The sequence below is a fragment of the Lagenorhynchus albirostris genome, chromosome 19, assembly GCF_949774975.1.
Source record: "Lagenorhynchus albirostris chromosome 19, mLagAlb1.1, whole genome shotgun sequence".
In the NCBI taxonomy this organism is placed as follows: domain Eukaryota; kingdom Metazoa; phylum Chordata; class Mammalia; order Artiodactyla; family Delphinidae; genus Lagenorhynchus; species Lagenorhynchus albirostris.
The window spans coordinates 42580957-43728260 of record NC_083113.1 but is presented as its reverse complement, the minus strand read 5'-3'; the positions used below and the strand labels follow the sequence as shown (position 1 = coordinate 43728260).

At 42.4% G+C, this 1147304-nt stretch overlaps 21 protein-coding genes, 1 long non-coding RNA gene, 2 other non-coding genes and 4 pseudogenes across 51 annotated transcripts; 11 read left to right on the top strand and 17 right to left on the bottom strand.

Moving 5' to 3' along the window:
* Positions 1 to 4671: 4671 nt before the first annotated feature.
* Positions 4672 to 150498, bottom strand: WWP2 (WW domain containing E3 ubiquitin protein ligase 2). Of its 4 annotated transcripts, none has more exons than XM_060130350.1 (24): positions 150360 to 150498; positions 128738 to 128822; positions 121287 to 121434; positions 120824 to 120945; positions 92297 to 92434; positions 90006 to 90102; positions 66149 to 66270; positions 53705 to 53915; positions 38452 to 38541; positions 25860 to 26034; positions 19618 to 19672; positions 16014 to 16095; positions 15264 to 15392; positions 14504 to 14579; positions 14150 to 14221; positions 13832 to 13920; positions 11795 to 11954; positions 10421 to 10554; positions 10011 to 10151; positions 9195 to 9315; positions 8753 to 8857; positions 7239 to 7335; positions 6988 to 7060; positions 4672 to 6508 (listed from the first exon to the last, which is right to left on the bottom strand). In XM_060130350.1, exons 2-24 carry the CDS (start codon positions 128805 to 128807, stop codon positions 6409 to 6411), a joined length of 2607 nt encoding a protein of 868 aa, XP_059986333.1. In that variant the 5' UTR covers positions 128808 to 128822; positions 150360 to 150498; the 3' UTR covers positions 4672 to 6408. The 4 variants fall into 4 exon arrangements, with proteins under 4 accessions (XP_059986333.1, XP_059986335.1, XP_059986336.1 ...); XM_060130352.1 differs by lacking the exon at positions 150360 to 150498 and adding an exon at positions 146314 to 146332; XM_060130353.1 differs by lacking the exons at positions 19618 to 19672; positions 38452 to 38541; positions 53705 to 53915; ... (5 more) ...; positions 128738 to 128822; positions 150360 to 150498 and having other exon boundaries at positions 25860 to 25878.
* On the top strand, positions 127098 to 127206 carry LOC132510517 (5S ribosomal RNA; annotated as a pseudogene).
* On the bottom strand, positions 140621 to 140693 carry TRNAW-CCA (transfer RNA tryptophan (anticodon CCA)). Its single transcript has one exon. It is a non-coding gene; the product is annotated as a tRNA-Trp (tRNA).
* Positions 150499 to 155414: 4916 nt separating the features above from the next.
* NOB1 (NIN1 (RPN12) binding protein 1 homolog) lies at positions 155415 to 167514 on the top strand. Its single transcript, XM_060132475.1, has 9 exons — positions 155415 to 155609; positions 155731 to 155863; positions 157709 to 157839; positions 160252 to 160323; positions 160532 to 160660; positions 160755 to 160955; positions 161666 to 161763; positions 163926 to 164070; positions 166819 to 167514. Exons 1-9 carry the CDS (start codon positions 155547 to 155549, stop codon positions 167086 to 167088), a joined length of 1242 nt encoding a protein of 413 aa, XP_059988458.1. The 5' UTR covers positions 155415 to 155546; the 3' UTR covers positions 167089 to 167514.
* A 12201-nt stretch (positions 167515 to 179715) lies between these two features.
* On the top strand, positions 179716 to 189770 carry NQO1 (NAD(P)H quinone dehydrogenase 1). Its single transcript, XM_060129807.1, is given in 4 exon segments — positions 179716 to 179755; positions 186063 to 186227; positions 186338 to 186468; positions 189465 to 189770. Coding segments are annotated over 4 exon segments (642 nt in total).
* Positions 189771 to 195491: 5721 nt separating this feature from the next.
* NFAT5 (nuclear factor of activated T cells 5) lies at positions 195492 to 327641 on the bottom strand. Its single transcript, XM_060132461.1, has 14 exons — positions 327282 to 327641; positions 254510 to 254635; positions 240005 to 240563; positions 235089 to 235281; positions 232609 to 232799; positions 230924 to 231096; positions 225101 to 225235; positions 224923 to 224975; positions 220373 to 220505; positions 216405 to 216488; positions 208026 to 208174; positions 204712 to 207217; positions 203814 to 204057; positions 195492 to 203365 (listed from the first exon to the last, which is right to left on the bottom strand). The coding sequence occupies exons 1-13, from the start codon at positions 327352 to 327354 to the stop codon at positions 203822 to 203824; spliced, it is 4611 nt and encodes a 1536-aa protein (XP_059988444.1). The 5' UTR covers positions 327355 to 327641; the 3' UTR covers positions 195492 to 203365; positions 203814 to 203821.
* LOC132510238 (proline-rich protein 13-like) lies at positions 212554 to 212995 on the bottom strand (annotated as a pseudogene).
* An 85017-nt stretch (positions 327642 to 412658) lies between the features above and the next one.
* On the bottom strand, positions 412659 to 445194 carry LOC132509635 (cytochrome b5 type B). Its single transcript, XM_060130891.1, has 5 exons — positions 444930 to 445194; positions 429568 to 429696; positions 429002 to 429031; positions 419477 to 419505; positions 412659 to 416498 (listed from the first exon to the last, which is right to left on the bottom strand). The coding sequence occupies exons 1-5, from the start codon at positions 445089 to 445091 to the stop codon at positions 416408 to 416410; spliced, it is 441 nt and encodes a 146-aa protein (XP_059986874.1). The 5' UTR covers positions 445092 to 445194; the 3' UTR covers positions 412659 to 416407.
* LOC132510158 (ER membrane protein complex subunit 3-like) lies at positions 430204 to 433409 on the top strand (annotated as a pseudogene).
* Positions 445195 to 477967: 32773 nt separating the features above from the next.
* TERF2 (telomeric repeat binding factor 2) lies at positions 477968 to 501141 on the top strand. Of its 3 annotated transcripts, none has more exons than XM_060132471.1 (10): positions 477975 to 478407; positions 478516 to 478611; positions 479258 to 479388; positions 488062 to 488148; positions 489179 to 489325; positions 491026 to 491132; positions 492466 to 492858; positions 497412 to 497497; positions 499493 to 499533; positions 499993 to 501141. In XM_060132471.1, exons 1-10 carry the CDS (start codon positions 478038 to 478040, stop codon positions 500149 to 500151), a joined length of 1617 nt encoding a protein of 538 aa, XP_059988454.1. In that variant the 5' UTR covers positions 477975 to 478037; the 3' UTR covers positions 500152 to 501141. The 3 variants fall into 3 exon arrangements, with proteins under 3 accessions (XP_059988455.1, XP_059988454.1, XP_059988453.1); XM_060132470.1 differs by having other exon boundaries at positions 477977 to 478407; positions 499490 to 499533; XM_060132472.1 differs by lacking the exon at positions 497412 to 497497 and having other exon boundaries at positions 477968 to 478407; positions 499490 to 499533; positions 499993 to 500101.
* A 2377-nt stretch (positions 501142 to 503518) lies between these two features.
* On the top strand, positions 503519 to 508758 carry TMED6 (transmembrane p24 trafficking protein 6). Its single transcript, XM_060132474.1, has 4 exons — positions 503519 to 503731; positions 505016 to 505142; positions 506409 to 506560; positions 508360 to 508758. Exons 1-4 carry the CDS (start codon positions 503519 to 503521, stop codon positions 508591 to 508593), a joined length of 726 nt encoding a protein of 241 aa, XP_059988457.1. The 3' UTR covers positions 508594 to 508758.
* Positions 505500 to 521997, bottom strand: NIP7 (nucleolar pre-rRNA processing protein NIP7). The gene is made up of 11 exons (XM_060132473.1): positions 520569 to 521997; positions 519577 to 520158; positions 518698 to 518844; positions 517785 to 517978; positions 516607 to 516830; positions 514871 to 515886; positions 511924 to 512121; positions 511717 to 511803; positions 511477 to 511615; positions 510552 to 510692; positions 505500 to 510346 (listed from the first exon to the last, which is right to left on the bottom strand). Exons 7-11 carry the CDS (start codon positions 511977 to 511979, stop codon positions 510227 to 510229), a joined length of 543 nt encoding a protein of 180 aa, XP_059988456.1. The 5' UTR covers positions 511980 to 512121; positions 514871 to 515886; positions 516607 to 516830; positions 517785 to 517978; positions 518698 to 518844; positions 519577 to 520158; positions 520569 to 521997; the 3' UTR covers positions 505500 to 510226.
* Positions 512093 to 521434, top strand: COG8 (component of oligomeric golgi complex 8). 3 transcript variants are annotated; one of them, XM_060132463.1, is made up of 7 exons: positions 512094 to 512643; positions 513895 to 514102; positions 514886 to 515713; positions 517815 to 517983; positions 518762 to 518937; position 520595; positions 520899 to 521434. In XM_060132463.1, the coding sequence occupies exons 1-7, from the start codon at positions 512147 to 512149 to the stop codon at positions 521054 to 521056; spliced, it is 2037 nt and encodes a 678-aa protein (XP_059988446.1). In that variant the 5' UTR covers positions 512094 to 512146; the 3' UTR covers positions 521057 to 521434. The 3 variants fall into 3 exon arrangements, with proteins under 3 accessions (XP_059988447.1, XP_059988446.1, XP_059988445.1); XM_060132464.1 differs by lacking the exons at position 520595; positions 520899 to 521434 and having other exon boundaries at positions 512093 to 512643; positions 517815 to 517989; positions 518729 to 519215; XM_060132462.1 differs by lacking the exons at position 520595; positions 520899 to 521434 and having other exon boundaries at positions 512122 to 512643; positions 518762 to 519215.
* A 2499-nt stretch (positions 521998 to 524496) lies between the features above and the next one.
* VPS4A (vacuolar protein sorting 4 homolog A) lies at positions 524497 to 535330 on the bottom strand. Of its 2 annotated transcripts, none has more exons than XM_060130751.1 (11): positions 535154 to 535330; positions 531573 to 531684; positions 531325 to 531472; positions 529967 to 530028; positions 529750 to 529869; positions 528981 to 529137; positions 528256 to 528404; positions 527811 to 527892; positions 527371 to 527590; positions 525839 to 525979; positions 524497 to 525353 (listed from the first exon to the last, which is right to left on the bottom strand). In XM_060130751.1, exons 1-11 carry the CDS (start codon positions 535172 to 535174, stop codon positions 525252 to 525254), a joined length of 1314 nt encoding a protein of 437 aa, XP_059986734.1. In that variant the 5' UTR covers positions 535175 to 535330; the 3' UTR covers positions 524497 to 525251. The 2 variants fall into 2 exon arrangements, with proteins under 2 accessions (XP_059986734.1, XP_059986735.1); XM_060130752.1 differs by having other exon boundaries at positions 529967 to 530025.
* A 4611-nt stretch (positions 535331 to 539941) lies between these two features.
* On the bottom strand, positions 539942 to 642257 carry SNTB2 (syntrophin beta 2). 5 transcript variants are annotated; one of them, XM_060132466.1, is made up of 9 exons: positions 641655 to 642257; positions 597959 to 598172; positions 585366 to 585576; positions 578995 to 579137; positions 560484 to 560680; positions 548864 to 549048; positions 546742 to 547041; positions 544065 to 544342; positions 539942 to 542274 (listed from the first exon to the last, which is right to left on the bottom strand). In XM_060132466.1, exons 1-7 carry the CDS (start codon positions 642232 to 642234, stop codon positions 546949 to 546951), a joined length of 1623 nt encoding a protein of 540 aa, XP_059988449.1. In that variant the 5' UTR covers positions 642235 to 642257; the 3' UTR covers positions 539942 to 542274; positions 544065 to 544342; positions 546742 to 546948. The 5 variants fall into 5 exon arrangements, with proteins under 5 accessions (XP_059988449.1, XP_059988450.1, XP_059988448.1 ...); XM_060132467.1 differs by having other exon boundaries at positions 539942 to 542844; positions 544186 to 544342; XM_060132465.1 differs by having other exon boundaries at positions 539942 to 544342.
* A 9431-nt stretch (positions 642258 to 651688) lies between these two features.
* UTP4 (UTP4 small subunit processome component) lies at positions 651689 to 684299 on the bottom strand. Of its 3 annotated transcripts, XM_060131847.1 has the most exons (17): positions 684180 to 684299; positions 682743 to 682903; positions 680199 to 680390; positions 674476 to 674560; positions 672745 to 672834; positions 669605 to 669816; positions 664527 to 664698; positions 664324 to 664415; positions 662631 to 662727; positions 661783 to 661847; positions 660525 to 660647; positions 659973 to 660129; positions 657966 to 658072; positions 656844 to 656939; positions 654363 to 654548; positions 652766 to 652876; positions 651689 to 651886 (listed from the first exon to the last, which is right to left on the bottom strand). In XM_060131847.1, the coding sequence occupies exons 2-17, from the start codon at positions 682899 to 682901 to the stop codon at positions 651770 to 651772; spliced, it is 2061 nt and encodes a 686-aa protein (XP_059987830.1). In that variant the 5' UTR covers positions 682902 to 682903; positions 684180 to 684299; the 3' UTR covers positions 651689 to 651769. The 3 variants fall into 3 exon arrangements, with proteins under 3 accessions (XP_059987830.1, XP_059987831.1, XP_059987832.1); XM_060131848.1 differs by lacking the exon at positions 680199 to 680390; XM_060131849.1 differs by lacking the exons at positions 680199 to 680390; positions 682743 to 682903 and having other exon boundaries at positions 684180 to 684239.
* CHTF8 (chromosome transmission fidelity factor 8) lies at positions 684274 to 693258 on the top strand. The gene is made up of 4 exons (XM_060131857.1): positions 684274 to 684384; positions 692205 to 692262; positions 692530 to 692647; positions 693034 to 693258. The coding sequence occupies exons 2-4, from the start codon at positions 692240 to 692242 to the stop codon at positions 693256 to 693258; spliced, it is 366 nt and encodes a 121-aa protein (XP_059987840.1). The 5' UTR covers positions 684274 to 684384; positions 692205 to 692239.
* Positions 693255 to 696219, top strand: DERPC (DERPC proline and glycine rich nuclear protein). Of its 2 annotated transcripts, none has more exons than XM_060131855.1 (2): positions 693255 to 693576; positions 695950 to 696219. In XM_060131855.1, the coding sequence occupies exons 1-2, from the start codon at positions 693255 to 693257 to the stop codon at positions 696048 to 696050; spliced, it is 423 nt and encodes a 140-aa protein (XP_059987838.1). In that variant the 3' UTR covers positions 696051 to 696219. The 2 variants fall into 2 exon arrangements, with proteins under 2 accessions (XP_059987838.1, XP_059987837.1); XM_060131854.1 differs by lacking the exon at positions 695950 to 696219 and adding an exon at positions 695715 to 695908.
* HAS3 (hyaluronan synthase 3) lies at positions 695740 to 721094 on the bottom strand. 4 transcript variants are annotated; one of them, XM_060131852.1, is made up of 5 exons: positions 721047 to 721094; positions 720667 to 720737; positions 703610 to 704245; positions 700283 to 700384; positions 695740 to 696156 (listed from the first exon to the last, which is right to left on the bottom strand). In XM_060131852.1, exons 3-5 carry the CDS (start codon positions 704243 to 704245, stop codon positions 696106 to 696108), a joined length of 789 nt encoding a protein of 262 aa, XP_059987835.1. In that variant the 5' UTR covers positions 720667 to 720737; positions 721047 to 721094; the 3' UTR covers positions 695740 to 696105. The 4 variants fall into 4 exon arrangements, with proteins under 4 accessions (XP_059987835.1, XP_059987836.1, XP_059987833.1 ...); XM_060131853.1 differs by having other exon boundaries at positions 695980 to 696041; XM_060131850.1 differs by lacking the exon at positions 695740 to 696156 and adding an exon at positions 698515 to 699468.
* Positions 721095 to 721706: 612 nt separating this feature from the next.
* Positions 721707 to 897915, bottom strand: TANGO6 (transport and golgi organization 6 homolog). The gene is made up of 18 exons (XM_060131846.1): positions 897819 to 897915; positions 884609 to 885249; positions 882559 to 882675; positions 880773 to 880914; positions 874791 to 874927; positions 872378 to 872540; positions 869082 to 869164; positions 851848 to 851960; positions 850012 to 850188; positions 846523 to 846655; positions 844590 to 844781; positions 836424 to 836558; positions 825692 to 826207; positions 823305 to 823362; positions 795359 to 795499; positions 762642 to 762793; positions 753025 to 753138; positions 721707 to 721898 (listed from the first exon to the last, which is right to left on the bottom strand). Exons 1-18 carry the CDS (start codon positions 897913 to 897915, stop codon positions 721722 to 721724), a joined length of 3288 nt encoding a protein of 1095 aa, XP_059987829.1. The 3' UTR covers positions 721707 to 721721.
* LOC132510157 (guanine nucleotide-binding protein G(I)/G(S)/G(O) subunit gamma-10-like) lies at positions 837579 to 843242 on the top strand. The gene is made up of 2 exons (XM_060131941.1): positions 837579 to 837584; positions 842784 to 843242. Exons 1-2 carry the CDS (start codon positions 837579 to 837581, stop codon positions 843015 to 843017), a joined length of 240 nt encoding a protein of 79 aa, XP_059987924.1. The 3' UTR covers positions 843018 to 843242.
* A 3773-nt stretch (positions 897916 to 901688) lies between the features above and the next one.
* On the bottom strand, positions 901689 to 980347 carry CDH1 (cadherin 1). Of its 3 annotated transcripts, XM_060130607.1 has the most exons (16): positions 980203 to 980347; positions 979188 to 979302; positions 930110 to 930333; positions 925842 to 925985; positions 925561 to 925716; positions 924658 to 924802; positions 921783 to 921958; positions 921390 to 921518; positions 919648 to 919830; positions 917493 to 917737; positions 914508 to 914653; positions 911025 to 911249; positions 910301 to 910531; positions 907184 to 907314; positions 905319 to 905462; positions 901689 to 903419 (listed from the first exon to the last, which is right to left on the bottom strand). In XM_060130607.1, exons 1-16 carry the CDS (start codon positions 980254 to 980256, stop codon positions 903210 to 903212), a joined length of 2658 nt encoding a protein of 885 aa, XP_059986590.1. In that variant the 5' UTR covers positions 980257 to 980347; the 3' UTR covers positions 901689 to 903209. The 3 variants fall into 3 exon arrangements, with proteins under 3 accessions (XP_059986590.1, XP_059986592.1, XP_059986591.1); XM_060130609.1 differs by lacking the exons at positions 924658 to 924802; positions 925561 to 925716; positions 925842 to 925985; ... (1 more) ...; positions 979188 to 979302; positions 980203 to 980347 and having other exon boundaries at positions 921707 to 921826; XM_060130608.1 differs by lacking the exons at positions 921783 to 921958; positions 924658 to 924802; positions 925561 to 925716; ... (2 more) ...; positions 979188 to 979302; positions 980203 to 980347 and adding an exon at positions 921687 to 921705.
* LOC132510156 (protein CEBPZOS-like) lies at positions 922746 to 923057 on the top strand (annotated as a pseudogene).
* A 9557-nt stretch (positions 980348 to 989904) lies between the features above and the next one.
* On the bottom strand, positions 989905 to 1007507 carry LOC132510280 (uncharacterized). Its single transcript, XR_009537262.1, has 3 exons — positions 1006959 to 1007507; positions 1005808 to 1005987; positions 989905 to 990162 (listed from the first exon to the last, which is right to left on the bottom strand). It is a non-coding gene; the product is annotated as an uncharacterized LOC132510280 (long non-coding RNA).
* Positions 997535 to 997607, bottom strand: TRNAE-UUC (transfer RNA glutamic acid (anticodon UUC)). Its single transcript has one exon. It is a non-coding gene; the product is annotated as a tRNA-Glu (tRNA).
* A 1178-nt stretch (positions 1007508 to 1008685) lies between the features above and the next one.
* CDH3 (cadherin 3) lies at positions 1008686 to 1111718 on the bottom strand. 4 transcript variants are annotated; one of them, XM_060132213.1, is made up of 18 exons: positions 1111703 to 1111718; positions 1100888 to 1100991; positions 1099033 to 1099086; positions 1050515 to 1050635; positions 1026302 to 1026384; positions 1024961 to 1025086; positions 1024575 to 1024730; positions 1024348 to 1024492; positions 1022927 to 1023093; positions 1022145 to 1022273; positions 1021041 to 1021226; positions 1019348 to 1019589; positions 1018820 to 1018965; positions 1017802 to 1018026; positions 1014454 to 1014660; positions 1011712 to 1011842; positions 1011196 to 1011342; positions 1008686 to 1009564 (listed from the first exon to the last, which is right to left on the bottom strand). In XM_060132213.1, exons 3-18 carry the CDS (start codon positions 1099033 to 1099035, stop codon positions 1009355 to 1009357), a joined length of 2424 nt encoding a protein of 807 aa, XP_059988196.1. In that variant the 5' UTR covers positions 1099036 to 1099086; positions 1100888 to 1100991; positions 1111703 to 1111718; the 3' UTR covers positions 1008686 to 1009354. The 4 variants fall into 4 exon arrangements, with proteins under 4 accessions (XP_059988196.1, XP_059988195.1, XP_059988193.1 ...); XM_060132212.1 differs by lacking the exon at positions 1111703 to 1111718 and adding an exon at positions 1105203 to 1105319; XM_060132210.1 differs by lacking the exons at positions 1099033 to 1099086; positions 1100888 to 1100991; positions 1111703 to 1111718 and adding an exon at positions 1051237 to 1051387.
* Positions 1080802 to 1081338, bottom strand: LOC132509956 (NADH dehydrogenase [ubiquinone] 1 alpha subcomplex subunit 12-like; the record flags this gene model as incomplete). The annotated part of the gene is given in 1 exon segment (XM_060131572.1): positions 1080802 to 1081338. A coding segment is annotated over 1 exon segment (429 nt), but the record flags the coding sequence as incomplete, so codon positions are not given.
* ZFP90 (ZFP90 zinc finger protein) lies at positions 1106316 to 1140192 on the bottom strand. 5 transcript variants are annotated; one of them, XM_060132218.1, is made up of 7 exons: positions 1139597 to 1139896; positions 1127417 to 1127543; positions 1126982 to 1127077; positions 1126817 to 1126831; positions 1123326 to 1123532; positions 1119237 to 1119304; positions 1106316 to 1106449 (listed from the first exon to the last, which is right to left on the bottom strand). In XM_060132218.1, coding segments are annotated over exons 1-6 (480 nt in total). In that variant the 5' UTR covers positions 1139630 to 1139896; the 3' UTR covers positions 1106316 to 1106449; positions 1119237 to 1119302. The 5 variants fall into 5 exon arrangements, with proteins under 5 accessions (XP_059988201.1, XP_059988202.1, XP_059988199.1 ...); XM_060132219.1 differs by lacking the exon at positions 1106316 to 1106449 and adding an exon at positions 1118135 to 1118152; XM_060132216.1 differs by lacking the exons at positions 1106316 to 1106449; positions 1119237 to 1119304 and adding an exon at positions 1139978 to 1140192 and having other exon boundaries at positions 1121373 to 1123532; positions 1139597 to 1139663.
* Between the last annotated feature and the right edge of the window lie 7112 nt (positions 1140193 to 1147304).

Sequence of the window (1147304 nt, the reverse complement as noted above, 5' to 3'; positions counted from 1 at the left end):
GAAGGCAGTGGAGAGTCAGCTAGCAAGAAGTAGATCCAAACCCTTTGTAAATTAATCGCAGGAAGAGAGAGCCCGTCACCTTTACCATATTCTATTGGTTAGAAGCAAGTCTCTAGACCACTCCCACTCAAGGGGAGGGGCTTGTACCACAAGGGTGTGCATACCAGGAGGGGGTCATGGGGGGCCACCTAAGAAGCCTGCCTCCTACAGATAAAAACAAGAATTCACCAGGGTAATCCACAATCTACTACAGTGGGTTTTTCATTTTTAATTTCAGTGCCTAATGAGAGCCTTAGAATAAAGATAATGTTATAGAAAATATAGAAGTAAAACATTCCTCGTTTATATGCAGGACTACCTATTGCTCCCAGTGGCTTTAGGATAACAAACCAAAACAAAACAAAATCCCTAGAGTTAGGAACCAAGTCAGTGCTCCTAAGAGGTGAGGTGCAAAATCGTGGCTGATTAGCAAAAATCAGTTCTGACATGTATTTATCCTTTCTCCCTCCCAAGACCCCACTAAAATGAGAGTGAATGAATGTCAAAGATTTCCCATTTTACCCTTGCCATTTGGCCCAAGTTAAGAGGTAGCATCTGTGAGGTGGACAAGGGAATTCGACACATTTCTGGAAAGAGGAAAGCAGGAGCAGCGGCCGGGCAGCAGGAGCCTCAGCTTCAAATTCATGTGGAAGGAGCTTAGCCAAAAGGGTTCTGAGCGGGGAAAGGCTCAGGCCTAAGATCAGAGTTAGTGCCATGGGGGTAAACACGACAGCTTAGTCGAAATTCTATATAATGAAACAGCCAAGCCCGCTTTGGGACCTCTCTGCACAGCTGCAAGCTGCCCACAGGCAGACCTATAGAAAGGAAAGGAAGCTAACTGAGACAGATAGCAGATGAAGCATCTCCTCTCCCTCTCCAGCCTCACCAAAACCACAGTGAAGAAAGCTTTGTGAAAGTCTTAATCCACAAAGGCAAAGAGAACATAAGAGGATTCAGCAGTGGACAAGGTTGTTTAACAAAGTGTTCAAAGGTGGAGTGTAACCAACCAAGGAGAAGTCTTAACCTAAGACACTGCAGAGGGAGATGCAGACAGAAAATGAGCGAGTCCTCACACAGACTCAGTACGTAAGGGCAACAGGAAGGCAGGAGGGGACCAGAAACTGGGGTAGGTAAAAGTTTCTACACAGAAGGGTGGGATACAGGTCCCCATGAAGCCCCATACAGCTTGGCTACCTCCCCTCTGCCAGCGGCAGAAGACCAGGGGGCAAGTGTAGCCCCAGGCTCAGGGACCCGAATCAGAGCAGAGGGCCAGGGGGAGAGAAAAGGTCAGGTCAGTGGCCAGGACTCCGAGAGCCCCGGCTCCTTCCTGTTCCTTGTTCCCAGGAAGCCTACAGGCAGGTTACCTGGCTCAGGTACAGTCTCCCACTCAGGTGGGGAGCAGAGGACTCATCTCTGGAGAAACTGATCACCCCAGAGAAAAGACCCCTGCACAGTGATATTTAGGGCCCCATGAAAAAGCCCACTTGCCACCCAATACCCTCACAGCAGAGACTAGCAGGCGAGAGACCACTCATGAATGTCTTTCTCTGAAATAGGGGGCCAAACATTTTGAGTAAGGGGTTACTCTTTTCCTCCTTCTCCATCTGCGCTCGCTTTTTCCTGTCGAATGGTTTTGCAGCTGCCACATCCTGTCCTGCTGACCATCCATTCCAGAGTCTGGTCTTTGAATGGCAGTTTGGGGCCCTGGCCTGGGGGGGACATAGGAATGTCACAGATCCAGGCCGGAACAAGTGGGATGGTTTGGCTTAACGAGTTTGCCTCCTTGGGCCTCCATCTTTCTCAAAGCCACAGCCAGGTACACAACTGGTGCCCATCTCCGCTGAACTCTCAGCCACCACTGCCAGGCTCTAGGTGCAGCCGACCCACAGTTCGATCTTGCCCAACGTTCTGCATTTTTGTTTTATTTATAACCCATGGGCTTATTTATCTTGTTTTTGAACCAGCCTTTTTTTCTGTCTTTTTATATTTTGTGTTCCCTTTTTACATTATACGTTTGGAGCCGAGAAGCTGATCAAGTCATGAGTTCATGGTACCATCTTGATGGAACCCCACATTTTGGTTTCTAGTACTATTTTACACCAAAAAGAACCAGGGCTCCTAGTGGAGTAGTTGATTCTGTGTTTGGGCAAGAGAACTAGTGTTGGGACTAGATGTCATGGAGACCGTCAAGTATATCTGGAGAGGTGACAAGAGAGTCGAGTTGAAGGGGCCAAAACTGTGACAAGCATCAAAAAGAAAACAATGATCATTGTCACTGGGACCAGCTGAGTTGGAGTGAGGCCCTGAGTCCATGATGACATTCAGAAGGTACAAAAAACAGAAAATGTGCCAAAGTCAAGTCACATGCTCCGATCTGAGTCAGCTGATTGGTGCTTGACTCGTGCAGCATGGACCACAGGAAAGTGACCTTGAAAGTGACTATGAAACTTAAACCAACCTCAGAATCAGAGGGACGTGGAGAAAAGGGTATTTAAAACTAGACTCATGGGGGAGAGTGTAGGGAAATTGAGCAGAGGTAATAACTTTGGGCACTGACTCAATTTTTTTCCCCAAGATGAGGCTGGGGCCTTGTTGTTGCCAAGTTCAGCTGAAGATCAAGAAGTACCTGCTATTTGTAAGCATTCCTCTGAACGGAAGCACGTAGATCTTTAGCCTAAGTTTTTCCAGAAGGATGATGTGAGCCCCAATATAGAAGGGCAATGGGGTAGCAACAGCTGCGCTTTCCAGATCCAGTGAGGTCCCACCTTACATAAAGTCTTGAGCCCCACTGGGGACCTTGGGTGACAAAGGGAGTCATATCTGCTCTTCAGTTCCAAAATAATTTGTAGCTTTGGCTAATTTTATCAGGAACTTACTACAGCGTGTAGAGGTAGGGAGTCTTCCTGCTTGTCTAATTTAACTTGAAACACTTAAGAGTAAGAAAAAAAAAATGAGGATATAGTAAAAACAAGGATCAGTAATTAGAATCCCTAGGGTGAAAGAGCTGTATGAGGGAGAAATAGTTGTACTACATTATACCATTTTGTTCTGGAGTAAACAGCATTTAGATCATCATAGTGATATAAACAGTTTTCTTGCTTTTCAGTTTTTTGAATAAACCTTTAGAAAAGTACAGACTTCATTATGGTTACAAAATAGAACATAAATGGTTTTTTTAAAAAAAAAAAAAAAAACAACACTATGATCATGTAAAAGCAAAAGGGCAGATGCCCAGAGTTAGGAGATGGAAAAGTGTAAAAAGAGCTGGAAGAACAGACAGTGAAGCTCATAGATCCAGTTCGCAGAGTGGGGAGGCAAGGGGTCCTGCCCAATGCTAAGGCTGGTAAAACAAGAACCTTTTTGAAGGGCAATTGAGTAGAATCTGTTGGGATTTTAAAGTCTATCTGGAGGGATCCGAAAGAAACCAGCAACAACAGTCGCCTCTAGAAGGTGATCAGAATGCCTGAGGAACAAAAGAGGGGGGCTTTCACTGTGGACCCTTCCTGTCTTGGACTTCTAAACCGTTTTTACAACTTTGAAATAAAAATAAAGGTGCATAGTCAACCGTCCAACTCCAGGACTGCCCCCTCCCAGAAGAGCAGCATCGGTGCACAAGACCTGACCAAGAGCCTCAACCAGCAAACTGTTGGACACAAATACAATGCCCGTTAGGACAAAGATGGTTGTGTTACAGGACAGCCATGACATGGGCTATCACACACTAAAGAATTCACTGGACCTATGTTGACGAACATGGGAAGGTGTCCCTATTAATATCTCATTTAATGAGATGAGTTGCTCAATATGTGTAAGATCTCATTTTTAGTACATTTTAAAATTATATGTACATAAGATTTATACACACAAAAATAGTCTGGAAGGACAGCAAACTGAACAGCAGTTACTTCTGGGGATAAGAGCGGGGAGAACAATTTCAACTAGAGATGTCTTATTGGAATTTATTATGAGACGTCTGTATAACGTGTGGACTTTTGTCGATAATTTCCTCAAAGTATAGCTTTGGTGCTGAGGGTAGTGAGTTCAGCTGATGAACTCCAGGGAGGAGATGCTCTGCCACCTCTGCCTCCCTCGGGAAGAAGCCCGGTGAGAGCAAGGCCTGATCCACAACCAAGTCATTTCCATGTCAAAAGCATCAAGACTGCACTGATGGGTCCTATCTGGACCTTCAGGTGTTCAAAAAAGTGGGCAGCAAGCCCTTGTCTGACCATGATGAGCTCAAGATCAGGGGGTCCCTCTATGATCATGGAACTCAAGAAACCCCAGGTAATGTTTCTCGAATGAATGATTGCCCAGAACACTGTCCCCAGGAGCCGGTTCCTGAAGCCGGTCCAACCTGCAGGCTCAGCTGTTGGCTCCACAGCAACTGCTCAAAGAAACCCAGGCCAAAAGGGTGCTGTGAGGCAACTGACCGAGGGCTGAAGCCTGTGATCCCCTGACGAGGACTCAGCCACCCACCAGAAGTGTGGCTGTCTTGGTTAATGACACAGACAATTCTCAAAACCAGCAAGGTCATGGAACGTCCGCCCCTGTCTGGACCTAGAGGGTCTGTGGGGCCTAGAGGCCTTTTGTCTGGAGGACAGTAATTTTGGACACATCCACGCCAACACCACCCACAGCTGCTGACTGTTTATTGCACAAGAAACTGGCAATACCAAGGCAAGGGGGTGGGCATTACAAAACAATCTGGTGACCAACTCAGAGCTACCAAAGGGCATTCCGTACAGACACCTCAGTTATATACACGTATGTACACACCCACACCCACATGACAACACTCTGCACGCGCATGAGCCTGAGGCTCCCAAACCCCGCAAGGCAGCTTTGCACCCCAACCCCCAACATGGTGAGACACCGCAGGGAAGCACTGCCAACGATTCGAGGGAAGAAGAAAGGTTGGGCTGCAGTGAGCTGAGCCACCCGAATCAGCACACACCAGAGCCAACATAGGCCAGGGGGAAGGACGAGGACCTGGGAGCACGCGACTGTCCTCAGAAGACCACGTAGCCAGTATGAGGGCCTGCATGGGGGCCCAGCACAATCACCACTCCAGCATCCTAGAGGAGAGTATTCGCCCGGAAGATCTCAACACACAGCGGGATGCCCACGGCAGAGGCTGGCAGGAGCTCCAGCAATCAAGTCAGACAGCGGGCAGCAGCTCAGGGCCCTTCTGCTGGCTTCCAAGAGCATCGTTTCCTCTGTGCAGGTAAAGCTGCACTTCTAGGCAGAGTGAACACACTCTACAGTAGCTGAGGTGCACTTCATTCTCAACCCAGACGCATGTGCCGCCTGGAGGTCCGGGGGCTTGGCAGGTCAGCCCCACGTGCCCCATCACCCCATCTAGCAAAGGGAGTTGTCTACTGGAGGCGGAGAGGTCGGGGTGCCACTCAGGACAACAACCCCCTTCCCTCTCTGTCAAGGGTCGGAGACAAGGCTGCTGGGAAGCTGAGCCGCCGGGTCAGGCCTGCCTGAGCTCGTAGAACTGCTAAGCAGGTTCCTAAGGGGAGCAGCTGTTTGGGAAATTCTTGGACCAACAGTGCTGGGTCCCTCAGGGTCCCAGCCATGCCTGGCGCACCAGCTCCTTGACAGGAAGTAGTGACAGCAGCATACCAACAACAGAGCACAAAGCAGCCCTACACACAAAATGTTTCAAGTGTATGTAAATGGGAAAAGAAAGTCTGAGGGGGTTTGCCGTTTCCATCCGCAACACCCAAGCAGCTGGTACGACCCTTTGTCTGCTGGAAAGAACCAACTGGCCAGCAATGAGTGGAGGGAGGGGCCATGCTGCTCAGCCTCTGCAGCTGGAGACGGCTAGCGAGGGACGAGCGGTGACCTTGATCTGGAGCTCCGCTCCCTCAGACCTTCATTTATACAGATCACTGGAAAAGTTCTATACAAAACAGAACCTCTTTTACTGACAAAGACCGTGGGCTTTGTTAGCCCGGAACACCTACCCCAAGTGGTCGGTCTCCTTCTCACCTAACAAGCCCATGAGGCCTAGGGCTGCGGCATGGTGCGCCCCACCTTGCACACTCACACACACCTAGGATTGGTCTCAGGGGAGAAGGAGGGTGAGCTCTACAGACAGGGTCAGCCCTCCAGACTTTGCAATGGTTGATGGGGCCAAGAGTGACATGGGGGCTTTATTCCAGACTGCCACCAGTGGGTAGGAGGGTGGGGTGGGCAGGGCCTCTTGAGGTCAGGCTCTGCTGCCACCAGCCTGATGACAGTGTGGTCCTATGCAGGGCCACCATCCACAGGGGCCTCCCGGGCTGTGCGGCCAGCAGCTTCTCGGGCAGGCAGGACTCAAGACTACATATGTGCTGGGGGCGTGGGAAGGGGCAGCCTGAGTTACTCCTGTCCAAAGCCCTCGGTCTCCTCGACAGCATACAGCAGCTTCTCCTTCAGCTGTTCGTAGCTCTTGTATGGTGGCAGATCCAGCCGGTTGAAACTGTTGAGAAAGGAGAGCAGGGCAGTCAGCACAGGGAGGTCAGAGCTCTAACAGCCACAGCGTGGGGTCAAAAGAGTTCCCAGACTGTGGCTCGACCACAATGCCAGCCAGCCAGACGCCAGAACAGGGTCCCTGAAGGCTGTGCTGTGTCCCTGGACCATGAAGGGGTCAGAGGAGGCAGGGCTGCAAGGGAAATGGGGAACCACAGGCAGGGGGGACTCAGGACAGCAGCTCTTTGCTGACTGGAATAACAGTGTTTCAGTATTTCATATCCGGTACTGCCGTCAGGGCACATAACTGCTGTCACAATTCCCAAAAGATCAGAGGCCCAGGCCCAGAAGCCCCTCCTCCCCAAACCCCAGAACTACACACAAGTTGCCTGGGTCAAGGCCCCGAAGCCACCTTGCCCACAGGGCTGCCCTCAGTGGCTCATCGGGTCTCAGGTTCTGGCCACCTCCCACCAAAACCAGCACACTCACCAGGTGTGGCTTCTGGGCAGCCAGGTTTCCTTGCCAACCTTGTCAATGCAAAACTTCTGTGGTCCATTGCTACCTGTTACCCAAAGAAAAACATATTGTATATAACAGGATGGTCCGACCCTCCGACTCCACCACAGATGGTTCAGCCCCCTTCCCCTGACTTGCTTCCAGGGAAGACACTAGGTTCTGCTCCCGCTTTGAGCTGTCCTCCTCTCCACCCAAGGGTGCAAGCAGGGCAAGTGAAGACATACCAATGAGTTCAGTGAATCCCCCAACAGGCAGGCGGCAGGTCCCAGTGACAAACTGCAGCAGCCGGATTCTCTTCTCGTTGTCCATCTCCTTCACCACCTGGAACCCCGCAAGCCAAGGCAGAGTCAGGGCCCCCATGGCCCAGCACTTTGCCCTGACATGTAACTCTCCAGTCAGCCAGGGCGCCTCTTTAGGGCTGAGAACATGGAGCCCAGGCTGGGTGGGAAGGTGACAGCCAGTACCTGGAAAACCCCAAAGCTGCTCTAAGAGGCTGTGCTCATAGACCATTCCCACCAATCTATGTGACATCTCTTGGTCTCAGGGACACCCCAGGTCAGGTAGTCTCCTTTCCATGCAAGTTCCACTTCTAAAAACACACTAAGGGTCTTCCCTGGTGGCTCAGTGGTTAAGAATCCGCCTGCCAATGCAGGGGACACGGGTGCGAGCCCTGGTCCGGGAGGATGCCACACGCCATGGAGCAGCTAAGCCCGTGTGCCACAACTACTGAGTCCACACACCGTAACTCTGAAGCCCGCGCGCCTAGAGCCTGTGCTCCACAACAAGAGAAGCCCGCACACCAAACAAAGAGTAGCCCCCACTCACTGCAACTAGCGAAAAGTCTGCACGCAGCAACAAAGACCCAATGCACCCAAAAAATAATTAATTAATTAAAAAAAATGCTAAGGATGAGACTGACTGCTTAATAGGTATGAGGTTTGTTTCTTTTTTTTTGGCTGTACTGCATGGCTTGTGGGATCTTAGTTCCCCAACCAGGGATTGAACCAGAGCCCTCATCTGGGCCCTCGGCAGTGAGAGCTCGGAGTCCTAACCACTGGACTGCCAGGGAATTCCCTGTATGAGGTTTCTTTTTAAGGGAGATGAAATGTGCTGGAATTTGATAGTGGTGATGGTTCCACAACGTTGTCAAAAGCCACTGTAAAAGCCACTGAACTGTATACCTTAAAATGCTTAAATTAACATGGTGAAGTTTTATGGTATGTGAATTTTACCTCCATAGAAAACCTATATACGCTCATTCTTTTTTATGTATGCTATACTTCAAAAGGACAACAACGACAAGACCCACTCATATAAAGGAATCGATTCACTGTATCCAGGACATCAAGCTCTTTCAGTTTCTCTGGAGCAAGCCCAGGCTTTCCCACCCCACCTGGCTGGAAGGAGACCACGCGACCCATGAGAGCTCTCCCTCCTGCCTAAACCACCCCCCGTCCACACACACACACACCAGCATTGGGAGCTGGCCCACCGCTGACACCTCCTGTCAAATGCAGTGGCCACGACCCAGCTGCAACAGCTCCTTTTGTCCCAAGGTTGGGTTTTTCATCTCCTTTTGCAAGTTGGGGGAGGAGAGGAGAGTGTCAAAGACGAGGGAGGTGATAACACAAGCGTCCTCAAGCTTGGGGTCGAATCAGGTCTCGCTTTCTGTGGGGACGGCTCAAACATCCCTGCCCAGACCCTCACCCTGACTGCAGGGACCAGACCCAGTACCCACCTGCCAGAACCACTGGATCTGCTTGCTGTTCTTGGTATAGTGCCGGTAGATAGTGTTCTTCTGCCAGTCGCTCATGTCTATCTCCTGCATGCCGCACAGCATCAGCTGCGGTGGACAGAGAGGGTGTCAGGCACCCGGCGCCAGCCCTTTCCCCATGGTGCGCTGTGCCTCATCCACTCCCTGGCAGATGAAAGCATCCCACACATCTTCAACTATTTCTGCGGGCAGTTTTAATAGTATGGGTAACACGTGGACCCCCTGCAGACAAGGGCCCAGGTGAGGGCAGGTGCGAGACCCAAGTCCATGTTATTCGCCCGCTGCCACCGTCCTGGGAGAGCGCAGGGCTTTACTGGTGAGTCGCTGTGGGTGCGCGGCGAGGCTATCAAAAGGCAGGGCAGCCCCAGGGGCAGGGGTTCAGGGTCCCAACAACCTCAGCCCTCACCTCCAGCTCTTTCTCGTCAAAGTAGCGCAACCACTCCAGGGGGGCCACCTCGTTGAAGCCATCCAGGAAGGCCTTGGTCTGCTCTTCCACGCCTCGGGTGAAACGCCAGTCAGTCAGCAGCCTGAAACCAAGACCGGCCGTCGGAGGAGCCCAAGATGCACTGCCTAGGAGGCCACCGCCAGGGCCTGCCAGGGGGCTGCTATCGGCAGCTGAGAGTTGACCTCGGGCAGGCGGGACTCCCAGGCTGCGGCCGGCCCCAAGAGCACAGCCTTTAAAACCTCAGAGTAACCCGGCAACACTTGAATCTTCGAAATCCCCCCCTTCTGCTCCTCTCACCACTGCTGACTGAACCTCAGACGAGTGGAGGTTAAAAGACGAGACCAAGGGACCTGAAGAAATGGGCACATTCATGCACAACCTCACGTGCGAGAGTGGGTTTAAGCGGGCAGGACGCAGACACCCTGTGAGTTAGGAGGAAGAAGGGGGATGCGCCGAAGCTTTATGCCTCTTCAAAGAAATTCAGCCTCGCGGTCTTGAAGTCTACCACTCGGGAACAAAGGGCACCCGGGAGTTGGCACACAGGGCCTCGGGCTCTGGCTGCCCCGGCTCTGCTCAGCACGTGGCTGGCCATGGCAGCCATCTGAGGTCAAGGCAAAGTGAGAGGTTCTTTCCATCCCTCGTGACCCAGGGGCCACGCGTAGGGGCCTGGCTGAAGAGGGTGCCCCAGGATAAGAGCGGGAGACCCTTTCTCTGCAGCCAGCTGTGTCTCTGCTCCCCTTTATCCAGGCCCCTGGCTCCCCAGTGCTTGAAACTCACATGATGTACTCTTCCTTGTTCTCCTCTGTCACTCGGATGCTCTCACCACCTTCCTTCAGCTCATGGGTTGTCACCTTGCCCAGGATCTCCATGTCCTGGATGAAGTACAGCTCTAAGCCGCACTCTTCCAGATTGTTCTCTCTGGGGGCACGAGAGACCAAGAGGGAAGATGTCTGTCTTAGAAGGGTCTTCCCTCCCTCCTGCTGCATCACTCACTTTTAGTGCCCGTGGGACGCGAGGACTCACAGGTGGCCTAGAACCCAGAAAGGCGTCACGGGACATCTCCCTGATGCAAGGAGAGAATTCCAGAGCTGCCCTGCAGGGGGACCTAGAAGCTGTGCATCCACCCGCACTATGACCCACCCTGAAACTCCCTCTTCTCCCAGCACAGGGCGATGGAGGGGACCCACTTGATCCAGATGATAGATTTGTAGAATTCGGGGTCGATGGATTCCAGGTCTTTCAGGGTTGGTCTCTTGTTTAGCATCCGCTTGTAGAAAGGGAGGGTGAAGCCTGTATCGATGAACTTTCCATGGTACAGAGCCTGAGGAAGGAAGAGACATGGCAGAGAGATCTGGTTTTCCGAGGATGCCCCATATCAGCTACTGCCCAGCTACTGCAACCTGCCCTCCTGAGCATCCGGCCGCCCCAGGGGCCTGAAGGCAAAGTCTGCAGCACTCTTGGCCCCACCTGCAAACCTCGGCGATGAGCAGAGCTGGCCGCTCAGGAACTCACCTCTGGCCCACTGCCTGCCTGCCGGCTCCCTGCTCTAGCAGAGATCTGCCCCCAGGCGTACAGAGACGACTCATTCAGCACAGCTCCAGGTGGTGGCCCTGACTCACTGCTGCTCTGAGCTGGGCAGCGGAGGCAGCCAAAAATAATGCAGACGCGGCTGCTGGCGGGCCAGTGGTGAGTAATAGTCTAGGGTTTTACTGGTCTGTCCTGTCCGCTGCAGGGCCAGGCGGGTCTCTAGACCGGGGAAGAATGTGCCCACTTCCTGAGCCCAGCACCTTGGCCAAGAACTTCCAGACAAAGGGAAGGGACATATTTAGTCATGGGCTCTTGGGTCCTCCTGAGAGGGAAGCGGGGCAGACACTCACTCGGGAGGTCAGGGGAAGAAGTGAAGGAAAGCTAGCAGTGAAACCTCTCAAACTACCAAATGCGGCAGCGGGACCGTGGCCCTCACGGGCTCCCGTCTCCATCCTGGTTCTTGATGCTCGTGAGACACTCAACAGGACACTCAACAATATTCACACTGTGCTCCTATTCCTACATAAATACAAATACCTAACTCCCCCTTCCCTACTTTGCCCTCCTCCTGACAGATGCCTCCTACATCTTGCACCAACCGGTCTACTAGGGTTCTATTCTCAGCTAGTGTAGATTCCAAATCCCCTTCCAGAAGGCCTGAGTCTCAGTCGGACATTCCCAAACGCTGCCACCCAGCTTGTGGCAACACCCAGAGACAGGCAGCAGGTGGGCTGTGCCCGTCATGCCCCACCCCCAACAGGGCAAGCGCTGAATGTTAAGTGAAGACTTTGATCCAGGGACGCTGGGCTTTCGCTTGACAAATCCTACACAAGTCAACACGAAAACCTTCTCAGCACCCTGGGGTGGCCACTGAGAGAGCTCTGAACTATTTCCAGAACTCTCGCTAGCTTTTTGCATCTTTAGTGAGTAGTTCTGTAAAAGGACGAGGGTGGGGCTCAGAGAGGGGGGCGTCAGGTTGCAGCGGCTGCTGGTGGTGTATAGGGTCGCCGCCCTCCCTGGAGGGCGAATCTTACCATGGCAATGAATCTGCCAATAAAGCGGAAGTAGGTAAGGTGGTCGGGGTTGATGGAGGAGGCGGGGTTGATCTGCAGGCAGTAATTGTTCTTCCCGGCGTATTCAAATAAACAGTACATGGGGTTGAGCACCTCGTGGGACAGGAGGAAAAACCACTCTCTGTGGGAGAAGAGAAAAACGGAACTAATGGATCCCTCCCTGCACACCTGTTGTGGAGGTGCGACTCTCCTGTGCTGTCCTGTTTCACCTAGTCTGGAGACATGCGTCCTGGGGAGGCAGCCCCACTGGGATCAGCACCTGGGCTAACCTCTGTGAACAGCTGGTCAGTGAATGGGGCAGGGTCAGACCTAGTGTGAACCAGAACAACTGCACTTGACGATGATGCTCAGGAAAACCTGCGTGCCAGCATGTTGGCTCCAGGTGCTGCATTCCAGGACTTTCCATCTGTTATCCAGAGCGCCTAATGGCAAAGGAGCTCCTTGCACCCTGAGCCACTATGCACAGTTGTGTAGGCTGTGCACTGCACAACGACACGATGTTACAGTATCATAGATTTGTACATTTATCACAACAATTTTCCTGCGAATAGCAGTCAAGCTGCCTTTTTTCTGATAAAGCCAGTATATCTCGGCCATATTCCAACACAGAAGTGTCTTGACAAAGGGCATCTTTTTCTAAATCTTGCAAAGGTGCTATATGAACAGCAGCCACGCTGCTTCCACCCTACCTGAGTAGGCAGCATAATGTGAATACAAGGTAATACGTTCCTAACTCCTTCCGCATGAAAACTCTGTAACCAATGCAGTGTCTACATTTCACTCCCCCCAGCTACCACGCAGGTATCTCACTGCCCTTGTACTCTGCCATCCCCTCACCCCAGACCCCATCAACCGCACCCTTCCCCATATGTCCACGCATTCATCTGAACCAATGCCCATGCCTTCGCATCTCTTTGCTCCCTAGGTACAAGCCTCAAGCCAGAATTCAGAGTCCTCTGGGGCTTGAGCTAAACCAGCAGGGGGACGTCCCAAGGGGGCCAGTCCCTGGCTGCTGGGCTGTTTGTGGCCAGGCAGACGAGGAGTCCTTCGATGCAGAGGGTGCCCCGGTATCCTGTCCGTGGTTCTACCCTGTGGTAGAACAGCATGACGTAACCTACCATAGGGTAAAACCACTGGCAGGACACAGAGAGACAGACACACACGGGGCGGGAGCCACACCACCAAGCAGAGCCTAGAGAGGAGGTCACCAAGGTCACCACGGAAAAAAGAGCAATCGATCCGTGGGTGCCAACACAGAGGGCAACGCCACCAGCACACAGAGGACCAGAAGCAAGTTAACCCAACACCAAGTGAGAAGACGTCCCCACACCATGAGAGGTCAGCAAGCTGAGCAGTCACCGCAGGCCAAGATGCTCCTTCTCTCTGCCGGGGCCCTGTGCCCCATCGTCCAAGGCAACATGTTGCCAGTCTGTTAACTTTTGTAGGTGGGCTGGGGTAAGGGCAAGACAATGCTTTGAGCTCTTTTTAGGGTTATATTAGCTATTTTAATTTATTGACCCTGTGCACATGACACGCAGCTGAGTACTGATCGATGCCCTTTGGATTGTGACACAGCTTATTCATGCCAGGTATACACCAAGACAGCCGACTTAACACGCCCCGGCTGCCTCAAGACGAAGTGAAGCCCAGGGTCGATTCTACTGGACAACCACTTAACACCGATATTTAGCTACTGACACTGGTGTAGCCGGAAATAATGACAGGTTTGTTGGTAAAGAGCCATTGTCCCGAGCCCCTCCCCCAGAAGGCCCCTAGCCTTCCCATGACCCAAAAACTAAAGGATTAATACCTAGCCCAGCAGGGGACCCCCAGACCCAGCTCCAGCGCCCCTTCGGACTGGCCACACCCCTGCCCACTCCTCAAGATGCAGGAGAGATCTGGCAACACTCTGAGCAAGAAGCAGACAGCTTTCTGGGCGTGGGCCCTGTAGCCTGGGGAAGCGGGGTGCAGCGCAGCCTTCCGGGGCTCCCAACTCACCTGGCAATGCCTCCATAGTCCAGGCCCTCCTCGCCGCGCATGATGATGTAGAGCCGGCGGCGCAGGTCGTAGGGCTTCATGTTCATGATCTGGGGAGACAGAAGATCGTGGCCAGCCTGCCACTCTCCCTTCCATGGCAGGCTGGGGGGTGGGGGACAGGGGACTCCCAGGCCTGCTCTGTGGCAGATACCGGTCACCAAGGCCCACGCCTTGAGAACTCTACCATGTGGGCTTAACAGGCTACATGATAGAAGACAGGGTAGCGGGAGGGGACCTCCTGCCTGCCCCTGGTCTTAGACACGGTGGTTATTCTCTAACCTGTTGGAAAGAATCCTCAAAAAGTGTCTGCCTGGAAACGCTGATCTTCACATGGCTGGGGAGAGCATTTGACTGACAAGAAAAGGAAAAAACAAACCTCAAATTGGGGTCTTGGTGGTAACTATTCAGTCTGGTCACCTGTCTGTCTGAACAGGCTTCCCCAGCCCCCTGGGCTTGGGGAGAGAACTTGGCTGGCTTCCTAGAGATAACGTCACAAAACTGCTCGAGGTGAGACAAGTGACCTGCTCCCACCTAAGACACAGGCATTCCAACGCCTGCTGCTGGGCTAGAAAATTGTGCTGAAATAACTCTACAACCCCAATCTCCAGGGGAGGTCCCAGTACCAGAACTCACATGGCAGAGGAAACGGAACTGGTGATACTTCCACCGAAAACTTCGGTCATAGGCACCAGGGGAACCTTGCTTCGTCCTGGGAAGAGCAAAGATGTTCTGGAATCCATGTGATTTCTCAAAAATTAGCAACGCATCTTGTTAGTCCTAAGGAAAGCTGATGCTATGTTAAAGACGAGTAAAGTAAGGTGTAAAAGAAAGAAAGTGACTGCCATTAAGACCTTCTGAAGATTTGAAGATTAAAAAGAAAAATTAGAAATAAAGCCAGAGGGACTTCCGTCGTGGCGCAGTGGTTAAGAATCCGCCTGCCAAGGCACGGGACACGGGTTCGAGCTCTGGTCCAGGAAGATCCCACATGCCACAGAGCAACTAAGCCCGTGCGCCACAACTACTGAGCCTGCGCTCCAGAGCCTGCAAGCCACAACTACTGAGCCCACGTGCCACAACTACTGAAGCCTGTGCACCTAGAACCCGTGCTCCACAACAGAGTAGCCCCCGCTCGCCGCAACTAGAGAAAGCCCGCGTGCAGCAATGAAAACCCAACGCAGCCATAAATAAATAAATAAATAAATTTATTTTTAAAAAAAGAAAGCCAGACCTCTTGCTTTTAGAGAAAGACCACCAGTGTTATTCTGAGTAAATAGAGTAGCCCCTTCTCTCCACATCCCCACTAGTGTGACATCAAAACTGGCCACTAGAGGGCAGTAAGAGCAGCTATACCAGGCCTGTGCTAAGAGTGATGTCACCTGTGCAAAGTCCTTACCCAGACTCAAACCCTGGGCGAGGATCCTTAAAGGTGGTGGTGCGGGTATTGTGGTCCACGAAGTAACGCACCCCCTCGCTGGTGTACTTCATCTCCCACCCTGGGGGCAGAGCTGGTTCCTGGATCATCCTGGAAACATGGGAAGAGAGTGGTTAAGGGCTGGCCTCACCTTCTGGGCCTCCATGCTAAGGAGGCTGGGGTCCCTGAAGTGCTGCTTTCTCTCTGTTTTTACCCAGGCCCTGCACAGCCCTTGAGGGTGGGCCTTGAGGAAATGTGCTTGGCAATACCCAAGTCCTGAGGATGGTTCTGCAGCAGAGAGAGGTCATCTACTGTCCTACTGTGGCAAAGAACCAGCCCTGGGTGGATGGCCGTGGCCTGAGCAGGCACCAGCGATCACAAGGCACCCAGTACTCCATCCCAGACTAGCTTCTGGGGGGTGGGGCGTTGACAGCGTTGGGGCAGGGCTCTCAACCCTTCTGAAATCACATGCTCGGCATCCTGCACTACTGGCACAGAGACCAGCAGCACCTGCCAGCCAGGCCACTCTGTATCCATGAGGAAGGCCAACTTAAGGCGCCACTTTCAAGCTCTCACTGGGCCAACATCATATCATGAGGGTCTCAGGGCACCTGTGTGTGGCCAAAGTTCCCAGAACATCGTCCGTGGAGGACAAATGCAGTCCAAGGCCACCGGGCCAGTACTGGAGGTGCACAGGGCCCAGCCCAGACCCCTCTCGGCCTGAGTCCTTACCCCTGGGTCCGAGGGTCCTCCCACTGGGTAGTGCGTGTGTTATGGTTCACGTAATACACCCGTCCGTTGTCCTGTCTCTTCTCTGTCAGGGGAGAAGAAGGAAAAGCGGACTCTCAGATTGAGACATCTTGAGCCCATGTCCTCTCCCCTCTGGCTCCCACCTCCTGGGTGCTGGGTCTGAATTTCTACCCCTGTTCCTAACCTGTTAGAGAAGTTTAACCAGCGCGAGCCTGGTTCACTCACATCTGTCACTGGCAAAAAGGACAAAGAGAATCTTTCCTTGTTGGGGAGTAGGGGAGGGGATATACACATTTTCAACTCCAGATCAAACACCATCTTTGGTTGGTTGATTTGCTGGAGGCAAGGGGGCGGTGTGGCAACACGGAGGGGAGAACATGGAGAGGGGGCAGCCCAGCTGAAACCAGAGGCATAATTGCATCCAGCTGTGTGCAAAGTGGAGGCACAGTCCAGCCTCCCCAGGATCCTGGCCCCCACCCCAGTCCATCACGGCTGCTCTCTGGTTCTGCAGCCCCTCCATCCACTGGATGCAGCCGACCCAGGTGCCCCTGTCCCACAGGCAGGGTCACTGTGGGGTGGCTGCATTTTCCTTCATCCCTCTCTGATCAGCGCTCTGCACCACAGGGCCTATGTACCCCCCTGCTTAAAGGCAAAGTTTTGTTCTCAAACTCCTACGTCGCAGCAAAACCTCTATGTTGCACACATGCCAAGAGACTCCTGGGGTTGTGGGCACTTACAGTGCCATCCTGGTCTTATACCTAAGTGTGTGCTTTGAGATGGGGCCGTGTTTGGGGAGCTCAGACATACTTTCTATTCTCTGGACAGCACTGATCCTGTTGCCCTTTTACTGGTGTACTAACAATGGCGCTGAGTTGTTTGAGGGAGAAACTCTGGGCTCCAGGGGCAAACTCAACTCCAGCTGGTGATTCTGGTCTTTAAGAGGGATTGAAAGGGGCGCCCATCAGCTCCAGGTGGATGGCAGGCAAGACTGGAGCAAGACTCCGAAACCAAGAGCGTCACCTTTCCCAGCTCAAAGTTCCTGGGCTTTCAAACCTGTTTCTGTCCTGAAAACAAACAATGCTCATGGCCCTCCCTCTTTTACAATGACAGGGAGAAATTAAAGAAATAAAAATCATCAGTTCCAGAAGCTACAGGGAAACCAAAAGCTGAAATAGATGCAGAACTAGGGAGCCCAGCCCCCTCCCCTTGAGTAGCAGGCTGCAATGTTCACAGTATCAACCCATGGTCCTGGTCTCTGTCTGACTTACCTGGTATCCACTACTTGATGGAAATTTCAAAAACAAGAGACTTGAAAGAAAGAAAAGAAGGTGACTGGGATTGCTACAGGGCTACCATCACCTCAGAACAGCCTGTGGGACCGTCCCACAGAAGACCGGCTTCCCGACAGGGTTCTGAGGGGAAGAAAGAGCTGCTCCCAGCCCGGAAGCTTCTGCTTCGAACTAGATCCTCCCGCGTGTCCTCTCCCAAGGGCCAAAGCCGAGGCGGGTGGATCTGTCCAGCCGGGAAGTGCCCTGTTGCTGCGTGGAGGCCTTTCATGGCCCACTGGAACCACCTTGCTGCATGCAAGGTCGTAGTCTGGGAGCTGGGAAAGTCCTTAGGTGACATCTAGCTTGACCCCATTTAGGAAGAAATGGACTCAGGAGCATTCAGTCACATGCCCAGGGTCAGAGCAGCTGAGATGTGGATCTTAAACCTCAGGTGCTCTGACCCCTGGGTCGGTGCTCAGGGAAAATGTGGGATCTCTCCTACAGGAGCAGAAAGGGACCCAGGACTGAGCACAGGAGACTTGGCAGCAGGGTTGCACTAAATGCAACTCTCCTTTGGTTTTGCTATACTTTCTGTTCCATCTTAACTCCCCCGGGGGAGATGACCCTGCCACAGCCCTGGGGAAGCTAACACAAAGCCCAAAGGATTTGATCAGGAAGGTTCCCTGGCCCTCGGCCAGATGTCCTTCTCCTCTCAGTTTCATATCATTACGGTCTGGTGTGTTCTCCTGATCATTTGTAAACAGCACTGACTCGACCATGGCTCCTATTCCCATCTCAAATATCTCACACCTGGCTTCTAGGAGCTGTTTTTGAGACCCTATAAGCTGCTCTTACTTGGTGACCACCGTTTAGCAGAACTGGTACAGAAATAAACCACTTGACTCTACAGATCCAGGAACAATTCTGGGTTCCCTGCTCTAGTTCACAGGGTCTGCCAGATAGCCTTACAGATTCTTATTTCATTGGATGAGTCTTCCCCTGCCCAGCCAGGGATCCTATGTTTGACCCTCTCACATTTGACTTGCTGTCAATCTCTGAGACAACAGTGAACAGTGACCTTTCATCAGTTCAGGGAGCCGGGTGGATCAGCTGTGTGCCTAAGGGATTACCCCGCTGAAAAGTCAAGAACTGTGTGGAGGCCCCGCTATCTGAGTTTTTCCTCTAGGAGGGCTTGGAGGCCTTTCCAAGTGCCCTGGCAGGCAGTGGTAATTGACTAACTGATACCCTGCAGGGCCACAGGGGTTGATGCAACCCTGTAAATTACTACCGGGGAGTAGTTGTGTCTGTATGGAGAGATGTAGAGGATCCAGTTCAAAAGCTGCATTTTTCCAGGTGATGCTTTTCCTATCATTGTCAGCTTCTTCGTCTTTGTTGGGGAGCACACCCCGGCCTTTTTTAATACTATCTGTGAACACCATCAAACCAGCATTCGCTGTCTTCTGCTGGCCTAACAAACAAACTAAACCTGACCCACAAGAATTCCTGCAAAAACGGCCCTCTTCAGCTCCCAGGGACTCCTGTCGTACATGCTGAACAAAACCCTGACCCAGCTCGGAGCTGCAGAATGCACTGGGTCCTGCCATCTCTCATGACCCCTTTGTGCATGGCCACTCCTTCCCAGAATAGCCATAAGGCACACCGTCTCACCAAGTCATGGCTGTGCATCCCTCTAACTCATTATTGGCAAATCACACCAAGGACTTGGAGTTCTCCAGTGACAAGGAGAATCCAGGACGACATCATTAACTAGCAACAGTGCACTTCCATAACATCACCAGCCCTCACTCAACTCTCTTATCTGTTTCCCTCTGGCCCCTTTCACAGCCGTTATCATAAATAAAAAGGCGGCTGAGGTCAAAATCAGGCTGAAGTCCTCCAACATCTCAGCTGCAAAGAAAGGTCTGGTAAGGTGTCTAAGCAGACAGCCACGGACCTGCAACAAATGCATCTGGGAATCAGCCAGTGTCAAAATGCCTTCATCAAATAGGATGGATTCTTGAGGAGACACCTTGAAAGTCAGCACCACAACCCAACAGTCCCAAGGCTGCTGGGGGATTTCTCTCATAGGGTCACCCCCCTGCAGCTGTGGCAGGTGAGTGCTATAGGGGTGCAGGGGAACTCAGTTACTTTCCCAACCTTCCAGCTCCATCACCTGCAACTGCTCCAGCTGGGTATCCCCAGAGGGTGTGCTGGAGAGAATAGAAACGGGGAACCGAGGCAGGGAAGTGAGAAGATGTGCAGGGAAAGAGGACAGAGCACAACAAAGCATCAGCACAGAAGGAGAATTCAGTACTTACCCCAGCCAGGAGGGAGGGGGCCCAGTGGGTCATGGTCAGTAGAAGCACTCGAAGACTAAACACAAGAAACACAGCAGAACACAGAAGTTTAAAAAAAAAAAAAAGGCCACTGCTTAAAAATAAATCAATCGATAAAAATAAAAATGCCAAGGACTGGTTTCCACATTTTAGCACTTAGCAGAGTACACGGTGGGGACTTAGGTGGCATCTGCTCCTCTCGAAAGTCTTCAAAGAAGAAGAAAAACCAAAAAAGAACCCTGCACGCTGAGGGCCCAGACGGGTTGTGGAGAGGATGGAGCGAGGGGGAGGGAGAGGTGTGCAGAGGAAGGTGGGCCAGGACGCCCCCAGGCCAGGCCGGGAGCCCGGAGCAGGGCTGCCCGGCAAAGCGGGGCCGGCCGGTGCGTCAGCCGCTCGGCTACTGCTCAAGGCGGCCAAGGCGGCTGAAATCACCACCACCTCCAACTTTCTCCAAGAACCACACACGGGAGGGGAAAAAATATCGCAGGCCTTTCCAATGAAATCATTCCCACAAACCCTGCCCACGCCCAGAGCTTCCTGGCTGGGGGCTGGGCCCTCCTCCCTCCTGGGCGCGGGGAGAGGGAGCAGCGGTGTGCGGCAGACTGAGGGCCATTCAGGCCCCGGGCCCCTCACCTCCCCCAGGAATGTTTTGCTTCCCTTCACAAAGCACCTTTCTTCTCCTCCGGCCTGAACCTGAAGTTGTTCAGTGTTCTGTGTGCGTCTGTCTGGGGAGGTGGGGCTGGGGGCGAGATGATGAGAGAGAGAGACAGAGAGAGAGAGAGACAAAGACAGAGACAGAGACACAGACAGACAGAGACAGAGGCAGAGAGAGACAGAGACAGAGAGAGACAGAGACAGAGAGAGACAGACAGAGACAGAGAGAGACAGAGACAGAGAGACAGAGACAGAGGCAGAGAGAGACAGAGACAGAGAGACAGAGAGGGAGAGAGAGAAGGGGAGACAGGAGAAAGAAGTGGGAGCTGACTCCGGGCCTTCAGGGTCACTGTTTACATTAGAACCTCCACCCCCAGCCTCACTCTGCTGCGGGGTCCCTGGGGCAGGGCTGCAGTGGCCCAAGAGTTCTCATAGCCTGCGGGGAACGGGGGTGCTGTCAAAGACTCTTCACACTGAAATAAAACAAGTATTGTTCCCCGCTGGCTTGCTTTTTCTCTCTCCTTTTTTTTCCTTTTTTTCTTTCTTTTTTTTTTTTTTGTGCCAAAGCATTTTTATTTCACTTACTAAAATTTAATTGTTACATGAGGGGGATCAAGTTCTCAATGCAGACTTCGGGCTGCCTGGCGGGCCCCGTCTGGGGGCGGTGGAGCCACACACACGGGCAGGAGGATGAATGGAGCTCAGTCTCGGCTTGAGAAAACATTGGTAGAACTCAACTGCCAACGAACCCCCTTCCACGGCCCTCCCTCCACCCCCCGCTGAAAGGACAGAGAAACTTTCTTTCTGAGGTGGCAGCTACAAGTGACTCTTCCAAAGCAAGTTCCAACAAAGACATTTCAGTCTTGAAACCATAGGTTCCTTGATGGGACGGAGCCCCCTTCCAGCAGAGGGCCTCCTAACCAGGCAGAGTGAAACTGCTCGAAGGTGCGGGAAGCCGGGCTGTCCTGGATTTAGGGCATGTTGCCCTCAGCCTCGAGGGTGTACTTACGACCCCCACCACTGTTCCGATTTGTCTGAGGGCTGCTGAAAGAAAACTTCCCCAATTCACGGTGGTTATTATGGTATGTGTGTGTGGAGGAGAGGCGAGGTGAGGGGAGTTGGCATGTCATAAAACCCAAGCTCCTCCACCTTTTTCGTAGTTAATACATAACAAGAACAGTGGGTACAAAAAACACGCGGCAACAGAAGGGAAAGAACTACCTTGTGAAACATGCACGCGCTTCAGACAATGAAGCCAAGTAGGAGGCGGCGGGTGACGTTGAGCTGGACCAGTGTCCTCGCAAAAGGGAAGGGCTACAGAAAAGGTCATTCTAAGAAATTAAAAGCAGCAGCATTTGGTGCAATTGTTTTGGCTGATTCAGGCCTTTTTTCTCCCCCACCAGAGTAAGTGGATGATCTGCAAAGCATTCAGCAGCTCTGCTGGGAAATTAGCTCCCAACTGGTACCAACAGGGCTTCAGCGGGCTTACAGTCGTCTCTTGCCTGACTCTACAAATCAACACACCAAAAGGTCTTTTTTCTGACAGGCTTCGTGACCTGCACTGAACTAGAAACAAAAAATGTTTAACGGCCCCTTTCTTAATCTTTGCCTTTTTTTTTTTTAATGTCAGAGATTAAATGTTCACACAGTGTTGGCTCTCTTTCATGAAGGTGGTTTTTTGAAAAATGTCTTTGGTATCCTCTCATTCTCATCCCTAGAGGCGGAGAGAAGAGGAGGCGGACAGGAAGGGTGAGAGACCAGAGACTGATAAACACGAGCGACACGTGAAATGGGTCAGTGGAAGCTGACGCTCATAATCATTTTACCTCTTACAGTTAAAGCAAAGCACTTGAGGATATTTCTTCCCTAATGTATATAGTACAACTTGGAAAATGTTTAAAGGAAGTGAACAGAAGCCAAGAAGACACAAAAAATTCAAAGCTATATATCCTGGCCAGAAAACCAAAACCCAAAAACCCCACATCTCCAGTGAGCCAACCAACTGCCCCTTCTCTCCTGCCACACCTTCCCCTGAAACGAGAGATCCCAAGTGTTACCTGGAGCATGGCTGGAAAAGCACAGAGAAAGGGGTAGGGCGGGGGAGGGGACTGCGGTCAGAGAAGAGATCCTGGGATGTGCAGGTGACTCTAAGAGACAAGACAGTTTCCTTTATTATTAAGAAGAGAAAGGAATGCTGTTGAATAATTTTCCTGGTAACCGTCCCTGGGCTGGAAGAACTGGGGTGCAGGCCATGAGCCAGAGGGCTCACGTGAGTTCAAGTCCCTTAGGGACTAAAAGCATTTAGTTCCAGTAATATTTTAAGATACAAACTCAGAAATAAAGAATGTCTAGCAAACACAGCCGAGGGCAAGACAAGCTCTGGGAAGGGCAAAGAGGTTACAGCGTGGAAGGCAGGCTCCTTTTTTGTTGTTGTTGTTTTTAAGGATGCACCCACTGGGCACAGGACAAAACCCAGGTGCTTGAGAATTTGATTCCAAGGGGCTCTTTGCAGAGCAAGAAACAAGTTGTCTGTTTCTGGATAAAGCACTTGGGCGTCCATACGTTAGGAGCCGCAGGATGATTTGCTTCAGTCTTGCCAACACTGGCTACACCTTTGATTATCAGGGGAGGATCGGGCAGGAGTGGCGGAGGAGTCGCCACAGAAACAGTAGTAGGCTGCAAGCAGAGTCCCGTCGCAATTACAAGATGCACACGACTGGGCTGGGCATGCTCGGTGGACCGCAGCAGGACCACAAAACAGAGGGCAAATCGAAACTGCAGCGGCCAAGCGCAAGTATGTGCACGATGATCACGAGTAACAACGGCACACTGGGGCGTCAGGAGAGGGAAACTTGTCAGAGATAAGGGGATGATAACAGCGAGGCCCCCCCGAAAAAGGTATGCATTGAGGCAGGAGGGAATGCAGGAGACTGCCATCTGGGAGTCCCTTGATTTCCCATATTGAACTGTGTTTCGTGTTCTCTGCAGGCAGCAAAGAAGAACAAGGGCCTGGTTTCAGCCCAGCAGCAGCAGCAGGAGGGGGAGGGAAAGCCAATGGTATGGTATCAGCTCTTAAGTCTTCCGAGTCAAACCCTGGGCCAAGGCCAAACCCCAAAATAACTCTATGAAAGCGACTCTTCTTACTTGTAACCAGGACATGGCACCATAGCAAACAAGAGGGGTAAACCAAACCCAGAGGGGAGGGGAATCAACAGAGAGACATTGAAAGCTGACCCAAAAAAGATTCCTACCACGTTTTTCAATATAGGTCTTGTTTCAGGAACAAAAGGGAACCAGCACCTCCATCCAGAACCCTCCTGGATCCCCAGCCAAGCTGAGAAAACCAGGTTAGAGGACTCAGAGAGAACATTTTCTTTTAAGCGCTGAATCTTTACTTTTAGGGAACACTCCAAGTCAAAGTTCTACCTCTACAGGCCTGGAATGATGTTGCTAAAATGAGAGAGGCAGGAGAGAGGAATGAAGGCTCCAAAAGACCGAGCAGACATGAGCTCCAGAATCTTCCCTTTCACACACCAAACATCTGGGTCAACTGACAGAACCTACACAGTGCATGGGAGGGTAGGGAAAAGAAAAGAGTCCTTCAATGGAGTTTTCTTTTTTAATTTAAGAAGTCGGGTAAGCAGGGAAACAAAACCATGTGAGGCTCCTAAAACGCATCCTTGTCTCTAAGTCAAAGGACAAAGATGCCCAGACCTTTCCAGTTTTGCAGCCAAGAAAATGGCAGGGAAAGTCTTTGGGGCCCAGCTCAAACGGAATAATTTCTGAAATGCAGAGAAGGACCAGATTCCATCCAATTTTGAAACATGCCAGAACTGGATGCCCGGCATGTATGAAGGGGGCTGTGGAGTGGGAGGTCAGATGCCCAGCAGTGCTGCACCAGGTAGACCACTGGGCACGGGTTGTAGCCAGGCATCATAGCTGACCTTGGAGGCAACTCAATGTGACAAACACCAGACTTTATGCTTATCCATACTAAGGAAACACTATATGATGAGCAATCAGCCCCCACAGACAGAAGAAGGAACAAGCCAGCCAAGGCCAATGCCACCATGCCTTCTGGTTGATGGGGTAGCTCCTGCTTTGGGTGAGCAGAGAAAGAGCTGGAAATGATGGCAAAGCTGATGATGAATGTTATTAACTGGAATTACAGGTTTTCTGAGCATTTAGAAATGGGTTGTGGGGTTAAAGTTCATTTCAAATAGAAACAATGTGAGTTAAACGTGGTGATGTCCTAGACCAGCTCAAAAAGTTTCCAACTTCCGATATACCACACCCTGTGCAGGTTCCACTGCAGGGGGAACAAAGCTTCAAGTTCAAGGGCCTCTGAGAAAATGTAATCAGAGTTCCCACTTGGGAATACCACTTCTCTCTGCCAAAGAAGCTGTGTGGCTGGGCTCCCCACCAAGCACCAGGCTGCTGGTAGGGGCTCTAATGAGACAGAGACCCAGGAAGGAAGGTTCCTAAAGGGACCCAGTATGGGAGACCATTAGACAGTTAATTTGGGACCACAACACTCTGACTTCAGGACTAGAAGGTTTAAATGTTATTCTGTAGGTAATGACCACAGAAGGTTTTGAGCCAGTGATTAACAATGTAGAGCAAAGCCCCAGAGCTTCCACTGCAGGGGACCCAGGTTTGATCCCTGGTTCGGAAACTAAGATCCCACAGCTGCGTGGCACGGCCAAAAAGTTAAAAAGAAAAAAAAAAGTGACAAAATGACAGTGATATTTGAAGACTGCTCTGCTAGAAACAGGCAGTACAGATTGGAGGAGAGAGAATGACAGCAAAGAGACAATTCCAAGGCTGCCTTAATCATTCAGGTGGGAAGGACAGAGGAAAATCAGGAATCAGATAGAAGGAGGCTGATCTAGACCGGTGGTCAATACACTTTTTCTGTAAAGGGCCACAAAAACATTTTAGGCTTTATGGGCCACCTGGTCTTTGTTGTGGCTACTCAACTCTGCCATTGTAGCATGAAAGCAGCCACAGTCAATACCCACACTATGGGGTGTGCTTGTGTTCCGATAAAACTTTATTTACAAAACTAGCTGGGGGCCCATTTGGCCCAAAGGCCATAGTTTGCCCACCCCAAATCCAGATGAACTTTAAGGTCCCTCCATCCTTCAGAACCTGTCGGATAATAAACATCTAAAGAAAACCAGTAGCAGCAATAGAAAGGGAAGGATTTGGGTGACTGCTTTGATTTGAAAAGGCAAGGTATGGGAGAGGTCACAGCAATCTTCAGGTCTCAAGTCTGGGTAAATGGACTTGGATGGAGGGACCAGAAGAGAAATCCAGTCCTGGAAGAAAGATGGGGGAATTCAGTTTCAGATACACATACTGAGTCCATTAACACAGAAGGTGGACATTGAGTCACTAAGTTAGAAACACTGGAGTTTGAGGAATTTCACTGTGATGAGTAAAATCTCCAGTGTCAGAGCACTGACATTTCTAGCCACCATTTTCCCTGCTCACCAAACAGGTCGACGGAGAATGTGCGTGGCCGCTGGGAGGCTCCCCTCCCTCGTGGCTGGCCCCCGGCCGCTCACCTGGTAGAGGAATCTTTGGCTGAAGTGCTGCATGGCGCCCTGGAGCTGGTTGCGCTGGGACTGCCACTGCTCATAGCTCCGCACGTACTCGGCCGTGGGGCGCTGCCAGGTGGTGGTCCGAGTATTGTGGTCCACGTAGTAGAACCTGCCTCGGGGGTCTGTGCGTTTCTCCCAGCTGCAAACATCAAGCTCAGAATGAATATAGTGACCGCCTCACCCCTCCGCTCAAATGCTAGAGAAATCTCAGGATGGCTGGCAAGGAGGAGGGTGAGGAAGGGTCTGGTGTGGGGTCTGGCACAGGAGTTTGGCTCCTCCGGGAAGGCACAGCCAGGTGGGCTCCAGTCACGGAGGCTTCTAGGGCTTAGATGCTCCTAGCAGACATCTGTGGTTGCCCCCACCAGCAACCCATCCCTCTTTACCAACAGCTCCTGATTTCCATGTCAGAGATCCAAGTGGCTCTGGGGCACCTGACTGTACTCCCAACCCTGGAGTTGAAGTGTTGACTGGACCAGAAGTGGGCAAGTGACCTATGCTGAGCCCATCAGGATGAATCTCACGGCTTTTGCTAGTTATGGTGGGAAGACTATAGTCTCTCTTCTTTGCTGGGTATGACTGAGAAAGTATGCAGTCCTGGGACTGGCTGCCATCTTGGACCCAAACACAATATGAAGTTGACCCAGTAGATGGCAGAGCAGAAAAATGGGGAAAAAAAGCCAGTCTCGGGGATACTGTTGAGCCACTGGATCATGGTTCACTTGAAACCAGGATCTACATCTAGAATTTTTAGTTACATGAGGCAGCGAATTCTCTTCATTATTCAAGCCAATTTGGATCCCAATTTTTGTTCCTTGAAACTGAAATTATCCTGATATAAGGTGCCAGTGAAAATACGTTGCATGACCACGAGAAGAAGAGTTGGTGCAAATGACAGCAGGACTCTCCACATTATCTTTTGTTGAGGAAGCAATCTTTCCAAAGTTGGCCCTAAAATATCCATGGGCAAGGCAGGGCTAGAGCAGAGAGTAAAAATCCTCAGCTGTGCTTGGTAGGTGTAACTTGATTTCCACATACACATGGAAGAAGTGATCAAAAGTAAGTAAGAAAGGGAACTCCGCAGGATGATAGAAATATTTTACATTTTGATGGAGTGTGAGTTACATAAGTGTATGCATTTGTCAAAGCTCAGTGAACTGTATAACTAAGATCTGTTTATCTCACTGTGTGTAAATTATATTTCAATTTTCAAAAATGAATCTGAATCTAATTAAGCCTCCATATCTAACGACCAGTTTACCAGGAAAGATAAGGAATAAAGGAACATGTAACACAACACCAGGAGTCACAATCAGCCACATCCAGAATGTGAGAAATTCTACAAGACAGATGCCCAGGATCTTCAACAAATAAAGAGCCAGAAGAAAACAAGAAAGGGTGGGGGGAACTTATAGAATAAGAGAGACTTATGAGATCAGCCAAAAGCAATGTGTTGATTTTGAGTTTGGATCTGATTCAAACAAATCAAGCGTGAAAACATTTTTAAGACAACTGGGGAAAACGCAACACAGACTGCGCATGACATAAGTAAGGAAATATTGTTAATTGTGTTGGGTGGGATAATGGCATTTTGGTTATGTTTAAAACAAAACACTCATCTGTTAGAGGTGTATGTGATGTATTTATGGATCCAAGGATATGATGACTGGGATTTGCTTTACAATTCATTGGTCCCCTCCCCTGAAAAGTGGGAAGATCAGATAAAACAAAATATTAACTGTTAGAACCAGGCAATGGTTACAAGGGATTCATTGCTATTCTCTCAAATTTGCTGTATGCCTGAATTTTCCATTATAAATTTGAAAGGGTAAGGGGGAGAAAAGGAGTTTTAAAAAAATAAGAGAGAGATACCACTGAAGAAAACGAGGTTAACCCAATGCAAAAGGAACCCAAAATGGATTACACTGTACGATTCCAAAGTGTTGGAGGGTCTTTGTTCCCTAACTACCTTGTCATACCATCTCTGAATTCTGATCTTATCCACATGACTATGGCGCTTTGGTCTGATACTTTCCTCAGCTTTCAGGGTTAGCCTCCTAGCTGACTTTTGTTGCCACCTCTTCAACAATTCTTTCAAACTCAAAGCCTCCCTAAAAATGGCTTCTCCTCAAGTAGTTCCCAGTCCCTGTTCACAGACTGCGTCTGAATTCCGCTTGCTGGACTGCCTTGCCGTCCTGACCTGCTGCCACTTTGGATTCCACTAAACGCCATCCCTCTCGCCCCAAACCTGAGCCTTTCCCCGTCCTCCCTGCATCAGTCCTCCTCCCAGGGATAAAACAACACCATCATTCCCGACTCTTCCTTTCCTACAGATGTCAGTAAGCCACTCAGCCCGAGGGCTTCTGTTTATTTCGTCTCCCTGCCCTGGACTTTCCATTTCTACGTCCAACTGTCTCTGAACTAATCTCCTTATCCAATCCAGCCAATAAACCGCCATCAGGGTAACCCCAGCAGACCGACTCCTTATGTCAGGCTCGAGTCAAAACCTTGAATCAGTATGCAAGGCTCACAATAATCTGGAACCTTCCCACCTTTCTCATAAATTCTCCCAACCAGTGATTTTTATTTATTTTTATTTGTTAGCAAAGGAATCATGTATCTATGGTTTGAAACACAAACAGTACTACAGGAGATACAATGAAAAGCAGTGTCTCCCGCCCTCCTTCTCCCCACTGCTGATTTCTGCTCCCCAGAGGCAACAACTACTTTCAGCTCTTGACTGCTTCTTCTATTGACAGTCGTACTTCTAAATAAATGCTTACTCCATAATTTCTTGAATTCTGCCAAATTAGATATGACTTATGGACTTTCCACTAGCAAAGCTGAGGATTTAGTTCTTGTACTCCACCCCCCAACACACACAAGGCTCTCTCCTCCCCCATCCTCCCAATTTAGAAAACCAACATTAACTCAATATTCAGAGTTTGGATTATGACTTTGTAGAATACTATACATACATTTGCTTACTTGTACACGTTTTTTCTGTTTCTCTAGAGTTAAGAACTGCGTGTTTTATTCTGCTTGGTTTTCAAGGACCTATCACAAATTCACCCCCAGATTCTGACAGGGCTGGTGGCCTCCCAGGATCACTTAACTCTGGGCCTCATTTCTCCAGGCACCCTTTGTCCAGCGTGGACAGCTGTCCTCCAGGCCTGCCTGCTCTACATTCCTGCCCTGAGTCATCTTCCCTCACCCTCCTCTTGGCCCCTGAACAGAGTCTCCTGTGTCCTGCATCTCAGGACTTCTTTCTCTGTTTCCTCTTGTCTGGTAGAAGAAATCGTCTAGGAGTTTCTGAGAAAGGATGCACCAAAGTTAATTTTTTGAAACCCTGAATGTCCGAAGATACCTTTATATCAACCCTCACACCTGAGTGTTAAAATGTCTAAAAGTTGATTTCTGGATTCACTCAGCTGTTTCACTAGAAGATCCCCAAATATCACAATCTATAGTTTTCTTCCCTTAGACTGGTCACTTTCCCCAGCAAAAAAAACCTTCCTGTCTTTACCCTGGAGACAGCATCCTCACTTAATCCTTTTTTCCTGAGTTCATCTCTGCCTTCGGCTATGGCTGTGTTCTCCACACTGGTACTACTCTCCCAGGAACTTCTTAGGCTAGCAGTACTCACGTGCGTGTATGTGAACATGTGTGTGTGTGCACGTCTGTGTGTGCACACATACACATGGCAGAGGGTTGGGAGCGATGGCTGACAACTAGAAATCTAGCTGCTCCCTGCACAAATTTTAAACTTCCAAGTTTTTTGTCTCATTACACATACACATACACATTCAAACACACCCCATATGTTTCTGATCGCTGAGGCTTTCCAGGGCTCCATGGTGCAAATTGGCTGCCTTCCGGGTGGAAACCCCACACCGGAAGCTTGGGTTTCAGCTTTCGCAACTCTGCCATTTATCCATCAGCAACTAAACTCTGATTACAATCTCCCATATGCTTTTTCTCCTCTCCCATTCCTTTATCATTATACTTTTTTATAACCTTTATTGCTATTTTAGTGGGTTTTCAGGAAGGAATGGAAATAAACACATGTTCGATCCATATGTTTAACTAGAAGTCCTCTGCACTGGTGAATTTCAAACTTCTAAGCAGCATAATCACACCCTTGGTTGCAGGTAAAATCTTACGCAGAATCACAATCTACAAAAACAGAGCAGTGGTTGGAGGCCAGGTCAGCCCTTTCATGTTGTTTGGTTCCAGGGGGCATCTGCACCAAACCCAGGGGCCTTGCTGTACACACTTGGAGCATCTTTGTTTCACACAAACCCTCCACTCCAGCAAAACTGCTCCATGCATCATTCCCTAAACACAGCTTCTACATTCACACTGTTCTCCCAACCTGGATCACCTTCCCCTTCTCACTGAAGTCCACCCCTCAGCCTTTCCTAAAGACCAAGTCTAAGCCCCCTGTGAGGCCTCCCCAATACCATGCTCTATGGTGATCACTCTCCCTGCTCACCTCAAGTTTGAGAACCATCTAAAAATGACTAAACAGCAAATTACTGCATTCATCCTTAACTACCAGGTCCAATACTTTTTTCTCCTGGATAAAACAACTGGTCTTCATACAAGTGTCCCATGTGTGGGACAGAAGGGGATGGCCATGATAAACTGAATCCTTTGGTTCAATCTCGCTCCTGGATGTCTAGGTCTGCTGATATAATGGCTCCATCTATAGTTTCAAGGTTGCTCTCACCATGGTAATACTTCCCCAGGGTGGAACTTCTCCCATTAATTAGCAATGAAAGCTTGAGCATTCTGTTCTCTCTGGGTTCCCTATTACATAGCAAAACTAAGTGCCAGGGGCTTTAAGGTCTGGGCCTAAAACTCAGGAAGAACTCATAGGCTACAGGGGGTGCAGAGCTGAGCCATCTCACAATAAAACATTAAAACTATCCTGAAAATAAGAAAGCTGGGTCTAGTATTCCACCTCAATATTTAAAGAAGAGTAAATCCTCAGCCATTCTTAGAAGATACCATTAAATATCTTCATTTAGATTCCGTTCAAACGTTCACCAGGTCAAGGTCTAAATAACTTATAGACCAGAGAGGTTAACAGGCAAGCAACCAGCACACTTACAGAGTTACCACCACTTTTAAATATATGTGTCATAGGGAGATTGGTTCAAGATGGCGGAGCAGAAGAACGTGCGCTCACTCCCTCTTGCGAGAGCACTGGAATCACAACTAACTGCTGAACAATCATCGACAGAAAGACACTGGAACTCACCAAAAAAGATACCCCACATCCAAAGACAAAGGAGAAGCCGCAATGAGATAGTAGGAGGGGCACAATCACAATAAAATCAAGTCCCATAACTGCTGAGTGGGTGACTCACAGACTGGAGAACAATTATACCACAGAAGTCCACCCACTGGAGTGAAGGTTCTGAGCCCCATGTCAGGCTTCCCAATCTGGGGGTCTGATAACAGGAGGAATTCCTAGAGAATCAGACTTTGAAGGCTAGCGGGATTTGACTGCAGGACTTCGACAGGACTGGGGGAAACAGAGACTCCACTTTTGGAGGGCACACACAAAGTAGTGTGCGCATCAGGACCCAGGGGAGGGAGCAGTGACCCTATAGGAGACTGAACCAGACCTACCTGCTGGTGTTGGAGGGTCTCCTGCAGAGGCCAGGGGTGGCTGTGGCTCACCGTGGGGACGGGGGGACACTGGCAGCAGAAGTTCTGGGAAGTACTCCTTGGAGTGAGCCCTCCCAGAGTCCGCCATTAGCCCCACGAAAGAGCCTGTAGACTCCAGTGCTGGGTCGCCTCAGGCCAAACAACCAACAGGGAGGGAACTCAGCCCCACCCATCAGCAGACAAGCGGACTAAAGTTTTACTGAGCTCTGCCCACCAGAGCAACACCCAGCTCTACCCACCACCAGTCCTGCCCATCAAGAAGCTTGCACAAGCCTCTTAGATAGCCTCATCCACCAGAGGGCAGACAGCAGAAGCAAGAAGAACTACAATTCTGCAGGCTGTGGAAGGAAAACCACATTCACAGAAATAGAGACAAAATGAAAAGGCAGAGGACTATATACCAAATGAAGGAACAAGATAAAACCCCAGAAAAACAATTAAATGAAGTGGAGATAGGCAACCTTCCAGAAAAAGAATTCAGAATAATGATAGTGAAGATGATCCAGGACCTCGGGAAAAGAATGGAGGCAAAGATCGAGAAGATGCAAGAAATGTTTAACAAAGACCTAGAAGAATTAAAGAACAAACAGAGATGAACAATACAATAACTGAAATGAAAACTATACTAGAAGGAATCAATAGCAGAATAACTGAGGCAGAAGAACAGACAAGTCACCTGGAAGACAGAATGGTGGAATTCACTGCCGTGGCACAGAATAAAGAAAAAAGGAATGAAAAGAAATGAAGACAGCCCAAGATAACCTCTGGGACAACATTAAACACACCAACATTCACATTATAGGGGTCCCAGAAGGAGAAGAGAGAGAGAAAGGACCCGAGAAAATATTTGAAGAGATTATAGTCAAAAACTTCCCTAACATGGGAAAAGTAATACCCACCCAAGTCCAGGAAGTGCAGGGAGTCCCAGGCAGGATAAACCCAAGGAGAAACACACCAAGACACATAGTAATCAAACTGACAAAAATTAAAGACAAAGAAAAATTACTGAAAGCAACAAGGGAAAAATGACAAATAACATTCAAGGGAACTCCCATAAGGTTAACAGCTGATCTCTCAGCAGAAACTCTACAATCCAGAAGGGAGTGGCACGATACATTTAAAGTGATGAAAGGGAAGAACCTGCAGCCAAGATTACTCTACCCAGTAAGGATCTCATTCAGATTCAATGGAGAAATAAAAAGCTTTACAGACAAGCAAAAGCTAAGAGAATTCAGCACCACCAACCCAGCTCTACAACAAATGCTAAAGGAACTTCTCTAAGTGGGAAACACAAGAGAAGAAAAGGACCTACAAAAACAAACCATAACAGTTAAGAAAATGGTAATAGGGACATACATATCAATAATTACCTTAAATATGAATGGATTAAGTGCTCCAAACAAAAGACACAGGCTCGCTGAATGGATACAAATACAAGACCCATATATATGCTGTCTACAAGAGACCCACTTCAGACCTAGGGACACATACAGACTGAAAGTGAGGGGATGGAAAAAGATATTCCATGCGAATGGAAATCAAAAGAAAGCTGGAGTAGCAATACTCATATCAGATAAAATAGACTTTAAAATAAAGAATGTTACAAGAGACAAGGAAGGACACTACGTAATGATCAAGGGACCAATCCAGAAGAAGATATAACAATTATAAATATATATGCACCCAACATAGGAGCACTTCAATACATAAGGCAACTGCTAACAGCTATAAAAGAGGAAATTGACAGCAACACAATAATAGTGGGGGACTTTAACACCTCAGTAACACCAATGGACAGATCATCTAGACAGAAAATTAATAAGGAAACAGCAGCTTTAAATGACACAATAGACCAGATATGTTTAATTGATATTTATAGGACATTCCATCCAAAAACAGATTACACTTTCATCTCAAGTGCACACAGAACATTCTCCAGGATAGATCACATCTTGGGTCACAAATCAAGCCTCAGTAAATTTAAGAAAATTGAAATCATATCTAGCATCTTTTCTAACCACAACACTATGAGATTAGAAATAAATTACAGGGAAAACAACGTAAAAAACACAAACACATGGAGGCTAAACAATACATTACTAAACAACCAAGAGATCACTGAAGAAATGAAAGAGGAAATCAAAAATACCTAGAGACAAATTACAACAAAAACACAATGATCCAAAACCTATGGGATGCAGCAAAAGCAGTTCTAAGAGGGAAGTTTATAGCAATACGAGCCTACCTCAAGAAACAAGAAAAATCTCAAACAATCTAACCTTACACCTAAAGGAACTAGAGAAAGAAGAACAAACAAAACCAAAAGTTAGTAGAAGGAAAGAAATCATAAAGATCAGAGCAGAAATAAGTGAAAAAGAAACAAAGAAAACAATAGCAAAGATCAATAAAACTAAAAGCTGGTTCTTTGAGAAGATAAACAAAATTGATAAACCTTTAGCCAGACTTATCAAGAAAAAGAGGGAGAGGAATCAAATCAATAAAATTAGAAATGAAAAAGGAGAAGTTACAACAGACACCGCAGAAATACAAAGCATCCTAAGAGACTACTACAAGCAACTCTATGCCAATAAAATGGACAACCTGGAGAAATGGACAAATTCTTAGAAAAGTATAAGCTTCCAAGACTGAACCAGGAAGAAATAGAAAACATGAACAGACCAATCACAAGTAATGAAATTGAAACCGTAATTAAAAATCTTCCAACAAACAAAAGTCCAGGACCAGATGGCTTCACAGGTGAATTCTACCAAACATTTAGAGAAGAGCTAACACCCATCCTTCTCAAAATATTGCAGAAGAAGGAACAATCCCAAACTCATTATATGAGGCCATCATCACCCTGATACTAAAACCAGACAAAGGTATTACAAAAAAAGAAAATTACAGGCCAATATCACTGGTGAATATAGATGCAAAAGTCCTCAACAAAATACTAGCAAACAGATTCCAACAGCACATTAAAAGGATCATACACCATGATCAAGTGGGATTTATCCCACAGACGCAAGGATTCTTCAGTATACACAAGTCAATCAATGTGATACACCATATTAACAAATTGAAGCAGAAAAACCATATGATCATCTCAATAGATGCAGAAAAAGCTTCTGACAAAATTCAACACCCATTTATGATAAAAACTCTCCAGAAAGTGGGCATAGAGGGAAACTACCTCAACATAATAAAGGCCATATACGACAAACCCACAGCAAACATCATTCCCAATGGTGAAAAACTGAAAGCATTTCCTCTAAGATCAGGGACAAGACAAGGATGTCCACTCTCGCCACTATTATTCAACATAGTTTTGGAAGTCCTAGCCATGGCAGTCAGAGAAGAAAAAGAAATAAAAGGAATACAAATTGGAAAAGAAGAGGTAAAATTGTCACTGTTTGCAGATGGATTTGGATTGGAAGAATCAATATTGTGAAAATGACTATACTACCCAAAGCAATCTACAGATTCAATGCAATCCCTATCAAATTACCAGTGGCTATTTTTACAGAACTAGAACAAAAAATCTTAAAATTTGTATGGAGACACAAAAGACCCCGAATTGCCAAAGCAGTCTTGAGGGAAAAAAACGGAGCTGGAGGAACCAGATGCCCTGACTTCAGACTATACTACAAAGCTACAGTAATCAAGACAACATGGTACTGGCACAGAAACAGAAATACAGATCAATGGAATAGGACAGAAAACCCAGAGATAAACCCACGCACCTATGGTCAACTAATCTATGACAAAGGAGGCAAGGATATACAATGGAGAAAAGACAGTCTCTTCAATAAGTGGTGCTGGGAAAACTGGAGAGCTACACGTAAACGAATGAAATTAGAACATGCCCTAACACCATACACAAAAATAAACTAAAAATGGATTAGAGACTTAAATGTAAGACCAGACACTATAAAACTCTTAGAGGAAAACATAGGAAGAACAAACACCCTTTGACATAAATCACAGCAAGATTTTTTTTGATCCACCTCCTAGAGTAGTGGAAATAAAAATAAAAAATTAACAAATGGGACCTAGTGAAATTTAAAAGCTTTTTCAAAGCAAAGGAAACTACAAACAAGATGAAAAGACAACCCTCAGAATGGGAGAAAATATTTGCAAATGAATCAACGGACAAAGGATTAATCTCCAAAATATATAAACAGCTCGTGCAGCTCAATATTAAAAAAACAAACAACCCAATCAAAAAATGCACAGAAGACCTAAACAGACATTTCTCTAAAGAAGACATACAGATGCCCATGAGCACAGGAAAAGATGCTCAACATCACTAATCATTAGAGAAATGCAAATTAAAACTACAATGAGGTATCACCTCACACCAGTTAGAATGGGCATCATCAGAAAATCTACAAACAACAAATGCTGGAGAGGTTGTGGAGAAAAGGGAACCCTCTTGCACTGTTGGTGGGAATGTAAATTGATACAGCCACTATGGAGAACAGTATGGAGGTTCCTTAAAAAACGAAAAACAGAATTACCATATGAGCCTGCAATCCCACTCCTGGGCATATACCCAGAGAAAACCATAATTCAAAAAGACTCATGCATCCCAATGTTCATTGCAGCACTATTTACAATAGCCAGGTCATGGAAGCAACCTAAATGCCCATCGACAGACGAAAGGATCAAGAAGATGTGGTACATATATACAATAGAATATTACTCAGCCATAAAAAGGAATGAAATTGGGTCATTTGTAGCGATGTGGACGGATCTAGAGACTGTCATACAGAGTGAAGTAAGTCAGAAAGAGAAAAACAAATATCGCATATTAATGTATATATGTGGAACCTAGAAAAATGGTACAGATGAACCAGTTTGCAGGGCAGAAATAGAGGCACAGATGTAGAGAACAAATGTATGGACACCAAGGGGGGAAAGTGGTGGTGGTGGTGGTGGTGGTGGTGGTGGTGGTGGTGGTGGTGTGATGAATTGGGAGATTGGGACTGACATATATACACTAATATGTATAAAATGGATAACTAATAAGAACCTGCTGTATAAAAAATATATAAAATAAATTCAAAAGTTCAAAACAAAAAAGACAGACAAAAAAATATATACATGCTATAAATTCACAAAGTACAAGTGTGCAATGTGTCCTGTTAAAAGTTGATGATTAATGTGTGAGACAACTGGAGAAATCTGACTACTCACTGGGTTTGATAGTGGTAGGTAAATACTGTTAATAATATAGTGTTTTCACTTTTAATAAGAGAACACTTTTTAGAAATATGTACTGAAATTTGGATAAAATGATACGATGTCTGGGATCTGCTTCAAAATGATCTAGAACAGGGGTGGGGGAGGGGTGAGTGAGGATTACACAGCAGGAGGTGGCAAATGTTTTCTACCAAGAGCCGAAAAGTAAATATTTCAGTCTTTGCAGGCTTTACAGTCTGTATCACAATTACTCAACTCGGCCAATGAGCACAAAAGCAGCCATAGACAATAAGTAAACAAATGAGAGGGGCTGTGTTCCAATAAAACTTTATTTACAAAACAGGTGGCAGGCTGGATTTTGTCCACAGGCCCACAGTTTGCCAACCGCTGGTATAGATGAAACACGAGTGGCCATGAGTTGATAATTATTGAACCTAGGTGTTGAGTGTGTGGGCATTCTTTGTCCCACATATTTGAAAAATTCAATATGAAAATTTCTATAATTTCCATAATAAAATGTTTTAATTTTTTTCTAAGAAGTCGATGTTTATCTTTGGTAAGTTCCCTGGACTTAAAGTAAAAGGAGAAACAGAGTGAGAACTAAGGAGGCGGATTATGAGTGTGATTTCCAGAACGGTAAGGAAGAAAAGGAAAACACAAAAGCATTCTACTGGAAAACTGAAACTAAAAGCAGCCCATCCGTGGAAACTTGTAGGACTGGAAAGTGAGGTGATATTTGCCCGGCACACGCCTGACAGGTGAACAAAACAGAGCACGGGGGTTCTCCCGATACGCCCACCTCTGACATCCTCTCCCTCCACAAGCTTCGGAGGGGCAAGTCAGCATTCACGTTCTATGTAGGAGCCCTTCATGGCTGCTTTACTGGGAGGTGATTCTTTCCTGAGAGCAGAATGCATTCCCTTTCGAAAGCTCTCAGGACTGGGAGACGCATGTGGAAAGAACTTTCTGTCCCTGGCAGACAGGGAACCAAACCCCTTCTCCTTGAACTTGGACACTCTTCCCTCACTTGGAAGTCTCACTCATCCTCTGGTTTTGGAGAACTTAGCTGCGTTCTCGCAAAGCCCGCTGAACGAGAAGCACACTGTCTCCAGGGGCTGGTTGGACACAGGGCGCTATGAAATGCATCAACACCCTCTCTATCTTGGCTTCCTTGTGCTCTTTTTTCCCCCAGAGATGCTCTAAATGTTCCTAGTCTGTCCTAGGAAATGAGAGCAGAATTAAAGTAAGTGAGTAGGAAAGGCAATCAAGGAACCCAGGATAAATGTCCCTGGACTTTGCTACCTCTGCAGAAAGAAACTGAAAATCGGGCCCTACAGGATATTTCTGTAGGTGAAATGACTGAGGCCAGTGAGACACCAAGGGCTCCGGAGGTCTCCCCAACCCTCCTTCCTCCAGAACCCAATATCCATGGGGGTTCTGAATACCACTTAAGAAAGCCCATGGCCAATACAACACATGTAGGAAGAAGGGAAAGTAGAAAGAGAGAGCAGAGAATGCAGAAGGGGATGACTGTCGGAGGAGGGGAAAATAAAGAGAGAAAGGAGGAGAGTGGAGGAAAATAAAGAGATGGCCATGGCAGTGAGTGGTGGAGAAGCTGATGGGGGACTCTTGGTGCCAGTTCTAGAGCCTCGGGTCTTACTGGTTCAAGCCTTACCCTGGAGGAAGAGGCCGCTCCCAGGTGGTGGTCTTGGTATTGTGGTCAACATAATAGACACGCCCGTTGGGGAGCTCTCGCTGCTCCCATCTGCAAAATAAAGTCAAGGGAGGCATGAGACACACCGGTGAAAGGCATTATGCCCTTGCTCAAAGGAGTCATTCACTACTATTAGGCTAATGTGAGAGGTAACATCAAAGTCGACATGCAAGACCAACCCGCTGGTCAGACAAGCTCCACGTTGTCAGAGTGGAGTGGTGGTGGCACCCACGTCTGCTTCTTGAAAAAACTGTAACAGTTTCCCTTTATGGATTCAAAGTACTAGATAACCCATAGATCACGCTAAATTCCCTAAACAACCCATATGAATCTACATTGCCATGGATTTTTGTGAATCACGGTCTCTTGGTCATTTTGGGATCAAAGAGCCCTTTAGGAATGGATGAAAGCTTCCAAAATGCACTCACCAACAAAAGTGTGTGTGCAATTTCTGGGATTCCTGGACCTCTCCTAAAGCTCATCCGTGGACCCTCCAGTGCTTGTAGCCTACTACCTTGTAAAGTCACAAATTATATGACTATCCCTGTTCTCCTAGAATCATATATATTCATGATCACATTTCTTTTTAAAATACAGGATTCATTTACAGAGGATCTTTAAAAGAGATCTGGATGAATCAAGAAACATAGCATACTGCTATTTATTGGCTGCTCTACCCCTCAGTCTGTGTGTGGGTTACTATGAGATCAGGGTGCTGAGGGTGGCTCATCTGTGCTAAGGGCAGAACAACAAGGTAGCAGATGATCCAAAGAGTAAAGACAAAGACAAAATCACTACAAAATACAGCCAAGGACCACCCGTCCCCACACTCGTGTTATTCCCACATTCAATGCAATCTGACAATAACTCCACTTCCCTAGAATACAGTAACCTACATATACGGGATGCAAAGATTTATGTTTATAAAATGATTACCATTTTATGAAGGATGTTAATGGTCCCGTTAGCCTTTATGTTTTACATTGATTTTATTTACTTCTACTTTTGGGTACTGCCTAGGGGAAGGTGACCTCTGCCAGGAAGCTAGTACAGTCCTACGGAAATGCTTGTTTTAAAAACACAAATGTATGCCAATGTGATTGATACATAAGGGAACGTACTATGAATTTGGGGTTTGCTTTGCATGAATTGGCCTTCAAAACACACTAGTTGAACACAGAAGACTTCCCCCAGCTAAACCCAGTCGTGTAGAAATACACAAAACCCATACTCATCTGCCAGCTACCTCACTTTACTGCATGTTACACACCATACTCACCCACATCTGGTGTTACATCTCCCATCTGATTTCAGAAAACCCTCTTTGTACCACTTCATGACAACACTCACAAGCTCCAACCTTTCCAACACCTGCTTCCACAAGCAAACTTCAGGTCTTCTCATGGAAATGTGCCATATGTATTGTAGTGTTATGATCTCAGCCATTTAACATGTGTAAAACCATGCTACCATCGTTATTAGGTTCCTATTTGTGTCACTGACAAATTTTTGACTGTTACACCCCTAATCCATTTTTCCCCATAAGCCCTGTGGTTTTTAACTGCATGATTTGGCATAGCGTGGTGGTTTCTAGGAACACATATGTTATAGCAGAGTTGACTGTACACTGAAATAAATGTCCTAACTTCTGTTACCAAGCCTGGTGTGTCTACTCAAATAGACATAAGCTTTATTCGATACCATTTCTCACGTCTGATCAGCGGACTGCATTGATAAGCCCCTCTGAGGTTAATTCAGATACAGGTATACACAAGGTTTCTAAGGCAAAGATGGGAAGGGGGTAACCATCACCCACTGAATGTCCACAATGAGCTGCAGGCTCATCTGTACTTGATTCAGTCCTGCCTTCATCCTTTACAGTGGCACATGCCATCACCATCGAGGGAACTGAGGCTCAGAGAGGCTAAGTAACTCTTACATGGCATTTAAACTCAGCTCTCTGGGACTTCCCTTGTGGTCCAGTGGTTAAGACTTCACCTTCCAATGCAGGGGGTGCAGGTTCGATCCCTGCTTGGGGAACTAAGATCCCACGTGCCTCGTGGCCAAAAAACCAAAACATAAAACAGAAGCAATATTGTAACAAAATTCAATAAAGACTTTAAAAATGGTCCATATTGGGACTTCCCTCGTGGTCCAGTGGCTGAGACTCCATGCTCCCAATGCAGGGGGCCAGGTTCGATTCCTGGTCAGGGAACTAGGTCCCACATGCCACAACTAAGAGTTCACATGCCTCAACTAAAGAGCCCACATGCTGCAACTAAGACCCGGCGCAGCCAAATAAATAAAGATTTTTAAAGTTATTTTTCTTTAATGGTCCACATCAGAAAAATCTAAACAAACAAACAAACTCAGCTCTGACTCTCTAGCCCATGAGTTTTACCATGTCACTCTGAAAGGAAGAAAGGAGGAAAAGGAAGGGCAACTGGAACTTATAAGGAACCCACAACCCAGCAGACAAGGTGCCAGGTGCCTTTCCAAAGCCCACCTCAACGTGAACAGCTTTCCCTAGCACAGGAGTCTGGGTAGGGGGACCTATAGGATCAAGACGACTGGGGAGAAATTACAGTAAGTCCACCTAGTTAATTTCTAGGCTCCATTTTAATCACAACCCTCTGCTCAGATACAATCTATGGGAAGAGGCTGCACATTTTGCACCACTGGGAGGCTTAGCCTGGGAGCAGTGAGGTCTGGTAGTTCCAGACTCCCTCCTTCCAAAAGGGATCAACTACTGTGTTGAGGACCGGAATGCTATAAACACCTTTAAAATGGGCTCGAGAACATTTTCTCTCCTGGGTATTCCCGCTCAAGGTTCTGGTTGAAGCAGATACTGGTGACTTGGCCCAGGTGCCCTGGGTTCCTCCCACTGCAAAAGGAAGATTCTTGCACTTCAGTCAGTATTTTATTGAAAGGGCAGAATCTTCTGACAAAACTGACCAGGTGAAAATAAACACAGGGTAAAGTTAAAGCTCTTCTCCCTCTCGATGCCCTTCTGAATTAAAGACAAAAGAGTAAACAGATATTGCCAGCTCAAAAGACTGGTAGGGATCTGGTGGGGACCCTTCAGCCAAAAGGCTAACATACTGTGATTTCACACCAGCTCTCTAAATTCCTCCTGTCTGCTGGGTAATCAAGCAGCAAATCCGATACCCTCTTTATTCATCTGAATTTGGAAATAAGGAAAGCCTTGAGAAAGATACTTGGCTTAAGGGTAAGTAGTGAAATATGGAAGCTCCTCGGGCAAGGGTAGCAAGCCACTCTTTCATAACATTTGCTCCTAATAAAGACTTAAGGAGCTGAGAATTCCTCAGCATTTCCTAAGAAATTAGCTCTATCCTTCCTGTCCTTGGCAATTTTGTGGCACAAAAGCACCAATAAAACAACTTTGCTCATTTTGCAGTCACTAATTGGAAAACTGACCATAATTGGTGGGTGGGGCTGCCCCTTGAATGAAGACAAAATATGTGTTGTTGCAGTTGGAGAGAAAAGGTGCTAAAACACATTTTTTCTTTATTCCAACAATTCTTTTGTTACAACTTTCATCTTATAAGTGGTCTCGACTTCTGGCTTCTTTTCTATTTCATTTGAGGCAAGGAGAAAACTTTGGTTTTATTATACATTGGCTAATAGTTTCATTTGAAGATGGAATAATTCTTAAAATTCCATGAATTAAATGCCTTGAATTGACACAGTGGTCTTCCTGCACTGCCAGAAAGGAAATCGGTGTGAAGTCCTCTTTGCTTATATTCAAGAGTTATGACGGCTCCTCCCAAGCCTTCACAAGACCCGTCTATCCTGTCTTTGATCCCAGCTGATCCTAGAAATGAAAGGCTGTCTTTTGGGCACTGTTATTGTCCAGCGAATCTCAGTGTCCTTCTATGAACCCTCTCAATTGGCTTAGCTAGAAAAATAGTTACCAAAATGAACAAGACCTTTCTTCCATTACCTTTCTTTTGATATCTACATTCTTCCTTTTAAAATTGGACTCCTGCTCGGATTCAATGTCCATGTGGGTCCTCCCTGATCCGTGACCTGGCCTAACTGCTTTCCTTAGAGAACTCTCAACTCCTCCCTACCTGCACGGCTCCTCAGAATTCATACAAATCCCTCCCCTCCATTTGTGTAGCAGAGTCGGTTGATTCTATCGTCAATCAAACGAGCCCCCGGATTCTCATTTCTCCGCTGTAACTGCTGACCCATATAGACTGAGCCTTCCGACTGTCTTGGTTTGGTCTCCCCATGCCAAGAAAGTGATACTGGAAGTGACCTTTCATCGGCACATCCCTGGCAGGGGTTAGGTTTCTGAACCTTATAAGCATCTTCTTCATGCTGAGATTAAAAGGCTTTTCAATCAAACTACCCATGGGTCTCGATACTGCATCCTGGTCACGTGGGTCATATCCTCTCCCACTGAATAGCTTTCTTTGATGTTCTCAGAAACAGTGTTCAAAGCACCAAGCTTGATTCACGTCCCTTCCCAACACATTGCTCCTTGGCTTTCGATGTATAGCCTTTAGTTGGAACATGGACTACACAGGGTCTTTCTATTTTGAAAGTACTTAAAAAATAGTCTCCAATTTCAATTAATCTCTGTACTTTTTTTTCAACCTAAATTCCCTTTGCTCCTATGGATTTTAACTGTCCTTTATTCAGTTTGTAATAGGGAAGAGCAAATCTGACTCCATATTAGATCAGTTTCTTTTACTTTAACCTTAGTGCTCTGTTGCCTGTGCTTAGTCATGCTGGCTCCACACCTTTTGTAAAAGAATGTTGCCTATAGCCTGAAATATACAGGATAGCCCATTCTCAAGACTCTGACCTTTAAGAGTCCATTCATTTAGAGATAAAAAAAAGTTGCAGAACAGAGAGTAACATTTGTCTTGTTGGAGGTTTACAGGAACATTGAGACTTGACCTACAGGAGCACTGTGACTTGACCTAGCTGCATGAACAAAGGATTCCAACACCAAGAAGTCTGAGACAACTAACCATGCCCCTCCCTCACCTTGCCTTTAAAAGTGCTTTGCTGAAACCCTTCGAGGAGTTCAGGGTTTGCTGGGCACAAGCCACCCATCTCCTTGCATGGCCCTGCAATAAACCTTTCTCTGCTCCAAACTCCAATGTTTCAGTATTGTTTGGCCTCACTGTCCATTGGGCGCATGAACTTGCGTTTGTTAACAAGTTGTATATCTTCCATGCCCATGCCCCCATCCCCCCCACTATCATCGTTAAAAAGGTGAAGGATGAAAATCTCAATTCCATTATTAGGATGGCATCCAATCATTTCTCTCCTATGTTATCTGAAAGGAAATTGTCTGGTCACTAACAGTGACCACACTTTTTTTTTTTTTGGGTGCACCACGCAGCTTATGGGACCCCAACCAGGGCCCTCAGCAGTGAAAGGACGGAGTCCTAACCACTGGACTGCCAGGGAATTCCCTGAACCACATTTTCTTGTGGAAGGTTTCCTAAAAGGTCTTCAGGAAATCAATTCTCAGTTACTTGCCGTTACAGTGTATATTCAACCATCCTGACCAACACACTTCTTGGTCAGATTCCCCTAAGTTTGGACAGAATCACAGTTTCACCAAGAGTCGGATTAAATTGGGAAGGAATTTAAAGCTGGATAATCCGAGGATTTCAGGTTAGTATCAGAGATGCTATCATCACACTCACAAATTCTTAGTAAGAACATTATTAATTTGTATTATTTATAATTTGTTAATAAATTTTATTAACAAAAGCACTGGGCATTAGTAAAGCTGACTCTCATTCGACATACACTCTCTCCATCAGAAAACAAAGTCATGCCAGAACACTTATGCACCAATAAAGAAAAGATGCCTTGCTGGTTACCTGGACAAAAACTAAACTTCAGAAAAATACACTGAAAGTATTCAGGTATTCTTAAAGCTGCCTATGTAGAAGTTCAACTCCCCTCAGGCAAATATTACAGGGAATTCATATTTTCTTACTTCATGCTCTTATAATAAATTTAAACTCTGAAACAAATCCTATTCCCCAAACTCTGGCCACTTCCTGGGTGAACGGTAAGATTTATTTCCCCTGTAGGGACATTGTCAGACTGTTTTATGAGTCAAAAATCTGTGTGCAGTGGAACACATCTCCTACTCACTGCTTTCATTGCTTCAGTAGGTCCTCTGTAAACTGGGTAGGAAGTGTGTTAAACTCAGACCTTCCCCCAAGAACCCTTCTTGAAATACTGAGCTTTCCTTTAAATCCAAGCACACTAACCCCCTTTTTAAAACTATCAACAACCAGCACTTTATGCCCCTTAATCACAGGGGGGCACAGTAGTAGCTTCTGAGGACTCTGAATTAAGGTCTGTTTTTCATCTCTTTCTTCTTCACCCATCCCATTTTCTTTGCCTTGGAAAAGTCCCCATAGCTCTTCAATGGAAGACGGCAACTGCTTTCAGGACTTCCCTGGTGGCCCAGTGGTAAAGAATCCGCCTTTCAATTCAGGGGACGCGGGTACGATCCCTGGTCAGGGAAGTAAGATCCCACATGCCGTAGGGCAACTAAGCCTGTGTGCCACAACTATTGAGCTTGCACGCCTCAATGAGAGAGCCTGCATACCACAAACTACAGAGCCCATGCACCCTGGAGCCTGCGTGCCACAACTCGAGAGAGAAAACACACACGCCACAACTAGAGAGACACCCGAGCGCTGCAACGAGGAGACCGTGCCCCGCAATGAAAGATCCTGAGTGCCACAACTAAGACCCAACACAGGCAAAAAAAATTAAAAAAAAAAAAAAAAAGATATGCTCTCACAGACAGGCAAGACAATTCCTAGAGACGGTGTCTATTAAAAAAAATTTTTTTAACATTATTGCAGATTTTAAAAACTGTGCAGATAAGTTTGGCAATGCAGGGAAATAGCCACTCTTAAAAAAGAGGGACTTCCCTGGTGGTCCAGTGGCTAAGACTCCAAGCTCCCAATGCAGGGGGCCCAGGTTCGATCCCTGGTCAGGGAACTAGATCCCACATGCCACAACTAAAGATCCTGCACACCACAACTAAAGACCCCACATGCTGCAACTAAGACCTGACACAGCCAAATAAATAAATATTTTTAAAAAATAGTTAGTGGGAGCAAAAATGGGTATACTCTTTCCTCAGGGTAATTTGGCAACTCAGTCAAAAACATTTCCTACATGAATACCCTTTAATTCAGCAACTCTGTTTCCAGGACATATCCTAAGGAAATAATTATGTGTCAAAAGATTTAGCTTTAAGTGCATCCATCACAGTATGTTGCAGCATGTTACAGAAAAACTGGAAACAACCTAAATGCTCCAAAGTGGAGGATTAGTAAAATAAATTATGTTCATTCTATAATGGGTATTCCATCATTTAAAATATCATTGTGGATAATATAGATTTGTACAGATGTTTACAATATATTGGGTAACAAAAATAAGTGAAAATATAACATGCATAAGATAATCAAAATTTTGTTTAAAAATTATAAAAATATACTATTTTTCATTAAATCTAAAATGCCACCAATTGTAAGATTTTTTACATACCACCAAGAAAGAAAAAAATGCTGCCAATTAAACTATGACACTCCAATGTTTGTAAATCACATCTTAATTTTTTTTTTTTTTTTTTTTTTTGCCGTACGCGGGCCTTTCACTGTTGTGGCCTCTCCCGCTGCGGAGCACAGGCTCCAGACGCACAGGCTCAGCGGCCATGGCTCACGGGCCTAGCCGCTCTGCGGCATGTGGGATCTTCCCGGACCGGGACACGAACCCGTGTCCCCTGCATCGGCAGGCAGATTCTCAACCACTGCGCCACCAGGGAAGCCTACACATCTTGATTTTAAAGAAGTTAAATGTGAAATAACATGCGTATCAGAATCTACAAAACATGGGGGCAGGGGGATCACGTATGCGTGTAAAATTTTTACAACATCAGAGTAAGGAAGTATTTCAGACAGACACAAAAGGCACGTGAAAAAGATGAACAGATTTGGCTATCTAAAAATTTGAACTCCTGTACAATAAAAAGCAACATTAAAAAGTGAAAAGAGGGCTTCCGGTGAGGGCCGGTGAGCCATGGCCACTGAGCCTGCGCGTCTGGAGCCTGTGCTCTGCAACGGGAGAGGCCACAACAGTGAGAGGCCCGCATACCGCAAAAAAAAAATAGTGAAAAGACAAGCCACAGACTGGGAGAAAATATTTGCAATGCACATAATTGAGAGGGGATTAGTATCCAGCATATATTAAGAAATCCTGCAGATTAAAAAGACAGATAGCAAACAGAAAAATGGATAAAAATATATGAATAGACAATTCACAAGAAAGGAAACTCAAGAACCAAATTAAAATAACATGTAAGAAGAGGTTTTCAAATTAAAACCAGCAAAAGATACCCTTTCACACCCATTAGACTGGCCAACATGAAAAAAAATCTGACAATTCTAAGTTTTAGCAGGAATGCTATGCATGCTCATGGGAGCATGAACTGGTGAGCTGACTCAAAAAGCAATCTGAGGGCTTCCCTGATGGCGCAGTGGTTGAGAGTCCGCCTGCCGATGCGCGGGACACCGGTCTGTGCCCCGGTCCGGGAGGATCCCACTTGCTGCGGAGCGGCTGGGCCCATGGGCCATGGCCACTGGGCCTGTGTGTCCAGAGCCTGTGCTCCGCAACGGGAGAGGCCACAACAGTGAGAAGCCCGCGTACCGCAAAAAAAAAAAAAAAAAAAAAAAAAAAAGCAATCTGATAGTGTCTACTAAAACTGAAGACCTTCATCTTCCTACAAAGAAGAAACCCTAGTTCTAGTACTTGCACTAAAGAAACAAACATGCACACAAAAAGGCATACACAGAAAAACCTTCATTGTAGCATTGTTTATAAAGGCAAAGATGTAATTATAGTATAAATAAACACAAATATAGAATGTTATTTTTTATATTTTACATTTATATGATATAGAATATACACAGTAAATATAAATAAATTTTAATTATAACATAAATAAAATTTTACCTATTCATACAACAGAAGACCATATAGCAGTTTAAATGAATGTACCAAGTTCCATGTATCTCTGTATATAGGGAATGGGACCGGGGAGGGGTTCACAGGGACTTTCAACTTTATTGACAGTCTTCATCAAGAGGTTAAAAAACAGGGGGGAGGGGCTTCCCTGGTGGCACAGTGGTTGAGAGTCCACCTGCCGATGCAGGGGACACGGGTTCATGCCCCGGTCTGGGAAGATCCCACATGCCGCGGAGCAGCTGGGCCTGTGAGCCATGGCCGCTGAGCCTGTGCGTCCAGAGCCTGTGCTCCGCAACGGGAGAGGCCACAACAGTGAGAGGCCCGCGTACCACAAAAAAAAAAAAAGAAAAAAAACAGGGGGGAGGTTTATAGCAAATGCAGCATAATGCTAAAGTTTGATACGGCTCGGTAGGGGAGCCCACAGGTATTTCTTATATTACTTTCTATTCTTATCTGCATGCTTAAAATATTTTACAATTAAAAAATAAAATTTAAAAGCACATACCCTAAGACTGTCAAAAAATTTCGGTAGATGCGTGTTGACGCGTACATGTCTGTGTATGTGGTCTTGGGCAAACTGCTTAAGGTTTCCTCATTTGCAAAATAAGGGTGAAAGTAGCTACTACACAGAGTGCTGTGAAGACCGAAATAACCCACGTATGAGACCTAGCACTCCCCAGCACTCTGGAAACATTTAACACATGTTAACTCTCACCAATGATCAGGCAAAAAAATACACAAGGTGCATGAAAAGCACCAGTGGTTAAATCTAGGTGGGTGTGTGTTTGTTATTGCTGTTGTTCTACTTCTTTCTTCTATTTTTGTTTCTAAGTTCCCCCCCCCAAAAAAACTGTAAAAAATTGTAAGAGCTATTGAGAATGAAAACACTTATCCAGTCATTCAACAAACACTTCTCACTCCAGCTCCCTAGGAGCCAAGTACTATGCTAGGTGCTGGGAATACAAAAACCCAATAATCCCAACTCCTGAGGAGCTCTCAAGAAAGTGTAGCAAAAAATGAAAATTCCTGGGTTTCCCTGGTGGCGCAGTGGTTGAGAGTCCGCCTGCCGATGCAGGGAACACGGGTTCGTTCCCCAGTACGGGAAGATCCCACATGCCGTGGGGCGGCTGGGCCCGTGAGCCATGGCCGCTGAGCCTGTGCATCCGGAGCCTGTGCTCCGCAACGGGAGAGGCCACAGCAGTGAGAGGCCCACGTACAGCAAAAAAAAAAAAAAAAAAAGAAAGAAAATTCCTAATTACACATGAATACATACATATAGCAGGGCGAGAACTTCTCATGGGCCAGTCCCAACAACAGTAGAATCTTTGGAAACAAGGCTTTCGTCCTGAGATGAGGAGGAGGGAGCCAGGAACATGTACTATCTGCCATTAACTAAGCATGTAATAATCCCTGCAGAGTTGAGAACTAAACCATACTACTTGGCAAAAAGGCACAGATTCTCCAGTATAATCCTTTAATCCTTTGCTACTGAAGTATGGTCCATGGCTCAAACTGTTACTATTCAGCAACCAGAAAAGTACAGAAGCTTCTAGATGTTTAGAAACTTTTGTACCAATATGACATTGCCACAACATCCAAATATGTGATCTGTAGATCTGCCTCACTGAACAGAATAGAGGACAAAAGTAAAGGTTCATAAGAGATTGAAAATAAAAATTAAAACAGAACAAACAAAACCAGAAGAAAAAAAAAAAAAAAAAACAAGGACTAGTTCTTCACAGACAGTTTCAGAAGCACTGCTTTAAAACTCCTTGGGTAAGGATCTTTGGCTAGCACCAAAATTGAGTTTGGAATGAAATTCAGTGGCAGCAGCTGGTTTATAACTTAGCAGAAAAGCTGCAAATTCCAACGTCTCTTAAAGTGTCTCTACAAAGAAAACATCAAAGAACTCTTACCAGGTTGTCATCCTTGATAGTGTGTCAAGGACCACCTGGAGAAAGGACCTCTGGGTCTCCATTACTGGGCCTGGGGGTAGGGGAAGATGGCAAATCAAACAGATCCAGAAAACACCCTCCTCAATTATTTCTACTCTGAGGCAGGAAACGGCCAGGGCAGCCAATGACTGCAAGAGGAGAGGGATGGTGTGAAGTGGCAGTGCTGAGGTAAGTCGGCAGAGTCCAAACACAACGGCCTCCCTTATGTAAGAAACCACAGCACAGCGCGGGCTGCCAGGGTGAAATAATGTGCCTCTGTGTGAGAGGGCCTGGGCGAGCTGCAGAGCCTGGGACGCACTTGGAGTTTATCTAAGCCATGTACACACGGTCTGTTAATGAGCATTTGGTCCCCAAAGTGGGCTCCCTGCTGATAAAAACCAGATGCAGGGCCAGCTGATCAAAGTGGCCTCCCTCCCCACTGCCCACTGCCCGGACCACTATCTCACCATGTCTCCCGAGCCTTCCTGGCAGGCACCCCCTCCTTTAACGGACATTTGCCAGCTGAAAACACCATGCCCTTCCAACTAGCTTCTTTCGTGCTAATTAAATTAAGAGGTAGGGAAAGCAGGAGGGTTTGGAGACAGGGAGAGAGAGGAAAGAGATAAAGGGTGTTCTATTTGGATTTATGTGGCCCAGTTTTCGGTGGCCTTCGGTCACTAAAACACACAGACGGACGTGACATCTTTATGTCCAGTCTCATCTGCTGCAAGTTTTAGAAAGGCAATGCAGCAACTGGAAAAATAAGCCCTTGGGATCCCCAAATGAACTGTGCCCGATCCCTCTGTAAAGGAGATTGAGAAGGTAAGGTTAGAAAGAGACAAAGTCAGCTGGATGCCATGAAAAAGCAGTCTAGCATGGCTCAGAAACGCCTTAGCAAAGGGGAGTCAAGGTTCACAGTGTCTCCCAGGGCATGAGGACCCCTAGTGAGCAGGGAAGAGCATCCTGACCCTGTGAGAGATTCATACTTGAACCCAAAGCCAGACAACCTAGCCTAGTTAGTAACCCCTTAGGGTCTTGTTCTTGGGAAGAAAATGCAGTATTCCTGTCATAGTTCCTCTTTATTTGAGGCATCAAAGAAGCAGAAAACATTCATCCAGGTGGAAAAAAAAAAAAAAATGGCATTTAAATCGATTCATTAATTCACTATAAGTATGTCTTGGGGGCCGACTTTGCGCCAGGCTTCTTGCCATCTTGGCGTTTACAGCCCATCAGGGCAGAGAGACGCAAAACATGCAATTACACGTGTGAGAAGTTATAGTACACAGGGTGGTCTGACCTTGTCTACCGGGGATAGAGGAAGGATTCCCAGAGGAAGTGCTGATTAATCTGAGACTTGAAGATGGATAGAAAGTAATGGACAAAATTGTGAGGAAGGTTTCAGAAAGGGTAACCGGCATGGCAGAGGGTCCCAAATCCAGAGAAAGGGTGGTACATCTGTCAAACTAAAACAAGTTACAGCTACAGCTTAGAGAGCAAAGCAAAGAATGTCTTCCATGGAAGGCCTGAGGGGTAGATGAGGTCCTACACTGCAGGGCTTTTTAGGTCTTATTAAGATTTGAGAATTTATCCCTAAAGACAATAGGAAGCCATTGCAGCATTCTAAGTGGTGAAATGTCATGCTTGGAGTTTTATTTAAAAAGGTTAAAAGTGGTCCCCTGACTCCTGAATGCAAGATACCATAAATAACAAATGTCGTATATTAACGCATATACGTGGAATCTAGAAAATGGTACAGATGCACCTATTTGCAAAGCAGAAATAGAGACACAGATGTAGAGAACAAACATATGGATACCAAGGGGGGAAAGTCGGGGGTGGGGTGAACTGGGAGATTGGGATTGACATATACACACTACTATGTATAAAATAGGTAACTAATGAGAACCTGCTGTATAGCACAGAGACCTCTACCCCATGCTCTGTGGTGACCTAAATGGGAAGGAAAGCCAAAAAAGAGGGGATATATGTATGCATATAGCTGATTCATTTCGCTGTACTGCAGAAACTAGCACAACACTGTAAAGCATCTATACCCCAATTAAATAAAAAAAATTTAATAAAAATAAAATAAAATAATTTCAGAAAAGTTAAAAAAAAAGATACCACGAAAAGAGGAATAACTCATCTTGTCTGAATCTCCTAAACTTGTAAATAAGCTAGGGCGGGGACGGTAGGTCTGTGAATTGGAAGGCTCACAGTGGAAAGTGCGCCCTTTCTGGCTTGCTGTCACAGAGCCGAGAACTGAAAGCCTGCCATCCTCACCGCCACACACTCAGCAGTGCCGTTGGCAATCTCCAGGCCCTGAGACAGCCCGCAAAGTACCGGAGCTTCCAGTGGGCACCTGGATGTCCATCTGGGCTGGAAAACTGGGTCTCCGTACCCTTCTCTGGACCATGATACATGTTCAGGTGGGGAGTGGCCTCCCCAGACCCACACACGGGGCCTCATCCCATTCTAAACGCTCCACGGAGAAGATGCTGTTCAAACTGTACTCAGGAAAAGCGTTTCAGCCTCTGGTTGGGCGGGGGTGGGGGGTAGGAGAACAGGCTGCTCAATCGCCAGACGCAGAATAAAGGGTGTTTTCAAGGCCTGGAGTTTTCCAGCTGCCTGGAAACAGGAAGAGCCCAATCCAGGAGAACAGTAACCCTCACACACGCCCTACATAAAGACGCGTTGAGCCATTAGCCCTAATTGCCTGTGACTGACACCGGGAGTGAAGCCCGCCCTCCAGGCATTTGCTCAGCGCAAAGCAAACAAACAGCTCCTGGAGCACCCGGGCAGCCATTTTCTCTCCTTTCTGCCAAAATGATTCTGCCCTGCTCCCCCCAAATTATATACAGATTTCAAATTATAAACCAAACAAAGGTCTTTCAAGTATTCCTTACCACGTACGAAAGAGAAAAAAAAAAAAAAAAGAACGCCTCTGTTAGGGAGGAGTTACACACAAGCAATTGCTTATGAATCTTTTCACAAAATCAAAAACTTCACAGAAGACTTTTTGGAGCCACCTCTCAATACCCCCAACTCTCTCCGGGTTTGAGGTATTAAAAGCTATTTGCAATACTTTTCACGCGTCCATTGTGTTTTATTAAGAAATATAAGTTAAGTTGTGTGCCAAATGCTGGGGATCGCAAATGCCTTCGGATTTAGGATTTTTTGCTTAAACAACTGGGTTTTCTAAAGTGGTTTAAGAACCACAGAATGTTATACATCAAGCAAGAGACCATCCATCCTTCCCTTTTCCTTTGTGAATCAGCCCCACACCACCACCACTGGCCAGACCATGGTGACTGTGGTGATATGGACATTGGTTTCCTCAGTACCAACTGATAAACAGGATGGGCATTGCGACCACAACGGGACTGGCCCTGAAAGTGATCAGTAGTCCTTAGAGAAGACTCTGTTTCCCAGTTCAGAACTGTTCTGTTCCTTTATGCTTCCTTCATACCCACTTAAAAAACATCATTCACCAGGTAAAACACCCACCATTGGGTGAGGGCTTCATACACACTGTCTTGTTTGAGCCCCTTAACTTCCTGGGGAGATAGATATGCATGATTATTACCTCCACCTTACCGAGATGGTAAGTCACACAGGCAAAGTCATAAAGGGTTGAGTGGGGAGTTAAACCTAGATCTACTTGATTCCCAGGTCCGTGCTTTTAATCTCCACTTGCTTTTGGCCTGCTGGGGCCGTCTTCTTGTCATTCAAGGCCTTCAGAATCCGATTTAGTTCTGAATTAAAAGGTGGCTCCAGGAAAACCAGGAGCCCGAGCTAACGTCAGCCCCGGCCATGGGAATAACATACAGTAATATTCAGAGCCTGAAGTCCTCCATAGGCCATTGAGATAAAATGCAAGGGAGAAAAGCTGTTTTCTAGGCAGGATCTAGGCAAATCCAGTGATGCTGGAGGGCAAAATGAGCTCCTTGTTCCATAAAAGCCACATTCTTTGAGTCAAGCTGTGCATTTCAAGTCACGTATAAGGTACCATTGATTCTGCCCTAGATGATTTAGATCCTTTTCAAGATTTATGCAGAACGAGCAGTTCTCCCACACCTCCCTTGTTCCTATGCATGGCAGCCTCCCCAGAGACTACTAGCCACCAGGTAATAAATAACCACGTTGTTTCTATGCTGGTGAAGGAGCCTCAGTTGTTTTTTATTTCAGGGGGTGGGGAGCGAGGTGCTGCTGTGGGACAGAAGGCTACTCACCCAGCAGGCAGAGCATCAGGGGCTTGGGCAGCCGCTGGGAGCTGCTGGGTGCCCGAAGTGCTGGGCTCCTCTCCTCCCTCCGGCGTGGCCGTGGCAGGGAGAGTCGCGGTGGCGGGGTTGGGGACCGCACTCGATGCCGCAGCAGGCGGGGACACCACAGCAACAGCGGAGGGTCCTTCAGGGTCAGTGGCTGCAGTGGGTTCGTCATTCACTGAAAATACAGGAACCGTAGTTTAGAGATCAACTCAGCGTTGTGTTCACATTCACCAGGTTTCTCGCTTAACATGGTAACACAGTACCTACAAGGTGACTGTACATGTTACCTGGTGACGGCAAAAAGTTTTACAGAACATAACTTTGGAAAGGACAGCAAGTCAGTGAGGGCCTGCCGGAAGAACAGTGGGAGATGGAGCTGAAATAAATAGATTATTAAATATTACCTCTTTTACATAACTTCACTGAATTTTTCTAACATGCCATGGTTACGTTTACAGCGATAAAAGAGTAGCAGAAAAAATAATGTACCAGCACTAATGTACCAGCACTAACTAATGTTAGTGCTACATGGAGCAAGGCCAAAGCCAAGTTCATAGGGTTGTATACTTTTCTTTGTCACTTGTCTGCTGGGCACAAATAGCACCTTCCTTCAAAAAGCTCCATACACACTAAGAGGTAGAAAACTTCCAATAATGTGCTTGTTCTTTTAAAGACTCATGCTCAAAGTGGGGGGCAAGGATTAACACCCTAGACGGAAAAGATGGGGCTGTGAGAGAAGGGACTTGTCTCCAAGGTAACAATAGACAAAGAGACAGACGTGAAATAAGCTGATTCCTGAGTCTCCTCATTTTTCCATTCCTTTGATGATCACTCATGTTCACAAGGATCCCAAGGCACTGCAATATCCTCTCACTCAGAAAGGGATCAAACGCGGTTTCAAAGAATTAAAATTCTTTGAAAACGGATAAGCCATAAACAGAGAATTTTCTACATATGTGATTGCATATGTGTACATTTACACTAGAATTTCATAGGAAAACCCCTTGGTTTAGCCTCATCTTCCTAATTCAGAAACTCTTTTTGCAGTTCCCGTAACAAATGGCTATCCAGATTGAACATTTCTTCTGACAAACACCTTGCTACACAGCCATTCCACTGTTGAACAGATGTAGCTGCCAGAAAGATTTTTCTTATGTTAAGCTGAATTCCACTAGATGGTTTTAGTCCCCACACCCCAAGCAATACAAAATAAGTATCCGGCCATCCTGTTACTCATTCACCCTCTCTATTCCAGTAAAAGGCCTACTATTTCTTTAATGTCTCTAGGTTATTACTCTCTTCTTATGATCTGGCTGCCCTCTTGTAGATATTTTCTTCTATTGCCTCCCATTTCTAAATAATGGTATCATGAACTGAACATAATAAACAAGATACCATCAGACCAGCAGAGTCAGATTTCCAATATAAATGATATTAGTTATATTTATAGAACACCAGTTATATTTATAGAACACCAGAATGCCAGCCAAAGTACACATCATTGCTTTTTGGATTATCTCATTTAAGCCTCATACACAAGCCCATTTTACAGTTGAGGAAACTGAATCTCGAAGAGGTTAAATAACCTGCCAAGGTCACAGGGCACCTAATTCACATCCCTGCTGTCTGCCTCCAGAGCCTGAACCCTCATTCACTACGCTCTACTTCTCCCTCTCTGCGCATCCTCTAATGCAGCCTGGGATTATAATAACTCAGAAGCAACCACATGAGCCTGTCGGCTGACGTGAGACTGGTGGTCAGCTGAAACTAAAATTTCTTCACATGAGATGATGCCAAGCTTGATCTTAACAAACAGCAAGGATCCTAGGAACTACCTACGATTAGTTTAAATAATCTGCTTTCTCTTCAGCATATGAAATATTGTCTGGCACACAGACTAAATTAGTTGTTTAATAAATGACTATATTTTATGCAACTGATGTTTCCTCAACATAAATGCAAGAATTTTTATTTATATTCCTAGTCTATCTCGGCTGAGTTAGTAAAACACAACAGATGTCAATTATTTTTATGCAAATCTATAAATTTTACTCAATTCCAATGAAAAAACCATCATGACATTTATGAGAACTAAATAAATTCATTCTAAAATTTATAAGTAAAACTAAACACAGAAGAATAGCCATAAAATTCTAGAGACGAAGAGTCTTGTGTGCATGGGGTGGGGGAGAGGGGAGGAGATAGTTTTCTAAGGTATTAATTAACCCATATTATAAAGCTACAACAACTAAAACAATGTGGCACTGATATATGAATAGGCAGATGTCGATTAAATAAACAAGATAGTTCAGAAACAGAATTAAATACACATTGGAATTAAGGAATTTAGTATATGACAAAGGTGACATCTTAAATTCCTGAAGAAAAGACAGACTATTCAGTAAATGGTACTGTGACAAGTGGGTAGTGTACTGGACAAAAACTGAGATATATTCCTACCTCACTCCTTGCATCAAAATAAATTCCAGAGAGATCAGAGATTTTGACATAAAAAATGAAATCACAGAGGAACCAAAGAAAATGGAGAACAGTTTTATAATCTCAAAGTGGAAAAGACAGGATCTAAAAGTCATAAAGTATTGATGAATTCAACTACATTAATTTTTTTTTAATCTAAATGGCAAAAAAACACCATAAGCAAAATTAAAATCAAAAGAAAAACAACAAACTGGGAAAGATTATTATCAATTCATATTACAAACCAGTTGCTAATTTCTTTGATATGAAAAAAAGCCTCTACAAAACAGTAAGAAAGGGACTTCCCTGGTGGCGCAGTGCTTAAGAACCTACCTATCAATGCAGGAGACACGGGTTCGAGCCCGTTCTCCCGTTCGAGCCCATGTGGGTCCAGGAAGATCCCACATGCCATGGAGCAGCTGAGCCTGTGCGCCACAACTACTGAGCCTGTGCTCTACAGCCCAACAGCCACAACTACTGAGCCCACGTGTCACAACTACTGAAGCCCACGCGCCTAGAGCCCGTGCTCCACAATAAGAGAAGCCACCGCAATGAGAAGCCCACGCACAGAGACGAAGAGTAGCCCCGCCCTCGCCGCAGCTAGAGAAAGCCCACACAGCAATGAAAACCAAACGCAGCCAAAAATAAATTAATTAATTAAAAAAAAAACAGTAAGAAAAAGACCAAAAATATGCAGACACTTCACAGTTAAGGAAATACAAATTACCCCTAAGCATACAAAACGATGCTCAACCTCAATTATGAGACCAAAAAATGCAATTTAAGGCTATAATGAAATGCCATTTTTTAACCTATCACACTAGCAAGAGTGAAAAATATTCAACCACACTGATAAGAATGTAAGAAAAACTGGATTTTCACATACTGCTGGTAAGAGGAGAAACTGCTAGAACCTCTGTGGAGTGCAGCTGGGCAATACCAAAAATTTAAATACAATAATTGGGAGGTGGGGGGAAGCTTGGGTGGGTACAGAGAGAGGTCGGGGGGCCTACAGGTGAAATTAAAATGGCCATGAGTCAATAACAGTCAAAGCTGGGTGATGGGTTCATTGTAATATTCCTTTTTACTTTTGTACATATTCAATGTCTGTGGCACAGACGGAGTGTGTACTCCCATCAGGAGAGGCACATAATGTCTGGTCGTTTCTCTTTTGCAATGTTAGCAGCCATTGATGATTATTGCCTAAATCCACTAACTGGTAAAGAACCGAAAAATAGTAATATTCTAATTCTATCACGCGTCTAAAGAGAAATTTCCCCTATCAACTATCTGGTTACCTTGAGGTTCAGTTTGTAAAGAAAAGGCAAGAGAAATGCTTGAGTCTTTCCTTTCATTTACCAGTTTTCAGAAGAATGAGTTAATACTCTCATGTTCTCCAAAAACAAACAGTGAAATTTTGCTCTGTTTAACAATCATTATGAGTTCTTGGATTTAAATATATTTAAAGCATTTCAATCTTTTGTGATTATTGTTCTTATTGAAACTAAAATTGTCCCCATCTTTGGCTGGGGTTAGCAGAAGAGGGAAGGGCCAAAGATCTTCAAGGTGGCTTCAAGTTCTTTGGAAAAAATTCTAAGATAATTAATAAGTGGGAAAGTGCAGAACAGCATATATATTGTGCTACCATTTGTGTGTGTATGTTCAAAGAATATGCTTGTATATTCAAAGAATATCTTGGAAAGAATCATACGAAACACAACAGTGACTGCCTCTGGGGAGGGAAGGGGAAGCTGGAAGACCAGAATAGGAAGGAGACTTTCTTTACACTGTTTAAGCTTTTATATTTTAAAGTGTTGACAACATATATGTACTGCCTATTAAACATTTCTTAATGAAATTTTCAACCAGGAAAGGAACAAAACCAGAGCCCTGTAGCATGCCAGTGGAAAAGACCGCCTAGTCAATACTATTTGGACCTGACAGGTCATGCCGCTGAAAATCTAGTTAGAAGGGTTCCCACCAGGACTGCATCTGTCCACAGAGCTTCCCGAGAGCCTTTGATTCACCAGAGCAGTTCATCTGTTTAAGAGCTTTGTGGTTTCTCGAGTTTAGATTTGGAAACTGAATGTGAAAGCCAGATAGCCTAGCGTTGAAACTTTATGTGTCCATGCTTAAACTCTCTGCTCTCAAAGACTCTGTATGTGTGTGCGTCCTGGCATACCTCAGAGATATTGCAGGTTTGGTTCCAGACCACCACAATAAAGCAAATATCGCAATAAAGCAAGTTTTTTGGTTTTCTGGTGCGTGTAAGTTTTGTTTACACTATATTGCAGTCTATTAAGTGTACAATAATAGCATGATATCTTAAAATACAGTGTATACTTTATTGCTAAAATGCTAACCATCATCTGAGTGAGTTGTAATCTTTTTGCTGGTGGAGGGTTTGAGATATTGCAAGAACTGGGGAATTCTCTGGTGGTCCAGTGGTAAGGACTCCGCACTTTCACTGACGAGGGCCCAGGTTCAATCCCTGGTCAGGGAACTAAGGTCCCACAAGCCACACGGCATGGCCAAAATAAAAAGAAACATTGCAAGGGTTACCAAAATATGACACAGAGACACGAAGTGAGCAAATGCTATTGGAAAAATGGTACCGGCAGATTTGCTTGATGCAGGATTGCCACAAACCTCCAATTTGTAAAAAAAAAAAAAAAAAAAAGGAAGAAGAAGAAGAAAAAATGTAATATCTGTGAAGCACGATAAAGCAAAAAGAGATAAAACAAAGGTATGCCTGTATATACACACATGTTCTTAGAACATAAGGGCTTGAAACCTCAGAAGTAAATCCAAACCATCACAGCTTACAGTCAGAAGAAACCAAAGTTCAGATAATTCAGTTACTGCGTCATGGCCACCCTGGTACAATAAGTGACAGAGCGCCACACTTGAGCCATGACTTCAAGTAGAGAGAAAAACTGGATTGACAAAGACGAGGAGTTACAATTTCATCATGCCTTAGAAAATTGCTGTATTTTACATTTAAGCTCTATTCAGTATAGCCAGTGTTCTCTATTAATCATAATTATTTGATGTACACAACTTATCTCCCCCAAAACACAGCATCCTTCTTGAGAATGAGGGCAAATTTGTTTTCCTTCATTTTTTGCTACTTCCATTCTCTACCTACTACATTCTTGTCTCCACCCCTTTGCTCACTTCAGCCCTCCTTCCCTAGAGGCTCTCCCTACCACTTCAGCCCAGACGGATCCCTTTGCAGAGCCTACAGCACCTGTGGCCTTGGCTACTCAACCTCGCAGCCCCTGTGACAACTGCTGTGTTGGTACTTGGCTGACTGGGGTTTTTCAGCTTCTTTCCCTGAAACAGACTATAGGGCAGAGGCCTTATTTCATACTTCTTCACACTGTCATAGCGCTTAGCAAAATGGCGTTCGATAAATATTGATTGAATAAATACTTGTTTAATAGGCCTAATAATCTAGCAAAAGATATATGAAATAAAACCGCCTCACATTTGGGTAACACTATCACTTGCAAAGCAGGTTCTTTTTAAATTTTTTAAATTTTGGAATAGTTTTAAATTTATAGAAAAGTTACAAAGATAGTACAAAGATAGTACAAAGTTACAAAGATAGTACAAAGATACTACCTTGCTGAACTATGGCACATTTGTCAAAACTAAAAAAATAACATTAGTATATTACTATTAATTAAATTCTAGAATTTATTTGGATTTCACCAGGTTTTCCACTAATGTCCTTTTACTATTCCAAGATCCAATCCAGGATCCCGTGCTGCTTTTCACAAGTTCATTCTCATTAGCTCACTTATCCTCCTAATAACCCCATGAGGAAGGTAGTATTATTCCCATTTTACTGAAGGTAAAACGGAGGTTCCCAGAGGTACCACTCAGAGAGGTGCCAAGCAAGTAGCAGAACCAGCACTCAAAACCAGAAGACTGGGGCTTCCCTGGTGGCGCAGTGGTTGAGAGTCTGCCTGCCAATGCAGGGGACATGGGTTCGTGCCCCGGTCCGGGAGGATCCCGCATGCCGCGGAGCGGCTGGGCCCGTGAGCCATGTCCGGAGCCTGTGCTCCGCAACGGGTGAGGCCACAGCGGTGAGAGGCCCGCGTACAGCAAAAAAAAAAAAAAAAAAAAAAAAAACCAGAAGACTATTAAACAAAAACAATGGAAGGAGGTGGGAGGAGGAGAAATGAAGATGGCTTAGATGGCTTTCCTGTGTGGGAAAGAAAAGCTGGGTACCAAGATGAGAGGGTAAATGGGATAAGGTGGTAAAATGGCTGATTTCTGCAACTGTGGGTATTTCACAAGGTTCCCTCTGTGATGTTGGTTAAACATTCTAACTTTCTGAATCAGATATTCATTCAGAACTAAGACATACTCTAGTCACAGTTGGCAAAAAAAGATCAGGAATTGGAAATTCTTTTTCTTAATCCTAGACAGGCTGCCAGCTCACTGTGTGTTCCAAGATCTTTAGGTGTGTGTGTGGTGTAGCACAGACTCTCACTGGACACACAGGTCTTTCCAGCCCCCTCACTCGGGCATGGAGAAGGCGACTGCCGACAATGGAAGCTTTTTAAACTGAAGATCAGCTCGTAACTTATGATACACGGTAAAGCAGTCGGTATCTCTCATCCGTGAAACCCAAGCAATGCCTTCCAATGCAATCGATCAACTCAGCTCTTCGAGGGAGCGGACCAAAACTAGAAAAATATTTCATAATTAGTATGACACAGGGCGGGTGAGGATTATATTTTTAAAAGCAATTAAATTAGATGGAAAAAAGAAGAAAAACTTAAAAATGGATAAAGCCATACCATGTCACCTGATGGGAAAGTTCAATCTTTCCTTGCTCAATATGTAGATTCCTACAGTTTCCACTTACATTCCACCATGCTTCTAAGCATTCAAAGTCTGAAATTTGTTTTGAAAATGTATAAACTATCAAAAAATATCATGGAGAAAAAGCAATAAGGTAGGACTAACCCTTCCAGACATTAGAAAAACATCCTATAACATGTCTATAATCAAAATCACGCAAGACTGGCTCAAAACCAGAAATAAATGGGATAAGTAAAGAGTCCGGAAATGAATACTCACTGCATATAAGAATACAGTAAGTGATAAACACTGAGTAAAACCACAGAAAGAAAAAAAGTAATTAATGTTTACAGGATAACAGGACCCTGCTATAGAGAAAAATTAATTGAAACCCAACTTTCATTATATTTATGAATGTATAGATACAGATAAACCAGTATAATTTCCAGTGGGATATTTTTAACATGAAAAAAAAGTAAAACAGAAAATATTTATTCCATCTAGAGACGAGAATCTTTTCACTACTGAAGTAAAAGTTAAAATTATAAATATTAAAAAAATGCTCAGGCACAATCTTTTTTAAGTTTTTAACTCCTTTGCTACAAAAACCATAGAAAATGAGACAAAAGGCAAAACAATGATATAGGGGGAAAACTTATAATCATACAAATAACAGATATAACTTGTACCTAGATACTTCACACCCATTAGGACGGCTAGTATGGGAAAAACAAAACAAAACAAAAAAAAACAGAAAAAAACAAGTGTTGGCAAGGATATTAAAAAATTGGAATGCTCATTCACTGCTGGTGGGAAAAGACAGTACAGCTGTTCTGGAAAACAGTTCGAGGGTTCCTCAAACGCTAAACATAGAATTACCCTATGACCCATCAACTCTACTCCAAGGTATACAGCCAAAAGAATTGAAAGAACACACTCAAACAGATACTTGGACACCCATGTTCACAGCAGCATTCACAATAGCCAAGGAGTGAACACAACCCAAATGTCTATCAACAGATGAATGGATAAATTAAACATGGTAAAAACATACAACAGAATATTATTCAGCCTGAAAAAGGAATGAAACCCTGACCCATGCTACAACGTGGATGAATCTTGAAAACATTATGCTAAGTGAAATAAGTCAGGGACAAAAGGTACCTAGAATAAACAAATTCATACAGACATAAAGCAGAACGAAGGTTACCAGGGGCTGGGGCTGGGGGGTAGGAGGAAGGGAGAATGTTTTTGTGTAAAAGGTACAGAGTTTCAGTTTGGGATGATGAAAAGGTTCTGGAAATAGATAGTGGTAAAGTTGCACAACACTGTGAATGTACCCAATGCTACTGAATCATACACTTAAAAATGGTTTATATGGTAAATTTTATGTTATGCGCATTTTACCACAATTTTATTAAAAACCTGTACTTAGACTATATAAATCTCTAAAATAAATATCTATAACTCCACGAGACAAATAACTGAATACCATGAAAAAAGTCGCTTAAGAGAAAAGCAACTGATAATTGTAGAAATGCAATGAGGTTAAACGATGAGGTGGCACCCAATACCTGTTAGCAAAATGACAAACCAGTATTTACAAGGTCAAGGGAAAAATAAACCTCATATGCCATGAGGAAAATTTTACAGTGCCTTGGGATGTATGATTATTTCAAACCTTTTGGAAGGCACTCTGGTAACACACTTTAGATTTTAAAAATTTGCATCCTTTAACTCAAGAACTCCATTCTGGAAGAAACAAAGTTGTATGCAAAGAATGTTTACATCAGGATTTTGTTTTACAAAAGGGAAATACACAAGCACTGCAAAATGGTTATATGAGTTATGGCATATTAACTGTGAAATAGTATGAGGCCACTAAAAAAAGGTAAACAAGAAGACCACTGATACATGAACACGTGTAACAAAAATAATGAAATGGAAAAAAGAATACCTATTCACGCTGCATAATTATAACCATATGAAATTATTCTTAAAGACAAAAGCTAACTGAGAGCTTACTATGTCCCAGGCACTGTGCTAGACATGCTACATGTTTTATATAATTTATTCCTTATAACAATGCTATGAGAGATATAATCTTGTCCTAATTTTATTAATGAGAAAACTAAGGCCCAACTAGTCCCTGGGTCTTACACACATGCTATACACCGGGGGCAGAATCTGACTGCAGTCAATGTGACTCCCCACCTTACATGCATGGAAATCACATTTAAGGGAGGAATGAGTGAGAGATGTAATTTTTTTTTGCGGGGGGGGGGCGGGTAAAGTTTTCAAGAAAAAATTAGAAAGTAAATCATTGCACACAAGTCCCAATAAAGTGCTATACGATTAGCCTAGTCCTTGATTCCACCACTTCTAAAACTCAGAGATATAATATTTATACAGACAGACCGCCATTCACCTTCTTTTTATAAAAACGGATACTTTACAGTTGTGATGTGAAAAAAACACCTGGAAGTCAACTCCATCTTTGCCCCAAATGTCTTTTTCATGCATAGCTGCAGAGCACAGCCAAAAAGACTTGTTAAATAAATCTTGTATGTCTCTGGAAACGTTTCCTGGAAGCACGGCTCTCTACCACCACCATTTTGGAACTGGTCCTAGCAGTTCGAACAGCAGTATATGGAGATGTCCATATACCTGTATGTCCATACAGGGATGGAGATGTTCTCAATCAGCGCCTCAACCCCCTTCTAGTTTTACGCTACCAAATAGGGGCGCTTCTGTCTGCTCCCCAAAGGAAAGGTGAGATCTTTCTGTACCCCTTGGATAGACATTAAAAAGCCTACAAAGTCCAGGCTGGCTGTGAGCCAAATGTGAACCGTCATCAGAGCAGAAAGGAAACAAGATAGGGGCCAAGCCCTGTATTTTAACAGGCAGAAATCCCTAACATTCAATGACTGTCCTTCACAGACATGTTTGGGAACAGTTTGGGCATTCAGACACAGCACCGTAAGACATCTCCAAGGCAGTTTGGGGTTACAGATATTTGGCTTTCGGAAGACGTGGCTGGCACATGCCTCATCTGCTGAAATACATAATGTTCCTGGAGATAAGGACAATACACAAAGGTACCTAAAAATAAGAGTAGGGGAAACACAGACCTGTTTAAATGTCCAATGAGAGTTACTCAAAGACCATCACCACAGAAAGGCAATTTACCCATAGGTGTTTTTTGGGGTTTTTTTTGCAGCGGGGGGTGTTTTTTGGGGGGGTTTTGGCTGTGCCGCGCGGCATGTGGGATCCTAGTTCCCCAACCCGGGATAGAAGCTGCGCCCCCTGCATTGGAGGCGTGCAGTCCCAACCACAGGACAATCCGGGAAGTCCTACCCATAGTTTTTGTAAGACAAGCAGAGATGGCTGGGGGAGACCAGCATCACAACGATGCAGGCCCCTGGAGGAACAAAGTGGCTGGTATCACACCTGTGGCATCCAGGAAACAACTGGTTCCAAAGCCAGTTCCCCTTGCCCGTTTGTGAACACCGGCCCTCATCTATGAGTGGCTTTTTTATTTCATCACGCCACATGGCTTGTGGGATCTTAGTTCCCGGACCAGGGGTTTAACCTGGGCCCTGGCAGTGAAAGAGCCAAGTCCTAACCACTGGACCACCAGGGAATTCCCACAAGTGACTTATTTGCTTAAGAGAAACATGTTTACTGGTGCTCGCGGAGCTGCATACAGTATTCTGTAACGCAGTCCACAGCCCCCACCTCGCTGTCCCCACCACACAAACGGGAAGCCAGGCCACCCCCGGCTTCTGTAACTGGCAGTTCCAGCACTTGCACACGATGGTTGGCAAAGGAGCACCAGGCAGGCTGAGACAGCTACCGCTTATGCCCCTCACCTCCAGCTCACCCTCGTCCTCAAGCCTCGGGGCGAGCTCACTAACTCAATTCCTGCAGGCGGGTCCCAAACTCCAGGGAGAAAGTCAGGCCACTGCACACATAGTGAGCCTTGCGGGACACAGGCCACTCCACCCTGCAGTCTGCCGCAGACGACAGTATAGCCGAGCACCCTGAGCTATCAAAGGGGCTCTGCAGCCCTCATGCAGTGCTGCAAGAGAACTAAAAGTCATTAGAAAGTAACCCCAATCGACTTCTCCTGCTCAATAAGTTTGTCACACAAAGGGCAGGAACAGTACCATGGTAACGCTTATGTGAAGAAGCTGTGTTGCTCTGAACTTCCCGTCCTTCCTGCCACACCTCTGTTATCACGAGCATCTACAAAATTATTTCAGTGTCTCTTACTGATTTAAACACCTGCATTTCCCCCACCTCCAGCTTACCAAAGCAAACGACCGTGTCCCTTCCCAACTGCCCCAAATTAAGACAAATTACCAAATGACCAGCAGTCACAAAAGATATGACAATCTTCAAGATGTTTAGGAAAAAAACCTTTTTTTTGGTCCCTTCCCCTTTTTAATTCAACACTGTCTGGATGAGACAGAAGGAAAACACGACAAAAATGGATTTGTTCTGAAATAGGTCCTCCTCTTCCCACTTATGGGGAAGCAGGATCAAGTGCAGAGAGGTTCCATGTGGATGTGGAAGCGCTATCTGCTCTCAAATGGACCAAATACTCTCAGTGCAACAGCCACAGGAGGCCCCCCAGTGGCGGCTGGGCTTTGCTCCTGGTCCAGCATCCCAACCTGCTCAACAGTGCTGCCATCTTCTCTAAGCCAGCTCTTCACAACAATACTTAGTCTTCTTTCTCCCTAGTCTGATTAGTCCCTTAAATTAAGGAAATGAAAAAACGTGTCATGTGTAAGTAAGATATCGCCCCCCTCGCAAAGAAATCCAATGTTGATAAGAAATGAATTTAAATATCAATACTTTTCATTTCTGTACAAAGGAAGATTTCAGACGAGCACAGTCATGTGGAGAATAACCTTGGCTGTACACACTATGCCAGAGAGGAAAGAAGACGGGTCATGGAAAGACTGATGGATTCAAATTCCATCTTAGTGTGGGAGTCTTCTCTCGCCCACCCTGCATCCTGACACAGCAGGCAGGGTCCCGACTCCATGTGAGAACAAGTTAGAGGCCATGCTTTAGTCTGGGCTGGTGCTCTGCGCTGTCACTCACCTGTGCCATTGGCCAAGCCACTGTGGCTTGGGTTCTTGAGGGGCTGATGCTGCCGGCTGCTAGTACCGGGGCTCTGCTCACCAGTTGCTGTTCTGGCTGAACCACCTGAATGTCTGTGTGTCCTGGGGGTTCAAAATATAAAGCAGACAGATATAAGTCACTGTGAAAAAGACAGAGGTGTGCCCCACCTAAGTCACTGTATTCCCTCTCTTGCTATTTATGGGAAATAAGCCCCGTAATAGTCCTTCTGGTCTTTGACTCGACAGAAGCTGGCCCTGAATGGAGAGACCCACGTAAGCTTCCTTCTTGGTAAAAGCACAGAAGGCAACTTTCGGTAAACTTTTCCATTTGAAGTAAACAAATCCAGAGTGAATTTCCCCCACATCTGAAATAACTGGCAAAATATCCCGTGACCATCACATTATTTTTATTGGGCTTGAATGTAAGAAATAAACAAGAATCACTGAACAGGCTACAGATGACATGTTTCTCCCATTGGCCAAAAAAGAGCCCAAAACTTATCCAAATCAATATTCTCTATGGCTAGAAACATGCTTGCCTTGGGAATAAAAGTCAAGGGGCATTAGACAACTGCAACCAATGTGTATGTTGACATGTTTTATCTAGGAAAGGTGATTCAACATCCATGCAAGTAAATGAGGAACAAATGCAGAGAGGGATCTGTACCGCAAGGAAAATGGTGGAATACAGCAGCAGAGGCTCGATCTAACATCTTCAGAGGACACAAGGCAACAGACAATACATGTTTTCACGGTCCTGTGGTAGCTTGATTTTGTTCACTTGATGGAAATGTCTAAGCTTCCCTGCCTTTCTCAGTTTTGTCAAAGGAGGTTATTCTACTTCCTACTCATTGTATACTACTTTTCAACAGTGAGATGATTTAAGTACTACCCAATAAAGAAAAGACCACCCCTCTCCAGGCAGAGAAACAGAGATCCAGAGAACAATTTACAACCACGGGACTCGGGGCAGTGACAATACCACCAACAATAAATGTGAAAACAATGACTATGGAAGAATTTAATATTCACTGAGCTGGAATATTATGTTCCAGGTACCTGTGGTGTGCTGTGCACTTTGCATATATTATCTCATTTAACCTGGCAACCCTAGAGGTGGCTTACTATTATTATGCTCATTTTACAGGTGAAAACAGACACCGAGAAAGTGAGCAATGGAGCAAAGATTCGAATCCAGGTGCTCTAAGGTCAAGAGCCCACACTCTCTGGTTGGAGGCTGGGGATGGGACGCCTGGACTTAAGCTGAATCCCTTCCAGGTTATTCATTGGTCATTTGGTCAATGGCGAGACGAAGACCTCTAATAGAAAGCTCCCAGAAATAGTCACAAATGTAGAAAATAAACTTATAGTTACCAGGGGATAAGCAGGGGAAGGGATAAATTGGAAGACTGGGATTGACACATACACACTACTATATATAAAATAGATAACTAATAAGGACCTACTGTATAATAGCACAGGGAACTCAACTCAATACCCTGTAATGGCCTATATGGGAAAAGAATCTAAAAAAGAGTGGATAGGGACTTCCGTCGTGGTCCAGTGGTTAAGACTTCACCTTCCAATGCAGGGGGTGCAGGTTCGATCCCTGGTCAGGGAGCTAAGATCCCACACGCCTCGGGACCAAAAAACCAAAACATAAAACAGAAACAATATTGTAAGAAATTCAATAAAGACTTTTAAAATGGTCCACATCAAAAAATTTAAAAAAAAAAAAAAGAGTGCACATATGTATAACAGATTCACTTTGCTGTACACCTGAAACTAACACAACTTTGTAAATCAACTATACCCCAATAAAAATTTTTTAAAAAATAAACAGCAGGGGCTTCCCTGGTGGCGCAGTGGTTGAGAGTCCGCCTGCCGATGCAGGGGACACGGGTTCGTGCCCCAGTCCGGGAAGATCCCACATGCCGTGGAGTGGCTGGGCCCGTGAGCCATGGCCGCTGAGCCTGTGCGTCCGGAGCCTGTGCTCAGCAGCGGGAGAGGCCACAATAGTGAGAGGCCCACGTACCACAAAAAATAAAAAAAAAAAATAATAATAATAATAAAATAAACAGCAACAATAAGAAAGAAAGAAAGAAAGAAAAAAGAAAGAAAGAAAGAAAAAAAGAAAGGAAGAAAGAAAGGAAGGAAGAAAGGAAGGAAGAAAGGAAGAAAGAAAGCTCCCCCCACTGGGAGGCTCCATACCCACCAGAACATCTCTGCTGGTGAGACATTCTGGTCCCGTATGTTGGGACAAACTTACAGCGCAACAAACTCAGAGATTCCTGGAGGAATAAGAAGTGCCTCCACCGACTACCTTCTCCAACACGATGAGTATAAACCAAAATGCTAACGGTGATTATCTTTGGACGTTGGGAATATGGATGCCTTTAGTGTTTCCTTTTGTGCTTTTCTGGGTTTTTCTGATTTTCTTCATTAAGCATGTCTACTTTTGAGCAAGGAAGAAACACAATTATTTAAAAAGAAAAAAAAAAGTTTTTTCTTGGGGCCAAAACTACAAAAAAGAAGAAAAAGAAACCTAGCAAACCCTGGAGTCCTTTGTACCTAAGGCTGCGTGGCACTTAAAAATGGATAGAGAGAGTACGACTGAGCTGTGGAAATAAAGATTTAATATGGACTCTCTTTTTCCGTCTTATTTTTCCCTGAGCTAATTTCATAAATCAAAGCTGTCAATCACACCTCAGTCAAGAAAAATATCTCAGAGTCCCCACTCCATGGGAAGGAATATTAATATTGAGCATTTCACCATAAGTCCTCTTCGAAAGCAGAATGAGTGCAGACTGTTCCAAAGGGAAAGATGGTCATTAGCCACTGGTGAATGTGCGTATATGTGTTGAGGGCAAAGAGCTTGAGAGAGATCAAATTGGTTAATAGAAGGTTTATTTCAGACAAGAATCCCCTTAAAAGGACAAAAGAAGGGCTTCCCTGGTGGCGCAGTGGTTAAGAATCCGCCTGCCAAGGCAGGGAACACAGGTTTGAGCCTTGGTCCGGGAAGATCCCACATGCCGCGGAGCAACTAAGCCCATGCGCCACAGCTACTGAGCCTGCGCTCTACAGCCCACGAGCCACAAATACTGAGCCCGCACGACACAACTACTGAAGCCCGCGTGCCTAGAGCCCATGCTCCACAACAAGAGAAGCCACTGCAATGGGAAGCCCGTGCACCGCAGCAAAGAGTAGGCCCTGCTCGCTGCAACTAGAGAAAGCCCGCACGCAGCAACAAAGACCCAGTGCAGCCAAAAATAAATTAATTAATTTAAAAAAAAAAAAGGACAAAAGAAAACAAGCCTCTGTGATTTTGTACTCACAGCCCACAGCAGAGGGCTCACCCCTCTGGGCGCAGCTGGCCACAGGGCAGGGGGTCGGGGGGCAGCATAGAAAATGCGACACTCGTTGTGTCACACGCACGGGCTCTGACAGGCCCGTGATTCCTTCTAGGTCCTGGGCTCCTTGTCCCTCTGTAGAGCAGCTGGGCGTGACAACAGGGTGGGTCCCATTACTCTCCTAGCCCCTCCCTCCCTTCCCCAAAGGGGCGTGTGGTCAGAGTTGAGAGAGAATACTTTCAGAAATGTTCAACCACTAATGACAGCAGCACACCCTGAATGACAGGCTGGTGCAGAGCCGGGATTAGCCTGTAAGCCAGGGGCAGCTGGGACCACTTTGTGTGAATTGCCACCTCCCTGTCCGTGGCCCACGGCCACCCAGCTACCCACCCACCCCATACACACACACACACACACACACACACACACACACACCCTTCCCCCAGATTCTTCTCTTGCCCTAAATCTGGAGCTTCCACTGTTCCCCTCTTGAATTCCCTTTAAAATAAGACTCTTAGAAGGAAGAGAAGGCCTCAATGTTTGAGGACAATCTTCTCTTCAGCAGTTTCCTCTCTGGGAGGTCACTCAACCCTTAAAAGATGGGACTGTGTTGTGATTAAAAGCTGGCCCAAAAGTTGAAACCACACACCATAAGCCAAAATAGTACCAGGACACAAGCGGGGCGATGGGGTGGAGATGAGCTGGGTCCCACCACAGGCAGCAATGACTTCAACCTTGGCCTGATCCCTCCACCACCTTGGGGGCGGGAGGGAGGAGCTATGCAGCCCCTGGGGCAGTCAGAAGAAGGCAGAATGGCAAAATTCCATGAATGGTTTTAAGTCACCTAGTTACAGAGATTCAGCTCTCACTACACCAAGTGCCTCTCAAAATGCTGGTGTGAAGTTACCTAAGTTCCTCCCTCAAATCAGAAACTAAGACCCCCCTAAGGAATGCCAGTCAAGGTCAGGGCCCTGGGATTCTCTCTCCACTCTGCAGAAAGAGAACTGATGCAGGTGAGGTCCCCAGGAGAGGGCTCGTGGCTGTCCCTTGCCATTCAAGCTTTGACATTCGTAGCACTGGCCTCAGTCCTCAGCTGAACCTGAGAGCCACAGCCTCCAATGTTGTGGGACACCCTGCATTGCTCTGCATGAAGGCCAGAGAATTGCATTCAATCATTATCTTCTGAGCACTAGGCCCTGTTCTAGGGCTAGCAACAAAACAGAAAGAGTCGCTGATCTCAAGGAGCTTACATCTTAGTGGAAATGCGGTGATTTGTACTTCTGCTCAGAAACAAATTTGCATCACACCCTACAATGCCAGTGTGTGAGAGAGCCACTTGTCTAGTGAGTGAGCCTGCCTGATAACTTGGCATTGTCACCCAGTGCAGCTTTGTTGCTCATCACATATGTAATAGTTTATGTGGGATAATTAAACAAAACAAAACTTTGTTTAAATAAAAAAGCCAGCCCTAGCATCAGTAATGCAAATGAAAACAAAATGAAGAGTCAAAAAAAGTGATGGCTCACAGACATGAAAACAAAAATTTTTGCTAAATTAAAAAATGAAATTCTAAATTTGGTGGTCACTCAGAATTTGGGATTGATAAATCTACCACATCCTTTATGAGGAAATGGATTTAAAAAGTAGTCGGTGGCTTTATCAAAATTTAAAACTCCTGCTCTTCCAAAGACACTATCAAGAAAATGAAAAGACAGTCCCTAGACTGGGAAAAATCATTTGCCAGATACCTATCTGATAAAGGATTTATTTCTAGAAAAAAAAACTCTCAAAACTCAATAATAAAAAGAATAAACCAATAAAAATAATCAAAAGATTTTAAAAGAGAAGATCTACAAACAGCAAATAAGCACATGAAAGATGCTCAACATCATTAGTCATTAGGGAAATACAAATTAAAACGACAATGAGGTACCAACACACAACTGTTAGAATGGACAAAGTAAAAACAAAACAAAACAAACCTAAAAAATCACACACACACAAACAAAAACAAAACAAAAAAACCTGCCAGTAACAGTACTGGTGAGAACACAAAGCACCTGGGACTCTCAAACACTGCTGGAGGGAACACAACGTGGCACCATCGCTTTGGAAAAGAGTTTGGCAGTCTCTTATAAAGTTAAACATGCACTTAGCATACGAACCAACAATCCTATGCCTAGGTATTTACGCAAGAGAAATGAAAATGTTTACGTGAAACCTGTAGGCAAATTATAGTGACTTTAATTTCCAAAAACATAAACAACCCAAACTGGTGAATGAACAGACAGACTGTGGTACATCCACACAGTGAAATACTACTCAGTAAATAAAGGGATTGAACTACTGATGATGCAACAACATAGATGAATCACAAATGCATTATGCTAAGTGGAAGAAGACAGACACAAAAGGCTACAGAGTATATCCATCCATTTTTATGACATTTAGGAAGAGGTAAAACTGTAGGGAAAGGAAGCAATTAGTATCTGCCAATAGCTGGAGAAAGAAGTAGGGACTGACTATAAAGGGGCATGAGGGAACTTCTGGGGGAGATGAAACTTTCAATATCTTGATTATGGTAGTGGTTACCAGACGCTATACTTTTATCAAACTGTACATTGCATAGGGGGCGTTTTATTGTATACCTCCATAAACCTATCTTCATTATTTTAAAAAGCAATTTGTGTGTTTCAGTCACTGCAAAAACAGCTCATCATGGGCTTCCCTGGTGGCGCAGTGGTTGAGAGTCCGCCTGCCAATGCAGGGGACACGGGTTCATGCCCCGGTCCGGGAAGATCCCACATGCCACGGGGTGGCTGGGCCCATGAGCCATGGCCAATGAGCCTGCGTGTCTGGAGCCTGTGCTCTGCAATGGGAGAGGCCACAACAGTGAGAGGCCCGCGTACCGCAAAAAAAAAAAAAAAAAAAAAACAGCTCATCACGTGAGAAAAAATTAAAGTTTTAAAAGGCAAGTAACTTGGGACTTCCCTGGTGGTCCAGTGGTTAAGAATCCGCCTTCCAATGCAGGGGACAAGGGTTCGATCCCTGGTCGGGGAACTAAGATCCCACGTGCCGTGGGGCAACTAAACCTGTGCGCCACAACTAGAGAGCCCATGCGCCGCAACTACTGAGCCCGCACGCTCTGGAGCCCACGCACCACAACTAGAGAGAAACCCATATGAGGCAATGAAGAGCCTGTGCACCACAATGAAAGATCCCGCATGCCGCAGCTAAGACCCGACACCGCCATAAATAAATAAATAAATAAAATTTTTTAAAGGCATGTAACTTATGGTATGAGGATAGCCCCCTCCCAAAAATAAAACACCCAGAAAACAAGAACCTTGATGGGAATGTGATTCAGGCAATACTCAGGACTCTACAAACACTCTGTATTAATAAATATAGGGATTCTTCAAAGCCTGGGGACACATCTCTCCCAAATGTCAAGAATTCGTGGCTGGGCTTCCCAGGTGGCACAGTGGTTGACAGTCCACCTGCCGATGCAGGGGACACGGGTTCATGCCCCAGTCCGGGAAGATCCCACATGCCGCGGAGTGGCTGGGCCCGTGAGCCATGGCCGCTGAGCCTGCGCGTCCGGAGCCTGTGCTCCGCAACGGGAGAGGCCACAACAGTGAGAGGCCCGCGTACGCAAAAAAAGAATTCATGGCTGACCGGATACCGGGTGCCAAGCATACTTTTCTATCTTGGTAAAAGAGGCCCAGGATACTAAAGGGAGGTTCTTTGACCTCAGAATTCAGGCCCATTAGCTCAGCAAAAAAGAAGTTTCAGGGTAGAACTACTGATGGTGGGGTTTTCCTCCATTTAAATTAAAAAAAAAAACAACCGAAAAACAGATACAGAAGTTAAAAATTGTCTAATAATCTTTTTTTCCTACATCTTTATTAGAGTATAATTGCTTTACAATGGTGTGTTAGTTTCTGCTTTACAACAAAGTGAATCAGTTATACATATACATATGTTCCCATAGCCTAATAATCTTAAAACTCTTCTCACACTCCAATCCAGGGAATCGATTTTTGCCTGGATGACTAGAACCAAGACGGCGGCCCCTCCTCCAAGTCCTCTTAACTGGGCATTGTCTTTTAATAGCAGCATGGAAACAAAACTGAGTGAGGCTGGGCTGGTTTCCAGTAAAAGAACCAGAAAAAGAAAAAACAAAAAAACAAAAAAAAACACCAGCCACTTAAAATAGAAGCATGGAGGGAAAAAATGGGAAGTGGTGATGGGAAAAGAAACGTTTTCCACCATTCAGAGAGGCGTCACTAAGCAAACCTGCTCCCACCTACAGCCGCCTCAATTCTTCCTTCTCATTCAAATGTGGAGGGGGGGCGGGGGGAGGGGGAGGGGGATAAAAAGGAGAGGTGAAAAGGGAAAGGCGCAATTAGAGTTAAAAATGGGGCCATCCGAGTCATTCCAAGGGTAATTTATGGCTCCACTCCACACCCTACCTCTAGCTGCCAGACTCAGAAACGACAGGAAAGGTAAAAATAAAACTGCTGCAAGTCCATTCTACGTGACAGAAAGACAAGTGATTTACTTTTGCCCAACCTGGAATACAGAGCAAGCTTCTCAATGGTGGCAGCTTCCTGAGACTAAAAAAAATCATTTTAAGAGAGAAAATACAATAAATTTTGACTCACCTCATCTTCATCCCAGGTTGCATGTTGGGCTTCACTAAAAAGAACACTCAAACGCCCTCCCAAACTTGACCGAGAGATGAAGTCCAGGGGAAGCGGTCACTGTCTCGTTCCACCCCACCCCCGCTCGGGGCAGGAGGGGATGATCTGAGGTTCCTTGAACACAGAGGGCAGCCCCTGACTTATTTGTCCCATGCCCTGAGATGGTACAAGGGCATGGGATGCTCTAGCAGCTCGGGAGATGAGCGTGGTGGACCATCTGCCTCCACTGACACGCAGGAGGAAGCTGCACAGGGCTGGCCCTGAATACGGAGCTCCAGCTTCTGCTACAGGTGGGCCAGAAAAGTATCTCCACCTTCTTCCTCCCGGCATCACATCTTATCTGAACTGGCCCAGCCCAGAGTGTCCCTGTGCTACAGCCCCAGACCTGAAAGAGCCACAGGGGACCCTGCGGTACCAGGGATGACAGTATACGGGGTGTTCTTTCTAAGTGTTCTGACAACGAATCGCAAAGGCAGGGATTCAGCAGGAGGGAGGTAAGCTCCTAAAAGAATATGTTCAACGGACATTCCTCCAAACCTCCCTCTAAACTCCTCCCAAGGAAAATTCAGAGCCTTTGCAGATCTACTCGCCTGGCATCCTCTTCTCTGGACTCTTCACCCACTTGGCTTCTCATCCAAATCTTAGTCTAAATGTCCCTCACCTCCCAGCCTGCACTAAACTCCCTTTAATTCTTTTCACACAGAATTCTAAACTTTTCCCTTATGGCACTTCCATTTGTGATTATATGTTTATCTGTTTAATGTCTGACTTCAAGGAGGCCCATGAGGGTAGGACCTTGTCTGTTTTGTGTACCTTTGTATAACCAGCACCTAGAATGCGCTTGGGCCCAGAGTAGGCATATAAAAACATTTGCTGAATGAATAAAAGAAGCAAGCTCTCAAGCACAAAAGCACTCTTGGGCCTGTAACCTCTAATACTTCCCATGGTCGTGGCAACCAGTCCTCACCTCCCCATCTCCCTCCACCCTTTTAAAGAATAGAATCCGTGCTGAGAGATGGAATCCACAATCTACCAGGTACTGAGAAGTGTCAGAGCTAGTGTCTTCCAGAAAGGTTAGCCCTGAACATCATGTAAAAACATTCTCTAGGGCTTCCCTGCTGGCGCAGTGGTGGAGAGTCCGCCTGCCGATGCAGGGGACACGGGTTCGTGTCCCGGTCTGGGAGGATCCCGCATGCGGCGGAGTGGCTGGGCCCGTGAGCCATGGCCGCTGGGCCTGCGCATCCGGAGTCTGTGCTATGGGAGAGGCCACAACAGTGAGAGGCCCGTGTACAAAAAAAAACATTCTCTAGCATCAGGGTCTACAGATAAAAATCATTTCATTAGACTCATTACTAAAATTGCAAGACAATCTCCAAATCCAACCAAATTTTATTTTTCATGGGTTTTTTTGTTCTAGCTATAATTTTCAAGTGCTCTCCAACAGGTGAAGACTAGGCAAGTGATTAAATATGGGATTTAAGAAAGATACCTTCTGTGGTCGGCAGAATTTCTAAAATGCCCCTCCTCCCAAAGACACCCCACCTTAATGCCTAAAACTAGGGAATATGATGATATATCACACCCTTGATTATGTTATTATATGGCACATGATATTACCATAATAATATATGATAATATTATGATATTATATGGCACAGCTGACCTTAAGAAAGGGACATGAGGGAATTCCCTGGTAGTCCAGTGGTTAGGACTCGACACTTTCACTGCTGGGGCCCAGGTTCAATCTCCGGTCGGGACTGCCATGCCGTGTGGCCAAATAAAAAATAATAAATGTATTTAAAAATAAGAAAGAAAGGGACATCATGCAGATGGGTCCAATCTAATAACATAATCTAAAAGCAGAACACTTTCTCCAGCAGTTGTCAAAAGTGGAGGGCAGAAGAGAAAATCAGACAGATTCAAAGCACGAGGGAAATCTGACACACCCTTGCCAGCTTGATGATGAGTGGGGTGGGGGGGGGTACATAGGAGAAGAAGTGTGGATGACCTTAATAAGGAGCTGAGTAAGACCTAACTGAGAGCCAGCAAGGAAATGGGAACTCAGTCCTACAATGACTCAGTCAATGGCTCGAATCAGCTTTGAAGCAAATTCTTCCTTAGTTTCCAGATAAGCATGCAGCCCTGATGACACCTTGATTTTGGCCTTGTGAGACCCTAAGGAGACCAGTCAGCCAGCTATGGTGTCCTCGTCTTCTGACCTACAGAACTGTGAGCTCACAAATGATGCTGTTTTAAGCCCTAAATTCGTGGTCATTTGTTACACGGCAGTTGAAAACTAATAGATCCTCTCAGCACAAATAAATGTCAGTTTCCACAGAAGAAGATACTAATTTTCAAATATACGGCTAGGTAATTCTTGCTGAGCACCCCACCTCACTCTGTTAGAAGGCCTTATACAGAGATGGAGATGCCCTATGGAATCAGTGCTCATCTCATAGGGACTCATTTCCACGATCCAAATGTCCTTTATGAGACACGCATTCCTCACATTCAACCATCACTTGGGGATTTGAACAGCTATATATATGTGGGACATTACTGTTCTCAGAGGGTAAGTAAGTAACTCTCTTTCCTGGTAGAGTTCAGGCACATGGACTTCACACATTCTTTTTCCAAGCAAGACGTATTTATGTGTCAACTTATCTCTGATTCCAACGTTAACCTTAAAAGTTGCAAGGATTTGAGTAGAACAGTCCAGGTAAAGGGTTCAAAGTGGAAATATCAATCATGAAGAAAAAAACAGGAGGAACAGGAGGGACAGAGCAGGCAGTGGGAACCCACCACATTCTTGGTGGTCCGGCTAAGCCTTGGAAAGCACAAGGCCATCCTGATAAAAAGTCTCCCCTGTAACCTGTGCCCCTGAAACCGCCACTTCTCAGGGAGTCAGGGTGCCAAGGAATGTAAACCAGTAGGAAGACCCACCCCAAAGTCCTGGCAAGTGAGAGGCAGGAACACAAGACTCTTTCAACTCAACAAGGATTTATTGAGCTGCTGCTACGTGCAGCAAAGCACTATTCTAGGCCCTGGTAGGGACACAAAGATGCATAAGGTCCAGATGAGTTTGGCTGAGAACTCAGCACCACTCCCCCTGTACCCCTCCCCACCTCCAAAAGAAGGAGTGCTGTAGATGGAAGAGGAAAAACTAACTCCTCAGGAGTCCCCAGTTCACTATTCTTTTCTAAGTGTAAAGCAAAATAATTGTATGATGTGATTTAAAATAAAGCTTTTTGCTTACCTTTTTTAAGGTAAATTTTTTAAGGTAAAATTTTAAAGAAAAAGAACCATGTCCTCATCTCCCCTTCTCCTTCACAAAATAACAATTATTCATACCATCTCCTATTCTAGACTTTCGCTAATCTCATGTTAAAAAGTGTTGTTGTTTTCTCACTTTAAAGTTGTACCTTCAAAGGCCATTTATAAGCACACAAAATAGACCCAACACGTAGATGTGCCATAAAAGTCCAAGTAAAGTCCAAGTCCAAACAGAAAATCTTCAGACAGGGAGCCTGGGTAGAAATTCTTGTTCTCTTTACACTGTTAGGTGCAGAATTTCACACTCCATTATCAAATAATCAGTGAAACAAAGATACCTTCAACTCATCAAGACAAAGAAAAGGCAGGTCAAACACGGGCTTAAAGTGCAAAGTTAGCTTAGCAAAGGGAAACAACGAAGGCAGGACAGATAGCAATTAAAAGGCAAGAAGATAAAAAGATAGCATCTTTGGAGAAAACTCCAAAGATCTCGAGAATCACAAGAAACATAAATGGACTAACTGTGAGAGCTTAAAGATAAAAGGTATCATATTGGTTTGGGTTTTTTTTCAACCTTTTTTTTTTTTTTTTTTTTTGCGGTACGTGGGCCTCTCACTGTTGCGGCCTCTCCCGTTGTGGAGCACAGGCTCCGGACGCGCAGGCTCAGCGGCCACGGCTCACGGGCCTAGCCGTTCCGCGGCATGTGGGATCTTCCCGGACCAGGGCACGAACCCGTGTCCCCTGCATCGGCAGGCGGACTCTCAACCACTGCGCCACCAGGGAAGCCCTCAACCTTTTTTTTTAATTTAAATATAGTTGTCATATAAATTACATTAGTTTCAGGTATACGACGTAGTGGTTCAACATTTATATACATTCTGAATTGATCACCACAATGTCTAGTTACCATCTGTTACCATACAAAGTGATTACAATATTATTGACTACATTCCCTACATCGTACATACGTCACCATGATTTATTTATTTTATAACTGGAAGCCTGCATCTCTTAATCCTCTTCACCTATTTCTCCCAACCTCCCACGCACCTCATACTATTTGTTAAAAATCCCATTAAATGCTGTTGCAAGCAACACCATCTAATATATAAGCATCCAAAAGGCTGAAACTAAATGTGTGGGGGAAAATATGCTGAGAAAACACAAAACAAAGGTCAGCTGGGGAAGCTATGTTAATGTCAAACCGAACAGATTTTTTTTTTTTTTTTTTTTTTTGCGGTACGCGGGCTTCTCACTGTTGTGGCCTCTCCCGTTGCGGAGCACAGGCTCCGGACGCGCAGGCTCAGCGGCCATGGCTCACGGGCCCAGCCGCTCCGCGGCATGTGGGATCTTCCCGGACCGGGGCACGAACCCGCGTCCCCTGCATCGGCAGGCGGACTCTCAACCACTGCGCACCAGGGAAGTCCCACAAACAGATTTTTTAAATGATTTTTAAAATTCAGGCATATTTATTAATACATATAGTCAAATTCACCCTTTTTAAAGGTGCAGTTCAGTGAGTTTAAACAAATGCATACAATCGTGTTACCACCACCACAGTCAAGACATAAAACATTTCCATCGCCCCCCAAAACTTCTTGGTGCCCTTGGCAGTCAATCCCCCTGACTGATTTCTGTCCCAATAATTGTGCCTTTTCCAGTATGTTATGTAAATGGAGTCACATAGAATGTAGCTTTTTGTGTCTGGCTTCTTGCACTTAGCATAATGCTTTTGAGAATCACCCATGTTGTTGTAGGCTGTTCCTTTTTATTGCTCAGAACAAATAAATTTTAAGAGAAAAATCTCTAGAAAAAGAGAAGATCGTGAGATAAGGATAAAAGGTTCAATTCGCCCACAAGACGTACTTCAAATTTGTATTGTGGACAAAATAACCTTGAAATACATAACGCAGAAATTCATGGGAATTCCCTGGTGGCACAGTGGTTAAGAATCAGCCTGCCAATGCAGAGGACACAGGTTCGAGCCCTGGTCTGGGAAGACCCCACATGCCGCGGAGCAACTAAACCCGTGCGCCACAACTACTGAAGCCCGTGTGCCCAGAGCCCAACAAAAGAGAAGCCACCGCAATGAGAAGCCTGCGCACCGCAACAAAGAGTAGCCCCTGCTCACTGCAACTAGAGAAAGCCCGTGCCCAGCAATGAAGACCCAACGCAGCCATAAATAAATAAGTAAATAAATATATTTATTTTTTTAAAAAGGAAAGAAATTCATGGATATAATCTTGCCCTACCTGTTACTGCTGTCACCTCCTATTTTCCCTTCACTCCCTCCACTCCAGCCAGACTGGCCTCCTTCAACTCCAAAGGCACGCTCCCAGCTCGGTTCCTTTGCAAGAGCCATTGCTCTGCCCAACATTCTTCCCTGAGATAGCCTCACGGATAAATCTCTCACCTTCTTCAAATCTTTGCTTATAGGTCACCTTCTTAATGATACCTCTCTTTTTGTTTGTTTTTTGCGGTATGTGGACCACTCACTGCTGTGGCCTCTCCCGTTGCGGAGCACAGGCTCTAGACGCGCAAGCTCAGCGGCCATGGCTCACGGACCTAGCCGCTCGGCGGCATGTGGGATCTTCCCGGACCGGGGCACGAACCCCTGTCCCCTGTATCGGCAGGCGGACTCTTAACCACTGCGCCACCAGGGAAGCCCTAATGATACCTCTCTTGACTGCATTATATAATTGTGCATCCTGCTATTGTGTAATACATTTATATATATATTTTTTCACGTGGATCAAATTTGTTTTTTAAATAATGAAGATCAATAAAACCAGAAAAAAGAGGAACACTCTGGGATTCCACACTACTATAGATGCCAAGGCAGGCAACTTTTCCAGAAAGGACGAGTCCACAAGGTGAAACCTGCAGACAAGTCAGCTGGCCTTTTGTGGCTGTAATTTTGGCAGAATGATAGAGGCGGATGCTAGAATGAAGCGAACTAATACACAAATAGAGATAAGGATGGGAGACCCATAGAATATTAAGACTAATATCTTCACTATATTTTCAGTAAGTTATGGGTACATAACAACTTCAGGAACCCCTGTGGCATGTAGAGCGTAAAGCAATATAAATTCCGTGCTTCAGTTCTGTGACTATTTTTACCTAATGCAAAATGAAAAAGCTAAATATAGAATTGTTCCAGTGTTTGAAAAGGAGTCGTTCTATTTAGGTTATGGAGCATGCCATCATAAAGACAGTCACTAAACCAAACCCCAAATCTCCACTTCCACAGACCTTGGCACTTTCAAAAGGAGCCATCCAGTGCCAACAGAATCCTAAAGGAAAAGTCTAACCTCACCTCACCAAACCACAACCACAAACACCATGGCTTCAGCAACCCTTTCCCCCACCATCCACATCTGTCCAAAGCATTTGCAGTCAGTTCTATTCCAATCTTTGATCATCCCATACCCAAACTGCTCAAGCTCCCATGACTAAAAAATTCTTTTCTCTGAGATGCATACTCTTTTTATTGGTTTCTCTCTAAACTCTTTCCCTTTCAATCACAATTTTCTGGGACTGAGAAGTGCTAAAATCCAGACACAGATCTAGTTAAAATACAATAGAAATTTCACCCCGTCCCCTAAATCGTGGAGACACTTATATTGGCCCCGTTGTTCACTGTCAGGAATACACTTTGATGTGCTCTATATCTCCTAAGTTTGTTTTGCTCTGCATTCCTCCTCCTATGGATACGCTTTTAGAGGAATGACTCCATCCCAGGTCCACAGAGCCTGCTAAGCACCAATCACAACCGTCATGGGGGATGCCACCTTAAAGTGACAGCTTCATAAGCTGCTCCCCTCCTGCATTTCTTATTTCCATGAATGGCGTCTCAATCCAAGAGCCTGGGAGTCCCCTATATGCCTCCTCATCCTCCACCCTGTCTCACTAGTGAGTCACCCAGTCCTGCTCAATGATTACACCTCCTATAGGTCTTTCTCCTATTTCCTCCCTAATCTGCCACCACCCACAGCTAGTCATCCACTCCTATCTCACCAGTTCCCACAGCAGTCCTCTTATTGGTCCCTGAGTCTAGCCTCAACCTCCACTGTGTCAGACATTCCTACCTTCTTCTATTCCACATGTGTCCCTTGTCCTGTCCCCTCACTGCATGGGCTAGAAAACTCTCAGACTACCATGCCCCTAGGTTCTGGAAGTGATTTAGGTTGCACCAATGAGAAGCTCTTGCAGGAGATTTGGAAAGCAGAAGAAAGGGAGAGACCACTCTTCTGGTGGTGGCGATGGCTGTCAGTAGTTCCAGCAGTCTCCCTGCTTCACTGCCTGGACACTACTTCATGCACATGCAGTGGTTGGAGGGGCAGAAGTTTCCTGACATCTGTCTGGATTGCCACCACAGGACTATGACCTTGAAACCAAGCATGGGGAGGGCCTCATTTCTCCTCCAGCCCACCCAGTGACTTTTATAAATACCTAATTCCCCATATTAAATCCCTTTCTGCTCAAAATACCTAGAGTGGTTGCTGGTTCCTGCAATGAACCCTAACTGATACAACTTCAAATTCATCCAGCAGATACTTACCTGAATAATTTACCACAGAAATAACACAACATGCCCTTGCTCAGAACTCAGTGGTTTCCTATCTCCAAAGAATAAAATCTGAAGTCCTCAGCAAAGCATAACCCTTTGTGAACTGGTCTCACCTTCTTACCATCTCCCACAGCAGGATCAGCATTCTGTAAAGGGCCAGACAGTGAATATCTTAGGCTTTGCAGACCATATGGTCTCTGTCACACCTATTTAACTCTGCCATTGTAGCGTGAAAGTAGCCATAGATAATATGTAAATGAATGAGTATAGCTGTATTCAAATAAAATTTTATTTACAAAAAGAGTGGTCAAGAGAATAAGAAGACAAGACATAGACTGGAAGAAAATATTTGCAAAAGACATATCTGATAAAGGACTGTTATCAGAACTCTTAAAACGCAACAATAAAGAAAGGAAAAACCTGATTTAAAAAATGGGCAAAAGACCTGAACAGACACCTCACCAAAGAAGATATACAGATGGCAAATAAGTATTTGAAAACCTGCTCTACCACGTACATCATCAGGTAAATGCAAATGAGATACCACTACATGCCTATTAGAATGGCCAAAATCTGGAACACTGACAGCACCAAATGCTGGTGAGGATGCAGAGCAACAGGAATTCTCATTCATTGCTGGTAGGGGTGTAAAATGGTACAGCCATTTTGGAAGACAGCTTGGCAATTTCTTACAAAGCTAAATATACTCTTAAACTCTTACCATACAACCTAGCAATTGCTCTCCTTGGTATTACCCAAAGGAGTTGAAAACACATCCACAGACAAACCTGCACAGGGATGTTTACAGCAGCTTTATTCATAACTGTCAAAACTCAGAAGCAACCAAGATTTCCTGTAGGTGAATGAATAAACCATGGTACATCCAGATAATGGAATTTTATTCAGTGCTAAAAAACAAATGAGCTATCAAGCCATGAAAAGACATGGAGGAACCTCAAATGCACATTACTAAGTGAAAGGAGACAATCTGAGCTACAAACTTTATGATTCCAATTATATGACATTCTAGAAAAAGGCAAAACTATGTAGACAGTAAAAGGATCAGTAGTTGCCAGGAATTAATAGGGAGGAAGGTATGAATAGGCAAAACACAGGAGATTTTTAGAGCCCCGAAAGTATTCTGCATAATACTACAATGGTGCATGCAAGTCACTATACATTTGTCAAAACTCACAAAGTGTACAACAGCAAGAATGAACCCTAATATAAACTATGGACGTTGGGGGGTAAAGTCCCTCATTATCATTTGGGATAATGATGTGTCAATGTAGGTTCAGCGATTGTAACAAAATGTACCACTCTAGTGTGGGATGCTGATAGCAGGGGAGGCTGTGTGTAAGTGGGGCAGGGGGTATATGGGAAATCTCTGTACCTCATACTCAGTTTTGCTATGAACCTAACACTGCTCTAAACAAACAAACAAACAGGTGGCAGCCTGGATGTGACCTGCAAACAATGGTTTGCTTCAGCTATCATCCTGAATATCTATGTGTCCACGTTACCAAATGACTAATAGGTCCTCGAATATGCCAAGTTCTCTCTTTCTCCATTGCATTTTCCCACGCTGCTCCCTCAGCCTGAGTGACTTCCCTTACCCCCACTTCAATGGTCTGCAAACTCCTTAAAAGTACAGCTCAAATGTGTGAGGTTTTCCCCTAAACCCCGCCAGGTGGATTTAGGTAAACTTTCCACTGCCTTCACTCACCATCACTATGGGGTCCATTGCACTAAACTAGAATTCTCACCTGTGACTCTGTCTCCTACTGGGCGCCAGTCCTCGATGTCAGGGGCCATGGCTTTTCTTTTTTTTTCGGCTTTTCATCTTTTTATCACCACAACCTAGCTCACAGCCTGGCACTCATGTCTGTGGAACAAATATTGCCTCCAATTGCAGATACTTCGGATACTTGCCTTACTTTCTGGCACATACCACACCTCTCTGGGCTCAGAAGAGATGCCCAGTAAAGACCAATGAAATAAATGGATCTGAATAAATAAACGTACAATAGGGAATTCCCTGGCGGTCCCGTGGTTAGGACTCTGTGCTTCCACTGCCGGGGGCCTGGTCGGGGAACTAAGATCCCACAAGCCTCGCAGCATGGCCAAAAGCAAACAAAAAAAATGTACGATAATGTATAATGCATAATTTTAATTAGTGCAGAATTAATAAATAATAATTGATTAATAAATTAATTAATTAATGTGTAATTAATCTCCAGGATGACTTTTCGATGTCTGCCTTTGAGAACGCAGTGGGGCTCCTGTCCACAGTCTCAATCCTATTCCTTATACACCACCTGCTCAGAAGAGAGCCCTGAAAGCTCCTTGTGTGCAGGGACCGGATCTTAGTTATCAATGAACGAGTAAATGAAGTACACGTATTCCTTTTCTTACTCCTTTCTCATCCCCAGTAATCGTAGTGAGGCTAGAGCTAGATTTTAAGTAAAAGCTATTGGATGGGAGGCCTGAACTGTAAAGATGCTGGGTGCAGTGTCATGCTGACAGGGTGACATCGCCACATGACTACAGTTCCAAATCAATTAGCCTTTAGTCATCTCAGTGGAAGGACAGGTGACAGTGGCCAACAATGACAGAGTGCCTGAAGGCTCAGTTCCTATCCACCCCTCGTTACCCCATTAGTTTTGCTTCCCAGGACTCCCAGCAGTGTTCCCAGCAGTCTCAGGCCCCGTTAAGTTTATTTTTCTTTCCTTTCTGGGCTAGGCTGTCTGCAGGCACAGCTGATGAGCTATTTAGAGCTCACCAGAGACCTTGCGCCTTTCTATGCCGCCGAGATTACAGCTCTTTTACATCTCCAGAGGTCACAGATGCCAAGGCAAGGGAGTCAATAAATCGGATATGTTTTCATCAAAGCAGGATAAAAAGGGAGAGAGGAAAGGAGGCTGGATGAAAACTTATTACAGGAGGGTCTGAACTTTCACATGTAAAAGAATCGTGTGGGAGTCTGTTAAAATCTAGATTCCAACCAACACTGCCCAGTAGTGACAGTTGATGGAGGACGGAGGCCTGCAGCCCTTCACACCAAACACATGCACACACTCACGCACATTCACATATACTCTTACAATAAATATGTACATAATACATAATAAAGAAAAATTAATTATTTAAGCCCCTATGTCTAGATTCTTAACCAAGATCCCTTTCACAGTTTTCAGACCTATTAATGAAAAACTTTAGGAACCTAAAAGCAAATTCAATGCATTCTTCCATTTGTTGGTACCATTTCCCTGTATGACGATGGAAAATCTACGGGGATTCTAGATGGAGGAGCTAGTTACTCAAGTCAGAAGAAATCTTAAGGCTATGCTTGGAGCAGCAGCAGTGCTCACGGGCAGTCCTATGGTTTCACCCATTAGGTGACATCACCTTAACTCCCTGGTTTCATGTAATAGCTGAGGAGTGGGGAAAAAATCACAGGTGATGAAGAATCGGCAAACCACAGAGGGACTCCAACGTCCTGGCTTTTCTAACCTAGCGGTAGCTCTGAAGAAAGCTGCCGGTACCAGAGTGCATCCCCTTGCTGGGTTCTTTCCCCCTCCACATTCACCACAGCACTAGCTCCTCTAGTTCACTAGTTAGCACCCTCTCATGTTAGCCCCTAAGACACCGTACTGAAACTTTGGACAGTGGACAAGTCTCTCTGCAAACCCACGCCCCCCCTCGCCTCAGTTTCTCCCTCTCCACATGCTCGTCTCTCCTCTTTCTGAGCTTCCCGTGACACTCGCCATTTCATATACATCGTGTACACCACAAAGACTGTGCGCTCACTGTGGAGAGCAGACACCATGTTTCTGGCAGGCCTCGTGCAAGGCGATGTGTGCACGACACCACGCACACATGAGAACTGCAAAGCCTGAATTGACTTAGGCACGGTTCCCAAGCTGGCCCTCATTCCAGCAAAATAAAATAAACACTGGGGGATTATTAAAGGGTGTGGTAGGCCCTCCCCGTGCCAACTAGCACACACTCTCCCAGGGGACTCCATAACACACTGGAATAAGGAACGCTGGCTGAGGACACAGGGCAGGACGGCACACTCACAGACAGAGCCCTGGGTACACCACGTAACGGCCCCTGCTCCAAACATCAAAGGGCCTCCTGGGCCCCCAAGATTACTGCTGTTCTGACACATGATCTGGCAGTGACCAGCTTTCATCTGGAACCCTTTCCCAAGGCCCAAACTAAATTCTCCCACCTGAGATTTCTAAGTAACAGGAGCACAGCCAACAAGGCCAACGTGAAGCATCGCCTTAGAATCACTGGCTCCACTGCTATAAAGATAAACTGGGCAGAAGAGAAATGAGTGGTCATTATCGAGCCTGGAGAATCCCTAAGTTCTGAAATCTGTCTACCTCGATGGCACACAACAATTTCTCCAACCTAACACCATCACTATACAGTTTACCTAGGTTGGTGGATGACAGATTTTGTATTATGAAGAATACAGTGTAAACCAAAGAATATATTAAATATATAGTCAATTGAAAAAAGAATAATAAAATGAACACCCAGGGCCAAGAAATAGCATCCCGCATACCCAGAAGCTTTCACTGTGCTTTTTCCTCATTAAACCCACCAGTGACAACCATCCTGAATTCAGGGTTAATTCGCATTCCCTTCCAATTTTTATAGCTTTACCACCTATGAAGGTATCCATAAAAAATACATGGTTTCAGTTTACATTTTTGAACTTCACATAAATGACATCATACTATATATTTTTTCTGTGATCTGCTGCTCTTGTTCAACATTATGTTTCTGAAATTCTACCACAGTGATGCAACTATCTTTCCTCCATTTTTGTTATGGGACGCCATTTCATTGTAGGACTAAACAACGATGTACAATATTAACTCTTTCTTTACTCAGCCAGACCCACCGACTGGATACTAACATGGTCTGTCTGCTAATAAATTTATGCCATCGGTGGCGATCCTGTGCTGGCTTCCATGTGGCAGCTCAGATGGCAAAACAACTAGAGATGTTTCACCTGATGATCCCTAAATAGTGAGAAAGATCCCAGTAAGAGACGGAGCTTTGTGGCCTTGTTTAGCAAGCACGTGGTAGCTTTGCTGGATGAGCTTGGGTAGATGAACCTTTAAGATAAAACTCTTACACGGTTCCAGTTCTATGGCTGTATAAAGCAGGGGAAGGAGAGGAAAAGGCTGCTTTCACATTGTAATCTTCACCTTCACGGGCACATCAGAGCACCTTTGATCATGGAGAACAGCACCCAAGTCCAAGAAAAACCTACCATTCAGACGGCGAAAGCTAAATATTTAGTCTGGGAGGCGGCAAGCAGAAGCCCGTCATTCTCTCTGCCACAGGAAACCAAGGACAGCGGAGGACTGTCCCTGAATCCTGAACGTTAGATTCACCACCCTCCTAACTACAGTCTCCTGGACAGGAATGCTTCAGTAATGCCGTGCTTCCCAGGTTTGGGTGTGGGGATGTGGGGCGCAAAAGACCGTCTCCAGATGCAATTCCTGGCCACCTTCACTGAGCACTCCCAGTGTGCAAGGCCCTCAGACTGACAGAACTCATCTCAGTTAATTCCTACAATGACCCTGTGAGGCAGGCGATGTCCCCATTTCATGCCTGAAAAAACTGAGAGGCTGAGCATTTCAGTGACTTGTCCAATATTGTATAGCAAGTAAATGACAGGCCAGGATTCAATCTACATCTGATTCCAGAGCCTCACACTCATCCAGCAGACCACTCTGCTACCCCGTGTGCACGGTGACCTTCGTAAATGCGGCAGAGGTGGGGAAAGGGGGTTCTTAAGGATGCAGAAGAGACTGCCTTTGGGCCATACATCCAAAAGTGTTTGCTGCTGAATGGCAGCAGGTTCCATGCGAACACACAATAAATACTTAGATGGAAGAGGCCTGTGAAAATTCAGAGGCCATGCATGGAAAATGCTGCAGTAGCTGGGCAGGCGGAGGAGGACTCCCACACGGCTTCAGCTACCTAGAAGGCAATTTGCCCACTAACAATTAACTAGCATTGAACGTCCGCCATGTGTTATGGGCAAAAATGCGCCCGATTTTCTGTTGAAGTCTGCCTGCTGCTGTAACACTCAAGAATCCTCAACACATCAGCAAAGAAGCGCTATCCAGACATGTAAATTTCAAGACCTATCAACTAGAGAACTTCAGAGAGCAAAAAATAGGTCAAGAACTTAAGTCCAAATGTTAAGAGCTGAACACTGCCCTCCAGCCCCAAATTAAGTGACATCAGTTGTGTTTGACACCAATTTTCCAAGTCAGCTAAAAGACTAAGATGGTAGTTACTAGCACCAGAGCTAAGGAGGCATCATTCTCAGAGTGAATGTCTGAGGTGTTCCTCTCCACCAGCTACTCACCATTGAAGAGATTTTCTTTTCTCTAGCTCTGGGCGCCAATCATGCCTTTGTTGATATAAGATTTGCCAGTTATATCGTTGGTCCTTACCCTGTGAGAGTCAACTACTTATCTCAACCTTCAAATCACTCTTCTCTGTGACTCGCTAGATGACTAGTCTTCATGGTATGAGGTAGTTAAGACCTTTGCAGAGGCTTGGAGAAAAGATGACAGGCAAATAGCACCTCTACTTCTAATGATGCTATAGACAAAAGATCCAAACATCCAACCCCCTCTTGTTCCTGACGCCTGCCAAGCATCAAGACCTCACAAACCCTCAAAACAACCAAATCCAGAGAGGCTGAAGGCTGTCCTCAGAGGGATCTTTCCAGATGTTGTGGGTATTGGCTAAAATAAGCTTTGTTTCTTAAAGCATTATTCCCCCACCGCCCGGGATTTGTTTGGGAGGATTTTTACCAGTTATTCGCCTACTCTCTGCAGATACAAACTACATTCCATATGATTCTTTTCCTTAAAATTTCCTTAAAATGTCTGGGGATTTTGTACATTGTAATAAACAATAAAACAGGTTCCCGGGACTTCCCTGGTGGTGCATTGGTTAAGAATCTGCCTGCCAATGGAGGGGACATGGGTTCGAGCCCTGGTCCGGGAAGATCCCACGTGCCGCGGAGCAACTAAGCCCGTGTGCCACAACTACTGAGCCTGTGCTCTAGAGCCCGCGAGCCACAGCTACTGAAGCCCGCGCACCTAGAGCCCATGCTCGTCAACAAGAGAAGCCACCGCAATGAGAAGCCTGCGCACCTCAACAAAGAGTAGCCCCCGCTCGCCACAACTGGAGAAAGCCCATGCACACAGCAACGAAGACCCAACGCAGCCAAAAATTAATTAATTAATTAATTAATTAATTTATTTAAAAAAGCAGGTTCCCAACCTCCTCCCCATCTCTCAAATACACTTAAAATTATTCCTCTGCCTGGGAATTCAGTGACCGTGGAGAGGAGTTTGCACCATTAACACAGGTATAAGATGGGAATGTCGGTAAATAAAATTAAGTCATTTGGGATGTATATAACAAGTATAATACAGGTCAGACTCTGTGTGCAGGAGGTCTTAACCAACACTCCAAAGGGAATCATGGATCACCCCCCGCAAATAGAAATGTACAGACAGAAAATTTCACATACAAGGAACCACTGCTCTAAGTGTTCCTATGTGCATCCTGGAAGGATAACTGTGGCTACTGTACCTGATGCATAAAAAGCAGTCAACCTCTGTTCAACAGTTCCTCTCAGCCAAATAACCAACTGAGTCAGTCCCAAGCTTTGTCAAGGCACCCCTGACCCTTCCGAGAATCCTGAGTTTTGTATTCCTCTCTGGGCCATCTTAACATACTTATAAGTCAGTTATAAGCTCTCTGGAAATTTCCAACAGTTTCTAACAAAAATTGTTCCTCGCCGCTTCCCAACATGTTTTCAAGAGCTCTAAGCAACTTCCAGGCTCCTCCTCATTCACAAGGAGGGAGGTGTCTTACCGGGATCTCCCACCAAAGCAGTTTGTGCTGGGGGGCTGGTGCCGGTTCTCTGGAGTGACAGCCGTCCCGCTGGATTCTCTCGAAGGCGGCTGTGAACCTGGAAAAGGGAACAATCACACCAAAAAAAGACAGAAACGTTGAGAAGCTCACACCTCTGTTTGAGATGTGGGTACAGGAACAGCGCTAAGTGCATGTTTTAAAGTTACCCACCCCAGGGGGACACCAACGGTCCAGCAAGCTGCAGCCTCCAGCATGACAAGGACAGGGACGGCTGGGTGAGGTCTGATCAGGGCTGCGGAACAGAGGGGCTCAAACCTGGGAAACAGCTCTTCCCAAGACCTTCAAGAATGTCTAAGGCACTTACAAGCGTGTTGCCTTATACGTTAAATGAACCACACCCCGTGAGACAGAGGATAGATGCTGGCCATGCAAAGTGGAAGCAAGGAATTGGGCATCTCTCCACATCGCAGCAACCAGAGAGCTTTTAAAAAGCCAAATCAGATTCTATCTAAATCAAATCATGATACTCTCCTGATTAAAAACCCCTCAACAGCTTTCTACTTCTTAGGTTGAGGTTCACAATCCTTACCAAGGTCTTCGAGGCTGTGTGACCTGACTGATCTCACCTCCCAGCACCTCCTTCTCGCTCCCCACGATCCAGCTGCCCTGGCTGCCTCTGTACCCGCTGCAGGCCACGTTCGCTCCCACCTCAGAGCCTCTGCATGTGAGACCCCTCCACCTCTTACTCAGCCGCCCCTACACCCCACACCCCCTGCCTTGGCCTGTCCAAACTCCTTAAACTCCAGCAGGACTCAGTTTCCTCAGGGAAACCTTCCCTGGCCCCCCAATTTAGATGAGATTCCCCCTCAAGTAAAGGAATCTCATACCACCCAGTACTCTTCCTTCATAGATTTGTTCACAGTTACAGTTATATAATTATTTCTGTGTTTACTCATTTGATATCTAACATCCCCTGCCCCTGCCAAGTAGATCACAAGCTCTAGGGAGTAGAGACCGTGTGAATTTTGCCCCTGACGTCTGGCTAGCACCCGGTCCAAGAGCTAGTACACACCAGGTGCTCAACTGTGGATGTATGTGCTGAATGAGTGAATGATGCAGGTTTTTCTAGATGCACCAAAAGTACCCCAAGCACCATGGAGGTCAGTTGAGGGAGGATTCTCAGACGTCAAGGCCCATCCAATCACTGAGATTCCACTCAAATGCCCTTCAGATAGAATTCAAACCCCACCCCTTGAAGCTACAGAAAGCTCGCTTGGGGCCTGGAAGGTGCCATAGTTACATCACGCTTAACAAGAAAAATTATGGAGAAAGCCAACCGGTTTTGGACCTCAGACTTCATGAAGTAATTTCCTGCTAGATCCAAAAGTGACTAATTTCAAACTAGATGAAAAGAAACAAACCGCCAACATTCAGGACAGAGCAGGAGACACTCCAATTTCCCTGCTTCTTGCCTGTATTCAGCTAGTGTGAATCTCTGAGACACACAGTTCCCCTTTTCCAACCAAGGCCATCTCATAAAAGACACTCTCAAGCTCTCCAGGAAGTTTAACTGGATTGGGAAGAAGAAAAATGGGCCCAAGTAACATTTAATAAAGATGTTTTATTTTACAAAGTCCATGTGGGATGAAAACATGTTTTTCTCTGCTCTAGAACCAAAACAACAACACGCTTACAAAGGCTTGGTATTTATTTTGGTCCTTTAACAGAAAACAGTCCTTGAAAAATCATGTCCTGATTGTGATCCATGATGCTAAGAAGTGTCAGGGGGCTTCCCTGGTGGCGCAGTGGTTGAGAGTCTGCCTGCCAGTGCAGGGGACGTGGGTTCGAGCCCTGGTCTGGGAGGATCCCACATGCCACAGAGCGGCTGGGCCCGTGAGCCACAACTACTGAGCCTGCGCGTCTGGAGCCTGTGCTCCGCAACAAGAGAGGCCGCAATAGTGAGAGGCTCGCGCACCGCGATGAAGAGTGGCCCCCACTTGCCGCAACTAGAGAAAGCCCTTGCACATAAACGAAGACCCAATACAGCCATAAATAAATAAATAAAATTAAAAAAAAAAAAAAAAAAAAACTGAGGCTCAAAGCAGTTAAGGGACTTGCCCAGGACCCCTAAGCCTCAGTTAAAAAAAAAAAAAAAGAAGCGTCAGGGCTGGCTGTGCAGTACCCAAACCCAGGTACCTGGAAGAGAACCAAGATCTGGGCACCTCCTCTGCCCCACCCTGCCCCGCCCTGCCCCATCCCGGCACAGCCCTGGGGAGCAGGGCGGCACTCACCATCCGTCACGGCGCTGCCATTAGGCACGCTTCCCAGATCAACAGCCGGCCCGTCCAGGAAAATTGTCAGCTCACCACCCGAGACAACACCGCCTTTGTTCTCTGTCTGCAGGTTCAGGGTCAGCTGTGTGTTCTCCACTGTTGGACACAAAAAGCAACATGGATGGACAAAAGCAAATGCACACTGAGTTCAGATTCTGTAAGTTATAAGCTCCCACTTCACTGACTCTGGCTTTCCTGCCAACTTTCTTCTACATCTTCAAACTTGTCTCGTGGCACAGAAAAAGGAAAGGGAAGGAATATGCCTAACTGTCACCACGGTATCAGGCTGGTGGGGAAGGCTGTGCTCATTTTTTTCTGAACATTTTATATAGTTAGGTTCACTAGGTAATTTCTACTTTATTTATTTGTTTGCTTATACCTGCAGGACCGTAAGAAAAGAGTAAGAGATACTGACGGCATACAGAGGAAGAAAGCAGTTACAAATAGCATCTCCCCACCCACAGGAAGAGGGGTGGCAAAAAGAATCGAAACAGGTCAGGAGACCCTAAAGAAATGCTATCAGGAGTCATCTCTAGATAAAGGATTTCAGGGACTTATTATTTGGGCTAAAAAGTGTTTTTTAATTTTCAATCCGGAAAATGTTTCACTTTGAAATAAGGCGGAAAAAAGTTTAAAACAACAAAAGTTCAGTACAAGCAAGTCAGCCCCGTCGTTACACGGTCCTGGGTAAGTCCCACAGGGAGAGACTAGTCAACACCTGGCTCCATCAGTGAGGTAAGAAGGCAGCTCAGAGTCACCCAGCCCCTGGAACACTAGGCAAATTCAGCCCTGTGGGCGAACAAGAAACAGAACTAACTGGCACGAGGCAGAAGCACCAAACCCTAGGCAGGCTGGAAACTGCTGCACACACACCCCTGACCCCACCCACCAAGCCTGGCCGCACCGAATGGCCTCCATCCAGTTACTGCTGAGGACCCAGAGCCTCCAGTTCAGAGCCGTTCAATAATTACCAAGAAAGAGCAGCGTTTATGAGGATTTCCAAAGAGTATGCAGCCCTTCCATGCCACCCCACATCTTACAAAGCCAGACCAGGAAAGTGCCACATATTCCAACCTCCTTCCCCACCCACAGTATCCATCAAACCGCCGCTTCATTTTCTCTCTTTGTTGCTACTGTATTATTATGAGCTGGTTTTCTAGAACAAGGCAGGGCATGTATAAATAACTACCTCCATGAGCATTTCCTAGAGACAACCTCCCCTCACCAAAAAAGTCTACCCTGCATCTCTCCAAGAAACAGACACAGCCCTTTAAGAACCTAGCAAAAAAAAAAAAAAAAACAGTCTCGATCAATTCAAGGATCTACTATAATAAGGTAGAAACCAGTTTTCCCTCATGTTTTCAAGCTCTTGAAGCACCTCTCCCTCCCCTTAACCTTTCTTCCCTGTGATGGATCTCTCCAAATCCTTTTGAGTCTGTTTTCAGTCAGTTTTACTAAGGGGCTTGGTGAGTTCCAAATATTTCTATAAAAGAACACTTGCAACCTGAAAACTAGCTCCTTCAAAAGTCCAAGAGAGGGAAAGAACTGAGGCCTTTCAACCAGCACCACATGCCCGCCGTGCAGATGAGCCACCTTGGAGATGGATCCTCCAGCCCTGGTCTAGCTCTCAGATGACTGCGGCCCAGCCAATGTATCGAGTGCAACCTCGTGGAAGATCCCAGGCCAGACTGCCCAGCTAAGCCGCTCCCAAAACCTGACTCACCGAAACTATGAGGTAATAAATGTTTGTTTATTTATTTTTCTAAAGTCAAGGAGCACCTCCCTACTCTATCATACTGAGATCCAGGGTATAAGTCCCTAGCAGGCAGCAAAGCACAGAGGTCGAGGGCGGGTACCAGTCAGACAGACTGCATTCAAATCTCAGTTCTATCTAGTACTATGCGGTACTACACAAATTACTTAACTTGAGCACTGGTCTCTCTACCTTGCAAAACAGGAGCAGTAAGAACACATTGTTCATGTAACACATGTAATGAATTAAACAGCACCTGGTAAATTCCCAATAAACTGTCATTTTTATTATCTCCCTGTTGACTCTCCTGTTTTTAGGCTGAGAAGTCCTGATTTCTCTCAATCTAATTTTTTCATTGTATACTTGCTCTTCTCCTGACCTTTCCAAGCCTTTTTCAGCTTTCGACAACAAACTCCAAGGTCAGCAAAAATCTTCCAAGATCACCCACATACCTATCACAAGGACGTATGGTCCTCTCATCTTGTATCTAGGACACTTCCTAAAGATGTCCGGTACACCACTCTCAGGAACATGCCGGGATGAGAATTCTAGAAGGGCTCCTTAATTCCCTTCTTGATATCTCAAAGGCCATCACTTTACAAATGGAGTGTGGGTACCTTTCCCCTCCTTTCTGGAAGAATGATAATGTTCAACAGGAAGCTGGAAGAGCCCAAGGCCTCTTGCTGCTAATTTCAACCTCCTAACAGCCACCCTGCCATGGTCCTCTGACAAAGCCAGGGGCAGAGCCCACATTTTCCTCTCCACGGTCTCAACTCAAAGCTCCAACTCAGCTCTTCTGTCTGGTTTACCTGCTCATCATGTCCAGCAGAGTCATTATATACATATAGGCTTGGAAGTTACCTTGCAACACTTAGAGACACATCTGACCTTCAAAAAGAGCCAGTGACAGGGGAGGTTTTTTTTTTTCTTTAAACTAAGCTTTTGAGAACAAAACGCTCTACTGTTCTATTTACTTAAAAGAGAAACAGTTCAGAGAGACCTCTAAGCATCACTTCGATCATAACCAAGTGATCGAAGTGAGCATCACTCAGAGCAAGACAACTCAACACCCACATGCTTCCTGACATGATACAGGATGAAGTACACAACATCTTTTTTTTTTTTTTTTTTTGCGGTACGCGGGCCTCTCACTGCTATGGCCTCTCCCGTTGTGGAGCACAGGCTCCGGACGCGCAGGCTCAGCGGCCATGGCTCACGGTCCCAGCCGCTCCACGGCATGTGGGATCCTCCTGGACCGGGGCACGAACCTGTGTCCCCTGCATCGGCAGGCGGGCTCTCAACCACTGTGCCACCAGGGAAACCCACAACATCACTTTTAAAGTCTTCTTTCAAAAGCATTTAACCTGAATCCAATCAAGCCTCGAAACCTCTTTCCCAGCTTACATGAAATAAGGGGATAGAGGAATAAATTCAGTGATACCACGAGGAAGCAATCAGACCAGCCCAGAATATGGGACATCCATACGGTAACCATCCCAGACTCCTCGAAAAGTCAATGTCATTAAATAAATTTAAAAGGGGAGCGGGGGCAGGCAGGAAGAAGACTCTTTTAGATTTAAAGGAACGTAAGTACCAAATGCCTTGCATAAATTTTGACAAAACCTTGGTTTGAAAAATACATTCTTGGGACGATTGGAGAAATTTGCATCCAGACTGGATATTGAATGATGTCTGAAATTATTGTTGATTTTCTTAGGTTCACTAATGGTACTGTGGCTGTATTTAGGAATGGTCTCATTCTCGGGAGATCCAAGAGTATATTATGATGATGTCTGCACTTATTCTCAAACTGTTTTGTAGGAAAATAGGCTGAAGTTTTCAGGAGTGACGTGTCACGATGTCTGCAGTTTACCTTCAAATGGTTCAGGGAAAAAAACACACACACACCCACAGGTTCACACATACAGGTAAAACAAATGCAGCAAAATCTTAAGAAGTGTTGGTTCCCCGTGAAGGGCATTTGGGCATTCATTGTGTTATTCTTTCGACTCTTTTGTATGTTGGAAAATTGCATGATAAAACATTGGGAAAGGGTTGTGTTTTTTTTTTAAATTGGCACAGCTATTAAAGAATTAAACCTCTGACAATAGAACATTGTTATTCTCTTAAAAAACAAAAACAAAAAGAACACACCTGAGCCAGGGGAGCACTACAATGCATAATGGGACTAAAGAAACCATTAGCTAATTGAGTGACAGACTTCAGCATACAGGGGAGGCTGAAAGGAGTAAGTGTAGCTGGAAAACATATACTGGAATCTGAGCTATAAATAGCAGCATTAGCCACCTCTCCTCTGGGGCCATCAACTCCGGGTTTCACTGCGGCAACGCCATCAACCCTACAAAGGGCCTTTCTCTTGCACCAGGTCTTCCCCCACCTTTTCAGGCACTGCTCAAAAATCAAGAAACTGATGAAAACATGGGTGTAGTAAGTCAAGTTCCAGAACTAGAACCAGACTGAGCGTAGGAGGCTCACCAGCCACCGTCCACCTCATCCGGCCCTGCTCCATCTGTAATCATGCAGTCCACACGTGTGCAGCGAGCACAAACTCTTCTGGTCGGTGAGATTCAACAGGCACAGAACAGACAAAAAGCTGTGCCCCGGGGGGTTTATATTCTGGTTGGGGCAACCTGGTTGGGGCAAACAGACACTAGGCAATGTTTTCTGTTTTTAAAGTAAATTGCACAATCTGTTAGTAGCAAATGCAGTAGAAAAAAAATGAAAGGAGGGGAAGGGATGAAGAGTGCTAGAGGTGGAGGAGGGTCTGGAGTGGTGAGAAAGTCTCGCCAGGAAAGTGACAATGGAGCAAAGACTTCAAGAAGGATGAGGCCGGGGAGCCACGTAAGTATTTGGAGGAAGGATATTCTAGGCAGAGAGAGAATAAGACACAGAAGCCCCAGATGGGGGCACGCCTGGCAGATCTGAGGAATGGCAGGGAGGTCAGTGTGGCTGGAGTGGATGGGGAAAGAGAGGAGCAGGAGAGGAGGGTGGTAGGAAACCGGAAGCTCACAAGGAAGGCCTCGGAGCACTGGCATGGTCGCTGGCGTTTACTCAGCGGGAGATTGGGAGCCACTGGAGGCTCGTGAGCAAGGAAGGGACGTGACTTCTGTTGCAGCGCAGTCACTCCAGGTGCAGGAGGAGCAAGAGATGAAGCAGACAAGACCGGGGAGGAAGTCACTGCAATACTCCAGGCGGGAGTAGCTGGTAGCTTGGGCCAGGCGATGGCAGTGTCTTCTGGGAGCAGGGTAGCAGAAGGGAGACTCGCCCTTTTCCCCCTTTCCAGCACGTGTTAGGAAAGCCCCATGGCTCCCCACTGAGCACACTGGTCAGTCCCCACAGGCCCATCAGGCCCTTGGAATCAAAGCTTTGGACAAATCATAGGCAGGGGCTGCAAAAAGCACAAACGTAGAGCATGACTGGGGGAAGTCAGATTCAATTACGACCAAGTGGAACATATACAATGAAAATATTCTGATGGCAAGAGACTTTAGTTCCTCCGAAAAAGCCAAAGTCATGAGCTCATGCTAACTTCAGCAAATGTCCTTCTTCTCTTCTAAGTACCCACTGGTTACCAATACCTTGTAACGCTACTTTATGGAGGTCAACATACAGCGGTAGGGCTGGAGATTAGAAGCTAGGGGAAAAGAATTAGGAAAATCCTCAAGGGCTGTGCCAGGAGATCCCTTCAAAAGCCGGCACACCAGAAGAGACAAGAAGACATAGCATGCTTCCTGGTGGAAACACACACCACCTCATTAAAAAGAAAAAAATAAGAACCTGGAACAGATTAAGTCTCTAGATCTAGATCTCAACAGGTATGACATTACAAGAAACACAGAGGGACAGAGGAACATGTTAAAACACATTTCAGGGACACAAACAGCAAAACCCAATATGTGGGAAACTACAGGACAAACTGTCCAGTTTCTTCAACAATGAACTGTAAGGGATATAAAGAGGAAGGAGAACATATTGGCTAAAAGAGAAAGAAGAAATTCCCTGGCAGTCCAGTGGTTAGGACTCCGAGCTTTCACCGCCAAGGGCCTGGGTTCCATCCCTGGTTGCGGGGCGAGGGAGAGGGACTTAAGAGACTTATCAATCCTGTTTGGATCCTGATTCAAACAAACCAATGGTGGGGGGGAAATAATGTTGAAGACAGCTGGGGAAACGTTAAAAACTCTGAATATTTGATGAGATTAAATAATGACCATTAAGCTTCTCAGGTATGAAGCTGGTATCATGGTTATGGTTTTTAAGAGCCCTTATCTTTAAGAGATCCATACTGAAATATTTGTAAATGAAACATGTCTGAGATTTATGTGAAAATAACCCCGTGGAGGGTGGGGTGGGAATGGCCACCTGTAGCCCGCTGTGGATCTGAGTGATGGGCACATAGGGGTTCGTGGACTATTCTTTCTACTTTTGTGTATTTTGACATTTTCCATAATAGCTTTTCTTTTTCAAGCCAGCATACCTAAAGAACAAACAGTGACTGTAAACTAAAAAACTTACACAAATTCAATGTTACATACACATTTTGAAATATGAAAAGGTAGAAAATATACAATCAAGCTGCCTAGGGAGTAGCTCTGATCGTTATTTTCCCTTACTTCAAAGCCTCAGATTTGCAAGTAGCTTCAGGTTAATAATTTCCTATTGGGAAGAGTTGTTACGTGCAACAAGGATGAGTAATATTTTTCTAAGACTTAGTTTTTCCCTTTCCTGACATGGACTTTTTAATATGCTGTTTGCATATGGTACCAATAAGTATAGATAAATAGGGCATGGAAGTTGCCTTCCTCATTCCGACAGAAGAAAAAAAACTACATAAACCAGAACTGCCAAACTGTGCCCCTATAGTGCAATTCAGTTAAGTCCAGAAGCCCTGCCTGGGCAGTTTCACTGCAGTGTATGAAGGAACTTTCTGCTTTAGAATCTTCTATCATCACTGTCCTTCCCTGCTCTCACACCACCAAAATGTATGTGCATGTATACGCTTATATCGTTTAAGAGAAAAAATATTTTCTTCCTAACTCAGAATACAAATGTAAGGATTTACCTGGAAATTTGAGAAAAACAAAACAGGACACAAAGTAGGATATTTTTAAGGGAGACCAAGTACTCTCCGGCCAAGAGTCTCAGAAGCCCGAGGAAGATGTGATTGATTTGGCCTTAACAGAGCTGTTCAGTGGAACAAACAAACCTCCTTCTTCCGGCCTCCTTCTGCCCTCAATCCCATAGGCCCATCAAAAGAAAGTGAAAATAAACAGGGCATTCATTAACAGGTCAGTGTTCATTCTACACGTAGCTGTGAAACACTGGTGCACAGAGGAACGGAACTGGAGGAAATTCCAGAAGGGCAGAGAGTAAACAGTCTCCTTTCCCTTCCCTGGCTCCCCGTTAACTCAGACACACACAGACTGGAGGCTACCCCAGGTTTAAAGAGAACACTGTTTCACATTCCCTTTGCAGTAAAGAAAGCCAGAGGCTTCCAGGATTTACTGTTACGATGTCTCTTTGGCTTCCAACCTTAGCCAGAGCCTAACAAGAGAAAGCCTCTTCTACCAAGCTAGCAGCACATTGTAGACACTGGAATTCTTGTTAGGGTACCAAGGTTGACTCTGCTTCACCCACCTTCCCTCGGCCCCCATCACTCAAGCCTTGGCAGAGACTTCCCAGAACACATGGTGTAAGGAAGCGTCTACCTTGGCCTTGAAGCTTCTTCTGTAGGCTGCTGCTGGGAACGTATCCTTAATTATCTCCAAATTAAAGTCTTGGCTGGGGCTTCCCTGGTGGTGCACTGGTTAAGAATCCGCCTGCCAATGCAGGGGACACGGGTTCAAGCTCTGGTCCGGGAAGATCCCACATGCCGCAGAGCAACTAAGCCCATGCGCCACAACTACCGAGTCTGCGCTCTAGAGCCTGCGTGCCACAACTACTGAGCCCAGGCGCCACAACTACTGAAGCCCGCGCACCTAGAGCCCGTGCTCCACAACAAGAGAAGCCACCGCAATGAGAAGCCGCACACCACAACGAAGAGTAGCCCCCACTCACCACAACTAGAGTAAGCCCGCACGCACCAACAAAGACCAAACACAGCCAAAAATAAATAAATAAATAAAAGTTTAAAGTCTTGGTTGACTGACGGTTGCATAAACTCCTCTAAAAATGAAAAGAGCTTCATTTTACAAAGCCGGTTTTTAAACTTTTATTTTTCTCCTTTTTTTCTTGTGCATTCATTCAAGAAGCATTTTCTGGGCATCCTTTATGTGCCTGACACTGTGCTAGAAGCTGGGTTATAATGAAGAAGGTAAATGGACATAGTCTCTGCTTTTAGGAACCTCACAAGTCAGTGGGAGAAACAGAAGTAACTAAATAATGTCACAAAGAAATGTAAAGTTGCAACTGTGAAACAGATTTCATGCAAGAGACCTTATGGTCCCATCAGTGCTGGATATTTGGCCTGGTCAGGGCATCAGGAAAAGTTTCCTGAGGAACTGACAGCTCAACTGTGATCTGAAGTTTCAGGCAAAGAGCTAGCACGTTGCGGGGTGAAGCAGGTTGGGGAAGAAGACCAGTCAGAGAGGCAGGAGCAAAGTCAGAAAGGAGCCCTGAAAAGGCAGGAAAGGGTGGGCTCCAAAGCATGGATGGAGAGTCTGCCCTTCACATGGGAGGAAGAGGGACGGCTCGCCTCCAACCACAAGAATGATGGAGGAGAGATTAGGCACATGCATCCTCGTTTTGGTACATGACAGATTCGTCAGTCATGATCGTCCTTATTTCTCTTGATTCAGGGTCACAGTGCTCTACAGTCCAAACCCCTGAAGCTATACATGCTTTTCTTTACTTACAAAAAAATAAAAAACAAAAAAAATGGGGCTTCCCTGGTGGCACAGTGGTTGAGAGTCCGCCTGCCGATGCAGGGGACGCGGGTTCGTGCCCCGGTCCGGGAAGATCCCACATGCCGCGGAGTGGCTGGGCCCGTGAGCCATGGCCGCTGAGCCTGCGCGTCCGGAGCCTGTGCTCCGCAACGGGAGAGGCCACAACAGTGAAAGGCCCGCGTACCGCAAAAAAAAAAAAAAAAAAAAAAAAAAAAAATGCACTGACATAGACACTTCAGAACTGGCTATTCATCTGAGTCATCTATCTAATAAGGTACATTATAGACAAAGAGTCCCTCTTGAATCAACTGAGGGTCCCCTTCACGTAGGAAACAAAAAAAAGCCTCATCTGTCTTGGTAAATCTCACTGTTTGTAAAGCTATAGCCTATTTTTAAAGTGATTTAGAGGAAATAAATACAGATCTGGGAAAGTTGCATTTTTAGGATAAACTGTCAGTTCACATTAATTACTGTGGCCTTGTCATTGGAGCTCCTCTATCCCAAGGCGGGGGTGGTCCTCATCACCCATTAATTCGGAGGATTCCTAGACTAGTCCCATCTGAGCAGCTCATCCATTATCTGAGCAGCTCATCCATTCTCTGTGCTCTCAGGGAATCTCGGTGACTATACCACCTCTCCCCGTTGCACAGAATTGAGGACGTGTCTGTAAACACAGCAGAGAAAGGGTTTCAATGAACAAACCTCCTTTTCAATGGTCTCGGAATAGTGAAATGCAGGAGCCCAGCTAGAAGAGCGCTTTCATGGTTAAGGTTCTGCTTTTAAACAAATCAGCAAAGTGGAGGAATTGGATGAAGGTAGCCAAAAAGTACAAACTTCCAGTTGTAAGATAAATAAGGACCAAGGATGTGATGGACAGCGTGGTGACTACAGTTAACACTGCTGTATGATCTACTGGAAAGATGCAAAGACAGGAAATCCTAAAAGTTCTCATCACAAGGAAAAAAAACACTTTTTTCCTTTATTCTTTTTGTATCTACTTGAGATGATGAAGGTTAACTAAACTTATTGTGGTAATCACTTCACAATAAAAAAAATTCCCCCTTTTAAAAAATGGCTTTTGAAAAATTACAAATCTCAAATGAGTGAAATATTATGCCACAATTAAGATTTGGATGGGGCTTCCCTGGTGGCGCAGTGGTTGAGAATCTGCCTGCTAATGCAGGGGACACGGGTTCGAGCCCTGGTCTGGGAGGATCCCACATGCCGCGGAGCAACTAGGCCCGTGAGCCACAACTACTGAGCCTGCGTGTGTGGAGCCTGTGCTCCGCAACAAGAGAAGCCGCCATAGTGAGAGGCCCGCGCACCGCGATGAAGAGCGGCCCCCGCTTGCCACAACTAGAGAAAGCCCTCGCACAGAAATGAAGACCCAATACAGCAAAAATAAATTAATTAATTAATAAACTCCTACCCCCAACATCTTAAAAAAAAAAAAGATTTGGATTAATGATTATGAAGAGTGAACAACATGGAAAATCATTTACACTACAATGTTAATCTAAAAAAAAACAAGAACATGAAGTTATAAAAAGCACCCTATTATTAAAACCCTGTAAAAATAAGTATGTAAAGGGGCAAAGAAATAAATGAAGCAGAGAAAAACAATAAGTTGTGTTTGAAGAGTCAGATTATGAAATAATGGTTTCACTTTTTAAATTTCCATTATCTGCACAGTGCATATGTATTTTTTCTCAGTTTCCAATATCAGTTACACACGTATACAGAAGTGTTTACAAATGAAATGACATGATGCCTAAGATTTGCTTTCAAATACATCCCCAAAAAGTGGGGGCTACAGATGAAAGACAACTGGACACGTGCTCCTCATTGTTCAAAGTGGGTAATGGATACAGGATGACTCAGTCATTATATGATTCTCTCTACTTTTATTTATCTTTGAAACTTTCCATAATAAAAAGTTTAAAAATTTCCCCATTTATGCTATATAATATTTGCTCCACAATAAATAACATTAACTTACAATTTTTTAAACAACATGCTTATTATTAAAAGTTCAAGCAGAAATTCAAAATATGAAAAAAAGAAAAAGAAATTCAAAATATGATGTAAGCACACACATTCCAAACCCTTTCCCCATGACATAGGTCACTGTCATCAACTTTGTATGAAGTCACCAGACTTGCGAACACCAGCACAAAAACACACGTATAAACTACACATGCAAAAGTGAATTCACCCTAGGCCCACAAGTTGTGCCCCTTGACTTGTAAAGTATCCTAAGAATCTTTAAAAATATATACAGAAGCAATCTATCTGTTGAGGAGGGTTTTAGGATTGAGGGAACAGCACGTTCAAAGGGAATTCAGCCTTTACCACAAAGTCCCCGGCCCCAAAAGAATGAATTCATGTAATACACGTGTAAATAAACATTAATCAGTTAATTAGGAGTGGGAGGGAGGGAAGACACAGACGTCATATTCTGAGAACTGTGTGCCTTGCTATCCTGTACATAATAAACAGCATCCTCCAGGCCGGGCCTGACGCTAAGGTGAAAATCTCCGCTCTGTACCTGACCGTAGCACTGACCGCACCACGCGTGTAACTGTGGCACTCTCACTCTGATCCAGGATCGCTTTCCCTCCCAACTCACCACTGTCCTACAAGAGTAAGTCTCCTGCTCTAAGAAAAATGCTCCTAGAATCCCAGAAGACTGAAGGAAAAGAGGAAATCATGTACTCCGACGAGCTAAACAAGGTCTGATCTTCGTATGACCCCAGCAGCCGCGGTGTCTCCCCTGAAGAACCTGGGAGACTGGATGGGCAGGCAGGCGGGAGCCACTCTCAGGGAACTGGCACAAGGAAGAGGCCCCGTCATCAGATGCAATGTTTCAGGGTTGGTTTCTTTTCTGGCAAGCGGAAGGAAACTGCTCATATCCAGGCAACAGTCTCATTTTCCTATTTCCAGACTGAGATATGCTGGGCATGTAAATGACACACCAGATCTCATGTGTTAAAATGATAACATTTGGTATATATTGGACTAAAGAAAATAGATCATTAAAACGAATTTCCCCCCTGTTTATTTCTGTTTTTACCTTCTCTAATGTGGCTACTAGAAAACTTTAAATTGTGTCTGTGGTTCACATCACATTTCTACTGGACAGCGCTGCTTGGGCGCCTCCTTCCTGCTGTTTTTGGTCATAATCTTGAGCAGCTGTCTGCCAAGGCCCGGCCAGCCCCGGGGGCCTTCTCTGTGTAACTTGACTGAACTAAGCTTTTTCCTGCCTCCAAGCTTCCTTCAGCCTGGAATGCTTTTCTCCTTGTTGGCCTGGACAATCGCTTGTCATCCTTCTGCAGTTCTGGTGTCACTTCCTCGGGCAAGCCTTCCTTGACACTCCCTGACCCCAGGTTGACTCAGGACTCAGGACTCTAGGTTGAGTCCTGAATGATATACTCCCAGAGCACCCTGCACTTTCCTCCATCGTATCTGTCACAACTGGAACAGTCTGCACCAGTTATTTGTCCAACATCTGTCCGCTTTCCTCTCTAGATCCTAAATTCCGAGACTGTCTGCCTTAGTTCACTGCTGCATCTCCGGCATCTAGCCCAGTGCTCAAAGGGATTTACTGTGCAAATGCTGGTAAATAAACTTCACACCCACCCTGCCCCCACCCCCGACTCCGCCGCAGGCCCCTCTCACAACCCTAAGAAAATGCCCGATAGAAAAGAAGGAAATTTCCGGTTATACAAAATCCTGATCCAACACTGACAAATTCACAAGTCTAAAAAGAAAAAAAGAAAAGAAAAGAGAGAGAAAGAAAGAAAAGAGGGGGAAACTGTCTGACCAAATACTATGGATTAAAATGCAAAAGTTTTCAATATACCATTAGAAAAAGAAAAAGGGGGACGACCTCAGCCAGCGTTCGTGTTTTGAGGGGTGGCATCACTCTTTGTTCAAACAGGCATTCCCACAAGGCTGACGGCCCTCCAAAGCCAGTAAGTTTACAGAACACTCTGGAGGCGGCCTTAAAGCCCAGGCCACACTGAGGCAGCCACGTACAGGGGATGGCTTTCCTGACAGAAAGCTTTTCTTCTTTTTTCAAGTGAGGTTTCACAAGGCAGCCTCTCAGCCGGTGACACAGAGAGCAGGTCTGTTTTACCCTGCGTTGCAGGGGCCTGTGTGTTTACTTTCGAGACTCCTGGCTAAAAGGACCTTTTCTTTCGACCAGCTCTCCACTGACACCAAAGCCGCGAGCTGGGCCCAGCTGTAACTTTGAGAAGCTGGGGGTCTGGGGTCGGGGGAGGGGGTGGCTTTTGGCTTCTTCAGAAATTCCTTGAGGTTCTGGCTTGGCCGTATCTGCCTGAGGTGCACAATGATGGAAAGCAACACACAGGGAGCTTTTCAGAGACTATTAAAGATGGTTTTAAATCCCAATGCCTGGCATCTGGTGTCCATCAAGGAAAGAGGAGTCACTGATACAACTGCAACTGGATGGAGGTAAAATGAAACAAAGCATTGCATTTGGAGGCTGGGGACGGATTCTGCCTGATACCTCCCCAGAGAGGGCACCCAGCACTTCCCTGGTCCTACCTCTGCCTCAGCGGTCAGCCACGACACTGGCCACAAAAACCACAGTCACATAAAAAGATGTTCATCCTCACTAATCTAATTAAATATGTATATTATATATATACGAATATCTTATTATTACATTACATTGTATAATATCATATTATGTTATGGTATATATTATATTATATTATATTATATTATATTATATTATATTATATTATTAGTATCTTCTTTGTGTTCTGGGCACAGGAATGAGGGGATGTACAAGAGTTAACAAAAACCAAACAGTGCCTGCCCCCATGGAGCTCACATTCTAGTTGTAGAGGCCAATAAGTCAGATAAATAAACAAAATATATATATACTATATGGGGATACTGCTAAAAAGAAAATAAAGCAAGGAAAGGAATAGGGAATGTTGTGTAGGGAGGAACTGAAATTAAGGTGGTTTGGTCAGGGCCACATGTATGATTCCATTTGTATAAAGTGTCCAGAAAAGGCAAATCTACAGAGACAGGAAGCAGCGTAGTGGTTGCCAGGGGCTGGGCTGGGAACAGAAACTAATGGGAACCAGAGCTAAGTGAGCAGGAGGGATCTTACTGAGGTGGTGGGAAAGTTCACGGTGATGTTGCACACCTTGGTAAAATTAAAAAAAAAAAATCACTGAATGGATCAGGGAAGCCCTCACTGAGGTGACATCTGAGTGGGCTGGAAGTGGGTGAGGGAGAAAGGCAGAAGGACACACAAGGAAGAAATATTTTGGGAAGAAGGTCAGGGCGGTGCTAAGGCCCTGAGGCAAGAGCAGCAGTGGGCTGGAGGAAGAGCACAAAGGCCTGTGGGCAGGAGGTGGTTTGGTGAGGGTGGAATGATTGAGATGGGGTAACAGAGAGGTGACAGAAAGATCAGGGAAGGCTTTTTAGGCCGTTTGGGAAGGACTTCAGTTTTTACTTTTAGTGAGAAAGGCAACCACTGGAGGAGGGATGTGATTCGACTTATGAGTTGGATCATTCTGGCTGCTGGGCTCAAAAATGAAGTGTAGGGAGACAAACGCAGATGATGCCGGGAGACCAGTTAGGAGGCCTTTGCCTCCTGAGTTGAGAAGTGGTGGTGAGGTGGACATGGGTGACGGCAACTGTCAGGGTGAGAAACAGTCAGTTCCTCCAAGGTATCTCGAAGGTAATGAGGGCAGGACATGTTGATGGACCGGGTGGGGGTTGTAATAGAAAGAATGGCGTCAAGGAGGACACCCAGGTTTTCAGCCTGAGCAACACCAAATCTCCATCTCCGTTGCCTTAAATGGAAAGCTGACAGCTCAGCTTTTAACATGTTAATTCGAGGATGCTGATTAGACATCCAGAAACACGGTCTCAGGTTGCCCGGAGAAAGGTCCAGGGTGCAAGTCATAGGTGAACGGACCAAATTTAAAGCCGTGAGGCTGGACGAGATCATGAAAGGAAGAGGTATAAATTAACAAGTGGATGCAGGACTAAGCCAACTTGGGGTATCCCAAGGCTTCTGGACCAGCGAGGAGAAAACCAGCAAAGGAGACTGGAAAAGAGTGACTGGAAAGATAGACAGAACACCAGCCGGGCGTGGTGCCCTGAAAACCAAGTGAAAAGAGTAGGTCAAGTTGGAGGGATGGATTCCTTGTATCCAGTCTGCAAGGCAAGTGAGTTGGAAGTGAGAACTGACCCTGGATGGAGTCACATGGAGGTGACCTGAGACCTGGTACAGCATTTGCAGCAAGGCAGCAAGGACAAAAGTTTACCCAGGAGTTCCTCAAGAAGGAAAGGGAGAGGAGAAAAGAAAAGAGATGCAAATTAAAATAACAAAGAGAAATCACTGTCACAGCCGAACAGACTGGCAGAGGTTAAAAGACTGGTAATGCCCAGCGCCACTGGGGGAAGGGAAACAAGTACACGTGCACACACACGGTGGGTTGTGTAAACGGGTCCAGTCTTTGCAGCAGACCCAGGCCACAGATATATCACAGAACTTGCAGCGTGCCTGCCTTTTGACCCAGCAATGCATGCCTAGGAATTTACTACCCTAAGGGAAAAAAAGGACAGGAGAACAAAGATATCATTACAAGAATTTACTGAAAAGTCTTGCTTGTAGTAGTAAAGACGCAGAAACGGCCAACAATAAAAGATCTGTTAAACTATGGTGCATTCATACCAAAAAAATGCTGTTGTAGCCATTAAAAGGATCTAGTTTCATTGAGGTAGAAAAACTGGGTGAAAAAAAGCAAGTTATAAAGCAATATGTAGAGTGAGTTCCCAATTTGGGGAAAAGGTTAGACACTCACACACCTATACATATATATATTTTATATATATATATATATATATAGATATAGATATAGATATAGATATAGATATAGATATATATATGGTTGACATACCCCCAAAAAGCTGAGTGGATATATAACAAAGTATTAACCGGGTTAGCTCTGAATAAAAAAATTTCCATGTACCTTCTCAATTTTGCTGTGAACTCTAAAATTGCTCTAAAAAATTGTCTTTAAAAAATGCAAACAGGGGCTTCCCTGGTGGCGCAGTGGTTGAGAGTCCGCCTGCCGATTCAGGGGACACGGGTTCGTGCCCCGGTCTGGGAAGATCCCACATGCCGCGGAGCGGCTGGGCCCGTGAGCCATGGCCGCTGAGCCTGCGTGTCCGGAGCCTGTGCTCCGCAACTGGAGAGGCCACAACAGTGAGAGGCCAGTGTACCGCACAGAAAAAAAAAAAAAATGCAAACATTCAATGGAGTTCATAATAACGGAACAAGATTTGCTAGCTTTGTGGGGGGAAAAAAAGAATTTCCAGTGATTTTTAACCTTCTCCTTCTTTGGAAGGCAGTATATGCAGAGGTTGCAGGCAAAGTCTTTGAGACCAAAAAGGCCTGGGTTAAATCCCAACTCTGCCACCACCTACTATGTGATCTTGGGCAAGTTACATAAAATCTGCCTATTTCCTCATTAAAGGGGATGGCAGTACAACCTACATTATAGGTATGCAGGAGGATTAAATGGAAAGAATAGATATAGACATAGATAGATAGATAGAGATCAAGAATTCAGAACAATGCCTGATACATACTTAGCACTCACAATGTTCTTTGTCTTTTTTTCAATAAGCATAAAACAACAATAATAATCAGAAAAATAACAGTAACATTTTCAGTTTTAGGAGCATACGTTGCTTTTATTATCAGAAAAAATATTAATAGTCAGCCTCCCCTGCCACATATCCACATGCTCCATATTCTCAGATACAACCAAGTGTGGATCAAAAATATTCAGGAAAAAAAATTCCAGAAAATTCCCAAAAGCAAACTTTGAACTTGCTGTGCTCCAGCAACTATTTACAAAGCACTTACATTGTATTGGGTATTATAGATAATCTAGAGATAATTTAAAGTATACGGGGGTATGTACATAGGTAATATGCAAATACTATGCTATTTTATATAAGGGACTTGAGCATCTGCGGATTGTGGTATGGGGGGTGGGGGGGCACATCCCAGAGATACAATTATACTATTTTCAATTTGGGGAGCAAGAGAGAATTTCTCAGAAATCTTCTGTGAGTATTCCATGAGACTGAAATAACTAGGTCTTAGTGGTTTACCAGGCTCATAAAAGTAACTACTTGGCTATGCAGAACTGGTTTGGCCATTCTCCCATCAGGCCTAATCAAGGCACTGGAGTTTGTAGCTATGCCCTAAATAATAGCTCCCTACCAGCTTACAGGACTGTCACATCCTTCCTTTCACTTTTGTCTCTTGCCCGCCTCCTCCTCATCTGAAGAAACAGTGAATAATTTCTCAAACTTAAATTTAAAATTGTTATTAACTTAGGAGCAATTTTTTAAAAGTTTCTCTCTTCTCCCTCTGACTCAGGTTCCAAGGATCAGTGGTTTATTTCTCTTTTTGTTGAAAAACTGGAAAAACAGTGTGGTGTTTACTTTAAAATAAATGCATGCACTGTCTGTCAGGCCTGCCTCCTTGAGATGCATGGCCCACCCACCAGAACACTTCATCCTCATGGAAGAGGGAGGGAGGTGGTACAGCACTCGTGACTGGCCTATCTGTTCTTGGAACATAAAGTGCAGTAACAACCCTCTGCTTATAAGATTTTTAAATAAATAGGGAGCTGTTTGCTTTTTCTCCCTCTCTCATTTTTTTTTTTTTAAATCTGGGAGACACACATGGGGAAAGAAAACAGACACGCATAGAAAACGAAGAGCATAAGCAAAAAGCTTTTCGAAGGTACTTCATTTTTCACAGTGGTCTGGGGACAGCAATTCTCTAACCGCCTCCTGTGCATACAGAAATGAGTAAAGATGTGGATGATGGTGAGAGCCAGGGCTCTAGTGGGGAAAGGAGGAAAGTTAGGAAGAACTCTGTGAGGTTGAATTAGAATTGGAGATTTTAGCATAAACTCATCACCTTGAATATATAGACACAGAATAGATATTTATGTGCGTGTGTGTGTATACATAAAGTCTTTCAGGAAAAATGAAGGCTCAAGAGCCAAGAAAGTTTTGAAGAAAAAGAGCAGTGAGGGGATTTCCCTGGTGGTCCAGTGGTAAAGAATCTACCTTCCAATGCAGGGGACACAGGTTCAATCCCTGGTCGGGGAACTAAGATCCCACATTCCGCGGGGCAACTAAGCCTGCACGCCAGAGCTCGCGCGCCTCAACAAGAGAGCCCGCGTGCCACAAACTACAGAGCCCACACGTTCTGGACCCCCGCGCGCCACAACTAGAGAGAAGCCCGAGTGTGGCAACGAAGAGACAGTGCGCCACAACGAAAGATCTCGCATGCCTCAATGAAGATCCCGCATGCTGCAACTAAGACCCAACGCAGCCAAAAAAATAAAAATTTAAAAAAAAAAGCAGTGAGAATAGGTATGTCCAAACTGATACTGGCACTCCCTCCAGTGAAAACAGTGACACCATAAAACCCATAAGGAAAAAATACAACTAGATCCTTGCCCTACACCATACACCAAAAAAACCTCCAGATTGATTAAAGGGTTAAACGTTTAAAAACTAAATAAAGAAAACCAGCACAAGTGTCAGTGTAAGGAAGGTATCTAACTGTATTTTTTTCCCAAGTGGTAACTCAGTGGTTCTAAGACTTGAACCGGCATCAGAATGCCCTGGAGCATTTGTTAAAACACACATTGCTGGGCCCTATCTCCAGGTTTTCTGATTCTGTAGGACTGGGAGAGGGCCTGAGAATTTATGTTTCTAATATGTTTCCAGGTGACGCCTATGCTGCTGATCTGGACACCACACTTTGAAAACCACTGGGTTAACCAATGGTCCCAATTTGTTCACCTTTCTTTACTGATTTTAAATGCCACCTTTATCACATAGTAAATTCTATCTATGTTGGATGATGCTTGGAAAAAACTATATGATGGGGACATGTCCAAGGATACAGGAGGGGTTCCCTGGTGACGCAGTGGTTGGGAGTCCACCTGCCGATGCAGGGGATGCGGGTTCGTGCCCCGGTCCGGGAGGATCCCACATGCCGCGGAGCAGCTGGGCCCGTGAGCCATGGCCACTGGGCCTGCATGTCCGGAGCCTGTGCTCCGTGGTGGAAGAGGCCGCAGCGGTGAGAGGCCCATGTATCGCAAAAAAAAAAAAAAGGATATAGGAGCAAGCTTGAAGAGGCACCCACTGGCCAAACCAGGGATATTTTGAGCATAAAATAATGGCAGTAATAAATTATAACCCATGCATAAAATAAGAATCCATGAGTTGAGACTGATAATACATACCTACATAAAGGAAAAAGAAAAGCTCTTCCTTGCAGCAGTATGTCAACTAATAAATGTAGAAGGAATGACTAAATTGGAAAAAAAATTTTGCGACCATCAGAATATTAACTGATTCAGACAAAAATCATTAATGAATGCAAATACTAGTAGGTGAAGGTGTGATGAGGAACAGATATTTACATAGTCTCAAAGTATGGTATCTCCCCATAAAAAACGTCTTAGTTATAAAGAGAAAATAGTCATTTTACAGTGGAGAGCCTGGCAGACACAACCCTAACCCAATGGTCAAAGTTCACATCATCAATAATGAAACAAGCTGAGTTGTGTGCCCCCTGATCTGACACACTGAGAAGGACGCAACATCACTTCTGGAATGCTCCTGCCAAAAATGTGTAGTACTCTGAATCTAAACTGAGGAGATTCTACAAAAAGACAGCCTGAACTCTTTAACAATGACAGTGTCATCAAAGACAAAAATAGGCTGAGGAACTGACTCCAGATTTAAGGACAACCAAATGTAATGCACAATCTTGCATGGGATCCTGGAAATCACCTGAAGTGCATTTTTGCAACAATTAGAAAATATAAATTACATAACAATACTGTAAAAATGTTAGATTTCTTGATTAGGTTCATTTATAGTGGTTAGGCAAGAAAATATCCTTCTTAGGAAATACACATTTAAATATTCAGGGACAAAGATGTATAAGATTTATAATTTAAAATGATTCAGCAAATCACCATACATACATATACAGACATACAGACGATGTTAAGGCAAATGCATCAAAATTTCACCACATGGATGAAGAGTATAGGGGAGTTCTTTGTCCTAGCCTTGTAACTTGTCTCTGAATTTGAAATTATTTTAAAATAAAGAAGTTTGGATATATTTTTTTAATCTACTTCAAGCCATATTTCCCTCCTTGAAAGCAGGGCAATCTGGTAGTGCCAAGGTCTGCAGTGTTGATGAGTCCAACTACCAGAGAGGAGAGCTACAAGAGAAAAGTGGGTCTCAACTCCTATCTGCTACCAAGCCAGAAAGAAATGAAGATCATCCAGTGGGCGGGTACGGATGAAACATGCTGGTGACTACTGGGGGTTGGGGATTATGTTTGAAAATTCCCCTAATAAAAAGGTTTTTAAAAATCGGTGTTCTGGGCTTCCCTGGTGGCGCAGTGGTTGGGAGTCCACCTGCCGATGCAGGGGACACACGTTCGTGCCCCAGTCCGGAAAGATCCCATATGCCGCGGAGCCGCTAGGCCCGTGAGCCATGGCCGCTGAACCTGCGCGTCCGGAGCCTGTGCTCCGCAGCGGGAGAGGCCACAACGGTGAGAGGCCCGCGTACCGCAAAAAAAATAAAATAAAATCGGTATTCAGGGTACTTCCCCGGTGGCCCAGTGGCTAAGACTCCGTGCTCCCAAGAACTCCAGACGGGGCCAGGGTTCGATCCCTGGTCAGGGAACTAGATCCCACCTGCCGCAACTAAGAGTTCGCACGCTGCAACTAAAGATTTTGCAGGCAGCAACGAAGATCCCACGTGCTGCAACTAAGACCCGGCGCAGACAGACAGGTAAGTAAGTAAATAAATAAATAAATTTAAAATTCGTATTCATTCAATTTTTTAAAAAATAAATTTTATTATTTTTATTTTTTTAAAGCATTGGTTCTTGCTTCGGGGACTTAACTTTTTTAAAGATTTTTTAATTTTTATTTTATTGTATTTATTTATTCTTTATTTTTTGGCTGCATTGGGTCTTAGGTGCGGTACACAGGATCTTCATTGCAGCATGCAGGATTTTTTGTTGCAGCTCGCGGGCTTGTCTCTAGTTGTGGCATGTGGGTTTTCTCTCTCTAGTTGTGGTGCATGGCCTCTGTAGTTTGCAGCATGCAGGCCCTCTAGTTGTGGCGTGCAGGCTCAGTAGTTGTGGCACGTGGGCTTATTTGCCCCACAGCATGTGGAATCTTAGTTCCCCGGTCAGAGATCAAACCCCTGTTCCCTGCATTGGAAGGCAGATTCTTTACCACTGGACCACCAGGGAAGTCCCCAAAAAATAAATTAAAAAAAAGCAATAGTCAAACTCAAAAGCTGGCTTCCACACAGAGATGACTAGAACCATCCTTAAGAACCAAACCAGGACTTTTGGTCAAGTCCTCCGTGCAGCCACTGCCAGGTCAATGTCCCTGCAGAGTCAGCCAAGGCTGACCATTACGTAACTGCTGGACTCGAGTAAAACCCTCCACTGCAGCATCCCTCGACCAGGGGGAGGCAGGAAACATCAGCTGGGTCTCCCAGTCAACCTCCAAGTCCACCCAGGGGAAAACAAGGGAGCAAATGAAAGAATGAATTATGTCCCATGGAGCAGAAAAACACCAGGTGGGGTAACCGCTACCCGTCACTCCCTTTCCCAGGAAAAGTGGTTTCAGGAAGACCCGGCCACAATGAGAGGAGTCACCTCACCTACTGTAACCCACTACCCTACGAAACCGTATTCATACTTAGACACCACTCTGCAAACATTTCCCGTCCAGCAGCTCCCCAAGGAGCGCAGGCTCCAAGACTGTGGTGCTGGAAAATGTCACATGTTAATAATGGCCTCCCCACTCCACACCCGCAAAGCTTTTGCATTTGTCCAGTCTTAGAATTCTCTCTTGGAACAACCTCAGGGCTGCCTCCCAGTTAGGCAAGGAGGTCCCATATCAGGAAACTGGGTCTCTGCTGTCCATCTCTGGGATTTGTACCTCTCAATCTTTGGGAAGGAAACTATCAGAGGAGACAGAATAATAACTACCATTACTACTACTACTACTACTATAGTATGAACATGTGTCACATACTGTTGTTAGCTCACTTAATCTCAAAACAATATTTTACAGACAAGGAAACAGAAGCACTGAGAAGTTAAGTGTCTGATGTACAAAGCTGGTGGAATCAGGATTCAAACCCCGGGAGTCTGACTCCAGAGTCCACATGTTCTTAACCACTTCTCTACATGACAGATTTGCAATCATCAGAAACAGCCTTGCTCTATACAGAGGGCTTTAGGAAACACAGCCAGAATATTATCTATATTGTCATCCTAGATATGTTTTTCTAAGAAAAAGCAGCCCACTGCCCAAATTTTCCATCAGATTCGGATCTGATGTGCCTCACTACTAAACCCAGCCACACACTCAAAGTGCTAAGGCTGGCGTCAGCAAGAGCAGTAGAAGCTGCAGCCACTGCCACAAGCAACACAGCCCCTGGGAGCCATAGGAAACATCCTCCTGAATCACGCTGGGCTCAAAGAGAAAATCACAAGAGCAATTACAAAAAAGGAGCAGAACACAGCAAAATGTAGGGGATGGCAAATTCGTTCTCCACCAGACAGGCTCTACTAAAGCTAAACATACATCCACCCTATGAAACAAGTCCCCAAGATAGATATAGATAGATAGACACATAGATAGATTTAACAGAAGTGTATGTCTGTGTCTTCCAAAATTCTTGTAGAAGAATGTTCACAGCAGCTTTGCTCATGATGGCTAAAAACTGGAACTAACCCAAATGTCTACCAACAGGAGATGAGACAAATAAATTGTGGTATATTCATACAATAGGATACCATACCCCAGTAAAAAAAAAACAAACTCTCATTACATGCAAAAGCACAGATGAATTGATTTCACTGATACAAAATTCAAGAATAGGCAAAACTAATCAATAGTGATCAACAGTGATAAAATTCAGAATAGTTGTTATCTCAGGGCAGGGCAAGCAAGCGACATGGGGAAATTTCTGGGGTTCTGGGAATGTTCTATCTCTTGATTTGAGTGGTGATTACACAGATGTGAACACATGTAAGTATTCATTGAGCTGTCTCACTTAAGATTTGTGCACTTTTCTTTAACAGAAAAAATTTTGAATACAAAGTGGGGTAAAAATCAAAGACAAATTTAAAGCAAGAATGTTTTTATTATTAAATAAGATGGGACAAAAATAAATGCACTAAGCTTTCAACTCAAAAAGCTATAAATGACTGACTATTGAATAAATAAAGCAAAAAGATGAAAAAGATTAACCAAGTTAAAAATAGAAATTAACATTAGAAAACATGGTATAATTGATAAATAAGTCCAAGTAGTTGTCCTCTGAAAAATAAATTAAAAGCCAAAAGTTAAAACAAGAATGTTTATGCCAGTCAAGAAAAAAAAATGGGGAAAAAACACACAAATACCAACATTTTTAAGTGAGAAAAATTAGAAACATTTTAAAAAATGAGAATGCTATCTCAAATCTTTATATTAATAATTTGAATATCTCATGAAACAGTTTTCTTAGAATATATGAATTAACAAAATTGACACAAGATGAATCAGAAAAGCTGAACAAACCAATCATTATGGGGAAAGAACTGAAAAAGTCATCAAAGAATTATTTCAGAGAAAGCTGCCAGACCTAGTTGGTTTTATGGGTGAGCTCTTTCCTGCACTCATGGAACAGATAATTCCCATGTTATAGAGTCTATTCCCGAAGTTGGAAAGCACTTCAATTTACTTTATAAAATTAGCCTAGACTTGATTCCAAAGATGACAAAAATAGTACAAAACTACAAACAAATGTCACTTATGAATTAGATGGAAAACCCCCAAATAAAATATGAACATGTAATTCTAAAAAAATTTTCAAGGAATAATCTACCATGAGCAATTAGGTATATTCTAGAAATTCTAAGGTTGTTACTACAAGGAAATTAATATAATACATTGAAAGGAGAAACATATAATTATCCCAATGGTTGCTTAAAAGCTATTTGCTGCATGCTGCAACTAAAAGATCTCGCGTGCCACAACTAAGACCCGACGCAGCCAAATAAGTAAATATTTTTTAAAAGATAAAATAAAAACATTTGCTCAAAATTCAACCCTTATCCTGATTTTTTTAAAAAGACAACAATGATTAGTAAACCAAGAAGACAGGTTACCAACTAATACCCAACCTGACACCTGAAGAAGTCACTATAAGCTTAGTTATTAGGGGAGAATGCCCACTCCATCACCACTAAAACAGGAAGTTGTATACAAAGCAACTAACAAAGAAAAAGAAGTAAAATTATCTCCTAAGACGATCAAAATTTTTGATCTTAGAAACCACATAAACGTCTACCAAGAAAATCCAAAAGAAACTGTTGAAAACCTATACTAAGAATTCAGCAAGTGACTGATTATATAAAAGAAAATACAGAAACAATAGTCATATACCAACAACACTAAGTTAGAAGACATAATAGAAAAAGATCCCACTGAAAATAATATCAAACCTCCTTTAAAAACTAAAAGAATCTATCTGAAGATAACTTCAAAATGATTTGAGTGAATTTAGAGACATTCCATGTTCCTGGTATGAAAATTCTCCATAAAGAAACTTTACATATGATAGATTCCAACAAAAATCTCAAGAGATTGGGGGTAGGAGAATAGGAAGAGGGGAGAACCTGACAAAATAATGTAAAATTCATGTGATGATGTCATCCATGCAAAGAAAAGAGGCAGGAAGATTTTGAAAAGAAGAGAAACTTGAACTGTCAGATATTAAAAACATAACATAATGTTATACTAGCTAAGGCAGAGTGATTTGAAAAGGCTGATAAAAAACAGCAATGAATGGAAAGTCCCAAACAGGCCCAAATATACATATGTTTTTAATATATGCTTAAGGTAGCAACTCAGATCACTGGGGATATAGATAGGTTATTTAATAAGTAGTGCTAAAGTAATCAGTTAACTATTCAGGAAAAATTAAATTAGATCCCTACTCACACTGTACACAAAGATAAATTCATTTGGATGAAGAATTAAATTTAAAAAATAAAATCACAATGAACTAGGGGAAAATAGAGATGATCATTTACCTGATCTCAGAATAAAGGAAAGCCTTCCAAAACATAAAAGAAAAGGCTGAAAATATAAAAGGTAACAGACTTGACTACAGAAAGTTTAAAACATCTGTATGGAAAAAAGAAAAAGCCTGAAAAATTAAAATGCAAATGAAAAACTGGGAAAACACAAATTACAAGACAAAGAATAACAGCCTTAACATATAAAGAGCTCTCTCAAAACCAAAAGAGAAAAATGCACATTTCAGTAAAAAAATGAGCAAAGGACATTAATAAGGCAATAAACACACTTTAAAAACATTCAGGGCTTCCCTGGTGGCGCAGTGGTTGAGAGTCCGCCTGCCGATGCAGGGGACAGGGGTTCGTGCCCCGGTCCGGGAAGATCCCACATGCCGCGGAGCGGTTGGGCCCGTGAGCCATGGCCGCTGAGCCTGCGCGTCCGGAGCCTGTGCTCCACAACGGGAGAGGCCACAACAGTGAGAGGCCCGCGTAAAAGAAAAAAAAAAAAAAAATCAGTCTCCTTGAGTAAATTACAGCTTTAAAAAAGGTGGAGTGGAGGTGGGGGGACTTCAAAGACATAACCACCAAATGCAATGAGGGGACGTTGCCCAAATCCAGGTTGGGGCAAACCAACTGTAAAACAACACTTTGAGATAGATGGTGAAATCGAATATGAACTGGGTATTAGGTGATAATGAGGAATTCGTGTAAATATTGCCAGGTGTGATAATGGTACAGTAATTATGTTAACAAAAGTCCTTTTTTAATGAGATGCATGCTGAAGAATCTAGGATAAAAGGTTGAAACACCTGTAATTTACTTTAAATACTGCAACCAAAAAGAAATAGATGAAGCAAATCTGGCAAAATGTTAATTATAAAATAGGCTAAAAATATATATATATTTATATATTTTTTTACAAATAAATCCAATAAATGTTAAAGTGCAATAAAAACCAGCCATCTCAGCTACTGCTGATGGAAGGATAAATGGGTAGAACTTTTCTGGAGGGTAATCTGGCAATGTGTCCAAAACCTTGAAAAATGTTTAAATCCAGCAAGACTATGTTCAATAATTTAATACACATTTTTAACAATTGGTATAAAGATTTGTAAACTTATAAGTTTATCAAAATAGCATTATTTGTGACTGAAATACTGAAAACTACCCAAATGTTCAACCTTAAATTTTCACACAGCCATCTGATAAGACTACTACCAGACAGTCATCAAAAACTGACTTTTGAGGAACAATTAAATATTTTATGGTACAACAGCTATGGAAAACAGTATGGCGGTTCCTCAAAAAATTAAAATAGAATTACCATGTGATGCAGCTATTCTACTTCTGAATATATATCCAAAAGAACTGAAAGCAGGGACTTGAAGAGATATTTGGACACCCATGTTCACAACAGCACTGTTCACTACAGGCAAAAAGTAGAAGCAACCCAAATGTCCTTGGATGGATGAATGGATCAACAAAATGCGGCATACAATGCAATATTATTCGGCATTAAAAAGGTGATTCTGGGGACTTCCCTGGTGGCGCAATGGTTAAGAATCCGCCTGCCAATGCAGGGGACACGGGTTCGAGCCCTGGTCCGGGAAGATCCCACATGCCGCAGAGCAACTAAGCCCATGCACCACAACTACTGAGCCTGCACTCTAGAACCCACGAGCCACAACTACTGAGCCGTCCAGCGGTTAGGACTCCGTGCTTTCCCTGCCGGGGGCCCAGGTTCAATCCCTGGTCAGGTAACTAAGATCCCACAAGCCGTGCAGTGTGGCCAAAATAAAATAAAATAAAATTTAAAAAGAAAGAAAAAAAAGGTGATTCTGATACATACCACGTGAAAGAGGCTTAAGGACATTATGCTGAGTGAAAGAAGTCAGACACAAAAGGGTAAATACTGTATGATGCCACTCATATGCAGTACCTAGAGTAAGCAGATTCATAGGGACAGAGAGTTGAATGGTGTGGGTTGAGAGAAGGGAGGGAGTTACTGTTTAACGGGTATAGAGTTTGCGTTTAGCAAGATGAAAAAGTCCTGGAGACGGATGGAGGTGATGGCTGCAGAATCCTGTCAATGTACTTAATGCCACTGAATTGTACATTTAAAAATGGTTAAGACGGTAAGTTTTACGTTATGTGTTTTTTTTAATCACAATTAAAAATAAAGATATAGTAATACATTTTAAAGAGAAGAATGCATGTTGCAAAATAATAAGTTCATGTATGATCTCAATTTTGTTTCACTGATGTCTTAAATATTAATACACTGCACACAGGGAAGAAAGGCTCAGAAAGGCATGTATCAAAATGTTAACAATAATTATCACTAGGTACTTTGCTTCCAGGAGAATTTTATCTTCTTTGTGTGTCTGTGTGCTTTTGTGTGATTCCCAAGTTTTCAACAATTACTTTTGTAATTGAAAGCAAAAGTATGCCAACTGGACAAATGAAAAAGGAGAGAAAAGGACACTCATGTCGCTTGCTGATCCTAATGTGAGAATGCCCACAAGTCTATTTCCAAATGACATAGTAAATATAATCCTCCTTGAGAATCAAATTATAAAAGGCAGGCTAGCATTTGGGAAAATAAAGACCGACTCAGAAGACAGAGCAGCGGGGTGTTCCCTGCAGAATTAGAATAGAGGCAGATCCTCATTTCAGACGATTCCCGAGTCCAGAGTGGGTTCACCACATCAGTGTGTGCCCAGCAGAAAGAAAAAGACCGGGGGAGCCTCACACCCCATTCAAGAGGCCCATCAGAAAGGACAGGCTCAGAAAGGAAAGACTCTTGAATCAAGCAGCACTCTCCCTGGGACTCGGGGCTCCCCACCCACACATCTCTCTTAAACTAAATCCACGTTCAGAAAATATTTGCTAGACAGCACACATCAAGAAAAGAAGGAGCCTTTCTTTCTGTGGCATTCCCTCGCCACATCTGGTACTGCTCTGAATAGAGGCTTTATGAGGGAGGATCCAGATACCTCCGCCATGGGTTACTCCACTGACCACAAACAGCAATAAACAGACGTGAGAATTTAGATTTCCGTGCAGCCGAGGCATGCTGAATAATCATGATAGAGCTTCCACTGCATTCCAACAACCAGGAAATGTTTATCGAGCGCCTTCTAAGCACAGGGCACCATTTGTAACACCATTCCACGCAGACAGGCAGGCACACATGTACACACCCACCCACAGACGAAGCTCCTTTGTTGTGTTTGAGGGATCAGACTAGGAAAGTAATGATTTAGGCTGGAGGCATTTGACAGTTTGATTTTACACGTCACACATCAGGATCAGGAAAAGAGGGGCAGAGGGAAAGTATACAGCCCTGAGGAAGGATCAAGGGGGGGACATCAGTGCATCCCACCACTAGGGGCCCTGGACCAAGGGGCTGAGTTCCGCAATAGAGGAGTAGCTCTCAGCCTTCCTAGAACTCCACGGACCACATCCACGGGGAGTACAGTAACTGCAGCCTCTGGTCCTAGAGGAAACTGCATCACCAGGTTTATCCACCATGTGAGAGACATCCATGCCTTCACATTCTTTTCCCCACCCCCACAAATGAATGACGTCAGGTACCCCTTCCTTGTACATACTTTTGCCCCCATTGTTCTTCAGGACATTGGAGAGGTTGACAGAGGCGGTGCCTAGCAGTTCATTTCTCAAGGTGTGGCAGCTCCAGACCTTCAAATCTAAATGACTCTGGGCCGTGACATTCCTGGAAAACAAATACTTGATTCATCATATCCAAGCAGATCAGTCACTCCTGTAACTTAGAAGAAAACAGAGAAACTACCCTGCTGACATCTTGAAGGTGGGGGGAACCCCAAAGAGGAAGACACTCACATATACCCTTTCCCCCCGAGAGCTGACCCTGTAACCATCTAGCTAACAATGAACACTCTGTGAGCTCAATGATGTAGAAACACCTGAAGAGAAGGTGCCTCAGGTACCAAAGGCGGAAGGCCTAGAGGCTGCTACAGGAAACCTGGATTTCCCACAACCCCTTCCTCTATTCTCCCGGGGGGCCGCATTCGGAGAGAAGGGGTTTTCTCTTACAAAATGATGATCTCGTTCCAGAGAAGCTCGGAGCTCCCAATTCGCTTCCCAGTCTTCTTGGTCTCACTGGGGAGTCCATCCACTGCCACTTCCACAAACGAGTTAATTCGAGGTTGACGACTATGCACCTTGGGCTTTGCTGACACCACTGGACAGGAAAGACAGAAGAAGTCAAGGATGAGTCAGAGGGCTCCCAGCTGCCCCCCTGTGGCAGATGTTCTCCCTCTTTTTTTGTTGTTTCTTTTAAAAAAAGAAATTTTGTCTTTTCCTCATTCTAAAAAGACTTCTTTTTTAATGTGAGGATATAAAAAGAGCATAAGAAAAGAAGCATAAGAGAAAAAATCACTCCTAAACGGAAAACACTGGGATAATTATCATTAAGATGTTGGTAAATACAGACTTTCTAGACTTTCATCTTTTATGTCTCCAATTCTTTAAAAAGTCCTCTCCCCCCAAAATCCATTTTAAAAAGCTGCAATATAAGCCCATTACAAGCATACACCATAATTTAGGCAACTATTCTTTCACTGTTGAACAGATTGCTTCCAACTTTTGGCTCGGGGAAAATGACCACAAATGTATATAGTATCTGCATGCATTTCTGAGTATTCTTCCAAAGGATATGAACATTTTTTAAAGTTCTTAAAACTGCTCAGTTCCTTTCTAAACCCATGTAGACACCTATCAGCACTATAGGAATATATCCATTTCACCAAACACTGCATAGCACTGAGTACTATGTTTTTTTCACCCTTTGCAAATCATGTAGGTAAAAAAAAAATAGTATAAAGATAATAGCTAAGAGTTAATGAGCACTTATTACAGATCCTGTGGTATGCACACATTATCTAACCCAATCCTTACAATGAGGCAGGAAATACATCATCACTCCATTTCACCCAGGAGGAAACAAGCTTGGGGAAGCTAGGTCATTGCCCCAGGCTACACATCCAGGGAGCTTCGACCCACAATGTGCACCCGGCAGCCTGACTCCACACCATGCTATATGCCATTTCCAGACTTTGCTTATTTGTTCTAATGCTTTTCTTCAATTACTAGCCAGATTGAATAGTTTTTCCATGTACTTGTTAACCATCTGCATTTCCTCTTCTGTTCATTTCCTTCATGTGGCAGCATTTCTGATGCTTACACGGCACCATCAAGCGAGGGGCTCAGCACCAACTAAGCAAGCATACGCCCAGGGCTGGGTGCTAGACAAGCTCCTTTTGTAGCACTTATCAGCCATGGTGGAAACTCCAGATAACTAGGACAAAACCCATCTGGATGTTTTCTATCCTATGCCCCAAATCAGAGCATGTAACTGACGTTCCTTACCCATGATGACAAGACTGCCTGAACCTGAGTTCCCATCAAGAGTTAGCAAACCTCTCCCTCCTAGACCCTTCTGAGGGATGACAGTCCTATAAGGGTCCACAACTTGGCAAAGGGCAAAGCCACCTCTGATTGTTTTTTAGCAATACGTGTCTTCTCCAGGACCAAAAGAACACTAGAGAGAAAGTCAAGGAACAACAGCAACAAAAGCTGTCGTGAAGATTAAGAAGCAACAAGAGTTGGTACTAGGAAAAAAGGTCGTAGAGCTGGGAAATGTGGCCCAGAGTGGGAAAATGAAAATACTACACACATAGACAAAGGTTAACTGAGGCCACCTGGTGGTGTGAGTGCAGATCTGCAGGCAGACCCTTAAATGTAAAAATATAGATTAAAAATAGGGACTAGTTATATAGAGTCCTACCATTTTGAGCTAGACAGTTTCTTTGAAATCAACAAGTTCAAACCCTTTATTTAATAGTTGGGCAAACTAAGATCCAGGGAAGTGAGACATATCCAAAATCACGGAGCTAGTCAAAGGCAGTGCTAAGCCTGGAACCAAGCCTCCCAGCTCCCGGGCTGATTCTTTGAACCCTTCCATCAAATTTCCCTTTTGGTCCTTGTTTTTTTAGTATCTACTTTTAAAAAAAATTTTTTTTGATATAATTTAAGACATTTAGAAAAGCTGCAAGACTAATACAAAGATTTCTTATAAACCCTTCACCGGGGACTTCCCTGGTGGTACAGTGGTAGAGAATCCCCTTTCCAACTCAGGGGACGCGGGTTCAATCCCTGGTCGGGGAAGTAAGATCCCACAAGCTATGGGGCAACTAAGCCCGTGCGCCACAACTACTGAGCCCACGCGTCTCAATTAGAGACAGAAAACCTGCACGACACGACTAGAGAGAAGCCCACGTGCCACAACAAAAGATCTCACATGCCACAAAGAAGACCCAACGCAGCCAAATAAATAAATAAATAAATAAAATAATTTGATTAAAAAAACCCTTCACCCAAAGTCACCAAATATTAACTTTCTACGCTACTTGCTTTATTACTCTCTCTTTTTCTCTCCCTAAATACTTCAGTGTGTCTTTTCTAAGAACTAAGACATTTTCTAACGTTACCATAGTATAAATATCAACACTGGGAAATTCAACATTCTTTAATACTATTATCTAAGGTACAGACCTTATTCAAATTTTGCCAATTACCCTATCAATGTCCATTATAGCAAAAGAGAAAAGATTTTTTTCTAGTCCTGGACTCAATCTAAGATCACATGGTGCAGTTAGTAGTTTTTTGTGAAGTTTCCAATTTACATAAAAATTGAAAGAATAGAATAAATAATTGCACATTATTTACTAACTGCTATCATTTTGCCACATATGCTTTTCTGTCTCTCTCTCAGCGTCTATCATCAATATTACCCAGAGAACTTCCGCAATAATAAAAATGTTCTACACCAGCGCTCTCCAATACATTGCCATGAGATACATGTGGCTATAAAGCACTTGAAATATGGCTAGTGAGACTGAGGACTGGAGCTTTAAATTTTATTTAATTTTAATGTAAATAGTTCTATGTGGCTATACTTGCTACCCTATTGGATAGCACAGGACCCAGATATATATATGACATCTGTATTTAAAAAAAAAGTTAGTTGGAGATATCATGACAGATCGGCCCTGATTACTTTCAGAATGCAATTCCAAACAATAAGGGCATTCTTCCACCTACCACACCACCATTATTATACCTAAAAAAAAAATGTATAGTCACTCCTTCCATCATTTGATAACCATTCCATATTCAAATTTTCCCAGTTGTTCCTAACTTTTTTTTTTAATATTTATTTATTTGATTGTGCCAGGATTTAGTTGCGGCTCTCCAGCTCTGTAGTTGTGGCACGCGGGCTTCTTAGGTGTGGCATGCCAACTCTTAACTGTGGCATGCATGTGGGATCTAGTTCCCTGACCAGGGATCGAATCCATGCCCTCTGCATTGGGAGCACAGAGTCATAACCACTGCGCCACCAGGGAAGTCCCCCAAACATATTTTTATAGCTGTTTTTCTCCCAACCCAGGATCCAATCAAGATGAACAAACTGTACATGTGGGATCTTCCCGGACCGGGCACGAACCCGCGTCCCCTGCATCGACAGGCGGACTCTCAACCACTGTGCCACCAGGGAAGCCCCATGACAATGATTTTTAAAGACTTCCTTCCACCAGCTGTCTTATAGAATGCTAAATCCTGCATTTTTCTGATTGTTTCCTCATGGTTAGATTTACAGTGAACATTTTTGTCAAGAATACTAACTACACAGGTTAGGTTGTATACTTCTTACTGTACACACCAGGCCATCCTCCTACTGGGGATACTAATTTTGATCCCATGGTTAATGTGGGGTTTGCCAGGTCACTCCACTGTAAAGATACATTTTCCCCGCAGTAATTTATAATTAATAAGTGGGGTGATATTTTCAATGTTTCTTGTTCTTAAAAGACAAGCCAGGGCTTCCCTGGTGGCGCAGTGGTTGAGAGTCCGCCTGCCGATGCAGGGGACACGGGTTCGTGCCCCAGTCCGGGAAGATCCCACATGCCGCGGAGCGGCTGGGCCCGTGAGCCATGGCCGCTGAGCCTGTGCGTCCGGAGCCTGTGCTCCGCAACGGGAGAGGCCACAACAGTGAGAGGCCCGCGTACCGCAAAAAAAAAAAAAAAAAAAAAAGACAAGCCAAAATACAGGTCTCAAGTTTATCTAGAAAGTTTATTTACTATTTGATAAAATATAAATGTCAGTTTCTTATACATGGAGTCACATCTTCACATAGGATTTAGCTTTTAAAGTCAACAAATAAGGCAAAAAATCACATATTTCCAAAATTATACCCCTGAAAAGCTCTTAGGAAGGCAACAGAGTGTGGCATATTATCCTTCTATAGGTTCCAAACAGCCAGTTTTTTGCTTTGCTGTGCTGTGTTTTCAGTGTTCCTTCAGTTAAATATCAGATAAAATAGTTGGCTTACGTTTGAGGACCTTAGTGTGTTTAAAAAGTGTATTGTAAAACTCTAGGACTGGGGGAGAAGGATAAATTGGGAGATTGGGATTGACATATACACACTATTACTATATATAAAATAGATAACCAGGGCTCCCCTGGTGGCGCAGTGGTTAAGAATCTGCCTGCCAATGCAGGGGACACGGGTTCGAATCCTGGTCCAGGAAGATCCCATATGCCACAGAGCAACTAAGCCCGTGTGCCACAACTACTGAGCCTGCGCTCTAGAGCCAGAGAACCACAAGTACTGAGCCCACGTGCCACAACTACTGAAGCCCTCGTGCCTAGAGCCCATGCTCCGCAACAAGAGAAGCCACTGCAATGAGAAGCCCGTGCACCACAACGAAGAGTAGCCGCCGTTCGCCGCAACTAGAGAAAAGCCCGCGCGCAGCAACAAAGACCCGACGCAGCCAAAAAGATAAATAAATAAAATTAATTAATTTAAAAAATAAATACAATAGATAACTAATAAGGACCTACTGTATATAACACAGGGAACTCTACTCAATATTCCTTAATGACCTATATGGGAAAAGAATCTTAAAAAGAGTGGATATATGCATATGCATAACTGATTCACTTTACCATACACCTGAAACTAACACAACATTGTAAATCAACTATACTCCAATAAAAATTTTTAAAGATAAAAAATAAAAAAATAAATCTCTAGGACTGCACTAGAAGAGGCACAGGGAACTGAGGCAGAGAGGGGACAGCATAGCAACAGCTCCCAAATTACACCAGAGGCTCTATCCACAAAATGCACAGGAGGAAGAACCACCCACACTGTTTAAATGGTTGCTTCTCTCCTCTTTCTCCCCCACCATTTTCCTGGATGGTATTATCAACTCCCTATAGCTTAAGTGCATATATAACGAGGTGCACCTGTATTATCAAGTTAGCTCTCTCCACACTAGTGAGAAAATACACATCAGGGAAAGGCAAGAGAGAAACCTTTAGAAGTCAGAGTGTGTTCCTGAATAACATGGTCCCAAAACAGGGACCTCAGGATATCACCAGTTTCCATGGGCAGGCTTCTGTTCTGACCTAGCCCTGCTAATTATTAGATAGGCAGTAAAGGCTGTAGTCTCGAGTTCAAAACCCTACCAGTTCACTCTATTCCTTCTCCCTTCTCAAAAGGGCTGGAGCAGCCATGAGACACCAAGAAAAGTAATTAAAATATATGAAGACTATAAAAAAAATCAATAACTCAATAAGAAACAGGCAAAAAATAGACACAGGCAACCCACAGAAAAGGAAATACAGATTTACTTAAACATATGATAAGACACTAAACATCACTTATCATTTAATGAGAAGTAAAACTATGCTGAGAGCACAATTTTTTTTAACCAACCAGACTGGCAAAGATAAAAAAAAAAAAAATCTGACAACATATCATGTTGGTAAAGGTGTGGGGACTACAGCCGTACCACCCTGAATGCCCCCAAACTCGGAAGCTAAGCAGGGTTGGGCCTGGGTAGTACTTGGATGGGAGACCGCTTGGCAATACCAGGTGCTGTAGGCTTAAAAAAAAAAAAAAAAGATGATGTGGGGAAAGGAGCACTCATTGATAACAACAGGTTCCCTCCAGGCGAGGGAACTGGGGAGCTGCAGGAATGGAAACAACTGTAAACTATGTGAGTGCATGAAATAAATGAATAACATTTCCATTTTTCAAACAATAATTTAAAAATTTGGACCAAAGATACAATTTTGTCTCCCAATGATCATGCTGAGAGGCCTGAGCCCAGATACTGAATGCCACTCCTCTCTCCCCGAGCATCTTGTGGTCCCGTGACTCCTCCTCCTAAAGCTACTGGAGCAGCAGGCTTTCATCCGTGTGATATTTACTGAAGCCTCACTATGTGTCAGGCACTGTTCTAGGCTTTGGGGCATCAACAGTAAGCAAAACAGACAAAAACCCCTGTTCTCGTGGGGCTTACATTCTACGGAAAGAGACAGTGAATAAATGAAATAGATTCCAATAGGTCAAACATTAAATAGTGACAGGGGCTGATAAGAAAAAGATAAGGTGATGAAGGGGAGAGACATGAGGGAATCAGGGTAGGGAGCCTTTAGATGGGGGAATCAGGGAAGGCCTCGTTGAAGAGAGTGACTTTGGGGTAAAAACCTGCAGAAAGTAAGGAAGCAGACCAGGTAGATAACTCAGCCAAAAGAGCATTTCATTCAGTGGGAACAGCAAGTGCAAAGGCCCAGGGGTGGGAGTGTACCTGGTAGAGGCAATGAATAGCACGGGAGGTCCATGTGGACCTGTGCATCTAGCCAAAGAGGAGTAAATGTGGAACAGGAAATGAGAAATGGAAGGGGTCATATCACGTGGGATCTTCAGCTTGTATGCGGAGTGAGATAGACAGTCCTTGATGTGTTTGAGCAGAGAAGTGACAAGAGCTGGTTTACACTGTAACAAGATCACTGGCTGCTGTGCGATAAACAGAATGAAGCGGGGCAAAGGGCACAAGTAGGAAGCCAGGTTAGGAGGCTACCGCCTTAATCTAGGGCAGAGATGATGCCAGCTGTTGGGTCAGCAGGGGTGGTGAGAAGTGGCTGAACGCTGCCCACATTTTGAATGTAGACAAAACCAGATTTGCTGAATACAGGATATTGAGGAAAAAAAAAAAAATCAGGTCAGTTCCAGGCATGTCACATTTTAGACGTTTACTAAGCCTTCAAGTGGAGATGCCAAGTGGGCTATTGGATATACAAACCTGGAGTTCAGAGACAAGGCCAGGCTGGAGATACAAATGTGGCAGTGATTCTACTATTTGGTGACATTTAAAGTGATAAGGTTCGGATGAGCTCACCAAGGGAATGAGCGTAGATAGAAAAGAGCCCTGGAGAAGGAAGGATTCGCCATTTTATATAATTCTTTCCAAAAGTTCTTTTTTTCCCCCTCCTCTTCAAAAACTCCAGCTATAATATGACAACCCTATAAGAATGAATAGTTATGCTCGTAAGCCAAAGTGTGGTATAATTCCACCGCTTTCCCAAAGATGGGGCTGGACCTGAAATGACAAACTTCATACAGTGCCACTCACCTTTCAGAATAAGCTGAGACTTCTCAAAAGGCAGGGCCACCCCTGCCCGGCTGGAGCTGGCAGATGCCATGTCATCACCAGGAAACTGAAAGACAAACAAAGCAGCAGGTTTAGAGGATATCTGATAAGAGACTGAGGAACTGAACCCAATTTTAATATCTAAGTCTAAAGAGATAGAAGCAAGAAAATATAAACATCCAGGACTTCTCTAGTGGTGCAGTGGTTAGGAATCCACCTGCCAATGCAGGGGACACGGGTTGAAGCCCTGGTCCGGGAAGATCCCACATGCCACGGAGCAACTAATAAGCCCGTGTGCCACAACTACTGAGCCCACGTGCCACAACTACTGAAGCCCACACGCCTAGAGCCCGTGCTCCTCAACAAGAGGAGCCACCGCGATGAGAAGTACATGCACAGCAACAAAGAGTAGCCCCCTTCACCGCAACTAGAGAAAGCCCACGCGCAGCAACAAAGACCCAACACAGCCAAAAATAAATAAATAAAATTTATTTTTAAAAAAAGAAAATATAAACATCTAAGCAACTGCAGCCACGCTGCTTCAGGCAGAGTGATGTCTGTCTCGTAATGACTACTGAATCTGGGTAGGACTTGGATGGGCTAAGAAGGACACAGCACTGCTATATCAACCTCTTAAGGATGGAGAGCCTAAAATAATATCTCCAAAAAGAAAGTCACAGTTCAACAATTTTTTAAAAAGTAGGGGCCTTCCCGGCAGTCCAGTGGTTAAGACCCTGAACTTCCACTGGAGGGGGCACGGGTTCAATCCCTGGTCGGGGAACTAAGATCCCAAATGCCTCATGGTGTGGCCAAAAAATAAATAAATAAAATTTTTAAACATTAAAAAAAATTCTAAAGTAATATTAAACCAATTTTTTAAATGGACAGAAGATTTTAATAAAAGTTTCTCCAAGAAGATATACCAGTAAATGTGTTTATTGGCCAAGGAAATGACAGACCGGGATTCAATCTACATCTTCTGATTCCAAAGCCCAACATTCATCCAGTCGACTACTCTGCTATCACCTGGATGTGCACATGGGCCTGGCCAACAAAGCACATGAAATAATTTTTGATGGACCTCATTAGCCATAAGGCATCCCCGTCACTCCATCTTGGCTAGAAGCAGAAGTCTATCTTGCATTTTGAGTGGATCTTTTACTCATACATAATTGTGTAACATCGTCATTTGTCATTTGGAAAATATTTGGTTCACTGAGTTCTATAGATATTCCAAATGTTGACCCATTTCATTATACCCTATCCAAAATATCACATTTGTGAATGTCACCACTGATCTCATCAGACAAGTTTTTGAGTATTGGGAAGCTGTCAAGCTCTTTGTGGTAGATGGAAGTGTTCCAAATTTCTAATTTTCACTTAAAAACTCATATTCTATCATTGGCAACAAGCACTGTCAGTTGTTTTCCTTGAAGTGACAGGCTTACTTCATTCATCTTCAGGAAAATGTCTGCCAAACACCCAAATCTATTAACGCTAGTTTATCTGTTGATTTTTTTTTAAGTAAAAATGGTATTTCATGAAAAAAGCAACTATGTAATACAGCTTTTAATTCAGTCATACAAGTGCTTTTTCTCAGCACAACAATTATACTTCAGTATGCAGGAGAACCTCAGGTCCTCTTTGCGCATTGACAATACTGAGCTTCTGATACTCGCCCTCAATCCTGTTCCACATCTCAGTTAATGACAACTCCCTCCATCCAGTGGCTCAGGCCAAAATTCTGGGGCTCATTCGTGCTTCGCCTTTCCCTCTCACACCCCACATTCAACCCATCAATAAATCCTATTGATTCTACCTTTAAAATATTTCCAAGCTCAAACATTTCTCTCCATCTGCACTGTCACTGCCTTGCTCCAAACACCATCATCTCTTAGCTGGGTTATTGTTTTTCCTGCTTCTGCTCTCTGCCCCCTTCAATCCAATTTCTACATTCAGCAAGAGTCCTGTCTTTTAATATGTAATCAGATCATATCACTGTGCTATTCAAAAACTGGAAGCTATCCAGTGGCTTCCCATCTACCTCAAAGTCCTTGTAATGACCTTAGAGGGACGGTGTGATACACTACCACACACCTCTCTGACCTGGCCTCCCATTTCTTTCCCCTCTCCCTACCTTCCCCATGGGCCTCCTCGCTGTTGCTTGAACATGCCAGCCACGTTCCCCCATCAGACTTCTACCTCTCTGTCTAGAATTCTCTTTTCCCAACTGTCCACATATACAGCTTATTCCTTCACTGCCTTCAGGCATTAACTCAAATGTTGCTTTCTTAAGGGGCCTTCCCTGGCCACCCTGTCAACCTCACCTCTCCACACACACTGTACCCATCCTTCCCTAGTTTACATTTCTGCCTTAGCAGTTATCACTGACACGGTTCATAGTGTATTGATTTCTCGTGTGTACTGTCTCTTTCCTCTAGAAGGTAAGCTCCATGAGGGCTGAGATGTGTGTCCCCCTCTTAGCCCTGTAGCCTACTGTCTGGAATAGTGCCTGGCTCCTAGTAAGAACTCTATATTTATTGAATGAATGAAGAGGTGCATCAACTTTCTGAAATTCAAAAGGATAATGTTTTGACTCCCTTGAAGTTTTTTTGGTAAAGCAATAAACATATCAACTCTTTTACCCATCAGATAGCAAGAGATCAGAAGTCTGACAATAGTGTTGCTGAGAAGTCTCACAGGCTTCTGGAAGCAGTGCAAGTTAGACGGTACCTGGCAACCTCCGATAGAGTTAAAGATGCATATATTCTAGTTCCCAGGATTCCACTCCTAGGTATTTGCCAATAACGATGCATATATTGTACTTCCCAGGATTCCACTCCTAGATATTTGCCAGGGGAAAATCTTCCAACAAATGCAGAAGCAACCGTGTTCAAAATGTTCATCATGGCAATGTTTATAACAGCAAAAATTTATAAATAACCTAAATGTCCATCAATGAGGGAATACATAAATTGTGAAATAGTTATAAAATGGGATGCTATATAGTTCTTGAAATGTATGAATTCAACTTATATGTACAAACCCCAAACTATAATACTAGAATTAAAAAAAAAAAAGTGATAGCTTAAGTGTAGGGCAATGCCATTGGTATACACTTGAACTTTCACAAAACAATTGTATCTACTGTTGTGGACACACATAAATGGTATGAAAGTATAGAAGCATGGATGGGAAGGAACCACACCAAGTTCAGGACAGAAGTTACCTCTGGGGTAGCGGAAGAGGGAGCAGGGGAACTGGAGTGAACAGAGAGACCAAGGGAACTTCGACTGTATCTGCAACATTTCATGTTTTAAAGGAAGAAGTTCTGAAGCAAATATGGCAAAATGCTACTATTCATTAAATCCAGATGGTGGTTTTTATGACTGCTTGTTATCTTATTCTCTGAACCACTTCATATGTTTGATCTTTTTCATAATTTAACAATAATTTTAAAGGGGATAAAAAGATATCTTGAGTAATGAAGGAAAGATTAATAATTGTAAATTAAGCCTCGGGGCTTTTAGTAACAGGTTAAAGCACTAAAAGCTGGAAATCCATTATTTATAGACTTTAAAAAGAAAACAATTTAAAAATGTTTACATCTACTGGGACTCATTCTAAGGGTAGAAGCAACTTGACTAAGGATAGTTTTTAAACTAGCTTGTTCTCCCTGAGCTTTAGCTGTTTTTAGCCTTTGCTCTGAACTAGAGAGAATTCTGGAGAATGAAACGCAAAGCCCTCGCATGGCCTGTTACATGGGAGAAAGACCAAACCTTTCGATCTATACTTAGTGGCTCCAAAACAAAATTTGTTTTGTTTTGGACAAAACAATCAGATAAATTCCAGAGGTGGCTCAGAACAAAACCAACAGGGAAAGTAGTAGAAATAGAGTAGATAAGACTACCATGTTTTCTTCCTCCCATGTCTTTCATAATTACAGGCCACTGTTTACTAACAATAGCCCATGTTATTTATGCACGGCTTTGTCTCCAGATCCATTAGCAAGATACCACCCTGACACTACAAGGTAGGTATCTTTTCTTTTCTTTTTTCTAAATAAATTTATTTATTTTATTTATTTATTTTTTTGGCTGTGTTGGGTCTTCCTTGTTGCGCACCAGCTTTCTCTAGTTGCAGCGAGCGGGGGCTACTCTTTCGTTGCGGTGCGCGGGCTTCTCATTGTAGTGTCTTCTCTTGTTGCAGAGCACGGGCTCTAGGCGCATGGGCTTCAGTAGTTGTGGCCTGTGGGCTCAGTAGTTGTGGCGCACGGGCTTAGCTGTTCCACAGCATGTGGAATCTTCCCGGACCAGGGCTCGAACCCGTGTCCCCTGCATTGGCAGGCAGATTCTTAACCACTGCACCACCAGGGAAGTCCGGCAGGCGGATTCTTAACCACTATGCCACCAGGGAAGCCCCAAGGTAGGTATCTTGAATTGAACCTTTGCAATCCATGTATAAAGACAAATAACCATTACTGTTGAAGGGAAAGTACCCCAAAGTACCTATAATTTCTGTCTCAGGGCCCCATATTGGACAGGGTTTCCAATGGGCATGAGGTCCAAACTCCTACTAGCCACTTTAGGAAGCTTATGAAATCTGAGACCCAGATTTTACTCTACACCTGTCTCAGCAACACAAATAGATGACTCTGTACATGCACTCAAGTAATTTTTTCCCCTGCTAATAGTGATGAGAAGTGTTTGCATTCAAATCACTTCCACAAAAACTGAGTGAGCATAAGCCTGGGGCAGGCAAGGGGAGGAGGGAGAACATGTTTAAAACATCACCAAAGGTTATAGATGCTCAATGAATTTCATTATTCAAGGAAGTCATGGATTTATCAGGAGAAAAAGGGGGAAGCCAGAACTAAGTGTGGTAGATCTACCCAAATTTCTTGAAAAAAAAAACAAAAACATTATCCTCTGAACTTAACCTCTATGTAAATCTCGACAAGCACTTTTTAAAATAAAATATAAAATAACAGAGTAAAGTACACCATACATAAAGGAAAGTATTATTTCATAAAAAGTTTGTTCAGACAAATGTACATTTACATCTTCATGTATATTGGGTCATGATATAAAATATGTATATGTCTTACTAAAGATTGTAGTCAAAACCTCTTGAGAACAACTGCTCTACAACAATCCTATCTTACTTAGGGTTTTGGATTAGAGAGACACAAACACTAAGCAAATAGACAAACACTAGATTGGGGACTAACTAGTCACTCAGAGAAATGCCATCGGTTTATTATTATCATTTTAGGTCTGAGAAATTTTCCCACATCTAGGTAAAACAGTATTTATTCAATCATTCAATACATACTGAGCATTTATTCTGTACCATATACTGTTTTTGGTGCTAATGATACATCAATGAATAAAACATTAAAAAAAAATTCCTACCCTATAAGATTCTCCTGGTAAAGAGACAAGAATGATCCTGGCTCTGGCAGGGGGATGGGAAAAGTAACCATTGTGCTGAATGCCCAGAGTGTTCTCTAACAGCAGCCTTCACTCCAGGAAAAGGACTCTACCAGGACTTATCCCAAGTGCGGGGGAGGAAATTTCCCTGAGGCCCCCTCTAGACTTCTTATCGCACTGAGAAAGGAAAACAGTTCATAAACACTTGTAAAGGTCACAGCCCAGGGACAGAGACCCACTAAAAGACTGAGATTTAATCATAAAATTATAAAATGCTTTCCCTCTCCCACACTCTGCCACCATATCGAGGGTCCAATAAAATAACAGTGGATTACAGCTGAAAGAGCTAAAAGGTGTATACTCTATTTAAGAAAGGGTTCTTAGGGAAGACCAGAGATTACAGGGGAGACAAAAACAAGGATACTAGCATAATTTGAGGCCTCTGGTACCTACAATTACATCAATCATTAAACACAAGCCAACTCCTAGCCAGATTACACAAAACTCCCAACTAGATAAAGGCCTATTCACCTCAGTTCCTATTACCTAATACATCCTGCCTGGCTTTCAGTTAGAAATTATAAGTTATGCTAAAACGTAAGAAAAAATAGTGTGAAGAGACAAAGCAAGCATCAGAATTAGACTCAGATATGACAGATTTTGGAATTATCAGACAGGGAATTTTAAATAACTATGATTAATATGTTAAGTGCTCTAATGGAAAAAGTAGACAACATATAAAAACAGATGGGTAATATAAGCAGAGACATGGAAACTCTAAGAAAGAATCAAAAGAAAATGTAGAACATGGTAACAAAAATGAAGAATGCCTTGACGGGCCCATGAGTAGACTGGATGTGGCTGAGGAAAGAATCAGTAAGCTTGAAAATATATTAACAGAAACGTCCCAAACTAAAATGCAAAGAGAAAAAAAGAATTAAAAAAAAAAAGAAAATACAGAACTGCCAAGAACTGTGGGACAATTTCAAAAGGTACAAAATACACATGACTGGAGTATCAGAAGAGAGAACAGAGCAAAAGGAATATCTGAAGTAATATGGTCAACAATTTCCCAAAATTAACGACATAACACCAAATAATAGATCCAGGAAGCTCACAGAACATCAAGCAGGATGAATACAAAAATCAAAAAATAAACTTAAAAAAGAAGCAAGGAGAGAGTGCAGTGAAATATTTAAAGTGTTAAAAGAAAAAACCCGGGACTTCCCTGGTGGTCCAGTGGTAAAGACTCCGCGCTCCCAATGCAGGAGGCCTGGGTTCGATCCCTGGTCAGGAAACTAGATCCCGCATGCACATTGCAGCTAAAGATCCTACATGCCACAACCAAAGATCCCGCACGCCGCAACGAAGATCCCGAGTGCCGCAACGAAGATCCCGAGTGCCGCAACTAAGACCTGGTGCAGCCAAATAAATAAATAAATATTTTTAAAAAGAAAAAAGAAAAAACCCACCAACCCAGAATTTTGTATCCAACGAAGTTACCCTTTAAAAGTGAAGGAGAAAAAAAGACTTTCTCAAACAAAAACCTGCCCTGCACGAAATGTTGAAAAGAAGTTCCTCAGAAAGAAGGAAAATGATATAGGTCAGAAACTTCTACCTACACAAAGAAAAGAGCATGGCAGAAGGAATAAATGAAGCTCCAACCACTGGCTTCTTTATAGAGTAAAAGACTAATGCTTAGGGGAAGGGCATATGTGGGAAGCGGATGCCAAATAAGGAACAGACAAGAGAACTAGAGAGGTGACGAGAGGTATGGGGAAACACCATGTAGTGAAAGAACACAGGAATTTGGGAGGGGGTTGGAAGTAGAAATGTTGAACATTGTGGACAAGGCAAGTCTCACTGAAAAGGTGACTTCTGAGCAAAGATCTGACGCAGGAGAAGGAGGGAACTGAGGATATCTGTGTTAGAACATTCCAGGCAGATAAAAGGGCAAGAGTTAAAGCTCTTGAGATGGTTGCATGTCTTGAAAGTGTAAGGAACGAAAGGGGGCCAGCGCGCGGCTGGAGGGCAGTGAAAGAGGAGGAGGAAGATAGTGATAAGAGATGCACCTGGAGAATTCCCTGGCAGTCCAGAGGTTAGGACCGTGTGCTTTCACTGCAGGGGCCATGGTTTGGATCCCACAAGCCACATGGTGCAGCCAAAAATTTAAAAAATTAAGAAAAAAAAAGATGCAACTGAACTTATCCTGTTAGGTAAAGTCATCCTTAATTAACTATGAAATGCCTTGGAGCAGTGGTCCTCAATTCTTTCTACACATTTGAATACCTGGAGAGCAATAAAAACAAAATGAAACAAAAAAAAGCCCCACTGACAACCAAACCCTAACCTCAGAGATTCTCATTGGATTGGTCTGGAGTGGGCCGGGGACAGCTGTGTTATTTAAAAGCTACCCAAATGATTCCAAAGTGAAGTTGTGGTGAGAACCACTGGATCAGTGTTACTGAATCAGCTGAGGCTACAACTAATTTGACTGCACTGAAAGTAGGACTTTACCTCTATCAGAAGGCTCAAGGTTAAACTAAAATTATGTCCCAAAATTGCAAATGAAAAAGTGGGGGGAACTTCCTGGTGGTCCAGTGGTTAAGAATCCGCCTTCCAATGCACTGGATGCGGCTTCAATCCCTGGTCGGGGAACTGAGACCCCACATGCCGCAGGGCAAATGAGCCCACGTGCCACAACTAGTGAGTCCTTGCGCCGCAACTACAGAGCCCACATGCTCTGGAGCCCGCACACCACAACTACAGAGCCCGCATGCCACAACTACTGAGCCCACACGCCACAACTAGAGAGCCTGCATGCCACTCTGAGCCCGCACACTCTGGAGCCCGCATACCACAACTAGAGAGAGGCCCGCAAATGAAGAGCTGGCACGCTGCAACAAAAGATCCCACTTGCCACAACTAAGACCCGACGCAGCCAAAAAAAAAAGAAAAAGAAAAAGTGGGGTGATATGTAACTCTAGGAACAGAATACAGTGGAGGAGCTGTTCCAGGAGTGGTTCCAAGGAGACTAAGTATTGCACCACCTTCCTTGATACCAACTTTTCCCACAGAAAGTCTTCCAGGGGCTCTCAATGAACATGACAGATTAAACACCTATATTTATCTCTGCTCCCTTCTCAAACCCCAACAAAATGTCAGGAAAGAAACACAAAGAATGTAAACCCTCTAAAAAAGAATGGAAAAGGAAACAACAGAGATGGCAGCAACATTTTGGAAAGTGGCAAGTGAGTCAAAACTGAAATCTAACTGCCTGCGATGGGGGAAGTGGGGTTAAAAACAGGAGGGCTGGTAAAAACCTGCATGGAAAAGAATGCCAGACTCCAGTCCCCACCCACTTCAGCTAGGCACTCATCCCTCCCTAATCCCAAACAGAGAGTTAAATTTTAATCTCTGGATAGGTTAAATCAGACCTGAGAACTTAAGGCATGGTTGAGAGTAGGGATAAGGCACCATATTGATCCAGGGAGATAAGAGAAAGTCTATATCATGAACTATGAGAGGTTTCCCCATCCCCACTTACCTTCCCTCATTTGGGTCCTAGCACGCTTAAGCATACACAACTGTGGAGAGACTCAGACATAAAAGCCAAATATCAAAACAAAGAGGAAAAAAAAGAACTCATTGGATAAGCTGATCCTCAAATTCATAAGGAAATGCAAAAGACCCAGAATAGCCAAAATATCTTGAAGAAGAAAGTCGGAGGCTTCACACTTGCTAATCTCAAAATTTACTACAAAGCCACAGTAATCAAGACCGTGTGGTACTGGTATAAGGAAAGACATACAGAGCAATGGAATAGAACTAAGAGTCCAGATACAAACCTGTTGCAGGAAGGGGGACCCCTTCCAGGGCCCAAGAGAGGGCTCTTGTCTCACACTCGGAAATGAATTGTCCAAGGAGAAACAAGTGCTGACAAAGCAAGAGACTTTATTGGGAAGGGGCGACCGGGTGCACAGCAGCAGGGTAAGGGAACCCAGTAGAACTGCTCTGCCACATGGTTCACAGTCTCAGGTTTTATGGTGATGGGGTTAGTGTCCAGGTTATCTCTGGCCAATCACTCTGACTCAGGGTCCTTCCTAATGGCACACACATCGCTCAGCCAAGATGGATTTCAGTGAAAAGGAAGAATCCTTCTCACTAGAATCCAGAAGGGAGGTTGATAGGACATATGGACTGGAGTCTCTTCTCTCCTTTTGACCGGTTGCTGGTAGCTTGTTAGTTCCGTGTTTCTTACCAGGACCTCCTATTGTAAGATAACTCAGGCAAGTGGTTACTACTGTGCCTGGCCAGGGTGGGCAGTTTCAGTCAGCGGTTCCCTTAACAATCCCACACTGATGTTCAAGTGATTTTAGACACAAGTGCAAGATACAGTAAGTCCCCTACATACAAACAAATTCTGTTCCGAGAGCACGTTCGTAAGTCCAATTTGTTCATAAGTCCAACAAAGTTAGCCTAGGTACCCAACTAACACAATCAGCTACATAGTACTGTACTGTAATAGGTTTATAATACTTTTCACACAAATAATACATAAAAAACAAACAGACACAAAAAATAAAGAAAACATTTTTAATCTTACAGTACAGTAATCTTACAGACAGACACGTGAACTAACTTACATGACTGGATATGCAAGCGCACGTTTGCATCTTTGAAAGTTCGCAACTTGAAGGTTCGTATGTAGGGGACTTACTGTAATTCAATGGGAAAAGAACAATAGTCTTTTCAACATATGGTGCTGGGGCAACTGGATATGCATGTGTAAAGGAAGGAAGTTGGACCCCTCCCTCAGACCTTAGACAAAAATGAACTCAAAATGGATCAAAGACCAAAATATAGGAGCAACTATACAAGAAACTATTGGTGTAAATCTTCATGACTTTATCTTTTTTTAATTTTATCGAAATATAATTAATTCCATGACTTTATATTAAGAGATGGTTTCTTAGATATGATAGGAGAAACACAAACAATGGAAGAAAAACTAGATAAATTCAACTTCATCAAAAATTTAAAATGGGGCTTCCCTGGTGGCGCAGTGGTTGAGAGTCCGCCTGCCGATGCAGGGGACACGGGTTCGTGCCCCGGTCCGGGAAGATCCCACATGCTGCGGAGCAGCTAGGCCCGTGAGCCATGGCCACTGAGCCTGCGCGTTCGGAGCCTGTGCTCCACAACGGGAGAGGCCACAACAGTGAGAGGCCCGTGTACCACAAAAAAAAAAAAAAAAAAAAAAGGCAAAAGATTTAAACAGACATTTCTCCAAAGAAGATATACAAATAAACAATAAGCATATGAAAAGATGCTCAAACACCATTAATCACTAGAGAAATGGAAATTAAAACCACAATGAGATACCACTTCACACAAACCAAAATGGCCAAAATCAAAAAGCATACAATAATAAGCACAAGCGAGAACTTGGACAAATTGAAATCCTCATACACTGCAGGCAAGAAATGAAAAATGGTGAGCAGCTTTGGAAGAGTTTGTTCAAAAAGTTAAACACAGAATTACCATTAAGACCCAGCCATTCCATTTTTAGGTATACACCCAAACGAACTGAAATGTGTCCACACAAAAATTTGTACACAAATGTTCATAGCAGGATTATTTGTAGTAGTTACAAAGTGGAAACAACCCAAATGTTTATCAACTGATAAATGGATAAACAAAATGTAGTATATCCATAAAGTGGTATATTATTTGGCCATAAAAAGCAGTGAAGTACTGTTTCATGCTGCAATATGGATGAACCTTGAAAACATTATGCTAAGTGAAAGAAGCCAGAACAAAAGGCCCAATAATCTATTTCATTTATATGAACTATCTAGAATAAGTAAACCCACATAAACAGTAAGTAGATTAGTGGTTGTCCAGGGCAGAGGGTTGGGGGTCGGAGTGACCGTTAAGGAGTACACGTTTTCTTTTGGGTGATGAAAATATTCTGGGATTGGATAGTGATGATGGTTGCACAACTTTGTAAAAAATACTAAAATCCACTGCGCTGAACATTTCAAACTGGTGAATTTTAAGGTATGTGAATTATATTTCAATTTTTTTTAACTCATAGTTAAATGTAACCGTGGTCAGAGAAAACCTCAAAACAATTCAGAGAGATAAGAGAAAATGTTTCATCCATGAAACAAAAACAGAATGTAATTTTAAAGGAAGAAAGGAAGGGAGAGAGGGAAGTTGGTTGGTTGGTTGATTCAGAGAATAAGAAAATGCTCTTGGAAAGGACAGATCTCATAGCAGAAATGAAGTTGATAAAGTGAGGACATATTCTAAGAAATAGAACCAAAAGAAAAAGAAGATGGTAGATAGGAGAGAAAAGATTTTTTTTTTAATTCTTCCTTTTTGTTTTCTTTTTTTTTTTTTTTTGGCCATGCAGCTTACAGGATCTTAGTTCCCCGACCAGGGATCAAACCTGGGCCCACAGCATTGGAAGCTCGGAGTCCTAACCATTGGACCACCAGGGAATTCCCAAGACTTTTTTAAAATAGTAGATTCATTTAAAATGTCCAATGTCTGACTTAGTCCAGAAATAGAAAAGAGGACAAAAAGAAAGACAGCAAAGAAATGTTACAGATTTTTCTTAAGCTGAAGGATATACATTTCTAGACAGAAAGAACCTGAGTGCCCAGAACAATGAATGAAAAACAAAAACAAAAAAACACACTAAGACAAAACGTCATGAAAGTTCAGAACACGAGAACAAGGAGTATACACGCTTCCAGCCACATTTACAAAGAACAGGAATCAGAATGGCATCAGACTTCACAGTACTACTGGATGCTAGAAGACAATGCAATGCTTCACATTTCAGATAAAATTATTTCCAATTATTAAATAAAATGATTAATGCCAATTTATAATTAAAATTATTTCCAATCCAGAATTCCATAACCATCAGTGAAGCATGACAGGAAAACAATGATATTTTCAGCTTTGTAACGTGTCAAAAAAATTGCTTCCAAAGCTCATTTTCTTAGGAAGCTACTGAAAGATATGCTCTAGGGGAGTAAATGAGAAAGTTGGAGGACAGTGTGTATTCACATGGGAGAGGCAAAAGGAATTCCCAGATTAACGATGAAGAGAAATCCCAAGGCATTACTGTCCATTAGCCTAGAGAGCAACCAGTCCAGATGAGAGAGTTCATAAGAAGTGTCATCTTTAGATGAAAGAAAAAAACTGACAAAATAGATTAGATGAGGCATCTGATTGCACTGAAAGAAGTATTATTTTAGCTCTATCAGAATGTTTGGGGCTGAGGTAGTGATAGGTACACAGAATATTATGCGAATGAAAAAATCAGGAAATAAACAACTCTAGTAAAAACAAAAGCTATTATGAGAAAGGAAATGTAATCCTAATACACAGTGTGGCTCAGCTGTGAATAATACTTATAATCAAAATAGCATGAACAATTTAATCAAAACTTGTGATATGGCTGTAATCAGAAGGTGGGGGTAGAAGAGTACATTTGTGGAGACTGGCCAGAAAGAGAGCTCAGCATCCATCCTCAGTGGTTAAAAGGCAACAGATAAAACTGACAAGCTAAGAAATGATGGTGTACGGATGCCATTTAGAGAAGCAGAAGTCTATACCAGAAAAGAGCTCAAAGAGTTAAAAAGCAATAGATAAGGGCTTCCCTGGTGGCACAGTGGTTGAGAGTCCGCCTGCTGATGCAGGGGACATGGGTTCGTGCTCCGGACCGGGAAGATCCCACATGCCGCAGAGCAGCTGGGCCCGTGAGCCATGGCTGCTGAGCCTGAGCACCCGGAGCCTGTGCTCCACAACGGGAGAGGCCACAACAGTGAGAGGCCCGCGTACCACAAAAACAAAACAAAACAAAACAAAAAAAAGCAACAGATAAAACTGACAAGCTACACTATTTACAATAGCCAAGACATGGAAGCAGCCTAAATGTCCATTGACAGATGAATGGATAAAGAAGATGTGGTACATATACACAATGGAATATTACTCAGCCACATGGATGGACCTAGAGATTATCATACTAAATGAAGTAAGTCAAACAGAGAAAGACAAATATCATATGATATCACTTACATATGGAATCTTTTAAAATGATATAAAGGAACTTATTTACAAAACAGACTCACAGAGATGGAAAACAAACATGGTTACCAAAGGGGAAAGGGCGACGGAGGGAAGGGATTAAATTAGGAGTTTGGGATTAGCAGATATAAACTACTATATACAAAATAGATAAACAACAAGGTCCTACTGTATAGCACAGAGAACTATATTCAATATCTTGTAATAAACTATAATGGAATATATATATGTGTGTATATATATATAACTGAATCACTTTGCTGTACACCAGAAACTAATAGAACATTGTAAATCAACTATACTTCAATTAAAAAAAAAACTGACAAGCTAAGAAATGATGGTATAAGGATGCCATTTGGAGATGCAGAAGTCTATACCAGAAAAGAGCTCAATGAGTTAAAAGTCATTGACTCTACAGAACAAGAACCAAGAACAAAAGGGAGTGAAACAAGGAAGTGCTGTTGCGTTATGAGCCATGTAATGCTATTGGACTTTCTAAACTAAGTGCGTGTGTTATTTGGGGCATAAATAAAATTTAAATTCAAGAAAGGAAAAAGGGTCTCTTCAAATCAGGTCATACGATGATGTCCTTATTTAATTTTTACAAGAGCACCCAGTCTACATTTAATTAGTGTAGTGGGTTGAACTGTAGTCCCCAAAAGATATGCCTAGGTGCTTACCCTCTTGGAACCTGTAAATGTGACCTTATTTGGAAATAGATGTAATTACGTTAAAGCTCTCAAGATGAGACCATCCTTTAGGGTGGGCCCAGTGTCCTTATAGGAGACAGAAGAGAGAAGACACAGACACAGGGAAGAAGGCCATGAAGACTTGGACTGAAGAAATTCCCTGGGTGTCCAGAGGTTAGGACTCGGCACTTTCACTGCCATGGCCCGGGTTCAATCACTGGTCAGGGAACTAAGATCCCGCAAGCTGTGCGGCCAAAAAAAAAAAAAAAAAAGACTGGGGCTGAGATTTGAGTCTCACAACCTCAAACCCACAAATGCCTAGAGCCACTACAAGAGGCAAAGCAGGATTTCTCCCCCAGTGCGCAGAAGGATCTCAGTTCTGCTGACACAGTTGACACTTTGATTTCAGACCTCTGGCCTCCAGAACTATACAGGAACAAATTTTGGTTGTTTTAAACCACCAAGTTTGTGATAATTTGTTACACACAGGAGGAATTGGAAATTAACACGATTAAGGACAAAGGCTTTTAAAAGATGTGGATTTCATGACAGCAAGCTGAAACTGAAAAGCCTCTTCCAACAACACATCCTTGGGGCACTAGATTTCCATATCCACCTGGACCCAGGCCCGGCTATAACCTCCCTTAAGAAATAACCCCTGCAGGGATTTCCCTGGTGGTCTGGGGGGTAAGACTCCACGCTCCCAATGCAGGTAGCCTGGGTTTGATCCCTGGTCAGGGAACTAGATCCCACATGCATGCTGCAACTAAAAGATCCTGTGTGCCACAACTATAGACCCAGTGCAGTCCAACTAAATAAATATTTTTTTAAAAAAACAATAATAATATTCCATTTGTAAGGACAGACCACATTTTGTTCATCGATTCATCAGTCAATGGACAACTCAACATTTGCCTTATTAGGACGGGTTTTCCTTTTTTTTTTTTTTTTTTTTTTGCGGTACGCGGGCCTCTCACTGTTGTGGCCTCTCCCATTGTGGAGCACAGGCTCAGCGGCCATGGCTCACGGGCCCAGCCGCTCCGCAGCATGTGGGATCTTCCCGGACCGGGGCACGAACCCGTGTCCTCTGCATTGGCAGGCGGACTCTCAACCACTGCGCCACCAGGGAAGCCCCCCCCCTTTTTGGGGGGGTTTGATTCTTTTTTGTTGTCGTTGGCTGAGCCACGCAGCTTGCAGGATCTTAGTTCCCCGACCAGGGACTGAACCCAGGCCACCACGGTGAAAGTGCCGAGTCCTAATCACTGGACCTCTAGGGAGTTTCCAGGATGGGTTGATTCTTGAAGCCAGGGGACTATAATGGTCAAGGGCACCTTCAGCAAGAGGGCAGCCAGCCTTCTGACTGTACCTCTTCCAGACCCCTTTGATTCACCCCATCCAGTCCTGAGCCACGGTCAGTCTTTCAACAGATGCTCATAGACCCCACTCTGTGCCAGGCCCTGGAAATACAAAGCAGAATGCCACGGGGCCCCTGCCCTCTGGGAGTTCAGATATCTTACTCTAAGAGTCCCCCGTTAAATAAATCCTCGAAGAGCTTCTGGCAGGAGAAAGCAAACACATGTCAGATTTAGCAAGTGACAGTTCCTGCAATATCTGAAGTACCTGATTATTCTTATCACCCAACTTAGGCAAGAACCTTTCAGACCAGTAAATCTTTTGGAAACAAATAGGCTTCACCAGTCACTAGCCATTGAGTGGCACTGGACAAGTTACTTCTCATCCTCTCTAAATTTCAGTTTCCTCATCTGTGACATGAACCTAATGATAGCACTACCTTATAAGATTATCGTAGGGAATAAATGAGTTCAGGTAAAGCAGCCAGCAAGTACTAAGTGCTCTTCAAGTAGTACTACAAGCTAAACTTGTTCTTCTTGATGCTGAAATTCTAGGTTCTGAGATTCCTGAAATTCTTGACCCAGCTTTGAGTCAAGAAATCACTGAACACTGATCTTGAGATGAAAGAACCTGTGTAGCAGATGAGGCAGGGAAGAGCAAAAACGACTCACCAGCACCAAGAGTTTATTTTTAATTAGGCCACTGTGGAAACAGGCAGTGCTTCTTATTTATAAGTACAGATCCACCCTGTATCCACTTCTTGAAAGATGCGGATGAGAAGGGTCTGTTCAAAAGATTCTTCCTTCCCTCCACCCTCTCATGCTTTTCCAACGCTAATGCTTCTTTCTCCGCCTCTTTCCTCTGTTCAGCATTGAGTTACCTTCCATTCCCCAAAGGCCCATATTGAAAAACAATCAAACAGAACTGAACTTGGCCAAATGCCATCTGTACAAAGACCAAGCACATAAGAAGAGAGGGAGGGAGGGACATGGGAAGTCACAGCATTGGAAGCGCAGTGGAATTATAAGCTAGTAATAAAAGAGACTGGGGAGTTCTCTGGTGGCCTAGAGGTTAGGATTCTAGTCTTTCACTGGCATGGCCCGGGTTCAATCCCTGACTGGGGAAGTGAGGTCCCGCAAACCGCACGGCACAGCCAGAAAAAAAAGAAAAGAGAGAGAGAGACTGGAAAGCAGTTCTAAGGACAAAACAGGAAGCAAAAAGCATGGGTGACACAGAGAGAAAGAGGACCTGCCCTAGGTCAGGGCTGCCAAGTCTTGATATTCGGTATATTCCTAGAAATGGTGATTAACACTTGACTGAAAGCACTGAATGTTTGTTTTCAAGTTGCTGGGGGTGAGGCAGGAACAGGGGACTACAACCTTCTCAAAAAGATTCAGTTGGGGCCTTCCCTGGTGGCGCAGTGGTTGAGAGTCCGCCTGCTGATGCAGGGGACACGGGTTCGTGCCCCAGTCCGGGAAGATCCCACATGCCGCGAAGCGGCTGGGCCCGTGAGCCATTGCCACTGAGCCTGCGCGTCCAGAGCCTGTGCTCCGCAGCGGGAGAGGCCACAATGGTGAGAGGCCCGTGTACCACAAAAAAAAAAAAAAAAAAAGATTCAGTTGGCTCTTTTTAAGAGAAACAAGATCTTCCCTTTTGTCCCTACCTCTCAGAAATTCCAGAGTCTATAATAGTCTGAAGCAACCCAAAGTCACTCACTGACTTGATTCCAGTGGAAGGTGATGTTCATGCAACCACTACTGCATATCTTACTGACAGAAGCATCAGATCTGGGCTCAGAAGACTAAGGTTCAAATGCCAGCTCCTCCATCTCTTAGCTACGTGACCTCATGCGCAGGTCACTTCACCACAGTGAGGTTGTTTGTTTTAAATCTATAAAACAGCAGGATGCCTGGCAACAACATACATTAAATAATGTTAGGTAGAACCAATATTTTAAACATTAAAAAGCCATTACCCATCCTTCCAAGCTGTCTCTTTCCCATCCTTCTTGGAGGTCTCTAAATTGGTTGCCAACCCAGAAAGCCTGACGAATTCCAGAAACTGGGACTTATATTGATTTCAGTGGCACTACAAAGATGCACACTTGGAAGAGTAGCCTCCTTAGGAAGAAAAGAGACCCATTAGCTTGTGGTTTTCAAAACGGTCTTTAAATGAAAAGTGAAAAGGAGAGAAAACAAAGTTCCCCAAGACATAATGCAATGCTTTGCTATACTTAAAATACCTACTAGTATAACAGTATAAACTGAGATTTTTATCTCAAAATTGAACTTCTAGCACTCCTCTTGGCTATGTATCCACAGTACACCCTAAGTGACCTCCCTCAGTCTCTTAGCTCTAAATAGCAGCTTCCACATGTATATCCCCAGCCCAGCCCGGCTCCAGACTTCCCTATCTAACTGCCCATGACACCTTCACTTGTTTTTCTACTGGGCACTTTACAATCAGTGCGAAAGAAATTCAGCCCCAGCCCTGTTCCTCCTACAGTCTTCCCATTTCAGTTAACGGCAATTCCATTCTTCCAGGTGTTCATGCCAAAGATTGCAGCGTTGCCGTGACTCCTTTCTTCCTCTCACATCCCACCTCCATACACCCTGTTGGCTGTACTTCAAAATATACCCAGGGCCCAACCGCTGCTGGCCACCTCCATCACTACCACCCAGGCCATCCTTCACCTGGATCACGGCAGGAGCCTCTCAACTTGTCTCCCTGCTTCTACTCCTCACTCCTCTTTGCTTTCTCCACAAGGCGATCAGAGTAAGCCTGTTAGAAGGCAGGATGAAACATGTCCACTCCACTGCTCAAAACCCTCCAATGGCCCAACTCACTCTGAGGGAAAATCAACATCCCCACGAGAGCCTGCAAGGCCCCCACAACTGTCCATCTCTCCCTTACCCCCAACGCCTCTCTGACCTCATCCTCTCCATCCCCCCCTCCAGCCACACCGGCCTCCAGGCAGGTCCACTAACCTGCCAGGGGTGGCCCTTCCTTCGGGCTTTTGAGCTTGCTCTTTCCTCTGCCTGGACCACTGTGTCCCCATTTAGCCACATGGCTCATTTTCTCACCTCCTTCAGATTTTTGCTCAACCGTCACCTTCTCAGGAAGACTTTCTAAGGACCCTCTTCAAAACTACAATGCCAGCCAATAACCCACATCCTGCCTCCCTCCTTTATTACAATGTAATGTGCATTTTTCTTGGTTATTTTGTTTATTGTGCCTTTCCCCACTAAAATTTAAGATCCACAAGGGCAGGGGTTTTTGCCTTCCTTGTATACTATAGTCCTGGTGTTCATAATAGCACTGTCCAATATAATTTTTAATTTTTCTAGGAAACATTTTAAAAACTAAATAGGGGACTTCCCTGGTGGTGCAGTGGTTAAGAATCCGCCTGCCAATGCAGGGGACACTGGTTCAAGCCCTGGTCTGGGAAGATCCCACATGCCGCGGAGCAACTAAGCCCATGCGCCACAACTACTGAGCCTGCGCTCTACAGCCTGTGAGCCACAACTACTGAGCCCACGTGCCCCAGCTACTGAAGCTTGCGCGCCTAGAGCCCGTACTCCGCAACAAGAGAAGCCACCGCAATGAGAAGCCCGCGCACCGCAATGAAAAGTAGCCCCCACTCGCTGCAACTAGAGAAAGTCCACACGCAGCAACAAAGACCCAAGGTGGCCTAAAATAAATAAATAAATAAATTTAAAATAGGTACAGCTAAAAAAAATAGGTACAGCTTTAAAAAAATTTTTTTTAAAAAAAATAAAAACTACAGAGGAAATTTCAATTCTATTGTATTTAACCCAATAAACTTTAAATGTTATGATTTATAGCATATATTTGTCATTTATTATGATATTTTAAACAATCAAGGAGACAGTTTACCTCTTTTTTTTTTTCATATTAAGTCTTCAAAAATCTGGTGTGTATTTTATACTCATAGCCTACCCCCAGTGTTCAGCACTGGAAAGTGACCACCATACTGGACAATGCAACTCTAGAACAATGCCTGGTACAGAGTAGGTACTTATAAATATTATTGAATGAAAAAATGTTTTCCCAGGAAGAGGCAGCTATGATATAGCATAGGATTTTCTAAATTTCAGTTACACTCCATATTCACAATTTTTGCTGTAACCTGTACTATTTTTCCCTTAAAATGTCATACTTTGTCCACTTGAAAAAATATTTTAAAATAAAACTTTATGTTGCCTCTATAAATGGAAAAGAATGGGTCTAAGGATAAAATGCCGGGGCGTGAGTCCCTACTCAATCACTCACTACTTCCAGACTCTAAAGCGAGGACTTCACTAAGCCTCAGTTTCTTCATCTGCAGAATAGGGACAATTCCAACCTTCACAGGATCATGGTGAAGATTAAATGAGATGCTGTCATAAGCTCTTTACAATTAGGAAAGTAGTCATTAAATAAAGGAGACTGAGAAGCCAACCCAAGCCTTTTCCTCATGACTGTCATGTTCACATGGACCAATAACAGAAAATGGCAAGCTTGTCTGACAAGAGAAGAGCTAAGACTCAGGTTCAAATCTCTTGTCCTCCACTTACAGGTCTGTGACCTTTAGAAATTCATTTATTCACCAAACACCAAGTGCCCACAACATGACAGGCACTAGGCTAGGAGCCAAATAAGTCAAATAAGATATGAACCCTGCCCTTGAGGAATTTGCAGTCTAGCAGGGAGAAAGAGACCAGCAGACAAGAAAAAGCAAACAACTGTCAAAAAATCAAGTCATCTCTCTTAGGTCTGTTTGTTCACTGTGAAATGGGAATAACACCTTCCCAATCTAACTCACAGAGCTGCCACAAAAATCAATTTTTAAATGTTTGTCAAGTACTCCAAAAACCTGAACTCATTATACATTAGCAAAGTACTTTTCTTTTTCCTACTTGTAACCCAAAACAACTCCGGCTCCTGCAAATGTCCAGTTTGAACATTCACTCCAATTGTACCACATCTGTGAAATTCATTCCACTTTTGCAAATGTTAGTAAACATACAGAAAAAGAGGATAAACAGTTTTAGCACAGGTATTTAATCAAAATTATGATCCAGGTCACAGTTCTAAGGAACAAAACACAGACCTCTCAGTCAGCTACCTAGGTACAGTTTGTCAAGATAAGCAGTCACACGGTAAAGGAAACTGAATAATTTAAACTGAAGAAAGAGGAAAACTCATGAAGCAGGGTAGGTAGACAGTGTCCAAGGTTACAGCAGTCTCTGCATTGGTGAGGTAATGCTGGGATTAGGTCGTGCTCAACATGGTAGGCTAAAAGTCATTTTACAGCCAGAGCAAAGTGCCCACACTCTTTTTCTTAAGCCTAGAAGTTGATCTGATCTGAGAAAATCTCAAAGAAAGATGATCCCAAGGGCTAGGTTCCCAAGAAGTGGAAACCCTATCCAAGCAGGAGTAAGTGGGTGTGACGAAAGCAAGATGATCAAGATTCTGTGATCCTCCCTGAAGTTTAAAAACTGAATGGGACCAAAATCAAAGTCTCGGGTACCAATCATTTACAAAGAGGAAGGAAAGAAAAGACTCTCAGGTGCAGTTCAGGCTGCATCTTCATACTGATTTCTCCTTCTTTCCCCCCATGTCACTCGCCCAATTTCAGGCGACCCATTCCAACTCAGTCCCAAGTCGCCCCTTCCCCTTGTTCCGATCCCTGCACAAAGGTCACTCCTCTTCATCCCTGGCACCTAAGATGCTTTCCCCTTCTGGGAGGACTTGCTGGCCGCCGCACCCATGACTGCCTTCGCGCCCACCTCTGAGCAGCCCCCGCGCACGACCCGCGGCAAGCCCACCCCTCTCGGGCGGGAACCGGGACACCCCTCCTCGGAGGCCGGAACCGCCGCGCCAGGCCCCTCCCACAGGAAGCCGCCGCCCCCCAGCGCCCTGGCCGCGCCTCCCCCGGCCCACCCCGCGCCGCCCGCCACTCTCGGACTTCCCCGCACCCCCGCCCGCCCGCCGCGCCCCAGAGCCGGTGCTCGCTACCTGCTGCGGCCACAGAAGCGGCGCCCAACTCCTCTCCCACTTCCGCCTTCCACCGCCCGCACTCGGGCCAGGTCACGTGACCACGCGCGGTCACCTGACCCGGAAAAGGCTGGCCGGACCGCAGGTGTGTGCAACCTAGGCCAGGCCTGAGAACCTCTCGCCAGAAGGCCTTCTTATCCTCTGTAGGTTTAAAAGTGGGAGGGGTTTCCACTCGCTAGATGGTCTCCGAGCAATCAAATAAATTGAGGGCTCGCTGAGTTCCAGGCGCTTCATATACTCCTCCCATCAACCCCGAGGGCGGGCCTGTCTTAGCCCCATTTTACAAGTGAGAGGTGTTCAATCAAGTCAGCAGGTATTTACTGAACTCAGGGTTACCATATAAAATACAGGACGCCCGGTTAAATTTGAATTTTAGATAAACAACCATTAATACGTAGGTGTGCCCCAAATATTGCCTGGTACAGTACATGTTTATACTAAAAAACTACTTGTTGTTGATACTCATATTTAATTAGGCATCTTGTGTTTTAATTTGCTGTATCTGACGACCCAAAGCCTACTATGTGCCAGGCAGGGTTCTAGGCTCTAGAAACACAAAAGTAGCTTTTGTGGAGCGTCCGTTCTTGTGACATGAAACAAAGGCAGAAAAGCTCCAAAACCCTTGCTGGGGGTCCATAAAGTGCCCCACCACACCAGACTAATCCCCATTTCCTTAGTATACAGAGTAGACAGACCTTCATGAACTAGAAAAAACATTTTAAATCAGTATTCTTTACTGATGGTTGAGAACTTCAGCTTTGACAAGTTGAATGAAGGCTGAATTTTTCACTTTTAATCACCATTAACTAAAATTAATACTAATCACCTAATTAGCTCTAAGCACTGTGCACTAATTATTCTATTATTTTTGGTTCTTCCAGTTTGGATGGATCTTGTTATGCGTACAAATGAAACTGGTTGAGCATTTAGTCTCTATTTTGCCATTCCAAATCCATCCAGGAGATGGCCTTTCAAGGAGCTACAGCTCTCTCTTAACACCTTAATTCCTATCTAAAAAACTATTAAAATTTCTCTAGTAACATTGATGGGAGTTGTACTAATTCTCTTTTAGGGGAATTAGGGAAGGCCTCTTTGATTTGGTGCCATTTGAGTAGGTGTTGACCAAAAGGAAAAAAGGGACTAGGCAAGGCAGGCTCTCACTGTGCATTAAAGAAGTAAAAGCTAAATATATACCTGGACCTATAAAGGCCCTAGGTGATACCTCCCACCCCTCCCCTTTGTTTCATCTCATCTCCAACTACTCTTTCACTCAGTACCCTGCTTCAGCCACTCTGGCCTGAGGGCCCTTGGACTGGCTTTTCCCTCTTCCTAGAAAGCTCTTTCCCCAGGTAGTCAGTTGGCTCACCCCCCATCTCTTTCAGATGTTTTCTTAACTGTCCCTTTCAGTGAAGCCTTTCCTGATCACCCTATTTAAAATTGCAACTCATCTCTTCCTTCCCCTCCTACCAGCCCTTTCCTGCTTTATTTTTTCTCTCCATATTTCCTCAGCTTAGCACTATCTGACTTTCATATGAATGTGTGTACGTATGTGTGTGTGTGTGTATATATATATATGTATATGTGTGTGTGTGTGTGTGTATATATATATATATATATATATATGTCTGTTTCCCACTACAAAAGTTATGAAGACAGGAGCTATAACTCAGCTCTCAAAGCAGTGCCTGGCCCATAGGAGGCCTCTTTAAACAATCTGTTGAATGAATAGACTTCATCAACATTTATTGAGCACTGAACTCATTGCTGAAGGTCCTACAATATAGGAGATGTTTTTTAAGACACAAAAAATCTGAAATATGTCATCATAAAAGTGCCCTGCAAAAGTTAAAAAGTAAATTGAAATGTTCATTTAAGGAGAAAGACCCCTAAAGAAAGACCCCTGATTTCCAACCTACTTAAAGAAGACACACAATTAACTACAATGCAAAGCAGAAGTAATAACTGCTTATTGAGTGATAGAATCAAAATGTCTTAAGTATGGTGAGAAAGAAGGGTTCATATCCGTCCTTGGAGAAAAATCTGATTTGAGTAATGAGGACCAGTTTACAAAGGAAACAATCGAGCTGCTTCTTGGAGACTAAGTATGCAGGGATTGGCCAGCAGAATTTTCAGGCAGAAGAGAAAACAAGGGCAAAGGCAGAGACAAGAAAGTCCAGGACACTCCCAGGAAAGTCCAGAGGAATTCTAGGGATACTTACTGATTTCATGTAGTGTTTCTCTCCCCTACCCCACTGTTAAGCATATAGTTTCATAGCTTGTACATTTTCCAGTCCTGGAAGTGAAGTCAGCTCTTCACTGGCACACAAGACGTTTCTTTCATAAAGGGCCTCACATGTAAAAGTTGTCATTACCTCCAGATAAGTTATACATGGAGTTCTAAATATGTTTGAAAGTGTTAATTTGTTAAGGTAAACTGTTTCAAGTGACCATAATTTCATAATAATGTTTGAGATTTCTTCACTTTTTAAAAAACAAGGAGCTTCAAAAAATTGAAGTGTTTTAGAGTTCACTTCACTTCTGAGAGAACCTGTCCCCAGACACCCTGTGCTACCACAGGCACTACCCTCAACTCCCTGAACACTCCCTTTGGACTTTCATACCTCAATGCTTTTGCCCTACTCATCCTTCAAGATTTGGCTCCAAGGTCATAAGCTCGAAGGTGCCCCTAGACACTACACAAAATATCACTTTGTTCATAACTGTTATATCACCCAAATTGTGGTGGTATAAATTAGCTCTCAGTACTTATTTGTTCACTAAATAAGAGTCCTTCTAAGCCTTCAGTGGACTTGAAGACTAGCGAGCATTACAGGGAAACAGAAAAGGGATTAAACTATTACAAAAAATGACAAAAACTACAAAATGTCAAGAAACCTTTTATATTAACAAGTATTTTTAATATTTACTAGAAAGTGAATGGCTCAGAGCCTGATCTTTCTTTCCCTGGCTATTCCCCTAAATCAGTGGTTCTCAAGTGTGGCCCCAGGTCAGCAGCACCAGCATCATCTGGAACTTATTAAAAATGCAGATTCTCCCACCCTGCCCAGACCTACTGAATCAGAAACTGAGGATGAACCCCAGCTATCTAGTTTGCCAAGCTCTCCAGGTGATCCTAATTCACAGTCAAGTTTGACAGCACTGATCTAGATCATTCTTCTTCACCCTAGTGTCTACAGAATTATTGCCAACTTCAATAAACCTCTTTTATTGTGGAGTCTAGTTTCTATATACTCCCTCCCTTTTTAGGCAACAGGAGCAATTGAGGAAGAACTTAGAGATACAAATATTAGCGTTGAGTGGATTATATTTTCTAGGCATGAAATAAAAACTTGATTAGAGTAAGGTGAATGAATGGAGAGGAGACCCAGGCACCTCAAAACAATTCAGAAGTGACATCAATAAAGTTTAGGAAGAGTGGTATGGGTTGAGAGTGGGAATAAACATGACTCAGAGATTCTTACCTCGAGTGCCTTTTTTGGTAATGCCATTCGGAAAAATAGGAACTCAACCAGTGAAGAAAGTTTAAGCGGGGTCAGGAGAGAAAACTACCTTAGTTTTAACCTTCCTCCGGAGTGAAGATGCCAAAAATTTCAGAAAGATGTGGCCAATGGCTAGGCTAGGGAATAAACAGGGATTGGACCTGTAGATTCCAAAGGCATTCCTATAATGCGATAATTGTGATAAGCCTTGGGGATAGATAGTATTGGTGAAGGAGAAAACTTAGATACAGAGGCCAAGACAGTTCTGTGGTGGGTGCCCCGTGAGCAACGCAGAAGAGATGACAGTGAAGGAGGGTGAGAGATCATCAGAGACACAGCGGGACCAGGATAGTTAGTGATGTAACACCAAAGTGAGGCAAGGAGACAGTCCAGAAAGAGGAAATGGTCAGCATTGTAAAATTCTGCAGAGAAACTGAAAGTATAGAGAAATAAGAACAAAAAAATTGATATGATAGGGAATTCCCTGGCGGTCTAGGCACTTAGGATTCGGCCCTTTCACTGCTGGGGCCGGGGTTCGATCCCTGGTTGGGGAACTAAGATCCCACAAAAAAGAAAAAAAAAAAAATGGAGACATCTGGGGAAGGAAAAGGGATTTGGGCACCTATTAAAAGACCCCCGAGGGCAGTGAACAATTTTTGGAAGTACGATGGATAAAGTAGAACCAAAGGGTGGGCTTCCCTGGTGGCGCAGTGGTTGAGAGTCCGCCTGCCAATGTAGGGGACACGGGTTCGTGCCCCGGTCCGGGAAGATCCCACATGCCGCGGAGCGGCTAGGCCCGTGAGCCATGGCCGCTGAGCCTGCGCGTCCGGAGCCTGTGCTCCACAACGGGAGAGGCCACAACAGTGAGAGGCCCGCGTACAGAAAAGAAAAAAAAAAATTATAACCAAGGGGTAAAAACTAGAGTGAAGACTTGACAAAGAAAGTTTAGAATAACTCAACACCTCTGAAGATGGATGACTGAAAACTCAAGTCATCATCAGCCAAAATTCGCCAGCATGAATTTCTAATAGACCAGATCTCATAATTATGAAATCTCAGCAAGTAATTATGAGCCTTATGTAAGTGGCGTAAGAGATCCTGGACCCAAGTTGCTCAAAATGAAGCGGGGGTAAGTAAGCAAGCAGCGGTCGGTATGACACAGTAGTAAGAAAGCGGCTCTGAGTCGGTTTGTTTCAGTGTTAACCTCGATACCTCACTAACTACCCATGTTAGCTGGGACTAGTTTTCTTGAGTAGCTACCCCTTACCCGTAAAATAGTACCTATTTCATAGGGTTGTTGTGATCTTTAAATTAGGGCATCTGTATTGATTGACTCTTAACAATGAAACTAATACAGACTATTTGCATTTAAGCGTAAAGAAGGCGCTAAGGAGCAGACGCCAAAGCGAATTTCCTCGGGTGGCCCCCCGCCCCTCCCAAGGTTTGACCCCGCCCACACCTCCCAGGCAGAGCTGGCGGCCTCACCGCGCATGCGCTCGGAGAGCCCTGAGCCGGAAGATGCTGCGGCCGCCGCCAGGAGACGGGGCCTAGCCGCGGCTGCTCTTCCCGGCTCCCAGATGCCCAGATCGGGACAGAGGGGCGGGCGCAATCTGCATGCGCATGCACGCTCCGGCCTCGATGGACCAAGATGGCGCCGGTGGAGCACGTTGTAGCCGATGCAGGGGCTTTCCTGCGGGACGCGGCTCTACAGGTACAGGGAGCTCCGGCGGAGAGGAGCGGGGTCTGGGCTGGTGGCCCCTAAAGGAGCTTGGGAAATCGTGCAGCGCGCTGCGTGGTGCGGGCGGGTATGAGTTGGGCCGATCTCTCCTCAGGACATCGGGAAGAACATCTACACCATTCGGGATGTGGTCAGCGAGATTCGGGATAAGGCCACGCGCAGGCGGCTCGCAGTCCTGCCCTACGAGCTGCGTTTCAGGGAGCCCTTCCCGGAATACGTGCGGCTGGGTGAGTGTCTCTGCCCGGTGTTAATGGCGAAGCTGGTTCCCGGGTTGCTGACTGAACCTGCTCTGGTTCTAATGGGAGTCTGGATACTTTATCAGAGTTGATTTAGAAACTGCACGGTCGGGCAGAAATAGAGACACAGATGGAGAGAACAAACGTATGGACACCAAGGGGGGAAAGTGGCAGGGGGTGGTGGTGATAGTGGTGGTGGGATGAATTGGGAGATTGGGATTGACATGTATACACTAATATGTATAAAATGGATAACTAATAAGAACCTGCTGTATAAAAAAATAAATAAAATTCAAAAAATAAGTAAATAAAAGAAACTCCACGGACTAGGAGACCGTGGTGGGAGAGAGGAGTTCTGGGTCATGAGTCAGCCAGGCCTTGCCAGTTACTAGTTATGTGCCCCTGGGAATATCACTCAGACGCTCTAGGCCTCGGTTGCCTCCATCTGTAAAATGGGATTAACAGTACCTACCCGAGGGGTTGCTGGGAGCATTAAATGAGGAATAACGTCACTCAGCACAGTGTCCAGCGCTTTGTAAGTATTCAGTAAATTTGTTTGGATTAAAAATAGAAGATGGGAGGGAGCTGCAAGAGGGAGGAGATATGGGGATATATGTATATGTATAGCTGATTCACTTTGTTATACAGCAGAAACTAACCATTGTAAAGCAATTATACTCCAATAAAGATGTTAAAAAGATTTTTAAAAAAATGGAAGAACCCAGATCTCTTACTCTCGCCCATTTCTTTTCAGTAGATAAGAGTGATGACTGTTTTGGATATGGAGGCCAGCCTCAAGTCAGAAAAAGGGATGGCTTTTAGGCCTTACATTAGTCCTGAAAGAAAACTAAACAACTCTCACTTGGCTTAGGAGTCAGCGTTGTTCTCTTGTTAGGGATCAAGGCGATGATCCTGCCCAGGAAAGGACCTAGGTGGTTGGAAGTGTTTTAGGGTTTAAAGGCCTGATAATGGAGATGTTGTTACCTACACTATTTGTGACTTCTTTAGCTTTCTCCAGCATCCTAGCTGTGTGATCTTTGACAGGTTACTTAATCTTTCTGAGGAAACACTAACAGTATGTACTTCATAAAATTGGGCTGAAACATTCCCACTCCTGGGCATATATCCAGACAAAACTATAGTAATTCAAAAAGATACATGCACTCCTATATTCATAGCAGCACTATTCACAATAGCCAAGACATGGAAACAACCTAAATGTCCATTGATGATGAACAGATAAAGAAGATATGGTACATGTATACAATGGAATACTACTCAGCCATAAAAAAGAACGAAATAATGCCATTTGCAGCAACATGGATGTAACTAGAGATTATCATACTAAGTGAAGTCAGAAAAAGAAAGACAAATAACCATATGATATGACTTATATGTGGAATCTAAAATATGATGCAAATGAACCTTTTTGAAATAGAAACAGAATCACAGACATAGAGAACAGACTTCTGGTTGCCAAGGGGAAGGGGGTTGGGGGAGGTTGGGGTGAGCAGATGTAAGCTTTTATATATAAAATGGATAAACAAGGTGCTACTGTATAGCACAGACAGCTATATTCAATATCCAATGATAACCATAATGGAAAAGAATATTTTAAAAAGGAATGTATGTATATGTATAACTGAATTACTTTGCTGTGCAGCAGTAATTAACAAGATTGTAAATCAACTATACTTCAGTTTAAAAAAAAAAAGATTTGGGGCTTCCGTTTTTCTTGGGATACTGATCCTAAGTTCTTTTCATACTTTCATTATGGTTATCCAAGGTCATATAGCTCTTTGCTTTTAACTGAAGTTGGGAATCTCTTGTTTACAGTGACTGAGTTTTCAAAGAAAACTGGAGACTATCCCAGCCTCTCTGCCACAGATATCCAAGTACTGGCACTTACCTACCAGCTGGAAGCAGAGTTTGTTGGGGTGTCTCACCTAAAACAAGAACCAGAAAAGGTAAATAAGAAAGATAGTTGGTTTTATCTGTTTTTTTTTTTTTTTTTTTTTTTGCGGTACGCGGGCCTCTCACTGTTGTGGCCTCTCCCGTTGCGGAGCACAGGCTCCGGACGCGCAGGCTCAGCGGCCATGGCTCATGGGCCCAGCCGCTCCGCGGCATGTGGGCTCTTCCTGGACGGGGGCACAAACCCGTGTCCCCTGCACCGGCAGACGGACTCTCAACCACTGCGCCACCAGGGAAGCCCTGTTTTAACTTTTTTATTATGAGAACTATCAGATGTACAGAAGTAGAGGGAATAGTATAATGGACCCAGTGTCCCCATCATCCTGCCTCCACAGTTGTCAACTCATGATCTGTTTTCATCTTTACCCGACCCCAGCCCTGAATATTTTGAACTCAGACAGCCTAACATTTCACTGATAGATATTTCTTGGTGTGTCTCTAAAGATAAGGTATGTCTCTAAAAAAAATAACCACAAAACCAATATTACACCTACACAAAATTAATAGTAATTCCCTGATATCATCAAATATCCAATCTGTGTTCACATTTCTCAATTATTTTATAAAATTTTTTTAATAGTTTACTTGTTTGGATCAGGATCCAGATAAGGTTCATACGTTGCAATTAGCAAACATGTCTCAGTCTTGACGTGTAGGTTCTTGGTAACGTTGGTTAAATTTAAAAATGCAGGGACTTCCCTGCTGGCACAGTAGTTAAGACTCCACACTCCCAGTGCAGGGGGTCCAGGTTCAGTCCCTGCTCAGGGAACTAGATCCCCATGCTGCAACTAAGAATTTGCATGCCACAACTAAGGAGCCCACCTGTCGCAACTAAGACCTGGTGCAACCAAATAGATAAACTAAATTAAAATAATAAAATGCAGAAAGAGTAAAAATATTCTCATTTTTTTTGGCTGTGTTGGGTCTTTGTTGCTGCGGGCAGGGTTTCTCTAGTTGTGGCGAGCGAGGGCTGCTCTTCATTGCGGTGTACGGGCTCTAGGTGCGCAGGCCTCAGTAGTTGTGGCTCACGGGCTCTAGAGCACAGGCTCAGTAGTTGTGGTGCACGGGCTTAGTTGCTCCATGGCATGTGGGATCTTTCTGGACCAGGGCTTGAACCTGTGTCTCCTGCATTGGCAGGCAGATTCTTAACCACTGCGCCATCAGGGAAGCCCCTCTCACTAGTTTTTTAAAAATAGAATTCTTTTCCAGAAGCAAGCAAGAAAGAACACTTTAAATGATTACCATTTTTTTCAACTCTTGCTACCTTCAAAATTCTGGGTTCCTGTTGTGCTTTTAGGGACTTGTCCATCTTGGCTAAGTTGAAGAGACTAATGGTTTTGTGCCTGGACCCCATTGCCTGTTTCTAGGCCAGAGGATTTTGAAAGATAGATTATTAACCTTATACTGTAATAAGTAATTTCAAGTAGTGTTTGCAAAGAATTACTTGATCTCCGCTGTCTAAGGTCATCAAAACTGTAGTGGGCTCATGATTCTATTCTAGTCAGAACTGCCTTCACTTGTTTTCAACCAAGTGTAGAGTCCTCCAATCCAAGAAGTCTAAAAGTGATGCCTAAAATATAGACATCTGTGTGTCACCAGAATGTTTTGGGGCGATGGGAGTGAAGGGAATAGTTTCATATAAACTCTGACTTTGTGGCTCAGCTGGGTTTCTGCTTTGGCTTCTGTCAATTTGAGATTCCTAAAAATTGCCCTTTCCTGCAGTCTTTTGGGCAGGAATTAGCTGTTTTGTATCAGAAGCTTTAAAACAGCCTGTCTTTTGACCCAGCAATTCCACTCTTAGGCATTTATCCTAAGGATATAACCAAAGATACTTCCAAGTTTTACACATAATGATGTTCATTAAACCTTTATGTCTAGGGACAAAAAAGAAATGTCCTAAAGTGGTTATTTGGTAGTAGTGGAATCCCTGAATAATTCTTTACGGGCTTCCCTGGTGGCTCAGTGGTTAAAAATCCGCCTGCCAATGCAGGGGACACGGGTTCAGCCCTGGTCTGGGAAGATCCCACATGCCGCAGAGCTACTGAGCCCGTGCACCACAACTACTGAGCCTGCACTCTAGAGCCCATGCTCCGCAACAAGAGAAACCACTGCAGTGAGAAGCCCGCGCACCGCAATGAAGAGTAGCCCCTGCTCACCGCAACTAGAGAAAAGGCCGCACGCAGCAACAAAGACCCAACGCAGCCAAAAATAAAAATAAATTTATTTTTTTTTAAATTCTTTACTTATATTTTTATGTTTCCCACTTTTTAAAAAACATTGAATATCTTTTATTTCAATAACCAGGGGGAAGTATTTTGTTTTCTGTTTTTTAAATTACTCTTCCATGTTGAATTTTCAACCTGCATTTCTTTGCTTAGAGCTGTCACTTTTTTCTTTTCTTTTTAAAGGTTAAAGTGAGTTCATCAATTCAGCACCCAGAAACTCCTCTACACATTTCTGGTTTCCATCTGCCCTCAAAGGTAATTTCTTAGACAGGCCAAGCTCTTCATGCTCTTTTCTGTTACATGTCAGATCTCCACAAATTGTCTGTTTAGAGGGAACCAAATTTACCTAGACAGATAGCATAGTTTGTCCATCCTTGTCTGATCTGGCTTGTATATCGTATATCATTTCATTTATAACCCTCTCAATTTTCAGGTTTTAAAATTATTTTTCTTTTAACTTCAGCCTAAACCCGCACGAGGAACAGTAGAACATGGACACCCAGTCGGTGAGCCTGAGGACCTAGAATTCAGTTCCTTTGTGTTCTGGAGAAATCCTTTGCCTAATATTGATCATGAACTGCAGGAGCTGCTGGTAAGGCCCTGCTTTATGATCTCCTGATGACAAGAGACTAGCGTCTCCCAGCTGCTCCTTTGGGCGAGAAGTTTGAATTCTGTTAACGTTTCAGATTGACAAAGGTGAGGCTATTCCAAGTGAGGAAGAGAACGAAGAGAATGGATTTGAAGAAAGGAAGGACCAAGACAGTGATGATGACGGGGGTGGGTGGATAACCCCCAGCAACATCAAGCAGGTCCAGCAGGAGATGCAGCAGTGTGCCATCCCGAAGGATGTGCGGGTCGGCTGTGTGACTACAGACTTCGCCATGCAGGTGGGTGGAATGGGCATCGGCTGGCCCTGGGCTTGGTGTCGTACCCGTTACAGGCAGTGGTCCTTTGGAGGTTTGGGGGTGTGTACAGGACTGTTGTGTAATGCTTCTTTTCCTGGCTCTAGAAACTTTGCCTGTGCTCTTTGGTAATTTTTAGTTTTAGTTTTTTTTTTTTTTTTTTGGTTGTATGACAAGATGAAAGTGGCCATTCATGGTCCTTAATATTTTTTTTTTTTTTTTTTTGGGTTTTGGTAATTTTTAGTTTTGCTTGGAGGTTAGGGAATCATAGTATACCTACAGAATGTATGTGGTGTATTAAATTTCTGATGTTCAGTATTCATGAGCTGTTGCTGCTTTTCTTTCAGTGTGTGTAACGTCCTGTGCTCAGTTAAGTATTTGGAGACTGTAGAGGTTTTGAGTCCAGAAATGAGTATATTTGCTCTCACACAATAAATGTCTCTGTTAAGAGAGATTGCTAAAGGAGGCCTTGGCGAAATGATGTTCTCGGTCCATGGCACCTGAGAGAAGAAAAATCTGGGTCCTTGTCCTAGTTTACATGTCTTGAGAGGTATCCTAAGCTTGCTTTTCTTTAGCAGAAGCCCTTTATGAGCCAAACCAGGGTTTGGGAAGTTCTTTTAACTGTGATTATGCAGATATTAAACAATTCTTGGTTTTGCTATGAGTTCAGTTTCTCTTTAACTTGTTGGTTGCAGAATGTCCTGCTCCAGATGGGGCTGCATGTGCTGGCCGTGAACGGCATGCTGATCCGCGAGGCCCGGAGCTACATCTTGCGCTGCCACGGCTGTTTCAAGTATGTAGCCAATAACCTGGGCTCAGTGCCCCTCTGTTGAACACTCCTCTGTTCCTAAACCTTCTAGAGACTTCTTGAAGGAGAACCTTGCCTTGTGTACAGGCATTCCCTCCACCTTGTCTTTCCTACTCGGGCCAGGTTCTGCCCCCACCAGGGCACTGAAAGCCCTGGGACAGAGGTGGCCAGTGACCTCCCACCTGACAAAGCCAGGGCGGGTGTTTTTTGTCCCTACCTTTGTGTATAGGATTAAGGGTGTGGGTTCTGGAGCAAAGAGCCCTAGTCGTTTAGCAGTAAGTGCCAAAATGTTTATGGATGGGATAATGTCTGGGACTTGCTTTGAAATAAAACAGAAGTGGGAGGAATGGGTGAGGGTAGAGATGAAGCTGGGTGATGGGTCCATGAGGGTTCATTGTGCTCTTTGGTTTACTTCATGTTTGAAATTTTCTGTTTAAAAAAAAAGTGGACTCTGGATCCAGACTATGTGGGTTCCAATCCAGATTCTGTCTCCTAGTAGCTGTGTGACTTTGCAGAAGTTGGTCAGCTTCTCTGTACCTCAGATTCTTCTTATGTAAAATTAGAAAGGTGGTTGTGAGGAACTAGGGAGATCGTCACATAAAAGAGTGCTTGTCTGGCGCATAGGAAGTGCTCCATTGAGGTGAACTGTTTAGTTCACTGACCATGCACTCCTCCCCATTTCTTTTCTGCCTCATGAATTGGTTTTTCTCGTGGTGAGGGCTGGTGTTGTGTGGAAAGGCCCCCAGATCCGAGATCTGGTTGGAATGGAAGAGACTATACTGCAGCCCTGCTGTTGAGTGAAGCGTGGCCCTGGGAACTTGGTGGCTTCCAGCCTTTCCACAGATTCAGTCTAGACATGGTAGCCATCATGTCAGGTATCTGGTGGAGCCCCTTACTGTGGAGGCCTGTGTGCACTGCTTTCCGAAGCAGTAAGGTGTCTCTCCCTGTGTCCCCAGTGCTGTTCCACTGACGGTGGAGTAGCCTGGATGAAGCCCTCCCCCACGTGGCTCGGGGCCCATCTCTGTTACCGTCCTCTGCAGGTCTGCTGGGGAGCCACTCCTCAAAACTGCCTCTGCATTCTTTGAATCTTTAGTGTGTAAACGTGCCAGGCTCATGTCGGTAAAGCTTTTTGCTTCATGAAATCTCATTTCCCCCATTGTCCTTTGTTACAAAAGCTCTAAGTTCCTCAAATTAACATTCGTTCTTAGAAACACTTGGAAATGTTCTCCATTCTTGTTAGAGTAACCCCAGTGACTGAGTGGTTTCTTGCACAAAATAATTATTTCCTAGCCCCTGTTGCTTAGTTCACTCGCAGAGACTTCAGGAAAGGGCTTGGCTTCTCTGGCAGTTTCACGCAGCTCTTGTGTCCTTACCACTGGGAACTGAGGGAGAATTCCTCAAGGACAGACACCAGGGCTCCTGCTTGGTCCCTGACAACAGCAGCTTTGCCTGTTCAGGTCCATCATTGGGCCTTGAGCGGGTGGGAGAGAGGCAAGGCCTGTGGGTCTGCCTCAGCACCCACACCCATTCAGTCATAGCAGCTTTGATAGTGTATCCTGTTGGTTAGTAAATTCTCAGCACCTCCAGAGCCACCTCCTGGCTTAATGCCTAGGCTGATACTTGGGCACAAGGTATTCAGAAATAGTTGAGTAATGTAATAATATGACCCTTGAGAAAGTATGGTGGTGATAAGAGCACTGACTCTGGAGCCAGATTCCCTGGGCTTATACCTGCCACTTACTAGCTCTGTGACCTTGAGCAAGCTACCTTACCTTGCCTTCGTTTCCCCATCCGTAAAATGGAGATATATCAACTTCATAGGGTTATTTTGACATTAAACTTGTGGAATAATGCCTAACAAAATTCAGTAAGAGTTCATTATTACTGTAACAACATTCTGCTCAGTTTTCTTACTTACTAACTTGCTCCTTATGTCATTTACCTTTGCCGTGGGAGCCGTGCAGCAGCAGTGTGCTTATATCAGCAGCGTGAGGGAAGGTGGCCTTGGTCTGGGATGTGTGCGGTGCAGTCCAGCCTGTCCCCATTTCTTGTGTCTCCTCCTCTGAGGCCTGAGACTCACCTTGCGCTCTGGGGATGGGGTTTGCTGCCTCTGGCTCCAGTGTGATGCATCTCCTTTGTTTCTGCAGGACAACATCTGACATGAGCAGAGTGTTCTGTGCACAGTGTGGAAACAAGACACTGAAGAAGGTGTCTGTGACTGTCAGCGACGATGGAACCCTGCGCATGCACTTTTCCCACAACCCTAAGGTGCTGAATCCTCGGGGCCTCCGGGTGAGTGGCGCATCTCCCGCTCCCCTAACAGCAGGGCCCAGGTCGGGGAAGCGAGACCTTTTAGCACCAGGATCGAAATGATCAGAGAGGACAAACAGACCCTCCTGGTTTCTAAAGATAGTTATTGAAAGCCTGTGATCCAGGGACCAAGGCAGGTGGGGAGAGCTCACAACTCAACCTCCCTGTGAGGTTTTTGAGGAGTTTGCAGTCTAAGGAGAAATAACCAGTAATTCCACACGGTAAAAAGCAAGGGCCAAATATATGTGGGGTCAAAGAGGGATGGTTTGCAGGACGGTGGAGGATGGATTTGTGTGGGAATTTGAGGATGGGTAGAATGTCTAGAAGCTTCAAGAACCACAAGGGAAGGTTGTGTAAATACTCAGCACAAGAGAGTCCTGGGCTGGATACACAGTGGGGTGGATTTGTTTTGAGGAATCAGGAGAGAAGGGTTGACAGGCAGGCAAGTATGAGTGTGGCTGACCTGGCTCTGAGTTCTCCAGGTATGGTGCATGCCACTAACGTTAGAAAGGTTGTTTTTTTTTTTAACTTTCTATTTTGAAATAATTTTTTTTAATGGTATCTCGTAGTTTTTTTTTTAATAAAAAGTTGCCAAAAATAGTACAAATAATTCCCATTTAGCTTTCACTTAGATTTCCCAATTTAATCATTCACTATATTTGCTTTATCATTTATATTTTTTCTTTTCCCCTAAACCATCTGAGAGTAAATTGTGCATGATGCCCTTTGCACCTAGATACTTCAGTGTGTGTTTCCTGAAACAAGGACTTCGTCTTAGATACCCACAATACAATTACCAAAACCAAGAAGTTAACATTACTTCAATACTATCTAATCTATGGACCATATTCAGACTTTTTTTTTTTTTGAGTTTATTAATTAATTTATTTATTTTGCTGTGTTGGGTCTTCGTTTCTGTGTGAGGGCTTTCTCTAGTTGTGGCAAGCGGGGGCCACTCTTCATTGCGCTGCGCGGGCCTCTCACTATCATGGCCTCTCTTGTTGCGGAGCACAGGCTCCAGACGCACAGGCTCAGTAGTTGTGGCTCATGGGCCTAGTTGCTCCACGGCATGTGGGATCTTCCCAGATCAGGGCTCGAACCTGTGTCCCCTGCATTAGCAGGCAGACTCTCAACCACTGCGCCACCAGGGAAGCTCCAGACTTTTTTTTTTTTCTGGCTGTGCCACGTGGCACGTGGGATCTTAGTTCCCCAACTAAGGATCGAACCCATGCCCCCTGCATTGGAAGTGCAGAGTCTTAACCACTGGACTGCCAGGGGAGTCCTTAGACCATACTCAAACTTTGCCACAGATTTCTTTTACAGCAAGAGAAGGGTGTTTGTTTGGGGTCCAGGATCCAGTCTAGGATCACATGTTGCATTTCACTGTTGCATTTCATTGTCCTGTCTCCTTAGACTCTTAAACTGAAGTAGTTTCTCAGGTCTGCTGTCTTTCATGACCTTGACAGTTTTGAACAGTTTTGAAGAGTACAAAGCAGTTACTTTGTAGACTCTCCCTTACCTTGGGTTTGTCTGGTGTTTACTCCTGGTTAGATTCAGGCTGTGTCCAATTTACTGCTGATAATAACTTTGATCACTTAGTTGGAGGTTTCTTGTGTAACCACAATATAATTAACAAAACCAAGATTACCAAATTTCCTGTAAGGTTATTATCCGTGATTAATAAGTAACTTAGAGATAGTCTGATACTGTGTGAATACTGTTTCTCATCAAACTTTTACTGGTTAAAGTCATCTGAATCAGTTTTTACAATGAAGGTTGCCAAATGGTGATTTTCTAATTGCATCATTTCTTCTCCATATTTATTACTTGCCATTCTGCTGTAAAGAGGAACTTTCCCATATATCATTTATATGAGTGTGGTCGCATGTATTTTTATTGTAGTCTGTAGGCTGTGATCCATTGCTATCCTTATTTATTTTGATACTCAAACTGTTCATGGAGCCCCTTCAGGATGGCTTCTGTGTCCTTCTGATGTGCCCCAGTTATTCTTTGAACAATTTTACTTTCTGGCACAGCAAGCTGTTCCGACTCTTATGCCTCCCTGCCTGTGCCCTGGAATCAGCCATTTCTCTAAGGAGCTCTTAAGTTTTTAGAAGCAAAGATCTGGGCACTGGACAGTGGGTATGCTTATTGTCCTAGGGTGGCATTAATTCTAGGTCCACAGTGGACAAAGATGGGAAATATTATATATAAATACACATATTAATACTTTTTCTCTTATCTGTATTAAAAATTGAATTTATAACTTCAGATTCAGTTCAACACCATGGAGTTCATTCTAGCCCTCCCTCTAATACCCATAACACCCTTCATAACACCATTTTCCATAATTATAATTTTGTTCAACTGGAGTGTGTGTGTGTGTGTGTGTGTGTGTGTGTATGTGTGGTTATTGCAGAAGTGCTAACCTATACCATTATGAAAATGGTACTTGCCTACTAGGGTTCTGTGTTTTAGTGTAATTTTTTCCGTCTTTTGTTGAGGGAATGTAGTCACAATACCGTGTTGCTCTTCATCTGTGAGGTGAGAGTAGGCTCAAGTGGGAAGATGCATGTCATGTACTCAGTGCACAGCAGGCAGTGACGATAGACTCCGTTGGTGTCGTCTGCCTGCGTGCAGAGTTGTCAGGTAAGCTTTACGTAACAGGATCTGATGTGTATAAATACGAATCCCCGTCCTCCTAATGGCCTTTCCTCGTCTTATTTGCAGTATTCACTCCCCACTCCCAAAGGGGGCAAGTACGCCATCAACCCCCACCTGACCGAGGACCAGCGCTTCCCTCAGCTGCGACTTTCCCGAAAGGCCAGGCAGAAAACTGACGTGTTTGCCCCTGACTACATAGCTGGGGTGTCTCCCTTTGCAGAGAATGACATCTCCAGCCGGTCAGCTACCTTGCAGGTCCGAGACAGCACCTTGGGAGCCGGCAGGAGACGGTTAAATCCCAATGCTTCCAGAAAGAAGTTTGTGAAGAAAAGGTGAAGCATGAGCTCCACAGGCAAGCTGGACTGATGCTGTGACTGCCCAGGAGACCCATGTCTCAGGTCCCCAGCTGTGCCAACTCCACAACCACTTGGACACAGAAGAGGCCTGGCTTCCATAGTGCTGCCCCAGGACTCACTGTGGTGCCTCGGGTTGGGTTTGTGGTGGAACCCGCCATCCCTTGGCCTGTGTGTATCCAGGAGGTTTATGTGAACATTGTGACCTGACCTACTTGGACATGGACAGCTGCAAGAGCAAAGGATTCCAGCACCAAGAAGTTTGCAACAACCAGCCACACCCCTTCCCTCTTTAGTATAAAAGAAGCCTGAATTCTGACTCAGGTAAGATGGTTCTTTGGGACAGAAGTCCACCATCTTCTTGGTCTGCTGGCTTTCCGAATAAAGTTGCTGTTCCTTGCCCCAACAACTTGTCTCTTGATTTATTGGCCTGTCATGCGGTGAGCAGTATGAGCTTGGACTCAGTAACTCCTTCTACCTATAAAAGTCCTTTATTTTGTACAGCTCCTTGGAGCTCCTTTCTTTGTGCTAGATGGGATGCTGCCTGATTCATGAATCATTAAATAAAGCCAATAAGAGCTTTAAAATTTACCCAGTTGAATTTTGTATTTTAAGTTTTGGTAGTAGTGGTGGGATCTGAAGACTCCTGATGACTTCATAGACAACAAGAAATACACGTGTTGATATCCACAAATGCTTTGAGTTCTTTTTTTTTTTTTTGGCCAGGCTGTGCAGTATGTGGGATCTTAGTTCCCTGACCAGGGATTGAACTTGTGCCCCCTGCAGTGGAAGTGCAGAGTCTTAATCACTGGACCGCCAGGGAAGTCCCTGAGTTCTCTTTCTTTGTCACTGTTTCTGAGGGCCGTGGGTAAGTTCCTCTTGATACGAACTCCACTCTCTACATTGAGCTCCTGGTCTAATTGGCTTTCCAGTCCAGGATTTATGGGTTGGTCTAGACTGACAGGAGTCTCTAACAGAGCACCAGTCCTTAACCCTTGGTTAGTCTGTGGTCCCAGGACACAGCTTAATGGGTCAGTTTGAGCTGACACCTGGAACCCAAGTCCCCAGCTCTCAGTTAGTCTGAGGGCTCAGTTAGTCCCCACCCCTTTTTTATTTAAATTTATTTATTTTTAGCTGTGTTGGATCTTCGTTGCTGCATGCGGGCTTTCTCTAGTTGTGGCAAGCAGGGGCTACTCTTCATTGCAGTGCGCGGGCTTCTCATTGCAGCAGCTTCTCTTGTCGCAGAGCACAGGCTCCAGGTGCGCGGACTTCAGTAGTTGTGGCACGCAGGCTCAGTAGTTGTGGCTCATGGGCTTTAGAGCACAGGCTCAGTAGTTGTGGCGCATGGGCTTAGTTGCTCCGCGGCGTGTGGGATCTTCCTGGACCAGGGCTCAAACCCCGTGTCCCCTGCATTGACAGGTGGATTCTTAACCATTGCGCCACCAGGGAAGCCCATTAGTCCCCTTTTGTTGGGTTCTGCTGGTTCGGTCTGTAGTTCCACTTTGGGAACCATTTGTGATGAGCACCTAAGGCCTTCTCTTGGCCAGTCCACAGTGCCATCTCCTTGGTTACTGCAGTGTCCACAGTTCCGTTTCCTTGGTTACTGTTGGTTTCTGTTAATGTGCATATGGGGTAAAGGAATAATAGATCTATTGTTAATGGGCATCTTGAAGCCAAAACCACAAAATTGGTGGGCACAGGTTGAGCACTTAAAAGCTGATAGAATGCTCGCCATCTAACTGTAAGAATCCTGTGTTAAGATAAATTGGTCATGGAATGGGATAGGTCAACACTAGGTCACCTGCCACCTCAAGAAAATTTCCATACAATGAAGTATATTGTAAAACACCACAAAATCCCCAGACCCGTGGCACATCCCTCTTAGGTATTAATTTGGCTCCAAGAGACCCAAGGCTTAACTAAAGAAATGAGATCTTCACGTTTCAAAGAACTGAGCATGCACCACCTGGCACAACTGCTTGTTTTATGTTTAAGAACTGTGGTCCCAGAAGCTGTAGATATCTACTAAAATGGCAAAATCTTACTAAGGCAATTTAGAGTTGCAATGGCTATTATGGGCAATGTTCTAATTACACAAGTTTGTTCACTTTACGAAGTGCACTTGAAAGAATGGAACACTTAAGTGGTATGCAGAAGGCTTGGAAAGGCTTTAAGATTGCAAAACAACTTCACTGAAAGAGTCATTGCAAAAGGCTAATGAAAAATTAAAGGTGCAGTAGGTACTTAAAACAAAAGACTTTAAGACGGAGGTAGCTTCTACTACTCCTCTCTATCCTCCTTTCCCTGAGTACTCAGTCTATTAGTCCTCTATCTGAATTGCCTTTCCACTCTGAATAAGCTATAAAACTGTAACAAAAGTCGACCAAGTTAGTGACCTCACAGCTGCAACCAGTTCCAAGACCAGAAACCTGAAACACCTGGGACTCCCTCACTGCGCCCTCCTAGGGGTCCATCAACAAAACACTGGCCCAGAATTGGTGTCTCATTTGCAATCAACCAGGACACTGGAAAAAAGATTGTCCTCAAAGGTTTTTGTCAAATCGTTCTACACCAAATTGAATGGCCCCCGTATCCACCCTTGAAGGAGGCCCCCAAGAGGGGGCCTCCCATGTGGATGGGACTCCAAGAGATTCTCTGGTAAACTCTACCAGTTATTCCCTTAAATATCCAAGGGGAAACTAATATTAAAATTGGCAAAAAACCTTGCCAAATTCTGGTAGATACCTGGGCTACATTCTCTAATTTAAGCCCCATCTGCCCTGGAGCCTGCAGATGGGATCCTGGGAAAACTGACAGAAGTTGGCAAAAGATGAGAATTCTTACAAGAGCCAACTCTCCTGGATCTCTGTAGTGCCCAGTCAAGAGAGGAAGGTAGAAGTCCACATTGTCCCTTCCTTTCCAAATTTAGACTCTCATGAATTTGGTTTTGAGGTACCCAATGGTTACTGATCTTTCTCTCTCAGGGACAGCTATTGCCTTCTCATTTGTCTTGTTTTGTCCTGTGAACTTGGCTTGGCTTTCTGTCTGGTTGTCAGTCCTTGCATAAGCAGGAAACTCAACCATCAGGTTGGGCGCCCCAAAATATGACTGGGCAGAAATGTGGGTTTCACCCTGTTTTCAGCTAGACATGGCCAGACAGATGTGGGTTGCACTCCATTTGCAGTGAGGATCCTACCGACTATTGGCAACTCTCAAGAGAATTGTCTTTATTTGGGCTGTCTTTGGGAAGGTTCTGGATCTTGGGGAATGGAGGGAGGAGTACCCTTTGCACTCTCTTTGGAGACTCCTCTTGTATCCAAGTGGTTGTTTAATACTGACAGGAATATTTACTCTCTGTGCTGGCTGAAACCTGACAAAATATTTGAAAGGATTGTTTCTTTTTTTTTTTTTTAAGCAGCGCTATGGTCAGAATTGGCCAAAACAGAAGCTGATATTCAGATCCTGATAGGAATTTTGTGAGTGTTTTTTTTTAAGGCCTTTTCCGCTAAGCTAAATGAAACTATGTACCCAGGGGGAAAGAAAAACATCCCAAAGACAAACAGCTCTAAATCTAGAACATAGGAATCTAGGAACCTTTTGATTTCCATCTTAGTTGAAGAGCTTCTCCTTGCTATGAAGAAGCAAATTAAAGATAATGTAGTTGGACGGGTGGATCCAAACAAGTTGCAACCCAATTTTTCCAGGAATTAAAAACAACTGTCCTTGTATTGAAGATTGGGTCTTTACAAGAACTGAAATGCAGCTCTAGAAGCAATTCAAAGCCCACCTTTCCTTTCTACCAATTCCCAAACCTCCCCTATCCATCTTAAAAGACTTGTATATATTGTAAAGCATCTGGACTTAGGGAACAAAAGTCTTTCTTGGTGAAACTTACACTCTTTCTCTGTGCCTTTTGAGATGGAAATGTTCTACCTAGTTCCCTCTAGGAACCAAGGTAATTCTTATCAGAAGCGGGGGGGGGGGGGGGGGGGGCCGGGGGGGGCGGGGAAAAGATTATTTGAAAACTAGGCCCATGAAAAATCTTAAAAATCTTCACCACAAGTATTACTGAAAAGCTTTAGTTATCTAAGCAGGACACCTTAACTTATTCCATCTGCCAGAAATACAATTTGGATCCAACTGTTCTATTTTAAACTAGTAAATTTTGCATTATTGTACCTGTCCCATAGCTAAAATTATAAAATGAAACCTATAAGATCCTATTTGCATCTGTATGTTTATGTATGTCTATATGTTATAAATGTGTAATTTTTTTCTACCTCCAGATGGTATTTGTAAAGAGTTCTATTCAAGTTCATGTGGTCTAGGATAATCTTTGGTAAATAAAAGCTAGTTTGTTTGTGGTTTAATTAAAACAGGCATGCCTTTAGAGTTGTCAGCATTAAATATAATACTTTTATTCTACCTAGGTTTATTAAAAGTCAGATAAGTTCATGTTATCTCTGTTACAGAATTTGTCAGCAAGAAAAAGAATTTAACATGACGGTTAGCTGTTTAATGTCTCATGAAATTTTCTTGAGTAATGTAAACATAATTTTTAAGAAAAAGTAAATTAAATAGAGGTAAGATAAAATTTTAAAAATCCTCAAAAAACTAAAAATAGAGTTGCCATATGATCCAGCAATCCCACTCCTGGGCATATATCCAGACAAAACTATAATTTGAAAAGATACATGCACCCCTATGTTCATAGAAGCATTATTTGCAATAGCCAAAACATGGAAGCAACCTAAATGTCCATCGATAGATGAATGGATAAACAATAAACAAGATGTGGTGTGTATGTGTGTATATATATATATACACACACACACATACACACACACACACACACAGTGGAATATTACTCCGCCATAAAAAAGAATGAAATAATGCCATTTGCAAGCAACATGGATGGACCTAGAGGTTATCATACTAAGTGAAGTAAGTCAGAAAGAGAAAGACAAATACCATATGATGTCACTTATATGTGGAATCTAAGATACAACACAAATGAAGATATCTACGAAACAGAAACAGACCCACAGATACAGAGACAGACTTGTGGTTGCCAAGGGGAAAGGGGCATGGGGGAGCGAAGGATTGGAAGTTTGAGATTAGTAGCTGCAAACTATTATATATAGGATGGATAAACGACAAGGTCCTACTGTATAGCACAAGGAACTATATTCAATATCCTGTGATAAACAATAACAGAAAAATATGAAAAAGAATACATATATGTAAAACTGAATCACTTTGTTATACAGCAGAAATTGACACATTATAAATCAATATACTTCAATACAATTTTTAAAAATTTATAACTGACCTTTTCAACAATAATTATGCTTCACAGTATGTCAACTTAAAAATAGTTTCCAGGGGGCTTCCCTGGTGGCGCAGTGGTTGAGAGTCCGCCTGCCAATGCAGGGGACACGGGTTCGTGCCCCGGTCTGGGAAGATCCCACATGCCGCAGAGCGGCTGGGCCCGTGGGCCATGGCCGCTGAGCCTGCGCGTCCCGAGCCTGTGTTCCGCAACGGAAGACGCCGCAGCAGTGAGAGGCTCGCGTACCGCAAAAAAAAAAAAAAAGTTTCCAGGAATTCCCTGGCAATCCAGTGGTTAGGACTCTGCGCTTTCACTGCCGAGGGCCCAGGTTGATTCCCTGGTTGGGGAACTAAGATCCCACAAGCTGCGCGGCGCAGACAAAAAAAAAAAAAAGTTTCCAAAATCTTTTTGGTACTTGAAACCTTAAAGTTATGCTGAGATAAGTTAAGTGATGGATATTCATTAAATATCTAGGTCATTTCCAAACAAGATAAAATACTGAAACATTAATTACTGGTGTATCCACTTTTGGTTTCCTTTTACAGAGAAACTAAAAATATTTGGGTCTATCAGTAAATATCTTGTGTGCCACATAGAAACATTTACTATGAGAAAGAATATACTTCTAGAAATTATAAAATGTATTCATAAATTTGCCAATCCATGGAATGCTAGTGTAACAGACAGTCCACAGTTGCTTACTTCTTAGTTTCAGGAGGAATAAAAGATTCTACAGGTTAAAAATTCTAATATATGTAATTAAAATGACTTACTACAGCCATTATGAAAAACACTATGGTGGTTCTTCAAAAAGTTAAAAATTGAACAACCATATGAAACAGCAATCCCACTTCTAGGTACACATACAAAGGAATTCAAATTAGTATCTCAAGAGGATATCTGCACAACGATGTTCATTGAAGAATTAATCACAATAACCAAGATATGGAAACAACCTAAGTGTCTGTCAACAGATGAAAGGATAAAGAAGATATAGTAAATATATACAATGGAGTATTATTCAGCCATGAGAAAGAAAGAAATACTGCCATTTGAGACAAGATGGATGGACCTTAAAGGTATTATGCTAAGTGAGATAAGCCAGACATAGAAGAACAAATACTGTATTATATCACTTACATGTGGAATATCGAAAAACTGAACTTGTAAAAACAAGGGCTAGGGGGTGAGGGAATTGGAGAGATGTTGTTGAAGAGTACAAACTTACAACCAGGAGATAAGTTCTGGAGATGTAATGCATAGCATAATGATTATAGTCAACTCTACTGTATTATAAATTTCAGTTACTAAGAGACTAAATCTTCACTGTTCTCAATACAAAAAGGAAATGATAAATATGTGACATTATAAAGGTGTTAGCTAATGCTACTGAATAATATTGCAATACATAAATGTACCAAAGCAACACACTGTATACCTTAAACTTACACAATGTCTATTACATCTCAATTTTTAAAAATTTTATTTCTATTTTTATTTTTTCATTTTTTGGCTGTGCCACATGGCATGCGGGATCTTAGTTCCCCAACCAGGGCTCGAACCTGCTCCCCCTGCAGTGGAAGTGCCAGAGTCTTAACCACTGGACCACCAGGGAAGTCCCTCAATTTTTAAAAACTACTTAGAAAAATTAACAGTTAAAGGCAACAACTGTATGAAAAGTAAATAAGGAAAGTAAAATGATTCATTGTTCCAGAATGAGAAAAAGGAAAAAAAATAAACAGGACAAGATCTGAATGGACATAAAAAAGTTACGAGGTTTATAAAAAAGGAATCCTGGGAAAGGAACTTTATGTGTAGTCAAGCTGGCTAAGATTGGAATGAATTTAAGTTTTTTTTAAAAAATAAATTTTAATATCAACAGTATACTGGTGCAAAATTAGAATTTAATTTTCTCTCTGTTAAAAGAAAAAAGTTTTATTGGACTTTTGGTCTGCTTTTGAAAGACTGTGGAAGTTTCCTTAAGTTTTAAGTAATCTGCCCAGATAGCAAAGATTTTGTGTCTTATCAAAATAATTTACTGTGCATGTTTTCTTAAGTAATCAAAAACCTGATAAAGACAACACTGTCTTCTCAAAAGAGCTAAGTTTTGTTTACACTTAGGTGAATTTCTGTATTTGCCTTTAACATCATCTATTGTCATTTTGGTTAAATAGATAATTCAGTATTATTTCATAATGATCTGTGATCCTATTTAATCAAATGTTCAAACCTTTTGACATTTTCCCCAAATCAGATTCTAAAGAGAACCACAGAAGACCCAGAATTGCCAAAGCAATCCTGAGGAAAAAGAACAAAGCTGGAGGCATAACCCTCCCAGACTTCAGACAATACTACAAAGCTACAGTAATCAAAAGAGCATGGTACTGGCACAAAAAAGAGACATATGGATCAGTGGAACAGAACAGAGAAACCCACACACCTAAGGTCAATTAATCTCTGACAAGGGAAGCAAGAATATTCAATAGAGAAAAGATAGTCTCTTCAGCGAGTGGTGTTGGGAAAGCTGAACAGCTGCATTTAAATCACTGAAGTTAAAACACTCCCTCACACCATACACAAAAATAAACCCAAAATGGCTTAAAGACAAATATAAGACATGACACCATAAAACTCCTAGAAGAGAACATAGGCAAAACATTCTCTGACATAAATCGTAGCACTGTTTTCTTAGGTCATCTCCCAAGGCAACAGAAATAAAAGCAAAAATAAACAAATGGGACCTAATCAAACTTATGAGCTTTTGCACAGCAAAGGAAATCATAAACAAAATGAAAAGGCAACCTATGGACTGGGAGAAAATATTTGCAAAAGACGTGACTGACAAGGGATTAATTTCCAAAATATACAAACAGCTCATACAACTCAATACAAAAAACCCCCGAACAACCCAATCAAAAAACGGACAGAAGACCTAAGTAGACATTTCTCCAAAGAAGACATACGATGACCAACAGGCACATGAAAAGATGCTCAACACAGCTATCAGAGAAATGCAAGTCAAAACTACAATGAGGTATTACCTCACACCAGTCAGAATGTCCATTATCAAAATATCTACAGGGGACCTCCTTGGTGGTCCAGTGTGTAAAACTCCACGTTTCCACTGCAGGGGGTGTGGGTTCGATCCCTGGTAGGGGAACTAAGATCCCACCTGCCATGCAGCGCTGCCAAAAAATATATATATATGTATATGTGTGTGTGTATATATATATATATATGCACGTGCACACACACACACACACACACACACACACACACAAATAATAAATGCTGGAGAGGGTATGGAGAAAAGGGAAACCTACATTGTTGATGGGGATGTAAATTGGTGTAGCCACTATGGAAAACAGTACTGAGGTTCCTTAAAAAACTAAAAATAGAGTTGCCATATGATCCAGCAATCCCACTCCTGGGCATATATCCAGAGAAAACTCTAATTTGAAAAGATACATGCACCCCAATGTTCATAGCAGCAATATTCACAACAGCCAAGACATGGAAGCAACATAAATGTCCACTGACAGATTAATGGATAAAGAAGATGTGGTGTGTGTGTGTATATATATATATATATATATATATATACACACACACACATATATACATACACACAATGGAATATTACTCAGCCACAAAAAAGAATGAAATAATGCCATTTGCACTAATATAGATGCAACTAGAGATTATCATACTAAGTGAAGTCAGAAAGAGAAAGACAAATACCATATGATACCACTTATATGTGGAATCTAAAATATGACACAAATGAACTTCTCTACGAAGCAGAAACAGAGTTACCACAGGAGAACAGATTTGTGGTTGCCAAGGGGGACAGGCGTGGGAGAGGGATGGATTAGGAGTTCGGGATTAGTAGATGCAAACTATTACATATAGAATGGATGGATGAGCTCCTACTGTATAGCACAGGGAACTATATTCAATGTGCTGGGATAAACCATAATGGAAAAGAATATAAAAAACAATGTATATATATGGGTAACTGAGCCACTTTGCTGTACAGCAGAAATTAGCACAACATTGTAAATCAACTATACTTCAGTAAAAAAAAAAAACACACACAGAACATTTCTTTCCATTCTACCTTCCCTCTCTGTCCTTTTCTCAAATCTTTTTTTTTTTTGGTTGCGCTGTGCAGAATGTGGGATCTTAGTTCTCTGGCCAGGGATTGAACCCATGCCCCCCTCAGTGGAAGCACAGAGTCTTAACCACTGGACTGCCAGGGAAGTCCCTCCTTTTCCCAGTTCTTACACCATGAAGGTCTTTATGATTCTTTTGCCTTGCTCTGGCCTGGAAAGACAATGCCACTATTCACATATCTCAGGCCATTGCAAAGGGGGATAATCAAACCTCCAAATGACTGTTAGACTTGCCATGCTGCTGCGGATCCTGTAGTTCTACCCATCACAAACTTCCCCCAATTTCTTTTTTTTTTTAAATTAATGAATTTATTTATTTTTGGCTGCGTTGGGTCTTTATTGCTGTGTGTGGGCTTTCTCTAGATGAGGTAAGCGGGGGCTACTCTTCACTGAGGTGCATGGACTTCTCATTGCGGGGGCTTCTTTTTGTTGTTGTTGTTGTTGTTGCAGAGCACGGACCCTAGGCGCACGGGCTTCAGTAGTTGCAGCACGTGGGCTCAGTAGTTGTGGCTCACGGGCTCTAGAGCACAGGGTCAGTAGTTCTGGTGCACGGGCTTAGTTGCTCCACGGCATGTGGGATCTTCCCAGACCAGGGATCGAACCTGTGTCCCCGGAATTGGCAGGCGGATTCTTAACCACTGCGCCACCAGGGAAGTCCCCTCCCTGACTTCTAATGCCTCAGTTTCTCTGGAACAAACTTAGCTCCCTCTCTATTGTGTCAGACTCCCTAGCCCTGGGGTCCATTTCCCTGACTCTGGTTAACAACCGCAAACCTGGGGAAACTTGCATCCAGGCTTCATACAAAGACACAAGATAAGGGTAACCAGAAGAAAACTGCCTGTGCAGTCTACAGACCTTAAATTTTCCTGGTTGTCACCTTTCCAGTCTCAAGTCACAGAGTTATACCGAGATTACTAGGAGGCATCATGATTCAAACTTTGCTTCCGTTGGCAGATCCCTACTGCCCAGGCTAAGAGTAAGTACAAATGAGGCTATGATCAAGGATCTCTCCTTAACTCTTGAAGATATCACAGAATCTGCTGCTAAAGCAATATCTGCCCAACAAAAATCGCTAGACTCTCTGGTCAAAGTTGTTCTTGATAATAGGAGAGTCCCTGACTATCTTTTGCTGAGCAGGGAGGTAATTGCGCTGTAGCCCATACCACTTGCTACACTTGGACTGACACTTCTGGGAAAGTTGAGACTCAGTCACATAAGACCATTGGATAAGCCAGTTGACTTTAAAAAGTGACTCCTTCTGGACTTCCTTGGTGGTCCAGTGGTTAAGAATCCACCTTCCAATGCAGGGGATGTGGGTTCGAGCCCTGGTCAGGGAACTAAGATCCCACGTGCCGCAGGGCAGCTAAGCCTGCATGCCACAACTAGAAGAGCCTGCACGCCGCAATTAAGACCCAACGCAAAGGGTGAGCTGTGACAGGGCGAGAGAGAGTCATGGACATATACACACTAACAAACGTAAGGTAGATAGCTAGTGGGAAGCAGCCGCATGGCACAGGGATATCGGCTCGGTGCTTTGTGACCAACTGGAGGGGTGGGATAGGGAGGGTGGGAGGGAGGGAGACGCAAGAGGGAAGAGATATGGGAACATATGTATAACTGATTCACTTTGTTATAAAGCAGAAACTAACACACCATTGTAAAGCAATTATACCCCAATAAAGATGTTAAAAAAAAAAAAGACCCAACGCAGCCATAAATAAATAGGTAGATAAATATTTTTTTAAAAGTAACTCCTTCAACAGGGTCTTTGACTTACATGATTCTGATTGGTTTGGGTCTTGGGGACCGTGGCTCTCAAATGCACTCCAGACACTCCTGCTTATAAAAATCATAGTTGTCTCCAGGTGTACTATATTTTCTCAAAAGTTTTTTTTTTAATTTATTTTTTATTTTTGGCTGCTTTTGGGTCTTCGTTGCTGCACGTGGGCTTTTCTCTGGTTGCTACTCTTCATTGTGGTGTGCAGGCGCCTCATTGCGGTGGTTTCTCTTGTTGGGAGCACGGGCTCTAGGCGCACGGGCTTCAGTAGTTGTGGTACATGGGCTTCAGTAGTTGAGCCTCACGGGCTCTAGAGCGCAGGCTCAGTAGCTGTGGCACACGGGCTTAGTTGCTCCGCAGCATGTGGGATCTTCCTGGACCAGGGATAGAACCCGTGTCTCCTGCATTGGCAGGTGGATTCTTAACCACGGCGCCACCAGGGAAGCCCTCAAAAGTTTTAAATGCATATTTGCAACTGCTAACCACCAAGCTAATGATTTCCCTAAGACTAGAATCTCAGAAGAGGATCAAAGAGAAAGACCGACTTAAAGAAAGTGAACACGATACAGCATTGTCAACTATGAATAAATACCACACACAGACTCAGCAAAAACTTCGAGAATTCCAGAGTTTAGCTTGGAGTAGCACTAGAGCCTGAACAATTTTTTTATTTTTTAAATCACATCTCTCAGGCTGAGAGTCTGATCAAAACGAGGCATTGTTTAAAACAAGACAACAGGGACTTCCCATTTCTGGGGTCCTAGAGTGGAAGCATCTGGGAGCGGCTGTTTCCCTCTAGGTTATTCCTTCTTCAGCTGTCTGGAGGGCACCAATACCTCTCCTGAAATACTAGGGTGAAAACTATTTCCTGATTTTCTAATTCTACAGAATGTTCTGTATTTATGTGTAACTTAGACAAAAAAAAGGGGGGGGAGCTAGTGAGGGAAAATGGGAAGATGTAGATCTTGTATAACTAGTATTAGCCTACCCAGCTAACCAAATCTCGAGGTGAACTGAATCATCCAGAGAACTTGTTTGCAAGTAACAGATGCATCCAACCGGCAGCACATTCTTTGAGGAATTCAGTGAGCCCAGAGAGTAGAAGCAGAATGCATGAAACTATTTGACTATTTGAGGGTCTGCCCTTATTATATTTCCAATAGGTTTGCCTTGATTGCTTATTCTTCCTGCCAAAACGATCATGCGGATAAGATGTCTATTACTGCTAAAGAGATCTAGACATGCTTTACATTGACATGATGAACCACAATCCCTTTCTTTCTGTGCCAGCTTTATCTTTTTTGTCATTAAGTTCTATGTTGGTCATCAATGAAACTGCAGGTTGACAGAGTACAGTTTGATCTGAGAGGTTAGTAAAAACTCCTGGTTTCAGATTGGCCTGAGTATGAAGCCAGAGAATTGTAGGAATGTCAGAGCAATAGATGGGGACAGAGGTCAGCCCCCGAGAGACAGGATGATCTGGCCACCAGAATGTACTCTCCACAAAGACAAAGATTTGTGTCTCTTTTGTACACTGATATATTCCAAATGCCTAGAGCAGTGCCTGGTGTGTAGTAGGTGCTCAATAAACCATGGTGGAGAGGCTGAGAGGATGGGTCAGTGAGAACATTAGCATTTCAAGGCAGGGAAAGAAGGTTGGCTAGTGTGGATGTGGGGTGGAAATAGAAAATGTAGGATGGTGAAGAAGGCACAAGGGCTTTCAGGACATAAAGAAGTGACACTGGATTGGGGGCATATTACTTAGGGCCTGAGATCTGAAAGGGAACCGGTGCAGGGAGAGAGAAGCACTAACAAGATGTGCTTAGCTGTGTTAGATGGTCACTTCTGTCGATGTGCAGGATAAGAAAAACTGAATGATAAACTAGAGGTACTGGTAATAATCCCGTTTGTCTTTCAAGACAGCTCAGATGGCAACTCCTTCTGAAGGCCTTTGCTGAGGGGTCAGCCCTGAAGTGAACAGTTTTCCTCTATTAGTTATTAGTGTATGTGTCTTACACCTTCCTTAGGGTAAATTTCAAGAAAGTCAAGCCTGTCATGTAGCTAGTTAAATGGCACGAAGGGAAACTGAACCCTCCAAGTCCAAAAAAACTCAGATATGGCCGTGAAAAATGACTTGGAAACAAGCAACTCGGGCTTATGCTTTGGTAGTAAATCTCTTTCTTTACCCGTATCTCTGGCAAATACACATGACCTTTCTGTTAATTGCAAATGAATGCTCTGTTAATTGCCTATTCATAGCCTTTGACCATTTTTCTACTGGGTTGTTTTTAAGAATCTATATATTCCAGATACTGAACTTTGTTGGTTATATTTCTTGCAAATATATTCTTCCTGTTTGTATCTCGTCTTACTTTTTTCTTATTTTTGAAGGTAACTGTCATGCCTATACTGTAGTTAGTAGATGGTAAGCTCTTTGAAAGCAAGGGATAGATGTCCTGATTTTCTCATTTTCTAGGAAGCGCCTTTATCTTTTACTGCTTACAAAATGCTTGTTAGGGCTTCCCTGGCGGCGCAGTGGTTAAGAATCCGCCTGCCAATGCAGGGGACACGGGTTCAAGCCCTGGTCCGGGAAGATCCCACATGCCGTGCAGCAACTGAGCCTGTGGAGCAACTAAGCCCGTGCACTGCAGCTACTGAGCCTGTGTGCCTAGAGCCCGTGCTCCGCAACAAGAAAAGCCACCGCAATGCACCATAACGAAGAGTAGCCCCCCACTCGCTGCAACTAGAGAAAGCTTGCACACAGCAACGAAGACTCAATGCAGCCAAAAATAAATAATTTTTAAAAACTGCTTGTTGGGCTTCCCTGGTGGCGCAGTGGTTGAGAGTCCGCCTGCCGATGCAGGGGACACGGGTTCGTGCCCCGGTCTGGGAAGATCCCACATGCCGCGGAGCGGCTGGGCCCATGAGCCATGGCCGCTGAGCCTGCGCGTCCGGAGCCTGTGCTCCGCAACGGGAGAGGCCACAGCAGGGAGAGGCCCGCGTACCACAAAAAAAACCAAAAACAAAGAAAAAAACTGCTTGTTAATGTTGATAAGTGAAAAAAATACATATATTGGGCTTCCCTGGTGGCGCAGTGGTTGGGAGTCCGCCTGCCGGTGCAGGGGACGCGGGTTCGTGCCCTGGTCTGGGGGGATCCCGCGTGCCGCGGAGCGGCTGGGCCTGTGAGCCATGGCCGCTGGGCCTGTGCGTCCGGAGCCTGTGCTCCGCAGCGGGAGAGGCCACGGCAGTGAGAGGCCCGCGTACCGCAAAAAAAAAAAAAAAAAAAAAAAAAAATATATATATATATATATATATATACACACACACATATATATATTTTTAAAAATATGTAGGTAAGGAGTAAGCCAAGAGAATAAAAACTGACAAAGCAGTATTTAGTAAACACTGATGTGACTAATGCAAAGATAAATCACAAAGAAAATGCATATCAGAGATTAATATACTCACATCGCTCTCAGTAGCGTTCAGTCCATGAGTTGATAAGAAAGGGGGGTGGGAATTTGTTGAGGCAGGCTCAGGAATTCCTTTCCATTTTCCCAGGCAGCGTCAGAAGCAGATATATCACTTCTGTAGCATTTAAATCCTCATCAAATTTATATTCCACCAAATCTGAGTTTATGGAGTCTGAAACGCCAGGACCAAGCTTGGAAATCCTCTATTTTGGCAAGCGCCAAAAGCTTGCCTGAAGCTTACACGTGGCTGAAGCTTACACGTGGCTGAATTTAAGCCAGTAGGAGCTGCCTACACCAGGTGTGGTTAATACTGAAAGCAGGGCAAGAACTGAAGCCTCACACATCCCTTTCTAGTTAATTTTCTTCAAACAATAGCGAAAAAAGTTGCAGGTGCATTCTCTCCCAGCTCCACCCAGTCGCTGCTGTTCAGAGTTCTTAAGGTATGAAATTGTGGCACCAATTTTCGGGAGAACGGTGGTGGTAAACTTCCTTTCTCTGGTACTCCTCCCCACGCCCTACACGTTGTTGCATAGATTTATCTATGTCTATATATTTTTAAATTATTCCAGCTTCACCACTTAGTATGTACATTTGGGTAACTGCTTAAGGTTTCTGTGCTTGTTTTCCCATCCATAATATGAGGATACTAATTCTGTTTACCTCATAGGGTTGCTGTGACAACTGAAAAAGAATACAAAGCACTTAGAACAGTGCCTAGCACGTAGTTAGCACCCTTTACATGCTGCTATCGCAAAAGTAAAGCAGGTTCGTTCTAACAACTTTATTAACACAAAGGAGGTCCAAGAAAAAGTTCACCTTTCCCCTCTGCCTCTACCCTCTTGCCATCTCTTACTTACCTAAGGAAACTAGTAACGGTTTCATGTGATCATTCCACATCTTTTTTCCCCCTCATACCAATATACTGCAAATCTACCTATATATATGGAGTTAATAAAAGTGGATTCACATTCACTCATTTTATCATTTAACGATATATCCTGGATATCTTTCAGGGTGACTATGTGTAGCTAACTCATTCTTGTTAAGAGCAAATATTCTGTAGTATGTGTGTATCGTAATATATTCAAATGTGCTCCAGAAATAGATTATCGGGGTTATGTCTAATTTTTGCCAATGACTAGAATGGTTCAGTACACATCCTTGCTCTTCCATCCTGATGCTTTCAGTCTGTAGGACAGATTCCCCAAAGTTGGACAACTAGATCAAAGATTTATATGCCTTTAAAATGTTTAAAGATTCAGCCTGATTACCTTCCCCAAAGGCTGAGGCAACTCATATTCCCACCAGCAACGTGCCAGTTTTCCTGAAATCTTTTTTTTTTTCATTTACCTCACCCTTCCCCGCCTCCTCCATCTTCTTCTTTTATTTATTTATTTATTTATTTATTTTTGGTTGTGTTGGGTCTTCATTTCTGTGCGAGGGCTTTCTCTAGTTGCAGCGAGCGGAGGCCACTCTTCATCGCGGTGCACGGGCCTCTCACTGTCGTGGCCTCTCTTGTTGCGGAGCACAGGCTCCAGATGCGCAGGCTCAGTAGTTGTGGCTCACGGGCCTAGTTGCTCTGCCGCCCGCGGGATCCCCCCAGACCAGGGCTCGAACCCGTGTCCCCTGCAGTGGCAGACAGATCCTCAACCACTGTGCCACCAGGGAAGCCCTTCCTGAAATCTTAAATTGCCCTTGATGTTATTTGTCTTAAATTGTTTTGCCAACTGATCGGTAAATAATGTCTCATTTTTATTTTATTTATTTTTTTGCTACACCACGTGGCATGTGGGATCTTAGTTCCCTGAGCAGAGATCAAACCCGTGCCCACTGCAGTGGAAGTGCGGAGTCTTAACCACTGGACCAGCAGGGAAGTCCCATGATGCCTTATTTTAATTTGCTTTTCCTTGCAGGCCTGACAGGGCACGTTCTCATTTGTTTATTGTTGTTTGCAATTTCCTTCCCTGAATCATGTGTTCATATCCTTGACTTTTTCTTCTATTGCATTGTCTTTTCCTAATTATTTGTAGGCATTCTTTAGGATTTTAACTCTTTGTGATGAGTTCTGGATATCTTCTCCTGATTGTCTTTTGCTTCTGTATATGGGACCTTTTGTTAAATACAAATTTTTGATGTTTATATGGCTTTATCTCTCAGGCTTTTCCTTCACGGTTTCTGAATCTCTAGTCTTTCTTAAAAAGTAGCCTCTGTCCAGAGGTTATACAAATTCTCCCTTTCATCCCATACTATTCTTTTTTTTTTTAAAGGTTTTTAAAATAACATTTATGGGGCTTCCCTGGTGGCGCAGTGGTTGAGAGTCCGCCTGCCGATGCAAGGGACACGGGTTTGTGCCCCGGTCCGGGAGGATCCCACGTGCCGCGGAGCGGCTGGGCCTGTGAGCCATGGCCGCTGAGCCTGCGCATCCGGAGCCTGTGCTCTGCAACGGGAGAGGCCACAACAGTAAGAGGCCCGCGTACCACAAAAAAAAAAAACACCCAAAACAAAACAAACAAAAAATAACATTTATGTCTTAAAAGTTAACATGTGCATAACAGGAAACCAAAAATCATTAGAAGCAAAAAACAAAGTTATCCATAATCACAAATAGTTTACTGTTTGATGTGTCCTTCTAGGTCTTGTTTATGTAGGTAGCTACACAACTAAGCATCCACTTTTATGTAAATAAGACCATACAGTTATGTATCATGCTTTTTCACATATCACGAATATCTACCATTTCAAAGTCCCAAAGCTATGAGTATTTTCACAACCAAGAATACACTATACCAACTCAGTCTGGAAGGGAAAAATGTAATCTTGCCTTTCTTGGCGACAAAAATTTCATAAAAGACAAAATGGCAACAGGCCTCTAGATAAAGATATTGGCAAGAGTTATGATTAAAATACTGCAATCCCTTAATGTTCGATTAAAAATGAGACATAAAGCAACAGAGTGCACAAAGCATCCTATACTATTCTTTTTTTTTTTTTGGTGGGTTTTTTTTAAAATTTTATTTATTTTTTTATACAGCAGGTTCTTATTAGTCATCAATTTTATACACATCAGTGTATACATTTCAATCCCAATCGCCCAATTCATCACACCACCACCACCACCACCCGCCGCTTTCCCCCCTTGATGTCCACACGTTTGTTCTCTACCTCTGTGTTTCAATTTCTGCCCTGCAAATCGGTTCATCTGTACCATTTTTCTAGGTTCCACATATATGTGTTAATATACGATATTTTTCTCTTTCTGACTTACTTGACTCTGTATGACAGTCTCTAGATCCATCCATGTCTCAACAAATGACCCAATTTTGTTCCTCTTTATGGCTGGGTAATATTCCATTGTATATATGTACCACATCTTCTTTATCCATTCATCTGTCGATGGGCATTTAGGTTGCTTCCATGACTTGGCTATTGTAAATAGTGCTGCAATGAACACTGGGGTACATGTGTCTTTTTGAATTATGGTTTTCTCTGGGTATATGCCCAGTAGTGGGATTGCTCCATCATATGATAATTCTATTTTTAGTTTTTTAAGGAACCTCCATACTGTTCTCCATAGTGGCTGTATCAATTTACATTCCCACCAACAGTGCAAGAGGGTTCCCTATCCCATACTATTCTAATAGTTTCATTTTTTAAAATGTAGATCTTTAATCTGCCAGCAAATTGTTGCTGTATGTGGTGTGTTAGTGGGATAGTTAAAACCCAAAACTTTAATACAATAGACACACTGAAAAGCGCACAAGTTCTAAGTGAATTTTCACAAACGGAAGACACACTTGTGTATCTGCACCCAGATCGAGAAATAGAATACGGCCAGCACCCCAAAAGCCCATTTGTCCCCTTCTAGTCACTATCCCCTGATGGAGGGTAATTGCTATACTGACTTCTAACACCTTACGTTAGTCTTCTAAGGGGATAATTTTATTTTCATGCAGATGGCTGTTTAAGTATGCCAACACCATTTACTAAATTAGCCACTGTTTTCCCAGTGAGTTAAAATGCCTCCTTTGATTGTTGGTACTTGTAAGGAGAAAATATATTTTTTGATGCAGTGGATGGATTGCATAACCCAAGGTCTAACAAAGTCACGTCTTCCATTATGGATCCCAGCTGGGCTCACCTGTAGCCAGAGCTTTGCTGGTTGGTGACTGATTTTCTCCATGTTCCTTGTGTGTGTCTAAATAGTTAGAAAAGCACTGATCCTACTGGCCCACTCAGAGAGGACATCCTTCAACTATGCCATGAAGGAGGCCGCCGTAGAGGCTTTGAAGAGGAAAGGATGGGAGGTCACTGTGTCGGACCTGTATGCCATGAACTTCAATCCCGTCATCTCCAGAAACAACATCACAGGTGGGAGCAGCTCTCCCCTTTAATTAGGTCTTTGTGGAACTTCTCGCCTGTGGGTTCTCTGGCCCCACCTTGGCCCTTCTGGCGTCAGCCTCTCTTTTTCCTCTCTGCAGGTAAACTGGAGGACCCCGGGAACTCTCAGTATCCTGCCGAGTCTGTTCTAGCTTATAAAGAAGGCTGTCTGAGCCCAGATATTGTGGCCGAACAAAAGAAGCTGCAAGCCACAGACCTTGTGATTTTTCAGGTGTGGCTAAGACATCAAAAGGGTGTTGGGACACTTGCGTTCTTTTTGTCCTACACCTGGCACCTAATTAGCTATGTAATCTTAGGAAAGTAACAGCCACTTGACTGCATTCTCTGTAGAGAAGGGTGATTACTTCAAAGGCGCAGTGTTACACAGATTTACAGATGTCGTGAATCTGGCTGTACTACTCTTTGAAAATATGACTGTGATGGCAGAGATGACATTTGAGCCTTGAGCTTTTTTTCCCTAGTATGTTTAATCTTTTTCTTCAGTTAGTTATTTCTTGTGGAATCACTCAAGTTTGCAATTCTCCCCCGCCCCCATCTCCATAAGCATCCTGAAATTAGTTTGTGGAGCTGCTATCTGGAGGATTTGGACTCCACAGAAAGTTCATTAATCCCCCTGAAGGGTCACTGAAAACGAGATACCTGAATTGGGCAGAGAATGATATTCATGTCCCCGTGGATACCCTGCAGAGAGTACATGGAGCCACTGCCACCAGTGGAGATGGAAAGCACTGCCTTCTTATTCTGTAAAAGAAAAGTCATTACCTTCCACATCTCCTTGGTGACAGGAAGTTTATGAAACAGCCCCAGGGGAAAGAACACAAAGGTCCCCCCTCCCATCTGTTGTTTATGTTACTTCATACATTGGCTCCTCTGAGCCTCACAGTATTGACTCTGCAGAAATACCAGCCTGGAAGATGGTACACAGAGGGGCAGGCCCAGGATTCCATACTCCTGGATGTGGCAAATCAGGTGAAGGTTGTCATGGTAACACAAAATCAGTGCTGACTGCTGGTGCCTAGGTGGAGTTATTTGTTGTTTTTTATCTATCTCCGCACACTGCTAGGCATGTATCTAGGCTTGTAATCCAGGAGCTCTAAAAATGTTTCTTGTATAGTTTTGGGTGTCTGCAAAATGAAGACAGACTGACTTTTTTATTACGGACAATTTCAAACATACATAAAGAAGAGAAAATAGTATAATGATGCATCCACCACCCAGCTTTAACTCTCAGTATCCCCTCACTCCTGTTTTTTCCTGGAGTATTTTAAAGAAAATCCTGAACATCATGTCAAAATATCTATGAAAATATCTATTAAAAATTTTGGGAGAGACATGCATCTCTCCCTAAGGGACCTGGAGCCTGATTTTGGTATCTAATTGTGCTCAAAACTCTGCCTCAGGACAGAATCTACCTAGAATCCAGGTGTTAGAAAAAGCAGAACCATCAACCTACCCAGAAAGGTCCCTTGTCATACACGGCAGCATACGAGTAAGCAAACTCCCCTATGAGCACTCACTCAAACCAGCCTTTCAGGATGGCAGGGACTCCAAACCACTGCAGGGGGAACTGTGGGGCAGAGGACAAAGAGGTCAGATGGGGAACACCCCCAAAAGAGAAGACTTAGGGTGCTTAGCTGCTGCCCATGATGTCACTGAGGGGCGAACTTTCTTCAGGACCTGTCATCCCTTCTGGAGGAGTTAGCACATTCAAGAAAAGAAAATTTTAAAGAAAAGAAAATTATTGTCCTTGGTCAGTCAACTTGACACTCCTGTTTCTGCCTAAAAATACAAATATTGGGTGGGTGTGAAGAAACACATGCAATAAGATTTGCTTCTATGAAATCACATTTGGCAGCCAAGTCTGAACAGCAAGGATTGCAGGCAAAGTTGGCTTCAGTGTGTGTTGCCTAAATCAATATTTTCCCAAGAGCTTGCTTTTGTGGGTGTGGTTTCAAAAATATGAAACCTGTACCTTGTGCTCACGGATTTAAAATCCTATCATTTAGAATAAACAGAACCACTCACATATGCAAACAAATGATCTGTGTGACTTAAGTTCATCAGGGAATTGCCATGAGAAAGACCTATTGGGCCTCTTGTCCTGGTAAAAGCTAAGCAAGGACATACCAGTATTTCTTCTTCTCCTTGACTCACCTAAAGGCAGTAACAACAGGAACATGCCCAGAGGTTAAAAAACAAAACTAGGACAGAGAAAGAATTTTTAAGACTTGATAGGTCTCTCTTTGAAGGGTGGTTGACCTACAGGAAAGGGGATAAGGAAGTAGAGTTTTAGGACACGACTGAGAATGAGACCTGTATTCTCACCCTGAATCTGCCAGTAATTTGCCTCATCAGTAAAAGAGGGGCTTGAGGTATCTCTAATAGCTTCTCACATTCTCACATTTATGATGCTCCAATTGTGAGGGGCCAGATCTGCAGCTTTTAGGATAAATGTGCAGGTTGTTTAGGCAAGTAGATTTGGTCCCTTGTGAATGTTCTACAGTCAGGGCTGAAAAAGAATTGGTTGGTTTGCCAGGTATTAAAAGTTTACTCTCTCAAGTTGTTCTTGGAGGGACTTCCCTGGTGGTGCAGTGGTTAAGACTCCGCGCTCCCAATGCAGGGGGCCTGGGTTCGATCTCTGGTCAGGGAACTAGATCCCACACGCATGCCGCAACTAAGGGTGTGCATGCCGCAACTAAGGAGCCCGCCTGCTGCAACTAAGACCCAGCGAAACCAAATAAATAAATAAATATTTTTTAAAAAGGGGCCACCTATAGGATTAGGGAATTAATATTAACATTGGAGAATAAATGGTAAGAATAATTTATCAAGACTTGTCTAGTAATGTAGGGAGGCAGAGAAATGCACATGTGCATGCCTTGGCAAGGGTCAGTTGCCAAGAAGCTGAAACTCACCCTTAGGTAATAGAACTTTGGGCACTTTTGGCAGAGAATGCCAGGCTGGCACAGTTTCAAGGTTTTCTTCATTCAAAGAAGAGCACAGCTGAATAGGCTAAAATAGGTAACAACTAGGTACAGAAAGCACAAGGTGAGAGGGTGGAGCTATGAACTAATTTTCCAGGGTGCCTCAGGCCTCCACATCAGAGTGTCCTGTTGGGAAACCCAGATTAACTTTTGTTGTTTGTATATGGTACAAGGTCTGTGGGGTTTGATCTGTAACTCACCTCTGTGCTTTGTGTATCCCCAGAGTGGCACTCTGCATTTCTGTGGCTTCCAAGTCTTGGAACCTCAACTGACATATAGCATTGGGCACACTCCCGAGGATGTCCGAATTCAGATCCTGGAAGGATGGAAGAAACGCCTGGAGAATATTTGGGATGAGATGCCACTGTATTTTGCTCCAAGTAGCCTCTTTGACCTAAACTTCTAGGCAGGATTCTTAATGAACAAGGAGGTACAGGATGAACAGAAAAATAAGAAATTTGGCCTTTCAGTGGGCCATCACTCGGGCAAGTCCATCCCAACGGACAACCAGATCAAAGCCAGAAAATAAGATTCACAAGACTTGATTTCCTTCTAAAATATAGCCAAATCTAGACTTCTTTCTTGGGGTTCCTTGACTTGCTTTAGTTTTTAAGATTTGTGTTTTTCTTTTGCCACAAGGAATGGATAGAACAGACTATATTCATACATTTTTGTATAGTTTTGTTAAACATAACCGATTCTGTTTTTTTTAAAATTATTTATTTATTTATGGCTGCGTTGGGTCTTCATTGCTGCATGTGGGCTTTCTCTAGTTGCAGCGAGTGGGGGCTATTCTTCGTTGCGGTGCACGGGCTTCTCATGTAGTGGCTTCTCTTGTGCAGCACAGGCCCTAGGCGCATGGGCTTCAGTAGTTGTGGCACGTGGGCTCAGTAGTTGTGGCACGTGGGCTCTAGAGCACAGGCTTAGTAGTGGCACACGGGCTTAGTTGCTCCGCAGCACGTGGGATCTTCCTGGACCAAGGCTTGAACCCGCGTCCCCTGCATTGGCAGGCGGATTCTTAGCCACTACGCCACCAGGGAAGTCCCAAATGTAACCAACTGCTATCATGGCAAAATCTGATTAGGCTCAAAAGGCCTCTCAGGCTTAGGACGTAAAGCCAGAGAGAAGGGTGTAGAAAGATCCCAGACAGTATTCTTTAAGGTCCTCTACACAATTTAATTCCTCTCTTTAGAGATACATTTTTAGGAATAAATCTGGCTAGAGAGCATCCAACTCCTCAATGATCTATTTTTCTTTTAATTACCTCTCTGTGGTTTATGGCAGAAGGGAATTGCTCAGAGAAAGAAATGACGAAATCTGTCTGACCTAAGGGACTTGTTTAGTAATTACTACTCTCTGCTTGTTTGTGAGATATATTGGCTTTAATTACTACACAATGAATATTATGCCTAATACGAGTGTCATTCTCCTTCAGCTTCTGTTGTTTCTATACAGTGCACACAGACACCTTGAAATGAAAAGCTAAAAAAAACCTCTTTAATTCAATCTTCTAATTTAATGTCTGCAAATAAACCAACACCTCTAAACACTACATCTGCTACAATGAATGAATTCACGAAAGGAAACAGTACTCCCAGTATCTAAAAACAGCTTGCCACAAACAGTACTTTATTTCAGATCCATGTAACTAACCTTCTGGAAGTTTTTCCTGTATCATTGATAAACTGATGACTTGCCTTTTAAAGATGTGTTTTGGTTTCATGAATTTAGGGACAAAATTGTGAGCCTAGAGTTTCATTAACTTCGGTGAACAATTTTGGCGTAACATTCTAACTTCCTATTTAAATGATTGAGGTGCACCTCTACTCACTGTTGGTATAACCTAAGTAGAAAATGATGAAAGAACGCCCTCTTGTGGTGCACAGAAAGAAACATGAGAAAATGATGCAAAGCAAGGTTGCATGAAACTGGGAACAGCCTCTTACCTGCCAAGGAAATGATGGCGTCAGGCTGGAGAACCTCATGTGCTAGATGCCAGCAGGCACTGGGTATTCTTTCCACAATATCCACAATGGCAGATGGCTGGGTGCTTCAGTTTGAAAACATATGAAAATATTTACTGTTGCCTTCATCTTCACTGTAGTTTTATGTAAATTTCTAAAAGTTCCAAATGAAATAAATAAAATCCATTTCTACAAAACAGACCCACACTCACTGGTTTCAGAGAAGCTAGTGACAGAGGCATTCAGGCAAAAGTGGAATCTACTGGGCAAGAAGCAATCAGAGGATTCAGTGACAAATTGTGGCCAGAAGCCTATATGGTGACTTGGCTTGAGAGCTTGCCCAATAAGGCTGCTTCATTCTGAATGGCAAGGGAACCTACTAAGATTCTCTCAGGGAATTTAAAGGACATTTAAGGAGATCCAGGAAAGACAGTGGTATAGAAATCAAGAAAAACACAGAATGCAATAAACAAATGCCAAGGAGCAATATTTATTCTGATTTCCCTGATTTATTCTGATTTATCTAATCAATGGGCCAGGCATTCTTCTAGAGGCACTGGGAATACAGCAGACAAAAAACCTAGCCTCATGAAGTTTGCATTCTAGTAAAGAATGAGAGAAGAACAAATGTCAGTCAGGTGGTGATAAATGCTACGAAGGAAGAGCAGGGTAAGAGGGTTAGAGATGGGATACGAGTTTTATACAGGGTGATCAAGAAAGATCTCTCCTATAAGGTTATATTTGGGCAAAGCCCTGATAAAGTGAGAGAATGATACATGTAGGTCCCTGAAGGAAGAGCATGCCAGGAGTGATGTGAGTGCAAACCCATGAGGCAGCAGCATGATCAGTATGCTTTAGGGAGAGCAAGGAAGTTAGTGTGACTAAAGCACAGAAAGCAAGAGAGGGATAGGTCAGACACAAAGCTGGAATCAGACCACAAAGGGCATTACAAGCACTGTGAAATGTAGAGATAGGAAGTCACTAGAGGGTTTTGAGCAGAGGTGTAACATATGACTTACATTTAAATCTGGCTGGTATGTGAAGAATCAAGTATAAGGGGCAATGATAGAAGCAGGGAGAACTGCTGGGAAGCTGTTATGACAATCTAGGCAACAAATGCTTTGGATCAAAGTGACAGCAATAGATGTATTGAGAAGTGGTTGGATTCTGGAAGTATTTCAAAGGACAGAGTAACAGGATTTTATGATGGATTGGATCAAGGTCAAAAAACAAACCAACCAACCCTCAAAGGTATTTTGGCTTAAACAATTAGAAGAATGGAAATTCCATTTGCTTACATGGGGAAGAATCTGGAAAGAGTATTGGCGGCAGAAGTTGGGAGTGGGAAGGGGAGAATCAAAATTTCACTTCAGACATGTTATTTCTGAGATGCCTGTTAAGACTGTCAAGTAGATAGTTCGATAATAGGAACCTGGAGTTAAAGAAGTTATGGCTGGAGATATACATTTGGAAATTTTCAACACATAGTCTATAAAGCAATCTGACTGGATGAGCACACCTAAAAATTGAGTTATGATAGAGAAGAGATCTGATGATTGACTTCTAGGGTTCTCCAATGTTAGGAGGTCAAGAAGACGAGAATGGAAAAGGCCAGTGTAGCAGGAGAGATGAGTGCGGTGTCCTGAAAGCCAAGCGAAGAAAGTGTTTCAAAGCGTGTCATATACTGTTGATAAACTGAGTGAAACAGCCCTCAGAATTGACTTTTGGGTGGCCATTGGTGATGCTGATGAGCTATTTCAGTAGAGCAGGGTGATAAAACCTGATTGGAATGGGTTCAAGAGGATGAATAAGAGAAAGTGGAAATAGTATGTATGGGGGATGTGGGGATGTGTGGTCAAAGAAAATTGTTTGATATTTTTAAGAGATGAGGGACATTACAGAAAATTTATATACCAGTGGATATGACTCAGAGAGAAAGGTTTTCATGCTGGAGAAAGAGGACAATTATATATGTATATGTATAATTGAATCACTTTGAATCACTTTGCTGTACACCTGAAACTAATATAACATGAAACTAACATACATAAAATCAACTATAATTCAATATAAAATAAAAATTAAATTAAAAATTAAAAAAAGAAAGAGGACAATTAAAGGAACAGGAGGATGTATTTGAAAACGCAAAAGGATATGGATCCAGTGCACCAGAGGCAGAAGAGCAAAGTAGCAACAGGACTGGTACACTTATTAGGCACTTAGCTCCTGTGTGCCAGGAACTAAGTAGTTTTACACTGATTAATTTACTTAATTTTTTTTTTTTTTTTTTTGCGGTATGCGGGCCTCTCACTGTTGTGGCCTCTCCAGTTGCAGAGCACAGGCTCCGGATGCGCAGACTCAGCGGCCATGGCTCACAGGCCTAGCCGCTCCGCGGCATGTGGGATCTTCCTGGACCAGGGCATGAACCCGTGTCCCCTGCATCGGCAGGCGGACCCCCAACCACCGCGCCACCAGGGAAGCCCTAATTTACTTAATTCTTATAACAACCCTAAGAGGATCATTCATTTTTCTTTCCACTTTATAAATAAAGAAATTGAGGAATGGAGAGGTTAAACAGTAGGTATAGGAGCCAGAACTTCACCCAAGCAGGCAAAGTCAAGAGCCTATGCTTTTGGACTTCCCCGGCGGCACAGTGGTTAAGAATCTGCCTGCCAATGCAGGGGACACGGGTTCGAGCCCTGGTCCAGGAAGATCCCACGTGCCTAGGAACAACTAAGGCCGTGTGCCACAACTACTGGGCCTGTGCTCTAGAGCCCGCAAGCCGCAACTATTGAGCCCATATGCCCTAGAGCCCGCGTGCCTAGAGCCCATGCTCCGCAACAAGAGAAGCCACCACAATGCACCACAACGAAGAGTAGCCCCCGCTCACTGCAACTAGAGAAAGCCCGCGCGCAGCAACGAAGACCTAACACAGCCAAAAGTAAATAAATAAGTAAACAAATTTATTTTTTAATAAAAAGAGCCTATGCTTTAAATACTATGCAGGCAGGGACAATGACAACATGAAATAGAGCACAAGAGTAGTAATCAATTGTCTTCCTGAGAGAAAGACCATTAAGTGTTGCTGTCGAGAAACTATAGCTGCTTTTATACTTCTAGAGTCCCTCTGTGTCCTGAGCAGGGATAAATGGTGTTCGGTTCTTTTACAGGCCTAATTATATGGCCGCTGAGAATTGTCTGCTCCTCACAAGATAATAGAGCAGGACTCTTACCAGCTTGGAGTAAAGCAGGACAGCTATCTCCCTTGTTCTGCACACTGTAACTTAAATTATGTAACCCAGGATTGCATCAGCCTTTCCGGCAGCCACTCATATGCAGTCCCATTTTCGGATCAGTCTTTTGCCCACATATGCTGTTTTTTGGACCCCAGTACTTTTGATATTTATACTTATTTAAATTCATTTGGTTATTACTCCCTTCCAGTGCTGCTGCAGTCAATAATGCCAAAAGACAACTTTTAAACATATTTAGAACAATAGCAGCATTGTTGTCACTTTAGACTCCTAAAGTGACAACTCATTTATATATAAACATTTGGATGTGTTAAAAAAATTCAGTCACTTTCACAGAATCAACAGACACTGTCTATATTTGATAAGAAGGTATAAGCATACTGTTTAAAGCAGTGCTTCTGAAGCTTCAGTTATTTATATATCACATACATGATATTCATGTATCACCTGTATTAGTATTTAGTATTTGTCTTTGACTCACATTTCCCCATAGTCTAGTAAGTAGACACATTATATATTTTTCTAATGTACATCCAAACCTTATATATATATATATATATATGTATGTATATATATATATATATGTTTAAAGATAATGTTTACCCATGTATCACCTGAAATCATTTTGGGTACCACTAGTGATATATGTACCACATTCTGATATATATATATATGGAAATAACTTACAGAAAAATAAAAAGAGATTGCCTCTGGATGTGGGACTGAGGCCTGGAGAGACGTGGTTTTCATCAAAAGTACCTCCATAATACAAGATTTGTCACCACATGTATATAGTGTTTTACTAAACATGAAACATTTAAACTAAGTAAAACAAACAAAAATTCTATTACACTAAGTCACTTGGTACACTTCCTGGCACAATGTAACTATTCAAAAATATTTCTATATTTCATACCTTTTCCTACTGATTTTTTAAGTTCAATCACATACTCATGTCGCTCAAAACTGACATTCACGGATATGACTTCATTCATAAAATCTGAGGAAAAAAGACAGTTAACTACTACAAAATGAAAACTTTCAATGTTTTATTTTTGACTGCAGCTGTTTACAGAAATATAGTTGCAAGTATACAAATGTTCCAATAGAAGCAAAATATCTTTTTAATATTTAACAAGTTATCACAGATAGCTAAAAACATAGATGCAAATGAAATTCCCTCAGAGAATAAACTGAAAATATCTGGTGTCAGTGCTCTGAAATCCCAACTATGAAAGCCATATACACAAAAATGTAACCCTTACTTACATCATTGCAGGACAATGGAAGAAGGCAGTTCAGTGGTTGATCAGTGTGCTCAAGCAAATAAAATTAAATAAAAAAATTAAATGGCAGAATGGTAGCTAAACCACTTGAGAACAGGTTAATAACTGTAGTATATTCATTAAAAGACTAAGTAAAAGAAATGAATGAAACAGTAAAAACTGTCAAAAAAAGTAATAAATACTTGGAGCTTATCAATTCAATGTAAGGGAACAAGGTGAGCAGATACATTCATTAGATCAAAGGAAATTAGCTCAATATCATTGGAATCAGTTTGTCGCTATGAAAGTCATAAACACTTCCATGCAGGACAGTTCTTTATTGGACACAGTCTGATTCCAAAGCCACTCTCAAACATCTGAGATGTGTGTGTGTGTGTGTGTGTGTGTGTGTGTGTGTGTGCGCGCGCGCTGTCCTGAGGTTCGTTAGCTAAAATAATAATAATAATACAAACTATTTCAAATCAGGCAAGTTACTTCTGGAAAAAAAAACAAAACAAAACAGGGTGATACGGTTAAACACAGAGCCTTTAAAGGAAATATTACAAGTTGGAGTTGAACAGAATTGTGGTATGGTATAATGCTTTGGATATACAAATACAGTATGCAATAAAGCGGGGAAGAGGGGAAGGGGAACAAGAAAGGAGGAATGTAGCTAGAGCATCTCCCAACAGCTTGCCTATGTATTTCCAGCACCAAAGTTTGCAGAGTAAGCCACTTGTATTTCCACTGCTAGTTTTAAGCAAACATAGCAGTGGTGATTTTCATAAAGTGAGTGTACAATTATTTTCATTTTGAAATGTTTACTTTTCTTACATGAGTTTATTAATTGGTGATTTGTAAACACCAACAATTATGGAGGTACTGAATTATACAGGGAGATTAAAATGAATGAATAAATCTACTTATGGTTAGTTTACATTTAACAGGATGCATATAACTGGGAAGGGAGAAATGCTCAAATTAAATAATACAGTGTCTTGTTTAACATCTTGTCTGAAGCATAAGTTCCAAGGATAGTTATATTTCTAGTGCATCAATTCTCATACAAAGCAAGCTATTTTAAAAGAAGATTTATCTATTAAAAAAAGAAATTAAATAAGATGTTTTGTTGACCTGGCTAGCTATGTTGTTTAATAGCTCAGATACAAATGTAAATATAAGGAATGACAAATAATTTTGTTCTGAGAGTTGGTCTAGATGGGCCAAAATTGTGGTCTGCTGGTAAAGTAAGAGGCAATGAAAAGAAAGCTTTTATTATCACTGCCCACAATGTATCCATTTTATGGATAAACAGGAGACTTTAGCACCCGTCAATTGTATTAGCTACTTAACTGTCATAATAGTTAAAATAAACACAGAACATTGCACCTATATATTTAAATCAGTCATTTAATGTAAACTTTTTAGTAAGTGGTATGAAAATGCCAAACTAACTGAATTATCAATAACTAGACTAATTGTATATGTACATAAAATATACTGTATTTCTATAGGCAGTACTGAGAATAAATTATCATTGCCAATAAATGATTATAGATAACCAGGTTAAATTGAATTTACATTAAAAACAATGTATAACTGTGTCTGTGTGAGTGGGAAAAAAAAGCCCTTTCTAGATCTTACTGTATACAGTTTACACCAGTGGTTCTCAAACTTTAGCATGTATCAGAATCACCTGAAAGGCTTGTTAAAAAACAGATTGCTGAGTCCCACTCCAGAGTTTCTGATTCACTATGTCTGGGATAAGGTCCAAGATTTTGCATTTTTAACTAGTTCCCAGGTGATACGGATGTTGGCTGGTGGGCTGAGGACCACACTTTGAGAACCATTGGTTTATACATACTATATATATAGAAAACTATATACTATAATGCTATTAATATGAAACAAAAAATATAGGAAGAGGGCTGGTTTTAATTAACTCTCAAACATATCATTAGAAAGCCGAACATTTTAATGTTTCTAAAATGATTTTCTGAAGTGTAATAATTTCCCCTTATAGTCAGTTACATTTCAAAGTCTTAAGTCCTACTATACTTTTTAGAAAATATTTCCATACCAAGTTGGCTATCCAAAATAAAAAGGGACATAAATATTCTAAACAGTTAAGATATACTCATCAAGAAGGAATCATAACTATACAGCATTCTTGACTTCTTTGGAATGATTAAAGTGCATAATATCATTAGGGTATTGAGAATATTGCATAAAGGTTTGCAGTCTTTAGTGCCACTAACAGTCACAGAAATACTCACATGGGGAAAGCAGCTCTATCCCTAAGCTACTACTCTCCTGACCTGTTTGTTGCTGATGGCTCTTTCTTCAGGCACCACCACTATGGTAAGGAGCTGGAACATAGGCAAAATTAACAAAAAACAGAGGGATACTCAATCCAACTGTATTTGGCTGCAAGGAATTATTTTAGTTCTGGAGGGACTCAGATACAACTTCATTTCCTTTGACACTATTTTTCATAGGCAGATTTCTAAAGTTCTGATGGACGAGAAGTACACTATAATGAATTATTTGACTCCGTATAGTTAGAAAAATTGACATTACTAAGCTTTACCTAAACTATGTGTTAGTGGTTTATTTTCACCCATCTTATAATAAAGATCAGAGAAGGTGCTTCAAACACTTCCTTTCTGAAATTTAACTATCCATATTTGTGTACATAGTCTCACATATAGTAAAATTTTCAATAGCATTCAGATAAGATCTATTATTAGTTGGTCAAGATGAAGACAAATTTAGCTAATTTCTATAAATGCTAAATAGTATAATTTTGTGATCTTTTACTTAGCCTCCTTCAAAGAAACAATTCTAGCTATGTATCTTTTCTGTTCCTCTTATGCCAAAGGGTGTTAGAAAGTTATGAAGTTGTTTCTATGGTGATCAAGAAATGGAGAAAAAAATGACTAAATAGAAAAAATGAAAGTTGAGGCTATTAAAGTCATTTGCTATGTGTTTTTGGCAACAGTGAAAAATGAAATTACAAGAAAGGGGCACTAACATGGTAAAAAGGCACTCTTCCATAAGCATTTAATCTAGATCTAAAATATTAATTAAAAAAATTTCCTGAAAGAGAAAATGGAGTAAAAATAGAATTTTATTAATAAATGAGCCTAGAATGACACAAAAACAAATGGGGATTAAAGAAACAATTAGAGTACTGGGACAATTCACAAATGATATTCTAGGTATTATTCTGATATTTACTACAGTATGAACATTATCTTCATGATTTAGCTCTAGTGACACAAATAAGCAGAGAAGAAAACCATTTTTAATACATGTTATGAGATTCTAAAGCTGATGAACTATATACAGTCTCTCTCTCTCTCTCTCATTAAGGCTCTCCATATAACCAAAGGCATGCAGATATAATGTGGCTGTCTTGGTTAGGGATGAAGCCTGTGGTCATGAAGCAGAGTAAAGCTAATAGGTCTCATATAATTTTCAATTAATTAGAAAAAAACAACTGGAAAACAGATACTAGAACAGAAATTCTCACCAGAAAGATGAAACATTCTCAAATTACTCCTAGTGAATGTTTATAAACCATGCTGAATTTGAGATTTTGGTTATTAAAGCATTTAATTTCTGGTCTATAATTGCTGACGCATCTAAACAGACTTCACTTTTCCAAAATAAGCATCTATAATGGCTTAAATGGTCAAAAGGAATTATTATCTTAGTTTTGGAGGGACTCAAATATAACTTCTTTTCTCATTCCCTTTGACACAATTTTTCCTAGGCAGATTAACTGAGGTTCTGATGGGCAAGAAATGCACTATAATGAAATTCCCAACTACAGCATATACAGTATTACAAAAAAAGAAAGGAAGGAAGGTCCCTCATTAATACTGCTTCTATAATAAACAAAGCCCTTTAAAAACCTGTTCTAGGGAGACTGGCGAAAACAGATTTGCATTGGTTAGATAACAACATGATACTCTATTTGTAATTAGAATAAGGTAACATGATAAAGCTCAGAAGCAAAATATGACTTCTAATTATTTTCTCCCATGTTGGTGTGGATATATAATGGAATGACAATAAGGAATAAAACACACACACACACACACACACACACACACACACGCGCGCGCGCGCGCGCGCGCATGCGCACACACTCACGCAGACACACAGGTAAGCTCCAAGCATTAATGTGAGTTGCTAAAAGCAAGAACGATTGAATGTAACAATAAAAAGGAATAAAATGTGGTTTATAGTTTATTTAGGTCCTTCTGCCATAAGTAAATTTAATAAATTGTTGTTTCCAAGGCCTCTGTTGGCTCATGGAGTCTCTCCTATATGTAGATATAACTTGTAACAGTAATCTTGAAACTGCATTATTAGCACAAGTATCAACCACTGACTACTAAGCTAACTCTTCAATAAGAAGACGAGTACTTTTTGTAACCAAATAGTATGTTCTGAATGCTATACTTAACATTGACCTTTTAGGGGTAAGGAACATTTAACAACGTAAAAAAAAAAATCATCATTATTGAATAAGAATATGGTATCTTAGCACAGCCCTTGTACAAATAACCACAAAACTTATGAAAATAAAAATTGGGTTTTCTGCCTCCATCCAATCAAACCACTACAGTTCAGGTGTATGTTCTGTTCTAAACTTAGATATTATAAAACAGAAAATTGGTCCCTGGTGACTTGGCATTGGCAATCAGCATTTTACAATGATAAACTTCTTGCTAAATAACAGAAGTCAGCACCCAAGCCAGTCTTCTTGCCACCACTTTATCCATACAGCAGTGTTAACATTCTAACTGGAACTTGATGAACAAATAGACTTCCTGAGTCTCCTGTGTAATCTCTTGGGAAAAAATTCAGAAAACTCAGAAATAAACTTACAGCATTTTATTTCTACTTCTTATTTTTATACCACTGGATAAGCTTACTGACATGAGTCAACCCTCTGCAGTTAAGAGTTTTACATTTTAAAACTGGAGCACTGGATTGTGTGGTCCTTCTCATACCCTGAACTATACTGGGTAAATTTTCCTGATGGGGTGGGGAGAGAGAGATATATTGAGGAAAATGCTTTTGGTTTAGAGAATTTATAAAGTAGCTCTGGATATTACAAGATGGGGAAAATGTTATTAAAATTACAAACATGGGGTTTTTTTAGTGTCTTTATAAATAAAAGGCATAGAATACAGAAAGCCAATTAATAATAACAATAATAAAATATTAAATATATAGTGAGCAAAGACTGAATGGCTCATTCTTGTGAAACTCAACTTACACAACTGCCTGGATGGGTTTCCTTACTCTAACGTTTTGCTGAGTAAAAGATCCAGCGAACACACAGTGAGCTGCCTTTAGCCCACTAATCACATCAAGGAACCGCCTGATGGAATGGCCACAGATGAAAAGGTCATTTGTTTCAAAAGATACTTAAATACTCAATAAAGACATAACAAACCCCCCCTCACTTTTATCAGACGCCACGTTGTGGTAGAACATCAGACAAACTCACAAATTTACCACAAAAATGTGTGGCAAAAAAAGAATAGTTTATATATATGTATATATATAAATTTCTATATTTATGCCAATGTACTCACTCAGTACAAATAGCAAAATAGTATACCATTTCCTAAATACAAAATATAGCTTTCCAAAAAAATGAAACACACATTAGATATAAACCATCCAAAACTTGAACGATTGAAAACTGTATTCAAAATTAAATGACCCAGAGTAGGTCTCTTTCTGAAAAGTTCCCTTCATATCGGCAAGAAGCCTGTACTACTGAAAACATAATTCAATGACTCTCAATCAGAGAGAGAAAGAAAGGGTTGGGGGTGGAGGGAAGAATAAATGAGAACAAAGAGAAAAAACAAATTAAAGAAGAGCACAAAGAACCAAGGAAGACCATCACAAAAAGGGGGAAAAATCTGACTGTATAAACAAAACCAACACCACAATTCCACAAAGTTCAGCTAAATGTATCGGATAGAAAAAATAAAAAACAGAATTGTAGCCTTCAACAAACAATTAACAGGCTATTTTTTGTACACTTAAAAAATAAATGAAACTGACAAGAATGCCAAAACATCTTATCTACATATAGAAGCCACACACAATTTGGCCTTAAACTGTATTAACAGCTTTCTACATGCCAAAAGGAGAGTAAGACATAAGCATGTGTCCAGACAACAGGTTGTAGAGAGAAGCAGGCATCCCATGGGTGGTGCGAACACCCAAATCTGTATAACTAATGCTACAACTGCAAGTTCTGGAGTGTGTTATTTTGCTCTGTATAGATGTAACACAAATTAATTCTTCATATTAAGTCAATGATATGACCCTGTAAAGCCTAAGGCTTGTGGGAACCATCAGATAAGTGACCACTTCAAACTGTAAAGCACTGAGGTGACAAGTGAATTACACTCACTGCAGCTCAGGGAGAAGTGATGTTTCAAGAAATTTTAGTTTGTCTTTTTTTTTTTCAGGTTAACATTTACACTGTTTCCTATTAGAGGGAAAAATTTGAAGACGTCAGAACAGCACCGTTCATGGAAAAAAAATGCATTGTTTCTTGTTTCTCAGGAGTCAGCTCCCCTCATTCCTGAAAGGATACCCCCCGGCCTGTGCTGCAGGAGTTGCTGGGTTACCCCAGATCAAAGTGGTCTTTTCATTTAAGTTACTATAGGATCACAAAGCTAGTAATATATTACTAATTGTCTAAAATAAAGTGAAGAAGAGGGGAAGAACAGTATTGCTGAACATAAAAATGGAATACCAGTTCAAGACTGGGATAAGAAGAAAACAGACTTGAATTACTCTGTCAGTTTTAACTATTGTAGGAGGATATCAGAACATAATTTACCATATGTTATCCCCTTCATTTTTAAATAGAGCAAGATGTTTATATTTTTCTATGCACAGTTATGGCTAAAACCCTTAACAGAAACACAGAGAATTAACAACTCTCTGAAAAATAAAATCAATAGCATTCCAGCTGTTCCCAGTTTGTGTGTTGTCTGTGATAAATAGAGTCCTCTTATCTGTGTAGAGCTCTTAATACAGCTTACCTGTCAGAATGTTACCCCTTCAGTTTCTCTATAAAAACTGAATGAAGACTGCTTCACTTTGGCCAATAGCTGTGCTTTTTATATTGAAAAATCACAGCCTAAGTTATGATTTGAACTTTCCTTTTTCAAAAGCCACTACTTGACTAAATGCAGGAAAGAAAATCTGAATGAAGAACAAAAGTAAACATGAAACATGAATTATTTTCTAATAGCAATAATAACTGAGTGATCCAGCTTATCAATTTAAACTGTACTTTTAAAGAAATAATGCCTAGGAAAATAGCAACAATTAATTCTGTCAGCTGGAAACTCAAATAGATTCTCAGTCATCACTGTTATTAGGAATATAAAATAAAAAGGTGTTAACAATGGTGGTTAATCACTGCAATAGGCAGCACAGGTGTGCTCTTTTGCAGTCAGTAAAATCCATCCATTTATTCAATCACAGTTTTTCATATTTTGTTTTCTTTTTAAAGTAACAGTTCAATAATCCTCATGGAATCACAAGATCTCAGGGTATCTTGAAATCAGGATTTTCTTCATGGAATTTCTAAAAAAAGAAGAAGTTTAATATAACTCAATAGGGAGGGAAAGCCTTTACAAAGTTCCCGTAGCCCTGAATGATCCCAAAGTATATTACAGTACTACAAATGATACTTTATCATATTTATACTGTCAGACTTTTCAGATTCAATATTTATTTCTTGAGGAACGGAGATATGAGTCATAATTATATCTGATATATAGTACATTCATCGGATGTTCTGTCATTCCAAGGAAAAGAAGCTTAGAGCCAGAAGGAATGCCCAGTATTAACAATATGACCTAAGCTATCATTCAGAGTAATTTATTTAGGGTAAAAAAGTACCATCTTGTGAGAAAGCCATATTTTAAAAGATCAGAGTCCTAACAGTGTTATTACTTAACTCAAATCTGCTAAGAATAATAAAATTTATTGATGCTTTTCAATAAGAAAAAAGCCAAAATGCAATACTCACATATCCAGTTAAAAGGAGCCAGTTAAGTTGTTCCCTTGGTTTTGCAATGAAACAAGCAAATCAATCTTTTCAATGTTCTGATTGGTGTTTATAGAGGATGCCAATGGAGAATTCTCTGGCATTTGCTGAGAAAGAAGTGTTGTCACAGGTGGCTGGCCCTCGTTTTGCGGTTGGCCTGGCTGACTTATGGCCATCAACTGATCTGGCAATGTAGCTGGTCCAGAAGTTAAAAGCTGACTACAGTCTGCAGAGATATTTAAAATAGAGAAGCTACCTGATTAGTTATTTTCTGTTAAGATTCATAAGAAGGTATTTATTAGTGGCTGGGATAAATTCATTACTGTGTTTGCTCATTATAGAGTTAAAAGTGAGGCACCTGACAGCCTCCAAAAAGGTTTTCATTGAACAGTAGTAGAATTCATCCTAGGTTTCCTCTAAGCAGTATAAAAATACAACAATGCTTAGTTATCACCATAAGTCCTATATAATTTCCTTGCTATATAAACATTTAAAGAAACATGGTTTTCTACCTCCTTGGAAACTACTTACTTTAATTGGCTGAAAAATTTTCTGTCATTCTTACTTCATTTTCCTTTCAAGTTTATATCTTAAAATGGCAAACACATACATTTATATATGTTACCACATTTAATCCTCCCAATATCCTTTTCAAGTATGTAATATTACCACCACTTTAGATATGGAAACTGAGGTTCATGCAGGTCAAATATCCTAAGGTCTCAGTCTGTAAGTGGTATAGCTGGGATTTGAACTCAATTGTGTCTAACTACAATCTGTGCTCTTAAAACCGCTACGTTGTGCTTTCTTCTAGTAATAATAATGTGACCATTTTGACCAATAACATTTAAGAAATGAGAAATTAGAAAGAGTTTCTTACTATTTTGAATGCCAAATAAGAACATTCCTGAAGTCTGCTGAGAAGAGCCAGGAGAATTTTGTAGTTGGTTCATTGTGCCTCCTGTAGTGTTGTGAAATAAAGTAGCCTGTGGTTGAGGTGAAGATGTGGCTCCCTGGATTCCAGGCATGTTGTTCTGAGGGGAATAAAGGGGAGACTGTTGCATGTCTTGTTGGTTTATACTGTTCTGCAATGCAGACATGGATGCTGGAGAAAGGAAGAGTGTTACTTGCTGCTCTTGAGAACTGGGTGACCCTTGGACCAACTGAATCTGAGGAGAGCTATGGAACAAGGAGGTCTGTGATGATTCGGACTGGGCAGGACCTGGGTTCTGAAGTGAGGAAACTGTGGGCTGGTTCTGAAATTGCATGGGCTGCTGTTCTTGATTCATTGGGGCCATATTATTTTGTTGATGAAAAATTGACTGGTTCTGCTGCTCTTGATTAGCCATTGGATTGTGACTTGGGTTGAATATCATGTTTGGTGGTGGCTGCTTTTGAGATGCCATTGGAGCCATGGTATTCTGATTGCTGAATAAGATGCTCTGCTGTTGCTGCTGCTGCTGCTGCTGCTGCTGCTGCTGTTGCTGCTGCTGCTGCTCCTGGGATGCAGAGTTACTCTGGATGGCAACCATTGAGTGCTGTGACTGGAAGATTGTTCCTTGTTGGTTTTGAGGCATTGGATTAGGAGGAAGGGAGCCCAGGGAAACCTGAGGCTGAAACAGACCTTGCTGGGAGGGTTGTGCCTGTTCTTGGGAAAGCATAGGGGTCTGGATGTGTGATATTGGAGCCTGCTGTTGGAATGCAGCTTGCTGCTCAGTGTTTGATGTTGACTGAAGTGGAGAAATTGAATTCTGAGCTGCAAAAAATGAAATCTGTTCTTCTTGGGCTACTGTGTTAGTTTGAAGATTATTCATTGGACTCTGGGAAAGAAATATGTTGGCTGACTGCTGGTCTTGAGGAACAGAAGAGCCCTGTAGCACAGCCATGGTATTTTGAGAGTGAAACATTGGAGGCTGCATTGGTTCAGAGGAGGTTGTAGAAGTCTGACTGTGGACAATAGGACTTGGACTATGAAAAATAGAACCTTGAGTTTCCTGGGAAAGGTTCTGAGCATCAGCAATAGGATTCTGAGGATGAAAGAGTTGAGCCTGTGATTGAGAAGACTGCTGCAAAAAATTCCCTGATTGGAGTGACATCATCTCATTACCTTGCTGGAATAAACCATTACCTTGCTGCTGAGTACCATTATTTTGAACACTTATCATACTTTTCGTAGATGAAAAAAGGCTAACTTGAGGTTGACTCTCTCCACTATGTTGCATTTGGACCATGGTCTGAAAGACACTGTTCTGAATCTGTTTTGCTTGTGTTCCAGTTTCTTCTCCATCTGCTGAACTTGATGTCTGAAACATGGTAGTGCCAGGAGTTGCAACCTGCTGTGTGGTGGTTGTAGCAGTTTCATTTCCAGAAACTGCAGGAGGAGAAGAAAACAATTCACATTGCATTTGCATGTCCTCATTGGCTGATAACGCACTCATCATATGAGAAGTCTGCTGGTAAACTGGAGACTGCTGAAGGTTTCCATTTGCTGAAGCAGTTGAAGGAAATAGCTCTGACTGAATCTGGGCAGCTGCCTGGCAGATACTCTGTTGCATCTCTATCACCATTGCAGCTGATGATTCCATCACTTGCTGTTGCTGTTGTTGCTGTTGTTGATTAGATAATGTGTTTTCATTCTGTGGGTGAACACTTTCAGCTCTTCCAGCTATTAAATTATCTGGTCTGGTATGGACTGCTGGCTCTGTTGAGGAAAACATTCCAGGGCTTACGCTATTTTGAATTTGACTGACTTGTTGAAAAATGTCTGCACTAAGCTGTTCTTGAACATTCTCATTACCATCTGGAGCAGAAAATAAAACTGAAGATAACTGTTGTTGTGCCTCTAAAACTTGTTGGACCAAGTCAACATTTCCATTGCTGCCACTAGTAGTACTGCCTGTAAAACTTCCTGCCTGCAGCTGTTGAATTGTATTCTGTAGCTGCTGACTCACACTATTTGGTGATGGGAAAATATTTGATGAAATCTGTTGCTGTAAAGTCTGTGCTTGTTCTTGTAGTGGTGACTGCTGCTGTTGCTGTGATGCCTCAGTCAGGTGTGACAAATTAACCACTGTACCATCTGACTGTAATACCTCTCTAGACTGAGCTTCTCTTGTCTGAAACTGTGTAGCCTGCTGCAGTAGTGCATCACTGTTGGGCAGCTGACTAGAAGCAGAAACTGCTGGAAAGGTACCAGGCTGTGAAATGTCCTGTGTTTGGATAGTTGTCAGGGTCTCTGGGTTGTATGCCTTGGGCTGAATCTGTTGTTGCTTTTCGTTTTCAGAAGGTAAGTGGGAAGATGATGATGATGATGAAAAAGACCCATTTCCTGCTATGTTAGAGATATTTTCTAATGTTTGTTGAGTGGATCCAACTGTCTTTGTAGTCTAAAAAATAAAAATTGCCAAATAACATGTACATATAAATATTAAATGAACTCATATGATACTTCAAAAATTATTATTATTATAAAAACATATGCAGGGCCAATTTTACCCTCTATATTATTATTTGGAAAACAGGTGTAAGACTGTGATTCTCAGTGATAACATTATGTCTTACTGTCATCGGGATTTTTAAATAAGTATTATAAGCAAAGATAGTCAAATAAGTAGAAGAATAATCAGCTGCTGGAGAGTAAGAACACAATAATTCTATGGTTGATGAATTAATAGCCAATTTAAAAATATGTCCATTTGTGGATCACTGGTAACATTATTGAGAGGGGGGAACAAAGGTAAAATGGAAAAGGAGCTTTAGGAAAAGACTGGTGGAGAAAAGGAAATAAAATGTCTCTAGTTTTGAAAATGCTAAAACCAGTACTTTCATTAATACCACACATCACAAAGGTCTAGGTAATGTATTAATCCCTCCCTTGTCAAAAATGTATATTGGCGTATAGCTGATTCACTCTGTGATACAGCAGAAACTAACACACCATTGTAAAGCAATTATACTCCAATAAAGATGTTAAAAAAATGTATATTGGAAGTTGCTTCGCAGGCTATTTTATTTGAATATAAAATCATTTACTCTGCAAAGCAAAATTCATTAAGTGAATCTGAAGAGAAACAGATATAAAAGAAATAGGAGAAGTAAAAAGCATAAATATGGGGAAAAGAAGTCAAACTACTCAAAATATAGCAATTTTTATATTTGAGGTTAACATGTGGGGCACTAGTCAATGCAGCTCACCTTAAAAATAGGGGAAGATCTTTTCTCTGCTGTTACTTCCATTGGAGTAACATCTTCACTCTTAATCACACTGCTTGATATGAGTGGAGTGATCAGAGCATTAGGAAGAATATTTACCTTATCTAAGTTACATCCAGCAGTTTTCATTGCTGCACACATATCAAAAAAAGAAAGAAAAGTTTAAAATCACTGAAATCATCAACTATTTCATTCTACTGTGTGTTGACATTAGTCATGATTTAAATGTCTATTTTTTGATGCTATGATGGTAGCATGAGATACAAAACTGGTGTATCAAAATGTGCCCTCTTTTTTTTTTTTCTTGGTCATGCTGTGCGGCATGTGGGATCTTATTTCCCTGACCAGGGATTGAACCCAGGTCCCTTGGCAGTGAGAGTGCAGAGTCCTAACCACTGGACCACCAGGGAATTCTTTGCCTTCCCTCTTTTTAAGTATCAGTGCCCTGAGGACTCCTGGTAAGAGCCTGAGACTATGAGTTAAATATCAACAATTGAGCATTTCAGTTATCAAGTGATACTCCCCAGCACGCTTCCAAGGTGCCTGAATGAATACACTGCTTAACATGACCATAACATATTATAGGATACAGCTTGGAAATCTCTAGGAGGTTCAAGCTACTCAATTACAACTGTTATGTTCTCCTCTTAGTATCTGGCTGCCTGGCAGTATAAAGCCAAACTTTTTAAAGGCCATAGGATTGTCTGAACATTTCTTTCCTCAACAAAACTCAAGCTTCTCATTAAAAGATGCCACCAATTAACCAAACAGATTTCACTTTTCTAAATTAATGTCTTAGAAGACTTGAATTTGCCAAGTTGACACATGAACACATTTCTCTTTTAGATAGTACTTAAACTTCTGAAAAGAAATAATTTTAAGTCCTATTTTAGGTTTACCAATTAAATTTCCAAAGCAAAACCAACAAGTATTTTTCTACTTCCATCTACTTCTGTTTTCAGAAGTAGTTATAGATTAACAACCAAGGAAAGGCAATACACAGCAGATAGGTAAGTTCTACCACTTCATTATAACTATTTTTCCCTCTTGATTCTCTTTCTTCTTTTTCATCTATTTAAGCCTGCTATTGGCACTTAGTGGAGCGTACTGATAATCACTAATGGCAGTCTTCTAAATTGAACACATAGCCAAATTCTGATCTAAAGGTTTACCACTACTTTGAGACCCTGTGTAAAGAAATATAGATTCCCCAGAAGGCTCAGATGTTAAACTTTTTTTATGAATTATAATTAACATACAATATTATATTAGCCTTAGGTATACAACATAGTGATTTGATATCTTTATACATAGATTTCTTAATTTGATATTGAGAAGAAATCCTGGCTACAAAGAGGGTTTTAAAATGGAATATGGTATATGAGCAGGATAGTTATCTTCATAAATATTTTGATTTAAAAATATTTGAAACCTTCTAGTCTTTATTCAGCTTGTCTCACAGCCAGCTGGCTAGAAACAATTCCTATGGAAATTGATTATACTGGGGGAGGGCAAAGTGCCCATTTAACTTTCAATATTCTATGCTTTATTACTCTAAGAAATTAATTATTTACTCATGAGTTCTCTGGACCTATTTTCACCTAGATACTATCAATACCAATATGATTCAACTCACAATCCAATTCTGTCTGAGACAAAGCTTCAGATCATGCACAGGGCAGGCATTTAGAAGTAATTCAGGCCCACCCCACAAGACAATCTGAAAGACCATTAGTGTTGTCTTACGTTGATCCTGTAATATCAACTGCTATTCTTGCTTTTGAATTCTATTAGAATATGAGTTCCATGAAGGCAGAGATTTTGTTGTTGTTGACTGATGCATAGTAGGTAATTAATAAATATTTGTTGAATGAAGAAATGAATGAATTAATTTTACTTTTCCTTTATCGTAGTCAATTTAGTTTGTTGTGGGCTATTTGGTTAATCTTATAGTGTTACATATTTTCATTAACAGTATTTCTGGCCTAAAAAATTTCAGTATCTAAAACCAAGTTTATATTACATTTCAATTAGACACTGCATATAAATATCCATTGACAAACAAATGCATCACCTACACAGTTACTGCTTAACAGATCTATATGCATATTTGCCCCAAATTTATTTAGGGAATAATTCTCTCTCTCTCTCTCTCTTTCTCTCTCTCTCTCTCTCTTTCGACCTCACTGCACGGCTTGTGGGATCTTAGTTCCCTGACCAGAGATCAAACCCTGGCCCACGGCAATGGAAGCCCAAGTCCTAACCACTGGACAGCCAGGGAATTCCCAGAGAATAATTCTTATTAGTGTGATTTTTCTTCTTCTGGAAAGTGAGAATAGGTGGAATAAGTTGAGCAAGAGTCTTTTACATCTCCTAAGGAGACTATTCACAAATAGGTATGTCTACTAGCGTAGAGAAACAAGGAAAGGACTTTTTGTCTAATGCTCACTCAAAGATACAAGTCTTTCTATGGCCATATGCATAAAGTCTTTGTACGGCCAATGATAATTTAGTTTTCTGAGCCCTATTCTGGTCTGCTTGTTGTGTTAGCTTTGCGTGAGCTCCAGCTGGAATCCTGCTGGTGCTGCCTGAAGGAGTGGAAGGTGCTTCCCTGGGCTGCCTGGTGTCATTAGGTGGGGGTGAGGGGTGCTAGACCTGGAGGAGGGAAAACCTTTCTCCTGGTATGTTCTCTGGTCTCCTGGTACTAATGGGGTTCCCATTATATCACTGTTGGTGCTGCTGGGGAAGGGAAGCAACTACATGTGCTCTCTTTTGCCACTGGGTACAAGGTCAAGAACTGTGGGGTCTGGGCTGCATAGCTCTCTGCCACTGGGCAGAGGTTTGGGAGACCCTGGTCTAGTTTACCTTCTGCCCCTGGATTGCCTTCTGCCATTGGATAGAGGGTTGAGAGACACTTGGTCTGGATCTTACTATGGCCCTGGTGGAGGGCCAGGTGTTGCCAGGTCTAGTTCTCTCTCCACTGTTGGGGGAAGGATAAAGACACACAGGGCCTACTGGTACCACCAGTGCAGGTGGAGGGAGCCTGTGTGCTGCTGCCTGCTGTGGGGTGGAGGATGGGTTGGCCCCCTGGGTTCTGCCCTTGCCACTCCTGCAGACATACTGACCTGCTGCTGCTGGCACATACGAGCCCTGTGTTTTGGGCCTCCTGGTTCCACTGTTGGCAGATCAGGTCCATTACTAGTTGGCGGATGTGGGGAATGGGGTGGGCTAACCCTTCCAAATTCTGCTGTTGCTATTGCAGGTTTGGGTAGGGGATGGGTTGGCCCCCAAACACTGCTAATGGGTCAGCTGCTGTCACTTGGTACGAGTCATCTCACTAAGTCTCTACTGGGCTTTCCCTTTCCTGATCTTTTGGCCAAAGAGAACAGGCTTTTCATGCTTATTTACAGATTTATTATTTTGTCTATGCCTGTTGCCAGTTCTGAGTCGCAACTGCTGCCCGACTCAGATAAATTGGAGATAAAAAGAAAACCAGTTAACTCACTTGGTGTTGTTCTGTAAGTTCTAAGGTCTTTAGCCAGTCCTATTCCTTTTTTCTATATTTCAAAGTCATTTTATACTGCTGAATATTTCCAAGGTATTAAGTAGATTTAGAAAGGAGGAACAGGGAAAAGTGAGTCTATACTATCTCCCCCACCACCCCCTCAGGAAAAACAGCTTTATTTGGACTGAGAATTGGAGATGAGAGGAGGACCTGAGGGAGCATACTGAGCTAAGGAGTAGAGATTAGTTTCCAAAATGGCAGTCAGAGCTCATCAGCCAAAAATGGGCTCCACTTCCCAGCAGGCTTGCAGTAAGTGCAATCAATAAAAGGCCTGCTAGGAAATGTTTATTTGCCACTAAATCACCCAAGCATGCCACAATTACAAGAAAGGTACAGGTTGTTTTTTTGTTTTCCCTAATTAAATTTCCACAGCATCTCCCCAATCAAAAGTATTACAAAAAGTAAAAAATCACATTTTACAGATCTTAGACTTGTCTTCAGCATTTTGCTCAAATTTCACCATCTTCAAAAAGTAAAACTCTTGTAAAACTCATAAGCTAAAAGTTCTATCCGGGCTTCCCTGGTGGCGCAGTGGTTGAGAGTCCGCCTGCCGATGCAGTGGATACGGGTTTGTGCCCCGGTCCGGGAAGATCCCACATGCCGCGGAGCCGCTGGGCCCATGAGCCGTGGCCGCTGAGCCTGCGCGTCCGGAGCCTGTTGCTCCGCAACAGGAGAGGCCATGGCAGTGAGAGGCCCACGTACCGCAAAAAAAAAAAAAAAAAAAAATTCTATCCAAGCAGTGAGAATACGGCCTTCGCTAGCCCATGGCAATTCTTTTCCCATTTTCCCTAGCCAGTTAGGGTTGAAAAGCAGAGTGAGGCTCAGATTGCAGGGGTGGGGAGGGGAGAGACTCAAGGGCTAATTTCCCCCAGTACAAGATGGCATCTGAAGCTTGACGGGAGAGCACAACTGGAGGGATTTGAGGGAAGGGTCCAGGCCCTGTATTCAGTCAGAGTCACTGCTGGAAGAGGAGGAAGAGGAGGAGGAGGAGGAGGAGGAGAAATGCTTGCCATGCTTGTGGTGTTTGTGCTTCTTTTTGTGAGCTTTTTTCATTTCCTTCTGCATCTTCTTGTGGATCACCATTCCTGGTCCTACCATGCCAGGAGCCAAAGGATTCACAGGATGCATGCCAAGGGCAGGTGGTGGGTATGCAGGGGGGTAAGGACCTGTGGGTTGGCATCCTGGTTACGTGGTTGTGGCACAGGATGACAGGTCCACTAAGGGGCAAAAGCTGGATTCGCCTGGGGTGATCCTGGGGGAGTGGGAAAGGGGCCTGGAGGAAAGGTAGGGTTGGCAGGTGGTGGATGGGCAGGATTGCAACCTCCAGGGTACCCGATGTTAGGGGGTATGGATTTGGCCCTGGCTGCCCAGCATTGGGATTCCACATGTTCAGGTGTTTCCTCCAATCCAGGAATGGAGAAAGAAGGAAACTGAGGAACCAGATGTCCCATCACCTTTACACCACCGCCTGGGCTAAGTCTACACTATCTTTTCTCAGAACCCACAACTGTATCTTAACGGACTTGCAAATAATACTAAATGGCTTTTAATATCTTTTCTTCCTACATTTTCACTATGTATTTAATGAGCCCTTACAAAGTTCCAGGCACTGTTCTAGGTTATGAGGATCCAGTGATGAATAAGATGGATAAAGCCCTACTACCTGGAGGTTACATTTTAGTGAAGGAGGAAAATCATACCAACAAGTAAGGTCTGTACTACCTAGAAGTTGGGGGAGAAGTTTTAAGCCAATTCAGAAAATCCACAAAGTAAATTATTAATTTTTATTTTGGCCATGCCGCATGGCCTCCGAGATCTTAGTTCCCTGACCAGCGAATCAAACCGAGCCCCACGGCAGTGAAAGTGTGGAGTCCTAACCACTGGACCACCAGGGAATTCCCCAGAAAGTAAATTAGACAGACATATTTAACCATCCCCATATCCATTTGAATTTATGAAGAATACTGTTATTGATAGTTTATGCCAAATAATTTTTAAAGAGTGTTCTCCTTCCATCCATGCCAAATAATAACAATTTTGGAAACTTAGAAAAATCTTTGCTAAGTTTGTTGTCATCAACCAGCACTTAGGTCATATATAAATACATTTCGTTAAAATACAAATTAAGATTTATAAGGGATGGAAATAATAGAGTAAAAAGAATACAGAGTTTTGGGGGAAATCTAAGTTGCAACCTCTGTCAGTTATTAGCTGTGTGACCTTGAGCAAATCACTTAACTTCTCTAAATTTTGGTTTATTTACCTGTAAAATGAGATTGAACTACATTATCTCTATGATTCCTACAAGCTCCTAAAACTTTTCACATAATTGCAACCAGTTAGAGAAAAACATATGCTGGCAACTATTTTTTCACATTCATCCAATTAACCACTCTTTACAAAGCTAAAACTGAGAGACTGCACATCAATACTCTATCCCTGGGTCCTAAACCTGCATCACAGAGTTTTTGAATGATCTGTCTAGAATGTTCACTTACATCTGCCTGTACGTATACAGATATAGAAAACTTTCTGGAAGCTGTTAACAATAGTTTACACTGTACACTTTATCTTATGTAATTTGTATTACTTTTGTGTTAATATATACACAGTTGGGTAAAACTGAAAAATGAACCATGATGCTTTACCACTAGCCTTAATATCTCACTGAGCAGTTGTGCAGTTATCCCCCTTACTCTCCACCTCCCCCTGCAAACCCTCTCCGAGGAATGAGAAACTTGTTGCAGAGTGAAAGCTTTCAATGTCTGGCCATAATGTCCTATTTACGTATCAAGTTCTAAATCTTACTGTAATTGATGGCTATTTTAAAGAATGTTATATGAAGGGTTATGCCATAACACAAATTTAAAAGTCATTTATGTTGCTCAGTCTTCATCATTAAAGCATACCTAATTAAATCTCTCAGAGGGCACCTGGGCATTATACCAAAGCTCTGATTTCAAGGAATCACAAAAATAAGCTATTTGTCAAGGGAAATTCCTAGTTGAAAGCTATTGTTGGTTTAACTGAGCAGGAATCTCCAATTAATGATACTGTATTTAAAAATGACAAATGAAAAATTTTAACTGATAAGATAGTTTAGTATTTAATTTTATATCTTCATAAAATTATTTTACATGATTTCAGTTGATAAAATTGTCAAAATAAGAAGGTCTGAATTGTGAAAAATAATAATATATGTATGTGTGTTTCTTACCCATTTTTTAGGCTTGTAAGATTTTGATCAAATGACTAAATCATTTTATTACCAAAAATTAAACATAGCATTTAAAACCTTTTAACCTTCACTATGAGAAATTTCACACTGGATTACATTAGTGTCCCACCAGCCTGATACTCTATGAAAGAAGCATGAAGGAGTTTTTGCAGAAAAGCAGGAACACATCAAAGTTGGCAAAGGACAGACCATAAATGTCCCTGACTTTCTTTAATGATTGATTAATTATGGTATTATTCATCTAATAAACATCGTTTGAATTATTATTGCTTAGATGTTACCTTATACACTAAAGCTCGACCTGTCTTTTTATTATTTTATCTATTTATTTTTGTGCGGTAAGCGGGCCTCTCACTGTTGCAGCCTCCCCCGTTGCGGAGCACAGGCTCCGGACGCAGACTCAGCGGCCACGGCCCACGGGTCCAGCCGCTCCGCGGCATGCGGGATCCTCCCGGACCAGGGCACGAACCCGCATCCCCTGTATCGGCAGGCGGACTCTCAACCACTGTGCCACCAGGGAAGCCCCCTCGACCTGTCTTTTTAAATTCCTCTATGGAACCTTGATTTCCTCACCTGTGAAATGACAATCATAAATTTCCTATCTCATAGACTTGGCAGATTAAATGAGATAATGGTGGTAAAGAGTGTGGAATGCTGCCTAGCATTTAATATATGTTCGAGAAACATTAGCCATGGTTATCCCTAGCAGAGACTTGTAAATTTTCCTGTAGTTAAATCAGATCATTATGCACTTACTTGTGCATAATTCCTAATTAATCTATTTTGGAACTGTTGATAGAAATTATAATGGCAACCTATACTAAACTGAATATATATATGAATGCTGAATTTTACTATGACAATAGGAAAAAAAATCCACTGTATTTGATAAAATGTATTAAGCATATTATGCCCCTTAAAAATATAAGTATACAAAATTTTAAAATTTAATTTAACTCATGAATTTCATGGCAGAAAAATATAAGTAAAAGCTAGAATTACAGGAATAAATCAATGGCCACTATGCAATTGACATCTTCATATGTAATGGCACAAAAGCACCATAATTGAGAAACACATTATAACATCCTGAAGATATCTTCATTTTCTGTTTGGAAATAATGGTGTCAGAAGAAAGAATGGTACCTAAAGAACCTAAAGCAACTTTTTCAAATGCCAATAGTTTCTATTTTGGTCTCTTTAGTCTCAATGGCAACTACTCTTATTGGCAGCAGGAAGCTTTATAAAGCTGTTTTATATACATTATTGTATTCTATATATACTTTTAAGATTTTTAACATTAGGGAATACAAAACAAAAACTTCTCTATTCCAACACATGTTAAAAAAAAAGTTGTTTATATGGTAAATGAAAGGAAATATCAAGTTGGGAAGCAAGTCTCTGCATTCAGTAAAGTCAAACAAGTATTTATTTTACAATATGGAAGATAACCTGCAAAGTGTTCCGAGTACACAAGAGAAAATAAAATAGTAAGGTTTGCTAGAGAAAATATATAGCATCACTAATTTACAATTTTTGAGCAGAATTAACTTGGTACCTTTCATGGCCTCTTCGAAAGAGCAAGGTCTTGCCGGACTAGATATTTCCTTCTTCACGTTTACATTCAAAGCAGCAGCTGCTGCTATTAAGACAAACAAAAAGGATTAATGTATTTATTTAAACTTCTCCTAACAAAACGTGTACCTTAAAATTCTTTAACTGGAATATCTTCTCACAAAGCACTATTAAATTATTTGTTTAGCAGAAATTCTAGGTTCAGATGAGTTTTATAATCACCAGTCTACGCTCTAAAATGCACCTGTCTCCCAGTGGGCAGAAGCATATGCTTACTTATTAAAACAAAATAAAAACAACCGCAACTTCAAAAAATCTTTCTTGTAACAGTACACATATTTATATGAGATGAGTAGAAGACTGATATGAGATTTTTAAACTTACCAAATATACTGTAACACTAGCATGAAAAAAAAATTCACCATTTACCTACATAAATGATTTATTTAAAATAATACTGATTCAGAGTCAACTGAGCTAAATTTTTTTAAAACTGTGATGAATATACAAAATCTATAACATTATGATTATTCTTTTTAGCAAGCCTTAGAAAACATAATCTTTGCTATTATTAAAGGAGAATTACTACACTACTATATCTATACATATCAAGTACATCTGCTATGAAAACTTTAAATTTAATGAGCGTGAGAGTAGAGAACAGTTCTGAATGGTAAAGTTAAATAAATTCCAAATAAACAGGTTTTTACTTAAAATGACTGTATAATAATTTTATTTAAATAGATGTTAATTTCTATTTTTCATTGTATTTATTTATTTTACTTATTCCCTTATTTATTCAAAATGGGAATTGAGTCAACTTATTTTCAATTTATTTTTCACATGACAATACAAAATGATGGTTATAGAGAATATAAAGAGATAGTTAACTGTGAATAAAGAGACAAAATGTACACATCTCCTAAGAATGAAGTAAAAAAATTTATCTAAGCATGCTGCACTGCACAACAAATGATAATTTGAATGAACTATCAATTGAATGAAATTATCAATCGAATAGAATTGATGAGAAAAAAAAATCCATAGACAATTTTAAAGCATAACATTAATTCTAATAATTACAGATTTAAAAATGGAAACTAATCTTTGAAAAATTTTTAAATTTCTACTTTTAAAACAAGTTTTAGTCATTTGTCTTTAGAGCAACAAAAAATTATGAATAAATACTTTATCCTCCATTTCTTATAGCAATTACTACTGCAGAGTCACTGCAAAAAATAACTAAGGAGACTTCTGTGTCTTAATAGATGGAAGTAAAACAAATTAATGGCTAAGCAATGCTTCAGTGACTAACTGGCAATGAAACAAAGGTTTTACGACTCTGCAAAGTTAAGTGCCTAAGAGCATGTACATGCAATGTATTTTTGGCAGTATAGACTCAGAAGGCTTTAGAGGGGCTTGTGTCTGGCAGAGCATGCAGAGCCAGCCAGTTTATGTACACTTGAGCCCCTGCCCCAATCCTACTTTTAGACCGTGTACCAAGTATACAAGATCCCCAAATTTTCTGCACAACTACTCTATAGACCATGTGTGAAATCTCAGGCCTATAGGGTGAACAGAGCTTATGAGCACTGGCCAGTGCATCAGGGCCCTCCAGGTAGAGAATGGAGCCAGGAGAGGGAAAAGAAGGGTGCCAGCCTGGGGATTCCTCTTTCTTCATATTGTCATATCCCAGTTTGGACCTCCAAGCAGTTTGAAAATCCTCAATTCGAATCTGGCCTTCCAGGTTATTATGAAGGTATTTTGGTCAAATTAGGAGGATAGAATATACTTTATTTAATTATTTGTTATTTTTATCTATAACTTTTAAATATTTAGGCAAAATGGTGTAGCAGTTGCCATTTCTACTCTTGACTCACAAAAATTATGCTGGGCCTTGTTCTAGCTGTTACAATTACTATACACCACTGACTATTCAAATGTTTAACCACAGTCCCTGGAGGAATCACAAAAGCAATTAGTTTATCATAATGAGACAGTACAAATTTTCTATAACCAAGTTTTCCTGAAATCATATTCTCTATTCTCTCACATGAACACCTAAAAAGATGCTCACATTTTATAAAATATAAAAAAGTGAAATTGTGGGAAGATTCTTTAATTAGCTATATCATAAAGGCAGAAACTGAAGCATTGGATCTCACTATAAAATTTGCATATTATATATTTATTCAATTAAGAGTTTCTGAGGGCGACTGCTATCTATGATATATATAAGGGAGAAATACTTAAAAGAATAAACGTATGTTAGTGATTGCCTAAATGTGGCCAAATATAGCCGATTAGTGTAGGCTTTAAAACAGAACACTTAAAAGCTGTTTTATTTGGCAATTTATTAACGGGAAATTTTTAATAATCAGCATTCAACACTAAGAAATGAAGATTCATAGTGCTGATGCTAAGCACTTCAAAGTCCTGAAGTTCTTTATTATTGATCATAAAACCAAACAAAAACAACAAAACCTCAGTATTTTCAGGATGGCAAAAACTTTAAGGCTATTTCCACACACACACACACACACACACACACACACACACACACTTCCTTCTTCCCTTCCCACACAATTAATTACTGTATGCCATTTTTCTCCCCCTATGAGCAAACTCCTCCTCACACAAATACTAAATGTTAATATTTAGTAACTAGCAGTTACTAAAATGCTTTAACTACCATTAGTTTTAAATCAAATTTTCTTGGATTTTTGAGGCCTTCTTAGAAAGAAAACAATCAACTATTTCATCTTTAAGTATAAACCAATATCCTCTTCCCTAGTTTTGTTGAAGCCAGTATATTATTGCCAAACTTTGTCTTTTTCTGTCTGAAATTTCTACTTGTGATCTTTTATTCTGAGATAAATACTAAAAGGATTTCATTAGTGCTATACTATGGCACAGTTTTGTAGCAAACTGGTGGGAAATAACCAATATTGTGAAACTCAGACATGATTAAAAAGAACAAAAAGGGAACAGATCACATTAAGTGATAGAATGTAATTATCAAGACTAGTTATAACTCTGTCCTAGAGACTGTTTCCATCACTTTTGTTGCCAGGGCTTTCTTTCCTTGCTACCATTTTTCACTTTGTACCTCACTGAATCCTGAACTATTTGGGAATAACATATCGGTAAACGTAGATATGGAAGAACTTCTAGCTCTAAAGATTCCTGAGATAGGAATGGAGTAAACCATGGTAAGCATGGCAGAAACCAAGCCTAGGTCAACAAAACATGTGAAGAGTTTCCATTTCCAAAATGTTCTCTCTGCTTCTCCAGGAAAAGCCTTCTCTTCTTCAGGCAACTAAACTAATGTAGGCAAAAAACTCTTAGGACACTTCTTACCCAGAGATCTAAATTTATAAGCAACTGCTCTGGTTTCTAAAGCACCTGTTTTACCTAAATGCTTAAAATTACATATAAAATATTTATTCACCAGAAGTCTTTGATATTTTTGATAACACAAATTTGAAAATGTTACAGGCATATGATTCTATTTGTGATATTATCACTTATCATTCCAAGCTATCTCTCACCTCTCCCAAAATGCATCCTATAAGCCAGCCAGACTAAAAACTATTAGCAGTTTCTCAAAGTCGTCACTTTCACCTTTCTGCACATAAGAGGTACTCAATGAATGGTAATTCTTAACAAGGAGTAACTTGTATGACAACTCTGCAGAGCCTGACTTCAGAGCATTTCTAGCTTTTCTTTTATTATTAGAGCATAAGGCAGAAACAGTTCCCTTAATATAAGAGTAAAAGCAGTGTTTGGTGGCCATCTTCTTAGGAAATAATGCCATCTTCAAAAAATACTGATATCAATTCATCTTAGCACACAACTTTCTCTTTTAAATTGGCTGGTCTTCTTCATATTCTTCCAAAGAACTAGAAGTTAATTATTCCTTTTGATTCAGAACTTTTTATTTTGACATACCTGGGTCTGGAGTGTAAGTGAATGGCTGAACATCATGAGATCTTCCAGCATTGGTCACTACGTATATTCCCACTGATACTGGCAAAGTTATATGTTGGTCATGATATGGGGGAACCTTCACAATAAGATGATTCTAATTGAAAGAAAATTACAAGAGTCAGAAAAGCAGTAATGTTTAAATTAAAATTTTCAAATAAAATATGAAAATTAAGTACATTTCCTGTTAGTTGTAAAGTTTAAAAAGTCTGACTAGGGGAAAAAACGTAGTATTTAAAAGCATCAGGACATTAATCTTAAAACTGCTTTTAAGGTAAAATACCAATGTTTTACAATGGCTTACAAGGTCCCTGCCCTGTCAACTTTATCTCATTCCCCTTCTCCTCCAGCTTGTTACACTCCAGTTACATTGACCTTCTTACACTAACACAGTAAATTCATTCTTTTAACACACTAAATTCATTTTTACCTCAGAGCCTTTACAACTTTCTGTTCTCTCTCACTGGAAAACTCTTCCTTTACCTCTTCAAATGGCTAGTTCCTTATCCATTTTCAGGTCTCATTCAAATGTCATCTCCTCCGAGAAGCCCTCTCTGACAATCCTATTTAAAGTAGCACCCCTCTCCAATCTGACCACATAATCTTGTTTATTTCTAAAATAGCACTTATCACCACCTGAAATTACTGTGATTATCTGCTTCTTTTTGTCCCTCTCCAACCAAAAGAATGTAACCTCCATGAGAACCTAGGATGTTCTGTTCTTCATTCTATCTCCATGGTTAAGCACCTCACACAAAATATACTCAAATATATTTGTTGAAAAAAAGAATGAATATATATTCAGGAAAAAAATATGTCCACCAAGCATAATGTCAGTTACCATATGTTTTGTAAACCTTAACAGTGAGATGTATCAATACTTCGCAATGCAGTTCACTACTTCCTAACCACTTTAATTCTCATTTAAAGTCAATATGGTTCAGTTTACCCAAACCTCAGTAGATCAAAGTCATTTTTTTGTATGTGAAAACAGTGGTAGAAGCATCCTTTTAAGAGAAAGGAAGAGTTCCATAAATGCTTCAGCAGCACTTATTCTTCTTAGAAGACACAATGAACCACATTTGACTTGTTCTCTTCTTCCCTAGTATGTTATAGTATTGGGAAGGAATATCAAGGAGTAGTGATTATTCTTTTTATACTGAGTATGTGATATGCAGGAGGCCAACGGTGATAGCTGAGGATGAAGTGAATGTGATGACATTTTTTACTTAGTTAGATTATAGTAGTTGGTTGACTCAGTTTAATAGAACATGTGACAAATGAGGCCAAGATTTTGATTTTTGAGCACTTAATTTGTTTCTAAGCCATCATAAAACACTCTCTGAAATAGTCACATTATACATTTAAAAATAGCTTCTTGGGGCTTCCCTGGTGGCGCAGTGGTTGAGAATCTGCCTGCTAATGCAGGGGACACGGGTTTGAGCCCTGGTCTGGGAAGATCCCACATGCCACGGAGCAACTAGGCCCGTGAGCCACAACTACTGAGCCTGTGTGTCTGGAGCCTGTGCTCCGCAACAAGAGACCATGATAGTGAGAGGCCCGTGCACCGCGATGAAGAGGGGCCCCCTCTCACCGCAACTAGAAAAAGCCCTTGCACAGAAACGAAAACCCAACACAGCCAAAAATAAATTAAAAAAAATATATATATATAGCTTATTTATGGCATTAATAGAATGCTTCCTGAGTCCAGTTAGCCATCTCAAAAAAAAATCACACTTCTAATTCAGGTGCAAAAACATATATAAATGTGTGTACATCCACAGGTATTAGGGGGCAAAAATCTGAATGCACATATTCAATTGCCCATGAGGCCATCAAAAAATGTACCTGCAGTGATCCAACTTCTAAGAAACAGAATCTTAAAATCTTGCCCACCTTCCTTTGTTTAAACACTGCAACTACATCACAAAGCAGTCCTACCTACAGTTAAGGAGATGGTTGAATGGATGGATTTGTGAAGTATCTTCCCGGTCTTAAAATTACATATTTGGCAAACTCAATAACTGAAATTATTCTTCTGAATAAAAACTTGTTTTTTGGTAATTAGTAACAGAATTAGTATCTAAAAGTCAGATGCATATTTTATTTAAACAAACCTTTTACTCCACTTGCTTTGGAGAGCGTATTTAAGCAAATCTAATTTGAAACCTTTTATTTATTTATAAAATTTGTTTTATTTTATTTTATTTATTCTATTTTTTGGCTGCATTGGGTTTTCGTTGCTGTGCATGGGCTTTTCTCTGGTTCCGCAGAGCGGGGGCCACTCTTTGTTGCAGTGTGCGGGCTTCTCACTGTGGTGGCTTCTCTTGTTGTGGAGCACGGGCTCTTAGGTGCGTGGGCTTCAGTAGTTGTGGCTCACGGGCTCAGTAGTTGTGGCTCGTGGGCTCTAGAGCGCAGGCTCAGTAGTTGTGGTGCACGGGCTTAGTTGCTCTGTGGCATGTGGGGTCTTCCTGGACCAGGGCTCAAACCCGTGTCCCCTGCATTGGCAGGCAGATTCTTAACCACTGCACCACCAGGGAAGCCCTCGAAACCTTATAAAAGCCAAATGAACCTATTTTCATACTAATTCTTCTTACTTCCTCAATCTGAATCCAGAAATTCTACAAGTGGTTTGAATTAAAAACTAAGTAAATTGTAGGTAGTGATAGTAAGCTTTTTAAAAATACTACTCTCAAAAATTAAGAGCAATTAACTACCACTGAGCTAGGAGTACAATACAGACAAAACACACAAAGGACTGGGAGACCTGTGGAGCAGGCAGAATGTTCTCTGAGGTAAAAAGAGAAGAATATCTGAAATTTAATTTTTTTATCTTTTAAAAATATTTATTTTTGCTGCGCCGTGTCTTAGTTGCAGCATGTGGGATCTTTTAGTTGCAGCATTCGAACTCTTAGTTGCAGCATGCGTGTAGGATCTATAATACTTCCCTGACCAGGGACTGAACTGGGTCCCCTGCATTGGGAGTGCGGAGTCTTAGCCACTGGACCACCAGGAAGTCCCTGAATTTTAATTTCTTAGAAAAATCTGCTTGGATTCAAAGTAACGAATTTCTTTTTTCAGCAGATAATCTTTTTCAGAGCTTACAAGCTCTGAAGTGGGAATGGTCTGATCAACAAGTTATACAAGAAATCATAAAATGCCAGAGTTAGAAGGAACCTCAAATAATCTAGTAAAAGAGTTTATCTTATAGATTAGAAAAGTGGGGCAAAAGAGAGACTTGTCTTACACAGGTAACACAGATTGTTAGTGACAAAGAAGGTACTAGAATTTCAGTTAAGACTAGTCTAGCAGAGATTATCTGATGGTAAATGTGACAAAGGAATGGCTGCTGAGTCCTATTATCTCTTCTTGACAGCATGTAGGAAAACTTTCTGCATAGCATTTGTCTAGGTATACAGGAAGCTCCACCTTAAATGATACTATGTAGTGAAGAATTCATTTAACTCAAAGTGAGGTCTAGTCTTTTCCCTTGTTTACTGGGAGGTGATCTCTAGGCCCCTAGAATGTCCTGTCTGACAAAAGTATCTTCGTTTGTTTAGGGGCTTTGGCCACTGAAAAGTCTAACAATGTAATTTATGAAGAGAGCTTTGAAACATGTCATATCATTTCCAACCTCTGGGGGAACTGGAGACTAAAGGTTAGCTGCATGGGCAGTATGTGATCCAACCCAAATAAAAACTCTGAATACCAATAGCTTGGATGAGCTTCCTAACAGGCAGTACTCTGTATGTACTGCCTATGTTGTCACACATCAATGTGCTGAGAAGGTAAGGCATCCCTGAGGACAGGAAGCTTCACCTTCAGGACCCTCCCAGACCTTACTTTATGTGTCTCTCCCTTTGGCTGGCTCTGATTTGTGTTCTTTTGCTTCTCTGTTCTTTATGAACTGTACTTATACATACCAGTCTTCTGCGTTTGCCTTATATCTGATTTACTCATAAGTTTGTCTTTCTCTTTTGTTAGTTTCAACTTCTATGAGGTTGGTCTTATTTGCTCTACATACTAATTCTTAAGTCAGTTCTTTATCCTTGTTTTCAAACTTTTTTCCTTGTTATTTGGAAAACAATATATAGCAAGGTCCTACAAATATAGACTCTTTAAGTGTAACAAGTAGTGCTTCTGAATGCAAAAAGGTAACTAACAAGTATAAAACACCTGGCACATAGCAGGTACTCAATAAATGTTTCCCTTTGATTTAACTAAATAGTACGTTAAGATAGTCCAAATCCTCAGAGCAAATAAATATTAGGAAATCTTTCATTCATTAACAATGGTAATTTGCTAATGCTCTTAACTTTTTCAAATAGAGAACTGTCATTTCTAGCATCAGTGGAATAAATCTATTTCAGTTAAAGAAACCCAAGAAAGAAACTTTAAATGATTTACGTCAACCTCATATAAAGAAGAAATTTGTTAATGCAGGAAAATTTTGGAGCAAAACTCAATTTCTCAGAGAGTAAGCAATCAAACTATAAAAAGTTTATAAATTATACCTGATGAAATAATTCCATGTCGATTTCAGCTTCTGACTTCCAAGAGTTTTCATCTGATTGAAATAAAAACAGTGACTTACTAAAATTGTGAAAAATTTTTTACTTTGTATCTACAACTATATCTTTATAACAAAGTGAAACACGCAACAATTTCTAAGGCAGTATTGTGCCTACTTACCAGAAACATTTTCTTGGAAAATAACTTTAGTTCCTTTCAGAAAGTTCTTGCCGATTAAAAATACTTCTTCCTCTCCTTTCACTGAACAGCTATGTAAGCTCTTCTTTAAGATTTCTGGCACTCCTGCTGGCTGAGCTGTAGATATATATAAGCATTCCATAAAAAGAACCACCAACACTTACTTCTTATCTAAAATCAACTCTCAATTATCCAGTTCTATAAGTTGTCGTTGTTGACCCCTGAATTTGACTTCTTTTATTCTGCATATTAAATTTTACCATAACAGAAAGCAAAGAAAAAACAGAAAAGTCTGTATTAATGTTTAATAACTATTGTAAGATTTTATAGGGATGGATTAATGTCTGCGATGACATTTTAATTTATTAGATGTCATCTTTGTTTTCTCATTACATGAACAAAAAAAGGTGTAAAATATGAATTTGGTCATGTTTTTGTCTTAATATTTTTTAAAAATTCAATTTAAAAACAACTTTATCTCACAATCTTAACCTTAAAAATGTCAGCTATGCTATGCCATTACAAGACTTCTGAGGCAATGTGAGCCTATGGGTGGTATTGAGGGCATCTTTAAGGATCTAGACCCAGGACTCAGGCCCTAAACCGAAAGAACACCTGAAAACAGACTGAATGCAATTCAGAGTAATTCTTTCTACCAGGGGATCTCCTTGAACTAGGATACCCTGAGGTTAAAGATAAAATGCACTTGTTTTTCAATTACAAAGACTAACTAACCACTAGTACAATTAACAAAGAGGTTGACTAGTACTGAGCAGGAGCCAGATCTAAGAAATTGTAACTGGCCTACCAACTTCCTCATGTCATGATTTCCTTAAGAAAATTTAATATGTACTGCATAGTAAAACAGGTTCCAAAGTGTATCTGGGAATTACTGAGTTAAGCAAAGCTAAATGAACAATAGGATTTCTCCAAGCATTTCACATTCTGATGTACACTGTAAATATCCAAGAAGTGAGTATAGTACACAGTCCCCCCAACATATCTGACTCCAGAAACATTCTTCCATATTGATGCCTAAGGACTAGTTTTCCACCAGAATACTCCCTGGGATACTGGTTAATGCAAATACATACTTTTTAGGTACTCAAAAACCTGCTTCCTTAAGATTAAGTACTTTGAAATAGAACACACTATTTGTTGTTTTAGTAAACCCTAACAACATATATACTGCAAAGGTAAACTTTAACATGGTTGTATAACTTATCAACTTCTAAATTAATGAGATAGTCTATTAAACTTTAGGAAAAGTTTAAGTTTTTTTCTCATTAAATACTTACATATTTAATAGTTAATTTTATCTTTACAAGAAAGTAATATGGGAAATTATCCTTGTCAAAATACTGCCCCTCTTTCCCTAGGCCTGCCGTTCCTTGTGGGAAGGCTCTTGCTCCACTCATGTAAGGACTGGCCATGTGACTTGTTCGTATAATGAAATGTGAACTGAAGTAATGTGCCACTTCCAGGCTTTAAGAGCCCCACGTGGTTCTACCATCTTCCTCCACTACAAAAATGGCAATATCCCAGAAAGGGGCAGCTTCTAAAGCCTGGTTCCCAGAGTGAAGAAAATGGAGCTGCTTCCAAACTACACCCAATATTATCATAAAATGAGGAAGAAGTAAAACTTTGTTGTGTAAGCCACTTAGATTTTTTTGGTTGTTTGTTACTGTAGCACCGTTTAGCCTCACTTATTTTAATACAAACAAGTATCTTATCCTAATTCAATATCTGAATGGCAAATAATATTTTCAGCAATGTCTGAGTTTAAAAGAAATTGTGATTGTATAAACATATACACTGTCTGGAACCCACAGGGTTAGTGTATGAACAGAATGGAAACAGTTACTGGTCACACACTGGTAATTACATACCCTTTTAAAGAATTAAGTGAATTTATAACTTTTTGGAGTAACACTGGAACTAGATACTTATTTTTATATAACATTCAAGAGAAATATGATAAACATTATTTTGATTAGAAAACAAAGAGGTGCAAAATTATATGCACATATTGTATTAACAAAATGAATGGAAAGTCTATAACCTTCCCCCCCCACTTTCAAAATACTATATGGAAATTCCACTTCATTCATGATTATCAAAACTTTTTTCCTACCTCATTTTTTCCTTTTATGTATTAAAGGCTTAAGATGGCCAAATGAGGCCCCTCTGAAGGTACAATGTGTATTTATCTTTTATATATTTGTATTTACATTACACAAAGAACTAGTCTGTTCAAGACAATTTAACTTCTAACTTTTGACCTTAAAAGGTCTTTCCTATTAAAAAGTTTAATGGTTACCTAATAGGACATACTCCATACTAAACAGAACTGAAGTCAGGATTATTTACGCATTAACTGTTTTATTTTTATCTTTAAGTAATTAGTAAGCTGACTCTTGAAAGTGATCACATTGCTTTAAAAAACTGTAACAAAAAAAGCAGGCACCTTTCTGGTATTATAAAAAACAATGTGCTTTTAGATGCTGTTCTAATAGCGGCCACAAAAATAAAGCTGAGGGACTTCCCTGGTGGCACAGTAGTCAAGAATCCACCTGCCAACACAGGGGACATGGGTTTGAGCCCTGGTCCGGGAAGATCCCACATGCCATGGATCAATTAAGCCCATTCGTCACAACTACAGAGCCTGCGCTCTAGAGCCTGCAAGCCACAACTACTGAGCCCTCATGCTACACCTACTGAAGCCCGCATGCGTAGAGCAGCCCCTGCTCGCCACAACTAGAGAAAGCCCTCGCACAGCAACAAAGACCCAACACAGCCAAAAATAAAAAGCTGAAAAAAATTAATGAACATCTGAATACTGAATATCTGAATACTGAAAAATAACAAAGCAAATATTTCAACCTGTCAAAAGAATTAGTAAGGCTTTTTAATGTCTGTGAAGAGAAGAGAAGTTTACTCAATGATATTATTCCTTTTCTAAAGTTGTGGAAGAGCTAGAAATAAGTAAAGTAGGAACTCGTTAAATTCAGTAAGATTTAATACAATAAGCATTAGTAAGACAAAATCTAAAATACATTATACTGAAGAAAGCGATGATTAATTTTGCCATATTAAAAAAATTATTATAGAAGGATGGATACTAAAAAGGTATGAAAATTGATATTCTTAATTTGATCTAGTATATATGTATTGTCTGGAGACATCTAAAGGTGTGAAGAATGTAAAAGGGGATGATTTTTCTATCCCCTTAACAACAAACAAACAAAAAGACAATGGATCCAATGGCCACTGTTAAACCAACAAGTAGAAGCAGGACTGTTTTTCTAAGGTCACAAGGCACAACATGAATTCTGGCATTAGGCCTTCTTTCCACTGAGTGTTTCTAGATGGAAGATCAAGTATCTGTTTCCTCTCCTCCCTTCCAGCTCTAGAACCTTTTGGCCCCTCTTCCTTTTCTACCTCCCTCTCATCTTCCTGTTTCCTTCTACCTCCCATTCCAATTCTAACCCTTCTTACTAACCTATTTCCTTTTCACCTCTCATTCTACTCCAACTGCTCTAACCTGCCAAAAAGGTTATATTCACGGAAATAAACACAAACCATAAACCCATAATGGAACATAGAGTGGCTATGGTCATGCTCAAAGTATTAGATCACGTAAAAGAAGAACTGCACATGCCCCACTAAAATTGAAACTCCATTCTAATAATATTCAAGTTGAGACATATTGTGATTTACAGTAAATTAGCACCTAAATTAGAAAAGCTTTATAACTCAATAAACCATCTACAGATTATTTACTCTGTCCCTATCTGAACACAACAGAATGGACATGGAACCTAGAAACTTTAAAAGCAGTATATTTATAACTGAACGTTATCCAGAAATAGCCCAAGGAAATACTAGTATCAAAACAAATTTTTCATAATAATGAAAAATAGAGAAATCTAAATGAGCTCTCTTTATTTTTATTTTATTTTATAAAAATTTTTTGGCTGCATTGGGTCTTTGTTGCCGCACACAGGCTTTCTCTAGTTGCGGTGAGCAGGAGCTACTCTTTGTTGCGTTGCGGTGTGTGGGCTTCTCATTGCAGTGGCTTCTCTTGTTGCGCAGCACGGGCTCTAGGCGCATGGGCTCAGCAGTTGTGGCACGTGGGCTCAGTAGTTGTGGCTCACGGGCTCTAGAGCACAGGCTCAGCAGTTGTGGTGCACAGGCTTAGTTGCTCCGTGGCATGTGCAATCTTCCCAGACCAGGGATTGGATTCTTAACCACTGTGCTACCAGGGAAGCCCCAAATGAGCTCTCTTGAGATCAGGAAGATATTTACTACTTTCTTTTTAAAATGAGGGTGGGGCTTCCCTGGTGGCGCAGTGGTTGAGAGTCCGCCTGCCGATGCAGGGGACAGGTTCGTGCCCCGGTCCGGGAAGATCCCACATGCCGCAGAGCGGCTGGGCCTGTGAGCCATGGCCGCTGATCCTGCGTGTCCAGAGCCTGTGCTCCGCAATGGGAGAGGCCACAGCAGTGAGAGGCCCGCGTACAGAAAAAAAAAAAAAATGAGGGTGTTTGCCAAGCTAACGTGGGGTACAGTCACTTCTGAGATGAATTAGAAAGGAAGGGAAAAATAAGATTTACCAAGGGTGAATAATTTGACAAAACTAAGCTACAATTAAATAACAAAGGCTTTGTAAGTATCCTGGGGGTACCAAGGTCATAATACCCATAACGACCCAATAGGAAATTCAAGTGAATGGAACTCAGTCTCTTCTGCTCTTTTGAATTCAGAAGCAAGGCCAAAGAAAATAATAGTTAATGAAAATCTTCTTAAGGGATGTACAAAGGAAAAAGTTTTCCTATTTATTACTTGTAATAATACTCATTACAGGGAAACCAGACTATATCTTGAAGCACATACAACATGACTGAATTTAAATACACACACACGGACTTCCCCGGTGGTGCAGTGGTTGAGAATCCCCCTGCCAATGCAGGGGACACGGATTCGATCCCTGGTCCGGAAAGATCCCACATGCCACGGAGCAACTAAGCCTGTGCGCCACAGCTACTGAGCCTGTGCTCTAGAGCCCGTGAGCCACAACTACTGAGCCCATGTGCCACAACTACTGAGCCTGCACTCTAGAGCCCGCGAGCCACAACTACTGAGGCCACATGCCACAACTACTGAAGCCCGTGCACCTAGAGCCCGTGCTCCATAACAAGAGAAGCCACCACAATGAGAAGCCCGCACACCGCAACGAAGAGTGGCCCTCACTCTGCGCAACCAGAGAAGAGCCCATGCAAAGCAATGAAGACCCAACACAGCCAAAAAAAAAATTACGCACACACGTCATTTACTTTCTATGCCAAGGTTAGCAAAGTAAGAATTTCATTTCCCACTATACTATAATACTTTAATTTGTAATCAGAACTCCAACTGCTATATATTTACAAAGTTCTGCTTACCTTATTTTTTCTTAAATTCTAATACAAACACTTAGAATCACAGCGATTTATCACACTACGAAGATGCTGTGAAAATCCTGTGCCTTTGCAATTTACTTCAGGCAAACTGTTCAAACTACTTTTTAAATCAGTATAGGATGATAAAAGGAAACTACAAAATGCTACATTCCTTTTGAATTTTATTAGAAATTACCCACCTTTAATTTAGCCTAGAAAATTTAACTATAGCTTTGAAAATGTTTCAAATTTTTCATGATCACAAGCTGGAATATGAAAAACAACTGATATTTAGAGATATCAAAAGATTGATAGAAAATGAAAAAAAACCTCCATATATTTAATATCTCCATATTTTCTTACTTACTACATAAAATCGGAGAAGAGGGTGTTTGCAGTGTCAAAGTGGAGCCATCTTTCCTTGTGATATTAACTCGAAAAACCAATCTGGCACGAGTGCTTTTTTTCTTGGAACCAGCAATTCCTATTCTGGCTTCAACATCAGCATTCCTCAATTTCAATATCCCTACGCAGTCCACCCTAATACAGAAAAAATATATTAACTGATATTTTCTGTTGTATAAATAGTACAATATTCTTAATCAAACAAGTTTTCTTTTTAAAAATAATTTGCTTCCTTGTTAATTTTTGAGTATGTAATATAATTATACGGTTCCAAATTCAAAAAACAGAGAAGGGTAAGTTCTGAATATTCATAACTTGTCATCTTGTCAACTTTTCATTTATAATAATAATGGAAAAAATAGTACAGAAGTAAAATCACTATTTCAAAATCTGAACATAAGTAATGGTTTACAAGAGTTACTTTTGCTTTAAAAAATTAAATTTATCCTCTTTCTTTTTGCACCTAATTCAGATATTAAAATAGAGAAACGGATTTTATTTGAAAAAAATTAGTAACTGTCTCCCCCCCAAAATGTAACACTGCACAGCCATTAAAACATATGCTATAAATAATATTTAATGTTATGGGAAAATGCTCATGATAAGTGAAGAGCAGGTTATAAAGCAGTGAGTAGAGTATCATCGCAATTTTATCAGAAAAAAGGATGGAAAAATAAATGTCAAAACAGTAATTAGTTCTATTAAGTTGGAAGTTGGCGTTTGAGGGGTATGTTTTTAGCTTTATATTACTACTAAATTTTATTGAGATTTTTATTAATCTGTATTTTCAACTTATAAGGAATAAGTACTATTTTTATAATCAGTAACTCCCTATCTTCCACCATATACATTTATTTTTACAATTTCAAAAGTTAAAAAATAAACCTTCACTAAATATGTTTCAAAATTTCCCTTTTCACACTATCCTCTCACTAACTTATTCAAAATGGTTTTCAAAAAAAAAAGAACAAAACGTGAAAACCAAGTAGAGAAAAGTCTTTAGCTATCCAATACGGATAATTACAGAACAGGTCTATCCCAGATCAATATTTGCTGCTGTTATGGTTACTGTTAGGATTAAAGGTCCTTAATAAAAGGATTAAGGAAAAAAATTAATTTCAATCATTTCTAATATATTTCAGGAAATGAAAATGCATAAGATGAAAAATAGGTAGTCCCAGGACATAATTTTTTAACATAGGAAAATAGAAACAGAAGGTAAATTTAGACCAGCAATATGCTTTTTCATACCAAGATGGGTCAAGGCACCATGAATGATCTCTGTCAGTTTCTACTGCAAACACTAACAAAAGAGAATTTAGGAAAGCAAATCAAATTGTTTGTAATTTTATTTTTTAATGTTAATATTATTAATTCCAACATATAAGTCTGTATTATTTTCCAAAAAGCCAGCATTCCACCTGGCTTTTATATCCTTGTCTTTCACTATGGGAATTCTCTAGCAAAGGGCAAAAGAGTTCGTTTTCACCCATTACTATTCTGCAATAAACTATTCTTTTTATTTGTTATGCTTAAAACATTTCAGTACAATACTCAATATCTTTTATACATTAGAAACTAAAAAATTTTCCTGCCTACTGCAAAAGTGTAACGAATTAACAAAAAATTTTTTTACTAAGTACTCACGCCAGTGTCATATTGTTGCTCGGATCAAGGCCGACTTCTATAACAGTAGTGCCTTCAATGTCCACTTCTTTGCAGGGAGTTGTATTTCGCCCAGTTACCCTGCAGGCCTGATAAAATCCATGTGGTTTCACTCGACCAGAGTCATTGCCCACAAACACCTGCAACACTACTGGCTCATTATGGCCTTCCAGCTGGAGTGAGATAACAGAGAGCATATACACTAATCAGCATTTCAAATAATCTAACTGTAAAATCAAACATTTAAGACCAAGTTCTATATTATTATATTTATAACTGGATTACAATAAAGAAATAACAAGTCTTCCAGAAAAACAGAGGTAAAATATTTTCATAAAGGAAAATTGGCTAAATTTTTGCAGAAAACTCTAAGTTTTAGTTCTGCAATAATCACATTTTAATTTTAGATGTTTAATGATAAATTATCATTTGTAATTAATTTGTACAACCAGATGAGAATGCATACACAATCCTTTAAGGTATTTATAAATTTACGGACTGCCAAAGCATGTGGGTTACTCAGGATTTACCACCACCACTAATGGAAAATTCACTAAACTGTGCTAGTGGCATCATTATCATCATCATCAAATGAGAGTACATCTACTAAATTTTTACTCTGTTAAAGCTGTTTGAGTAGGAAAGTGTTTGAAGTGCAGCTATATAAATACTAGGGGTATGGAGCTCATTTTCATAGACTAGATACATATATACAACATCACAAAATCCTAGGCCAAAACATTATGGTCTGAAAAACTGCTGGTTCAAACCAGGACCTATGGGTCATTACAGATCTCTAGAAAGCCTTCATAAATTAAATTATAATTTGTATGCTGAAGAATAAATAAATATTTAAAAGAACACTTGGGAACAAATGTTTCCAATGCTGGTTCTTGATAAGGTTTGTAAACATTGAAGCTGCTAATACAGAATGCAGAAAATCACAAAATAACTTGTACAATCCACATCAAAGTGCTTATAAAAAAACTCATATATCTTCTCTATCCAAGAATAACTGTATCTCTGTATCTATGGGTATCATCATAATGAGTCAAATAAGCAGCAAGTAAGCAGTCTACCCAAATTGTTAGCAGTACCTTAGATCAGTGTCTGGCACATAGAAGGGTACGGTATTTGCTGAATGAGTGAATAAGTAAACTTTTAAGATCAGCCAATTCACTCCTTATCACAGGCAATTAATCTAACTACTTCTGCAGACAAGTATTTAGACAAAGCATAACTTAAAGTCAGAGCAATTAGGTTAAAAATATTTACCAAACTATCAAAATGTCTGGTTAGACAAATATTTATACAAAGCATAACTTAAATTTCTCACTTGCCTGTTACTTGTCCTAAGATGGGGGGACTGAAAAAGGATTGGCGTGGTGAGTAGTAGAGGGGTAGGAATGATACTGTACATGTGATTATTAACAAACCGTATAATGGTCATGAGTAAGCTTCTTGATCCCAAGTTTCTACCATTATTTCTTTCAAGTATAAAACGAAAGGCAGTTCAATTAAATATTGTTCAACTAACACATTTACACAAACTGTATTTACAAGAATCTACCATGTGACTAGCCAAAATTCCTGTTTAGTATTTTGCAAGGGGTAGGAACACTTGTTAAATAAACATCCCCTACTCCACTTCTTTTGGTTTGTCTTCAAAGAGAAATAGTCTTTTCAATAAGGTATCCCAGGTGCTAAAATTTAAGTGTCCCCTCTTTCTTCTGTTAGTCTAAGTTCTGAAAAGATAAAGACTCAACTGATATCCTGTTTTAAATTTTTTTAATTAATTAATTAATTTTTTTTGGTGGTACGCAGGCCTCTCACTGTTGTGGCCTCTCCCGTTGCGGAGCACAGGTTCCGGATGCGCAGGCTCAGCGCCCATAGCTCAGGGGCCCAGCCGCTCCGCAGCATGTGGGATCTTCCCGGACCACGGCACGAACCCGTGTCCCCTGCATCAGCAGGCGGACTCTCAACCACTGCGCCACCAGGGAAGCCCGATATCCTGTTTTTTAAACTGAAGACTTAAGTTACCTATCAATCAATTATTTTCTGAGTTGAGTAGTCCTGATTGCTTTAGCCATCTCAAAAACCTTATTTTCCAAGTCCAAGATAATTTCTACAATATTTCTTCGGACTCACTTTAAAATTTCTTCTTAAATATAAGGTGTGAGAAGAATCTAAAACAGTTGCTACCAATGTCAAATATAAAGGGAAGATAATTCATGATTGCCATATATTTTACTTGTTAGAACACACTTTCATCTCTCCTTTCATTTAAACTAAAATTCAAAGGACATCAGAGTAATAATATTTGGCCTATAATTCAGTCAGGCTTTTAATTTCTAATATATACAACTATTAGTTTTATTTTAGGCGGCTCTTTTTTGGTTAAAAACAAAATAATAAGTAAAAGTAGATAAAATTCTTCATATATTGCTAACTAAAATAAGTACCTTTACTGTAGGAAAGCCTTGCTGTGTTCTGTCCTTTACTGAGCCACGACTACCCTCAGTTAGGTACCGAGCTCTGTGCTGGGTCTCAGGTTGTACAACTATCTTCAGCTCCTTTCCCTCACTTTTAACAGGATACTGTCCGCACAACATAGGGCTCTTCTTTACTCCAGTTCCTTTTTGGTTTTCCAATGTTCTGAGAAGTCAAAGCACAAAGTGGAAAAAGTATCAAAAAGAGTTTTCTACAAAAGTCATCTAAGATAAAGGAAGAAAGAGAATAGGCAATAACATTAAAAACAACTGATTATCTTACTGACAAAATAAAAGACAGCCTAAGGGACACTACATTCCATAAGTAAAGTATCTTTAAAACTTTTGTAATTAAAGAGAATGTATATATGTATATAACTAAGTCACTCTGCTGTATAGCAGAGATTGGCACAACACTGTAAATCAACTATACTTCAATTAAAAAAAATTGAAAATAAAATGTGGTGGTAAAGTTGGACAGGGATGACAAAGAATGCGTATGTGTGGCAGGAGGAAGGAAGACTGAATGCAATAAACCAAGAATAACAGGAAAGACAATAGCTAATGTCACTACAACCTTTCACATTGCACTTCATTCAAAATAAAGTTTAAAAATTACATATATGTGTGAGTGTTACCTAAAGCTACAAGATTACTATTATTTTCTAATAGGACTTACAAAGCAAAAGAAAAGTGGGGGTAGCACAAAGACACAAACAAACAAAAAAACACAAAAGGCCTTAAAGAAACTGAAGGAACATGTACATATTCTTTTGGATATTTTCCTTAGTACATCAAACTGAGAAAATTATACTAAAAAAAAAAAATCAGTGATTCAATTTTAATTTGGAAATTAGCTTTACTCTAAACAATCTTTCTCAGAAGTTAAATTTTTCAGAGTACTTTAATTTGTGATTAATTAAATAATTAAAGCCCTCAGCATATAAAAAATTTATAATCTGTGCTTTACAGATAGGCAATCTAACTTATTTTTTTAATTGGGTTTCTAATGTTTATTTGTATATTATGCATTTGCTATGCAGAATGTATGTTCAAAGAAAAATATTTCAAATGGTGGTTAGGACTTCAGGTCAACACATTTAATCTGAAGTACTGTATATATGTGATAAAAATAAATAGAAAACAATACTATTAGTTTAAAAATTACCTATGTATATTTAAAAATAGAGTCAGGGCCTATAATGCTTTCTGTATCACTTTCCCAGTCCTAAGTTTACACTCAAATTGAAAATAAAGGAGCCAAGAGATGACTGTGGACAAAATCCTGTCCAAAAGCAAACAGGTCCTAGGAGAAATATTATGACTTCAAACATAGAGGAGCAATGGTGGCTAAGCAGCCTTAAATCTAGCTCTAATGTTTACCTCTTCATTTCTAACCAAGTTGTTAACTCAGTCATCAATAATAAAGAGGGAAAAGGCTATGTTCTCAATGGAATTTTGGATTGGGGTGAATCCATGGCTAGGATGCAGTAAGGTATGCAGTTAGACTGACTGGGTGAGAGGAAGGGTTCTGAAGGGAAGTACTTTGCTCAATCATCTTCATATTCCCTAAACCTTGCACAATCCCTGAAACAAAAGATGCTGAAAAAGTATTTGTTGATGAAGGCAAACTTGTTGATGAAGTTTGACATAATTAAGTCAAAGATTACCTGTGTAAGTAATTTAAAAGGCCCTGGAAGAATAAATTCTATGAACAAAAGTATCAAGTCAAAGTCAGAACAAAGGGCAATAAATCCTATTTTTTCATCATTCTGGGTAGAAATTCAAATATTTGCACTGAATACAATGTGCAGTACTTTGCATACTATAATGATACTGTTTTATACTCATTAAAAAAAATCAAAGCAAAAATATTCATCTACTTAAGCTATGTAAAAACATTCTCTAAATATGCACTGAAAGGGACTAAAAGAAAAAACAGCAAAATCTAATAGTTGTACTGATTTATTAGATTATAGGTTATTTATTTTCTTCTATTTTTCTGCATTTTTCAAACGTTTGTAATTAATATCTATTAATTTTATAATAGGAAAGGGAACACTTTAGTCTGAAATATAAGGAAAATTTAGCATATTAATTTGGCAAGATGTGGCTTTTGTATTCATTTATGCTGGCCAAGCTAATATTTATGAGGGTAAATAGATGATATTGAGTTTTACTATTTCAATAAAACAAAATATTTCACTTGGGATGAAAATTTTAAGTTGATAAAGTATACACATTATGGCTTAAAGAAGAATAGCACATGTAATCAAACAATTTCTGAAATGATACCTTTAAAAGCCCTTAAAACTAACTTTATTCTCTAGGCTTAAATGTAAAAATTGAATACATACATATTTAGATCCCTAGCTGTGTAAAACAATAAAAACATCAACTAATTCTTAGAAAAGCAGTCATTCAAATTACTAATTTTTAATGCATTATGGCTTAAGGAAAAAACAAGAAAATAGTAGCTAATTGTATGGGATTTTACTTCTAAGTGATTATCTAAAAAGAAAATCCACTGTCTTGGAATATTCTATTCAGAACTTAAAATGACACTAATTCCTTTGTGCTGTACATCCTTCTGGTTGCCTGTCACAAAAATAATTTTCACTATAAAATGCCTAAAACAGGTTTCACATGCAGGTGACATCATATCTTAATTTCTAGGAATATCTAAAGAGACATTGGCTACTGATTCTCAGGACATTTAGGTGAAGAATTTAAGAAAAATATGGCTAGGAATGTTTAAATACTGAGTAGTTTTTTAAAAATGATTTTGTTTTCTTAATAAACTCTTTCATATAACATTTTATTCATACAAAAATGCTATTTCCATCTTGAAGATCAATAAAAACTGCTGTACTCAACATGTTTGAGGGTACATTTTCTATAATTTAGCATTATATAAATAGAAATTTTATGGCAAAATTTCTTTCATGTTTCTAACATCTTCCTTATTGAAGAACACAGAACTTTAGTTTGAGATCCCCTTAAAAACTGTTTTCAAAGGCCTATTTTTCTATATTTATATATGGTTTTATCCTTTCCTTAATATAGTTCTTATAAATTCAAAGTTTAAACTTCTTCTATCATTTTCATATGCTAGTGTCAAATATTTTTCCATTACCTAAGAAGCTGGACATTTCTTCTGCTGCTTGATGAGTTTCTGTTCCATGAATTATTTCATGAGAGATTTTGTCTTGACAAATGTTATTATACTTTCCCTGGGTAACCTCAAATCATTTCTAAGATATATCTATCATACAAAAGCAGAAGCAGAAAAGATGTAGGTCAAGATATCTCTTTAACAGCAACTGCAAATCATGTGTGTTGACTAACTGTAAGTCAAAATTTTATTTGTTCTTCATTCTGAATTTTAACATTTATTTCAGTATAAAAATGAAAATCTCTCTTACGGAACTTAAAAAAAAAAAAAACACTTTCTCCACAGAAGCCCGAATAAACACATACCTGTATTTAATGATAGACACATATGAGCCTTTTAAATCTCTGCTACTGCGTTTCAGAGCATTTTCTATAGATAACAGTTCTACAGATATGTCCTAGAATTGTTGACTCTGCTAATGGCAACACTTTAGGAAAGGGTATATGTTGTTTTCTTTTAGATAATTTCCTAATCTGGACTTTCTAAAAATGAAAAATATGTAAATGTGCGTTTTTATTTACTATTATCACCCCAAAGGAGTTTTAAATGAGAGTAGAGAAGAAAGTAGTATAGAATAATCATTACTTAAATGGTAGGTATTACTTTAAAAATATACTGAGAAAATATTTAAGGACAAGTTTAATACACATTAAGAATATTCTCTATAACTCTCAACCAGATTTTTAACTTAAAATATACCAATGATGTAATCAAATAGTGAAACAATCAAAAGCATCTCCATCATATTCTGTGACAGCCTGAAACTGTAGGAGATCCTGGGTCAACTAAAGGACCATACATACCCTGCCACCCAAAAAAGTAATCTCTCAAGATCCAGTGAGTTAAATTCTATCAAACTATGCTGAATATACTGTAGGAAAATCTAATCAAAAGTCTAGAAATTAAATGTTACAATAAAAGTATTAAAGGAATCAGAAAGTTAAAAATAAGTCATAGTATTCTCTACTTCAGAAGTGAATATTCTATAATATAGCTATTGAAACATATTTAGTGAGTGTTGTGAACTGGCAGAGATGAATGAAAACTCAAACAGGCACCATGATCCTGGTTCTATCACCCTTTAGATATATAACCCAGAATCACAGAAAAAAAAAAAAAAAAGTGATACATTTATTTTTTTAAAAATCCTGAATTGGCATAATATATTAAAGAAAAAGCTTAAAATAAATACATGAATCTAAGTTGAGAATCAAACTATCAATTTAGTTTTTCTTGTTTTCATCAAATAAAAGAAAAAAGGGAAATAAAGACTAAAATCTTCACAAAAATGGAAAATGACTGAATCATTTGGGGAGACAACATGAAAGGGAATACAAACTAGCCCTCTGTAAATGTTTGTTTTAGCTGGAGTCATTGCATCACTAGTTATTTCTATGAATAAAAATATTTTAAAATTCTTTTAAAGTATAAGTCCATTTGAAATTAAAAAATTATTTCTAAACAGATTATTTTCATTTTCTACTAAATCTTACCCATACTAAGATAACTATTGGTAAAATCTACTGGTATTTTATTTTCTTCTCTAGTGAAACCTGATAATTTTAAGTTAAAATTTTCATGTTATTTCAATGATAAAACTAGTATCTTTGCTTTAGATGCAAACTTGAGCTGAGCAATTAAGAAAAATGAGGAATGATTTATTTTTTTGTTTTGCATAATGGTGAGAGAACTTTAAAAAAATGTGAATACCAACCCATTTCCTGCTTTTGAGTTGCCTTTGTTGTCCGTGGTAAGCTGAGAAAGCACATAGTGAGGTGCTTTGGCACTGTCGGCATCAAATATATCCATATTAGACTCTTCACAATCTCGTCGTTTGACCCCCGGCCTCTGCTTTGGATTTCGTTTTCGTGATTTACGAGGTACCTCAGTGTTATCATTGTAGGAACTGGTGCTCATGTTACTGAAGTTGGAGGGGGAATCCTCCATCCACATACTGCAGCTCTGCTCAGATTCCAATCCACACCCCTCATCCTGGCAGGACATCCGACTGTTATCCAGCAAGTCCTCAGGTGGTGGTGAGATGTACAAGACTGTGTGCCTCTTCGGTGTTGATGGATGCTGCTGAACTGTGTTACTGGTTAACTGCTTTTCACTTACCCCTCGGTTACTTACCCCCAAGGCTGAGGAGCAGCTCTCCACTTGCATAGCCTTGCTGTCGGTGACTGAGGTAGAATAAATGGTAGGGCTGGAAGAGGTGGTAAAGGAGCTGCAAGCACCGCCCATGGAGGAAGAGGAGGGAGCTGAAGAAGCATCTGCAGTGTACAATTTAAGAGTAAATACACTATACATGTTTTCACCTATGCTGGCTAGCAGTCCCATTGAAAATGTGATTTGTGAACTGATTGTTTTTCCCCAAAATGAATAGTTGGAATTTGGTTAAGTTTTAGAATATAAATGCTTCAAGCAATACAAGGCCTAAAAAACGAAATTTTTAAAAATGCCCAAATAGCATTATTTTACTTGTGTTATAATTGATAGATTTTTTAAAATCTAATTTAATGTTTTAAGCTGTAAAGCAAAAACAAAGCTTTTATTGCCTCAGCTGGATAGTTCCACTGAATTTTAATCATTTAAAATAATAAAAAAAAAACCCCAATATGAAATATATGCTTGTGGTCCACATTCAATGCCAATTAAATAATTCATTATAGAATTTGAAAAGTGGGACTGTGCTTAGCCACAAAATATTAAAATAAGTTTCTAACCTATGAAGCAGAGAACTACAGGTCATTTTTAATGCAGACACTCCCTGCTTCAGAGGCAAATCCTGGAATAAAAATATGAGAAAATAAATGAGAAAAGAGCTGCTGATTATTCCAGATATCAATTATAAAATGAGAAATAAATAGAAAAAATATATAATCGACTGAATTGGAGGCAAAATGGAACTGGTACCGTCACTATGATTGTTTTAAAATCTACAAGAATAAAAGTGAAAAAGGTTTGATTTGGAACATGCTGGGCTGTAGAAGATAAGCAAGTTAACCACTGAGGGTCTCCAGAAGTTGGAAGTGGCAGTTCAAAACCATGATCTCTAAAATAAATAAATCCACCCTTTATCGCAGAATGAAAAACAGAAGAAGGACGTATTATTGGATGGATTTTTCTTATTGGCAATTGGTTACCACTGTCCATTTCCTCTCTCTTTAAAAGGCCTCCTTGATTTTAACTATTAAGGGAATTTCTTCAGATGAGTTAACAGTAAATTTTATTGGCTGAAGTCTAACAAAAAAGAGTTAAACAGAAAAAAATCTCTGGAGAGAACCAGAATTAGTTCTTATAAAAAGGTTTTTTATAAAACCATTTACCTATTATGCCTAACAAAAAAAGTCAAAAGTAGATCTTTTCAAAATGTGTGGCAACTGGCATAACAACTCATTGAAAAATGCTACTACTAAACCCTTAACAACATAATATCAAGAGGCACACTAATAATGTTAAAGTTGGAAGTTATCAGTCCTATACAATTTTATATTGTATAAGATAAGGAAAGGTTTACAATCATAAACACATACAAAAATGAAAATAGGTAACGTGACAGACAACTAAAAATATGTTTAAATCTAAAATTAATTTTTATCTATAGCCATGTATGCTACTGTTTTAAAGTGGTATAATATGATAAACTTAAAACTGTGATGTGCAGTTACTGGAATTGCAACATCCACATCAATTATATAAAGAGTGAAATGTCAGAATGCCAATGTTTCGATAATCAAAAGCCAAGTGCCAAAGATCTATTTTTAAATTGAAAACATGCACCAAAACACTTAAACCATTTGAAAGAACTAAATGCACCCACAATTTTTCATTGCTGTCAAGGCTGAAGAGCACAGTTATTAATATTAGCCATCAATAATGAAATCTACATAATGCCACATGGAAAGATTTTTCTCAACTACCATGAGTTAAAGCACTTAGAGCATTTAGATGATACCAGTTCCATTTTCCAGTTTGTATCCTTGTCAAATGCAGTAGCTGAAATTGGAAAATTCAGTCACTTTAAACTGCATTCCAATTTAAAGAAAAATTTTTATCAATTTCGTATCATGCATTAATGCAATGTTTTCTTAGTAAATAAATATTTTAAAAGATTTGTAAAAACTACAAAATCTAGATACTAATGTCAGTGACAGTTTAGGAGCTGATTTGTAGCCACTTTGGGTTTAAATAACAAGGTTTTTCCTTATTTTTTGAAAAATATTACAGAATTCATTTTAGAAAAAATAGAGAAGGTATTATGTCTAACATTCCTCCATCTGTTCCAACTATTGGCAAAAAAGAAACTAAACTTTTTGTGTGTATGAGTCAATGTTCATCATTTTCAGAGAAATACAAGTATGCAGCATGCAGTATTTGCAGTGGAACACACAAAGCATGCAGCATGAATTCTGTGAACTTGTATTTCTATAAAGCAGCTTTCCCCCACCCACTCTTTTTGAATCTAAGTACCATGCACATGAGAATGCAGAATATGAACATCTCAGGGATCCCTGTCCATGACAGACGGAAAGTTAGGTGAAATGTAATCATGAACTCAAAAGCAAGTTATATATTTATGAATTTAATATGCAAGCTATAACCTAGCATTGCTCTTTGAAGTATGTGTGATTTTATCTTGCAAATCTTATTTAAAAATCATGGTTATAAAACCCAATTGATTTAACTGTACGTAAATATCTGTTCTGGGACAGGTATGCCAAACTGTGATCTCATACCCTACATAAGTTAAAATATTCTATACATTTTCCTTTGACACCTAACACACATTATGAATATTTTACCTGCAGTTTCCTGGATATACTTACTAAATAAAAAAGTTCATTAGCACAAAACTATAAAGCTGAAAACATAAACTCTGTCAAAAGACAGTAGTATCATTTAATTTTAAAAAATTACTTTTTAAAGGTTACCTCAGTTTGATCCTAAATTACAAAGGTTCTACTCATTTTAAGAATACAATGAATATAAGACAAATTTTTTTAAACTATAAAACTCTTTACAATAGTATCATTATCCCTCTGATGATGATGAAAATGGTGTATAAAACCCTTCACATAAGCATGTTACATTCTGGTTAGCAAGACATCACCTAAGTGCATTAATAATGCCAGGTGAGGTGGTGAAGTAATAAGGGATAAGAACTATGGGCCCCTAGAGAGTATGGACAACATCTTTCTCATCTTAGACCCTCCTGACACCTAACATACTATGACTTGCATGTAGTAAAAATTCAATTTTTTAATTAAATTGATTTATGAGAAGCCAATATTTGATATGTATGATGAGTTACATTAAAGTTAAACTGGTAAATAAATGTACCAATGTGTTCATAATGGACACATTATCAGGTCAAAAAAAAAAAAGATTTATACCTTGCTATAATAGCATTAACTTATACAGGGAAGGTTCAGAAGTAACTTAAGAGTTTAATGGTAACTACTCAATATTTCTACAAAGAATGTGCTAATAACTTTCTTTCTTGAAACATACATAAGCCAAATTACCTACTTGTGTATTAATCCATAAATTCACTAAAAATAACAAATTCTTAATATTATCTATTAAAAAGTAAATGCATAACATAATAGCAAGAACATTTTAGATTTCTAAACAGTAATTTGTCATTTCTAAGCATTCCCAGAAAAGCACAATGAATTCCTGGGAATATTAGAAATGTTCTTAAAATATTTACAAAAACGTTTTAATCTATATATTATTAAATTTCAAGAAATAGCTTAACTGACATTCCATAGAATTAAAATGCTAATGTAATCCTGCCTCTTCTATATATTCCTTTATAAACAAAATATGCTAACTACCCCTCCCATCCCTTTTTGGGTTTGAATGCCCATCTTTATCTGTTAGGAATGTAGAGACTATGTTTAATTGCTGCTTATTAAAATAAAAAACTCCAGCATAAAAATGTTTTAATAATTGCTTTTATTTTCTCACCAAGCAGAACAGTCATAATGTATTCTTTTTATAACCTTATAATTTGTTTTTTAAATCCCTTACCAATCCTTCATAAAGTTGAAAGTTTCTTCCTCTTAAAATTATTTACTCACCTAAGTAATGTGTGAATATATTTTTATTATTTCTTTTATGAAAAAACTTATCTTTGAACTTAAAAGAATTTTATTTTTTTTTTTACTTTTTAAAGAGTTTTCTTTCTTTCTTTTTTTTTTTTGATGTGGACCATATTTTAAGTCTTCATTGAATTTGTTACAATAGTGCTTCTGTTTTATGTTTGGGGGTTTTTTTGGTCACGAGGCATGTGGGATCTTAGCTCCCGGACCAGGGATCGAACCCGCACCTGCACTGGAAGGCGAAGTCTTAACCCCTGGACTGCCAGAAAAGTCCCCAAAAAGAATTTTATTTTTCCATAGCTTTTTCTGTGACCGCAGAGAGCACAGCAACACCAAAGAGAAAACTGATAGACCATTTTTATAACTTACTGACAGAAATTTATAATCTCAAAAGAATAATTTTTAAATTTACAAGTAAAGAAAAGCATCACATCTATAGTATTCTATATCTAAACATAAAAATTTCAGACTTGTTAGATTTATTAATTGGCAGTAGCCAATTACTAGGCCAAATGCCAGTAATGATGGTGAACTTAAACGGTATATTTGGCTTCTTTCAAGAACTGATGTAATCATTAAGGTTCACTATGAATATTCAAAGCACTTGGGATAAAAAGAATAGCAGATAATATCTTCCTGGATATTACAGAATTTGCAAGTACAGTTTACCCTTGAACAACACAGGTTTGAACTGCGTGGGTCCACTTATTCACAATTTTTTTTTTAAATAAATACATACTACAGCACTAGGCAACTTGTGGTTGCTTGAATCTGTGGATGCAGAGCCAAGGATAAGGAGGGCTGAGTGCAAAGTAAGTAATACATGGATTTCTGACTGTGCTAAGGGACAGTACCCCTACCACCCTCGACCCCGTGTTGTTCAAGGGTCAACTATATTATTAATTTGATTGGAAAGATGAAAATGGAGTTTTAAGTGGTACCACATAGAGAAACCCATGTAGTTTATATACTGCTTTCTTAAACTGTATTTTAAAATTAAGAACCATTAGTTCTAGATTTGTAAACGAGAAATTATTTAAATTATCATTATCATTTTAGTGCTTTAAATACCATAAAAAAGAGATGATACTTTATGTGGAACTAACTCAACTTTTAATAGAAACCTTTGAAATTAGAAACATGCTTTAAAGTCCTCAAAAGAAACAAATACCTTTCACTGATTTAAAAAAATATGACAGAAATGACATTTAACTAAGCTTCCAAGATAAAAATGTGGTCCCTAGCATTTAAATATGCACTTACATTTTATAACTTCTCAACATCAGTGCAAAATCAGTTGAGTTACCTTAAAAAAGCCGTAAAAATTTGCAAGTGTGCTAAGTGAACCAATAGTGGAACGGAGAGGGAGTAAACTACTGACTGTTCAGAAAATAATAATAAAAATCAACACAGGTCATTTGGAAACAATTTCTGGTCTAAAATCCTTACTGTTCAGTCTCAGTAATTCTTTTTAAGTATTTCCATTTTTCTTACTGGTAACAATGACTTCAAATCTAAACATTTGTCTGATAAAAGTCACCAGATACAAGAATATATTTTCAGATCAAAGAAGAAAGATATTGAGAGAAAAAAATTGTAAGGCCAACATTCATGTTGCCAAGGGACTGAAAAATCTAGAACACACAAAGTGGCTGCAAACCTGCTTTGTCAACACCTTACATGCCAACCTTCGTTTTCTACTTTTCTTCTTCTTCTTCTTATAATACTAAGGTAAAGTTTAAAACTTTACAAAAAAGTTTTAGTTTCAATCAGTATCAATCCACTATTTAGAAACAAAAAAAGAAAGGAAGGAAGGAAGAAAGAAAGAAAGAAAAAAGACTTAAGAAGAAGTCTGAAAACGAGACCGACCTATACCCTGGGTGAGATTGGATGGGTTAAATGTCTCTGGCACTATTTGTCTTCACTATTGACAGACACTGTCACACAACCCACCACACGATGCCTGTCTCTGAATGGCGAAGCTAGAATGCAAGTTAAGTGTATTAATAGAAAAAACAACTAGCATCCCAGCATATAAAATAAGCAATCCAGATTACTTTACCAAAAAACAAAAATAAAAACAAAACAAAAAAACCCAAAAAACCAAAATTGTAGGGTCGATCATTTAATTTACATGTTTAAAACAGTTCTAATTTCCCATTTGTACTTTTCCCACCCAACATAGGTTTACATGCTACTATAAGCAATGTTTTAAAACAAACTTTAAAAAATTAAATTATTAACATCCAAATAAATGCATGTGGGTAAATTTCTTATTCAAAATTTTTGTTAACTCATATTCACCAATTTGTTCTCCTGTTTACTAATGCAATCTAATCCATAAGCCAGAATGTTCTCTCTAGGTGTTTTTAAACTATGCCCTTACCCAAATTCCCTTAAAGAGTATACGACGATATGTTCTGACCAATACACTCAAGCACTAAAAAATATATACATTTTACCAGCAAAAGAGTAGTTTCATTTCTCAGGCCAACTTCCAAACACTTCCTCATCACCCCCCCCTCCAAAAAAGTTACTAATTTACACTTTTTAAAAAGATTCTTGGCCATGCCGTGCAGCATGGGATCTTAGTTCCCTGACCAGGGATCAAACCCTTGCCCCTGCATTGGAAGTGAGGCATCTTAACAAATGGACCACCAGGGAAGTCCTAATTTACACTTTTAAATTAGATATGTTACTGTGCATAAAACGTTTGATCCTAGAGGCTCTATTTAAAAAAAATAATTAGCACTATTGCTGAAGCTGAAGGGGTTGTTACTGATTTACTAGAGACCATCCTTCTCTTCTTCAGTCCATCAAACTGCCAGTCATAGTTCTAATACTACACAATAATTACTCTCCCGCTTTTAATCTAAATTCTCCTAAAATAATTATTTTTATCTTGTCTGAGTGCCATTAATAAACATTCACAGAGTATTTATTAAAGAATGTTTCCTGAAAAATAAAATGCTTACAAAATTTGTAAGTGTCCTGACACTGAGAGCAATGTTTTAAATATATATTTTATCCTATTCAACCCTAAGTATTTAATCACAGTGTAAAATAGGTACTAGGTACATATTACACAATCTGTTTTTTAAATCCTTTACTCTTGGAAGACAAAGATGCTTTCTATCATCCAGTGATTTAAGTACTACAGGGTAGCATCAGTCATTGATACTGGGTGGAGACCAAAAATCCCAGAAAGAATCCTCACTCTCAAATAATTTAAACACAAAAGGGAATAACTATACTAGCTGATGACTACATTTATTGTTGTCAAAGACCCCAGGAAGAACAGGGTTTTTTAAACAAAAAGACAGCAATTATACTACTTGAAAGGTAATGTTTAAGACAGAAAGAGAGATTACCACCACATTAACTTAAGAACTGGAGAGAAAAAAACAGTTCTGAGGGATGCTATTTGAAGGTCACTTCAATGCTTTATCATATAATACCTTTTAAAATAGTTTAAATTAAATAATAAAGTCATTCCTATCAACTCTAGTCCAATGCCTTCATATTTCTTCTTTTTCAGAGGTGAACAAAAAAGGGAAAATAGTATTTGTATCATTAAAATCTTCTGATATAATAATTCAGAATGGTTTTACAACTGGATCTGGATTACAGTGTACATTAGATCCAATTGTAGATAAAATGTCTAGACAAAAAACAGAAGTCATAAATTGCTCTACTAGAAGTTTTGATAATTGATCACGCAACTTTATCATTTCATTTTTTAAAAAGTGGGAAGAGAATTCTAGGAAGAATACTTAATCAGTCAACTTTGCAGAATCATCCCTTTGGGAAGTGTCTGTTCTCCCTATGATTCATCATCCTCTAGCAATGCTTCTTTTATTTACAAGGGCTCCTAGTGAGAGTGTCAACATTAAAGAGTAAGTCAGAAAGGAAATCCCATGGCCCATGTGTTGTCTGATATGCAAAACTTCAAAATGAGGTAAAAAACAGACTGAGAATGGAAAGAAAGAAGCAAAATAAAGCTAAAAAACTTGTTTTTATAAAAATAAGATCTATTTTTTAAAACCTTACTAACAAATGAAAGGAGAAATCCATGTGGGAGGGAGGTCAATGTTTACTGAACGATCACTGATTATCAGGCAGTATTAAGTATTTTACATATTTACCTTCATAATAATCTTAAGAAAAAGTTGTTGTTACTGTCTACTTACAGGGGTAATATGAGAAATTTACTGAAATTCCACAAGGTTCTGTCTATATGATAGAAATGATATGATAGCAATCAGATTCAAATTAGGTCTTTATGATTCCAAAGCTCATGCTAATTTTATTATATTTCACATATGGGAAAAGAGAAATAATGTCATAGAAACAGGTGAAGTCTTTTGTTGTATCCTACCCTAATCAATTCCCCTCACTCCAGTCCCAGCTGGAGTGTTTTTATACAACTTTATTACTATTATTTATACAACTAATTATTATAAAACAATTAGTTATGGCAATACTTTTTGCTTATTATCAATCTTATTGGTAGCATAAAAAAAGTAAGCCTACTTCTGTGCATTAATTTCTTAATGTGAAATTCTACAAAACACATAAACAAAAAAAGAAATTGTGTCTATTTGATGTATGTAATTTGTCTATGAATGGCTGAGAATCTGTGTGCAGTTTTAAAATGCTATTCTGTAGACTCAGGTAATATAAAAATCTGCTTATTCTACCAGAAAATGAAAAAACCACAATATTTATAAAAGTTGCTAAAAATTAGCAAGAGGACCATAAAAGGTAAACATTTAGGGAATAAACCATTAATAGGCCATGTGTACTTTCTGTCAGTGAAAATGTATAATATGGATAGTCTCCTGAATTGGTAACTGTTTCTGAATTAACCGTTATGGCCCAAGTTTGCTGATGCTCTCCATTCTAATAACGCAGATGTTAGTAGTACACATCTATACATACGTACATACACACATATTTCTATATGTATAAATGTATGTATTTAGATTTACTAAGTAATTTTAAAAGTCAGAATGAGGAGAAAAGTTTTTAAACATGTTGTTACTTCAACGTGTTTGTAGCTAGGATCTGACTTCCTTCTGGAAGTGGTCCAGTTTTCTAGGAAAAGTAGGAATGACCATATGGAATAACCAAGATCAATTCACACTTCAGCTCACAACATCAATATGTAGGTTACATAGGTGAATTACTTTTCCTGTTAATGGGCTTTGGGTTTAATCTTCGGAATATATACTACATAAATGGCCCAAATTCTGAAATATGTTAACCTAGTTAGCCCAGGAGAGCAGTCAAAGGCAAATTTGCTCCTTAAATTTAGTCAACTCAAGAAAATAAGAATTACATAACTGCAAGTATCTTCTAACACTAGTAAACAAGTTACAATAAATTCAATGGGCTAAGTACTCTGTTACTGTAAATAACTTTTATAAACAATTTATATTCTTCTAGAAATAATATTCCTATTTTTTAGATCCTGAAACTTGCAGAGGAGAATGAGTATGGCTTTTTCAACTCAATGTCCTACACACTGCCTAGTCCAGGATCTTGTGTTTCCCTAATTGAAGTGACAGAACATTATGCTAAATTCCCTAAAGTATAATGGCAAGGAGAAAAGAACTTAGACCTTAGTGGGAAAGAAGAGAGGTGTCTTGTGCCTGGAAGGATTGAGTTATGATATGATATGATGGACGGATCATATATATATGATATCTATATCCACACCATATGATATGATATGGATCATATGGATCACTTCATGTAAATTGTAAAGTACAATTCCTATCATATAGTAGGAAATCAAAAATGATAGCTTATATTTTCTTCAACTCAATTTTTGTATAGTTTTGCTGTTGTGGATGGTCTACAAATTTCTATGATTTTAATTTAGGTGATTAAGGTGTCTGAAGTATTGGGATAGCCAAAAAGTTCATTCGGGTTTTTCTGTAACATCTTATGGAAAAACCTGAATGAACTTTTTGGCCAAACCAATAAATTAAAGCATAGCTGTTCTTTGATTATAGGACATTATTTAGTTCTCTAGTGTCCCCTCCTATACTGTAAATAGCACACAGTTAAGTTCTTTCAGTATAGAAAATACCTGTTAGGTACTTGCTGTAAGCATAAAATTCAAAGCACTATTTAATAAGTCTCTTCCAACAGAAAAGTTTATTATATGGATCACTTCATGTAAAATTATTAACTTTAATTACAGCCTTTAAAAACTTTTCTATGTGCTTTATTAGTGTATATACCTATACATGTTAAAAACTGCTACCAAGTATTCATATACTGAGATATTATTTCTAAAGAGGACTAATATATAATTCCTGAAAGTAAAATAACAACTTTATGAAAACAACAAAAGAATTACTAACTAGTTATTCTTAAGATTCTCTGGCTGAATTATAAAACCTATGGTTTGATTAATTCATTGTTTATTTCAAGAATTAGAATTAAAACATTTTAAAGAAACCTGAAATAATTACCCTAGCAAAATATTTTGATATAAACTAATAAACAAGATGCTACATCCCAAGATGAGGACAAATAGAATTTAGGATACAACAAGAAAATAATTTGATTTCTTAAAATGAAGAGTAAAGTTTATTGTTCACTTCTGTGAAAGACTCCCTATTTTAAATAAATTAAGACAATCTAAGGATAAAACTGTAAACATGTAAGTAGATTTTTAAAAATACTCGATTGGTATGTGAATTGTATCTCAATAAAGCTGTTATTTAAGAAAAATATCTGCCATATCTCTTTTCAAAAATCCAAAATTCTAGTGTAACTGTTTTAGTTCTCCTTAATAATACTTCTTATATTTTAGTTCCTTCCAACCTATACTGTAGGATTAAAGAAACAAACAAAAAGAATCCTTTCACAACTTTCATTTCTTCTTGATCAACTCCTTATTTTGCCAGAATTTATCAATTCATGTAGATAACTTTTTTTTAATAAGTGATAATTTTTAAATTTATTTATTTATTTATTTATTTGGGTCTTTGTTGTGGTGCACTGGCTGCTCTAGTTGCAGTGAGTGGACTCTAGAGTGTGCGGGCTCAGTAGTTGTAGCACGTGGCCTTAGTTGTAGTATGTGCGATCTTAGTTCTCTCACCAGGAATCGAACCCTGGGCCCCCTGCATTGGGAACGAAGAGTCTTAACCACTGGACCACCAGGGAAGTCCCTGGATAACTTTTTTGTGTTAGGAAAACAGTCTCTGTCTTAATTACTAAGAACCTACAATATTCTTCAGAAAGTCTGTACTTCTAAAACTTTTATTCATTTATATATTGAACCTCAAACTCCTAAGAAACTTTCTAGTGTGACAAAAACAGATGCCTTTTAAAAATGGGGAAGAGTACGGATTTCAGACTGTTGATTTCCAACTACACCTCCCAGATTGTGACACTTGGCCCTATGGAGAGGGGAGGAGTTGTAAGGAAGTAAACCTCTCCCCCATTCCCAACTCTGGGTCTTACCAGATAAAAGATGTTATTAATGAGAGTATGTAAAAGTGTGAATAGTGTAGAAGCAGAAAAAAGGTTTAAGAGACATTCTTTTTACCTAGTATTCTGGATTGTGGATTAGCAGCATCATGTTTACTCATTCCTTCAGTAATACATAAAGGGAAAAAAATCTAGATTGGCGAATCTGAGAAACACATTTTTAATAATTAAATAATTTAAAATGTACATGAACACCTATATGCCCAGCCTCTAAATTTTAAAATTTAAATTGATTTAGAATTTGTGAAACACAAACCTTTATGGCAGAACTAGAAGTCTGTTCCCACCAGGCCCTCATACCTGATAGCAGCCAATCCGGCTCCTTCAAAACTCTGAAGAATTAACTACATCAAGAGTCATCATTTTTATGCATTTCATATTTAAACAGCAAATGCTATAGATTAAAAAAAAAATCAAAGAAGTCTAAATTAATGTATCTTTCCCTAAACATCTAGTCTTTTGGCCAGGAAACACTGAATAACTGCTAAGTTACTCCAAATCTCTTTGACATGTATGTCACTAAGGACATTAATATGTCAAATAAAAAAAGCAACTCTAATTATACATACTAACTGATATCCCTACTATAACTATTCTGCAATTTAAACTCTCTTACCTATAATGTTACATGACAAAGACTCTATTCTACCAATAAGACATTAGAATTCTAGAATAAGACTTTGTTGGTTAAAAGTAAACATGTGTAAAAAAAATTACAAACGACTTGGTTTTAGATCGTAGAAACTTTCTGTGTGTGAATATATGAAAATTATCAAGGTCACCTCTTTACTCTCTTCACAATCTTTACAATGTCAATAACTTCTTGATCTAATAAGAATTCATTACTTCAGAATACTTCCTTTGGTTAATTCTTATTTTCATGATTTTTCAACTCAAAGCCTTCATTCAAATTTATCTGGAGAGGATTATGGAGGGAGGGAGGGAAGGAGGGACCTTCAACATTCCATTAGTGACTCAAATTCAAAAACTTTTAATATTTATATATAAAAACTTCTAAAACTGAGTTTGGTATTATTTCAAAGGAAGTGCCGTTCTTTTTCCAAACCTAGCTAACATTTTTTCAGCTTTTAAAAGGAACTGGATCTACTGTCAACAGATGTTAAAAAGCACAGAAGAAACAGACTTTTAGTTCTATACAGATTCAACATGTCTTTAAACAAATCTCAAAAGATACAAAAGAAATCAGTTAGTCAATTTCTACCTGTGGATTTAAAGTGAAATATTTCATTAAAATTAAAAAATATATATTTTATTATCTGATACTATTTTAAAACTAGATTAAATATTTAAATTCCAGAAAAAATATTCAGTGCATATAAAGTGAAACCAGGTCATCTTAACAATTCAATTACTAAAATGTTCACAATTAAATCCACAGAATCTGTTAGAAAATGTCTGGCAACACATGAACAGTGAGCAGGGCTGGTAAGTTTCTTGGCCATGTTTAAAGTTTTCCTGCCCTCAACCAGGAAGGCTGCATATTGCACTATACGGCTCAGGGGAAAGATTGGTACACAAGGTTAACTGGACTTAGGTTAATGCAAATAAGAAAAGTACCCAAAGTTCTATTATAGTACCAATATCCTCATTTAAATCACAACCTTCCGCTTCACTGTTCTTTTTGAAACAAAAAGAATTTACTGAAAACAATGTTTTGATGGATTTTAAGTACCATTTTAAAAGATGAGAGGTATCATATTAGGCAAGAAACCTCTAATTAGTAGGATAGATTAAACTTCAGAGTATATATATGTAATTTTCTAACTTTTTTAAAACACCAAACACACTTAGTAGTCTATAAGCCCAACTAAAAAAAGAATTACAGTTGGGCAACCTAATATTACTGAAAGCATTCTTTATTAATTTATCACTAATCAAGACATTTTTCAATTAGCTTGTCTGTCAATCTTGTAATTCAATCAAAATTTGAACCAATTTTATATAATTATAAAGTGTATGATTTGAGAGCTGATTAAAAATAAACTTGATAAATTTCAAACATTACTTTCCATACTTTTTCACTGATATAAGAAAATGTCTTTATATAAACATTACATTCAAATCTTCCATTTACTTTCAACTGAATTTAAAATAAGTATAAAGTCACATATGTTTTTTAAATGTAGGGAAAAGGTTATAGTAACATGCTACAAACAGAAAAGACACTTGAGTGCTTGAGTCCTTTTTTCAGATTATACAAAATAAAACATTTTCCCCTTTGAGCAAATTTTTTAAAATAATTGTTTTATAGAGACTCAAATATAATTTTCTACCCATAGCTTGGTATTTATAATAACCTTTTTATGTGCAGTGAACAAAAAAACTTTAAACTTGTTCCCATAGTTGAAGATAAGGTCCATTCTGGGAGATGGCACTAATAGATGTGCCAACGTGAAATTTTAAGAAATAACAGTTGTATCAAGAATATTGTATACTGAAAGTTTTTAATGTTAAAAGTATGTAGTTTAAAACCTCCTAAAACAAACCCTCAAATCACACTCTTTGATATGAATTTTGCCAGCACTGTTCATGTTGACCAGATAATACTTTTTCTTTTAAAAGTAAAATGAAATGCATACCAGCAGCAACTACAGCTGGAGGAGGCGAGCCTGCCTCACCACCACTTGTCTGACTCATTGATGCTACAGATGGTTCTCTAGATGGAGGTAACTGTAACTCCTTTGGGAGAAGATCATAGACAGATTCTGTTGGGGAAAAGGGAAAAAACTTTTTTTAAAAGGAGTATAAGTCAATAACCTAATTATGAGCACAAAATTAATGTCTTTTCACTCATAAGAAGAACTATATTATTCATACACATACACTAAACTTCATATAACTACTGTTGTAAAAATTATTAGCAAATATTTTTCTATTATATACTTTTATTGAACTGAATAATGAATTTTCCATTCATTCTAACCCCTGTTTTCTTCTTGGTTTTATCCCTCATGCTTACGATGATCTACAGAAAAAGTTATTAAAATTTTAAAACTGTATAAAACTAGACAGAAGAGATGTCAAATAATCCAAGATGCTCCAATATCTTCCTTTGAAAAAAAAAAAAAAAGAGCATAACTTATCATCCTTTACATATGAGATGGCATGTACTAGTGTATATCAGCTTTAAATTGGCTTCTCCAATTAGACCAATCATCTACTGCTCTTTTACTCAGCACCTTTATCAAATATTTTAATTTGCTATCATAATGCATTTTTCCCTCCTAAAGAAGAGAAAAAGAGAAATGTTATGGCTCAAGGAACTACTTCTTACTCTGAGGTATCTCCAACTCTAGAAAGGCACAAGTATAGGATACTCTTAAATCACTAAGCACAAGTGCCTATATTAGATTATGATTACTTTTCTATCCCAGATTAAAGAGTACTGTATCTTTTTAATATATTTTATAATATTCTAATTGTCCATAAAATCAAATTTACATCTACTATTTAAAAATTGTTTTATAGTTATTATTACATGGTTTTTGGACAGAAATAATTATCAAGATATCCACTAAAGGTAGTAGAATCAATGTTGGAAGAAACTTCAAAAGACCAGTTAGAATCATATGTCTATTTTCTAAAGAATCGAGGCACAGAGTTTAAGGGACTTGCCTAGTATTCTAAGAAAAGCAACATTCCAACTATTAAAGAAGATTATTAACTATTTGTACTAAGTGATTAAAAAAATAAAGGTAGCACTGTAAGACATTTTATCCTTGGTAGCAAACAATACTGTCAGTTAACTGATTACTGAATTCATAAATACTTTGATCCTCCCAGTTAAAATACGTATCCTGAGTTTCATATGGATAGGAATAAGAAAGAATATCATGAAGGAAAGCTAAAATTAGAAGTTGTAGTATTAAATGATCTCTGTTCACAGTAAAGAATCCACTTAAAAATTTTTCTTTCGAAAAACTATTACCTAACACTTGAAATTTTCATCTTCAAATCATTTAGCAGATGTTACATCTGTCTGAATATAATATGCCCTGACTAAAATTTTTCAGCTTGTTAAAATGTTGCTAAAAAACTTAAGTAGATTACTTCCATCTTTCAAATAATATAGGGGGGATAGTACGAGAAACTAATTAAAACAAATGTCACATCATCAAACATAGATTTTAATACAATTATTTTTCTCAATCCACGTTGAAAACGAGACCCTTATACATAGAAGAAAAGCATATTCAAGACCTTTTTTTGGGGGGGGTGTAGGAAAATAAACAAAAAGGAAATATGAAAATAAAAATTAGCTTAGATAAAAAGAGAAAGGATCTACCAAAATGCATTTATGTCAAGGGAAAAAAAACTTAACCTAGTAAAGCCCCATCACTAACCACATTTCACTTTCCCAAAGAAGGACATAGAGTCTAAATTAGAGGTATAAAAGCAATGTCAATAAAAATACATTGGAAAGTAACTAAATATAGAACTTGTTATATTTCAATCTTCCCTATAGCCTACCCCCAAACCAAAGTAATAAGCAAGTCAAGTGGAAGGTGTAGGAAGCATGGATTCATTCCTTCACCAAAGGTATTTTTTGATTAACTGACTCAAGTGTTTGGAAAATTAGAGAAGTCAGAAGTTTCTTCCTATCTATCCAAGGAAAACAGCAGGTAATACAGTCCTTACCATCACAGGCTCTGACTTCAGACAAAACTGTGTTGGCTCTGCTACTTTAAACAACTTCTCTAAGACTTAAATCCTCACTGAAACTCTTCTTTTACCCCATTATCTCAAAGATTCCCTCCAAGATATAACTGTACACCATGACCACATACCTTGGTCTTACTCTCAAGCCTGCTTCCCATAAAACATAAAAAGATTAAAGGGATATAAATTATGCTGTTAGTACTATTGTCCTTTAGTCCTAAATTCAATCCAAATTAAACACTTATACAGTCTCCACTAGCCAATGAGAGAACTCCTGAACAAGAGCACAGGTCCTTTAAATCCATGAAAACAACAAATAGTCCTCCCTCATGTTAAGCTGCCATATCTATTTTTCTTGCATTATCTTTTAAATCAGTTAAATAGATAAGGAGGAATGAAATTCTAGATTTATAAGCAAAGAATATGAAGAAAGAGAATGGGAAATCTATAACGGAAAGGCAGTTTCCTGAGACGACTTCCTTAGATAACTATAACCTCTACTACGTTTTTTTTTTAAAAAACCTACTAGATTTTAAAAGAATCTACTAGATTTTTTTTTTTTAAAGAGAAAGAATGGTTACAAGGTTTCTTTTCGGGGTGGTAAAAATTCCAAAATTAGATTATGGCAATGGCTACACAGCTCTATAAATATAAATAACTAAACACCACTGAATCTGCACACTTTATTTATTATTTTTTTTAAATTTCCTTACCTAGAGGAACTTACAGTTTAGCAAAAAGCAATACTCTGTTCAACCCTCAGTGCTCAACCTTGTTTGTATAATTCCGCTTATATGAAATGTCTAGAACAGACAAATTTATAGAGACAGAAAGTAGGATAGTGGTAGCCTAGGGCTGGGTGAATGAAAGAAAGATGGGTGACAGCTAAAAAAATATGGGCTTTCTTTTGGGAGTAGTGAAAATACTACAAAATTGATTCTGGTGATGGTTTCACAATACTGTGAAGAGAATAAAAACCTTTCAACTGTATACCTTAAATGGGCAAGTTGTATTATATGTGAATAAGATTGTTAACAAAAAACCTACATAACTGAACATTTGTTATCTCATATTTTCTGTGGACCAGGAGTCTGGGCATGGCTTAACTGGGTACTTTGCTTAGGATCTCACAAAATTGCAATGAAGGTGTTGGGCAGGGCTGTAACCATATTGCTCAGTGCTCAAATTTACCTATTTTTGATAATTTATTGTATTTTTTATTTTTTTTTATACAGCTGGTCCTCATTAGTTATTCATTTTATTCATATTAGTCATACTGACATACATATATGTCAATTCAAATATCACAATTCATCACACCACCACCTCTCACCCCCTCCATTTTCCCGCCTTGGCGTCCATACGTTTGTTCCCTACATCTGCCTCTCAATTTCTTTTTTCTTTTTTTTTTTTTTTTTTTGCGGTACGTGGGCCTCTCACTGCTGTGGCCTCTCCCGCTGCAGAGCACAGGCTCCGGACGCACAGGCTCAGCGGCCATGGCTCACGGGCCCAGCTGCTCCATGGCACGTGGGATCCTCCCAGACCAGGACACGAACCTGTGTCCCCTGCATTGGCAGGCAGACTCTCAACCACTGCACCACCAGGGAAGCCCCGCGTCTCAATTTCTGCCCAGCAAACTGGTTCATCTGTACCATTTTTCTAGGTTCCACATATACGTGTTAATATACAATATTTCTTTTTCTCTTTCTGACATACTTCACTCTGTATGACAGTCTATAGATCCATCCACATCTCTACAACTGACCCAATTTCACTCCTTTTTAAGGCCGAGTAATATTCCATTGTATATATGTACCACATCTTCTTTATCCATTCATCTGTCGATGGGCATTTAGGTTGCTTCCATGACCTGGCTATTGTAAATAGTGCTGCAATGAACATTGGGGTGCATGTGTCTTTTTGAATTATGGTTTTCTCTGAGTATATGCCCAGTAGTGGGATTGCTGGGTCATATGGTTATCTCTATTTTTAGTTTCTTAAGGAACCTCCATACTGTTCTCCATAGTGGCTGTATCAATTCACATTCCCACCAACAGGGCAAGAGGGTTACCTTTTCTCCACACCCTCTCCAGCACTTGTTCTCTGTAGATTTTCTGATGATGCCCATTTTACCCAGTGTGAGGTGATACTTCATTGTAGTTTTGATTTGCATTTCTCTAATAATTAGTGATGTTGAGCAGCATTTCGTGTGCTTCTTGGCCATGTGTATGTCTTCCCTGGAGAAATGTCTATTTAGGTCTTCTGCCCATTTTTGGATTGGGTTGTTTATTTTTTGTTTTTGTTTTTTTCTGGTACGCAGGCCTCTCACTGTTGTGGCCTCTCCCATTGAGGAGCACAGGCTCCAGACGCACAGGCTCAGCGGCCACGGCCCACGGGCCGGGCCGCTCCGCGGCAGGTGGGATCCTCCTGGACCGGGACACAAACCCCTGTCCCCCACATCGGCAGGCGGACTCTCAACCACTGCGCCACCAGGGAAGCCCTTGTTTTTTTAATATTGAGCTGCATGAGCTGTTTATATACTTTGGAGATTAATCATTTGTACATTGATTCGTTTGCAAATATTTTCTCCCATTCTGAGGGTTGTCTTTTCGTCTTGTTTATAGTTTCCTTTACTGCACAAAAGCTTTTAGGTTTCATTAGGTCCCATTTGTTTATTTTTATTTCCATTACTCTAGGAGGTAGATCAAGAAAGATCATGCTGTGATTTATGTCAGAGTGTTCTTCCTATGTTTTCCTCTAAGAGTTTTATAGTGTCCAGTCTTACATTTAGGTCTCTAATCCATTTTGAGTTTATTTTTGTGTATGCTGTTAGGGAGTGTTCTAATTTTATTCTTTTACATGTAGCTGTCCAGTTTTCACAGCACCACTTATTGAAGACACTGTCTTTTCTCCATTGTATATCCTTGCATCCTTTGTCATAGATTAGTTCACCATAGGTGCGTGGGATTATCTCTGGGTTTTCAATCCTGTTCCATTGATCTATATTTCTGTTTTTGTGCCAGTACCATATTGTCTGGATTACTGTAGCTTTGTAGTATAGTCTGAAGTCAGGGAGTCTGATTCCTCCAGCTCTGTTTTTTTCCCTCAAGACTGCTTTGGCTATTCGGGGTCTTTTGTGTCTCCATACAAATTTTAAGATTTTTTGTTCTAGTTCTGTAAAAAATGCCATTGGTAACCTGATAGGGATTGCATTGAATCCGTAGATTGCTTTGGGTAGTATAGTCATTTTCACAATATTGATTTTTCCAATCCAAGAACATGGTATATCTCTCCATCTGTTGGTATCATCTTTAATTTCTTTCATCAGTGTCTTATAGTTTTCTGCATACACGTCGTTTGTCTCCCTAGGTAGGTTTATTCCTAGGTATTTTATTCTTTTTGTTGCAGTGGTAAATGGGAGTGTTTCCTTAATTTCTCTTTCAGATTTTTCATCATTAGTGTATAGGAATGCAAGAGATTACTGTGCATTAATTTTGTATCCTGCAACTTTACTAAATTTATTAATTAGCTCTAGTAGTTTTCTGGTGGCATCTTTAGGATTTTCTATGTATAGTATCATGTCATCTGCAAACAGTAATAGTTTTGCTTCTTCTTTTCCAATGTGTATTCCTTTTATTTCTTTTTCTTCTCTGATTGCTGTGGCTAGGACTTCCAAAACTATGTTGAATAACAGTGGCAAGAGTGGACATCCTTGTCTTATTCCTGATCTTAGAGGAAATGCTTTCAGTTTTTCACCATTGAGGATAATGTTTACTGTGGGTTTGTCGTATATGGCCTTTATCATATTGAGGTAGGTTCCCTCTATGCCCACTTTCTGGAGAGTTTTTAATAAATGGGTGTTGAATTTTGTCAAAAGCTTTTTCTGCATCTATTGAGATGATCATATGGTTTTTCTGCTTCAATTTGTTAATATGGTGTATCACATTGATTGATTTGCGTATATTGAAGAATCCTTGCATCCCTGGGATAAATCCCACTTTTTCATGGCGTATGATCCTTTTAATGTGTTGTTGGATTCTGTTTGCTAGTATTTTGTTGAGGATTTTTGCATCTATGTTCATGAGTGATACTGGTCTATAATTTTCTTTTTTCTAGTATTTTTGTCTGGTTTTGGTATCAGGGTGATGGTGGCCTCATAGAATGAGTTTTGGAGTGTTCTTCCTCTGCAATTTTTTGGAAGAGTTTGAGAAGGATGGGTGTTAGCTCTTCTCTAAATGTTTGATAGAATTCACCTGTGAAGCCATCTGATCCTGGACTTTTGTTTGTTGGAAGATTTTTTTTTTTTTTTTTGCGGTACGCGGGCCTCTCACTGTTGTGGCCTCTCCCGTTGCAGAGCACAGGCTCCCGACGCACAGGCTCAGCGGCCATGGCTCACGGGCCCAGCCGCTCCGCGGCATGTGGGATCCTCCCAGACCGGGACACGAACCCGTGTCCCCTGCATCGGCAGGCGGACTCTCAACCACTGCGCCACCAGGGAAGCCCTGTTGGAAGATTTTTAATCACAGTTTCAATTTCATTACTTGTGACTGGTCTGTTCATATTTTCGATTTCTTCCTGATTCAGTCTTGGAAGGTTATACCTTTCAAAGAATTTGTCCATTTCTTCCAGGTTGTCCATTTTATTGGCATAGAGTTGCTTGTAGTAGTCTCTTAGGATGCTTTGTATTTCTGCAGTGACCATTGTAACTTCTCCTTTTTCATTTCTAATTTTATTGATTTGAGTCCTCTCCCTCTTTTTCTTGATGAGTCTGGCTAATGGTTTATCAATTTTGTTTATCTTCTCAAAGAACCAGCTTTTAGTTTTATTGATCTTTGCTATTGTTTTGTTTCTATTTCATTTATTTCTCCTCTGATCTTTATGATTTCTTTCCTTCTACTAACGTTGGGTTTTGTTTTTCTTTCTCTAGTTCCTTTAGGTGTAAGGTTAGATTGTTTATTTGAGAGTTTTCTTGTTTCTTGAGGTAGGCTTGTATAGCTATAAACTTCCCTCTTAGAACTGCTTTTGCTGCATCCCATAGGTTTTGGATCATCGTGTTTTCATTGTCATCTGTCTCTAGGTATTTTTTGATTTCCTCTTTGAATTCTTCAGTGATCTCTTGGTTATTTAGTAAAGTATTGTTTAGCCTCCATGTGTTTGTGTTTTTTACGTTGTTTTCCCTGTAATTTATTTCTAATCTCATAGTGTTGTGGTTAGAAAAGATGCTAGATATGATTTCAATTTTCTTAAATTTACTGAGGCTTGATTTGTGACCCAAGATGTGATCTATCCTGGAGAATGTTCTGTGTGCACTTGAGATGAAAGTGTAATCTGTTTTTGGATGGAATGTCCTATAAATATCAATTAAACATATCTGGTCTATTGTGTCATTTAAAGCTGCTGTTTCCTTATTAATTTTCTGTCTAGATGATCTGTCCATTGGTGTTACTGAGGTGTTAAAGTCCCCCACTATTATTGTGTTACTGTCGATTTCCTCTTTTATAGCTGTTAGCAGTTGCCTTATGTATTGAGGTGCTCCTATGTTGGGTGCATATATATTTATAATTGTATCTTCTTCTTGGATTAATACCTTGATCATTTTGTAGTGTCCTTCATTGTCTCTTGTAACATTCTTTATTTTAAAGTCTATTTTATCTGATATGAATATTGGTACTCCAGCTTTCTTTTGATTTCCATTTGCATGGATATCCTTTTCCATCCTCTCACTTTCAGTCTGTATGTGTCCCTAGGTCTGAAGTGGGTCTCTTGTAGACAGCATATAAATGGGTCTTGTTTTTGTATCCATTCAGCAAGCCTGTGTCTTTTGGTTGGAACATTTAATCCATTCACGTTTAAGGTAATTATCGATATGTATCTTCCTATGACCATTTTCTTAATTGTTTGGGTTTGTGTTTGTAGGTCCTTTTCTTCTCTTGTGTTTCCCACTTAGAAAAGTTCTTTTAGCATTTGTTGTAGAGCTGGTTTGGTGGTGCTGAATTCTCTTAGCCTTTGCTTGTCTGTAAAACTTTTGATTTCTCCATCGAATCTGAATGAGATCCTTGCTGGGTAGAGTAATCTTGGTTGTAGGTTCTTACCTTTCATCACTTTAAATATGTCATGCCACTCCCTTCTGGCTTGTAGTTTCTGCTGAGTAATCAGCTCTTAACCTTATGGGAGTTCCCTTGTATGTTACTTGTCATTTTTCCCTTGCTGCTTTCAATAATTTTTCTTTGTCTTTAATTTTGGCCAATTTGATTGCTATGTGTCTCGGCGTGTTTCTCCTTGGGTTTATCCTGTATGGGACTCTCTGCGCTTCCTGGACTTGGTTGGCTGTTTCCTTACCCATGTTAGGGAAATTTTGGACTATAATCTCTTCTAATATTTTCTCTGGTCCTTTCTCTCTCTCTTCTCCTTCTGGGACCCCTATAATGTGAATGTTGGTGTGTTTAATGTTGCCCCAGAGGTCTCTTAGGCTGTCTTCATTTCTTTTCATTCTTTTTTCTTTATTCTGTTCTGCAGCAGTGAATTCCACCATTCTGTCTTCTAGGTCAGTTACCCATTCTTCTGCCTCAGTTATTTTGCTACTGATTCCTTCTAGTGTATTTTTCATTTCAGTTATTTTATTGTTCATCTCTGTTTGTTCTTTAATACTTCTAGGTCTTTGTTAAACATTTCTTCCATCCTCTTGATCTTTGCCTCCATTCTTGGTCCGAGGTATTGGATCATCTTCATTATCATTATTCTGAATTCTTTTTCTGGAAGGTTGCCTATCTCCACTTCATTTAGTTGTTTTTCTGGGGTTTTATCTTGTTCCTTCATCGGGTACATAGTCCTCTGCCTTTTCGTCTCATCTGTCTTCCTGTGAACATGGTTTCAGTTCACCAGGCTGCAGGACTGTACTTCTTCTTGCTTCTGCTGTCTGCCCACTGGTGGATTAAGCTATCTAAGAGGCTTGTGCAAGGTTCCTGATGGGAGGAACTGGTGGTAGGCAGAGCTGGCTGTTGCTCTGGTGAGCAGAGCTCAGTAAAACTTTAATCTGCTTGTCTGCTGATAGGTGGGGCTGGGTTCCCTCCCTGTTGGTTGTTTGGCCTGAGGCGACCCAACCCTGGAGCCTACCCGGGGTCTTTGGTGGGGCTAATGGCAGACTCTGGGAGGGCTCACGCCAAGGAGTACTTCCCAGAACTTCTGCTGGCAGTGTCCTTGTGCTCATGGTGAGACACAGCCACCCCCCACCTCTGCAAGAGACCCTCCAATATTAGCAGGTAGGTCTGGTTCAGACTCCTATGGGGTCACTGCTCTTTCCCCTGGGTCCTGATGCACACACTACTTTGTCTGTGCCCTCCAAGAGTGGAGTCTCTGTTTCCCCCAGTCCTGTCGAAGTCCTGCAATCAAATCCTGCTAGCCTTCAAAGTCTGATTCTCTAGGAATTCCTCCTCCCATTGTCAGACCCCCAGGTTGGAAAGCCTGACGTGAGGCTCAGAACCTTCACTCCAGTGGGTGGACTTCTGTGGTATAAGTGTTCTCCAGTTTGTGAGTCACCCACCCAGCAGTTATGGGATTTGATTTTATTGTGATTGTGCCCCTCCTACCGTCTCATTGTGGCTTCTCCTTTGTCTTTGGATGTGGGGTCTCTTTTTTGGTGAGTTCCAGTGTCCTCCTGTCGATGATTGTTCAGCAGTTAGTTGTGATTCTGGTGCTCTCACAAGGAGTGAGCGCACGTCCTTCTACTCCGCCATCTTGAGCCAATCTCCTGTACACTTTAAATGTGTGAATTTTATGATATGTAAATTATACATGGGTAAAGCTGTTTTTAAAAAAAGAGAAAGAGGAATAGAATAAGAACAACTGAGAACTGCACAAGAGCGAGCTAGGTCTCTCAATGTTCCTAATAAACTTCATGGACAGAAGTATCTTTTCACATAGTTTCTATTTGTGAAAAGTGAAATTATGAAAGCTAAACTGCAAACTAATCTAATTTCCCTTTTAAGGCTCATCTACTGTATCAAGAAATTACTACAGGCATAGGTATCCTATAGTCAGTAAATTGATGAAAATCTTACAAAGTTCTCACGAGCAATATAAGAAATGTAGACTTCATAAAACAGATGACTCTAAACAACACCACCCAAAAATGTATGGGTTCCCCCTTGAGAAATGTGGTTACTACATCAACAACTTGAACAGAGATACAGAATTTGCAAATGACACAGGCTTAAGAGGAATATATCATATGTCATAATTCATCACAGATAATGAAAGGCTGGAATACCTGTGCAAAGGAATAATCAAATTTAATACAGATCAATGTAACATCTGGTAAAAACTGCTCTTGTGCAATGTACTTAAATGCACTCACTCTCTTTCTCACTCTTTTTTTCAAAATCCAGGAATGATTTCACTTTTGTTTTCTAAAGAATTCTTTCCTTGGTCTGCCAGAATTGGGGTGACTGTTGTCTCATATTTTTTTCTATTAACGTTGCTAATAATTTGAGCAATAATAATGCTTAATCAACTCACTTAATGGTTCATTATGAATTTCAGTTGACCAAAATCCCAATATAAGTGTCCTGCTTAAGTATCCATGTAATAGACTTAGATCAAATATGATAAAGTAAATAATTAGTTAACATAAATTATTTTTTTAAATAAATTTATTTTTATTTATTTATTTTTGGCTGTGTTGGGTCTTCACTGTTGTGCATGGGCTTTCTCTAGTTGCGGTGAGTGGGGGCTACTCTTTTTTTTTTTTTTTTTTGGTGGTATGCGGGCCTCTCAGCGCTGCGACCTCTCCCACCACGGAGCACAGGCTCCGGACGCGCAGGCACAGCAGCCATGGCTCACGGGCCCAGCCACTCTGCAGCATGCGGGATCCTCCCGGACCAAGGCACGAACCCGTGATCCCTGCATCGGCAGGCAGCCTCCCAACCACTGCACCACCAGGGAAGCCCACAGGGCTACTCTTAGTTGCAGTGTGCGGGCTTCTCATTGCAGTGGCTTCTCTTCTTGCAGAGCAGGGGCTCCAGGTGCGCAGGCTTCAGTAGTTGCAGCACGTGGGCTCAGTAGTTGTCACTCGCAGGCTTCAGTAGTTGTGGCACGTGGGCTCAGTAGTTGTGGCGCATGGGCTTAGTTGCTCCATGGCATGTGGAATCTTCCTGGACCAGGGCTTAAACCCGTGTCCCCTGCATTGGCAGGCGGACTCTTAACCACTGCGCCACCAGGGAAGTCCCAACATAAATCATGAACATAAGCGTATGAAAAAAGCAATTAGGCAGAAGAGAAAACAAGTTCAGATCAAGAATTTGCCTTATGTTGGTGCAATAGTGCAGAGCCTTGGGCGATTAGAGGAATGAAATCATTTTCAGATATTGAAAGCAAACTAATGCTTCCCAATGTTTGCTGGGAAGGTGAACAATGTAAAAATGGGCTGACTGGTTGCCATATGTGTTCAGTCATTCAGTAAACTCTAAATGATCCTTTTATGTCACTGATTATTTCTGGGAGAATTTGGTCTTTTACCCTTCAACACTGGCTATATGGGGAGGAGAGGGTGGGAGTACCACCACACTGCATCAAATTCAAGGAGAGAGAAATCCTATCCTGCCTTTCACAAGGCAGTGAAAGAGAAGGAAAAACTTGTAACTTAATACTGCAGCATTTTTTTTTCTTCTCACTTAGAAACTCTGGTTCCCTAACTGCTGATCAACCAAATCCCACTTTACTGTTTTGTTTTACATGTTGCTCAGTTCCAGAAAAAAATGAAAAGACCTCAAACCCCCAAACTCCTTCACTTTACCCCAGAAGAGTCCAGGGAGATAAACAAATGAAACAGCTGAGAAAAGGCATGCTTTTCTAGTTCTTCCCTTTGCAAAATAACAACATTGATAATACAGTTACAGCTACCATTTATTGAGCACTTGGGAGTGGGGACAGGCACTGTGCAAAAGCTCATTGTATACATATTCTCACTTAATTTCAAAACAATTATGTGAGGTCGATTTTACCAAGAATGTGAAACTTGTGTAATAGTAAAAAAAAAAAAAGAAAAAAAGAAAGAAAGAAAGAAAAACACATGTGATAAAACAAAAGAAGGGAATGATAAATATAAAGTTTAGGACATTAGTTTCCTTTGATGGTGAGACAAAGATACAGGACAAAGGAGTAGCAGAAATAAATTGGTCTGGACACTGGGCTCATGAATGTTCTTTTTACTAAACTATATAATCTAATCAAATCAATAAATACAATAAAAATTAAGGCTATGCATGGATAGTGCATAGCTTCACAGAGTTGCTATGTAAGGCTTAAATAAGAAGAACTGTTAAAAAGAACTCTGTAGGGACCTCCCTGGTGGTCCAGTGGGTAAAACTCTGTGCTCCCAATGCAGGGGGCCCGGGTGCGATCCCTGGTTGGGGAACTAGATCCCACATGCATGCTGCAACTAAGAGTTCACATGCCGCAACTAAGAAGCCCACATGCTGCAAGTAAGACATCCACATGCCGCAACTTAAAAAAAAAAATCCCGCAAGCCACAACTAAAGATCCCGAATGCTCCAACTAACACCCAGCGCAGCCAAAATAATAAATAAATAAATTAAATAAGTATTAAAAAAACCTCTGTAAATTATTATTCCTTTTTTAGGAATTTTTATCGCCACTTTACCTTTGTTGACCTGATAGCTAACAGCATTCAATATTCAGCTGCTTTAGGGTCAGAAAGTAAAGACCAGAATTGTCAGAGCCCATCTACTCTTTAACTTTTCTGAAGACTCTTATTAACTTTCAGGTAACATAACAATTCAAAGTTGTACACAACTAATACCACAGACTTAACTTCATGCAGAGATGAACAATAAAAGGTGGGGGGAAGCTCTGTAAATAAATTGAACTCAATTGTCGAGCAAGCAGCTAAATGGAAGTATTTGTGGTAAAAAGGATGATACTTTGTGTTGGGAATGCTTAAAAAAACTAAAAAACGGTGAATTAATGCTCAGCACAGATATTAGTTATTCAAATAATAAATGCTCCCTGATATTAGATGCAAACACTCTAATACTGGAAAATGTATTTATAAATGTTTGTATTCTGTTTTTAAAATGGGATTTTACTTTTTTTTTTTTTTTTTAAACTTTGTATTACAGGGACTTCCCTGGTGGCGCAGTGGTTAAGAATCTGCCTGTCAATGCAGGGGACATGGGTTCAAGCCCTGGTCTGGGAAGATCCCACATGCTGAGGAGCAACTAAGCCCATGCACCACAACTACTGAGCCTGTGTGACACAACTACTGAGACCGCATGCCTCAACTACTGAGCCCACGTGCCAAAACTACTGAAGCCCACGTGCACCTAGAGTCCATGCTCCGCAACAAGAGAAGCCACCTCAATGAGAAGCCTGCGCACCACAATGAAGAGCAGCCCCCACTCACCGCAACTAAAGAAAGCCCGCGCACAGCAACGAAGACCCAACGCAGCCAAAAGTAAATAAATAAATGAATAAATTTATATATATGTTAAGAAAAAGCAGCACATTAAAGAATATTATAAAATAAATAAATAAACTGTATATACAAAGCTACTTAAGCACCCAAAAGAGTTAAAAGACTTTCAAAAAGTTCTTGCAAATGGTTTGGGAACTAATTGCCTTACTCTTCCATGTCTCTATTAACCATCTCAATAAGCTGGTGAATCCCAAAGCTATGGTTTCACATCAGACATTCTAAAACAAAATGCCTGGCACCTCCACTGTGCCAACATAGTTCTGCGTTGAAGAGAGACAGCATTCATTCTGTTAAAAACACTTTTAGGCTTGACAGTCATCATAGTTGGCATCTCCACTGGAAAATGTACTGGCTGCAGGTCTACCGGATATTTGTTTTCTAAAAGATTATTAAGTCCGAAAATAACTTGTAAGTGATCTCTGTTTTAATAAATTTTTCTCAGCTAAGTTTAAGTCAATTTATTAGTTTGCTGTTACTTATTTACTTAATCATATCACCTCTTCCTGATTATATTTTATTATAGTTTTCCTCAAGCTGGTATTCTACAGTAATTTTAAACAATATACAGCAGCATAGATTACAATTATTTCAGGAATAAGAAAAATAAATTGAGTTCCACAATCATTTTAACATAGTACATCATATATTTTTTTCTAATAGTTATTACTTTTCACTTTAAAATTTCACAATTATTTGCTACATAACAACATTTATAAGATACAGAATGGAGTATACTATTTAACTAACCATTTTTGTTATATACTTTAATTTATTTATATTATTCTCAGAAGATGTTATTACTTAAGTCTATTCTAGACAGAAGACTTTCAAAGTCCTATCTATGACCTAACTATCGATTAAAACCTTTATGGCTTATTTATAATTTTCAAAGATCTTACAAGAATACTTTTCAATAGAGCTTTAAGAGCTGTAGAGTTCAGAGTCCAAGAGGAGTAAGGAGGACCGGGGTTGAGTGTCAGAAGCCCAGTGGAGTGAGAAGGGAATCCACAGTGGGGGTGGGGGTAGCAGAGGCCTGGCAAAGGGTTTCAGAGCCCAAGCAGGGTGAGCGGGAAAAGATAATCAGATGCAGAATCCAAGCAATGTAAATAAAATATCCACAGCCTGGTGTGTGGTGTCAGAGCCCAAGCAGAATGAAGACTATATCTGGGGGGAGTGGGGAGGGGTGGAGAAGAGTGGAAGGGTGGGATGGAGTCCAAGAAAGCAGGATGAGAAGAGGGAAGCCTGACACACAGAGGGAAAACCTACTGTGGTGGGTTAGAGCCCAAGCAAAGTAAAAGTCTCCTGGGATGGGTAGACCAAGCAGAATGAGGATGGTTATCTATGGGAGGGAACGCAGAGAAGCTAGCATAGGGTGTCAGAGCCAGAGCATGGTGACAAATGCACCCTCAAGGGGATGGCACAGGGCATCACAGCTAAAGCAACTGAGGTGATGGAGGGTAGCCAGCACAGAGAAGCAGAGCCTGAGCAGGGGGAAAAGGGTATTTGTGCAGGGGCACTTGGCACTGGGTGTAAGAACCCAAGCAGTAAGGAGAATGTCCATATAGTAGGGCTGCCTGGGCTGGGTGTCAAAGATTAAGCAGGAAGCAGAGTGTGCCCATGAGGAGTGTGGAAGTCCAGAATGGGGATTAGAAACCCAAGCAGGGTGGGGAGGGCATTCGTGTGAGGCCTTCGAGCCTGAGCAGGATGAAGAGGACATTCCTATGGATGGACAGCCCAGCATAATATGCTGGAGTTCCAGTGGGTAAGCAACACATCCATGGGGGTTTTAGGAGCAGGAGCAAAGGGTACCTTTAGGTAAGAGTATCAAAATCCTAGTAGGGTGAGAGCTATAGGATGATATCTGCCGAGCAGGGCTGCCCAGTGTGGGGAGTCAGAACCCAAGCAGGGTGAGGAGGGTGTCAACAGATAAGCAGGAGGGCAGCTCTGGGTGTCATAGCACACATGGGATGAAGAGAGCATTCCTGTAGGAGGAAAGCAGCCACAGCCTGGATGCAAGTCATGGGTGTCCAAGTTGGATAATTAGGTATCAACATGTACAAAAGACAGAAGCAATGGCCACAGAAGCTTGATTACACAGAGGAAGATTGCTCAAATAAGTAAATATATTAAAATTAAAGGGAATCAAGTTTTGCAATGTTGAACAAGAGTTACAAACATAGGAAGAAAAACAAGAAGGAACCCTATGGTACTGAGTTGCAACTGGAAGTATCAGTATGAACTCATGAGAGAAAGATAGAAAAATAAATAAAGACATTATGTATGTATATAAGCATACATATATTCCCTAGCTCTGTCTTCTGAAAGATTCTGTGAGCAGCAGTACTCCAAAAGCACACTCATGGAAAATAAGCACACCTAGTATCCAGATCTTGGTTTCTAAATACTCTTTTTTACCTAAAGTAGCTAGGGCTTCCTTGAGAAATAGTTATCAGGACTGGGATACGGAAAGTACAAGATGAGCCTGAAATACATACTGTTTTGCTAAAAGTAAGGAAGTACTCAAAAAATTATGGGGGACATGTCAAAAGAATACAGAAACCATCTTCAAGAGGCTCTCACTAACCAATATGAGACAATATGAGCATGAAAATAAGTCATGGGAGTTCCCTGGCGGTCCAGTGGTTAGGACTCAGAGCTGTCACCGACGTGTCTCGGGTTCAATCCCTGGTTGGGGAACTAAGGTCCGGCAAGCTGTGCAGCACAGCCAAAAAAATAAAAATAAAAAATAATAGTAACAGATTATAATCTAATGAAAACATAGGAGTCCATACTGACATAAAATAGTAATGAATAAACTGAACGTGTGATGAGGAATGAAATATTTAAATAGTTTCAAAGTACAACTCTTACAAAATATTGATACTGATTACAAAGGAGAAATAGGGTAACTTTAAAGTAGAGAAGTCTGACAGAAACCATCTTAATTAAGTGATCAAAGTGAGTAACATCAGTAATGACACAAATCAAAATTGCATGCTACCCCAGAGGATTTGGTAAGAATACATCATTATTTCTGTGGTATTTGTGCCAAAGATGCATAATTTGAATGTAATCATGAGGAACATTCCACAAAATAATTGACTTGTAACTTTCAAAAGTATCAGAACCATGAAAGTCCAGGAAAGACCAAGGAACTATCTCAGATTGAAGGAAACTAACAAGACATGACAACTAAATGGATATGTAATTGTAAACTGAATGCTGATGTTATACAGCAGGGGTCCTCAACACCCAGGCCGCAGACTGGTAGCAGTCCATGGCCTGTTTGGAACCCGGCCGCACAGCAGGAGGTGAGCAGCAGGCGAGGGAGCAAAGCTTCATCTGCCGCTTCTCATCACTCGCATTACTGCCTGAACTATCCACGCCCCCCCCAACTGCCATCCGTAGAAAAACTGTCTTCCATGAAATCAGTCCCTGGTGCCAAAAAGGTTGGGGGCTGCTGTTATATAGGACATTACTGGGGCAACTGGAGAAACCTATGGGGGTCTGAGGATTAGATGGAAAAAATGTATCAATGTGAATTTTTTACATTTTGGTGGTTATATTGTAATTATGTTGGAGAATATCCTTGTTTGCTGGCAATACATACTAAAGTATTCAAAGGTGATGGGGCAGGCATCATGCTGGCAACTTACTCTCAAATGTTCAGAAAAAAAGTTCTTTGCACTGTACTCACAACTGTTATAAATTGGCCTCTCACTTTTGCTACCATTTCTGCCTAAAATCAATCAAACAAAACCAAATATTCTGGTAGAGGAAGGTAGTCTGGGTTACAAAATATATCACAAGTTATCTTCTCCTGGTCATACTCACTTGTTTGACACCTTATATGCCACTCACAGGCTCAGTATTTTCAGCTATGCCATCCCCTCTTCACTAACACCCTCAACCTCACAGAAAACAATTAATTTAAACATTCATTCAACATTTATTTTGCTCCTGTACTGGACTAAAGTACACACTATAAGAGAAAATCACTCATGAAGTTCACAGTTGAGAGAAAATAAAATTAGTGAAGTTTAAAATAATGCAATATGCTACAGGGAGAAAATAAAATTAGTGAAGTTTAAAATAATGCAATATGCTATAGATGGGAGAAAATATTTGCAAATGATGCGACAAACAAGGGCTTAATCTCCAAAATATACAAACAGCTCATACAACTCAACAACAAAAAAACAAACAACCCAGTCCAAAAATGGGCAGAAGACCTTAATAGACAATTCTCCAAAGAAGACATACAGATGGCCAAGAGGCACATGAAAAGATGCTCAACATCACTAATTATTACAGAAATGCAAATCAAAACTACAGTGAGGTACCACCCTCACACCAGTCAGAATAGCCATCATTAAAAAGTCTAATAACAAATTGTGGAGAAGGTGTGGAGAAAAGGGAATCCTCCTACATTGTTGGTGGGAATGTAAGTTGGTACAGCCACTAAGGAAAACAGTATGGAGGTTTCTCAGAAAACTAAAAATAGAGTTACCATATGATCCAGCAATCCCACTCCTGAGAATATACCTGCACAAAACTATCATTCAAAAAGATACATGCACCCCTATGTTCAGAGCAGCACTATTCACAATAGCCAAAACATGGAAACAACCTAAATGTCCACCAACAGATGAATGGATAAAGATGTGGTACATATATATAATGGAATACTACTCAGCCATAAAAACGAAATAATGCCATTTGCGCAACATGGATGCAACTAGAGATTATCATACTAAGTGAAGTCAGAAAGAGAAAGACAAATACCATATGAGATCACTTATATGTGGAATCTAAAATATGGCACAAATGAACCTATCTCCAAAACAGAAACAGACTCATAGTAGACATAGAGAACAGATTTGTGGTTGCCAAGGGGGAGGGAGGAGGGAGAGGGATGGACTGGGAGCGATTGGTAGATGCAAACTATTACATTTAGAATGGATAAACAACAAGGTCCTACTGTATAGCACAGGGAACTATATTCAATATCCTGTGATAAACTACAATGGAAAAGAATGTCTTTACGTGTATAACTGAGTCACTTTGCTGTACAGCAGAGATTGGCACAACACTGTAAATCAACTACACTTCAATTTAAAAAAATGCAATATGTGCTTTAATAGAAATATGGGACGCTATGCAAGTCAAGAGGAATCCTTAACACTATCCGGAAAGGATCACAGAAGGCTGCACAGGGTATGTGACACCTGAGGTCAGTCTTGAACACTGAAATGGGTATTTGACAAACATATTTGTGAAGAAGGAGGAGAAACTTAAAAGTAAATCTGAACAAACAGAGTATTTGTATTTTGGTTACTTCAGTTTTTCAAGTAATTCAGTTAAATTAGAATACAGTAGTTACATAGAGGAGTAACATGAGATGAGGCTCCCAAAGACATGGAGGGGCTAGATCATGAAAGGCCTTGTATAATCATTCTAGGCAATAAAGATTTTATCCCTCAGCACATAGGGAGCTTTTGAGTGTTTCAAGCAAAGACATGATAAGCTCAGACTTATATTTGAGGATGATCATCCTCCCAGGTATATGCAAAATAGACTAGGTCCTAGAGGTGGCAAAGAATAAGTTTTTTTACAATCCTCTAAGTCAGAAATAAAGAGGTCCTGAACCAAGGCAGCTGCAGTGAGAATGGCAAATAGGATACGAATTTAAAGGTGCTCAGAAAACTGATGAACTGAATTGGATGACTAGCAGCAAAGGGAGGGAGGGAGGAACGATTGGAGGGAGAGGGAGAGAGGGAGAGAGGGGGATGGAGAGACAGTGAGAGAGAGAGAGAGAGAGAGAAATAGTTCCAAACAGCGCACAGGAATTCTGGCACGAGAAAATTAATGGAAGGTGGTGCAGTTTCCCATGATAGAGAGTTTAGGAGTAAGAGTAAATCTGGAAAGACAATGAATTCCGTTTTAAATGATGAGGCTGAGGTACCTATGGGGCATCCTAGTGAATGTATAAACAGAAGAGGGATCTAGCAATTGATGATGCTGGGCACATAGACTGCTTTACTTTTCTTTTTTTTTTTGCGGTACACGGGCCTCTCACTGTTGTGGCCTCTCCCGTTGCGGAGCACAGGCTCCGGACGCGCACGCTCAGCGGCCACGGCTGACGGGCCCAGCCGCTCCGCGCCATGTGGGATCTTCCCGGACCGGGACACGAACCCGTGTCCCCTGCATCGGCAGGCGGACTCAACCACTGCGCCACCAGGGAAGCCCTACTTTTCTTTTTAATACAAATCCTATCCTAGATCTGGGATAGAAAATTATTAATTTATTTAAAGTTATTGTTTGCTTTTAAAAATACAGATATGTATGAAATAAAAATAAATTTGCCCATGATCTCACCATCCAAAACACTAGTATATTTGTTTCCCTTCCCTATTTTTCTATGCATTTTTAAAAAGTTGAATAATAATGCACATAAACTTAATATCAAACTTTTCATTGAACATAACTTTAATTTCTCATATGTACTGTAATTTTGATACCCTCATATTGCTATGTATCATCTTTATGTCTATTTTCTATCTGTCCAATTAACTGAAAACTCTTCAAGGGCAGAAACTGTGGTATGTCTTATCTGAATGACTAAAGTTTAGCAGTACCATACTTACAATAGGCACTCAATGTTTGCTGATGAGGTTATTAAAATACTAAAAGGTTACTGGGTCATAATTTTAAGTTATGAAATAAGCTTCAGGAAAATTTCTAATTTTCATATTATTTCAGAAACACTGCTAATAAATAAAAGAGGTAATAAATAACATATCAGTGGTGACAACACTGTACCCCCTAGAGAATGAAGCACAGTCAATAAATATTCTCATTCTTTTATTCATTCACTCAACAAATATCTACTGACTGCCTGATGTAAGCCAAGCATTCTCTTAGTTCCTGGGGATACATCAGTCATAAAACAGACAATCTGTGCCATGGACCTTCTACTCTAATGTACTTAAATTATGGTAACTGCTTGCTTGCTAAAAAGAGAAGGGGGCTCCAGTGTCCTGTAATTTTCGACCCTTACTAAGCTCACATTTAATTGTAGCATTAGTATAATAAGTTCATTTCTGGAATATAAGCAGTACAAGCATCTCAAAACACATTTATTTTAAAACTTTATAGTATATACAATATAATATATACATACTTAAAATTTAGCTTAATGTTTCCAAAATCAATACTTAATAGAGATCTGTTCCATTGCTTAACAGTCAACCATCTTATATCATACATTTAATAAACTAATGATGTACTTATCAATGTATGTAATAATCAATGAAAAGAAATAAATAGGATTTTTTTTTTCTTTTGGCTGCATTGGGTTTTCTTTGTTGTTGCTGTGCATAGGCTTTCTCTTTGTTGCGGCGAGTGGGGGCTCCCCTTCGTTGCGGTGCGCAGGTTTTTCGTTGGGGTGGCTTCTCTTGTTGCAGAGCACGGGCTCTAGGTGCGCGGGCTTCATAGTTGTGGCTCGCGGGCTCTCGAGTGCAGGCTCAGTAGTTGTGGCGCACATGTGGGATCTTAGTTGCTCCACGGCATGTGGGATCTTCCGGGACCAGGGCTCGAACCTGTGTCTCCTGAATTGGCAGGCAGATTCTTAACCTCTTAGCCACCAGGGAAGTCCCGATAAATAGGATTAATGTTATATTATTTTATGCATTTTGAACTTGAAAAGACAGTTTATAAATGATGATTTGCTCATCATTCATAAAGCACATTATTTCATTATGTGCCAGGCAAAATAATAAAGTAAATAAAATAGAGGTCTTAACTTTAATGCTATTTCTAATTGCACAGACCTTGGATTACAAGGTACCTCAGCAACTTAGTTTCTAAAAGAAGAAAAACATAATTTAATCACCACTAATTCATTGTTTTTTTTACCACTAATTCATTTTGTGTGCGTAAGTGCAGACACTAAAGTGACCTGTATCTATCTCTGTTTTCAAACATTCACAGTCCAGTGAGGTAGACTACAGGTAAATACATAAATAACCAATGGAATCAGTACCAAGCCACAGATGTTATGTGCAAAAAAGGAAAGTAAAAGAAAACAGATATAAAGATGGCAAGGGAAGAATGGTATGAATAGAATTAATGTAGTTTTAGGAGATTAAAGTTCACATAAAAAAGCACAGAATTTTAGAGGTAGAAATGGTAAAAGTACTCAGTGTAACCCTCGGTTTTTACAAAGAAGAAATTATGTTCCAATCAGGTTATGATTTGCTTAGCATAGCCAAGACTGGTTAAAGCTGGGTCCCGAGCAGGAGACTAGCTGGCTGAAAGACAAATTCTTTTCTTTACAGTACGCAGGCCTCTCACTGTTGTGGCCTCTCCCGTTGCGGAGCACAGCCTCCGGACGTGCAGGCTCAGCGGTCATGGCTCACAGGCCCAGCCACTCCGCGGCATGTGGGATCTTCCCGGACCAGGGCATGAGCCCGTGTCCCCTGCATTAGCAGGCGGACTCTCAACCACTACTCCACCAGGGAAGCCCTGAAAGATAAATTCTTTATCCAGCATTCCTGTCTATGCAGTTAGAAAGAACACTGAAGTAGAAACTCCATCTCTTTTATTTATTATATTATTACTGTGTGTGGCACTTCAATAATGTGCTTAGTGAATGAACCGAATGAATGAGTGAACCATCTACCTTGATTGACTCTACTCAAACAATTCTAAAACATCATTCTTATTTTTATACTCATAATCTTAGTGAGGGAGAAGAAAATAACGAACAAAAATCTACCTTTTTTCATTGCTATCATTACCAAAATGTCCTACCACCTCAACTAAAAATGTCATTTTTCTACATTATTTCTGACCCCAAATACCCTATTCCCTCATGTCCCTTCTTCCAACTTCTACCCTATCATCATCTGAACAACCATTTTTCAAGTGAACAAATAAAAACTACTTTTCATGTTTTAGAGTATCCATTTTCAGTGATTAAACTTATTTCCTATCAAATTTCTTTTCTTCTATTCATATAACATGATTTTTTTTAAATACTCTTTTTTTGGGGGGGGCTGTACCGTGCAGCATTTGGGATATTAGTTCCCCTAACAGAGATGGAACCCACGCCCCCTACATCGGGAGCGCCAAATCCCAACCACTGGACCACCAGGGAATTCCCCATGTAACTTGATTTTTTTCCTCCTTCAAGCCAATACTGAAGAAATCAACAAGACTCACTTTGTCTTTTCTATTCTACACAAGGATTATCAACAACAAACAGAAAAAATGTGTAAACCTCATACTTTTAGACATAAGCTGATTGTTTACAAAGATCAAAAATATCTGCCTAGGGCTTCCCTGGTGGCGCAGTGGTTGAGAGTCCGCTGGCCGATGCAGGGGACACGGGTTCGTGCCCTGGTCCAGGAAGATCCCACATGCCGCAGAGCAGCTGGGCCCGTGAGCCATGGCCGCTGAGCCTGCGCGTCCGGAGCCTGTGCTCCGCAATGGGAGAGGCCACGACAGTGAGAGGCCCGCGTACCGCAAAAACAAAAAAAATTCTGCCTACTGTGAGCGGCAATAAACAAATGACCAAGTTATTACTTCTGCCTTTTAAGAGAGTGGTAATCAACAAGGAATATCAGAATTGCATATATAAATACATATTTTTTTTTTCCTGAATGAAGATGCCTGGGATTCCAGCATAGACCTACTGAATAAAGGTTTTAGTACGTAGGATCACATAATGCATATTTTTATGAAGCTCCACAGATGATTCTGGCTAAGAGCCATTACTTTATTTTATTTTATTTATTTTTTAACATCTTTATGGGAGTATAATTGCTTTACAATGGTGTGTTAGTTTCTGCTTTATTACAAAGTGAATCAGCTATACATACACATATATCCCCGTATCTCCTCTCTCTTGCATCTCCCTCTCTTACCCTCCCTATCCCAACCCTCTAAGTGGTCACAAAGCACCGAGCAGATCTCCCTGTGCTATGCGGCTGCTTCCCACTAGCTGTCTATTTTACATTTGGTAGTATATATAAGTCCATGCTACTCTGTCACTTCCTCCCAGCTTACCCTTCCCCCTCCCCGTGTCCTCAAGTCCATTCTCTACATCTGCATCTTTATTCCTGTCCCCTAGGTTCTTCAGAACCATTTTTTTTTTTAGATTCCACATATATGTTAGCATATGGTATTTGTTTTTCTCTTTCTGACTTACTTCACTCTGTAGGACAGACTCTAGGTCCATCCACCTCACTACAAATAACTCAACTTTGTTTCTTTTTATGGCTGAGTAATATTCCATTGTATATATGTACCACATCATCTTTATCCATTCATCTGTCAATGGACACTTAGGTTGCTTCCATGTCCCGGCTATTGTAAATAGAGCTGCAATGAACACTGTGGTACATGACTCTTTTTGAATTATGGTTTTCTCAGGGTATATGCCCAATAGTGGGATTTCTGGGTCGTATGGTAGTTCTGTTTTTAGTTTTTGAAGGAACCTCCATACTGTTCTCCATGGTGAGAGCCATTACTTTAAAGCATGAAATTCAGCCTCATACTGGTCTGAGTTTACTGTCTCTTTAAATATTGCTAGTGGTTTTTTTCCTAAACAGTATTTATATTTACATATCAAAAAGAGGAAAGGAATGTTGTTTATCTTTCCTGACTAAAATGACAATTGCTATTTCACATGGTGGTAGATAATTTTAGTTATTTAGATTTGATACAACCATGTAGACTTTAATAGTACCTAAAATAATGAAACAACTTAGCTCATCTGTCATTTTGAGCCTGAGAGAAATTATTCAGAAATACTTCTTAAGGGCAAAAACCAAAGAAATTCAATGGGTAAAACTCGCCCACTGACAGCATATGGTAGTCTTCCAGAACTCTCTTGGCTATTCTCTAATACAAATAATACTTGTTATATAAAAGTTTAATACTTTGTTTCTAGCAAAAAAAAAAAAAATAGCTTGATTGTGAGAACTGACCAGATGTCACTTTACTGATCAATGAAGCCACTCTTTTCATTAATTTTGATAATGATTTTCAGTTGTCATTTTACAATAGCAAATGAAAGGGTAGCTTACATAAATCTTTGTGCCACAATGTGGTCCATAAACAGAAACAGAAACAGCTCTAGAAAATTGAAAACTGTTCTAAAAATAAATTATATCTGATAATATTACAGTTTAGAGCTTACAAAGTACTTTTATATTTATAATCATAGAATTGATATATGTGTAAAGTGCATATAAGTAAGATAGATATTACTAATTTTAAAATTACTAATAACTTCAGAATAGATTCTTTTTTAGTGTTTTAATTTTTTATTAAAGCATAATATATACATACAGTAAAGTATACATATCTTAAATCTTGAACTTGAAGAATTTAAGCTAAGATTAAGCATCCTTCATGCTTTCTCCCAGGAACTACCCAACAAGGTAACCAATCTTCTGACTTCTATCACTACAGATTATAGTTGTGCCTGTTTATAAACTTTATATAAAGTAATCATATAGGATATACCTCTCTTTTGTACCTAGATTCTTTCACTCAGAATTATGTTTGTTCAGTTTATCAGTGTTGTTATACTTACAGCAGTTCATTCGTTTGCACTGCTATATATTATTCTGTCAAGTGAATATTCAACAATTAAATCCATTCTGCTGTTAAACAACTGAGTTGTTTACAGTTTTTACCTTTTACAAAAATACTGCCGTAAACATTCTTATATGTGCATATACGTACTTCCCTTGGATACATACCTAGAGTGAAACTGCTGAGTCAGAAGGTATGTGTATACTCAACTTTAATTGATACTGCCAAAGAGTTTTCCCAAGTGGTTGTACCAATATACACTCTCAACATCAGTGTATGAAAGTTCTTGCTACTCCACAAGCTCAGTCATAAGAAAATGCTTTTATAATTTTTTTATAAGTGATCTGGTAGAGATGGAACGGTATGACACTGTGGTTTTAATTCACATTTCCCTGAAAATTAATGATTTTGAGCACCTTTTCATATGCCTATTGGCCATGTGGTTATCTTCTTTCCTGAGGTGGCTCTTCAAGCCTTTTACCCATTTTTAAATTTGGTTGTCCTTTTTTTAAAAAATCAATTTGTAGGAGTCCATTATCTATTCTAGATGCAAATGCTATGTCAAATATACATATTGTAAATGACTTCTCCCATATGTGGTTTGCTTTCCACCCCCTTAATGATATCTTTAATCAACAGGAGTTCTTAATTTTAATGAATTCAATCTATCAATCTTTTCATTATGGTCAGTGATTTTTGTGTCCTGTTTAAGAAATCTTTGCAATATCCCATGGACATGAAGATATTCTTCTGTTTTCTTCTAGAAGTCTTTTTGCTTTACCTTTCATATTCATATCTCTGATCCATCTGGAATTGGTTTTATTGTATTACCGAAGCCAAAGTTCATTGTTTTTCATATTGATGCCCAATTGATTCATCAAGGAACATTTGTTTACACTCCAAAAATATAGTCTCAGAGGGATTCACTTTTGGAAAGATGGAGTAGACACACTTTTCCCTATTCCTTCTACTAAGTTCAGTGAAAAACCTGGGACATTACATAGATTTAAAAAAAAAACAACACCTAATAAGACTGAAAGGTGGTGAAAAGAGGTAGACCAGCTAGGGATGGTAGGACCCAGGAATGATGCAGCAGTAAGTTCTCTGGGTTTTCTTTTTGCCTCATATATACCAGACTGGGTATCAGGGAGGCCAATAATCTGGAAATGCCAATGGGAACAGGCTAAAAAAGCCACAAGTCATTTTTAAATCAGTTTCGATTTATTGATTTTTCTCGTTACATTTTGTAATTTTCTGCCTCTTTCCATGACTGGTGATTTTTGATAAGATAAAACAAACTTTTAGAAACACGGTGATGATTTTTCATTGGATGCCAGACATTGAGAATTTTACCTTGTGTGCTGGATATTTTCATATTCCTATAAATATTCTTGAGCTTTATTTTAGGATATGGTTAAGTTACTTGGGAATAATTTGATCCTTTCAGTTCTTGCTTTTTTAAGCTTTGTTAGCCATGACGAGAGCATGTTTAGTCCAGGGTTAATTTTTCTTTACTACCGAGGCAAAACCCTTTTTAACACTACCCAAGTGTTAGTTTTTCTACTTTTGCTGGTGCAAACAGGCATCATATCCAGCCCTCTGTGAGGTCTAAGCACTGCTTCCTGGAATCCTTTCAGGTAGTTCTTTCCTCAGTCTTGGGTCGTTTTCCCACATGCATGTAATGATCACCACTCAGCTGAATACTCAAAGGAGACCCTCTGCAGATCTCCAGAATTCTCTGTGTCCATTTCCCTCCTTTCTAATACTCTGCCCTGAGAACTCTAGCTATCTTGGCTTTCCCAGACTCTGAACTCTACCTCCTCCACTCAGAGAGATTACTGGGCTCTATTTGTACTTCCCCCCTTTCACACAAAATCCTGGAACTTTCTCCAGGGAGTAAGCCAGGGCCCTTGTAGGGCTCATCTCATTTGTTTTTTTCCTTAAGGATCATTTTCCTTCATTGCCTGATGTTAAAGAGAACCATTGTTTCATATATTTATCTGGCTTTTTAGTTGCTTCAGGCAAGAGGGTAAATCTGGCCCCTATTACTCTATCTTGGCTAAAAACAGAAGTCATTATAATTTTAACCCATACTAGTTGTTCTTTACTTTAAAGAACTTTTTTAGTTATTTAATTAAATATTTGATAAATATTATATGTGCCCTATGTAAGAAATACTGGGTTAAGCCCTCTGAGGTTAAAAAAAGAGAGTCTTAATCTTGTAAAAGTACAAAAATACTCTGTACATGAAGACACATACAGCTGTACCCTTTGTATTCTTTGCACAAAGGAATATTTAAAAGAAATTAAAAACACGGTAGGCTATGCCCTCAAAAAACTGAAAATCTAGTTGGAATAAGGTAATAATATATATTAAACATTTAGAGAATAAGAATAGGTTATACATTATTGACAATGATTATAATTAAAGCTCAGACATCAGAGGCCAAGGTTTTGAATAATCAATAAGAGTCTTTGAAGCTTTTGCGTCAGATCTAGTTACATAAGCAGCACAAACCTATCGTAAGACCAGTCTACAGCAATAAGCAATTATCATAGACTCAGGTATCTTCTAAAACCTAGTTTTGATTGTTCATAGCAGCAAGCGTGAAACTAGGCTACTATGGGCTTCCCTGGCGGCGCAGTGGTTGAGAGTCCGCCTGCCGACGCAGGGGACACAGGTTCGTGCCCCGGTCCGGGAAGATTCCACATGCCGCACAGCGGCTGGGTCCGTGAGGTGAGCCATGGCTGCTAAGCCTGCGCGTCCGGAGCCTGTGCTCCGCAACAGGAGATGCCACAACAGTGAGAGGCCCAAGTACCACCAAAAAAAAAAAAGAAAAGAAACTAGGCTACTAAAGTCTATAATTATGTGGCAGTATAACTATAAAATAACACACTAATTAAATACTTGTTGAATGAATATTTATGAGTGCTTACTTTATGGCCATGCAACCTTATCCCTCTCCATTCTGCTCTTTCCCTCCACACTCTCAAGATACAATGATTTTTCAATACTTCAGCAATGCACTCCCTTACCTTTATTTCTCTGCAGATGCTATCGTTTCTGCCTGAAACACTGACCTTCCCACAGCCCCTTTCAACTGTTACTTTTTCCAAAAAGCTTTTCCCAACCACTCCAGTCTTAGTTAGGTATCCCTCCTCTGTATTTCCTCTACCAGAACACTTATTATCCATCGTTCCACAATTACCAGTTTATCTACCTGTATTTCTTATTATGCTATACATGTCATGAGGACAGTGGCCATGTCCATCTCATTCACATTGTCTCCTCAGCAATAGCACAGTGCCTGGCACAAACAGGCACTCATTCGATGAATGCATGAATGAGCAAGAAAACAGAAACTGTGGAAATACATAAGAATGCTGACAGATCATATAATGAATGAAGAGGCAGAAGGGTTAGAGTGAGAAAAAAAGCCAGGAAAAAAGCTAGAGAAGAAGAGTCAGAGGATAGCCTGGAGAATAGAGTGTCAAAAAGAAGAATCTTGGAAGTGGATGCCCCCAAATGAAAATGGCTCATTTAGTTCAAGTAAGAAAAAACTTGAAAGAATGTGTTTACTTAATGTGGCAAAAGGTATTTCTTGATACCTTTGCCAAGGAAGTTATCAAGGGAGTGATGGGGATAGAAGACAGAAGGCAAAGAGTTGAAGACCAAATGGAACTGAGGAAGTAAATGCAGTGTAAGCAGAAATATAGACTACTATTTCACAAAGCCCTTCCAAGGAGAAGGGAAAGAACACTTAAGGAGACAGGGCCAAATGAAGGGTTTGCTATTTTATTGTGTGGAAGAAGAAATTATGTATGCTTGACAGTACGAGGAAAACAGCCAGTAATGAGGAAAAGTTTGAAGATGCAAGAGAGAACATATAGAAGAGATTTAATTAATTAAGATAACACCATCACATTTGACAACTGTGAAAACATAACTGAATTTCTGTGAGAATGCCTACATGCTAATAAAGGGTTAAGGGACAGTTAGATGGTGAAGAAGTTCAGATTAGCATAGCAATAATATAATAAAACAGTTTTCTAGGGCAATGTTATAGAATTATACTACCATAAGGAATTTGTTTTCTAACTTTCTTTTTAAGTATAATTTCTTTTGGAATTGTATCATGTGCGGTGGCAACTCCATAGAAAGTGGAGTTAAATAAAGTTTGGCAACTACTGCTATAAGGAAACAAAAACATGACAGAAAATAATGAAAAAGAAGAGTTGAAAAATATTAAAGCAAGGTAAAGTATGTCATGGAATCAAGTCCAGGAGATTGAGGGCGCCTTAGAAAAAGACTGGGCATTTCTTCTGCTAACATGAAAGAAAAAGAAAATAGAAAATGAAAAGACCTAAACAAATTTTTGAGATGAAGAGGTAAAAAACTGAGGGACTTCGGTGGGAGAACTTCAAAGTCCTCTAGAAGATAATTCAATTATTTCTTTTTGCCAATGGCTGTGCTCTAGAAGCAGATGCTTAAGAGACAATGTACAAAATCCTTCTATACCTATTAATGTTTAAAGGACCAATTATACTATATAGAGGAATTAGGGATTAAGACTCAGGGTAGCCGCAACTAAGACCTGACACAGGGACTTCCCTGGTGGCGCAGTGGTTAAGAATCCACCTGCCAATGCAGGGCACACGGGTTCCAGCCCTGGTCCGGGATGATCCCACATGCCGCAGAGCAACTAAGCCCGTATACCACAACCACAGAGCCTGTGCTCTAGAGCCCAGGAGCCATAACTACTGACGCCCACGTGCCTAGAGCACGTGCTCCACAAGAGAAGCCACCGCAATGAGAAGCCCACGCACTGCAACAAACAGTAGCCCCTGCTCACCACAACAAGAGAAAGTCCACGTGCAGCAATGAAGACCCAATGCAACCATAAATAAATAAATAAGTAAATAAATATTTTAAAAAAAGACTTGACACAGCCAAAAATAAATAAAGACAAACAAACAAACAAAAAAGACTCAGGGTATAAAACTTCTAATACTAGGGGGTGTTAATATTATTATTAAACAAAAGTACATGAATTCTCATTTGGCTTAAATCAGAAAGTCAGTATCATGAGATACTATATATAGCAGATGGTTATTAGGTATTTCAAATATTATTGCAATCTTTTTTGCATGAGGGGGGTAGTGAGGAAGGAGAAAGCCACAAGGTTACATAGAAATGTATAAAAGCAGTATGATCCTTGTATCAGGATACCAATTTGTTCACAACAAATAAGAGGTAAGTAGCATGCCATAATGAAAGAGCAAAGGTAGTGAGAACTGGGCTTTCATTACAGCTCTATCACTTATTTTCTGACTTTGGGCAAGTTACTCATCACAGTAAGCCTTTGATTGTCTCATTTATAATATAACAGTAATATCTATCTACCTTGTAGAGTTGTGAGCACTAGCAATAATGTGCATAACATACCTAGAACAAATTGTCCAGCATAATGTAGGCATACAATATGATTACTATGATGACAAGTAATTAACTCATTCAAAAGTAATTTACTGGGAGCCAAGGATTCAAAATTGAATAACACAAAAAAGTTCCTGTACTTAAGGATTTTTTCTGTAATGAGAGAAACAGAAAAACAAGGAAATAATTTTTAACAATTCAAAGTGGGATGAATGCTATGACGAAAACAAATAAGAATCTGTGATAAAGAATAATACTTTAAGAGAAAAGAGTCAGGGAAGGCCTCTCTGAAAGGTTCCTGGAGATAAGAAGAATCAGCAACTCAAAGAGCAGAAAGAGAAGTAAAATAATCTGAGGTAACAACATGTACAAAAGTCCTTAGGCAGGAAAAGACATGGCATGTTTGAGTAACTGAAAGGTGCACAATGTGGTTAAAACATAGTAATCAAGAGTCTGCTTCCTAGCATGAGATAAGGTTAATGCGGATGGTAGAGGGCAGATCTTACGAGGCCTTGGCCTCTTTGATAAGGTCAATATAATGTTTACTAAATGGATGGATAGATGAATGGATGCATGAAACAGAATTCAAACTTCATACAAAGGACTCAGAAGAGAGAAATACCTAATGATGTGGCCAGCACCTTTAAAAAACAAAAATAAAAACAATGAAGTTCTACTTACGCAAATCAGTTCATTTTTTAGGGAAGCGAAACAAAGTAAAAAATACAGAAACAGGGCTTCCCTGGTGGAGCAGTGGTTGAGAGTCTGCCTGCCGATGCAGGGGACATGGGTTTGTGCCCTGGTCGGGGAGGATCCCACATGCTGCGGAGCGGCTGGGCCCGTGAGCCATGGCCGCTGGGCCTGCGCATCCAGAGCCTGTGCTCCACAACGGGAGAGGCCACAACAGTGAGAGTCCCGCGTACCGCAAACAAACAAACAAACAAAATAATTACTATCGTCCTAATAAGGCTAAAAATATAAACGTGACGGTAAACAAGAGCTAAACACACACTAACAACACAGTACTGCAGCTGTTTCCCCAACCTAAAATCTCCCAACCTATAATGTGCCAAAAGTTTACACGTGAACTGGTTAAAATCTGTGGTTGTTTCTGTCATAAATCTATAAACTTTGTTATGAAGGGAGCCACAGCTGCTAAAATTACATGCATTCAGTGAGGGATTACCAGGAACCAATGAGTTATGGAGATATTAATTGGAGCTACTAACATAAATAAAAGTCATAATCCCTGTCCGCAATAAGGTGTGCAATGAGGAGGTGTTGTTGAGATATTCTATGAGCATTATATCTTTTACTCCAAAGGCAATTGGGTGAATACTTCATGACCAGTTCAAGATGACTAATTTCACTTTGAAATGCACAGCTCTTCTTTCTGCAGGTCTTGCAGTTTCTACAGTACATAACTGGACTTGCAGAAGTGTTCTGTCTGGCCTGCACAGTGTTCTACATTCTGAATTAGTAGTCAACATTTAATAATGTGATTTTACATAATCCAGATTTCTGGCTTCTCTTGACAAATCACAAGATCTGGCAACATTAAGTATATATTCCGACAAGGAAAACTTTTTTTTTTTAATTAGTCATCAATTTTACACACATCAGTGTATACATGTCAATCCCAATCGCCCAATTCATCACACAATCCCCACCCCACCCACAGCTTTCCTCCCTTGGTGTCCATACGTTTGTTCTCTATATCTGTGTCTCAATTTCTGCCTGCAAAACAGTTCATCTGTACCATTTTTCTAGAATCCACATATATGCGTTAATATACGACATTTGTTTTTCTCTTTCTGACTTACTTCACTCTGTATGACAGTCTCTAGATCCATCCACGTCACAACAAATGACCCAATTTCATTCTTTTTTATGGCTGAGTAATATTCCATTGTATATATGTACCACATCTTCTTTATCCATTTGCCTGTCAATGGGCATTTAGGTTGTTTCCATGACCTGGCTATTGTAAATAGTGCTGCAATGAACAATGGGGTGCATGTGTCTTTTTGAATTATGGTTTTCTCTGGGTATATGCCCAGTAGTGGGATTGCTGGATCATAGGGTAATTCTATTTTTACTTTTTTAAGGAACCTCCCTACTGTTCTCCATAGTGGCTGTATCAATATACATTCCCACCAACAGGGTGATAGGGTTCCCTTTTCTCCACACCCTCTCCAGCATTTGTTGTTTGTAGATTTTCTGATGATGTCCATTCTACCCGGTGTGAGGTGATACCTCACTGTAGTTTTGATTTGCATTTCTCTAATAATTAGTGATGTTGAGCAGCTTTTTATGTGCTTCTTGGCCATCTGTATGTCTTCTTTGGAGAAATGTCTATTTAGGTTTTCTGCCCATTTTTGGATTGGGTTGTTTGTTTCTTTAATATTGAGCTGCATGAGCTGTTTATATATTTTGGAGATCAATCCGTTGTCCATTGATTTGTTTGCAAATATTTTCTCCCATTCTGAGGGTTGTCTTTTTGTCTTGTTTATGGTTTCCTTTGCTGGGCAAAAGCTTTTAAGTTTCATTAGGTCCCATTTGTTTATTTTTGTTTTTATTTCCATTACTCTAGGAGGTGGATCAAAAAAGATCGTGCTGTGATTTATGTCAAAGAGTGTTCTTCCTATGTTTTCCTCTAAGAGTTTTATAGTGTCCAGTCTTACATTTAGGTCTCTAATCCATTTTGAGTTTATTTTTGTGTATGCTGTTAGGGAGTGTTCTAATTTCATTCTTTTACATGTAGCTGTCCAGTTTTCCCAGCACCGCTTATTGAAGACACTGTCTTTTCTCCATTGTATATCCTTGCCTCCTTTGTCATAGATCAGTTCACCATAGGTTCATGGGTTTATCTCTGGGCTTTCTATCTTGATCCATTGATCTATGTTTCTGTTTTTGTGCCAGTACCGTATTGTCTTGATTACTGTAGCTTTGTAGTATAGTCTAAAGTCAGGGAGTCTGATTCCTCCAGCTCCGTTTTTTCCCCTCAAGACTGCTTTGGCTATTTGGGGTCTTTTGATTTTTTGTTCTAGTTCCATAAAAAATGCCATTGGTAATTTGATAGGGATTGCATTGAATCCGTAGATTGCTTTGGGTAGTATAGTCATTTTCACAATATTGATTCTTCCAATCTAAGAACATGGTATATCTCTCCATCTGTTGGTATCATCTTTAATTTCTTTCATCAGTATCTTATAGTTTTCTGCATACAGGTCTTTTGTCTCCCTAGGTAGGTTTATTCCTAGGTATTTTATTCTTTTTGTTGCAATGGTAAATGTGAGTGTTTCCTTAATTTCTCTTTCAGATTTTTCATCATTAGTGTATAGGAATGCAAGAGATTTCTCTGCATTAATTTTGTATCCTGCAAATTTACCAAATTCATTGATTAGCTCTAGTAGTTTTCTGGTGGCATCTTTAGGATTCTCTACGTATAGTATCATGTCATCTGCAAACAGTGATAGTTTTACTTCTCCTTTTCCAATTTGTATTTTTTTAATTTCTTTTTCTTCTCTGATTGCTGTGGCTAGGACTTCCAAAACTATGTTGAATAATAGTGGTGAGAGTGGACATCCTTGTCTTATTCCTGATCTTAGAGGAAATGCTTTCAGTTTTTCACCATTGAGAATGATGTTTGCTGTGGGTTTGTCGTATATGGCCTTTATCATATTGAGGTAGGTTCCCTCTATGCCCACTTTCTGGAGAGTTTTTAACATAATTGGGTGTTGAATTTTGTCAAAAGCTTTTTCTGCATCTATTGAGATGATCATATGGTTTTTCTGCTTCAATTTGTTAATATGGCGTATCACATTGATTGATTTGCGTATATTGAAGAATCCTTGCATCCCTGAGATAAATCCCACTTGATCATGGTGTATGATCCTTTTAATGTGTTGTTGGATTCTGTTTGCTAGTATTTTGTTGAGGATTTTTGCATCTATGTTCATGAGTGATACTGGTCTATAATTTTCTTTTTTTCTAGTATCTTTGTCTGGTTTTGGTATCGGTGATGATGGCCTCACAGAATGAGTTTGGGAGTGTTCCTTCCTCTGCAATTTTTTGAAAGAGTTTGAGAAGGATGGGTGTTAGCTCTTCTCTAAATGTTTGATAGAATTCACCTGTGAAGCCATGTGGTCCTGGACTTTTGTTTGTTGGAAGAGTTTTAATCACAGTTTCAATTTCATTACGTGTGATTGGTCTGTTCATATTTTCTATTTCTTCCTGGTTCAGTCTTGGAAGGTTACACCTTTCTAAGGATTTGTCCATTTCTTCCAGGTTGTCCATTTTATCGGCATAGAGTTGCTTGTAGTAGTCTCTCAGGATGCTTTGTATTTCTGCAGTATCTGTTGTAACTTCTCCTTTTTCATTTCTAAGTTTATTGATGAGTCCTCTCCCTCTTTTTCTTGATGAGTCTGGCTAATGGTTTATCAATTTTGTTTATCTTCTCAAAGAACCAGCTTTTAGTTTTATGGATCTTTGGCTACTGTTTTCTTTGTTTCTATTTCATTTATTTCTGCTCTGATCTCTATGATTTCTTTCCTTCTACTAACTTTGGGTTTTGTTTGTTTTTCTTTCTCTAGTTCCTTTAGGTGTAAGGTTAGACTGTTTGAGATTTTTCTTGTTTCTTGAGGTAGGCTTGTATAGCTATAAACTTCCCTCTTAGAACTGCTTTTGCTGCATTCCCATAGGTTTTGGATCGTCGTGTTTTCATTGTCATTTTTCTCTACGTATTTTTTGATTTCCTCTTTAGTTTCTTCAGTGATCTCTTGGTTATTTAGTAAAGTATTGTTTAGCCTCCACGTGTTCGTGTTTTTTATGTTTTTTTCCCTGTAATTCATTTCTAAACTCATAGATTTGTGGTCAGAAAAGATGCTAGATATGATTTCAATTTTCTTAAATTTACTGAGGCTTGATTTGTGACCCAAGATGTGATCTATCCTGGAGAATGTTCCGTGTGCACTTAAGAAGAAAGTGTAATCTGCTGTTTTTGGATGGAATGTCCTATAAATATCAATGAAATCTACCTGGTCTATTGTGTCATTTAAAGCTACTGTGTCCATATTTATCTTCATTTTGGATGATCTGTCCACTGGTGTTAGTGAGGTGTTAAAGTCCCCCCACTATTATTGTGTTACTGTCGATTTCCTCTTTTATAGCTGTTAGCAGTTGCCTTATGTATTGAGATGCTCCTATGTTGGGTGCATATATATTTATAATTGTTATATCTTCTTCTTGGATTGATCCCTTGATCATTATGTAGTGTCCTTCCTTGTCTCTTGTAACATTCTTTATTTTAAAGTCTATTTTATCTGATATGAGTATTGCTACTCCAGCTTTCTTTTGATTTCCATTCGCATGGAATATCTTTTTCCATCCCCTCACTTTCAGTCTGTATGTGTCCCTAGGTCTGAAGTGGGTCTCTTGTAGACAGCATATAGATGGGTCTTGTTTTTGTATCCATTCAGCAAGCCTGTGTCTTTTGGTTGGAGCATTTAATCCATTCACTTTTAAGGTAATTATCTATATGTATCTTCCTATGACCATTTTCTTAATTGTTTTGGGTTTTTGTAGGTCCTTTTCTTCTTTGTGTTTCCCACTTAGAGAAGTTCCTTTAGCATTTGTTGTGGAGCTGGTTTGGTGGTGCTGAATTCTTTTAGCTTTTGCTTGTCTGTAAAGCTTTTGATTTCTCCATCGAATCTGAATGAGATCCTTGCTGGGTAGAGTAATCTTGGTTGTAGGTTCTTCCCTTTCATCACTTTAAGTATATCATGCCACTCTCTTCTGGCTTGTAGAGTTTCTGCTGAGCAATCAGCTGTTAACCTTATGGGAGTTCCCTTGTATGTTACTTGTCGTTTTTCCCTTGCTGCTTTCAATAATTTTTCTTTGTCTTTAATTTTGGCCAATTTGATTGCTATGTGTCTCGGCGTGTTTCTCCTTGGGTTTATCCTGTATGGGACTCTCTGCGCTTCTTGGACTTGGGTGGATACTTCCTTTCCCATGTTAGGGAAGTTTTTGACTATAATCTCTTCAAATATTTTCTCGGGTCCTTTCTCTCTCTCTTCTCCTTCTGGAACCCCTATAATGTGAACGTTGTTGCATTTAATGTTGCCCCAGAGGTCTCTTAGGTTGTCTTCATTTCTTTTCCTTCTTTTTTCTTTGTTCTGCAGCAGTGAATTCCACCATTCTGTCTTTCAGGTCACTTATCTGTTCTTCTGTCTCAGTTATTCTGCTATTGATTCCTTCTAGTGTATTTTTCATTTCAGTTACTGTATTGTTCATCTCTGTTTGTTTGTTCTTTAATTCTTGCAGGTCTTTGTTAAACATTTCTTCCATCTTCTCGATCTTTGCTTCTATTCTTTTTCTGAGGTCCTGGATCATCTTCACTATCATTATTCTGAAATCTTTTTCCGGAAGGTTGCCTATCTCCACTTCATTTAGTTGTTTTTCTGGGGTTTTATCTTGTTCCTTCATCTCGTACATAGCCCTCTGCCTTTTCATCTTGTCTACCTTTCTGTGAATGTGGTTTTTGTTCCACAGGCTGCAGGACTGTACTTCTTGCTTCTGCTGTCTGCCCTCTGGTGGATGAGGCTATCTGCCCCAGGGTGTAGCATGGAAGCAGCTGGAGGGAGAAATGCCCAGGCTTTGTGTCGAAAAGGCTCATTTGCTCATCTTCAGGAAAACTCTTTTAGTGTGCTTTCCAGTTACTGAAAGTACCATTCAGCCAATTTCATTGATTTACATTACACTGAGTTCTGTAGGCATCTGATTTTTCAATATCTACACTAGGAGTTTTATGACGGAGATCTTCTTACGAAATAAGAGGAGGGAAAGATAAAAGATGAGTCTTTCCTGAAGAAACTTTTCAAGAGCTTAAAAGACTAAAACGGTGGTCTCAACTTTCTTGATCATATAGATCATAACTTTCTTGATCCCTCTCCAGAGACAAATTTAATATGAGAAAGAAACTGTATATGTTAGTCAAGGGCTGGGAAGTACCTGATCTTCCAGAGGGTGAAATAAAGATGCAGTACCAAAACAGTTCGTAGTTTTAAAAAAAGTATAGACTTTCACAGAACTTAAAAATTTGATTTTTAAAGAGTTTATTTACTGTACTTCCTTATGTTATAGATATAGGAACTGTATCTATATAGTTCATAGATATATAAACCTTATCTATATAGGGCCAGAGATTAAGAATTTGCCCCAAATCAGATAATTGACAGCAAAATCAGAATTAGAAAGCAGTCTCAAAACCAATATTTCAATTTAACATTTACTAAACATCTAATATGTTAAAGTCTCCATGCAAGATGATAAAGATATAAATGTGTACGACAGTACTTTTTAATATATTGCTTTCCCACTTTTTTTGTTAATATTTTTATAGGATTTTAAAGAATCCAATAAAGGCCACTTTTTTTAAAGCAAACAAAAAACCTACCCCAAACAACTGAAAGCTGGTACTCAAACAAACACATGTATGTGCATATTCACAGCATGTGACTAGCAGCACTATTCACAACAGTCAAAAGGTGGCAACAACCTACATGCCCATCAGAAAATGAATGGATAAACAAATTGTGGTATCCATACAATGGAATCATATTCAAAGAATGAAGTACTAATAGATGCTACAAGATGGATACATCTTGAAAACATGCTAAGTGAAAGAGGCCAGACACAAAAGGTCACATATTGTATGATTCCACTTATGTAAAGTAACCAGGTGGATAAATCCATAGGGACAGAACACAGATTGGCAGTTACCAGGGGCTAGGGGGAGGCGGAGGTGGGGAACAACTGTTTAATGCATACAGGGTTTCTTTTCGGGTGATAAAAATGTTTTTGAGATAGATATATAGAGATAGTGGTTGCATAACACTGTGAATTGATCACTTTAAAATGGTTAATTTATGTGAATTTCATATCAATAGACTTTTTAAAGAACAATTCCTTATTTGACCACCAGGTGGAATATGCCACCTAAGTCAAAGTAATTGCTCTTCCTATTAGGAAAAAATAAAGCCAAAAAACAACCAGGGACTTCCCTGGTGGTGCAGTGGTTAAGACTCCACCTGCCAGTGCAGGGGGACACAGGTTCGAGCCCTGGTCTGGGAAGATCCCATATGCCGCAGAGCAACTAGGCCCATGTGCCACGACCACTGAGCCTGCGCTCTAGAACCCACAAGCCACAACTACTGAGCCCGCGTGCCACAACTACTGAAACCTGCATGCCTAGAGCTCGTGCTCCACAACAAAGACAAGCTAGCAAAACGAGAAGCCCATATACCACAATGAAGAGTAGACCCTGCTTGCCGCAACTAGAGAAAGCTCGCACGCAGCAACAAAGACCCAACGCAGCCAATAAATAAATTTATTTATAAATATTAAAAAAAAAAAAAAAACCAAAAAATCCCACAACCACAGACCACCTACTAGGTACAAATGCAGTGCTAGATTATTTTTTTAAGAGTTAGCTTTTATTTATTTAATTTTGGCTGCGTTGGGTCTTTGTTGCTGTACACAGGCCTTCTCTAGTTGCGGTGAGCTGGGGCTACTCTTCATTGTGGTGCGCAGGCTTCTCATTGCAGTGGTTTCTCTTGTTGTGGAGCATGGGCTCTAGGCGCACGGGCTTCAGTTGTGGCGTGTGGGCTCAGTAGTTGTGGTGCAAGGGCTCTAGAGCACAGGCGCAGTGGTTGTGGCACACGGGCTTAGTTGCTCTGTGGCATGTGGGATTTCCTGGACCAGGGATTGAACCCCTGTCCCCTGCATTGGCAGGCGGATTCTTAACCACTGTGCCACCAGGGAAGCCCCAGTGCTAGATGTTTTAAATATAAATTATCTCAGCAAATCTCGCCAACAACCAGGACAGATAAATTTATCATGGGGGGAGGAAGGGAGAGGCGGTTCTGGTACCAAATTGAGTACCATCTGAATGCCAGTTCTACTGCTTGCTACCATGTACCCCTGGACAAGTTACTTTCAGTTTGTTTTCTGATCTGTAAAACAGATTAGTTACGATGCTACCTACACTTCACAGGGTTGTTCTGAGGATTAAATGAGATAATTCAAGAATTTAATGACCCAGGCTCTTTGAAAGAATTAAACAAATTTTAGCCATTGTTATTTATATAATTAGTCATTAATATAATATAATTAATCATTAATAGAGCTAATTGCATTAATTAATATTAATGCCATTGAAAATCTGTAACTGGTTTTTCTCTCAATCACCAAAAGCTGCTTGTATATAATGGTACTGACAAGTAAATTGTTCAGATCTCAAGTTCTTTTGTTTAGAATATATATGAAGGAAATGACAATCCTGAAATTATACACAAAACAGAAGCAGATCTTAAAAGCAAAAATACATTCTAAGTCCTTTAATGCATTATATAAATGAAAAACATGAAGAGGACTTAGAGGGCTGTAATAAATGCAAACACTGAAAATTAAAATCTGTGAGGAAAAATTAAAAAGACGGTATCATAAAAGTTTCAGGTAGGGGGACTTCCCTTGTGGTCCAGTAGTTAAGAATTGGTCTTGCAATGCAGGGGATGCTGGTTCGATCCCTAGTCAGGGAACTAAGATCCCACATGCCATGGGGCAACTAAGCCCATACACCGCAACTACTGAGCCCATGCCACAACTAGAGAGCCCATGTGCTGCAACTACAGAGCCCACGCACTCCAGAGCCTGCGTACCACAAATAGAGAGAAGCCTGTGCACTGCAACGAAAGATCCTGCATGCCAAAATTAAGACCCAATGCAGCCAATAAATATTAAAAAGAAAATGTTCAGTTAGTTACAATGTTCTCTTGGGTTGGCCAAAAAGTTCGTTCTGGTGTTTTCCATAACATCTTATGGAAAAACTGGAATTAACTTTTTGGCCAACCCAATAATACACGAAGCTTCCTATTTTAACATTTTAATATTTCATTAAATTATAAAATTGATAGGCAAAAAAAGATATATAAAGGATAGATCATTATGGAAAATGGGGATTTTTTTAAGTATAAAGGAGAAAATTAAGTCACTTCAAATCCCAATTCTCAGAGATAAACATTCTAACATTTTAATCTATTTCCTACTAGACTTTTTTTTTTAGTAAAATTGGGATCATAGTTTTATATTTTCCTTTTTAAAAATTTAACATTCATCATGGACATTTTCTTTGATCATTAACTATTCTTTGAATACATGATTTATAGTAATAGATCTTATGAACATTGTTTTTTTTTTTTTTTTTTTTTTTGGCGGTACGCGGGCCTCTCACTGTTGTGGCCTCTCCCGTTGCGGAGCACAGACTCCGGACGCGCAGGCTCAGCGGCCATGGCTCACGGGCCTAGCCGCTCCGCGGCATGTGGGATCTTCCCAGACCGGGGCACGAATCCGTGTCCCCTACATCGGCAGGCGGACTCTCAACCACTACTCCACCAGGGAAGCCCTTATGAACATTTTATAGACAGAAGATAACAAAGAATTCTTTACCTTCCCTTAACTTAGAAAAGGATATTCTAACATTAAATTGCATCCTGAAGGATTTTAATTAAATTTTTTAAAAACTAATTATTATTTCTTCTTAGTTATAAAATTTTCCCAAGGGAAAAAAGGTATTATGCTTTAAATGTCTTTCATTTAACAAACTGGAAAGCTGAAGTTTAGAGTCCTACAACTACAGTAAGTAGCACAGCAAGAATTTGAATCCAGATCTGTTCTGACTCCAAAGCCTAAGCACTTAACCAAAACATTATAGGATGGTCTGGATGTGGTCTTATCTAATTACATGTGGGTAGTCTTACTTAGTTACTCCATTCTCAAGATGAAGCTAAAAGATGCACATCTGAAGGATTCCCTCGAAATTTAACAGCAGAACAAATTTAAAAGTAAAAGTCAAATTTAAGTGCTTAGGGCTTCCCCGGTGGCGAAGTGGTTCAGAGTCCACCTGCCAATGCAGGGGACACGGGTTCGTGCCCCGGTCCAGGAGGATCCCACATGCCGCAGAGCGGCTAGGCCCATGAGCCATGGCCGCTGAGCCTGCGCGTCCGGAGCCTGTGCTCCGCAACGGGAGAGGCCACAACAGTGAGAGGCCCGCGTACCGCAAAAAAAAAAAAAAAATTTAAGTGCTTAGAATAGTGCTCGCCATAGACAAAACACTACATAAGTATTAGCTATTATTACTCACAGGAAATAACCATACTAGTACAGAAAAAAAAGTATCCATGGTGTTCTTTATAGTGATGTTTATAACGGTTAAAAAGTAAAAAAAAAAAGCCCATCATCAAAGATTGGCTGATTTAAGTATAATTTGTTATTACACTATGGAATACAGTCAGCTCTTGGGATCCCCAGGTTACACATCGTTGGATTCAACCAACCACAGTTTAAAAAAAAAAAAAAAAAAAATTCAAGAAAGTTCCAAAAAGCAAAACTTCAATTTGCTACAGACTGGCAACTATTCACGTATCATTTACATTATATTAGATATTATAAGTAACCTAGAGATGATTTAAAGTATATGGGAGGATATGTGTAGGTTATATGCAAATACTAGCTATTTTACGTAAGGGACTTGAGCATTTAATTTTGGTATCCTTGGGGGTCCTGGAACCAATCCCTGGTGGATATTGAGCGACTACTGTACTTTGTAGCTATTATAATAATTATAATAGATCTATAAATAATAATATCAGGAAGTAGATAAGAAAACAGGATGTACTGTATCCCATTTATGCAGAAATGTACAAATAAGTAGATGTGTATACATACATAGAGTACAGAGAGATATGGCTGAAAGAATAACATGTTAATGGTGGTCATATCTAGATACAATGGGCTTTCATGGGATTCTTGTTTTGTACCCTTCTATATTAAAAAAATTCAAGATACATAAATATATAAATACATATTAATTATATAGATTAAACGTAAGGCAGCATTAACAGTGAAAAGAAACACAAATGAAAAAGACCAATGGAATAGATGGAATAGATGAGAGGAATAGATGAGATTGTATCTTGAAGAATTCCTTTACCCAGCCCTTATTGTTTTTCTAACATATTCACCCTATTAATCATGCCCAATCCTCAATAACCTCATCTTCAATATTCCTGAATCAGTGTCTATTCTTTTTTTTAATTTATTTTATTTATTTTTGGCTGCATTGGGTCTTTGTTGCTGCGCGCGGGCTTTCTCTGGTTGCAGCGAGCGGGGACTACACTTCGTTGTGGTGCCCGGGCTTCTCTTGTTGAGGAGCATGTGCTCTAGGCACGCGGGCTTCAGTAGCTGTGGCATGCAGGCTCAGTAGTTGTGGCACACAGGCTCTAGAGTGCAGGGTCAGTAGTTGTGGTGCATGGGCTTAGCTGCTCCGCAGAATGTGGAATCTTCCCAGGCCAGGGCTTGAACCCGTGTCCCCTGCATTGGCAGGCGGATTCTTAACCACTGTGCCACCAGTGAAGTCCTGGTCCATTCTTTTTTTTTTTTAGAAGATGTTGGGGATAGGAGTTTATTAATTAATTTATTTTTGCTGTATTGCGTCTTCGTTTCTGTGCAAGGGCTTTCTCTAGTTGTGGCAAGTGGGGGCCACTCTTCATCACAGTGCGCAGGCCTCTCACTATCGCGGCCTCTCTTGTTGCGGAGCACAGGCTCCAGACGCACAGGCTCAGTAGTTGTGGCTCACGGGCCTAGTTGTTCCACGGCATGTGGGATCCTCCCAGACCAGGGCTCAAACCCGTGTCCCCTGCACTGGCAGGCAGATTCTCAACCACTGCGCCACCAGGGAAGCCCCTGGTCTATTCTTTAATGGAGAAAATAAAAACACACAGACTAGTACTACTATGAATTCATGATTTTCCTCAGAGTAGCTCAGGAAATCTCTCTTTTTTTTTTTTTTTTTTTGGCCATGCCACATAGCTTTCAGGATCTTAGTTCCACCACCAGGGATCGAACTGGCACCCTTGGCAGTGAAAGCAGGGAGTCCTAACCACTGGACTGCCAGAGAATTCCCTCAGCTCCCCCATCTTAAAGCCACCAACCTCTATCTATCATTCTTGGCAAATGAGTGTTTATTGCTCCAGAGAGAAAATAGGCAGGCTATAAGGCATGAATTCCCCATACTTCCGTTCCCAGACACAAATTATCCTTACCTGTGTCCCTTTAGGTCCAAGAGAAGAAGCAATCCTATGTACTAGATCCCTTTTTCTTCCTTGGTCCTTGAAAAGTTTCTTCTATTAATAAATTCCTATCCTTTATCTTCAACTCCCTCATTCCACAAGATTCCTATTCCTACTGTATCTCTTTCTAGTTGCCACTTTCCTTCACAACCACACAGTACAATAGTTGTCTTCACTAGCTACCTCTATTTCGTCTACTTACAATTATTACTCAACCTACTACTACTACTTGGCTTCTGTTCCCACTAGTCCATTAAAATTTCTGTCACCAATAAACTCCTAACTGACTTATTTGCAACTTCTGACTCTACTACTGGAAACCCTTCTCTCCATTATCTTCTATTTCTTTTCCTCCCTCTTTGATTCCTCTTTAGTCTACTACTTTTTCCATTCCCCTTAAATATTTTGGGTGTTTTCCCCAGGGAAATGAATCCTCAACCACCTTCTTTCCTATTTTTCTCCCTTTATTGTTAATTTCAACTTGAACCATAACTGCATGATATTCATAAGTTGACGACTATCAATGTTTGCTTCCAGTTCCAGATTGTTAGATATAAATACTGACTCAATATCTTCATTTGGATACTTATATAGACATTTCATCCTTAATGTGTCTAAAACCAATCTCTTCATTTACTTCTCCCCCACCCCACCAGAGTCTTTACCATCTCGTTAAATGACAACTCCATTCTTCCAGTTTGCTCAGTTCAAAAATTTTGGTTATCATCTTTCACTTTTCTTTTTCTCTCACACTACACACCTAATCCATGAGCAATTCCTGTCTGCTTTTCCTACAAAATATATCCAGAACTCCACCACTTCTTGCTACCTCCACTACCACAATCCTGGTCTACTTGTCTCACCTGGACTAATGCGAGCGCCTCCTAACTGAATTACTATTTCACTCCTATAGTTTGTTAGCTACACTGTAGCCTGAATAATCCATTTAAAACCTAATTCGGGGGCTTCCCTGTTGGCGCAGTGGTTGAGCATCCGCCTGCCGATGCAGGGGACACGGGTTCGTGCCCCGGTCCAGGAAGATCTCACAAGCCGCGGAGCGGCTGGGCCCGTGAGCCATGGCCGCTGAGACTGTGCGTCCGGAGCCTGTGCTCTGCAATGGGAGAGGTCACAGCAGTGAGAGGCCCACGTACCGCAAAAATAAATAAATTTTTAAAAAATAAAATAAAACCTAATTCGGATCACTCCTCAGCTCCCATGTCAGAGTAAAACCTAAAGTCCTTACATGATCTCAGCACACCAACATCTCTCTCTACAACTCTCCTCCCGCCACACTGGCCTCCTTACTAGTAGTTTCTTGAACATGCCAAGCACCTTCCCAACCTCAAATCCTCTGAATTTACTATTCCTCCATCTGGAAAATTATTTCCCTAGATATTACCATAGCTTACTCCCTCAATTCCTTCAGGTCTCTGTACAAATGAGGCACCACTTCTTTGAGGCACTCTGACCACCCTATATAAAATAGCACCCACTAGCACTTTATTATCCTTCCTAATCCTGCTTTGTTTTTTTCAGTCCCTGCCATTTTTAAAAAATCGAGATATAATTTACATAACAAAAGGGTACCCTTTAAACTGTACAGTTCAGTGGTTTGAGTTTATTCACAAAGTTTTACAGTCATCACCACTACCTAAAGTTCCAGAACACTTTCATAACCCAAAAAGAAACTACATACCCATTAGCAAGTCATTCCCCACTCCCTCATGCCCCAAATCCCTGGCAACCACTAATTGACTTTCTCTCTCTATGGATTTGCCTGATCTTACCCTCTGACATTTGATTATTTGTCTATTGTCTCTTTCCAACTACCAGAATATAAACTGGTGAAGGCAGGAACTTTGTTTTCTTTAATTCTGTGTCCCCAGCATCTAGATTAGTGCTTGGTACACAGTAGGTGCTCAATATCCCACAACAGTCTTAATTTCAACATATCCAAAATGGAACTCATTATCTTCTGCTGCCTTATTTTTAGCATGAAACTATTTTGAAGTAGCACTTACCAAACTATGCTGAAATTGTGTCTGCCTGCCCTATTAACAATGGTAAGCCTCTTTAAAGCACTGAGCACAAAATATATTGAATAAATGGCCACCTCCCCAAATATCTTAATATTCAGTATATTAACAACCTAAATTTATGTTTAAAAATTAACTAAATACTATTATGGCAACAAATCATAATTTCCACCCCTCCATTCCTACTTTCTCCCTAACATCTTCTCTAGACAACAGAGATAACTATTAAGGTCTATCAAGGGTAACCCTCACTTACTTATATATCCTCTATTAACTTTGGGTCCAAGACCTGCTTCAGAACACGTTGGAGGAAGATTAACCCACACATACCAGAGTAGGGAAGCCAGAGTAGAAATGGCTGCAAAAGAATCTTATAGCCAGAGGTGATCTCCAAGATTCACCATGGTGAAGAGTGCAGAGTTACCTGTTTTCAACTATTAGGATCATGTGACCTTCACTGTACAAAGAAAACACAAGACATATGTAATAACTGTATAAAATATCACTAGTTGACTATGATATCTCTATCACATTTATTCAGCTTTCTATGATACCTAACGGTCTCTTCTCTGCATTGTGTTGCTATTCAGGTTCTTATCATATCCAGCCTTGGTTTACCACATCTTACACAGCTATACCTTTTCCCTCCCTTATTCTACTCTTCCCCAATCTCTAGCTCTATGATCCAGCTATATTGAATTTCTTTCAATCCTCCAACATACTAAGCTCTTGCTCATCTCCAAATTTTCCAACATGGTAGTCTCCCCTTTGCCTAAAACATTCTTCCTCCAACACAGCCCCTCCACCTTCACCTTATGAATTTTTATACTTTCAGGACTGAGTTTGGATGTCATCTTCTATCAAAAGCCCCTCTCTGATTCCCTGGCACATTGGTACCTTCTCACGTCCCACTTCATCAATCTGTATTTCCCTTTCAGAGCACTTAGCATACTACTTTTAACGGATTATTTATTAGTCTGTCTCCCCAACTAGAAGGTAAGCTCAGTTAGGGCAAGAATCATGTTTTTGTCTTTTACTATTATATGTGCAGTCAGTAAATAAATGATCTTGGCCAAGGTTAGAGGAAAAAAAAAAGGAACAGATCAGAAGTCAGAATACCTTTTTTAAACCTAGCTGTTCTACTGATTAACAGTGCCAACTTGGGCAAGTCTCTTAATCATTTGGGGTTTTGGTTTTATCATCTATAAGATGTAGATGATAACTATACCTCTTAGGTGCAAAAAGATTAAATAAAGTAATGTATATCAAAGTGCTCTACAAAGTTGTGGGCGAAGTGTAATACAAAACTAATGTAAGCTATCTACTTGCCCACTCTCCTATAATAGAAATAATCCTACTTGTTGTTTATTATAACATGGTAAGTCAGTCTATTAAAGTTAAAAGGAACTTTTCTCAAAATGAAATCAGATTTGGAAGATATACTAGAAGCAGAATAGTTCCAATTGCAGCTCTTAGCAGTTTCAACTAACAAGCAGTAGATTTTTTTGAACCTATTAGTCAAGTGCTAATAGGTTAATGAACAACTAGGTAGACTGGAATAAATTCAGCCCTCTAACAGCTACAGCTGAAAATAGCACCTGGGAAAAAAGTTCTAACATGAAAACAGGTTAAAATGCAAGTTTTTATATTTAAAAAATGCTGATAATCTTATATTCTTATACTGTATCAAAAAGTGTCATAGTTTCTTATAATAATAAACTCATTTCAATTTACCGTTTTCCTCCTCTAATTTGCTTCCTTTTCCTCATCCTAGTCTACACACCTGCCAGTTTTAGGATTACAACCTTTATATCTATATTCTCAAAATTACTCTTTTTTTTTGCGATATGCGGGCCTCTCACCGCTGCGGCCTCTCCCGTCGCGGAGCACAGGCTCCAGACGCGCAGGCTCAGCGGCCATGGCTCACGGGCCCAGCCGCCCAGCGGCATGCGGGATCCTCCCGGACCGGAGCGCGAACCCGCATCCCCTGCATCGACAGGCGGACTCTCAACCACTGCGCCACCAGGGAAGCCCTCAAAATTACTTTATTAAAAATGTAACTGTGCTATAATACTAGAGGTGAATTAAAGTTATTGCAAATGCCATTCCAGTCTCCTTCTTAGATGTTATGTTTCACTATAACATCTTCTATAAAGACAGAGAGATATAGGAACTCAGTAAGAGTCACATTTTTAAAAACTTGACCAGTTAAAATAAAATTCTGACTAAGATTTGTTGTTTAGGGACTTCCCTGGTGGTACGGTGGTTAAGACTCCGCACTTCCACTGCAGGGGGCATGGGTTGGATCCCTGGTAGGGGAACTAAGATCCTGCATGCCACGTGGTGCAGAAAGACTGAATTCATTTATTCATATTTAGTAAAGGTATACACATATCTATAATCTTCAAAACACATTGGTAACCTAAAACTAGCTTATTCATTTTTGGCACTAATATAACTAGAAAAAATGTAGTTAAATCTGGCATTTTCTCAACTCTTCACAAAAAAATAAAATTACCATTAATTTTGAATTTTAAAACTATGTCTGTCAAATACCCATTTCAGTGTTCAAGACTGACCTCAAGTGTCACATACCCTGTGCAGTCTTCTCTGATCCTTTACGGACAGTGTTAAGGATTCCCTCTTCTCCACTTGCATAATATCCCATATTTCTATTAAAGCACATACTGCATTACTTTAAACTTGACTAATTTTATTTTCTCTCAACTGTGAACTTCACTAGAGTGATTTCCTCTTATATTGTGTTCTTAGTCCGGTAGAGGAGCTAAATAAATGTTGAATGAATGTTTAAATTAATTGTTGGTCTATCAGGTTGACAGTGTTAGTGAAGAGTGGATGGCATAGTTAAAAATACTGAGCTTGTGAGTGTGACATATGTATGGTATCAAACAAGTAAGTATGACCAGAAGAAGATAACTTGTCATATATTTTGTAACCCAGACTACCTTTCTCTACCAGAGTATTTGGTTTTGTTTGATTGATTTCAGGCAGAAATGGTAGCAAAAGTGAGACGAGAGGGAGGCCAATGTAGATTACCTTTTTACGATCATGTATCCAAATATGAAGATGTGAAATAAGCTTGTTTTCTTTGATATATTCATTTCTTTGGAAATTGCAATTTTAAAGAGTAAAATTACAGTTATGGAATTGAATATTTGGATTACATAGTAATTAACTATTAAATTTTTAGTGAAAATGTGTGCACGTGTGCCTCTATGTACTTTTTGGAACAATCTTAAATTTATAAAACAGTTGTGAGTACAGTGCAAAGAACTTTCTTCTTTTTTCCTGAACCATTTGAGAGTAAGTTGCCAACATGATGCCACATCACCTTCGAATACTTTAGTATGTATTTCCAGCAAACAAGGATATTCTTCAAAATATTTTCTCCCATCCATAGGTTGTCTTTTTGTTTTTTCTATGGTTTCCTTTGCTGTGCAAAAGCTTTTAAGTTTAATTAGGTCCTGTTTGTTTATTTTTTGTTTTTAATTCCACTACTCTAGGAGATGGATCCAAAAAAATACTCCTGCGATTTATGGCAAATAGTGTTCTGCCTATGCTCTCCTCTAGGAGTTTTATAGTACCTGGTCTTATATTTGGGTCTTTAATCCATCTTGAGCTTATTTTTGTATATGGTGTTAGAGCATGTACTAATTTCATTCTTTTTTTTTTTTGGCTGCGTTGGGTCTTTGATGCTGCGTGCGGGCTTTTCTCTAGTTGCAGCAAGCAGGGGCTACTCTTCGTTGGGATGCGCGGTTTTCTCACTGCGGTGGCTTCTCTTGTTGAGGAGCATGGGCCCTAGAGCATGTGGGCTTCAGTAGTTGTGGCTTGCGGGCTGTAGAGCGCAGGCTCAATAGTTGTGGCACACAGGCTTAGTTGCTCCACGGCATGTGGGATCTTCCCGGACCAGGGATCGAACCCGTGTCCCTTGCATTGGCAGGAGGATTCTTAACCACCGCGCCACCAGGTAAGTCCCTAATTTCATTCTTTTACATGTAGCTGTCCAGTTCTCCCACCACCACTTACTGAAGACACTGTCTTTTTTCCACTGTATATCCTTGCCTAATTTGTTGTAGATTAATTGACCATAAGTGCGTCGGTTTATTTCTGGGCTTTCCATCCTGTTCTATTGATCTATATGTCTGTTTCTGTGCCACCACTATACTGTTTTAAAAATGAAAACACAACGATCTACTTGTATCTTAATCCTATAAAGCACATGTAAAATACTCAAGATCTGTGGATCTTTGGAGTTTGAGATGATAACAAGCTTATAGCCACTTTACCAATTTTTGACAGAAAAACATCAATGACAAATAATTACCACATTTCATGCAAAAGAAAATAATTATAATTTACCTTTTTAGGAAATTTTAAATCAATTAGGAGGAAAATGAAGACTCCTATAGCAAATTTAGCAAAGGATAAGAACAGACAATTCAAAAAGATACACAATGGCCAATATATACATGAAAAATATTCAATTTTAATGGCTAAAAGAATAAGACAGCATAGCATATGAAACTGTAATAGTCTTTAAAAAATAATACTTGGTGCTGGCAAAGGTTCCAGGAAATTGGTATTGCTAATGGATATAAACTGGTAAAACCTCTTTGGAGGCAATAAGGCAACAGGGTCATTGTATTTCAAATGTGTACATGCTTTTTCCCAGTAATTATACTTTTATAAATTTAAATTAAGAAAAAATATATAGTTAAGTTTGCAAAGATATGCATATACAAAAATGCTCTCTGCAGCATTGTTTATAAAAATGAAAACCAGAAACATCCTAAATGTCATCAATAGAGTAGTTAAATAAATGATGGCAATGATGGTACATCCATATTATGAAATATAATGTAGCTATTAAAAATAAAAACACAGATCTATTTGGACCACAGAAAACATCTATAACTTATTGTTGAGTAAAGGAAGCAGGCTATAAACAGTATAAAACCATATAAAAATCCCATTTACATAAAAAAATATATATGTGCATAGAAATATAACAGTGGTTATCTATGAGAGGTGGGATCTTTTGTAACTTTTATTCTTTGTATTTGTTATATTGTTTGAAGTCTTTATAATTTAAAAAAAAGCTACATTATGTTCCATTTATTAACCTAGAGTGGTGTCCAAAACATTCTAAGAAAAAAAGCACAATATGATTCTATTTTAGAAAAAAATAAATAAATGTAAAATGCCCACATTGCGCAGAAAAGAATACAGAATGACATACTGTATGTCAAAATGTGAACAGTTGTTATCTCTGTATGGTAGGATTATATATTATTTTCCTTTTCTACTTTATATGCTTTATATGTAATACAATGACCTACCCTTTTTGTAATAAGCATAAAAGTATAATTGTATTATAATCTGAAAAAATTAAGTTTTCAATTTTTTAAAAATTTCTATGAAAAATATCTTAAACACCCCAAAAGAATAACTTGTCCTAAAAAATTAACATTCTTTCCTTCAATATATCTTCGACTTTTCCTCAAAATATCCAGAGAAAATTGGAGGTTCACATTCAAATAATGTTTAAAGGCACTAGGGCTTCCCTGGTGGCGCTGTGGTTGAGAGTCCGCCTGCCGATGCAGGGGACACGGATTTGTGCCCCGGTCCGGGAAGATCCCACATGCCACGGAGCGGCTGGGCCCGTGAGCCATGGCCGCTGAGCCTGTGCGTCCGGAGCCTGTGCTCCGCAACGGGAGAGGCCACAACGGTGAGAGGACTGCGTACAGGAAAAAAACAAAAAAAGCACTAGCATAATGAAAACCATTATTTCATATAAACTTCATAATAACCCTGTTAGATAAAGAGGAAATGAGGATAAAAGGATAAAAAGAAATACGACTAGCAAAACGTGAAACAGGTATTTTAAAATACTATGTTTCTTTTTTTTTTAAGAGCTTTAACTTAAGCCATTTAAAAAAATTTATTTATTTATTTATTTTGGCTGCGCCGGGTCTTAGTTGTGGCCTGTGGGATCTTTAGTTGCAGCATGTGTGCGGGATCTAGCTCCTCGACCAGGGATTGAACCCGGGCCCCCTGCATTGGGAGTGAGGAGTCTTAGCCACTGGACCACCAGGGAAGGCCCAATACTATGTTTCCTAACTATAAATTCTGTACTTTTTCCCCCACCACAAAGGTACCTCTAGATTAACTGAATTGCAAATAAAATACAAAAGTAAGTTAATTTTTCCACAGAAGCCAGTCTGGTATTAACTATCTAAAGCTTTTTCCCTGTGTCTCATTCTCCCAAAATAAGAAAATGGAGCCTTAAAACACAGACACTCTTGGGCTTCCCTGGTGGCGCAGTGGTTGAGAGTCCGCCTGCCGATGCAGGGGACGCGGGTTCGTGCCCTGGTCCGGGAAGATCCCACATGCCGCGGAGCGGCTGGGCCCGTGAGCCATGGCCGCTGAGCCTGCACGTCCGGAGCCTGTGCTCCGCAACAGGAGAGGCCACAGCAGTGAGAGGCCCGCGTATCGCAATAAAAAAAAAAAAAAAAAAACAAACACAGACACTCTGGACAATACAATCATTAGTAAAGAAGAGATGGCTGGCAGCACAGTTTCTCTTGCACTGGCACAAATTCTTGTTTTCAAACCCAAGAAACTTTGGTACTCTTATAATTCCTAAAGTCAGATATATCAAGAAACCACCCAAAGAAATATGGCCATAAACATAGAATGCCAAAAAGACCAATACCGATGTTTATTCTGCTTTATTTAAGATGTGATGTCTTCCACTTTTTCTTTGGCACTAATGATAGTAAAATAAAGGTATATTTTTTATTCTTTTCAAAAAAATATGTAGAAACTATATTCCAGTAATAATAACATCAACTTAAGTAGCCTATGCTAGGCACCCATTCTAAGTACTTTACTTCTATTAACTCATTTAATTCTCACAGCCCTACGCTGTAAGCTCTATTATCAACAGCACCTTACAGATGAGGAAACTGAGGCAAAGAGAGGTCAATGAACTTGTCCAAACTGCCACATAGCCAGTGTATAATATAACCTGAACCTGAACCCAGGCAGTCTTGCTCCAAGGCCCATATCTTTAGCCACTATACACACTGCCCTCTCCATATTATTAATATATTATTTTGGGAGAGAATATGGTAACAGAATGAGAAGAAAAGTTTTTTGAAATTGCCTTAATGTTTTTAAATTCTATATGGTCAGAGAATAAGAATATTGCTGTTGAACAAGAATACTGGCCCCATGGGACTTCCCTGGCAGTCCAGTGGTTAATTAAGACTCCATGCTTCCACTACAGGGGGCACGGGTTCTAACTCCGGTGGGGGAACTAAGATCCCGCATGCTGCCCGGCGCAGACAAAAAAGAAAAAAGGAGGAAAAAAAAAAAAAGAATACTGGCCCCACAAAATGGGATATGAAATGTTCCTATGTAGTTGGGCATTAGACCTTGGAACTGGATCCGCTATAGAGAATAGAGTCTCATGACATAACTTCTGTGTGATCCTTATTTCAATGGAGAAACTGAGTGAGGCAATAGAGAACAACTACCTGACTGAAATGTTAGAAAACAACTCACCTTTGAGACAATGTCTCAAAGACTCAGTGTCTTTTTTTATCCTTGGCCCAAAGGCAGCCATTTAAAAATATGTTTAGCAAAACTGAAAAATAATTACAATGGGACAATCTCTAACCTGTCAGGCTAAGGGGGGAAAAGTCTAGAAAAAGATATAGAATACAACTTGAAATTTACAGAACATTAAACTTAACATATGACTGTCTAAACCACTTTAGAAGTTATTTTCTCCTTATAATCTTCTAACCTGAGACAAAATAACTGTGAACAACTTTCCAATATTTACAAGCTGAAATTCAACTGTTTTTTTTTTAATGATACAAAGAAGAAATAATACTGTTCTGTAATGTGAAACACCTCTCCTGAAAAATCCTGAACTTTGACTAATATGGTTTTTTGGTTTTTAATAAATGCTCAAACCTAAAATTATCAGGAAACCATTCTGTTGTATATCATCACCTAATTGCCTAAAACAAGATTTGTCAATTTACTGGTTCATTCAGAATACTTGTATTAAATCACCTGGTATTTAGCACTCATTAAAATCTGTACCAAGAAGACATACAAATGTCAAAGTAAGGAGCTCTTTAGATATCTGGGGTGTCAGAGTCACCTATGATGAAAGACAAAATACACAGAGAGAGAATAATGAAAAACAAAGTAACAAAGTATCAAAAACAAACCCTTCCTGCTGCAGATCCAAAAAAAAAAAAAGAAAGAAAAAAGACACTTCTCTTTTATTTCCTGGATTTGGAATTCAAGAGCCTTACTTACCCTGAATACTCAAAGGAGAGATTTGAACCATCCTGAAGTTTCTAGTCAATCTTAGTTGAATACCAAAATTAGGGATATTGCTTTTTACTGTCTATTTATAGCTATTTTAACTCATAAAACTTTTTTACTCTCTTATTTTTATCCTTTGAATTTCCAAGTTGAATTTCCTTTGAATTTCCAAGTTGAAGTTTTATCTACATTTAAGGATTTTTAGCAATCCAAATGTGGATTTGCTTATCCGTCCTATTATAGCACATCCACATTTGGTTGTTACAAAGGTACTGTTCTCACAGGACACACCATCCAGTCCCTTTATGAAGAGTTATGCTTACTACAATCCATGATCTCTGCAATACGCAATTTATGGACAAGTAGATGAACAATATCCTACTAAAAAGGAAGCAGGAAAAGAAGAGGTCTAACACACTGGGAAGGACCCTCCCTGTAATGCTCTGGTCTATCTTTGTTCCAGAACTAGAGAGTGGTGAATATTCAAATAGTTCTTAATGGAAGAAGGCCTAGAACCTTTTTTTCCCACCAATTTCCCTCTAAATTGGCATATCCAATGGATATGCTCTCTTCTGGGCAATATTATAGGGTCCAAACTACAGTGATTTTTCCAAAAGACCTTACTTCTCATAGTTCACTTTTTCTGTTTTATTTTGCTCACATAATAAACGACTGCTAAATTTCACTTTTAAATCTATTTGATTTGGGAGATTCCAAAATATAATTTGTTTCTATGTTGGTTGACAGTTGATGTTTCTGAAAAGCCCTAACAAGTTCAAGAGATACTAGTATAGATCTATAGGAGAACAAAGCGCATCTAAATTTAAGGGAAAATGCACTTTGGGTTCACACAAATAAGCAAACAAGTATGGTGAGAACACAATCGGTAGCTATCTTTCAGCTCTAGGTTACCTTTCTATTTTTAGAATTAGCAGCCATCTCCCCTCTGAAGTTTGCCATCTCAAGCAGCCCATTGTAATTCCAACACATGAGTAAAGGCAACCGTGATTACAGACCTAATCTTAAGTATTCTTAGGAGTAAGTTGGTTTCTATTATTAGGGGAAATATTAAGCTTATAGGGTACTCGAGGAATCTATGATGCAATTAGTACTCGGTAAGAGCGCTAGTCAGTCTACAAAAATTATTGTATAAATTACCAAAGTGCCTAATTTATACCTAAAACATTATTTATTCATAAAGCCTATTCATACACAGATTAATATGCCTTTACCAGTAAACATACGAGTACTGGTCAAGATAAATTTAACTTCACTAAACTGAAGTAATGTTCAACATTGAATCATGTTCAAGTTCTCTCACTTATTCTCAAACTTAAAACTTGAGCTGTGGCAATAATTTAAGAAAACATCCTTTTAAACAGAAAATATTTTAGTAGTTGAGGACCATAACAAATCAAAGAAAAATAAATTAAGCACTTTCATGTTCACACAAAACAAATACTAAACTAGCCAGCAATGCCTCTTACTCAGGAACTCTGATGAATACAGTTATACCTATATTTAATCTAGCAGTATGTGAAATAGATGCATGTATATGTATACATGAATCACTTTGCTGTATACCTGAAACTAACACAACATTGGTAATCAACTATACTCTAAGACAAAAAGTTAAAATAAATAAATAAATAAAAGATACCATTAAGAAAATGAAAAAAAAAATCTAGCAGTTATCCAGGGTCCTCATTATCTTCTACTAATGTCTAATTAATAATACAAATACAAAGAGAACGTTTCAAGACAGTAGGGTTTATAGTTTCCACTGCTACAGAAGTGTATCTCACTTCACTTATGCAGTTTTTCTTCCTCCTAGCTCACTGTCACAATTCTGTGACATTTATTAGAAAACTGCAATCCTCTTGCTACTATTAAACATTTGCTTTCAGGAAATCAACAAAATGAATCAACCATGCATATTAATAGTCAAAAAAATTTCCAAACTAAACAAGGTTAATCTACTTCATGAATTTTTCAGTCATCTGTTGTCTAATCTTGCTCATCAAAATTTTTTGATTATTCAAGATGTAGCACACTCAGTATCTGATCATCCTATCTACATTTAAAGCACATTTAGATGATTTAGACAACTAAAATATACTGTGTTAAATGGGAAACTGAAAAAAGTCTCCCTTCCATGTGCCACCACACAATTACCTCTGTCTCAATAACTTTATAAAAAAAGTTAGTATATCTCAGAGTCTTAAAATTATTTTTTGTTTTTTTAACATTTTGTGTGTGTGGTAAAATATACATAAAATTTACTACTGTAGCCATTTTTTTAAGTCTACAATTCAATGGCATTAAGTTCATTCACAATGTTGTACAACAATCACCACTAGTATTCACTTCCAGAACGTTTTCATTGCCTCAAACATAAACTCTGTACCTATTGAAGAATACCTCCTCATTGCCCTCTCCCCATAGTCCCTGGTGACCACTATTCCACTTTCTGTCTCTATTCTAGATACCTCATGGAAACTTATAATATTTGTCCTTCTGTATCTGGCTTATTTCAATTAGCATATGTTTTCAAGGTTAATCCATGTTGTAAGATGATATCAGAATTTCATTCCTTTTTAAGGATGAATAATATTCCACTGTATGTACATACCACATTTTATTTATCCATTCATCTGTTGGTGGACACTTAGCTTTTAGTACACTCAGAGTTGTGCAACCATCATCACAATACATTTTAGAATATTTGTATCACTCTCAAAAGAAACCCCAAGCCCTTTAACTATAATCCCCCTCACTCCCCTCCACCCCAGGAACTACTAATCTACTTTCTGCCTCTCTAGATTTGTCTATTCTGTAGATTTCATATAAATGGAATCATACAGTATGTGGTCTTTCATGATTGGCTTCTTCCACTAACCATACTGTCAAGATTCATCCATGTTCCAGCATGTATCAGTAACTGATTCCTTTTTATGGCCAAATATTATTCCATTAAACGGATATACTACATTTTGTTTATCCATTCATTCATTAGTTGATGGACATTTGGGTTGTTTCCATACTTTGGCTATTATGAACAATGCTGCTCTGAACATACGTATACAAATACACATGTATATTTTATGTGTACAGATGTTTTCATTTCTCTTGGGTATGTATCTAGAAGTGAGATTGCTGGATATGGTAACTCTATGTTTAACTCTTTGAGGAACTATCAGATTATTTTCCAAAGTGGCTGCACTGTTTTACATTCCCACCAGCAGTGTGTGAGGTGATTTCTCCACATCCTTGCCAACACTTATTATTATCTGTCTTTTTGATTATAGCCATCCTAGTAGGTGTGAAGTGGTATCTCACTCTGGTTTTGCTTTGCATTTCCTCAATGACTAATGATGTTGAAAATCTTTTTATATCCTTATCAATATTTAACATATTTTTATTGCATCAGTGCTTTTATTTTAAAACATTTATGTTTAGCAATATATTAAAGTCAGTATGTTCTTAAATATAACAAATATGTTTAGTAGCACAAGCAGTATTTTGCTGCTTGCTATTAAACTAAATATACAGAAATAGTTGTCCTAATCAATAAAATGAAGTATAGTCAGACTCTTCATATTGTATTTGTTTATAGCCAGTCACCTAAGTGTTTCTCTCATTTAACTGACATGTTTTTGTTTAAATATAATCAATTCCTGTGCTCAAGAATGCCAATCAGGTGCAGCCACTACAGAAAATAGTATGAAGATTCATCAGAAAACTAAAAATAGAACTACATGATCCGTTAACAAATGAATGGATAAAGAAGATGTCATACACACACACACACACACACACACACACACACGCATGTGCGCACACACAAGAATATTACTCAGCCATAAATAAGAAGGAAATCTTGCCATTTAACACATGAATGGACCTTGAGGGCATTATGCTAAGTGAAATAAGTCAGAGGAAGACAAATACTATATGATATCACTTACGTGAGTAATCAAAAAATTATTTTCTTCAAAATTGAACTAAAAGATACAGAGAACAGATTGGGGGCTGTGGGGGCGGGGAAGGTGAGGGCTGTGAATTAAATGGGTGAAGGTGGTCAAGCTTCAAGAGAACCTTCTTATTTGAGTATTCCAGATTTAGTGAACAAATCCACCTCCATTTGCATCTGAATTACCTAAACCTTTGTCTTTACTAATTAAATAGCTCCAATTTTTTAAAGGTCTAGGTTTCCACCTATAATCATTTTAATCCAATTATTATTCCAATTAAAGCTTTCTACATGGTTGTATATAACTAGAGCACAATCATTTCACACTTCCAATACTATTCCTTCCTTCTTTTCTGGATGTGGTATTCATTCATTCAAGCACCTTTTGGATATAAGCGCTTGTGCCAGATGCTAAGAGAATGTGAGGTATAGTCCCTGTCCTTGAGAAAAATACCATCCAGTATAACTTTTTAAACAAAACTGGACTTTACTAAATGTTCTTTAAGGTTTACTGTGGCTTTAATTCCATGGCTGATTCTAATATTGTACAATTACCTTATTGTGGTTTCGGTTTCATTTCCTGAACACACGCATGATCTAGTACTTTATTACCAAAGCTCGGGCTTGCCTGGTGGCACAGTGGTTAAGAATCCACCTGCCAATGCAGGGGACACGGGTTCGAGCCCTGGTCAGGGAAGATCCCACATGCCGCGGAGCAACTAAGCCCGTGGGCCACAACTACTGAGCCTGTGCTCTAGAGCCCGCGAGCCACAACTACTGAGCCTGTGCTCTAGAGCCCACGAGCCACAACTACTGAGGCCTGCATGCCTAGAGCCTGTGCTCCGCAACAAAAGAAGCCACTGCAGTGAGAACCCCACGCACCATAACGAAGAGTAGCCCCCACTCAACACAACTAGAGAAAGCCCGCGCACAGCAACGAAGACCCAACACAGCCAAAAATAAATAAAATAAACTTATTAAAAATAAATACTAAAGCTCTCCTAAGTTTTGAGAGACCTTTCTCCAAATTATTTCCATAATTTTATTAACACTTAAAAACAATGATTAAAAAGAATAAAATACTTAAATGTTTAAAAAGTGTAAAACTTACACTCTGAAAACTACAAAACACTGTTGAAAGAAATTAAAGACCTAAATTAAAGGAAACACATCCCATGTTCATAGACGATAAGACTGAATACTATTAAGATGGCAATGCTCCTCAAACTGACCTACAGATTCAATGCAATCCCTATTAAAATCACAGCTCTCCTTTTTGCACATATTGAGAAGCTGATCCTAAAATTCAAATGGAAATTCAATGGATCCTGAATAACCAAAACAATCTTATAAAAGAAGAACAAAATTGGAAGACTCACTCTTCCCAATTTCAAAGCTACAGTAATCAAGACAGTGCGTTAGGAGCATAAGAATAGACATACAGATGAATAGAAAAGAACTGAGAATCCAGAAATAAACCCATATGCCTATAGTCAACTGATTTTCAACAAGGTTGCCAAGACCATTCAAAGGGAAACAATAGTCTTTTCAACAAATAGTACTGGGGGCAATTGGATATACACATGCAAAAGAATGACACACCACAGGCTGCACACCATAGACAAAAATTAACTCAAAATGGATCAAAGACCCAAATGTAAGAGCCAAGAATATTAAACTCCCAGAAGAAAACACAGGTGTAAATATTTGTGACCTTGGATTAGGCAGCAGTTTCTTAAATATGACACAAAGCATAACCAACAACAACAAAAAAGATAAAGTAGACTTCGAGAAAATTAAAAACATTTGTGCATCAAAAGACACTACCAAGAAAGTGAAAAGACAGCTCACAGAACAGGAGAAAATTTTGGCAAATCATATATCTAATAAGGGACTTGTATAAAGAATATATAAAGAACTCTTACAATTCAACAATGAAAAGACAAATAATTCAATTTTAAAATGAGCCAAGCCTTGAACAGACATTTCTCCAAAGAAGATATATTAATGGCCAATAAACATATGAAAAGATGCTCAACATCATTAGTCATTAGGTAAATATAAATCAAAACCACAGGAGACTGCTTCATACCCAACTAGAGATAGCTATAATCAAAAAGCTAAGAGTAAGTGTTGACAAGAATGTGGAGAAATCAGAACCCTCAAACATTGCTGCTGAAAATGTGAAATGGTGCAGCCACTGCAGAAAGCAGTTTGGCAGTTCCTCCAAAAGTTAAATATACAGTTACCATATGATCCAGCAATTCCACTCCTAGGTATATACCCAGAGAAATGAAACGCGTGTACACCCAAAAACTTGTACACAAATGTGCATAATAGCCAAAATAACCCAAATGTCTATCAACTAATAAATGAATGGATAAACACAGTAGTATGTAACCATCTAATGGAATATTATCCACCCATAAAAAGAAATGAAATACTGATACATGCTACAACATGAATGAACCTTGAAAACATTATGCTAAGTGAAACAAGAAGTCACAAAAGACCACATATTATATGATTTCTTTTATATGAAATGTCTAGAATAGGCAAATTCATAGAAACCAAAAGCAGATGAGTGGCTACCAGGAGCTGGGGATGTGGGAGGGAATGGGGAATGACTGCTAAATGAGTAAGGGGTTTCTTTTTGGGGTGATGAAAATGTTCTGGAATTATATACTGGTGCTGGTTACACAACACTGTAAATGGACTACAACTCACTGAATTATACACTTTAAAACTGTTAAAATGAGGACTTCCCTAGTGGCGCAGTGGTTAAGAATCCACGTGTCAATGCAGGGGACATGGGTTCAATCCCTGGTCCAGGAAGATCCCACATGTCGTGAAGTAACTAAGCCCATGTGCCACAACTGCTGAGCCTGCGCTCTAGAGCCCACATGCCACAACTACTGAGCCCATGAGCTGCAACTACTGAAGCCCGTGCACTCTAGGGCCTGCGTGCCACAACTACTGAGTCTGTGTGCTGCAACAATGAAGCCCACATGCCTAGAGCCGGTGCTCCACAACAAGAGAAGCCACTGCAACGAGAAGCCCACGTACCTCACGAAGAGTAGCCCCCACTCACCGCAACTAGAGAAAGCCCGCACGCAGCAACGAAGACCCAATGCAACCAAAAATCAAAAATTTAAAAAAAATTTTAAACTGTTAAAATGATAAACTTTATGTTCTATGAATTTCACCTCAATTAAAATAAAAAGATAATCAGGAACCAAGTCTTTAAGAATGTGGATTTCACCCTAAAACCCATGGACACCATTACAGGATTTTTAAGTAAGCAATATGATTAGATCTGTATTTTAGGAAGATTAATCCTGCACAACATAGTGCTGTGAATGCCTAAACCTTAGTATATAAATTTAGCAACATCTTATTTGGGTGTTCAGAAGCTTATGCATAGTAATAAAATCCTGGTTTCTTGCTACGTCTTGAGTAAATATGTTTGCCAAATAACTTACCTGTAGATATAAATTTTATTTTACTTATTTAACAAATACTTATATAGTGCTTACTATGTGCCAAGCATTATTCCAAGTTCTTCAGAAATATTAACTCATCCAATCCTCATAACAAATATATGAATCTACTATCTCCACTTTATAGAAGAACAAACTGAGGGAAGAAAGGTTAAGTAACTTGCCTAAAATCACACAGCTATTAAGTAATGCCTGTTTTTGAAACTGGGTTTCTATTCACAAGTCAGATAAATAAGTGGGACTTTGATTTACTTATTATTATCTCTACCACTTTTAATTTCTAAGAAAAACTTCATATTCTTCTATTTCAACTCTTCTGTTTATTTGTTCGCAATTCACTATGCACTAAACTATTTTTTCTGTGCAGAATTTACAGTGTTGATTCTATCCATTCTTGTGAAGTTTGATTGAAAAACATTCTCAAGAAAATTATTTTTTAGTTTTTATTTACTATATACTATAAACATGTTATTTATGTTTACTATAACAGAGTAGTAATTTGGTTAACTAATTACTTTCTGTTCTTCAACTACTTCATTACCCAGTTTTTTTTTTAAGCAATGAGTTTTTTAAAGGAATTAAGTAGTAATTTTATCCAAAGCATGTTATTCAAGTATTATATATAAATTTCCATCCTGTACTCAATATTATAGGTCAAAATAAACTAAGAAAATGAAAAGTTCTTCAAAAATAATTTTAAAATTATAAAATTCAACTATATGTTTATATTTCCCATTCATTCACTCTACATTAGCCTAATAGTCTAGAGAGTATGACCTAACAATAAAAATGAAAAAGGAATATAGAAAAAAGTCTTGGAGGTCACAATACAATTTTATAAAAACTTACTCAAGTAAATTTTTGATTTACAGTGTTTCTAAAGTACTTATAACTGCCCATTATCTAGGCACTTATAAATTGAGCCTATAATGTTCACAAGTTATACATTTATAACTTGTGAACATTAATTTATTATCATTAATTAGCATTTACAGTAGTATTTTTACAGTTAAGCACAAGAGAGTACTCACATGGGACAGAAAGCTCATATTGTTTTTACCTAATTTTTGCTTAACCTACAGAAATAATCAGAGTACAAATAAGTACATACCCCCTACCTACATACTCTTCAGCTCTATAACCCTCTGAAGACTAAAACTATTTTAAAAAGAAAGTTTAAAGTTTTAAACTTCATTTTACAGTTATTAAGTATAGGGGCAAACTATATGCTCAGGTATACTTCGCACATAAGTATTTTCCTATTAACAAATAGAAACTTCATATTAACTTCATTCTTCATTCCAGACTGAATTACAAAACCCTTTAAAACTCTGTGTTATCACTGTTTATTTACATACAATCTCTTTTACTAAACTATAAGCAATATGTGGCCAGGATATATGGGTGAATTCACTTTGAGTGAATGAATAATAATAATATTATTATTATAATATTACTATGTAATACTATAACTATAATAATATTATGACTAAGTAACCTTGCACATAAGCATAAAAAAATCATCTCTAAAAAACTACACTTGGCTACATTATAGAATATAGGAATATATAAGAGAATAAAAAATGCCTTATTAACTTTATGTCCTTTAAAAAACTAGTTTTCCTTTCTAGAAGGTTATGGTGGTTGAATAACAAAAGTTAAAGAGAAAAGAGTACACACTGTATACTGTAAATATAGTGTGTACTGCATAAATCCACTTAAACAAAATTCTGAAGAAAGGCAAAACTAATCTTTGGTAAGGAAAAACATCAGTTTTCCTGAGGGGCTGGAGTGGGCAGAATTTACTACAAAAGATCAAGAGGCAGCTTAACGGGATGACTGAAATGTTCTGTATCTTGTCTGTAGTGATTACACAAATGTATACACCTGTTAAAAACTCAAGGAACACTTGAAATGGGTGTACCTGTGTACCTCTATAAGGATGGTTTGTTTTTCTAAAAGAGAGGAAAGAAAGGATACAAGAACAGCAGAACCAACAAGCAAAATGTAGAGAGTACCATGAGAAAATGGAGACATGGGTAGAATGGGAAGATTGGGGGAAAAAAAGAGACAGACAATGGAAAGAAGAACCAAAGTAAATTAATAGGGCCCTATGCAAAATATCACTATTCGTATAGCATTTCATAGTTTTCAAAATCCTCTAACATTATTTCAGTTATTCTTCCTCACAACTCTTAGGTAAGCAAGCCTGATGACAATGTCTCTGCTGAAGAAAAGGAATGCTTACACGATTTTCCACATGGTCTCAAGGCTTAACTAGAATTAAAACGCAAATTTTCTACTGCCTAACAGAATTTTCAGGAAGTTCAAAAACAAACACCAACCACGACAATAAATAGAACTAACTCCCAATGCTCTATGAGTACTGCTTTTTCTGTTACTCATCTCTTCTCAGGTTTAGTTACGCTCTGAAACATACCAGCAGAAATAGGGTGCAATGACTTCTATGCTTCCATAAAACTACTGCCAAAGAAATCAAGAGCCCCATGGCATCTTCCGTTTTTAAAGCAGTTCTCCTTAGGTGGTGGCTTGCCCTTCCTTTTCACTTTTGAGCACCATCAACAGTCAAAACAGAGGTGGTTCAACCAGCAGTGTGCTTCAGCAAAATCTTGATTTACATGCACCAAAGCCAGGAAATGATTTGCTAATTTTGAGTGCTAAAATATTCCTAAAAAGGGTTATCATCATAATCTTTACTGATTTTTTGTGTGGCTTATAGAATTTCCCTCCTTACTTTATGGGAACTGTTAAGCTAAAGAAATCTACACAAAGTACTCTTTATATACCATCTGAACAGTGGTGTAATCTTTTTAGGGCCTGAAGTGTAAATGCCAATTATCAAATGTTTGTATTGTAAGAAAGTTAAGTATAAACTCAAAACTCTGGGGTAAAATAGTCAAGTTTCAAATACCAGCCTCCTCCACTAGCTATGTAACCTTAAGAAAATCAGTGAATCCCTCTGTACCTCAGTTTCCTCGTTTATGAAACAGGGATACTGATACTATCTCACAGGACTTTTCTGAGGATTAAACGTGGAAAATATCTGTAAAATGCTGGTACATACAAATTGCTCAAAAAATGACTTCAATTATTACTAACACTGAATTTATTATTCTTTATTCTCTTTACCAACACTTTCTTTTGACATGTCCTACAAAGACTGCTTTACATAGATTTTTTAAAACTAAAACTAAATTTATAAAGATAAGAGTAATCAACTTGGCTCACTATTTATTAGTAACTTTTCTGTTCTTGTCTCACCTTCAAAACCAACTACCAAATTTACTAAAGGACTAATAATAACATTTCTGAATGGGAAAGAAATGATAAGGATTCATGGCTGGCCAGCAGTAATAATCAGTACCTACTTATCAAATAAATATTAAAAATAAAAGCAAGAGAAAAAATCTATTTTTAAGTTATTAAGAATAAATAAAAGTAACTGAAAAATCTCATGTATCACATCTTTAGTTGAAACCATCAAATATATAGATCCTTCATCACAACATCAGGTTTTATTTACATTTGGAAGCTGAAATCATTACCTGTAGTTAATCCATAGACTATTTCTACCTTTTCATTCAAATACATGTTTATAATTAGTGTATATACCTCATTAGTTTTTTAACCTTGATTTTTATTAAGGCAACAGGAAATAAAAGACGTGACTCTCTTTCATGTAACTTGAAATAAAATCTTAGCAACAAGAAAAGAGCGTAAGATAATAAACAACATATCTATTGAAGAAAGTCTTTTACTTCTCATAAAGTTAGCAGAATTATCCTGTCACTACATAATCAGGCCCAACTGGTATCTCAGATTAATTTGATCTTTATTTTTTTCTAATTACCTGTTATTCTTAATAGAAAATAATCCGATGGGTCAACTTTTTCTAATAAAAAGTGGTTATTTTTATATATAACATTGACCACAATAAGAAATGTTTATCTGTACTACCATTTTCAAGTTTTAGGGGACTCCTGGAATAAATACAGTAGAGTCAAGAATGAATCAAGAGCAGACCAAGGACCATCTGATTAAATATGAATTTCTATCATCTTATTGTAACAAGCAATAGAATTCCAGTATTGAATAAAAATAAAAATTAAAAAAGCAGAGTTTAGGAAGAGACACAAAAACAAATGATAGGAAATCAGAGAGTGATGGATCCTAGAAACAAAAAGTTGGCAGGAACTAGGTATGATTCTGTCGTATGTTTGAAATTCATTTCCATAATTATTTCCTCAATAATATTTTTAGTTTATTAAGTATGGAGCAATAGAGAATACTAGATACTAAACAAGAAAAGAATCCAATAGATTACTTTTAATGTTAAATACTTTCAAAAAGTCCTTTCCAGTAAGATATCTTCATACATTTCATCATGTTAAGAGTTAATGGCCTGGGGCTTCCCTGGTGGCGCAGTGGTTGAGAATCTGCCTGCCAATGCAGGGGACACAGGATCGAGCCCTGGTCTGGGAAGATCCCACATGCCGCGGAGCAACTGGGCCTGTGAGCCACAACTACTGTGCCTGAGTGTCTGGAGCCTGTGCTCCACAACAAGAGAGGCCGCGACAGTGAGAGGCCCGCGCACCGCGATGAAGAGGGGCCCCCACTCGCCGCAACTAGAGAAAGCCCGAGTACAGCAACGAAGACCCAACACAGCCAAAAATAAATAAATAAATAAAATAAATTTATGGAAAAAAAAAAAGAGTTAATGGCCTACCTTACGAACACAGGCCGTAGGAAAGAAATAAATCAGGCTTAATGGTAATTCAGAAATATTCCATAAAATCAGTAAAAACACTGTTACTATTTTTAGGATTTTCATTTTTGAACTATAAAGTAAAATTATGCATGGTACAATATCAAACAGATTGAGAGTAGTTAAAAAAAAGGTTATTTTCCCCTTACTCAATGTAATATTTCATATTTTCTTTTAATTTGATCCATATGTAATTTCTTAACTCACTTTTAAAAGCATTTAAAAATTTTAATCCATTGTTTTTATTACTTTACTTCTTCCAATTTGCTTATATTATTTTTCCTGTTTTATCTGATTTTTCTACCATCTTATCTTACATCTCTATAGGTACTTCTAGAATGACCTCTTATTATTTGCTTATTTAGTTAAATTTTTAATCTCAGTTTTTATATAGCAAACTATATATGCCAAAATCAACATTTTTTAATACAGAAAGTGTAAGAAATGGCACCTTTTTTTTCCCTGTAGTTGAACATTTTTTCCAGGTCCTCCAAAGAAGAACCCTAGCCTTAAAGTCTGAACACTGTAAGTGTAAACCATTTTATTTTTTAAAAAATATATACAAACTACCTTCTTTAAAGAGGTACGGAAAATGTAAAAATAGAATCAAGAAGTAAAAATCTGTAGTATATACTTTTGTCCAGGATTTTTTTCTATGCAAGCTATTTTTAATATAATTGCAACAATATCTTTTATTTACTTATTAGGAGTTTCACATGTAATTATGGGGTCACCAGAAACATTATTTTAATGGCTACATATCATTACATTAAATAGCTAAACTCTTTTCCCATTGTCAGGCAATCACCAAATTAAATAAAACGGTATTAGCAGAACTATGCAGGGTGACGGATGTTAACTAGACTTATTATGGTGATCACTTCCCAATATATATAAGTATCAAATCACTGTTGTGAATTTGAAACTAACATAATGTAATATGTCAACAATATCTCAAGTAAAAAATAAGAAACTAATTTCCTATTCTTTTTGTGTGTGTGTGTGTGCGGTACGCGGGCCTCTCACTGCTGCGGCCTCTCCCGTCGTGGAGCACAGGCTCCGGACGCACAGGCCCAGCAGCCACGACTCATGGGCCCAGCCGCTCCGTGGCATGCGGGATCCCCCCGGACTGGGGCACGAACCTGTGCCCCCTGCACCAGCAGACGGACTCCCAACCACTGCGCCACTAGGGAAGCCCTAATTTCCTATTCTTGAAAAGGGGGAGAGGGAGTAGAAGGACCAGCATTGATATGAAAGATAAATGCAAACTGAATAGTAAAGAGATTTTAAATCTATTTTTGAAGCTAAATACCCAACTGTAGGTTTTCCAACCTTGTCTTCCTTAAAAAAAAAAAAAAAACAACTTTTAATTTGTAAAACCTATGTTCTCTAAAAAATTTAACAAATTGTATGATAATAATTAAATTCCCTTCACACTGGGCTGAGTTTTTTAGTTATTAGATAGAAATCTAGACTACTGGACTTCCCTGGTGGCACAGTAGTTAAGAATCTGCCTGCCAATGCAGGGGACACGGGTTCGATCCCTGGTCGGGGAAGATCCCACATGCCACGGAACAACTAAGCCTGTGTGCCACAACTGCTGAGCCTGCGTGCCTAGAGTTCGTGCTCCACAACAAGAGAAGCCACCGCAATGAGAAGCCCGCACACCACAATGAAGTGTAGCCCCCACTTGCCACAACTAGAGAAAGTCTGCACGCAGCAACGAAGACCCAACGCGGTGGCGGGGGGGGGGGGGATTAAACCATTAAAAAATACTTTGTTAAAAAAAAAGGAAAAAAGAAACCTAGACTATTGATGTAAAGCATACATACATAAATATTACTAGACAATACTTCATATTATATATCGTAGGGAGTCAGTACAGTATGGTACTTAAGATAACAGATTCTGAAGTGAGACTACCTGAGCTGGAATCTTGGCTCTACAACTTACCAGCTGTGTGACTCTAGGTAAGTTACTGAAACTCCCTATGCCTCATCTGTGAAATGGGGTAATAGTAACAATCTCAAACAGCTGTTATGAGAATTCAGTGAGTTCATATTTGTAAAGTTCCTGGCACATAGTAGGAACTATATAGATGGCTGTTTAAATTTTTAAAATTTTAAATTTAATTTTTCAAATTTAGCTAACATTTATAGAGCTTACTATACACCAGGTTAAATGCTTTACACGAATTTGCCTCAAATAATCTTAACAACACCTCTGATGAAGATATTATTGCCCCCATTTAAAACAGAGAAAATTGAAGCACAGAAAGATTAAATGACTAAGCTGAGGTCACACACAAACATCAAACAAGGATTTGAACCCAAGTCTGACCACATAACCTACAAACTTAGCACAGATTGCTCTTATACACTAGGAGCAGTAGCCTCCTGCTGTACAATATCTTGCTGAAATAAGAATTTTTTGTATTTCCTGGAATACAGTATTTTAAAAAGTAATATAAAAAATATCAATATGATACAAAAGTATTTATACATGAAATGATTATGATGTCTGGTATTTGCTTTAAAATAATACAGCTTGGGGGGAGGAGAGAGGATTAAAAAAAAAGAGTAGACATACTTTGATAGCTATTAAAGTTTGGTGATGGGTACCACCAAACCCATAAATAAATAAATAAACCCATAAACCCATAAATAAACAAAATGATGTGTTCATCATTTTATTCTCTCCACTTCTGTGTATTCTTTAAAATGTCCATAATAAAAGGTTGAAAATAGAAATAGGGTACATAGATTAAATCCTTTCATCACACAAGCAAACAACTTTCTTATGATACCTTGTATCAAAGATATGAGAACATGACATACTTGATACTTATACATTTTACAACTTATATATAATCAATAAAGGGTGGTATTACTTTAAATAATTGAGTATCCTCTCAACCAAAATGAAAAATTAGTGAAAGTATTTTGGCATAAACATGTAAATATACATACTAGATTGTTGCCTGCATTTCCATCAACTTGTTAAAAATATTTGCTTAAATAATTAACACTCGTTTTTTTTTTTCTTATCTTTCTCCTGCCTGATAATCTCTATGATTATAACACTCTGGTTTGCTGCCCAGAAAATGGATGAGTTTTTGTACAGACAAATATAACTCCACAACATGGTCACAACTTGAACAATACAAATAGAAACAACAAATCTACTTCACTAAGAAACACTTCTAAAAATTCCTTGCCTCAAAGTGTAGTTGATTTTCATACTAATATATACCATAGGTATATATATACCTATGGACTTTTTATAAGTATAAATATAATCAATAATTAATCTGAGAACTTTTATATGCTTTAAATTATAGTTAAAACAATTTAGCTGATACTAAAGGAAAAAAAATTTATTAAGCCAGACACTATACTAGGCATTTTCATACACATTAGCTCACTAAATTTAAGAGATTATATACATCTTTATAAAAGAACATTAAAGTTTAGAGAGGTAAAATCAGTTGCCCAAGGTCACAGAGCTAAAGGTCACAAGTAGCTAAATTGGTATTCAAATTTAAGCTTAATTACAAAACCCACTTTTTCCCTTGACACCTACACTCAAGTCGAACTTAAATATTTAGGGCCTTTTTTAAGTGGACCATAAAATGCTTATGTTACTGGTTACATATATATTTTACAGTGGCAGCCTGGCTTTGGGTAAAGAGCACCAACTACAACACAAAAGCACTGTTTGTTTCTACTACCGTATGATTTTTTCCCCCCAAGTCTCTTAATTTCAGCCTCAGGTTACTCATCTTTATAATAGGAAAATTAATATCCTTGCTGTCCAGTTCCCAGGATTACATGATTCAAAAATGACATACGTGAAATCACTTCAAAAACTGCAAAAACAAGTAGTCCTTTTTTTTGTCTTAAAATGCTAAAAACAACACAGAATAATGTTTTCTAAAGTAATCGTCAGCTGTTTAAATTATGCTACACATTCTAACATTTCCAGAACTTTCTAAAACCCTTTTTTCTAAGCATAGCTCAATCATCATCTCTATTACTTGGCTTTCCTTATCCTTAAAAATGATGCAAGAGTAATGACATCAATGCTTCTGTAATAAATAATTAATATGCCATTCTGAAATGCTCAGCATATGAAAGTTCTAAATTCTGACTTTCCAAACTAAATATGTGTTTGGTGTCACTCTTTTAGTTATGTTCATGATCTTAATGTTTGAGCCTTTTCATATTCAGTTTGTTTTGTAAAAAACTAGAATCAAGATATGGAATTCTACAGTAGAATACCCAACACATAATTTTTAATAGTTTTGTGGGGTTTTTTCCCAAGGCTTCTCGAAACAGATAAAATAGCTAACAAGGACATCAAACACAGTAACAAAATCCACTAAAACATTCAGCTGCTCTAAAAGAAGGATCAGGCTCTTTAGGAGAAAACTAGATTGTATGAGTTTGCAAAGTTTAACACTTTCTCATTTAAACTCCATTTCAGAGAAAGCCTTTGCATACTCACACAATATGCTTTAAAATGGCACTTTGCTGACCTTCCAATAGTCCAGCTCTATGAAAATTCTGTGATGGGTGTAACTTCAGAGAATCTGAAAAACACAAAAAGCATTAAGTACTTTTTATGCTGAATGACTTAAAAAAAAAAGCCAAGGATAGCATACATCTCTTATATAATTGTCACGTAATTTTAAGAGCTGAAGTCCCTATCTGTGAATATATTCTCGCAAAAGAAGGCTGAATTGCCTCTACACTGGTCTCTATACTAAACTTAGATTTTCATAAAGCATTTGTTTCATGGAAAATTATCTGATGATTACTGCACAAACGGTGTTAATGTCTTGACTATTCTTAGCACCCAACTGTACCACATTAGCCCTTCTCTAAGAATCACCTCTAGATATCGTCTCTTCCTTTCTGACACTCAAAACTACAATATTTCCAAACTATTTCAGGATGGTGACTGCCAACTAAAGTCATCAGAGCAACAGACAATGGCTACAGTTACTAAGTAGGACTCTGTGTACAAACTCAATCGTCAGTCTATAAAGTCCAGCACCTTCCAGAGAAAACCACCTCACTCTGATTCACTTCAACAATTTTAAATACATGAATGTGAAGCTGAAGACCCCCTTTTTGCAGGGGGTGGAATCAGCGGATGGATACATCAAATCAAAAACCGAAGAAACCCTGAATTTCTCAGGAAGGAGGTTCACAATGGCACACAATGTTTTTTTTAACATGGTAAAATAGCCCAGTTATGTCTTTTGCCCCCTCCCAGTGATTTAAAAAGTGACTAAGAGTGCAGTGGGAGCATTTTGGTTTGATGGCCCTTGCACAAGGAACCTGTTCTAACACATTCTTGTGGTGTCCAGTATAGGAATTTAACCCCAGTAGCGATCAGCTCAAGTGTTAATATTTTATATCCCGGGAATCCCCTTCAGGCCTTAGCCAAAAGAGTTTTAAAACGGGAAACTGTGTCCGATGCCCCCTCCCTGCAAGGAGCCCTGGAACGGCAACGAAAGAGAAAATTCTCAAAGGGCAGCAACTGTGCCTGAGCCGGTACCCCTGGGACAGGAGAGGAATAAAACTAATTCAGGGAGAGCACCCCTCTCTTTGTAAAACAGAGGCAGAAGTAAGTAATTAGAATGCCACAGAAGTGCAAAGAGAGGAAAAAAACAAAGAAAGAAAAGGAAAGAAAATTCGGGCTCTTTCCAGACATAAGATGACGAGGAAAGAAGGACGCCTGGTCGAGGGGGGCCGTCCCAACAAGGGGAGGGAGTGGACTAGGCCGGAGGGAGAGGGGGGCAGAACGACGGCGCACAAACAACCTGGAGAGGGAGAAAAATGGTGACCCTGAACCCAGAACCCGCTCCAGGCTATGCCACCCGTTTGGGGGCAACTTTGCCGGGGACGATGGTCCTGGTAAGAGGAGCCGCAGCAGCCGGATCGCGGCGGCCCCAGCGCAGGGCCCAGTCCGGGGTGATCCCCGAGCCGGGGAGGCCAGGGCCGGCCGCTCGAGGAGGGTGGCGGGGCCCGACCGCCGAGGAGCGCTCAGAGCCACCGGGTCCGCAGAGACCCGGGGGCCGACGGCATTTGGGCCCCGTGCGGCCGGCGGCTCCGCGGGGGAGGGGCCGCCACTCCTCCCTGGCCCCTTCCACCAACCCCCGACCTCCTCGGCCTCTCCCCACCCCCCAAGACAAGCCATCCCGGCAGGGGCTCGGCAGCCGCCCCCGACCGGGACCCCTCCGGCTCCGCGGCGCTGGGCCTCCCCGCCCCCACGCCCCAGCCCCCAGCCTGACTCACCTCGCGAGTACAGGGACTTGGGCGACTCCAGGTCTAGGTCCGCGCTGAGCAATGAGATGAAGTCCGAGGGCATCGCAGCTCGACCCAGCCCGGCCCGAGGGCAGCGGGAGGGGGGGAGCGGCGGTGGCGGCGGCACCTCCTCTCCGGGACCGCGGGCACCGAACCGGGGGCGGCGGGCGAGGGCGGCTGCCGCTGCCTCCTCCTCGAGGGCAGTGACTTCCACTGAGCCGAGGACCGAGGAAACGGCGTCGGGGTGGAGGGGAAACTCCACGGAGACTAATTTTCGGCGAGCCAGAAGGGGGGTTCAGGGCGGGGAAAGGGAGGGGGAGAGCCAACGGGTCCGTTTCGTGCTTCTCCTCAGCGAAAACTGACGGTCGCTGCCGCCACCGCCGCCGCCGCTGACAGGAATCTGAGCCCCGCCTCCCGCGGGGCACTGCGCAGGCGCGGAAGGGGGGCGCCCCAGAGCGGGGAAGAGCCCGGGCGACGCCGGAGGGCGGAGCGGCGCACCACGGAACAGCATCAACAAGGGCTTCGCTTCCTGCGAACAGCGGCCTGGGGCTGCTGTTCCCGAGCTGGGAAAGGTCCCCGCCGGCAGGGAGGGAGGGAGGCTGGCAGGTGTCCGCGCCTGGGGCCCCGGGGAGGGAAAAGGTATTTGCACCGACCTGGTGGCGGCGAGCCGAAGGCGGCCAGCCCAGCGCCGAGCTGAGCGTAGGAGGAGATAGAGCTGGGGAGGGGGGGAGCCGAGGCGTCTGCGAGAAGAGGGGAAAGACCCCAGAGTCGGAACGTCCTGGGTGGGCAGGCTTGGGGTCTCTCAGGGGAAGAGAGTGTCGACGCTTGCACAGTCACCACCCCTTTTGGGTTTGCAGAGCGATGTCTGAATTGAGTTGGTCAAAAGCCTGTCAAACTCATTTCTTAATTAGGAAATGACGGACCATATCCTGAAGACCTCGCGTTATTGGTTGTTTTTTCATTAAAGTACCCTTTCCCCTTCCCCTTTTTTCTCTCCCCCCTCCCCCAACCTTTAGGGGCTGAAAGAAAAAATGTTTTTTTAAGTCTTTCTGATTGTGCTGGGATGGCCGGGTTTATTCGGTGTGGGAGATAAAAGTCGATTTAAAAATTGAATCATATTAATCCACGTGACTGTTGTAGAGGAAAAAAGCAAACTTAAAAACCATTCTTCCAAACGGTTTTCATTTTTTTACCTTCGGACTAGGCAAGGATGGGGGAAGAACACATTTGAGTTTTTGCTATTCTGTTCATGGCGGCCAAAAGTTTCCATTGCAAAAACTGAAAATCTTCACCTACACCGCAGACCGTTTCCTGACTCTAATAGACTTATGAGAAATTTTTAATCAAGTTATTAAAATATCAATTGGAGTGCAGGGTATGCTACTTGGGAATTTTAATCTTGTGTAGAATATTGATGCCAGCGGTCACTGGGGCAACATTTTTAAGCTATTTGAGTTGGTTTAGTTTCTCTTATTTTATCTACAAAGATAGTTACAAAGTTTAAAAATTAGTGTTATGCATACATATGTATACACACACACAGTTTATAGAGACTTTCCCCTAGGAATTTGAGCAGTTCATCTGGACTTGGAGTGGCGGGGATGGGGGAGAAGCTCTCAGCAAAGGAGGCCCTTGTGCAGATGTCTCTGGGGTGGGTCCCTCTGCAAAGCTTTACCCGCAGACCTAGAATTTAAACTTGTGTCATCAGAGTCTACCTATCTTTCCATCTGAACATCTGAGTCAGGTTGCCCAATTGTCTTTACTGCATTCTGTGTAGTAATCAACCCTGTGAGCATTTTCTTCCTGTCAGAGGTAAGAAAGCTTTTCAGACCCACCCCAAGATGGCAAAGCAGAACAAGAAACTGTCCTCAAGTCTACATCACCACTGTACCCTGTTGTAACAAGTCCCAACGGAAGTCCCTTCAAAACTGGTCCGAGTCCCACTCATTTAAGAGAGGAAGATTCAAACCCCACATTGCCCAACGGGCTAAGGCCTAGGCCAAAGCTTTTGAATCTGAGTAGGTGTAAACACCTGTTGGAGACCTCCCCCCTCCATTAGTCAATATATAATGTGAGGAGAGGAAAGTGCAATGCACCAGGCAAAACCCCAATAGAAAAAAAATAATAAATGGGGTGAGTCACTCTGAGTGTATCCCTCTTCCCCAGACCTATGTAATCATTCAACAAACTTAGGGTATAGGAAATCCCCATTGCTGTTCTGACTCTAATTAACAAGTCAAGAATTGGCAAGGCCTCTTCCTTCCCCTTTCCCTCAACACTTCTCTGCCCTTTTGTGATTTTCTTTTTCCCCAGGACTGATGCTTTGTTGTTTATGTTAATCAGATTTCCCCTGATTAAGTAAGAGCAAAGTGAATAGGGGTCTCCCAAAGAGTGACTTGACCTAGACTGTGAATTCCAGGGATTCTTTAAGCTCAGGGCCCACTCCATCAAGCCCTGCATCAAGCAGTGATTATATCTAAATAAATATTTGAAAATTCAATGGTTAACTCCACCTCCCATCCTTTTACAGATATACATTTTTTGGAAAAAGTGCTTAAATGGATAGTTTTCATGGTCTTGCTTCGCAATAGCATAGAGACCCAGATTTTCAGTTTGTACTTAAATTTTCAGTGACTGAAAACACACATAAATTCATTAGTAAACAGTGTTTGCTCTGCTCTGATCACAAAATACAATATGATCTTCCTGATATTCAGGGTTACCAAAAATAACTATCTGATCATTGTGTCTTTAGTAAATTACATGCTACCTCAAGTTCCAATGATATTTCCTTCTCTGGTCATAAATATCTCATCTGCTTTCCCTTCTATATGATATTAGAAATAATTTTATTTTATATTTTAAAAACCACCCTATCACCAAATCGTATACCTTCATAAAACTTTATGCACAACGAAAAGTAAAACTTTAAGCATATAAACTTTGGAAATTTCCTCTCACTGAAAATTACAATAGAGTCATGGAACAAAGCATAAAGCAGATTTAGTAGTTTGTAGAATTTCTTTACGTTACTTCCCAATTGTTGTATCACATTCCGTAGTTATTTTATTAAAAAGTCACAAGAAGCCCAGATTCAACTACAAGGTTGTGTAAATTATGCAATAGAGTGGCAGTTCTTATATTGATGGTATGTTCTTTAACCCCTCCTGGACGTGTTTAGGCCCTTAGTGAATTGTGTAGCTGGATCTGCTCTCAATGAAAGAGGTTCAAATATCAACCACTGAAAAGGAATTAAACAAACTCATACAGAACAGAGGAATGTGTTGTCACAAGATCTACAGAATCTTCATCATTGTAATACAATTAAGGCTGTTGAAATAATTTTAGTCACATGTACATTGTAGAGAACCTGCTAAACAAACACAAAACCTGAAAGGAAAATTTCTAGAGAGATTCGAGTCACAGACCAAAAAAACGTTTAGACCACAAATTATCTTTGCCCCACCTTGGGAACACTCCTTAATAATGGAGAATTGGAACTTCCCTGGTGGTGCAGTGGTTAAGAATCCACCTGCCAATGCAGGGGACACGGGTTCGATCCCTGGTCTGGGAAGATCCCACATGCCGTGGAGCAACTAAGCCCATGTGCCACAACTACTGAGCCTGCGCTCTAGAGCCCGCAGGCCACAACTCCTGAGTCCACAAGCCACAACTACTGAAGCCTACGTGCCTAGAGCCTCTGCTCTGCAACAAGAGAAGCCCCCGCAATGAGAAGCCTGCACACCGCAACAAAGAGCAGCCCCTGCTCACTGCAACTAGAGAAAGGCTGTGCGCAGCAATGAAAACCCAACACAGCCAAAAATAAATAAATAAATTTTTAAAATGGAGAACTGATAGTGGTGGGAAATAGCAGTGACTAAATTTGTGCTGAAATTGTAAACAAATTCTTATTTGATTGTGTCTATGTGTCAATTTTCACCCTTAGAACGTGTTCTAGCAAATATTTCTGAAGACAAAATTTGTTTCCATAGTTTTGCCATTGAGTTAAGAATATTCTCACCTCTTACATCTTTCAAAGTGCCCAAATCTGATAATCAAGCATCTAATTCACTTTGATGAAGTACTTTGGCACTTTATGAGTTGGTTGGTCTGAGACGTAGTTTTCATTTGAAGTCTCATGGAAACAAAAGTCTCTCAAGATCTAGAATGATTGCAAGTCCTGAGATACAGTGCAATCAGTTTGAATCCAGCAGACTTAGCAGTGGGAAAGGAGGTAAATGCCAGAGGGATTCAAAGGGTGGATTAGGGAGGAAAAATTTTAATGGGAAAATAGAAACCCCTGAGTGAATTAAACCAAGAAAGGAAGACATCTCTAGGTCATCCCATCCCAACAGTAGGCGGGTTAGACTTATGCAAACTGCACAAGTTCTTATTCACACTGGTCTTGATACCACCACCTATGTTTGCTATGGTGCTCTTTCCACATCTAATTATAATATACATTGAGTCTAGTAGCCCTACCTCAGCTGTAATACTAGTTTGACCAAGAGTACAAATTAGAAGTGGTTTTACAATTTGCCATTACCCTCTCTCAATTCATGGAGTTTTAACCTGAGGTCCATGTCCTTCAAGACATCTGTGATCTCCCTAAACTTGTATACAAATTTTTGCAACTGTGTACCTACATACATCTCTTTCTTTGGGATGAAAGTCTTTAACATTCATAAGCTTTCTTAAAAAGAAATCCATAACCTGGAAAAGATGAAAAACCATTCCTCCATATTAATTAAATCCATTCTTCCCTCTTTCCACAAATGGGCTCCTGGAACTATGCTAGATACAGGAAACATGAAGATTTTTACAGAGACGAATATGAGAAGTTTACTCTCAGCCTGATGAGGGAGATGACCTGTAAGTAAACAAACTTGCGTTGTGACAGGTGCTAAGCTAGAGTTCTGTACAGGTATCTAGAAATAAATTGTCCTTTTGCTTTCTTAGCTGATAGAGGGGAAAAGGAAGGAATGTCACCTAACACATCACTCTTTCTCCTCTGCCTGCTATACCCCACAGCTGATATCTCTTTACTCCAACCCCAATTTCCTAAAGTGGTTAAAAGAGGCTAGATAATTGCAGGGCAAAGTTCTAACATACAAATGTTTACATTGTGATGCATCACAGCTATTATGTGTTGATACAAATATTCCAAGAAATACCTGGGCTTCATTGGACTTTGTCAGTAGATGGTCAAAGAAGCAGAGTGTCTTTTTTTTTCAGCTTTGCTGAGGATTATGGCTAAATACTTAGGTTAAGTATGCAATGATAAAATAGTTGAATTGGTAATCCACAACTAAGCTCCAGAATTGAAGGGCTAAGTTGAAGTTATTGGATAAACTAGACTGACTTTAGAAATAATATATTCCACCTGAGAAACATTTGTTTCAGCCGAATAGAGAAATGTGGACTGCTCCAGACATGGGAAGCGACACACAAGGGATCTACCCACAGGTGTTAGAATCTAATTATAAAATATGAGGCTTAGAGAGAATATTCATTTATTTATTCATGCAGTTTCTCTACCTGTAAAAATCCTACTTATCCTTCAAAGTCCAGCTCAGATATTAGTTCACCCGTGAATTCATCCTGAACCCTTCCAAGCAATATTAATTTTTCTCCCCTCTGGGTTCCCATAGCATTTTGTTCAAACTATTAGTATAGCAATTATCACAGTGAATTACATTTCATGGATCCCTCTCTAATATATTGTGAACACTGGTTGTACAGTCTCTAAGAAGATCAAAATAAATAAAACACATCCTTGCCCTAAATAACTTATAACTGATTGTGAGCACATAATTTAGCACCAAGACAGAATGAAACAAACTCTCTAATAAGCCATTTGTAGATATTTTAATAGGAATTTGACACTGGGTACAGAGATGGATAGAATGAAAGGAGAAACTAAGAAAGTAAGAAAAGGGGGCTTCCCTGGTGGCACAGTGGTTGACAGTTCGCCTGCCGATGCAGGGGACACGGGTTCGTGCCCTGGTCTGGGAAGATCCCACATGCCGCGGAGCGGCTGGGCCCATGAGCCATGGCCGCTGAGCCTGCGCGTCCGGAGCCTGTGCTCCACAACGGGAGAGGCCACAACAATGAGAGGCCCGCGTACCGTAAAAAAAAAAAAAAAAAGTAAAAAAAGGGCAGAGGTGAAAGGCCTTTGAACATTATGCCAAGGATTTTGTTCTTTATCCTATAGGCACTGGGGGGCCACTGAATGTTTCTGAGGAGGGAAATGACCTGCCCGGAGCTCTATTTTAAGTAAATAACAGAGGCAGCAGTTTGGAGAGCAAATTGGCATCTGAGAGCCTGGAAAGAGAACCCAGGCAAGAGTGAATGAGGCCCTAAAGAGAAGAGTCTGAAAAAAATGGAAAGAAGGCGTTGTGTAGTATATATCGTGAAAGTAGAATTAGAGGAACTCAAAACTGCTTAAATGTTGAGTGAGGGAGAGAGAAATTCTGAGAATATTCAAGAAAAGGAGATAATGGGACAAAGGTTTGAAATATCCACCAATAGTTTCTTCATCGTCGGAGTCCAATAAATTAACCTATCAAAAAAATATTTAACAGAGAGGCAAACACCACTAAACATGAATTACCCCAAGAGACTTTATACTTAGTTATCTAGAGCAGCAAAAACTCTAACCAGAAAAGAAATTATCCTAGATTTACTTCTTACCAGTAGGAAATCCAAGTAAACACAACTTGCTGAAACTCAGTAAAAGAGTAAACTGATAAGAAACAAATCTACATGAGCTTGCATTCCCAATTTTCACTCTAAACATACTTCAGCATTAACATTTAAGCCTTTCAATGCTTGCTTTCAGAGTAACTGCATGTGGAAGAATTTCAAGAATCCTAAAGGCCAACAATTCTTCCGAAAAAAAGAAAAAAAAAGGCTTGTGGAAATAAAAAGCAGCCATGATGTCTTTAAAGAGGATCAGTTTGCAAACCTTCCATTCACGGAAGACTTGGGTAATAATGGACCTAAGGTTTACTCTGTAAGGTCTAGACCAAAAGCATTTAAAAGCCAGGTAAAAAACAGGCTAAGGGAACTCTGAACTTAGCCCTGATTGTCTGAACTGGAGCCATAAGGAACAAATAGATCATCTGCCCTTTATAGTTATTAAATAAGTATCCTTTTTGGGTGCAAGAGATATGAAAAGGGGGGAAATTCAGGAAGAGAAAAACAGAGAGAAAAACCCATGGAGGACTGATCTAGTAGATTTCCCTCCAGAGCAAAAGAGGAAGATGTAACCTGTATCACTGCTCTTGAGCAGGTTCACCCTAAGCCCCAAATCTGACTTTGTCTGCAGAATTGGGGACCACCTTTAGAGTTCTCATTGCTTCTAGATAGACTTGGTATTTTCTCTGCAGTGTTCACATACCTCAGTGGTCAAAACCTACCCAAGGAGCATGTAATCGCATGATGCAAGGAAATATCTGACAGATCTGTATTGCTCATGGATGCACACACCTGTTTATGATAAGTCTATCAGAGGCTATTTGATGAAGTGGCCAGTGAACTGACTCGGAACCAGGAGTCCTCTAAGTTCTAGTTCTAAGCACACACGAAGCAGAGGATGTGCACTTCTGGAATGCCCAGCAGGCAGTTACACTTCTCCTGAGTAGTGTGACTTTCCTCCAGGGAGGAGTTTTGGCTTTCCCTCTGGACTTAATCCTGGGTGGGGTAAGGCTGGAGCGGCTGGCAACACCTCACCACAAAGAGGAAAGAGCCTGTCTGAAGTGGAGGGAGCAGAAGCAGCATTGCCAAGAGGTGGAGAGAGAGGAAAAACAGAACCTGAAAAAGTCATTTGAGTCTCTGGAGGAAGCCACGCCTGACTTCAATGATCTGAATTGATAAATTCCTTTTTTTTTTTTTTTCTTAAGAGGTTTGGGATTGGGTTTTCTGTCACTTCAAAGTGAGAAAGTCTTAACTTGATACAATCTGCCCAAGTTTATGGAACTTTTCTTGGGCCTTTGTCTCCTCTCTGTGAAATAAGTGGGTTAGATTATTTATCAGGCAGGCATTGTGTTTGGATGCTAGTAACACACACCAGTGGCTCACAGGTTTTATTTTTCTCGTGCAAGGAGTCTGGATTAGGCAATCCAGGGCTAGTCTTGAAGTCCCACGATGCCATCAGGCACACAGGCTTTCTCCTCTGCTAGGGTTTGAGATTCGGGCCCTTGTTCTCATGTTTGCAAGATGGCTGTCACCTCCAGGCATCCTGTCTGCATTCTAGGTGAGAGGAAAATGGAAGGGTAAAGGGCAAAAGGAACAACTCTGGTCCCTGGAACACCCACACGGTGGGTTCTACTTACATGTCACTGGGCAGGATTGTGTCACGTGGTCATCCCAGCTAAAAGAAGGCTGGGAAATGTGTAGGTACATTAGATGGCTACGCTGATGCTCTCTGAACACAATTGGGGGTCAGGTGGCAAGGAAGAGGGGGAAAACAGACGTTGGGTAGACATTTACAGACAATTACAGCGCCTGAGGCAGACTGCATAATAGCAAAGGTAACCTCCCTCTCTGAAATTCTGTAATTCTAATCTTCTTTCTACTTCGTATTACCTAATCCTTTCTTTTTTCTTTTATCTTTTTTCACCGTGCCATGCGGCTTGTGGGATCTTAGTTCCCTGACAAGAGATTGAACCCGCACCTTGGGCAGTGAAAGTGCAGATTCCTAACCACTGGACCGCCAGGGAATTCCCTCTAATCCTTTCTTAATGCAAAAGAGCTAAATATTTTGCATAAAGGGAGCACATTTTTAAAATCTCAAATTTTGGAGAAGTAGCAGTACATCTCATAAATGAAAAGACCGTAGGTTCACGTGAGATATCAGATTTTTAGTCAAAAACCCTTCACATTTATTTTCTCTTCTGTGAAACTTCCTTCAACTTTTAAATTTCAATCTTCAGGAAGCCTATTCCCACCCATCTCAACTATTCTGATGTCTTCTTTAATTGAACTAAGTTCTCTGATTTTCCCTACATAGTTTCCAGTACTTCTCAAATGATTTAGAGCCTCATCTTTTATCTCTCCAACTAAATTGTTAACTCGTAAAGAACAGAGCCCAACACTTAATGCAGTGTTTGTAGAGAGCAATCAATAATGGCTGAATGGGACTTCCCTGGCGGCACAGTGGTTGACAGTCCACCTGCCAATGCAGGGGACACGGGTTCATGACCCGGTCCGGGAAGATCCCACATGCCGCGGAGCGGCTGGGCCCGTGAGCCATGGCCGCTGAGCCTGCGTGTCCGGAACCTGTGCTCCGCAACAGGAGAGGCCACAACAGTGAGAGGCCCGCGTACTGCAAAAAAAAAAAATAATAATAATGGCTGGGGCTTCCCTGGTGGCGCAGTGGTTGAGAGTCCGCCTGCCGATGCAGGGGACGCGGGTTCGTGCCCCGGTCCGGGAGGATCCCACATGCCGCAGAGCAGCTGGGCCCGTGGGCCATGGCTGTTGAGCCTGCGCGTCCGGAGCCTGTGCTCCACAACGGGAGAGGCCACAGCAGTGAGAGGCCCGTGTACTGCAAAAAAAAATAAAATAAAAAAAAATAATAATAATGGCTGAATGAATGAATAATTGAAATCTGAATTTCTATGTCTTTTCTCTCCTCAGAACTCCTGTCCTCGATGCATGCTTGTTAACTGACTGCATCTCAGGGTCATTACCAAGGAAATTTGTATCCTAGGAAGCCAGCTTTAGAAAGCTTTTGATTTTCTACCTTTAAATCCTCTCCAGCATTGTACATTCAGGTCAGCCTCAGGAATCAGCACCCTAATCACCTCCCTTCACCTAAGTGTTTCACCTAGACCCTTACTTTTTTTTTTTTTTTTTGCCACATGGCTTGCAGGATCTTAGTTCCCTGACCAGGGATCAAATTGAACCCGGGCCCACGCAGTGAAAGCACCCAGTCCTAACCACTGGACCACCAGGGAATTCTCTAGACGCTTACCATTTTAACAGATTAAAGGTCTTACCTTCATGAAATTCTTCTTATATCTAAATTAAATTCTGTGCACAGCCATGTCCTCCCCCTTCACTCTCTAAGTTGACAGAACGTAGTAGGTTAAATGTTCGCCAATGCTTTATACAGGGCTGAGTGGATTGTTTCTTTATTTTAATTAAAAAAAAAGTTATGTGGGGGTTTTATACTGCTAAAGCAATACGTGTTCATTGGAAAAACCAAAAATAATAGCAGAAAATATAAATAAAAAAGTAATAAATAACAATTAGTCAAAAACTCCTAAACCACCACATAGAGATGATCACTTACCATATATCTTCCTGGAAATTTGCATTCTATATACAAAAATTGACTACACTATGTATACTATTATCCTGCCTTCTTGATATAACTGTGGACATCAGTACACATCAATAAATATTTTTAATAATGTATGATGGCAAAGGAGTACTTGACTGTAGAATCAATCTTAATTTATTAGCCAATCACTCATTTTTTTATGATTCTTTTTTTAAAATTAATTAATTTATTTATTTATTTTTGGCTGCATTGGGTCTTCATTGCTGCACGCGGGCTTTCTCTAGTTGTGGCGAGCGGGGGCTACTCTTCATTGTGGTGCACGGGCTTCTCATTGCGGTGGCTTCTCCTGTTGTGGAGCACGGGCTCTAGGTGTGCGGGCTTCAGTAGTTGTGGCACATGGGCTCAGTAGTTGTGGCTTGCAGGCTCTAGAGCGCAGGCTCAGTAGTTGTGGCTCACGGGCTTAGTTGCTCTGCGGCACGTGGGATCTGCCCCGACCAGGGCTGGAACCCATGTCCCCTGCATTGGCAGGCAGGCCAATCACTTACTTTTGTCATTTAGTTTATTTCCTTTCTTGAAAACGTTTGTAAATACCACTGAGATGAACATCCTTGTAGCTAATCTGTATTTATAGCCTTTTCTTAATTATTTCCCTTGGATATGCCCCTCGATAAGTTTTACTTTGACGAGCAGTAAGGAAAAACAATGTATGAAATAGGAGAGAATGAAGCAAGTCCATAGTAGCTTTTCACCATTATTTTGGGACCTAAAATGTGTTTGGCTTGCAGGTTCGAGGGCTTACTCAGCATAACATAATGCAACGAATTTAAAATATATTCCTGTGGCTCAACACCTGGAAATCCGAGCTCTCTGCAAAACACTGCAGAAATGCTGATAGGGAAACTTAAAATCACAAAACACATAACTTCATGCTACATCAGAAACCATCCTATTCCAGCATCTAGTACAGACAAGCATGAGAAAAACACATCAGGGAGTCCCCTGGTGGCGCAGTGGTTCAGAGTCCGCCTGCCAATGCAGAGGACACGGGTTCAAGCCCTGGTCCGGGAAGATCCCACATGCCGCAGAGCAACTAAGCCTGTGCGCCACAACTACTGAGCCTGCGCTCTAGAGCCCGCAAGCCACAACTACTGAGCCCATGTGCCACAACTACTGAAGCCCGCCTGCCACAACTACTGAAGCTAGTGCACCTAGAGCCCATGCTCTGCAATAAGAGAAGCCACCGCGATGAGAAGCCCGTGAACTTCAACAAAGAGTAGCCCCCGCTCTCCACAACTAGAGAAGGCCCGCAGGCAGCAACGAAGACCCAATGCAGCCGAAAATAAATAAATAAATGTATTTTAAAAAAAAAAAGAAAGACACATCAGAGAATTTTTTTTGTGTGTGTGGTACGCGGGCCTCTCACTGTTGTGGCCTCTCCCGTTGCGGAGTACAGGCTCCGGACGCGCAGGCCCAGCGGCCATGGCTCACGGGCCCAGCCGCTCCGCGGCATGTGGAATCTTCTCAGACCGGGGCACGAACCCATGTCCCCTACATCGGCAGGCGGACTCTCAACCACTGCGCCACCAGGGAAGCCCAGAGAAAAATTTTTAACTGAGAAAGTTTGGCCCATTAATTAATTATTGTTCTACTCTAAACTGAAAAAAGGCTGGCATTATCTGATTTGGTGGAGCTCAAAAACTATTAGTGCAGATGGAAAAGCAGAATATTTTGTTTTGAGTCTCTACTCTGCCACTTATTAAATGCATAAATCTCTTAAACACTCTGAAGCCTCAATATCCTCTTCTGCAAAATGGGTTTATAATAGTACCTTTGTCATTCACAGTGTTATTACAGGGAAAAAATGAACTAAATTGTGAAAAAGCACTTTGTGAAGTGTAATATTGTAACACAAATGTCACCAGTAATGGTTATTGTAATTGATCAAGTGTTGAAAAATTCAGGCTTTCCTAAACTGAGTTTGTCACAAAGATTGGACCGCATAAATATAATCCTAAATATAAGAATTTAAAGATTTGAGAGCACTCTATCAAACCTGCCATAAAATAAATATCTTATAGAAAAAAATATTTAAATCAACCTTCAAAAGATGAGGTTAAAAAATTCCTTTCAGTTCTATAAGTTCTTTTATTCTGTGACTCAGGTGAGAAGGGACACTTATTCTATGAACTTTTATTGTTGTTCAGTTCATGAACATGTTGTTCATGTTCATTCTTACATGGAAACTTAAAGGACCTAAACTTTATAAAAATAAGCAGCTTTTCAAAAAGCGAAAAATGTCTCTATACTAAAATCATAAGCACAAAAAACAACAGTATACGAACAAGGACTGAAAGACAGTAGACAACAATAAGAATACTTACACCGAGATCACAGTTTTACAGATTTTTCTTTTTAAAATTCCTGTTATTCATAATACATCATTTGAAATAAATTTTTAAATGTATAAAGAATTGTCTTTCCTCTTTGTCTTATCTTTTTCCTTTCTACTTCTTTGAAGTTTTGAATTACATGGGCAAATCAATTTAAAGAAATTCATCCCACGTTAACAGTACTTAGAGTTCTATGCCCCTTAATCAGTTTATTCTCACCCAACTTTCAAAATATTTATAATTAGGCAGGAAATATATCTTTCTAATCTATGTTCTAGAATAATAAAATCAATCTTCCTATCCTGGTTAGACACAAGTTACAAGGTAAACAAATGTTATAGGTGAGGTGGAAAGAATATTGTAAAGGAGACAAAATTATGGTCATCTCAATCAATGCAGAAAAAACATTGTGTAGTATTCATTACTCAATCGTGATGTAAAACAAAAACTCTAAGCAAACTAGGAATAAAAGGGAATTTCTCTTATCGAATAAAGGTTTAATTAGGATAAGCTTACCTGCAAATGACAAAACAGAAACAGTGGCTCAAACAAGATAAGAGTTTATTTCTTACTCATGTGAATCTGGGCGATCCTCAAAAGATCAGCTATCGAGAAGATACACCTATCGGGACTTCCCTGGTGGTGCAGTGGTTAAGAGACTGCGCTCCCAATGCAGGGGGCCCAGGTTCGATCCCTGGTCAGGGAACTAGATCCCACATGCATGCCACAACTAAGAATTTGCATGCCACAAATAAGGAGCCTGAGAGCCACAGAGCTAAGGAGCACGCCTGCTGCAACCAAATAAGACCCGGTGCAACCAAATAAATAAATAGAAGAAGAAGAAGAAGGTATACCTGTCAACAGGAGGAGGAAAAGGAAGGGGGAAAGCATTTCCCCTTTCCTTCAAGGATATGTACCACCTCTGTGTGATACATAATTATATCTTCTTAGAGATAACCACATCTACTTCCTGCAAGGGAAGCTGAGAAATATAGTATGCATTTCGGGTAGCTATATGATCAGCTAAAAATCTGGGGTTCTATCACTGTAAGAATAAAACATAATGGGAGACAACTATCTACCAAAAACCAACAGCAAACTTACAGCAAACATCATGGTTAGTGCTGAAAATTAGAAACATTTTATAAAAATATGAAACAAGACAAAGATGCTTTCCTTTCTGTGCTATTAAACATCGTCCTAGAAGTCCAACCCAATGCAATAAGAAAAAATAAAAAAGAGGAATAAGGATTCAAAATAATACAGAAAAATCTTTGTTATTTGCAGTTGAAATGGTTGTCTATGTAGAAAGTCCAAGAAAAACATCAGAATAGTTCAGCAACTTGCTGGTAAAAACAACATCCAAAAATCAAGAGTGTTGTTAATGATAAAAAATACAATAAGAGCAACAAAAACTATGAGATACCCATGAATAAAGAGACAAAAGATGGACAAGACTTTTAAGAAGAAATTTACAAAACACTGCAGGATATAAAAGATGACTTAGGTAAACACAGACTACTCTTTGTTAGTGAATAGAAGGACTCAATATTAGTCTATAATTTAGCCTATAAATTCATTAGTCTATAATATTAGTTAGTCTAGAAATTCACTGTAAAAATCAAAATTCCAAAAGGCCGTTTTATGGCTCTTGATAAACTGATCTTAAATTTCACATGAAAGAACAAGTATGCCTAAAATAGCCAAGATTATTTTGAGGGAAAAAAACAAGGAGGAGGGAACTTGACTTACCAGACCAGATAAGAAAAATTTATCATAAAGCCATATTTAAAAAACAATTTGACTTTTGTTTAGGGATAGACAAACAGATTAAAGGGACAAATGGCCCAGAAACAGCTGAAATACACATGGAAACTTGGCATAAAATGGAAATCGCATTATAAATCAGTGGGAAAAGATTAAAAACTCAATAAATGATGCTGGAACAATTAGCTACTAATACAAAAAATAAAATCAATTTGTTCCCTACCTTACACTAGATAAAAAGAAATTCCAGTGTGATGAATTGGGTGATTGGGATTGACATGTATACAGTGATGTATATAAAATTGATGACAAAAAAAAAAAAGAAATCCCAAGTGGATTAAAAATCTTTAAGGTAAAAACGTAACCTGTAAAAATTGTTAGAAGAGAACAAGGACTATCTTTGTGACATCAGAATAGGGAAAGATTTTCTACACAAGACTCAAAAGTACAAAGATAAAGAAAAGCACTTTGGGCTTCCCTGGTGGCGCAGTGGTTAAGAATCCGCCTGCCAAGGCAGGGGACACGGGTTCGAGCCCTGATCTGGGAAGATCCCACATGCCGCGGAGCAGGTAAGTGCGTGCGCCGCAACAACTGAGCCTGAGCTCTAGAACCCACGAGCCGCAAATACTGAGGCCGCATACCAGGACTACTGAACTCCGCGCGCCTAGAGCCTGTGCTCCGCAACTAGAGAAGCCACCGCAATGAAGAGCCCGCTCACCGCAACGAAGAGGAGCCCCCGCTCACCGCAACTAGAGAAAGCCCGCACACAGCAACAAAGACCCAACGCAGGCAAAAATAAATAAATAAAACAATAAATTAAAACATTAAAATTGATAACATTAAAATTTTAAATATCTGCCAGATCATATTAATATAACATGATAATACACCATAGAAAATATCAAAGGATACTTACAAACTGAAGATATTTGCAACTCAACACAACAAAATTAATAGATGACCCAACAAAAGATTAATACACTGAATATATATAAATTCCAACAAACATTTAAAAAAAAATAACACATTTTTTAAAAAAGGCAAAGGTTGTGAACAAGAAATTCATCAAAGAGAATCCTGGATAGTCAATAAATATATGAGAAGATGCTCAACCTCACCAGTAACTAGAGGAATGAAAATTACAATAACAATCAAATAACTTCAGGAGTAGAAAAAAATTAATAGACCTTATATTTTGAAATAGTTTTAGATTTACAGAAAATCTGAGAAAATAGTAGAGTTTCCATTTACCTCAAGCCCAGGTTCCCTGTATGTTAACATCTTATAAGTGTGGTACATTGTTACAATTAATGCACCAATATCGACACATCATTATTCACTGACGTCCACAGTTTATCCAGATTTCCTTAGTTTACCTATTGTCCTTTATGTGTTCCAGGATCTCCCAACCAGGATACTACTTTACATGTGGTCCTTATGTCTCCTTAGTTTCTCTTGGCTTGACACTTTCTGACTTTCCTTGTTTTTGATGACCTTGACAGGTTTGAGGAATGCTGGACAGGTATATTGTATGTTACCCCTCTATTGGAATTGGCCTGATGTTATTCCTGTAATTAGAGTGGGGCAATGTATTTTTTAGAGGAAGACCATAGAGCTAAAGTGCCATTTTCACCACATCATATCAAGGGTACATATCAACATGATTTATGATATTGATGTTGACCTTGTTCACCTGGCTGAAGAGTTGAAACATTTAGGGACCTTAAAATTCTAAATTTAATTAGGACGAAAGGAAAGGAAATGAGAACTTTCATACACTGCTGATGCTGGTGGAAGTATAAATTGACAAAACAAAAAATAAGCAAATGAACAAACAAACCCCTCACTTTGGGTAGAAATTTGGCAATAGTGGTTGGAAAGTTGGAAATGTCTATACTCTTTTTTTATTTTTTTATTTTTTTTTTATGTTTTGCGGTACGCGGGTCTCTCACTGTTGTGGCCTCTCCCGTTGCGGAGCACAGGCTCCGGACGCGCAGACTCAGCGGCCATGGCTAACGGGCCCAGTCGCTCCGCGGCATGTGGGATCTTCCCGGATCGGGGCACGAAACCGTGTCCCCTTTATCGGCAGGTGGACTCTCAACCACTGCACCACCAGGGAAGCCCGGAAATGTCTATACTCTTGACTTAGCAATTCCCCTTCTAGATTTGAGAAACTCTTACTCATGTATATAAGCATGCAATAACATGCTTATTGCAACATTATTTGTAATATTGAAAAACTAGAAAGTGGGAATAGATGTCATCATTTAAAACGCTGGATCCATTGGTGCTTGAAGCCTGACCAGCTCCCCTGCAACCCAGAGCTTTTCAATTACATGGCCAAATAAAATTCCACCTTAAGCCTGTTTGAAATGATTTTTCTGTTACTTGCAAGCTTATTGAGTCCTAAGTGGTACGTCTAGGTATTATTGTCAAGTTGATTTAAATCCATGCCCAGTTTTTTAAAAAAGGAAAAAGGCAACAACTATTAAGCAAAGCCTAAACGCCTAGACTCTAGACCCTAGAGGATAATTAAACCACAACAGCCAACATCCCTGGGGTTACAGTCTACAAACTATTCCAGACAAGTCTTGATCAAAGAGCAAAATCAATAAATGAAAGAAACGAAATAAAAATAATACTTGAAGCTGAAGAAAATATTTTTATAAAGTGATGTCTTACAAAGTGGCATTCATATAATCAAGGTGAAGTTTTTCTTTTGTTTATTTTAAAATAGGAAATATGCAGGAAATAGATGCCATGTATCCATCACTCAGATTTAACAAATTCAACTTTTCCCTATATTTCTCCATATTTTTTAGGAAGACAGAAGACATTATACATAACACTGAAGTCTCCTTTCCCATCCTTTTTTCCTTTTTCTCTCCCTATAGTAACCACTATTCTGAAGTTGGAGTGTGTCATCCCATGCTTGGTTTTATCCTTTTACTACATGTATGTATCTCATTGTTTGAATTTGCATTTTCTTACTACTAATGAGTTTGAACATTTTTTCAGATATTTATTGACCATTAAAGGTCTTCTCCTGTTTGTTTCCTTGGGCCTTTTCTTTTTTTCTTCATTTGGGTTGTTTGTCTTTTGTTAGTCTTCCACATAGTCTGGATACAAATTCATTGTTGGTTATATGTATTGTAAATATCTCCTCCCTATCCATAGCTTGTCTTTGCCATGGTTTATGGTGTCTCAAGGACATCTGAAAAACCTCAGACTTGAAAGCCAAGCCTTGGGTAAGGAGAGTCTCATCCATTATACAGAGATTTGCTCCTAGGTCACAAAACTCTGTCTAACATATAAATGATGAACGGACAACTGCCTCTAAAATAACTAAAGAAAGCTCTTTGTTACAGGACCAGTAATCTGTAGGGTACTCAAAACTGTCCGAGAATCTGAGAATTAGTAAATGGTTATCAACACATATTCTAATTTATGCCAGTATTCTAACATCAGAGATTTTGGAGTAGCCAGCTAAGCTTTCTTGAGTGAATTAGGCTTTCTTGAGTAGACACAAAAAGAAGCCCCCCAGTTCAGATGCCTTTATGTAATCTGAGGGAGTCATACCTTAAACCAATACTCTAAATGTGCTCCACATAGGACATTACGTCTTTGGGATGTTTATAGATGTTAGTGGAACAAAAGAATTTTGCGATCAAGTATGTTTGGGAAATGTTGGGTTAAAACTCTTTTTCCCTTGGACTGGTTTACTTTTGATATCTTACTATGCACTGTGAATCAAGGGCTGGCTAGAATAGACAGGGTTTCCCAAACTCATTTGACCATGGAACATTTTTTCCATGGATTTATTTTCAGCCATTAAGATTGGTTAAGCAGGATCAAGTTTTAGTTTTAAAGAATAAGGAGATAGTGATAATAATAATAATAAAAGAACGAAATAATGCCATTTGCAGCAACATGGATGGACCTAGAGATTGTCATACTGAGTGAGATAAGTCAGACAGAGAAAGACAAATACCATATGATATTGCTTATATGTGGAATCTAAAAAAAAAAGGGTACAAATGAACTTATCTACAAAACAGAAATAGAGTTACAGATGTAGAAAACAAACTTATGGTTACCAGGGGACAAGGTGGGAGGAGGGATAAATTGGAAGATTGGGATTGACATATACACACTACTATATATAAAATAGATAACTAGTAAGGACCTACTGTATAGCACAGGGAACTCTACTCAATACTCTGTAATGGCCTATATGGGAAAAGAATCTAAAAAAGAGTGGATATATGTATATGTATAACTGATTCACATTGCTGTACACCTGAAAGTAACACAACATTGTAAATCAACTATGCTTCAATTAAAAAAAAGTTTTCATTTTAAAGGATAAGGAGATAGTAATAATAATAATAATAGCTGTCAGTTCCTTAGTGTTTGCAATATTCCAGGTCCCATGCAAGGCACGTTATTATCTCGTGTCATTGTCACAACAACCTAGAGATATATATTATTATGATCTGCAATATAAATATGAGAAAAGCGAGGCTCAGGTATGTGGCTGAAGGTCACATAATTAGTAGTTGGACTGGAACCTCATCAAACAGCTGGAGAGCTCTCAATGCTGGAGGGAAATGGCAGGGAGCACATGTGCCAGGCACAGAGTGAGTTCTCGATATTCATATTATCATTAAATCTCATCAATCATCACATCCACTCTGAGGCAGATACTATTACTGCTCCCATTTTACAGATGAGAGAACGGAGGTTTTATTCTCCTATCCTCAGGATTCCTATACCTCAAGATGGATATTAAGATAAAGAACAATGTTGTAGTATCAGTATCGATACCTTGAAGCAACACTATATGTCGCCAGAAATTTTTTAAAAACCTATAACTAGGAATAAATTTTTAAAAAAGCCACTCAAAAGAATACCATATATTGTTCATATAAAATATACGTATGTATCTCTCTCTATATATGTATCTCTGTATATATATACTTACAAATACACACACACACACACACACACACACACACACACACACACACATATTCAAGAATGAACTGAGGAGGCTTCCCTGGGGGTGCAGTGGTTAAGAATCCACCTGCCGGGCTTCCCTGATGGCGCAGTGGTTGAGAGTCCGCCTGCCGATGCAGGGGACAGGGGTTCGTGCCCCGGTCTGGGAGGATCCCGCATGCCAAGGAGCGGCTGGGCCCGTGGGCCATGGCCGCTGGGTCTGCGCGTCTGGAGCCTGTGCTCTGCAACGGGAGAGGCCACGGCAGTGAGAGGCCCGCATACCGCAAAGAAAAAAAAAAAAAAAAAGAATCCACCTGCCAGTGCAGGGGACACGGGTTCAAGCTGTGGTCTGGGAAGATCCCACATGCCGTGGAGCAACTAAGCCTGTGCACCACAACTACCGAGCCTGCGCTCTAGAGCCCACGAGCCACAACTACTGAGCCCACACACCACATCTACTGAAGCCCGTGCGCTCTAGAGCCCGTGCTCTGGCAACAAGAGAAGCCACCGCAATGAGAAGCCCGCACACTGCAACGAAGAGTAGCCCCCACTGGTCGCAACTAGAGAAAGTCCGCGTGCAGCAATGAAGACCCAACACAGCCAAAAAAAAAAGTAAGTAAATAAAAATAAAATTAAAAAATAAAAATAAAAAAGAATGAACTGGGGACTTCCCTGGTGGTCTAGTGGTTAAGACTCCGAGCTCCTAATGCAAGGGGCCAGGGTTCAATCCCTGGTCAGGGAACTAGATCCCGCATGCTGCAACTGAGAGCCTGCATGCCGGAACTAAAGAGTCTGCATGCTGCAACTAAAAGACCCCACACACTGCAACGAAGATCCCGCATGCCGCAACTAAGACCCGGCACAGCCAAATAAATAAATAAATAAATAAATATTAAAAAAAAAAAAGAATGAACTGGAAGGGAAAATTCCAACCTCATGATAGGGGATGGTGGTTAAATCAGCCTTTAGCTTTATTTTCAATCTTTCTTTCAATAAAGAAACAAAACAAAGACTGGTAGCAAATATTACAAAATGCTAATGGTTATTTCTGAGTTAGCAGTCAGAATATAGGTCTGGTTTTTATTTTGTTACTCTTTGTACTTTTGTGTATTTTTGAAAATTCTCCAAATACAAAAGAATTTCTTAAAAAAATGGGAAGGAACTACACCAAAATAGTAATAGTGATCATCCTTTTATTCTTCCTTCTGCTTTTCTATCATAATTTCCTAAAATTTTGTAATAAGCAAAACTATAATGGGAGGGAAACCACCAAATCATTTTTGTCTTGTTCTAAAGTTTTGTTTTTAGTAGACATAATCCTAATATCTGGAGGTAATGTCAGTCCAGAATCAACCCTGAGCTATCATCTTATGCATTTTTATAAACATTCTTCTTAATATAATCCCCAGTACTGAGTAGCTGCAATTAAATAGGTGATGGAAAAGCCCATACTGTCCTAATAATATCCCCCACCCTGATCAGTGGGTTAAAGCCCTCTCATGAGCTTGGAGTCATGAGGACATGAGTCATGGACAAGGTATCAATGTCTATTGTGTCTTTAATTTCTAAGGAATATAATGTATATTTGCCTGCACAAGTGGTATTCTGATATCCTGAACTGAGGTTACTGCCCAGAGAAAATGGACACGTTCAAAATAAATAAAAGTAAGGTATTTATTGGAATTAGATAGGGTTCCTCTTACAAACTATTTTGTCATTCATTGCATTGATATTAACAGTTGGGTAACAGCAGGTGTGAGTGCGTAAAATGACTCTAAATCACAGTCATGTGGGGCAAGTTAGAAAAATTGTGCATAGCATGGAAACCTTTTTACTTTTGTAACTCTCTGAGCAAGGAAAGCTTGAGTTTCCAAGTCTAGTGACAGATTTATTTTAATGTAATTGAATAATTGGAGTTTTCCACTGTCAGAAACTTTTATCCACTTCATTACTTAGAGGATTAAAAGAAAATCTGATCTGGTGTTTTATGGAGGTTTCTCTTCCCAGGGACCTAGAGAGGGAACAACAGGGAACACATGACCCTGGATATTATCTGTTTCCACTGCATCTGACTGAGCACAGTATATATGAGATAATTGCCAAGAGTTTAAAGTCTGCCTCCCCCCTCTATTGTCTCAGAATGATTGCATTTTAGAGCTGGGGGGAAAGAAACCTTAGAAATCACTGAATCCCTCTCATTTTACAGGTGAAAGAATTACAGCATGATTTTGGAAGGAAACAATGAAATTAAACTTAGGCATTCTCTATGACCCAGCAATTCCACTATTGAGAGCAACCAAGGAGAAGCCTAAGGAGACACTCAAAGATGTTCATTGCAGTATTGTTTGTAACAGAAATAATAATAATAATTAGAAACAACTAAAATATTCATCAGTAGGAGAGTGGCTAATAAAACATAAAATGGTCATATCATGAAGCACTATGCAGTAGATAAAAGGAATGAGCTGGATTTAAGTAGACAGATGTCAAAACCAGAATGAATCCAAGAGCTAAGGTGCAGAAAACTGGAAAATTCATTTACATAAAAACTCATTAAAACAAAACAAAACAAAATTCATGGGACTTCCCTGGTGGTGCAGTGGTTAAGAATTTGCCTGCCAGTGCAGAGGACGTGGGTTTGAGCCCTGGTCTGGGAAGATCCCACATGCTGTGGAGCAGCTAAGCCCGTGAGCCACAACTACTGAGCCCGTGAGCCACAACTACTGAGCCCGTGAGCCACAATTACTGAGCCCGTGAGCCACAACTACTGAAGCCCTGCTCCACAACAACAGAAGCCACCGCGATGAGAAGCCCGCGCACAGCAATGAAGACCCAGTGCAGCCAAAAATAAATAAATAAATTTAGTTTAAAAAAAAACCCTCATACAAGAAATGCATTTACCAGGGGCCTGACCTAATCTTTAAGGGGTAGATGAGGAAAGCTTCACTGAGCATGTGACAATATTGCCTGCTCTTTCAGCCAAACATGGACGGAATATGCCTGCCATGGACACAATTCTGAATAAATAAGTTTATGCCAATGGTCTGCAGCAAAGGACATCAGATGTGACTTTTACTATCTAAAGCTTGCTCAACTGTCATAGCTTGGGCAGGCTACCATGAACTTAAGACTAAACCAGCTGGTAAAAAGATGGAGCCCAGTACAGGTCCTGTCCTCCTCACCAGAGATCTGGAGGTCATAAATAATAAAGCAAATTGAGAATACAGGATTTACCATGTTTCTTATTTCTCTAAGAATTTGGACAAAATCTCCCTCTCCAACAAAAATACATCTTAGTAGACAGAAATGGAAAAGACCTGCTAGATCACCAAATACCTCCATCCCCAGTGACCATGGGAGTCAGATGAGTCCCCAGTTGGCAGATGTGATCAGATCTTTGTTCCTTTCCTTAATGAGGCCAAAAGGGACTCCTTGGAGCTAAGGCATCTATTTTAACATTTTGAGAAGTGTGCTTTATTTATTTATTTTTTGGCTGCATAAGGTCTTTGTTGCTGCACATGGGCTTTCTCTAGTTGCAGTGAGCGGGTCGTTGCGGTGCGCGGGCTTCTCATTGTGGTGGCTTCTCTTGCTGTGGAGCACGGGCTCTAGGAGCACAGTCTTTAGTAGTTGCGGCACACAGGCTCAGTAGTTGTGGCACACAGACTTAGCTGCTCTGCAGCATGTGGGATCTTCCCAGACCAGGGATCGAACCCGTGTCCTCTGCATTGGCAGGCGGATTCTCAACTGCGCCACCAGGGAAGCCCGAGATGTGTGTTTTAAAAGAGCCTCTGCAAGCAATTATACTCCAATAGTTAAAAGATGTTAAAAAAGTAAATAAATAAAAGCGCCTCTGCATCCCACTTTAACGTCCTGATTTTTTTGTCCGCTGAAAAATGGTGTTAGCTGGACTTAAGAGAGGGAGCTTAGCAATCTCTTGCCCTACCCATTTACTTTATACGTGAGAAAACTAAGGCCCAGAGAGGGGAAGCATCTGACTCAAAGTTGCACAGCTATTTATGACAGAGCCATTCTCAATCCTCTTGATCTCCTCTTTCACCCACATTTGGTTGAAACATATATATTTTAACATATACTCTTTTGTTGTTCCCAAATTAAGAAGTGATACAATGTGGGTGTGAGAGATCCTGGAACAGCAAAAAGACATTAGAGAAAAACCAGTAAAGTCTGAACAAACTCTGAAGTTTAATAGTAGAAATTTACCAATATTGGTTTCTTAGTTTTGACAAATGTTCCATGATTATGTAAGATGTTACAGTAGGGGAAAGGGGGTAAGGAGTATAAAGAATCTCAGCACTATTTTTGAATGTCTTCTGTAAATCTTAAATAATTCCCCAATAATATTATTTTTTAAAAGTAATAAAGATGTATTAAAATAAGTTCAAACAAAACAGAAGTATTTAAACAAAAACCAAAAAGAGGCCTTGTAGAACCCCCCTACATTGTTGGTGGGAATGTAAATTGGTGCAGCCACTGTGGAAAACACTATGGAGGTTCCTCAGAAAACTAAAAATAGAATTACCATATTATCCAGCAATCCCACTCCTGGGCATATATCCAGACAAAACTATAATTCAAAAAGATACATGCATCACTATGTTCATAGCAGCACTATTCACAATAGCCAAGACACTGAAGCAACCTAAATGTCTGTAAACAGAGGAATGGATAAAGAAGATGTGGTACATATATACAATGGAATATTACTCAGCCATAAAAAAGAACAAAATAATACCATTTGCAGCAACATGGATACAACTAGAGATTATCATACTAAGTGAAGTAAATCAGAAGGATAAATACCATATGATATTACTTATACGTGGAATCTAAAATATAACACGAATGAACCTACCTGTGAAACAGAAACAGAATCACGGACATAGAGAACAGACTGGTGGTTGCCAAGAGGGGAGGGGTTGGGGAAGGGATGGAGGGAGGTTGGGGTGGGCAGATGTAAGCTTTTATATATAGAATGGACAAACAACAAGGTCCTGCTGTATGGCACAGAGAACTATATTCAATATCCTATGATAAACCATAATGGAAAAGAATATTTAAAAAAAGAATGAACATATATGTATAACTGAATAACTTTGCTGTACAGCAGTAATTAACACACACTGTAAATCAACTATATTTCAATTAAAAATAAGTAAATAAAAATACGGACTTCCCTGGTGGATCAGTGGTTAAGAATCCCCCTGCCAATTCAGGGAACACAGGTTCCATCCTTGGTCTGGGAAGATCCCACATGCCGTGGAGCAACTAAGCCCGTGCGACACAACTACTGAGCCTGTGCTCTACACCCTGCGAGCCACAACTACTGAGTCAGCAAGCCACAATTACTGAAGCCTGAGCGTCTAGAGCCCATGCTCCTTAACAAGAGGAGCCACCACAGTGAGAAGCCCACGCAACGCAACGAAGAGCAGCCCCCACTCACCGCAACTAGAGAAAGCCCATGCGCAACAACGAAGACCCAAGGCAGCCAAAAATAAATAAATAAATAAATAATTTTAAATAAATAACTAGAAATATAATAGGTGCACAAAAAGAAGCCTTGTAATTCTGTCCCTAAATTCTAACCACTTTTAATAGCTCAGTGTGTCTCTTTCCAGGCATTTTCTTTTATGTTTATTCAAACACACACATACAGTTTTAAAATATTCTATCTCATTTAACCCTTGAAACAATTGCATGAAATTACAATCAAATGAGGAAACTGAGGCTCAGAGAGGGTAAGTAACTGTGCTCAGGGTCACAGCCAGTAAATATCTGGGACTAGATTCAAAGCGGACTCTACCTAACACCAAAACCATGTTGTTCCCAGGGTCCACGAGGCTGTGCCCTGCACAAGGGCACTCAACTCAGGGGTTAAGGGAGGCCCCCACTCTATGCTCTGTAAGTCATGCACACTGGCAAGGGCTGCATCTGCCCAGAAGGCAGGGGCCTCTTTTACTTGGCATTAAGGCTCCATATGGAGTAGCACCAGCCCTCCTCGCTCCCTCTCTCCCATACAAAGAGGACAGCGACGCTGGCCATGGCCATGATTGTTGTAGAAAATAGTGAGTGTAATTTTCGATGTGTTTTGTGTTGCCAGCGGTGAAGGGTGGGAAGAGGGGTGGATTCTGTAAATATCAGGAAGCACAGGGGCGTGGCATTCCATAATATGTACTGGCAAGCCCATATTCTGCCGATGATGGGCACACGTTTTGGGTCCTCTGATGTTAACTAATAGCAAAGGATTCAAAACACAAAATATGTTCAGCTGTCTTTCCCAAAGCAATGTGCTCCACTTGCCAGGAATGGAATTTTCACACATTTAAGGTCAAAGTGAAATTTCTGGGAGGGATCTCAATGAATCATAAAGTCAGTCACCACGTGCAGGGGCTCTGAATAGGAGGAAATCGGAACAACAACAAGCTGAGTTTTTCAACGCTGGCCTGTGGGCAGTTCCTGAGCCCTGTGTGACCTTCCCAACAGAAAAATCACCTTTGGTTACATTAGCACAGCGGCATTCTGAAAAATTTGCTGGCAAAACAACGTGTATAAGTGTTGCCCCTTAGAAAGGAAGAAACTACACCTCTGTGCCAAGTCCAGCATCAAGTGCTTTTATGTGCTCTCACTTAATCCTCACATCTCTCTGTGACGAATGTACTACTTTTTTTTTTTAAGTAAATGGTGCCTCATCACCAGTGGTTAATTTTTTTTTAAATTTTATTTATTTTTGGCCGCGTTGGGTCTTCGTTGCTGCGCGCGCATGGGCTTTCTCTAGTTGCAGTGAGCAGGGGCTACTCTTTGTTGTGGTGCATGGGTTTCTCATTGCAGTGGCTTCTCTTGTTGCAGAGCACAGGCTCTAGGCACGTGGGCTTTGGTAGTTCTGGCGCGCGGGCTCAGTAGTTGTGGCTTGCAGGCTCTAGAGCACAGACTCAGAAGTTGTGGCGCACAGGCTTAGTTGCCCCATGGCATGTGGGATCTTCCCAGACCAGGGATTGAAGCCGTGTCCCCTGCATTGGCAGGCAGATTCTTAACCACTACGCCACCAGGAAGACCCTGAATGTACTATTATTGTCCCCATTTTACAGGCGAGGAAACTGAAACCCAAAGAGGTGACTCACTTAAATACCACACAACTACTAAGCAGCTGAAAAAGGATTGCAATTCAGATGCGTCTGACTTGGAAGCAGGTGCTTTTTTCTAAATGTTTCAAAGTAACTTTGCAAACAAACTATATATACATTTTTAAATCTCTGAAGCCTAAAAAAATAAACCACTTCTACAGCATATGCTATCCCCACACTGTGGTTTATATTCTGAGACCAGATGGTAAAATAACCAACAGTCCTTTCCAGCACTCACACAAGTTCTGGTCACACTTTTCTATACTCAAGGAAGATCTAAATACATTGGATGTGGTACCCAAGGAACAGATTCCACATTTCAAACTTGGTATTACGTGTTTACCTTGCACCTGACTTTTTCTAAGATTTGCTCCATTCTCTCCTTAGTAAACAACCATGAGATCAACTAACATTACATTTATCTATGAAGCTTTCCTTTCCCAACATTTTATTATGAAAACCTTCAAACACATAGAAAAGTTGAAATAATTATATAGGGAGCACATATACCCACCACCTAGATTCTACCATTGACATTTTACTATACTTAACACTTTTTACTGGTTTTAATAGGTGCCGAGAACTTTGCATGTCTCATCTCACTTATGCCATGAAGTTGGTACTATTATTACTCCCATTTAATGGATGAGGAAATTGAAGCTCAAAGAGTTAGTGACAGACAATGAGTTTGTCTACAAAACCACTACTCTGGTTATAGTCACAAAGAGGGAAGCCAACTTGAGCTGAATTTAATGGTATCTTGTTAGTTCAGTTCATGTTGGAGGTTTTTTTTTCTGAATCAGAGAAGGAATTTCCGGGTGTAAAATTCAGCAAAGGAGGCTATGTGTTGAGCAGGAAGAGTTTGTTCTTTTGAATTCTTTATTTTAACAAGTGTACAGCAGAGATACATACACAAAGATGTTCACTGCAGTGTTATTTAAAATGAGAAAAAATTGAAAACGATCTAAATGCCCCAAATTAAAAAAACAGTTGATGAGGGTATGCTCAAAAGATGGCATATGATGCAAATGTTAAAAATTATCTTTCATTTGCCTCATAGAAATATTTGTCAGTCTAGCATAGGACATATGTGCACGATCCAAATGTAATGTGATAGTCAGGAATGTAAATGCTAAGATTTCATATTATTCTCTTTGGCATAGGAAAATAACAGATTGAATATCAGAATCTGAAAGGCACAGAACTCCAGGAAAAAAGTATCTGTGAAAGGCACTACCATCTAGGACACGTATTGGGTGCATTTAGTTCAGTCTTGAAAAGCCTAATATAAGGTACAACAGCAACAACAACAAAAATCACCAGCATCTTTCATTGTGCACACATTTATGGAGTAATTATTAGATGCAGATCCTGGAGACTCCCTGGTGGAGAGAAAAGGTTCCTATCTTAGTGAGGACGACAGTCTATATAGGAAGTAATTGTCCTACCTCATCTCTGGGTCACATCAAATGACTGGTTTAGGAAAGACTCCTCCATCTGATAATACTTAGAGCAGTGGTTCTCAAACAGGGGCAATGTTCCCCACCACCACCACCCAGGGCATCTGGAAATGTCTGCAGACACTTTTAATTTTTTTTTCCGGCTGCATTGGGTCTTTGTTGATGCGCGCGGGCTTTCTCTAGTTGCAGCGAGCAGGGGCTACTCTTCGTTGTGGTGCACAGGCTTCTCACTGCAGTGGCTTCTCTTGTTGCAGAGTCCAGGCTCTAGGCACGCCGGTTTCAGTAGTTGTGGCTCGCAGGCTCCTGAGTTCAGGCTCAATAGTTGTGGCGCATGGGCTTAGTTGCCCCGCAGCATGTGTGGATCTTCCCGGACCAGGGCTCGAACCCGTGCCCCCTGCATTGGCAGGCGGATTCTTAACCACTGTGCCACCAGGGAAGCCCAATGTCTGCAGACACTTTTGTCACAACTTGGCAGGAAGTGCTACTGGCATCTAGTGGGCAGAGGTCAGGGATGCCGATAAACAACGTATAATGCACAGAACAGCTGCACACTCCCCTCCCCGAGCAAGGAATTATCTGGATTTAGAGAGACTCTCAGGATTCTTTCTTGGAAGTTACAGAGAAGGAGAAACATGGAAGCGGAAGAATGTCCCACAAGAAGATGGCAGCCTTGGGGGCATGTGTGTGCAGTGGGGGGAACAGGATTTAACTGGGTAATTTCAGAGGTTGTTAGGCAAACCCATGGGTAGAGACAGCTCCAATTTTTTGAGAATCCTACTCCAAAAGTTAATTTGTAAATGCTTCTTTGGCATATCTTGGATCCCCTGCCTGCCTCCCTCCAGAAGGAGACCATATGGTGAAAATGAAAGGCTCTAGAGATAAAATCTGAGGATCTGGGTGGAATCCCAATTTTGCAACAATGAAAATCACTTTTGAGGAATGGGGATGGAAATGCTCCCACCTCCCAGTACTGAGATGAGAACAGGTGTTTGAACATGCCTGGCTCTCTGCAGAGGCCAAAGGTGACATTGTCATCATTATTGTATGTCCACATGTATCATTAAGTGAAAAGAGTGGTTATAAAACAGAACATATTGTATGTGTCCAATTTTTGCTCAATATGAATACTTACGGAGAATACAGTCTAGAAATAATTGTATCAAATGGCTAACACACACCGTCCCTGAGTTAGGAGAAACAAAACAAAAAACAAAACAGAAACCAATCTATTACCTTTGGAATTAGATAGTGAATACATGTTGCTTAAACTCTTAAAATACTTTTTTCAAAAGATATTTTATGGGCTTCCCTGGTGGTGCAGTGGTTGAGAGTCCGCCTGCCAATGCAGGGGACGCAGGTTCGTGCCCCGGTCCGGGAAGATCCCACATGCCGCAAAGCGGCGGGGCCTGTGAGCCATGGCCGCTGAGCCTGCGCGTCCGGAGCCTGTGCTCCGCAACGGGAGAGGCCACAACAGTGAGAGGCCCGCGTACTGCAAAAAAAAAGATATTTTATGATATGAAAAAATACTTAAGATGCAATTTAAGCAAAAAACTAAGGCAAGATAGAAATTTCATAGAGCTGTGCTGCCCAATAGGATTGCCACTAACCCCATGTGTCTGTTGAGGACTCGAAAGGGGCTAGTCCGGATTGAGAGGTGCTATAGTGTAGCACATTTCTTTTTGGCTGTGCAGCGGGGCATGCGGGAACTTCCCCAACCAGGGATCAAACCCATGCCCCCTGCAGTGGAAGTGTGGAGTCCTAATCCCTGAACCACCAAGGAATTCCCCAAAAAATATTTCAAAGACTTAAAAAGAATGTAAAATCTTTCATTAATAATTTTTATATTGATTGTATGGTGAAATGGCAGTATTTTTGATTTACTGGGTTAAATACATTTTTAATTTTACCTGTTTACTTGCATTTTTCTTTGATGAGGCTACCAAAACATTTAAAACTACGTACGTGGCTCGCATTTGTGATTCACATATCTTTTGAATAGTGCTGTTTCAAATATAAACAAATAAACTTGACCGAGGAATGAAAAAAATACAGAGAAAAAAATTGAATGGAAAAATACCAAACTCATCACCATGATTGAGTCTAAATGATAGGATTATGGGTGAATTTTTTTTTTCAGCTTCTTTACACTTTTCTGTGGTTTCCAAGTGTTTTATGGTATGCAGATATCTCTGTGATATCTAGAAATGGGCACAAAGAGTCTAGAATCTCTCCTGTATTCCAGGACAAAAACTGTCCTTTCTTAGAATGATTGCATCATATGGGGACTGTTATTTTGTGGATCGGAAAATGACTTTGTAGCTCGCTGACCTCTCCTTTGGTCCTGGTTATGAAAGGGAAGGTCTGGCACGCTGCTCCCCACTCTCCGGGGGGGCAGGGCGATCCTCCTGAGGTCTTCCCCACAAAAAGGGAACAGAGTGTGAAGACGTGAGGATGGATGCTCGGTGGACGCTCAGATCATCCCTGAGTAAGGAAATGAGTCAGCCAGTGAGTCAGCCCCGCTGCCCGGCTTTCGTTCTTCGTATTGTTCCACTTCACTGTTCCTCTCTGTCTATCACCCTTTCCCCCTAAACCACACGTGAGCCTCGGGGTGGCCCAGGCAGAGCGGGCTGAGAAGGGTGCCTGGGTGCTGAGCACCTAAGGTGCATCCTTCACTGATGCTGCCTGTGGTCCCCACTTCATCTCCTCACCCATTCACAACACAGGTGTCATCAGCAGTCTCACCTCAGAAATGAGGAAACTGAAGTACAGAGATCCTAGGTCAAGGGCTCAAGAATAGGAAGAGGCCAAGGTGAGATTCAAAGTCAGGCCTGACTCCAAAGCTGGTACACAAACATGGCAGACCCCACCGCTTGGCCTTTCCTAGAGCTCTCACCTAGGTCTACACCTGAGAAGACCAAGAAGTAATTAACTAGCGTCTTTCAATTGCCCTACATTTCAGGTGCCCTGAAGTGGCCCAGACATCTGGAATATGGGTAGTCTGCTTGCTCTCTTCCAAAATATGTCTCTGGGAAAGAGTCTAAGAATCTGATATCATTTATACCAAAGTATGAATTCAGACCTATAATTACTCCTTCAGGGAGCATCTGTAGGTGCAGTCCTACTCCAGTTGTGGGGTGAAAGACAAAAAAATGGATTTCTGCCATTGGGAGACACATGGGGAGAGCGATCTGAGGGAGAACGAGAGTATTCTCAGTTCTGCTCCCTCCTGAGAACAGGAGTCCACCGACCCAAAGAGCTAAGTCTTCCCTTCAGTCTATTAGCAGGGTGGGTGGGGTCAAGGCCGAGTAAGCAGATGCTCATGTGATGTGGCTGCCACAGAATGCCACCCCCTCACAGATTCCACTGGAGGAGAGTCATGCCTAGGGATTAAAGATTTCCCCTTCTAAAAAAAAAAAAAAAAAAAAGATTTCCCCTTCTTTTAAGTCTTTTTATTATTTGTTTTTTAATTTAATGTTTTTATGGGTAATACGTTCACATAATTCAAAAACGTATACACCATTTATATAAATGTATATAAAATGATATACATTTTAAACCATGTGACTGTATTACACACAAGTACACACACACACACAGAAGTTATACTGAAAAGTCTTTCTCTGATTGGGTCCCCCACCTGCCCAGTTCCTACAGCACTCCCACGGTCACCTCACCACTGTTATTAGTTTCTTGTATTATCTTTTCATACACACAAATAAATATAAATATACATTGGCACGGACTGCCACCCTTCTTTCTCTACAAAAGTTGCAGGCTCTTTTTACAAAAGTAAAACTGCTGGAGAGAAGAACACACTGTTACTAACGTTTTAGTGAAAAGGAGTCTATAGCACTTTTCTTCCTGGGGGCACTGAGCCAGGCCCTTTTCCTTTGTTTTGACACAGAGCCCGTGCTCCACAACAAGAGAAGCCACCGCAATGAGAAGCCCGCGCACCACAACAAAGAGTAGCCCCCGCTCGCAGCAACTAGAGAAAGTCCTCGTGCAGTAACGAAGACCCAACGCAGCCAAAAACAAATAAATAAATAAATAAGATTTTTTTTTTAAAAAAGGTCTATTGAGGCATAACTTACATACAGGAAAATTCACCCTTTTCAGTGGACAGTCCTGTGAGTTTTGACAAATGCATACAGTTATGTAGCCACCACTGCCATCAAGATACTGAAAGGTTCTATCACCACCCCCTCAAAAAATTCTTTCATGACCCTTTGTAGTCATCCACTACCCCCAACCCAGCCACTCAATTTACACTCCCCTCTCCAGCCCCTAGCAACCACTCATACATTTTTGTCCCTATGGTTGTTCCTTTCCAGAATGTCACGCAAATGGAATCATCCAATATGTAATCATTTATGTCTGCCTTCTTTCACTTAGCAGAATGCATTTGAGACTCATCCCTGATATTGCTGTGTATGTTGTGTGTATCAATACAGTTGACTCTTTTTTTAAAAAATTTATTATTTATTTATTTTTGGCTGCGTTGGATCTTCATTGCTGCATGCAGGCTTTCTCTAGTTGCGGTGCGCGGGCTTCGCACTGCAGTGGCTTCTCTTGTTGCAGAGCATGGGCTCTAGGCGAGCGGGCTCAGTAGTTGTGGCTCGCGGGCTCTAGAGCACAGGCTCAGTAGTTGTGGTGCATGGGCTTAGTCGCTCTGCAGCATGTGGGATCTGGGATCTTCCCGGACCAGGGCTCGAACCCATGTACCCTGCATTGGCAGGAGGATTCTTAACCACTGCACCACCAGGGAAGCCCCCAATACAGTTGACTCTCGAACAACACAGGGGTTAGAGGCACCAACCCTCCGCCCAGCTGAAAATCCGGGTATAACTTACAGTTGGCCCTCCGTATTTGAGGTTCCTCCGTATCCATGGCTCTGCATCCTCAGATTCTACCAATGGTGGTTAGTGTAATACTGTATTTACTATTGAAAAAATCTGCATGTAAGTGAACCAGCATAGTTCAAACCCATGTTGATCAAGGGTCAACTGTAGTTTATTCCTTATTTTCGGTGAGTTGTATTCCATTGTATGGATGTACCACAGTTTGTTTATGCATTCATCAGCTGAAGAACATTTGGGTTGTTTGCAGTTTGGGACAATTATGCATGAACTGCTGCAAACATTCAAATACAGTTTTTTTGTGTGTGTGAACATGCATTATCATTTCTCTTGGGTAAATATATAGGAGTGGGATTTCTGGGTTGTATGGAAAGTATGTATCATCTCGTTTTTAATCCTTACAATAGCCCCGTGTCCTGGTCTTGTTATTCTCAGAGGGGAAGTCTGAGGGCCAGAAAGGTTTAGCAGCCTGTATCCCACATCACCCATCAGGTAAGTGGCAGAGCTGGGATCTGAACTCAGATCTGATCAAAAAAAGCCTCCTCAGGTAACTGTGATATAATCCAGTTCTTTCTGCTCCTCTGTTAAAAGAGGTCAGAGACACATAAGGTGTAAGGGCTCAAGGTATTAATGAAACACAAACCTTACTTTCTAATTTTGGCTCCTTTACAAGAATTCAGACTTCTAGTTGAGAGGAAGTCCTAGCAGGGCCCCCTCTAGGGTGGTAGTACGCTCTATTGCCTCAAGAATACCGGCTTTCCCAAAGGGAATGATTCCTAATGTTTATGAGTGGGTCTGGAATGCTCTTAAAAGTTTATAGTTCACTTAACGTGCATCATCTCATCAGAGAACGATTTCATGAGGGGGTGGATCTGTCTCTCCCTGTAACCCACCCACAGAGCTTGGCAAGCATTGTGCAGAGGGATCCTATTTGTGACCCTTATTTCAGTCTATCCTGAGCCGCACACCCCTCCCTTTGTGCAATGACAACCTGGCAATTCCAAACACCCTCCTGGCATGCCTGGATTGGCAGGGTGGTGGCCTGGAAAGGGCATGGGTTTGGGACTCCAGTTCTTCCCACGGGAGTTTCTTGGGAGTTAGGAGGGCTATATGAGTGCCCAGCATGGGACCTGGCAACTAGGAGGCTGTCAGCAAATGTTGGTCCCCTTCCCTTTCCCGAATAGAGGAGACAGGTACCAAGTCAGCGAAGAAGACACTGGAGGTTAGCTTCTGCCACCAACATGCCGTGTGTTTTAAGTAAGTCACCTCCCAACTCTGCACCCTTGGTCTCCACATGCATACAAGCGGGCCAGGTCCAAGTTCACGACTTGTAATGTAATTATACATGGAGCCTTTCTTTCAGCCTAAAGAAGAGGGATTAAGGGGGAAACTCCTTAATCTCCTGGCTGCCCAGAGGGCCCTGTCTTCTCCAAGCAGAGATGAGATTTTACAGCCATGGAGAGGAAGCAGTAGGGAGAGGCCTCAATCTTATTGATTACATACTACCTTACTGGATCGTTCTGGGGTGAAATGAGGCGGTGTGTGTGAGCCAGAGGTCTCACATGAGTTCTGTTTGGGCTACAACATAAGTAACCAACCTGTCCTGGTTTACAATGAACGTTCCACACTCCCAGGAAACTCCTCAGTCCTAGGCAAACTGGGACAGTTGGTCACCCTACCTACACACCCACTTTTTAAAGTCAAACTCATAGCCAAAGTTCAAAATTTAGAAGTTCACATTAAGCATCCCAAATGTCCAGAATCTCTTAAAAACTAGAGGATCTGGCAACTCCGTCCCCATATTTGTACATGGAAACAATGGGCTGGGGCTGAGTGGTAGCGGGCTTTTTAAGACGGATCAAGCACTCACCACTCTGCCACAGTCCCCATCACTCCCTTTTGTCTTACACCATCCATCTACTTCACTCATTGATACTACCCTGCCTGGCTCCTGTAGCACTGAGGTATGCAACCCTTGGTGTAAATTCACTCTAACCTCTGAAGAAAAAATTTAAGAGATGAAACTTGTAAACGTTGTCCCTAGATTGCTCCTTTTCAAATGGTCCAAGATAGGAACATTTTAGTGGCTACAAAGCACCATCAATCTTTTCACTAGTATTCTTTATTTTAAGACAAAGTAATGTAAACTGTAATAATCTATACTGTTTTGCCATAAAACAACGTATTGTCATTCTCTAATGTAAAAGAAAATGCAAACTCAGATGTTCTCCTCCTGAACTGACCCTCAAGCACAAATTCTAGTTGCAAGAAACAGAAATGTAATCTAAAGCAGTTTAAAGAGGGAGAATGGGAGAGGGGAAGAGCAAGAAAGCGAAAGCGAGAATGAGAAAGAGAAAGAGAGAGAGAGAGAGAAATTAATTTAATGGCTTCTGTTATCAGCCTACAGACAAGTGGGAGTGGGAGTTTGGATCCAGGGTCAACAGGATTCAGATACTCAGACGCTGCCCAGCTAGGACTCTGGTCCAGGTTCTCTCTGCAAATCAGCTTTAATCTCTCAGGCCAGCTTCTGTACACAGAGGTGGAAAGGAGGAAATGTAGCTCTGGGCTCCCCTCTTTATTTTTTGAACCCCAAAAGGGGGGAAAGGGGGGGAGTGGTGAGTAATGATGATATTTGCTTTTCTATCAGTTAAAAGATCCAATTGGAAAAATCCTAGGGAAGAATTCTGATTGGTCTTGCTTGGTTTCTGTGGCGGTTCCTGGACCAATCATGGATCTAATCCAGAAGAAAAGAGGGATGAGTCTTAGGTCCAAATCACAGCCACCAACAGGTTGCTCTCTGTGGGTTTAAATGATCTCCAGGACCCTCCAGTCTGGGAAGCTCTTCTCTGCAGTCTAGTGTTTTGCTACCAATTAAGGTAATAATGATTGTTTACTATGTGCCAGGTACTGTTTTAATTGTTTTTGCATATATTCTCTCATTTAATCTCCTCATTGACCCTCTAAGGGGGGTTATTATTCCTGTTTTACAAATGAGGAAACTGAGACACAAAGTAGTTAAGTAGTTAAACAAGTTGCCCAAGTGGCAGACCTGTGCTGTGAACCCAGGGGGTCAGGCCAGGAATCACATGGCCCAGTTGTATCACAGCTGCCTATCTGGAGACAGCTACCTACTAGACTATAAAATTTTTGTCACAAACGCCCGTGTGCTGGCGGTGTTCAAAGGTGTGACCACTAACGGTGAGGCTTTCCATCTGTGAGTGTGGATGGGGGACTGGGTGAGAGGTCCCCCAGATTCCTGCCATGCTTGCTGCCTGTGCTGGGGAAGCCAGCTTTGATCTGCCGCTGAGCCACTGGGCACAGGCTATCTGTTCATCTAGCCCTCTGCCAGGCACCTTGGCCCAGACTCTCCTTCTGCTGCATTTTTGCTTCTCATCAAGTCATTATCCAGTGACCCAAGCCCTGAATCAGGAATCAGAAAAAATCATATTTTGATTTTTGTTTTGTTTTGTGTTCCTCGTCCTGGCTCCAACTTGAACAGAATACAAATAGCAATGTGTTCCTTGTTTGGGTTTTAATGGAATTCTATTCAGTCCAACAAATGTGTAGTGAATTTCTACTCTGAGCCTAACCATGAGGCCAGGGTTAGAGCAATTAAATGAGAAGCAGACTCTGCCCTTAAAAAATTTCAGGCTACATTTTTTTTTAATCCCTGTTTCTAAATTGCTCCATTCTGGATTAGGCAAAAGCTTTCTTGATGGTCTGGGTCCCTTCATTCTCTCAACTTTTGGAAAAGTCCTGTGGACCACAGCCAGCCTAAACGCTCTAAAATGCTGCTTTCATCCACAGCTGGGGTGTCTTTTTTCCCCTAAGACTAAATCTGACCTTTATTTATTTATTTATTTATTTTGCGGTACGCGGGCCTCTCACTGTTGTGGTCTCTCCCGTTGTGGAGCACAGGCTCAGCGGCCAAGGCTCACGGGCCCAGCAGCTCCACAGCATGTGGGATCTTCCCGGACCAGGACACGAACCCGTGTCCCCTGCATCGGCAGGCAGACTCTCAACCACTGCGCCACCAGGGAAGCCCTAAATCAGACCTTTAAATCAGGCCTTGCTTAAGAGTCTGATAGCCTTCTCCGTTTACCACCCCTACGAAGTGAGTTGATTTTCTCCCTGTATCTTTAACCTATTATTGCCTCCTGGTTCACACGCCTTCTTTGGAATCCTCCTTTATCTGCAGGTCTTGGTAGGCTTAGTCAAGTTTTAATCACATACTTTGCCTCCTGACCACAGCTGATTGGTTCTGAGGGATCACCTGACCCAGGGTACCCATCCATAGGCTGAGCTGAGCCAATCAGCTTCTCTTTCCTTGATGTTCTGCTCTAAAAGGCTCAGAGAGCCGATAAGGATGACTGGCCCTGGAGTGAAAGGGTACTGTGGTGTGAAGCTTGAGCCCGAGTAAAATCCTAGCAATCCTAGCAAGAGAGAGAAGCAAGGGAAGGGAGCTGCGCATGGAGAAAGTGGTAGAGACAATCCAGGAGGCATTGCAGGCGGAAAGGAAGGGAGACGAACCAGCTCAATTTACCAGATCAAGCCTCCTGGTTTCCCTTTTCAACTCTACTTCCTAGCCTTGGATGTCTGGTACACCTTTCAATAGATATTCAATTAATTTGAGCGAGTTTGACACGGTCTCAGTTTCTTGCATCCCAACCAACTGTGATTAGAGCATCAAAAGATTTCTTCCATACCATCATTTGCACAGTTATTACAATAACGTGCAGCCATTCTGCCCATCCCCAACGGATGGTGATGCCTTTTAATTCCTCTTTATATTTTCACCACCTTCCCTTGCCTCGGAACCTAGCAAATGGTCCACGTTCAATAAAAGCTTGACGTGACCTCCTCTACATTTTTCTGCCTGGCTTTCCAGCCTTCCCCTGTCTGGCCCCATATCTAACCTCATTTCCCACTACTCCTCACTACACACCCTTCACTGTGGTTAAACCGGTCTCACCAAGACATCTGACTCATTTTCTGGGCCTTTCCTCATGCTGGAATGCCCTCCTCCCTCTTCCTCACCTATTTAATCCTCCTAATATCAGCCCCCTCCTTCTTCATTCCTTTCCTTTACTATTTCCTGAATGCCCACTCTGTATCAGGCATTATGCTAAGTGCCAGACTACAGCAGAGAACAGAACACATAGGCTTGCTGTCACCATGGTGCTTCTGGTCTTGTGAACACTCTCTCTGAAGCCTTCTCCCACTCATCTCCCTCTTCTCTTACCTCTTGTAAGATTAATTCTTAGTACCTCACACTACTGTCAGTTCAGTTGCTTGGAGTTTGCTTTGCCCACCATGCCTCCTCCAGCTAACTGGATTTTCTGTGCCCTGAGGGCTGGAGCCTCAATTTTGTACTTTTTCTATTTATATTTATGTGGCTCAGCATTGGGGACACCGTGGGCACCTCAAAAATAATTCTTCACTGCCTGGCTGCTTGACTGAAAGTGTCTCCTGCCCTCTTGGCCTGGAAGATGGAAGGACAGAGAGGTATTTGTCTGTCTTTGCAATCCCAGGAATAAACACCAGCCTGGGTTTCAGTTGATCCCAAGAACCCTGGCCATAAAGCACCATCTAAATCCAAGGTAGAGACCAACAAATAGAGGTTTCATTTGTTCTGTTTAGTCCCGGATACTCTGGGGGGAGGGCTTCACCGACCTCCTCACCACAAACCCACGCTAACAAACAAGAAGCCACTTCTCTCTGGCAGCCTCCTGTACAGCGTCCTTTTACCTACAAGTCAACTCTCTCGTCTCCAGGTTTTCTGAAAGACACCTTTCAGCTCTGTGTCTTTACTGGGTGGGAGGGAAAAAAAATAGGGGCACTAGATTTTATTCTCTCCCCAGACATAAGCAAAGGTGGTTCATCCCAAACCGAGCCCAGCGAGCCCTCACCACAGAATTTCTCTGTATAATGAAAGTACCTTTTTGAAACACAAAGTTACTCTTTCTACTCAGGAAGGGAAAAAATAATCCACCAACCAACCCCCAAACCTGCACTTGGCCAAAATCCTGAGGTCGATGGCAGGACCAAAATGAATCATTTCTCTTTGCTCTGATTGCATCAGCGACAGGCGTCTGGGAGCTGCTTGGTCCCCAGTAGAGGCCTCACACCACATTTGTGCCTAATTCTGATTCCCTTTTTGTTTGTAAGCAGGGCCAACTTAATCAATGCAGGACAGGAGTTAGGTTCAGCTCAGCTGGTTGAGTCCAGGGACAGAGAGTTCTGAGGAAGAAGCTGTTGTACACATTTGGGGTTGTTCCTCTTGAGTTTAAAAGTCAAGCCCAGCTATAGCTCCATCTCTCTGTCCCATTTGAGATGCTCCATAATGCCTTCAACATGACGTCTTAGTTTATAGGTATCTCTTCACAATAATAACAGCCAGCAATTTTTGAGCCAAGTCTTCCCAAGCATCCTACCCTCACTAAATATCATTTGTATGTTATTTCATTAGTTCTTAAAAACAAACAAGCAAAACAAACAAACCCCCCCCACACACAAAAAAGCCCTATGAGGGGGGCTTCCCTCGTAGCACAGTGGTTAAGAATCTGCCTGCCAATGCGGGGTACGGGTTCGAGCCCTGGTCCGGGAAGATCCCACATGCCAAGGAGCAACTAAGCCCGTGTGCCACAACTACTGAGCCTGCGCTCTAGAGCCCGCGAGCCACAACTACTGAGCCTGCGTGCCACAACTACTGAGCCTGCGTGCCACAACTACTGAAGCCCACGCACCTAGAGCCTGTGGCTTCTCTTGTTGCAGAGCAATGAGAAGCCTGCGCACCGCAATGAAGAGTAGCCCCCACGCACCACAACTAGAGAAACCCCATGCACAGCAACGGAGACCCAACACAGCCAAAAACAAATATATAAAATAAATAAATTAACAAAAACAAAACAAACAAAAAACCCTATGATGTTGGTGCTATGGTTATCTCTACTTTATAGATGTAGAAACTGACACCCAGAGAAATTAGGAGGCTTGTCTACAGCTAGTAACTGACCAACGCAGGACTTGAACCCATAGCAGCTGACTCCAAAACCAAGTTCTTACTCACTATGATAAGGTTTCTCTCTTTCTTCTTACTTTTCCAAGGACTCCCCATTCTTCAAAGACTGAAGAAAATTCCACCCCCTCCCAGGTATCTTCAAGCCTCTCTGGTCTTCCCTCATCTGACTGACCTCCTCTTACCTGTTAGAACCTCTCAGGCCATTCTGAAGGAAACATTCACTCATGCAACAAATACTGAACACCTACATAGACCAGGCACTGTTCCAGGAGACTCAGCAGCGAACAAAACAGATAAAAATCCCTGACCTCGTGGACTTTACATTCCAGTGGGGAGAGACACATTCTAAAAATATAAATACATGAAAATATATGTATATTAGATGGCAAGAAGTGCTAGCGAGGCAAATAAGGCAGAGAAAGGAGAGAGAGAGAAGACGTGAGAAAATGTACAATTTTAAGCAGGGTGGCCAGGGCAGGCCTTACTGAGAAAGGGATACCAGACTTAAGCTCTAATAGACAAGAGAATGAGTCGTGGAGGGGGAAGGGCATTTGAAACAGAGGGAAGGGCAAGTGCAAAGGCACAGAGGCAGGAGTGTGGCTGGGGTGTTTGGGGAATGGCAAGGAGGCCAGTGTGGCTGGACTAGAACCAGTGAAGGCAAAGAGCAGTGGGAAATGAGGAGAGAGAGGTAAAAAGAGGAGGCCAGGCTGTGCAGAGCGTTGCGGGTCATTATAGGGATGCTGGCGTGCACTCCGAGTGAATCAGGAAGCCATTGGAGGGTTTCGAGCAGACGTGCATTTTAATAGTATCACCCTGGCTGCTGTGTTGAGATCAGGCTGAAGGGGGGATGAGGTTGGGAGGCTGTTGATAATCCAAGTGAGAAATGATGGTGGCTCGGATGGAGGGAACGAAGGCAGTGAGAGCAGTCAGAGTCTGGATGTATTCTGCAGTGAAGTCAGCAGGATTTCCTGACAGATGGGAGGTGGGAGGTGAGAGAAAGGGAGGAGTCAGGAATGACACCCAAGTTTTTGGCCCGAGCATCTGGAAGAATGCAGTTGCCATTTACTGAGCTCACTGTGGGAGGAACAGGTTTGGAGGAGGGAAATCAGGAGCTCAGTATTGGATATGATAAATGTGAGATGCCTATTAGAGATCTAGGTGAGCAGGTAGTTAAACAGTTCTGGAGTTCAGGGGAAGAGATCTGGCTAGAAACACAAATGTGGAAGTCATTAGGGTGTGGGTGGTATTTTTTAAGCCACAAAATTGAGTGAAATCAGGCTTCCCTGGTGGCGCAGTGGTTAAGAATCTGCCTGCCAATGCGGGGGACACGGGTTCGAGCCCTGGTCCGGGAAGATCCCACGTGCCGCGGAGCAACTAAGCCCATGCGCCACAACTACTGAGCCTGTGCTCTAGAGCCCATGAGCCACAACTACTGAGCCCACGTGCCACAACTGCTAAAGCCTGAGCGCCTAGAGCCGGTGCTCCGCAACAAGAGAAGCCACCGCAATGTGAAGCCCGCGCACCGCAACGAAGAGGAGCCCCCGCTCGCCGCAACTAGAGAAAGCCCTCGTGCAGCAACGAAGACCCAAAGCAGCCCAAAAAAAAGATTATAAAATTGAGAGAAATCACGGAGAGTGAAAGTAACTAAAGAGGTGGGGTGTAAGGACCATGCCCCAGGGCGCTTAAACATTTAGAGGTCAAAGAGATGAAGAGGAACCAGCAGGAGACCAAGAAGGAACAGACAGGGAGATAAGAAGCCACCTGGAAGGGTCTTTCAAGGAAGAGGGAAAAATCAACTGTCAGACACTTCTGATGGGTCAAGTAGCAAGAGGACTGAAAATTCACCCATTGATCAAAAGAAGAAATGTTTAATTAAACAGTCTTCTTGTTTTGTTTAGATGTGTATTCATTTAGACATCTCAACCAATCACAAGGGTGGAAGAAGCAGAGATTGATTTGCCCCCCAATGCGCTTCTGTACCCTACTCCCCTCCCCTCATGCCTCTCCTCCCCTTCCCCCTGTTGTGCATCCCCACTCCTAACCCCACCTCTGACTTTGCTGGGGTCTAGGGGTTGACTCACCAGTCAAGGGAATCTTGGGCCTGAGCTGAAACACCAGAACAATCTCTGAGGCAAGTCACTGCTTCACAGATTTGGTGAAGGGAGTAAGCTGCTGTCTCGCTTTAAAAAGAAGGGGTATGGGCTTCCCTGGTGGCGCAGTGGTTGAGAGTCCGCCTGCCGATGCAGGGGACACGGGTTCGTGCCCCGGTCTGGGAGGATCCCACATGCCGCGGAGCGGCTGGGCCCGTGAGCCATGGCCGCTGGGCCTGCGCATCCGGAGCCTGTGCTCCGCAACGGGAGAGGCCACAACAGTGAGAGGCCCGCGTACCGCAAAAAAAAAAAAAAAAAAACAAAACAAAAGAAGGGGTATGACGGATAAAGTGAAGGTGGCAGAAAAGGAAGATGCAGACACCTGTGTAAAGGGAAGACAATTTTGCTTGTAAAGGACGCCTGCGGCAATTTTGTTGTTGTTGCTATCAGGAAGCAAAGGAATTTATCTTGGGGCTGCATGGCTCCTTGGTTTAGGTAAGTCATTAATGAGCCTTTTCTAGTTCGCTCCATTCTGGAGCCTAGAATAAGGTAGATGTAGAGAACTAAATTCCTCTGCACTGAGTTTTTCCCTGGCAGGTAAGGGAGACAGGCGTGTCAGAGCCTGGGAACTGAGAGAAGAGAGATGGGAGAAAGATGGCTGGCAATGAATTCCCAGGGGTGGGGTGGGGCTGAGCAGCCTGTTTTAAGAGGAGTGAGGTCTAACATTCATTTTTTTCTGGAACTTTTTTACCGAAGTAGTAATAGATATAGAGAGAAATGTGTACCACTTGATAACTTTTCACGCACCCATATAACCAGCACTCAAGTCAAGCACTCCAGCCCTCGTGTTCTTTTCCAATCATGACTCCACCCCAGGGCAATCACTATCCTGACTTTGAACAGCATGGACTAATTTTACCTGTTTTTGTATATTATTAAAGTGGGTCGTGCCTTTTAGTATCTGCCTTCTTTCCTTTTTTTAATATTTATTTATTTACTTTTATTTATCATCTTATTTATTTTGGCTGCGCCGGGTCTTAGTTGTGGCACGCGGGATCTTCGTTGCAGCATGTGGGATCTTTAGTTGTGGCATGCAAACTCTCTTAGTTGCGGCATGCAGGCAGGATCTAGTTTCCTGATCAGGGATGGAACCCGGGCCTCCTGCACTGGGAACGCGGAGTTGTACCCACTGGACCACCAGGGAAGTCCCGGTATCTGCCTTCTTTCACTCAACATTACATTTGTGAGGCTCCACCATACTGTTGCATACAGTTATATATCTTCATTGCTGTAGACTCTTCCATTTTAATGATTATAATGCAATTGATTTATCCCCTCGACTACTGATGGACATAGAAGTTATTTCTATTTGGGGGCCATTGCAAACAGTGTCGTTACAAACATATTTGGACAAATCTAGTATTCACTTTCTTTTCCAACTTTTTATTTTGAAAATTTTCAAACATAGGAAATCGAAATAATTATATAGTGAACATCTATACATGAATTACTTTGGATGCATTTCAAAGTAAGTTGAACTTTCCCTAGCATTTCAGTAAACGTATCATTGACAAAAGTTTACTGCTTATTTATGGGTTTTCCTTTGAGGGAAGACTTACACAAAGTGAAATGTATTCATGTTAACAGTATCATTCAGTGAGTTTGTGAAATGCATACACCTGTGTAACCCAAACCTCTAACAAAATCTAAAACATTATTGTCATCTAGAAAGTTCCCTCATGACTCTTCCCAATTTTCCTGCACCATCACTGTGTTCTCATTTTTTTTCACCATAGATTAGTTTTGCCTCCTTTAGAACTTCATATAAATGCAATCACACAGTATGTACTCTTTTGCCTAAGGCTTCTTTCACTCAGCATAATATTTCTGAAATTCATTCATGGTGTTGCATGAATAAGTAGTTTGTTCCTTTTCATCTCATGAATACACCACAATTTGTTTATCCATCCTCCTGTTGACTGACATCTGGAATGTTTCCAGTTTTGAGCTTTATAAAGAAAAATGCTGGGCTTCCCTGGTGGTGCAGTGGTTGAGAATCTGCCTGCCAATGCAGGGGACACGAGTTCGAGCCCTGGTCTGGGAAGATCCCACATGCTGCGGAGCGACTAGGCCCATGAGCCACAACTACTGAGCCTGCGCGTCTGGAGCCTGTGCTCCGCAACAAGAGAGGCCACGACAGTGAGAGGCCCGCGCACCGCGATGAAGAGTGGTCCCCGCTCGCCGCAACTAGAGAAAGGCCTCGCACAGAAATGAAGACCCAACACACCCAAAAATAAATAAATAAATAAATAAATTTAAAAATAAAGAAATAAAACATTATAAAGAAAGAAAAATGTTATTACCGTTCTCATACTAGTCTTTTTGTGGACATAGGCTTTCATTTCTCTTGGGTAAATAACCTAAAACCAAAATTGCTGGGTCGTAGGGGTATGCTTAGTTTCATATGAAACTGCCAGACCTTCATTTCAAAATGGTTGTATGATTTTACACTCCTACCAACAAGATAGGAAAGTTTATACTGTTCAACACCTTTGCTAACATTTGGTGGTGTTCGTCTTTTTCATTTAAGCTGTTCTGGTGGGTGTGTAGTGGTACCTTACTGTGGTTTTAATTTGCATTTCTCTGATAACTAATGACATTGAGCACATTTTCAAGTGCTCACTGGCCATTCATCTAGCTTCCTTCGTGAAATGTCTATTCAAATTTTTGCCATTTTTTATTGGGTTGTTTGTCTTTTTTGCTCTTGACTTATAGGAGTTCTTTCTAAGTCCCAAATACCAATCCTTTGTCAGACAAATGCTTTCTTTATAAATAATGTCTCCCAGTCTATGGCCTGCTTATTCGTTTTCCTGTCTAAAAAAAAAAATCTTTGCTTACCACCAAGTCACAAAGATATTCTCCTAGGTTTGCTTACAGAAGCTTTATAGTTTTAGTTTCTATATTTAGGTCCATGCTCCATCTCAAACTAATTTTTGTACAGAAGATAATGTTTGAGGTTCTTTTTTTAAAATATGGATATCCAGTTGTTCCAGCATTGTTAACTGAAAAGACTCTCCTTTCTCTATTAGATTGCTTTACCTCGTCAAACATTAAACTATCCTATAAGTGTATTTCTGAACTCTCTATTCTGTTCCATTACTCTACTTGTTGATCCGTTTTTTTAAAAGATTTATTTATTTTATTTTATTTATTTTTGGCTGCGTTGGGTCTTAGTTGTAGCACGTGGGATCTTCGTTGAGGCATGTGGGATCTTTGTGCTGTGTGGCCTTCTCTCTAGTTGTGGCATGCGGGTTTTCTCTTCTCTAGTTGTGGTGCACAGGCTCCAGGGTGCGTGGGCTCTGTATCTATGGCGTGTGGGTTCCAGAGGGCGTGGACTCTGTAGTTTGCAGCACACAGGCTCTCTAGTTGAGGCACAAGAGCTCAGTAGTTGTAGCACGTGGGCTTAGTTGACCCGCTTGCATGTGGGATCTTAGTTCCCCGACCAGGGATCGAACTCTTGTCCCCTGCATTGTAAGGAGGATTCTTTACCACTGGACCACAAGGGAAGTACCCTATTTGTTGATCCTTATGATAGAATCACACTGTCTTGATTACTATAGCTTTACAGTAAGTCTTGAGATCAAGTAGCATGAGTCCTTCTAACTTTTTGCTTCATCTTCTTTTTCTTTCAGTATTGCTTTGGATATTCTAGGTCCTCCATATAAATTTTAGAATCAGCTTGTCATTTTAAAAAGAAGTCTTCTAGGATTATGAAAGCGACTTTGTTGAATCTCCATATCAACATGGGTAGAATTGACAGATTAGCAATATCAGGTCTTCTAAGCCATGACGTGGTATATCTCTTCATTTATTAGGTCTTCTTGAATTTTTTTCAGCAATAATTTATAGTTTTCAGTGTGCAGGATTTGTCTTTTATTAAGCTTACTCTTAAGCATTTTATGATTTTGATACTATTGTAAATGGAATTGTTGTTTTAAATTTCATTTTTCCAATTGTTTACTGATGGTATATTAAAATACAACTGATTTTTAAAATAATAACACTGTATCCTGTGATGTCGCTAATTCCATTTATTAGTTCTGTTGTAGATTCCTTAGTATTTCTATATAGGCAATCATACTATCTGCAAATAGAAGTTTCACTTCTTCCTTTCCACTTTTTATGTCTCTGGTCTTACAGCAGTAACTAGGATCTCCAATACAATGCTGAATACAAAAAGTGAGAGTAGACATACTTGTCTTATTCATCTTAGGGGAAAAGCATTCAATATTTCACCATTAAATATGATGTTAGCTCTAGATTTTTCATAGATACCCTTTTTCAGATTTATGAAATTATTTTCTATTCCTAACTTGCTGAGAGTTTTTGTCATAAATAATTGTTGAAAATTTTTTTTTACTACTTGAGATGCTCATATTTTTTTCTCTTTTTTCTGTTAATATGGTGAATTACATTGATTTTCCAATATTAGACCAGTCTTGCATTTCTGAGATAAACCCCACAGGTTATGATCCCTTCCTCCCCCTCTCCCTTTCCCCCTTTCTTAAATTTCTTTTCCAATGTCTGCAAGTTTTGGTGTCAGAGTTATACTGGCCTCACAAAACAAATTGTAAAGTATTTCTTTCTTCTCTATTTTCTGAAAGAGTTTTTGTCACATTGGTAATATTTTTTCTTTAAGATCTGATAGAATTCACCAGTTAACAATCTGGGCATGGAGCTTCCTTTGCAGGAAGGTTTTTGATAATGAATTCAGTTTATTTACTAGCTAAAGGGACATTCAGATTTTCAATTTTACCTTATGTCAGTTTTTGGTAAGATGTTATTTTCAAGGAATTTGTCCATTTCATCTACATGGTTTAATTTATTAACGTAAAATTGTTTATGACATCCTGTTACTAGCCTTTTAATGTCTTTAGTATGTGTAGTGATATCCTTTCTTTTATTTTTGATGTTGGTTATTTGTCTTCTCTTTTTGTGTGAGGTGGGAGGAAAGTTGTTGGTCCATCTAGGGGTTTATTTTGTTGACCTTTTCAAATAACCAACTTTTGGGTTTGTTAAATTTATTTACTGCTTATCTGCTCTCTCTTTTATAAATTCTGTCCTCTTTATTATTTCCTTCTTATCATTTACTTTAGATTTACTTTGCTCTTCTTTTTCTAGGTTCTGAAAGTGAAACCTAAGCCTTTTTCTACTGTCCGGTTTTAAAGCTATAAATATATCTCTAAGAATTGCTTTGTTTTGTCTCACAGTTTGGTATGTCTTAGTTTTATAATCATTCAGTTAAAATATTTTGTAATATCTTCTGAGGTTGTTTGGATTATTTAGATCTGTGCTGTTTAAGTTCCAAGTATTTGGAGTTGTCTACACCTATTATTACTGATTTGTAACTTCATTGTGGTCAGATAACACTCTCTGTACAGTTTTAGCCATTTTAAATTTGCTGGCACTTGTTTTATGGCTCAGCATACAATCTACCTTGGTGAATGTATCAGGGACACTTGAAGATAATGTGCATTCTGTTGTATCCATTGTTCTGCAAATATCAATTAGATCAAGATAGCTGATAGTATTGTTCAAATCTTCTATATCTTTACTAATTTTTTGTCAAGTTGTTTTATAATTGCTGAGAAGCTGCTAAAATATCCAATTATGATAGTAGATTTGTGTATTTCTTCGAATTCTGTCATTCTGTTTTTCCTTCATGCATTTTGAAACTCTGTTATGTATGATTGCTACACCTTCCTGGTGCTATTTGTTATTATGAGATTCCCCTTTTTATCTCTGATAATAGTCTCCGTCATGAAGTTTACTTTATTTGATCTTAATTTAGCCACTTCAACTTTCTTATGCTTACTGTTTACAGGATACATCTTTTTCCATTCATTTCCTATCAATTTTTCTTGTGTGTCTTGTAGACAGAGTATAGTTGAAGCATGCATTTTTATCCGTTTTGACAATTTCTGCTTTTAATTGGAATGTTATAGACTATTTTTTAAAATAAATTTATTTATTTATTTATTTTTGGTGGCGTTGGGTCTTCGTTGCTGCATGCGGGCTTTCTCTAGTTGCGGTGAGCGGGGGCTACTCTTCCTTGCAGTATGCAGGCTTCTCATTGCGGTGGCTTCTCTTGTTGAGGAGCACGGGCTCTAGGTGTGCAGACTTCAGTAGTTGTGGCACACGGGCTCAGTAGCTGTGGCTCATGGGCTCTAGAGCAGAGGCTCAGTAGGTGTGGTGCACAGGCTTAGTTGCTCCGTGGCATGTGGGATCTTCCTGGACCAGGTATCGAACCAGTGTCCCCTATATTGTCAGGTGGATTCTTACCCACTGCGCCACCAGGGAAGTCCCTGAAGTGTTACAGACTATTAACTTTTAATGTAATCATTGATTTGGTTGGATATAGGTCTACCATTTTACTATTTGTTTTCTCTTTGTCCCCTGGTGTTTTTTTGTTTCTCTTGTCTTCCTATCTTGCCTTCTTTTGGGTTAATTAAATATTTCTTTAGAAATCTACTTTATCTTTTAGCTTTTTTTGTTATGCTTCTTTGCATTTTTAAAGTGGTCACTGTATCCTCCTACACTGTTGGTAGGAATGTAAGTTGGTGCAGCCACTATGGAGAACAGTATGGAGGTTCCTTAAAAATACTAAAAACAGAACTACCATATGATCCAGCAATCCCACTCCTGGGCATATATCCAGAGAAAACCATAATTTGAAAAGATACATGCACCCCAGTGTTCATTGCAGCACTATTCACTATAGCCAAGACATGGAAGCAACCTAAATGTCTATCAACATAGGTATGGATAAAGAAGATGTGGTACATATATAACAATGGAATATTACTCAGCCATAAAAAAGAATGCAATAATGCCATTTGTAGCAACGTGGATGGACCTAGAAGTTATCATACTAAGCGAAGTTAAGTCAGGCAGAGAAAGACAAATATCACATGATATCAGTTATATGTGGAATCTAAAAAAAAATGATAAAAATGAACTTATTTACAAAATAGAAACAGACTCACAGACTTCAAAAACAAACTTATGGTTACCAAAGGGGAAAGGTGGGCGGGAGGGATAAATTAGGAGTTTGAGATTTACATATACACACTACTATATATAAAATAGATAATCAACAAGGACCTACCATATAACACAGGGAACTGTACTCAATACTCTGTAATGGCCTATATGGGAAAAGAATCGGAAAAAGAATGGATATATGTACATGTATAACTGAATCACTTTGTTGTACACCTGAAACTAACACAATACTGTAAATCAACTGTACCCCAATATAAGATAAAAATTAAATTAAATTAAAAAATTAAGTGGTCACTGTAGAAATTAAAATACATATCCTTAACATTTAACAGTCTATTTAGAATATTGTGCCACTTTATATTAAAATATGTATTATGTTACATTTTCATAAGTTGTAAACGTCACAATACAATGTTAAAAGTTTTGCTTTAAATATTCATAAGTATTTTAAAGAAATGAAGTATTTTCAAATGGTTTCTAATAGTTATTCTTATATTTATTTGCCCTTCATTCTTCCTGGAGATCCAAGTTTCTATCAGATATCATTTCCTTTCACCCTGAGAAATGTCCCTTTAGCATTTCTTATATAGCAGATTTGCTGGCAATGACTTATCTTAGGTCTTGTTTATCCAAACATATCTTTTTAAAATTTTAAATAGTTTCCTGTCCTGGACTGTGCTGTCATGCCCTTCTCTACTCCCCACAAACGTTCAGGAAAAATCTGTTCCACAGATAGGCTTCTTACTGGTACCTTGGAGATGTGGGGAGAGAAGCTGTCTGCATGGGGCAAAGAGCATTGCCCAGAGAGGACTACAGCTGCATGGGCAAGAAGTCCTGCAGGGTTAGAGAGTCAGTGTAGCAGAAACTGGGAGTAGGAAAGGACAGAGACAGTGCAAACCATCCTCCTTTCCCCTCGGGAGCATCCCAAGTTTTATACGACAATGCCCAAGTCTCTCATTTGGATGTTAGAAGAAAGGTAACCTCAGAAACGTGGAGCATTTGAGAACATTCAGAAGTTTAATTCAACTTGACAAGTATTATTAAGCTTATAGTGTGTACCTTTGGGTCTCCATTAGGATTTTCAGAAACCTTACTTTGCATTCGGGGAATGTCAAGACTCAGCAGGAAGATTCCCTCCCGCATTGGTCTATGGGGTCAGCTGACTCCATGACAACACCTGGGAAAGCTGCCCACCAGCCAGAGACTGCCCCATGAACAGGTAAATGTGTCCAAACGGAAAGAGTGAAAACAAGTTTCCTCTCACCATCAGTGATACCAGGGAAAGAAATTTTCCTGAGACACGTGTGGCTCAGCTCACCAAAGCCAGGCACACGTGGGGTGGGTGGTGTGCGAGCTTCTTTCCAGCTTTCCCTGGGAAAGGTCTTCAGGGCTAGGGCAAGGCAAGAGAGGCATTCGCCTCAAGTGCAGAATTTAAGGGGGTGCCAAAAAATTCAGCAATCAAGATAAATAATATTTCACTGCAATGTTTTCTTTTTAAAAAAAGAAATCTCTGTGATGAACAAAATATCAAAATTTTAAATAAAACAGAATCTGACTTTGCACTTGCAGAACTCACATCATTTGTCATCTCCTGATCCCAACCCTGCTGGGTCTTGCCTTTACTTATAATTTTAGCATTTTGTTCATCATGGATTCTTTGCATTAATTTTGATTTTTTAAAACTATCCCATTAAAATGGCATTTATCTTGATTGCTTTGCGTTTTGTCACGCCCTTAAATTCTGCACCTGCCTCACCCTCGTACCAGCCCTGAACATCAGTAAGTACCTCTTTAAAATCCCTCCTTCTAACACCCCCATCCCACCAAAAGAAATCCACCAGCATACCATGATGATAAGAAGGCATTTTTTTCATATATAAAAATAAAAGGTTTCCTGGTGACACCAATAACAGCCAAATGATGAATCTGGGTAAGTTCTTGGCACAGTTGTTTAGCTGTTTTGTAAGTGGGAGCTCTGAAAGACTTCTGAATCCCAGAGTAAAAATTCATATTAAAATGATCCTAAATTTTCTCATTTCAACATAAAAGACTAAGGGTTGAGGTTGAGAAATTAAAGAAATTTGAGTACAATTCATTACATTTCTTACAATGCACATTAATGTATTTGTTATGTATTCAAGGCTTCAGATGGATAGAATAATTCAATCTCAGGTCAATACTTAGCGGTTGAGTATGGTCAGCATGGGTGCCATTCATAACATACTGAGGGACTTCCCTGGTGGAGAAGTGGTTAAGAATCCGCCTGTCAATGCAGGAGACACTGGTTTGAGCCCTGGTCTGGGAAGATCCCACATGCCGAGGAGCAACTAAGCCCGTGAGCCACAACTACTGACCCTGCACTCTAGAGACTGCAAGCCACAACTACTGAGCCCACGTGCTGCAACTACTGAAGCCCACACACCCTAGAGCCTGCATGTCGCAACTACCGAAGCCTGAGTGCCTAGAGCCCGTGCTCCGCAACAAGAGAAGCCACCTCAACGAGAAGCCCGTGCACCACAACGAAGGGTAGCCCCCACTCGCCGCAACTAAGACCCAACGCAGGCAAAAATAAATAAATAAATAAATAGGAAAAAAAGAGATATTGAATCCCTTTTATTCAATGCCATTACATGTGGGTATAGGCAACATGGAGTAACTGTAGAACTTGAGATTGAGAATCCCCACTATATTACCTGTATCAACTTGAGTAAGTCACTAAATGTCCTTAGGTCTCACTTTCCTTATCTGTAGAAGGCTGCTACAATTTACCTTAAATACCATGTCACTTAAAAAAAAACCAACAACAATACTTATCTATATGAGATGATGAAAGTGAACTAAACTTATTGTAGTAATAATTTCACAATATGTGTAAGTCAAATCATTATACCATGCACTTTAAACTTATACAGTGTTGTATGTCAATTATATCTCAATAAAACAGGAAAAACTTTTAATCTGAATGTTAATGATATCTAAATAAAAAAACCTCTACAAGAGTGTAAAAAAACCCTATAATTTCTCTGTCCTTTATTTATGCTAAATAGTTACAGGCCATCTTGATTATGCTTGATCTCTAAAATTATAAATGCTAATTTTGAAAAATAAATAATTGTTTCTAAAAGAACATTTTGAAAAAGGAAACAGGAATAAGCAGAGCCAGATATTGTTTTAAAAGTAATGGGAGTTCCCTGGCGATCCAGCGGTTAGGACTCTGTGCTTCTTTCACTGCTGTGGTCTCAGTTCAATCCCTGGTCAGGGAGCTAAGATCCTGCAAGCCGTGCAGCATGGACAAAATAATAATAATAATTTTAAAAATAAATAAAAGTAATGATTACAAAACTTTTTGGAGCCCAACGTACAGGTCTGCATATGCCAAATGGGAATAAACTTAATTAATTTATTTTTTTATACAGCAGGTTCTTATTATTTATCTATTTTATACATATTAGTGTATATATGTCAATCCCAATCTCCCAATTCAACCCACCACCACCACCACCCATCCCCCCCACTGCTTTCTCCCCTTGGTGTCCATATGTTTGTTCTCCACATCTGTGTCTCTATTTCTGCCTTGCAAACCAGTTCATCTGTATTTTTCTAGATTCCACATATATGCATTAATATACGATATTTGTTTTCCTCTTTCTGACTTACTTCACTCTGTGTGACAGTCTCTAGGTCCATCCACGTCTCTACAAATGACCCAATTTCGTTCCTTTTTATGGCTGAGTAATATTCCATTGTATACATGTGCCATATCTTCTCTATCCATTTGTCTGTTGATGGGCATTTAGGTTGCTTCCATGACCTGGCTATTGTAAATAGGGCTTCAGTGAATACTAGGGTGCTTGTGTCTTTTTGAATTATGGTTTTCTCAGGGTATATGCCCAGGAGTGGGATTGCTGGGTCACATGGTAATTCTATTTTTAGTTTTTTAAGGAACCTCCATACTGTTCTCCACAGTGGCTGTATCAATTTACATTCCCACCAACAGGGCAAGAGGGTTCCTTTTCTCCACACCCTCTCCAGATTTGTTGTAGACTTTCTGATGATGCCCATTCTACCTGGTGTGAGGTGATACCTCATTGTAGTTTTGATTTGCATTTCTCTAATAATTAGTGATGTTGAGCAGCTTTTCATGTGCCTCTTGGCCATCTGTATGTCTTCTTTGGAGAAATGTCTATTTAGGTCTTCTGCCCATTTTTGGATTGGGTTGTTTGTTTTTTTAATATTGAGCTGCAAGGGCTGTTTAGATATTTTGGAGATTAATCTTTTGTCCGTTGATTTGTTTGCAAATATTTTTTCCCATTCTGAGGGTTGTCTTTTCATCTTGTTTATAGTCTCCTTTACTGCACAAAGCTTTTACGTTTCATTAGGTCCCATTTGTTTATTTTTGTTTTTATTTCCATTACTCTAGGAGATGGGTCTAGGAGGTTAGCCGCACCATGAAGCTTGCAGGATCTTAGTTCCCCTACCAGGGATCAAACCCACACCCCCTGCAGTGGAAGCACAGAGTCCTAACCACTGGACCACCAGGGAAGTCCCACGACTACTTCTAATCTGTAACTTCAGAGAGTTAAGAGTAGATGCTCTAGGCTGAAACAGCAGTGATCTGGATCGATTAAAAAAAAGGGGAGAGGCTTAAAGCTTCGGCAGGGCTAAAGCTTCAGCAGGCAAAGGAAGAAGACTGCTCTTGACAGTGGTTGCCATTCTTAGAGGGTGGGAATATCACATTCTTAACAGGACTTAATTAGGAATCCAGGTTCTATTATTAATTTTCTCCCCAAACTCTAATCTCTGTCAGGGTTACGAGTCATGACTCTGATTGTACAGCATTTGGTAGGTTAGAATGATTCTTTAATTATTTTAGCAGAACATTCCTTTTGCTCCTCCCTTTTAATTCCAGCAGTTCTTTTCCACCATGTAGCCAGGTAAATCTCTTAGGACCTTCTCTAAGCACCTGGCAAAAGAGACACTAATATCTTAGTTGAAAAGAACAGGAACTAAACCCCTATAAGGTCCCTAGGATAGCTTGTCTCTTTATAATTTTTTTATAACAGTCTTATTGAGATATAGTTCACATATACAATTTACCTATTTAAAGTGAACAATTCAATGGCTCTTAGTATACTCACAGAGTTGTGCAACCATCACCACAACCAATTTTAGAACATTCTCATCACCACTCCAAAAAGAAACCCTGTACCTCCACAGCCCTAGGCAACCACTAATCCACTTTCTATTCTCTATAGATTTGCCTATTCTGGATGTGTCATACAAATGAATCTTACAGTATGTGGTCTTTGTGGCTGGCTTCTTTCACTTAGCCTAATGTTTTCAAGGTTCATCCACGTTGCAGCATGTATCAGTATTTCATTCCTTTTTATGGCCAAATAATATTCCACTGTATGAATGTACCACGTTTCATTTATCTCTTCATCAGCTGGTGACCATTTGGGTTGTTTCCACTTTTTTTGGCTATTGTGAGTAATGCTGCAATGAATATGTTGTACAACTTTTTGTTTGAACATGTTTCAAATTCTCTTGGGTATATATCTAGGAGTGGAATTGCTGGATCATGTGCCTCTGTATAATTTCCAATGGAATAATGTATCAATTATGTATTCCTGCACAGGAAATAACTCCCAAAGCTTCATGAGTTAAAATAATAGTAACTTATCTCTCTCAGTTTCTGTGAGTCAGAAATTTGGGAGCACCTTGAATAGGAGGGTCTGCCTCCAGGTCTCTCATGAGGCTGCAATTAGATGATGGTCTACGTGGCAGTCATCTGAAGGCTTGGCTGGAGCTACAAGATCCATTTCTAAGATGACACTCATATAGCTGGCAAGTTAGTTGGTTGGGAGCCTCAGTTCCCTTCTACATGGGCTTCCCCACTGGAATGCCTGAGTGTCCTCAAAGTAGCTGGCTTCCTCTAAAACAAACTAGCCAGGAGACCAAGATGGAGGCTGCATTATCTTTTACGACTTAGCCTCATATGTGTCACTTTCACCACATTCTACATAGGCTAGCCCTGATTCATGTGGGAGGGGACTAATTACATAAAAGGGGGGGATACCAGGGGAGGCAAGGTTGGAGCCATCTTGGAGGCTGGCTATTATGAAGAAGTTGACTTCAAAGCTCTATTCTCTGTTGTTCCTAAGGAGATGATCCAAATTATAGACTCCAGGCAGGAGGTCAAAAAAATACACGTCAGGGCTTCCCTGGTGGCGCAGTGGTTGAGAGTTCGCCTGCCGATGCAGGGGACACGGGTTCGTGCCCCGGTCCGGGAGGATCTCACATGCCGCAGAGCGGCTGGGCCCGTGAGCCATGGCCGCTGGGCCTGTGCGTCCGGAGCCTGTGCCCCGCAACGGGAGAGGCCACAACAGTGAGAGGCCCGCGTACCGCAAAAAAATACATGTCAAAGTTTGTAGGATCCTAACATCACTGTGATTCACTCCCTCCATGTGATGAATTGAACCTGCAATGGAGCTTCCTGACTCTCCTGCAGGGGAATTTGAGGAGAGCCTTAGTGTACTTAGTGCCTAGCAGAAATAAGATAAAGAACTCCAAGCCTGCCGCTGTCCTTGGGTTGATGCCCCAGGTATTCACCTCTGGAAGTGCCAACACTTTGTCTCTCTAGCAAAACCCTTCCTGGAATGTCGTTTAGGTTAGTTAATCCAGAAGTCAAATCCACTTTCTCTCCTGGCAAATCACCAAATACTTATTAGCATCTACTGTGTACCCAAGAGCAAACCCCAGGATCATTTGAGACCAGTGTAGATGGATAAGCCAAAAATGCCCAGGCGTGACCGAAATAGATTGTTGTCAAACCCACCTGTCTTGAGGCTTCAAAGGTAAGGAACTGAAAAGGTCTTTTCTTTTTGAGTTAGCATTTAGAGAAGTGACAGCCACGAGAATGCTTTTAGATTTAAATTCGTTTAGAAAACTCCTGAGGACATGAAAGACAAAGAAAGATTGAGGAACAATTCTAGAGTAAAGACGTTAAAGGCGCCTATCTATAAAATGTAATGCTTATCCTGGATGAGTTCCTTGATAAAGGAAAAACAGCTATAAAATACATTATTGGAAACTGGTGAAACTGGAATACAAACTGTAGAGTAGATAATAGCATTGGATCAATGGTACCTTTTCTGAATTTGATACTTATATTGTGGTTACGTAATAAAATAATTTGTTCTTAGGAAACACAAACTGAAGTATTAAGGGGTAAGTGTGTCTACAACTTATTTTCAAGTTGTTCAGAAAAAAATTCTGTATATATACACACACATATATGTACACACATATACATGGAAAGAGGTAGAATAAATGCAGCGAAATGTGAACAGGCTGAAGGATATATGGGAATTCTTTATATTATTGCAGCTTTTCTATAAGTTTGAAATTATTTCAAAATAAAAAGTTTTTAAAAAGAAGGAAACTCCTGAGGGTCTTCTGTGAAGAACAGGATATACTGTGGTGTCATTGCTCCTTTGCAGAATATGGAACGGTAAATCGTCGAGGTCAGGTGGGTGCCAATTCCCCACATGAACGAGCAAACACTGTGTCTAGGGTGCTGGAGGTGACAACTGTCTGAATTGACATCTCCTGGCAGTTATTAGGAACCCCAGCATTACCAAAACTTTGCATGGTCCTTGTGACCCCACAGTCAGCCCCTGGAAGTGGAGGTCTCAGCTCACTCCACCCTTGACCTCTGGTCTGACAGCATCTGTACAGCTCCTCCATAACATCCCAGGCTTGGAGAGCGGCACCACTTGGCCTCTTGCTCCCCAAGACTGAGTGCATCCTTCTGCTGAGTTGAGCCCTGGGTTGGAAGGCAGAAACGTCTCCTGTTCCCTCCAGATCAGAGGCAGCCTCGCCAGAAAGCCATAGTACAAAATCCCCCAAGTTTCCAAGAACATCTCAGAGCCAGAGAGTTAGCCAAGTGTCTTTGAGCTGGCCCAGAGTAAGAAATGCTCAGTCTCAGATGTCAGGGTGCACACCCTGATTCCTTTCCTACTAGGTGGGTAGGAGGCAGCTGGGAGCTCCACTGACTTAGAAGAAACAGATGCAATCAAGGTCCAGAGGATGCCCAAGTTAAATGCATTGGCCCTTCGGCCTTGCAAACTCACGAAATCCGAATTCTACAAAATAGTTTCAATGCCAGCCAAGCCCAAGTATCACCATCTGCCTCCCAAAGCCAACCCACCGACTGCCAATTAGCAGTGAGAGGAAGTGGAAAGGCCATCAGCCCCAAGGGCTTCAAAGTGGAGGAGGTCAGGGAGCTTCCTGACAAGACTCAATCACAGAACCCACGATGGGGACAGGAGAAGAAGGTCTTTCTAGTTCTTATGAAAGTGGTTACTAGACTGTGATGGCCCCAGGCAAGCCCACAGCCCAGTGGCCACCTGCTGGGGACAAAGACCGTTTACCTCCAGCTTGAATTCTATGATGTGTGTGGGGAAAGATCAACCTTCCTCTGTTCACCATTCTAGAGGATGTTCTCAGCCTTCCTGACTACCTGAGACCAGGCAAGTGAATCACAGGTCCAGCACACAAGTTGTCAAGAACAGCATAGCTTTTCATAGTACTTACCAAGGGCCAGGCACTGTTCTAGTCGCTTTACAGATAACAACTTGTATAACCTCCCAGTGGCCCTATGAGCATGGTACTCTTATTATCCATTTGGTAGTTGTGGACACTGAGGCACAGAGAGGTAAAGTAACATGTCCCAAGGCACTGACCTAGTAAATAACAAAGCCAAGATTTGAACCTTGACGTCTGGCTTGCGCCTGTGCTTTTAACCACTTCCTTATGTGAGGCCTCCTGGCTTGTTCTACATGCTGCTTCTAAAGAACCCATAAATGAGGAAATAATCATATTTCAAAAATCATATATAGATAGGAAGAGATGGATAAGGGGTCTGTCTGCAAAGCAGGTTGATAGATGATAGGAAGAAGGAGGGGACTCACCATTCCCTAGTACACTTATCAACTGTACCAGATCACCCATCTGCCAATTCATTATTCACTCACTCTCTCATACTGAGGATTCAGGGCCTACTAGGTGTTACAGTGGGAGGGAACAAGAGGAGCCCAATTTAGTTGATGAAATGAAACCTGGGCACACAAACAGTGAAATGATCAGAGGAGGATGATTTTAGGCAGACTGAGTGGTGCTGACGGCAGGAGCAGCGTGGGATCGGGAAAGGAAATTTGGGCAAGTTGTACGGGCACAAGTCCAGGAAGTATACCCCAATCACCCCACCCCCCCAGGTTGGGGGACCTTCTTTAGTCTGCCCATATCCGCCCACGCTCAGCAATCTTTTTTTTTTTTTTGGCCGTGCCACACAGTATGCAGGATCTTTAGTTCCCAGACCAGGGATTGAACCCGTGCCCCCTGCAGTAGAAGAGTGGAGTCTTAACCACTGGACCTCCAGGGAAGTCCCCAAACTCAGCATCCTTATTTTAGCATTCCCCACACCGAGGTGAAGTTTCCTATGTGTTTCTCTGCCTGCTCTTAATTTCTGTATCCCCAGTGCTAGGCTTGGACTAGTCACTCAGTGTTTGTTGAATGACCTTCTGAACGAAAAAGGCACAAGGTCCCTGGACCTCACTTTGACTAGCAAGGTCCTCGATGATCCCTGGCCCTTTCCAGCTCCAAGAGCGCCTCATTCCACCCGAGGACTCCCTTCCTCTGCCCCTGTGCTTCTCCTAATGTCCTTCACACAGCCTTAGACACTGATCCCATTTTTCCTCCTCCTTCCCAAACCCAGACTTTAAGATAATCTACCAAATCCCTGCAGTTCCCACAAAGTGTGCTCCACTGGTCCCATGGGAGGTGTGGTGGGGTGCCCCTGTGATCAAGGACATCTCCCAGATTACAAGTCACATCTCCCAGAACTCAGGATCACAGCACACTTTAGCATCTCCAAGAGGTTTCAAGTCCTGGGAGGACAAAGGTTTGTACAGGAGCTGAAGGGATGTCTGAGATGGGGAAGAGACTTAATGCCCCCCATAATCCTCACAAGCACCACCCCCAGCTACTCAAATCTAAGTAAAGCCCCAGAGCTTGCTATGCGATAGCTATGGCTGTTTCCCATCCATTCAAGTGACCATCCTTAGAGCCTTCTCATATGGACATTCCAGAGCCACCACTGGAAACAGGCAACGTTTGTCTTTTTTTGGGTGGGGGGATCATTTCCCCAGTCAGTGACGCTCTTTCCTTTCTAACACTTCAACATCCTGGTCCCTAGTCTCCTTTCCCTCAGCTTCCTGAAGGATCTGATGCCCTTATTTATATTGAATTGTACATGACTGATAAAACTAGAATATGTCACCATTGAAGGTTTATTCTCGGTTTGCTCCCTCATTCCCACCCCAGATCCATTTTCTATCTTTCTTAGTTCTGGGGAGGGTGACCGCTGGGGACCGCATTACCCAGGCCCCCTCACCCTGTGGCTTCTGGTTGGGTTGGCCAATGGGGCCACTGCCAGGAGACCTGAGGGCAAGTAGAGAAGAACACGGAGATATTTCATCCTTGGCGCAGCCTCACACCACTGGGCAGTGGCTGCGTCTCTACAGCCTTGTCCCCCTCAAGGCGGCTCTTCCACAGCTCAGCTCTCACTGGGATCCCTTTGGTTCTGCCACCCTAGATGCTAACAGCTGCCTGCTGTCGCAAGTCCCAGGGCGCCTCGCCATCCCTGCTGGTTCTTTCCATCCTGCCCACTTCACTGTAAGCTGTCCTGCCATTAATTGCCTTATTTTATTTTTCAGTTAAACCCTTTCGAGTGTACTGTCTGATCCCTGCTAGGACTCTAATACAGAGTGTTGCATTTTTATCAGGTACAAGGTCCTAATTTGCCTTAAGCCAAAGCAATGAAGTTCTAATCGTAGAATCTGGGGCCAGAGGCAGTCCAGAGAGAGCAGGTATTTTTTGATGGGGGAAGTGTGCCAGTGTATCTCAGTGCCTTGAAATCCAACTATATCAAGGCCTGGTAGCTGGCTTCAGAATAATTTTATTCTGTTCCACTGCCATGAACTGAGAAGCTGCTGCATTCCAGACATGGTGCTCAGGCTTATGGGAACCAAGGACGATGGAGACCAGGCCCTGTGTCCGAGAGCCTCACACTCAGAGACACTCGAGCCAGGGCAGAATGAAAGCCCTGGAATGGAATTGAATGTGACAGGCAGCCAAGCAGGGCAAAGCCGGCTGAGATAAGGACCTAATCAGAGTTCAGACAGAGAACAGTAGTGGAACAGCAGACGGAGGCTTTGTTCCAACGCTGGGGACCTGGGAGGACCTCACAGGGTGGAGGAGGAGGTCACACAGGACCTTGGAGAACCGTGAAGCCAGCCAATCAGCTGCCTCAGTGCACAAGCCAGAGTGGGGCCCCTTTCTACAGCCTCCTGGGGGAAGCCTTCTTGGACGCCCAGGCAGTTTTATTTGCTCTAGATTCTAACCGCACATCTGCTTTCCTCCTACGGCTCCCACTGATCGAGGGCTTACCCTGTGCATGCACTGTGCTGGGGGGCTTTGAATGCATGAGCCCATTCAATCCTCCAATCCCCCTTGCAGGGGGTGCTATTTGTCCCATTTTATAGCTAAGGAAACTGAGGCTCAGTCCGAGGGACCAGCCCACGATTTTATGAACAAGCCCTGGAGGAAACAGGATTTGAATCTAGACTGCCTGGCCCAGAAATGCACACTCTCAATCACTTTATTTTATCTGCATTGATTTCTAACTTGAGGCAGGGGTGGTACTGAGCACTTTGTATCGTTATCTCATTTGCTCCTCACAGCGCCCCCATGAGGTAGGTACGAGTATCACCCCCCACTTTACAGAAGAAGAAACTGGCCACCAAGAGGGTCCTTTCAAGGTCATGGTGGAGTCAAGGTTTGAACCCAGGAGACCAACTAGGAGTTCATGCCTCCAGCCACTACCTTCTTTGAGAGCAGGGCCTAGATTATTAACATTTTAATACACCTTATTTTGTAGAATGGTTTTAGATATACAGAAAAATTATGAAGATAATACAGAGAGTTTCCTAATTGTTCTTACTAGGACTTCCAATACTATGTTGAATAACAGTTGCAAGAGTGGGCATCCTTGTCTTGCTCCTGATCTTAGAGGAAAAACTTTCAGCTTTTCACCACTGAGTATGATGTTAGTGGTGGGCTTGTCATACATGGCTTTATCATGTTGAGGTATTTTCCCTCTATAACCACTTTGTTGAGAGTTTTCTTCATAAACGGATGTTGAATTTTGTCAAATGTTTCTTCTGCATCTGTTGAGATGATCATATGGCTTTTATCCTTCATTTTGCATCCCTGGAATAAATGCCACGTGATCGTGGTGTACAATCCTTTTAATGTATTGTTGAACTCGGCTTGCTAATATTTTGTTGAGGATTTTTGCATTCATGTTCATCAGGGATATTGGCTTATGCTACAATTACCAACATTCTGCCACTCTTGCTTCATCTATTCCTCTACCCACTTCCCACTCCTACTCTCTTCACTGCTTTTCTCTTACAGCCTCCACCCCCCGCCTTTTTTTCTGGGGAGAAGTCACACATATTACAATATGCAAATCTTAGGCTACACAGTTTTAACAAGTGGGCACAGCTGCATAACACACACCCCTTTCATGATAGGAAGCATGTCCATTCCCACTAATTTTTTTTAAAGTTTATTTATTTTTGGCTGCGTTGGGTCTTCGTTGCTGCACGCAGGCTTTCTCTAGTTGCAGCGAGCAGGGGCTACTCTTCCTTGCAGTGTGCAGGCTTCTCATTGTGGTGGCTTCCCTTGTCGTGGAGCACGGGCTCTAGGCACGCGGGCTTCAGCAGTTGTGGCGCACGGGTTTAGTTCCTCTGAGGCATGTGGGATCTTCCCAGACCAGGGCTCGAACCCGTGCCCCCTGCATTGGCAGGCGGATTCTTAACCACTGCGCCACCAGGGGTGTCCCACCCCAACTATTTTCTGTCCTATTTTCTAGGACCATCCACCCCCCCCATCCAGAGATAACCACTGTCCTGATTTTTTCACCTTAGGTTAATTTTGCTTGCTCTGAAACGTCATGTAAATGGATTCATATAGTTTGCACTCTTTATTTCTTCTTTTCTGGCTTCTTTCACTGTGTATAGTGTCTCTGAGGTTCACCCACGTTGTTGTGTGTGTCGGTATTGTATCCCTTTCTATTGCTGAGTGGCACTGCATTGAATGCATTTGCTGCATCTTCTTCATCTGTTTTCCTGTTGATGGGCATTTGGACTGTTACCAGTTTGAGCTGCTGTGAATAAAGCTGCTGTGAACATTTTTGTCCAAGTCATTTTGGGGTGTATGTTCTCATTTCTCTTGGATAAACACCTCTTTGTATGTTTCTGTATCCATCAATGCTGACGATCTAGTCAGTACTCAGAAAAAGTGTGGTTAAAATGAACTGAGTCGTGGAACTAAGAGCTGCGAGGTGGCAATAATCAACCATTTCATATAGTAAAGTGCATTTCATATAGTAAAGTTCCAAAGTTGAGGGTGAATGCCAATAGCAAAGGCTGGATAAAAAGAAAGGACATCTGAGGTAGGGACTGAGTGATTCAGTCAAGAATTTTGAAAAAGAACAGCCTTTGAAGAAGAGCCACAACGTAGAGACAACCAGGAGACTTCCTCCTGCAAGGGACGGAGACTTCTCTCCAACATGCTGGCTGGACTGGAGTCCTGCAGGGTGTCTCTGCTGGGGTCAAAATGGTGCACTTGGAGCAAAATCACGACGCCCAGAGTTTGTTAGTGAGATTCTTCACGATGTTTTATATCTTGCTGAAGAGCGTTGATACCCTTTGTTTTGTCCTCCCTAAATCCACTGCTGAACTGCCACACTGAGAGACTTTGTCCTGCCAGGGCTAGTCCAGAACAGGAGACCATCAGCAATCTTTTCTCCTTGGCGCTGGGAGATGTTTGTGTGTAGCTGGGAAATCTGGGCTCCTGCCATTAATTAGCCATGTGCGCCTTTGTCTCCAAAGTTCCTTCCAGCTCTGAAATATTACAACCTGGCAACCATACTTCTTTTTTCAATACATATTTTTTCTTATTACAAAGGTATATGAATTTACCATAGATAGTTAGAAAATATAAATAACAGAACCGAAGAAAATATAAAATCACTCACCATTTCACCACTCAGTGCTGACTCTTATTAACCTTCGCTCATTCATTAACACATATGCATTGAGTGCCTACCATGTGCTGAGCAGTTTGAAGTGTGTCTTTCTAGACAATTTATATTTTAATGAAATCCTCCTGCTTTGTAACCTGCCTTTCACTTAATAGACAGTGGTGAACATAGTCTCATGTCAGTAAATATTTTTCTACAGCCTTCCAGTTTTTCATGTTAATAAACACTCTCAGAGCTAGATTTTGAGAACCGTTACTTTAAGATAATTCCCACAAGCAGAACTCCCAGGTTAATTAGTAATCACACTTATGAGGCTTCTGGCAGGTGATGCCAAAATAGCCTGCCTCCCCAGCCTCTTTTTACATCTATCCACTCAGACGTATGCACTAAAAAGGGTCCAGAACCGCGCTGCCCATTACAGCGGGCACTAGACATACAAGGCTGCGTATATTTAAGTTAAAATTAATTAAAATAAACAATTCAGGTCCTCAGTTGCACTAGCCACATTTCAAGCACTCCACAGCACATGTAGCTAGTGGTTACTGTAATAACACAGAAAACATTTCCATTATTGCAGAAAGTTCTACTGGACATCACTGGTCCAGATGTGATGTTTTATTGATGTTAATTATTGTTATTTTGGGGTAGAGCAATTTGGGGTGATTTTCCTTTTTATTGCATTTCTTGACCCCTTTATTTATTTTTTTGGCCGTGCTGCATCGCTTGTGGGATCTTAGTTCCCTGACCAGGGATTGAACCCAGGCCCCAGCAGTGAAAGCACCAAGCCCTAACCACTGGACCACCAGGGGATTCCCTCGTGGTCCCTTTATAATGAGCATTTCTCAATTATTGTTTTACATATATCATGTTTAAAAGCTTTCTCCTCTTTGGAAAGGTGTACCTCGTGCCCACTGGCCCCCCGTAGATATGTCTGATTATGGCAAAACTTCAGAGCCCTTATGTCTGGTCATTGGGTTTGAATTCTAATTTCCAAATTAGAGCTCCAAAAAAGTTGAACTAAGAATCTCTATTCAAATTTACTTACATATGCATAAAGAAATTCTGGAAGGATACAAAAAAAAAAATTAGGAACATTACTTACCTAAGACATGCGGAGTGGGTGTCTTTGCAGATGAGGACAAGAATGGGAAGGAGATTTTCCATGTGAATGTATCACCTATTTAAAAATAGATTAAAAATAAATTTAAAATATATCTCATTAAATTACACAAATAGCATATGATTGTAAAAAAAAATTAATAGTAGACAGTAAAATTCCTTTCCCCGAAGATTATTAATGGCAGGTTTGTGAGAATCCTTTCAGACTTGGGTCCATTATGAACAATCACACATAATATCTTTTTTATACGAACAGGATCACGGGCACTTACGCTCTGCAGCGTGCTTCACACGTCTCTAAAATGTTATTCTGTCAGTGTGCTTTCATTCCTTAGGTATCACCAGAGTCCTACCTCCCTTCCTGTTGATGACAGCTGGAAAAAGTGGGCTTTTAAGGCTCCAGGACTTTTTTCTCTTATGTCTCCAGGTGGCCCTTGATAACACCTCCACGTCTCCTTTGAAAGCCCGTGTGTCAGACCCGTTTCCAGATGACGGCAGAGCTGGCATCAGTCGGTCCAGGTCAGTCCGATCCTCATGGACGTTGCAGCTTCAGTTCTCTTACTTCTCACCCTCTCCCTTCCTCAGGTGTCTCCTTGTCTGCACCGTTCCCAGGCAGCAGGGGGTGAAGGGAGTAAGAGCATTTCCAGGTGGAGCCTCGGGGCAGGGAAGAGGCAGGGACATGGGGCACGAGTCACCTCCAGGTCCCCTTCTTCTCCAGAGAGCCAGTAACAGTCCCCTTGCTTCCTCCTCTTTTTTTTCCTTTGTTTGGCTGCGTCGGGTCTTAGTTGCAGCACACGGGGTCTTTTGTTGCAGCACGGGCTCTTTGTTGTGGTGCACGGGCTTCTCTCTAGTTGTGGCCTGCAGGTTTTCTCTCTCTCGTTGTAGTACGCAGGCTCCAGAGCACGTGGGCTCTGTAGTTTGCGGCACGCAGCTTCTCTAGTTGAGGTGCGCATGCTCAGTAGTTGTGGCGTGCAGGCTTGGTTGCCCTGCAGCGTGTGGGATCTTAGTTCCCTGACCAGGGATAGGACCCATGTCCCCTGCATTGGAAGGCAGATTCTTTACCACTGGGTCACCAAGGAAGTCCCCTTGCTTCCTCCTCTTGTCCACCCCCAGTTCCAAATCCACTTGCAGCCCCTACTGTGCTGGACACATTCCTGAACCTTACTTGCATCTTTTTTTGCAATTCTGTGATGGGTTTCCCACATTGACCTTGGAGAGTCCGTTCCACACACCTCCTTGGGTGCATCCTTGTCCATATCTCCCACAGGAGGGGAATAAGTGAGTAAGGGGCATTTCCAGAGGACTGGGTGGGCCTGGAGTAAGTGTGGAAAAAAGTGGAGATGAAAGGTATGAGTCACCTACAGGAGTCACTGATGCTCTTGGAAGTCGCCCAATACCTGGACCTAAGAGAGAAATCTCAGTTCTGGGGCGGGGTGTGTGTGTGTGTGTGTGTGTGTGTGTGAATGTGCCCCTTCCCCCAGAGGCCCAGTAACTCGCCCAGCTTCAAAGACTCTGATCCTGGCTTCACAGGACTGGAACCAGCAAATCCACAGAGACATAAAGTAGACTAATTGTTGCCAGGGGCTAGGGTTGGGGGGATGGGAAGTGCCTGTCAATGGGTACAGGGTTACTTTTTGGAGTGATGAAATGTTCTGGCTAGTGATGATGGTTGCTCTGTGAATATATTAATAATCACTGAATTGTACACTTTAAAAGGTTGAATTTTATGGAATGTGTCTCAATAAAAAAGTAATTTAGAGGGTTGCAAATCTATTGAGATATAATTTACATGCACTAAAATGTAAACTCCCATCTTAATGTAGAGTTCAATGATTTTTGACAAGAACCCCCATGCCGCCACCACCACTCTAATCAAAATATAGAACATGTCCATCACCCCAAAAGTTCCCCTGTGCCCCTTCAGCATTTTTTTTCAACAACACTGAATAGAATAGAAACTATCAGAATTCATCACACATAGTAAGGGGTACTAGTTCATAAAATTCACATTGTAGTTATATTTAAAGATATACACACGGGCTTCCCTGGCGGTGCAGTGGTTGAGAGTCCGCCTGCCGATGCAGGGGACGCGGGTTCGTGCCCTGGTCCGGGAAGATCCCACATGCCGCGGAGCGGCTGGGCCCGTGAGCCATGGCCGCTGAGCCTGCGCGTCCGGAGGCTGGGCTCCGCAACGGGAGAGGCCACAACAGTGAGAGGCCCGCGTACCGCAAAAAAAAAAAAAAAAAAAAAAAAAAAAAAGATATATACACACACACATTATAGGGTTGTGATATGAATCACAGTCAAAAGGACTGAAAGTTCCTATTGAAACATGCACCATGGAAGGTGTAAGGGGGTCGTGGCAGAAATGTTATGCACTTGCTCTGAGGGTTGCTATGCGGCTGGGCTCTCTGCTCAGCACTTACATGCATCATCTCATTCAAGCCTTACAGCCACTTTCTATTATGTGCCTCATCACTCATTCTGCAGATGAGGAAACCAAGGCTTCACGATCTCTGCTGGAAGCCAGATCTAATTTCAAAACTTACTGCCCATAATGCCTCAGTTTTCTCTTTATGGGTTTATAATTCCAGCTGAAATGTCAAATCCTGGAGGATGAAGACAGTATCTGTCAACCTCAGATACTGTCATTCAAGAACAGCAAAACAATAAGAAGACGAAGAAGAGAAAAAAAAAGAGGACACAGTCCTCCCTGCATGGAGCTTGCAGTCGAGTCACAGGTGTGCACACCCACCAGAGAGCTTGAAGCACCAAAGACAGGAACATAGTGTCATGTTTCTCTTTGTAACCCTGCGTATAACCCTGGGTGTGATGGGCTGGTTTTTCCTGTGTCCAGTTGCTGGGAATGTTGCCCCAGCCTTTCTCTGAGACACTCCTGGGCAGTCAGACCAGGTGGACCCTGCAAGGACCATTCCCTTCTGGGTTGTTCTGGAAAGCTCAAGACCTGAAGGAGTCCTCGTGACACAAAGAGTCCTGAGGGTGCAAGGACCCCAGACCAGGGGTCTTGCTGGAAACACTGGAGCCCTCCAGAGCCCTCCTACCAAACACTGGCCGCAGAGCAGCAGGGGGAGGATTACAGCATAGAATTCAACATTAGGGTTTTTGTCCCTGAATTGCGCCTCTATGATACACTGGTAGCCACCATCAGTCTCCCATTTCAAGAGAGTCAAGCCAGATGGCATAAATCCTACCTTCCAGTTAGCCCTAATTGATTTCACCCTTATTGATTTGTTGCTAGTTAATGAGCCTGTTTATCTCAAGACCCAAATCCTTCTTTCCCCCTTAGATACTCTGGCATCATTAAATCTTTTAAACATTAGGAAATGTCTTTATTTTATTATTTTTAGGGAACGTCTTTAAATGCTAGTCTTGGACATCACTGTATTCAGCACACTGCATATTCTAGAAAAGTCAGGGGACCCCCCAACAGAGACCAGTTTTACATCCAAGGAGTGGCTAAAACCCTGGAGTCTCGAGGTTACTAGGGCCTTAGTGTGTTCACCTGGGATGGTGTGGAAAGACTTGGAATCACACAGACCTGGATTTGGATCCCAGCTCTGTCACTTGTTAGCTGTGACCTTGGGCAATATACCTAACCTCTCTGAACATCAGTTTCCTCATCTCAAAAACAAAACAAAAAACCCCAGGAGCCTTGTAGGGTTACTGTGGGATTAGATGAGATCAAGGTATGCAGTAGGCACCTAATACATACCAGCTCTCCTCCCCACCTCCTGCCTGCCAAGGAGATTAACATTCTACAAAGACAAAAACAGCCAAGCAACTTTCTGTAAAGGAGGATTTATATCTTCGTTCTTGTTTTTCCTGAAAGGGCACGAACAGGAAACCTTGCACTGGTAAGAACACCCTAACTCTGGTCCTTCCGCGCAGTAAAGTAAGGTTCCCACGGGGTCTTAACCGCCGTGCATTGTCATATATTATGTGTGAACCACATAATATATCATATTATGATATGAACCATATCATATTATGATATGAACCAAGTGTGTTCACTGGAAAACGGTTGTCTTGCCATCTGTACGGCCACCAAGAGGTCCCAGCCACCATCTCCCACTCACCTGGATCATTCGTCAGCCTCGTACTTCCGCTCTTGCTCTCCCAGAAGACACTTCTTTCCACGGAGGCGGGTTCTCAAAATGCAAATCCAATCACATCAGACGCCTGCTCCACACTCTCCGTTGTCTTTTCTGCAAAGCCCGAAGCTGTCCATCCGCTGCCTACCTCTTCCGTCCCAGCCCCGACCTCCCCTCTCCCGGAAGCTGCACCAGCCACACATGTTTTCCTTGTCCTCAAGCAGCCCAACGGGTTCCAGCTTCTGGGCCTTTGCAGCTGCTCCCTCCACCTGGAGCTCTCCTCCTCCTCCCAATGGATGCTTCGTTTTCAATACGCAGGTTTCAGCTCCAAGGCACCTTCTCAGAGATATCTTCTCTAATCATGTCCCCACCGCCATCACATCCATCACTTCACCCTATTTTATTTTCATCCTTGCACTTGCCGCTAACTAAAATTCTCTGGTACCTTGTCTGTCTGACTCACCGTGCACCCCGGTGCCTAGAACAGTGCCGGGCACAGGACAGGGATGTAATTCGTGCCTGTTAAATAAGTTAACCCAGGGAATTCCGTGGCGGTCCAGTGGTTACGACTCCAAACTCTCACTGCTGAGGGCCGGGGTTCAATCCCTGGTCAGGGAACTAAAATCTCACAAGCCACGCAGTGAGGCCAAAAAAAAAAAAAAATTGTCTTGCCATTTACAGTATAAATCAATGATCTTTGGGATGGTCTCTCCACATATTAGAGCTTCTAGTGTGTAAGTGTCTAGACAGTCTTTTATTTTTGGCATTTTTGGCAAAGTGACTTGCTTCTGGAATTTAACAAAACCAGACAACGCCTGTCTCCCTAGTCTCATCCAAAGCTGTGCCACCTCTTCTATAATCTGCCGAGACTCTGGCTGCCTGGCTCCTCCATAACCAGGCACGGATGAGACAGAGATTTTACAAATCCCACTGGAATACTCTGCTGCCTGAAAAATTGAAGCACCAGTGGACTGGAGACTTGAAACTGGAGACAGCCCAAATCCAGCCAGAGTCCCTGCTCCTCGGTGGGCTGTATACATGAGATTAATTCAGGCAGAAGCCAGGCAAGAAATGCTGGCCCCTGAGGACGGCTAAGAGAGGGAATTTTAAGATCCAGATGGAAAAGAAAGCTGGGGCAGGGGGTGAGGGGTGGAGGGGTAGGGAGGACCCACCCCTATGCAACCCAGGGGTTCTGAACCTGCTAGGACTGATATTAAATATTAAATTCGGGGTATTTATGTGCATGTGTATGTATGTACATTTTGGGAAGAGGGTCCATAGTTCTTACCAGAGTTGCAATAGGGTCTATGCCCTGAAAGGTTAAGAACCATGGATCTGGAAGGCATGCAATTAGGTTAGCGAATCATCATCCTAAACATGACCTGAGCTGAGACAATCACGAGAAAGGAAAAGTGCTTTGTGCTCCAAAGAAAACAAAAGCTATTTCCAACAGGAATTGGCTGTCACATTCTCTGCACTTGGAAAAAAAATCAACAGAACATCCGCCCAGCCTGCCCAAGGCCCATCCCTAAGCCCAGGTCTCCGGGGAAGGCTTCGAGCCTTTGTTTTCCAGTCTGTGGGCAACTGACTGGGCAGAGAGCCAGAGGGGAGAGACCTTTATGGAAGAAAATACAGAAGCGTGCCATGTTGTGTGGGCTAGAAGCACCCGAAGGTGCTGAAAGTGATGACTGCTACCGCAGGACCCACTAGGTGAGAAAGAATGTGCTAGTTGAGATTAAGTTCTCTCCTGACCCTTTGACTTGGCTCCAGCCACGATGTTGGGCCTGCTTTTTCCTCTGGGTGCCCTGGGCACCACAGTATTCATCACGGGCCTCAGTGCCTTTCTAAGTAGATTTTGGACCCTTTAGGGGTGGCAAGCCCACTTTTCTCCCTATGGCCACCCCAGCTATCAGACTGGAGCTCCTGCCTATTTAAGGCTATGTGTCACATCTGGTGTTCAGAAGGGACACTCCCTTCCCCTGCCCTTCTTGCCTTTGTAAGGGGAGGACCTGGGACGTGGCAGAAGGCCCGAAAAACGCTGGAAGGAGCCCCACAAGCAGGCGGGCGGGCCGGGAGCCAGAGCGCTGTGCCAGCACTCGGTGTAACCTCCAGGGAGGGTGCAGTCCACACACGTCCTGGCTTCTGAGAGGCAGCACTGGGTGTCAGCCCACAGCCATCGCCTCTCCTGCTCAGCCTCTCCATGAGCCACGCGGAGTCTTGCTCAGCCTTGTTATTCTTCGGCGTTTGTATAGGTTCTATCTTTAATATATCCCAGCGAGGTCTCTTGATTTCCTCCCCCAAATCTGATTCTCCTCCAAGCTTCCCCATCTCAGCCTATGGCACCTTCATCACCTTGGGGCTCATCCTTCAGGTCCCAGCTAAACAGCACCTCCTCCTTGGAACAACCTTCCCAGGAACCAAATCTAAAGGTCCGTCCCCCTGCCCAGCGCCACCAGCCACCCCCCGCAAGATGCCCTCCTTCATGTCATTCTGTTTGTTGATCACGTTTATATTTACATTTCTATTAAGATATAATTCACATACCGTAAAACTCGCCCTGCTAAGGCACACAATTCAGTGATCTTTTTTTTTTTTGCGGTAAGCGGGCCTCTCACTGTTGTGGCCTCTCCCGTTGCAGAGCCCAGGCTCCGGACGCGCAGGCTCAGTGGCCATGGCTCACGGGCCCAGCCGCTCCACGGCATGTGGGATTTTCCCGGACCGGGGCACGAACCCGTGTCCCCGGCATCGGCAGGCGGACTCTAAACCGCTGCGCCACCAGGGAAGCCCCCAGTGATTTTTGGTATATTCACAAATTTGTGAGACCATCTTCATCATCTCAAAAAAGAACCCTGTACCCATTAGGCTCACTCTCCGTTTTCCCTCCTCCCAGCTCCTGTTGAGCACTAATCTACTTTCTGTTTCTATGAATTTGCCTATTCTGGACATTTCATATAAGCAGAGTGATATGTGACTTTCTGTGTCTGGCTTCTTTCACTTAGCATAACGTTGTAGCATATATCAGTGTTTCATTCCTTTTTATGCTGAATAATATTCCATTGTAGGTACAGACCACATTTTGTTTATCCATTCATCAGTCGATGGACATTTGGGTTGTTTCCACATTTTGGCTATTATGAATAACGCTGCTATAAACATTCATGCACAAGTTCTGTGTGAACATATGTTTTCAATTCTCTTGGGTACATACCTAGGTGTGGAATTGCTAGGTCACATGGTAATTCTATGTGTAACTTTTTGAGGAAGGATTCTGTGTTTTAAATGTGTGTCCCACAGCACTATACAGTACTTTCTTTATCTAGTAGCCCGAGGTATGGGCATCTGCATGGAGAAAAACCCACACTGACAAGGATGTGGAGCAAAGGAAGTCTCAGACATGGAAGGTCTTCTACTTACACATCCAAGAGACACCCCTGCACATATGCACTAGCATATACAAGCAAGGATGCTCCCAGTCATACTGTTGGCCAAAAATAGGAAATAACCCAATGTCCATTCACAGTAGCTTGCATAAATACATTGTGGACTATTCATCAAAGAAAATAAATGAACTACAGCTACACATCACAGTACGGATGAGCCTCACAGTGTTGAAAGAAACAAGTCACAAAGAGAATATGTATAGTACAATTTCATTTATATAAAGTTCCAAAACAAGTAAAATGAAATCATGTGCTTTAGGGACGCAAATGTGAGCAGAAAAACTATTAAAAGTTATTTCAACCAAAAAACAGGATATTGGTTACCTCTGGCAGGGAGAGCAGGAGGGACACAGGAAGGTCTTCTGAAGGGCAGCCAATTTTCTAGTTCTTGTCCTGGGTGATGAATACACCAGGGTTCACTTTGAATTATTTTTAACTGTACATAGGTACTTACTTACTCACTGTTCTGAAAGTTTCATTTCACAATTCAAAGAAGAGACAGGGGACTTCCCTGGTGGCGCAGTGGATAAGAATCCACCTGCCAATGCAGGGGACACGGGTTCAAGCCATGGTCCGGGAAGATCCCACATGCCGCGGAGCAACTAGGCCCGTGTGCCACAACTACTGAGCCTGCACTCTAGATACCGTGAGCCACAACTACTAAGCCCACGTGCCACACTACTGAAGCCCACGCACCTAAAGTCCATGCTCCACAACAAGAGAAGCCACAGCAATGAGAAGCCTGTGCACCGCAATGAAGAGTAGCCCCCGCTCGCCACAACTAGAGAAAGCCCGTGCGCAGCAAAAAAGACCCAACGCAGCCAAAAAATAAATGAATAAATTAAAAAAAAAAAAAAAAGAGAAGAGACAGAACCCAGATCTAGGGGTCAGGACACCTGGATTCTAGATCGGGTTACCACCAAAGAGCTGTGTGACAGAAGAAAAATTATTTGTCTCTCTGCCTCGACTTTCTTATCTCTAAAATGGAAATGATAATAACAACTGACACTTGTTCAGGACTTACTGTTCCCAGGTACCATGCTAAGTGTTTTCACATGTGTCATCAGTTATTAGTAATACATCCCATGAGCACAAGAAACACATAACTGAAGCCAGCTTAGGCAAGAAGTATTACATGGTTACAGAAATGGCCTCTAGAACCTAAAGGCAGGGTGCAGTGGGGAACAGACTCTGGGGACTCTGTCTTTTATTGCTGCTTTTCCCTCTGGAACTGTTGCATACTTCTCTTCTGCTATAAACTGGTTGTTTTTGCATCTCACTCACAAGTCCCAGGTTTATATCTTCTGCATTCAAAACACCAGCCAGAGTAAGCCTGGCATCTCTCAGTACAAATTACAAAGTTCGTTGGGAAAAGAATTCTTACTGCTTTAGTTTGGATCCAGCCTCTGCTCTGATCCAATGAACTGTGGCCAAAGGTCAGAGTCATACCACGCAAAAAGCCTGCCAGGGACGAATATCATGAAACTGGGGACTATGGATGGCTGGCAGTTCAGCCCATGGAAATTTAACTCTGTAGAGATGTATATTCCTAAGATCGCAGCTCCTAGAACGGCAGGGAGAGTGGAAGAACCGACAACCCAACATCAACTGTTACTTCATCTACGCTATATAACAACCCAGTGAGGTACTGTGAAAATCCCCCAATGTATGGATGAAGAGACTAAGAATCAGATTAGAGTCAGGGGTTTCCCAACAGCAGCGCTGTTGACATTTTGGCCTGCACAGTTCGTCGTGGTAGGGAGCTATCCTGTGCATTGTGCGATGTTTAGCAGCATCCCTGGCCTCTACCCACTGGATGCTAATAGCACTCCTCCAGTTGTGACGATCAAAAATGTCTCCATATGTTGCCAAATGTCCGCCAGAGGTGAGAAACACCGACACAGGCTGAGTAAATTTCACGACACCGCTCCACGCGTAAGACAGAGACAGGATTCAAATGCAGGTCTGTCTGACTCTAAAGGCTTCTTTCTCAGTCACTGTCTCTCTCATGATCATATCTAAATTACCTACCTCATAAGGTTTAGCGAGGATATATTGAATGTGCAAGCGCCTTGAAGAGTTAGGGGGAGCAGAAATAAATTATGTCTCCACATTCTGATAAGCTTCCAGTTCTGTGGATCAATGTGACCCCTCAATCAGGACAGGGCTCTGCAGCGCTAAGGAATTTGAATTCCATGGGTCTGACCACCAACCAGATTCCCCATTTAGTATCATGATGTGATTACTCTCCAAAGCCTCTCCCTCATGAGGATTGACATTCCCAATGACTTGCTATCCCATGTCCAATTCCACTCTCCAACCTACGATTTACGGTAACTTTTCTTTTTTCCTTTGCTTTTCTTTTTTTTTTTTAACAGTAACTTTTCTTACCTGGTTTTCCTCTAGTGGTGCCAAGTCTTTTTCCAGATAATTTGGTCCCTAAAGCCTATATATTCTTCTTCCACAAACAACTAACTGAACATATTCCATCTCTTCCTCCATGAAGTAGAGGTCTTAACCTAGGCTGCCTGAGGTTCCGTGGTGCATTTACCAAACTCCAGTGGTTTCCCTGGAGTGGACCCTCCCATAACTAGAACGCCTGAGAATGTTGCTTGACTAAGCCCTACGTGGACAGACGCCAGCCTGTTAGTTTTCATTTTGGTTTGTTTCTTTATATATTTATTAAATTTAATTATTTTTGGCTGTGCCAGGTCTTAGTTGCGGAGAGCGGGCTTCTCTCTAGCTGTGGCGCATGGGCTTAGTTGCCCCGCGCCATGTGGTATCTTACTTCCCCCGCCAGGGATCAAACCCACGTCCCCTGCGTTGGAAGGCAGATTCTTTACCACTGGACCACCAGGGAAGTCCCTTCATTTTGGTTTTTAATAGTCATTGTGACTGAATTCTAAAAATAATGAAGTCCTTCATCTGCAAGGCAGTGAGGCCCTCCCATCGGAACCCTAAGGGAAAACATTTTGGCTGACATTAGAGAAGGCTGGCCACACACTAGTGACGGGTTCTTTACAATGAGCTTCCGTAAGTCTATCAAAGAAAGCACATCCCTACAGCTGAGTTTGGCTGCCGAATAAAATGACCAGGATATGTCATTCATATCCTTCCAGTCAAGATATAAACAGTCTGTTTGGAGGTCTGGTTACAATATAGTATCTTTTGGTAAACTTTTTTTTGTAACTGAAGTATAACCTACATGCAGAAAAGTACACAAATCGTAAGTCTACAGCTCAATGAATTTACCCTGAAGTAAACACACCCATATAACCACCACCCAGATCAAGAAATTACCAACATTCCAGAAACCCCTCTCAGGCCCCCTCCCAGTCACTATCTTCACCCTCTCCTTAAATGTAACCACTCTAATTTTAATCTTATGACCTGCATATTTTTTGTGTATCTGATGGCCCAGATAATTATCTCTGGAGGCCAGAGTTAATCAGAAGCTGGAAGGACTGTTTCCCTATGTGTCATTCCTCTTAAGAATAGTTTATCAGGGCTTCCCTGGTGGTGTAGTGGTTGGGAGTCCACCTGCCGATGCAGGGGACACGGGTTCAAGCCCTGGTCCGGGAAGATCCCACATGCTGTGGAGCAACTAAGCCCGTGCGCCACAACTACTGAGCCCGCATGCCACAACTACTGAAGTCCATGCGCCTAGAGCCCGTGCTCTGCAACAAGAGAAGCCACTGCAATGAGAAGCCTGCACACAGCAACGAAGAGTAGTCCCTGCTCACCGCAACTAGAGAAAGCCCGCGCGTAGCAACAAAGACCCAATGCAGCCAAAATGAAAGAAAAGAGGAAGGAAGGAAGGAAGGAAGGAAAGAAAGTGCATGGTAAGAATAGTTTATCAGCAAGGATGCTTCCAGCTGCAAGTAATAGAACACCCAACTCAAATGGCTTAAACAATAAGGAAATTTATGATCTCCATACAAATGGAAGCCTGCTGCAGGGTGTGCTTCAGAGTTCATTGCATCAGCAGCTGGAGGCAACAAAGTCTCATGTTCTCTCATTCTCCACTCAGCCACCTTCGCGTTTACTTCATTTCAGGCTGGAAGCAGGGCAGCCATAGCAGTTATTTCTGTGGCTCTGGAGAGGAAATTTCTTCCAGAGGTTTCATGCCACTGGTAAGAATTGGGTCACATATGTAACCATGTGAAATAGAACTGTCCCAACTGTCTCAGACTTATCATCTGGGATAGGATGGATGTTGAGAAGCCCACCCCAGTGCTCCCCACAGAAAGCCACAGAATAAAAACAGAAAACGTCCGGCTCCTCTAATGTATAAACATGCTTTATATTGATAAATGGTAACAAGGGTCATAAACAGGGGAGATTTGTGGCTGAACATACTGTTGGAGATTCAAGGTTAGAGGTAAGTAACTCTCTGGGAGGAGAGAATAAATTGACCGTGGCAAAATAAACACAGCCGCTCCTGTCCCCCGCTCCCCCGAACGTCAATGATCCTTCCTCTCTGAATTGCCCATTTGGGCACTGAGTCATAAACACATTTAACGTTATTGGGATACTGTCTGTTACCAGTGATGTTAAGCACAGAACATTATGTTTCAGTATACTCTTAGTATACAAATCCTACCCCTTTACAAATCACATGATGGCAGGCAGGGCACATGGAGCCTGTCATTTATTTTATTTTAGTTTAGTTTTTTAAATTTATTTTTGGCTGCACTGGGTCTTCGTTGCTGCACGCGGGCTTTTCTCTTGTGGAGAGGGGGGCTACTCTTCATTGTGGTGCGCAGGCTTCTCATTGCAGTGGTCTCTCTTGTTGCAGAGCACGGGCTCTAGGCATGCAGGCTTCAGTATTTGTGGCACATGGGCTCAGTATTTGTGGCTTATGGGCTCTAGAATACAGGCTCAGTAGTTGTGGTGCACAGGCTTAGTTGCTCCGCAGCACGTGGGATCTTCCCGGACCAGGGCTCGAACCCCTGTCCCCTGCATTGGCAGGTAGATTCCCAACCACTGCGCCACCAGGGAAGCCCAACCCCGTCATGTAAATGCTACAAAGTGAGTCATGGCTCTTCAGAACACTCCAGTTCCTTCAGTTACCTCGATGATACCCCAGCCATTCAGTCCCCCTAGATGTTTGAATATTCTCTACAACACCAATTTTTGAATAAATATGATAAATACGAGACTCATATTAATATTCACTTGTTACAGTAGCTGGGAATGTAACAGATTTACATCCCTTTTTTCAATGTGCTAGTCACATATTATTCCAACACAGATGAATACCTGTTGGTGAAATCTATCATCAAAGAAGATCTGGGTAGGTAAGCTATACACATCAGTGAAAAACAATCACAATAATGGGAGATACAAGAGTGATATTTTTATGTTAAGTGGTAAAACATGTATGTCTGTGGATGATAGGACAGATACATTTCAAAGATAAGGTATTAATTACACTGTATATGTATATACATTTTATATACATAAGTGTATATGTACTAATAATTTTATATTGTTTGAAAAAAAGGTCTCCAAATAATCATTTATAGTGGATAAATACAAAACTGATAACATTCTTAGCACCATCAAGAAACAATGAATACAAGGGTAATTCCAACTGAAGAGTAAAAAACCCAGCATATCCTTCAGAAAAATTTGCCACAAAACTAACTCTTGAGGAAATTTTTCTCAAAGATGTTTCTAATTTTAATTGCTACTATATTTTACAAGGCAACATATCAGCACAAATATTAAACTATCTAATATGCAAAGTTCTAATATGAGAAAGTACATCACTATAACGCACTAGATCTCAATGCGCCTAAACACCCTCATGTTTCAGAAAATGTACTTTTTTTTTCGGTATGTGGGCCTCTCACTGTTGTGACCTCTCCCGTAGCACAGCACAGGCTCCGGACGCACAGGCTCAGCGGCCATGGCTCACGGGCCCAGCCACTCCGCGGCATGTGGGATCTTCCCGGATCAGGGCACGAACCCGCGTCCCCTGTATCGGCAGGCAGACTCTCAACCACTGCGCCACCAGGGAAGCCCAGAAAATGTATTCTTTTTACTAGAGTAAAAATATAATATCCTGTGAGTATCAATCATTTTAGTTGCATTTTTGATTTCCAACAGCCATCCAATATCCCCTGGATGTCTGAACATTCATTCTTGTTAGAATTCCAGTTTTCTCAAGAATGACACGAGGCAAATCTGTTTTACTATTCCCTTTTATGTCAACTGGGAATGTATCTTATTTATAATCCAATATTACCCCAGTTTGCTTTTTGGTACAGGTTAGGCCATTTTGAAAGAAGTTGAATATGTCATGATGCCAAGACCCAATACAGTCAAGGATCTTCTAATGGGGACATGAAATGTTAGGAAAAAGCCTCTGTTAATTTGCTCCATAAAAATCATATCAAGGTTGTAGAGATTTTAAGAGGAATGCTCTTTTCCTTCCATACCTGCAGAGGGCACATTTTCCACTTCACTATTACTCCACCAACCAGTCAAATGTATTCTGAGCATCTACTGTGTTAGAGCACTGTACTAGGTACAGTGGAGAAACACAAAATAATGCCCAGTAATTGCCCAATCTCTGTCCTCAAAGACACGCCACTCTAGCTGGGAAGATTAACAGAGGGACTCGTCTGGTGCCAAAGAATGAAAATGGCCATAAGTGTGTGCCAGGCACTCAGAGAAGGGAATAGTGAATAGTGAACTGGAGTGAGGTTTCATGGAGAAAGTGAGACTTGGGTTGGACTTTGCAGTCCAGGTATGATTCAGCTAGACCACCATGATAAATATGCTGCCTATCCACTGCCACTCTTCATGCTTGCCAGTGTGGCTCCACTTCCCACTGAGCTTGGATCAAACACGGTGCTACATAGGGAGATCAGCCCGGTGCTTTGTGACCACCTAGAGGGGTGGGATTGGCAGGGTGCAAGAGGGAGGGGATATGGGGATATATGTATACATTTACCTGATTCACTCTGTCATACAGCAGAAACTAACACAACATTGTAAAGCAATTATGTTCCAATAAAGATGTTTAAAAAAAAAACACACACGCAGTTCTACAAGCAAACAGTCTAGTCAACTGCAATCAAAACTCAGGACCAAAAAGAAAAAAAAAACTCAGGACAAAACCCATTTGGGATGGGTGGGGGTGTAAGTTGGATATTACGGCTCATGGAAAAGAACTCTGAAGGGTACAAGAGACAGGAAAGGGCAAGGTGGAAGCAGAAGACAGTAGGAGGAGTGGCCGGCTGAGAGCAGATTGTCTAGGGAGGTAGTATTGGGTCAAATCATAGAAGATATTGAAAACTAGGCAATTCTTGAATAAAGAATGTGCTTAAGAAAGAATAACTTGGAAGGAATATGCACAGCAGATACAGAAAATGACTGGGTACATTCTGCTTAAAAAAAAAAAAAAATCTCATTTAGAAAAAGCCCAAGCCTCTGAACAGACTTATGGGTAATATTTTTAATTTTCATGAACAAGAGATTTCTTAAGTATCCAGAATTCTAGCTTAGAAGGCATTTTCTTTCGGAAAGCATTGTTCCACTGGGTTCTTATTTACAATGCTGCTGTTGAGAAGTTGTGGTATCACTTCCTGATTCTTCCAAAGTGATCTACTTTTTCTCTTTGGAAGTTTTTAAGACCATGGTTCTCAACCATCACCATGCATCAGGTTCCCCTGAAACAGAGCTTTTGTTTTAATTGATCTGTGGCAGGGTCAGATATTAGTATTTCTTTAATGTTCCAAGGTGATTTCAAGATGATCCAAGATGTGGCCATGGTCAGTGGTTTTGGATTTTCTTATCCCTTCTGTTCTGAAATTCCACAATGATATGCCTCGGTAAGAGTCATTTTTCATTATTGTGTTGAGCACTCAGTCATTTCAACCTCAAAAATCATAATTTGTTCTGAGATGTTTTCTTTACTTTTATTTATTTTTTGGCCACACCTCTTGGCTTGTGGGATCTTAGTTCCCCGACCAGGGATCGAACCTGGACCACTGGCAGTGAAAGTGCCGAGTCCTAATCACTGGATCACCAGGGAATTCCTTGGCATGTTTTCTTGTATTATTTCTGCAATAGTTTCTTCATTTTTCACTTCTAGATGTCCTCTTAATTGAGATGGGTATCTCCTTGTATAACCTCTCATTTCCCATCTTTTCATTTTTGTTCTACCTTGTGGGAGATTTCCTCTTTTTTATTTTCCATCTCTTCTACTGCTTTCTTTTTTTTATTTCTGCTCTCATTAAAAGACTTTATTTTGGAATAATTTTAGGCTTACAAAGACTTGCACAGGTAGTCCCCTAATGTTAACATCTTACATAATCAAAGTACAATTATCAAAACTAAGAAATTAATGTTGCAACAATGCCATGAAGTACAGACTTCATTTGCATGTCACAAGTCATTCCACTAATGTCCTTTTTCTGGATCTAATCCAGGATCCCACACTGTATTTGGTGGTCATGTCTCCTTAGTCTCCTCCAGTATGTGACAGTTCTTCAGTCTTTCCTTGTCTTTCATGACCCTTGACACTTTTGGAGAATATTGGTTGAGGGTTTTGCAGACTGTCCATCAATCTGGGTCTGTCTGATATTTTGTCATGATTAGATTGAGGTTACAAATTTTGGGGAATACAATAGACAGGATATGTTCTTCTCAGTGCATCATTTCAAGGGTACATGATGTTGATGTGTTATTTATTACTGAGGATGTTAAACCTGACCAACTAGGTTAAGTCAGCCAGCTTTCTTCACTAAAATTACTGCTTTTCTCTTTGTAACCAGTAAATGCTTTGGGGGAGATACTCTATGTAAATATCGTTTCTTCTTAAGCTTTTGCCTACTAATTTTAGCATTCACTAGTAGCCTCAAATTTGTAATTTCTAGAATTCTTATCCTCTGTCCCTTTTTAAATAGCATCCTTGGTTTGTATTCATGGATACAATATCATCTCTCTGAAGTTGCAAGTTTTGTTTTCTTTTCTTCTGCATTATTTCTTCCCCTTTTTCCTATTTGTTTTGATCTCTATCTTTTGTACTAAAGCTTCCAAAAATGGTTGATAGCCCTTGGCTATCTGTTTATATTTAACTGTTAAGGAAGGCACTAAAAACCTTTTTGCATGCTTTGCATCCGAAGAGCTTATTGAAGGATTTCACTGCCAGGTGACCTTGTGGAAGCCACCAGGTGTCAGTAGCTGTTGACCTTTTCTCTAGAACTGGTGGGTTTCTCCAGAGAGAAACCTTCCTAACCGCTGCCTGGGGATATAATCTTGACTGTTAGTATTCTACAAGCCAAGGGGGTGCAGGTGGGGAGGTATCTCAGCAATGAGTATGAAATTCCACTTAATCCCCACTCACCATGGCCCTCAGCTTTGCCTTGTAATCTCACATCAAGATCATCTCAGTTTACTGGCCTTCCATCTTCCAAAAATTTCCTGAGATCTTTCATTGACAGAGGTGTACTCTCTTATTCACTTTGTATCTTTGTTTATTCCTTACTCTCATCATTTATGTGGCTTTTGGAAGGGAACAGAGATAAGTTTGTCAAACTACTATGTTCAATCTGAAGCCCCTTACTGTTATTTTTTTGGGGGTGGTCAAAAACCATCAATATTTATTAAGTATAAAATTCTATGAACCGAAAAATGGTACAGATGAACTGGTTTGTAACTCAGAAATAGACACACAGATATAGAGAACAAATATATGGACATCAAGGAGGGAAAGCAGTGGGTGGGTGGTGGAATGCATTGGGAGATTGGGACTGACATATACACACTAATATGTATAAAATAGATAGCTAATAATTGACATATAACATTGTATTAGTTTTAGGTGTACAACATCATGATTTGATATATGTATATGTTGCGAAATGATTACCACAATAAGTTTAGTTAACATCTATCACCACACAGTTATAAAAACTTTTTCTTGTGATGAGAACTTAAAAAAAAAAATTCTATGAACCAATCTCCCACACAGAAGAATTCCAAATGGTTTATGTAGATACCCCACCCTCAAGGAGGTGGAGCAAAACTCCCTACTCCTTAAGTGTGGGCTGCCCATAGTAACTTCCTCCTAATACGAAACAGTATGGAAAGTTCCTTTCAAAGAGTAACTTTATAGAAAAGAAACCTAATAAACACCTATAATGGAAAAGAATCGGAAAACAGAATATATATATATATATATATATAAAATCATTTTGCTGTACACCTACAAACTAACACAATATTGTAAATCAACTATACGTCAACAGCAAAAAAAACCCTAATAAACACTACCTCATCCTTTTGATCACGGTCAGTCTCATAAATCGTATTGATAGTATATACCCTTGATACGATGCAATAATAACAAATTATATCTAGAGGCTTCCCCCACCCCAACCGAACCTATAACCTCAGTCTAATTATAAGAAAAATATCAAGTTCCAATTGAGGGCATCCTACGGTGTACCTGACCAATACTCCTCAAAATAGTCAAGGTCATCACAAACAAGAGTCCGAGCAACTGTCACAGTCAAGAGGAGGCAAAGAAAACATGATGACTAAGTGTAAAAGAAGAACAGAAAAAAAGACATTAGGTAAAAACTGAGGAAGTATGAATAAATTGTGGACTTTGATAATAATGTACTGATACTGGTTCATTAACTGTAACCAATGTACCACACTAATGTTTAAGATGGTAGCAATAGGGGAAACTGGGTGCTAAGTTTATGGGAACTCTCTGTATTATTGTCATAATTTTTCTAAATTTAAAACTGCTCTAAAAATTAAAGTTCATTTAAAATATTTCTATGAAACCAATAAACACTGGCAGCTGAATTTATTTACAGAGAAAACAGAATGGGTTTGTGGGGATGCAGGAGTCAATGAGGTTTTTCGGTTGTTAGTGATGTGGGCAGCATTGGGATTCATCTCAGAATTCTACTTAGGAGTCCCAGATAATTCAACAAATTTGGCCAGGTTGTTCGTTCAGACACAGCATGATAAACCATACTGAATCTGCTTAGCCCTTCCTATGGCCCAGCATAAAGCAGGGCACCCTGAGGGATGCAAAGACGCTTCCTTCAGAGGTTGTATAGTACATTAATGAAGACACTTAAACAAAATACACAAAGTATGTGATAATAGCATCTGCCTTGGGTATCTGCTTCCCCTATGATCCACCCTGCCATTCAAAGCTGAGGAATGGGTCCCCCTGCCCTTGATGGGATCAGAAATGGATACTCTTGACACTGTCTAGCCAATTACATTCTCACTTCTAAGAATTAATTTCCATAAGAGGTTTGGACTGGAAACTAACGTAGCCACCTTGATTCCTATTGGTCTTCTGATTCCTGGTCCTAGTTCTCATGAGGTCCAGTTGTACTTCCTAACCCTGAGTTCCATCAGATGCTCATTCATAACTGATTCATAACAAGTTAAGTTCCCTTTTACCTGTTAGCTTAAATAGGTTCCTTACTTATGTATCTTATTCTATGACAAAAATAATGAGTGTGTATCTTTTTAAAGTAAAGAATATTTCTTCTTTGCAAAGAGACTTAGCACAGAATAAAAAAATGAGTCTCTGCCCTATGAGAGCTTAGGTATACTTGGAGAGGCAGAACCCTTTGTTACCAAGGCAGGCATTTTAAGGTCAGGTAAGCTGCAGAGGCCACTGTAGTTAGGATATGTTTTAGAAACTAAATCTGAACTAGCTTAAGACAAAAAGCAAATTTACTGACTCATACATGAAAGGTCCAGTGGTAGACTTTTAGCCCTAAATGAAGGTTAATAAAGATGTTCAAACAGAACTGCACTAGTTTACATGCATGGTCTGGCTTAAAAACAAATCAGCTTAATTTCTTCCAAATGTTTTCCACAACAGGCTAGTGGGTACATTTTTGGACCATAATACTTAAAAATGAAGAGAAGCGTGGCTAAGGTGTCACTTATTAGTAAACCATGAGACAGAGTATACAGTTTAAAGGGGCAAGATGGAGCAGAATGAGTGTAGGAAAAATCCAAAAACTAAAAACAAACAAACAAAAAACACCTAAAACAAAAGATTCAGAAAAGAAAAAGCAGGTCACATTGGAAGTCTTAGAAAGCTCATTTACCTGTGCTGCTCCTTATTAGATTTCTTGGGTAATAAATCAGAGTGGGCAGGTTTGTGAGAAGATTCGTTTTTATTGTGGACATCATCCTATTGTTTTGTAAGTAATGGCACTGATGGATCAAAAATGCCACTTGTCACACTTGTAACAAACAGCATTTGTATTTGCATTTGTTTCTTAATTTAAGGTAAGGTGTTTCTTACCTTAAATTTACATAGTTGAAATGACAATCTTCGACCTCAAGTTTTCAGGAATCAACCAGGATTTGTCAAGTACCTGCTAAATACTCAGCATCAGGAAGAGTGATGTGAATTATTATGATTGAAGGTTAAACATTAGATTCAAACACTAGTAATAAGAATGGGACTTTTCTTTCCTGTTAGTAATCCTCAATTCATGTGATAGTGAAATAACCAAGCCCTAAGGAACGATGTCTCATTGGTTATGTTAGAATGCTATCAGTATGTTTTAAAGGTAATTATACAAATGGCTTATTTACCTTGTTTTATTAACATAGTCACTAGAACTTCGATCTCAATGTTTAATTTTCCCCAACAGTTTAGCTGTTTCCAAGAAAAACAACCATTTGAAGACTGGCATTACAGATAACAACATATTATTACCTTGAACTGGCTTCTCTTTACCAGATGGTTTCAGTAAAAACAGAACTCCAAACCTGCCTACCTGGTTGCCACTTCACATCCATTAATACAGCAAAAGTCTTGATTTCTGCCTCTCAGGATTATCAAACGCGCAACTCACGTCAAGGAAAGAGCAGCAGTAAGAATCCTGAAAACTGCAGAACCCCCCCATCCAGTTACACTAAACCCAGTAGTAGCATAGATACAGGTGACTTTTATGCTTCTCAAATTCTTTTCTTCCAGAACACCTGAGAATTACAGGACCAACATTTCTACTTAAAAAAAAAAAAAAATTTTTTTTTTTTAAATAACTGTAGGGATTTCCCTGGTGGCAAAGTTGTTAAGAATCCGCCTGTCAATGTAGGGGACACGGGTTCTAGCCCTGGTCCAGGACTATCCCACATGCCGTGGAGCAACTAAGCCCGTGTGCTACAACTATGGAGCCTGCACTATAGAGCCCACGAGCCACAACTACTGAGCCCACGTGTCACAACTACTGAAGCTCGCGCGCCTAGAGCCGGTGCTCTGCAACAAAAGAAGCCACCACAATGAGAAGCCTGTGCACTGCAACGAACAGTAGCTCCCACTCGCCACAACTAGAGAAAGCCTGCACACAGCAACGAAGACCCAACGCAGCCAAAAAATAAAATATAAGAGCAAAGCTAAATAAATGTAAAAAAAAAAAATAACTGTAGTCAGGGAGAGAAAAGGAAAACAGTATCTTTATTGTGTGTAGTTCTAACAAACATTCACTGTGTGCACATTCCAGCAGAAAGAGACAAAGATCTTTGTTCAAAATATGCTGAAATAAAATAGGTAAACAAACTTCATTACTGAATACACAAAAGGAATGTTAATATTACTTGCTCAGAGGGTAAAGTCAAAAGGAAATTAAATAATCATAATAATGTTTTGCCTAAATAGCAAATGTAGAATATAGGTGTAGGCACAAAGCAGCTCCTAAAATTCATGAGTGGGATGCTAGATGTAGGGTAGGTGACTTGACAAATACCTCTCTGCTGCTTGAAACCTCCCTTTGAGATCACCCCCACAAATTCTAAACCCAAGCTCTTCCAGGGCACAACCATCAAATGTGACTAAACTTCCCATTACTTCTGTGGTATTTGGCAAAAGAACGAGATGGTTAAAAAAAGAAAAGAAAAAAAAAAAAGATCAATCTCCTGTTCAGACATGTCTGAATCCATTCCTCCTGGAAAAGGAAGTAATGAACATTAAAGTTCTGCATTTCTAAAATGGAATTTAATCAGATAGGCATCAGTTAAGATTTTAAGCATGAGATACTATGTAAGTAATGATATATCTGGCCTGTAAAGCATTTTTCACTGCTTCACTTGGGAACTGAGTATATACTCAACAATATTCTTATTTCACAACATGTGGATTTGTGACAATGGTTGAAAGAACTTTACGGCTCAAATTATAGGTTCCAATGCATTTTTGTTGCTGCTTAAGTGGTCAAATTAGAACTAAACACAGTATAAACTTTATCCATACCACGTTCCTGTCTTTACAAATGTAAGTCATTTGGAAACCAAAACCAATTCCTGAGAGACAGGGGCGGGAAATTTTGGGACCCAGCACTAACATCCCTATTTTGGGGGCACTAATTTCCCCTCATCTCCTCCTCTTGTGCTCTCCAGCCATTATGTGTACAGTATGGTGAGCAGCAGCAGTGAGCCTTCCTTGGGAATAAACAACCAAACACCCCAGAGACATCCTAGGAGGCCCGGCTGGCCAACAGGGACTGGCTCCGCTGTCTCTCCAGAGGGGTTTTCACGACCCACCAATGTCGAAACTGTTTCGAGAATTCCTGTCTACTTCTTAAAACAAAAGTGCTTTTTGATGGATTCGGTTAACATACTATATTACTTTATTGTTTAGAAAAAAACCTCTGCAAACTCACACAAGCTCTACCTGGTTGTTTATGTAGGCAGCAGAATAATAGTAAATGGACCCAAAAGTGGTTTTTATAATACAAAGTGACATGATATTAGCAGGAGATCAAAAGAAGCCCTGGGTATTGGATGGATTTCATGGATGGTTGAGACAAAGTCTGAAAATCTTTTCCTCTGGCTCTGAACAAAAACAAGTCCAGATATAAACAGGAAAAGACAACCAATATGAAATAGAAAAACATACCTTTTGCATTGGTCTTTACCCTAAAAATATCAAAAAAACACAAATTTTACTTAAGAATATCGTTCTTTAACATTTCTTCTAAGCCAGATGTTTTTCATTCAATTTTGGGGACTGCCAACGCACTTTTAATTGACCCAAGTTATCTTCTGGCTTAGTTTTAGCTTGAATGTTCCCTTTCCAGCTCCTCAATACTCCTTTGTTCTTCTTTTCTACCCCAGTGTGGGCCCATGTGATCATGCAACTTAATGATTACAGCAATTATATATCAATTCTTATTCAAGGCAACCCTTCCTTGCCTTCCTGGAGGAGCATCAAGTCACACCACCTCTGTTACACAATAACCAAAGATTTTTCTTTCAAAAAATTGTCTTACACTGGCATCTTATAATACATACAAAACATTTTCTAAAGATATAAGTTTTAGGGACTTCCCTGGCGGTCCAGTGGTTGAGGCTTCACCTTCCAATGCAGGGGGTGCAGGTTGGATCCCTGGTCGGGGAGCCAAGATCCCACATGCCTTGTGGCCAAAAAACCAAAACATAAAACAGAAGCAATATTGTAACAAATTCAATAAAGACTTTAAAAGATGGGCCACATCAAAAAAAAAAAAAGATATGTTTAAAAAATTTACCCATATCCCTGACATATAAAAGTCAGCCAGAAAGCCCCTAAAATTTCTCCATAATGTCATAACCAAGTGTGCGATTAGCAGGTTAACATGATTTTTACAAATTGTGAATTCACTCAACTGCTAAATCACAGGATACAAGACCTGGGTTGAACTTTTTCTTAAATAGTTTGCATGGGCAGACACTGGTGTGCTGTGTAGCTTCCTGTCCTGTCAAGTGCCTGGCAAGCAGGAATAGGGGAGGATACAGAGCAGTGCCCATGGTCCCTCCTGGACCACGCTGCTTCCTGCTGCATGTGACGATGGCTCAGAGTAGACTGGTCATCCTCAAAGGATGGGAAGAAAAATCACCACAGTTGTCGGCAGAAAACTCCCAGTGGACGGCCTCCTCAGGTGCTTCCACGGGGGGGAAAAAAGCAGTCAGATACACCAGAGAAAGTCCGAACCAAGGAGAAACAGTAACATAACTCTAAATAATAACCTTCTCCTCAATGAAACAGTCATCTGAGAAAAAAAAAAAAAACTACCAGTTTTTTATTCTCAATGGAAAAAACAACAAAACTACAAATTGGAGCCATGGAGGTAAAATACACATGAAATGGAAAACATTCTCTTGTCCCGATCTACCCCCTCTGAATGCCGCTTTACCACGGGAGTTATTTTACTGGGGCAAACAGAAGATTAAATACTGTACCTTTGATCAATTTGGAGTCTCTTCTGTAAAAAGGGGAATAAAAAATTGCCAGTTGATAAACAAAAAGAGAGCAAAATCCTTCAACAAAACTGTAAAGCTCTAAACACATACTTATAAATTTATATTTTACCAATACAAGATGGTAAGGGGTTTAAAAAAAAAAAAGAAAAGAAAAAAGATGGCTAGGAACTGGTGCCAAAGTAAAGGATAAAGTTTTTGGTGCTTTTTCTAAACTCCTGTCCTAAAAGTAGTGTTTTTCAATATTTTTCAAAAGAAAGATTACTGTGAATTCACTCTATCACCCCAATTCATCTCTTCCTCTCCCTGTTTCTCTCCACTCCCCATAAACAAATGGGAAGCAGAGTTCTGCCCAGCACCATTTGGTGGCCTTAGGAGGTGGCAAGGGCTCCCTGCTACACTCAGTTTTAACAAATAAAAACAAGGAACAAGATCATTCTGCAGTTGTGTTTTAAGTCGCAGGTGTGCAACCTGACTTCATGAATTAAACCTCTTATGATAATTAAGTCATAATTTTTAAAATAACATTTACTTAGAAGAAAAAGGGAAAAAGAAAAGCTTCAAAACCAGAGTGTGATGCCCTGTTAAGTATGTCTAATGTGCATTCAAAGTATTGGGAAGCAGGCAATTTTACCAAAGGGCAATGTCACTAGAATTCGTAGACTATAAATATAAAAGAAAGTTCTGAAACATAAAGGTGCTCGTGGAAAAGAGTAAAGAGAGGAAACAAAGGCAGGGACACAATGAGCAGGTGCTTTGAGAGTAAGGCTCTGAGAAATGACTTGGACACTGGCCCCAGGGCTGAGGCGGATGTCTGGCCAACAGTCTGGGGTCCGAGGGAGAAGAATACAATTGGCAGGATTCGAGAAGAGGGCACCGCTGCAGCCTCCAAACAAGTGTCTAGTTCTCACTCCCAAGTAGATGTGCTTTCCAGACTTCAACAAGGTCTCCTCAGGAGGACTTGCTCTCCGCCATGTAGTAACGATACAGAAAACCTAAGAGAATAGCACCTACGATGGGGAAGATCCAATACGACCAGTAGCTAGACGTTTGGGGGGGAGGGTAGGGGGGAGAAGCAATAAAATTGTGAACATTTCATATCAAATGTACCCTATCTTTCAACATTCACATTTTAATATTTTAAACATTTTTCACATTTTAATATTTTTATAGCAAAGAATTTTATTTGGGGAAATAAAAAAATCCAAAGATCTGGATTGAAGTTAAACAATAATTTTAAAAGGATTAAAAATGGAATGTATGGTGTAATACCAAAAATATATATACATACACACCTCAGTATATATATTTTCACAAAGACATAAAGTGGTTATTTCTGGGTTACAGGATTATGGAGAGTTTAAATTTTTCTTTATGCTTTTTCACATATTCTACAATTAACATCTTTGAGCATGAAAAAGTACCATTTTATGTATATAATTATAAATTTAGAACCAATGATACAACTGTTGAATATTATATCTGCCCCACATGTATTTTTAAAATTTAATTCTCACAACAATCCTATGAAATAGGTATTATTATTCTCATTTTATATATGAAATACAAGCTTTGCACCCAAAATCACAAAGGGAAGTTGGTCAAGCAGTCTGATTCCTATCCTGATTCCCATCCTCTTAATCCCTACTTAAGTTCAGACACTAATAAGGACACACACACATGCACACACACAACATACTGATAGTTCTAATAAAGTTAAATAAATGGTAGTTGGCTTAAAAAGTCCTGTAAAAAACTTTCCTCAGAGTTTCAGGACAGTCATTATTCTCCTTAAAATAATCCTTCCTGGGGATTCCCTTGACAGTCCAGCGGTTAAGACTCTGCGCTTTCACTGCGGTGGCCCAGGTTCAATCCCTGGTTGGAGAACTAAGATCCCGCAAGCCACACAGCTGAAAAGATCCTTCTTCTCTAACAGAGCTTATTAGCTCTGCTAGTTTTAAGGTATAATTCTTCCATGATCCAAATGACCTGGCTGCCCCTCCACGTATGACATATGCAGTCTAGGTATTAAAAGGCTTTGAAGCCCAAAAAGCCAGCTGAGGTTCAATAATAAAAATGATTCTCTTTGCCTAAACATGCCTAGCACTTTGTACATTTAAGTATGGCAGAAAGCTGTTCTGGACAAGTTTAGAACGTCAGCCAGGTAGCTTTGTTTAAAGACACAAGCAAGTTGGTCAGTATGTACAACAGCAATATGGCACAGGGAAACTTAAAAAGTAATCTCCCCAGGAGAGTAATGAATTCAGATATCTTCCAGAGCAGCCACAAGGGACAAAAGAGTTCAAAACACGGAAGATAAAGTCTTCAGTGCACAAGACTGAGAATGGTTGACCACCAATCCTCATATAATCCTTTGTAACTTTACGGCCACTGAGAACAGAACCAGAGGAAATGCACCTATACTGCACCAAAGGAGATACAGATTCAACAACTTCCTGGCCATAATACAGAACTCTCTTCATTCAGATTTATTCAGGTTATTGCACGTAGTTGTGACTCAGTTATTTTTATTGCTTTGAAGTATTCCACTATATGAATATCCCAGAATGAATTCATTCATTTTACTAATGAATAGTTATTTGGGTTGTTTCCAATATTTTAATATCTTGAATAATGTTGCTGTGAGCATTCTAGTACGTGTTCACTGGTATACTTGTACACACATTTCTCTTGAGTATGTATATATCCCTAGAAATGCAACTGCTGGGTCAGAAGTTATTATATTGTCAAATTTACTTGATAATGTCAAATTGTTTTCCACAGGGACTGTACCCATTTACGTCTCCCTAAGACCCTAAAGAGGGCCTAAGATTATTGGTAATACACTTCCTAAACAACGCCTCTTATTTTTAGAATTTTTAAAAATTTTCACCAATCTGGCAGGTGTGAAATATACCCTATGATTTTAATCTGCATCTCTCTGATGACAAATGAAATTAAACCTTTTTTTCCCCATATGCTTATATTTGTGCTTCCTCTTCTGTAAGGTGTTTAAGTCTTTTTCTCATATTCTACTAAGTTATTTTTTAATTGATTTGTAAAAATTATTCATGTATTCTACATAGTAATTTTTAGTCAGTTTTAAGTGTAGTGTAAGTCTACTGCAAGTTTATGGCCTGTATTTTCAAAATTCTTTATGGAGCTTTTGGATGAGCATAAATCCTTAATATTAAGAAAGCTGAATTTACTAACAGTTTCCTTTAATTTCCACTTTTTAAAAATATTCTGTCCATCACCTCAAACAAAAAAGACATGGTACTTTTATGGGAAAAAAAGACACATTTTCTCTCTCTCTATGAAATGCTTTAAGTGGGATCTCAGAAAGATAAAACAGCTCTATATAATCTCTATAAATTTTTACAAGCCAAGGATTCTACACTTATCTCAAGCAGAGACACTTAAGGGATGACAAACGTATACCTTTCAGGGCTAATTCTACTGTGTTAGTAACATTACTGCAAGGGATAAGTAAACCTTTGAGGAAGCACACATTCCTGAACATGACTGCAATACACAATTTTTTTCTTCTGTAAAATGTAATAATACATTTTTACATTTATTATTACATTTATAATATGTAAGGTAGGTGCAGAGTGGTTGTGAGGATTAAATGAGATTAAGTTTTTTGGGTTTTTTTTGAGATTAAGTTTTTAATGGAAGTTGCATAGCTTGGCTGAGCTACGGAGACTGTGGGCCTGAATTAACAGTAGCACTTGTCCATGCATACTTACCTCTTACTACATGTGATTCTAATTTATGTCACAACAACATTTAAAAATTACTCAAGGCAAGAACTTTTTTGAGATTACTCAGATGACTAAAACTGTAAAAATTAATTTTTCTAAAGCAAAGGAACTACTGAATTTGTAATAATTTTGACCAAAAAAGAATGAGCTGTCAAACTGTACTCTAAGTTATGTTACATATGTATATTTATGGAAGAACCTCTTTGCCACACAGTATGTTGAGCATAAGGAAATCTATTAAGGGAATACCAACCTTTTGCACGTATTATTTTTCGGAGGGTCCTGAAGAAGATGCATAGTCAAAAACAAACAAACAAACAAACAAGATTAACATAGAGTATACAAATCTTCTCGAATAGTCATGCAAACTCTGAAGCTAATAACAGAACTTCATCTTTCATGCAATTTGATGTTTACAAATCCATATGTGATGGGAGGACTAGGAATTCTTTTTCTGATAATATACAGGTATTCCCTAGTAAAGAACCACTAATGAAAGCATAGAGAAATATGACCTAAACTCTTTTTATTTGTAAAAAACAAACAAACAAACAAAAAAAGCCACTGGTACAAACTATATTGCAATGAACTAATTTGCAGTCACAATGGTAAGCCTGGTTCACTGTGGCTTGCCACTGGCTGTAGCTAAGATGACATTTTGTGAAAACACTGTTAAAAAATAAAAACTCCTGTCTTGTAACATAGAGATCAACTGGGAAATGCTCAAAAGCATGCAGATGACTGTTTTGTGGCTTAGAGAAGTGAACTGGTTTACTCTCTGAAATCGTAATAGTTACGATTAGAGACCTTAGGGCTTATTTCACAATGAAAACACCAAGAATGGAGTTAGGGGAAAGAAAATACCAAAATAAACTTAAAAACAAAAATCTGGCAGTAACAAGTAACAAGGTACTTATACATGCGACAACACTGATGAACCTTAAATGTTACGTGAACTGAAAGAAACTAAAGACCATGTATTATATAAAGTCCATTTACATGAAATGTTCAGAATAGGCAAACCGAGAGGCAGAAGAGTAGATTAGTGGTTTCCTAGGGCTGGGAGAAGAGGAGCTGGAGGGAAATGGAAAATGACTGCTAAAGGTTACGTGGTTTCTTTTTGGAGTGATGAAAATGTTCCAAAATTAATTTGTGATTATGGTTGCGCAGCTCTGAATATACTAAAAACCCTTGACTTATACATCTTAAATAGGTGAACTGGATGGCATGTGAATTATACCTTAATAAAGCTGATACTAAATTTTAAAATTCACTTTATGTAAATATCAAATGAAGTTATGGATTTCATTAATTAGCTATATAGTACAAAAAAGCCTGCTAACTTACTGCCAGAGGACAATAACCCATTAGCATAAGTTACTGCTGCCCAAAAGATCATCTTTGCCAATATGCAATAATATGCCAGGGTATGCACACATAACTACAGATTTCAGTAACCTCCAAGATTCCCAAAAACCCTACATACATACTGGCCTAGATATTTTAGAGCAGACCATGAGATAAATTTTAATTTCATATACCCAAAACATTGTCATGCAAATGAACACATGCCCCAAACCTGAAAGAAATCGCCTACAGGCAAGTAAAACTTCTAATAAAAAGTTTTAGATAAATCCTATTAATATACTACTACACTTCTTTGAGACCCCGTTGTTAACAATCTGGGACATTTCTCCTTGAATAGAATGAGTCAGGCTAGCTAAAACATGTTACGGTCAATCTTTGAGAAATACAGCAAGTGTTTTGCAGATTTGGAAGGCTGGGATGGTAATGACGGTTGTGTGTGCATCTCACTTACAACGTTGCCTTTTTTTTTTTTTTTACAACATTGTCTTTTTAAAGCTTTTTAAAAAAAAACTAATTAATTAGTTTATTTATTTTTGGCTGTGTTGGGTCTTTGTTGCTGCACGCGGGCTTTTCTCTAGTTGTGGCGAGCGGGGACTACTCTTCATTGCAGTGCAGAGGCTTCTCATTGCAGTGGCTTCTCTTGTTGTGGAGCATGGGCTATGCACACGGGCTCAGTAGTTGTGGTACGCAGGCTCTAGAGCACAGGCTCAGTAGTTGTGGCGCAGGGACTTAGTTGCTCCATGGCATGTGGGGTCTTCCTGGACCAGGGCTCGAACCCGTGTCCCCTGCATTGGCAGGCGGGTTCTCAACCACTGTGCCACCAGGGAAGCCCAACGTTGCCTTTTTAAATATTCCACTACAGTAGCCAAGAAATAATTGAATTCTATCAAGAAAATTCCACGGTCTTTTATGCTTTCTTTATCCACACATATACCAATGATTTATGGAACAAAAAAATGTAGACTTAGTATTTAAAAAAAAAAAGCGGAGGTAATCTGAAAGGCTTACGTGAAAGCGAAACGGAGTAATATATGTATTGTGATGTTTAATCTATAACCACATTAAATCGGTTAGTTCATATAAATGGATTCTCTAGATTTCAAAGTTTTTAGCCTCTTTTACAACCAAAAGCACTGGTGTGTGCTAACTACAGTGAGCCTCAGACAACGCAGTAAGCAAGAGAGAGAAGAAAGAGAGGGGGAGAGAGAGGCCAGACGAATCAAGACCATAATATACTGAAACTGTAATAGTTCGTAATAAGCAATAAAAATTTTAAAATATACATGGTTTCCTTCCTTCCTTCCTCCCTGCCTCCCTCCCTCCCTCTCTTTCTTTTAACTAAGTACCTCAACCCCTGTTTTAAGAGCAATCTAGGAAAGAAAAGAGAAGGAAGCTTATCCTCTTTAGAATACGAAGAGCCAAATAAATGCCAAAGTGACTCCACTTTTAATCAGCTATAAATGAAAGAGTTTTTTAAGGCACTGCTCTTGTAGCCAAGTGTCTTGGCCAAGTTTGGAAAGAAGCCAAATAAGTTATTTTTAATTTAACAAAATTAAGAAGAAAAGGGTTCTATTAACACAAAACCTTCCTTCATCTTCACCCTTCCATTCTCTCCGTGTACAGCTCCCCCGTTCTCATTTCCACTCCAGAGCTCTGTGCTGCATCTAACAGATGCTTAGGTGAAATTCCTACAGTTTATGATTGACTTTAATTTACCCCTGTGGGTGTTCAGGCATATCTTGGCTGGTTATGTTCTTGCCCACATTTTAATTTACATGCAAGATTGGTCAGGAGAAGTGACTGCTCTCCATCTTTGGCATGTATAGTAGTAATTGCAATACTATATGATTTTAGTTATAAGAGAGCAGTTCAAATCCAGAATTCTACCAAAAGCCTTACCAAGTGATTAATATGCATGCTTCTTTATTCTCCAATGAGTCTGGAATCCAATTCCAAACAACCAGATTGCTTTAAGTCTACTCTGATTTTAGTCTAAAATTAACAGAAATTAACTGTTTAAATACAGTGGTTCCTAAAGTTCAAGATTCATTAAGCCTTTAATTCCGTCATAAAATAAATAAGTAAATAAATATATTTATATACATACGAATACTAAACATGGACTTTGTAGAACAAGAGGAAATATTTCATGATATTTGAGTAACCTTTTTATTAAAGCTGATTATAACTGAAATTATGTCTAATATCCTCAATCAGTTTCCTCACCTATGAACTGAAAGGCTCAAATCAGATGAACCTGAATTCTAAAGTCATATCCAATTAACTCAACACAATTTTCCGACCCAAGGGCATTTTAGCAAAACCTACAAGAGCAGACTTTTAAAGATTAGAGAGATGTTAATACCATTCTCCCACATCCAAGAAGGAAGACTGAAGGAGCACAACCACACAGAGATGTTTCTATGTTTCAGCACGTACATAAAGGTGTGTTCTTCCAGATACTCTTCCGAGACAGTGTGCCGTGAGTACCAACCCTCTCTGATGTGGTTAAAAGAATGACAAAGAAATGTCATAATTGGCAAACATATGGGAAGGGATTTGGGGGTTAGTGGGGGGTGATTTCACTATGAACCCTGTTTATGAAAAAAACATGGGAGGAGAACACATGCTTAAGGAATGGTGTACTTTGTCACCAGAACATAAACGTAGGAAGCAATGTGCCAAAATTATAGTTCTGATGCATTCAAACATATAGACAGAGAGTTACGTGTATCTTCAGCCTAAACAGTTTATACTTAGACTTTCAGAGGTTTAAATAAAAGGGAAATATAAGGTATATAAGAAGCTTATGTTTTAATTCCTAAATTGAATGTTAGCCATTCCAAGAGGATTCCAAGTACTTAAAATTGGAAAAGTGGATTTTAAACCATAGGACACCTTCAGCAAATTCAGTGAGTATTTGGGTGGTCTGGTAGTTTTTGCAGCTTTTTATTTAGAATAATTTGGTTTCTACGTGGCCAGAAACTTATGAAAAACAACTTGGGAACTTTGGGCTTCAAACACTACTGCAAAGGACTTTCCCCCCATAATACAATGGACTGTGTAACATTAGCTAACACTACAAAAATTTTAGTTTTAGGTTCATCATACAACCTAAAAAGTCTGAGTTTTGAAAGTATATGATTTCAATATTTTCATGGCCATGTGGTGTGGATGTTGAGGACAGCCTTCTCATGACGCTCTAATGTACTAAAATTGCTTTCTAGATGAGAATACAGTTTAACAATTACTGTCTTGTAAAGCATAAATCCCTAGAGTCAGCCCAGTCATATAAGTAATATTTCCCTGTACATAAGGGCAAATTCAAAGATGAAAAACACCTGCTGAAACAAATTTCTATACAACTCTCTCAAGAACCCATTATAAGATACATAAGACATCACTGAAGAAAAAAAATTAAAACACTCAGACACTAATTTCTACTGGGACCTAAGAAGTGAAAAACTTGTTATAACATTGGAGGGCTGACTTGCAAAAGATGTTACCTTGTCCTTCTGACATCTTGCTTTGCCAAAACTACACATCATTTCTCAATAAAGCATTACAAGAAGACACTAAGCCTTCAGATTCCTCAGAAAGGGTATTTTGTCTTTCAAGAGTGATCCTGCCATTACATTCTATGCTTTATTTCAAAAGATTACGTTACAAAATACAAATGTTAGGGGAAAAAAAAACAGGCAACAATGAAACCATCATACAAAATTCTTTGGTAAATAGTAAGCACTACTCATCTAAAGGGCACCTGCATACCCATTTTAAACGTTAATAAATTAGGTTGTAGATATGATAGGAATATTTAACAATTCTTAAAAGGAAATTTTTAGTATGATGCAACCAACTAATTACATTACATAACTATAAAGCATGCATTCTTTTTAGTTTCCCTCCCACAAAAGAGAAGGTAAACTGAATGTTATGTATGTATAATACTTTACGTACGTGTAATAGAAAACTGTATAACAGAAGTCTGTAGCATCTGGGAGAAAAAAATGTATCTGCCTTTAAATGCAAGTTATAAATTATAAAGTTGCAAGTTATAAATGCAAGTTATAAATCTAACATAGATGGAGTTTACTAAATTTCAAAAGTTAAATTTTTTAAGTTAAAAAATGAAGTTTAAGAAACATGTTAAGGGACTTCCCTGGTGGCGCAGTGGTTAAGAATCCGCCTGCCAATGCAGGGGACGCGGGTTCGACCCCTGGTCCGGGAAGATCCCACATGCCACGTAGCAACTAAGCCCGTGTGCCACAACTACTGAGCCTGCGCTCTAGAGCCCATGAGCCACAACTACTGAGCCTGTGTGCCACAACTGCTGAAGCCTGCGTGCCTAGAGCCCGTGCTCCTCAACGAGAAGCCACCGCAATGAAGAGTAGCCCCTGTTTGCCACAAATACAGAAAGCCCATGTGCAGCAACGAAGACCCAACACAACCAAAAAAACAAACAAACAAACAAACAAAACCATGTTAAGCCTTTATAGAGACAATCTTACTTCCTTAAAAAAAAGAAACAGATCAAATCCTGTTATAGCAAATGTCATCTCATCAAAGCTTTTGTCTATGGAATACTAAGTATTAAAGAGAATGAGAGAGATCTTTATAAATGGATAAGGAACAATCACTAAGATAAAATTTTTTAGTAGAAAGAAGGGGCAGAATAGCACCTATGAGATTTTTAAAGCAAGGGATGGTTGGTCTGTCTACTGATCAATCAGTCTATCTATCCATCCATCCACCTATTTATATTTATGTATGCACAGAATCTCTTTGGAAGAGTAAACAAGAAAATGGTAGCTGGTTACCTCAGGAGAAGGGGAACTGGGAGACAGAGTTGGCGATGGCAGTCATTTTTGTTTTGTTTTGTTTGTTTGTTTGTTTTGTTTTGTTTTGTTTTGTTTGCATTACCCGGGCCTCTCACTGTTGTGGCCTCTGCCGCTGTGGAGCACAGGCTCCGGACGCGCAGGCTCCGCGGCCATGGCTCACGGGCCCAGCCGCTCTGCAGCATGTGGGATCCTCCCGGACCGGGGCATGAACCCGTGTCCCCTGCATCGGCAGGCGGACTCTCAACCACTGCGCCACCAGGGAAGCCCGATGGCAGTCATTTTTATAGTACACTTTTTTGTACTATTTGAATTTTTAACCACGTACACCACAAACTACCCATTCAAAAAAGTTAAATGGAAAAATGGTCAGGTTATTGGGTCTATGCACCGTAATGAGATTTGACCAGTGAAGCAGTTGAACTGTCACCTAGATAATATCTATTGAATAAATGAATGAAATGGTGCCACTTTTTTAAGTCAGGTTAGCATTTGTATGTTCCTTATCTCCTGAGCTGAAGGTAGACTGAGTGATAAAAATGTTAACCAAGAAGTAAACCCATAATCCAAAGAGAGACCTCATGGACCACAAATGTGTCTAGGTTACTTTAGCACAGTAGGCAGGCAGGCAAACTGGCACAGAAAACACTGTTTCTAAGGTGAGTTTCCATAACTCAAAGCAGACCAGAAAAGTGTTAAGTATGAATGGAAGACTGATGGCTCTCAGCATGGGGACTAATCCAGCCAGGAAGAGATTTAGAGACAAAAAGGTTTTTTAATTCTAGTTAGTTATCTTTGACTGAAGCAGGTAAGAAAAACATCTGTTGCCAGATCTGTAGTTTTTAAGCTTTTAAGTTTTAGTATTGTAACAAACATTTCAGGGTCTTGAACCCCAGGCATTATCCATCTAACGAGGAAACAAGGTGACCATCAATTATTTATTTACTCATGTCATAGCAAAAGCAGTATGAAAGGTAGTTTCCAAAATACTGGGAAAGTTTCTGATTTACACTCTAGAATAGCATGTTTTGGGTGCTTTTTTAAAAAAAGTTTTTTTGAGGGGGTAGAGAGGTAGTTTCAGGCAGGGAAGAGACATGGAGCTTGGAGCTGTGGAGGGAGGAGAGAAGCAGAAAAATAAAGGAAGAATGAAAATGAAAACTCTGTCGCATAAGGCAGAAGACATTAGGCATTAAAAAAAAATCACTTCCTCACAGAGGTTCTGAAACCTTAACCGAAAGAAAGGAAAGTATTAATGAAATGAACTTTACATGTACTTCTTCATGGTGAATGTAAAACAAAATTGAGGGCTTCCCTGGTGGTGCAGTGGTTGAGAGTCCCCCTACCGATGCAGGGGACGCGGGTTCGTGCCCCGGTCAGGGAAGATCCCACATGCCGCAGAGCGGCTGGGCCCGTGAGCCATGGCCGCTGAGCCTGTGCGTCCGGAGCCTGTGCTCCGCAACGGGAGAGGCCACAACAGTGAGAGGTCCGCGTACCGCAAAAAAAAAAAAAAAAAAAAAAAAAAATTGAGAAAAGAGACACCTGCAGCCTAGACACAGAAGTGCCTCTTTAAAACCCATGTAAGAAATAAATGTGGAGGATCAAGAATTTGTTCCTGGAACTAAAATCAGGCTGGACTATAGCTCTATGACAACCTATGTAGGTGGTCTTGGATCTGCCTGAAGTACAGCAGTGTGACTGGAAACACTCAATAATCAAACTCTCTATTTAATGGAGACTATCCTTTGGGTATAGCAGACATGATAAAAACAGCCTTGAAAACACTGCCTTTAAGCACTCTTTAAGCCAGGCTGGGGCCAAACTACATTTGGAGACTTCTGAATTTTTAGAGAATTTCACCAAATCTCACCAGCTAAAAGGATTTCTTTTTCTTTATTTCTTACAAAAAGTCCAAGGCTCAACAGTTTCAATTTATCTGAGACATCTCTAGTTAATTCTTTGGCCTATATATAGAAGGCAGACAGTGCTTTCCACAGAAGAGAACTAAAGTTCCCTAAGTTTTTAAATGAAAAGATGGGCATGTCATTCAGCACAGTCTGGTGCTTGGCTATCTGGGTTACGTTAAGTGCAAATTCCCACCTCCAGAGATCATGAATCAGTAGTAGTAATGGCAGCCCAGGAAATATGCATTTCAGAAAACATGCCAAGAGATTACAATACAGGTGGTACAAGGAATAGAATTTGAAAAACACTGCTCTCCATTCCTAAGAATGGTCTTAACTACATACTATACTACCAAGGAAAAAAAATAGCAACAAGAAGCAATTTGTAGACTTCTAGACATTATAACTCCCCCACAATTTTATTTGTCTTAAATATAATGGGTGTTCTCACAGTGCTGTGCAGAAGTGGGTTATGCCTCCTGGATACAAGGTGCATCTCTTGTACAAATGGGAACATCCCTTGAATCAAATGTTGACCTCTGAAAGCAATCGTTTCTGGACATGTTCAATATACCAAACAAGCCATGCTTAGTTCAAATTTTACCTTAATTACACAAGTGAAGATTCAAGAATGGATAGTACATGTGTTAGGAGGGGAGGACAAACAAACCAACAGTGCTCACAAAGCATTTAAGGAACTATTTCATGCCCCCTTCATAAACAATTCAACAGTTCAGAGTAGCAGAGTGCAGCAAGACGGAAGCGTTAATTTACACAGGCACTCTGGATGGCAGAGCAACAGGTGGCAGATACCATCAAGCAATCTCTTGAACTGAAAGAATTCTTGTGTATAGGCCAACTTTAATTGCTCTGTCATATGAGTTCAGTAATACCAGCTCAATGAGGAAAGGGAAGCAAGAAGCTAAGAGGAAAAAAGGAAAGAGCATTGCCTCCATGATGTTCTGGGTGACAACTAACTGCTGTCCCTTTAAATTAGAGGGTAGGGGAAGTCAAGGAAAATAGCGAGAAAAAAGTGGGGGAATAAGGGAGATGAACCATCCAGCTTGTGGGAAGCAAAAAGGCTTTCATATTTTCTTCCTGGTACATTATGCAGTACACATTAAGGTTTTCAAATATTTAATCTTTTGTTTTTGTCGTATCACTGTGTGAATGGGAAGGGTGTGTAGGCCTATTTGAGCCTACACCATAGGGGAATAGGGACAGAAAGGCCTGTTCCAGTCAGTTACTCAATTGTTCCAGTCTACAACTCATTCTAAGACTTGCAAGAGTAAACCGACCTTCCAATTCTTTTTCCAACACAGAAGCAATTATTATCATCTATACTATTAAATGTAAGAATAAGAAATACTTTTCTACAACTGAACCTATAAACTAATTTCTTTCAAAGCAATATGGGGCATGGCTTTAGAGTTTCAGTTTTTTAGAAAAGCGAATAGAAGCATGAACAAAACGTTCCTACTGTTCAAGACTCAGCTATTCTTTTTTCCTGAGATGGTACTGAGTCCAAATTCCTGAAAAACAGGATTTTTGTTTGGGGGAAAAGTAAACACTTCTCTTGTTACAATACATTTAAAAAAAAAAAGCAATTTTATTTGAGTAAATAGAAATATAAACACTTGAAAGACACAAGAGAAACAGAGGACTTCTTACCTTGCCATCACTTCTAGGTTTAAGGTCATTCTGTTTAAAGAGGAAAACAAATAATATTTTAAGACACATCTAAACGAACTCTCATTACCTGCTTATTTCTAACTTTGGAACATGAGACTACACTCTGGTAGTAATTCCCTGGGAGATGCCAGGGTCTACAGAAGGGTACTGCCCACTCCCCCACCCCTGCACCCCTGACTCTGAGCGCATCAGGGTCCCTTGTTAGAATGGTATGGTTTTAAAAGTCCATGGTTACCACTTTTAGCAATGAATTTGCAAGACCAAACTACTATTTTAGGTAGAGATATTAACTGCATTACAAAAAAATCAATCAAAAATAATCCCACCTCCAAAATCAGTTCCTTTTCATAGACACTATATGTGTTGATTTACAGACAAGAAGCTCTATCTTAGCACAGTAAGGCTAGATGATTTTGGAGAAAATTTAGCCTAATGGCTGGGTTGAACGAATTTCCATTTTAGTAACTCATTCCCTCATCATGATCTGTGGCTGTTGGATAGCTTCCTCTCTCTACAAGCACTCCTAGAGCTCAGCTAATTCTTACCGGATGCACATCACCAATATAGTACTGTTTGAGCATTTCTCTGGCATCAGAGGAGTGGCCTACATCTTCAAAACTTTCAGTTGCATCTCCACCAGCTTGTTCCAGCAGAACCTCTTCTCCGCCAGGATGCTACAAGGAAAAGATATTTACTGAAGAGAGGGCTGTCTGAAAAGCTAACTAATGTAAGCTACTTCCTCCTCGCCTCTCCTCTTTTCCCCTTTCTCCCTTTAATGGCAGCAATGGGACGAATCAGCACTGCATACCCCATGACAGGATGCAATGGGGAGAACACACGGAACTCCTGTGTCTTTTGGCCAAAAATGCATAATGTGGGTTTAACTGTGAGGAAACCTAGGACAATCGCAAATTGAGAGAGATTCTATGAAACGACAAGCTGTGACCTCCAAAAATATCAAGGTTAGGAAAGCCAAAGAAAGAATATTATTCTATTCCTGCAACTTTTCTGTAAGTTTGAAATGGTTTCAAACTTTAAAGCTAAATAAATAAATAATACCAACATAATTGCCTCTATACCTAGAAAGTAGATTCTATCTATAACTTACATGCTATATACCTTGGATAAGTTATTAAGAAATTGAGATGTCTTTGTTTCCTTATTTGTAAAATGGAGACAATATGAGTACCTATCTTTACTATTGTGAGTACTATATGAGATAAGGATAGGAAATACTCTGTACTCAACAAGAGAAAGGTATAGTTAGTATAATGTGCTACCATCTATCATTTTAAAAAGCAGATACACATATGCATGCATATGCATAAAATCTCTCCGGAAACATTTAAGGGAACCTGGTGGCTGGGAGACAGGTGCAAGGAAGACTTTTCACTGTACACCCTACCGAAATTGGTTTCGCAAGTACAGTATTACCTACTCAGAAAATAATTTTTTAAAAATTGCATTTAGCACAGTCCCTGACTTAAACACTCAATAAACATTTACTTACAACTAGCAAGTTTAGAATTTACACTATTAGACATATATAGATTTATATTTTTGGAATATCAAGTAATGCTTTTAAGTAGTTACTTTTTATAACAACCTTTTAAGCAGGAATAATATTATCATCCCTATTTTAAAGATGAATTCAACAGAAGCACAAAAACTCTAAGTGTAACCTCCCAGTCAGTCACTTGCCTCTGAGCTCTGTGAGGATAAGGAAACTTCTATTTTTGGCTCCTAAAAGGTCTCCACCCAGTGATGGGTCTCCCACCCCAGCATTAAGCATGCTGTTTTGAAGCAAGAGTTAGACAGCTGCCACTCATCTGTTGTTACATCTGAACCCTCTCAGCCCTGGTAAGCTATTATTTTTGGAACTGCGTCCCAACTTGCTCTATGTACCTAAACTATGGACGACATCTTTTCCTTATGACACATCCCAACTATTATGCTGCCTTTTCAGAGTAAAAGGATAACAAAATGTCTTAGTGGTTTGAGATATTCCAGAGAATGGCTGAGTTTATGACTCCCTACATAGCTCTTTCTACAACTACAAAGTATTTTCATTTTCACCAATCTCCCATCATAAAGAAATAAATAAGCAACTCTTTTATACTTTTTTTTCCTACTGTATGGGGAAAAAAAGAATAAGGAATCAACTACAGCTTTATAACAGAAATAAGTACAGTTAGTTAACATTTTGGTACATACAACTGTTTTTCCTGTCCATTCAATCATTTCAATTATTATGCTTCAATTTTTATTGAGTACTTACAATTTAATGTACTAGGCAGTGATGAAAGGTTTTGTGTCTTCATAAAAATAAGTTCATATGGTATATACTGTTTTATAGCCTGCTTTTTATTTTTCATAGAGGCCAAGGAGGGTCAGAGTGGTCAAAAAAAAGGGTTCAGTAAAATAACTCTCACTCCAAAATGTGGTCTTAATACAGATGGTTTAGAGCAAGCAAAAATATTTCAGGGAACCCTTCGTTACTGTTTTAGAACTCTATAAACTTCAGACATTATTTAAAATCAAATAGCACCAGAGGCAATGCACTAGGCCTGAGGCCACAGCAGAGCCCAGGCCAGCCCTGAGCCAAGATAATGCCCAGGCTGCAGGACAGGAGAAGTCCCTGAGGAGAATCCCGAGAGGAGCCCCAGTGCCCCAGGGAGGAGAAGCCCCGTGACCCTGGTCGGACTGGCTCTCAGTGGGCTGCTCAACTCCAACATGAGCCTGGGTGGTCCAACCCATCTTTATCATCACCTGGGGGTGTGATCCGCCACTAGGTGTCTATCCTACTGCAGAGTGACAAGAAGCTCAACCAGGAGCAAATATCTGAAATTAATTAATTAATTCAAAGCACAGTCCTCAGGGAAAATGGAAATTATATTCCCAAACAGTCCTTGACATAAAAATATTACTTCAACAACCCAGAGGATGGAGTTTTCAAAAAAAAAAAAAGGAAAATAATACCACCTTCTCCTACAACTGATCCCACGATGCTCACAGATGTGATGAAAGAGAATGTCACAAATGTCCTCACTGTGATTCTTATTGGTGGATGGATCAACATGACATTCTTAGGCTTTATCACAAAGTGCTATTTCCAATGACCCTATGTAAGCTTATGCTACAGAAAGGAATCGAACTACCCATTATTAATAGCTGCATCCTGGTACTTCTGCTGTGTATTTGGGCTTCAGAGCATTCACTCTCCAAATGTGGGATAATGCCAATGACCAATCAGGAATGATGGAGACACAGATGACTGCAGCAGCCATGGCCATGCCCACCACAGATACCAAGAAAGCTTTCAAGACAAAGTGAAAAGTTTTGGAGCTAACAGATCACCAGAGGGCACCAGGTGATGCAAAGAGGAGCACATGGCCAAACGCCTCCACTTGGAAGGCATATTCAAAAATGAATTACGGACCTCTTTTTTTGTGTGTGTGTGCGGTACGCAGGCCTCTCACTGTTGTGGCCTCTCCCGTTGCAGAGCACAGGCTCCGGACGCGCAGGCTCAGCGGCCATGGCTCACAGGCCCAGCCGCTCCGCGGCACGTGGGATCTTCCTGCACCGGGGCACGAACCCGCGTCCCCTGCATCGGCAGGCGGACTCTCAACCACTGTGCCACCAGGGAAGCCCTAAAGACCTCTTTTTGAAGGTCAACCAGGGATTAGCTGTTGGGAACTTGGAGTAGTCCTTAACCTTTTAACTTTTGTTTGCACTGGAGACTCACAGAATAAAAAGGAAAATGCATGAACTGGTGCGTATGCAACAAGGATCATTCTTGTCTGACCCAGGTTCTTTTTTATGTTTGAAACTAGAAGAAACGAGGCCTGTGTGCTGGGTGACTTATAAGGAAAGAGCTATCTTTTAAATGTTTTTAAATTTCCTTCTGGTGCCTGTAGAAATGAAAGGCAGAGAAGGGGGGAAACTCAAGCTAGTGATAATATATAAAAACTTAGCAAAAATTCAACCTTTGGAAGAAACATTGCCAATTATAACTAATTATCATGTGCAATCAGCCTGACTTCTAGACCACAGTAAACTCCCGTTTTCTTGGGATCCGAATACCCTGTATTTTTATGCTTAACTTATGTGCTAGTATTTTTATAACTTCCTTTAAAAAACTAATAATTTTCATTACTGAAAATTTAGAAACTATGTATGAGCAAAAGAAGTCTCTGTATTGTTCATTTTGAGCCTACAGAATGACATAAAGAGCAAATGTGTCAAAACTTTATTCAAATAAACTCTTTTTCAGAGTGAATACTCAGGACCAGGACAGACTTAGCAAACCTTCTATATCTCTTAATACTGTCCAGGGAAAGCTGATGACCCTGATATACTGCTGGATTCTCAAGTGCCTTCAGGATGACCAAAGATAGGTTAAATATGGGAGATTCTTGATCTGGATCTCAGAATATATCAAATCCACCAGGGGAAAAAAAAGAAATCAGTGGTTCTGTACTGTATGTAACCACTCAGTTGAACTAAAGACCCAGTTATTCTGGATATGAGAGTTTACATATTGTTATAAGAAGGAAGAGCAATTGCTGGCAGATACAAAGATAACGGGTGCCCAGGGATAATTCTGTCTGAATTAAATGTCCTAGGGAAGTGGCAGTGTGCCATTCTATACCAACAGTTAAATGTAATTTGCATGTTGAGTACTGTAATCAAAACTGGGGAAATCAGAATAATATCTGTGGATTGTATCAGTATCAATATCTTGAGTTGTTTTGTACAACTACAGTTGTGCAAAATTTTACCAGTACAAGGAAATGGGTAAAAAGTACAAAGGATCTCTCTATTATTTCTTTTATAACTGCATATGAATCTTGTTATCTCAATAAAAATTTCATTCTAAAAAAATAAAATCAATTCCCTAAGTATATACTAGAGAAATGTGTATACATATATGAACTTATACACACACACAAATGATCATAGCATCATTATTCATTATGACCCTAAACCTGAAACAACCCAATATCCATAAGGAGAATATAAATAAACTGAGGTATAATCATACAATAGAATCCTAATCAGCTATGAAAAAGAATGAGGCACTGCAATATGCACAAAAGAATATAATATATTGAACCAAAGATGCCAGACACAAAACAATATATACTGTGACACTCATTTGTAAAAAGTTCAAAACGAGGGATTTCCCTGGTGGTCCAGTGGTTAAGACTCCGAGCTCCCAATGCAGCGAGCACAGATTCAATCCCTGGTTGGAACTAAGATCCTGCATGCCACACGGTGCTGCCAAAAAAAAAAGAAAGAAAAGAAAAGAAAGGAAAAGGGCAAAATGAATCTATAGTGTTAAAGTCAAGAGAGCTAGTACCTCTGGGAATGAGGAAGGAGGCAGTGATTGGGAGGGTCTACAAGGAGAAGTTCCAGGATGTTATAATGTCCTAGATGGTGGTTATCCAAATGTGGTCACTTACTAGAGTGACACCATATGGCTAAATTTTAGGAATATATAAATAGTGGGAAAATAAGTTCCAAAATACCACAGACACAACTGCCTTTGCGTATACTCTAGGTATAGTCAAATGATCTTTGACAAGGGTGCCAGGACCACTCAACAGGGAAAGGACAGTCGCTTCAACAAATAGTACTGGGAAAACTGACTATTCACATGCAAAAGAGTGAAGATGGACCCTTAACTTACATCGCATACAAAAATGAACTCTTAATGGATTAAAGACCTAAACATAAGACCCAAAACTATAAAATTAGGGGAAAATCTTTTATGACATTGGACTTAGTGATACTTTCTTGGATATGACATCAAAAGCAAAAGCAACAAAAGCAAAAGTTGACAAATGGGATTATATCAAACTTAAAAAGTTTTATACATCAAAGGACACAATCAACAGTGAAAAGACAACCAACAGAACAAAAGATATGTAAATCATAAGGGGTTAATATCCAGAGTATATGAAGAACTCCTAAAATTCAACAACAAATCAAATAACCTGATTATACAATGGGCAGAAGAGTTGAATAGACATTTCTCTGAAGATGACACACAAATGACCAACAAGCATATGAAGAGATGCTCAACATCAGTAGTCACTGGGGAAATGCAAATCAAAACCACAATGAAATACCACCTCCCACCCATTAGGATATCTATCATCAAAAAACCAGAAAATAACAAGTGTTGATTTGGACATAAGAAATTATAACCCTGGGAATGTAAAACAGTGCAACCACCAGCACCATCTATTTCAGAACTTTTTGTCTTGTAAAACTAAAACTCTATGGGGACTTCCTGGCAGTCCAGTGACTAAGACTCCTTGCTCCCAGGACTTCCCTGGTGGTGCAGTGATTAAGAATCTGCCTGCCGGTGCGGGGGATATGGGTTCAATCCCTGGTCTGGGAAGATCCCACGTGCCGCAGAGCAACTAGGCCCCTGCACCACAACTGCTGAGCCTGCATGCTGCAACTACTAAAGCCCACATGCCTAGAGCCCATGTTCTGCAACAAGAGAAGCCACCGCAATAAAAAGCCCACGTACCGCAACGAAGTGTAGCCCCTGCTTGCCACAACTAGAGAAAGCACACGCACAGCAACAGAGACCCAACACAGCCCAAAAAATTAATTAATTAATTATTTTTTAAAAAGCCTCTGTGCTCCCAATGCAGGGGGCATGGGTTCGAGCCCTGGTCAGGGAACTAAGATCCCGCAAATCACAGGGTATGGCCAAAACAAAACAACTCTATGCCCATTAAAAGCTTTTTTTTGATTTAATATCTCTTTCATCTAATATTATTATAGCCACCTCTACTCTTATTTTGTTACTATTTGCATGGAATATGATTCCATTCTTTCACTTTCAACCTATTAGTGTCTCTGAATCTAAAGTGAGTCTCCTACAGATGGCATATAGTTAGACCACGTATTTTTATCCATTCTGCCAATCTCTGTCTTTTGACTGGAGAGTTTAATCCATTTACATTGAAAGTAACTGCTGATATGGAAGGGCTTACTCCATCAAAATGCCAGAGGACATTATCAAGAAAGTGAAAAGACAACCTACTGAATGGGAGAAAATATTTGCAAGTCACATATCTAATCAAGGATTAATATCCATAATATATAAAGAAATCTAACTTAACAAAAAGACAAACAATCCAATTTAAAAATGGGCAAAAAACTTGAATAGTCGTTTCTCCCAAGAAGATACAGAGAACGAATAAGCACATGAAAGGATGCTTAACATCATTAGTCATTAGGGAAATGCAAATTGAACCACAAAAAGATACCAGTTTACACCTGCTAGGATGGCTATGACTGAAAAACAGAAAAATTACAAGTGTTCCATGAAGAAGTTAGAACCCTCATCCATTGCTGGTGGGAATGTAAAATGGTACAGCTGCTGTGGAAAACAGTTTGGAGTGTCTTCAAAAAGCTAATTATAATATAATTAGCATACGACCCAGCAATTTCACTGCTAGGTATATATCCAAATGAACTGGAAACAAAGACTCAAACAGACACTTGTATGCCATTGTTCACTGTAGTATTGTTCACAAAAGCCAACAGGTGGAGACAACCCAGGTGTCCACTGAAGAATGGATGAACAAACAAAACGTGGTATACACATATCATGGAATACTATTCAGCCTTAAAAAGGAGTGAAATCCTGATACATGCTACAACATAGATGAACCCTGAAGACATTATTCTAAGTGAAATAAGTCAGACAAAAACGACAAATACTGTATGATTCCATCTACATGTGGTACCTAGAACAGTAAAATTCACAGAGACATAAGGTAGAAAAGTGATTACCAGTGGCTGGGAGGAGGTAGCAATGGGAAGTTATTGTTTAATGGGCACAGTTTCAATTTGGGATGATGAAAAATTTCTGGAAACAGCTGATGGTGATAGACACACAACAGTGTGAATGTACTTAATGCCATTGAACCGTACACTTAAAAATGGTTAAAATAGTAAATTTTATGTTATGTATATTTTACCATAATAAAAATAAAAATTTAAAAACCTAAACATGCTAAGTAAAAGAGGCCAGATACAAAAGGACAAATATTGTATGATTCTACTTATATCAGGTAGCTAGAATAGGCAAATTCATAGAGACACAAAGTAAATTAGAGGTTGTATCAGGGGCTTGGGAAGAGTGATGAGAGGGTAGTTATTGCCTAATGGTTACAGAGTTTCTGTTTGGGGTAATGAAATAGTTTTAGAAATAGATAGTGATGTTGGTTGCACAAACTGTGAATGCGATTAATGCCACCTAATAGTACAGTTAAAAATGGTTAAAATGGCAAATTTTTATGTTACATATATTTTACCACATACACACACAAAGCTAGGTTTACATACCTATAATTAACATAAGCCCAAAAGTTTACTTTTGTCTGAATCACAGCAAAACAAAACAAATAAGACCAAGAGTCTGGAGGTTATCCTCAGTCACCTAGATTGGTTGGTTACCAGTGCTATTCAAATCTATTGGACAATCATAAGTTTCTCCCTATTTTTATTAAGTAAACCTAATATAAGGCAGTACACATTTCCCATTTTTTCTAGGATCTACTTTGCTTTTAAATCTCATATGAATTTGTAAAAACGATTCTTTTGAACTGGATAGGCTTTGTGTTTTAAGACTAATGGATCTTGTCTCAGCTTTTAATGCATGAGCAATTATATAACACTACAAATATTTCAAATAAACTATATGGCAACCAAGATCATAAACTTTCAATTGATGAAACAATGCCTGTGATCGATTCATTTCTATCTCAGACCAGCAATAATCAAGTGAAATACTTTAGATACAAAGGAAACTTTGTAATGTCCTCTTGGGAAGGCTTTTAGTGGGTCAATTGTCCACGGAATATGTGGTAGGGAGCAGGGGAAGCCTTTTGGCTTTTCCTTAAGTTCATTTACTAAGTATTACTGAAAGGAGGACAGAAACTTTATGTTTTAATATAGAAAAGAAAGAGGACAAATTGCTAACAGAAAATAATACTTCCAGATTACTAATTCTATGGAAAGGATAGGGGACAGATGGGCAGAAAAGAGGAGAATGTGAAGAATGACAAACAGTTACAGGATAAAAATCTTACTGGGAAAAAATTACACAAATTCTCTGTGAATGGAAATTCCATGCTGATGTAATAAAAATGTAACAATAGGGGGCTTCTCTGGTGGCGCAGTGGTTGAGAGTCTGCCTGCCGATGCAGGGGACACGGGTTCGTGCCCCGGTCTGGGAAGATCCCACATGCCGCAGAGCGGCTGGGCCTGTGAGCCATGGCCGCTGAGCCTGCGCATCCGGAGCCTGTGCTCTGCAACGGGAGAGGCCACAACAGTGAGAGGCCCGCGTACTGCAAAAGATCACCTGACTTGGAAAATGAAATCTAGAAACATTAAGATTACAGAAGCTGCAAAATTAGGCCAGCCTACCCAAAGAGATTAGCAGAATACCTCATCAAAATAAGATACGGATGTTAAAGTTTTGGAGAGGACAAAAACTACTTCCTAAAAAACGGTCTGACAACTCAGAAAAAGATAATAGACCTGGGTGGTGAACAGCAGGAAATGGTGCAGGTCCATAGGTATTTGCATTTGGATTAGAAAGAACCTAGCAAGGCAGGGGTGTCACCTAGGAGAGGTTAACTTGATGGCTGCCAGAAATGGTGTAACCTTGGCAGTCACAATTGCTCACGGTCTGAATTTCAGGTCTGCAGATCTGAACATAACTTATTCCCACCAGATTACATACCCTTATCCCCACTGTACTAGGTACCACTGCTACAGATTCTCACAATTCCTTAGGCATCTTCATGGTACTATCACAATTGCAATTATTTATTTAATGTCTTTCTTCTTCCACTAGACTATAAGCTCCCTGAGAACAGGGACCATGGTTGTCTTATTCATGGCTGTATTCCTGAACATAGCATAGAACCTGGAACATAGTGAGATCTAGGGGGCGCTCACTCTGCCCTCCTTCCCTCCCATCTGCCCTCTCTCCCTCTCTGGCATGTATGCTGCACGAATAAATAAACCAAAGTCGATTTGTGATCAGGGCAGCTCACCTAGACAGTGCTGGAGTTTAAATTTTGCCTCATCTTCTTTCTAGCCTTCCCTAGGACCAACCACTTGAGATCGTTCAAGGAAAGACAGCATACTTTCTACAGATTTGGTAATTCCACAAGCTAGATAACGATCAAATTGCACTTTTTTTTGACCAGCCTTGGAGAAATCCAGTAAGAATTGTTATTAGTCAGACACTGAAGCTTTCAAGGGGTACCCTAGGGTGGCACCAAACAGAGCCTGCATTCTCCATCTTTCCAAAAGGAAGACCACTCTACCTTACACGACAATTGCTTGTACACAGATCTCATCTTCCCAGCAAGTCCAAAGCATCTAATTCACCTTTAAATCTTCAGAGCATGCGCTAGTTAGTAAGCACTCAAAAGATGCTACAGGAAACAATATAATTTTTTATTATTAATAAAAATAACCACTAACACTTACTGAACTCTTTATGCCAGGTACCATGATAAGTCTATATGAATTACCTAAATCAATTGTCTCAACAACAACCCTGTGAAGTAGGTACTATTATCTCCCTTGAGGAGATGGAAAAAGGCCTTTACAGAGCACAACTGCCCAAGGTTACGGTAAAGTAGGAAACTGAACAAGACTCTTGAACCCCAAAGCCCACACCCAGCCATTAAAATGTGTTATATATATATCGCCAAATGTGTGTGTATATATGTATGTATGTGTATATATATATATATATGTGTGTGTGTGTGTGTGTGTGTATATCACCAAAATTCTCTTCAAAAGACACTTAAGAAAATGTAAAGGCAAAATACAGACTGTGAGAAAATACTCGCAATGCGTATTTCTGAAAGGACTTGCATCCAAAATATATAAAGACTGCTTTCAAGTCAATAATAAGAAAACAAACCAATTAAAAATGAGCAAGACTGAACAGACACTTTACAAGACATGCAAATGGCCAATTAGCCCATGAAGATACTCAACATCATTAGTCATCAGGCAAATGTAAGTTAAAACCATTATTATATATCAGCACACATCCATTAGAGTGCTTAAAAGTAAATCACTGACAAAACGTGTCAATGAGGATGTGGAGAAACTGGAAAACTAATGTATTGCTGGTGCGACTGGGAAAAGGTCTGGCAGTTGCTTAAAAAGTAAAACAAAGACAAAAACAAAAAAATATGACCCAGCAATCTCACTCCTAGCTATTTACCCAAGAGGAATGAAAACATATGTCCACACAAAGATTTGTACGTGGGCTTCCCTGGTGGCGCAGTGGTTGAGAGTCCGTCTGCTGATGCAGGGGACACGGGTTCGTGCCCCAGTCCGGGAGGATCCCACATGCCGCGGAGCGGCTGGGCCCATGAGCCATGGCCGCTGAGCCTGTGCGTCCGGAGCCTGTGCTCCGCAACGGGAGAGGCCACAGCAGTGAGGCCCGCGTACCGCAAAAAAAAAAAAAAAGATTTGTACGTGAAAGTACAAAGCAGGTTTATTCATAATAGCCAAAAACTGGAAACAACCCAAGTGTCAATCAACAGGCAAATAGCTAAATTTTAGTATGGTTACAATGAAATTAGAAGCACTAAATAGGAATAAATTGCAGATACACAGAAAAAATATAGATGAATCTCACAGATATGTTAAGCGAAAGATGTTAGACAAGTAAGAACACATACGGGTCTGCAGTGTTAGAAATCAAATCAGTGGTTGTACGGGAACATAGATGGTAGAAATGTTCTATACAGTGATTGTGATGGTGATTACACAGATGAGACATTTTTCAAAGCTCACTGAACTCCACATATAAAATCTATACATTTTATTATATGTATAGATTTTACATTAGATTACAATAGAGTTGTAATCTAATGTAGAGTTGTAATCTAATGTAGAGTTGTACATTAGATCTCAATAGAGTTGACTTAGGCGGGGGAAAAACTTAGATGGCAAAATATTACTAACAACCCAAATGTTTATAAATATGAGACTGCTTAAACAAATCATAATCAGTCCAACAAATTTTATGAAGAATAAAGAAGTATTCCAGGTATGGATATGGAAAGACTCCTGAGATATACAGTTACATGAAAAAAGCAAGGCATATTTCAGCAGGCATTGTATGCTGTTACCTTATGGGTGAAAAAAAAAAAAGAGTGGGAGGAACTACATTCACTTTTGCTTGTACATGCAAAACAAAACTCTGGAAGGATTCACAAACAGCAGTAGATAACTTTAGGAGGAGGTCGAACTGGGCAGATGGGAGGAAGGCTTTTCACAATGTACCCGTATGACCTATTCAAAAAATGAAAAAATTACCTGGGCTCCAGAAAAAAGGTACTAATTCTAACTTCCCTCTATCACATTCCCAATCCTTCCAAATTATATCTAAGATGTGGAAGAAGCTGGTTGTAAAACAGACCTAATTCCATACTCTATAGCCATGAAAAAAAACTGAGGCAAATTCTAATGTAGTGGGCATAGGTTATCTGGTCAGACTGCCTGAGTTCAAACTCCACCTGTACCACTTAACATTATGACTTTGTGAAAGTTATTTCTCTGCTCCTCAGCTTTCTAATCTCTACAATGGGTTGTTAGAAGGGTTAAAAAAGAAATTACATGTAAGCCACCAGAATAATAAGCACCCAAGAAATACTATTACTATTAAACCAAATCAATTAATAGACACTATAATTCAATTAAGGAATACTATGATTCCATTTCTACTTATACATATCTGTATACATTGGTGTATGCGTGGACGATGTAGAAGGATTCAAACAAATTCTTGGGGTTTAAAGAGTTTTACTTTCTTTCCTTCTGTATTGTTTTTCCCTCCAACCTAGTATTCCCACTTATGCCAACAGTCACTAAAAAATACATAGAAAGCTTTAAAACAGCACTACGTGTTGTTACTCTTTTCAGAAATGGTTAATTATACATAAAACAATGGCTTCCAAACTTTTCTCACTTGTGATACAGTAAGAAAACAAGAATATTAACTGAAACAAAGGTTCACAAAAACATGCTTTGTGAACAAAGGTTTACAAAATCATACTTACCCTTGCTAAGAGAGGTGCACTTTGATATGTTCTAGTCAATGTCATAAGATATTGTAACCATTTTTATGTGATTTTCTTTCTAAACAGAGGTTCACAAAAGCTATACTTGACCTGTCCCCTCCTTGATCATACTGACCTCATCTAATACTCTCCAGCTACCATAACCTCCCTCACTGTTCGTCAAACACACTAGATATACTTACACCTCAAGGCCTTTGAACTTGCTCCCTCTGCCAGGAAAGCTCTTCCTGCAGATATCCACATGGCCAGCTCCCTTAACAGAAAGCCTTTACTCTAGTCATCTTCTTAATCAAGCTATTTCTGGCCATCATACCTAAAATTTCAACCCCTCATCTTCACGCCCTCACCCCATACATGTCCACAGACCTCTTCCCTGCTTTATTTTTCTCCTTAGCACTTAACATAGCATATATTTTAGTTATTTACTCTGCTTATTTTCTGCTTCCCATAGATGGTAATCTCCATGAGGGCATAAATGCTTAACTCTCCGCTGCTGCATCCTCAGCACCTAGAACAGTATCTGGCACTTAGTAGACACTTGATAAATATTTGAATGAGTAAGTGAATGAATGACTAGACTTGGAGTGAGGAAGAACACAGGGACAGAGATGCTGGAACAGGTAAGTTAGAATGGCTAACTACAGGTAAAGATTGGCAACTCAAGCTTGAAGGGCCGCCCCTGGCACACCTGTGATGTCTCTGGCTCCATCAGCATGTGGTAAACCAGGCTGGGAACCACTATTAAAGATTAAACTCATGTCCACTACACGCACTAAGTGTTCCTTCCAAGTTCATTATCTATTCTGAATCAATCAAGAAGAAACTGGGGGGGAAATGAAACCACAAATGAAAAACATTACTGGCCCATTATGAACTATGCTTTACCAGGCATGCTACAAGCCACACTTGAAACTTATTATGAGGCATACATCAAAGGACATAGCTAAGCCTAGAATTCCAAAGTAATACTGTGTAGACAAGAGAAACCAAGGTATTTATCTAAAGCACACCCTGCCACTAATCAACTGTCTGACCAAAATCTCTCTGAACCGGTTTCTTATATCCCTGTTAAAATAAGGTTCACTACTATCCAACTCACTCTCAACTAGCTAATTTGAGGCTGAAATAACGGGAAAGCACTTTTAAAAGCATAAATGCCATACGCCCTACAAATACAAGAAGTTACTAAATTCTAAGATGTTACCTTATTGTCCACTAGAAAGATTTATTTAAAACAATGTCCTTAAAAAAAAAAAGGGGGGGGACCAAAAATAAAAGGGACTTCCCTGGTAGCGCAGTGGTTAAGAACCCACCGGCCAATGCAGGGAACAAAGGTTTGAGCCCTGGTCGGGGAAGATCCCACGTGCTGTGGAGCAACTAAGCCCGAGCGCCACAACTACTGAACCTGTTCTCTAGAGGCCGCGAGCCACAACTACTGAAGTCCACGCGCCTAGAGCCTGTACTCCGCAACAAGAGAAGCCACCACAATGAGAAGCCCATGCACCGCAAGGAAGAGTAGCCCCCGCTCTCCTCAACTAGAGAAAGCCCGCGAACAGCAACAAAGGCCCAACGCAGCCAAAAATAAATAAATTTTTTAAAAAATTTATTTAAAAAAGTAATAATAAAATGAAACAATATTCTTTTTGGGAAATTTTACGTTTTAAAAGTTTTTATAGATTTATGAATCAGGATGTAGAGCTTTATCCCGTAAGCCCCAAATTAGTAGAAAACAAATTTTGCTAGTACATTTGCTCCAGAAAGAGAATGAAACGAAATGAAACTTTTTCTCAGTTACAGCAGGATTATATTATGCAAGAACTTACAAGGAATTAACCATAAGATTATTAATCTATTACTCAAAATAAAATAATACACACCATAAATAAATAAATAAGCATTTAAAATATCCTAAACCCTCAGGGATTGGGAGTGAGGGGAATGACTGCAAAAAAGCAAGAGGGAACTTTTTAGGGTGATGAAAACACTCTTTCTTAATTGAAGTTGTGATTACATGGGTGAATACATTTGGCAAAACTCATCAAACTGTACATTTTAAATAAGCACAATTTATTGTATGTAAATTACACCTCAGTAGAGTTAAACAAATTGAAAGTCTGTTTCCTTGAAAACAAAACAATCACTCAGTTGTATCAGGGTCTTGAGAACTTGTAAAACCTAATACAAAAAAAAAAAACCCTAATACAACAGGCTTGATTTACAAAAGAGGGTGACAGAACCTGAGTCAATGGCCAAAAAAAAAAAAAAATCAACTCATAACCTCTGGACTCAAGGTCAACTCAAAATAGAAAAAAGAAAGGCAGCATAATGGGGGGAAAGGAGGAGGCATCTCAGCTTCTCGAGAAAATGAAAAGCAAAAAATGATATTACTTCAGAAGGCATAGTGTAAAGGGCAGAGGTTTGGAGCTTTCAGACCTGGGTTCGAATGGCTCTAGGTTGTTAGGTGAGAGACCCTGAGTCTCAGTTTCCCTTTCCGTAAAGTGACTCAGAGTTTAGCCAAGCACGTCGTAAGTGCTCAATATGTGACTCAAGGCACGAGAGTTTAGTGACGGCTGGAAATGCATGCACACCTAAGGCCCCCCAATCTCCGTCTCGGAGTGTCGTGTTCCCTTCCGTACGCCTCTTCGCCCTCAGCCAGGCCTCACTTCCCTCCTATACACACCCTAGCAGCGTTTCCGGGCCCGACCACCCTCGCCGCTGCAGCTCCCGGGGGCCGCCCACCACCCGGGCCCCACCTCGTTAAGGAAGCGGGTGACATCGTAGACTCGCCCGTGGATCACCAGCCAAATCTCCTTCGGGGAGTTGCGTTTCGCCACCTCCTCCAATCGGTAATACGTGACGGAGGTCTCGACCCCTCGCCCTTTCCCATCGCTGCCACTTGCTTCCACAGTCTCCATCGGGCCTGAGGTACCTCTTCTCTACCGCTATCCCGGTTTCCGTTGCCAACTTCCTGCAGGTAGACCTCACGCTCAGTCCTCCCCGGCTTCCGTAACCCGGGCCCATAAGGCCAGCGGAGGCTCCTGGCAACAGCCAATTACGCTTCCTAATAGTTCCTGGTTCGTTTTCTTTTCACCAATGAAACGGGGGATTCAATTTCAAATCCCACCCACTCCTCGCCCGATCCTAGGGGCGTAAGCCTGGTTCGAGGTCCAACTTACCAATCAGGACCATCCATCTCCTCCAATCTCACCAATCAGATACCGTGATTTTGGAAAGGCGCCTAAGCGAGACACGTCGTCTGAAAGAGAAGTTTCTTCACTTGTCGTAGGGGCCTGCAGAATTCTGGAAGATGGGGCCGAATCACCATTTTCACGTTTCCCTTCCCTCTGCCGTGGATCCCTCCTGAATCACGCGGAACTCGTTTCCCCGCCCACTTCCGGCGCAGCCTCTGTTCCAGCCCCAGCTTTACATTTTTGCAGCCTCCAGGCTGTGATATGGCAAATCCATTTTTAGGCTCAGTCTCCTCCTCACCAGTAAAATGGGCATGATACACTCTACCCTGTAGAGAAATCTGGCCGATTAAGTGAGAGAGAGTGTATACACATACATGCAGAGCGCTTGGCACATAGTAATCAATACATAAATAACAGGCGGTGGGCCGAGGCCTAGAGAAAGTGATTGGGGGTACGATATGTAGTATCCCAAGTTTGTGCCACTACTAAGAATCTGATTTTGTTGTATGTCAGTTTTATCTTAATAACGATCAGGGCGGAATGTGTGTGGGGGGGAATCTGATTTTTAAGCGAATTCTTCAGTGATCAGGACAATGTACACTGTTTTCGTTTCTCTGTGTTCTAAAATAGTATTCGCCTCAACTGTCGCTGGCTAGAGGTTCCAGCATTTTCGAATTATGAGTTTGGTTTCTATGCAGTGTTGTTAGCTATTTATTTTTAACTGCCATTGCAACGTACAAACTGGTCATGGCGAGATGTCATTTTCATCGTGTCACTCTCCCATACCCATAATCCATCCCCAACCATTTCCCATTCCCTTTAAGTCTTGTGCACCAGCCACTGACCCCTAAACCTACTGGTATAAGCCCACATCTGTGATCATGCCAGGTCCACCCACTTAAGATACCCCCCTTCCTTCCAGTGCCTACTCACCTTTCAAGGTCCTGAAATTCCTTCTTTTTCACAAACTGCTACCATTATGAGCTCCGGTGATTCTATCTCCATATAGTACCTAAGCACATTACTATTTCAGAAATTTCTGAAAGAAACAAAACATTTACATATATATAAATTTAAGTGCTAGCAATAGAGATTTGTAGCAAATACAAAGGGACACAGCTCTGTACACATATATGTGAAATGAACAATTCACACTTAACCCCGGTGTGCGTGAGTCAACTGAGAAGGCTATGTTAAAAATGTAGATTCCTGGGAATTCCCTGTCGGTCCAGTGGTTAGGACCTGGCGCTTTCACTCCGGGGCCCAGGTTCGATCCCTGAACGTGAAGATCCTGCAAGCCACGTGGCACAGCCAAAAAACAAAAAGAAAATGCAGATTCCCTCCTGCCCAGACGTGGAGTCTCTTCCTCACCTTGAATGTTGGCTTGCTTTGTTACTTACTTTCGCCAACAGATTGTGGCAGAAGTGATACTGTGCAAGTTACGTCTAGACTTCAAGAGGCCTTGAATTTCCATCTTAACCATCTTAGAACGCTTCATGATGCTGTGAAGAAGCCTAGGATTAAAGATGTCGCCTACAAATTGGCATTTGCCATCTACCTCTACAAGGATCAAATTATGAAAGTCAGCAGCTGCTGACCTTCAACACCCATTGAAAGGAGTTAGGCTGGAGATCAGGAATGAGGCACTCTGTGCTCTGGGAAAAACTGGCAAAACAGGTCTTCAGATAGATATTTTCAGGAGACAATTTTATGAGCCCAATTCTTGCATCTCCTCAAATCTAGAAAAGCACTAAAATCCTTCATGGTGACCTCTGCTCCTCGTGACTAGCAGTAATCTTCACGAGACTAGCAGAAAACTTCTGCAAAAAATATGTGCTTGATTGCATGTACTCCCCCTTCACCAAAATCACATATATACTGACTTTCCCCACTACCTCTTTTTTTTTTTTTTTTGAGGTACGCGGGCCTCTCACTGTTGTGGCCTCTCCTGTTGTGGAGCACAGACTCCGCGGCCATGGCTCATGGGCCTAGCTGCTCCGCAGCATGTGGGAACTTCCCGGACCGGGGCACGAACCCGTGTCCCCGGCATCGGCAGGGAGACTCTCAACCACTGCGCCACTAGAGAAGCCCTGTATGCCTTTTTTTTTTTCCTTATATCACTAACAAGGACTATTTTACACTAGAATTTCTAGTAGAACACTGAATAAAAATGGTGAAATGAGCAACTCTAGCTTGTTCCCAATCTTAGGAGGAAAGCATTCAGTCTTTCACAATTAAGTATGATGTCTAGATTTTTCAGTAGATACTCTTCATCTGATAGAGGGAAGAATTCTCCTATCTACCTTCTTTCCTGAAGTGTTTTTTTTTTCTCTTTAAATCATAAAAGGAGATTGAAGCCTGTTGAACATTTTTTCTGCATCTATTAGGATGATAATCGTTTGATTTTTCTCCTTTATTCTGTGGCTATGGCGAATTACTTTGAATAGTTTTCCAAAACTTAACCATCTTTGCATTTCTGGGATAAACCTCACTTGGTTACAATGTTAGTCTTTTTTTATATATTGTTAAGTTCAATTTTCTACAATTTTTTTAAGGATCTTTGGGCTTATATTCATGAGGAATGTTGTTCTGCAGTTTTCTTTTTTTTAAAAATAAATTTTATTTTATTTTATTTGTTTATTATTTTTGGCTGCGTTGGGTCTTCGTTGCTGTACGCAGGCTTTCTCTAGTTGCGATGAGCAGGGGCTACTCTTCTTTGGGGTGCGTGGGCTTCTCACTGCGGTGTCTTCTCTTGTTGTGGAGCACGGGCTCTAGGCGCGGGGGCTTCAGTAGTTGTGGCTCACAGGCTCTAGACTGCAGGCTCAGCAGTTGTGGCACACGGGCTTAGTTGCTCCGGGGCATGTGGGATCTTCCCGGACCAGGGCTTTAACCCGTGTTCCCTGCATTGGCAGGCGGATTCTTAACCACTGCACCACTAGGGAAATCCCCAGTTTTCTCTTCTTGACTGTCTTTGATAGTTTTTTTCCAAGCTCTTTGATAAATATTTACTGAGTAACTACAGCTAAGTACTGTGTCTGTATATTAAACAAAACTCAGCACAGTGCCTGCCACAGTGTCCTCAGTAAATGCTGGCTAGTTTGGAGTTATAATTTCTAGGTGCTATAAATGAGACCCAGTTCTCAAGGAAATTTACTCTCTTAAGAGGAAGACGGCATTTACCATATAAAACATTTTAACATTAACATTTTACTCCCATATAAAACATTTCAACATTAACATTTTACTTTCACTGTTTTTACATATGTATTAGAAAATCCTCTCCCCATCGCTGTCCAGCTGTGTGCTCTGAAATTCATCTCAGATAACAGGCTGGTGTGTGAGATGCTGCTCCAGGGTACTCGTTATTTACCTTGCAAGCTCATTTTACTGCTTTTGTATAAATGGTGGAAATGGAACAGGAAACTGTCAAGAAAGACACTGTGCATGCTCCTTGAGAATAGAGCAAGGAACGAGGATTCTGTCCCATTTTTTTGCAGACATCAAACACACTTCCTGGGTTCTCACACTCTTTTTGAGGGGGAAGTTCCCCTTTCCTGTTCCAAGAATAGAATACAATAAGGTAGCCCTCAAATCTGTTCTCGCCCTTCTCAAGGTATTATGTCCCCTGACAACCTATTTTCATCCCCTGCCAGTGGGAAGACAAACTCTTAAAGCCATCACAGTCCAACACTCTCCTCCCCTTCCCAGAGCCAGGCCTGGCCATCCAGTATCAGGGAAGCTTCAGGAAACTGCAAAGTTAAGAGCCCACATTGTCCAAGATGTGGCCTCGGGGAGAGTTACTTGATTCCAAGCATCCTAGTGTTGTTCCAACCCCCCTGGCCAGCCTGACCTCTCTGGCCTGTTGGGCAGCCTCTTCTAGAACTTCCCCCAGAACCATCATATTGAGTTTTATGACTGTGGGGCTCCATCCCCACAGCCCAGCCCAGTTTCTAGAATCAAAAGAAACTGTAGCTGTGCAAAGAGCCATCCATAAGGATGCTTTCTACCCTGGATTTTGGTTCCTGGCTTCAGTACACCCACTTTTCTTCCTTTTAATGTTTTTTGTTTTTAACATGTACTAAATATTCATATGTTTCAAAAACAAAATTTATGTATATCTATATATCTATATATGCACATGTATATGTGTATGTGTGTCCTTACAATGAAATATAATTCAGCAGTAAAAATAGCATGCTAAAACATGGATGTACCTTGAAAGCATCATGCTAAGTGAAAGAAGCCAATCACAATAGACCACATACTGTATGATTTCATTTATGTGAAATTTCAAGAAAAGGCACATCTACAGAGACAAAGTAGATTTAGTGGTTGTACATGGCCGAGGGGGTTGGGAGAAATGGGGAGTGACCACTAATGGGTATGAAGTTTCTTTTTGGGGGGCGGTGACAATGTTCTAAAATTAGACTGCAGTGATGGTTGCACAACCCTGTAACTATGCTAAAAGATACTGAATTGTATGCTTTCAGTAGGTGATTTGCATGGTATGTGAGTTATATCTCAATAAAGCTGTCGAGGAAAAAACAGACAAAGCTTAAGAGTGTTAGAAGTCTAATTCAGTGGTTAGGGGAAGGGCATAAGGAGGGGACTGAAAAACGTAAAAAGGCTACAATACTTCCCAGACGTGGGGCCGACAAAAAACATGGATGTGAAAAGACGTTAACACTTATAAGTTCTTTATCCTGTGACAGGTTCTTTTTGATAAAGATGGTCTAGTTCAGAGACTGGATGATGCCATTGTTTTTACTACAGTCTACTGAGCCAAAGGCCACTTTGAAAAATTGTAATGTTTCCATAAACACAAAGTTTCCTTTAGGCTGGTTTTGCCCTCAGGATGCTTCAGCTGTCTTTGGTCAGTGACCTTTAGTCTGTAGAGGATGAGTAGCAAGGCACAGAAAGCTCCTCCGTGACTGTATTAATCTCTTCGTTGCTGCGCGCGGGCTTTCTCTAGTTGCAGCGAGTGGGGGCTACTCTACATTGCGGTGCGCAGGCTTCTCATTGCGGTGGCTTCTCTTGTTGTGGAGCACGGGCTCTAGGCGCGTGGGCTTCAGTAGTTGTGGCACGCGGGCTCAGTAGTTGTTGTGCATGGGCTTAGTTGCTCGGCGGCATGTGGGATCTTCCCTGACCAGGGCTCGAACCCGTGTCCCCTGCATCAGCAGCTGGATCCTTAACCACTGCACCACCAGGAAAGTCCCTAAATCAGATTTTTAAAGATGTAATTTATATGCACTAATGTACTTTTTATAAACCATCATCCATGTTCATTTAAGTAGACACTTTCTCAGGGGAGTGTCTGCGGGCAGTGAACAATGGTTACAGATTAAGTGATAAATTAATAAATTAAGATAAGGGGTAGTAGAGGGAACAAGTTTTAAATTTAATTTTTTTAAGTCCTTAATACTTCACAAGGCTCAAAACTAAAAAGAAAAAAAAATTAAACATCTCAATAAAAAGTCTCTTGGCCACCTTTTCTATATACTTTCCATTCCCTTCCACTTACCCACCCCAGATAATCACTTAATAATTTTTTGGGTATCCTTCCTGAGTTTCTCTACGCAAATGCAAGTAAATATAAATATTTATACTTAGTTTTACTCACATATATAAAAGGTGCTAAACATCACAGTTCTGCATCTTGCTATTTTTACTTAATGACATCTTAGATATGTTTAGATAATAATACATAAAGTGCCTCCTCATTTATTTTTACAGTTGCATAGTTTCCCATAGTTCAGTATTCATAGTTTGGTATGAATGTATCATAATTTAACTAGTCTCCTACTGATGGAGACTTGGGTTTCCAGTGTTTTGGAATTACAAATAATGCTGTAATTAATAACTTTGATCTTATATCACTGTACACATGTACAAGAAAAAATGGGACTTCTAAGCCAAAAGCACATGCATCCGTACTGTTAGCAACTGCCCCAATTTATATTCTCACTGCCCTTCATAGCAATGGTACAAATTTATATTCCCACTGGCAACGCACATGAGTGCCAGTTTCCTCAGAGCCCCACAGAGTGTGTTATCAAAGTTGCTGGAATATAACAATCAGACATTTTTAAAACTGTATCACACTCTAGGTCTGACTTGCATTTCTCTTATGAGTGAGGTCAAAGAACTTTTTCTATACTTTAGAGTCAGAAATGAATTTATCAACCTTCCATCTAGATCAATCTGAAAAATAATCTTAATGGGCAAGAATCTGTTTTGAGTTGAGATGGTTTGATTTCTACATGCCGAGCACAAGCTTACTTTAGGGGTATTCTCTCTGCCCAACTTCACATTTAGATTTTATCCTTCTAATCTCTGGTTAAGTGTCAACCCCTGGGTGAGGCCTCGGTGAGCCACCACATCCTAAGTGGATACTTGGTCCAACGCATCATTCTGTTTTCTTTCTAGAGAGTTCATGGCTACATGATATTTTTCTTTTCTTTTTTACTCTCAAAATCAACTTTATTGGCATTCTGGAAACTAAGCAAAAGATTATAACAACCAGGTGAATGCTTAATCAAGGAAAAAACAGTTAATTCTCAGTCAGAGAGCTTTGTGGTGTTTTAAATTACCCTGTCCCATCCCCTACTCTTCAGTTTGGCAGAAGCTTTGACAAAAACAGCCCCCATTCCTAGTAGAAGTTCTTAGTCCTGGAGGTAGTAGAAGTGACCTCATTCTTAAAGAATTGTGGTTGTTCATTTCAACCAGTCTGGTGGCTCCCTGAAGGGCCAGATCAAAAGACTTGCCCTCATTTTGCCTAACTCAGAACTCTCCCAAGTCTGAGGCAGCTACCTGGGGGGCATTAATAGATTTAAAGGAAAATATATTAGCCACTGCCTCCCAGGACAAGGAATAATGGTTGGGCAAACAACAGACCAACCAAAAACAATAATATTTAGGTGTAGGTCTCTTTGAGACCCTGATTTTAATTCTTTTGAGTACCTGGAAGTGAAATTGCTAGATCTTATGGTAATTCTATTTTTAATTTTTTGAGGAACTGTATACTGTTTTCCATAGCAGCTGTACCATTTTACATTCCCACCAACAGTGCACAAGGGCTCCAATTTCTCCACATTCTCACCAATACTTATTATTTTTTTATTTTTTCATAGTAGTCATCCTAATTGGGGTGATGAGAAAAGAATTTGGCCTTGCCACTGGCCTGCTCAGGCAGCCCCAAACCCTGAACCTTTATTCTTAAAGCATTTTAACTTCACATTAACTTTGAGCAGTGGACGTGAGACCCACCCCGGTTAAGTTCAGGTTAGGTTTGGGACACTGGGATATTTTCTTTCATCCATAATCATTGGATCTGGGCCTATAAATCAAATAGTTAAGACACAAAACACAAACAAGGTCGTAATTTGTTTCTTCCTGCCCTCTGTTTTTCTTGGCATGGAAAAACTCAAGCTTTTCCTGACTGGGGATGGGTAGTGACACTGGGGGGTGATTCATTAAAAGTGGCCTGAGTAACTGGCCTTTTATTTCTTCTCATTCTTTCCCCTTATTGTCCCAACTAATGTAAGGAAACACATTGAATAAAATAATTCTCCTGCTGATAAAGAACTTTCCCCTGACTCTTTGTTCATTTGCAGCTATATGCTCCCAGAATCAAAATCTTGGAGCTGGGGAGGCCACTGTGGTAGATGTGATGGGTATTTCTTTTTATTTATGTATTTAATTTTTGTCTGCCTGGGGTCTTCATTGATGCGCAAGGGCTTTCTCTAGTTGCGGCGAGTGGGGGCTACTCTTCGTCGCGGTGTGCGGGCTTCTCATTGAGGTGGCTTCTCCTGTTGTGGAGCACGGGCTCTAGGTGCGTGGGCTCAGTAGTTGTGGCACTCAGGCTCCATAGTTGTGGCTCGCGGGCTCTAGAGCGCAGGCTCAGCAGTTGTGGCGCACGGGCTTAGTTGCTCTGCGGCATGGGATCTTCGCAGGCCAGGGCTCGAACCCGTGTCCCCTGCGTTGGCAGGTGGATTCTTAACTACTGCACCACCAGGGAAGCCCCTTGATGGGTATTTCTGATAGAGAAGGAAGGTCAAGAACGCTGGCTTATGGAAGCCACCTTTTTCACTCCCTTTTCTCAACAGTTATCTATTATGTTAGGAAATTGTTTCTGTCCCCTGTGATTCTGGCCACACAAGCAGGAGTTGGGTGTGGCTATGGGTAGTCACAGTTCCCTGTCTCTAAAATGGGTCTCAAGACACCAGTACTTTCCTCTCAAGTAAGTGCCATTAATGTCAACCATTCCTAAGGCCAGGAGAGACAAAAGGAAGTGGTAACAATAAAAAATATTCACTTTATAGTACACATAGATCATAAGAGTAAGAGAAATAGCATAATATACCATTTTCATCTTTTATACTACATGCCGCTATTTTATTTAAAATATTTCTATAAATTTTTAAAGAAATAAAGAGTACATTTAAAATTATGTAGAGAGAGAAGGCTGGACAATAATAGACTAAAAAGCTAATAGCTATCTCAGGGTTGAGGGTTTCGAATTGATTTTAGTTTTCATGTTTATAATTTTCTGTATCTTTTCAGTTCTTCTCACAGATTGTGTATCACTTTTGTAATCAAAAAGAAATTATACTATAGTGTTATTTTATTTAAGTTGATTTGTGTGGCTCCTACACCTCTGTGGAAGTGGAACAATTTATTTTCAAAGAGGTGGGCATAGAAGGAGACAAGTGGGACGGAAGAGGTAAGGGACAGATATGACTATGCTCAGGGTCAGGGTGAGGCTGTGGAAAAATACCAGTGATGCCACACCCTCAGCATGGTTCTGGTCAAGGCCACCCCTGAATCACCCCACCACTGGCTTTATTTTTTGCCCCCTCCAAGTGAAATAATCCCAGTTTCTCTCACCTATTGTGGTAACCCTAGCTTCCTTGCCTTTGATCATTTTTGTGGCCTCCCTCTGAGCCTGCTCCCAGCACTCCACTATCTCTGTGGATTCCCAAAGAGACAAGCACCTCCTGTGGGGACCAGCCAGGAAGGGGAGAGTGAGAGGATGAATCTGTGGGTGCCTGATACCCTAAGTGGATGGTTCTTGTTGACTTTTGAGAAGGGGCTCAATAAATAGCATGCCTCCTCCCTACTCAGGCTCTGAATCAATTGGCAGTCTGAGTGGTCAGGAGATGAATTATCTTCTGATAAGGCTATACATCGCAGAATGTAGCTGAGCATGTGAGCCCAACAGGCTTCTCTGAATCCTAGTTCAACAGACTTTCCCACAGTCCCAGGCAACAGTGGACCAGGGTGCCCTCCCCATGTGGAGGAAGAGAACTTGTGTTCCTTCCCAGCATCTCAATCCTAAGTGACCAGGAAGAGGAAGACACTGGGAGACTCATGCCCAGTTTCTCCTAACGCTCTCCTTCCCCTAAGTGCAGGAGAGGGAAGGCATGAAGAGGAGCCTGGGGCATGATGACCCTCTACAGGAAGGAAATATTTGGAGTGAGGGAAAAGCATTTTCCTCTCCCGAAGTTCTTACTATTTCTTGGATTATAGAACATTTTGAGGATAGGAAGCAAGTTATAAACCACCGCCTCAGAAAAGTGCATATAAGTGCTGGGCTTTGGTATTAATGATTTATATCTGCCTGCCTTTCCCTTTCTTCTGGTCTCTGTGCCCCATCTTCCCTGCGAGGAATTGTTTCTATTCTAGTGTATGTGAAGCTAGTGGGGCTGCCAATCAGATGCTCTGCCTCCCCTCCTTACAGATGGGGCATGTGATCCAATCTGTCCAGTGAGAGAAGCTCATTTCCCTGGCCCTGTTGTTTTAGGAATGGGCACTTGATTGAAGGCAGCCAATCAGGGAACAGGACTAAGGGCAGGAAGACTGCTTCTTTATATGAATACTGAACTGGAGAAAAAGTAAAGCTTGGAGCTCTCCACAGCTGTTTTGTCTGCCAAGTGGCAAGACTCTAAAAAATGGAGCCCAACAAAGCAGAAAGATGCCCTGGGGATGTTTTTGACCCTTTGATGTAGTCAGAAACGAAATCTAGTCTTGTGGTTACATGAGCCACTAAATTTGCCCTTTCTTGGCTCAAGCTAGTGTCAGGCAGATGTCTGTTCCTTGCAATGTATGTGCACACATAGAACTTGGCCTCCACTTTCCAGGGGTGCTTAGGCTATGAAGCCCAAACATCCATTGGATGTTCAGAGCCCCTTCTGTTAGTGGTGCCCTTTATAAATTTGAAAATTGATCAAGTATTATTCTAAAAGATTCAGATAGCTCTGGCTACTGCACTTTGGGCACCAATACTTGTTTCTTCATGTTGATGCCACTTCTGCTTGCCAGCAACTTGGAAACCATACTAAAAGCACAGGCTGGAGGGCCTATAGCTTGAGAGAAGACAAACAATATGGGTGTGTTGGAATGCAGAAAATGCTAGGAGCAAGTGACTGATCCTCTTTTCCTTTATATGTAACGGATGAGAGTTGGAGGTAGAAAGAAGAGAAAGACAATCCCACTCAACCCAAAGAGGATGTGTGGGCAAGTTAACATGCAAAATGGCGATAGAAGATTGATGCAGGGTGGTGTAGAAAAAGCTATGGAAGAACAACAGCTCACTTTTTTTTTTTAATTGGTTAATGGTTTGGGGTTTTTTTTGGAAATTTATTTATTTTAATTTTTGGCTGCATTGGGTCTTTGTTGCTGCGTGTGGGCTTTCTCTAGTTGCAGCGAGCGGGGGGCTACTCTTCCTTGCGGTGCGTGGGCTTCTCATTGTGGTGGCTTCTCTTGTTGTGGAGCGTGGGCCCTAGGCGCACAGTCTCAGTAGTTGTGGCACGCAGGCTCAGTAGTTGCGGCTTGCGGGCTCTTGAGCACAGGCTCAGTAGTTGTGGCACACGGGCTTAGCTGCTCCTCGGCATGCGAGATCTTCCCGGACCAGGGCTCGAACCCGTGTCCCCTGCATTGGCAGGCAGATTCTTAACCACTGCGCCACAGGGAAGCCCAACAGCTCACATTTTATTTTTTTATATATTTTTAAAATTTTATTTATTTATTTATTTTTGGCTGTGTTGGGCCTTCATTGCTGCATGAGGGCTTTCTCTGGTTGCTGCGAGCCAGGGCTACTCTTTGTGGTGGTGTGCGGGCTTCTCACTGCGGTGGCTTCTCTTGTTGCGGAGCACAGGCTCTAGGTGTGCAGGCTTCAGTAGTTGTGGCGCGCGGGCTTCAGTAGTTGTGGCATGCGGGCTCAGTAGTTGTGGCTCGCGGGCTCAGTAGTTGTGGCTCATGGGCTCTAGAGCGCAGGCTCAGTAGTGGCGCATGGGCTTAGTTGCTCTGTGGCATGTGGGATCTTCCCGGACCAGGGCTCGAACCCGTGTCCCCTGCATTGGCAGGCGGATTCTTAACCACTGCGCCACCAGGGAAGTCCTCACACTTTATTAAGCATTTACTCTAGGCTAGACATTAAACACTTCACATGCATTTTAACAATTCTAGGTGGTGGGTACTACTGTTATTCCTACTCTACACAAGGTAAAACTGAGATGAGAGGGTTAGGGGTTGTAAGAGCATTCCACAGCCCCTAGAGGCAGGATTCCACATCAGGGTCATGGGAATCCTGCACTTCCTAACCACCATGTTCCCTCTCTAGTTAAAGACCCAAGTTAGAACCTAGCTTCTGTCACTTGCTCGTTGAGTGACCTTGGACAAATCAGCCTCTCTCAGCTTGTTGCCTCACCTGGAAAATTCAGGTATTATACCAGGTAACTTTTTTCTTAAAACTCTTTCAACTCAAAAATTCAAAAAAAAAATTCAAAAATTGCAAAAACTTTTAAAACACCCCAACTCCCCAATCTAGGATTTATATTCTTGGCCTGAGCTTTGCCCCTAAAGACTGTATAGATTGGTTTTTCCCATGGATTTAGGATCAAAGGGCTCCTTTGGGTTATGTGTTCCTTTGAAATGGATTCAAAGGCATGCGTTTTCAAAGTGAAGGGGAAACTGGAAAGCCTTCATCCTTGCTGAGTGAATCAGCATCCCAGAGCACAGGTGACAAGTCCTGACCTACCCCTTCACTGTCTGATAAACCCACAGGTCACGGCTCTGAACTCAACCCCACTTTTCCTTCTTCCTGCCCCCTTTATGGGCTTTCTGATAAGGTGCCCCAAGTCAGCTGTGACAGTGTTTTCTCTCTCTGCAAACAGTCCCCAGGGCGTGCACTCTGCCTGCAAGCTCCCCAGCTGCTTCCAGCTCTCTCAGCCCAGAGCCCTTTAATTGCTGCATTCCAACAAATTAGCCATGTGACAGAAGATTATTTTTAACTTCAATAGAGCAGCTCCCTCTCTTTTAATATATCATGCTTGGCCCACATTCCCTCGGTGAAAAGGGCACCACCGGCTACTTCTGAGAACTTTTAATTACTCCAATTGTTTGCAAAACCCTTAGAAGATTAAATTTTTTTTTTCTTTCTCCTTTCCCAGTTTCCCCATTTGCTATTTAATGAAAGCTGAGGCTGAGTCCAACTTGGGGATTTACCAGCTTTAATGGGTCTCCCCAAATCCTCTCTAGCTGCCCCCATTCTCTGCAAGATAATTTTTTTAAAGTGCAAACCCGCTGGGGGATGAAGGGAGGGCAAGTTCCAGAGTAACAATCCCACATAGAGCCCCAGAAGGTGGCAGGACGAAGGTGGCAGGACAGAGGTGGCTGGTGGCGTCAGGAAGACTGAGCACTAAACATCTCTTAGGTTTTGGGACCCTCCAAGAGGATCCTGATGATCGAGCCCGACACTGAATCTGAGCCTTTCACCTTCAAGTAAACCACACAGAACAATGAGCATCTCATGGACCACCATGTGGACCAAAGGCCCTTCTCCAGTTTTTCTGAATTTCCTAAACCCCAGATACTTCTTTAATCTCATGAGGCCAAGTGGGCAGTGTGGCCAAAAATGATTGAGGTTGTATCACCCCCCATCACCTGGAAAGGTACAGATAGACTTGTATTTAAGTTTGACTCCCGCAAAATTGAGAAACGTGCATTTTCTTATACCTGAGTTTTGCAAAATAATTCATACAGGTTATAACAGTATGCGTATCATTCCAGCCATTTTCTCTGTTATCCCCATCCGTTATCCACGGTTTTGCTTTCCACCGTTTCAGTTACCCGCAGTCAACCAAGGTCCGAAAATATTACATGGAAAATTCCAGAAATAAGGAATTTATACATTTTAAATTGTGCACAATTCTGAGTAGCTTAATGAAATCTCATGCCATCCTGCTCCACCCTGCCAGGGTCGTGAATTATCCACTGTCTATATGCTACCTCGTTAGTCGCTTAGTAGCCGACCCTGGTTTTCAGATTGACTGTCATCGTATTGCAGTGTTCGAGTAACCCTTATTTTACATAAAATCGAATGTCAACATTTTAGTGCAGGTCAGTGAATCTCGAAAATAGCAAACACTCGTGTAACCTACCACCCAAATCAAGATATAAGTGTTTGCATCTCTTCGGAAATTTGCCTAGTACCCCTTTCCAGTCAGTGGCCCCGCAACCCTGGGCAGCCGCTGTTCTGATTTCTGTCACCTAGATTTGTCTTGTTTGATTTTGGAATCACACAGGGTGTACGTCTGTCTTTCTATGTTGTGTTTTTGAGATGCATCTGTTGTTCCAACAGTGCCAACCTGGGTGGTGGTTTTCTGTTGGATTTTCAGGAATAAGTGGAAGTGGTAAATTCAGGCCTAACCAGAGCAATTTCACTAATGATAGATTTCCTTAGAACAGGCTTACATCGACTGCCATGCACCACAGTACCACAGTAACGCTATTTAGACATGGCAAGGTGCTTTTGATTAAAAAGAAGTCGGCAAAATGTACCTCGCAGCTCGCCCTTTGACCTAGCTCTTCTGCATTTAAGAGTTTCTCTTACAGATAGATATACTCACACATGTGTGACATGATGTTTGTACAAGGACATGAATGTCAGGACTATTTTTCAGAGCCAAGGATTAGAAACAAACTAGTGTCCATCAGTAGGAATCTGATTCAATAAATCATAATGAATCCAGACAATGGAACACTATCCAGTCATGAAAATAAGTAAGGAGGTTCCCTATGCACTGAAATGAGATGATCTCCTAAGGGAAAAAAAGCAAGAAGTGGAACAGTGTGTGTTCATTCACTTATTCAATAAATATTTATGGAGAAACTATCAATACAATATTCCAGGCACCACTCTACACGCTGAGGATATAACATTATACCACATAAAATCCCTCCCCTCGTGCAGCATCCATTCTAGTGGCAAGAGTAGAAGGAATAAAAACAAATGAAAATTATATTTGTATGGTGTGTTATCGTTAATATAAAATAAAAGAATAAAAGGGGAAGAAAACATAAATATGTTCTTTTATTTTATTTTTTTGGCTGTGCCTCAAGGCTTGGGGGATCTTAGTTCCTCGACCAGGGATTGAACCTGAGCCCTGGCAGTGAGAGCGCCGAGTCCTAACCACTGGACCGCCAGGGGATTCCCAGTGTGTTCTTTTAAACATGCATAAAGTCTCTACTTTGGAGAAGATACTCCAGAAACTGGTAGCACTGGGGAAGGGAACTGGGAAGCTGGGGGACATGGACAGAGGAACAAATGTCACTTTATGTTCTTTGTATCTTCTGAAGTTTAAAATTTTGAATATGTTACCTAGCCCAGAATTAATGGGTTAGGTATTAATAATAATAATTATTATTAATATAACCCATAATTATAACCCAGGATATAATTACATTTTTTTTTAAGTTGGAAGAAGTATTTGGCAGTATTTCCAAGCACCTGGGCCCTCAAGTTGTGGGAAATGCCCTACTGTTTTTTAATCAGGTCAGGAGGAAAGGGCTAGCTCCTATCTGTCACTCACTGCAGTCATGAACCAAAGTCATAGCATCACTCTGGGAAGATTAAAGAGGCACCAGGAGGACAGAAGGAAATAAAATCAATCTTGAGAATTTATAAAAGGCTTAAGCAGCTCTTTCCTAAATTTGAATTAATGTCAAGAGAGAATCATCTCAGGAAATGCGAGTTCCTCTCGTCAAACTTTTTGGGACCATCCCATTTGGGAATGAATTGCATAGAGCCAAGTTCTTTCACAGGGAACATCTATGTGTAGGGAAGTGGAGGGATGGGGAGAATAATAAAAAGACCACCTGACACTGAACTTGGACACCTCTTATCTTTTTTCTCAGCTTCCCTTGGGTTGTATGGGAAGGAAGGTCTATAAAACACTTATGGTTTATCGTTTGGGTTTATTCATATAACATGTGAAAGTCGCTATATGGAAGAGAAGCCTGATTGAAATCTGTACTCTTTGTGAATGTTTGTGTTCCAGAAGCTTCCCAGAGTTGTTGGATGATGGCTCTATGATTACTGTCTCCTTGTGGCCTCTAGTCAACCAAAATGGAAAAAAAAAGTTTGGCTTTGAATAACAGGTCTATAATTATTTATCTTATCTCACAATAAATTATCCCTTTTAAAATCCTACCATTATTTTTCTTATATTATTATTAACTTTTAATTACTAGTTAATATAGGAATATATTCTTTTTTTTTGAAAAAAATTAGAGTGTTGCAGATAAAGTTTTGGTTGTCTTTAATCATTTCTTACAACCCTAATTTAATTGGTCTGGAGTGTGGCTGGCAAGTAGTTTCTTTCTTATAGTGATTCTAATACACAACAAAATATGAGAACCACTTGTCTAACTGACACAGGACCCCAATATTTTTGGAACTCAATACCTAGATGTTATGGGAAATATATATATGAATTTTTTTTTTTTTTTGGTACGCGGGCCTCTCACCGTTGTGGCCTCTCCCATTGCGCAGCACAGGCTCTGGATGCGCAGGCTCAGAGGCCATGGCTCACGGGCCCAGCCGCTCCGCGGCATGTGGGATCTTCCCGGACCGGGGCATGAACCCATGTCCCCTGCATCGGCAGGCGGACTCTCAACCACTGCGCCACCAGGGAAGCCCTGTATATGTATTTTTAATACAATAAATGGTTTTCTTTCTCTAAGTGAAAGGTGAGATTTGCCTTTCAAGACAGATTGCATTTTAGCAAAAGCACTTCCATAAACATTTGGGTTTTGCAAATAAAAAGCCAATTTGCAATCCTGGAATGGAGTTTGGGGACAATGAGACCCTAAACTTGTGTCAAAGTTGTCATTGTTGCGGGCATGTTGAACCTCTGTAGATTATCAAGATGTGGCCTGAGAGTGGGGATTGAGGAAGAACTGATGAAGAAGTTTCTTGGCTAGAGACAGAGAAGGCTGTCAAGACCCTTCTGGAAGGTAAGGCTGAGACACTCGAGGACTATGCTGTCCAACACAGTAGCTACCAACTTCATGTGTTATTTATTTTTTAATATAAGTGAATTAAAATTAAATCAAATTAAAAATGCAGTTCCTCAGTCATAGTAGCCACACTTCAAGGGCTCAATAACCACATATAACCAGTGGCTACCATATTGGGTGCAAACATAGAACATTTCCATCATCAAAGAAAGCTCTTTGGGACAGTGCTACTGTAGAAATCATTTTACACGGTCTTATACAGTTGCTAGTTTAAAATTTCCTTCCTGGGGCTTCCCTGGCAGCGCAGTGGTTGAGAATCTGCCTGTCAATGCAGGGGACACAGGTTTGATCCCTGGTCCAGGAAGATCCCACATGCCGCGGAGCAACTAAGCCCGTGCGCCACAACTACTGAGCTTGTGCTCTAGAGCCCGTGAGCCACAACTACTGAGCCTGTGTGCTGCAACTACTGAAGCCTGCGTGCCTAGAGCCCGTGCTCCACAATGAGAAGCCACCACAATGAGAATCCCGCGCACTGCAACAAAGAGTAGCCGCCGCTCGCCACAACTAGAGAAAGCCGGCGCGCAGTAGCGAAGACCCAACACGGCCAAATATAAATAGATAAAATAAATAAATTTATTAAAAAATAAAATAAAAAAAATTTCCTCCCTGAAATGTAATTTACCAAGACTTCAACACAGTATTTAAATAATAGTAACAGCTAACATTTATTGAGCACCTACATAACGGTCAGTTTTCTTGGTCGCAGACAACAGGTTCCACTCTTGCTAATTTAAGCACAAAGGGATTTATTAAAGGGTATGGCTAGCTCACAGAATCAGTAAGAAAGTTAAGAAATAGACTCTAGGCTAAACATCCAGGAATGACTCCTAAAATTATACTGCAGAACTCATTGACAAACAAGCCACAGCCTCTGTCATCATCCAGAAGCTTCAGAACTGCTAAGCTGCCACCACAGCTGATGTTTCTAGGATCACATTGCCTTTGCCATGATCGGCCTCAGCAAAACGGATGCTTCACACCTGCCTGTCCCTCCACGTAGCTCATAGCTCTAAAGTCTCACACAAATGGAATCTAAGTCATAAACAGAACCAGAGCCGCAAGGGAGTTTGAGAAATGTTGTCATGTTTATCTCTCCAGCCTCTGCAGTTCAGGAAGTGAGCTAGGACGGGGCTGGAATGGATTTGGAGCAAACCAGTCAGTCTAAAGTATCTGCCATGACCTGTTGCATGCCAAGTCCCGTGAACATGCCCGATCGCATTTCTTTCTTACAAGAATTCAGGGAAGAAGGGCCTATAAATCAACCCTCCTTGACAGAGGACACTACAGGAAATGGTGGGGCATACGTATGGTCTTAATTGTGCTTGGGGAAGTTAGAAGAGGGCCCTCTGTCCACTCTGGGAGAGAAGGAAAGTGGAGCAGGGAGGGGACAGCTGCCTGGAGAAGCCAGGATGGAAGACGACTTCACAGGAGAATAAAGCAGCAGTCCCAAGGTGACAAAGGACAGCCAGAATGAATCTGAGAACTCACGAGTGGTGCTGCTGTACAAATTCATGCCAGATTCCGGAGGCCCTGCCCTCTCCACAAATCCATGCTGCCTCTGGTGGAAAGAACCAGAACTTACACACACAACAAAGACACAAGAACACTTGCCTGGCTACATCCTAACAACCCCAGTTGCACCTGTGGCACGGAACAGGACTGCAAAAGTAAAGAACTCAGCAGGAAAGGCTTCCAGAAGGAGGTGAGTTTTTTAGTGGGTTTGAGAGGAGAGGTGTTAGCATATGCATGGCTGTCAAGAGGCAGAGGGTTTCAGATGAAAGAACTCATCTGTCCTCATGCCAAGACTCATGCCAAGGCTGAAAGGGGCAGCCACTGTAGCATATCAAAGCAGTGTCCTTGACTCAGGATGAAGGAGGTGAGTCAGTGTTTGGGAGAAAACAGTAAATAAATGGGCTGGGAAGGGAACTGACTGCAGGATAAAATCATGTGAAACCCTTCCTATGATTATAATTATATTCAAATATTAGTAAAGTATGTATCAAAAATCAATTTGGAACAGAATGAAAATCTCGGGAGTGGGTCCTAGACGTCTTATAACAACCACTCGGGGATGATTCTCCCGATTTGCCTGTCCTGAGGGCTGTTCCCAGTCTCAGCTCTCCTCCCCTGTGATGTAGCTCAAGCTTTTGGTGTATGGGGGCTGGGGCCCCTTTGCCACATCATTCCTTCCTGGAGACATCCTAGTAGGATCAAAAGGTACCTAAGCCAGGGAAAACAATAAATCTCAAGGAAATGGGACTCCTGGAGCTGGGAAATTCAGAAGAATTTGAGAAAGGGGCATCAACACCCCAGAAACATGGTGGCATGCATGATTCTTATTTTGCTTAAGCTTTATCAAACAATATATTTTAACAAGTCTTTCCATCTGCCAGGTTCAATGTTAAGCAATTTAATAATACATTATAAATCAATAAATTCTTTTTCAGTTAAAAAAAATAATAATACATTACATCATTTAACCTTCAGAGCAATTACCTAGACTAAAGGCTATCCCCATATTACAGATGAGAAAAATGAGGCTTAGAGGTCCCACAGCTAAGAACTGGACTCCACAGCCCACTGATTTAACCATCCTGCTTTGCTGCCTTGATTTCTTCTTCCTTATTTGTGTTTTCCTATTATTTTTCACATGTTATGTTTGTATACTTGTCAGCTCCAAAAACTAGAAGTTTCTTAAAGTGCAATGATCAAGTCTAATTCATCTTCTGACACCCTTACCCCCAGCACCTGATGGAGACTAGCAAGCACATAGTAAGTGCTTAATATACGTGAGCTAGACAGAGCTTTGTGACACAATAATCATTCACCTTGTATACTTAAACCCAACAATTCTTGCAGATATTCAGTTTCCAGCTAGCAAGTAGACAAAGTGGATCCTTTCATTGATATAGGACCATGGTCAAGTGTGAGGGTCTTGGAACCCAATAGTCACAGGTTTGAATCCTGCCTCAGCCACTTCTTAGGGGTGTCATCTTAGGCAAATGTTAAAAGAAAAATTAAATAAATGTTACAATTTATTAAGGGCTATCCATTAAAAAAAGCACTGCTGTTGGGGCATGAAAAATAGCTGAGAAAGTTTATGATTCAGATGCTTAAATATATATATTAAATATGTATTTTACAAAAGTGGTAGATGCGTTGTTTCCCAGAAGAGTTCAGTGTCTTGTTAGCAGGCCTGCTGACCCTCTCAGGCCCCTCCTATTGAGAAAGACTCAGCAGCAAGAACAGGGACTAGTGGTTAAATGTTAACTTGTGTTTATTTCTCTACAACTGCCTGCTGTTTAATTTGGCCAACCCAGTGAAGATTCTTTCGTAAGCCTGTGTGTAATTTCTAAACACCAGACCTTCGACCTTTACATACATGCTAAACATTTATAGAGTGGGAGAGTTCTCCTTTTTCTCCATCAGTGGAGTGAATAAATACCAACATCCTCCCCTCCCCCCCAAAAAAGTATTCTTTGATCTACACTACAGATAAACCGGTAATAATTCATCCTGATCAGCTAAGGGCTGTAAAGCAGATTCTTTGACAAGCCAATTAATTTCAGAGGGTACTGGGGCTTGTTTCTTCCTGATGCTGATTTAGATTCTTAAAGTCATAGAACTTTAGAGCTGGAAAGAGATCTTTTAAATTAGCTCGTCAAACTGTCCGATTTTAACAGACAGTTAAAATCTGTTAAAACCAGATGAGAAAACTGTGAGCTGCAGAGAGGGAAAAGGCAGTGTAGACGCATGTACAGATGTTAAAGAAGAAAGAGCCATATAGGAATTGCTTTGTCACAACAATTTCTACAGCATTTTAAGTTTTCTGTGGTATCGCTTTTTGTTTTCCTTTATAATCTGGTGATGCAAGTATAGTGTTTGAGCCTGGAATTACAAATCCGTGGACACTGATGCTGTTTTGCGCTGGCATCAGAAATATTTGAGAATCACTGCTGCCCCCTGCTGGAAATTTAAAATCTCCGGGTTATGTGGACTTCCTTTGAGTCAAAAAAATTAGAAAAGTAATATTTCCTTAGGTTAAAAAGTTTAAAAAGCATGAAAGGGTATAAAGAGAAATATGAACTCTGCCTCCTTTCAATCGTATTTCCCAGTGATAACTGTCATTAACAATTTTTGGGGAATATTCTTCCATATTTTTTCTACTTATGTGTATTTGTATATACCTATGCATAAGTATATATATTTTATACACAAATAGGACAATACTATATGCACTGTTTTGTAACATGCTTTTCTCTTTTTTCCTTAATTTATTTTACTGATTTTCAATAGGTAATACATTCAAACTAATTTAACGTTATTTCAATTATACCTCATTTTATTTATTTTTATTTATTTATTTATTGTTGCGTTGGGTCTTTGTTGCTGCGTGTGGGCTTTCTCTTTGTTGCGGTGTGCAGGCTTCTCATTACAATGTCTTCTCTTGTGGCTGGGCACAGGCTCTAGGCGTGCAGGCTTCAGTAGTTGTGGCATGTGGGCTCAGTAGTTGTGGCTCATGGGCTCTAGAGCACAGGCTCAGTAGTTGTGGCGCACCGGCTTAGTTGCTCTGCAACATGTGGGATCTTCCCGGACCTGGGCTCAAACCCATGTCCCCAGCATTGGCAGGCGGATTCTTAACCACTGAGCCACCAGGGAAGTCCGCTCATTTAAAAAAAAAAAGACATATATCTTGAACATCTTCTCAAAGCAGTATATATTGACCAACCTTGTTTCTTTCAATGGAAGAATTATATTTCGTTGCTTGGGTGTATCATAAATTATTCATTCAGTCCTCCTTTGATGGAATAAAATGTCAGTCTCTATAAAAGTAAGGACTTTATTATTTTTCTTGTTGTCACTGCTGTCTGTTGTAATGAGAATAATGCTCAATAAAATTTGTTTAATGAATGAATGGACATTCTCCTAGTTTCAAGTATTTTTCTGTTTCAAAAATGCTGCCCCGAGGGCTTCCCTGGTGACGCAGTGGTTGAGAGTCTGCCTGCCGATGCAGGGGACACGGGTTCGTGCCCCGGTCCGGGAAGATCCCACATGCCGCGGAGTGGATAGGCCCCTGAGCCATGGCCGCTGAGCCTGCGCGTCCGGAGCCTGTGCTCCACAACAGGAGAGGCCACAACAGTGAGAGGCCCGCATACAGCAAAAAAAAAAAAAAAAAATGCTGCCCCGAGCCAGCAAGCCACAAGTAAGGAGCCCGCTGGCTGCAACTAAGGAGCACAAGTGCTGCAAATAAGGAGCCCATCTGCCGCAACTAAGACCTGGCGCGACCAAAAAAAAAAAAAATGCTGCCCCAAATAACTTTGTGTCTATATTTTGGGGCATAGGATAAAATCTAGGAAGAAATGTAGGTTCAAAGGCATGCAAATTTAAAATTTTGATAGATGGTCAAATTGGTACTTTTAATGAAGAATGGGTCCAGAGGTTTAATAATCCTATCATTCCCATCCCTGACTGGGCATCAAAACCAGAATCTCCCAGAGAATTTAATTTAAAATAACTCCTTTCTGCACATTCCCTCTCTGTTCTAATTCATTAGCTGGGGGGAGGGAATCTGTATATTTAACAGCCCTTCCCTCCCCACCGTGATTCCAATGCACACTCAGGACTGGGGACAGCACATTACCTACCCACTTCTTGCTACACTGCAGCAGATGGAAATGTGCTCCTCTATCCTAATCTTAATATGGTTACTCATATGTTATTCAACTGATGCTTATCGAGTGTCTACTGTGTGCAAGACCCTATGCTCTCTCTCCCAGAGGTAAGACTGTACAGGGTATATGGTATGGATTTCACCACTCCGGTGGGTGGTAGCGCTGGGGGTGAGTGGGTGAGTTCCTTGGCAGTATGTGTGCTGGCCGTTGGCTGGGGTTTGGGGAGGGAGCAGTGTGTGGGTGAAACTCAGGAATCCTGCAGCACTACAGTGGCAGGAATTTTTAAAAGGCCCAGCCCTGCCCTGGGTGACATGTCTGTCTCTAACAGACATGGAGCCAGCCCAATTCTAGGTCTTCTTAGGCAACTGCTACTGGGGGTCCCCACAAGCAACACATGGGGCAGGGCACAGTGCTTTCCCTCTGGGACCTTCTAAGCCAGATAAAATATAATGCAGATGAAACACACATGGGAAATGCGCCATGGACAGCCAACAGATTGCGGTCATGAAAAAGGATGACAGATTCCACCGTAATTCGCGACCCACCCAAATGTCACATCCTCTGGCAGTTCCTGACACAAGCAGGTGTGGTTTCCATGTACTCCATAGCACTTAAAATATAACAACAGAAAGAAAAAAGGAAAAAAAACCCAAATCTTCTACTACTGCTACCTGAGGCTTATTATGTCAAAACTTCTAGCTGTTTCACTGGGCGACCCCATTATATTCTCCCAATAGTGCAGGGAACTCAGGGAAGTTAAATGACTAGACAAAGGCCACACAATTTGTTTAACAGAGTGGTCTTCATAATTTTTCTGCTTGCACATGCCATCAAATGATTTTGAAAAATGGTGTATCCCTAGAAACAGACACACTTCTATGGCCATGTAATTTATAACAAAGGAGGCACCATAGAGAGTAGGAAAAGATCTTTTTAAAAAATGGTGCTGGAATCCCACTACTGGGCATATACCCTGAGAAAACCATAATTCAAAAAGAGTCGTGTACCAAAATATTCATTGCAGCTCTATTTACAATAGCCAGGACATGGAATCAACCTAAGTGTCCATCATCGGATGAATGGATAAAGAAGATGTGGCACATATATACAATGGAATATTACTCAGCCATAAAAAGAAACGAAATTGAGCTATCTGTAATGAGGTGGATAGACCTAGAGTCTGTCATACAGAGTGAAGTCAGAAAGAGAAAGAAAAAGACTGTATGCTAACACATATATATGGAATTTAAGAAAAAAATATGTCATGAAGAACCTAGGGGTAAGACAGGAATAAAGACACAGACCTACTACAGAATGGACTTGAGGATATGGGGAGGGGGAAGGGTGAGCTGTGACAAAGCGCGAGAGAGGCATGGATATATATACACTACCAAACGTAAGGTAGATAGCTAGTGGGAAGCAGCCGCACAGCACAGGGAGATCAGCTCGGTGCTTTGTGACCGCCTGGAGGGGTGGGATAGGGAGGGTGGGAGGGAGGGAGACGCAAGAGGGAAGAGATATGGGAACATATGTATATGTATAACTGATTCACTTTGTTATAAAGCAGAAACTAACACACCATTGTAAAGCAATTATACTCCAATAGAGATGTAAAAAAAAAAAAATGGTGCTGGGATCCCTGTATACCTATTGGGGAAAAAAAATGAAATTGGACCTTACTTCACGCCATACACAAATATCAAATCCAGGTGGATAAAGACTTAAAGGTGAAAGGCAAAAATCTACAGCTTTTTAGAAAATAGTATATTCATGACTTATGAAGGAAAGAATTTCTTCAACAAACCACTGACAGCGCTCATGATATAGGAAAAGAATGATAAATTCAATTACACTAAAATTACACAGTGGTTCTTTTTTTTTTTTTTTTTTTTTTTTTGCGGTACGCGGGCCTCTCACTGCTGTGGCCTCTCCCGTTGCGGAGCACAGGCTCCGGACGCGCAGGCTCAGCGGCCATGGCTCACGGGCCCAGCCGCTCCGCGGCATGTGGGATCTTCCCGGACCGGGGCACGAACCCGCGTCCCCTGCATCGGCAGGCGGACTCTCAACCACTGCGCCACCAGGGAAGCCCCACAGTGGTTCTTAAGTATACTACATAAAGAGTATAACAGGGCTTCCCTGGTGGCACAGTGGTTAAGAATCCGCCTGCCAACGCGGGGGACACGGGTTCAAGCCCTGGTCCAGGAAGATCCCACATGCCGCGGAGCAACTAAGCCCGTGCGGAACAACTACTTAGCCTGCGCTCTAGGGCTCGCGAGCCACAACTACTGAGACCACGTGCCACAACTACTGAAGCCCTCGCGCCTAGAGCCCGTGCTCCACAACAAGAGAAGCCACCACAATGAGAAGCCTGCGCACCGCAACGAAGAGTAGCCCCCGCACGCCGCAACTAGAGAAAAGCCCGCATACAGCAACTTAGACCCAACACAGCCAAAAAAAAAAAAAAAAAAAGAGTATAACAGATAAACCATAGAGTGAGAGAAAAGATTTGCAACAAATATAACAATATGCTCAACAGACGGCTGCAATATTAGGCTTGGGCAGCAGTGTTAAATGGAACTGCTTTGGAAAGCAGCTTCGCATTCTTTGAATGTATATTATATTTTACAAGAAAAAAAAGAAAAAGAAAAGAAACTACTGCCTAAGAATATGTATCTCCTTGCACATTTTAAAGCTGACATCTAAAAGTTTTTCATCTTATTTACTTTTTTTTTTTTTTTAATTGTTACAAGAATGCCCATAGGGCTTCCCTGGTGGTGCAGTGGTTGAGAGTCCGCCTGCCGATGCAGGGGACACGGGTTTGTGCCCTGGTCCGGGAAGATCCCACATGCCGAGGAGCAGCTGGGCCCGTGAGCCATGGCCGCTGAGCCTGCTTGTCCGGAGCCTATGCTCCGCAACGGGAGAGGCCACAACAGTGAGAGGCCCGCATACCGCAAAAAAAAAGAATGCCCATAGCAGCCGTATATGTAAGTGCCCCAAGGTGGAACCAGCCCAAATATCTATGGAGAATGGATAAACTGTGTATTTTCATACAATGAAACACTACTTAGCAATAAAAAGGAACAACAGGGATGAATCTCAAAAACATGGTTATGCAAAAGAAGTCAGACACACAGAGTACCTTCTACATGATTCTGTTTATATTAAATTCAAGAACAGACAAAACTAAGATGTATGAAACCAAAAGAGCAGTTGGGGATGCAGACTGACTTGAAAGAGGCATAACGGAACTTTCTGGAGTGGTTCATCATGTATTAACTAGATACAAAAGATGTAATTTCTGCACATTACAGGTCTTAACATTTAAAAATAAAATTGTTATAGCACTGTCATAAATATATCCAATGAAATATAAATACCATAGTGACTTGATATCCACTATCATCCATTTAAAAATAAAAAGATATGGACAGGGGGGCTTCCCTGGTGGCGCAGTGGTTGAGAGTCCGCCTGCCGACGCAGAGGACACAGGTTCGTGCCCCGGTCCAGGAAGATCCCACATGCCGCGGAGCGGATAGGCCCCTGAGCCATGGACGCTGAGCCTGCACGTCCGGAGCCTGTGCTCCACAACTGGAGGGGCCACAACAGTGAGAGGCCCGCGTACCGCAAAAAAAAAAAAAAAAAAAAGATATGGACAGGGACTTCCCTGGTGGTGCAATGGTTAAGAATCTGCCTGCCAATGCAGGGGACGGGGGTTCAAGCCCTGGTCCCGGAAGATCCCACATGCCGTGGAGCAACTAAGTCTGCGCGCCACAACTACTGAGCCTGCGCTCTAGAGCCCATGAGCCACAACTACTGAGCCCGCGTGCCACAACTACTGAAGCCTGTGCGCCTAGAGCCCGTGCTCCATAGAAGCCACTGCAATGAGAAGCCCACACACTGCAACAAAGAGTAGCCCCCACTTATGCAACTAGAGAAAGCCTGCGTGCAGCAACTAAGACCCAATGCAGCCAAAAATAAACAAACAGATAAATAAATGAAAAGATATGGACAAGCCCTTATCGAACAGTCATTTGGTTTTCTGTTGTTGTTGTTTTGCTGTTTTTTTGGGGGGGTTTTGGCCTTGCCGCGAGGCATGCAGGATCCTAGTTCCTGGACCAGGGACCATATCGTGCCCCCTACACTGTAGCAGAGTCCTAACCCCTGGACTGCCAGGAAATTCCCCTTTTCTTTCCAGGTGTTTTTTTTTCCCATACATTTTAAATCATTCTTTTTCTCCTTGAAATCTATGTCTCCCACCAAATACTACTCTGAGGTAATATATTTTTATGTTTGAGAGTTCCTTATTCATCACCTTATTATTCTGCAACAATGTACAACTTAACCTTAAAAAATATATTATGCCCACAAGGCTCTAAATATCAACAATTTTCTTTGGGCTTAAGTTAGCATTATGATTATTAGTTATACATTAATAATATTGATCAAAGCAGCATAAAATTATTCCCACTGAAAATTCATCTCTTAATGAATAAGAGAGTAGTTAATGGGACCTTAGTTAGTCTTTTGAATTGTGCCTTTATTTACAACTAAACTCGGATTCTAAGCTAGTATCATACATCACAGTAAAATTTAGATGGTAATGCCTTATCTTTTGCAAAGTGAGAGAAAGATGATTGGGACAGGGAAACACTCAGGATCTCTGACCTTGGTGTGTTCTCAGATAGATTAGTTTTAAGAATGAGAACACATGAAGGCTGATCCCTCTTGAAAAGGCTTCATGCCCAAGGATACATGTAATTCCAGTTTGAAAACCTCCAGTTTAGAGTGCGATGGAGATGGAATTCTAACCCAGGTATGTCTGACTCCCAGCCTAGATTCTTTCAACCTGCCCCATACAATCATAATTTATTCCTTATCACTTTGGCTTGAAAAACCATTTCAGAAGAATTTATTTGCAGGGCATGGGGTGGTGGTGGGACTATAGAAATAATACATAACCATTGCTCAGAATTAAAATATAGTGTCATTATTTTTACATGTTGGTTGCCCCCATCCAGACCTTGAACTCCTTGAAGGCAAGATTACTGTTTTATCTACAGAGTTGTATCCCTAGAACCTACAGAGCTTCTACTCACAAAATAGGACCTCAATAAACATAGAGCAAATGCCCATGGAGAACAAGACCATTTTCGAGTCTCTGACCTGCATGGATAAGGGACCCAGATTTGAAGAGGTGAAGCCAATGAGTAGCTCGGCTTTGCAGTTTAAGCTTCCCATTGTTTCCAACAGTACCTTCCTCCATTCTTAGTTACAGAGAGTGTTTTCCCAAGCTAACATCCAATGCTTGGTGCCCTTGGCTTCAAGACAATTCCCTCGTTTAGCCTCCCAACTAGACTGCCTCTAATTCCACCTCAATGCCCCCCTCTATTGAATTTCTGTCACTCTCACTGCTGACCACAGAGAACTTTGGCCTGGGGGGGTTGGGAGGGACTAGCTAGGTGTGTGCTTGACACAAACGTCCCATGTGCTGAATCAAAAGGCCTGAAGAACTCCAGTCCACGCTGGGCTTCATTCCCTCTTGCTGTTCTCCAGCCCACAGAAGCCAGAACAGTATTTTGCAGACCTTTAGCACTCACATGTCACCTTCACAATATTTGGTACCTCCACAGGCCACCTGTACTCACATCACATTTTCTTTATATTACTCATTTTTTTTAACCTAAATACCTACTCAAGCTTTGTCCTGAGCAATAATATCCAACAGTAACAGGCTTGATTGATATATACATATTTCAAGTGCATGTTTTCAAAAATTCATCATTATTAATATTTTTAATGTTGGTGCACCATGCAAGACAATCTCATGTAACGTCTGACAGAAAATGCTGTCCTAGACAGGAAGTTAGACTCTGGAGCTCTCTTGAGCTTCTTCTATGAGTCAGGCACCATACTAAGGCTTCATAAAAGATAACATTATTGGAGATCTTTTCCCCCTACTCATTGTAGAAAATTAGGAAAACATAGAAAAGTCTAAGGAAGAAAAACTTGAAATCTCTTGTCATTCTATCTTGGTTAATAGCAAACATATCTGGATCTAAAATCTGACTCAAACATACTCATTATGGTATCTTAGACAAGTCACTTAACCTCCTGGAGTCTCAGTTTATTTATCTTTAACACTGGTAAAATGAGACCTCTTTTATAGGATTTTGGTGAAAATTAAATGAAATGACAGATGTAAGGCACCCTAGCATAGTAAGTGATAAATAGTGAATGTGCAAAAAAATTTTTATATGATTATTATTTCCATAAATTTGTTGTCACATTATATGTTTCTATCTTTTTCTCTTCTTATTATATCTTGAGCATGAAATAATCTTTGGGTCCATAATTATTTATTTATTTTATGGGGGGCATAATTTTTATTACCGAATAAAATTCCTTACTATGAATGACTTAGTTAATAATTTTATTATCAGATTGTTTCAGTTTTAATTTTTTGTACATAATAAGTAATCCTGTGATGAAAAATCCTTGTACTTAAATCTTGGTGCTCATTTATGATTTTTCCATAGGATAGGTTTCTAAAAAATGGAATTTTTATGGCTCTTGCTTTTTTTTTCTTTTTTCTGAGTTGGTCTCCAGAAAAGTTGTACTGATTTACCTTCTCACCAGCACTGGCTGAAAGTGCCTGTTTCACAGCACCCTCCCTGACACTGGGTATTAGTTATTTGTTAGAACCTTACTGATTTAACTGGAATATATCAGGCATTGTTTATAGGCCTTATTTCATCTTCACCACAACCCTCTGAAGGGTCCATTTGGTAGCCTCTCCTCCTTGATTGGGAAAACAAGGCTTCCAGAGGTTAAATTCTTACCCAAGCCAGTACAGGTATACATCGTTTTATTGTGGGTCACAGATATTGTGTTTTTGGCAAATTGAAGGTTTGTGGCAACCCTGTGTGGAGCAAGGCTACAGACACCATTTTCCCAAGAGCATTTGCTCACTTTGTTTCTCTGTGTCACATTTTGGTAATTCTTGCAATATCTCAAAATTTTTTATTAGCATTATATTTGTTATGGTGATCTTTGATGCTACTATTGCAAAGAGATTATGATTCACTGAAGGCTCAGAATGATAGCATTTTTTAGCAATGAAGTATAATTAAAGGGGACCTCCCTGGTGGTGCAGTGGTTAAGAATCCGCCTGCCAATGCAGGGTACACAGGTTCGAGCCCTGGTCCAGGAAGATCCCACATGCCACAGAGCAACTAAGCCCGTGTGCCACAGCTACTGAGCCTGTGCTCTAGAGCCCTTGAGCCACAATTACTAAGCCCACATGTCACAACTACTGAAGCCCGCGTGCCTAGAGTCTGTGCTCCGCAACAAGAGAAGCCACCGCAATGAGAAGCCGGCGCATCGCAACGAAGAGTAGCCCCCGCTCTCCGCAACTAGAGAAAGCACACGCGCAGCAACGAACACCCAACGCAGCCATAAATTAACAAATTAATTTAATAAAAGAATGCATTAAAAGAAGTATTATTAAACTAAGGTGGGTTTTTTTTTGGCATAACGCTACGCACACTTAATAGATCACAGTATAGTGTAAACATAACTTTTATATGCGCTGGGAAACCAAAAAATTCGTGTGACTCACTTCATTGTGGTGGTCTGGAACCAAACCTGCAACATCTCTGAGGTACTCCTGTTAAGTTGTTGGGCCAGGATAAGCCTATTTGGTCCTTAACATGCTGACTGTGGCTTTTCCCCTATACCACACTGCCTCCTGCTGGTGCCCATGGAGAGGGCATGAAGCCCTGAAATTCCTCAAATCAGATTCCTTAGATGAGAGTTAGGTATTTGTGATAAGAAAGAGAGTGATGTTGGGACAACCATATAATGGTGGGACTTTGAAAAATGGGGAGAAAACTCATCAAGCTTTTCACTTAATATTTATGCAATTTATGTGAGTTATACCTTAACTTAAAAAAAAAAGAAAAATGAGAACATTTTTGATAGAGAAGAGGAGGAAAGACTTTTCAGGCAGGCAATGGCTGAGTTAATAAAAATAGCTCACACTTACTGAGTCCTCACAACAAGCCAAGCCCTTCACTAAGGGCACTGGAAATAGTAATTCATTTAAGTTTCATACAGTCACCATGAGGTACCTCTATTATTTGTACTTGACACATGAGGAAACAGGGGCACAGAGATGGATAAGTAAGTAACTTGCTCAAAGTTACACGTCTAGCAAATGGAACAGTCAGGATCTGAGGCAGGTAATTTGGCTCCTGGTTAAGGCAGGCAGACTGGGATCACAAAGTAGCCACACTCACCAAAGATCTGTCAGACTGAGAGGCCTCTTCCCCTATTCTGGAATGTTCACCATACAAAGATTTTGTCAGATCAGGATACTGTACAGATTAAGGTCTGTGTCTAATTCATTCAAGGATCCATCATGTCATTTCACATCCTCACTGATGCTGTCACTTGCCCTCCTGAGTTGTCCTTTAGTGGCCCCAAACTTGATCTTTGCTGATTCTAGTCCAGTGGGGTTGGCAGAACAGCTTTTGAAGCTAGACCAGTTACTAGGCCTCCCATGGAGGGGGCACACCCACCCACCAGAAATGGGATTTCTCTATTTAGTCCAGATACTGGGTGGTGAATTCCAAGAGCATCAGAGATACCGATAGTTGGCTTACATCCTATATCCCCACTACCTTCCTACACCACTGCAGGCCTATCCAGTCCTTTGGAAATGCCCCTTACTCACCCACTCTTCTGCCTGTGGAAGATATGGTAGATGTGGAAGATAGTGATACACACAATGAAGAAGTGGGGAACAGGCTCTCCAAGGTCAGTGTGGCAAATCCATCACAGAACTGCAAAGAAGTAAGTAAGGCTCAGGAACATGTCCAGTAAGGTGGAGGAAGGAAGTGGATTTGGAACTGGGGTTGGACAAGAACAGACTTGAAAAGGAGAAAGGGACCTCTCCAGGCCTATCTACAAGGATAGAAAGGGACAAAAGAACTCAGGGAAATTATCCTGTGCAGTCATAAGATTATGTAGTCAGCTGTTCTGTATCTAGAAAATCATGACACAAACATGTAAGAAATGGGAGGCAGCTGTAAGAATGTTCCTATTTGAGTAAATGTAGTTTGTTGGTGGACATGAAATTAAATTTCAGTAAATATAATTTGCTGGTGGTACAGTTTTTCAACATGTATCAAAATCCTTACGTGCCTACTCAATTCCATCCAACCTCAAGAAATGTGACAGGCCCTGGGCTAGGTTCTGGGATGCAGGGTAAAAAGGAAGACAGAGTACCAGCCCCCAAAGGAGCTAACTGTGAAGAACGTATTTCAGGAAGGGTGAAGTAGGAGGTGCTAAGGAGGGAGCAGCAAGGGGATTTAACCTAATCCAGAAAGTCAAGAAAGGGTGAAATGTCTTCTAAGTGAGGCTTGAAGAACAGGAAGGATTTAGTTAGGCTGGAATGGACAAGATGAAGGCTCTGGGCAAATTGAGTAGTAGGTGAAAAGGAAATGATAGAAGTTGTATACCCACACACACAAAACGTGAGCCCAAAATGAGGTTGGCAAATAGGCGAATTCTTCAAGCTTTATAAGTCATTTTAAGGAGTCTGCACAATGTTCAAAATAAAAGGGAAGAGTGATGAGTGAATGTTCTGATCCGTGTTCTACTGTGTATTCTTCGACTCAGTAATTCTACTTTAAGGAAACTATCCTAAGGAAACATTTATGAATTTCTGCAATGATACAGTTAAAAGGATGTTTCTAATATTGAGACTGTCTAGAATTGCAAAATTTTGAAATAACCTAAACGTCTTACAGTAGTGGTTTAGATAAAGAAGACGTTGGTTCATCCATATATTGGAATGCTATGTAGCTGCTAAAGATACTGTAGAAAAAAAATTAATGACATGGAAAAATGCAAAATGAAGGTTATATAAAATATACATAGTATAATCTCAGTTTTGCGTGCGCGCACGCACACACACACATACACACACACACACAAATAGGTATACAAGACATTGGAATGCTAGAAACCTAAATGCCAACTTACCTTTTCGTGTGGGATTATGGCTGATTTAAATGTTAACGTTTTGAATATTTTTTCTAAGTGTTCTAAATGTGCTATTTTTGTAATTTAAAAACTATGTCTTAGAAAAAAGAATTTAAAAAAGAGAAAACAAAAATTTAAAAAGGGAAAAATTTTAAGAAAAAGAAAAACAATTTTTTTCTAATTATACGTCTTATATGTCTTAGAGGTTCCTGCGGTGCCGGCCATATTCTATTTCTTGACCTCGGCTGGGTTAACACTGGCCTTTTGCTTTACTTGTTAAAATGTAAACTTGTTTAATAAAGTTTCCTCTCTGCATTTTACATTTCATGATTTTAAAAATGTTTAATAATTTATTTTATTTTTCAATATTTTATACACAGCCCAGCGTCTCTAGTATAGCGTTCCACAATTTCGGAGCAAAGTTGACACCTCCTACCGCCGTTGATTTACCCATCTGAGCAGCATGGACTTCAAGTCCCAGCAGGCATTGCGGCCGGCACACCGGGAACTACGGGGTCCAAGAGGAAGGCTGGGAGCGACCGGTCCTTGCCCTCCCAGAAGCCCGCGGGCGGCTCGGAACGCCGTCCGTATCATGGCCGCGGGAGCCGGGACGGCTGGCTCCGCTTCCGGCCCGGGCGTTGTGCGTGACCCGGCGGCGTCACAGTCGAAGAAGCGTCCCGGCAGGGAGGGCGCGCAGCGATCGGACGCGATGGCGGGAGGAGGCGGGAGCAGCGACAGCAGCGGGAGGGCTGCAGGCAGGCGGGCGTCCCGCAGTGGCGGGCGGGCTCGGCGGGGGCGCCACGCACCGAGGCTGGGGGGCTCCGCGGAGCGGGGCGCGGGGGAGGCGCGGCTGGAGGAGGCAGTCAACCGCTGGGTGCTCAAGTTCTACTTCCACGAGGCGCTGCGGGCCTTTCGGGGTAGCCGGTACGGGGACTTCAGGCAGATCCGGGACATCATGCAGGGTGAGGGCCGGGCCTGGGGAAGGAGGCTGGGGCTCCTGGGAAGGTGATCTGTGGGGCCCGAGTGTAGCGGCTGGGGGGTCGCCGAGCCAACAATGTCTTCTCTCCCAGCTTTGCTTGTCAGGCCCTTGGGGAAGGAGCATACCGTGTCTCGGCTGCTGCGGGTTATGCAGTGTCTGTCGCGCATTGAAGAAGGAGAAAATTTAGGTATGGCTATTTTTTATGTTCTTCTCTGGGCTTCACTTATTTAGGGTTACGTTGTTTTCAAACTTACATCCTAGACTGAAGGGTTCAGGGTTAAGGTGGGCTACTATGTTTCAATCACGGTGTTTATTCTCTGGCCTTAGTTTTCTCCACTTAGTATTCTCTTGGCTGCTTTTCTATGTTTTTTATTTCCTCCCACCTGTTTCTTGCTCGCCCCAACTTTGTTGCTTTGTAAAGTGAATTATGTGAAGATGGCCATTTTTCCTCCATAGTAGAGTCTTTTTAAACTATGAGCACTTTTTTTTTCTTTTCCTAAATTGAACTTGACAGCTGTTTAGCAAAATGATCTTTAGTTTCTGGCCGTTTGTATCTGATCCTGCCATTTGAGATACAGATGCATGTGTTAAAAAATAACTTTTTACCTGTCTTGAAAATTAGTCACTTGAAATTCATGGATTTGAATTTGGACCCTTAACATGTTTGTAAGCCTGTAGCCAGTATGTAAGCAAATTAAATGCAAATCTTACTATATTTGCATGTTTCTTTTCTATATATATATATATATATATACACATATATACATATATGAACATAATTCTTCTGCTCTTTAGAAAATAGGTTAAAGTGAAAATTGTGCTCTTTGTCCTAGACTGTTCCTTTGATATGGAGGCTGAGCTCACACCACTGGAATCAGCTATCAATGTGCTGGAGATGATTAAAACGGAATTTACACTGACAGAGGCAGTGGTCGAATCCAGTAGAAAACTGGTCAAGGAGGCTGTAAGGCTCTATTTTAAATTTTTTTTTCTTTTACCAAAGATCAGAGGTCTTTGAGGAATCTGCTTATCTTTTTTGTGTGGGGTGGAGGACAAACAGGGATGGAGAGAGAGCAAGTGAGCAGAGCACACTCAGAACACATAACTCACACACATAGATGTTATTTCGAAAATCAGGTGACCCTTTCCTAGCCCAGACTTGGAAAGAACTGTTAATGGCTCAGCTTTTGTGATTTGGGTGGTCTCCCTTGTGGCCCTGGCAGGAGGGGCCACAGTACACAGGAAATGAGTTGGCACTGAAGAATGACATTTTGTAGGTTATTATTACCATTCAGAGCAGCACTGTGAAAGGGCTAAAAGTAAATGGGCTAGGATCTTGTCACCCTTGTTTATTATAGACCAAGGAGAATAGCTGGTGCCTTGGGAAATGTGGGACTGCTTTGAGCTCTTTCATGCAATTGCAGAAAGAGGCTTAGGGAACATTCCCCTTGAACAGACAGAATCAGAGGTGCTGAGATATCAGCCATTTTGAAAAACAGTAGTGGTAGAAGGCTGGCGCAGGCAGTGTTCTCGACAAGAAAGAAGCTTGTAGAATGTCTAGGAATTTGGGACTGGAACTATGTCATGGCTCAGGTAGCTTCAAGTAGTGGAACTTATTTATATTTAAAACATTGAAGCAGCCATGGAAACCAGTCAGAAAAAGCTTTTTCTTCTCCAATAACCAAGGCTGGGGGTGTGGAAGCAGATGCAGAGGTGGGGACTGAAGGACAACAGCTCAGCATTGCCTTGGTGGTAAAAGTAAGGAAATCGGTAAGAAAAGATAACAGCACCTCATAAAAGGATGGGATCTTGGGGGTGGGGGGGGTAAGGGACAAAACCTTGTTTAGCAAAGACTTTATGTCCCTTGGCTATGTGCTGGGTACTCAGACACCCTGTTTAAAAAAACAACAGTTAAAAAACTGTGTGTGGGGTGCAGATTATTCAGTTAAGGACCTTGGGCAGGAACTATTGTTGGACTTACAAAGAATGCTTAGGAAATTCCAATTCCAAGGAGGAACGATTGCAAGAATAGATTTTTAGTATAGGTAAGTCAGGTTTGTGTTGGAGGTGAAATGCCAGAAAAGACATATTAGCAAGGGAGGAGAAATCCAGGGCTACTTGCAGAATAGCTAAGGATCTTTTGGATGGGAAGAAGTGGTACCAGTTCAGGGTACTTTATGTAACTACTGTTAAGTAGCCAGCTAATTCAGAAATGCAACTCCTCCAGAACACAAGGGGTATAGATCTGTCTTCTGGCTGCTCTTCTGGTAGAGTCTATGGGCTTTTATCTTTCAGTTGAATATTTATTATTTAAGTTCATAGATTAGTTTGGGGGCTTCATTAGGAAAAATCTATTAAGGAAAACCAGATTCCCTTAAAATAGTCAACCATTTTCTTATGTTGACTCCCTTCTGCTTTTTCATTTTCCACCAGGTACCAGATCTCTTGTTACTTACTATATTACTGTTGACTGCTGTGTAACAAATTAACCCCAAATTTAACAGCTTAAAACAATAAATATTATCTCTCAGTTTCCAAGAGTCAAGAAGCTGGTAGTGATTTAGCTGTGTTTCCTACTCGAGGTCTCTCGTGAGATGATAGTCAAGCTGCCTGCCAGGGTTGCAGTCATCTCAAGACTCAACCAGGACTGATGGGTCTGCTTCCATGCTCCCTCACATGGATGTTAGCAGGACTCACTTCCTCGCTGGCTGTTGGCTGGAGACTTCAGCTCCTCGCCTCTCCTTAGGGCTACTTACAACGAGATAGCTTGCTTCCCCTAGAGGATCCCAGAGAACAAGAGCCCAAGACAGAAAGCTGTAGTCTTTATAAACTAATCTCAGAAGTGACATACCACTTCTGCCATATGCTCTTGGCCACACAGACCTGACCAGCTGGAATTTGTGGGTGGAATCGCACTATGCAGGAGGTGGGTATCATTGGGAGCCATCTTAGAGGCTGGCTACCATAGTTACCTTGATATCCAAGTTATTAAATGATACTGTATCACATGTCTCTGATTTATTTTTTTAATTTCTCATTTAGTCATAGAATTTGTTACCTTGGAATGCCTCGGCTCATTGAAGCTTTTTGATGCGTTTTTAAGATCTCTAAAGTATCACAGCAATTTATCTTAAAGTTTATTAAATTTTTTAAAAAGCTTATCAAATAAGTTGTTTGTTAAGTTAGAGCTTCTCAATGTATGATCCAGGGATCTTTGCAGGTCTTCGGGACCCTTTCAGGGGTCAAAACTATCTTTACAATAATGCCAAAATGTTAGTTGAGGTTTTCAGTGCACTGACATTTACACTGATGATGCAAAAACAGTGACGGGTAAAAATTTCTGGTGCCTTAGCGTGACCGTGACCAAGGCAGTGGTAAATTGTACTGGTAGTCATTGTATTCTTCATTGCCACATGCTTGCAGTTTAAAAAATAAAAAACAGCCGGTTTTAATTAAGAATGTCTTTGATGAAGCAGTAAAAATTACTAATTTTATTAAGTCTTGAGCAGACATTTTTCCAGTATTTAGTCTGACAATATAGGAAGTTTTTCTGTAGCATTTCTGCTGCATACAAAAACATGATGGTTTTCTTCCCGATAAGTACTTGTGTGATTGAGTTGCATGCTGCTGATCTAGCTGCTTTTGTAATGGAGTACCATTTTTACTTGAAATAACTGACAAACTTTGGTTATTCAGATGTGGTAATCTGGCAGTCACTTCAAGGAGAACAAGTGACAGTATTTGTTGGCAGAGGTAAAATTCAAGCTTTCAGGTGAAAATTAGAATTTTGGAAAACTTATATTTATGTGCTTGGTAGCTTCCCAATATTCAGACTTTTCTGATATGATTGATGGTGATATTAACAACTGTGATTTTAAAAAGATTTTTAATGAATGTATCAACATTTGGAAGATCATGACTCAGTAAACCACTAATTTCCAAATGATCGATGAATTGTACTGCAAAATCATTCATGGGTAACAGATCCATTAAAAGTGCAAGACAGACTAACAGATTTTAATGTAATAACGATGAAGAGTTCACTTGCCAAAGTTTGGTGTAGAGTCAAAGAAGAACGTCCACATTTTCTGAAAGAGCTATTAAAATACTACTCCCTTTTCCAACTTTATATCTGTGTGAGGCCAGATTTTTTAATATATTTCAACCAAAACAACATATCACAACAGAAGAAATGCAGAAGCAGATATGAGAATACCATCTTTCTTCTATTAAACCAGGTATTAAGGAGATTTGGAAAAATGTAAAACAATACCACCCTTCTCATTAAACTTTTTAAATAAGTAATTTTTCATAAAGATATGTTATTTATGTTAACCTGTAATGAGTTTGTTATTTTTTAATGAATTAATAAATATTTAAAATTTTTCTCAGTTTTATATTTCTAATACAGTGAATACAACGGATATAACCCACATAAACAAAAGCTCTTTGGGGTCCTCATTAACAGTTTACAGTATAAAGAAAGAATCCTGAGACCAAAAAGTTTGAGAATTGCTTCTGTAAGCTGATAATAATATTGAGACTACATTGGTTTTCTTTTCATAACTAAAAGAGAGATGCCTCAGATTTCTGTGAACAGGAGAGAGTAACATATATGGCATGTTCTTGGGAAGCATTTAGGTGTTGCTTTTGCTGTGTACCTTTGGTAATAGCACCTTGATTTTCTTTGAGGACCTTACCACATTTGAGGGGCTGGTGCATCAGACACAATGTCTTGAAACTTTAATTCTTGAAACAAAAAGCTTTGTCAAGGCTTTTTGAGCATCTGTGCTTCCCATAACAGCCTGGTTTCTTTGGTGAGTTTGCTTTTTTAGCCTTTCTTCATTTCTGTGAGTTTGGTTTTCTCTTCTTATGTCCTTTCTGGCCTTGCCTCTAACATAAACCTATCTCACCTATATTGAAAATCTGTGCTTGGAATTTCCCTTTTAAGTTAGCCAGAGACCATTGCTATTGCTTAGATGGTAAGAACCTTAACAGAAACATAAGAGAAGAAATTATACTTATTTCAAAAACTTTCAAGTTTTCAAAAAGCAAAGTTTGATCTCTTAAAAAACAAAAACAAATGAAAAAACTTCTCAGGAAATTAATGCATAGTTTTAAAAAAGCTCATAGTACAAACTTCGGAGGCAGACTTTCAATTAAGATTTTGAAAGCATTCACATTTCCTTTCTTGTTTCACAAATTAAACATAGTAGGAGAGCTGTGTTCCAGTTCTAGGAAAGATAGATAAGCATATTCTTCTTTCTTTTATTTATTTATTTTTGGCCACACCACATTGCATGTGGGATCTTAGTTCCCTGACCAGGGATCAAAACTGTGCCCCCTGCAGTGGAAGCACAGAGTCTTAACCATTGGACCCAGGGAAGCCCTTCTTCTGTCTTTCTTAATGCAAGTATAAATCCTGGACAGAATGAATGGAGAACTCAGAAATGTAAAGGGTAGTAAGCTAATGGAGAAGACCAGAATATGAAGGTCCACCAAACTGGTGATGAGTAGATTACCATTTTTTCCCTTTCCAGTATCACCAGGCCTGGACTTGAAGGATCCTGAAACCTGGAAGTGCACCCCAGGTGTGAATAGAAAGAACTCCAAGAGAGGCTCTCTCTGGTCTGAAGAGCAGGAAAGGGGATCTGCTAAGGATCAGAGAGGGTGGAAGAAATCTCGTTTTTGGGTTTTTTTTTTTCCTTTTTTCCCTTCTCTATCCTAGCACCCAGGCATTACTACACTGATAGCAGCAGTGACCCAGTGATGACAGTGGCAGGAGAGCAGGCACCTAAACCTAAAGGAAGAGAAGCCCTTCTCTTTAGCAGTGGAGCTGTGACTCCCAGAACTTGAAGTGGATTCCATTCCTTTTTTTTTTTACTGTCTATCCTGATGCTTAGTCCTGGATGCAGATGCAGTTAGTGTGTGGCAGAATAGGGAAACTAAAGCCCCAGGAATGCAAGGCTGGTTCACTATTTGAAAATCAGTGAATGTAATTTACCCTGTTGGTCCAAAGGAAAAACCATATGGTCATATCAATTGAAGCAAAAAAACGTTTGACAAGATTCAACATTAGTTCATGGTAAAAACACTCAGCACACCAGGAATAGAAGGGAACTTCCTCAACCTGATAAAAGTCATCTACAAAAAAAACTACAGGTAACATAGTTAATGGTGAAGAATGGAATGCTTTGACCTTAAGATCCAAAATAAGGCAAAGGTGTCCGTTCTCACCACTTCCACTCTACATCATACCAGCAGACCTAGCCAGTGCAGTAAGTCAAGAAAAAGAAATAAAAGGCAACAGACTGGAAAACAAGGAATAAAATTGTCCCTTTTTCCAGATGACATGGCTATCCATACAGAAAATTCCATGGAATATACCAAAAAAGCTATAATAAGTAAGTTTAGCCAGACTGCAGGATACAAGATCAACACATAAAATCAATCATATTTTCATATGCTAGCAGTGAAATGAAATGAAAATGAAAATCTGCAATGAAATTACCAGAACAGTTATTTACAATAGTTCCAAAAAAGAAAAGGAAAATATGTATAAGTCTAACAAAACATGTGTAGGATCTGTATGTGGAAAACAACAAAATGCTGATGAAGAAATCACAACCTATTAAATGGAAAGACATACCCTGTTCATGGATTGGAAGACCTAATATAGTTAAGATGTCAGTTCTCTCCAATTAATCTATGGATTTAATGTAATTCTAATCACAATCTCAGCAGGATTTTCTGTCGATACTGATTCTAAAAGACATATGGTAAGGTTAAAAAAAAGACTAAAATAACGAAAACAATTTTGTAAAAGAAGAATGAAGCTGGAGGACTCACTACCCAATTTTAAGAATTACTATAAAGCTACAGTACTCATGACTGTAGATATATAGATTCGTGGAACAGAAGAGAGAGTCCAGAAATAGACCCACACAAATATGACTGATCAATTTTTAACAAAAAATATGAAGGCATTTCAATGGAAAAAGATATTCAACGGAAAAAGGATAGTCTTCAACAACTGGAATTAAAACAATTGGATGTCCCTATGCAAAAAATAAATGAACTTTGACCTAAAACTCATACCAAAATTGATTCAAAGTGGATCATAATCTGAATGTAAAATGTAAAGCTATAAAACTTTTAGAAGAAAACTTGAAAAAAAAAATCTTCATGTCCTGGACTTAGGCAAAGAAGTTTTTAGATATGACACTAAAAGCAAGATCTGCAAGAGCATAAAGTGGACTTCATCAAAATTAAAACTTTTGTTCTGAGAAAAACACTGTTCAGAGAATGAACTCTCAAAATGAACAAGAAAACAAACACCACTATTTTAAAAAAACAACCAAAGAGAATACACAGATAGCAAATAAGCACATGAAAAGATGCTCATCATTTAGTCAATAGGGAAATACAAATTAAAACCACAGAGAATACTGGGACATACATACCTATGAGAGTGGCTAAACTTTAAAAACTACTAACACTAACAAGTGCTAGTGTGAATGTGGAGCAACTGGAACCCTCATACATTGCTGATGGGGTGCAGAATGGTATAGCCATTCAAGAAAACAGTTTGGCCATTTCTTATAAACATGCATTTTCCAAATGACCCAGCAGTCCCACCCCTGGGTATTTACCTTAGAGAAATGAAGTTATGGTCACACCAAAACCTGTACATAAATGTTTTAACACCTCTATTCATAATCACCAGAATTGCAGACCACCCAACTGTTTTTCCAGTGGGTGAATGGATAAACAAGCTGGTACATCCATACAACAGAACACTGCTTCATCAATAAGATAGCAGGAACTACTGATAATGCAACAATACAGATAGATCTCCAGGACATTATACTGAGGGAAAGAAGCTAGACTCAAGGCTACATCCTTTAAAAATTAAGCTGTGTGATTTCATATATACTGTATGATTCCATTTATATGACATTCTGAAGAGATGAAACAGTGAAAAGATCAGGGGTTAGGGATGGGGAGGAGGTGACTAAATGTTAGGGATGGGGAGGAGGTGCAGCACAAGGGAGGTTTATTTGATCCAAGGTTTTTGGTATCATTGTGGTGGTTACAGAAGTTGATACATGTGTTAGAACAGTATGCCAAAAAAGTTAATTTTACTTTATGCAAGTTAAATAACATTTTAAAACGTAACAGGACCTGGGACTTCCCTGGCGGTCCAGTGGTTAAGACTGCCTTCCAATGCGGGAAGTGTGGGTTCGATCCCTGGTTGGGGACCTAAGATTCCAGTGCCTCGTGGCCAAAGAACCAAAACATAAAACAGAAGCAATATAGTAGCAAATTCAATAAAGACTTTAAAAATGGTCCACATCAAAAAAAATCTTTAAAAAAAACCAATGTAATAGGACCTAAACCATTTATAAAAAGTAAAACCTTTGTATGCTTCAAGAAAATAAGTATAGTCTTAGTATAGTTTTTCTGCTGAAAATGATGTAAAAGTGAATATGATGATCTGATTAAAATGAAAAGACTTATTTACTTTGTTCCCTCCCTGGCAGTAGGAACTTAGTGTTGTGCCTGCTCTTCAGAAGCGTTTGACACCAGTTTCCTTTGCCCTGTATGGCTGTGTTCAGCATGTGGAGGACAGAAGCACCAGAGAGTTGTACTTTCTGAATTCCCTTGCTAGTCCTCCTTCTCTTGGTCTGTATGTTTCTCCTTAAATTCTTCCCTGTGAAGACTGAAAATATCTATGGACCAGTTTTTCTTCCCTTTTTCGTGTGTGAGATAGGTTTCTTTGAGACTGGATTTAAGGTAGCTACTTTATCCTGTTAGATAACTCCAGGTGGTCCCAATTTTTCCTTGCTTTTCTAATTTTTAAAAAAAGTGCACATATGTTTTTTAAATATCCTTTTTAATTTTCAGTCACTGTTATTTGCCCTCTACATATGTTCTCTTGGGGGGTCTTGACGAAAGGATTCTCCTTTTCCTCTGTGGCTGATGAGACCTTCTCATCCTACCTGAAACTGTCCTTTCTTTGCTGCTTGTGGCTGAGCTGGGTTTGTCTCAGCAATTCCCTGCACACTTTAACTGGAGTTGGCCCGCTGGGGTTTACAGTATGAGAGGCTGTGCTGGTTCTCCTAGCGAACTGGCCTCAGGCCTTTCCTGAATGGAACTAGCAGAACTCTGTGGTCAGCAAATTATTCCCCTCCTCCCCCCCCCCCCACAGTATCTCCTCCTCTCATTCCCCCCATTACATCAAAGCTTTTGCATCCAAAAAGAACAAAACCAGTTGTTCTGGGGACCTGGGATGACTCCTGTCCATTTTGCCTTTCCTTAGGAAGCCCTATTCAGATTGAGTAAATGTCTGTAATCCAGGAGATCAGATTTTGCTTTATCAGCTATTTTTTTTTTAAATCCAATGTAATGTTGAAAATCTACTACCTTACACACTGAAAGAGCGTACGGTTGTTCATACGCTTGAATAATAATTGTTAGTTTTTAAATACAGGAATTTGATAGAATGTGAAAAAGTTCTTGGGTATGTAAGACTCAGTTTTACTTTTTAGTTGAGCTTATTTTGATATTTGATATTCTAATTATACCTTTCATTATTACAACAGTTTTAAAAAAAGTCTTTTTCCCCCTTTTGTAGGCAGTCATTATTTGTATCAAAAACAAAGAATTTGAAAAGGCTTCAAAAATTTTGAAAAAACATATGTCCAAGGACCCCACAACTCAGGTAAATTTGATATATTTTTGCTCCCGTGACCTAAATCCAGCTCATTGCCTTTTGTGGGGAAACAGGGAAAGGGTTCTCTGTCAGGAATGTTATCTAAATATTCGCCTTTAAATATTCAGCACCTTGAGCATGTTGCCTTTTATCCCGGATAACTTACTGTTAGAATGGCATTTCAAAAATTTGTTTGAAAATTTTACATAAATCATTTACTTGCCCATTACTGTCAGCTTTCTGACAGAACTTTAGTGATCAGCACTGGTATTAACACTTCTGACTTTACATAAACATTGATCCTGCAGACTTGAGAATCTGCCTTGGTGAGGACTTATCTTCTATTTTCTGGTGTCAAAAGCTCTGTTGGTACCCTGCTCTTATTTTTTTTCCTTTATAAATATAAATTTTCAGTTTTTGAAAAGGTAATACAACATTCAAAAGGTACAACAAAAGAGCTTAGTGAAAATTCTCTCATGTCTGACTCAGCCATCTCGTTCCTCTCCTTAGAGGCAACCAATGTTTTTTTCTTTTATTCTTAACAGAGATATTCTGTGCATATGCAAGCAAATAAGTATGCATGTGTGTATATATACAGACATACACATATATCCATTTTTCCTGTTCTTCCCATATACATATGTGAGCATATTCTACACACTAATTTGAGCATTTTGCAAATTGCTTGTTTCCCTTAATATATCTTGGAGATCTTTTTATATTAGTACATAGGGAACTTTTCATTCTTTTTGGTTTTCTTTTTTTGGAAGTTTAAAGATCTTTATGTAAAAGTATAAAGGTACTTTAGATGTTAAGTTCTTCATCCTTTTTTTTTTATAGCTACATAGTAACCTACTGTGGCTGATCAGTAATTTTTTGACTTGTTCTACATTGTGGTAGGCTTCCCTTCTTATATGTGTACCAGTGATAATCATTGACAGCATTGTGAACGTTCTGATAGCTTTGTTTTAACTCATCATCATTGAATTTTTACTGGAGTTTTTCTTTCTCACATTGCAAAAATTGGTCCTTTGTGTAGAAGCTGAGAAATGATCTCCTGAACATTATCCGTGAAAAGAACTTGGCCCACCCTGTTATCCAGAACTTTTCCTACGAAACCTTCCAGCAGAAAATGCTGCGCTTCCTGGAGAGTCACCTGGATGATGCAGAGCCCTACCTCCTCACGGTGGGGCTTGGCCTTCTCTTCCCATAACTGTGATGTAGCCTGGAGGATGTGTAGGCAGTTAGAAAAGGACAGCTCTTTTTTAAAGTGAAAAGACTAAATGTGTGGAAAAAACTGAATTATATGTGCTATCTTTCTTAATTAAATGCCTTAAGTATTCAGAAGCAGAGATCCTGGCAGAGGCAAATGCAACATTCCTAGTTTCCCTCACCTCCCATTTTTACTTCCTCTATGTGGCATTCATCTGTGTGGTTAAAGCAGGAGAACATTCAATTACAACTGATGGTGGTTCCCAAAGGAGATGAAATCTGAGTTAAGTTTGGGAGAGGAAGAGTGGTTTGATAGATGTGGTATGATGGGGTTGTTGACAGGAAGGAGGCATAACTGGAGAAAAGTGTGACTAGAGTATGATTAGCAAGAGAGGCCAAATGAAGACATACTTTAACTGGATCAGAGGGATAAGCACAAAGAATGGATGCAGTGAGGCTCAAGACAGCACAGAGAAGAATTAGAACCTAGTCTGTCATAGAAGGTGGACCATGAACTGAGTGAGAGGTTTTTTTGTGTGTGTGTGTGGTACGCGGGCTTCTCACTGTTGTGGCCTCTCCCGTTGCGGAGCACAGGCTCTGGACACATAGGCTCAGCGGCCATGGCTCATGGACCTAGCCGCTCCATGGCATGTGAGATCTTCCCGGACCGGGGCACGAACCCGTGTCCCCTGCATCGGCAGGCGGACTCTCAACCACTGCGCCACCAGGGAAGCCCGAGAGGGTTTTTTTTAAAACAAGGATTTTGAGAGTGTTCAAATTATCCTAGTTCCTAACAGTAGATCTGCAAGGCCCATATCAGGATAGTGTCAGTGATCCTAGCAATCATTTGGCAATTCTCAAAATTATTTGTAAAGCAGATAGTTTGGAGTGTTCAAGGAGCAAGTGTCAGGATACTTGAGCCTGGCCTAGGAACCCTTCCTTCATATTCAGGTAACTGGAAAATAACCTGTCACTCTTTCTGTTGAGGACAGAATTCTCAGCTCTTAAGATACCACTCCTTACAGACATGCAATCTAAAATGGAATGATACTGGACTGACTGGAAATGTGTAGAAGTTCAGTCTGAGGGTAACAGAGGGGCAGCTGGAGTTAGAGCAAGATTGGCCTACTGAGGGCTTCATGTGGTACAAGTAAGGATTTTCAAAGAGTTGTTAATAGGCAAAACATTTGTGGAAACAATCATGAAAAATTCTATACACAAACTAAAAGACATTAATGTAGACATCAGTCATCCCTAAGTTAAAAAAAAAAAAGATTTGACTTTTGCATATGACCCCAAAGGTCTGTTAGGTATTCAGAAACTAAATTAGGGATGAGATTGGAAGGATAGAAGAGGAGATACAAAGTAAAATCATTTAAGTATTTGTTGTCCAAAATAACCTTTCAGAATTCTTGGAACATCAAGATGCTTTTAGCACCACTCAGGTTGAGTTCTCCTTTAGTATAGAAAACTGTGAGCCACTTTTTGAGGGAAGGGAGGAAGAAATTTGAGATAATTCTTGTAAGTTCGATCCCTTTTTATGTCCTCCTCTAGTCTATGCCTAAATTGGGTTTGTAAGTGAGCATGCTTGCATATTGAGTATGTTCATGGTGAAAGAAGCAGTTAATGAAATTCTGTGACTTCCTCTTCCTGACGACATCTTTCCTTTCCCAGATGGCCAAAAAGGCTTTGAAATCTGAGTCTTCCACCTCAACCACAGTGAAGGAAGATAAACAGCCAGCACCAGAGCCTGTTGAAAAGCCACTCAGAGAACCTGCCAGGTGAGAGAGATGCCCTTTTGTGATGTTGGCTGAAACACTGGGGTGATGTGTGGGAAGCATAGTCGTCATCTTCGAGCAGGATCAGTGGTTTGACCTCTTAACATGTTACTGGGTTACTCGTGGAAGGCACTGTGGGATTTACAGAGCACATCCTGGGAAGATGGGAATATTGAAAACGGGACGTCAGATCCTTGGCAGAAGTTCCTGACTGGCTATTCCTCAAAGGTTCTTTCCTTGTGTTTCTCTCTCCTTGCCTCACCTGTATCTACTCAGTACTTCCCTGTTGATACCTCATCTCAATGCAGTGCTCACACTTGTGAATCAGATTCCCAGGACCAGTTAACAAAGCAGAGGTCACACGTTTAGATGTCTTTGGGGGCCCAGTAGGAGATGTAAAGGAGCAAAGTGGGTCTAGGATAATACAGTTGAGAGCACGGGACTGGGACACAGAGAGGGCATGCTTTCCAGCTTCATGTGATTGTTGCTACGTGAGATGTCCAAAGATGTCCAAACTTCAGTTCAAATTTTTATGTGAGACGTCCAAAAATTTTTTTTTGAGATTTCCCAATTTTTGAATGTTGGCGGTTAGTCCAATTAAAAAAAAAAAATACTTGAATAGCTTAGACAAGACACATCTGCCAGCTGGGTTTGGCCTGCAGGCTGCCAGTTTGCCCTCTCCTAACAGTTTTTACTTAAAACATCCAAATGATAGATGAACTTTATTTTGAAAAGGCAGTTTCTCCAAGACTGTGTGGCACTCTTCTCACTCTGAGAATTCTCAAGATCCCATTTATAAGTGTAGTGTAGGAGAAAGAGGGCAGAATGGAGGCCAGTCTTTCACTTCTCTCACATGAGGGTTGGACTAGGACAGCTGGAAGAAGAGTTTAGACTTCAAGGTGAGATTGCTGGATTATCAGTTGGTTGTCCAGATGGATTGTAGTTGTTAGGCACTACACAGAGTTCTTGCATTGTGGAAAGCACCACTTTAGTCCATGCAGACTAATGGGTTAGACAGCACACAGGCTGAAGAGGTCTCTGGAGGGAGTATCATTGGCCCTAGTTCCTTTAGGGTTCTCTTACTTGAAGTTTAAGCTCCATAGTTCCACTTACATATCATATTTGAAGCCTCTGTTTAACACTTATAAATGGACGCTTTTATAAATAAAGCTTGTATCACGCACCCTCTCTGTTTTTGTTTTTGTTTTTTTTAATGAAGAGTTCTCAACGTGAGGAGTTTCTAATTTGAAGCTTCCCACTTTGAAAAAGTTGTGGCTGCTTGGACAAGCATCCACAATGGTGAAACTGATCTCTGTTATGTTTGCATTATTTGTAGGCAGCTACAGAACACTCCAACCACCATTGGAATTACGGCTCTGAAAGCAGCTTTCAAGACTCTGTCCAGTGCACAAGATTCTGAGGCAGCCTTCTCAAAACTGGACCAGAAAGATATGGTATTTCCTAATAAAGTGTGCCCACCATCACCAGCCCTCAAAAACAAGAGACCGAGAAAAGATGAAAACGAAAGTTCAGCCCCTGCTGAGGGTGAGGGTGGCTCTGAACTGCAGCCCAAGAACAAGCGCATGACAATAAGCCGATTGGTTTTGGAGGAGGACAGCCAGAGCACTGAGCCCAGCGCAGGCCTCGACTCCTCCCAGGAAGTCATTCCTGCTTCACCATCCAAGCCCACCATCCTCAACCAACCCCTCCCTGGGGAGAAGAATCCCAAGTATGAAGACCTTCTTTGTAGAAGTTTGGGGGCTGGTTGGTGGTCCTGGTTATGCCTGGTATTGCTTCCGGGAATGAAGTAACTTTCAGCTAAGTTATTCACCACCAAGGCTTGCTCAGACTGCTAGAATGTGACTCAGGGTGGGGAGTGACGTCGTAGCCATCCTGCCAGTTCTGATGCCCCGCATGTGGGCTTCCAGGCATTGCACTAGGCAGGAGTGAGGGTGAAAGGGTGTCAGAGCCTCCTACTCACCGCTGCTTCCATTTTTAGCAAACTTCTGAGTGCCTTGACTACTAAATATTAGTCTTGTTTGTTAAAGGAAGTTTGTTTGAATTGGGCCACGTTATACTTTGATCCTTAAAAGAGATTTATGAATATTTATAGTTTTGCACGTTCTATGAGCATTTTGAGACTTGGCAAATTCAGTAATTACTAATCTCTCACATTCTGCTAGGTTCTGTGGGGCAGTGGTTAGAATGCTTTCATTTTGCTCCCCATCATGACCCCCAACCTGGCTTTCAGTTTTGCTACCATTTGTGCCCTCTTGTGGATCTTTCCTCTAGGCAAACTGGTCTGCTTGCTCTCCCTGGAACCCTGTTTCTACTACTGTACTCTTCTTGCTGCCTCTCATTCCCCACATTCGGACTATCATTCCTCCGCCATTGCTTATCAAAATCCCATCTGTCTTTCAAAGAGAAGAGAAGCTGATGTTGACTAAATACTTTCTGCGGGCCAAGCACTTTCACATATTATCTTACTGAATATCTACACTCACTCTGTGAGTGATTTACTAGCCCCACTTTATAGGTGAGGAAGGTTCAGAAAAGTTACTAACTTAACCTGAAGTCACACAGATAAAAAATGGCAAAATTGGGCTTTGAGATTTTTAATCCCAGTCAGTCTTGACACAAAAGCCCGTGGCCTGTATACCACGTACACCAAGCTGCCTCTTAAAACTCTGCCTCCATAAATTTCCCCTGGTCACCCTGCTGTCAGTGATCACCTCACTGATCTCCCACGGTTATTGCCATCTCTACTACTGCTCTCTGTTACAGCTGTTGGGGGACCTGTGTCCTGGCATGCTTGTGCTGGGTGCCCTGTAGGGCTGTGGCATCTGATAAATGATTTATACTCGGGCACAAATCTGCACTATATGCACTACTTCCTGCATCTGGAAGTGAGTGAGTCATTGGCTGGGCAGGCAGATGCAGTCAGCACACTATTGCTCTCATTTGATACCTGATCTCCTCTACCCCTCACAGCAATTCTATGAAGTATAAGTATTGCTCCCATGAACAGACAAGGAAACTGGAGAGAGTGCATGATTACAGTGGTTTTATAAATGGGAGACTCTGTGAAGGTTTCAGATATACCTCTCTCATGTGTCAAGGGTATGAAGTATGATGGGTACTCTCAAGCAGAGGTGGGCAAATTATGGCCCCTTGGCTAAATCCACCTGCTGCCTGTTTTTGTAAATAAAGTTTATTGGAACACAGCCACACCCATGAATTTTGTATTATCTGTGGCTGCTTTTGATGCTACCTTGAGTTGAGTAGTTGCAACAAAGACAGTAAGGCCTGCAAAGCTGAAGGTACTACTGGCCCTTTACAAAAAAAAGGGATCCTATGACCCCAGCTCTAAACGAAGCATATGTGAGGTGCCTTGGGAGCTGCAGGGAAGAAGAGCTGGGCCTGGGCAGCAGAGTTGTGGGTGGAGCAACCTTGCTGAGGAGCAAGTGTTGAGCTGGCCTTGAAGAATGAGTAGGAGGTCATCCAGTAATATTGGGAGGTCGGTTCTAGGAAACAGGAGCCTCTTGAATTACAGCATGAGAAAGCCTGGTATGAGCTGGAAAATGTCATGTAGTCTGTATGGCAGGAGAATATAGGGCACAGAGAGGATGAAGGGAGAAAAGTCTGGATGGGTAGATGGGCCAGATTTTGAGTTCCTATTATATTCTATCAGGCAGAGGTTCTCAAGAGGGGCTTCATATCACAATTACCTGTGCAGTGTTTAAAAAAATATATATTCCCAGGCTCCTGTCTACTGAATTAGAAGGGACAGGGTAGTGTTCTCTAATCTGCTTTGCTAACTGTGCCCCAGATAAGTCTAATACACCTAATCAGAAAGCCTCTGAGCAGACACCACTGAGGGCTTTTGAACAGACACTGAGGGAAAGGAGAAGAGGAGGGTGGCTGGAGACTGCTGCCCGGTGAGCAGTCAGGACCCAGGGGAAGCTGGGCCAGTGGAATCTGAGGAGGGGAAGGTAGGATTAGGGTCTATCACCTAGACGGCAGGGCCACGACTACTGTATTTTTATATCCCCCACAGCACAGAACTAGTGCTTACTAGATAGTTTACTAACCAAACAAAGTAACAGTTCTTGGTTCTTGCAATTTAAGGGGCCACATGCAAAACTTCTATAAAAGGCTAGCAAAGGGTAAACATTTTAGGCTTTGTGTCTCTGTTGCATATTCTTCTGTTTTGGTTTTTTTTTTTTTTACACAACCCTTTGGAAAATGTAAAAACCATTCTTAGTTCAAGGGCTATACAAAACCAGCAGCCACAGGCTGTAGTTTGCCAGCCCCTCTAGACCATTAAGTTTTAACTTCGCCAGTCAGGAGTGCAATGAGCCAGGAAGTGACCCGGCTTGCCCTCACGGCCACCTAACAGTTAAGATGAGGACCAAGGTCTCAGCCCCTTCCACAACATGAGAAGTTAAGAAATACCAAAATGTTTATACATGTAATAGCAAATGCTGAGTTCAGAGGAGGAGCAGAAAGTTACCAAGTGATCTGCAAAGACTGTCTGCAGGAAGGGTGAATAGCCACTTAGGTGAAAATGATGGACCCTGAGGTTAAAATCAGTTTTTATCCCAGGACTTGGATAAATAGATGGAAAACTGAAACTGTAATGCTGTCTGACCTTTATTTATGAATAGTAATTGACACAGCTAATATCCTGAGAAGAAAAAAACTCGTGTAATTTTTTTTTTGTCTCAAGCAAATCAGTTATTCTTAGAAATAACCCTTTGGGGGATATGATCCAATTTAAAAATAAAGAAAAGTAAAGAGTCCACCATTTGTCCCAGCCACTTAGGTAATTACATAGAAAACTCATGGAACTCAAGGAATTTTTTTCATGTTTATGCACTTATTAAGCAAACTGCTTTCATTTGCAAAATACCCAGACAGCCTTAAAAATAAATTTTTTTTATAGCGGGGACGGAAACAACAGTTTGTTTCTACTCTCTTGGTCAGGTTTTTCGGTGACTTTGATCTATATAAATTCTTCAAAACTCAGTTCAGATACTTTCCATGTTTGTTTTGTAAAGGATGTTATAATTCTGAGGTCAGATTTGTGCTATGTTCTGTAAGAGTGACTATAATTTTCATTTATTTAATAACTTGGGTTTTGGATTATTTTTCAGGTTTGGGACTGTTTTTGGTTGCACCCAAGTACTCAAAATTTCATGTTCACAGGAATGATTCTTGTTTGCTTACTATTCTAATCTTTGATGGTATAAGTCCTTTACAGTTCTTTGATAATCTTATTATTAGTTTAGCTAGTATCTCTCCAGCTTCTATGAGGGTGTGTGTTACTGTGCCTGGTGTTTGGAGTAGACAAATGAGGATATGGTCCCTGCCGTCAAGGTGCTTATGGTTAAGGGTATGTTGTGATACGGTTGTGTAATAAAGTGGAAGCACTATCATAAGGGCAGAGGAGCGGGGGCTTTTTGTATGTGTTGGGCAGTCTTCATTGAGAACGATGGCCTTGAAAGATGGGCAGGACTTCACTTGGCAGGGAAGGGAATCCCAAGGAGAGAGAACAGCAAATAGAGAGGCAGGAAAGCACAGAACTTACAGGAGGAAGGAGGAGCAGAGGGCGGTGTGGGTGTTGGTGGGGACAGGAGGAACTGCTGAGAAACTGACAGGCCAGACTGCATGATCTTGATTCCCCCATATGGGCATTTAGGCTTCACTGTTTAGGCAGTGAGGAGCCATCACTGAATAGGGGAGGGATGTGGTAATTTTAGGATGATTGTTCAGGTGGCTTTGGAAGGGGAAGGGGCTAGTGGGGAAAGACTCCAGTTAAGAGGCTAGTGTAATACTGGTGAAAGGTATTGGACCATGGGCTTGGACTAGGGGAATGGGGAGGGAAAGGAGAACAGTCCAGAGATAGGAATAGAGCATGTCTGTGATGGAGGGGAAGGAATTTGCAGCTCTAGGTTAGAAGAATGCTGAAATCTGTAACAGAGTCTAAACCAAACCAACCAACCAACCAACCAGGCAAACAACAGGAAAATGAACAGATCATTGAGGGGGATGGTGATGTATCCAGTGCTGAGTTTGAGAGATGGTCCTGAAACCTGGGGAATGTTGACATGGAGAGGCCTGGCCAGGTCAAGATTTGGGAGTTGTGTGTAGGTGAATCTCGAATGTGGTCACAGCAGAACAGGGAGGAATACAGGGCCACGAGTAGAGCTAAGGACAGAGTATGGGATGACCTGGGATGACTTTGTTTTACACCTTGTCCTCTCGCTGATGTTCCCTCAGAGTACCCAAAGGCAAGTGGAACAACTCTAATGGGGTTGAAGAAAAAGAGACTTGGGTAGAAGAGGACGAACTGTTTCAAGTTCAGGGTAAGCCAGAAGATTCTCATTGGTCTCTCCTTGACACTTGCTGAAGTGTAGGTGCATGTTACTGTCACATCAATGTTCCAGAAATTGCTTGTCTCCAAACTAGAAAAAGTTTAAAAGTTCCTCATTGTGATTCATGAGGAATCAGTTTTATGTCTTTTCCCATTAAACAATGGAGACTATCAAAGCAACGCTTTATATTTAAAGAAAACTCCTGGTTTGGTTTAATAAATCCTATATTTAATTGTAGTTGATGTTCTTCCTGAAGTTTTTTAATTAGAAAAGGTAGAAGTGGTCATTCCTTACATGTCTTATTTAAGTAAATAATCTCTTACCCGTTTCTATATATGTGTTTTTTTCTAAGATGAGAAACTTTACTTTTCCTTAATTAATATTGAACTTCATAGTATTTGCATTAGGATCTCTCCCACCACATATTTTGCTCTCTGATGGAAATATATACATGCTAAACCTTAGTTTTGGAGATTCTGAAGACTTCTGTAACACAGCAGCAACAGTAATCCTTTGCCAACCTCAAAGGTTTTGCCCTTAAAAATGACCTTTCATTGGCAAAAGCATAGTTGGGAAAATCAAGATTACACAGAAAATGGGAGAAGTAACAATAAAAGTGGCATTAAATATTTTAAGAACAGGATATAAAAGTTCTAGAAAACATCCACTTCTGATGCAGTCCAGATTTGTCAGTTTCAGAAATCGGCTTCTACTATATCATGAAATACTTCATAATTTAAAAATAAATAATGTGCTCCTGTAAGTATCCCTTTTCCTGAGTCACCTTTCTTCACTCTTCAGGAAGCATTACTGGGACAGTGGCGTCTGCTGAGGCAGACACTGTAGCAAGTTTCACATTTATGCAACTTTGCCTTTTCTTGCAGCTTTTTAACTGGCTCTTGTTGGCTTGAGATGGCATGTCCATTATACTTGTATAACCCTCCTGTAGCCCCCTGGTCCTTTAAAATATTATCTTGGTCCCTGTTTTTGAGGCCTGATCTATTTCCATAGGATAAGAGGGTAGAGTTTGACCAGATCTCACATGGTCTGTTGGAGTGGGAAGCAATAATCATTACCCCGTTCTTTATGTTTGAAGAATTGAGCCAAATTTTTAAAAAATGTATTTATTTATTTAGTTTTGGCTATGTTGGGTCTTTGTTGCTGTGTGCGTGTTTTCTCTAGTTGTGGCGAGTGGGGGCTACTCTTCGTTGCAGTGCATGGGCTTCTCATTGTGGTGGCTTCTCGTTGCGGAGCACAGGGTCTAGGCACACGGGCTTCAGTAGTTGTGGCTCACGGGCTCAGTATTTGTGGCTCATGGTCTCTAGAGCGCAGGCTCAATAGTTGTGGCGCACAGGCTTAGCTGCTCCGCAGCATGTGGGATCTTCCCGGACCAGGGCTCGAACCCATGTCCCCTGCATTGGCAGGTGGATTCTCAACCACTGCGCCACCAGGGAAGCCCCCAAATTTTACTTATATCTAACAATCAAGGATTTGGAAATTCAAAAACAGTAAAACTGTGTTATTTCAAAGCAGTAATTAACAAGGGGTTATAAAGCAGAAATTATATATGTACATACACACACTCAAATATGTGTATATATATACACATATATATTACATACACATGCATATATATATATATGTATGTGTATATATATATTAGGATTTTAAATACCACAGTTCCTCAGTAAGTTGAGAAAATGATAGTGCTTTTACTAAAGAGCCTGAAATCCATCATTAACCAACATTTATTGAATGCCTGATTGTAAAGTATTTGCTTTGTACAGATTCTCATGGACTGAAATGATTGGTATCTTACAAGCAGAGGACAAAACCAAATTATCCTTTAGTGATGTCCTTTCTTTTCTCAAAGTTTGTAAAATTTGAATCAAGTTTTCCCTTTGGAGACGTTCTATGTCTTTTTCTTGTGGTTTGTGCCGAGGAGGTAAGCTCTGAAATGAGTCTACTTTTAATGTTTTCCAGCAGCACCAGATGAAGAGAGTACAACCAATATAACAAGAAAGCAGGTAATTTTAAATTCTCTTTTCTGATCTTTTCTGGTTGTGTAGGTAGAAGAGAGATAAAATAAGTACCCACATCTCACAGGCATAGACTACCCATGCACCTGGTAAAAAATTTTATTTGTCATTTTCAGATAATCCAAACTAAGTTAAATACTCTCTGGAAGAAAAATCTAGGTGGTCAGAAAGCTTACGCATTTCCTAACCATGAACAACACACGTTTGAAATTTTGAATCCAGAAATGGTTATCAGTTGAGGATGAAATGGCAGGACACTGAAAATTAGGAAATGTCCAAATCCATGGTGTTAACTTATATTCTATATCATGTTTTAAAAGTATAAATCCTTCCTTTGGGTTCAGATTATTCTCCTAGGATTGAGTTTACCTCTTTACTATATGAAAATATAAATAAGTGGAAACACAGGTTGTGATAAATCCTTTGTTTTTTTGTTTTTTTTTGCAGAAGTGGACTGTAGAGGAAAGCGAGTGGGTCAAGGCTGGAGTGCAGAAGTACGGGGAAGGAAACTGGGCCGCCATTTCTAAAAACTACCCATTTGTTAACCGAACAGCTGTGATGATTAAGGATCGCTGGCGGACCATGAAAAGACTTGGCATGAACTGAAACAGGCCTTCATTTCCACAGAATTCACAGGAGCATGGTTCCTAATAATAGCCCCTGGTAGTCTGCTGTTTCTTTCAGAAGCTGGGCTGGGATGAGAATTTTGGGCATCTTCCTCCCATGTGGGGGAGGTTCCAGTTCCACTTCATCACAGTTGGAGATCATGGAGCTGAGAAACAAAGCCAAGTCCACCCCATGTCCTTGACAGAGATGACAGGCACATAGCTTGTACAGTGCCAGAATACCATTAGTATTTCCCTTCTTTAGTGGTTTGCTTGAATTTAAATCCCTGGTAATCAGTAGAACCTTCTCCTAGGAAATGGTGGAGTCTGTTAGGAGTCACTTTTGACTCCATGACCTGTTAAAACCAGCAACATGAGCATTACTTGGAGCGAACTTGTTCCAGGTAAAGCTTTGGCCTTCTGATGCACATGCAAAGGAACTTCATCTGTCATGAGCCCAGGTTGATGAGAAACCAGTCCTGGTGGAATCAGAGTCCCTTTAAAAATTGTTTAGCCAGTTGTGACATCAACTCCTAGACGTGACTGCCTTGGCATTTGCTCTATTTGCTGGGCTATGTAGGCAGGTTTAACCTCCACTTCTCACGTGGTTGAACCAGTGTGTTTTTTGGTAAAATGGTGATTGTAGATAAGCTTAGCCCCTCTCCCCATCCTCTCTTCCCAATTCCCTTCTTTATGCTGGACTTTTAAAGCTTAAAAAAATCCTGATTGAGTATAAATGCCTAATTCCATTCTTTGTGAAATGGTTGCTTCCGCCTGATTCCCTAATTGTGCTGTGTTAGTGTCTTGCACTGGAATTCAACATTCCCTTCTCCTTTTGTACTGTGTTGTGCTTGCTGTCTCTCAGACATCCTTAAAGACTGTCTTTTTAGGAAAAAAGAATTTCAGTAAAGTGTTTTCTGTAATTTTTTTAAAATGAGAATTATTGTCCATAACTTGTAGCATTCTTCATTAAAGTCTTGCTTCTCTCAAATTTAAGTAGCTGTTTATTGCAGCTGAAAAGATGGAGGTAGCAAAATGTTGAACAAGCTTTGCTAAACCATATTGTCCATGTTAAGAAGCTGATGTCAAACTGTATTGGATGTTCTAATCCTTGGAAGCTGTGCCATACAGAGATGTGAAAGTTTCCTCTTAATTTGTCCATTTCTTCATATAACGTACCTCCGGGGACAAAATAATTCCTTTTTTCTCACTTTTGAGTGAGGGAAAGGCAAGATGTAAAGAAATGCTAAAGTTTAAAAATTCATCCTATAGTTGAAATTTGGAAACTTTGTACAGCTTTATTACCTATTAACTACGTGTTTGGGGGTTGGGTACTGCTGTTTTTCTAGCAATTAACCCCAAATGAAACTACAGTGAGAAGGCAAGAACTTGATCTCCACTCGATCTGGTTGTAGATACTTGTGATCTCCCTCCAAACCAAGCTTTAGGATCCAGAAGCTTTTTACCTTCAACTCTCACATTGTTAGATGGCGCTCTCTAGGTAGAAGAATGACACTGTGATACATTTAAGGAAGCAAAATATCCTAATCGTGTTTCTCAAAATTTGAGAAATGCATAGATCCATTAACATTTTTTAACATAACTTCAATGCTGTCTTTATTATGTTATAAAATGTATACAGACATAAAACTCTGCCTACAGTTTCTATAGAACTATACAACTTACTATGAACTAGTGATTATTTTGCTGAATCTAAGTCACTGCTCACCACATGAGTAGTGCTAGGACTGTGGCAGTGGTGGGACTCTGGTGGGGATGCCTGTGCCACTATGTACTGAGAAATGATCCCAGTCTCTCCCACCTTCACCTTAGTGAGACTGCTGCAGAGCCTCTGTGCCTCCAGACTGCTGTGATGTCATCTGGCCTTTGCTGGAACTGAACACAATTATGAAATGTGTTCTTCATAACATAACACATAGCTGTGACAGTTAAAGTATTACCACTTGGAGTCACTGTGATGCCTTCTGAAGCAATACTTGGTTAGAAGGTACTCATGCTGTTTTGTTTTTTAAGATTATGGCTGAGATAAAAACATTTAGACATTGTCAGAACTCAGAGACTAACAGACACACTGTCCTGATGGGTAAGAGTCTGAGGCCCACTCAAGGCCCCAGCTGTGCCAGCTGTTCTTGGAGATGGTGAGTTAGCCACTGGAATCTCTGGATGTCCATCTCCTCATCTCTAATGTAGTAGGTAATAGTACTTTCCTTGTAGGCTGTTGTGAGAATAAAATAAGATGCACGTAACTGTCTCCGCCATGAAGTCAGCCTTTTTCCCCCTGTGGGTGCTGAAGAAGCCACAGATAAAAGAAAGATCAAGGGTTTGAACAATAGTCTTTTTATTTATTTATTTGTTTATTTATTTATTTTTTGGGGCTGCACTGGGTCTTTGTTGCTGCATGCGGGCTTTCTCTAGTTGCGGCGAGCGGGGCTACTCTTCGTTGTGGTGAGCGGGCTTCTCATTGCTGTGGCTTCTCGTTGCAGAGCACAGGCTCTAGGCATGTGGGCTTCAGTAGTTGTGGCACGAGGGCTCAGTAGTTGTGGCTCACAGGCTCTAGAGCACAGGCTCAGTAGTTGTGGCGCACGGGCATAGGTAGCTCCGCGGCATGTGGGATCTTCCCGGACCAGGGATCGAACCTGTGTCCCCTGCATTGGCAGGCAGATTGTTAACCACGGCGCCACCAGGGAAGTCCCTGTAATAGTCTTTAAGTGGATTTTGGATAGCTTTAGATGACTGTATCAGTCAGGTGGAAGGTAGCAGAATGAGGATTATCAGTGGAGGGGTTTGACCACTGTCTTGCTCATTCTTCATCCATTTAAATTTTTACACACACTTCCATGCTATGCTTTGCTCGCCTAAACTGTAGCACTGGGCAGAAAGAGGTCTGTTGAAACAGGTGTTGCCCCTCACGTCTTATAGGAGGGACACGTATCATCTAGCAATTTGATACGAATGAGAAAAATCTCCCCAGCCACTGTGTACCGAGAAATGAGTCCGTACATTCAGGTGGTTGTAAATAAATTTGCCTAATGTTTACCCCCAAGAGGCAAGAACTGAAAAATGACAGCCCAGAGGAGGGGTGGAAATCTCTCTTCTGAAGTAATAGATTCTACCTAGCACCCGTGATGTAGGTCTGGTAAGCCACTGAGTTTTTGAGGTGAAAGCAAAATTCTTTCCTGTGAGCCAAATGTGGGGTACCATGCCAGTTCTATTCTGGAATATCTATGTGTGGCCCTGAGACTGGCCTATGTGTGACTTGCAGAGTTAATGATTATCCCAGCAGTTGTCTAAACTGCTTGGTTCCACTGGGCTGCTGCAAGCAGTTAGAGCAGTCTCCAGAGAGCAGCATGTTCCCCTTGCTCTTTGGTGCTGGACTGGTGGTTCTGAACCTAGTGAGCTCTGCAAGGAGCCAGAAGACAGAACCTCTTAGTGGCTCTGGGGACCAGCCCCTCTTCCGTGGTGCGGATCGATACGACTTTGCCATCGTGATCCCTCCAGGAGGCACAGAATGCTTTTGGCAATTTGCCCACCAGACTGGATACTTCTATTTCAATTATGAGGTGGGTCATACTGGGGACTTGTTTTTCTTGTTTGTTCATTTCCTTTTGTAAAGGGGGTCAGGTTTTAAATGAACACAAGGTTCTAGTTGTCTTTATTATGCTGTGACTCCCCACCTGTTAATGAAACAGACCTGCAGTTAAATGGAAACTCCTGATGGATGAATAATCACTAAAACATATGGTTTGGCTTCTCAAATTGGGGGCTGTGGAAGTGTGCTCAAAGTCATGGGACAAACGGGGTGCCTCTTCCTGGAGAGGTAATCATCACACTTACTCGAGTTTAGAGATGAGAGGCGAAAGAATCCATTTTTTAAATATTAAAATAATATGGATATGGTACCAAGTTGAATGAAAAGTCACATGAACTTTGGAGACAAACCCAGAGATTTCAAAGACGCTTCAGTTTATGAGGTTGGGGGAGCAACATTTACTCTCTTGCCTTTAGGGGTAATTCCAGCAAATTGGAGAATCAGTAACTCAAGGCTTCTCTATGCAGTCAGACCTGTTGCTTTTAGGAAGGTAAATGTTTTCAAGTTGCCTGTTCACAGGCCAAGTACTTTAATCCATGCTGTGCCCAAGGATGGTCTGCTCAACAGTAAACTTAGAAGCTGTTCATTTCCTTTGTTCTTTATCTTAGAAACCTATTAACTTTCTAAATTTTGTTTACAGAGTAAAAGACTATGTTGATCTTATTCTACTCCAATGTAACTTACAATTTATTTTAAATTAACCTATCAGAGATTTTTCTTATCTCTGAATTTATAATAGAATAGTAGCTACTAGTCAGGTCACTGTAGCCTGGGCTTATCAAGACGCAGCTTGGAGGCGGGCTTATCAAGACGCAGCTTGGAGGCAAGTACCTATTGAATGCCTTATTTATTTACTGTCAAGCATCAAATAAGCCCAAATCTGGTATACCACTGGGGAGGTCAAAACCAAGTGAGTTCTGCCAAGAACTCTACAGCCAGATTCATATACACCAACATGTCAGCTGCATGGTCTGAGACGTGTTTTCTTACCAGGGGTGCTATTGGCATTTGGGTCATTTCTTTGTCCTGCTTACTATTTCTAACACGGCAGGCTATTCAGCATTGCTGTCCCCGCCCCCCTTCCCCTACTCGCAACACCAGGGCAACGTCTCAGCCCAAATTCAAAGTGGGGGTTGGGCAGTACCATTCCTGATTGAGAACCACTGTGCTGATGGTCACTGGATGTCAATCTTACCATTCAGCTAGCTTCCTGATGATGCAGCAGCTTTTCTCCCTCTTTCATGTGTCTCGGCAGGTTCAGCGGACACTGGGAATGTCACATGACCGGCATGTTGCTGCCACTGCACATACCCCACAGGGTTTCCTTATAGACACCACTAAGAATGTTCGGGGCCAGATTAACTTCTCCACCCAAGAGACAGGTCTGTTTTCGTCATCACGGCTATTATAATAATCATACGTTTCTTTGAAATTGGGAAAATAATGAGGAAATATTGAACTTAATTAAGTACCTGAGATGTAAAAGCTCTGGCTTTTTCACATATGGATGGTGAAATAGTAAGAAAAAGATTTAGCCTTCAACACCAAAAACCAGATTTCCTGGAGACTGCCAATGGCCAAGGACATTAATCAGCGGTCCACTGGCTGTTTGGAAGCAGTCTCCAGGTGACTAATTATTATAACTCCAGGGTCCACAAGCTCGATTTTATCTTATCATCTCCAACGAACCAGATTATTGGAAAGTGATCAAAACAGGCAGACCCACTTATGATACAGAATTCCAATTAATAAATTTATTATGGGACAGTATTTCTTTTCAGTCATCAAAACACTTGAGCCGGTTACCAAAAAGCAGAACACAAGGAAATGCATGGCCATGAAAAATATCCGCATTCTACAACAAAGCACTTCTCCAGTCACCAGAAAATTCCTACAGCCAGATCGAGCCTGTCCTCACCCTGGACGGCACCAGTTTGAACTGTCCTCTCTACCAGCCAGGTGCACAAAAAAAGACTATTTCTCAACAGGGACGTAAGAGAATCACTGAGTGGCACAGGATATTCAGCATTACTATGCAGCATCTTTGGCTCCTACGTAGTGCCTTCCAGTCATTTCGACAATCAAATACACTGCCACACCTTTCCAACCCTGCTCCTCCTCACTCCTCCCCCATCACCACACGCGGGGAGGTGACCCCAGTTGAGAACAAGCACCAGTACATACCCCAATCATCAGCCCCCATACAGACCACCTTGCAGGAAGTTACTCCAGTAGGATAGCTTCTTTCATTCACAAAGCATACATTTTTTCCCTACTTTCAAATTCAAATGATATCCCAACTCTCATGGTATGCAAGAAGCAAACCCTATGCTCTTAATATGCTCTTGATTAGAAATTCCTTAAGAGACGTGGGAATTATACGTTGAAAAAGAGGAAGAAAACATTTTCTATCCAACATAGAGCTAAAGCTACTAATATTTGGCAAAACAATATTATAAATAATTAGTAAAATAAGTTTCAAGTAAGATCAGTATCTTCCACATCAAAAACTGGATTTTGTACTTCCTAAGTAAAAAGAAGGTGCTATAGTAGCACATTTAACACTGGAGAAGAGTTATCTCCAGGGAAATCTAGAGGGTGGGAGGGTGGGAGACCAAGATTTGGTAATGATCTAGGGATTCCTACAGGTTTTTATCAGCTTTGTCTAAAAAATCAGCAAAATCACTTTGGTTCTGTGCAAGTATACCTCAATTTTGGAGTCTTCTATGAGGGGCCTGAGATGGAGCACAAAGAGAAGAATGAAAGAAAACAACTGAATGATACTTTGGATGCAATTGAGGTAACTGTTTTGTGGGAGAGAAACATCCATGGAAACTGACTTTAAATTTGGAGGAAAGATTAGAATTATGGGAGTAATATCATCAGAGTGAGGGCTCATTTGGGTAGAAAACAAACAGGCAAAGGGATTTGAAGCCTTTAATTAATTTTGTGACTTGGAGCTCTTGAAATTCCTCACTTGTTTTATACCACGAATTGGCAAACAACGGTTCACAGGCCAAATCTGGCCCACTGCCTGTTTGGTGATACAATTCACCACTTTAAGTGTACAGTTTAGTGGTTTACAAGGTCCTGCAACCATTACCAGCATCTAATTCCAGAATAGTTTCATCACCCCAAAAAGAAACTGCAGACCTATTATTCACTCTGTGTTCCCCATGCCCCTCAGCCCTGGGTAATCCCTCACTAATCTACTTTGTTTATATAGATTTGCCTGTTCTGTACACTTCATATAAGTGGAATCATACAATGTGTCTTTTGTCTTTGGCTTCTTTTATTTAGCATGTTTTTAAGGTTCATCCACATTGTACCATGTATTAATACTTCATTCCTTTTTCTGGATGAATAGTATTCTATTGTATATTTAAAACACATTTTGTTTATCTACTTATCAGCTGGTAGACATCTGGGTTATTTCCACTTTCTGGTTATCATGAACAATGCTGCTGTGAGCATTTGCCTACAAATTTTTGTGTGAACATGCTTTCATCTCTGTACACATATAAGCGGTATACGCTGCTGGCACATATGGTAACTTTTTACCTTCACTGAGGAACTGCTATATTCCACAGTGGCTAAACCATTTTACACTCCCACCAGCAGTGTACGAGTGTTGCAATTTCTCCATATCCCTGCCAACATGTTATAGTCTTTTTTGCTATAGCAATCCTAGTGGGTATAAGTGGTATCTTGTGATTTTTGAGTTGTGTCTCCCTGACACTGAGCATCTTTGCATGCTTTTTTGGAGAAATGTCTATTCAAATCCTTTGCCCATTTTAAAATCTGGTTATTTGTCTTTTTATGATTGAGTTCTAACAGTTCTTTATATATTCTGGATACTAGTCTCTTAACAAATATATGATTTGCAAATATTTTCTCTCATTCTCTGGGATCTCTCTTGACTTTCTTGATAGTCTGCTTGATGCACAAAAGCTCACTGCCTGTTTTTGTAAGTGAAGTTTGACTAGAATACAGCCATGCTCATTTGACAATTACAGTTAGCCCTCTGTATCTGCAGATGCAGAACCTGCAGATGCGGAGGGCTGACTATGGGATTTCAGCATCCTCTGCAGGTCCTGGAACCCATCTCCCCACTGATAATGAGGGACAGCTAACTGGACATATTGTCTATGGCTGCTTTTGTGCTACAGTGGCAGAGCTTAGTAGTTGCAAGAGACTGTATGGCCTGCAAAGCCTAGAATATTTACTGTCTGGCCCTTCCATAAAAATTTGCAGGCCCTTATCTTTTACCATATACAAAGAACAGAAGACATCACCCAGAACAGCAATGATGTGCTGAGTACATGTCTAAATCTAGAGATAATCTGGAGGAACTTTCTAGTTTTAGCACTGAAGTTTTTCATTATAAAAATTATTTTTTTATAACTGAAGTCCAAGCCATTTTTTCATAGACAACAAAACTAGCATTTATCAACAACTCCAATAGCCAATTTATTACATACTATAAAATCGTAAGTTACTCAACTTCCAGATAAACTAGGTTAGTGCTGGTGGGTACCCAGGGGAGGCTAGATGAGGTTACGGAGGAACCCTTTCTGTATTTCATTTTCTGTCCTGCAGAAGAGTACACGAAAGCTGCAGAACAATATCTTTCACATGTGGCGATACTACAACTTTGCTCGCATGAGAAAAATGGCTGACTTTTTCCTACTCCAGTCAAACTATAACTATGTGAATTGGTGGTCGACAGCCCAGAGCCTTGTTATTATTCTTTCTGGGATCCTGCAGCTGTATTTCTTGAAGCGTCTCTTCAACATCCCAATGACCACAGACACAAAGAAGCCAAGATGCTAAGCTCGAACAACTACAGTGCCCTGGCTCTTTTCTTCTGGGGCACAAGCTCTCTCAAATCTTTGTAAAGTTATTGGGAAAAAATCAATTTTTCTTGTTAGAAAGTTGTAGCCTATTGCTCTCATCTACACAGGCAAAATAGCAATAAATAAAAGTGTGTAAAGTTTTGACGTTGACTATTTCTAAAGTACACACTAAATGCTACCATCAAAATACTGTCCATCATACTGCAGCCCCTTAACCTTCACTATGTTTATTTAGAAATTAACAGAGAACCTTGGAAGGGAGAAAAGTTGAAAAATATGGGACAAAAACATATAAAACTGGGTTTTATATGTTGCATACAAAAACAGGAGTTGGTAGAGTGCTTTTTTGTAATTGAAAAATGATTTATTTTTAGAGATGTCACCTTTGGAATTTAAATTAAGCAGTATATGCACTAAAGAAATTGCTTTACAATACAGGTACTTAAAAATTTTTTGTCTGTGACATGTTTTTCACTAAAAAATATTTTAGTAATTCTAAAAATAATTTTGGAAGGCATGGGAGAAGGATGGAGGAGCTAAATTATTATTTCAGGGTTTCTGAGTAGTGCTTTTTGTCCAGTCCAGTCATGTAATTAAAGATTTGTAAGAATATATGTATAAATGAATCACTTTGCTGTACACCTGAAACTAACTCAATATTGTACGTCAACTATACTACAATAAAAAAAATTTTTTAATTAAAAAAAAACCCAAAAGATTTATAAGAGAAATTGTTTTAGAAATCAAGGTGATAAAAATAACATTCAGCCTGGGATCATACCATTCAAGAAAAAGAGTGAGAAAACCGCTTGTAAAAGCCAAGATAATATAATCAAATTATGTTCATAAGATCCTACTCTTAGTAACAGAAATACTCAGTATAAACGTTACAGAAATAACTCTTATCATTTATTCAACACTCTCATTTGCCAGGCACTGTGCTAGATGCTTTACGATCACGATTTCCACTTCTAAAAACTATTCTTAGGAAGACGGCTAGGCTGCTTTTTGAAACAGAAGGAAATGAAGCTTATTAAAGTTTAATGACTCATCTAAGGCCATACAGCTGGTAGATGTGAGAACTGGTGTTTGAATCCAAGTTTTTTTCCACACTACACAGCACCTACCGTAAAGAAAATCGGCAGAATAAACTGCTCTTACTGTTTTATCCAAATTTCATTTGTAAAATTCCACACACGACCTACTATTCTGATGGCAATATCTATCTTTCATAGTATTAATAAATAAGAAAATTCATTACGTTCTTATCATGTGTTTGGAAAAGTGTTATCACAGATAACAATACGCTATTCTTGTCCTCAGTTCCAACAATTTAGAACCTGTTACTCAAAACAAGAAGCCCTCTGATTCAAATATAAAACACAGCATTCTAGTTAGTCATAATCACAAAGATCCAAAATCCCGTTTTTGAGCCATTTCTGCATAATAAGAATCCAGCCTGCATTTGTCCATAATAGAATATTAAACTAAAAAGTCCCTGAAGAGGTCACAGTGTTGACAAAATTCAACATGATGGTGGAGCCTACACAGACACAGGAAACAAAGCTAGGCCCTTCCACACAGCCACAAGTCCTCGCGATGATTTCGTTTTAAGTCAATGTCTCTTCATGCCGCACATATTCCCCAATGTCTGCTTGATGAAATACCACAATCGCCATGGGGTCTACTTTCCTGCAGTCTTGTGTAGACTTTGCTGCCACCCCAAAACCCTGGGATTCAAAAGAAGAGACACTGATTCACTCAAGTCATTCAATAAGTACGTATTGAGGTCTGGAAACAACAAAGACGAAAAGATACAGTTCTTTGAAGAATTCAAAAGGTGCTGAGAATTTAGTCTCTCAAGCGCAGACTGAAAATACATCCATCTTGAATAAAAAGATACTTGATTTTTTAACAGCAACCATCTCTACTCACCAAAGGGATGTCTGCCATGGAGTACACCACAACTCCCTGGTACTGAGAAGTATTTTCAGTGATTCGACCAAGTCCAGATTTCAGCACATGGTTCCCATACAGGAAGGATTGCTCTGCTCCAGGTTTTATCCACACTTTATACTGTAAAAAAGAGAATTAAATCCAAGAGACATAAAAATGTTAAATAGTTAGACCCCTGCAGATAGGCTAACTGCTAGATCTATGGTTAATTTCTTTCTTTTTATCCCTTATGAACTAAGTTTTTTTGGTTCTTTTATTTATTTTCTTTTCAGTTGAAGTATAGTAATCTATAATACCATGTTAGTTAAAGGCGCAAAACAGTGATCTGAAATTTCTATACATTACAAAAGGATCACAATAATACAAAGTTATAGTATCTGTGTCATCTGTCTCCATACAAGCTTATTAAGATATTACTGACCATATGCCCCGTGCTATATATGTCACCTGTGAGGTTCGTCTGTCTTGTAACATGAATTTTAAAGAAAAGAGAGAAAGAGTCATGCTTCCCTTAATATGTTCACCCCACGAAGAGACCAGCCAGGAGGTTCTTACCTCGACTCTACAATCAACTTCTCCCATGGGCAGTTTAACAGCTCTTTTTCTGTACCCCACTACGCTCCTCTTCACAGCCACCTATTTGCTTTTTGGTCTTGAGCTGGGTCTGCATAGGCTTTTCAGTTTCTACTGGAGATAACCACCACTACGCGGCCACACAGGGCTCCTACACCTGAGCCCCGACCATTAAGGCATTAAGATGTACACACATCTCCAGGTGCTGGCACTGACCCTAAGCACCGTCAGCGACTCCGTCGCAGAAAAGGTGCCCAATTCTGCCTTCTGATGTGGCCCTCAGCCTAGACTTCCTCCATCCCTAGTGGCGGACTGACAGCACCCCACAAACCTTGGCATACGGTGCTAGGTAATCCAGAGCCGTGATGTGCAACCGAAACTTGTGGGTCTTCGTGAATTTTCCGAAGCACGTCCCCAGCGACACCAGCTTGTCACCGGAGATGTTGGCGGCCAACTTCAAAATCTTCTCACTGAAGGGATAAAGAAAAAGGCAGTGTCAGATGAGGGAGGCTGGAGGGACCCAGGACCCCACCCGGCTCCATGCTGCCTACCCGGCCCCTCGCCGCCTCACCTTACGTAGTACACCCGGTCGTTGTGCAGCCTGAAACAGTAGGTGCCGTCGGGCCTGTCGACCAGCAGCTGTAGATTCTCCCCGATGCTGAGAGCAAAAGGAGGACTAGAGGCCGCGCCCGGACTCATCCCGGCACCGCGCCCCCCGCTCCACCCACGCCCCTCCGCGCCACCCACACACTCCCTCTTCTGCCCCGCGCACTCTTACTATTTTGCTATCTTCTCAAACATTACTCGCGTCTCCTCTTCAGTCAGAGGCCGCATTTTCCCGCTGGGTTGGAACGCCGGATCCTCGTGCCTCAGTTACCGGAAACGGAAGATCAGCCGCTCCTTGGCAACCTCAAAGCCTGCCTCTCTAGCTGCTTTCCAGTCGTTGCCCCACGCTAGCGCCCCGTAACCTGGACGACTATCGGGGAAAGAAAGCGGGCCTGATGAGAAACCATAGAGACCGGAAGTACGCCCCGGCTGCTTTCGATTCTACGGAGTCAGCGCCCTCGCTGAGCGGGAGAGGAAGTGACGCTGCTGCTGAGAAGATGGCGGCGACAGCGACTCTCCCGCTCTCGACTACGGCCTCGGCCACAGCGACGGCCACCGCGGCTGCTCTCGGGGAGGTGGAGGATGAAGGGCTCCTGGCGTCGCTGTTCCGGGACCGCTTCCCGGAGGCCCAGTGGCGGGAGCGGCCCGACGTGGGCCGCTACCTCAGGGAGTTGAGCGGCTCGGGGCTGGAACGGCTGCGGCGCGAGCCCGACCGCCTGGCCGAGGAGCGAGCGCAGCTGCTGCAGCAGACGCGCGACTTGGCTTTCGCCAACTACAAGACCTTCATCCGCGGCGCCGAGTGCACCGAGCGCATCCACCGCCTCTTTGGCGACGTGGAGGAGTCGCTTGGCCGCCTGCTCGACCGCTTGCCCAGCTTCCAACAGAGCTGCAGGTGCGGCGGGTCCGGTGCTAAAGGGGCTTTTAATACCTGTAATCGCTATCATTTACGACGATAGAAATAGCTAACACTTAGATAGCCCTTACCATATGCCAGGTTCTCCTCTGAGCATTTCATTAATCCATTTAAACTGCACAGCAGCCTTCGAGGTAGGTATTGTTATTTGCATTTTGCGTATGAGGAAGTTAAGACACAGAGGTTAGTGACCGTCCCAGGGCACAGCTAGTAAGTTTTGAAGTCAGAATTGGAACCCAGCAGCACGTCCCTCTCTCATAGGGCTGTTGTGAGCACTAAATAAAGAGAATCCATGCAAAGCACTTATCATTGGGTCCGACATAATTAACACTCTACAATTGTCAGCTTAATATATGTGCATATTTATGTAAACCTATACACAAACACACAACACACATGTACACACAACAGCTTGGACCAGAGGTCATCTGCTCTAAACCGTTCATTGATAGGAGGCTGACAAGGAAATCCTCCCGTTTGGGGACAGTAAAAATCATCATCCAAAAAAAAAAAATCTTCCTTTTTGACCCATATTCTCCCTCCCTCGACCCTCAATCCATTATCCCTAATTCTGCCTTCCAGTCTTTCGTGATAAAAGTTTAAGTTTTCTTTTGAGTCTTTGCATATTTGAGAATAGCTTTCATACTCTTCCAATCCCTTAGAATAGATGGAGGGCTTCACAAAGCAGGTGTCTGCAGTTACCGAGAAGAAATGGAGACTGTAGCAGGAACTGAGGTTGGACCATAGCATAGGAGATTAAGAGGCTGAGGGAACTTGGGGGTAAGGCTGTAGTTCTAGGCTAGTTAGGGCATTATGAAAATAATAAGAATAGCTGTTATTAAAGGAACATTTATTCCATATCAGGTCCTATGTTAAATGCTTTATACACATCATCTCATTTAATTCTCACATCCTTATGAGGTGGGTCCTGTTACTATTTTACCAATGAAGAAACAGTTCAGAGAGCCTAAGTACCTTGCTACAGCTTGTTAAGTGGCAGATCTGGGTTCAAATCTTTTTATCACTTATTAGTTGTGTGATCTTGGACAAGTTGCTTAAAATCTCTGGGATTAAAATTTCAAGGGTAAAAGTACTTATCTAATGGGGTTGGTGTGAAGATTAAATCAGATAAATCATCCCAGTGCTCAGTTCATAGTAAGTGCTTGGAATTTGTAGCTAAGACTTGGATGCAGAGCAGTGAACCACCAATGTACTCCTGATTGTTACTAGGAATTTTGTGAAAGAGGCTGAGGAGATCAGCTCCAATCGCCGAATGAACACCCTGACTCTAAACCGGCACACGGAAATCCTGGAAATCCTGGAGATCCCTCAGCTCATGGACACCTGTGTCCGGAACAGCTATTATGAAGAGGCCCTGGAGCTTGCAGCCTATGTACGCCGACTGGAAAGGAAATACTCCTCCATCCCTGTCATCCAGGTAGCCAACTTGCCCAGAGAGGACTCAAGCTGATGTTCTTGTGATCAGTAATTCTGTGGTCATCACTGACCCTTTAGGCAGAAACCTTAGGGAAACTCCTTGCATTTTTCACATCAGTTTCTGCAAGGCAGGCAGGCTTGATCATAAAACATACATTCATTATTCAGTCAGCTGATAAATATTAATCATGTGCCAGGCATTGATCTAGATGCTGGGGGTACAATGTGAACAAAGACAAGGCCTTGGCTCTCATAAGCTGCTAGTTGGCAAATAAATAAATAATATCCTTTCAGATAGTGTTAAGTATCTTAACAAAATAAACCAGGGAATGGGGCAGGAGGCTAAGGTGGGTTACTCTAGGTAGAGTGGTCAGGAAAGGCTCTTCTGGTGAGATAACATTTAAGCTGAGACCCAGATGACGAGAAGGAGCCAGCCACATGAAGATGTGGGGGGAGAGCCAACCAGAAAGTGGTACGAACAAGTATAGCAGGCTAAGGAGGGAAGAAGTTGGAGTGTTTGAAGTATAAAGATAGCCATTCTGGCTGGATTGCAGTGAGCAAGGGGAGAGCATTAGGAAGCAGGTGAGGGCAGAAGAACCAGGCAGGGCCCGTAGGCCACAGTGAACCAAACCTTTGCTGGTGAACCTGTATGCATCAGTTTTAGGAAATCTACTTTGTATGTCAGGACAGCAGTGGGAATGTTGGTCTGCAGTATTCAGGGTTAGTGGAATGGGTTCCAGGGAGTGTCTTTCCCAGCGTGGTGACTCACCCCCTGTGTCGTCAGGGCATTGTGAACGAAGTACGCCAGTCCATGCAGCTGATGCTGAGCCAGCTGATCCAACAACTGAGGACGAACATCCAGCTCCCTGCCTGCCTCCGTGTCATTGGCTTCTTACGGCAAATGGATGTCTTCACCGAGGCTGAGTTGAGGGTCAAGTTTCTTCAGGCCCGAGATGCTTGGCTCCGATCTATCCTGACTGCCATCCCCAGTGATGATCCCTATTTCCACATCACGAAAACCATCGAGGCCTGCCGTGTCCACCTGTTCGATATTATCACCCAGTACCGTGCCATCTTCTCAGACGAGGACCCGTTGCTGCCCCCTGCCATGGGCGAGCACACCGTGAATGAGAGTGCCATCTTCCATGGCTGGGTGCTGCAGAAAGTCTCACAATTCCTGCAGGTGCTGGAGACTGACCTTAACCGAGGGATAGGCAGCCGTCTGGACTCTCTGCTAGGCCAGTGCATGTACTTTGGACTGTCTTTTAGCCGGGTAGGGGCTGATTTCCGGGGTCAGTTAGCTCCTGTTTTCCAGCGAGTGGCTATCAGCACTTTCCAGAAAGCAATTCAAGAAACGGTCGAGAAGTTCCAGGATGAAATGAACTCCTACACCCTCATCTCAGCTCCAGCCATCCTGAGCAGCAGTAACCTGCCTGCTGCTGTTCCAGTCACTCAGCCGGGGACCCTGCAGCCGCCCATGGTGCTCTTAGACTTCCCACCCCTTGCCTGCTTCCTCAACAATATTCTGGTCGCCTTCAATGATCTGCGCCTCTGCTGCCCCATGGCCCTGGTGCAGGATGTGACTGTGGCCCTGGAAGACGCCCTTGCCAAGGTGAGCACGTACTGTTGGCTCTCTTCTGGGGCCTCCTTTAGTAACAAGTGGCCAGACTTTTGTAATAAACCAGTCTGTGTGACAGTGGTGCCTGCTGACTTCGGTTTAGTGTGGTTTTAGAGGTTTTTCTGGTTGAAAAGCTCTGGTTAGTCTCCTTTCATGAAGTGTCTCACCTGTAGTAATGGTTCAGTAATATATTGATTTTCTATTGCTGCATAACAAACTCACACAAACATAGCAGCTTAAACAACACACATTTATCATGTCTGTTTCTGTCGGTCAGGAGTCCAGGCACAGCCTAAATGGGTTGGTCCTCTGCTCACAAGGTTGCAATCAAGGTGTTGGCCAGGCTGTGGACTCATCTGGAGCTCAGGGTCCCCTCCTTTCAAGCTCACTCACAGTGGCAGATTTCTGTTCCTTACAGTTGTAGGACTGAGGCCCTCAACTCCTAGAGACCAGCCCACTCCACAGGCAGTTCAGTGTGGCTTTTTGATTCTTCAGAGCCAATGGGAGAGCATCTCTCCTTGCTAAGTCTCCTTTAGAGGAGTCCTCAACCCTCTTTTAAGAGGCTCATCTAATTAGGGTAGGCCCACCCAGGATAACCTCCTTTTTCATTAATTCAATCAGCCGGTTAGAGACGTTAATTAAAACGGCCAAATCCTTCACCTTCGCCATATTCTGTGGGTTAGAAACAAGTCACAGATTCTGCCTGCACTCAAGGGAAGGAGATTACACAAAGGAGTGGATACCAGGGGGCGGGGATTACAAGAGCCATATTAGAATTCTGCCTAATACAAGTAATACTACCAACATTGCTAATATCCGAGTATGGTGCATTTTTACACATTAAATCTTTAGATATTGGGTGTTTCTTATAATTGATGACATCTTACAGTTGCTGTCAGCCAGGTGGCAGTTGTGATGTGGTTGTATAAAATCTTTCTGTTGATGTCCTCCTGTGAGAAAGAGCAAGGAGGGCTTCCCTGGTGGTGCAGTGGTTGAGAGTCTGCCTGCCAACACAGGGGACACGGGTTCGTGCCCCGGTCCGGGAAGATCCCATATGCCACGGAGCAGCTGGGCCCGTGAGCCATGGCCGCTGAGCCTGCGCGTCTGGAGTCTGTGCTCCGCAATGGGAGAGGCCACAACAGTGAGAGGCCCGCGTACCGCAAAAAAAAAAAAAAAAAGAGCAAGGAAGCATGAGCAACAAAGGTTTTTAGGGTCAGTGCAATTCAGATAATAGTAATTAGCTAATATTCATCTAGAGCTTACTTCATGCCACGTAATTTATCATACTTTACACATATTAAAACTTAATTCTCACAACCCTGTGAGGTTAGGTCCTGTTGCTGGCCCTACTTTATAGATGAGGGAACTCAGGCACAGAGGGCGTGGGGTGCTTAAGTAATCACTTAGAGCCCATAGAACCAGTGAGTGGCACAGCTGGAGTTTGAGCCCAGAACGTCTGGCACCAGAGTCTATGTTCGTTATTTATTTGTTTGTTTGTTTGGCCGTGCCTCTTGGCTTGTGACCAGAGATTGAACCTGGGCCCTCGGCAGTGAAAGCACAGAGCTCTAACCACTAGACTGCCAGGGAATTCCCCAGAGTTTATGTTCTTAACTCTGTCACTGTGACCCTGCCTGTAATGTCAGCTAGGCTGTTATTTGTATGTGGAACTTCTTTTCCAGCTCTATTTTTTCCTCCTTTACAATTTTCTAGTGGTTCTAGCATTGTGGAACTTCAGAGGCCTTACTCAGTAGAAGCCTTTTATAGTGTTGCTTCATCTTCCTGGATCCACCATAGTTCTGGTCCATCTCCCATGGGAGCCAAAAGCAATGTATTCTGTGTATAATTTCATGATGCTCCTCCACTGGAACTGGAAACTGCACTAGTAATAAAACTAGTTGGATAAGAAATACATCAGTGAAGTGACAGAATTGTGAAGATTGACCACAATTGTGAATTTAAACAAGATAATAATATCATGTACGGTTTGGAACAACTTTCTTCATGAAAACTTGAGGGCTGCACATTTGTACCTAGTTTTATACACTGCTGATGGTGATAGACTAACCCGGTGATTGATGGTGCCCTTGTCTCTTAGGTAACAAAAGTAATCTTGGCCTTCCATCGTGCCGAAGAGGCTGCCTTCAGCAGTGGGGAGCAAGAGCTCTTCGTCCAGTTCTGCACTGTCTTCCTGGAAGACCTCGTTCCTTATTTAAATCGCTGTCTCCAAGTCCTTTTTCCTCCAGCTCAGATGGCACAGACCTTAGGTAAAAGAAGGGAAAAGATTCTTAAAACTATTTTATTGACATAATTCACATACTAAATAATTCACCTATTTGTAAAATTCAAGGTTTTTAGTAAGTGTACACAGGTGTGCAACCGTTACTACCATCTAGTTTTAGAAAGATCCCCGGTGTTCATTTGTCGTCATTCCCCAATCTTGCCCTTAGCCCCTGGCAGCCACTAACCTTTCTGTTGCAGTAGATTTGCCCTTTCTGGACATTTCTTATCAACAGAATCATACATTATGTTTATATCTAGCTAAGTGGAAGAAGCCAGTCACAAAAGAACCACATAATGTATAATTCCATTGACATTAAATGTTTACAGATGGTGTTTTTAAAATATTTTTTAGAATTTACCTTCCCTTCCCTATGCCCCCTCTCTCTCTGCCTGTGAAGGGGGTGTGGGAGGCACAATTTCCCAAAGGGTAGTGGGCCAGTGATCCCACCAGCAGAGTGGCTGCTCTCTGCTCCCCTAGCTTTTCCTTGGGCCTGTCCAGGGAATCCAGTGCCTGCTGAGGCTCTCCTGGTGCTTTTTTTCTCCATCCGTCCTGCACTGTGCTGTTTCCATTACTTTCAAAGTCTGGCTTTACCGCATAGGTGCCTGTCCCATATCACAAAGGTGATTTTTACTGTATTGAAATATGGTAACTGTGTTCGTTACTTCCAATAAGTGTTTTTTTGTTTTTGTTCTTTTACCTGTGACACATAATTAAATTCATTAAACGCTTTTTCCACTTCTATTCTTTACCATCTGGGCCAGGCATTCCACCCACTCAGCTCTCCAAGTACGGAAACCTGGGGCATGTGAACGTCAGCGTCGTCCAGGAGCCTCTGGCCTTTATCCTGCCGAAGAGAGAGATGGCCTTCTGTCTAGACGACAAGGAGCTAGTCCCCGAGGTCACAGCTCCAGCGCCAGAACCCCCAGACGAGGGGCCAGTCCTCGAACCTGTCACCCCGGCTTTCCCTGACGGGGGGCAACAGGAGGTGGGATCCGTGGGACCGCCGCAGGCAGCCGACGAGCCTAGTGCAGGCACTTGACAGGCGCCCCCTGCGCCTGGGCCGGTGCGGCGGGTACCGGGGCCCCGGAGCCCGAGGGGCTTACTTACTGCAGCGCCCGGTGGGAACGGGAGTTGCCGCGCGTGGGAGAGGCTGCGAAGGCATAATTAACGGGAGAACCTCCTGGATATTCTTGTAAATGCTTGATTAAACTATCAGAAATGGAATTAAGTAATAAAGCTGGTGGACGCCACCCAGAGGCAGGCTGCGAAGCGTGAGCGGCGCCGGCGTTCCCGGAAGGCCCGCGGGAACTGCACTTCCCGGAGTCCCTGGGGGCGGGAGCTTCGGCTACGGGGGCCGGCTAGGGACGCGTGCGGGCGGGTGGCTAGGCTCCACGCGCCATGGGTCAGCTGGGGGCTGGGCTGCTGCTGCGGTGGCTGCGGGCGCGTGGCTGCGTGAGGTCGGCCTTGCAGTGGGGAGAGCGGGTAGCGGGCGGCGGTGCCCGGGCCTGCAGCTCCAGGCACCCCCCGGATGGCCTCGAGGGCCCGGCGCGCCGGCGCTCCTACTGGCGCTACGTACGGCGTCTGGTGCAGGGAGCGCCGGAGCCGCCGTACCCGCGCGTGTGCCAGGTCGGGGACCCGGCGCTGCGGGCCGTGGCGGCCCCGGTAGAGCCGGCACAGCTGGCGGGACCCGAGCTGCAGCAGCTGGTGCAGCGGCTGGTGCAGGTGATGCGACGCCGCCGCTGCGTGGGCTTGAGTGCGCCGCAGCTCGGAGTGCCGCTGCAGGTGCTGGCGGTCGAGTTCCCTGAGGCGCTCTTCCACGCATGCGCGCCGCGCGTGCGCGAGGCCCGTCAGATGGAAACCTTCCCCCTGCGCGTGTTCGTGAACCCCAGCCTGCGTGTGCTGGACAGCCGCCTGGTCACCTTCCCCGAGGGCTGCGAGAGCATCAGCGGCTTCCTGGCCTGCGTGCCCCGCTTCCAGGCGGTGCAGATCTCAGGTGCGCGGCGGTGGGGTCCCTGGGGCGGATAGGTAAATGCGTGCTCCCCTTTAACCTGCGGAGGCGGCGGCCTCGGATCCCACGAAACGGTTTCCGCAAAGTTCCAGTTAAAGCGTAGACAGGTTGATGGCTGATCAGCGGAACCTACCTACCCACGAGCAGACCCTGGAGTGGACAAAATTCAGGACTGACGCGATGCGATGGGGCAGGAGGCGCCTGTGAGAGCAGAGCCAGCTCAAGTGGGGCACAGGGTTGGGGGGTTGGGGTTTGGGAGGGTGGCCTGATTCCCGTTAGCTCACACCACATCCTCTGCCCTGTCACTCACCTTGTGCCTGTTTGTCTGTCTGTCTGTCTGTCTCTCTCTCACACACACACACACACACACACACACACACACACACACACTCTCTCTCTCTCTCTCTCTCTCTCCCCCCCTCTCTCTCCCTCTCTCTCTCTCTCTCTCTCTCTCTCTCTCTCTCTCTCTCTCTCTCTCTCTTCTGCGCCAATTAGATCTGTCACGTGGAATGGGAGAAGTAGAACCCAGCTTTGCCTAACCCAAAGTGATAAGCCATTACCTGTCATACCACAGGATGTTTTGCAGAGTGTGATTCTTTGCTGGGGTTGGGATAATTGTTCCTCTTGAGCAAGTCACTTGGGAAGATCGTTTCTCATTTCAGCCCCATAGCGAACCCAGCAACCTACTCGTCAGAGTTGGGAACCAGGCTGAATACTTGGTAAGAGGCAGAGTTCAGACTTCTTTTCTAGGAAGCATAGGGGCTGCCGTCTGCATCCCCTTCTGATATTGCCTCTTGTAAACAGGAACAGCCAGGGGCAAGGAAAGGCTAAGTAGGTTGAGAATGATGCAGTTCAGCATGTCCTCACCCAGGCTGTACCTTCCTTTTCAGGGATGGACCCCGGAGGAGAACAGGTGGTGTGGCAGGCCAGTGGGTGGGCAGCCCGCATTATCCAGCATGAGATGGACCACTTGCAGGGCTGCCTGTTCATTGACAAAATGGACAGCAAGACATTTACAAACATCCATTGGATGGAGGTGAATGACTAAAGTTTTCCTGCTGCATCTGAGGACCCTGAAAACCAAGACACAAACATTTTGGCTTTAAGCTGGGCATGTCTTACCTGGCATCGACTTGGTATTGGCTCTGCTCCGACAGAAAACAATGGCCTGTCAAAGCATGCCTTCCCGAGTTGGAGGAAGATGTTAATGTTTGCCCTGAAATGAGCTATGGACAATGTATTGCCTTTAACTTGAGAAGAAAAATAACTCCCCTGAAGGAGTGGACATTTCCTGGCAATTTTGTATGGAGATAAAGATGGGGCGCGGGCAAGTAAATAGCCACTCTCAGTAGACATGATTTCAGAAGAGCTGTATCATCTGTTCCCAAAGCCAAGATTAGATAATATAGTCCCCAAACACCTGAAAGCTGTGTTTTAAAATGCGGATTAAGGCTGTGGTTGATCGCCTTCACCAAGTTCTTACGTTTACAAAGGGCTCAAGTGTGTTACCTGCATAGTCTCCATTTGTTTTGGATACCAGTTTGCCTGTGGAAGTAAAACACAGGACAGAATGTCCCCAGTTCAATGACAATATTAACGTAACTGAGTATTCATACATTTTAACAGGTTCAGATACAGTTTAGGTCTCCAGCTTTTGCTTTCCACCTTTAACAGATCTGGGGAAGACTTTTCTGCTGAGATCTCTTAGGCAGCTGGTACTTGGCTCATTCTTTGGATGGAGGCCATGGAGCAGGGCTGGGGGAGGGGTGATATAGGTTTCCTCACGATCTGAAAGAAGAGTGTTCTGATGAAACCTTTCCTAAGCTGAAATAGCATAAATTGAAGAAGCAGTTACCTTGGGACACATCTTGCTAACAGATGCACAAAATAAATGGAGATAAAGCACAGATTGTCACAGATACAGTTCAAAACTGTGGTGGCTTGATGCTGAGCACAGCTCCCAGGTAAGGAGCTTGGCGGTGCCACTCTGGCAGCTCTGAGTGTGTGCTGCTTCTATAATGGCTCACTGCAAAACAAAAGCTGAATGCTATTTCAGCTTTCACCTTTTTCGTAGAAGTGAAAATCCTCTTCAAATTTCTTTCCATTAGTGAAAACAGGTACTAATATAGGTCTTTCATAAAAGCAAAGCAGTGTAAAGTGAAGTTACAAAAAGTGGGGGATGCCTGTAGTTGAGAAGGAGCAAAGAGCCTCTTCCTGTCACAATTAGGGCAGAAACAGAAAGCAGAACTTGTGCTTCCTCGTCAGCACACTTATTCTGAAAAAAATAAATTAGCATCATGGTGACCAGTGTTTTAGCTTTAAGATTCTGTCACAGCTTTGTCAAGAGGTTAAGGAACTCATTTCTTTTGATACTTGTCTTACCTCAGTTTTATGTTGAGTTTTGCCATGCAGGTACTCTTACCAAAGTCCTCAAAATCCAAGTACCCATAGAGTAAGAAGTCCAGTAAGTTGTTTAGAGAAAATGTGTTTTAAACAGTAGTTAATTAAATGACCCCAGGAAAGACCCATTTTCCCCCATGGCTTTCTCTAAACAGCCAAGCCTGGGGGCCTGTGAGGCCAAGCAAAAGAGAACTGGCTCTCTGTGCATCACACTTCAGAGAGAAACAGGGCCCAGCACTGCCCTGAGGTGAGGACAGAGACTCAGCCACCTGGGAATCTGTAGTGAGCTCTCACGTATACTGAAAACACGTATCCTTAGGAAAGTTAGAATTCAGTGAGCCTCCTTTCTATTGGACACTGTTCAGAAGCTCCTGCAGGATGGCATCAAAACATTCTGAAGATTCCTTACAGGCTCTGTGGTTAACCGTTCTTAGTAATGCCTTTGTAATGCAGATCAGTAGTATTTGCCTGAAGCTTCCTGAATCAAGGCCTAAAAGTAAATGATCGCCCAGGGTGGACTGGGGAGAAAGCCTGAGACTACGCTGCTGACAATATATGAAATTTACTGTTATAACCAAATCCACATACAAGGAAGGATTTGATCAACTAGCCCAAGACACTACAACCCAAAGACAAAAAATTCTTGCATTTACAAGAAAGAAAATCTCTCCCACCTTGGCCAGATATTATCAGCTGCAGAACCACACAGATCAGCACCTTGAGCTAATAAAAGTTTTAGAAGTCAACTTCCACAGCGAAAATCAATGTAGGCAGAAGGTTTAGAACAGAATTCCCAGGTAGGGAGGAAGTGAATTTCAGAGCAAGCGCTTAGGGAAGGAAATTCCTCTGCACATATTAGCCACATTGAGCATAGCCACCGTGCCAGCCTCAGTAGTGAACAGAACATTCATTTGCCCTGTTACTGGTGGTAGAGAGATAAATGGAAAGGCAGGGCAGCTGTGAAAGCTGTGACTAGAGCTGTGAGGATGAACCACGGCAGTCCTACAGTTTCTGCTAACCCCTGTGACTTGCCAAGGTGTTCAAGCAGTAGAAATAAGGAAGCAGGTTAAGAAAAAAAAAAAAAAGGCAAGAGCCTTCTGATTTAAGTAAAGGTAACCAGACACAACTAACTAAAATGAAGCAGTACAAGGAGGGGGCGGTTTATAGACCAGCAATTGGCGGCTGAAGGCACATAACTAATCAAGAATATAATAGGGGAGCTCCTGAGTGAGTGACAAAGATCCCAGCCACAGTGACATCTGGAGGTCAGGCCTGCTGATCCACCAGCACTGGAGAGGAACACTGGGCCTAAGCCTTCAAGGAACCAAGCAAAAGTTAAACACCACAGTGCAAAGCTAACAAGATCAAGAGGGGCCACATAATCAGCTCTGGACCATTCTGGTTGAAGATACAGAGGAAGAATGCTAGGTTTTGGAGGGGGAGGAGAGCTACAGGAACCGGATGCCAGGCTGCTTCTGCTGCCCCTCAGACAGCACTTCCAGGGCTGCTAGCTCTGGAGCCTTGGCTGTCTCACTATCAGGAGTCACAGGTTCAAATGGCCACAGGGGCTGGACAGGAAATGCAAAGGAGGCAGTCCAGGTGGGGACGCGTGAGCTGGAGAACACAGTCCTCCTATGAACAAGAAAGGCCCTGCTCAGATGCAGCTGATAGGCTGCCTCATGGGGATTCAGGTCTAGCGTTTCCTAAACTACTGTTTCAGAAGCCAGAGGTCTAAATTTTTATGTCAACTTGACTTTAAATGTTGGCAGCAGACCAAACCAAAGCACAACTGCAGGCCACGTCTGGCCCACAGGCTTCCCAGTTTGCAGCCCCTGATCTGTAGGCTGAACAACAAGAATCGCCCAAGTCCCTTAAACACCCCCACCGCACTTCTGAGGCCTTGGGGGAAGAAAGGCCTCATGAACCTGACTGGAGAACAGGCCCGGAAACTGCAGCAGCTGGTGACGTTCCTGTTTACTTGCTACTCCACTGAAAAGGGAGCAGACCCCAGAGGATCTTTCTAGTAGAAGCAAGTGTGGCCTTCAAAGAGCCTCAGACAAGAGTCAAAGATGAGATCACTCAGGTGGCTCAAGAAAGGAAAAGGATTTATTAGCCCCTTTCCAGGACAGGGACCCGGGGGCAGTGGCCGGGTTCAGTGTTCTCACATTCAGAGGGAAGAAAAGGCAGCAGGGAAACCCGACTGACTGCCTTCACTCGTTCTCATCTATACAGCTTTGTGCTCACAAAAACCATCCTCTTCTCCTGCAGGGAGGACACAGGGCCCGGAGGGAGAGAATGGCTTGGCTTTACTCTTGGCCTTTACAGACAGAGCCGGGGCTGGGGACCCAGGGCATCAGCCATTCTGTTCACATGGAGCAAAACTTGGGTCTGGAAGGGATGGGCAGCGGGGCTCTGGCCAGCCATTCCGAAGGTCTGCCGCACCAAGCCCGAAGCACGGGCTGCTTCCGCTCCTTGACGCTTCAGGCAGATCTTAACTTTATTTATAAACAAGACGAAAATCCAAGCAGCATTAATTTAGGGGGACAAAAAATGGTTTAAAAAAAAAACCATGGAGGAGCAGGACAAGGAGGTGGTGAGCATCCAGAAGAGGAGGAGGAAGCAGGAAGAGCCAGAATTCCACTGGGTGCCGAATGTGCTTCTGCGTCTCCGCGGCCGGGGAGGCCCTTCCTTCCTGCTCCCCCAGCTGATGGCCAGACAGCAGAGGGGATGCTGTAGTGACTTTAGGACAAGCCCTGGAGCCCTGTCTGGCCACTGCCATGGGGAGTACCATGGATTGACCCCAATCAACTCCCACCTTCACCATCACGCATGTGAAGAAGGTTTTAACTCTCCTGTCCAAAGTCCTCTGAGAATTTCTTCACTTTCAGGAGGTCATCTGCATTCACGGTGGGCCGAGTGGTGGCCAAAGACCGGAGCATGTCCGACTGCAAAGACAAGTGCTTGTGGGTGAGGGAGGCTGGGCTCCAGGGCCTCAGCCTGCCTTAGTCTCAACCCCATGCAGTCCAGGGTGGGAAGAGCCCTGCCGCCGAGGTCACGCCCCAGCCCCTAATGCAGAACTCCCGTTGCCTGGTTTCTGCCTGAAGGCCTACTGGGGTAGGGACGCTCCCCTCCTGAGGCAGCTCATGTCATTTCCAGATGGCCTACTTCCGGTTGAGAGAATCTAAGTTCCCATTATTTCTTAACTCATGTGAGAAGCTCTTTTCCAACTGCACGCCCACCACACCAGGCCCAATGGCAAACACTTGCCTCACAGAACAGGCAAGACCAGGATAAGGAGAGGCCAAGAACAGTCAGATGAGAGGCTGCCTATGCAACTGCACCAAATCAAACCGTGCTGACAGACATTTACTGGTTCCTTCTGTGTACAAAACAAGCTCTGTGTAGTCCTCTCTCCCAGCTGGCCACTTACCATGCAAACCACAGGCTCTAAGAGTTTGTCACCGGGGACATCCATCCAAGTCATTTCCATGGCCCCTGGGTCCCCTGGTGAGCATGGGGTCAGAAGGTCGTCGATCATAATGCTAGGGTTGGTGCGGGAAGGGCCACAGACCTGAAACCAAACAGGAGTTTGACTGGCTGGAGGGGTTGCCCCATGGCATTTGGGGAAGGGGCGGGACGACTCAGGTTTCTGAGTCCTGAGCAGAAGGTAATAGCATGGTATGAACAAATGCCTGGGTTTCTAGATCATCAGTCTGATCTGACTGATGGGCTCCTTCAAACCCTTGGGCTGGGCAGTCAGTGTGGCTCCAAGTCTGATTTCAGAGGTTCGTGATCAGCATGCTATTCCAGCTACTATTCTCTGGAATCTCAATCTGTGGCCCAAATGCCTAGAAAGCTTCCTCTTCCTCATCAACTCCATCAAATCTCACCACAAGTGCAGTGACATCAAAATGTTTTTCCAACCGAAGGCTGCGTGCTCCATTGGCAACATCTCCCCAAATATCCCCAAGGCTCAATCCCTCCCGTCATTCAACTCTTGACTCAGTGTCACCCAGTGTGGCATATCCTTTAAAAGTGAAACCTACCCACACCCCCTCCAAACCTCAGAAACACCAGACCTCCCTCCCTGGCTCCGTCTTCCCCTCATTACCCTCTAAGAAATGAGTCTTTATTTTGTTTGTTGTCTGTCTCCCCCACTAGAAACGAGGCTCTTGTAGGGCAGGGATTTTTTTTTTTTTTTTAAAGAAGATGTTGGGGGTAGGAGTTAATTAATTAATTAATTAATTTTTGTTGTGTTGGGTCTTTGTTTCTGTGCGAGGGCTTTCTCTAGTTGTGGCGAGCAGGGGCCACTCTTCATTGCGGTGCACGGGCCTCTCACTGTCGCGGCCTCTCTTGTTGCGGAGCACAGGCTCCAGACGCGCCGGCTCAGTAGTTGTGGCTCACGGGCCTAGTTGCTCCGCGGCATGTGGGATCCTCCCAGACCAGGGCTCGAACCCGTGTCCCCTGCATTAGCAGGCAGATTCTCAACCACTGCGCCACCAGGGAAGCCCTAGGGCAGGGATTTTTGTCTGCTGTGGTCACAAGTGTCTCCCCAACACCTAGAACAGTGCCAGGCACACAGTAGGACCCTCGGCGACACCTGACAAACATCTGCTGCATGAATGGAGTTCTTCTTCATGGTGTGTGATTTTGCACCCACTGCTTTCAGACATGCAGCAGGGTCTACCATGCGCATCAGCACAGTGCTGACTGCAGGGGTGGCAGAGGTGACAGTCACGGTGCCCTGTCCTCTAGCATCACACAATCTGAGATGGTCGCCCTCCAGCCAGAACTGCAGGGGAGGTGGAAGCAGGTGTAACCCCAGCCCCTGGAGTCAGAGAGCTCACCATGCACTTACCCTTGGCTCCCCAGGAGACCCAAAATGTGTCACCCAAGCAGCCAGAAAGCCAATATCCCCTTTCCTGTGACACTTTCTAAGCAATTCCTTGCTGGCCCACTCACCTTTTTGAAGTGTGTCGCTGACTGTACTTTCCTCACGGGCTGCATGAGGGAATCCCGCACGATGATGCTGATGTCTGCGCCTGAGTAGCCTTCCGTCTTCCGGGCCAGCTCGTGGATGTTGGCGTCTGTGAGGTTGTGAGGAGTGCTCCCCAGATGCAACCGGAACATCTGGGCACGGGCAGCCTCCTCCGGCAATGGGATATAAATTCGCTTTTCAAACCTAGAGAAACAAGCACATGGCACGACTTGAGAGTGGATGGCGGGATGGTCTCAATGGAGAGGCTCGGGGGGCCCTCCAGAAGCCGGCTTCACTAAGGGCTCTGCAGACACGGAGAAGCCGCCAGAGAAACGGGGTCAGGCTGCACCCCCTGCTGCCAGCAGCAGGTTGACCACGGCTGGAGACAGATCTTGGGCCCTGGCTCCTACTGGGGAACACTCACCTCCTTCTAATGGCTGAATCCAAAACCCACGGGATGTTTGTGGCACCAAGTACCAGAGTCCCATCATTGTTATTCCCCACCCCTGTGGAGAAAGGGAAACACAGACGCCAACTCAACACCTGCAAGGATCAGTCAGAACCTGTGGGAAGGACCTCAGGGACTTTGCGTCCTGAACTGGAGCTGTCCCTGTGACACCACCGTCAGGAACCTGGCTGGCTTTAGTTGGGTGAAGAGCCCTACAGCCCTGCCTGCCTTGGGAGGGGCGGAGAGGTGGCCAGCCAAGGCTGCAGTAACCTCTCCTCAATGAGAAGGAGCTAAGAATTGCTTCTCTGATACCCCCTCCACTGAAAGGACAGTCAGGTCCAGCCACAGCTAAATAATGACGCCCTAGGCTGGCTTTAGTGGGGGACGAGAACCAGGGAGGGGACCCAGGACTGGCACACACCCTGCATCTGGACCAGGAACTCCGTTTTGATCCTTCGGGCGGCCTCACTCTCATTTTCGTTGCGGGATCCGCAGAGCGAATCCACCTCGTCAATGAAGATGATGGAGGGCTTGTGCTGCCTGGCCAGCTCAAACAGGTTCTTGACTAGCCTGTGAGGGTGAGACACAGGGTTGGGATCCAGACACCTGCACACATGCCCAGCCGGGGTCCCAGGCACCACCTCTCCTCTTGCCCTTCCCTTGGAGAGGCTGAGACAACAGAAAAAATAGTGGTAACAGATCCTCTGGCAGCACTGCACTGAGAGGAAGAGCAAGCCTTGGCAACAACTTCAAATCCTGGCAGCCCCGTTCATTAGCTCTGGTCTGAGGACAAGTCACTTCCCTTCCTCTCCGCCTCAGTTTGATCATCTGCAAAATGGGAGCCGGTGTGGGGAATAAGTTAACTGTATAAAGTCCCCAACAGAGAACACTCAGCTGAAACCCAGTTACTGTGAGCGCCTTTCCCTTCCCTTCATGAGGACTTATGGCTCCCAAGTTCCCTTCCAGTCTCCGTTGGCTCTGTGAGGACCGTGTCCCACCTGACGAGCTAGCAAGATACCCCTCTCCCAGCTACTCTTCCTGGCCATCCACAGCGGCTCCTCTGGGAGGTGATTCCAAGGGCAGGGAAGCTGGACCACGAGCAGCTGCCAGGGCTGCCAGGAGAGTGGAGCCTGGCGGCTGACTTACTTCTCACTCTCCCCCAACCACTTAGACATCAAGTCTGAGGAGGACACAGAGAAGAAGGTAGAGTTGTTGGCCTCCGTTGCCACTGCTTTGGCCAGGTAGGATTTCCCTGTGCCAGGGGGTCCGAAGAGCAGTATTCCCCGCCAAGGGGTACGCTTGCCTACGAGAAAGAATGAACTGAAGTAAGCTTCTTCCTGACTGGGGAAAGGGAACAGAAAAAAGCAGAGGGGCCTCAGTCATGGTAAACACAGGCAGAAATGAAAAGTTCTACATGACAACTTTGCTCTAGGAGCAAAGGAGCAAAGGGAACTAAATCACCTGCCGAGGGCTTGATCCTAGCCCTGGCTCATGACCCCCAGGACCTGGCAAAGTGACACTGGCTGGCACTGGTTCCTAACCCTGCCTACCACTGAGATGGTCAAGTCAAAGTTCTAGCCACAGAAGTGTTTCTGACACTGAAGAGAAGCCAAGGAGTAGATGACCGTGATGAGCAGGCCCTGGGCCCTTGCCTGCTAAGGGCAAAAGGGAGCCAAGTCACCATCTGCCACCTGGACACCTTCATAATGGAGGCCCTCAGCTGGTGGCCTCAGAAGCCTGATTTTTCTTTTTTTTTTTTGGCCACGCCACGCGGCTTGCGGGATGTTAGTTCCCCGACCAGGGACTGACCCGAGACCACAGCAGTGACAGCGCAGAGTCCTAACCACTGGACCGCCAGGGAATTCCCAGAAGCCTGATATTTTTGCATCTGGGCCTAAAGTGGCTCAACTCTTACCTGTGAACAAGTGTGGGAATTTAATTGGCAAAATGACAGCTTCTTTGAGGGCCTCCTTGGCCCCCTCCAGCCCGGCCACGTCATTCCACCGAATGTTGGGCTTCTCCATCACGACAGCACCTGCAAGATGAGGGCAGAGCCTTCGACCTGGAGCCCAACTCACCAGGGGCTCCTTGCCACGTCCCCCTCCCATCACCACAGGCCTCAAGCCTCTTACCCATCAGCTGTTCTTGCAATTTCTTTTTCTCTGGATTATCCCCTTCACTGTCACTATCGCTGCTGGGAAAGGAGACAGAAGATGACAGGCTGGAGCAAGAGGCAGTTGGCAAGGGGGCTCTCAGAGCAAGGCCAGGCTCTGGCTGCCAGCCTGGTGCTAAAAAGATGCTTTCCCTGCTCAACAGTGGTGAGAGACCCACAGACAGGCACCTCGGGGATGTCGGGGCCACATATCATCAGCACTCCCCTCTGGATCCTCCAGGAAACACTCTCATAACCCACCCTCGCTTCTTCATCAAGGGCATAAGAATCGCGGCATGTGTCCTCTCTAGCAGGCTGGTGAGGGACCTGTGCTTTGGCTGGACTTCAAGAGCAGCCAGACAAGCACTTGGAGCTGTTACTGGCCTTTCACAGGGACTCAAAACAGGACAGCAAGTGGCTGTGCCTCCAGGGCCAATCCCTATTCGGACATAAGTAACTTGCCATCCTTAAAACTCTTCCAGCCCTCCTGAAGGTGCTTGCCCTCCTGCCCCTACCTCAGTGTGTCTCGCACTCTGGGCACAGGCGTGTCCTCTCTGTCCAGGAGTCTAAGCACAGGCGTGTCCTCTCCGTCCAGGAGCAGGGCCTCCCACTCTGGGGAGGCAGCTGACACACCACCTTCCTCTCTCCTACTCCCCAGCTGGGCACCCTCCCCTCACCTCCAGGACACCACTGGCCTTTGTGCTCAAAACACAGATGGGAGGTGACAGGCTGTAGAGGGAACATGGCTTTAAAGTCAGAAACAGAGGCCCCGGGTGTAGGTCCAGACTCCATCAAGTACCAGCTCTGTGGCCATCCCTGAACCTCTCTGAGTCTGCTGCCATATCTGTCAGATGAAGATGAGAATAACAGCAGCTGACATTTATTCGATCCTTACTGCGCTCCAAGCCCTCTTCTCAGGGCCTTACCCGCATCGTCTCATTTGCTCCTCAGAGCAACACTAGGCGGGAAGTCCCACTACCTTCCTCCTCCTACAGATGAGGAACGTGCAGGCCCAGGAGGGTCATGGCACTTGTCCAAGGTCACACGGCTAGGAAGTGGCAGAGCTGGGCTAGATCCTCAGAGTCTGGCTCCCCACCTTGCCCACAGCTTTTCCATACAGATCCAATGAGATGATGTATTGATAAGTGGAAGTTTCCTGTAAAGTGCCTGACGAAGGCAGCTGCAGGCATTATCACTATTATGAACAGAATTTCCCAAAAGGAAGGTGCCAGGAAAGTCCACAGCAGCATCAGCGCCAAGACGACGGCGACACAGGAAACAGACACCTGTTCGTGCGGGCTCTGGTCCCCACCAGGTCCTCCGCTCCTCCGTACTCACCCCTTGCTCTCGCTCTGGTTCTCTTTGACTGGCTTCTTGCCATGCTTCTCTTTATTTCGTAAATAATCCTTCAGCTTCTCTGCCCGGTCTAGGTACTGCATGCACTTGGCTCGAATGCTCTCCTTGGCTTTGTCGCTGTGTGCCTCATCTGCAAAGAGGAACCACGTAGGGGCCCCTGCGAGCCCCCGTGTGCCCGCCCTCCTCTCGCAGGGGCTCTGCGGCTGGGGAGGACCCCACGTGGGACTCACATTTGATAGCATGCAGGAAATACTCCACGGCATGCTGGTAGAGCCGGAGGGCCTCCTCGTAGTTCTTGGCTTTATCCTCTTCTGTGGCTTTTGTCACCAGATCAATGGCTTTCTGGAAAGGCAAAACATAACCCAGTGCTTCCCAAGAGATCCAGAAAGCCCCTGGGTTCCAGGCAGCAGGAATACACTGTTAAGAGATATTGCCAGGCCCGGGACTCTGTCAGTCACAGACCTTTATGTTGGCCTACTTGTCCAACATCAACTAGAAAGGCCCTGAAAGGAAGCTTTAAAAGACAGCCGTTCCTTTTCACAATACACTCATACAGTTAAAAGCAACCTCCTTCTCAGTCAAGCAGAAGCCTGATCATGTATCTCAGGTTAGGGCTCAAAGGGAGAGTTCACTTTCTATTTCACAGCTTTGGGGGAAAGAGAAATAGACCTGGACTGAGAGCCTGCAACAGGGCAAACCTCAGAACCAACTGATTGCTGTGTGGTTCAGCATGGAGGCCAGAAACCGTCCTTGACCTCATGGGCCAGAGAGGAGCCAGCCAGCTAGGAAAGTCCTCCATCGACCCAAGAGTTTTATGAGATGGACTTAAAGGGATCTCTGCTTCTTTCTACTGCCCCAACTCACTTCTCTAGGCTGAAAAGAGAAGATAGTTTCCCTAAAGTTGAGACCTAGGGAAGGGATGCTTAGACGTGTGATTCAATATACCAGTAGATCCAGGAAGAAAAATGTGTGCTTACTCCAGAGGCATATATGAGCTGCCAGTGGAGGGGAGCGATCCTCTGGAACCTCCTAAGAACTCTGTGAGAGCCTCTGTAAACATTTAAACCCTGTAGGCCTGTACTCTGCCCTGAACTTAAAGCATGCTGGATCTTTCAGGCAGCTGCCCCCCGACTACATATCCAGTTTTAGAAACCACAGCTTTACCAACCTGGGAAACACTACCAGAATTATCCTCTGCAGGCTGATACAGCACTAGACACCAGGCAGGCAGAACCCACTGTATACACACAGTTCCGTCCACAGTGAACAATAAGCCTCCTGACCAGCTCTTGGCAGGGCCTGGGCATCTGTGCAGCCCTTTCTCATCTGAAAATAAGAAGTCTCAGAAAGACACAGGGAGTGCTACAGAACAAACAGACTGGGATAGATTACGCCAGGCTGATGTAAAACAAACTCACCAGGTTGAAGAGATGAGGAAAGGTGAGTGTTGGCTACTGTTTTCAAGCTTCAGCTCCCTACAATACTTAGAAATAGATAATGGCTAGGCACCCTGAACCTTCCTGCATAATTAGTTTAACCACAAGCTTCACGTGTCTACTCTCCTCCACGAGGCCCTTCCTCCAGATAGACATGAAAGGGGTGCCCCCATCACCAGTGGCTTCTAGTTTCCAGAACACACACCCCCAGTTCCTTGGACTTTTCCACTCTATACACTTTGCTTGGGTCTGTCATTTTGAAAGGGGGGTTCAGAACGATACTCGAGGTATGCTCTGCCTCTCACATGGCAAGGCAGGCCCATCCCCTCCCTCCTTCTAGATACTCTATTAATTATTGCACCTCAGAGTATATTCGGTTGTTCTGGCAACCATAAAGAGTTTTTCACATACAAGAGGACTGAGCTGCAACTTGGAGACGAACAGTTTTGCATAACAGCATGGAAAGGTGACAAATAAAACTACCAGCCCTGCTGAATCTCTAGTAACAGGTGTGCCAAAGGATGAGGATGGAAGAAAAGGGTAACAAAGATGTGCTAACAGAGGAGGTGGCAAACTTTCTGTAAAGGAACAGAATGTAAATATTTTAGACTTTCCTGCCATACAATCTCTGTTGCAACTACTCAACTCTGCCTTTGTAGCCCCAAAGCAGCCACAGACAGTATGTAAACAAATGAGCAGAGATGTGTTCCAATAAAACTTTATTTATAGATACTGAAATTTGAATTTCATGATTTTCACATATCATGAAATATCCCTTTTTTCAGACACTTAAAAACGTAAAAACCGGGTTTCCCTGGTGGCGCAGTGGTTGGGAGTCCGCCTGCCGATGCAGGGTATGCGGGTTCGTGCCCCGGTCCGGGAGGATCCCACATGCCGCGGAGCAGCTGGGCCCGTGAGCCATGGCCGCTGAGCCTGCGCATCCGGAACCTGTGCTCCGCAGCGGGAGAGGCCACAACAGTGAGAGGCCCGCGTACCGCAAAAAAAAAAAAAAAAAAAAAACAAAAACGTAAAAACCTAGGACACGATGTTAAGTGAATGAAGCCAGTCACACTGGACCACATATTATATAATTCCATTTATATGAAATGCCCGGAATACGGAAATGCATAGGGACAGAGAGTAGATTAGTGTTTGCCTAGGGTTAGGGGGAATAGAGGGATCAGGGGGGTGATGAAAGTGTTCTAAAAGTGATTGTGGTGATGGTTGCACAACTATGAATATACTAAAAGGACTGAACTGCACACTTTAAATAGGTGAATTGTATGGCATGTGAGTTATATCTTAATAAAGCTGTTCTTCTAAAAAAAGGAAAAAACATTCTTATCTCACAAGCCCAATAAAAACTGGGCAGGTGAGATCTGCAGGCCATGTCTGTCGACCCGTGTGATAACAGCTTCTGCTGGTGGATGGTGGGGCTTGGCTTTGGACTCCAGCAAATTCCTGGCTTAGTACCCCACTGTATTCCACGCCTCTGTTCTTCTCTTTTTGTCCACCTGGAGTAACCATCCCTCCTCCACCTCCAGGTACCTGCATGCCCCCCCCATCCCTTGACCACCCAGCCAAATGCCTCTTCTTCCATGACCTCTTGCCTAACTCTCCCAAGCACTGTGTCTGTTATCACTTAATGAGCACTTAGTATGTAACCGACACTGTGTTAAGAATGCTTTACCTGACCTACTCAATCTAGAACCACTATCACAACAACCCTATACAGGGTATTACCCCACTTTACTGACGGAAAACCCGAGATTCCAAGATCAGCTAACGAGCGCCCAAGGTCACATGCTAGTGAGTGGCAGAGCCGAGATTCAAGCTCAGGTCTGAGGCAAAACAGTTTCTGTTTTCCGGCCCAGCAAATGCCGGCAGCACCTGGAGGATGGGTCAGTCATGCATCCAGGTGGCGCCACCCCAGCACCACCCGACGCGATCTAAGGAATGAATGAAGGGTCTTTGGCAGAGAAGAGGAAATCGGAGACCGTGGAAGGAGCGGGGGTTTGTTCGAAGGGAAGCAGGAGGAGGAGGAGGGGAAGCCAGCGGCCCGACCGCGGGCCCAAGCTTCCCGGGTGTCGCTTGTGAGGCCCGGGTGAGGCTGATCCCCAGGGCAGTCCCGGGGCGCCGGCTACATGTAGCGGCCTCGGGGCTCTGCACGGCCGAGGGAGCCGGGCGTTCTGGACGAGAGGCGACCCTCGGCTCCGAGCGCGAGAAAAGAGAAACGGGCGGAGGCGACAACAGGGCGACGGGGCGGGGGCGCGAGGCCGGGGCTCCGAGGAGGCCGCCCGCCTGCCCGCTCGCAGGCCCCGCCGCGCCTCCTTCGGCCTCCTCAAGCCGGGCCGGGCCGCGCCGCGCCGAGGTACCTGGAGGGTTGACGTTGTCATTTCATCTCCTGGGTCCGCCCCACACCCCGCGGCGCTGCTTGCAGCCTCGGTCCGGCCCCGAGAGCCGAGGAGCTGGTTCGGCGCGGGGAGCGCGGCGGGTCGGCGCTGGGCACGGGCAGGGTCGCCGCTCGTAGGGGAGCGGAGTCTGAGGGCGAGCGAGTAGCGCGGCGCAGAGCGGTCGGGCCCGAGCCGCGCGGCTGCCCCCCGGCGGTCACGACCGGCACTGCAGGCGCCGCTCCCCGCCGTGGCTGTGGGACTAAGGCCCGGACGGGGCAAGGGGCGTGTCGGGGGTGGGGCGGGACTGGGGGCACGAGGGGGCGGGGCCAGAAGCAGAGCAGAATGGAATCCTCAAGTCCTGGATCCCACTTTGAATAAAACAGCACCTATAGGGCAGTTTTTACTCGCACAATAAGCCTGACTTCCCAGAGCTTTGGGTTCCTGATGTTTAATAGGGTATAATAATAATTAGTATCTACCTTGTCTGCCTTTCGGAGAAAATGAATGAGCTAGCTAATGTAAACAGTGTACCCCACACTGGGGCTCAGTCCCTGGTAACGGGTTATTATGAGGCCGGTGGCGCTGTCTGAAGCCCATTCTGTTTTGCTTTATACTACTTCTCTCCTTAGGAAAGTGATTTTCTTAGGCCTCCAAAGCTAGGGGCTCTACCCAGGTGAACTTAGGCAGAACAGATTGGTTGTTCACATTCATTGAGTTCAGCATGTTTAAAAAACCAATAGGAAGGATCTAGTAAAGAAAGCTAGCCAACGGAAATAGGACCAAAGCCTAGGTGGGTGGATTGGCTGCAGACATTACAGTGGAAGCAGAGAAGATAGTTGCCTACCTAGGCTGGCCAGAAGGTAACAAGAAGTTAGGAGAGTACCTTTGGATGGACTCTGTTTTCTTGGTGAATTAGAAGGAAAGAGAATCTGCTGAGAGAGAGGGAGAGAAGGTAGAAGGCCTGGGGTGTGAGGAGAGTAAGGATGGTTTGAAATCATTTCAAGTGAACTGTGTTAAGGGCAAACCTGGTAAAGGGTGGCAACTTCCATAAATGTATAGAGATGACAATTTGTTTTGGATTTTTCTCCCCGGTACTCGGCTGCTCGAGTGCGGGTTCATCCATGAGGCTGCCTTGAAGATAGAGCATCAGGGGAATTCACAGGTTTGGTGAGTGTGGTACTACAATGGAATCAGAGCCAGGTAAGGTGGGAAGTGAATAGGGAGAAAGTAAAAGTGTCAGTGGACTAACTGAGGACTCCAAAGATTGAAGGATAGTCACAGTGGGAACACACTGGAGAGGGATGCTTCAGTTTTTAATTTTGGAAATGGCTCTGTTTCAGGTATAACACAGTCGAGGGGCTACCATGGGAGCTGGAGGATGGGTGACATGGAGCGAAAGGGGCCATCATCACACACGGGGAGTTCAAGGAACCAAAAGGCCCGGTGCTGAGCATCCCTGTGGACACTGGAGTCAGGATAATGGCAGGAGTGGCAGGACAAGGCCTTTGAGGAGTCTGGGTGAGATGAGGAGGCAGACACCCTCCAAATCATGGCTTCTCAGCTTCTACCCTGAAACACTGCTCATTTAGACACTGATGGCTGAGTGGAGAGGCTTTCATTTGATGTCTGGCACCAATGATGTTATGTTATAGTCACTATGCTTTTGCATCATTGAGAGCACAGGGCTGGGGCTTTTCCAGGGGCCTGGCACAAGACAGATACTCAATATCTGCTGGAAGAACTAATAATTAACTAAAGAATTAATAAGCAAACAAAAGAGAGGGACCTAACGGGTGGATAAGCATGAAACAGAGAAACTGAGAACATATTAACTCCACTTACTTGACAGGCTGTTCCAGATGGAAGACAGAATTAAAATGAAAAGTCCCTACAATTAGAGAAGTTTGTATTAGCCTGCTAAGGCTGCCATAACAAGATACCACAGGGTGGCTTAAACAATAGAAATATATTTTCTCACAGTTCTGTAGGCTAGAAGTTCAAGATCAAGGTGCTAGCTGGGTTGGTTGGTTTCTTCTGAGGCCTCTTTTCTAGGCTTGCACATGGCCACGCTTTTGCTGTGTCCTCAGAGAGTCTTTGTTCACATGAGCCATGGTATCTCTTTTTCACATGTCCTCTTCTTATAAGGATACCAGTCAGATTGGATTAGGGTCCATCTTAATGGGATCATTTTAACTGGATCACCTCTTTAAAGGCTCTATTTCCAAATACATTCTGAGGCGCTGAGGGTAGGGCTCAATGTATGAATTTTGGTGGGATACAGTTCAGCCCATAGCAAGGGCTGGCGGGGTTGAGTTCCACTGGCTGTGTTCATCTTCCCTTTGTTCTGCCTACTCTGCTCTGACCTCTTGCTTAGCTTGTCTTGCGTGAGCCTGCTGTCCAGACGCTGACTGCTTTACAAGGCAGAGCTTCCGGGAGGAAGCCCCGCCTCCTAGAGGAACTTCTGTCCTTCCGATGGGAAACCAGAACTCCTCCCCATCCCACTGGATCACTGGTCGTTGACTTTCTTCTAGGATGCTAGCTTGAAAACAGGCTCTGAGGACACCTCAGTTCTGCAGTGGTGTTGCCATTGCTGGGGTGGAGGTGTGAATGAAGGAAGGAAAGGGGGAATAAAGGCACTAAATCTAAGTTATTTGTGGGCTGGCACATGGAGCACGTTTAGGCTTGATTCTGAATCAGATCAATAACTTCATGTTCTTTTTCACTAGAGCAGAACTCAGCTCCCACATTTTAAGGAGAAAGTCATTGACTTGCAAATGCCCAATTCCATTTGCTCTTTTTATTTTTAAGTAGTTGATTTACAATGTTGTGATAGTTTCAGGTGTACAGCAAAGTGATTCAGATATATATATATATTTTTTCAGATTCTTTTCCATTATAGGTTATTACAAGATATTGAATATAGTTCCCTGTGCTATGCAGTAGGTCTTTGTTGTTTATCTATTTTATATATAGTAGTGTGTATCTATTAATCCAAAACTCCTAATTTATTGCCCCCCCTTCCCCTTTGGTAACCGTTTGTTTTCTATGTCTAACTCTATTATTTCTCTTTTGTAAATACATTCATTAGTATCATTTTTTTAGATTCCACATATAAGTGGTATCATATATCTGTCTCTCCTTCTGACTTACTTCGCTTAGTATGATAATCTCTAGGTCCATCCATTTTACTGCAAATGGCATTATGTCATTCTTTCTTATGGCTGAGTAATATTCTGTTGTATATATGTACCACATCTTTATCCATTCCTCTGTCGATGGACATTTAGGTTGCTTCCATGTCTTGGCTATTGTAAATAGTGCTGCTATGAACACTGGGGTGCATGTATCTTTTTGAATTAGAGTTTTTATCTTTTCCGCATATGTGCCCAGGAGTGGAATTGCTGGATCTCATGGTAAATTTATCTATAAGTTTTTTAAGGAACCTCCACACTGTTCTCCATAGTGGCTGCCCATTTGTTCTTTCTTGCACAGCACTTTTCTATATTGGGTTCTGTTGATGCTGAGGATGTGGCACTTGTTGTAAACCCAAGCTTGGACCAGTGAATCAACTCTCCTTAGCCAATACAACCTCATAAAATCAGACTATACAAACTCCAGCATTCTAGGGCTCATGCCAAGCAGTAGGTTCTGAGCAATTTGTTAAGAAGCTTCTTGGTTGGGGGCATGAACAGTGTGGAGGAGGAGGAATAAAAGCAAGGTTCAGGGCTTCCCTGGTGGCGCAGTGGTTAAGAATCCGCCTGCCAATGCAGGAGACACGGGTTTGAGCCTTGGTCCAGGAAGATCCCACATGCCGCGGAGCAACTAAGCCCGTGCACCACAACTACTGAGCCTGCGCTCTAGAGCCCGCGAGCCACAACTACGGAAGCCCACGTGCCTAGAGTCCATGCTCCAACAAGTGAATGGACAAGAGAATGCAACAAGAGAAGCCACCGCAATGAGAAGTCCATGCACCACAACGAAGAGTAGCCCCTGCTCGCTGCAACTAGAGAAAGCCCGCGTGCAGCAACGAATACCCAACACAGCCAAAAATAAATAAATAAAATAAATAAATTTATAAAAAACAAGGTTCAGATGAGTAACATTTTGGAGAGGTAGGGCCAGGGCAAAATTCTGCTGAGATATCACACAAAGTGACTGATACTGAAATAAATGGAGCAGTGATCTCCAAACATGATTCTTGAGAAACCATCTCTCACTTGCCCCTCCTCTGTGTGACTCAAAGTTTGATAAAGCTCAGATTGATCCAGTGATTAAGCTCCCATCACACAGATGGTCAGTGGTAGAACTACAACCGAAACTAAGTTTTTAAGAGTTTGGAGTTGTCCTAAATCTGTTTAAAAATGGCACCAGAAGAGGCTAAGATGTGACAACCAAACACATGTGATACTGGATAGGATCCTGTGCCATAAGGGAAAAGGAGACATTGTTGGGACGATTGGAGCACTTAAATGGGGTCTGTGGATGGGTGGTAGTGTTGTACCAAAGTTGACTTCCTGATTGGGAGGGCTGTAGGGTGGCAGTACAGGAGAATGTCCTTGTGTTTGTAAAGTACACACTAGAGAATTTAAGGGTGATGAGCATCATGGCAGAAAAAGACAAGAGAAGGTAATGGAACAAATGTGGTAAAATGTTAACAACTGGGAAATTTGGGTGACACGGATGTAGGAGTTCTTTGTACTGTTCTTAAACCTTTCCTGTTTAAGTTTGAAACTATTTTAACATTAAAAAATGAAAAAAAAAATACAAGTCTAAAAGCAGTTCTTTTATTTACAGTATAAAGGTTACAAAGGTATATATGTATTTATATATATAATACCCTTAAGTTGCAAATTTCATTGTAATGTACAATGCTCTATGTTGATGTGCAACTCAAGGGAAAGTGTTGTCTATGCATTATACTTACACAGTACACATAAAGCTTATTATTACGAACACAAATACTGCCCTGTTTTATGCCATGGGTTTTGATTTGGTAGTCTGGTGATGCCAGAAGACTTGAGACCTAAATTTTAAACAACACTTAAAAAGAAGTCTTGTTTAAATACAGGGTTCCAAAAGGAAGGAAAACACTAGATTATCACATACTTCTAATTCTTTGTAGAAGTGTCATCCTAGCTTTCTAAGTCTTAATACTTGAAAAAATGAGAGTTGCGTAGGACAGAATACATACAAGAGGGTATAATAAAAGTTTGCACAGATTAGCCAAAACAGGCCTTTATAGGTAGTGGTTTGCCACATTATTTTCTAAAGGACCTTGGGTCTGGTACCACAAGGGAAACAGATTCTTTGGGCACCCAGGTCTTATCACGCTGAATCCAATCCAACAGACTGTAAACATAACACTGGAGTCCTAACTAGAGAAAAACAATCAGAAATTGGTTCTTATGATAGGGCAGGTTTGCTTTAAGGTGTGAAGAGTATCATCAAGACTGATGATCCTGCCAAACCCAAAACTTAGTTTAGATCATTTCTCCTCCTCCAAATTCTGTTAATTCACAAAACAGAGGTGAAAAAATGTAACTGACACCCACCTGAACAGGACTGAGATAGAAGGAAAGCACTTCTTCCAACCTAGGAGGAACAGACACTTAACATGACAATACTTATGTGCTGGTTCCAATAGTATACAATCATTAGCACCTGATTGTCAAAGGGCAGGTTTAAAGTAAAGACCAAGACATTGAAGGCATGACCTAATTTGTGTGCACAACTCCAGGACTGAAAACCAAGGGGAAGGAGCCCATGAGACTGTGTTCCCTAAGCCATTCCAATCACTGACCTCTCAGGGCCTTTCTGGGCATGACAAAGGATGTTGCCTGAAAGGCTGCCTCTAGTGATAGATGGAAGGCAAGCTAGATGGAAAGGGACTGTTACTGAAGGAAAATATGGAAAAATTCACACAACTGCTCTTATTTTTTTTTAGGTGCCCTTTCTACTGAGTTTGAATGTCTGAGTGTTCTAGAATAAGTGGAATTTTGCTAAGTTTTAAATATCTTCATTATTTTGATCTCTCAAATGGAGCAACAGTCCATCTACCACATGTAAGGACTTTCAGCAAATGAGATGTTTAAAGGCTGCAAATGTGAAAATGACTGGGTCAGCACAATCTATAAAGTGGGTAGATGAAATATACATTTACCTTTTCTCTTTACAGTTAAAAGAAACTTTTCTTTAAAAAGACTTTCTCATTGATCCACTTTGGGCAATAGAGCTAACTTTTTGTCGTCGTTGTAATTTATCTTACTAAGGATATTCTACACTAGTCTCCTTCACAAACTAAAGCCTGATTTTGAATTAAAAAATGATGCATGATGAAAAGACCAACCTACTAAAATGTGCTTGGAGTTCTTTCATGCTAGCATGGATCAAAGACTGAGCATCCTTTTAAATATTTTCCAATTTGCCAGATAAGCAGAACTGCAGATATGCTTTGGTAAAAATATGAGGTGGTTAATTACTTAACCTCTGACTGATAAATAGATGGCATGGTGTGATTGAGAAGTAATGGATTATGTGCTACTTGAGGGCAGGAACTTTCTTTTGGACCTTTCAGAGTGCCTGTGCAGAACTGTACATTAATAAATGCTTATTAGATGAAAGAATCCATGAATTAATATATCATTAATTAGGTTTGCAGTTTCAAAAATTTCTCTAGGGTCCCAAAGAACCTTTTGTCTATTCGTAAGAGACTTCTATCACTTTGGAAGAGGTGATAATCAGGTTCCAAAGGTGTACATGTGACTAGGATAAAGAGGGACTCAAAAACTTTTGCATTTGTGTCAATGGCAGGGAAGTAAGATTATTACAAAACTGAGTAAAGTACTTACAGGACTCAGAAGTTAGAAATCTACCACAATACCTAATCTTACAATAAAATGAAGTATCATTTCTCTGTTATATCCTTTTAGTTTCAACTAATCTATTTTGTGGCAATTCAAGGATTACAGTTCATTTGGTAGATTTTTGTTGACTACAATCAAATGTTCATTGGAGAGCAAGCAATCATTTACAAACAGCATATTTATGCATTATATCAAATGTAGATTCACTTTTAAAACCAGAATATGCTTTGGTTCAGTCACCTAAAATGGAAAGGAAGAATAGAGGTGACAAGAAATTAAGCTCACGTTTATCAAGTTTATAAAAGAAGAAATCTTGTTAAAATATTTTTCAAGTTAATACACAACAACCATTCTTCCAGTTGGCAGTTTAACTAGTGTCAAAAAGAGACGTGTTCTATTGTCTATTAATTGTACCTTACTTTAACTTGAAATTATCACTGATCTGCTAGATGTGTGTATGTGTGTGCTTTAGAGAAAGGGTTTCAAATCAACCACTTAAGTAGTCTATTACTAGTATAAAATAAATTTCACTGAATATCCTTATACCATAGTAATAGCTATATTGCTCAAAACACATAATCCTGATATACAGCATAATTATTTTAGAATTGTCTGTCATCACACATTTATTGAGTGTCTCTATGCCCAGCACAGTGAAATATATAGCTTAAAAAGGGGGGCAGGGGTTGGGGGACTGCTGCTGTCAGTTTTTAAAGACAGTATATATAACAAAATAATTGTAGATTATCAAAAAATTAAAATAGGGACACAGAGAGAATGGTAGCAGATGTCAGAGTCCTCTACTTTGATCTAATGGAGAAAAAAAAAAAGCCACAATAAGAATTCAAATTTAAATGAAAGAGATTTCCAATCTCAAGGTAGGATATAATACCACCTGGCACGTAATATACGTGATAGAGATATATAAAACAAATGAATATGACTATAATCAAATTCAACTTAAAGTTTAAGCAGAATCCCAAAGAAGTCTCTTTTCCTTACACAGATATGCAGATCTCAATATGCTTTGAGACCAAAGAGATCCAGCATTTTACTTCATTGGATATTGAAAGAAAACGACCTTTGGCTTTCTAACCAGCCATTTCATTCATGGCGTCAACAATGGATGGCAGCGACATGAAAATGTATGCTAGATATTTGGATGGTTTAAATATTATGTACAATCAATAGCTTATAACCAGTGAAAATAATAAGAACATAATTCAGCATAAGTGTCTAAGATACAAAATAAGCAGAGAAAGTGCTTAAGTCTACAGGTCTTCCCTGAAAGCTTCAAATATGTTTAACTCTTTGAGTAAGTAGGGCTTCTAATAGATTTTGCATAGCAGCTTACATGATAATTTGAATTAAAAATATGGATATAAATTAAACAAGGAGACCTGGAGGTTCTCTCAAAATTAAAAAAATCCATTATAATCTTTTCTCAAAAGTGGACACACTTTTATCCATCAAAACCATTTACAATGAAATGTGTTTTTTCTAGGAGAAACATAGTCTTGTCCAGATTCCACACAGTTTAAATTTTTTTTAAAGAGTAAATTTTGGTTTATTAGCTAAGTGCATTTAATCAGCTGAAAAAAGCTTTGTTACCATTCTGTTAGGAGGATAAATTAAGAAAATAATCAGTAACAACTTTAATCATTTGTTGGTTAGAGTGATTTTTCCACTTATAAAAATATAATAAATAATTTGATCCCTCCTGCATGCAATAATTGTCAATAACAAACTTTGTGAGAGTACAGATGATAAAAACAAGCACTATCAGACTTTAGCTAGCCTAAAAAGTGCTAAAACATGGCTTTAAAATAGATGAATGCCATTTAAAGTAGTATTTTTGATTCCTGTACATGTCCCAATATTTAATCTGAAACTCTACTAGGTAGCTGAGTTTATAGTTACAACTACCTAATAAATACTGTATAAACATACATTAAAGTATTTCTTCATATAAAATATTAGATACTAATTTCCAGGTAAGATTTGTTTGAAGACTTCAGGAAAGGACTCACCTTTTCCAGAAAAAGTATAATTGAGCCTTTTCTTCCTTTCCTTTTTTTTTTTTTTTTTTTTTTCCGGGGGGAGAGGGAGCGGAGACGTTTTAGAGAATGAGGAGGAAGAATTTTCACACACCAATTGGCTGCTCGTAGGCCTCTGTGTGGAATGTGGAGAAGACGTCTAAGCCCCGGTTCCCGAGGGCACGAGGAGTGTCCATCGGAACGAGGGGGCACTACTATGCAGCTCCTTTCCACTCTACACATGGAAGCCCACCAGATTCTCAACAATTTTCCTATTTCAAAATGAAAAAGAAGTGAAAAGTCAGCTGTTCTATAAAAGATGTGAAATATCAAAAATGCCCCTCTTCAGTTATCACTTGAAAATAATTTGCCACATTCTGGCATCTTAATACAAAATACCTATTTATCAAGGCTGTCCCATTCATAAAAAGCACTTCATTTGTGGTTTGAAAATCCCACAAACACAATTAAAGAACAACCTGGTCACCCATGATTGGAAAGCTGCTGAAGTATGTTAAACAAGCAGCTGAAGGGCTCTTGCTCTTGGGGCGCTAGTGGTCAAAGGAAACCCTCCATACACTTTCATTTCACATCAAGACTCAAAAGATACTAGAAACCTATGGATCTTGGTGCTATGACAGCTAAAGCTTGAGCAAAATGAGCCGAAATGCACACAATGCTTACCTCTCCTGCCCACATTTTAATCATACCTTTTAACAGATCTTTTTCATAGAAGGAATGAGCAGCGTGGCTCAGAAGTTCTCCCAGAAAATATTCTCAGTGGCTTAGCCTTTCATACTAACACAGAAAACCTCACCAAATGGCTTTGCTGCAAAAGTCTGTGACTGCATTGTTCGACTTCTCAGATTAATAATACTCTCACTGCCAAAAGTGTCTAAGCTCCCTTATCTGAGGGTATTGTGTGTTGAAATTCTGCTTCCAGAAACCATAGCTGGATCTTCAAGATTCTTTCTTCTCTGATTTGCAAACGTATGCCAGATGGAACCAAACTTAGATTTATGAATTTTCAAAACATAAAAAAGCTCTTAAAAGATATATTCTCGTCTAGATTTCAATTTCCAGTTTTAAGTAGATCAGACTTTGGGGACTGGAGCTGGGGGAAGAACTCATTTATGGGGCAGAGGGAAGACAATGAGGTTACAATGTCCAACTAGAACTCTCTCTGCTCATGAGTCTGCTCTTTTATATGTCCCACCTATAGGTCAGTCTGCACTCAAACCAAATAGCTCTTGCTTTGCAAATAGTACATTTGTGGGTTTTTGGGTTTTTTTTTCTTTTTCATCTTTGGACTGCTACCCTTCTCCACCCTCCATAGTGCTCACGTCCTCTTATGGCATTCCTGATAACTCTAGTAAATGAGAACTATTCCTAGAACTTTCTTCAGAGAGCAGAGAGAACATCAAAGTCAGTGTTACCTTTTCTTTCAGATCTGGGGACTGTGCTAACCTTGACATTTTATATAGCTATTATACTATTTTAAATGTTTTCAGATACATACTCCTTCATAATTAGGAAAAAGCAGCTGAGTTCTCCAGTACCACAAAATCAGCAATCTTACTGCTGCTATGTCCTAATGATGATATCTGACAACGCTTAGCAAAGCCCAGGTAGCTGTTCCATGGTCTCATCACCCTGCCCATTGTAGGATGCATCACTGAGCCAGCACTGAATTAGAGTTGCTGACGGATGCCACTCTGTTGCCACAGAGGGAGAGGGCCAGGGCCAGGATCCTGCATGGGCTCACACAGCTCAAAGCAATGTGCCATGATGTTTGTGCTAAAGAGCAAGCTGGCTTCACTGACAAAGTGTACTCTTTCAACAAGCTGGCTCTCCAGGATTTGTCTTCCTTAAAGAGATCTGCCAACTAAAAAAGATACCGCACTAAGGAAACCCACCGCAAAAATTATTCTTCAATATTAGATAGATGATCTCCCTGGAATGGCAGTGATATCCAGTCATTCAAACTAATAAAGCTCCACTAACCCTAACCAAAGGCACATTTGGTAAGCAATAAAAAATGGCTTAGGCTAAAATGAGGATTTTCTTTTAAAATAAATCTTATCCCCTGGCTCCTACAAAAGATAGATCAGAAAATCCTAAAACAAGCAAAACTTTTCTTTCAAAGCAGTGGTTTCCAACTTGTTTTTCAAGTTGGTCACTACTAGAAAGGGAGTGGAAGGCAAGGTAAATCAAATCTTGCAAGTTCTAAGTCTTAAAGTTAGCACTTATGAGTGGCAAAGCTTGTGATGCAGTGGGAAGTGATGGCCAGGGTGGGATGCAGGGAGAGCCATGACAGATGAAGAACCCTTTGGTGATGCAATTCAAGGACTTCCTAGGGTAGAACGAGTAAGTGAAGACAGTAAAATCCAACAAAATGTATAAACTATATGGAGTGACCAAGAAGCACGGGCTGCTGCAAACTAGCACCTGGTTAGAGATAGCTGTCCTAAGCAAAAGATCAAGGCTAAGCCTGAAACAAATCCTATTGGAAGAAGAAGAAAAAGAAAAAAAAAGAAACTATTAGATGTTTGATTATGTCCAAAAAGAAAAAGAATGAGCCACCCTTCTTATCAAGGGAAATAAACCTAATTACTTAGAAACCACATTAGGAAACTAGACAATAAATCAACAGCCTTATTTTGCAGCTTACTAGAGTCCTAGAATTTCTGGCAAGGTAGTTTGAAAAAGGCAAGCTCTTCTTTAAACATGGTTACAGTTCAGCAGTGATTTGTAGGTCCTTGTCAAGGCACTGTGCTGGAGGAGAGAGCAAAGAGCTTTCTTTTTGTGCTTTTTTTTTTTTTTTGAGGTGGAAATACTTCTTGTGACATTCAAGGCTCTTTACTGATTTTTTTGCTGCTCATACAAGCAGTCCCATGCGAGTGACTTTGGCCGACAAGAATGTGTGCAACACAAATACTATCGGCTTCGGACAGGAGTGCAGGTCCATGGTCTGTGGAGAAAGGACATTAATTATCACTGCTATATACAGATGCTTTAATAAACAAACATGCAAAATAAACAAATTTGGACATGATGTTCTACTTTTTAAAAAGAACTTGGATAATGGATGTGCCAGATTTATGGCAACTCTTCGGAACTTAGAGCCGCAAATGGAAGTGTACTCTGAAGTAAGGTTATTCTATGTCAAAATTAAACACCAGTGTGAAATTTCACATCCACAATTAGGACACTATTGGTGGTGTACTAGATTTCACCATGCCACGTAGGAAGATGTAAAGGAAAGAGGAATATCCTATATGGAAACCACTGACTGTAAGTATATTTCCCAGGGGGAATCACAGTAAATTCAGCTGAAGTGTGACCATCTATGTGTATGATTTTTGATACCCCTTATCGGTTTGTGGTGGGAATGACAACCCTTGAAGCTAGTTGGGAGGGCTAGTTATACCTTTCTAAGCACAGGTCTCTAATTTGGACAGCTGACATCAGATGAACAGGCTTTTGAAGTCCATGGCTATCCATAGTTTCCTAAAGGTTCATCATTTATTTTTTTATTTTTATTTTTTTTAAGGTTCATCATTTAAAATAAGATTTCTAGGGCTTCCCTGGTGGCGCAGTGGTTGAGAGTCTGCCTGCCAATGCAGGGGACACGGGTTCGTGCCCCAGTCCGGGAAGATCCCACATGCTGCGGAGCGCCTAGGACCGTGAGCCATGGCCGCTGAGCCTGCGCGTCCGGAGCCTGTGCTCCGCAACGGAAGAGGCCGCAACAGTGAGAGGCCCGCGTACCGCAAAAAAAATAAATAAATAAATAAAAATAAAATAAAATAAGATTTCTAGCCACAGTTTTCTCATTTGGAGTTTGAACTTCATTATCCCTAAGATCTGTTTCAGTTCTAAAATTTCAAGATTCTGTTTTTCAAATTTACACCTATCGTGACTGTGTCAATGGACATAAGATTTCACGTATAAGACAAGACTTGAACTACTGGCTCAATACTGATAAGAGAGAAAAGGCATGACTTTGACTTCTTTATCATGATTTCTGATTTCTAAAGTACACTTGACACACTTCTCTAGTTCTCCAAGGGGACTCATGAATTCCTGTTGATATTTCCTTTAAAGGACAAGGAAGTCAAAAAAGATGATGGCGGGCTTCCCTGGTGGTGCAGTGGTTGAGAGTCCATCTGCCGATGCAGGGGACACGGGTTCGTGCCCCGGTCTGGGAAGATCCCACATGCCGCAGAGCGGCTGGGCCCATGAGCCATGGCCGCTGAGCCTGTGCGTCCGGAGCCTGTTTTGCGCAACGGGAGAGGCCACAACAGTGAGAGGCCAGTGTACCGCAAAAAAAAAAAAAAAAAAAAAAAAAAAAGATGATGGCTGTATGTACATATCTCCATATCTTTTTTTTCTGATCAGCAGAATTTCTGTAGCAACTGTCACTTTATTACTTTTAACTCTTATCCCAACAAATTGCTGATAATATCAATGGATAGAATTCATTTATTAAAGTTTGCCAGGTTTAGTATTTTGTACCTTATATTTGTTAAAAGCCTGTTTCTTAAAATGGCTATTTATTTTTTCTTTCTAAAATTCAAACAAAACTTTTAAAAAAGGGAATGATTTCCTAATGTGGGAAAAAAACCAGTGAAACCCCAAAACCAAACCCATGCATCTTTGAAAACTGAAGAATTTCTTGGCTCCAAATGGAATATCAGTCTGTAAGCCCATAATTTTCTATAGAAGAGGTAAGAAGCAATAGGAAGAAAGAGAATACCTATTAGAATAAACATGTTTTTCAGAAACACGCTTACCAGTTCTCCCTCAGGACCACCAAAATCCAGATACAGATTTCTGATGCCATCATCAGCAGACATTTTCAGCCTTTCGAAGGGGTAGCGGTACAATATGCTGCTGGAACCTCCATTTTCCCTGGAGATAGTGAACCCACTTTCATAGTGGACAGTGAGTCTTACCTCTTGGCCATTTAACGTGCAGCCTATTGAAGACAAGAAAAAACATCATTAATAAAGTTACTACTTCAGTTAGAAAGTGATAAAGGCTTCTCCTGACTTCTAAAAAGGGAAAAGAATCTTCTTGAGAATGTGTGATACCTAACCTATTTGGAACATCCTGAAGTGAGTCTTGTTTTGGTCACTCAAGTCAACATCTTATTTGAGATGAGGAAGAATTTCCGTAACTTTCCTCGACATCTGATCTGATTCAGTTCAATTCAGTGAGTACCAAGTGAATACTTGTGCTGACAGTAGGCTGTATATGGTACTGGAAAAGAAGAGGTATGGTCCCTGCTCTCAACACCTCACAAACGACAGACATAGACATGAAATCCCTAACTGCTTAAGGTAGATGGTATAGAACATGACTGAACACCAAACTGAATAAGGCCAAAGTCAAGGAAAGGTTTCCTGGAGATGGACTTGAGAAAGGCCCTAAAAAACGGTCACACTTGATAGGTAGTGAGAAGTAAGAATAAGGTTTCAAGTGGGCAAGAAGGAGGAACAACCAAAGGAGAAACAGCACCTTTCAGGGTAGTAACATGGATTGGTTGGTATTTGAGAAGTCACACTGTCAGTCCTATCAAAGATAAAATTCAGAAGATATATCTGAATTGATGGGACCAAAAAAACCGATCATCAAGACAGGCAAATGTCTTCTGTCAAGACTGGTGAAGTCCCTGTTTCACTAACACTTGAGCAGTTTTGTTGTCAGTACAGAGGCTACAAGTGAAAGGCCCTCTGCGACATGGGAATTAACATAGTCCTCTGAGAGCTGAGTTTACAATCACCTAAAGGACCAGAGTTGAGTGAGGCTTGGTCACTGTGAACAGGAAGAATGGCTCCCAAACAAGCAAGTCCTCATACTCAGACCAATGTATCCTTGCGCTGGACACGAAAAACACTCAATTAGTCAAGGCAGCTGGCATGTTCAAGAAATAAGGCAAAGGAATAACAAATATTGGCAGTGTCCCTTTTCAGCACTACTCGAATAGGAGAGTTTTGAACAGTGAACTTTGAATATTAATTACCTTCAGAAAAGGAACCTGCTTGGGGAGGACATGGATAAAATTAACTACCTGTGGAAGTAATCTAATGCAATAATCTCTAAATGACTGGCTGAGGGGTTTGGAAGGAGAACAAAAAGATCCCAATCAAGGCAACCAGGGTACAGTTTTCAAGAGAATTTTGTTCTATTAGTATCCCTGAAGCTATAACTTAGTAGGGTATTGAGGTCTGATGAGAAGAGACGGGTCAGTTCTAGTCTAGAAAAGAAATGCTCAAAGAATGAGGTCCACCCAAGTCCTTACAGCACTGGCTGGAGAAGGTCCAGTGCAGGCAGGGGAGGATTTCTGCCTGCAGGTGTGTCCCTAGTGGAGCGAGATCTGGCCATCAAAGGCAGCCATCAAAGGCAAGCCATTAATCCTCAACAAGCTTTTTGTATAAGAGATTTCTTAAATGTTCTGCTTAGGATTGTTTCCCCTCAGGAGGGAAGGAAAGGAAAGGACAGCAAATGTCAGTGTCTGTGTGTGTTACTTTAAAAAAAACAGAATACTGTTTAAGATTACCTCAACCTTGAAAAGGAGAAGTAAAGGTCATACTGAGTATGTTTAGGTTTAGAACTCAGTTTGTCGAAACTTATAATACCAGATAATTTTGAATGAGAATATGAACTGGCCATAAAAATGTTGTGCCTAATAGTCTTAGTTAAATGGCTTCTCCCTGAATAGTAATAAAACAGTTGAGGCAATGTGATTGCCTCACCCTCAGAGGGTCTCAGGAGTAATGAACCAAAGAGAAATAAGCCTCTCACTCTGATTTTAATGGGGGCGGTGGGGGTGGGGGGGGTGGGGGAGGGAGGGAGGGAGGGAGGGAGGGAGGGAGGGAGGGGGAGAGAGAGAGAGAGAGAGAGAGAGAGAGAGAGAGAGAGAGAGAATGTGTGTTTGTGTGTGTGTGTGAGAGAGAGAGAGAGAGAGAGAGAGAGAAGGGCAGGCACCTATGAGAAGTGGCCCTATTCTGATGGGACAGAATCTGGGCCTCATTAACAAAGCTCTGAGCTGGTCCAGGTGGCTTATTATAACCATTCTGATGTCTTTTTTTAAAAAATAAATTTATTTATTTATTTATTATTTTTGGCTGTGTTGGGTCTTTGTTGCTGTGCGCGGGCTTTCACTAGCTGCAGTGAGCGGGGGCTACTCTTTGTTGTGGTGTGAGGGCTTCTCATTGTGGTGGCTTCTCTTGTAGAGCACGGGCTCTAGGCATGCAGGCTTCAGTAGTTGTGGCACACGGGCTCAGCAGTTGTGGCTCGTGGGCTCTAGAGAGCAGGCTCAGTAGTTGTGGCACACGGGCTTAGTTGTTCCGCGGCATGTGGGATCTTCCTGGTCCAGGGATCGAACCCGTGTCCCCTGCATTGGCAGGCGGATTCTTAACCACTGCGCCACCAGGGAAGTCCCCATCCTGATGTCTTGATTCAACTAAAATCCTTTTGGAGGACTATAAATCCACTATCCACCTCAATTTAGAGATAAGAAGTGGTAAGAAATTTTTTTTTTTGGCTGCGCCTCATGTCATGCACGGTATTAGTTCCCAGACCAGGGATCGAACCCGCGCCCCCTGCAGTGGGAGCACAGACTCCTAACCACTGGACCACCAGGGAATTCCCAATGGTAAGAAATTTAATATACTAATTTTACTGACAGGGTAGTTATTAGAAATATTAAAAGACACACAACAGCAGCATTCAAGGACAATCATAGGACATCAAATATTGAAGTTTAAAAGAGAGGAAGAAACTACAGTTTTTGAGGTAATCAAGGGAAGGAGATAAACAGTCAGCACTCAGAAGTGGGTGCTTTGTGCTCTTTGTGTCGGGTACATCGTGGATTGATGGTGGGCAGAGCTGAAGATAAGGGAAGCAACCTCATGAGCCTGGACTCAGAATAATCTGAAAACATACATGAAGACTAACTGTCCAGTGGAATTGTGAATTATGTTTTAGTTTTTTTGGTTTGTTTGTTCATTAATTCATTATTCATATTAAAAAAAAATTCTCTGCTCTCATAAGGCAGCAGAGAAGACAGACAGGTAATCACAACTAATCTATACTGGAAAAAAAATGGTTTTGAGGACATATTATGTGTCAGACACTGTGTTAGGTGCAGGGAGATACAGAGCTGAACAAAAGATGGTTCCTGTTTAGACAAGTGAGAAAGAAAAGGAAATATGGATACAGCAGAATGAAGTAAGTGCTATAATAGAGAAATGGACAAAATACTGTGGGAGGATAGAGGAGGGGGAAGTAGATAAACTCTGGGGAATTGGAAAAGGCTTAATAGAGGTACTATTTCAGTTAGGTTTAATAAAAAGTACTTTGTTGGGTGTGTACTGTACACAATAATTAGTTATCATGAATTTTAACTCATCTAAAAATGAAAATAATAAACTTTCAGGGTTTTTCAGAAAAATTTATTACCAAGTAATATGCAAAACAGCCAACCTCATCTCTTCTCTAATTCCTCTCACCCCAAGACCTTCAATACCCACCCACAATCTGGGGTAGGGGTCAGGAACAAAGTGATGATCAGCGGTGGGGTGGGAGACAGCAGAGGAGCAAGGCCTATAAAACCACATAAAACCAGGAATCTCGAGTTTCCCACATGTACTCATCCAAGCTCAGGCATTCTAAACAAAGTTCACTGATGAGACCTTATATGATGAATAAGCTGCACTTGAAAATTCTGACTTCACCTTTAAGGTTTCAATTATTGTACCCATTAATTTTTTAAATAATAGCTTTATTGAACTGTATGGTATCACTTACATGTGGAATCTAAAACATACAACAAACTAGTGAATATAACAAAAAAAGAAGCAGACTCACAGATACAGAGAACAAACTAGTGGTCACCGAGGTGCGGGGGGGGCCACATAGGGGTCGGGGGGGGCAGGCACAAACTACTGGGTGTAAGATGGGCCCAAGGATATACTGTCCAACATGGGGAATATAGCCAATATTTTGTAATAATTGTAAATGGAAAGTAACTTTTAAAATTGTATAAATTTTTTTGAAGTTAAAATAAACAGACTCTTGGGAGAGCATGGGGGAGGAAGACTGAGTGAGGCATTGAGGGGAACCCTAGAAATAGATGGAGGCAGAGGATGGAGGTTCAGAAGAGGAAGAGGAGGAGACAGAGGGAGACTGCAGGAGTTAAGCCCCGAGGAGGGCTATGTTCCACTTCGCTTGGAAGAAGACCCAGGAGGACCACGGGTGAGCTCACAGCGTACCCGAGGACTGTCAGAAATGAAGGGGCTGCTGCATGGTGACCCCCCGGACCTCACCGAAACCCAGGACAGATGACAACGGTCACTGTCACGCCTGACAGTTATTTCTGTTTGCTTCCTGACAAGCCTGTGACAACTTGAGGGTAGTGAGTAGCTATTCTATTTAAAATGTTCATTAAACTGAATTCACTGAATTTTTTCCCTTTTCTCCCTCAAAATGTAGAATGTCACATGGTATTTTTTAAAAAAAGCTTTATTGACACATAATTCACATACCCTACAATTTACCCATTTCAAGTATAAAACTCAATGGTTTTTAGTGTATTCAGAGTCGTACACACTTATTTATTTTTAATACATAGTTTTGACTCCTTAATCGTATAAACGATTCTGGACGCAGTCTTCGCACAGAGTCACCGCAGTTTCCTGCTTCAACAGTGCTTGGACGGAACCCGGCGCTCGACCCCCCCCCCCACCCCCGCTCTGTCCGGCCGCTCAGCGCCAGCCCTCAGCACCACCTCACTGCGCCCTCCGGCCGCCCCAAGGTCCCCGCCGCCGCCTCTCTTCCGCCGCCCGCCATGACGACCGCGTCCCCCTCGTAGGTGCGCCAGAACTACCACCAGGGCTCGGGAGCTGCCATCAGCCGCCAGATCGACCTGGAGCTCTACGTCTCCTAAGTCTACCTGTCATACTATTTTGACCGCCATGATGTGGCTTTGAAGAACTTTGCCAAATACTTTCTTCACCAGTCTCGTGAGGAGAGGGAACATGCTGAGAAACTGATGAAGCTGCAGAACCAACGGGGTGGTGGAATCTTCCTTCAGGATATCAAGAAACCAGACCGTGATGACTGGGAGAATGGGCTGAATGCAATGGAATGTGCGCTACACTTGGAAAAAAGTGTGAATCCGTCACTATCGGAACTGCACAAACTGGCCACTGACAAAAATGATCCCCATTTGTGTGACTTCATTGAGACTCATTACCTGAATGAGAAGGTGAAATCCATTAAAGAATTGGGTGACCACGTAACCAACTTGCGCAAGATGGGGGCCCCCGAATCTGGCATGGCAGAGTATCCCTTTGACAAGCACACCCTGGGAAACAGTGATAATGAGAGCTAAGCCTTAGGCTGGCTTCCTGTAGCCACGGGGATGACTTCCCTGCATCAAGGTAGTGCATGCATGTTTGGGTTGCCTTTACCTTTTCTGTAAGTTGTACCGAAACATCTACAAGTTCTTTCCTTAGTACCATTCTTTCAAATAAAGTAATTTGGTACCCCCCCAAATAATAATAATATAAACTATTCTGTTTTTCATTTGAAAATCTAGAGTAGTGGTTCTCAACCCATTAAAGTTCCAAAAAACCTTTGGACGTTTTAATGCCCTAGCCTACTGAATTAAAGTCTATGGAGGAAGCAGAAACTAACACACCATTGTAAAGCAATTATATTCCAACAAAGATGTTAAAAAAAAATAAGATAAAATAAAATCTATGGAGGTAGACCTTAGGTATTGATATTATTAAAAAACTCTGCAGACTATTTCACAGTGCAGTTGAGGTTGAGAACTACTGATCTAGAGCATTAATGCCTGTTTGGGGGGTACAATTCTAGATGATTAGGCTGACCTTATTTAATTGGGTAAATATAAGACACTGGGATTGGGAAAAGAGGGCCAATCTTTGGGCCCCAGCACAATCCATTATTTTCAGCCCTAGACTTCCCAGGAAGTCCTCAAACTAAAATTCTAATATTTTTTCCAGCTTCTCAGTAATATTATATTATAAAATTCTTTATAATGACGGTTTTGGTGTATGGGACTAATCAATGGTTCATTAGGCAAAAAAATAAAAAATTGTTTTTCAGGTTATACAAGTATGATACAACTTTAATAATTCAAACAACATAAAAGTAGCCTGCAATTGCACCTGGTGTTAGGGATGGAGTAAAAGCCGGGGGTGTCTTTGGCACAAATTACTCAGGAATAAAAGGCAATGCCCACTTCAACAGCTAAGATATGGGTATACATCTCCACCCAATTCCTCCTCTCCTCCCTCTGTCCCTCTTCCTGGCTAAGACCAATCCCTCCACCTGTGTTTTGGATCCCATCCACTGGGATCCCAGAAACTGTCCAAGGTTGATTATTCCTTCTTCCTTTTGCATTTTCAACACTTCCCTCTAAGTCAGGTCCCTTCCCTTAGCTTTTTTAGATGTTCAGGTCTCTCTCATTATTATAAGAAATGCCACTACTGAACTCTTTACCTTCTTCTTTCTACCACTCCCCTCCCCTCCTCTTCAGAGCAAAACGTCTTAAAAGAGCTGTCTACACTCAGTTTATCCATGGTTCACCTTCCATTCAACCCTCAGCCCTCTGCAAGCTGCCAGTGCCATCCCTAAGCGTCTCTCTCCAAGGGCACCAATTATTTCCATGTACCTAAATCTGACCCACGTCTTTAGCTCTTGTCTTGATACTTGTAGGACTCATTGTTGGCTGTCTACCCAGATTTTATTTCTCCATTATTCCTTTACAGCCAAACTCCAATTTTATTCAGGTTTCTAGTCTCTCCTAATGTGTTTCAGGGAAGGACGACCTCAACTTCAAGGGAAGATAGCCTCTGGGCCAGTCAGAGCATAGCTTTCTCCTGGTGACTGCCATTGGTCCAGGGTGTGCATATGAACCTATGACTGGGAAGAGAAGACCCACCCCCCCCTTTATGCTTGCTCTCTCTCTTCTATCTAAAATACATTTCTTAAATGTTTAATCTAATTTTAGAGGGCATTTTCTCTTAATTCCAGCCTAAACCAACCAACTGATACATTTAACCCTACTGGCTACTCCTCTCCTTGAAATCCTCTTCCTTAGGCTTCCATGACACTTACTGTCCTCACCTGCGCTGGTTTTCCTTCTACTGCTCTGGCTACTACTTCACAATCTGCTAAGTGGCAGGGACATTGGCTTTTTCAGACCATGGGGATATTGTTGAGTGTAATTACGTATATTAAAGATAACTTTCTTTAAGTAGTTCCCTAATGGTAAAAAATTTAATAAAGCTAAGAGGAAGAAAAGGCTCATTAACTAATAATAAATAATAATAAATCTCATTGTTACACCAAGATGAATACTGGTAAATACAATCTATGTTTTCTACTTTGTGTCTTTTAAAATGAGAGACTGCTGGTGATTACCAGTGTATCATGAAGAACAAAGACGCTAATGTTAGGACTTTCCTTGTGGTCCAGTGGTTAAGAATCCGCCTTCCAATGCAGGAGACACAGGTTCGATCCCTGGTGGGGGAACTAAGATCCCACATGCCGTGGGGCAACTAAGCCCCGGCGCCACAACTACTGAGCCCACACACTCTGGAGCCTGTGTGCCACAACTAGAGAGAAGCCTGCATGCTGCAATGAAAGATCCTGCATGCTGCAACTAAGACCCGATGCAGCTAAGAATTAATTAATTAATTAATTTTTAAAAAAGGACTCTAATGTCAAAGTAAGTCTATGCTGCAAGTCCTGTTTCTGCTGCTCTGGGGCCAGTTATTTGGTAGGGGGGCTTTGGGGGCTCCAATGTTTCCAGTAAGACCCTTTAGCGGCTGCAGAGCTGTGTCACCCTGGGCTCCTCTGGGCCTTCCAGAACAACCCAGAAGAGAGTGGGTTTTGCAGGGTGGGCTTTCAGTGGGCTGCCCAGGATGCTCTCAAAGAAAGGCTGAGGTAGCATTCTCTGTTACTGCATGGAAAAGCCAGCCCATCAAGTATAATTAGTGGGCTAATCACACTCAAGGGTTATAAAAGAAGAACATGATGCTGTGTTCCTTTCTTATAGCTATTTGGTCAAAGGCATGAAGCAGGTCTTATTTGCTTCTATTTCTCTCATCACAAAGCATAGCACTTTGTAGACAATTAAACACTAAGCATTTGTTGATTTAATGAATTAAGAGAAACTGATAATGTATATGTCCTCCAGGAGTTTAATCTGCCCGTAAGAATAAGTCATTTAGAGGAGGAAATGCAGGGGCTTAAGACACTGCATTTTGAAAGGATTCCAGTTCACGTTCCAGCCACACTAACCCAAATTCCTTTATCTTGAAAATGTAGGTAATAAAACTTGCCTTACAGAGTTGTGTGTTAGGGTTAGATGACACATGTATCTCATTTATGACTTATAACAACCCCAACATGTACTTATTATTCTTTTTGTTTCTGTCTTTCCTACTTCAAAGGAAGGGGCTACACCTACCTTATTTATTTTAGTATAGTCAGTAAAAGCAGAGTATATACTCAATCAATATTTGTTGAGTAAAGGAACAAAAAGGGGTTCAAGAGAATTTCTATGAAATTGAGAACAACATGGTTAAAGCAAACTTTTTTCATATATGCTAACACCACTCTAAATACTTTAAAATGCCCATTTTTCTTCTCTTGCACATTCTCTGCATATTTTTAATGCAACTCCTACCTATATCTTCTACTTCTTAGTCTTCATATCACCAAGCTACAGAAATATAAAGTATCTTCATGAAGTTCATGTATGATTTAAAAACTTGAAGAGCTTGGATAATTGTTATGATGAAATTAACCTTTTAAAAGCATACTTATTAAAGTTCAAACAACTACACACACTAAAGTGTATGTATTTTCCTATTTTCAATTCCTGTGGCAAATGGAAAATGGTTTTATGGAACTGAGGGTGTTAACTGCATTCTCTGCCTGGTCATCTTAAAGTTATATTTGCTAGAAGGAAAAAGTCCTTGTGTACCAGAAGGATTACTGATCAATTCTACTCTAAGTATAATCTAATAAAGGCTTAAAACTAAACACACATTATAAAGATAATGTATGGCATTCACTAGTCAAATTTTACAAGTAGTCACTGAAATTCTTCTAAATGCGTAAACTATAACCAAACACATAAGAGACAAAAAAAAAGCTCAACCGATTTCTTTTTGTCCACTTCCTGACTTTCTTTAGACCATAAACACCTGAATATGTAGTACGATGTGCCTCAAATATAGTTTTTTTTTTTTTTTTTGCTGTACGCGGGCCTCTCACTGCTGTGGCCTCTCCCGTTGTGGAGCACAGGCTCTGGACGCGCAGGCTCAGCGGCCATGGCTCACGGGCCCAGCCGCTCCGCGGCATGTGGGATCTTCCGGGACCGGGGCACGAACCCGCGTCCCCTGCATCGGCAGGCAGACTCTCAACCACTGCGCCACCAGGGAAGCCCCTCAAATATAGTTTTAAATAAACCTTTCTGAATCTCCCAATAGTTTAACAGAGGGTGATAACATGCATCTGAAGGACATGCTGGCTTATGTATGTATGTGTACATACATGTATGTGTACACTAAGCATATACATCACATGAAGACGTAACAGACTACGTGCCTACACGCATGAGTACATGCATGCACGCATGCACGCGCACACACACACACACAAACAAATTTTAAAGAAATTCTGGTTCTCATCAAAGCAGTTTACTTTCAGCCAGTTTACTATTTCTGGCACAGCTCTAAATATACAGTAAGTGATTCGTAAGTACATCAATTGATCTGAATTGTGGAAATGAAAGTATTACCAAGGTAATATTAAGATAGAGCTGTGAATGAGAACAAAAAAGTTCAAAGTTACCAAAAAATATGTTCTTTTGTCCATCTAAAAATATAAGGAACCAGTTGGTCCTTATTCTCCCTCTCATCAAGTCATCTGTATTTAAACAACTGTGAGCCAAGGACTGAATAGATTTTGGTTTCCTGTAGTATGAAGTTTAGCTGCCAGACACCAAAGAAACAACACGAAACTAAAAAGTGTTAAAAAGCCACGTTGCACTCTTTGTTTTGGGAAACATATCTCTCAGGATCCTTGAAGAAGATTATGGTGACCCCATATGCCAGTGATGAGTGTGCTGGCCTGACCCCTGGGACTCCACACAGGAACACAGAGCATCTAGACTTTCCAACTGAGGACTTCCCCATCCCAGAAAGCACATTCTGCGGCCAAGACAAAAACCAGAGCCTCACAGTCCTTAATGTGGTGACCAACCACTCCATAGAGAAAATGGGTAGGAGACTGACAAGTGAGAAAGTGAGAAACCACACTGCTGATGTGGTGGCTTTGGTCAAAATCCAAGGTGGGATCTAGGCATTGGTGTCATTGCTTGAATCATCATTGTGGTTGTGAGGAAAATATAGAGTACGTCCTAAATAGTTGAAGAATTGTGCTACTTTGACAACATTGAAAAAGCTGTCCTTGTGCCAGTGTTAGAAGATGACCCATGGAAATGCTGCCCAGGCAGTTCTAAAGCCATGGAGATCCCTAACTTTCCAAAAGCAATGGAAAGGAATATAAATCAAAAGACATTCTGCTCTCAAAACATTTTCTCTTTTTGTATAAATTCTGTAAAACTAGGTTTATAAAACAAAATACGTAGAAAACAGGAGCAAAACTAAGTAAACCAACTTGCAATCAAGATATTCAAAGTAACTAAAACCATATTAGAAACTGTAACTGTGTCTTCATTTTGACTACTCTCTGTTCTTGTTAAAATGAAAAGCAATCTGGAAATATCTATACATAACCATATACACAAATATACATGTATGAAACCATACTTCCAAATTCATATAGACAAGCCACAAGAGGGCACTTCAACAATGGAAAGAGACCATGAGGCTTATTTCCTTTAGATGCTTATTTCAGTACCTACTGTGCAACACATTTTCAAACTTTGGAAGAGAGACTCCTATTCCAAATTCTCTTTACTTTTCTACAGCTATAAGCTTCGCCAGATGCTCATATTTTTAAGAGTGTCTATCCATGTTCCAAATCTTCTTAACTAGAGGGTCAATGCACCTAGTATTTAGTAAATGAGTACTTACACTATAAAGATTTAAATAATGAACAGTAAAACTACCATGTTGTACAGAGAGTGTTGTAAATGTGTTCAGAGCCATGTAAAAAGCTTATGAAAACTTTGCTACCGAAACAGAGAAACCCAGTTTCTTTCCATCGTGATCACTTTAAGGTGCCTTATTTCAGAATATTTTTAAGTCTGGCATACAGGATAATGGTTCTTACTTTAAAACAAAGTATAACAGTTCCATTTAATTACTATTAGAAATGAAATGCTAGGATCTGTACCTAGAGAGACTTCCTTGATCAGCTCAGCAGCAGCATGGCAACCCTGAACAAGTATCCGGGTCCAGGTCGATAGATCCCGATGCGTCTCCACCCGGAAGAGATGCATCTCAATGCCCTGCCGAGAGCCTGTCCTGGTAGCAAACGTAAGGTCAGATCCAAGTGAGGGTGATCGACATCCGGAGCCAGAATGAACCAACCTAGAACCACAAACAAAGATCAAAGGTAATTAATGCACTGTCAGAGGAAAATGTCAGCAATTTATGCTGATTAATAAGCAGAAATTATAAAAGCCATCAGCATTTTTTTTTTTTTTGTGGTACGCGGGCCTCTCACTCTTGTGGCCTCTCCCGTTGCGGAGCACAGGCTCCGGACGCGCAGGCTCAGCGGCCATGGCTCACGGTCCTAGGCGCTCCGCGGCATGTGGGATCTTCCCGGACCGGGGCACGAACCCGTGTCCCCTGCATCGGCAGGCATACTCTCAACCACTGCTCCACCAGGGAAGCCCCATCAGCAGTTTTTAGATAAGTATATTTCAAAACAAGATTATAGTCTTTGAAGTAGATATCATTCTGTTTTCCCATAAAATGACCCCCTGGTGTCACAGGCAGAACACTAGGCTGGATGGCCCAAGGCCCCAGTTTCCCATTAGCTTTTTTTTATGCTCCCAAGAGGCCATGCGTGTCAAAAAAAGATTCAATTTTGATTAAGGGCTTCCCTGGTGGCGCAGTGGTTGAGAGTCCGCCTGCCGATGCAGGGGACACAGGTTCGTGCCCCGGTCCGGGAAGATCCCACATGCTGCGGAGTGGCTGGGCCCGTGAGCCATGGCCGCTGAGCCTGTGCGTCCGGAGCCTGTGCTCCGCAACGAGAGACGCCACAACAGTGAGAGGCCCACGTACCGCAAAAAAAAAAAAAAGAATAAAGCTGAGTATATCATAAACTAACACATTGCAAATCAACTATACATCAATTAAAAAAAAAAGAATAAAGTGGCTATAAACATCTTTGTATAGGTTTTTTTTAAATATAATTTTTCAACTGCCTTGGGTAAACCAAGGAGTGGAATATCTGGGCTGTATGGTAAGAAAATGTTTGTAAGAGACCACCAAACTCTGTCAAACTGGCTGTACCATTTTGCATTCCCACCAGCATTGTATGAGAGTTCCTGTTGCTCCAAATCCTCGCCAGTGTTTGGTGTTGTCAGTGCACCGGATACTGGCTATTCTAATAAGTGTGTAGTAGTATCTCGTTGTTTTAATTTGCATTTCCCTGATGATATGTGATGTGAAACATATTTTCATATTCTTATTTGCGATCTGTATATTTTCTTTGGTGGGGCGTGTATTCATGTTGTCATTGGCCCATTTTTTAATGAAGTTGTTTGTTTTCATTCTTTTTTTTTTTCTTTGGCCTGTGCCGCGTGGCTTGCAGCATCTTAGTTCCCCGACCAGGGATCGAACCCATGCACCCTGCAGTGGAAACATGGAGTCCTAACCACTGGACGGCCAGGGAATTCCCAAGTTGTTTGTTTTCTTACTGTTGAGCTTCAATAGCTCTTTGTATTATTTTGGATAACAGTCATTTATCTGATGTGTCTTTTGTGAATATTTTTTCCTAGTCTGTGCCTTCTCTTCTAATTCTTTGACACTGTCTTTCACAGAACAGAAATTTTTAGTTTTAATGAAGTCCAGCTTATAATTATTTCTTTCATAAATCATGTCTTCGGTGTTGTATCTAAAAAAAGCCATTATAATACCCAAGGTCATCTAAGTTTTCTCCTGTTACCATCTAGGAGTTTTATAGTTTTGCAATTTACACTTAGGTCTATGATCCATTTTGAGTTAATTCTGGTGAAGGGCAAAATTTTTTTACATGTGGATATCTAGTTGTTCCAGCAGGATTCATTGAAAAAGACTGTATTTGTTCCATTGTAGCGCCTTTGCTCCTTTGTCAAAGATCAGTTGATGATATTTACAAAGGTCTATTTCTGAGCTCTCTATTCTGTTTCACTGATCTATATATTTGTCTGTTGTTTCATCAACACTACACTGTCTTGATTACTGCAGCTTTATAGTAAGTCTTGAAGTTGGGTAACATCAGTCCTCCAACTTTGTTCTCCAATTTTGTGTTTGTTCAATTTTGTGTTGTTCTTCAATTTTGTGTGTCTGGGTCTTTTGCCTCTCCATATAAACTTTAGAATCAGTTTGTCAATATCCATAAAATAACTTGCTAAAATTCTGACTGGGATTGCATTGAATCTATAGATCAATTTGGGAAAAACTGACGTCTTGAAAATATTGTCTTCCTATCCATGAACAATGAATATCTATTTATTTAGTTCTTCTTTGATTTTGTTCATCAGAGTTTTGGAGTTTTCCTCATATAGATCTTGAACACATTTTGTTAGATTTATATTTAAGTATTTCATTTTGGGGGGATGCTAATGTAAATGGCATTGTGTTTTTAATTTCAAATTCCACTTGCTCATTGTTAGTATATAGGAAAGCAATTGACTTTTGTCCACTGATCTTGTATCCTACAACCATGCTATAAGAGCTTATTAGTTCCAGGAGTTTTTTACCAATTCTTTTCAATTTTCTACATAGCTGATCATGTCTTCTGAAAACAAAGATAGTTTTATGTCTTCCTTTTCAATCTGTATACCTTTAACTTCCTTTTCTTGCCTTACTGGATTAGCAAGGACTTCCAGTATGATGTTGAAAGGAGTGGCAAGAGGGGAACATCCTTGCCTTGGGCCTGATCTTAGTGGAAAAGCTTTGTGTTTCTCATCATTAAGTATGATGTTAGCTGTAGATTTTTTGTAGGTAGTCATTATCAAGTTGAGAATGTTCCCATTTATTCTTAGTTTACTGAAAGTTTTAATCATGAATGGGTGTTGCATTTTGTCAAATGCTTTTCCTGTATCTCCTGATACAAGATTTTTCTTCTTCAGTTTGTTGACGTGATGGGTTACACAAATTCATTTTCTTTTTTCTTTTTTTTGTGGCAGGGTGGTCACACCATGCAGCATGTGGGATCTTATTCCCCTGATGAGTGATCGAACCCGTGCCCCCTGCAGTGGAAGTGTGGAGTCTTAACCACTGGACCACCAGGGAAGTCCCTACACAAATTGATTTTCAAATGTTGAACCAGCCTTGCATATCGAAAATAAATCCCACTTGGTTGTGATGTATAATTCTTTTCATACTTTTTTGGATTAGATTTGATAGTATCGTTTTGAGGATTTTTACATCTATGCTCATGAGAGATATTGGTCTGTATTTTTCTTATAATGTCTTTTGCTGGTTTTGGTATTAGCATAATGCTAGTCTCATAGAATGAGTCAGGAAGTATTCCCTCTGCTTCAATTCTTTGAAAGAGACTGTAGGGAATTTCTTCCTTAAATGTTTGGTAGAATTCACCAGTGAACTCATCTGGGTCTGGTGCTTTCTGTTTTGGAAGACCTTACACTCTTCCCAAAAATTAACTCAAAATAGATCTTAGAGCTAAACGTAAAATGTAATAGTGTAAAGCTTCAAGAAGACATTTTAACAGAAAATCTAAGTAATCTAAAAAGATACAACACCAAAAGCATGATCCATAAAGGAAAAAAATGATTAAGTTGGACTTCATTAATTAAAAACATTTGCTCTTTGAAAAACACTGTTAAGAGAATGAAAAGACAAGTCACAAAGTAGAAGAAAATTTATGAAAACATATACCTGGTAAAGGACTGTATCCAAAATACACAAAGAACTTTTTTTTTTAAGAGATCACTTTTAAAAAAAATTAATTAATTAATTATATTTCTGGCTGCATTGGATCTTCGTTGCTGTGCACGTGGGCTTTCTCTAGTTGTGGTGAGTGGGGGCCACTCTTCGTTGCAGTGCGTGGGCTTCTCATTGTGAAGGCTTCTCTTGTTGCGCAGCACAAGCTCTAGGCATACGGGCTTCAGTAGTTGTGGCACAAGGGCTCAGTAGTCGTGGCTTGTGGGCTCTAGAGTGCAGGCTTAGTAGTTGTGGCGTACACGCTTAGTTGCTCCGCAGCATGTGGGATCTTCTCAGACCAGGGATCGAACCTGTGTCCCCTGCATTGGCAGGCAGATTCTTTACCACTGCACCACTACGGAAGTCCCGACAAAGAACTCTTAAAACTCTACTTGCCTATTCAATATTCGTTTTCTCATTCTTCCTTAGAAATAGAAAGCTGCCTTTATCCTGAATGACAACATGCACAGATAAAAGAGTATTTCCCAAACTTCTTTGAAGAAAGAGACGTCCAATGAATTGCAAGCTGTTAATGGGTAGGATTACCAGAAAAGCCCCACAACTGGAGAACAAGGCAGCAGGTATGTGCCCCTTCTGTCCTTTTCCTCTTCTTCCTCCTGACTACAATTTGGATATTATGGCTAAAGCTTCCAGTAACCATCTTGAGCCATGAGGCAACCTTGAAGGGTAGAAGCCTCTTGCTAAGGATGGCTGTTTTCTTTTACATAAGAAAGAAAAAAACACCTATTTTATTATTTTATGTTACTTTTGCTACAGAGTTTGCTTCCTAGTGATCATAAATATGCAAATGATGTGTTAAATAGGCAGTCAGAATATAAGTCTGTAATTCTGTCTGGAGATATAAATTTGGGAGTTGTCAGTGTAAAAGAGATATTTCAAGCTATGGTATCAGATACAATCACCAGAGGGACAGGGTAGTTGATAGAGAAGAGATCTGAGCCCTGAAATAAGCCAATGTTTAGAAATCCAGGGGACTTCCCTGGCGGTCCAGTGGTTAAGACTCTGCGTTTCCAATGCAGGGGGCCCGAGGTTCAATCTCTGGTCAGGGAACTAAGATCCCTTTTTTTTCTTTTGGCATGGTGCGGGCCAAAAAAAAAAGAAAAGAAAAAAGAAATCTGGAAGATAAGTAGAGATCAACAAAGGGGAATAAGAAAGTGCGGACAGGGAGTTTAGTGGAGAACTGACAGAAGCAGGAGAAACCACTAAAAAAGTACAAAAAAAGGAGCTGCAAAAAATTTTTTTCAACTACTTTCAGTAATTATACTGTTGGTGATAATGTTGTAGTAGTAATAATAGTAGCACTATTCTGATATGTAACGTGGGATAAAGCAAATGAGCAATTATGGGATGTTCTAATGTGATCATCTCTGGTGTCCTTAAGATCTGCAATTCTGGATATGGGAAAAAGGAAAACCAGATGTAAGATAGAAGACGTTAAGTGATTACACTGTAGTCTCAAACTTGAAATGGAGTATCAGTGTGAACTCAACTATGTATTTTATGTTTAAAAAATATATATATGTATATATATACACTTACACATACTTCCTACCTCTGTCCATCAACAAAGGCCTATAAACAATAACTAATCCAATAGCAACAAATGTAGTTAGTGCCCAAATTGAACTTCCATCCCCTCAAAAAAAAAAAAAAAAGTGAGGCTTCTTGGAAAATGTCAGATCTAGAGCAGAAAATACACAAGTTAAGTCCAGAGTATTCTATCATAATGGATAATATGGCAATTCTCAAACACTTTTATATAAAAGTCCTGTCAAAAAGGCTGAGAAGTCCACCTGAAGAGCTACCACTGGCTAAAGATAGGACCATTTTTGAGCATCAACAAGGACAAACTACAATGGATATTAAATTTATAATTTCACAGTGATTTTTTTAAAAAATTGACTGGTTCCTCCAAAAGTTAAAAATGTTACCATATGATCCAACAATCCCACTCCTAGGTATATACCCAGGAGAAATAAAAACATATATTAGCATAAAAATTTGTTCACAAGTGTTCATAGCAGTATTATTCATAATAGCCAAAAAGTAGAAATAGTCCAAATGTCCATCAACTGATAAGTGGATAAACAAAATGTGGTACATCCATACAATGGAATATTATTCAGCCATAAAAAGAAAACTTTGGAACTACTTGGTTACAACTCTTGACTCTCATTCACTTAAAATATGATACTACTCTACTACATTAAAAAAAAAATGATGTGCCATCTTTTTACTTTAAAAAGTGAGTTCTAGGGACTTCCCTGGTTGCACAGTGGATAAGACTCCACACTCCCAATGCAGGGGGCCTGGGTTCAATCCCTGATCAGGGAACTAGATCCCACATGCATGCCACAACTAAGAGTTCGCATGCCACAACTAAGGAGCCCTCGTGCCGCAACTAAGGAGCTGGTGAGCTGTAACTAAGAAGCCTGCCTGCTGCAACTAAGGAGCCCGCCTGCCCCAACTAAGGAGCCCGCCTGCCACAACTAAGGAGGCTGCCTGCCACAACTAAGACCTGGTGCAACCAAATAAATAAATTTTTTTTTTTTTTTAAAGTGAGGTCTAGGAACCCCCTGGCGATCCAGTGGTTAGGACTCAGCACTTTCACTGCTGTGGCGTGGGTTCAATCCCTGGTTGGGGAACTAAGATCCCACAGACTGCACAGTGTGGCCAAAAAAAAAGTGAGTTCCAACTCATTTAGGGGGGGATAAGTAATAACGCCCCTTGAAATACTTTTAGATGTAAGAAAATGAGAGATTGAGCTAAGCATTTTAGGGAGAAGATTCAAATCAAGTATGGGACAGCAATGAAAAAAAGTAGAGAAGAGAAAAAACATTGGGAAACATAAGCAAGAAAGACCCTTAGAGTTTCTATCATATGTCATACATATTCTTCCCCATGAGATGTTCATGAGAACAGGGTTTCAAGATCAAAGCTAAGAAATGTGACATTCATGAACTAAAAACTATTTTCAGATAAAAGGGGAAGAACAGAGCTTCATGTGCCACTCATTCCTCATTGCTTGCATTACCACCTTAACCATCCCCACCCCGCCCACCCCCACCCAGTCCATGGAAAAATGTCTTCCACAAAACCAGTCCCTGGTGCCAAAAAGGTTGGGGACCACTGGTTTAAAACGTATTTTAAAAATCCCTTCAACTAACAGTGAAAAACTTGCAACAAAGAAAATCTTAATCCCAGATGGCTTTGCTAATGAATTCTACCAAATATTTAAAGAAGAATCAATGCCAATTCTTTATAAAGTCTTCCAAAAACATAGAAGAGGTGGGAATACCTCCCAACTCTTTCTATGAGGCCAGTAACATCCTAACACCCAATCCAAAGACATTTCAAGAAAAGAAAACTACAGACCAATATCATGTATAAACATAAGACATGAAAATCCTCATCAAATTATTAGCAAATTGAATCCAGCATGACCAAATAAGATTTATCTCAGAAGTGCAAGGTTGGTTTAATGTCCAAAAATCGATATTGTAATTGATTTACAAATTAATTTGATTTAAAAAATTATTTTTAAATTGACTGACAAATTGATAAGTAAAACCATATAAATAGACTAAAGGACAGAACCCACATGATCACTGTAATGGACATGGAAAAAACATTTTAACAAATCCAAAACCTTTCCAGGATGAAAATAGAAGGGAACTTCCTCACCTGGACATCAGTTTATCTATTAAAAAAAACCCACAGCTAACATCATACTTAATGGTAAAAGATTCAATGCTTTCCCCCTAAGAACAGGAAAAAGACAAGGATGCCTGCTTATGCTACTTCTATTAAAAATTGTACTGCGGATGTCCCTGGTGGTGCAGTGGATAAGAATTTGCCTGCCAATGCAGGGAAACATGTTCGAGCCCTGGTCCAGGAAGATCCCACATGCCGCGGAGCAACTAAGCCTGTGTGCCACAACTACTGAGCTTGCGCTCTAGAGCCCACGAGCCACAACTACTGAGGCCTGTGCGCCTCAAGTCTGTGCTCGGCAGTAAGAGAAGCCACTGCAATGAGAAGCACGCGCATCGCAACAGAGAGTAGCTCCCACTCGCTGCAACTAGAGAAAGCCCGTGAGCAGCAACTAAGACCCAATACAGCCAAAAATAAACTGAAAAAAAAATTGTACTGGAGGGAATTCTGTGGCGGTCCACTGGTTAGGACTCAGCACTTTCACTGCTGTGGCCTGGGTTCAATCCCTGGTCGGGGAACTAAGATCCTGCAAGCTGCACAGCACAGTCAAAACGATACATACAGGGCTTCCCTGGTGACGCAGTGGTTGAGAGTCCACCTGCCAATGCAGGGGACACGGGTTTGTGCCCCAGTCTGGGAAGATCCCACATGCCGCGGAGCAGCTGGGCCTGTGAGCCATGGCCGCTGAGCCTGCGCGTCCGGAGCCTGTGCTCCACAACGGGAGAGGCCACAACAGTGAGAGGCCCGCGTACCGCAAAAAAAAAAAAGCTACATAAATAAATAAATAAATATTGTACTGGTGAGTCTGGCCAGAGCAATTAGGCAAGAAAATGAAATAAAAGGCACCTAGAATGGAAAGGAAGTGGTAAAAACTATCTCTTGTTTGCAGATGACATGATCTTGTACATAGAAAGTCCTAAGGAATCTACTAAAAACCTATTAGAATAATAAACAAGTTGAGCAAGATTGTAGGATATAAGATCAAGATATAAAAATCAGTGTATTGATGGAATACACTAGCAATGAACAATCCAAAAAGAAAATTAAGAAAACAATTCATTTACAATAGCATTAAAATTTAATACTACTTAAGAATAAATTTAGTGAAAGAAGTATAAAACTTGTATTCTGAAAACTAAAAAACATTGCTGAAAGAAATAAAAGAAAACCTAAATAAATAAAAAGATATCCTGTATCATGGATCGGAAGACAATATTTTTAAGATGGCAATACTCCCTAGATTGATCTACAGAGTCAATGAAATGCCTATCAGAATTTCATCTTTTTTTGTTTGTTTGTTTGCAGAAATTGACAAACTGACCCTAAAATCCATAGGTAAATGCCAGGGATTCTGAATTGCCAAGATAATCTTGAAAAAGAACAAAGTTAGAGGACTCACACTTCTGATTTCAAAACTTACCACTAAACTATAAAATTGAGAGTCCAGAAATAAACCCTCACATTTATGATCAACTGATTTTTGACAAGGATGTCAAGGGACTTCAATGGAGAAAGAAGTCTTTTCAATAAATGGTACTGTGATAATTGGATTTTCATATGCAAAAGAATAAAGTTTGACCACTACTTCACACCATATACAAAAACTGACTTCATTTGGATAAAAAAATGAAATGTAGAGCTAAAACTATAAAACTTTTAGAAGAGAACATAGGATTAAGTCTTTGTGACATTGGATTAGGGAAAGCCTTCTTAGATATAACACAAAAAATGCAAGCGATATAAGGCTGATAAATTGGACTTCATCAAAATTAAAAACTTCTGTGCTTCAGATGACACTATCAAGAAAGGGAAAAGAGGGACTTCCCTGGTGGTGCAGTGGTTAAGAATCCTCCTGCCAGCGCAGGGGACATGGGTTTGAGCCCTGGTCCGGGAAGATCCCACATGCTGCGGAGCAACTAAGCCCGAGCTCCACAACTGCTGAGCCTGCGCTCTAGAGCCCGTGAGCCACAACTACTGAGCCTACGTGCCACAACTACTGAGTCCACGTGCCACAACTACTGAAGCCTGCTCGCCTAGAGCTCATGCTCCGCTACAAGAGAAGCCACCGCAATGAGAAGCCCATGCACCGCTCACCACAACTAGAGAAAGTCCACGCACAGCAATGAAGACCCAACACAGCCAAAAAAACAAAAAAAACATATCTTCACACAAAAAGTTGTACCTGAGTGTTATAGCAGCATTATTCACAACAGTCTAGTCAAAAAAGTGGAAATAACTCAAATGGCCATCAACTGATGAATGTGCTATATCCATACAATGGAATATCATTAAGCCTTGAAAAGGAATGAAGTTGTGACACGTGCTCCAACGTGGATAAACCTTGAAAACATTACACAAAGTGAAAGAAGTCACACATAAAGGGCTATGTAACATGATTCCACATATATGCAATGTTCAGAATAGGCCAAATCTACAGAGCCAGAAAGTAGATTTGTGGGTGCTTAGGCCTGGGGGAGGGGAAAATGAAGAGTGACTACTAACGGGTAAGGAGTTTCTTTTTGGGGTGATGAAAGTGTCCTAATATTGATTGTAGCTCTTTGAACATATTAAAAACCATTAAACTTTCTACTTTAAATGGGTGAACTGTATGGTATGTGACTTATATCACAATAAAGCTGCTAAAAAAGTAACAGTGAAGTATACATATGGAAAGAAGAGGAGAAAGCAGTTCTCTTTAAAGTCATTAAACTATTCAACACTTTGCTTCATGACAACCACTTAATATAGTTTAATTTATTCACTTCTTCCAAAAATATTTTCCCTATTTTTAACAAGTTCGAAGTAGATCAGTATAACAGAACACACTACCTCACTATAAGGAATCGCTCAGCAGATAATGTTTTCCACATAGGATTTTTAAAAACTTGGATGAGAAATGTATACCAAAGATAAATAAATAAAATGGCTTGTTCTTAGCTTCACTGTAGGCTGTACACCTGTAATATTTTTCTACAAATTTGCTGGTTCCTTCCTTTACTCCTCTAGCAGTAACCTGAGCAGATGACATCTAAGAGTAAATGGATGCTCCTTCACATTTCCTTTCATTGCCAGGGAGTCACTACTGGTTCAGATAAAAGACAAGCCTGTGTCTCTCAAGGAAAAGGCAGTTTCTTCTAATCTACCAACTGGTTTAGCCAAGTTAATTACTATAGTTCTCAACCCTGGCTCTACACTAGAATCACCTGGTGCACAGCTTTTAAATATTACTGATGTCTGGCTCCCATCCTCAAACATTCAGATTTAACTGGTCTAGGGTGGGGCCCAGTCAACCTTATTTTACTATAAGTTCTCCAGATGATTCAAATGTGTAGCCACAGTTAAGAAGCACAAAACTAATGGTTTGCCAACTTTTTGGTCTTCAACAAAGGAGGACCCTTTGTTGAGGACACTTCAACACTCTTAAAAACTGAGGGAGCTTCGCTGGTGGCACAGTGGTTAGGAATCCTCCTGCCAATGCAGGAGACACGGGTTCAAGCCCTGGTCTGGGAAGATCCCACATGCCGCGGAGCAACTAAGTCCGTGCACCACAACTACTGAGCCTGTGCTCTAGAGCCCGCGAGTCACAACTGCGGAGCCCATGTGCCACAACTACTGAAGCCCGCACACCTAGAGCCCATGCTCCCAACAAGAGAAGCCACTGCAATGAGAAGCCCTCGCTCCCCAATGAAGAGTAGCCCCTGCTCGCCGCAACTGGAGAGAGCCCACGCTTAGCAACAAAGACCCAACGCAGCCAAAAATAAAAATAAATAAAGTAAATTTATTTTTTAAAAAAAGTGTTTAAAAACTACTGAGTACTCCAAAACACTTTTCTTCATATGGATTATATTTATTGATATTTACTATAATGAGAAATTAAAACTGAGAAATTTTTTTTTTTTTTTTGCGGTACGCGGGCCTCTCACTCTTGTGGCCTCTCCCGTTGCGGAGCACAGGATCCGGACGCGCAGGCTCAGCGGCCATGGCTCACGGGCCTAGCCGCTCCGCGGCATGTGGGATCTTCCCGGACCGGGGCATGAACCCGTGTCCCCTGCATCGGCAGGCGGACTCTCAACCACTGCGCCACCAGGGAAGCCCTGAGAAATTTTTTAAATATTAATTCATTTAAAAATAAAAAATAACAAACCGGTTAGATGTTAATATAAATAACTTATTTTTATTAAAATAATATTTTCCCAAACAACAACAAAACATTAATGTGAAGAGTAGCATTGTTTTAAATTTTTTGCAAATCTCTTTAATATCCAGCTTAATAAAACAGAGCTGAATTCTTATATGTGCTTCTGCATTCTGCTGCAGTATGCAGTTTAAGTATGCCAAGCCTCACACAGCTAGGCAGTTGGACAAGGAAGGAGTATTTATAGCCTTTTCAGATAATTGTGGTTATCTTTCTGTCTACCAAACCAAAACTCAACAGCGGATTCTTAAAGGTTAGTTGCAATGTAGTATCTGAAAACTTATCAATAAAGTTTTCATATCCTGTTACATTAAAAATCCTTTGGTCTCTCTTGCAGCTTGAATAGATCTTTCTTACCCTTGCATGATTTTGTAGCATCATGTATTGGTCATTTGGAATATATTTTTTCATTGAGTTATGCACATTTTCCAAATGTTAAAAGCATTTTATTATATCAAAAAGTCACATTTGCTAGTATCACCAATGATCTCATCAGACAAGTCTTTAAGTATTGGGAAGCTATCAAACTCACAGAGACAGATGCTAGTTTTCCAGAATTCTAATTTTTGTTTGAAAGCTAGAAATTTATAATTGTTAACAAATACCATCAGTGTTTTCCTTAAATGACAAATTCATTTTGGTTATTTTAGGGAAAAAAATGTCTAACAAATACCCAAGTCTGACCAGCCACAGTGTGTCAGCCAGTTGTTTTTTCAAGTGAAAAAATGGTGTTGCATGAAAAAACCCGCTGGTTCAGCTTGCAGCTCAACCACACATGCTTTCCTCTGCAGCAACTCTCATACCTCAGTATGCAGCAGAAGTGGACTCTGAGCACTTCCCACTTCATCTCACAGATTATTAACAAGATGAATACTCAAGGGTTGAGATTAAATAAACTAGTAATTTTTACTGCTTCAACAAAGACATTTTGAGGTTAAACTGGTATGTTTTCTCCCTGCAAGTCCATACAGTTTGGTGCCAACTGCCTTGATTCATGCTAAGGTACCAGCAATTTTACCAACCCTCAGTGCAAATGTCAACAATTAAAAAAGCAAACAACACCTTAGTATTACTGTGAAAATAGTTTTGAACTTACAGACCCCCTGAAGAAGGAATCCCCAGAGGTCCATGAAAGTATAATTTGAGAACCACCTCCCTGGGCTGATCCCTGTAGAACCAACATGCCAATTACACATTAGCTATCTCTGGAAGAGTTAAATAAGTTTCAAAACTACTCCACATATGATCCAAGTAAGACAAAGTATGAGGAAAGTGACAGGGTGTATTCTACCATATTCAGTTTGATTGCTAATCCCAAATCAGACATTAAAAAATAGAAAGTCCAGGAGAATTTTTCCTACAGATTTGATTATGAAATATTTGGCAGAGGGAATCTAATTCAAACCAGCTGCTGGACTCTTGCTGCACAGCAGTTGGTTAGAACACACTGCCAAAAGGCCCCCTTAGTGGGGAGGCCAGATGAGCTCATGCAAAGGCGTTTCAGCAGCTTTTACCCTGTTAAGTCCCATAAGCACAACACCACTCAATTTTCCACATCATAAAGTAGCCACACTTTCTCTGGATCGTTTTCTTTTCCAGTCAAAGAAAGATTATAGGAAAAGACTACAAAATTCACATCCTGCAAAATCCACGGCACCTATATCTATTTTTCTACCTGTATCCTGTACCTGGCTTTAACCTCAAGAAATGTGTAAAATAAAAATAAAATAAAAATCCTCTTCATTTATCACTTTCATGTTTTTACTTAATTCCTCAACCATCCCGAAATATCAGCTATTAAGTAAACACACACACACACTTTTGGTTTCCAAGAATCTATAAATGTGCAAGCCAATATAAATGGTTAACTCATGTTAATTTATATTACCCTAACAGTGTTCTTTGATTTTTAAAATTTATTTTATTTATTTTTGGCTGTGTTGGGTCTTCATTGCTGGGCGCAGGCTTTCTCTAATTGTGGCGAGCAGGGGCTACTCTCCGCTGAGGTGCGCAGGCTTCTCATTGCGGTGACTTCTCTTGTTGCGGAGTACGGGCTCTATGTGCATGGGCTTCAATAGCTGTGGCATGCGGGTTCAGTAGTTGTGGCCCATGGGCTCTAGAGAGCAGGCTCAGTAGTTGTGGCGCACGGGCTTAGTTGGCTGCAGCATGTGGGATCTTCCTGGACAAGGGCTCGAACCCGTGTCCCCTGCACTGGCAGGAGGATTCTTAACCACTGCACCACCAGGGAAGTTCCCTTCTTTGATTTTTGAACTGCAATTAATTCTTAATTTATCAGGGACTATCTACCTTTGCTATTGGATCATCAAGGTCCTTAATCTTTTCCTTCTCTATATGTTTATGTTACCCTTGTGTGTGTGTGTGTATCTCATCCACTCATAAGAACATGTTCCAAAGTATTAGAATTAGTGAAAGTGAACATTCAGCCCTTTCTCATTACTCACATGTATCTCAAATTGCCTTTTTCCTCCACACTAAAAAGACATAAGCACACCACTTTCTGGCTTTGCCTCTCTTTACTGGATACCTTCTGGTCTGGGTTCCTCCTCTGGTCTCTTTCAGTGGCGATACTCTAACCTCTCTAGGAGGCAGAGGATGATTAAGCCCCCTTAATTCTATCAAGAAGTGACTTCAACCAATTCCATTTGGCCAACACAGCCACACGGAAAAACTAAACCTCTCATCTGCCTGTCACTTTTGCTCCTAATCCACCAGTACTTCCTGGGCAAGGAGTGAAGAATCCTTGCTGTTTCATTAATTAATTAAACGTATTAAGAGGGACTTCCCTGGTGGTGCAATGGTTAAGAATTTGCCTGCCAATGCAGGGGACAACGGTTCGAGCCCTGGTCTGGGAAGATCCCACATGTCGCAGAGCAACTAAGCCCAGTGCGCTACAACTACTGAGCCTGCGCTCTAGAGCCCTTGAGCCACAACTACTGAGACCGTGTGCCACAACTACTAAAGCCCGCGTGCCTAGAGCCCGTGCTCCGCAACGAGAAGCCACCACAATGAGAAGCCCGCGCACCGAAATGAAGAGTAGCCTCCACTCGCCGCAGCTAGAGAAAGCCCACGCGCAGCAACAAAGACCCAATGCAGCCAATAAATAATAAAAAACAAAAACAAAAACAAATATATATCTGAATTCCTCACATTTAATATGAAACTTTCACTACTCATAAAAACTGTTGGTTTAGAGCTAAGCTCTTCTTTTAACAATGTCAAAAAACCAATTATACTTTTTACACAAATTCTTCCTTGACATATTTTCACTTAATAATAAATAATTATTATAATTAAAGAAGCTAACACTTACTTAAGCGCCTACAATGTGTCAGGTACCACTGTAGGCATTTTAAAAGTATTGACTCATTTTAATACTCACACCCCCTCTATCTCATTAGGGTCCACTTAACAAATGAAAAGTCTGTGGCACAGAAAGATTAAGTAACAATGCTCCCAATTACCTAATATAAGTAGCTATTAGGAACTCAAACTCAGTTTAAGGATTGGTCTTATTCCCTTCTATTAAATCTTGTTGGCTTTTGGGGTTTGTTTTATTTATAACAGCTTTACTGAGATATAATTCACATTCCATATACTTTACCACTTAAAAGTTACATAGTTCAATGGACTTTAGTATAATGAGAGTTTTGCAACCATCAGCACAATCTTAGCACATTTTCATTACCCTAAAAAGAATCCCTATACCCACTAGCAGTCACTCCCTATTTCTCCCAACTCCCTCCCTGCTCCCCCGCCAAAAAAAACCCTGGCAACAACAAATCTACTTTCTGTCTGTATAGATTTGCCTATTCTGGACATTTCATATAAATGGTATCATACAATATGTGGTCTTTTGCATCTGGCTCCTTTCACTTAATATAATGTTTTCAAGGTTCATCCATGCTGCAGTGTGTATCAGAACATTTTTTATTTTTTTGCTGAATAATATTCCATTGTATGGGCTTCCCTGGTGGCACAGTGGTTGAGAGTCTGCCTGCCGATGCAGGGGACACGGGTTCGTGCCCCGGTCCGGGAAGATCCCACATGCCGCAGAGCGGCTGGGCCTGTGAGCCATGGCCGCTGAGCCTGCGCGTCCGGAGCCTGTGCTCCGCAACGGGAGAGGCCACAACAGTGAGAGGCCCGTGTACCGCAAAAAAAAAAAAAAAAAAAAAAAAAATTCCATTGTATGGATATGCCACATTTTGTTTATCTGTTCATCAGCTGATGGACACTTGGATTGTTTCCACTGTTTAGGTGTCATGAATGATGCTGTTATGAACTTTCATGAATAAATTTTTGTGTGGACATTTTTCATTTCTCTTGGATATACAACCTAGGAGTGGAATTGCTGGGTCATACAATGACTATGTTTATCCTTTTCGGGAACTTTCAGATTTTTCCACATCAACTGCACCATTTTACACTCCCACCAGTAGTGTATGAGGTTCTATTTTCTCCTACATCCTAGTCTACTCTTGCATACTATCTTTTTAATTATAGCCATCCTAGTGGGTGGGAAGTGATAGTTCATTGTGGTTTCAATTTCCAACTCCCTGATGGCTAATTATGCCGAGCACCTTTTCATGTGCTTATCGGCCATTTGCATATCTTCTTTGAAAAAACGTCTACTCAGATCCTTTTCCCATTTTTTAATTGGGTAATTTATCTTTTTATTATTGAGTTGTAAGAGTTCTTTATATTTTCTAGATACAAGTCCCAGATTAGATATATGATTTGCAAATATTTTCTCCCATTCTGTGGGTTTTTTCACTTTCTTAATGGTGACATATGAAGCAAGAAAGTTTTTAACTTTGATTAAGTCCAATTTATTTATTTATTCTCTTGTTGCTTGTGCTTTGGTGTTGTATCTAAGAAGGCTCTGCCTAAGCCAAGACCATTAAGGTCTACTCCTGTATTTTTTTTCTACGAGTTTTAAATCTTATTTATATCTTTTCCTTAGTTGCAAATTAATACCACACTGAGAGTACCCACACAACCACCCCATTTCCTTGTTTAGTACCAAAGTACCTTGGTGGTCTAGGTCCAGTCTAGTCAATGTCCAGAAATTATTTGTTTATGAGATTATAATTTCTATATTGAACAAAGGCTCATCTAGGGGATGACATAGGTTTCTGCTCCATCCCTCCAGTAACATCCAGTAAAGGAAATGTCTAAGGATATAGCTACCCTCCTTGCATTCTATGATCATAACTAGAGCATAAGCCTCTTCCATAAAATTTAAGCTTAAGAGATCTGGACAGTCATATTCATAAGCTCTAACTCTTTAGAAAATATAAATTTAATTGCTCTAATTATATCTACTGAGACATGTCTACATGTTTTGTTACAATTCCTGTCATGTTCCCAATATAACTAAGACAGAAACTGTAATTTAAGTAACAGAATTTATTTCAACTAAGGTTTATTGAAGGCCTACTATACACAAAGCATTATGGGAAATGCTGAGCTAAGTCATAGTTCTTGACCTCAAGGAGGTTATAATTTAGTGAGAATTTTAAAAATAAATAGAACCAGAGAAACTGATGGTTAAATTCAGTCTTTCTGAAGGACCATTAAGTCCTGAAGAAATTAATGAGGGCACACTTCCCTAACTCTGAGGCTCAATAAATCCTTTATCTCTATTCTGTGATCTAAGGGCTCCAGCTCTAAATTACACAGAAACTCCTGAAAAGCTATGTGGAAATTATATTTTTATAAAAAGAGTGATATATGTAAGGGAACTTGGCAAATTGAAGGAAATCCTACATAACATAGAAGCCTTCCTGGAACAGAAGAATACTCCGCTTCACGTGACTCTCTGTCTGCTGAAAGCAGGAGCCCCCATACTGTTGCCCGTGGGACATACCAGATGGCTCCACCATTTAGCCTTTCTGACTACCAAGTATTTTCTCTGGGGCTCCCTTTTTTTTTTTTTTTTTTGCGGTACGCGGGCCTCTCACTGTTGTGGCCTCTCCCGTTGCAGAGCACAGGCTCCGGACGCGCAGGCTCAGCGGCCATGGCTCACGGGCCCAGCCACTCCGCGGCATGTGGGATCTTCCCGGACCGGGGCACGAACCCGTGTCCCCTGCATCGGCAGGTGGACTCTAAACCACTGCGCCACCAGGGAAGCCCAAAACCTGATTCTTTTTTAAGCCCAAATAACACCGAACGTGAACATGTTTTCTAGTTTCACACTAGATAACTACTTTCTAGTAATTTCTTAAGACATCTTGGTCCCCAAATCTACATTTCTCTATTCTTTTCCCTTCCAGCTCCGCACATTGGACATGCTAGAAACATCCTGTTGCTTCAGGTCAAATAAATGTTTATTTGATGGAATCAAAATTATGTACTCTTATACTAGAAAGAGAAGTTGAAGAACGTTTTGGCTGAGTTGTGTGGTTTATCCACGGTACCACAGTCTTGTTTAAATGATTTCATCACTCAGTCAAAATGCTGCCACTATTTCAGTGGTTTTCTAGTCACAGTCAATAAAGTAAAGGAAAAAACCCCACTATTTACTTATCTTCATGACTAAGCAAGTCGAAAAGAGCAGTTAGAAAGCTGCTTCAACATCTTAAAAAATACACACAAAAATACTAGTGACAGAAACCATTTATTTTGAGCTAGGAGCTGCAAAATAATCAATAAGGTTGTGAAAGAAAAGTTTTTGTCTAAATCAACTACATCAGCTACTTAAATGTTATTTTAGCCACCTAAAAGATAATAGAATTCATTTTTAAATTCTTTAGTAGATTTAGAGGAGGATAGACATTTTTTTTTTTGTCTTTAGTCTTACCTTGTGGCAACAAGAGGGTAGCTATGACACGGTGATGCCCAGGCATCCCTTGTCCACGGCATACAGTCATAAAGCAGCAAATCCTTCTCAGTCACAGCCATGAGGACAGGTCTCCACTGTTGTCTTCCACCATCTAGTTTTGCCTGTTAAATTGGTGAAATCCAGAAAGTAGAGCTAACTATAATGATCTGTAACTGTAAAAGTTCCTTCAGTGACGGCCTAAGATAGTGGGTCTCTATTCTGTTTCCCCTTCCTAACAGATGTGAGGAAAAGGAAACATCCCATCAGGTTCCTTCCCACTGGCAGGGATTCTCCACTGGGAGGTGTGAGGTGGATTGTGTAGTTTGAGAAAGCTCTCCCTGAGTGAGTTACAGACATTTTCTAATGATACGACACAGTTTTATCCCTATTCCACAATAACTAATTATCACCAATTCTAATTAAATACATAGTACTCTGTTCAAAATGATAATAGTTTTAATATGTCTGATGTGGGAGTAACATCTTCTAAGTACAGGATAGAAACTATTACCAAATGAGTCTGTATAATATAAACATCATTGTTTTTCAAATATTTTTGATCAAGACCTACAATAAGAAATACATTTTACATTGCAACTCAACACATACATATAAATATTGAATTTAAAAATTTCCAAAACAACACAATTCCTATACTTTGTGCAACGTACTCCGCTAATTTCTATTTTATCTTTTTTAAACGCCGATATGACCAATTATGCTGTATTTTGGAAAACGTTGATATAAACTATTTTCAAAGAGTTCCCCATTATAGTTCAGGAAGTTTATGTTTCAGTTTCAAGTGTACCATTGCATTTAATTGCATAAAACTCAGTTATCTCTATGATGGTTTAAAAATGTAGGAAAACAACCACTACTTATACATATTGTCAAGGATCCAAGACTAAAAAACAAAAGACTATGTTCAAGAAAAGCCCTGGTATCATCAAAATGTTTGCCTTCATAAGATGAGAACTTTGAGCAGGGAATGCTTAACAAGAGTATTTTAACCCTCATCTTTTCTGCTATCACTGATGGCTTCAAGGTGAATTTAAATTGATGAATTACTTGTCTCTTACTTGTCTTCAGATCTGCTTTTTATTTTCTCTTCCTTAATGACTTCTGAAGGTAATATGAACATGTCAGAGCCCCTTAAGAATACATCTATAATCTGAAAAGTGACCTGAGTGGTTCGGTTCTGTGCTATAACATCTACCACTGGGATGCTTTTCTCCTAGCTACAGCCATGAGCTGATTCCAGGAAGGGGAAATGAATTCCAACCAGTGAAGTTACCCATGTTCGACCCTGTGCTGAAAGCACAAAATACATGACCCAACCCTGAGTATTCAAGCAAAGTATGGTAGAAATAATTAATACTTTCCTTACCAGTGAACCCAAGTTTTCTAAGACTCTATATTAGTCTAAAGTAATGTCTGGAGGGAGAGTATCAGCTGTAAAGAGGTTCTCTTGGATTCTTAAATTTTGGGGTCATAGATACCCCGAAGGGATTTCTAGTTTATGTGCACTACTAAGTCTTTGCCTCCGAGATTGTTATGTATAATATTTCATAGGGAAAATAATGTAAAAATGTATCTTCCCAAAGGGATAAAATGACTATCTGATTTTTTTAATTAATTTTTTTGCTATGTTATAAGAGAGATTTTGAACACTAGATCAGAGTATATGCATTTAGAAAACCTAAATTAAATGTATTTCTTCCCAAAGAAGAGAAAGGAAAACTGCTAATGCCAATACAAGCAAATATGCAATTTCAAGACAGAGAACTTTTCTTTCAATTAACAATTTTTAAAAAGTGTTTATTCTTGGGACTTCCCTTGTGGCGCAGTGGTTAAGACTCCATGCTCCCAATGCAGGGGGCCTGGGTTCAATCTCTGGTCAGGGAGCTAGATCCCACATGCAAGCCACAACTAAGGAGCCCGTCTGCCGCAACTGACAGGGCACAACCAAATAAATTATTAAAAAAAAAAAAAGGTGTTAATTCTTTAGCTCTTTTGAGTCCTTAGTTTTTGGAGACTATCTTTTCCCTCTTCTACTTACCATTGGAGAAAAATGAAACCTCAGTTTAAGTCATTCTGTTTGCCTATTTGCCTTAACTTATAAGGATACTGTTTGCTTTCACTGGAATCAAAATGCTGCCTGCTATATGTAGTATGTGTTTTTGGTTGTGGTATCAGTACAAGCAGCCTTGGGACTCCACTACTGAGGTGGTTTTTTTCCCCACTATCGAGTTTTTGGCCAGAGAAAAAAGGGATACTAAAGTTAGGGTGCTGCTTTGCTTGTGTTTCAATACCCACACATGCATACACCTGGCCAAACAATAGCCTTCTCCAAATTTTATTTTCTAATAACTAGAGTTGAATAGCACTAAAGATGAAAAATTAATAATAGTTATTATTCATTCCCTAAATGTCTTCATCCCACAAATCTTTTTAAGAGGTGATGTACTTCTGCTACTTATGTATTTTATTATTACAATAGAAAACATAGAGCAAAAAATAAATTGTTCCACTGATCCTGATTTAGTGTATATGTTCCTAATTTGAGTCTTTACACAGTTTGAGAATAACCAGGGACAAGGTAGGAACTGTGACAACAAAGCTTTCTTTGGCTGTCTTGGCTTTTCTACCAACACTCAAATGCTTAAAAATACTTATTTCGTAGGTAACGTATGTCCCCTCATTTGGTGGACTTAGAGAAGATTCCATCTTAAGAATATAACCAACTAAAAGGTAAACTATCAGTCACATAAAAATCAGTATCAATAAAGATAGAAGTGCCTTGCACAGAACAGATTATCTATTGGTTACCAAACATCTGTAGCATAGGTTTTCCCTATTTTAAGCAAATTCAATTTATGACAATGTGAAATAACAAACAGATAAGTTAAGGAGAGATCATTTAAAGTTAAATAAATGATAACTATCTTTTCTTTACAACTGAAACAGTTTCATTCATATGCAAGCTTTTCAGGAAACACATCTATTGCTAAAATAAATGTTTACCTATTTTAAAAAGATTACTAAAATGATCTAAAATTATCCTGACCATTTTCATACTCATAGAATTAAACAATCTTACCATTAAAAAAGGCAACTCTTATCACATACATAAGTTCATTATAAATAATACCTCTGAGAAATGGTATCCAGTCTTGCTTGAACAACTTATTCTAAGTGTATTTGATTTGGGTAACCCAAACAACTACTTGGAAAAAGTAAAAATCATGAATAGTTTAGAAACAGCACTTTGGATTAGTTCCGTGATACTATTTTTAAAGAATTTGAAACTTTTCGACTTGGTATTATTTTCCAACCCTGAGCTTGTGTTCTTGGACAGTATTTTATAATTAATGACTTGTTTGTTTGCTTTTTGCATGTATATATGTAGACAAAGGAAAAAAATTAGTGAACATCTACTATTTACAAAGCATTAGGCTAAGTTCTCTAGGGACTAAAGATTTGGGAAAAATGTGCTCCTATCTTCCAAGAGCTCACAACTGAGTGGAGGAAACACACACATAAATACAGTCCATAAAGGGCAGACTGTGATGAATTTGTGGCTTTATTTTTCTCCTTTCTACTTGTCTGTATGTAGCATAAACCAAATTAAGTTCACTTTAAAGGTCTGGCAACTCTCATACGTTGCTGGTGGGAATTTAAATTAGTTCAATCTTGATGGAAGGCAAATTTGGCAATATTTATCAAAATTACAAATGCATATATACCTTTTGTGGTAGTTTAAAAAGATGTCCACAAATTCTTTACCATTCTTCCCTTTAAGAGCCGGAGCCCTGGGGTATAGACTGGACTTAGTAACTCACTTCTAATGAAAAGAATAGAGAAGAGACTAGGTCATAAAATGTATTGTGGCTTCCATCTTGTTCTCTCTGTCAGATCACTTGCTCTGACAAAAACCCACAGCCATGTCTCGAGGACACTCAGCCAATCTTGTGGAAAGGCCTGCGTAGCAAGGAACTGAGGACTTCTGCCAACAAGCAGTAAGAAACTGAGATCTCCTGCTAACAGCTATATAAATGAATCATGTTGGAAGTGGACCTGCCAACCCAGTCAAGCCCTCAGATGACTGCCACCCTTGCTGACAGCTTGACTGCAACTTCATGAAGCGTCCCAGGCCAGAACCAGGAAGCTAAACTGCTACCAGATTCCTGATCCTTAGAAACTGTGGGAGGTAAATGTTATTTCAAAGTCACTAACTCTTGGGGGTAATTTGTTTTATAGAGATAGATTACTAATATACCCTTTGAACCTGTGCTTCTGGGATTTATCCTATAGGTATAGAAATATCTCCTGTTCTATGAACTCTAATGATCAAAGCTCAGGAAATGATGTAAAACTTTGGATAAATCCCTTTCTAACCAAAGTTTTACTGCTCACTACTAGAAACTTAAGAACCAAATACATTCAGATAATGTGTGTTCCCTTGTTATCTGATCTATCTGAACTCAGGAACCAAAGAGTTTGGAAAGCACATGTGTGAAAGGACAAACTACAAGGTTATTCATTATAGCATTCTTTGTAATGGCAAAAGATTATGACAACAAAACTGGGGGGAGTGCTTATTTAACTACAGTTACACAATGGAAAACTATACAGTTGTGAAAAAGAATGCTCTCTGTGCTTTGATATGGAAAGATCTCCAGGATATATTGCCTAATGAAAGAAACAAGCAAGGTATAAAGTAGTGTGAATAATATGCCATCTTCTTTTATAAAAGAGAAAAAGAAGAATATATATTCATAATTGCTTTTATTTGCATAAAGAAACTCTCAAAAGACTCAGTAGAAAGGAATGAAAGTGATTACCTCCCTGGGTGCAAAGGGGTAGGAATTAGGCGGATGAGGGAGTAGAAGGAGAGTAAGACATCACCTATTAACTTTTTATTCTGACCTTGGAACTATGTGAATGTATCACCTTTTTAAAATCATGAAGATTTCTAACATTGCTGAAAGCACAGAACAATTACCACTCAATTGAGGTTTTCAACCAGCATATAAAAATATAGAAACAATGATAAACACAACTAAAAGACTAAAACTTTCAAAGTTGTAAATACTTATACCATGATTTTCATTAGTTTCTTCTGCTTAGTTATTCTAATTATGACTCCTAGAAATCATCACAGTACGAATTCTGTGTTATAATTTATTAGAATCATTATTTGGAATGTTTGTAAAATTTCACGGCTGAAAAAAAACTAAATCAGTGGAGTCCAAAATCCACTACACAATCACCTAGGGAGCCAAATGAGATTTCCAGGCCCCACCATCGGTCTACCAAATGTGAACTCTTGATGGGGAACATGGGGAGCCAGACCTAGGAAACTGTATTTAAAACAAAACAACAACGCAAAAGAACAAAACCTGTCTGGGCTGATACTGATGCAATAATCCCTGCCCCCTTGCACACACGAAGAAACTAGGATGCAAAGATATGAAGGCACTTTTAAAAAGATCTAAAACCAGTGAAAAACAGAGCTAGCACTTGAACATTCATCTCTGAATCCCTATTCTGTCTTCTGTTTTCAACTCCCTCTGGCCCAGCTGACAGTGAAGGACCAGAAAGAAAAAGGATGTATTATAATATCATGTAGAACTTTTAGTCTCCCTTTTGCCAAATTTGGATCTAAACTAACTTGGATTATATCCTTCCTTTCCCTGCACCCAACATCTACTTAGGTTTTCTTGTTTCTCTTCTTTTCATTTTTCAGTTGTAGAAGACAACTACACATGTGTTTAATGGCTTGTAAAGTGTTTTGTATATTTTATAATTTTCCCAGACCAGCGGAGTAAGCCTGTTGTCCCTGAAACTCTGTCAATAGACTAAAACAGGAATTGGGAAACTATGACTTGTGGGCCAAATACAGCCCACTTATCTCTTTTCGTAAATAAAGTTTTATTGAAACACAGTCACATCTATTCATGTTCATATTGTCTATGACTGTTTTCTTGCTATAATGGCAGAGTCAAGTAGTTGTAGCACTAATAGCCCTTTGTAGAAGAAGTTTGCTGATCCTATTCTAAAACCGTGAAAATTATCTTTAGTCATTAAGGATACAGATGTTACTAAGAACCCCTTTTTAGTTATGTTATGATGATGATGATCATGACAGTCAATTCTTCTGGTAGAGGTGATAATTAGCAACAAACAACTAAACACTAGGGGAGGAGAAACAGAAGACTAACAAAAGATCTGCAAGCTAGACATCCAGGGCCTGACTGCATGATAAACATTACAGACATACGAAATGGGGGAAGCATCCTGGCTCTGAGTAGTGACCTGGTGAGACCCTGCCCTGCCTCCCAGCCTACCTGTTCTGCCAGCCAGGCAATGTGCTTAACCTCCTTGCTGCCTCCTGCTGTACTGGTTGCACCAAGCATGGCATTGAGTTCAGCCAACACCTGTGGGAGGAGAGCCATTATGTTGGTGTGGATAGCTACGAACCAGGAGTGTGCTGTGGCTGTATCCTTGCAACGTAGGATCAACGTGTTCCTGCTATCAGGAGAATGTAGCTCTATCAATCTGTGTGGAAAAAGAAAAACAAAAGTGAGCTAGATCAGAAGCCATCAAACCTGCCATGGTTTAACATACTTAACTGAAAATCTACTTTTACATTCCAGAATATAAATACTTTCTCTTAATTCCTTAGGGTCCAATTCCAGAGAGATCCACATGTGGAAAGATCATCATCGGAAAGACTAACTGCTGGGTCTGTTGTTTCAGTATTAACATAATGATCTAAGATAAGGGAACCTACTGTAGAGTCTGTAGTAGAACACTGCACTTTGCCTTAATTTCCATGTCAAAGAAATGGAAAGCGTGTTGAATCTCATAGGCACATTGTAAAGAAAGAACTAATATATTTTTTAAATACTTAGAAAACTCTGGTATACAGTATTGCAAGGTATATAGAACCTACTGCCAAACAGTGAACTGAAATTTCCACTATGTGAAATAAAGAAAATAGCTGAAGAATGACTCTTTACGAAAATTTGAAATTGTTTTTGAGGGTCTGGGTAACATTATATGATTAAATCATCCGCTGAGTCATGGTAGAAGAATAGTTAAGAGATCTTCAACTCTATGACTATTATTTGTTAATACTCAACTGTGAACAATCTATACTTCAAAAGTAACCTTTAGGAATTACATAAATTTTTTAAAAAGTACACTCAACAAATTCCTTATAAAGCAATTTGTTGGGTAATATTTTGTGTTTTGATCAAAGTTTTTGCCAAGATGAATTTTAAAAATCATTCAATAAATGACTAACATATATACACTGCTGTGTTCTAACAGTGAACATACATATCTTTTAAAATGGAAAAATAATGTGGTAGGCTGGAAATTGACAAACTGCCACTGACCAAGGAGAGATCTTTTTATTCTTTCATCTTTCTGAAGATAGTCTTTGCTTCCTTGCAGCACTGTCACCAGATCCCACATCACCTGTCAAAGATGACCAGTTTACATGTACACTAGGCATTTCTGCCTTGAAGCTTGCATCCCTCTCTTTTGTCCTGTTTAGAAATTCCTTTACAATTCCAAATATTTTAATTTGCCATACTTAATACGGCAAATATTCGTTCTCATTTGAACTCTGGTCAGTCCACCCTTTCTTTTTTTTTTACACAGGCCTCTCACTGTTGCGGCCTCTCCCATTGCGGAGCGCTGTGCTCCAGATGCGCAGGCTCAGCGGCCATGGCTCACCGGCCTAGCCGCTCCGCGGCATGTGGGATCTTCCCGGACCGGCGCACAAACCCGTGTCTCCTGCATCGGCAGGCGGCAGGCGGACTGTCAACCACTGCGCCACCAGGGAAGCCCCACCCTTTCTTAAATAAACATTTATTGAGAACCTACTGTATGCCAGATACTATGCTTGACACTGTGTTAGAGATACAGCAGTGAAAAAGATAGGCAAAAAAAAACTAGTCTCTACTCTCACTGGGACTATCATCTAATGCGGAAAGCATAAAATTTATAATTAACTAATACACAATTACAGGTTACAAAAACTACTTCTATAAAGAACTGTGATGACTACCACAAAGTTCCTGGCTAAAAATGGCACTCCCAAGATGGGAGTAGCAAAGCAGGACTGCAATGGAGGCCTCTACACCTCTGGGGCACACTTACCAAGCTGGTGTCATGCTGTGAGTCAATTTATAAACACATCTACCTGGTACCTACCTACTTACCCACTCACGTGCCCTCCCACTAGACTTACCCTCCTTCTAGCTACCTGAAGGTCTAGCCACCAGTCTATCCATGTTTTATATGGCTTCACAGTTCTAGGGCAATAGCCAAGTAGGCCAGAAAGTTCTAGAAAATAGTCAAAACATAAAATAAGATCTGTGACCAGCCAAAACACTTCACAAAGCCCACACTTGAAATATCTTTAAACAGCGTCATAAGCTATCCTGCTTTCTGTTTTAGTTACAGTTCTGATGAATTTATTTGATTTCCTATCCTATAGCTAAATACAGTGAGAAGTAGCTTGGGATTAAAATTTAGAGGGTTTTGAATAGCAGGTTAAGTCTGAATATTAATTGGTAAGCAACATGGAATCACTGAGGATTTTCAACAAGGGAACGATATGATCAAAACAATGAATTAAAAATAATTTTATGAGATATCTGTACACCTAGGTTCACAGCAGCATCATTCACAATAACCAAAAGGTGGAAACAACCCAAATGTCCATTGATGGAATGGATAAACAAAATGTGATATATATATATATATATATATCCCACAAGCTACTTGGCATGGCCAAAATAATAATAATAATAATTTTATGGTGGGATGTAAGATGGATTACAAAAGAGAAATGGCCTGGGGAGGTTTAATTGGACCCAAGAAGGATGAGACTACACAGAGCTCACCAGCAGGACACATTCCTAGTCAGGAGGAACACCTCCATCCTAAAAGCTCAGCAAAAGTAGAAGAAAAGAGATTTCTGACAAATAGCTTAACATTCACGTTGAGCTTTGTTTAGTCCTCTATATTACTTTATAATGTTTTTTCTTTTTAATGTTATTTTCCACTATATCAATTGTTGCCGTCATGGTCCTTAACATAAATATTTGTTGGCTAAAAAAATGATTATATTTTCTAGGGGCTTCCCTGGTGGCGCAGTGGTTGAGGGTCCACCTGCCGATGCACGGGACGCGGGTTCCTGCCCGGTCGGGGAGGATCCCACATGCTGTAGAGCGGCTGGACCCCTGAGCCATGGCCACTGAGCCTGCGCTCCGCAACGGGAGAGGCCACAATAGTGAGAGGCCTGCGTACCGCAAAAAAAAAAAGATTATATTTTCTAAAAGAAAAATAGTTATACATTTATTATGGGACGGCTTAAAATAGTATATTACACTCACTCCCTGGCTCTGAACTCCTGGCAGCTGCTGATCCTTTTACTGTTTCCAAGGAATCATACAGTACGTAAGCTTTTCAGACTGGATTCTTTCACTTAGCAATATGCATTTAAGGTTCCTCCATGTCTTCTGTGGCTTGACAGCTCACCTCTTTTTATCATTGAATAATATTCTACTGTCTGGATGAATCACAGTTTGTTTATCCATTCACCTATTTATTGAAGGACCTCTTGGTTGTTTTCAAGTTTTAGCAATTACGATTAAAGCATTTGTGTGTAGGTTTTTGTGTAGATATACGTTTTTGAACCCTCTGTGTAAATACCAAGGAGCACAACTGCTGGGTCACAGGGTAAGACTACATTTAGCTTTGTAAGAAACTGCCAAATTGTCTTCCAAAGTAGCCATAGCATTTTGCGTTCCTACCATCGATGAATAAGCCTTCCTGTTACTATACATCTTTGCCAGCATGTGGTACTGTCAGGTGGATTTTGGCCATTCTAATATGTGTATAGTGGTAACTCATTGTTTTAATTTGCAATTCCCTAATGGCATTTGATCTGAGCACCTTTCATATGCTTATTTGCCATCTGTAGTTCTTCTCTGGTAAAGTGTCTGTTCAGATCAGATCTATTGTCCATTTTAAAATTGGGTTGTTTTCTTATTGTTGAGCTTTAGAAATTCTTTTTTTTTTTTTGCGGTACGCGGGCCTCTCACTGCTGTGGCCTCTCCTGTTGCAGAGCACAGGCTCCGGACGCGCAGGCTCAGCGGCCATGGCTCACAGGCCCAGCCGCTCCACGGCATGTGGGATCCTCCTGGACCGGGGCACGAACCCGTGTCCCCTGCATCGGCAGGCAGACTCTCAACCACTGCACCACCAGGGAAGTCCTAGGAATTCTTTGTAAATTTTGGATATCAGTCCTTTACCTGATATGTATTTCACAAAGATTTTCTCCCAGTCTGTACCTTATCTTTTCGTTCTCTTAACAGTGTGTGACGGTTAATTTTATGTGTCAACTTGACTGGGCTAAGGGATGTCCAGGTAGCTGGTAAAACATTATTTCTGTGTGTGTCTGTGAGGGTGTTTCTGGAATGGATTAGCATCATCAGTAGACTGAGTAAAGAAGATGGCCCTCGACAATGCAGGTGGGCATCATCCAATTCACCGAGGGCATGAATAGAATAAAAAAGCGGTGGGGGGGCAGGCAAGTTTGCTCTCTTCTTGAGTTGGGACAACCGTCTTCTTCTCCTGCCCTCACACATTGGCGTTCCTGGTTCTTGGGCCTTTGAACTCGGGGTGAATTATAAGACTGGTTTTCCTGTTTCTCCAGCCTGCAGACAACAGATCATGGGACTTCTTGGTCTCCACAACTGCATGAGCTAATTCCTATAATAAATAAATAAATCTACCTAACTATCTATCCATCCCGTTGCTTCTTTCTCTGGAGAACTCCAGTACACAGTAGAAGTAGAAGTTTTTAATTTTAATGAAGTTCAACTTATCAATTTTTTCTTTTATGTACTGTGCTTTTGGTGCTGTATGTAAGAAGTCACCACCAAACTTTAAAGAGAATGTTTAAAAAGCATAATCCTACAAGCTCAGGGAGAAGGGGAGAAGAGGAGAAGAGCAACTACAACAAAATTTTGGAAGCTGGCAAACAGACAGAGCAGACGTAAGAAAAGTGGGGAGGGTCAAATCCAAGCTGATCCATGTTGCAGAATCCTGAAGAGGCTGGGGAACTGGAGGCACCAGTTACCTCTGGAAGTGGGAGTAAAGCACTCAGCTAAAATAAAGAGGCCGGCTGATTGTTTCAGCATTCCCCATCCCCAGCGGCCAGTGACTGCCCCACCCTCAACCCAGAAGAAGATTCATATCCACCCTCATTCCACCAAACTGAGTGCAAGAGCCAGTGATGTCCTTAATTTAGACCTTATACCAGGCTAGTTGTTTTCTACAGAGGCTATTTACTTCCAGCTGGTTGTTTTGGCACTGTAACCAGCCTAACATCCTTAATCGCATGCTAAAAGTTGTTGCAAAACTATGACAAAAAATTTCTTTCACTCCTCCTACTGACCGACTTAGAGCTAAAGGCAGGAATCAGTTCATCCTTCTCCGGACACAAAACATTCACCTTCTGAAAAAGCCTTTATACCTCATACAGTTCCTGGGAGAGTCTCTCAGACACAGCTCCTTTGCCACAGTTTAAACTGAAAATCCCGATGTTAAAGATCCTACTTATTAATAACTGAAAGAAAGGAAAATAAGTCTGATATAAAATAAACTTAACCTGATTAAGCAGGAAAAGATCATGGGACCACTAGGCTGGAAAAAGATGAAAACAGGAAATAAAACAGTTCCCAGGACAGAATCACCAATTTTTCATGAAGAGAAATTTTGCAGTGTTTCTTAAAAAGTGATTGTAAAATAGAAAATTAAATTAGAAGAAACAGAAAATAAACTCCAAAACAGGACTAATGATTCTAGGATCCAGAAGTCTGTTTGCCTTTAAAGAAGCAGCCCCTAGAGCTGATAAAGGGGACAAAGTGTTTCCTAATGTCTACTGCTGTTTTAAAAGACAAATTCAAATGAAAATTCTACGAATAAAAGTTTGGAGGCAGTCTGCCAGTCATTGTTTGGGCCCACAGGAGAGAGGAAGAGACAGCTACAGTGTGAAGAGTTCTGGCCTCTGGTCAAACCACTGAGGATTTCCTGAGAAATGCAATTACATTCTGATCAGATGAATCAGATCATGTTTAGGTCCACAGAAGCATAGGATTCTTAAGTCTAGCCTGCTTATTTCTTCTGCTTAGTAAAGTCTTTGACATAACTTATGTGTTCAATTTAGTAATAATCATGTTGTTTTATACATCATAAAGCCAAAATTTACCTTTTACATGGAAAACAGCCGAAGTGAAGATGACCCAGACATTGTGAACCAGCTCAATGATAACAGATTTACATTTCCGAAAAGCAGCGTTTAAGAACACCTTGTCCTCGCTAAACTCCGCACTGCCCACAATGCTGTTTGCTAAGGAACAGGCTCATGTTCTCTCCCTGGACTTTGTCATTATTTATTTAGCTTTCACTTTCCACAATGAACCGCTTATAACTATCAGAAGCATCTAGTGAGGTCTTGAGGACTAGAGGTGGAAGAAGCAAATAAACTTCCCCTGCCTCTTTACTTATTCATTCTGATGGTCAGCACTTTTTCTCAGCTTTAGATAGCAAAACTAAATCAATGTAGTAAAACAGAAAAAAAGGACGCTTTCCTCTCATGTCAAATAAGTTTTTTATCTAGAAAGTGAAGTCTTTACATTAAAATGAAGGATGAACCACAAAGAGATTCCACTGCACACCCATCAGAATAGTTAATATTAAGAAGACTGACACTACCAATGCTGGCAAGGATGTGAAGCAATGGAAACTCTCACACACTGCTGGTGGGCATGTAAAATGGCACAACCACTCTGGAAAAAAGCCTGGCAGTTTTTTAAAAAACATTAAAAAAAAAAAAAAAACCGAAAAAAAAAAACCTAAACATACACCTACCCTTGCAGCCAGCAGTTTCACTCCTAAGAATTTATCCAAGAGAAATAAAAATGTATGCCCATGGGGCTTCCCTGGTGGCGCAGTGGTTGGGAGTCCGCCTGCCGATGCAGGGGACACGGGTTCGTGCCCTGGTCCGGGAGGATCCCACGTGCTGCGGAGCGGCTGGGCCCGTGAGCCATGGCCGCTGAGCCTACGCGTCCGGAGCCTGTGCTCCGCAACGGGAGGGGCCACAGCAGTGAGAGGCCCGCGTACCGCAAAAAAGAAAAAAAAAAAAATGTATGCCCACAAGAGTTGTACAAAAATATTCATAGTAACTTTATTAATATTAGCTCCAAACTGGAAATAGCTCAGGTATCTGTGAATAGGAAAATGGATAAAGAAACTATGCTATATTCATAAAACATAACACTACTCAGCAATAAAAGAGAAAGAGTTATTGTTACATGCAACAAGAAGAATGAATCTCAAAATTCTTATGGTGAGTTAAATAATTCTATCACAAAAAAGTACATATGATATGACTACATTTACATGAAGTTTTAAAATAGCTGAAACAGATCTATGACAGCAAGTCAGAACAGTAGTAGCCTTGGAAGGTGGGAGAGGGAATTGACTGGGAAAGGGAAAAAGAAAACTTTCCAAGGTTAACAGTAATGTCCTGTATCTTGATAGGCTTGGGTTACATTATTTTAGGCATCTGTCAAAATTTAGGATTTGTGTATTTTACTGTATGCAAATATTGTCTCAAAAGAAAAAAGCTACAACAAAAACACTGAACTCTATATGCATGCTTGAGTAGAGAGAAATATTCTAATGTGTGCAATTCACTTTGAAATGCATCAAAGAAAATTAAGATGGATTGACGGATGGACAGGTGGGCCAATCCATGATAAAGTATATATAGTAAAATGTTAATGGTAGAATCTAGGTCGTCGAAAAATGAGTGTTGACTATAAAATTCTTTCGACTTTGCTGTATGTTTGAAGATTTTCATAATAAATTGTTAGGGAAAAAATGATGATGGGAATCCACTTGCCTATGTAGGGCTTAAATACCAGATTCATAATTATTTTCCAGATTAGGGCACATCTAAGCCTACTCCTTGTCAGAGTTTTACCAAAGACTATGTGGAAGATTAAGATTTTCAAATAGAAATATGGTCAGTTATATAAGGCTGTAATGTGATAAATATCTTGGTGACAGATGTCCTGATGAACTTATTTTTGCTGTTCCTAAATGAACTGGTTTTCTCCATGGCTTTAAATGTTGCAGCTGTGTTACCTGTCATGACGTTTCCTTTGACAGAGCTGAGATAAATTTAAGGATCAAAGAGCTCCAAGTGACTTTACAGATACTATCTTATTTATCCTTGAAGTAAAAGAACAGAGTTGAGCAAGCATTATTATGTCCATTTTACAGAAAGAAAAAAACATGAGGACAGAGGAATTAAGGGACTTATTTAAGGTCAGAAGGACACCAACAGCACCTATAATAATAATATATTGAGAGCATACTATGCCAATTTTATAATTGTTCTCTTATTTAATCCTCATATAACCTTTCATTTTATACAGGAGGAAACCAAGGCTTATGAAAACAAATAGTTTGCCTAAAGTTACAAAGTCCATCACCCTAACTTCAGTCTAATTACTCAATGCCTCTGAACATTTTTTTTCTACCAAGACACTTAGGATAGATGTTCACATTCCTGTGGGTATAACCAAAGTTAAGTATAATTTTGCCAGGTACCTGCAATTCTACTGCTTTTCTTTTTCTCTAGAAAGCACACTGGAATGCAAGTAAGAGTGACATAAGAATAACCTTGAATCTCTTCCAACTTATATTTTACAAAAAGCAGATTATTTGCAAATTTGGTATTTTTTTTTCTTTTTTTGACCACGCCATGCAGCATGCTGGATCTTAGTTCCCCAACCAGGGATCGAACCCGTGCCCCCTGCACTGAGAGCACTGCACACGGAGTCTTAACCATGCGACCACCATGGAAGTTCCCAAATTTGCTATTTTAAGTAACTTTGGAAACAAATTACTTTGCAGCATTAAGCCTGATAATCTGCAAAAGCCTAACTCTTCTAAGACCTATCCTTGTAGAGTAATAAGTAGACTGATCATCTTACTGAAGAGCATGGTGTGATACAACTCTTATAGCCCAAACTGCCCTCTTCTGTTGTTTCTGAAAATCTACTTCAAACTTGACCATCCACCAAATGTCTTTAGCATATACGCTAAAGAGAATGCAGCCCCAAGTTTTAATAAAGGTCAAGGTTATTGAGCTCTAAAAGGTCTTAGTGGATGATAAACTAGCACCACTTTCAGCAATACAGCCAAGTCATATCACCTTCCTCCTTCCTTCTCTCCCTCCCACAACCCCAGCGTGTTATAGAAATATATAAGCAGCACTACAGGTGCTGTAGACTGAATGTTTGTGTCCCTGACTCAAATTCATGTTAAAATCCTAACCCCGGGGCTTCCCTGGTGGCGCAGTGGTTGAGAGTCCGCCTGCCAATGCAGGGGACACGGGTTCGAGCCCTGGTCTGGGAAGATCCCACATGCCGCGGAGCAACTAGGCCCGTGAGCCACAACTACTGAGCCTGCGTGTCTGGAGCCTGTGCTCCGCAACAAGAGAGGCCGCGATAGTGAGAGGCCCGCGCACCACAATGAAGAGTGGCCCCTGCTCACCGCAACTAGAGAAAGCCCTCGCACAGAAACGAAGACCCAACACAGCAAAAATAAATAAATAAATTAAATTATTAAAAAAAAAGAATATTAACTTTAATTTTACTTGAATGAAACATTTTAAAAATGAAACAGAAATAAAACTATATGGGGGCTTTCCTGGTGGCGCAGTGGTTGAGAGTCCGCCTGCTGATGCACGGGACACGGGTTCGTGCCCTGGTCCGGGAAGATCCCACGTGCCGCGGAGCGGCTAGGCCTGTGAGCCATGTCCACTGAGCCTTCGCGTCCGGAGCCTGTGCTCCGCAATGGGAGAGGCACAACAGTGAGAGGCCCGTGTACCATAAAAAAAAAAAAAAATCCTAACCCCAAATGTGACAAAATTAGAAGATGGGGCCTCTGGGAGGCGATTAGATGGTAAGGGCAGAACCCTCACAGATGGGATTAGTGCTCTCATGAGAGAGACCCCAGGGAGCTGTCTAGATTTCTCTGCCATGTGAGAATATAGGAAGAAAATGACCATCTATGAATCAGGAAGTGGGCCTTCGCCAGACACTAAATATGCCAGTGCCTTGATCTTAGACTTCCAAGGCTTTTCCCTAACTGTGAAAAGTAAATTTCTGTTGTTTATAAGCCACGCAGTTTACGGTATTTTGTTACAGCAGCCTGAACAGACTAAGACAACAATCTATTCTCATTCTCAGAAATGACTTATAGGGACTTCCCTGGTGGCACAGTGGTTAAGGATCCACCTGCCAATGCAGGGGACATGGGTTTGAGCCCTGGTCTGGGAAGATCCCACATGCCGCGGAGCTACTAAGCCCATGTGCCACAACTACTGAGCCTGAGCTCTAGAGCCTGCGAGCAACAACTACTGAAGCCCACACGCCTACAGCCTGTGCTCCGCAACAAGAGAAGCCACTGCAATGAGAAGCCCACACATTGCAACGAAGAGTAGGCCCCGCTCGCTGCAACTAGAGAAAGCCCGCGTGCAGCAAGACCTAAAGCAGCCAAAAATAAATAAATAAATTTATTTTAAAAAAAAGAAATGATTTATTATGAAAGGACTTAGCCTGAATACTTTCCTCAGCCTGACAATCAGTTGACAAATTTAATGTCTATTTGTTCTCTTTATCACATTGTAACTCTATTCTAATTCCATCTCTATAGTCCTAACTACATAATTTTTTTAAGTCCATGATTAACAGATCAAAGTCTCTACATAAATATATCTCATTTGAGAAAAAAATTTTAACTTGGATTTAAGAGGCAGAGTTGATTATTTACTTTAAAAATTAGATTTTTTTTCTTTATTTTTATTGGAGCATAGTTGCTTTACAATGTTGTTAGTTTCTGCTGTACAACAAAGTGAATCAGCCACACATATACATATATCCCCTCTTCCTTGGATATCCTTCCCACTTAGGTCACCACAGAGCACTGAGTAGAGTTCCCTGTGCTTTACAGTCTATTCTCATTAGTTATCTATTTTATACATAGTAGTGTTTATATGTCAATCCCAATCTCCCAATCTATCCCCCCCCGACCCTGGTATGCATAAGTACAAATTAGATTCTTACTGTATGAAAAAAAAAAGCATTTCTTTAAAGATCAAGCTGTTCTGTATTTATATATGCTTCAATATACACACAATCTTTCACAAATAAACCTGTATATAACAAGAAGTAATTTCTATGTCTTGAACTTTTAAAAGAAAGCAAATAAAAACAATACAAATGTATCAGAATGTAATTTTCAAAATATGTATACATGGGAATTCCCTGGCGGTCCAGTGGTTAGGACTCTGCACTTTCACCTCTGAGGGCTCGAGTTCAATCCCTGGTCAGGAAACTAAGATCCCACAAGCTGCATGGCATGGCCAAAATATATATATATGTATGTAAGTATGTATGTATACAAAGTTAGCAGTTAAGACTTTTTTTTTTTTTTTTTTTTGCGGTACACGGGCCTCTCACTGTTGTGGCCTCTCCCGTTGCGGAGCACAGGCTCTGGACGCGCAGGCTCAGCGGCCATGGCTCACGGGCCCAGCCGCTCCGCGGCATGTGGGATCCTCCTGGACCGGGGCACGAACCCGTGTCCCCTGCATCAGCAGGTGGATTCTCAACCACTGCACCACCAGGGACGCCCAATTAAGACTTTTTAAGCTACTATTTCTTGAGAACCTACTATATGTTTGGCTCTATACAAAGGGCTTCATGTGTGTTATGCCATTTAATCTGCACACTGAGTTATTCTTTTTTTTTAATCACTGAGAATATGGAGGTTTATAGAGGCGAAGGAACTTGCTCAGAGCCTTCTTTGGAGCAGGTGACCTAGTTTGGATTCAAACCAAGGTCTGTGTGATTGCAGAGCTCAACTCTTTCCAGCATACACATAATATATTATAGAGCAGGAGCTTCCATGTCCCCATGGCCTAAAATGCCCAAGGTCATTCAGCTTCTTGCTGTCTTCTGTGAACCATCCCATCCTGATTAGGCACCTGGCTGTGCATTCAGATCAGAGGAGACCATAAAAGCGAAAGTATATTATAAAAAGCTGGTCCTTAACTATGTCTTTGGACTACTTTCTTTATCTCTTTTTTTCCCCTAATCTCTAACCAGACACTAGGTTTACCAGTACCACGTCATGGCATTAATGAAGACAAAGTCATAGAACCCAAATGGTGATAGAACTAGGAGGGACATTAGAAATTATCCAATCCAATGCTCTCATTTCACAAATGAGGAAACTGAGGTCAAAGGAAGCTAACTTGCCACAGTCACGTTATTAGTTGATGCAGCCTGACCTATAATGAAGATCTCTGATTCTTTTTTCTTTTTTTTTAAGATCTCTGATTCTTTACACTAACCATAGTATAAGGAATTTCCTCCTAGGAGATATTTGTTTAAATTTCTTGGACAAGACTTTTTCTATTATTAAGTAATATTCATAATGAATAAACTAATAGTAACACTCCAGAAAGGTTTAAAATGAAAAGTAGAAGCCTCTTCTTTCCTTCTACCTTCTAATCCCATTTCATTCCCTAGGCATAACCATCATTAAGCTTCTTGTGTGTTCATCCAAAATTGATCTATATATGTACATATATGTGTGAAGTAATTTAAATATGGAAGTACAAAAATGATTCATCTCAGACTGATGTTTTCCTCTATATAATTTAGTCAACAGTCATATTATTGCATAAAAATATGCAAAGGGAGAAAGTAATATTGCAACATATCTGTAAGTTTGCAAAGCTGTGAGTACGATGTTCTCCTTAGGTACAGCTCACCTGTTTTCCAGGTCCGGCATGCTTAGGTTTCTAGCAGCAAAGCACATTTTGAGAGGGATGACCTTCCTGTCCTTGGTGCTGTTCTGGTGTTTTGGAGAACCGGAGTCCTCACTGCCACTAAAGCTTGGTGACTGGGGAGCTGTGCCTTCCCATGGCAGATCTGATACTAACGATGGCTTCTTGATATATGGCGTTACTTCTCGGATGAATTTAACTATGAACAAAAATCAAAGAAGAAGGTTAGTATTTTTGCTTCCTATGAAAAATAACAACTGAAATATATACATACACGAACTATCTGGCATGAAGTGAAAAAATACACGAAGTTAAAGAGCCAGCACACAGAATCTCAGGATTGGAGGGTGCTTTAAGAGCATGTAATCCAAATGATATACCACTACTCTATCCTAAAAACTTTAACTTCTGAGTCTTTGCATATTGTTGCTTCTGCTTAGGACTCCTTTCTCCCTTTGTTGGCCTGGCCAACTCTACTCAAGAGTCACCTCCTCAGCAGCCTTTCCTGTTCACTCTCTCCAGGGTATTACCATTACTCTTCTGTAGCAACTTCTAAGCACCCTGGGTTGTAATCCTCTGTTAATACTTCAGTTCCCTGCTGGCTGCGAGTTCCCCAAAGGCAGGGTTTACAATTTATTCAATCTTGGTGTCTAAAATCCAGACCAGTGCCTACTCAGTAAATGTTTGAATAAATGAGTGAAGGAAAAAATGAACAATTAAATACCTGAATTATCTCAGTAGTTGGCCATCATGAATGAATCTGGATAGATTCAGTACCTCCTGAGACAGCCCCATCTAGCTTTAGACAACTCAACATTTAGAAACTTGAAACTTCTACCCATTGGTTTGCTGACTACAGAAGCCATATAGAACAAACTTAATCTCTTCCACATGAGAACCCTTCAGATATCTGAAGACTGAGATGATCTCTCTCTTCTCCAGACTAAGCTATGTATCTCTACTTCAATTCGATTCAACTCAGTCAACATTTTCAGCTACCTTCCAAGTATCAGGCATTAGGCTAGCCACTGAGAATACAAGAGCAACTTAGGCATGGACCCTGCCTTCAAAGAATGCCCAGTCTAGTAAGGGAGACAGCTTTGGAAACGAACCATTATAGCTTTGAAAAACAAGTACAAAAACATAGTCAAAAACAAGGTATTTCTATTAACAGTAGCCCCAAATTAAGATATAGCTTTTAATATATGTGAAACGTTTTTCTTTTAAGTTCAATTTTAAGACATATAAAATACTTCTTTTACCTCATTCATGACTGGAAACTACTATCATTTGAAGCACTGTGCTCTTATTTCAAAAACTAGATAAACTGAAGATTATTAAATCCTTTTTTAGTAAAATCTTAAAAAGCATTAAAATGTCAATAAATCGTTGAATGTAGATAAATCGGTCACCATTTCCTCTTCTAACATCAATATATGTTACATCAGTAATCTACCTCCTCTAAAATTCCACTGTGGTAGGTCATTAGAGTAGTATCATGGGAACTGAAAAACTAGAGAGATATGATCATTATCAATGCTTATCAATGTCATAATAGCTAGTATTAATATTTTATAGCATTAGAAGCTTTACAAGCCTATGAAACTTTAATAAGAAATAGATTACTAAATCTAAAAAATAATCAGCTATGTTTCTAAAAACATAGCTAACAAGTCTTTAGAATATTGTTTCTTTTTTGAATAGGTAATACATGCATATAAAACAAAATTCAGGGTTTCTCTGGTGGCGCAGTGGTTAAGAATCCACCTGCCAATGCAGGGGACAAGGGTTCGAGCCCTGGTCTGGGAAGATTCCACATGCCGAGGAGCAACTAAGCCTGTGCGCCACAACTACTGAGCCTGCGCTCTAGAGCCCGCGAGCCACAACTACTGAGCCCGTGTGCCACAACTACTGAAGCCTATGTGCCTAGAGCCTGTGTTCTGCAACAAGAGAAGCCACTGCAATGAGAAGCATGTGCACCGCAATGAAGAGCAGCCCCCGCTCGCTGCAACTAGAAAAAGCCTGCACGCAGCAACAAAGGCCCAATGCAGCCAAAAATAAATAAAATAAATAAATTTTTTTAAAAGGAGAGAAAAAAACAAAATTCAAAAAGTATAAAAGGTTTTATGATAAACAGTACGTATTTCTAGCAGCCCAATTCCCATCCCTGGAGGCAATTACTGTATGGTCTTCCAGCAACAGGCTAAGCATGTATGAAAATAGACACACATACGTGTGTATATACATAAATACACACAATGGTAGTATATTATGCTTACTGTTTCCACATCTTGCTTTTTTAACTTAGTAATATTGATGATAATCTTTTATAAGCATAGCATCCTACCACTCACTCTACATGATATGGTGACAGAGAGGCCTTTGGAATCAGACCTTGTTCAAATACTAACTACTAACTGTGCTTGCTACTTCAGAGCTATGTGACCTCACTTGACAGTCCTGAAGTCCTCATCTATAAAATGGCAGTAACACTAAGCAAGTAAAAATTCTAGGCACATGCTAAACATTCAATAAATAGTAGGCGCCTTTCTTCTCCTTCCCTAATTTAAAAAGCTAGAAAAGTTAAAAATTTTAAACAGCAATCAGAAGAGGCAACATTATTTTCCTATAAGTTATTCAAGAAGATCTGCTGAAGTTAAGCATAATTCTAGAAAATATAATAATGCTAATGCCAACATTTAGAAAAAGTTTGTGTGTGTTTGTATGTGTGTGTGCTTTCTATGTATAGTTATAATATGTGTATTTCTAGGTGGAGAGAGTAAAAGCTAACTGCTTCAGGTCACCAAGGAGATTTTTTTCATCCTAGAAAAAATGAGCAGGGGCGCAACCAGTGTATCCTTTGAGCAGCTGACTCAGGCATTTCAATACATGCTTTCAAGAGAGAATTAGATCACAATAATTGTGGCAGAAATTCTTACAGTTTCTAGTCACTGCCAATGGCAGAGAGTTACTTTTTAAACATTTATGGCAGTATACTAACTTTTGGGCTACCAATTGGGGGAAACTAAAGACATTCTAAATGACTACTCCTGAATACTACAGTGGTTAGAAAAGCCTGCTTTATGATATACTCAGAAGCTTGTTTGATCACAGAGTAGCATCAGTGAGTTGATTACTACACATATTTAAATAAAATAGACATACACACATAGCCTATTGCATGGCCTTATTAAAAGAGCAATGAGTTTCACTTGAGTTGATGACAATGGCACCCATACCCCCATCTAACTGGTTATCCATAATGGCTGGAGAACCATAAATAGACATCTGTTTCTAATTTACCTGAGATTCAGGAAAGGTGAAAAGTTAAGTGTGCTCTGTCTGAGTCCTGTTCTTAGACCTCCCCTGTTGCCACAGTGCATTAACCTGGATACCCGGCAGGATAAGCAAAGCCTCTACACCACCACATGGCATTCAGGTCAACTCAGAAACCGTGATATGGGGACTTCCCTGGTGGTGCAGTGGTTAAGAATCCGCCTGCCAATGCAGGGGACACGGGTTCGAGTCCTGGTCCGGGAAGATCCCGCATGTCGCGGAGCTACTAAGCCCGTGTGCCACAACTACTGAGCCTGCACTCTAGAGCCCGCAAGCCACAACTACTGAGCCTGCGCACCTAGAGCCCGTGCTCCGCAACAAGAGAAGCCACTGCAATAAGAAGCCCGTGCACCACAGTGAAGAGCAGCCCCCACTCGCCACAACTAGAGAAAGCCTGCACACAGCAACGAAGACCCAAAGCAGTCAAAAAGAAATATAAATTAATAAATTAATAATAATAATAATAAAAAACGTGATATGGGACTTCCCTGGTAGTCCAGTGGGTAAGACTCTGTGCTCCCAATTCAGGGGGCCCGAGTTCAATCCCTGGTCGGGGAATCCCACGTGCTGCAACTAAGACCCAGTGCAGCCTAAATAAATAAATAAATAAAAATAAAATCTTTACATAAATTTAAATAAAAGAAACTGTGATATATTTCAGAGTTATTTCACTTTTCCTGATAGTTAAAGATCGTCCTCAAAATGCTTAAACTCTGATGTTTATAGTATTTTAGCTGTTTAGTTGCTGAAGTTAATCTTTCTTTTACGCACTGCTCGCTCTTATTGAAAATGAAGGGGGTTCTCCCCCACCCTAAAATCATCACTATAATCCCTTCTCTTTAGTGACAACAAACATATACATGTACTGTACACACACCTGGAAAGACATCTGCGAAGATTTTCAGCAAAACATCAATAGTGCCTAGAAATATGCATAGGACTGCCTTTGATGAGCCCATATCATTTATACAAAAAACAAAAAAACTTATTTAAGAAAGGAAGAAAATTTATTCCGAAAACTTGCTCAAACTTTAAACATGGAACCACCTTAAACTAAAACCTTGCTGAACCTTCTAAAACTATAATGCACGGGATAGGATGCAAGATTCAACTGATTCTTACTGAATTCCATGCTCTAATGAATAAGGTTACAGGGGTCCATGTATATTAACAAGGTACACTGCTATCCTGGTTTGGGGCATTAGGCAGCATCTGATTTTAAACTGATGCCATTTATGTGGCTTTTAAAAGCTTATCCAAAAGATACTTTACAGTGCAGAAGTAGCCTACGGCTATAAACACAAATATTCTGGTATATCAATCACCTTCCCTTATAAACATCAATCTCTCATATAATCATTATTTTCCTCTCTAATTTCTAATGCTTATCGTTTTCTTATCTCTTCAAGTGACCTTTACTATGAGTTTAAGTGAAACTAAATGGATCAGACAATGTATGGAGAATCGTGCCAATATTTCCCCTGCTTTTGCAAACAAGTTTGTTTCTGATCTATCTATCCTTAGGGTGGAAGAGCTGGCTTTTCATTTGTCTCACAAGTGAGTTACGATGACATCACTGTTCAAGTATTCTCCCAAGAAGTTTCTCCTTGACCTCATCCCAAGCTCCTCCCCCAAATCAAGAATCTGATAGATGGCCACCAAAAGCATTAGGGAGGAATTACTTTATTTTTCATAAAAAGCCTTTTACATTCTCAACTTGCAGGTGTCTTTCAGCTCAAGTCTCTTGCCATTTAGGGTCTGAGTAGGCTGCACAGTCTAGGTTTTGGTGATGTAAACCCTATACGTGTTCAGAGTGACTCTGGTTTCATTATACCTTTCCATTTTAAAGTATCAATAACATTGCACATTCTCTAACTTATTGAGCTCCTGCTATGTGCCAGGAACTGCTTTGGGAACCTAGAATAATATATCCATGAACAAAACATGCAAAAATAAAAAAGGATAAATGTAATGAATAAGTAAATTATATCCTAGAAAAACAAAAACTTACATTCACATAAACTTATGTTTATATATGTTCACATATATGACTGTTTTTTTTAATCAGCTCTATTCCTAGTGCCCAAACTGGAAACAACCCAAATTTCCTTTAATGGGTGAATGGATAAATTGCAGTACAGCCAGGAACAGAATATTACTCGGCAATGAAAAGGAAAATGAGAGGCATCTCTGGTGGCGCAGTGGTTAAGAATCCGCCTGCCAATGCAGGGGACACGGGTTTGAGCCTTGGTCCAGGAAGATCCCACATGCCGTGGAGCAGATAAGCCCGAGAGCCACAACTACTTAGCCCACGTGCCACAACTATGGAAGCCCACGTGCCTAGAGCCCATGCTCCTCAACAAGAGAAGCCACCGTAATGTGAAGCTCACGAACCGCAACAAAGAGTAGACCCTGCTTGCTGCAACTAGAGAAAGCCTATGCACAGCAACAAAGACCCAACGCAGCCAAAAATAAATTAAAAAATAAAAAAAAAATTTTTTTTTAAAAAAAGGAAAATTAACTGAGCAACTTGGATGAATCTCAAAGGTATTATGCTGAGTAAAAGAAGCCAGTGTCAAAAGGTTACATACTGCATGATTCTATTACTGAAGAGACAAAAGTGTATGAAGACAGGCATGGGGAAGGTGTGATGAGTTTTTTTTGAGCGTAGAACTAGCCTATATCCTTATTGTGGTGATGGTCACAAGAATTTACACATGGGTTAAAATTCACAGAAGTGTATACCATATGGGAGGGGAGCCAATTTTACTGCATAATTTAAAAATTAAAATTAAAATAAGTAAATTATTGGGGCTTCCCTAGTGGCGCAGTGGTTGAGAGTCTGCCTGCCGATGCAGGGGACACGGGTTCGTGCCCCGGTCCGGGAAGATCCCACATGCTGAGGAGCGGCTGGGCCTTGTGAGCCATGTCCCCTGAGCCTGCGCGTCCGGAGCCTGTGCTCCACAACGGGAGAGGCCACAACAGTGAGAGGTGTACGTACCGCAAAAAAAAAAAAAAAAAAAAGTAAATTACATAGTAAGTTATGAAAAATTAAGTGTTATGGAAAAGGGTAAACAGTAAGGGAAGGTAGATCAGAGTGCTGCAAGGGGGTCAATTTGCGACTGTAAATAAGGTGGTTAGGTGAGCCGCCTTATGAAGACATTTGAGCAATGACTTAAAGAAGGTGGGGAGTCAGTCAAGGGAATATTTGGAAGAAGCATTCCAGATGAGAGAAAAGTGTTAAATTAAGTAAGGCCAGTGTGACTAGCACAGGGTAATAGAGGGGGAAAGAGAGAAAAGAGGGGCATAAGGGTAGAGGGAATGGGAGGCAGCTCATGTAGGTCACTGTAAGGACTGTGGCTTTTATTCTGAATTGGGAAGCCACTGGGAGGTTTTAAGCTGAGCAGCGATATAATCTAACTTGTATTTTAATCATTCTAACTACTTTGTTGAAAACAGAGTGAAAGAGGGTAAGGGCAGAAGCAGGAAGACCAATTGGGAGGTTATTAGAGGGGAGAGATTATGGTAGTTAGACCAGGGTGATAGGAGTGGAGGTGAGAAGGGTCAGATTCTCTACTGAAGGTAGATCTACTCGGATGCCCTGATAGACTGGAGAAGGGGGGTTGATTTATCCTTAGGGTGGATAAGGGGGCTGAGGAGAAGAGAAGGAAGAGCAAAAGGGACAGGAGACCCACGAGAGACAAGTCTTCCATAGAAATACCAGCCTAAATTAGTACCAAGTTTACCCAAACTGGAAAATGCCTTGTCTTGGTCTTACTCTCCCTGACTTGGTTCCTTCCTCTCTTCACCACTCCTTGAAAATAAAAACTTTATGCCTGCTGTTTCTATTTTCTTCTTTTGCTCCTTAATCTCTTCTGAATAAAACTACATTCTAAAGACTAGCTCATGTTTTCTTACTCACCCAATCTAAAGGCCCTTTTTCTCAATCCCTATTCTTGACCATTCCAACATCTGACAATACACTCTATCAACTGTTTTTACTCCTCCTTTCTGGCCACTTATTTTCTAATGCCTGCTTTCTCCTCCTAGCCATACAGTGTATCTGTTCCCCAAGGCTCTGATTTTAGCACTTGCTGCTCACTTTATCCTCTACTCTCTAGCAACTTTTTTTTTTAATATTTATTTATTTGGCTGCACCGGGTCTTATTTGTGGCAGGCAGGCTCTTCAATTGCGGCTCCAGGTCTCCTTAGTTGCGGCATGTGGGCTCCTTAGTTGTGGCATGTAAACTCCTGGTTGCGGCACGCATGTGGGATCTAGCTCCTTGACCTGGGATCGAACCCAGGCCCCCTGCATTGGGAGTGTGGAGTCCTATCCATTGCGCCACCAGGGAAGTCCCTCTCTAGCAACTTTCAGTGCTGGATCTTTAGATTTAACATACATCTCGAGAACCAATTTCACTTGTTGGCCCTGATTTCTTTCACCAGAGTGCTGCCCCAACCCTTCAAACTTAACATATGCCCATGTGAACCGATTTTCATTATCTTTAATCTCCTCCTGTGTGCATTGCTTTAGTTATTAGCATTAGCAGCACCATCTTCCTAGCCACACAGTGGCTAAACCAGTAGTGTAGCAAGTCTGGTGTAAAGTCCAATAATCTGAATTTTATTAAAGCTCCCCCAGGTGGTTGATTCTCATGCCCATGATGCTTTGGGAACAACTTCTCTAAACCTTTGTAGACTCCTCCCTCTCCCTAGCCCCCACATCCAATCAAATGCCAAACCATCTCATCCCACCTCTGCAATTTTTCTCTAATCTACCTACTTCCCTCAATTCCCACTACCGACATGCTCTGGATCACCCAAACCACTGTAATGGCCCCACTTTTTTTGGTAATTGTGGTAAAATACATATAACATAAAATTTACCATTTTAATTGTTTTTTACGTGTACAGTTCAGTGGCATCAAGAACTTTCACACTGTTGTGCAACCATCACCTCCATCCATCTCCAGAACTTCTTCATCTTCCCATACTGAAACTCGGTACCCTTTAAACAATAACTCCCCACTCCCTTTCCCCCAGCCCCTGGCAACCACCATTTTACCTTCTGCTGGCCTTATCCTTTCCCCTCAGATAATTACACTGGCAAATACTGAAAAGAAAACGAAAACAAATATAAAAATTCCTGACTCTACCCCATTCTCCTTCCACATGTTTTAGTCCTTTACTTAACATGGTAACATACATCTTCCCATGTTAAACAAACTCTTCATAAGCATCATTTAAAAATAGCTATAGAGCATTCCATTGTGTTTACCATAATTTATTTAGGCGTTCCCTAATTTATTGGGCACTTACTTTAAATAATGCTATAATAAATATATTTTTCAGGAGAGAAATTACTGTGTCAAAGGAATATTTAAGACTCATGATAAATATTGCAAATTTCTCCCCAAAAGGATTATACCATTTTATACTCCCACCAGCAGTATATGAGCATGTCCACGTCAGTAGACTTGTCAACAGGAAGTTACCTTATTTAAAACAATCTTCGCTATTTTAATGGGTGAAAAATGGTATGTATATATGGCAACCCAATCTTAATCTGCTTCAACAAATACAGGATGTTATTATTTTCTTCTCTTTAAAAGCAGGAAATTCATGTCTCTACATTTTTTGTCTGAAGACACGGAAGGAGTGATTTGTGAGTTATGACAGTGAGGAGTTACAGAACGATCACCAGAACCTTAAGTCTAACACAGATTTGAGCAATACTTCTTTGGATTTGCTGTACTAGCATTTCCAAAGTCATACTTAATTTCCCATTATTGCCTTATCATTTAACTCTGTGAAGTTAGCTCCTTTTTTCTTGCTAGTCATCAGGAGGAAAAAATCCCCAGCAAAGAAACCAAGCATGTCCTCAGAAGCTGTACATGTGCTTATGTGATTTCAATGTTCTGCTTCTTTTTTTTTTTTTTTTTTTTGGTACGCGGGCCTCTCACTGTTGTGGCTTCTCCCGTTGCGGAGCACAGGCTCTGGACGCGCAGGCTCAGTGGCCATGGCTCACGGGCCTAGCCGCTCCGCGGCATGGGGGATCTTCCCGGACCGGGGCACGAAGCCGTGTCCCCTGCATCGGCAGGCGGACTCTCAACCACTGCGCCACCAGGGAAGCCCCAATGTTCTGCTTTAAAAACATAACTATAGTTTGTGCTTGTCCTGAGATTTTCAGATCACTTCATTACCCATCTTTCCTTCTCCACATCACTCCAAGGCCTGTCCAAGTCAATAAAAATAGGAGATATATTCTTTCTGAGGATCTCAAATTACTACCAAGATGACATGGAGAATTCAAGTTTCCCTTTAAACCTCTTAGCTACAGTGGAATAAATCCAAACAAACCAGAAATAAAGTATCTCTGAAATTTGTCTCCAGCAATTAAAACTTCAGGATTTTAAAATTATGGCCCTTTATAATAAATTTATGCAAACTGGCAAAAAAAGATATTTTTTTGGCCTCAATCAAATTCCAACATGGATATCTATTACTTTTATTCAAAAGTATTAGCTTTCATGCTTTTATGTATTCAAACATAGAACAAACTAGATTGAAATAATTTGGGTCTTTGGACTCTTTACTGTGTAATTTCTCCTTGGTAGTCTTCTTCAACTACTAATCTTATATGGTAAAACCAGTTGTGGGTCATTTATAAAGTAAATATTTAAAAAATGAATTTAAAGTGATTTTCTTTGGAATGTTTCTTCAAACTGCAAAAGAATATGCAAGCTTTTCAATTTTTTATTAAAAAATAGTTTAAACACCTTAGGTTTGCATTTTTAAATGTTTTTGTAAGGAAGACAGCTACCGGCAGATTTCCCCGTGGAAACTGCTGAATAGTAAGTATGTGTGTTTAGAATCCTTTATATAACTAACCCATAAACAGGAGACACTGCATTTGAAAAATTACTTCAAATTACATATTTTTCTTTTCCTTTTGGTGTTGAGATTTATATTTATTTCCTATGACAGATCTCTGTTTTTATAAGTCAATTCTACTTTTAGTACTTCTCCCTCCCCTGAAAGGAAGTACTGCTTTATGTGAAACAATGGTCCAATCTGTTTCATACCCTTCTTGCTTACTTCAAAACATACAAAGCAGAGAACTGTTGACAACAATAGAAAAGTCTTGACCATCTATAGGATTAGAAAAAATAGAAAGATAAAGACTTTAATTTCATTTTCACTAGAGTAGAGGCAGTGAGAAAGGCAATTTGCATAAGGCTGCTTAGGAATAATTTATATTGCTTCTTAGTCTCCTGCTGAAATATGAAAGCAGAGGCTAGTTTTGCTCTGTTGTTTTTTTAATAAACCCTAACAGGTTCTTAAAAACATCGTAAAATGACTCAAACTCTATAAAACCAAAGGTAAAACTAAGGGTACCAGAGTTGCTAAGTGAAAAAAGTAAGCTCTCAGTTTTATGTTTTAAAAAATTATATAAACATTTGTATGTTCATAAAGTACTTAAGAAAAATATGCCAATTCGCACCAGGGCATGGAAGCAACCTAAGTGTCCATCGACAGATGAACTGATAAAGAAGCTGTGGCACATATATACAACTAAATATTACTCAACCATAAAAAGAAACAAAATTGAGTTATTTGTAGTGAGGTGGATGGACCTAGAGTCTGTCACACAAAGTGAAGTAAGTCAGAAAGAGAAAAACAAATACCATATGCTAACACATATATATGGAATCTAAAAAAAAAACGTTCAGAAGAACCTAGGGGCAGGACAGGAGTAAAGACGCAGACGTAGAGAATGGACTTGAGGACACAGGGAGGGAGAATGGTAAGCTGGGATGAAGTGAGAGAGTGGCATGGACATATATACACTACCAAATGTAAAACAGATAGCTAGTGGGAAGCAGCCACATAGCACAGGCAGATCGGCTCAGTACTTTGTGACCACCTAGAGGGGTGGGATAGGGAGGGTGGGAGGGAGATGCAAGAGGGAGGAGATATGGGGATATATGTATATGTATGGCTGATTCACTTTGTTATAAAGCAGAAACTAACACACCATTGTAAAGCAATTATACGCCAATAAAGATGTTAAAAAAAGTAAACAAACAAAAAATGCCAATTCGCTAATAATGGTTATATCTACATTGCAATTACAGTGACTTCTATTTTTGAAGTTAACTATTTCTACAATGTTTGAACTTTTAAATAATAAGCATATGTTCTATTAAATAATAATATTAATTTTAAATATATGCCATCAAATAACAAAGAAAAACACAGATTAGAACATAATTTCAGAAAAAGATTCAATAGCAGAAACAACAACAATGGGGGAAAAGTCACTATTCAATAAATGCTGAAAGAACAGTGGGGTATCAGTGTGCAATTGTCTTATATCTGTATCTCACACCCTACAATGCATTTGCTAACCTACAGTTGATGCCCTTTGGATAATTTTCGTAAAATCACTGAAGTGTAAATACAGAGCAACAAATTTTAAAGTGAAATGAATCTCAGTTCAAGTCTTGATATTACCATTTAACTTTTGAGAGGTTTGAAGCACATAATTTACTTGTCTGAGCCTCAGTTTCCACATTTGTTAAACATTGAATACCACCTTCAAATGGCTGTTGTGGGAATTAAATGAGATAATGTATGAAAAGTGCCTAGGCCTGTGTTTGAGTGTTGGAAGTACTGAATATCAGTGCGTATTTGAGTGTACAATTAATACAATATACTCTGGACAAAGTAGAGTAGACAGAGGCTAAGATATGAAATTAAATAGACCAAATTTGAATTTCAGTTCTGTTAATTATAAACTTAATGATTTGGACAAATAATTTAACTTTTCAATCTCAATTTCTAATCCACAAAACTCTAATACTAACCCTAATACCAACTGTCCTGAATAACTGAGAGGATTAAATAAGATTAACTGATAAAATAAAAGTAAACTGGTTAAGAGAGCCTGGAAGATAGCAGGCATTAAACATACATAATCTACAGAATGGGATCATTATGCAACATCAAAGAATATCTGCAAAGGGTAGTTATCTCCAGAAAGACAGCAAGTCAATTGTTCTTTGTCTCCCCTTTCACAAAAAGACCAATTTTTGACAGCACATAGCCTTCTTCATTTATATTTCTGTAACATTCCACATATCACTATTAAGGCACTTCTCATATGTCACAGTTTCTGTTTTGCCCGTCTTTTCCATTTGACCAAGGGTCTTTGAAGGGATTAAAAGTCAAGACCACAAAAGTCAACGATAATTACAACACATCACTTCTATACTGCTTATCTATCCATGGTTCTTCACTTTTTCTAGTCACTCCTCAGAACTGTGTTGCAGTCTGTGCAGGGCTATTTAAGGTCCTGAATACATTCTCTTGCACATTCATGAGGCAAAATTCTTGTATTTTTCTAGCACACATACAATCTTTCTATGACTCTGGCTTGACATTACACTTGCTTCCAACCTTTCAGAGCAAGTTTTATCCCACTCCACATGACATCACTATAACAATATGTATACTTAGTTTTAGCACAAATGAATGTTACACACTGATCAAAATTTGGCAGTATAAAGTGTTTATAGCAGAAATCACTAACATACAGAAGATGAACTGTAAATATTGGTTGGATGAATTATGAAAAATTCTGTCACAAATATAGACATATTTTGTAATCCTAATTTCCCTGTCCTGGGGAGATCATGAGAAATATTTATGGCATGGGTAAAAAAATCTAGTTAAAAACTGCTGCTAATAGGTCTAGATTAAGGATTTTTGCAGATATTTGAATAAAGGGTCTGTGTTCAACACCATCATCTGCTTTTTGAATAATATGTGGGACCTGGTCACTCTCACCATAGACTGAAGTTTATCACATACATCGTATATGAATGATCTTTGTTCAGGTTCTCTTCAGCTAAATTTGTTATTAGAACATATCTGTCATTAGAACAAAATTCTATTTAATAAACTATATCTACTTAAATACATGGTTTATGGATGAGCAGTTTGCTCTTACAGTGACATAAAAATTTAATCTTATTATAAGGAGTCAATAATATATTAAAACAGTTCTTCTATAGGTAAAGAAAATCCTTGTCTCACAAATCCAATGTATATACTTTTATCTATTCCTGACATAAATGATAGGAAACAATTTTTTACTCTTAAAAAAAACTGTAATGTTTCTCCCTCTTCAATAACAAAGAACTCTCTCCTATATGCAAAGCATGTAGGATATTTAAAAAGTTTAATATACAGACTGTGTCCTCAAGTTGTTCAGTTGAGATGGAAAAGGAAGATATGTACCCTCCCCCCCAAAAAAAGACCAATTAATAAAGGAGAAACGACAAAAGGTAATATGTGATAAATGCTATAAAAGAAGTATAAATAAAATGTTACACGTAATTGGATGTAACAACAGCAGACAAAATGAAATAAATGAAAAATACTTAATAAAAACACTAATAATGTTTTTCCACTAGACCAAGAAAAAAAAAATTCTAGCAGTTTAAGCACAAGGAAATCCTTATCCGTTGCAAAGTGGATGTCCCGGACTAGCTGGATACACCGGATGGTTTGTTTTAGATCAGCACTCCAAGTGATAAACTATAGACGGAAACAGAATATTAACCCAGCACAATAGCTGTGTTCAAGGGGTCAACAAGCACTCCATCCTGAACATCCAGTCAGTTACCACTGGGGAACAAGAATACCATCCAAGTTTCCCTCTCTTTAAACACTTTGTAATTTTTCTTATTGTACAAAAGAACTGCTATTAGTAACTGCCAAGCTTTTGTTGTTACTAGGGATTTTCTGACCAGATTGGCAGAATTAACTGAGTTCAGGAAGAGGAGAAAAGACAAAGATGTGTTCATGTTCTTTCCCTCCTCATTCTTATATAACACATGACTAAGGAGTTCAGCTGTAGTGGACTGAGAATTGTCAGAGTGCACAGAAACCAGCTACTGTACTGAATGTTAAGCAACAGTGTAATGAAATGCACTGGTCAACCCACAACAAATTACTGTTTTCACTTATAATTTGTTTTATTACTTTTTAAAATTAAGAGGTAATTTTTGAAAAGCTGGAACAATTTGAACATCAAAAAAATAATAGTGGTATGGCATTATAAATATCCACAAGTCCACACTGATATAAATTATTGAATAAATAAATAAATGGGAGAGATGGAACAGCTCTTATAGAAGAATTCCAATTAGGGGATTCCCTGGCGGTCCAGTGGTTAGGACTTTGCGCTCTCACTGCGGAGGACCGAGGTTCAATCCCTGGTCTGAGAACTAAAATCCCACAAGCCATGCGGTGCAGCCAAAAAAACAAAAAGAAGTATTCCAATTAGTGTCATGGGACTTTCCTGGTGGCACAGTGGTTAAGAATCCGCCTGCCAGGGGCTTCCCTGGTGGCGCAGTGGTTGAGAGTCCGCCTGCCGATGCAGGGGACATGGGTTCATGCCCCGGTCTGGGAAGATCCCACATGCCGCGGAGCAGCTGGGCCCGTGAGCCATGGCCGCTGAGCCTGCGCATCCGGAGCCTGTGCTCCGCAACGGGAGAGGCCACAACAGTGAGAGGCCCGCGTAACGCAAAAAAAAAAAAAAAAGAATCCGCCTGCCAATGCAGGGGACATGGGTTCGATCCCTGGTCAGGGAACATCCCACATGCTGCGGAGCAACTAAGCCTGCGAGCCACGACTACTGAGCCCACATGCCATAACTACTGAAGCCCGCACACTCTAGGGCCCTTGTGCCACAACTACTAAGCCCACGTGCTGCAATTACTGAAGCCCGCGTGCCTAGAGCCCATGCTCCACAACAAGAGAAGCCCGTGCACTGCAATGAAGAGTAGCCCCCGCTCGCCCCAACTAGAGAAAGCCCGTGTGCAGCAACGAAGACCCACCGCAGCCAAAAATAAATAAAAAACTTAAAAATAATAATATGTTTGACTGTACATAATTTTTAAAAAGTATCAAAGGAATGAGAAAAAGAGAAAATCATCATTAGAACACTACAATAATAACTGTTGCAGGCCAGACCCACTGACAAATGCTAAAATTAGTGAAAAGTTTAAAGAATAAAGGGTGAAAGTTTAAATAGTTAATAGGATACCTGCAGTCTCAACAAATCTCCCCCAAGATATTTATTAATTACAAAAGGGAAAATAGTAACTTTATGTGGAGAAATTCAACAGTAATCAATTTTACATCACTAGTATTAAGACATATTGATGTCATGCACCCTACCCTCCCATATATACTGAGAAGGATATATCACTTCTGTAGTATTCTTGCTCAAAAAAATACATAAGCTCTGTGTATTCATGATAAACCAAGAGATAAATCCAAATTGATAGACATTTTGCAAAATGATTCAAATGTTTCAAAATCGATTACCACAACAAGGTTAGTTAACACATCCATCACTTCATATAATTGCAATTTTTTGTGTGTGGTGAGAACAGTTAAGATCTATTCTCTTTGCAACTTTCAAGTATATAATACAGTATTGTTAACTATAGTTACCAGGTTGAATATTAGATCCCCAGAACTTATTCATCTTATAACCGGAAGTTTGTACCCTTTGACAAACACCTTTCCATCTCCCCTGCTCACTTTTACTTTTACTTCATTCTTAACGAGTCAGAGTAAATTTGAGAGGTCAGAATAATGACAAAACCAAAGAACAGTGTCATTCTAGAGGTATCTACATTTAATCCCAAAATTCCAAGACAAATATTCTTGTCAAATAATATTAAGTAATATTATAGAGCAGCTTTGGATACGTGAAAATTTGCCCTTGCAATTGACAGCCAATTTGTGTCAATATTAGCTTCCTATAATCAGTAAGAGTGCTTATCGTGAGATTATATTTATCTTCATACATGCTAAATCCACCTCTCTCCTGGAGACTATTCTAGGAAAGGAGAAAGATTCACCAGTGTAGTAAGTACATTTGAATCATAGAGCTAGAGTCAATATAGCCTAAAAAAATTATCATATTTGAGAAGATTAATGAAATAGCTATCAATTTCAAGTGCATTATGTTTGGCCCCCTATACACACACGCAGCCATCCAGAGTGTCCTGTGAACAAATACTAACCTAAAAATAGCTAACTTACAAAATTTCAGAGATAGAGGAGACCTTAGTGATAATTTTGTACAAACTGTTCATTTTTAAAGATGCTAAACTGAAACCCTATGAAAAATGAGGCTCAAAGAAATCAGAAAACTTCTTGCAAGTCACAGTCTGTGGCAAAGCCATGGCTAAAAACCCATGTCATCTTTTCCTGAATACATCCTTAACTTTCAGTTAGGTTTTTGAGATCGTGGAAAATCATAAAACACTATTTGTATAGATTACTCAGCCGCCAGTACAAATGAGTCATCACTCAAACTTGCTCACTGGGTCTGTATAGTTAAAAAATGGAGTAATCAGGTCTTATCTAAGATTAACATGATAATCTCATGTGTGTGAGAGCAAGTGAGCACTTCAATTCACGTTTCAAGAATGGGAAAAACGAAAAAGGGCAAAATACGATGCTGGCTAACAATCTCACAGAAGGGTACATTTTATTACTATTACTTTGCCATTAGCATATTTTAAAAACGCAGGTCAGAGTCCTTTCACCCTGTGGTAATTCACTTTTTCTATATCAGACACAAGACTTTAAAATTAATAATCAGGGATCAATATTTAACTCCCTAGCCTGCCCACACTGAAAGCAAATGGTGCTCTCTGAGCCCTCAGCAGCACAGAGGAGACTGAACAGTCAGAACCATTGTTTCCTTCCCTGCCGTGGGCATGGCAGCAATGGCATGGGGACAGGGTGGTTGGAAAAGTGGCACGGTAGCCCCAGCCAAGTTAAAACTAAATATAAAGCTAAGATAAGAATACTATTTTTCAAAAGAAAGTTATTACTTTTTGGAAGAGACTGTGCTTCCGTGTGTCCATCCATTCAGAACTTACATCCATACTCGTGGCTTAATTCCATTTCTTTGCATTTGTTTCTTTATATATAAAATCATAAAACCTATCCTTAGGGGGTTATTGTGAAGATTAAATAAAGTACGGAAAAGGATTTTAGAAATTACAAAAACCATACAAATTTGAAACATTACTATTATGACCTAATACAGAACCTAACAATCATTTTCACCAGTTTCAGAAATTAACATAGCACATGGCAAAAAGCACGGGCTCAATAAGCGTTTGTTAAATGAATTAGTGTACAAAGTGGTTAAGACCTCCTCCCAAGGAGCATTACCATATAACGTAATGGATTACATGAGGCGGGAATTCAGAAAAATGACCACTGTGCCTTTCTGAGTCTGACCTAAACATGGTGGAGAACTACTATGAGGGTTAATGAGATAAAGCTCACAGAGCAGACCAGGGGTCTTAGGAAACAGGCTCCTCTCAGCACCACCATCCCTGAATGATGAATAAAATACATCCTATGTCTTCAAGAAGCTCTAGAGGACACAAATATTCAATCACCTTCCTCACTACTCATTTAATGTTCAAAAACAGAGTTAAGTGTTTTATGTGAATAATTTCATTTAACCTCATAATAACCCTATGAGATAGGTACATTATTACTCCCATTTTACAAGTGAGGAAACTGAGGTCTAAGAGAAAAATCTTGCCATGTGCTACTCTGCCATTAAATAGCAAAAAGAAAGACCAACCATGTAAATACTACTATTATTTTACCAATGAATAAATAATTACAACTTAGTATATTAAGCACTATTACAGAACTATATATAGAATGTATTATACAAAGTAATAGGAGACTTGATCACTGAAAGATAGCAGAAGTGCCCCAGGCAGACAAGGTGGAAGTGAGCATGCCTGGCTGGGGTTATAGCATAAAGTCGAGGACACGAAACATTCAGAGAAAAGTAAGTAGTTAGGAAAGGTCAGAGTGCAGAGCTCAATGTGAAAAGCTGTGATCTGTTCTCGAAAGGTTGTTGATATTTAGTTAAGGGTTATCAGATACCATGAAAGGTAGCCCTGGCTGTTACGGATTATTCCTCCTTAAAGAGCTACCAAGGTAATTATACAAAAGAAAAGAAGTACTCTAAAAACTGTAAGACTTTTCCCCTCAAAGCAGGGCTTGAGATCACTACTGAAACACAGATCACAAACTTCATAATATAATGGATAAATGTATATTTTTTAAAAATTGAGTTAAAGAAAGGATACAACATAGATCTCGCTCATGCACTATACACATCACTTGCGTTGTGAATAGGACATTAGTATAAGCTGTGTGCTACAGAGCTCCTGCCCTCAAGTAGTAAAATGTAATCAGGTCAAAGGGCTGTCTGTTTGCACTCCAAAGATACCTGCACAGGATATCTCAAATTTGGCCCTAGCCTAATCTACGAACCTATGTAAAAAAATAACAAAAGCCACATAGGAAACCTTTTTCAGTGCAACTTGTTTCTTTATTTATTTCAAGTTTATACTGAAGAGTAGCTAAAGAATGATTTAACAGCATTAGGATCTTTACATTTGAAATGGTTAATTAAACAACCTTAAAAAAATACACATACACACACACAACTATTGTTGACATTTATACTTAAGAAAACAGAAGTTGTTTCTCTCCAAAGTATCCCAGAATATTCTCCTAAGCACTGGTCCAATGAATGTAAGATTTCTTTTTTTTCTTCTTCTTCTTTTCATTGCTTTAAAACAACTTAACCTTTATTTTAGTTTATTATTTATTTATTTGTTTTGGCTGCACCACACAGCATGCGGGATCTTAGTTCCCTGACCAGGGATGGAACCCACGTCCCCTGCAGTGGAAGTGCGGAGTCTTAACCACTGGACCGCCAGGTAAGTCCAACCTTTGTTTTTTTATTACAAAAGTACTCTGTAAATATTTTAATATTATAGAAGCACATAACATAGTAGATGAGAGGGCTCTGTGAAACCTCCCTAAACAGAATCATGTCTAGGGAAAGGTGGAATCTTTATAATTTTATATATTTTCCTATTGATTAGGTTTTTAAAGTATTTGATTATTTTGTGATAAAAATCTATTAAAAGTAATTAAATAGGGCTTCCCTGGTGGCGCAGTGGTTGAGAGTCCGCCTGCCGATGCAGGGGACACGGGTTTGTGCCCCAGTCCGGGAAGATCCCACATGCCGCGGAGCGGCTGGGCCCGTGAGTCATGGCCGCCGAGCCTGCGCGTCCGGAGCCTGTGCTCCGCAACGGGAGAGGCCACAACAGTGACAGGCCCGCGTACTGGAAAAAAAAAAAAAAAAAATTAAATAATAAAAGTGCAGCCCCTTTCTAATTAACAAATGCTTACAGAAGACATTTTTCTGTAGATAAATTGGAGATTAATTACCTACATTTTGCCCAAATAGTATTATTTACTGGAGAGATGAGTAATAATGATTGCTAAGCAAAAAGTTAAAAGGTAGGAGCCAAGAGTGGCTTCCCATACTCCCAACACTCCCTAACGACCATAGTTTAAATGGTTGTATTTAAGTATTTTTAAGAATCATTATTATTAAAAACTTCAGTTTTATTTGAGGAAAAGTCATTATCCCACCTTTTCCTCCCTTAAATTCACCTAAAGTTACTAGAACCTTAAAATTCTTTTGGGTGGATCACTAGGGAGCCATGTGGGTAAAATCTGAAAGAAGTAGGCTGGAAATGCTAGATACTGAGAAGAGGAAATGGGAAAGAAAATATTATCCAATTAAAAGAAAAAGCCATGATGTTGCATCTCACAGACAAGATGCCAGAAGCACCCCCCACCCAGAAGGATCAGTGGGCAAGAGAAGGAAGGAAAGAGGAAAGAGAAAACTGGAGGTCTTTCTCCCTGCCTTACTAGGGGTCTGGGAAATATGAATTCTGGTAACAACCTCTTCCCTGGGATGGGACTGAGGGCAAATGAAGAGGAAGTATTTCATATTACTTCCCTTGTACTCTAAGAAAGTAAATTAGGTCATGCATGTGAGGATTCTCCTTTTGCTAAAAGGTCTGACTCTGTAAATAGCCAATTAAAAATATAGCTGCAGGGAAACAAACTGCATAAATACCATGACCATACGTGAACAACGCAGCAGTAACATCACAAATAATTTCCATTTCCACTTCCATAAGTGAATTCAGCCCAACAGTCAAACTAACAATTTGAACTAAGTAGAAAGGTAATTTGATGCCAAGAAAGATGTTGTAAACTGAAGAGTAGAAAAATACTTGTTTAAGCCACAGACTATTTAATTGAGATGGATTATTGAAGGGGCCAATGTTGCAAATTTCCATATGTTGGTAGAGCATTGAAAATATCTTGCTTCAGTTTAAGACCGGATGTTCTTAAATATGTTTTAGGTTTCCCAAAGCTTAAATCTGTAGTCAGTTCGTTTAGGTTGTGGGCAATGTATTTAACTTGAGATCCTTCCTTTCCATAGAGTAAAATTAGTAAATCATCTATCCCTGTGAAGAATTTGTGTTTCTGAAAGAATTTTAAATCTAAGCTAGGAAAGGCCTGAGGTGCTACGTCTAAAAGGCATTGTGGCAAAGTCTGACTTCTTAGAAACTACTGTCTCAACATATTGTTCTTTTGAGGAGCAATAAAATTCCACATATGGAATAAGACCTGATGGCATGAATACAACCCAATGAATCTGGTGCCAGGTGGGAGATTTCTGGTGCTCCTAGTGACCTTATGGAAGCATAAGGACCAAGCAGCAATGCTATCTACTTCTGCTTCCTCATACTCCGAGCAAAGGAGGACAGTCCTCACCATTCTCTAGCTTATAAGACAACATTAAGAGAAGGTTCTCAATAAATAACAGATTCCTATTGCAAAAGAAGAAGAAGAAAGAGAAGGAAAAGAAGGAGGAGGAGGAGGAGGAGGAGGAGGGGAAGGGGGAGGGGAGGGAGGGGAGGGGAGGGGAGGAGAAGGAGAAGGAGAAGAAGAAGAGGAGGAGAGGAAGAAGAAGGAGGAGGAGGAGGAGAAGAAGAAGGAGGAGGAGGCGGGAGGAGGGGGAGGGGGAGGAGGAGGGAAGGGTTTGAGGAACTGTTTTAAATGCAAAATGCAAAAATCCAAAGGTTAACATTTTTAGAAATTCCAATAGTGCATCAAATTCACAACCTACATTTAGTATGAATAGTAACCATCACACTATCTTCTACTATAAGCTCTTTAAAGGTAGGAATTTTTGTTTGTTCAAAATAATTCCAACTAACCAGGGAGACATGAGGACTTACTCCTGCCATCTTCATAAGCCTTAGGTGAAAACTGGGAAGGATAAGAACAAGAAAGCCTCTAAGCCAGAGAGAAGAGAGGAAGGAGACAGGGCCAGCAGCTACACACACTTAAACAAATAAGTAACTGCAAAGAAATTTGCCTAGGTCATGGTTGAATTTGATATGCTGGTAAGGGATCACAGAAAGACTGGGAACAAAAAGATGTAGCTAAACATTATAGATATTCAGGTAATAGCCGAAATTATAGGAGCAGATGACCTAAACACTGGGTGTGTACGAGGGAGATGAATCAGGGCCTTATCAGCTCCTACTGCTTTGTTGACCTGCTCCCAAACTAGCTAGCACCCGTTTCTCCAGACAAGCAGAATGAGATCCTAAAACGACCCAGGTATGAAGCATAGAAGGGAAGGAAGATTAACATTGTTTGAACACCTATTATGTGCTGGTTACTTTATATATTTTATGTAACCTTCACAATCATTTGACTGAAAAAGAAACTGAGGCTTAAAGAGTATAAATTATTTTCCCCACATCATGCAGAACTCTAGGTCTGCTTGGTTCCAAAGCCAATGCTATTTCTACAATACAACGCAATTATCCACATAGACTCAGTCGGGTGTATTCTGCTCAACAGTACTTTTTCTTGCCCTGGAAGAGAGGCAATGCTGGCTTTCTGATCACGTTACTTTGTTGACCCACAGATTTCTGGACCTTTTACTTTCTACTGGACCATAATAAGCCACTGATCCCTAGCTCTTGCCTTGATGATAGCCCCCAGGCTGTGCCTATACTGGCTCATGACAGCTGTACAGCTTACTCCTACTTCTGAGGAGACACTGCTGGGACAGGATCATGAAAAGACATGCATGAACAGCCAGCAAGTTAAAAACATGTAAAAGCAGAATTCTATGGGGGTCAAGACTTCTAATTCTATTATTCTCACTAGTGTTAGGGATAAGGAAAGAGTTCACAATAGTGGATATTTCAGAAATAATTTAAATCTATGGGATTGTTTTTGTTATTTTGTAGCAGCAGCTTTATCTCCAATTACATTGTGCTTAAACAAATGTTAAAATTCATCTTCCTTCTCACAGTAAATGCTGCAGATTATCGCAATTCACTCTCCACCCAGAACCAGAGAGGGCAAGAGAAACCTGACTTGAGATGAAATATTTTAGGAAAATAAATAGCAAAATTGATCAATCTCACATGAATAATTAAGAGTTGATTGCTTAAAGAAAATGTTTTAAGACAAACTCAAGATTATTACCCTCCAAGTAAGAAACCTAAAATAACTGTTCAAACTTTTTCCTGAAAATCTGAGAATAATTTCAGGTTGGTATTTTTTTTTTTGGTAGTGTTCTTGTGGACAATAAACACAATCTAACAGGATTAACATTCCTTCCAGCTGTAATCTGTACCCTAACCTGGTTAATACCCAATGATTCAGCAACTGTTCCCCACCCCCAAATTAAAAATACATTCCTTTCATAAAGAATTTCAGATTTCTTCAAATGGATAAAATGAATACCTTACTAAGCAGTATTAAAGGATTTTACGTCCTTGCCTCCTTAATCCTTTCTATTTTGCCACTGCCTCCCCCCCCTCCACCGCCCACATTCAGTACATCAACATCACAAAAATAAATTAGCCTGCTGCTTTAAGTACAGATCTGCATTTAAGAAAGTCTTACAAGTTATAAAGACTGCTACTTTTGGTCCAGTGCATTTTCTCCCATTTATTAGTGTTAATGAGTGGTCCTTCCAGTTCTGTGACATTAATAACATTACAATACTAATACTGTACAAGAAGCTTAAACAAAAGGTAAGGCATCAAAAAAAAATGGTAAGGCATCAAAATCCTTTAACTAATCGTACATTCACATGTAATACTTCATTATGTCAATGGCAACTTTTAGGCCAGGATGCTGTTTTCTTGAATGGAAAATATGGCTTTCCTGAATATTCTGCTTTAAAATCAGGCCCTTAGAGGCCCTGAAGGTGTAATGGGGGGCAATTACAAAAAAACAGAGAGAGATGACTCAGTTTGTCTCAGATTCCAATGACACACCACTGAAGAGGGAACATACGTAAATAAATAGGCAGGAGTAGTGTTTAGTAAAGGGTGTGGTAAAAGTTACAGTCTCCTGCCATTACCCCTCAAAGAGAAATAATGAGAATCTTTAAGGTAGAAGAAACTTATCAGTCAGGTGAGGGCTACATAGAGCAAGGAAAAGTAGTCAATATACAAAAAATCATTTCAAGATGAATCGATTGTAGGTCTAAACCTGAAACACAACCATAAAGCCTCTGGAAGAAAACATGGAGCTTTGTGCCCTTGAAGTAGGCAAAGATTTCCTGGATAGGAAACACAATACTACCAAGAAAGAAAAAATTTCAGCTCATCTAAATCCACCGTTAAGAAATTGAGCAGACAAACTACAGGATGAAAAAAATAGTCACAACACACACATCTAACCACAGACCTGTGTCCAGAATATATAGAGTTCTACAAACCAACAACAAAGAGATAAAAAACCCAGTAAAAATGTAGGTAAAAAGACTTGAACAGACACTTTTGATTCCATTCCAATAAATTTCAAGAATAGACAAAACTAATTTATGGTGAAAGAAATTTTAAAATGGTTACCTAGGGTAGAGGTGGGGAGAGGAATTGACTGGAAATGGCCATGAGGGAACCTTCTGGAGGTGATGGAAATGTTCTATAGCTTATATAGTGGTTACACAGGTGTATACAACTGTCAAAATTCATTGAAATGAACACCTAAGAACACATTATTGCATGTTAATTATACTTCAAGTTTTTAAATGTTAAAGAGTCAGAATCAATCAAAGTGATAGTTAAGCGATCCAGCATAAAGAAAAATTGGACAACTTATAAATTTTATCTGAATTTTTAAAATTGAGAAATATTTAAAATACACTAAAAATATAGAGTACAATACAATGAACATTCATGTAACTCAACTTTATTAATCTCAAAATTCTGTCCTATTTGTTTAGTTTTATTTCCTAACAAAAAGCCCCCATGAACCTCTCTCCCTGACTCCATTCATCTTCCTTGTGCCCTAGCGTTTATCACATCCTGAATTCGGTGTACAAAAATTTTGTTATTTTTCTTGCATTTTTAGGTCACCTATATTTTAAACAACCTTTTTATACTTGAGGTTTGATGCTCTTCTTTCATTTAACAGACATACATAATACCAGTGATGTGACTGGCACTTTGTTAGGTACCAAGAACACAGTCTAGAAGAGCAGAACGGCTGACATAAAGATAACTGCATGCCAATGTGAAGATGCTAATAGAGAATATATTAAAATTTTTGGATAAGAAAAATTCCCAACCTTGTCAAAATATTCCCAACATCTAAATTCCCAAATGATTGTGAATAAATTTGCTTGACAACAATGGCCAACACAAATAAATGTAATACACGTGTAAATAATTTTTCCCTTTCTCTAAAAGGGCACACTAAAAAGGGCAGAGAGGAAGGCTTTATTTGGCATCAAAGACCCAGGCTTTGGCTTTTCTTTGCAATATTCATTAAGAGAGTCTTGCCCCTCATGCAGCTCAATATCAAAAAAACAAACAACCCAATCCAAAAATGGGCAGAAGACCTAAATAGGCATTTCTCCAAATAAGATATACAGATTGCCAACGAACACATGAAAGGATGCTCAACATCATTAATCATTAGAGAAATGCAAATCAAAACTACAATGAGGTATCATCTCACACCGGTCAGAATGGCCATCATCGAAAAATCTACAAACAATAAATGCTGTAGAGGGTGTGGAGAAAAGGGAACCCTCTTGCACTGTTGGTGGGAATGTAAATTGATACAGCCACTATGGAGAACAGTATGGAGGTTCCTTAAAAAACTAAAAATAGAACTACCATATGACCCAGCAATCTACTGGGCATACACCCTGAGAAAACCATAATTCAAAAAAAGTCATGTACCAAAATGTTCATTGCAGCTCTATTTACAATAAGCAGGACATGGAAGCAACCTAAGTGTCCATCAACAGATGAATGGATAAAGAAGATGTGGCACATATATACAATGGAATATTACTCAGCCATAAAAAGGAACGAAACTGAGTTATTTGTAGTAGGATGGATGGACCTAGAGACTGTCATACAGAGTGAAGTAAGTCAGAAAGAGAAAAACAAATACCATATGCTAACACATATATATGGAATCTAAAAAAAGAAAAAAAATTGGTCAGAAGAGCCTAGGGGCAAGAAGGGAATAAAGATGCAGACCTACTAGAGAATGGACTTGAGGATACGGGGAAGGGGAGGGGTAAGCTGGGACAAAGTGAGACAGTGGTATGGACATATATACACTACCAAACGTAAAATAGATAGCTAGTGGGAAGCAGCCGCATAGCACAGGGAGATCAGCTCGGTGCTTGGTGACCACCTAGACGGGTGGGATAAGGAGGGTGGGAGGGAGGGAGATGCAAGAGGGAAGAGATATGGGGACATATGTAGATATATAACTGATTCACTTTGTTATAAAGCACACACCATTGTAAAGCAATTATACTCCAATAAAGATGTTAAAAAATAATAATTATTGATAAGGGAAAAAAAAGAGTCTTGCCCTTGTTAACTAAAGGACAATGAACAAACCTCAACTTACACAGTAATCAGTGGCAAAATTGCAATCTAGATCGCTCAATATTCCTTCTTCCTTAAGTGATTCTCTTCTGCTTGGAGAAAACGATAGCTTTGTAAATGCTGCCTGAGTTAGTCTAAAGGAGATTAGTTACTAGTTATAATGAAAGGTAAAAGAGCAAAAGCTGATTTATCTGCAAATTTACAACATAAAATCTTTTATCTGGCACTTCTGTGTATCTCTCTCACAACAATAAAGTTCAGGGAATTCCCTGGAGATCCAGTGGTTAGGGCTCCACACATCCACTGCAGAGGGCACGGGTTCGATCCCTGGTTGGGGAACTAAAAAAGCCTGCCTGCTGCGCGATGTGGCCAATAAATAAATAAATAAAGCTCAGAATAAAGTATTACAAATGCTGAGGTTCCATTTGAATGATCAAAGAGAGATTTGGTATATCTTGAATATCTTTAGTATTAAAATTAATCTGGGGCTTCCCTGGTGGCGCAGTGGTTGAGAGTCCGCCTGCCGATGCAGGGGACGCGGGTTCGTGCCCTGGTCCGGGAGAATCCCACGTGTTGCGGAGCGGCTGGGCCCGTGAGCCATGGCCGCTGGGCCTGCGCGTCCGGAGCCTGTGCTCCGCAACGGGAGAGGCCGCAACAGTGAGAGGCCCGCGTACCGCAAAAAAAAAAAAAAAAAAAAAATTAATCTGATTATATTCTAATTCTCTGACAACCCATGTATTTTTTTATATAGTCAGTTTATAGTAACTATAACTCTTCATTCTCTATCTCATATTTAGAACTATAAAATATGAGAACTAAAACGTATCTTATTTTTAATAGATAAGAAATGTAAGGCTTATAGTGCTAACGTTATTTAATGTTAACAGTATTTTTTCCATTTTTCTAATGGCCATCAGAAATACTTTGCTTTTTTTTTCTTTCCAAAGTATTTTGTCCTCTCATGCTTCAGTTTGGGACCAGAGCATTTTTGGCACAAGACTCAGTTTCTGTGACTACATCCCGAGGGGTGGAGACACCTAAAGATCCCAAAGACTTCTTCTGAGTCCCAAGCATAGAGGAAGTAGGAAGGAATACGAGAAATAAAATGAAAATAGTGGGAGGAAACTGGTAGGTGGTAGCATAAGAGCAAATTAGATCTTTCTCCAACCACAATCTCCTTAGAGAGAGCAGAAAAACATGCAAGGAAAACATGTTTCTTGTCAAAATATATATGTGAAAATATACATACAAATATGGCTGTCTGAGAATACCTGCCAGACCTGGCTGCTACAATCCACCTTGGTAGCATTTAAAACTATTTCACTTCTTTATTATCCAGTATAAATGCTTTACACTCATCTTGTGAGAACTGCCATTATTCTGTATCCTAAGATGAAATTAATGACTATAAAAATCAGTTCTGGGCTTCCCTGGTGGCGCAGTGGTTGAGGGTCCGCCTGCCGATGCAGGGGACACGGGTTCGTGCCCCGGTCCGGGAAGATCCCACATGCCACGGAGCGGCTGGGCCCCTGAGCCATGGCCGCTGAGCCTGCGCGTCCGGAGCCAGTGCTCCACAACGGGAGAGGCCACAACAGTGAGAGGCCCGCGTACCGCAAAAAAAAAAAAAAAAAAAAAAAAAAAAATCAGTTCTACTGCACTGTAAATGGACAAAGCAGATCAATATTAAAACCTCTGTGGTGGGCTTCCCTGGTGGCGCAGTGGTTGAGAGTCCGCCTGCCGATGCAGGGGACACGGGTTCGTGCCCCGGTCCGGGAAGATCCCACATGCCGCGGAGCGGCTGGGCCCGTGAGCCATGGCCGCTGAGCCTGCGCGTCCGGAGCCTGTGCTCCGCAACGGGAGAGGCCACAACAGTGAGAGGCCCGCATACCACAAAAAAAAATAAAACACCTCTGTGGTGAGCAGTGACTTCTAGAAATTCACTTTAGTCTTTTTTTTGTTGTTTTTCTGCAGAATTTATATTGCCCAGAGTCAGCTTAATTTTTTCAATTACTTTTACCTTATGTTCACTGTAAAAATAAATGCAGTTATGGAATTCCTCGGCGGTCCAGTGGTTAGGATTAGGACTCTGTGCTTTCACTGCCCACTGGGGCCTGGGCTCAATCCCTGTTTGGGGAACTAAGATCCCACAAGCCGCATGGTGTGGCCAAAAATAAGTAAATAAATCAAAATAAAGCAGTTTTATTCTAGAACGTAATCAATAATCTTTGAAGAAACTAATACAGAATATTTATCCTTAGTTTGGCTAGAATAATTACAAAAGAAAAATTGATTTTTGCATTACAAAGCAGTGAGCAGATAACGAATAAAAATGTTATAAGAATATCTAAGAAGTTGGTTTTATCATTTTTACTAATACATTAAAATTATTAAAAAGTCAGTGTTTCAGAGTCTTGAAAATCAGCTATTTCATTCAATGTGTTTGCTAGAGTTTGATCACCTGCTTGTTCCCATCTTCGTCCTCTGGATATGCCATTCCCCTCACATAGAATACCTCCATCCTCCAGACCTCCACGCCCATTCCGTGGCCTGCCCTTCTCTCACCTGAAACACATTCCTAACATTCGTCACTCCGGCACCGCAAGTTCTCTCAGCATTTGTCTTTCACTTGTATGACATGTATGAAACAATTTGGATTAATTTATGTGCAGTTTATTAGCATTCATAAAGCCATTTGGGGTGCTTCTTAAAAGTATGGTTGTTGGGCTCGTGTTTTCTTTCCATTTCTCCCAGAGTGCCTAGCAGAATGTGGGTATTCAATGAGTTGAATAATCACATACAGCTATCTATTTGTGCCCAGCATGGAAAATCAGAGACAAAGACTGGGAGACAATAACAATAACCTTCAGACAGATGCAACAACACAAAATCCAGAGCACGATTTCTTGCACATTAAGCCAGTCATAGTGGTCTTTAGACTTGCTAGCTTCTTAACCTAAACTGATCCATTGGAGAAGCAATCTATTATAATGGTAAATAACAGCAGCTGTAGAGTCTGATAAATCTGAGTAACTACTGTGCTTCTGCCACCCAAGTGCTGTGACCTTGGGCAAATTATTTAATCTCTACAGGCCCCAATTTCTTCATATTTAAGATGGGCATAATGATACCTGCCTCACAGGGCTGTTAAAAGAAATTGTGACAATGCATGTAAAGAGCTTAGCAGAGTAAAGCTCTCAGTAATGTCATTTATTTCTATTGTTTTTAACTTTTAAAACTTTACAGTTTAGCTACAAAAATATTTCAAGCACTATGGCTTCAATGTCTGCATTATTTAGAGTGGACATAAGTTTGCTTAGCAACCACTCCATTCCACATTTCATAGTTTGGTGATGCTGCCAATCTCAATACACTAAGGATGGGTACATGATGCAGGCCTAGATCATAGTCTCCATCATCTTGGAAATAGCGATACGTCCAAAGGGTAGACAAAGCAGAGTTAATCAGAGTCCTTCCCAGAGACTGAAGGTGCTAGAAAAAAAACTTTCCTTTTTTAACAGGGGTTATTAAGTTAGGGCAATATATTCCTAGAACTGCCGGCGCCATCTTAGCTGACTACACAGAATTAGATTCTCCACAGCAGATGTTGCAGCCAAGATAATTTGAGCCTTTGGATCCCTCTGGACCTAAACCTAGATCCACCCCCAGGTCTTAGGAGTTATATGAGGCAATACTTTCTAATTCTGCTCAGTTTGGTTTGGGTTTCTGCAACCAAAATAATTCTTACTAAGAAAACTGTGTATGTCTATTTTGATAGACGAAGATTTTTCTCCATCCCAATCTATCTCTAACTTCAGGGCCTGTCATAAGCTCTATATAGTTTTTTTGTCTAGTTATAAAATGATAATCATAATGCAACCTTGAGAAGTTGCCTGAAATGTATACAAAAGTGATGTTCAAAATACTACTAAAAGAAATGCTGAGAATAACTTATTATTCACTTCAGAGTTTAGAGTCTTTGAAAAGCTCCACCTAGTTCACCTATACCCAAGCAAATATATTATTCTTGCTTTCCTTTTACAGCTGTCTGTAAAGTTTCTAAATCTCTCAACTAATATGGTAGTTTCTTGTTTAATCTCTAATACCATCTTCTGATGTTTTTGGAACATTGTAGTGGATGTCTGTTGTTTATGCCTGCCTACCATCCATTCCACCTTCTTTTGGTAACATCACCTTGATTATCTTTTGAGAAACCACCACTTTCAGTCCACATGGAGACGGGGGAGTTGCCCTATTCCCTGGCTCCAAGGTGAATACGTGACTTAGGCCTGGCCAATCGGAACGTCCCATACCTCTTGCCACATGCTTGAACGTGTATGACAGAGGTCCAATATTTCTGGCAAAATGATTGGGAAACAGATATTACAAGGACCTCAGTTCTCTTCAAAATTAATTTATGGATTTAATACAATTTAAGTCAAAATCGCAAAGGAGTTTTTTAAAGAATGATAAAATCATTCCAAAATTTATCTGGACAAATAAGTAACTATACCAGCCTGCAATTGTTTATTGTTATTTTTCAAATTCTTCTTGACTGGTGTAGTCCACTTGAATTATCAATTATTAAATGTTAAAGTTACAACATACAGTGTGGTTACGAAACACTCAAACAGAAAATCTAGAATCAGACTGCAGAATATAAAAAATTAAATATGTACAAAATGGTGGAATTAAAATCAGAGAGGAAAGGACAGGTCATTCCTATGGTGGCAGATACGTAGCATATTGTACCTCACCCCGGCACACTCATTGCAGACATCACTAATTAAGCATAGCCTTTCCTGCTGAACCCAGATATCACTTTGGAATCTTTCTCCACATGGCACTCCAGGCAGCCCCACCAATCTATCTGACAGTGCATCCAAGAGGATTATTTGACAAATGCTGAGATAATCAGCTATTTGGGAAAGTATATAAAGTTAAATCTCTTGCATACCTATGTTAAAATAAACTCCACGTAGATTAAAGACTTAAATATAAAAAATGAAACCATAAAAGGACTAGAGCAAAGCTACTGCAAAAGAACATTCTCAGAGAGAAACAGAGAAACTCTAAGATGAGGAGACGTGAGCAAGAGTGGAAAGCAGAGTGTCAGCACTGCCTGGGTTCGTGACATTTCTGAGGCCTGGCTGCTCAGCTTTTTCTGGAGTCCTGAGACCTGTCGGTATCTTTACAATACCTCCATCCTTTTATTTGAACAGCTTGAATCGGTTTCTGTGCTTTGAAACCAACAGAGCCTTGAATAAGGCACATGCATTTCTTTTAAAAAAAATTTATTAGTTATCAACTGATTTTACTAAAAATAAATAAATAAATCTTTAATTTGTCTGAGTCTCTTTAAATGAAAAATCAAAGCTTCCCATTTTCCAAATGTGAGGTGTAGTATTTTATATACATGACAGATTAAGTAAACTGAAAGATAAGGATTTAACTTTCTCATCTCTCTATCCCATCAAGTTTCCTTTCATAAAGCATTCTAAAAAACTTGCAGGGGCTTCCCTGCTGGCACAGTGGTTAAGAATTCGCCTGCCAATGCAGGGGACACGGGTTCAATCCCTGGCCCAGGAAGATCCTACATGCTGCGGAGCAACTAAGCCAGTGTGCCACAACTACTAAGCCTGCACTGTAGAGCCCGCGAGCCACAACTACTGAGCCCATGTGCCACAACTGCTGAAGCCCACGCACCTAGAGCCTGTACTCCACAGCAAGAGAAGCCACTGCAGTGAGAAGCCCTCGCACTGCAAGGAAGAGTAGTCCCCGCTCACCGCAACCAGAGAAAAGCCCACGCGCAGCAATGAAGACACAACGCAGCCAAAAATAAAATAAATAAAAATAAATAAATTTATAAAAAAAACTTGCAAAATTAAAAACAAGAGGGTAAAAGGTGGTAGAAAGAAAGAATGTTGCAGAAAAGCCAAAGTAATTTTTTTTAAAAGCTGCACTTTGGGAATTCCCTGGCAGTCCAGTAGTTAGGACTCTGCACTGTCACTCACAGGCCGGGTTCAATCCCTAGTCTGGGGAACTAAGATCCCACAAGCCGGGTGCAGCTGGGGAAAAAAAAAAAAAAGGCTACACTTCACATATTCTTAACTAGTTATATGTCAAAACATTCTAGCAATGTCTTGGGAGCCGGATCATAGAAACCAAAACAAATTTGAGTTTTACAACTCTTTACTCTTCCTAAAAGGTCAATCTACGGATACCATAATCACTGGCGCTTTGTTTACATACAAAATTATTTCACAAGTTTTGTTTTTACACTGAAATCAAGCACAAATTTTATGAAGGACTCAAGTGTATATTCCTTAGAATGGCAGTTAGTAACTAAATCAACTGTATTTCTCCAGACACAAAATATTAAACTCACCTGAATATACCATCATTTCTGTAGAAGAAGCCAACAACTCCTTTCACTAACCTAGGGAAAAAACCCTTTAAAGGAAGAATATGCTCTCATGCTGTGTGACTATGTAGTGTTTATAAACTAAAATTTTTCTTCTCAATCCCCATAGCCAGCTGACACTGCCTAAGTGCTTTATAACAAAGCTAAGTGCTTCTGCTGTCCCTGGAGAGAAATCTCAGGGTTAATTCACTATATCCAACCTGCCCCCACATCCTGTCATTTCTTCCTTTGAAACAGTGGCTCTCAATTTTCCACTCCAACATCTCTGAGGCATCAAATGCCCATGCTAGTAACAGAGGCCAGAGATTCTATACAAGTATGCAATCTTTGGGTGCCCCAGGCAGTCAGAAGGAGGCTGTCTGGGTAGGAAATGGTCCCCAGTGGATCTGCTGTCCCCTGGCAAGAAATCACCTGCTTTAAACTGTTTCTTGAATTGAATCTTCCTCTCTATTCTCAGGGCCACCACCATCACCCCCTTCAATGGTTATCACCTCTGCTTTGGATTGCTTTTCACTACAACAGCTGTAGTTTTTCCTACATTTGCTCTTTCCTCTTTGCATTACATCAAGCGCACCCACTGCTGCCAACCCAAAATTCTGTTCCCATCATGTCACTTCCTGGCTCAAGAATGGATTGCATCAGTTCCCCATCCCTTCTATCTCTCCAACCTCTCCCTTTCTCGGCCAGCCTTTTCTCCTTGCTGTATAAATATGTCCTAATTCTTTCCCTTAAAACAAAACAAAATAAAAAACAAACAACTACGAAAGTAAAATCCTTCTTGGATACTTTATTCAACTCTAGTTACCACCTTTCCTTCTTCTTTTGTTTTTCTGAGAAACTTTAAAAAAGTAAGGTCTACTCACTGCTCTCTGCTCTTGTCACTCTAATGAAACTGCTCTTAACAGAACTCTAACAATCTTGTTCTCTAATCACCAAACCCAACTGACTTCTTTTTCCTTCTTGACTTCTCCAGCATCTGAAGATGTTGATCACCCCCTTCTTTGTGAAACTCTTGCCTCCCTGACTTCCACTCCCTGGACCATTTCTTTCCAGATTTCTCTTCCTCCACTATCATTTTAAATGTAGGGGTTCTGCAGGCTTCCATCCTGTTCCTACTTCTCTTTTTTTTTTTTCTTTTTTGCTGTACGCGGGCCTCTCACTGTCGCGGCCTCTCCCGCTGCGGAGCACAGGCTCCGGACGCGCAGGCCCAGCAGCCATGGCCCACGGGCCCAGCCGCTCCGCGGATCCTCCCGGACCGGGGCACGAACCCACATCCCCCGCATCAGCAGGCGGACTCTCAACCACTGCACCACCAGGGAAGCCCCCTACTTTTCTTTTTAATTTGCACTCTGTTAATGATTACATTGACACTTATGGCATTAATCACCACTTCTACCCTAACATCTCATAAATCTTCAACTCATTTCTGACATTTCTCTTGACTACAGACCTGTACCAGCCTTTTGCACCAGGTTGTCACACAGGTGACTCAAATTCAACATGTCCAAACCAAACTTCTTCTCTTCACCCAAAAAACTAGTTCCTCCCCCATTTGTTTTGGTTTCATAGATATCCACTTTCCCAAGCCAAACATCTAGGAGTTATCCTCCCTCTCTTTTCCTCTCCCCTTAGGTCCCCAAACTGATCATTTAGACCTGTTGTTTCTATCTCCTTAATATCTTTCAGCTTCATACTGTCCTATCCAGTCTCACTATCCTAATGGTGTCACAACAGCCTCGTAACTGCTTTCCCTTACCTCATGTCTTGAGCTCCTACACTCCCCATCTGCCACTCTTCCTAAGAGATTGCTTCTTTGTTTAAAGCACTGCTCATTTAAAGCATTTTAAAACCTGGGTGGCTTGCCAGGCCTAAAACTTTTTTTTTTTAAGTGTATTTTTTTAAATTAATTAATCTATTTTTGGCTATGTTGGGTCTTTGTTGCTGCGTGCAGGCTTTGTCTAGTTGCGGTGAGCGGGGGCTACTCTTTGTTGAGGTGCGCGGGCTTCTCATTGCAGTGGCTTCTCTTGTTGTGGAGCACAGGCTCTAGGTGTGCGGCTTCAGTAGTTGTGGCGCACGGGCTTAGCTGCTCCGCAGCATGTGGGATCTTCCCAGACCACGGATTGAGTCCATGTCCCCTGCATTGGCAGGCAGATTCTTAACCACTGCACCACCAGGGAAGTCCCTAAAACTTTTGGTAGTACACACTCATCAGTAAACATGTGAGTCTACACGCTCATCCCACGAATATTCATTAATGCATACATATTATAGAATATATACAAAATGTAAACATCAAGAATGGGGGCTTCCCTGGTGGCCCAGTAGTTGAGAGTCCACCTGCCGATGCAGGGGACACGGGTTCGTGCCCCAGTCCAGGAAGATCCCACATGCCACAGAGCGGCTGGACCTGTGAGCCATGGCCGCTGAGCCTGCGCGTCCGGAGCCTGTGCTCCGCAACGGGAGAGGCCACAACAGTGAGAGGCCTGCGTACCGCAGGAAAAAAAAAAAAAAAAAAAAGAATGAATGAGATAAAGATGAAATACACTAAATATATCCCTGATGAAGTCATACTATCTTAGCTACTGTGTGATTCAAAGTACAATACAGTCTCATATAGTTCATTATTCATGATAATGTATTAATCCATATTTCAAATAGTCTTGACAATTTCATTTTTTAGGCTGACTTCTTGACAGGCTTACCTTGAAATGTGACAAAGAGCTCCTACTAGGAGAAATGTAAACCCTACATTTTTATTATTTATAGTGTTAGAATTATCTTCAATCAACGGTTTCTCTGTGCAAATCTTTAATCTCATTTTGTGAAGATTAATTTAGTTAAAAGCAGATAATATATTATAAATCCACTCAACCAGGCTCAAGTAAACTGCAATAAGTTGCAATATGATAATAGCAGACAAATTAATAAGGTCACCACATTCAATTCCTGTGCTTTGTGAAGCTCTTTCACTCTTCCCTCGAGACATCACCTTGTGTATCGAGTGTGTAATGGCACTGTCTTATAAGACTGAGGAACAGAACCAGGGTTATTTATATAATATTAATAAAACTCAAGTTCTTCCTTTTTTAGGTTGAAAATATAAACCCCACTAGTGACCACTGGTTGGCACTGCACACAAGGCCCTTGATGATCTGGCTCTGCCCACCTTTCCAGCCTGCTCTCCAGCTACACACTTCCTGCATCTTCCCACGCTTCACCTCTCTCAACACACCAGCTACTCATCACTTTCTTACCTCTGACATGCTGTCTCCTTTGCACTGCTACCTCTGCTTCCGGGACATCATCTTCTCATCTCTTTTAAAGCACTATCACAGCCGGCTATAACTGTTTCCCTACTAGCCTAAAGGGCAGGGATTACTCCCAATTTTGAATTCCCAGCATCTACCACAACACCTCATTTGCAGTAGGTACTTAAGGTTGACTGATAGAATGAAAAAGGTCCAAATTCCTCTGGCCTGCTTTCAAGGCCTTGCATAATCTGGCTCCAATTTATCTACCCAGCTTAATTTTCTTCCCCCAAGTCCATTCCTGTTCTCCTTACTTCCTATCGTAGGTCATGCTCATTTTGGCTTTTGCTCAATTTACCTCCTCAACTTGGACTACCTTCCATCTACAGAGAAGCAACTTGTCCTTTAAGCCTCAGACAAAACTATCCCTTCCCCAATGAAGTCACACTTGACTCTTCCATCCCCCAACTGATCACCTCTTCAGAGAACTCTTGAAGAGTGAGTACTACACATTTCAGCAATTACTCTCTATGTGGTGGTTTTCCCTCCCCAATTTCAGCCTAAGTTCTTTGATGCCAGGGACCACCTTCAACTTCTTTTGCACACTGATCTCTCACAACACACTGCAACATGATGATGCATAGGAGATGCTAGAAGTTCTGAATGACTGCTTGTAGATATCATGGTACAAGGGAGACAGCAGTGAACAGGGTTTCAGTCTGAGTTCCACCACTGATTACTTAGGTGACCTTAAACATGCCACTTAACCTCTTTGGTCATTAATTCCTCATCTGGAAGATGAGACTTCACAATTTTTTTAATTCCAGGTAAGATTTTTCCTCTTGCCCAAAGGAAACAACATTTTCCCCCTCAAAATCAATAGAAATTCTGAGACCTTCGGTAACTCACTTAACATTAATGAGCATCATTTGTTGTTCAGCTGGGTAGGAGAGTATGCTAGCTTAGCCAAGGACAGTGACTGGATCCTTGAATGACTCAGTCTGCTCAGCACAGCAGAACACTGTTCCATAGCCACAGGCTGCACCTCATCCCTTAGGTACAAAGATAAACATTTGATCACAAAGTAAAGTAATCTTTATCCCCTAAGGACTACATAGCAGGGAATACATCAGTTGAAGTTACTGAGTCATCAACTGAGATCTAAATTAAAGCCTGGTTATGGTTTCTAAAAATGCTCTTAGAATTTTCGTAACCACTCTGTATTAGAACCAATAAATTTCTCATATTTTTCTAATAATTTAGAGGGCATATTTTAGCAAGAAGGGGACTCTATAAGAAATAAGCTGGTTACAAAGACATGGTTTCTCATATAAACATGTCTAATCATTCAAGTGAAATACAAAGAGGCTAGTTAAAAAGAAAAAACAGAGAAACACAAAACGTCCTAACAATTTAGTGGTTATTTAAGAGATAGACTGATGAATATACATGGCAAAGTCTCAAAGAAAATGTAAAATGTTTTCTCTAGGAGACTCTCAACTTTTCCAACATACGGTGAAAAGAGTGGCAGTGTAGGAACCCAAACTAGCTTCTTCAAATGAGCAGCCTAATAACGTCAGCAGTATTCGTTACACGTCCCCTAACATACACAAAGAGCAAGTCATATTATATAAGACACTCAAAATCTCAACCTATTCTAGATAAAAAAATTACTTTCAACTCTGAAATTAAATTTCATGTCAGATAACTTCCTCTATACACCTAACCATTTTCTTTTCAATAGATTTGATAACAATACTTTTAGAATCATATTTACACAATAAAAGATGATTTTCCAACAATATTCCAATGAGAATTGCTTCAAAAATTTATTGATCTTTTCTCAAATATCAAACCTTAAGCTGGGGACTTCCCTGGTGGTGCAGTAGTTAAGACTCCCCACTCCTAATACAGGGGGCCTGGGTTCGATCCCTGGTCAGGGAACTAGATCCCACATGCCACACTGAGAGCCCGCATGCCCAGACACTATAAATATCTTAGAGGAAAATATAGGCAGAACATTCTATGACATAAATCACAGCAAGATCCTTTTTGACCCACCTCCTAGAGTAATGGAAATAAAAACAAAAATAAATAAATGGGACCTAATGAAACTTAAAAGCTTTTGCACAGCAAAGGAAACTATAAACAAGACGAAAAGACAACTCTCAGAATGGGAGAAAATATTTGCAAACGAAGTAATTAAGAAAAGATTAATCTCCAAAATATACAAGCAGCTCATGCAGCTCAATATCAAAGAAACAAACAACCCAATCCAAAAGTGGGTGGAAGACCTAAACAGACATTTCTCCAAAGAAGATATACAGATTGCCAACAAACACATGAAAGGATGCTCAACATCACTAATCATTAGAGAAATGCAAATCAAAACCACGATGAGGTATCACCTCACAGGGTCAGACTGGCCATCAACAAAAAGTCTACAAACAACAAGTGCTGTAGAGGGTGTGGAGAAAAGGGAACCCTCTTGCACTGTTGGTGGGAATGTAAATTGATACAGCCACTATGGAGAACAGTATGGAGGTTCCTTAAAAAACTAAAAATAGAACTACCATATGACCCAGCAATCCCACTACTGGGCATATACCCTGAGAAAACCATAATTCAAAGAGAGACATGTACCACAATGTTCACTGCAGCACTATTTACAATAGCCAGGTCATGGAAGCAACCTAAATGTCCATCGACAGATGAATGGATAAAGAAGATGTGGCACATATATACAATGGAATATATTACTCAGCCATAAAAAGAAAGGAAATTGAGTTATTTGTAGTGAGGTGGATGGACCTAGAGTCTGTCATACAGAATGAAGTAAGTCAGAAAGAGAAAAACAAATAACCATATACTAACACATATATATGGAATCTAAAAAAAAAAAAACAAAAGGTTCTGATGAACCTAGGGGCAGGACAGGAATAAAGACACAGACGTAGAGAATGGACATGAGGACACAGATTGGGGTGGGCAGGGGGGAGCTGGGACGAAGTGAGAGAGTAGCATTGACATATATACACTACCAAATGTAAAATAGATAGCTTGTGGGAAGCAGCTGCACAGCAGAGGGAGATCACCTCGGTACTTTGTGACCATCTAGAGAGGCAGGATAGGGAGGGTGGGAGGTAGATGCAAGAGGGAGGGGATATGGGGATACATGGATACATATAGCTGATTCACTTTGTTATACAGGAGGAACTAACAAAACATTGTAAAGCAATTATACTCCAATAATGACATTAAAAAAAAAAGAAAATGAGATCCAATAAAATATGTATACACATTAGAAAAAAAAAAGAGCCCGCATGCTGCAACTAAAAAGCTCCTGGGGCTTCCCTGGTGGCGCAGTGGTTGAGAGTCCGCCTGCCGATGCAGGGGACACGGGTTCATGTGGAAGATCCCACATGCTGCGGATTGGCTAGCCCGTGAGCCATGGCCGCTGAGCCTGCGCGTCCGGAGCCTGTGCTCCGCAACAGGAGAGGCCACAACAGTGAGAGGCCCGCGTACTGCAAAAAAAAAAAAAAAAAAAAAAAGATCCTGAATGCCACAGTGAAGATGTCACACGCAGCAACTTAAGAACTGGCATCGCCAAATAAATAAATTAAAACAACAACAACTTAAGCTGAACACGATGCTCTTTCCTAACCTCTTCTGAACACTTTTTGATGTGTAGTCTAATTCAAATATAAATTCTAGAAGCTTTCTGGATAGACCCCATTTCCAGCACACAGGATACAGTAAATTCAACATACACTATGATAGAAGAGTAGTCACCCCTTCATGCTGAGAATCTGTGAATTTCAGCATATCTTAATATCAGGGCTAAGAGACATTAGTCAAAACTACTAGCACACGTTTATTAGCAAGTTTTAAGGTTCTGAACAGCAAGTATGAAGGAATAGGAAAAATCAGAGGGATGAAAAACTAAATGCAAAACTTAAGGATAAAAAAGTTGACCTATACAAGAGATGACAGGAAAACAAGATTAGAAAAAGGTGTTTGCATGCAAGTGCAAACTCATTCTTGAAGTGTTCACCTAAAACAACTTATTCTTACCATGTATGTCTTTTCAGGTAAAATGGAGCCTTGGATTTTAACAACTTGTTATCCTGGCTATTCTGAGAGTGCCTGTTAACTTACAGCATACCTTCATGACCTAGTCCTACCTTCCTCATTCAGACTTTGTTTTCATTATTGTTGTTTACTGCTGTATTCCCAGTCCCCAAAAAGGCTCCCAGCACATAAACTGTCAAATGAATAACAACCCTGTAAGGAGGTATTATTACTATGCTGGTTTTACAGATGAGGAAACTAAGGTGGAGCAAGGGTGAGTAACCTGCCTAGGGGTTACAAACCACTAGCCAGAAACATATCCAGGTCTAGCTGACCACAAAGTCCTCATTCGTCCTCTACCCTCACTGGGCAAAATGACTTCTTCCTGTCTCTCACTTGTGTCTTTACTGGTGGCAGCTTTCTCCTTAGGGGAAGGCTCAATTCAAACTTCAACTTTTCCATCAGCCTTTTCCTGGGCATCCTCAACCTCTGATGCCCACGACAGTCTTCCATAGATCTCTCCTTCCTCTGTGCTGCGCCCTCTCCAGAGTTCTATTCTCACATCGCTTTTAACCCTTTGCTGTACTATTTCTTAACTCTCTCTTATCTCAACTCCAAACTTCTTGAGGGCAGGAATCAGATACCATCTTCAAGCGCCTCTGGCACGTGGCAGAGTTGAATAAATGTTTCATGTATGAATGAATAATCCCTACAAATCCATGAGATAAAAAAAAAACCCTTAGCTCACTCAGTTCCCTAACCACAGGCAACCAGAGACTAGTTTTCCTTTGCTTGGGGGTGGTAAGGGCATGCCTGAAATTCCCTGCCCACACCACAAAAGAGCATCACTGTGCTAATGTTAAGGTAGTTTTTCAAGTTTTGAGACATCTAATGGAAGGAACATACAGTTCCAAAACTTTAAGGGCTAATCATAAAAGTCCATCTTTTAAAAGTAGGCTTTGGACTTCCTTGGTGGCGCAGTGGTTAAGAATCCGCCTGCCAAGGCAGGGGACACGGGTTCGAGCCCTGGTTGGGGAAGATCCCACATGCCACGGAGCAACTAAGCCTGTGTGCCACAACTACTGAGTTTGCGTTCTGGGCCCGTGAGCCACAACGACTGAACCTGCGCTCTAGAGCCTGGGAGCCACAACTACTGAAGTCCGCACGCCTAGAGCTCGCGCTCCACAGTGAAGAGTAGCCCCCGCTTGCCACAACTGGAGAAAGCCTGTGCACAGCAACTAAGATCCAACGCAGACAAAAAAAAAAAAAAAAAAAAAAGTAGCCTACCTGGGACGTGGCGCAGTAGTTAAGAATCTGCCTGCCAATGCAGGGGACACATGTTCGAGCCCCAGTCCGGGAAGATCCCACATGCCACAGAGCAACTAAGCCCGTGTGCCACAACTACTGAGCCTGTGCTTTAGAGCCCGCAAGCCACAACTACTGAAGCCCGAGCGCCTAGATCCCGTGCTCCCCAACAAGAGAAGCCACCACAATGAGAAGCCCGTGCACAGCAATGAAGAGTAGCCCCCCCACTTGTTGCAACAAGAGAAAGCCCACATGCAGCAATGAAGACCCAATGCAGCCATAAATAAATAAATAATTTTTTTTTTTTTTTTAAGTGGGCTTCCTGGATGGGACACTAGCTCTCAATTTTACATGTTTGGTTCAATTAAATCACTGTTTTCAGTGATTTTACATATTCTAAGCAATTTTATTTTTATATCCCTTGGCTTGAAAGTTCAATTTCATACTTTCCCCCACACATAAGAACAAAAACTACTTGTTTTTCACAAAATGGGAAAATAAAATAGAACCTGTGTGTTAGGTAAATAGGCATTCAATAAATGTTATGCTGCCATTTGTAAACCCTCCTTCTAAAAGCACATGTGGCCTATTTTAGTCTAATGAATATTGGGAAGCATTTACTAGATGATTTTCACTTAATTGGTATGAATACCAGGTTCAAATTATATCTAAACAAAAACTGGATTTTTTTAAAAATATGGGGTAAAGAGTTGAAATGTCTGCCCACCACCACTGAGCACCACATAAATAGTACTACATTCAATATTCTGGCTCTAAGAATTTACAACCGAATTCTTAGCTAGCCTAATTTCAAAGTACACATTTATGGTAACAATTTTTTTACACACATACCACCCAGGCCATGATCTATAATTTTATTCCTTTTATTAGCACTAATTTCTGAGCAATGTCTAGCCCCACCTAAGTGAGATATAAATGAGATTTATAAATAGGATATTATAAAGGTGGGACACTGGAATTTCACAACTGGAGCACATTAAAATATTTACTTGCAAACTAACATTTTCCCAAACATTTACCAGCAGATTTAGAAAAAAGTGACAATCACTTTGCCAAGCTGGACTTCTGGCCTCTCAGTTTGATGATCGGCCTCTTCCTACCTCCACTCCCCACCCCTTCCCTTCTCTTCTTCCTCTGCTAGGAATACCCTCCTGACTCATCTCTGCCTATGTCAATCACTTCCTTGGAGACCTGGCTCAAGATTCAGCTCCTTGAAAAATTCCTCGCTGACCAATACAATTTCCACTAACTACTTCCTAACTTTGCATTCCCTTGGCATTTATATAGTTTGCACTCCGTAATCTATAAACTGTAAGTTGTTTTGCACTTTTCTATCCTTTCCCCAACTAGACACCAAATAGACACATCATCTTTTATATTCTGTTCTATGTAGCCAGCAATAAATGCTTCTTGAATGACTGAAATCATCAGTGAAAGAAGGCCGATTGCTCAAAAATTTCTGAATATTACCTCCAACATGTATGAGTCCTTCAAGTAGATGAGATTTAATTTTGAGATTTAGTAAATCATAAATTTAGTAAATCCATAAATTCATCACAAATGACCCAAGTAACAGATCACATGCATACTTAAAGAATAATCCTAGCTATTCAAACATAACTTGAGGTTTAACATTTCAGGCTTCTAATAAGCTTAAAGCCTTGAGGCCTGTGAATGGTAGGAAGCTGGCACGAGTCTCCTGCAAAAGGGGCAAAACTCTAGTTGGCAGTAAATGTTCAAACACGTGAGAGTCCACTGTTAAACAAGGCTCATTAACCACACAAACTTGCTGTTTCAGCTTTCTGGCTTCAATGACGTGCTATGATCTCCTTTGGTAATTGTTGAGAGCCAATGATGGGTTAAATTCCCATAAATTAACCAGCGTTTTGGTGGTTTGCCCAAGCATACCGCTGGCACCGGTGTGGACGAATTTTTTTTTTTTTTCCTAACAGACCCGCCTGCCCTGGGGAGCCAGAGGTGAGCGAAGAAAGCGCCAACCCGGCACTTCTCAGGAGGCAAACGGAGACCTCCAGAGCTTCGTTCCGTCCCCCTCTAGTTCTTAGTGTCAGCTTATCGTGCAGAGGCGGGGCTTCCAGCAAGGCTGCTTCTTACTAAATCTCAACCGAGTCTTCCTTGGGGACTGCAAGCCACACTTCGGCGGCTGCCCAACTTTTCCTGTAGGGAGCATCAGTTTTTCCATCCTCAAAGCTCCAGCAGACGGGGTTTGGGGAGAGCCGGGCTACCAGTAGAGAGGAAGGTGAGGACCCAGGGGGCGGGGGAGAGGGAAGGGTCTGGCCCAGCAAAGCGGGTAGGGTGGCAGAAACAAAGTGAGCGCCGGTCAGCCCAGCACCGCCCGCCCGCCCGCCGGCCCCGCTCACCCTCCAGCAGCACCTCCTTGCCCGCGCGCTTCAGCGCCTGCACGGCCTGGTCGTGGGTGGCCTGGCGCAGGTCGGTGCCGTTCACCGACAGGATGGCGTCGCCCAGCCGCAGCGCCCGGCTCTGGTCGGCCGCCAGTCCCGGGAAGATCTTGGAGATGAGAATCGGCATCCGGTTCTCGCGGCCGCCCTTGATGCTGATGCCCAGGCCGCCCGCCTCCTGCTTCACCACCCGCACCCGGCGCACGGGCGGTGACGCGCCCGCCTCGCCCGCCGGGCCCCGCGGCGGCGCGGGTGGGCTCGGGGGGCCCAGGCCGCGGCTCGGGCTCCCAGGCAGTGAGTCGCCCGCGCTGCCGCCGTTCGGGAGGCCGTTGAAGGCGGCCGCCGCGGGCCCGAGAGCGGGTTCAGGCTCAGCCGCCGCGGCGTCGCCCGTCAGGCTCAGGCTCTCCCCGCTCAGCTCGGCCACCACTCGGACCCAGCGCTCCCTCAGGAGCAGCTCCACCAGCCCCGCTTTGGTGGCCCGCGTCCACACCGCCATGGCCGGCCCCGCTCCCGCCGCCGCAGTCGCCGCAGCTACCCTCATTCCAGTCAGGCAGCCTCGGCGCTTCCCCCTTCCCGCCCGAGGGGGCGGGCCCGCCGCCACCGCGGCGATTCATTATTCATTAGGGGCCACGCCCACCTTCCGGAGGGGCGGGGAGAGGCCGGCTGAGCCGCTTCCGGGAGGTTAAGGAGTTGACCGCAGTCCAGTGGGTTACAGTTTACCGGACGTGGGCAGCTCTAGCGAAGTGGGGCTTGGACTCACCTTCTTCCTCGTACGCCTCCGATCTCCCCACCCCCAACTCCTGACCTCTACTGTGCAATTCTCCAGAGCTGCCTGGGCACGGAAAGCAAAATCAGCTTCGAGAGGCACTTTGCAATCCTGCAAGACCGAGATGCATGTTCACTTGCATTGACTGGTTCGTTACGTATTTACAGGATGCTCCGCAGTGTGCTCCCTTTGAGGCCTGGAGAGGAGCTGGATAAAACGTGCCACAGCTCAGAGCTGGCGGTCTAGTGGGGGAGGAAAATGGAGAACCAACCAACCTGATGTGATATTATGTGGTTAAGTGACATGTAGAAAACACCCTGAGAGCAGAGTAGAAGAAACATTTAGTTGGGCCTGGGGACAGCTTCACAGAGGTGACAGTGGAAGCTCAACAGTCCACCTAGGCAATAGGTCCAGAGGCATGAATCCAAGCATTTGTCACTCTGCTTTGTAATCCCATTTACTTGCCAGTAATGCCAGAGGAGACCATATCTTCTTTAGCCCTGCAGCCACAATAGGTAGGCCTCAAAGATATTTGTCAAATGAGTTACTTAGGAAGATGCCAGAATTCCAATGTGAACAGAGTACAGGGTCAGTGGAGATGGCAGAATATGAGTGTAAAAAGCCTCATATAACCAAATATTGGAGTGTTTGGACTTGAATTTGTAGATCTGACTTTCTCACCCTGGAGGCCTTGGCCTTATGTTGGAGCAAGTGCATATGAGCCTCCCCAGAAACTGCACACTGCAGGGCCTGAAGCAGCTTTTATACAAAGACATGGGTGATACAATCCACCTGGTTCTTCCAGTTTCATGGGCTTGAAGAGCTGAGGAAACTGAGGCCCAGAAAGCCAAAGACTCTGGCTGGAAGCCTCAGTGGAGAAACAGAGACAACTCAAGTCTCCCATCCTCCTGGTCCAGGGCTTTTAAAAACAAACAAACAAAAAAACATACCCCAGACCTCAAAGATGAGGGTCCAGAAATCACGCTTTTGAGAGAGATCTCAAAAACGTGAAGTCAATGAGCCCTCTTTCCTTTTTTTTTTTTTGGAAAGAAAAGCAAAATCCCCATATTTTCATTTGTGTGTGTGTGGGGGGATGCCAGCAGAGGTAGAAAGTACCAGTTCCTGTAAAAGGGGCTATATACCTGCTTGCTCATGAAGTACATGTTGAAGCTTGTAAGCCATGTCCATGCACCACTCTGAATGCACATTCATGTGTGGGCGGAAACTTTCAAAGAGCCTCCTATACCAGGAGTTAAAACAATAAAAATAGAGACTGGAAATCACCCAGAGCCCAAATGAAGAAAGAATTCAAAATGAGAGAAGTATCTTACCCAAAAAAATCATTACAGCAGAATCCTCTTTGCAATTAGCGGAGCAGAATTTTCCAAGCTGCAAGTGTCAGCAGAAGCTCAACCCTCCAGCCCTCTCCTAAATCAATTGCAGTTAGGCCAGATCGCTGTTCCGGCAGGTCCCAATGTGCTGAAGTGCACCTGCAGTCACAGACATTTCTGGCTTTGCTCCAGCTGAGGCGCGAACCCCCAGATGCCTGAGTTATGTGAAATTTCTGCTTATCAGAGAGCACCTGGCAGCTGACTCCTTAGAGTATGAGCACAATTTTGAAAGTTTTACATACGTAATTGCCCAGAGGTTGGGCACTTGAGGACACCTTTATTAGCAAAAGGGAAGTGCTGGAAATTCTTTCCAAAAGTGTCAAGACCTTTTGGTCAGTAGAATTGAAGGAAGTCAGCGATCTTCCAAATAAATAGTGAGGACACTTACATAAGGTAGTAATTTAATCCCGGGAAGAGGAAAGGTAATAGAGATTGATATTGGGATTACTTGGGGGTATTTACTTTAAAAATTATTTTCAAATATATCCATAAAAGTTTTCCAAACTATTGAGCTGTTCTGACAAGGTCTTGCATCAGACCCTAATTTTCCACATTCTCTTTCATCACTACAGATTGGCCAGATTCATCCAGTCAGTGTCTCCCAATGATGCCTTGCACATACCTGCCAGAGTCCATCCTTCCAAACACTTCCTGCCCCTTTCAACCACTTTCCCACCGAGCAAGATCTCATCCCAGTTGTCCCGGGCTGCCCAATTTGCTGGGATTTTTTCTTTGAACAATTTTATTCTACGCCTCGCTTGTTTGTCCAAGTAGATTATAAAATACAGGAGGGCAGGAACCACCCATTGACTTCTTTTTGTTCCCCACTCTTCCAAAAATACTGCCTTGCAGAGAAGGAAATCATTAAACATGTGATTGATTGAAATTCAGTGCCTCCTGCGCTGTAGTCATTTCAAATAATCCCTCTGAAGGTTACTGGTTCCTTGCAGAGTGAAAATTACCATCTAGGAAATCTCAAGTAGTCAGTGGAAATCTACTTACTGTGGATAATGAAATCTGAAATAAAAAGGGTACACATATGTTCCCATGGTTTCTTAGGGATGGCGAGACAAGCTTAGATAATTCTTTGAACAGGCGTGTTACTTTATCTACCTCTAAAAAAGGGAATGGCTGAGGTAATTCCCAATCACCTTCCATTCCTGTCACCTATCAGTAGGTATTCTCCTCTGCTCAAGCTGTTGTTTTCTCAGGACAAGGCAGGCATTGCTACTTCAAAATGAGGTGGTTGAAAAAAAAAAAAAAAAAAAGAAAAAAAAAATGAGGTGGTTGGATTAGCTCTCTCAGTTCCATGATTTCCTACAATTCTATTACTCAGGCTCTGATTCTATACTCTCTCAAAAGCCAGTGGTCTTTTTTTTTTCTTCTCACTCATAGTAGACATATAATATAGCATGGTAATTAAAAGCACAAGGTTCAAATTGTAGTTTGGCCACTTACTAGTTATATGACAATGGTCAAGGGCCTGAGGTCATGGGCCTCAGTCTCTTCTTCAGAAAACTTCAGACACCTTCTACCTCGAAGCGTGGTTGTAAGGGTTGACTGGGGTGATGTCTGCAAAGTGCTTAGCAACACTGTACCTGATGCACTGTAAGAGTTCCATAAAAAGTACCACTGCTGTTATATTATTACCTGTTGACCTTTAGCAGCAGCAACAGTAAAACCTTTGGTTGAAACTCTCTAGCTGAGAGTCTATACTTTATCATAAAGGAGTCTGCCATAATACTATTTGACTCCAGGCTTAAAGGGCAAATGGCCAAATTAATTTCGGTGACAAACAGATCTTGTGTAAAGCTACACTTTGGCTGAAAGGGAGTACATATTGCCAAAAGTCCGTCAAAGGAAAGAATTAGTGGATCTGGGGCTGCTTCCAAGGTTTGAGTGTTGTGTAATTTCATAAGGAAAGAGGGCCCCAGGCAAAATTGCAGCCCTTAGCAAGCCTGAAGGTCATACCACAAAGGTGGCCAGATGCCAGAGGAACAAAAGAGCTGCTCAATTACTACTAAAGAAGAGGCCAAAGGGAGAAATAAACTTGTAAGATAACCAATCCAACATCCAACTCTGAAAAAGTACCCATGCATTCTCTTCCCCCATTAGAGGACAGTGAGATCAATTTTCCCTTTCGACAGTACTACTTTGCCTTCCAGGAGAAATATCCTAAAACGTATTTTTCTCCCCAGCACTAACATTAAGTGAAAGAGGAAAAGGTGCGTATATCCTTTAGCTGATGCAAGCGCATTTTAAAATTCATCCTGCCAAGATAAATCACTATCCATCTGAAACCCACAAAAATGGATTAACTATCTCAATGCGATATAACTATGAAAACCCACATCTGCTAACCACATTCCTAATGAGAAGCAGCTGGTGACAGTTTTGTTGCTCTGTGACTTTCTTTTTGGGAAAATATTAACAAGGATGTAACAAGAAGAAGGTTAGTTTCATTGAATTCACTTAGTTATGGAAAATCACTGGTGTTTTTTATTGACAGTCATGGAAATTACATAATTTCCCATGAAATTCAAATAAGGTCCAAAAATAAAAATCCACTTTCCTCCCATACCAGTTCTAACAGAATTTCCAGTGCCTCACAATAACACTTGTAGTCTTCTAGTCAGTGTAAACTCTCAGTCTTCATATACCATTGAACACCCAGATTGTGTTTATTGATGCCTGTGGCATTTCCAGGCCTTCGTCTCACATCTTTAAATTCCTCCTGATAAGTTAATGCAAACAGCCAACTGGGGAGGGATCACAGACCCCTTTGGGAATCAGCTGCCTGCTATGGACCCACCTCAGACAAATGCACATTTGTGTAAAACTCAGCATTCAAACTTGGGGGCTCACAAAGCTCCTGAAGCCCTTCCACAGACTCTGTTATGGGCTGAATTGTGTCCCCTCAAAATATACAGGTTGAAGTCCAGACCCACAGTACCTCAGAATGTGACTGTGTTTTGAGATAGGGTCTTTAAAGAGGTAATTAAATTAAAATGAGGTCATTAGGGTGGGCCCTAATCCAATATAACTGTTGGCGCAGAGATTAGGACACAGACACACACATAGGGAAGACCATGTGAAGACTCAGGGAGAAAAGGGCCATCTACAAGCCAAGGAAGGGGGCCTTAGAAGAAACTAACCCTGCTAATGCCTTGATCTCAGACTTCTAGCCTCCAGAATTGTGAGAAAATAAACTTCTGTTGTTTAAGCTACCCAGTCTGTGATACTGTTATGGCAGCCCTAGCAAACTAACACAAACCGCCAAGTCCAGAACCTACACAACAGCCTGTTTTTTGCCTCCCTAACTTCCAGTCTCTTCTGTCCCTTACTTACACAAATGGGCATTTTTACTGGGCCATTCCTTTGAATCTGAGTGGTTCATAACTATATCTTCTACTGAGTGATAATTCTTAACCACAGTCTTCAAGGCCCACTCCTACCTGGCCTTATTTCTCACTATACATTGACTTAAGGGCTCTTTATCTAAATCTATTTATCTAATCTAGTTAGCTTTCCTCTGTGGAAACCACTCTAGACTTACCTTTCCTAGGAACCTCCCTTGATTCTTAGTCACCCTCCCAGGTGCACCCAGTACTACGGCCTGCCCTTCAGCCTCATTTTCCTCCACTTCGGATCTGTGCTATGTTTCAGACATATGGAACTACTGGTGAACCCTTGGAGAGGCTATGCTCTCGCTTCAGACATTTGCACTGAGAATGCTGCAGGAAGGCCTCTTTTCTTCTCCTTTCCACGTTGCTAATTACTACCCAATTCTCGAGGACTATCTCCTACCTTCAACCCACAGGTTAGGTGCCCTTCTCTGTGCTCATCTCTAATGTTGATCAGCTTGTTTCTCTCCCCGACTAGAATGTGAAGTTCTTGAGGGCTGAGATCATCTTAGCAGGCACTCAATAAATGTATGTTAAGTGAGTATTAAGTTCTAAAAACAAAGGACTGACACAAAGCTAAGCCTCAATATCTAGATTTGGGTATTTCCCTGGTGGCTTAGTGGATAAGATTACAAGCTTCCAATGCAGGGGGCCCAAGTTCGATCCCTGGTCACAGAACTAGATCCCACATGCATGCCACAACTAAGAGTTCACATGCCACGACTAAGGAGCTGGTGAGCTGCAACTAAGGAGCCAGGGAGCCGCAAATAAGACCTGGCACAATCAAATAAATAAATAAATATTTTTTAAAAAATCTAGATCTGTGCTGTCCACTAAGAAATCCACTAGCCACATATGACTATTTAAATTAAAATTAAAAAAAAATTTTTTTTTTGGCTGTGCCACATAGCTTATGGGATTTCAGTTCCCCAACCAGGGATTGAAACCGGGCCCTTGGCAGTGTGAACACAGAGTCCTAACCACTGGACCACCAGGGAATTCCCAGATTAAAATTAAATAAAATTTAGGGCTTCCCTAGTGGCGAAGTAGTTAAGAATCCGCCTGCCAGTGTAGGGGACACGAGTTCGAGCCCTGGTCCGGGAAGATCCCACATGCCGCGAAGCAACTAAACCCGTGCGCCCCAACTACTGAGCCTGCACTCTAGAGCCCGCGAGCCACAACTACTGCAGCCCGTGCGCCTAGAGCCCGTGCTCCACAAGAGAAGCCACTGCAATGAGAAGCCCATGCACCGCAACAAAAAGCTGCCCCCACTCGCCACAACTAGAGAAAGCCCACGTGCAGCAACAAAGACCCAACACAGCCAAATCTAAATTAATTAAAAAAAATAAAATTTAAAATTCAGTTCCTTTGTCACACTAGCCACATTTCAAGTGCTCAAGAGCCACAAGTGTCTATTGTACAGCACAGATACAGAACATTTCCACCACCATAGAGAATTTATTGGACAGTACTGATCTACATCATAAAATGCCTTGAGATATGAAAGAAAAAGATAACACATTAGGAGAAAAAGAAGAGGTCATGCATATGTAATTTACACAATTAGCCAAATAGCCAAAACACATAAAAAAGTGAGCAATCTCATTAGTAAACAGGGAAATGCAAAGTAAAATATAATTTTTCACCCATTAGATGGGCTAAAACTAGACTATCACTACAATGGCAAAGTATAAGGAAATGAGTGCTTTCAAACCCTGCTGATGGACATACAGCCAACTCCAAAGGACAACTAAAAGTGAAAGAAAATGAACACAGTATGAGTTAGCAATTCCACTCCCAGGAATTAACCATAGAGAAATACCCCCATGTGAGCACTAGCAGATAACACACTAGGTTGTTCATTACAACACTCTATATGGTTTACACATAAGACCGTCCACAGAACTCACCCTTAGAGTTAAATCGGGTGCTCATCCAGAGCAAGAAATGCTTAAACATCTTCTCTGCAGCCTGTGGAATGGAAAATCTTTTGCATACCATGCCTGCTAATCATATTTACTGGGTCCCTACAGCCAAGAGACCGTGGGGGAATAATTGTAAGAATGCCACCTGGGCTTTCTAATGAACCATTGTGTGACAATGGGAAATATCCCTTTCTTCTCCTCTTGGTCTCCATTTCCATGAGTATAAAAATGAGGCCGGGTGGGGGGGGGTAAAAAAAAAAATGAGGCCAAGAGCCACACAGTTTTCTTTCAGAAACCTTTGTGCCTCCCTCCCCCACTCCCACCCCCAACAACCTGAACAGCTCCTCTTTTATCTGCATCATATGTTTCCGTTCAGAACAAAGTTCCGTTTGAAGAAAGTTTCAATGCTTAAAAAAAAAAGCTTTAAAACCCTCCAAACTAGACGATCTCTAACTTTCTTCCAATATTCCAAGATTTTAGTTTCTCTCAGTCTAATTTGCTGTAATCTCCCTGGTAAAGGTTGCATTATCCATTCAAAGATCCAATTACTAGCTACTATATGAGAAAAGTGAATTTTTAAAGCATTTGAGTCAGGTTAGCAAAAATGACCTTTCTCAAGTTGGTCTCAGATCAAAATTTTTCTGTAAAACTCGAGTATGAGCAGCAGTCTGCAAAATGCCTGAAAAAGAAACATAACGCGCCTACATTACACAAATCCCTAAAGTAAAATCACTCTAAAACACATGCACCGAAGTGTCCTCTTACTTATACTACTTTGCCTTCCCTTCCCCCAGTTTCTCTAACTTGCCCCAATCAGTTTCTATTTCATTTGTATTCAAAGTTCTCTACTTAGGAAGAATTTTAAGGCCCAAAGCTTTTACTTCCCATACCATTTATGGAAGTCCAAATCACTGGCTGGAAATGTTGCAAAGGAATGCTTTCTACTTTCAGACAGTTTTACTTCTTCACTCAGATGATCTGTGAGCCCTCTCCGTCAGAATTACACCCAACACAATCCACAAGGTTTCAGAGTATGTTTAAAGTTACGTAAATCAAGTCTTAAACTAGATTCCAGTTAATAAAGAGTCTCTGAATTTATAGCTCTACAGTCAGGGAAAAGCAAGTGAGTTAATATTTAAGGCATCCTAGCCTCCCTCTGGTCATATTCACTGTAGATCAGTGACTTGAACTTTGGTTTCAATCACACAAAAGAAGACCTAAAACATTTCTTAGAAAGGGCAGGATCTTCCAGTCCAGTCTATTTGTAATAGACTATTACTATTTGTAATAGTGCAGTCTAATGCAGACTGGGAGAATATGTCTCACTAAGAAAATTTATTCAAGCAAGAGGAAAGGTATTTTACACAAATGACCTAAAAAGTTGCAGCTATTTGTTTAAATTACTCTTATCACTGTAAAAAACATAAACAGGTGGGATAGAGAAGTGGCAACCATTATAAAACTTGCTGTCTCTCTTAGCAAACCTGAAATAGGCTGTCCTTTATATTATAAATTATTGGGCTGTTTCTCTCTCTTATCACCTCTGTTAATTCTCCTCCTACACACCTACTTTAAATTCTCACATTTTTTTTCCCTTTCCAAACTGGAGGGTGGGGTTCATCTCAGCAAAAATGTTTCTCATCAGCAATTTACCCATGATGTCATCAGAACCCTTATATTTCTGTCTATTCTACAGCCCTTCACCCCCCAAAACAAACAAAAAACCGCACATACTGGGTTTCCACAGGCATGCAACAGAATACATCCACTGAGATGGGAAAGAAATCTATCTGCTTAGTTCAGGTTAACTTAGTTCTTCACTTTCTAATTTAAAAGATCACATTAAAACTAGTCAGTTGATAACACCCACAGGAATAACAATGTCAAAGCAAGCAGAAGAGAACAGAAATGGTGAAATCTATAGCAGGCTGTCTGGTCCCCACCTCCACTCCCACTCCATGAGAAAATGCCCAATATTTCCTTAACCTTTAGAACTGGCATAGAACATAAAAAGATGGTTACTGGGGCTGATATCCCAAAACCTGAGTTTTCCTTTCAAATAAAATTAATAGCTCTACCAAAGGCCAAGGGCATCTACTTTTCAGATGGAGCACTACAGTTAATATTGTTTCTTGAAACATAAGGCTGATTATCGCTGTCAGTAGTTAGGCTATCTTGAATAAGCAAGCATAGTTTCCCTGTCCTCAAAGGCAACTTGAGGCAAGTCCCCATGCCTTTGCACTAGCTGCAGGCTGGAGGCTGGCAGACAATGAAGGTCATCAGCTCTCTGAAGCGTCAAGCATGTGTTAGGGGATAGGAGGTAACTATTGCCTTTTTCCCCTGAGAGTGTGGTCTAAAGAACAAACAGGACCTAAACAAGTTGGATGACTTTGTAGCTAATTGGAACACTATCTCAACTACAATACCTTGGAGTTTCTGTTCGGTTTCAGTCAATGAAGGGAAATTCCTGTCCAGCATTTTAGAAAATAACATTCATAATGACTAGTCCTAAAGAATAACTTTGTTTTATTGTCATGATTTGTGAAAACAGGTTAGACAGTTCAAGAAAGGACACAGACAGTGCCCTGTTTTAGGTCCCAAATTTCTTCTTTTTGATGGGTGGTGGCAGCTGAGCGATGATGTCATCCAGAGGCCGTTCTACCGCCACTAGTGTTCTTTCATCCAAAAGATCCATGAAGAGCAGAGGCTGTAGAGAGATGGTAATGATTCCACCAGGAGTTAGGTTCTGGGGCTAGTCCTGAATCGACTAACTAGGGCTAAAATGTTAGCCTCGTTCAAGATGGAGGGGTGTAAATCTCTGACAATCCTTCCTGCCACAGGACTTAAAAGACTGAAAAAGTTGGGAGCTTTTATAACTGAATTCCGTCATTTAAGATTTCAGCAAGATTTTTTATGTTTCTCTGTATGGAAAATCTGCGATTATCAAATTTCTTAGGAATCAATGTTAACAGAGGGCTCTGGAGCCTAAATTCTTGACAAATGGCAAGTTACAAATACATCAAGAAGTTAATCATACTTGAATCATTTACAACACCCCTCCACTTAAAAAAATTCTGCAGACCCCCAAGAAAATGTTCCAGGGTACCCAAGGAACTCTGATCTGAGAAGCATGAATATGGAACTTGTGAGTTGGCACAAATAGCTGTAGTATCATAAGCTCAATGGATATCTGCTCTAGTACAGTGAAAAGCCGAGCCCAGAAAGGAACATCTAATAAATTCAATGACTTCCATTTCCTCGAAATTTATCTTGTGGAACATTCTCCACTGGAACTCAAATTTAAAAGCCAGCTTTAACACAAAGACCCCAACTGAGCTGCACCATCATTTCTCAGTACCCAGGTATTTCATTTTGGTGAAGGATGATATGCCTGCCTCTAATCTACTGAGGCGAGAACAATGAACTACAAACCTAAGGGACAGACAGTCTCAGAAAGGTCACTGGTTTCCCAAAACCAGGTTCTCTGCATGTAAAATGAAGGCACTCTTGTCCATTGTGGGACTTATTACATTTTGATAATATCACAAGGAACCAACCACCCAGAACGTAACGCAAAATGTATTACCTTATATTTCTTAGAAATTTTAAAGGCATGAGCTGTGCGCCTCCTGATGATATCTGATTCATTTGTGGGAGGCAGTGGATTGTAGAGTAAGGTTTTGTCATTTGGAAGAGGCTAAAAAGACAAAAATGTGTTGTTTAAATCATTATTTTTTTTATTGGGTATCTACAGACCAAAGGATAATAGTGATTTTTTGGGGGAACACAACCTTCTGTCATGTTATACACGTACTACCTCCCTGACTCTTCTTACTTCAGGAAGAAAGCTGGAGCCACTCCTGCAGCTCTACTGTACTCTACTGTGGGGGTATGTGGCAAAGACAGCTTGGTACTCTACGCCAGCAAGATTGAAGGGCCCAGCCGGGGCTTCTGGCCAGTCTCGTCAGTAACACTTTGTGAGACACAAACAAACTGGCATGTGTAGGAGCTCAGCCCATGAAGGCTCTGCTTTCTAGGCTCTCTCCCAACCAGGTCATAGACCGGCCAAGTGGCTGAAATTCTCCGCAGGCAAAACTGCAACACAAACCACCCCCACCGATGTCACTGACACCTCGAGAGACAGCCTCTAGCCAAGCAAGTGATATTTTAATTTTATCTCTGACTTCCTTGGGAAATAGCTCTGCCCTGCATGAGGAAGTGATGGACTTATCACCAACGCCTGGGGAAAAATATGGGCTGATCTAGGCTGAGTTATAAAGAGGCAAATGAATGGGAAGGGCCCTTCCTTTATCACTCATCTCACAGAAGGCACTTGTCAGCCAGCTCTGCTTCCCACACCCAGAGGACACAGGGCCCATGAGATGAGTTCCAGTGACACATCACCATGCACACCTCCTTTAGAGCCATCTGCTGCTTTCCCCGTGTTCCTCCTACGCCCACCTTCACAGATACACCAAAACACTGTATTGGCTGTAATCTAAGCCCAAAGTGCATTATAGGCATGGCCATAGCTCACACTGCTCCTAGGAAAGGAAGTGCCTGCCCAGAAAAAAACACGAAATTTGGGGTGAATCAAAACAGCAGCTGGCAGAGGCTGGACTCTAGAACGGAAAAGAATGCTCACATCCCACCTAAATCACAGCCATGAAGAATGGAATTTTCCTAACTGGTCATTTTTCAAAACACTAAGACCAATCCCTCAAGTCTGCAGATGGTGTTTCAGTATATTCAGCCAAGGGGCACAAGTGGTCAAAACCCCAGCCTGTATCTCCTTTAATGAAATCATGTCAGTCATCCCAGGGTGCAAAGGTGGAAGTGATTTAGCCAAACCAATGGTATTCCCTGATCATGGTCACTTTCCGAATACAGGCCTAATCTCTTTCCTATTTAAGTTTATGTGCTGAGAGACAAAGCAGAGAAATAGTCAAATCAGCAAAAACCAATACACAAGGGGCTGCCCCTTCCCTGGGAGCCTCATGAGACTGGGTAGGAAAATGAGGAAATCTGCAAAACAAAAGCTCCTCTCCTCCAAAGAATGTACTAGCAACCTTTATTCTGATTCTCCTTCCTCTAATTTATTGTCCTCTTTTGCTTTTAGAATGGAAAGATTCCTAAGTAAATAGAACCAGGGACAGCACAGGTGGTAGTGGTGAAGAACTCACCAACGACTTGTCGATGATGCAGAACATGTACGCATCATGAAGAAGGATGTGCATTGGTCTCTTGGGATGAAAACTGATATGTGTGATGGGAGTATCCCTTTGGAGCCAAAGATGATGAAACCCCTGCTTCTGGATGGTCCGGCTCCATTGTGTATACTGTTTGTCTGGAATGCTGTACTCAAATACCTGAGGAAGGATATGACACAGAGCAAGTGCAGGCAGGTACCCAGAAAGACCAAAGAAGGGTCAGCCTGAACCAGAAAATATCTATACAAACCTTGGCTGTATCATATTCAGCAATATGCATTTTCACTACTTTTTTTTTAAATAAAAAAATTTTAAGGTAAATTACAGAACAATAAACAATTCAAACAGCACAGAAAAGTTTATAGTGGAAAACCACCTGCAATCGTAACATCTCTTTTCCCCAAGACAAAAGCAGCCTGTTTCTTGTTTATATCTTTTCAGAGATATTTTATGTATACAGTACACACTATTCCGTATGTTGCATTTTTCATTAGCATTATACCATGGAGACTGACCCATATCAATGTATACACACATCACTCATGCCCCTTTTGAAGAACATGTAATAATCTACTCACTTCTTGGATGTACCAGGATTTATTTACCTAGTCTGCTTAATGAGCATTTAGGTATTTGCAATCTTTGGCTACTACACATAAAGTTATAATGATTATCTCTGAATCAATGTCTTTTTGCACAACTAAAAGCATATACCTATGGGAAGAACTTCTAGCATTGGAACTTCTGAATCAAAGATTATGTGGATTTAAGTGTTTTTTTAGATATCTTCAAAATGTCCTCTAAAGCAGTACACTAATTTATGCAATATATGAAGTGCTGTTTCCCTAGCCGCACTGTGTATTATTAACTCAATCTCTGTTAATTAAACAGGTACCAAAAAATTTCCCGCTAGTTTTAATGACAGAAGAACTTAAATGAGAGATTTCATTTTCTGGATATAATGTGTATGTGTGTGCAGGTGTGAGTGTAAAAACTGCTAATCAAAGTAGCAAGCATCATCTGCCTAGTGGTCTATTTAAATGTGCTTCTTGGATCACATTTAATCTTTCCAATAGCTTGGTGAGGAAGGTATTATCAAGCCCATTTTACAGATGAGGATATATAAGTATTGACAAGTTCATACATAATATGTTCTGTAGCTCAGATATTTTAAAGATCTTCTTACAATTATATTCTCCTTGCAACTTGGTATGGAAAAGTGGCAGACAAAGAACTAATTTTGCCCATTGTATATTCTTGGCTCCTTTGTTGAAGATTAACTGATCATAGGTGTGTAGGTTTATTTCTGGGCTCTCTAGTCTGTTCCATTGATCCACATGTCTGTTTTTGTGCCAATACCATGCTGTTTTGATTACTGTAGCTTTGTAGTATTGTCTGAAGTCTGGGAGGGTTATGCCTCCTGCTTTGTTCTTTTTCCTCAGGCTTGCTTTGGCAATTCTGGGTCTTTTATTTTTTTAATTTTTATTTATTTTTTAAAAATAAATTTATTTTATTTATTGTTGGCTGTGTTGGGTCTTCGCTGTTGCGCATGGGCTTTCTCTAGTTGTGGCGAGAGGGGGCTACTCTTTGTTGCAGTGCGCGGGCTTCTCATTGCAGGGGCTTCTCATTGTGGAGCATGGGCTCTAGACGAGTGGGCTTCAGTAGTTGTGTCACGCGGGCTCAGTAGTTATGGTGCAAGGGCTTAGCTGCTCTGCGCCATGTGGGATCTTCCCGGACCAGGGATCAAACCCATGTCCCCTGCACTGGCAGGCGGATTCTCAACCACTGCACCACCAGGGAAGCCCCGATTCTGGGTCTTTTATGATTCCATATAAATTTTAGGATTATTTGTTCTAGTTCTGTGAAAAATGTCACAGGTAATTTGATAGGGATCGCATTAAATCTATAGATTGCTTTGGGTAGTATGGCCATTTTAACAATATTAATTCTCCCAATCCAAGAGCAGGGGATAGCTTTCCATTTCTTTGAATCATCTGCAATTTCCTTTATTAATGTCTTATAGTTCTCAGCATATAAGCCTTGGTGAGTCATATTCCTAAGTACTTTATTTTTTTGATGCGATTTTAAAGGGGATAGTTTGTTTACATTCCCTTTCTGATATTTCATTGTTCTCCCATATCCACTCTAACACCTGAGTCCATTTCATCCTAGCCTAAAAACAATCAGTAAAACGAGCCCTTGAAAATTCTTCCTCCTTCTCATACCTCTTTATTCGAGAATCTCAGTGTTTCACCATTCCATTGTGACCCATCAAGCCAATGGATGTTACTGGCCTATGATCAGGCCATACATGGAAGCTTTACTACACATAAGAGAAAACTACCTTTATATTGTCCAGTACTGTCAAAGAAAAGCTCCTCCAAAATTGTCGTTATCTCAGCTTCCAAGTTACTATCCATTTGGAGGGAATTAGGAAGGACTGGGATCTCTTACCTGCTGGTCAGAATGAGCAATGACAAGGTTGTTGGTATTGGGGGCGATGGCCAGAGCAGTCACAGGGAAATTGTAAGCAGGCACTGTGCAGTGAAGCTGGGAATAAATAACAGAAACAGAAAACTAAAATAGGATTCCTTCCCTCAGGAAAGACTGGATGGTCTAGGTCAGTAGTTTTAAAATAATGCTCTTTGGAATTCAAAAAGTTCTATTCTATGGAAGTTCCGTAAACGTCAGGCATTTCCCCAAACAATAAACTTTAACTGCATTTTTTAAAAAATGCAAGTTTAACTGCCAACAAAACTAACAGCATTCACAGAGAACCTCAGAAAAAAGCTTTCCCTGCTGTCTCTACATTTGTATGAATTGCTCATAAACATGTCATTGAACAGGGAATCTACAGCTCTACACTGGATTTAAAAGAAATAAATGCCTAGGCATGGAAATTTATGTTCAATCACAAGGCATGTGCACTAGTACACAGGAACACCTTTAAATGCCAGGCAAGGCTCAAAGAGCAGTACATGCTTTTGCCACAGTGCAGTAAAGATTAAGTCATGCAGTAACAGGCAAACCCATTAAATGCTGCAGTTTGATATCGTTCTCTAAACTTTTAATGCTTATTGTAAGTTTTTTGTAGTTCTTATCTGACTTTTAGATGACGATGACAACTTGTAAGGGAACATTAGCGATTCAATCTGTGAATGGCAATATCATCACTAATTAGTGAAAAATGCTTTCCTGCTATTACTAGTTCTGTTTAATTTTAAAATACCTTGAGATTACAAGGCAACCTATTAAAGGAAATTGTTACTATCTGCATCTATTCATCTGGGTAAATCAGAATTTTCCTCCTCAAAATACAGACATAATCTGGATGTAGATTCATTACTCATAAATCCTTAATTTCAAACTTCTGTGCATGAGTGGTTTCACTGTTCCCACTGACTGATTTTAATGTTAGATTATAGCTTTTGGGTTCCAAACAAGTGAAACAGGAAAAATTTTTGGTTAAAAAGAAGTCCAGCAATTTTCCAAGTCATATCAATGTGCCTTAGCCTTAAGTCTTATAACTGCAGAGCTAACTTCCTCCTGTTTTCTGCTACTAAACCTCATGCTCACCTTTAGTTGTTTCACGTTGTACACATGGACTCCAGCACTGGTACCTGATGCAGCTAGCCAATTTCCATCTGGACTGACTGCCAAAAGACACATGGACTCCACTGTCCCTGTAAGGACAAAACCATAGTTAAGCCTCTGAATTCAGTGTCCACAGTCAGCCAGCCCTGCCCTAAAAATAATGGCAAAAGCCAGTAAGAGCCCTGGTTTTAAATTACTCATAGGACAATTTCTAGATAGCTTTGCAGATAAGTTCTAGATGCTACTCTACTATTTTAATTTAATTAGCCATCCTTCATGGAAAGAGGAGCCAGAGAGATAAACCAGAAAGCAGCACTTGCTCAGAACTACCAGGAGAACAGAGAATCAGGGTAAGAGCTACCACCAAAATCTATACCTTAATTGTTTCAAACTCCTTTCCTATCAGGTGTTTTTTAAACAAAGTTACAAACAGCAAATAGGCTTGAGGCTTATCTTTTTTTTTTTTTTTTTGGTCTGTGTTGGGTCTTCGTTGCTGTGCACGGGCTTTCTCTAGTTGTGGCGAGCAGGGGCTACTCTTCGTTGCGGTACGCGGGCTTCTCAGGGCGGTGGCTTCTCTTGTTGCGGAGCACGGGCTCTAGGTGAGCGGGCTTCAGTAGTTACGGCTTGCAGGCTCTAGAGTGCAGGCTCAGTAGTTGTAGCATACGGGCTTAGCTGCTCTGCGGCACGTGGGATCTTCCTGGACCAGGGATCGAACCTGTGTCCTCTGCACTGGCAGGTGGATTCTTAACCACTGCACCACCAGGGAAGTCCCGAGGCATATCTTTAATTTACTAGCTGTATATTTAGCACTAAGGGAGCATGGGCACATATGAGCCATCTTTGTCATTAAAGAATTTTAAACCAATCTGGCATCATGAAGACCCATGTGGGATAAAAATCAGACAGTGATGCTATATGCCAAAGTAAGTGCTGCATGTAACAACCCCAAACAATGAAAAAGCTTTATAACTAGACATAAACCAGATGCTAAAGGATGAGCGAGGTGGGTAGAAAAGGATGGAGAACAGTGTGACCTAAGTGACAAGGACAGGAATACACAGGTTTGAGGGCTATGAAGAAACCAGCCTGACTAGAAGGGGAAGTGAGATGAGATAGGAGGAAGAAATAAAGTTATATACATAATGCAGAGCCCAATTTTAAAGGAGTGCTAAATGCAAGGTAAAGAATCTAAGTTTTATAATAAAACCATATACAGGTACTCAATAAATACTCTCAGTTTACTTCATCTGACTCCTAATTTGTATGTTTCTTTTCCTGTTTGCTTCTGGGGCAGCTTATGAACAGTGAGAGTTTAAGTTGATTTTAAAAAGTTGATTTTCCAGGCTGATGAAGTCTAAATAACAGTGAAGTCACTACAAGCCAGAAAAAGGGAGAAGGAAAAAAGGCCCGTGGGAAGTATTGGGTACTAAGTCCTTAGTAGTTAACTCACCAGTTGTTATCTATACACAGTCACTCATTCATGCATACTCATGTTCTCAAAACATATGAAAAAGTGGTCATAAGCATTAGGACAGGTAATGAAACTGTATGTATAAGCTCATCATTATAAAAACAAACAACAGAAAAGATTAACATGTCCATAAAATACCTACATAACCAGCACCTACTGGAAATATATAAAATAATAATGGTAGTTATTTCTGGGTGTCAGGATTACAAATGATTTTAACTTTCTTCTTGCTCTGCTAACAGAACTCCAAGAAGGGTGATGAAACTTCTCTGGCCCCAAATAAGGAATCAAAAACCCAGTGAGAAAAGAGTAGGTGTGAGCAAGACTTCAGATTTCATCGAGCATTTTCACTTGCCAGGTATCTCCTTCTACTTTAAATCGCAAACATGTGAGTGAATGCGTAATTTTTGCAGGGCAGAGAAGATCATTAGTGAACCCCCAACAATTGAGGTTTAAATGGAAAAAAAGGAACATCGAGACTGATAACTCTCTCCCATGGCCAATTACCAACTTCTCACCTGACTGAGGCTGAAAAGTATGCAGGTGCTTGAAGCTTCCCTCCAGCAGCCGAATGACATGCACAGACCCTTGATTTGATGCCACAAAGAGCTTCGTTGAATCCTCAGAAAACAAAATCTGAAGGGCAGAGCGAAGGAACGCTGGCATTTTGGAAACCTTGGGGGAACGAGTAACAAAAAATCAGAGAGACAGAGAGAAGTTAGACCTACAGCCCATCAAAAATAATCATAGTTAGGCTTAAATCATATGAATGCTTCCTGTCTCCAAGGAAGCCAATCAACCAAGGGCCTGGAACACAGACGTGCCTACTGTAACCTATCCAGCCCCCTTGTCATCTCCTCAAAAGCCTAACATTTACTGCCACTTTCTGGCATTTCCCTATCCTCCAAAAACATAATTTTAAATGGCAATAAGAGACTGTTTTATAACAAGTTTCTCAAAATAGCTTTTCATGGAACAAGGATTCATATCCAGGACGTTTCCACTTCACACAAAAATCACCCACTTATAAGGTTTCTTCTTATTCAACCAGACTTGGGGTTATCCCTTACCCTTTGGAGGTTTATGTTGTCATGTTCATAATTCAAACGATAGAGAAAAAACCGAGAAGCTGTAGAATAGGCTATCCAACTTCCACATGGGGAGATACAGCTGCAGATGATGTTCTCAGGACCCTGGTAACATTAGGAAGCAGGATAAATAGTCAAGTAAAACTTCATACAAGGTTCACTATAGCATGAATCCTCAAGCTATTGCCACTCTGAATGTATCCACAAATACCGACACATAATCCTGACACTCATATGCTATGTGTCACTATGATTATTTCAAAGGTAGAACATCTAAGTGGTGTGGCTTTGATTTCCAAAACCCAGAACAGAGGTCTCTGAATACTACGAGTTTATCTCAGCCCTTCGCATACTTCATGGGTAGCTTCATAATAAACCCTAACTTTAGAAACCTGAGCAGGGAGGCATTTAATGCAGGGAAGCTTTGGAGGCTCAGTGACTTGGGGACTGATTTTCTGTTTTGGTCAATGACAACCTGCTTTAAAGACCTGTAAGAAATATTAAGTGAAAAAATTTGCATAACACCGCAAAAGTTTAGTGTAACATTTATGTAATTCAAAAAACTCAAAAAACATCTGAGTGTATGTAAGTATGTATGTATACACACATACATATTCTCACACACAGAAAAAGATCTAGAAGGGTATACAGCTAATCAATTAACAGTAATTATTGCAGGAGAGGGGACTAGTATTAAAGAGCTGGGCAAGGGTATAAATTATCAATATTGTTTGAATTCTTCATAGTGAGACTGTATTCACAAATTATTTGTGCAATTAAAATAAAGATTTTTAAAAAGGAAGACAAAGCTGTTTGTATAGTATAGTCCCATTATTGGAGAAAGAAAGGATGTATACACATGCACGCATGGGTGAAAATTTTTTCTGGAAGAATATATAAGAAACCACTGGCAGTGATCATCTCTGGGGGGGTGGGGGTAAGAAAGAGGTTCATTTTTCATTGCATCCTCTTTTGCATTATTTGAATTTTTAAAAACTATGCATGTTATTTTCATAATAATACCCAAAGAAGAAAAACGAATTTCTTGTATTCATTCATCCAATAAATTCTGAATGCCTGACTTACAATCAGAGGAAACCCAGCTCTTTTGACATAGCACTTCATTCAAATAATTTTAGATTTGAAACAGTTTACGATGTCAACTAAGAAACCCTCAAAATTCAGAATGAGAAAAATGTTCTGGATTTCAGAGTCTGAACACACAGTTAAATTTCTTTACCTTTGTCTTGAGGTGAAGTAAGTGATCTGCATTTTTAGAGAGTGGAAGTGTATCCCCATTCTTTCCTGGAACAAGAAATATCCCTGACATTTTTCTTCCCAAAGAAAGGTTATTCATACATTTTTTCTACTAAAAAGTCATTCCTGGGTAGAAAGAAATCTCTATCACTGGGAAATCAGAAAAACGTCTGACGTAGTAAGCTTACAGTTTTCTGGGGGTATGTATACGAAGAGGAAAGCAGTGAGCACTTTCTTAGCTTCTACTTGGGTGCCCTGCATACGGCCTAGGGCACACCCCTATTTCTCTGAAGCCACTCCCCACAGCCAGGCATGCAGGTGGATGGAAGTGAAGTCTGTGTGGCCTCGACTTCAACTTCATTTGTTCATTTTGGAGCCTAAAGCAAAAGCCTCTAACCTACTGTAAAACAACAGGACCCGAACAGGTATGTCATACTTAAGGCCATGAGGCTGTCACCCTGGTAAGATCTGCACAACCTTCTTTTTCATGCAGGCCCGTCACGACCCCACATTAAAACTTGTCATTTTTCAACAGCCTGTTTTGATCCCAGTCTAACTAACCAGGGAGAACTTTGATTCCACTACCCTCAGGACCACTATATCCTGCAGTGCACCATACTGAACCGAAAACTTTTCACTGATGATTCAGTGTCCTGCTAACAATTTTAACACTCTGAGGAACTCCTCTGCTCTATCTAGTGGGTGGGAAACCATAAGTTCAAAAGGACACAGACAAACCTACTTCCATTTTTCCACAAGCAGAATTTCGACTGCCATTTCTGGCTTCTACCTCCAGTTTTCTTATTGGAAAAAAACTTTCTTCCATCTTACCTGTTGCAACTGTGGATCCCAGTCGCCAAAGTTCCAAGTGATGAGCAAACTGGAAGAGGAGAAGCTGCTTCTTTTTTGCACAGGAAACGAGACGTCGCTGTATCCAAGAATCAAAAAGACATAAACAAGCCGGAGTCATCTATTGCCTCAGTACTGGATACAGCAGCAACACCTCAGAACATTTTCTACCGTTAAAATCCATTTACTTGATAAATATTTCCTAAGTACTACCATTCGCCAGGCACTGTCCTAGGATCTAAAAGCATAGTGGTAAATAAAAACCTAGCTACTGCTCTCAAGATTACAGTTTAAAGGGTTGACATAAAATTAAACAGGCAATTACATTAAGTGTGCAAAGAATTTTAACATGGCTAAGCACAGTATGTAATGAAAAAAAGTAGAAAGGCCTCATGACAGTAAAGACAGGAGCCCAGATGAGGCTCACTGGTAAAGAGTACTCAGGCAAAGAAGGTAGGGCAGGACGTTCCAAGCAGAGGGATGGCACGGGAAATAGCTCAAAGGGAAAAGAGAATGAGAGGGAATAAAAAGGAGTCTTTCAGAACTGCCAGACTGAGTGCAGATGGCGGTGGGGGTAATGTAAGTGCGTGAGAACAGAGGTGAGGGAAGAGGCTGTCTTCTCCGGATCAAGACAGGTTTCATAAGCCATGCTAAGGAATTAGGTCTTTACGCTGAGGACAACAATGACCAACAAAGGCATTTAAGCATGGAGGGATGAACAAAGTTGCTTTTTGAACGCATCAATGGAGAACAGGCCGGAATGACACAAATCTAAATAAAAGGAGATTGTTAACAAACTACTGTAAAGAAATCCAGAGGAGAAACGACACTGACCCAAACTAGGTTAATGGCAGTGTAGACAAAGAGAAATGGCTAGATTCGAGAGAGAACGAGGAGGTAGACTCAGTAAGGTTTACTGGTTGAATGGAATGTAGAGTAGGTAGTGGGAAGAAGAGTTTCTAGCCTGGAAAGATGACTGATTTACCTAGAAAGGAACACTGGAAGCCTGGATTCTCCTGCTCCCACCCAGAATAATAAAAAGTCCAGCCTTGGGCTTCCCTGGTGGTACAGTGGTTGAGAATCTGCCTGCCAATGCAGGGGACACGGGTTCGAGCCCTGGTCCAGGAGGATCCCACATGCCGCGGAGCAACTAAGCCCATGTGCCACAACTACTGAGCCTGTGCTCTAGAGCCCATGAGCCACAACTACTGAGCCCGCGTGCCACAACTACTGAAGCCCATGCACCTGGAGCCCATGCTCTGCAACAAGAGAAGCCATCACAATGAGAAGCCCGCGCACCGCAACAAAGAGTAGCCCCTGCTCGCCACAACTAGAGAAAGCCCGTGCGCAGCAACGAAGACCCAATGCAGCCAAAAATAAATAAAATAAATAAATTTATTTTAAAAAATTAATAACAAACAAAATCCCCATAAACCACACCTACTGGGAAAAGGGAATGATTTCCCCAGAAACTGAACTAGGAATGCTGCTGTAAATCTCTTGGCCCCTGTAAACATCTTTGCCAGAGGCTTGCCTTAGAAAGAAAAGGAAGAAAGAAGAAGAAGGTAACTACAGAAGGCCAACAGATCTGCCAAAGAAGAGTGAGCTGTGCTGTCTTATGGGACAGGCAGACCGGGAGATGAGGGCATGGTGGGCATTAGAGGATGATACTTACATGGGGAAAAGTGATTTTTCGGAGAGCAGCATCATAATTCTTTACCTCCACCTTCTCCATGAGAGGACGAATGACTAAGTGGGTGTCTGTGCCTGGAGCGGGAGGGAGAGGAGAAAGAATATCGGAATTAGAAAAAGTCCCACATGAAAATAACCACAGCTGGGCAAAGTAATGAAGCAGTCCCGGCCAAGACTGAAACCCACCTCCAGATATCAGTGCTATGGGGCTGTGGGCCACGGCTCGCACGTCGTGAGTGTGATGTTGAAATGGCTTTGTCCGCACCCACTGCTTCTCACTGCTGTTGGAAGTCACAGAGACCAGCTGAAAATGGAACACTGTCCCCTCGGCTGTGCCCACCACGAAACTGTCTTCTTGCTGAGAAAGTAAATCAATAGGGAGGTACATTTGAGCAAAACAGGGCCCAGTTTTCAAAATATTCCCCGAGGTTTTCTGTCTGGGCAGCTTAGGGGGAAAACCTATGCCCAGAATTGAAGGGAGGTTGCAGGGGTCTTTTTCCTCCAGAAGCTAACAATTCCATCAGGGGAGCAAGTTTGCGCATAGGTAACAAAGCGCCCTCTACTGACAAAATTAACAGTAAGTACTTCAAACTGTCAGCGTGCTTTCATATAATGCAAACCCGACCTCATTAGAATAGCAACAATATTGGGGAAAGGGGAGGGGTCGCAAAACTAGCAGTCAAAAGACTGAAGCTTAGAAAACCCTAAAATTCACTGTCCTCTTTTTAGTGATGAAGAGAGGGTGGGCTGAGGAGGGGAAGTGGCCTGATCAATATCACAAAGATGCAGGTTCCCTGGTCCCCAGTTTAAGGCTCTCTCTTGACAGCATGTTGAGCACGAGGATTTCTGTTAGTTTTAAAAGGTCTTACTGTGTCTACAACTACTTTTTAAAATTCCTCTATAATCTCAAAACCATTTTCATTTTAACTCATTTTTAAAAATGCACATAACTTTGAGTAAGAAAACAAAACAGGAGGCTTGATAGGGTACTGAGAAAAATCAGAAACCTGGATCAGTAGATAACCAATCAAACGGTGTAAAGAGTAGGTGAGAAGTCAAGAAAAGTGAGATGTCTGCACACATGTGAGCATGTAGCTGCCATCAACTACACACTGACTGTGCTAGGAACGTTGTATGTCATATCATCTCTAATCCTTCAATAACCTGCAAGGTTAAGTATCATCTGTCCTATCAGGAGAAATTATAAAAGACTGAAATGAGCATAACAAGTACTGGTGTCCTTGGCTGGTGAGCCCTCTGATTGTCCTAGAGCTACTTTACAACTCCATAAATTGTAAAAAAACTGAGAGTGATGCAAAAGATTCTCTTGCATAGAGATGCAAAAGAATTTTGCTCGGTAGAATGCAGCTGATGATTGTCCTGTGGACACTGAGTCCTGCAACAATTTGTAAATCATTTCAGCATTCCTGATGGCCTTACATAACTGTGTTCTTTGATTTCTCCCTTAGAACTGCTTGTAACTTACTGGTTCCCTCATTAGTTAATGAGTTACAGAAAATCTCTGACACACTTCCATTTCATGTTTGGATGAGTTATGATTTTACCCTTTTTCCCCCCAATCATCATTTAATAGCCCTTTACACAGATAAGGAAACTGGAACTTCAGGAGTTTACCTGTCTGTTAGTTTACAGACGTGTATCTGCCGCCAAAGCCTTTGCTCCGGGCACAGGCCTCTCCCTCACCTCCTCTAAGGATACTATTTGAAAACCATTAGCCTAAGGCAAAAGTGGAAATACTGAGCTGCTTAGGAATTCACTCGCTCTCTCCATCACCTCCACTAAACAGTTCAAGTGGCTGTTTGCTCAAAGTACTACCTACGGAGAAGAACTGGGAAGGGAGGCCTCTCACTCCACATTCTCTTTCCCTGAGGTGGAATCATAAAAGAACTGAAAAGCAAACAAAAGAAAAGGGCTCTCTTGGGGTGCAACAGGAATGAAGCAAGGGAAAAACAGACCTGGGGGGGTGCGCAAGTGCACGCACGCGCGCGCGCACACACGTGCACACACATGCGCACACACACACTAACTTAATCAAAGAGTGACTGCTTCACAGGGAACACAAAATCTCAGGACTGACCTCTAAATGAAGGCAAATGTTCCCTACAACTCCCTAAAGGAATCAGTACTTGCCTACTTGATGGAGGTGAAAGGCTTCTAAGAAGATCAAAGGACTGGGTGTTTGCCACAATTCACTCTTTAGTCAATGAGAAACCACTGAAAAGAAATCTAAATATAACCATCTGTTCTGGCAAGAGAGTATGGAGAAAAGCCTTGAAATTAGGACTGGTGTCAAAAGAGATGTGAAAATGGCAATAGCACACTCGCTGTGCCAGACACTCTACTTAGCACTTTACAAGCACAACCCATTTAATCTTTCCTCAGACGCCATGCAGCATGTATTACTAACCTCCTTGTTCTCACAGAGGAAGAAACTGAGACTTAGAAGCACCTTGCCCAAGGAAGACACGTAGCTATTAAGTGGTATGACTGGGATTCAAACCCAACTCTGCCCAACTCCAGAGTTTGTGATAAGCATTTTTGAGGACTGGAATTTGTACAATTGCACGTTTCAATTGAAAAAAAAAAAAAAAGTACCACAATCCCTTGCTTCTCAGGCACACATTTTCTCACATCTTAACATCTCTGATATCAAAATATTTATATCTGTCAACCTGTGTTATGTGACATCTTCAGATAAAGAATGAACGTCAAAACTTGCAGAATACGGATTTCCCTCGTGGCCCAGTGGTTACGAATCCACCTTCCAATGCAGGGGACGCGGTTTGATCCCTGGCTGGGGAACTAAGATCTCACATGCCGTGGGGCAACAAAGCCCACGCGCCACAACTGGAGAGAAGCCCACACCGCAACTAGAGAAGCCTGCACGCCACAATGAAGAGCCTGTGTGCTGCAAGGAAAGATCCCATGCGCCTCAAGGAAAGATCCCGCAGGCCATGATGAAGATCCCACAGGCAGCAACTAAGACCCGATGCAGCCAAATAATAATAAAACAAAACAAAAACAACTTGCAGAACAGTTGTCAAAAGCCTAAAAGAAAATCTTGGGACTATATTGGATCATCTTCTACCAACACTGTGGATGGCTGGGAGGCATGTGTGAGAAACATGGACCCCAATAACTGAGTTCAAGTGATTCAGAGTCCAACTCTGAACGTGAAGAAGTTCTAGGAATACCCTTATCATTTTATTTCACACATACTTTCCTGTTTATATATGCGTAAGAGTGATATAACAGAAAGTTTCTGTTTAAGTCTCAAGAAGCTCTTCAGTAAGTAAAATATAAATTTTATGTTTAAAAAAGCATTGTGTCAGTTTATATTATAAAAGCTTATATTATGTGCTTATAAAATGTGAATTTTACATTTAAAAAACCACTCTGTCATAGTTTAATAAAAGTATTTCTTCTTTCCCATGATAACAAAATTATGACATGTTACAATCATTTGTATCTAAGACTTAATGCAATAGAGTAATATAGGCACAAGGTAGAAGATCAGACAGTATAAAGTGGTACACAGTACAAGTTACACCTGTCTTCCACCTACCCCCAAAAAACTTTCTTCCAGAAACTGTCATTATTTGCATTTTCAATATTTCCAGAGATATTCTATGTATATACTAGCAAAACTGTATACACATAGAACATCTGTTTCTTTTCTTTTCTCTTTTTTTTTTAGCCATGCCACACAGCATGCAGGATCTTAGTTCCCTGACCAGGGATTGAACCCACATCCCCTGCAATGGAAGTGCTGAGTCTTAACCACTGGACTACCCGGGAAGTCCTAGAATATCTCATATATAAATATCTAATATATAAATCTGCTCTACCTTTCCTTACTACACTATTATATACTATACTATACACTGTAATACTGTTCTACTTTTTCCCCTTACCAATATATCCTGGAAATTGTTCCATAGTAATAAATATATATCTTCTCTGGTCTTTGAACAGGTGCATAATCCTTAAATAATTACACTTTAAATAGTACTAAATTTAATAATTAAGTCTTACTGTCTAATAATTACAACCATTTTGGATCAAAACTCTATTTTAAAAGGAGAATTCCTCCCACTCACTTAAACCTTGACTTCTATTATAGTTTATATGTGACATCTACATGTTTTATAGGGCTTTAGCACTAACAAATTGTTCTCATGGAAAAACTGTGGAATGGAATAGGAACATTTTATAGGCAAGAAAAGAAAGCAGGAGTGATCTCTACACTAGACACACTTAAGTAAGAAAACAACACTCAAACTAATTACGTAAGGATAAAAGATCTAGTCAACAAACCTCAAAGCTCAGACAGAGAGACAAATATCATATAATATCGCTTACATGTGGAATCTAAAAAAATGTTACAAATGAACTTATTTACAAAACAGAAACAAAGTCACAGATGTAGAAAACAAATTTATGGTTACGGGGTGGGGAGAGAAGCGGGAGTGGGGATGATAAATTGGGAGACTGGGATTGACGTAGACACACTACTATATATAAAACAGATAACTAATAAGGACCTAGTGTATAGCATAGGAAACTCTACTCAATACTCTGTAATGACTTATATGGGAAAAGAAGAAAAAAGAATGGATATATGTGTATGTATAACGGATTCACTTTGTTGTACAGCAGAAACTAACACAACATTGTAAATCAACTATACTCCAATAAACATTAAAAAAAAAAACAAACCTCAAAATCACTTCCTGTGCCTCATTGCTAAAATATCCAAAGGTTTCTGATTAAGAATTCATGTTACAAGATGGCAAGAGGCACACATGTTCAATACAAACCTGCTTTAACTCCTATACAAACAGGAGAAAAATCAGTAGTGTCGAAATCACTATAAAATTACCTTCTAATGTTCCAAGATAGGAAGCAGAACAGTCAGGCAGAGAGAGGAAATAGCACTTCTCAAGATTCTTCTAGAATACTTGTGCCCTATCTACAATCAGACGGGGTTAACTGGGGACAGGGAGTGTCTGAAGAAAACCTCTCTGCTAACTAATCGTTTAGAGAATATTCTCTAACTAACTGTTGGAGAATAAGTGTTCAGGAAAACTGTGTGGGTTTTCAGATGCATTGTCCTAAACTCAATCTTCCTCCACTACAACATTCAGGATTAGGGAACAGTGTCTGTGGCATACCACTGACACGGCCTTCTCTACTCATGCCCCAGGTTGTACAGGAACTGCTCAAACAGGGACTATACTCACATCAGATATGGCAATGGACTGCACGTCAGTATTTGCGATGAGATGATTCTTTACAAGGGTACCGGTAGCTGAGTCCCAGAACTGCACCTTCCCAGCAGAGTCCACGCTTATGACAGTGCCATCGGACAGGAAGGCCACGCCCCATATGATACACTTCCGCTTAGACACACCCATATACTGCCTATCCACAAGCATCTTATGAATAGCGCTCCCTGAAAAAGAAAGCAAAGCCCGCATGTGAATGGCACTTATTTCTCCTCAGTCTTCAGAAGCTGCCTGTGGTAGGCATCTGGTAAGTCAGCTGCCTGAGCACAGACCACAGACAGCCAGTAAACAGTGGTTATGGTGAACTCAGTTTTGGAACACCAAAATGGTTCCCTGAAGAAGGAGGGCAGCGGTGGTGGTGGGGGTTGCAGACAAAAGGAATTTTTGGTGGAGAGGTGAAATGGAAATGAGACATTTGAGGCTTCACTGAAAAGCAGCCAACTGCACACACACATTACACTCTGCTCCCTTCCAAATCCCCATGAGAAAGGGAGAGAAGACAATAGTGCCAAAATTTGGGGAACTGGAAAGCAGACACGGAGTAGTAACCGACTTAGTAGAACCCTAAAACTAAGTCCCAAATCCGCAGTAGGAAAAGCCAAGAAACCACCTGATTTATACCATGGAATCCTCAGAAGACTCAGCAACTGGTGACTCCAGATAGTCTGGAAACAGAGGTGATGCATGGAACACAGATTAAGTGAAATGTTATAACTCTGTATTGAGAACACCTGCTTTCTTCTTAGAATGCTGATGGCTGGGCTTGTTGTCACCAGGCAGGAGAACAAAAAACAGTTCTAAGAAATATGACCAGCACAAGAGAAAAGATCTAAAGAGCCTGTCTTGAGAGCATCCCCAAGCTAACAGTCCAGCCAGACCATTCCTCAATGAAGCTCAGATGTGATCAGCACCATTCATGTGGTGATGAGAGGAACCTCTAGACACAGGAGGAAAGCCTCAATATGAAAGGCAGAGGCCCAACATAGGACCAGAAAAAAATAAACAACAAGGTGGGAAAAAGCCAGGGTGAAGAACACTTCACAGCTATTACCATGAATAGTCTTGGAGAAGAGTTAGTATACTGTATAATGAAACAAAAAGAGAACGCTGTAAAAAAGAACATTCAGGAAACAAAAAAGAACTCTGGAAATGAATGGCAGAAATGAGAACCTCAATAAAAGGACTGAAAGATAAAAATGACAAACTCTCCCAGGAAGCAAAGTAAGAAGTTAGAGATGAAAAATAACAAGGGGGAAAAAGAAAAAAAGAAAGAAAGAAAATTAGAAGAGGCAACATTCCAGTAATAAAATTCCAGAAAGGAGAAAATGGAAAGAAACTCCTTTACAAAATAATTATAAGAATTTTCCTCAGAAATGAAAAACATGGGTTTTTGGATTAAAGGAACCTACCAAGTTGTCCAATACAATGGATGTTAACAGATCCACACAACAAAAAACATAATTATTACATTTCAGAACAGTAAAGATAAAGGGAAGATCTTAAAAGCTCCCAGGAAAAACCAACCACAAAAACCTACAAAAAGGATCTACTCTCAGAAAGGCATCAGAGTCCATAACAATACTAGAAGCTGGACAACAGTGGAACCACAGCTTCAAAATTCTAAGGAAAAATAATTTCCAACTAGAATTCTTTCTCAGAAACCCTTTCTCAGGATCCATCAAACAAAGTGATAAACTACGAAAATGAATGACTTGGCAACAGGGAACTCTACTGGAGAATAAAGCAAAGGGGATCTCCAGAATGGTTGAAAAACCAGAGTTCAAGATCTCAGAGTTGTGCAGTAGGCCCAGAAACTGGCTCCACTAAGCTGGAGCAGGGCAGAAGGCTCTGGGAGAGAAACCTTCAAGGAGATAAAAGTGATAGAAAGAAAACCAGATGTGGGAATTCCCTGGCGACCCAGTGGTTAGAACTTGGCACTTTCACTGCAGGGGCCCAGGTTCAATTCCTGGTGGGGGAACTAAGATCCCGCAAAAAAACCCAAAACAAACTAACAACAACAAAAAAAAACCAGAAAAAAAACCCAGATGTAGCTGAACCTAAATCATACAACTCGAAGAATGTGGAGATGAATTAGTGATATATATATATATATATATATATATATATGTCAATCTCACACACACAAAAGAGAGAGACAGAGACAGACACTCAGCATTAACAAAAAGCATACAGGAAAGGAAAAGAAATTTACTATGCAAGTTGTATGTATATAGTCTAAGAATAAAAACATCAACTGCTAATCTGAACAAAGTTAGAACATAACCATACTGGGAGGATCAGGAGGAAATATTGCTACATGTGGCAAAGGGCAGAGAAAGAGGGTTAAATAGTGGAAGTCAATAAATAATAGCCTAAAACTGAAAAAAATAAAGCATTTTAAGCATACTATGTATAGCATAAAGATAAATGCCAAAAGAATTAGCTAAGAGTTGCAGGTGGCTGCCTTTGAGGAGTGGGAGAAGGGATATAGGGGGACTCCTGCTTTTTTGTAACAAGCCTTAAGGAATTCTTTGACTATATGCATATATAACTGATAATAAAAAACTTGCTCAAGCACTAAGGAAAAAGAAAAAGGCGACATGTCTGCCCTGTGTTTCCTCTCATCTTAGCGGGGAGTAGACACAGCCACCTAACAAGTTGAAGTCAGTCTCCTCACTGAAGGAATCCATCAGCCAATTCTCTAGGCCAAGGACAGAGGAAGCACGTTGTTCTCTATCTTTCTGATCTCAAGTCTCACCAACTATGTTACCAAGATCTTACATTCCTCAACTACAGACACCCACTTTTACAAAGAACTGGTATATATAAGTAGGTATTCTACTGATTGCTCATAGTAAATGTCTCACTGGTTGAGGGCACATTTTAGTGTGAATTCTTATGATGAAAAATACTGTATTCCACTGAAGAACCAAGATTCCCCTAAAAGCAGCAGTAGTAATCCAAGAAAGAAGTGAAATTCATGGTGACATCTCAGAAGGTTCATGAAAGCATAAGGTCACAAGCTCTTGGAAACCCAGAAATGTGGCTCTGACAAACAAGACCCACACCCCAAATGAACTGAGAAAAACAGTCACCTGATTTGACATCAAACACACTAATGTAGTCTATGGAGCCAGCTGCAATGTGTGTACCAGCGGGATGCCAGCTGAGGCTCAGGATTCGACCTTGGGAGTTGTACAACAAAAGAGAAAGTGACATACACATAAATATACAGCAAAGGGTAACTGAGTTCTCCTTCCACAAACATCTACAGGGCTAGCGTTCTATAGTCTTAAAGTTCATCTACTGCGCTCTTGCGAAGGACTGTTTTATAACAGGTGAGGGACAACTTTGCCCTGGGACCCACGATGACATATTTGATACTTACTTTTAGTAATGGATAAATGGTTGATGGGAGTGTAGATAAGCACAACCTTTTGAAGGTGATCTGGTAGTAACCTAACAAAATTTAAACGTGCAAATTTGGCATTGTAATTGCACTAGGAATTTAACAAAAAAGAAATATTTACAGGAATGCCCAAGTGTATATAAAAATGTTCATTACAGCACTGGCTATAGTGGTAAAAACAAAATTAATATCCATCAATAGGAGTTTGGTTAAATAAATTATGGAACACCATAAAATGAAATGCCATGCAGACTGGCATGACTGACACAGAAAGATGTCTGTGATACATCAAATGAAAAACTAAGCTGAAAAACAAGTGCAAGCACTCCTGTGAATGTATTTGTCTATCTGAATATACAAAAAAGTCCAGATTAATTCCAAAATGTTGCCTACAGAGTGAAATGAGACACTTATTTTCTCTTTCACACTTGGCTAAATGCATGAAATTTTTACCAAGCATTATATCACCTTTGTAATTAAAAAAAGAACACCCAGGAGATATTAAAAACAAACAATACAGGGATCTGATTAGCAGAGGATAAACATTACTATTGGATACAGAGAACACATCAGATACTACTCTCTAGAAAAGGAGTCAGGGTGGGACAGGGAGGGTGGGAGGGAGACGCAAGAGGGAGGAGATACGAGGATATACGTATATGTATAGCTGATTCACTTTGTTATAAAACAGAAACTAACACACCACTGTAAAGCAATTATACTCCAATAAAGATGTTAAAAAAAAAAAAGTGGATAATAGAAAAGGAGTCAGCAAACTATGGCCCAAAGGCCAAACTGGGGTCACCACCTGTTTTTGTAAATGAAGTTTTACCAGAGCATAACCATGAGCATTTGTTAAGTATTATCTAGGGCAACTGCGGTGCTATAATGACCAGAGTTGGCAGAGACTATAGGGCCTGCAAAGCCTACAATATTTACTAGCTGGTGTCTTCACAGAAATAGTTTGCCAGGCTCTGTTCTGGATGTCAGTGTCAGTCAGTCCAGGTGGAACAGGGGCAATTGTTTATAAAATTCCCCCATTCAACTTGAAAGTACTAGCAGAACTGAGAACCACAGCTCCTAAAGGAAAATCCAAGTTCTGAGACTTTATGCACATTTGTTAAAACTTCACAAAAATAAGTGAGAACTAACAAATTGATTTACACAGAAACACTCACTTTCCTATTTTGGACTGCTAGCTTCCTGTATTATTACTTAACCAGGCAATCATAGCTATGCTACACAACGGAGAGGACCTGAGCTAAGGACAGCATCTAGCACATACGCTGCACTCACAGAAAGTTAGCATATAGATAAAATATTACCTGGACCCATGGGAAAATATCCCATCTCCAGTGGCACAGAAATATAACTTCTTGTTAAGACTACTCACTGCCTCACCACAAATAACCCTTACTTTTCTGACGATCAAAATTTCTTTCAAACTGGATTTTGTCTGGGGTGATCTGAAATAGTTTCACAGATCCATCTTCGCAGCCAACCTATTATGGAAAAGGGGGTAGAAAATAAAGAAAGCATTTTATAGAACTAAATATATACATTTCCTCCTTCAAGCTAACACTTGTTCTGAAAGAGAAAAATAGTTTGTGAGAGGGAAAAAGTACTGGTACCAAGAAACTGGTAGTGTGTTCCTGGCAGTCTTCATGTCCTAGCCAGAAAGCAGGCCAATTAGGGGCACAATTCCTGAATAGGACATGGAGGAGAAACAGGATTTCATAGCATGTCTCTGCTGGACACCCATGGCCTAAATAAAAGACCCATTAACTGTGTCACCTAAATGGAGATACGTCAAGGTATTACAAAATAGTACAAATTTTAAAAAAATCATAAATCCATCACAGAAAACTAAATCTCTGCAAGTACCCAGTCTACTGGTAAGAATGGGGGGGGGGAGTCTTTCCATTGTCTATATGTACCACATTTTCTTTATCCATTTGTCTGTCGATGGACATTTAGGTTGCTTCCATGACCTGGCTATTGTAAATAGTGCTGCAATGAACATTGGGGTACATGTGTCTTTTTGAATTATGGTTTTCTCTGGGTATATATGCCCAGCAGTGGGATTGTAGGATCATATGGTAGCTCTATTTTTAGTTTTTTAAGGAACCTCCATACTGTTCTCCATAGTGGCTGTATCAATATACATTCCCACCAACAGTGCAAGAGGGTTCCTTTTCTCCACACCCTCTCCAGCATTTGTTTGTAGATTTTCTGATGATGCCCATTCTAACTGGTGTGAGGTGATACCTCATTGTAGTCTTGATCTGCATTTCTCTAATAATTAGTGATGTTGAGCAGCTTTCCATGTGATTCTTGGCCATCTGTATGTCTTCTTTGGAGAAATGTCTATTTAGGTCTTCTGCCCATTTTTGGATCGGGTTGTTTATATTTTTAACATTGAGCTGCATGAGCTGTTTATATATTTTGGATATTAATTCTTTGTCCATTTATTCTTTTGCAAATATTTTCTCCCATTCTGAGGGTTGTCTTTTTGTCTTGTTTATGGTTTCCTTTGCTGGGCAAAAGCTTTGAAGTTTCATTAGGTCCCATTTGTTTATTTTTGGTTTTATTTCCATTACTCTAGGAGGTGGATCAAAAAAGATCTTGCTGTTATTTATGTCAAAGTGTTCTTCCTATGTTTTCCTTTAAGAGTTTTATAGTGTCCAGTCTTACATACAGGTCTCTAATCCATTTTGAGTTTATTTTTGTGTATGGTGTTAGGGAGTGTTCTAATTTCATTTTTTTACATGTAGCTGTCCTGTTTTCCCAACACCACTTATTGAAGAGACTGTCTCTCCATTGTATATCCTTGCCTCCTTTGTCATAGATTAGTTGACCATAGGTGCGTGGGTTTATCTCTGGGCTTTCTATCCTGTTCCATTGATCTATGTTTCTGTTTCTGTGCCAGTACCATACTGTCTTGATTACTGTAGCTTTACAGTATAGTCTGAAGTCAGGGAGTCTGATTCCTCCAGCTCCATTTTTTTCCCTCAAGACTGCTTTGGCTATTCGGGGTCTTTTGTGTCTCCATACAAATTTTAAGATTTTTTGTTCTAGTTCTGTAAAAAATGCCATTGGTAATTCAATAGGGATTGCATTGAATCTGTAGATTGCTTTGGGTAATATAGTCATTTTCACCATATTGATTCTTCCGATCCAAGAACACAGTATATCTCTCCATCTGTTGGTATCATCTTTAATTTCTTTCATCAGTGTCTTAATAGTTTTCTGCATACAGGTCGTTTGTCTCTCTAGGTAGGTTTATACCTAGGTATTTTATTCTTTGTGTTGCAATGGTAAATGGGAGTGTTTCCTTAATTTCTCTTTCAAATTTTTCATTAGTGTATAGGAATGCAAGAGATTTCTGTGCATTAATTTTGTATCCTGCAACTTTACCAAATTCATTGATTAGCTCTAGTAGTTTTCTGGTGGCATCTTTTGGATTCTCTATGTATAGTATCATGTCATCTGCAAACAGTGACAGTTTTACTTCTTCTTTTCCAATTTGTTCCTTTTATTTTTCTTCTCTGATTGCCGAGGCTAGGACTTGCAACACTATGTTGAATAATAGTGGCGAGAGTGCACATCCTTGTCTTGTTCCTGACCTTAGAGGAAATGCTTTCAGTTTTTCACCATTGAGAATGATGTTTGCTGTGGGTGTATATGGCCTTTATTATGTTGAGGTAGGTTCCCTCTATTCTCACTTTCTGGAGAGTTTTTATCATAAATGGGTGTTGAATTTTGTCAAAAGATCTTTCTGCATCTATTGAGATGATCCTATGGTTTTTCTGCTTTAATTTGTTAATATGGTGTATCACACTGATTGATTTGCGTATATTGAAGAATCCTTGCATCCCTGGGATAAATACCACTTGATCATGGTGTATGATCCTTTTAATGTGCTGTTGGATTCTGTTTGCTAGTATTTTGTTGAGGATTTTTACATATATATTCATCAGTGATATTGGTTTGTAATTTTCTTTTTTTGTAGTATCTTTGTCTGGTTTTGGTATCAGGGTGATGGTGGCCTCATAGAATGAGTTTGGGAGTGTTCCTTCCTCTGCAATTTTTTGGAAGAGTTTGAGAAGGATGGGTGTTAGCTCTTCTCTAAACGTTTGATAGAATTCACCTGTGAAGCCATCTGGTCCTGGACTTTTGTTTGTTGGAAGATTTTTAATCACAGTTTCAATTTCATTACTTGTGACTGGTCTGTTCATATTTTCTATTTCTTCCTGGTTCAGTCTTGGAGACTATACCTAAGAAATTGTCCATTTCTTCCAGGTTGTCCATTTTATTGGCATAGAGTTGCTTGTAGTAGTCTCTTAGGATGCTTTGTATTTCTGTGATGTCTGTTGTAACATCTCCTTTTTCATTTCTAATTTTATTGATTTGAGTCCTCTCCCTCTTCTTCTTGATGAGTCTGGCTAATGGTTTATCAATTTTGTTTATCTTCTCAAAGAACCAGCTTTTAGTTTTATTGATCTTTGCTATTGTTTTCTTTGTTTCTATTTCATTTATTTCTGCTCTGATCTTTATGATTTCTTTCCTTCTGCTAACTTTGGGTTATGTTTGTTCTTCTTTCTCTACTTCCTTTAGGTGTAAGGTTAGATTGTTTGAGATTTTTCTTGTTTCTTGAGGTAGACTTGTATAGCTATAAACTTCCCTCTTAGAACTGCTTTTGCTGCATCCCATAGGTTTTGGATCGTCATGTTTTCATTGTCATTTGTCTCTAGATATTTTTTGATTTCCTCTTTGATTTCTTCAGTGATCTCTTGGTTATTTAGTAACATATTGTTTAGCCTCCATGTGTTTGTGTTTTTTACGTTTTTTTCCCTGTAATTTATTTCTAATCTCATAGCATTGTGGTCAGAAAAGATGCTTGATATGATTTCAAGTTTCTTAAATTTACTGAGGCTTGATTTGTGACCCAAGATGTGATCTATCCTGGAGAATGTTCCGTGTGCACTTAAGAAGAAAGTGTAATCTGCTGTTTTTGGATGGAATGTCCTATAAATAACAATTAAATCTATCTGGTCTATTGTGTCATTTAAAGTTTCTGTTTCCTTATTTATTTTCATTTTGGATGATCTGTCCATTGGTGTAAATGAGGTATTAAAGTCCCCCACTATTATTGTGTTACTGTCGATTTCCTCTTTTATAGCTGTTAGCAGTTGCCTTATGTATTGAGATGCTCCTATGTTGGGTGCATATATACTTATAATTGTTATATCTTCTTCTTGGATCGATCCCTTGATCATTATGTAGTGTCCTTCCTTGTCTCTTGTAACTTTCTTTATTTTAAAGTCTATTTTATCTGATATGAGTATTGCTACTCTGGCTTTCTTTTGATTTCCATTTGCATGGAATATCTTTTTCCATCCCCTCACTTTCAGTCTGTATGTGTCCCTAGGTCTGAAGTGGGTCTCTTGTAGACAGCATATAGATGGGTCTTGTTTTTGTATCCATTCAGCAAGCCTGTGTCTTTTGGTTGGAGCATTTAATCCATTCACGTTTAAGGTAATTATTGATACGTATGTTCCTAGGACCATTTTCTGAATTGTTTTGGGTTTGTTTTTGTAGGTCCTTTTCTTCTCTTGTGTTTCCCACTTAGAGAAGTTCCTTTAGCATTTGTTGTAGAGCTGGTTTGGTGGTGCTGAATTTTCTTAGCTTTTGCTTGTCTGTAAAGCTTTTGATTTCTCCATGAATCTGAAGGAGATCCTTGCCGGGTAGAGTAATCTTGGTTGTAGGTTCTTCCCTTTCAACACTTTAAGTATATCATGTGACTCCCTTCTGGCTTGTAGAGCTTCTGCTGAGAAATCAGCTGTTAACCTTATGGGAGTTCCCTTGTATGTTATTTATCGTTTTTCCCTTGCTGCTTTTAACAATTTTTCTTTGTCTTTAATTTTGGCGAATTTAATTACTATGTGTCTCAGTGTGTTTCTCCCTGGGTTTATCCTGTATGGGACTCTGCGCTTCCTGGACTTGGGTGGCTATTTCCTTTCCCATGTTAGGGAAGTTTTTGACTATAATCTCTTCAAATATTTTCTCTGGTCCTTTCTCTCTCTCTTCTCCTTCTGGGACCCCTATCATGCGAATGTTGTTGTGTTTAATGTTGTCCCAGAGGTCTCTCAGGCTGTCTTCATTTCTTTTCATTCTTTTCTCTTTATTCTGTTCCGCAGCAGTGAATTCCACCATTGTGTCTTCCAGGCCACTTATCCGTTCTTCTGCCTCAGTTATTCTGCTATTGATTCCTTCTAGTGTAGTTTTCATTTCAGTTATTGTATTGTTCATCTCTGTTTGTTTGTTATTTAATTCTAGGTCTTTGTTAAACATTTCCTGCATCTTCTTGATCTTTGCCTCCATTCTTTTTCCGAGGTCCTGGATCATCTTAACTATCATTATTCTGAATTCTTTTTCTGGAAGGTTGCCTATCTCCACTTCATTTAGTTGTTTTTCTCGGGTTGTATCTTGTTCCTTCATCTGGTACATAGCCCTCTGCCTTTTCATCTTGTCTCTTTCTGTGAATGTGGTTTTTGTTCCACAGGCTGCAGGTTGTAGTTCTTCTTGCTTCTGCTGTCTGCCCTCTCGGGGGGGGGAAGTCTTAAGTCTGTGCTCAAAAATTTTTTGAGAAACACTGGAAAAACATGGTTCCACAGGTTGACCTGTAGAAGGACCTATCAGAAGTTTAGATATACTAACGTGTGCTGTGAATCTACAGAAGGATTTAGTACGCCGTATTTCTGAAACAAAACTTATCATAAAACACAAGGCACAACAAAACAAAAGACAGTTTCTACATCTCCCAATTCCAAAGAACACAGTTTGGGAAATGCTGAACCAAACTGAAACCTCTGGTTTCATAAATGAATCAACAAGGTCCAAAGTAGCAGCAGAAAGAGTGCCAAAGGACAAGGGAGTTTTAAATCCCCAACAAGAATCCCAATCTTGTATCTCGTATTGGAATCCAGATACAATTGCTTGCTTGGTTGCTGGAATCCAGCTCAGAGTGGAGTTGCTACATGCTATAATACAATTTCACCTTCCTATGAACATAAGGAAGCAAGTTTAAGTGGGCAGAAGAGAAATCTTGGTTTGAATTACCAATAGTTGCTTACTGACCAAAAGTTGAGAGCCATTGGGGCTGGCAGCCATGCTCCAAATGGGTCCTCCAAAGGCATCCATAGCATACTTGATGTTTAACGCCTGCAAATCATACTCAATAATCTCTCCATTGAGTCCAGCACTAAACAGTCGCTGTCCGTTTGCCCAGCACAGAGCTTCTGTAGCCCGAGACTCATGACCTGGGAAAAACTACAGAAACACCATAACTTTTCAACCCACCACGAATTCATCAGCTACTAGCACTGAGTGGTCACAGGCAAAAAGGTGAAAATCAAAATGCCTCTCTAGAAACAACTAGTGTGGGGTTTTACACTATCTGAAGATCATGTTACTGATATTTTCATTTTTTTCAGGTTCACATTTTAGTTACTTATACAGTTGGTTTTGTTTCTTTTACTAGGACTTGTTCTGCAAAACCTTTTTAGACAATAAAGTTTCAGACAATCCAGTTTGTATCTGATGTATCTAATTTTTAAAAATCATGGCAATTATCTTGATTGAGTGATAATTTCAAAGGTGTACACATGTCAAAAGTTACCAATACATACACTTTGAATATACGTTGCTTACTGTGTGTCAATTTCACCAATTAAAAGCTGTTTAAAAAATTAAACAAAGGCAGCTCACTCCAGCTTTTCATTCAAGTCTCAGATTTCTAAGTGTTTTCTTAGCACTCAAAAAGCATTCATACTATCAAGGAATTTTATTCTTTTTTTTTTTTTTTTTGCGGTACGCGGGCCTCTCACTGCTGTGGCCTCTCCTGTTGCGGAGCATAGGCTCCGGACGCGCAGGCTCAGCAGCCATGGCTCACAGGCCCAGCTGTTCCACGGCATGTGGGATCTTCCCGGACGGGGGCACAAACCCGTGTCCCCTGCATTGGCAGGCGGACTCTCAACCACTGCGCCACCAGGGAAGCCCAGGAATTTTACTCTTATATCTGCTTGATACAAAAGGGAATGAGGAGGTATAATTTTTCCTATCTGAACTTGAAAAGGCAAAATATTCATTAATTAAGTGGCTTGCCCAAAGGGCCAAAGTCAACGACATGAAGAGAATGTGGGTCTCCTTACTCCTAGGCACTACTCTTCACTATCAGAGATATAATGTTTTCTTGTTCTGAGAAACAAGCTCTTGTTCAGAGCTAAGCAATCTTCAATACCAGGGAAGGGAACATAGAGAAAGTGGAAGACTAGACTGCATTAATTGTTCAAAAAAAAAAAAAAAGAAAACAGATGGGAGAGGAAAATAAGAGGTACTAGGTAAAGACCAGTTGACTTATTCATTCAACATGTATTAACTAAGCAGTGTCTTTGTCCTAGGCACTTGCTAAATGTTGGGAATACAGCCATGAATATCACTGACAAGGTCCTTGTTTTCATAAAATTTGAAGTTCAGCAAGGAAGAAGACATTAAACAAATATATATGAACCATTATATAATTCCAATTATCGTAAATGACAAGAAAAATCACAGGATGCAACAAGCATGTACCATAGCATGTTTTTCATTCTATGGAATGTGACTCCTTTGTGGTGACCAGCAATTTCTTAACTCCTATTAGTGCTTCAGGGATCAGCTCAGTAAGTCATCTCTTTCCAGGAATCCTAAACACACCTCATCAGAGAAGGCACCTCTCCACTAAGATTCTATGCCTCTGCTTAGGTCTATCATAAAATTTGCCACACTGTTTGCAAACTGTATACTCACCTTTCCCCCACTGGATTTTGAACTCCTTGAAGGTAGGGCCTCTGACATTCATCTTAATGCCTAATACTTGCCACTCAGTCATTTAGAAACATTTACAGAGTGCCTAAATTCCAAGTACTAAGTTGCTGGGCACTGCATTCATTCATTTTTCCTTCTATTCATTTATTTCATGGTGCCTATGGCATGTAAGGCACTCAGTAAATGTGACCGGAATTATTTTATTGCACTTGAAATCAGTAATCACTGCCTTTGAAAAATATGCTGCTGTAACAGCCCTTTGCATACACCCAAACAGTACTTTACCTAATTTAAAATCTTTATTCCCAAATATAAGGCATATAAATCTACCTTCTCTCAGACAGATGAACTTAGGAATCCATCTTCCTGATATTACATCACCAAAATGTTTGACATTAAAATGTCTCATCATTTTTTCTGAATTGACAATGAAATGGGTACTGACACTTATAGCAGGAAATGCCACTTTACCAAAGTTACAATGGTGCAGAGACTGATATGAAGCAATGGTCTTGACAATTTTCCTTCTTATTTTGCCCAACAGATCTAGCAAACCTCAGTTTCCAAATGACAGTGAGCACCACAATTCCTAGGCAGGATCTTTCTAACCAACATCACACAGATCAAACCTCTAAGCGCATCATTCAGACAAGAGATCGCATATTTGTTATGTGGTTCTAAACAACTCCGGAGAGAGTGGGGGAGAGTTACTATTCTTTTGATCTCTTTGAATACAAAAAACATAGATTTGGCAGAATTGAACTTAAGAAAAAAATTAACATCAAATACACCAAATCAGGCTCCCAAATGACTTACTTTCTCCTGAAAGTAGTTTGCTGACAAATTATAAATTTCCACAGTGCCATCTGTTCGTGAAACAGCCAATCTGTTTGACTGGTTATTGTAAGCCACACAGCGGATCCCTGATGGAACATAATTAAAGAAACGTACTCGATGGACCTTAAATTCACCCATTCCTAGGGGGGCAAGAAAAGAATCATTGTTAAACAGCAGTATGTCACACCTCATGTTTCTTATTACTACTATTCTAGGTGGAAGACTCCAACTATATTTCATCGACGTTCATTTCTATTTTTTTTCACTTTTTTTTTTGGAGGGGGCTGCGCCGGGCAGAATGTGGAGTCTTAGTTCCCCAACCAGGGATGGAACCCGAGCCCCCTGCATTGGAAGTGCCGCTTCTTAACCACTGGACCACCAGGGAAGTCCGACGGAGGTTCATTTCTAAATATCCAACTAATGATGCTTTCATGGCCCATACAGAATCTATCAAACAGTCTCCAGAAGCTCAGGATTCTTCAGCAACAAAATAAAAAGATCAGCACATACAGCATCACCCAGACTGCCAGCAATCCTGACAACTGCCTGAAGGAAGTGGTCCAGGAAAAGAGGGGTGAGAATTTAAAACGTGATCTTAGAGCAAAAGACTGAACATAACCTCATTCTCTAACTGGGAGTGCGCACTTGAAGGGAGTCACATGGAGCTGACCGGATGTATTCGAGGCAGAACTAAGGTCTCCTTTGTATTTTGTGTGTGAGGTTTCTGGGGGTGGGGGTGGTGGAGAGGAGGATAAATACCACGACCACTCTAAAGAAACAAGAAATGTGGACAGTCTAAAGGAGTATCTCAAAGTCAGGTCCGCAGACTCCGCAGAACTCCTGTATCAAAATCACCTCGATAAACGGTTTTTAAAAATGCAGGATTCCGGGTCCTATTCCACAGTTCCAGAATTCCAATCTTTTGGGGCGGGGGGAGGGCTAGCAATCTGCATTTTGGCAAACACCTCTATCTCTACTGCATGTTAAGTTTTCAAATCACACACTCAACTACGGTACTGACGGTGGGGCTGATGGGGCAGGAAGAACAGAGAGCGTCTCAAGGGGAGGAGCGACAGGACTGGTCGGCATCTGTCAACTACTCCCTCTACCTGCCGCTCCGTCGCCGCCAATATACGCACTCCGCTCTGGGTCGCCCCCTACTCGTCTCCTTTCAAGGTGAGGAACCTGCCTGCAGAGCAGGCGCGTTCGGCCGGGCCGGGCTAAGAGTGCGTCCGACGCGCGCGCGAGGGCTCCACCGCCCCTTCCCTCTCCGGGGATCTCCGGAGTAGACCCCACCGGCCTCGGCACAAGAGAATCGGCGAGCTCCGCCGAGCGCCGACCTGTAGCAGGCCTCACCCGCTCTAACACCCCCCACCCCGTCCCATCCCCGCTCCCCACGCCCCTTCCCCAACTCACCAGCGGATGGGCTAGCCACTCTCGGCGCTCGCCTCTCTCCGCCCCGGCCCCACGTGCGCGCGCGCTCGCGTGCTCTGCCCCGGAAGTGCTCGCGCCGCAAGGCCGGAAGTGCGCAGGCAGTGCTCGCGGCGGCGGCGACGGCGGCGGGAGGTTCGGTTGTCGCCCGTTGGCCGCGCGGCGCCGCGCTCGGCGGCCGCCATTGCAGGTCAGGCCGCGGGCAGGGAGCGCGGGAGGCCGCGGGGAGCGAGGGCCGAGCCGGGAATGGGGGCAAGGGTGCGAGGGAGCGGGAAGCTAGGGAGCTGGGGCCGGGCGGGGCACGCGGCTCGAGAAGAAGAATGGCGAGCCGAGGGGCGGGGAGTGGGGGAGCGGCGGGGGGGGAGGGGAGGCCGGGAAGGGGGAGGGGAGTGGGGAGGGCCGTGCAGAGGTGGGGGGCGACCCAGAGGGGCCCCCTGGTAGGAGGGCCGGGAATTGTGGAGAAGGGAGCAATGTGGAGTCGGAAGGCGGAGGGAAGGAAGGGAGCGAGCAGGGCGGAGCGGGAGAAGGGCGGAAAGAGTGGCCGAGCGCGGGCGGAGGACGGAGAAGGGGGCGGCGCGGGCCGGAACCTCGAGGTATGTGCGGAAAGGGGTTCTTCCCTGGGTGGGGAGGGAACCCAGCACGGGATGCTTGCGAGAGTGGGGTAGAACTGGAACCCAGGAAGTAGCGGGAACATCAGAAAGGGGACTTAGCGGGGGACTGTGAGGTTCCTTCGAGGGGACATTTTAAGTCGTGGGGGAGATGCTGCTGGGAGCGGTAATTGGGAGGGTGGTTGGAAGGAAGAGACAGTCTGGAGAGTGATCCAGCTTCATTTGTGGGCGGAGTGAGAGACGAGAGAAGAGTGGGGTGGAGTCGGGTCCTGGAGGAGAGAAGTTGACGGGGGGAAATAGGGAACGATTTGGAAAATGAGGGTGGTAGAGGAGTAACGTTTGAAGACTGATCTTTGGGAGGAGGATGAACGGTTTGGAAAGAGTATTCCGGGGGTGGGGAGTGGAGGAAGGCAGTTTAAAGAGTAGTTCCCTTGGGAGGTAGGAGAAAGGGTTAAACAGCTTGGTAAGCAGCCCTGGAGATAGTCGGGGGTAATTTGTTTGGGGGGGGGGGAAGAGGGGAAGCGGATGGAGAAGTCCCAGAAAGTGGGCGGGGCTAGAAATAGGAAGTGTTTGTAGCTGAAATTGAAGGTAGGGGAGGGGGTCGGGGAGAGGGTGGAGAAGATGGGGGCTGGTGGGAGGGGAATCCAGTACAGAGGGAGACCTCAAGTAGAGCTATAAAGGAAGGGGCTTTGGGAAAGATAGGGTGCCACAGCAGTAGGAGGAGGAAGGGTAGAAGGGGCCACAGAGTAGCAGAAGATGCAGAAAACTGGAGTAACTCTGATCGACTGAAGTCATCTTTTCTACCCATTGTCTACAAATACCAGTAATTGATTCCCTCCATCATGGGAATCTTAAAATGTGATGGGAAAGTACCACATGTATGCATAGTGTCCACACACGTTTTTGAACCCACTCTTCACTAATGAAAAGTTTGGAAGCATTCAGTTCCACCTACTCTCCATGGCCCCTTTTTGGAGGAGAGCAAGCTTCTCATTTAGAAACTGGATTTTAGCTCTTAATGACATAACATAAGCCTGTCAAGAGACAAGATCTTCCCTTTGAAACTTAGACTCTCCCAATCAGTCACAAAATCACAACACTGCTAATAAAAATAATGTATTGAGTTGTATATAAAAGTTCCTGAATTGTTCATTTGATGGAAAGACACACAGAGAAATAGTTATCATGCTTAGAGGTAAAAAACGTTCCAGAACTTAATCCCAGAAGCAGTTTGGTGAACCCTGACTGCCATATTTGAATTGTTCTCCCATTGTGTAAGCTTGATTTCATTCTGATAACATGCTGCTTTTATAGGATGTTTTAATCCACTATAAACATTAAAATAATAAGTACACAGAGTAGTATAAAGTCATTCTATTGGACATGTACTAAGAAAATGCCATGTTCCTCCAGGTAATCAATAGCTTGACCCTAAAGGTTTACCATGTTAGGCACTGTGCTGAGGACTTTACATTCTAAACTTCATTTAATGCTCACAACCACCCTTTGAGATGGGTTCTCTTTTATGCTCAATTTATTGGTGGAGAAACTGCAACCTGAGATTAAATTACCCCCTGTCATACGCAGGCTAGATAAATGGCAGAATCAGAATCCAGGTCTGATTCAGTTCTCACTGAATCCCTAAACACAAAGAGTAGTTTCTGGGACCGAATAAGAACTCAATAAGTGCTAATTGTTGGCCCAGCAATTTGCAAACATTTTGTGTCATATTTAATTTTTAAAAATAAAAATGAATGTTTTTAAATTAAGAATTGTAAAGTTAAAGCCTTTATTCCATTTAAAAAGCAACAAGAAAAGATGAAAGGGCCAATGTTCATTACAGCTAAACATTGTTTAGCTGTAATAAAATTTAATTATGTGTAGTTAGGTTAAACCATTGAATCAAAGCCCCTGTTTCAGTGAAAGCTGCATAATCTGTTTAATACGATACATACCATGCTGTCTTCTGCTACATTTTATTTTGGGGGCAGTTAACCATCATGAGGATCATTGCTCATGATGTTCTCTGTAAGACCTTAGTAATATTAACGATTTAACAACTCAGAAACCAATGGATAAGAAATTTTGTAGGAGATTAGATGAATCAGTGACAAAGAATGTGCTCTGTTCTTTTGACTTGTTTTGCCTTACACAGGCAGGAAACGGAGTTTTAGGCTATAGTTTTGAATCCTGGAGGTAACCTTGAGTACATCTCTAGGGATTTCAGAAACCTAAATCTCATCAGTTGGATATGATGAAAAGCAGGCTCATTTGTTTTGAGCTGCCTACCCAACAGATGTCATAGTTACTTCGGTGGCGAGATATAACATCTTCTTCATAGGTGGTTTATTTGCCATCTTGTGGGAGATGTTATGAGAAAGACTAATGTTTGTAAAGCAAGTTCCTGTACTGATGTCCTGCATGAGAAGGTGCTGTGTGAGAGGACTGCAGGACAGGCCGGATTGTGGAGGAGTTAGAATTCACATTCCCTGTCTACCACTTACTAGCTGTTCCACCAGTTACTTAACCTTTAGCTTCTCTAAGCGTGTTTCCTCACTGTAAAATGGGAGTGATAGTACTTGTATCATAGCATTGTTTTCAGGATGAAAAGGGAGAATCCAGATAAATGTTCAAAAAGGTTTAGCTATGTGAGAAATGAAGCTTTTTGTATTACAAAGATAATGCTCTGCCTGAATTTTTCTTCCTAATTAAGAAATTGTGGTGGCACTTTGATTTTTCAGGTTTTTAATGACTTTCAAAAGGACAGTTAAATAAGATGTATCCCAGATTTGGTCTGATTTCAGACAGACCTTTTGAGTTTTGATTAGGGTTCCCATTGTGAGTCTTGCTTGATTCTGAGAATGTGGGTTTCTTTGCTCATCTGTGGTTTGTTCAGGGGTCTTGAAGTCATCTGGACCACTGTCCTGAGGAACAACAGTGTCTTGACTTTACTCAGGATCTCCAAAGTAACTCCAGGTCTCAAGACTGGGGATGATCTGGGGCAACCTCAGATATTTCTAGAAATTTCTTAGATAATATTTCTAGAAATCCTGAAGCCCCCCACAAAGGCTTTTTTTTTTCTTTAAGGGAAAAAATAGTTAAAACATACAAAGTGCTTTTTAAAAAGTTTTGTTTACATAGCTAAAGTCATTTGACTAAGTTAGGAATATAGAACTTATGTGTTTAGTTTGTTTAGCTATGTAAAGGCCCCCGAAAATTGAATAGTAAAACATTTCCCCCTTTTATAAGGGGAGGGGTAGGGAGTCAAAATAATTCATTGCAGGGGAAAGGTGTTTGGATGGTTTTTTCCACACCTTCCTATCTCTCCAAGTCTCCAAGTATGTACTGTAGTTGTGGCCTGTGAGACTCCGCTCTGAAATATATTGAATTTAAACATCTTTTTGAAAAGTGGCATCAGTTCTTCCTGGCTGTACAGGAACTTGGAATTATTATTCTTCAACAAAGACCAGTTAGTTGGTCCTAGCTAAATCTGGGATTAAACTCAAGGCTGTTGAGAGTGAGGTGCTGGGCAGTCTCTTCCAGTGACTCCTTTTAGTGTCATGATTTGATATGGTACATTCATCAAACCGTGCCTTCAGATGTTGCTCTTGATAAAGCTGCAGTTTCTACACAAGCAATACCTTAGAACAAGCACTTAGAAATTGCTGTGCTTATTTTTAAATGTCGGAATGAGTTGAGACTGAAGACTTAGAAATCTTTTTGTTATACGGAAAATTTTCATTATAATGTTACTTGTTATTACTAATAGGATTTGACTTGTATTATACTTCTTCACCTCCTTGTTTTCCTACTGATTTTTTCTGCCTACTTTCAAGGGGATGAGGACAGATTGGGCTGCATGTTCTCATTATCTTTTTTTTTTTAAGAGGATGTTGGGGGTAGGAGTTTGTTTATTTTTGCTGTGTTGGGTCTTCGTTTCTGTGCGAGGGCTTTCTCTAGTTGCGGTGAGCGGGGGCCACTCTTCATCGCGGTGCGTGGGCCTCTCACTATGGCGGCCTCTCGTTCTGGAGCACAAGCTCCAGACGCGCAGGCTCAGTAGTTGTGGCTCATGGGCCCAGTTGCTCCGCAGCATGTGGGATCCTTCCAGACCAGGGCTCGAACCCGTGCCCCCCGCATTAGCAGGCAGGCTCCCAACCACTGCGCCACCAGGGAAGCCCCTCATTATCTTTTTTAGTCATCTCCACACTAAGTGAAATACATATTCCCTGTCGCCTCCATCAGGTGTGTTATCAGTGACTTACTCAGGTATACATACCTACTCTTGAGAATAGTTGCCTAGAGCAAGGAGCAAGAAGAAGAATCTGATTCAACCAATGGGATATTTTAAGGTGCTAAAGTAGAATTTTAAAATTCACGAAAGGGATGCCTTCCCCTACATCACTTACTAACTTGGTAAATACACCCTCACGTACATAAATATAGCTATATCAGTCCACAGGTTCCTGTGAGCTAGACTCTTGTAAGCTGGGTGTGAACTTCATTTGTATTCACATCTCCGGCATCTCATTAGGTCTAGCACAAGTTTTTAGGCCACAGAATTCTTATTTTTACAAGAATTGCTAGATGTCTACCAGTATCAATAGGTGTACTCAGGCAGGGCCTCCTACATAAGTGGATAGAGAGCTGTGTGTGCTCATTGAAGCACAGCGACAAGTATGGAGGTACAGCTACTCTGACCCAGCTATTAGGCATCTGTTTTCCTTTATTCACTTATGCCACCGTTTTTTCTGTTTTTTTGTTTTTGTTTTTATTTTTTGGCCGCGCCACGCAGCTGGCGGTATCTTAGTTCCCTGACCAGGGATTGAACCCAGGCCCACGGCAGTGAAAGTGGTGAGTCCCAACCACTGGACCACCAGGGAAATCCCTTTAGGCCACTGTTTTGAATTCCTGTTCTGATAGGAGACTGTCGAGGAAATGGGGAATGCACTGAAAATATTTCTACATCCCCTTTGCCTAAACAGTCTGCACATTCCTATCTCAAACGTGGTCAGAGGTCTTAAAGATTAATCTCTTTCCCTGCCATGATTTTCCTAAAATTTGTATCTGTGTGAACACCCTATTGCTTCTGTGAAACCACCTGTATTTTACACTTACCAAGGAAAATATACTATTTCATCAGTCATCAAAAGCTTATTTACAAGAACTCTTCTCAATCTATATGCATTTATTAACCTTTAGAAACTTCACAACTTCAATTTCAATTATTGAGCCTTTTTTGATTCATGGCTAAAATGTACCTACCATTCTCTGAATTTTACTCACAATTATAGTGTGGAAATGTTGATTTATTTATCCCATTCTTTAAAACATTAGCTATATGTTAGTCTTTAAAGCATTTCCACATTTTTTTAAAAAATTTATTTATTGGCTGCGTCAGGTCTTTGTTGCTGCGCGGGCTTTCTCTAGTTGCAGTGAGTGAGGGCTACTCTTCATTGCGGTGTGTGGGCTTCTTTGTTGCGGAGCATGGGCTCTAGGTGCGCAGGCTTCAGTAGTTGTGGCACGTGGGCGTCAGTAGTTGTGGCTCGTGGGCTCTAGAGCCCAGGCTCAGTAGTTGTGGCGCCCGGGCTTAGTTGCTCTGTGGCATGTGGGATCTTCCCGGACGAGGGCTCGACCCCGTGTCCCCTGCGTTGGCAGGTGGATTCTTAACCACTGCGCCATCAAGGAAGCCCTCCACATATGTTTTATTTGGTCTTCATGATAGTTAAATGAGTCAGACAATCCAGGTTTTAGCCCCACGGTCATTAAGTGACTTGTGTATGATGACACTGAAAGAGTTCCACACTTACAGGCTGGAACCTGAATTTAGGCCTTCTGATTTTTAATTATTAGTCTCTCCTTCAAGAAACCTTGGAAGAATATTAAAAGTGCTTTTGATTGTTCTGTTGATGGTGGAGGTGGGGCCTTCTTATCTGTCAGAAGACCTTTGCCGTCCTGAGCCAGTGTATTACCTGTTGTCAAGCAGTACCACACCTGGTACTGCTACAGCAGGTCTGGCTTATTCAAACATGACTTCTTGATTCAGCTCTTGCTGAATGCATGTACGCAGTGCCTGCCTGATGCCTTCATGCCTTTTTATTCTCACTTGGTTTTCTCCTTTGAGAGGGTATTGATTATGAGTGTAAAGTTGGATGACCTAGGTTCTTGTGTTGGCTCTACCACCTGCTAGCTGTGTGTGTACCACATAAAGCAGATGTATCCCTCAGTAACTTTATCTGCAAAATACAGATAAGTCCCTATCTCAGAGTGGTTGAATGAGATACCACCCATGATATATATGCACAGCATCTGATTCATAGTAAAAATTGAATAAATATTAGCTGCTCTTTATATTTGAATTTGAAGACCACTGATCAACCTCATATTTCCAAAATGTGTTTGGTGCTCAAGAGTAAGAGGTTCCGCTGTCTTACAGGGCTGCCATGAATATACTTTTCACTGGAGATCCAAAACAAAGATTAACATGTCAGTAAGGAAACCTGTTTAACTTTAAGCAGGTGTTTGCTAATCGTGAGCACAATTATAATTCCTATTAACTTGCTGTTCTACAGTTGGTAAACACTGATCTGATAACCTTCCACTAGGCTCCATCTATTCATTGGAAAGATTTGTACAGAAGCTATAGTTTGGATCCCCCATCCCTCAATCTCCCCATTAATCTATCCTTCTCAGGAAGACAAAGTACAAGAAGCCAGTTGTTTCAGGCAAAAATGTCCCATTTTAACTCATTCTTGTAGAGTGCCGCAAACTTGCCACCAGGTGGTGCCATTGTATAAAACGAAAGTAGGTTAAGCGTCAGGGTATCCTTAGTGTCTAAATGATGAAAGATGGGCAAAGTGTTTGATGAGAATCACATCAGAAATCAGCTTACTGTTCACTAAAGTTGTCTGGAAGACCTTTTCCATTCTCTTGGCTTTTAGTTAAAAGAGATCATTTGAACCTTGAAATATAAGATAACCAAAGTGGCAGACATGAAGCTTATGTCATCACCAAAGGAAAAAGTAAAACCTAAAAGAATTCCTTAGTGTTTTAGAACCATGCAGAATGGAAAATATAATATCCTTGAGAAAGGCAAGTTAGCATACTGGCCAAGAGTGTGGGCTCTGCGGTGTATGTGTTGGGTTCAGATCCCGGCTCGTAGACTAGTAGCTATGCGACCTTGAACACAGTTGTGATACCTATTAACTTTCCACCCTGTAGTTGACCCTTGGTGATCTGAAGCAATTTTATATGTACAATATCAGTTTAAAAATGTTACATGTTATAGAGTTGTTAGGGGATTGAAATTAAATATGTCTAAAGCACTTACAAAAGTGCCTAGCACACAGTAAGTGACAAATGTTAGCTATTGTTATTATCCTAAAGAAATTTTTTTTTTCTACAGCTTATTTTCAGTTGCTTTTTAAAGACGGGAAGCTCATGGTGCAGATCATTATTTCCAGGTGAGTACCTTTTGAGACTTCTTTTAATTTAGCTTGAATGATTAGGGCTATATAGGTTTGAAATTTCCCTGGAAGAATTGGGGTCCTTAGGTGCATCTTGCACAAATCCTTGCATTTCAATTTCTAGTTCAGTGTCTAGCACTGCCCAGTTTCCCAAGAATTCATGCTCAGCAAAGAGATCTCTTGGGCCTTGAATGGTGGTGTAGGACACTATTATTCATCCTTCACCCCTCCAAAATATTGTAACCGCCAGCCCTTTGCTTGCAGTGCTGGGGCTGGAGGCCTGGCAGAATGGGTGCTGATGGAGCTACAGGGGGAGATCGAGGCTCGCTACAGCACTGGATTAGCTGGAAACCTCCTGGGAGACCTACATTACACCACTGAGGTGAGGGGACTTTTCTTTCCCTGCCTAATGCTTCAGGAAAGCAAGCTACACCAAGGTGGTGCTCCCAGGACCCAGAGTGAGGACTGCCCTCAGGTTTGTTATTCAAGGTCTAGCTAAGCCATTGCTTGTTCTCCCCCCACCTCTGCAGTAGCAGGGAAATTTAGCTTTGGGGAATCTGGAAAGGTCACAGTTCTAAAAGTAGAAATTCTCTTACTTGGGGCTAGAAAGAGTGAAAAGGATATGAGGGTGGGTTGTCCTTTGTGGCTTCTCAGCAGTGGTTGAGGGAGTGGAGGTGCCAGCATTGCCTCCCAAGAGCATCTCTAGAAGGACCTGAATGTTACGACCTTGCCCTGAACCTCAGGCATCTCATTCTCGTTCTGCCAAAGGGAATCCCTGTGCTGATCGTGGGGCATCATATCCTGTATGGGAAAATCATCCATCTGGAGAAACCTTTTGCCGTCCTTGTTAAACACACTCCCGGGGAGCAGGACTGTGATGACCTTGACTGCAGGAGTGGCACCCAGTACGTGGTAACAGCACTCATCAAAAACAAGATCCTTTTCAAAACTCGCCCCAAGCCCATTATCACCAACGTCCCCAAGAAAGTATGAAAGAACCCCGGATTTTCCCTAGAGAGCGGCCAACTCCTTGGACTCGTGCTCCGCTGCCACCTCGAGGACGGATGGACAGTTCCCTGGGACCACAAGGGGGTCCTGCTTTAAACACAGGCCACCCTCTGGGTATGAACTCAGATCCCTTCCTTATGGCAACCGGCTCTCTTGGTGGAAATTTGGCCCCGTTTCCAAGGAACCCGTCTCCTTTTCCAACTTCATCAGGCTCATTGGCTTCAAATCCAGCACCTTTCCCTGCTGGTGCTCGTGACCCAAGCATGGCTTCTTTTCCAAGAGGGATGAATCCCACTGGCACAGGTGCAGTTTCTTTCCCAAGGCCGGGTGGTCTCTTGGGCCCAAGCCCAGGGTCAGCTCTAAATCCTAGAGCAGGGGCTCTTCCAGGCCCAGGGCCTCTGTCTAACCCAAGGTTAGGGGGTCTCCCAGGGCCAGGTCCTATGTCCAACCCAAGGCCAGGTGGTCTTCTGGGAACAGGTCCTGACCCCAGAAGTGGTGGCCCCATGGGCCCTGGATCTGGACCCAACCTGAGAGCAGGTGTCCTGTTGACTTCTGGGAATGGTCCTCCCAATCCTAGGCCCGTTGGCCTGGGCCCCGGACCAAGTCCCAATCTGAGATCAGGCTTTGTAGGTACAAACCCTGCCCCGAGGTCAGGTATGTTTCCAGGCCCTGGCCTTGGGCCCAACCCAAGGTCAAGTGGCCTGGGCCCAGGCCTTGGGCCTAACCCAAGGGCAGGTAGCCTGGCTCCAAGCCCTAATTTGGACACCAGAGCAGGTGGCCTCTTGGGCACAGGATCTGGTCTTAACTTAAGAATGGCTGGACCTCAAAGCCTAGATCTTGCACCCATTCTGAGAGCAGCAGGTCTTTTAGGAGCAAATTCAGCTGCTTTCTCACAGTCTTCTGGAAACATGGGCACAAGCCCATCTTCCATGGCCAGAATACCTGGCCCCATAGGTCCAAACTCGGGTCCTGGCTCTCGGGGAATTGGCCTTCCGGGGCCAAATCCATCTCCCATGTCGAGGGCTCCTGGCCCCATTGGCCCTAATTCAGCTCATTTTTCAAGGCCCGCTGGCCCCATGGGAGTAAATGCTAATCCTTTTCCAAGGGGGACAGGTTCAGGGGGATTGAACCCAGCTGCTTTCTCTCAGTCTTCTAACACATTGGCTTCAAACCCAGTTAACTTCCAGAGGTCTGCTGGCCTCCAGGGCTCAAGTCCGGCACTTTTCCCAAGAGCCTCTGGGCCACTAGGCTCCAACCCAGCTAACTTTCCAAGGGCCACTGGTTTACAGGGTCCAAGTCCAGCTACCTTCCCAAGGTCTACTGGCCCATTAGGTCCTGGTCAGGTTACTTTCCCCAGGTCAGCTCCTGGGCCCCTAGGCTCTTCGCCAGCAGGCCCTGTGGGTATCAACCCAGCTCCTTTTGCAAGGCCAACTGGGACCCTGGGTCTAAACCCAGCTTCCTTTCCAAGGATGAATGGCCCTGTAAGCAAGACTTTGGTCCCATTTCCTAGAGTGGGGAGCCTCCCTGGCACCAACCCAGCTGCTTTCCCCAGACCAGGGGGTCCAATGGCTGCAATGTACCCAAATGGAATGTTACCCCCTTAAACACCATTTTCTCTCCAGGACCACCCTGGTTTCCAGGCACTGTGGTTCTGGGCAGGGGCTGTGTTTTAGGTGAAAGGGTAGATATGGAGCTACAGTCTGAAGTACATAGCTGGGGCTCAACTTCAAATGAGCCTTTCCCGCCCCCCCCCCCCCCGCGTCTTTCTTGACTGAAGGTGAAATGTTATCTGTGGGACATGGACTTTGGCAGGTGGGAATGATCCCGCCTTGCGAGAAGGAATCTCCAGCCTTCCAGAAGCCTGCTGTGCTTTTGTCCCATAGCTTTCTGCCCCTTGTTTCTTACTAGTTTCTTGAATTGTTCTTGTGGACGTTTCCTCAGGGATACATTGGCCTGCAGGTTCCAATTCATATGCGCTCCCCTGCTCACCACTGGAGAATCAGCTCACTGCTGTCTAGAAATGTTGCGTTGGTGAGCGGACCATGCTTCAGCAGCGCTGACCTGGTCACCCTCTACTGCCATACCTTCCCCTGGGGGCTGGAACACAGAACAGGGAAGTGCAGCCACTTCAGAGAGCCACCAAATTTCTGCTGGCCTGACCGGGCCTGCTTAGAGAAGGCCAGGATCAAGGCTCCACTGCTCATCCCGCTCCCTCTCCACTGGTACTCCCAATCAGAGAACCTCAAAATTAAACTGACGTGGATGGGGTTATGGGAATTGGGGTGGGGGTGGGGGGAGTGAAGGGGAGAAATCACTGTGCTTCGTTCAGCCTGATGTGAAAGGATGGTGTTTTCCTGCATTGTACCTTTTCTTACTGTTTCTTTAATAAATGGGACGAGAGGGCTATTGATTTCACTCCCTTTTTATTACCTGTTCCACAGGGAAGGAAGTTTACCCACTGCTTTTCATTGTTTCAGCTTGGCCACAGTCCTACATTACCTTCCAGATAATGACATTTTCAAGGAGGAAGCAAGCTTTGGTTTTTAGCCTTAGCTGGTTAACTAGGGCTCACTCACTGGCTCATAATTTCACCAAAGACCCCGTCCACTCTCTACAATAAAAAATTAAGCCACCATAGGTGTGCAGTTATCAAGGTAGACCTACTGTATTCCCCAGGTCCAGAGGCAGCTGTGACAACTTACCTGCTTCTGAGTTCCAGTGGAATTTCCTCGGCAAAACTAGTTCTTCCTCGAGTACCAATCTTGAAACTGGAATAAAGAGCTAGCTTTTGTTAAATACAAAGAGGGAGGGAGGAGCTCAGAGGTACCAGCATTATGTGAGAATCTTTATTTTGACAAATAAGTGCAGTATAAAAAATTTGACCTGAAAGTAAAAAAAAAAAAAAAAGTAAAAATAAATATGTTTACAAATTATTGTAGAAATAATACAAAAGAGGATTAAAATTCTCATTGAGGAAAACCCAAAATGTGTCCAATTGTATAAAGGCTCTTCCCTTACAAGAAACGGGAATAAAGCTGAAGACCCAGTTTGGTTTCGCTGCTGAAAAATGTACAAAATAACTTAGAAAAACCAGTTGAGGTCAAACGTTGTGGGCCCACTACTTGTACCTGCCTACTCTTGATCTGGAGAAAGTTGATTGTCACAGAGCAAGGCAGAGCTGATGGTAGGACAGCCAAGAGTTCTCCATCTGGGAGTCCATCCTACATTAACCTTCAAGTAAAAGCTGAAGAAAAACAAGCCCTTAGTGAAGTCTGCGCTCTGCAGTTGGCTGACCGGATTTCTTCCATTGTAGTGTTCAAAATAGTTTACTTCTTGGCCAGCAAAAACATGGAAGAGCCTGGAACAACTGCCTTCAGCAAACGCCTGCCGCCTCTTCCCAGCCTTCATGGATTAGGCCTGATGTCAACCAGCAGTCGTCTTCTTACAAACTCAAGGTCTGTGTGATGCAGCAGTGTTCGCTGCAGCTGGAAGACCCCCGAGTTCATGGGAGATGAAGCACCAGGGTTTGCCAGTCTGGCTCAGAGCACACTTTGTTCCTTCGTAGGAAGCACCTGGGCACACTAGAGGCTTGCCCCGTCGACTACTGTCCACCTTAGTGCTGGTTCTGAGGGCTCAGCAGGCCCCTCTGAGGGTGGATGTTTGGCGAGAAAGCACACTTGAGCAAGCAACCTCTAAGTCAAAGGCTTAGTCAATATCCCAGTTTTCAAATCCAAGAGCTCAGAACAGTCTGTGGATTGCAGATCTGTAGAAAATGGCCTTCCCTCACTCCCCCTCCAAAAAAGAGGGAAATCAAACAGCCTCGAGAGGCGTGAGAGAAGAGAAGAACCTTAGGATTTAGATACCAATTCCATCTCCTAGTTTGGTTTCTGGACAGAAGCAAGCAAATGCAGTAGTGACTATCCACAACTTGGCTGTAAGAATTCCCTGGAGAAGCCACTGAGGAGAATGGACAGTCTCAACGATGACCAGCTTGGATTGAGGGTTCCCTTAGGGAACACTGAAAAGCTTTCCATTAGAGGTGATTGTCAACAACCGTAGCCTGAACGTCATGGGTACTGCTCATCTGCCAAGGAATCTGTCCAGGCAGTTCCAGGACTGTAGACAGTGTGGTCAGAGGCTCCTAATAGCTTTTCCCCACGTGCTGAGGGCAGGCTTGCCTATTGCAGAGGGGCCAGTGAGAGTCCAGGCTCTGTGTCACTCGCCACCTTGAAAAACTTACCCAATGAGGAGGAGGGTGGAACAGGTGACTATCACTGTGAAGTGAAGTGAAGCGAAGCGAAGTGAGGAGGCTGTCTTAGACTCAGTCAGAGCTGAATTTGAGAGCGGAATTCAGGAGTATACAGGTTGAAATACCCAAGCCCTCACTTCCTTTCTGAGCATGTTGGGGTTTAATCTTCCTGGTAGATGACGAAAACATTTTACCTCCTCAGCAGAGATCACAGACAAGACAATCTAGATATGTGGGCAATTTCCAGGTAGAATACATTCAGCTTCAAGGCCTCCATAGAGCCTTGAGCTATGGCCTTTAGCACCACCACCACCGTTTGTTCCTCCTGGCAAACTTTCCTTTTTAACATATATATATACACACACTTCACACTTAAAACCAGTCCAGTGCTAACTCCCTGCTAGTCTGGCTCATCCTTGGGATGTTGAGATGTGGAATGCAGTACTTCACGTAAGGAAGCACCATTCCTGGACCCTGTTTTCTGATGCCCAAAGATCAGGCTTCTGGGCTTTGTATTTCAGGCACAATCTTATTGCATTGATAACTAGAAAGAGGTGGGGACACGTTACTAGCTGGCCCAGATCTCTCAGAAATTCTCCCACCACCTCTGATTTTGTTCAGGTGGGCTAAGAGAACCGCTTCCCACGGGCCCTCCTTGCTTACTCACCCGTCAGAAGCTGCCACTAAATGGAACTTATTGTTTGGTTTAGCACACTTCTGAGTTCCCTCTGGATCTCAGGGGAGGAAGTGGAATGTTGCCCAGAGGCCACTGTGTGCACAGAGGCGAGCAGACAGGCGGCCTGAAAACATACATGCCTCCTCCGTCACCCTGAGCTGGACTTGCCTCCTCTAAGCAGAGCTGGCCCAGGCCGTACTACAGTCACCATTCTTTGCACTTCACATTTGTCCTTTGGACCATTAAAAAACTAAAACAGCACTCCCTCCTCCCTCCCACCCCATCTTCTCCATTCCCCTTCCCTCCCTTACCCATTGCACTTTTCCCGCTCTGCTTGAGGGCTACGTCACACCTCAGCAAAAGCTAAGCTATACTGCTCTGGCTTCTTCCCGCATCGCCGGGCAATGATGGCCAGATACAACATGAGGAGGGCCACCCAGTAGCAGCCGTACAGGATGGCCCCAGAGACAAGGAAGGCTAGCTCCGTCTCACTGAACAGATCCTGGCAGTAAGCTGTGTAGGCCAGCCCCCCAAGGAGGACTGCCACCCAGATGGACACAGGGATGAGGCCAATGAAGTTCACCACAATGGTTTTTCGGCCAGAGGTGCCCCAGCCAGACTTGTTGATGGTAGCAATGGCAAAGATCTTGGCTGGCAGGAGGCTGGACATATAGAGAAGGGAGTATAGTGACATGAAGATCATCTCTGCATTGCCCCGAAGGAAGCAGGCGTATGTAGCCTTGATAATGCCCACCAGCTGCACTGTCAGCAGGAAGAGAAGAATGTTCCAGATGCGGCCACGGTAGAAAAGCTGTATGACTGTGGCGATAAGGAAGAAGGGGAAGAAACCCGTGACCACTGATTCGTAGGTCATCCAGAGGTGGTGCTTGTGGAACCACAGAGAGTTGTAGAGCCACTCGCGGAAGTAAGACTTGCTCCAGCGGGTCTGCTGGTTAAGCCACCGGAGGTACTTGGTGGGGGTCTCTGTGAGGCATTTAGAGCGAGCTGTATACTTAGTCCTGTAGCCGAGACTCAGGACTCGGTTGGTGAGGTGCCGGTCGTCCCCAAAGCTGCACTTGCTGCCTAGGAACTTCTGATGGTACCAGTCCTCCAAGAATTGCTGAAGGAGGCTGTTACGGTACATGCCCAAGGGCCCGCTAATGCACTGCACACAGCCAAAGTAGGACTGGCAAGCCCGCTCCACATTGAAGGCCATCCAGTACCGCACACTGCTCAGGAAGGAGATCCATGAATCATATTTGTTGAGGATCTGCAAGGGAACCAGAGATGCTGGGCCTCCTTGCCTGAGGACATGAGCCCCAGGAGACAGACACCAGAGACCATGAGGCCTCCCTACACCCCAAGTGCTGGAGCCCATTGCTCCAGTTCCTGGCCGTGAGTCCTCGCCCAGCCAGAGCTGGGAAACCAGAGGCTCAGAGGAAGCGACCACACCCAGTCACTCTCCCCGGCACCAGCCCCACCTCTCCTCTGTGTCATCTGCACCGACTGTCCCAATGAAGTTGCTCTAGCAGTTAAAGCCACCTTCAATCTCAGGAGGCAGCCTGTGGTGGTGGCCAAGAGAAAGGCTTGAGAAAGAAGCACACACCCCAGCCACCCATCCTGACCCTTTCTGCAGTTGGAAAGCTTCTTGGGAAGACATGGTATGTTGCCAGCAGTACCCTTGGAAGAAGATCTGACCCTTTATTTGTACCATACTGCCCGGAGCTCTTCAGTGCAACGTCCCTAAGAGCAAGGGTTTCTCAGGGGTCTAACTTTGGAGTTGCTTGGTGCACCACTGGCCAAAAAGGAAGCCCCCTCCAGGATGGATGGCCTCAGAACACTGTGCCCCTCCCAGCAGCATAGGCTCTCTATATACCTGTTAAGTAATTTCTCCCCACTTAAAAGAACAGGAAAGGGGTTGGGTAGCAGATGAGCCCTTTGATACCATTGAAAACTGTCAAAGAGGAAACACCCCTCCAAAACACTAGGAAGTCAAGATGTCCATTCCTAAGCATATCCAATTAGATTCAGAAGCAGAAAGAATCCAGACCCCCCCCCCCCAGGAATCCTTGGTTACTTCTTACTTGGACATCTCCCCCGACTCCTCCTACTTGGGGGTCCTCCTCCAGGACTCGAAGCATTTCAATTGTGCAGGCTGGATCCAGCACAGTGTCAGAGTCACACACCTGCAGAAGGAATGCACTATCAGTCCATTTCGACCTCAGGTACACACACACACACACACACACACGCACACACACCTTTCACATGATACACTTCAAGCTACTAGCAGAGAAGTCTATGCCAAATAGAAAGGGTGAAATGAATAACAAAGGAAAGTAAGAAAACGAGTTCAGGTACCAGGCTTGATAGCCACTAGACCGAGAGATCTCCAGGAGACTTTCCGTGCTGGGCCCAGAAAGGGAGAAGTGCTTAGCACTGGAGAAATCTTTAGCCCCTTACAGAGCCAGACTCCTCAGAAGTGGTCTTAAAATATTTCTCAAAATAGTATTTCTCTTTAAAATAGTATTTCTCTTCAAAAAGTCATTGAAATCAGATGACAAGCATTGTGGCTAGACCAGGGCCAGCAGACATTTCTCAGAAGGCCAAGAAATGGCTCCTGCCAGAGGCTACTGCCCAAAGCTTGCTCATAGGATTATTAAGAACAGGGTCTTCCCTGTTTCAGCCTCTGGCCTCTTAGACAACCAGCCTAAGTGGAGGATGTATTTAGCCCAGTCACAGGACCTCTAATGAGGCTTCCAGGCCTTTTGTGTTCTGTTGGCCAAGTCTCCTAGATCGGGGCATGGCATGGCCACGGGCTGCTCTCACGTAGATTCTACTCTGGATGGGCCTGGAAGCTGGCACCAGCTACCTCCAATCAGGACCTGGATCAAATCCTGCCCACCTGCCCGCCTTTCCTAGGGAGACTCCTGGTTTATTTCTAACAGGTGGCCTGTTATTGTTATTAGTTGAACCTGGGCTACGAACACTTACTCTGGTGGCTGACTCCTTCTTTGTTTTCTAGAAAATTGAGATGATACAAAAAGCCCAGATAACCAGAGTAGAGGAATTGGTTTCCTGACCCCTGAGAGAGCAAAGAACAGTATCCACAGATAAGCCCAAACCCTGTTCTGCAAAAGCCTAAAATCCTTTTACTAAAGTTGCTGAGGACCTATTAGCCTTCAGGAAGGGGGCCACCCTCTACACTCCAACCCTATGCTTTCTCTCTCCACGTTGGAAGACTCAGTGGCCATAGACAAGCAGCAGAAAGCAGAGGGGGAACCAGGCAGAGTCATCACAGCCACTCCCTCCTACCTGCACAATGACACATCCTTACATTCCTGGCCCAGACTGGGAAGGCCCTAGGGAGCCTCAGGCCACTCCCAGAGCCCCCTCAGCTTACAGGCCAAGCTTCCCAGGGCTGCTGGTCTCAAGACTACTTCCTGCCATGACCCTACCTCATTCCTCACACTGCTTGGCTTCCCTCACCCCAGGGAGGTCTTTCCAGCTGAGCAAGGTTAGGAAAGTTAGAGCTCTTGGCTGCCTGAGTTTCCCCACTGGCTGGAGCAGGGTTATCTCCCGAAGAGGGAAAGACACCTTCAGCAGGGCTCATGAAGACAGGCAGAAACCCAGAGTGTTTAATGACTGGCGCCCAGGGCTGCCCCAAGTAGTGAGCCCAGAGCCTTCAAGAGAAAGGCTGGCTCAGGTGCATGAGCCTATCTGCTGACCCACCAGAGCACAGAGGAAAGGAAGAGGTGTGGTAGAGCAGGTTTGGGGGGATCCTGTGCTTCAAGGGAGTAGATGACAGAGTCACGACGGCTTGAGCACATGCCAGGAGGGCTCAAGGGCTTTTTCTAAATCTTCTGAGTCCCAAGGCAAGTCTCAAAGGCCCCTTGACCCTAGGTGAACTGCAGAATCAAGAACTGTCTCACATCCCTCCCTCTCCAAGGCTGAGGAGGTCCTTGGGCCTAAGAAGACAGAAAAAGACAAATATGCTAACTCTCACTGCAACTTTCTAAACAGCCAAAAACAAAAAATCTGTGGCAAGCTAATTTTAGGTGGGTACAGTAAAGGAAATTTGAATATTGGAGTATGCAGCATGCTGTCAGCAAGACTGCTGGCTCGCAGGTGGGCTGCCGCAGCGGCCACTATCCATTCAGACGACAGAGAAGGGCAGGAACAGAGGAGTGGACAGTGGATGCTGGACCAGAAACCTGGGGTCCTGGGTGTCAGTTTCTACTTGGTACTGAAATGCATGACCTTTCATCAGTTTTCTCTAGGTTCTGTTATTTGAAAATTGGAGCAGGGGACTTCCCTGGTGGTGCAGTGGTTAAGAGTCCACCTGCCAATGCAGGGGACGTGGGTTCGAGCCCTGGTCTGGGAAGATCCCACATGCCGCGGAGCAACTAAGCCCGTGTGCCACAACTACTGAGCCTGTGCTCTAGAGACCACGAGCCACAACTACTGAGCCCATGTGCCACAACTACTGAAGCCCACACGCCTACAGCCCACGCTGCTCAACAAGAGAAGCCACCACAATGAGAAGCCCATGCACCACAATGAAGACCCAACATTGCCAAAAATAAAATTAATTTAAAAAAGGAAAAGAAAATTGGAGCAATGTTAACCTTGTCAGCATAACAAAATTTCCAGGCTGGTGTCAATGCCTGCTTTGGCTGGAAGCTAGGCAGGGTCTGTTCAGGGTCCTGGCCCTGCCAAGACAGCTGCAGAATCGGGGTGGGGGATGATTTGCACGTGTCCCTCCACCTCACAGATAAGAACTTGACACCGGAAAGAGTTGGACTTTTTAGCCCATAACTAAAACTATTTGAGTGCTTGGCAGCATGATTTTTTTTTTGCTCTTCCCCACACTTCTTTATGAAGAGGCTCATCCCCACGTTGCCAGTATCGAGGCAGTATCATACAGCGGACAAGGACAGACTGCCGAGGCTCAAATCCTGGCTCTGCACCTTACTGCCATGTGACATTAGGCAAGTTACTTAGCCTCTCTGTGCTTCAGGCTCAGTTTCTGTAAGTGGAAAAAATAATAGTACCTATCTCCTAGGAGTATTACGAGGATTAAAAGAACTAAAATGTATGAAGTGCCTACAACAGTGTCTGGTATAAGTAAATGCTATACACTTTACACCTGTTTGCTATTATTGGGCTACCAATCCATAGACCTGCCCAGAGTCACAGAGCTAAGTAACAGCAGAACCAGGATTCCCTCCCAGGTCTTTTTAACCCCAGGACTGCTGTTGAGAACCATGGTGCCTACTGCCTTCTTAAGTGCAGAGGAGGAATGTGCACAACACAAAGGACCTAGACTGGACCTAAAAGTCCCCAGGAGAGTATGCCTGCCTGGCTGGACACATCCACATGTCCACATACACCTAGGGAGGCACGCTTACCTGGATGTAGTCCACTGAATCACCAAGAGCCTTGAAGGCCGTGTACATGACCTCTCGCTTGCCTCCCCACTTCTGCATGATGCATGAGAAGGTGCTGGCCTGCACCACGTTGCGCACGCGGTCCATGCCCTCCTGAAGGCTGGCCTCCGTCTCACCCTCACCCGCCTCATGGAAGTTGCTGCGCCACACAAAGAAGCCGGCTTGCTCGGTGCCACCTAGCACCTCATGGAAGATGTCCAGCATGTAGGCATCCTCCTGGCGATTGCCATCCACCACCATGACCACCTTGAGGTCGGGGAAGGCGATGCGCTGGGCTGAGCGCAGGCACTTGCGCAAGTAGTCGGGGTCCTCCTGGTATGCAGCGATGCAGAGCGCCACAGAGCGCCGCAGCGGGGAGGGCAGCTTCAGTGGCCGGCCTGCCCGCCGCATGCGCCGGTGCTCCAGGAAGGCAAACAGGCTCTGGATGAGCAGGTGCAGACCCAGGATGGCACCGTACAGCCCGAAGGACAGGTAGTGTTTTTCTGTGTGGATGAACTGGTAGCCTGTCACATAAGCTGCCAGGATGCCACCCAGCACTGCCAGGGCAAACAGGCTAGTGCCCACCACACGAAGGGCTGTTGTCAGCTGCACCGGCATCTGGTGGGAGAAGGTGGGAGATGTGGGTCAGGTGGAGGCAGCATCCCTTGTCAATGGCAGTGGGGGCATTTTCTCTGGGCCTGGCCCAGAACCGGGAAAATGACCCACTAATAAAAACAATTACCATTTATTGAGCATGACTAAGACTGTAGACTCAGAAGCCAGACTACTGGTGTTCAAATCCCAGCTCTGACACTATCTGTGTGACTGTGTTCTACCCCTTAGTTAATTCATCTGTAAAATGTGGGTTGCAGCACTAACTTCCTAGCATCTTTAAGGATTAAATGGGTTACATATGTAAAGCACTTAAAGTAGCATTTATTATTGTTAGACAAACCAAAGGCAGAGAGAGCTGTGTGATACCTAGCTGGTGGCAGAACTGGGATCTGCCTGACCCAAAGCTCTCATAGGCAAGCTTCAGTAGGGGTGAGCCTGAGGCCAGAGGAAGCTCTGAGCACCTGAGGGGCCAGGAAGAAGGATGCGGGGGGTGGGGGGGCAGGGGCAGGTAGGCAGCCTCTACCTGGCCTATACCCACTAGGGGATTACACCAATGAGGCCCATGAAGAAAGTGGGGAAGGAAAAGATAGGAAACAAAGAGATGCCAGAGGAAAAAAAGAAGGAAACAGCTTCCCTTTCTCAAAACAGCTAAATTGGTAAGAGAAACTTTCCCTATGTTCTCTGCTTTCTCATCTTTTTCTCATTTGAGAGGCAGGGAAGAAAGGGAAAGCAATCAGGAAAAGCAGACAAGGTTGAGAAGAGGAAATGAGCACTGGGGTGTGGACGGCCGTCCTGGAAGCCCAGCACTGGGGCACCAGAGGGAACTGCAGCCACCACTGCAGCAGCCTGGGAGGGGTGGCTGCCTGGGAAGCCCCATCTACTTGGTCCTAGCGCCCACATAGAATCTCTGTCCACGTCCCCCTGCCGCACCACTCCTGGAAATGCTGCCAGGTTTTGTTTGCAACCAAGTCAGGGCTTCTAGCATCTGCCCAACTGGAAATAGCTTTTTTAATGAAAAGAGCCTAGCACTCGGAACCAGAAGTCTTGTGCTTGAGACAGCTCTACTACCTCCTGGCTGCCTGACCTTGCCCAAATTCTCTGGGACTTAGCATCCCCCTCAGGAGGGATTCCAATGGTTTCTTGCTCCATAGGTCTCAGGTAGATCATTTTACTGATTAGTAGCCCTGAAAGATTACCCAAGTCGGGAGGTGGATGCGGATGGGAGAAGGCTGATGAGGCCAGCTCCCTGCCCTCCATTCTGAGGCCTTCTCCCCATCTCCCCTCCTTGCCACCTGCCTGATCTGGAGAATCCTGTTTCCTCCACCACCACCACCACCCACCCTTTACAGACAATGAGGTCTCACTTCCAAGCTTGCTCCAAGTCTACGTCTCACTAAACCCAACTCCTGACCCCCACCTCAACACAAACACACTTTCTTGCCGGGGGTCTGTTCCCCTGCCACCTCTCACATAGGAGGGGTGAGGAACACGCAGTTAGTGCCTCAATCAGCCGGAGACTCAGGCCTCAGCATTCCAGCAGCTTCGGTCCGGAAAGTACTGTTGGCAGCCTCGCCTCTCCGGGAAGCGCGGCCTCCGGGCGCTCTGCCCCGCCATCCCGGGGAGCCTGCCGCGTACTTCCTCTGCAGGACTCCCGTCCTTCCTTCTCTCCCCCCGCCCCCCCGCCCCAGCCCGCGGCTGTCGCACGCGCTTGCGGCCCAGGGGTCCCTAGGCCCTGCATCCACCGCCCAGGAGCGCCCCCGCCCCCTCTAGAGCTCGCATGCCATGGGGGCGCTGCGGGCACTACTGCCCGCCTGCGCTCTGGGAAAGGGCAGGGGGCGCCGAGGCCAACCCAGCGACCTGCTGGGCGCTGGCGCCCCGCCCCGGTGCAGTGCCGGAGGCGGTGCCCACCAGGTTAACGCAGCCGGGAAGACACTGGCCAGGCTTCTCGCCCACGCCAGAGCCTCGCCTTCTGGCGAAGGCGGTGCCGGCCACACCCACGTGCGGGTTTCCCACGACCCAGCCTGGAAGGAACGGAAAACCCAAGGAATCAGTCGACCCAGGCCTCACTCATCTCCTCGGGGGCCCCAGCTACCTTGGCAAAGTGTGCCTGCAGACAAAGACGGCGTCCCCGGTGTCGCCGGCCCCCTCCTTTCCCAGGCGGGACACCCTCCTCCCCTGCTCAGGAAGTGGAGACATTACCTCGGCACCCCTACGCCACAGAGGACCCAAGAAGGTCCCGCAGCTGGAGACCCCACGTGCAATCAGGCGCTGGTGCGGGGCTCTGCCCCAGGTGGCCCTGCCCAGACAGGGGGCCGTGTCACCCCCAAGCCGGCGGAGGGAGCCTCTTGCCCCCCATACCCTTCGCTCGGAAGGGATCAACGAGAGCTCGGCCCCGGTAGGCTAACGCGCACCCGGCTTCAAGGGCAAGAGGTTGGGGGCGCTCCCTAAGCCCTCCCCCCACCCCCAGAGATGAGGGAAAGAGGAAAACCCCAGACAAGGATGCACGCCGCCAATCTACTCCCGACACTTTGCGGGGCTGCCCAGTCTGCAGCCTCTCCAGCTGACAGGTGCGCCCTGCTGCGGGGCCCACACGCGTCGGGGTGGAAACTTGCGCGCGGGGTAGGGGCTCTTTCCTTTGCGCCCGGCCGCCCTCCCGGCCCCTCCGAGCCCGCAAGGGAAGGGGAGCCCAGGCCGCGAGTACGTGCGGCCGTGGCCCGGCTGACCCGCAAAAACCCGGGCGCCAAGCATCTTGGTGCCTGGACAGGTGCGAACCCCTGGGCGGGCCTGGGGCAGGGAGAGACTCCAGCCAGCCTCTTGCCCCTCACCGTCGCCCGCCTCCCAAGCCATTCACAAACCAGGAGCCACAAGGGAGGAAGGGAGGAGAGGCTGGAGAAGGAGAGGATGGAGGAAGAAAGGGAGGAGGGGTCAGCGGGGAGGGGGCTGCAGGAACGGGAGCCGGGAAGCTTGGAGATGCCGCAGCCCTCAGCCCGCCTCCCGGCGCTGGACGCCGCGCCCGCACGGCCCCGGGAGTCGGCGTGGTCCGCGGGGCTCAACAAGAGGCACCCCTGGAGCCCGGCGCGCCCGGGTACCCCGCGCGGCCCGCCCCTCCGAGGCAGCCGGCCGGCCGGCCGGGCCTGCGCTCACCGTGCCGCCGGCTGCCCGCGCTCCGGTGCTCAGCAGGCCCGCGGCTGCTCCATGCCCCTCCTCCCGCTCCTCGCCGCCGCGCCTCGCTCCACCGTGCGCCGCCGCCACCGCGCGCTCCGACTGAAGAGCTCCGGCCCCGCCGAGCCGCCTTTAAGTACCTAGCGCGTCCCCGCCGGGAGAGGCGCCCTCCTCCGGCCCTGGGGCCGGGAAAGTTGGGAAGAGTGGGAGGGCTCCCCCGAGGGCCGCGAGGTAGCACCTCCTTCCCGGCTCGGCCAGAGGTAGCCCCACGCGGCCGGCGCGCGGTTGGACGCAGGCTCCCGAGTGCACGCGGCTACTCCAGTTCGCAAAGACTCAAGAATCTCCGCACCCTCCGAAAATGGGTTCCCCCTCCGCCGCTCTCGTTCCGGGACCAACTGCCCAGGGGGAGGTGGTCACTGTGCTCAACCTAGAACCTGAAGCGTAGTTAACTTCAGTATAACCCATAAGGGCTTCCAAAATTATGACTCTCAGTTGCCCCCTCCTCTGCAAAGCGGGGGAGCGGGTAGAAATCCCTCGACTGCAGCACGCGGAGGGACTGTGCGCGGTATAGGGTAGTCCCTAAAGCCCAGACCCCAGAACCTTCCTGCCGGCAAAAAAAAAAAAAGCGCAGAAGAGAATACTTGTTAAATACAAAAAGACTGGTCAAAGGTGTTACCAATTGTGAAATTGTGACAAGCTTAGCTTTCAATCCCGCAGTGGGGCGCTGATGACTTTAACGCTTTTTCAAAAGCTGCAATGGTTTTGCAAGAACCTTGTAAGCTCCAGTGTCCTAAAGCCAAAACCAACTCTCCTCTCCTTTTTACACCTGTATTTCCGACATCCATGACCTCCTAAATTCCCAACTGATCTCATCGCCAGAGGCTTCCAAGCTCCCAAAAGCTGGTGCTAGACTTGGGTGAGGTGAGGTCGCATGGGGTTGGGGGGAGGTGGGGAATTCTTAGCAGAGGAAGTTAGTTCAGAACGAGCTGAATACGCTGGGTTTCTAAATCTCAGAAAATCTTGGAGGTATTATAATTGAAGACTAATAAAAATGAATTTACATATCTTCCAGATACACCTGGGACAATTTCCATCACTTTTCCCAAGCTGCAACAAATTTATAGGAACCTGAGTTGCAATCTGTAAGCTGCTCCTCTCAGAAGTCTTAGGGGCTCACCCTGACTCACTCTAGGCCACAGAGCTCACCCCTCAGTCGCCCAGGCAAGCAGACCCCTGGCACACCTCCTCCACTGCCGCCCCCCCACCTGCCCCGCATCTTGTGTTACATAAACCAAATCACTTCTGGCTTTTGCTTGAGAAAATCATCACTAATGTGCTACATGGTTTAAACATTGTGTGCTTTTTAAAACTAGTATTCGCGATGGGAATGTGTTTTGAACCTCAGATGGGCCCTATTAAGAGCAAACAAGGCACAGGTGGAGAGAGAAGCCCTTGGTTAAGAGGAGGACTCTGGAGTCAGTTCTGCCCCTAGCCGTGTGGCACTAACCTCAGTGTCTTCATCCCAGAAATGGGATTGAGTATCTACCTGACATGGATGTCACAAGGACTGAAGCGACTGACTGACAGTAAGTGCTCAGTAAAGGTTAACTGCAGCCAACTTCAACCAGAGAATGGCATCTGCTTGCCGATGCTATGGATTCTACATGCCTATCCCTCTAGGATGTGACACTTGGTGACAGGAAGTTCAGAGATCAGTGTTCATGAAAAATGCCTTGTCTCAATTGCATTACGGACTCCTTGAGCTCTAGGCCACCGCCTCTACATCCAGGAGCATCACAGAGCCTGGAGTTGCCAGAGACTGGAGGAGCTATCTGATTCTACCTCCCACCCAAATTTGCCATCTGCAAAATTTTAGAACAGGGGAAACAAGCAGGGGCTGGGCGGCAACGAAGATGAGTGCATCGGCCTGGTGGGGAGCCAAGGTCCCATTTAAAGGAGATGTCCCTTTGAGAGGGAGGGCCCAGCGTGGCCAGGTGCTCTGTTGTTGAGAAGCCAGAAATCCAGATTTTTACGTGAAATCTCCTCATATTAAAGTGTTAGCTACTAATTCAAACGTTAAAAAACACTCCACAGGCCAGGCCAAATGTGTCTGTGAGTCAGATCCAACCAACTGGCTACTTGCAAGTGACCTGTTTAGACGCTTTAGGAACGGAGCAGCCAGTTTGGAAAGGTCCCGTCTGCCCTCAGCAACACAGCAACATGACATCTTGGGTGCAAGTTTCCTGGGGCTGCTCCAGGATCATCTCATGCCTAGTTAATTTCTAAGGCTCCAAATTTGTCCCACAGGCTTAATGCCTGTCTCACGCAGCTGGTTCCAGGGTTGCGCTGGTACAGCACAACCTCACTAGTCAGTTAAAACCTCCGAAATGAACGGCAGGTCCAGATGCAACATTATGAGAACAGTAAACACTCTGCCCATATCAATTGCCTTGGCCCCCTAAATGGCTTTCCCCGGGGAGCAAATTATCTTTTTCTGGTCTGCAGGGCCAGCAACCTGGTGTTATCAGGCAGCTTGGAGAGTCTTTACCTTTGTGGCCCGGCAGGATTTGCCTGTAATTAACATCCACTTTGCCGTGACCTATTTGCATTCATCTCTTCAGGGGGAGATGGGTAGGGGAATCCTTAAGGGTCTGATACAATAAAGCTCACGTTTATCTCTGCTTACCACTGGGGATTCAGAAATAGGACTAATTCCATACCCAATTACTTAAAAATGTGAATTCAGAGGTTGCTGAATTGGCTTTTACACAGGTTCCAGAGGGTAAGCCTCCTATTCAGCTCTGTAGCAGAAGATTCATGCGGCATTTCAACATTCATTTACTAAACACTGAAGACCTGATCCGAGCAGAGAAGGATGCTTTGGCACTGCAAAGTCTCAGGCTGGTCCCTGCCATCTAGATGGTTATCCGTTTTGAAGAAGAATACACTTGAAAAATTAAGTCACCGTACAAGAAAGTTTATAATGTTGATGAGAGAATCCAACTGCAAGAGTTTGAAGATTTCGGGAAAGAGATCTCTGTGAGCTGGTATGGGCTGGGCAGTTTCATGGAGGACTTGAGCTGACTGTGTAGAGAGACAAGAGCATTCTAGACAGGAAACAAAGCTTACGAACAAGAGTAGGTAGAGGAATGGGTGAGGTGTGTTTGAAGGCCAGCAAAAGAGAGGTCTGGATGAAACAAGAAATTTACACTGAAGAAGTTGCAACGGTGCCTGCTCTGTAGAAAGTGCCTGATAAAGTCTAGCTGCAGAGAAGAAGGAAGCTAGGGGTGGATTCTGGAAGGCCTTGGATGACTGAATAAGGAGTTTGGATTTTATCCAGTAGGTAACAGAGAATATTGAAGTTGTCAGAGCCAGGTAGTAAGAGGCTGTAAGTATTGTTTGGGGATGGCTGAGCCAGTGGTGTTTTGGGGTAAGGACTAGGAATGGGGTAGGAGACCTGTTAGGAGGCAGATAAACCACAAAAAAGGGTGAGAAAGGGCAGCTGTGAGAATTGTTGGTGCTGCCCTCAGGAAGTGGAGGTGAGGGCAGGCAGTGCCAACTATCTTGGGCACAAGCGAGAGTACAGGTGGAGGAATAATCAAGGAAAAGAGACTTCTACAGTTCGGAGGGTGGAGGGGGCCATTCTCAAAGCTCTGGAGGTTTTGAGATGACTGGAGCTGACAGTACCACAAACACATATTTCACCTTTCAACTAATTTTCAAATCCAAACCCATGAAATACCCAAATACCTTTGTGCCAATAGAAGCCTGCCATTCGATCCCTCTTGTCATCACTCGTGCTTGAAGCTGCGGGACAACCCTGCCAGCCAGTAACCAGGAGTTGCTTTGCTCTGCTGGTAGCCTAGTGAATGACTGGGTGGGGGAGGGGCGGAGGGATGGTCTCGCTCCACAGGCTGCCCCCTCCCCCTCTGACCTCACGCTTTAGTGCTCCACCCTGGCATCCAGCCCACAGCCTCTAGCGAAGCCAAGCAGAATGGGGGATGGCAGCCAAGCCACCAGGTCTCCCCCAGTCCCTCCAGGCTTCATCCCATCCACTTCCTCTGGGCTGACCACAATCAAAACCTCTTGAAGGTAATGAAGGTGAATTTAAATTGGCCCCCAAAGAGTAGCTGGTTATGCCCCCCAGCTGACTACACAGGGCCTCCTCCTCAAGGCAGCCTAATAATCTGCCACACTAGTTCATACATAATTCCAAGTGGAAAGCGTGTGCCTTGACAGCGGCAAGGCAGCTACTACCAAGCAAAGTTATCCCTTCATAACTCTTCCCTCTTACCGACAAGTACTCTGTAATCAGTACCATTTCTAGGTGCTACGTTTGAAGAAGCAGGCTTAAGGATTTTCTGTCCTGCAGTTACAATGGTTGGATTTTAACTCCAGTCTCCCTCCGTGGATAGAAGAGTCATTTTCATTTCAAAATAAAGGGCCTCTGCTCTGCTGGAGGCAGAGCTGCCAGCTCCTACTAAGGGGCTAGGTTCTTTTATGCTGGCTTGAAGGTCAGGATTAGAAGGGCACACAGAACGATAACCAAGTGTCAAGCCAGACCTGGAGATGCTTTCTTGAAATCCTGAACAGAAAAAGCTCTTCCTGGCCATCTTTCCTTCCTCTCCCTCCCCCAGGTGAATACAGAAAGAAATCCAGAAGGCGATTTTAAACCATAACCTACCTTCTTGGCAGAATATTGTGCAGCTACTAAATATAATGTAATGTTCGGGAAGAGAATGTAGGAATAGGCAAAAATGCTTATAATGCAATGTTAAGTAAAAAAGGCAGGATACAAAAATTGTCATGTATGAATGACTACATTTACGTTGTTTTCTTTTGAATCCTATGAATTAAAGGGCAGGAGAGAAATTCACCCAGATATTAAGATCAGGTTTGTTTGGGTGGTAGAACAATGAATTTTTTCTCTTTGCCCTTTTCTCTGTATTCTCCAAACATTCTATAAATAAGTATAATAGTCTTGTAATAAAAAGATTATCTTAAAATGATATGAATTGTAAATTCACAGAATTTCCTTCTAAACTAGCGCTGGATGGGATACAGCCCATATCATACGTGGGCTCATGTGAAAAAGTCTGGCAACCTCCGTCTGCTAAGAAAGCAGGAAAGTTGGGAGGGCCAGGATGTAGGATTAGTGGTAGCCAAAACTCCAGTACTTCGCTTTATTTAAATCCCTCCCACTGTTCCTTTGAGAGAATTTTTGCAGGGAAGAGGGGAGTATGTAGAGCTGTGCCTGCTCAGCCAGCAGCTCTGAGTAAATTATAAAAAGACTCCTTCTTCCTTCCTCCTGGCAACACAGCCCAGAGCCAGGGCACACGGCTTGCCTGGCACAGCCCAGCTGGTGTCAGCCCCCACTCAGCCCCTCGTCCAGGGGTCACGGTGATCCTGGGGAAGAGAGGCAGGTGCACTTAATGTGGGCTCTAGTAGTACCCTGAAAGGATGCTTTTCCTGAAAAAAAGTATTTCCAAGAATGATGATGTCAACAGCATTGCACTCCTGCCCGGGGAGAGGCTGTCTCCTCTGGGTGCTGTAAACCTACCCCCATGCCAGTACCAATGGGTACGTCCACACCCACACGTGCACGTAACATACTGTACACAGAACGGACACACGCGTACTTGCTCATTCCACAAGCGCACACTCACTTTCCCGGACTTCAGCGGGATGCAATCCCAGCCTACAGCCCCAGTTGCAGGATCAGCAGGAGAAGAACAAAACCACTTAAGGTAACCTTGTTCCAAATTCATTTGGCTTCGTTACAATAACATCAACCACAGTTCTTAAATGTGCTGGCGCTTCTGCTTCATGTCCTTGTTCTTGATTAAAGACACTGTTAGTCACTGTCACAGAGGAGGTCCGAAGCTGGATCCTCCATGAAAGCAATTAGAGAAGAGCTGAGGGTAGAGGCAGTCCCCATCAGCTCCTTCGTGGGGAGAGACCCCCCAAAATATGTCCCACTCTCAGATTTTTTTTGTTAGGACACCCCCCCCCTAACGCGCGCTCTCTCTCTCTCTCTCTCTCTCTCTCTCTCTCTCTCTTTTCTCACCAGATAAGCTAATGTAGTGGTTCTCACGTCTGGCTGCTGCACGTTAGACTTTTAAAACCTGGGGAGCTTTTTGAAAAACACTAATGCCTGGACCCTATCCCAGATCGATTTAGTCACAAACACTGGGGGTGAGCCCCAGGCTTGAATTTTTTATTTAATTCCCCAGGAGATTCTATTACACAGCCAGCAGTGAGGACGCATCCTGAGGATTCTCCTCAGCTGGGTTTGCAAGTGCATTTCTGGCACTGGGAGGACAGCAGACAGACAGCCAGTCCCAGAGGTGAGCTCCAGAGCGTACAAGTATCTATCCATTTTCCTCCAGCACCATGCCTGCCACACTTGTTTGAATTAAGTGACCTTAAAAACTTAACAATGAACCAATGAGCTACTAAGCCAGAAGGAAAAAAAAGAAAAAGGAGAAAAGACGCTGATATGAGGTGGAAATTAGGAGGGAGAACCAAGGAGAAACAGAGGCGGGCAGACAGGACCAGCTGGACACGCCACTCCCAGATCTCCGGATCTACCTGGAATTGGGTTGATATAATCTTTTTGTTGGCAAAGGTGCTGCCTGCTTTTTCCAGAAGAACTGGGGGAAAGCCACGGAGGAGAGAGTTGCCAAAAACAACTAGGATTAGTTTTTGTTTTACAAAGGACAGGACTTCTGCACACTGAGGGCTTTTCCTACCTAGAGGATGGGTTAGGGTAGTGGATATGGGCTGCTCTCTTTTGGGGCATGGAGTCTCCATGACTCTCTCTCACATGGTCCTGGCCTTGGCCACAGAGAAACACCCACATGGCTGATGCTGGAGCCTTGTTCTTTGCACTCTCTGAACAGCACTGATATAGTTTCTTTGGAAAGTGGCAGGGGGATCACCCCACGCCCAGCTCTTCAAAGCATCAGCACCACCATTCTTTTAGTAAAGACAGCCTAATTTCAGGCTGGCCCTTCCCTAAGATTAACAAGGTCACCATAAGTTTTGAAGTTTGGAAAGTGGTGTGTGGTCTAATAAAGGGGTGTGTGAATGTGTCCCACCCAGGCACTGTTCTGAGCAGGTTTTAGCTTTTAAGGCAGACAGTGAAGATTAAATTTTACATCATTTAATAAACCACTTAAACGCCCAGTAGCTCTTCCTAGTTCCCCAGCAGAGAGGGTGCTCCTGCAGCTCCGAATCTGCCCCGCAAACTGCCCTCCTCTCATAATACCAACAACTCTCACCCTCAGCCCCCCCTGCATCTCTGAGATGGAGTTAGGTGCTGGCTAACTGGTTCCTATAAGAACTAGCAAGTGAAGTCAGAAGTTTCTCTGCTCTAGTGCACTCACTCGCTTCTCCCTTTGTCTCTTCCCATCTGCAAGAACTTATCTCTCTGGACCTTATTTTTCCCTTCTGCAAAATAGGGCCATTAATTCCAGTCTCATTTTTTTCTCTGAAGGAATGGTATGGAATAGAGCTATCAATGTATATATGTGAGAAATACATACACACACATTAAAATGATCCATTGTTATCATTCTGAGATACCAAAATCTGAGAACCGAAACCCTGCTTACAGGAGGTAAAAGGGTAAAACAAACAAAAAACAACAAACCTTCAAAGGAGACATTTCTGGGCTCTCACTGGAGTTCACGGGAAGACTTACTACATTTTCTTCCCACACACGGCGCGGCAGCTTCAAGGGTCTACAACCTTAGCCACCCCCATAAAGAAGAATAGGCCTTTCAATGAGAAATTTACAAAAGCTGCCAAAGTACAGGAGCAGGTGGGCTGGGGGGCTTTAGCAAATCTCATCTCCGGCTGCTAGGCAAACTACAAGGTCAAAAACAAGATCTATAGCAAGTTCTGGTGTTTGAGGTTAGGTTTTGATGTACGTGGACACTATCTGGAGGGAATCAGGGCTGAGGTTTATCTTGACATACATGGTCCATCTGAACAAGCAGGGAACCACTGTCTTTATCCTCACTTATATTAACAGTTTTTTACTACTTGGAAGTATAGTGTCTTTTGGGTGGCAAAGCACAGTGGCTAAAAGCTCAGCCTTGGGAGCCAGACTGCCTGGGTCCAAATACTGGTTTGGCTACTTCTCACTATGTAATCTGGAGCAAGTAATTAGCCTCTTGTGTGCCTCAGTTTTCCCATCTGTAAAACAGGGATAATAATAATACCTACCTCGGGACTCCCCTGGTGGCACAGTGGTTAAGAATCCGCCTGCCAGTGCAGGGAACATGGGTTTGAGCCCTGGTCCGGGAAGATCCTACAAGGCCTCGGAGCAAGTAAGCCCATGCACCACAACTACTGAGCCTGCGCTCTAGAGCCCGTGCTCTGCAACGAGAAGCCACCACAATGAGAAGCCCGCGCACCGCAACAAAGAGTAGCCCTCGCTCAACGCAACTAGAGAAAGCGTGCAGCAACGAAGACTCAACGCAGCCCAAAATAAATAAATTAATAAAAATAATAATACCTACCTCATGGGCCCAGTGTGAGGATTTAGTGGATTAATATATGTCAAGTGTACAGAAGAGCACAATAAGCTCTTTATAGTGTTAACTGATTATGATGTACAGTGATGTAGAGCTACAGCAATCATTCATCCTGGGTTTTACAGGATGAACCTGATACTTTAAGGGGCCGTCAGACCCGATGTCCTGAGTCTGGTGTGGGAACCGTGGTCATTATCCTGGGGACACCTCTAACCCCATGAGAAGGCATACCCTAACACTCAGGACGGAGTCTCAGAGCTGAGAGCCTAGTCAGAGCTCTTTTGAATACACCTGCAGGAGCTCAGGATTTCTCTCCAGGACGAGTACTTGTAGCTGGACTTTGGCTGCCGGTGAGCATACTTGCAAAGTGTTATTGTGCCCCTACCGGTGGTTTTGATACACAGAAAACTCCATCCCCTGAAGATTTCCTGGGCCTGAAATTATTTAGAGAATGGTGTTAACACTTTGCTGTGGTGACTGAACCTGCATTGCATGGTTATTAAAGCAGTGTCAGCTGAGGATGGAGGAACGTAGATCGGCACAAGCGTGTTGGTGGAAGGAACACTGAAAATGTTCATATCTTCTGGATCCAGCCTTCCAACCTTTTAGGACTTATCCTATAGAAACACTTCAGTATGCAAAGAGTTATGCTTGAGAATCATTGAAGAATCATTGGAACTTAGAAATAATTCAACTGACCATCAAGAGGCAAATGCTTAAACCAGCTGTCATTCATCTATACAATGGAAGACATGCCACATCAACAGGGGAGAGGGGGCTGTAAGTACTGAGTGTCTCCAAGGTATGTGACTAAGAAAAAAATCTATGGGACACTCTTTATGGTGACAATCCCATTTTTGTTTCTGAAAGCAGTAAGGTATATTCGTGTTCGTTTGGGAAAAGGATGAAAGGAAGGAAAGATCTAGAGGGATATACACCCACCTGCTGGTCAGTGGTAACCTTGGGGTAGGAGTGGAGGTGAGATTGCGAATTCTTCTTCGTTACATATACTTTAAATTTGTTATAATTCATAAAACATATAATCTGTGCATGCATGCATGCACACACACACACACACACACACACACACGCACGCAGCCAGGGCATCTGTACCTGAGGGCTCTGCCACTCCTCAGCACTCTGAGGGCAGGGGGCCAGCACAGGGTCGGCATCCCTCAGCTTGTGTCAGCAGAGTTCCAGTGACTGCTTTGTGGGACCCACATGCCGGGGCTCCTGTGTGTATATGAGCTCCTGAGTGCTTCTCAAGCTGTGCTCTAGTTGAAAGGGCTTTGCTGCTATACTAATTTTGGGGGGAGAGGCTCCTTAGGATTCAAGAGATGTTCAAAAGAGTCTGCCTCAAGCCCCCCAGGAGACTTGGGCCAAATTCCACCAAAAGGGAATAACAATAGTTTGCCTCTCTGTTCCACGATGTTGTTGTATCATACAAGTTCATGGGTAAAAAATGACCTTCCAAACTAAAGGAAACACAGAGTAACTGATCTTGCTATTCTATGCCCCCCAGGGACTGCAGAGTGTCACGGGGGTGGGGGCACGTAATACCTGAGCTTCCTGGGAGTACGGACCTACCTGAGTCAGCATGAAGAACACTGGGGAGGGACAAGAGGGATGACCCTTCAAATAAGTGGGTGCAGCCCCTTCCAGGGCTGATGGTGCAGGTCTGCGCTGCCTCTACACCTGCTGGAGGCACGGGGTACGCTGAGCACAGCCCTGAGCCCCGCCAACAGGGAAGAGTGCAGCAGCCGGTGTTCTAAGAAGACAACTCCCCAACCCCCAAGTGGCCAGTCAGCTCCGAGCAGAGTGGTGCATGGAAGTGAGGTGCCGTGCACTGCAGGGAGGCTGCTGCGTGTGACTGCAGAAGCTCTGTGGCTGCAGAACTCGCTGGAGGACACAGCACAGCCCTCAGAGGTCACGCCTGCTGCTGTCCAGGAGGCAGTGGAAGAAGACCACCCCCCATGCCCCCGTCGTGGTCAGGGCAGAGTGGCTTGCCTCCCACAGCCCACCCTGGAACTCAGCTCCCGTTCTGACTCTCTCCCTTGCCACTGAAATTCCAGCTGAGCTTTTGGATTTCTGTGCAGAGAGACTGCAGAAGCCAATCTGGTTTTGTACAGGTCAGGTGAATCATCCCCCAACCAACTGATCAACTTTCACGTGTCTTGGCCATCCCTCCAGTGCAGGCGGCAGGCAAGGCTCCCTTCACTCACAGCCTCACAGACAAAGAGATGGAGCAGGGCGGGGACAGAGGCCAGACCAACCCGTCTGCTGTCCTCTTTCTTCTGGGGCCAATGAGGAGAAACGGCTGCTGCCAAAGAAGGCGTTGGTGAAAGGGGATGGGGCTTACCACTTCCAAACTGAGAGAAAACTGTGGTTGGATGTGAACAACTTCTGGCTCAATACATTTCCCATTTTACAGCTTTTATCATCTTGGCCTCAAAGCACTTTCCAAAAACAAGCTGAAGGGGCTTCAGGTGGAAACAGGTCTGCGGCTGCCCCCTCACTCAGAGCGGTCCACAGGCTCCACGTTGTTCGGCACGTCGCCCCCTGCACCCCCTCCGCTCCACTTCCTGCCCGCTCACTGTGCCCAGCAGCACTGCCCCTCCTCTCTCACCTCCGGGCCCTGGCACTCGCCACTCCCTCTGCCTGGACCGCTCTTCCCTCAAGTATCTTCATGGCCGCTCCTTCACCTCCTTCTGATCCTTACTCAAACTTCAACTTCTCAGTGAGGCCCTCTCTGGACAACTTATCCAAACTCACAACTCTCACCCCATACACTCCTCACCTCTCCTTCCCGACTTGATTTTTCCCTAGAGCATTTATCACCATTTGATATCCTGCTTTATTCTTTATCTTACTTGTTGCCTGTCTCCTCCTGCTACAACGTAAGCTTCCCCTGAAGGTAAGCATTTTGTTCACTGCAGTGTTCTCAGCATGTGGTGCTACGTCTGGCACATAGTAGGTGCTCAACAAACTGTTGTCGTCGTTGCCTGTGATTCGCTTTCCTACCCTCCTGTCCCTGGTCAGCCCTTACACGTGGATGGGTCGGCAGAGCCATAGGAAAGTGAAGGAATGGAGAAGAGAGGTGAAGAAAGAAGAATATGAACATATGGAAAAGTATGTGTTTGGAGAGACGATAAGGAGCAAAGTGCAAGTTAAGAGATTTCTGATTAAATAACAGAGTGTGTGGAAGGGTAAGTTTGTGCCAAGGAGGAAGGACAAAACAGCAGAGAGGGAAGCTCTCCAGAATGTCCAGTAAGTCTAACCTGATCAACCAGTCGACACTTGGGCAGAGAGCCTGGGGTTTGGCTGCAGCCACAGCTTTGGGCCCCTGCCTGACTCTTGCCACAGTGCCATCCTCTGGAGACCAAGGGAGATGTGCCGGTGGCCTAGAAGAGGAGGAAGAAGCAGGGAAGGGAAAGGGGGCAAGTAAAAGACCAATGAGTGATACAGGGGGGCGTGGGACAGACTGCTACGCAGTGGAGGGGACTGGAGGTGCGAGGCCAGGAGAGTTTCTGTAGCAGAGACAAAGGGAGGAGACTGGAGGAGCAGCAGGAGGAGGTGGCCGCAGAGGGAGGAGAGACGGGCAGAGGTGGGAGGCAAGCACAGGGACGCTGCTATTACACAGAAGCAGACACGCGTCTCGGGCCTGTGCAGGAATGTGTCACTATTGCTCCTGCCATCTGCCCCTGGAGTTCTGTGCCTTTTTCTTTTTCTTAAGTTTTGCGTTCTTATTATCGTAAAGCTCTCAATTCTCATGCTTTCTCAAGGATGGAGACATATATAGATACAGATATCTATATACATATCTATACATATCTATATACATGGGAGATTATTTTACAATTTGGTAATTTTTAATATTTTGGTCATATTTGGTGTTTAGAAGGGTTACATTACGGTATCCTCCCCTTGAGTTTGGTAACAAGGACAGAAAAGGTCACTCTCTGAAACTGAATCCATCAAAGTCAATAAAGAACAGATGCTTTTAGCCAGTTGCCAAATAATTCAAATTAAGAGGCAATTTATAAATGGAGATAAGGGGACCACAATGCTTTGTGAGGCACTCCCTAGACTAGGTGTTTAGACTAGAGACTTTCTCAGTCTAATCAAGCTGATCAATTAGGATATGTCCTCAGAACTGAAATACATTTAATGCAAATAAAGTTGTAAGTTAAACCAACCATCTAACATACCTAATCTGATTATCTTAAGTGGGTTTTATGGGGTTTAGTTAGAGGAAGGCCAAGAAATAAAAACTTTTAGTGTATATCCAGGTGGTCCAAAGGAGATTCTTCTCTGATTTGAAAGCCCAATCCTGATTTTCTAGACACCCTTGATTTGGAGAATGGAATAATCCAGCTACCCTAGCTGAACAGAAATATTCCTTGGAAACATCTGACTGCTTCTGTTCACTGCTCTCTAGGCTAACCTGTGGGCCATAGCTTTCTGTGAGCTGGCCTCTTTAAAGGGATGCTCACCACAAAGGTTCTAAGCTAAGGACGTGCCTGTAATCTGGCCAGAAGAAAATAGCCTGATGTTAACTGGCAAGTGGGCTTCTAGACAGTCCTTCAGTCACCTGAGAGTTCTGGGAAATTGTGTTTTGGTTCTGCTGGGCCTGGTCACCAGAGAGTGGGGATAGAATCCTGTGATAAAATTCAGCCCTGCAGAGCTGAGGACTGGTTAAGGACTCTGGGTTAGCCTCACCAAGGTGTTGACGACTGGGAGGGGTTGTCTGAAGCGATCATCCAGTACGTCCTTTTTGTCTTCTCTTTTAGCTGCAATCAAAATTCAGTAACCAAAATATATAAATAGATAAAAAGACGTCTAGAGTGCTACGTGTGAAATGACTTCAGTAAACCTGGCATCAGGTCACCAATACATAATGCACTTTCCAACAGGCATTTAGCACGAACACATTGTCTAAGCATTCCTCTTTCTCAAGGAGCAGAAGACTGAAGGCGGGATATAAACTCTCTCATCTGAGATGTTTGTGGCTCTTTTCTCCTATAATCAGGGCAACTCTGTGCTAACAGTAGCAGAGGGAGTGAAAGAAAATGGCCTGGGAGGGCAAACACAGCACTTACCTTTCTTCTCTGGAAGATTCAACCAGCTTGATTCTCTTTTCTGGAGATCAAATCCTCAGCGCCACAGCTTTCCATCTCAAAAGCAGAAGACCAGATTCAGACCTGTTATTCTTTCCAGCCAAGATAGTTTTATTCCAGTTTTGCATGTTTTGATAACAATTTCCTTTCCCTCCCTCCCTACAATTGCGTCTCTGTACCCTGAAATGCCTCTTGAGCATCCAAGGATGACCAGCTCTGGCTGCTCCTCATTACAAGAGGGACAATCTCAGCATGAAAGAATATCAAGACATGTGACCTATGGGTGGGCCAACCTCTTCTACTCAAGTCGCAAGAGAATGGTCAATTAATCAAATTCCACCAGTTGTGTTAAAAATATACTGCCATCAGGTAGACATCCTTCTCTAAATGCTACAGGACAGTGAAAAATGTGCAGGTTAATGAGATCTGTAATCTTTTTTTCTTTTATCGGCACACACTTCAGGCTGGATGCAGGATGGCTAAATAGGTGCTTTAGGAAGGTCAGCCCGAAGACACACAGGACCAGAGACATAAAGCCACCTCCGGGGGCAGCCATATTGCCAGCACCAAAGGGGCAGTGGGGCCACCTGCTGGAAGGCTTGGGCACTGCTCTGGCTGCTTGGTCCCTCTGCCTCCTCCATGTCCTTTGAGGTTGGTCTATGGCAGGACCATGATCTTTTTCTCCAGCTTCTGTGGTGGGAACAGGAAGTTTCTCATTATCTCATCCAGCTCTTCCAGGGCCAGCTGGGCATGGAGCTTGGCAACGTCATCGGACTCCAAACGTACCACGTGCTTCAGCAGGTGGTAGAGATCCTTGAGGACGTCCCTCAGCACCTGGATGAGAGAGACAGAGTCATGGCCATCTGTCTACTGTGCCAACATTTCTCAGAATGACCTAACTGCCTTCTCCTGTCTGAGGAGTTCTGTGAGGAAACCCACAGGCTCCTTTAAGAAGATAACGCATGGCCCTCTCAGGTTGGAGATCGAGTGGGGCAGCTGTACTGAGGTAGGCTTCCTTTTGGGTTTCTCATGCACTCCTGACCCCTCACTACACTGGCCTTGGTGGCTGCTGCTCCCTTTTAGCCCCAGACCCCTCCCTTCAGTTCCAAGGCATGGCACAGACCTCAGGACCATAGGCAGGCAGTACTGCCCAGATACGGCTGCTCCTGAGAGCATGTTTACCAGCATTCTCCTCTCTAGCTCCCACAAAGCCCTCTGTGACACCCACCGAACAGGCACCTATCTTATGAAACGCAGGAGGCTATTTCTTCAGCAATCATGCTTTTCCTTGCCACTACTTTAAAAATTTTCCACCACTGTTTCATGTCCGTGTCGTTCCCTCAGTCACTATAATTTTTTTTCAACTCCAACTCTGCAATGGGAAGCAAGAGAGGACTCCATAGACACAGTCACACCCATTTTCCACATCCAATACTCTGATCTGATGGTCTGATATGGAATTGGGAGGGTGCCAGGGCACCTACTCCCAGGAGCTTCTAATTTTGTCCCAAGTCCTCCTGGCTTGGGAGCCAGAACTTCTAGCAAGAAATGGGTTCTTCTAGCAGAAGAACAGGGAAACTCAGAGGAAGGGGCCTTAGGGATCATTTAGTCAAATGAGGGACTGAAGACTCCAGGTCACAGGGGGTCACATGTCTTGTCTGCAGCCACTTTCAAAGTTACTCCTGGTTGAGGGCTCTTTGCCTCAAAAGTTACAGTTTTTTGGGTCAGGTACTGCACTAGTATTTTCCATATATTATCTGATTTTTATGCCAGTCATATAAAGAAAGGAAAGCCCCACTTTACAGATGAAGAAACAGGATTAGAGGGTTAAGTAACCTCCCAAGGTTACTCTGCTAAAAAAGGGGCAGAGCCAGTTTTTAAACATTCAGAGCTTGTGTTGTTTACTTTTACTGAAAAGGTAATACAGTACAAAAAAGTACATATTAAAAAAATAAGTCTCTCTTCTACCCCAGACTCCTACTTCCCCTCCTCAGAGGATATCATTCTTAATTTTGAGAAATATTCTAGGTATTTACAAGCATATATATATGCATGTGCCTTTTTCCCCTTTCCCCCTTTCTTTTAAAAAATTTATTTACTTTATTTATTTATTTTTGGCTGCGTTGGGTCTTCGTTGCTGCGTGCGGGCTTTCTCTAGCTGCAGAGAGCAGGGGCTACTCTTCGTTGCGGTGCGTGGGCTTCTCATTGCAGTGGCTTCTCTTGTTATGGAGCACAGGCTCTAGGCACTCGGGCTTCAGCAGTTGTGGCAGGTGGGCTCAGTAGTTGTGGCTCACAGACTCTAGAGCTCAGGCTCAGTAGTTGTGGTGCACGGTCCTAGTTGCTCTGTGGCATGTGGGATCTTCCTAGACCAGGGCTCGAACCCGTGTCCCCTGCATTGGCAGGCGGATTCTTAACCACTGCGCCATTTCCCTTCTCTTTTTAATTTTTTTTAATTTTTAAAATTTTTTATTTTTTTGCGGTACGCGGGCCTCTCACTGTTGTGGCGTCTCCAGTTGCGGAGCACAGGCTCCAGACGCACAGGCTCAACAGCCATGGCTCACGGGCCTAGCCGCTCCGAGGCATGTGGGATCTTCCCAGACCAGGGCACGAACCTGTGTCCCCTGCATCGGCAGGCGGACTCTCAACCACTGCACCACCAGGGAAGCCCCACTTCCCTTTTTTAAAGCACAGGATTATATGCTATACCAGTGGTCCCCAACCTTTTTGGCACCAGGGACTGGTTTCGTGGAAGACAATTTTTCCACGGGTCGGGGGGATGGTTTTGGGATGATTCAAGTGCATTACATTTATTGTGCACTTTATTTCTATTATTATTACATTGTAATATATAAATGAAATAATTATACAACTCACCATAACACAGAATCAGTGGGAGCCTTGAGCTTGTTTTCACTTGCCACTCACTCATAGGGTTTTTTAAAATAAATTTATTTAGTTAGTTAGTTTTGGCTGTGCTGGGTCTTCATTGCTGCGCGTGGGCTTTCTCTAGTTGTGGCGAGTGGGGGCTACCCTTCATTGCGGTGCACGGGCTTCTCATCGCAGTGGCTTCTCTTGTTGCGGAGCACGGGCTCTAAGCACACGGGCTTCAGTAGTTGTGGCACGTGGGCTCAGTAGTTGTGACAGGCTCTAGAGAGCAGGCTCAGTAGTTGTGGCGCACAGGCCCAGTTGCTCTGCAGCATGTGGGATCTTCCCGGACCCGGGCTTGAACCTGTGTTCCCTGCATTGGCAGGTGGATTCTTAACCACTGCACCACCAGGGAAGCCCACTGATGGGGTTTTGATGAGAGTCTGCAAGCAATTGATTTATTATGGTCTCTGTGAAGTCAAACCTCTCTGCTAATGATAATCTGTATTTTCAGCCGCTGCTCAGCTCTAGCATCACCTCCTTAGCTCCACCTCAGATCGCTGGGCATTAGATTCTCATAAGGAGCGTGCAACCTAGGTCCCTCGCATGCACAGTTCACAGTAGGGTTTGCGCTCCTATGAGAATCTAATGCCACCGCTGATGTGACAGGAGGCGGAGCTCAGGCGGTAATGCCAGCAATGGGGAGTGGCTGTAAATACAGATGAAGCTTCACTCGCTTGCCAGCCACTCACCTCCTGCTGTGTGGCCCGGTTCCTAACAGGCCATGGACTGCTACCGGAGGTTGGGGACCGCTGTGCTACACTGTTATGTACCATGATTCCCCCCATACCCAACACATTTTGAAGATCTTTTGCTATTACAAATATTGCTGCAATAAACATTCTGGTACCCAATCTTTGCAGACATGTACAAGGGTATCTGTAGGACAAATATCCAGAAATGGAATTCCTAGGTCAAAAGGTAATGCACACTGAAAATCTTGATTGCTAGGCCAGAGAAGTTGTAATAATTTATATTTTTACCTATCACTCTGAAAACTCCTATTTCCCCATATTCTCATAAGTGATATATATTGCAAACTCTTTATCTTGGCTAATTCAGGAAGTGAAAAATAGCATCTTGCTGTTTTAAATTTGCATCTTTTTAATAGATACATCAACTACTTGTATTTTTTTTTTCTGGTATGTGTAATCAAATTTTCCTTATTGATTTGTAAGAGCTCTCTGTATATGAAAAAGAGAGGTCCATTACCTATCATATGAATTGCAAATATTTTTTCCCTAGTTGGCATTTTTTCTTTGTGAAATTTTATTTTCCAGAGAAGAAATTTACTTTTTTTTTCTTTCAGTACGCAGGCCTCTCACTGTTGTGGCCTCTCCCGTTGCGGAGCACAGGCTCCAGACGCACAGGCTCAGCGGCCATGGCTCACGGGCCCAGCCGCTCCGCAGCATGTGGGATCTTCCCGGACTGGGGCAGGAACCCGCGTCCCCTGCATCGGCAGGCAGACTCTCAACCACTGCGCCACCAGGGAAGCCCGAAATTTACATTTTTGATGTAGTTAAATTTATCAGTTTTTTTCCTTTATAGTTTCTGGGTTTTGTATTTCGCTTAGAAGAAATGGGGCCTACAATGTTAGCCACTACGCTATGCCATGGCTATTTATTAATAATGTGTACCAAATTGGGTTTGTTTCACCATATGTAAACATCTCTGACAATAATTGGTTCAAATGGATTTTAAATTTTTTCCTCTCACTACTTTGGAACTTCAAGAGTTGGCTGAATATTGAAGGCTGTACCAGTGTGCAGTGTGCAATTTCAAAAAAGGAGGAAGATCAGAAAAAAAAGAAATAGGAGAATGGAGACATTCATTCATTCTTTCACTTTTATGGCTTTTCATAAAAACAATGTAATAAATACATATAACAACCTATATACTATAAACACAGACTACGTCTGCAAAAATACTGATTGCCTTCAGCAAGTGACACTGGGGAGAGATGAGGGGGATTATATACCCTTTTGTACCATTCTATGAATATATAACCTATTAAAAATAAATATGCTTTTTATTAAACTGAATTAACTACTAGACAAAGATTTTCCTAAGGCCATTTAATAGGTAAAAGAGATATAGAACCTGCCTTTAAAGAGGCTTATGCTCTGGTGGGGAGGATAAGTCATGTACATAAGTGAGGACAATACAGAACAGAACATGGTACGTATCCTGAGAGCAGAGAGAGTGTATGAAGAGAGGTTCGAGCAAACAGAGGTCACATTTTAGGAAAAGGAAGTGAACTGAAGGTGGTGAACAGAATGCTGGGAAGTAGTTACTTCAGTGGGTAACAAGTACACCTACATCTGTGATGTAGTTAAATTTATCAGTTTTGGGGGTGGGTCTTAGCCCCACAGTCCCCTAAGCATTCCACACAAGTACACTAGGTGTGTAGCATCACACATCTTGGACTTGCTAAAGAATACAGAAAGAGCTCTTCCCGTCGTCTGATATTCTCGAATAGCACACGCACTGGGGATTGGATGGAGGAAGGTAGGGGACGGGGTACACAAAACCAGCCCCCCAGGTCACTGTCTGGTCTCCCTCTTGTTCCCTGGGCTCCAGCTGTGTGGGCCTTCTTCCTTTCCTTGTCTGAGCAAAACTCCTTCCCAGCTGAAGGCCTTCGCATAGGCTGTTTCCTCAGCCTGGAAGACATTTCGCTTCCTCTTCACCCTACAATTCCTACTCACCCTCAGCCTGAAATGCCACTTCCTCAGGGATGCCTCCCTAGCTCCCATCTAGGTAAGCTTTCCTACCCTGCCTATAGCTCTGTTTGTAGCCCCTATCACAATGGTAATTTAAATATTTATTGTGTAATTAAAAATAAATTTTCTCAATAGCTCACATGTACTATTGACACTGACACCACATCTTGCCTTGTTCACCCTGGTATAGTCCCAATGCCTCATATAGTGACTGGCACATGGCAGATATCTAAAAAATATTTATAAATGAAAGAAGGCATGCATGCATGCTATTCCTGGCCAGTTTCTTACTTGGTAAAAACTAAAACTTCTAATAACATCCACTGAAACAATGCTGGGAAACCAGGGAATACATATGCATGTACCAGCTACAGAATACAAATTGCATAATTTCAGGGACCCCACATATGAGGTCAACACACTCACATTTGCATTTAAAATCAGCACGGCACTGGCACAATATAAAGATGAACAGTAAAATCCATGCTAATAGTCTAACATTTAAAAGGTTCTCAACTTAGAACAACATTAATAGCAAATAATAAACACCTTGACAAGTGAAAGGAGAGAGAGACTGTGGAAGAAAGGAAGAAAACTTTATATTTAAAAACCTGAGGGGCGGGCTTCCCTGGTGGCGCAGTGGTTGAGAGTCTGCCTGCCGATGCAGGGGACACGGGTTCGTGCCCGGGTCCGGGAAGATCCCACATGCCGCGGAGCGGCTGGGCCCGTGAGCCATGGCCGCTGAGCCTGCACGTCCGGAGCCTGTGCTCCGCAACGGGAGAGGCCACAACAGTGAGAGGCCCACGTACTGCAAAAAAAAAAAAAAAAACAAAAAAAACCTCAAACGGCACTTTTTCCTTGTTTTTCTGAACAAGGGACCCCGCAATTTCATTTGGCACTGGGCCCCACATATTATGCACTTGGCCCTGCAGACAACTCTCAGTGCTCTTTGCCCAATGTCGCGGCATTAAGTGCCTGAATCCTGTGGGCAAACCCCACAAAGATGCTGCCCCATCTCTGCTGTGCAGCTGTCTCCTGGGTTTTCTCCCAGAGCTGCTGGGTCACACAGGAGTCAGGTCTCCAAGTGCAGGCGTCTGCCTCTGACTGTGCACTATGCCCGACTGCTCTTTCATAACGTAGCTTTCTCTTTCCTCAAGGCCAGCAGTGTGAAAAGGAGAGACGATTCTGGAAAGAGGATGGCTCCCCACAGCTACTGATTCATGATTACTCACTCACTCAGTAATCGTCATCAAGGGCCTACTTCGTGCCCAGGCAGTGTGCTGGTGATAAAAAGGTGAATAATGCACGAACCCTACCCTCTGGCAGCTACAGCCAGCGGGGAGGCAGACACGCACACTAAGCAGTGTGATCCTCAATCTAAGAGATAAGTGTAGGTGATTCTGTGGAAGCAAAGGAAGTGATTTCCGCCTGCAGAGGTGGATGGAGGAAGAACGTTTCCCTACCGTGTGAAAGGGCCTTTGCTCTGACTTTCATCTGTAGCCAATGGGTGGCACCAAGGAGTGGCCTGGGGAAGTTTTATTGTCCCCTCACTCTCAAGCCACCTCAAATAACTGCAGAGTTTAAGCAAACCCAGCATGCTTGTTATGTGAATAGAGCTTAAAGACAAGGCTCCTAACACTCTCTCCAACAAATTACAGCCCAGTGTCTCTTATATAGAAATTCTAGTGTTCCCACTGTTTATCACAAGGTCATCTTTTTTTTTCTAGAGGAATCTTTCACCTAGTCAGAAATATCTTAGAGATTTTTTGCTAGAGCATCCTAACATTCAAAGTAAGGTTAGCTTTCTTTTCCTTGTTAAAAAGGAAAGTTCTAAGGCATTCTGGTCTGCTAAGGTACTCCGTTCTTTCCTGGTGTGGGTAGGAATTTTCTCCTTGGCACTGCTGTGTCCTTAAAATAACAATAATGCTTGTGCAAACACCACTTTGTACTTGAGGGGTGCTGAGTTCCTTGTTTTCAGTTACCAGATCTCCTTTTTAAGGTAACTGAGTGTTAGGCAAAGACTCCTTCTTAATTAATGGGTCTATCTTAGCAACCCACCCTGGAACGGCTTCTCCCCATCCCTGTAGTGCTTGGGATCCCACACATCACAGGACTTCCTCTGGACTCCCCAAGGATCAAAGCTTCCCGCCAGCCAGGGACTGTCACCAAATCCCATGGATCAGGGGCTGAATACAAGGAGAGTTCAAAGGTAAAGTTACTCACAGGAGCCTCTGTGGTGGGCAGGATATAGGCAATCCCACAGAGGAAACCTCTCATTAAGAGTTCAACACACCTGCTCTTCATCCCCCCACGCATCAAGGCCCCAGGACTGCAGGGAAAGGTGGAGGTGGAGGGTGTGAGTGGGGTGGGCCAGGGATATCTTAAAGAAGTACCCGGATTCCTAGTCTGAAAACTCTTTGGAAAGGGGTGGGGTTCAGGTCCTTTATTAAAAGAATTTAGAGTGTGAGTGCAACATGCACACACACACTTTCTCTCCTCCTTCCCTCCCCCTCCCTTTCCAGGAGCCAGTTCCCTGGAGCACACGAAGCTGATGCTTCAGGGACAAGGGCAGTCTTTAGGGTTAGACGTGGCTTGGCAAAACATACTGAAAAGGGGACCGTGTGAGCAAAAGACTGCCTTGGGCACACAGGTGCACTTACAATGGAAAAGCAGGAAAACAGTGTTTGACTTTCAATGAGCTTGACCCCGAACACACCCAGAGTGGTTGCTGTATCTCTGCATTAAGACCTAAAGAAGAGGGCTTCCCTGGCAGCGCAGTGGTTGAGAATCTGCCTGCCAATGCAGGGGACATGGGTTCGAGCCCTGGTCTGGGAAGATCCCACATGCTGCAGAGCAACTAGGCCCGTGAGCCACAACTACTGAGCCTGTGCAGCTGGAGCACTAGGCCCGTGAGCCACAACTACTGAGCCTGCACGTCTGGAGCCTGTGCTCCGCAACAAGAGAGGCCGCAATAGTGAGAGGCCCGCGCACCGCGATGAAGAGTGGCCCCCACTTGCCGCAACTAGAGAAAGCCCTCGCACAGAAACGAAGACCCAACACAGCCAAAAATAAACATACAAATAAGTTAATTAATTAAAAAAAAAGACCTAAAGAAGAAATACATGATGGATATCTTTCTTCTCTTTAGTTCCTAAATTTATTTATTTGATTATAAAAACAATATTAACCACAACCCAGAATATCTGGGAAACAGAGGAAGGAAAAAAAATCTTTAGTCAGACTACCTCTCTAACACAAACTCCATTAGTAAAGACATTTAGCAATTAGTAGATTTATTTACATTTGAAATAACTGTAATATTTTAAAAGTCACACTTCTAAATGGAACTCAGGTGAATGAAACTGCTATTCTTTGGTATTATTTTGTGAGATCAATAAGACAAATGGTGATAGATGAGACATTTACAGAAATAAGAATTCCAGAAAGCGTGATCTAGCAGAGGACTTCCCACCTATACTTCTGTAATATTTAGGGAAAAAATGGGTTACTAAATATAAAAGAATTAAAAAGTTAAATGCTAGCATACACTAATTGTACTTAGAAATTCAGTCTTCTATAGAGCTAATAGAATTGTGGCTCCCTTTGTGGCTAAGAAGTAAGTACTAGGCACAAAGACAAAAACAGACAAAGAACAGGGAAGTCAGACATCGAAATAAAAGGCAGGAGCCGACACGAGAAACAAGTGGACTGGAGTTGGTGGCTGGAGACCAGCCTGGCAGACAAAAAGATTCTCTAGATTGGGGCCCAGAAGAAGAGGAGACCCCAGAATCCAAATAATTCTGTTTAAAGACACGCTGAAATAAGCATTAGGTGTGGTATAAGGAAGCTGTAGGTCCACCTCTGAGAACGCTCATTTTGACCACTGTGCTTCCATGTTATAACCAACATACGGCTTGGTGGCTGAGGGAAGTGAGAGTGAACAGAAGAGACTAGTTATGGGACAGAGTCAAGGATCATAAGCAGAGCACAAGCCAGCTGACATTTCCCGAACTGTGTGCAGGAGACCATGCTCAGCATGCTGGGTGATGAGGGCCAGCTCCAGCCTTCAGGAGCTCACCACCATCTGGGGGAGACAGACATGGACAGTCGAACCTAATGGTCTGCTGGCAGGCGAATCGGGTGAAGTGAATCCCGACACCCCAGTTATCAGCTGGAGAATCTTGAGCAAACCACCTCGGCTTTCGGAACCCCGGAGATCTCTATAAAATGGGAATAACACTGCCTCCTTTGAAGGTTGTTGTGAGAATTACTGTCTATAAAGATCCAAGCACAAGGATTTGCAAGTGATGGCTGCTGCAGAAGCGGCACTAATACTGTGATCTCTGCGAGGGTCAGGACTGTCAATCTTGCTGCTCTTCTATCACTGAGGCCTCGAGTACAGCCTGGCATGCAGCAGCTCTGGCATGTAGTAAACCTTTGACAAACAAATGAATGAACGAACATATGATAACAATAGCTAATCCTCACATAGTACCTATTATGTGCCAGGTGTGGTTCTAGGCATTTTATCTATAGTAATTCAATCCTCACAACAACACAACAGAGAGAGGTACTGTTATTATCCCCAATTTGCCCACACAGCTAGTGACAGGTGGAGGCAGGATTCAAACCCTGGCAGCCTGACTCAGAGCGAATGCTCTTTATTAACCACTATATTATTCTGCCTCTGCAGGTGGTTATTGTTTTCACTACCACGAAGTGGGGAGCATAAAGCACGTAAAGCACTGCCCACCTTACAAGTTTATTGTGAGATCAAAAGAGATAATGCATATGAGAGTACTTTGCTATCACAGCGTGGTGATCAATAATTCAAAGTATCATTGCTACTATTATTCTGACACTGAGGTAGTTGGGTTTACCACCAAGCGGCTAAGAAAATGAGGGGAAAGGCACGGCTCTGAAAATGAAAAATAGAGAGCAGGAGCCAAAGAAAGAGTGCTCAGGAAGATGAATAAATGGAGGAGAGTTAGAAGAAAAGGGAAGGGCTGTAAAAGAGGGGAAGAGACTCCATGCAGTGTGATGTGGTATCAGGGCCAGAGTCGGTACCTGACGGTCGGGAACACCGTCTGTGCCACTGCACAGAGCTGAAAGCACCAGCAAGGACTCTCCTGGACAAGCAGAGAGCAGCTAGGCTCTGAGGTCTTGGAGGCGAGCAGCCTCTCTAGGATAATGGGCAGGAAACAAATAAATTGGGGAAGCAGAATGGAGGTAGACAATCTGGACCTCATTCAGGGTGCTCTGGTCTAAAGAAGAATAAATGCTTTACTGATAAAACCCCAAAGTTCACTTTGATGGGTCTGTAAAAAAGAAGTCAGGACCAATTCAAACGGAAAGACCAGGCTTTTGAGACACTTCATTGAAAAGCATTGGGTGGGTCAGCAAAGAAAGACAGGATTACTAATGTCTAAGAGATTCCTATCCATGCCTGACAGATAGAGAATCTCAAACATGCTGAAGTTCAGGGCGGTATTCTTGTTAACTGGAGGTTACTGAGCTTTTCAAAAACCTTTTATTCCTAAAGTATTTTTCTCTGCTAGACCTAGAGATAAATGGCATTTTTACCCTTTCCAGATTGTGTCTGGCTGTTAAATAAGGAGGGCATCTCAAGTGCAAGTTGGAGATGGGTGGGGAGGGGATGAGGGGGGTATCATGCGTGATTTTCATTGAAGAATAAGGGGGAAATTTTAACTGGTTATGTGCCCAAAATGCTACAGGGATGTAGACAGTCTGGGCAGTTTAGGGACAAACACCAAGATGGCCTTCATGGTTAACCCCTGGGAGGGGTGACAGCTCAGGGATCCTAAACAGAAAGTAGGTGCTGGGACTCTCCACTCGCTGTGGCAGGGACGGGAGCAGCAGCCGCGGTGGCTCTAAGAGCAGCGGTGGCAGCATCTCTCAGAATGTCTTTAAATAGCAACCTGAGGAAGGCAGCAGCTTTCCTACACCCCCACAGGCATGGAAACAGAACAAAGAAGGCAGGGGAAAATGGCCGGAGGATGTACAGAGGCAGCAGGCTGCTGCTTGTAGAAGTGATGGGGCGCTTTGTCCTTAGAAGGTGATTACAATCCCAGCTTTCAAATTGTACTCAATTACCACGTCTGGGGGGAAAGGGCTTCATCTTTCTTGGCCCTCGAAGCTTCCCTGCTGAGGGAGCACAGTTCTGCTCCCTTTCTGCACCTAACGCCTCCCACAAGGGATTAGACATCGCCTGCAAAGGCTCACTACTACCATTTACTGAGTGTTTACTATGCTTCAGTCACTGCGCCAAGCCCTTCACGCACATTATCTCATTTAATCCTACGAGGTAGGTGTTATTAGGCCCAGTTTGCAAATTAGGGAAAGGGGATTTAGAGAGGTTTAGTGATTTGCTCAAGGACACAGCTAGAATTCAAACCTGCATCTATCAGGTCTAGCTGCAAACCCTGTTTTTAAACACGTGCAGTTAACTAGGAAATCCAATACACAGGAGGATGCTATGGAGAGAATTTGACCTTTTCCCTGCACCATCAAAGCAGTTTATTTGGATGGGGCCCGGTTAGGGAGGAGGGGGAACAGCAACTGGGCTGCTGGCTGACTGCAAGGTTTGGGTTTCCTCTGGAGCACTGGTTTGCTTGGGGCATCCTGCATCACCCCAGGCTCACCCGGCTCACACAGCCTCAGGTCCAGCTTGATTGGCCATGAGGGAAGTGCAGGCCACTCTCCTTAGGGGTTCTGCTTAGTGGAATTCAGTGCTCTGTGCAAGATGCCTCAGGAACAAACGGTTATAGTTAGACCAAAGGTCAGAGAAAACCACAGTCACTGACACATCAGAGGCTCTGGTGGGGTCGGTAGTATGTGCTAATATACACATAGCATAGAATAGACGTGGACTAGGCTGGAAAAAGCAACCTGCCCACCCACACCGAAGTATGGCTACAAAGCCCAGACTCTGCCTCTGAGCAACACCATCATTCTAACATAGTGATTCTCTACCTTAGCTGCACAGTACGATTCCATGGAGAACTTTTAAAACGCCTGGGCCCCCACCTCACATGTAAGAATCAGAACCTTAGGGGTAGGGGCTCAGGGCTTAAAAAAAAATTTTTTTTTAATTTCTTTTTATGCTCTCCAGGTGACTCTAATGAGCAGCCAGGATGCAGCAGTGCAGCATGTTAGGAAAAAACACTGGGTAGGAGACAGTAAGAGATATGTCATGGTTTCCAAAGAAGGGATCACTACAACAACTCTGCCCATGAAAAATCTAAGTGCCAAGAGCAAGGGTGACAGGATTGGGACATGACCTGCTGCACTTCTTGGAATTTTCTTAACCATCGACAACCAGGTTTTTATTTTCCAGCAAGGGGACTGGGTCAAAATCTTTTTTTTTTTTTTTTTTTTTGCGGTACGCGGGCCTCTCACTGTTGTGGCCTCTCCAATTGCGGAGCACAGGCTCCAGATGTGCAGGCTCAGCAGCCATGGCTCACGGGCCCAGCCGCTCCGTGGCATGTGGGATCTTCCCAGACCAGGGGCAGGGCACAAACCCGTGTCCCCTGCATCGGCAGGCGGACTCTCAACCACTGTGCCACCAGGGAAGCCCCCAAAATCATTTTTGATGCACAAATTAAGACTGCATCTTTTTTCCAAAATATTTAAAAAATATGTTCTTTGGGACTTCCCTGGAGGTCCAGTGGTTAGGGCTCTGCACTTCCACTGCAGAGGGCACGGGTTCGATCCCTGGTTGGGGAACTATGATCCCACATGCTGTGCGGTGTGTCCAAAAAAAAAAATTCTTAAACATGTGTATTGGAGTGTAATTCTGAAGACACAGAAAGTTACAGGCTCCCAAAAGGCATCTGTAAGAAAGTGAAAGGATAAAACGCAGGCAGCTGCCTCCTTTACTAGGTTAGCTGTAATTATGGCAGAAACCTTCACACAGATGGGAGGAATTAAGGAAAATACATGTGCTAAAATTTTGACAGCAATGTACATATATACATATATATATATATACACACACACACACATTGAGTGTGTGTGTGTGTGTGTGTGTGTGTGTGAAGCCAAGTTTTGAAATGCAGACAGTTCTGGCTGCTCGTCAATATTCATTCTGTCACTGTGCCTCAGGACTCCCTCTCCCAGCTGATTTGGGGACAACATGTCTACAACCCAACTGCAATGAAAACTTTAGGCGTTTCCAAGTAAGGCAGGTAAAATTCCCTCCTAACGAGAATTTGTTTGGACAACTTCTGTTCTTGGGAAACCTGAACAGAAGAGTTCGGGAACTGGAAGAGTTTGGAAGCCCCAGAATTTCCAGTTTAAGATCTAAGAAGTCTTTATTGCAAAGGCAGGTACAAAGAAACTTAAGAGATGTATTGTCCCATGCCTCTTAGAGAAGAGGTTTCATGCACTCTCTCAACAGACATTTATTAAGCATTATTCTGTGCAAGGCAGTGTGCTAGATTTGGGGAACATAAGAATGAATGGAAAAGTAGTAAAATTCAGAGACAGACAGGATGGTGACTGCTAGGGGCTGAGGGAGGGGGAGAGTTAGTATTTAATGGGTACAGAGTTTCAGTTTTACACGATGAAAAGAGTTCTGTGGAGGGATGGTGGTGATTGCAGCATAAAAACATGAATGTACGTAATGCTACTGAACTGTACACTTAAAAATGGTTAAGATGGTATATTTCATGCTATGTATATTTCACCACAATTTTTTTAAGAAGTGACTGGTGTGTTCAGGGGCTGTCCCCTGTTGACATCAGATGTGAACAAAGCATTACAATATCTACTCTAGTCTTGAGCTGATATTTAAAGTACTGTAGAGCCTGGAGAAAGGAGGATTAATTTTGCCTGAGAAATGAGAAAAGGCTTTTAACATTTAGAGTCCTAAAGGATGAACGAAAGTTTATCAGATGGACAGGTCGGGGGCAGGAGGAGAAGGCATTTGAGGCATAAGAAACAGTATGGACCAAGATCTGGAGGCAAGAAATAGTACGCAGACTATGTAGAGCTGGCAGGAGGTTCTGAGGGCTCATGAGGGGAAGCTCAGGAGACACAGTTATAAAGTCAAGCAGGGTCCAGATTATAAAGGGCCTTGTATGTCATATTAGGGAGCCTGGTCTTTATCTTAGGAACCACAGGGAACCACTGAGAAAAATGTTACCTGAGGACTGGACTTCAGCAGATTTGCATTTCAGAAAGATCCCTCTGGCTGCTCCCTTACCATGCTGAGTAACTGAATAGCTGCCGTTCAGGAGAATTAAAGAGTAGAAGAAAGTCCCAGTGGTTAAGGAAACAGAAGTCCTAGGAACCCAGGTTTGTCCCAATATACTTGTAACAGTTTACCTCTTCCTCAAGTATAATCTCAGGCCTGTTCTAATTAGTTCCTTCAGAACAGCCAAGCTGGCAGTAAAACTGCCTGGGTTTATACTCAGCTCTCTTCTGTCTGACCTGGGCATCTAAATGTAAACTTTCTGGACCTCAATTTTCTTACCTGTAAATAGGGTTATAGGCGTATTTATCTCACAGGGTTGTTAGGATTCAATGAGATAATGCATGTAAAGAACTCAGTGCCCTGCCTGGCATACAGTAAGCCCTTAATACACGTTAGTTACATTATTAAATACTAAACCTCAGAGAGCATGAAATTTATTTGGAGCAGATTTGCTAAGAGCAAACAAACAGTGGGGCGATAAGCAATGAGCTGGAACAGACCCCAGAGCATCAATCCAGACTGTCATTTTAAGTCACCCCAAGGAGGGTACACTTAGTCAGAACTCCTCCCTTTCAGAGGATAGAGCAAAGATAAGTGGGTTTTGCAATCCAGAGGCCCATCTGATTATTAGCACAATCACTCTCAGAGGAAGAATAGATTCCCGATCAAGCTGCAGGGCAGGAGGCAAGTCCCAAGACTCTCACTTCCCAGTTTGGCAGTCCCAGAGGCATTTGGTCTCCTTCAGTTTTTCTCAGCTCCCTGCCTTTTCAGTTCTGTGTCCATTATGGGAAGTTGCTGGATGGCATAGTCCAGTTTGGCCCATGATTTTGGCAAGGGCTAGTGGAACATGAGGAAGAGTAAAAAGGAAGCCAGAGCTATTTCCTGTCTCTGCTCTCTGAACAGTTCACACTGTCAGGTACTGGGAGGTCAGGGCATCTGGGTCCAAGGCTGGCCTCAACATTCCCCTCTCCCTGCTCCATCGTTCTCGGGGACAGACAGTAAATAAGCTGTAAGGAGAGAGTCTGACCTGTTTTCCTTTCTGGTATCAGGTTTCCAGGATCTGAAGCTGCCTTCTGTTAGCCATGATCTTTGCAGGAAATGCCCAAGTGACTCAGTTCCTGAGTCCTTCAGATGACAGTCACAGAACGTGTGCGCACAAGTTCTGGAACCATACTGCCTGGGGTCATCTACCGTGCTGCCACTTACTAGTTGTTGAACAAGTTACTTATCTTCTCTGTCTTAGTTTCCTCATGTGTAAAATGGGGATATTAGTCATTCCTAAATGGGATCATTATGAAGATTAAATGAATTAATTAAAGCACTTAGATATATGTGCTACCATATAATAAATGCTCAATAAAAGTATTTTTGCCAGGTTTTAATATACACTGAATTTTTCAGGAACACAAGTACCATATGAAGTGAGAGGAGATAATATTTTGATTTGTTTGGAATTTTACAGAGAGAGTTTACCATTTTGGAAAATCAGGCTTACTCAGTGTACTTCTGAGTTGCCAGTACAAGATATTTATTATTAATTTGTATTTGTAGCTGTTACATTCATGATGATTCTACATATAAGAGCAACTGAATAGTTCATTATATCTTAGAGTTGGCCTAGACATTTATATATTAAAATATGTTATTTTATTATAAACTAGTATTCTTTTATTCCTTCTTTATATTATAGTTGGGACATTATATTGATTTTTAAAATATACATGTAGGTTACGTAGCTATACATTTCATTTCAGGAGAATAAAAAGGGGAAACTCTAAAATATTCGTTATGATAATTTGTAACAATAAAAGTACGTTGGAGGCTTCCCTGGTGGCGCGGTGGTTGAGAGTCCGCTTGCCGGTGCAGGGGACATGGGTTCGTGCCCTGGTCGGGAGGATCCCACATGCCGTGGAGTGGCTAGGCCCATGAGCCATGGCTGCTGGGCCTACGCGTCCGGAACCTGTGCTCCGCAATGGGAGAGGCCACAACACTGAGAGGCCCACATACCGCAAAAAAAAAAAAAGAAAAAAAAAGTATGTGGGGTCTGATCTGATGCTGCTGTTTCCAAACCTGGTGCTTATCTTGTGCTCCAGCTCACCCTGATGATGTTACCTAAGACATCCTTGATAAAAAGATGAATCTTGGTGCAGTGGATGAATGAATTAAGTAAGAGGAAGAGGGAGAGATACTATACTTCCATGAGCACTTGGCCAATGTAAGTTCCCAGCAACAAGTGGAAACGAGTGCTAATTCTTCCTGGCATTAGCTTTGGAAAATCAGAACTGCAGTCTCTTCATGAACTTTGTTTCCTCAATTCATAAAATAAGATGGTTGGATTATTTCCCAAAGTATGTTCCACGGAACATTATTACTTGGCATGCTTATAATGAAAACAGGGTTCCTTGGTAAATGGCCGAGGAACTGAGGAAACTGTTGATTTTAGCTGCAGGGCTTCTCAGACCCCCTAAAAGGCAAACATGCACCAAATGTCGAGGGGAGTGTACAGCTGTACACAGCATTTTCCAAACTTATCTGACCATGGAGACCTTATGTCAAAGAAGCAACTTATGGGGTTAATAAGCCAAAGGAAATTTTTGTGAAATATAAATGAAATAGTCTCTAAGGCCTCTTACAGCTGTAACGTTCCAAAATTCTGTGCTTAAATGACAGTACCTTCTTCTTGGCCATTTTATTTTTTATTTATTTATTTTTTTGACTGTGCCGCGTGGCATGTGGGATCTTAGTTCCCCAGCTAGGGCTCGAACCCGTACCCCTGAAGTGGAAGTGCGGAGTCCTAACCACTGGACTACCAGGGAATTCCTTCTTGGTTATTTTAGATCAGATTAAGAAGGGTAAGGAGAAAGCTATCCTACAGAAAATAAAATAGCATCTGATGCAGAAGAGGAAGACGAACCAAGTTCTAACATATGTAAATCTATGTAAATGATTATACGGAAGAGGCAGAAAGGGAGCAGTTTTAAATGCTAGGTCTTCCAAACTGTCACTTATGTTATCACTAGAAAAAGCTGAACATTTATATTTTAGCAGAAACAGCAGAGTACTGAGTACTAATCTTTTCAGTTTTACTTCTTAAATCCATCACTAATGTCATATGGATTTGGCCAAATTACTGTTGAGGAAATCTACGGGACTATGCCCTACTCCTAGGCACTGGGCCCAGGCTCTCCTCTCACAAATGGTGGAGGCTGAACACGGTTTTACACAAACCAGCAACCCCATACACCCCACCTGGCCCAGCCAAGTTGGTTGACTTGGGGATGGGCATCTGATCTTAGCTGGAGCATTATGTCTATTCCCTGGAATTTTTGTATTTGGGGCCAGAGAGGGAATCTCTGAGTGTTGGATGTTAAGATGCCACAGTGGGCCATCGTCAGTGGTCATGTTGCTGTCACAGGAAAAAACTGGACTCCAGTGCGAGAGAATGAAGGCGAAATGCAAGAGAAGCAGAGACAAGAGGTGCAGCATTTCAGTTCCTGACTCTAAGAGTCAATGACGACCAGATCTATCCCAGCTTTTCCCACAACAGTGTTGTTCGGCCCTTCTTTGGATTCGGTAGGCTAAAAAGTTCTCTTTGCTTAAGCTAGTTCAGACTAGGTTTCTGTTACTTAAAACCAGAAGAGTTCTGACTCTTGTCACACATGTCCTTCACAACTACTTTCTCCATCATTAGAGAGGGAAGAATGGAGGCTGCCTCCTGAAAGCTGGCATGTTAAACACATACAACTTCCTTGGCAGTCCAGAGGTTAAAGACTGCACGCTCCCAATGCAGGAGGCACGGGTTTGATCCCTGGTTGGGGAACTAAGATGCCACATGCCACATGGCGTGGCCAAAAGGAAAAACAAAACAAAACACATTTATGGGACTTCCCTGGCAGTCTAGTGGTTAAGACTCCGTGCTTCCATTGCAGGGGGCGCGGGTTCGATCCCTGGTGAGGGAACATAAGATCCCACATGCCACACTGTGCAGCCCAGAAAACACCACCACCAACAACAACAAAACACATACACACACCATTGCTCCCTCCCTCCCTTTCCTGTCAGGAAAGGGATTAAAAAATGGCATTAAGTTATCAGAACAAAAAGAACTAACAAGGCAATGGCAACACAAGTTTAGATCCTAGAAAGCAGCTGAATGAATCCTAGGGTCATGGTCCTGATTTGCCCAGGTTAGTATGGTTTACATCTGCTATGCTGGTATAATTATTAATAGTGTCCTCTTTCACTCTCAAAAGTGTTCTGGTTTGGATGGTAAATTGATTCATTAAACCTAAGAAGCACAGAAGCAAGCCTAATGTACCACAGAAACATTGAAAAAAGCAGCAAATCAAGTTGAAAATAGTAGTTGCTGATGGGGAGTAGGAATGGAGGGTAAGAAAGGAGGATGGGGCTATGGATCTTTGAATTAGCTTTGTAATACTATGTATATGAATAACTTCTTGGGAAATTAAATTAAATTAAAAAACAAATACACTAACAATAAAAAGACAAATAACCCAATTAAAAATGGGCAAAGATTCTGAAGAGACATTTCTTCAAAGAAGATATAGAAATGGCCAACAAGCTCATGAAAAGATGCTCAACATCTTTAGCCATCAGGGAAGTGCAAACCTAAACTACACCACTTTACTGAAAGCCTTCCCGCTAAACTCTGGAACAAGACAAGGATGCCCACTCTCACCACTTCTATTCAACATACTATTGGAAGTCCTAGACAGAGCATTCAGACACGAAAAAGAAATAAAAGGTATCCAAATTGGAAGGGAAGAGGTAAAACTGTCATTATATGCAGATAACCTTGTACTAAATATAGAAAACCCTAAAGACTACACATAAAAACTATAGAACCAATAAGTGAATTCAGCAAGGTAGCAGGATACGAGATTAATATACAGAAATCTGTTGCAGTTCTTTAAGCTAACAATGAAATATCAGAAAGGGAAAGTAAAAAGAAAAAATCCCTTTTAAAATCGCTTTAAAAAAAAAACAACTTAGGAATAAACCTGACTAAGGAGGTGAAAGACTTATATGCTGAGAACTATAAAACACTGATAAAGAAAACTGAAAATGACTTAAAGAAATGGAAAGATATTCCCTGTTCTTGGATTGGAAGTATTAATATTGTTAAAATGGCCATACTACCCAAAGCAATCTACAGATTTAATGCAATCCCTATCAAATTACCCATGACATTTTTCACAGGACTAGAACAAATAATCTTAAAATTTATATGGAATCATAAAAGACCCAGAATTGCCAAAAAAATTCTGAGGAAAAAGAACAAAGCTGGATGCATAATTCTTCCAGACTTCAGACAATACAGCAAAGCTACAGTAATCAAAACAGCATGGTATTGGCATAAAAACAGACACATGGATCAGTGGAACATAACAGAGAGCCTAGCAATAAACCCACACACCTATGGTCAATTAATCTTCAACAGGGCTTCCCTGGTGGCGCAGTGGTTGAGAGTCCACCTGCCAATGCAGGGGACACGGGTTCGTGCCCCGGTCCGGGAAGATCCCAAACGCCGCGGAGCGGCTAGGCCCGTGAGCCATGGCCGCTGAGCCTGCGCATCCGGAGCCTGTGCTCCGCAACGGGAGAGGCCACAACTGTGAGAGGCCCGCGTACAGCAAAAAAATAAAATTAAATTAAATTAAATTAATCTTCAACAAACTCCTTCAAGAATATACAGTGGAGAAAAGATAGTCTCTACGACAAGTGATGTTGGAAAAGCTGGACAGCAGCATGCAAATCAATGAAGTCAGAACACTCCCTCACACCATACACAAAAATAAACTCAAAATGGCTTAAAGACAAATATAAGACACGACACCACAAAACTCCTAGAAGGGAACATAGGCAAAACATTCTCTGACATAAATTGTAGCACTGTTTCCTTAGGTCAGTCTCCCAAGGCAATAGAAATAAAAGCAAAAATAAACAAACAGGATCTAATCAAACTTATAAGCTTTTGCACAGCAAAGGAAACCATAAACAAAATGAAAAGACAACCTACAGGATGGGAGAAAATATTTGCAAATGATGCAACCAACAAGAGCTTAATTTCCAAAATATACAAACAGCTCATACAACTCAATAACAAAAAGATAAACAAGCCAATCAAAAAATGGGCAGAAGACGTAAATAGACATTTCTCCAAAGAAGACATACAGACGGCCAAGAGGCACATGAAAGGATGCTCAACATCATGACTTTCAGAGAAACGCAAATCAAAATTACAAGGTTAAAAAGAAAAACTACAATGAGATATCACCTCACACCAGTCATAATGGCCATCATTAAAAAGTCCACAAATAATAAATGCTGGAAAGGGTATGGAGAAAAGGGAACCCTCCTACACTGTTGGTGGGAATGTAAGTTGGTACAGCAACTATGGATAACAGTATGGAGGTCCCTCAAAAAACTAAAAATAGAATTGCCATATGATCCAGCAATCCCAATCCTGGGCATATGTCCAGAGAAAACTATAATTTGAAAAGATATATGCACTCCAATTTTCACTGTAGCATATACAATAGCCAAGACATGGAAGCAATCTAAATGTCCATCAACAGATAAATGGATAAAGAAGATATGGTAACATATATACAATGGAAGTCTACACACCATAAAAAAGAATGAAATAATGCCATTTGCAGCAACATGGATAGACCTAGCAATTATCATACTAAGTGATATTTGACAAAGGCAAATATCATATGAAAACACTTATATGTGGAATCTAAAATATGATACAAGTGAACTTATTTACAAAACAGAAACATTCACAGGCATAGAAAACAAACGTATAGTTACCAAAGGGGACAAAGGGGAGGAGGGATAAATTAGGAGTTTGGGATTAGCAGATACAAACTACTATATATATAAAATAGATAAACAACAAGATAAACAACTTTATAGCACAGGGAACTATATTCAGTATCTTATAATAACCTATAATGAAAAAGAATATATATATGTATAACTGAATCACTGTGCTGTACACCAGAAACTAACAAACTATACTTCAATAAAATTTAAAATAAGTATGGAGGTTCCTTAAAAAACTAAAAATAGAACTACCATATGACCCAGCAATCCCACTACTGGGCACATACCCTGAGAAAACCATAATTCAAAAAGAGTCATGTACCACAATGTTCATTGCAGCTCTATTTACAATAGCCAGGACATGGAAGCAACCTAAGTGTCCATCATCGGATGAATGGATAAAGAAGATGTGGCACATATATACAATGGAATATTACTCAGCCATAAAAAGAAACGAAACTGAGATATTTGTAGTGAGGTGGATGGACCTAGAGTCTGTCATACAGAGTGAAGTAAGTCAGAAAGAGAAAAACAAATACCGTATGCTAACACATATATATGGAATCTAAGGGAAAAAAAAAAAGGTCATGAAGAACCTAGGGGTAAGACGGGAATAAAGACACAGACCTACTAGAGAATGGACTTGAGGATATGGGGAGGGGGAAGGGTAAGCTGTGACAAAGTGAGAGAGTGGCATGGACATATAGACACTACCAAACGTAAAAATACATAGCTAGTGGGAAGCAGCCGCATAGCACAGGGAGATCAGCTCGGTGCTTTGTGACCACCTAGAGGGGTGGGATAGGGAGGGTGGGAGGGAGGGAGACGCAAGAGGGAAGAGATATGGGAACATATGTATATGTATAACTGATTCACTTTGTTATAAAGCAGAAACTAACACACCATTGTAAAGCAATTATACTCCAATAAAGATGTTAAAAAAATTTTTAAACAAATAAATAAACTACACCACTTTATACCCATTAGGATGGCTATAAATCTAGTAAATGATAGACAATAACAAGTGTTAATGAGAATGTGGAACATATGGAACCCTCATGCATTGCTGGGGGAAATAAAAAATGGTGCAGCTAGAAAACAGTCTGGCAGTTCCTCAAAAAGCTAAACATGAAGTTACCATATGACCCAGCAATTCCACTCCTAGGTATATATCCAAGAAAACTGTAAACATATGTTGCACAAAAACTCGTACACAAATGTTCATAGCAACATTATTTAAAATAGCCAAAAAGTGAAAACAACCCAAATGTCCATCAATGAATGCATGGATAAACAAATATGCTAGATCCATACAATGGAATATTATTCAGCCGTAAAGAGTAATGAAATCCTGATACACGCTACAATATGGATGAACCTTGACCACATTATGCTAACTGAAAGGAGCCAAACATAAAAGGTGGCATATTGTATAATTCCTTTTACACGAAATGTCTAGAAAAGGCAAATCCATAAACAGAAAGTAGGTTAATGGTTGCCATGGGTTGGAGGGAGGGGGTAATGAGGGAGTGACTGCTAATGAGTATGGGGCGTCTCTTCAGGGGTAATGAAAATGTTCTGGAATTAGATGGTGGTGATGTTTGCACGACTTAAAGAATATACTAAAGCCCCTGAATTGTAGACTTTAATTTTAAGGATATAAGTTATAGCTCAATTTAAGAAATTATGTAAGAAAAAACTACAAGGTGATGGGGAGAAGGGGATATAATGCTACTGATGAACAGAGCACACTCATTCTACCCTCCTTTGGGTCAGCAGCTGCAGCCTTGCAGAAGTGTCTTTGTGTGCCTGGACCTGGCCTTGCCTCTCTTCTGTTCACCAACTGCCCTCAGGTTGGGTCTGTCTCCAGCCTAGTCCTGCTCCTCTCTTGACACCCTTCCAGTCCTGCTCTCTCAGATCCTGGCTCGGATCCTGGGACAAATACGCTACTGAAAATGCCCCTGATAATCTCCAGGGTTATCTAGCTGCAAATCCTCTTTACCTCAGGGGTTTAAAGGCATGACTTCTGAATTGCTACCCCATATAGAAATCTTGTATTTGAGAGATGGTAGAGATCCTTAGAAAAGCAAGCATTCATTAAATGACTAAACATCTGGTTTTTAATGTGTCAGAATGAACATTTGAAAAGTTGTGCTTCTGGTCTCACTGGGTCTTAGGAAGTAAAGAAAGTCATCACGATTTTTTGGCAACACCTTGCCAGAGAAAAGTGACGAGAGCTTGCTATTTACAGAGAAAGTATATGGCTAAACAGGAACTGGAACTCAGTACAAGTCTGTATTCAATTAACCAGAACGTCGCTTTAAACATTCTCAGCATGGGAAATTTAACCGGTTACTGCTTATTGTATATTTTCACCTATTACTGGTGTAATTCTTTGCCTTAAAAATAATCTTTACCTGCTCTTTCTTTAAAAAAAAATAAGCATTTTAAGGCACACAACACTGCAGCCAGCTAGAGCACAGCACAGGCCTTAGAGACACACAGCCAGGGTTTAAACCATCTCTGCCACTTACTAGCCATGTGAGCATGAGTGGTTTGCTTAACCTCTGAGGGGCTTCCTTTAGTCATCGGTAAAATGAGGGTAACAACACCTACCCCTCAGAGTTCCTGAGAGAATCAACTGAGACAACACAGTAACTCAATAGCTCAGTGCCTGCTTTATGAGAACAGACAGCATTACTATTGTTATTTTGTGGTACCTTATCCACTGCTTCCTAGTGGTAGGCAAAAAAAGGGGGAAAACAGTGTTGGAGGTCAAATCAATTCCAAACATGTAAGTCCTTTTGGTTTAATATCTACAAAGCTTCTAGGTTCTTATGCATTTTCCCAGTCGAGTTGGTGTCCATCATGAGGAGGAACAAGGTGACGTATGCAATCATGAGATGCTTGCAGAGTTGAAAGGCTGAATTCCATGTAACAGAACCTGCCTTCCAAAATCTGAGATGACCAATGGTGAGGGCCTGGCATGATAAAGTGTAAGGTTCTAAAGTTCCAGCCATGAAAGAAACTGCCTATTCATTTAGATTGAATATAAAATTATCTTTGGTGGGTTTTAAACAATCATTCAAAAACCCACCAAATCTATGGACCAGACAGTAGTAGTGGTTGTGGTGGTGGGAGTGATAATAATAATAACAACACCTCCACTATAATCATCATCGTTGTTGTCTTTTATATTTGAGACACTCCACTCAGAACAGGCTCTTCTCAAGATACAGCAATAATGAACAGATGGAGAAGCATAAGCACAAGATAGAAAGGACTATGGAATGCTAAGGGTCTGTTATGGGTTGGATCATGTCCCCCGCTCCCCCCAAAAATGTATGTTGAGGTCTTAACCCCCAGTACCTCAGAGTGTGACCTTACCTTATTTGGAAACAGAGTTGTTGTGATGTAACTAGTTAAGATAAGGTCATACTGGAGCAGGATGGGCCCCTAACCCAATATGACTGGTATCCTTACAAGAAGAAAGCCATGTTTACATGACAGAGACACACAGGGAGAATGCATGTGACCACAAAGGCAGAGATTGGAGTAACACAGCTGCAAGTCAATAAACACTAAGGATTGCCAGCAAACCACTGGAAGCTGGGGAAAGGCAAGGAAGGATTTCCCTACAGGCTTCAGAGGGAGCATGGCCCACCTTGATTTGGGACTTCTGGCCTCCAGAACTATAAGTAAATATTTGTTGTTTTAAGCACCCGATTTGTGGTACTTTGTTACAGCAGCCCTAGGAAACTGATATGGGGGCCTAAGAGGATTTTTTCTTCTAAGATTGAAATGCAGCAACAGCAAGGAGAATGTCTAAGAGTGAGTCAGAGGGAAGTGTCTGTAGGGGAAGAAACATTTATAAACTTACAATATATTTTAAAATCTCTCTATGCCTCTGTCTCTACGGCATCGTAAACAATAACCAAAAATGCTAAATTCTCATTAAATGCCATTTATCAATACTACCAATGTGTAAACACCCAAGCCTGGGACAGTAGCGGATGACCAACAGAACTGCTGCCCTGGTCAACTGGCCGTAGCCTTATGCTCCCAGGAAGGAGCAATGCTCCTTAATTTCGGTCTGAAATGACTCTCCCAAGCACTTTTTCAAAGTTTACAAGAGGAGTAATTATTACCTGGATCCCAGTCATTTTAATATAAATGTTCTTTTCATTTGCTCCTCACATGGAGCCTTCGATCTGTTAAAAGGAGCAGTGTCTGTGGAACTAGCTCTGGGAAGGAAACTGGGCTCATTTAACTATATCCATAGCACACACACACAAAAAAAAACCCCACAACAAATGCTCTCAAAATAACTTTCAGGGGCTTCCCTGGTGGCGCAGTGGTTGGGCGTCTGCCTGCCGATGCAGGGGACATGGGTTCGTGCCCCGGTCCGGGAGGATCCCACATGCCGCGAAGCGGCTGGGCCCGTGAGCCATGGCTGCTGGGCTTGCGCGTCCGGAGCCTGTGCTCCGCAACGGGCGAGGCCGCGACAGTGAGAGGCCCGCCTACCGCAAAAAAAAAAAAAAGGGAAGAAAGAAAATAATAACTTTCAGGATAAAACAAAACCAAAGGAAGGAAAGTTTCTATTCAGTCTGTCCCTTCACTTATAACTTGCTGCTTGTGCTGTGTCAGAGATTAAGTGCCACATCCTCCCTCAGGTCCTAGTTCTCAGTCTGGACAGACAAGCACAAGGTGAACCCAGGACGCATGCACTGATTTTTTGTACGGACCATGTGTAACTGCTGTCATTAAACAAGCATAATATCATACACAAACTATTTTCTTTTTTTTTCTTTTTAGCCACAGTTTGCTTTCTCTCACAAAGAAGTAGGAGAGTAACTTCCAACTGCACAAAAGTTAGTGAAACCACTATTCCTAATGTTACTAAGAATAGGCTTCTATCAACAGAATTCAATATTGGACTCGAAAGAAGGAATTAAAAAACATTCCTGGGTGGAGGGCTGGATTTGGCTGTGAACCTGATTCAGCCATCAATTAATAATTAATCCCAAACTCTTCCCCCTGAAGATGCTTCCAGGTTTTGCTTATTTTTGAAGATATGAGATGGTGTTAGGGTTGGCTGTCATCTTGAAGGAATGAATTCTAAAGCCTACTATTTAACTCTCACTAGATAAAGAATAGATTATTCTTTTGTCATTTAAAATTAGGGATTAGGCACTTCCCTGGTGGCGCAGTAGTTGAGAATCCGCCTGCCAATGCGGGGGACACGGGTTCGAGACCTGGTCCGGGAAGATCCCACATGCCGCGGATCAACTTAAGCCTGTGCGCCACGGCTACTGAGCCTGCGCTCTAGAGCCTATGAGCCACAACTACTGAGCCCACGTGCCACAGCTACTGAAGCCCGGGCACCTAGAGCTAGTACTCTGCAACAAGACAGGCCACAGCAATGAGAAGCCCACGCACCGCAATGAAAAGTAGCCCCCACTCAACGCAACTAGAGAAAGCCTGCATGCAGCAACGAAGACCCAACGCAGCCAAAAGAAAAAAAAAATTTTTAATTAAAAAAAAAAAAGCAAGGGAGAAAGTTTCAGTATTAAAATGTCACCATACTTAGTCACTACAAAACCTTGTGTGAAGTTCTCCAGTATCTCACAGTTCTTCTAAGAAGTCAACTTTCAGTAAACTATGCAGAGGACTGTAGTAGTAATTACCTAAATAAATCTAGAACTATGGCCAACCCCAAATCACTGATTCTTAAGATAATCATTTTTTTTCCATTGTACATACAGTTGATTCTCATTATTTATGGTAGTTGTGTTCTACAAAGTTGTGTGAACTGAATTAATGGATACTGAACCACTGCTCCTAAGGGAAATACCAGGTTAGGATTCTGAGAGCCTCTGGTCACACCAAATCACTCATTCAAAAATCTTTTCTTGAATATCAAAACTACAGTGAGGTACCACCTCACACCAGTCAGAATGGCCATCGTTAAAAAGCCTACAAATAACACATGCCGGAGAGAGTGTGGAGAAAAGAGAACCCTCTTACACTGTTGGTGGGAATGTAAATTGGTGCAGCCACTATGCAGAACCAGTATGGAGGTTCCTCCAAAAACTAAAAATAGAGTTGCCATATGATTCAGCAATCCCACTCCTAGGCATATATCCAGACAAAACTATAATTCAAAAAGATACATGCACCCCTATGTTCATAGCAGCACTATCTACAATAACCAAGATATGGCAACAACCTAAATGTCCATCAACAGATGAATGGATAAAGAAGATATGGGGTATATATACACTGGAATATTACTCTGCCATCAAAAAGAATGAAATAATTCCATTTGCAGCAACATGGATGGATTATCATACTAAGTGAAGTAAAGTCAGAAAGAGAAAGGCAAATACCATATGATAGCAATTCTATGTGGAATCTAAAATATGATACAAATCAACATATCTACCAAACAAAAACAGACTCACAGATACAGAGAATAGACTTGTGGTTGCCAACAGGGAGGTGGGGTAGGGGAGGGAAGGAATGGGAGTCTGGGATTCGCAGAGGCAAACTATTATATATAGGATGGACAAACAATAGGATCATACTGTATAGCACAGGGAACTATATTCAACATTCTGTGATAAACCGTAATGGAAAAGAATACACACACACACACACACACACATATGTATGTATATATATACATATATATTTTTTTAAAAAACGGAGTCACTTTGCTGTACAGAAGAAATTAACATTGTGAATCAACTATACTTCAGTAAAATTTTAAAAATATATTTTTCTTTTCTTTCTGTTCTCCACACTGGATAATTTCTATCGCTCTACCTGCAAATTCACTTATTCTTTCCTTGGTCATCTCCATTCTGCTTTTAATTCCATTAAATTATTTTTTTAAAAATCTCAGATATTATAGTTTTAGTTCTAGAACTTCAATATGGCTTTTTTTTTTTTTTTTTTTTTTGCGGTACACGGGCCTCTCCCGCTGCGGAGCACAGGCTCCGGACGTGCAGGCCCAGCGGCCATGGCTCATGGGCCCAGCCGCTCTGCGGCATGTGGGATCCTCCCGGACCGGGGCACGAACCCGTGTCCCCTGCATCAGCAGGCGGACTCTCAACCACTGCACCACCAGGGAAGCCCCAATATGGCTTTTTAAAAAAAATTGTTTCTATTTCTTTGCTGAGATTTCCTATCTTTTATTTAACTGCAGGCATATTTTTCTGTTACTTCCTTGAGGATAATTACAGTAGCTGCATTAAATTCCTTGTCTGATAATTCTAACATCAGGATTATCTTGGGGCTGGTCTCAATTAATTTTCTTTTCTACTGGGAATATGTTCCATTTTCCTGGTGTTTTATATATTGAGTATTTTGGGTTGTATCCTGGACATTATGAATGTTATGTTATGGAGACTGGACCCTGTTCTCCAATTAGTGCATTTTTTTTTTCTTTTTTTAAAAATCAGGTAATTATCTTGCTTGGTTTACGGGTCAGCCAGAGATGTGGGCACACAGAATTTAGGAATCCTCTCTCTGGATCTTTCCCTTCCAGGATCCCCCCTTTCTCTCCTGTAGCTGTGGTTCCCCCAGATTCAGTCTTCTGGTTCCCCAGCCCCAAAAGACTGTGATTTCTCCACCAGTACCCCTAATGCACTGCACACCTCCCTAGACATAACCTGCCCCTAGGCTGAAAGCCAAGAAAATGGGAACTTACTCTATACAGCACCTCTCCTCTAAACATGGACACTCCATGAGAATCTGCCTGCTTCTGACCACTCTTTAGTGTCCTCGGCTAACTACTTACTATATTATGTCCAGAGTTCATAGTTGTTATCTGAACAAGGGCCAGTCTGGTAGGCTGTTGCTCAGTCATTACTGTCCCAGTTATTCATTATTGTCTTTGGAATGAATTTAGGAATATGGATGTTCTAAACATTTACAATTCTTAGAATAAACAAGTCACCTTGCAAAGACTTAACTTGGGAAAAGCTGGATAGTTAGGCACCAATTTCTCATGCTGCCGCCCAGCTCATCTCCTCCACGATGAGGAGGGCTGTTCTTAACTCTGAGGCCAACAGAAGGTACAGACAGGTCTAAACATACCTCCTTCTCCTGGGTGTTCCTCATAAATTCAATTTTCAGCAAAGGTAAGGTAGAATGAGCTTAAAGGGGGTTCCCTTCTGGCTTCAGGCTATACTTGGGAATCAGTGAATAAACAGATACGATCATAAGGCCAAAACAAGGCTAAGCAGAGAAAATAAGTGTTTCAATAAGAAAGTGAATGCTGTATTTCCCTCCAATGTGGATATTCTGGCTATCTGCAAATGGGAAAGAGGTGAAAGCTACCTCATCAGTTGGGGGTGGTAATGTCTTCCCCCTCTCTGATCCCAATCTATCTCCTGATTTTCTGGACCTCTACCTCTTACTGGGCTCTCTGCTTTCTTTTCAAGCTGCCAGAACCACAGTTTCTTGGTTGGCACATCTACGAGCAACAGAGAATTCACTGAAACCTAGGATTATCTTTTGGCACTCCACAGCTTGAGAGATAGTGATTAGAAGGAAAAAAACAAAACGAAACTTCAACAACAAGGTGGCATTTTCATTTCAGCTGTTCCTGGGGGCAAAACAGAACAGTAAAGAAAATCTTAGATTGAAAGCTTTGTGGTTATCTCTGCTTCTCATTAAAGTGCCCCAATTATAATCACACCTACGATTACAAGATTTAACACACCTGGTCTCAAGGATGCGGCAGGAAGAGGAATCATACCCTCATCCCATCCCATTTCCTTTTCTTTATTCACTGAGTAAGCACGATTTATAAATTCCAGTGAGTGCAGACTAGAGGTGGTTTGGAGAACAGAGGTTTTTCATTCACATGGCTTTTTCAAAGTGGCAAAAATCTTCCATGGCCTCAAATTATTTTAGTACTGGTGAGACAAGCAGTGTTGCTTTCATTGGCTACACACTGATGTGAGAAACCTGGATAGAGTTTCTTCTATTTCTCCTCTCACTTTACTAACCAGACAGTTTGCTCTGCTACGGACACACAGACACACGCACACACACTCTTACTGAGTAAGGGTGTGTACACTTACAGAGTTTCTAAGATTTATTTTAAGAGTGTTGTAACTCAAATTTTAAAATAAATTTTGAAATAATTTTAGATTTACAGAAAAGTTGCGAAGACAATAGAGAATTCCTGTGTACTCCTCACCCAGTTTCCCCTATTGTTAACAACTTATATAACAATGGTATATTTGTCAAGAGTTGTGTAGATCTTGACAGTGGGTAAAAAACACTGACTCTTTCTTAATTCCATTTTGTACAGCAGATTCTCAACAAGAGCAGTGTGTACCCTAAAACAAGTACCTGAGATATCAAGTTATGATCTCTATGTCCCCCACTCCTATCAAGGTCCTAGATAATTACTAGGGGATAACGCTTGTACAAAAATGGTGTCAGGAACTTGATGGCAAAATTCTAGCATGAACAAAGCCATGTGTCTGACAAAACACTTTTCTAATGGCTTCAATGACACTTAGTTAAATACTGATGTGCCAGCCACAGACGAGCATTGTGGATGCCAGGAAGTGAATTATTAATGCAAACTCTCTTTATAAAGTCAACTGGGAATGAATTTCCATTAAAATCAAGAAGAAAATTAATTTAGAGGTCACTCATTCTCAGCATACATATGGATATATAAACCTTCTTCCTGGACTGTCCACACACTGGGGAGAAATCCAGCCAAACCCACTTGGAGGAGGAATAAAAGTTTAATTTATGCAACAACTAAAATCTCATGGATTGAACTCACAGCTAGAAAGGAAACATTTGAAATGAGGCCCTTTAGTGATTCTGTATGAACAATGAGATGAGTCAGGAAGACAAATCACTCAAGTTCAGGCTATAGAGGCAGGCTTGGTGCAGTCCAGCTAGCTCACCCTGGAACCTGTCCCTCTGAGGGGAATGCTGGGACCCAGAATCTCAACCTGTAAACTTGTGCCCTGGTTTTTCTGCAGTGGTTAGTGCGCAGTCTGCCTAATATGATACAGAGGAAAAAGAGACTCATTGAAGATGCAAACAATACAATCTGCCTGCAAACAATACAATCCCTGCTGACTGATTCATCTGTATGAATTCATCCAGGAAAAAGGTTCAAGGCCTCCCCTGGTGAAAGGAAGACTGATGAACAGATAAAGAACAAACAGGTAGGGAATTTGCAAATGGTAAGAGACTGACTTACCTCAGTAGCTTTCTGGCTGAGTCCCCGAAGCAGCAGCACAATCACATGGACAGCAGCTCTGCGCACCTGAACTTCATGGTCTGTTTTAGCCACAGCAATCAGACAAGTTGTTACCTAGGAGGGTAAGGGAAAAAGAAGTGAATAAAAATCAGGATTGCACAATTACCTAAAACCTTTCAACTGTGTTCCATATTCTACACATTCATCACAAACAATCTGGCTTAGAGTGGTGGGTTGCTTCCTCATTCTCCATGAAGAGGGAGAGATATAGTGGTAGAGATCTTGATTTAGTCTGGCTTTTCTGGAAAGGGGCAAAATCTGGTTTGGAATTCAGGAGGGAGACTAGGGAGTGGGAAGGAATACAGGTATATAATAAAGGTATGGTCAAAGGTGAATATTTCCTCAAAAGTGGGAAGAACTGTTACTTGCCCCACTCTGGGGACATCAAATTGAAGGAAGAAAAAATGGTCTGAAACACAGTGGCTTCTAGGGACGGAGGACCATGGAGATTTAGCTAAGTAGGCTTCAGAGTTCAAGGTCTGGCATGAATATCAACGTGCCAACTGATGAAAGTTTCAGCCCAGGGATAGAGAAATACATAAATATTCAAACTGATCTTCTTCTAGCGTGTGCAGACGTCCTGGTACACTACAATTCTAGTGTACAGCCACGTGAGTTACCAGGGGCCAATTGCTGAGACTCCCTGCCTGGGATTCTTCATTTGTGGAATGGTTCTTTCAGTGCTCATTTACTTTGGAAGACAGCTCTATAACAGAAAGGACTTACAAATTACTTGCAAAACATGGTAATGTTTACTTGCAGATATATAGCTGATAATTATATGTCATAAAATGAGAAAATTTCTATATCCTGTACCAGCCATCCTGCCCCCACCCTGCTCTGGGTAGACACAAAAATATTCTAAAACCTCCATAAAGAGATAACATTAGAAAACAACAAACAGCAACAAACCTTTCTGAGGTATTTGTGCAAGAATGAAAAGGTAAAAACAAAAATTTTGAAAGTGTGACCAATGACAGAAAAAATCTGAAGGTAAGTCTAAATTTCAGTTGGTCTCTCACATACTTTGTTATGTGATTTACTGTGTGAGTGTATATCTTGGCCAACTGTGGAAGGCTTTCTAACCATGATAAGAAAATAGCCAGATTGTGTGCTTGGGAACATGTATAAATACATATTATGTTTAAAGAATGGTTTTTTAAAAGGTTTAAAAAAAGAATCCAGGCACAAATGAGGAAATAGGCTTGTGCAGAAATTTTAACTATGCAGGTTGTATTTTTCACAGCTTTCAAACAGTTGGGCATAGTTCAAAGTGTCTAATTAATCAGTGATGGCAAAGGGATTAGAAGAAGTAGCTTGTTCTTAAATATAATTGCATCTGTGATGCACTGGCATTTAATCAAGTTGTACATCTATTAGGCAAACTTGACGCTTACAAGTGAAGGGAAATCCCAGAAAAGCTCAACTCTTTGGGGGATGTTTTTCAATAAGATCCAGCAAGCTGCTTCTGCTTTTGACCTGGAACCCTGACTCGAAGTCATCAGTGGCTTCCATGCCTCTAGCATTAACAGTAGAAGCAATTCAGTCCTAGGAGGAGTCCCTTGGGTGACCTCCAAACAGGCAACAATATAATAGGTACCTCCACTTGCAGGCTTAGTATTTAAGAGGTAAGAGCTGAAATCAGAGAAACAAGTTAGAGCTAGGTTGAGTCCTTCCTGACACATAAAAGATTAGCTTATTCAGTCTGATAACTAAAGTATGAAAGCCAGCCCAGGGCCATGTAATGCTCAGACTCCCCCAAGCCTTTTTCCTGCTTCCCTCTAGGTTTAGTTTTGGGCCCGTGTTTCCACATTTGGTGGGCAAAAGCCTCCGAGCCTGGAATCCCACCGGTGTCCAGCTTTGCCACCTCTGTTCTGCCTCACTATGCTGGTGGGCCATGCCTCTGCCTCAGGGCTCAGTGTAGCACCAGCTCTGACTGTCGGGCATTTATTCCACAATCAGGAGGGGGAGAAGCACCCTGGCTGGAAAAGGGCTTCCCCTGCAAGGCCAGTCCCTGCATGCCAGTGCCGCCCTGCAGGTGTGACCGGGAGGAGCTGGCTGTTACAAGCCCTACTGAGATCAGCCGGAATGGCCTCCTGCACCAGATTGTACCAAGTCCACCTGCAATCAGCCATCCAGGACAATCAGGAAGAAGCCTGTGAACAGAAGAGTTCTTGGACCTTCCTCAACACCTCTGTCACAGGACCAAATCCCATGAAAGGAACAATGTTCGGTTGTGCAAAATGTTTTTAAAGCATCAGAATTTTAATATGGTCTTGCAGATATCATTGAAAGATAAGAACAGCCTCTGTTCATGTCAAGCTCCCGCAACCAACTTGTAACGTTGCTCTTCTACAAGCCAGTGGGGTAGCCTCCTCGTCAAACACCAGAAGCGGGGAGGTCGCATGGCCACTCTCTTCCATCTGTCCAGTCTGAACAAGTCGCCCCCATGGCCAGTCTCTCTCACCTCCAACCCCAAGGACATACTCAACACTGCCTTCCACCCCCGCCTAAAAGCTTTGGCGGACAGATAGATGATGTAAGGTCTTTACTAATGTATGAATTGGAAGTCTTCCTAAAGGGCAGAAACCCATTCCATGGGATCTTCATGTTACCTGCCCTAAGGGTCAATGTACCTATTCTAGTAAACCAAACTATGGAAGGATTTTTTTTTAATTGGCTAAATTATGTAAATCATATCCATTTTTGAAAGCCATGCAGAGACAAAAATGACGACTGCTTTGGAAACGCTAAAGGTCAGTTTAAGCAATTTCACACTTGATAGGGGCCAACAGAAATACAGAAAACATCACTCCCCGAACAGCTGGCGCACACGAAGCATAATCAGAAATATAAATAAAGATAAAACAGATGGCAAGAGTACCAAAAACCAACTTTGGAAAATTCCAGAAGAGAGGTAGCAGAATTGAGGTATCAAGAAAGCATGATTTCAACTTTCCAGCTGCACCTTCATCCCTTTCCCTAAAATCTCCTGCTAAAATTCAGTCTGCTAACTTGTTCGAAACTAGACCATCTGTCCTTCTATTTTGTAAACTAAGAAAAACTTTACCAGCAAAGGCAGGGTGGCCTCTAATTCCCGCATGCTTTGCTTTACCTGACATGGGGGACTTCCCTGGTGGTCTAGTGGTTAGGACTTTGCCTTCCAATGCAGGGGGTGCAGGTTCGATCCCTGGTCTGGGAGCTAGGATCCCACATGCCTCAGGGCCAAAAAACCAAAACATAAAATGAAGCAATATTGTAACAAATTCTATAAAGACTTAAAAAAAAAACCTGACGTGGAACAGAACCGTGGTGGCTCCGTTGCTTCCTTGAGGTTTCCCAGGACATCTACCCGAGCCCTCATCTCAGTGCATGAGCTGTCACTTAGGAAACCGCGCTGATTGTGGCAAATCTGGTAATCAATTCAGATCATTTAGTGGATCAGAGGTGATAGCTTTGCATCAGACCCCAAAGCTTGGGTTCGTGGAATTCTGGGCACTACCTTACAAGTGGCTTGCTCCTGCACTTGTCAGCTGGGGCGTACCTTATTTGCTGTACCGGGGATGGGCCTCTCGCTGTGGTTCCCTTAAATCATATTTACTTTTCATGGAGAATGATAAAGATGAAAGAGCCTATCAAGATTTGGTTTTAAGCAATACAGTTCTTGACAAGAACAAGGAAAAATCGGAGAGCAATAATAATGCTCTCCAAACAGATTAAATCTTGACATCAACAGAGAGGAAAAACCTGAATTCCCAGTACAGAGACTGTGGAAGGGTTGGTCCTATCCCTTACGTTCCTTCCCTACCAGCAAGCACTGTCACGCAACAGACAGGGCCCAAGTCTGGACCACGCAACAGGGAGGACAGCTTTCTTCAGATGCCCAAGAACCACAGGTATGACTCCCAGATCAGATCACATCAGAAGAGCCTATGGTGGTTGGTTTGTTCAATTTTACATCAAAAAAGTTACACTTCCCCTCTTTCTCTGCCTGGCTAACACTTGATCAATGTGACTTTCTTGCTGTCAGGTAAACCCTGACAGTTTACCTGAGGGTTCCAGCTCCGTGTTCCCTCAGCACCTTGGGCTTGTCCTAGGAGATCACTCTAGTCCACTGTTTATTTATCCCTCTGTGTTTCACACTCTACTGAGATTTCCTTGGGGGAAGAGATTGGGTCCTTTGTCTGTGTCCTCTAACATACCTGGCACATGACACACGAAGAAGAATTCCTTCAGTTTGCAGCCAAAGACAAGTTTCCCCAGAGTTAAGGCTCCTTCTCCACCAGTACACACTGGGGCCAAGCATTTCTGAGACTACAAGAAACTTCAAGAGTTTTCATGAGACACTGAAAGAACTGTCGTAGAAGACACAATGATCTTTCAAAATAAGTTAGAGCATTTCATTCCTCTGCTTTGGCTTCCCATCTCACTCCCAGGAAAAGCCGAAGCCCAGAATGCTCTCTCCCCATGTACCTGCCTGGGTCAGCTCCTGCTCCCTGCATGGCTCTGCTTAAGTCACTCATCAGTGAAGCTTCTCCTGTCCTTCCAAGTTCACATACAACAGCAAACTCCCTCCATGTCCCTTGCCTTACTAGATTCATCTCCTTCGCACTTACTCCATCTGGCACAGTATATATTTGTTTACACACTTGCTTGTTTGTTACCTAACTCTCCTCTCTAGCATGTCAGCTCCACAAGGGCAGGAACTTCACTGTGTTCAGAGCTGGATCCCCCTCACCTAGCATAAGGCAAGGCTGTAGTCTCATAACTGGCACAGAGTAAGTGCTCAGTAAGTATTTGTCAAATGAAAAACGAATGAAGAATTACTTAAAAGCCAGGCCAAATCTCCCACTTTTTCAATGAGAATGGACAAGAGTGGTCTGACTACAGGAGGACTCAATGGCTGAAATACTAAGACTGTCAGGTGTCCAATCATGTTCAAACTTGCAGTCCACCCAAGGCAGCTGGATGGCACTGATGACATGGCAAGTGTTGGATGCTACATAAAAAGGAACATCTAAAAAGAAGAGACAGAAATTATGTGGGATGGAAACACCTGGTTTTTGAAATCAGTGGGAATATATTGTCTTCTGAAGTTTCACTGCCAAAAGCAAGTGCTATTAAAACAGAGCTACATGACCCTTCCTGTCAGTAGCTTTTCTTACATGGCAACTCCCTCCTTTTTCAAGGGCACAAAAGTAATCTTATAAATGAATTGAAACATTTATTGAGAGACAATATAGAGGAGTGGTTAAGAGCACAGATACAGGAACCAACTGCTTGCATTCAAATCCCAACTTTGCCACTTCCAATCATCATGAACTTGGCAACTGATTTAATTTCTCTGTGCCTCAGTTTCCTCTTTGAGGATTGGATCAGCTGACTTACATAAGGCACTAAGAAGAGTGTTAAGTGCTTGCTATGGTTACTATTTTTTTTTGGCCGCATCACGCAGCATGCAGGATCTTAGTTCCCTGACTAGGGATCGAACCCATGCCCCCTGCAGTGGAAGCGCAGAGTGGACCGCTAGGGAAGTCCCAATTACTATTTTTAAAACATGTAGGAACTTGTCTTCCCAAGTAAGCCTTATCTTCCTCTTCCTTCAATATTAATCAGTAAACACTTACTGAGTACCTACTATATGCCAAATGCTGTGTTTGGCGCTAGGCGGTATACAAAGGTAAATAAAGACTGGTTCTGTCCTTGTTGTGCTCACAATTATTAATGGTAATAAACACTCCTGGGATTGATGTTACAGTGTCCAGGTCTCTAGAAGTGGGGCAGGGTCACTGGACAAGGGGTTTGCCTGACAGGTGCCCCCAGGGCAGCAGCTCCTCACATTCAATTCTAAGGTTGAAACAAAAGGAAGGATTCTCTCTTTGTGTTAGCACCCATGGTAAGCAAACAGTCTACTACCTATTCATACTTCATTTCTGAGGGCTTAATAAGTAATGCTTAATTCTCGCTGTGAGCCAGAAGGTTGTAAAGCTAACAAGGCCCTTCATCATGTAGCCTCTGCCTGGTCTCTTGTTTCAGACCTTCTACCAGCTAACCGCTCGTCCCACCCCTTCACTCTAACCTTTTGGATCTTCCTATAGTTCTTCAACCATGTCAGGCTGTCCCACACCACAGTGCCTTTGCACAAGCTGCTCCCTCTGCTGAAATGCTCGCCTCTGCTTTTTTGGGCTACCTAATTTCTACCTCTTCTCCAGATTCAGCTCTAAGAGTCTCTTCCTCCAGCACGTCTTTGACAACACCCAAACCTGACTGAGGGGCTCCTAAAATGTGCTCCCATAGCACCTAGCACAATTAACTGGACTGTAACTGTAATCATTGCTGTTTGTATCTTCCACAGGTTGCCCATGCCCAGAAGACAAGGTAGTATCTTTTGGGTTTTGTATTCCTGGCCTGTAACAAAGGGGCCTGGAACACTGCCAGGTGTTTGGTAAATGTACGACTGAGGACATTTGAAGGACACTAGTTACCTCTGTTCTCATCTCCTTGCTGTCCATCCTCATCACTGTCATTGTCAGCTCCCTTCAAATGACCAAAATGCTCCTTAAAGAAAAATCTTAATACAGAAAAGTAAAATTTCTTCACTCAAAAATCACCTTCTCAATGGGGCTTACCTTGACTACCCCATTTAGACTGCAACCTCCCCTCCACCTAATGCTATAATCCTGGTCACCCTTACTTGCTCTACTTTTTCTTATTTTCCACAGAACTTATCATTGTCTACCATACTATATATTTTAATATGTATATCATTTACTGTCTGTCTCCTCTCCCTAGAACGTAAGCTCCATGCCAATGGGAATCACTGTCCATTTTGAAGAATGATATGTTGTAGGTGTCCAGAATGCTGCTTGGCATATAGTAGGCTCTCAGTAACAATTGCTGAATAAATCACTGTATTACTCATATACATTATCCCTACATCCTTGTAACAATCCTGCATTATAGATATTTTAATCCCATTTTCTAGGTCAGGAAACCAAGCCCAGAGTCTAGGTCATCTGACCAAGTGAACACAGGTAAGTGGGTGGTGGGACAGGGCCTCATTTATTCCCATCCCCAAGTATGCTTGGAAATTTGGTTCTCTTTCAACAGGTCGGGTGGTCTCCAGAAAGATGATACTTCTTAAATGTTACAAAACCTGCTTTAGCTCAATCTTTCTAATTAACCAAACCAAGAAATTTTTCCAACACTTTCAACAGGAAATCATATGCCACCAGCATGCAACAGTCTCCTTAAGAGAGAGAAAGGAAAGAAGACCTAGGAACTCAAACAGAAATACGGTCTCAGTTTTTGGGTTCAGAGAAGATCATGATGTCAGGCACAGTTTGAGTTCATTGGCTTTAGAAAATGTATGGGATACTGTCAAATCTGAGCTGACTCACTTGGAGATCTGGGGGAAATTTTTATTCAGCTCATGGCCATGTTTAAAAAAACTGGGGGATGCTTACTCAACTTTGTGAGTACACTAAAAACCACTGAATTATACCCTTTAAGTGGGTGAATTGTATAGTACGTGAATTCTATCTCTGTTATTAAGAATAATAATATTTGGGTTTGGTTCAGATCATGGTCCACGAGCTTGTTTCAGTTCATGGCTTATGGTTCACTTTGGGTTGAGTCATGTGAACAGATCAAATAAACAGAGGAAAACAAACGTGGGAACCATTTCAAAATTTGACCCAGATTATTTATAACAGACTGAAATCTTTAGCTGCTATAACCAAATAGACCTGCAAAGTCCTTAAGTGTTACAAGTTAATACACTAAAGAATAAGAGATTTGCAAAGTGCCATCCAAAACAAATAAAAATCAGGCGCCCAATGGTTCATGTATATTAGAGCACTAAAAGGTTTTAAGTTGGTAGTAATCATTGTTTCTAAGTTATTAAAAACAGATACAGAAAGTTGGGCATAGGGCTGTGTCCCTCGAGTTAGAGTTAAAGGAGAGGAGGACTTCCCTCGTGGCACAGTAGTTAAGAATCCGCCTGCCAGTGCAGGGGACACGGGTTTGAGCCCTGGTCCAGGAAGATCCCACATGCCACGGAGCAACTAAGCTCGAGTGCCATGATTACTAAGCCTGTGCTCCAGAGCCCGCAAGTCACAACTACTGAAGCCCACGCACCTAGAGCCCGTGCTCCACAACAAGAGAAGCCACCACAGTGAGAAGCCCGCGCACTGCAACGAAGAGTAGCCCCCGCCGGCCACAACTAGAGAAAGCCTGCACGCACCAACGAAGACCCAACACAGACAAAAATAAATAAATAAATAAATAAATTATTTTTTTTTAAAAAAAAAGAGGAAACAACTATGTATAACTTTCCTAAAAGTCCTAAGTTGAAATTTAACGATAAGTAGCCTTTATAATCAATTAAACTAAGCATATAAAGCTCAGGAGTCAGGAAATACCATAAATTCAAGCATATGTATACATCCATGAGCATGTTTCTCTGCTTGATGATAAGACACAATCACCAAACACTGAAGAAAATTCCTTCTCAGTCTAAGAAGTCTCTTAGACTTCTTAAGATTTGATGTTCAACATGGTCAGCCCTAGGATACTGAATAATGTGAAAGAAGCCAGTATTACAAAGTTACTAAGTTTTTGATCTTGTAAACTTATGTGCTTATATGAAAAATCTAGTCTCTCATAAATAATAAGGTAATATAAACTGTATTTTATTTATGTATTTATAATTTATAAGCCATCTTCTTCCTTAAAGATTTAAGATGGTGAAGCCCACTGAGTAAAAAGACACCTGGCAACATATTAACTAGTCTTCTTTTGCCCATCATCATCTTTAAATAGCAGAGTGTCTAGTACATAGTATGTACTTGAGACATATGTTCATATATTGATGACTAAGTAAACACAAGGGCAAAGATAAAATTTAAGAGGCTAAAGAAAGATATTCATAGAGGACAACAGTGCAATGTACCTTTCACTAAATCTTAAACTCTAAAACCAGTTTAAATCTTAAACTCTAAACACTGGAGACGTGTCCAGTGCCAACATCTTGTATGGCTATTATTTTGGCTGCTCATTTATCCTTTACCTACTACGTACCAGGCACTGGGTATAAGGCGGTGAACAAAACATGGAACTTAATTAATCTTTTCTGATAAGACCCTGTCTCCCTGAATACAAGGCACCTCCAACCGAAGAGGGCCAATTAAGAGTATGTATTTGCCTGAGAGTTTTCTGTAAACAGAGATGAGACTCACAGATGGCCCAGAAAACTAGGGTAAACTTCTGCTTGCACTTCCTCAAAGCTTCTTCAATTCTGTTATGTTTCCTTGGACTCTTTATAATAAATCCTCTTTTATGGCTTAAAGTAGGTTAAGATGACTTCCTGTCACTTGCAATTAAAAAATTCCTACTAAATCAACTTTCAATATACATATGAGACTAGCGAGGCTGAGGGAGGTTAAATGACTTACCGGATCTAGAAAAAGAACGCAGGTCTCCTAACTCCCAGTGCTGAGCTATATCATAGGTTCAAGTAAAAACAAACTTTAGAGAAAGGAATCAACATGCAGTACCTCGTGAACCACAGAGCCCAGCATGAAGTCCAACCTCTGGCACAGTTCTCCAAGATTGGATAAGCTGCTGGCCCTGTGAGCACTATCTGGATCTCTTGCTCCCCTCAGGAAGGTGTGGATCAAAGGTTCTCGGTACTCTGAGACCATGTCCCCTGTAGAAAAAGGGAAGAAATCAAATTACTTCAAAACAAACTTTCAATTTCTTAAAGAAGGAATAACATATCACCATGGCACATTGTATGGTGTTTTTTTGGTTTTTTTGTGTTTTTTTTGTGGTACGCAGGCCTCTCACTGCTGCGGCCTCTCCCGCCACGGAGCACACGCTCCGGACGCGCAGGCCCAGAGGCCATGGCTCACGGGCCCAGCCGCTCCGCGGCATGCGGGATCCTCCCGGACCGGGGCACGAACCCGTGTCCCCTGCATCGGCAGGCGGACTCTCAACCACTGCGCCACCAGGGAAGCCCTGTATAGTGTTTTATACTTTTCAAAGTACTTACATAACCATTAAAAATCATGCTCTGGAAGAATAATGTTAGGGAAAATATTCATGATGAATTATTTTGTGAAAAAGCAAGTAGAATCCCAATTATAATCTAAAAACCTACATGTGGAAATAAAATATTTGAAGACTTTAAAATTTATGTATATATAAAAGAGAAAAATGTACATATCATAAGTGCAGAGCTTAATAAACTTTCACAAACTCAATGCAACTGTCACAGTCACACAAACAGCAAGTATGGTCCTAGGCTAGAGCCTGGTCATTAGCCCAGTACTCTTCCTACACTATCACCCTACGTACTCAAGCAAATTGAGTGAAAGACAATCAAGGCATTTTGGGTCTTGTCAAAGAGAGATCTATGATTCTTCACTCATTTGGCAGATCTTTACTAAGAGTCCCACTAGATGCTAAGCACGGCTTCTGATGCTTGGGATATATGGTGAACAAAAGAAGCAAAGTCTTGCCCTCTTGGAGTTTCCATTGTAGTGTAAATTATACAGTATGTTAGAAGGTTATAAATGCCATGGCGGGGGGCAGGAGGAGGAAAGCAGCGTGGAAAAAAAAAAAAGAGAAATGAAGATGGTGGCAGACTTCAGTTTTTAAAAAGATGGCCAGGGTTGGCTTCATTGAGATGGTTGAGACATTTAATCAAAGGCTAGAAGGTGAGGCTGTCGTCCATGTGGACATCTGGGGGAGGAGCACAGCAGGAAGAGGGAACAGCTAGTGTAAAAAAAAGCTTGTGGGGGAGCATGACTGTGGAGGAACATCAAGAAAGCCCAAGAGGAGGCTAGAGGGGTGATGGCAGGGGTGGGTGCTGGTGCAGAGCTTATAAGCCTTGGTAGGCCTCTGTAAGGACCTGGACTTTTTCTGAGTAAAATGAGAGGCCTTTGGAGGATTTTGAGCAAAAAGGTGCTAAAAGATGACTCTGGCTGCAGTGCTAAGAACATGCAGTAGTGTATGTGTCTGTATGTGTGTCTGGGGTGGAGCAAGGGTACAAATTAGGAAGCTACTCCAGTAAGCTGTTAGAGAGAGGATGGTGACTTGAACAGTAGAAGGGGTGAGAAAAAGATTCTGCATATATTCTGAAGATTACACCAACTTGATTTCCAGAGGACTCCAATAATGACTTCCAGGATTTTTGCTTTTGTGCCTGGAAGGATGAAGTTACTATCAACTGAGGTGGGAAAGTCTCCAAGTGAAGCAGGCCTGGAGCAGGAGATATGTTGACGAAGTAGTGGAAGATACATAGAGAGTTCAGAAGAGAAGTCTGGGTTGAAGATATACATTTTGGAATCAATGGAATGTAGATTATATTTAAAACCTTGAAACTAGATGTATAATCAAGGGAGTGAGTTTAGGCAGGGAAAGGAAGAGGACCGAGGACCAAACCTGTACGCTTCCTTCAACATTAAGTCTGGGAAGGGTCTGGGAAGGGAAGAACCAGCAAAGGAGACTGAAAAGGAATAACCAGTCACGTAGGAGAAGAATTAGCATGGTATTCTAGAAATTAAGGGAAGAAAGTGTATCAGAGAGGAAAGAATGGTCTGCATCAAATGCTGCTAATAAGTCAGGTAAAAGAAGACTAAAAATTGACCATTAGATTTAGTAACAATGAGGTCACTGTTGACCCTGACAAGAACAGTTTTGTTTTTTTTTTAAATAAATTTGTTTATTTTTGGCTGCGTTGGGTCTTTGTTGCTGTGCATGGGCTTTCTCCAGTTGCGGCGAGCAGGGGCTACTCTTCATGGCGGTGTGTGGGCTTCTCATTGTGGTGTCTTCTCTTGTTGCAGAGCACGGGCTCTAGGCACGTGGGCTTCGGTAGTTGTGGCATGTGGGCTCAGTAGCTGTGGCTTGTGGGCTCTACAGCACAGGCTCAGTAGTTGTGGCGCACAGGCTTAGTTGCTCCACGGCATGTGGGATCTTCCCGGACCAGGGCTCGAACCTGTGTCCCCTGCATTGCCAGGTGGATTCTTAACCACTGAGTCACCAGGGAAGCCCGACAAGAACAGTTTTGATGCACTGGCAGGGGTGAGCGCATGATAGAAGTGGGTTTAAAATATAATGTGAGAAAAAGAATTGGAGACAGATCACTTAAGGAGTTTTCTGCACAGCATATCAAAGAAATGGGGTGGTAGCTGTTCAAGGAAGTGGGGCCAAGAAAGGTTTTTGCATTATTTTATTCTTAAAGAGAGGAGAAACAGCACGCCAAGGCACTCAGAATTGACTTTTTTTTTTTTTTTAATGGAAACAACTTCTTCCTCCACAGATGGGCTGAGAACTAAAACTGCTTTGACTTGATCTTGGCTCTGAGGCCCTAGTTCCAGAACCCAAGTATAACACTCCACTTCCAGCCTTTCTGCAGCCCTAAGGTAACATGATATCTAAATGGTGACAAAATGGTTTCTGAAGCATATGTTTAAAGTCACCAAAATGATAACTTACATAGAAAAGTCACCAACCTGCCCTGTCAGGCCCAGTTAAAATGCCTCAAATGCCACTTCCTTTGTGAAAACCTCCCTTAATATTCTCAGTCAGCCTTAAATAGTCCTCCTTGGAAGTCCCACAGTACTTTGTACTTAAATCACACTTGTTACTAATGCCTTGATTCCTAGATGTTTTCAGCCTATATCTATTTCTCCCATTAGACTATAAATTCCTTGAGGGTAAAACTTTGCTTCATCTCTGTTCCTATTGGTTCTTAGTAATCTTTGCACATACTAGGTACTCAACAAATATCAATGTTGAACTGAATTCACTCATTTATTCAATAAAATGTAATTATGCACCAGTATCATGCTAATGTTCTAGGGATACAAAAATTGATAAAACATAATCTTTACCCTTTAAGCAGCCCAAAGTTTAGGGGGTGGGTATAAACAGGTAAGTACCAACAATTACAGTACTGTGCAGTTAATGCCATCACAGAGTCAAGCAGAGGTTGCTTAGCATAATTTCACTAATCTTAGTCACTTGGAAGGGGGAGGAGGAGGAAGTTTATTTTTTGTTTTCCCTCAAAGTCAGGAACACAATGTACTTTCCTTACAATACAAGAAAAAGATGAGGACTAATTTCTCTAAAATGCTCCCAGTTCCTAACACAATACATGCAGTCACAAGACTCACCTCCTGCTCAGTTAATATCAACATATATTGCAGAAATTGAATCAATGAATGACTTAGCCATAGCCTATTTTCAGAATAGAAAAGAGGGGACTTTGTGCCTACTAGTATTTGCATTTCTGAATATCAGTCCTAGTGAAGGCAGTCACATGTATACACAACAAAATCTGCATAAAGGCTTCTCTGCAGAACTGTAATAGTAAAAAATGAGAAGATATAAATTAAATATTAATTAATGTGGAAGTGGTTAAATAACCATACATATTATGGAATACTATGTGGTCATTAAAAGGAACAAGATAGAATTAACTGCAACAATATAGAAAGGTTCCCCTGGGACTTCCCTGGCAATCTAGTGGTTAATACTCTGTGCTTCTACTGCAGGGGGCATGGGTTCGATCCCTGGTCGGGGAACTAAGATCCCACCTGCCATGTGGCCAAAAAGAAGCTATTAAAGAAAATTTAATATTCCTTAAGGAAATATTTAATTTCCTTAAGACACTGTTAAGTGAAACTAATAGAACCAGTATCATTCCATTTATGTATGTAAAAATGCACACACATAACTTCTCTCAATATTAAACAAACCACACTTACAGATTTAAATATGTATATTAAATATACAAATGCATAGAAAAAAGAGAAAAAGGATTTACTACAATAGAAAGGTTAAATAACTTGTCCAAAGAGTAAATACAACCAAGATCAAACTTAGGTAGTCTGACACTTAACTCCTATGATACAATGCATTTAAGATATTTCCAACTAAGAGGAAAACATATCTTTCTACATTTTTTTTTTTTTTTTTTGCTGTAGGCGGGTCTCCCACAGCCGTGGCCTCTCCCGTCGCGGAGCACAGGCCCCGGACGCGCAGGCCCAGTGGCCATGGCTCACAGGCCCAACCGCTCTGCGGCACGTGGAATCCTCCCAGACCGGGGCATGAACGCGCGCCCCCCACATCGGCAGGCGGACTCCCAACCACTGCGCCACCAGGGAAGCCCTCTTTCTACTTTTGTTATAGTACTTTCCCTTTTTGGAGCTAGAAACGGGCTTGCTCCTTCTGCAGTGTGAGATGTGCATCCAGAGTTAAGAGCTCTGTGTTCTAATTTTGGCCCTGCTGCCAACTAGCAGTGTGACTCAGGGCAATTCCCTTCACCTTCCTGGACCAACTGGAGATGAGTCAATTAGATGAGATGGTCTCTCTGGCCCCTTCCAGTTGGAAGTCTATGAGGTGATGAGTCACCTTTGGCTTAGCCATCAGGGGAATGAGATTCAGGAGACTTAGAAAGGAAGAAAAGGCACATATTCATGAGCACTGGAGTGGGAGGCTGCTGTGGTTAAAGGAATGAAGGTCCTTGATGGGAAGGAAGTCACTGAGAAATGAAGGAAGTCTGGAAATCCATAAGGAGGGGAAATTGCAGTTTGAAAAGGTAAGAGCAGATGACAAACTAGTTAATATTTACTAATGTAGGGATTTAAAGTTAAAAGTAAGTGGTAAACTAACACAACATTGAAATTAACTATATTTCAATTAAAAATGGATTAAAAAAATAAGTGGTAAAGAAAAGACACTATGTGCCAGGTACTGTGCTAGGCACTATGGACCATAAACAAGAAAGAAAGAGTCCCTCCCCTCATGGCATTCAAAGCCTACTGGGGAAGAGGAAAAAAACTGACCAAGCAATAACAATGGAGTGAGTTGTGCCCAAAATGGTGACAGAGAAAGATACTTTTATGAGTAATTTTTTGATCTGGTACCAATTTCCATTAACAACAGCTCCAGTATTCTTTTTCATCCAGACTCAAAAGCCTGGTGTTCTTTTTCGACTTCTCCCAGTTACCCTTCAGTCAATCAGTCAGTTCATTTATTATTCTTCAATCCTCATTTACTTCCCTATGGGATTTGAGGCAACTTACAATAAAAAATATTGAAACTGAATTGAATACTTTTTAGAAGTTCTATAGTAATTGAAGAAGTACACATATCCCAAGCTAAGAATGGTTATTGCAAATGAACCTCAAATTTAGTTTAGCAATTCTGGTAGCTGAGGCAAAAAAGGAAACAGAAAATATAGTTCCCATTACTCAATAAAAGAAAGAACATAGATTCGTTAGGAGACAAAAACTTCAGGAAGAATACAAAGAGGTATCTCATTCATTCAGCAAATCTTAATTGAGTGCCTACAATATTCCAAGTTCGTTCTCATTACTGGAGATAATATAGCATGAACAAGAAAGCAAAGTTCCCATCTTTATGAAGCCTACTTCTAGTGGAGGAGAAAGACAATAAATAGTAAATAAACTTTCCAGCAGCAATAAGAGCTATGAAGAAAGATAAGGAGTGGGGAGCAGTTAAGAGTCAGGGGTGAGGGCTCAGGGAAAAGCTGTCAGAGAAGAGCTGAAGGAACAAGTCATGTGAAGACCTGGGGGAAAAGGGAAGAGCAGACTGGACAACAGAACTTTTATATTCAATGTAGAAATCATATGGCTGTTTCTTACACTGACCTACCATAAAAGTCAAGGGCATACCATTACATTAACAAAACCAAATTTTAACATTCCATTTGTATAAATTCCTGCCCTGCCAGAGCTTCATTACAACTTTCCAAATGAGCATCCATTTAACTGCATGCTTCACCAACCCCACTCCCAAGCGTACCTAAGAGGAGCCAGTGGAGACTTGGATCTCAAGAGCCCTGTACTGTACCCAGTCAGCTGGTTCTGGGCCCACTTACTACCTTGTTTTCCAGGTATTGGACTGGACGAGCTGGGACACTCCCTGCATCCACTCTGCATGCATTTCTCAAAGTGCCCTGCTGTCATGTTCTCTGCAACCTGACCTCTCTTAGACCTCACATACACAGTCAAGATTTGCCACACCCTTGCTCAAACCTGGTCTTCTTCGGGGATTTACAGCTCTGCCCCCATTTCCTGGAGGCTCTGCTAGCCTCTGACTGTCCTTCTCCCTAGCTCTTGTCATGCTGTGTGGCTGGTTTCTTAAGACTGTACTGGATCCTAGTCTCCAGGCTGGGGGTCAGCCCTGACCAGGTTTCTATGCAGAACAAAATGAATGCATATGATCAGAGAATACAGCTTCAAGGGCTGCAATAATAGAATTTAAAGATCCTACAAAAAGGGTTCTTAATTTGAGCTTTAGGGACCCCTACATGTCAAAATTTGTTGTGTACACCTCACTGGCATTTTCCCATTCTTCCTTGTAAACAGTACTCTAATTCTGTTCAAATATCCACCTTCCCCCCTGCCCAACTATCACTTATGTGATTCAGGCTAAGGTCTTTGTTGCTTTAAATGAATCTTGGTGGACATATCCCCTTGCCTTAACTGCTTTGGGCATGTGACCCAGTCTGAACAATGAGATGTGAAGGAAAATCTGTTGGAAGACCCTAAGAAAATATTTTGCCTCTGGTTATGATAAGAATATGATACCTCAAAAAAAAAAAAAGAATATGACACCTCAAAGCTGCTGCAGCCAAATGAAACTATGAGGAACCAGGGGATGAGACCAATAAAGCTGAGACTGGCAGAGTAGAAAGATGAAAAGATTTTGGATCTTGAATGATGTCATGGAGGCAAAGGATTAACCAGTTCAGAACTTTCTGTCATATGCAATGATTCATTCCTTATTGTTTAAGCCAACTGAGTTGGGAATTTGTTACCTGCAGCCAAAAGCATTCTGATATGACATATGAAAATTTAACGCTATAGAGTACTTCTATGTCAGTTCTATGTTTATCAATACAAAGCCAGAGAGACTTCCCTGGTGGCACAATGGTTAAGATTCTGCGCTCTCAACCCAGGGGGCCTGGGTTCGATCCCTGCTCAGGGAACTAGATCCCACACGCATGCCGCAACTAAGAGTTCACATGCCACAACTAAGGAGCCCGTGTGCTGCAACTAAGGAGCTGGCGAGCCACAACTAAGGAGCCTGCCTGCCTCAACTAAGACCCAGTGCAACCAAATAAATAAATATAATAATTTAAAAATAATACAAAGCCAGAAAAGTTAGATTTGCCAAGACAAACTTAAAGCAGTATATGTTTTTAAAAGGATTCAAAAGTCAATTTTATAACATATAAAAGAAAAAATTAAACCCAATAATTTTCTTTCTTCTAATTATAATTTTAATTGGGACAATAGTCTAGTATACGGCATGACTCAAAATATCAGTGTGTGTAATACATATATATACTTTGCCAAAGAGCAGAGTCATCTTTATACATCTGCCAACCTATTAAATAAAGAAAGGTGAGTAACTATTTACAGTAGGAGTTCATGTGAAGGGGTTATATGCTGAGTATATTTCGCAACTACTGACTAACTAGTTCATTATAAACTAAAAACTCAGGCTTTGGGACACCCACTGCTATTCCTTAGTTTCTGATGAAGCAACAAAATCTCAATTATATCATCCAGGAGGGGTTTTGGTTAATATATATATATATTTTGGCTTTTGCCTTTTTGTGTTTTTCTTTATCCAGATGAGAAGTTTGTATTGCTTCAGTTGAAACTTATTTGAACCATAAGGTTCCAAGATTCTAATTCACCTTTTGTCAGAAAAGGTGGCATACACTTGCCCCCTGACAAGGGCAAATATTCATTACCATCCTGTTGTCTCCTTAAAAGTATCCATATTATATGGCTTTTACAAAAAATGGTATTGATTTCTGAACTCCCTCACCCCCATTTTCAGAAAGTATTCACAGTAGACTACAATATTTAGACTAAGAGATCCCCATGGAACTGAAGTTGGAGAGACTGCCATCTTTTCCTCAGGCGTTCAGAAACAGCTTCAGGGAAATGAACACAGTAAACCCAAGACTACTTTTAGAAACTTACTCAAGTTGATTCTAGTCAGTAGGGTTTATCCTAGTTCAGCTCTAATTGCTTTTCCTTTGTGCAATGACAATGACAACACCTGGCTATTTGCATCTCCATATTCTTCTCAGGAAGTCAGCAATAATCAACACTTATTGAGAAGCAAACAGCAGTGTGTTCAAGGAAACAAATGAAGGATCTAGATTTGTTTGAACAAACTTGATAAAAAAAAACACGTTGCTTTGGAAGGTGAAAAATCAAGTGCATAGTGAAAAGAGAGCTGGAAAAATTTTAACCTGCCTGTGACTTGTTTGTATCAATTATCGTATATATGAAAAGATTTCTTCAACAAATTAGGACTTGGAAGATTTTTTTTTAGTCAAGCTTTGCAATGGTACTTTGAAATCTACATTGATAGATTCATTTATGCCTATCAGATCCCACCTTCCGTCATAAAGGATCTGAGATGACCTGAAACAAGAGACACTTACATAGTGAAAGAGCTCTATCACAGTAAACTACTGGAGTCAGGGGACCTGCTGATTTCAAGGGCTTGACTACTCTTCTAGTTCAGTGAAACAGGTCATAAAAGTGAAATCGAGAAAAATCAAGTGAGAAAGAAAATTCCACTGTTGGCCAAATCTTTACACCATCCTTTCAAAACTCCGTAATTAATGTCTGCAGAGCCCTCTATTCCTTCTTTCCTTCTTCTCTTCCCTTCTTTCTCTCTTTCTACACCCCCTCCTTTTTTTTGAGACATAGAAGGGAACACTGATAAAAAATCATTCTTAACTACTCTCTTCTATCTACCAACAGGAAATAACTAAGAAATATCCTATCCTGCTGGTTAAGGTGCTGCTGGGTAAAGGCAATTATATTTTCCAAAGACTGAATGATCACTTACAGCCAGCACTCCTCTGTAATCAGAAGTTAACATACATTCTGAGTAATGTTTTAGACCAATGTTTCTTAAACACAAACATGGGCACTGAAATTGCGCAGTGCAACTTGATTATAATGTGGATCCAGGTGATTCAGAATTATCATTGAAATGAAAACACAACATTTAAAAAATTCTTTTTTTTTTTTTTTTTTGCGGTACGCAGGCCTCTCCCTCCTGAGGCCTCTCCCGTTGCGGAGCACAGGCTCCGGACGCGCAGGCTCAGCAGCCATGGCTCACGGGCCCAGCCGCTCCGCGGCACGTGGGATCTTCCCGGACTGGGGCACGAACCCGTGTCCCCTGCATCGGCAGGCGGACTCTCAACCACTGCGCCACCAGGGAAGCCCTAAAAAATTCTTTTAAAGAATTCACAGACCCCTGAATTATATCAGAATTTAATCTCCAGACTCCAGCTCTTCCATCTAGCTAATTCAATAAAAACATTAAAACATTTAACATGCACTACAATGTGCAAGGGACTCTAACAGGCACTAGAGATTTAGAGGTGAAGGAAATTTTGCATATGTATGTCCAGCTGATCCAGTACAGCTGATAATTTGAAAAGACTGATAATGCTTATTTGAGCAAGGGAATGGCTTAACTAGAGATATATTTTTGAGTTTGGTGAATCCGAATTTATACGTGTGTTCAGAAAGGACAAAAGTCTTTGTTCTATGATGTAGAATGAGGTTTGCATCGTAATAATTAATCTCCAGCTGGATCACTTCTACTGCAATGCCTTCAGGACACTCTTACACTCTGTTAACTGGTTGCAAAGTCACAGTCAGCCAAAGGATAAGATAATCTTTTAGAGATTAACTTTTTTTTCCAAATGAATAATGATTCAAATAGTATGGTGCTTTCTCTACACAATAAGGGTAGTAAATAAAATGTTAAGCCGCATGGAATGATTGAAAATTTCTACATTCTTTAGCAAGAGAAAGTCTTTTTCTGTGATAGTCACAGAGGAATCAGGTCATTGATAGCACAGTCATTGTAGGGTGTGGCCTCACCAGCTCAGAAGTGCTGATGCCTACTTCACTCTCAATGCAGGCATGAAAGTAATTTACTCCACTTGAAGCAACTGACGCCTCCTAACCTACTTTTTAGCTCTTGCTACCAGGTGTCAAAAGTAGGTACTGAGACTAGCAATTAATACTCTGAAAATGAAATTAAGAAAACAATTCAATTTATAACTGAATCAATCAAAAAGAATAAATGCTTAAGAATAAATTTAACAAAAGAAGTGGAACACTTGTACTCTGAAAACTACAAAACATTGTTAAAAGAAATTAAAGAAAAACTAAATAAATGGAAAGACATCCCACATTCATGGATTGGCAATGCTGCCAAAATTGATCTATAGATTCAAAGTAATCTCTATCAAAACCTCAGTTGCCTTTTTTTTCCCCCGAGAAGTTAGCAAGCTGATCCTAAAATTCACATGGGAATGTAAGGGATACAGAATAACCAAACAATCTTGAAAAAGAAGAACAAAGCTGGAGGACTCCCATTTCCTAATTTAAAAACTTACTACAAAGCTACAAAAATCGAGACAATCTGGTACTAGCCTAAAGACACACCTGCAGATCAATGGAATAAATTGAGAGTCTAGAAATAAACTCTCATTTTTATGGTCAATGGATTTTCAACAAGAATGCCAAGATAATGCAATCAGGAAGATAATAGTTTTTCAACAAATGGTGCTAGGACAACTGGACATCCACATGTAAAAGAGCTGAACCCCTATTTTACACCATATACAAAAGTAACTTCAAATGATCATAGATCTAAGTGTAAGAGCTAAAATTATAAAACTCTTAGAAGAAAACATAGGAGTAAATCTTTGTGACTTAGGTTAGGCAAAGGCATTTCAGGGACTTCACTGGTGGTCCAGTGGTTGACAATCTGCCTTCCAATGCAGGGGACGTGGGTTCGATCCCTGGTCGGGGAACTAAGATTCCACATACCGCGGGGCAACTAAGCCTGCGCACCACAACTACTAAGCCCCCATGCCTCAACTAGAGAGCCCGTGTGCCGCAACTACAGAGCCCACACACTCTGGAGCCCATGCACCACAACTAGAGAGAAGCCTGCATGCTGCAACAAAAGATCCTGCATGCTGCAACGAAGATCCCACACGCTACAACGAGACCCAACACAGCCAAAAAAAACAAAAAGGCATTTCACATACAACACCAAAAGCACAAGTGGCAAAAGAAAAAATAGGTATGTTGGACTTCACCAATATTAAAAACTTTTGTGTGTCAAATGTCACCAAGAAAGTAAAAAGACAACCTATAGAATGATGGGAGAATATATTTGCAAATCATGTATTTGATAAAGGGCTTATCTTCAGAATCTATAAAGAACTCTTACAACACAATTAAAAAAGACAAATAGGTCAAATTCAAAATGGGCAAAGGATCTGAACCGTATATTTTCCAAAGAAAATATACAAACGGCACATAAGAAGATGCTCAATACCATTAATCATTATGGAAATGCAAATCAAAACCACAAGATACCACTTCATACCCATTAGGATGGCTATAAGCAAAAAGACAAGAACAAGTGCTGGTGAGGAGAAGAAACTGAAACACTAATACATTGCTGGCCGAAATGTAAAACAGTGCAGCCACTTTGGAAAACAGTTTGGCAGTTTCTCAAAAAGTCAGAGTTACCATATGACCCAGCAATTCCACTCCTTCGTATATACTCAAGAGAATTTAAAACACATTCCCACATAAAAACTTGAACATGAAATGTTCAAAGCAGCATTATTCATAATAGTCAAAAAGTGAAAAGAACTCAAATGTCCACCAACTGATGGATGGATTTTAAAATGTGTTATATCCATACAATGGAATGTTACCTGGCAATAAAAAGGAATAAGGTACATGCTGCAACATAGATGAACTTTGAAAACATGTAAGTTAAAGAAGCCAGTAAAAAGAAAAATGTATGATTTCATTTGTAGGAAATATCCACAATAAGAAAATCCTTAGAGACAGAAAGATTAGTGATTGCCTGACTGGTAATGGGTACAGGGCTTATTTTGGGGTGGCGAAAATGTTTCAAAATTGATTGTGGTGATGGTTGTACAACCTTGTGAACATACAATAAATTTTTGAATTGCACACTGTAAATTGGTAAATTGTATAGTATATGAAGTATATCTCAATAAAGCTATTTTTTAAAAAAGTAAGTTTTGGGCCGGGAGGGGTTAAAGGAGGGCTACATAATCTAGTCCACGTTGAAGCTGGAAAAATAAATAACATATAAAAATCTTCACATATTAGAAGAGAAGAGGTATATGTATGTAAGCAGAATCTGATATGAAACGCACCTCTGCCTTCCAGTAGCTCAGAGACCAAAGCTTGGGGGCAGATCTCACAGACAATTCACAATGGTTGCTCCCTTCAAACATGAAGTAGGAGATCTGGATTCTTTCATGATATGCCCACTACAGGAACCAGGTCCTGCCCTTGACCACCAGTCAAGCAGAACCCAGAGCTTTCCCATTGCTTTGTGAATGGCATTGCTTCTGCCAGCTCTTTGCTTCCTTATTTGTCAGTAAAAGATGGTGCCAACACAATTTCAGTCTTTACTACTTCAGAGCTGGCAGTTTAATGGGTAACATTTTCTAAACCTTCTAAATTAATTTTCATTGCATCAGCTTTAAAAAATATTAGTATAATATAAAAGTCTCTTAAAAGAGGCAAGAAAAATATTGAAGATATAGACTCAAAGGTTCTTACATACAGTTACAGCCATTTGGCCCAATATTCCATCTCTGGGTATGCCAAACCACATCTGACAAACATTAACCCAGGGATAGTTAAGACCTCCTACCAGTATTTTAAAACTTTTGTGCTCCAGCCTTTTTATTATGTCCATCCCAATCTCTTCTGCTCTTTATTTCATTTCCTCTTAAGGACCAGACTCAAGTGGAGGTGGAGACCTGGAGTCTTTGTCTGCCTATCTTTGAATCTTAATCTTATCTTTCCAGGCTCCTGGATCTCATTTACATTGTTTGAATTGCCTCTGTAATCTAACCAGTTGAAGTAGGCTCTTCCTTTTCCAAGACAGCACTTTTTGTACTTTCAGATTTGATATTAGATATTTTGGGGAGAAAAAAGAGAGTAAAGGTATAAAAAGGTCAAATGTCACAATACACACTTCACTCACTAAAGCCATTACTGGAAAAAGGAATCCAGAGAAACTATTTCTCCTCCCTTTTATTTGGGAACCAAAGTAAATAGATCCCTGGGGATGAGTAACGTGGTGGAGAGCCACATGCCCTCACAGAAATATTCCTGCTGACCTGGTCAATAAGGAAACAGGAGACAAAATATAGATCTGACTCTCTGCATGGACCCTTTTATGTCCTCAATAATATCTAGTAATTTTTCCTGCATTTTAGGGCCTGGAACTCTATTTCACTACTGAAAGGAATACAGTAGAAGAATTACTTGTTTTTTGTAACATTTCATGAATACAACTTATTGCCGCGACTGGACCAGAGTCAACAGAGACAATAATTTCTGTCAAGGTCAGAAGGAAATTAGATTGACATGGCAGATCCTGACAGGCAGAATTTCCTTTCCAAAAGCCATTTAGAGAATTAAATAATTTAAATGCAATTAATTTTTTATGAAATTCATCAATTTAAAAAATTCATAGGTAAATTCTGATTAACAACAATTACTTTTCAGCCTTGAATTTCCCCTGCAGCTCTGGGGAAATCATCTCTTTTCTGATTTTAGTTTCCCTTCTCCACATAGCCCTTTATGAACAGAGGAGAGATTTTAGTTAAGATAGAATATGCAGCTACAGTACAGTGGAATAAAAAACATTGTGTCCATTTGTAAGCCTCTTTATCTGCAAAGCACTTGTGCACCTATTACCACATAAGAATTTGAGTTTGGTGGAAAAAAATATTCTTAACTCTGTATTACAAATCAGGAGAGAGAAATTTTTAACAGGCTGATCCCAGGTCACACAGCTACTGAAAGACAGATACATTCTCTTGTCTCCCAAGCAGAGGGCTCTTTCTACTGCCATCAGGACATTTACTTGGCACTCCATGAAGATTAGCAGGAACTTCTGTTCTAAAACAGTGGACATCAATGTGGCCAGCTGATTCTCCCACACCTCTGACATTTCACAGTCCTTACAATTTTCATTCCTTCTCTGTTTAACCTCATAAGATACGAATGGAAGAGAAGCCAGGGATTTATATCTTACAAGAGGGCATAAGCAACAGGGCATAATGGGAATAAGTTCCTCTGGTCCATGAACAAACACCAAAATTGTCACTTAATTGTCTTTTTGAAGGGCTGGAATCCTATTAATTCTATCCTGAAGAGGAGAACAAAAAAATTTCCCCTCTTCTTTACCATCTTCAAAGTGGTAACACTTCTGATTTCCTAACAGGAGGAGATGACTGATAAATGGCCTTGTGAAAGCTGCTAAAGCCATATACCTGATGTACGTTAGGGCATTAGAGGGCTGAAGCCAGTCATCTGCTCTTGATGGGGCTTGCCAGGGAGGCAGGTCACAGTAGTCACTGGGCAAGAATGCTGAGTAGTCCCTGGATAGAGTCCCCCCTGCTGGTGTCTACATGTCAGGACCCACTTTACTCCCTCAGGCTAATTGTTGATCTGCTGCTTTTGGTGTTCCGTTCATACTGTTATCCTTTTTAAGGTAATGTAACCAAGAGGTGACTCTGAGCTAGAAGTAGGTTAGCAAAGATTTCAGGGCCTCTTAGCCCTCCCTTTTCTGGTTCTAATTTCATTGTATCTCATCACACAGACCACATAGGCATTGATGATTTGGATGCAAGTTGCAGGTAGACAAACTTTGACAGGCTTAGATGTAACCAAGGGAAGATCTCAGATCTCTGTGGGACAAGTTATTAAAGAAAAACAAACTTGTTAGTAGGACTATTGTTGGTGCAAGTGACTTACCAGGTATGCTTTAAAGAGACACACAGACCTTCTTGCCTCCAAATATTTCTTCTATTAGCAATCTGTATTGCTTCATAGTCTATTTAATCATTAGAACTTTATTTCTTTAGACTAAATAGCCTCCTTATTCAAAATGCAAAACCACCCCAAGAAGGGCAGCATAATAGGAGGCTGTCATCCACACCTTAGTAAATATTAATATACCTGTTACCTCCTTTTTACAAGCTTGGAAGGAACAAGAAAGATATGAAATAATTTCTGAAATTTGATGAGTTTCTAGTCCAAGAAAGTTTTAAGTGGGAGGGGAGAAGAAAAAAAAGGTAAGCGAGGGGCACTGAAAGGAGAGGGAGAAGACCCTACTTTACACTTTGACTCGCAAAAGGATGTTTTCTTTCCATGTCTTCAAATAAGAGCGATGTGCAAATAAGAACCACAGATAAATATCTTTTGGACAAAGTAAAACAGTGTACAGGAAATGCTTTGTACCACTGGATTTTCGGCAACTCAGTGAACTAAAGTAACGTAGAGACAAAGACAGTTTGAAACAGGATGCCAAGACTTCTATAGTTATGTATTAACTAGCTTACTCATTCCATCTCAACAGCTCGTTGAACGCCAAGACTGGTTTAAACAGCATATAAACTTTCAGTTTATACAAAGTTACCCTACAAGGAAAATCTACAACAAATGACTCTACCCTAGTGTGTTACTGACACGAAAAAGAGATTAGTTCTCCTGAAAAGTGTGCTTGAGACAGTAACAGACTTCAGAAACATGGTGGAATTTTCCTGAAGGGTGGAATTAACAAAATAAAGCCCAGAAATGTGATCACAAGAAAGGAAAAGTTCCAGGTTTATGGCAAGTTATTTTAAAAGATGAAAGAAGATAAAAACTAGATATTTTAAATGAAGGAGACTCTCTTTACAATTCTGTAATGATGAAAGTAGTAAAACCATTCCAGTGACTTATTTAATTCACTACATAAATGTTCAAACGCGTTAAAGCATGCCCAAGAGTTAGTTAGCCTCATAATATTGACAAACATAAATCAGGAAGCCTGTGGCCTGAGAATATAACTTTATGTTTAAATTATTAACAGAAGATTCTTCAACTGCTATGAAATCAGACTTTACCACATCAGGCCCAGCAAAAAGAAAATGAAGTTACAACTTCTTTTAAAGGGAACATTATATTCTAATTAGTTGGTTTACTCTCTTGCAAGCCCATAAGTCAAAGTGAATGCAAGAATCTATTACAAATCCAAGAATCTATTTTAAAACTTGTAAATAAAAGAGAAAATCAGATGTTTCACTGTCCTGTGTCCTTTCACAGACACAATAAAGGATCCAGATTATAATGCTTTAATTTACTCTAAATTGGAATTAGGGGTGTGAGATGAGAAGACAAAAGTATGAAGACACTGAAAATAAAAATAACAGCAGAGGGCTTCCCTGGTGGCGCAGTGGTTGAGAGTCCGCCTGCCAATGCAGGGGACATGGGTTCGTTCCCCGGTCCGGGAAGATCCCACATGTGCGGAGCGGCTAGGCCCGTGAGCCATGGCTGCTGAGCCTGCGCGTCCGGAGCCTGTGCTCCGCGACGGGAGAGGCCACAACTGTGAGAGGCCCGTGTACCGCAAAAAAATAAAAAATAAAAATAACAGCAGAATTAAACACTGAAACATTCAAGTATACAGTTGTCCTTCAATATCTGTGGGGGATTGGTTCCAGGACTCCCCAAGGATATAAAAATCCAGGGATGTTCAAGTTACTTAGCTGGCCCTCCGTATCTGCAGGTTTGCAGATAAGTAGGGCCAACTGTAATTGTGTCATCTTTAAAGAATGGACTCTTTGCCAATGGCATCTTCTATCTCCTGAGCTAATGACTGCAGCTGGTGATTTCAGAAAAGAAATGCAATATCTACTCAAATCTACTTAAAGAGGTTTAATTATAAAGGGTAAAAGTTTAAAGTAGGATACAGAGTTTAAAGTAGGATACAAAGCTTGATATGATGGGAAGAAAAACCTAAGAATGATTTGGAAAGATTAGTTACTTCCAAAGAAACTTTGTTGAAAAAGCAAGCAATGAAGGTCTGCCAAAGAAATACATATACATGCACTTGAATAATGGTTACCTTAGAATAGGGCCAGCAGACTTTTTCTGTAAAAAGCCAGACAGTAAATAAATACTTTTGGCTTCGAGGGCCAATTTCTGTTTGTCATTGTAACTACTCAATTTTGCCACTGTAGTGCAAAAATAGCCATAGACAATACATAAATAAGCATGACTGTTTCAATAAAACTTTACATGGACACTAAAATTTGCATTTCACGTCACAAAAAATTATTCTTCTTTTGCTTCCCCCTTCTACCAACCATTTTAATGTGAAAAACATTTGTAGCTCACGGGCTATACAAAAACTGGCAGCAGGTCGGATTTGGCCCAAGGGCAGTGGTTTGTCAACCCCTGTAATTCCTTAACATAAAAGCCCCATGGAATGTAAATTGGTGCAGCCACTGTGGAGAACAGTATGGAGGTTCCTTAAAAAACTAAAAATAGGACTACAGTATGATCCTGCAATCCCACTTCTGGGCATATATCCAGAGAAAACCATAACTCAAAAAGAAAAACGCAGGACTTCCCTGGTGGCACAGTGGTTAAGACTCCGCGCTCCCAATGCAGGGGGCCCAGGATAGATCCCTGGTCAGAGAACTAGATCCCACATGCATGCTGCAACTAAGAGTCTGCATGCCACAACTAAGAAGCCCATGTGCCGCAACTAAGGAGCCAGCAAGCTGCAACGAAGAAGCCCGCCTGCCTCAACTAAGACCCAGTGCAACCAAATAAATAAATATTAAAAAAAAGAGAGATACATGCACCCCGATGCTCACAGCAGCACTATTTACAACAGCCAAGATATGGAAACAACCTAAATGTCCATTAACAGAGGAATGGATAAAGAAGATGTGGTGGGCTTCCCTGGTGGCGCAGTGGTTGAGAGTCCGCCTGCCAATGCAGGGGACACGGGTTCGTGTCCTGGTCCGGGAGGATCCCATGTGCCGCAAAGCGGCTGGACCCGTGAGCCATGGCCGCTGAGCCTGCACGTCCAGAGCCTGTGCTCCGCAACGGGAGAGGCCACAACAGTGAGAGGCCCGCGTACCGCCAAAAAAAAAAAAAAAAGACAACAAGAAAATAATAGCAACCAACATTTATTCACCCCTTACCATGAAAGATGCTGGTTCTGAACACTTTACATATATTATCTTTTAAATTTCATAACCACCCTATCAGGAAGCTACCATAATTATCCCCATTTTACAGATAAGGAACAGAGAGGCTATGTAACTTGTTCATAACTATTAAATGTGTTAGAGTCAAGATCAAAACTTAGGAATTTATGACTCTGGGGGTCACGGTGCATACCTCTGACAGAGAAAGGTAAAATGTGTCCCAAGGTTAAATCTATACATCAATTTCCTATTTACCTGCCTAATGGCTGCCACTGTAGGTGGTCCTACCTCTCTACTTTAGTCCCTGGCAACCCCAGTACAGGAATTAATATAGTCGTAAATACATCTCTATAATGACACTCAAATATTTATATTTATAATGACACAAATATTTCATATTATGTATATTATTTCATTTGAGCCTCTCAACATTTCTTTGAGAATAACTGGGTGGATTACACTTGGTGGAACTGCCAGGTGGATTATAACTCCATCTCCACTAAATGTTAAGAGGTGACAGTCTCTCATTTCTTCTTCTGAATTGTCTATAATGTCTATTTTTTCTCACCATCCTCATGGACATCCCTCTAATCAAAGTCTTCATCTCTTTATGCCTAGGAATGCCAAAACAGCCTCCTAGCTATCTCTCTGTCTCCAGCCTCTCCTTTCTTCACTCATGTTTCATGCCCCTGCCAACCATACCTACACATCTGTCATCACGTGGCTTCCTTTCTTAAGAATCCATAGTGATTCCCAAACGCCCGTCACATCAAGTCCTAACTCTGCCCAGTGTTCAAGGCTCTCTGTGGTCTGCCCACCTTCTCTGTCTAGCCTGACTACCCAAGGCACCCAACACAACTTGCTATAGGGAGACAGGTCAAGTCCTCCATTCGCAACACAGGCATCCCACATTTGTTCTCATGCTTTCTTTCCTATCTGGGGACATCATTTGCCTTCTTTCTCACATGTAAATCCTCATTCAATATCCATCATCATCTCGTTCCCAGATTGCCCAACAACATCCTATGAGTCTACCTGCTTCTAGTCTTGTCCCACTCTCATCCTTCACAGAGCAGCCAAAATGATTTTGCTAAAATGTAATTATGATTAATTCTTCCCTCCTTAAAATCTCTCAGTGACTTCCATTTAAAGTCAACATAAGGCTTCCCTAGTGGCGCAGTGGTTAAGAATCCGCCTGCCAATGCAGGGGACACAGGTTCAAGCCCTGGTCCGGGAGGATTCCACATGCCACAGAGCAACTAAGCCCATGTGCCACAACTACTGAGCCTGCGCTCTAGGGCCCACGAGCCACAGCTACTGAGCCTGCGTGCCACAACTACTGAAGCACACGTGCCTAGAGGCCATGCTCTGCAACAAGAGAAGCCACCTCAATGAGAAGCCCGAGCACCACAACGAAAAGTAACCCCCACTCGCCTCAACTAGAGAAAACCTGTGTGCAGCAACGAAGACCCAACACAGCGAAAATAAATAAACAAACAAATAAATAAATTTATTAAAAAATTTTAAAAAATTAAGTCAACATAAATTGAAATCCCTTAACAGAGCACATATGGCTCTTTATGATCTTGGCTTCTTGAGCTAAGCCAGGCCATAGAAACCTGGCCGGAATTTGAAAAAGGATGAGAATGATGACTTCTTCTCTTGTAACTTTATTTACTCCCACAGCAGTAATCAAGCAGGACAGAGATTATGAAGAAGATAAGGATTCAGGTGGGTGAATATAGTCTCCCATTGTCTCTCTTGGACCTCAAGGAAATGTGCTGAAATTCAGTATGTGAAGACTAGACTCAAAGCAGCTTGTAGCTAAGGCTGAAAGACCTGAAGTGAGATTTGAGCTATGGCCCACTGCAGGTAAGACAAAGTTTGAAGTTTGAGTCTAATTTAATTGCCTGTTAAAACAAAAATTTAACAGTTTGGAGTACCATAACAGAATCTATAGCCTTCCCAACATAATTTAATAATGTCCAGGACATAATCCAAAATTACTTGTAAAACAAAAATATAACCCATTCTCAAGGAGAAAGATACTCAAAAGAGGCCAAAACTGAATGATACAGACATTTCAATTATCAGAGATGGATTTTAAAGCAGCTATTATAACTATGTTCAATGAGGTAAAGGAAAATATAATGAATGAAGAGATAGGAAAATATTTGAAGTTTAAACAAAAAACACCACATTTCTAAGTAATTCATGGTAGAAAAAGAAATCACAAGTAAAGTTAGAAAATATTTTGAAATGAAAACACATCAAAATTTATGGAATGCCACTAAAGTAATTCTTATAGGATAATTTATTGTTTTTAATGCTTCCTTTAGCAAAGAGGAAAGGTCCAAAATCAGTGATCTAAGCTTTCACCTTGAGAAACTAGAAAAATAAACAAGTTAAACCAAAAGTTTATAGGAGGAAGTTGTTGTAGGCAACCCCTAAAATGGCATCCTACAATCCCCATCTCCTGATATTCATACCTTATGTAATTCCCTCCTGTTGAATTAGGGCTGAACCTAGTGACTTGCTTGCAAAAAACAGAATGTGGCGAAAGTAATGGGATGTCAATTCTGAGATTAGGTACAAATGACGAAGACTTTCATCTCGCTTGCCCTCTCCTGCTCTCTTGACTGCTCACTCTGGTGGAAGCTAGCTGCCATGTTGGGTTGCCCTGTGGAGTGGCCCATGTGGCAAAGTGCTGAAGGAAGCTGTGGTCAACAGTCAGCAAGGAACTGAGGCCTTCAGTCCAACAGCCTGAAAACAACTGAATCCTGACAACTATGTGAGTGAGTTTGAGAACTGCTCTATTCTCAGTTGATTCTTCAGATAAGACTGCAGCCCAGCCAACACCTTGATTTCGGCCTTGTGAAAATCCTTGAGTCAGAGGCACTCAGTAAAGTCATAACTGGCACCCAGTTAAGGCATAACTGAACTCCTGAATTACAAAAACTATGAGATAAATGTTTGTTGTTTTAATCCGATAAGTTTTGAGGTAATTTGTCATGTAGCGATAGATAACTACAGCAAGAAATATTAAAGATAGGAGGGAAAACCAATGAAATGGAAAACCAAAAAACAATAAAGAAAATTAATTAAACTAAAGCTAGTTCTTTGAAAAAAATGTTAATACAATTGATAAACTTCTAGTTAGATTGACCAGGTAATGAGTAGCACCGTGTAAAGAGAGAGGACTAAGGACAGAGCCTTAGGGGACTCCAAACTTTGGGGATCTGGTAGTGGGGAAGGAGCCAGCGAAGAAGACTGAGGAAGAAAAGCCATGAGGTAAGAGCCATCAGCCAAGTCTATTGCATGGGAGGCCTGGAGAGGAAGGAGTTTCAAGAAGGAGGCAATGGTCAAACATATCAAATGCTACTGGGTGGTCAGGTAGTATGAGGATGAAGAATTGATCATTGGCTTTTTCAATATTTTGGTTGATAAGGGAATGCTGGGGATAAAAATCCCCTCGGAGTGACTTGGGAAGAAAATGGTAAAGGAGGTAATGCAGCCAGCAAGTTCAGACAACTTTTTCTAAGAGTTTAACTGTGGAAGAGACCAGAGAAACAGGGCTATAGTTTGAAGGGGGTATGGGGTTAAGAAGGTGTTTTGTTTATTTGTTTAAAATATATTCAGTAGAAAGAAGAAACTGATGGTGCAGGTAACCCAACTGAGAAGCAGTTTTACTTCAGGGTCTTTCAGCCTTGAGAAATAACAGAAATAAGTCCTAGTTGCCAGGACCAGAGTTTGGTGGTGGGTGTGCCTTCTTTCATCTTCCCAGAGGTAACTGGAGTTTTCATCCTTACGTGTGTTGGGGGTAGGAGGGGGTGGGGGAGATAGTACAAACCCGGTCCCTGGCTTTACGTAAGAAGGCTGGTTTGAGTTCAGTTCCTGTTTTCTTGAGGCAGTTGAAATTCTACCCAAAACTGTCTGGTGTCCCTACAGAGCTGAGGCTTTGGTACTTGAAGAGTAACTCCATAGAGTTTGAGGTAATAAAAGGTAATAAATAGCATTAATTGAGTATTTACTATATACCTGGCACTTTACATTTATTAACTCCTGTAAGCCTCACAAGAGCTCTATGAACTAGGTCTTATTATGATGATCATTTTACAAATGAGGAAACAGGGACAGAGATACTAAGTAACTTGCATATGGTCACATATTCAAGATTCAGGAAATGGCAGCTTTGGGATTTGAATGCAGGCAGCCTGACTTCAGAACCCAAGGGTTTTGTAATAGTTTATACAGAGGAAAAATATGGGAGTAAGGATTCATCATACAACATATAATAACTTGGGCATGCTGATCTAAAAAAAATTCTCTACCTTAACATCAGAACCATACACACATTGTGGGCAATGATTTCATCTCATTTTAGCAACACATAATCTATTATATCAAAATAATGTCATCAATTTGATTTTTTGGCATTAAATTGGCAAAAAATTGGCATTAAATTTTTAATTTTAAATTTTTTTTATTTTTTAAATATTTATTGATTTATTTATTTGGCTGTGCCGGGTCTTAGCTGTGGCATGCGGGATCTTCGTTGCAGCATGTGGGAGCTTTAGTTGCGGCATGCGGGATCTTTATTTGCGGCATGTGGGATCTAGTTCCCTGACCAGGGATCTAATCCGAGCCCCCTGTATTGGGAGCATGGAGTCTTAGTCACTGGACCACCAGGGAAGTCCCTAAAATTTTAAATGTATATGTTTCTAAAGCTGTAAATGAGCTAAAATATATAACTAATTTTATGTTTTTGCATATTTACTTAATATTATAAGTAAATATTATTTTAACCAGAAAAAGTAATGTCTGCTCCTCAAAAGACACCATTAAGAGAAGACTGGTTGGTGCTGCAACTAAGAGTTTACATGCCGCAACTAAGAAGCCCGCATGTCACAGTGAGGAGCCCATGTGCCCCAACTAAGACCTGGTGGAGCCTAAATAAATAAGTAAAATGAAAAGACTGGTAGAAACTATTTGCAATACATATATGTGACAAATGACTTGTATCTACTCCATATAAAAATTCTTACAACTCAATAAAGACTTGGAGAAATAAAGAGAAATAATCCAATGACGAAATGGAAAAAGATCTTAACAGTTACTTCACAATAGAGATACAGGAATAGAAAATAAGCACTTGAAAAAACATGAGCTGAACACAATTAGTCATCAGGGAAATACAAATTAAAACCGCAATGAGATGCCATTATGGATTCATTAAAATGGCTAAAAACTAAAAAAATAATATTGATACCAAGTGTTGGCAAGGATATGGAGCAACTGGAACTCTCATACCTTGCTAGTCATAATGTAAAATGGTACAACTATTTTGGAAGGTGTATAAGAAACTACCAAACTGTTTGGTAGTTTCTTATACACCTACCATATGACCCAACAATTCCACTCCTAGGTACTTACCCAAGAGAAACATATCTATCTATATATATCTCTACATATCTATATATATCTCTCTATATAGATAGATCTTCACACTAAGACTTGTACCAGAATATTCACAGCAACTACACTCATAATAGTTCACAACTGGAAACAACCTGAATGTCCATCAACAGGTAAATGTATGAACGACTGTGGTATAGTCATATAAAGTACTACTACTTAGCAATAAAAAGTGGTGAACTATTAATATACACAACATGGATGAATCTCAAAAACTTTTGCTGAGCAAAAGAATTCAAACATGAAGGGTATACACTTTATGATTCCATTTATATGATGCTCTAGAAAAGACAAATCTAACCTATAATAAGAGAAAGCGTATCAGTGGTGGGCAGGATTGGGGTGTGGAATGGGAGATGATCTGGGCACAGAGGAACTTCCTGAGGTGATGAAAATGTTCTATATTTTGACTATAGTGATGGTTACATGAGTTTATATCAATCCTCATTGAAATGTGTATTTAAAATGGGGGCATTTTACTGTATGTAAATTACACCTCGGTAAAGTTGATTTCAAAGAAAGCAAACTACAGACTAACAGTATGTAATAACAGTAAGAGTAAAAGTAATAGTATGCTAATGTTCTGTTTTTGTAAAAGAAAAAAAGCCCATATAAAAAGCCCATATATGTTTGCATATACCTATAGGAACACAGGGAAAGGTGTGAAAGAATATATACCAAACTACTATCATTGTTTACTTTGGGAGGTAAGAATATTAAATATAACTAATATTTGGGAGAGACTGGATTTTTCTTTATATACCCGTGTATTGTTAGGCTCGTGGCAATAAGCGTGCACTACTTTTGACCGTGTAGTAGTTGGTATGCAGGTATGCTGCCAACACACCATCCCTGACCGCCGTTTCTCTCATCAAGAGTCAGAGGCTACTTCCCTTCCCCTTGAACCTGGGCTGATCTGGGGACTTACTTTGACAGTAGAATGTGGCAGAAGTAATACTAAGCCAGTTCTAGGTTTAGCTCTTAATAGGTCTGGCAGCTTCTGCTTTCGTTCTCTGGGAAACCATTCACCATGCAGCAAAGAAGTTTGACTTAGACTACTGAATGATGAGTATCCACACACAGGGACAGACAGAAGCCATGTGGAGGAGCACTAGGGTGCCCCAGTCAAGATCCCACCTGAATGCAACCTCCTGGGTGAGCCCAGCCTACACCGCACGCAGTAGAACCACCAGCTGAGCCCAGACAACACCATGTGGAGCAGACGAGCTGTCCCTGCCAAGCATTACCAATATTACAGAATTCTGAACAAATAAATGGTGGTTGTTTTAAGCCACTATGTTCTGAGGTCCTTTACTACACACAAGGGAACCAAAACATATGTTATGAAAGAAAAAGCCCTTACACTAAAATTTTTAAATTAGCAAATTAAAAGTTTAAATATTTCTGGAAACTACCTAATTAGAATGCCCTTAAGTTGATTCATTATAATGCTGCACCTTTAAACAAATTTTGTTGAGTAAGATACTTCTAAAGGCGATTTGTCATTCCTTGAGTAGTCTTATACATTACTTAATAGCAAAATGAATTAATAATTTATTACTTTTTTTTTTTGGCTGCTGCCACATAGCTTACAGGACCTTAGTTCCCCAACCAGGGACTGAACCTGGGCTCCAGCAGTGAAAGCATGGAGCCCTAACCACTGGACCACCAGGGAATTCCCAGCAATTTATTACTTTAAACAAGACTTTTTTTCCCATTGCCATCAAGACAAACAAAGTAACACAAAAGAGGACTTTTTTTAGTCCATTCACTTTGAAAAACACAATCTTCAAAAGATATTTTTCTCCATTTGACAATAGACACAGCAGGGGGTTCAAAAAGCCCTATCCTACCCACAATTTCAGGAAGTAATCTGTCAGTATATAAACAATTTAAAATATAAACAGCCTTTGAGTGAATCCACTTTGGCAAATATCAATCTTACAGAAATAAAGGTCCAGTTCTTTAATATGTACATATATATGAAATATGCATATATACACATACAATATATATTTCCATTAGCACACAAATATGAGAATTTATATTGCAGTACCGCATGTCATACGAAAAAAAGTGAAGTTTCATCCATAGAGGAATGGTTGAATAAGTAAACTGTGGTGTATCTATACTATAAAATATTATGCAGCTGTTTAAAAGCTTCTCCCCTCTGGGCTTCCCTGGTGGCGCAGTGGTTGAGAGTCCGCCTGCCGATGCAGGGGATGCGGGTTCGTGCCCCGGTCTGGGAAGATCCCACATGCCGCAGAGCAGCTGGGCCCGTGAGCCATGGCTGCTGAGCCTGCACGTCCGGAGCCTGTGCTCCGCAACGGGAGAGGCCACAACAGTGAGAGGCCCACGTACCGCAAAAAAAAAAAAAAAAAAAAGCTTCTCTCCTCATCTTAATTCTGAGGCCAACCCAACTGAAACTCACAGCAGCCTGCTAGACAAATCCAATTATTCCATTTTCCTTTGTTTTCTACAACCGGCTAGAAGAAGGTGTTTGTCAGAGCAGAATTTGGAGCTGAATTTGCCCCTCTCTGGGCAGGTATCATCAGGTTTTCTAAAATCAGATTACGGGCTTCATCCTGGAGCTGGATGGGATCACGGGTTGCTCATCACTTGGATGAACTCTGAGGTGGCAAAGTGAATGCTGAACTAAAACATAAAAATTAAGCAGGTGATATGGAAAAGAGTTGACAAAGCACATTAAATAAGGGTGTTCTGCAGGTTGTAAGAGTTAGAAATATACCCTAAAGCCCAGGACCTACCCTTCTCCTGGCACACAGAGGAATTTGAGAAAAGGTACCTCCTAACCTAGAAGTATAAGCTGCTTTGTCCCCACATTCCCAGTGTCATTCTAGTTGCCGTGGCACACTCCCAACAGACCTGAGATTTAGTTCTCTTCCCTCATTCCTCTTTCCAAATATTAATTCCTGATCTTACAGAGTTCACTGAAGGTACTCTTAAGATGAAGCAACGTGAATATGGCTTTCTATTCCTGCTCTCAGTTTTAGAAGTTTCTGACCTAGAGTAAACTAGAACTTGTCTGAGCTTGCTGACTAGAAGACTACGTTCTGCCTCTAAAAATAAGTGCTGTGCTTTGTATGTCATGGTGACACTACCAGGTCTAAGTTGTTCTTCTAGGGCAGCAATGGGTTCACACTGAGTCATGCATCCATCCATCAGTCCTTCCCTGACCTCCTTCCCTTCATCCACCCCCCTCCACCGCAACATTCTCTGACAGGTTCCTCCATTCATTCTGGGAGCAAAGGTACACATTTTAGAGATAGCTGGTCAGGGTTAGAGGATAGGTCTGAAGCCATGGAATAATTTTTCTCTGTGAGACATTAGCAGTCTCATTCACTGCTGACAAGAGGATCCCTTTCTGGAAGGCAACTTAGCACTAAATATCAAGAGCCTTAAAAGCAGGCACATACTGTGACCTAGTAATTCCTTTCTAAGAACCTATCCTTAGGAAAGAATCAAAGATGCACCAAAGGATTTATGTATAAGAATAATCAATAGCATACTTCTTATAATCCTCATAAAGTTCCTCATAAAGTAAGGAACTGGAACCACCTAATTAAACAATATCTTTCTAGAAGATAATTAAATAAAATTATGATAAATTCAGGTTATTAATTAATAACAACCAATAAATCTTATATTTTCAAGAAATATTTAATGACATGGAAAAGTGCTTATAATGTTAAATTTTTTAAAAAGCAGGATACGTACAATGTAATTACAAGTCTGAGAAAGAAAAAGAAACTAGAAGGAAACATCAAAATGTAAACAAAGAATGGTTACTTCTGAATGGTGAGACTATTAGTGATTATTTTCTTTACACTTAATATTTTCCAAATTGCCCCAAATTATCACGTATTACTGATACAATTAGGAAGGGAAAGGTCTAAGAATAGATTTTAAAGTTATATCTCTCAGAAAAATTGACATGAGGAAGAAAAACAGAAAGAGGAAGAGAAGAAAAAAAATTATTCGGTCTGGGCTCCAACTTCCAAGTTTGGCCAGATTAGTATTTCCAATTTATATTAATGTAAGTATTTATTGAATTGAACTATACTGATGCTAACCTAGGCAAACTTGGCAAGAAGCATTTCATTTAATTCTCTGAATTTTGCTGAAAAATTCTCCTTTCAAAGTATGTGAACTCTAATCCTTGACTGTTGTTCATTGCTGCTGAAATCTATGAATGCTGAACTCCCAGACGAGTATCCAATTATTCACACATCCAATCCACCTTTTCACCTTCAGGCTATGCTGTGAGTTGAAAATCTCTGAAAGCTAACATACAAAGCCATTTTTCAAAAACTGACCTGCTGTTCTTGATAACGATGAGGAACTGATGTAGCCCCAAAGCACTTTGCCACATTCAACTGCAGGGTCCCAAAGAGAAAAAGACAGACAAGACCGTTTCCTCTGAGCTCCCATAATACCCTACACAGGCCTCTCCCTAAATTAGCAGGTCACCTTAGAAGATCTGTGTATGAGTTGACGGCTCTGATTAAACTATAAGCTCCTTGAAGGAAGAGACGGTGGCTTTTTCGTGCTCCTATTTCCAGCCCCAGGCACAGAACCGGCCATTCAGTGCCTACTCAAAAAAAAACCTCAAAATAAAAACCTTCTACATTTCAAAACAAAGGAAACAAAATATGAACAAAACTAAAATGTAAAAAAACCAAAGAAAATATTTACAACATAAATGTTAGTGGTTCAAGATCTGTAAATATATAAAGCTTTTACAAATTAAGTAACAAAATCAACACCCCAATGGAAAAATGAAGAAAGGATAGGAACAGGCAATTCACACACACACACATACACCCTCCACACACACAAAAATTTAGCTAATAAAAATATGAAAAATATTTAACGCTGTCAATTGAATAAATGAAAATAAAAACACAATAACATTTCTTTATATATCTGCTTGATAAAAATAACACATAGCATATATGGTGCTGATGAGGGTACAAATATCCTCAAACATTAAAATATAAACTGGCACAATCTCTTGGGAAGATAATTTAGCAATAAATATGTTTTAAAATATGCACATGCTTTTAAGAAATTCTACTTTTAGAAATTTTTCCTAGGAAATTATCGTGGATCTGCACAAAGATTTAGCTACAAGAATATTCATCTTAACGTAATCCATAATAGTGAAAAATTAGAACAACCTTTAAGCTGCTCAGTTGAAAAAAATTATGATACATTCAAATGATATAGTCTCATGCAATCATTAAAAATTATAGAGGATGTGGAAAATGTGTGTTAATGACAGGAAAAAGATGCTTAATGACATGGGAAAATTTTCAGGATACAGTATTGTGTATTGGGTAAGAGACTGGGTCTGGAGTCAGATTGTCTGGATTGAAATTTTGGATTCATCATTAATTAGCTATGTAACATTAGGCAAGTTAGTACCCGTCTCTGTATCTGTTTCCTTATGTGTAAAAAAGTGTAACCTCTATGAAATAACAGCAACAATCTAGGCAACAATCACCAGTGGTTACTTAAAACCAATAGGAGGAAGGTTGATGGGGAAGTTTATTATGGATGTATCCTACTAGAAACACCACTGATCAATCTTCACATCACTAAAATGAGACACCAGACATCATACGCCTTGTAATGTGAGACAACAGGAAATACAATACACAGCACAGCCTATGAAATATTCTTGCCCCCTAAAATTTGACCCAAACTTACCCACGTGTCCGTATCTATCAATTTACTGGAAACATGGGGATTTAATTCCATTAAAATGAGGTTCAGACTTCCCTGGTGGCGCAGTGGTTAAGACTCTGCCTGCCAATGCAGGGGACACGGGTTCAAGCCCTGGTCCGGGAAGATCACACATGCCGCGGAGCAACTAAGCCTGTGTGCCACAACTACTAAGCCTGCGCTCTAGAGCCCACGTGCCATGACTACTGGAGCCCATGAACCTAGAGCCCGTGCTCCGCAACAAGAAAAGCCACCGCAATGAGAAGCCTGCGCACCGCAATTAAGAGTAGCCCCCGCTCTCTGCAACTAGAGAAAGCCCGTGCGCAGCAACGAAGACCCAACGCAGCCAAAAATAATAAATAAATAATTTTTTTAAAAAAATGAGGTTCAAGGACAATCAAAATAAATTGATGCTGATAAAAATTCAGAATAGTGCTTACCTCTGGGGCAGGTATAGCTTAGGAAGGGAAAAAAGGAAACTTTATGGGTTATTAGAAGTTTCTCTGTACTGATCTGGGTGATGGCAGATATGTAGAGAACCGTAAAACTACACTATTAAAATTAGTGTACTTTATATACTTTTCTATATGTATATGATACTTCAATCTTTTTTTTTTTAATGAAAAGAAAAAAAAAGCTCCTGCTGATTTTCCACCATTGTCTAGTGGCAGGATGAAAAGTAGATGTGGTTAGGGAACTGAAGCCAAGAGGAAGCGGTAGTACTGCACCTGGCTCCTACCTATGGGCCTGTGTTCCCATGGAACTCCCCCTACTGCAAAGAAGAGCTGGGGATGGGGAGAGCACAAGCCCTGGACCACTGAAACTAGGGTACTTATTAAAGAAGTCTTATAAAGTGGCTGTCACAAGGATTTCCACACCAATAGTAAACTGAGGACATGGGCTATGTTGTAAAAATGGGCTTTAATTTCACTTAAAGGATTTCAGTCAGCCACCTCATCTATGCACCTGGACAAGTTGGTAAGGTGAATTAGAAAGTAGCAGTTAAAGCTAAGGCAATGTTTACAGCTGGATACTTGCTAGAGTAGGCTACAGGAAGATTAGAACTTTGAGAACTGATGGAATATGCTTTGAAATGCCAGAAGGCAGTTTTGGAAATTGGGCTAATTATAGGACTATGTAAGGAGAAGCAAGCCCTCTCTCCCACTCAACCTAGTCCTTCATCCCCACCTTCAATCTCACCACAGGAAATGATTTGGACTGGCCCGTGGAGATGGAGAAATGTGCCTTTTCAGCGTTTATCACGCCAATGATAGTGGTCTACCAGAAGTTAGAGAACAGGCATGTTTTGTTGATGCATCAGACACATCCTTCTCAGATTGATGATCACAATGATACACACAAATGGAAGTCAGAGGTGCATTTGATCCTGTAATACGTTAAACTTAACACTCACACCTATTGTGAGACAATCATTTCTCATAATGGTGCCCTTGTCTGGTATGTTTCCGACCCATATTTAAGACTAAGGCAAATATAGAAAGTTCGCCCTTCTTCAAAGGGCAGAAAAAAACACTTTTAATTTCACTCTCATGAGATTTTCCTTTCAGCAATAAAAGAATTTAAGTGGTGGGAGATCTAGGTTCTATCTTCTTTAGCCAGAGGGCCACCCAGAAATTAGGAAAATTAAGGGCTACGTCCGTGGAAATGATGCATGGCTATGTGGAATCTTTGGAAATCCTTAAAAATGCTGGTGAAGGAAGAACTCGACGTAAATTCTTGATACAAGAGGCAAACGCTAGTTTGCTGTTTTTTGGGTTTTTTTGGTCATGCCATGCAGCATGCGGGATCTTAGTTCCCCGACCAGGAATCGAACCCATGCCCCCTGCATTGGAAGCGCAGAGTCCTAACCACTGGACCGCCAGGGAATCCCAAAGCTAGCTTGTTTTTCAGAACCTTTCCCTAGTGGGTAAAGAGTAAAATTATTATTTTTTTTGCGGTACGCGGGCCTCCCAACTGCTGTGGCCTCTCCCGTTGCGGAGCACAGGCTCCAGACGCGCAGGCTCAGCGGCCATGGCTCACGGGCCTAGCCGCTCCGCGGCATGTGGGATCTTCCCAGACCGGGGCATGAACCCGTGTCCCCTGCATCGGCAGGCGGACTCTCAACCACTGCACCACCAGGGAGGCCCCAAGAGTAAAATTTAATCCTTACAATAGCCATATGAGGTAAGTGCTATTAATATCCTCTTTTTATATATAAGGACACTGAGGCACCAAGAGGTTGAGAAACATTCCCGTGATCACAAAGCTGATAAGCATTAGCTTGGGATTTGATCCCAAGCAGTGTGACTCTAGAGCCCACGGCTTTACAACTCTCAGCTTGTGTGGTTTTGAGCAACTTCCTTCGAGTTGGTAGGTTCAATTCTTAGCACTAGTACTTACCAGCTGAATGAGTCTTGAACAAATTTCTGAAGGTCCCTGTGCTACAGTTTCCCCATCTATAAAATGGGCCCAACAACAGTCTCTTTACAGAATTTCTTGGGAAAATTAGATGAGATTATATACACGTAGAGGACCTGGCACACAGAAGTCATTCAACCAGAGTTAGCACTCTTCTTTCCCTGTCTGACATTCCCCTTCTTTTCATGGTTGCTGCTGCTCAGCAAGTGGGAAACTTCTCATTCCAGCTCTGAGGAAAATCAGGGCCCCAACATAGCTCAGCGGAGGAGACTAAGCAGTTGTAGAAGCATGGGCACTATTGCTGCCAATCTCTTGGTGCGCGTTGGACATCTGCTAAATCCTTGAACAGGAAGTAACTCACCTCAGCCCCCAAATTGTCCTCACCTTGCTAGCATAACAAGCCTCCAGGTGCACAGACTTTGATTCCACAGCCATACTGCTCCCTGACCCCATTCCAGATGCTGGAACAAGAAAACTCACCTAATGCCCTGACAATTCGCATCAGGATTTCCCCGACTTTCATTCTGGTCTCCAGTGTGTGCTTGTCTTTACCGCCATCATACTGTGCCAACAGGCCAGGCAAGATTTTCTCAGGGTACACATCTGAGAGAAGGGCAACCCCTAGGGTTGAAAATAAAAAGAAAGGATTCATTACTGTTAAGCACTGAAAAGAAAATAAGCCCAGACAGCCTGTGATGGGATGAAAACAGAGACATCTAAACCCACCTCTGTCATTCTACCAGCAAGGGCTGCCCTGTATTTGGAGTGACCACATTGTGAGTGGAAAGAGCATGGGTCTCAGAGTTCACACTCCTGGATTCTTCTAGTCTCAGGCCTATATGATCTCTAAGATCACTTTCAGCACTGACATTCTACGATCTATGGATTCTAGACTCTGGAAGCAGAGGCTACATGATTACATATCATGGCAGGGATTTACACAGCAGTGGGAGAAGACCAGATCAAATGTCCTCGAGGGAGTCTTCCAAGTCTGAGACACTAAGCTTCTATGACAAGTATCGTCGCTGCCCACACATCAGTCTGAAGCACAGCAGTGCTTCCTGTCTTTGCTGCAGTTCTCTACCCCAGTATGAGTTTTCTCTGTAAAACTGTCAGTGATGAGAACAATTTCTGTAAGGAAATAAGGAATGCAAATTCTGGGCATGATTAGTAGTAGACTGTGCTTCCGGCTGAGTTCCCTGATCAGAATTAGGAAGATCCTGCTCTTGAGTGTCCCTTCCTAGTACTTGCTGATCCCCTCTCCCATCACGCCAGAACTCCTAGATGTAGAATCTGCAGCAGTGTTATCATTATCTGAGCCCAACCCCGTATCGAGTAAACTTTACAGGGGCTGACAGAGGAGGCGAGGCACGACTAAGACAGGACCAGAAATAAAGCCCCTAGTCTCAAAACTATATAAATACAAATTCCATTACTTGGGGGGAGGGGTTAGGTACTATACTCTAAAGAATAGTGAGGAAAAAGGAAAAAACAAATGAAGGAAGGAAACTCAGGTCTCAAACTACACCCAGGGTGAGAATGCTTCTCACCACCTCTACCTCAACCACTCTGGTCCATCATTTCTGGCCTGATTTTTTTCAAAAATCTCCTAATTGGTCTCTGTGCTTCTACCCTATTCCTGCACTGCAGCTGGAACTATCTGGTCAAAATGAATCAGACCTCATCATTCTTCTGCCCAAACCGTCACTGGTTTCCCTTCTTCCCTTAATATGAGCAGCCCCCATCCCCCAGCTGCCTTCGCTCTGCCTCTGACCTCATCTCTTACCATGCTCTCCCTTCCTCACTGTCCTCCAGCAACTGAGGCTGGAACTCCTAGCTGTAGACCACGCTGCTCTGGACCCAGCATCTTCGCCTTACTTCTCCCTCTGCCTAGGCTGCTCCTCCTCCAGGTAGCCCATGGCTTGCTCCTAAAAGCCCATCATGTCTCTGTTCAAATACCACATTCATCGTATATGAAATAACAGCCTCCTTCTTCTACCACTCTTTATCCTTCTCACCCTGCTTCATTGTTCTTCTTAGCACTTAACAGTACCTGAAATGATATATACTTGTTTATTTATTGACTGCTGTCCCCAGAATGTGAGCTCTACAAAGTCAAGGATTTTGTTTTGTTCCCCACTGTAGCCTCAATGCCTAGAAGAGTGCCAGCACATAACAAGTGCTCAATAACTATTTGTCAAACGAATGAATGAATAAAAGGGTTCAAAGATACAGTCTTGATATAAATTTCAGGAATTAAGAAAGAGAAGATGGGGAAGGAGTAATATAAATGCTTGACAAATCTATAATTATTTTTTATCTGAGTTTACCATTCTTCCATTTAATTTGACAATCTTGCAGGCAAAGTCTATATACTGTTTTCTATGTTATAGGTTGGGGTTCCGTTCTCTTATAAATAGATATACACCAAGGCGATGCAACTGCTGAGGGCTACACCTGCTTGTCCATCGTCTTGTCTGCCCTCCTCACCCCTATACCTTTTCATTGCCTGAAAAGCCTGGGAAGTCTCTGCATGTGGGTCTTAAGCCACATTTGTCTTCCTTTTTTTTTTTGGTGTTGGGGGTAGGAGTTTATTAATTAATTTATTTACTTTTGCTGTGTTGCGTCTTCGTTTCTGTGCGAGGGCTTTCTCTAGTTGTGGCAAGTGGGGGCCACTCTTCATCGCAGTGCGCGGGCCTCTCACTATCACGGCCTCTTTAGTTGCGGAGCACAGGCTCCAGACACGCAGGCTCAGAAATTGTGGCTCACGGGCCTAGTTGCTCCGCGGCATGTGGGATCCCCAGACCAGGGCTCGAACCCGTGTCCCCTGCATTAGCAGGCAGATTCTCAACCACTGCGCCATCAGGGAAGCCCTGTGTTCCTTTATGTGGCCTCCAGTTTTACATAAACAGAAGCTCTGCTCTTTAGGGAGTTTCAGGCTGTGGCAGAACCTGAATTAGACAGCTTCCCTGTTGGCAAAATGTGACAATGCATTTGTAGGTAGCTCTAGTACGCAAAACGAGGGGTAAGTTTTTGGAGGTCCAAGGTGGAGTTAGAGACCTCCTAGCATAGGAAAAATGTCTGCAGCTAAGAAAAGGATAAATGAAGGAAACAGCTTCCACATTCTAGAAGAACCCAAAGGAAAAGTGAATTGATAGTTGGTAACTGCAACGCTGGCACGTTTTATCACTGATGTATCACAAGGCCTGGTATGTATTACAGATCTGTAGCAGTCATAACTACTTCTTCATCAGAAGTTCCTAACTCGAAATTCAGTGGATTTGTTTTCTTTTAGGAATATAGTTGTGACTTCATAATGGAACTCAGTCGTAAAATGGGATTTGCTCTATAAAACTTTGATCTATATCGAGCTTTTCTGAAAAACATGTACTACTAAAGTTCCTTCTACTGTCACTTATGCCTATTTTTATCTCACTAATCTTTAGCAGAGAAGTTATTTACTTCTATGAGAATATCCTGCTGTATACTTCAAAACCAAATGAGCTCTTGATTTCCTCTCTGTAGCAGACAGGCATTTTGGCTGCACACAGCATCTACTCTCTCTTCTGGTAACAACACCTGCTGTTCCTTTGGGAAATATCCCTTCCCTACTCTCAGTCTATGTAGTTTGAGTGGGGCTAACTACCCACTTTCTCTCTCCTCATGTGTTAACAAACTCATGTCAAGGCTGCCTTAGGATATTCCATGCCATCACCACCACAATGTTTGGTTCAGGAATGGGGGAAGAGACTCAATCCTGGAGCCAATTTTGGAACTACCAGGAAAGATGAACTCCTGGAGTCTGTGGGGGGGGGGAGGGAGGGGGGATTGTTTTGTTTTGTCTTCTTGTTTTTGCCTGTAGAAGTGATTAACCTGGAGCTGCCAGTGGCCATCATGTGGAGAAAGTCAACCCCAAAATGGTGCAAACACAGAGGAGGGTCAAGCCAAGAGAGGAAAGGAGAAAAGGAGAGAACTGTGTCGTGCTTTGAGCCCCGGGATCCAATTATACATTTACTCACTAGAACCTTTGGATACATAAGCCAATAAATATCCTTTCATGCTTATGCCAGTTTGATTTTTTTTCAACCAAAGGAATCCTAATATATCCTTCTTCAGGTTAAAGAAACAAATTCAGATTTTTAAAAAAACTTTTCCTATAATGCCAAACTTTTAGTTCCACCAGGGAGCATTAATTCTCCCAATCTTACATAAAAAGGTTGCCAATAGCAAAGTACAATTTCCTTGCTTCCCACAGTCCCAGGTTAGCAATTGTTTATCTTCCTGCTGGCCTGCTCCACAGACTGCTGCCAAATGGCTCTCTGACTGAGTTTACCTTCTCAGGATACAGTTGCCACCTATGACTTTATGAATCCCTAGGGGACAATGGTTCCTTCCTCACTCTTAGACGGAGCAGTGAAGAGAATCACATATGATGGTTAAGACTATATAACAATTTAAAGGGATGAGATTTTGTGTGGCTGTTTTGTTTCTTCTTTGAAAAGTTTTTTGAATTTTGACAACTGAGGAAGCCTGACCATAACCTTCATATGCCCCTTGGCCCCTCCTTTGTAATATGAAAACTGGGTAATTTCTGGGTCAGCACTAGCTTTAAGGAAACATGACACGTCAATCCCTTTGGCAATAAGGACCAAATGATTGTGTGAGAGATACCTGCTCCTGCTCTGATCACAGGAAAATGACTATGCATTTCAAGATGTGGTGTAACAGATAAGATACAGAGAAAGCAAAGGTGAACCAAATCTGGCAGGAGTTCATGAAAGCGTTCTGATCTGTGTTTTGGGGCAAAGCACAGGATAAGGCAAATTAACCAACTGAAAAAATATTATTGAAAGTACTTTATGCGACAAAATAGAGACAGTCAACTTTGTAAAATAACTGGTTTTTTTCCCCAAAAGACTTTCATTACAAAGCCAGAAACGTATTCTGATCCAGTATTGACTTCAAGATGATCCCTCAGCATGCTGCTCAGTGATTCTGCAGACCTTGGGCAGTCACCATAGTTTAGGTCTCACTTTACACAGTGCTCTTGCATTGTAGGAAAGACAGTCTAATCCTAAATGTCTTTGCTGACTGGCTCTATCCCAGGAATCTGCTACGTCATCCCCACTTTAAAACCAACCAGATTTATTCCCCTGGGCAGACAACAACCTACCTTCCAAAATACCCACATCAACTTGGAAACCACCTACTCACTTGAATTTCTCAGGTATTTCTGCAGAAAACTGTTAAGAAACACAACTCCCCACATATTGAATGATTCCATTTATATGAAAATGTCCAAAATAGGCAAATTTACACACAGAAAGTAGGTTCAGTGGTTGCTTAGGGCTGTGGGAGTCGGTGGCGGGGAATAGGGACTGAGCGCTAACGATATGGAGTTTCTTTACGGAGGGTAAAACATTCTAAAATTAATTATGGTGATGGTTACACACTCTGTGAATATAATAAAAAACACTGAATTGTATATTTTACATGGGTGAATTGTATGGTATATGCATTATATCTCAAAAACTTGTTATTAAAAAACTGTAAGAGTTGTACAACTCAAAAGAAAAAAAAATCCGATTAAAAAATGGGCAGATGATCTGAATAGGCATTTTTCCTAAAGAAGACATACAGATGGCCAAGAGGCACATGAAAAGATGTTCAACATCACTAATCATCAAGGAAATATAAATCAAAACCACAATGAGATACCACCTCACACCTGTTAGAAGGCTATTATCAAAAAGACAAGATATAACAAGTGTTGGAGAGGATGTGGAGAAAAGGAGACTCTCGTGTACGGTCAGTAGGACTGTAAATTGGTATGGCTACTGTGGAAAACAGTATGGAGGTTCCTGAAAAAATTAAAAATAAAACTACCATATGACCTAGCAATTCCACTACCAGGCATTTATCCAAAGAAAACAAAAACACAAACTCAAAAAGATACATGCACTCCTATGTTCATTACAGCATTGTTTACAACAGCCAAGATACGAAAACAATCTAAAAGTCTATCAATGAATGAATGGACAAAGAAGACATGGTGTATACACACACACACACACACACACACACACACACACACACACACACACAATGGAATACTATTCAGCCATGAAAAAGAAAGAAATCTTAACATTTTCAACAACATGGGTGGACCATGAGAGAATTATGCTAAGTGAAATAAGTCAGACAAAGAAAGACATCCATAAAAAAAAAGAAGCAGCTTCTAAAGAACTCTTATGGAATAAATACTAATATCTATTGTTAAGTGAAATGCAAGGTACAAAACAATGTGTATAGAATTCAACTATTTGTGTACAAAGGGGAAATACATACACACATTTATACATTCATAAATAGTTCTGGAAGGATACACAAGTAACCAATGATATTGGTTGTTTCTAGGGAGGGAAATGGAGTGACTAGAGGATAAATAAGAGAGAAGAGACTTTTTACTCTGTATCTTTTGGTACCTTTTGAATTTTGAACCATGTAATGTATCAAATATAACTAAATAAAATACAAGTTAAAAAATTGTGATAAAGGGCACAGTCTTTTAAATAGAACAGCCCCTTTTAGAGATGAAAATGTAAAAATAATTTTCAATCAAATATAACAGAATGATCACAAACATCTTCCTCCTGAAATCTCACTAAAGTTATAGTCAAGGAGTAAAAAATACTGACAAACAAGGATAAAAAGAATATAGGTATCAAAGGCTGAAATCTGGGACTTCCCTGGTGGCGCAGTGGTTAAGATCCACCTGCCAATGCAGGGGACACGGGTTCGATCCCTGGCGTGGGAAGATCCCATATGCCACAGAGCAACTAAGCCCAGGCGCCACAACTACTGAGCCTGTGCTCTAGAGCCCGAGCCACAACTACTGAAGCCCACATGCCACAACTACTGAGCCCACATGCCACAACTACTGAAGTTCGTGCGCTCTAGGGTCCATGTGTCGCAACTACTGAGCCCACGTGCTGCAACTACTGAAGCCCACGCACCTAGAGCCCGTGCTCCGCAACAAGAGAAGCCACCAAAATAAGAAGTTCACGTACCACAATGAAGAGTAGCCCCCTCTCGCTGCAACCAAAGAAAGCCTGTGCGCAGCAAGGAAGACCCAATGCAGCCAAAAAAAAAAGGCTTAAGTCTGAGTAAAGAGAGCAAAGATGGGACAAAATAATGATATATATTTGATAGAGTTGTTGGATCATTTGTAAAAAATCAGCAATAATTACATAGAAAACTAAGCAAATATACAAGAAAGGACAACTGAACTAGGTTTAGCAATGAATAACATCCAGAGTCAGCAACAAGCACTGCCCAATGATTTAGCCAAAAACTGTGATGGGGAAATGGCAGAAGGAGAAGGGGTAGAGGCGTGCATGTGCAGGCATGTGTGCATGTGGATGCTAAATCTTCATCTAACATACAGGAAATTAGCAGAAAATGTGCAAAATTTTTAACATCGAGATCCATGAGAGCATTTTATTTATAAATAGGGAGGTAATTACTAGAAGAAACTATTTAAACAGGGGTAGAGGGGATGGTTATCTCTGAGGACTGTAACCATGAGGGGGTAAGCAGGGCAGGAGACAAGCTTCTTCATTCTTTACAAACTATGTTCAGAGAAATTAACAGAAATAAGTTTGTTTTAAAAACTAGAAAGAAGGTAAAATGTATATTAACCTGGGAGGAAGCTCTAGTTTGAAAGAACAATGACGGTGAAGAGGTAAGGCACAAGGAAATTTTCCTTCTGATGACAAAAAGATAATCACCAACCTGTGATTGTCCTCTCTTGTTGCAGCTCAAGGACACAAAGATAAGGTAGAACCTGAAGAGAAGGAGACTACTACCCTCTAGCAGGGTATTTCAGTTGTTACATTAGAGACCGCTCATTATAATGGAAACTAACAATCATTTCAGCTCCAAGAATCCAGGAAGCTGCACAAACTGGAGAAGTTGGTTATTAAATCAAGGAAGTATGGGGAACTCAACTGAATAGCTGGGCTCTCCTTGTAATCAGAATAAATGATAGCGTCTAGCATGCCAACGTGATGTTAAGTTTCTCTAAAGCTCCAAGGTTGTGTTAAGTGTGGACAAGCCCCAACAACTTTATAAAGATTCAAGATGAGCAAGTGTTACTCAGGCCTGAGGAAAAAAGAGGGTTAGACTAATAAGTTGAAGATTTTTTTGTAAGAATGGCGGTACAGTACCCAGTGTCTGCCTCTTTAAATCAAGATCTAAATAATATACTCAAACACTAAAATAAGGCCAATGTATTTGCTTACATTGTTCTCTAATTCCCATTTTGGAGGGCAAAAAGTTAAAATTAGTAATAATCTATATTTACCGACAGTTCACTATACTTGCCGGAAGCCATTTGGATCATGAAATATTTATTTGTTTATTATAATAAATAAAAACCTAATAGCAAGGACAGTAAAAATTCTTAACATTTAATGAGTGCTTTCAATATGCTGGGCATGGTCCTAAGTACCTTATATGCATTCATCCCTTTAATGCTTCCAACAATCCTTTGAATTAGATGCTACTTTCATTCCTAATTTTACTGAGGGAGAAGCTGAGGAACAGAAGGGTGAAAAATATGGCCCAAGATCACAGAGCTGCCATGTGACAGAGCAGGACTGCAAACCTTCATCTGCTACCCACCACCCACCCGGCTGCAGTGCCTAGGAGAAAATAACTGCTGGAATAGCACTAGCTTTGCAAATCCTAACCCCAAAGATAGCAAATCTTATATTTTTCAGTATTCATCAGCCATAAAGTTTACTTTCTGTTAGACTCCAAGGTCAGAGGAAGGACAGGCACTCTGCACAATGCATCCCGTATGAACAAGGCAGAATCCTCTTGGGTCTAGTTGGGCTTCACAGGGACTGCCTTGTTCTTAATTGGTGTATTTATTTATATCTATCTTTATGTGGAAAAGGGAGGTAGTAATGTTAATGAAGTTCACAGATGACTTTAACTTGAGATGCTGCTAACATTAGTGATGACAGAGGAGACATACAAAAGGAAATAAAAAACTTAGATTTTAGTGAGTTTCAGTTTTCCATCAGTGATTCCTAGACACCTCCACTCCACATATTTATGGCTATTGCGAGTCCCCTAAATCTCTTATTCTATTACCCTCCCCCAATAAATAAAATAAAACTCAAAACAGCACCAAAAAGCTTAGAGTCCACTTTGTCAGGACTGCTTCTATCAAATACTTTTGCATGATTCAGAACAGAGGTGAGAAAAGTGAGCCTCAAAAACATGATGATCAAGGGTTCTGTAGTACATACAGAAATATGAACAAAGCTGCGCTAATTGACTGAAGGCATAAGTGAGGAAGGAAGGAAAACAGCAATTACCTCTGCTTTGAGAGTAATCACTGCCCTATGCATTTAGAGAAACTTGCATTTCAGCTGGTCATGGGTGAGAAATAAAGAACCAGGATGTTATTCATTTAGTTCTCTTTACGTAGCTTTCAAAGAATGAAACATTTTGTATATTAACATTCTCTTTATGCTATTAAAAGAAACACTTACTGATAATATGAAAAGAGGGGCTTCTGATTTCCCAGAACACAGTATGTAGTTCTCTTTTAGCTGAATCTAGGTAAGAAAATAAAGCAGTCTTAAAGATCCCTAGCTAGGTGGTCCCAGTAGAGGGAGTACCACCTGAACTCCAGGTTCATTTTTTTTTGTAAGTTTTCTACTGGCCTTTCACCTCAAACCTATGCAAAGAGAAGCTGCAGAATCAGCAAAGCTGACTGATGCGTCAGGTTCTCACTAGTTTTGAGAGAGCCTAAGCCTCCCAGGGGAGTGGTCACCTGGCCTGAAGCTCTAACAAGACAGGGCTGATCTTTCACATGATCCAGTGTCAATGCTCGGAGACCTGCTCCGTGCTTTGGGTACTAAGCAGTGATATAGGCAAGTTCAAAACTCCTGAATTCTCCCATTTTTCCTTAAACATAGCAGATGTCCTAATGAGATGATTAGGCAAGTCTTTTTGACAGGTGCTGTGGGCTAGGACTGGCTTAGAAAAAGTGATTGCTGTGAAATTAGTAACCATAACGTGCAGGACTTAAACTGTAGTTTCATATGGAAACCAGGCAGAGCTACTATAAATTGCCCTGATAAAATGCACATATACACATAAACACCCTGCCTACAATTTTGGCAAGTAACCATATCTAGTATGGCCCCCTTCAGGGATCTACACAGCCCTCAGGTTAAAATCCCTCTGTGAAGCAAGGCACCTATAAATAGAGGGGAAAGGAAAGACTTGAAAAACTGTTTCCACAATCAAAAGAACGTGGCTTTTTCCCCCTGACGATATATAAATAATACATGGTCACTGTAAAAGAGTCAAATACTAGAGAAAAACATAAAGAAGAAAAGAAAAATCACTCATGGATGTACGGGAGGATTGAGGAGTGGAGGCTATGGGGAACCAGTTTCTTTTTAGGGTAATGAAATGTTCCAAAATGGATTGTGGTGACAGACGTGCAACTCTGAATATACTCAAAGATATTATATTATATACTTAAAAGGGACAAGTTATATGGTATGTGAATTATATCTCAATAAAGCTTTTAAAAAACCACCTGAAACCTAAAATCAACATAAGCATTTTAGTGCCCTCTCATCCATACACCACTCTTTGAAATAAATACACACACACACACACACACACACACACACATATACACAAACACTGTTTTTATAGTGGACAACTTTGTTTTATTTAACAGTCTTCCTTTTTATGGGAGGATGAGGGGGGCTTATTCCTCCAGATGTCTTGGCTTTCACAGTAGATCATTTGAGGTGGTCTGACAATAACACTGAAAACTTTAATAGCAATATTATTACTTAGGATGGAGAAATATTAAGGATTCTTGTCAATTTTACTTCTGTTAAAAAGAGGGGCGGGAATTCCCTGGCAGTCCAGTGGTTAGGACTCTGCGTTTTCACTGCCGGGGCCTGGGTTCAATCTCCGGTCAGGGAACTAAGATCATGCAAGCCGTGCAGCCAAAAAAAAATTCAAAATTAAAAAAAAAAGAAAAAGAAAATCTCTTGCTAAAAGAAGGGGGGGGAAGGAGTCAACTAAAAAAATTACAAATCACTTATATAAAAGTATATAACAGGGCTTCCCTGGTGGTGCAGTGGTTGAGAGTCCGCCTGCCGATGCAGGGGACACGGGTTCACGCCCCGGTCCGGGAAGATCCCACATGCTGCAGAGCGGCTGGGCCCGTGAGCCATGGCCACTGAGCCTGCGCATCTGGAGCCTGTGCTCTGCAACGGGAGAGGCCAAAACAGTGAGAGGCCCGCATACCGCAAAAAAAAAAAAAAAAAAAAGTATATAACACCGCTGTAAAGCAATTATACTCCAATAAAGATGTTAAAAAAAAAAAGAGTATATAGAAGTAATCTGCAGCTATGGCATAAATCATAAAGCTTGGAAAACAACTTTAGAATTAAGGCAATATAAATCATTGTTTCACTCATTCACACATTAATAGGGTATCTACTCTGTGCCAGGTACTAAGTGTTATAAACGTAATAGGACAGCACCTGTCTAGAGAGAGAGACAAATTAGACAATGATTACAAGACAGTGTGGTTAATACAGCATGTTTGGGTGTAACAAGAACACAGAAAGAGAAATTAAAAAAGGGTGTAGGAAGGGGTGGAGCTTCCTAGAGAAGGGGACAAGGGAGCTATGCTGCAAAAAGCTCAGGGTGCTGCAATTGCGAGCTGCCCCTGGGACCGAGAGTCATTTGCATAATTATTCATGTGTGGAAAAATTTCATAGACTTTTAAAGACAGAATTAGTATAGGCACCTAACTCCCATTTATACTCTTAGGGTAGATTCTCCAAAGAAAAAGAACTGGATGCAAGTGTATAAACATTTTCAAAGCTGCATTCCAAAAATGTTCCTATTAATTCTCCTACCAAGAGTGTTCAAGTGTGTGCATTTCAATACAATTGGCTAGCACTGGATAGTCCCATTAAAAAAAAAAAAAAATCTGTGTTTTTTGAAATGGTACCAAAAAAACTGTATTTCATTATTATTTTAATCTACATTTCTTTGCCTATTAGAAAAATTTCTCAAATTTTTATTGCTTATATTCCTCTACCATGAATTGCCTATTTATTTTTTTATCCATTTATCTACTGGATTTTTTTTTATTAATCACTATGAACTCTTTATATAGAGAGGCTTAACTGCTTGTCCTTTTAAAAAAAAGTTTATTGAGATGTAATTCATATACCATAAAATTCACCCTTTTAATGTATATGATTCAGTAGTTTTTAGTATATTCACATAGCTGTGCATCCATCATCACTGTCTAATTCTGGAAGATTTTCATCACTCCAAAAAGAAACCTCCTACCCAAGCAGTTACTTTCTTTTTCTGCCCAGACTCCCTGTTCTAGGCAACCACAAATCTATTTTCTGTCTCTACAGATTTATGTTTGTCCTTCTTGTTGCAAATCTTTTTTCTTTAATTATACTTTACATTTTAATTAAGGTTAAATTATTTTCGACATGAATGAGTTTTAAACTTTTAAGAGATGAAATCTATTAATCCTTCCTTTTTGACTTCTCCATCCAGAGACTAAATATTGTCTCTCTGTGCTGCATTCTGTATAATGTCTTCCTTTCTGCCTTCTGGTTCATTAATTCTCTCTTAGCTATGTCTGCTGTAAAACTCATCCACTGAAATTTTAATTTTAGTTATTCTACTTTTTATTTTTAGACATTCTATTTGGTTTATTTTTTAAATCTGCTACATCAACTTTGATTGTTTCCTATCCCTGAAGATATTTTCAAGCTTGTCTTGTTTTTCTATGAATACAGGAAGCCTGGTTACTTAATAATTTGTGTGTGATAAGTTCAACATCTATTAAAGTCTTCTGGGACCTTGTTTCCTTGTGCTTGGTTATTTTGTGAATATATTTCAATTATTGTACATAATTAAATATACAATAATTATTAATTAATTATTATGAGGAGGAATGGAGAGTTATTGCTTAATGGTTAAGAGTTTCTGTGTGGGGTGATGAAAAAGTTTTGGAAATAGATAGCAATTATACAACACTGTGGATATGTTTAATGCCACTAAGCTGCACATTTAAAGATGGTTAGTATATTGGGCTTCCCTGGTGGCGCAGTGGTTGAGAATCTGCCTGCCAATGCAGGGGACACGGGTTCGAGCCCTGGTCTGGGAAGATCCCTCATGCCGCGGAGCAACTAGGCCCGTGAACCACAACTACTGAGCCTGCACTCCACAACGGGAGGCCTCGACAGTGAGAGGCCCGCGCACCGCGATGAAGCCCTCGCACAGAAACGAAGACCCAACACAGCCCTAAATAAATAAATAAATAAAATAAAAATGGTTAGTATAGCAAATATTTTGTTAAATATTACCACAATAAAGTTTTTAAACATTAAAAATAAAAGTAAAAATTAAAAAATTATTTTGAGGATTCTTTGGGGTCTAGGGTGAAGGTCCCTTCTTCCACAGAGATATGCTTTTGTTCTTGTAAGACATCCACAGACACTACCAGTATATAAACTTCTTAAACTCTAATTCTCAGCTTGAACTTTCCTGAATCCCAATAATGCAAATCTGCAGGAAAGGTGGACCATGCTGTGATTACACTGTCTCTAGCGACAAGACAATGCCCCTCTCAGTCCCTGGGGATGAGGTGAAGGGGTACCATTTTTACTTCTGATTCATCTGAAGGTGTATTCCTTTGGGGTCTAAGCTTAATGTTGGAGGTCTTCTGTTTGACTCCCCATTTCAAGTTGGGACTAGACAGGTTTTCATTTCTGCAGGTTTGACCTTCAAGAGCATGAAACTAAAACTGAATTTCAGCAAATACTCTGAGGGCAAACGCAGGTTCTTAAGCTCCCTCTACCTTTTAGGGTCTGGCTTTCTCTTAAGATGTTGGCTTGGTAATTCAGTCCTTTCTTGTAAGCTCATTTATGCTTTTAAAGTGTTTTAAATATGTTACCCTGCATAAAAACTGTTTTCAGCTGAGGTATCTCATCATTATTGGAAATGGAAGACAGAAATGTATTTTCTTCTAGATTTTTGTCTAGTTTGAATGTAAGATTAAATGCACCTGATGAATATGGCACATATTGAGGTTTCTTTGTTGTTAGTAATATTTAGCATGTTAAGATTTTCCATTTATCAAACATGTCATCTTAAACAAGCATCTTCACTCTTGAGCCTTTCCTTTACACTGCTGTCTCGCTGAGCTCAACTTGAGGTTATTTTCACATTTTCACGTACAATTTTTGACCCACTGACCTAACTGATCCTCTCAGCAACCTAGTGTTACATGTAACAGCTTCTAATACAAATTGATAAAAGAGCAAACACATGGTGCCACTAGAGAATCATACAGTTAAGAGTAGAGCAGGATGGCTCTATGAGCTCTCGTTTTCCTTATATGTCTTTGTTATGAATAGCATCTGGATAGACACATCTGGACAAAATTTTGCTGTTAATTTAACCATTTGGTTGCTCAATTGCAAGACAAGAAGTAATGGATATATTCAATTTTATCTAATTAGTATTCCCTGACTTAGTAATTTTGCAAACTGAATCACTTTACAAACTAAATATAGAAAAGTTATTATTATGGTCTGGTTTCTAAGCAACCATTTCATTAAGAAAAGCTCCACTTGGGAAAAAAATCTGTTCATCAGTAAGGTTTCTGCTGTTATCATATAATTTCATGAAGAAATAACCATGGTCACCCTGTGCCTTAGTAGTCCCTAGTTGTGAAAAGGTCAACAGGGGTACTATAACAGAGGGAGCCATCTGTTTCAATCTGTGCTGGTCCCTGAAACTTGTTATCATGAAACAATTCAGTTTTCCTAAACGGCTACATAATTTAAAACCCATTATCTTCTGATAATAAAAGTAATCAATGTTCATGCTAGAAAACATGAAAAATATAAGAAAAAAGGCACAAAGAAGAAAATAAAAATCATTTGCGTTTCTGATGCCTTCATGTTAGATCTCAACTGAAAAATGGATTCTGCTGCTTTAAAAAATTATTTGAAAACCACTGACCTAAAATAACTCCATATGGTTTTACCTTTGTCATCTGCAATAAGAATATTTTTCGTAATGGTTAGGGGCTGTGTGTTGAACAACTGAGTTCAGAGATTTGTAGAGACAGCCAAACATACTCATTGCATTTCATGAAAACAGGCTTAAAGAGAGACAGCAATCTGACAGGGGTGAGAAGGTGACGAAAGGTATGTGTCACATGACACATCACCTGTGATATGGGTTATAAAACTTCCTTGATAGGTCAGGTAGATGGACTAAGACAGTGATTTTTCAAATCCTTTGTTGTTGCTGTTGTTTTGCGGTACACAGGCCTCTCACTGTTGTGGCCTCTCCCGTTGCGGAGCACAGGCTCCGGACGTGCAGGCTCAGCGGCCATGGCTCACAGGCCTAGCCGCTCTGTGGCATGTGGGATCCTCCCGGACCGGGGCATGAACCCGTGTCCCATGCATCAGCAAGTGGACTCTCAACCACTGCGCCACCAGGGAAGCCCCTTTGTTGTTATTTTTAAAGCAGCAGAGCCTTGTTTTACCATGATATTTTTAGACAAGGCTCAATGAAAGAGAGAAAAAAAAGAGCCCATCCAGTCTACCCCTTCGTCACTGATCTTCAGGGTCCTTCCTGTCTGTAGTCTCCTCCCCCTGGCACAGCATTGCTTCTTTGCTGCTCCCTCAGTCTGGATTACTGTTCCCTCCCTCCTTTACTAGGTTAATTAATAATCATCTATTAGATCTCAGCTCACGGGTCACCTCCTCCTGCCCCTTTCTATCAGGTAAAACGTCCCTAACACAGGCTCTCATATCACTGTACCTTTCTTCACAGCACCTGTCAAAGCCACATTTCACATTTGTTTGTGTGACTTTTTGATTGGCATTTGTCCCCCTCCTCCTCCCTGCCTTGGACTATATATTCCAGAGTAGGTGGTCAATGAATATTTGTTGAGTGAATGAACATTTAAAACCATTAAGAAAAAAAGCAATGGCCAAATATATTTTACAAATCTTTCTCTCACTGTCTAAAGTCAGGTTACCAATAATGGAAAACAGAAATTGGACATAAAGTGTAGAAGTGCTTCTGAAACAGCCTTCTCCTAAGGAAGGAGACTTTAGCAATCATGCCCTGGCAGGTGGATGGGAGTGATGACCTAATTAGGTCTTTAGTAGTGCAGAGTCTGTGATCTATTCCCTGATGCTCAGTTCATTCCCAACCTTCCAGCCTCCTCGGGGACAGCAGAGATGCCACAAGGTCAGGAAACAAAACCAAGTATAAACGTCTAATGTAAAAATCTAAAAATGAGTTGCCCAAACTGTACACCATTTAAGTGCACTTTTCCACCACTGCCCAAGATCTCAACATGACCACAGAGGGGGAAACTGATGCTTCAATCAGTTAAAAATGTTAAACCTATGATTTAGCAACAAAAGGAACTATGTCAGGACGAATAAAAAATATAATTGGGCTTATTAAGTATGTGAACAGCTTTCAGAATCATCTTAATCACATCTGGTGAGATTAGGAATTTTAATTTGTTTTTGAAATGAAGGGTAAGGTAAGCACTTTAGTTTGGGAGGGAAAAGCAAGAGCAGGGTGACCCTCCAGCTGTTGACTCTAAGTAGTTCCAGTAAAATGGACTGATGCCTTACAGAGTAAAGGAAACCTGTGCTTAAAGATAAGTCTAAAGAGGAACTTGCTATTTTAGTTGAGAGCTCTCTTGCTGTTTTATCCTTCTTAACTTGTCTTCAAATTCCAACTTTACTAAAGAAAGGGTGGCTCCAGGGCAAAATTTAAATAGCTGTTCTGCAGGGAAGGTACTTACACCTTCTTAATAGCTTGTAAAGTAGACATGTAAGCAACTGACGTTTTATCCCAACGTGTCTCATAACTGCCTTATAGGTAACGAATCCTGCCCTTGTGACGGCTAGCTTGCATGAATAGGAGGTAAAAAATTTGAAATGAGCCCTGGAAACCAAGAAATTAAGTATTTAATCGCTTAGCAGAAAATGTCAAGATCCACTGGTTCCGTGGCTTAATTTTACTGTCTGTAAGAGCAGAGGCCATGGTGATTTGAGAAAGGTGGGAAAATGGACTGGAGAGAGGAGGTAGGTGCAGAGAGGTGTAAGGCCTTGGCTCTGGAGTTGATGCCAGACTCCATCACTCACTGGTTGGCCTTTTACTGGTAACAACCTTTGAGCTTTGGTTTCTTTGTCTGAAAAATGGGGAGATAAAGATATTGACTCTTATAGGGTTGTGATGAGGAGTAAATGAATTAATGTAAGTTACATCTCATATGTGGCTGGTGCTCAATAAATCATGAATGAAAATACAAATAAAGGGAATAAAAGTAATAACCATCAACAGGCATGCTGCTTTCAAATCCAGGCAGCCCATCACCAAGACATTACTGGTAGACGGGCAGCAGGTCTTTAAAGCCCTCCTAGAGCCCACACAGAAAGCTCAGATGCCTTGTCTTGGAATTTCGACAGCTTCTGCATTCCAGCCCAATCCCACTTCTCCCCTTCCTGCCCACTTTGCTCCACTAACAATTTGAACTGCTTACCTTACCTGTCTTTATACTTGCCCTGCTCTTGAACATCTTCCTACATTCACTTTTCTTTCAGCCTCAGTCCCCTCACTCCATCTCCACATTCTAAATCCTGCCCCTCCCTATTCACAGTCCTAAGAGCTCCATGAAAAACTACTGTTCTGGTTTTCCTATGTTTATTTTTTATTTCTAAAATATTTGCAAACGAAGTAACTGACAAAGGATTAATCTCCAAAATATACAAGCAGCTCATGCAGCTCAATATCAAAAAAACAAACAACCCAATCCAAAAATGGGCAGAAGACCTAAATAGACATTTCTCCAAAGATATACAGATTGCCAACACACACATGAAAGGATGCTCAACATCACTAATCATTAGAGAAATGCAAATCAAAACTACAATAAGGTATCACCTCACACTGGTCAGAATGGCCATCAACAAAAAATCTACAAACAATAAATGCTGGAGAGAGTGTGGAGAAAAGGGAACCCTCTTGCACTGTTGGTAGGAATGTAAGTTGATACAGCCTCTGTGGAGAACAGTATGGCGGTTCCTTAAAAAACTAAAAATAGAACTAGCATACGACCAGCTATCCCACTACTGGGCATATACCCCGAGAAAACCATTAAAAAGATTCATGGGCTTCCCTGGTGGTGCAGTGGTTGAGAGTCTGCCTGCCGATGCTAGGGGACACGGGTTCGTGCCCTAGTCCGGGAAGATCCCACATGCCGCGGAGCGGCTGGGCCCGTGAGCCATGGCCGCTAAACCTGTGCGTCTGGAGCCTGTGCTCCGCAACGGGAGAGGCCACAACAGTGAGAGGTCCGCGTACAGAAAAAAAAAAAGAGTCATGTACCACAATGTTCATTGCAGCTCTATTTACAATAGCCAGGACATGGAAGCAACCTAATTGTCCATCGACAGATGAATGGATAAAGATGTGGCACATATATACAATGGAATATTACTCAGCCATAAAAAGAAACAAATTTGAGTTATGTGTAGTGAAGTGGATGGACCTAGAGACTGTCATACAGAGTGAAGTAAGTCAGAAAGAGAAAAACAAATACCATATGCTAACACGTATATATGGAATCTAAGAAAAAAAATGGTTATGAAGAACCTGGGGCAGGACAGGAATAAAGATGCAGACATAGAGAATGAACTTGAGGACACGAGGAGGGGGAGGGGTAAGCTGGGACGAAGTGAGAGAGTGGTATGGACATATATACACTACCAAATGTAAAATAGCTAGCTAGTGGGAAGGAGCCGCATAGCACAGGGAGATCAGCTCGGTGCCTTGTGACCACCTAGAAGGGTGGGATAGGGAGGGTGGGAGGGAAACACAAGAGGGAGGAGATATGGGGATATATGTATATGTATAGCTGATTCACTTTGTTATACAGCAGAAACTAACACACCATTGTAAAGCAATTATACTCCAATAAAGATGTTAAAAAAAATTAATCAGGAGAGGGATGACGTGCCTCCTGTTGAAAACAGCACTTTGGATCTGATGTAGACAATACAACATTTCTAACAAAAATTTCAGAGATCCAGATTTTGGGGCCTTCATGTTGATCTTTGCTACCGCCTCCTCTGGACTCCCTCAATACTTTCATGCAGTTTTATTGTAGTGCTTTTCATTATCTTATAATTATCTATGTGACCATATCTACAATGTATTAGTGTCTTAAGAGAGGAATATGTGATTTACTTTTGTATCTCCCAAACCTAGCACAGAGCCTGGCGTAGCTGGTGGCACTAGAGGTGTGTTTGTTAAATGAAGCAATGAATGGATGCAAGAGAATAAACTATTAACACTGAAAAAAGAAAAGTATATAAGTCAGTGATCTTTAGTATATTACAAGGTTGTGCAATGATCACCACTATCTAATTCCAAAACGTTTCATCATCTCCCCAAAGAAACCTCATATCCATTATCAGTCACTCCCCATTCCCCTCTCCTCCCATTCTCTGGGAACCACAAACCTGCCTTCTATCTCTATGGATTTGCCTATTCTGGACATTTCATACAAAATGCAGCCTTTTGTGTATGGCTCCTTTCATTTACCATATTTTGAGCGTTCATCCACTTTGTACCATGAATCAGTATTTCATTCTTTTGTTTTAAATAATTTTTTTCTTTTGGCTGTGTTGGGTCTTCATTCCTACATGTGGGCTTTCTCTAGTTGTGGCGAGTGGGGGCTACTCTTCGTTGCAGTGTGTGGGCTTCTCATTGCAGTGGCTTCTCTTGTTGCAGAGCATGGGCTCTAGGCATGCAGGCTTCAGTAGTGGTGGCACATGGGCTCAGTAGTTTTGGCTCGTGGGCTCTAGAGCGCAGGCTCAGTAGTTGTGGCTCACGGGCTTAGCTGCTCCATGTTATGTGGGATCTTCCCGGACCAGGGCTCGAACCCATGTCCCCTGCATTGGCAGGTGGATTCTTAACCACTGCGCCACCAGGAGTCCACTTCATTCTTTTTTATCACTAAATAATATTCCACTGCATAGGTATGCCATATTTAATTTATCCATTCATCAGGTGGTAGATACTTAGGTTGCTTCTATTGTGAATGAAAAATATTGCCTGCCCTATCAGTAAACAAAGGATGTTGCCGCCATCAAGCCATCACATTAGAGCCTCCCTGATGATGAGCCCTGAGGAACATAGAATAGAAACAGGAAGCCCACCATCTAGCAGTTAACTGCTGCAGCCACCCCAGCTGCAGCCACCCCTGATGGTGCACTTTGAGGAGACTCAGGATGAGAAAGCACAGGATGCTGGCCCCAGATAGTTGAGGTGCATGTCAAGGGAATGATTCCAGTGAGCCCAGACTCTTGCATCTTCGTATACATAGAAAAGCACTAAATTCCATAACTTGACATATCTGGTTTTCTTTAATTAACAGTAATCTTTTGATGTTCCAACTACCTGGTCTTTGTTGTAAAAACTCCTATTTATCCTGGCTCTTCCCTTACCTCTTCAGAGCAATCTCTCAGAGTTATCTGAGATGCTGTGTCCCGGGCTTGAAGTCCTCAGAAAGCCCATCAAATAAAACATAATTCTTAACTTTTAGGTTGTGCATTTTTTTCTGTCGACACTACTTTTTGGCCACATATAAGCTTTTGTGTGGATATATGTTTTCATGTCTCTTGGGTATATATCTAGGAGTGGAAGTGGTGGATCGTACAGTAACTGTGTTTAACCTTCTGAGAACTGCCAGACTGTTTTGCAGAGGAGCTGCACCATTTTATGTTTCTACCAGCAGTGTATAAGGGTTCCATTTCTACACAGCCTCATAATTTGTATTATTTTAAATTAAGTAATTTTAGGGCTTCCCTGGTGGTGCAGTGATTAAGAATTCGCCTGCCGGGATTCCCTGGTGGCGCAGTGGTTGAGAGTCCGCCTGCCGATGCAGGGCACACGGGTTTGTGCCCCGGTCCGGGAAGATCCCACATGCCGTGGAGCGGCTGGGCCCGTGAGCCATGGCCGCTGAGCCTGCGCGTCCGGAGCCTGTGCTCCGCAACGGGAGAGGCCCCAACAGTGAGAGAGAGGCCCGTGTACGCAAAAAAAAAAAAAAAAAAAAAAAAAATCACAATGAGATACCACTTCATACTTACTAATATGGCTATAATAAAAGGATCTTCTACAATAACAAGTATTGGTCAGGATATAGAGAAATTGAAACTCTCATACATTGCTCATGGGAAAGTAAAATGGTGCAGCCACTTTGGAAAACAGTTTGACAGTTCCTCACAGGGTTAAACATAGAATTACTATATGACCCAGTAATTCCATTCCCTCACGCATACCCAGGAGCAAAGAAAACATATGTCCACACAAAAACTTGTACACAAATATTCATTACAGTGTTCCTCATAACAGCTTAAAAGTAAAAACGACTCAAATGTCCATCAACTGATGAATGGATAAACAAAATGTGGTTAATCAATAGTACAATGGAATATAATTCAGCCATGAAAAGGAATGAGGTCCTGATACATGCTACAACATGGATGAACCTCACAAATGTCATGCTAAGTGAAAAGGACCAGACAAAAAAAGTCCACACATTCTATATTATGAAAAGTCCAGAATAGGCAAATCCATAGAGACAAAAAGTAGATCAGTGGTTCCCAGGGACAAGGGGGAGTGAGGAATGGGAAATGACTGACAATGGATATAGGGTTTCTTTTTGAGATGATGAAAAGTTCTATAATTAGATAGTGGTGATGGTTGCACAAATCTCTAAATATACCAGAAACCACTGAATTACACATTCTAAATGGGTGAATTTCAGGTGTGTAAATTAAATCTCAAATAAGAAGTTTTAAAAATGGGGATAATGTCTATTTCCCAGAACTACTTCAAGAATTTACTGAGCTAGCATATATGACAGACATTCGTTAAATGCCCATTTTTTAGTTAGGTGGTACAAGGTCTGGACACAAAAGAAATCTTCCCATTTCAAGGACATAAATGGAGATGATAAACGTCACAGGACTACATTCCAAATTTCAATGCCCGATCCAATTAGATGGTCCTTCAAGGGATAGAATTATTTTCAGTTAATGGTTGCCCAACTTAGTTTATTTGAAGTAGAAATCTGAGAATGGATAGGGAGTTCAGTCTGACAAATTAAGACTTGTAACCCTGCTCAGTTTGAAACTCTGTAAAAAACAATTTCACCTTGTATCTACTTTCCTCCCTTCCAGGCCTTTTGCCTTCCCTCCCCTTGGCTCTCTTGCCAGAAATGAAAACTCTTCCGTGAAAGGAAAAGGGTAGAGGAGTTAGTGCAATTTGTTCAAGCATGTCAAGATGTCTAGATTCTCTTCACTACACACACTGGCATACTTTTCCCTCCCATGCTTGGCTCAGAGCCTAGGGTTTCTTTCCTTTTTTCCATGAGCCTAGTAGTTTCGTCCAAAGATTCTTTTGACACCGATGGGGATCACTTGGATCCCTGAAATGCATCTATCACTGGTGTTACTTTCAAAATGTTCTTTAAATAATTAAAAGTGACTGCGAGGACACACAAGCAGATGCACACTAAGATAAATAACTTAGCTATAATATCTTATTTGAAGATCATGTATTTATTTATCACATTCATTACTGAACATCTATTTTAAGACTGAAATGTGGAAAATGCCCCAAACATCAAATATACATTATGGGACTCTTTTTTTTTAACATCTTTATTGGAGTATAATTGCTTTACAATGGTGTGTTAGTTTCTGCTTTATAACAAAGTGAATCAGTTTTACATATACATATGTTCCCATATCTCTTCTCTCTTGCGTCTCCCTCCCTCCCACCCTCCCTATCCTACCCCTCTAGGTGGTCACAAACCACCGAGCTGATCTCCCTGTGCTATGCGGCTGCTTCCCACTAGCTATGTATTTTTACGTTTGGTAGTGTCTATATGTCCATGCCACTCTCTCACTTTGTCACAGCTTACCCTTCCCCCTCCCCATATCCTCAAGTCATATGAGACTTTTTAAAATTTTTATTTATTTATTTATTTTTGGCTGAGTTGGGTCTTCGTTGCTGCACATGGGCTTTCTCTAGTTGCGTTGAGCAGGGGCTACTCTTCATTGTGGCGCGCGGGTTTCTCATTGTGGTTGCTTCTCTTGTTGAGGAGCACGGGCTCTAGAGCGCAGGGGCTTCAGTAGTTGTGGCACGTGGGTTCAGTAGTTGTGGCACACAGGCTCAGTAGTTGTGGCACACAAGCTCAGTAGTTGTGGCTCGTGGGCTCTAGAAAGCAGGCTCAGCAGTTGTGGCGCACGGGCTTAGCTGCTCCACAGCATATGGGATCTTCCCAGACCAGGGCTCAAACCCGTGTCCCCTGCACTGGCAGGTGGATTCCTAACCACTGTGCCATCAGGGAAGTCCCCATTATGGGACTCTTAAGGACATATTTTAAGTCCTATTTTGGAGAAGAGAAAGACTGCCACTTTTTATCTTATACACTTTCTTGCCATTTAAATGTTTTTAAAACAATAAGAATGTATTAACTTATATAATGATGATGATGATAAAACAATGAGAAAAAGAGTATATAAGAAGTCTAAAAAGGAGAGACACTTAAAGGACACGGTCTAAGATTAACTGTTCTATTTATAAACTCTGGATTGTAAGTGGAACTCAGCAACTTGTATAAAATTCTCTGCCCGAAGAAGCTGCCTTGAGTGTCTGGGAGCAGCTGCTATGAGAACTAAGTCAACCATCACTTTCTCAGTAGGACTAAAAAGAGATGCAGTATTTCATAAAATTAAATTTTAACTCATAGGGAATTTAGTTCTCAGATTGTTGTGATGTACAGATAATATGTACATCAGACATTCCTGTATCAGGCATCAATAAATATCTGTTGAATGAATGAGCTTATTTAATTCCCCTCTGCTCTGTGCCTTGACTGCAAACAAAGTTGGTGAGAAATTACAAAAGAGATCCAAAATAACAAATAAAGCAAGCAAAGGATACCTTGTAACTTTTCCATGGAAACATTCAGTCAGCCTAGAAGAGTAAGACTTTATACACACACTTACTCATACTCCCCAAAACTAATGCTACTCAAACCACAGCCAAGCCCCCTTGTACTACAGGACATTTACACATGGGCTGGTCTTGTCTGACTGTCTGACTGGGCATCTAGAATGGCTTGGCTCTGGAGTATTAGGCCTGGGCAAATGAAATTGGCAATGCAGGTGGGAAAATTCAGCTCTTTCCTTCCTTAATGGGAAATTCACCTAGGGCCTTGGCCTTTAAGTGAATGTTACAAACACCAAAAACATCAATTAATTCAAATTTGTGTGCCATGGGGCCCAGAGAACAGAAATTAGACCTCTATCTCCCACGTCCTTCATCCCCAAATTAGCTACTAACTGATCAGCACACCAATTAAAAGTAGTAAAAACAAACACAAAACCAACAGTTGTGATTTTTATAGCAGACCCTATAGGCTAATGAGCTCAGTGGGTTAATCAGCTAAGAGGCTTATTCCAAACAGCAATGTTGCTGTATGAGAATGACACACCACTGCTTCCTGAAAATCTTGTGCAAAAAAAAAATCAGTGAGAAACATCTCCTTGACAGTATTACAGTTTCCTGGAAAAAGTACAGGATGACTTGTTTTCTGACTTATTAATTATCAGCATTTTAGGTTCTTGCCTCATTGATTTATTTGATTTCCATAAGTGCCATTCATTGTCATGTGGCTTCCTGAGTCCCATCGAGCCCTCAGTGTTATCTCAGTTCTTGGTCTCTGTGACCTCTCAGCTGCCTGTAATTACTTTCTCTCTGGACATGCTCCACTCTTCTGCTCTGCCTAGCTGTTCTTTTATCTTTGTGACTGGTTATTTTGTCTCCATTTTTTTTTTTTTTTTTTTGCACAGTACCCGGGCCTCGCACTTTTGTGGCCTCTCCCGTTGCAGAGCACAGGCTCTGGACGCGCAGGCTCAGCGGCCATGGCCTCACGGGCCCAGCCGCTCAGCGGCATGTGGGATCTTCCCGGACCAGGGCACGAACCCATGTTCCCTGCATCGGCAGGCGGACTCTCAACCACTGCGCCAGCAGAGAAGCCCTATTTTGTCTCCTTTGAAGAATGTCTTCTTGTTTTTTAACTAAGTCATGAAACTCATTGTGAAAGTGTTTTGTACTATATAGTAGGTGCACGATAAATGTCTGTTGAGTAAAGAATGAATTCCAAGGCTCAGGCCTTCATTGCTGTACACTTTCCCCTCTGAACTCTCTCTTAAGTTTCAACTTCCAGGTCTGCATAGAGGATACCCAAACTACACCAAGAAATAAGTAGCCAGTAAGGAGCCGCACGTGCCTTTGTGCTCACAGAGAACCTTGCCTGAAGGACTGCATTACCGGCTTCAATTCTCCACCCCTCCCTGCATCCATGTCCTTTGCTCCGTGACTTGGCAGTTTGTCCCACTAAAGGGACAGAGTATATTTCTCCATCCCTTGACTTTTGGGTTGGGCCACATGACTTGCTTTAGCCATCAGAATGAGGCAGAAGCGATAGGTTGTCAGTTCCAAGCTTAGCCCCGAAGAGGCCTCTCGAGTTTATTCTTGCTCTCATACACTTCTGCCATCACCACACAAATGCGCCCTGGGAGGCCCTGGACCCGGGATCATCTGGAACAGGTGTAGCAGAGTTAATGCAGCCCACCGACCTGCAGGGAGTGGCAGGGCTGCCCAGCCCAGACCAGGTCAGCTGAACCCCATTTGTCTACAGATTCATGAATGATAATAAATGAGTGATAATACATGATAATAAATAAATAATACTGGGTGTTTCAGTAATCTATCATGTAGCAGGAACTACCAGACAGAATCGACCTACTCAAGCTTTAGCTCTGAGAAGTTACACATATCACCACATTATTACCTAGCAATCTAACAACAGAAATAGTAGTGATATGATGATGATGATAACATTAAAATCATAATAGCTAACATATCGAACATTTAATATGCACTAAGCACTTTCAAGATATTAACTCATTTAATGTTAGCCCCCTTTATAAACTTTTAATGATAGAATAGTTTTAGATTTATGGATTTATTGAGAAGATACACAGAGAGTTCCCATATACTGCATACCCAGTTGCCCCTATTATTAAGTTTTACATTAGCATGGTACATTATCATAATTAATGAACTAATATTGACGTTTCATTATCAACTAAAGTCAATAATTTACTCAGATTCTCTTAGTTTTTCTCTAGTGTCCTTTTTCTGTTCCAGGATCCTATCTATCATATAATATTTAATCTCCTTAATCTCTGACAGTTTTATCCCTCTCCTCCTCATTAAATTTTTTTTAAACATCTTTATTGGAGTATAATTACTTTACATTGTTGCGTTAGTTCCTGCTTTATAACAAAGTGAATCAGCCATACATATACATATATCCCCATATCCCCTCCCTCTTGTGTCTCCTTCCCACCCACCCTATCCCACCCTTCTAGGTGGTCACAAAGCACCGAGCTGATCTCCCTGTGCTATGCAGCAGCTTCCCACTAGCTACCTGTTTTACATTTGGTAGTGTATATATGTCAATGCCACTCTCTCACTTTGTCCCAGCTTATCCTCATTAAATTTTATTTTATTATTTTTTTGGTGATAGCTTTATTAAGATACAATTCACATACCATAAAATTCACCAATTTAAAGTATACAGTTCAGTAGTTCCTAGCATACTAACAGAGCTGTACAAACATCACCACAATCAATTTTAGAAGGTTTTCATCACCCCACAAGGAAACCCTGTACCCTTTAGCTATCACCTCCCAAACCTTTCCCCTTTCTCCCTAGCCCTAGACAACTGCTAATCTACTTTCTGTCTCCATAAATTTACCTATTCTGGACATTTCATATAAAGGAACCATACAATATGTGGTTTTTTGTGACTGGCTTCTTTCACCTATAATGTTTTCAAGGTTAATCCATGCTGTAACATGTCTCAGTACTTCATTATTATTTCTGGCTGAATAATATTCCATTGTAAATATATACCACATTTTGTCTATCCATTCATCAAATGGTGGACATTTGGATTGTTTCCACCTTTTGGCTATTATGAACATTCATGTACAAGTTTTTGTGTGGACATATGTTTTCATTTCTCATGGGTGAATACTTAGAATTGCTGGGTCAAGTGACAACTCTACATTTATCTTTTCAAGGAACTGCCAGATTGTTTTCTAAAGCAGCTGTACCATTTTACATTCCTATTTAGCTCCCTTTTTACAGGTAAGAAATTGAAGCCCAGAGGGATTAAGTAATTTGCCAAAGTTCATACAGCTGAGAAGCAGGGGAAAGGGTGGTGCATCCTGGTGATCCATCTCCAGCCCCCAGCCCCTGAGGACTACACCACGCTGATGGAGCCAAGAGAAACTGTGAGCTAATTCTGCCTTCTCACCGTGTCTGCTTCTTACCCCTTTTCATGAGGCCTCTCTCTAGATTTGAAATCCACAAATTAATGGAGATGAGAACAACAAAGAATCACAAAAGAGAAATAAAATTATTGCAAAAAATGTTTTGATGATGAAATATTATATATCCTGAGATTCTTTTAACTTAAAGACAGAGCAGGGCTTCCCTGGTGGCACAGTGGTTAGGAGTCCGCCTGCCAATGCAGGGGACACGGGTTCAAGCCCTGGTCCGGGAAGATCCCACATGTCATGGAGCAGCTGGGCCCGTGTGCCACAACTACTGAGCCCTCACGCCTAGAGCCCGTGCTCCCAAAGGGAGAGGCTACCACAATGAGAGGCCCGTGAACTGCAATGAAGGGTGGCCCCTGCTCACTTCAACTAGAGAGGGCCCATGTGCAGCAATGAAGACCCAACACAGCCAAAAATAAATAAATAAATAAATAAATACAAAGACAGGACAAAGGTGCACAGTGACAGCAGTCAGGTTCCTAAAAGGCCAACATAATGAGAGCTCACGTGTGAGCCATTCTTTACCTCCTTGAATTAGAGGAAATGGGATTTAATCTATAGAATGATAAGTAAGCATAAATAAAGGCTTCCTTATCATTATGAGATACTGAAACTCTCTAGGACCCCTTTAGGAACTCTCCAGGAATATTATTATCATGACTGAAATCAAGTCCTAGCTAGGAGACAGGAAGAGGGACAAAATGTCCAACAGTTTGTGGCTCTAGGAATTTAGAGATTTTGTGCAAACATACATGATATAATCTTTGGTCCACAAACTCAAAGTCCTTTAACCAGGACTAACTTACCCTGAATGGCAGACAGATATATAAAGGTGTCTTCATGCTCCAAGTTCTCCAAGAATATCTGTAACCACAGAACACAGTAGTGATATGATTCACAAACAGCAAGCAAGATTTAAGAGACCCTCAGAGCAGCCTCAAAAAAAAAATGCTTTTCTTCCTCTTTGTTGTAGCGAGATATCGGTCTGACTTCAGAATCTTGTGGGGAAAACAGTATATACGTTTGAAGTCCCATTGTTATAATAGCTAAAAGAGGGTAGCGATTATAGGGGAGAACTTCTTGAAGTTGTTGAGTATATACCAAGAATAGGCATGGAAGCCAAAATCTGGAAGAACAATCCTCAACATTTTTTCCACTATAGCCCACTGTGGATAGCCCATTCTTAGATATGACCTGACAGACTACAGGCCCTGACACACAGAGGCCAGGTTCGGGGTTATGTCCAATTAATGGCACACTTGCTATAATTTGATCCTTTTCTCTTGCACTCAGAAAGTGTATGGAAATGCAAGTGCAAGATGGAGATATTATTGGGATAACCTTGAATCTGTTCTATTTTTAAATATCTTTTGCAAATTTCAGCACTTCAACTGACATCAGTAACAAATTACTCTCAACACATCTCATAATTTAGGAACCCACCAGGGCACGTCAACCGCAGTGGGTACTGCTTATCTAGAAGATATGACAGTTGACATGTTAGCCTTAGGCCCTAACAGAAGGGCCAGAGGAAGACAGTGGCCATATGCCCATGTCCTTCCTGCTTGGTATCTAGAAGAGGGGGGGTGTCTTTCCATATATAGTGATGTGTCCTTTACAGGAACAGCAATTCTTGATATCAACTTGATACTGCTGGTCTCCATATCTGTGGCATGTTAGGGAGAGCTCAAGATTAGTTAAGTTGGGAAGATGGCCAGGTTGGAAGGGGTAGAAATCATGTATGGCGTAAGAGAAGCTTAATCCAGGGTAGTAGCCATGGGAATGAAGTGGAACAGATAGATTTGAAAGACTTCTTGAAAAAAGAATTGACAGGACTTGATGACCAATTATATATAGCAGATGAAAGTTAAGTTAGCTAAAGAAAACTCCAAAGATGTTCATAGCATCAACCATCTAAATAGGTGTGTGAAGGCATATTTTTAATGATTACTCAAAGGAGATATATAATTTGAGGTTTTCAGCAACATTTCAATGACAGCAAATCCTTGGCACATTTCTGTGCCTCAGTTTTCTCATCTATAAAATGAGGATAATGTTAATATTTTGGTCATTGCCAGGATTAGAGATAATGTCTGAAAGGCATAGGGCCTGCCTCAATAAACAGAAGTTATCATTACACTACTGGTTCTAAAACCTTAGTGACTAAAAATAAATGTTTTCAATCAGAATTATAATTCTTAGTCTAATGGCTAGAGTATATGGAAAAAATAATAGTAATAATTACACTACTAAACCTTTATTGGGTGCTCATTATGTGCTTGCCACTATAATTCATGCTTTACATGGATTATTTTATTTACGTATTTATTTGTGTAGGCTGTGCGGTGCGGCTTGCGGGATCTTAGTTCCCTGATCAGAGACTGAACCTGGGGCCCCGGCAGTGAAAGCGCCAAGTCCTAACCATTGGATGCCAGGGAATTCCCAAATTATTTTATTTTAAATCTTTCAACATAAAGTGCGTCCAGTTACAATTATCCTTACTTTACAGATGTAAAAATTGAGGCTCAGAAAGTTTAAGTGACTTTGTCCAAGAAAATGATCTGCGATTTGATCAGTCGTCTCTAGACCCTTGGCTCTTAATCTCTAACCCATACTGAAGTCAGGACAATTTCCACAAAAGGGAAAAGATCCCCAACTAAGCATATACAGTCTTCCATATAAATCCACGATATAAAGAACAGCCTTTTCACTGTGATGGAGGGAAAGTGGGGAGGGGACCCAGTTCTGTCCAAAGCCCCTCTGAAAGGGGCCCAGAAAAAACAGGTGGCTTATCTTGGCTGGTCACAGTGTTGAAAGTGGCCTTATCTACCAGAAAAGGAATTTGCTCTGAGAATTTGCTCAGGGTCTTCTTTCATTGGCTCAAACGTTATTAGTTTGTGAAGCCATGTCAAGATCTACTTCCTCCAGATTTTCAACTCTCTCCTTCTCCTGACTGTCCACAGGGTTTCTTGCCTGTAAAAGTCCTGACACTCTGCTCGTGTTCAATTGAGTCTCATGTGTATCTAAGTCTTTCCTGTGTCTGAGTCTTGCCTCCATAGAACAATTACAATTTCCCCAAGGGTGGCCTAGGACAGTGCTTGATACAAGTCAAGGCTCCTGGAAAGTGGTCTTACCGTGTGTGTGTGTGTGTGTGTGTGTGTGTGCATATGCGTGTGTGTGGTGTTCTACTCACCTTGAGAAGCTTCTCCTGCATCTCAAGGGCTTTTGGTTCTCTCTGTTCTATCCAGCGAGAAAGAGTTCTCAGGGCAGCAGCCCGTGTTGGAATTTGAGGATCATAAGCTGATAAGAGAGCCTCCTGGAGCTGTTCTGTGGTTATGCTTCCTGATTTCTGGTTTGTAGTGATGCTGGGCTCACGGACTTCCTGAGGAATGAGTGGAGCATTAGGTGTCAGGCTTGTTTGGTTGGATGTGCAATGGCTTCGCTGTCGTTCAAGGTGGTTGTAAGACACACTGCTGTATCTTTCATGACTGGTTTGTTGCTGCTCTTCCCTTTTCCCTCCTGGATCCTTTTTGTTCAGGGTACTCTGGGCAGCCACACTGACAGCCTCAGTGGAAAAGGCTCCGTGGGTAGAGATGGTGATGCGGAGATCAACGGCGAGTTCTTGGATGACAGGGTCAGGGTATGTGTTGGAGACCTTCTCCAACAGAGGCAGCAATTGCTTCAGAATGGCAAATTCACTTGACTTCAACTATAAAATGAAATGAAAAATGCCAAATCCAAATTAACATAGCGAATGTTAATATGACCTCAGCACAAGGCAACAGATCCTGAGAAAAAGGGGTAGGAATGAAACCTTGTTCCTGGTGTAATCAGCATATAGCCTGAGTCTGGTACTCTCATACTATGGTCGAATAATTACAGCTAACATTTATTGAATATTGTGCAGGTACTTTTCTAAGTTAAAAAACATATATCAGTAATGCAAATTATTACTCTTTTTTTCCCTCCCCACTCCCCCGCATAAAATTAGTCTTAATTTTTACAATCTGATGGGCAAAACATGGCTGCTTATTATTTTAATTTGCATTAACCAGTTGTATGGTGAAATTCTTTTATGTTTTGATTTTTATTGTATTACTGTATTTTTTAATTTCATGTCCCTTTTGCCATAAAAAGATGAGTTCATATTAGCAAAGTACTTAGTGCCTGATACACAGTGCTATGTGTATGTTTTAAAAATAAATACAATAAACAAAAAATACACATACATATTCATGGCCCTATGATCTAGTTACTATTATTATTTATATTTTAAATGGGGGGAGGGACTTCCATGGTGGCGCAGTGGTCAAGAGTCTGCCTGCCAATGCAGGGGACATGGGTTCGATTCCTGGTCCAGGAAGATCCCACATGCCGTGGATCATCTAAGTCCATGCTCCACAACTACTGAGCCTGCGCTCTAGAGCCCATGAGCCACAAGTGCTGAGCCCACACGCCACAACTACTGAAGCCCACGTACCTAGAGCCCGTGCTCCGCAACAAGAGAAGCTACTGCCATGAGAAGACCGTGCACTGCAACAAAGAGGAGACCCTGCTCTCTGCAACTAGAGAAAGCCCACACGCAGCAACAAAGACCCAATGCAGGAGAGAGAGAGAAAGAGATGGGTAAACAGGGGAGAAACTGAGGCATAGAACAGTTAGGTAACATGTCTAAGGTCACACAACTAGAAGATGGTAATATGTGAACTCAACAAGTCTGGCTCCTGCAGGGGGGATGCATTCAATCCCTGTTCCGGGAACGAAGATCCACATATGCAACACAGTACAGCCAAAAAATAAAAAATAAATTAAAAAAGCATAAAAATATATATATTTGGGAATTCCCTGGCAGTCCATAGGACTCTGAACTTTCACTGCTGTGGGCCCAGGTTCAATCCCTGCCCGGGGAACTAAGATCTTACAAGCCACATGGTGCAGCCAAAAAAAAAAAAAAAGCAAACAAGTCTGGCTCTAGAGTCCACGCTCTTACCTAAACCTTACACAGTCTCACTTGAACGAATAAAGCTCTTCTATAAAGTGGCTGGTTAGCATACAAGGGCATCATAGGTCTAGAAGGGACTGGGATGATAACTGGCAGAAGGGAATTTCTCCTAGAAAATGGGAGTGAAAACTACGTAAGATCTTATTCTTTCCAGAAGCTTTGTTCTAATCATGCCTTACTAGGAAAGGTGCACGAGAGGTCAGTGAAGAAACAAGAATCAGTGGTGATCCTTTTCTGTTTGAGAATACTGGAAAAACTGTCATATGAAGCTTCATGAAGCTTTGATCATTTGAAAACCTTGCATGTTTTAAATCCTTTTTAGAACAAGGCAGGGTATTTATTACTTACTCTTTCATGCACTTCATTATCCAACCAACCAATCAATTGACCAACTGTTTTCACAGAACCTATATAATATTCTCATGTTATACTTCCACAGGATTGTTACTGTTCATTTTCTCTACCACTTTCCTCCCAAGTAAATGAAAACTTGAGGTATATGTCAGGTTTGTACCTGTAGAATTTCACCATAAAAATATGTCACCTAAGAAAAGGGTCAATTTTATCAAGAATCTATGTGGAACTGGAAAACACATTTTAGAATAATTATGCAAGTGTTATCATTACGCTAGACTTCGTTCAATGCCTCTGTAGTATCATGGACCTTTGTTTTTTCTTTAAGCATCTGAAATGGGAATATCTACTTATATCTATAGTGTATGTAAAAAATATGTACATTTTTATGTACATACGTATATAAAAGTGTATGTATAAAAGTATCTTCTTTTTGAATTTCTTTTTTTAAAATAGATTTATTTATTTATTTATTTATTTATATATTTATGGCTGCGTTGGGTCTTCGTTGCTGCCCGCGGGCTTTCTCTAGTTGCAGCGAGCAGGGGCTGCTCTTTGTTGCTGTGCGTGGGTTTCTCATTGCGGTGGCTTCTCTTGTTGCAGAGCACGGGCTTTAGGCGCGTGGGCTTCAGTAGTTGTGGTGCGTGGGCTCAGTAGTTGTGGCTCATGGGCTCTGGAGTTCAGGCTAAGTAGTTGTGGCACACGAGCTTAGTTGCTCCGCGGCATGTGGGATCTTCCCGGACCAGGGCTTGAACCCGTGTCCCCTGCACTGGCAGGCGGATTCTTAACCACTGTGCCAACATGGAAGCCTTCATTTCCTTTTTTTTCTTTCATGATTGAGATTTTATTGGTTGTTTTGAGGATCAGTACACAGACATTTCAATTTGTACACAGTTCTCAACATACGTACCAAAAATCTAAACAATTATGTAGTTGTGATTCTTTTCTGAACAGTTATTCCAGTGACTTTCCAGCTTAAAATTTGGAGGCAAATTTTCCTTCACAGGATATCAAGTACCAATATCTTCAAATATTGATATGCTGTTACATCATAAGTTCCACTAATTCACAATTTAATATCATATACACTACATACTCAAATTGTCAATCATTCACAGCACATTAACAGTTACTAGAAGAACTGGACTACCACGACCTAAGATATTACAGAGTGCACAAAATTCTGCCTAGGAAAGCCAAGATCGAGGGGTGAATGGTTTGCTTTAGGAAACAATTCTACCAAAAACAACATGGGAAGAGAAGTAATTTAAAGTGTTTAAGACATTAAATGCACAACTGACTCCAAACTGCCAGTTAGTATGCTTTGTATTATAGGATAGAAAAGCTACCCTCCATCTGTGGAATGTTAAGCTGACACCCAAGACAATCAAAGCCTCCCATATTCAATATCCCACTATTTTCTGGTTGTACCAAAAAATAAACAACCAGCAAACAATTTCACCTCTTAAAGAAAAGCATTTACACTTAAAAAAATGGGATGAGGTGGGATTCCCTCCTTTTTATAAGTGTTTCTAGAGTTACTAAAAAACTTGCATTTACAAAATAGTTGATAAAAATATTCCTCTGGATTGTACAAGAAGGGAGACAGGGACCACTGACAGGACCAGGTGTCTGATATTAATCAGACGGCTTCTTTCTCTCCTGCTTCATCAGAAGCTGGGCTCTCCTTGTTTTTGTTTCTTCATTTTCTGCAGGTAAGTCTTCTTTAGTCTCTTGGTTAGCCACTTCAGCCTGTTTTCCCTTTGCTCCCCTTTTCCCTTTTGTTTCCACTTTTTTTTTTTTGCAGGACGTGGGCCTCTCACTGTTGTGGCCTCTCCCGTTGCGGAGCACAGGCTCCGGACGCACAGGCCCAGCGGCCATGGCTCACGGGGCCAGCCGCTCCGCGGCATGTGGGATCCTCCCGGACCGGGGCCCGAACCCGTGTCCCTTGCATCGGCAGGTGGACTCTCAACCACTGCGCCGCCAGGGAAGCCCTTGTTTCCACTTTTTTGTCTGAAGATTTATCCTTTCCTGCCGCCTTTTTTGGCTTCATTTCCACTTTTGCAGGAGTCGGTTTACCTGACAACCTCGCCAATCTCCTCTTGGGCTCCTCCTTTGCCGCGCCCTCGGCAGAGCTGACCTTCCTCTTGGGCATCGTGACGGCGGCGCGGGCGCGTGCCGGGTACATGCCAGGTGCCTGTGGGCCGCGGCGCGCCTGAGAGCCTTCGCGAAGCTGGGCTGCCTGGCCGCTGCCTCTCCTCCCGCCACCCCTTCTTTTTCATTTCTGTTACAACAATTTCTTCTTAAAAAGATACAAATAGACCAATGGCACAGAATAGAGAGCCCAGAGATAGACCTACACAAATATAGTCAACTAATTTTTTTCTTTGAAGGATCTCAAAGATTATTTAGTCTGACCTCAGGACTTTCCTCGTGGCACAGTGGTTAAGACTCTGTGCTCCCAATGCATGGGGCCCAGGTTCCATCCCTGGTCCGGGAACTAGATCCCACATGCATGCTGCAACTAAGAGTTTGCATGCCACAACTAAGGAGCCCACCTGCCACAACTAAGCAGCCTGTGAGCCATAACTAAGGACCCCACCTCCTGTAACTAAGGAGCCTGCCTGCTGCAACTAAGACCTGGTGCAACCAAATAAATAAATAAATAAATAAAACCTTAAAAAAAAAAAGGTTATTTAGTCTGACATCACCGTTTACAGGCAACCCAGAAAGGGAAATTGTTTAGCTCCAGAAACTGAGAAATGGCAGAACTGGGCATGACCTCCTGACTTTCTTTCCACTGCTCTTTCTCCGACATTGCCAATTTTCCTGATCCCAGCCCAGACAAGGATGAAATTTCTGTTGATGGTTGTTAGAGCAACCGGTGGACAAAGTTAATTATCCAAGGAAATATTCTTTATAGCAGGCTTTATTCTCCTCTCAGCAAATATTATGCCCAAATGAGTGCTTTCAAGTTGATGGCCCTTGGCACCCCCTTGCCTTCTAATAATTGCCTTATAAATTAATTCCTTATAAATTGCCTTTTGATGCACTGAGTGCCTGGGTAGATGCCGAGCACTGTGCAGAACTTTGCAACAATGAGACGCAATGCCTAAAACTGCAAAGGACGCTTTGGACTGGTCCCCAGGAGACCTGGATTCCAACTCCCTGATCCTTCCACCAACTCCCTGTGGCACCTTGACAGGGTTATTTCCATCCTCTGAACCTCAGTTTTCAAATCTGCAAAATAAGGTTGAACTCCTTCCCAATTTCGGGTCTGTGAGATGAACTGGGATTCTGGAATGCCCACCTGACAAGAATAGGAAGTTGCACCCAGATTTATTTTAACTCAGATGTCACTCCTAACTCAGACAGTCAACTGATCTTTGACAAAGGAGCAAAGGCAATACAATGGAGAAAAGACCAACTTTTCAGCAAATGGTGCTGGAACAACTGGACATTCACATGCAAAAAAATGAATCTAGACACAGACCTTACACTATCACAAAAATTGACTCAAAATGGATCATAGACCTAAATGTAAAATGCAAGACTATAAAATTTCTGCAAGATAACATAAGACAGAAAATTTAGATGACCTCAGGTATGGCGATGGCTTTTTTAGGTGAAATACCAAAAAAATCCATGAAAGAAATAATTGATAAGCTGGACTTCATTAAAATTAAAAACTTCTGCTCCGCAAAAGACAATGTCAAGAGAAAGAGATGACAAGGCACAGACTAGGAGAAAGTATCTGCAAAAGACATGTTTTGATTATGGACAATTATCTAAAATATACAAAGAATTCTTGGGACTTCCCTGGTGGCACAGCGGTTAAGAATCCACCTGCCAATGCTGGGGACATGGGTTCGATCCCTGGTCCGGGAAGATCCCACAAGCCACAGAGCAACTGACCCCATGCGCCACAACTACTGAGCCTGCGCTCTAGAGCCCGCGAGCCACAACTATTGAGCCCACGTGCCACAACTACTGAAGCCTGCACGCCTGGAGCCCATGCTCTGCAAAAAGAGAAGCCCCTGCAATAAGAAGCCCACACACTGCAACAAAGAGTAGCCCCTGCTCTCCGCAACTAGAAAAGATCAGTGGTTGCCAGAGGTTAGGGGGAGGGAGGGATGAATAGGCAGCAGATTTTGGGGTTAGTGCAACTATTAGGTACAGCACTATAATGGGGGATACCTGTCATTATACATTTGTCAAAACCCATAGTGCACAGTACTAAGAGTGAACCCTAATGTAAACCACAGACGGTGGGTGATGATAATGTGTCCATGTAGCTTCACTGATTCTACAAATGTACCACTCTGGGTCTGGATGTTGACAGTGGGAGAGGCTGTGCGTGTGTGGGGGCAGGGGGCATATAAGAAATCTCTGTACCTCTTGCTCCATTTTGCGGTGCACCTAAAACTGCTCTAAAATATAAAGTCTATTTTTAAAAAACCCAACCACCTTTTCTCCCTGTTTTCAAACTTCTTAGTCATTGTGGGATTCACCTTATTCAACTAGGTAACTTCTCTAATCACCATGGGCAGGTAGGTGGATTCTGAATCTAATAGTTTCTAAGGCAGTGAAAGTTATGTATTCCTTCAGCTTCATAAGGCTACAGATTTCCCACTGTAAGAATAATCAGGGAAATCTAAGACTACAGGTGTCAACTATTTGTTTATAAATGTTCAAAAAAAATTTCTGAGGTATAAAGTAATATTCACTTAATTGGTAGATGACAAAACTGAAGCACTAAGTATTAATTATTTTTCAAGGGTCACCAAGGACCACTATCAAAATTGAAAAGTGACCATAAAGTCCTCAATGCTCCTCCTGTCACTGCTTCTCAGCACAGATCTCACATCCAGACCTCAGAATTCTGTGTAAAAGCCCCGAGGCCTGAAGGAGCAACCCACAAGTGAGTGACAGATTCCTTTATCTGGCTGCCTCGCTCCTAGAGTTTCTGGAATGCTTCAGGAACAGAATGAGCAGTGTTATGTCAGCTCACATCTGTGATTTCTTTCAGGGTGTCAGGAGTGGAACAGTTAGATGGTGAGTTGTTATAAACTTCTGCAAGTTCTCAAATTAAAAAACTGGGAGTTGGGGCTTCCCTGGTGGCGCAGTGGTTGAGAATCTGCCTGCTGACGCAGGGGACATGGGTTTGAGCCCTGGTCTGGGAAGATCCCACATGCTGCGGAGCAACTAAGCCCGCGAGCCACAACTATCGAGCCCACGTGCCACAGCTACTGAAGCCCGAGCACCTAGAGCCCATGCTCCGCGACAAGAGGAGCCACCACAATAAGAAGGCCGCGCACTGCAACAAAGAGTAGCCCACCCTCGCCGCAACTAGAGAAAGCCTGTGCACAGCAACAAAGACCCAATGCAGCCAAAAATAAATAAATTTTAAAAATCAAAAACAAAAATTAAAAAAACTGGGTGTTGGACCAGCTGGGTGCTGGGAGAGAGTGTGTCTTCGCAGGGAAGCAGAGGAGAACTCGGGTGACAGCCAGAGGAGGGCATGTGTACACTGAAAAAGCCCCACATGAGACTTTACAAAGCTTCCCTGTGGGGGCATACACACCCTCATTCTGCCTTACCCTACTGCAGTGAGAATCACTATTTTGGAAGAATCCAAGAGTCTCTTCTAGCAATAAAATGCTAACCTAAAAGTTCCTAATTCTGAAAAACATTTACATTTATTTTGTGTTCTCATTTCTGTATATCATCTATGTTTCTTCAGATATTTAGTTGAGCAGCTTATATGTCTGGGTCCTTATATACAATGTCACCGAATTTATTTTCCAAGTGGTACTTTTACTTTTGTTTGAAGTCAGCACATAGCATGCTCTGTTTTATAATGAGCCATATGTAAACATACAAGATATAGAAATATAAATCTTTTTTTAAAATTAAGAATTCATCAGGGCTTCCCTGGTGGTGCAGTGGTTGAGAGTCCGCCTGCCGATGCAGGGGACACAGGTTCGTGCCCCGGTCCGGGAAGATTCCACATGCTGTGGAGCGGCTAGGCCCGTGAGCCATGACCACTGAGCCTGCGCGTCTGGAGCCTGTGCTCCGCAACGGGAGAGGCCCGCGTACCACAAAAAAAAAAAAAAAAAAGAATTCATCAGATTAATCACAACCACTAGAAGGTAAACTCCATGAGGGAAAAGAGACACTTGATAAATAGTTCTTGAATGAGTTCATTCTATGACACTCTCAGAAAAAGTGGCATGAGATCTCAAGATTTGTGTTCAAAGCCCCAGCCCCACCAAGATCAGGTCTGTTCCACGCAGCAGTGCTTCAGAGGACACTATGGGTCCTGGAACATCATGCAGAAACTGCTTCCTGAGGGGACAGGCAAGTTACCAACATACTTTTACTGGTGACCAATCCTGACATTTAGAAAAAAATAAGTTTAGAAATATGGTTGTCTAGTTAGCAGTCTTAAACCTACACTTTCTCCAAATCAACTCCTCTTTCTAGACACTATGTTCTAATAATCATCTTAATTACATAAATTAGAAAGGAAAGAAAGAAGCGTTCAAATTCTGTTAGATCCTGTTTCATTAGTTAAAACAATGAATCCTAATCAGGGATAGGTATTGAACACAATGTAATCTTCTAGACTCTGAAGCAACAACCTAGCCAATGATCATCTGAAAACATAATTCAGAACTGTGACTTTTTTTTAATACAAAGACAGAAGACCTAACATTACTATAGAAGCCACTTATAAATCCTTGAATCAAATGGAAAAAAAATTAATAGGTCTAGGGCAAAAGTATAGGAGTGATGTGTTTATGTTCACTTTAAGTGCAAAGTCAGAGGAATCAAGATATAATCAGTGAGTCAGGATGGCTCATGGAAGGGCAGGGACAGGTAAAGGATGTACATTTGCATCAGTCAGGTGAGTCTCTGTTAGAATATGACTAATTTACATAGCCAGCCCCCAAACAATGGGCTTCTCAAATAGGAAATGGAGATTTCTGTGTTCTATTTTCCATTTGGGATACGGTTTGAATTTCTATTTCTATTTCTTATTTTAAAAATATTTCTATTTTTTAAATAAGAAAAAAGAAAAGCAAAAAAAAAAGCACACTCTCAACTATGGAAATAAAGACTATTCAAATCAATATTCTACCAGAAAAACACAAACCAATCAGTTCAACTAAATCCAGTAACAGTATAACTTAAGAAAAACTATTCCATTGGGGAACTTCTCCTTGACAGTTGTAAACAGCAGGACTATAATATGACTCTAGCAACTGAACCAACCATGTTTTTTTCAAACTACCTGGGAAATATAAAATTAGGAGTGCTAAGTAAATCTACCAAGAAATGGGTTTCACATTAACAGCAGGCCCCAATAAAATTTCTTTTCTTCTTAAGGACAGCCTAGAGAGAGTCAAATTCTAATATACCAAGCATCAGTATCAGAGTTTAATCCTCAAACTTAAAAATCCATTCCCTGAGGGTTTCCCTACTCATTGCTAAGAGTTATGTCCAATTTGACTTCAGATCAAATTTCATAATACTTGCACTAAACCTATTCTGCTTTCTTGCGGTCTTCTAACCTAATGTGGTATGTCACACACACATATATGCCTACCTTTCCACCTTATTCTGACCCCTGGTCTCTAAACTCAGCTACTCAGGCCTTCTATCAGTTTCTTAAGTATACCAAGCTCTTTCCTGCTTCCCAGCCCTTGTACATGATGTTTCTTTAACTGGGAGAGTTTCCTCCATCTGCACTGTACACACTCCCAAACTCCTATGCAATAAGTCTTAGCTTAGACTTATATGTGTGTCCTCAGTGGAAACCTTCCCAGCCTAGGTTAGATGTTATGTTCTCTTGGTACCCTCCACTTCTCGTTTGAGGTACTTCATTCAATTCTAAGTATATTTTTTGAAATAGTTATTTAATGTCTGACTCCCTCACTGGCTTTGAGTTTCATGAGCGTAGGGACCATGTCTATTTGTCCACTGCTCTATTCCCAGCACCTTAGCTCAGAATCTGGCATATAACAAGTAGGCAATAAATATTTTTTGAGTGAATAAATTTTAAAATTATATAAAAGATACATGCACTAGAAAAAAAGCTTTAACATGCTACATGATATGAGTTGAACAATGGATCCTATGCTAAAATGAAACTATTCAAAACATGGAATCCTAAGCAACCAGCAGGTTACAAAGGTTCTCCCCTGACTACAACAGTAGGGACAAGGGCTGAGCTTTGGATAGCCACTACAGTGAGGGCCAGAGAATCTAGCGTTCACCAAAGATGCAAAACACTGTGTCAGGTATTTCCAAATCCAGCTTGTGCCAGGTCAGAAAGGGCCCTACCTTACTGATAGGGAAGTCTACCCAGGTAACAAGGTGGAAGTGTTACAGTTTTCTTATCCTCCACTTTGGAGAGAATTCTTATTAACAACCTGACTTGTTTATCCTGGTTCTCCTGTGTGCAATATCCATTCTGATTTCTCACAAGGGTATGAAAGGGAAGCAACAGATTTTTCTCTTCTCTTCTCCCTCCTTTCAAGTTTGGTTCACATCTGCAACTCACCTGAATGGCTCCTCCCAGCATGACGGCCACCAGCCCCATGGACATGCTCAGTGTCTGTGATTCCACAGTGCTCTCTGCCTGGTGGGCCAAGCTTGCACATGCTCGCTGCAGGGTTGCTGCTACAAAGTCCACAACCTACCACGGAAATAGAATTGAGAATCAGCGAGGAGTAAGGAAAAAACATCTCAAAATTCTCTTTACATCTTACATCTACCTCCTCATCTTTTCCCTCATCAACATCACGATAGCAAGAAGCTTCAAGAACAACTGCTACCATGTAGCAGGCATGGTGCTCAGTATTTTACATGCACAAGCTCACTTAGGTCTCCTATCAACTTTAGGATGTACTCTTGTCCTCATTTTCAGATGAAGAATCTTAGACTTAAAGAGGCGATCTGCTCAAGGCCATACAGTCAATAAATGAGAAAGCCCATTTATACTTTCTCAGATCTTTTAATACCCCAATCCACCTTCCTTTACTTTTCATGAATTTTGCCAGGAAATTAAAATGAAAAATCATTTGTTACTTTCTGACCATCTTAGAGTGTCCTAGATCTGCTTCTCCTAATGAGGATTGCTCTTCAATGATTCCTTCCCCCCGTTTTGACAGTCTAGTTCTAGTAAGCAAAGAAAGGGGGAAGAGGCATTAATTTTATTTAGAATTCAGTGTCCTCAAACAATCTACACAAACGATCCAGAGTCATTTTTTAAAGTATCCAATAGTTTTAAAGGATTAAGATTATTCATATATAAGATTTTACATAGCATTTGGCTAACAACTAAGCCTTAAATGGAATTAATTTGGTCTGCATCATTTTAACTGGGCTTGGATTAATCATCTTAAGTAGAAACACATTTGAATAAAAGACAGCCTACACATACCGATACATGCACATGCACACACCTGCACGTGCACACACTCACATGCACATTTAGGATTAATGGCTCAAAAGGGAAAAATCATTTTGAAAATGGGATGGCTGAGATAGGTCTAAATATGCAAGCTTGCATGTTTAACTCTCTGGGCAAATCACATGCTATGCTAGAATCTTTATTGCGGCTTAAAGTCAGGAGAACGGCTTGTTAACACTTGTCTTTTGGAGCAGGGCAGGAAACTAGAAAGGTTATTAAAAGTTCCACTTACTGTAATGAACCATGCTGGTAATGGCAATTTTCACCACCCTCTCTGCCTAAGAACTTATTGATTACTAGAAGTTAAGGACATTGGCTTTTCCCAGAGAAACTGGTGGATCTACCATCTTGGGCCACCTGTTTTGCCTCCAAAGAGTTTTCTAGAGCACTCCTTGATTATAGGAAGCTTCTATTTCACACAAATATACTGTTAAATTGCTGGAACAGAACACTATCTAGCCTTCCAACTTTTTCTAAATTCCTCTTCTCTATCTATTTAATATTGCTAAACAAGTAGTATGATCCTATTTTTGTTAAGAAAGAAACTTCCAGTTTGTACGTAAAATAAAAAACCTGGGGGCTTCCCTGGTGGCGCAGTGGTTGAGAGTCCGCCTGCTGATGCAGGGGACGCAGGTTTGTGCCCCGGTCCAGGAAGATCCCACATGCCGCGGAGCGGCTGGGCCCGTGAGCCATGGCCGCTCAGCCTGCGCGTCCGGAGCCTGTGCTCTGCAACGGGAGAGGCCACAACAGTGAGAGGCCTGCGTACCGCAAAAAAAAAAAAACCTGGGAGCTGTTAACTGGTGTTGACAGCCAGCTGTTATTGTCATTTATGAAGTACCCTTTCCCCCAAACCTTGTAACAACGAAACCACTATACCCCTTTGGACAACAGCTCCTCCCCTACTATTCATTTCCTGTGATTTTAGGGGGCTGCCAGCCACAAGGATAGTTATGTGACTGATGCCTGTTCTAGAATTTATGTATATTGAGGAGACAATGGGAGACACTTATACTTTTTACTTAAAATTTTTTATAAAGCTACATAATTCTAAAAGCCAAATATTCCTGACAGTTTATAATGAAAAATGGCAGTGCCCTACCCCATTTCTCCCCACCTGATTCTGACTCTAGAGGCAACCAGTTTTAATTATTTAGCTATTTAATTTAGTGATAACATTAAGCAGTTACTATTTACCAGGTACTGCTCTGAACATATTACAGGTATTTACTCACTTAATTGTCACAATAATCCTATGGGGATGTGCAAACCTGCTGCCAACATTCTGGCAACTGAGTGCAAGGGAGCTGAAGCCTTACTGCTGAGTCTGCAGGCATCGACTTAATCCTCCCGTTCTGCAGTGTGCTACTACCACCCAAGTTCAGAGTATTTGGGTTCAACCTCTCTCAAGAATAAACCTCCAGTCTTCTGCTGCGGAGGGGAGGTAGTTGTACAAAGTTAAGGAAGAAGTCAAAGGGTTTACCTCTTGTGGAGCCTTTCAAGCTGGTTTTTTTTTTTTTTTTAAAGAAGATGTTGGGGGTAGGAGTTTATTAATTTATTTTATTTATTTTTGCTGTGTTGGGTCTTCGTTTCTGTGCGAGGCCTTTCTCTAGTTGTGGCAAGCGGGGGCCACTCTTCGTCGCGGTGCACAGGCCTCTCACTATTGCGGCCTCTCTTGTTGCGGAGCACAGGCTCCAGACGCGCAGGCTCAGTAGTTGTGGCTCATGGGCCCAGTTGCTCCGCGGCATGTGGGATCTTCCCAGACCAGGGCTCAAACCCGTGTTCCCTGCATTGGCAGGCAGATTCTCAACCACTGCGCCACCAGGGAAGCCCTCAAGCTGGTTTAAGCTCTAAATTCAGCTCCATCTTTAGAGCTTATCTGGTGCCCGCAGTCCTTCTAGGGTTCTGCAAGGAGAAGTGACTTGCTTCTTTTTTTCATTTCAAAAAACTTTTAACCGCTCTATTGAGGCATAGTGCTTTGCTTCCTGACTTCTTCCATGCAGGCACTTAGCTTTCCATTTTCTGAAGTTGCTGAATCAGCTACTATTTTCCAGTTTCCAAATATTGTTATTCTCTTCTCTAATGTGTCTCCTCCTCTCCTGCTCTGTTGGTCCTTGTGGTTTCCAGAGGGAACAGATAAACACTTTTCAATATACCATCTTAATCAGAAGTCCCTACTTTTTAAAAATTTGTACTTCTGTGTTGCTTAAATGTTTTTACAATGAGCACGTGTTTCTTATGTTAAAAAATTTTATCATATGAAAAAGACCACAGCACGTAGAACCCCTTCTATTCTGCCAATTACAGAGATCCAGTTACAGAAGGGTGCAGACTGTGGCAGTTTCTTGGAAGACCAGGAAAAAGGGAATCTGCTCATTCCACTCCATATACACTGGCGCCCTTGCTGATCCCTCCACACTCCAGGCATGCTCCCTCTCATCTGGAACACTCTTCCCCTAAGTATCTCAATAGCTCCCTCCTTCCCTGCTTCAGATCTTTGCTCAAAAGTCACTTTCTCGGTGAGTTTCTCCATGACCACCATATTTACCTTACCACACTCCCTTTATCATCCCCTTTCCTTGCTTTTCTCTCTGGTACTTATCACCATCTAACGCCCTGTGTGTTTTTGCCTACTTGTTTACCGTCTCTCTCTCCCTCTATGTAAATGTAAGCTCCATGAGAGCACAGATATGTGTCTGTTTTGTTCACTGCCGTGTCTCTGATACCCAGAAGAGTATGTAGCACATAGTAGGCTCTCAATACATATTTGCAGAATGAAAGAACTCGGGAATTGGAACAGGGCTCTGTATCAGTACAGACCGTTCCATGCCTCATTCATCTCTGCATCACCTCACATACTAATATGCCATCTGCCAACACACTTTATTGAATTTTTAATCTTTCACCCATGAATACTTCTATATGCATTTCTTTTTTTTCTTCTATATGCATTTCTAACAAATAAGAAGATTTGTTTTTTATATAACTACCATACCACGACTACACTCAATAAAAATTCCTTATATCTTCTAATACCTGGTCCATGACTGTCGCAAAAATGTCTTCATACAATGGGCTTGTTTGAATCAAGATCCACACACTGCATTTCGTTGATATGACTCAAGTCCCCAACAGTCCTGCTCCTCTTTAATGCCATTTATTTAATGAAGAAGCTGGGTCATTTGTACTATGGAATTTCCCACATTATGGATTTGGCTAATTGTTTCCTCATGGCACTTAACTTGCTCCTCTACCCTGAGTTTCCTTGATCAGATTTAGGTTCATATTTTGGGGGGTTTGTTTTGTATTGTTTGGGGGTTTTGAGGGGAAGAACCCTTCCCAGGTGGTATGGCATACTTCCTATGGCATTACATGAGGAAGCACATAATAATGTCTGCTTCTCATGGTGATGTTAAGATTAACCGGTCCAAAATAAAAAAAAAAAATTTTAAATAAATAAAAAAAAAGATTAATTGGTCCAGGTTGAAATATTCAGGTTGACATTACTGATATTTGCATTAACCCTGAAATCCACCAAAAATAAAATGTATAGACAGATGCAAACATAGATAAATATGTGATAAAGCATGTATAATAAAATGTTAATTGTAGAAACTAGGTAGTGGGTATACAGGTACTCACTATAAAATTCTTTCAAATTTGAAAGTTTTTGTAATAAAATGCTGGGAGAGGAAAGGAACAGTTGGTTTGGGTGCCAAATGGCCTAATATATTCATTATAAAGTACCCCTAATGGTTTTAGCAACATTGATGATTGTTACCTAGATCCATTGTTATTAGGGGATTGCAAAATATAATTTTCTAGTTCTCTTTTTGAGTTTTTCAGCTGTGGTTCTTATACAAAGAAAAAAATTTCTTTGTTGACTAGTTACACAGGAAAGATAAATGCTTTATTCATTCCCTTCATTTATCAATTTACAAAATAGTGAACTGATGCCTCAGCAACCTCAAACATGTCTTACAAGAGATTTTCAGGGGGGTGGGAGGGGACTTGACATGTTTTAATCCACTGTAGGTATTATTCTTTGTAATGCTCAAATTGTCCTACCTGTGGTCAACAGGAGCCCCTCCAAGTTGGCTCCTGAATGCCACTGACATGAGCCCGTTAACCTCGGATTGCTTCAAGATGCCCTGAGGCTTACAGTATAATTCCTGCCCTAGACCCGAATGAACCTTTAATCCAATGAGTTTTGTGTTCTTTTTGTAGGAGATAGTATTTAGAAACTATAATCTGGTACTGGGGACAGTTATGTGCTACTGGATTGTCATTGCTTCTTGGCATTGACAGTGGACTGAGCTAGAAAATACCTGCTTTTTAAAAAGAGAAAAATAAATTATGAGTTCATATAAACACTTCCAGTTAGAACTTAATATTATAGGAGTTTTACTCAAGTTTTTTTTTTTTTTTCAGTACGCAGGCTTCTCACTGTTGTGGCCTCTCCTGCTGCAGAGCACAGACTCCGGACGCGCAAGCTCAGCGGCCATGGCTCACGGGCCCAGCCGCTCCGCGGCATGTGGGATCTTCCTGGACCGGGGCACAAACCCGTGTCCTCTGCATCGGCAGGCGGACTCTCAATCACTGTGCCACCAGGGAAGTCCTACTCAAGTTCTTTAATTTTATGTTTATAACTCTCTTTCTTATGCTGAAAATCTTGTTTCCTAATTATGTTAACAAAAATACTTATAACTTATTTATTACTTATAACATATCCATACACGTGTGTATTTCAAAATAATATACCAAAATTATCACTAGCAGTAAGACTACCAAATGCAGTTCAATTTTTTGTGTGTGTGTTTCTTTTTGTCCTGATATGTTTTAACCTCAGCTGACGATAATTTAATGGGACAAATCACTTTTGTATCAGCCTAACACCACCGTTCCTTAATTAGGAGTAAAAGAAGGTAAGTGGGAAGGCTTAAGTCATATCAGTTTTTAGACCATTTTCCTTTCCAACTAGCATCCTGAGACAAAAACATAAAGACTGGATGAAAAAGTCTTTAGGGAACTGATATAATAAACACAGGAGAAACAAATCACCCTACTAAATAATATGGGGTCAGTGAACTGAAGGAATAAGAGGCCAGGAAAGAAATAATGAACATAATTCTCATTAAACAGGCACGATAAGTCAGAGCTGACAGGCAGCTGCAAATTTTCTCAGCGGGAGCTGTACTGAAATGCTGCTTAGCAACACCGGAAGGCAGATGACAATGACGATGATACAAAGAGCTGGAGAGTCAGATTTAAGCGTGACAATCATACCATCTTACAATTGACTATTCACCAACCGAGCAACAACTAACTGTGGTAAAGTGGTAAAATATAATGACTACACTGCCTATACTTTAATACTTTTATTTCCTATTTTTTTAAAAAGCTGGTAAAAATAATGTCTGAGCCATTAAATTCAGGCACTGATTCACATAGTTACTCTACTCTGAAAGCATTAAAAAAAAAAATCTGGGGGCCAGCGTGAGCACCCTGCAGCGCCTGGTGGAGCAGCTCAAGCTGGAGGCCGGCGTGGAGAGGATCAAGGTCTCTCAGGCGGCTGCAGAGCTTCAACAGTACTGCATGCAGAATGGCTGCAACGAAGCCCTGCTGGTAGGTGTTCCAGCCAGAAGCAACCTCTTTCGGGAGCCCAGATCCTGTGCTTTACTCTGAAGACTGTAGGGAAGAAGTCCACTGAGGAATGCTTTCAAGCACCAAGTGATGAATGACTGCCTCCAAATCTCATGAACACACTTCTCCAGCCAAATGACTTTTAGATATTTCACAGGACCTTTCCTGTGGCCTGGTCCTTTAGCCAAAATTCTACAGAAATTTATGAGTTTCTACTCAAGGAAACTGGGTGAAGGAGTAGATTTTAAATAATAATGGCCTGGTTCTTTGCTGAAGTGCTTTATACTTAAACAAAAACCTTACCACCAAATATACCAAAATACACCTCTTTCATTAAGTGTTTCTATACTTGGAATGTTACATATATTTTATTTACTAGATGTTTACATTTTGGGAAGGAAAACAGTATTGTTTGTCAAAAACAATTAAATATTTGTAATTTGTTGTTCCCAACTAAGATTTTTATACCATAACAAAATTTGTTCTTTTCTCATGAATTTATAATTTCTAAATGAAGACAAGCAAGTATAAAATTGGGGGAAGAATGGGCTGTATTAATCAAACGATACTTTGATTTTTCTAAATAAGAACACTGTTTTATTTTTAACACTAAACAGGGGAGCTGTTTCTTAGCAAACTTGTTTGAAAGGACTAATGTTGTATTGTGTATTAGATTGACCCATCCTGTATATGAAGCAGATTTGATCTTTGTCTTCTTAAAGTTCCTCTATTTTATAATGGTGGTTTTACTTTAAAAAAATACTAAATTATTTCATGTCTTTAAAACAATGTTTAAATGTGATCTACAGAATATTACAAATGATTTTAAAAAAAAGTGATGTGAAAATATTACAACCTAAATGAATACTCAATGTCATAAGTGTTTTACTTTGATGATGTGCCTTTGATTTAATTTGGGACACTTAAAAGAACACTTTATTTGTGCTTGTTATAACCTTTGAAGAGCTTGGAAGTAAAATTTCTGCTAATGACAGCCAAAAAAAAAAAAAATCTGAAAACTTCACAGGCAAAACAAAACAAAACAAGCACTCAACACTTCACAGGCTGTTGTGGAAATAAGCTGTGAGTTAGAGGACCTATACAATTCAAGGTGATCTTATCATTAGTGATTTTTTTTTTTCAAATTTGAGTTTTAATCACTCTCAACTTTTAATGCACATTAGAATCATCCATGGAGCTTAAAAAAATACATATGCCCAGGCTCTAATGCAGCCATGCTGAATCAGAATCTCTAAAAGTGGGCTAGGCATCAGTATTAGGAAAAAGATCCCAGACAATTTTATTTGCACCAAAAGTTGAAAACCACTGTGATATATAAATATTTTAAATAATTCTCAGTTTCATGTGCATGAGAATCACCTCAGCAGCTTGTTAAACATGCTGATTCTCAGGACCTATGAAAGTACTGATTTTCTTAGCCTGGTGTGGGCTCAGTAATTTACGTTTAACCTGAATTCCAGGTTAACACTGATGCAGGTGTCATCAAACCACACTCTGAGTAAACATCTCTTTGAACATTTTGGGGAAAGAATGAAAGAAACCGAAATAGACAAATACCACCAGGCTGGGAACCGGCATGTGGCCGTCACTGACCTGAGTGATGTTTGTGAATATCTGCTCAGACATTCTCTCACACAGAACAGCCGTAAGCTGGAGGACCAGCAGCTTCCGCTCCTGACCTTCCATAAGAAGAGTCTGGTGCTGCTCTAATTCCAAGAGGTTTTTGCTGGAGAAGGGCGTTGATTTTAACTCTGCTTCATCTTCCACAGCCATGTGAGTCAACTCCTATCAGTGTGGGAGAAAAGAAAAAGAGAAAAAAATCCTGTACAACTAAGGATTTCAAAAATAGCTAGAAAACTCTGTTTGAAATGTGTATATAGAGAACCAGTCTGTTTTCATTACAGCATTATGTACAATAGCCAAAAACTGGAAACAACTTAAATGTACAGCAATAAGCATAAATTGTGATGTATTTATTACATTGCAGCAGGTGAGATAAATGAACTAGATCTATATGAACATCAATATAGAGGGATCTCAAAAACACGGTTGAATGGAAGATGTAAGTTGCAGAATAATACATAAATCATGATACCAGGTATATGAAAATTTTAAACTTCATAATAAAAAACATACATACACACAAAGAACTAATTTGACAGACTACTTACTTTATCACTATTTTTATGATCTCTACCACTAGCTTCCCTTGAACTGGGGTCATATAACATTTCCAAACCTTTTTTAGAGACTATTACATGCTTTCAGCACCACACCTCTTTTTCCCTAAGGTATTTAGAACTAAACTTCTACTAATAGATAATTCATTACTGTGGGTTTTGTAAGCTTTTCCCTAGCTTTCACACTGTAAATTTCCTTGGGAAAGGAAAACCTTAGCTTCCTTAAGAATTCATGCTTTACCTTAGTAATTGACAGTTTAGAGGAGTGGTCCTCAACTGTTTCTGGGCAATTTTGCTCCCCAGGGGGCACACAGCAATATCTAGGGACATTTTTGGTTGTCATAATTGGGAGGTGACACAGACATCTAGTGAGTAGAGGTCAGGGATGCTGCTAAACTTCCTACAATGGACAGGAAGCCCCCACCCCAAGAAAATATTATCCAGGCCAACACGTCAACAGTACCAAGGCAGAAGAACCTTGGTTTAGAGCAAAGCCCTTTGACTTTTTGTTTTTTAAACAAATTTTAAAGAAATTATCCAATTAAGAGGGTATTTTCTTGGAATGTTATTTACAGTGAATGGCTGGGCAGGGGGATGAATGTGAACATGGGAGGTGAGAAACATCGAAAAAGTATCACCCACTTCAATTCTAGGAACATTAGCCCCGATTCCCTCCTTGCATTCTCCCACACCCACACCAACCTTAAACTCCACAGACATTCTCTTAGAGTTGACACTTTATTTAGGGAAAATACTAAAGAAGGCAGAGATGGACAGGGAATCAGAGATATCGGCTTATGGTCGCTAGCAGTACAAACAAGGAGTAACAGTATGGGGCATAACTTACTGTGGGAGATTAGGGCAAAAGGAAGCACAACCACCAGGCTAAGAAACACACCCGGAAAAGGTTTCAAATGGCTACAAAATGAAATGAGAGAGGCAGAACTGCTAAATCTCCTTTGCAAATACCTGACAAAACAATAGTCAGAAAGGATAAGGGATTACTCTACAGCTGTAAAACCTACTATTAACTTCCAAAGAGTTCTTACTGTCAACACAGAGCAAAGATTAACCCTTTAATAGATCAACAGCTCTACTTTGGTCATCTCTAAAATTTCAGTGCAGATTATCTTGGAAAGTCGTTCAATCATATGTGTACTGCTGAAGGTAAATTTCTTTTTGACCAAACCAAAGGCTACTAAAAAATAAATTACCCTTATGTCCTCTATTTCTCCTAAATTAAGACCTAATTTTAGGACCTAAAATTATGACTGCCTTGAAAATTCAAAGGGGCTCCTGGTACTATCCTAGAATAAAGCTCATCATGAACTATACTTAGTTCTTACCTTCAGGCAGAAGATGAAGAAGTCACCTGCCAAACCACATTCCTGGCAGTGGGACAGCAAGTCCCCAAGGTGCTCTACCTGGCACTGCTCTGAGGACACCTTCTGGTATAGGGCTTCATCTTCATCTTCATCACTGCAATGCAGGGTAAGATTTATCACCCAGAGAAACTATTTTTTTGGAAACCCCATTAATAATCTTTTAAAGTAACATGCTATTTCCATACAGTAGATCATTATAAAGAGCTAAAAAATTTGTTTAAATTATTTTCCTGTTTCTCCATGCTGAAAAGGTATTTATTCTCAGAAGCTAGGCTATCATGTCCTACATAGTCATTTGCTCAAATGGGGAAGATTCATTTTAAGATGGACGTTGAAGAATTACTATTATTTCAATAAGTTGCAAAAGCAAGGAGGAATTAAACTATAGGTTTATGCAGATATTCTGGTTCCTGAAGAAAAGAAGAGAAAGAGAAGGCTGAAAAGCAAGGGCAGATCACAGAGAGCCTTGGATGCCATTCAAAGGAACTTGGACCTTTTTTCAGTGAGCCACTAAGGGTTATGGGCAGTGGAAAAAGACATGATCTTCATAGGAAGAGATTCAGTCAATCTCAGTGAACCAATTGTTGAGTTATGAAAATGCATAAAGGCGCAGAAAACTGAGGCGGCCAAATTTCCAAGTAATAAAATGTGGCTAAGTTATCAAAAACGGTGCCATGATTTCTGCAAAAAGTTTCAAGAAAATTCTCATGAGGTACTATGGCTTCTAGCTTTCATTCATTGGATAAGTATAAAAGCCAATATATAGTATTCTTATACTGCATCATGTAAATAAATACAAAGGTACAGAAGATACACCAAAACACTAAAATGTAAACAGTGATTAGGATAGCGGTTGATTTTTGTTTTTCTCTTTATGCTTTTTTGTATTATACAAAGAACGTGTATTACTTTTGTGATGAAAGAATAAAATTTCTGGGACTTCCCTGGTGGCGCAGTGGTTAAGAATCTGCCTGCCAATGCCGGGGACACAGGTTCAATCCCTGGTCCGGGAAGATCCCACATGCCGCGGAGCAACTAAGCCACAACTACTGAGCCCATGTGCCACAACTACTGAAGCCCGCACGTCTAGAGCCCATGCTCCACAACAAGAGAAGCCATCACAATAAGAAGCCCGTGCACTGCAACAAAGAGTAGCCCCCGCTTGCCGCAACTAGAGAAAGCCCGCACGCAGCAACGAAGACCCAACACAACCAAAAATAAATAAAATAAAGTGGTTAATTAAAAAAAAAAAGAATAAAATTTCTTTCAGATTAAATTGAGAAAAAAATGACAGATGCTCCTTCATTTCATTGAAAATACAATTATTACAGTTAATTTGGCAAACCGTCTAACTGGGCAGTATGTCCCAATCTGCCAGTTCACTTAATAGCATAGCCTTTATACTCCTTTAGTAGAATGAATAACCTAGAAATTACGCTTAGAATTACTTCCTATATTATCCTAGAATCTTCCAGAGTCCTTCAGATCAATCATGTTATCTCCACCACGTTTTATGTTAGAAGAAAAGCTGAAATAGCTTCTAAGCTTCTGTGAACCACCCCAACTGTCAAAATGAAGTACTGTATTCAAGTATTCTTTTAAAAAAAAAGACATGACAACAACTACCTTAAGAAGCATTATGTTATTCATTCTTAAAATTTCAATGAAAGAGTCAATTCCAAATAGTTATACTGAGTTCCAGAGAGGTAAAAATTCTGGATCCAAAGATCATGAAATCTAAGCTGCTCTTTTAGAGTTTCTGTAATCAAACTTCTTATTGATTATTGGTGCTGCTGGGCAGAATGGTAGAGTGAAAGGTAAGTGGTGATAAAGACCAGGCGGTGATATGGACCCTGCCCTTGGGGGACTAGCACCATGAGTAGGATCTTTAGAACAAATCATAAAATCACACACACACACACACACACACACACACACACACAAACATACACACACATTTCTCTGGTATGGTGTCAACGTCTTGGAGACATGGAGCGTCTTCAATACCTAATGAAAGCTACGGACCCTATTTTCAGAAAAGAATCCATGTTTGCATATAAAAAAATTTGTGTATAATTTCAAGGGGATTATAGATTCCGAGAAGTCCATGTACAGACCCCAGGTTAAGGATCCATTGCTTCTGGCAGTGTATGGAGATCCATTCAATCACTGCCTATTCACTTTTTTTCCTACCAAGAAGAGAAACTGTAGTTTCAATAAGAACTATTGATTTTGACATATTTCCATAAAGACTTGTTAAGACAGCAATAAGTTTGAACTGCTGAAAAGTCACATACTATAAAATTCTCTATCTAGTCCCAGGATAAACTATTCCGAGGGGTTTTTAAATAAACATGCCAAAAAATATTAAGCTCTTTCAGTTTCGAGGCATAGTTATAACCGCAAAACCTACTAATGCTCAACAACTCTCAGTAAATTAGTAGCTTAAGTTTGTACTGATAATTCTGTTTTCAATCAATGTGTTTTTTCTATTTTCCTCAAGACTCTCATATTGAATAAGTGTTTTAAAACTTAACCAAATTAACCATGAACTTAAATAGTTAAATTTAAACACTTTAACAAATAGCAGCACTTTGAATGTGATGTGACATCTGAGTAGCTGCCACCAGTTAAATATTACATGGACTCTGATCAACAAGAACTTATGGGGCTTCCCTGGTGGCGCAGTGGTTGAGAGTCCGCCTGCCGATGCAGGGGACACGGGTTCGTGCCCCAGTCCGGGAAGATCCCACATGCCGCGGAGTGGCTAGGCCCGTGAGCCATGGCCACTGAGCCTGCGCGTCCGGAGCCTGTGCTCCACGACGGGGGAGGCCACAACAGTGAGAGGCCCACGTACCACAAAAAAAAACACAAGAACTTATGTTCGTAGGTAATAACATCTACACATCACCTAGAAAACGGAAATAATTTAAAATACACTTGTGAGATGTAGGAGAAATAAAATTATCCGTTCCACTAACACTTGTTAGCCGCCTTCTAAACAACCCCTAGGAGAAACAAACCCCCATCATAAAATTACCATAAAAGAGAGCTTTGAGACAATTTCCCTTAGGATTAAGTCTGACTCTGAACACACATATACCATTCTGAGTGTCAGAGGGAGAACTGGATTGTTATGGTGTTGAGGGTGAATATGTGTCTGCCCTTTACTCTGATTCACTGGCAAAGACTTTGTGAAGTAAGTGGGCTTGTTGTGATGCAGAGCTGTGAGGCTCCAGTAAATTGCACCTATTAGCTAGCATCTAGGAAAAACCTGGAGGATCATTTAAGGCTCACATTTCACTTAGAGATACCAATAAATAGCAGCACCTCAAGCTGCTTGAGTTTCTGGTTTCCTTTCTATCAGCGCCCCTTAGTGGACGAGTCACAGAATGGCCTTTCGAGTACAATTAAATCTGAAGAGAGACAGCAAAGGATGGGTGGACTCACCAAACGGCCTCTTTGATGGTAATCATGATGCCACCTTGAGTGGCAGCTCTAAAGTGGCACAGAGAATGGAGAGAGGGCACAGTTTTGTCCAACCCTGCAAATCCTTTCAGGCTAGTAATTGCCTTTTTCCTCTCCAGTTTCCCCAGCATCCATAATAAGATCTCTTGGCAAAGTGACCTGGCAGAAAAAAGCAGTTATAAATGAGCTTGTCATCTTACTCTACACATTTAACGAGCTAACATAAAAAAAAGAAAGAATAAAAGTCAGGTTCCATGCATTCTAAAGGCTGGCACAATCATCTAGTACTACTGAAGTACAGGAGTGGAAACTATGCTTCTTGTGAATTTCAGAATGCAAATATCCTGAAATTCAGTGAGTGACTGACTAATCTCTGGTTGTAGAAGCAGCCCTGATACGACACATGAGCCCCACATGATTTTTTTTTATTCCAAATGAACTCATTGCCTTTGAATCAGGCACTGTGAAAGAAAAGTTTACAGTGATCAAACCATCTAAGACGGGGACCAATAACTGGAGACCAAGAAACAGCACACCAACAAATTCTTGCTGATTCCTTATCCCCTCTTATCCGTGCCAATCAACTAGGACAGGAATGGAATAAACGTTTGCTTCTTCCTTCTCAGTCTTTGATGAGGACATGATAGTGCTGTGAGGACTTGGTCTTCAAAACTAAAACAAGAGTTATTATAGGAATGGTGTTTTGAAGCCAAATGCACATATTTATAGCCTCCATCTTCCACTGCACTTTCTCTTGTCACTTCCCTCATGTCTGTGGGCTTCAGTGATCGACTGACCAAAAGCTAGAGAGTTAAAGGCAATATGTAAGCTTCAAATAATATGCAAGACTGAGTACTTCGCTTTATCACTTAATGATGATAGTGACTATTTATTGAGCTTATTATTTGCCAGGGACAGTGCTAAACACTTCAATGCATAGTTAGTCTTCATAATAACACTATGAAGAAGATACTATTACTGAATATGAGATTACATGTGGCAGATTTCCAAACACCAAAAATCAGAATTCTGTAGGATCTTTTTTTTTTAAATTTTTCTTGGAGTATATCTGATTTACGATGTTGTGTTAGTTTCAGGTGTACAGCCAACTGAATCAGTTATACAAATACATACATCCACTCTTTTTTAGATTTTTTCCCCATATAGGCCATTAGAGAGTATTGAGTAGAGTTCCTTGTGCTATACAATAGGTCCTTATTATCTATTTTATATATAGTAGTGTGTATTTGTCAATCTCAAACTTCCAGTTAAAGTCTTAGAAGGAGGAAGAAACAATGTAAATCACTGTGAAAACAGAGCTGATACAAAATGAGTCCTACTTAAATTCCAATACAAAAGATTATTTTCTGGATGACTAAGGAATCCCTTCATTCTCAACAACACTGTACAGCACTAACACCAAATCCAAGCCTAAATTACAGAGTGCCACATTCAGATCCAGATTTCCCCAGCTTGATTTCTAACTACTCACAAGGTATTTATGATCCAACCTCTATTTCCTCCTCCCTAGACATGTAATTCCAGTATTTCTCACTGATCAAACAGTGGCATGTTCATACGTGTAAACGGAGATTTCATTTCTGATGTCTAAGAGGCTGAGGAAAGTCATTCTAAACACTAGATCCAATCCCGTGCAATCTGCAAAGCTCTCTTTCTTTTCTAGAGGACTGTCAAATGTTCTCCTGACTTTGAAAGAAAAAAAAAATTATAAAGTGGCATAAGTCATATTCAAAATAAGAACAACATACAAGAAAGACTTCAGTATTTACAAACAATAAGGTTCTCTAGATTGCTTACCTTATGTGAGACACACTGTGCTTGGTAAAACAGTAGAGAGAAAAGAGCACTCCCAGGACAGGAAGCAGGGAATCCACCAAAACTGTTAAAGGTTCATTCCCGACCACGTACACCTAGGGAAAAGGAAATGGTGGTACACTGAGTGCGAGGCCGGAGCAATGGGAATCAAACACCATACACGAATTAGCAGGGCTTGGAGGCTTATCTTAAGCAACACTCTAGCCCTGAGGTGAACAATTGTAGCTCTAAGCCTAAGGAAACCATCTGGGATTAGCAGACAGGCTGCATCAAAGGAAGACTAAAAAGGGAGCATTGCTCTTTCATGCGTGCAGCCTTAAGAGCTGCTGGGTGAACCAGGTAGGTGAACCCATTTTCTGACCCCTTCCTTTCCTACTTCTGACTACCTCAAGAGTCTCTTCACCTATTATTCATCAATACAATAATTATCTTACTGCTAAAGGCCCTGCTATTAGAAACTAACAAGCAATGACCACCAAATAGAAAAGCTTAAGACTAGATTTGAAAGAAAACAAAGCAAAACACAGCTTGCTCTAGATTTGTCATTCTTAAGATGTAACTGTCACATGGGCATGTCCTATTCTCTCCAGTTCAATAAATGTGCACCTAGATCTGCACTGGCTTCACAGGGTTAAGTGTGTGAAGATTCTGATGTTTATTAACAATAACTATGTTAACTGTTTTATTTGTACCTTTTAAAAAGGATTCAACAAACTCTTCTGAATCTACTGGAATCAAAGTACTGTTCTAAGCACTGTAGTGAATATAAAAGTGAACAAGAATTGTTCTCTCTCATTGCTTGTGATCTAACAGGAAAAATAAAACAAACCAATAATAATAAGATTAATGTTAATATAATTATTATTCAAGGTGGATAATTTAAAGTATCTTATGAAGTGCCAAAATGCTATTCAAAACTCCAATCAAACACAATAGGATTTTACTTCACTTTATTTTTTAAAATTCTACAAGCTTACTGTTATTTATTTATTTATTTATGGCTGCGTTGGGTCTTCGTTGCTGCACATGGGCTTTCTCTAGTTGCAGCGAGCGGGGGCTACTCTTCATTGTGGTACGTGGTCTTCTCATTGCGGTGGCTTCTCTTGTTGCAGAGCATGAGCATGCAGGCTTCAGTAGTTGCAGCATGCGGGCTCAGTAGTTGTGCCTCGTGGGCTCTAGAACACAGGCTAAGTAGTTGTGGCGCATGGGCTTAGTTGCTCCACGGCATGTGTGATCTTCCTGGACCAGGGATTGAACCCGTGTCCCCTGCATTGGCAGGTGGATTCTTAACCACTGGACCACCAGGGAAGTCCCCACAATAGGATTTTAAAATGCAATTCTGTTCTAATAAATTAACTAAAACTTGATGGTATAAACAATAATAATAATAAAAGAAGAAAGAGGATCTGACAATGATTACACACTTAATATGTGTTCCAGAAACTATGCTGGGATTTTTATCTCCCGGGTACTATGTTAGATTTTTTAAAGAGTTTGCACATTGAAATTATAACTATCTCACGAAGTCTGTATTAGCAGACCTATTTTAAAGGACAAGGAAAGGGAAACATCAAGAGGCTCTAATTTACAGAAAGACGATTGAGGTAGAAATCAATGATGTTTATGGGAAACTAAAGGTCATGGAGGCACAAGCTGGAAAAATCTCTGTGCTTTTCTAGAGAACCCTGTCCCTTTAATAAATCAAACCTAATTTTTCACACTCCTTAAGCCTCCCAACTCCTCTGTGGAGCCTGATAACGAAGGAGCCAGCGTCCTGTGCATGATCTAACCTCCATAAGCCCAGCTAAATGAGGTGCAGCACTGTATGGCAGTGTTCAGAAATAATATGTGGGGCTAATTATGATATCACCAATTACAGGAGGTAAGAAAGAGATTCCCCCAGATAACGTAAGGGCCTACTGTTTGCCTCTGGATTGTGTGTTCCAGAGGTAATCCCTAAGGAGCCATCCTTCCTTACCAGCATCTTTAGTACAAACAAACAAACAAACAAACAAACCAATGAAGCTAAATCTTTATGATTTACTGGGCTAAAGCACTTCAAACTTTAACATGAATTCAAATCAAGCACCTTTCTCAGAGGTATATGCTGTTGTTGATAAACTCCAATTTTTAAATTCTCTTCTTGTACTTTTCTGTATTTTCTTACAAGGAATACAAAAAAACTGCACAGCTATTTATACATATACATATGTGATTCATTTTTATGTAAAGGTTCAGCGTATGTTTACTGAGTGCCAACTGTGTGCCAGACACGTCTGTGGTTCTGCGGATACGGTGGGAAACGAATTATCTGCTTCACAGGAGCATACATTCTAGTGAGGGGACAGAAAATAAACAAATATATAATATCAGACAGTGACAAGTACTAGAAGAAAAACAAGTTTAAAGGGATAGAGAGTGATGAGGGGAAGAGCGTGTGGAAAGAGGGAGAAATTAAGAATAACTCTTATCAATTCACCAATAATCCATTAAGTTCACAGATTAAGAATAGAGAAATTTTTTTTTCAAAGTGGAAAGATTTAAAGTCTGCTTTGGCTCCAACTGATCAATGAGTTTTCTCTATGAGAGCTCAAAGAACTTGAATGGCCTCTGCTTGACACATACAGGATTGTCACCTCCCTTCCAACATTAATAGTTAAAATTCCTCCTTGGAGTGAGCCCTAATCTACTTCTCTTTAAACATCCTTAACGGAAGTGTATCTATTTCCAAAAATTTTGGACTGGCCATCTATAAACAATCATCAAAATCCAGTTCTATTATCCACCTCATGGATTGCTCTGCATCCTAACGACAAGATTGCACTTTATAGATGAAAGACAGGCAGTAGTACTTATTAAACGGACCCAGCTCAAGTTCTACCTCTTCCATAGGCCTGCTGTATCATTTCACTGTCGAACTGTTCGTTCATTCTCTAATTCAAATATTCATTAAGCATCTAACCACCATTAATGACTTTTCTCCTATAAATTCCAAAAGCATTTTAGAGCTTGTAACACATAATCAGTTCTTGAATATATAAGTCTCTGACCTCTTTAACTAGCCTGGCATGCAAAAGTCAAGTTCCCTACTTCAGCACCTGTAAGAGTAGATGATTAAGTTGTGTTACCTGAGTTTTTGGTGAATAAGCCGTTTAAACGCAGTTGTACACAATTTAAAGGAACACCACTGGGGGACTTGCCTGTGGCACAGTGGTTAAGAATCCACCTGCCAATGCAGGGGACACGGGTTCAAGCCCTGGTCTGGGAAATTCACACATGCCGCAGAGCAACTAAGCCCGTGCACCACAACTACTGAGCCTGCGCTCTGGAGCCCGCGAGCCACAACTGCTGAGGCCGCATGCCACAACTACCGAAGCCTGCACGCCTGGAGCCCATGCTCCACAGCAAGAGAAGCCACCACAATGAGAAGACCACGCACCGCCATGAAGAGTAGCCCCCGCTCACCACAACTAGAGAAAGCCCGCACACAGCAACAAAGACCCAACGCAGCCAAAAATAAATTTAAAAAAAAGAATAAAAGAACCCCACTGTTACTGCTTTTATAAAGCAAACAATAACTACCACTTATTGCATGTCCACTTAAGAATGAACCAGGTATTCAGCTAAACATTTAATATACAATCAATTCTCGCCAAGAGTCCTGCAAGGTAAACATTTTATTCTTATTCTAAAACTTTGGAAAACTGAGGATCAGAAAAGCTATGTTAGTTGAGCAAAGGTAAACTGTCAGTAAATGACAGGGCCAGGATGAACCCAGATCTGTCTGACATAAAATCCATGCACAATCCATAGAGAAAGAAAGTGGACTAGCAGTTGTCAGGGCTGAAGGGAGGAAGAAATGAGGACTGAATGCCTAATGGGTATGGGGTTTCCATTTGGAGTGATGAAAAAGTTCTGGAACAACAGTGATGATGGCTGTGCAACACTGTAAATGCCACTGAATTATACACTTTAACATGGTTAAAATGTTAATTTTATGTTATGTCTATTTTACCACAATGTAAAAAAGAGCAAAGCATGTACCCCATGGCCTCCCAATACTAATCTCCTCCTGTACATAATGATATTTTTATTTCTTCAATCCCTAACTTTATCCCTGCTGTAGCCCCTCAGATTCAGTGGATCCCAGCTTGTCAGACTATTAATGACCCTATTCCTGTGACCTCTGCCAAGTAGGGCTGAAGTTCCCAGTGGCACCATGGACAGCACTCCTGTGCAGCCTCCTCTTCCTCCTACTGAGAGTCTTATATAGCTCCTTTCTACCAAGTCTTCCGGTAGCTCTCCAGGGTCACAGTTTAGCCAGTTCTTTCCAACGACAGTCCCCTCCTTCTAATCTCTTGCCTCACATTAAACTCAGATGCAGGTTAACAGTTTGGTCTGCACCTGACATCTAACATTACCCGCTGCTTATACTCCCAAAGTGGAATCTGGTCACTTTTCCCTTAATGTGGATTGCCCCACATCATTGACTTGTATCTGGAGTTTAGTGACCCATAAAGGGACATGGGAGGCTGGACTGATTCAGTCAATGCTGCACTGTGATCTCTTGGTGCCAGCACTGACAATGACCAAATACCCCAGAAAAAAAGAATCTTCCAATGAAGTCATACCACATGCGGAAAAAACTGTTGGGGCTAGTTCCTCTCAGTTTCCTGCACACTAGGCTGGTGACAGTACCGACTGAAGAAGCAGTGAAGGCACAATAGGTAAGTTGTTCCTGCCCCACTGAGGGGAGGGCCTGCCTGCCCCGCCTCTGGGCCCTAACACCCAAGTGTTGTGGAATTTCTTTGGACTCTGCTTATGTGCAGTCTCTTTCTAGTAGGGGGTCTTCCCTGCTCACTAGGAGGCAAAGTGGGGTAGAGATTCAACTTCTGAAACACAATCTAATACTTGATATATTATTTCTACCTGTTGTAAAGATGTTCCATATCATTTGGAAGTCTCCTTTTTTTAGCAGTATAACTATCGTGCATGTTTCACATAGGGTTGTCTGTAAATAATTCCACTGAGCAGTTGAGAGACTTAACATGACTCAATTGACTTCTCTGAGTCTTAGTTTCCTTATCTGGAAAATAAAGAGGTTGGATTAATCAAGCTTTAAAACTCTTTCCTATCTACTCCAGCATTCCCTGACTTGACTGCAAGTTTGCTCATGGTCTTCTATACTTTTCTGGTACCTCAGCCATTAAGAGGTAAGACTAGTTGAAAAAAATGAAGCATCCCACCCCAAAATTTTTGAAACGTTGAATCTTCAACTTGACCAAGATGTAACAAATTTCTAACCCATCCTCAGGAGCTTTCTGTTCCATCAGTTCTGAAGTTAATACTCAAAAGATGAAATCCTGTCTAGCTGAAAGGTTTTCTGGTAACTCAAGTTTACTTGAGGTATCTGTACAACTAGGGATAACCAAACAAAATACCAAGAGATGGGAAAGCTGAAGCAGGGAAGGTATAGACAGACTCTCAAGGTACCTTTTTAATTCTTTGGTGTGAAAAAGCCTCTCTGAGAGTAAGTGAAATGGTGCTTTGAAGAAAAGTGGAATTTCTGTAACTACCTGTGGCTTTTCCAGTATAAATGTGTAGGACAGGACTGAGGGGCAAAATAAGAGGCCTGTATGGATCTAGGAGAACCAAAACGGCTCAGAAAAGATTAGTCAAGGAGACACATGGGTACCAATGACCCCACTGGGAACCTGGGGATTTCCTCATTCCTTTCTGGGGATTTCCACATTCATTTATGAATGCATCTTGGCTTTCTAGTACAGATCCAGCCCTGAGAAGAGGCCTCTGTGGTTAAGCCTCTCGATCCTTCATCTAAACTTAGAGGACTGGTGTTCTAACAAGTAAGAGAGGCATGTTTCTTGGTACTCTTAACTATGAATCATGCTCTATTGTAACTCTTTGTTTGCTTCACTGGGAATCAGGTAGCAGCTGATTCTTAATCATTTCTGTATTTGTAAACCAAGCAGAGCGGCAATCAGTAGGTACTTGGTAAATTTTTTGGTGACTGATTAACTGAATCAAAGAATGAATGGGGCTTCCCTGGTGGTGCAGTGGTTGAGAGTCCGCCTGCCAACGCAGGGGACGCGGGTTCGTGCCCCGGTCTGGGAGGATCCCACATGCCGCGGAGCAGCTGGGCCTGTGAGCCATGGCCGCTGAGCCTGCGCGTTCAGAGCCTGTGCTCCGCAATGGGAGAGCCCACAACCGTGAGAGGCCCGCGTAATGCAAAAAGAAAAAAAAAAAACGAATGAACAAAGCAGACTGACTGCTGTTTACTTTCTCAAAAGTTCTACTTTTGTGGGGAAGTTACAATGCCCTATTTTCATTTTTTCTTTAAAAAAAAAGCTGAAGCTAGAAGTTATCAATCAATGCAAATTAACTGAACAGAATCACAGAACTTCAGCCATGGAAGGGAGAGCAGACTGAACAATAGAAGATTTGATTTTATTATATTGGCTTGTTCAGCATCTGTCTTCAGTGTCTGGAGGACTGAGTTTCTCTGGAAAGATTGACTGGAAATTTGAATTTAAGAAGAAAGGAAAAACCCAGAGGAATCAAAATGGTCAAAAGTATTAAGAATAGGACTTCCTGGTGGCGCAGTGGGTAAGACTCTGTGCCCCCAATGCAGGGGGCCCAGGTTCAAGCCCTGGTCAAGGAACTAGATCCCGCATGAATGCTGCAACTAAGAGTTCACATGCTGCAACTAAAGATCCCGCATGCCACAACAAAGATCCCGTGCCCCAACTAAGACCTGGTACAGCCAAAATAAATAAACAAATATACATATATATATATTTTTTTATCAAGTATTAAGAATAAATACGTGTTTCTGGTTCAAAGCAAACAAAACCGAAAGCAGCCCTTATGTGCTCATTTCATAGACTCCCATTATATTGTCAAACACATCCCTTAGAGACCGCTGCAAAGTCACCGAAAGAGCACTGGGAAGTCAGGAATCAGGAAACGTGGGTGTAAACTTTGTTTCTGCCACCTATGTGGTTGCCCAAATCCACACATTAAATGAGTGAACAGGGATAAGACATTTAAACCGCTCTAGGTCCCAGTTTCCTCATGGATAATATAATGTAGGCGTTAAGCTTTTAGCATAAGGACCAATTAAGATAATTCACGTTAAGGGCTTCCCTGGTGGCGCAGTAGCTGAGAGTCCGCCTGCCAATGCAGGGGACACAGGTTCGTGCCCCGGTCCGGGAAGATCCCACATGCCGCGGAGCGGCTAGGCCCGTGAGCCATGGCCGCTAAGCCTGCGCATCCGGAGCCTGTGCTCCGCAACGGGAGAGGCCACAGCAGTGAGAGGCCCGCGTACCGCACACACACACACACACACACACACACAAAAAGATAATTCACGTTAAAATATTTTGTAAAATATATAGCCATATGCAAATGTTAAGTTTATTCCTAAATATTCTTGTTGATGCTACTGTGAATGGAACAGTTTTCTTAATTTATGGCCTTATCTTCTGCAGGGATGTACAGGTATGGAAATACAAACATGATGAGCCTATTCAGAATCAAGCTCACTAAATCCTAACATTGAAATTCAATACAGGCTGGAACTTGATTCTACCCCAGTTAAAGATTAAACTAGTCAAATGCTGCCTTCTAAAATATCCCAGTGATCCTTTTGACAGTGGTGTTCTAGAACTTCTAATGCACTTACTGAGTTTAATTAAGACTTAGGAGAAGCGAACCAGGCAAGTTTTACTTAATATAGTATTTTGTACTGTGCATGCTTTCAGAGCATAATGCATAAAACAGTCTTTAAAAAAAAGTTTCCCTGAACCAAAAAGGAACTGACAGTTTTTTGAGCACCTTTTAAAGAACGCAATGACCCGGGCTTCCCTGGTGGTGCAGTGGTTAAGAATCTGCCTGCCAATGCAGGGGACACAGGTTGGAGCCCTGGCCCGGGAAGATCCCACATGCCGTGAAGCAACTAAGCCTGTGTGCCACGACTACTGAGCCTGAGCTCTAGAGCCCGCAAGCCACAACTACTGAGCCCACGTGCCACAACTACTGAAGCCAGCACGCCTAGAGCCTGTGCTCTGCAACAAGAGAAGCCACAACGAGGAGCCCACGCACCGCAACGAAGAGTAGCCCCCGCTCACCGCAACTAGAGAAAGCCCACGTGCAGCAACGAAGACCCAACAAAGCCAAAAATAAATACATAAATTTATTAAGAAAATAAAGAAAGAAAGAATGCAATGAGTCTAACAAAAGTTACCTTATTCAACCACCCGACAACTCAAGTGACACATTTAAGTCACCTAAAGTCCCATGGATAGTCAACCCTGGAGCCAAATTCCAATCTAGGTCCATCTGACTCAAAAGGCCAAGTGCTTTTCACTACACTATACCACAGAATCTGAACTGCAGCATTTAGAAAATCTAATGCTTAAATCTCACACATCCTTGAAGGATACTTTTTTTACTCCTTTGCATGTTATTCAAAGTCACAGTTCAACAGGAGATGGAAACATCCAGAAAGAATGATTGCCTTTAGGGAGGGTCCACAGGTGAGAGGGAGACTAACTTTTCACTGTAGAGCCTTTGGCACTTATTAAATTTGTACCATGTGCAAATATTATCTTTTCCAAACAGAGTGAGAGAAAGAGAGAGAGAAGGGAATGTTGGTCCCGGGACCAGCACTGTCACTCACTAGTGTGATTTGGGACAAGTCACTTCACAATCTTTTGGATTTTGTTTCCTTTACTGTAAAATGAGGGATTAATTTGTCAAAACCCAAAGAATGTACCACATCAAAGGTGAACCTTAATGTAAACTATGGACTTACAGCGATATTGACATGTCAACATAGGTTCACAAACCGTGACAAATACACCGTCCAGTGTGGGATGCTGATAGTGGGAGAGGCTGTGCACATGTGGGGGCAGAGAATACACAGGAACTCTCTGTACTTTCCACTCAATTTTTCTGTGAACCTAAAACTGCTCTAAAAAATAAAGTCTATTAAAAAAAATGAAGGATTATACTAAATTATTTCTAAAGTTCCTTCCAGCTCTAAGATTGTATTATTCTAATTTACTCTACACAAATAATTAAAAATTCGGAAGGAGGAGTCAACTGGTCAATCTGACAGAGAAACTTTAATTAGAAATTCATTAAGATTAGATGGGGGGAAAAGACGTGAATAATCAAGGTCAAGATTTCCTAAACCTGGAAACAGAGAGCGAAAATGGAAATGAGAATGTAGAAAATAAACTCATTAGGTACCTTCTAGCCTTTCCTATCCTAAAATTTCTTCTGCCTTTAGGGAGTCTTGGGCAAGTACTGTGAGGAATACTAAAAGGCAACATCTCTCCACCCCCACTATCGAATTCTGGCCATTCCTCTTAAGAGCAAGAAAATATCCAAATCAGAAAGAACTGGAATTCTTTTACCCTGCCCTACCCAGAACCAGTCTCTATGCAATATGGGCCTCTCTTCACCTCTGTAGGCAAAGAAAAAAACACGACTCCCTCTCATACCAGGGAGGACAAAAGAATATAAACATTCTAGAGATTAGGCCCCAGACACTCAGAGGCAGAGGAGACAGAATGGGAAGCCACTGGACCAAAAGCTATTTGAGCAGCATATGCCCTTTTTGGCTTACATAATTTTACCAGAAATAAGGTACACACATAGAAATGACAAGAATTATTTACGCAGATGAAGTACAAGTGGCTATGCCAAGTTTTCATTTCAATTCGACTAGCATTTGTATATATACCTGTACTGCTGAGAACTTTCCACCTGGCCCACCAGAGCCACACTGCTCTATTCCCTGCTGTATGTGAAGGATGCAAGTATAAAAAGCCCTTCCCTTGTCATTGTTCCTGCCATAAAATTTTCATTCAGAGAGCTGAGAGTTTATTCCTTTAAATACCAAAATGTACTTATATTTTAACAATTTTGGAAGGAAATATTTCTAAAATGAATTATATGCAATCCCTTCCTTCTTAAACAAAGTATACTGAACACAGTGGTCCCAACATACTTTGCTTTTCAACTGATTATGCCCTTTGGGGGTATTTTTTCTGTCTCTTTCCTTGGTCCTCTCTGCTCTTGTCATTGTGCCTTAGTTAGTCTAACTAACTTCTAATTTGTTACTTCTAATTCTGCTATGGTCTTAAAAATCAGATAACCAGTCTGACCAGGACTGTGTATAAAGCAAAGAAGAAACTGGCTCTGAGGACTAAGGGGCTCTGCAGTTAGACTGAGAAGGCAGCCAGATGGACAGCTGTCATAACACAGGTGACATGGGGTGTTAAATTGGAAATGTCAAGTGAAGCACCAAGATAAAATAGACTTAAAACTCCAAAGTAAGACACCAGACTATGATGAGATCAAGACTATAAAAACTCCTCATTCAGAAAGATGGTAGAGAAGATCAAAGGTGTGGAGACTGAGAAGAGACTGATGAGGAGGATTTCTTTAGAGAAAGCTGTTGGTCAGAGTGAGTCCAATCCCACAACCCACCAATGATAAAAAGACAACCCAATTTAAAAATAGGCAAAAGGGGCTTCCTTGGTGGTGCAGTGGTTAAGAATCCGCCTGCCAATGCAGAGGACACGGGTTTGAGCCCTGGCCCGGGAGGATCCCGCATGCTGCAGAGCAACTAAGCCCGTGCACCACAACTACTGAGCCTGTGCTCTAGAGCCTGTGAGCCACAACTACTGACCCCATGTGCCACAACGACTGAAGCCTGGCGCCTAGAGCCCGTGCTCTGCAACAAGAGGAGCCACCACAATGAGAAGCCCACGCACCGCAACAAAGAGTAGCCCCCGCTCACCACAACTAGAGAAAGCCCGTGCGCAAAAACGAAGACCCAATGCAGCCAAAAATAAATAAATAAAATTAATTTTTAAAAAATAAAAATGGGCAAGGTTCTTAACAGAAATTTCTCCAAGGAAGACATCCAAATGGCCAATAAGCACATGACAGGCTGTTCAACATCATTAGTCATTAGGGAAATGTAAATCAAAGCCACAAGGAGATGTTACTTTACTCCCACTAGGAAGGCTATTTTTTAAAAAAGGATGATAACAAACGTTGACCATAATCTGGATAAACTGGAATTCTCATATATTGCTGGTGGGAATGTAGAATGGTGTGGCCACTTTAGAAAATGATCTGGCAGTACCTCAAAAGGTTAAACATAGAGTTACCATATGATCCAGCAATTCCACTCCTATGTATACACCCAAGAGAAATGACAACATACATACACACAAAAACCTGTACATGAATGTCCACAGCAACACTGTTCATAACACTCCAAAATGTGGAAACAACACAAATTTCCATCAGCTGATAAACAGGTAACAAAATGTGATATAACCATACAACAGAACACCATTTGGCATTAAAAGGTATGAAGTACTGCTTCATGATAAAATACGGATGAATCTTAAAAACACTGAAGAGCCAACTACAAAAGACCACATATTATATGATTTCATTTATATAAAATGTCCAGAATAGGCAAATCTACAGAGACAGAAAGTATATTAGTGGTTGCCTAGGGCTGGGGGCAAAGTGGAGAGAATGGGAGGTTACAGCTAATAAGTATGGAGTCCTTTCAGGAGGGATAAAAATATTCTAAAATTAGATTGTGGTGATGGTTGCACAACACTGTGAAATACCAAAAACACTGAACTGAGCACTTAAATCGGTGAATTGTGAGGTATGTGAGTTCCATCTCAATAAATCTGTTAAAAAGAAAAGGAGAGAGAGAGAGAGAGCGAGCGAGAGAGAGAGAGAACACCAGAGCTGGAAATGTTCCCAAATGCCTCTCTAAAATTAAAACACCCTCTTGTACCCTCTTGTTACCGAGTGAGTTGCTGGATCAATTCAACCATCCCAGATGTTTTCCTTATTTCCTGCCTTTGAGCTGTACTCTATAATTTAGTATTAGCAGAAAGTTAATAAAGACAACATACTCTTTGTTGCTAAATTCTGCACAATGTTTACCATTTTCCTCCAACGTACACATTTCCTCTGTTTTCCCTCTGCAGCTGAGCTGCCAAAACCTTGTAGAGAGAATAAACTTCTACACCCCTTCCTGCTTTCAAGACAGTCCCAGCCCTTGTGCAAAACCAAGTGTCTACAGCAAACTAATGTTTTGCTTGTCTCTCCAGGAGGTTTTTAATTCATTAAACTGTTCACCGAACAATGAGGGTTTTTCCCGCCTTATGGGGGGCAACAATAGGAGAAATGGCAAGGACTATTTCTCAATCTCTCTGATTTTTAGAGGCTAATTCACTTGCCAGAAAGAAGTTGTTTTGCTTTCCTTTCCTCCTAAAAGCAATTTATTGACATCTACCTAACACTATGAGGGGTTTGTACCAAAGTTTAGACAAAATTAGTCCTACTCCTACCAGCACTTTCAAGTCTTTCTAACATTCCACACCTGGCTATTTTACAATTTTTCATCATGATATTTCTTAGATGGAACATGACTGAAGATAACCTTTCTAAAAGTTATTTGGGCTTTATTCTCTAATTCAGAAAGTTTGCTTTCTAGATTGCTCTGTATAATTCCTTGTCTTCATATTATCTGAAAAGTCCCTGCCTACCAACAGGTAGAACAAGATATAAGAACTTTCTTTTCGTAAGTCTCTAAAATGAGGCATTAAAAAATAAAAACAGCATTATAGCCACTAAGTCATCAGGTCCTGTTTTATCTATGAACAATTTAATTCTACACTTGTGTGCCAGGCCAACATTGTAAAGGGTGTACTCTGGTTTTTTTAACAGCAAAATTAAATAAAAGGGTAGTAAATACCCAACTTTTAGTAAAAAGTGAGTGTTACTGAGAATGAGTTTTGAATTTTTAAGCAGCATATATTTATATCTACAAATTTATTAGTATCATACATAAAGCTTAAACCAAACCAAAACAAAAGCTCTTTCTTATCTGAAAGAACATGATTTAAGATTTACTTTACACCCTCATACACTGCTGGGGGCAATGTAAAATGGTGCAACCCCTTTGAAAATGATCTGACAGTACCTCAAATGGTTAAACATAGAGTTACCATATGATCCAGCAATTCCACTCCCAGGTATATACCCAGGAGAAATGAAAACATATGTACACAAATAACTTGTACACAAATGTCCATAGCAGCATTATTCATAATAGCCAAGATGTAGAACCCAAATGTCCATCAAATGGTGAATGGATAAACAAAATATGGTAAATACTTATAACAGAATACTATTCAGCAATAAAAAGGAGTGAAGTACTGCTTCATGCTACAATCGAGATGAACCTTTAAAGCATCACGTTAAGTGAAAGAAGCTAATCACAAAAGACTACATATTGTATGACTCCATTTATATGCAATGTTCAGAATAAGCTAATCTATAGAGACAGAAAGTAGATTAGTGGCTGCCTAACGATGGGATGTGGGGAGTGGTGTGGGTTTCTTTTGGGGTAATGAAATGTCCTAAAGTTGACTGTGATGACAGCTGCACAAATCTGTGAATATACTAAAAGGCCACTGATTCGCACACTGTAAATGGGTAAACGTACGGCACATAAAATATATCTCATGAAGTTGTCTAAAAAAGATTTACTCTACATCCAAATGTCCATCAACTGATGACAAATAAACAAAATATGTATATATTCATAAAATGAAATATTACTTACAATAAAAAGGGACAAAATATTGATACATGCAACAACCTGGATGAACCTCAGAAACATGATGCTAAGAGGGAGAAGCCAGTCACAAAAGAACACTTATTGCATGAGTCCCTCATATAAAATATCCACAAAAGGCAAATCCATAGAGATACAGAGCAGGTTAGTGGTTGCCTGGGGATTAGGTGTGGGACCAAGGAGTGACTATAAATAGGCACAATGGATCTTTTTGGGGTGATGGAAATGTTCTAAAACTGTAAGGTGGTGATAGTTTCACAACTCTGTAAATTTCCTGAAAAAGCACTGAATTGTATACTTAAAACATTATTTTTTGATCTGTAAAGTCTATTTCAATAAGGCTGTTTTATTAAAAAAAGATTTATTTTAAAAATATTTTAAAGAGGCAAATAACTCAAGTATTAAAATGGGTAAAAAACAAATGAACAGGCAAGTTAAAGAAGAGAATATATGAATGAACCAAAAGACAAAAAAAGTTCAACGTCACTAGTAATAAGAGAACTAACTGCTAACCAAAACCACAATGCACCTAACAGACAAAACTCCCTGAAAAAAACTCAAATGTCTACCAAGAGAAGAATAAACAAGTAAATGATGATATAGTCATAAAACAGAATAATATCTGGCAGTAGAAATGAATGGATTAAAGTTAGATATATTACAATGCCATTTAAATAAAATTTAAAATCATGCACAACAATACTAAAAACAGATTAAGGAATAATAAATACAAATTTAGGATTGTGGTTCCCATTGGGTGAGGAGCAAGGGAAATGTGATCAGAGATGGGTTCACAGAGGATTTCAACTGAATTGGTAATGTGTAATTTTTTAAGCTGAGTGGTGGGTACATGAGTGTTTTATTCTTCATTTTTTATTTGGTTTGTTTGAACCATTTCATAACAAACTAAAATTTAAAAATTTACTCTAGGGCTTCCCTGGTGGCGCAGTGGTTGAGAGTCCGCCTGCCGATGCAGGGGACACGGGTTCGAGCCCCAGTCCAGGAAGATCCCACATGCTGCGGAGCGGCTGGGCCCGTGAGCCATGGCCGCTGAGCCTGCGTGTCCGGAGCCTGTGCTCCGCAACCGGAGAGGCCACAACAGTGAGAGGCCCGTGTACCGCAAAAAAAAAAAAAAAAAAAAAATGTACTCTAAAATGTTTAATTTACTGCCATAGAAAAGAAATAAGAAATGTGGAATAGAAATTTTTTAAGTATTGAAATATAATTCACATACCATAAAATTCACTCTCTAAAATGTACAGTTCAGTGGTTCTTAGTATATTCACAAAATTGCACAACCATCACCACTATCTAATTCCAGAACACCTTCCTTACCTCAGAAAGAAACCTCATTCCCACTATCAGCCACTCCCAACTCCCCAGCCTCAGCCACTAGCAATCACTAATCTACTTTCTGTGTCCATGAATTTGCCTATTCTGAACATTTCATTTAAATGGAATCATACAATGGGTGGTCTTTTGTGTCTAGCTTCTTTAAACATTAAAAAATCATAATTTTAAACTGTTTATCCACTTGCCTCTGTGCATTCAACAGAAGCAGCATCACTGACTTTCCTCACTGTTAGTGGGCAGAATGACAGTGGTCCCCTCCTGTGGCCCTTGGCAGACCAGTTCCATGTGGCTCACCAGGGTCCCAAGGGATGGGGAGGGTCCCAAGGGATGGGGAGTTTCCCCAACTCAGAGGGGCTGACTGTGGGGTCTCTTCCAATCACCCCTTCAGTGTGTGGTGACGAGTCTCGGGTGCCTGTCTACGTGGACTTATAGACGGTAGTATCCGGTTATAATCAAAGGGCCCTCACAGAATGAACAAGGGGCTTAAGCTTCCTGCCAAGAACCAGCCGGCTGAAGAGGCCAAAGATGCAAACATAGGGGAGGGTGTGGCAACGAGGGGACGGCAACACTGACAGTGCTTGCTCCCCTACAAGTGCTTCAAGTTACTGGTAAAACCAATGACCAACTAGGATCGGCAAAAATTAGACACTGCCAAGAACACTAATGAAATATAAATTTAAGAACATTACAGAAACCATGAACTGTGGCCCCAGGGCCACTGTACACCTAGGTACACAGAGTGATTAGCAACAGATTCTTTTCATCTGTATTTAATATGTACTTAGCATTCCCTTTTGTACACTATACTGCAGTTTACGTTAAGATATACCTAAATAGGAAAAAAAAAAGTGTTCATCCATGTTGAAACGTGTATCCATACTTTATTCCTTTTTACAGATGAAAAATATTCCATTATATGAACATATCACATTTGTTAATTCATTCATCAGTTGACAGACATCTCAGCTGTTTCCACATTTTGGCTATTATGAATAAGGATGCTATGAACATTTGTGTACAGGTTTTGTATGAATATGTTTTCACTTCTCTATAACTAAGAGTGCAATTGTTGAGTCATATGATAACTCTATGTTTAACTTTTTAAGGAACTGCCAAACAATATATTCCCAAAGTGGCTGTACCTTTTTACATGAAATATAATTCTGAAAGCTGTTTACTCTTGTAAATGTTTTTAATAGTAAAATATTATTATAAATGTATTGAGGGACTTCCCTGGTGGCGCAGTGGTTAAGAATCCACCTGCCAATGCAGGGGACACGAGTTCGAGCCCTGGTCCGGGAAGATCCCACATGCCACAGAGCAACTAAGCCCATGTGCCACAACTACTGAGCCTGCGCTCTAGAGCCCGCGAGCCACAAACACTGAGCCCGCATGCCACGACTACTGAAACCCGTGCACCTAGAGCCCGTGCTCCTCAACAAGAGAAGCCACCGCAATGAGAAGCCCACACACTGCAACGAAGAGTAGCCCCCGCTCACCGCAACTAGAGAAAGCCTGCGCACAGCAACAAAGACCCAATGCAGCCAAAAATAAATCAATAAATTTTTTAAAAATGTATTGAAATAAACTTTAAAGAAGAATATTTACCCCAGTGCCATCTGGGCTTAACACAATGGATTTCATTTTTGTCTAAAAATATGTATTTCATATATATTTATAAGATTGCAATCATAGAGAACATATAATTTATATAAATATTTTTTCATTTCCAGTATATATTTCGGAAGTCATTTCTATGACTCATTTATTCCAACTTCTTTATGATGATGATTCTATCAAAAAATTATAAAGTAGATTCAATATTATCATACAGTAAATTTTAGGAAGCCTACAGTATTGCAAATTCCTTTGTCAATTCCTTCAAAGACACACTTTCATCAGTGGCATGTGTCACTTAGAGAATCTGAACTGTTTAAGATTCAGAGTAAATGATGAAATTGACAGAGTTTCAAAATATCAGTTTTTTCACTAACAACTTACAGTTTCCAGTTTTCAAGGTAAAAAGATTTTGATGGTTTGGAATTTAAGATTAGTCATTCCAATTCTTGAAGTACCAGTTTAAAAGGCAAAATTATTTTAAAAGACTAAGTACAAATATTAACTGAAAACACTAGTGACTCAAATTACCAACCTTATATACATCCTCAATACATCTACTAAGTTCTTCTTCTGTCACCAAAATGGTCCCTGGCACCATGTCACTCTCTGAAACCTCTAAGGAAAAAAAAACAAAATTACCCACACTCAGCACCTCATTGAATAGAAGAAGCTGGGCCTAAGGAAAAAAGTTTTACTAGAAAGTTCAGGAAGTAACAGCTAAAATTAGAAAATCAACAGTTACAATACAGCATCATTCAAATACAATATTTCACAGAATGTTTCATTGATTATAAACATGCATTGTTATTTTATGTATCACTAAGAAAGAAAAAAACACTGCCAAGTAACCTATGAAACATTATCACTTGGGATTTTAATTTTAAATTAATGAATGAAAAGTTGGACATTAAATAAAGTGAAAATGGCAGAATCAATGGTTGTGTCTGGGTGACTGGTACACAGGTGTTCATTATACTATTCTCTGTACATGTGTTTGAAAATTTCCCTTTAAAAAGTTTTAAGGGACTTCCCCGGCGGTCCAGTGGTTAACACTCCGAGCTTCCACTGCAGGGAGTACAGGTTCAATCCCTTGTCAGGGAACCAAGATCCCACATGCTGCTTGGTGTGGCCAAAAAAAAAAAAGTTTTAAAACAGAGCTTTTTAAAGAAAGTATTAAGAGAACTCTCCTAGATTTATTTTATACAGTATTGTTATATGTCATTTTTTTTTTCCTTTGTCCACTCCATGCAGCATGCAGGATGTTAGTTCCCCGACCAGGGGTCGACCCTGTGTCCCATGTAGTGGAAGTACGAAGCCCTAACCACTGGACTGCCAGGGAATTCCCTATCATTCTTGATACAAGCTAAATAATTGGAATAAACAGGATAAGGAATTAAAACTGCACATTAAGTGTCCAACTCTTCTGAAACATTTCAACACCATTACCGGTATCTGTGTTTTGCCATAATATATCGTTCTCTGTGCCACAGAGTACAGTGATGTGATATCCTTAAGAGTCCTCCACTTTACTATTGTCTTCAAGATTTTCTTCTAAGTCACTGACATCCATTCTACAAATTTTAACGCTCATTTGCAGGGACAACAATGCCACAATTGCTACCTGGCCAACAATGATTGTGAGATGGGCAATTAGAGTTGCTAAAATGTGAAAAAGATTTCGAAAATACAATTTTTTTTTAATGTGAAAAAAGTGCATCTTGGAATTGATAAAATATGATAATTCATCATAATTGCCACATAGTCCTAAAAATGTGATGCAATATGAAAAACAAAATAAGAAAGCTTATACTTTAGAGATTGTTTTTCCAGGGGCAATGATGGGGTATATATATAAGATCAGTCATATTCTTACCCAATCCTTTTTGTTATCAATAGATTGTATATGCAAAACATGTAGCTGGTGTTACAGATATAACCTAACACATGAAAATGCAGGGTAAATAGGTGTCCAATAAATATTCTTTGAATGAATGAACAAGGCCCAGGACAAAAATAATTGACCCACAACTGGACTGAATCTAGGCGTCCCAAGCACAGTGCTCTAGACCAGGGGTCAAACTTGAACACACACTTGAATTACCAAAAGGGCCTTTTAAAACAGTGTTGGGTCCCACATCAGAGTTTCTAATTCAGTAGGTCTGTGGTGGAGCCCAAGAAGTTGTATTTCTAATAAATTCCCAGGTGATGCTGATGCTGCTAGTCCTGGGACCACACTTTTGAGAACACACTCCAGACTAAAGGAAACACCTAGTCAGTCACAGACAAGAAGATAAATAGATTAGTATTGAGGTATAGTCTTAACACATGAAATTAGATATAAATGCTAGGCCTTAATGACAAGGGCCAACAGAAATAATACTTCATTTTTTGAATCATTTTTTGAAGAAATACTAATTCTAGACTAGATTTTTATTAAATGTATAAAGGAATTTTAATTATTTATTCAAATACGTTTATCATGTCTGAATAATCACGAATTTCACTCCCCCAAAGCTCAATCTCGTGCTTACTATGCACAAGAATTAGATTTTCTCCATTCTCACCCACCTAAACCACTCTAAACACACTCAGAAAAATTTACCCTGTAAATGACTTTTATACAAAGTCTACAACAGAACTAAATTGGGCTTAACCACAACATCAATTTTTCTCTTTATTTTTAACCTCAGAAAAGACTATATGGAAAGGTTTTTTTTACTCACTAAGAATGCTGAAATGATACTCTGTATCCCAGCATTAATCTCAATAAAGCATGAACACACACTGCGGGAAGTGCTGAAAATGTCAATCTTTTAACACATTAAAACTGGCCAAATCTGGGAAAATTTAAGCTTCAAAATGAATGATAGGAATGCTCAGTCACCCACTGAATAAAAAAAGAATCTATGAATGTGTATTGATACTTAAATAATTATTCTTTTAAAAAGAGATGAGGCAAGGAGAAAAGAAAAGCTCTTCCTTACAGAAGAATACCAACTAACAAATTAGAAACAATAAAAAAAATAGAAAGTCACCATTTTATGAGCAAAAATCATCAGTGGATACTAAACCACAGTATGAAGGACTGTTGGGAAACAGGATATTCACACTGTCTCATACATCTATCATCCCACAGATTATTATTAATTACAAAGGGAGGAAGGTATTTTTACAGTGGAGAAATCTGGTTGCTACCACTTTAATCAAATAGTCAAATTTAACATCACTAATAATGGAATAAACTGATAACATGTGCCCCTAATCTGATGGACTAAAAAAAAAAAAAAACCATCATATGTAGTACTCCTGCCAAAATGTTAACCTGGATCTAATCAAGAGGAAACAATGAGACAAATACAAATTGAAGAACATTCTATAACCTGGGCTTCAAAAGTGTCAGAGTGAAAGACTATTAGGGATCTATTCTACATTACAGAAAACTAAAAAGACATAACAAGTAAATGCAATGTAATTTTTAAAAAACAGCTATAAAGGAAATTCTTGAGACAAATAAAAGATTTGAATAAAGTCTGTATATTCGACGTCTGCAACTAACTCTCAAATGCTTCAGAAAAAAAATACGTATGTGTGTAGGAAGAGAGAAAGAGAAAGTGAACATGTCAAAATATTAACTATGTGAAGTATATAGGGGTAGGACACTGCATTCTTCTTAGAACTTTTATGAAGTGGATTTTTCAAAACAAAAAATTGGGGGAACAAAAAGTAAAATTAAAGACAATGAACTACCATAGACTTAAGTTATTTAAATCCAAAACACAGAAGAAGGTCCTTTAGAGGGACAGCGAACCACCAGACTTCCTTCTTTACCTGCTGTATTTAAACATCGATGAAGAGGAGCTAACACTGGCTGAAGTAAGTACTTTGCTGCCAGTTGTGGCCGTTCTCTTGACATAGTTATAAAGGTAGTGGTGGCAACTCTCTGAAATTGTAGTCCTGTCAATTTATCTTGAAAGTGAAATAAATCCAAAATCTAAAAGAAAAATTACATGAAGTAAATACCAGGCTCTTTGCAAGAAGCATTACATTAACTAAGAAGACAACACATTAATTTCTTTACGGCAAAAAATAAATTTACTGCAGTAACACTGATCCAATAGAAGTTTTTTTTTTTAATTTAACAACCCAGTGTCAAAGGGTATGAGAACTGAAGGAGCTGTGTTTTTATTAAAAAATTTTATCAGATTTATAAAATACGTGCTCATTGTAGGAAATGTGGAGAATAAATTTTTAAGAAGAAAATTAAATCTTCCCAAATTACTATAAACATTTTGGGTGTATTTTTTTCCACTATGTTTCCTGTATAATTCTTTTTTCTTTTCAATTAAGGCCATACTTAATATTCAGTTTTGTGTATTGCTGAAACCTTCTCATACTGTTATAAATTCCTCAAAAATATTATTTCCAGATATTCAGTTTTTCCCCAAAATTTTGCTATGATAAATAGCAATTATGGGGTCAAGGTGTATAAATATATTCAGAATCTGAAGAGCCTGTCAGTTCTGAACAAAAGTCTACTTTATTCTCAAAAATAAACACTGATCTCTCGTGCTTGAGTTTAAGCACCCAACTGAAAAGCACATTCTGTTCCTGGCTTAAAACTGACTCTTGTACTTTTTGTAGACAGGAGAATCTTCTATTCAAAAACTGTATGTGACCTCTGACACTGCCAAAGAGAGACTAAGTAAGATTAAAACCTATGACTTGATTTTATCATTTCCTTAAGTGCCCAAACTATAGCTACTACTTTTGGAAAATATTCACTCATCATTGCAAATGATAACTTTATCCTGTAAGATAATTTATACTTAATATTTTCCAATATAAGATTTTGCATTGTGATATTTGTTCCCATGCATGCCTACCCATGAGAATCCTGCAGACCAGCATAACAACTGAATGACTTTCTTCACACTGTACTCCAAAAGGCATATCTTACATCTAAACGCATGGGGAGTGCTGACTAAGAACACTCCTTCCACACTTTCACCTAATCAGATTAACAAAGAAAAGTTTTGTAACACATTGCATAGGCAAAAGTGTGGGAAAACAGATACATAAATAATAACAATCAAAAATTTAAATACACATACCCTTTAAGCCAGTAATGTCAATTCTAAGAATTTTCCCTGTGATAATACTTGCACATAGGCAAGATTTATAGATATTAACTGGAACATAGTTTGTAACAGCAAAAGAATGGAAACAACTTAAATGTCCATTAATAGGAAGGTAGGTAGGGCTTCCCTGGTGGTGCAGTGGTTAAGAATCCGCCTGCCAATGCAGTGGACACGGGTTCGAGCCCTGGTGTGGGAAGATCCCACATGCCGCGGAGCAACTAAGCCCCTGTGCCACAACTACTGAGCCTGCGCTCTAGAGCCCGCGAGCCACAATTACTGAGCCCACGTGCCACAACTACTGAAGCCTGTGCACCTAGAGCCCATGCTCCACAACAAGAGAAGCCACCAAAATGACAAGCCTGCACACTGTAACAAAGAGTAGCCCCTGCTTGCTGCAACTAGAGAAAGCCCATGCACAGCAACGAAGACCCAATGCAGCCAAAAATAAATAAATTTATTTATTTATTTATTAAAAAAAATAGGAAGCTAGTTAAGTAAATTATGGTACATAATATGATGAAATACCTATGTACCCAAGAAAAAGAATGATGAAATGATCTCTAAGGTACACTGTTAAGTGAGAAAAGCAAAACTGAAAAACAGCGTGTGGAGCATGTTATCATTTGGATAAAAATTAGAATATATACACAGATATACACACATATAGTTGTATACACATGATACACAGACGACCTCTGCAAAATAAATAAGAAATTGGTACAGAGACGGGAGGCAGACTTACTTTTCCATTTACTCTTTTGTGCTTTTAAATTGTGTACCATGTTAATTTACCTTGTTTATTAAATACCTATTTTTTAAAAAACTAATAAAAAACACAGAAAAGATAATGAATATGATGAAACTGTAGTTTCATATTCCAGCTCTGAGAGCAAGCTAGTCAGTTATTAATGGTTAGGGGTTCTGAAACCTAACAGGTCAGTCTCTCCCACAGGTTTTTAATCAGTTATTAAGAAGGCCCCTCACTGAATAATAAACTTAAACATTATATTGTTTTTAACTCAATATCAGACGAACATTAAAAGTCCTCTTTTTATAAATAAGCAGATAATCCTCAAACAGTCAAAAGAAACAAAATGATTTACCTGGGGGCAGATACCTCTATAATAATCCTCTGGTGAAACAGACTGCTGGGGACAAGAGGCCAAAATCTTTGCAATCAGGTCACACTTCATCCAATCGGCAGCTGTGGCCTCAGCATCACTCCCACCAGCCGCCCCGGCTGTCAGCAATGGATAGAGATATCAAAAACTCATCGCAGTTCACCACAGAAGGTCCTTAAAATTTACAGTAAAAACTATTTTTTCCCTACTGAAAGCTGTTAATTTCCTCTGTAAGATAAGCTATCCCTCCATACTTTCCTTTTGATGCTGGTTTCTGCGAGGCTCAGAAAAAAGCAGCACTTAACCATTGTAATATTATTCATACGACTTGAACACTAGCTGCTTCTTAGTATTTATTACTTTTTAAATGATTAATATTATTATTCTGTCTCTTTATATACGTCATGTATTTCAAAGTGTCTTTTTTTTTTTTTCTTTTGGCTGTGTTGGGTCTTTGTTGCTGCACACGGGCTTTCTCTAGTTGCGGCAAGCGGGGGCTACTCTTCGTTGTGGTGCGCAGGCTTCTCACGGTGGTGGCTTCTCCTGTTGCAGAGCACGGGCTCTAGGCATGCAGGCTTCAGTAGTTGTGGCACACGGGCTCAGTAGTTGTGGCTCGCTTGCGGGCTCTAGAGCGCAGGCTCAGTAGCTGTCACGCACAGGCTTAGCTGCTCTGCGGTGTGTGGGATCTTCCTGGACCAGGACTCGAACCCATGACTCCTGCATTGGCAGGTGGATTCTTAACCACTGCGCCACCAGGGAAGCCCTCAAACTGTCTTAAACCAAAACTGTGGAGTAACAGGTCCCAAATTTACCTTACCATCTTAGATGATTAGAAAATGGGACAAAATACGTAAACAATGGTTTTCAGACACTGGACAACAAGCAGCCCAAGAACACTGAACCCTAAGAGAATGGAAGCAAAAAAGTGAGTCCCATGAATACCCTAGCCTATTACCTAGAGAGAGTTTTGAGGCTACACCACAGCTAAGGAGAGCCCAAACGAAGCCTGCCACCTTGTTGAATTAAAGAAACACAGTTCAGAGTTCAGGGAGACCAAAACAGAATTTTCAGGGCAAAACACAAGAGAAGTGAAAGCTACACAAAGAGGGAGCTCCAGAGATCTGCAGGGGAATCCTCTCTCAAGTCTTTCATGGAGTATGATCTGTGTATGTGTGTGAGAAAAAAAACCCAAGGCAAGAACCACAGAAAGGAGTAGGGGGAACAATCCCCACAGTTCACACAGGGCTTGGAATAGTTAATGTTCCCACTAGTGAGCATGGAAAAGCCTCCTAATATAAAGAATATCAGAAAGGTATTACCTTAGTAGTGGTGCCAAATTACCTTGGGTTAAAGGCTGCTCTAGACCACAGTAACAAGGCTTAAAAGCCAGGATTGAAGGGCTCAAACTGATTCCAAGAAAATTAACTGCATCCCAGAACAAAACTCAACAAAGGAATACAACAAAATCTAGCACTCAACAAGGTAAAATTAAAACATCCAATATACATTAAAAAATTACCAGGAGGGCTTCCCTGGTGGCGCAGTGGTTGAGAGTCCGCCTGCCGATGCAGGGGACACGGGTTCATGCCCCGGTCCAGGAAGATCCCACATGCCGCAGAGCGACTGGGCCCGTGAGCCATGGCCGCTGAGCCTGCGCGTCCGGAGCCTGTGCTCCACAATGGGAGAGGCCACAACAGTGAGAGGCTCGCGTACCGCAAAAAAAAAAAAAAAAAATTACCCGGCAAGGGACTTCCCTGGTGGCGCAGTGGTTAAGAATCTGCCTGCCAATGCAGGGAACATGGGTTCAATCCCAGGTCCGGGAAGATCCCACATGCTGCAGAGCAACTAAGCCCGTGCACCACAACTAATGATCCTGAGCTCTAGAGCCCACGAGCCACAACTACTTAGCCCACATGCCACAACTACTGAAGCTCACGTGCCTAGAGCCCATGCCCCACAACAAAAGAAGCCACTGCAATGAGAAGCCCATGCACCTCAATGAGTAGCCCCCGCTCGCTGCAACTAGAGAAAGCCCGTGCACAGCAACAAAGACCCAACGCAGCCAAAAATAAAATAAATTAATTAAAAAAAAATTACCAGGCATATCCATTCAGTGAAATATTTTCAGTCATAAAAAGGAACAAAGGACTGATTCATGGTATAACATTATGCTAACTGACTCAAAGCAGACACCAAAGACCACATATTGCATGATTCCATTTGGATGAAATACCTAGAATAGGCAAATCCATCAAGACGGAAAGTAGATTAGTGCTTACAAAGGGTTGGAGGAGGGGAGAATGGGGAGTGATTGCTAATGGGTAAGAGGTTTTTTTGGGGGAATGATGAAAATGTTTTGGAATTAGATATTGGTGATGGTTACACAACTCTGTGAATATACTAAAAACCATTAAACTGTACTCTTTAAAAGAGTAAATTTTATGGTATGTGAATAACTTCTCAATTTAAAAAACCTACTAGGTATGCAAAGAAGCAAAAAGGAACATAACAAGAAGGAAAAATCAGTAAAAAGACACATAAAAACCGAGGTGACAATTAGGAGACAAGGACATTAAACAGCTATTATAAACTTATTCTCTATTTTCAAAAAGGTAAAGAAAAGAATGATCATAATGAGGAAAGAAATGGAAGATATTAAAAAGACCCAAATTGAACCTCTAGTAATGAAAAAACTAATAAATGAGGGAAATTCCCTGGCGGTCCAGTGGTTAGGACTCTGCGCTCTCAGTGCCAAGGACTGAGGTTCAATCCGTGTTCAGGAAACTAAGATCCCACAAGCCGTGCAGCGCAGCCAAAAAAAAAAAAATCTGAAATGAAAAATATGGCAGATGGAATTAACAGCAGATTAGATACTGCAGAATAAAAGATTAATAAACTTGAACATGTAGCAATAGAAATTATCTAAAATGAAACACAGAGAGAAAAAGACTGAAAGAAATCAACAGAGAAACGCTATCTTTTAGGACAATATTAAGTATAATATTAGATATAATTCAAATTCCAGAAAGAGAAAAGAAGGGAAGACAGAAAAAAAATATTTGAAGATAATGTCTGAGAAATTTCCAAATATGATGAAAACTATAAACCCTCAGCTCCAAGAAGCTTAAGAAAACTTAAGCAGAAAAAACATGAAGAAAACCACTCACACCAAGGCATATCATAATCAAATTTCTAAAAACCAGTGATAAACAGAAAAATCTTAAAAGCAGCTAGAAAAAAAAGGTGTATCAGATACAGAGGAACAAAGACAAAAATGACAGTAGACTTTGCATCAGAAATCATGCAAGCCAGAAGACAATGGAGTAACATCTTTAAAGCACTAAAAGAAAAAGCGATCAACCTAGAATTCTGTATCCAGCAAAAATATTTTCAAAAAAGATGGTGAAATAGGCTTTTTCAAACAAACAAGAGCTAAGGGGATTCATTGCCAGTAGATCTGCACTATAAAAAAGGTTAGAGTTCTTCAGGCAGAAGGAAATTTGAATTAAAATTTGGATCTACACAAAGAAACGAAGAACACCAGAAATGGCAAATATGCGAGTAAATATAAACTGCCTCAAATCATTGAGAATAAACCATATATATATTCATATATGAATAAGTAGCAAAATTAGGGTTCTAAGTTTCTTATAGAAGCTCCCCAATTTGCATGCCCTTGGGTGAAGTCTAAGCTTTCTCTGGAAAAAGAAGATGCAAGGACCTATCTGCATGTGACAACTTCTCACAGGTAACTGTTAATTTTCCATTTCATTGGTCCTAGAAGCCACTGCAGGCAGAACTGGGGAGGCAACATTACAGCCACTGCAGACCAAATCTACCAATGTCTGCCAAACACACTGACCTCACTTTTGTCTGACAGGACCAAGGTACATTGACCACCCCAGAAATGGAAAGTCAAGATCGATTCTCTCTCTCCTCCCCCCTCCCCACATAACCAGCGCTTCATTAAGTTCTGGCAACTCTTCCCTTAAATACGTCTTATATTCATTCATTTCTCTGCATATCCACTGCCACCGCATTGATCCAAGCCACTGTGATCTCTCAGATGACTGCTTCTTCTTAACTGTTTTCCCCGCTTCTGCTCTTACTCAACCCATTCTTCACAATACATCCAGAAATATATTTCTAAAATGTAGATTTGATCCTGTCTCTCTCCTTAAAACCCTCCAGTGGTATCTCACTGCCCTCAGAATAAAGTTCAAAACCCTGAACTAGGCCTAAATGCCTCCATGATGTGGCTCCTGCCCACCCCTCCACCCTCATTTCACACCCCTCCCTCATCTCATACCACTTTCCCTGCACTCTCTACCCTCCCTGCTCTACCCATACTGAAATTTCCTCAAAAACACTGTTCTTTCCTATGTCAGTTCCTTCATACATGGATCCTCTCTAACTATACAGTCTTCCCTCACTCTTCAATGAACATATTCCTACTCAGCATTCAGGACTCAGTTTAAATGTTACTTCCATCAAAAGGCAATTAAGTTTGTGGTAATTTGTTACAGCAGCAATAGGAAATTAACGTGCAGGGGATACAGGAGACAAGGGACCAAATACAAAAGAAAGCCAAGGGGATCACCAGGAAAAAGGTGAAGGGAGATCCTAGGATGACAGCTTTGTGGAGGTAATTAGTCCAAATAACAGAAGACTCAGAGACAGAGATGTCTTCAAGAAGATAAAACGGATAGAATAGCTAATGTATTTGAATGTATTAAAAGGAGATTTAAACAACTGGGACGCAGTCTGAAAACAGATTAGTGATAAGTACATACAAAACTAAGCAGACAAACAAAACAGATAGCTATTAACTCCAAGTACAAAAGTGTGTAAAAAAGTATACTACAGTAGCTCAGCTGTATATAATAATCACACAGAAGAGTATAAACACTGAATATTGATCTAACCAAAACTAAGATATGACTATAGGGCATCCCTGGTGGCGCAGTAGTTGAGAGTCCACCTGCCAATGCAGGGGACACGGGTTCGTGCCCTGGTCTGGGAGGATCCCACATGCCGCGGAGCTGCTGGGCCCGTGAGCCATGGCCGCTGAGCCTGCGCTCCGCAGCGGGAGAGGCCACAGCAGTGAGAGGCCCGCGTACCAAAAAAAAAAGATATGACTATATTAAGGGGATGGGAAGTATGCTTGGGTGAATGATGGTAGGGTTGTGAAAGATAACAAAATCCTTTTTCACTGATGGTGAGTTGATAGATGATGCCTAAAACTGAAAAATTAAGAAAGTGCTATAACCGCATTATAGTTAGAAAAAAAGAGGTAAATACCAGAAGAAACCTGCTAAAAATGATCAAAGTGGTTGCTTCCGAGGATGGGAAATGGAGTGAAATGCTGCCAAGGACTGCGATTTTTCTCTAAAAGCCTTATAGACCCATCGACCCTTTGAACTATGTGCATGTATGATTTTGTTTAAAAATCAAAAAATATAAATTAAAAACTACTACCATACTTAACATGATAATGAACCTTCTTTCTATTAATGAGGACTAAAGGAATATAATTGTGGAAATGAATCTAAAATTTCATCCCAAAGTTTGCATCTCTTGGGTATCTCCAGCTTCAGGAGAACTGTTTCGTATTTTAAGTCCTGAGGTGAAGTACTCTTAGCACCCTGACTCTTTTCCACAGAGAATTTCACGTTTTCTATAGGGTTTTACTTAAACTTTTTGTGCAATGTTTTCCTCTGATTATGTAAGTTATTTGAAACAGTTGACAATATTAGTCAACAACATGAGCAGTGTATCACAACTATTTTTGGAAGAATGGCAAGAAAATGAGTTTCTTTGGAAAAGGAGCTCATTAAGGTTTAACCTCCTCACTCTCCACAAAGTCTAGTCTCCATCAGGTTTTACAGTCAAATGCTAAAGACCAATATTTCACTGTGACTCAAAGGAAAGTGGATACCAAAGTAACAAACATCTATTTCTTACCACCTGCTCCTTCCAAAATGCCCCGGACTACTGCCTGAACACCACTGTGTCTCATCAACCTTTCAGAGAGGAGCTGCCCACATAGACGCCGGAGCCAAGCTGGGGCCCGACACATAACTTGTGTCTTCCCATCCGTGTAGGACTGAAAAAGGAAGGGAAAGGTATGAACTGAATGTCAGTGTAACAGATATGTAGAAATTAAAAATATACAAATATACTGAGTCATACTGATGATTAATCGTATGCTATACAGACTTCAAAAGAGCAAAATTTTTCCCTTAAAAAAAAGATTCCTTTACAAAACCTACTTCAGCATCACTTTTAAGAAAGTAAAAATATAGTGAAACTTCTTCAAGTGAAGTATCAAGTGAAATTTCAAACCCAGAAATAGACAAACATGTCTGTGAATAAAATACAGATTTGGGGGACACAAGGTTAATGTAACCAATCTGAATGCAGTCCTTCCAATCAAATCTAGCTTCCGAAGAAGACTCCTATGAACATGACTCACCACTAAGAGGGCAGTTCACAACACTGAGAGGACACTAGTCCTTGCCTCCATGGTCTCAGCTGCTCTGATTCCTTTTGACATGGCAGTTTCAAGAAGAGTTCGATTTCTTTAAGAACTCCTTTTTGAGAGCTCTGTGGAGCCGCCATGAACAAAACAGACTTCGTGTCCCTTGTTTTGGGCTAGAACGCAAACTATGGTGTGGTCATTCATTGTGTCTAACTATGTGAGCATAAAACTTGGTAAAAGAAAAACATTTAATCCCAACTAGCCTGTTCTCTTTTATTTAAAGAAGATCAATAATTACCATATATTGAAGGGGTTATGATGTGCCATACACTGCGGTGAGTACCTCCCCCACAGTCTCAAAAGGAACTTATAAGGAAGGGTCTGTTGTCATCCCCATCCCCATTCTATGGGTAAGGAAACTGAGGGATGGAAAGGCTTTTACTAATTCAAACAACTGCACCCTGGGGTTGAATTCCAGTATGCCTAACTCCAGAGCCTCTGTTTCTCATCCTGCTCTTATAATGTATTTGGTTTAATCTGGCAAACTGTGGACTCATTCAGAGAAGCACAGTATGAGCCAGAGGAGCCCAATGTGAGCCTACAGTAATATTCTAAGGACGAGATGAAAATGACTTCAACTAGGAGATATCTTTGTAGCCAGCTTCAGCTGATCCTACAGCCAATTCCTCTGGCCCTTCATGCTTTACTCACCTAAACTCATAACTAAAATTTAGGTACTGAAAGAAAATAGATAAATCCAGCTACATCATCAAATTAAATCATTTTGGATAAATAATTATTTTTAATGAAAAAAGAAACTATCTGATGCCTAGCAGAATATATACTATTACGTTTTTCAAAAATGGATCTAAGAACAGTCCATTAATAGCTCTAATTTTAATTTCTTGACTTCAAATACTCCATTCAAAGAATAAGATGTCCAAACACTTCTGCCAGAAGAACGTATTGTCAAACAGCCAAATTTTAATTTAAAAAAAAAAGATCCAGTGTGAGAATGAATAAAATATATTTTTGTCATAAGCCTTAAAAAATGATCACAATATTCCTGGGAACAGTGTCCATCATTCCACTAAAAGAAATATCCTTTTAAATTATCCCAAAGGTCAGTGTAATTTAGCTCTACAAATACGATTTAACAATCTAAAAGATGAAATAAGACTCAACTAGATTAATTTCCCAGGAGAAGAAGACAGTACACCACACACTATCATTAAAGATTCACCCACAAGAGTTCCCAGGCATGCATACCTGGGGTGGTCCTCCCTGGAGGATAAGTAATTCTCGGACTGCTAATGGTTGATACACTTGATCCAAGATGTCTCTCAGAGCCTTCCTAGACAGGGCTCTTTCGTCTTCGGTTAGCACCTACAAGAAACACGTATTTGGTTTTTGTGAAATACAAACTAGGCAGGCAATAGAAGGCAATGCTTTGCAATACTGAACAAAGATGCTTGTGAGGGGAGAGGGAGGCAAGCTTCTTTTGCCTCTTGATTTCCTTCTACCTGGAGGAAGCTATAATACTGAAACCCTCCTGGCCCTATCTCCATCCCCTCACCCACTTCTGGGCAGGAGATCGCACTGATTTATCTGATTGGTGAGTTCTGGCACGCACAGATGAGCTCGCTCCTCTTCTATCTCTTGGGAGCGAGCACACGTTCTGTTCTGCTCTTCCCTGCCGTAGATTTTTCAGGGGCATGTCCCCTGCCAAGGGGCAGAAGGCGCTGCAGTTTTCTGGCAGTCTTTAAAACTGGGTGAGAATTGTGTCTAATTCTGGAATGCACTGTTAGGAGACCCATTTGTCTCCCTCTATATACCTTCCAACTCTGCCTTTATGAGTAATAAAGAGGACATTTTGACTTGTCATCTCGTACTCTGTTAACTGTCTTTTAATTGATTCAGAACTTGGGCAGCAAAGAAGGGTGATATTTAATTGGGCCCCCTCTCTGAGCCTCAAGAGACTGTCTCCCTTTGGTAACCTTACAGTCAAGCTCTCAGAGAGTCCTGCCCCTTACAATTTAGCAAACTGTGGTATAGGTGTTGCTTAGAGCAGCAGTTATTGCTGGGACTTGTCCAGCTTCGTAGTGTACACCCACCGTGTCTCCCCTTCTCCCACCCCCTCACTTGGTCCTTTCTCTGTGTTTCTCTTTTCTTTTCTCTCCTCTGAGACCCCTGGGCACTGCTTAGCGCTAGCAATAGCAATTCCAGGACCCCCATCTCAAGGAAGTGCAGGCAGCAGGCACTGATAGAGCTGTCAAGATTCACACCCTGTTGTAAAGAGCACAGAGCTCTGCTCCACAAAATGTAATGCACTGGGGGAGCTCATAATTTCGTGTCACTACTCGGGTGACAATGGCTTTTAAATATTTTCTGTTTTGTTTTGTTTTGTGAGCATAGGCAGAAGAGGGAATAGAAGAGGAGAACAAACAGAAAAGGAACAAGTTGGAGGGTGACATAGAAAGGTGACAGAGAAATGAGGTGAGTGGGCATTATGAAATCCGGCTGCAGTAGGGAAGGAATTACCCTACGTGCGACCCTGGATACATTTATATCTTAACAGCTTCTTCTGGTTAGGTTCCTGTGCTGATGCTGGTGGTCCTCTCGTGGGGGAGTAGTGGTCACTGCTATGTTATACTTGTGAGCCTTGTCTCACCAATTACTGTGTGAGCTGTTTGAGAAAAGGACCACGTCTAATGCTTCTGTAACCTCCACGGCACCTTTATAGTCCAGACACTCAAATCCTTACTGACTGTCAGCAAAACACAGGCACATACCCTTATCATCTAATAATAACAACAAACACTGATTGGATTGTGCAGTGTACCCAGTGCTTTGCATACTTTATCTCCCTTAATCCTCCCAAGAACTTAATGAAGGAGGCATGAATAGTTTAATATTCATGGTAATAACTTTTTGATGAGCACTACTGGGGATTGGGCTAGGTACTTTATACACTTTATCCTTAATCCTCACAGCCACCTTGCAATTATTAAACACATTTTACAAAAGAGGAAACAGAGGCTCAAAGAAATAGCCTGCAACAGCTGTTTCAAAAAATGGCTAGAAGGGACAGGTGAAATGGACTCCCCAGGTGTGAAAGGACTAGTATTTAATAAATGAAAGCTCCAACCCCCTATAAAGAATCATCTATCCACCAGAGATACTTGGACATTCAATAAAAATTCTAGATCTTTCCATCAGCACTTTTCCAAAGAACTAAGACTGTCTTTTATAGCAACTACACACAAGTACACACACATATTCACACAGACTCTCACACACTCTCTCAACGTATGTTTACCTCTTCCCCGGGGTTTAGCGGTTTTCTCTTGGTTGGGCAGAATCCCAGCTGGCACAGACCTGCTGCGATATCCCCAAAATGGCGGCAGAAAATCAAGCTCCCCAGAGATGCGTGCTGAGCAACATTTAGGAGGACCTTGCAGCTGGTGTACAGTCTCCGGGGTGCACTGGGGGCAGCACCGAGACACACTACGTCCTGAACAACGGCACCAAACTCAGTCCTGTAACTCACAGGGACTCCAACACCAGGCACAAGATAGGGGCAGACACCCAAGGTAACTACAAACTGCAAAACTGACTGGACAGTCTTTTGCTGTGAGATACTAAGTGTATCCGGGCTCAGGGCAGGAGCAGCTTCTGGAGTCCTCGGGTTGGGTTTCCCTGGATTGAACTCAACTGCAAGGCGGATCATGGTTTCCTTCAAGCACAACAGCAACAGTAAGGTTTGGGAAGTAAAACGCCAGGTGACGTCCATACAGTCTTGTCGCCATTCTGCCTCATTAGCAATTTCATCCCTTAGGAGTTTCAATTGCTTCCAGTGAGGATCCTTCAGAAACTTGTCCTCCAAAGCAGACAGGTTAGATTTTAAAGTAGTCAACAGGACATCATGTTTCGTGATCTGTAGTGAACTTGAGCCTGATCCTTTTGAAGAAAGATAAAGGAAATTACATACATGGAAAACAAACTGTACTTTCCTCCATGTGGAATGCCTTGCCTCCTCCAGTTCATCCTCTGAGGCCTGGCTCAGATGTCATTACTTCTAGAAAGTAGTTGTGCCACCCTAACCTAGGCAGAATTCAAGACCACTTTCCCTGCCTTCCTATAGCACTCTGGATGTAGTTAGGATAGAGTACCTAACATTCTTCTTCTAGTTTGTTTCTGAGGGCAGAGGCCAGGTCTTAATCAACTTACTGGGCTTAAATTGTAGCCAGAACAGAAATCTAAAAAGCTAAACATTTACCACAGAAGGTTCATTCAGTCAAACTGCTCTAGATCCCAGGGATAAAGGACAAAACGAAGTCCTTTCCCTCATGGAACTTACATTCTAGTGAGGCAGATCACAGAATATAGACAAAGGGTGCAGAAAGGTTAACTTAATCACATTCCCCCCAAAATATATAGTCTCAATTTTTCCTGAACTTTCTTAAAATGGTCTTTACTGCCCTCTCCCGGTGAAGGAGCTCATATACACTCTCAGCAGTTGACATCCTTGCTGACTCACTCCTTGAAACACTCCTCTCTCGGTTTCTGGGACAGCAAGCACTCTTTCCTGGTTTTCCTCCTACCTCCACGGCCATCTTGCAATGTCTCCTCCGCTGGCTTCTTTTCCTCTACCAGATATCAAAATGTTCCAAGGCTGGTCCTGAACTCTGCACTCTCTTCCTCGACAATCTTATTCAGGCCCAGGTCTTTAAAAATGATCTGTAAGCGAACAGCTCCCAAATTTACATGTCTGGCTCATGTCTACCCTCTAAGTTCCAGGGACATATTTCCAACCGCTGAATGAAATCTCCACTTGGATGTTTTTAGGCATTTGAAATTCAACAAATTGTTGATTCTCACGAGTACCTTTCACTCCCTACTACAATCTAACCAGGTTACTAACTGGTTACATCTCCATCCTTTTCCTTTTCTCTTTTATCCAATCCATCACCAAGTCCTGTCTGTTCTGCATACTAAATGTTTCTCAAATTCATTCAATTTTCTCCACCTCACGACTACAACCTTTCTCTAAGCCATGAACATCTTTAAACTGAAGTACGGCAGCAGCCTCTTAACTGGTTTCCCTACTTATACTCCTCCTCTCCCAAAAGTCTACTTTTCACACATCAGATCTTCTTAATATTTAAAATAGATATCTCTTGGTGGAAGTGTGCACATACACTCCTGATGTGTATATACCTTAAGTGGAAATGCTGAGTCATAGGTATCTAGAAGTCTCAATCTAAATATTATCTCCTCTGGGGTGGCCTTCCTTGACCAATCTAAAAGCCATGCCCCACACTATTAACGCTGTGATAACACCCAATTTCTTTCCTCCGTAGTACTTATCACAATCAGTAATTATTTTATTGGTGTTTATTTTCTTTCTTCTCTATCAGAGTTTAAACTTAATGAGGGTAAACACCATGCCTCTCTTGTTTGGTCTGTGCTTTGCATAGTACATAAAGTAAGCCCCAAATGAGTATTTGTTAGTTGACTGAGTAAAAGAATGAATGAAAAGAGTAATTAATAAAGATCTCCTTAGGACTTCCCTGGTGGCACAGTGGTTAAGAATCCGCCTGACAATGCAGGGGACATGGGTTCGAGTCCTGGTCCAGGAAGATCCCACATGCCGTGGAGCAACTAAGCCTGTGCGCCACAACTACTGAGCCTGCGCTCTAGAGCCCGCGAGCCACAACTACTGAGCCCACGTGCCACAACTACTGAAGCCTGTGCACCTAGAGCCGGTGCTCCACAACAAGAGAAGCCACTGCAATGAGAAGCCTGCGCACTGCAATGAAGAGTAGCCCCCGCTCGCCGCATAGCATAGCTAAAATTCTAAGAGAAACCCATTGTCTTACTGGCACAGAATTCAGGGCAACTACAGCAGGTGGAAAATAAGAAGAGAAATATCAGAAAGGATAGAACCAGACAGGAAGAGCCCCCAATTCTATATAAACTGTGCCCAAATCTCTGGCTAATCTTTGAACTAAGCATGTGTGGGAAGAACTTCAAATAGGTCAGCTAAGATAAAAAGAACTGAAAAGAGTTGCTGCCCACCACAGAAGAGACAGAGCTTGGAGTAGGAAATCAGTCAAGTTAATTGCCTACTTTAAAACAAAACAAAACAGGGATTCTCTGGTGGGCCAGTGGTTAGGACTCTACACTTTCACTGCCGAGGGCGTGGGTTCAATCCCCAGTCAGGGAACTAAGATCCCACAAGCCACGAGGTGCAGCCAAAAAAGAAAAACAAAACAAAACAAAAAAAAGCAATACTCTCTGGAGGACTATAACAGAATCCAGAGTTTCAACAGCATATCCTACATGATGTCCATTATACAATCCAAAAGTTCTAGACAGATAAAGAAACATGAAAACATGACCCACCTCAAGAGAAAGACAATCAATGGAGACTGATCCTAAATGACCCAGGTGTCAGATTGAACAAAGATTTTTCAAGCAGCTCTTATAACTATGTTCAAGGATATGACGGAGGGACTTCCCTGGCAGTCCAGTGGTTAAGACTCTGCACTTCCACTGGAAGAGACATGGATCTGATCCCTGGTTGGGGAACTAAGATCCCACATGCCACACGGCACAGCCAAAAAAAAAAAGGATGTGATGGAAAGTATTCATTATGAATGAACAAATGGGGACTCTCGGCAAAAAAGTGGAAAGTATTTTTAAAAATCCACATGGAAATACTAGAATTTAAAAATAAAATACCTGAAATTTTAAAAAATTCAATTGATGTACTTAACAGCTTTGAGATGACCAAAAAAAAAAAAATTAGTGAACTTGAAGATATATCCCTAGAAATTATCCAATCTGAACAACAAAGAGAAAAACATTTTAAAGAAATAGAGCCTTAGGATCTGTGAACAATATCAAATGATATATTTGTAATAAAATAGAGACTAACTAGAATAAAAGGAGAGGAGAGAAAATGGAGCACAAAAGGATTTGAAGAAATAATGATCAAAATTCTCTAAAATTTAGTGAAAAAAACATAAATTTACAGATTCAGTAAGCTCAGTGATGCCCAATCAGGATAAGTAGAAAGAAAATAACATCTACACATATCATAGTCAATTGTTAAAACCAGAGATAAAGAGAAAATCTTGAAAGCAGTCAGAAAAATATGACACTTACAGGGGACCAATGCTATGAATGGCTGTGAACTAACCATCACAAGCAATGAATGCTAAAAGACAGTAGAAAAACATCTTTAAAGTGCTGACAGGGGGGGAAAAAAACCTGTCAACTGACTATTCTATATCCAATAAAAAGTAACCTTTCAAAAATGAAAGTAAAATGAAGACATTTTCAGAACAATGAAAACTAAGATAACTGACTGCCAGCAGATCTGGAATACAAAGAAATGTTAAAGTTCTTCAAGCTGAAGGAAAACAGTACCAGATGGAAACTTGGATCTTCAGGAAAGAAGGAAAAGCATCAGAAATGGTAAATATGTGGGTAAATATAAAAGACTAATTTTTTCCTCTTAATTTCTTTAAATATATGTAACTGTCTAAAGCAAAATTTATAAAATTGTATTATGGGGTTTATAACTTACATAGATAAACATGAAAACTACAGCATAAAACCTAAAAGGGGTGGGGAGCTGTAAAAGGACCCTTATAGTTGCAAGGTTTTTATGAGTTCTGTGAAGTAGTACAATATTAATTCTGACCAGATTGTGAAAAATTAAGGATGTACATTGTAATCCCAGGATGACTACTAAAAACATAATATGAAAAGGTGGGTTATGGTTATAAAACCATAATAAAATGTTGAAAATATAAATGAATTCTAGCAGCAATAGATTTCAAAACTAAGATTAATATATCTTCTAAGAAAGGATCAAACTGCAATTGATGGTAACTAAAAGAGTGTTCAACAATGCATTATTTATAATAGTATAAAATTAGAAATACATGTTGAGTAAATTATGGTCTACCTGTATCCAACATACTATATGTATATGTAATATTTATTTTGTTTATTATTGTCTCTCCACCAACTAGAATAAAAACTCCTTGAGGACAGGGATGTTGCTCTGTTTTGTTCACTGCTGTATTCTTGCCTGGAACAAGGCCTGTCTGACACACAGTTGCTGTTCAACATAAGTAGTTACTGAATAAATGAAAAATGGATTATTTGAAGCCATTAAACTATATTGAACATTATTTAATGACATGTTCACTAAATATATTCTAAAGTGAACAGAGTATGAAACACTACACGGGCAAAAGATATGAACAGTTTACAGAAAAAGAAATGCAAATTGCTCTTAAACATGAACATATGATCAACTTTGCTCCTAAGAGAAAAGTAAATTAAAACTATACTGAAATATCACTTCCCATCTATCAAGTGGCTAAAATCCAAAAGTTTTTATAACACATTTTGTGTTTTACAGAAACACACACTCTCATACATGGCTGGTAAGGGGCTAAAATGGTACATCCCTAAGAAGAGAAATTTGGCAATATCTAGCAAATTACATAAGCATTTAACCATTGGCCCAGCAATCCCTCTTTTAGGAATCTATCCTAAGATAGATACACAGGCAAAAATGCAAAGTGACATATACACAAAGCTACTCATTGCCATATTGTTAGCTAGGCAGCAGTAGGGGAGGGATGGGGTTGAATCAAAGTGTGCTTTGTTTTGGAGAAACTGACTTAAATCATTAAATCACAGAAAGTTCCAGATACCAGCTGTCCTAAAAGGGTTACAATACATCCAACAAGATACTACAGTACAAGCAAACACCCAAGCACCTGCTTGCTTGCAGTTTGGGGCAACCTGGAGTAACTGTTGCCTCATTATAATGCTTACGGATGATCATGCCTGCCATTTCATGAATATGCATGCCCCCCAGGCTTAAACCTTCCCTGGTCCAATGGTTAGGGGAGACAGTACTTTGAGAACTACTGTCACAAAGAACAAACCTGACTCCATACTGGAGCTATTCCTTTAGCTCTAACCTTTGTGCCCTGTTGTCTGTACTTAGTCATGCTGGCTCCAAACCTTTGTAGAAGAGTGTTGCCTAGTGCCTGAAATATACATGATAGCCTTTTCTCAATGCTCTGCCTCCCAGGCTTGACCTTTAAAGGTATAACACTTTTCCTTTCACATAGAGATAAAAAGTTGGAGAAGAGAAAACATTTTTCTCAGTTGGAGGTTTATAGGAACATCATAACTAGACCTATGCGGACAGCTGCAAGAATGTGGGTCTGGCCAGTACCAAGAAGTCTGCAACAACAAGCCACACCCTTTCCCCTTTTAGTATGAAAGAAGCCTGAATTCTAACTCAGGTAAGATGGTTCTTTTAGACCCTAGTCCACCATCTTCTCAGTCTGCCAGTTTTCCAGAAAAAGCCGCTATTCCCTGCCCCAACACCTGTCTCTCGATTTATTGGCCTGTCATGGGAGAGCAGTCAGCAGTAAGAGCCTGGACTCAGTAACACTATCTCCCTGACTCCTTACTTGTCTTCTGCTTTAAGAAAGTACTTGGGACTTCGCTGGTGGCACAGTGGTTAAGAATCCGCCTGCCAACGCAGGGGACACGGGTTCAAGCCCTGGTCCGGGAAGATTCCACATGCTGCAGAGCAACTAAGCCTGTGCACCACAACTACTGAGCCTGTGCTCTAGAGCCGGTGCTCCACAACAAGAGAAGCCACCGCAATGAGAAGCCCTCGCACCACAACAAAGAGTAGCCCCCGCTCGCCGCAACTAGAGAAAAGCCCCCGCACAGAAACAAAAACCCAATGTAGCCAAAAATAATAAATAAGTAAATAAATACATTTATTTAAAAAAACAAAGTACTTGGTGTGTTCATTGGCTAAGCACCCCAAGCGATGGACCCACTGAGTCCAGTAAAAGTAATTCTTACATTAACAAAAGGCTTAAAACAACCCAAATATCCATTAATAGAGAATTGGTGAATAAACAGTAGCATATCCACATAATGGAATACCATGCAGCTGTAAAAGGGAAAGAGGAAGACTTCTGTGTACCACTATGCAGTGATCACTAAGACATACTGAATTTAAAAAGTAAGGTATAGAAGAATGTACACAGTATGATAACTTTTGTGTTACAATGGGAAGGAACATGAAATATATTATTTGTTTTTATTTTTTAAAAAAGCAGTGGAAAAACAAATTAAAAATTAACTAAAATGAGTTGTCTATAGAGAGAGGGAGAGATCAGTGGGGAGGAGACAGGGATGAGTTTTAGAGGTTTCCTTTTGGAGCCCTGTATTTTTTTCATAGTTAAAAAAATTAAATCAAAAAGAAAATTCAAAATATTCCTAAAAATAAAAAACAGGGCTTCCCTGGTGGCGCAGTGGTTGAGAATCTGCCTGCTATTGCAGGGGACATGGGTTCGAGCCCTGGTCTGGGAGGATCCCACATGCCACGGAGCAACCAGGCCTGTGAGCCACAACTACTGAGCCTGCGCATCTGGAGCCTGTGCTCCGCAACGAGAGCCCGCGATAGTGAGAGGCCCGCGCACCGCGATGAAGAGTGGCCCCCGCTTGCCACAGCTAGAGAAAGCCCTCACACAGAAACGAAGACCCAACACAGCAAAAATAAATAAATTAATAAACTCCTACCCCCAACATCTTCTAAAAATAAATAAATAAAAAACAAATGAACCTAATCTATACTTTATGTCCAAGGTTGCCAAACTACAATCTACAGGTCAAATCAGGCCCACCACCTATTTCTACAAGTAAAGTTTTATTGGAACATAGACATGCTATTTATTTACATATTATCTTGGGCTGCTTTCGAGCTACAACAGCAGAGGTAAATAGTTGTGACAGAGACAGTATGGATCACAAAGCCCAAAATATTTACTGCCTTCTTCTTTACAGAAAAAGTGTGCCAACTCCTACTCTAAACCAAGTTAGCAGCACAACCACACAGAGAATTATTTCAAGTGACTTGAAATATAGAACTTTGTACATCCTGAGGACAAAAACAAACAAACAAAAATCCCTTAGAAACAGCAGGTGTGTTGATGATAGTAATGTATGATTTGTCATTTAAAAATATTATATACATGTGTGAATATATTATATATGAATATGTAACTATATTTGTGTATATATATATATGAAATAAGTAAATAACTACATTAATTTCATCAGGAACCAATATTTTCAGATAAGATAAAAACATACCAAGATAAAAATATAAAATATAGTAAAGAAGAATGGCTAGGTGGACAAATACATGTTAAAGAATCTAGGCCATGGTATACAAATTTTCAAAGTAAAATTCCTTCAACTTTTCTATAAGCTTAAAATTTTTCAAAACGTTAGGAAAAATTTAAACTCTATAATATTTCATTTTAATTGGGAATATCAGTACGAACTCTTGATTTGTTTTTTGTCTCTGGAAATCCACATATTTCCTAGTTCCAATCATTGAAAAAGTCTGGAAGCAATGACACTTCAGTGGCAATAAATGTCACTAGTGTCTATCTGTGGTCTCTAAATATCATTTTTTCTTAAAGAGATTTGTTTTCAAGAATGCAGCAAGAAATGTATAAGATGAGTCTGAGATATCTTATGCATGAAAGCAAAGAAGCAATCAAAAGACTACTAGGGTTACTAGGGTCACATCAAAGAGTCCAACAGCCAACTTGAATGGGTCCCACAGGCCACAAATGGAACAATTAGAGTATCAAGAGTAATGAGTACAGGACTTCCCTGGTGGCACAGTGGTTGAGAATCTGCCTGCCAAAGCAGAGGACACAGGTTCGAGCCTTGGTCCAGGAAGATCCCACATGCTGCGACTAAGCCCGTGTGCCACAACTACTGAGCCTGGGCTCTAGAGCCTGCGCGCCTACAGCCTGTGCTCAACAACAAGAGAACCTACTGCAATAAGAAGCCCTTGCACCACAACGAAGAGTAGCCCCCACTCACCACAACTGGAGAAAGCCTGCACGCAGCAACAAAGACCAATGTGGCCATAAATAAATAAATAAATTTTAAAAAATAATGAGTACAATAACGGAAACATGTGTATACAAAACTCTATTCATAATAAAACAAAACAAAAAAATCACTCCATTGGCTACCTTTGGAGACTGCTGTGACACTAATGTATTATTCTGAAAATTGAACAATAAAAGAACAGAATGAACCTAACTTTATTAAAATATATACATGTGTGTGCATGTGTACACACATAGAAAAAGACCTCAAAAGCTATACTTCAAGTATTAACAGTGATAATCTCTGGATGGTAGGGTTTTGGGTGATTTTTCTTTTTTGCTTCATTATGTTAAAAAATTTTTTCCACAACAACTATGTATTGTTTCTGTACTAAAAACATATTTTAAGGTTATAAAACAGTATGCAGTATATGAGATCATTTCTGTAAACAAAAAATATATATAATTCCCAAAATGTAATCTCTGGATAGTGGGATTAAGGTCATTTTAATTTTCTTCTTTTAGTTTCTCTAATATTTTTAAAAACTTTACTGTAAGGAATATTAACTACCTCTATGAAAAGAAAAACGAACAATAACACTTTTTTTTTTCAACATAGTGAGAATCAGAAGAGTAAGATTTTTCCAATATTTCTCTAGGACTGTTCAGGGCAAGTGTTCTGACCCACTGGCATAAATATCTGGTTTGTTTGGGTAATATATACCTAAAAAGAAAATGAGTGTTTTCATAGCTTGTTGCCACTAACCATTAAGATCTCTAAGCAATCTCTAAGTGACCTCCTGTGACTTTATAAGATCTTGGAACCCAAACATGGGACACAAAGAAAGTGACTTAAAACAAAAGCTATTAACTGTTTTCCAAGAGCCCCTTAATAAAGTAGTCTCCTCTGCCCTCTACTGGTGACAAAAATTAAATCTACTTGAAAATAAGGCATTCTCTGAGAGCAGCAGTTCTCAAAGTGTGGTATAGGGTCTCAGGTTTTGAAGCCCTTCCCATGATCCTCTCAGAAAGTCTACAAGGTCAAAACTATTTTCATATTAATACTAAGACATTATTTGCCTTTTACACTCTCGTTCTCTCTTGAGTGTACCAAGTCTGAAAAGTTCACTGATATGAGTTCAGATTCCATATTATAATTAACCTTTTAAGAAATTACCTCTTGTTGAGTTTTAAAGAGGAATACACACAATTATCTGAAAAGATGATGGAAGTCGCCCCCCTTTCCAACTACATACCTATGTGAGTATAGATTTTCTTCATCTATTTCAATCAAAACAACCTGTCATGACAGATTGAACACACAAGCAAATACAAAAATCCAGCTCTCTTCTAATAAGACAGACATTAAGGAGATTTGCAAAAATGTAAAACAATGTCACTCTTCCTGCTAAGTTATTTTATTTTGCAAAATACATTTTTCATTAAAAATGTCATTATGTTAACATGTAACAGGTTACTGTTCTATTTAATAAAGTTAAAAGGTTTCTCTTGAAGTCTTAATTTCTAATACAGTAAATATTGATACACGTAACCCACATAAAAGCTCTTTTAAGTCCTCAACACTTCTTAAGAGTGTTAGAGTGCTCAAACCAAAAAGTTTGAGATCTGAGGCCTTAAAACAATGTTTTCTAAATTACAGTCATATAGCACTTCCACGATTTTTGTCATTTATCTGAGTACCAGCTGTATTATTAGCTTTACTTATTTATTTCTTCAAATTAAATCAGTTTTTAAACTTAAATTAGTAATAGTTAATATACTGTCCTATGGGCTTTGTGTATTTAATTCAATCCTCACACCGACTCTGTGAGGTATGGAGTATTATATTATTATTCTTGTTTCCAGATGAGGAGTCTAAGGTTAAGCTATTTGCCCCAGAGCATATTCAACTCTGGCAAGCTGGCTCCAGAACCCAAGCTCTTGATCACTACTCGATGCTTTTCAGCCTCAAAATATTTCTCTACATACTGCCTAAAACCACCCGTATCACACTTTGGGAAATGCTGCCCTCATAAACAGTATTATTTATTCTTCCCAATCACCAATGTAAATGTCTATGCTTTGTGACATTTAAAAGCAGACTTCTTAATCTGTGCAGTAGTTTTTATTAAGTTCAAAGTACAAAGCAATATGGTGTGCAAAAATAAGGGTGATACAGTTCATTATTTACAAATCACCAAAATTTCCAGCCCCCCACCACCACGTAATTCAAATTTAATGACAGAGTTCAACAAATATATACTTAGTGTGGAAAGTTATTTTTTAGGAAAACTACTGCTGAGATGACCTCAAGCAAAACTTCACCAGAACTGAAAAACCCCTTTCAAATTCTGCTTAACACACTTCCTAATAATGGAGGTGAAGATGTTATTCTTATTTGCCCCATAATTGAGAACAGAAATGAAAGGCAGTGGAAGAGAAAACACTTAATGCTGTAGAACTTTTGATGGCTCAAAAGGGAAAGACTTGGTTTCTTCCCACCTGGACTGAAGTCTTCTTTCTCTTGTAGCCTTCCCCAGCCCCATCCCTGGATAACTCCTTCTCTATCCAATTGCTACCTGTACCATCCATTCACCAATAGTATTATCCTGCCATGTGGAATACCTTTGGTCTATATGTGGAGTACCATCTCCCCAAACAAACAAGATGCTTGAGAGCACAAGTTGTTAAATAATATTTCTATCTCCAAAAGCACTGAGGATAGAATACTATATACAGTTGACTCTCAGTAAATATTACCTCAAAGGTAGTCAAAGGCAGATGAAAAGATGTTTAATCTAGCTGGATATAATTTTAGCAAATACTTTAATCTTGTCTCAACATCCTCTGTCCACTGGGAACATGTGAATACTTATTATGCACAGGTATTTTTTAATTCCCTTAGCAGCTGATATAATAGCAGAAATATTCACACAATATATAATAGCCTGTCTGTGCAAAATAATATTTTACCAAGTTACTTATTCTTTTTCAAATAGGAATGCTTGAATTCTCCTAAGCTAAATAAGTACATGTATGGAACTCCACCACATATGCTTTGAGAGTTAAAAAGAGTCTTCCAAAAATGAAGTGTATATGCTTTGTGACAGATGATTACTTCCAGACTTTTTAACTTATTTATTCCTGTTCTCAGTCATGTTCTAGACAGTTTCAGTTGCTGGACAAGTAATCTCTCCATTAGCAAGTTAAAATTGTATTTTGCACAATTTTAATTGTATTTTAATTCTTCATTGGGGCAAAGTAGTATAGTTACCATACTGCAGTTGAAGGTGTCTGAATTCAAATCCTAACTCTACCACTTAGACTGGCATTGTGCAATTTCTAAAGTACCTGAGCCTTGGTTCCTTCATCTGTAAAATGGAATAGAAGTAATACCTATCTCATGGGATTGCTGCGAGAAAAAAAGATACATACATAAACAGCACACTATAGGGAGTGATACTTAGCAGGCACTCAATTACTATTATTAATATATATATTTTTTGCCTGCACCTCGCAGATTGTGCTATCTTAGTTCCCCCACCAGGAATTGAACCTGAGCCCTCTGCAGTGAGAGCACTGAGTCCTAACCACTGGACTGCCAGGAAATTCCCCATTAATAACTTCTTCTCACTTGCCGCAAGTATAATATAATGTTTCAGGAGTTTTCACAGTTTGGGGGGCGGGGGGGGGGAAATCTCAAAATCTGAAACATCACTTTCATGTACCTTATCTTGCTCACGCTACAAACCCCTTCCTCCAAATTATACGCTCTAATTTATAAGTAGGGCCCTATTTCTTGCGTATCTTTCTCAAAGCTCCAGATAACATCAGAGGCTCCATACTGAATAATCTACCTTGGTCTGAGAAGGGGGTTCGGCAGACCTTGGTTCCAGGTTCGTGTTCTGCCTCTAATTTGACCATATGATCTTGGTCAGGTTATTCTCTTCAGTGAGCCGTGGGCGTCCTCAGCTGTAAAAGGAGAGTGCCAGGCTACACCACCCCCAAGGTCCCTTCTAATTCTAAATTGGGAAGATCTTATCAACTCACCAGGGAAGATTAAAAGTGACTGTAAATCCCTAAATCCTCGCCCCAAAACGCAGCTCAAACGTCACTGCTTCCTTTTTCTGGACTCCTTGGCACTTTGTACAAATCTCCAGTGTCCACATCTGACCCTGCGCCCCAAGAGGCTGGGCTCTCTCTGAGGCTGTGTCTGCAGTCCCCTTACAGGGCTGCAGCAGGGACGACTGAAACCACGCACCCGAGGTGCTTAACACAGCGCCTGGCCCAAGGTAAGCGCTCGAGATATTGTACTTGGTCAGTATCAGTATTCAACGGATCCCAGCCCTCCCTGAACCTCGGTTTCCTCAAGGGTAAAAGGAGGCTGGACAGACCCTGCCCAAAGCCCCCAGGTGCGGGGCTGGGCGGCCTCAGGGCCAGAGGGGTCCCGGGGAGGGCCTGAGGGGCGCAAGCCGCGGGAAGAAGAGCAGCCCTGGAACACCGCTGGCCCTGAGAGTCCCGGGTGCAGCCAGGCGCCGAGATCCGTCCTCTCACCTCCCGGGCTCAGCAGCAGCTTCAACGCCTCCAAAATCCGCTCCAGACCACACGTTTCCAGAACCCCGCTGCCCGCTGTCTGCCGGAGGGCCGCCATGACTGGAGTGGGACGCGCCACACGCGACCTGCGCAGGCGCCTCGGCGGACCGGCGTCGCCGCCACGTTGAGCGTGGCCGAAGCCCTAGGGGCGGGGCCCGCGGCGTGGGGCGGGGTCGACTTGGTTGGGACTGCGACCTTCACGAAGAAATCTTTTCTCAGGCCACCTGTACTCGCAGGGGGCGGGGGAAGTAAACATAGCTAACACAACTTACCTACATGCACGATTTCAGACACTCAACATGTTTAACCTCTATATAAAGAAAAAGGATGAGAGGAGTAGTTTAATTATGACATAATATGAATTTCAGTATGAAAATATTTGAGTACCGGAACACTGAAGGTCATAGTGAAGCAATCAGTTGCTGCACCTTCTTATAATGAAGTTTGGGTATGTAAAACAATATTCAACCGTTGAATTTCTTCATTAGTGATATTTTAAAATAAGTACTAAACACATCCGTTGTGAATAATAACAAATAACAAATGTTGTTATTGATGATATGATTTCTTAAATGGACTCAGTTCCCAATAAAAGCTCAATCTTTGCCCTATTTACAGGCATTCCTGGAAAATTCTATGTCTATTAAAATCGTGCCCCATCAAAATTGAGTTAATATGTAAAACAGAATGCGTTGGAGATTTATATCATCGAAACAGGTTTTCACCTACATGAATCCTGGTGGGACATTCAAAAGTCATGTTGTCTGAAAGGCATGCTGCAAATCCAAGACAATGCTTCTGAGAGCAAGACTTTAGCACTCCTGCCTCTCCCTTCACTCAGTCAATAATTTCTCCTATCATTGTCACAAACAGCTCCAATACCCACTTCGTGAAACTGCTCCCAAGAGGCTGTCCTGCATTTCCTTGAGATCCCCTGAGCTAACCTGAGTTCATGACTGATGCCTGCTCTTCAGCAGTTAGCTGCTAGAAGTCTTGGGAAATGGGCTGCACTCCATATGCAAGACCATGCCACTGGGGGAGGAAATTGTTCATTTAACTCTTCTCAGTGAGTCAGGCCACCTCCAGGTCACTCCCATTTCTCTGGGCTCCAGCCCTAGTCCATCAGCCATTTCCTACTCTCTAGAATGAGAAGATATCAGAACCATTTTCACTAGGCTATCTTAGGGAGTTAAAGTGATACTGCTCTCAAGTATTTAACAATGTCTGCAACAGAGGAGATGCTTAATAAATTTTACCTGGATCTTCCTCCCCATCTCTTCCTCAAACAAAACCTGCCAAAATATCTATAAATTGGAGGAACATTTTTGAAGGGGAAATAAATGACCTACAAAATTTCCTAGCATTCTTTTCATCATATCCCACCCTAGGTTTTGTCAATAGACAGTTTTTCTTCAATAATGTGTGGACACAAGTTCATTTTGGGGGAAAAAAAATTTGAGGTCATTTCAAAGTGTTAAACATTTAGCAAAATGGGTGTAGGGCATCGTGTGGGGAAGGCCCACCCCTAATATTTGTGGGGATTAGTGAAAAATACAAATGGAGGCCCTCATACCATGTCTAAATATTTCAAAGTATAAATCAAACCAGTAGACAATATTTTATTAAGATCTTTTCTATCCTCCTACCTTGAAAAATACACCAGGTTTGAACTGAGAATTCTCAGACTTCACCTCAGAGCTCCATACTGGACAAGGCTATATGGGAAGAGCCAGTCGCCCACCTCTGGCCTGACCCGTTTTTATTCTCACTAGCGTCTCCATCCTCACAGAATTTTAGTTTGTAGGAATTGAATGCTGGTAGCCCCTTCCTCAGTTTGCTCTGGGCAGCTTCGTTAAAACACGAAGTACAGCTGGGAGACGCCCTGGTAATATGCTATTAAACATCCATCACAACCAATACCCTCAAGAGCTACAGGGAGAGGGCGCTGCTTCTCTGCAATGAACCATATGGGGTTGCTCAAGATGCACAAAGAAGTCTGTATTGGTGTTAAACATGTTTAGTTGATTTGAAATTAGCCAAGGGACCCAACCTTGTCAGAAACTTTAGGGTCAGCAGCTGAACAAGCGATTTAAGCAGGCTGGGGGCTGTTTGCCTCAACCCAGACCTAACAAGCCTAACGCACCCAATAGTTATCAATGGCTGTTTTTATAGAAACAGAATTCCCATCAAAGACTCCAGCAATTGAAGGTTCTTATCTTCTAAAGTCACATGTGATTACTAGAGTGGTTGCATTCCATTTTCTATAATTGACCCCCACGTTCTTTATGATATTGCATATACACATAATAGAATATTATTCAGCCATTTAAAAAATGAAGTTCTGGGCTTCCCTGGTGGTGCAGTGGTTGGGAATCCGCCTGCCAATGAAGGGGACACAGGTTCGAGCCCTGGTCTGGGAGGATCCCACATGCCACAGAGCAACTAAGCCCGGGCGCCACAGCTGCTGAGTCTGCGCTCTGGAGAGAAACCACCGCAATGAGAAGCCTGCGCACTGCAACGAGGAGTAGCCCCCGGTCTCCGCAACTAGAGAAAGCACGCGCACAACAATGGAGACCCAACACATCCAAAAATTAATTAATTTAAAAAAAAAAAATGAAGTTCTGATACATGCTGCAATATGGATGAACTTTGAAGACGTTATGCTAGGTGAAATAAGCCAAATTTAAAAGGACAAATATTAAATGATTCCACTTACTTGTTTGGGATGATGAAAAAGTTCTGAAAATAGAGGTGATGGTTATACAACATTTTGAAGGTACTTAATACCGCTGAATCGTACACTTAAAAGTGTTTAAAATGGGGCTTCCCTGGTGGCGCAGTGGTTGAGAGTCCGCCTGCTGATGCAGGGGACACGGGTTCGTGCCCCGGTCCGGGAAGATCCCACATGCCGCGGAGCGGCTGGGCCTGTGAGCCATGGCCGCTGAGCCTGCACGTCCGGAGCCTGTGCTCCGCAGCGGGACAGGCCACAGCAGTGAGAGGCCCGCGTACCGCCAAAAAAAAAAAAAATTGTAGTAAAATATAACATTTTACCATTTGAAACACTTTTTTGTTTGTTTGTTTTTTGCGGTACGCGGGCCTCTCACTGCTGTGGCCTGTCCCGCTGCGGAGCACAGGCTCCGGACGTGCAGGCTCAGCGGCCATGGCTCACAGGCCCAGCCGCTCCGCGGCATGTGGGATCTTCCCGGACCGGGGCACGAACCCGTGTCCCCTGCATCAGCAGGCGGACTCTCAACCACTGCGCCACCAGGGAAGCCCGCACTGTTGATATTTTGCACCTGATAATTCTTTGTGGAGGGAGGCTGTCCTGTGTGTTGCAGGATGTTTAGCAGCGTCCCTGACCTGGACTTGATGCTGGTAGCACCTCACCAGTCATGACAACCGAAAGTATCTCCAGAAATTGCCAGCGTCCCCTGGGGGAGGGGGCCACAATCTTCCCCAGTGGAGAACCACTGCCCTGTACTAACTTTGCTGACCTACAGTGTTATTTGAAGCCCTGCTTCTTTCTATCCCTCGGCACAACCCACAATAGCCTCCTGACAAGGAGATTTCATTGGTTTCACTACATGCCACATGGGTGGATATCCTTCAAATACAGTGACCTTAGGTGCGCGGTTTCCCCGCTATTCTGCCCCAACAGAATGACACAAAGTTCAGGGGAAGTCATTTTAATATGAAGCTTCTTTCTCCATGTTTTGAATAAGCTCACCTAACCATTTGTCTGTCTGGCCTGGAATTGTGTAATCAAATAAAACAAGTTTGACAATGGTGTAACAAAATTCTTTAATAAAATTTATAAAAATGAATATTTAAGAATAATTTTTTCCACCTTGTTTTCCTTTTCCCAAAGAAAATACAAAATTATCAGCACCCACACACATATACACTCAAAACTACAGTGACATTCTCTACACAGAACTACATTAGAGTTTAAATTGCTGAAAAATCAAGACAGTTCTAAGAAGTGGTTGCAGGGATGGGTTTTTCTTCCAAAAACAGCTGATAGATAGGGAAGCAATTTAGATAAAGTTCTGGTCTGTGGTTGTCAAAGGTTTCTTAAAGGTTGTGTTTCAACTAAAAAAGGATCCAAATTAAGGTTCTCCCTACCCTCACCTCCCTTCGCTAACACCCTTTCAAGGAGTGTTTTCTTCCTGCTCCTAAGAAAAAAAAAATTTTGGATTTTTAAAACATTCTGAAGTTTTCATGCACAGTTGGAATTTGGGGCAAATGTGTCCAGACCAGCCAGCATTTTCTATAGATCAACAAAAGCAGGCACTGGGGATTCTGTGCTTTGGGTACAAACCACGGTACAAGGCTCCTGGCAGGAAACGAGTGTTGAGATTCCTCTACTCTTTCAGAATTTTCAGGTCTGGAGGTAGCGCCACCGCAACCGTCTTCAGCCTCAGTTGGCTCAATTTCCAGGCTCAGTAACAATCTCCCCTGCCATCTCCACGGCCACGTTTCACATTTCCCCTCTGCTGTGATGAGCCAGCTTCTGTCTTTGGCTGCAGCACTTCAGGCACTATTCTGAGTCCCGGAATGTACCACTCTTTTGTTTTAGGGATAAATGAACATTAAAAGTTCAGTGGCACCTGAAAACTCACCACCTTTTCTGGTCCAGGCTCCCTGTCTAGAACCAAAGCACCCCATAACGACATTCACATAACAAACATTCTTACTCAGGACAAGTAAACTGGATAGATGCCCATTTCAAGTTATGTACTCAGGAGATAGAAAAGGAAAACCGTTAAAAGGTCTTAGGAGTACACAATACCCACTCAGCATATGGCCAGACTAAGACATAAGCCTCTTTCCCTAAAAGAGCCCAATAATTTCTGCATCAGAGAAATGTGATAGAATTCAGAGGGTGTAAGAGTGGATATTAGAACATGGGACACCAGTGCAGTGACGGGAGGAATGAAAGCACACAAATTAATTTCTTTATATAAAATCTACAATAGGGAAATTGACCCCTCACCTTCCTTTGAAAAATGAGGCAAAGCCCTTACGGAAATCTGCCAGTTGCCAGCAGAACCTTCTGAGGCTGAAGCTACTCTTTTGAAATATTAAAATTTGGGGGTCTTTTGGACATCGTCATCATGTAAAGAGTGATGAAAGGGAAAAAAAGATTCATGGAATGAGTCAAAATCGTTCTAACACACAGATTAGATCTATAAAGTGGAAATCATAACTATCCTATCACTGATCACGGGTCTCTTCTCCAGAAACGCATCTCAAGTGAAGGAAGCTGGAAAACCATCAGGAATATTATTCCCCCATTTCCCATCACATGAGTGTAGGGACCCATCTGTCTCCCCATCGGTCTTGAGTCCCCTAGTCATCCTCGCCGCCTCCATACATGTCCGCCAGCTTCTTGAAGCGACCGCCCCATTCGTTCAGGTAGTCATAATCCTGGTCTTGGTCTGACTCCGAGGAATTCAGGGAGCTCAGACTAGCAGCTTCAGAGCCGCTTCCTTCATAATCAAACACCAGCAGAGAGTCATAGGGTGGGGCGGTGGGGTCACTATCAGCTGCCTTCAGGTTCTAAAGAAGGAAGACAATAGGATCTTTCATTGAGAGGAATCGCACACCTGTCATGTTAGGCAAGATGCCTTCTTTTGGTGCATAAAGCCAAGTGTTAATGGCACAACAATGAGACCATCCTGCAGAACGCCAGGAGCACTGAACACCAACAAGGTAAATGTAATACGAACTGGAACAGAAGATGGACATGATATATTGTTAATGAAAAGATAAAGTATGCAGAATGTTTTCCCCCTAAACGAAACTGGTAAATTATATGTAGGCAGGAGAGATGAGCACCAACCAATCAGGATGGACAGAGACTAAAAACAATGAGGACAGTCATGCCAGGCTACACAGCCTGCATTTCAGCCCGAGAAGATCTGAAAGGATGAATGCCAAACTGCTAAATTAACTTTGGTGATTATGGTCAGGGGAACTGAGGGAGGACTTGCACATTTTTTCTTTATATACATTTTCATAATTTATATTTTTTAAATAGCAAACATTTTATTTTTGTAATTAAGAAATAGCTATAATCAGATATGATGATACACAAATGAATGTGAATGGAGGAAAATACCTGAATCCAGATGTATCTAAAAGGGATGGTTTAAAGTGGCCCTTCCTGTTCACAGTTTTCTCTAAGATCCAGTGCCTAGAATGGATCTGGCTTGATCATTTCCAACACTGCCATGCTTTATATAGTCCTTGGTGACAACAACTCCTCAGGGAAGCTAAAGCAAAACCTGCCCCACACTGTGAAGACTTGCTGAAGGCCACTGGACCATCAGACAAGCCCTGAAAATCATTCCAGCAACTGAGCAAGTAATCAGGTAACATAGTTTAAGGAAATAGATCCCACTGGACTATTATTATCTTACTTGGTTCTTTGCTTAACCCCACCAGTTCTTCCTCATCTTACCCTAAGCTAATTAACTTAATGCCTATTTCCCATCCTCCCTTGCATATAGGGACAATCCTGTGACAGTCCTGGCCAATAACATGTAGGATGAACTTCCTTCTTGCCTAACAGTTTGCTAGAAGAAAGTTTTTGCCCCCTGCTCTGCCCTTCCTACTTCTTGACAGGAAAACAGGCTCAAGGCCTGGAAGTGTGGCAGCCATCCTGTGATCATAAAGCAACAAGCATGAGAACAGGGATATGCTGAGATCATGCAGCAGAAAGGTAGAAAAGGGTGATGCACCAGCCTAGACTGCTTACCCTAGTCTTCTATTTGCATGAGGTAACTCTACTCATATCTATTTAAGCTTCTGGTATTTATAGTTGAATGCATTTCTGATATATACAATATGGAAACTATTTTTCTGGCCCTCAGGTAGCCTTGTGATACACATTTAACATTACGTCCCAATGTAATGCAGGGAAAGAGAGACCCATTAGTGAAACAAAACTGAATCTCTTTAGTTTCATTTCTTATTCTATTAAATCTTTTCAAGCAAGTCTTGGTTTTGCTGTATGAACTTTGCAAATTCCCTAAGACTAATTCAAAGTGCTATTAGTTCTGAAATTTAGATGAGGCACAAATAAAAAAACAAATAGGGCTCAGAAAGGGCTTCCCTGGTGGCGCAGTGGTTGGGAGTCCGCCTGCCGATGCAGGGGACACGGGTTCATGCCCCGGTCCGGGAAGATCCCACATGCCGCGGAGCGGCTGGGCCCGTGAGCCATGGCCGCTGAGCCTGCGCGTCCGGAGCCTATGCTCCGCAACGGGAGAGGTCACAACAGTGAGAGGCCCGCGTACCGAAAAAAACAAAAACAAAAACAAAAACAAATAGGGCTCAGGGATGAAAACATGGTAAAGGAAAGGCTCTAAAGAATTTTTCTCACTTTTGACACAACAGCTCCTTTCCAAGTTTAGAGATGAGTTTGTTGTGTCTTGGCTTTTGACTCTGCTTACTTACTTCATCAATAAAGTTTCCAATTTCATCAGGATTGGCAGGTCGGGGTCGATACTGGGGCACACTCAGGAGGGTTGGCGCCACATCATTGCGAGTCACTTCGGGCCGAGCCTCCAGGCCCCTGTGTAGCTGGCTCAGGTCATACTCCTTTAGAGAAAAAGGTAAAAGCATAGCAAAGAGTAAAATAGAAACAGTCATAAACACAGGGTCATATCTGGTTTACAGATTATGGTACTGGCTAAGGCCTTAACAGTCAGCTGTATGATATTTACAGGCACGTGCCAATGTAACCTGAAACGGCAGTTGGTTTTTTTTTTCTTTTCTGAAATGGTAGTTTTCAACCTAAGAGTCTCCAAATAGCACTGGAAGGAAATACAGCATAAAAGCCTTGTGAGGAACATTTGTGGGTATAGATGTAGACTGTTTTACCTTATTAACTTTTCATAGGGTATGATTATTAGATTATTATTCAGAAAATATTCACTCCTTTCCCACCCTATCCTCTGTGAAAAGAATAGAAATCCATTAATGTAGGGCTATGCCATTTGACTTGCTTTGACCAATGGGACATTAATACATGTGACACAGGCAAAGGCCTTAACTCTACTTTGGTCTTACTTGCTGGGACAAAGAAGATAGGAATTATATGGAACATTCCTGGACACAACTCACAGCACACAGCCATCCAGCCAAATGCAGCCTATATCAGCCTAGCCCCGACCAACCCACACATTCTTCAGAGCCTAGATGCCATAGACTGTTTGTGTGCCTCCTAAATTCACAAGTTGAAACAATGTGATGGTATTTGGAGGTAGGACGTTTGGCAGGTGATTAGGTTGTGACAGTGTATGGAGCCCTCAGGAATGGGATTAGTGCCCTTATAAAAGACACCCAGAGCTCCCTTGCCCATTCCACCACATGAGGACACAGTGAGACAAGGGCCATCTATGAACCAGGAAGAGGGCCCTCACTAGGCACTTAATCTGCCAGCACCTTGACCTTGCATTTCCCAGCTTCCAGAACTGTGAGAAATAAATTTCTGTTGTTTATAAGCACCTAGCCTATGGTATTTTGTTACACCAGCAACTGTCCCAGCTAACCCACAAACGCACGAGAAAAACATGCTTATTGACGTGTGCCACTGACATTCTGGGATTGCCTGTTATACAGCATTATTGTGGTAATACCTCAATAATACAGGGTAAGGCAAGTTAAGACCATCTCCAAAATCAAGAGAAATAAAGAAGGCCTGAAGAATTAACATCTACAAAAAGCAAAAAACGGTTTGGCACAGCTACAAACTCAAAGGAAACAAAATATTAAAACAGATCAGTCCTTGTGTTCCACAACAAGAGAAGCCACCACAATGAGAAGCCCGTGCACCGCAACGAAGAATAGCCCCCGCTCGCCACAACTAGAGAAAGCCTGCACAAAAGCAACGAAGACCCAACGCAGCCAAAAATAAATAAATTTATAAAAACAACAAAAAACAGATCAGTTGCTCTATGTCAAAGATAATTTGAATAAAGTTCATGTCCTGGAAATAGCAGTGAGGAGAGTAGGCTCTGGAGTCAGACCACCTGGTTTTACTGCTTCCTAGCTCTGTGACTTTGGGCAAATTGCTTAACTGCTCTGTGCCTCTGTTCATTCATCTGAACAATAAATAAATGTTAGCAATGCTGTATTGATGATGATGATGGTGATGATGATGATGGTTAATAACATCTATTTTCTTGTGTAGATGAAAGGTCTTTAAAAAAATAGGCAAAGTAACAGAGCTGTTTCAGATGTCTGTCCTCCCCTAATCATTGCTTCCTCCAAATAAAGAGATTGCCATTAAGCTTTCTCCCTTGGTTTTAAACACCCACCTGGTCTTCTTCTCCACCTCCTTCTTCATCATAGTAATAAATGTTGTCCCGGGTGTCCTCTTCTGGGGGCAGTAAGGGCTCTTTGACTACCCTTCTCCTCCGAATAAGTAGCAGAATCAGCAGAATCAGGACTAGAGTGGGGAAGAGAGAGATAAGAGCCACAGGTCAAGAAAGCCGTAAGCAGCAGCTGGCACAGAGCACCACTGCCTTGCAGACCAGACAGATGGCTATAAGACAACTCACATGTCTTCACATCCCTGAGGTTAATATATGCAGCACTACACAGTGGACAATTACATGAGAACTCAATTGTGGTCTTTGACTGGACCTTAAACCAGTCAGTCATTTCCCAAAATCTGGAGCAAAGTACTCCAGGCAGCAGAAATGGTCCAGGCAAAGACTCCAAGCAGATTGGTGTGGTTAAGGAAAGACAGGGTCAGCGTGGCTGTAGCAGGATCATCAGGGGAGAAAGAAGGGGACAGGGGGTCGGAGGGGCAGCAAGGACATGTGGACCTCTGGAGGGACTTTGGCTTTGATTCAGAGTGAGTTGAAGCCATTGAAGGTTTGTGAGCAGGGCTGGGTCAGCCTAAATGTGACTAATACATGCATATTATTCTTATTCAGTTACGGGGGAAGGGAGTGGGGCACAGACTGTAAAGTCGCCTGGTACACCATGAAAAAACACCAAAAAGTTTTAAAATTAAACAACAGCAAAAAAAAAAGCACTTGGTATATTCCTTATCTTCTCTTAGGATAAATCATGTAAGCGAGCTTTAAAATCTATTTTCAAGGTTTTCATCTGATCTTGGGGGCTATGTCTAGGCTATATACGATTAATATTTAATTTTTTTAAAAATTAAATAATTTATTGTGAATGGGAAAAAAATATGATTCAGTGTGTTTTCTAACTTATAGGTCCTTATACCCAAGCACCTAGTGAAGCACCACTGCACTGAGACAGGAGGTGGCATACACTTGCAAGTACCCAACCTACCTGTTTCTGAAATCAGAAAGATTCCAAGGTCTTATCCAGATAAACAATATAACCCCCTGGACCATGACTGAAGAACAGAAATACTGAGTGAGTTCTTGCTAGGTGGGCCAGGCCTGCCTTGGCCCTGAAGACACAGCACTGAAAACAATGGAAGCTGCAAACAGCCCCCATCCCTGTGGAGCTTAGAGCTGAAGAGCGAGAGGAGGGCTATCGTTTCCAAAAGGATGCTTCTTATCAGACATTACTTAAGTGTTATGTAAGGGAAAGTAACCAAAACATGGCATACTGTTATCACTTCAGGAAGTACCACCCAACTTAGCTATCCTGAAACCCCCCAATCCCCGGTGTCAGAGACAAATGCTGCACAAAGTAAGTAACCAAATATTGGCTGACTACACAAAAACCTTCATATCCTCTCGTCTCTCTAGAACATTCTTTAGACGCTTAATTTTGATGTCTGCCCATAAGGAACAAGACGTTGGAAATCTGCACACTGGCATTGCTTCTGCTGTAAATGTTGCACATTTGAACAGTCCGAAATGTTGTTCTCGGCCCCTATGTCTAATGAAATACACCCATAGCAAAGTTAGACAAAGGTACTATAAAAAAAGTCAGTATTTTAAATATAACTGCGTGGTGGCAATAAAGCCACGTGAATCCTGGAGGAAGAAAGGTCCGGAAAGTTCACTGAATTTTAAACAACTCTCTCCTTCCTTTTCAATTTTGAGAGGATGCAGCAGAGGGCAGGAGCTAAGGGGACACACTGCAAACATTTCCCGAAGGCCAACAGGTAATCCCTTCTTCAATCTGTCGAAGCAGCAGGATCAGTAACACTGCTGAAATCTAAACTGAAAGCCCCCAGGTGGTCCCATTGCTCCCCTTTAAGGACTTTCTTCTACCCCAGCATGGTCGGCCTCTCTGCCCTACGCAGTCCGTCAAGCCTTCCTCTCTCTGTGCCTTTGCTAGTGTGGGAACCACCACAAATGGCCCTCTGTCTATGAGGACTCCCCCAGTCGCTGTGGCCCAACTATCCTGTCTTCCACCAAACCTTTCTCAAGACTCAATTAACAGCCTCCTCTTCTGACTGCAAGGACCTTCATGACCTGAACCACGTGTCATAGCTCCTAATGATAAAAAAAGCAACAACAACACTATCTTTGAGGTTTTCTGACTTGCCCGTCACTAGCTTTTGGAAACCATAACAGCACCTGTGTCAACCCTAGGGCTCAGTCTACAGGTAGGCTCAGGTAATATAGGTTTTAAGGACTGTGTCAGAAACTGCCAAATTTTCCCCAGTAACCTTTTTCCCCTTCATCCTTTGAGTCACTGATACTCACCGTGCACCCCACACTCCACCCCTACTCTTGGCACCATCCTTTGAGTCACTGATACTCACCGTGCACCCCACACTCCACCCCTACTCTTGGCACCAAGTTGTTTTTTTGTTTTTGTTTTTTTTTGCGGTACGCGGGCCTCTCACTGTTGTGGTCTCTCCCGTTGCGGAGCACAGGCTCCGGATGTGCAGGCTCAGCGGCCACGGCTAACGGGCCCAGCCGCTCCGCAGCATGTGGGATCTTCCCGGACCGGGACACGAACCCGCGTCCCCTGCATCGGCAGGTGGACTCTCAACCACTGCGCCACCAGGGAAGCCCGGCACCAAGTTTTAATTGGACACATGGTCACCCGGTTAGAGTGGGAGTTTCCAGGTGTGGCTGTGTTTGGGCCGGTGGGATGTGAGTGAAGGTGACATGTTCAGTTTCAGATATGTGCCTTCCACTTCCTCTACACCCTCCTCCAGGGTGGGATGTGGAGAAGGCGGTGGTGACCAGGCCTCGCTGCTCCAAGCATGGTCCAAAGACCTGCAACATCAGCATCACCTCAGAGCTGGTTAGAAATGCAGAGGCTGAGGCCCCACCCCAGACCTACTGGATCAGCATTCTCATGTACGGGTGGTTTGTGTACACTCAAGCTGGAGAAACACTGCCCTTAGAGGTTGAAAGAACAAAATAGAAGGACTGGGCAGCCTTCCAGTCTTGGACCACTTACCCCTCAAATGCTCAGTAAGAGAAAAACCTCCCCCATGTCAGAAGGTAAAGGCTGAAACACTCGCCAGCTGCACTTACTCAGAAAAGCAAGAATGCCTCCAAGAATCCCCAGAATGGCGGGAACTTGCAATCCTCCTTCGGCATAAGGCCCGGCCTTCCTACAGTTGCTGACGACTCCTTCACAGTCACACACGTGCACATCTAAGGTGGTCACTTGGTCTTTGTTCTGGTTGTCTATGAGCTTGAGATTGATTTTGTAGTCACCCACCTCTAGGGTTTTCTTTGGCTTAAAAAGCAGAGATTCATGTTCTGGAGGAATCAACAAAAATGAGTGAGGGGATCAGGAGAGATAAAAAGTTCATTCTAGATTAAAATTGTTACGGAACTAGGGACATTCCAAAGCTGAATGAAGACAACAGCTGCTTGGGTTGTAGATTATTGGGCAGTATGTCACCGACTCAGACGCCAGAAACGCAAAGGGATCTTTGGTTCAATGCCACAAATGTAGAAGGGACAAGGAAACAAGCCTTAAAAGGGGTGACAAGTGGGGAATTCCCTGGCGGTCCAGTGGTTAGGACTCCGAGCTTCCACTGCTGGGGGCCCAGGTTCGATCTCTGGTCGGGGAACTAAGATCCCACAAGACATGTGGTGCAGCCAAAACAAAACAAAAACAACAACAAAAAACAAACAACAACATAAAGGAGGTGACAAGTGGATATTGAGAAGGGAAATTCAGAAGCGGGAGGCGGGAGGGAAGCACGGGGTCAGAGCAAAGTTTCCAAAATAAGACTCAAGTGCCCACCTTGGTCATTGTACTCAATGGTCCAGTTGACACTTGCCCCATGTGTTAGTTCTGCTGTGAAGGGAGAAGTGTTGGGGGGAAGATCAGGATCAATGATGTTGATGATGACAGGCTGTGGATCCCTCTGGCAGAAGTACATGCTCCGAGGGTCTGGTTCGGGGCCATTGTCATTCACATCATCAAGGAATAGAAGCAGCGTTCCTGTTCCAGTAGCAGGTGGAGAACCTAAGAAAATACACAGGAACTGTCATAGCTCAGGACCACTGATGAATCCCTAGTGCCTCCCATCAGACTGAATCCAACTCTTCTCCTGGCTCTTCGGGGCTCCCTCACCAGGCCCCACCCTGCCCACAAAGCCACCCATCCTGCAGGTTCCAGGCCATCCTCATTCCTGGCTGGGCAGACCTCTGACATGCCTATTCCCTACTTTGATAACAATTATTCAAGTTATTCCTCACACCAAGGACTCCCTCCATTTTCACACATAACTTTATTCATCCATTAAATTTTAACATCTCTATGCCAAGGGAGGTAGGGGAGGGAAGGAATGGGAGTTTGGGATTAGCGGATGCAAACTATTATATAGAGGATGGATAAACAACAAGGTCCTACTGTATAGCACAGGGAACTATATTCAACATTCTGTGACAAACCATAATGGAAAAGAATATGAAAAAGAATATATATATATATATATATATATATATATAGCTGAGTCACTTTGCTGTACAGAAGAAATTAAAACAACATTGTAAATCAACTATACTTCAACAAAATTAAAAAAAAAACACAACTTTTTTAAACCACTCTAAGAAGTCCTCCTCACCCCCTACTAGTTCTCCTTCTCTGAACGTCTAAGGCTCTAAGATCGTTATCAAAGTATTGAGCCTTTTACAATTGCCCCAAGTTGCTTTTCAGATTAGATTCAGAGATTTATACACACTTCTGTTTGTATTTCTTTTACATCCTGACATAGCACTTGATAATAGAAAAAGTAGACCCTCAAAGAATCATCATCATCAATATTAGCATATCGCAGGGAAAAAACCCCCAGAGGAATGTATCTCAAATCCATAAATATTTATACTTGGGCGGCTATAGTGATTATTTTTTCTTTTTACCTCTGAAAATTGTGGCTAAAAGTAATAGCATAAAACTTACCATTTTAACCATTTTTAAAGTGTACAGTTCAGTAGTGTTAGTATAATCACATTGTTGTGAAACAGCTCTCCATAATTTTATCTTACAAAACTGAAATTCTGTACCCATTAAACAATTCCCTACTTCCCCCTCCAGTTCCTGGTAACCACCATTCTACTTTGTTTCTACGAATTTGACCACATTAGTACCTCATCTAAGTGGAAACCCACAGTATTAGTCATTTTGTGACCGGTTTATTTCACTATGCACAATGTCCTCAAGGTTCATCCACATTGTAACACATGACAGGATTTCCTTCTTTTTTAAGGCTGAATAATATTCCATTGTGTATGTGTATACCATATTTTGTTTATCCATTCACCCATGGATGGATCTTTTTACCTTATCATTTGAATTTTCTTGTTTTAACAATGAGCAAGTATAATTTAAAATTCTTTTTTTAAAAAATTGATTTATTTTATTTATTTTTGGCTGCATTGGGTCTTCGTTGCTGTGTGGGCTTTCTCTAGTTGCGGCGAGCAGGGGCTACTCTTCATTGTGGTGTGCAGGCTTCTCATTGTGGTGGCTTCTCTTGTTGCGGAGCACGGGCTCTAGGCACATGGGCTTCAGTAGTTGTGGTGTGCGGGCTTCAGTAGTTGTGGTTCACAGGCTCCAGAACGCAGGCTGAGTAGTTGTGGCACACAGGCTTAGTTGCTCAGCAGCATGTGGGATCTTCCCGGAGCAGGGCTTGAACCTGTGTCTCCCGCATTGGCAGGCAGATTCTTAACCACTGCCCCTAAAATTCTTTTTAATTAAAGAAAACTTTAAAAAATGTTTTTTAATAAGATAATAGATTTTCTGAAGAAACTTCATTCTCCTCTTAGACCTACATCAAAAGTATTGAGTCATGCACAAAGTAACACTTGAAGGAATATATTCAAAAGTACCATGATTTAGCCATTAGTATTAGGTCAGGGGTCAGCAAACTAAGGTCTTCCACCCAAATTAGGAACACAGCTATGCTCATGCCTTTTCAAACTGTGTATGGCTGCTTCTAGGCTATGATGGCAATAGAGATTGTACGGTCTACAGAGGCTAAAATATTTACTCCCTGGAACTTTGCAGGAACCTTGTCAACTCTTGGTTACCTCCAGGCCAGGCTAGGGAACTCCCGTGCAGCCAGAGACAGCTGGCCAGCATAGCATTGCTGCCTAAGCAATGGGTTAGCTTCGCCTTTATGCAAAACATTTCTGCAAATGGAGCCCCATCATGGCTCTCTGCTTTTAACCTGCTGCCTCCCAAATGACAGCTCCAGGAGCAGGAATGACTAGGCCAGGGTTACCCTTCCACAGCATGCTCAGAATGCGATGAAGGCTACATCACTCATTAGCCACCCATCCAGCCCCACCATGGGCTTACTCGCCTTGCCCTTTGCTTTCCGGATTGCCAAATCTGGAATTACTACCTCGGGAGGTTGAGGAGGGAGAGGGGAACAGATTTAATCACAGGAACTAGCAGGTCTCTTTAACAGTAACTCCGCTTCTGAATATCTATCCGTGGGAAACACTTGCCCACAGAGGCATGTACAACGATCTCTACCTATCACTCACAAAAATAATGGAGAACTGGAAATAATCCCAGTGTTTTTTAATGTGTGAATGGTTAAATTATGCAATATGCAGAAAACATCATTTAATTGAAAAGAGGTAGATCTATAATGTGCCAAGATAGATCTCTGTGTCTTCCAGACATATGTTCAAGGAAAAAAAATTAAACATGCATAAGACAATGGTTTTTATAATAAAAACAAAAATAGGCTATAAACCAGACAGTGGCTTTATAATAAACCATATTTCTATATGTTTATAAATGTATTCGAATACACAGAAACAGTCTGGAAGGAGCCACACTTCACTAATAATGATGATGATGATAAAGATAATAACAGTCCTTACAGAGCACAGACTAGGTAGCAGGCACTCTTCCAAGCACTTTTACATAAATTAACTCATTTAACCTAGATGGGCTATTATCATTTTGCTGGATAAAGGAACTGAGGGACCTAAAAATTAGGTAATAAGTCCAAGTTCACACAGGTATTAAGCTTTGGTCCTAGGATCTAAACCCAGGCAGTCTGGCTCCCATGGGGCTCAGGTACAGAGGGAGCGTTAAAAAGGAACTTCTGCTTGGCCTAAACTCTGCATTTTGGACAATGCTTTGAGAACGCTTTGTTGAATAATGAAAGAAAACGGAAGAATTCATGCCTCTTAAAGGATAGGGGCAAGGCAGTGAGCTGGTCAGGAGGGTGAAGCAGCAAAAACCAAATGGTAAGGGCATCCTCACCATCGTCAGTGGCTATAATGAGGGCCGTGTACGTGCTGTTCTTCACATGCTCGACGTTCTCTCTGTCCAACTCAGCCCGAGTGGAAATGGCACCCGTGTCCGGATTAATCTCCAGCCAGTTGGCAGCATCCCTCCAAATCCGATACCTGGAAAGACACAAGCTCTCATTTAGAACGGGAACAGCGAACGGTAGGTAGCTGAAGAAGGTTAAGGTTCCTCTTTGCTGATAGATACTTCTAACTTCCTTATTTCAAAAAAATAATGACTCCTAAAAATAATAATAATAATAAATAATGACTCCTACAGAAATTTTGCCAGAAAGGTTTGATGACCGTCCATGTACCCTTCACCTAGATTCATCCACTGTCGATATTTTGCTATATTACAAAAGTTGATGCACACATATACATAATTTCTTGTTTTGCTGAACCATTTGAGAGTAAGTCGCAGACATGATGTTCCTTTACTCATGAAAATGTCAGTGTGCCTTCTCCTAAGAACAGAGGCATTCTCTTACATAACCACAATTTGATTTTCAATTTCAGGAAATATAACTTTGATATGGTACTACCACTTCATACATGGTACACATTCAAACTGTAGATTTCCCCCAAACTGTACCCCCCCTCCCCACGCCCCTGCCCCAATCCAATCCAGAATGCAATCCAGGATCAGGCATGGCATTTAGATGTCAGATTTCTTTAGTTTCTCTCGGACTGACCCCCCTAAAGCGTACAGCAGTTCTCAAATGGTCACCCATTTGGGTGACCATGGCACCCAACACCCCCGCCATGAGCATCTGGAGATTTGGGTTGACATGCTGACTTGGGAGTATGCTGCACTACTGGCATTTAATGGGAGGTGCCAGGGACAGTAAAGCTCCTTCTGGTCGTACACAGCCACCCCACAAAAAATTATTCAAAATGCCAAGAGAACCCTGTTAAGCCACACCTTATTAGGAATACCAGAAACAGAAGAAACGTAAGCATGAAAAACAGAGATATACTGCCCAGTTATCTATCGAGGTCATTGAAAGGCTCAGAAAGGGAAATAAAGAAATCGAAGGAGGAAAGGGTCCTGGATACCTGTAGGCTTATCCTCACGTCCTTAGAAGTGCAAAGCAATGAACTACATATATCGAGTGGTCTTTATTCCAGGGGTAAGGGTCTCTGCAAACACTATTTAGACTTGGTCCTTGAACTTCCCCAAATAGATGCTTTGAACTACCTATTTCATTACTACAAGCTAAGCTATCAACAGAGGCTGGAAACCATACAACCCAAGGCTTTAATCACAAAACAAAAAATCCTACAATATCACCATGCCACTAACACACCTAGCAAAAATAATAATTACTTAGTGTCAAGTCTATGTGCAAGTTTCTCTATTTGCCTCAAGGGTGTCTTTTATAGTTGGATTGTTTGAATCCATCTTTAAGTATAGTCTACACATTACAATTGGTTGATTCCTCTCTTAATCAACATCCTTAATCTAAGCAGTCACCCCCACCCTTCTGTCATTATTTGCTAAAGAAACTGGGTCATTTGACATAGAGCTCCCATATTCTGCATTTGGCTGACTGCTTCCTCATGGCATTTAACTTCTTCATTCTCTGTACTGCATCAAAATCAAATCCTAGGGCTTCCCTGGTGGCACAGTGCTTGAGAGTCCGCCTGCCAATGCAGGGGACACGGGTTCGTGCTCCGGTCCGGGAAGATCCCACACGCCGCGGAGCGGCTGGGCCCATGAGCCATGGCTGCTAAGCCTGTGCGTCCGGAGCCTGTGCTCCGCAGCGGGACAGGCCACAACAGTGAGAGGTCCGTGTACAGCAAAAAAAAAAAAAATCAAATCCTAAGGTTTGATTAGATTCTGTTTCAACCCTTCTTTTCTCCCCCAAATATAACATTTAAGTGGCACTGTGTACATGCTGTTGAATCACTTCGAGTGGCACTTCATGTTGGGCTGTCCTTGCTCTTCCAGCAGATGTTAAAATCTATCAGAAGGTTTGGATGGTCCCAGCTTGGTTCCTCCGTTTAAAAATTCCTCATCATCCTTGATCTAATGATTCTAGCAGCCATTAATACCACTACCTGGATCCTTTTTATCCGTATGGCGCACATGCACAGTTTAAAGCTATTTATGAGCCCTTCCAATCAGGATAGAATTAGTACTTCCCAGAATAACTCAGAAATTGAAGCTGCACTTAAACTTCATGTTTGTTTTACATTTAATAAGTCACAGGCACTGATACTAAAACACAAACACCTCCCCCTCCAAACAAGAACATGCTCAATTTATTACCAAGTGGGACTCTATACTGGATTTGCATAACCTTTTTTCTAAATAGTTCAGAGCATTCTAATAGTTTCCTCTAAAGTAAATATTAACAGGTAGGAATCTCTCTCTGAGAAGAGGAAGTGACCGAGGCCTTTGTTATCTCTGGAAATCATGCTATTACTAAAAAGACGCAGATGTGCCATGCTTGGGTTTCTGCTTAACAGTCTTCCCTTTGAGTTTCCACCATTGTCACACCTGAACACCAAGTATGTCATCAGACCTAGCTCTCAAAAGAATAAGGACATCCTTTATCATACGTGGCCACAGTGGTGTTGCTGTTGGTTGGTTTGTATGTGTGTTTTCAGCATATGTGGCTGTCATTTACATTACAGAAGTGCCTTCAAGTTTACAAAACAAAAAAAGAAACAGTAAGCTACTTATAACACAATACCATGTATGTAAATTAAAACCACATTCCTACTACACTAAGTGAATTCAAAAAGAGGAAGCACAGTAAACCGACAATGGCTGACCATGGACGGAATGGACAAGGTGTGGGGAATGGGGATAAAAATATAAATAAGCCAAACAAGAGAAGGATCTTCCACAGACCAACGATGATAAAAATGCCATGAACAAAATATTTTATACATACACGTATGCACACAGCTAGTTGCTGCCAGTAAGTGGAAAACCCCTCACACTTACGTGATCTTCTGTTCCATAAATCTGTCTGGCTCCTGGGCGGTGTAGGATGTGATCTCCAGGCCCAAGCCGAAGTCCTCGGGCACTGTCACTTTCTTCTGAGGAGGCATGAAGATGGGGGCTTCATTCACATCCATCACGTCCACGGTGACGGTGGCTGTGGAAGTGGAGAGAGTGACCTCAAAGGGGGCCACATTAGTCACTGCCACATACAGGATGTACTGCTGCTTGGCCTCAAAATCCAAGCCCTAAAGAGCAGAAAAAATACATTTTATGTTAGAAAAAAACCCCATTAAATCCTTAACTATTGTTTTTTGGTTAGCAATATATCAGTGGTTCTCACATCTGGCTGCATTAAGAAGAACTCACTTGAGAACTTTTAAAGAAAACACATACCTGGACCCTAACCCCAGAGCCAGCGAATAGGAATCTCTGAGGTTGGGGTCTGGACATCAATATTTTTTAAAAAGTTCCCAATGACTAACATGCAACCAGATTCATGTTGAGAACCCCAGTAAAGAATAAAGATGAAAAAATAAATAAATAAAAATAAAGATGAGCTACATGAAATCTCAAGTGGCAAGCCTCTATTAACAAATGTAGCACATTAAGTCATTTATTTACCTGAGACCAATAAGAATGTTCACATCCTATGCTGACATGCAGCCCATGTGACAGCAAATGGACAAACAACCCTGCCTGTCCACCTCCCTAACCCCAGTAAGTTTAGTGGCAAGAACATGAAGTTCAGAATCAGTCGGCAGTGAGCTCAAATCCTGGCCTGGCCATTTCCTAGCTGTGTGATTTGGGCAATAGAACCTCTGGGTCTGTTTCCACACCTAAATAAGTAGGAAAAGGAACTATCTCACAGAGGCACTGTAAGGGATCAACTGGAGCTTTTATGAAGGACCTTTCGTATGGCGGGAACTCAAATTACTACCTTTTTTCTTTTGGTGATAGAATAATAACAGAAAACGCTGACATCAAATGCTTAGTGGGAAGACTTCCCTGGCGGTGCAGTGGTTAAGAATCTGCCTGCCAATGCAGGGGACACAGGTTCGAGCCCTGGGCTGGGAAGATCTCACATGCCACGGAGCAACTAAGCCCGTGCACCACAACTACTGAGCCTGCACTCTAGAGCCTGCGAGCCACAACTACTGAGCCCAAGTGCCTAGAGCCTGTGCTCTGCAACAGGAGAAGCCACCGCGATGAGAAGCCTGCACACCGCAACAAAGAGGAGCCTCCGCTCACCGCAACTAGAGAAAGCCCACACGCAGCAAAGAAGACCCATCTCAACCAAAAAAAAAATAAATTAAATAAGTTAATTTAAACAAAGAAATGTTTAGTGGGAGTTAAGATGACGTACTAAGTGATTCAGAAATGAAGGGTCTGCTCACTTGCTCAAGGGGAAGTCAAACCTCTGGCGCTAAGTTAGGGATCCGTTCATTAACTCTTTGACTAACTTCAACAAGGAAATCACTCAACTTCTTACTGTTCATGTTTCCTAGACATCTTTCACAGGCTTATTTGCCCTTCTTCTAAAATCATCCAGCAAAATAGCAGAGACCATAAACCATTTTTCTTCTCATTTGCAAAATGGATATGGCGGGGTGGGCAAATGTTTCAGAGAAAGAACATATTAAAACAGATGGTACAGACTTCCCTGGTGGCGCAGTGGTTAAGAATCCGCCTGCCAATGCCGGGGACACGGGTTCGAGCCCTGTCCCGGGAAGATCCCACATGCCACGGAGCAACTAAGCCCGTGCGCCACAACTACTGAAGCCCGTGCACCTGGAGCCCGCGCTCCTCAACAAGAGAAGCCACCTCAGTGAGAAGCTCGCGCACCGCAACGAAGAGTAGCCCCTGCCTGCCGCATCTAGAGAAAGCCTGCGCGCAGCAACGAAGACCCAACGCAGCCTAAAATAAATTTATAAAAAATAATAATAATAAAAATAAAACAGATGGTAGGGTGTGGTGTGGGAGCTTCCTGATTTCTCACATGAGCCTGAGGAGTCACTGCAAACCCCACCAGAATCTGGGAGAGCTGCCCTCCCCCACTCCACCAAGGCCACACTAATCTACTTCAGAGAAGACACCAGGGGACAAGGGCCTCTGGCTGCGTTGTCAATTTCTGCATCTTGCCAGGAACGATACAAACCTTAGCCGTCTTCAAAATGCCTTCATTGGTTTCTGGGTCTGTGATGACAACAAACTGCTTCTCGTTATCGTTTAATATTGTGTAAACGGCCTCCCATGCTGGGGTATTGGGGACATCGGCATCGGTCACTGTGAGTGTGGCGATGACCACGTTAGCCTCGTTCTCAGGCACCGACCCCTCGTACTGCAGAGCAAAGAAAAGGATGTGTCACTTAGGACATACTCAGACCCAGCAGTGGAGCCAGGGTTCAGGAGCCAGGGTTCAGGCTAAGGGAGTCCTTTCTTGAGCCCAAGCTTTGATGAGTCTTTGAAGAAGTGCCCACCCTACCAGCATGGCCTTTATTTCCTGTTGGTGGAGCAGCCAGCACTCAGGGACCCTGTGAGTACCTGAAGGAGCCAAGGCCCTGGCTGTTGGCGCCTCTCAGCGTACTCTGGCCCAACTGCTGACACTGTCTGTAGCTTATCCCCCGTTCCCGTCTTCCCCATCACTCTCAGTGGTACCAGTAATTTTCATAAATGTCTGGTCATTACAGTCTTCTACTTAAAACCCTTTGATAACATCCCACTGCACTCAGGATAAATTCTAAATTCAGTCCACAAGGTCCTGTAGGACCTGGTCTCATTTGGTTCATTACACTGACTGTTTGTCAGTTCTTGCTATTCATCAAGCTTCCTTTTGATGCGGGGCATTAATCTGTCTTTCTTAAGCCTCCTGTACTCACAGTGGCTAGGTTAGAGTGGCAGACACCGCTAATTGTCTACTGAATATCCACTCTCCTCTTCTTCACTAACTACGTGGTTGACGGCAGCGACGTGCCCAGAGAAAATACTGTATTTCCAGTCTTCCTTGCAGACAGCAGTTGCTAGTAAATGAAACTTGTGGGATGGGTCTTCACAGAAATAAGAAAACTTGACTTGACATCAAGACCTTATGCCCCCTCGCCTTTGCCGCCTTCTTGAACGAAGCACAGATGTGGCTGGAGCTCCAGCTGTCATCTTGGGCCACAAGGTGACAATGGGGATAGAATCCATGTACCAAGGATGGTGGGAAAGCAGATAAAGGAGGCTTGGTTTCTACTGACTGAGTGGACTATCTACCTCTGGACCGTTAGTGACACAAGAGAAAAAGTCAACCCTGTTTGTTTAAACCACAAGAGTCAAATCTCTGTTACTAACCATTAAGCTGATTTCTAGGTAACACAATAAGGTTTCAGGTTCTTTCACACAGCTCTCAGTACCTTCTCCTTGACTGCATTTAATATAATTATACACGATAATCGGTATAAGTTGTATAACATCACCCTAGCTAGACTATAAACTCCACAAGAATAGAAGTGTCATCTGCCTTGTTTGTGATAATATCCCCAGTGTCTAAGACAGTGTCTGGTATAAACCCAGAGAATATTTGTTCAATGAATAACTAAAACCTGGTAAGATCTGCTACCAAGATGAGGACATGCAGTAAATAGGTGCTTTTTTTTTTCCTTATTTTTATTTTTTTTAACATCTTTATATGGAAGTTCCTTAAAAAAAACACTAAAAATAGGTGTTTTTTGCAACTTCAGAAACCTGTGTCAATAGGTCCCAGGCTGAGGAGGGCAGAGACAACTGACATCCCGACCTGCTTGCTTTTTAGCTTCAAGTTTACTAGTCTGGAAAACGTTTCCAAAGGGTTCACCCATGAGATACTGGGAAACAACCAAGGACCTTTGGAGACTCTCTAAGGAGTTGCAGGGTTATTACCGTAGTTGGGTCGAAGATGGGAGGGTTATCATTGGTGTCATTGACTGTGATCACAGCTGTTGCGGTCGTGCTTAAGCCTTCACCTTGCAGGTCTGCAGCTTGAACCACCAGGGTATACATGGGAAAACTCTGTAGAGATCAAACACACCTGAGTCAGGACTGACAGCCACATCAGGCACAGCCCAGCCCATCACATAGAAACAGATTATTTTCTCATCTGCTTAAATGCCAACCTGCCTGCCTGCCTGGCCCCAAACCTCTGGACAAATGTTTAGATACAAAGCTCAGAACCATCACCATACTAAGCAGCAACTGGCCTCGGCAGAGTTTTACATCATCCAGACGATCGAGCTATTTGCCCTCAATACCCTCTGGATCCTCTTGACCCCTGACCTCCCGGTCCAGCCCGGTGGTGAGCACACTGATGACACCCGTGTCCTTGTTGATGGTGAACATTTTGTTGTGCGGCAGCGTAGGCTCTTGGCTGAGGATGGTGTAAGCAATGGCAGCGTTGTAGGTGTTCACATCATCGTCTGCGTCTGTGGCCGAGACCTCCATCACAGAGGTCCCTGGAAGCAAAGGAGAAGATTTAGTCAAGCTACACTTTAATTTCCAAAATTCTGACTAAAGCGCTAGGGGAGGAAGAACGCATTCCACCAAATGAACAAGTGGTGTTCCCAGAACCCAGCTTTTCCAGAGGATATTTTGGGTGGGGAGGGTGGGTGAGGAGTATGGGGAATAAATAACCTTAAGCTAAAACATCTTTGCTATGTCTCTTACACTGAGTGAAAAAAACAGGAAAAATACCAGAAATTTCTATAATTGGCTTCTTAGCCACAGCTCCACCTGAGAGAATGGTCATTTGAGACTGTTGCCTTCAAGGTAGAAGGAAATATTTACAATACTTGTGACAGACAAAGTACTAGTTCACAGAATCCCTAAACAATTCTTCAAGAATCAATAGGCAGGGAAAAAAAAAAAAAAAAGAATCAATAGGCAGGGACTTCCCTGGTAGTGCAGTCGTTGGGAATCCGCCTGCCAATGCAGGAGACACAGGTTCGATCCCTGCTCCGGGAAGATCCCACATGCTGCAGAACAACCAAGCCCGTGTGCCACAACTACTGAGCCTGCGCTCTAGAGCCCGCGAGCCACAACTACTGAGCACACACACCGCAACTACTGAAGCCCATGCACCTAGAGCCTCTGCTCCGCAACAAGAGAAGCCACCGCAATGAGAAGTCTGCGCACCGCAACGAAGAGTAGCCCCTGCTCACCAAAACTAGAGAAAGCCCATGCGCAGCAACAAAGACCCAACGTGGCCAAAAATAAATTTAAAAAAAGAATCAATAGACAGGCATGCGCAGCCCCACAAGTACGTGCCTCAGGATAGCCCGTACTATGAATCCACTGGCAAAGCAGATCTTTAAAGGAGTTTTAGTAGCTGAACTTGTGGGCATTTTTGGAGCATATTTTTGTTCAGAAAGATGAATACAAGTCAAGAGTTCAGGCAAACAATGAGCAAGAAATTCTCCTTCATCTTGGAAGTTTATTGCAAGTCCACTGAACACTCTGGAATGTACGGAATCAGAGAGCAAGAGCAAGAAAAGTGGCTGAACAGCAAAAATTAAGAATTTGACCATCAATCAAGGTTTGCCCTATTTCATAGTATCAGGCAAGATTAAAACTCCAAAGTTGACATGGATGGATTTTAGAATATTTAAGGTGAAATGTAAATTCTAATTAAAGCAGTTGTTCTTTGGACTAACCGTGAAGAAATTGATGGAACGTTTGTTTATTATGTTATAAATGGAGTTTCATTTACTACTCAAAATAAAGTGGTTCTCCTTTAAAAACAAAACAAACAAATAAAAAAACTCCCCTATAATTCTGTATAAACCTGTCAAAATAGATAAAATACTAAAACATCTATTTTTTTTTAATAAATTTATTTCTTTTATTTATTTATTTTTGGCTTTGTCGAGTCTTCCTTGTGGTGCACAGGCATCTCGTGGTGGCTTCTCTTGTTGCAGAGCACAGCCTCCGGGCATGTGGGCTCAGTAATTGCAGCCTGCGGGTTCAGTAATTGTGGCACGCGGGCTCTAGAGCGCAGGCTCAGCAGTTGTAGAGCACCGGCTTAGTTGCTCGCGGCATGTGGGATCTTCCCAGACCAGGGCTTGAACCCGTGTCCCCTGCACTGGCAGGCGAATTCCCAACCACTGCTCCACCAGGGAAGCCCTAAAACATCTATTTTTAATATTTATTACATTTTTTCTTTTTCATTATAGTTTATTACAAGATGTTGAGTAAAGTACCCTGTGCTATACAGCAGGACCTTGTTGTCTATCTCATTTATCCCCCTCTCCTCTCCCCTTTGGTAACCATAGGTTTGTTTTCTGTCTGTGGGTCTGTTTCTGTTTTGCAAATAAGTTCATTAATATTTATTACATTTTAACTGAAACATTTAAAATCACATTATCTAAAAATATATTAACTAGAAATATTGCTTTTATCCATTTTCACTTTACCTGAAACACTATTCAAACTCTACATCAATGTCTCTGGTACTACTGGAGCCCTTTTGGAATAAAATTTGTCATTTAAAAAAAAGAAAAATCAATAGGCAAAAGACAAACAGCCCAAGAGACAAAAAGGGCAAAAGACTTGAATAGACAAGTTGTAAAGAAACCCAGCTGGTCAGCAAACATATGATAAGATGCTTATTTAGTCCATTAATAATCAGAGAAATTCCATTTTAAGTTATGTTGAGATATAACTACACACTCAACAGATTGGCCAAAAAGAAGTCAAACAATTCCATGATATATATTGCTGGTGGCAGTATAAATTGGTTCAGCCACCTTGGAAAAACAGTTTGTCACCAAGTAGAAAAGTAGGCAAAACTGTAAGTACACACGTGCTAAAAGATAAATGAAAGCAAGGGAATGATTATCACAAAAGTCAGGGTGGTGGCTGTCTTTACGGAGGAGGGAAAAAATGTGATCAGGAAGGATTGTACAGGGTCTGTAAACTACTAACAAGGATCTGTTACTTAATCAGGGAAGGTTGTTCTTAAACTGCTCCTTTCTTAAACTGGGCTTAAACATTTTATACATATTTCTATAGGTAGGATGTTTTACACACAAACAGTGTCTTCCAAAGAAGTTCTGTGCATATGAAGGGTCTGACCCCAAACGCCAGCCCCAACACTTGGGGGTGCAAAGAATCTAAGTGTCTTGATGGGTGTTGATCTCCTCGTTGCTGGACGTACCTGGAAGAGCGCCCTCCATGACAGACCCTTTGAAGACCTCCTGGGTGAACTCAGGCTTGTTGTCATTCTGATCGGTCACGGTGATCACAATCTCCATCGGCTCCTCGATTGCTTGCCCGTCTGAAGACACAGCATGAGAGAAGAGCTGCAAGAGCCAGGTGAGGGTTACTCGGGAAGACAAGGTGGGAGAAGTGTTCCAACCAGAGCAGAGTGGGCTCCACCCGGCCCCCACTCCCTCCCACTCAAGTATGCATGGACCCCCCCTGCCCCGCCCCAAGCACAGAACATCCCCCACACCCGTGCTGCTGCTTCAGTGAGGTCATGACACTGGTTAAGACCATGACCTGTGAGACCATGGGCTGGAGAACACATCCACCAGCTCAGAGCCCCATGTCCCACATAAGGGCTGGGGGCCGGGCCTAGGAGATAAAGGTGGAAGCCTAAAACACTCTGACTGGTTCCAAGCAGGGTCGAATTTGCTCTGGCTGCTCGAGTCTAGCGTTCCCCCCAGACTTCCCTGTGTTTGGCATCAAAGCATTACCTCCCAGCTTCCCTAAGCGCACACTGCTCTCAAGGCCCAGAAATAGTTTTTGTTCCCCAACGTCAACACCAGCCTCTGCCTATGTGTCAGGGACTTTGAGTCCCAAGAACAGGTTGACATCTTGGGTCTAAGATCATGTCTGATGCCCCAGGACTCTCCCCACTTTATTCCTAACAAGGAAAACATGAACAGCCCCCAATTTTTGCAGGTTCTCCTGTCATTTCTCCTTATCAACAGGTCTAAAGGTATCAAGTTAAGCTCTTCAAATGTCCAGAACATCTGATCTATGATCAGCGTGAGTTGACCAAAAAAATTTTGAAAGGATGTAACCCCATCATTAAGTGCTTTTAAGAGACACTCACAATGTACTTGGCAATATGTTCTCTATCCAGAGGCTCCGTCACCTTTAGCCATCCTGTTTCTCTTTCAATAATAAACACATGAAGAGGGGGTGCGTCGGCTCCTTGGCCAGTGATGCTGTAGAAAACTTTGGTTTCTTTTTCCCTGTTAGATTTGATCTGAAGACAAAACAGAAAGAAATGAATTAGCAAGGAAGGATTCTGACATTGGCTCTTTTCCCTTTCTTTCCTTGGTCCTTCTCTGCCAAATTCCTCCCAGAGAAATAGAGAACTTCCTTCTGTACCTGAACCAGAGCCTTAGGAAATGGGCCTTTCTCATTTTCTGGGCAGCTGATAGGAGGAATAACCCAGTCTCTCTTCTGTCTCCTGAGACCATGGTGGGAGCTGGGAAATGTGAGCACTTCTGTCTGGGTTCCAGAGGGAGAGTCCTAAAAGGAAAGAAGATGAGGAACAAAATGAGATAATTCAGGAAAGATGATACGGGCTGAACAACCTAGGCAGTCAGCATCTCCAGCCTTCTGAGGGCAGGGCATGGCTTTCGTTTAACAACAAAATAAAACAGCCAAAACAAAACCCAATGGACCTCTTTACCGTATCAGAAAGACGGTTTCCTCTTTTGATCCTTCTTAGTGTCTAGAGTTCAGTAATCATTATGCACACCCGATAATAGGTTTGAGGGTTTGACATTATTTAAGAGTTATTTCAAGCCTATATCTCACACCTGTCATTTTTAAAAATATTTATTTTATTTATTTATTTAGTTGCACCGGGTCTTAGTCACTGCAGGTGGGCTCCTTAGTTGCGGCTCACAGGCTCCTTAGTTGCGGCTTGTCAGCTCCTTAGCTGAGGCTCACCAGCTCCTTAGTTGTGGCATGCGAGTTCTTAGTTGCGGCATGCATGTGGGATCTAGTTCCCTGACCAGGGATCGAACACAGGCCCCCTGCACTGGGAGCACGGAGTCTTATCCACTGCGCCACCAGGGAAGTCCCACGCCTGTCATTTTTAATAGGACATTATACTCCAATGATTTACTATCAGAGCTTATTCAACAATTAGATATTCAGGTGTTTTTAATATTCTTTTCTTTTATATTTTTCCTAGTGATATAGGTCTCCAAAGTAGAGTTAGCCTAAGTGAGTAAGTTTTGGGAACTTACTACTTTGTGATCAATACTAATCCCTTAATCTCACTGTGTTAGTATATCTGTATGGTTTCCATTTGTTCTAACAGAAGTTGTTTGGATGGGAACCAAAAGTGCCCTTTGAGACTTGTATTGAACAGTTTTCATGTGCGATAACTTTATGCACACACAGGGAAATAAGATAGCTGAAGATGGAAGGAAAGATCTTCCAAATTGTTTTAAGTGTTCTCAAGTGATTGGTAGTAACAAAGTAAAGGTTCCAGGACAATTACATTTTCCATCCTCCACAGAGTCACCCATCCCTGTCTGTCAAGTGAGAGTCAAGCCCTGCTTCCTGGCTTTTAAAATGTGACTCAAAATGCACAAGACAGACATGAAATATGACCAGATATCATCACAAAATCCTTCCCAATCCTGCATTTCTGTATACTAGTCACTCACACACCCCTTAACACACACCCTCTGCATTAACCTCCTAGAGAAGCAGTCCTGCCCTGGCCAAGGGCAGGCTCTGGAGCCAGGCTGCCTGGCTTTGTATCCTCACTGTGACACCTCACCTTCCTGAGCTGATTATTTAACTTCTCTGTCCCACACTTTCCTCACGTCTAAAATGAGGATTATATTAGTATCTGCCTCATAGGGTCTTTGGAAGGATAAAACGTGATACTAGTATTGCAGTAAAGCACTTAGAATACTGCCTGAAACATAGTACGTGCTCAATAAATGCTAATGATGAAGATGATGGTTGGATTGGTTTGAAAACACTGAGTTATGGTTTTAATGAAGTGGAATTTGGGATTTGACCTGAGCACAGGAATAAATACTAAACTGATTCTCAACACGGTATTCTAAGCCTAAAAATGACCATCTTGCACAGCCATGGTAAAAAAAACAGGCCTTGATGAATGAATGCAAATTCATTTACCATATTGAAGAGGAAGGCAAAGAGCACACCTTGCTGACATCAGGACTATGGAATATTTTCAGAGAATGATAATAAATAATGATGAACATTGTGCTGGCAAAACATACCATTAACATCTTCATGTGTGAAATTATTATTTTTTTTAAATAAAGACATTTATTTATTTATCTATCTATCTATTTATTTGGCAGTGCCGTATGGCTTGTGGGATCTCAGTTCCCTGACCAGGGATTGAACTCAGGACCATGGCAGTGAAAGCCCAGAATCCTAACCACTAGGCCACCAGGGAATTCCCTTCATGTGTGAAATTAAAAGGAATCGTGCCTAAACATACTGAACATGGGATCCATCCCTCAGAAAACAAGGATACCAGACCAAGAAAACCCATCCAACCAAAGAGACAAAACTGGAAAGTTAGATCTATTTATATTTTTTCCCCAGCTTTCTTGAGGTATAACTGACAAAATAAAAATTGTTTGTATTTAAGGTGTACGATGTGATGTTTTGATATATATAGGATCTATTCTTATATGAAGTAAAAGAGAGGTAAGATTATCACCCGTTCCAGTGTAGGGCCACCTGGCACCACAAGGGTCCCTTGAACTAGGGGCAAACCAAAGTCAACCTCAAACCAGCTGTGGTAGAGTTGCCACCTACCGCTCAATATCCATTCTTTCTTATTTAAAATCAAAAATCTCTCTTTCTCTCCCTCTGTCTCTCTCCCCATATATATATAAATTTTGTGTCCAACAATGTACCTAAGTAAAACTACATTTCCTGTACTACACTTGTAGCTAGGTGTGACCATGAAGCCAAGTTCCAACTAATGAGATGTAAGCAGAAACATTGCTTCAAAATTCCACAAAGCCTTCTTTAAAAGGTGGACAACTAAGTGATACATTTTTGGGCTTCCTCCCTTCCAACTTTCTACCATCCAGAGGAAAGGTATGATAAATGGCGATCCAGCAGCCATCTTGGATCATGAGGTATTGTTGAGGATGGGAGGCATATGCTGAGGATGATAGAACAGAAAGGAAAGAAAGAACCTAGCCTCCTGATGACTACAAGAGTCTCCATACTGGCCACAACTTACCACTCAATCGCCTTAACTTGAAAGAGAAATACTCTATTTTACATAAATCACTGTAATTTGTGCTTTTCTATAATACGTATTTGAACATAATCATGAAGGCAGATGGCAAAGGTAAAGAGGAAAAGTTGAAAAATCAACTTTGTTTACATCTGTGCATCATAAGAGGCTTCCATACACAGCTGCCCAGCAAGAACTTACCAGGCTGGACTTACATGAATGATGGAATTAATTGGAGACTTAAGTCAGGAAGCTATGTTAATTTAGTTCCCCACTTTTCTGGTCTGGCCAATTACACCAGGGAGAAAAATCAGATCTATCAGGACTATTAAATTCCTAGAATCTTAACAGTCTTCAGGGAGAAAGACAAGAGCCAGCCTGAAAGGCCTTGGCAGTTACAGTACTTCCACGCTCCCAACGCGATAGCGGGATACAACTAGAATGGCCCTCCAGAGAGACGTTTCAGTAGGCAGCACCATGGGAGCAGTTTAGAAACTGGCAAAGGCATTTGGCTTTGGTTAACAATTTCCCGAAACATTCTTGCCAAGAACCTGGGCAGACATGTATCCTTTCATTTGTGGCCAATGCACCCATCTGTCCACTCAATATTTACTGGGCTCCTGGTATGTGCCAGGCCCAAAGGCCAGGCACTGCAGATACAATGGGGAAGGATCTTGTGGAGATTACAGTCCAAACAGGCAAAAGCTTCCTGCTGATTCTTCCCCTTCTTTGCCAAGGCCCTCTCCACTAGAGACACGAAGAGCAAAATGACCAGAGAACTGAACTCGTGTTCATTGTTCCTCTGGGAAGGGAATGAGAAGAACAGTTAACAATTACTGAGTACTTATCATACGCCTACCATAGTTCCAGCAACTCACATGTAATAATTCATGTAGTCATTATTATCCCCATTTTACTTATAAGGAAATTCAAGCACAGACAGATTAAATAACTCCTCCAAGTCTACTCGGGTAGTAAATAGAAGGGCTGGTACCCAATCCCAGACAGAATCCATGCCCTTACCCCCTATTCTACACTACCTGCAGAAATAAGGTAGTGTATCTTGCCATCCACCCAACAACAAAAAAAAATCCACAGCAAGAACTAGTTCAGTTAGACCAATGGTTCTCAACTAGGGGCTATTTAGCACCCCTTCCGCCCACACCCAGGGGGCATTGGCAGTGTCTGGAGACAATTTTGGTTGTCACAACTGGCAGAGTGCTGCAAGCATCTAGCGGTTAAGACCAGGCATGCTGCTAAACATCACATAGTGCACAGGACACACCCACAGCAAGAAATTACCCAGCCCCAAATGTGAATAGTGCCAAGGCAGAGAAACCTGGATTAAGCAGCATACTAAAATAATAGTGAACTTCTAAGAAACACTCCAACGTACATGATGATGGTGGTGGTGATGGTGGTGCACTACTGCCTTCAGGGTCACTTTGGTGGAGAGCTTCCTGCGGGTGGAGTCCCAGGCATGGACAAGAAAACTCATCTCTGGATGATGAAGGTGTAAAGGCCGTTTGACTGTAACCACGCCATCTGTGCCCACTTTGAATCGGGTGTCATCAGAAACATAGACTGTCTTTGGTAGACCGGTGCATCCTTCAAAACTCACTGCAGGGTATAAATCACAGTGATTAGGAAACTGAGGAGATTAAAGGGCATTCCTTCACTAGAAATCGAACTTCATTCACCCACCAAAAGCCTGACTCACACAAAACAGGCACAAGTAAAACATACCATAGTCTGATGACAGAACAGCAAAGATATCAAAGTAGTGGAAGCCATCATTATGTCCTTCACAATTACAGGGCGACTTAATTGTGGTCCGATTCTTTTCTCATCTACCTGGAGACTGAAAACAGTAAGCTGTCTAGAAAGTAACTTCTGGGCTTCCCTGGTGGCGCAGTGGTTAAGAATTTGCCTGCCAATGTAGGGAACACGGGTTCGAGCCCTGGTCTGGGAAGATCCCACATGCCGCGGAGCAACTAAGCCCGTGAGGCACAACTACTGAGCCTGCGCGTCTAGAGCCTATGCTCCGCAACAAGAGAAGCCACTACAATGAGAAGCCCGGGCACCGCGATGAAGAGTAGCCCCCGCTCGCCGCTCGCCGCAACTAGAGAAAGCCCGCGCACAGAAACGAAAACTCAACACAGCCAAAAATAAATAAATAAATTTATTAAACAAAAAAAAAAAGACTCCACCTTTAAAAAAAAAGAAAAGAATGGCTTTTGATGATATGAAAATAATGATGATATGAAAAATAACTGAGATAGAATATCTACCGAGTCCAAAAGTTTGAGACCTAGGTACGGTGAGATGCTGTGGATTAACTACATTTAAATAAACAGTTTACATTTCAGTAAACAGTGGCAGATAATAAGAGGGAGGCATCACAGCTACATGGTTAAGGGTAAGGACTTAGGCAAATTTTTTAACTTCTCTGAGCCTCAGTTCCTTCATCTTCAAAATGAGGGTAATTATGGTGCTTACCCTCCCGCCCCCAAACATGGTCTTATTTTCCCTGGCAAGGGTGGGGCTCAAGTCCCAGCTCTGCTTATTAGCTCTGTGACCTTGGGCAAGTCATTGAATCTCTCCGTGCCTCAGTCTACCCATCTGTAGAATGAAGTCATCGATAGCAACTACCTACTAGGCTTGTTTTAAGATACATAGAACATGGGGGTTCCCTGGCAATCCAGTGGTTAGGACTCCACACATGTGACGTGGCCAAAAAAAAGAAAAAAAAAAAAGATACACAGAACAGTGCCTGGCACATAATAGACACTATTAAATAAAAATTTTAAAACAAACGTAGCTTTGGCTAATCATTTATTCAATTTTCCACAAAAGACATAGATAATTGTGATATTCATTAAGTACTGATTATATGCTTATTTTCCGAGGCATTGAGAGGTAATGCCTGCTTGCAATCTGAGGCCCAGTGGAGAAACTCATCACTGTCAGTTAAGGGAGACAATGAAGATTTCATAGGAAAGTCTTCTTCTACCTGAACATACAACACAGCAAGACAAATGCAAAAGACAGAAGAGAACTACTTGGGTGGGGGAACTTAGGATCAGTGGCTTAGAGACAAAACTATTTAAAGTTTTATAGTTATTAAAGTATTAAAACTTTAAAAGTATTAATACCCAATGCTGGAGAAGCTGTGGTGAAAAGTGTCTGCACTAAACATCAGAGTCCTAAAAGACTCATTCGTTCAACAGGCTTCCATCAAACTATTTGTCAGAAACTGTGCTGGGCTCTAAGGATGAAAAAAATTCTGTGAACAAATAGACAAGGCACCTGCTCCCCTTGAGCTTACACTGTTGTGGAAGAGATGGACATGTAACAAAACCAAATCTCAGGTAGTGACAAATGCTAGATATAAAGGAATTAAAGAAGGTGATACAAGAGTGACAGGGGAAGAGGAAGGTGTGAGGAGGGTGTAACTTATACTGGATGGTGAGGGCTGGCCTCTGTGAAGTTGGAGGCGTCTTAGTTGAGACCTAAGGAGCCAGCCTTGCAGAAACCTGGCTCAAGGGCCTTTCAGGCAGAAGGAACAGTTGATAAAACAGTTCTTTCTGGGAAACTCTCAAGTTGGCCTGTTCTCCTCCCTTTCAAATAATCGCCCCCTCATTCTTCCAGTGGGCGTTCGATTTTGTCCAAGAGATCTTTTACAAAAATTCCTACTTTTGTGCCAATTTTGCACGGCTAGACACCTTAAAATGCGTAAGGATCAGGTCTCTGCCAGAAAGCCCTAAAGCCAGTTATGATGTCTAGACTGCAGTTTTCATTTCTTCCACTAGGAGCCACCCTTGCAAACTTTTCTGAAACCGACAGCCCCACCCTTGCCAGCGAAAGTAAGATCATGTTTGGGGGCCGGAGGGGATATGTACCATGATTATCCCCAATTTGAAGATGAAGAAACTGAGGCTTGTGGGATCTTAGTTCCCCGACCAGGGATTGAACCCGGGCCCTCAGCAGTGAGAACGCAGAGTCTTAACCACTGGACCACCAGGGAATTCCCTTGCCATGTTCTTACTGAGTGGCCTTAAGCAAAATGCTTAACCTCTCTGGGCCTCAGTTTTCTCTACTGGATCCTGAAGGATTCCACCACTGAGTGAGCCCACCTCTTCCGGGTTTTGTGAGGATTAACCAAGACAGTGAATGTGATCACATTTTGAAAGTGAAAGAACAAAGCAAGTGGAAGGGGATGAGGATGATTTCTGTGCATTTGAGTAGACAAGCTAGAGGACAAGCATTTGCTAAACGAACAGATGAACCAAAAAATGACAACAGAAGCAAGAAGAAACACAAAATCCTTAAAGGATGGGCAGATACTACCCTTTAAATCTAAAACAGGAATTTCTTTTCAAACTAGCAAAACAAAATGTTTTTCCAATAACCTTCCCCCAACCCCACCCCAGCAGAAGTAATGGGGGCACCGGACTGTGTTGGGGGCTTGTCATATTAGCAGGTAACAAGAGCTGCCCTCATTTTTCACACTGAATTCCTTTTCCCAGCCAGCCCAAATCTGGGCAGTTGGGACAAGCATGATTGGACTTGCCAAGGGTGGTGGCCTGAAAAAATGAAAATGGTTTTGCAAATAACTTAATGCAAGGCTCTTAACCTGCTCTGGGGCATCTCGTCTGAATGGTGGTTAAGCTCCGCCCTTTGAGAAGTGACAGAAGTAGTGTGCCCATGACAGGCAGGCTCAACCTGAATTTCCAGGTGCTCATTATCTTTCTGTGCAACCTGAGCCTCTGGGCTGACAAACTAGAAATTATAGGAAAGACCAAGGGGATCTCCAGCTCCGGGAAGGCTCTGGGAAGCTTGCTTTCAACCCTGGCAAGGGCTAGGCAGCATCTCAGGGTACGGTGAACACTAATGCCAGCATGTAGGAGGAAACAAGAATGGCGAACTGTAGAAACCAGAGGATCAGTACATGGGAATTAGGTATATTTGAACATTTTTACAATAAAAAGTTAAACAAAAATAAAGCTAGCAAAGGATGAAGTATTCTTTAAGTCAGCTTGTCCTTTCCTAAACTTGTTATTTGGTCACTTGGTTTAGAAACCTAATCCCAGTGACAAGAGCCAAGAACCCAATGGCCATCTCTAAACGGGAAGATCTTTTCAACACCATATCATCATTATCACCATCAAAAACTACACATTCAACTAACAGCTTCAACTACCTTTTATTCACTATTTTCTTAATATTTAAACAAGTGACAACACTATGTGTCAGGCTCTCTTCTAAGCACTTTACAAATATTAACTCGTGTAATCCCAGAACACTTCAAGGTTGCTACCAGCAGCATCCCCTTTTTAGAGATGCAGAGACTGAGGCAGCTAGTTAAGTGGCAGAACGAGGATTGGGACCCAGGCAGTCTGAGAGCTCACGTGCCTAACCATTCTTCCTCGTGCCTGTCTCTACAAGCCAGACCCTTGCCCTATGCTCTTTAAATCCAGTTTTCAGATTGAATCCCCCGCCCGCAGTCACCCTTAGGTATAGGCATCACCATCCCTATTTTCTTTGCCCTGAATTAAAGGTTAGTGGGAGGAGGGGCCGGGCTGTCGGATCCCAGAGTGAGTGTTCCTCACCACTGTTCCCATATGCAAAATGGGGATGAAATACTTATTATGGAGAAACAAAAATGAAAAAAGACATTCTACAACAGCAGGAATTCTACACAGCAGGAGGTTAGCAGTAATTTGAGTGGAGGTGGAGGGAAGATTGAAAAAAGTACGATTGGAGGCAGTTTTTTGAAACGTGCTTTCCTTAAATGTTTTTGTATTATATGGTGTTTTACAATTACAGTAAATAACTTTTTAAAATGACAAAAGTTAAGCGACTTAAAAAGTATCTTTAACGCACTGTGACTCTTTTATGTTGTTATTCATCCTACAAGTGCCCCCATTTTCTTGCGAATTCTGGCAGAAGTAGTAGCTTTAATCTACTACTTCTTCACTCTGCAAGAGATGACTGAAGTTCAAAGAAAAATTAACTCCAAGTCCACGAAAAGCTCTTTGGTCCTGGGGCAGGCTCTGAGCGCTCAGCAACATTCTTTGCTTGGAATTGCCATTGTGCCACGAACAGTCCTGCTTGAAGGATCCCGTTTCTTCTCCCACCCCCACCCAGCTGGAATGTGAGTGGGTAGGAACAAGACAGTCTCCTAAGCCTCCATATATTTCAGGGAGATAGAAGGACGGGACCTGCTATCAAAGCCAGCTAACCATAGTTGAGTTATCTGGTAGTGAGTGGGATAACCCAGTCTCTTAGAAGCAACTACTTGAAAGTAGTGTTTTCCCCACACCACACACAAAGGGGTACCTTATGGCTTGTCTCCCACTCCTCAGAAGGCATTTCCCATAGCTAACACCAAAGAAAACTGCATTTACCTTTGTTTCAAGGACTGCTGGACCTCGGCGTTGGAAGAGAAAATTACACACACAACCTCGAGGGCAAGATCAGAGAGCCTTCTGAGGCTCCTGGAGGTCCCGGGGCCCCACTGCCATTGTGTACCCCCAAATCAAGGGCTTTGATTTCTAACTTAAATACTCAAGATAAAGGACAAGAAGTCTAAGTTGATGGATGAAAGGCACCCTGAGGAGACAGACGTGTGTCATCTAGCCGGGCAGGAGTCCCTTCTCGCCAGTAAGCAGCAGTGTTTGTAACTCCAGCCACGAAGCCACAGTTCTCCACGGGTACCACCTCCTAGAGAATTTCTTTCTAGGTTCCATTTTCTTTGATGGCACTGGGCGATTTTAGAATGTCTCCCTTTGGTGGGTGTCCACAAATTTACTAACCATTCCAAGTTTAATGGGCACCACGCTTAGCAGAAAAATAATTTTATGTTTAAAAAATGGGAGGGAAAGGATGCTGAGGCCTCCAGTTTGTCCACACTCGGGGGATGTTGAAGAGATTCAAGTTGCACTAGGAAGACTATCTTCTTAGCCCTGATAAGTCTCCAGTTATGTGTGTCCATTTGCTACTGAGAATTATGGACAGTAACACAACCTGACAGCCTGACTAGACATAGCGGCGGCCCTGGGGGGTAGACTCCAGCAGCCCTAGCTTCTAAACGAGGAAGCAGTCTCAGAAGCCTCAGTGAAGAGACTTGGCCAAGCCACACAGCTATGAAGTGGCAAAGCCTGTGGTCTGATGCCCCATCAGGACTTACCCACCAGGCAGCCTGGCTCTTGGTTTGATAAACCATTTGCGAGACTAGTTGCTAGCTGAGTGGCCACAGGGAAGTTAGTTTACACAACAGAATGGGACAGGTGGAGAGTAACCAGAATAAAAATAGCCAAGTTTCCCTGACCCCATCTTCCCCTGACACACACTTACTCCCTCCCTCTCTCTCTGAATGAATGCGGCACCTTGGAAATCCAGTTCCAGGGCCTCAGAAAAACGTAAGGACAGTCAGACAGCCAAGCAAAGGAGGAAGTTTTAAACTTTAGATTCAAGAATGTTCCCCCTTAGGCCACCACGTTACATAAGCTGAAATAAATCAGAGTTCCACTGATCAGCCAACTTAACTCCCAGACACTTCTGGGGAAGTTGAGCAGCTCAGAATATCACATTGTGCAAGCACAACTTGCAGGTGTGTCCACAGAGCCTGTGCACTGTGCTCCCAGGGCATCCTCAGCTGGGGCACCCGCACCCCATCAAATTGCCCTTGTAGACCGGCAGCTCCCATGGGATCCCAGGGATGAGAAGTTTACTTTCATGAAGCTTATTGAGTTCTTTCTCCCAGCCTCCCAGCATGTCCTTGCCCAGAACAAATTATAAGTGGGCTACATCTTCATTTAACTCACACCCTAAAAACAGATGTCAACAACGGGCGCTGCCTGGGTGGGATGCAAGGACCAAAGTCTCCTCCACTTCTGTTTCCATCAAAACAGACTGGGGTGGGGCTTCCCTGGGGGCACAGTGGTTAAGAATCTGCAGGGGACATGGGTTCCAATGGTTCCAATGCAGGGGACATGGGTTCCGGTTTGAGCCCTGTTCCGGGAAGATCCCACATGCCACAGAGCAACTAAGCCCGTGCGCCACACTACTGAGCCTGCGTTCTAGAGCCTGCGTGCCACAACTACTGAGCCCACATGCCACAACAAATGAAGCCCGCGTGCCTAGAGCCCGTGCTCCACAACAAGAGAAGCCACCACAATGAGAAGCCCACACACTGCAACGAAGAGTAGCCCCCGCTCACCACAACTAGAGAAAGCCCACGCGCAGCAATGAAGACCCAACGCAGCCAAAAATAATAAATAAATAAAAATAACTAAATTAAAACACACTGGGGTGGGGCTTCCCTGGTGGCGCAGTGGTTGGGAGCCCGCCTGCCGATGCAGGGGACACGGGTTCGTGCCCCGGTCCGGGAAGATCCCACATGCCGCGGAGCGGCTGGGCCCGTGAGCCGTGGCCGCTGAGCCTGCACGTCCGGAACCTGTGCTCTGCAACGGGAGAGGCCACAACAGTGAGAGGCCCGCATACAGCAAAAAAAAAAAAACCCCAAAAAAACAGAAAAAAACACTGTGGTGGAGAGGGGGGCATCAGTGCACGGAGAAAACAGTGAGGTTGCAGATGAAGGACAAATTAGCCCAGGCCCCTGCAAGGGGGAGCCCACAGGATGAAGGGGTGATCCGTCACCCTGGACTCTTCCCCCTTTGTCTTAAGGTTACTCATACTGCCTGGGTCGCTGCGGCAGCGCATGTTTGCTCCCAGATCGTGTTTCTGCTTGGGCTAGCACTGTTTTAGTTCTCAGACAGCAAACACCATGGATGTCGATCGTAATCAGCCCCATGAAAAATGTCATAAATGGCACTTCCACAGTTGGTTAACAGCCAGTGCAAATACTTTTATGGTTTTACATCTGTGTGAACGGGGTCATACTGAGTTAAGGTCACATCCCAGCTTCACTTCTTAGGTGCCACTGTAGGCAAGTTACTTTGACTTCCCTTGAGCATCATTTTCCCCATTCTGTAAAAGGAGACATCCTCATTTCCTTCAAGGGACTGATTCGAGGATTCTTTCTTCAACAAATATTTACAGAGCCCTTACTCATTGCCAAGAATCATTCTAAGGCCTGGGAAATACAGCAGTGAACAAAGCACAGTTCTGCCCTCGTGGGGCTTACATTCCAATGGGGAAGAGATAATGAACAAATAAATTATTAAGTGTCAGGGACTTCCCTGGTGGTCCAGTGGTTAAGACTCCCCACTTCCAGTGCAAGGGGTGCGGGTTCGATCCCTGGTTGGGGAAGTAAGATCCCACATGCCCTGTGGCACAGCCAAAAAAAATATATATATATTAAGTGTCAGTAATGAAAAGTGTTAACAGAGAAAAATAAGCAGGTAAGGGGGTTCCAAGGCTCTGTGCAGCAGCAGGGCTGGAGGGGGCAATTTAATAAAGGGCCTTTAGGGAAGGCCTCAAAAAGAGGCATTTGAAGAGATGGTCCCAGCTTCTGGCTGCGTGCCAGAGCAAGGGACTGAGCCACCTGGCAGCGTGGGGCAGCAAGGAGCTCGGCACCGCACACCCTCTCGTGCTGGGCCCCATTCTGGTGCTGAAGACCCAGGCGTGAGCACAACAGGTAGTGATCCCTGCACTCCTGGGGCTCACATTCTTGTGGAATGAGAGTAACACCAGCATGTGGGTCCCACTCAGGCCTGGGAGGAGTGCAGGCTCCTGTCCTTCCAGTCTAGAAGGGCTAGAGGGTCTCCCCAGTCCCCTTCCCCTCCTTCAGATCAAGGCCAGAAAAGAGTTCAGTTTTAAATCCTTTGCCTCTCCAGGCCTCTCCTGGATGGTTCAGAAATGAGCCCACACTGATAAAACCTCACTCTGTTTAATCTCAATATTCCTGCCTCGGTGGGGGTCTGGTGGCTCCGCTGGAGAAGAAGGGGCGGCTTCTCTGCTCAAGTCCGAGACCAAAGGCTTGGCTTCAGTTTTCCAGAGTGGAGGCTAACTGCCAAGGAGCCTCATCTCCATTCACTTAAAAAAGGGAGGCAGGGGAAGCAAGTGAATACCACCACCTGCCTGCTGCAGAGGTGGACAGGGACCTCTTCACCATCACAGGGAGCGAAGCTGGTTTGGTTTCATCAAAAAGAACAAGAAGCCCTCTGGCTTACACACTAAATTGGAAGAGTTTTATTATCCCTGCGCTGTGTGTTAAATATACAAACACCCCACCCACCTGAATAAAGGTGATAATTGATCATTCCCACCGACTGCAACCCAGCAAACATTCCTGTGGCCAGGTTGGGCAACTCCAGGAACTGTTTGCTTATTGATTAGAAAGAAAAGCCTCCCTTCCACACCACAGATACTGCCCATTTTTCCTTTCTGGTGAGTTCCCCAAGGCCAGGGAGGGCCCTTCTCCCTCCCCCTCCTGCTGGTCCCTCACTTCAGGACTGGGTCCTAGGCCCCAGTGCACCGGAAAGGGCTCTCCAGGTTTCGGTTGTCCACTTGTGAAATAAAGCACTTTGACCAAAATACCTCTAACCTCATCTCCATCCAGGGTCTAGTGTAATGTGCCCTGCCCTGCACAGAGACTCTCCTGGGGAGCTTTTTAAAAATAACCAGGCCTGGGCCATGCCCCAGGCTAACTGTTCTCCAAGGCTGGCAAAGCCCCAGCATGGGTATGTTTTAAACCTTCCCCCAGGCGCTTGGAGCACCCAGTGGGTGGAGAATGATCCTACAAAGGCTTCCCTAGGAGAGGCAAGAGGCAAAATAACTTATCATAACAACCAATGAGGGAAGTATCACTCCCTCGGGTTTATCAGTAAAGTCTCAGAGATATTAAGTGACTCTCCCAAGGTCACACGGCAATGACCGGCAGATCTGGCTGGTCCGAAGACCCACAGTCGGAACCCCTGCATTGTCCTGATTCTCCTCGGCCTGGTCTGGTCTTATGGGTTTCAAGGCCTCTTTCTTTCCCCACCTGTCTCTCTTACAGTAGGATGCAAGCACACTCAGTGATTTCGCTTCCATTTACTGTGGGCTGTTGGATGCTAACGTGATAGGAAAAAACACACTCATCACATTCCTTAGTCACTTCTTATCAGGGTGCTTTTGTTACCCACATCTTTTTTTCCCCCAAATCTTAGTCTTTTGTTTCGAATTTCAAAAGCAGTACCTTGCATATATTAGAGGGAAAAAAGTGACAAAACACAGATGACATAGCATTATTCATTACAGCCAAAGAGTGGAAACAAACCGAATGTCCAACTGAAGAACAAACAAAATGTGGTATATGCATACAACAGAATATTACTCTGCAATAAAAAGAAATTAATTACTGCTACAAGTTGCACCACGGATGAACGTTGAAAACATTATGCTAAGAGAAAGAAGCCAGTCACAAAAGACCACGTACTGTATGGTTCAATTTATATGAAATATCCAGGATAGACAAATCTATGACTGAAAAATAGATTCGTGGTTGCCTAGGGCTGGGGGGTGGGAAGGGGGAGAGCCAGGGGGTGGCAGGTAAGGGCAAGGGATCTCTTTCTGGTATGATTAAAATGTTCTAAAATTGTTTGTGGTAGCACAACTCTGTGAATATATCGAAAAGCCATTGAACCCTACACTTATTTTTATTTATTTATTTATTTATTATTATTTTTAATGAGGATGCAGCCCGGCAACAAGTGGCACCAAGGAGCATTCTTTTTTTTTCCTTTTTTCTTTTGTTTTGGCATCTCATTTTATTTATTTATTTTTTTTATACAGCAGGTTCTTATTAGTTATCTATTTCATACATATTAGTGTATATATGCCAATCCCAATCTCCCAATTCATCACACCACCACCACCCCACACTGCCTTCCCCCCTTGGTGTCCATACATTTGTTCTCTACATCTGTGTCTCTATTTCTGCCTTGTAAACTGGTTCATCTGTACCATTTTTCTAGATTCCACATATATGCGTTAATATATGGTATTTGTTTTTCTCTTTCTGACTTACTTTACTCTGTATGACAGTCTCTAGGTCCATCCACGTGTCTACAAATGACCCAATTTCATTCCTTTTTATAGCTGAGTAATATTCCATTGTATATATGTACCACATCTTCTTTATTCATTCATCTGTCGATGGGCAATTAGGTTGCTTCCATGACCTGGCTATTGTAAATAGTGCTGCAGTTAACACTGGCGTGCACGTGTCTTTTTGAATTATGGTTTTCTCTGGGTATATGCCCAGTAGTGGGATTGCGGGGTCATATGGTAGTTCTATTTTTAGTTTTTTAAGGAACCTCCATACTGGTCTCCATAGTGGCTGTATCAATTTACATTCCCACCAACAGTGCAAGAGGGTTCCCTTTTCTCCACACCCTCTCCAGCATTTGTTGCTTGTAGGTTTTCTGATGATGCCCATTTTAACTGGTGTGAGGTGATACCTCATTGCAGTTTTGATTTCCATTTCTCTAATAATTAAGGATGTTGAGCAGCTTTTCATGTGCCTCTTGGCCATCTGTATGTCTTCTTTGGAGAAATGTCTATTCAGGTCTTCTGCTCATTTTTTGATTGGGTTTTTTTTGGTTTTTTTTTGGGGGGGGGTTTAATACTGAGCTGCATGAGCTGTTTATATATTTTGGAGATTAATCCTTTGTCTGTTGATTTGTTTGCAAATGTTTTCTCCCATTCTGAGGGTTGTCTTTTTGTCTTGTTTATAGTTTCTTTTGCTGTGCAAAAGCTTTTAAGTTTCATTAGGTCCCATTTGTTTATTTTTGTTTTATTTCCATCACTCTAGGAGGTGGGTCAAAAAAGATCTTGCTGCGATTTATGTCAAAGAGTGTTCTTCCTATGTTTTCCTCTAGTAGTTTTATAGTGTCCAGTCTTACATTTAGGTCTTGAATCTATTTTGAGTTTTTTTTGTGTGCATGGTGTTAGGGAGTGTTCTAATTTCATTCTTTTCCATGTAGCTGTCCAGTTTTCCCAGCACCACTTATTGAACAGACTGTCTTTTCTCCACTGTATATCCTTGCCTCCTTTGTCATAGATTAGTTGACCATAGGTGTATGGGTTTATCTCTGGGCTTTCTATCCTGTTCCGTTGATCTACATTTCTGTTTTTGTGCCAGTACCATACTGTCTTGATTACTGTAGCTTTGTAGTATAGTCTGAAGTCAGGGAGTCTGATTCCTCCAGCTCTGTTTTTTTTCCCTCAAGATTGCTTTGGCTGAATCCTACACTTTAAATGGGTATAATGTGTGATGTGTGAATTATATCTCAAGACTATTACCAAAAAATTAAAAAAGAGAGAAATAAAAAAAGAAAAAGAAGAGCCAAAAGCACAAAGCACTCATGGTCCCAACCACACAGAGAAGCCACTGTCAATGCTTCAGATCCTGGTCCACCCCTTTCCTGATTCGCTTACTTCCCCTAATCTGCATCCCACAATATCTTCTGCTTTTATAAAATTAGGGTATGAACACTACTATACTTTTAAAGATCTTCTTTCCCAATTTTCTTCTTTCTCCCCATTTTCCCACCAAAAAAAAATTCCAACTATATAGTTATTAGGATAGATAAAATATGGTATAGCTACCCAGCAATAAAAGGGAACAAAAGGGACTTCTCTGGTGGTGCAGTGGTTAAGAATCCACCTGCCAATGCAAGGGACACGGGTTTGAGCCCTGTTCCGGGAAGATCCCACATGCCACAGAGCAACTGAGCCTGTGCGCCACAACTACTAAGCCTGCGCTCTAGAGCCCGCAAGCCACAGCTACTGAAGCCTGTGTGCCTAGAGCCCGTGCTCCACAACAAGAGAAGCCACCGCAATGAGAAGCCCGCACACTGCAATAAAGAGTAGCCCCGGCTCTCCGCAACTAGAGAAAGCCCGTGCGTAGCAACAAAGACCCAGCATAGCCATAAATAAATACATAAATAAATTTTTTTAAAGGGAACAAAATACAATAGCATAGATAAACCTTAAAGGCATTATGCTAAGTTAAAGAAAATGACAAAAGTCTGCAAAAGACTATCAGTCCTGGAGATAGGATTTAGTTTGTCTGGGGCAGGGCCCAGGCCTGGGTATTTTTAAAAAGCACACAAAAGACATATTCCATTTATATGAAAATTCTAGAAAACTAGAGACAGTAAGCAGATCAGTGGTTGCCTGGAGCTGGGGTGGGTGTGGGCTTGATTGCCAACAGGCACAAGGGAACTTGGGAGGTGATAAAAGTATTCTAAAACTGGGTTGTGGCAACGGCCTCACAGCTGTGTACATTTATAAAAATCATCTGCCTGTATGCTTGCAATGGGTAAACTGTATGGTATGTAAATTACATCTCAATGAATCTGTAAAAAATAAAGTAGTTGCTAAGCTTTCCTTTGAGGAGGACGCCATGAGTCTAAGTCCCAGGGTTCAAAAAAGACTCAATCCATTCACCTAATAACGCAAGGTCAGAGTTATGAAAAAGTGGAGAGGGAAAAGACAGGCCATAAATAATTCTTAATTAACAATAAGTAGAAGAGTAAATATTCAATCTAATGATAGTCATTACGTGCGGGCATTATGCTGAGCACCTCAGAAACACTGACTCCTGAATTGCTATGAAGCCGGTGCGGTTTTTTTAATCCCCTTGATCCTGATGAGCCCCTGAGGCCCAGAAAGCCTTGAGTCACTTGCTCAAGGTCAGAGAGCCAGTCTCTGAAGTTAAAGTCACACACCCAGGACCAGCCAAGGCTGGTTGATCCACTAGGCTAAAACTGTTCTGCCTTGCTGACCTAAATGGGAAGGAAATCTAAAAAAGAGGGGATGTACATATACGTGTAACTGATTCATTTTGCTGTACAGCAGAAACTAACAGAACATCATAAAGCAACTATACTCTAATAAAAATTAATTTTAAAATAGATAAATGATTAAAATAAATAAATAAAAATAAATAAAACTGTTCTGGCTTGAGGGAGGAGAGAGGCTCCAGGGGAAGTTGAGAGCAAGGTGAGATGGGTACAAACCCACGCTGGGCACAAAGGTAGGTTGCTGAAACCAGAGGGTGACTCTGTACAAGAATATAACCTAGATAGAAGCATGCATCAATCTGGGCGCAGTATTTCCTGAGCACTAGATGACATGGAAACGCACTGACACCGGCTGTGGAAACACAGGAAGCCGGCGTGGAGCTTGGAATTTTGAATCATTCATTAACTCATGAACAAGGTCTGGAAACCTCTTCTCCAACACAAAGAACGAATATGAGGCTTGCACCATTTCCAACTGTGGGCTGTGCTGGAAAAGCTTGGGCCCTCTGCCTCTGACATTTGGAACACAACCCCTCAAACGGACCCAAAGAACAGCTGGACGCCAAGGCTGCACAAGTTAGGCATTTCCCACAGAGTCTCCAGGTCACATGCATTTGCAGATGACTCCAAAACAAGTGCTCTCTTGTCCGAGAGCACTTACAAGAGGAGGCTTTCTCTTTTTCGATGGAGGCTAGCATCATTTTGCATCATCAAGAACAAATAAGCATTGATGGGAAAGGCAGTTGCTTCCAAGAGTGTTTGCTAAATCTGCTCAACTGGCTCTAAAGGTAAACGCTCAGCGCCCCACGCCCACCACCGTGGACAGGCTCCTGGGAAAGAAATCCCACAACCAACCCGGCATCCCTCCGAGTCCCGGGAAAAAGCAGAAGCTTCTCAGACTGGCGTGCTCACTCCAAGAATTCCAAGTAGGCAAGACAACAAAAGAAGAAAAGAAAATTACATGAAGACCATCAGCCCACGGGTCCCAGGTACAAGCAGGTGCTGCACAGTGCCAGAGTCACGGGGTAACTCTCGTAAGACGTTGGGGTACACTTGCTGCCACAAGGACCTGTGGCACCTGTCCCAGCAGCAGTTCTCAAACTTTATTTTTCTGGTTGCAATTCTTACAAGACTGTGGTTTCCCTACCCGGCTTCATCCCATTTTCCAATCAAAAATTGGAAACTTGCACACATGCAAAATGACATATGTACAAGGTTATTCAAAAAGGCACTGTTTGTAGTAGCAAAACATGGGAGGGAGACAACCCAAGCATCCATCAAGAGAGGATTAGTTAAATCAACTATAGAATTCCCTTACAATGAAATACTATGTGGCTGTAAAACAAATGAGAAGGCTCTTGATGCACTGCTGTGAATGAACTTTAAGACATTAAAGTGATAAAAGCAAGGTGCAAAGTAGTGCACGGGGATAAGAACACATGTTCACCTTTGCTTGTATTTGCATAAAGAAACTTTGGAAGAAACCAATCACTGAGATTACAGCTCTGGGGTAGGTGCTGCTGTTGGACCAAAAGAGGACGGGGGAGAGTAGAACTTTTCATTGTATGATTTTTTATATTGGTTGATTTTCTAGCCATGAACATATTATCCATTCAAAAAGTTAAAAAAAACAAAGAAAAAAACCTCAGAGGGACCAATTGCTTACTGTTTACTCTGTAGGAAAACATAAATTTCTGCAAATGCTCAGAGGACTTCTCCCCAAGGGACCGCGACCCCCCTGAGAATCCTAGCAACCCAAATGCATAAGGAGGGGGCCATGTGAGTGGTGGGAAAGAGGGGGGATGACCCACATGTGACTGGAGAAGGAAGAGGTGCTGGGGGGGAGCTCTGGTCAGCTGATCTAGGAAGAAGAACCAAGTCAGGTGACAGATTCTCTCTGGGGTTTGTCAGGAAGACGAGGGCTCAGGCAAGTCCCTTTCATTCATTCTGGGTTAGTTTTCTCATCCGTGACGCGGAGGTTGAACTGTAAGATGTGGGGCTCAAAGGCCTTCTTGAACAGCGTGGCTAGTAGAACCAGTATGACTTTTTTTTGGAGGGCAACCTGACCATGTGTATAAATTTCACCTGCTTATTATTCCCTCATCCAGCAAAGCCCACCTCCAGGACCTCAGCCCACAGATGGACTCACACCTGTGTACGAGGGCAGATGTACAAGGAGCCTCACTACAGTGGCAAAAGAGAGAAACAGCATCAACAGAGGCCTGGTGAAATAAACAATGGGCATCCACTCAATAGAAAACAGTGCAGAAATTTAAAAGAACGAGGTAGCCACCAAAAAGAATCGAGTAAATCTACATGTAATAATATGTGAGGAACTTGTCTCTAAAAAGAAAGGCAAAAAGCAAAATGGGATGGAGAATGTGCTTAGAACATCTTCCAAAGGATGCAAGAAACTGGTACCACTGGTTGTCTCAGGAGGTGAGCTGCTGGTAGAGTGAGTAAATGGTGGGAAGCGCACTTGCTTTTATGTCCCTTTGTACCACCGGAATTGCTTCATGTTTGTTTTCCCACCTTCACATAAACAGACATTTTTCTTTTCTTTGAACTGAAGGAGGGATGGTGTTTGGTTGACTGACTTCAACAGGTAAGCCCTGCACTCGGGCTCCCCAAACCCCTAATGCCGACTTCAGTTGCATTATCAGAAATAAGACACCCAGGATATGGGAGGCTATCTGGTCCTGTTCTGTTCGATTCTATTTGTGGTTTGCTAAGTACACTCTCAGGGTTACAATCTAATGGTCTAAATGACGAATGCTGTTTGTTTTTGTTTTTGTTTTTCCCCCAAGAGTCATGCTTTAAGAGGGACATTGACCCATGGAACTGGTCCAGAGGCAAAGGGGCAAGGAGGGTAAGTTGCAGAGTGAGGGACAGACTGGGAGAAGAGACAGACTGGTCCTCAAGATGTACAGGGCTGAGTCGTTCTAGAAGGGTCGGTGACAAAGGCACCAGAGGGCAAGATAAGGGCCAGTAGAGAGTAGAATTAGTGAGGCCACCTGAGAGGAGAAGGAAATGTCTTTGCTGACCCCAAACACAGAAGGGGGCTGCCAGTCTCCCCAATGTTCCCTCTCGCATACACATGGCTTCATCGGGTGTCACCCCTGTACAGCCCTGAGGTTCAGTGTATCAGATTGGAGTCTAGATAGATCTGGATTTTAATTTCATCTATGCCCCTAGCCATGTGACTTCAGGAAAATTAAACCTTGAGTCTCAGCTTCCTCTTTCTAAAGAATGGTCCCCGCACACCACAGGATCTTTGGGCAAGGTAAGTGTTCTCATCAATCACTCAGCCAGAGCCTCCTTTGTGGTTGTTCATATTATAGATTTTCGGAACTACAAACTGAGGTCACCCTGCCGGAGAGACAAGGCCATCAAGGTGGTGCAGACCCTGGGGCGCACTCAGTAAACCAAACTCCTATAAGTGCCTCCCTCTGGCCCCATCCACACCCCTGATGATCTGCCACTCCTGCTTTTGGATGTAGTGGCCCCTTGCCTGTGGACAGGCTCTAAACTTGGGGAGGTCAATCTGCTCCCATCCTCCTGACCAACCTTTTGGGTCCAGAGGAGCAGCATCTGCCCCTTCGCAGGCAACTGGAAACCTCTCTGTGGCCATGAAAGGAAGTTTCCCACATTACTGTTCTGCTCTGCCTGACCCCCTCCCTGAGGACTTAGCAGTGAGCACCTCTGACTTGAGCCAAGGTTCCAGGTATGGAAATGGACGTCAGAGAAGGCAGGAGTCCCTGGAATTGAGTAAAGATGTGGAGACCTACGGGATGCTCTGTGGTCTTTGATAGTTTCTCAGAGGCCTGAGATCCCCAAACAGGAGCCCTGGACTAGACATGCTTAGGGCTTAACATCGTAGGTGCCGTGAGGCAGGAGGAGGGAATGAAGGGGCTCAGGGAACTGAGGCCACAATGACTGGTTGCTGCCAATGCCTCCCAACCCCAACCCTCTGAACACCAGCTGACAAATCACTCCAAACCTCTGGCTAGCACAGTTAAGTGCTGTGACTAATAAAAACAAAGCATATGTGACAGGTGGCGGGCAGAAGGGTCAAAATGGGGCATGAGAGAAGAACATGGACACAGCAGAGCACCCAACCCATTTTTCCCCATAGACACACTTCATCTCTTGATACCTGGACTATTGCAGTAGCCTCCTAATGTCTTCCCAATTCTGGCCCAGGTTCCCATAGCTGCTTCTCTGCATAGAAGTCCCGGTGAGCCTGTTAAAATCTCAGGTAGATCATGACATGCCTCTGCTCTACTCACAGCCCTCCAGAGATGACCCTCTCTCCTTTCCTTCACTCAAAGGTCATCCCACTGCCTCCACACCCCCTCCTTATCCTTCTTCCCTGCTTCTTTTACTTGGTATATCCTCCCAAGAGAACATAAGTTCCATGAGGGCAGGGGTTTTGCCTGCCCCCGCAATGTCGTGTTCACCCCTGTATATCTACCCCATCTATAGCACTGCCGAGCACTTAATAGGTTCTCAATAAATGTTTACTGAACGAATAAATGGTACCTTTGTCTCCCTCAAACATCCAGCCACATCCCAAGGAGGCCCCAGATGGCTCCAAAGCCAATCAGAGAGCAGGCCCTTCAGATGAACCCTGAAGACATGGACCAGCAGAGGTGAACACACTTTCCAGAGGCCATGGTAGCGGGCCAGGAATGGCTGGGAATTGAGAGCTTTGAATCAATTCAGTTTAGATGCTGACTAAGGGACCTGTGGTCAGCCCCCAACAGAAGAGAGGAAAGGATGCTCATGAGCCAGAAATACCCACATAACTTCATGAGTCCTTGCAAGCAGGCTAGGATGACACATCAGCCTAATGATTTCACACTTATGGTTCCCAGCAAGTGATCAAGCATGAGAAGCATCATGGAGAATCTCGGTCAGTCCTCACAACCCTGGGAGGCAGGTACTGTGGCCCCATTTTACAGATGATTAAACCTAAAACAAGGTTTACGCAGGTGAAGTGACTTGCCCAAGGTAACACAGCCAAGCAAACAGGCAGAGCTGGAAATTGAAGTCAGGCCAGCTTAACCCTAAAGCCTGTCACCTAAACCTCCACCTTGCCCTGCCCCTCTGATCTGTTCTGTCAGTGTGTCTCCTCCCTGGTTGTCTCTGCCTTTTCTTGCCGGGCAATAAGTCACCAGAAGGGAGTGTCGGGTTGCAGATGGGAGCAGTTTGTTCCCGAGACAGCCACTGGGCATCTCATTAAGACCCGCAGTGCAGGTGGAAGGCTAAAGTGCTGACAGGCAGGCAGTGTGCCGACAGCTGAAAAGGCCCATTTAGACGAGGTCTTTGGGGAATTTCAGCGGCACAGGAACTGGCTCTAAGAGCTGCAAATAAAGCTGGCTCAACACCCTGGCTGGTAACAGGGCTCGCTGGCCCTGGCAAAATCTGAGGAGTCACCTGGCCATCCCCAAAGGCCTTAATTTGCTTAAATAAGAGCACCCTTAAATTAGGGTGTTAATTCCCAGAGAACTTCCTGCTTTCTAACATAAAGCAGTTAGGGCTAGGCACGCCAGGCAAGGGGGAAAAAACCCTCCCTCCTCAGTCAATTCCACAGGAGAACCGTGCAGTAACTAAACCCCTTACGACAGGGCAAACACATGCCACTGATGCCAGCTTGAATACTTTCCTCTCTCATTCTTAATGTGTCATTTCTGCTGACTGGGCAGGAGATTGGACCAGTCAGGCTACAGCTCGGTCTTTTAAACACCCTTTGAAGCCCTTAGCTTAGGCTCATCTGGAAAGCCCGCCTGCCTGCCCTTTGATTACACAATACATCAAACTTATCTGGGCATCCATTTTCTTCGGCAGGTAGGTGGCTATGGCTTCCTGGAATCCCTTCTGTTTATGAGAAGCCTGCAAACCAAGCTTCTTCAGATAGCAGGGGCTGTGCAGACTCACCCAGCAGCTTGAGGGTGTTGACTAACAGCTCAGAGCAGGAGCCCTCCTCCCGCAAAGAGCTTCTGTTTCACCAATGATCTTATTTTCTCCCCCTTGGCATTTTCTCAAACTGAGATATAATTCCCATAAAATTCACCCATTCAAAGTGTTCAATTTCAGTGGGTTTTAGTTATTCCCTATGTTGTGCAACCATCATTATTTAATTCTAGAACATTTCCATCATCCCAAAAAGAAGACGTGCCCATCAGCAGTCAGCTCCCATTCCTCTCCTTTTCCCCTGGCCCCTGGTAACCACTCATCTATTTTCCGTCCCTATGGATTTGCCTCTTCTGGACATTTCATGTGGATAGAATCATACAATATGTGGCCTTTTGTGTCCGGCTTCTTTCACTTAGCATGATGCTTTCAAGTTCATCCATGTTATAGGGTGTATTAGCATTTCATTCCTTTTTGTGACTGACTAGTATTCCATTGTGTGGATATACCACATCTTGTTTCCCCAGTTACTGGTAGATGAACATTGGGGTTGTTTTCACTTTTTGGCTACTACAAATAATGCAATGAACATTTGTGTACAAGTTTTTGTGTGGACATATGTTTGCAAGGCTCTTGAGTATATACCTAGCAGTGGAATTGCTAGATTATACGGTAACTATGTTCAACTTTTTGATTAACTGTCAGACGGTTTTCCACAGTGGCTGCACAATTTTACATTCCCACCAGCAGTGTATGAGGGTCCTAATTCTTCCATATCCTTGCCAACACCTGTCATTTTCTGTTTTTTAATTATAGCCATCCTGATGAGTGTGGAGTGTTATCTTACTGTGACTTTGCTAATGACCTGTCTTTTTAAATTTATTTTTTACTGAAGTATAGTTGAATAAAATGACTTTGGGGGGGGGTGGGCAGTGCCACGCAGCTTGTGGGATCTTAAGTTTCACAACCAGGGATCCAATCCGTGCCCTCGGAAGTGAAAGCGCAGAGTCCTAACCAATGGACTGCCAGGGAATTCCTGCTAATGACCTTCCGAGGAAACATGTCACCTCCCCCAGAATATTACCACCTAACAAATACTACTTTGAAGGCAACCCCGGCTCAAGCCTTTGGTGGTGATGGTAGTAGTAGTAATAATACTAATAACAACAACAGCTACTACTACTACTACTATTACTACTGACACTTTCTATAGCACATACTATGTGGCCAGGCTCATTTTACTAGACACTGAATCTTCACAATAACTGTATGAACTGAGTACTATTATTTTCTCCATCTGACAGGTGGGAAAATTGAGGCGTGGGGGTTGCGCAACTTGCTCAAGGTCACATAGCTTGCAAGTTACTGGTTTGAACCTGGAATCTGGGCATGAGCACTGTGGCCCCAGAGCTCTGGAGCGCCGTGCTTTCACAGGTTGTTTTCTGGCACAGAGTTTGTTGAGAAAGCCTGGAGGTAGCACAGGGAGCACACTATCAGCATACCTGAACACCACCCTAAATAAGCCCAGGGTAATTCTGCAGCTCCAGTTATACCATATACACCAACATCACATCTATGACAGGCAGGGCTATCAACGTAGAATGTGGGGGACTTCCCTGGTGGCGCAGTGGTTAAGAATCCACCTGCCAATGCAGGGGACACAGGTTCGAGCCCTGGTCCGGGAAGATCCCACATGCCACAGAGCAACTAACTAAGCCTGTGCGCCACAACTACTGAGCCTGTGCTCTAGAGCCCGTGAGCCACAACTACTGAGCCCTCGTGCCACAACTACTGAAGCCCGTGTGCCTAGAGCCCGTGCTCCGCAACAAGAGAATCCATCACAATGGGAAACCCACGTACCGCAATGAAGAGTAGCCCCTGCTCGCCGCAACTAAAGAAAGCCCGCGCAGCAACGAAGACCCAACGCAGCCATAAATAAATAAAAATAAAGTTCCCTTTAAAAAAAAAACCCCAAAAACGCAGGACGTGGGACCGAATAATGGTAACGAGTGGCAACTCAGAAGGCAGACACACCTGGACTGAGGTTTCAGCTCGACTACCCAGACCTCCAGCTGAAGTGAAGTCATCTACCCTACCCCAGTTCCTCATCCATAAGATGGGTATAACGGCAATCTCTAAATCAGAGGACTGTAGTGAGGATTAAGTGAGAAAGCACATGAAAGAGACCAGCGGGCTAGCTGACATACATGCCTGGCGGACTCAGATTTTACACACAGGTTGTTTTGCTAAAAACCATGCATAACTCAAAAAGCACCAAGTTTTCCCTTAAAAGTAGATGTGAAGGATTCCTATACTTTAAAAGTTGCATATAGGGCTTCCCTAGTGGCGCAGTGGTTGAGAGTCCCCCTGCCGATGCAGGGGACACGGGTTCATGCCCCGGTCTGGGAAGATCCCACATGCCGCGGAGCAACTAGGCCTGTGAGCCATGGCCGCTGAGCCTGTGCGTCCGGAGCCTGTGCTCCACAGCGGGAGAGGCCACAACAGTGAGAGGCCCGCGTACTGGAGGGGAAAAAAAAAAAAAAGTTGCATATAAAATGAGACTTTACTGTGCAGGAAATTCCCTGGTGGTCCAGTGGTTAGGACTCCATACTTCCACTGCCAGGGGCCCAGGTTCAATCCCTGCTCGGGGAACTGGGATCCCACAAGCTGTGCAGCGCAGCCACAAAAAAGATTATAAAATGAGACTTTATTATGCAAAACATTATAGTGCAGTTTCAAGCTTGAATGATTCAAATTCACAGAACATGAGTGCCATGTACAAGGGCTAGAACCTTCGTGTTTATCAGGCATCACGTAAGCACTGAGTCTCCTGTTCATGTTCAGGAAATGGAGATCGTAATTATGCAAAAGAGCAGAAGTTTATGAACTGCACTTGTTACCTGCTACTGTATGAAAAGAAACGTAAGCTCTTCCCTGGTGGCACAGTGGTTAAGAATCTGCCTGCCAATGCAGAGGACACGGGTTTGAGCCCTGGTCCGGGAAGAGCCCACATGCCGCGGAGCAACTAAGCCCGTGCGCCACAACTACTGAGCCTGTGCTCTAGAGCCCACGCACTGCAACTACTGAAGCCCACGTGCCTAGAGCCCGTGCTCCGCAACAAGAGAAGCCACCACAATGAGAAGCCTGCGCACCACAACAAAGAGTAGCCCCCGCTCACTGCAACTAGAGAAAGCCCACGCACAGCAACGAAGACCCAACGCAGCCAAAAAAAACTTCAAATGTAAAAAAAAAAAAAAAAAAGAAAAGAAATGTAAAATAGCTCTATCGAGGGACTTTTTATGACTTTCACTGCTACATTCTCCCACTTCTGGGGTCTGTGTAAGACAGGTGAAAAGTAGAAAGGGGGATGTAAAGCTAAAGTGTCAGGAGTGAGAGCACTGGAAAATGCTTATACCTGAGCTTATACCATCTTGACACTGAAGTCTAGTTTCAGGGTCTATTAAATCATAACCCTTTGTTCCTTTTGAAAGCAACCTGCTGACACCATCAGCTCTGTTTACCCCTACAAGCTTCAGACCTGGAAATGCCAGCTATGCTTTACTACAAGGGAGGGAAATATAATAAGTCTTTTTAAATTACAAACTTGAATTCCATGTGTGGCCTGTGTGTACGTGGATATAGCTTACATGAAACTCGTGTGCTTATCAACAAAAAAACAGAACCTTCCAACCCACACCTCCTGGCATCCAGCAGATGCTTCAAGTTCTACTCCAAAGCTGGGGAACAAAAGGAGGCCAGCAGGCTCTGGCTGGAAGACAAGAAGCCACCTTTCTTCTCACAATTCCCTGCTGTGTACACAGGGGCGGCTGTGATCACTGGAGCCAATGCTTTACGTGGCTTGCGTGTAAGATTCTATAATAAATAAGAGACATTCTTGAGATACTTGGGGATATTCGAATCTGGAGTAGATGCTTAGATGATATTGTAAGTTTTCTTTGTTGTGATAATGCTTCAAAAGGAGAACGCCCTTACTCTCAGGAGATGCAGGCTAAAGTATTTAGTGGTGAAATGTCTGTAACATACTTTCAAGTGGCTCACAGTGTTGATTATAAAATGAGGGTATTCAGGTGTCCGCTGTACTATTTCTCAAGTTTTATGTATATTTAACGTTTTTAACAAGTTAAGGTTCTGGGGAGGTGGGCGAAGATTCTATAACAAGAATGAACCAAACTAACTGACCATGTACTTATTGCAAATGTATTCAGGACTGATTGATATTCAGCTATCTGCAGGGACGCAGACGTGACAATGGTTCAAAAGCTGAAAGAGCCCCCTGTCAGTTGGTGTGGAGCCTCTGCCCTGAGCCTCCTGGGGGCTCCCCCCATCCCCACCCTCTGGCTGCTGCTCAGGACCCTGGGACCTGCTTGAGCACCAAACTGCAGGTGTTCCCTTCGATCACAAAGGGTCCATGCTGCCTGGGTCATCACTAAACATTTCAAAACATCAGTTCTGCATCTTCTTAACTACTGGCCATTCACACAGACCATTCTTTCTCCTTATTAAGGTTCCAGAATCTCTCCTCCTGGCCAACCCTGTCAACATAACTTGCTTCCCAGGAATGAGGACAGGAGAGCCCTGGGGCATAGAGGTTAAGTGAGGAGGCGGACCTGAGTTTAAATCTCAGCTCTGTGCCACCTCTCAGCTATATAACCCTGTGGCCAGTTGCTTTACTTTTCCAAGACTTGGTTTACCTCATTGCAAAACAGAGATAACAGTCAGTTCTTCTCTAACGCTGGTTTTGAAAATGCAGTGTTTTTGCAACATGAATGATTTATTAGAGAACAATTTGAGCATAACTCAAATTTCAAATTTGCTCATGTGCGTGATTTTGTCTGCGAGAAGCACTACGTGAACGCAGAAAAGTGTGCTCAGCTCAAGCGGAGGAATGCACAAAACACACGTAACTTCCTACTACCTCAGTTCCTGGCGTGGTATGTGCCACACCCATTCCATCTGGGGTTACAACTTTCCATTTCCTTACAAATTATCCTCCTTCCACAGTGACTCACAAGATGCAACCCTTCAGACTTAACACCCATAAGCAGACTGTTTTTTTTTCTAAAGTGTATCACAGTGGGGACTTCCCTGGCGGTCCAGTGGTTAAGGGTCCAAGCGTCCACTGCAGGGGGCATGGGTTGGATCCCTGGTCCAGGAACTAAGGTCCCTCATGCCGCATGGTACGGCCAAAATAAATACATAAAGTATCACAATGAAGTTTCTGAGTGATGTGTCCCTAGCCACTTCCCCACAAGCTCTGGGGGTTTTTTTTGCTTTTTTTGGTTTTTTTTTGTGGTACGCAGGCCTCTCACTGTTGTGGCCTCTCCCGCTGCGGAGCACAGGCTCCGGACAGACAGGCTCAGCGGCCATGGCACACGGGCCCAGCTGCTCTGCGGCATGTGGGATCTTCCCGGACCGGGACACGAACCCGTGACCCCTGCATCGGCAGGCGGACTCTCAACCACTGCGCCACCAGGGAAGCCCCAAGCTCTGGTTTTTACTGGGTGATTTTGCATAGCGTGGCGATTTTTAAGAAGGCCTCTGTCACTTTACAGGGGAGCTAAGTGTGGTTCCTACCTCCCAGAGCGTGGTAAAGTCTACACAAGGCTTATGCAGGGAGAGGTTAGCCCAGTTCTGGGCACACTGTAAGCACTCAGTCAATGCTGGTCCCTCACTCTGAATGCAGACAGAGCCTGGTGCCTAAAAGATGCTCAGTAAACACTTACTGAACTTTCCTTGAGAGTTCTGTGGCTTACTAATCTTAGTGGACTAGTTAAAGAGACTTATCCTTCTCTAAATTAGTGGACTAATTAAAGAGACACATCCTCCTCTCTTAAGAGGTTAGGAGGGGCAGCCATTGTCAAACTGTAAATTTGAGATGGGGCTTTAGAGAGCTGATGGAGCCCTGTCCTTCATGCCTGGCAAGAGGAGGATAAGAGCTGTGAAAGACAGTGACCTGTGCGCAAGGAGTCCAGGACTACTGGCCACCACGGGGCAATACAGGGCCACAGTAGAGTATTAAGTGGTTAAGAGCCCAGGTGAGAGGTCAGATGACCTGAGTTCAATCCAAGCTTCACGCCTTATCAACTACGTCACCTCAGGCACGTAATGTCACCTCCTGCCTCTCTCTCACCTGTAGAACAGAGATGTTGATGGCCCCTACTTCCTAAGGGGGTGGGATGATTCAGCACGTTAATCCATGTAAAGCCCTTAGCACTGTGTCAGACCCAGCAGGAAAGTTCAATGAATGTTAGCTGCTATTTCAGAGCTAGGAAAAAATGAGATGCTGGGGCAAGGAGCCGTATGTACGAACAAGCAGCAAGGGGAGGTCTGATTCAGGTGGAAGTGAAAGGCAGGATACTGTGGACAGCAACTCATTTCTATCAACCGTCCACCCCAAATCCCTTCTGACACAGAGCCCACAACCAGCTAAGCCATGTTCACTGAACAAACTTAATGGTCTGCTCTCCTGCTCATCATTTCCAAAAGAAACAGACAGAGCCTCCTCCGGCTGAGGGCAAAGGTTCCCTGATGAACCAGAAGGATGCATCAGCCGAATGGACTGGTTCGCATCACTTCATCTGGGTGGAAGCTGATGCGCAGGCATTTCTCTATCCTTCAGAAGAGACCGTCTGGACCAGAGACAAGATCTGGCCTCCTCCTGCCCCTCCAGTGTCGTCCCCCACCTGTCACCGCACCCCCACACCCACCAGGCCCTCGCCACGCTGGCCTCTCCGTCCTCCAGCACACTGCACCCTCCGGCCTCAGGCGCTTGGCCCTTGCTGTTTCCTTTCCTTGGGATTCTCTTCCTGCAGTTGTTTCCACAGCATCATCCTTCCCACCACTACACACCACACACTTCCCTGTGACCACTTGTCTGAACCACTCTTAGCTAGAGCGGCCCCTCCCCACCCAGTTACTTCTCACACCATTTCCCTGCTCTATTTCCTTTATAGATGTGCCATGCCCTGAAATCCTATTTATTTACAGGTTAATGTCTATTTAGACACTAGAACTGAAGTTCCCTGAAGGCAGAGGCCTGGTGTGTTCCCCTCTCTGCAGTACCCATGTCCTGGGACCGGTACCTGGCACATGCAGGCCATGAATACACATGGATTGACGGAAGGCAGGTGTGGAGCTATTCACCTATAAACAGTAGAGGGCAGGGTACTGTGCATGGGACGTGAAGGGGAAGAGGGGATAGAAAAGAAAAGGTCAAGCCCTGACCTCTGAGGTTCTTCTAGCCCCATGGGAGGATGTGATCAGAGCGGGCCTAGCCCAGAGTGGTGTCCATGGGAAGCAGGCCCGAGTCAGGAAGGTGACATTTTTAGGGTGGGAGGCAGTTCCCCGGGACACACACCTGGTAGTGGTGGGCACGGCTCGCAGGCCGGCAGGTAGGCAGCTTGACCATTTAGGCCAGAGAAAGGGCTTGACTACATGGCCCCCAAGAGCCTTTCCAGCTCTGAAACTATGATTCTCGGGCAGAGGTGAAAAAAACAGAATAGTGACCAAGATAGGACATGGAACTGATTGCGAGGAAATGTCCCTAAGATGGACTATTACCTGAAAAAAGCCAGGTGCAGGGCTTCCCTGGTGGCACAGTGGTTGAGAGTCCGCCTGCCGATGCAGGGGACACGGGTTCGAGCCCCAGTCCAGGAAGATCCCACATGCCGCGGAGCAGTTAGGCCCGTGAGCCATGGCCGCTGAGCCTGCGCGTCCGGAGCCTGTGCTCCGCAATGGGAGAGGCCACAACAGTGAGAGGCCCGTGTACCACACACACAAAAAAAAAGCCAGGTGCACAAAACACTCCTCACAGGAATCTGGAAGCAGCCAGCAGGTGTTAAGTAGGCACAGCATAGCAAGATCACAGTTTTGAACTACCCACACGTACACACATCTCTATCTATAAAACACTTATATAAGCTTTTATTAGTAGTTACTGGTAGAGATCATATCTGTAATAAATACAGACATAAAGAGAGATGTATGGGAATTCACTTATTCAAATATCTGAAGACCTACTATGTGCACGGTAGTATGCTGAGCCCCAGAAGTACAGCAATATATAAAACAGCTAAGTCTCATCCTTAAGGGGCTCACATTCTAAGAAAGGGAGACAAGTAAATAAAGTACAATATTAATTTGAATACTGGTAAGGACCATGGGGGAAAACACACACACAGGGAAAGAGGGTACAGTGACAGGGTATGGGCATATACTATTATACAAGATGGACTCTGATGACAGTGAAATTGGAGCAGCGACCTGAATGACCTGAATGCAGTGAGGACCAGAGCCACAGGGACACCTGGGGGAGGGATGTCCCAGGCTCAGGGAGCCGCAGGCACAATGGCCTGAGGCAGCAGAGTGCTGGGGAATGATACGTATTAGTAAAAATCTCCATCATTACCTATTATTGCTACAATATGCATTTATATTATATTACGACCTATAAGATATAGTAACAGAAACCTTCTAGAAGGATATACACCAAAATGTTTCCTGTGGTGATTATCTAGATAGTGATACTATGCACAGTTTATATCTTTTTTCCCTTCGTAGTTATCTACATTTTCTAATGTTTCCCTACAACAAACGTGTACTAGTTGTATAATAAAGACAAGTACAAATGGGAAGTATAAGAGGTGTTGCCAGGGGACGTCCCTGGAGGTCTAGTGGTTAAGACTCTGTGCTTCCAATGCAGGGGACGCAAGAAGTTTTAGCTTAGTTGTCCTGGTCGGGAAACTAAGATCCCACACGCCGCAGCCAAAATAAAGCACGGCCAAAATAAAGAGGTGTTGGGCTTCCCTGGTGGCGCAGTGGTTAAGAATCTGATGGCCAATGCAAGGGACACAGGTTCGAGGCCTGGCCCGGGAAGATCCCACATGCTGCGGAGCAACTAAACCCATATGCCACAACTACTGAGCCTGAGCTCTAGAACCCGCAAGCCACAACTACTGAGCCCACGTGCCACAACTACTGAAGCCTGCGCGCCTAGAGCCCGTGCTCCGCAACAAGAGAAGCTACGACAAGGAGAAGCCCATGCACCGCAACAAAGAGTAGCCCCCGCTCACCACAACTAGAGAAAGCCCACACACAGCAACGAAGACCCAACACAGCCAAAAATAAATAAATAAATTTATGTTAAGAAAAAAGAGGTGTTGCCAGAATTTCAGGAGGGCACGAGCTCTCTGGAGCAGCCAAGTTCCTGGCTAAAGCACTGATTTATGCTTAACACATGTAAACCCAATCATGCAACTAATCTTATTTCACTCTTTGTTTTGACTGGTAGGAAGCTCAGAGTCAAATTTATGGTCTGCTTTCAGCAGGGATAGAGGATTTGTGGCAAGCATTTGGCTACTCAACTTTCCTCCTGTCCTCATCTTTTATCCTTATTTGTCCTTTATCCATTTCCCTATCCCTATCTGAGATAGGCATATTATATATCTAGGTACCTACCCCACACCTTTAAAATTCTTCACTGGAATGAGGTAGAAATGACAAAGTGAAGAAAGAGACCAACAGGGACAAGAGGTTCTTAAAAGAAGTCTTGAAAGGCACTTCCCTGGAGGTCCAGTGGTTAGGACTCTGCGCTTTCACTGCCAAGGGCTGGGGTTCAATTCCTGGTGGGGGAACTAAGATCCCGCAAGCTGTGGCACAGCCAAAAAATAAAAAAAATAATTCCCTCATCCGAAAATGGAGTCTAGAACTTACTACTCCCACAGAGTGATGGGGAGAATTATATATTATTAATGCAAATGTTCAGGGCAATGCCCAACATATTGTAAGAGCTATATCAATGTTAATAATAAAAATAGCTATTATATTTTACAAATATCAATAGTAAAAAACTGCTACTATTTCTCAGTGCCCAGTGAATGCCTGACACTCTATATTGTTCATCTTGTTTAATCTCCCCAGTAACTTTGTGAAGTAGGTACTACTAATCCCATTTTGCAGAGCCTCAGTCTGCTCATCCACAAAACGGGAATAATTATAATAGCGTTGGTATGAAAACTAAATGAACTCATATACGTAATACCAAGTGCGTATCAATAACTGACAGGTTCTTGATAATGCCCTTTAATTATGTGACACTTACACTGAGGAAGATTAGCTGAGAAAAAGGCATAAAATATAAGGAGAAACCAGATCCAATTACAATAGGGAATTTTCCCATTAGAGTAAAATAAATCTTTAAAAAGTGTTAAATATCTGAAAGTCTTGACATGTCCCGAAATACTTATAAAAAAAGGAAAGAAAAGGAGATGAATCGCCTGTTTTAGGGAAAGCCTGTTTAATAGCAAGCAAAGACAACTCAATAGTCCTCAGGTTCATGATTAATTGCCCTCTCTAAAATTTCAGGGGTGCATTTAGTTTCAAATATCTGAAATGCGTTACATAGTCACTGAATCTGTTATCAAACTCCACATGATTAATCATAAACCACACCCACCCACCCCCCCAAAAAGAGAAAAGCAACCTTACTCCCTGTCCACAGCAAGGAAAGTCCCTAAAATTCCTTTTTGGCCCGACCTAAACCTGAAACTGCAGCTGCCATATTTCCGTGTTGGATCTGTTTTCTGCTCCACTTGAGTTTCACGCTGGCTTCGCCAGGACAGCAGCAGGGCTTGGCGAGGCATTTTAATATTGGGCTGGGCGACTCATAAATTAGGGAACTGTGTTTGCAGACTCGTTAAGTGACACCTCGGTCCAAAACCAAGTTAACTTGTCAAGTCATCCACCAGCTTGAACTATCCAGGCTGCCCTGCCTGCTCTGGCAGCCTGGATCGCTGAGATCGCTGAGATCGTGGATACGGCAGATGCTCAGTGACTATTCGAATGGAAGAATGAATAATGGGTGGATGGTCGGATGGATACACGATAGTGAGGGAGGGAGGGAGGGAGGGAGGGAGGGAGGGAGGGAGGGAGAACGAGCCCCTTGGCCATCCAAGCTCTCCTCTCCAAATACACTGGAATTCTTCCTCCACCAGTTTTTGCTGTTTGTCAGACATCCTGCTTCTCCAAGACATATTTGCTTCTCCAAGAACACACGGGGAGTTTGCAGCCCTCAACGTTAATTTCCCTTCACTCCTGCCTCAATGGACCTGGAACGGGTTCCGACTTCAGACTGATTCTTCTGCACAGAGACAAGGCAGAAAAATCCTCTTTCGAGGATTTCCTCCTCTTTGGGGGAAACCTGAATGCCTCAAAATATGATGAAAGCTGTTGACTCTAGGCCAGAAAATGCTCACACACACCCTCATCTTGTCTATAGCTTTGGGTGGGTTTATAGACCCCCCCTCACCACCACCACCAAGAATCATTTGGGGAGTGTGTTTCAGGGGAAAAATCCCCCATGTCCCCTTAGACTTCTTCATCTCTGGAGGGAAGGACCCGCAAAGTCTGTTCTTTTAAGTCTTGTGGGTGAGCCTGACTCTAGCCCAGGTCTGAAGTGCAATCCTGTGACCCCCCAGTTCAAGCAGAGTAGGGCTTATTTAAAAATTCAGAGTCCTGTATCCAACCCAGATTTATAAATTGGAATCTCTGAGGGGGTGAGACCCAGCAGTCTGCATTTTTAATTAGTCCCGCAGGTGGTTTTGAAGCTCTTTAAAAGACTGAGAACAGTTTCCCAGAAAGACAGTTGACACTCTAGGGCTGAAAGCCTGTAAACAATTGCTAATTAACTCATCAGCATTTCAAATGGCAGAGCCAGGGTGACCACATTCCAAGGCAGTTCCCTCTCCCCTCCTCCGTGTTTTCCTCACCCTCCCAGCCATTTCCTCAACTGCCCAGGCACCCTAGGTAATGCTATCATTCCCTCTCTAAACCCCAACCTCTCAGCTGTGCAATGGAAATGGGCCTGGGAGTCAAAAGGTTGTGGCCACAGCAGGATTACAGGTGCAAGCCCACCCCCAAGACTCCTCTCCCGCCCACCCTGCTTACTCGGCCTTTTTCCCCAGGGGTGTACCAACCACCTTCTAACATTCTATTCTGTTTGTTGTCCCCCCCCACCCCGTCCCGCCTTCTAGAATGGACATTCTGCACAGAGGGTGGGGATTTTCACCTGTAGTCTCAGCTTCCCAAGGTCCAGGCTGAATGCCCCGCACAGGGCAGGCTCAAGAGGCAGGAAAGTTAAGTTTGGGGCTCAAGTGGCTGGCTGACGCTAAGCACTCAAAAAAGCAGCAGCTGTCCCCCGAATTTCCCTTCAACGTAGAAAGCAGGAATTGAACACTTTAAATTAAGCTGCTGTTTACAACTGATTTCTCTTTAGGAAGCAAACAGCCATGGTGGGAGGGGGAGGATGAAATTTTTAAAGCTCCCATTATGGTTTAAAGGGATGACCAGAGGGGTAGCCATCTAAGCTCAGCTGAAAGTGGGGTTTTTTGGTTTGTTTTTCAGAAGAGAAAGAGCAAAATCAATGGAAAAAATAAGAGATCTAGGAATCTGGCTTCCTCGTCCACATCATAATGCACTACACCCCAAAGTCCCCAACAGATAGATAGGTCACCCCCATCCCCAGGGACCCTGCAGCCTCATTCTCCACAGCAAAGAGTCCCTTGAACAACTACTCACTGAGAGTCAACTACCTTCTAGGTGCCATGCTGAGGACACTTCACAGGGCATCCAGCCTGGTGGGTGGGAAGAAAGGAGAACTGAGGGAATCCCAACCTGAGAAGGTATTGGGAGGAGGGGGAATGTCCTGACCCAGGTCTTGGGAGCGGAAGATCAGGGAAGGGTTCTTGGAGGAAGCATCCACTGAGCTGGGCTTGAGAGAGGAGTTAGCCAGGCAGGGAGCACAGGAAACTGTCCTGGTGGAGGTGGGAGAGAGCCTAGGTGCTCTAGGGAGGGACCAACAGCACCATTAGAAATGTGAATCCGTGAGCAAGGCCACGCTGGCCCAAGTCGATGAGAAGCCCGGGAGAGGCCCCAGGCCTCTGTGCTCAGCTACAGAGCCTGAGCAGCCAGAGGGCAGGGTCCAAGCTATTAACCACCAGCCTAATCCTCCCCATGGAAGGAGCCCCCTCAAACTACCCACTGAGTATTCCACTGCCCGGAATGAGGGTGGGAGGAGGTGTGTGGTGAAGAGACAGAACTGGCAGGACGTGGGGGGTGGATCTGAACTGAAGGGAAGAGACAAGGCCCTCCGCACTGACCACCTGCCCCTACCCCTGCCCTCCTCCATCACCCCTGCCCCGGATCCCTTGCACACCGGCCTCCTGGCTCTCCCACTCTGCCTCAGGCCTCTGCCTGCTGCTCCCTGGGTCTGGAACACCCTTACCCACATACATCCTTATCCTTCACTTCGCTTGGCTCTTTGCTCAAATGTCTCCTTCAGTGAGGCCCTCTCAGGCCACCCCACTGCTTCCCAGCAACTCCTCACTCAGAGTCGTTCTAAATATTTGTCGCCACCCAACACCCTAAATGTTTCACGTATTTACGTTTCTTGCCTGTTCCCATCAACACACTAGAATACAAACTCCACATGGAAAGAGATCCGTATGTGTCTGGTTCCCTCCTGCATCCTCAGTCCTGGAACGGTGCTTGGTACATAATAGCTATCATTATTTATTCAATGAATGAATGAACAAACGAACAAATGAATGGCAAAGAACAGGTGGTGCCATTTGCTGAGATGGGGACGGAGTAGTGGATTTTGGATAAGCATGTGGGGTGGCTGAGGGACAGCCAGGTGGGGCGGCCTCAAGTCTGAAGCACCAGGCCGGACCACGCTGGCCCAAGGGCCACATGGATGGGGCAGCTCATTTCTGGTTCTCCACAGCCACTCCAGATGGCCCCAGCAGGGCCTGGGACTGACTCCGTCCAGTGGCCCCAGGGCAGACAGAGGGAGAAGAACCTGCCACTCCTGTTCCCCGGGTTCTCCGAGCTTGCCTGAGTCTCTGCCCGCAGGGCCCCAGCAGCCAGCCAGCAGCAGACACATTATACAGTCCTTCTATGGCCCCGGTAGGCCCTGTCAGCCTCAGAAGGCCAGGCTGGAATAGCCATGGTGCTGGTGGCGGGAAGGGGTTTCCTCGTAGCCCCCCACTCTCCTGGTAGCCTCCAGCGCGGGAAGCTCAGTTTCACCTCAGCTACCTGCGTCACCGTTCAAACATCCCCTCTGTCATATTTCTGGCTCCCAGAATCTGCACGGGAGGTCCCTCCCCACCCATCTCGGCTTCTGGCATATCATCCCCGCCCAACACCCCAGACCCCCCAGACCCGGCTCCCCAGCTGCCCCTGCAGAAGCTCCGCCAGCTGCTCCAGCCCACACAGGTCTTCCCCCACCTGGGTTCTGAATGCGCCCATTGTCTGATAACTTGGCACCCCAGCGTTTCGGTGCTCCTCCCCTCATTTCCAAACCCCTCACCCCTCGCCTGTGTCCAAGCCCCTCGGGACAGGAGAAACCTCGTGACCTGACACAGAGGACACAGTAGGCACTCAAACACTGTACTGAGGGAACCTGGTTGGCTTCTGTGCTAGTAGAAACACCTTTCTGAGGTTAGAGGGAATGAGGGGGGAAAAGCTCCATGGACTAACGTGCAAAATTTTCCAGGGCATATTGTAAAGGAGAGGCGGGAGATGGGTTACGTATTACACTGCCATTTGTGGAAAACTCCAGTTTTTCAAAAACCCACAAATATGGGCACACACATTCTGTAAACCCTTAGAAAAATGTCTGGGAGGATGCATGCCAAATCGCTCATGTCGGCCACCTGAGAAGGGGAGGGTGTTTGAACTTTCACTTACAGATCATTATTCAGGTTTTCCTTGAACGATTTGTTTAAGCTTTGTAACAGAGAATTTCAAACATATCTCAAAGTAGAGAACATAGTATGATGAGCCCCACGTACCAACAACATGACGCACGGTGGTCTTATTACATTTACACCCCCATCCCAGACCCCTTATCTTTCCATCTGTAAATAATATGTCCCTGTGTATCTCCATCGGATCAAGACTCCTCCCTCTTTAAAAAAAAAAAAATCCATTACCACCATCGTGACATTTCTTAAAAACAAAATACTTTCCCTCACATCCAGCTTGGTAGGGAGGTCAACAAGCTCTGGCATTCCTGCAAGTTAACTGGGTTACCCTCTGCCCCGTGCCCCTGCCCCAGCCCCAAAGTGAAAAGGAAGAAACTTTCCGTGGCACTTTAGAAAAGAAAAAAATTCAAAAGAACCTACGAAGCTCTGAAATGGTTGCTTGCAAACGCTAGTCTCTGGACACAGTTCACCGTTCAGATTTTAAACGGAGCCCAAAGTGTCCAGGAACACCCCTTTAGTCTGTGCTTCCAAAGGAGCAGGCAGGATCTCCAAGCTTTTTACCTAAAGGGCTAAAACTGGTAAAGGACTTACGGGGCTGCGTGGGAGATCCAGAGGTTCCTTTCTAGGCCAAAGTGAAGACTCTAGAATGCAGATATTCTCAGAAAGGGAGCTGCTGAGCTCAGGGAGGGGTAAAAGCAGGCCAGGCTGGGAGGCACGGCTTTTCCATTCCACTGTCACTGTCACTGTCACCGTCACCGTCACCAGCCATGATCCTGGATCAGCCAATAACCTTCAGAGGCTTTGGTTTTATTATTTGAAGATGGAACTGTCATAGCACCTACCTCACAGTTTGGTGCAGGGATTAAATAATGAGATCCTACCTGAATAGCTTGAGTACTCAATAAATGGGTGTGATCAAATTATGGTTCCTGTTTAATCACAATATTATTATTATTCTAATTCTGACACCTATCAGCTGTGTGACTCTGGCCCAGCCACCTAACCTCGCTGAACTGACCAATTCATTTATAAACTAAGAAACTAGATGACTCTTAAAGCCTCTTCTAATTCTGCCCCCAAAGAATGGATATTTATGAATGAATCCAACTCTAGCTGTTCTTTCTCATCTAAGAAAACAAACAAAAGATGATGAAGCATGGAGTTTTTAAAACATATGGATTTTTTAAAACATATTCTTTCGCTGTGAGTTTAGTGCTAAGCAATTCTAACTCTTCCTCTAGGGGGAGGGCCTATGAGGGTTTACAGAGACCTTGGAATTCCCTGCATGGAACAGGGCTACAGCAGCAAGGGAGTGAGGTGGAGCAGGCAAGATGCTCCCGGTGTGACCAGAGGTGCTTTTGGTGTCAGAATCAGGAAAGGGCTGTCAGTCTCCAGAAATGCACTCCCTGTGCTTCAAACCAACCTCAGAAGTCTTACCCTAGTCCCTCCTGCTGCAATTTCTGCCCCGTTTCCTTTTACTCCGCTCTCCATGGGACCACGTGGAGGAGACCCTTTGCAAGTATTCAAAAGCAGATTCATTGGTTCTCAGCTTCCTCAAAGGCCAACTCCCAGCCCAGGGAGGCTTAAGGATGCTGGCGCATGGGGAGAGAACAGAATTACTGAACTATTGACGAGCACAGCAGGAGGCTGGGCAAAGACCCCTGAAAAAGTAAACACATCAGTTTTGGTGAGAGAAGGTGCCTGTGATTTGATACCAATGCTGACCCTATTTCATGCATCATCAGGAAACCCTGAAAACCAAGCGCACCTCTCCAATGCCCAGGACTGGCTGTGGGAGGAATCTGTCCTCTGTGATCGGTAACAATCCCAGAGGCCAGAGATCTCCACATCACAGGCCCTCCTGCTTACACCATCTAAAATGCTCTTGACATTGCTTGTAACAGTGAAAAAATAGAAACATCCAGTATCCATCAAGAGGGGACTGACTATACAGTAGAACACTATACGGCAGTTATAAATGAGCAAAAACTCCAAGATATATCAAGCCAAGAAAATAAGTGCAGAACAGTGTGTTAAAAAGGGGGTGGGGTAGGGAGCAATAAGAACCTACACATACCTAACTCAAAAATATGAGAGGGCTTCCCTGGTGGCGCAGTGGTTGAGAATCTGCCTGCTAATGCAGGGGACACGGGTTCGAGCCCTGGTCTGGGAAGATCCCACGTGCCGCGGAGCAACTAGGCCCGTGAGCCACAACTACTGAGCCTGCGCGTCTGGAGCCTGTGCTCCACAACAAGAGAGGCCGCGATAGTGAGGGGCCCGCGCACTGTGATGAAGAGTGGTGCCCGCTTGCCACAACTAGAGAAAGCCCTCGCACAGAAACGAAGACCCAACATAGCCAAAAATAAATAAGTAAACATATGTGGGGTTAAAAAAAAAAAAGGGAAAAAAAATATAAAATAACAATGGGTTATGAAAGGGATCTGAGAGAAGTTGGAGCTCACAGAAAAGCACCAGCCAGGTACAGGTACACTGGTGGTGGCATAAGCGTTGGGGTCAGCAGAACAGGGTTCAAATCCCTGCCTGCCATTTCCTAGCTTTGTGGCCTTGGGCAAGTCACTAACTCTCTCCGAGTCTCAGTTTCCCCCTCTGTAAACTGAAGGTAATACTAGAATCAAGTTCATAGGACAGTTGAGCCAAGTAGGTGTGACTATCAATCAGTGCAGTCACTTGGTGATGGTCTGCCTGCCTGGACAGCAGCACTTGACCTGTGGACAAACAATTTGCATTTGAAGCAAAGTGACAAGGGGATGCAGCCCTTCTAATCCTCAGTTCTCTCTGGCTCCTTCCGTTCTTTAGCATTTACACATTTTTTTTAACCCCTTGACACAAGACTAAAGCAGAAACGTCTAATAATAAAAACTCAATACTTCAAGAGTGTTTGATATGTGCCAGGCACTGAAAGCACTTTATGTCCGTTAACTCATTGAATTTTCATCGCAACCCTGTGAAGTAGGAACTACAATTTTATCCCCCCTTTACAAGTGAGGGGACTGAGGCACAGAAAGGTTAAGTAACTCAAGGCAAGAGTTGAGTCAGGATTTGAACCCAGGCGAACCTGTTTCTCATACCACTCTCCCCAATTCATCTTCACTCTCAGAGGCTTAGGGAGGCTGATTCCTTCATTTCACAGGTTAAAAGAGAAATAAATGCTGAAGATTAAAGCCACAACCTTGACATCAAATCTCTGTTGAAACTAGGAGTAAAACCTCACACCTGGTAAGTGATGCAGTTTCCTAGGCTGAACAGCCTTCCCAGGTATTTAATTCCCAAAGTCTTCAGTACTCCCACGGCTCAGGCAAGAGGATTAGCAGGGGGAAAAAACAAAAGAGAGAGAGAGAGAGAAAGAAAGAGAAATCATAACTAAAATTTCCAAAGTCCAAAGAAAAATCAGCACAATTTACATGGAAGTTTCAAAATCAAAGACTCTGACGAGCTCTGAAACACCCATCTGCAAGGCATAGATGAGCATTCCTTTATAAATGCAGACTTGAAAAGGCAAAAGGTGCAGGAAGTACACCCACAAATTCTCATTTCTCCAGAGAGTTTAGTCATGATTACTAGCCCAGGAGGTGGGGTGGGAATGAAACCAACCACATGACCCTAACCAAGCAGGTGTTGAACCCAGTCATTCCTGCAAGACCACAGGCTTCTTGTTAAGAGTGCAAAGATCTAGGGCCAGTATCTCCCGGGATATGAGTAAGAGCAGGCACCTAAAGTACCTGTGACCATGAGAGGGTGATGTCACGGAGTCATTCAACCTCTGATACTGATAACCTCACCAGGATGGCAGTGATTCAGGGCCCCGCCCCACCTGTCAATAGGGCCCAGGTTATTGTCCCAAGCTGACTCAAGTGATGACGTTCTCTATGGAAAAGCCACAACTTTTCCACAAACAAGCTGGTCAAATCATTCCCTTTCAAAGACTCCCACACAACTGTGATGAAGAATTTGTGGGGGAAGAAGTTTGCTGTCTGAAAATCCTCATACTGAAACCAGGCTTCATTCTAACTAGCAGGTCCTGGGACACTGGTATACATGTAACCCCTCGGCCCCGCCGCCCCAAAAACATTCTGCCAGAGAAGTCTCATCCCTCTGCCATAAACTAGACGTAAAGCCATACTCCTCTTGGGCAACAGGCCAAGGGGAGGGGTAGCTTGGAAAGAACACTGGATCCTGGTTTGAATCCAATACCCTTTAAAGGAGATGTGGTAACAATTAGCTCTCAGGATTATTCTAGAAAAATGCCTGCCCAGAGTATTGTCTTTAAATGGCACCAAGGGACTTCCCTGGTGGTCCAGTGGTTAAGAATCCATCCGCCAATGCAGGGGACACGGGTTCAATCCCTGGTGTGAGAAAATCCCACGTGCCAAGGAGCAACTAAGCCCGTGAGCCACAACTACTGAGCCCACATGCCACAACTACTGAGCCCGTACACCACAACTACTGAAGCCAGCACACTCTAGGGCTCACGCACCACAACTACTGAGCCCGCGTGCTGCAACTAGTAAAGCCCACGTGCCTGGAGTCCGTGCTCTGCAACAAGAGAAGCCACAGCAACAAGAAGCCCATGCACAGCAATGAAGAGTAGCTCCTGCTCGCCGCAACTAGAGAAAGCCTGCACGCAGCTATGAAGACCCAGCGCAGCCATAAATTAATTTTTTTAATTAATTAATTTTTTAAAATAGCACCAATATGGACTTAAAGAATGTGGGAAGTCCAGCTCTCTCAAGAAACAGCCCAATCCTAATTACCAATCGAGCATCTCACTTCTTCAGGTCTTTACACAAATGTCATTCTCCTTAGTGACAACCTCTCTCCAATCCCTCCAGCCCCCAAATCCCTCCACCCCAACACACATAATTCTTATCACCCTTCCTGCAGTGTTTTCTTTCCCTTCCATAGACCACCATCCAATTGCCTCCTCCTATCTCCTCCAATTAGAAGGGAAGGAAGTCCAAGAGGACAGGGACTTTTGTCTTTTTCCCGTTACATCCTCAACACCTAGTGCAGTGCTAGATAGGTGCCCAACAAATTTATTCCTTGAACAAATGCCTCCGTCGTCCCAAGGGACTTCTCTCCCCGAGACATTCAGAGCAGGAACTATCCATCACCTTCAGCTGGCTGCTCACAGACCATCTGGTTAGTTGGCTTTTCTTGCAGTAAAGAGCACAGACTTTGGAGTCCAACAGCCACTGAACACGCGGCCAGGCTCTCCCACTTCCTGTCCTAGTGAACTACACTCTCTCACGCAGCTGCTCAGGGTCTGTCAATTCTCAGTAGTTTTGTGAGGTGTAAGGGAGAGAGACAGCATCTGGGAAGAGTTCTGGACACATAGTACGTACTAGTACTATCTGTACAATGTTGCTTAGGATAAGAAGAGAGGATGAAACAATTTTTTTAGTATGTCTCAAATATTGCATGGGACATACTGATACTAAAAAATCAGTCATTGTTTACCTGAAATTCAAATGTAACTGGGCATCCTGTATTTTTTTTTTTTCCATTTGCAGATGGTGGCCACTTTAATTTGAGCAATGATTGATACAAACCATTTGAAGGCAAATAAAGCATCCTATATTTTTGATGTTCAATCTGGCAACTCTGCCCATTAGGCATTATATTGCTGAAGGCGAAGTGATGCATGTTACATAAAGATTTATAAGATACTACCCTATAATACTCTCTCAGTGAATATTTATTGATCAGATGAATTTCGGAGCTGTGAGATTTTTGTCTTGGCCGTGAGATGATTGAGTTAGCCGTAGATCATTGTCGTTGAGTTTTTTGCATCTCTTTACAAGCTCCCTTCAGGTTCCTGCGCATTGCCAAAAACTGGAAGAATGGAAACTGGGTCTTGAACAATTAATGGGCCTGAAGGATGCTGCCGATACCCAGGAGAAAGGTGTTGGGTGTATCTGGAAGCCTTGCTCAAGGAAGGTGTCACCAGACAATAGGAAACCAAACAGATGGCCCTGGCGGCTCAGATCTCTGTTTAGATTTTGATCTGGTGCTTCCTTACACCAAGAAGTGTGGGGCAGAAATGGCTCATCTGACCTTTACACTCTAGACTGCAAGCTGTTTTGTGACAAGACAATGAGGTAAGGTTACACCAGCAGTGTGCAGGGCTCAGAGAAACTGGGGAGTGCCAAGTGGAGACACATGCCCTGAGAACATCCCCTTCTCCTTGTGTCCTTTCTGTGGCTGGTACTGAGAAAGTTCCCTCTTTTCTTTAAAACAGAAAGCACGACAACACCTGAAACTACTATGTTATGTGTCAATTAGATCTCATTTTATTTTTTGGAAAAAGGCACAGTGGAATAGCTTCTAAAAGCAAAAGATATGTACGGACCTATATATACACTCTGAAACCTCATTCCTTCATTCAACAAATAGTTACCGACACCTACTATGGGCCAGGAACAGTTCCAGGTGCAATACAGCCGGTGAACTCAACAAGACAAAAGCCCCTGGCCTCCTGGAGTTTTTTTGTTGTTTGTTTTTTGTTTTTAATATTTATTTATTTATGTGGCTGTGTTGGGTCTTAGTTGCGGCATGTGGGATATTAGTTGCAGCATGAGGGATCTAGTTCCCTGACCAGGGATCGAACCTGGGCCCCCTGCAATGGGAGCATGGAGTCTTAACCACTGGACCACCAGGGAAGTCCCCCTCTTGGAGCTTTTGTTCTAGTGGGAGGAGAAAGACAATAGACAGGTGAAATACATGTTAGATGGTGAAAAGAGCTACAGAGGAAAACAAAGCAAAGAAGGGGGAAAGGGTTACTGCCTCAAATAAGGTGTTCAAGAAAGACCTCATTGAGAGGGTGACACTTGAGCAGAGAAGTTAAGACATAAAGGAGTGAGCCATGCAGGTAGCAGGGGGAAACTGTTATTGACAGAGGTAATAGCCAGTGCAAAGGCCCTGAGGTAGAAATGTGCCTGGTGTGTTCTAAGTACAGTCAGGACAAGAGGTAAGGGGTGGAGGTGGGCGGGGAAGCAGATCATGGAAGGCTTGTAAGTCATAGAAAACATTGGCTTTCATTCTGTGTGAAATGGGAAACCACTGGCGGATTTTGAGTAGGTGAGATGCTTTCTAACTTAAATTTTAAAAACCATCACTGACTGCTGAGTGGAGAAAAGACTGTTGGTAGAGGGGCAGAGGAAGCAAGAAGACCAGAAAGGAGGCTGTTGCAACATCGAGGTGAAGACACTCAAAAACGTCTTTGGAGAAAACTCTCCTGGGAGTCTGAGTACCAAACCACACAAACAGGTGTTCTTCTTAGCCTTCAACCTGCCCGAGTATCATAAATCTGAAAGGCTGTTGGATTGTTACAAGCTCTTCTAATTACAAAGCCCACTAATTATTATCTAGACCTTGGCCAGTTATCCCACGGGGTCCTGTGCTGGCCACCATTTATGATTTTCCTCATGGGAACAGGTTCAACTCTTCAGGCAGACCCCAGAAGTTCCCAGCAGTAACATCTGAGCTCACAGGGATCTGGGCACACTCCGTCTATTCCCAGTGTGGACAGATCCACAGCCAGACCTCTGCCTGGTGCCCACACCTTGAGTTGGTTCCACTTGGAACATGAGTTTGTTTAGGACAGGTTCCCTCCCAACCCACCATGAATGCCAGTATAATTGCATTTTCAGAGACTCAGAAAGTCGAAAAAAAGAAAGTAAAAGAAGTGCAGTTCACCTAGCATTTTTAGGAAGTGAAAGTCAAAAGGGACAGAGGCTGAAAATGGCTCAGAGGCGAAAGACAAAAGAGGTGCTTCAGAGGCAAAAAAAAAAAAAGCCTGAATTCTAGCAACACAATTAAAAGTAGCAAGATGCAAAAGGTGTAAAGACCTCTTTTCCAAAGGGCGGGAGGAACTCGCCTTAGAAAGGTGAATTAGTTTCACTGGAGATGCAGTTTGGCAACGAGGCAGTCGAGGGCGTGGGAAAGGGCACGGGTTTTAGAAGACAGAAGTCCAGCTCTGCCACTACCTGGCTGGGTGACCTCAGACAAGTTGTCCAACTTCTGAGTCTGTAGGAGATAATGACAGTTTCCGTCCTGGGCCACCGTGAGGCTTAACCAAGCTGTCAGGTCTGTGAGGACCCACTTTTGCAGGCCCCACTCCTGACACTGGTTAGAAACAAATACTTGTATTTTTATTTGTTGGCCGCCTCCAAATAAATACTCTCAGCATAGCCCTTCCATTATGTTCTCCTCCAGTGTGGGGGGTCCCTGTAAAACCTCTGCATCTATTGACACAAGACTAAGGAGAAAAGACCACTGTCCTATACAAATTCCTACTGAAACTGGTGCCTGCTGTTCTCCCAAGCTCCAGCCCTGAGATTCCCAAATACCCTCAAGATGATGCCACTTCTGGGTCCTTCAAACTTAACACTTTCCTAACCAAGAACAAATTTTCCTTCCCCAACTTGCTCCTACTTTCTCCTCTATTCCCAGCAAAGGATGTCCTCTCATTCACCAAGATCCAGGGGGTAAAACTGAGCACCCCTCGCTCAGAAAACATCCTCTGAATATCTTCCCACCCCAGTGACATTCTCCAGTATATTGGAATTAGCCACTGAGGGAGGGGGCGCATCAGAGAATTCCTGGAATCTCCCTGAGGGCCCCCAGCACTGGCTGCTTCTCTGGGCACCCCCCATCTCCACCCCGTCTGCTCTAATTTGCGCCCGCAGAGCTCTCCTTCACCAGCACGGCAGGTCGACCAGCCGTATCCTTCCCCGATCAAGGGTGCCCTTGGATCCTTGGCCTCAGGATGGGCAACCAGATGCCCACACCCTGGCCGGCACTGGGTATTTATTCATCAAACATTCCTGATCTCGCCACTGGAGTTGTCCAGGGCGATGAATCAGGTGGCAGCAGACTCCTGGGGAGCTTTTAAAAATGCCATGTCAGAACCCCAACTTCAGAGACTGCAGCTCAGTGAATTTTCAGGTTTTTGAAGTGCTCCAGGTGATTTGATGCTTAGCCATGTGGGTAAACCATGGTCTCAGAGGCTGGGGCAGAGCGTTTTTTGGCAATGGGGAAAAGACAGGCACCCTTAAGCCATGTGTATTATGAAATATGTTTAAAAACCAAGCAAAAGCTGCCAGGTTCAAGGTCACCCTGATTTCCTGCACCCCCCCACCCGGACCCAGTTGTACCTTGCCCACTCCTCCCACCCCAATTCTGAACAATATTCATGGGCAGGTCCACAGACAACCCCACTCCAGCCCTTCCCAAGCACACTGCACAGTGGCAAGCAAGAAAACACCGCAGCATTTCCTTTCCTAGCAAAGGGCACTTTGGTCTAGTCACTGTTTGCTGTTTGCAGAGCAGTGTTTGCTTTAACACAGAAACAGGGAGAGTGAGGAAACTGGTTTGGCTGGTTTGCCGGGTGGGAGAGAGCACAGGGAAACGTTTGAACCAAAGGTAAAACAAGGGAGAGTCTCAAACAGAAGGCACCAAATACTCCAGGGGCTTTAATATGTAATATTCATTGGGCACTTAATATACACTGTGACATGGGTACTATTATGCCCACTTTACAGAAGGGGAATCTAAGGCTTAGAAAGTCCCTGGCCAATGTCCCTCAGCTGGCAAGGGGCATTACCTGGATTTCAATCTAGGCAGTCTGACTCAAGAACCTTCTAAATGTTCTTGGGCCTTGGGAGGTGGGGGAGGAGTGGAGAACTGAGGTAGATACAGGAAGGAAAGGGAAGAGGAAAAATGCAGAAAGAGGGGGCTTAAAACGCTCCCAACAGTAACAAGCAAAAGCTGAAGTATATAAAAGGAAAACTTACAATAGTAAGAGAGAAAAGGCGAGGGGAGAGGGAGGGGAGAAGGAGGGGAGGGGGGGGAGAGGGAGGGGAGAGGGAGGGGAGAGGGAGGGGAGAGGGAGGGGAGAGGGAGGGGAGAGGGAGGGGAGAGGGAGGGGAGAGGGAGGGGAGAGGGAGGGGAGAGGGAGGGGAGAGGGAGGGGAGAGAGAGAGAGAGAGACACCACCGCAATTTTTTTTTAATGGACCAAAGACAAAAAAAACACTTTAAAGTGTCTAACTGCCCTTCCATTTCCAGAATCGGGTTTGAGGTCTCCCCTCTCTGCCCTCCGTGGCTTTCAGAGGGAAGCACTAAGTACACTGTATCCCTGGGACACACTTATCACTATGGTCTGGCTTCAAGAGCCACTGGCTGGGCATGCAGCCTTCACAAGCATCTTAGAAAGTTCTAACAGACGCAGCTCTCCCTGCCAATTACAATCAACGTTGAGCGCTGGCCCAAGGCCACAGTTTGAGAGGAAGAAAATAAGCCAAGGTATGAGGTAGTAAATATGCATTCATTCATTCATTTGTTGAAAATAATACGAGTGCCCACTCTTTCCCTAAGAAATATGAGCCACCATTGAATGACTCCTTCCTGTTTCCTTAACATCCTTCTCACTCACTTTACGCTCAGCCCACTCGGCTTTATTCATTACTGTAATCCCAGGGTCCAGCCCAGTGCTGACACTCAATAGGTACCCACGTGTGTTGACAAGAGAATCTAAACGAATAAACAAATATGCATATTTAATCCTCACAACAAACCTGTAAGTATTATTGCCCACCCCACCCCCCAATTTTACAGATGGGAAACAGGCTCATAGAAGCAAAGTGATTTACCCAAGGTCACACAGCTAGTAGCTGAAATTCATACCTGGTCTTTCATACTCACGGAACTATCCTGACCAGCCCTAGCCCATTCCCTTCCTTGAAAGCCTACAGCCCTGAAAGAAGATGGGGGTTGAGGCAGAGTGGAAACCCAGAAAGTCTGGATTGTGATGGGTGTCTCTTAGGGATTTCTGGGTATGGGCAGCTCCTGGGAGATGTGAGAGCTGATTGCTTCAGCATCCGGCTTATCTGGGGCTGCACTTGGAAGGCTTAGAAGGAGCATTTCGGAGGAAAAGGCTCACCCAATAAAAAGCCCCAGAAAGCAAACAGGGATTTCCATAAACACCTGGCTGAGAGGATAGGCAGGTCTAGAGGCCCCGTACAGAAGCAGCAGGTGCCAGCCTTCCTTAGATGGCTTTGCAGGGCTCAGGACTTTCTGCCACTCCTTGTGAGACACAAAGGCAAGGGCAGGAGAATGACTCATTAGTCTCCTTCCCCAGGGAGATTTGCACCAACCATTGACACAGATGTGAGTAACAGGGAAGTGATGTTTAGGAGTTGGAGGGGTGAGGGAGTAGGGATCCTATGACGTAAGGTGACCCCAAAGCAGGCTTCTGTATTTGTTTTTTAAAGCCTAGTTTAGGGACTTCCTTGGTGGTACAGTTGTTGAGAATCCACCTGCCAATGCAGGGGACACAGGTTCGATCCCTGGTCGGGGAGGATCCCACATGCCGCGGAGCAACTAAGCCTGTGTGCCACAACTACTGAGCCTGCACTCTAGAGCCCGTGTGCTACAACTACTGAGCCCATGTGCCGCAACTACTGAAGCCCGCGCGCCTAGAGCCCGTGCTCTGCAACAAGAGAAGCCACCGCAATGAGAAGTCCCCACACCGCAAGGAAGAGTAGCCCCTGCTCACCGCAACTAGAGAAAGCCTGCACGCAGCAACGAAGACCCAACACAGCCATAAATAAATAAATAGATAGATAGATAGATAAAGCCTAGTTTAATTAGGGGGCCTGCATACCGTTTCCATCACCTTTCAGCACATCTTTTAGAAGGAGGAGGAAATGGGTGTATTTAATCCTTACAGCTGGATGCCTGTGAGCAAGGTCAATCCATCAAGCAATCAGAGCTCAAACCCAAAATATAAGCCCTGTTTGCCCAAGGTCAGGTGGAGGAGGAAGCAAAGCAAGGAAACCATCCGTTTGAAAGCCTGCCTGCTTTTTTTCCTACCCCTCAATCAACTGAAAGCTGAGTGCACAAGTATTATCCTGAGATTGGAAACTGTCTAACAGCCTGGGTTTTTCAAACCAGTTTGTGATTTAAAAAAAAAAAGGAAAATAATCAGAAACTCTAAAGAACCAGTTTACAGTTGTGGTTTTGGTGTCGTTTGTATGTACGTTCTCCATTCTAAAACGTAGAGAGAAATCAAAGGAACACAAAGCTGAGTGAGACTGTGAGGTTGGCCATCTCACAGGGCACAGGAATGACCCCAGAAAACCACCCCAAGATCCCCTAAGTTTAATCAAAACCCTATTTGTGACACTCTTCAGCCACCTGTGGACATAACGCAATAGGCTCCTTGTTCTCAGACTCCCATGCAGCAAATTCCCCACAGGGCCAATGTTTAAACCTGGTACTAATGTTGCATGCCTCCATCTTCCTGGACTGTCCAAAGAGAATGAGGTCACCTCCCTAAATCCTGGCTGCCTTTTTCAATCACAAAGCCGGTTCCCTGAGATCGCATGTGTGATTTTACCAGAAGGGCACTTTCATCTGATTCCACATTGGAGTGGTAGGAGACCCCATCGTCCAAAAAGGCCAAAAAAATTACATGTCAGGAAATCTGTTGATTGGGGCTGGGTACGTGGACATAAAGGGAACTGGAACCAGCCACACAAGCAGCTTCCAGAGGATACTTCTCCCACCAACACTACCAGCTATAAGTCCCTTCCACTTCCCACCAGGTCTGGCCCACCTCCATAACCACCAGCCCCCTCGGGGTCCCGCCCTATCAACACCTCTGCTCTCCAGGGTACATAGGGAGGATGAGGCCTATTTCACGATGGACACAAATTCCCCAAATACCCTCTGTCTTTTTCTTTTCGAGATTATTGAGAAGCGTGAAGAATGGGAGAAAGACCGGCTGTGGCTCCCTGAGCAGATCAAGAAATTGCCTTATGCTTCAGTCTCCTCATCTCAAAACAGAAATAACAATGGTACCCACCCCACCCCCCCCGTCACACAGTTCAATGAGGTAAAATAGGTAAAGCGCTTGTCCCAGAGTCTGGTTCAAAAGCCAATAGGTGGGGCTATTAATAATAATATTTATGTTATTATTAACATGTAATAATATTATTACTGGTCAGATACAAAAGCTTGGTGGTGGTGGTGGTGGGAATAAAAACTAGACTAACCCACCCTTGGTGCTACAAAGATGTCTTGGTGAAGGAAAACAAAGTGACCAACACCTGTGTTGCAACACCTCATACACAGATGCACACACCATTTCTAACCCTTGCCCCGAATTCAAGGTTCAGTCAACTTTGCCTCATCCCAGAAGCCAGTCTTCACTGCCCACTGATACCCATCAGAACACCCCAGGGCACCCACACTCTGCCACCTAAGTGCCCATGTCCCACAATGTTCTCTAAGCGGGTCCTGGGACATTTCTTAGCAACCTGCTGGAGTGTGAAATACCAGGGGCAGGGATGAAGTAGCCCTATATCTCCTCAATCACTCCCAGGGGCCCAGCATAGGGCTGGGCAGAACATCAAGCAGAAACTGGCCGAGTAATGGTGGACCCACTGCAAAACCAGGCAGACAACACTTCCTTTCTGACCCAATAGAAAGCTCCACACAACACAGACGTGACTCAGAAAAGCAAATATGTTTAATCAATCAAGCTGTTTAAAAAAAAAAAGTCTCCTACTGTTCGAACAACTTTCAAAGTTCAAAAAAAATTTCAGACAACAGCATGATTGCTGTAGATTTTCCACATGGCCAAAGACTGGAAGAATAAACAGTGAATTGCCTTAGGGGAATTGTGGGTGATTTCTCATTTCAAAAAGTGTTTCTTTTATTGTTATGATACTTGCCCTATCAACTAAATCAAGAGGGAAGAGAAAGTCCTTTGGTAGGAAATAAGCGCCTGGGAATCAGTGAAACCAGAAGAGAAACCAACATTCCCTTGCTCTCACTCCTGGGCAATAGTGAAGTGAAACAAAGCAAACTCTAGAATCCTGATTATCACAGTGATAAGACCCAGAGGCACACTGTGTCCGTTTTCATTCCCTGAGTCAGAGCTACCAGGTTTTTGAACACACACAACACACACACACACACACACACACACACACACACACACACACACACACACACACACACACACACACACACACACACACACACACACACACACACACACACACACCATTATTCCTTGGGGGTATGGTACCTGTATCAAAATGTTTTCATCTCTATGAGCAAAAGCCACAGTCTGGTGACTAAGAGAGGGCTCCTCAGTCATCCCAGAGATGTTGCAGAATGGGGCCTAGGATTCAGGTCCTAGCTCAGATTCTTGCTCTGCTGAACCTGGGGCAAGTGGGCTCCACCCTCCTGAGCCTCACATTTGCTCATCTGTACCACGGGAATTACCACCCACCCCCACCCTCTTCCCACACATCAAGTTTTTGTAGTATGAAATGATAGACTGTCTCAAAGTGGTCAGGATGGGCTTCCCTGGTGGTGCAGTGGCTAAGAATCCACCTGCCAATGCAGGGGGCATGGGTTCGAGCCCTGTTCCAGGAAGATCCCACAGGCCGCGGAGCAACTAAGCCAGTGCACCACAGCTACTGAGCCTGCGCTCTAGAGCCCACGAGCCACAACTACTGAAGCCCACGCACCTAGAGCCCCTACTCTGCAACAAGAGAAGCCAGCACAATGAGATGCCCGCGCACGGCAACAAAGAGTAGCCCCCACTCGCCACAACTAGAGAAGAGCCCTCACGTAGCAATGAAGACCCAATGCAACCAAAACTTTTAAAAAGTAAAAAAATAAGTAGCCCTGAAAAAATTATATATATAAAGTGGTCAGGACAATATGAGACACACTGAAGGCCTCTAATAAGTGCCCCCCATAACTAAGTCAACCATACAAGATAGCCCCCTCAACCCCAACTGCTCTATCTTGGCAAAAGTTTAGATCCCTGTATCTGTGTAAATTACAAAGGGGTGTCACCTGAGCCACGGAAGAAGGGGCTCGCCCAGTCCAGCCCAGGGGTGTGGGAGCGCAATTTCTCGGACCCTTCCCAATCCCACCCCACCCCGCTCAGGGACAACTGCGGCGCGCCCTCACCTCTGCCCAGGACTCGGCCTCTCTCCAAGTGCAGCCGGGGCACGGTGAACGTGTAGCTCTCGGCGCCAAAGCCGGGATTGCAGGGCTCCGGCTCCTGGCAGAGCCACGATGAGACCTGGGGTAGGAGAAAGATATGGAACCCGGGTGACTTCAGAGGGTCCCCTCCCGCCCACACCGAAACCAACAGTGCCTCCCCTCCCTTGCTCCCGGCGCCAGGACTGTGGGAGTGGCCCACCCCCATGCCCTTCCTCATCCCCCCGGGCAGGCAGCCACGCCAAACTCTTTCATTCGGAAACCTGTGGCCGCCAAGCCCCCAGGACTTCCCAGGAGAGGCGGCTGCTGGGTCACCTTCTCCAGACCTAGCACCCCTTCCTTCCAGTCTCCTTTTTAATTTCATTGGAGGCATCTTTACGCTTCCAAATTCCACTTTCCCTATACCGGGAGAGTTCCCACTCTTAAGCCCAGTTCCTCAGACCGAGGGGCGTTCCAACCCCTTTTGACCCTACTTTCTTGTCCCGGGGACGTCCCCATACCTATTTACCACCCTTTCTTTACAGGGCAGGTGCCTTCTTTATCTATTGGTTCCCCTTGCCTTACCTCAGAGGTCGTTCCCACTACTCCCGGCTCCCCCCGGACTTGCACCAGGGCTCCCCTATCCCATACCCCGACGCCCACCCTATTCCATGCCCTCCGCTGCCCGCCCTTAGCCCACCCGACTCCCCGGAGGCTGCAGTGAGGCGTGCCCCCCCCACCTCAGGCATTTGCGGGAGGCAGTAGGCAAAGCCGCGCTCGCCCTTCACCCTCACCCGCTCCCGCTCCCTTCTCCGTGGAATCCAGAGCGCGGCGCAGTTTCCAGGCCATTCAGGCCCTTTGTACCCAAACTTTCTTGGAAGAAGAGGGACTGGGGATGACAGGAGAGAGAAAGGGACGACGAAAGAGAGGAAGGGGCTGGGGGCCGGGGTGCGGTTGGTGGGTCCGGAAGGCGTCTCCTGCAAAGTCAGGGGACCCAACGTACCTGCAGCAGCAGCAGCAGCAGGAGCGCAGAGAGGCTGCGGCACGGAGGGCCCATGGCGGGCCGGGCGGGGGTCGAGTATGGTCCGGCCGAGCTGGGCCGGGCTCGAGTCTGGCAGAACTTCCGCGAATTCACAGGTGCTTTAGGGTTCCGGACGCCACTGAGCTGGGCAGTGCCGCGGGAGCCAGGTGAGCCTCGACGGCACCGCCTCCGGCACCGCTGATTGGCTGAGGATGCACCTGCCCGGCCGCAGCCAATGACCGGCGCGGAAAGGCCTCGGGCTTCCTCCGCTGGCTTGGGCGGACGCTCCGCCCCCGCTCCCGCCCCCCAGCCTCATGCCGACCCGGTGACCGGATTGTAGAGTCAGAGCAGCAGGATAGGGCTCCATGATTCCTATTACCATCAGGTTTGAATACCAGCCTCGCGGTGGCTCACTAACACCTGGGACCAGAAAGGATTTTACTCTTTAACTACTTCTGTCTTTTTAACTTCAGATCTCCATCAGTTCGTGAATCTGCAAATCAATTCACTGGGCGGGACCCCGCCCCCCACCCCCCACCCCACCCCCGCCCTTCAAAGCTTCAGTTTCTCCACCTTCCAAATGGGAATAATAATCACCGAGCCTCCCTGTGTTGTTGTGAAGTTGTCATACAATTAATAAGACAAATGTTTGCTGCACCACAAAAGCTCGATACAGAGGTGAGGGATAATAATAGTTAACAATAGGTGCTGGGCATTAAAAGTTACTGTGCCGGGCTCTGTGCTAAGCATGACATTAACCATCTCATTTAATCTCATCTCAAAACAACACAAGAGCTGTGTTATTATTCCCATTTGATAGCCAGACAACTGAGGCATAAAGAATTTGAAGCCAGTAGGAAGTGATAGAGGACTGGAACCCACCTCCCTCTGATTCCAGAGCCCCTATTCTATTAACTTCACCTCATGTGGTCCCACAAAATCGCCAGCTGGAGCTGCAGTTTTCAATCTGTCCTTTAATGTTGACTGGAAGAGATCCATTAGAGATCACCCAAACCTTTCATTTGCAAATAACTCTTTCTATGTCCCATGCAATGGACACCATCTTTCCCTTTACCCTTGAATCATGATCAGAACTACAGTACGTGTAAAAAGAAATGGTAATTATGTGATATGATGGGGGTGTTAGCTATGAGTTAGGTATGTGTTAGGTAAGTGTTAGTTACTATGGTAGTAATCATTTTGCAATATATGTAAGTGTATCAAATCAACATTTTGTACACCTTAAACTTACACAATGTTATATGTCAATTGTATCACAATAAAGCTGGAAAAATACAAAAACAAACAAACAAACAAAAGCACTACAGTGTGTGGAGTCAGCCACTCACTAGCTGTGCAACTTTGGGCAAGTCAGTATTTTCATCTGTATAAATGGGTCCTTAGGAGCTAATATAAGAAAATCACTAAGCGGAGTGCTTGTTGCCTGGTAGCAACTGCTCAGTAAGTGTTGGGTGTGGAGGTTGTTCTTTGGAACGGACCACCCCCTTTCCCCCTTGCTCATGGGGAAGACCATGTTTACAATATTTCACCCCGAGCTAAAAGTGAATCTGAGCCCATTGAGGCTACTTTCTCAACCCCAGAGGAGAGGCACTGTCTTGAACCAAGACACTGTTTCAGGTCAGTCCAGCCACCACCCCCCAACCTGTCCCCTCCATTTTAATGGGTTTCTGAGCACACGCCCAGGCCATTTGGATTTCTGCATCTTGGCTCTCTCTCTGCCTCAACCCACCAGGAGACTTTGAGGGAAAAGGCTCCAGTATTTCCTTTCCCACTGAGGCTCCTGCAGGACAGTGCATTAAGCAAGAAAATGGAAATACAGAAAGAGGCGTTTCCCCCATGGGGCGGCTTGTCCGTTTATTTTTTTTCCCCTCAGTTATGTAAAAATTCATGTTTTATACCATCACTCAGCCCAGGGAGACTTTAGGGCTTTGCTTTCCTCCTCCCACAAAGCCCTGGCCTTGTAACTCCACGGCAGCTCTCATCGACTCCTCCATTACACTCTGATAATTCAATAAAAAGCATCTTAGAAAACAGGGGCAGTGAGGACAGGTCAGGCATGAGCTCGCTTCAGACTTCTCGGCAAGCCCTTCTCCAAGCTCCAGGGAGCGGGCCAGGAAGGGCTGCCTGCCCTCAGCGGTCCAGGGTGAGCCAGGGTGAACGGAGGATGCACAGGGGTTTCCTGTGGAGACAGGGCATTGTGTGGCCCTCAGTGAACTGCCTCAATTTCCTCTTCCATCAAAAAAGGATACCTCATTGTGAGGATCAAATGAGCAGGTGAAGGTGAGCCTCTTGCTGCCTGATCTCAGGCTGATGGAGGGTTAAAATTCCTGCTCTGCCACTATCTGGGTAGCATGTCCAGTCTCAGTTTCCTCATCCATAAAATGAGGATGCTGGCAGCACTTAATTCACAAGGTTCGTATAAGCGCTCCGTGAAGATAGCTATTAGCACTCTAGGCTCAATACATTCCCCTTCCAGTTCCAGGCAAAACTGTGAGCCCCCATGGAGCCTCCCCACCCCCAGGCTCTCCTTTTCCCAGCCCTGCAGTTAAAGTTTCTTAGGCTATCTCTGGCCTCTGCTTGGAAAAACTCTTTCATGGGGGCTGTTTAGTCTTTGAGACCTTCCCAAGGTCATTTGCATTTTAAAGAGAGCTCTGGGGTATAATTCTTTCAAAGGAAGGAAATCTTTGGAACCAGTAAACTCCGCCCAGGGTTCTTAACCTGGTGTCTACCGATGGGCTTCATGGCGTGAGTGGTCGTGAAACTCCTGAGATTGTTAGCAAACCTGTTGGTGCAGGTGGTAAGGTCCATTGCTTTCATTAGCTTCTCAACTCGGGGAAAGAAAAATCAAAATCTTGGAAGTTGAGTTCTCTCTGAGGGCCAGTCCAGTGTTAATGGTAGAATTTCAGGCATTAACCAGGGAAAGAAATGTTGACCGGAGGCCTTGCGGGTACCATTCTAAGTGGATGACAGACCCTACTACCGCTGGTGCTAACCGGGCTTCCGTCATTGGCATGACCAACACCAGATTTCCTTATTGCCTGCAGGGTGTGTCTCTGACGACTTTCATTTCCTGGGTGTCCTGGCAACTGGTCAGCTTGGAGGCTAAAGATTAACTCCCCAGGCGGTCCTGCTCCTTTCATCTTCTGGCAAAGGGGTGGTATAATAAAGGCACTCAGACTGGGAGGGGCACCTCTACCCCAGCCTCAGCCAAGAGGAGCCCAACCCCCTAGCCGGCTGGGGAGGAATCCCAGGGAAAGTGGAATTGCTGGGGATTGCAGCCAGATCAGACTCCCCATTGTGTGGGGAGAGGAGGCTCCATTCTAGCTGCTCCTGGGGGCTCCTGACACCTCTGCTGGGCCGGGCTGCCTGCCAGCACGCCAGGGAGGGAACTGGATATCCCACTCCAGCCTCCTGTTAAAATGTGGTAACTGATAGGGGTACCGCCCTTTGCAGCTCAGCCACTCACGTCTGCAAGAAACATTTTTATTTCAAACACAAGGAAAAATAGTATAATGCACACCATGAATAGTTACAATGAAACACCGTGTATCTATCATCTAGTGCCAACAATTACTTTTTGCAATTTGTATAATTTTGTAACATGTGAACGTTGTACCAAATCTTGTTTCATATTTTCATCCCTGAGTTTAAAAAAAAAAAAAAACTAAGACTATTTTTTAAAAAGTAGTTTTAGGTTCGCAGCAAATTTGAGTAGGAGGTACAGAGATTTCCTAAATACCCTCTCCCCAACGCATACATAGCCACCCCATCAACATCCCCCGCTAGAGCAGTACATTTGTTACAACTGATGAACCTACACTGACACATCATAATCGCCCAAAGTCCATAGCTGACATTATGGTTCACTCTGGGTGTCGTATGTTCTATGGGTTTGGACAAATGCATAATGATGTGACTCCGCCATTGTAGTACCATACAGAGTCATTTCACTGCCCTAAAATCCACTGTGCCCTGCCTGCCTATTCATCCCTCCCTCCCCCCAAACTCCTGTCAACCACTGATCTTTTTACTGTCTCCCAAGTTCTGCCTTTTCCAGAATGTCATGTAGTTGGAATCACATTACATGACATTCTGGAAAAGGCAAAACTTTTGGTATGCCTTTTGCAGGTATGTAGACTTTCAGATTGGCTTCTTTTACTTAGTGATATGCATTGAAGGTTGTTCCATGTCTTTTCATGACTTGATAGCTCATTTCTTCTTAGCGTTGAATAATATTCCATTGTCAGGATGTACCACAATTTATTTATCCATTCACCTACTGAAGGACATCTTGGTTGCTTCCAAGTTTTGGCAATTATGAATAAAGCTGCTATAAACATCCATGTGCAGTTTTTTGTGTGGATGTAAGTTTTCAACTCCTTTGGGTAAATACCAAGGAGCATGGTTGCTGATTGTATGGTAAGTATACGTTGAGTTTTGTAAGAAATTGCCAAACTGGCTTCCGAAATGGCTGCACCATTTGCATCCCCACTAGCAGTGAATGAGAGTTCCTGTTGCTCCACATCCTCTCTGGCATTTGGTGGTATTAGCGTTCCATTTTGGGCATTCCAATACATATGTACACTTGCATTTTTATTTTTGCAGACCATTTTAAAGCAAATCCCAGATAACGTAATTTCCCCTGTAAATATGTCAGTCTGCATCTCTGAGAACATGACCATCATCCAATTAAGTAATAACGCCTAATAAAATTCACAATTCCTCAATATTATCTAATGGCTAAAAAATGTCCTTTTAACAATTTGTTTGTATCAGGATTCAAGCACGAGTCACATTTTGCATTGGGCTATATGTCCCTTGAGTCTCTTTATACTTGTAAAAGTCTCCCCATCCTTTTTTGTCCGGCTTTTTTTTTTTTTTTTTTTTTTTTTTACTTTTTGGCTGTGCTGCGCAGTGTGCAGAATCTTAGTTCCCCAAGCAGGGATGGACTCTGTGCCCCCTGTGGTGGAATTGTAGTGTCTTCCACTGGACCGCCAAGGAAGACCCTTGTCCAGCTTTTCTGAAGTATAATTGACTGCACATGTTTAAGTACACAGTTTGATGTTTTGGCATATGCAAATACTGTGAAGCCATCAGCACAATCAAGAAAATGAACAGATCCCTTTTGTTTGTTTCTGTTTTGATATAATTCCAGATTTACAGAGTTTGTTTGTTTTTAAGGGGCATTTATTTTTTAAGATACCCGGTCATTTGTCCTGTTGGATATCTTGCATTTTGTATATTGATCACATGCATCCTCATGGTGTCACTTACCATGTCCCTCTCTCCCATATGTCATGTAAACTAGATCTAGAGGTTTGATTTGATTCAAATTCAATTTTTTTATGCAAAAATATTTCATAACTGGTACTGAGTACTTCCTATAGCATCATATCAGGAAGCAAGAAATTGTCTGGCTGACTCATTTTTAGGATACTAAGATTCAGCTGGCGTCAGCTGATCTTTCCAGTATCAAGTTCTCCATCAACCTTTCACCTTGTGGTTTTAGAATCATGGATGATGGCTGTCCAGATCCATTATCTCATCAGGGAAACAACAAACATTTATTAAGCACCCCCATGTGCCAGGTACTCTGCTCAACAATGGGGACACAGAAATAAACAAAATATGATTCCTGCCCTTAAGAAGCTCATACGGTAGTGAGGGATGCAGACAGGTAAACATTCATCCACTTATTTAACTAGGACCAGGCATCGCGCTAAATACCAGTAATTACAATACAGTGTGTGATAAAAGTGATAGCTACCATTTATTGGAGCTCATGATACTCTAAGCAGTATCGGTCTTCGTACAGCGCTTTGGGTGCTCTCACTACATCCATTTTACAGATCTAGAAGCAGAGGCTCGAGAGGTAAAGAGATTTTGCCCAAGGTGACATATTAAGTGACAGAGCTGGAGTTTGATGGGTTCAAAGCCTCTTCATCTCCATGCTATACTGCTGAGATCAGGGCAGTCTTTTATTTCCAGGTGCCATTTGAAATGAGAGGCAAACCTTGCTTAATTTAGCAAGAAATGGTCTGTCGAGTTGAACTGAAATTCCAGACCCTGGGGTAGCCAAGAGAAGATGGCAAGAGCATAGCCTGAACTACTGGTTTTTCAGCCAGGCTGGAGCTTCCAGTACACGAGGGGTAGGTTGGGGGTAATGATGAGAGTTGGAACCAGAGGGCTGGGTCCTGGGTCGAATCATTTGGTCCTCCAACTTGCCCACAGAGCAAAAGGTATTCTCCCCGTTTTGCAGAGGAGGTGACTGATGCTCAGAAAGATGAACAGCCAGGTCATGGCAGGGGCAGGCTTGAGGCCGGTGCTCTGGCTCCAAGACCAGTATGGCAAAATGGTTCCCAGCACAGATGTTAGTGCCTCGCTGCCTGGGTCTGAATCCTGCTCTTCTACCTGCTAGTTCTAAGCCTTTGAATGAGTCACTTTAAAGCATCTTTGGACCTCAATTTCCTCATCTGTATAAATGGGGATAATAATAGCACCTACCTTGTTGGGTAGCTGTGGAAATTACGTGAAATAACCTAAGTAAATGTGGCAGACTAGAAGTCCTAAATAAACATTAACTATTATTATTTCCACATTCCATGATGCTCAGGTGCTGGGGTTTTCACTGAGAGGAATCCCTGAGTCCCTGAGTGCATGGGCAGCAGGATTCCTCCAACCTAACTCTCACTCTCTCCTAGACTCACTGAAAGAGAGGGAGCCCGCTGCCATGGGGCTCCATGGCTGGCTGGGTGCCCTCTTTTGGCACAGATACTTTTGTACCTGGTGTCTCAAGATAAGGTGCTACAGAATAGCTACAAATACAGAACCTCAAGATAAGGTTCCACAGACCTGTGCTTCCTGCCTCCCAACTTTGAGCAGAGAAGGCCTCATCCCTCCTCTCAGAACCAAGGACCTGTCCACGTGGTGGGATGGAGAGAGAAAGCTCTTTCTAGTCTTGCGTCCAGGTTGGACAAGACCAACCCTCTCCAGGGTCAGCAGCCAATGAAATCACTCTGTGCCAAATTCAGCCTGGCCCCAAGTCAAAGAAATTTAGTGACAAACAACTTATTTATTTATGTACCAAATTCCAGGGGCTAGCTAGAACACAGTGTAGGGAACTGACCTTGTCACCTGAAGCAAAATCTCTTTCCTTCCCTAAGTCTCAGTCTCTTGTCTGTAAAATGACTCAGCTGGCCTGTAAGGATCCTTTATTTTTCTTCTGCCTCTAAAAACTATGACTTTGAACGTCTTGAGATTGAGTCAGTGAGCACTGTGTGTGTGTGTGTGTGTGTGTGTGTGTACACGTGTGTGCTCACCTACTTGTGGGTTCATGAAAGGGGTGCATCTTGGTCTTTCTAGTCCCAGCAGTTCTCAGCGAGAGTCCAAGTTTTACAGGAAGGGAACGTGAAGCTGACCAGTCTCGAGCCAGACTGTGGCAGTTGGAGAGAGAGAGCTTCCTGCAGGGGTGGAGACCAGCAGAGCAATAAAACCTGGGCAAAGAGCAAGGTTTCCACTGCAGGCCTAGGAGAAAACTCCAGAGTCCAGACTCAGGATGGGGCTGCCCATAATTTTCTAGAGAGACTCTCCAACTTTTCAGGCAGCATTCATTCACTCATTCATCCATCCATTCATTCATTTGATAAACAATCACTGGGCCCCCAGCTGTGCCTAGTGCTTTGCTGGTGAGGGAGGTGCCTCCCTGCCCTCACAGGGCTTTCAGTCTGGTACAATAAACAGACAAGGGAACCAGGTATTTATAATCCAGGGCAATAAGCAAGGATGATACTAATATTTAACAGTAGGTAAAGCATGGGCACCAGGCCAATCAAAATGAACACCAGCCATTAACACCAGGGTAGGGTCCCCAGGCCTCCTGCTGTGCCAGGCTTTATCCTTTCGGTTGTTGGGTGGCGGGGAGGTGTGGGCGTGTGGGAGGGGCTGGGGGTTTGGGGGGCACTTGAGGGACTCAGGGAAGCAGCTCATTACCGACTGTTTTGGAAAAATTTCAGTACTGTATTTTAGCCAACAGAATAGCCATATCAGTGACCAGGGCTGGAGGACAGCCCTGGTGATAATGATTCAAGATTAACAAGGCCCATGATGGGAAGGCACAAGGGACTCAGGGAAGGCTTTGTGGGGAAGTGACATCTAAGTTGAGTTAGCCAGGGTGTTCCTGGCAGAACCTGGGCAAAAGTATTTTCCCAGTGGGAGGAGGGCTCAGTATTTTCAGGCGGTTCAGTCTAGCTGGAGGAGAAAGAGGCGGGAGATTAGACCCAACAGGCAGGTAAGGAGAGTGTGTGCTGTAGGGTTGGGGGAGGGGGCTGTGTTAATCATGCTCAGTGGCTTGGACTGTGTCTCCAGAGCAATCGGGAGCCACCGCAGGGTTTTAATTAAGATCGGGGGGGCTTCCCTGGTGGCGCAGTAGTTGAGAGTCTGCCTGCCAATGCAGGGGACATGGGTTCGTGCCCCGGTCCGGGAAGATCCCACATGCTGCGGAGCAGCTAGGCCCGTGAGCCATGGCCACTGAGCCTGCGCGTCCGGAGCCTGTGCTCCGCAACGGGAGATGCCACAACAGTGAGAGGCCCGCATACCGCAAAAAAAAAAAAAAAAAAAAAATCAGGGGAGTCACCTGATCCAGTCTGCAAATCCCCCAAGTGACACCAAGGAATCCATTTTTCCAAACACAAGAACCAAGGCTCAGGGAGGTTAAAACACCTATCAGATGTCATGCCGCAGGCTGGACATGGCATAAATGCAACTGCTCACTTCTGGATCCCCTTCTCTACTGAATACCATGTGCATCAGAGGCTGCCCCTTTGTGTATGGAGCTTTAGAGTTCATAAAGCACTTTACAGTTTACAGAGCACTTTCCCATCCATGCTCATTTGATTTCCCACCACAGCACTGTATTACAGTGATACCACTCCCATTTCACAGCTGAAAGGACTGAAATACAGGGAGGTTTCAATATGTAATAAATAGTGAAATTTTGACTCAAACCTAAACCATGAGACTCCTTGTCCAGTGATCTTTCCCCTCTACCATGCTGTGTCTTGGCATTTGTATTGATCACTTTGGGTTATAAATGCCAGAAACGTAAGTGCCTGAGCAGAAAAAAGGAATTTGGGAGCTCACATACTAAAAAGTCCATGAAGGATGGACTTCAGGCATGGATGGCTCCAGGTGGTCAAATTACGTCATCACAGATCTGTCTTGCTCTGTCTTTGCTTTCATCTATGTTGATTTTCTTCTTGGATTCTCTTATCAAGGCAGAGACAGGCTGCCAATCTACCACTTTAGCAATCCCAGCCACAAAGTACCATACTTTTCCAATAGGTACAGCAAAAGCCTCAGGTTTCACCTTTATGCCTTGATTTGGCTCATGTGCAGACATGAACCAATCCTGTGGCCAGAGAGATGGCTAGGTGGCTCTGATTGGCCAAGACTAGGTCATGTGTCCAGCCCTGGAGTGATGCAAGAGGAGTCAGCCTTCTGGGACCACAAGGACTAAGAATAGGGGAGGTGTGGTCCCCTAAAGAAAAACGATGGTGCTGTCACCTAGAGAAGAGCAAAGAGATACTGGCACATAAAAACTAACATTCAAGCTACATCATGATCCCTCAGCATCAGGAGGAGGCTACTCACCTAGGGGAGGGTGCTCTTCTCTGACCAAGGAGCTCAAAATGGTGGCAGGCATGGTCTGTCTGGAGCCTGCTCCTTGGGGCAGGAACCCTGCTCCTCTGCAGAGCTCCACCTTTCAAGAGCCAGCCAGCGAGCTCCAGTGCAGCTCGGAGCCCCCAAAGCCACTTCCCTTCTTCTTAATGCCAAGTTTTGGTCTGTGCCTCCTGGGGCTGGGGTTGGAGGCTGGGTTCTCTGAAGATGTTCCTCTTAGTAGACAGAACTTAGTCATGGTGTGACCTAAAATTTTTAAAAAGAATAAAAATAAAATTTAAAAAGCCAAGAGCCCAAAATGTCCTGGCTATGGATAGATACTGGGGCCAAGTTTGCAATAAATTCTCCCCACTGTGAGCCTCTCTTTCCCCCATCCCATCCCTGGTGAGACTTGTTGCTGGGCTGTGGTTTACACTGCAAAACCACCCTAAAGGCAGAATTGGGTAGTGCTTAAGAATACAGACTCTGAAAAAAAAACAAAACCATAAAGAATACAGACCTGCCTCTGGAGGCAGGCTGTTTGTTTGGGCTCAAATCTCAGCTCGGCCACTTACCAGCTATATGCAAGTTACTGACCCTGTGCCTCAGTTTCCCCACCTATTAAATGGGTTTAATGATGTTAATAGTAGAACCTCCTATGTAGGGTTGTCTAGGAATCAAGTGAGCTAGTACATGTTCAGACCAGTGTCTGGCACGGAATAAGCAATATATATAAGGCGTGGCTATTATGTGCCATATCAGCTGCTTTTTATTCCTCTGAGGAGACAGGCTCCTGGAGGACAGGGCCTGGTCCGTCTTGTTTGTCACTATATTCCTGGTGCTTAGCATGGGGCCTGGAACAGAGCAGGCCAAGGTAAATATCTACTGAATGAATGAATGATTGAATGGCTAGTGCCATGGGAGCCAGCAGTACTGGACTCTAGGCTGGCTGTGTGACCTTAGGCAGTTGGCTTCCCCTCTCTAAGCCTCAGTCTCAGCCTCTGTAAAATAAATCAGATCAGTCAATGTTACTCAGACTTTTCCAATCAGGCCCCCATTTACATCGTGCTAGGACACACACACACTGAAATTGAATTTTCACAAGACAACACTTACTTTCCTATGTGCAATATACTCTGATATATTCTGTTTTCTTGTGTTCTACTCTATTTCACTCTTTTTCATTTTTTAAAAATGCAATCCTTACCCAGTGAATAGATTTGAAGCCTCACTAACTTCTGGAGACCTGCAGTTAAAACACTGAACTAGGGGCTTCCCTGGTGGTGCAGTGGTTGAGAGTCCGCCTGCCGATGCAGGGGACACGGGTTCGTGCCCCGGTCCGGGAAGATCCCACATGCCATGGAGCGGCTGGGCCCATGAGCCATGGCCGCTAGGCCTGCGCATACGGAGCCTGTGCTCCACAACCAGAGAGGCCACAACAGTGAGAGGCCCGCGTATCACAAACAAACAAAAAGTCACTGAACTAGATAAAAGGCAAGGTCCTTTCTGACCCAGACACGGATGATGTTATAAATCTTGCCTAAGAAGCATTATTTGATTTTGTGTGACGGTTAAGAGCTTGGGCCCTGGCGGGAGAGGACTGGGTTCAAGTCCTACGGATACTGGCCTGTGCTGATCTTGGTAAGTTATATAACCTCTGGGTGCCTAGGTTTCTTCCTTAATGCAATGGAGGTAACAATGATTCTTTCCTCTTAGGAATGGTGTGAGGAATGAACTGATAAATGAACTGATACCTGCAAAGCACTAAATACTTCTAAATGCTCCATGAAGAACTTTTAAAAAACATTATTGTTATTTGAAAGAACATATATAACACTTTGTGGGTAGCCTGGCAGGGAGTCAGAGCTCAATAGATGTTTGTGTATTTTTTGGAGATTATCAGAGCATTCCTCTACCTCTCCGGGGAAAGAAACTGAGTTTCCAGGAGGGAAAGGTACTTGCCCAAGGTCACCAGCAAGTCAGAGACAGAGCTTCAGGCATCAGGCCTCAGATTTTAAGAAGGTCTATAACTTGCTGATTCAGGGAATGCAAGGGAAACCCCCTTTCCTTATGTCACGGCCCAGAATTCACTGATCTCAAGCCCTCTTTCTTTTTCTTTGTTTGAACCTTTTCCCCCCATTTTTAAACACTGAAGTATGCTTTACATATAGTAAAATTCACCCCTTTTGGTGAGCAGTTCTGTGCATTTTAATAGACACAAACAGTTATCGACCCCTATACTCAAGATATAGGACAGTTTCCATCATGCCAAAAAATTCCCCTGTGCCCTTTGAGGACAAAATCTCCACCCACCCCTAGTACCTGGCAACCACTGAGATCTTTTCTGTCCCTATAGTTTTGCCTTTTCCAGAAATACTTTTGAGATTCATCTACTGAATATGTTGTTTTGTATATACATTTTTGCTTAGCAGTATTCCATTGTATGGATACCACAAATTGTTTATCCATTTACCAGTTAATGGGCATTTGGGCTGTTTCCAGTTTCGGGTTATTATAAATAAAACTGCTAGAAACATTCATGTGTCTTTATGTGGACATACGTCTTCATTTTTCTTGGGTAAATACCTATGAGAAGAATTGCTGAATCACATGGTTAGCATATGTTTAACTTTCTAAGAAGTTGCCAAACTGTTTTTCCAAAGTGACCATGCCATGCTGTCACACCGGCAGTGTACGAGAGTTCTAGGTGCTCCACATCTGCTCCAGCAGGCGGTGTGGGCAAGCTTTTAAATTTTAGCCATTGTGACAGTTGTATAGTGATATCTTATTGTGGTTTTCATTTGTACTTACTTAATGACTGATGTTGAGCACCATGTATCTTCCCTCTTTCTTTAAAAAAATTATACAACGGGCTTCCCTGGTAGCCCAGTGGTTGAGAATCTGCCTACCAATGCAGGGGACACGGGTTCGAGCCCTGGTCTGGGAAGATCCCACATGCCGCGGAGCAACTGGGCCCGTGAGCCACAATTACTGAGCCTGCGCGTCTGGAGCCTGTGCTCCCCAACAAGAGAGGCCGCAATAGTGAGAGGCCTGTGCACCGCGATGAAGAGTGGCCCCCGCTTGCCGCAACTAGAGAAAGCCCTCGCACAGAAATGAAGACCCAACACAGCCAAAAATAAAAAAACAAATAAAAATTATACAAGTAGTAAATAGCCACAGTAGAAAAAATTAATGCAGAGATAAGCAAAAAGAAGAAAAATTAAAATAAAGATCACCTGTTACCCTAGAGTTCATCATAGCTGACATTTTGAGCTATGTCCAACCTGTCTCTTCAGACAAACATATAACTGAATTTTATTTATTTATCTGAGAACGTAATACATGCACCTGGTACAAAGTTTGAAAGGAATGAAGGATAAGTGTTGAGAAATAAGCCTCCCATTCATTCGGTTGCTGAAGTTAAAAAGCCTAACTTAACATAGGATAGCAGAGAACGTGCATTAACCGCATTCCTTTGATGTGTTGGTGAGAGTGTAAACACGTACGAGCCCAGTAACACTGAGCACTCAAAAACCCCAGGCCACAGAGAGTCCATTCCTCAGCCCTTAACCAGAGGAAACAGCAGAAACATGCACAGCAGGATACCCGTACAAGAATATTCATAGATGCATCCTTCAAAATAGCAAAAATCTGGAAAAAATCCAGATGTCCATTGACAGGATAATGGATTTTTAAAATGCAATATATTCATACAACGGATGAATACATAGCAATGAAAAAATGAATGGACTGCAGCTATGCACAGCAGCATGAATGAATCTTCATAATATGATGCTGAATGGAAAAACTACTTCCAAAAGGTTCCATACAGCATGATACTCTTTTTATAAAGATTAGAAACAACTACAAGTACACAATATATTATTTGAACTGTAAGTATATATGTATCAACTATACAAAAGGAGCAAGGGAAGGAAAAGCACAAACATCAGAAGACTGGTTACCTTTTGGGGATGTAGGGGCTTGGGATAGAAAAGGATCCCAGGGGTACTGTTGTTCTATCCCTTGGGTTGGGTGGAGAGTTAAAAAAACTAATCAGTGAATCAAATTGAAAACCGGGTAGACACAGACCAATGATACAAGTGTATCATTAATCAACGGATTATGATTCATCTAATTCTGAGCACATGAGGTGCATTAAAAATTAAAAAGCAAGTCTTCCTCTCTGGTCCCCCAGGCACTCTGTTCCCCTCCCTAAAGGCAACTACTGTTACCACTTTCTGTGTTTCCTTCAGGAAGAAACTACTTTACCTATTCTATTGAGTAACCTGTGTTTTTACTCAACAGCAGTTCATGGACAACCTACCACATCAATAGATTCCCAATAGCATTTTAATGGCTGTATAATTTTCCACTATTTAGATGCCCATATTTTATTTTATTTTTATGTTTTTATTTTTTAAATTTATTTAATTAATTAATTTATTTTTGACTGTGTTGGGTCTTTGTTGCTGTGCACGGGCTTTCTCTAGTTGCGGTGAGTGGGGGCTACCCTTCGCTGGGATGCGCAGGCTTCCCATTGCAGTGGCTTCCCTTCTTGCGGAGCACGGGCTCTAGGCGCACGGGCTTCAGTAGTTGTGGCTTGTGGGCTCTAGAGCACAGGCTCAGTAGTTGTGGGCACATGGGCTTAGTTGCATGTGGGATCTTCCCGGTCCAGGGCTCAAACCCGTGTGCCCTGCATTGGCAGGCGGATTCTTAACCACTGTGCCACCAGGGGAGCCCTAGATGCCTATATTTTATTAAACTAATTCCCTTTTTGATGGACCTGGGTTTTTTCCCCCAGTGTTTTTTCTCATAAACAATGTTATGAGGAACTCCTTTATATACACGCCTTTGATGAATTGTATGGAGAGGTCTTTAGGATAAATTTCTCCAAGTAGAGTTACTGAGTCAAAGATTATGTGCATATTTCAGGGTTTTGAGCCATATATTGTGCCCACCAGCAAGGAGAGAGGGGACTGTCTTTGAGAAGTCTGGCAGCTGGCCTGGTGCTGTGAGGTCTTTTGTTACTAAAGCTACCCCAGAGGTTATTCAGCAGCAAAGCACTGTTAACCATTCCCAGGACCTCCCTGTGGGACAGCAGGAAATGGGGTGGCTCCTCGGGCAGAGGAGAACAACAAGTCTTTATCAAAATGCTATTCACCAAGAACGCGTTATTAGCACAGATCTTGGTCTTGCATTTGGGCAACTCCTTGCAGACGCGTGGAACTATGTCTCCTGAGGGAAGATGAGCAGGAGTTCAGGGTGTGCCGGGCTTCTTAGCATTGGACCCCACTTCTGTTCACTAAATTATACAAGTAATAGTGTGCAATGGGGAAGAGTTGGCACTAGAGCCAGATGGCCTGGATTAAAACCCTTGTTACTCTGCTTCCTAGCTGCGTGACTTAGTTTGCCCTTCCATAAAATGGGGCTAATGAGGGGCTTCCCTGGTGGTGCAGTGGTTAAGAATCCACCTGCCAATGCAAGGGACACGTGTTCAATCCCTGGTCCGGGAAGATCCCACATGCCACGGAGCAACTAAGTCCGTGAGCCACAACTACTGAGCCTGCGTTCTAGAGCCTGCGTGCCACAACTACTGAGCCCACGTGCCACAACAACTGAAGCCCAAGCGCCGAGAGCCCGTGCTCCACAACAAGAGAAGCCACCACAGTGAGAAGCCCGTGCACCGCAACAAAGAGTAGCCCCTGTTTGCCGCAACTAGAGAAAAAGCCCGCGTGCAGCAATGAAGACCCAACGCAGCCAAAAATAAATATATTAAAAATTAAAAAAATTTTTTAAATGGGGCTAATGCTACTTAGCTCATGTTTTTTGGGCACATAAATGAATTAGCATACATAAAGTGCTCAAAACACACTTGGCATGCTGAAAGTGCTCTATAATTATGAACTGGGCTCGATTCACAGCCCCTGCCCTCAAGGTAACCTCAGACTGGTGGGGGACATGGAAGCATTTACAATTCAGGGCAATGAATACATTAAGGCAGGTGCTAAGGAAACTCATAGGAGGGATGCCAAATTTGGAAGGCTTCCTGGAAGAAGTGGCATCAGGGCAGGAACCAAGTCACTTGCAGGATAAAGGAGAGGCAAAGCGGCCAGCCATGAACTCCCTTTACTGGAAAGGTGAAGATGGGATTCAGAGAAGGTTTTCAGTCTTGGATTTCAATTCAGCAACTTCTCAGCACCAGCCTGGGTCCCAGGTACTGTGCTCAGTGCCAGGGATGAGTGTGGGCTGGAGATAATTAGGCAGAGGCCCTCAGTAAGCTTACGATCTAACTCGGAAGAGGAACATGAAGTCTAGCCTAAGAGCTAGACTCCAATGAAATCTACTAGAGGAAGGAACACGATGTCAAGGGAGCAACTAATTCTGAGGCTCCAGGATTGTGAAAGGCTTTGCGGAGGAAATGCTTGTAAGAACTGATCAGATTTGGGGAGGGATGGGGAAGAAGTAAGGCACCCCCCATAGGGGGAGGAAGCACAAGCGAAGGTGAGGCAACAGGAGAGCCTGTGTCCTAAAAAAGATACAGCGTGGATTGTGGGGCCTGGATCAAGGGAGAGGTGAGGGGTGGGCAGGACTAGGCTGTAAATGTCAGCTGAGACCAGGGCCTGGAAGACGTCACATGACATGCTACTTGGACTTCACCTAGTAGGTCATGGGAACGGAACAGAAGTGTTTAAGCAGAGAAGCGACATGATGAGATCTGAAGGGTTACTCTGGCACGGACGGGGGAGGAGTCTTGGCAGGCAGCACAGCTCGAGGGCCACTGTAACTGTCTAAGCGACAGATCCGGTGGGCACGGAGGGCAGGCACGGGTGGAACCTTTGTAAGCAGCCCTCTGAAACACTTGAAATCCAAACCCTGAACTTATTCCCTGGTGGCTCATGAGTCGAGATGTCTAATATCCCTGGAAAAATAAAACTGCTCCTGACGCCAGCCAGCAGGAGCAAAAGCAACCCGATATGCTTGTTGATTAAGATGAGGGAAACTTTTCCCCCTTTATTAAGGGTCAACCGAATTATTAGGGAAAATAGAGTGACATATTAAAGTGAAATGACTTGATTTTATCGTTTTTTTCCTTCATGGAAACAATACATGAGATCATCATTTAAAATATTTCTCAAGGATGGTAAAGTGTAATCCACCAAAACCAACCTTGACTTCATTTCCATAGAGACATAGAGAAGGAGGGAGAGGAGGGACAGAAGGGTGGGGAGATCTCAGGAGGAGAGGGAATGTGGCCAAGCGGAGCAGCGGGGCCAGGGGCGGAGGGAGGAGGACGATGGCACAGAACGGAGGCTAATGCGCTAGGCCCAGAGGTGGAGTGTGTGTGAACCTCGGAATCAGAGGCCCAGCCAAGTTTCCCACCTTTCTTAGCCCTGATTTCCTTACTTGTCAAATGCGGGTCATAATGTCCTTGTCACATGGCACAATGAACGTTATTAGATCTGTATATTAAAAGGATCCCACTGCCCTGGCCACCCGACTGGAGTGGGATAAAAGAAAGTGCTCTGCAGACTACCTGGCTTTTAAGAGTTTTCTTAAGAAAGTTTTTTCTGTGTGTTTTGTTTTTTGTTGTTGTTGTTGTTGTTTTTGCTGCACTGCATGGCTTGCGGGATCTTAGTTCCCCGACCAGGGATTGAACCTGGGCCCATGGCAGTGAAAGCGCCAAGTCCTAACCACTGGACCACCAGGGAATTCCCAAGAAAGTTCTTAAGATGAGGGGCTGATGGTGATGGTAGCTTTACTTACTATCATTTCCTTTTGGAGTTCTCATTGGCCTCATGTTATTCACAGCAGTTAGGCTTCTCTTGTTTAAAACCTCTCTCATGGGGTCATCCAGGATGGGGTGCCCTCAGCGCTTCAGGACTGGTTGGTTCAGTGGCACCCCACTTCCTCCATCCCCAGCCTTCTCACCGCTGGGCCTTCCAGGGGTAGACGGCCTGACTTGTTCCTCTTAAGTCCCCGCCGCCCACAAGTGCCTGGCAGCTCATGAAATGACACACACAGGGGTCCTGAAGCTCTCTCCTTCATGCCCTGTGCTCAGGCCTCACCCCTCAGCTTTTACTTCTATCCAGTAAACCACCCCAAGGGAGGAAATGAGGAATGTGAAGTAAATGATGTGGGTTCCCTTCGTGATATGGCGCCACCACTTCTCTTCCTTCCTCGCTAGCTGGCGGCAACGTCCCTCTCCCATCTCTAGTAGGAAGGAGAACAGGTACTGTGAAGCTGGCACCAATGCCCCTCCCTCCCAGGGTCACCTGGCCTGTGTGCAGCCTGGAACCCTCTCCAGAAGCCCACACCTGCAGAACCCTACTACACCCGAACATCTCCACTTACATGTCCAATAGGCACCTCAAAGTGCTCAAAAATACAGGCAAGTTCAGAACCAAACGCATCATTGCCCTTCTCCAACCTGCTCCTCTTCCTGTCTTCATTTCAGAAAATGGCAGCATTATCAACCCAGTCAACCCATTATCAACCTAATCTAGTGCTTAGATGAAGACACCTTGCAACCCTGCCCACCACTCTGTAAATAGTACCTCCATTAACTCTGCTCAGTTAATCTTTTGAGTTTGCCTGTTTCTTGCCAGCATCCTGGCTGATACATCTGGTCTCCCCTTTTACTCCTTCTCCCTCTCTAATCCGTTCTCCACACAGCAGCCCGAGGGCTCTGCCTCCCTCCCTCATTCCTTCTTTTCATTTTTCAAGTCTAACTTTTGAGATGGGTAAGGCATTCACCTAGTTCAAAAATTACAGGACACAGAAAAGGTATAAAGTACAAGTGTCCCTCTCATTCCTGTTAGCCATCCGCCTAATGAATTCCCAGGCCTCTCCCCGCGGTTAACGGAGTTTCTTTTGTATTCTTCTAGAGCCATGCGGTCCAATACGGTGGCTACAAGCCACATGTGGCTATTAGATTTAAATCTAATCATTAAGTTAAATTAAAAATTCTGTTCCTCAGTCACTCAAGCCGTATTTCAAGTGCCATGTGTGGCCAGTGGCTACCATGTTGGTCAGCAGAAATACAGAACATTTCCACCATCAGAGAAAATTCTATTGGACAAGGCTGTTCGAGTTTCTCTCCGCATATTTAAGTAAAAATTCATATAGTCTCATTTTCCTCCTCTTCTTTTACACAAGAAGTAGCACATGTTCCGCATTGTTCTCCAACTTGTTTTTTCACTTGACAAGATACCTTAAGGATCTTTCCACATCTGTGCATAAAGAGCTTTCTTGTTGGTTTTCAGTTGTGGAATATTCCATGCTGTGAATGTGGCAGAGTTTATTTAAGCAGCCACCCACTGATGGACTAAGGGTTATTACCAACCTTTTGCTCTCACAGTCAACGCAACAACGGTGAATGGTCTTGTCCATCTGGAATTTTGCATGTATGCAAGTGTCTATAAAGAACACACCCGTGAATTATCATTCTAGAGCACCGATTTGGTCATGCCTCTCCCCTGCTGAGCACACACTGCTCCTCCTGATCTCCTTCTCCAGCCCACGGCAAACTCCTATGCAGCCCTCAGGTCTCAGCTTGGATGTCACCTCTTCTGGGAAGCCCTCCCCGACTCCGCCTCAGGTCAGACTAGGATCACCTGCCCTGTAATTGCCTGGTTCTTCCTGGTCTCCTCCCTCAGTCTGGAGCTTTATAAGGGAGGCTTGGGGCTGTCTTGTTTTTCCATGTATCCCCAGGGCCTGGCACTCAGTAGGGGCTCAATATATATTTGCTGAATGATGAGGTGGGCACCAAGTTCCAGCAGTGGTTCTTTCCAGCACTTTGTGGGCTCCCAAACCAAGGAGCTGGTGAGGAGAACCCCCAGCAAGCAGCTGATTCAGATGGGGAAACTGAGGCACAGAGGTGGCAGCCTTTGGATCAGCCCCCTTGACTCCAACCTCTCCTTTTTTTAGCCCACCTTACAGTTAATAACAACAATAATAACAGTAGTAATATTACCTGTAAGGTTAATATTTATTGAGTATTTCTATGTGCTAAGTGCTGCTCTAAGTGTGTTACATGCATTAACTTATTTGATTGTTGCAGCAACTCTGTGAGGCATATACTCCCATTATTATGCCCATCTTATTGGTAGAGGAACTGAGAGCTTGTGTCACAAATGGCAGAGAATGACTTGAACCCAGGCAGTGGGGCTTCAGAGCCCACACTCTTATGCACTCTGCTGAGCTATCGACCATTCTTGGCAGCTTCTCCCTTTTCCAAAGCTCACTGTGGCTCCTCACTGACTCAAGCCCAGAGCTTCTTCTCTTGTCATCCCAATCCCCCCACCCTGCCACCCTGGGTCCCATCCCTCCCAGCTTGACTTAGTTTATTTTCTACTTCATTGGCTTCCCCCTGGAACAAGATCCTGAGACTGGAGCCAGACTGGGCTCTTCTATCCACTTGCTATAGCTACCTTCTGGGCCTCAGTTTTCTCATCTGCACAACAGGTCAATGGCAAGGGAAAGTATGGTACTCTCCTTTCTTTTAGCCCCTTATCCAGCTCCTATACATCTTTTAAGGACAACTCAAAGGGCTTCCTCCTTCAGGAAGTCTTCCCAGATTTCTCTAGCCCCTAAAGTTCCCTCCCACTCTTCCCTGAAGGCAACTTTTAAGACTCAGATTAGCACTTAATTCTTCTTTTATTTTCTGGATTGTAAGTTGTCCCCCACGCCCTCCCCACCAAAGAAAGTGATACTCTTTGAAAGAACATATAAGATAAAAAGTAGAGCTTCAGTCTTTGAAGTACTACCTTCATTGTTATTGGCATACCTGAGTCCCACCTTCACTAACCTTTACTTAACATTGTTTTTTAAATGGACTCACTATCTAAAACATAAAGAAATTTATTTTAAGTGAAAAACTAACAGTATTGTAAATGAAAAACCAGCATCACTTGCCGTAACTAAAGTAAAAATAAATACAATGATGACAGAACAGTGTCATTAATTTCTAGGCTCTCCTTCTCCGGTTAAGAGAGAGAACCATAAGGGTTAAAGTCATTAAAGATCTGCTAAGCACAAGAAAAGGGGGACTCTTCCCTTGACGCAAGCAGGATTGAAAGAAAAGTGAAAATGGAACAACTCTGTCTGCGTGATTCAGGATCACGTAACACTTTAATACCTTGCTCACCCATCACCTCACACCATTCCACATCCCACCACAGGCCCGAAGCCCACACTCTAGGAAGCAATGACTTGATCAGAACAGACAGAACCAGCTTCATCTCCCATCTCTGCCCCTCTCTAGCCTCTGTTTGCTCCTCTGTAAGATGGCATGAGCATAACCACTCCAGGACTGATGCAGGGTTAAATGAGATGTCACAAGTGGCGTTCCTGGATTCTCTCAGCTCTGCTGCTAACCATCTGGGCATGACCATGGGTGACTTACCCTGCCTCCCTGGGCCTGACTTTCCTCATTTCCAAAAGGTAAATTATAGCGGAATTCCCTGGTGGTCCAGTGGTTAAGACTCTACGCTTCCACTGTAGGGGGCACAGATTCGATCCCCGGTCGGGGAGCTCAGATCCCACAGGCCACATGGCACAGCCCCTGCCCCCCCAAAAAAGAGGGAATTTACAAAACCTGCCTTGAGGGTCGTAAAGCATGTTTATTAAACAAACATTTATTGAATGCCTACTATGTTCCAGGCACTATTCCATGGGATAGGGATGTAGCAGTGAAGGAAAGAAACAAAAATCCCTGCCCTCGTGGAGCTTATATTTAAATGGGGGGCAGGGGACAAATAGATAAAATATACAGTATAGTATGGTGAGAAGTAATAAATGCTAAGGAAAAATAAGGCATGGTGGGTGGGGGCAGTGTTGCAATTCTGAAGTGGGACAGAATCTCTGACAAGTGGACATTTGGGTGATGCCTGAAGGAGGTGAGGAGCCATGAGGTCCCCGGGGGAACAGCAGGCCAGCCAGAGGGCACAGCGAATGCAAAGGCCTCGAGGTGGGAAGCAGCCTGCACGATTCCCAGAAGAGCAGGAGGCTGACGTGGCCAGAACCACGGTGGGACTGAGGTAAGAGCAGTGGGAGGCGAGGTCCCAGGGGCAACGGCGTCAGATCCTGCAAAGCCCTGTGGGACATTTTAAAACTTTGGTTTTGATTTGGAGTGAAACTTTAGCGTATTGTCTTACACATGGTAAGTGCATAATTCACAGAAGCTCTAAAGGTAGTAATTCCCATACTTACTTAGCACTGTCTCCTCAGAAGGCCTCGGCTGTCAGGTTCCAGGGTGACCAGAGACCTGCCCTTCCCTGCCCTATTGGCTGGCCCTGGTTTACTGGAAGGCAGTGGGGACAGGAATGGATGGAACCCAGCCCAAGCATTCCTGACCCACCCATCCCCTCTCAGATTGCTCTCCAGGCCCTGTCACACCCCTGCCGCTTGCTGGGCAGTGGGCACAGGAATGCTGAGGCAGCTGGGGGCTGGGCTCCACCCCTAACTTGGAGAAGGCCTAATAACAAGCAACAAGAACAGTAATGATGGCAGCTACCACTTATTGCACCCTAACTGCCAGTCAGACAAAGCACTGAGTGCTTTTCACATGTCACCTCCCAGCGGCCTCTTTTCACCCCTTTGAGAGAGGTGTGGTCTTGAGGGAAGGGAGGCTGTGGGTCACACCCACCTCTGTGACCTCTAGGGGCTGCACTCTTCACCAGGGCTCTGTGCCCGCAGACTTGGGGCTCCTTTCTGACAGGCTCCCCACTCAGTCCGGGACCCCCGAGAGACAAGAATCTTGTAACTCCTGCCTGCCAGCTCTGCAGCTGCTCCAGGCCCGGACAGGTCCAGGCAGCCCCCTCAGTGGCTGAGAAGTGAGCAGAGGAGGAATCAGGTTTCTCCAGCTCCTGGATGGAGGCAAGATTGCTGAATCAGGCCTTTTCCCAGGGCTTCTGGAACCAGGCCTTGTCGTGAACTCAGCCTCCAGGCTGGCTGTGGAGGTGGCAGCCCAGGACTGGGCACCTGGGCCTTACCCCGTACCTGTCTGACCTCATCTCCCACTGCACTCTTGCTCGTTCCCTCTGCTCCCTGCTGAACTCGGCTGAAATCCCCGCAGCACTCCGGCCTCAGGGCCTTTGCACAGGTAATTTTTACTAGACATACCTGCATACTCGCTCCCCAGTACCCTCCAGTCTTTGCTCAAATGCTCCCTTCTCAGTGAGAAACGGAATAGTTCCTGCCATATCAATAAACAAAGGATGTCACAGTCATCAATGATTGCAGCCCTCCAACAAGACCTGGTGAGCCCTGAGGAAACTCAGGAAGTGAAAACACAAGATACTGGCCCCAGAAGGTTGAGGTGCATATCAAAGGAATGATTTCAGTGAGCCCAGACTCTTGCATCTTCCCATACATAGAAAAGCACTAAATTCCTTAACTTGAGATATCTGGTTTTCTTTAATTAACTATAATCTTCTGATGCTCCCGACTACCTGCCCTTTGTTGCAAAACTCGAAAAATATCCTGGCTCCTCCCCTCGCCTCCTCGAGCAGTTTCTCAGAGCTATCTGAAACGCTGTCTCCTGGGCTGCAGTCCTCATTTTGCCCCAAATAAAACTTAACTTGCTGGGGGGCTTCCCTGGTGGCGCAGTGGTTAAGAATCCGCCTGCCAATGTAGCGGACACGGGTTCGAGCCCTGATCCGGGAAGATCCCTACATGCCATGGAGCAACTAAGCCCGTATGTCACAACTACTCAGCCTGCGCTCTAGAGCTTGCGTGCCACAACTACTGAGCCCACGTGCCACAACTACTGAAGCCCGCGCGCCTAGAGCCCGTGCTCCACAACAAGAGAAGCCGCTGCAACAAGAAGCCTGTGCACTGCAATGAAGAGCCCCCACTCACCACAACTAGAGAAAGCCCACGCGCAGCAAGGAAGACCCAACACAGCCAAAAATAAATAAATAAAACATAAATAAATTTATTAAAAAAAACCCCTTAACTCGCAACTCTCACGTTGCACATAATTTTAAAGTCAACATCAGCAAGGCCTTTCCTGACTACTAGAACTGAACCCTCACCCCAACCCCTTACTTCCTATGCCCCACCCCAGCTTCATCTTCCTCTATAGCCTCACCTTTCACTGTACCATCCATATTACTGAGTCATCTTGTTTATCGTCTGTCTCCCACGGAATGTCAGCAGGATCGCCCTTAGACTGGGCAGGAAGGGCCTTCGCCCTGTGCATTAGAAGGCTCTGCTCTGGCCCTCCTGCCCCTCCTATGGAGCTAAGGAGCTGTGACTGCTAGAACCTGTGCCCCCCACCCTGCCCTCTAGACCATTCCCTGCATAAACTGGGCAGGCCCTCCCCAGGTCTGTCCTGAGGGCAGCCAGCACAGCCCAGGTGTGTACTCCTAGGCCCAAGGGGTGGTCAGTGGAAAGCTATTTGTGTAGGTCAGTGGACAGAGCTTGGACAGGTGGGCTGGGGAATACATATACACACACACATGTGCACAAGGACCCTCATGGTGTAGGATGGAGCCTGGGGTAGGTAGAGTAGTAGGCTGACCACTGCTCCTGGGCTGGGGTCTAACTCTGCCCGTGCAGCCGCATTCTGCCTAGTACTCTAGGTGTCTGGGAATCCAGATTAAAACCTGGCCTTCCAGATCGCCATGAAGACATGCTTGTCTATGTAGGAAGATAGGATATCTTTTATTTAACAGTTTTTGACCTAGACTCACATGGTAGGTGGGCCCTACACATTTTTTTTCCCGGAGCCCCCCATATATTAGGGCTGGGATTTTTAAGTTTTCTGCATTTCTGTATCCCCTGCAACCTAGAACAGTGCCTGGCATAGAACGCATACTCAATTAACAGTTGTTAAATTAAGGAATAAAGAAGTCCTGGGGTGATGCCCCACATGCCCCAGACGCAGTTGGAAATGCTGTGGCTTTTGTGTGTCAGGACCTTAGAGTCTCAGGGTCAGGTGGGGCCAGCTCTGCTGTGGAGGAGGCTAGGCCATACCTGAAGAGCCTCCTCCACTGCCTGCCTGCCCCATGTTCCCAATGTAGCTGGAGTTTTTTCCTACTGGTAAAAAGAGCGCATACTAGGGAATTAAGGAGACCTGGACCCCAAAACTGTCTCTGTCACTTGTGTGAAGGGCACGGCCACATGTGTGGCCGCATGCGTGAAGGGCACGGCCAGTCACCACCCGATAAACAGTGACCGCCGCCACTATCACCGTCACCATCACCATCACAGTGTCCAAGGCAGTTCCTGCCGCACGGCAGCCAGTGTGGCTGTTCCACCCTCAGCTTCCCTAGCCCTCAGCGGCCAGGCTGGGAGGCACTGGCCGTGCTGTGGTTCGAGTGGATGGTGCCCTCTGCTGGGCGCAGAGGGGAAGGGCCTTCGGGGAAGCCACAGCCACCCTAACCACGGACGTCCCTTTCTGCAGTCGGAACGCTAAGGGTAGGAAGGGCTGTTTCCGCCCAAGCTGTGAGTGTGGAGATAAAGGAGCAGCACCCAACGCTGTCAGTCTGTCAGCCACCACCATGCAGTGATAAGAACAACACTTAGGCAGCGCTCCTGTGCCAAGCACCGTTCTAAGCGCTTCACAGATACTGACTCATTTACTCCTCCACCTTCCAGGTGAAGAAAGTGAGGCACAGAAAGGTTAAGTGATTAGCCTAAGGCATCGTGCCTGGAGGTGCTGGGATTTGAACCTGTGCCCAGAACCACGCCTTCTGGGTGGATTATTTTCGTGGGAGGTGGGAGGTAGGCTCTGCCTTTAGCCAGAAGGAGTGGAGCCCCCAGCGAGTCTGGAACTGGACACAAAGGGCGTGAGCTGCCCAAGGGGCTTCCCAGGGTGACTGCCCCCACCCTTTCAATGGCAGGACCGTTGCCCGGCTGACCTCAGGGCCCCCCCTTACTGGCCATCCCTCAGCATTTCCCTACCTGGGTCTTCTTGCTGCATCCCTGTGTGGGCCTGTGGTTAAGGAAAGTCCATGTCTAGCATAGGAAGCCAGGAATTTGAGGCCTCAGCTACTTGCCAACCTTCCGGGGATGAAATCCATCCCCTCAAGCCCCTTCAGGGACTGGCAAAGCCCACTTGGTGAGATGGCTCCTATCTTCAGCCTTTTGGGGAGGAAAAAAAAGATTGTCAGGTCAGCCACCAGGGAAAAGGCATGGTGAGAAGTGAGGCTTGGGTTCTGCCCATCTCTGCCCCGCTGGAGCGATCTTGGGGAGTCCCTGCTTTTGGAACCTCTATCTTTTCCAACCTGAAAAATGACAGGGGTAGATTGGGGGCAATTTTCAAAATGCTCTGCATTTGGGTTCTTAAGGAGAAACACTGGGAGGATGAGGCCAAAGGCAGGTCTCTGGGCACCCTGACTCCTTCTTCCCACAGCTTTACTTCAATTATTTTCTTTGTTGGACTTGGGTTCTGCAACTTTGGCTTTAAGTCTGGGGGAAAATCATTTAATAGAATGAGCCTGAGGGGTCCTTTCAGCACCAACCCGTCTGAACCCTCCACTTAGAATTAGGCAGCCTCGATCACAACCAGGACCACAGGCCCCCTCACCCCTCCCCAGTTGGAGGGCTGGCTTTTTTCTTTTTCGGCTATACTGCGTGGCACGCAGGATCTTAGTTCCCCAACCGGGGAGCGAACCCACACCCCCTGTAGTGGAAGCGCGGAGTCTTAACCACTGGACCGCCAGGGAAGTCCAAGAAGGCTGGCTTTGAAGCATCTGAGGAGATGGATGCTCCAGGGAATTTATTTTATCATTGTTAAGGGCGAAAAACTACAAGTACTAATGTCCATGGATGGCAGTAAGATTACATACATGCCAGCACATCCCAACTAGATGTGATGGAGACGATAAGGCAATCCTTTTACATCCTGTTATGAAAAGATATAATGCAAAATGTGTATGTAACGCATAGGGGGGAAAAGATTGGAAGGATGCACGTTCAACTGTTAGACCTCAAACTGTGAAAGATTCACATTCAGGGGAGGCAGAGCAAACATGCAGGTGGTCCCCATTGGTATGGGCCACACTGGTTATTTACAGTCAGCACTCACTCAGTGGTTAGCACTGGAGACCTACCAGCTGCAAATAGTTTGACTTATTATTATAGGCCCTAAAGACCAGAGTCCATTTTTCAGATGAGACGCAGGTTCCGAGTGAGAGAGTGACATAACATCCAGCCCTGTCACACAGCCCAGGCTCGTTCCTTCCAAGTCACTCAGGGGCTGGTGGCGGGTTCCATCACCAAGGGAATCCAGATCCACCCGCAGAGACGAGGCTTGGCTAGGAAAGGCTGCTTTTGCTCCTCCGCTCCCTCCAAAAATCTCAGGGGAGGAAGGCCAGCCTGCACAGTGGCTCCTTGGTTTTATTATTAGTCTCAGCTGAAGATAGGGTTTCAGGCTTTATTCAGGCTTCTCAGAGAGGCATTTAAGATAAGGGGCAGCAGGTGTTTGCTGGCTGAGACACCTAATCCTCCCCGCACAACCTTAGCAGCAGTAGCAGCAGGGCCCTGGTAGAGGGGAAGCTGAGGCTGCGGGAGCCAGATGCTGCAGCTTGAGGGAGAGGCAGGAGGTGCTGTGACCGTGGGCTCAGGTGCTACGGACCAAGGAGCTTTCTTAGCAGACTCAGTTCCCTTTAAACTTCCCCATCCAGGGCCTGAGGCTTCAGGACACCCACGGCTTCACGCTTCAGAGCCTTGGTCTTAAACTCACGGGTGCATCAGAATCACCTGGAAGGCTTGTTAGACAAGATTGCAGGGTCCTGCTTGCAGAGTTTCTGATTCGGCAGGCGATGCCGACGCTGCTGGCCCAGGAACCGCGCTTGGAGTACCATTGCTTTAAAGAATCAGTCACTCCTGCAGGAAGGACACATTGATTTCAACTTCAGCGACATTTTCAGCTTCACTTCGGATTCTTTTCTTCTGGTTCATTGCAAAGACAAATTTAAAACTTCGCTTTAACAAAGACACACATGGAATCCCTGCTGCCTCTTCATCCTTATTCCTGCATCTGTGCCCTGGTGTTGTCAGGAATGTTCCAATTTCATTGACATCCTGGGTGAGTTCTCTAATTTTCTGTCTGGCTTGATTTTGATGATGATCAGGCATCATTTAAAAAAAACACAATGAGGCCATTCTTTAAAGGAGGAAGATCCCCTCAGAGGGTGACTGTGAGGATTTGTTTGGAGGAAGTAATTGAAGTTAAGGGCTGTTTGGGTCTAAAAAGTACTGAATAAATGGTAGCTGTTACCAATGAACACAGATAGCGCTTACCATGTGCCAGATGTTAATTCACTTAAATCTCCATGAAAACTCCCCATTTTATACATGAAAAATCTGAGGCAGGTAGAGGTTAAGGGACTTGCTGGGAAGGAGCGGAGCCAGATTCTCCCCAATCCCTGCCTTTCGACACAGAGCCCACAGAACAGGAGAGGAAATCTTCACGTACTGCACCACGTATGTGTGCAGCCACTGGTCCAGAAAAGACATCGCCTGCAGCCCTGGTGCCGCTAAGCCCAGGGGTAAGCAAGTTAACGGTTCTCACACAGAGTTAGCAGTTCTGAATCTGTAGGGAGGACAGCAGAAGGTTTGCCCCTACCTGGGCCTGTCAACAGATCCTGAGCTTCCTCTACCATCAGGAGGAAGCTGGGGGGAAGCCCGCAGGGCTAAAAGCATTTTCTCCCCCTTGCACAACTCTCAAAGTTCTCGAAAACCACTGAATTGTACACTTTAAATGGGTAAATGATATGGTGTGTGAATTATACGTCAATAAACTGCTATTAAAAAAAAAGTTCACTCCCCTGGCACCTCTGGGAAAAGTTCCTTTAATAAAAAAGTTCTAGTACATTTACAGCATTGTCATCACCCTTCCTCTACAGCACTCGATAGGGAAAGTAAAAAATAAAGGACCACCTAAACACGCTCGGTATAAAAACGCAGTAATCCATTCAAACAGGAGGCCTCGGGGTCCAGACATCAGAGAGAAATGCAACGCGTGAGGGCACATGAGCCAGGCAGCTCTGGCCTGGGCTTCTGGAGGACCCCAGGGGCGGCTGAGGACCTGGTTCTAACTTTTTGAAAATAGCATTAAAAAAAAAAAAAAAATCCAGATTGCAATAAGAGGCCTCTTTCTAAGGAGGAGGGTCCATTCCAGAGAGAACGTCAACATGGGGGAGTCAGAGTCAGTCCAGGCCCGGTACACAGGGCTGAGCATCTTACGGCAGGGGAGAGACTCCCGGAAATTCAGCAGCCCTGGCCGAGGCTAAGAGGTTTTCACTGTTGAAATCAAACTGCCCGGGTCCCTCCATGCTGAAAGGCTTAGAAACCTGCCCCTTTAACGTCACGCCTCTTCCCTCCAAGTTGCTAAGGCTACTTCTCAACAAGCTTCGAAGTCCCTGGCCGAGGTGGGGACGGAGACCCCTTGGAGATGCAGCTGCGGGCCTGCTGTTTAGGCCCCCGGCGCTGCAGGCAGGGAGGCCTAGTCGTCCTGGCCCCCGCCATACATGTCTGCCAGCTTCTTGAAGCGGCTGCCCCATTCATTCAGATAGTCGTAGTCTTGGTCCTGGTCGGAAGCAGAGGAGGTGAGCGAACTCAGGGAGGCGGCATCGGAGCCGCTGCCCTCATAGTCGAACACCAACAGGGAGTCATAGGGTGGGGCCGTGGGGTCCGTGTTGGCCGCCTTCAGGTTCTGGGGGACAGAGAGCAGGGGGTTAGGAGCTGCGGGATCAGACACCTGGCAGCTGTGAGAGCCCCAGCAAGTTAACTGAGCCTGCATTTCTCCATCTGCGAAGCCAGCTCTCCCCTCCTTTAAGGTTTTGAAGGTTGAAAATGAAATAATGCACATAAATCCTCAGCACAGGGCCCAGCCTGGAGCGAGCGCTCAGTGTGACAGGCCAGCAGTTCAGGGTGGGGGCTCTGAAATCAGACTGCACACACGATGTGTAAACTTAACCTCTCCGTGCCATTTTTTCCCCCCTCATCTCTAAAATGGGAAGACTTCTTATAGTTTTAGAGGAATAAATGAATATACGTAAATATAAAAGCACTTATTAGCATAGTACCCGGCATATAGTGGAACACTATTTCCTCATTTGTGAAATGAGGAAGACAACAGGTTTCCTACTCTGCAGAGTTGATGCAGGCAGGCATTAATTGAGACAGTATCTGCAAACTGTCCAACACAGATATTCCGGAAACTGTCTTCATCTAACTGGAGGGAAAATCTCCTGGTTATTTGGCTCCAAGGCAAAGTTGCCCTGAGCAACTTTCCCCAGCCACTTCTGTTTTTGCACAGGATTCTCAAATATGCTCAGGCTAAAGAACAGAGTCTGACCACCAGGCTATTTCTAGAAAGCAAGAAAGGTAAGAAGGGTTCAAGCCAAAGTGAGGTATCCTGACCACCCATTGAGCTCTGTGCCCACTGCTGCTTCCTTGAACTCCCCAAATCCATCCATCCTCCCCTCCTTCCTTCGTTCCTCCCTCCCCTCCCATCTCTCCCTCCTCCTTCCCTCCCTCGTATTAAAAACCTCCTTTAACTGACTGCTATCAAGGTACCAGGCTGTGCTAGGCTCATATCACTCATCTTCTATGTACCTAGGTTGTGGTTCTCACAACCCTGGCTATATATCTGATTTCTTTGGGGAACTAAAAAAACATCAGAGCCTAAAAAAAATGAATGTCTGGGTCCCAGGCACTGATATTTTTCAAAATTCCTCAGATAAATCAAATATGTGACCAGAATTGAGAATATCAGATACACTTAGCTATTAGCAACAGTAGCTATCATTACCTAATACATGTTAGGTACCAGGCCAGCGGTTCCCAAACTTAAATTATCTGGGAATCTTTAAAAGAATTCTGAAGCTCCAGTCATATCCGGATCAACTGAATCACAGTCTCAGGGGGTGAGTCAGAGGCTCCGTTTTTGATGTTCCCTGTGCTAGCACGGTTCCAAGTGATCCTGCATCCAACCCCCAAAGCACCCTACGACAGAGGACACCAACTCTGCTCCAGATTGGAATCACCTGAGATCTTTAAAAATTCAAATCCAGGGAGTCTGGCTCCAGAGTTTTCTCCTGACAACCACTACATTTGCTGAATAAAAAAATAATTCCTAACCTATTCTTAACCACTCTGAAACTTAGGGTTTTATGGAGGAGGAACAGAAGCTCAGAAGTTACTCAAATATGCCAGAGGTCACACGGCAGGTTGGAGGTAGAGTCAGGATTTGAACCCAGAGCCAAGACTCCAAGCCCGTCTGTGCTCGTGCTGCTGATGCTTGAATAAAGGGCTGCCCTAGGATGGCCCCCCATGCCTCACCTCGATGATGAAGTTGCCAATTTCATCTGGGTTGGCTGGCCGTGGACGGTATGCGGGTGTGGGGATGAAGGTTGGCACCACATCGTTGCGGAGAACCAACTCAGGCCGGGCCTCCAGGCCCCGGTGGAGTTGGGTGATGTCATAGTCCTTCATGAAAGGGGAAGGTCATGGGATGGAGAAGGACCCTTCCACTCCCCCCGTTTACATTTCACCCTAGTTCCGTACCATTTGGATGTTCTGGTTCATGGGTAGGTCTTAGAAGACAGATAATGTCAGAGATCTCTGAAAGCCCTAGTTTCCAAACCCCCTCCTCCCCAGTTAAGCACAGGTTCAAGGTCAAGGTGGCTGGGGCCAAAGAGACTAGAGCCATGGACCAGACACCCTCTCAGAAGACGGATGCTTCAGACCAGGGTCTGGTTGACGCAGCTGACATGGTTAATTGGTTGACCCAACCATCCCTGCCAGTGGCTGTGGGGGCCATCCACCTCCCGACCCCCAGACCCCCCAGTGCCCCACCTGGTCCTCCTCGCCACCCCCCTCTTCGCCGTAGTAGAAGACGTTGTCACGGGTGTCGTCTTCTGGGAGCAGAAGGGGCTCCTTGATCTTCCGTTTCTTTCTCACCAAAAACAGGAGCACCAGCAGGAGGACTGCAAGAGATGGGGAGTGTGAATATTCACCCCCCAGCAACCACACGGCTGGCCAGGACCCACAAACCCCCAGAGCCCCATCTAATTCTAGACCCCTTTATTCAGTTGCCAGAGCTTAACACACTTCAGTGGCCCTCTTGCACCTAGGAAAATCCCTGACTCCCATCAAGCCTACAGGACTGGCCCCTGCCTGTCTCCAAGCCTCCCTGCCACCCAAGTCTAGTCACATTGGCCTCCTCGGGGCTCCTCAAATATACCCAGCAGTCTCCCACTTCAGAACCTTCAACCAGGCTCCTGCCTCACCTGGAACACTCTCTATGCCTATGCATGGCTCTCACCCTTGAGCTCTCAGCTTAAAATCACCTCTTCCTACTGGCATTCTGACTTCATTCCCCCACCTGTAATTCTGTATCATTTTACTGTCAGTCTTCCCATATTGGTGGTACTGGTCCTTAAGGAAACCCTCCTTTGTGGGGATGGGAATCTCCCAGCAGATGTTACTTTTCAACATGACTCTTTTTCAGTCACTAGGTGTCCTCTAATAACCATAGACTTTAAGTTAAAAGCAAGACAGTGTGGGCTTCCCTGGTGGTGCAGTGGTTGAGGATCCGCCTGCTGATGCAGGGGACACGGGTTCGTGCCCCGGTCCGGGAAGATCCCACATGCTGCGGAGCGGCTGGGCCCATGAGCCATGGCCACTGGGCCTGCGCGTCTGGAGCCTGTGCTCCGCAACGGGAGAGGCCACAGCAGTGAGAGGCCCGCGTACCGCAAAAAAAAAAAAAAAAAAGCAAGACAGTGCAACTTTGATATAACGCAGTAATGTGAACTTAGGTGCAAATGCTATTTTGGAATTTTAAGAGAGGGACTAGGTTTTAGTAATATGGTTTGAAAGGCTGACAGTCTATTTGGACACAGTGGGGACTGGCCAGCTAGTGCCTAGTTGCTCGCCTTACCCCCAGTTAATCCCATATGAGGAGGGTACCCCCTGGTCCTCTCTATGGCTGTTTAATGTAAGAGGATAGAGTCACTGTTTAGCTTTATCCCTTTTTTTGCCTGCGGGTGGAACCACTGTCTCCCTCTGGCCAGACAAAACTGACCTAGCCTTCTTTGGGAGCCCATGGGTTCTCAGGATGGACACCCTCTGTGGGCTAGACTGTGACTCCTCCCTCACCTTTTCCTCCCCCCTGGGTCTGAGGAAAGGCAGGAGGCAACCCGGACTTCTCACCTGCACCCAAAGCTTATATATCCAGCTGCCTACTGATACCTCCATTTGGACTCTTCCCACGGTCCTTCCCAAACTGGTTAATGGAAGCTCCATGTTTCTACTTGTTCAGGACTTGGAATCATAGCTGCCTTTTTTCCTCATACCACATATGAATCTGAATTGATTCTACCTTGAAACATGACCACCTCTCACTCTGCCACCCTGGGTCTAAGTCACAACTACCATCTCACCCCTAGATTATGGCAGTAGCTCCATATGGCAATCTGTCCCCACCCTTGGGGCCCTCTACAGTCTGTTCAGCAGGAATCCTATAAAATTCAAGTCAAATCACATTGCTCCTCTGCTCCAAACCCAATGACTTCCCATTTCAACCAGAGTGCTTATAATAACCTACAAGGCCCAACACGCTGCTCCGCCACACCCATCACTTCCCTGACCCCATCTCATCTCATCTCTTACTCTTCTCCCTCTTGCTTTTTCCATCCCAGTCATTGCTGTTTCCACACACAAAGCACAGAGCTGCCTCAGGGCCTTTGCACTTGATGTTCCCTAGATATCTGCGTGATTTGCTTGCTCACCTCTTTCAGGTCTTTACTCAAATATCCCCTTCTCTGTAAGGCTACTTCTTGCCCACCCTACTTAAAATGGCAGACCTCCTTACCCGACTTTTTTTTAATCCATAGCAACACCTATTTCTCTGCCAGATTATTTGTCGTCTGCTAGCTGCACTGGAAAGTAAGCTCCATGAAGGCAGGGACTGGTCTGTTTTGTTAAGTGTTGTACCCTCAGCGCCTAACAGTGCTTCCTACACAGTATGATGACTAATTAAAGCTTGCTCTTGTATTCATATGTGATTGAATGCATGTTTTCTGTGTAAGGACAATTCAGAGTGAAAAAAGCAAATGTGATAGGTTCTACCTTCAGAGCAAAGAAATTAGTTTTTAACTAAACATTTCTGCTCACTAGACCAATGGCTCTCAAGCTCTAACATGCATCAGAATCCCCTGAAGGGCTTGTTAAAACACAGATTACCGGGTCTTACCCCTAAGCTTCTGAATCAGTAGGTCAGGAGTGGGCCAGAGAATTAGCCTTTCTAACAAATTCCTGGTGATGCTAACGCTGTTGGTTGGAGACCACGACTTCAGAACCACCGCTCTAGCCACTAGATGATCTGACAGCAGGGTCGAGTCTGCTCCCCAATGTATCCCCAAAGCCTGGCACCTTCCAGAACCTCCATAAACATCTATGGATTGAATGACACTCTGGGAATTAAGAGTTTAAGGAACAGTTGCACAATGTTGGTGGCCCCTTAGTCCGTGAAATTCAGGGTAGAATCAGGTCTTCTAACTATCCTGTCCTCAGAAGGGGAAGGGTGCCGGCACTCACACAGCAGAGCCAGGACAGCACCCAGGATGGGGAGGAGGAAACTCCCCTTCCAGCGTTCGGGGCAGGTCTCCACATGGCCGTGGCAGTCGCACACGGTGGCCCTGATCACCGTCAGCTGTTCCTTGTTGCCGTGGTCGGACAGAGAAAGGTGCACGTCGTATGTGTCTTGCTTCAGGAACTTCTTCAGGAACAAGGCCACTGTGTCTCCTGGAGTGGACAGATAATTATTCATCTCAGGAGACCACAAATGGTGGGAACCGAGCACACCATGACGGAAGTTTGAGGAGGCAGCCTCTGCATCTGGGCAACAGGAAGCAATATCCCCAAAGCACATTATACCAAGTGTTAAAAACTGATATTCGGCCAAAGCCAAATTTACCACTGTGGAAAGGATTATTTGGATAGAAGAATAAATTCATCACTTTATTTAAAATAAATCAATAATCACAGCATTTTTTAAATACGATGTTTTTAAAAAGTCATGGCATGTAGAGCCAATAATTTCTCAGTACCATTAGCTGCTAGATTATTCCTTGCCGCAAAACAAACAAACATTGTTCTTCCTAAAAGATAGCTAACCCAATCTTTTAATATTTACATTAACTGGCCACCTGTTTTCCTATTTGAAAATTCACTACCATTTATTATTGCAGCATTTTGCTCTTGCAATAGTAAATATAATGTTTACACCTCAACTGTACGATAGAATTTCAGTATCTGAAACACGGATATTCTGAGCGAGCATCAATTATTAATAAATCCAAAATGCATACGACTTGGTGATGTAACTGATGTTGTTAAGCAGATCAGAGAGGGTGCTAACCTGTGTTATCCCAGCATTAGTGACTGCACACAAGTTCAGAGATGCCGGCAGTGAGGCTGCAATGGGCACTGTGCTAACCAGCCTTCAAAGGCCCGGGGTGGGCAGCAGGCAGCCACAGAGCAGAAGCCAAGCCTCAGTGCGGCCTGCACGACAGGTACCACTCTGGGGAGGGTGTGCAGCACTCCTGGAGTGGGGAGGGGGGCTGTGTTTGCGGGTGAGAAATACAGGGTCAGAGGCCTCTCTGAAGAAAGGCCTTCCGTTTAGACCCAAGTTTCTCAAAGAGGGCACTATTAGCTTGGATGGAACTATTCTTCATCATGAGGAACCTTCCCAAGCATTCAAGTCCTCACCACTAAATGTCAGTAGTGTCCCCCCATCACTGGGACATTCAAAACCAACCCCACGTTTCTAGCCCACCCACCTTCAGGCTTGCTGGCCTATTTCAGCAGTGACCTCAAGCCATTTTCAGTTCAAAGGCTCTGCATGCTTGCTGGGACCCCCTTAGTTAAAAGGCCAGAAGGGAGAATTCACCCTGTTGCCATTCGGCAGTGGCAGGCAGAGAGAGTTCTGTAGGCTGAATGTTTGGTCTACCAAGTGGAGAGGCTAACATAGGGTATTTCACCCAAACATCCCTCCTGCTATCCTGTTCCCACGCTGGAGGGCTGAGTTCTCAGCTGATGATGGTGCTGGTGGCGGTGTCAGTGACTAAACTGACCCTTACTATGTGCCAAGCCCAACTCTGATATCCACCCCAACTTTAAGAGGCAGGTTCTGTTATCCTCATTTTACAAATGCAGACATCGAAGCTTAGGGAGGTCAAGGAAGCAGCCCAAGGTCACACAGGTGTAGAGTTTGGATTAACTCCTCTGACAAAAAAACACAGTCAGATAGAACAACTAAGTCAAAACCAAGAACGGGGTATCAATGCTAGTATCAGGTGTTGGCACCACTGAGCTTTGGGCCTAATGCTCACACTTGACAGAGTCAGATCTGTGATTGTTTGGGAAACAGTGGTGGTGAAGATGGCCACTGACGTCTACCGAGCACTGATATACCAGACAAGATGCCTTTCAGGCACTCATTTAATCTTCACAGTGATTGTATGGAGGTAGGTACTATCATGGCAGCATTCTACAAGTAGGGAAACTGCAGAACAGTGAGGTTCAGTAACTTGCCCACAGCCACGAACCTCGTAAATGGAAGGGCTGGATCTTGAACCAAGGCATTCTGGCTCCAGAGTCTACGCTCTGTAAACGATACAGTCAGGGCGGGGGAAAACTGGCTTCTAGGCCACAAGGTGGTGACGGGAGACCAACTTGGGTTCCCTCAAGGAAAGGTGCTGGATAAACATCCCCAAATCACGGGAATCATAAAAATGAGACAAGATGTGTCTGAAGCAGGTCTCCCCAGTCCTTTCTGGGCGGGGCTCAGCAGCAGTAATAGGTACCAGGCATTTTGTTACTTCGGGGCAGAGCCTGAATGTTCTGGCTCCTCATTCCCCTCCTGGGGGACTCTAGCCCCAAGAGGAAGAGGAAGATGCTTTAAACCAGAGTGAGCAGGGTTCCTCCAGGGGCCTTACTGGCACTTGGGCCTGGATGCCTCTTTCTCACACACCTGGGTCCTTGCCCACTTGATGCCAGCAAGTCCCTTCTCCAGTCCTGTGACAACTGAAAAACCACTCAAGGCTGAGGAGCTCCAGGGGGATGGGAAAGAGGAAGGACAGGGAGATGGCTGGGAGCAGGGATGTGGGGGTGAGGGACCCCAGCTTCAATTTCTGCTCCACTGCTTATCCACACTGTGCCCTTGGGCACACTATTTAACCTCTCTGAGCCTCATTCTCATCTGCAAATAGGGATAAAAATACTGATCACAGAGGATGGTAGAAATATTAAATATGGAAAAGTACAAAAAGCATCTTGCATATCGCCAGGGTTTGATAAATGGTAAGCTGCAAAGCATCCTGGTATGGCAGACTGCCTGCATTGCAATCCTGGGGCCGTCATTTTCTAACCATAATGCCCTTGGCAATATATTTAAGCTTCTGTAAGCCTTGGTTTCCCCATCTGTAAAATGGGTGCACATGCATGTATGTGTGAGATAACAGTACCTTCTTTACAGGGTTGTTGTGAGGTTTAAGTAGCCGAATCTACTTAAAGCACACACAGCACACAGCACATAGCACACAGCAAGTATAGCACACAGCACCTAGCACACAGCAAGCATGCTCAGGCATGTTAGCTGTTATCACCATGCTGGAGTTCTGACTCCCTCATTATGTGAGAGTGAGAAAGGCACATCCCATGTCTCTGGGCCTGTTTTTCCAATTGTACAGGCAGGTGGTTGAGCTAGAACGGTGTTTAAGGGCTCCTGTGGAATTCCAAAGGCTTACACTAAGTTAATAAGCAGCATTTAACTGACATTCTTGAGGAGACTGGTAATTCGGTGACCCACAAGACACTGGGGCAAGAAGGTGTGTCGGGTCTTGGTAGGGGGCAGACACCCATCTGCCACCACCACTCAGTTACCTTTCTCATTGACCTCTGCCGTCCAGTAGATGTCCGAGTCGTGTGTGAGCCGGGCCCGGAAAGGGGAGGTGTGGGGGGACAGGTCCTTGTCTGTGATGTTCAGCACCTGAGGCAAAGGGCTTTGGTTGCAGATGGTGATCTGACGGGGCTCAGGGACCGGGCCATGGTCGTTGACATCCATCAGTGTTAGCAGGAGGGTCCCCGTGCCAGTGGTGGGAGGGCTCCCTGTTTGTAATCACACACATGATCTCTTTTCAGCATGTGCCCTTGGTTGGGTTGATGAATCAATGTTAAGCTCTCCCACGACCTACCCAATCAGCCTCAGGAGGGTCCTATTTACTGTCTAACTGTAACCTTTCAAGAGCCTCTGAACACTAGCTTCATTATAGATCAAACCAGTGATGACAAATGCATGGCAAACATACCATCATTCTCATTTTGTGTCCATGGCAGACATTACTAACTGATCACAGCACAGTTGCAGCCACTTCATCCAGACAGCCACTACTAATCTATTACAAAGAGAAACCTATTGGCCACCTCAGGGTTGATGCAGTGTTTGCTGATAAGCTTCAGGGAAGTTTTGCTTCCCAGCCCTGCAGTAACCTCTCGCCTGCCTCCAGGCCTTGGTTCAGTATGTGTCAAATAGAGATGGTAATTACATCATCACCCCCAATCCTGTCATGGTGTGACATCACTAATCAATCATGACACTTTCCAGGCAGCCCTTTTCAATCATTCGTAAGGGGAAACCAACAGGCCAATTCAGGGCTCAGTGAACCACAAACTTAGGCTGAAAGGAGTCTTCAGGATACTTCCTAACTCCTGGGTCTTAGGCAACTTGAAACCAGCCAACCCTAGGACCACCCTTTAAAAGACCCCTCTGAGAGACCCCTTTGACCTCCCAGCTAGGATTGCTGACACTGCTTCCCCGCACCACACTCTGTCTGTGGAGGGGACATGCGGTGTCCTTGGCTCCAAAGGTGCTCATGTGGAGGGGCTGGGAGGAAGCTCTCACCATCATCCGTGGCCAAGACCATGACTTCGTAGATGTTGGTCCTCACAAACTGCTCATCCTCACGGTCCAAGACCCCTGCAGCAGTGACCTGCCCACTGTCTGGGTCCATTGCTAGCCACCCTGCTGGGTCTCTCAGGATGTGGTAGCTGGAGCAGAAAAGTTGAGAAGAGTCACACTCAGAATACTTAGAGTTCTGGAGTCATCATTCAAAGCCTCCTCATGCCAACAGGCAGAGGGTTTCATAGGACTCAGGGCTCCTAAGCAGGATTACGTGGAAAATGCTTCTCACCCCCAAATGGGAGCCTGAGCAGAAGGTGGGGTCCCAGCAGGGACACATGAGAGGGAGCGGGAATACCTGTCCCGTGGACTTCAGCCACATGGAGGGTAGGAACGGAAGGCCCTGTACAGGGGTGACGTTCAAAATATTTAATAGTCTTTATGGCAATTAGAACAAACTCTGGCTATAATAAACAACCCATCCAACAGTACCCACGCATTTAGCTGAATTTAAGCCCAGCTCCTATGTACCTGATCTTCTGACTCCCGTTGTCGGGGTCCCGTGCGGTGTAGGTGCAGATAGGCTCGCCGATGGAGATGCCCTCCTGGACCTCGATGACTTTGGAGGGTGGGACGAACACAGGCGGCTCATTCACATCCTCCACGTGGACCACTATGGTGGCCGTGGAGGTTGGGAGCTTCACCACAAAGGGAGCCTCGTTGATCACTTCAACGTACAGGTTATGCTGGTTTTTGGCCTCGAAATCCAAGCCCTGGGACAGAACAGGAAGGAGGACCTGAGCCGCCATTTTGTGAGGAGGCCCCATGCAGTGCTGTGATGCCAGAAGGGCCCACAATGGGGGGCTGGAGGCTCCCACCAGCAACAATGCTGCCCCTTCCCTACCCCATAGAGCCTCCTGCATTTCCTGAGTGGACATTCAGTGGGGCCTCTCAGACCACCACCCCAAAGGCAACTAGAGTAGTAAGCCCTAAGCCTAGAACTGGTTCCCTATGGGGTGATGACACCCCCTAGGGGGTGTTGTAGAAACTTGGAGGAGGCATTTCTAGGTGTCCTAGTGACTGGGGATGCCACTGGCATTTACAGGCTGGGGCAGGGACACAAAGAACTGTCCCATATCCCATGTGACTTGCCAATGTCACCATGGACATTCATGTATTTATGGGTGTGATGTTCTGTTTATATTTATAGTCTAGAACGTGTTTTACATACAAACCGAGTTTTTGGTGTGGTTTTAATTTATACTGAATTTTCCAGGAATGCAACTTCTGAGGGGAGCTTGTAATTTGATTTGTTCACGTCTTTCCCAAAGTTGTTTATTTGCTGTTCTGGAAAAACATCAATACCACTCGTGATATGAGTCACTAGAGTGACATATAGTATCTACTACATCTGGACGATGTTCAAGAAACTAACCGCTTCATTATGTTTTCTAGTGTACTTGTGCCCAAAGGTTTACATATGGAAATATTTTATTATCAGTAACTTTTCCTGTAAAATTCTTTTATTTTACAGTTAGAGCATTCCATTTTTCTAGAAATTACGTAAGTTAGAGAAGTTATATTATAAATGAAATTCATTTCACAGTGTGAAAGGGGTGTTACAAAGTTTTGGTTGCAAGGAGGGGACAGCCTTTAAAGTATTATATAAAGCCCCACTTCTCAAACTGGGTCATTCTTCATAATAAACCAGGAGGTAAAAGAAATCAAAGAAAGATTGGACCCATCTTCTTGAAGCATCAATTTTATTAAAAGACTTTTTGAGAGGCAAGGGTATGCCTAACTACTAAGTAATTTAAAACATTTTACTATCCAAACACCTAGACACCTAGATGTGAATTATGGATTGAATGCAAAATTAGCAAGAATTCCAATAAAACAGAGACCCTCTGTGTAAGACTGATTGGGAGCAGCCACTGGACACTGGGATCTGGGAGGGGGGGCCCCCACTGATCTGCCTCAATTAGATCAGCAACTCTGTTTTATGAATGTTTTATGAACTGGGTCCCTGGGTAAGGTTTAGTTTGAACAAAGGAATTCCCCAACCCAAGAGGAATGGGAGAGTGTTGCAAGCCACTGGCCTGGTACACTCCCTGGTGAGTGGTCCAAGGTATGTCTCCCAAGGCAGGTAGTACCCCCTAGTCCTGGAGGCTGCAGACCTGACTGTCCCAGCTGTGGCCCTTGTACAAAACCCAAACCGACTGACCTTCTTGGTTGTCAGGATACCCTGGTTGCTCTCAGGGTGGGTGGTGATGGTAAAATGGTCCCCGTTGTCACCTTCCACGATGCGGTAGGTAGCCTGCCATGCCGGTGAGTTGGGGGCATCCAGATCGGTCACTGTCAGCCTCTGCAGCTCGTGGCCCACTGCGTTCTCAGGCACACGGGCCTCGTACTGTCAGCGTGGGAAGCACAGCACAGTCAGAGCGGAGAGACTGACCACCTTGAGAGGCTGTTCCACTCTTCACTGGCTGTGAATCCTCCATCCAACTCCAGGGGCGCCCCATGCCGCTCACCCTTTCCTGGACCGCCCAACCCACTTATTGGGGTTTCAAGGCATGCATGGATGCAGAACACCCCAAGAGTCAGCCTCACAGCTGCTGGGACAGACCACGGCAATCTTGGGCCTGCTTTCCCTACACCCAGGGGCCTGACGCTCCAGGAATCTCACTGATCTGGGTGCCCAAGGCCTCACCATTGAGTAGTCTCCTATATCTAGCTGAGATCAGAAAGGCATAAGGAAGGTGGCAAGAAGGGCTAGGTGTCTGATTGCTCTGGGGCACTGACCAGGAACTTTTTGGAAATTCTGGAACAGGTGGCAAAGATGGGGAAATCAGCTGTTGAGAACAAATTTTTAATCAGGCCTAAACAATGTTTAGCCGTCAGAGTTACCTACAGATGGAAGGGGGTGGGTGTCACCTTGACTGGCACTGAGTCCTCTGTCACGTGAGGTGTACAAGCATTCACTGGGGGAATGTGGGCAGGTATAGGTGTGAGGCAAATTAGGACTTTCCATATCAACAAAGATTTTCATATTGAGCACTTGTGTACCTGGGATTGTGTTAAGAGCTGTACATAGATTATTTCATTTAAAACTCAGAAAAGTGCAGCAGGAGACAATGGAGCATCATCTCCATTTCACAGATTAGGAAATAGGGCACAGAGAGGTTAGGTAGTTCACCTCAGGTCACAAAGCTCACAAGTGCTGGGGCTGGGACTTGAAGCAATGTAGGCTGGTTCTGGAGTTTCATCAGAAAGGAGAAACTTAGTCCTTCATCATCTGACGAGGGAAGAAGGAAGGAAGGGGCATTACCTGCTGGGGCTCAAACACAGGAGCGTTGTCATTGGCATCGAGGATTTCCACTATGGCCATAGCCGTGGTGCTGGAGCCGTCCCCGTTCATGTCCGTAGCCTGGATGGTCAGTGTGTACTCAGGGACTCTCTGGGGAGAAAAGGAGAGTGGAAGTGGAAGGCCACTGCGCGTTGGGCACAGCCTTGGGTGTACGGGGAGGGAAGCGGAATGTTCCTCCCTCTAAGTGTTCTCTTGATTCCTGACCCACTGCTTGCCCACTGCAGAAAAGACCAGAAGCAGAGGGTGGAGGGGGAGGGGAACTGTGGATCCAAACGGTTCTCCTGGGCCTGTCGTGGGATGAAGCCTGGGCATTGCTTCCTGACCCTGGGCAGATGCAGAATGGGAGCTTTGAGTGTGGATTTGGGCAAAGGTATTAATTAGGGAACAGGAGGCAACTCTAATATCCATGGAGCTAATTCTGCTTTGTGGCACACACGGGACAAATCTGGGCAATGTGCGTGCTAAGTGAGCCATGCCGAGAGGAAATGAGAAAACCTGCAGAAAGTATTAAACGTCTGTGTTTTACAGCTGCCTCCTCAGCCTTAACGAGATGGTTTGGCAACGTGCCACTGGCCTGAGGGAGCTGCAGGACATCAATGTGGGACACAGCAGCAGCCATTCCCAGCTGACTTGGGTCCCCACTGCTCTGCGCTGGGCTTTGGGGGCAGAGGCTTCCGCTCTGAGCGTCAGACCCCAGCCTGGGCTAGCCTGGGCAGACAGCACCTTCCCGAAGGGCCACTTACCTCCCGGTCCAGGCCACTGGAGACGACGCTGATGGTGCCTGTGCTCCGGTGGACCGTGAACATGAGGTCCTTTGGCTCTTGACTATGGATGGAATAAGCAACCACCCCATTGTAGGTGTTGATGGCATCGTCCTCATCCGTGGCTGTCACCTGCATCACAGAAGTGCCTGGAGGGGAGAAGCGCTGATGAGTGTGCAACCTTCCCTTCCAGCTCCGATTCCAGCCTTGCCCACTTCTGGAACTCCGAGAGGCTCCACCCTGCTCGCTTGGCCCCATGTTCCACTCGTGGCAGAGATTGCTAATTGGTGCCCATTTCCCATTCTCCCCTTCCTTCTTAGAAACATAATCCTCATAATCATTCTAGGCTGAGCACAAGCCCACCGGGAACCAAGCGAAACTATTTCGCTTCTTGCAGCTAGCTGTGGCCACGAGACTGAAATCTGACGAATGGGATATACAGCGTTGGGGGAAGCGTTTTTCTGAGTTAAGGGTCTTATTCTTCCCACCCCTTCCCTCCTTCCGGATATAATGGTCAGAGCTCCAGCAGCAACCATGAGGTAATCTTGGGAATAAAGCCGAAACAGCAGAGCAACAAGATGGAAGGAGCCTAGTTCCCCCACACGTTAAAGCACCATTCCAGCCTGGCTTGACCACCTCTAGGCTTCCTCAATACAAAGGGGGAAAAGGTTCCATATTGTTGAAGGTACTGTTTTTCTTCCGGAAATGTCTATTATTGGCAACCTAACCAACTCACATTTCTCTGTAATCCTCCACAACTCAGAGACAAAGGGAGAGGAGGAGCCCTCCTCACCAGCACTGTCTTTGAGGTCATTAATGTCACCTGTTTCTCTAGTCTTTTGCCAGCCCCTCTCACCCTCTTCCCCAGCCTGACAATTCATCTTCTGCTTTCTCTCACCCTTTGCCACCCTCCTTGCAGCTGCCATTTCCCCAAGAACCTCATGTCAGGTGCTTCATATCACACAGCAGTAGGCATGTGTTATTTCTAATCTTCACAGCTCTTTACAGTTGATATTATCCCCATTTTCAGGTGTGAAGATTGAGGCTCAGAGGTCAAGACCTTGCCCAGGGTCACAGCAGATGACAGACAAAATCCAGATTCAAATGTAGGTCTCTGCAGCTCCAAACCTGCAGCTGGCTGATCATCTGAAGCTTCTGGGAAATTTTCAAATACACAGATTCTGGGGCTCTACTCCAGCATCATTCTTATTCAGGGGTCTTGGGATGGAGTGGGGGAATCTGGATTTTTAAGAAGATCCCAGGTAATCTGAGGCATAGCCCAGGAAATCAGGTATGAAGGGTTCTTCCAGCCTTTAAGAGTCTGGGCTGATTCCAGAAGTGGACCCAAGGCCAGGTCTGGGGCCAGCAGACCTCTATAGCTGTGCCCTCCCCAGTCCTCTTACCGGGTAGTACCCCTTCCAAGACGCTCCCTCTGAAGACATCCTGGGTGAACTTGGGCTTGTGGTCATTCTGGTCTGTTACAATGATGGAGATGTTCATGGGCTCTTCCACGGAGGCACCATTCTCCGACACAGCGTGGCCAAAGAGCTGTAGGTACACAGGCCTGGGGTCAGCCTGGCACTACCCTTCCTGGGGCCCTGCTTCTCGTTGGACGCTAAAGGTTACTTACCTCATACTCGGCAATTTTCTCCCGGTCCAGTGGTTTATTCAACAGCAACCAGCCCGTTTCCTTCTCTATGGTGAAGACACCCTCAGGGGGGCTGTCTGCCCCAGGCCCCGTGATGCTGTAGAAAATCTTGGTACCTCTGTCTTTATTAGATTTGAGCTGGAAGCAAAAGAAAATGGCAGCTGACAAAGTGACAAATATCTCATGAGTGTAGCAAAGAACCCTCTGTGGGCAGGGGTGGAGAGGCACTGCCTGATTAGAAATTGCTCCCATCAGAGAGTTTCCCTCTGCGGTCCCCAGGGCCCAGCAGCAAGAAACCTCATATTCAGGCCTTTGAATGAGAGTCCCTGAAGACACCAATGACTCCCAGGGAGAAGGCACAGTCATACCTGATGCAGCTTCTGGGGGAAGGGACCCTTGCCATTCTCAGGGACAAATATTGGCGGGACCACCCAATCTCTCTTGCGTCTTCGCAAGATACGTTTGGATGGGGAGATCTTCAATGCTTTCCTTTCCTGCAAGGAGAGAAGACCCCTTAACCCAGGTGTGCAAACAACTGGAACATACCCAACATCCTCTCATCTACAGGGGCTCATGGCAAGGACAGAGGCCCAGATGGGTTTATTGTAAAAGAAAACTTGGAAATAATCTAAGTGTTCACTTATAGAGAAGTCCCAATTAAATACACTATAATACATCCATCTAGTGGAAATTGTATACAGCTTTAAAAATGAGGGATGTCTCTCTGTGCTGGCATGGAAAGATCTTTGATATATATCCATACTTAAGTGAAAAAGAACAAGATATAGAACAGCTTAATGTAGTTTAGTATTCTATTTAACAAACACTTACATAGGGCTTAATATGTGCCAGGCACTGTTCCATCTTTTGTGTAAAAGGGTGGGAAAATAAGGCATATATTCACATCTGCTTATATACAGACAAAGTGTGGGGGATACTAGAAGCTTATAACGGTGGTTATCTGTGAGAAGGGGATAGGCAGTGTACTGATGTATTTTTCAGTGCAAAAAGAAGGTGCAGACATGTGAATAGTATGTTAGTTTTGCATAAAAGAGGACCGAAAAGTTTATTTTATACCTATATATAATATATATAAATATATTTAATATAAATATAGAACAAATACATAAATTAGAAGGAAAGAAACTGGTAACAGGTCTTCTCTTGGAGTGGTAGAGAGGGCATTAGACATAGGGGGAGAAAAAAGGGGAGGTTATTCATTCTAAAACTTTTTAATATTTAAAATTTTGAACCATGTGGATACATTAGCTGCTCAAAAAATTAAATTAGACAAAACAAAGAAATGTGGCCAAGAGCCTCAGGTCCATCTTCCCAAAGGTTCATGAGATTGGCAGTCCTGTGTTGGGATCACCTTCACTTGCGGTTTACCGGCATGATATGGGAAAGAAGGAAAGGGAGATGGGACAGGGAATTCAAGGGAGGAAGGGCACTGGGCCATTACTCACAAAGCAGCTCTGGGCCCCCCTTGCCTGACTCTGGTGCCCCCTACTGGGCAGCTGCGAGCACTACCCTGCTTAGATCGGTACCCACGCGCACAGCTATGGGCAACTGAGGTCTAACCCTGCGTCCTCTGCAGGGGTAACATGGCTCACAACAGCCACGGCAACCTCGGCCTCCTGGCCAGCAGCAAGCTGGGCATGCACGGAGAATGTCTTTCTTCTCTCCTGAAGGTGGACATGGTGTTTTACCTGGACTGTTTTGTTGTTCAGAACAGTGAAGTCATCATCAGTCAGCAGGGCCGACTCTTGCCCAGGGCAGTCCGTGAAAACCACTGTGGGGAAGGAAGGAAAAGAGTATTAGGAAGGAGGGGCTTCTGGAAGATACCCCATGGGAGCCAAGACCTGACAACAGCCCCCTGACTGGATCAAGGACTATTGCAAGCCACTGCAGAAGGAGACTTGGCTTACTTCCTCTGACCAGCAATGTGATTCCATATGAGTTTCAGATGGGCTTCTGAGTTTGGTCTCAAGAGGGAAGACCACTTCCTGGTTTGTGGGCCGAAGAACCAAAATCATAGATGTTCAGCGACATTAGCCCCATGGAGTCTCACGAGACACAGAGTTGACCCAAGGTCACAGCTGGAGGCAGAAGATTTTAAGCATTTCCGAAGGCTATGAGTCTACATATGCGCTGTATGCATCCTGCTACACCGTCACCCACACAGATCATTCTGGATAACCTCGGGTTGTTTCAGTCTGTCATGCTCCTTCTGAATCCTCCCTGCTTGGCCGCCCTTTAAACAAGCACTCTGAGTTAATAACTACCATGCGTTAATCCGGAGACTGGGCCCATTTCATCTTTACAACTATGCTGCCAAGTTAGGCATGAGCTCCTTTACAAAGATGAGAAAACTGAGGTTCAGAAGCCAGGTCAGCCTGACTCCAAGGCATACGCTAGAGAGTATTCACAACCAGTGTTCTTACCCACCCTTCCTTGTGGCCAAAGCATGGAGTCAGGAAACCTGCCAGGGGCTACAACTGGGCCCATCGGCAACATGCCCTGACCCAGGCGTTCCCATAACGCTGGCCCAGACACCAGCGCTCATCAGTCTACTAGGCTGCAGCACAACAAGGACCAGAGGGACAGTGCTGTGCCATGGAAAGGTCAGCGTGAGCTCTCCCAACTGTCCTCTTTTGAAAAATTGTCCTTTAGTTTCAGATGATGACGACAATTGTTTTAAATAATCCTTCCCTAAAATAAGAAAGGATAACAGATGAGGGTTTTTAAACTACAAAAGTAATGTGACAGAAGGAAGAACTACAATCCTGCAGCCTGTGGAACAAAAACCACATTCACAGAAAGACAGACAAGATGAAAAGGCAGAGGGCTATGTACCAGATGAAGGAACAAGATAAAACCCCAGAAAAACAACTAAATGAAAGGGAGATAGGCAACCTTCCAGAAAAAGAACTCAGAATAATGATAGTGAAGATGATCCAGGACCTCGGAAAAAGAATGGAGGCAAAGATCGAGGAGATGCAGGAAATGTTTAACAAAGACCTAGAAGAATTAAAGAACAAACAAACAGAGATGAACAATATAATAACTGAAATGAAAACTACACTAGAAGGAATCAATAGCAGAATAACTGAGGCAGAAGACGGATAAGTGACCTGGAAGATAGAATGGTGGAATTCACTGCTGTGGAACAGAATAAAGAAAAAAGAATGAAAAGAAATGAAGACAGCCTAAGAGACCTCTGGGACAACATTAAATGCAACAACATTCACGTTATAGGGGTCCCAGAAGGAGAAGAGAGAGAGAAAGGACCAGAGAAAATATTTGAAGAGATTATAGTGGAAAACTTCCCTAACATGGGAAATGAAATAGCCACCCAAGTCCAGGAAGTGCAGAGAGTCCCATACAGGATAAACCCAAGGAGAAACACGCTGAGACGCATAGTAATCAAATTGGCAAAAATTAAAAACAAAGAAAAATTATTGAAAGCAGCAAGGGAAAAATGACAAATAACATACAAGGGAACTCCCATAAGGTTAACAGCTGATTTCTCAGCAGAAACTCTACAAGCCAGAAGGGAGTCACATGATATACTTAAAGTGATGAAAGGGAAGAACCTACAACCAAGATTACTCTTACCCGGCAAGGATCTCATTCAGATTCGATGGAGAAATCAAAAGCTTTACAGACAAGCAAAAGCTAAGAGAATTCAGCACCACCAAACCAGCTCTACAACAAACGCTAAAGGAACTTCTCTAAGTGGGAAACACAAGAGAAGAAAAGGACCTACAAAAACAAACCCAAAACAATTAAGAAAATGGTCATAGGAACATACATATCGATAATTACCTTAAATGTGAATGGATTTAATGCTCCAGTCAAAATACACGGGCTTGATGAATGGATACAAAAACAAGACCCATCTATATGTTGTCTACAAGAGACCCACTTCAGACCTAGGGACACATATAGACTGAAAGTGAGGGGATGGAAAAAGATATTCCATGCAAATGGAAATCAAAAGAAAGCTGGAGTAGCAATACTCATGTCAGATAAAATAGACTTTAAAATAAAGAATGTTACAAGAGACAAGGAAGGACACTATGTAATGATCAAGGGACAAATCCAAGAAGAGGATATAACAATTATAAATATATATGCACCCAACATAGGAGCACCTCAATACATAAGGCAACTGCTAACAGCTATAAAAGAGAAAATCGACAGTAACACTTTAACACCTCACTTACAACAATGGACAGATCATCCAAAATGAAAATAAATAAGGAAACAGAAGCTTTAAATGACACAATAGACCAGATAGATTTCATTGATATTTATAGGACATTCCATCCAAAAACAGCAGATTACACTTTCTTCTCAAGTGCACATGGAACATTCTCCAGGATAGATCACATCTTGGTCACAAATCAAACCTCTGTAAATATAAGAAAATTGAAATCATATCAAGCATCTTTTCTGACCACAACGCTATGAGATTAGAAATGAATTACAGGGAAAAAAACGTAAAAAACACAAACACATGGAGGCTAAACAATACGTTACTAAATAACCAAGAGATCACTGAAGAAATCAAAGAGGAAATCAAAAAATACCTAGAGACAAATGACAATGAAAACATGACGATCCAAAACCTATGGGATGCAGCAAAAGCAGTTCTAAGAGGGAAGTTTATAGCTATACAAGTCTACCTCAAGAAACAAGAAAAATCTCAAATAAACAATCTAAACTTACACCTAAAGGAAGTAGAGAAAGAAGAACAAACAAAACCCAAAGTTAGCAGAAGGAAAGAAATCATAAAGATCAGAGCAGAAATAAATAGAAACAAAGAAAACAATAGCAAAGATCAATAAAACTAAAAGCTGGTTCTTTGAGAAGATAAACAAACAAACAAAAAGTAATGTGAACATGATGAAGACTATTTACAGACACATGGAGAAGACAGCCATCTACAAGCTAAGGAGAGAGGCCTCAACAGAAACCAGCCCTGCTGACACCTTGATCTTGGACTTCTAGCCTCCTGAGTTGTGAGAAAATAAATTTCTGCGTTTAAGCCCCCAGTCTGTGTTCCTTTGTTACAGCAGTCCTAGCAAGCATCAATCTCAAGAGTCGAGAATCCCTCCCATCATGAATTACTATTATTAACAGCTAACATTTGTGTGTTTTTTTTAAATCTGTATGAATTTTTAAAATAAATTTATTTATTTATGGCTGTATTGGGTCTTCGTTGCTGTGTGAGGATTTTCTCTAGTTGTGGCGAGCATGGACTACTCTTCGTTGTGGTGCGTGGGTTTCTCATTGCGGTGGCTTCTCTTGCTGCGGAGCACGGACTCTAGGCGCGCGGGCTTCAGTAGTTGCGGCATGCAGGCTCAGTAGTTGTGGCTCACGGGCTCTAGAGTGCAGGCTCAGTAGTTGTGGTACACGGGCTTAGTTGCTCCGCAGCATGTGGGATCGTCCTGGACCAGGGCTTGAACCTGTGTCCCCTGCCTTGGCAGGCAGATTCTTAACCACTGCGCTACCAGGGAAGCCCTAACATTTGTATGCTTTCTCATTTAATCTTCACCAAGCACCCTATAAAGTAGATTTTAACGCCCATTTTCTAAATTGGGAAAATGAGGGGTTAAATGCATTCACTGAAGTTACGTAGCTAGGAAATGGAATGGCCAGAAGTGGTACCTAGACCTGTCTAGATTGAGTTGTTTATATAATATGGTTATATTATCTTTCTGACACACCTGAGAGTTTGTTTTCTTATTTCCTCCCTAACCCCCATTACCTGTGGTCCTTCTCCATCTATTGAAATAGCAAAGATTGATTTTTAGATGCTCAGTGAGGCAGTGTGATACTTGGAGAAAAGTACTAGATTCGGGGATAATAAGAGTAACTCTCTTACAGGTAGTTGTGAGGATTAAATGAGAATAAGTGTAAAGAACTCACAAATAGGATGCATTATGGCCAGGTCTGCTGTTAATACTATTAATAGTGATGGAGACCCCATTCTTGTGCAGGCACTGACTTTAACTTGATGGGTGATCCTGGGAAACACACTTGAATTCTGTGGGCCCCAGAATCAATTGTTTGCTGAAGTTTCTGTTTTGTTTTGTTTTGCTTTTTGGCCATGCCGCATGGTTTGAGGGATCTTAGTTTCCCGACCAGGGATCGAACCCGTGCCCTTGGTAGTGAAAGTGCGGAGTCCTACCCCTGGACCTCCAGGGAATTCCCATGTTTGCTGAGGCTTTGAGCCTAAGGCCTGTCTTCCCTTGGTTTGAAGGGAGAGAAGCATGTTATAAAAAGATGTATTCAAGAATAGTAGGGGCTTCCCTGGTGGTGCAGTGGAATCCGCCTGCCAATGCAAGGGACATGGGTTCGAGCCCTGGTCTGGGAAGATCCCACATGCTGTGGAGCAACTAAGCCTGTGCGCCACAACTACTGAGCCTGTGCTCTAGAACCCACAAGCCACAACTACTGAAGCCCACGTGCCACAGCTACTGAAGCCCGTGTGCCACAACCACTCAGTCTGCGCTCTAGAGCCCATGTGTCACAACTACTGAGCCCGTGTGCCACAGCTACTGAAGGCTGCACACCTAGAGCCCGTGCTGCACAACAAGAGAAGCCACAGCAACGAGAAGCCCGCACACTGCAACGAAGAGTAGCCCCTGCTCGCCACAACTAAAGAAAGCCTGCACCCAGCAACGAAGACCCAATGCAGCCAAAAATAAATAGATTAGTTAAAAAAAATAATAATGGGACCAAAGACACTTTCTCCTTGATGTAAAAAGAAGAAAAGCTTAAAAGGGAACACCTAAACTCACTAGGTGATTCAGCATTGCTTAAAGCTGTGTTAAGGACACATGCAAAGGTCCCTGAAAACTCTGTTAGTTGGAACCATCAGCATGTTGATGCAGAACTTGAATTAACTTATTAGGAATTTAGGTTTTCTCATTTAGAAGATGAAAATTAGACTTCACAGAGTCATCCTGAATATCAAATAAGATAAAACCACAAAACCACAAATTTGTAAACCCCAGAACTTTATACGGACTCATAACACATGAGGAAATGGGGGTTCAGAGGTGAGATGGCTTGCCCAACGTCATACAGCTAGTGAGTGGAATTAGAATTAGAACTCGGGGTGGTCATATTCTAAAGTCAGGTTCTTCAACACAGCATCCATCAAGAACTAGTAGAGTGTTTCCTAAGTGCCCAATATTCTTCTAAATACTAGGGATGCATCAGGGAACAAAATGTGTATCTTCAAGTACCCTTAAGTTCTTATAGGATACTGCCTCCTGTCCCAAATCACCTTTCCACAGCTATCTACCAAAGTAATCAATAATGCATGGATTGTAATAGCAAAAGTCCAGACAACCTAAATGTCCATCAGTGACAGATTAACTTTGTGTAATGCTAACATCCATACGAGAACACTATGCAGCCATAAAAAGCTGTAAAAGATAAGGAAGCCCCTATGTATTGACATGGAAAGATCTCTAAGACATGTTGTTAATTAAAAAAAAAAAGATATGGGGACTTCCCTGGTGGTCCAGCTGTTAAGGCTCTGTGCTCCCAATGCAGGGCGCCTGGGTTTGATCCCTGGTCAAGGAACTAGATCCCACATGCCGCGATGAAGATCTCCAATGTGGCAACGAAGATCCCGTGTGCTGCAACTAAAGACCCGGTGCAGCTTAATTAATTAATTAATTAATTAATTTAAAAAGATATGGAGCAATGTAGTCTTTGCTAACATTTGTATTTTAAAATAAATACTTCTGGAAGGTGACCCCAAAAAACTGGGTTTATGGGTGGAGAAGCTAGTAGCTAAGCAACAGGAAAGAGACTTTTTACCGTGTACCCTTCTGAATTTTGACCCACGTAAATGCATTAGCTATTCAAACACTGATAAAAAATAAAAATTAACTGCCACTTTTCCCATTCTTAAAACAGCCCTCTTCCTAAGGGACGGTCTTCAGCTAGCAGAGGGGCTGGCCAGATAAGCCTGTCAGGTTTTTCACTTAATGAGTGCCTCTCAATGAACTCTCCAATCCTCTCCCACCAAGTTATCCAGCAGGGGGCTAATGCCTTAATCCCCCAAACTCTAAAAGCTGCCAGAAACCCAGAAACCGTCTTCCTGCTGTCTACAAAATCTGCCCACCAGGAATGTACGGTACACTTCACTACCCTGTTTGCTGGCACATTTCCATTGTTTTATGGGTCCAAACATTTGTAGCATAGTATCTGGGCTGTCCATCTATTCTTAGAGGGGACAGTGCCAACAATCAAGGAGAAGTCAGTGGTCAGGTACTTCAATTGTACGTGCCTCCCACGCAGGCTGCAACATTCCAGCTGCCCCATCAGCCCTCAGCCACATTTAGCTGGGTGCAGAATACAACCAAGGGGCATGAGTCAGGCAGGCAGGAACAAGCTTCAAAGAAGACCCACTCTGCCCGAGACACCCAGCTAAGTGTTTTCTTATCCAAGTCCTCAAAAAACAACCCACAAGGGGCTTCCCTGGTGGCGCAGTGGTTGAGAGTCCGCCTGCCAATGCAGGGGACACGGGTTCGTGCCCCGGTCCGGGAAGATCCCACATGCCGCGGAGCGGCTGGGTGCACGCCTGCGCGTCAGGAGCCTGTGCTCCGCAACGGGAGGGGCCACAACAGTGAGAGGCCCGCGTACCACAAAAAAAACAAAAAACAAAACAAAAAAAAACCACAAGGTAGATACTCCTCCCCTATTCTGACAACTCAGGAAACAAGAGACTGCCCTGGGGTTGAAGTGCCTCAGGAAGCAGCTTCAGAGAGGAGAGCAAAGTACACGAAGCCCCACAACTCGGAAGCATTAGGACCAGATTTCAAATCCTAAAGGCAGAGGCAGATGAGTGATGAAGAATATGGGATTTGGAGTCCAAAAGACTTGGGTTCACATCCATGTCGTGTGAATGTACAGAAGCTGTTTTCTCATCTGGAAAATGGGAATAATACCTACCTCATAAGATTATTGGCAGGAATAAGTGGGATAATGTTCACACAGCACTGAGCACTGTGTCTGGCCCAGAGTAAGCCCTCAATAAGAGGGACCTTTAGCCTACTCACAATTAACCAGGGCTTCTGACTCCAAATCCATGCCTCTCTCTACACCATAGAGAAACCATCTCTCAGAGTGGGCATGGGGTTAGTTACAGCCATGTGCTTTACCTAAGGGCTGAAGCACGGAACGGAAAAGGGGATACACAGAACCAAAGAGCATGACGGGGAGCTGGCTCAGTCTGCATTTGGAGAGGACTGTTTCGTAGGGGCTGCTCCATGGTTTATTGGGAGAGGCAAAGGATGGAGATCTCACAGCCAATCTGACCTGCCCAGGGAAACTCGCTGAGGCACCTGTAGAAACATGAGCAGTTTTCTTTGTAAGCCATGAGTCACACAGAGGCTAGTAAACGGTAAGCCCTGGGGCAGATCATTACAACTTCCTCCCAGATGCTTCTTGGCACTACTGGCTTGTATCACTGGTTTCAAAATGAAGTTGATCTGAAACCAGGTCTCATCATTACTCACCCTCCTTCTACCCTACCTTCTCACAGCTAGTGAAGGAAGCTGATTCCCGTTCCTGACTGCAGCCTAGCTCCACAAGGCCACAAATCTTGGCCAAGTCATGGAGGCATGAATGGGCTCGTGTCAAACTCTTTCTGGGACAAGTTGGTGAGCACTGACGAGCACATGGGGCAATAGTTCAGATCTTAAGGCTGAAAAACAGAGACATAAACATAGCTCTTATGTCCATACTCACCTAGGACCTTAAAGTCATGTGACAGCTTTAAACTCAGCTTCTTCCACAGAGATTCTGAACCATAAAGTCGATGAACCTGATGAAGATGTAGGTATTTGTACCACTATAAACTGATAGGTTTCAGCACTGAGTCTGAACATACAATTCCTACAATACTGTTGGGGAAGGGAGTTAGTAACCTGAGACAGCTTCTAGAGATTTTTTTTTTTTTTTTTTTTTAATCAGAGCCTTGTGTATCTGCACTGGATAGAAACATCCAAGGGAACCAGGAGTCCCCGGCCTGTGCTCAGAGCTTCTCTCTAAAGACCATCCTGCCAAGCCTGGCCTCAGATCCTGAGCTGGCGCCACTATAAAACTTGGGCAAGAAGGGTTGAGTCCCTGGAGTACTAGAGCTGTTGAAAGAAGAAAGCTTTTTAAATAGACTTTTAAGAATTAATGGATATTAGGCTGGGAACTCATCCCAGGCCTGCTTTTAGGTTGGAATTGCCTAGACACTTCCAAACTCTCAAGGAAACACCCATGAAGGTCAGAAGCTTGTCTTCTCAGCCATGACATAGAGGTGCTATGTAGTCCCAATGTCCAACCTTACTGGATGTTCTGGCAAAATAAAACCACCCAACTCTCAGGGGTAAATGTCCTTCAAGTGATCAACACTTGATCACTTTATCACTCGACAGTTTTCCTATTGATCTTTGGGCATTTTAATGAGAAGGGAAGAGTAATATCAGTTTGAAAGTGTTGTGGCCAAAAGGCATCTGTTGGGGAATGAGGGAGACACTGTCAAAGGTGCTTCCATTCTAGCTTGGTCTAGAGACACACCCAGTTTATAAAGTAAACAAACTTGTCCTTGTAGCTATCACTACTTTTTGTTAAGGGACTGGGATAAGAAGGTGCAAGGGGAAAGTATGTGGCATTGCCTTGAAAAAAGATTCTGGCATTTTCCTGAGTAAAACTACCCGTAGAAAAAAGTTCACTTACTAGGAAATACAAATTAAAAGGACAAATGTTGTGAAATACTTAGGGAATGGATACTGCTATATATTGTTAGGGGGTGGGGGAAACGTAGATCGACAAAAACTTTTGCGCTATTAAGCCTTAAACAAGTCCTTCGACCCAAGAATTGTGCCAGGAAGTCATCCAAGATGTGACAAAACCATACCTCATGGATGTTCATGACTGTTGCTTAGTGTTTAAAAAAAAAAGTCTCAACAACTTAACTTTCAACAGAATACTTAATTACGTGTGCTACAGTCACTCAAATGTCTCATCTACAGCCTTAAATATTGTAAAAAAGTATCAAGGGAAAACAGTGCTCTGCTCAGGGGAAAAAGGTCACAAAACAGCCATTCATTCATTCACTCACTCACTCATTTACTTACTTACTTATTTATTTATTTATTTTTGCACGCGGGCCTCTCACTGTTGTGGCCTCTCCCGTTGCGCAGCACAGGCTCCGGACGCGCAAGCTCAGCGGCCATGGCTCACGGGCCCAGCCGCTCCGTGGCATGTGGGATCCTCCCGGACCAGGGCACGAACCCATGTCCCCTGCATCGGCAAGCGGACTCTCAACCACTGCGCCACCAGGGAAGCCCTATTTATTTATTTTTATTGGAGTAAAATTGCTTTACAATGTTGTGTTAGTTTCTGCTGTACAATGAAGTGAATCGGCTATATGCATACCTATATCCCCTCCCTCTTGGACCTCCCTCCTCACCCTTGCCCCCATCTAGGTCGTCATAGAGCACCGAGCTGAGCTCCCTGTGCTATACAGCAGCTTCCCACTAGCGATCTGTTTTACACGTGGTAGTGTAATTATGTCAAACCTAATCTCCCACTTCGTCCCACCCTCCCCTTCCCCCTCTGTGTCCACATGTCCATTCTCTACGTCTATGTCTCTATTCCTGCCCTACAAATAGGTTCATCTGTACCATTTTTCTAGATTCCACATATATGCGTTACTATAGAATACTTACAAAACATTCACTTATAGTTTATAGCCTGAGCCTGACAATCATAATATATTAATATCTTTATACTCGTTAAAAAAGGGGGGTGGTGGTGGAGCCGTGGCACCAGGAAAGCAGACTAGCTCTCTCCAGAACCAATGACTTTCCAGGCCAAAGAAGCCCAAGAGGAACTCCCCTGGTGGCGCAGTGGTTAAGAATCTGCCTGCCAGTGCAGGGGACGTAGGTTCGATCCCTGATCTGGGAAGCTCCCACATGCCGCGGAGCAACTAAGCCCGTGCACCACAACTACTGAGCCTGCTCTCTAGAGCCCGCATGCCACAACTACTGAGCCCATGAGCCACAACTACTGAAGCCCACGTGCCTAGAGCCCGTGCTCCGCAACAAGAGAAGCCACTGCAATGAGAAGCCCGCGCACCACACGAAGAGTAGCCCCTATTTGCTGCAACTAGGGAGAGCCTATGCGCAGCAACGAAGACTCAACACAGCCAAAAATAAATAAATAAATAAATAAGTTTATTAAAAAAATAAAAAAGAAGTCCAAGATGGTGGAGGGTGAGCAGAATCTGATCTCAGGAGACTAATGGGCAGAGGCTGCAAGGTATGCGGGCGGGTGGGCGGGTGGGGGGGCGGAGGGGGGACATGGGGAGCCCACAAGGCATGCTAGGACCCCAAGGGGCTATCCCATGGCATGCCGGGAGATAAAGCACCCCACGTGTCCTGCCACAGCCGTTTGAGGCCCTCAGGGGAGCCAGAGTGATTCCCTAAGCAGAGAGCAGGGCAAGTGGATCTGCCTCCCTGGGTGTTCGTGATGATCCGTCACCACAAGGTCACCACCTTGGGGGATGCTAAGAAGTCAAGCACAGTGCTGGAGCTGAAGCGCTTGGTGAAAGGCATTCTTAAGTGGCCACCGGCGCAAGGAGCAGCTTTACACAGATGACAGCTCCTGGACAAGAGCATGACCCTGGGGGAGTGTGGCTACGCCTGACAGACGCCTCCATCTATACACCATTCACCCTGGACCTGGATCTTCCTGCAGATGGCGCCGATGGGGCATTTGAGGCCCTCAGCCTGTAGCCCTTCCCTGATCCACTGAAGTAGAATATGAAGCTGGATTGTTAGGAAAGCCAGGCAGGAGGGCGAGCTGTGGGGCAATGAAGCAGTGGGACTCGGGCCCTCTCCTTCAGATCAGATATCTTCAAGAAAGACTTGATTAGGGAAATGGACCCTAATTTTGCAATCATGTATTTGATTTGCAATCAAACATGTATTTGATTTGCAATCAGAATGAGATGTTGTGATTTCTGCCCCCTCTGACTAGTATATGGCAACCTCATGTTGTTAAGGAGAAAGCAATTCTTTCTAGGGGAGTTTTGCCTCTCTGCAGAAAGCTCTTTGGAAAGATCTACACTACTCAGGTTCTTCCTCAGGCTTGGGAGCTGGGTCCTCCCTTTTAATCCCCAGAGAGAAACCCAAGCGGAGCTATGCTTGACAGCACTCTGGGAGTTCCAAACATGGCTGACACAAAGTTCATTGTTAGGTGTGCTGTCAATGATTCCCACCCACAAGAATGAGAGCAGAGATGCCAGCAATCAACATGGAACCTCTGGGATACCAATTAAGGGTCTGGTGGGTGAAAGTGCTGCACATTGGCCCTGCAGCTTTGGGCAAGTCACTTCGTATTTAAGCTGTTAACAGTAAGCACTCAACAAATATAAGCCCTTGGTGATTTCCAGTATCTAAAATGGGAACACACACAAACACACACACACACACACACACACACACACACACACACACACACACAGGCTCTTGTTAGGGCCATAAGACATATTGTGCTTTTTAAAGCACAATTAAGTATTTAAAACCAGGGATGGTAATTTAAAAAGCAAAACAAAAGAACAAGAAGGTAAAGGTCATTCAGAATCCTGAGGTAAGCAGAAAATTAAGGAAAAAAAAAACGATCAATTTCCATTGAGACAAGCATTGGAAGTTAAATTCAAAACGCCATGCTTTCAGGAATTCCCTGGCAGTCCAGTGGTTAGGACTTGGCTCTTTCACTGACAAGGCCTAGGTTCAATCGCTGGTCAGGGAACTAAGATCCCTGCAACCTGTGGGGCCAAAGGCAGGGTGGAATGCCATGCTTTCATTCACATTTCACTACTTTGTTCCTTCTTTTAGATCCTCTCTAAAAGAGATATATTCACCTCTTCACAGCGACCTTCACGATCAACAGTTCCCAAATACAACTGATAAAATCACCTGGAGAACTTTTAAAAAAACTCAGATTCCCTGCTTCCAGCCCACCCATCACTTCTACTGAGTCAGTTTCTGGAGGTGTATTTAGGGAAGACAGTTTATTGTTTTTTGGGGGGTTTTAAAAAATAAATGTATTTATTTGTTTTTTGGCTGCGTTGGGTCTTTGCTGTTGCATGCGGGTTTTCTCTAGTTGCGGTGAGCGGGGGCTACTCTTTGTTGCAGTGCGTGGGCTTCTCATTGCAGTGGCTTCTCTTGTTGCAGACCATGGGCTCTAGGTGCATGGGCTCAGTAGTTGTGGCCTGTGGGCTCTAGAGAGCAGGCTCAGCAGTTGTGGCGCATAGGCTTAGGTGCTCTGCAGCATGTGGGATCTTTCCGGAACAGGGCTCGTAACCGTCTCCCCTGCATTGGCAGGCAGATTCTTAACCACTGCGCCACCAGGGAAGCCCAGTTTATTGGTTTTTTAGAGTTCCTGATTCTCACCTTTATTTCTCGTAAGCAGGTAAATTGGTATGGATTTTTGAGGGCACTTCAGAATATGTATTAAAATTTCAAATGTCCAGATTCTTCCTCTGACCAACATATATATCTGTCTTTTCAATATCTCCCCCTGGATCCTTTAAAGGCATAATCCATAATCTTAAAATCATGTCAGAAAGCAAATTCATGATCTTCTTTACTCTTGCCCTAAATATGGTCCTTTTCCAGTGTCTCTCCCAGGGAATGCACTCAGCTATACAGATCCAAAATCTGGGCCTCAAAAGCAGCCCAGAGTCTGTGTCTAGAGTACCCAGACTTAAATTTTGGTTCCAGTGACAGACTTTGGGCAAGTATGTTTCCATATCTAGAAGATGGGAATGATGCTAGTAATACCCACCTCAGTTAAATCAGTTAATATTTAGCACAGTGCCTAGTGTATTGTTGTCTAGCATCTTCTTCCTTGACCATTTCTCCCTCAGACTTCCCTTCGTAGTCAATCACCAAGACTCATGCCTCTCCATCTCTACCTCCCCAACCTTAGTACTTACTATATCATTTTTAGCCTAAATGAGTACAAAATCCTCCATTTTAAAAAAAGGATCTTTTAAAAATGCAACAGATGATACATTTGAGAAAATAAGATCACTTCCTTGTTTGAAACTCATCAATGATGTGCCATTGTTCTCAGGATAAAACCCAAAATCTATAATGTGCCCAATCCCTATCTCCATTGTCTAGCCACAATGGTCCTCTTCTTAAGTGCATCATAACCCCTTACCACAGGGCCTTTGCACATGCTGCTCCTTCTGTCTAGAACAGTGTCTCCCTACATTCCCATTCCAATTCTACCCAGTTAACTCCCAACATCTTTCAGACCCTAATTCGAAAGTTACTTTCTCAGGGAAACTTTCCCTCAACCCTCCCAAAGTAGATCAGTTTCCCCTGTTAAAAACTCTCCTAGCTCTATGTAACTCTCTTCCGTAGAATTCATTACAACTTGTAATGATATGTTTACTTGCTATTATCTAATTGCCTATCTCCCTTACTAGTCTCTATAATGCCCAAAGGCAAAGACTGTGTTAGAATCTGCTTATCACTATATCCCAACACCTAGCACGGTGCCTGATACAAAGTAGGCATTCAATAATTGTTGAATGAACTATGAAAGTCCTTTGACCCAGCAATTTTTCTTCTAGGAATGCAGTCTAAAGATGTAAGTATACAAACTAGTCTAGCTGTAACAACACTGTTATTATCACTACCACTAACACCTGACATTTATTTATTTACTACATGCTTTTTCATACCCTAACTCATTTAATCCTCACTACAGCCTATGAGATCCCCATTATTACCCCTATTTTACAGATGAGGAAACTGAAGCATAGAGGTTAAGCAAATTTACCCAACCCAACAGATTTAACCCACGCACAGTGGCTCTGGAACTCCAGCTCAGACACTCTATATATTATAATAGTTACATTTTATGCAAACTTCAATTGTCAAAATTTGAAATGGTGCTGTAAATATTAAAGTCTCACTTTGTATGCAAAGTTTGAAGAAATGCAAATCTCCCAAATTAAGAAAAAGTGTAAAAAGTCACATAATTTCAATACAAGAGAGACTAGGGCTTCCCTGGTGGCGCAGTGGTTAAGAATCCACCTGCCAATGCAGAGGACATGGGTTCGAGTCCTGGTCCAGGAAGATCCTACGTGCCACGGAGCACCTAAGCCTGTATGCCACAACTACTGAAGCCCAAGTACTTAGAGCCCGTGTTTCACAACGAGAAGCCATGGCAATGAGAGGCCCACACACCACAACGAAGAGTAGCCCCTGCTCACCGCAACTAGAGATAGCCTGCGTGCAGCAACAAAGACCCAATGCAGCCAAAAATAAATAATAATAAATAAAATAAATATTTTAAAAATCTTAAAAAATATACAAGGGAGACCAGTGAATTGTAAGCATCCATCTAATTCCCTTATTCCACACACATACACTTCACATATGTTCATAAGAGGACATAAGTCTTGAATCATAGGAGTTATGAATTATTTGAGGTTTTCAAGGATAAATCTTTTACATCAATGCAACCACCCTGTGCAAGACTGTTTATTGCAGCAATATTTGGGTTTAAGAAAAAACCCATAAGCCCCTCTTGGAAAATAAGATCAGAAATGAGTATTCTCTTTAAGAATGGAAATCAACTTTTCATCAAAATGCTTGCTAACTAGATTTTGAAAACTAAAGAGAAACTTGAGAAAAAATGCACTTTCGCTTTGACTGAATGGCACACTCTCAAGTTTTCAACACCCAAGGAAAATAATGCAAGTACTAGTACATTTGATAGTTCACTTCTGAGTTATGCAATTTAAATTAAAAAATTTTTGATTTCAAAGACTTTTGAAACATTCAGATAACTAAACCTTAAAACAATGGTTGGTGTGAAAACTAATGATTTTTAAATGGTATAGTAACCTTATTAAGCTTACCTCAAAGCCTGTCTTGAAGGTATTGTTCAAACATAAAAACTTAATTTAACTGAATGGGGTTAAGAGGAACAATTCATTCAATCATCTTTCTACAGCAGTCTTTCCTAATAAGGTGATTTCTGACAGATTTCTAAAAATTCAAACACTTCACAATTTTTATGTTAACTCCTCCCCACTTCCACATCTGTAAAAGATAAAAATAGGGGGTTAGCTAATAAATCATGGTATATCTACCATGTAGAAAACTATGGAGCTGTTAAAAGCAAGATAGATGTGTACTTAGCAGTCTGGAAAGATGCCTGTGATTCAGTAAGTTAAAAAAAGTAAGTTGTAGGATAACGTTTGTTAAGTATGACATAGTCCAATCCTTGTTTTAATAATTCCTGTGTGCATACATAAGTTATTTGTCAAGAAAAAGGTCTACAACAGATGTAGAGAATACACGTATGGACACCAAGGGGGGAAAGTGGTGGTGGGGTGGTGGTGGGATGAATTGGGAGATTGGGATTGACATGTATACACTGATGTGGATAAAAATGGATAACTAATAAGAACCTGTTGTATAAAAAAATAAATAACATTAAATTCAAAAATTAAAAGAAAAAGGTCTACAAGAACTCACATTAAACTATTAACTGTGCTTACCCTACCAGAGCAGAACTGAGGAAGAGAGAACTTTCACGTGTTTATTTCTGATTTGCTTCTGTTGAGGCACAATGGAGTTCAATGGTTGAAGCTCAGGCAGCTTAGATTTGAATCCAAGCTCTGCTATTTACTATTTGCATGATCTTGGGCAAGTTACTTAACCTCTCTCGCCTCAGATTCCTCATCCATAAAATGGGGATAGTAATAGTACCTACTTCAAGGGATGTTATGGTGATTAAACAAGGTAATACACGTAAAATGCTAAGAGCTGTACCTGTCACATAGTACATGCTATTATTTTATTGAAAAACATTGTTTTTACAGTGAATAGATATTCACGTATTAATGTGAAACCCCAACCAACGAGCCCAACTCTACACAAACTATATAAAATAGTATATATGAAAGAGGGTGTGATAGAAATAAAAAGCTCCCTAGGCAATCCTGACAGTCAGCCAAGCTTGCAAACTACCGACTCAAAGGCAGGGGTACACCAGCTGGAGTGTGGCTGAGTTCCAGCTGGGGAACACAGGAGAATTCTGGAAGCAGTAAAAGACCATAAAAGACAAGAAAATGGCAGGTCTTGAAGCCCTGGTGGGAAGCCCTGGCTGAAGCTGACTCCACAAGGAGAGGCAGGGGTGTGGGCCTGGCATCTTGTTCTGGCTTGCGTGTGGGGAGCCCTCAAGTACCTGTCTTTTCTCTCTGCCTGAAGCTACAAGATGGGGCTCGTTGTGAGAAGGCAGGCAGCCTTAAGCAAGACACCCGGGTGAGTAGCTGAGCCCTTCAGCCCTGCTCTCTGTCTGACCAACCAGCAGTCTACCTCCTCGCGTCCAGGGCCACAGAGGCACTTCCCACACGGGAGCTAGAGCAACAAGGCCGAGGAGCTGGGACCAGAGTAACTTGCCTCAGGCCTAGAACCCCGTTTTCCCTTGCCTGTGCCCAGATGTGCACCATCAGGCCTGTCCTCACTGCTGGCTTTGACAAGAATCTGAAGAACTTCCGAGTGGACTGGACTTGGGGGTGGGAGAGAGTGGGGTTGCCAATTTTGGGGGAGGAATCTTCTTAGAAAAGCACACATGCACACAATTAATTCCCAGGGAGCAAAGACTTCTTAAAGTTACTGTGAGGCCCTGAAGTCGGACCCCCCTCCCCCCGGGCAAGATCAACCTCCTTTTAGTCTCCAACACAGGTTTGAGGCTTGGTAAGAGATGTGATTTCGAACTAATCTCATGTGCTCTTGAACAACCAAAAGTGGGGTAACAGATTGAGGAGGCAGAGGAAACCCTGGGGTCGTGCCTCCCTAGCCGCATCTCGCCCCTGAGATACCTCCGAGTCCTGAGGGAGAACAGCTCTCCCCTCCGTCTTGGGTTCTGTGTAGCCCAGAGAGGCTCTCGTTAGGGGGAAGCAGGCACCAGCCCTCCCGCCTCCTGGCAGTGTGGCCCTGGCCCTGAGCCCTCTCCTCAGATGTCAGCGACAGAGCCAGAGCTACGAGCTCAAAGGTGGGGTAAAGGGAGGAAGGAAAGTGTTCATTCGGCTTTCCTTCCCAGGATACGTCATTTTGGTTCGCTGAGCAAGCAGCAGGACCCCCGTACCCCGAAGTCCACCAGGACCGTAGCAGCTGCAGCCTGGAGGGGATTTTGTCATCTTGAGGAAATCTGCAGGCTTTCTGATGCTCTAGGTAAGCCACAACCACGTGGGTGCCCAGATTTGGCTGGGTGAGGAGGCGGGGGCAGAGCGTACCAAGCTCCTCCACTCAGAGCAGGGCTGTGGGAGGTCCTCAATGCTGGGAGGAGGCGGTGGGGTGAGGAGAGGAAGAAGATGAACAGCCAGAAGCAGGTTCTCTGCTGAGAACTGACAGTGAGAGCACTGTCAGCTACTGGGCCTGGGATCTGAACCCTCCCTGTTCCCCTACATCCTAAAAGGGAGGCTGGGGTCCTGGAAAGATGTGTCCCCTCCTCATCCCCTCCCCCATCACTCCAGATCTTGGTGATTAACAGAGGCCAGTGGAGGGAACAGCAATTCAAAAGTCTTGGGTCAGATGTTAACTATTTCCAATCTTCCTCAGCTTGGCTGAGGCCAGAGGACTCACAACTCTGACTCCCAAATGGTTAGTAACTCGCAAGTAGGAGTCCAACCTGGTTCAAGCCCTAACTCCACAATTTACTAGCTGGGTGACCTTGGATAAGTTACAAAGTTACAAGCCTAGGTTTCCTATCCAGTGAAATGGGGCCAATTCTACTCCCCTCATGGGGCTTTTAGGAGGATTAAAGGGGCTTATTACATAAAGTACATAGTGTAGTTTCTGGAACTCAGTAAGCTCTCCAGTAAATGTTATTATTAAACGTGTTTGTTTCATTTTGTTTGAAAGCCCTTCCTTGCCACCCCTGCTGCCTGGTAATGCCAGGTAACTAAATGAAACCAGGGGGAATATTCAACTGCGGCTGACCACGTTGTCCTTGGGTCTGGGAGAAGTCGGGAGTCGAGAAGGGGTGGTGGATGTGGGCCTAGGGTCCTGGATCCAGAGGAGACTTCAGAGACAGTGGCCTGCATGAGGGCACAACTGGAACGTCAGCCACATCGCCTGCCTTTCCCAAACACCACGCTGCCTCTGTTCTGGAGTGAGGGAAGTTCCGAGCTGGACTGGACCCTGCCTACTTCCCTTCTGTTGCTCCCCACCTTACACTCCATGGTCCAGCCAAACTAAACATATTTAAGTTCTTGGACCCCATATGCTGTTCCCTTGGCAGGAACACTCCCTGCCACCTCTCATGTCCCAACCCCTTCCCCAGCCCCTGGCTTGGACAACACTTCCACCACGTGCCCCCCACCTCCAAGAACATGTCAGCAGCCCTTCCTATGTGACTCTATATTTTTCCTCCCACTTGATTACATGCATATATTACTTATTTTGTCCATCTCCCTCCACTAGCAGGTGAATGGCCCACAAGCCTGGGCTTTGTGCATGTTTTGCTCACTAATGTATCCCCGGCACCTAGAACAGTACCTGACACTTGGTAGGTGATCAATAGATACCTGCTGAGTGAAGGATTCACTAGTAAAATTGCCTGGTGACTGATTTGCTTCCTCCTGTGGTCAGGGAGCTCACTGAGGTTGAGGAGCTGTGGGCCTTGCCTGCCTCTCAACTTCAAGCGCCCAGTAGGTACTCAGACGTTTGTTGGCTGAATGACCAGTCAGCTTGGCCTTGAGTCTCAGACACCTCACTGCGTCTATAATGAGGGAGGAGCTGCATTCGACCACCCTGGCCATATGAGGAGGCTGCTGCCCAGCCACACACCAGCCAGGATAAAAAGTCTCCACCCATGAAGAAGTTCTCACCTTAGAAATTCACGGCCCTTTCCAGATTCCCTTTCTACTTTAGGGAAAGTAACAAGCATTAGCTTAAGGACAAATAAAGGGAAGGACTTCTCCCCCCAAACAAAGGACGTGACCAACTACCTAATAAAAAATTGCTGTCTCTTAGCACAGGGCCAGGTGGGAAGCAAGAAGCCAGAAGGGATGGGTCTGGTAAGGAGACTGTTGGGAGAGGTAGAGTCCAGAAGAGACTCAGCTACTTCAAGACACAGAAAAGCTGACAGTACTGAGGTCCCCAGGTAATCCTCAGTTAACCCAGCAATTACGCTCCCAGGGATGTACCTAACCGATCCGCCTACGCAGTTTTCCCTTGCACAATGGTGTTCACAGCAGCACTAGCTGTAATAGCCAAAAAAATGGAAACTCCTCAAATGCCCATCAACAGCCGAAGTGTGGATGGTCACATGACGGAAACTACAGAAGAAAGACAATCGACCACAACTACATCCAGAACCGTGCAAGAATCTCACAATGTGCAGTGAAAGAAGCCAGATCCAAGAGGATATTCTGTGTGATTCTTTTACATAAAGTTCAAATACAGGCAAATCAATCCATGGTATTTGAAGTCCAGAGAGTGGTTTTCTTGGGGGAGGGTAAAGATGGGGAGGGAAGTGGCATTTGAGGTGCTGATAATGCTGTTTCTTGATATGTGTGCTAGGTACATGGGTGTTTAAGTGTGTGATGTTCATCGAGCTGTATGTACACTTATCATCTGGACACTTTCTTCCACATGTTATTCTTCAATAACGGTGGTTCTTTGCATGGAGATCATTCAGCCTCAGGACCGAAGCCTCCACTGATTTGGGGAGACAGGCCCTTCTGTCCTTCCCCCTCCTCCATCATCCTCCAAATGCTTTGCAGAGCCATCCTTCCCTAGAGACTCATTGCTCATGGTAAGCCATGCTTTCCTCACACAGCAGGGAGGTGAGGGCACCCTGCATGGGTAACCTAGAAACAGAGTGCCATGTGAGGAGATGAGAAGAGAGACTAGAGGTTTGAGACCTGCTCCCCAGACACCAGCTAACAGTGATGTACATCGGGCTTCGGCAACCAACTCTACTCGGCTGCTGAGCCAGGAAGGCAGCTGGGTGGGCTGGAAGCCCCAGTTCCCAAATATTCATTCCACAGAGGCAGATTTATTGGGCACCATGGACTGCCCCAGTGACCTCACACCAAGTTTCTTACCCTCGTTTTACAGCTGAGTGGGAGTTACCATCACCTGCGCCGCAAGGCTCTTATAAGCATAAAAAGTAACTAATATTAGACAGTCAGCTCCACCAGAGCAAGGTCTTAGTTTTGTTCATTGTTTTAGCCGCCATCCTAGAATAGTGCCTGATACATGCAGATGCTAAATATATGTTTACTGAAAAAATAAAATGTAAATAGAGGGCATAGCCCAGAATGGGAGCTCCAAAACAAAGGGCAATTTTTACATGAGTTGAAATAAGCAAAACCATCTTGAAGTTAACTCCTGCTCAGTCAAATTTATTACTGAACTTTGAAGTTTTCTACCAAAGCTAATGAGGGTTAGCTTTAATCTTACCCAAATGCTGACTAAGGGTGAGTTGAACCTGCAGAGGGGGCCATAATGAAGGACTGGATTTCTTTTACTGTAATTAAGCTGCTTCTCTCAACTGTTCTCCATGAAGGATGTATAGACCACTTTAGGTCACTCACTTTAATCACTGCACTAATACCATGAAAGCTCCTTCCTCCCACCTCTCCTTTGTCTTTTCTTCTAGACCACACTTGAAGGCAGACCCCAGACTGTGGAGTTGGGGTGGGGGAACATTCCTGCTCTACCTCCTTCCAGATTAACCTCTCACTCTTGGTCTAGGCAAGCCTGGCTTCACCTGCCCCAAGCCCCCATCACTAGGACACTTGAGAGACTGTATGCAAGCTGGTTTCCCCTGCAGGAACGTTTCTGGAAAACCCTAGGATGAAAAGGAATAAATGACTAAGCGCTCTTGGGGTAGGGGGTTGCTACTGGTGGGATTTGGTGCTCCAACATTCCACTTCTTCATTTCATCCACCTCCTACTTTCCGGTGGTAAAAAAAAATGCCATGGAACTTGGGAGTCAGGAACTTCCATTCAAGTCACATCTGGTCACTGCAGAGATGACTTCGGGGAAGCCATAACCACTGAGGTTTCATCTGTAAAATGGGCAGAACTTCACAAGATTGTCATAATTCACACAAGTACCTACTGGGACCTATTAAGCACCAGGTCCTGGGCACAAACCTAGAGGTAAAAGTCGTGTCTGTGACCCTCAAGGAAACTCACTAGTTTAGCCTAGGGAATTGAATCCATTAAGCTGTTCCTGTGTTTCTCCACCTCTAAAACCTCCAGCAGGGCTGGGCTACAGGGTTTCTGAAGTCCCAACTCTGGGATTAAGAGTTCAAGTTGTTTAAATGTACATCACCAGCTTCAAGAGAACGTCAGGAGGATAAAGCAAGTTCAGAGTTGTGCAAATGCTTTGAAGAGGAAAGTGCACATACAAACAAGGTATTAACTATATCAGATAATTTCTTTGAGCTCAACTTCATAGACACCTGTGAAATTCATAACCCAGGGGCGAACAAGGGCAACTGTTCCTTAGCTATAGGGAAACTGTTGTCTGCTTGGCCAAACTTGAGAGTTTGTATGTACCCTCAGGACAACCCTTTCAACATGGCTGGATCCAGGCTGGGGCTCCTGTGTATGGAGGACAGGGAACTGGGGTGGAGGTAGAAAAGAGGTCAGCTGCTGAGGACTAAGGGGAGAAATACCACTATTTTTTGCCGGGGAGTCCCAATTTATTGGGACAAATTGGGCCCAGAAACTTGCTTTTTTTTTTTTTTTTTTTTTTGCGGTACGCGGGCCTCTCACTGTTGTGGCCTCTCCCGTTGCGAAGCACAGGCTCCGGACGCGCAGGCTCAGCGGCCATGGCTCACGGGCCCAGCCGCTCCGCGGCATGTGGGATTTTCCCGGACCGGGGCATGAACCCGCGTCCCCTGCATCGGCAGGCGGACTCTCAACCACTGCGCCACCAGGGAAGCCCCCCAGAAACTTGCTTTTATTTAAAAAGGCAGCATCCCATTTCACAGGAAGACTGCTCTAAGAACTCGGCACGTTGCAGGGAGCTGCACTCAAGGTTAGCCAAGCACATTAACCCACGTTTTGTTTTATAACCTAGGTGTGCTCCTGGCATGAACCCACCATTTTCACAACCATAAACCAGACATCCGAGAAAGCAGAATTTTCTCAAAAGGTTTAAAATGCCTGACGTCACCGAGAAGCACTTGCCAACCGGACCATGAAATCGAAAACCTGATCACTGCTTCCCCCCCAAGAACCTCAAGCTTAGTGAAGTGACAGTTAATCTGATATTTCTTGCTTCAGTAAGAAAGATAAGGCACAGACAACACTCAGAGCCACAGCCTGCTCTCCCAGACTGTAGTCGGAAAACTTGACAATGAGGGGGAGGGTGTACAGATTTGGCAGAAGTCTGGTTAGCAATAAAGCTTCCTCAGGGAGCCGGAATTGGATTTGGGGCCCTGCCCAAGTTAACATTTTTACAGGTTGGCTGAGTTGCAGTTTGTTAGCCAGTCAGTAATAAACCCATGTGCAAGAATTTAAAGTTTATGAGGCATGGCCTCTTAATGCTTCTCCTCAGCTCCCCTACAGCCAAGAGTTTAAGGAGCTTGGCCTGGCCTGGGTGTTAATTGTTTTGTCAATAGGCAGAGTTATTTGGGGGAAAAAGAAGAAATAAAGGCTTCTACAGAACTCAAGGTCCCCACTCCTCTTTTGGAGAAACAAAGGAGAGCCATTCTGCGCCCTAGGCAGCTCTCGCGCACATTCAAGCTGTGGGAATTTGTACCTGGGGTGAGGGGTATGCTGATGGGGGCATTAGAAAAATGCTAGGTGGCACAGGTTTTTAAATTGCTTTGAAATTTTTAAACTTTAGATCCCCTACCCAGAAAAATGCATACAAGTTTTTAAACAATTTCACAGGTTAAGGATCCTCTGGAAGCTCACCCAAGGATCCTGGGACACACCTTTGTTTAAGAACTTGGGTTTGATCCTGTGGAGGAACCCGCACTGCCCTGGATGGAGGGAGAGAGGCCCCCATCAGCCGTCAGCTGCCTGGATCTCATAAAACACTGGTTCTGAGCACCAAAGTAAACCCCACCCCCTCAAGTTTTTAAACCGTAGAAGAAACTGTGAGATCAAAAATGTGCTTTGATTCCCCACCCACTGCCCCTACAGCTCAAGACCTTCTGGCTCCTCGACCCCCACCTCCCTCAAGGGCCCTAACATTTCAGTTCCAATACACTGGGGGTCGGGGGGTGTGCCCAGTGCGTGATGGCCCCAGTCCAGGTGTGCCAGGCCCAGTTTTCAGGCAGGCTGCAGGGGCGCGGGCCCTCCGGGAAGGGCAGGGTTAAGAGTGCATTCCAGCTGCCGGGCAAGAAGGGGGGCGGGGGAAGGGAGCGCGAAGAAGAGAAACAGACCTGGTCTGTCAGTCGGAGACACAAAGCACGGTACACAAAGGGGGCCCGAGAGGGGCGAAGGGGGCTGCCCGGGGCACGGCTCATCCCCACACCTGCGCGGGGGTTGCGGGAGGAATGTGGAAGGCGCATTCCTCCGCTGGGGCCAGCAGGGGAGAGCTTCCCACGTCCGGGCTGGGTGAGCGGCTCAGCCGCCCCGCACCCCGAAGGAGGGGGTCCGGGTCGGCCGCCGCAGAGGGGCAAGGAGGGGCTGGACGTCAGAGGGCGCTACGCTCTCCGGCCTTTCTCTCCATACGCCCACCCCCATTCCAGCCCTGGGGATGCTTTCTGCGCCTCCCCCGCACCTGAGGAGGCGTCAGGAGCCCCCCGCCGCAGCCCGGACACCCTCAGCGCAGCCCCCGCCTCTTAGTTCCGCCAGGCGGGCCCCCGTGGGGGGGGGTCTTACCATTCCCCCGCGCCCGGCTCCGCTCCAGCTCCGCGCCTCGCGCCTCCAAGGTCACTTCAGCTTCCCCGAAGCCTGCCCGGCACGGCTCGGAGGCCGCGCGCGGCAGCCAGTAAACCTGCGCCTAAGGGAAGAGGGGAAAAGAGGGAGGCTGGGTCACAGGCGTGCCCGGCCCTGCATACCCATCCCGGGGAGTCCTCACAGGCTTTCCCGGACAACCTTGGCCCCAGGCAGCCCAGTCCGGCTCTCTCCCCGACGCCACCGCCGCGTGCGGACCCCGCCTGCCCTCTGAGGAACGTCCCGGCAGGGGTCAGGCAAGGCAATGGAGTACCTGGAGTAAGAGGAAGAAGCGGAGGAGGAGGGACGCGAGAGGCCCACTAGGGAGCCCCATGGCTGGAGAGAGTGAGGTGAAAAGCTGCCGCGACTGCGGGTTAGTGCTCCGCTAAGCTCAGCGCGTCCCTTTGAGAACCGCGGCTCGCGGGAGCCAGGGGGGGGGGCCAGGTGAGCGCAGGTAGGTGCTGATTGGTCCAGCGCCGCAAGGTCCCGCCTCCTCGCAGGTGGGGCCGGGGCTGGCTCTGTGGAGGCACCCCGAAGCGCCCCCCCGCACTGTCCTCTCCCGCGCCCCTCCTGCGTTCTCTCGGGTTTTCCGGAGTTGCTCCCGACAGAGACCCAGGCCCTGTCTCGCAGATTCTGGGTTCGAGGGGGAAAAAAAAAAGGCAACCCACTCCCCGCCGCACACGAAGAAAATTGTTTCTGTGCCTTGTGGAAAAGAAAGTGGAGATGCATCTGAACCCGACTGGAAACAAAGGCGCCCCATTCATGCTCCCCCGAGGCTCTCTGTTATCCAAGGCTTTGATGGAGGCCGGGTGTGTCCGCCCCACACCCGGCTACAGCGGGGGGCGGGCGGGTACCTCCTGCCTCTTTCCCCACCTCCCACATCAGCCTGCCCCCAGGACTCCGAGTGTTTAAAACTGGCAGTGAGGTCCCGAGGGACGGTGTTACAGAATCTGCTACAACTTGCGGAAAACTCATTACTTCCCTGACACAGCCGAACAAAAGGAGGCTGGGAGAGAAGATCCCAGAGATCGAAGCCGTGGTGACGCCAAAAGGTGCGAGGTAGAGGGGTGGTTATTAGCCCCATCACCTCCAGCAAGCTTCCCACCCTCCACGTAGGATATAAATAATTAACAATGTCTCAAGTTTTGTAAAATGCAAATAAAGGCATTTTGAAAATCGCGACTGTTTTTATTGGTCTAAAATACCTACTATAATCTAAGTAAAAACTGCTGGCTGCGAGAAGCAGCCTTCCAGTGAGTCTCCCTACGAAGCAGCTCTTCTGTATCCTTACTGGGGGACATGCGACAGAGCTGGGATTCGTTCCTCTACTTCAGACCCGAAGTGCTTTACCCGTGGCGGCACGCAAGTGGGCCCCGGGCCCTGAAACAGTCCTGAAACTCAGTCGCTCCACACTGCACGCCCTCTCCCCACCGAACTGAGTTTTCCCAGCCAGTCACAACCTCCTGTTCCCTGAGGCCTCCCCACCTTCCCTAGCTGTCTTGAGAATCTCAGGCTGACTCCTCAACACGTTCCTTCCTCCTACCCATCTCAGATTTAGGGGTTTGAGGAGGAGACTGGAGTCTCTAATTATAGAGTTTTTGGCTCTCAAGGGCTAGCCTGGAAGCCTGTCTGTCCTTCCCACCACCAGGCCTGCGGCTAAGAGGACAGTTTGCCTTGCGATCGTGGGAGTCCTCTCTAGCCGACCAGGGGCTCTGGGGCCGCACCGCCTGCGTTCAAACCCGGATTCCATCACTTATTAGCGCTGTGACCTCAGGCTAGCGAAATAACCCCTCTGAGCCTCAGTTCCGCATGCATCTAGTGGGGGCTATTATGATATCTGCCCTCTATAAAGTACTAGGATTGAATGAATTAATACATATAGAAGAGGATTAAATTAGCACGTTTAAAACGCTAAACTCAGCACTTGGCACAGAGCAAGCGCCCAAATGTTGCCTGGTATTATTGCTTTAGGATCCAGCTCATTTGTCCTCCGCCTCACGAGCCGTTTCTTCCCTCTATAGCACCCTCACGTTCCCCAAACTAAGAGAATGAGAAACGCTGTAATCCTTCAATTTCACGGCTGATGGTAAAGCGAGCAATTGGCATCTGGTATCAGGGGAGCGCTCCGTTATCCCGCCTGTGGGCCCGGCAGCTGGGGGTTGGGGATGCACGACGCGCAGGAGAAGCCCGAGGCTGCTGACTGAGCTCCAACCCCCTCGCCTCGCTCTCCCGCAGGGGGCGCTTTCCGTGCCCGAGGGGAGGTTAGATACCCGCGCAGAGGCTTTTCGAGGCTGCGCCGGCCCCAGACAGTACCTGGTGGCCCCGCCTATCCTCGCCCCCCAGGTTCCTTTGCGCCCGCCAGGAACCATATGCAGTCTTTAGGCGGACAGTTAAACATCAACGTGCGTCGGGATACAGGTCCTAATTAAGTAAACACCTGGCTGGAGGGCAGTTGAACACGCTCATTTCCGCCTCCTTCCAGGGCACTCAGCATTCCGGGCGGGGGCGGGGAGGGGAGAGGAGAAATTGAGAGTCAGCTCTTCTGCCTGCACCTTGGACCACACTGCTGTCTTCTCTGCAGCTCCCTTAGTCGGTCGGCCGTTCATTCATTCATTTAAGAGATATTTGCTGATAGCCTGTTGTGTGCCAAGCACTGGAGATACAACAGTGAACGAAGCAAACATCCCTGCATCCTTGGACCGTCCATCACAGAGTGTGAGGGTTCAAGGAAACTAAATAAGTAACTATATAGCATGTTAGATAATGTGTACTATGCAGAAGAAGAACAGAATGGGAAGTGCCAATTCACAGAACAGAAGGTAGGCTGGAAACTGTAAATAACATAATCTAGAAGGTGTTTAGGTCAGGGTCTAGTGGGAGACCGAATCCAGCACGGATGGTTCTAGTCTTAGTGAAGGGACTAGAGGAATAGGCAGGGTTCAGGAACCAACAGGGGTGTAGGAGGTCCGGAGATCAGCAGCAAGCAGAGAAGCAGTTACAACTTGGAGGACTGGAGGGCAAAGGGAGGAAACGGTATCATTGGGAGTGGGGGGTTGGAGGGGAGGGGGAGCTGGAGAGCTGAAGCGGAGGACCACCCCTCCCAAATGCAGCTGTGGTCCAGGAGGGACAGGCCACCGCCCAGAGCAGAGCAGGAAGGATGTGGGGGGGGGGGAATAACTCAACATCTCTCTACTTTCACCCTTCATCTTCTGGCATTGCCTGCCATGGACCAAACCCACCCAGAAGCCTGAGGGCAAGAAAGCCCGGGTGGTGGTGTTTGTAGGGGTCATCTTCCCAGGCACAGGGAAGAGAGGAGAAAGGCAGAAAATGGAGGAAGGGCTGATGAACAATGGGGAAAGCCCAGAGGCCTCCTTGAGAAATGAATAAAACCTGAATGAAGTGAGGGAGAAAATTACATTAAGCATATCTGAAGGAGTATTCCAAGCAGAGAAAATAAGTCAAAGGCCCTGAGACAGTAGATTACTTGGGACAGGAGAAAAAAAAAAAAAAAAGGCAATGTGGCTGGAGTGGAGTGAGCAAGTAGGAAATGAGTCAGATTTGGGAGGGTGAGGAACAAATCTTGTACAGCCTCATAGGCTATTGTAAAAACTTTGCCTTTTACCCTGAGCAGGAGGGGAGGAAGGCACTGGAGGCTGAGTAGAGGAGTGGTGTTGAGAAGACTACAGGAGATGAGGGCAGAAACAGTGAGGTCAGTTGGGATCCCACTGCAATAAGCCAGGCAAAAACTGAAATGGCTTGGTTCAGGGTGGTCATTGTGGAAGGGGTAAGAATGATCAGACTAAAACAAACAAAATAAAAAGTGTTGGTGAGGATGTGCAGACGTTGAAACACTTGTGCACTGTCGGTGGGAATGTCAACTGGTGCAGCCACTATGGAAAACAGTAAAACAGCTACTAAAACAAATTAAAAATAGAATTGCCATATGACCCAGCAATTCCATTTCTAGGTATATACCCAAAAGAATTGAGTGTAGGGACTCTAACAGATATTTGTATAATACATCTATGTTCATAGCAGCATTATTCACAACAGTCAAGAGGTGGAAGCAACCCAAGTGTCCACTGACAAATGAATGGATAAACTAAACGCTTAATAGGTACAGAGTTTCAGTTTTGCAAGATGGAAAGAGTTCTGTGGATGGGTGATGGTGATGGTTGCACAAAAATGTGAATGTACTTTATGCCACTGAACTGTATGTTATGTGGACTTTACCACAATTTTTAAAAGTTACTTTAAAAAAGTGATCAGACTCTGGGTATATTTTGAAGGTATTGCCAACGAGATTGGCTAAAGGATTGGATGGGGGTGTGAGACAGAGCAGATCACGGATGACTCCAGGGTTTGGGGCCTGAGTAACCAGCAGGATGGCAATACCATTTCCTGACATGGGTAAGGCACATGTAGTGGACACTGTCAGGGCACTGCTCAGATCCCCTGGGATCCCTTTGTTGGTTTCTGAACTCCCCTTGTTTGGCTTCTGTGTGCTGATTCTCCCAGCAGCCTGTACATGTGAAGGGCCAGAGGCTTGCCCATCAGCTACGGGGGTCCCTTTGCCCTTGCAAGGAAGTGCCCAGGAGTTCACTTTCCCAGCCCTTAGCCAATGACCAAGTGGTGCTGGAATGTGGAAGCTGAGCGCTGGCCCGCCTCCCCCCAAACTCCCAGGGGTAACTTACATCCAGCATCCCCTGCTGGATCAGGCTGAAGCTACCCTCCAGGGACTTGGTCTGAAATCACACCCTTGCTTGGCTTCTTGCCCTCTTTATCTTGCTTCTCCACTCCCTCACCAGTTCCTCCTGGGAGCCCTTCCAAATTTAATAAGTCACTCAGGTACATGAATCCTTGTCTCAGGGTTAGCTTCTTGGAATCTCATTGCAGGTAGAGCAAGTTTGGGATTAGGGGAAGATCGGGACTTGAAGCTGGGACGTGTTCAGAGATGCCCAGTAGTGGCATGTTGAGGAGGCTGTGGTTGGAGACACGGGTCCAGGGGAGGCGTCCTGCCTGGTATATACATTTGTCATAATGGAAAAGCATCTATTTGTGGAGAAAGACGTGCCCAGGGAGAACCCTGAGCCTCTGGGGGCCTTCCCATCTCCGCCAGAGCATGGCCTTTTTCAACACAGATGTTCATCCCGTCCCTGATGCTTTCCAGCCAGACAGGGCTGGGACTCTTTCACTCATTTTGCTTTTTCAGAAAGAAGTGCACCTTCCCTGTGCTTCTTGTCTGCATTTCACATTTAAACACGTGCTACTTACTGTCTTGTGGGATCTCTGGCATTGTTACTTTCATCTGAGTGTCCTTCCGCCTCACTCTCCAGTACCTCTTTCCCCCTCCTTGAAAGCTCCTGGGGTCAGGGATCAGGATGAGCAGAGTATTACCTCTGCAGATTTCCCCACAGCACCCTGCCAGCCAAAGGCCTGTGGCATTTAAGTTAGGGTTGGCAGACCTATGTCTGAATCTTGCCTCTGAAAACGACTGCCTGGGTGATCTGGGGTGAGCTCTTTCATCTCTCAAAGTCCTCTGGAATGAGTAATTCCTATTTGGTGAGTGATGGTGAGAATTATCCAAAACTGAACTGACCTTCCTCTGCAATTCTGCTCCTCCCACAGTCTTTCCATCTCAGCCAAAGGCAATTGCATCCTTCCAGCAGCTCAGCCTGCGCCGTCTTTCACTCTCTGACTCATCTGCTACCACTTGCTCACTCTGCTTTCTCAGCGCTGGCCTCCCTGTGGTTCTCCGAACACACCAAGTGTGGGCCTTTGCACAGTGCTTCCCTCTGCCTGGATCGCCCTTGCCCAGATGTCCACCCGCCTTTCTCCCTCACTCCTTCAGGTCTCTGCTCAAATGTGGCCCCTCTGAGAGGCCTTCCCTGACCTCCCTACATAGAGAGCCCTCTCTCATCACCCTCTTTCCCCTGCTTTATTTTTTTTCATAGCACTCATAGCACTTAATAGCACTAATCTATTAGTACACATATATATATTTTTTTGGGTGGGGGAAGGCAACATACAGTAATGATTAAGAGCAAGGACTCTGGAGTCACATTGTCTGGCTTTGAATCATTAATGCAGCTCTTCCAAGCTGTGAGACTTTGGCCAAGTGACTTTCAACTCCCTTGTGCCTCAGTATCCTCATCTGTAAAATGGGATAAGCATAACAATACCTTCCTCATAGGTTATGGGTTAATATTTGTAAAGCACTTTGGAACATAGTGAACCTAAGTATTCATTAAATTGTATTTATTGTCGCTCTCCCCTCACTGAGTGTATCCTCCCTGAGAGGCAGGGATTTTTGTCTTTGTTCATTGCTGTACCCCCAGTGCACAGAACAGCCTGGCAAAAAATAGATACTGAAATATGTATTGACTGAGTGAAATCAAGAATATAATAACTGTTAAGCATCTGGCAGGGTGCTAGAAGCAGAGTAGACACAAAATCAATGTGGGTTCCCTGACCCACCTCACAGAGCTGATGTGAAATCCAATGAGCTAATAGGCAGCAAAGTGTTTAGCCAAGTGTCATACAAATAATACAAGTCATAATAAAATGAACTACTAGCACACTCTGGATTCAGACTCTAAGTATTTTCATGCATGATATCACTCTCATCCTCTCAACTCTACACGCTAGTTCCCTTTTCACAGACAAGGAAACTGAAGTTAAATCCCTTGCCCAAGGCCACACTGCTAGGACAGAGGCAAAGCCACAGTGCAACCCAGTTCTGTCTCACTCCGAAACTCATTGCCTGAATCAGTTTCCAACCTACTATTCATCAATGTTTGCTGGAAGAATGAACTTGGGGAGCAGGTCTTTGGAGGAAGAATTCCACAATATCTGATCTTTTAAGAACCTCTTAAAATAAACATATTTGCCTCTGGTCCAAGGTTAAATTCTGGGTCCTCCAAGAAATATTTAGAAAGAGCTTTTCTGCCCATTTTTGGTAGCAAAATTCCCAGAGCTCCACTCCCACATAGCACACTTACAGGGTTATGTCCCAAAGACAAGTGGGTGTTTTCCAATCTTTTCTAGGAAGTATCCTTAAAACTGGGTGCGGCCCTATTTCCTGCTCCTCCCCTCCCCTGCCCAGTGCCCCTACAAATGCTTCCACAGTCTTACTTCTTTATGTCTGTTCCTGAACTTTCTGGGACCCTCCTTTCTGCCCAGTGATGTCTCTGGCCAGCTTTCCCATCTATCACTTTTGAATCCTTGAAGGTGCTGAGGCAGCTGATCCCCAGAGAGAAACCTGATCCACATACCTTCCCTTTCCTTGAACCTCGGGCAGGGCTCCGCTGCACAGGTGAATTTTTGCCAAGGCCTGAGCTGTCAGTTTCCAGAGATAAGAGGCTAAGCATTTATGTATGTGTATACAATGAAGGCACAGAATCGATGAATCAATAAGCACTCACAAAGCCCTGAATCCCTGTGGTTGGCTAAGGTCTAGAGACTTTGAGAACTGTAGGGCTCAAAAAGACCTTAAAGAAAATAATAACAACAAAATAGTAATAATCTGTCCTCAGAGACATTCTTCATACTTCCCCTGAAAGGCAGGGGTGATCTCTGCAGATGAAGTTTCCCAGGCTCACTTGAGAGATGACTTCCTGCTGGGTTCAGCCAATGGGAGGCACTAGTGGGAGACTGGAGGGTGGGACAAAGGGAAAAGCCGGGGTATGCCTCCTCCTTCAGCTGTTTGATAATGGCTGTGTTTAATCTACAGCTACAGCTCCTGCTGTCCGTCCAGGTTCTGCCAGACTCTGGGCTCTGGAAACACCACCATTTCCCTCTCTTTCTCCTGCTAAGGGGTGGATGACTTCTTGCTGCCTAATCTCTAGGTTGTATCACTGTCCCCTGTTTGGCTTCTTAGCCTCTCCATCACCTCTGCATTAAGTTCCCTCTGCTTTAAATACTCCCAGTGGTTTGTCTTCCTGATTGGACCTTGACTGACAGAACAGTTAAAACTTACCCAGTACTTACTATGGGACAGACACTGTTCTAAGTGCATTATGTAAATTAGCTTATTTAATTCTACCATCTGAGGAATGATTATATTTTACAGATGAGAAAACTGAAGCACAGAGAGTCTGATCTACCCTAGTGAGATACCAAATCTGGATACGTATCAAAAATTAACTGCCAGGAAGCTAATTAAAAATAGAGGAGGTGGGCTTCCCTGGTGGCGCAGTGGTTGGGAGTCCGCCTGCCGATGCAGGGGACACGGGTTCGTGCCCCGGTCCGGGAGGATCCCACGTGCCGCGGAGCGGCTGGGCCCGTGAGCCATGGCCGCTGAGCCTGTGCGTCCGGAGCCTGTGCTCCGCAACAGGAGAGGCCACAGCGGTGAGAGCCCTGCGTACCGCAATAAATAAATAAATAAAATAAAATAAAATAGAGGAGGTGATGGACGCCATCCTGGTCCTACTGGTCCTAGACTGGTTCTCACCAGTCCATGAGGCCCAGGAATCTAGAGATTTAATAAGCTCCCTAGGTGATTCTGATGCAACTAACCCAGCACCCGTCCATGAACTGGTAGTCATGAAACCCTGACCTCATTTTGGCGATGAGGACAGTAAGATCCAGATCAGTTGTACAGCAAGCTCTGTGGCAGACAAAAACACCGCCAAGGACAGTGCTTTCTGGTACTTCCACTGCCTTCTCCTTCAAGGTCACATGGCTGGTTCTGATGTTTGGACTTGCCCTCCCCAGGAGCCAGCTGAAGGTACTTCTTATTAGAAATGTTTTGGAAAATTCAGTATATAAACAGATGTGTAGGGCTTCCCTGCTGGCGCAGTGGTTAAGAATCCACCTGCCAATTCAGGGGACACGGGTTCGAGCCCTGGTCCAGGAAGATCCCACATGCCGCGGAGCAACTAAGCCTGTGTGCCACAACTACTGAGCCTGTGCTCTAGAGCCCACGAGGCACAACTACTGAGCCCATGTACACAACTCCTAAAGCCCACGCGCCTAGAGTCCATGCTCCACAACAAGAGAAGCCACCGCAATGAGAAACCTGTGCACCCAATGAAGAGTAGCCCCCGCTCGCTGCAACTAGAGAAAGCCCTTGTGCAGCAACGAAGACCCAACGCAGCCAAAAATAAATAAATAAGAGGGTTAACATTCATTATAAAATGAAACAAACAAAAAAAACCCACAGATGTGTATGCAGAATTGCTGAGTGGTGATCGGTATTTGGGAAAAGGAAAAGGGAGGCAATTTAATCCACCTAATCTCTTATTTTCAGTCCTTTCTGAATAACTTCGGAGAGGTAGTTAACCCTCCCCTCATTCTACCTTCCCCATTCTGATCAAGGCTGTGGTCAGGCCAACAATCTATATTTTTCAACAGGGGCCCAAGGTGATCTGCCAATTTGGAAAATACAATCAAAATCCAAAATGTTCAGCATCTGAATGGACTTCTGTCGTTGCCTTTCCCCCCATGCCACTGCTGTATTCCCAGCACCAACAAACAGTGCTTTGTACACAGTAGGTGCTTAATAAATATTTACTGAGTGAAATAACAGTAATAATTATTCTTGCATTGTGAAAATATTTTCTGTACAGTTATTCACTGATCCTCACGATGGACAGAATAGATATCAGAGTCCTCATTTTACAGAAAATGAAACTGAGTTCAGAGAGATTAGGTGATTTACCAGGTCACACAGCTAATGAGAAGGGTCAGAAGCTCTCTCCGTGAAATTCTTCCCTCCCAGATGATGGTGGTAAGAAGGAACACAGGTGGAAGAATGCAAATATGAATGCATATGAATTACCAAAATAGAGGTCAAATTAACTTGATAAAGATAAGAAATTCTAGCATTTATCACTGGAGGAAGAGATTAGAGATTCAAAGATTCCAGGAGATACACACGTCCCTCTATCTCTGGACTCTTAACTTTACCGTCATTAAATTCAAGCAATCCTTGCTTGCCTGCTATATTAGTAATAGTAATTCCCCTCTCATCCCTTATGGTTAAATGCTAAGTGCTTTGTACATCTTATTCCATTTAACCCTATTATCTCTCTCCTGAACTACTGCAGGAGCTTTCCTTCATCACCCTCCAATCTGTTTTCCCCACTTCTGTCAGACTGATCATTTACAACTGCCAAGTCTGATCACTTTGGATCTCTGATTAAAATCCCTAAATGCCTCCCCAAGATGCTCTCTCGAGGTCCTGCTTGGTCTAGGCCCCACCTACCTCTCCACTCATTACATTCAAGAAATATTTATTGAGGGCCTACTACGTGTCAGATGCTATTCTGAGCACTGAGAATGCAATGGTGAATCAAATAGACAAGATCCTTGATATCATGGACTTTGTAATAAAAACGTAGAGAAGTAAACAAGATAATTACAGACTATTGAAAGTGCTAAGAAGGAAAAAAAATAAAGCAATAAGATAGTTACCGGGGAAGCCCATTTTTTAAAAAAAATTAATTTATTTTCGGCTGCGTTGGGTCTTCGTTATTGCGCGCGGGCTTTCTCTAGTTGTGGTGAGCGGGGACTACTCTTCGTTGCGGTGCGAGGGCTTCTCATTGCGGTGGCTTCTCTTGTGGAGCACGGGCTCTAGGTGCGCGGGCTTCAGTAGTTGTGGCATGTGGGCTCTGGAGCGCAGGCTCCGTAGTTGTGGCACTCGGGCTTAGTTGCTCCACGGCATGTGGGATCTTCCTGGACAAGGGCTCTAACCCGTGTTCCCTGCATTGGCAGGCGGATTCTTTTTTTTTTAACATCTTTATTGGAGTATAATTGCTTTACAATGGTGTGTTAGTTTCTGCCTTATAACAAAGTGAATCAGCTATACATATACATATATCCCCATATCTCCTCCCTCTTGCGTCTCCCTTCCACCCTCCCTATCCCATCCCTGTAGGTGGTCACAAAGCACGGAGCTGATCTCCCTGTGCTATGAGGCTGCTTCCCACTAGCTATCTATTTTACATTTGGTAGTGTATATATGTCCATGCCACTCTCTCACTTCGTTCCAGCTTACCCTTCCTCCTCCCCGTGTCATCAAGTCCATTCTCTATGTCTGTGTCTTTATTCCTGTCCTGCCCCTAGGTTCTTCAGAACCTTGTGTGTTTTTTTTTTAAGATTCCATATATATGCGTTAGCATATGGTATTTGTTTTTCTCTTTCTGACTTACTTCACTCTGTAGGACAGACTCTAGGTCCATCCACCTCACTACAAATAACTAAATTTCGTTTCTTTTTATGGCTGAGTAATATTCCAGTGTATATATGTGCCACATCTTCTTTATCCATTCATCTGTCAGTGGACACTTAGGTTGCTTCCATGTCCTGGGTATTGTAAATAGAGCTGCAATGAACATTTTGGTACATGACTCTTTTTGAATTATGGTTTTCTCAGGGTATATGCCCAGTAGTGGGATTGCTGGGTCGTACGGTAGTTCTATTTTTCGTTTTTTAAGGAACCTCCATATTGTTCTCCATAGTAGCTGTATCAATTTACATTCCCACCAACAGTGCAAGAGGGTTCCCTTTTCTCTACACCCTCTCCAGCATTTATTGTTTGTAGATTTTTTGATGATGGCCATTCTGACCGATGTGAGGTGATACCTCATTGTAGTTTTGATTTTCATTTCTCTAATGATTAGTGATGTTGAGCATCCTTTCATGTGCTTGTTGGCAATCTGTATATCTTCTTTGGAGAAATGTCTATTTAGGTCTTCTGCTCATTTTTGGATTGGGTTGTTTGTTTTTTTGATATTGAGTTGCTTAAGCTGCTTATAAATTTTGGAGATTAATCCTTTGTCAGTTGCTTCATTTGCAAATATTTTCTCCCATTCTGAGGGTTGTCTTTTCGTCTTATTTATGGTCTCTTTGCTGTGCAAAAGCTTCTAAGTTTCATTAGGTCCCATTCATTTATTTTTGTTTTTATTTCCATTTCTCTAGGAGGTGGGTCAAAAAGGATCTTGCTGTGATTTATGTCATAGAGGGTTCTGCCTACGTTTTCCTCTTAAGAGTTTTATAGTGTCTGGCCTTACATTTAGGTCTTTAATCCATTTTGAGTTTATTTTTGTGTATGGTGTTAGGAAGTGTTCTAATTTCATTCTTTTACATGTAGCTGTACAGTTTTCCCAGCACCACTTATTGAAGAGGTTTTCTCCATTGTATATTCTTGCCTCCTTTATCAAAGATAAAGTGACCAAATGTGCATGGGTTTACCTCTGGGCTTTCTATCCTGTTCCATTGATCTATATTTCTGTTTTTGTGCCAGTACCATATTGTCTTGATTACTGTAGCTTTGTGGTATAGTCTGAAGTCAGGGAGCCTGATTCCTCCAGCTCCATTTTTCTTTCTCAAGATTGTTTTGGCTATTCGGGGTCTTTTGTGTTTCCATACAAATTGTGAAATTTTTTATTCTAGTTCTGTGAAAACTAGCAGGTGGATTCTTAACCACTGCACCACCAGGGAAGCCCTGGAAACCCACTTTTGATAGACTGCTTAGGGCAGACGCTCTGAGGAGGCAACAGTGAAGCTAAGACCAAGGTTGAGAAGGAGCCAGTCATGGAAAAGCTAGGAAAAAGTATTCCAGGCAGAGGAAACAGTATATGCAAAGGTCCTGAGGTAGGCAACTTCTAGAAACCAGGGACAGAGGAGAAGTCAGTGTGGCTGAAGCAGAGGGAGTCTTCAGAGAAAGGGAGATGAGGTGAGAGTAAAGAAACAGGTGAGAGATACATATCATATAGGATTCTATAGCACAGAAAGTGGTCTTTTATTCCAGGATAAAAAGGAAGCTATTGAAGAATTTTAAGCAGAGGAGGAATATGGCCTGATTTATATTTTATAACATTCCTTCTGGCTGCTGTATGAAAATGAATTGGGGGCAGGAGGAATGAAAGTAAGGGAAAAGAGAGGAGGCTGGTGCTATGTCCAGATGAGACACAATGGACCTGGCTAGGACTATTGCAGAGGAGATACAGAAAAGTGGTCAGATTCTCCATAGAGCTTTGGGGTGAAATTGACAAGACTTACTGAGAGACTGATTTTGAGATTGAAGAAAGGAGGAATCAAGGCCTTCTCTTAGGTTTGGGGCTTGGATAGACAGTGGTGCCATTTAGGGAGGTAGAATCAGGTGCAGGAGGAATCAAGAGTTCCACCTGGACTGTGAAGCTGGAGGAGCTGTGAGCTTGCTGGGTGCAGATGTCGAGTTGGCCATGGGCTATTTATATCTGGTGCTAAGAGGTTAGGTTGGGTTGGAGATACTAATGTGGGTATCTCCAAACATGATCCTTAAAGGTACAGGATTAGCCCCGAGGCACTCTGACATTTGAAGTCTGGGTGGAGCAGTGGGGACTAAGACCTGTCAAAGGAAAACCAGAAGATTGAAATCAACAGAAGAAAGGGTTTCAGAAAAGAAGAAGTGGTCAGCTGGATCAAATGCTGCTGGCAGGCCATGAAGGATGTGGTCAGAGATATGTCCATTGAATTTGGCTGTTTGAGGTCATTGGGAGAACAGTTTCGCTGGAGAATCAACCCAGAAACCAGACTGGATTAGACAGAAGAGTAAGAGGTGAGGAAGTGTGTATAGTATTGACAATTCTTTTCAGGATTTCTTTCAACAGGAATAAGGAAATGGGGTGTAGCTGCAGGTGTGTGTGGAGTCAAGTGAGGGTTGATATTTGTTTTTATTTATTTATTTATTTTAATATACATTTATTGAAGTAATATATATCATATAAAACACATACTCAATATAACTTATACATATAAGTTCTTCTTATATGTATACATATAATACGTATTTATAATAGAGCATATTTGTGCTGTTACATATGTGTAGTGTGTGTATGTGTGTGTGTATATATATATATATATATATATATGGCAAATGGAATTTACTAGAGCCATTTTCTCCAAACTTCAGTCACTGAAGAATCATCTTTGTTTTTGCCCGGTCCTTATACCATGAGTATTCTATACTTAAAATTTTTCATAAAATCAACTCACTTTTAATTTAAACAAATTTACTTTGAAATTTTACTTTAAAAAGCAATATTACAGTACATCAAATGGGAAACCAATACCACTTGCCACGACTAGAAGGTAACTGATTTAAAAATCAGTACAATGAAAATAAGATACAACATCATTAAATTCTAGCTGGTTATTACTGCCTGCTGGGGGCTAAGCCTGGGACCAGCTCTGTTTAAAAAGGGAAATCATGAAGTGTTAGATATCAAAGACATATCAACATCAAAGGGAGACTTTATCCTCGAAGGACTAAAAGAGAATTGAAAGGAAAATAATTGTTTCTCTATGTGATTTAAAAACACCTACTACCAGACATAAACTCTGGGGAACATGTCTTAGAACATTTCTTTTTTTTTTTTTATTTAAGATACAACTTGTACTTAGTTGAGTGCACAAATCTTAAATGTAGATCTTGATGAATTTTTACATATGTATATACCAGTGTAATCACCCCCCAGCTCAAGATATAGAATTTTCCAGCAAGGCCAGTGCCAGGCTTTAAACATAACAGATAAAGCCTCTGTCCTCATGGAATTTATAGTTAGCTCCTCTTGATACATATACCAAATGCCTAGTATGGTGCTAGGACATGGTAGGTGGTCTCTTTCTTTGTTTTTTGGCTTATCTATATATATTTTTTCTATTAGTTTTCTGTAAAGAGTATGTCTTGTTTGTGAGTTAAAAACCAGTCTTGAGGGGCAGGAGTCAAGTTGGCTGTGTGGGAAGACGTGGAGTTAGCGTATCCCCACAAGTAGGGTGCCTGCCGGCTGCTGGTGGGGAACTCTAACCCCCAAGGAGACGGGAGGAACCCCACAGTGAACCGGTAGGATGTAGGGGGAGTAAGGGGGAAGGAGAAGTTGAGGCCAGACAAGATTGGTGCCCCTGAGGCTGGGGAGATCAGGAGAGGCAGTGGGGAGAGGAGTGTAGGGTGAATGCCCCACCCACTCGGACACGGGGAGACTGCTGGGCTCCCAGGTGAGGTCCCCCGCCCTCTGAGACCAGGGGTGGGGGACACGCCTGGGCCCCTTCTGTTCCTTGAGCCTAAGCCCCACCCCCCCACAGCCCCCAGGGTTTTCCTGCCCTGTGGGTCCCGAGCATTGGCCCCGCCCACCACCCAAACCTCACCCTTGCTTAGGCTCTGCTCTCCACAGCCAAGGCCTTTCCCACCCCCCCTCCTTTTTTTTTTTTCTTTCCTTTTCCCTCCTCCTCTTTTTTACTATTGTGGTACTGATGTACCTTCTGGTTGTTGATTCATCTATACTGTTATTTTTACAGTCTTTCTAACATATCTGTTAGTTTCCTAGTCCAATTTTATTTTTTACTTTGTTATTGTTCTCTCTCTTTTTTTTTTTTTTTTTTGCCACCCCACGTGGCTTTCAGGATCTTGATTTGCCAGCACGGGGTCGGGTGGAAGCTCCTGCGGTGGGAGCTCCAAGTCCGAACCACTGGACTAACAGAGAACCTCAGACCCCAGGGAATATTCATCGGTGTGAGGTCTCACAGAGTTCCTCATCTCAGCACCAAGACCCAGTTCTACCCAATAGCCTACAAACTCCAGTGTTGGAAACCTCAGGCTAAACAACCAGTAGAACAGGAACACAATCCCACTCATTAAAATAAATAAATAAATAAAGAGACAGCAAAAAAATATGTCACAGATGAAGGAGCAAGGTAAAAATCTACAAGACCAAATAAATGAAGAGGAAATAGGCAATCTACCTGAAAAAGAATTCAGAGTAACGATAGTAAAGATGATCCAGAATCTCGGAAATAGATTGGATTTATTCCATTTAAATAGAATGGAAGCACGGATTGAGAAAATACAAGAAATATTTAACAAAGATCTAGAAGAACTAAAGTACAAACAAACAGAGATGAACAACACAATAACTGAAATGAAAAATACACTAGAAGGAATGAATAACAGAGGCAGAAGAACAGATAAGTGAGCTGGAAGACAAAATGGTGAAAATAACTACCAAGGAGCAGAATAAAGAAAAAAGAATGAAAAGAATTGAAGACAATCTCAGAGACCTCTGGGACAACACTAAACACACCAACATTCAAATTATAGGGGTTCAAGAAGAAGAAGAGAAAAAGAAAGGGTCTGAGAAAATATTTGAAGAGATTATAGTTGAAAACTTCCCTAACATGGGAAAGGAAATAGTCACCAAAGTCCAGGAAGCACAGAGAGTCCCATACAGGACAAACCCTAGGAAAAACACACCAAGACACATATTAATCAAACTAACAAAAATTAAATGCAAAGAAAAAATATTAAAAGCAGCAAGGGAAAAACAAAAAATAACATACAAAGGCATCCTCATAAGGTTATCAGCTGATTTTTCAGTGGAAACTCTGCAGGCCAGAAGGGAGTGGCAGGATATTCTTAAAGTGACGAAAGAGAAAAACCTACAACCAAGATTACTCTATCCAGCAAGGATCTCATTCAGATTTGATGGAGAAGCTAAAAGCTTTTCAGACAAACAAAAGCTAAGAGAATTCAGCACCACCAAACTAGCTTTACAACAAATACTAAAGAAACTTCTCTAAGTGGGAAACACAAGAGAAGAAAAAGACCCACAAAAACAAACCCCCCAAAATTAAGAAAATGGTAATAGGAACATACATATCAATAATAACCTTGAACATAAAGGGATTAAATGTCCCAACCAAAAGACACAGACTGGCTGAATGGATACAAAAACAAGACCCATATATATGCTGTCTCCAAGAGACCCACTTCAGACCTAGGGAAACATACAGACTGAAAGTGAAGGGATGGAAAAAGATATTCCATGCAAATGGAAATCAAAAGAAAGCTGGAGTAGCAATACTTGTATCAGATAAAATAGACTTTAAAATAAAGACTGTTACAAGAGATAAGGAGGGACACTACATAATGATCAAAGGATCAATCCAAGAAGAAGATGTAACAATTATAAATGTTTATACACCCAACATAGGAGCACCTCAATACATAAGGCAAATGCTAACAGCCAAGAAATCGACAGTAACACAATAATAGTAAGGGACTTTAACACCCCATTTACACCAATGGACAGATCATCCAAATAGAAAATAAATAAGGAAACACAAGCTTTAAATGACACAATAGACCAGATACATCTATTTGATATTTATAGAACATTCCACCCAAAAGTGGCAGAATACACTTTCTTCTCAAGTGCACACGGAACATTCTCCAGGCTCTATCACATTTGAGGTCACAAATCAAGCCTCAGAAAATTTAAGAAGATTGAAATTGTATCAAGCATCTTTTCTGACCAAAACACTATGAGATTGTAAATCAATTACAGGAAAAAAACTGTAAGAAACACAAATACATGGAGGCTAAACAGTGCACTACTAAATAACCAAGAGATCACTGAAGAAGTCAAAGAAGAAATTTTAAAAATACACAGAAACAAATGACAATGGAAACATGATGACCCAAAACCTATGGAATGCAGCAAAAGCAGTTCTAAGAGTTATAGCAATTCAGTCTCACCTCAAGAAACAAGAAAGGGGCTTCCCTGGTGGTGCAGTGGTTAAGAATCCTCCTGCCAATGCAGCGGACACAGGTACAATCCCTGGTCCAGGAAGAACCCACATGCTGCGGAGCCACTAAGCCCATGTGCCACAACTACTGAACCTGTGCTCTAGAGCCCACGAGCCACAACTACTGAAGTCCATGCACCTAAGAGCCCATGCTCCGCAACAAGAGAAGCCACCACAATGAGAAGACAGCACACTGCAACGAAGAGTAGCCCCTGCCAGCTGCAACTAGAGAAAGTCCGCATGCAGCAATGAAGACCCAACACAGCCAAATAAAATAAAATAAAATAAGTTAAAAAAAAAAAAGGGAAACAAGAAAAATCTCAAATAAACAATCTAACCCTACACTTAAAACAACTAGAGAGGGCTTCCCTGGTGGCGCAGTGGTTGAGAGTCCACCTGCCGATGCAGGGGACACGGGTTCGTGCCCCGGTCTGGGAAGATCCCACATGCCGCGGAGCAGCTGGGCCCGTGAGCCACGGCTGCTGGGCCTGCGCGTCCGGAGCCTGTGCTCCGCAACGGGAGAGGCCACAGCAGTGATAGGCCCACGTACCGCAAAAAAAAAAAAAAAAAACAACTACAGAAAGAAGAACAAAGAAAACCCAAAGTCAGTAGAAGGAAAGAAATCATAAAGATCAGAGCAGAAATAAATGAAATAGAAATGAAGAAAACAATAGCAAAAATCAATAAAACTAAAAGCTGGTTCTTTGAGAAGATAAACAAAATTGATAAACACTTAGCCAGACTCATCAAGAAAAAAAGGGAGGGCTTCCCTGATGGTGCAGTGGTTGAGAGTCCGCCTGCCGATGCAGGGGCCATGGGTTCATGCCCCGGTCCAGGAAGATCCCATATGCCTCGGAGCAGCTGGGCCCGTGAGCCATGGCTGCTGAGTCTGCGCATCTGGAGCCTGTGCTCCACAACAGGAGAGGCCACAACAGTGAGAGGCCCGCATACCGCAAAAAAAAAAAAAAAAAAGAAAAAAAGGGAGAGGACACAAATCAATAAAATTAGAAATGAAAAAGGAGAAATCACAACTGACACTGCAGTAATACAAAGGATTATAAGAGACTACTACAAACAACTATATGCCAATAAAATGGACAACCACGAAGAAATGGACAAATTCTTGGAAAGGTACAATTTTCCAAGACTGAACCAGGAGGAATTAGAAAATATGAACAGACCTATCACAAGTAATGAAATTGAAACCGTAATTAAAAATCTTCCAACAAACAAAAGTCCAGGACCAGATGGCTTCACAGGCGAATTCTACCAAACATTTAGAGAAGAGTTAACACCGATCCTTCTCAAACTCTTCCAAAAAATTGCAGAGGAAGGAACACTCTCAAACTCATTCTACAAAGCCACCATCACCCTGATACCAAAACCAGAAAAAGATATCACAAAAAAAGAAAATTATAGACCAATATTACTGATGAACATGGATGCAAAAATCCTGAACAAAATACAAGCAAACAGAATCCAACAGCACATTAAAAGGATCATACACCATGATCAAATGGGATTTATCCCATGGATGCAAGGATTCTTCAATATATGCAAATCAATCAATGTGATACACCACATTAACAAATTAAGGAATAAAAACCATATGATCATCTCAATAGATGCAGAAAAAGCTTTCGACAAAATTCAACACCCATTTATGATAAAAACTCTGCAGAAAATGGGCATAGAGGGAAACTACCTCAACATAATAAAGGCCATATATGACAAACCCACAGCAAGCGGGTGGGTTTGTCATTGGTGAAAAACTGAAAGCATTTCCACTAGGATCAGGAACAAGATGAGGATGTCCACTCTCACCACTCTTATTCAACATAGTTTTAGAAGTCCTAGCCACAGCAATTAGGGAAGAAAAAGAAATAGGAAAAGAAGAAGCAAAACTGTCACTATTTGCAGATGACATGATACTATACATAGAAAATCCTAAAGATGCCACCAGAAAACTGCTAGAACTAATCAATGAATTTGGTAAGGTTGCAGGATACAAAATTAATGCACAGAAATCTCTGGCATTCCTATACACCAACAACGAAAAATCAGAAAGAGAAATTAAGGAAACACTCCCATTTATCATTGCAACAAAAAGAATAAAATACCTAGGAATAAACCTGCCTAAGGAGGCTAAAGACGTGTACTCTGAAAACTATAAAACACTGATGAAAGAAATCAAAGATAACATAAACAGATGGAGAAATATACTATGTTCTTGGATTGGAAGAATCAATATTGTGAAAATGACTATACTACCCAAAGCAATCTACAGATTCAATGCAAACCCTACCAAACTAGCAATGGCATTCTTCACAGAATTAGAACAAAAAATCTTACAATTCGTATAGAAACACAAAAGACCCCGAATAGTAAAAGCAATCTTGAGAAAGAAAAACGGAGTTGGAGGAATCAGGCTCCCTGACTTCAAACTATACTACAGAAATATAGATTAATGGAACAGGACAGAATGCCCAGAGATAAAGCCATGCACATATGGGCACCTAATTTATGACAAAGGAGGCAAGAACATACAATGGAGAAAAGACAGCCTCTTCAATAAATGGTGCTGGGAAAACTGGACAACTATACATAAAAGAATGAAATTAGAACACTACCTAACACCATACACAAAAATAAACTCCAAATGGATTAAAGACTTAAATGTAAGACCAGACACTATGAAACTTTCAGAGGAAAACATAGGAAAAACACTCTTTGACATAAGCCACAGCAAGATCTTTTTTGACCCACCTCCTAGAGTAACATAAATAAAAACAAAAATAAACAAATGGGACTTAATTAAACTTAAAAGCTTTTGCACAGCAAAGAAAACCATAAACAAGACAAAAAGACAACCCTCAGAATGGGAGAAAATATTTGCAAATGAAACAACAGACAAAGGATTAATCGCCAAAATATACAAACAGCTCATGGAACTCAATATCCAAAAAACAATCCAGTTAAAAGATGGGCGGGGGCTTCCCTGGTGGCGCAGTGGTTGGGAGTCCGCCTGCCGATGCAGGGGACGCGGGTTCGTGCTCCGGTCTGGGAAGATCCCACATGCCGCGGAGTGGCTGGGCCCATAAGCCATGGCCGCTGAGCCTGTGCGTCCAGAGCCTGTGCTCCACAGTGGGAGAGGCCACAACAGTGAGAGGCCCGCGCAAAAAAAAAAAAAAAAAAAAAAAAAAAAAAAATGGGCGGAAGACCTAAATAGACATTTCACCAAGGAAGGCATACAGATGGCCAAGAGACACATGAAAAGATGCTCAACATCACTAATTATTAGAGAAATGCAAATCAAAACTACAATGAGGTATCACCTCATGCTGGTCAGAATGGCCATTATCAAAAAAGCTAGAAACAATAATGCTGGAAGGGGTGTGGTGAAAAGGGAACGCTCCTACACTGTTGGTGGGAGTGTAAACTGATACAACCACTATGGAAAACAGTATGGAGGTTCCTTAAAAAACTAAAAATAGAACTACCATATTACCCAGCAATCCCACTACTGGGCATATACCCTGAGAAAACCATAATTCAAAAAGAGGCATGCACCCCAATGTTCATTGAAGCTCTATTTACAATAGCCAGGATATGGAACCAACCTAAATGTGCACTGACAGATGAACGGATAAAGAAGATGTGGTATATATATACACACTGGAATATTACTCAGCCATAAAAAGAAACGAAATTTAGTTATTTGTAGTGAGGTGGATGGACCTAGAGTCTGTCATACAGAGTGAAGTAAATCAAAACGGAAAAACAAATACTGTATGTTAACGCATATATGTGGAATCTAAAAAAAAAAAATGGTACTGATGAACCTAGTTGCAGGGTACAGGACAGGAATAAAGAGGTAGACATAGAGAATGGACTTGATGATATGGGATGGGAGAACGAAGCGCTGGGGCGAAGTGAGAGTAGCATCGACATATATACACTACCGAATGTAAAATAGTTGGCTGGTGGGAAGCAGCAGCATAGCACAGGGAGGTTGGCTCGGTGCTTTGAGATGACCTACAGGGGTGGGATAGGGAGGATGCGGGGGAGGCTCGAGAGGGAGGGGATATGGGGACATATGTATGCATATGGATGATTTGCTTTGTTATGCAACAGAAACTAACACGGTATTGTGAAGCAATTATGCTCCAATAAATATCTATTAAAAAAGGAAAAAAACAGTCTTATCTGAACTTACTATTTTCCAGAGTGTCTAATCCAGAACCTATCAATCAGAACCAGAAAGAACAACTTCACGATCTCCCTTTGGATATAAAACCCAGGCCTGAGAAGACAAAAGTGTCCAAACAGAAGAATCCAGGAACCACTGTGTTAGAGATGCAAACAATTCTCTTGATTCCCAATTTCCACCTGGACCCCACTAACCTGTATTCTGTAGGCCCTGCAACAGCCTTTACTTTCACACCCTTATACACAGTAGCTGAGAACACCAAAGCCGATTTATCTGCCCTCCTCAATAACATAGTGACAGCAAGACAAAACATCACCAACAAGTCTTTAAAAATTTAAAGAGCCTGATAAAGTCCTCCATTCGGCATCTGCCATGAAGGAAATCGCCTCTGGCGTGTGCCTCTGTTGTGCTTCCCCCTTTCCCAGACACCTCCTGTACACACACCCCTCCCCATGGTTTCCCCTCAGCTGCTTGCAGGAGGGTGCTAGGGCCCCTTGCTGGGGGAACTGGAGGAAGGGGAACCCCTTAAATTCCGATGAGCAAAACTAAGGAGTTGTTCTTCGAGCACGTTAAGGATCAAAGCCTGAGATCTGAAGCCTTGGCAAGAATACAGCCACCTGTGGGCCTGGGTGGGCCCGAGCAGGGTGGCCCTGGATAGCAGTGCCAGCTGCTATGCACACTGGGCTGAGCCTGCCTGTGACAAGGCAGATGTCAGGACTGGTCCGGGAAGATCAGGTCCCCAAGCGGATGGTGCAGAAAAGGAAGGATTCGGAACCATTGTAATTAATACAGGAATTCGGGTGGGGGCTGGGGAGGCAGTAAAGAATAAGGAAGAAAAAAACCCTTATATTCTCACCAAACCAAATTAACCAATGTTGGCAATTTAACTTCTTTGCTTCTAGTCTTTTTCCTATGCATAACTTTTTAAAAATTATATAACTAGTGTCTTTTTGTATAATAATAAAAAAGAACATTGTGATTAAAGCAAAAATCCTTCTTGGACTTCCCTGGTGGCGCAGTGGTTAAGAATTCACCTGCCAATGCAGGGGACACGGGTTCAAGCCATGGACCAGGAAGATGCCACATGCCACAGAGCAACTAAGCCCGTGCACCACAACTACTGAGGCTGCGCTCTAGAGCCCACAAGCCACAACTACCGAGCCCACGTGCCACAACTACTGAAGCCCGCGTGCCTAGAGCCCATGCTCCGCAACAGGAGAAGCCACCGCAATGAGAAGCCCGCGCACCGCAACGAAGAGTAGCCCCCGCTCGCCGCAACTACAGAAAGCCCGCACGTACAGCAGCGAAGACCCAACGCAGCCAAAAATAAATAAATTTATTAAAAAAAGCAAAACTCTTTCTTGATTTCTACTTAGCCATTCCCATCTTTGCCTTCAAAGAGGCAAATGCTCTGAGGTGTATTTATGTCCTCCTCCCTGTATTTTAAAAATACCTTTACGTGGGCTTCCCTGATGGCGCAGTGGTTGAGAGTCTGCCTGCCGATGCAGGGGACATGGGTTCGTGCCCTGGTCCGGGAAGATCCCACATGCCGGGGAGCGGCTGGGCCCGTGAGCCATGGCCACTGAGCCTGTGCTCCGGCAACGGGAAAGGCCACAACAGTGAGAGGTCCGCGTACCGCTAAAAAAAACCAAAAAAAACCTTTATGTAAATGTTATAGTCCTATGACTTGCTTTTTCCAATACAATCATATATTTCTGAGAATTGTCCAAGTTGGTATACAGGAAATTTACTCCTTTATCGCCTCCAACATATATATATATATATTTTTTTAATTAATTAATTATTTTTTTGGCTGTGTTGGGTCTTTGTTGCTGCATGCGGACTTTCTTTAGTTGCGGCGAGTCGGGGCTACTCTTCGTTGCTGCGCCCAGGCTTCTCATTGCAGTGGCTTCTCTTGTTGCAGAGCATGGGCTCTAGGCAAGCGGGCTCTAGAGCGCAGGTTCAGTAGTTGCGGCGCACGGGCTTAGTTGCTCCGCGGCATGTGGGATATTCCCGGACCAGGGTTCGAACCTGTGTCCCCCTCATTGGCAGGCGGAATCTTAACCTCTGCACCATCAGGGAAGTCCCTCCAACACATATATAAACCACACTTTGTTGGTGAGCATATCAATAGCCAATACCAACAGTCAACACTTAATAGTATTCCTCTCTACCAGAAACTATTCCAAGTCCTCTAGGTGTATTAACCCCTTGAATTCTTACAAGGACCTAGGAGGACATAGGGATAAGTCAAATAAATTTCTCATCAACACACAGCTGGTAAGTGGCAGGGTGGGATTTGGGGCCCAAGTCAGAGGCCAAACTTCAGGCTAAACCCACTACACCATCCAGCCTGCACTTGGGTTGCTTCCTAGTTTTCTGATCGTGCAAACAAGGCCTCAGTATTGTATCAGTTAGCCATTGCTGGGTAGCCAAGCATTCCTAAAACGTTGTGGCTTAAAGCAAGAACAGTTTGTTATTTCTCATGATTCCGTGGGTTGACAAGATGGTTCTTCTGATCTTACCTGGACTCACTTAGTGGCTGTAGTCAGTTGGCAGCTTGGTGGGATGGCCCACGATGGCCTCACTCACATGTCTGGAGCCTCAGTTGTGATGTCTGGCCCTCTTTTTCCAGCTGAACTTTGTCATATGATGGTGGAAATGTTCCAAGAAAGTAAGTGCAGGAGGTCTCCTGAGGCCTCACTCAAAACTTGGCAATAGTCACTTGTGTTGCATTCTGTTGGTTAAAGTGAGTCAAGAGACCAGTTCAAATTCAAAGTGTGGGTAAAGAGACCCCACATTTTGAAAGGAGGGACTGCAGAGAATTTGTGGCCTTTTTTTTTTTTTTTTTTTTTGCGGTACGCGGGCCTCTCACTGTTGTGGCCTCTCCCGTTGTGGAGCACAGGCTCCGGACATGCAGGCTCAGCGGCCATGGCTCACGGGCCCAGCCGCTCGGCGGCATGTGGGATCTTCCCGGACCGGGGCACGAACCCGTGTCCCCTGTATCGGCAGGCGGACTCTCAACCACTGCGCCACCAGGGAAGCCCTTGTGGCCATTTTTAATCCACTGAAGTAACCATCCTTATATGTATTCCTGGTGCATAGGGAGTGTGTGTGTCTCTAGGCTGTGTACCAAGAAGTGGAATTGCTGGAACTGGATTTTTCAATTTCAGTTTTTTAAGTACTCGCAGAGTTGGCTTAATTGATATATAATTCACATACCATAAAATTCACCATTTAAAAATTTTTTATTTATTTATATTTTTGGCTGAGTTGGATATTTGTTGCTGTGTGCAGGCTTTCTCTAGTTGCGGTGAGCGGGGGCTACTCTTCATTGCAGTGCATGGGCTTCTCATCGCAGTGGCTTCCCTTGTTGCGGAGCACAGGCTCTAGGTGTGCGGGCTTCAGTAGTAGTGTCTGGCTTCTTAAACTTAGCATAATGTTTTCAAAGGTCATTCACATTGTAGCATGTATCAGGATGTCATTCCGTTTTTTGGCTGAATAATATACCATTTTGTTTAGCCATTCATCAGTTGATGGACATCTGTGTTGTTTCTGCTTTTGGGCTACTATGAATAATGCTGCTATGAACATTCATGCACGAGTTTTTATACAAACACATTTTCAGTTCTCTTAGATATGTACCTCAGAATGGAACTGCTGGGTCATATGGTAATTCTATGTTTAATTTTTTGATGAACTGCAAAAACGTTTTCCACAATGGCTGGACCATTTTACATTTCTGCCAGCAATGAGTGAAGTTTCCAATTTCTCCATATCTTTGGCAACACTTGTTATTTTCCATTTAAAAAAAAATAGCCATTTAAAAAAATAGGCATCCTAGTGTGCGTGAAGTAGTATCTTGTGATTTTGATCTGCATTTCCCTAATGTCTAGTGATGTTGAGCACCTTTTCATGGGCTTGTTGTCCATTTGCATGTCTTCTTCGGAGAAAAGTCTGTTTGAATCCTTTGTCCATTTTTTTTTTTAGTAATACTTGCTCATTGGGTTATTTATTTATTTATTTATGTAAATTTATTTGTTTATTTGTTTTTTGGGTTTTTTTGGCTGTGTTAGGTCTTCGTTGCTGTGTGCGGGCTTTCTCCAGTTGTGGTGAGTAGGGGCTACTCTTCGTTGTGGTGCGCGGACCTCTCACTGTCGTGGCTTCTCTTGTTGCAGAGCATGGGCTCTAGGCACGCGGGCTTCAGTAGTTGTGGCACGTGGGGTCAGTAGTTGTGGCTCGTGGGCTCTAGAGCTCAGGCTCAGTAGTTGTGGCACATGGGCTTAGTTGCTCCACGGCATGTGGGATCTTCCTGGACGAGGGCTCAAACCCATGTCCCCTGCATTGACAGGTGGATTCTTAACCACTGTGCCACCAGGGAAGCCCCTTTGTCCTTTTTTTTTTGGGGGGGGTGTATGCGGGCCTCTCACTGTTGTGGCCTCTCCCGCTGCAGAGCACAGGCTCTGGATGCGCAGGCTCAGCGGCCATGGCTTACGGGCCTAGCCACTCCGCAGCATGTGGGATCTTCCCAGACCGGGGCACGAACCCGTGTCCCCTGCATCGGCAGGCGGACTCTCAACCACTGTACCACCAGGGAAGCCCCCCTTTATCCATTTTTAAAATGGGTATTTGTCTTTTTATTGTTGAGTTGTAAGAATTCTTTATATATTCTAGACCCTAATCAGATATATGATGTTCAAATATTTTCTCCCATTCCGTGGGATGTCTTTTCGTTTTCACAATGTCCTTTAAAGCACAAAAGTTTTTATTTTGATGAAGTCCAATTTATCTATTTTTTTCTTTGGTTGCCCATGCCTTTGGTGTCATATCTAAGAAATTGTTGCCTAATCCAAGGTCATGAAGATTTACACCTATGTTTTCTTCTAAGAGTTTTACAGTTTTAGCTCTTACGTTTAGGTTTTCAATCCATTTTGATTTCGTTTCTGTAGATGGTGTGAGCTAAGAGTTCAGCTTCATTCTTTTAGATATTCTGTTGTCCCAGTACAATTTGTGGAAAAGACTATTCTTTCCCCATTGAATGGTCTTGGGACCTTTGTTGAAAATCAGTTGCTACCGTTATGATATCAAATAGTAAGAATGATAGCATCCTTGCCTTGTTCCTGGTTTGGGAATAGTTCTATTGTTTCACTATTAAGTTTTGTTTCAGGACTTCCCTGGTGGCACAGAGGTTAAGAATCTGCCTGCCAATGCAGGGGACACAGGTTTGAGCCCTGGTCCGGGAAGATCCCACATGCTGCGGAGCAACTAAGCCGTGTGCCACAACTACTGAGCCTGCTCACCTAGAGCCCATGCTCTGCAATAAGAGAAGCCACTTCAATGAGAAGCCCGTGCACAGCAACAAAGAGTAGCCCCCGCTCGCCACAACTAAAGAAAGCCCGTGCACAGAAACAAAGACCCAATACAGCCAAAAATAAATAAATAAAATTTTTAAAAAGTTTTGTTTCATATGGGGAGATATATCAAGAACAGGAATTTCCCTTTAGTTCTGGTTTACTACTGTTTAATCATAAATAAGTATGAGTTTTATCACCTACTTTTTCATGCCGGTATTGAGATGATCACATTTTTCTCCTTTAACCACACAGTGTAGTATATTACATAAATCGATTTTTTTTGCTGTTGAAATGCCCCTGCATTCCTGGGATAATCAATTGCAGTTATTTTCTGCTTTGAGTTCCTCTTCAAGTTCCCTGTCTTAGAATATGCTTTGGAGGGGCAATGGCATTTCCTGTCTGGGGTCCTCATCAAAAACTCCAGTTTCTTAGCTGAATGTTCTCCTAGGAGCTTCTGGAAGCTTGGATTTGCTCATTAGTGACTCGGGGTGGGGGGGGTGGCAAAGAGGCTCAAGGGCAAAGCCACTGCTTTAGGCTGTGTGAGTATTTGCTACAGAGGAGCCAGGTAGGGGGCACGTAGCAGTCTCCCAAAGTCACCTACTCTTGTCCTTAAGCAACAGAATTCAAATTTTCTATCCTTATCTGTAAAGTTTATTCTGTCTCATAAACATTTTTTCCTGTGAAAAGTATGACTTTAATCATTCTGGGACTTCCCTAGTGGCGCAGTGGTTAAGAACCCACCTGCCGGGCTTCCCTGGTGGCGCAGTGGTTGAGGGTCCGCCTGCCGATGCAGGGGACGCGGGTTCGTGCCCCGATCTGGGGGGATCCCACATGCCGCGGAGCGGCTGGGCCTGTGAGCCATGGTCACTGAGCCTGAGCGTCCGGAGGCTGTGCTCCGCGACGGGAGAGGCCACAGCAGTGAGAGACCCATGTACCGCAAAACAAAAGAACCCACCTGCCAATGCAGGGGACACGGGTTCGAGCCCTGACCTGGGAAGATCCCACATGCCGCGGAGCAGCTAAGCCCGTGCACCACAACTACTGAGCCTGTGCTGTAGAGCCTGCGAGCCACAACTACTGAGCCCGTGTGCCACAACTACTGAAGCCCGCACACCCTAGGGCCCACACGCCGCAACTACTGAGCCCGTGTGCTGCAACTACTGAAGCCCGTGCGCCTAGAGCCCGTGCTCCACAAGAGAAGCCACTGCACTGAGAAACCCATGAACCACAGCGAAGAGTAGCCCCCACTTGCCTCAACTAAAGAAAGCCCACGCACAGCAACAAAGGCCCAACACAGCCAAAATAAATAAATAAAATAAAAAAGGTAATTAAAAAAAAATCATTCTGTGTTTTGAGCGCTTTCTATATGCCAGGCCCTGTGCTCAGTGCTCTTTACACATTATTAACAATAATTCCAGCTACCATTTACTGATCCTTTACTTAGTTCTAGGCACAGTACTAATTGTTCTACAAAAGTATTGCATTTAATCCTCTTAACCTCCCTATGGGGTAGATATTATCATCTCTTATTTACAGATGAGGAGACTGAGGCTGAGACAGGCTAACTTGCCAATGGTCATAAGACAGAGCGGAGGCTCAAAATCAGTTTGTCCCATTGCAGAGCCTGTGCCCTTAACCACTGCTGTACATGTTATGGGTAATTAATTAGCTTTGTCAGCCCAAACTCCCATGATCAGTATTAAGTACTGACAGTTCCCTGTGACCAGCGCGTGACGGGCATTGCCAAGTGTGATTGGCTGGAGTCATGTGTGGTCTGATTAGTCTCAATGTCAGGCCGTGACATTTGCTCACATGAGGTGGTCTGCAGTAACAGCTCCCTTAGGGAAATTAGTGTGGGCATTTTCAAAAAAGCTTTTAAAAAATAACAGCTTTGAGATGTAATTCATCTACCATACAATTCGCCAATTTAAAGTGCACAATTCAGGAAATTCCCTGGTGGTCCAGTGGTTGGGACTCTGCACTTTCACTGCCAGGGCCCAGGTTCAATCCCTGGTCCGGGAACTAGGATCCCACAAGCCATGAGGCACAGCCAATAAAATAAAAGAAAAGGTTTAAAAATAAATTAATGAAGTACACAATTCAATATTTTTTGTATAGTCTCAGACTTGAATAATCACCATAATCAATTTTAGAACATTTTCATCACCCCTAAAAAGAAGCTCTGAACACATCAGTAGTTATTCCTCATTTTCTCCCAAACTCCCCACTACTGGGCAACCATCAATCTGCCTGTCTCTACAGATTTGCCTATCCTGGATATTTCATATAAATGGAATTATATAATATATGGTCTTTAGTAACTGGTTTATTTCACTTTGAATAATGTTTTCAAGGTATATCCATGTTATAGCATATGCCAGGACTTCATTTCTTTTTATTTTCAAGTAATACTCCATTGTATGGATACACCACATTTTGTTTATCCATTCATCAGTTGATGGATACATTTTGGCTATTGTGACTAATACTGCTATGGATATATAGAGACGTTTTTAGGTGGACATATGTTTTCAATTCTCATGCTTCATTTTTTATGTGGCATTACTTATTTTAAGGCAATCTTTGCCCATGTCCAATTCAACCTTTTACAAGTGAAAATGCTGAAGAACAACCCATTTTAAGGAACAGCTGAAAAATGTGCTGGCAGTGGGTTCACTTACCAACTACAAGTATGTGAATGAGGTGGAAATGGTTTCCCAAGCAGGGATCACCTGTTCTGCGTTCAGGGGCTGTTAACTGCACTGTGGATTAAGTCAGAACCTGGCACACCAGAGGCCCAGTTACCTTTGAGGTAGAACCCCCTCTGGCCCTTGTAGCTAGAGCCTGTGCTCCACAACAAGACAAGCCACTGCAATGAGAAGCCTGCACACTGCAGCGGAAGAGTAGCCCCTGCTCACCACAACTAGAGAAGGCCCACGCACAGCAACGAAGACCCAACACAGTCAAAAATTAATTAATTAATTTTTAAAAATGAGTAAAATTTTAGATTGTCAAACTTGGGAAAACGCCTACCACATTTCTTTCATATGTAAGCTGAATAATTTCAGGGCACTTTGCATTTTCTTGTGCAGTGACTCATCTTTTTCTTTTTTTTCAATCAAACAATTTTAATCAAGTTAATAGTAAGCAGTAACGGTGCAATTACACAAAAAAACCCATATTTTACATGTTTAAATTGTTTTTCATTGTCTTTACTTGTAAGGTATCAAAGGTGGGACCCACTCCTGAATCTTCTTTCTAGTGGTGGAATAAGGTATATATTGTTGTGGAGTGCCACTCATGCTGAATTTATGGTTTGTCCAAATGAATGTACAAGCAATAGGTGATTTTCTTGTTGGAGGATCATGAGTCATACAGTGAAGTCAATGACGTCATTCAGGGGGCACCATGCTTCCATCCACATCCCAGAATGTGTTTTTGCCATTCATTTCAGTAGTACATATAACCCACTGGTGATAGCCAAAAAACTGCTTGCTGTCTTCATAGTATTTATTTCCATTTTTGTCTTCCCCCACTAATGTACCAACCCTCACATCATTTGTCCTGAAGAAAATCTGTAGATAGCCATGGAGGCTGCCCTGGCCACTGACCTGCTGCAGCCCACGCTTAGTGACTAATCTTTGAATTGATTATACTCATTAACCAGTTGAACACTGATGTCCTCATATGCATGTTACAAATTTTAGGTTATTTTCATCAATGTCTGTCTATTATGTCAAACAGCAAGAGATTTAAACACAGAAACTCTGATAAATTTTATTTCACCATAGTAAGGTAGATAGCTAGTGGGAAGCAGCCGCATGGCACAGGGATATTGGCTCGGTGCTTTGTGACAGCCTGGAGGGGTGGGATAGGGAGGGTGGGAGGGAGGGAGATGCAAGAGGGAAGAGATATGGGAACATATGTATATGTATAACTGATTCACTTTGTTATAAAGCAGAAACTAACACACCATTGTAAAGCAATTATACCCCAATAAAGATGTTAAAAAAAAAATTTTATTTCACCAGATCCTCATATAGAAGAGAAATGTATGGTGTATTTGTATGTATGTATATGCTGTGTATCAGTTAATTATTATTGTGTAACAAACTGCCCCAAAATCCAGTTCTTAAAACAACGACTATTTTATTCACTTATGTTTCTGTGGGTCAGCAATATAGACCAGGATCAGGTGGATGGTTCTTCTGCTAGGGATCAGTCATGCAGCGATAGTCATCTTGTGGCTGGACTGAGGCTGGATGGACTGAGATGGCTTCACTCTTATGTCTGGTGGTTGGTGTTGGCTCTTGGTTGTTGGGTTCCTCTCTCCATGGGGTCTCCTATCCTCAGGAAAGCTGGTTTGGGCTTCTTTTTTTTTTTTTTTTTTTTTGCTGTATGCGGGCCTCTCACTGTTGTGGCCTCTCCCGTTGCAGAGCACAGACTCCGGACGCGCAGGCTCAGCGGCCATGGCTCACGGACCTAGCTGTTCCGCGGCACGTGGGATCTTCCCGGACCGGGGCACGAACCCGTGTCCCCTGCATCGGCAGGCGGGCTCTCAACCACTGCGCCACCAGGGAAGCCCTGAGCTTCTTTATATAGTAAAGGCTGAGAGCAGAAGCTGCAAGGCCTCTTGAGGTCTAGGCTTGAAACTCCCACATCATTTCTGCCACATTCTATAGGTCAGAGCAAGTCACAAGGCCAGCCCCAGACAAGAGATGGGGACAGACTCCACATCTTGAGGGAAAGAGCAACAATGTCACACTGCAAAAGGCATTTGTGCAGTGACACGAAGAATTACTGTGAACATCTTTCCAAATGACCTACTACATATTGCGTTACTGAGTATATTCTTGACAGGAAAGCACTTCTGTTTTGGCTACACAGTGATGAGAACTAAAATTGTCTGTTCACCATTTTATACGTCTGATGAATGGAAGAATTTCCTACAGGCTAGCTTCTGCTTCTCTACATTTGAAATCTTGTTTTCTCTACCACCACATACTTCCAGTGCCAGATGCCATAGGATTTGCTCATATCGCAATAGAACCTCTGGCCTTGCGACCTTACATTACAACATTGGGCAGCTGTAGTATTTCTGGAAACCACTACTGTACCAGGAAGGCTAACACTAACTTAACTATACACGGAAGTTACTACAAACCACATCTCAGTAAACCCAACTCAACTTCCTCTTAGTGACTATATCCCCCAGATGCCCAGGTCTATGCCAATGCCACCCAACAGGAGCAACAGTACAACAGAGGTGAAGCCAGAGTGGAAAGAAACAGAAAACTTAACCAATTACAGTTAAAATATCTTACTTTTGTAAATTTTCAAAAAAACATATGACCATGTGAACAGATCACTAGGGCCCTTTCCTGGGTCTTAGGAGGGGCTTGTGTTAGTGGGCTTGAATTTAAGCTTCATTAGTTTCTTGGTAAATACCTGTGGTAGGCAAGATAATCACCCCTCCAAAGATGTTTACATCCTAATCCCTGGAACCTGTGACTATGTTACTTTTCAAGGCAAAAGGGACTCTGCAGATGTGATGAAATTAAGGATATTAAGAAGGTAAGATTATCCTAGATTATCTGGGTCAGCCCAATGTAATCATAAGGGTCTTTATTCATGAAAGAGGGAGGGCCTGAGATGGGGAAGGAGATGTGATGATAGAAGCCATCAGAATGATGCCCTGTGAGGAAGACTCAATCAATCATTGCTGGCTTTGAGGATGGAAGGGAGTCATCATGCAAAGAATGTGGGCAGCCTCTAGAAGCTGGACAAAGTAAGGAGATGAGTTCTCCCTGACAGCTTCGCTGGCAAGAATGCAGCCCTGCCAACACCTTGCTTTTAGCCAGGTGAGACATGTTTTTTTTTGGACTTCTGATCTCCTGAACTATAAAATAATAAATTTGTTCTAAGTCACCAAGTTTGTAGTAATTTGTTACAGAAGCAACAGAAAACTAATACAATACACTTCTGCTTTCATTCATTCAGCAAAACTATATCGAATACATTCTATTTGATAGGTAATAAGCACCGGAGACCCTGGTGTGAATAACCAGATGAAGTCCCTGTCCTCATAGAGTTTACATTTTTTTTTTTTTTTTTTTTTGTGGTACATGGGCCTCTCACTGTTGTGGCCTCTCCCGTTGCGGAGCACAGGCTCCGGACACGCAGGCTCAGCGGCCATGGCTCACAGGCCCAGCCGCTCCGCGACACGTGGGACCCTCCCAGACCGGGGCATGAACCCGTGCCCCCTGCATCGGCAGGCGGACTCCCAACCACTGCACCACCAGGGAAGCCCGAGTTTACATTTTAAAGGGAGAAAACAGATAAAAAACAAACAAAGAAAAATGTAATATGTCAGGTGGTGTTGACTGCTGTGGAGGAGTCCAAAACAGGGTAAGAGAGCTAGAAATTGATGGAGCTTGGGGTTTGGGTGGGGATGGAGTAGTGGGGTCTAGATGACCAGGGAAGGCTTCTTCAATGAAGTGACATCTGAGCAGACACATGAAGTGAGTTATGTGAGTCTCTGGGGAAGACTACACAGAGAGGAGAGTAAGTACAAAGGGCTTGAGATAAGAAGCCAATTAGTTTATTTAAGGGACAGAAATGAGGCTACAGTGGCTGAAACAGGGTGAACAAGGGGGAGAGAGGAGAGGGCCAAATCATGTGGGGTCTTGAGGCCACAGTAAAGATTTTAACTTTTACTCTGAGTGAAGTGTGAAGTCCCTGGAGTCCTTTGAGCGGAGGAGTGATGGGATTTGACTTAAACTCTAAAAGGATCGCTCACTGCTGGCTGGAGAACACAGTGGAGGGGAGCCAGGATGGAAGCAGAGAGACCAAGGTGGAGGCCCCTGCAGTAATCCAGGCAAGCGATGATGCAGTTTGGCGCAGTGTGGTAGCAATGGAGGTGGTAAGTATAGGCGTCTGGATACATGGTAAAATGATATATAATTTGCTGAAGGATTAGATGAGAAAAAGGGAGGAGTCAAGGAACTCCAAGTTTTTTGGCATGAGCAATTGGAAGAATGGAGGTGACATTTACAGAGATGAAGGCTGTGAAGGGGAAGGTATAGTGGCAAGAGCGGTGTTTCAGTTATCTATTGCAGCAAAAAAAAAAAGCGCAAACTTAGTAGTTTAACAGCAATTTATGATTTCCCTTGACTACATGGGTTGGCAATCTGGCAGTTCTTCTGCTAATCTTGCCTGGGATCAGTCACGTGGTTGAGTTATCTGATAGCCCATTTGGGGCTGGAAGGTCCAAGACGGCCTCCTCTATATGGCTGGAGCCAGGACCAGCTGCTGGCTGGGGTGCCTCACTCGGCTCTCCACATGGGCTCTCATTTTTAGTGAGGCTAGCCTGGACTTCTTTGCCATGGTGGCCTCAGTGTTCCAGAATGGGAGAGTAAAAGCCGCAAAGCCTCTTATGGCTTAGGTTCTGGAATTCATACTCCATCACTTTCTACTGATCAAAGCCAAGATACAAGGCCAGCCCAGGTTCAGGGGTGGGGAGTGTGTGTGAAGAAATTAATGCTCACACTGCAAACAGGCACGGACACAAGTGAGGTGTGATTCACTGGGACTATTATTATAACAACTACTACAACGAGGAATTAGTTTGTGGGCACATTAAGTCTGAGATACCTCTTAGACATCTGGGCAGAGATGTCGAGTAGGCAGTTGGATAAATGAGTCTGGAATAGAGGAGATGGGTTCAGGCTAGGGATAGTATAAATTTGGGAATAATCCTATAGTAATCGGATCCATGAAACTGCAGGAGATAAACAAGAGAGGGAGTGTAGATAGAGAAAACGTTTTAAGAGCTAAGTCCTGATGCATTTCAACCTTAAGAGGCTGGACAGATGAGAGATCAACAAAGTCAACTAAGGAGATAAGAGAGAATGGAGGAGAGAGTGCCATTCTGGAATTAGGGAAAGAAAGTTTTGTAAGGAGCAAGGAGTAACTTAATGGAGTCAAATTCTGCAGCTGATAGGCTGAGCAAGATTAGGACTGATAAACGACCACTCCATTTCCTACAGTGGAAATCACTGGTGAGCTTTATAAGAGACATTCTGGTCTCTTATAAAGAGACATTCTGGTCTCATTCTGCTGGGGCAAAAGCTTGATTGCAGTTGGTAAAAGAAAAGATGAGACACACGGTGACACATGTTCAGACAAGCTTTTCAGAAGTTCTGCTGGGAAAGGGAGCAGAGAAATGAGATAAAAGCAAGAGGGAGATGTAGGGTCAAGATAGGAATTTTTTCCCGACATTTTATTAATGAAAAATTTCAAACACACCAAAAAGTTGAAAGAATTTTATACATTGAACACATAGACCCACCACCTGGATTCTCCTGCTAACATTTTCCTATACTTGCTTTATCACATATATGTCCATCTGTCTATCTATCCAGCCCCAAGATAGGTTTTAATTTTTTTTAACACTGACACATTACAGCAAGACTGAAGGTTTCTGGGAAAATTCAGTGGATGGAGCAGACTAATGATGCAGGAGCAAGTTAGGGGAAGGATTATGAACACAACGGCCTGAGTGGGAAAGAAGGGCTGGGATCTAGCGTTAAGTAAGGGGTTGGCCTTCAAAAAGGAGCATAGACAGAACAGGCATTGTTACAGGAATGAAGGCAGGGCACAGGGGCATAGATGCTGGAAAGTATGTGCGTGAGGGTGTGGGAGCTTGTGGAAGTTCTCTTCTAATGAAGTCATCAGCTGAAAGTGAACACAGGGGGCAGAGGAAGTGTTGTAAATTAGAAGAGAAAGGAAGGGGCTTCCCTGGTGGTGCAGTGGTTAAGAATCCGCCTGCCAATGCAGGAGACATGGGTTTGAGCCCTGGTCTGGTAAGATCCCACATGCCACGGAGCAACTAAGCCCACGCGCCACAACTGCTGAGCCTGCGCTCTAGAGCCCACAAGCCACAACTACTGAGCCCGCGTGCGTAGAGCCCATGCTCCGCAACAAGAGAAGCCAACGCAATGAGAAGCCCACACACCGCAACGAAGAGTAGCTCCCACTCGCCGCAACTAGAGAAAGCCTGCATGCAGCAACAAAGACCCAATGCAGCCAAAACAAATAAAATAAATAAATTTATATTTTTTAAAAAAAGACGAGAAAGGAAAAAGGTGTGAAATAACCTTCTAGGAGAGTGGGAGGATGAATGGTCTAAGAAATACAGGAAGATTGCCAAGTGACCCTGGCATTTGAAACAAGACAAGTTTTTGAGTTTTCCTCAGTCCTATTCAGCTGTGTGGGTGCAGGTGCAGGGTCAAAGAGTTGGATTTAACAATTTTTTTTTCCAAGTGAATACAGCAGAGGGGCAAAGAAGTTGAGGATGTACATAAAAGAATGACAGTAATGCTGGACCATGGAATTTAAGCCACACAAAGAAGGAAGTGAGGAAATGATAAGGGTAAGAGACAATGGAAAAGTGGTGGGATAAATGGATGGCAGGTTCCAAAAGGGTCAAAGAATTGCTGGAGTTGGAATAGTAGAAGAGAGGGCTGGAGTTGGAGGTGGCAATTAGCAAGCAGGATGCTTGAAACTGAGATTATGGAGGGGCTGAAACTATTGGAATGATAAGGTCAAGGCTATGGCCATGGGAGTGAGTGGCTGAGGTGAGGTAGAGGAAAAGTTTATTGGGGGAAAAAAGATCAGGGAACTGAGCAGTTTTTAAAAACAGCTTTACTGAGATATACTTCACATATCGTATAATTCATCCATTGAAAGTGTACAATTCAATGGTTTTTAGCATATTTACAGAGTTGTGCCAATCCATCACTAAAATCAATTTTCAAACATTTTTATTACTCCCCAAAGAAACCCATACCCCTTTACTATCAATTCCTATCTCCCCACATTCCCCAGCCCCAGGCAGCCACTACTCTACTTACAGTATCTATGGATTTGTCTCTGGACATTTTATATCACTGGAATTTTATAATATGCGGTCCTCTGTGACCGGCTTTTTTCACTTAGCATGATGTTTTCAAGGGTCATCTTCATTGTTAGTACTGGAATGATTAAAAAATTATGATTTTTGGTGTTGGACAGAAGGACAGTGATCCAGAAGTTAAAAACCTTCGCAGAAAGAGGAGTGACCCAGTGTCTGTAGATGTCTGCCATAAGGAGGGGCAGAGGATGGTACAGTCTGATGAAATCAAAGTCAGCTCAGATAAAGAGAGGTTTACTCCAGGGAGTCCAATGAGAGAAGATGACAAGGCTGGCGATAAGGAACCAGAACCAGAAAGTCAAGAACCAAAGTTGTGCCCCCAGGGCTACCAGGCTCTCTCATGTCTGCCTCTCCTCTGGTCACCCCTTCCCTCTCCCTCACCTCACCCGCCATGACCTCCGAAGCTCCGACACTCCACAGCCTTTCCTTTCATGCATGTTACGTTGTCATCTAATTGACTTTATCTCCAGGTCCTAAATTTCCAGGACAGGGAGTATGAGTGGCTTGACCCAGCTGGTGTCCCCCTGGATCTGTTGTTCATTCCCGGTTCAGTCAGTCATGGCCTGAGTGGTCATGGTGGGGTCACAAGACAACACGGCAGCTCAGACAGTGGGTTGAGATCCTCTCAGAACTGATGTGACTGAGGAGAAGAGGAGCAATCTCACTGGCTCCCTGAGGAAGCACAAACACCAGAGAAGAAGGCTGGGCAGCTGTGCTCAGACGTCCCCGGTGATGCTGCGGTGGAGCTCAGTGCTCCATGCTGCCTGCGGGATACCCTAGCCTGGGGAGCAGTTTCTGGCTCTGCCACACCTCCCCATCCATCCCGGCAAGAAACGCTCACTGCTCCCACACACTCACCCAGGCATGCAGGATTCTGCCTTGATGCCTGAGAAAGCCTGACTAATACGCTCTCCTCTCACAAACCAGTGCTGGGGGATTTGCTGAGGCCTTTTCCTCTCATTTCACAGAAACTTCGGGAGAGAGAAATTGAGGTCAGTCCAACCACAACTCTGCCAAAGCCCCTGAGCTGATTCTCATGAAGAAGACAGCGAGAGAGAGAGGAAAATAAGAAAAGAGGAAAGGACTCTCCAAATTTGGGGCGGGGGGAGGGGTGTTGAGGGTTATTTTTAGAAAGTATTATGATTAAAAAATAAATATATGACTCCAGCCAGTTCCAGCTTTCCACGTGGGAGAAGGGAAATGCCCAACTCCAGTCCACCCTAGCCGTCATGTCCCCAACTAAGGGGGCAACAACTGAGAAGCACTTAAGTTCACAGTCCAGATGTACTGGCTCATGAAAAGACTAAGACCTAATCATGGGACTAGGACAGAATGCTTCTCCAAACCCCACACCCTACCACCTCATAGCCTATTTACAGGAGTTCCTTCTACCCAATACATCATGTCTATATATATATATATATATATATATATATATATATATATATATATATAGTCTCAAACTAAAAGGCAAAAACATAGTTTGAGGGACTTCCCTGGTGGCACAGTGGTTAGGAATCCGTCTGCCAATGCAGGGGACACGGTTTCAATCCCTGGTCTGGGAAGATCCCACATGCCGCGGGGCAACTAAGCCCGTGCGCCACAACTACTGAGGCCACATGCCACAACTACTGAAGCCTGCGCACCTAGAGCCCGTGCTCTGCAACAAGAAGCCACCGCAATGAGAAGCCCAAGCACCGCAATGAAGAGTAGCCCCAGCTCGCCACAACTAGAGAAAGCCCGTGTGCAGCAACGAAGACACAACGCAGCCAAAAATAAAAATTAATTAAAAAAAAAATGGATGGAGAAAGATATACCATACTAACAGTAATCAAAAGAAAGCAGGGGTAGCTATATTGATTTTGGACTTCAGAGCAAGGAAAGTTATCAGAGATAAAGAGGGGCATTGCATAATGATAAAGGGATCAATTCTCCAAGAAGATATAACAATCCTTACCATATAGATCCTAACAACAGAGCATCCAAATATGTGAGGCAAAACCTGATAGAAATGTGAAGAGAAATAGATGAATCTACTATTATAGCTGGAGACTTCAACATTCCTCTACCAGAAATAGGTCCAGCAGGCAGAAACTCAGTAAGGACATAGTTACACTCAGCAACACCAACAATCACCATCAATATGATAAATATCTATAGACTACTTCATCAAACAACAGCAGAATATATATTCTTCTCAAGCTCATATGAAACATTCACCAAGACAAACCACATTCTGGGCCATAAAACACATCTTACTAAAATTAAAAGGATAGAAATCACACAATGTCTGCTTTCAGACTCCACGGAATTTAACAAGAAATCAATAATAGAGAGACAGCTCGAAAATCCCCAAGTACTTGGAGATAAAACAACACACTTCTCAATAACACACAGGTCAAAATTCAAGATAAATTTTAAAACATTTTGAACTAAATTAAAATGGAAACACAACTCATCAAAATTTGTGGGATGCAGCAAAATTCGTGCTTAAAGGGAAACTTATAACACTGAATCATATGTTAGAAAAAAAGATTTAAATTCAATCATCTAAGCTTTTACCATAGGAAACAAGAAAAATAAGAGAAAATTACTGTTTTCTTTGTTTTGTTTTTTGCTGTGCCACGAGGCATGCAAGCTCTTAGTTCCCCGACCAGGGATTGAACCTGTGCCCCCTGCAGTGGAAGCGCAGGGTCTTAACCACTGGACCACCAGGGAAGTCCCTAAGAGAAAGTTAAATCCAAAATCAGGAGAGGAAAAGAAATAATAAAAATTAGGGCATAAATCAATGAAATTGAAAACTGGAAATCAATAGAGAAAATCAACAAAACTAAAAGCTGGTTCTTTGAAAAGATCAATAAAATCAATAAACTTTTAGCTAGACTAAGAAAAAAAGAGAGGATACAAATTTCTAATATTAGAAATGAAAGAGGGGACATCACTACAGATCCCTGGGACATTAAAAATAATCAAGGAATACTATGAACCAACTCTATGCCCACAAACATGACAACCTAGATGAAATGGACCAATTCCCTGAAAGATACAATCTGTCAAAACTCACACAAGAAGAAGTGGACAATCTGAATAGGACTATATCAATTAAAGAAATTGAGTAAATGATTAATAACCTTTCAAAACAGAAAGCATCAGACCCAGACATATTCACTAGTGAATTCTACCAGACATTTAAGGAAAAAATTATACCAATTCACTATAATCTCTTTCAGAAGATAGAAGCAGAGAGACTACTTCCTAACTCATTCTATGAGTCCAGCATTAATCTAATGCCAAAACCAAAGACATTACAAGAAAAGTACAGAACAACATCTCTTATGAAAACAGACACAAAAATCCTCAACAAAACATTAGCAAATTGAATCCAATAATGTATAAAAATTATACATCATGACCAACTGGGATTTATCCCAGGTATACAAGGCTGGTTCAACATTCGAAAAGTAATTAATGTAATCTATCACATCCACAGGTTAAAGAAGAAAAATCATATGATAATATCAATACATGCAGAAAAAGCATTTGAGAAAATTCAACACCCATTCATGAGAAAAACTCTCTGTAAACTAGGAATAGTGGGGAACTTTTTCAACTGAATAAATAATACCTACAAATCATCTGAAGTTAACATCATGCTTCATGGTAAGAAACGTGAGGTTTTCCCACTAAGATCAGGAACAAGGTAAATGTCCCCTCTTACCACTGCTTTTCAACATCATACTAGAAGTCCTAAATAATGCAATAAGACCAAAAAAAGGAAATAAAAAGGATACAGATTGGGAAGGAAGAAATAAAACTGTCTTTGTTTACAGCTGACATTATCATCTATGTAGAAAATCAGAAAGAATCAAGGAAAAAAATTCTGGAAATAATACGTGATTATAGCAAGGTTGCAGGGCACAAGGTTATTATTTTTTTTAAGTCAATCACTTTCCTATATATCAGCAATGAACAAGGGGAATTTGAAATTAAAAACACAGTACCATTTACATTAGCATCCCCCAAAGTGCAATACTTAGGTATGAATCTAACAAAATACATACAAGGTCTAAAAGAGGAAAGCTACAAAATTCTGATGAAAGAAATCAAAGAAGTAAATAAATGGAGAGAAATTCCATGTTCATGGATAGGAAGACTCAATACTGTCAAGGTGTCAGTTCTTCCCAACTTGATCTATTGATTCAATGCAACCCTAATCAAAGTCCCAGCAAGTTATTTTGTGAATACTAACAAACTGACTCTAAAGTTTATATGTAGAGGCGAAGGACCCAGAATGGCCAACACAATATTGAAGGAGAAGAACAAAGTTGGAGGACTGACACTACCCAACTTGAAGACTTAACATTAACCTACAGTAATCAAGACAGCGTGGTATTAGCAAAAGCATAGACAAATAGATCAACAGAATAGAATAGACAGCACAGAAATACACCCACATAAATATAGTCAACCAACCTTTGACAAAAGAGCAAAAGCAATACAATGGAGAAAGCAATAGTCTTTTCAACAAATGATGCTAGAACAACTGAACATCCACATGAAAAAAAAAAAGAATATAGACACAGACCTTACACTCTGCACAAAATTTAACTCAAAATGGATCACAGACCTTAAGGTAAAATGCAAAACTATAAACTAGTAGAAGATAACATATGAGAAAATCTAGATGACCTTGGTTTTGGCAATGACTTTTTAGATACAATACCAAAAGCATGATCCATGAAAGAAAGAACTGATTAGCTGGACTTTATTAAAATTAAACACTTATGCTCTGTGAAAGATGCCTTCAAGAAAATGAAAAGACAAGTCACAGACTGTATTGCAAAAGACTTACCTGACAAAGGACTGTTATCCAAAATATATAAAGAACTCTTAAAATTCAACAAGAGAATAACCCAATTAAGAAATGTGCAAAAGATCTGAGAAGATATACAGACAGAAAATAAGTATATGAAAAGATGCTCCACATCATATGTCATGAGGGAAATGCAAGTTAAAACAACAATGAAATACCACTACACACCTATTAGAATGGCCAAAATCCAGAATGCTGATAACACCAAATGCTGACAGGATGTGGAGCAACAGAAATTCTCATTCATGGCAGGTGGAACCCTAAGGGCAGGGGAGTCTGGGAACTGTAGGAGTCAGTTTTCCTACATCACCAACTAGAGGAGGGTGAAATGACCCAGGTTGAGAGAGCCAATCCATAGTATTCACTACACCCTCCATAGAGGTGGTACCAAATTACACTCCCAGTAACATAGGATCTTAGCAACTCTTTGAGCTTTGCCAATTCAATAAATGAAAATCATTACCTTATCGTTTTAATTAGCATTTCTCTTATTTTTGGAGAGGTTGAGCATCCTCTCTTACAGACCATTACAATGTGCATTTCTGTGAATAGAATTCAGTGGGAGTGCCGCGCCCTGCAGTTGTGCAACATGGTGAGCCTGTAATATAGTTACATACAATTTGAATTTCCTTCTGTGAATTCTTTAGATCCTTTGCCCACATGCTGGCTTTTTTTTTTTTCATGATATATTTAACTAGAAACATACATGGGACCTGAACATATGGCATCTTCAGTGCCAGTTTTCAAAACTACACCTTACCTAGTGTGATGGTTAATTTTGCATCAACATGACTGGGCTAAGGGATGCCCAGATAGCTGGTAAAACATTACTTCTAGGTGTTTCTGAAAGAGATTAACATTTGAATCAGTAGACTGAGTAAAAAAGATTGCCTTCACCAATGCTGGTGGACATTATCAAATCCATTGAGGGCCTAAACAGAACAAAAAAGCAGAGAAAGAGTGAATTTCCTTTCTGCTTGAGCTGGGACATCCATCTTCTGCTGCCCCTGAACACCTGAATTCCTGGTTCTCGGCCTTTGGACTTGGACTAAGAATTATACCATTGCCCCTCCCCACTCCTCCCCTTCTCAGGCCTTTGGGTTTGGACTGGAACTACATCTCTGGCTTTCCTGAGCCTCCAGCTTGCAGTCAGCAGATCGTGGGACTTCTTGGCCTCCATAATCATGTGAGCCAATCTCTCATCGTAAGTCTCATTCTATACACCTATACCTATCCTATTGGTTCTGTTTCTCTAGAGAACCCTGACTAATACACCTATTGACCCAACAACTTTTTTCCCTTTGTGTCATCTCCCTCCCCGGAGATGGTCCCAGTGAAGGGTAGGGAGAAACAACCTCAACTTGAAATGTCACAAGCATTTCAAGTTCTGGAGCTCTAGAACTTTAAAATTAAATTGTATTCAAAGTGCTTCTCCCACACAGGTTTACACGAAATTCTATTTTGCCTCCTGCCTGCTGCAGATTTAATTATGTATCATGCTGGATGGACGCATGAGGACATGGTGTGCCTAGGGAGCTGGGCAGCCGTTCCCTCCTGCTGGGCTTGCGTTCTTGTGGTTTATAACGACTTCTTAGGTGAATAATAACCTCACGTTCATGCCAGGCCTTTTGGTCTTTGCTAATGACCTATAGAGGCTGGAAGCCTGAGATTTCAAATTCATCAGCAGGCCTTTTAAGCCTGGTTAATCAGTCAGGCCACACAGAGCCACAGAAAGTACAAGCTGCTGATGCAGAAGGACCCAAGCACTCAGAGGACTACACCATTTGCCTAGAAGTGTGAGGTTGAAATTTTTTTCTCTTTAAAATGTCCACTTGCTACGGGGCTTCAGGTGCTCAGTGGCAAGGCCAGCTAACAAGGAGTGCACTTATGGACTTTCCTCTAAGCCCTCATCTGAGGCACCAAATTCCATCATTAGGTATTCATTCCTTTGGCTTAAACCTTTCCACAGTAACCTGGCACTCCCTCCTGACTTGCTGATTATTTTTCACTTGGTCAGGCTCAAAGTGTCCAAGGCATTTTTAATCCCTTCCTCTCTTTGTACCCTCGTCTCCTCCCCCATCCAATTAATCACAAAGGCACCTTGATTATTCCTTCAGAGTGTCTCTGGGGAAGGCCTGCTTGAGTGGGAAGAGTACTGGTGGTGTGACCTTGAGCAAGTGATTCAAACTCTGACCTTCAGTTCCTCCATCTATAAAGTGGAGCTAACAACATCCTACTTCACAGGGTTTTTAGTAAGGATGAAAAATAATTCATGGTTTTATTAAAATACACACACACATACACACACACACATACACACACACACAAACACCACTTCCCTAGAAGCCTCTTTGACTGACTAGTGTCAAGCCTAGTGATTTATAATATTCTTTGCATATATTATAAGACGTACAAATAATGTATGGTTTTATTAAAATGAGATCATATTCCATATATATATATATTTTTTTGCGGTACACGGGCCTCTCACTGTTGTGGCCTATCCCGTTACGGAGCACAGGCTCCGGACGCGCAGGCTCAGCGGCCATGGCTCACGGGCCTAGCCGCTCCGTGGCATGTGGGATCTTCCTGGACCGGGGCACGAACCCGTGTCCCCTGCATTGGCAGGCGGATTCTCAACCACTGCACCACCAGGGAAGCCCTCTCTTTCTTTTTTTAATTGAAGTATATTTGATTTATAATATTGTGTTAGTTTCAGGTGTACAACACAGTGATTCAATATTTTTGCAGATTACACTCCATTATAGGTTATTTCAAGATAATGGGTTTAATTCCCTGTGCTACACAGTACATATGCTTTTGCTTTTTTTTTGTCTTTCTTGACATTTTTTATGATCTAGGCCAATTATTTTATAAAATGTCCCTCGACTTAGTTTCCTTCTATTCTTTTTTCGTGCAAATGTATACATACAAATTTTTAAAATTAGGATCATATAGTACTGCTATGTTTTTAAATTTTTCATTGAAGTATAACACAAATACAGAAAAGTGAGCAGATACTAAGTGACAATGAACACACGTGCTACCAACACCCAGAATAAAGGACAAAGCATGACCTGCCCCCGAAGAATCTTTTTGACCTCCATCAGTCCCTAACCCCCAACCCAAGGGTAATCATTATCTTGACTTTTAAAACAGAGATTAGGGCTTCTATGGATTTGCCTATTCCGGACATTTTGCATAAATGGAATCATACAATATGTGGCCTTTTGCGTCTGGTTTCTCTCACTTAATGTAATGTTTTCATCCATTTTGTAGCGTGTATCAATACTTCTTTACTTTTTATGGCCAAATAATATTCCATTGTATAGATGTGCCACATTTTATTTGTCCATCCATCAGCTGATGGACATTTGGGTTGTTTCTGCTCTTTGGCTATTTTGAATAATGTTGCTATGAACATTTGTGTACAAGATTTTGTGTGGACACGTTTTCGTTTCTCTGGGGTATATACATAGGAATGGTATTGCTGGGTCATACGGTAACTCTACATTTAGTCATTTGAGGAACTGGGAGGGTCCCTCAATGGCTGTGCCATTTTACCTTCCCACCAGCAGTGTATGAGGGCTCCTTTCAGAACACTTTTACAAATACAAACAACCCCAGAGATAGGCATCATTACTCGTATCTTCCCGACAAAGACACTGAGGGGCAGAGAGGGGATGTGACTTCTCTGCTATGAGGACTGGGCTCCAACCCTGCAACTGCCCTCCATCCTTCAGGAAACCTGACTTTCAGACCAAAACAGTAGGTCTTTGAGAGGTGATGAGGTGATGGGCAGAGAGAAAGAATCTGCGGCTACAAAGCCTTGCTATGGAGATGGAACCTTCAGTTTTAGGAATGGAGACATCTAAGCCACTTATGTTTATGTTTTATTAGGCAACAGCCAGAGCCAGGTTCTGACTAATTAATGATGATCAAAGTGCTCTGACAAGATGGAGTGATCTGCAAACATTAGCCATGAATTATTCACAACTGGGTGTTCTTAGCTGAAGGTGAGGAGGCTGCCAAGGAGTAAAAGAAAGCTAGGCCCTCACTTCCCCCTCAGCTTGCATGAGCCTGGGCCCTCCTGCAGGACTCAGTTTCTCAATCCAGAAAATGGGGCTAGACAGGAGCTCTCATCCCTTTATGCTCATAGGCCAGCACCTGGCAACCTGAGTCCTATTCCAATCAAGGCAGCATACTCAAGCTGCCTCCACCAAACAATAATTAATAATACCAACACACAGTTCAGGGGTCGACAAACATTTTCTATAAAAGACCAGACAGTAAATACTTTAGGCTTGAAGGCCAAATGGTCTGTCATACTCCTCATCTCTGCCACTGTAATGCAAAAGCACCATAGACAATACATAAATGAATGAAAGCAGCTGTCCTGTGAAACTTTCTTTGTGGACACTGAAATTTGACTTCTGTGTAATTTTCACGTTATAAAATATTATTCTTTTTTTGATTTTTTCCCTACCATTTTTTCCCTACCATAAGAACATAAAAACCATTCTTAACTCCTGGACTATATAAAAACAGGTGTTGGGACTTCCCTGGTGGCTCCGTGGTTAAGAATCCACTTGCCAATGTAGGGGACACGGATTCAAGCCCTGGTCTGGGAAAATCCCACATGCCGCAGAGCAACTAAACCCGCGAGCTACAACTACTGAGCCTGCGCTCTAGAGCCCGCGAGCCACAACTACTGAGCCCGTGTGCCACAACTACTGAAGCCCATGAGCCTATAGCCCATGCTCCACGACAAGAGGAGCCACCACAATGAGAAGCCCGTGCACCGCAACAAAGAGTAGCCCCCGCTCGACGCAACTAGAGAAAGCCTGTGCTCAACAACGAAGACTGAACGCAACCAAAAATAAATAAATAAAACAAAAAACAGGTGTTGCCTCAAAATGTTAAACATAATTACGATTTAACCCAGCAATTCTTCTAAGTATATACCCAAAATAAATGAAAACATAAATCCACACATGTGTACATCGAAGTTTATAGCTATTCATAACAGCCAAAAAGTAGAAGAAAAACACAAATGTCCATCAACCGATGAATGGATAAACAAAATGTGCTATAACCATACAATGAAATATTGTTCAGCCATAAAAAGGAACCAAAGTTTGATATATGCTACAATACGGATGAGCCTTGAAAACATGCTAAGTGAAGGAAGCCAGACAAAGATGGCACATGTATGATTTCATGGATATGAAATGTCTCTGGAAACAGAAAGCAGAGGAGTTGTTGCCTGGGCCTGAGGGGACTGGGGCAGGGGAGGGTGATAACTAAAGGGCTCTTTGGGGCATGACGAAAATTTGATCATGGTGATGCTTGCACAACTGTGAATATACTAAAATTTGCGGAAGTGTACATTTTCAGTGGGTGAATTGTGTGGTATTTGAATTATATCTCAATAAAGCTGTTAAAAAGGAACTACAGAAGTAATGTCGTAGTTTGTTGACCCATGACATAGCACACAGTTGCTTAGCCTCTCACAAAGCACCTTTCCTCACGTTGTCACAACCAGCCAGGCATTTGCCCCTTCAATGGCTGAGAAAGCCAAGGCTCAGAAATGGGACTGAGTAGGACACAGGTAACCAATGGTGAGATGTGAGCAGAACCCAGGTCTTTGGACTCGCTGTCCAGTGCTCACTGCAGCACAGACTTTCCCAGAGTTACATTCAGAGACTGGGTAAGTCACTCCTCAAAGCCCCAGGGGAGAGGAGATGACAGGAAGGGACCCATCCCTAGACCTGCCCCTCCCTGCTGCACCTCTGGCGCCAGCTTCCTCCTCTCTGCACCTCCTACCCCCCCACCCCCCCCACCCCCGCCCTTCCCTGTGATGTATTTCGAAAAGGGCTCCAAAAGGGTGAGAACCAGTTCAAGGTCACACAGCAGATATCAGACCTTTGAGTTCCTTGATTTTTTTTTTTTGCGGTACACGGGCCTCTCACTGTTGTGGCCTCTCCCGCTGAGGAGCACAGGCTCTGGACGCGCAGGCTCAGCAGCCACGGCTCACGGTCCCAGCCGCTCTGTGGCACGCGGGATCCTCCCGGACCGGGGCACGAACCCGTGTCCCCTGCACCGGCAGGCGGACTCTCAACCACTGCGCCACCAGGGAAGCCCCTCCTTGATATTTTTGAGAATGAAAGGAAAGAGGGTTTGGGGCTTGGGTAGGGTTTGAGGTGAGCCAAGCCCCATCCCGTTCCTGATTTTTCTCTACACAACACCTCCCCTCCAAAACTCTCTCCTCTTTCATACTTTCAAAGGCACCGACCACTACAAGAGGGCTTTTAAAAATATTAATTGTAGAAGAAATATTAATTGTAGAAAAATCAGGAAATACAGATAAAGGAAATAAGGATCATCTTGGTCTCACTCCTCAGATGTAAACATGGAGGTGACCATAGGGACTATTTTGGGTGACTCTGGAGCCAGCGCATGGCTTCGAATCCTGGCTTCATCACTCACCATCTGCGTGACCTCTGGCAGCTCATTTCACCTCTCTGACCTCAGTTTCTTCACCTGTAATATGGGAATAATAACAGCACCTACTCAGAGTTGTGTGACAATTAAATGAGGCTATAAAAAGCACTAAAAACAGTGTATGGCCAATAGCAAGCACTCAATACATCATTGTATTTTCCCAGTGATTTCCTTCATACGTATTTTTTCCCTAGAAAAATGAGATCATTCCGTATCCATCATTTTATAATGGATCCCTCCCCTCCCCTTAACTGAATTATTAACATCTTTCCCTAGCATTAGAAATCCTTCTATAGAACATCTTTTTTTTTTTTTTTTGCCTCGCTGTGCATGGCTTGTGGGATCTTAGTTTCCCCACCAGGGATCAAACCCTTGGCAGAGAAAGCACAGAGTCCTAACGACTGGACTGCCAGAGAATTCCCTAGAACATCTTTCTTAAGATATCATATGCATATGTAGTATTCCATCTCCTGAAGTGGGATACTTAGGTGTGATTTTTGTTTCCCCACCACCAAACACATTCCTCATCTTTGACCAATTACTGCTTCAGGACAAATTCCTAGGGAATTCGTTGAGTCAAAGGACGTGCAGGCATTTCAGGCTTTTGGCACAATCATCAAACTGCCCCTAAGAAAAGTTATGAATAGTTTCACTTCCGCCAGCTTAGAAAAGAAGGCCCCATGCTCTCCAGTGCCTTGTCTCCTCTTATCATTTAGAAACATCATTTCCAACTTGACCCAAGAGAAGTGTTGTTTGCTGACATACTTTGATTTGCAGTCCCAACTCTTCCTAGTGGAACTCAGTTTAGGCATCTGCTCAACCCCATGACTCCTCTGGGTGGCCCTGGACTGGTCATCAACCTCTCTGAACCCAGAAATCTCAGTTATAATTCCCAAATAAATCCTTGGTTTCTTCAATGAGATAATATATGTAAAAATTCAACCCCAAGCCACATTTTTATTATTTAAAATAGGCTGTAGGGATTTCAGAAACAAGGATGGCATTTCAGGAGAGCCCTGTAGGTAACTGTGGTGCACATGGGGAAACTGAGGCCTGGAAAGGAGAAGTCTTCCCAATAAGAAAAAGTCAGAAACATCTAATAGAAAAATGGGTGAAAACACGAATAGGCAACTTAGAGAGGAAACCTAAATGTGTGCTACTAGGCAAAGAGATGTTCAAACTCATTAGTTATCAGGGAAATGCAAGCCAAACAAAGAGGAGAAACCAAGTCACGGACTATCAAACATTAGGAAGTTGGATAACACCAAGTGTTGGCAGGGTGTGGGGAAATGGGACTCTCATGTGGCACTGCTGAGTGTAGACTAAGACCCTGAAACCCAGCGATTCCACTCCTGGACAAATATCCCAGGGCCCTTCCCACAAGGCCGAGGATGTTCACGGCAGCTGTTGTCGGTGGTAGCTGGGAGTAGGAGAAAAACTGAATGCCCCTCACTGGGAGTAAATATGCAAAATATGGTGAAGGCACATTATGGAACAATTACAATTATGCAACGATTCAAAACAGCTAAGCAGACTGTGAGTCAACGAAGACCTGTGAGCCAAATGTGACACATCACCTGTTTTTGTACAGCTCGGCTCAAGCTGAGAATGATTTTTACATTTTTAAATGGTGGGGGAAAAAAGAATATGTTGTGACACAGGACAGTTAGATAAACATTATTATCTCACAAGGCTCCTGTGGGTCAGGAACTTGGGAATGGCTTGACTAACTGGCTCTGGCTTGGGATCTCTCATGAAGTTGCAGTTAAGATGTTGCTGGGGCTGTAGTCGTCTGTAGGTTTGACTGGGGCGGGAGAATCATTCAAAATGGCTCACATACATGGCTGGTAAGTTGGTAATAACTGTTGGCAGGAGGCCTCAGCTCCTCTTAGACCACTCCATAGGGCTGCTTGAGTGTCCTCACAGCATGGTAGCCGGCTTCCCCTAGAGTGGGTGATCAATGAGACAGAAAGAGGATACTGTGATGTCTTTCATCCCCTAGCCTTGGAATTTGCACAGTTATCCTTGCAATATCCTGTTTGTTGAGTAAGGTCACCTCTATGCAGTGCAAGAGGGGACTGCTCAAAGATATGAATACCAGGAGTTTCTTACTGACTACCAGAGTAAGGAACAGAAGTGATTTGTAGTAGATCCTTTTTAATTAAAAAATTAAATTCACATTCACATGAGACAACACTATACATTTGACAAAGCTACACACAAATTCAGAGGTATTTTATTAAACGGAATGGGGGAGGAGGGTAATGGGAGTGGAGGATAGGGATAAAAAGAAATGAATGAATGTGTGAATTAATAAAACCAGAGAGAAGCCTTGTACAAACCAATTAAGAGAGTGGGCTGGGAACTGAGATGATTAATTCAACTCTCTTTACTCAAGCCCCCATGGTAGCCAACCCCCCCACCAGCAAAAAAAAAAAGGGAGAGAAAGAAAAGTTTCCTTGTCCAAGATCACAAGAACTCAGCCTCCCTCATCAAGTACTGCTCTCTCTGCCTGTCACACCTTATTCAATTCATGGTTGACCTCCAGGGTCTTCAGAGAGTTCCAGTTCCTGGTTAAATAGAGAAGATTTCTGCCTGTGGGAAGGGGTGTGGGGAGCAGCAGAACAAGCCTGGGAAGAAAAGGCCTAGTTATTACCCAAATAGTGGTGCTGGTGGATTGCTCACCCTTCCTGCCAGGGTTCCTCCTTCTCTGGAGACAAAGGGCTCTCAGAGCACAGAGCCCTGTGAACACCCCCAGGTCCAGCCTGTGAGTGGTGGGATAATCGAAACTCTCATTTCTTTAAAAATATATCCTGTGGTTCTAGGCCTTGTGACTTCTTTTATTTTTTTAATCTTCGAAGCTCACCATGCAAGAATTGTTATTTCAAGATGCCCAAAGAACTGAGTTAGATTGTTTTTAACTGTTTTACCTCCCTGTAAGGTCATTCATTCAGCAAATACTTATTGAGCACCTACTATGTGCCAGCATTAAGGATATAGCAGTGAACAAAGCAGGCAAAGCCCCTGTCCTCATGAGGGGTGGGAGTAGTGGGAACAGATGTTAGACAGTAAGCAAATAAAAAATACAACATGTAAACTAAAATGGGTTAAAGAGACAAAAAGTCATTGTGTTATCAGGAAAGCCTTGTATTTGAATCAAGACCTTAAGGGTAAGAAGGAGCCAGCCCAGTGAAAAGCAGTTTTGGAGTAAAAATAGCAGGTGTAAAGGCCCTGAGGTAGGAATAAACTTGTGTTTGAGTTGATTAGGGGGGCAGGCAGGGCTCAGATCAGAGAGGTCCTTGTAGCTCTTTGTCAAAAGAACTTGGGCTTTATTCTGAGTGTGAAATGGAACTGACTCCACCATTATTAGCTACATGACCTTGGGCAAATTATTTCATTCCTCTGAGCGTAGTTTACCTACCTATAAAGTGGATAATATTGGGCTGGCCGAAAAGTTCCTTCGGTTTTTAAGTAAAAATAAGAGACACATTTTTCATTTTCACCAAGAACTTTATTGAATAACGTATTCACCATTTTGTTCCACTACCTTCTGCCATTTTTCAGGCAACTTCGTAATTCCACCTTCCCAAAACGTTTTACCTTTTTGAGCAAAGAACTGTTCCAGGTGTCTTTTATAGTCTTCCAGGGAATTGAAAATTTTTCCATTAAGAGAATCTTGTAAAGACCGAAATAAATGGAAATCCGAAGGTGCAATGTCTGGTGAATATGGCGGATGAATCAGAACTTCCCAGCCAAGGTGTAACAGTTTTTGCCTGGTCATCAAAGAAACATTCAGTCTTGGGGCTTCCCTGGTGGCACAGTGGTTGAGAGTCCGCCTGCCGATGCAGGGGACACGCGTTCGTGCCCCGGTCTGGGAAGATCCCACATGCCGCGGAGCGGCTGAGCCCGTGAGCCATGGCTGCTGAGCCTGTGCGTCCGGAGCCTGTGCTCCGCAACGGGAGAGGCCACAACAGTGAGAGGCCCGCGTACAGCAAAAAGAAAAAAGAAAAAAAGAAACATTCAGTCTTGTAGTATCCTAATGGAAGATTATGCGTTCTCTGTTGACTAATTCCGGACGCTTTTCGTCAAGTGCTGTTTTCAGTTGGTCTAACTGGGAGCAGTACTTGTTGGAATTAATCGTTTGGTTTTCTGGAAGGAGCTCATAATAGAGGACTCCTTTCCAATCCCACCATATACACAACATCACCATTTTTGAATGAAGATCGGCCTTTGGTGTGGTTGGTGGTGGATCATTTCACTTGCCCGGCGATCTATTCCATTCCACATTACCGTACAGTATCCACTTTTCATTGCCCGTCACAATTTATTTTAAAAACGGAACATTTTTGTTACGTCTAAGTAGAGAATCCCATGTGGAAATACGGTCAAGAAGGTTTTCTTCGCTTAACTTAGGTGGAACCCAAACATCAAAGCGATTAACGTAACCAGGCTGGTGCAAATGATTTTCAACGCTTGATGTGGATACTTTGAGTATGTCGGCTATCTCCCGCATGGTATAACGTTGATTGTTCTCAATTAATGTCTCGATTTGATCGCTATCAACTTCAACTGGTCTACCCAACTGTGGAGCATGGTCCAGCAAGAAATCTCCAGCAAGAAACTTCAAAAACCACTTCTGACACGTTCGATCAGTCACAGCACCTTCTCCATACACTGCACAAATCTTTTTTTTGTTTCAGTTGCGTTTCTACCTTTCTTGAAATAATAAAGCATAATATGCCAAAAATGTTGCTTTTTTTCTTCCTTATAAGTTTTTTTAAAATGCTGCCACAATATAATCTAGCAAAATTGTTTTTAATGAAGTTAAAGAAACTAAGCCCTACTAGAGTCATCTTGCTGAAACAACTGAACGAACTTTTTGGCCAAACTTTTTTTTACTTTCCTATCACATTTTAAGATTCCCATGAGGAGGGAATCAATTACTGGTATTTGTAGACAATGGGCAGAAAAGATGGCTTCAGTCGATCAGAGTTCCTCCAGTTTTCTGCATCTTCTGCTACTCTGCGGCCCCTTCTACCCTTCCTCCTCCTACTGCTGTGGCACCCTATCTTCCCCAAAGCCCCTTCCTTTATAGCTCTACTTGAGGTCTCCCTCTGTACTGGATTCCCCTCCCACCAGCCCCCATCTTCTCCACCCTCTCCCCGACCCCCTCCCCTCCCTTCAATTTGACCTACAAACACTTCCTGTTTCTAGCCCCGCCCACTTTCTGGGACTTCTCCATCCGCTTCCCCTCTCTTCCCCATCCCCCTCCAAATTACCCTGAGAATTTCTCTAGGACCTCTCACCAAGCTGTTTACCCTTTCTCCTACCTCCCAAGGAAACTATTCTTTAAACTGCCTTCCTCCACTCCCTACCCCCGGAATAGTCTTTCCAAACCGTTCTCCCTCCTCCCAAAGATTACTCTTTAAACGTTATCCCTCTACCACCCTCATTTTCCAAATCGTTCCCTAATTCCCCCCTCAATTCTAAAGTACTTCACTCCTCCAGGACCCGACTCCACCCCACTCTTATCTCGTCTCTCACTCTGCCCACAAATGAAGCTGGATCACTCTCCAGACTGTCTCTTCCTTCCAACCACCCTCCCAATTACCGCTCCCGGCAGCCTCTCCCCCACGACTTAAAATGTCCCCTCGAAGGAACCTCACAGTCCTATACCCGGCTAAGTCTCCTTTCTGATGTTCCCGCTACTTCCTGGGTTCCAGTTCTACCCCACTCTTGCAAGCATCCCGTGCTGGGTTCCCTCCCCACACAGGGAAGAGCCCCTTTCTGCACGTACCTCGAGGTTCCGGCCCGCGCCGCCCCCTTCTCCGTCCTCCGCCCACGCTCGGCCACTCCTTCAGCCCTTCTCCCGCTCTGCCCTGCTCGCTCCCTTCCTTCCCTCCACCTTCTGACTCCACATTGCTCCCTTCTCCAAATTCCCGGCCCTCCTACCAGGGGCCCCTCTGGGTCGCCCTCGCCTCTGCACGGCCCTCCCCATTCCCCTCCCCCTTCCCGGCCTCCCCTGCTCCGTGCCCCTCAGCTCGCCATTCTTCTCCTCGAGTCGCGTGCCCCGCCCAGCCCCAGCTCCCTAGTTTCCCGCTCCCTCGCACCCTCGCCCCCATTCCAGGCTCGGCCCTCGCTCCCCGCAGCCTGACCTGCAATGGCGGCCAACAAGCACGGTGCCACGCAGCAACGGGCGACAACCGAACCTCCCGCCGCTGTCGCCGCTCCCGCCAGCACTTCCCGGGCAGAGCACCCGAGCACGCGCGCACGTGGGGCCAGGGCGGAGACAGGCGAGCGCCGAGAGTGGCGAGCCGGAGAAGGGGCGTGGGGAGCGGGGATGGCTTGGGGGGGAGGGGAGTTCGAGTGGCGGCCAGCTCTACGTTGGTGACCGCCGATTCCCATGTGCTGAGGCCGGTGGGGGCTACTCCGGAGATCCCCGGAGATGGAAGGGGCGATGGAACCCTCGTGCACGCCTTGGACACACTCTTAGCTCGGCCCCACCAAACGCGCCCGCTCTGCGGGCAGGTTTCTCACCTTGAAGGGAGCCCAGTAAGGGGTGACCATAATGAGAAGCCCACGCACCACACGTAAGAGTAGCCCCTGCTCACCGCAACTAGAGAAAGCCCACACACAGCAACAAAGACCCAACAAAGCCACACACACACACCCGACCCCCCCCAAAAAAGGCAGTAGGGAGGCCAGTGTGACTGGAGTGGAGTAGACAAAGGGCAGAGTGGTGGCAAGTGATTAAAGGGGTGAAGTGGGGATTAAAGTAGATAATGAATGTTAAGCTTTTTGAACCTAGTAGTTGCTCAATAAAGTAAAGCTTTTTTTTTTTCTTTAAGAAACTACATTTTGGGCTTCCCTGGTGGCGCAGTGGATAAAAATGGCCTGCCAATGCAGGGGACACAGGTTGCATCCCTGGTCCGGGAAGATCCCACATGCGTGGAGCAACTAAGCCCATGCGCCACAGCTACTAAGCCTGCACTCTAGAGCCCGTGAGCCACAACTACTGAAGCCCGTGCACCTAGAGCCCGTGCTCCGCAACAAGAGAAGCCACCGCAATGAGAAGCCCATGCACCGCAATGAAGAGCAGCCCCGCTCTCTGCAAATAGAGAAAGCCCTCAGGCAGCAACAAAGAGCCAACACAGCCAATAAATAAATAAACATTTTTTTAAAAACCACTACATTTTGTTTTTTAAAATTCTGTGGGGCTTCCCTGGTGGCGCAGTGGTTGAGAATCCGCCTGCCGATGCAGGGGACACGGGTTCGTGCCCTGGTCCGGGAAGATCCCACATGCCGCGGAGCGGCTGGGCGCGTGAGCCATGGCCACTGAGCCTGCGCGTCCGGAGCCTGTGCTCCGCAGCGGGAGAGGCCACGACAGTGAGAGGCCCGCGTACTGTAAAAAAAAAAAAAAAAAATTGTGAAATAATCTCAGGTGTATACACAAAAAGGGAAAACAACATAATGAACATCCATTTAACCATGATCTACTCTAATAAATAAAACTCATCAGCTATGGTTGAAGCTTCCTATGCACCTGACCCTATCCCCACCCTCTGCCCCAAACATCACTCACTGAATATAGTGCTGATCATTCCTGTACACAGCTTTATATATTTACTCCATATGCATGTATCCATAAACAATCTCTAGTACTGTTTTTCAGGTTTTAAATATATATATATATATATACACATATATATATACACACATATATGCATATTTCTGGTAAAGGATTAATATCCAGAATATATAGAGAACTCCTAAAACTCAATAACAAAACAACAAACAACCTGATTCAAAAATAAGCAAAAGATTTGAATAGACATTTTCCCAAAGAAGTCATATGAACGGCCAATAAGCACATGAAAAGATACTCAACATTACTGATCGTTAGGGAAATGTAAACCAAAACTACAAGATACAACCTCACATCCATTAGGATGGCTACTATCCAAAAGCCAGAAAACAGGGACTTCCCTGGTGGCGCAGTGGTTAAGAATTCACCTGCCAATGCAGGGGACACAGGTTCGATCACTGGTTGGGAAGATCCCACAAGCCGCAGAGCAACTAAGCCCGTGCACCACAACTACTGGGCCTGAGCTCTAGAGCCCATGCGCCTAGAGCCTGTGCTCTGCAACAAGAGAAGCCCACGCACCGCAACGAGAAGCCTGCGCACCGCGACAGAGCATCCAAGAATCAACGCAGCCAAAAAATAAATAAATAAATTTATTTTAAAAAAACCCCAGAAAACAGTAAGTGTTGACAAGGATGTGGAGAAACTGGAACCCTTGTGCACTGTTAGTAGGAATGTAAAATGGTTCAGTCGCTGTAGAAAGCAGTATGGAAGTTCCTCAAAAAATTAAAAATAGAATTACCATATGAGCCAGCAATTCTATATCCAAAAGAATTAAGAATTATCCAAGACCCTCTTCAGGGTCTTGAAGAGACATTTGTACACCCATGTTCATAGTAGCCTTATTCACAATAGCTAAAACATGGGAGCAACCCAAGTGTCTGATTGATGAATAGATTACTGAAAAGTGGTATATATTGGGTTGGCCAAAAAGTTCCTCTGGGTTTTTCTGTACGGTGTTACAGAAAAGCCCGAAAGAAACTTTTTGACCAATCCAATACACTCCACGGAATATTATTTGGCCTTAAAAAGGAAGGAAATTCTGTAATATGCTATAACATGGATAAAACTTGAAGACATTATTCTAAGTGAAATAAGCAACTCACAAAAAGAAAAATACTGTATGATTTCACTTATATGAGGTATTTAGGGCTTCCCTGGTGGCGCAGTGGTTGAGAATCTGCCTGCTAATGCAGGGGACACGGGTTCGAGCCCTGGTCTGGGAAGATCCCACATGCCGCGGAGCAACTAGGCCCGTGAGCCACAACTACTGAGCCTGCGCGTCTGGAGCCTGTGCTCCGCAACAAGAGGCCGCGATAGTGAGAGGCCTGCGCACCGCGATGAAGAGTGACCCCTGCTCGCCACAACTAGAGAAAGCCCTCACACAGAAACGAAGACCCAACACAGCCCAAAATAAATAAATAAATATATGAGGTATTTAGAGTAGTCAAAATCATAGACAGAAAGTATAATGGTGGTATAATTGACAAGGGCTGGAGAGGGGGAAATGGGGAGTTAATGTTTAAAGAGTATTGTTTATGACAGGAAACTGTCACATGTAGCCCAGTGATCAAACTTAGTGTCACTAATATAGTACAGGCCTATGTGATGGGCCTCCTGATACGATGTAATCGGAAAAAGATAACATGGCCTATGCAGTATTTACACAAAACTGACTTTCTTGAATCTAATCACAAAGAATAAATAGGCGACAGATTCAGATGGTAGAATCTTCTACAAGACAACTTCCCTGGACTCTTCAAAAATGTCATGAAAGGGGCTTCCCTGGTGGCGCAGTGGTTGAGAGTCCGCCTGCCGATGCAGGGGACACGAGTTCGTGCCCCGGTCCGGGAAGATCCCATATGCCACGGAGCGGCTGGGCCCATGAGCCATGGCCGCTGAGCCTGCGCGTCCGGAGCCTGTGCTCCGCAAGGGAGAGGCCACGGTAACAGTGAGAGGCCCGCATACTGCAAAAAAAAAAAAAAAAAAAAAAATGTCATGAAAGAAAAAATGAGGTGACCATTGGTCAGGTCCTGGATCACAAACAAAACAAATTTACAGCTATACAGGACAAAACTGGAATAACTGGGGAAATTTAAATATGGAACTGTATATCATTTAATTGTATTTAATTGTATCCATGCTGAGCGTCTTAGGTGTGATAATGGTATTGTGGCTGCGTGTGAGAATGTCCTTGATCTTAGGAGATGCAGGGTGAAGTATCTGAGGTGTAAAGTGTCAGGATGTCTGCAAGTAGGTCTAAAACGGTTCAGCCAAAACAAAATAAAATGTGTGTGTAAATAACCTGGCAAATTGGATTGACAGTGAATCCAGATGAAAGATATATGAATGTTTGTTGATTGTACAGTTTTGAAAACGTTTCTGTTGGTTTGAATTTTTTTTTGAAGAAAAAGTTGTGGCAAAAAAACCCACTTTGCCCACGGAGGTACTGAGCCCCTCTTGCATTATTTATGACAGTGTTGCCTGAGATTTGCAGGTCTGACCACAGCCGACGCTGACGCTGATCAGCCCTATTGCCAGGTGTTCCAGATCTCTCCCCCTCAGGTGCATCCCTTGTGGATGGAGTATATCGTTATTTAGGTGCTGCGAAAATTCCAGCATCCTTTAAAGGCGCAAAGGGAAAGAAGAAAGAGGAGAGGAAGCCGGCAACAGGCTCACCTGGTGCAAGTTCTGTGGCCTCCCGGGCACCCACTGCGGTGTGGCATTGCCCCCTCGTGGCCACCGGCAGGCACGCGTTGTCCGGGCCGGGAGACGGGCAGCAGGACCCTGCAGCACTCGCTCCCACCAGGACGCGCTCGCGGAGAGTTCCCCGCAAGGGCAGCATCCCCACAAACCCACCTTGTTCACCTTGGGACCAAACATTTTAAAGAACACCAACTACGAGCGGGCAAGGAGCAAAGTCCTATACAGATATTAACTCAATCCTAGCATTAAGTCCCAACAGGTGGGACAATTGTAGCCCCATTTAAAAGAAGTTTGCGCCAGGTCACTCAGAGAGCAAGAAGTATTGACCGTTTTTAGCTGTATAAAAGATACTTGTGTCTCCATTCCTGAAAGATTTTGCTGTATACATACTTCTAGGTTGACAGATATTTTAAGCACAATGAAGATTTCATTCCCCATTCGTATGGCTTCCACAGATGCTATTGGGAAGTCAGATGTTACTTCTTGAAGTTAATTGATCTTTTTCTCTAATTACTTTTAAGATTTTATTTACCTTTTATATTTTATTGTTTCACCGTGATGTATCTGTTGTGGACTTATTTTTATTTGTGCTCCTTGAGTTTCATTGGGCTTCTTGAATCTGTAGCTTGGTATGTCTTTCATATAGCTTGTTCTGTATTTTCCTTCTGGGAATCTGATTAAATTTATGTTGGGCTTTCTACCCAATGGCTTAAGGTATTTTACTTTGTCTTCTATACTTTCCATCTCATTGTCTCTGTGCAATAATAGTTTCTGGACAATTTCTTCTCACCGATATTCCAGTTCATTCTCTCTTCTTTTATGTTTAATTTGCTGTCTAAACAGACAGCTGTTGTTTTTTTAAATTAGCTTTTTTTTTTTTGCGGTACGCGGGCCTCCCACCGCTGCGGCCTCTCCCGCTGCGGGACGCGCAGGCCCAGCGGCCACAGCCCACGGTCCCAGCCGCTCCGCGGCACGTGGGATCCTCCCGGACCGGGGCATGAACCCGCGTCCCCTGCATCGGCAGGCAGACTCCCAACCACTGCGCCACCAGGGAAGCCCTAAATTAGCTTTTTTTAAAAAAAAAAAAAATCTATTTGGTTATTTTTTCTAAACTGCTAGGCCAATTTTTAAAGCTTGTTTTTTGTAGATATTTTCAACCTTGTCTTTTATCTCTTTAAAAATACTAAGAATTGCTATTTTATACTCTTTCTCTGATAATTCCAGAAGTGTTTGGGTCTGTGTTTGTTGTCTATTAATTCTGCATGTTCTTTCACGATTTCTTATGTCCTTGTGTATCTAGTTATCTTTGAGAATGTGCTGGAAGTTACTAAAAATGAAGTGTGTGTGTGAATACTTTGATGTCTACGATGATAATACCTTTCTCTAAGGATCATTTCCATTTGCTTTTGTCAGACACCCGGGCACACCACTAGGTCAATGTTATAGAGTTTGAAGGCTGAGGATCTCTACACCTCCAAGACAACCTGAATTTGGGAGACATGTCTATGCCAGGGCTTATCTCCTGTTTAACATTTTCTTGAGCATGTCTTCATTTGGGGTCCCAGTTCAAATGTGGGGTGATTATTCAGACTCCCAGCTTTCAACACTTTTACATTTGTACCCCTTATACTGCAAGTCCACCAACTTTACTGCTGGCTTTCACAGGTGTCTCTTTCCACCAGCAAATGCCTTCAGGCAAAAGCAGCTTTGAGGGTTGGGATTATGACTTAGTCTCTTGCTTCTCCTAGAGTCTGATCCTTAATTCTTCACTCTCCTGTTAGCTCTTTGCAATGCTTTTTTCAACGTTTCATCCAGCTTAAGTTATTTTCCATGGAAGAGTTGGTCCTAATTACCTAGACTACCATTACCATGAGTGTAACCCTTCACTCAAGGCTTCATTATTCTCCCTCCAGCCTAGCTGCACAGGACGCTTCCTGTACCGAGGAAGAGAGCAGACGGGAGGAGAGAGGAAAAGGAGATGGTGTTTCTGGTTTTATGACCGTGTTTCGGGGGAGTAGAAACTTACAGCCCCTCAGGAAAAGCCAAACTTTTTTTTCAGAGAGGGGAGCTATTGTTACCTTAAGTTTCTCCACTTACCTAGACTACCTCATATGATTCAACGTCTCCCCAAACTGTCCAGCAGATCACTGATAGGAGATGGCAGTTTCCGGCCACTAGGCAGAGCCGGGGTGGGTGAGAGAGCGCAAGGCCCCGGTCTGACGTGTTCTAGCCATGGGGCGTGGGTGGTTGGTGGCGGCCACGGGAGGAGCGTAGCCTGGCCCCGGGAGCAGAGTGCAAGGCAAATACCTCGCGCGCGCTCAAGCTCTTGCCTCCTCTTCACTTTCTCAAGATGGAGCGAACACCAAGCGGCACGCATTCGCCTCTGCGCATGTCGAAAATGACTATAGCATGCGCCAGGGCCACGTTCCTCGCCCACGAGCGCCCCAGTCAGCGGCGGAATACGTCAAACCAGGAGTCGAAGCGCACCACCGCCAAGGCTTTCGGGAAATGTAGTCTGCAGCCGCGCAGCGCCTGGAGACCTGGGAGGCTGCTCCCTTTGCAAGCGGGTGGCCCGCACTAGGTGGACTACACTCCCTACCCAGCACTCCTACAGTGTTAGGGGACGCAAGTGCGCTTTTTTTATTTTTGGCCCGGAGGCATGCGGGATCTTAGTTCCGCCACCAGGGATGGAACCCCTGTCCCCTGCAGTGGAAGCGTGGTCTTAACCACTGGACCCACAGGGAAGTCCAAGTGGGCTTCCTTTGACACCTCTTTAAAAGGCACACCCAGATTTTCTATTATTAAGTCTAAATTTGGTGGTATAAACCTAATCTGTCTGGTGTCACCATTTTAAACGGCTTTCTCGCCCTCGCCAGGCTATCAAATCCCCTTTAGGAGCTCATAACCTGAGAAAAAGCAATTTTGTGCTTACTTACAGTTATTAAAACTTAGTCGAGACCAGTTCAAAACTCGAAATTCATACCTGATTCTTAGAGCCCGCATGCCCAGCCCGCATGGGTCAGGTGAGGGATAAGAAGGAAGGTGCCGGTCCGCTGTGTTAGTCCTGTTGGGCCCAGGGCCGGTGGCCTGCCCCAGCAGGCGGCCTCCTCACAGGAAGATGCGCGCCAGTCTGTGGGCTGTGTGCAGCTTCATCCCAGCCCACTATATTCATTCAGAGAGGGGTAGCCTAGTTCTGTCCTCACCTCCAACCCCTCTCCAGGTGGGTCACCCGCTAGTTTGGTGGGGCAGCCCCTGGGACACAGAGCCATTGCTCCTGCCCACCCTCTGACTTCTTTCCTCCGGGGAGCTCAGGCGTAGGATAAACATATCTCCCAGTTTGTCAGCACAGTCCCAGCTTCCCGTCTGGTTAGCTCCCCCTTGAGAATGAGCTCAATGGTCCTGGTTTAGCTGATCAGTAATACATATGGTCACCCCACCCAGGATCCACTGAAATCCTGTCTTGTGACCTCTGACGGCAAAGAAATCGGAGAGAGTGGGCCTGTCCTTTTTTTCCAAGGCACAGCACAAAGGCGGACGCTCAGAGGCCTTCACATTCTGCTGGTGGGGTTACTCCACCAGAACACCCCTCCATTCAGAAATCTCCAGACAGTTGCAGGCACCTGTCTGTTACATTCCTCCCCACCTCCTTACCACCGAATACCCACTCTTCAGGCCCATGTGCAAGCTCTCCTAAGAACTCGGAGTAGTAGCCCTGAAGTGGGCTTGTGGTTTTGCTGGAGATAAAGACAGCAAGCTCCAGTGATGTCAGATGCCCCCAATATCTCCACTCATTCTCTTGGTGCCTGATTCCCCCAGCCCTGTGGGGAGGGCCAGGGGACTCACCCTACCACCACAAGGATCCTCTCCTCTGGATCTGACCCTGTTGCACGGTTATATGTCAGTGGGGGCCTAGGAATGAGAGGTTGTGAATTTCTGACTTCCTAGTGAATCCTGTGGGAGCATGTGCCCAGTTCTTGTGGTACCCTTTAGAATGTAGGAGAATATGACTTTTTTCATCTTTCAGGCTTTATCAGCAATTCTAAGCCAACAGAAAAGTCCATGCCAAAACTCTGTGACAACTCTTAACTTCTGAAAATGAGTATTAAAATTCAAGAACAATTGGTAATTGCTAGTTTCTTAAAGCACATGGTAAAACAAAACCTCCATTAATTACTACAACTAATACTTATCTGGTCATAGCAGAATAAAATACCATCTTTATATCAGGTCCAAATTTCTTGGCTCCTTTATCCATTAAAATGTTTGTCCAAAAAAAAAAGTGTTTTTCCAAAATTACAGGGCTTTCCCTACAATTTGCTAGCAAAAATTGGTTCTTTCCTTCCACCAACTCCTGCCGATAATCACCTATGTTGCTTATCTACAGGAAGCCCTCTGTGCCCCTGCCCTCCCCTTCTTTTTAATTATTCCCTCAAATGGCATTTCTAGAGAGGGGGAACTACTTTGATTTTGACAGTACCAAGACCGACACTTTCTTGGGCTTGGATCAGACTTCTCACCCTTGGGAGCATGAATGCCCATCATTCCTTCTCCTAAATGCTTCAGACATGCTGGATGTACAGGTCAGACAGGCTCATGGTACCGAGGGGAACTAGGGAAGTGGCTTTGTCTGAGAAGGGACCAGGTAAGAGCAGGGAGGCAGACTAACTGTAAAAGAGTTTAACATTCACAGAGACACATACAACAAATATGCATCAGCCTCTTTTAACAAATATTAATAATTTGACAGATTTGCTTTTTTATTAAAAAAATTTGTCTTCTTTTATCCCTTCCCAACCCTTTCCCCACTAGCTACTGAGGAAACCACCACTCTGAAGCTGGTATTTTAATACTTTCCTACTTTTACTTCATATGAGTTGATAAAAAAAATAGGTGATATAGATTTTTAAAAGTTTTATCACACTGTATGTAATCCCTCTGCAACTTTATTTTCAATTGTTTTCAATGTTAGCCTTGTTAGTAACATGTACACTCAGTTCAACCATTCATTAAACATTTGAGTATCTCCTGTACTGGGTACAGGGGACTGAACAAGATATGCAAGTTGTTGTTCTCAATCATCAAGCTACTCACTTGCTTTTTTTTTTTTTTCGGTACGCGGGCCTCTCACTGTTGTGGCCTCTCCCGTTGCGGAGCACAGGCTCTGGATGCGCAGGCTCCGCAGCATGTGGGATCTTCCTGGACCGGGGCATGAACCCATGTCCCCTGCATCGGCAGGCAGACTCTCAACCACTGCGCCACCAGGGAAGCCCCTCACTTGCTATTTTTATACTTTTCTGTAAATATGTTGTGCTTCAATAAAATTTACACCCCCCAAAATCTCTACTCTCACAGAGCTTACCTTCTTGAGAAGGACATACAATAAACAAGTAAATGTCAGGTGATGGTAGGTATTATGGAGAAAATGAAGCTGGGAAGGGAGGTGGAGCATGCCATGCAGGGGGATTGCTTTTTTTTTTTTGGCCACGCCAAGGGGCTTGTGGGATCTTAGTTCCCTGACCAAGGATTGAACCTGCGCCCTTGGCAGTGAAAACCCTGAGTCCTAACCACTGAACCACCAGGGAATTCCCGGGGATTGCTATTTCAATAGGGTAGTCAAAGAAGGGTTCACTGAACAAAGATCTGCAGGAGGTGAGGAACCAAACCAGGTGACATCTAGAAGAAGAGGATTCCAGGAAGAGTCAATAGCAAATGCAAAGCGTCTGAAGTGGAAGCTTGCTGTGGGTGTTTAAGTTACTGCAGAGAGTTTGGTGGAGCCGTAGTACAGTGATCAAGAAAGAAGACGAGTGGTGAGTCAGACAGATAATACAGGAGGGTGGCAGGTGGTGGCAGTACTGCATAGGGCTTTTACTTTAGTCTTTATTCGTGGAGAGCTATTTGAGGGCTTTGAGAAGATGAGTGACACAATCTTAGACTTTTACAGTGTCACTCTGGCTGCTGAACTTCGAACATAGAGAGACACGGGTGGAAGCAGGGAAACCAACTAGGAGGCTATTTATTGCAAATACCTGGACCGTAGATGATGATGGTGACTTGGCCTAGGATGGTAGAGGCAACAAGAAATGGCCATCCACATATATCCTGCAAGTTGGCAGACAGAACTTACTGAACCTTGGACATGGGGTGTGAAAGAAAGGTATCAAGAATGGTACCCCAGTTTGGGACTTGAGCAACTGGAAGGATGGGGTTGCCTTTTCCCAGACGGGAGGGCTGAGGTAGGAACATGCTTATGATGAGGGTGGGAAGGGGAGATCATGAGTTAGTTCATTTTTGGACATATTAAATTTGAGATGTCTGTTAGAAATCCAAGTGGAGGTGTCAAGTAGGCAGTTGGTTATGAGTATGGAATCTTGGGCTGGAGATAAAATTTTCAAGCAGGTATTTAAAGTCTTGCGAGTAGATGAGAGCCCCAATGAGGGTGACTGTAGAAAAAGAAGAGAGATCCAAAGATGGAGCCCTAGAAGAATTCCTATGTCTAGAGCAAGGGAAGATATAGAACTTGGGAGAATTAGCTGTCAATAAAGTATAAGGAAATCTAGGTGTGATAACCTGGAAGCCAAGGATGAGGAAGTGATCAACTGTACCAAATAATGCTGACAGGTCAAGTAAAAGGACTGAAAAGGGCTTCCCTGGTGGCGCAGTTGTTGAGAGTCCGCCTGCCGCTGTGGGGGACACGGGTTCATGCCTCGGTCAGGGAAGATCCCACATGCCGCGGAGCGGCTGGGCCCGTGAGCCATGGCCGCTGAGCCTGCACGTCCGGAGTCTGTGCTCCGCAACGGGATAGGCCACGGCAGTGAGAGGCCCGCGTACCGCAAAAAAAAAAAAGGGACTGAAAAAATACGACTGGATTTAGCCACGTGGAGTCCATGAGTGACCCTCTGACAAAAGCAGAAACAAAGACCTAATTGGAGGGGGTGCAAGAGAGACTGGAAGGAGAGGAATTGGAGACAATGAGTATTAGACACCTCTATTGAGGAATATTCCTATTAAGTAGGGAATGAAGTGGCAGGTGGAGGGGGATGCAGTGTGTGTGTGTGTGTGTGTGTGTGTGTGTGTGTGTGTGTGTGTGTGTGTGTGTGTGTGTGTGTGTGTGTGTGTGTGTGTGTGTGTGTGTGTAATATTTGAATATATTTACAAATATAGATTTAAGATGAGAAAAATCACGTTATTATGCTGATAGGAAAAATTCAGTAGACAAGAAAAAAAAGATGCAGGAAAGAGGACAACTGTAGGAATGATGTTCTAGTTTATGAACAGGATCTAATACACCAGAGAGAAGCTGGTCTTAGATAAGAGAACAAAGTGTCAACCACAGTAGCAGGAAAGAAAGGAAGAGCACAGGGACAAGATGCACGTAGGTGAGTAGTTACCTTCTGGTTGCTTTTATTTTCCTGTTACCTAGGAAACAAGGTCACCAGCTGAGTAAGGACTGGGATGAAGTGCTGGAGGTTGAGAAGACAGAAGCTATGCAACAGTACCTTAGGAGACTGGGACAACGACTGGACTAGGGAAACAAATGCCTGAGGTTAGCAGTCAGGGATTTAAAGTGGGACTAGTCACTGTGGCTCTGTTTCCTGCAGCCACATTTAGCTGCATGGGTACAGGAGCGGAATAGACGAGTTAGAATGTTTTTTTGTTTCCAGATGCTCTGGTTCCTTTACTGAAGTACTGTATTATATTAAGAATATGCCACGGTTTATTAACCCATTCACTTACTGTCAGACATTTATGTTGTGTCCATATATTTACTATTTCAAACACTGCTGCAATAATCATCCTTGTACATGTCTTTGTGCTCACATGGGAGTACTTCTACTCTACCACATAGATCTAGAAGTGGAATCAATGGGTCATCAAGTGTGCTTAACTTCAATTTTACTGGATATTACCAAATTACTGCCCCAAATGATTATACTAATTAACCCTCTCACTAGCAGTGTATAAAAGTTCTCATTTTCCCCCTGCCAGACTTCTAACTAAATTTTTTGCCAGCCTAATGGATATGAAATAGTATCTCACTGTTTTGCAGTATTCTGATTTCAAGATTGAACATCTCTTCATTCTGAAAAACTAGCCTTCTTTCTCTATCAACACATCTCCACTATACTGCTAACAAGACTATATTAAGTACCTATTGTGTGCCTGGCATTGTGATAATCAAGGGAACAAAAAATGTTAGCAAAATAGATGTGGACTCTGCCTTCCTGGCACTCACAATCTACTGTAGGGTGGGGAGAAAACAAATAATCAAAAATACAAATTGTGGTAAGGTGAAGGACATTAACAATAATCCATGAAAATTTAAAAGGAGACCAATTTAGCCAGGCAGTCATTAAAACCTTCCCTGATGTGACATTTGCATTTTTAACAGGTAGGAATTAACTATTTCAGTATTTATAAAAGCCCACTGCAGCTATAAAGAACCAAGCATCACCAGCATCAACATGCCTAATAACTGCAGAATTGTTTTATTATCCATGCTGGCACAGAGAAGTGCTAGATGCTCTGGCAGACATAGTGCCTACCTTGGGGCCCTTCCCCACATACACCCAGGCACCAGGAGTAGGACACTGGTTTTCTCTTGTTTCCCTTTTGCAATTTTGAAGCTATTACTCCTGCACTATTGTAACTAGTTTATTCTTGCATGAATCTCACACCTGGTTATACGTACCTATACATGCTGACCCAGTAATCCCATTTTGGATATTTATCTCACTCTGGATATTTTAAGAAAAAATTCTATAGAAAAAAAAAGTGGGGGTGCTTAAAAAGGTGAAAGTATTCAATGTCATTATAAAACCAATGCCCCAAACTATCCAAATATTATTGCAACAGTAGGGAGTTTGTTAATGGGATCATGAGACTGTGTAGCAACATGAAAAATATTTTTAAGAAAGTTTTTTATTTAAGTATGAGACAAGATTTTATCTACAGTCTAGGCAAATGCAAATAACTTATATATTAAAGTGTGAGGGTGTGGGTGAATCTGGGGGATTTAATTTACTGAAACAGTCAAGAAAAACATTCCAAGGCCCTTCATCATTTTGCTTCCACTTGGTCTCCCGTCTAACCTATCACCATATCCCTTCATCCATTCACCCCCAAACGACACTGTGTTACATGCATCTCTTTGAACATAGCATGGCTCTGGAGACATGAAATTTAGAGGTTAAGAGCTCTGCCTTTGCAGCCAGGCAGTTCTGGGTTCCAAGTCTGAATCTGCCATGGGCAGTACTTTACTTCTCTGGGTTTTTCTCCCCATTATAAAACAAAGATATAATACATGCATTAAGTTTCTTTAATGCAAGCAACAGAAATATAAGAAAGGGGGACTCATTCAACTGATAGTGGGGAGCCCACTGAATCCCAGAAGAGCTTCAGAAATTGAGCCCAGTCCAAGGACCTCAGGAATGAGAAATGAGAACACCATCATGGCGGCTGCATCCTCTCCTGCTACAACAGACCTCCCCGCTCTGGTAAGGAATCAGGCTCCAGGCAACTTTAGGCCTTCACCTTACCAGCCTAGCAACCTCAAATTAAAGTATCCTTGCTAAGTCTATTTTGAAAAAATTCTGTCAAAGGACTCTGATTGGCTCAATTGTTCCTGGAACTATCATTGAGCCCCAGGATGTCCTGACTTGTGTTCCTGTGGTCAGTACAGCAGGGATTGTTACAAGAGGAAGAGTGGGGAAAAAGTTGGGCAAAGACAAGACACCACAAGACCTATTAGGGAACCTGTAAGGATTAAATGAAATGATGGCTATATAGTACTTAGCACAATGTCTTTCAAGTAGTAAGCAATCAATAAATGCTATTAACTCACCTGGCTGTGATGAGTTTAGCAGTTAATCCCTCTTCCTTGATGCACCACTCTTTAATCTTAGCCAAGTTCTGAAAATGGAAAAAGACAAACTGACTCCCATTCAACTAAGAAGGCTATTTATTGAAATAATACAACAATGTTACAAGGATGTATTTCATATGGCCTAGAAGCTGGGTGTTCATTAAGTGCATGGTGCATGGTTGCTGGGACTAGAGAATCCTCTGCTCAATCAGCCATACATACATCCTGGGCGCCCTCCCTGCCAATGATGATATGCTGAGATTCAGAGACTGGTTGGATCTAGGCCAGGCTGCACACACAAACCAGTGGTCTCCTTTAGGTCTTCTGGAACTAAGTCTTTATAAACTTCCACAACAGCTGCGTAGCACTCAACTGGTTACAATTCATGCCATTCTTGCAAACAGTCCACTATGGGGATCCCCAAACAATCAACAGAAAAATGAGTTCCTGATAGGCATCCTAGCCAATCAGTAGAGGAGGTTCTGAGTAGAATTGCCCATTGTCAAACTATGTATCAGACAACACAGGCACGGTCTTGGCATTGTGGCATATGCTAAGCGTGGAACATCATAAACAAGGTATTTTTGAATGGTTAAAGTCTCGGAAGGGCAGATCTGCTATAGAGCATCCCATCTTGCTCCACATACGACAAACTCACTGGGCTGGACTTCCCACATTTCAGGCCCCAGGCACATTTTTCCAGCAGAGAATTACAAAGGATGTTTGGGAGCTGCCTCATGTTGTCCAGAATGAGACAAAAATGATGGATCCTCCCACCTGGCATGCAAAGAAGCCAGTAGGAAAGGTTCACCATCAACACCACCCCATATCACTCCTCCCCAGGATTCATCATTAGGGCAGGAACATTTGCTTATCTTGGGGGGAACAGAGGCTCTTTCATGAAAAGGGTCAATTTCTACAGTTGCTTCCAAATTTCTCTGCACTACTGGTGCCAATGAACGAACAAAGATTCTGGAAATTCCTTTAGAATAAGCCATGGGAGGCTTTAGGGGATATTAAGGATTAGAGTGGGCTATTCTTACCTCACGCTTTACTGATGGAAAGTCACCAGAGAGCCATAAAAGTTAATTTTTTAATGGTGAAAATTTCCTTGGCACACAAAATGACCCACTACATGATGATTGCCTAAACTGATTTAAAGGCAAATTTTATGGCAATGGATAATTGGATTTATACTTCTCTACAGTAAAATTAATTTGAGGAATTTTTTTTTTTTTTGCGGTACACGGGCCTCTCACTGTTGTGGCCTCTCCTGTCGCAGAGCACAGGCTCCGGACGCACAGGCTCAGCAGCCATGGCTCACGGGCCCAGCCGCTCCGCGGCATGTGGGATCTTCCTGGACCGGGGCACAGAACCCGTGTCTCCTGCATCGGCAGGCGGACTCTCAACCACTGTGCCACCAGGGAAGCCCAATTTGGGGAACTTTTTTTCTCTTAGTTCTGTGTTGTTTTCCCATTGATCAAATCAATACAGGAAGCTTGGGGCAGTGCTTTTTCATGGGAGGATCATGAAAAGCACAGTAGGAAGACTTATTAATTCTATGAAACTGACATACCTTAGCTGAAGTATGATATTGGGAAAAGAAAAAAAGTCATTAGTAGTTCAACTATTTACAATTTCTGTTAACATTTTGGTTTGTAAGCTTCCAACAAGCTGCTTTAAATAAGTGTGTGACAAATTTGCATATGTCTTGCTGCCTCTTATGCTTTTATGAGTTCCCAAAGTATTCAACTCCTGAGCGTTCATTAAATATTTGTGCATCTGATTTATTTTAAAACTTATTTTAAAGCCCTGAATTCCAAAATATCTTTTCAGTGGCAAGACTATGAGGCCAAAGATCCAGGAGACCTGCATTTTCCACCCAGCTTTGCAGCTATAAACTGTTATCATGCTGTGCAACCACTTCACATCTTTGGCTTTCAGTTTCTTCATCTGTACAATGAAGCGGTTGGACCAGCTGATCTAATTCTTTAAATGGTGAATTCCTGGAGGTGAAACTGATTTCCATGGTAAATTTAACGTAAGAGCTGCAGTTGAATGCAGCTGTCAAGCAATTTAAAAATGAGTTTTGGTAACTACCATGGGAGTTTTATTTTTTTAAAAAGCTGTAAACAGTGAGAGTTACAAGTTAAATTGTTGAAAGTTGGTGATCTCCTGCAAACATATATTCAAAAAATTTACAAAGTCCAATATATAGGCATACCATTTCTAACAGGCTATATGTTTGTAGTTGTTTTTACACACGTCTGTAATCAGATCTGAGAATGTGGCTTTTATTTATTCTTTTCCTTTTTTTTTTTTTTCTCTTATTTGGCTGCACCACATGGCATGCAGGATCTTCACCAACTAGGGATCGAACCTGTGCCCCTGCAGTTGGAAGCGTGGAGTCTTATAACCACTGGACCACCAGGGAAGTCCCAGAGAATGTGGCTTTTATTTAAAAAAACACTGTCTACTAGCACAGAGCTTTCTCCACACACAATGTACACACATACACACACACAATTCATTACATTCTCAAGCTTTCTCTCCAGTAAGAATCCTCTGATACTGAATAAGAACAATATTTTAGCTAAAGCTTTTGGCACATTCCCTAATGTCAAGGTTCCTAGAGTTTATTTCGTGTATGAATTCTCTGATGTTTAGTAAGAGCTGAGCTTCGACTGAAGTTTTTCCCACATTCCTTACAAGCGTAGGGTTTTTCTCCAGTATGGATTCTCTGATGATCATGCAGATTAGTTTTCTTTCGGAAAGCTCGCCCACATTCATTACATTCATAGGGTTTTTCTCCGGTATGAGTTCTCTCATGCTGAATGAGAGATGAACTCTGACTGAAGGCTTTACCACAGTCGATACATTCATAGGGTTTCTCTCCAGTGTGGGTTCTCTCATGTTGAGTCAGTGATGAGCGTCGACTGAAGGCTTCTCCACATTCATTACATTCATAGGGTTTTTCTCCAGTATGAATTCTGTGATGCTCTATGAAACTCGTACTCCTTTTGAAAGCTTTCCCACATACATTACATTGATAGGGTTTCTCGCCAGGGTGAGAAATAGATTGTTGACTAAAGGCCTGCTCACAATCATAGGGGTTTTCTCTAGTGTGGATCCTCTGATGGTCAGAGAAGTCTGTAATGTGACTGAAGTCTTCCCCACAGTCATTGCAATGATAGGATTTCACTTCAGTGAGAGTGTTTTCATCTTGAGTAAGAGATGAGCTCTTGAAATCTATGCTGTAGTTACTGCTTTGGTAAGGTTTGCCTCTCTTATGAATCCTCATATGTTTATAAAGGGAAGGGCTCTGACCAAAAGCCCTCCCACATATGCTACATTCAAAAGGTTTCTCTCCTGTGTGAGTCCTCTCATGCTGGACAAGGGAAGAACACCGACTAAAGGCTTTCCCACATTCCTTACATTGGAAGGGTTTCTCTCCACTATGTGTGACCTCGTGCTGAGTGAGGGATGTGCCATGCCTAAATGACCTACCACACAAATTACATCGATATGGTTTCTCTCCAGTGTGAATTCTCTGGTGTTGAACAAGGGAGGAGCTGCGCTGGAAGGCTTTCCCACAGAGACTACACTGATAGGGTTTCTCTCCAGTATGAGCATTCTCATGCTGACCAAGGGATGAGCTATGCCTGAAGGCCTTCCCACACACATTACATTCAAAGGGTTTCTCCCCAGTGTGAATTCTCTGATGCTCAGTAAGTTGTGTCTTCCAGAGGAAGGTTTTCCCACAGTCAGTACATTCATGGTGTTTCTTTCCAGGATAAATTCCCTGATCTGTACCGTTGGGGAAAGTTCCATCTCCTTTATGAGTTTTCTCATGTTTAGTCAGTGATGACCTATGAATAAAGGCTTTTCTACATTTATTACATTTATAAGGTTTCTTTTTTGCAAGGATATTATTCTGACTGAGTAAGTCTGAATTATGTCCCAAATTGCTCCCAAGTGTATCACATTCATTAGACCTTGGAGGAATGTTCAGTTGTGTAACCAGGTCTGTGTTCAATCTAGAATTTTCAACAAATTTATTTTGCTCACAAGCTTCCTCTGGTGTGATTATTTTCTTCTGGGTGGATGCATCTGGCCCCAAATGTCTCTTCCAGTTTTCCTTGTGCCTCTCTAACTGGCCATTAATATCCCAAGTGTCTTCTAACGTGGTACATGAGGGATCATCTGTGCTAAGGGATACTTCAGATATGCTCTGCTGCAGATTTGAAGATTTGGCTTCAGGCCTGGTCCTCCAGTCTGAAAGAAATCCAAAGTGCAAAAGTCCCCTATTCACTCCTGTTAAAACAAACTGCTACAGGAATGAGGAAGTGAAAGAGATATGTTATACATCACTCTGTTTTGAAATTAGTCCTGTAGCTTCAGGAGAAGACCCAAAATGGAGAAAGGAAGAGTGGAGAGAGGTGACAATGCAGACTGCAGATCCAGAGAGAAGAATAAGTCCAGAATGAGGAAGCCCATGTAGGAGGGCTTGTTAGGGAGTAGGGAACAGGTGAGCAAGAGAGAGTTAGGCACAGATACAAATGGAATAGGATCATGGTCTGTCTTGCAGAGTCCTATCTGCTATCCATGCCTCCCGTCCATTTTACAAACTGCCATGGAATCTATCTTCCTAATACATTCATTTCATAATTTCTTTAAAGTCACCTCTGAGGCTTCAGATCTTCAAACCCTGCAGAAAAAATCTGCAACCAGTGATCTAACTGAAATGATTCTTTCACATAACCCGAGATCAAGGGCTATACTTCCCAAAGAGAAAAAAAAGTACTATTTCAGGAGGCAAATCATCCTTGCCCTTACACACAGAGCTGTGATTTTAGTCTATTTGAGTTCTGATTCTACATTAATCACCTCTCTTAACCAAAAACAATTTATTTTAATCTGCCTAAAAAACTGATCTCTAAACCTCTGTTTAACCTCAGAATACTAATAGCAGAAAATTAATTAATGTCTAGGTTCTAAGAAAGGTAACCTTTTAAAAACTAAGGGGAGGGAGGTTTCTGGAATGATGGAGATGTTCCATATCAACAGAAGTTTTGGTTGGATGGGAGAATGCACTTGTCAAAATCAAATGGATGGTACATATATAAGAGGTATATATTTCACTGTATATAATATTTTCTAAAAAAAAAGAACTATGAACAAATATTGAACTCTAGCCAATGATATACATGCTGAAGCATGTAGGGGTGAAATGTACTCATGTCTGCAACTCACTAGGAAATGCATCAAAGGTAAGACAGATTAATAGATAGACAGACAAAGAGATATGACGAAGTGATAAAGCAAATATAACAACATGTTAACAACTATAGCACCATGGTGGTAGGTATATGGTGTTCACTGTATAATTTTTTCAACTTCTCAAATATTTGAAAATTTGCATAATAAAATATTAGGAGGGGAAAAAAAAACCCAGTAACTAAGGAGCCCTAAACTCCCAAATTCCTTACCCTGGAATAAGACTCAATTCTAAATTTCTGAGGACAGAGAATACTTTGTACTCCTTTTAGAATCCTTCTCAGTGGGACATTCAAGAAATGTTTGTTGGAATGAATGAATGAGAAAGTTCTCTCCCAGCAAGATTCCATAACAATCAATCAAGTAATTTTCTGACTGCTTTCTACATGCTCTGCAATACAAATAGAAAATATTAGAAATATAATAAATAGACTCTCCAGGAGCTTAAAATCTAAGAATAAAAACAAGACTCAATCTTTTGATGACTTAATAAAAAACCCATCAGATAGCACGTATTAAATCTGAATTTGTGTGGTAGAGATGATATAAATGGTATTTGTGATCAAGGAAGAAACAAATAAATATATTAGCATATATTAAGTTTTATGGATTAGACAGACCTTGAACTTAAAGAATAGATGGTTTTGGATAGGCACGAAGTATTATCTAATGAGGGAAACTATATGCTACTTACAGAGAACATCAAGAAAAAGTTTAAACTAGGTGGAGCTTTTTTTAGCAGGAATAGAAAGATAATACTGGAAGGGATGATGGGGACCTTTAAATCAAGGGAGTTTCTGCTTCCTATAATGAGGTACAGGGAGTAATAGCAAAGTTCTTTCAGAGGTGGCTGGTTTAGGAAGATAAAGCATTAAAATCCAATATGGTCCATGAAGTGATGAATAGATAAACAAAATGTGATATATCCATACAAGAAAATATTACTCAGCAATACAAAGGAATGAAGTTCTAATACATGCTACAACATGAATGAACCTTGAAACATTATGCTAAGTGAAAGAAGCCAGTCACAAAGGGCTACATATTATGATTCCATATATAGAAAATATCCAGAATAGGCAAATCCGTAGAGATAAAAAGTAGATTAATGGTTGCTGGGAGGTATGGGGAATGGAAAGTGACTGCTAGTGGGTATAAGATTTCTTATTGGGGTGTTGAACATGTACTGCTTAGATAGTGGTGATGGCTGCACAACTCTGTACATATCCAAACAACCACTGAAATGTACACTTTAAAAGGGTGAATTTTATGGTATGTGAATTATATCTCAATAAAAGTATGATTTAAAAAATCCAGTATGGATTACAAAAAGATAAAATTCAGTGAGCAATTTCAACTGGGAATTATAATAATCTAAGTCTGGGGTTTGGTTTAGGATGTCACCAGTCCAAGTTAAAAGGGAGGAAAACCTAAGATACTTCTCAAAGGAGGAAAATAACTTGGGTTGAAAGAAAAAGACTAGACTGACTATGGTGTCTGGCCTGAGGGACTGGAATCCTGGTAATTTCTAATGGGCAAGGGGAGAAATGGATAATGGGCAATGTAGCAAAATGTGCTGACTGGAGATGCAAGATGATTAATCTAGATCTTACACCTCTAATAAGAATGTTGTGGGACTTACAAGTGGAGGGGTCCTGTGAGAAGAAAATAAAAGTGACCAGGGTACAAGTAAGGATGATTCTGAGTCTACAGCACACAATAAAGAGCTGCAACTACCAGAAGGCAGGCACCCTTTTATAGGGAGGTAATATAGAAAGAAAGGAGAGGAAGCCGGAAGGCAGGCTCCTTAAGGTAGATTCACTAAGAGGGAAAAGCAAGAAAAGCCAAAGACCCAAAGCCAAGAAGCATTGAATGAGGGGAAACCAGGAGAGGATGATACTCCAGGAACTGTGGAGGGAGGAAATGGACAGGAGTGCAGGACGGAAGGAGGATGGTGTTGCTCGCCAGACAGGTGGTACAGGAGTGCAGTCAGGGAAAGAAGTCTGGAGGGAGGGAGAATCAAGGTTATGGGTATTTCCTGCAAGTCTGGGGCATTCGACAGTGAAAGCAGCAAGAAAAAACAAGGAGGAGATATGGAAGTTCAATTAATGTCTGAATGAGTAAGAAAAGAGATCTCTAAATAATGAAGGGGTACTGAGGACACCAAAGGAGAAAATAATCCAGAAGTAGGGATATAGGATAGGGACAGATGGTATTCTGAGTGTAGGACAAAGGGCTACTTTCAGAAAGGAAAAAGAGGTACCTTTTCTTCCAAGACCTACCAGCAGCAAGACACCCTAATGGAGAAGGGAGACATACAGGTAGGTGTCATCCAGATGGTCCAACCTCTTCTACAGGTCTAGGCGCTCCCAAGGCAGCAATCTGAAGGTGCTTCCCTCTCCCTCAGCTGTGCCATTGTCCTACATGCTTGATTCTCCCTCATTTACCTGGACAGAAAGGTCTTTGGATTTCTCCCTCTGCTATCCATGGCTCTTCTCCTTGCTCCAATTTGAAGATCACCTCTGGCTTGGAAACTTGATATCCTGCTCATGGGTAAATACACAAGATTTGGTTGTTTGTGCAAGTAGACAAAGAACCCTCTACAAGTCAGTATTAGGCCTTGATCCTCAGGAACTCTGAAGGGAAAAAATGGTGCAACTTGAGGAGTCATGCAATCAAATGGCCTATTTCCAGTTCTGCAAAAGAAAGACCTTTTACCTAAAGAGCAGGCTCAGAAACCCATAAAGCTGGGTCCCAGCAAGATGAACAAGCTCTAACCCTGTACACTCTGCTCACAGTCACCCAAACTATGAGTCCCACAACCTTAGCAACTGAGAAAGGAAAGACCCACCAATACATAGACAATGAGATGTGGTCCTTACCAAGAGAAACCAAGTGGCTATAGTTCTCCAGCATCACATCCCTGTACAAGCGCCTCTGAGCGGGATCCATGTGGTGCCATTCTTCCTGGGTGAAGTTCACAGCCACATCTTTAAATGTCACCGATTCCTGTAGGAACACATTCCTGCTCAAGTAGGGATCAACCCCACAAATGTTCCCATGGCAAAACTGGGAACCTACTGTAGGGTCTATCACAAATGGTGATCACACATGTGATATCCTGAGGGGGCAATGTTGGGTTAAATATACTAGTTGTTACACAATTTTATAGAGAATCTAATATGGCAGGCAGGAAAGTCATGAGGGGCAATGTGTCCCGCAATCCTGTAAGCCTAGTTTTCTTCTTGTTCCCTTCAAAGCCAAGCCTTTCCTATACAATCACCAATTCCTCACTGCCCATTACAAAACCCAAATACAGCAGGGAATAAAAAGTGACAGCCCTCCTTCACCCCCATCACCAATCCCACACAAACTCCCTACAAATAACCATTGTTAACAGTTTGGTGTATACACTTAACAGTCCCTTTCCATGTTTCACACACACACAGTCTTGTTTTGTGAAATATCATATAAATTGTTCTACATTCTGCTTTTCACGTTTAGCTATGTATCTTGGAAGTCTTTCCTTAGTGCTATGTATAATTTCACCTTATTTCTTTGAATTGCTTCATAGCACCGCAGAGTACAGCTGTACCATAAGACACCCATTGCCTAAAACCCATAGCACCCCACTGTACTAGGAACAAGATTCAAACTCCCCCATCACTCACTGGGCTCTGGCCATGCTGACCTTGCCCTGAATATATCAAGCCTGTTCCCACCCTGGGCCTTGGGATCGCGACATGGTTGACAATCAGTCAACCTAAACCACGTTTAGGTCTCAGGTCCAGGATCGCCGCCTCAGAAAAGGTGTCTTAGCACCTCCTTCTAATTTACTATGCATCATATTACCATGCTTAATTTTTCTCCTAAAACAGGTATTGCTCACTGTCCAAATTCCTGCCACCTTAACTCAGGAACCAAATAGATTCAGATGAAAAAGGACACTTGTACTTCTAATCGTTATGAGATTTGTTAGCTTTTCTGTCTCCCCAATTGCAAGTCCCGTGAGAATAAGGACTTTACCTATCTTATTCACAGCTATATGCCCCCCAGTGCCTAGACCGATGCCCAGCACATAGTGGATGCTTAGAAAAACTTGGTGAATGAATAAATGGACCAGTTCTTTTTTTTTTTTTTTTTTTGCGGTACGTGGGCCTCTCACTGTTGTGGCCTCTCCCGTTGCGGAGCACAGGCTCCGGACGCGCAGGCTCAGCAGCCATGGCTCACAGGCCTAGCCGCTCCGTGGCATGTGGGATCTTCCTGGACCAGGGCACGAACCCGTGTCCCCTGCATTGGCAGGCGGACTCTCAACCACTGCACCACCAGGGAAGCCCGACCAGTTCTTATTATTAGATATTTGGATTAGTTCCAATATTTTGCTATTACAAACATCACTGCAATACACACTCTTTGTGCAAATATATTAGAATTCCTGTAGGCTAGCTAGCTAGAATTGGAATTTCTAGGTCAAAGATTTTTTCATGCTTTACTCCACTCCAATCACTTCTTCCTCAACACCCACTGAAATTGGCTAAGGACTCTCGTGCCTCTGAATAGTCAGTTCTGATGCTCACAGGTTGATTTCTGTCTTGCCTCACCAGGCCTTGTTAAGCCATGGGACACCTGTCACTATGCCCAACTTGAAATATCTCCTTTGGTCCTGGTTAGATTTCTACCTCAAGAAGTACATAATAAAGTATGTAAAGACAATCAGCATGAAAAGACACTGAAAGCAGAGCCATGAGTTCACTGGAGCAGTGAGGGAAAGTTACGTGAAGGTTTCTACCTTATTCCATGCCCTCCTCCCATGTGCTTAGCTATAGCTGAATTGGACTTCTGTTTCCTAGAAGATATAATTCTCTCTCCACCCTCCCATCCGTCTTTCCCTTGCTAATTCCATACCTCGGGTGTAGGTTAGCAGATCTTCAGTGAGGTTTTCTGATCCCCCAATGGAGGGTCAATCCCCATATCATGTGCTTTAAGCCACTTTGCGCATCCACAATTGAAATAGACCTAATAATCTACTTAATGCTTGTTTTCCTAGTTAGATGGTGAGCATCGTGAGAGCAGGGACTCTACTTTTCCTTTTTTTTAAACTCTAGAATACCAATGTCTAGCAAGTACCTGACCCAACACTAAATATCTGTTTCCTGACTGAGTTGAGCCTTAAGGAGATAGCTGAGATCTGAATTTTAGAGAAAAGGAGAGTGGCCCCATCTCCTACTGGGTGAGGTGCATGATTGCATCCGTACACAACAGTGCCTCCTCCATATCACATTTCTGCTCAACACTGCGGCTGTGTCCCCACAAGAACAGAGAAGGGTTGAAACGTGGCAGATTTTTCTGACAGAGGTCAGGGATCTGACTGTGCCAGGTAAGATGATACTAGATGCTAAAAAAAAAGACACTAGATATTTACTAGGCGCCTGGCTTTACCATATGCAGCATGGCAGAATAAAAATGCAAAAGAAAAACACTGCAGTCCTTGAATAGGTTTCAGTTTATTTTAAAATGTGTTGTTTATTAGAGCACGATATGAGACAATACATAGTAAAGTGGGTGCTACCAGCGTTCTGGGCAGGGAAAACTGGGTACAGGAGAGAAGCTTCAAGGTGGGCTATGCACTGGGCCTTAAGAGGTAAGTACCATTAGGATGGGAGAAAAAAGAGTGGGAATCCAGCCCAGGGACTGAGAAGTTAGAGAAGGGAGGCTGGATTTGGGATGCACATGGCTAACAGAGAAAAGGTTTGGACTAAAGCAGACATTTTAAGTTAGGCTGTGAGAAGTAACACCTTTCCACTCCTACTCTGTCCTCTAAACTTACAGCCCCTTTGGTTTAGGAACACAGAGTTGGCAGCCAATCTGGATTCCTTTGCTTCACTGGTTCCCTGTATTTAACACATGGCCTCCTGACTTTATTCTGCTTCCCCAAATAGGTTGAACTAATGTTAAAGAATGTGCTAACCAGTAAACAAATGTCTAGTCCAGGCCACTCATTTCTTGCCCTGGCAGGACAAGTAACTTCTGTTCTACTACTCACGGTTCCACCAACTCTTTCCTGTGTACTATCAGAGTCACTTCTCTAAAACAAATTTGATCATGCATACAAACCTTTAATTTCTTCCCACTTTTCCCTATTCTTACTGCCCTCACCCTAGTCCATGCCACCATCACCTCTTACCTGGACCACTGCTACTATCTCCTACCTTGTCTCTCCTTTTCCACTCATGCCCCACCCCTCCCAAGTCTGTCTTCCATATAACTACTAGACTCATCTTGTTAAAACCTTTCAGAGCAAGTCATTCCTTTGCTTAAAAGCCTCCAATGGCATCCCCCCCCCAAAAAAAAGCCTCCAATGGCATCCCAATTCATCCCAAGTAAAAGCCAAGGTCTTGATAGTAGCTACACAGCCCTTCACAATCTGGCCCCCCACTATCTCCCTGACTTCATCTTGAACCTCATCCCCAACCTACTGCTCTCTTACCTTTACTCACCCTGCCCTCCTTACAACTCCTGGAACGTACCACACATGCTTCTGCCTTGAGATCTTCACTCTGCCTGTTCCTTGACTTGGAAGCCTCTTCCTGCAGATAGGCATGTGGCTCCCCACTCACTTCCTTCCGCTTTTTGTTCAAACGTCACCTCACCAGAGCCAACATCCTTGACCACGCTATATAAAACAGCGCCCCCCCCCCCCCGCAACCTTGCACTGTCACTCTCTGTTCTTTTCCTTTTTCATAGTCCTTACACCTGACGTGTCATATTTTATTTGTTTACAGTCTGCATCCTACAGCAGAATGTAAATTCCAGGAGAGTAGGAATATTACCTATTTTCTTTATGGCTGAATCTCCATTGGCTACAAGAGGCTGGGCACATAGTGGGGGCTCCATAAATATTTAATAAATTTTCCTTGAGATTAAAAACTAGACTCCTTAGTGTGAGCTTCTGAGCTCTTCCAACCTAGTCCTCACCTTATTTCTGCAGCCTCAGCTCTAGCTTCTCTTCCCCTTGTACACCATGATTCAGTGTGCAGAACACTTACACCTCCTTGAAAAAAAAGATCTCTTTCTCTTCTGCAAGTGCTGCTTCAAAATGTTCGGCCTTCCCTCCTCTGCCTGCTAACACTCTCCCACCAAGACTCAGTCAAGTTCTCTCCTCAGGGGCTCCATTTCTACCTCCAGGTCTAGGCTAACCCCCACCCCCCAGCTCCCCTCCCTAGGCCTCTCTTCAGCACAGCTCATAAGACACTACCTTATGGCAACTGTTACCTATTGTTCACTGTGCTTCTAGAGGGTCAAGACCTTGTCTCAGGCGCCTTCGAATCTCCACTGGCCAGAACCATTTTGGTACATAATGGACAGTCAGTGGTCTGCAAGATTAAATAGGTAAAATGTACTCTGAGATCCTTGGTGTGAGTTAGCCACTCTGAATCAAATCAACTTTAGGGCATCCAATGCAGGTCACACCTCAGACTGTAATAAAATGATCCAGTGATGTCTTGTAAACACTGCTTACCCTTCCTCCAGATTTAACTGGACCTCATAATCAACACCTTTTAAAAACTAACAAGAAGTATTAAATGTTCCCCTTCCTCATGCTGACATAAAGAGGACCTTGGCCAAATGATGGAGCCCAAAGCAAAGAACTGGAAACAGCACATACTAAGTTAAGAAGTTAAGTGTGTAATATCCTTGGGCAAATCACAGACCTCCTGGAGATCCAATTTTCTCATCTATAACGTGGATTCCCTGAACTGAAGAAATAAGAGTTTTAAGAGCAGAAGGGTGAAAGAGTACATCCAGAAAGGACATGTCCAACTATAAAAAGACACGCTCCTGCAACTCTAGCATATACCATCCCTGCAGGAGAAATCCCCTAAAACTATAACTCAGGAAACTTTGTAGTTTTGCAACTTTGCAAAGCTCAAAACCAGAGCCTGGAAGCTAATGAGTAAAAATAATCTAGTTATTTAAATCACATATTTTTAAATACTGTATTTATACTACATGTAACATTTTTATTTATTAATTTAACTATTGTATATAATATTTAATTTTTATGTTATATACAATTATAGTAATATAAAAACTACCCCCCTCTAAGACCAAGTTATTTTAACTAGTTAGAATACATTAAATTTACTGGGATACAGTGTGGCATTTTCACTCAAGTACTCGGTGCTCTATGATACTGGACAATAACAGTTTGGTAAGCTGAGAGTTAACAGCATCCCTAACAAGTGCGTACAGAGAGAAGTAACATGATTACTGTTAACCTTCACACACACACACAGATGCCCTACTGACGCTAATGGCATCACCATCTACAGTATCCCAACTGGAAACCTGGACCTTACCCTTGACTCTTCATTTTTCCTTTATGCCGTAGAATCACCAACAGCCTCAAAAATGTCTCCTACATTCAGTCCCTTCCCTTCACCTTTCAAACCCAGCTTAAATCCTCCCTTGCCAACAATGCCATTGGGCCAGGCAATGGCCTAATGGTCTAGATCTATGTTGTCTAATATGGTAGCCACTTGCCACATGTGAATACTGAGCACTAGTAATGTGGCTAGTCCAAATTAGGACGTGCAGTTCAGTATAAAACACTGGATTTCAAAGACTTAGTACCAAAAAAAAAAATAAAACATCTCATTAATAATTTTAAAATATTTATTCATGTAGAAATGATAAGATTTTGGCTATATGAGGTTAAATAGTATGCATTACTAAAATTAACTTCCCCTGTTTCTTTCTACATTGTGGCTGCTAGAAAATTTAAAATTATCCATGTAGCTTATGCTTGTTTTGGACGACACTGTTCTAGGTTGTTCCAGATCTCCACCTCAGGCCATTCTCTCTAGGTGACAGAATCATCTTTCTCTTAAATTCTGCCTGCTGCCACACACCCCATGCTTCTGACAAGTGGACTCTTTGCCCTGATTACATCATTCTCTTCCATGTTTCCTTGCTTTTGTACATCCTATTCTGACCATCATGTACTTTCTTCCCTCAGCTCTACAGGATAAATTCCAAGTCATCCTTCTAGAACCAGTTCAATGGTCCCTTCCCTTCTGAAGCTTTTCCAGATCCCTGCCACCTTTAGTATTTGGTCCACATCTCAATTTCAGAACTATAGCTATATTTTCATGTTTTTCTCCCTCAACAATTTCTCAAACTCCTTTTCATTTCAGTATTTCCAAAACTAAGCATGTTGGAATTTTCCACAATCACAGGGGCAATTTGGAAAAACTGGCCATGCATGAAGGGCCCTACCAGGCAACATTTAAAAGCTCCTTACATGATTCATTATAAAAAAGCAACAACTAACATTTATTGAGCATTCACCGCAGGGCACGCACCCCCTCGCTAAATTTTCTCACTGAAGCCTTACTGCCACCCCACAGGAAGCAGGTACCTTCTCCTGACTGGTTCTGAAGCGTGACCCTGGTTAAGAATACCACCCGGCACAGAGCAGGCATTCTAAAAATGTCTGCTGAGTGAAGGTAATTCTTACCAAAGGAAAATGAGGAGTCATTTTGAGGATTAAAAAAAAATTACAGATTAGTGAATTCTATTCTTGGATTATAAATAGTAGGGGCAAATGGCAAAACGATGGCATTAACAGCCAAATCTAAAAGCTGGCTCCTCTTAAATACTGGCTGAACAAAAAAACCTCTGACAAATATACTAAAAGAAGAAATAAAAAAATAAGTCAATTTAAAAATAAGGGGAGGGACTTCCCTGGTGGCACAGTGGTTAAGAATCCACCTGCCAATGCAGGGGACACGGGTTCGATCCCTGGTTCGGGAAGATCCCACATGCCGCAGAGCAACTAAGTCCGTGTGCCACAACTACTGAAGCCTGTGCACCTAGAGCCTGCGCTCTGCAACAAGAAAAGCCACCACAGTGAGAAGCCCGCACAACGCAACGAAGAGTAACCCCCGCTCACCACAACTAGAGAAAGCCCGCACACAGCGACGAAGACCCAACACAGCCAAAAATAAATAATAAATTAAAAAATAATGATAAAATTAAAATTAAATTAAAATTAAAATAAGGGGATAAACCAGTAAAATACCCAGCAGTGTGTTAAGAAATGTGAAAGATCTTAGTGAAGTGGATAATTTTTAAATCCTAAATCACCAATGTTGACACAAAAAAGGAGAGAAAATAATTGAGGAAGAAACAGAGAAAACTGTTCCCAAGTCATCCTCTTTATAAAAATCCTGGATCGAAATGTTTTATAGGCAAATTCTTTCAAAAGACAGAAAAAGATGAAAAGCAATCTGAATGTTTCTACAAATTAAGGATAAGCATGCCATCAAAACCTGCCAAAGATCTCTCTCGTAAAAAAAAATTTTTTTTAATTATCTATTGTAACCAATGGGATTTTATCCCAGTATTATTTGTAATAGCAGAAACTTCAGAAGCAACCTAAATGTCCTCTGAGAAATGGTTAAATAAATTTTAGTATATCATACAAAGCAGTATAATACAACCATAAAAGTGATTTAAAAGAACAAAAGAAAAATCCTCATAAAAATGAGATGAAATTTAAAATGTTGTAATTGAGGGGACTTCCCTGGTGGTCCAGAGGTTAAGAGTTTGCCTTCCAATGCAGGGGACCCAGGTTCGATCCCTGGTTGGGGAACTAAGATCCCACATGCCATGGGGCAAATAAGCCCGCGTGCCACAACTACTGAGCCCACGTGCCACAACTACTGAAGCCCGCACTCTACAGCCCGTGAGTCACAACTGCTGAGCCCACATGCCACAACTTCTGAAGCCCATGTGCCTGGAGCCCATGCTCTACAACAGGAGAAGCCACTGCAAGGAGAAGGCCACACACTGCAACAAAGGGTGGCCCCCGCTTGCTGCAACTAGAGAAGGCCCGCGCACAGTGAAAGTCACACTGTTTCATTCTATTGCTTTATCAGAAAATTAGCATCACTGCAACTGGAAAAATTACATTTTTGCTATGTGACGAGCAGAAAATGCAGAAAGTATAAAATCACTGCCTGGGGTTAAGTGGTTATTAATGTTCGCTCATGTGACACCCACTTACTGTGTGTGTACTTTGGAGCAAAGGATGAAAGGAGTCAGGTGGCCCTTCTCTAGAAAAGCAGAAAGCCCAGTACGAGACAGATGGGTAAGCACACCACTCCATACGACATGAGACACTACTATGACAAGTGTACATAGGTGCTACAGGAATGCACAAGAGAGGCACTTGACCTTACCCAAGGGAAGGAGGGTCTGAGCTGAAGCTTAAAGACCAACACCAGTCAGCTCAGGAAGAGGTTAAGAAAGCGGACCTCCGTATGGAGGGAGCTTGAATATCCCTGGCCACAAACATCCTGACCTGGTTCAGCAAGTGGCTTGGTTTCCCTGAAGCATCTCATCTGAGTTTGTGACCTGAGCCAGCTTTTGCTGGGTCTGTTCAATTCTGATGACCGAACCACAGAGCTCTCTTGGGATCTGAAGTCAATAGAGACCAGGGCCTGGTCCCTCTGCATTTCCTCCCCTTCAAGATAGAACACAAAGAAACCTGGTCTCCATAAGCAGCTTTTTCTTATAAAACTTTCCCCATTTCTTACTTTTCTGGTGGCTTCAACTTTTAAGAATGCTTAAAAAAAAAAAAAAAGAATGGTAAACACCTTTTCAAAATCCTAACTAAGGGCTTCCCTGGTGGCGCAGTGGTTGAGGGTCTGCCTGCTAATGCAGGGGACACAGGTTCGAGCCCTGGTCTGGGAGGATCCCACATGCCGCGGAGCAACTGGGCCCGTGAGCCACAGCTACTGAGCCTGTGCGTCTGGAGCCTGTGCTCCACAACAGGAGAGGTCATGATGGTGAGAGGCCCGCGCACTGCGATGAGGAGTGGCCCCCGTTTGCTACAGCTGGAGAAAGCCCTCGCACAGAAATGAAGACCCAACACAGCAAAAATAAATATAAATAAATTAATAAACTCCTACCCCCAACATCTTCTTAAAAAAAAAAATCCTAACTAAAAACATAGTACACATATAACAAAAAAAAGAATGCATAGTTGTTTACACAGCTATAGTTACTAACAATCCATAGAACCCAAGGATTTTGGGGGTATTCCGCCCGGCCCATCTCTGCTCCCATTCCCCTCCCACTGTGAGACCACTTTAGGTATTCGTTAGCTAAGCCCTGGGAGAAGGTCTCAACCACAGGAGTCCCAACTTTCAAACTCTTGCTCCTGCACATCATTCACAGCCATCTGTAAAACTAAGAAACTGTACAGTTCCCTGCTCAAAATCATTGGCTCAAGCTACAATAGCCTCCTTGCAGCTCCTTGAATACACCAGACACACATCCCACTGTTCCCTCTACCCAGAACACTCTCCCTCAGACCTGAATGTTGTTAACTCCCACACTTCTTTCAAGTCTGCTCAGATGGTATCATCTCAATAAGGATAAGGCTTACCCTGACCACCCTATTTAAATTGCACTCCTTGGACTTCCCTCGTGGCCCAGTGGTTAAGAATACGCCTGCCAATGCAGGGGACATGGGTTCGATCCCTGGTCCAGGAAGATCCCACATGCTGTGGAGCAACAAAGCCCGTGCACCACAACTACTGAGCCCGTGTGCTGCAACTACTGAAGCCCACGTACCCTAGAGCCCAGGCGCCGCAACTACGAAAGCCCGCATGCCTAGAGCCCATGCTCCACAACAAGAGAAGCCACTGCAATGAGAAGCCCGTGCACTGCAATGAAGAGTAACCCCCGCTTGCCACAACTACAGAAAGCCTGCATGCAGCCACGAAGACCCAACACAGCAGACATAAATGATGAATAAATAAATGAATAAATAGCACTCCTACCACAAGCGCCCAGTTCCCTACTCAATCCCCCTTATCCTTCTCTACCTTTTATCCTTTTTTTTTTTTTTTTTTTTGCGTTACACGGGCCTCTCACGTCGCAGAGCACAGGCTCCAGATGCGCAGACTCACCAGCCATGGCCCACAGGCCTAGCCGCTCCGCGGCATGTGGGATCTTCCCGGATCGGGGCACGAACCCGTGTCCCCTGCATCAGCAGGCGGACTCTCAACCACTGCGCCACCAGGGAAGTCCTACCTTTTATCTTTTTTCTAGGGTACTGATGCCTTCTAGGATATCATACAATTTCCTTACTTACTTGCCTCTTCCTTCTAAGATGTAAGCTCCAAGAGAGCAAAGACCATTATAAATTTTGTCCACTAATGTATACCAACCACCTAGAAAAGTGTCTTAACACTTCATAGGGGTTCAATGACTATCTGCTGAATGAATGTATGAATGAATGAATGGATTACCAAGGCCAAAGAGAAAAAAGTCCAAACGCCCTTGTATTCTCATCTACGCAGTGCCTGCAGCCCACACCCACTGTCACACAGGACAATGGTTTCGGATATAGGCCCCTCATCTTCTTGCCTCCCAACCCCTGACCCACAGTCAATCAGCTCTACTCCCACACCCTTCATTTTCACCGGCTCAGACCCTGCCCCTATTCAAAGGTGAAATCTCCACTGACTCTTCCCACAGGCAGAATTTCCTCTCCCTTCTGCACTCACAGCAGTCCCTGGATCTCTGCAGCAACACTTGACACCACCTTTCTGGTGCTATACTTCTGCATGAGGTTGTCCTCCCCCACTAAATTAACTTCCTGGATAAGTAGTCACATGACTCAACTGCTCATCTTTTGCATTCCTCTGAGGGCCAGGCTCAGGGAAGGGGAACCACTGACAAAGGGAAATTTCTGCCTGAAAAGCCCCATTTGTAGGGCCAGTGTTCTGTTCTGTCCTGTCCTCCATACCCAGTCATCATCTGCAGCCTAAGTCAGGTAACCCAAGTGAACACCGTCAGGACATTCCATGAGAATATAACTGAGTGCTTTTGGGAACACAGCTTTAAAAGTGAAGTTTAAAGAGGTCCCTAAAGTTCACTGTTCAGAACACAGATTCATTTTCACATCAAAAGGCAACTCCCACCACCACGCTGCGGAAATGATCAACACCCCTATGAGGTGTTAAGTGAGTTAAGTCATCTGAATTCTCAAAACCTACTGAGGAAACACTTTATACGGAAAGGTGCTGATGACAGTGATTTGCTCTGGCTCTCCTCAAACAAAACAACTGTTTTGTTCTAGTACTGTTACTTGTCTTACTCCTTAAAGCTCACCCCTGTAAAACAAAAACATATAACAAGAAGTAAAAAAATATAAAGGCATTATATGCTGTGTTTAATTTACTGTGAACTGCTTTTAAAGAACATTGGTATTTTTACCTGATTTGTCTCACACCCTAGCAACTAGAATCTGTGATTTTTCCTTAATTGTAAAGAGTGTGGATTAAAATACCATCTGAACTTTGTTATATTTTCACTGATAAGAGTCTGTAAATCAATGGGTAAGCTCAGAGTTGTAATGCTTCTAGAAAATGCCTCCTGTCTCACAAGAATAAATGGGTTCACAAATCAGCGTTATGTTAATTAAGTTGAAGGCCGGACATCTGGGGACGTGCATTATTATACCTCTGTTAAAGCAGAAAAAAACATGTAAAGCTACGGGACACGTCCTCCCTTGTTGTTTTCCTCCTTACCCGGGAAGAGCCCATCTCCAGGCTCTTCCTAGGCAAGTCCAGACCAGGCTTTTTTGGTCCCTTAAGGTCTCTCTATGGCCCCTGGGTCAGAAGCTAGGGCTCCTCTCTCCTTCACTCACAGTCACTTTCCCCTCTACAGTTTTCTATTCTGTCACCCGACCCTCTAGATTCCTAACGGACAGAGTTCAAGGAATTGGCTTGGCCCTCAGGATTCTCAACACTGACACTTCCTAATACATCCACTCTTAACTCCTCCCACAAGACCACCCCGCCCTGGTCCCCCTCCTCCCCACCGGCCCTCCTTTGGGGAAGCCCTTTCCCCCCAGCTCTGGACACCTTGGTTTTGCAAGGCTAGGAGGCTCCGAGGGGGCAAGCAAGCCAGAAAGGAAGGTCGCTCAAGCAGTGAACAATGACTACTCCAAATACGCCCCGGGGTAGGAACGGGCTGCTCACCTGCGGCCTGGCCGTCGGAGGCCTTGGGGCCATTCCTGCGTCGCCGGGCCCAGCTCCTAGACAGGGTCTGGGGAGAGAGGAGAGGGCCCACTCAGCCAGCTGTAACTGCCAACCAGCCCGCGCCCCGCCAGGCCCGGCCCGCCTCCGCCCCGCAGCCACTTCTCCAGGGTAGAGAGGTGGGGCGGTGCGCGGGCCCTGGCTGGGCCTGCCTCCCCCAAACTAAACGCTCGCCGCCTCCAAGACACCCTCCTCCGGCCACGCCCAGTCCCACCCGCAGGATGGTGGGCGCGGCCGAACGCACACGCGCAAAGCCCGTGGGAGGTGCCGCCCCAACCCGCGCACTCGGAATCACCGCCTCCTGGGGACTACGGATTTCGAGACCTCAGGCCCACCCAGGGCTCGGGTCGGCTCCTCCAGTCCCCGGTGCCGGTTCAGTCCTCTGCAACTCTGAAGTCCGAGGGGCCCCCTTCGCCGCACCTGGGCCGGACAATGGCTGCAGCGGCGGGGCAAAGCCGGAAGTGCGCCTGCGCATGCGGAGCCTTTCTCCCGTAACCGCCGGGCCGCGGCGGCGCGCGAGTACACTTCCCAGCGGCCACCGCGCATGGGTCCCACGGAGGCTGCCTGGTAGGACGCTTCGCTTTCCGAGGCGCCCCAGTGGGGACCGCTATCCGGGCCCAACGGGTCGGAGGGTGGGGCTTGCGTACTCCTGCGTCCGCTTATTCCAGTAACAGTCACTGAGCGTCTTCTCTGTGCCAGGGGCGTGTTGCTAGGGGCGGGATACTGCGGTAGATCGGGCAGGAAAGATCCTGCTTTCTGGGAGCGAGTATGCACTCCTGTAGACGAGGCTGACAAAAAAAACCGTAAACATATCAACAAGATAATTTCACGTACTGACTTCAGCTGTAGGAATAAGACAGTGAAGGGAGTGGGGCAACGTTGCCTCTTCTATGCCGTCTTCATCCGTGGGTCACTACCAAAGGTTTGGACACTGACTCCCCAGACCATATAGAATATTACGGCCAAGATACTTGATGAAATAGTTGATACTACAGAAAGAAAAAAACAAAAAACCTTCAGATGAATCCGTAGCCTCCCGAACAGTATTCAAAAGCAAACTGTGCCACTGCCATGTTATTTCATTACTTGGTATCCTATTGCTCAGGATTTTGTACTTGGGGAAATAAATAAATGATGGAAAATTTCAACTCAAAGAATTAGATTTATATAATTATGGGGGTTTTTTTTGTTGTTGTTTTTTGTTTTTTTTTTTGCGGTACGCGGGCCTCTCACGGTCGTGGTCTCTCCCGTTACAGAGCACAGGCTCCGGACACGCAGGCTCAGCGGCCATGGCTCACGGGCCCAGCCGGTCCGTGGCATGTGGGATCTTCCCGGATCAGAGCACGAACCTGCGTCCCCTGCATTGGCAGGCGGACTCTCAACCACTGCGCCACCAGGGAAGCTCTATAACTACGTTTCATATATCTCAAATAGTCTAAAAACTTCCTAGACTTACACTTGATTTTTTAACATTAGAGTATCACATATTCACATGGTAGAAAATGATTGCAAGTAAATGTTCTTTTTGTTACATGCTTTATCAAAAGGATGGACATTAAAAAAAAATGCTTTCCACCACTGCCGCCTGAATATGATGCTGTGGAACAAACAGAAGGCATCATTCAGAAATATGAATGAGTGGTCTAAGGAGGCCTCTCTGAAGCAGGAACTCAGTAGACTGAGACCTAATGAGGCAACTGCTGGAACATGAGGGAGAAAAGAATTCCAGGCTGAAGGAACTGAGGGTGCCAAAGCCCCGCGGTGGAAACAAACGATGTGTTTTAGAAACTGATGCCTAATGTAGCTGTAGCAGAGTGAGGGGGAGGGAGAGTAAGTGACATAGAGGTAGGACAGGTAGGCTGGGGTTTGATGGAGCAAAGGTTTTTAGAGGCTGTGATAAGGAGTGTGGATTTTACTTTGAATGTGATGGGAACCACTGGGTTAGCAGGAGCAATTGGTCATTTACTACTATGAGGGAATAAGAGAAAATTTCCCTGTTGTCCCAGAATTGGAAACCAGGACTCAGAGCTGAGATTAAATTCTTCTGCGTTCAAAAGAGAGACAAAATGGCGTTTTTCACAGAACTAGAAAAAATAATTCTAAAATTTGTATGGAAATACAAAAGACCCCAAATAGCCAAAACAATCTTGAGAAAGAAGAGCAGAGCTGGAGGTATCACACTCCCCCTGATTTCAAGCTACAGTCATCAAAACAGTATTGGCACAAAAACAGACACATACATCAATGGAACAGAATAGAGAGCCCAGAAATGAACCCTCACTTATATGGGCAATTAATTTATGACAAAGGAAACAAGAATATAAAATGGGGAAAAGACAGCCTGTTTGATAAATAGTGTTGGGAAAACTGGACAGCTACATGCAAAAGAGTCAAACCAGATAATCTCTCACACCATGCACAAAAATAAATTCAAAATGGATTAAAGGCTTAAATGTAAAACCTGAAATCGTAAAACTTCTAGAAGAAAACATAGGCAGTACTCTCTTTGACATAGGTTCTAGTAACATATTTTTTTTGGATATGTCTCCCCAGGCAAGGGAAAGTAAAGCAAAAATAAATAAATGGGGCTACATCAAACTAAAAAGCTTTTGCCCAGCGCAGGAAATATCAATAAAATAAAAAGACCACCTACTGAATGGGAGAAGATACTTGTAAATGATATATCCAATAAGAGGTTAGTATCCAAAATATACAGAGAACTCGTACAATTCAACATGAAAAAACCAAACAACCAAATTTTAAAAATGGGCAGAGGATCTGAATAGACATTTTTCCAAAGAAGACATACAGATGGCCAACAGACACATGAAAATGCTGTCTGTTGAAATGAAAATGAGTGATGCTCAACATCACTAATCATCAAGGAAATGAACATCAAAACCACAATGAGGTATCACCTCACAGCTGTGAGAATGGCTATTATAAAAAAGACAAATGACAACTGTTAGTGAGGACACTGAGAAAAGGGAACCCTCATGCACTGTTGGTAGGAATGTAAAGTGCTGCAGCCACTATGAAAAACAGTTGGAGATTTTTCAAAAAATTAAAAATAGAACTACCATGATCCAGCAATTTCACTCCTGGGTATTTATCCAAGGAAAACAAAAAACACTAATTAGAAAAGATATTTGTACCCCTATGTTCATTGCAGCATTATCTACAATGGCCAAGATATGGAAGCAACCTAAGTGCCCATCAACAGATGAATGGATAAAAATGTGGTATATATACAATAGAATATTAGCCATAAAAAAGAATGAAATCTTACCATTTTTGACAATATCGATGGACCTAGAGGGTACTATGCTAAGTGAAATAAGTCAGAGAAAGACAAATACTGTATGATATCACTTGCATGTGGAATCTTAAAAACAAAACAAATGAACAAACATAAAACAGAAACAGAGTTATAGATACAGAGAACAAACAGGTGGTTACCAGAGGAGAAGGGGAGGGGGGAAGAATAGGTAAGGAAGATTAAGAGGTACAAACTTCCAGTCCCAAAATAAATGAGCTACAGGTATAAAATGTACAGTGTGGGGAATATAGTCAATAACAAAGTAATATCTTTGGGGTGATGTAACTAGATTTATGTGGCGATCATTTGAAATGTATAGAAAAAAATCACTATGTTGTGTAAGAGGAACTAACATAGTGTTGTAGGTCAATTATACTTCAAAACCGAATAAAAAACATACACTCCGCAACAAGAGAGGCCGCGACAGTGAGAGGCCCGCGCACCGCGATGAAGAGTGGCCCCCGCTCGCCACAACTAGAGAAAGCCCTCGCACAGAAACGAAGACCCAACACAACAAAAATAAATTAATTAATTAATAATAAAAAAAAACATACAAACAAACTCAGAAAAAGAGATCATATTTGTAGTTACCAGAGGCCGGGGGTAGGGAGAGAGGAAATTGGATGAAGACAGTCAAAAAGATACAAACTTCCAGTTATAAGTAAGTACTAGGGATGTAATGTACAACAATGAGCCGTATAATGAACACAGCTGTATGTTGTATATGAAAGTTAAGAGAGTAAATCCTGAGTTCTCATCATAAAATCTTATTTCTATTCTTTCATTTTGCATCTATATGAGATGACAGATGTTCACTAAACTTATTGTGATGATCATTTCATGATGTAAGTCCAAATATTATGCTGTATACCTTAAACTTATACTGTGCTGTATGTCAATTATTTCTCAATACAACTGGAAGAAAAAGACAAAAAATTTGGGGCTAGACACCCTCAGGTCTTACAGAAGCAGACCGTGTTCTAAATTTGTCCTGCTTCTATTAACCATTGCCTCAACACCACCACTCTTTCCCAGGCTGTATAAGGAGACTAGGATGGGAAAGAAAAGGAAGAATTCTTCAGAATAGCAAGCCCTCCGCCTAGTGGAGAATGCGAGGTTCTACCCTCACACCAAGATAAGTGTGAGAAAGAAAACATTGAGAGCACCCAGAAGAAGGGGAGGGTTTATAAACTACCCCAAGGCCTCCTCCCCAAAGCAAGGGAAAGGGGAGTTAAAGAACAGGCTGAGTGTAAGAAGAGCAGCCTGAATTTTCATTATTTGTGTAGTAAGTGGATGCAGTGGAAAACGACTGGGCTTTAGCCCCCAGGGGAGGTGGGGGATGGGTGCAGCTCACCACAGTTAGAGGCTGTGTAATTACATGGGTATGAGAAGAAGCTGAGGAGGTTAGAAGAGGTTGAAGCAGAGCCAGATCTCCCAAGTCTGGTATTGGTGGGTTTCCTCTAAAGAACTCACAAATGCACCCCCATTTCTGCCAGTGTGACTTCATAACTTTAATGCTGGATGAAATATTTTAAAAATCTTTTTAAATAGATTGGTGAGTTAGAAAATTGGTGAGGAATACACAGAGGCAAAAATGAAGCAAAACTGATAGAGTGGTAGACAGATCACTGAAAACTAGTTCTCACCTGGAAATCATTTGCCAAATGAGGCAAACTTGAGCTTTATTTTTCATGGTCCTGTAAGCACAGGGGCCAGGTGATGAAACTCAGATCCCACCCAAAGTAGGATATCTAATAGGAGACACACACACACACACACACACACACACACACACACACACACACACACACACACACACACACACACACACACACACACACACACACACACACACACACACACACACACACACACACACACACACACACACTTCAAATTGGGACTCCAAGGGTGAACACCCTCCTCGTGGAGACTGCAAGGTAAATTGCCTGTTTCAAACCTTGGCAATGAGTGGAAGAGGTAGAAAATGTTTCCCCTGAGAATTTCTGACCACAAGCTGGTTCCCATGTGGATTTGCAACCTGAATTCACAGTCCCTGGGTGCTCTAAAAAACTGCAAGCTAAAATTTTAGTTAATATTGGTCCCAGGTTAATGGTGTTTCCAGGCATCTGGCAGAAGCAAACACAAATCCTGCTTGGAGGAAACTACCTTCCTAAGAAATATGTGTTCACAGTCTTGAATCACGAAACATATATAGAAAACAGGGAACCACGAATGACAGTAGGAAAAAACTGTATAATCAGATTTGTAACAACATCAAATAGAGGGAATTCTCAAACACAGAATTTACTATAATACATCTAATACATTTCAAAAATTATTTTAATAAACTCAAATAGGGGTTGAGTATATGAGTAGAGATCAAGATTGTTAAAATATTATGAAACAGAACTGAATAAGAATCAAGTAGAATTTTTATAAATGAAAAACTACAGTAAGTTAAATTTATTTTTTAAATTAATTTTTGGCTGCGTTGGGTCTTCGTTGCTGCTCATGGGCTTTCTCTAGTTGCAGTGAGCAGGGGCTATTCGTTGCGGTGCGTGGGCATCTCATTGCAGTGGCTTCTTTTGTTGCAGAGCACGGGCTCTAGGCGTGCGGGCTTCAGTAGTTGTGGCATGCGGTCTCAGTAGTTGTGGCTTGTGGGCTCTAAAGCACAGGCTCGGTAGTTGTGACGCATGGGCTTAGTTGCTATGCAGCATGTGGGATCATCCCAGACCAGGGCTCAAACCTGTGTCCCTTGCATTGGCAGGCGGATTCTTAACCACTGCGCCACCAGGGAAGTCCCAGTAAGTTAAATTTAAAACTTCACACACAGAGTTAACAGCAGATTAGGCATAGCTGGAGAGAAAATCAGTGAACAGTGAACAGAAGCTAGACCTCAGGAAATTATCCACAAAAGGACAAAGAGAAGGAAAAGATGAAAAAAGCAGAGAGTTATATCTAACTGTGTTCCAGAAGAAGAAAAGAAGGGGACTGAGGTAATATGTGAAAAGATAAAGGATGAGAATTTCCTGAACTGATGAAAGATACAAACCTACAGATTCTGGAATACCAACATCCCAAGCCAGATAAATAAAAAGAAATATATGCTTAGACATATCATAATGAAACCGAAAAACACCAAAGAAGATCTTAAAAGTAGTGAGAGAAAAGACAGATTACCTTTGAAAGAATGAGGTGTGTATAGAGATGTCACTCATGACAAGGTCCAGGGCTCAGAAGGGATCTCTGAGAAATAGGAGGGAGACCCGACCTGGGCTGGAGCTGAGTGTACATATGCCTTCAGCACTCAAGAGCAGTAGAATAGCAAAATGGTGCAAAGATACGTTTATTCATTTTTAACCTAAGATTTTAAAATTTCCAATTGTCCATTTCAAGGATCATTTATAAAACCTGAGAAGGGACCAACTGGAGACTTTGGGGGCAAAGCCCCTTGATTCACACCGCTCTGGTGGTTGGCTTGGATTTCTGCATAGACAGATTAACAGAAGGATGAACACACTTGGGAGGAATCACTGGCTCCTCCTCACAGTTCTGAAATGCCGCACCGAACCAGAGCCACCCCTAACCCTCCTCCTGAACCAGCTCACCTAAGGTCTGGGTGCACCACAGATGGGCGACGTAACTGGTGCCTGTCAGCTGACTGCCGCTCCGGAGGTCCCACCGGGCTCTGAGCCCTGGGGAGGAAGCCGAACCCGCTGAGGAATGGGGGGATGGTCCACGGGGAGTCCAAGAGCAGCCTCACACAGCTCTGGACGCCGTTCCTGGGTCCCAGGCGCAGTCCCCTTCCTTCATCTGGAGGTCAGCCCTCTGGATGGAAGAGTCGGGGCACCTCTCAGGGGAAGCGCGGCCCTACGCTGCCAGGCTCTGCTGCTGAAGGTCAGGGGGCGGTTGTGGACTGGCCGCAAAGCGCAGACATCCGAGTGGCCTGTTTCCTCAAGCAGGTCTGCACTTTCGGGTTGACCACAGCGCCCGCTGGCCCTAACAAGCCTCCCAGCCAATCAAGAACCACATTCTTCTCCGCGCCCTCCTGTCTCCATGACAACCGCCTCAGCATCTGCTCCACACCCGCAGTCCTACTGCTGAAAAGACAGACTTGAAGGTCCAGTCCAGGTTCCCGGCACGCGGGCCGGGCCAGGGAGATCAGCGGGGGCCTCCAGGTACCCTAGTGGTACCCCAAAGCCTCTTCACACCCCGCAAGCTGGTGGGCGGGAGGCTGCCCCTCTGTTTGGGGAGCAGAAGATGCGAGACTCAGCAGAACTTTGTCTTTAGCAGGGCAAAGGCTAAATGTTTTCCATGTTACCTGCTCTG

Coding starts and splice junctions, on each gene's coding strand:
- COG8 (XM_060132463.1), top strand. CDS start 512,147: ATGAGAAACCATAGAGACCGGAAGTACGCCCCGGCTGCTTTCGATTCT. Junction 512,644..513,894: donor AGCTTCCAACAGAGCTGCAG/GTGCGGCGGGTC, acceptor GATTGTTACTAG/GAATTTTGTGAAAGAGGCTG. Junction 514,103..514,885: donor CCTCCATCCCTGTCATCCAG/GTAGCCAACTTG, acceptor CTGTGTCGTCAG/GGCATTGTGAACGAAGTACG.
- SNTB2 (XM_060132465.1), bottom strand. CDS start 642,234: ATGAGGGTAGCTGCGGCGACTGCGGCGGCGGGAGCGGGGCCGGCCATG. Junction 598,173..641,654: donor CAAGGAGGTGCTGCTGGAGG/GTGAGCGGGGCC, acceptor TTTTGTTCATAG/TTAAATTCATCCGAGAAGTA. Junction 579,138..585,365: donor TTGCCTGGCTGGCAGAACAG/GTAGGCTGGGAG, acceptor CCAATTTAACAG/GCAAAACTAGATGGTGGAAG.
- VPS4A (XM_060130751.1), bottom strand. CDS start 535,174: ATGACAACGTCAACCCTCCAG. Junction 531,685..535,153: donor TGACAACGTCAACCCTCCAG/GTACCTCGGCGC, acceptor TTGCCTTTCCAG/AAAGCCATTGATCTGGTGAC. Junction 529,138..529,749: donor ATTCCCACACTTGTTCACAG/GTAAGAGTTGAG, acceptor TCTTTCTCGTAG/GCAAGCGTACCCCTTGGCGG.
- DERPC (XM_060131854.1), top strand. CDS start 693,255: ATGAAAGAACCCCGGATTTTCCCTAGAGAGCGGCCAACTCCTTGGACT. Junction 693,577..695,714: donor GATGAATCCCACTGGCACAG/GTGCAGTTTCTT, acceptor CCTGTTCCACAG/GGAAGGAAGTTTACCCACTG.
- WWP2 (XM_060130350.1), bottom strand. CDS start 128,807: ATGGCATCTGCCAGCTCCAGCCGGGCAGGGGTGGCCCTGCCTTTTGAG. Junction 13,921..14,149: donor TTGAGGATTCTTTCCAACAG/GTTAGAGAATAA, acceptor CTGTCTCCCCAG/ATCATGAACATGAAGCCCTA. Junction 10,555..11,794: donor TTGGCAGATTCATTGCCATG/GTAAGATTCGCC, acceptor TTCCTTCCTCAG/GCTCTGTACCATGGAAAGTT.
- NFAT5 (XM_060132461.1), bottom strand. CDS start 327,354: ATGCCCTCGGACTTCATCTCATTGCTCAGCGCGGACCTAGACCTGGAG. Junction 240,564..254,509: donor TCCAGCTGTAGTTGCTGCTG/GTATGCATTTCA, acceptor TGTACACTGCAG/ATGCTTCTTCAGCTCCCTCC. Junction 235,282..240,004: donor AACTCAAAAGCAGGAAATGG/GTTGGTATTCAC, acceptor TTGACTTCTCAG/AACATTGGAAAACCAAAAAG.
- ZFP90 (XM_060132216.1), bottom strand. CDS start 1,139,629: ATGGCCCCAAGGCCTCCGACGGCCAGGCCGCAG. Junction 1,127,544..1,139,596: donor CTCCGACGGCCAGGCCGCAG/GTGAGCAGCCCG, acceptor GTGTTCCTACAG/GAATCGGTGACATTTAAAGA. Junction 1,127,078..1,127,416: donor TAGCCACTTGGTTTCTCTTG/GTAAGGACCACA, acceptor ACCCATGAGCAG/GATATCAAGTTTCCAAGCCA.
- NOB1 (XM_060132475.1), top strand. CDS start 155,547: ATGGCGCCGGTGGAGCACGTTGTAGCCGATGCAGGGGCTTTCCTGCGG. Junction 155,610..155,730: donor TGCGGGACGCGGCTCTACAG/GTACAGGGAGCT, acceptor ATCTCTCCTCAG/GACATCGGGAAGAACATCTA. Junction 160,661..160,754: donor ATGAACTGCAGGAGCTGCTG/GTAAGGCCCTGC, acceptor TTAACGTTTCAG/ATTGACAAAGGTGAGGCTAT.
- CDH1 (XM_060130607.1), bottom strand. CDS start 980,256: ATGGGCCCTCCGTGCCGCAGCCTCTCTGCGCTCCTGCTGCTGCTGCTG. Junction 979,303..980,202: donor TGCTGCTGCTGCTGCTGCAG/GTACGTTGGGTC, acceptor CTCCTACCCCAG/GTCTCATCGTGGCTCTGCCA. Junction 919,831..921,389: donor CCATCTTCGACCCAACTACG/GTAATAACCCTG, acceptor TTTGCTCTGCAG/TACGAGGGGTCGGTGCCTGA.
- TERF2 (XM_060132470.1), top strand. CDS start 478,038: ATGGCCGCGGGAGCCGGGACGGCTGGCTCCGCTTCCGGCCCGGGCGTT. Junction 479,389..488,061: donor GAAAACTGGTCAAGGAGGCT/GTAAGGCTCTAT, acceptor CCCCTTTTGTAG/GCAGTCATTATTTGTATCAA. Junction 489,326..491,025: donor CAGAGCCCTACCTCCTCACG/GTGGGGCTTGGC, acceptor TTCCTTTCCCAG/ATGGCCAAAAAGGCTTTGAA.
- CHTF8 (XM_060131857.1), top strand. CDS start 692,240: ATGGTGCAGATCATTATTTCCAG. Junction 692,263..692,529: donor GTGCAGATCATTATTTCCAG/GTGAGTACCTTT, acceptor CTTTGCTTGCAG/TGCTGGGGCTGGAGGCCTGG. Junction 692,648..693,033: donor ACCTACATTACACCACTGAG/GTGAGGGGACTT, acceptor GTTCTGCCAAAG/GGAATCCCTGTGCTGATCGT.
- UTP4 (XM_060131847.1), bottom strand. CDS start 682,901: ATGGGTGAATTTAAGGTCCATCGAGTACGTTTCTTTAATTATGTTCCA. Junction 660,130..660,524: donor ACAACATAAACCTCCAAAGG/GTAAGGGATAAC, acceptor CGTTCCCCCAAG/GTTTCCAAAATGCCAGCGTT. Junction 654,549..656,843: donor TTGCTCATTCTGACCAGCAG/GTAAGAGATCCC, acceptor ATCCTTCCTCAG/GTATTTGAGTACAGCATTCC.
- TANGO6 (XM_060131846.1), bottom strand. CDS start 897,915: ATGGCGGCCCTCCGGCAGACAGCGGGCAGCGGGGTTCTGGAAACGTGT. Junction 872,541..874,790: donor ATAGAGGTATCTGCCCCCAG/GTAAATCATTTT, acceptor TTTTTCTTTTAG/ATTTTGGATTTATTTCACTT. Junction 823,363..825,691: donor TGCAGGAGAAGCTTCTCAAG/GTGAGTAGAACA, acceptor CTGTGGTTACAG/ATATTCTTGGAGAACTTGGA.
- NIP7 (XM_060132473.1), bottom strand. CDS start 511,979: ATGCGGCCTCTGACTGAAGAGGAGACGCGAGTAATGTTTGAGAAGATA. Junction 511,616..511,716: donor GACCGGGTGTACTACGTAAG/GTGAGGCGGCGA, acceptor TTATCCCTTCAG/TGAGAAGATTTTGAAGTTGG. Junction 510,347..510,551: donor CCATGGCAGACATCCCTTTG/GTGAGTAGAGAT, acceptor TTTGAATCCCAG/GGTTTTGGGGTGGCAGCAAA.
- HAS3 (XM_060131850.1), bottom strand. CDS start 704,245: ATGCCGGTGCAGCTGACAACAGCCCTTCGTGTGGTGGGCACTAGCCTG. Junction 700,385..703,609: donor ATTCAGTGGACTACATCCAG/GTAAGCGTGCCT, acceptor TTCCTTCTGCAG/GTGTGTGACTCTGACACTGT. Junction 699,469..700,282: donor GAGTCGGGGGAGATGTCCAA/GTAAGAAGTAAC, acceptor GTTCCCTTGCAG/ATCCTCAACAAATATGATTC.
- LOC132509635 (XM_060130891.1), bottom strand. CDS start 445,091: ATGGAGACTGTGGAAGCAAGTGGCAGCGATGGGAAAGGGCGAGGGGTC. Junction 429,032..429,567: donor ATATTGGTGATGTGCATCCG/GTAAGAATTAGC, acceptor CTCTTTAAACAG/AATGACCTTAAACCTAGAAG. Junction 416,499..419,476: donor AAAAATAATACGTGCAAAAG/GTTGGTATTCCC, acceptor CCAAACGTCTAG/CTACTGGTCGTATTGGATCT.
- TMED6 (XM_060132474.1), top strand. CDS start 503,519: ATGTTCCCCTTGCTCTTTGGTGCTGGACTGGTGGTTCTGAACCTAGTG. Junction 505,143..506,408: donor CTTCTCCACCCAAGAGACAG/GTCTGTTTTCGT, acceptor GGATTCCTACAG/GTTTTTATCAGCTTTGTCTA. Junction 506,561..508,359: donor ATACTTTGGATGCAATTGAG/GTAACTGTTTTG, acceptor TCTGTCCTGCAG/AAGAGTACACGAAAGCTGCA.
- CDH3 (XM_060132210.1), bottom strand. CDS start 1,051,332: ATGAATGGGGCGCCTTTGTTTCCAGTCGGGTTCAGATGCATCTCCACT. Junction 1,022,274..1,022,926: donor CCAGTGGCCTGGACCGGGAG/GTAAGTGGCCCT, acceptor TTTTCTCCCCAG/AGAGTCCCTGAGTACACACT. Junction 1,018,027..1,018,819: donor GGTCTTGGCCACGGATGATG/GTGAGAGCTTCC, acceptor GATTACAAACAG/GGAGCCCTCCCACCACTGGC.